Source organism: Typopeltis vanoorti, chromosome 5 (assembly GCF_054136105.1).
Source record: "Typopeltis vanoorti isolate ZY-2024b chromosome 5, IOZ_Tvanoo_1.0, whole genome shotgun sequence".
NCBI lineage: Eukaryota > Metazoa > Arthropoda > Arachnida > Uropygi > Thelyphonidae > Typopeltis > Typopeltis vanoorti.
Genome location: NC_143553.1, coordinates 37,873,662 through 39,027,094, shown reverse-complemented (window position 1 = coordinate 39,027,094; position 1,153,433 = coordinate 37,873,662). Strand labels below are relative to the sequence as shown.

General features: G+C 35.8%; 6 protein-coding genes across 10 annotated transcripts; 3 read left to right on the top strand and 3 right to left on the bottom strand.

The window, feature by feature from the left end:
• The first annotated feature begins 71,960 nt into the window (after positions 1 to 71,960).
• Positions 71,961 to 72,443, top strand: LOC150106328 (uncharacterized). Its single transcript, XM_090392976.1, has one exon. The coding sequence runs from the start codon at positions 71,961 to 71,963 to the stop codon at positions 72,441 to 72,443; it is 483 nt and encodes a 160-aa protein (XP_090249102.1).
• A 38,012-nt stretch (positions 72,444 to 110,455) lies between these two features.
• Positions 110,456 to 391,361, top strand: LOC150106327 (E3 ubiquitin-protein ligase RNF38-like). Its single transcript, XM_090393082.1, has 11 exons — positions 110,456 to 110,892; positions 138,436 to 138,646; positions 153,089 to 153,165; positions 190,550 to 190,761; positions 241,302 to 241,530; positions 247,487 to 247,855; positions 271,222 to 271,404; positions 290,266 to 290,384; positions 337,505 to 337,647; positions 358,928 to 359,088; positions 385,953 to 391,361. The coding sequence occupies exons 1-11, from the start codon at positions 110,746 to 110,748 to the stop codon at positions 386,013 to 386,015; spliced, it is 1,914 nt and encodes a 637-aa protein (XP_090249208.1). The 5' UTR covers positions 110,456 to 110,745; the 3' UTR covers positions 386,016 to 391,361.
• A 130,828-nt stretch (positions 391,362 to 522,189) lies between these two features.
• LOC150106326 (histone RNA hairpin-binding protein-like) lies at positions 522,190 to 680,911 on the bottom strand. 3 transcript variants are annotated; one of them, XM_090392365.1, is made up of 7 exons: positions 680,687 to 680,910; positions 662,629 to 662,745; positions 637,389 to 637,433; positions 607,248 to 607,298; positions 585,301 to 585,411; positions 552,299 to 552,436; positions 522,190 to 522,565 (listed from the first exon to the last, which is right to left on the bottom strand). In XM_090392365.1, exons 1-7 carry the CDS (start codon positions 680,725 to 680,727, stop codon positions 522,325 to 522,327), a joined length of 744 nt encoding a protein of 247 aa, XP_090248491.1. In that variant the 5' UTR covers positions 680,728 to 680,910; the 3' UTR covers positions 522,190 to 522,324. The 3 variants fall into 3 exon arrangements, with proteins under 3 accessions (XP_090248491.1, XP_090248493.1, XP_090248492.1); XM_090392367.1 differs by lacking the exon at positions 585,301 to 585,411 and having other exon boundaries at positions 680,687 to 680,911; XM_090392366.1 differs by lacking the exon at positions 637,389 to 637,433 and having other exon boundaries at positions 680,687 to 680,911.
• A 247-nt stretch (positions 680,912 to 681,158) lies between these two features.
• On the top strand, positions 681,159 to 1,030,873 carry LOC150106324 (M-phase inducer phosphatase-like). Of its 3 annotated transcripts, none has more exons than XM_090392364.1 (17): positions 681,159 to 681,353; positions 699,923 to 700,077; positions 723,205 to 723,272; positions 747,937 to 747,982; positions 813,351 to 813,423; positions 832,635 to 832,805; positions 850,232 to 850,327; positions 870,858 to 870,980; positions 894,842 to 895,000; positions 934,541 to 934,705; positions 939,173 to 939,248; positions 949,846 to 949,883; positions 952,151 to 952,213; positions 978,855 to 978,953; positions 983,614 to 983,747; positions 1,017,554 to 1,017,671; positions 1,027,396 to 1,030,873. In XM_090392364.1, the coding sequence occupies exons 2-17, from the start codon at positions 699,947 to 699,949 to the stop codon at positions 1,027,531 to 1,027,533; spliced, it is 1,698 nt and encodes a 565-aa protein (XP_090248490.1). In that variant the 5' UTR covers positions 681,159 to 681,353; positions 699,923 to 699,946; the 3' UTR covers positions 1,027,534 to 1,030,873. The 3 variants fall into 3 exon arrangements, with proteins under 3 accessions (XP_090248490.1, XP_090248487.1, XP_090248488.1); XM_090392361.1 differs by having other exon boundaries at positions 934,478 to 934,705; XM_090392362.1 differs by having other exon boundaries at positions 699,899 to 700,077; positions 934,478 to 934,705.
• Positions 790,481 to 791,269, bottom strand: LOC150106325 (uncharacterized). Its single transcript, XM_090392360.1, has one exon. It carries the CDS (start codon positions 791,180 to 791,182, stop codon positions 790,658 to 790,660), a length of 525 nt encoding a protein of 174 aa, XP_090248486.1. The 5' UTR covers positions 791,183 to 791,269; the 3' UTR covers positions 790,481 to 790,657.
• Positions 1,030,874 to 1,046,179: 15,306 nt separating the features above from the next.
• On the bottom strand, positions 1,046,180 to 1,117,267 carry LOC150106323 (clarin-2-like). Its single transcript, XM_090392359.1, has 3 exons — positions 1,116,728 to 1,117,267; positions 1,089,186 to 1,089,374; positions 1,046,180 to 1,046,509 (listed from the first exon to the last, which is right to left on the bottom strand). The coding sequence occupies exons 1-3, from the start codon at positions 1,116,984 to 1,116,986 to the stop codon at positions 1,046,238 to 1,046,240; spliced, it is 720 nt and encodes a 239-aa protein (XP_090248485.1). The 5' UTR covers positions 1,116,987 to 1,117,267; the 3' UTR covers positions 1,046,180 to 1,046,237.
• Between the last annotated feature and the right edge of the window lie 36,166 nt (positions 1,117,268 to 1,153,433).

Sequence of the window (1,153,433 nt, the reverse complement as noted above, 5' to 3'; positions counted from 1 at the left end):
TAAAGGTGGAAGACAAAACGAAGCTAAGTTTTCATTACTGTATTTAGTTATATTTCATTTTATTTAGTGTACTTAAATGTTTTGTTTTGCTTGTAATTGTTTGTACTTTTTTCTAATTTATTTAATGGAATTTATTAATTGAATAATTAACGATTACGCTACTCGGCAGTAAAGAATGATGCTGGATTCAGCTGCAGTCGCAAGTGGTGTATCGCCAAGTCCTCTGCCATTTAAGAACTCTATTATAAGCAATATCATAAAGGACTTTGTGGCATGCAGTACATGCGGCATGTATGCGTCTCGGGAATTGGATATGTGGCTTGTGAAAGAGAGCGGAGAGCATATGTGTGCAAAATGCAGGCAGTGAGAGGAAATAAGTGCATTCGAAATATCAATATCTGACCTTGTTGCTCCAGGAACGGGGAATGAATGTAGGAAGACAAGTAGTGTGATAGGAGAGAATGAAAAAAATATATATATGAATGAGAAAATAATAGTTGATAGTGTGGAAGGTGTGAGTGACTGTGAAAGTTTAGGAGATGGTTTTGTTTGGGAGAGTGAATTTAGATTAAGAGTGACTGACCTGCAGAGGGAGATAGATGAGCTGAAAGAAGAGGTGGAATGTTTTGTGAATGAGAGCAGAAGTATGAAAGATAAGATTAGGAGAATGGAAGAGATAAATGCAAGTCGAATCAGAGTAGGGGGTAGAGAGAGAGAGAGAATTTTGGGAGCATTAGAAGAGGAGAGAAAGGAAACAGTAGAAGAGAGGGAATGAGTGAGAGGTATGGGGGTGCTAGAAGAGGAGAGAATGGAAACAGTAGAAGAGAGGGAATGAGAGAGAGAGGTATGGGAATGCTAGCAGACGAGAGGATAGAAACAGTAGGAGAGATGGAATGAGATAGAGATATGGGAATGCTAGAAGACAGGATGGAAACAGTAAGGGAGATGGAATGAGAGAGAGGCATGGGATTGCTAGAAGATGAAAGGATGGAAACAGTTGGAGAGAGGGAATCAGAGAGATGTATGGGAGTGCTAGAAGAGAGAATAGCAGTAGAGGAGAGGGAATAAGAGAGACCTATGGGAATGAAAGAAGAGGAGAGAATGGAAACAATAGGAGAGAGGGAATGGTAAGAGGTATAATGTATGGCGACTCAATGATCCATGGTGTTCAAGATAGGATGCGTGAGGAGTGTCTGCCAGGAGGAACAATAGAAAGGGTGGCTATGGCAATTAAGAGAGGTGAAAGGGTGGATGAGATGATTGTGATGGTAGGAACAAATGACTTAAGTGGTAATGTAAGTCAGTCAGCGAGAGATATGAGATTTTTGCTTGAGGTTGTATGGAAGAAGATAGAGAGAGGAAAAATAGTGTGTGTTGCCTAGGTATGATAATGATGAGCTGAGCAGAAGAGCGGTGATATTGAATGGCATAATAGCAAGAATGTGTCAGAAGAGAGGATTCAAATATGTGGATGCTTGAAGTGCATTTGAGGAAAGAGAGGAATTGTATGCGAGAAACCACTTACATTTGAATGAGGAAGGATGATAGCAGGGGTGGCCTCTTGTGGGAATGGATACTTGGGAGAAGGGAGACGACATCAGGTAACACTAAGCCCAGTGGAGTCTAGAAGGGATAATGCTGCGTATAGAAACAATGGCATTTATTCTGTTGTGTTGTAAAAAGTGCCAACTCACTTTTAATGAGCTATCCCATTTCCGATCCAACATAAGGTAACGTTAAAAGCCATGGATATGGACATGCTTATGCCTGCCAGAAGAAAATGTGCATCTTCGTAACTCAGAACTGTATCTAAACATTTTTTGTAGATATTAAGTGAATTTTGACTAACCCATAATTTAAATAGATAATGTTTGTGGATTAATTAAAAGAGGAAAATTATGTATAATTACTGAAAGATGTATATAAGATAATAAGGGTATTGAGCCATGTCAAAAACAGTTCGGAGGTGTGGTGACCAATCGGCTGCCGCTATGTGCGTGACGTACCACCAAGAGAGGGTGCTCGCATGAGGTATATAGGTTTCGGCGCCGAATTCAACCGTCCTCTTTTTTCTGTTCCTGGTTCCTGATCAAAGTGCTGGATAGCTGTGAAGCTTGCCGCCGTACCTAGCAAGAATCTCCCGTTGCTATACGGTGCCGTGTCGACCAAAGCCACAACTGAGGAATGCGGCCAGAGAATTCCAGAAAGGAGGAGCTGTTGATTAGCCACAACAACGTATAAATCAGAGAAGAGGTGAATCTCTTTCGAAAAGAATAGAAGTATGTTGCAGATGCCATAAGAAATATATGGTGAGGAAACCCGGAAATCTAGTTAAGGAGGTCCCACTAACAACCAGAAAAAGCAAGAACGGTAAGATGCAAGTTTTCGTATTATATTGAATAATAACCAAAGAGGGTATAAGAAACAGAACGTTAAGGAACTCCATATAGTCTACTTCTACTTTATATCTAAAGAACTGCAATCTTTTGGACATTCTGTCTACGTCTATAGAGCAAGTAACACCCTAAGCTTAAGCTGAGCTGGGAACCAAGGCTTCGGACTGTTTATGTTAGAAGAAACATTGTTATTATTGTATTAAATTTGAACTTACAGGGTGTTCGGGATAAATTTGACAGTTTCGTAAGGAAAAAGAAAATCTTCTTTGTATCTATTAAATTTAATGAATTGACAAAAAAACATTACAGGCAGAGTCAATTACAATACTATCAACAAGATTTACTCAAAATAACCACCATTAGCATCGATCACAGCTTCAATTCTGCTTCGGAACCTCGAACAAGCTGATGCTACAGTCTCCCTGGGAAGGGCCGCAAAAACTGTTTTAATTTTATCCATTAACTGGGCTTTTGTATTACTGGAAGTGCGATTGGTGTCTTTTTCAACTGCGCCCCATACAAAATAATCCATGGGGTTAAGGTCTGGGGAGTTTGGAGTCCAAACATTTGGACTGGTGAAGTCGTAGAAATTTTCAGACAACCATTTTTGACTTTTCCCAGAGGTGTGGCAAGGGGCCGAATCCTGCTGCCATACATACGGCCTACCATTGGCTACCCTTGTTATCCAGGGCTTGACTACAGTTAGCAACTCCATGAACAAAGCCCGAATTCCAATGCCAGGGTTCTTCAACACCTGTTCCTGCAGATTTGCGAGGAATTCTGCTGTACAAACGCAATCAGATCGTCTGCTAGGGATCTTTCTTCTTGCTACATCCTCGTAGTCACCATTGCAAGTCTCTAGTTCATGCCTGATTGTTTTTACTGTATTCAGGGAGCATTGGGCAGCAGTCGTAATATCCTTATTTTGATGGCGGGCACGAATCATCATGATACAAGTTATTCTCTTCCATGATTCAGGTGGGTTCCAGCTATCCATCCTTTCTGACATCTTGTATATGAATGAAGAAGGGTCCAAACTTTTAAATGAAGAGAAGTGTGTGTTAATACATGTAACTTACGGAAAAATATAATTAATTATAAATATGTCAAATTTATCCCGAACACCCTGTAAATATTAACTGAATTTTGGGGGAGGATAAAGCCAGAATATAAGAGAAAATATTGTCTCATGTGAATTTAGCACGATGGAGTACGTCTAATATGCTTCACACTAGGATTGTAGAATGTATCTATGTATATGTGTTATTCCCATTAATGAGAACTGAGCAACTCAGTAGAAATTAACCAAGCCTGAATATAGTTATACAAAGAAGAGCGTGAAATTGATACCATGAGATTTCAGAGTAACTAATTTTGGATATGTAAATTTAAGAGGGGGGGGAATTCAGGCTCCTTAGAATTGAAATCTCTGACCGAAGTGTATATATATGTATTTGTCTAAAATAAATGTGTTTCTTTAATTTGAACCTCATGAGTCTGTCATTGTTCTGAGAATTGAGTGTTAAATTTTGGACCATGCATAATTAGTAGGGGAATCTATTAGCAATTAAGAAAGGGGGGACCACGACTGCAAACCACTTGATCCCTAGATTACCCTTCAGTAGCTTAAAATTGTGTCTCAGACTTCCGTTGCCGGCTGGCGCAGTCGACTTAAAGAATATAAATTTGTCGGCAACGGAGGAGCTGAAAAGATAAAAGATAAGAATAATATAAAATAATAAATTACAGGGAGTACGAGACATAACAATATGCTTTATACTAATTCCAGGAGTATCCGGAATAAGCGAGAGGAATTGGTGGCGCAGATAGCATCAGCCTGGCCAAAAGTTATTGGAATCACTGAGATGTGGTTGACAGAAGGGGATATAATAACAGGAATAGAAGTCGCTGGGTACAGCATTTTTCGTCAGGATAGGAGGGGAAAGCATGGTGATGGGGTACTGCTTATGATAAGTGATGACCTATGTCCTTTAAGTGTGGAGGCTTTGGAAGGAAGTGAGACAAATGATTTTGAGAGCATATGGTGTGAGGTACAGGTAGGCAAGACAGGATATTTAGTGGGGTGTTGCTACAGACCCAGGAGCACAGAGGATGGGGACCAGGAGATGTTTAGACAGTTAAGTTTGGCAAGTGCAAGAAGAATGATTGTTATGGGAGATTTTAACTACAGTAGTATAAATTGGAGAGAGGAAGATGCATGTAGCAAAAGGGGAATGGAATTTCTAGAATTCTTGAGGGACAAATGTCTTAAGCAACATGTAACAGAGGGAACAAGAGGTTCAAGAGTTTTGGATTTGGTTATAGCATCAGAAGAGTTGATAATAACTGAGATGACATTTCTCACACCAGTTGGAGAGAGTGACCATATGGTTTTGACTTGGAAAATGAATAGACATGCAGGAGTATCAAAGAGACGGGAACTTATGTGGAATTATAAAGCAGGTGATTATAATAGTCTTAGACGTCAACTTCGGGAAGTTTCATGGAGGGAGGAATTGGAAGGCCGGGATATCATTAGTGCATGGGAAATTGTGAATGAATATTTGTTAGCAGCAATGGTAAGCTGAATTCCACAAGTGAAGAAGAGGACACAATTGACAAACAATATTAAACATGAACTGCATGCGAAAAAGAGGCTATGGAAGGGATATAATTAGACAGATGAAGAGAAGATGCATGAAGAATATAAGACACAGGCCAGAAGGGTGACTAGTGTGGTAAGAAAAGTGAAACTGGAATATGAGAGGAGATTGGCCCTAAGATCCAAAGAAAATCCTAGGGATTTTTAGCTTTGTGGCCAGTAGGAGGAGAAATGACTGTGGAAAAATGATATTGTGGGATAAAAATGGGAATAGTGACTGATGCAGAGGACATAGCGGAATTGTTCAATGAACATTTTATTGGAGTATTTCATCCTAGAGGAGTCAGTTTTAATGCTAGAGGGATAGGGCTGGTTCGAGGTTTAGAGGTACAGGAGGAGAGTGTGTTTCAGATACTGAGAACTCTGGATGTCAATAAAGCTTTGGGACTGGATGGTATTTCACCACGAGTTTTGAGAGAATGTGCTAGGGAACTGACAGTGCCTTTAACCTGGCTTTTCAATGAAAGTCTGGCTGCAGGAAAGGTGCCCAAGGAATGGAAGGAAGGTAAGATAGTGCCATTGCATAAGGGTGGTAACAGACTGGAAGTGTCTAATTATAGGCCAGTCTGTGTGTCATCAGTAGTTGTTAAGATCTTGGGGAAAGTAATGAGGGACCGTATATACAGCATTGGGCAGATGAGGGTAATGTTATCTGTGAGAGTCAACATGGATTTGTGAAAGGGCGCTCTTGTTTTAGCAATATGCTAGCCTTTTATAATAAAGTTACAAGACCATTAGTTGAGGGAAAGGCATATACTGCAATTTTCTTAGCCTTAGCGAAGGCATTTGACAAGGTGCCACACGATAAGCTGATATTTAAGTTGCAGCACATAGGTCTGGATGTCAGATTGGTCAACTGGAATCAGGATTGGCTGTCTGATAGGTATCAGAGAGCTGTGTATGGTGGAGCAGTTTCAAGGAGGCAGAGGGTTACAAGTGGGGTCCCACAGGGCTCATTACTAGGACCTATATTGGTTAACCTTTATATCAATGACATTGCAAGGGGATATTCAGTTGTTTGCGGATGATGCGAAGCTGGGAAGGATTATTAGTAATAGTGCAGATGTGGTAGCCCTGCAAGAGGATTTGAATAAGCTAGATAGATGGTCAAATGAATGGGGGTGTCAGTTTAAAGCAGCAAAATGTAAGGTCTTGAGGTTTGGGAAACATCGATGGGATGCTGCATTCTCTATGGGAGGAGTTATACTGGAGGAAGTAGGGGAGAGATCTGGGGTTGATGATTGATAGAAACCTGAAATTTAGGGGACATATTGCAAAGGTGGTGAAGGTAACACAGAGGATTGCTGCAATTAAGGAAGGACACTGACCTGCAGAAATAACAGGGTTATCATTCCGTTGTATAAGTCTCTGATCAGACCACACTTAGACTATTGTTCTCAGATTTGGTCTCCAGGATTTAAAGGGGATAAATTAACAGTGGAAAGGATATGAATCTTGACAGACTTTATGTTCTTAGGAAGGACCTCCCACGATGAGTCTTTTGACTCCATGGAGGCCTGAATAATAATAATAATAAGTATAAGTATACATGTAAACAAGAAGTTCTCTTTCCTCTTTATAAAGTTACTCTGCTTAGATTTAGTCATCCTGCTTTCTTAGGGTTGAGGAAGTAGTGGAGAGCATTCAAAAGCAGGTGATCAAGATAGTGGTAAGTCTGCAAAAATGCTCCTTATAAGAATAGACTGAAATACTATGGGTTACAAAAATTTGGAAACTAGAACATAAATTACTAAAGGAATTTCATAAGAATAGATTATTATAGGACTAAAAGGAGTTTATAAGACAGATTGCAAGAAGTTCAGCCCACATTTGCCATTATTAACAATATTTATAACTAGTGGGTATGCTGTGATAAGACAACATTGTTAAATATCATTAAATTTGTATAAAACACTTACTTTATTAAGGAAAAACTGTGCTATTTATACACCACTCCAATCATTTGTTTCTCAGATATACATGCTACATAAATTTGTAATTTTTTACCATCTTTAACAATTTTTAATTTATCTTCATATTCTTTGTTTAAAAAGGGTGTAAACAAAATATTTTCAGCACTGTTTTAAGAAGGATAAAAATAAATGCCAGTTTTAAAAAAATAACAGTTATGTAACAGGAAACCACAAGGAATAACTAACTGTACTTCCATTCTTGGCTGCAGGTAATCTACTGAGTAGAATTAAGCTTCCTGTAATGTAAAGGCCTAAATGCCTTTAATTCTCACACAAATTTAGAAACTAAGTAGCATGTCAGAGAGCATGCTACTTAGTTTCTACTCACCTTCAGCTGTTAAAATACATGCAGATGCTTCATCACAGGCTCCGTGTAGGAAATCGCATTACTCTTTGCATATGATTAGTCAAGTTGTGCTTTGATGGCAATGCTTGCCTCATCTGATTTATTGTCACACTGTGATGTCTTGATATTTGTAACAGTTCATGATTATTATTTCAAATAAATAACTAATATAAATAAATTTATTTCAAATAATTGCTCAAAAATTAATTCATTATGAATATTCCAGATGTGCAAGACACCTAGCACACCAGGAATATACACCTCTGCTTATTCCTCCCCTTAGTTAGTTACTGACAAAGCATTTATAGTTGCTTTTGGCAACTCATTTTATTCATTTATCTTTTATTTTATCAAGATATATATATATATATATATATATATAAATCTAACCCCCACAACCTTGTTAACCACACTCTTCCACAACTTCTAGGGGTTACTTTGTGAAAAAGTCCTATCAAACTTCTTTAGTATATTATACACTTCTTTCATATCTCCTCTTCCCCGTCAACTAACCATAATTCTACAGATATCTCGGTAGCTTGCCTCTAGGTTCTTTCTACCACTTTCTCATCCAAAACTCATACAACTAAATCTGTGTAGTGTTTTTGGTCCAAATGTGACTGTATATCTAAGCCCCATAAAAAAAAAAATAATAATAATGAAACTAAATAATATGGATAATTTTTAGTTTTTTTTAATGAATCACACTCAGGAAAAATTGTAAACCTGCCATGCATAAGTACTGTGGGTACTTATGCATGGATAATCTAGAATCCTTTTCTGGATAATATACCAACAATGGGCATGAATATGTTTGTGAATGTTCTTAAGTTGGGAAATGAATTTCATTATTTACTATGAGACCACGTCCCCAATTTACTGTAGCCATGAAGTGTCTTGAGAAACTTCCATGTTTGGTCTCTTGAGTAGGATTTTCTGATTATGTAACTGATAAATAAAATACAAAACACCATTCAAAGAAAAAACTTGGCTCACGAATGGTTACTAATGTACTATAGGTTTACTGACCTTTTCTGGGTCACAAAAAGTAGAGAACTATAAACTAATAATCAGTCAAAAAGGCCAAGATTTTCACAAAATACTTTTAGAGAAAATTAAGGATTTATTCAAACTAGATGGTCCCTCTGCTCACAACAAAAAAAACTAGTTTGAGTAAATTCATAATTTTTTTACATAATCCAGATTTTTTTAAAAATAAAATAAAATAAATATTTAAAAAATCTCTTAGCCCATAAATGAAACTAATATTCTATAAGTTTACCAACCTTTCATGGGAGGGAATCTCATGAAACACATAGAAAGTACACATAAAACTGATCATTATATATTTGGGGGTAGGGAGTTCCGATAAACACCTAGAGCAAAAATGATATTAAAGCAACTGATATAACCACAAGAAAGAATATATCTTAAAATTTCGCAGAGGCTTTTGATAGAGTACCTCATGATAGGTTGACAGTCAAACTAGAGCAGATGGGGTGGATATTAGATTGGCACATTGGATTGGAGACTGGCTATCTGATAGGTATCAACAAGTTGTGTATGGGGGAGCGATATCCAGGAAAAGGAAAGTCTTCTAGTGGAATGCCTCAGGGGTTGTTTTAGGTCCATTACTGTTTAACTTGTATATTAATGATATAGGTGAAGATTTGGATGGAGATATTCAGTTGTTTGCAGATGATGCAAAGTTGGGACGAACCATGAAGTGTAGTGAAGATGTTGTGGCCTTACAGGAAGACTTGAATAGATTGAGTGATTGGGCACGGAAATGGGGATTTGAGTTCAATGTTGCAAAATATCATCATCATCAATTTCCTGCCATGTACCCTCAAGGGGTGTACAGGATATGATAGTACTACATGAAAAAAATTACATCATTACTAACTTCCTATCTACAATTTTCCTCCAAATCAGTCTGTTACTTGTCAAGACTCCAACATTATCAGATCTTATATTTCTATCGTCTAAGGCACTTTGTACCGTATCAATTCACCTATATCTTGGTCTTCCTCTGGGTCGTTTTGCTGCCAACCTGGCAGAGAACACTTGTTTTGCTAATCTTTCTTCGCCCATTCTGTTTAAGTGACCATACCACCTGAGATTAGCTCTGCTAACGCATTCCTGGATGCAGACAATGTCAAGTTCTTTACTAATATCCTCGTTTTTAATATGATACTCCCATTGATGCCATCTGTTCACGCCTCTAATCTTTCTCAGGACTCTCATATCTGCGGTCTCTAGTCTTTGGTCAAGTGTTTTACTTCTGACCCAGCTCTCAGATCCATAAGTTAAAACTGGTTTGAAAGCTGTTGTATACAGCTAATGTAGTGTTCTGACTAATTTCTCTCTTATTCCATATGAATTTATTCAACTGACTTCCCACCATACCAGTTTTGCTGATTCTGTTGTCTATTTCTATATTTAATTTACTAAGGTTGCAAAATGTAATGTTTTAAAATTCGGAAAACAAAGATGGGATGCAGAATTTATGCTTGGTGAGAATATACTGTTGGAGGTAGAGGAAATAAGAGATCTGGGGGTGACAGTGGATAAGGATCTAAAATTTAGGGGACACATCGCCAAAATTGTGAAGACCACACAAAGGCTTCTGGGAATGATGTGGAGGACGCTGACACGTAGAAGTAGGGAGATTTTTGTTCCGTTGTATAAGGCTTTGATTAGGCCACACATGGACTATTGTGCCCAAATTTGGTCACCAGGTTTTCAGAAGGATGAAGAGATGTTGGAAGGCTCCAAAGGAGACTGACTAAGGTAGTTTCTAACAACTGGAATGTCGAGTATCAGGAAAGATTGAGAAGATGTAATTTGCAGAGTCTGGTGGACAGGAGGAAGAGAGGAGTTATTATTATTATTATTATTACCACTCACCTCATGGTGTCAAAGATTCATCTGGTAGGTCCTTTTTTCACCCACACAGTTCATCATACCATGTTTTAAACACATTCAAACTCTTTGCAGACACCACATTTTCAGGCAAGGTATTCCAATAATTCACAACTCTGCACGAAAAAAACCTGCCTCTCACTCCCCTACTCACACCCTCTTTATACAGTTTCCAGGAATGACCTCTGGTTCTCCCCTGATTTCCCACTATTCTCTGTAAAACTTCTTCAGCATAGATTCTATAATATGATATGATAGTTGGTAAGAACTTACCAACTATCATATCTCCCCTCTTCCTCCTGTCCACCAGACTTTGCAAATTACATCTTCTCAATATTTCCTCATACTCGACATTCCAGAGGTCAGAAACTACCTTAGTCAGTCTCCTTTGGAACCTTTCTAACATCTCTTCATCCTTCTGAAAACCTGGTGACCAAATCTAGGCACAATAGTCCATGTGTGGCCTAATTAAATCCTTATACAACGGAACAAGAAACTCCCTACTTCTACACGTCAGTGTCCTCCGCATCATTCCCAGAAGCCTTTGTGTTGTCTTCACAATTTTGGCAATGTGTCCCCTAAATTTTAGATCCTTATCCACTATCACCGCCAGATCTCTTATTTCCTCTACTTCCAACAATATATTCTCACCAAGCATAAATTCTGCATCCCATCTTTGTTTTCCAAATTTTAAAACCATACATTTTGCAACATTGAACTAACATCTGCTTTTCCGTGCTCAATCTATTCAAGTCTTCCTGTAACACTACACATTCTTCACTACACTTTATGGTTCGTCCCAACTTTGCATCATCTGCAAACAACTGAATATCTCCATCGAAATCTTCACTTATATCATTAATATACAAGTTAAACAGCAATGGACCTAAAACAGACCCCTGAGGCACTCCACTAGTGACTTTCCTTTTCCTGGATATCGCTCCCCCTTACACAACTTGTTGATACCTATCAGATAGCCAGTCTCCAATCCAATGCACCAATCTAATATCCAACCCCATCTGCTCTAGTTTGACTGTCAACCTATCATGAGGTACTCTATCAAAAGCCCTTGCAAAATCCAAGTATATTACTGTGTATTCTTTTCCTCTGTCTCCAAGGAAGCAGTCACTTTTTTGTAATAAGTAAGTAGATTACTAAAACATGACCTCCCTTTAGCAAATCCATGCTGTCCATCAAAGATAATACCATTATTATCAACCCAACCTCTGGATCCTAGTTCCCACAAGCTTCTCCAACAACTTAACCACAACACCTGACACACAGACAGGCCTATAGTTTGATGCTTGAGTTCGATCACCTCTTTTATGAAGTGTCACAATCTTGCCCTCCTTCCACTCCTTAGGAACTTGACCGAGTGCAAGACTCATATTTAAAAAATATGTCAGGGCAGGTGTCAACTCCCTGGCACATTCTTTCAGAATATGTGGTGATATATTATCAAGTCCCACAGCCTTATTAAAATCTAGTTTACTCAACTCCCCATACACCTCTTGCTCACCTACAGTCAGTCTCTCCTCCCCATCATCAACTGCTCTCAATCCCTCCATGAAGTCACATTCACAAGATTGAAAGATCTTTATGAACTGCTCATTAAGTATCTCCATCACACATTCTGCATCAGCTGTCTTTATACCATTTTCTCAAATCAATGTCATCCTTCCATAATTATTCTTTTTTTTGCTGGCTACATATCGAAAGAATTCCTTAGGATTCTTTTTGGCTTCATTAGCCAGCTGCTGTTCATACCTCTCTTTAGCTACCCTCACCAACCAAGTCATCCTCCTTGGTTGGTCTTTGTAGACCTCATGGAATTGGTTATTTCCACTTCTCTTATGCTGCCTCCACAATGCCCTTTTTCTACGTATTGCATACTTAATCTCTTTATTCGTCCATCTCACACCCACCTTATTTAACCTTCTCACCCTTGGAATACATTTAGACATTGCATCTACTAAACAGTTTTTGAAAATCCTCCAAGTTGCACTGATCTCTTTTCCAGCTAACTCCTTATTGAATGCTACACCTGCAAACTGTCTCCTGAGCTCTTCATAATCACCCCCTTTGTAGTTCCACATATACCCTTTTCTCACAGAGGTCCTTGCACTGCTGGCAACCACCCAGGTAATCACCTCACGGTCACTCTTACCAATTGGTGGATGATTTGACACCTCATTTACAATTACATCCTCTGATGAGATGACCAAATCCAAGACCCTCAATCCTTGTGTGCTCTCTGTTACATACTGTCTGAGGTAGTTATCCTTTAAAAACTCAAGAAACTTATTTTCTTTACTTCCCGTTGCTATCTCATCATTCCAGTCTGTATTGCCATAATTAAAATCACCCATAATGATCACCCTTTTCTTATTTACTTGGCTAATTTGATTGTACATTTCATTATCACCACCATCCACATTACCTGGTCTATAACAACATCCCACCACGTATTTGATTCCATTCACCTCTATCTCACACCATACTATATATAGAAACTATATGATAGAAATACTATATGATAGAAACCTACAAGTTGGTAAGGGGTTTAATCCCCATGTTATAGGATTAATGTTGGAGAAGTTTTACAGAGAATAGTCGGAGATCAGGGGAGAACCAGAGGTCATCCCTGGAAACTGTATAAAGACGGTGTGAGTAGAGGAGTGAGAGGCAGTTTTTTTTCGTGCAGAGTTGTGAATGATTGGAATGCCTTGCCTGAGAATGTGGTGTCTGCAAAGAGTTTGAATGTGTTTAAAACACGGTATGATGAGCTGTGTGTGTGATAAAATTCCTCCGAGATGAGTCTTTGACTCCATGAGGTCTTGGGGTGGTAATAATAATAATAATAAAACCCTTTAATCCCCATGTTTCATCAAATTGTTCTTTTTCTTTTAGGATATATAAGAAGACATGTCAGAGATTTTGAAAAAATTCGAAGAATCTGAAGTGTGAGATGTCATCAAATTTTTTGTGTTGCAAGAAAGGTCTGTAACTAAAATTCATTCAACTTTGTGTGAGACCTTAGGGGCCTGGGCCCCAGCATATCTCACAACTGCCAAATGGGTGGCCAGTTTAAAACTAGGCATCCTGAGACAACAGATGCACCCAGGTCAGGAAGACACTTCCAGTGATCACACCTAAAAATATCAATGCAGTGCATGCCATGATCCTTGATGACAGATGAATACCAGCCAAAAACATTGCAAAGATCTTGGGATATCCATGGAACAAGTTGGGGGTCATTATCCACCAACATCTAGACATGTAGAAGCTCTCAGCAAAGTGGATCCCCAAATGTTTGAATGCCAATCAAAAGAGAGAATGTGTGCTTCATCTTAAGGGGTTTGGGGTCATTTTGAGAAATCAGGTAAAAATTTTTGGTTGGTATTGTGAGAGATGAAATATGGCTTCATCATTATGAATCAGAGGCCAAACAGTATCTCCCAAAGCAGTTTGGGAGATACTGTCAAAAACTTTCTGTAAATCCAAAAAGCCAGCAGAGAAGGTTTCTTGCCATTGTCTTTTGGGATATGGATGGTGTAATCCTTACCAAGTACCTCAAAAACCGTTTTTTGGGGTACTTGACTTACGGCAGCAGTTTATTCAATAGCTCTGAAGGAATTGAAGGAAAAATGCAATGGGAAACTGAGCAGAGACATGTTGGTTTTGCAAGACAACGCACCTGATCACACTGCTCATTAAACCCGACAGTCATACACAACTTGGCTTTCATTGTCTGCCTCACCCATGCTATATGCCAGACCTGGCCCCATTTGACTATTTCCTATTCCCAAATTTTATTATTATTATTCAGGCCTCCATGGAGTCGAAAGACTCATTGTGGGAGGTCCTTTCTAAGAAATACAAGTCAAGTCCATCAAGACTCGTCGAGGGAGGTCCTTCCTAGGAAACACAGTCTATCATACCACTCCTTAAATGCATTGACCGTTCTCACTCTCACCACTCCATCAGGCAATGCATTCCATGGTTCAACCACCCTCCATGAAAAGAAACCACCCCTCACCCTCTTGCTCACAGTTTCCTTTCGTAACTTCCAGTGGGCCCCTTGTCATCACTCCTTTCCGCTGTTCAACCAAGCAAAAAAATTCCCCAGTGTCAACCCTCTAACCACCTCTCAACAGTTTAAAAGTCTCAATCATATCACCCTCCTCCTTCTATCCACGAAACTCTGCTGTCCACACTTCCTCAGCCGATCCTCATAAATAACATTGTACAGTCCCGACACCATCTTTGTTATCTGCCTTTGTACCCTTTCCACAGTTAATTTATCCACTTCAAATCCTGGGGATCAGATTGAGAACAATAGTCTAAGTATGGTCTGATCAGAGTCTTATACAACAGAATGATAACCAGTTTATCTCTCCAGGTCAGTGTCCTCATTATTGCAGCAATCTTCACTACCTTTGCAATATGTCCCCTAAATTTCAGGTTTCTATCAATCATCAAACCCAGATCTCTTGTCTCTCCTACTTCCTGCAGTTTAACCCCCCCCATAGAGTATGCAGCATCCCATCGATGTGTCCCAAACCTCAAGACCTTAAGTTTTGCTGCATTAAACTGCCACCCCCCCATTCATTTTTCCATCTATCTAGCTTATTCAATTTGCTTATTCAAAATTCAAGCTTATTGATATTGTTCCAGCATACACAACTCTCTGATACCTATCGGACAGCCAATCCTGAATCCAGTTGACCAATCTGACATTATCAGCTTATCATGTAGCACCCTGTCAAATGCCTTTGTTAAGTCTAGGAAAATGGCATATGCCTTTCCCCTCATCTAATGCTTTTGTAACTTTATCATAAAAGGCTAACATATTGCTAAAACAAGCGTGCCCTTTCACAAATCCATGTTGACTCTGACTGATAACATTACCCTCATCTGCCCAATGCTATATATGGTCCCTCACTACTTTCTCCAAGATCTTACTACTGATGACACACAAACTGGCCTATAATTAGATACTTCCAGTCTGCTACCACCCTTATGCAATGGCACTATCTTACCTTCCTTCCATTCCATGGGCACCTTTCCTGCAGCCAGACTCTCATTGAAAAGCCAGGTCAAGGGCACTGTCAGTTCCTTAGCACATTCTCTCAAAACTCGTGGTGAAATACCATCGTCCTACAGCTTTACTAAAATCCAGAGTACTCAGTATGTGAAACACACTCTCCTCTTGCAACTCTAAACTTCAAACCTGCTCTATCCCTCTAGTATTCAAATTGACTCCTCCAGGATGAAATAATCCAATAAAGTGGTCATTGAACTATTCCACTATGTTCTCTGCATCAGTCACTCTATTCCCATTTTTATCCCTCAATGTCATTCTTCCACAGTCATTTCTCCTCCTACTGGCCACATAGCTAAAAAATTCCCTAGGATTTTCCTTGGATCTAAGGACCAATCTTTTCTCATATTCCAGTTTTGCCTTCCTTACCATACTAGTCACTCTTCTGGCCTGTGTCTTATATTCTTCATGCATCTTTTCTTCGCCTGTCTCTTTATATCTCTTCCATAGCCTATTTTTCGCATGTAGCTCCTGTTTAATATTGTTTGTCATCCACTTTACTCCAAATTGTGGCCTCTTCTTCACTCATGGAATACAGCTTGCCATTGCTGCTAACAAATATTCTTTCACAATTTCCCAAGCACTAATGATATGCCGGCCTTCCAATTCCTCCCTCCTCAAAACGTCCCCAAGTTGACATCTAAGACTATTATAATCATCTGCTTTATAATTCCACATACATTCCTGTCTCTTTGATACTCCTGCATGTCTATTTATTTTCCAAGTCAAAACTATGGTCACTGTCTCCAACTGGTGGGAGAGATGTCATCTCAGTTATTATTAAGAGAGAGACCTCCATGGAGTCAGAGACACATCGAGGGAGGCCACATACTACTCACACCAGCTATCATACTTATTCTTGAATTCATTCACACTGCTTGCACTGACAACATCCAATGGCAATCCATTCCAATCATGCACCACCCTCTTAGAGAAAAATCTAGTCCTTACACCCTTCGTTCTCAGCTTCCAAGGATGCCCTCTCGTCCTTTTCCCACACTCCATAAATTGAAAAATCTCTTCAATTATCAGCTCTTCTGATGCTATAACCAAATCCAAAATTCTTGAACCTCTTGTTCCCTCTGTTATATGTTGCCTAAGACATTTGTCTCTCAAGAATTCTAGAAATTCCATTCCCTTATTGCTATATGCATCTTCCTTTCCCCAATCTATACTGATGTAGTTAAAATCTCTCATAACTATCATTCTTATTGCACTTGCCATGCTCAACTGTCTCAACATCTCCTGGTCCCCACCCTCTGTGCTCCTTGGTCTGTAGGAACACCCCCACTAAATATCCTGTCTTGCCTACCTCCACCTCACACCATATGCTTTCAAAATCATTAGTGTTACAGCCTTCCAAAGCTTCCACTCTTAGAGGACATAGGTCGTCACTTATCATAAGCAGTACTCCACCACCACACTTTCCCTTCCTATCCTGCCGAAAAATGCTGTACCCAACAACTTCTATTCCTGTTATTATATCCTCTTCTGTCAACCAGGTCTCTGTGATCCCAATAATCTTTGGCCAGGCTGATGCTATCAGTGCCACCAATTCCTCTCCCTTATTCGAATACTCCTGGCATTGGTATAAAGCATAAAAATACCATTGTTTCTATACCTAGCATTATCCCCTCTAGACTCCACTGGGCTCAGCATTACCTAATGTCGTCCCCCTTCTCCCAAGTACCCATTCCCACAAGAGGCCACCCCTGCTACTATCCACACTGGGACATACTGTCTCGTTCAGAACAGCAATCTCTCCAGATGCCTACATCCTTCCTCATTCAAATGCAGGCGGTCTCTCGCATACTATTCCTCTCTGCTCTCAAATGCACTCCAAGCATCCACATATTCGAATCCTCTCTTCTGACACATTCTCGCTATTATGTCATTCAATATCACCGCTCTTCTGCTCAGCTTGACATTATCATACCTAGGCAACACGCACACTATCTTTTCTCTCTGTGTCTTCTTTCATACAGCATCAAGCAAGAATCTCATATCTCTCGCTGCCCTATTTACACCACCACTCAAGTCATTTGTTCCCACCATCACAATCATCTCATCCACCCTTTCACCTCTCCTAATTGCCATAGCCACACTTTCTATCATTCCTCCTGGCAAACACTCCTCACGCATCGTATCTTGAACACCACGGATTGAGTCCCCCATACATTACACCTCTTACCACCATATTCCTCAATTGCTCACATGCATCCCTCACTCTCTCTCTTGTAACAGTTTCTCTCTGTGCTCCCCTACTCACCTGCCTTCCTGACATCACTCTATCTCTAGTCCCTGTGCTCCCTTGCATTCCTTCTCTCCTGCTGTTTCCATTCTTTCCTCTTCCATCATTCCTATATCTGACACTCATTCCCTCTCTTCCACTTATCCTATTCTCACCTCTTCTATCACTCCCATAACTCTCTCTCATTCCCTCTCTTATACTGTTCCTATTCTCTCTTCTGCCATTCCCATAACTCTCTCAATCCCTCTCCTCTACTATTTTTCCTATTCTCTCCTCTTTTCTCATTCCCGTAACTCTCTCTCACTCCTCCTCTGATTCGCCTTGCATTCGTCTCTTCCATTCGCTTAATTTCATCTTTCACACTTCTCATTTCATTCCCCAGACATTCCACCTGCTCTTTCAGCTCATCTATCTCTTTCTGTAAGTCAGGCATTCTTGTTTGCCATTCATCCTCCCAATTGAGACTACCTCCTAAAACTTCAGAATCATTCAACCTTTCCATACTCCCCACTCTTATTTTATTCACTTCTCTCACCCTCTATCATACCTGTCATCTCTGTACGTGGAGAATCTCCCGTCTCTGACTCAACGAAGTCAGTTATAGTCTGAACGAGGTCAGTTATGGTCATTTCTAAATCACCAAGGTCCTCCCATTGCCTGCATTGTGCGCATATATACGTTTCCCCCCTCCTTTCTCCTGCCACATATACAATCGCAGGGATGCATACATTCCGCAAGTCCCGGTTGCTACAAAATCCTGTATGATATTGCACAAAATAGAGTCCTTAAATGGGGGGGGGGGACTTGGCTATACGCCATTTGTAATTTTAACTGCCGCCATTATTCAAAATAGTGTCGTTAATTAGTGTCGAAAAAATAAACGCTACATAAGTATCAGAGAGTATAACTATAAGAAAAGTACAAAAAATTTCAAACAGAACATTTAAGTACACTAGATATAAATAAATAAATAAATAAAATGAAATAATGAAAACTTATCCTTCATCTTGTCTTCCACCAAATTTTGTCTTCCAAATTTAAAAAAACACTTGAAAGGAACAAAATTTATCACAAATTATGAAGTCATATCTGCAGCTGAGGACTGGTTTGTGCAACAGGGGAAAGACTTTTTTTCCTCAGAGGATTGCAAAAGATGCAGCAATGTTGTAACAAGTGCATAACATTTCATGGGAAATATATAGAAAAATATAAGTTACATTGGTTCTACATTGCGATTATCACAACTTTTCAACACACACCCTCATACTTTTAGAGAAAACTGTGGATTTACTTAAAAACAGTTTACCTCTGCCATTATCCATTTTGTCATTGATTCCAGCTGTTTTACTTACAAATACAGGGTACGGCTACAGAACATAATCTATTCCCAATATTTGCTAATTATTTTAGGGAACATTTTGAGCAGTTCCTCTTTAGTGACATTCATCCTAGGGTGATGGTAAAAGACTTGTCTTCATTAATAGAAAGTCCACTGGAAGTAAACTGAGCAGCATGGTCTAACAACTCCTGAAGACCCATCTTAGTTTCAGCAACAAGTATCAAATCATTTGTAAATACAATCGCATTTATTTGGCATCCATTCAAATTAAAACCAGTATATATGACAGCATAGATTAAAGAAAGCCATTAATAACAATACTAAAGATAAATGATGATAATGGATCTCCTTGTGGCACATATAGAAGGAAGAGATGATGTTTTATCCTCAATACTAACTCAAAAATATGATCTTTAAAAAGAACAGGACAATCAATCCTTGCAAATGCTTCAAGAGTGGCAGTTTGGGAGATACTGTCAAAAATTTTCTGTAAATCCAAAAAGCCAGCAGAGAAGGTTTCTTGCCATTGTCTTTTGGGATATGGATGGTGTAATCCTTACCAAGTACCTCAAAAAATGTGAAACTTACAGCAGCAGTTTATTCAATAGCTCTGAAGGAATTGAAGGAGGTACTGAAGGAAAAATGCCACGGGAAACTGAGCAGAGGCAGAGGTGTGTTGGTTTTGCAAAACACCGCACCTGATCACACTGCTCATGAAACCCAACAGACCATACACAACTTGGCTTTCATTGTCTGCCTCACCCATGCTATATGCCAGACCTGGCCCCATCTGACTATTTCCTATTCCCAAATTTAAAGAAACACTTGGAAGGAACAAAATTTACCACAAATTATGAAGTCATATCTACAGCTGAGGACTAGTTTGTGCAACAAGGGAAAGACTTTTTTTCTCTCAGAAGACTGCAAATGATGCAGCAATGTTGTAACAAGTGCATAACTCTTCATGGGAAATATATAACTTACATTGGTTCTACAGCGATTATCACAACTTTTCAGCACACCCTCATACTTTTAGAGAAAACTGTGGATTTACTTAAACAGTTTACCTCTGCCATTATCCATTTTGCCATTGATTCCAGCTGTTTTACTTACAAATACAGGGTACAGCTACAGAACATAATCTTTTCCAATATTTGCTAATTATTTTAGGAAACATTTTGAGCAGTTTCTCTTTAGTGACATTCATCCTAGGGTGATGGTAAAAGACTTGTCTTCATTAATAGAAAGTCCTCTGGAAGTAAAATGAGCAGCATGGTCTAACAACTCCTGAAGACCCATCTTAGTTTCAGCAACAAGTATCAAATCATTTGTAAACACAATCGCGTTTATTTGGCATCCATTCAAATTAAAACCAGTATATATGGTAGCATAGATTAAAGAAAGCCATTAAAAACAATATTAAAGATAAATGATGTTAATGGATCTCCTTGGCACATATAGAAGGAACAGATAATGTTTTATCCTCAATACTAACTCAGAAATATAATCTTTAAAAAGAACAGGACAACCAATCCTTGCAAGTGCTTCGTGAGTGGTAATTTGGGAGATACTGTCAAAAACTTTCTGTAAATCCACTGAAGCAAACATTAGTGGAATTTGCAATTGGTGAGCTTCTGAAATTAAGACAATTAATATGATGATTTTGGCATATCCATCAATGGGAATGAAGGCTCTTTGCTTAACATCATGAGGAAATATCTTTTATAAATTTTACAAATATTTTGTGGAATAGTCTAATAAATATAGGAGCTATAGTAATAGGTCTATATTGAGACAGATGAGTAGCATTTGAAATTTGGGTGAAAATTGTCCTTTAAGCAATTGGGGAATATAATTAATAAACAAGAGAAGATTTAACATGTACTGGAGGATTTTAAGAGGGATGTTCTTCAACTTAACTGCAGTAAAACCATCAGGACCAGGAGCAGAAGGGTTTTCCAGAAAGGTAGCTTTCTGGAGAATAATAAAATAATTTCTGACTGTTCAATCATATAATAAAGATAATCTGAATACAATGGTGAATGATCAAAGCTATTAGGCTGAAATGCAGGTGGTGTGAAGCAGAGAATACTCAAAAAATGCCTCAAAATCTGAAAACCGATCAGAAGATGGTTGATTAACTTCTCCTTCCAATATTAATCTTGCCAATGCACCTCTGTTTTGCCTATACATATCCTGCATAAACATATTCTCTTTTCCTTATTTTACAAGAGGACACCTCAACACTCTCCATAGGATTATCCTGCCAAATGCCAGCTGGAAAACACAGCTGTTGACAAAAGACTTGTTTAATATAATTATTTAAAGTCGAACAATGAATTCTGATTAAACAAAGCATTGGAAATAATATTCTTAAATAAGATTCTAAAGAAGTTTCATTTAAAGAATGTGTATTTATAGGGGACATGAATCCATGATCATTGATACTAAATTGATAAATAAAATAATCTAACATTATCTTAATCAATGATCTATAACTTTCCAATTTTCTGTGTGATTTAATTGCATTGAAGGATCTATAAGACAGAACAGATGAATGAGTTGTATGATGTTTCTCTCACCAGTGATTAATTTGTAAATCTCCCATGAAGCAATAATTCGCTCTTTTCTGGGATTCATCTAGCCATGGCCTATCTTACAGAGATAAGAGCATTAGCCTCAACAGATGTTTACAGGCTACTCCAGAGGAGAACGAGAGCAGTAGGAACATGGAAATTGGTCACATTTAGAAGATACAACAAGTAGAGTCGATGATGATAAGGCCAACAACAACAGTAAATTATGATTCCTTTATAATACTCAATTCTGTTGTAGCAAGCAAGAAAACCTATCAGAGTGCTAACCCTGATAGGAGGAAACAGCATGTACCATTGGCTGGCTGAAACCAGACAGCCTATCACACAAGAAGGGTGGTACTCCACACTTGTCAAGCCCCAAGAATGGTATGGGGAAACTTTGCAGGCATCTCTTTATATCTAAAGATTTTTATATCATCATTATATCTAAAGATTTTTATATCATCATTATATCTAAAGATTTCTGATTAAATATTATCTACTCCAGACTGTTCCAAATTTCTGATGGCTTTTAACTAATTATTTATATGTGCTTCTGATTGTATTACTCTTGAATATTTTCTTTTACTGTTTTGTCACTTCTCATTTTAATAACCTTCCAAATTTTCACATTACTTATCTCTGATTCCTCTCTTTTTACTTTATTTGTTCCTCCATTTCTTAAGTTTTTCAACAGCCATCAAAACATTTTGTTACCCATCATATTTATTTCTATATTCTTACCATAGTCTTCCTATCTTCTTCTCCTTGAGCTTCACGAACCCTTAAGGTTCTTAGCTGCAAGCACCACAGTTCTCCATTTTTGCTATCTTTAGCCAACTCCTTCCAGTTTTGCAGCTTCAGCTCTTTCATGTCCATTTCAATGTCATCCATCCATCTTCTGGGGGGGGGGGGGTCTTCCTCTAGGACGTCTTCCATTTAGGTGATGTAGAAAGGTTCTCCTCACTAGCCATTTCATTTATTATTAGTGGCTTCTTATAAAGTTCATAGATTTCTTTATATACTTTCTCTATTCATCTGTCACAGGATCTTTCACTGGACCAAATATTTTTCTTAAGATTTTGTTTTCAAAGCACTGTAATTGATCTTCATCAGCTTTTGTTATATTCCATGTCTCTGCACCATATAATATGACTGGTCTAATTAGCATTCTGTAGGTATTTATTTTAGATTCATATGACAAATTTTTAGATGAGAGGAGGTGCTGAAGCGAGATATATGATTTATTGCCTGCTTGGATTCTCATCTTTATTTCTGTTTGGATCTTATTATCTTTAGTTATTATAGAGCCTAGATTATTATTATTATTATTATTATTATTGTTCCGGGAAACTCCAAGGAGTCGACAAACTCATCGAGGGAAGCCCTAACATCATGTCAAGAACAACTATTCAACATTTACACAGTATCTATCATACCTTGCCTTGAACTCATTCACGGTCGTAGCACCCACAACAGACTGGAAGCTTATTCCACTCATTCACCACTCTCCAAGTAAAAAACCTAGCTCTAACACCCTTGTCAACCATGCTTTTGCCCAGCTTCCATGCATGGCCCCTAGTCCTCCCACCACCAGTCATATTTTCAAAAATATCTTCTGGATCAATCTTTTAAAAACCCTTCAGTAATTTGAATGTCTCAGTCATATCACCCCTTCTTCGCCTATCGTCCAATTTCTGCAACCCACTAGATACTTAAATTGTATTGAGTTTTTCAATATCATGTCAGCAAATTGAATAGCTGATGGCTTATTGAGATCATTATATCTAGATACTTTTAAATATTCTGTTTTATTTCGGTTAATATTAAGACCTATTTTTTCAGAAACGGTTTTAAGGTTTATAAAAGTTTCAGTTATAACATCTGCACTTTCTCCTATAATATCAATATCATCTGCATACCTCAGGAATGATGCAGAGCATGACGCAGTACTTTTCGTTGTTTCTCGACTTTTTCTAAGGCTATGTAGAATAGTATAGGTGATATTGCATCTCCTTATTTTAAACCTGTGGAGACATCGAATGGCTCTGACAATATGTTGTTAGCGAGGACTCTACATCGATTTTCCTGTACACACACATTTTGATCAATCTGATTAGTTTTTCTGGTATTCCAAATTCCTTTAAGATATTCCATAGACTTTCTCGATGTATACTATCATATGCTTTTTGGAAGTCAATGAAGAGATTATGACTTTATTGTATTCCCAATTTTTCTCTAGAATTTGTCTCAAGGTAAAAAAGGTGATCAGTGGTTGATCGATTTCTTCTGAATCCTGCCTAATATTCTCCAAGAATCTCCTCTGCATATGGTATAATTCTTTTTAGGATAACATCAGACAGGATTTTGTAACTAGCATTTAAAAGTGAGATGCCTCTATAGTTTTCACATTTCCTTTCATCGCCTTTTTTTTTTTGTGGATGGGGATTATTATTGATTCTTTCCAGTCTTCTGGCAGTTTTTCATTTTTCCATATGAGTTTAATTAGTGTGAACAGTTTGTTAGTTAATTCTTTTCCTCCATATTTAATTTGTTTAGATGTGACTTTATCAAATCGTGCAGCTTTATTATTTTTAAGAATTTTAATGCTTGTTTCTACTTCACTAAATGATGGCTCTTTGACTTCTGGTTCACAAGTAGAATAAATTCTGGCTAAGAATGTTGCTTTGGAATTTTGGTGATTTAGCAGCTGTTTGAAATATTGCCTCCACCTTTCAGCCATCTGTTTGTCATTTGCAATAATCTGTCCTTTATTATCATTAATTATTGCAGTTCTTGACTGATAGTCTGTCTTTAGTTTATTTATACCTTGAAAAAAGTTCCTTGCATTTTTATATCTATTCTCTTTATCAGTTTTATCAATTAATTCTTTTAGATATCATCTTTTTTCTTGCCTAATAATTTTGTTTGATTCTCTGCTAGCAGATCTATAGTTTTGAAAGTTATTGTTGTCCTGTTGGTTCTGAAACCATTTAAGCGCTTCGTTTTTCATTTCTACTGCTTCTTTGCATCTGTTATTAAACCATTTATTATGGTATGAAGTATTCTGGAATCTTAAAACTTTTTCAGATGCTCTGTTTATACAACACTTAATTTCATTCCATAGAGTATCAATATTTTCAGTTTCTTCAATATTATTAAGCTCTGCTTTTATTTCACTAGAGTAGTTTGATCTTATGTTATTGTTTTTCAGATTATCAATATTGAGTTTAAGATGTTTTTTTTTATTTTTATTGAAATAGTTTTTGTTAAGTTTTACTTTCATTACTGATTCTACCAAATAATGATTTGAATAACAATCAGCACCTCTATAGCTTCTAACAGTTTGAATACGTCTTCTAAATCTTTTTTCTATTAAAATATGATAAATTTGGTTGTGGGTTAAACCATCAGGTGATGTTCATGTTTGCTTATGGATGTCGTTTCTCATAAATGTTGTGCTACTTATTATCATATTCTTGGATATTGCTAAATTTATTAACCTTATCCCATTATCGTTTGAGATTTCATGTAGGGTCTATAGATTTCTTCTCTTCCTATTTTTGCATTAAGGTCTCCTAAAAGTATGTCATTGTTTGGCATTTCATTTAATTATTCCTTCCAGAGTATCATAGAATTCATCCTTGGTATCCTGATCAGTTTCCTCTATGGGTGGGTGTGGATTAATTAAGATTATTTTGAACTTTTTTGTTAGCAGTCTTATTTTACTGAGTCTTTCGTTAATGGCCTCAAAACTTATGAGTGACTCTCATAGCCTTCTTTGTATCATAAATCCTGTTCCTAGTTCATCTCTTCCTGTGATATTTCCACCATATAATAACAAATAATCTCCTAATTTATGTTCACCATTATCAATCCATCTAGTTTCCTGAATTGCCACTATATCCATTTTATATTTTTTTGAGTCCATCACTTAAACTTTGCAGTGCACCTGCTTTATAAAAGCTTCTGACATTCCATGTTCCAAATTGTAATCCTTTACTCCAAGCAACAGGTTGAGTTCCATCTTGTACAATCCGATATTGAGGCTTATTTGGTGCGTGGTTCCTAACAAGAAAGATTTTTACAAGATGAAGTTGTCAGCCTCATGCTTAACCCCCAACCTGGAGGACCAGGGGTGTCTCTCCTAGTCTGAACCCTCACTTTGACCAGTCCAGCTTGGGAGGCCCTACTGGTAGAATAACTACACCAGCATTGCTCTCAGGGTCATTGGGACACAAGTCCCACCACGACAAGGTGAAGTCACCATTGGGGGGGGGGGGGCATAGTCTTCCTATGCATTTTTTAAACTATTTTTATGAACAGCTAACCTTTCGTATGTTTCTCTGTTTCTAAAGGCACGTGTGCTGATTTACTTCCCAGGAATATGATTTCTTCTTTTCCAGGGCTGTCCTAATAACTTCTTGAGTCCACATTGTCTTCATATTTTGACTTGTGTTTCAAATGTGTGGTTCTTGTATTCAAAGTCTTTTATATTTTCTCCAATAATATTTGGATATTGAAGTTCAAACTTCACCTGTTCTCAATATGACACAAAAGCCAATTTTTAACTAAACAGTGATTACTTCTTATTTCAAATCCTCTGTATGCTTGCCAAACCAACATGAAGATATCGCTATCAATAATCACAGTCCAATAAGACGTGTATGTTCTCTATATGTGAGATTATGCATATTTATGTTGGAACATCACTTAAGTAATGATTATCCATGCCAGAACAGAAATCTAGCAGCTGCTATTCATTTAGCCTTGCTCTTCCTTTTCTCCAAATTTCCAAAACATTTCCACATATCTGGTATTCATTTTCTAATATGTTTCTAATCTTGTGGGAACATAGGCAACAAATGTCTAATAATTTAATTTTCTCCAGGAAAATCAAGGTTTATCATCAAGCAAAAAACAGGCAAATTGACAAGAAGAATACATGCAATCAACAGACATCACAATTACACCATTATAGCTATACAGCCAGTGTATAGCAATTACAACTATACACTGGCTGTATAGCTGTAATTGCTTCAGCTGCAATTCAAATCAGCTATCCAGCTCTAATTTCCTTTTGAAATGTATTCAAATCATCAAACCCCTAGTATATACACTCAAAGGGTGTGCAGCATACTTAACACATGACAGTACTGCTTACTACATGATTAAGTTTGCATTATGACTAGCTTCCTATTATCAGTTTTCTTCAAATTAATTTGTTAGGTCTCAAAGATGGTCAACATCATATCTAATATTTTGGTCTTCTAGAGCACTTAACTGCATCAGTATACCTGGTTTTTGGCCTTTTTCCAGCCACCTTTCACCAACACCTGCTTTGCTAGCCTTCACTTCCAATCTGTTTTAGTCATATATCACCTTGGATTACCTCTGCTTTGATATAATTAGTATTATTATTACGGGCTACTCCATAGAGTCCTTAGACTCATCAATGGAGGCCAAACACTACCAACATTTGCATCTATCATACTTTGAACTCATTCACAGTCATGCCACCCACAACAGACTCTGGCAATCTATTCCACTCATTCACCATTCTTCAAGCAAAAAATCTAGTTATAACACCCCTTACTAAGTACACTCTTGCTCAGTTTCGAAGGATGGTCCCTAGTTCTTCCACCACTAGGCATGTTCTGAAAAATTTTCTGTATATCATTCATGTAAAAATCCTTCAGTAATTTGTATGCCTCAATTATAAAACCCCTTTTCCATTTTTCAACTAATTTCTATTACCACAAATTTTCAACCTATTCTCATAAGGTTCATTCCATAGACCTCATCCCCCAAGAAATTCAGGTGACCAGATCTATGCACAATAGTCAGGATGAGGTCTTACCAAAGCTCTATAAAGAGGTATAATAACCTGCTTGTCAGGGTATGCTTCAATAACCAAGTAATCCAATGAGCTGTTTTAGCCACTTTTTGCAATATGTCTTTTAAACTTTAACTCCTTATCCACTACCACCACCCTGGCTTCATCAATTTCCTGGAGTACAATTCCATCAGTGTGATACACATTGATAGAAATCTTTTTACACCTGCTGGTAATCTTTTCACTCTAAAATGCATAACCATACACTTTGCAACATTAACCTGACATCCATTCTCCTTTACCCAATCTTTCCAATCATCCTGCAAAAAATACACCTCTCCGACACTTCGAGTTTTTTAGTACTAAATGAGTTTTTGCTCTCTCTTAAGGTTTCTGCCTGGTCTCTGAGGAGAATCAACTAGTTTGAAACAGCTGTCAGGACAGTGAAACCTTATCAAAATGTACCAATAGAAGGCAAATATGTGGACAGTTGAGGAAGCGATCATGTCTCCTATAATGCATGTGCTAGGACAACTCGTAAATGCCAACGAGTGTATTCCCGTAAGCTCTGGTCATATTTCATACGAAACTTTAATAGTTTCTGTATTCGGCTTTGAAATAATGCTGGATTTAATATCCACTTGATTTATATAATCCTGCAAAATTTTGACATCATCTGTATTAACTACTGCTCTATCCAATTTTGGATCATCAGCAAACTGAACAGTTCCTCTCGGATCCTTTCCTATATCGTTAATGTACAAATTAAATAGTTGTTGATTGGATTTTAATAGTATGGATGCGAACACAGATTGATAAAAAAATAACCATTTATTGACTTAATTGCTAATATTTCGTTGGTATTCTGTCCAGCATCTTCAGAGTGCACAAACAAAGTCTGTTATAGTAACGAGACAACCACAAGCTGGTGCAACGGTGGGACTAGTATGAGCAATTGTAGCATGCAACATAAAGGTTAAAGTCCTAATTAGCCACCATCTAAGTTTAAAAAAAAAAAGAGAGAGAGAGATCTCAACAATATGGTATTCTAAAAACACTAACCCATAGAGCTAGAGCAATTTGTTCCAATGGCATTGCTCTCACTGCTGAACTTTCTCACCTACGTCACACCTTCCTGACCAATGGCTATAATCCCCATAAGATAGATAAAATAATGCTCCCCAGAAATCCCCCGTCTACCACAGAAGACTATAACAAAACTGAATCCCACACATTAAAGGCACATCTGAAAAGATATCTCGAGTACTTAACAGACATCAACTACACACCGTATTTAAACCTTATGTGAAATTGGCAACTCTCATCCGTTCACCTAAGGGCAGATTCTCTCCTTTATCACATCCAGGAGTCTATGAAGTGTCCTGTTCATGTCATCAAGCCTACTATGGACAGACAGGAAGAACTGTGGACATCCGCCTCAGTGAACACAAAAAATATATTTGACACTTTCTCTATGGCAACTATGCTTTGAATATCCCACACACAGGATCAATTGGAAAAAAAACAAAACTGCTGCACAGAAGCTTTTACATGTCAGAGAGTTTGTTCTTGGAATCAACAGAAACCTTGAAACATACTCCAAACCTCAACAAGTATGGCTGTATAAATCTACCAAAGATTTGGGAGACAGTCATCCTAAGACCAATTTAATACATGCTTTCTCTCTCTTTTTTTTTTTTTTTAAACTTAGATGGTGCCTAATTAGGACTTTAGTCTGTGCTGCACGCTACAATTGCTCATACTAGTCCCACTGTTACACCAGATTGTGGTTGTCTCGCTACTGTAACAAACTTTGTTTGCATGCTCTGAAGATGCTGGATAGAATACCAACAAAATATTAGCAATTAAGTCAATAAATAGTTATTTTCTTATCAATCTGTGTTCACATCTACACTGATAAAATCCAATCAACATGTACGATGAACAAATAAGCCTTTCCACACGGTTAAATTAAATAGTAGCAGCTCAAGAACAGAGCCCTAAGGCACATCACTAGTCCCAGGCCTTCTGATGAACTGTACTCCTGAATAAACTACTCTCTGATATCTCTCCACCAACCAACCTCTTATCCACTTCACCAACTTTATATCTGCACCAATATGCAGCAATTTATTGATTAGAATTTCATGTAGTATCTTGTCAAAAGCTTTTCCAAAGTTCAGCAATATCACAGTAAACCCATTATCTTTATCCAACTCAGCTGTCACTGTATTATAAAATGTGAGCAAGTTACTGATGCACAACCTATCCTTTCCCAAAATCAAGTTAAACCCATATAACCTTTCATATGTTCATCCATTAATGTATTTTGCTCTTGACCAACTTCTCCAATACCTCGATGACTTTTGATATGCTGATCAGTCTTGGAGCCTCCTTTATCCAGTGGAATTATTTTCCCCTCTTTCCACACCCTTGAGACTCACCCACAGCTGAGACTTAAATGAAGTCAAAGACACCAGTTCCCTAGCACCTTCTCGTGAAACTCAAGCGAGTATACGAGGGTGGTCTGAAAAGTTCACGGCCTTGACCATAGATGGCAACATTATCAACAAGATTTTTTTGTTTTCAAAGTTGGTACATCTGTCATAAGTCATTCTATCAAGTAGTTTCTTTTATACAACTGTCTGAAGCAAAAGTGTTGTCTGGATCCCTTGAAATTGAGTATTGTGCATTTATAAAAGTCTTTGTAAAAGAAGGTTTAATGCCAAAAGAAATTCATTCAATGTTCATAAAAGTTTATTGGCACTCTTCTCCTTCGTTCTCAACAGTTAAGAAATGGGCTGCTGAGTTTAAACGTGGACGTACCAGCCTTCAAGATGATCCAATGTGAAAGACGTCCAAAAAGTGTAACAACACAGAAATCAAGTGTACGATATGGTATTGGATGACCGGAGAGTCAAAGCGCATAAAATTGCTGAGATTATAGGCATTTCAAAAGAATTTGTAGGATATATTTTCCATGAAGAATTGCAAATGAAAAAGCTTTGTGGAAGATGGGTGCCACACTTGCTCACAGCAGATCAAAAATCTCTGAACAGTGCTTGGAGCGTTTTAACAAGAATAAAACTAATTTTTGCATCGATTTATTACTATGGATGAGACTTGGATTCACCATTACACACCAGAATCCAAACAGTGGACAGAAGCTGGTTGTTTAGCATCAAAGAAGACAAAGTCGGTTCCATCAGCAGGAAAGGTCATGGCATCAGTGTTTTGGGATGCTAAAGGCATTTTGTTCACTAATTATCTTGTTAAAGGGTAAAACAATAACTAGGGAATATTATTCTGATCTTTTAATCATACTAGATGAAAAAAGATCCGGCTTGCAGAAGAAAACAGTCATCTTTCATCAGGGCAATGCACCTGCCCACAAAGGTGTTTTAGCAATGGGAAAATTATGGGATCTGCACTATGAATTGTTGGAACATTCACCCTATTCCCCAGATTTGGCTCCCTCTGACTTCTATCTCTGCCTTGCTGGTCAGCGTTTTTCTTCAAATCAAGAGGTGATTGCAGTTGTAGAGGGGTATTTAGTATATCTTATTGAGAACCACTACAGGGATGGGATAATGGCGCAGAAGCATCAATGGAATAAATGTATTAGTCCTAAGGAAAATTATGTTGAAAAATAAAAATAATTTTCAAAAATTATAAATTCGTTTTTTCATTGTTAGGCTGAGGGGCAGAGCTGACTACTACCGGGTGCATCCCCAGGTGGCAGATCAGGGAACAGCCTTCAGATATGGAGGCTAGCTGCAATATAAGCAGAGCAATCTGGCGAATAAGCAGCCGTGGACCAACAGCGACTGAGCTATCAGGGCGTGGGGGAGCAGAAGTGGCAACTCTGTCTCACTTAAAACCTCACAAAGCCCAATGACAACTCGGTGACATGGCGAGTAGTGCCGCCATTAAATAAGTACCTGCTGGGGTCACTGCCCCTGACATTGGGAAGCAGCATTGTCAGTACTGACACAAGGTTGAAGCCAAATGATGACGGAAAAGCTTGTGATCAGAGATTTGCAGATGGCAATATGATTATATTGTGTACGTCTGTAATACTGCGGAGCAGAAAGCAAACGGAGAAACTACTGCTCTACCTTATCTCCAGAACAACCACCATGGCGAGCAAACCCTTACAATTGGCCCCAAGTTCCCGGCGTCCCTTAAATGGGACAGGGGTGCAAAGAATCTCCGGGCTCAAAATGGGTCCACTTTTAAAATTGCAACTTGGAATGTCAGAACTCTGTATGAAGCTGGCAAATTAAGAAATGCCACAAGAGAAATGAAGAGGCTGGGCATCCGGATTTTGGGAATTTGCGAGACAAGATGGCCAGGATCAGGAAAGTGTCAACAAGATAATACAACAATGTATTACTCTGGGAATGATGAGAACAAACATCGACATGGTGTAGCTGTAATAGTAGATGAAGAAATCAATAAATCAGTACTAAATTGGATTCCATTTTCTGAAAGGATAATGCTGTTACAACTTAAGGGAAACCCCGTTAACATAAATATCATCCAAGCTTATGCACCCACAGCTGACAAAAGTGAAGAAGATGTTGAAGAGTTTTATGAACACCTAAAAGAGATTAAAAACCTAACAAAGAAACATGATATAAACATAGTGATGGGTGACTTCAATGCAAAAGTAGGAAGAGGGGGTGATGGAGAAATTGTTGGCGAACATGGCTTAGGCACCAGAAATGACAGAGGAGATCACCTAGTCCAGTTCTGTCAGGAAGAAGATCTAACAATAGCAAATACCTGGTTTAAACTTCCACCCAGAAGACTGTACACTTGGAAATCGCCTCAAGATAACCAATATAACATTGTCTGAAATCAAATTGATTATATACTGATAAATAAAAGATTCCACAGTAGTATAAAGAGTGCAAAGACTTATCCTGGAGCAGATATCTCATCAGACCACAATCCCATAGTTGCAGAAGTACGTCTTAGATTAAAATCAGCTAAAAAATCACAAAAGAAGAAAAAGAAAATTGATGTAGAAAAACTGAAATACCCGAACATAAATAAAAGTGCCAAGACACAGCTTAACCTGCGATTACAACAGATTAACATAGAAGAAAATAAAAGTGTGGAATCTCTTTGGAATAGCTTAAAGAATGCCATCATAACAACAAGTATTGAAGAAGTAGGTTATGTGAACAATATAAAACAACAGGAATGGATGACAGATGAGATTCTTTCTCTTATTGATACAAGAAGAATGTACAAAAACAAAGACCTAGCCAGGTATACAGAAACACATAACATCAAGAAAAAAATAAAAGAAGCCAAGGAAAATTGGATGAAAAATTTATGTACTGAAATTGAACTGCTTCAGAAGAAACATGATAATTTCAATCTGTATAAGAAAATCAACAAAATTTCCGGAAAACTGAGGAAAAAGCAAATAGTGTCTCTAAGAGACGAAAATGGAAAAATAGTTCTAGAAGAAGAAAATAAAGCACAGATTTGGATAAAATATGTAACAGAACTTTTCAATGATACTAGACAGAAGCCTAAAAATATAAAAGATAACATTCAAGGACCAGCAATCATGAAATGCGAAATAGAGAATGCTATACGAACAAGTAAAACAGGAAAAGCCAGTGGACCAGATGGTGTGCAAACAGAATTTTTAAAATTAATAGAACCAGATAACATCAAACTTCTTGAAAAACTATTTAATGAAATATATGAAAGTGATGAATTTCCATCAGATTGGCTCAAATCTACATTTATCACTATCCCAAAGAAACCCAAAGCGAATTCCTGTGGTGACTTCCGACTTATTAGTCTAATGAGCCAAACATTAAAAATATTTTTGAAAGTAATTCAAAGTGAAGAAACTCTAAGTGAAACACAATTCGGCTTTCGGAATGGTTTTGGTACTAGAGAGGCCCTTTTCTATACCCAAATATTGATACAAAAATGCATAGAAAAACAGAAATCTGTCTTTATGTGTTTCATAGATTTTGAAAAAGCATTTGATAAAGTCAGACACACTAACTTAATAGAAGTCCTTCAACAAACAAGGCTAGACGAACAAGACATAAGACTAATAACAAATCTGTATTGGAATCAGTCAGCTACTGTTCAATTAGACAACATTACCACCAGTGATATTAACATCAAAAGAGGAGTGAGACAAGGATGTGTGCTCTCACCACTCCTGTTCAACATATACGCAGAGGTAATCTTTAAAAAAGCATTGGAAGACAGTCCAGAGGGAATCACAATAAATGGAAAGATTGTTAACAACCTACGATATGCATATGACACCGTGCTAATTGCAGATAACATTATGGATCTCCAAAAACTCGTTGACAGAGTATACATAGAAAGCCAAAGAATGGGAATAAATATAAACATCAACAAGACAAAATACATGATCATCAGCAAACATCCAGCCTCTTCAATGAAACTGACACTCAATGGGAAAAATATTGATCAAGTGTCAAGATATAAATATCTTGGTTGTTGGCTTAATGAACGGTGGGATCCAGAAATAGATATAAAGACAAGGATTGAAGTTGCACGGCAGTCCTTCATGAAAATGAGAACACTATTCTGCAATAAAGACCTAAACATGGAAGTCAGATGCCGAATGCTGAAATGTTACGTGTGGTTTATTCTGCTCTATGGAGTTGAAACATGGACATTGAAGGCGACAACCATCAAGAAAATCGAAGCCTTTGAGATGTGGCTATACAGAAGAATGCTAAAGATATCATGGACAGAAAAAATTACCAATGAAGAGGTCTTCAAATCCATTGGCAAAGCTAAACATCTTGTACAAATAATCAAGAAATGAAAAACATCATATCTTGGCCACATCATGAGAAACAGCAAATACCAACTTCTACAAACTATTTTGGTAGGAAGAATTGATGGCAAAGGAACTAGAGGAAGAAAAAGAATATCATGGTTTGACAACATCAAGACGTGGAGAGGAAAGAGCAGTGCACAACTGCTCAGATTAACACAAGACCGCAGTTTGTTTGCCAAGATGGTCGCTGACCTTCGATAGAAGATAGCACAATAAGAAGAATTGTTAGGCTGAGAACTTTTCAGACCACCCTCATACCATCTAATCCCATATCTGTATTATTCACATCAAAGTTCTGTAATGCTATGCAACTCTAGTTCATTTACTTCAATGTCCATATAAACCATTGCCTGTTTATTGCTACAATATCCCCCCACCTGGATGCTATGCTTTTGCAAAGTGTTCACTTAGTAATTCCACTATTGCCTGATTCAGTTACCTACCTACCATTGGCATTAATTAAAATCATTCTACCATGAACATTCATCCTTTTACTTGCAACATACCAAAAGAACTCTTTAGGATTATATTTGGCCTGTACTGCTAATTCCCCTTCATACTCTGCTTTTGCCTTTCTTATCACACTGATTGCTCTTCTGGCTTGTGCTTTGTACTGTTCATGTGCCTGCCTGGTCACCTTTCTCCTTGAATTCCCTCCATAAATTTTTATTTTTTGCTGCTTCAGGTAATTATTCGTTAATAACTGCATAAATTCCATTTCTTCCTCCCATATGTCCTTTCGTCCTTCCAATCTATGTTTGTATATTATTATTATTATGGGCTACTACCTCGGCGGACCCTGCCCACCCAGGGGTTTACAAAATTCAGTGTACCTGTAACCTACCTTACATAGGAGAAACAGGCCACACCATCCCAATTAGGAACGATGAACACAAATGTCACTTTAAATACCTCCACTATGGTAAAACAGGCCTATCAGACCATTCACTCCAAACATGCCACAGAATTGACTAGAAAGGCACTAAGTCCCTACACCGCACTAAAATCTGGTTTGAAAGAAAATTCAAAGAGGCTTGTTAAATGCTGAAACATCATCCAAATCTGAACAAAAATGGATTAATTATTCCAAGAATGTGGAGGACCAATCTTCAACCCATGTAGCAACCAGAACAACCCCAGACAGAAGAAAATCTCAATGCGAAAGGACTTTAGAAATTGTTTAATGTACTTCCATTTTTTTTTCCTCACCAGAGGTCAGGCTAGGATAAGTGATTAACAAACATTTAGATTCATCTTACTTTTGCATAGTGCAGCATCATGTAGCAGCTGATGATGACTGCAATACAGAGGTCAAAACGATTGTTACTTGCTTAATGTTACCATGTAACCAGCATTCATAGTGAAGAATTTATGTCTCTTGGATATGTCTCTATCATATCATACCTTTTCTGCATATCAACCAGTTTCTGTAACCCACAAATCTTCAACCTGTTCTTGTAAGGTTCATTCAATACACCTGCTACCATCTTGGTTACTCACCTCTGGATCCTCTCCACCTCCTCCTCATCACAAAGTAACCCTGGTGCCCAGTAGTCAAGATGGGGTCTTATCAAGGCTCAATAAAGAGAAACAATAATCTGCTTGTCAAAGTATTCTTCAGTAACCAAATGAAATTAGCCACCCCTTAAACTTCAACTCTCTATCCACTAACATTCCCAAGTCTGTGAAGTACAGTTCCACCAATGTGGTATATAGCTGGTAATCTTTTTGCCTCAAAATGCATAACCTTTTACTTTACCACATTAAACTGACATCCATTCCCCTTTGCCCAGTCTGCCAATCCAAATCATCCTGCAAAATTTTGACATCATCTGTATTAACTATTGTTCTACCCAACTTTGCATCAGCAAATAACTGGACAACAGTTCCTCTCAGATCTGTTCCTATTGTTTGTATATTGTTAATGTACAAATTAAACAGTAGCGGTCCTAGGACTGCTACTGTTTAATTTGGCGTGCTCTGAAATATGCCACTAGTCATCTTTTTGACTCTACTCCTGAACAAGTTACTCTCTGATATCTCTCCAACCCTATATCCATCTCCACGTGCTGTAATTTGCTGATTAGAATTCCATAAGATATCCTGTCAAAGGTCTTTGCACAGTCAAGTAGTATCGCTGTAAACCCATTACCTTTATCCAACTCAGCTGTCATTGTATTGTACAACCTGAGCAAGTTACTGAAGCATCACCTACCCTTCACAAAACCATGCTGCCTCCTATACAGTATCCCATCTACCCATTCCTGTATTCTGCTCTTGACCAATTTCTTCAATACTTGGACAACTCCTGATATGCTAATCAGTCAGTAATTTGCAAGTCTTGGAGCCTCCTTCATGCAATGAAACTATTTTTCCCTCTTTCCACCCCCTCAGAACAAACTCAGAGCCGACACTTAGATTAAACAATATGGTCATTTCACGTGAAGTGGCAAGAGAAACAATTCTCTTGCCACTTCACGTAAAACACTAGCAGGTTTACCAACCAATCCCACAGCTCTATTCACATTAGGGTTCTGTAATATGTTATGCACCTTCATTTACTTCAGTTCCCGTCTAAGTCTTTGGCTCTCTCATTCCTGCAATATCACAATCTGGATGATATATCTTGCAAAGTGTTCACTTAATATATGTATGTGAGTAAGTATGCGAGAGACCGCTTACATTTTCAGAACAGCAATCTGGAGAGATTGCTGTTCTGAACGAGTCAGTGTGTCCCAGGGAGGATGATAGCAGGGGTAGCCTCTTGTGGGAATGGATACTTGGGAGAAGGGAGACATCAGGTAACACTGAGCCCAGTGGAGTCTAGAAGGAATAATGCTGGGTATAGAAACTGGCATTTATATGCTTTATACTAATGCCAGGAGTATCCAGAATAAGGGAGAGGAATTGGTGGTGCAGATAGCATCAGCCTGGCCAAAGGTTATTGGGATCACTGAGACGTGGTTGACAGAAGGGGATATAATAACAGGAATAGAAGTTGCTGCGTACAGCATTTTTCGTCAGGATAGGAGGAGAAAGCATGGTGATGGGGTACTGCTTATGATAAGTGATGACCTATGTCCTTTAAGAGTGGAGGCTTTGGAAGAAAGTGAGACAAATGATTTTGAGAGCATATGGTGTGAGGTAGGGGTAGGCAAGACAGGATATTTAGTGGGGTGTTGCTACAGACCCAGGAGCACACAGGATGGGAACCAGGAGATGTTTAGACAGTTAAGTTTGGCAAGTGCAAGAAGAATGATTGTTATGGGAGATTTTAACTACAGTAGTATAAATTGGAGAGAGGAAGATGCATGTAGCAATAGGGGAATGGAATTTCTAGAATTCTCGAGGGACAAATGTCTTAGGCAACATGTAATAGAGGGAACAAGAGGTTCAAGAGTTTTGAATTTGGTTATAGCATCAGAAGAGTTGATAATAACTGAGATGACATTTCTCACACCAGTTGGAGGGAGTGACCATATGGTTTTGACTTGGAAAATGAATAGACATGCAGGCGTATCAAAGAGACGGGAACTTATGTGGAATTATAAAGCAGGTGATTATAATAGTCTTAGACGTCAACTTCGGGAAGTTTCATGGAGGGAGGAATTGGAAGGCCGGGATATCATTAGTGCGTGGGAAATTGTGAATGAATATTTGTTAGCAGCAATGGTAAGTTGTATACCATGAGTGAAGAAGAGGACATAATTTGGAGTAAAGTGGATGACAAACAATATTAAACATGAATTGCATGCGAAAAAGAGGCTATAGAAGAGATATAAAGAGACAGGTGAAGAGAAGATGCATGAAGAATATAAGACACAGGCCAGAAAGGTGACTAGTGTGGTAAGGAAAGCGAAACTGGAATATGAGAGGAGATTCGCCCTAAGATCCAAAGAAAATCCTAGGGAATTTTTTTAGCTATGTGGCCAGTAGGAGGAGAAATGACTGTGGAAGAATGATATTGTGGGATAAAAATGGGAATAGAGTGACTGATGCAGAGGACATAGTGAAATTGTTCAATGAACACTTTATTGGAGTATTTCATCCTAGAGGAGTCAGTTTTAATGCTAGAGAGATAGGGCTGGTTCAATGTTTAGAGTTACAGGAGGAGAGTGTGTTTCAGATACTGAGTACTCTGGATGTCAGTAAAGCTTTGGGACTGGATGATATTTCACCACAAGTTTTGAGAGAATGTGCTAGGGAACTGACAGTGGCCTTTAACCTGGCTTTTCAATGAAAGTCTGGCTGCAGGAAAGGTGCCCAGGGAATAGAAGGAAGGTAAGATAATGCCATTGCATAAGGGTGGTAACAGACTGGAAGTGTCTATCTATAGGCCACTCTGTGTGTCATCAGTAGTTAAGATCTTGGAGAAAGTAATGAGGGACCGTATAAAGCATTGGGCAGATGAGGGTAAAGTTATCTGTGAGAGTGTACATGGATTTGTGAAAGGGCGCTCTTGTTTTAGCAATATGCTAGCCTTTTATAATAAAATTACAAGAACATTAGATGAGGGGAAAGGCATATACTGCAATTTTCTTAGACTTAGCGAAAGCATTTGACAGGGTGCCACATGATAAGCTGATATTTAAGTTGCAGCACATGAGTCTGGATATCAGATTGGTCAACTGGATTCAGGATTGGCTGTTTGATAGTTATCAGAGAGTTGTGTATGGTGGAGCAGTTTCACTGAGGCAGAGGGTTACAAGTGGGGTCCCACAGGGCTCAGTACTAGGACCTATATTGTTCAACCTTTATATCAATGACATTGCCAGTGGATTGCAAGGGGATATTCAGTTGTTTGCAGATGATGCAAAGCAGGGAAGGATTATTAGTAATAGTGCAGATGTGGTAGCCCTGCAAGAGGATTTGAATAAGCTAGATAGATGGGCAAATGAATGGGGGTGTCAGTTTAATGCAGCAAAATGTAAGGTCTTGAGGTTTGGGAAACATCGATGGGATGCTGCATTCTCTATGGGAGGAGTTATACTTGAGGAAGTAGGGGGAGACAAGAGATCTGGGGTTGATGATTGATAGAAACCTGAAATTTAGGGGACATATTGCAAAGGTGGTGAAGGTAACACAGAGGATTGCTGCAATTATGAGAAGGACACTGACCTACAGAGATAACAGGGTTATCATTCCGTTGTATAAGTCTCTGATCAGACCACACTTGGATTACTGTTCTCAGATTTGGTCCCCAAGATTTGAAGGGGATAAATTAACTGTGGAAAAGATACAAAGACGGATGACAAAGATGGTCTCAGGACTGTACAAGGATAGTTATGAGAATCGGCTGAGGGAATGTGGACTGCAGAGTTTGGCAGATAGAAGAAGGAGAGGTGATATGATTGAGACTTTTAAACTGTTGAGAGGTGGTTACAGGGTTGACACTGGGGAGTTCTTTCACTTGGTTGAACAGCAGGAAGGAGTGATGACAAGAGGCCATCCGTGGAAGTTACGAAAGGAAACTGTGAGCAAGAAGGTGAGGAGTGGTTTCTTTGCGTGGAGGGTGGTTGAACCATGGAATGCATTGCCTGATGGAGTGGTGAGTGCGAGAACGGTCAATGAGTTTATGGAGTGGTATGATTGACTTTGTGTTTCTTAAGGGGGGACCTCCCCTCGATGAATTTTGACAGACTTTATGTTCTTAGGAAGGACCTCCCACGATGAATCTTTTGACTCCATGGAGGCCTGAATAATAATAATAATTTTACTATTTTGACTGATTCAGTTACTTCCCTACCAATAGCATTCAAAATCATTCTACCATATACATTCATTCTTTTACTTGCAGCATATTGAAAGAACTGTTTTGGGATTTTCTTTAGCCTGCACTGCTAACTTCCTTCCATACCTCTGCTTTTGCCTTTCTTACCACACTAGTTACCATTCTGGCCTGTGCCTTGTACTGTTCATGTGCCTGCTTGTCACTTTCTTAAATTCCCTCCATAATTATTTCTTTTTTTGCAGCTGCAGCTTAATGATGATATTCATCCATTTAACTTCCACTTGATTTACTCTCCTGACTCTAGATATGCAGTCTACCATTACCTCCCTCACTCTTTTACTACTTCTCATGCAATATCAACATCCCTTACAGTTTTACATGCCGTGGCACCGATCCAAGCAGTTTTCTAAGCTCGTCGTACTTATCAGCCCTCTATATAAGCCACCTCTGTGACAAATTCTCAGGTGCAATTACTAGAATGAGCACTCTAGAACCCCTAGAATATTCGATCACATGTTGTCTCAGGTAATTATTTTAGTAACAGCATGAATTCCATGTCCTTTCTGACCACATGTCCTCTCTTCCTACCAATCTTTGTTCCCATAATTGAAATTCCCCATAATAATAATTACCTGTCCTCCACTCATTGAGTCTATTTGCCAATGCATACTATCTCCATCATCTTTTCTATACCCTGGTCTATAGCAGCATCCAACTGTATATTTTGTTCTGCTGCCCACTATCTCATGCAGATAGCCTCATGTGTGCCATTTTCACTGTCCTGCAGTTGAACCTCTACTCTGTTTGGTTGCATTTCAATCGCTATCATCAATAATACTCCCCCACCCACATTTTTTTCACTCTGTTCTCCCTGAACACATTGTATCCTTCACATTCTATCCCACTAATTATATTATTTTTATGGCTATTGAGCCTATTTTTGTTTAGGAGTGCCCTTTTATGATGCATGGGCTCTTTACTCAAATTTTAGGGCATTACTGATGTTTTATATAGACAGATATATGGAGAATATATAGGAGGAATAATTCAGATATACTTTTGTAGGATATTTTTTTTAGGCCACACATGGACTATTATGCCCAGATTTGGTCACCAGGTTTTCAGAAGGATGAAGAGATGTCGGAAAGGGTCCAAAGGAGACTGACTAAGGTAGTTTCTGACCTCTGGAATGTCGAGTATGAGGAAAGATTGAGAAGATGTAATTTGCAGAGTCTGGTGGACAGGAGGAAGAGGGGAGATATGATAGAGACCTACAAGTTGGTCAGGGGTTGTTATAGGATCAATGCTGGAGAAGTTTTTACAGAGAATAGTGGGAGATCAGGGGGGAACCAGAGGTCATCCCTGGAAACTGTATAAAGAGGGTGTGAGTAGGGGAGTGAATGGCAGGTTTTTTTTGTGCAGAGTTGTGAATGATTGGAATGCCTTGCCTGAGAATATGATGTCTGCAAAGAGTTTGAATGTGTTTAAAACACGGTATGATGAGCTGTGTGTGTGAAAAAAGGACCTCCCAGATGAGTCTTTGACTCCATGAGGTCTTGGGGTAGTAATAATAATAATAATAATATTGCTGGCTGTCTTCTTCTTCAGCGGCATCCCAGCATGTGGTGATATACATTCATCTGTTGTTTAAGGAAGGAATTATGATTGAAAGGAAGAGGAGTTGGAAAGTGTGTGTGTGGGGGGGGGGGGGGGGTAAAGAGATGTGGGAGAATTATTGGTGAGACAAGGGGTATGTGAACTTTTTGAAAAATCTGTTTTTTTTTTTTTTTTTATAGTTTTAAAGGCAAGTAGAGAATACTTTGAAAGGGGGCTGGAAATAGAAATATTTTGGATAATGGAAAGAATATGATGGGATAAGATCAGGGGTGGAGTTAATGGGACATGAGCCGTTTCGACAGTGTGTCGTCTTTGGAGCTCGTGGTGGAAGTGGGAGCTCCGAAGACGATGCATTGTCGAAACGGCTATATATCTGTCTATATAAAACATCAGTGATGCCCTAAAATTTGAGTAAAAAGCCAATGGCATTATAAAAGGTGCACTCCTAAACAAAAATAGGTTAAATAGTCATAAAAATAATATTTACTTAGAGGAGTAACATGGGAATTTTCCCAGAAACAATACCCAATAATTATATCCTCTTCTTCCAGCCATGTCACAATAATGCCAATAACCTTTGGCCAGGATGAACTAACCAAAGACAAAAACTCCTCCCCCCTTGTTTTGAATGCTCCTGGTATTAGCGTACATAAACATTTTAATCGGGTCTTGAGTCCTCAACTATTTTTAAACCAACTACTTTCAGATTCATAAGTTAAAACTGTGTTGAATGCTGTTTTGTATTCAATTTAACTGCTGTTGTTGTGCCCTGGCTAATTTTTCCCCTTATTCCATATAGATTTATTCACCTGGCTCCCACCTTATCAGTTTGTTTTTGTCTTTTTCTGAATTTTTTTTGTCTGAAAATTCTTTTTGTCTATTTCTGAATTTATTTCACCATCTTTTATTTTTACCCCCTCCCCCCTTTTATTTTTTATATCCATCCTGCACAGGAAAGATTGGAAGACCTACAGCATGCCAGAGTATGGGCAAGTGATCAAGAAGAAAGAAATCTGTTGATATTTTTTGAACAGTTGGAGATTGTAGTCCTTGGGAAAAATTGCGTGTGTGGGGGAAGACTATTTAAAACAAATAGGTAGGAAGAATGAAAGAGGAAGTCAAGAAATTGATTCGGTGCGTTTGGAGCTAGATATTCAACAACTAACTGATTGTACCAGTAATGTGCAAACAAACAAAGTTTACACATGAAATATCTTCGTGACTAGGCCACTTGCATAAAGAAGCTATGACTTCACATTAATTGCCTTAGTATCCCAAAATAATGGGTGCTTTGCATTATGGGATACAAACATAATTAATGTGAAGTCATTTGCTTCTTTATGCAAGTAGTCTAGTTATGACAATACCTTGCATGGCGACTGTTCGCTTACACTTGGATAAAGGATTAAACAAGAATATAATTTCTTGGCATCTTTAATTTATAACCAAGTGAAAAAAACATCCAACAATACTCTAATCCAAAGTATTTTATTAATAAGGTGTTACACCTTTCACTACTTGTATATGGGAAATATGATTTCTGCATTACTTCAATCTTGGTATTACTTCTGGGTCTAGCTCCCACTGATGAAACCTCAAATAAATATCAAAACCAGTCTGTGTAGTGGCCCCTTCCCATAATGCACAGCATTATACACATCCAAAAGGATGTATGCTTTGCATTATGGGATACTAAGCCTGACGTTATTATCTTTTTTATAGAAGTAGCCTAGCCATGAAAACATTTTAAGTGCAAACTTTGTTTGTTTACACTTGGATAAAGGATTAAACAATATAATTTCTTGGCATCTTATTTGATCTAGGTGGTTTGATACGGAAAAAAGCACCTCAGAAGATAGAAATATAACATCTGATAATACTGGAGTCTTCACAGATACCAGGAAGTTACTAATCACATAACTTTTAAATGTAGTACTATCATAATATCTTGTACAGCTGAGTATGTCAGGAATTTGATGAAGACATCGTAAGCAGAAATCAGAAGATGATTCTCAGTAAATTACAATATGGTAGTTGCTCTTCTAAGCATGACACCCAGACCCTGAGTTGTGTGCTGATGATTTAGCATCCACATCACACCTGAATTGTGTGGCATAGGAAGCAGTGGCTGCATAATCCCAACAGTTGTCTTAATAATTCCATTCTAATAGCCTCATTGCCAGAACATTCTTCTTCTTATTATTATTATTCAGGACTCCATGGAGTCAAAAGATTCATCGTGGGAGGTCCTTTCTAAGAAACAAAAGTCTATCAAGACTCATGAAGGGAGGTCCCTTCTAGGAAACACAAAGTCTATCATACCACTCCTTAAACGCGTTGACCGTTCTCGCTCTCACCACTCCATCAGGCAATGCATTCCATGGTTCAACCATCCTCCATGTAAAGAAACCACTCCTCACCCTCTTGCTCAGAGTTTCCTTTCGTAACTTCCAGGGATGGCCCCTTTATTGAAGAAAGGTGATGAAAGAGTGCAAAAATTACAGAACTATAGCATTGATTTCTCATGCAAGTAAAGTCTTACTTAAGATCATTCAGAAAAGACTAGAACCATTCATGAAGAGAGAAATGCCAGATGAACAGGCAGAATTTCAAAAACCCAGAGGAACAAGAGATCAAATTGCCAATATGAGATGGATAATAGAAAGAGCACAGGAATATCACAAGAATGTCTACCTTTGTTTCCTTGACTATAGCAAGGCTTTTGACTCTGTAGATCATGTGAAACTGTGGAATGTGTTAAGAACAATGGGAGTCCCAGAGCATTTCATTATCCTTCTGAGGAATCTTTATTATGAACAAGAAGCTACTGTCCAAACAGATCTTGGAGAAACTGAGTATTTCACAATAGTTAAAGGGGTGCTATCTCCGTACCTGTTTAACTTGTACAGCGAATATATTTTAAGAATGACAGGGATGGAGGAGTCTTCAGTTGGAATTAAAATTGGTGGAAAAAATATTAATAATTTGAGGTATGTAGATGATACCACCTTGCTAGCAGAATGCAAAGAAGATTTGAAGGAACTTATTATGAAAGTTAAAGAAGAAAGTGCTAAATATGGTCTTAAACTTAACCTCAAAAAGACAAAAGTTATGGCAATATGTGAACTTAATGATTTTGAAGTAGATGGGGAGAAAATGGAAGCAGTTAACAATTTTGTGTTCCTAGGATCTCGAATTGATAAAGATGGTTATTGTACCGAAGAAGATTATTACTCGGCAAAAAAAGCAATGACAAATTTAAGCAAGATCTTTAAAGATACTAGCCTCACAACAAAAAACAGAATCGTGAAAGCAATGGTATTCTATTCCCTGTGGTGCTGTATGGATGTGAAAGAGTGAAAAAAGGAAGATTGATGCATTTGAATTATGGGTTTGGAGACCCTTACTAAGAATACCATGGACTGCAAAGCAAACCAATAAATCAGTAATAGACAGAATAAAGCCAGATTGCTCCCTTGAAGCTATCCCATGATCATCAAGCAAAAATTGTCATACCTCGGACATATTATGCGAGCAAACGACAGTCTGGAGAAGATGATGATGCTTGCTAAAGTTGATGGAAGCAGGAGAAGTGGAAGACCAATAATTAGATGGATGGATGGAGTTAAAGAAGCAACTGGAGTGTGCTTGGAGAATCTGAAAGACATGGTCAGGGAAAGATCGGAATGGAGAGTGTATGTTCGTGGAGTTGCCAGGAGTTGGAAATGACTCGATGGATCATAACACACACACAGTTAAAATCTCCCATAACAATCATTGTTCTTGCACTTGCCACGCTCAACTGTGTCAACATCTCCTGGTCCCCACCCTCTGTGCTCCTTGGTCTGTAGCAGCACCCCACTAAATATCCTGTCTTGCCCACCTCCACCTCACATCATATGATTAGAAAATCAGTGTCACAGCCTTCCAAAGTCTCCACTCTTAGAGGACATAGGTCATCACTTACCATAAGCAGTACTCCACCACCACACATTCCCTTCCTACCCTGCCGAAAAATGCTGTACCCAGCAACTTCTATTCCTGTTATTATATCCTCTTCTGTCAACCAGGTCTCTGTGATCCCAATAATCTTTGGTCAGGCTGATACTATCAGCCACCAATTCCTCTCCCTTATTCCGAATACTCCTGGCATTAGTATAAAGCATAAAAATGCCACTGTTCCTATACCCAGCATTAACCCTTCTAGAATCCACTGGGCTCAGCATTACCTGATGTCGTCCCCCTTCTCCCAAGTACCCATTCCCACAGGAGGCCACCCCTGCTACCATCCACACTGACTCGTTCAGAACAGCAATCTCTCCAGATACCTACGTTCTTCCTCATTCAAATGCAAGCAGTCTCTCGCATACAATTCCTCTCTGTTCTCAAAAGCACTCCAAGCATCCACATATTCGAATCCTCTCTTCTGACACATTCTCACCATTATGCCATTCAATATCTTTTCTGCTCAGCTCATCACTATCATACCTAGGCAACACACACTATCTTTCCTCTCTCGTACACCCTCAAGCAAGAATCTCATATTTCTCGCTGCCCTACTTATATTACCACTCAAGTCATTTGTTCCTACCACCACAATCATCTCATCCACCCCTTTCACTTCTCTTAATTGCCATAACGACACTTTCTACCATTCCTGCTGGCAAACACTCTTCATGCATCCTATCTTGAACACCACGGATCATTGAGTCCCCATACATTACACCTCTTACCACCCTATTCCTCGATTGCTCACATGCATCCCTCTCTCTCTCTCTCTCCTGTAACATTTTCTCTCTGTGCTCCCCAACTTACCTGCCTTCCTGACATCACTTTATCCCTAGTCCCTGTGCTCCCTTGCATTCCTCTCTCCTGCTGTTTCCATTCTCTCCTCTTCTATCATTTCTATATCTGATACTCATTCCCACTCTTCCACAAAGTACGAAAGCTATTTGACTGTCTTAAAATAAAAATCTCATCAACATCCCCTATTTATCACCTAGCTTGTTCTTTAAGTTTTTCTTTCAGTTTTCTTTGCCTATACTCAAGTATGCTTGCATAAATCTTACCTGGAATGTTCGCTGGGGATAACTAGAATAACTGTTTCCAATGGTCATCGATAACTACTGTAATTAATCTACTAGTTTTGCCACTAAATCTTATGGCTTCTGGGTAAATACTTAAATGTCAAGTCAGCAATCATAAACTAAAACATTAACTAAGCAAACCTAAGTAGGAACTATTTCAATATAAAAGATGGAAATATGCACAACATCAGAGGTGACATGAGTCATATGTTGTTCAGCGTTATTTACAGGTGGTTGGCTGAAAGTTTCACATATGAAAGGATCTGATAAGTAATTTCCAAATGTCACAGGATCATTCCTTGATTCTTATTAAGCATACCATGTCAAATGATGACGTAGCAGATTGTTTTATCATGTGAGCAATGAGGTTGTCTTCTATGTAAGACATGAAAGACACCCTCATTCCACTCAATGTCAGTGTGCGTGTTGGAAAAATTATAAGCTAAGCCCGAGTTGTCTTCTCTGTTGTTACCAACATCTCCAATGTGTCCTGTTTGTTTACATCTAAACTTCTCTAAGTCTGGCCTATATACGAAAGGCCTCAAGGGCATAGAATTCTGTATACCCCAGGTGTGTAGAAAGGATATAAAATCTTGATATTCACTACAGAGCCCTACTAGTGAATATCAGAATTTTGCTGTGGAGCAAAATTGGAAAATAGCAGTTTCATGTAATTTTTTTATTTTTTAAATCCATTGCAAAATGTTTGATTATAATTTGTAGTTCTCATAAGTTTTCCTTATTTCTTATGATGGGGTAGCCTTTTAAGTACATTAATAATGCCCAGCTTTTGTGAAACATGGTTCAGAGAAATGAATTGAGGTAACAACTAGTGTGGGTAGGCTTTCAATACACCAAATACAAAGCCCTTATGAGAATTTTTGGTGTTCAAGACATCTAGAAAAGGTCGTCCTTCACTTCCTAGTTCCAAAGTAAATTTAATTTTCTGGTGGAAGAGGAAAGGAAATTGTTTAAATCAGTACTATGTTGTTGTTTTTTGTTTGACTCAGGGATGAATGCCTAAAGTGGTGCAATGGACCCCAATGATAATAAAAAAGTTATCTGATTTATGCAAAAAATATTAACAAAAAACCGATTTGTAGAAAAAAAGCTAAAACTTAGTAATTATTTTTAGTGATTTTTGTTTTGTGCACATTCAACTTGTTTGATCCTGAGGGACCAAGCGAAATAATGTTTTACCTTTTTATATTAAAATCAATATATCATGTCTATATTAACATATTTTTACAGGGAATTTGGGAACTTGGTAACATGAGAATTTTTCCAGAAATAATACCTATTTTTACAGGGAGTTTTTAAAGTTTCAAGAGTTGTATGGGACATCTGAACTCTTATGTGAAAAAATTGGTGCATGGAATGTAAAAGGTTGGCCATCCCTGGTCTAACTCATTCATCAGAAAATTTCACCTTAAAGACATAACCCTTTCTACAAACATCCTATGGTATACAGAATTCCATGCTCTTGTGGAATTTCATATATAGGCCAAACTTCAAGAAGTTTTGAGATAAGATAGAAAGCGAGATGTTGACAACAACAGAGAAGAGAACTGAAGCACAGCTTATTTTTCCCACACCCATTAACCATGATGACATTAAATGGAACAAGTGTTCCATGCCTTACATACAAGCCTCACAGATCACAAGATAAAATAATCTACTATGGCGATCTTTACACACAGCATGCATAACAGGAACCAAGAAAAGATTGTGATATTTTGAAATCACTTATCACATCCTTTCATAAATCCAATTATCTTTAAAAAAATGCCAAACATCTGATTCATGCCACCTCCCATGTTCTGTTTCTATCTTTAATATTGTAGTTTTGCTTAGTGATGTTTCAGTTTATAGTCATCTTTACATTGAAGTATTTACCCAGAATAAAAGGCACAAGATTTAGAGGCAAGACTAGTAGGTTAATTGCTGTAGATATTTATGACAATTAAAAATCCACTTATTCTATACTCACTGCTTGAAAATCTCCTGTCAATACTCACCAGGGGAATTTAATTCCTTGGTAACATTTAGTTTTCTTTCTCTACATGGGCTGTAAGAGCTCCAGTCATCCCAAGTTCAATCATCTAAGATTACTGAATGACACTGTAGCCACTATATTTGAGTCTAATATTAACTTCAGTCAGCTTTCCACATTTCAGGTTTATGTTTTTCTCTACCTCAGGTATTAATATTTACAGTAATCTACATTTTGTCTGACCTTCAAAACAACAATCCTTCAATCAACCAACTTCTCTGTAGAGCACCACCATGCTATAGTACTTTGATTATCTGACCCTTCAATCATAATTCACTGTTCTGATAATTGAATGGTCAGATAAACAGTAGATTATTGTACTACCAATCACTTTTCTCTTGCATATTTTCTACCACCACCATTCTGTTGCTCATTTTAACAATCCTGAAAAGTAACTCCACACACCCACAATTTTTATCTCAAGTTTTCATATCACTTTTATATCTCATTCCTTTTAAAACTCTTTCCTCCATTTTTAAGCTTTTCAACAGCCTTTAGAACATTTATATATTACCTTATCATTACTTCTCTTTGACTATTTTTACACATAGCTCAATGGCATTAGATGTTTTCCTCTGTATTCTCTCTCTCAGGATCACCTGCTGACTTATTTGGCTGGAATGTTTCTTCTTTTCCTGGGCTGCCTTTAACTTCTTGAGACCACCATGAGTTTTGATCTTTCTGTCTTTAAAAAGAATTTCACATGGCTCTCTGACCGAATCACTGTTTTCTTTAGTTTGTCACTGAGCGTCCAAAGTTTTGGTGTTGTTTTTAAACTTTTTCCCAATAATATTGGCATATTTGCGTATACAGTTTAACTCTGAAAGTTGCTTAATTCCAATTGTTTTAAAAATATCATACATTTTAATTTTAACATATTTTTTTTTTTTGTTTAAAATTAGATGATTACCTATTTGAAATCCTCTACATAACTTTGTGTCCTGAACAAATGCGAAGCTCTTTTGCTTGTTGCCTTTTGGAAACTTTCAGCGAAGTTCCAGGTGTGTGGAGGTGAGGCAATTTTCGAATGGAGCTCCTATTTGAATGCATGGACGTACTAGGAGAGTGCTACTACCCACGGTCATGAAGCCGGCCTTGGTTGGCTAAGTGGTTAGCGTATCCGCTCTCCAGCCAAAAGGCTGCGGGTTCGAATCCCGCCGTGGGCATGGATGTTGTGATTATCTGTGAAAGTACTAGTGGTGGTAGTTGGTGGTAGATGGCGATGGTGTTAGCTGATGAAGGTTGGTGGAGTAGTGAGATGAAGAGTTGTAGAGTAGATGCCCTCCCTCGATGGCATCTACTCCAGTTACCGATGGGAAATTGCAGCGACAGTACTGACGGAAGAATCACTCCGGCAATTCCCAGAGCAAGAACTGCCACTTCGTCCAAACAGCGATCGTAACCTATGATTAAGACGTGACTGAGGTTTGTGCATTTGACTGAACGGTGTATGTAAAAGGCTATTGTAAGTAAGCACATTTTGTTAATGTTTTGGAAAGGTACAATTGGAATTAGTATGTGTAATGAGGGTGCTTACAGATATTTGTTAGTGAAATGTTAAACAATGAGTTATGGTTACAATAGAGTAAACTGATTGTAAACTTGTTCTTGCCTGAACAATTGCCAATGCACTATCTCTAAAAAACTAGCAAACCTGCATGCACTTTAGATTGAGAATTGCCTCGACTTCCATAGGAAATTATGTGTATTAACTATGATCTTACCTAATTTTCCTCACATTAATTCTCAAACAGTATCAAAACGTTCATTGCCAATCATGAGAGTTCTCACCAGGCGGCCGATCACGCGTTATCGCGTGGACGTTGCTATCAAGTAAAAAAAAAAATTGGCCACTACACGAAATTCCAATTTTCAACTTTGCAATGAGCATGTTAAATTCAATTAGAATGGCGCAGTCATTAATCAAATAAATTTTTCTAATTGATTAAGTGTGAGAATTGGTAACCTGTATATTGTAGATAGGTTGATACTAGCTGTGGGTACAGGGAAGATTCAGTAAGATTAACAGTGAGATGTATGTTAAGCATATTAAACTTAAATTAGAAGTAAAGCAGCGTAAAGTTAGTAATGATATGAGGTGCTGGGAGCGCAGCACGTATAAGGTTAACAAAGACGCAGTTGAATTTAAGATGCAAGACAATAAGGAAGAAAAATATAACGAAGGTGCAGCAGACAACCATAAAATATTACACTATCACCATCAACAGTAACATAACTGATAATTTATTGTGTTCTCATTGAATTTATATACATCTCTGTTGTTATTAGCCCATGTCCTGAGCAGAAATCCAGCAGGTATTACTATTATTATCTTTGTCCTTTTCTCCAAATATTAATAAAACATTTCTATGCAACTGGTATAACCGTTTTTTTCCCCTTTTTATATCAGCTGCCCTCTTCAATGACAACTTATTTCTTCCTGAAAAACAACTTTTTGTGGGACTAGAGACACAAATCTCATAATCCAATTTCCCATTTTGAAATTTGCTTCGAATTCAAGAAATTTATTTTCATGTACATTGCAACTACTGTAGCTACTCCTTCCTTTTCTTCAGGAAATCTAACATCTTAGGTATTTAGTAGTTTCTCATGTTTACATATTCATCTCAGTATTATTTTTTACTTTGACAATGAAAACAGCTAGTTCTTCTGTCATATCCCCATTTCTTTTATGCTGATACTTTGCCAATTCCATCTTAAATTCTGCTAATTCTGTTCTACTAGACAACTTTTCACTCTTTGCTCTGGTACACTGATGAAAACAGTAGATTAGTTTAACCAAATGACATTCAACCCATCATAACATTTCTTCGTGGTCTAAGCCAGAATAGAATACAGTTTGGTCAGTGAAGTCCCAAATTGCAAGTCCATCCTCATTCGTTAAATATTCAGATGGATACCTAATAATGGGATGAAGCACCAGATATTCATCCTTCTATTAACTAGATAGTAAAAACTTTTTAGGATTTCTTTTGGCCTGCAGACTAATTTTCTCTTGAACTAATTCTTTCCCGACCACATTGTAAGGAAAGACCTAATTCTTTCCTGACCATGTGGTCAAGACTTACTGCCCATATTTTTGTACTACTTATGAGCCTACTGATCACTTATACACCCCTGCACAATTTTTTTTTAATTTTTTTATTAATAGGCCCATCCTAATGTTATTTTAAGCATTGAAATTCCAAATGATTTATTTTCATAATCTTGAGTATGACAATTATCAAATTCCAGACATTTACTCTCAAGGATTGTAAAAACTTACACCATTACTAACTTCCTATCAACAATTTTCCTCCAAATCGATCTGTTATCTCTCAAGCATTATCAGATCTTACATTTCTGATTTCAGATCTGTCTTCGAAGGCACTTTTTACTGTATCAATCCACTGATATCTTGATCTTCCTCTGCAACTTATTGCCAGCCTGGCTGGCCGAGTGGTTAGCGTATCTGCTCTCCAGCCAAAAGGCTGTGGATTCAAATCCCACCGTAGGCAGAGATGTTTGTGATTGTCTTTGGAAATACTAGTGATGGTGGTCAGCGGTTGATACCGTTGGTGTAGTTGTGGTCAGTGGTGGAGACAGAGTTGTAGAGTAGGTGCCCTCCCTCGATAAGTCTTTGGACTCCCTGGATGTGTCTAATACTATTTTTTCTGCCAACCTGGCAGAGAACACTTGTTTTGCTAATTTTTCATATTCCATTCGGGGGGGACAGCCTTTACAGTGCCCCCCCCCCCCCCAAAACAACAACAACAACCATCCTCAACAGATTCCCTAACAGCCAGCATTGTCCTATACTAATAAAGACAGGTATATTAATTCCAATTATCAGTGGAACACCAATCGCTAGATGGAACCTTTGCAGATCCAACTGGAATATATTTGAAAAGCAAATTGAGCAAATCAATACAGCAATACCACCCACCCCTAATTGCTATCCCAGATTTGTTAAACTAATCAAAACTGCAGTCAAAGCCTCTATTCCTAGAGGCTACAGAAAACATCCCATGCTGGAGTAGGGAATACTGAGGAACTTTTAGCCAAATATGAAAAAAAAACTGAAGACTATTGCTAAGGAGCTCATAGCAATGCTTGACAAAAACAGAAAGGAAAGATGGATCTCAACCATCCATGAACTTGACTTCACCAAATCTAGTCGTAAAAGCTGGTCACTTAAGAGAAAACTAGGGGGGGGGGGGACTGACAACATACAAACCACCAGAGGTAACTTCTGATCAAATGACTAATCATTTACTGAAAACCTCCAAGATAAGAAGTCCCAGCTCTACCAGGAAAATAACTGTGCAATCTTCCATCAGAAAAAATCTGAAGATGGCTTCCGAGTTTCCTGAGCTTGTACAGCCAGTTTCTCTTCAAGTGGTGCAGGCAGAGGCGTAGCTACAGAGGGGGACAGTCCACCCTGGGCGGTACTTTAACCTTTTTGAACTTTTGCCGTTAATTCTAAAATACAGTCTCAAGAACTCATTTCCAAATATTGTAATACTACTGCGAATTTTCCTCACAATTGCTGTAAGTGTTGCTAGTTGTGAGAGGAGTTTTTTTAAATAAAATAGATTAAGAATTACCTACATTATTATGAAAGAGACTTTGTCAATGTCATTGACAATTTTGCTAACAGAAAAGCAAGAAAAATAACGTTTTAGAATGTTGAAATTAAAGTTTCACTTCAAAAATAAAATAGTTTAATTTATTTCCCTATACGTCGTTTTGACTTTTTGTAGTATTTCTGGTGTGCTTTCAGAGGGACAGCAAACTCTGTCCCTCTGAAGACACGCTGGGCAGCAAAAGCTCTAGCTACACCACTGGGTGCAGGAAGCCTTAAAACTCACCAAGAATGACAAGGCTGCAAGAGTCGATGGAATCCTCCCCGAGTTTCTAAAACATCTCAGCCAACGAGGTCAAACATGGCTGGCTGCCCTTTTCTCAAATATTATAAGAACTGGAAAACTACCAAAACTGTGGCAGGAAGCCGAAATAATTGCTGTGCCCAAACCAGGGAAATATCCAAATAATGTCAAAATTCTACGACTTATCTCCTTGCTTTGCTCCACCTTTAAGCTTATTGAATGAATTCTCCTTAAAAGAATTTCACCACTAATCGAAAGAGCACTCCTGATTGAACAAGCTGGCTTCAGGCTGGGAAGAAGTTGCTATGACCAGGTCCTGGCCCGAACAACACAGATTGAAGGCTTCCAGAAGAAACCTAAATCCGGAGTCACTTTCATCAATCTAATATCAACTTATGCCACAGTCTGGATCAGGGGCCTCCTCTTCCTAAAGCAATATCATAAGGTGTAAACTCTCCAGCTGTTTGAATCCATTCTCTCCAACAGAAAGATCTGGGTCCATATTGGTGGAAAAAAGAGTAGGTCCAGATTCCTCCACCAGTCTTTCACAGTCTCTGTGTTATCCCCTTTACTATTTAAAATGTAAATGTCTGACTTACCACATACCAGCTCAAGTAAATATGTATACGCCGATGATCTAGCTATCCTACACTAGTCTACCTCCTTTGCCAACCTGGAAACAACCTTGAACACAGACCTGAACATTCTGGAGGTGTACTTCAAGCAGTGGCACCTGAAGCCTAATCCAACAAAAACTGTGTCCACAGCATTCCACCTGAACAATGTAGAAACGAATTGACGCCTCAACCTCTCTTTCTGTGACAAAATGGTAAAACATGAGCCTTAGCCGAAATAACTAAGCAGGCCAAAGTAAACTGAAAATATTTTTTTCATTATGTGGCAAGTAAGCAGAAAAATGACTGGTAAGATAACTTTTAACAGCGATCATTGCAAGAAGGTGACAGAAGCAAAAGAAATAGTTGAGTTGCTGATTAATCATTTTGCAAAGGTGTATTATACAGTAGAGAGACTTTGTACTTGCTGACAGACACATATCAAAATTGAGGTAAATGAAGAGTTGTTCAGCATATTGAAAGAGTGGTCCATTACATGGCATGCCAGCCCATGTACTGCATGAATGTGCAAGGAAATTGGCATTGCCTCTGATGAAGTTTTTCAATTTAAGTCAGTTGTGGCAGGGTTCCAGGAGAGTGGAAACATTGCATAAATGTGTCTCCAAGACAGTGGTAACAAACAACAGACCACTTAATATATCAGGAGTGGTTGCTAAAGTATTGAAAAAGTTCCAACATTGGGTGGATAGAGATATTAAACTCTACAATGGGCAGCATGGCTTTGTAAAAGGTGTCGTGTCTTAGTAATTTCTTCACATTTTATAAAGTAACAACAGAACTGGATAAAGGAAAACGACTACCCCATGATATTGCTGGACTTTGAAAAGGCATTTGACACAATACCACATGGAATACTATCACAAAAGTTGGACTAAATTGGAACAGATAGGAGGCTAATAGTACAAAAGGGAGAAGCTGACAGGGAGAGTAATGTATGGTTGAGTGGAATCTAGGAGAATGAGGGTGATTAGTGGAGTACCTCAGGGTTCTATACTAGGACAACTACTCTACCAATGATATAAGAAAAGATTGAAGAGAGGATATTCAGTTGTTTGCTGATGCAAAAACTAAGAAGAGCAATAGTAAATAAAGGTGATGGAGATATCCTGCAGGATGATTTAAATAAATTGGCATTGTGGGCAAAGGCTAATGATTGTCAATTTAATGTTGCAAAATTCTAAGTTTATGCATTTAGGATTGAAAAGGTTGCATATGGTTGATGGTACCGAAATGCAGGAAACTGATGAGGCTAGTGACTTGGGGATAATGGTACACACAGAATTGTAGTTCCGAGGGTATACTGCAAAACTTGGTAAACTTTTGCAGTATGCCCAAAGGATGTTGAAAAACATGCTAACTAGTAAAGATAGGAAAGTTATTATCCATCTTCATAAGGCTATGATTCAGCCATATCTTGACTGCTCTGCAGAGATTTGGTCACCTGATTTTCTTGGGCACTAGGAGGTAGCAGAGAAGATATATACAAGTGGCTAAGCTGGCAGGTCTGTGGAATGCTCCCTATGAGGAAGGTTTGTGGGTTAAAAATTTAGTTAATAGGCAGAAAAGAGGGAACATAATAGAAACTTAAGATATTCAAAAGGGATTTATGAAATTGATGCACAAAAAGTTTTTCAATATATGACAAGTAGTCAGAGAACACTCTTATATAACTTCCTCATCCGTGGAAGTTATATAATAGTGTGGTTAGTAGGGGTGCGAGGACCAAATTTTTTTGCATGGAGAGTGGTGAATGAGTGGAATGGGCCAGACAGTGAATCAGTTTAAGGAGAGGTATGATAGGTTGTGTGTGTATATGATTAGTTTGGGTCTCCCATGATAAGTCTCCAGACTTCATGCAGATACCATATAATAACAACATGGGGATCTCAAAATTTTACAAACCCAATACTCCCCCATCATCCAATAGTTGATAGTATAGAATTCCCAAACTTGCTGAAAACAAGCAAAATCACTTTCTGACCTCTGCAACAGGCAACTCTCCATCCTTTATCGTTTTATTTACTTCAAAACTTTAATAAAAAATAAATAAAACCCTTAATTTGAAAGACATGATCACTTTATCAATTTTTGCTTGGTTATCAAGTAAATTATAATACATAAATTATGTTAGTTTTAATCCAATGTCCCGGCATAAGCATGTACAAGCTGTTTGCATGTCTTGGCACTGGATTAAAACAACTTTTTTGGCTATTATAATCCACATTCCCCTTCTGACATTTCAATTTAAATAATTCAAACATGTCTTATATGACTTCAACAGTTTTAATTGTTTATTAAGAATAAACAATTAAACTTGACAAGTTTTGTGCATCATAAGACTTACATCATCAGGAGTAATGGTACATAAGTTTTACACAATAAAAGCTTATTGATGATTAATTACACATATTAGTTGTTTTATATAACTTCACAACTGTTAAACAAATTGATAACCCAGAATACAAATGATATATTCATTTGTTCATATTTTTGTTTGTTGCTAGAGCACTTGATGGCCAGTAGTGGTTGTGTGGAGTGCTAAACCTAATTTGTGCTCCCTTCTTTTTAACAGGTCCTGCCCATCTCCAGTCAATTTCTACATTTAATCTCTAAAAATCAAGCACTCACAGCCAGGCATAAACCAACAGTTTGGCTATGTTATGTAGATGTGTTTGCTATTTGGCCTCATTGCCCATAGGACATACAGGGTGTTCGGGATAAATTTGACAGTTTCGTAAGGAAAAAGAAAATCTTCTTTGTATCTATTAAATTTAATGAATTGACAAAAAAACATTACAGGCAGAGTTAATTACAATACTATCAACAAGATTTACTCAAAATAACCACCATTAGCATCGATCACAGCTTCAATTCTGCTTCGGAACCTCGAACAAGCTGATGCTACAGTCTCCCTGGGAAGGGCCGCAAAAACTGTTTTAATTTTATCCATTAACTGGGCTTTTGTATTACTGGAAGTGCGATTGGTGTCTTTTTCAACTGCGCCCCATACAAAATAATCCATGGGGTTAAGGTCTGGGGAGTTTGGAGGCCAAACATTTGGACTGGTGAAGTCGTAGAAATTTTCAGACAACCATTTTTGACTTTTCCCAGAGGTGTGGCAAGGGGCCGAATCCTGCTGCCATACATACGGCCTACCATTGGCTACCCTTGTTATCCAGGGCTTGACTACAGTTAGCAACTCCACGAACAAAGCCCGAATTCCAATGCCAGGGTTCTTCAACACCTGTTCCTGCAGATTTGCGAGGAATTCTGCTGTACGAACGCAATCAGATCGTCTGCTAGGGATCTTTCTTCTTGCTACATCCTCGTAGTCACCATTGCAAGTCTCTAGTTCATGCCTGATTGTTTTTACTGTATTCAGGGAGCATTGGGCAGCAGTCGTAATATCCTTATTTTGATGGCGGGCACGAATCATCATGATACAAGTTATTCTCTTCCATGATTCAGGTGGGTTCCAGCTATCCATCCTTTCTGACATCTTGTATATGAATGAAGAAGGGTCCAAACTTTTAAATGAAGAGAAGTGTGTGTTAATACATGTAACTTACGGAAAAATATAATTAATTATAAATATGTCAAATTTATCCCGAACACCCTGTAAGATACATTTTAGCATACTTGAACAGCCAACATCCTAAAATACATTTCACTAGAAGAAAAAGAATCCATATTCTTCCTAAACACTAGTTACATCCTCTTGCACATCTTGGGGCATATGAAGTTCCTTGCCTGCAACTTATCTTTAGACAGACCGGTAGAACTGTTAACATCCACCAGATACATCATTATTCAGCTTATAGGAAGCCTACATACATACATACATACATATTGGACAGTACATGAACAACCACATTATCATTCAGCCCAAGAGCACAACATTCTCAGCCCTTGCTACTGAATTTAGATACCTTTATACCACATTAACCAATGGCTATAACCCCTAATAAAACAGATAACATGCTGCATATTTCCTTACTCCTACCAGCACACAAGATCAGGCCAAACCTATTCCCATCCCTTGCATTCAAGATAATTCAGAAAAGAGTGCTAAAGTTCACTGGAAATATACCTGCACCACTTTCAAATCACATTAACTAGCAACATTTATCTGTTCTCTGCAGGATCAGCTTCATCCTCTTGCACATCTTGGAGCATATGAAGTTCCTTTCCTGCAACTTAACTTTGGACAGACCTGTAGAACTGTTAACATTCACCCTGTAATGAACATAACTACATTTGCATCTACGTGGTAAGTTGGGACAGTATTAAATGGAAGAAGATAACTATAATGCATTAGTCACTATAGGTATAAAACTATTCTTAGAATCACCATCAGCCATGAAACACTTCCCTAGTTTCAACAAACACAACTGCATTAATTTGGCAAAGAACTGCGAGAACATCATTCTTAGTTCGTGTTTTCTGAATTAAGTTTGTTTTTATTTTTCCCCTAGAAAATGAATTGTTAGAACATTAATTCCTTTTCATTTATAACTTGAAGTGATTTTGTGTTCTGAAGATGCTGATTGCGAGTCCTGCAAAAATATTAAAAGTTCGATAAATTTACTTTCCTCTGGTGTTTACTGTAAAGCACTGTTAAGAATAACAATCAACACCTGAGCTTATCTATTCATAAGCTGACTATATTTTGTTCATCTGGTTGTTTAACTCAAATTCACTGCATTCCTCAATATTTCATTTCTTCTTGATTGTCTTTATGTGATGAAATTCTACTTTGATTAGCAAATACCACTTGCATATTTCCTTCTCTATCCTTCCTGAAAATACAATACCCCTTATATTCTATTTCTATACTATAGTTTGCACATGAAGATACTACACAAGCAAACTTGTTTATCCAAGTGTAAGTAAGGATTAAACAAGAATTGCTTATCAAATTTAATTTCTATTCCTATATTATTCTGTCAATCAAGTCTTGCCAATACCAGTTAATATTCAATATTCAAAAATTTTTATTCCTGAGTATCCCTCCTTTCTCATACCTGCTCTTTTAATGCTATCCCATTCAAAATTTAGCAGTTTGTTTATTCTTGTTCTGGTAATCATTTTCTTCAAAGGTCACCTTCACATTACTATCATTCACATCAAGTAAAAAACTTGTGCTCCAATGTCCCGTTGAAGTAGGGTATGGCAACTGTTTAAACTGATTGTTTGGCTAAGGAATGATATTATCCAAAATCTGAGTGTTAGTTTATCTAGAAATTAATGTACTCTACTGAAAAGCCTTGGTTCACTGATAACCTGAGTTCACCATTAATGAAAGCTTTGAGGATAGACTTCCTGTCCACCGTCTTAGGGCAAAAGGCAATCCACCTTTCTTTGGGAACAGAGTAAAGGATTACATCAAATACCAGCTCAAGGTGTTAATGTAATTAAGTTTCAACAGTTTGTGGGTAGGTATTGCAAAAAATTTAGAATCTGATAAATATGGCTTCATACCTGATGCCACTGACATTAGTTAAGGTCATATCAAAAGTCAGTGAATTTATCTTTCTCTCTTACACACTCTTTTGTATCTGATGTCTGTATTTATTCATTGGTTCTTTTAAATACTGGTGTTGGATTCTGATTATGTAGATATTAGAGTAATTATTATTTGCTTCAGAATCCAACATGATCTTCCATCACAAAGGCTACATTTGTAAATATTATTTAATGTAAATAACTTAAATTATAATTTGATATCATGTAATTACCTTAATTATATCTAATATTTAATTGTTTAATCAAAGATGTGTTAATAGTAATAAGATTCTGTATTAAATATTATTAAGCTATTTTATTTATTGTTATGTCAATATTATAAGAACTTGTATTTGTAATTTAACTACGCATTCTTTGAAATGCAAATATTCCATTTATTCTTGTTTGTGAAAGTTTAACGTTATGTAATAACTGAATGTAGTGGTATAACCTTATGTAATGTTAGCGAAAATGTTTACATTTATTTGTTGTCATGAAAACGTGCGAAATAAACGAGCGAGGGCTGGAAAAAGAATAATAAAAAAATATAAGCGGTAACAAGAGAGAGTTGGGATGGAAACTTGGAAGTGAAAGGAAGCAAGGGCATAAACTAGAGAAGTAGAAGTAAATGAAAAGTTCTTAAGGGCAGGAGTTAAGAGGATAATTTTTATAAGTGAGCAAGGATGAAGTGAATTTTATAGTTAGCTGAAAGTGAAGCCAGCAGTAATAATAAAAGGGAAATTGATGCTGTAATCGGATAATATAAAAAGCTGGACGTTCAAGGAAGAATTCTGAATAAACCCAGTTGGTCTAGAATTGCGGCTTATTTCCGATTTGCCCTAAGGAGAACGGCACAGTGTTTTGATTAGTTTATGAGTGGTAACAAGGATAGTTGAAGTACCCTGCAGTGGATGTCTGGATTTCTGAAGCGCGATTGATAGTGTTTTAATTATAACTGTGGATAAGTCTTGTAGATGTGTTCTTAAGTGAAATAAAAATAATGTAAAAGTTTGCTCACAACGTATTTGATGTACTAGGAACTATTTCCGGTAAGGACTATCTTAGTGTATTATTTCAATGCTTGAAGAATTGAGTGTTAATTACGCTACGCTTAACCTAACCTCAACTGTGGAAACTCTTCGTGATTGAGAGTTGAAGTTAAGAATTGTTAGAGAGATATTTTCAACTATTAGTGCCTGCGATAATTTGAACTTACAGCATGACTGAGAAGTGTGTGAAAACTGATTAGATAGGAAGTTCTATTATATTTATATATGTGTAGGAACTTTGTAACTCAGAAGCTGAGAAAGTGTATGTGAAGGCTTGGAAGGTTGAACTAATGTGATTGACTTGGCTTAATGTTTGACTTGTTTTTGCCTAAATCTCTTTTACTGCACCATTCATAAAATATTCGAACCAAAGCAGGTAAATTAAGTAAGTCAAATATACTCGGCCAGTATATATATTAAGGAGAAATAGTTGAGGTTGATTTTTCTTCAATTCTTGAACTAATTCAGATATAGAGTGGTGCAGTCTTTAAATATAAATTTTCTCTATATTTGAATTAGAAACCAACTAGCAACTATTTTTAGGTTAAGAACATCGTAGTAAATAACATGTCGGATCCAAGGTACAGATTAAGACGAAGTAGGATCCAACACTGTGGTCTCAAGTTGTAAGCACACAGTGCGACATCTCATTTTTACTGAAATAACAATAGCAGATGGTCTTAGGGAAAAGAATTACTCAATTTGAATGGCACACTTTGCAACTACATTTTGGTTGACAGTACATGGTTGGTAGGGAGATAAATACTATTCTCTCTCTCTGAGAGATCTTTTCTGAGCAAACAGCATCCTTGTAACAAGCCAAAAAGCAATTTTTTTTCTACACGTCTTAAACCATTAAGTGTTCAAGTATGTTGTTTAATTTAATAAAACTGAATTTGTTACTAGTTCGTAGCTTAATAGCACAGTAAAAGAGGAAGTTCAATCCAATCACTACATGTCCAATGGATCATTACATGTCCAATGTAATGATCCATTGGACATGTAGTGATTGGATTGAATAATCACTACATGTCCAATTCTGAATCACAAAGATTTCTTCTTTCAGAAGAACTGCACTTAGCAGATAACTGACATTTTCAATAATCTGGATTTACTTATATTAAATTAAACGACGCTAATTATTATTATTAGTCACTTCCAGGGAGTCAAAAGACATCAAGGGAGGGCATACAACTGTCTCCACCACTCACAATCCCCAACTGACTGCAACTACACCAATGCCATCTATTGCCGACCACCACCACTAGTATTTCCACAGACATTCACAAACATCCATGCCCACGGCAGGATTCAACCCTGCAGCCTTTTGGCTGGGGAGCAGATATGCTAACCACTCGGCCAGCCTGGCTGGCCGAGTGGTTAGTGTATGAACAAATTCAACTGGTTCATTAATATGAGACTAATGAGTAAAAAAAAAAAAAAGTTATACATACCAAATTCACTGCAAGTTGTCTCCCCAAAAAAATATTGGGGAGTTAAAAAGGACAATTCTTCCCTTAACAAAATGGGAATTAAATTATTTTATTATAATGGTTAAATTCTAATTTGTGACATTAGTTAGAACACCTGTGTTAACAAAATATATTGCTAAGTGACTATCAGAGCTTCTTATAAGACTATCTCTTCCCCCCACTTTTTTTTAATTCACTCAAGAAACAATCATTACCAAATAATGTATTTTCAAATATACTAATTCTATTAGAAGCCACTAAGATTCAAGAATCTAGTTGTATCAAGTGGAATCAACATTCCAGTTTCTAAACAAACCACATTCTTGAATCCTAGAAGCTTGCCATTATCACATCAAGTGAGAAACTCATTTTTCCTTTAACATGAATTTAAGCACAAGCCACAGCAGTTAACATTTACTTTGATTTCTCTGCCCATTGACTCCTTAAAAAAAAAAAAAAATCAGCTAATGCCTTTTTTGTTCCCATATAGGGAGTAGGTGAGGCTGTTTTAGTCCTATCCAACTTTTGGAGACTGAGTGGGCAGTTCAGTCTCCACTGGTAGTCAATTAGCAATAGCTGGCCCAAGGCTATCACTAATTAATCGGTACGCAGTGAAGAATGCAGCTAGCAAATGCCACCATCTTGTGGTCCCTAACTTAATATTTTTAATGTCTGAAAATAGTGTGGGTTCAACGGCTGATTTTCTTGGGTTCACGAATCAAAAAATCTGAGTTTCCGGGAGAAAAAAAATGCTTGCCCATTCCAGAGATCGACTAACCTGGGAATCGGTCGAAAAAAGGCTTAGAAAAACATTCAAGTCGGCGACTATACTCGAACTTAAGTCTTTCTTCTTGCGGTCAAGCACCGTAGCATGCAAACGCCACTTCTGAACTACACAGACCCTCCTTAAAAAAAACAAATGATCAGTGTAATTAGATACCAATGGAAAATTTACTAAATAAACAAAAAGACACTTACCTCCAATAATCCTGCTTGATTGAGAAACTGAATGGTCCACTCATCTTAAAAATATGTACAATGTGATAATCCCCTTATCAAGAGATGTGGGTCCTGAAAAGGACCCGAGGGAAAAATGGAAAGGAAGGATTGGGAAGCAGGAATTTTAAAACATCTTTGGTTGTAAAGATATGAATCAGGGAATGAAAAGGAAGTGAATAATCAGTTCTGAGAATTGGGCATTTACATCAGCAATACAATTAGTGTTTCTTGATGGCTATAACATAGCCATTTCACATATAGCACAAAATTTTTAAGCCACTTAACAACAGCACTTTTACAAGATGTGGCTTGACTTAAAATGTCCAGACCCCAGTGTTCATTCCACACACACACACGCATATCCCTGTGCGTTATCTGACTGTACTTTTCTTCGTGTTTAACAGAATGGAATGTTGAGCTATGCAAACCACCATTAATTTCAATATGGTCACACAGTTCTCTTATAAAAGAAATGACTCACTTCTTGTTAATTACTAACAATTCAAATTAACGATGGGACAGGTGGAGGAATGCCAGTTCAAATCATTCACTCAAACAAATCTTGGCCTACACGCTTTTGTTAATTATCACAGTTGTCATTCCACTTTCACTGGCAACAATGGCACAAGAGTGCTCTGGACCAGAAAAATTAGTATTGACAATATTTACATAGTAAAAAATTACATCTGTGACTAAGCAGTTAAAAACCATCAAGAGCCACTAATTTTAAACAGGGTAAATTGTAAACATTTAAGAAATAAAATGGTAGTTATACTAGAAAAAAAAAAAAAATTATGAAAGTAACATCTGAAATCACAACAAAACACCAGAAGCAATACAAAAGTGGTAAATACTTTTAGGTGTAATGATAGTTTATGGTGAACCCTAAGAGAAGATTTTCTATACAAGTGACATATACAGTGATCTCAATTACTGTTATATCTTAAAATGTCATCCACCGTACAAACATACACAAAATTATGAACAAGAAAAATACATGCAGGAGCTAATGTGGTCTACAGCTTAAGCTTAGACTACAGGCTGCAGTAAAAGGACTGGGATTTGTGGGTATAGTTATTTCTTCAATTTATATATCATTAATTAGCTCAGTTTTACAGCAACTGCAATTTTGAAATTTGCAGAACTCAAATATGACTGCAATTACTCAACTATTAAATTAGCCCATGAAATAGTAACATGGATGTAATGAAAGACTTATCAAGCAATAGATTGTATAATTATTATGTACATAATGCCAGTATATAGGTTTTAAAATGCTGATTCTAAACAGGGCAGCCACATATTTTGGCAACACCATACTGATGTATTACTATTGATATATATATATATATATGTGGGGAAAAAATTGTTTGGCCATGATCAATAAAACTCTTACATTCCTGGACAAAGGGTTATATAACGATCTGTTAAAAGGATAAAATAAGATACCACAAATCCTTCCTTTAACTGCATGTAAGTAGAATATATATATATATATTTCCCCCCCCCTTCAGATTGAAGAATGTGCCTGTTGAGTATTTCAATATATAAAATTTTCCCACCCAGTTTAAAATCAAAATTAGGCTACAAGCCTACAACAAAATAACTTCTAAGAAAACTACAAAATACAGTATCAAATCAAATCAAAGCAATTAACTTTAAATGTTTTATCTTAACACATAACAGTGAAATAAGTAGAATTTCAATATTTTAAAGTAGAGCATCTATAATATACGTTCATGTTACTGTTAATATTACAGTAAAATTTGAAAACAAAATTTTAATTACGGCAAGTTTTCGATCTTGTCCCAGCATTTACCTTTTACATTCGGTTGTAAAAGGCAGTAACCAAGCACATTCTTCACTCATTTGTGTATAATACAAATTGAAATACTTCACTATATATCTTAGATCAATTTATGCCTGTACTTTAAGAAGCACCTTCAGGTGATTTGTCATCTCAGTGCAGTTTTTCAAGTGGCCACCAACACTTAAGTTCTGCATCCAATGTACAGGTGGCTTTGGAAGCACAGTAGGTGAAGGTGGGTCACTAAACTTGGCACCAGCATACAAGTGATTGGTATGACTGGTATTCAACAACTTTGCCGGTGAAAATCTGGACGGAGACAGGTTAACTCTCATTCTCTCCTTCGACGAGTCACCTCTCTCAATACCGGTTTTAAAGAAGCCTTTAGTTGGCGATGTTCTGCACCTATGTCTCAATGTGCAAGAAGTTTCCGTAGCAACAGCAGTTATATTTTGCTGTGGTGAATATACAAATTCTGCAAACGAATTTGCAACTTGCTGTCCTTTATCTTGCACCTCCACAAAGGCAAATACGTCAATTTTCTGGCCTACCATTTCTCTTCTAATATTAGCTTCTACATACATACATATACACACTAACAAGCAAAATTAGAATGCTATACAACCGATAATTTCCTTTCACTTACTTATTTCCAAAATCAACCTTTATTCTAAATGAACAGCGAGATAAACCAGTCCTAACTGGTATGTTTAAAAGGCTTAAAGGAACGTCACGAATGAAGACAAATATGGCGGATAACGCTAGTGATCAACAAACTCTACAAAGGTGTCTTTACAAAAAAAAAAAAAAAGTAAACATGAACACATACACCCAAAGTTCAGTACGCTAAATCCCAGTATCAAGAGACCTCCGAACTCCAATCATAGTATTTTACCTTTATCATGAAATAATCCACTAATAGCATATCACAAATTTCCAAAACACCATTTTCACTTCCTCTTAACCTGAAAATGTCCTTTTGTGACCTACCACGGGTCCTCTATGAGCATCACCTCAATTACCACTACATCCAATCACAAAAAGGAAGCAATGTCACGTGATATTACATTTTATTTCGCTACCAATAAAAAATTAATAAAGATTGCAAAATTAAATACATTAAAAAAGCTTTTTTTAAAAAAAACTTTTTGACTATCACTTGTAGTTAGAAGCAAGGTAGTAAAATTCATTCTTTATTAAAAATACAAATCGAAATTTAATGAGGTTTGAAAGTTCTGTTATTTTAGCATTTCAAACACATAAGATCTCAGATTTGTTGTACCAGATTTGTCTAAGTACACTTTGTAACCAAATACAGAATTCCGCAGCATTAGCGAGAACAATGCAACATTCTGATCCTCATTTTGATAAAAAATGGTAGCCAGAAAAGATTCCAGATTAAACCTTAAAAAACATTTTTTCAGCTGAAAATCGGTTAAAAGTGGTAAGCAAAACTTACAACTTCACATATAGTAGCAGTGTTTCTGCTGCAAAAGTTTTTGGGGAGTGGATCCCCAAAATTGTAGCCGCAAAACGATTTTCAGATGACAGCTTAGGATCTCTCTCCTGCCTAAATTTTGGTTGTATTTGTCCACTCCTTTTGGAAGCAGATATCTTTCGTTCCTATATAAATGCACTTTCTATTTCTCTCTATACTATTCCTATTATTACACGAGTCAGAATACTCATCTTGGGAAACTACACTAACTTTTACAAACGATATCGATGATACCTCTCCTTTAACTTACACACTATCAGGGCACGCAAAACATTCTAGTAAATCCTTTCCATTCACTTGCCACTCTTCAAGCAAAAAATCTAGTCGATGCACCATTACTAACTACACACACATAACTTTCAGGGGTGACGTCTGGTTCTCTCCTTATTCATCATATATTGAAAAATTTTACTTTGTGTAAATCTTATTACTTATACGTTTCTATCATGTCCCATCATTTCTGTCTAGTGGGTTGCAAAATTAATTATTAGACAGAACTGATAGCTCAGTGGATGTGGCGTTTGCACACCACCGCGCTAGGCCGCACGAAGGAAGTCTTGGTTTCGAGTCTAGTCGGCGACTAGAGGAAATTTTTCTAAGCCTTTTTTCGACCGGTTCCCGAGTTAGTCGATCTCTGGAACGGGCAAGCAGGTTTTTCCTCCCGGAAACTCGGGTTTTTCGTCCTGTAATCTCAAGAAAATCGACCGTAGAACCCACATCATTTCAGTACCGCTTAATTAGTGATAGCCTTGGGCCATCTGTCTCTGATTGGGTACCAGTGGAGATTGAATTGCCCACTCAGTCTCCAAAAGTTAGATAGGGCTAAATGGCCTCGCCTACTCCCGTATATACGGGAATAAAAAGGCGTTAGCTGATTTTTTTTTTTTTTTTAGAAATGATGGGACATGATAGAAACGTATAAGTAATAAGATTTATACAAAGGAAAATTTTCAATACATGATGAATAAGGAGAGAACTTTGAAAGATCTGTCACCAGCTTAGTCACTCGTCCCTGAATTCTACCACCTCATTATCCACAAGAACCATGGTGATGAAATCTGTACACAGATTTCATCACTAGTGATTTTGTCAAGATATCAGGATATCTTGGAAAATAGTCAAGATAACGCCATCTCACAGAAAATCAGCTAACGCTTTTTCTTCCCTTATAGGCAGTAGGCAAGACCATTTTAGCTGTACGTTTTGAAGACTGAGTGGGTATCACAGGTTCATCAAGAGGGATAACAACTTCCATATTTCTAGTTGATAGTACTTATCAACATTCAAACAATCTTTTGAACTAATTTACCAACTTTTCCAACATGCCCACTGAACTTCAACTCTGTCCATCATTGTCCTCAAGTCCGTAGCATGATCAATTTCTTGCAATTCATACCTTCAATGTGATACCTTAGTAACTTTTTAAAACCGAAGTGCATAACCCGCCATTTTGAAAGATTAAATTGACAATCATCATCCTTCTTCCACAATGCCTATTCATTTAAGTCATTATGCAGGAAATCTACATCAATTATCAGTTATGGGCCTCCTAAGTTTTGCATCATCATCAGCAAACAACTGAATACCCGCCTTAAATCTTTCCCCATATAATTAATATACAAATTAAAGTATAGTGCCGCTGCTAGAAAATACCTAGGCTTTCACTCGTCACCGTCATTCTAGATTCCACTTCATGTACCACTCCATCACCCATCTATCCATGTTAACGCTTCATATTCCTTCCCATTTGCGACAATTTTGTAATAATTTTTCATGCGTGTTCTGTCAAATGCGTTTGCAAAAGTACAGTAGTATTATCATGGTATAGCCATTTTCTTTATCCAATTCCTGTCACCTTATTATAAAGTGTTAATTAAATTACTGAGGCAAGACCTGCCTTTAAAAGCCATGGTACCTACCATAGAATATCATAATCCCACCAACTATTCCTGTTTATTTTAGAGCAAATTTCCAATTCCTTAACAATCGATGTTCGATTATTTTTACTATTTTTTTTACCTCAAATTTGCTATTTCTGTCTTCTATCAACCTTTATGTAATTGAATCATACCTTCCTTGCATTCCCTTGGAAACATGCCAGAGCTGGCATACTTAGATTAACAATTTTGTCAAAGGCCCTGCAGTCAAGTCTCACTGCTGTATTCACACTGTTATTTTTTAGTATGCTGAACAACTAGAGTTCGTCTCCCTCACTTCTCATATCGGCCTTCCTTACATCAGTAACTACAAAATCTTCACTTCGATACATCTTTGCAGAGTGATACTCAACAACTTAGCTAATTCTTTTCCTCAATAGTCTTATATCTTTTCATTTGAGTTATAAATACTTAGCTCTTTTCTAATTATTATTATTATTATTATTATTATTATTCCTGATACCTCCAAGGAGTCCGAAGACTCATCGTGGGAGGACATCTACAATTCTCTCTACACCTAACCTCTACTACGAATCATCTCCATCAACGCCATCTACCGCCCACTTCCAACACCACCACAACTAGTAATTTTTGTCTGTAAATTGCGTGTGTTCTGATGGGCCGATTTGTATGTATGCGGGATGAAAAACCCGAGTTTCCGGGAGAAAAAACCCTGCTACCTCCATATGAGATCGGCTAACTCACCTTCGATTGAAATCGACCAGATAAAGATTCCTCCCGTCGCGACGAGAATCGAACCTAGGCCTATTCCAATCGAAGGGCGCAATGTACCGTCGTTCTTCCAATTGCGCTACGGAGGCGCTAATGTCTTCCTATTTATATGGACTAGTTTTGTGCATCCTTTAATTGTTCTTAAATATCTCATTTCTACTGCCTGCATTTTGATTTGATCTTTTTTTCAACAGGCCATATTTCTGAAAAATAGAGTAGAGTGGGAATGGCGATTACATTATTAAATTTATGTTGGGTTTAACATCTTCATTTTTTTAAATCAGTGTCCTTTGAATTGTTATACAGGTTTTCCATGATTTATTTATGCATATCTTTGTGTTATACAAAATTAATCTCAATGTTAAAATCTAAATATTAATGCTGTTGAAAGGTCGATACACGATAACCTAATTCTAAACCCATCTAGTATGCAACAAATTATAATTTCTGGATGGGTGAATGTTAACTGACATGACATTTGTTGTGATGCAGGGCGATGTAAATAAGTTTTATGGAACAGATCTTTATCTTTTCCAGGCTGGTAGTCCACTATTCATGCTGGAGTAAGAGCTATTCAGACATTCTCTGTATTGGGCGATGGTAGAAGACTATATATACAAACTAATGGTAACTTTAATGTAAAAATAACTTCAAAAGCCCAAAAAAATTCTAGCATCTTTATATATATAAAGGACTTTAGGATGAATACAATAGATGAAACTAATGAATGAATACAGTAATAAAAAGTAGCAAATTTCAATGGGCTTACAAAGAATTCTGATTCTAACTATATTAACCTCAAAACAGACCAGAGGTTCAGTTATGTAGCACACTACTGTGTCCAACAGTGATACTAATATTGGTAGTGACAAAAATGAAATATCACAAAAAGGTGAAGAATATGACTTCAAGGAGAAATATCTGATATCATCAGGGACAAAAAAGAGGCATATTCACAATGCCATTTTGGAATCTCTGAAAAACAGCATTGTCTCAATACTTATTTCAACTTAGTGCATTTTGGTATATATTGTAAAATACACCACCGAAGGTCAGATGAAGGATAAATCCATGTATATTCCAATTTCAATGAATTATATTTTCTGAAAAACCAAAAATAAATAAAGAGCGAACATGACTTTCGTGTCGCCTTCGTGTATTTTTAACATTGTAATCTTAACAATGTACAAGATCTCTTCATGATAGTGTAATATAAAGGGTTTACGGAAAAGTCGCCCCCAGCATTTCGCCCCCTGTAGATAATGAATAGGTTACAAAAATGTAAACACAATCAACTCTCGATAACTCGAATTTTTAATGAAGTCCAGCCCCTTTAGTGGAGATTCAATGTTAAACTCTCTCGATTATCGAACCGAACTTCCGATAACTCTAACGTTTCTGAACAAATTTTTAAAATTACATTCCTGTACAAATTGGCACGTAGCTTTTAAACTAATTTCTCCCCTTTTGTATGTCTTCAGGGTTCTCTTTCCATTGTGAAAGTATTAACTGGAACTGTTAATCCTTTCACAATGGAAAGAATGCATACTCGACCACGAGGGCGATAATCACGTGGTTAGTGACGGACATGAGTTTGGGGAGGGAACAGTGGACAGCATCCGTTTGCTCTTTTCCCTGGCTCATTATCGGCGGTGCATCGCGTGAACAAGCGGAGCGTCGCAGGCAGTGCAATATCTACATATTATTTTTGTATCTTGATTGATTAATCCTGTGTGTATAATGGCAAAAAGTGTTCCGTCAATAAGAGGCAAAAGAAAATTGGTAGATGATGACAACCACATTTACGTGTTTACAAAGAGAACTGTAGATGAACAACATGGAATCTGAGTTTGTGAAAAACGTTCCACCTGCAAAGGGCGTGTTTGGAAAGCCCAGTTGTGAAAGTCGTAACTAAACATAGCACTTCGTCCTGATAATCATACCTGATAACCATGCAGCTGAAGCTGCAAGGTCGGAAGCATTGCAATTGATTGGTCAAATACAGCAACATGCAACAACCACGAACGAACGGCCACAGCAAATTGTTGATCAGTAATTGCAGAGACTCATGCCAATGTCACGGCATTACATACTAAAAAGGATTCACTTAAACGAACCATTCGACACGTTCGATGCAACAATGGTACTCCTGCTTTACCGAGCAATCTCCAGGACCTAGTAATTCCACAAAATAATCAAGATATTATTATCGATGGCAATGTACAATAGTTATTGATGTATGATTATCAGGACGAACTGCTCCTGGGTCGCATGCTTATTTTTTCCACTAGTAACAATCTTCAGCTATTAGCGCATAGCCAAGCGTGATTTTCTGATGGAACTTTTAGCACAGTACCCACGCATTTCCAGCAGCTTTATACAATTCATGTGGTTTAATTCAATGCAGTTATTCCAGTGGTCTACGCGCTTCTGCCAAACAAAACTGTGCCACATACATCAAGTTGCTTCAAGAAGTTAAAAATCTACAACCAGGTCTCCAACCCCAGCGACTTATGACAGATTTCGACAAAGTGCCATACAAGCCTTCCAACAAGAATTTCCTAGTATTGTAAATATCGGTTGTTTTTTCATCTTTCCCAAAGCGTTTGGCGAACGGTACAGAATGGAGGTTTAAAAGCCCGATACGAACAAGACTATGAAATTGTTCGTTGGATTCGAATGATGCCGGCATTGGCATTTATTCCTCCTGCTAACATTATTCAAGCATTTGAAGATTTAGTTATAGCTGATGACTTCCCCATTGAAGCTATGGTGATTGCAAACTACTTTGAAGATGCATATATTGGAAGAAGACAACAGAAAGGTCGGCAATTACCCATTTTTGCCATCGAATTGTGGAATGTTTACACAGGAACACTGAATGATCAGGAACATACCAACAACGGCGTGGAGGGGTGGCACAGGGGATTTCAGGAAGCTTGTGTTACTTTATTCCCAAATATTTACCGATTCATTGATTATTTAAAGAAACAACAAGGGCTGCACAATTTCGAAATTACACAACTAATTGCCGGTAATTCAGGCAATCAAAGAAGCAAGAAGTATGCTGCAATTTCTGCTAGAATCAAAACAATAGTCCATGATTTTCAAAATCGTAATGTAATCGATGACCTTAGAGGCATTGCATACAACTTCGAGTTTTAAACAATAATAATGTGCATTTATTCTATTAAAATAAAATAAATTAGAATTATTAAAAATTAGGTGTATTATTTACATTTTTGTAGCTTACTCATTATCTGCAGGGGGAAAAATGGGCCGGGGACTAAATTTGCTGTGGAAGAGATGTGCTGGGGGAAACTTTTCCAGATACCGTTTAAAACACATGTATATATAATGAAAAATCTGAAATTAGAAAAATCCTTATATTCTTGTAAAGTGAATAAAACAAGTCCTGTTGAAAGATGTAGGAAAAACTAAAGAGAGGAGATCAAACAAGATTAGAAAGGTGAATCAGCAAAAGTAAAAGTTTGAAAGGCATTGCGAACAAAATTAAGCGCCCACATTAGAAACGTTCGAAGGGAGAGAGGCAAAGTGACTTCATCATACAAAAGGGCAATCAGAGAAACTTCAGTATTGAAACAAAGGATTAAAAAGATATTTAAGGAAACTGAATGGGGGTTACAGTGGCTCTGTATTCGTTTTTTCTTTACCCATGTCGTAGGATAGGTGAGGAGACGAGTCAAAGGTGAGGAGACGAGGCCGTACCTGTGAGTTTCCTGCTTCGATGCACGGAAGGACGAGGAGAAGACAACTACCGAGGACGTGATGGGGAGATCGTCAGTTAATTCTTAGCAACCCGATGGAAAATTGTATCTCCCCGATATCATCGGAATCTTTCCAGGACAAGACCCTAGATTGGATGTCAGTTCTCCCCGATAAAGACCAAGTGGCCGACCCGCGAGGGTAGAAGCAGCCGTCCTCGTAGGAAATTCGAAGAAAGGATAGCGTCCGCAACCCTAGTTTAGAGCACTGTAATTGTCTATGGAATGCCCACGCGACCATTGAACCCTGAAGTAAAAGAACAGAGGCAAGAAATCCGGACTGAAATATTGTCCATGTGACTGGACTGTGAGCAAGGAAGGCTTTGTTAATGTTTTTTTTCCTTAGACGTATAAGATTAGTACAGGGTGTCCCAAAATTCACGCAAGATTTAAATTTAGCGCCATTTCTGTGGTAAGGTGTTGCCAACGAGAAAAAAAAAAGACAGCGTGACAGCTGACAGTTCAGGGTTATTAAATATGACCACACACACACACACAGCGAAGAGAGTTCGTTGAATGGATTATGAAACAACAACAAGTGGATCCTTATTTTTCGAACAAAATCATCTTCAGCGATGAGGCTCATTTTCATCTTGGCTTCGTAAATCTACAAAATTGTCGCATTTGGGGTTCAGAAAATCCACGAGTGATTGTAGAGAAACAAATGCATCCACAACGTGTCAATGTTTGGTGCGGATTTTGGGCTGGAGGCATCATCGGTCCATTCTTCTTCAAAAATGCGGCTGGTAAGGCAATAACAGTTAATGGTGCTCGCTATCGCGATATGATAATCCAGTTTTTTGTACCTAAATTGCAAGATATGGATGTGGACGACATATGGTTTCAACAAGACGGTGCCACATGCCATACAGTCCGAGAAACAATTCAATTGCTGCATGAGTCATTTCCTGGTCGTGTAATTTCCCGTTTTGGTGATCAGAATTTGCCGCCCAGATCATGTGACTTAACGCCGTTGGACTTTTTTCTTTGGGGTTTTTTAAGTAAAATAATGGCTCACCCATTATTTTACATTACTTTACTGGACACAAAACATTACAACACAATACGATAGCTGCAATGGATGAACGAATTGCCATAACTGAAAAGGCACTCCACTCGATTGTTTAATTATAGTACTATTTACCTGACTCTTACCCTCACCGTTCCTTCCAAAATGAAACTTTCACGCAGATGACTCATGACATGTTTCTACATGTGTTGGATATGATGTTGATGTGGTTTTAACTTACTTTGGGCAAACCTTATCTCTGTGGCTCAAATGGTATTCTATATTATTTTTCCTTATGTTAAGTATTTTTATCCTCAAACAGCATTTTTGATGTTAGAGCATGTGACTAGTTCTCTCACTCATATGACCGAAATTGTTGGGATGGGGAGAAAAAAAATAGCATCTGGTGGTGGAGTGAAAGGGTAGTCAAGAGGGTGACAGTGGTCTCCTCTGCAATGCTCCCCACCCCATTGCCCCTCTCTCCTGCAGAAGATGTTTGCTATAAAATTGCATAAGGTGAAAGTGTAGTTGAGAGGGTGACAGTGGTCTTCCCTACAATATCCCCCCACCTCCTAACCCCACCTCTCTCTCTCCTGCAGATGTCCACTTAGCCTAGTGGAGATGAGTGAGCTTGTCATTTGCAGATATCTTTTAGTGATGTCATCACCTTCAACTGTAATCCTGATAACTTTGGAGCCAAAAAAACCCCAAAAAACGCGTTATAATTATTATTTTTTTGATATTGTGCCAGACTGATGCAATATTAAATGTACAGAGGTGTACTTACTATGGTATCTAATCTAAAAACTCTTTTGAGTGACCAGTTATTTTGATGTAATGTAACCAAGAAACAATGAGTAAAGAAAATGTTCTTTATTGAACTCTGAAAAATGTTAAGAGTGTAAACTAAATATTGTGAAATATTTTTAGGTAATTACATGTTTCGAATATTTCTCTAAGAATATAGTTGTAAATAGCATTTCAGCAAAATAAAATTTGCATTTGTAAAACTTAAATGAACAACGATATGTGTTGTTGTGTTTTCCACAGTGAAATTCTTCCTCAGTTAGTCAGTTTAGAATTTGATATTTAAATCCATAACTTCATACCTTAATGCAATTCTGTTTAATTATTGTAAAAAAATCACTACTGTGAAATTAATGCCAGGAATTTGGGGGGGGGGAGTGAGGAAACTGAAATCCTGTAATTAATTATTTTAGAAAATTGTCTAACGCTACCTATTTGACATTGCTTGAGTTATCTGTAAAGATTTCGTTCACATACTCGAAAATCCGACCTGTTAGAATTTGGTGATTTTTACACAGAGAGAGCAAATAATTTAACCCAAAAACACGACTTAAAACTCTTAAAAAAGTTTGGTATAGAAAAAAAGGTGTGTACTCTGCAGATAACACAAATACAAATTTTGGCTTTTCCCATACAAAATAAGATGAAAACACATCAACACCATATCCATCAGCATGCCAAAACATGTCTGTGAATCATCTGCATGAAAATTTCATTTTTGAAGGAACGGTCAGGGTAAGTATAAGGATAAATAGTACGATAAGGAAAAAACAACTGAGTCATGTGACTTTGGACTAAAGGCAATCGTTCATCCACTGCAGCTATTGTATTGTTTTGTGTCTGGTAAAGTAAAAATGACACATGAGCCACAAAGAAACTTTTCACAAAGTTTCTTTTTGAAATGTTCTGATTTTTTAGAATTTTGTAACAGAAAGTTAGCATAAGATATAAGATCAAAGTTAATGATCAGTGAAATAATAATAATAAATAATTATTATTATTTCACTCACAAATATAATTATTATTATTTCACTCACAAATACTCACAAATTCACCACAAATGACTCTTTATTTGTGGTGCCAAATGAAGTAATGTAAGAAAAAGAATGAAGGAAAACAAAACGAATGTGAAAAATCTACAGTGGGTCAAAAATACGAATTTTCAGTTATCATTGGTATAATTGATTCTTAGTTTCTTTTAAATAAGACTTCAAATTTATTTTCTAAAGAAATTTATATTTCTGATGGAATTATTGTAAGATATGCATTGACAAAATCACCTTTTAGTTAAAAAGAATTACCTGAAAGAGTTAAAAAATAGAATTCTTGGTGAATAAAATATAACCATCAGCTGAACTGGAAAATTGCTTCACTATCTCTGGACAAACTAAGAGAATGGATAATAAAACAACATGCAAATATCAAATATTGATCACCAAAGGAAGAGAAAAATCAAAAACATTGATACAGTTAATAAAGAGACCTGTAATTGATTTAAATGAAATTGGATGCCCCAAACGTGAAATCATAGGTGTACTTTTAAATGCTTTTGGAAACATAACGAAAGATTCTGTGCTTTTAAAAATGCTCAAAAATATATGCATTGGTCGAAAAAAATAATAATTATAACCCTTAATTTTACTACAGTAACAAGTTCCCAAGAACAGAAATGAATAAATTTTCACAAGCGTGGGAAATCATACCATATGATCGCTAATGCTACAATAATAATAGTACAATAATAGTAAGGAACTAAATAGAATGCACTTTTCACTTTATTTAATTTCTGAATGTTAGATTTAAAAAAAGACATCATTGTAAGTAATATTTCAGTCAAATAATATTTGTAAACTTAAATGAACAACTGGGTGTCATTGATGTGTTATGCAAATTTAAGTAAGACCATATATATACACACACATATATATATATATTTTGAGGTCACAGTGAATTCACATACAATTTATTTAATTGTTTGATTTTTTCACCAGACTAGAAGTCTTGCACTAAATTCTAACAGCACGACTGTGAGAATTTGGTTATTTTACAGAGAGACAGCATATTTTTATCTCATCACAATACTAAAACTCTTAAAAGTTTTCTGTAGAAAAAAAGTATAGAAGTGTGCAGATAACAAGTGAAGCAACATGCAAATATCAAATATTGCTTACCATAGGAAGAGAAAAATCAAAAATATTAACGAACTTAATAGTCAGACCTGTTCTTGATTTAAATGATATGAAATGATGAAAACAATATGGGTATGAATTTCAAAACTTTGAAAAGCTGATGAATTTCTTACTTATTGTGATCATATTTATTTGAAGGTAAACATTTTATTTTTCTTTACAATTTTCCTTTCTTTCTTAATTTTTTTGATGATGGACATTGTTGCATATAGTTTTCAAGAAATATGGTAACCCTATTTACAGACACTTGTTAAGTATAATGTCTTAATTTCTGTTTAGTTAGGAATACGAAAAACCTTGTTTGTCTCATTTCCATTACTTAAACTTACTAATGCTAAAGAAAGAAAAAAAATCAAATTTCAGTTACGTAAGTAAGTTAAGAGCACAAGGAATCGAAGGTAAAATTAATAGTCAGAGAAGGACAAATAGTTATTTATTTATTTCTTTTTTAGTTCAGTTATTCTGATTAGAATCATATGTATTAGTTTAAAAAAATAAAAATGTAAAAACTAAGTGTGTTAAAATATATACTGTGTAGCTCAGTGGATGTGGCATTTGAACACCATGGCCCTGGGATGCACGAAGGAAGAATTGGTTTCAAGTCTAGTGGGCGACTAGAGGAAATTTTTCTAATCCTTTTTTTGACTGGTTCCCAAGTTAGTCAATCTCTGGCAGGGGAAAGCGGGTTTTTCCTTCTGGAAATTCGGGTTTTTCATCCCGTAAACTCAAGAAAATCGACCGTAGAACCCACTTTATTTCAGACATTAAATATATTGTGTTAGGGTTCGGGACCACGAGATGGCAGCACATTTGAGTCGTCTCTCTTCGCTGTGTACTGCTTAATTAGTGATAGCCTTGGACCATCTATCTCTGTTGGTACCAGTGGAGACTGAACTGCCCACTCAGTCTCCAAAAGTTAGATAGGGCTAAATGGCCTCGCCTACTCCCCGTATACAGGAATAAAAAGGCGTTAGTTGATTTTTTTTTATATCCCTACTGATAAATATCAGGCTGAGAGGACAACAGTTAATAGGGACTAACGGAAATGAATCAAACAAGGAGTCGATGGTAAAAAGTTGCCTATCCTGTAAAAACCATAGATCAACTTGTTTTGAAATGTCACATGGAGAAAATTAATATGAATTACGCATAAGCACCAGTGGCAACTCATACACTATGAACATCAGCGCAAAAGGAAAAAGGACCGAAATGAACAGAAATGAGTCAGTCATCTTCAAGATAAATGAACATTAGTGTAAATGTTAAATCAGAAGAATAAGAAAAACAAATAGTGTACTTTTCACTTTTTCTAATTTCTGTATGTTAGATTCAGTAAATACAATTTGTAAATAATATTTCAGTCAAATAAAAGGCAACATAGAAATTAACAAATTTTATTACAGAGCTAATATTCATATGAAAAATAAGAAAATGCTAATGAAAACTTCCAAACCAATCAGAGAATGTCACACATTGATACGACAAAATAGTGAGCGGAAATGAGATGTAAAGTTTGGATTGTCGTGTGGGAAGCATTATGAAACCCTCAAGTAAGGCCATGAAAATTCCAAGCCCCAGTCAGAAAAGTTCACAAGAATGCACAACAAATTGGCGAATGGAAATGACACCGTTTAAGATAACACATGAAAAAATCTACAGTGGGGAGGAAAAGAAATTCACACAATTTATTTATTTTGCTCAGTTATTCTGTTAGAATATGTAGAAAACTGAATTTTAAAGAAAAATAGAGAAAATTGAAAAAAAAAGAACATTATTAAAAACACGGTTTCAGAGATGTGAATTAACAGATCACTGGCGGATATTATTCATGACAAGATGCTGAGCTACCGTGGGAAAACAAAACATAACTTGAGCCACCATGAGTGAAGGAAATAAAGAAGTGCATAGTAATCTATAAGGAAAAAGAGTCAACTACATTTCAGACCTTGTGTTTTTGTGTTTTGTGCTGTGAATATGTGATAAAAATCAACAATTTGGATTATTCAGAAACCCCCGATAGTTCCGAGATGCCGAATTATAGAAAGTAAGTTAATCTTTTTTGTTTAACATAAACATAGCATGTGATATTTGTAATTTCAATGAACAGTGATCGCATGTTTTGGTAAGCGCAATTCTAATTCTAATACTGAATAGTTTTTTTTCATAAGAATTATCATTAGGGTACATATTAGAGTATCACCATGAATACATTAGCGAGTTTTCATGTCTAATGTGTGTGGTTGAGGGGGGGGACACCAGCATATAATTAATTATTCAGAAAAGGTCTAAAGGCTGCCGCCATATTGACTCTACTCTAAGAATTCCCATAGTCTTTTAACAGGAAAGAAATATCACACTTATTGGAAAAGTCGTGCCCACACCGATAGACCACCAAAGACAAAACTTAACGACAATGACCAATGTGTGTCACCCTGGGAAATTACAAGATATCTTACCTCTAAACATCACCCACAATTTCATAGGCAAACCAAAACACCACGTGATGTCACAGAGACATATGTTCCACAGAAATTTACAAATGCATAACGTCATGATTCCTTACAACACCCACAATGCTGCACGCGAACCAAACACACCACGTGATGTCCCTGACAGGAGGCCCCAGCGAAATTCCAAACTCTATCTTATCACTATCCATCCCCCATAATGCCATACGCAAACCATTTACTTATCTACAGCTCAAAACACCACACATCCATGAGAGTGACGTTTCTTCACCCCATTCACCCTACCCCTATTTTGTTCATAGTGCCCCACCAATCACGGTACGAATCCTTATCCACTAATATATCTTCATTTTCCATTCAAATCAATAACGTCACTTATTTATAACTAACAAATTACGTCACTAATCTTCATCTGATAACAACACACACATCCAACACTGACGTTGCTTCCCCATTCACCCTACCCCTGTTTGGTTTAAAGTGTCCCACTAATCACGACACGAATCCTTATCCACTAATATATCTTCCTTTTCATTCAAAACAATAATGTCAGTTATTTATAACTAACAAATGATGCCACTTATCTACATCTAATAACAACACACATCCACGAAAAATTCGAAAATATTCCAAACTCATGACGTCACACCAAATGACGTCATCATCTGAACAACCAATCACGTTACGATTCTTTATCTTATCTTGATATTGATCTGGTCAACAGCGCCTACCCTACTATTTGTGTATAATGTGTGCCCCACATTATAAAATTCAATAAAAATTCAAAAAAATTCAATAAAAGAAAAAAACTGAAGATCTGGGATGATACAATCAAAGAAATAATCAAAATGAAAAAAGAAGCCTATCACAAATGGTTAAGCAGTAAAAGATTAGAAGATGAAATAGAATATAAGAGAATAAGAGCCATAGCTAAATGAGAAGTCAGAAAAAGACATAGAGAATAAATTTGTTTCTAATTTAGAACATGATCAAAAAAAAAAAAAATCAGCTAACGCCCTTTTATTCCCGTATACGGGAGTAGGCGAGGCCATTTAGCCCTATCTAACTTTTGGAGACTGAGTGGGCAGTTCAATCTCCACTGGTACCCAATCAGAGACAGATGGCCCAAAGCTATCACTAATTAAGCTGTATGCAGTGAAGAGACACGGCTCAAATGTGCCGCCATCTCGTGGTCCCTAACCCTAACACAATATATTTAATGTCTGAAATAATGTGGGTCCTACGGTCGATTTTCTTGAGTTTACAGGACGAAAAACCCGAGTTTCCGGGAGGAAAAACCTGCTTGCCCGTGCCAGAGATCGACTAACTCGGGAACCGGTCGAAAAAAGGCTTAGAAAAATTTCCTCTAGTCGCCGACTAGACTCGAAATGAAGTCTTCCTTCGTGCGGCCAAGCGCGATGGTGTGTAAACGCCACATCCACTGAGCTACACAGGCTAGGCACAGGCTTTTAGAACATGATTTATATAAAATAAGACCCAATGTATATAAGATTTTGAAACACCTAAATGCAGATACCAAAGAAAACATAAAATTAAACACTGAACTGAAATTAGAAGAATTTCTAAATTACTACACAGAACTGTGGACAGACAAATATTTTAAAAAAGACAACTGGCAAACAATTAACGAAAATGAAAAGGAAATAACTGAAGAAGAATTAGAAATCAGCCTGAAAGAAACAAGAAACGGAAAATCACCTGGAGAAGATAAGCTAGGTTCAGAACTATATAAATACGCAGGAACAAGATTCAAAGGAAGACTCTTATTATTTTTAAATAAAATTTACTCAACTGGTATCCCCCCAATAGAATGGAAAAAAGCAATTGTGATTCCTATCTTTAAGAAAGGTAATAGAGATGACCCTAAAAACTATAGAGGTATCAGTATACTAAATTCATGTTACAAAATATACAGCGGAATCTTAAATAACAAATTAATGAAATATTCCAAAAACTTTATTCTAGCGGTACAAAATGGATTTAGAAAAGGACGATCATGTATAGACCCAACCTTCTGCCTAAAATTAATAATAGAGAAAAGAAGAGAATATAATTTAGAAACACATATTGCATTTATTGACTTTGAAAAAGCATTTGACAAAGTTAAAAGAAACATATTATTTAACATATAAAAAGAAAGACAAATACCAAATAATATCCTAAAAGCTGTCACAAGTATATATGAAAATAATCAAATACAAATAAGATTAAATCATGAGCTATCATATACAAGAGAGATAAACCATGGGGTCCGACAGGGATGTCCCCTCTCAGCAACTCTTTTTATTATCTACTTAAATGAAATAATAATAAAATGGATTAAAAATTTACATCAAGGAATTAAACTTTCTCCTACTGTGAATTTAAACACTCTCCTTTATGCCGATGGCCGAATAATAATTACAAATTCTGAAGATAACTTACAGAAAGCTATTTTAAATCTAAATGAGATATCCAAAGATTATGGTATGATAATATCAATGGAAAAATCAAAAACTATGGCCTTTAAAGGACAAGATCCAGCAAGAACTAAAATAGTATTAGATAACAAGATCTTAGAACAGGTGAATTCATTTAACTACCTAGGATGTATGATCACTTATGAAAATGAAAAAGATATAAACATAAAAATAACAGGAGTAATTAACTCTATATTTAAACCAAACCTAGTTCAAAAACAAACCAGGCTAAAAGTATACAATACATTAGCCCTACCGGTATTAATGTATGGAAGCGAAATCTGGACAATAAAACAAAAAGGCAAACAAAGATTAACAACAGCTGAAATGTAGTTTATGAGAAAAACTGCAAAGTATACCCTATTTGATCACAAAAGAAACGAAGATATTATGAAAGAATTAAACCAAGAACCAGTAATTGAAAAAAATTAAAAAATATAAACATAGATGGACGGAACACGTTCAAAGAATGAAAACAGAAAGATTACCAAAACAAGCCTTAAAGTACAAGCCATTAGGAAAAAGAAAACCAGGACGTCCTCTTAAACGATTCAACGATGACTTCTAAGGTCGGAACAGGCCATACTAGGCCTAAATCCTTGATACGTATGATAATGAATGATGATGGTGTGCCCCACAACCAATACCGATAGCCTCTTCAGTTCAGTTTCAAGTTTTTGCAACACATTATTTTTGCCACGTCTTTTGCAACCACCAAAATTGGTGTTGGTGTTACTCGCACACAAAGCAACAGTTTTTTTTGTAAGGCAAATTTGTTACTTATTGCCTTGAACATAGCACACTGAAGGTGGGATGTTTCGCCAGGTCAGGAAATAAAGTCTATAATTTTGTCCTGAAGAGGAATTTTTGTATTGAAAAAAAAAAAAAATGCCAAAAAGTACCGTACAATGACTGGAAAAAGTTTGATATCTTTTTTGTTTGATTCATGTAAACTGACTGTAATGTTTTTTTGTTTTATTCAAATCCTCTGTTACTTCACCCAACATGTATGGTGATAAAAGCTGGAAATTATTGCGTCTGTTTTGATAGGTGCTGAAGAAAATTTTGGTTCATAAGTTTTATTTATCAATGTCGACAAGCAGTCATTTGCGCCAAAACTTTGGCCGTGGCGCACAGTCTGATAAGCAACAGGAGCTTCACTAGCTGCAATTTTATCGCTTTCACTATCATCATGTCGCACCATAAACGAGCTGATGTTTTTAACTAAAGCCAGAGTCTTGTCAGTATCCTTTTTCTGCCTACGTAAATGTTGGTTTTTTCCTTCTGGCTGGGTAAACGTTGCTTGATGTCGCTTCTCCTCCACGAGCCGCAGAAAAATGGACATAACAATGTTGGCATAACACTTTTATTCCATCACTACACAACTTCTCCAGTTTAATAAATTTGAATTCTTTCTGGAGATCGTCATTAAAACTGCAGTTTCGCCTCTTTGACGTTGCAGGGATAGACTTAAAACTTGAAAAAAATATGAAATCTAAACTACTGGCATTGAATAACAAAGCCCACCGGTTAGCATACAGGCAAAACAAAAACTAACTACAGAAGAAGAAACGCCACGTCTTAGATGCGCAAATTGTTCGATATTTATTATCGAAGAATGCGATTCCATGGTTATACAAATTACTTGTATCCATGATATTTATATGCGATTATAGATTTTAAATAATAATTTATCATTGACCAATATTAAAGTACATTTATAGCTTTTATTAAAAACGGGATAAAATTGGCATTTTTATTAGGGACGGCTTGGAAATATGGAAAAAAAAAAAAAACGGCACTGTCCCGTTAAAAATTATATGTATAGTCAGCTTACTTCAGGAAATATACGCGAGTGCTATCAGCAAGATTTCTTTTTTCTAGGTTGGAACATCTGTCATTAGCATCCGTGGGAAATTGCAAGTCATTCTATCAAGTAGTTTGTTTTATACAGCGACCTGAAGCAAAAGTGTTGCCTGTATTACTTGAAATGGATAAAATTGAGTATCGTGCGGTTATAAAATTCTTTGTAAAAGAAGGTTTAACGCCAAAAGAAATTCATTTCAAGTTCATTAAAGTTTACGGGCACTCTTCGCCTTCATTTTCAACAATTGAGAAATGAGCTGCCGAGAATAAACGTGGCCATACCAGCCTTGAAGATGATCCACGTGAAGGTCGTCCAAAAAGTGTAACAACACTTTTTTAACACGAGAAATCATTGATTGCACAACATAATATTGAATGAACAGCGAGTCAAAGTGCGTGAAATTGCTGAGACTATAGGCATTTTAAAAGAACGTGTTGGATACATTTTACATGAAGAATTGCAACTGAAAAAGCTTTGCAGAGATAGGTGCCACGCTTGCTCACAACAGATCAAAAACACACTCGCATGAAAATTTCTGAACAGTGCTTGGACCGTTTTAACAAGAATAAAACTGATTTTGTGCGTCGATTTATTACTGTGGATGAGACTTGGATTCACCATTACACACCAGAATCCAAACAGAATCCAACAGTGGACAGAAGCCAGTTGTTCAGCGCCACAGAAGACAAAGTCGGTTCCATCAGCAGCATGAGAGGTCATGGAATTGGTGTTTTGGGATGTTAATGGCATTTTTTTAATTAATTATCTTGAAAAGGGTAAGACAATAACCAGAAAATTATTCCAATCTTTTATCCAGACTAGACAAAAAAATTCGTTAGAAAGGACCTGTTTTGCAAAAGAAAAAAATGATCTTTTATCAGGACAATGCACCTACCCACCAAGGTGTTTTGGCAATGGGAAAATTAAGGCATCTGCATTATGAAGTGTTGGAACGTCCACCCTATTCCCCAGATTTGGCTCCCTCTGACTTCTATCTCTTCCCAAAACTGATACTCATCCTTGCAGGTCAGCGTTTTTCTTCGAATCAAGAGGCAATTGCAGCTGTAGACGGGTATGTTGCAGATCGTACTGAGAACCTCTACAGGGATCGGATAATGGCGCTGGAATAAATGTATTAGTCTTAAGGGAGATTATGTTGAATAATAAAAATAATTTTGCATTTATAAATACGTTTTTTTCATTATTAGGCCGAGAACTTTTCAGACGACCCTCTTAAATACAGTCGTTTGCGAATAATGATAAAGAGGAAGGACATTAGTTCATTAATGCCAGTAAGATTTCTAGAAGGGTGTTTTGAATGGCAACTATGGGCAGCGATTTACGGCTTTATGTTTCAATGGCAGTTGTATATAAAATGACATATTTCAAAAGTAAGCATTATACAACAATGGATCAAATAGGTGTTCACAAATATATCAAAATGGTATCAAAACATTATAAAGGAAAACAGTATCTCTGCTATTAGTGTAACTGTTTTCCTTTATAATGTTTTGATACCATTCAGTAGATTACTGTGTACATAAATTTGGTCGCATGAATTTCTGGGGATCAAGAAGTGTTGGAGAGAAACAAAGATTGATCATCAACTTGGTGACCAGACTGTGCATTATTTCATCTGAAGATAGCCTGGAAATTTAAGTTACAAAATATTTTTATTATGCAGTTTAAAGAGAATATTAGAGAACAGATGAGGAAGAAGAAATGTTTCAATATATGAGAAGAGAAAGAGAGAGAGAGAGAGAGAGAGAAAGTTATTATCTGTGGAAATTATGTAATAATGTGATAAGCGATGGCATGAAACCAATTATTTATTTTTTGTTTGTTTATTATTTTTTTGCTTGTAGGTAATAAATCACTGGGATGGATTGTCAGCTGTGACTCAATTGAATATGTTTAGACAATGCTCATACAACTGAAGAAGTCAATGACGACATTTAATTAGGATAAATGAGTTTGGTGGAATAAATGGTGGAATTCCAGGGTGGAATAAGTTCTTTAAAAAATCACCTAATGCCTCTTTTTGCTCCCATATAGGGAGTAGGAAAGTCCATTTCAGCACTGTCTTTTGAAGACTGAGTGGGCAGTTCAATCTCCACCGGCAGCCAGTCAGAGATAGCTGGCCAAAAGCTATCACTAATTAATCGGTACGCAGTGAAGAGGGCGGCTAGCAAGTGTCGCCATCTCGTGATCCCTACCCGTAACACAATATTTTTAACGTCAGAAGATAGTGGGTTCGACGGCCCCATTTTCTTGAGTTTATTGGAGGAAAAACCTGCTTGCTCGTGCCAGAGATCGACTAACTCGGAAACGGTCGAGAAAGGCTTAGAAAATGTTCTGCTAATCGGTGACTAGACTTGAATCTCAAGTCTTTCTTCGTGCGGTAAGCGTCGTAGAGTGCAAGCGCCACTTCTACTTAGCTACACAGGCTCCCCCTGGAAGAAGTTTAGGGCGAAAAATGCTTGGCTGCAAAGAATTTGAGAGACTTTAGTCAAGATACAAAAGTCAGTTTCTACTATGCCTTAAAAAAAGTGTTAACTAGAGCATTCTTCTTATTGCCATGTAGCTAGGAAACATGTGTATTAAATCTAACAGAAACTCCAATTAATAATGAAACAATTCAGAATAGAAACATGTATACTTGGAATCACGTGATTGATAGAAAAAATACTTTGATAAGAAACCAAGCCAAAGTTTCTGACATAGAAAGAGTGGAAAGATCTGAAGTGCAATAGACTGGGCATATAGTTCCAAGACAAGGCGAACATTGGACAAACCTAGATTGGTGACAACCGGTGGTAAAACGATGTCAACGCAGTGTGAAAATCATTGAGAAACAGTTCGAAAGCATCTTGGAAAGGCACTTGTCCAGCAGTGGCACGATAATGATTATTTCTCCTGATGTGATGACAATATGCATTGTGTGATTAAATTTTGGTGTGGTCTCCCGTTATGTTTTCTGAATACTAGATGTCCGAAAATATCAACAATGATGACAACTACAACAATAATGAATAGCGACCTTGAAGTAGTGACTAATTTACTACTTAATGGAATCAACCCTGCGAATCGAATCTCGGACCGAGCTCCTAGCTCCTTGAGCATAATCATTATTGTCATGCCTTTCAAGGATTTAGGACTAGGGTGGCCTGTTCCGGCCTTAGAAGTCATCGTCGAATCTCTTAAGAGGATGTCCTGCTGGTTAATGGAAGAAACATTAAAATATGTAGCATAACAGAAACAAAAAAAAGGGGGGAAATGGAACAATGAACATACAAAACTATATATATATATATATATATATATATATATATATATATATATATATATATATATATATATATATATATATATATATATATATATATATATATATATATATATATATATATATATATATATATAGTGGAGTAAAAAAACAAAAAAACAAAATAGAGCTGAAGCCAGAGTACGAATAGTAATGCATAAAGAGTTAAATGAAAATATAGAAGAATATAAATATACAAACGAAAGAATATTGACAATTAAGATAAAAACAGATAGAGGTAAAATAAATATAATCACAGTATATGAACACAAGAAATAAAACCAAATGAAAAATTAATTATAATGGGAGACTTAAATGCAAGAATAGGAAATATACCAACAAATAGAATCATGAAAAGATTTAATGAAGGAACAACAAACAATAATGGAGAAACATTGATACAATTCTGTGCAAATAATAATTTAATAATAATGAATTATTTTATCAGCATGAGAAACAGCATAAAATAACTTTTAGAAAAATAAGAGGACAGGACTCAATAATAGATTATATTATATGTATCAAAGTAATACACCCATCAGAAATAGATGTTAGAGTGTTAACATCAGCAGAAATTGGAAGTGATCATAATCCGTTAATATGTAAACTAAGACTTTATAAGAAATGGGTGAAAATAAAATATAAAGAAAACCAACACAATGCAGAAATAAAATTTAAAGTGGATTTATTAAAAGAAGAAAGTATAAAAACATTATACCACAATAGATTAAAACAAAAGTTTTAAGATAACCCATTAAGTAACAAACAACATGTAGCAGATAACTGGTAGATTTTTAAAATAAATTTAACTGAAATAGCAACAGAAGTATTAGGGATAAAAAAAGAATAACAAAATCAAGAAGATAGACTCCATGGTTTAATGAAGAAATAAAAATACTAACAAAAGAAAAGAAAGAAAATATCAAAAATATCTAAAAATGAAAGCAACAGATAATTGTAACGAATATAAAGAAATAAGAAATAAAGTTAATCAAAAGAAAATAGAAAGTAAAAATCAATTTTGGGAATCATATACAAAAGAACTTGAACATAATTTCTATAGTATACAGAAACAAATGTGTAGATTTATTAATACACAAAAGAAGGAAGAAGCAGGATATATCCCAATATTAAAAGTAGAAATAGAGGAATTAGAAAATTATTTTAAAAAACTTTATAACCAAACAGTTGAAACAAAAGTCGAACTAGGTAAACAAACAAATCAAGAAGAAATAAATACAGCAAAAACGAAAATTGAAAAACCAGAAATTGAAAATGCAATTAAAAAATTGAAAAATAGAAAATTACCAGGTCTAGATAATGTCTATAATGAATTATTAAAAAATGGTAAAGAGATTATAATTCAGAGTTTAAATATATTATACAACCAAATAATAAATACAAAAAAGATACTGGTAGAATGGAAGAAAAGTATATCAATATCAATATTTAAAAAAGGAGATAAAAAATACTTCATTAAAAGTATTAACAAGAATCCTAAATAATAAAATATCAAAGGAAATTAATCTATTAGATGAACAACAAGATTTTAAAGAAGATAGATCATGTACAGATGCAATATTCATAATCATACAATTGATAGAGAAAACAATAGAATACAAGAAGAAACCATATACATGCTTTATAGATCTGGAAAAAGCATTTGACAGAATATTAATTCAAGATGTAATAGAAATATTTCAGAGAAGAAAAGTAGCAGAAAATATAATACAAATAATTAAAGAAATATATGATAATAATAGTTGTATAATAAAAACACAAGGAAAAATAAGTAAAGAGATACAAATTAGTAATGACATTAGACAAGGAGCATCTGAGAAATGACTATGTAAGGGGAACGGTGAAAGTTACGAACTTAGGGGCAAACATACAGGAGGCAAGGTTGAGATGGTTTGGTCATGTGATGAGGAGGGAGGAAGAGTATGTGGGAAGAAAGGTCATGCAGATGGATGTCCAGGAGAAGAGGAAGCGCGGATGGCCAAAGAAGAGATGGAGGGAGATGTTGGAGGAGGACTTCAGGATGAAGAACTTGGATGTGGCTACAGACCAAGACAGTAAGTTGTGGAGGAGACTCACCACAAACAGTGACCCTACTTAAGTGGGAAAAGCTGCAGAAGAAGACGAAAATTAGACAAGGAGCCTCTTTAAGTTCAACAATATTCAATATAATAATGTATGAAATAACACAAAAAGTTAATAAAATACAGGATTGAAAATAAAAAAATAAAAAAAATAATAAGAACTACATGTTATGCAGATGATGTAATATTAATTGCAGAAAATAAAACTTAGCTAAAAATATTACTACATACATTTAATAAAGCAGCAAAATTGTATAATATAAAGATAACAAAAACTAAAACAAAATGTATGACAATATCAGAAGATGCAAATTAGAATTGGAAGGTACTATTATTGAACAAATAACGATTTACAACTATTTAGGTATACAACTGAACTGGGAAGGAAGGCCACATCTAGAAGTAAGAGAATTAGTTGCAAAAGCTGCAAGAATATCAGGATGCTTGAACGAAACAATATGGAAAAATAAATATCTTAGAGTAGAGACAAACACCAGAATTTATAAAACCTATTATCGGCCTATTATGCATATAATGCAGAAACGAGACCAGACACTAGGAAAAGTCGGCAAATGTTAAACACAAGTAAAATGAATATATTAAGAAAAATAGTAAATAAAACTATATTAGATAAAATAAAAAATACAGATATAAGAAAAGAGTGTGAAATACAAGCAATAAACAATTGGGTAGCAATCCGAAGAATAAAATGGATTGAACATGTGGAAAGAAGTGAAGAGACAATGATAAAACAAATCTACAGTTGGAAATTAAAAAATAAGAGGAAGACTTAGAAAAAGATTAGAAAAAGCCAGCAAAGGTTGGTCGACTGGTAGAGCCTCTGCTACTAATGACTCACTCAAAAAGTTAAGCAAGTTTGAGCGCGGTTAGTAGTTGGAAGGAAACCAATCCTTCGATGCTATTGGCATACTGTCCCTGGAGGAGGCTTTGGACTCCCTGGAGGTTTCACATAATAATAATAATAATAATAATAATAATTAAAAGATACTATTAAAGAAGATGAGGTCTTGGTTGCAACAGATACTACAACTAATGAGTGAAGGAGAGGAAAGAGAACAAGAAGTATAGCACAGTTTGAAATTCTGGTGGCATTTCTTTGGAAGCTACTGCTTCCCTATGTATGAAATAATGAACCCAATTCATATCCAGAGCTACTTCCTTGACCATAGAAACAACCCCACCATGCCTGCCTGTAAGGGCGTGAGCTCCATCCGAACAGAAGCCCATGAATAATTACATAATTATTCATTAGCTTCCCATGAATAATTCATGAGCACCCATGAATAATTATGTAATTATTGTGAGTGTGAAATATTTCTTCTCTAGTTGTTTGGGATGACAAAGTTCTACAAAACGGAATATCGTCATGAACGATGTTATCATGCGCATACGAGGGGGTATGAAACGTTCTTGGCGTAGTAGTGAAAAAACGAATTTATAATATCAAAATTATTTTTATTGTTCAACATAATCTTCCTTAAGACTAATACATTTATACCAGCAATTCTTCAGAGGCATTATTCCTCCCTGTAGTGGTTCGCAGTAAGATCTGCAAAATACCCCTCTACAGCTGCAATCACCTCTTGATTCGAAGAAAAATGCTGACCAGTGAGAAAGAGTATTTAATTTGGGAAGAGAAAGAAGTCAGAGGGAGCAAAATCTGGAGAACAGGGTGGATGTTCCAAAAATCCATAGTGCAGATCCTTTAATTTTACCACTGCCAAAACAGCTTTGTGGGCAGGTGCATTGTCCTGATGAAAGATGATTTTTTTCATCTGCATACAGGGTTTTTTCTCACGAATTTTTTCGTCTAGTCTCGTTAAGATCGGAATAATATTCCCCGGTTATTGTTTTACCCTTTTCAAGATAATTAATGAACAATATACCTTTAGCATCCAAAACACCAATGCCATGACCTTTCCTGCTGATGGAACCGACTTTGTCTTCTCTGGTGCTGACCAACCGGCTTCTGTCCACTGTTTTGTCTGCTGTTTGAATTCTGGTGCGTAATGGTGAATCCAAGTCTCATCCATAGTAAGAAATCGACGCACAAAATCAGTTTTGTTGTTGAGTTAAAACGCTCCAAGCACTTCAGGGATTTTCATGCGAGTGCGTTTTTGATCTGCTGTGAGCAAGCGCGGCATCCATCTTGCGCAAAGTTCTTCATGTAAAATATATCCTACACGTTCTTTTGAAATGCCTATAGTCTGAGCAATTTCTCGCATTTTGATCGCCGGTCTCCTAATATCATACCGTGCACTTGATCGATGATTTATGGTGTTGTTACACTTTTTGGACGCCCTTCACGTGGATCATCTTCAAGACTGGTACGACCATATTTAAATTAGGCAGCCCATTGATTAATTGTAAAAAACGAAGGAGAAGAGTGCCCATAAACTTTTATGAACTTCGAATGAATTTCCTTTTGCGATAACCCTTCTTTTACAAAGAATTTTATAACCGCACGATACTCTATTTTATCCATTTCAAGGGATACAGACAATGCTATGCAATTTCACATGAATGCTCATGATAGTTGTACCAACTTACAAAAGATAAAGAAAAATAAATCGTTCCGATAGTGTTACATCTATGGTCGAGTCGAGAACGTTTCAGATCACCCTCGTATTCAGGTAGTATATTAACTGAGCATCATTTGTAACATGAGAAGTCTCGTCTATTTGTAACGCATTATAAGGTCTCTTCTTAACTCTTTCGATGAGCTGACATTCTATGACACATCATATCATTAATTCTGTGACCGACAGTGCCATTTGAAAGAGGAATCAAATCAACATCTTTTAGTAACTTGTTGACAAACATAATTTTTAGCACATATTTTGTAGCTAGAAGTAATAAATTTTCCCCAATAGATTGCGGTATCACTGTTTTCGCTATGCGTAAACTTAAGAGATAGGATGCTTCCAGTGCCTTTCTAATTGAACGCATGGCCGAAACTGTATCTTTCCCATAATTTAATGTCCCTAAATGTTGTTTAAAGATTGGCTTATTTTTCACATCACAATCTTTAGTTTCTAAATTTCATCGAAGAGAAGAGCCTGTGTAGCTCAGTGGATGTGACGTTTGCACATCACGGCACTTGACCGCACGAAGGAAGACTTCTTGGTTTCGAATTTATTCGGTGACTAGAAGAAATTTTTCTAAGCCTTTTTTTGACCGGTTCCTAAGTTAGTCGATCTCTGGAACTGGCAAGCGGGTTTTTTCTCCCTGAAACTCAGGTTTTTCGTCCTGTAAACCCAAGAATATCGATTGTAGAACCCACATTATTTCAGACATTAAATACGAGTGTTAAGGTTAGGGACCACTAGATGGCGGCTGTTATTGAATCGTCTCTCTTCACTGCTTGCCACTTAATTAGTGAGAGCCTTGGGCCAGCTATCTCTGATGGAGTACCAGTGGAGATTGAACTGCCCACTCAGTCTCCAAAAGTTAGATAGGGCTAAAACCGCCGCCGCCTACTTCCTATACACGGGAATAAAAAGGAGTTAGCTAATTTTTTTTATGTCTTTGGAGTTTTGCAGGTTTCATGCAGTCATTCGACAACACTTCATAACGCACATTGAGGTTTCTGTTCACTTTCATTTCCACACCAAGTAAACCCGAATTCCAAAACAAATTGTTATATTTCCTACTGTATTTTTCTTTGGACTGCTTGTTTCTTGTACTTTAATAGTATCAGATTTACTCACTGTTACAACACGTGTATCACAATTAGGGTTAGCATCATCTGTTTCCTTTCCTTTTCTTTTCAATTTCCTAGTTCTAAGCCACTTTTACATTATTAAAAAAACGTGTCCGAAAAATACATAAATTCTGGGGTTAACTCACGACACACTTTGTCCAAGTATCAATTAGTACTTCTGAAGATATACTCAATCTTGGTTAAAGGAGGAAAACATTAAATAATAAAATCAATAAACTTGAAATGTGGATAACACGTTTACTTCAAATCTGACAAAACAGCAAGGGAAGGTGGCAACAATAAAACCATATTGATGTTCACTTCACCCCTCTTTTATTACTCGTCATTCTGCCGCTACAATAAATTGTAGTGGAAGAATGTTCATGGAATGAACATTCTGCTGCTATTTGTTGGTTTTTTAAGGATCCATTTTATTTCAATAATTTTTGCTTACTTATTCAATTTTAATTTGTTTTGTTAGGATAATTAAAAAATATATGTTTATTTAGTTAATTTAAGTCTGCCTGTGGACCACCCATCCCATCCTTGCAGGCCACCTGAGTTCATTGGCCCATATCTTGAGAAATACTGAAATAGAGTATACTTAGCAGTTTTTCTGATAAACTTCATTTCAGCTGTTTTAAATCTTTGTTTGTCTTTTTGTTTTATAGTCCAGATTACACTTCTGTTGGATCGTCCTTCCTAACTTTTGGTTAATTAATTGTAAGTTGATTACTAATCTAAATATATGGAAATTTCTATTATACTGCGCCACCCTAGATTCAGATTAGTCTATGCAAAATAGTAATCAAATATTAATTAACTTTAGCAGTCTAATGTTTATATATAGGCGGAATTTTACATTAACATTTGAGGTTCCCGCTAGGTCCGATAATTTTTTGAACGATGCAGTGGAAAAGAATCAGGCTAACAGCAAATTGAAATCAATATAACAAAACATTTAATGCAAGGTTATATAATATATACATAAGCATACTTTGGATACAAGATAATACAAAATTAGCTCAGTTCAACTAAACATAACATTCACTTAACTTTTGGTATTAAACACTGAGCTTCAACATCTAATTTCTCCTTAATAGACAAAGATAGTTCTAAAGTTCTTTACCACTAAAATTCACAGCAAATATTTTTACAATAGTATTCCTTATCTATCCCTTAGTCAGAAATCACATAGCTCAGTCAAGAGATAGCTATCACTTTAAGGGGGGGGGGGGGGAGACTATTAATATTCTAGCTTCGGCAAAATTCAGCATAAACACCACAGTTAATGTTTGGATTTTACAGAATGAGATAACTCTTATAACTTCACTCTAAAATGCTATAAAGTACAACTGTTCTTACCGGAATAAATTTTTGCACATATTATTCACTGAGGCACACTTAAAATTTAGATAATTATCACACTGGAGCTACACATTTCAAAAGTAATCTTGTTTAAATTAACTTAATCTTTAACTTCAGCACATCACAAATGCAGACACACTTGCACTAGAAAATTCACTTATTCCTCATATACTACTTTACAATAGAATCAGCTTTCATTTATCTTCCTTGAAAGCTCTGGAATACAACATTAACTTCAGAATTCCATATCAATATTCTGAGATGCCAATTTACATCTTGATCTTTCATAATCTGATCACAGCACTTAATTCTTTGTACTACAGCCTCTTATTTAACTCTGTGCTGCCAATAAATTATTTTCTCGTCTCTATTGTACTGTTCTCAGTGCCATTACTGTGCTGAGTGCTCCAATTGTACTCAGACCCTGGTTCCCTAGTTCTAGTGCTAACTCTGCTGACCCACTGCTCTTGTTTAACAACAACGTTACTGGCTTGCTGGGTGAAGCATAAAATGCTTTTTATTTTCCCCTTTATCTGTGTCGAGAAGCTTGATGGGGAGGGGATTGTGAGGCTTATGCTCGCACTTTGTGAACTATGGAGTTAGTTCTGTTCTGCTGAAAGCAGGATTGTCTTGGGTCTTTTATGTTTGTGATAGTCATGTTCACTATAACTGGAAGCTTGTCTGATTAGTGGGTTGGGATGAGAGTGTGCCTTGCTGAAGAACTTTTCCGCATGGTCATGAAGGAGAGAATGGATGTCAGGAGGGTTTCGGTTTCTCTGTGGATCTGCGTGTTTCTGACGAACCATGGGGCGTCCAAGATCATCCGCAGGCATTTGTTTTGTATCCTTTGTAGTTTCCAGATGTCAGATTTGGATGTGTGACTCCATGCCGGGGATGCATATGTGATTACTGGTCGTATTACCATCTGATATAGTAACAGCTTGTTGCGTTTATCCAATTTGCTGTTGCGATTGATCAGGGGATAGAGTTGGGCTATGGATCTGGATGTCTTTGTGCCTATGAGCTTGATATGGCTGTTGAAATTTAGCTTTTCATCTATCTATCTCTACTCCAAGGTATTTGGTTTCTGTCTGCTATGGTATATTTTTTCCGAGGAGTTGAATATCATCTTCGATGAAGGCTTTGCGTCTGGTGAATAGTATAGCTGAGCTTTTGACGAGGTTTACTTGTATCCTCCAGTCGGAGAACCATTTCTCTAGCTTTGTGATGGTATCCTGGAGACGAATGATCGCCAGGTGTGGGCGGAGAGATCTTGTCATTAGAGCTGTGTCGTCAGCATATAGGGCTGTGATGGTAGTCCTCAGGTTCTGTGGAATGTCAGCCACGTAGATTGTGAAAAGTAAAGGAGCGAATAGAGATCCCTGTGGTACTCCTGCCCAGGAATTGGCGCCTAGTTGAGATGGTGCCATTTATTTTTATCTGTATGGATCTGTCAGTGAGGTATGATTTTATTAGATGGGTAAGGTTTGTTGGAATGTTTGCCCTGAATGAGTTTGTAGAGTAATCATTGATGCCATACCTTATCAAAGGCCTTGGCAATATCCAGAAAAAACTGCAGCTGTGTGAAGGTTCCAATTGTATCCTTGAGTGATATGCTCCACTAGTCGCTGTATTTGTTGCACTATGCTGTGCATACAGCGGAAGCCATATTGTTCGTTTGGAATTATTCCTAATTGGTCTGATTTTTCTTGTAGTCTTGAAAGGATAAATTTTTCAGCAATCTTTCCTAGGTTGGAAAGCAGGCTTATTGGACGGTAACTTTGCGGGAGTTGTGGATTGTTTCCTGGCTTTTTTATTGGTATGATGTCGGCTGTTTTCCATGCAGTGGGGAAGTGTTGTATCCTCAGTATTGCATTGGTTATGTTAACTAGGTGTATAATAGCCTTTCTAGGAAGTAATTTGATGATTCTGTTAGTAATTCCATCTGGACCTGGAGCTTTTTTTTGTTGTTTAGATGTTTTATGATGTTGGTTATTTCAACTGGAGTAGTGGGGGTGATGTTGTCTGGTTTGTCTTTGGACTGTCTTAAGGTACGCTTGACCTGTTGGTGGACTTTATATATGTGGTTGATGTTTATATTTTCATATGATGGGCTGCATTGTTTTTCTAGGTTTTCTGCTATTGCTTCTGCTTTTTCTTTATCAGTGTGCGTCGTTCCATGAGCAGTTTGCATGGGGGGGGGGGGGGGTAGGGGTTGTGTTCGGTGCGCAGGATCTACAGAACTTTCCATATTGTGTGAGCTTCTGGGTTGAGTGATGATAGTTTATTGTTCCAATCCTTATTCCTGTGGATTTGAAGTGCTTTTCTGACTTGGTTGTTCAAGTTGTTCAGTGTTTTCTTGTACTGTGGGGCTCTTGTGTTGTGGTATCTTTTCCTGGCTTTGTTTTTTTTTTTGTTCTGATGATGGCCATGATGTTTTATGTGAGCCGACTGGTTGGGTGGGTGGTTGTGGTTTTCGTGACTGCTTCTAGTGCTTTTTTAATTTGGTTTGTTAGATTGCTTACTGCTTCATCTATTTCTTCTTTTTTGTAGATGATGGGTACAGGACCAATGTATTCTGGTAGGATTTTAGCTAGCCTATCCCATGATATGAAGGTGTGCTGGTGGGCCAGTTGGTCTTGCGTGCCAAGTTTGATCAGGATTGGGTTGTGGTCCGATGATAGTTCATTGATCGTCTCTAGTTTGTATTGATAACTGATGTTTCTAAGGATAGCTATGTCAAGCATATCTGATCTGCCATGAGGGCTGTAATGAGTGTGCTCAGTGGGTCCTGCTACCATAACTGAGTTAAGTGTTGAATAGTTGTGTAGTATGCGTCCACTTCTGTTGTTGGTGGTGCTGAACCATGCTGTGTGTTTGGCATTCAAGTCTCCTGCTATAATGGTGGAGTCTGTGGTGCCAAGGACTGCATCCAGGTCTGCTGTCAGTAGAGGGTTGCTTGGGGAGTTGTAGGCAGCAAATATCTTGAGTCTTCCAGCAAGTTTGTGTGGACTTGTCTTTCCTGTGGTCTCCAGGTTTGTAGTCTGTGGGTCGGATATGGCATTCTGGTGGAGGTACGGTTTGATGTAGATGGCAGTGCCTCCCCCTCTGGTGCTGAGTCTATCCGTTCGGTATGTTGTGTATCTTCTCACTTTTAGGTTGTTGGCAGGTCTTAGGTGGGTCTCATTGATCAGCATTATGTTGTGTCTTTGTGCGAATTTCTGTAGTTCTAGTGTCTTGTTGGTGAGGCTATTGGCAATCCAGGCTGCAATTAGAAGCGAGTTGGGTTTTACTTTTGTTTTATTCATAGTTGAGTGCTCTCAGTATGGAATGGGTTCCTTGCAGGAATCTCTTTGTGGAGGATGGAGTTGGGTTTGTTCTGCTGAATTCCTGCAGCATAGTGGCTAGCGAGGCAGTCAGTATTATTGTGATGTTGGAGCATATTTGATTGCTTTGCATTCTGTCCTTTGGGCGGGCTGCTTCTGCATAGGTCTTGGTGGAAGGTTGAGCCCTTTCCTGACTTTTATGGATAGGGTTTTGTTGGTTTGATGACTGTGCAGCAGAGATGGTTTGAGTGGTCCAGATCGGGGGAGGTTGGGCGGGTCTTGTAGTTCCGTGATTTCTGGGGTGGTGGTCGCATCCTTTGTAGTTTGCTGGGTGGGGACCTCCACAGTTGGCACATTTGGCTGGTGTGGTTCTTGGGTTTGTGAATGTAATGGTTTGATGTTTCTCACCACACTTCAGGCATCTGAATTCGGCTTTACACAGTCTCTGGGCATGGCCAAACTTTTGGCAACGATGGCATTGCCCTGCTGATGCCCTTTTCCTGAGTGGTTCTGTTGTTATCTTAAGTCCACAGACCGCAGTTATGTCATAAATTCGTCTTTGTGTGTTCTGGATCTCAACCAATACTAATGGCATCGGTTGTTTATAGGATCTGAACATCCGGCTGACAGATTGGAGTTAGGCCCTGTTGGGTAAGGTCTGTAGCGATCTCCTCAGAGGTAATGCCTTCAGTCACACCTCGCAGTACAACCTTTAGATTTCTTTCGCTGCTTAGTGCAAAGGTGTGGTACTGTAGTTTGTTGTTATCCATCATTTTTTTTATCCCTCTGTAGTCTGTGACTGTTGTTGGTTGAATTTCTACTCCTTCCTCGGTGTTTTTGGCCCAGGAGTATCCAATTTTATGTTTTCTCAGGTTTCTTGCAACTGTGGTCCATTTTTCCTTTTCACGGAGAATTACCGGGGGACCACTGCTCTTGTTTAACCTCGCTTTTCGTTTATATATTTTCACTCCGTTTTCCCACCAAAACTTGTTCTCACCGTCTAGCTCATATCAATTCCATCTCACATTCCATAACTCACGCACTACTACTACGCTCGCGCTTTCTATGTTTAACTGTCTCCAACAACAATTAGAGCAATACATAAGCATTACATAACATTATACCTTTATATACAGAAATTAAATAAAAGGATATTTTTCAACTCAATTAATTATGATGAACACAAATTCTTCTATTATCAATATAGGAATAATAATAATAATAATTATTATTATTATTATTTTAACGGTGTCTCCATGGAGTCAAAAGACTCATCGGGGGAGACCCGACATTGACACACTAACCATTATTTACACAATACCTGTCATACCTCTCCTTAAATTCATTCACAGTTGAAGCATTCACAACCAGTTCTGGCAAAGCATTCCACCCATTCACAACCCTCCAAGTAAAAAATCTAGTCCTAACACCCTTGTTAACCACACTCTTACACAATCTCCAGGGATGGCCCCTCGTTCTCTCACATCCTGCATTGGTCTTAAGAATATCATCAGTATCAATCCTGTAAAATGCCTTTAACAATTTAAATACCTCTATCATATCTCCTCTCCTACGTCTATCAGATAGTTTTTGGAGGTCACAGATCATCAATCTATCCTCATAGCGAACATCCCACAGACCTGCAACAATCTTTGTAACCCGCCTCTGAATCCTCTCTACCACTTCCGCATCACCAAGAAATCCTGGTGACCAGTCTGTGCACAATAGTCCCAATGCGGCCTTATTAATGCCTTATAGAGTGGAATAATAACTTCCCTATCCCTGCTTGTTAGTGTGTTCCTCAACAACCATGTAATTTGATGTGATGTATTGGCAATCTTAGCAATATGCCCTTTAAACTTAAGTTCTCTGTCCACAATAACTCCCAAGTCTCTTGTCTCATTAACTTCCTGCAGTTCAGTTCCGTTAATATAGTAAACAGCATGCGATGTCATCCTCCCGAAGTGCATCACCTTACACTTAGCCACGTTGAACTGACAGCCATTTATCTCAGTCCATAGCGTCAGCCTATTTAAGTCATCCTGTAAAATATCGACATCATTTGAATTGATTATCGCTCTTCCCAATTTTGCATCATCAGCAAACAAGTGGATATTTCCATTCAAGGTATTTCCAATATCATTGATGTAAAATTAAACAATAGAGGACCAAGAACTGAGCCCTGAGGTACACCACTAGTCACTTGCCTTTTCCTGGACTCAGCTCCTCCGTAAACCACTCTTTGATATCTGTCCGCCAGCCATCCTTTAATCCATATCACCATCTTCGGATCCAAACCCATTTGCTCTAATTTATGTAACAGCGTTCCATGTGGAATCCTGTCAAAAGCCTTTGCAAAGTCAAGCAGTATCACTGAGTAAGGATTTTCTTTATCCAACTCCACTGTTACTTTAAATTTTTTAATTAAAACTTTTTAATTAAAACAATCTGAACGTTATTTTTATGCAGAGTCCTTTCTATTATTAATACATATCCTAGATTAAATAATTAAATAAAAAACTCAAAGATAATTATATGAATAATAGTTTATAATAAGAGATTTACATTAAATAATATCTACAAATGTAGCCTTTGATATGGTGGATCATGTTGGATTCTGAAGGGAGTATTAATAATTTTAATTTCTCTTCATTCAGAATCCAACACTTCCATACAATAGGACTGGTAGGGCTAATGTATTGTATACTTTTAGCCTTGTTTGTTTTTGTACTAGGTTTGGTTCAAATATAGAGTTAATTACATCTGTTATTTTTAAATATTTTGCAATTTTTACGTTTATATATTTTTCATTTTCATATGTAATCATACATCCTAGGTTGTTAAATGAACTCAACTGTTTCTAAAATCTTGTTATTGTTATCTATTACTATTTTCGTTCTTACTGGATCATGGCCTTCAAAGGACATGATTTTTCTTTAGATTTTTTTTATTTTTCTGTTGATATTATCATTTCCCTAATCTTTGGCTATCTCATTTATATTTAACATACCTTTCTGTAAGTTGTTATTATTATTTGACACCTCCACGGAGTCCAAAGACTCATCGAGGGAGGGCACCTACTCTACAACTCTCCGCGTCCACCTTTCAACCTCATCCACCAACGCCATCTACCGTCCACCAACCACCACTAGTCTTCTCACAGACAACACAAACATCCATGCTCACAGCGAAATTCGGACCCGCAGAATTTGTAATTATTATTCGGCCATCGGCATAAAGGAGAGTGTTTAAATTCACAGTAGGAGAAAGTTTAATACCTTGATGGAAATTTTTAGTCCATTTTATTATTATTTCATTTAGATAAATATTAAAAAGTGTTGCTGAAAGGGGACATTTCTGTCAGACTCCTTGGTTTATCTCTCGTGTATATGATAGCTCATAATTTAATCTTATTTATATTTGATTATTTTAATATATACATATGATAGCTTTTGGAATATTATTTGGTATTTGTCTTTCTTTTAATATGTCAAATAAAATGCTTCTTTTATTGAGTATAATTCTCCATGAATCTATCAAGTCTATTATATTTTTAAATATCTTCTCTTTTATCTGATTATATTCAGCTAGGGTTTCTAAATTGATGGAAACTTTTATTCCATATCATTATTATTTCATTTAGATAAATATTAAAAATAGTTATTGATCATATAGTAGCAGCTTAGAATGTAGAATAGTGTAAGAGAAATGAGTGGAAGCATAGTGCTATTTGGATCTTTCATTTGTCAAGGATGTAAAATCTAAAGAGATGCTGAAAATGCGTTCGAGAGGTGGAACAATCCGAGTGACAAGTTAAAATAAATGATTTTTGGAGTAATGTAAATGAGGTAGCACCAAATTTGAATGTTACTGATTACAGACAGGGATCGAAAAAGGGCTAAGCATAAACATTACTTTTTTGAACCGATATTATTATTATTATTATTATTATTATTATTATTATTATTATTATTATTATTATTATTATTATTATTATTATTATTATTCTGTGACACCTCCAGGGAGTCCAAAGACTCATTGAGGGAGAGTGTGCCAAAGCATCGAACAATTGAGCCATCCAACTACTAACCGCGTTCATACTTGCTTAACTTTTCAATAATCTTTTTATGTTAGAATATGATTATTAATTTTGCTGAGCCATTAGTAGTAGAGGCTCTACCAATCGACCAACCTTTATAATAGAAAGCTGAGAATAAGGGGATTGATTATGAATGCATGATAGCAAGGACGTGTAGGAGGGGAGCTTGTGTATGTTGATCTATGTACTTTTTTACTTTGTGTGTGTGTGTGAGAGAGAGAGAGAGAGAGAGTTGTCAGGTTACTGAGGATGATTGGCATCTGAGCCAGGGTGGTAAAGTTGGGCAGATTGCCATCGGATGGAGGAGAGTTTCTCAAGGCAGGGAAACGAGAATCAGTTGGTGGGTTTCCAAGTTTTGGCTGTTAGGTGGATTATGTAGATAGGCTGAAGGAATGGTTTTACAATGTAGTTGGGTTACAGATTTGGTGTGAGGAACTGGAACAAGAAAGAGATGAACGAATGCCTGAGTGTGAATGGATCAGGTGTTAAGTGTTGTTTGAATTTTTGTTAGGCTGATGGTTGGTTATTGTGCATGTAAACTATTGCGAGAAGCATCAGGAATACTTACCTGGCACGGGATAAATTTTGATCCTCAAGGAAGTTTTCCCAGAAAGATACTGGCCTATTGAGCTATCGAATTGGTTGATTTCTGCCACTTTCTCAAACTGGAATAGGTGGAGCATGGAGTGAAATATTCCAGTCAATTAAAATTACAATAAAATAAAAAAAAATTACATGATTTACAAGCTCAAAAAGTTTATGCTGAAAAATAATTTTTATATAAAATGCAATATGTCACACTCCCCATGAGGAAAATATGCATCGCATTCACAAAACTGTTATTAATCTACATGGAATGTTACCGCTTTACAATTATGCACTAAAAAGTGTCCATTGCTTTTGTATTATATGTGTACATCCCATTACCACCTTATATGTTTCTCTCTTATCTTCCGATTTCATCTTCCTTCCTGACAAACTCTGCAATTCATGGTCACTTCATCTCTACGGGTCCTGATAGTCAACACTTACCTCTAAACCTGTTCAAATGTTGTTTTTATTTCCCTCAAGTACAGGACACCAGATATCAGCAGTGTTCCAAATGGGTAGGTATCCGTGCTTTATAAAAAATACAGTCACTTACTAGTGATCATTATTCCACTCTGTCCTTTTCACTATATTTTGCTACTATTGAACTTCATTTAACTATCTGCAGTCCCTCCAAAATCATTTATTACCCTTAATTTTTGTTGTGGATTTCTTTTAATATTATATACTGCATTCCATCTCTTTGATTGAAAGTGAAAACTTCACAAATGGAGACAATGAATAGACACCCCCACTCATCACCAGCTTTTCTAAATCCTCTTCGAGGTATTCTACACCAGTACATAAGATTTAGTTTTCATAGCTGTCACTAACTTTGCATGATCTTCAAATAACTGAATGCTTTCCTTTAAACTTATGCTGTGTCATATATATATACTGTATATATTCATTTTTAATATAAACTGACTATAAACCCGAGAATTATAACAAATTGAGATTTATTTGAAAACGCAACATGTTTCGTCGAGATTGACTTCATCAGGCTTTAAGAACATAGAAAGATATTAAAAGACACTGAAATAAACATTGAGACACTCTAAAGCTATACAATTTTAAAGTTATGATATTCGACTGTAAATTACAGTTATTATGAACTTGTGCTATAGTTCTATTGTTAAATCCGTGTTAAAGTTCTAATGTTGTACACTTGTGCGTGTGCGGAACCAAGCGATCTCCAGTATCTGATAGTAGAGCTGAAAGAGTCAGGCAAATTATAGCTGAGATTATTGTTCATATGAAGGTGATTTCTTTTGTAAGTTTGGAAGGTAATTTCCAAGGTGATTTCTTTTGACTCTACAATGCGGCATTCTACCTCATCATGGCAAATGTGTAAGTTTGAAGTTGTTGTCCAATTTACTTCATGTTGGCGGATTTCGTTGTTCGTGTTTATTGAAAACAGGACAAGGCCTGATAGGGCAGTTGTTCTGGTTCTCTTATAAGCAAAGTCTCTCTGGTGCTCCTCGAGACGTAGGAGAATAGATTTCTCCGTTTGGCCATAGTAAGGTTTTCCGCACTCACATGTGACTTTGTATACACCTAGAAATTGTAGAAGGTTGTGATATTGTTTATAGTTGCTGAAACTTGATCTTATTTTTGGAAGATTCGAGAAGCACGTTCACATGTTGAATTTCTTTAAGATTCTACTCAGAACGCCGCATTGTAGAGTCAAAAGAAATCACCTTGGACCCTCTTCATATGAACAATAATCTCAGCTATAATTTGCCTGACACTTTCAGCTCTACTATCAGATATTGGAGATCGCGTGGTTCCACACACGCACAAGTGTACAACAATAGACCTTTAACACGGACTATAGCAAAAGTTCATAATAACTGTAATTTACAGTCGAATATCATAACTTTATAATTGTACAGCTTTAGAGTGTCTCAATGTTTATTTCAGTGTCTTTTAATATCTTTCTATGTTTTTAACGCCTGATGAAGTCAATGTCGACGAAACATGTTGCGTTTTCAAATAAATCTCAATTTGTTATAATTCTCGGGTTTATAGTCAGTTTATATTAAAAATGAACATATCCAAACCCCGAGTTAATAGTAGTAGTCATTAGTCATATATATATATATATATATATATATATATATATTAAATAGCAGTTAGTAGTACTCCACTTGTTACTCTATTTGTGCAACACCATTCAATCCTACACAACATGCTTGGCCAATCTCCAATCATGTCAACAATTTGATCTGTTATTAATTACCATCGACGAAATTAAGATATTAATTTATTGTGTGCTGCTTTATCAATGCTTTTGTAAAAATCAATAAGTATTATATAAACGTTACTTCTGTTCTAGTAAGGTTATCACATTATTCAAAATGTTAGCCAATCACTAAAACAAGACCTGTTTTTAACAAAGGAAGTATTCTAACCCTGGCCAGTTTTCTGTGATACCCACAGGATCACTCCAGAAACACCAACAAGCCAGTAATTAAATACCTCTTGGGAAACCTCCTCCTTTACTTTTACTGTCCCATTATCCCGATCCTCTGAAAAATCTTTCCTGTTGCTAGAAACTTTCGTTGCAGAATCAAATTAGAGTCACAGTCATAATGTCCTCAGAGCAGTTCCTTGAAATATTGAGCAAACATGGTGTCACATCTGCTCAATATAGCAATCATTTCTTTCACTTTTGTCTTTCTCTTCCATCATATATGCAGCTGATGACAATATATTATCACACAATTGCTTTCCCTTAGAATCCTCTGTCCTTTAGAAAAGAGCATTTTTAATTTTTTTTAAAGCAATTCAGCCAATTACATATCCTGTTAAGGTGAGGGACAACGAGATGGAAGCACTTATTTGCCAGTCTCTTCATCGGTTTCTGCTTATAATTAGAGATAGTCTTGGGATAGCTATCTCCAATATACAATATTTAAATTATATTATTTGTCATTGTTAATTGTATTTTCTTTAATATTTCACTAATTATTTCAATAATATTATATATATATATATATATATATATATATATATATATATATATATATATATATATATATATATATATATATATATATATATATATATATATATATATATATATATATATATATATATATATATATATATATGTGTGTGTGTGTGTGTGTGTGTGTGTGTGTGAAATATATATATATATATATGAAATATTAAAGACACACACACACACACACATATATATATATATATATGAAATATTAAAGAAAATACAATTAACAATGACAAATAATATAATTTAAATATTGTATAGATGGAATTAGAAAATTTCATCAATCATATGAATTAATCGAAACGATACCCCCCCCAAAAAAAATGTAGGCGAATTTTCACAGTATGTTATGTTTTGCTTTCGTTTTTCGCTGACGGCATTAATTGTATAAGTAATGAGTAAATGCGCTTGGTTTTTGTGAACCTGTTCTGCTTTGCTGCCTTAAAATCGAAGTTACCCCATATATATATATATATATATATATATATAGTCTTGCATCACTTGCAGGCGCAAACTTGACATTTTTGTCTGTTTGCTTACTTGGGAAAAATGGAGTAAAACCAGGTTTAAAATTGCTTGGTATCTTTAACATAATTATACCCAAGGTAAAAATATTTTCTACATTTATATCTCCTCCAGAGATTTTTATTTAATAAGGTTAAAACACCTTATGGTAACTTGTTTTGGTAAAATACTTACAAGCTCTGTATTACTAAATCTTGGTATTCCTAGCCTAGCTCCCACTGATGAGCCTCAAAAAAGGTCGAAACCGGTCTGGGTAGTGGCCCCTTGCCTTTAATACAAAACATCATACATCCCCTTCTTGGAGATGTGTTTTGGCATTAAGGGTAAATATTAAGATTAGTGATCGGAGCTTGTTCCACCTCTACCACGAGTTGTCTTGGTCTTGCACTACCTGTCGGATCAGCTAGTCTTGTATCACTTGCAGGCGCAAACTTGACATTTTTGTCTGTTTGCTTACTTGGGAAAAATGGAGTAAAACCAGGTTTAAAATTGCTTGGTATCTTTAACATAATTATATCAAGGTAAAAATACTTTCTACACATATATATATATAGCGTAACTTCGATATATATATATATATATATATATATTATTATTATTATTATTATTATTATTATTATTTTAAGGTGTCTCCATGGAGTCAAAAGACTCATCGCGGGAGACCCAACATTGACACACTAACCATTATTTACACAATACCTGTCATACCTCTTCTTAAATTCATTCACAGTTAAAGCATTCACAACCAGTTCTGGCAAAGCATTCCACCCATTCACAACCCTCCAAGTAAAAAATCTAGTCCTAACACCCTTGTTAACCACACTCTTACACAATCTCCAGGGATGGCCCCTCGTTCTCTCACATCCTGTATTGGTCTTAAGAATATCATCAGTATCAATCCTGTAAAATCCCTTTAACAATTTAAATACCTCTATCATATCTCCTCTCCTACGTCTATCAGCTAGTTTTTCGAGCCCACAGATCATCAATCTATCCTCATAGGGAACATCCCACAGACCTGCAACAATCTTTGTAACCCGCCTCTGAATCCTCTCTACCACTTCCGCCTCACCAAGAAATCCTGGCGACCAGATCTGTGCACAATAGTCCAAATGCGGCCTTATTAATGCCTTATAGAGTGGAATAATAACTTCCCTATCCCTGCTTGTTAGTGTGTTCCTCAACAACCATGTAATTTGATGTGATGTTTTGGCAATCTTAGCAATATGCCCTTTAAACTTAAGTTCTCTGTCCACAATAACTCCCAAGTCTCTTGTCTCATCAACTTCCTACAGTTCAGTTCCGTTAATATAGTAAACAGCATGCGATGTCATCCTCCCGAAGTGCATCACCTTACACTTAGCCACGTTGAACTGACAGCCGTTTACCTCAGTCCATAGCGTCAGCCTATTTAAGTCATCCTGTAAAATATCGACATCATTTGAATTGATTATCGCTCTTCCCAATTTTGCATCATCAGCAAACAAGTGGATATTTCCATTCAAGGTATTTCCAATATCATTGATGTACAAATTAAACAATAGAGGACCAAGAACTGAGCCCTGAGGTACACCACTAGTCACTTGCCTTTTCCTGGACTCAGCTCCTCCGTAAACCACTCTTTGATATCTGTCCGCCAGCCATCCTTTAATCCAAATCACCATCTTCGGATCCAAACCCATTTGCTCTAATTTATGTAACAGAATTCCATGTGGAATCCTTTCAAAAGCCTTTGCAAAGTCAAGCAGTATCACTGAGTAAGGATTTCCTTTATCCAACTCCACTGTTACTTTATTATAGAACGTAAGTAAATTACTTAGACAAGACCTACCTTTCACAAAACCATGTTGCCCCTTATAAAGTATCATATTGCTATCCACCCAGTCCTGAATTCTAATTTTAACTAATTTCTCCAAAATCTTAACCACCACTCCAGATATATTGATTGGTCTATAATTTGCAACATCAGTCTTAGAGCCTCCCTTGTGCAATGGAACTATTTTCCCCTCTTTCCACTCTATTGGCACTTTACCAGAACTGAGGCTTAAATTAAACATCCTGGTTAGAGGAGTTGCTAATTCTCTTGCACATTCTCGTAACACATGGGCCGATATGCCATCTAACCCAATGGCAGTGTTAGCATTAAGGTTCTTTAATATATTAAGCACCTCAATTTCATCTATCTCTATACTCTCATCAGTCAATGGCACATCTGACACTGCACTATCACTACGAAGATGGTACACTTTTGCGAAATGATCACTAAGCAACTCAACTATTTGATTAGCTTCAGTAATTTCCTTACCATCAACACTTTTTAAAGTAATCTTTCCATGGATATTCTTCCTTTTACTAGCCACATAGCGAAAGAACTCTTTAGGGTTTCTTTTGGATTCATCAGCTAGCTTCCTCTCATAATTAGCTTTGGCTTTCCTTACCATACAGGTTACTCTCTTTGCCTGTACCTTATATTGCTCATTGGAACGCTCATCACCTTTTTCTTTATATGTCTTCCACAACCTTTTCTTTATCTGCAACTCTTGTTTAATAGTATTAGTCATCCATTTTATTCCTACTTATTTTCTCCTTCTGACTCTGGGAATACAGTCTGATACAGCTTTCTTCAAATACTCCTTGAGAATCTCCCACGCACCATCAACATCTCTCCCCTTGAATTTCTCATCCCATAATACAGCTGAAAGCTGACTTCTCAGCTTGCCATAATCACCAGCCTTGTAATTCCACATATACCCATTCTTAATAGAATATTCAGTACGTCTTTCAATCTCCCAGGTCAAGACCACATGATCGCTTTCCCCAAGTGGAGACATTGTAACTAAATTACTTATTGATATGTTCTCCGATGTTATGACCAGATCTAACACTCTAGAATCTCTTGTCCCTTCCATCACCTGCTGTCTCAGGTAATTATCTCTTAACAATTGTATAAACTCCATTTCCTTTGTTCCTTGTGACCATTCCTTCCCCCAATCTATGTCCCCAAAGTTAAAATCCCCCATAATAATTACTTGACCTTTACTCATCGTGCTAATTTGCCAATACATGCTATCTATATTCTCCCTTATTCCCCTTGGATTATAGCAACAACCAATTACATATTTCGCCTTGTTAATCTCTATCTCACACCAAACAGCCTGTAATGAACTGCCCTCTACATACCTGTCACAGTGAGGTACTTCTATCTTTTTTGGCTTTAATATTTCGTCTATCATTAATAAAACCCCTCCCCCCATTCTGTCATCTCTGTCCTGCCTGAAAATACTGTACCCCTTACATTCAATCCCAATAACTATATCATTCTTGGTTAACCAAGTTTCACTAATTCCTATAATTTTTGGCCATGTTGTACTAAGTAATGACAAAAATTCTTCACACTTATTCCTAATACTTCGAGCATTGGTATACATAAACTGCAATATACCCTTCCTCCCATAATATCCCTGTGTGCGAATTACCCCACTCTGCCTACTGTTAACATTCTGCGAACAATTAATCCCAGTTTCACAACGATTAATGACCTTAGTACTATTTACAGCTAACTCTATCACCTGCCTCCCTAACAAATCCCATTTCCCTGTTTATGACCCTTTACTCTGTCCTTTATCAATAAATGTTCTAAATGCCAAGCTCCTAATCCATTTAAGTGCAAACCATCTCTCTTAAAATACTCCTTCCTTTTATCAAACTCATCCCAGACATTCATAAAATGAATATTCAGTTTCATTTCTTTGCAAAACCTTTTACACAATCTGGACACCATTCCATTTACTATAATTGCTCTTCTGTTCATTTCATCACAATCAAATCGTGGTAGCACACTCATGATCTTTCCACTCTCACTCTTTGCATTCATTGCAATCATTAAATTCTTCAAATCCCGTCTTACAGAAAATCTTTCGCTACGTAGATCATTCGTCCCTATAACTGCAATATATATATATATATTGCGAGCGTTAAACATGAGATAGGAATATGCCAATCAATGCGTTCAGTAACCTGATGAATATTATTATTATTATGTGATACCTCCAGGGAGTCCAAAGAGAGTGTGCCAACAGCATCGAACGATTGACATCCTTCCAACTAATAACCGCGCTCAAACTTGCTTAACTTTTGAATAATCTTGTTATGTTAGAATATGAATTACTCGAAGTATATTCATTGCTCAGTGTATGTAAACGCATTTTTCATTATAAATAAAATTATATTAAAAATTGTAGGGCTGTACTTGGTTCTTCAACGTAATATCCTTGATCCATCATACCTAGTGAGTCAGCTTGAATCTGCGCACTAAGGGAAATAGCTCCTTAGGGAAGCTAATAGATCACAGTAGGCGTAGCATGTGTTGTCTAGAACGTGGGTAATAGCGCATCGTTCTTGTGGTTGGTGGAGTGCTGTTTACGAAGCAGAATGTTTCATGACGTTTGCCTGCTTTGGCATGAGGTTGTCAGTATGTTGGTATCATTTGTAGCGTAGTTAATGTTACTACTGTGTTTCAGCATGTGTGAGACTACGTAAAAGGCTTATAGATGGAGAAGAAGGCATTATAACATACGATATTTAAAGTCAAGGTTAAAAATTGTTAAAGCGGATCGATGTGTGCTCCCTTCATTGTATTATTCTTGACTATAATTTCATGCTGCGCGTACAGATCAAACCGTGATTCAATGCGCTGATAAATAAACAATTAAATTTTAGAAATTTAAAGACTTTTTTTTTTATTACGTGTGGGTGCAGTATACCGAAGGTGTTTGCTTCATTACTGGACAGGATGCCTGTGGCAGCCAACCAAAAGGACACTGTCTCAAGGTATCCCCCTCTCCTGCCGAAGTCTGGTCACCACAGTCCGCTCAGTCCACCAGTTTTATCTCCCGCAGGAAATCATGTTTACTCAGGGGATCCACAAGCCTGTTTACAAGTAAGTGCAGTCATTTTTATGAACAATGAAAATATTGATAAATGTATTTTCACTTAGCCGATAAGGTAGGCGTAAGCATGTTTGTATTTGTATGTGTGCGCGTGTATGAATGTGTGTACACTTACGTACGTACATATAAGTATTCTAATTCATGTACTACATATTGATGCAACAGGAAACGTTGCTTGCCTCCAATTTGGCGACAAACATGACTTTTATCATATATTGCGAAAAGCAGTCTGAGTTTATATTTTTACCGATACGGGAGATCAGGTGTGCGCTCTTGTTTGTGATGTTGGAGAAATATTATATTATATTAGTGTATGATACATGGGAGATTAAATGTGTATTATATATATATAATTTCGTTGTCATCAGTCTTTAAGGAATAATGTGCATATGTATTTGTATATAGAATTTATTGATCCGGTTGACATGGCTCTTGTCACCCCATTACCCCCCCTACCCTTGTTTCCTACTTCCCTATTCACAGAGTGGTAATTTATTGTGGGATGTTAAGATTAGTCAGAATACGAAATTTCTCCCGAGTATGATTTATCAAGTGAAAAACAAAACAAAACAAACAAACAAACAAACAAAAAAAAAAAAGATCAGTATTCCAGGAGCAAAGTTTCTGATTAAACGATTCTTCGTTTTCAAGAGAAATTTTAGTCGGTATGAAAAAGTGCACAAAAAATGAGATTAATATACTACATGTACTAGTTTTTCATTTTAATTGATTTTTGACAGTAGTTTGATATCTGGTCCACAGGCATTTGGAGACCATTGACCAGGTTTTTGTGTGTATGTGTGGCTACTCTTACTTTCTGAATGAATCTTATTTCTTGAAAGTATTGCATTGACTGTAAAATTTCATGGCAGTTACTACTAGTTGATTTCTCAATTATTACACACACACACATCCACAAAAGCTAAAAAAAAAATTTTCCTCATTCATTGTGGAAAGCTAAATGGGCTGTTTTTAACTATACTTAATTTTCTGAGTCCTGCTTCTCTAAAGCGAGCCCAGTATTTATGTGCTTTTTTTAGAGCTATGATTAAGATGGTAGCAGTTCATTTTTATTCTTGTTCTGAGGAAGAATAATCTGAACATTTCATACTAAAATAATTATTATTAAAATTCAACAATTTGTATATAATTCATAATTTAATCTTTAACTTCTGTTATATATTAAATGTATTCTTAACCTTATGCTACATTTTTAACAATTAAGCTTCACATACCAATTCGTTACTGAGATATTCATTATTACAATTTCTAAAAACACCTCTATGGAATCAACAGAAATGCCATTCACTCTGCAAGCAACATACGAGTTCTAATGCTAAGGAAATACTGGCATATTATATCGTACACAATGCCATATATGTACCCGTAGTAACTATGAGTTAAAATAATCTGGAAAGTTTGCTCTAGAGATCACAAGAAACTTTTTCAAGCCTATTCAGACTTGCAGTAAGTGGAGTAGTGAAAATCATCTACCATCATGAACATCCATGTTACAGTGGAATTTGAACCTGTAGGGAGTCTGATAGTTGCAGAACAACCAACAAACTGGTTGATGGAGATGCATCCATTGGGCCTTCCAAGCCAGAATAATTTGTGTGTGTGTGTTTGTGTGTGAACAATCATACGCATGTTATTCTGGCAGGTAGATATTCTGCAGGAAGTTGAATAAGCATGTGTTTGGCAGTGGAGTAAAGTGTGTTTTCTTATAGTGGTGAAGGAAATCAATTATGGGCATTGTGAAACCTGGCGTAGATGATCCTGCAGTAAGTTATATGATTATAACTGTTTCTAATGATGGAAATTGGGAAGAATAATTTCCATACATTAAAAAAAGAACACTGTGTTCAGGGATGTGCAAATTATAGACCAATAGCCTTATTAAGTCACACATAAATTATTTATTGGAGCATCATAAGTTGCTTTAAAGCAACTTATGAGCATCATTTAGGAAAATGCAAATGGATTTAGGAGAGGGAGATCTACAGTTGATGCAATCTTTACTCCTTTACAATTAGCTGAATTGATGTGGGGGGAAAAAAAAACAAATCTTGATTGCAGTTTTAGACTTTAAGCAGGTGTTTGACTCAATCAGCAGAAATATTGATTTAAAATTTTAGAGCAAAAAATAAATGAGGATAAAATATTAAATCACATTCTCCAATACTATAAAAATACTATATCAACAATAAAATTTAGAATAGTTAAAACTTCTGAAATACCAGTTGAGAAAGGTGTCATGCAGCATGTCCCCTTTCACCATATTTGTTTAACCTCTGCCTTGAAGAACTAGTAAATCTCTTCAAGAAAACATGGGAATAATTGTGAAATGGACAAAATGTACATAACATAAAATATGCAGATATAGTATTATTTACAGATAATAAGGAAAACTTTAAAGTATACGATTGAAAACCTACATAAACACAGTAAGGACTATGCAATATAGGACAGTACAGATAACTTTTAGTAAAACCAAAAAAATGACAATAACCAGAGATGGAAGAAATAAATTGGAACAGGTTAAGAAATTCAACTGCTTAGGCACAATGATCACAGACAGGCTAAATTATGAAGAAATTATTAAACACAGAATAAATCTAGGTTGGTCTGCTATGACCAAACTTAAAGATATATGGAAAATTATGCATCTCTCCAAACTTAAATTCAGTGGCAATCCCCACATTTCTTTATCGTGCGGAGATTTGGGTTATTAAACAGAAGGAAGAATAAAGATTGACACAGTTGGAAAACAAGTTCTTTAGGAGGAAACTAAATAAAACATCATGGACTAAAATGAAATCTGGAGATCAGAGAAGAATTACCTTACCACCCCCATACCCTTTTTATACAGCTTCCAGGGATGGCCTCTTGTTCTTAACATCCACTCTTTTATAATTCCTTTTGTACTAATCTGATAGAATCCCTTAACTAACTTGAAGGTCCTATTCCTGTTTCCCCCATCCACCAACCTCTGTAATCCACATTCCCTCAAACGTTCTTCATAACCAACACTCCAGAGTTCTAATATCATTTTGGTGATTTGTCCTTGGGCCCATTCTAGTGTTTCCACATCACAAAGAAAACTAGGTGACCAAATCTGAGCACAACAATCCATATGTGGTCTGACCAATGCCTTATATAGAGGTACCACCAACTCCTTATCCCTACATGTCAATGTACTTTTTTTATCGTAGCAGCAATACGACACACATTCTTTGCAACACTTGCAATATGCTCTCTAAACTTCAGTCTACTGTCAACTGTCACTCCTAAATCTCGAATCTCATCCACTTTTCGCAATACAGCATTGTCAATATAGTACTTTTTACTTAATCCTCCTCTTCTACCTTTCATGGTGTTGAGTTTTTTTTTATTTTTTATTTATTTATTCTTGCAACCACAACCGTCTCGAGGATAAGGTGGTTAGCCCTATTCCTCTCAGTGTGTCCTATGTCTGTAGATGTGTTTTCACGCGGCTGATTTATCTGTTCTAGGGGACAAAAAAAACCAGAGTTCCTGGGTGAAAATACCCCCCAACCACCTCTGTATGAAACCAGCTAACTCACCTTTCATCAAAAGAGACCAGATAAAAGTTCCTCACATCACTGAAGGGAATCAAACCCAAGTCTTTCTGATCAAAGGGCCTCGTCTATAACAACTGAGCCACGGAGGCTCTGTGAATATAGTACACTGCCTTATATTTCTGAACTCCAAAATGCAACACCTTGCACTTATGTTAAGCCTACAACCCACTCCTTTGTCCAAGTCAGAAGTCTATTCAAATCTTCCTGAAGGGAATTAACATTAGCAGTGCTACTTATAATTTGCCTCAACTTTGTATCATTAGCAAACCACTGAAGATCTCCAGTCAGTCCACATGATATATCATTTACAAACAAGTTAAACAGCAAGAGCTCAATAACACAACCCTGGCACATGTCACTGGTTACCCTCTTTTTTTGAGATACTGCTCCATCATACTTGCTGGTATTGTTCAGAGAGCCAATCTCCAATCCATCTAACCAATATACTATCAATTCCCATCCTCTGCAGCTTGTTTGCCAACTTATCATGTGGTAATCTCAAATGTCTTTGCAAAGTCCAAAAAAAAATCACTGTATATGGTTTGTCAATGGAAGTTTTTTCACTTGGCTATGCTACCAATTATATATTTGGTTTAATCCTTTATCCAAGTGTAAGCAAACAGAGTTTGTGCCTGAAGTATTTTCAGGACTGGGGCAACTTGTGGCAAAGGTGGTATAACTTCTCATCACTTGCCTTAGTAGCCCATAATGCAAAGCACATCTCCTTGCGGATATGTATAATGCCATGCATTAAGGGAAGGGTCACTACCCAGACCGGTTTCGACCTTTATTCAGGTCTCTTCAGTTGGAGCCAGACCCAGAGGTTGTGATACTAACGTGGAAGTAATGGAGAAGTCATATTTCCATATATGAGTTGCCAAAAAGTGTCATACCTTATCATTAAAATTCTCTGGATTAGAGATAGTTCATGGAAGTTTTTTCACTTGGCTATGCTACCAATTATATACAGGCAGCCCTTGGTTTACGATGGTTCAATTTACGACAATTCACAATAACGACATATGGCTGTGCGTGCTTTCTTACTGTAGTGTGGTCTGACTGAGAAACGATGCTAGCAGGCACTCCAGTGTTTGAGTATTTACCGAGCTACTATGACGTATATGTATCAAACCCAGTTTTTACTGTTGAATCTACCTAATTGTTTTATTTAATTTTTTTTACATACATATGTATTTAAATTGATAAAGTACGTAATTACATATCATGTCTGATGAACGAAGTGCAGAAAAGTTAGTAGAACTTGTTGTTAAGAAGGCACTGAAATCAATCACACTTGAAAAGAAAATGGAGGTGATTTGAAGAATGAAAGATCGGCAGACACGTGCTAATGTCGGTAGAGGTATGAACTTGCCTCCATTGACTTACTACAATTATGAAAAATGCTGATAGAATAAAACGGTCTGTGCAACAATCTACGACAGTACTAAATGCAAAACATGTAAGTTGTAGCAGGGGTAAACTTCATGAAAAAATGGAAAAATTATTATCATTATGGGTGGATGACTTGAATCAGAAAAACATTCCTCTGACGCAGGCTGTTATAACTGAGAAAGGAAAAACAATTTTTGAGGATCTTAAAATCACAGATGGAGGCGAAGAAACATTTTTAGGAAGCAAAGGTTGGTTCATTAGATTTAAGTCTTGAAATAAGTGCATAGTGTCAAATTATGTGGTGAGGTGGCAAGTGCAGATGTTGTGGCAGCTGCTGCTTTTCCTAAAGAATTTCAAGATTGTAGAACAAGGAAGTTATCCTCCTGATCTCATTTTTAATGTTGATGAGACTGGGCTCTACTGGAAAAAATTGCCATCACGCACCTTCATTTCCTGTGAAGAATGTTCCGCTTCAGGTTTTAAAGCTACATAAGATAGACTTATACTTTTGTTAGGTGCAAATGTCTCTGGAACTTTGAAGCTTAAACCAATGTTGGTGTACCATTCACAGACACCATGTGCCTTCAAGGGTCTAAAAGCCATGCTGCCAGTCTATTGGAAATGGAACAAGATAGCATTACACAAGACGTTTTTATAGATTGGTACACAAATTATTTTTGTCCTACCTTGCTTCGCTTCTGTAAAGAAAATGATTTGTCAGCCCCAAGGCATTGCTTCTCTTGGATAATGCCCCTGGACATCCTCAAAACCTTGCTGAAGTAGGAACACCATTGGATGTCAAGGTTGTTTACATGTCCCCAAACACTTCACTTTTGCAACCAATGGATCAGGGGATTATATCAATCTTCGAAGCCTATTACCTCCGTATACCATTTATGGAAATGGTAAGCGTCTTGGACACTTCAGGAAAAACTATTAAAGACTATTGGCGGTCATTCGATATTTTGAAGGGCATTAACAACATCAAGGCAGCTTGGAACGAAGTGTCAGCAAAGTGTTTCAAAGGAGCAAGAGGAGAAAAGTTATTGAAGATGTTACCAAGCTTGCTCGAGAGGTGGGATTGGACGATATTACAGCCGAAGATGTGACAGAAGTCTTAGAGAGCCATGATAAACCGCTTTCCAATGAAGACTTAAAAGAATTAGCCAAACAATTAAGTCAACATCCAAAGGAGGAGAAAGAAAATGAAGAAGGTCCTCTGAGAGATATAAAAATGGCTGATTTACAGTGTAACCTTGCAAGCATAGAGACATTCACTGATGAACTCTGCAATGTGGACCACGGTTGGGAATGGAGTGCGAATGTAAAAAGGAGTGTAATCGCATCTATTCACCCTTACACTGAACTCCTTAAAGAAAGAAAAAGAAAATCTAGGCAGTTAACACTGGATACTTTTTCAAAAAAATGCAGGGATCCGAAACCAGGAACTTCAACATAGAAATATGTAATATCTTTTTGAAGTTTCATACTTTTTGTATATAATTTTGTTTTGTTTTTGTTATTAATAATTTTATTTAACAAATATATATGTTTGTATTATCAAAGCTTGAAATATAATGGTGGTCGATTGGTAGAGCCTCTGCTACTAATGGCTCATGCAAAAAGTTAAGAAAGTTTGAGCAGGATTAGTAGTTGAAGGGGATCAGTTTTTCGATGCTGTTGGGACACTCTCCCTCGATGAGTCTTTGGCCTCCCTGGAGGTGTCACATAATAATAATGTTACGCATACTTCATGTGCACGTCTTTTGACTGCGCGGAACATAACTTTGTACCTCCCATTAAAATTGGGTTCGTTTTACGCCATTTCAGTTTACTCCCGTTTTTTCAGGAACAGAAGTGAGGCGTAAACCGAGGGCTGCCTGTATTTGGTTTAATCTTTTATAACAAGTTGCCCCAGTCCTGAAAATACTTCAGGCACAAACTTTGTTTGCTTACACTTGGATAAAGGATTAAACCAAATATATAATTGGTAGCATAGCCAAGTGAAAAAACTTCCTTCAGCTATCTCTAATCCAGAGAATTTTAATGATAAGCTACCTTTTGGCAACTTGTATATGGAAGTATGACTTCCCCATTACTTCCACCTTAGTATCATCACCTTTGGGTCTGGCTCCCACTGAAAGACCTCAATAATGGTCGAAACTGGTCTGGGAAGTGACTCTTCCTTTAATGCATAGCATTATAGATGTCCGCAAGGAGATGTGCTTTTCATTATGGGATACTAAGGCAAGTGATGAGAAGTTATACCACCTTTGCCACGAGCTGCCCCAGTCCTGAAAATACTTCAGGCACAAACTTTGTTTGCTTACACTTGCATAAAGGATTAAACCAAATATATAAATGATTTGTCAACTTATCATAAAACATAAGCAGATTGCTAAAACACGATGCCCTTCACCAAACACCTGTATTTTATTTCTAACCAATTATTCCAACAGTGATCAGATATGTAGATTGGCCTGTAAATTGAAACTTCCGTTCTTAAATCATGCTTGTGGAGAGGTGCTATTTTGCTTTCTTTCCACTCCTCAGGAACCTTCCCCCAATGCAAGAATCATTTAATAACCAGGTCAAGGGAATAGCTAACTCTTTTGCAAATTCTTTAAAAATACATGATATGTCATCCATATCTACTGCCTTATTAGCATCTAACCTAAGAAACACTTGATACACCTCTGATTCTTTCACTTTTAATTTTCCTAATCCTTGCCTCCTTTCTACATGTTGCAGCATTATTTATACCACTATGATATACACTAATGAAGTGTTAAGTAATTCCACTATATGATTTGCTATGGTCACTATGTTATTATGAATCAAACTGGCTTTACACTTGAATATCAAAATTGGAAGTATTCAAGCTTTAAGCAAATAATGCTATACTCTGCCAGACTTCAGGATCAGCTAAACTGATTAACTGTTGTAACAAAATTTGCGATGAAAATCAATTAAAAAGGACCAGTGAATATAGCCAGGCTCATGAAGCTCATCAACTGCCTTCTCAGTGAAGAGCTGCCTATACAATAAGTAAAATATTTGGGCACAATTATTAGTGAAGAGGCAAATTAAATTTAGAGTAGATAATAAATATAAGCAAAGCTGGTATGGAAAGCCAGTTTATTAAATTTATGTGGAATAAGAGAAATTACTCAAATCACTAAACCAGCACTTAAAATTATTTTAACTTATTGATCCAATTTAGAATAGTTGGGATGGGAATAAAACATTCATAAAAATAAACCAGAAATAAGAGAGACCATAGGTATTAGGGGAAATTTAGGAAAGTCAATAGATGGTACCAAAGACAACATTATATCATCATCATCAAATTCCTAACATGTACCCTCAAGGGATGTACAGGATATTATTATTGTACTACATGAAGAACTTACTTTCTATTAACAATTTTCCTCCAAATTGATCTGTTATCTGTCAAGACTTCAACATTATCAGATCTTATATTTCTGTCTTCAAAGGCATGTTTTATATATCAATCCGCCTATTAAGGGCGAGTGCAGTAGATAATTGCGCTCACTCATTATTACCAGAATGCATTGTGAACTCCAGGAGCATTAAAGATTTTAAGGTTAAATATGATAAATATATTGTTGAAGTTTCTTATAATAGTCTGCTGACTCCACAAAGGTTGATGTGATAATAATATAGACTGTATATTGGTCTATAGTGTTATATTTATCTCATAAAGTTGTGTTTTGAACAACTTTCCTCTTGACACTTTATCCTATATCTTCTCCAGTATGTGTGTGTGTGTGTGTGTGTGTGTGTGTGTGTATATATATATATATATATATATATATATATATATATATATATATATATATATATCCCCATAATTTCTCATTGTGTTAAAGTAAAAATCTGATCCTGACAATCCTTATTTGGCCTAATACTAGTTAGTGGTTCTTTCCTCACTTCTTCCTTTGCCGTTTCTGAAGTGTACTTGCATGTCTTAACTAGAAAGCATTCAATGGGAAATTTGCCGGTAATTTTCACATTATTTTATTTCCTTTTTTATAGATGGGTGCTATCTGAGTGTTCTACTTCAGTCATCTGGACTTCAAATTTCTTAACAGGCCTTCTGAATTATGCAGCATACTGCCATCGATACATAATTAGTAGGCTAAATGCTATTGGTCCGCGCGGTTAGCCTAGTGGCCTTGCGCTTCGCAACCATATGCCTGGGGAAGGAGTGTCCTAGGTTCGATTCCTGTCCACGACGTGAGGAGCTTAAGGATCTTCCTCAGCCATAGCCAAGTTAGCCAGTCTTGGGCGTGGGCAGCAGGGTTTTTTCTGCCAGTTTATCTGGGGTTTTTCATCCCGCAAGCAGGCAAACCGGCCCCGTGAACACACAGGTTACAGTCATAAATACTTACGGAAAGGAAGGCAATGGGAAACCACCTTGCTCATAATCATCTCTCCCTAGAATGGTAGCATATAGCTACCCTCCCCCGGCCATATGGCAGATGGGAACCAGAAGAAGAAATGCTATTGGAGCAACTCTTATTTAAATAAATAATTATTATAAATTATATTAATAAATGTCTATAAATATCATATAAATAATAAATTCAAATCCTTCTAATCTTGTTAAAATCTACTAAAAGATGGTATTGAAATGCATACCTTTTTTAAGGGTGAAATTTTTTAAGATCTGGTTTACCTATATGTAGGTAGGCATTTTTTTTTGTCATTTTATTCATTTCTAAGGATATTCTTTTCTCATTCAAGTGAATCTTAAGTGTAAGATAAAATAAGATTGGGTAAACATTTAATGTAGAACCTAAATTTACAAAACTTAAACTTTTTGAAGATGAACCACAGAAAAATTAAATTATTAAATTCTAATAATAATAAAAAAACTTGGATATGTGTATTGGGGACAACTGTTTGTTTTGAAGAGATTAAAACTACGTAAAATAAAAAAATAAAAATCATGTTTGAGGTACCATAATCATATGGCCTTTGTTAGTTATTCTGAGATCTTTTAGTTAAGAATGAATGGGTTGTTTTTTATAGTTAATCATCAGCCATTGTTTGGTTTGATTGGCCTAGAAGGGGATGGGATAAAACATTTTATTTTCTTTAGTTACCAAACTGGCCATATCATTATTATTATTTATTTATTTTTTTGAATGCAGACATTTCTGAAATATTTGCTGCAATATGATTTATCAGATTAATGCTGAAGTTTTTCATGGAATGGTGAGAGATGGGGGAGGGGGAGAAAAAGAGGTCATCCTTAGAGGCTGTGTAAGGAGGATGAGAGCAAAGGAGTGAGAAGCAGGTTTTTTTGCATAGAGAGTGGTGAATGAATGAAATGCATTGCTTGAGAGTGTAGTGACGGTAGAGAATCGGAATGTATGTAAGGCATGGTATGATGAGCTGGATGTGTAATAGAGGAACCTCCCATGATAACTGCTTGATTCCATGGAGATCTGAGAATAATAAGTGGCTTAAGACAAACTCCAGCTTTATAGACATCTTTAACTGCAGCTTGCAGTCTTAAAAAAACAGTCATTCACAGTACTAAGCCTATAAAAAAGTCAAATGTAAAAAAACTAACTGCCTGTGACAATTGGGATTTTGTTGGCTCCAATTACACTTGGTTTAACATTTACTTGGACTCAGTTCTAGATCTAAAACTTGATGAATGCAAGTCACATTTTGTATATGCTAGCAACTACAAAAAATTTAATTTTGTTAAATTTTAGTACTTGTTGCTTACTTTTACCAATTCTTTCTTTCTTTTAACCCTTTTTATAGCCACTTCTGGCTATAGGTTTCTTCCGGTTCTCTCCATCTGTTTTTATCCTGAGCTTGTTGGTGCCAAAGAGTTCCCGTTGTTTTTCTTATATCATCTGACCATCTTCTCTCAGATCTTCCAGCTGATTTTTTACCTTCATATGGCTGCCACTCCAGTAAAACATTTGTCCATCTATTGTCCTCGAGTCTTGCAATGTGTCCCGCCCATTTCCATTTCTTTCTAAGTATGTTTTTTTCAATATCTAAAAATTTGTTTTAGCTCTTATTTCTTCATTTCTGATTTTATTTCAGAAACCTTGTTTAGCAGACATCTTTCCATTCTACTTTCTGTTTTTTGCATTTCTTCTATTATTTCCTTTTTGATTGGCCAGGTTTCTGCTCTGTATGCCATAACAGGCAATACACATTGGTTGTGAGCAGTCTTGCTCTGTTCTGAGGTTTTATTTTGATTAAAAATCTCTTCAATTTTCCAAAAGCTGTCCATCCCATTCCTATTTTCTTCTTTTCACTTCTTCCATGACTCCTTGTTTTTCTTCATTGTTAACAATTTTCCTAAGTACATACTAATCTACTATTTCAATTTCTTTATTGATTACCTTAATAATGTTGTGTCTTTCATCGTATCCTTTACGATTTGTCATTGTTTTGGTTTTCTCAGAATTAATGTCTAATCCAGTTTCTAGTGGTTTAGTTGTTAGATCTATCATTTCTTTTAAATCTTTCATGTTGTTGCAATAATAAGAATATCATCAGCAAATCTTAGGTTATTAATTTAATTCCATTAATATTGACTCCTTTATTGGACCATTCTAAAGTACACATATTCAAGTCTTAATGTGAGAGGTTGGGTGAAATGGTGTCTCCTTGTCTTATTCCTTGATTTATGTAAAATTTTTTGCTTATTTCATTAAGAATGATATTTGATGTAGCATTTCCATAAATATATTTTATGTTAATTATTATTATTATTAAACAAGACCTCATGGAGTCAAAGACTCATCTAGGAGGTCCTTTTATCTCACACACATCTCATCATACTGGGTCTTAAACACATTCAAACACCTTGCAGACACCACACTCTCAGGCAAGGCATTCCAATCATTCACAACTCTGCACGAAAAAAACCTGCTTCTCACTCCCCTACTCACACCCTCTTTATACAGTTTCCAGGGATGATCTCTGGTTCTCCCCTGATCTCCCACTATTCTCTGTAGAACTTCTCCACCATTGATCCTATAACAACCCCTTACCAACTTGTAGGTCTCTATCATATCTCCCCTCTTCCTTCTCTCCACTAGACTCTGCAAATTACATCTTTTCAATCTTTCCTCATACTCGACATTCCAGAGGTCAGAAACTACCTTAGTCAGTCGCCTTTGCACCCTTTCCAACATCTCTTCATCCTTCTGAAAACCAGGTGACCAAATCTGGGCACAATAGTCCATGTGTGGCCTAATCAAAGCCTTATACAATGGAACAAGAATCTCCCTACTTCTACACGTCAGTGTCTTCCTCATCATTCCCAGAAGTCTTTGTGTTGTCTTCACAATTTTGGCGATGTGTCCCCTAAATTTTAGATCCTTATCCACTATCACTCCCAGATCTCTTATTTCCTCTACTTCCAACAATATATTCTCACCAAGCATAAATTCTGCATCCCATCTTTGTTTTCCAAATTTTAAAACCTTACATTTTGCAACATTGAACTCGCATCCCCATTTGCTTGCCCAATCACTCAATTTATTCAAGTCTTCTTGCAAGGCCACAACATCTTCACTGCTCTTTATGGTTCGTCCCAACTTTGCATCATCTGCAAACAACTGAATATCTCCATCCAAATCTTCGCCAATATCATTAATATACAAGTTAAATAGTAATGGCCCTAAAACAGATCCCTGAGGCACTCCACTAGTGACTTTCCTTTTCCTGGATATTGCACCCCCATACACAACTTGTTGATACCTATCAGATAGCCAGTCTCCAATCCAATGCACTAATCTAATATCCAACCCCATCTGCTCTAGTTTGACTGTCAACTTATCATGAGGTACTCTATCAAAAGCTTTTGCGAAATCCAAGTATATTACGGTGTATCCTTCTCCTCTGTCCAAGGAAGCAGTCACTTTATTGTAATAAGTAAGTAGATTACTAAAACATGACCTCCCTTTAGCAAATCCATGCTGTCCATCAAAGATTATACCATTGTTGTCAACCTAACTCTGGATCCTAGTTCTCACAAGCTTCTCCAACAACTTAACCACAACACCTGACACACAGATAGGCCTATAGTTTGATGCTTGAGTTCGATCACCTCCTTTATGAAGTGGCACAATCTTGCCCTCCTTCCACTCTTTAAATACTTGACCAAGTGCAAGACTCGTGTTAAAAAAATATGTCAAGGCAGGTGTCAACTCTCTGGCACATTCCTTCAGAATACGCGGTGATATATTATCAAGTCCCACAGCCTTATTTACATCTAGTTTACTCAACTCCCCAAACACCTCTTGCTCACTTACAGTCAGTCTCTCCTCCCCATCATCAACTGCTCTTAATCTCTCCATGAAGTCACATTCACAAGATTGAAAGATCTTTATGAACTACTCATTAAGTACCTCCACACTAATAAATTGTTTTTCAATGACATAATCTCTAAGAGCTTCTATTATTCATGCTTTTTTTTGCAATCAAAGCTTTTCTAAAATCTATGAAGGCCATGTGACAAGGAAGTTTGTATTCATTACATTTTTCAATAATTATGATTATTATTATTATTCAGACCTCCATGGAGTCAAAAGACTCATCATGGGAGGTCCTTCCTAAGAAACACAGTCTATCAAGACTCATCGAGGGAAGCCCCCCCCCAAGAAACACAAAGTCTATCATAGCACTGCTTAAACTCATCGACCATTCTCACTCTCACCACTCCATCAGGCAGTGCATTCCATGGTTCAACCACTGTCCATGCAAAGAAACCACTCTTCACCCTCTTGCTCACAGTTTCCTTTCATAACTTCCAGGGATGGCCTCTTGTCTTCACTCCTTCCCACTGTTCAACCAAGCAAAAGAACTCCCCAGTGTCAACCCTGTAACCATCTCTCAACAGTTTAAAAGTGTTCAAGCAATAAGCAGGATTATTGCTTAAATATAATCTATTGTACTGAAGTTCTTTCTGAAACCAGGCTTGTTCAGAGGGTTTTATTGAATCAAGTCTTGTTTCTAATCTATTGGTTATAATTCTGGTGAAAAGCTTATAAATGTGGGATAACAGACTAATAGGTCTGTAGTTTTCTAATTTTAATTTATTATTTTTTTATCAGTAAAATAATGTTTGCATTATTCCATATTTGGGGGATTTCTCCTTTTTTTTGATTCATCTACTGAAGAGGATTTTGAATTCATCTTTTAGAATATCCTCACCTTCTTTAATCATCTCTATTATTAAATGATCTTCCCCAGCAGCTGTATTGTTTTTCATTTATTTTAATGCTTTTTCATTTTCAAAGATTTCTAATGGAGATATAACAATCAGAGGTATTATCATAATCTATTTTTTTTCTGTTGATTCTGAAATTTTGTTTCTGTCTTCACTGTTATACAGATTCATGTAGAAATTTTTTTGCTTCTTCTGTGATTTCTTGTTTGCTAAATAATTTTCTTCCATTTTGGTCTTCAAGAGCTATAATATTCTTCCTTCCAAATGAAAGGTTATTTCTTAGAATTCTGAGGTTTCCTTCATCCATGATTTTTTTTAATCATGTCATTCTCTCTTTTTTAATAATTTCTTTTATATTTATCCTTATTGCCATATTTATTACTGTTATTTCAATAATTCCTCTTTCCCCTTCTGCAATCAATCATTTTCTCATTTCAATGGTTTATAGTTTCTTGGTCCAGCTCCTTCTGTTTTCTTTTAAATTTTGTGTGGATTCAATAAGAATGTTTCTTATTTTTTATTCTTCCTGGCCAATGCTTATTCCTGTATTTGATATAATTTGTATATTTTCTTTAAGTTTCTTTTCCACTAATACCTTGAAGGTATCTGTTTGTGTGAAGTGTTTCAGCTTTGATAATATTTTTCCTTTTTTGCGATGCAACTCTCAGCTTTCACCGGTATTTCTATTTTCCCTCTCACCATTCTGTGATCAAAGGTGATGCCACTATGGTTTAAAACACTAACATTCCTGAAGATATGAGTGCTTGAAGACAGTATGAAATGTATTTAATTTTTTGTTGCCCTATTCGGGCTCAGCCAAGTCCTTCGGCTGGGTCAATTCTTGAAGAAGGTATTCAAAGCTTTGAAGTTAGTCAGGTGTAAGAAGTTGATCAGCATCTCTCCCATTCCAAAAGCCTGATATCCATATTTCTCTATATGTTTCATTATCATCCCTCTTAATCCCAATTTTGAGTTACTCTGTTTATTGTTAATATAATGCTCTGTTTATTGTTATATCTACAAATTGTCCGCCTGGTTGGCTGAATGGTTAGCATATTCGCTCTCCAGCCAAAAGGCTGTGGATTCGAATCCTCCCGTGGGCATGGATGTTGGTTATTGTCTATGAAAATACTATTGTTGGTGGTGGTTGGCAGTAGATGGTGTTGGTGTAGATATGACGGTAGTTATGGTTGGTGGAGTAGTGGAGACGGAAACTTGTAGAGTAGATGCCCTCCCTCGATGAGTCTTTGGACTACCTGGAGGTATTACCTAATAATAATTTCTGATACTACACATAATATTGAATTTGGTTTAGAAAATATCTAACCTTATTTCATTTTTTGTATTTTAACATAGTCACAATTGGCAGTACAAAAATATTTGTTGTTCAGGACTAATATTCAGTTAATAAAAATTATTTATTTTCTTGACATTTAAAATCAAAGTTAACAGAATTTATATAAAGTCAATTCTTGACTTATAAAGGGATTCTGTTCCAACAATCCCATCATAAGTTGGAAATCACTGTGAACCACAGGGATATGTTAACAGTTCAACTTTCCTAAGCTGAAATATGGGTTTGTTTTGGTTATAATATTAACTAAATTTCTTCTTTCTTTATGGTGAAATAATACATTGCACAGATGACATAAAAGCAAGTACAGTGTTTCTCTGCACTTAACTGTAAAATAATTTAGTGGGCTTCCAAAATATATACATTATACTCAACTGTCTGCAAAGTTTTCTTTTCTACATAAATTTCTCTCTCTCACAAGCAATTGCAGATGCATCATTTAGTTGAGCAAATGGACCTCAATCTCTGGTTGAGTTCCATTTCCACAATGTAAAATGATGGTACAACATGACAGACACGTTAAAGATACTAAGCAATTATATACTTGGTTTTATCCTTTTCCCAAGAAAGCAAAACAAAGTTTTGCATATGAAATATATTCACATCTGAGCTACTTGTATATAGAGGCTAATAACTTCATATCACTTGCCTTAATATGTATCCCATTATGCAAAGCACACTCCCCTTTTGGGCGTGTGCTTTGCATTATGGTCGAATAAAGGTTGAAACCTTCAATAAAGGTTTTGACCTTTATTGAAGTCTCATCAGTGGGAACCAGACCCGGGACAGATATCAAGGTTGAAGTAATGCATAGGTCATGTATCTCACATACAAGTAGCCAAAAGGATAGAAAAGATTAACACAAAGTATATAATTTGTCATCATCATCATATTCCTGACATGAACCCTCAAGGGGGGGGGGGTGTACAGGATATGATAGTACTACATGAAAAATTTACATCATTACTAACTTCCTATCTACAATTTTCCTCCAAATCAGTCTGTTACTTGTCAAGACTCCAACATTATCAGATCTTATATTCCTATCGTCTAAGGCACTTTGTACCATATCAATCCACCTATATCTTGGTTTTCCTCTGGGTCGTTTTCCTGCCAACCTGGCAGACAACACTTGTTTTGCTAATCTTTCTTTGCCCATTCTGTTCAAGTGACCATAAAACCTGAGATTAGCTCTGCTAATGCATTCCTGGATGCTGACAATGTCAAGTTCTTTCCTAACATCCTTATTTTTAATATGATATTGCCATTGATGCCATCTGTTCATGCCTCTAATCTTTCTCAGGACTCTATCTGCGGTCTTTAGTCTTTGGTCAAGTATTTTACTTCTGACCCAGCTCTCAGATCCACAAGTTAAAACTGGTTTGAACACTGTCTTGTATACAGCTAATTTAGTGTTCTGACTAATTTCTCTCTTATTCCATGTGAATTTATTCAGTTGACTGCCTACCATACCAGCTTTGTTGATTCTGTTGTCTATTTCTATATTTAATTGACCATCTTCACTAAAAATCAAGCCTAAGTAGCTGAAATGTTTTACTTTTTCCACAGGTTCTCCGTTCACAATGCAGTTGATATTTTCAATGTTTCTGCCTATTTTCATTGTCTTTGTCTTTTTAATGCTGACCATCATACCATATCTATTAAAACAGTTATTCAATTTAGTGAGGGAATCTTGCAGACTTGTAGCAGATTTATTTAGATTTATTTATTTAGTCTGCATAAAGCAAAGAGTTGACATTAACATCTCCAATTCTGATATCATGCCACTTTCCTTCATAATGTGATCCATATAGATAATGAATACCAGAGGGGATAATGTACATCCTTGTCTCACACCGGATTTAACATTAAACTATCTTCCTGTACTTCCTTCAATTCTAACTGCTGACTTACAACTCAAATAAAGACTAAGTATTGCTTGATATAATGCCCCATTGACACCATATAACTGTAGCATATTGAATAGCTTATCTCTTGGCACCTTGTCATTTGTCTTTTCCAGATCGACAAAACATAAATACAGATCTTTGTTATATTCCCATGCTTTCTCAACTATTTGTCGTAAAGTGAAGATCTGATCCTGACAGCCTCTATTTGGCTTGAATCCAGCTTGTTCTTCACGAAACTTTTCTTCCACAATTCTTCTCAACCGTTTCTCAAGTATACTTGCATATATCTTACCAGGAACATTCAGTAATGAAATGCCTCTGTAATTCTCACATTTAGTTTTATTTCCCTTTTTATATATGGATACTATGAGAGCTCTTCTCCAATCATCAGGAATTTGTCCCTCTGTTCAGGCTTTCTGAACTATGCAGTGCAGCCACTGTAAGACTTTTATACCACCATACTTCAGCATTTCTGGTCGAATATTATCTATTCCTGCTGCCTTTCCACATTTGAAGCCTTTGATGGCTTTTTCTACTTCAAGTATGGATATGTATTCCTGACTGTATGCCTGGTCAGTGTTTTTTACCACTGTGCTGTCATCACTGCTTGTTTCATTTAGTAGTTTTTCAAAGTAATTACTCCATACTTCAAGGATATCTTTTTCTCCTGTTTTCATGTCACCTTTATCATCTCTAACTCCTTTTACAACACTCTTTCCTCCATTTCTAAGCTTCTTCAACAACTGCCAGAATATCTTACCACTTTTTAATATTTATTTTCTATGTTCTTGCCAAGTCCTCCCATGACTTTTGTTTAGCTAGTTTTACACAGTGTTTCACTTTCTTACATTCGTCTCTCTGTATTCTCTAAGACAAAAGCTGACTTATTTGCCAGAACTTATTTGATATGCTTTCTTCTTTTCTTTCACTGCCTCTTTAGCTTCCTGTGTCCACCATATAGTTCTGATTTTTCTATCCTTGCAGACAACCTCACCACATGCCTCTCTGGCTGGATCAATCAGTGTTTTCTTCAATGCTTGCCACTGAATCTCCAAGGTTTGGTTGCTGTTCTCAAACTCTTTCATTTTTTCTTCAATAATCTTTGTGTATTTTAGTCTACAGTTCACATCTGAGAGTTGCTCAACTTTTATTCGCTTTAAAACTTTCTTACATATTTTTCTTTTCAATGTGAAATTAAATTTTATACTGCTCAAGACTAAATAGTGATTGCTTCCAATTTCAAATCCACTGTACACTCTGGTGTCATGCACCAGGGAGAACACATGACTATCAACAATAACATAGTCAATGAGACTTTTCTTATTCCTTGCCTCTTCTCTCCATGTGAATTTGTGCACATTTTTATGTTGGAACGTGGTGTTAGTAATAACTAGTCCATGTCCAGAGCAGAAATCCAACTGGTATATGCCATTATTATTAGCTTTGCCCTTTTCTTCAAATTTTCCCAAAATATTTTTGTATGTCTGACAATCATTTCCTATTCTGGTATTTAGATCCCCAACGAGGACCAACTTTTCCTTTTTTCATTGTGTCAGTTGCTTTTTCTAAAGCATCAAAAAATTCCTCCACTTCTACCTTAGAACCTTCTGTGGGACCTTATGCACAAATAAATCTCATTGTCCAATTCCCCATTCTGATATTTGCCCACATCACTCTACTTGAGACTGCCTACCATTCAAGAAGATTAGCCATGTATTTTGTGTCGAATACTATGGTTACTCCTTCTTTTCCTTGATTGTCATTTCCTGAATATAATATTTTGTATTTTTTGCTCAGAAAGATCTCACCAGTTTTTGTCTTTTTTGTTTCAGTCACCCCAATTATGTCGATCTGGTACTTATCTAATTTTTCAGCTAGCTCCATTTCTTTGCCATTCAGGCTTCTTATGTTGATAGTTCCGATCTTTAACTCTAGTGATGTTGAGTTGGGGTGTGCTTTCAGATTTGTTCCAGTAGTTTTCTGTTTGCTCTGGTTCCCTGCCTTGTTTAACTGAGCGATGCCCCTGCCGGCATGAAATTTTGTCATGTTGTTCCATCATTTTGTATATCGGTTTAAGCCAATAGGAATACAGTATGGTCGGCTAAATTCCAAATTGCCAGCCCCTCCTCGTTCGTTCAGTATCCAGGTAGATACCCAACAGGGTGCACCACGAGAAGGTGAGGATTGGACGTTAGGTCAGAAGCCCTGGTCGGTTCTCCGCATTCCTTTAAAGGCTATGTGGAGGTCTCCTCTCAGTTATACAGCTTTGATCCTTAAGCACCCCTTTAACGTATAATATACTCAAGGTTAAAAACTTTCCTTTTTTCTCTCATCCAGAGTTTTTTTATTAATAAGGTCGAGTACCTTTTGGCTACTTGTGTATGAGATATATATATGACTTTTGCATTACTTCAAACTTATCTCACTTGGGTCTGGCTCTCACTGATGTGACCTTAATAAAGGTCAAAACCAGTCTGGGTAGTCGCTCTTCCCGTTATGCATAGCATTATACATGTCCATAAGGGGGGGGTGCTTTGCATTATATGATACATACTAAGGCAAGTGATATGAAGCATTTAATTCTATATACAAGGAGATCAGATGTGAATATATTTTATGCACAAAACTTTGTTTTGCTTCCTTGGGAAAAGGATTGAAATCAAGTATATAATTTCTTGGTATCTTTAATATGTAATATACCCAGGGTAAAAAAACTTTCTGCATGAGAGAATTTCTTGCCAGCTGGGGTGCTACCATTAAACATAAAAATGTTCTGCAGGCTATTGAACAAGCTCAGAAGTGGAGGAAAAGGCATACCGTAAAAGGAATCAGAGACGAGAATGGTGACATGAAAACTGAAGCTAAAGATACTCTAGACTTTTGGAGTAATTACTTTGAAAGAGTGTTAAACTCCCAACAGGAATTTAACACTTATGCATAACTTCAAGCTGGATTCGTTTCAGGCCAAATAGAAGTTGTCAGGATTAAATTTTCACTTTAAGACAAATAGTTGAGAAATCTTGGGAATATTACAAGGATTTGTATTTAAGTTTTTTGACCTGGAAAAGGCATATGATAAGTTATCAAGAGCAAATCTCTTCAAAACCATACAGTTATATAGTGCAGTCAGGAATACATATCCGTACTTGAAGTACACAGTCATCAAAAACCTGAAATGTGGAAATGCAGCTGGAGTTGATGAAATTTAAAAAATTATTAGATATGGAGGTATAAAAGTTTTGCTGTGGTTTCACTGCATAATTCAGAAGGAATGGTCAGAGGGTCGAATTTTGGATGATGGGAGCAGAGTTCTCATAGTACCCATCTATAAAAATGGAAATAAAACAGTGTGAGAATTAGAGGTATTTTCCTGCTGAATGTTCCTTGTAAGATTTATGCAAGTATATTTGAGAAATGGTGAAGAAAAATTGTGGAAGAGAAGTTTGGAGAAGAACAAGCTGGATTCGTTTCAGGCCAAATAGAAGTTGTCAGGATTAAATTTTCACTTTAAGACAAATAGTTGAGAAATCTTGGGAATATTACAAGGATTTGTATTTAAGTTTTTTGATCTGGAAAAGGCATATGATAAGTTATCAAGAGCAAATCTCTTCAAAACCATACAGTTATATAGTGTTAATATTACATTATATCGAGCAATACATAGTATCTATTTAAGCTATAAGTCAGCAGTTGAAGGAAGTACAGGAAGATGGTTTGATGTTAAATTGGGTGTGAGACAAGGGTGCATATTATCTCCACTATTATTCATTATCTATATGGATCACATTATGAATTAAAGTCGTATTAAATCTGATATCAAAATTGGTGATGTTAATCTTAATTCTTTATTTTATGCAGATGATGTTATATTTCTGAATAAATTCAGCATAAGTCTGCAAGATTTTCAGACTAAATTGAATGACTGTTGTAATAAATTTGGTATGAAAATCAATAATAAAAAGACAATGAAAATAGGCATAAATATTGAAAACCTCAACTGTATCCTGAAAGATGAACCTATAGAAGACGTAAGACATTTCAGCTATTTAGGCACACTTTTTAGTGAAGATGGTAAATTAAATATGGAAATAGACAACAGAATTAGTAAAGCTGGTATGGTAGGAAGTTAGCTGAATTAATTTATATGGAATAAGAAAGAAATGAGTTAAAACACTAAATTGGTTATATACAAGACATACGGACCAATTTTAACTTATGGATTCAAGCACTGGGTTAGAAATAAATCACTTGATCAAAAACTGAAGACCTTGATATGAGAGTTCTGAGAAAGATTAGTGGAATGAACAGATGGTATCATGGCAGTATGACATTAAAAATGAGGATATTACATAAGAACTTGCCATTGTTAGTATTCAGGAATGTGTTAGTAGAGCTGATCTTAGGTGGTATGGTCACTTAAATAGCTGAAATGTCTTACGTCTTCTATAGATCTAGATTCTATAGATTATAGATCTAGAAACTCAGAATGAACAAGATGATGAAAAGGAAAGATTAGCAAAACAAGGAAAAAGACCCAGAGGAAGACCAAGATGTAGATTGATTGATATAGTTAAAAGTGACTTAAAAGACAGAAATATAAGATCTGATAATGTGGAGTCTTAACAGATAACAGATTAATTTGATGAAAAATTATCGATCAGAAGTTAGTAATGGTGTAACTTTTTCATGTATAATTATCATGTATAAGTACTATATAATTATCCTAATTATCCTGTAAACCTCCTGATTGTACATATCAGGAATTTGATTATGATGAATTTTCTCATTAACAGAGATTCTTGCTTCTGTCAATTTTCATGCAGTAATCTTTTCTTTTCATCATCTTGTTCATTCTGAGTTTCTAGATCTATAAGGTTTCTATAAGCTTCCATTGTAATCCTCCACCTATAATTCTTTAACTGGCATTGCACTACCTTGTCAACAGGTACTTGTAAATTTTTGTGGAATCCTGCAAATGTATTATTATTATTTTATATGCATTTATATGAAGTCTGAAAATTCATTTTGGGAGACCCAAATGAATGAACATGTATTATCATTAACTTCTTCCTGACACTCTTTATACACTTTGCTTCACCTCATTCCATGCTGCATCTACATTCTTTGTACAGTGCAAGATGTATTCTTTCTGAAAATCTCTGCGAGTTTTTTTAACTCTCAGCAGCAACAATAGCCTGAGCTAAAGTCTTATTTTATTTATGTGGTTCCCACTCAAAAAATGTTGTAAGCCTATAGTACATCGGATAAGGATTTTTTTTATTCTATTTTATTAATTTTTATATTTTTTTGTATTTATTTATTTATATAATATTAATAGATGCAAGGTGTTAAACACTTTGAGTGCAAAGATATAAGTCTACATACTTTATTGGTGGAGCTGTGTTTTAGAAAGTGGATGAGATTTGGGATCATGAGGTGATGGTAGACAGTGGACTTAACTTTCAAGGCCACATTGCAGGTGTTGTGGACTGCATATCATATTGCTGCTTTGATAAAAAGTACATTGACATGTAGGAATGAGGAGGTGATGGTGCCTCTATATAAGGCATTGATCAAGCCACATATGGACTATTGTGCTCAAATTTCGTCGCATACTTTTCGTTATAATGTGCAAACACTAGGGAGGGTCTAAAGACAAATGACCAAAGTGATATCAGGGCTCTGGAGTGCTGGGTTATGTAGAACAGTTGTGGGAATGGAGATCACAAAGTTTGGTGGATAGGAGGAATGGGCAAGGTATGATAGGGACCTTCAAGTTTGTTCAGGGATTCTACCAGGTTAATACAGAAGGAATTATAACAAGAGTGACATTAAGAGGGGAAGTACGAGAGGTCACCACTTGAAGTTGTATAAAGATGTTTTACATGGAGAGTTGTTGATGCATGGATGAATGTTATTAGGTGTCTGAAATAAAAGAAGTGCTGATATTGGCTTAGATCATCACCTAACAGTGGAATCTATGCAGTTATATATTTGAAATAATCATTAGGGGAAAACATTCAATAGACAGAAATTTGATATTGCTAAATTACAAAATGCTGAAGTCTGTAATGAGTTTAAAATAAAGTTAAGTAAAAATATGGATAGTATTTTTGATTCAGTAGAGATATAAGGAACGATGAGTTAAAGATTCCAAGAAATTATATTCTTGGTTTCATCCTTTATCCAAGTGTAAGCAAACAAAGCTTTATGTGTGAAGTAACTTCATGACTAGGCTACTTGTATATAGAGGCTAATGACTTCACAACAGTTGCCTTAGTATCTCCTAATGCAAGGCACATATCTTTACAGATTATGTATAATGGGAAGGGCCACTACTCATACTGGTTTCGACCTTTATTGAGGTGTCTCATCAGTGGGAGCCAGACCCAGAAGTGATATCAAGGTTGAAGTAATGCAGAAGTCATATATTGCTGTAATCAAGAGGTATCACACCTTATTTCTAAAATACTCGATTAGAGTTAGACATGGATAATAAGGCAATTGATGTGAAATCATTAGTCTCCTATATACAAGTAGCCTACTCATGAGATACCTCATGTGCAAACTTTGTTTGCTCACACTTGGATAAAGATGAAACCAAGAATATAATTTCTTGGCATCTTTAATTTATAGTATACCCAATTGAAAAAGCTTTCAACATCTGTCAATATACAGTATTTTAGTAATAAAGAGTAACTACTACCGTTTGACTACTACTTGTATATGAGAAATATAAGACTTCTGTATTACTTCAACCTTGGTATCTCTTCTGGGCCTCGTTCCCATTGATTGGTTGGAGTGAGACCCATTTGCTCAGTGGTGGGCCTGTCACCGAGTAGAACTACCATTGGGTTAAATGATCCTTCGGGTTACTCATTGTTGAGTGATCTAAGCGATTGCTAGAGTTTTTAGTATCTCCATACATAAACATACCTTAATAAAGTTTGAAAACTGTCTGGATAGTGGCCCTTCCCATAATGCATAGCATTATATATGCCATAATAATATGCTCCTTGCATTATGGATACTAAGGCAATTGATGTGAGGTCATAGTCTCTATATATGAGTAGCCCTATATACAAGTAGTCCTGTCATCATTCCTTATGGGAATGATGATATAAATACTAAATGAAAAAAAAGTTAAAAAAAAGTCTTTACAATGGAACACTTTTTATTATATGCTAAAAGAAAGAAGAATGGTTATCAGAGGAAACTTGGAGACTAGTGGAAGAAAAGAAAAAATAAAACTGAAATTATGTGCAAGAACTACTCTCCAAGAGGAAAACAAACTTAAAGATAAATACAAGATTTTAAATAATAATAATAATAAAAAGTTAAGTGCTAGAAAAGATAAATGGCAGTTGTTTGAAGAACTGGCATCAAGGGCACAACAAGCTGCAGACAAGTATAATAGTAGTGTGTTACACAGTATTATAAGAAGACTCTATGGAGAAGCCATGGAAAAGAATGTCTTACTGAAGCATCTCAATGGAAAAATTCTAGTGTCAACAGAACAACTGGAAAGGTGGAGACAACATTTTGTTCAAATCTTGAACAATAGCAGTGATAGAATGCGAACAGAAGTTAAAAAAAAAAAAAGAGTAGATGCATTAAAAATTGATACCACCCCACCATCTAAATTAGAGATAAAAAAAAAAAAGGCTATTATAAATGGGAAAGCAGCAGGACATGATGGTATCATGGCAGACGGTCTAAAATCTGACACCACAACTATTACTGATATTCTCTACCCACTGTTCCAAGATATTTTGGAAAAAGAGACGTTCCTTAAGGATTGGATTACAGGAATAATAGTAAGAGAAAGGAGATTTAGGAAACTAATAATAATTGGAGGGTCATAAACCTGCTATGTGTTGTTAGCAAAATTTTCTGAAAAAGTCATTTTTCAAGAATCTTTAATATTTTAGATGAGGGCATGAGAAGAGAGCAGTCAGGTTTTAGGCCAAATAGATCATGTGTAGACCGCATTAACACCTCAAGAATAATAATGAAACAGTCAGGTGAATTTAACTTTCTTTTATATTTGCTATTTGTGGATTATGACAAAGCCTTTGATTCCATTACTAGAGATTGTGTGTGGAATGCACTTTAAAACAAAGGTTGGTTAGTTATTTTTGATTTTTATGGTGTCAAGACATCAAAGATCATACTTCTCCAGGATACAGCAGCGCATATGGTTGATAGTTACAAATATCCATGGCCGTGGTGGGATTTGAACTGTTCTCCAGCCAAGATATGCTAACTATTCTTTAGCCTATCAGGCCAGTTCTAAACAAAGGAATGCCACTGAGGATAATGAACCTCATAAAGGAAGGATTTAACGAATTCCAATGCCAGGTACTGCATGGACAACCTTGCCGTACCTGGCAACGTGCAGCAAGGATGTCTGCTCTCTCCCTTATTATTTATACTGGTGCTAGATAATGTTCTAGAATGGACAGCAGTGAAACATGCCGAAGGAATATCATGGAAAATAAAATTTTGAGTGATCTAGACTATGCAAATGATGTATATATAATTGCTCACAGACATGCATATATCCAAAACCAATTAATCACATTACAAGAAAAATCACAGAAAATTGCTTTGAAAACAAACACAACGAAAGAAATTAGAATCAGTGTGAACAATAAGGCATCAAGTACAATTGAAAATGGAAAAATTGAAACTATTCAATTTATGTATCTTGCAGTGTTTTATCTGCAGATGGAGGAGCAACCAGAGATGTTGATATAAGGATTCAAAAGGCAAGAAGTGCATATGCTAACCTTAGCATAGTATGGAAAATGAAAAATATTAAGGTATTTCACTGTCACATGCTCAGACTGAATAACAGAAATAATTATAACTGGAATGAAAGCCTTTATTCCTCACTTAATCCAAAATTCCTAACTTATTTTCGAAGTTTACTATTTCTAAGAAGTGTTCCAAGGCAATTAATGAAAAAAAAAAATAATCAGCATATCACAAATGACTTGAGACCAAAATTTCAGTATCACACTCAGCGTATAGTGCAGTTTTGCATGAACATAAAAAATCCCAATAAATTTAAATCTGATTTTGAAAAGGCCAAATGCCACAAACTTGCCTCCTGTTCTAACAAGCCTTTTGGTCCGTAGCCAAGGCTATCAGGCACAACTTCTGTCCACTTACTCCTTCACTAATCTCACATCCAGAGGGTATTACTGTGATATCACCCAAGAACAAGGCTGATCTTCTGTCATTATTCTTCTTTCCAATTCCTGCATGAGTAACAGTGTAAACTATCTTTCACTCTACTGAGGACTACTTACACCATGCCATCTCTAGTTTTCTGCCAGAAAGAAATCAGAATAATTCTGAATAACTTGGACATGAATATGGCATCTGGTCCTGATGGCATACCACCTATAATTCTAAAAACTTGTTCACAGGAATTAATACCTATTCTATACTTTATCTTCAATCTTTCCTACTGGAAAGCAAGTATCCTATAGCATGGAAACAAGTCTACATTCCATTCAACCCTTTCCAAAGAAAGGCAATAAGTCAGCCAAGAAACTGCTGTACAATTTCTCCTTTGATCTTTAATCCATTATCTCAAAAACTATGGTTGACTAAGTTCCAAATTAGCAGCTCATCTTCTTTTTCATTTAGTATTCAAGTGAATACCTAACAGTGGGTCAGCACAAGAAGGTGCAGTTTGAACATTGGGTCCTAAGCCCAGGTTGGCCCTCTGCACTCATTGCAGGCTATGTGGGTATCCTTCTAATTATTTAGCTTTGGCCCTTTAGTGACTCCTAACTAGTAAATTTTATTAAAATCATGAAGATAATTCAGGTGTAATTGTAATTGAAAATAATTTTATCATAATTTTATATTTGCAAATAAATCTTATTATTATTCAGGATTATTCATAATCAATATACAAACATAGTTGGCTTTACATGTAATCTTCTCTGACTTAAAAGTAGAGTTACACTTTGAGTTTTTCTGAAATGGTGTGTTTTTAATTTTTTAATACTTAAAAGGAAATACGGCAGTTATCATCTCCAGCCGGTAATTTGAATGCAGTACTTCATCAGTCAGAAAATCCTGCTATGCTTCCATTTGGTAGGCACACACCTCCTGGTCTCTTGACTAGTGTTTCACCTCTCATGGAACAGCATTCTTTTTCGCATCATTCTAGAGGAACACCTGCTGGTTATGATTTAAGGGAAATACCTCACAGAAGAACTCAAGGTAATGCATCCTGTATGATTATATAATTGTATATAATCAATTAAAAATGACAAACTTGTAAATTATTTCTACTATATTTTTGTATGAAGGTTATACCATAAATAATAAACTGGATATATTTTGTAGGAACCTTTCATCCAGTGAAATTAAATGGTGAACAACACTCATTATATTGATTTATGGAGCCCATTACTATTTGAGATAAACTTTAATCATAAAATTCTATTTCAACTTTTAGGTTAACATCACCTTCAGGAATATTTACATCTGTATATGCACTATTACCTTATAGCAATACTGTAAACTGCATCACTCTAAAAACTACTTAACCTGCTTTGCTGACCTGTTGCGGTATTATACAAACATACATACACACACACACATATGAAATTAATTTTGGTGATATTTATTCTTAATCTCATTTTTTTCACTCTCTTCATTCACTACTTTGAGAAGATTTTGAAGATCTGGAATATTATCAGCCAGGAGAGCTGTGTCATCAGCATATTTCAGGGGGATATCCACGCTCTGTCAAATCCATTCAAATGCATACAGCAACTAATCAACACTCCCTCACAGTGGGTTTAGTTGCTCTCTTTTACTTCACTGCCTCTTTAACTTCTTGGGTCCACCATGGAGTCCTGATTTCTCTATCCTTACAGACATCCCCACCACATGCCTCTCTGCCTGAATCAATGTTTTCTTCAGGGTCTCATTGACTCTTCAAGGTTTTGGATCTTGTTTTCAAACTCATTTTTTGTTGAATAGTATTTGTGTATTTATCTATGAAAGCTGCTCAACTTAATTCCTTTTAAAATTTTCGTTTGCATTTTTCTTTTCAGTATGATATACAATTTTATCTTGCTCAAAACTAAATGGGCATCACTTTCGATTTCAAATTTTCTCTATAATCATGTGTCCTGAACTGGCATGAATGATATTGCTATCAACAATGACATTGTCAATGAGACTTTCATATTTCTTGCATCTTCCCACTATATGGTACTTACCATTATTATTTGCTTTGCTCTTTACTCCAAATTTTTTTGAAACATTTGTGTATTGTGTGGTAATCATTTCCTACTCTGTAGTTTTGATTTCTAACAAGGATCAACTTCTCCTTTTTCTTAGTATGATCTGCCTTCTCTAGTCCCTCGAAAAATTCCTCCACCTTTTACTTACTTAGAAAGAACCTTCTTTGGGGCCGTAGGCACAAATTAGACTCGTTGTCCAGTTCTCCATTCTGATATTTGCCTGCATCACTCTACCTGAATTGCCTACTGTTCAAGAATATTGTCATATTAAATTTGAATACTATAGATACTCCATCTCTTCCCTGATTGTTATTGACTGAATATGACAATAACCTGATCTTGTATTTGTTGTTTAGAAAGATCTCACTTGTTTTTGTTCTTCCTTGTTTCAGTAATGCTGCCTATTATGTTGATCTGATGCTTATCTAATTCTTCTGCTAGTTCAATTTCATTTTCATTGATGATGCTTATTTTGATCGTACCACCCTTGAACTCTAATGTTGTGTTGGGATATGTCCCAGGATTAACTTTTCATGTTCTTTCTAACATCTTCATTTTTTGATACTTACATTGATGTCATCTGTGAATTTCTCATATGAGAGTTTAAGAATAATCTCTGTGGTCTCTTATGTTCACATGAACTTCATTTTATAACCTATCTTACCAATAAACCAGCTCTGTGTATTTTATAATCTGTATTCATATTAATTTTCCATCTTCACTAAAACCTTCATTGGGAATCTAAAACCATGGCTTTGACTTCTTTATTATCATCTTCTGTAACATTGCTAGACAATGTTTGCTGTTGCTGAATTCAAAGGTTCAGATTTTATACTCAGAATGTAAGAATGACTCCTTGTTTCTGGAATTTTTTTTAAACTTTAAATATTGTCTTATATACCAACATGTATGTTATATTTCCAAATAAACCCAGATTTGGTCACATGAGTTTCTTGGGAACTGGGAGGTGATTGAGAGGATCCAGAGATGAATTTCCAAGATGGTGACAGGTCTGTGGAATACTCCCTATGAGGATAGGTAGGTTGAAGGTTTGTGCATTACAAAGCTTAGTTGTTAGACAGAAAAGAAGGGACATGATAGAAACTTAAGATTGGAAGTTTTTACACTTGGTTATACTATAAATTAAAGATATCAAGAAATTATGTACTTGGTTTGATCCTTTATCCAAGTGTAAGCAAACAAAGTTTGCACCTGAATATATAATCAGGACTAGGGCAACGTGTATATAGAAGTTAATGACTTCACGTCACTTTCCTTACTATCCCATAATGCAAAGCACATATCCTTACGGGTATGTATAATCATCATCACCATGAACCATGGGCTGACTGCCCGTTGGTGTCTGATGCCTCCTTCACTATCTTCTTCCACCTTTCTTTGTCCAGTGCATAGTGTTGCAGTTTCTGTACACCCATTCCACACCAGTCCTTTGTCATCTATCCATTCTCTGTATGGTCTACCTCTTCTGTTCACACCATCCATAATACCAAACATGAATGTCTTTATCTTCCGATCCTCACTCATTCTGCAGATGTGCCCAAATAATTGCAGCTGCCGTTTTATAATCTTTTGCATTAGATTCTCCTTCGGTTGTATCTTCCGAATAGAGCTCTTCATTTGTGACTTTCTCTACCCATCCTATTCTTAGAATCTTCCTGTAACAAGTTATTTCAAATGCCAAAATTATTTTTTTTTGATTCCTTATTTATTACCCACTTTTCAGATCCATACAATACACCGCTAAAGATGCATGTTTCCAGTACTCTCAGTTTTGTTTGCAGACTGATCACTTTACTTTTCCAGATGTTATCCATGGCCTTCTGATTTGTTTTTCCCTTTGCATGCCTGGTCTTTATTTTTTTTTTACAATCCAAATCATATGTCATTTTACTTCCCAAATATGTGAATTGTTCTACATTTTCTATATCATTTCCATCCACTTGTATATTTTTTTTTTCATGTTCTTCTCACCAAATACCATTGTCTTTGTTTTTTTCCAAGTTCATAATAAGTCCAAATCTTTTCCCTTCCTCATTTAACAGTTTTAATTTTTTTGTGTAGTTCTCTTTCACCTTCTTCAATAATAACAATGTCATCTTCAAATCTCAGATTGTTAATTCTCATTCCATTCACTGATATTCATTTTGCATCTTCCTTCATTTTATCCATTGCATTTTTCTAAATGTGGGATGAAAATGCTTGGTGATATTGGTTCCCCCCCCCCTTATGTATAATACTGTGTATTATACAGGGTAAGGATATGTGCTTTGCATTATGGGATACTAAGGCAAGTGATGTGAAGACATTAGGTTCTATATACAAGTTGCCCCAGTCCTGAAAATAGTTCACGTGCAAACTTTGTTTGCTTACACTTGGATAAAGGATTAAACCAAGCATATAATTTCTTGGTATCTTTAATTTAAAGAAACTTAAGATATATATATTTGTCAATATATGACAAATAGTCATAGAACTAGGGCCATCCGTAGGGGTGGGTGTGTGGACCAGATTTTTTGCATGGAGAGTGGTGAGTGGAATGGATTGCCAGAATTGGTTGTGAGTTCCCCTATGGTGAATGGATTGAAGGAGAGGTTTGGTAGAATTTGTGTGTGATGGTTGATTTGGGTCTGTTATGATGAGTCTCCAGACTCCATGGAGACTCATCATAACAGATGAGTGTTATGATGAGTTTAAAAAATGTTTAAAAAAATTATCTTGCTCTATGAATGGTGCATATTGATTAAAATTATTTTGTGATATACCTTCACTGAATGTACAAGAAGCTGTATTGCCACTACATAACTTAGTTTATTTTCCATCAACAATTCCAAATTAGTTTATTTGTCATCACCATTATTGTGGAATGTTTCATTTTGGTCTTCTGAGGCACTACTTGCTGCATCAGTCCAAGAATTTGATCTTTCCGTGGATATTTTTTCTTGTTATTCTAGCAATTCACCTGTTTTGTTTTCCCTTCTTTTTTGGATTCCTTTCTAACATCTTTTTTTTTTTTTTTTTTTTTTTTGCTACTTTCACCAAGGTCATCTGTACACCTCTCATATGAGTCTAAGAAAAATCTTATCTCTGATGGTCAAATCAACTTGAACATTGGAGATCACTTATCCTATCTTAATAAGTAAACCAGCATTTTTTTTTATTTTATCTATGTCCATGTTTAATTTGTCATCTTCACTAAAAATGATCTAAATATCTAAAATGTTCTCTGGATTCTCCATTGAGAATGAAATTGATGTTTTTAAAGTTGTAGTGTGTTTTAATTTTTCTTATTGCTGATTTTACCATATTTGGTATGAAACATGACATCACTGGCATAAAATAAAGAGAAGAGTTTACTATCAATCGAATTATTCCGGTTTTGTGACCACAGTTTTATTAAAAAAGACTGTTTTTTAAAACTTAACAAGTACTTAAAATACAAACCCGACGAGTTTCGTTAGTCATCAGACTAACATCTTCAGGGGTAAAGAGAACTAACAGTTTAAATTACAAACTATAAGAAATTGATAAAGTTCTGCTTTTTAATGCGTAATTTCTCAATCTTCAGGGTAATCTTTAACCCTGAAGATGTTAGTCTGATGACTAACGAAATTTGTTGGGTTTGTTTTTTTAGTATTTGTTTAGTTTTAAAAAACAGTCTTTTTTAATAAAAATGTGGTCACAAAACCGGAATAATTCGATTGAACTTCTTAACCACAGATCCATTATTTCAAAGCTGATTTGATTGTCTTGGAAACTTATGGAAGTGTTGTAAAAGTTTAATTTAAAATTTGTAATTTAATTTAGTTAAATTGTAATCAAATTAATTTAAATCAAATTTTAATTTAAAAGTTGTATTCTTGTAAGCTCTCAGGTCAGATTTTATGAAACTTTCATAAGTTTCTACAAACATTCGGGTTTGAAATAATGTTGGATTTTTAATATCCACTTTTCTTATATAATTTTTGCGTCACCGAAATGAAGCTGTATGGCTCTTTCTTTAGTAATTCCTATTTACTTTTATTCTAATATTTGCAAAGTTTTCTTCTTTCATGTTACTTTAAATATCTGTTTACAGGTGTTTTGTAGATTTGATTGCATGTTACAAATTTTCAGTACTAATTTTTATAGAAAAAGAAATGCTATTGTCTATCACTTGAAAACACTTCAGAAAGAGGATTTTATATATATATAAAAATTTATAGAATTCATTTTTACTCGGTTGGAATATTATGAAAAACCTTTAATGACTAATACCGAGAGATAAAAAGATGACATGATATATTTGAAAAGATACTACTAGTTTACTAGTTTCGTTGAATTGATCAACATCTTCAGGTATCACAATCAAAGAAGTATATAAAGAATTACAGAGACTTAAAATTGTAATAACAGAACAAGTATAAAAAAAAAAAAAATCATATAAAATGAATTCTATATAAAAAAAATATATATATATATATAATCCTCTTTCTGAAGTGTTTTCAAGTGATAGACAGTAGCATTTCTTTTTCTATAAAAATTAGTACTGAAAATTTGTAACATGCAATCAAATCTACAAAATACCTGTAAACAGATATTTAAAGTAACATGAAAGAAGAAAACTTTGCGACTATCATCTTAGACATGTCTGATTACCATAATAAAATCTTGGAACTTTTAAACAGTGATACTTACTCAGAAATTAATAGTGACCCTACAATTGAACTACACGGTAGAACTAATAATTTATTAAAAACCACCTTGGAGTTACAAAGAAACATTCGTCTTTCTCTTAGGTCACTTCATCCCTTAATCCCATGACTGTATGGTCTCCCCAAGATTCACAAAACAAACTGCCCACTCAGACCCATAGTTGAGGGCATACACTCTCCTACCTATAACCTCTCCAAATATCTCGCGAGGTTTCTAAGAAGTCTTTCTGGAATTTCCTCTTCACATATTAAAAACTCTGAAGATTTTGTTTCTAAAATCAAGGATATCAAACTTAAAAAAAACATATTTAATGGCCAGTTTCAATATTGTTTCTCTCTTTACAAATGTACCTGTTTTATTGTTTCTCTCTTTACAAATGTACCTGCTCAAGAAGTCCTCGATCTTCTCAAGAACAAATTATCAAGAAAACTCTTTGCTCTTCTCTCCCATTGCATAAAGTCAGGATACTTCAAATATGGCAATAAGATCTACTTACAAAACTCAGGTCTGGCCATGGGTAGCCCGCTCTCTCTTATTCTCGCAGATATATTTCATAACGATTTTGAAGAAAAAGCTATTAACTCCTTCCATCTTAAACCAAAATTCTGGTATTGCTATATTGATATTTTCCTCATCTGGGAAGATGGTGTCAACAACCTCAATTTATTTTTAGACCACCTAAACAAGTGCCATGAAAAAATCTCTTTTACCTTCGAACTGGAATCAGATGACTGCCTCCGTTTTTTAGACCTGAAACTTACCAGATGTGCTGAGAGTATTAAAATCTCAATTTTTAGAAAGCCTACTCATACTGATAGATACCTTTTATGCTTCCTCCCATCACTATCCCCCACAAAAATTTGGTATTATTTCCACCTTAGCTCACCGAGCCAAATCATTACTTACAGAAGAAACAGAAATTGAAAATGAACTCCTTTTTCTTAAAAAAACTTTTATTAATAATGGTTTCTCTCCTAAGAAAATTGACAAATTTCTTTCCCCCAGTTTCTCAACTACTTCTGAAGATCCCTCTTCCCCAAGAGCCTTCATCTCTTTGCTTTACATCAGCTCTATTTCACCCAAACTGTCAAAGAATCTTCAAAACTTGCTTCACTATGCTTCCAAAACTTCGTTCAATACTTAGCAGACCTAAAGAGAAACATCTTCCAACTCAGTTTCCAGGAATGTACAAGATTTTATGTGATTGTGGAAAGCCATACTATGGCCAGACTGCTAAATCCATCCTTCTACGTTTGGAAGAACATCATCGTGACATCTCTTATAACAGGACTAGAGCTAGCTCTCTCTCTAGCTACGTTCTCTTTTCAGCTAACTCAGACTAAGGCTGCCAACACATTGTGAAATGGACTCAAACTTCTAACATCCATGTATGCTATGATGAACTCGAGAGAACGATTGTCGAATCTACGGAAATTTCTCTAGATTCTTCTCGTATCAACAATAGCCTGAGTTTTAATCTCTCTGACGCACACTTTGCCTTTGTTCAGTACTGGCGCACTCGCAACAGCGCATAGTATATGTTTGTTTGGAACTCAAGCTCGCATTTTGTTTTCAAACACGCTACTGTTTTTTTGTTTTTTTTTTTTACTTGTTCTGTTATTACAATTTTAAGTCTGTAATTCTTTATATACTTCTTTAATTGTGATACCTGAAGATGTTGATAAATTCAACGAAACTAGTAAACTAGTAGTATCTTTTCAAATATATCATGTCATCTTTTTATCTCTTAGTATTAGTCATTAAAGGTTTTTCATATATATATATATATATATATATATATATATATATATATATATATATATATATATATATATATATATATATATTATTGAAATTAGCATTTACTTGGGATGTATACATTTATAAAAATAAATTTAACTGACTAGAACCCGAGAAAGTATAACAAAAACCTTTAATACATCACGACTAGTTTCATCGGTGCTCCGACTTCTTCAGGTGAGAAATAAAAAGCATAAGATATAAAAATAACAAGGTAAAAAACATGGACTTTCCAGCTTAATAAAAAGCAGAATAGTAACAGTCATATTTGAATAGGTGACCGCGTGCTACCGTTGGCATGAGTTGAATGTGTGCGACAGCTAATTTTAGAGCACCAGTACTGGATTACTGTGCAATGGGAATCAGGCAAATTGTAGCTTAGATTGTTGTTCAAATGTGAAGGGTCCAGAATTATTTCTTTTGATTCGATAATTCTTCTTTCGAATTCATCCTTGCATATATATAAATTAGTAGTGCGTTCCCAGTCAACTTGATGTGGCTGTTCTTCAAGGTTAGAGTTTGCCAAGAAGAGGACATGACTGGAAAGGGCGCTTGCTCGTGTTCTACTGTAAGAGATGTCACGTCTATGTTCCTCAAGACGAAGTGAAACAGATTTATCTGTCTGGTCAATATAAGGTCGGCCACAGTCGCACAAAACTTTATAAACACCAGGAAAATGCAGTTGGTTGTGTTTTGGTCGACTCAGAAAAGAACGAAGTTTTGGCAGAGTAGTATAGTCGGTCTTTATGTTGAATTTCTTCAAAATCTTAGCTAGTTTTGGGGTAAGAGAGCTGATAAATGGTAACTGTATATGAGTGATAGGGTTGGAATCATCTTCTTGTGGAGGATGTTGGCGTGGTCTCAAACGTTTAGTGATGTTACGAGACGAATATCCATTATTTAAGAAGGTGTTTTTCAGGAAGTTAAGCTCTGTTTGAAGGCCTTCTTCTGTGGAAGTGAGACATCTTGATTGATGGATGATGCCCAGTTTCTGAGGTGGGAAGTGATGAGAAGAACCATGTAAATATCTATCAGTGTGGGTTGTTTTTCGAAAAATTGAAAATTTAAGACAGTCAGGTAATCTGTTGATCTTTAGATCCAAGAAGAGGAGAATGCCGTTAATCTCTAGTTCTGATGTGAATTTAATGTTCTGATGTTCGTTATTTAAATGGTTTAGAAAGTTTTGCAGTTCCTCTAAACTATGTCCCCAGATAAGGAAGACGTCATCAATGTAGCGTAACCACAGTTTAGGTTTCAAAGTAGCTGAGGAAATAGCTTTCTCTTCAAAATGTTCTAGAAAAATGTTAGCTAAGACTGGAGATAGAGGGCTGCCCATAGCTAAACCGCTAGTTTGTTTGTTTGTATATTTTATCTTCGTAGCAGAAATAGCCGGAATTGATGCAGTGAGTTAGAAGAGCAAACATTTTTTTAGAAACCTTGCCCTTAAGAAGAGTCAGAACTTCATCTGTAGGTACATTCGTAAACAGAGATACGATGTCAGAACTCGCTATTATGTCAGAGTCTAAAAGATTCAAATTTTTTATTTTTGAGATGAAATCTTCAGAGTTTTTGATGAAGGAGGTGGAATTGCCAACTAAATGTTTTAAAGAAGCTGCAAGATATTTAGACAGATTGTACATAGGTGAGTCAATCCCTTCCACAATAGGTCTTAAAGGAGTGTCAGCCTTATGGATCTTAGGCAAGCCGTACAACCGAGGAATGAGGGGATGGAGAGAACGGAGAGATAGTCTTGTGTGTCTAGGAAGTTCAGAAGTTGATTTCAGAAGATTGTTTGTACGGTTATGAAGTTCTCTTGTGGGATCACTTTCTAGCATAGAATACGTATCTTAATAAGTTGTTAATCTTTGAATGGTCATAAGATTACAGTTGCATTCCCTTTATCAGCAGGTAAGATAATAATGTCATTGTTGTTACGAAGTTGGTGTATTGCTTTCCTTTCTGTCGGCGATAGATTATCTGTAGGACGACGATTGTTATTTATGGTAAAGATGGCATCGATCCTAAGTAGATTCACAGTTTGTTTTGGTAATTGTGCAGCTGCCTTTTCAACTCTCGTAAGAAAGAGTTCTTTAGGAATGAAGGTCAGAGAAGGAACGAAGTTAAGGCGCTTTGAGAGCACACGAAGTTCTGCAGGAGAAAGTGTGTGAGAGGATTTGTTAATCACAACATTTTTTAAATTTTGTGAGTTGATATGGGAAAATATACAAACAAACTAGCAGTTTAGCTATGGGCAGCCCTCCATCCCCAGTCTTAGCTAACATTTTTCTAGAATATTTTGAAGAGAAAGCTATTTCCTCAGCTACTTTGAAACCTAAACTGTGGTTACGCTACATTGATGACGTCTTCCTTATCTGGGGACATAGTTTAGAGGAACTGCAAAACTTTCTAAACCATTTAAATAACGAACATCAGAACATTAAATTCACATCAGAACTAGAGATTAACGGCATTCTCCTCTTCTTGGATCTAAAGATCAACAGATTACCTGACTGTCTTAAATTTTCAATTTTTCGAAAAACCACCCACACTGATAGATATTTATATGGTTCTTCTCATCACCTCCCACCTCAAAAACTGGGCATCATCTCCACCCTCTCCCATTGAGCAAGATGTCTCACTTCCACAGAAGAAGACCTTCAAACAGAGCTTAACTTCCTGGAAAACACTTTCTTAAATAATGGATATTTGTCTCGTAACATCACTAAACGTTTGAGACCACGCCAACATCCTCGACAAGAAGATGATTCCAACCCTATCACTCATATACAGTTACCATTTATCAGCTCTCTTACCCCAAAACTAGCTAAGATTTTGAAGAAATTCAACATAAAGACCGACTATACTACTCTGCCAAAACTTCGTTCTTTTCTGAGTCGACCAAAACACAACCAACTGCATTTTCCTGGTGTTTATAAAGTTTTGTGCGACTGTGGTCGACCTTATTTTGGCTAGACAGATAAATCTGTTTCACTTCGTCTTGAGGAACATAGACGTGACATCTCTTACAGTAGAACACGAGCAAGCGCCCTTTCCAGTCATGTCCTCTTCTTGGCAAACTCTAACCTTGAAGAACAGCCACATCAAGTTGACTGGGAACGCACTACTAATTTATATATATGCAAGGATGAATTCGAAAGAAGAATTATCGAATCAAAAGAAATAATTCTGGACCCTTCACATTTGAACAACAATCTAAGCTACAATTTGCCTGATTCCCATAGTGCAGTAATCCAGTACTGGCGCTCTAAAATTAGCTGTCGCACACATTCAACTCCTGCCAACGGTAGCACGCAGTCACCTATTCAAATATGACTGTTACTATTCTGCTTTTTATTAAGCTGGAAAGTCCATGTTTTTTACCTTGTTATTTTTATATCTTATGCTTTTTATTTTTCACCTGAAGGAGTCGGAGCACCATGAAACTAGTCGTGATGTATTAAAGATTTTTGTTATACTTTCTCGGGTTCTAGTCAGTTAAATTTATTTTTATAAATATATATATATATATAGACTAAATAATATAAGCACATAAAAACAAAAAGATATTTAATTAACCAAATATTTTGGTCTGGAAATAACAGACCATCTTCACTGGCACTACAAGAACAGTTTTAAAAAAAAATACAAGGTGGAATACTAACAATAGATCATTTAAAAATAGAACAAGCCACGTGATGTTATATCACTAAGTATTAAAGGGAATATTTTTAAGCAGAGACATGATTGAAATAAAGATATTAATTAATAATATTAAATAACATAAAATTAATATGAATTAATGAGTTATCCTGATTAGACTTTCCCAGATTTTTGATATAGATATATAGTCATTACAATTCAGGTTAGGATGATGGAGTAAGGCCTCTACGCTTTCTTTGAACAAACGTTCAAATTTATAACGGGATCTATGTAAGAGGCGAGTTTTTGACCAAAGGATGTTGTGGTTAGTTTCAGTCCCGTGCTGAGCCAATCCAGATTTTTCAGGTTGTTGTGATGAATGGAGGATTGGTGTTCCTGGATTTGTTTTTCAAGAGAACGTCCAGTTTGTCCAAAATAGGAGAGATCACAGTTGCAGGGAATTTGATAATTTGTTAATAGGTGAATACGTAGCTGTTAACTCATATTTCTTCAGAATTCTTGAGATAGGTTCTGAAATTCCAGAGATGTATGAAATTGGAACTCGACGTATTGAATCTTTATTGTTTTGTGGTGGATTATAAGAATTGAGAAGATGTTGAGTACTCTTTTCGGAAAAGCTATTGAGTTTCATGTGTTGTTGGATAGTAGAAAGTTCTTTCTGTAGAAAATTAGAAGTAGAACAATTAGTTTTGGCTCTTCTGATTAGACATTTTATGATTACTGTTTTTTGACAAGGATGATGGGCTGATTCTTTAAGAATATAATGACTTATGAAAGTTGGTTTCCTGTAAACTGTAGTTGTAAGAGTATTTGAAGGTGACTGGATGAGGAGAACATCTAAAAAAATAAGATAACTGCTTGTTTTCTTCCATTTGCATAGTAAACTTTATATGATGATGTAAGGAATTGATACTGTTTTAAAAAGAAGGTAAGGAGTCTTTGTTGTACGGCCATGCAATAAAGATGTCATCTATATATCTTACCCAAAAGGGTAAGATTTAAGATTAGTGATCAGAGCTTGCTCCACCTTTACCACGAGTTGGCTTGGTCTTGCACTACCTGTGGGATCAGCTAGTCCTGCATAAATTGCAGGCGCAAACTTGACATTTGTCTGTTTGCTTACTTGGAAAAAATGGAGTAAAACCAGGTTTAAAATTACTTGGTATCTTTAACATAACTATACCCAAGTTAAAAATACTTTCTACATCTATATCTCCTCCTGAGATTTTTATTTAATAAGGTTATAACACCTTATGGTAACTTGTTTTGGTAAAATACTTACAAGCTCTGTATTACTAAATCTTGGTATTTCTAGCCTGGCTCCCACTGATGAGACTTCAATAAAGGTCGAAACAGATCTGGGTAGTGGCCCCTTGCCTTTAATACAAAACATCATACATCCCTTTCTTGGAGATGTGTTTTGGCATTAAGGGTAAATATTAAGATTAGTGATCAGAGCTTGCTCCACCTTTACCACGAGTTGCCTTGGTCTTGCACTACCTGTGGGATCAGCTGGTCCTGCATAAATTGCAGGCGCAAACTTGACATTTGTCTGTTTGCTTACTTGGAAAAAATGGAGTAAAACCAGGTTTAAAATTACTTGGTATCTTTAACGTTCTAAATAATAGAAGTCCTCTAAATTGAAGTCCTCTCTCTTCTGGCTAAAGCAGAAGAGAGAGGACTTCCTATGGTCGTTCCTTCTACTTGGCTGTAAAATTTGTTTTGACATAAGAAATATCCAGAGTGTATTACGAAATTGAATAGTTTTATATCTTCTGGAAAGATGTCAGCAAGTAATTTTAAAGTCTCCTTGAGAGGTACATTTGTATATAAAGATTCTATATCAAAGCTCACCATAAGATCTGTAGGTTGTAATGAGACATTTTTTAATTTTTCTAAGAAATCTGAGGAGTTTTTTTAGAAAGCAACTAGAGTTGCCTATGTGAGATTTCAATAATTTAACTAGATATTTGGCTATACGGTAAGTAGGAGAATCAATACAATCTACTATTGGATGAAGAGGAAAGTAAATCTTATGTATTTTTAACCAAATACATATATAAATACAACTACAAATACACCGTATAGCCAAATATCTAGCTGAATATAAGACTTGTGTTCTTCTAGCCGAATAGAGGCAGATCTTCCTGTTTGTCTGAAATAAGATAATCCACAAGAGCAAGGAATCTGGTAAACACCTGGATAATTAAGATGTGGAAGCTTGTCTTTAGGAGAAGTGAGAAAGGTGGAGATTTTTCTGAACGGTTGAAAGGCTTAGGTTAGGTTTTAAAATTTTAAATTTTGCTGCCATGGGGAGGTTAGGTTATGCGATGGCGGTTGTTATGAGTGTGACAGACGATGGTTTTTACCGACTTGGAACTGCTGAAGGAATTTTAAACCAACTCTATGCCATATCACAATTCACTTTATGTCTCAGAGTTGGAGACGTTCCTGACCATGAAATAGCTCTCCAGTCAGCCGCTTCCACGGATAGCGTCCAAGGGTTCGTGAAGTGTTTTTGCAAGACCAAGTGCCGAAATTTGAAGTGCTTTTGTATGAAAAAGGCAGTTAGCTTCCCAACTGGCAAATGTGGATGAAATAGTGACACCAAATTGCACTTCTTATCCATGATATTCAATGGGTTTTAGAGCTTCGTATCCAGATTTAGCTCAACGTCTATAGACGTCGTGGCCGGTTGGGGGGGGGGGGTTAAGTTGCAATTCAAAATGCCATTCCAGAACGTCTCCAACTCTCAGTAAGTCCTTGAGACATGAAGTGAATTGTGATCTGGCATAGAGTTGGTTTAAAATTCCTTCAGCAGTTTCAAGTCGGTAAAAACCATAGTCTGTCACACTCATAACAACCGCCAGCACCTAACCTAACCTTCCCATGGCGACAAAATTTAAAACTTCAAAATGAAAATATATCCGAAATAGTATTTGTCATTCTATACAATGCCTAGGGAAAGTATGTGAAATATTAAAAAATAGACATTTCATACTTTGCCAAAAAACGCCTAGGCATTCTATAGACTGCTTGCTTTTCACACTTTGCCAGTAACATATATATATATTTTTTTTATTATATGCAACAGATTTTGCTTTATGTATACTGCTGAAGGTAAAAATTTTGAGGGACATATTTCAAAAATGTTTGGTAGCAATAATAATACATCTGCTTTTTTTGTAGTACCAGTTCTCTTTCATTGTTTGTTCATTTTTGGATTTGTTTTTAGATCATTTAGGACAACAGATGTCGCCATCTTCTCTGTATTACCCAGGAATGAGAAGTGTAGAAGATAATAACCATAAGGTATGAGCATAGTGTAGATGTACAGAATATATATATATATATATATATATATATATATATATATATATATATAATATTATATATAAAATATACAAGAATATGTCATAAAATAAAAAAGACCTCATCTTTGTGAAGCAACTGCATAAGTTTTTTTTTTACTGCAGAATTTTTTTTATAAGTTTATGAAAAACCATAGCACGTAAATGCCTTCCATTTTTGGCTTCACAAAGATGGTACCTTTCTGCAGAATGTTCCTTGACTTATTCTGTGTATGTGTGTGTGTGTGTTCAATTTGACAACCTTTAATATATATATATATATATAGACATACTGAGCCTCAAAAGGACTAGTTAATAAAAGATTTGGTTATTTGAGTAGCGAAGAATTGAGAAATCACTTTGTGTATATGTATATATTACATATATTATTAAGTAATAATAATAATAATAATGGTATTTGTTCAACTTTTCTTTGAGTTAGCATTCGAAAATTGAATAAAAAATATATAATTATAGTTGCTTTGCAGTTTTTGTTTCTTTGGGATTGAAATTATTGTGTAAACTCCTAAAGAACTTTAAAGAATTATAAACTTACACTTGTGCTCTCATTTATGTAGCATAAGTAATAGTAATTCTATGATTATGTGTAACAGCATTTAATGTTGCCATGTGTTCTGCCATCAATTTTGTGAGTGTTATTGCATTTAGAAACCTCAGGACACAATAACTTTCTGGCATGAATAAAAGCTGATTATTCTAGTGAATTTTTATTCAATCTCCAAGAGTACTGAGAAATTATTATCAAACCATTTGTATAATCGCATTCAAAGATGTGAATTTGCACGAATTGTAATTGTTTAATAGTCTTGGATTTGAGGGCATATACATATTGGCTTCTATTCTCATCATAAATTTTGAAGATGTTTTTCCTATGTGAAATTGAACAAACTGAAATTTTGGAAATAGAAGACAGTTTTCATCAGTTTATTACATATCATCTCTAGTCTCTTGAAAAATTATTGCAAATATATGACCTTAAACATCTTATTGATATGTTCAAAAATAAATTCCTCAATCAGTGTACTTCGTGATATATTATCTGACATTTTGAACCCGCAGCTATGGGACATTTTGGATAGAATCTCCGACTCTACAGCCAATAAAGAATTTGCTAAAGTTAAAAACCGGCACCGGAAAAAAATTGAAATCCTCCAGCAACGCAATGTTACACAGCGGCCGCAATTTCATCAAGATGGCATCGTTGTGAACCTATCATCGACAACCTTATCCAAAGAAGCCACGAGTGCATTAAGTCTTGGACACAATTTTGCCGTTACTCCAAAAGATGTGCCTAAAACCAAAATAATGGCTTCCATTGAACGTGGGATTTACCACTTGCCTCCAGCCATAGCCAATAATATTAGGTTAGACATGGCCAATATCCTTACCCATTCTAAGCCTCCCAAAAATAATATCCCACATAAAGAAATAATAGTGCTAAAAGAACTATACAGTAATAACCACATTACAATAACCAAATCAGACAAAGGAAACGCCACTGTAGTAATGGATACAACAGAATATGAAAGCAAAATGCATACACTGCTCCAAGACTGGTCTACATACCAAATCATAAATCGAGATCCCACCAACTCACAAAAGAATAAGGTGTGCAGGTTACTGAACAAAATCACTTCCTGGCCTAAAGAAATTGTCAAAAAACTCAAACCCATGCACGTTAAAGCACCCAGAATATATGGTGCTCCTAAAATACACAAACAAGGTACACCTTTGCGTCCTATTGTAGATAGTATAAACAGTCCTACATATAAACTAGCTAAACATTTAGCAAAATTACTAACCACTTACACAAACAATTGTCCCTCTTTTGTTAAAAATTCTACCCACCTAAAAAGTATTTTAGAAAACCACACCTTAAATAGTTCAGACCTAATGGTGAGTTTTGATATCACCTCATTATTCACTAATGTATCACTGATTGACACACTTAACTTACTAAATTCACAATTTCCCCCAGATATATTTCAGCTATTTAAATTCACAGTACAGGCAGGTTATTTTACATGGAAAGGGAAAATATACAAACAATTAGATGGGACAGCTATGGGTTCACCCCTTTCTCCCCCCTTAGCCAACTTCTACGTTGAACATCTGGAAAAATTAGCTATCAACACAGCCACTCTCAAACCTAGTCTCTGGCTACGCTATGTTGACGATGTGTTTGCTATTTGGCCACATGGCCCAGACACATTGAATACATTTTTAGTGCATCTAAATAGCCAGCACCCTAAAATCCACTTTACAATGGAACTAGAAGCCAATGACTGCCTGCCCTTCTTGGACACACTGATCACACATCTTCCAGAAGGTTCCTTATCATTTTCAGTTTATAGAAAACCCACACATACAATGAGATACTTACACAAACAATCACACCATCACCCTTCTCAACAATATGGTATCTTAAAAACACTAACTCATAGAGCTAGAGCAATCTGTTCCAATGACATTGCTCTCACTGCTGAACTTTCTCACCTATGTCAAGCCTTCTTAATCAATGGTTATAATCCCCACGAAATAGATAACATACTAAATGCTACCCATAAATCCCCTCTATCTACCACAGAAAACTACAACAAAACCATCACCATCCCATACATTAAAGGCACATCTGAAAAGATATCTAGGGTGCTTAACAAACACCAACTATGCACAGTATTTAAACCTTATATAAAATTAGCAACGCTCATCCGTTCACCTAAGGACAAATGCACTCCTTTATCACATCCAGGTGTCTATGAAGTGCCCTGTTCTTGCCATCAAGCCTACTACGGACAGACAGGAAGAACTGTGGACATCCGCCTCAGTGAACACAAAAAATATATCCGACACTTTTGCTATGGTAAGTCGGGTCTGGCAGACCATGCTTTGGATACCCCTGCACACAGGATCAATTGGAAAGAAACAAAAGTAATGCACAAAAGCTTCTACAAGTCAGAGAGGTTGTTCCTGGAATCGACAGAAGCCTTAAAACATACACCAAACCTTAACAAGTATGGCTGTATAAATCTACCAAAGATTTGGGAGACAGTCATCCTAAGACCAAATTAAAATTTTTTAATTTATATTTTTCAATTTGAATTTTTTTGATTACTATTTCAAAACTTTGATTTTTTTTTTTTTTTTTTTAACCTAGATAGCACCATATTAGGACTTTAGTCTTGTGTTGCACACTGCAATCACTTATACTAGCCCCCACTGTTACACCAGATTGTGGTTGTCTTACATTTGTAACAAACTTTGTGTTGTGTGCTCTGAAGATGCTGGATATAATACCAGCGAAATATTAGCTTTAAGTTAATAAATAGTTATTTTCTTAACCATCTGTGTTCTTATTATACCGTGAAACCTATTACAACATCTCTGATGAACACATAAGCCTATCCACTCGTATAAATTATCAGATCTTATATTTCTGTCATCTAAGGCACTTTGTACCGTATCAATCCACCTATATCTTGGTCTTCCTCTGGGTCGTTTTCCTGCCAACCTGGCAGAGAACACTTGTTTTGCTAATCTTTCTTCGTCCATTCTGTTTAAGTGACCATATCACCTGAGATTAGGTGACCATATCACCTGAGATTAGCTCTGCTAACGCATTCCTGGATGTTGACAGTGTCAAGTTCTTTCCTAATATCCTTGTTTTTAATATGATATTGCCATTGATGCCATCTGTTCATGCCTATAATCTTTCTCAGGACTCTCATGTCTGCGGTCTCTGGTCAAGTGTTTTACTTCTGACACAGTTCTCAGATCCATAAGTTAATATCGGTTAATAACTGTCGTATACAGCTAATTTGGTGTTCCGACCAATTTCTCTCTTATTTCATATGAATTTATTCAATTGACTTCCCACCATACCAGCTTTGCTGATTCTGTTGTCTATTTCTATATTTAATTTACTGTCTTCAGTAAAAATTGTGCCTAAGTAGCTGAAATATTTTACTTGTTCCACAGGTTCTCCATTCACAACACAGTTGACATTTTCAATGATTCTGCCTATTTTCATTGTCTTTGTCTTTTTATTGCTGATCTTCATACCATATCTATTACAACAGCTATTCAATTTAGTCAGAGAATCTTGCAGACTTGTAGCAGATTTATTTAGAAGTATAACATCATCCGCATAAAGCAAAGAGCTGACATTAACATCTCCAATTTTGATATCATGTTTAATACCACTTTCCTTCATAATGTGATCCATATAGATAATGAATAACAGAGGAGATAATGTACATCCTTGTCTCACACCAGATTTAACATTAAACCATCTTCCTGTACTTCCTTCAAGTCTAACTGCTGACTTACAACTGAAATAAAGACTAAGTATTGCTTTATATAATGCCCCATCGACACCATATAACTGTAGCATATTGAATAGCTTCTGTCTTGGCACCTTGTCATATGCTTTTTCCAAATCTACAAAACTTAAATACAGATCTCTGTTATATTCCCATGCTTTCTCGACTATTTATTAAAGTGATGATCTGATCCTGACAGCCTCTATTTGGCCTGAATCCAGCTTGTTCTTCACCAATCTTTTCCACTTATCTGCCCATGGTTGGTGTCAAGCAAATATACCACCAGCAACATATGGTTTTGCTTGAGTCTATGCAGTAGTTTCTGTTGGAGGGGGGATGTGATTCATTAGTTAGCACTGTTTTTATCCCGGTTGTCTCTAATTGCACTGTTTGTTGAAAAATATAATGACTCCTTTAATTATGCATAGCCCAAAATTGTACCCCCTAATGACCTTTCGCGTACCACCGGGGGTATACATACCACACTTTGAGAAACACTGGTCTAGGGGAAGTGGTTGGTCTTTAGTGGAGCGGATAAGGGATGCCAATTTTCTATATGGTCTGTAACAAGAGGTCAGGTCATGTTTAATCAGGATTTTGGTAATTTTTTCCAAGTGCCCCGTATGTAGGGAATGGTGATGGATTTAGAATAATCTTTTTTTTTTTTTTTGTGAAGGGGGGTAAGTGGTTTACTGGTTTTAGTATTTTTTGGAGGTTGTAGCCATTGGCTGAGAAATTGTAAAGGATGTGATTTAGTTCAGTGGTTAGGCCATTGTCATTTGAACAGATTAGTTTAGCCCTGTTGTATAGTGTTGTATAGTGTCTATACAACAGGAGTTATTTTGTTGTGAGGGGAGGGGATTGTTGGTGAATGTAAGCCTGTATTGGTGGGTTTTCTATAAACTGAGAAAACCAAGGTTCCATCAGGCTGGCGGGTGACTAGTGTGTCTAGGAAAGGAAGGCTGTTGTTTTCCTCTTTTTCCAGGGCAGAACTTGATTCTGCGGTGGGTGTTGGTTGTTTAAGAGTGTTTAGAAGGAGAGGAGTGTTTCAGAGCCATGTGGCCAAATAGCGAACACATCATCAACGTAGCGAAGTCATATGTAGGTTTTTGTGGGGAAGAGTTTAAAGCTTTCTCTTCAGAAGTCTCCATAAAGAAGTTGGCCAAGGGTGGGGAGAGTGGTGAACTCATGGCTGTTCCCCTCTATCTGTTTGTAGAATTTTCCCTGCCAAACGAAATAGCCTGAGTTCATTGTGAACTGAAATAGGGCTGAGATAGTGGGGGGAAATTTGGGTGGATGAGCTCTAAGGTTTCCTTGAGTGGGACATTTGTGAATAAGAAGGAGATGCCAAAACTGACCATTATGTCAGTATATTGGAGTGTCTTTGAAGTGGAATGAGTTTTTTTATGTGTGATGGTGTGTTGCCAGTATAGTGTGTGTGCTTTGGCTAAATGTTTGGCTTGTGACCAGCAGAGAACTGCTGGCAGACTAAAAGATACCTGTCAGATTTGATCAAATGCTCTAGAATGTCGAGAGCAACCATGTGAATTTCTCTAAGCCTTTCCATGGCTTTGTATCCAAAGGTGGGTAAGGTTTGTTTGTTTTTCTTTTTCTTTCTTTCTTTATTTTTTTTAAAATTTTTTTTAATAATAATTTTAATTCCTTGAGATTTTTTTTTCTTTCTGACCCGCAGTATTACAGAATTTTTCAATAGTATCTTTCACCACCACCACTTTACTGCTATATTCAAGCACCTTCCAGGCATGATCTGGCAGAGTAAGTGACAACAGAATTTTTTGCTAGCTGAGTAGGAACTCTCCTGATATGACTTCTGAATTGTGACATTGCTATACTTTCAGCTGGAGATTGTATTTGTTCCCTAGTTAATTGCAGGTTGGGCATAGCCATGAAGTTATAACCCACAATACATGTAGCAGTGTGTATATATGGGAGGAAGGAAAAAATGTTAGGGCAATGAAGATAATAGGTCTAGCATAAGGTCTGGGAGTACTAACACGTACTCCCACTGAGTGCAGAGGTGTGAGTTTCCTGTGGCAATGAAAATCAGCTACTTAGGTCTAGTTGAAATATACTCCAATTAGGAAAAGTAAGCTTTTTGAAGTGGTAGCACATCGCCAATGCACAGTAGTTCTGAATGTAGAAACTTTATGTTTTATGCGTTACCCACCCACAAAAGGTTTATTTGTGAACCTATAGCACATTGGTACCTTGGGTGGGCTAAGGAATTTTTTTTTCCTATTTTTATCGATTTCATCATCTTTCACCCAAAGGCATCCACAAACATCCATGCTCACAGAAGGATTAGAATTCACAGCCTATTGGTTGGTAAGCAGATATGCTAACCACTCAGTCAACCAGGCCAGCATACACCTTAAAAAATAAGTAGCAGAAACATTGATTATATGTATCTTCATCTTCCTATCATTATGTCCCACCAGGTGCATGGTCTGCTGTGATGATATGATGCTACTTTGGGAGCCCCAACCAGCTTGTTGCAGAGCTAGATGTTGGGTTGCACTGTATGAGTATTTTATAACTAATAGATATGTGTGTTCATGGGGCTGGTTTGCCTGTTCTGAGGGACAAAAAAAACCTGAGTTTCTGGGTGAAAAAACTCTCTACCTCTGTATGAAACCAGCTAACTCACCTTTAGTTGAAAGAGACCAGATAAAGATTCCTCACATGATGGATGGAACTAAGATGCACTTTTTTTCTTTGAAAATAGGTCTGAAAAACATGGTGCATCTTATATGCCGATACTCAGTTTTTTATTACTTTCATTTCTGGAAATTTTCTCTGTTCTGAGTTACCAGATTTCTTTCTTGCTTCCTTGTGTGGGAGCATTCCAGTTATGGATAAATAACATTTGGTCTAGGCACTCTGACGGACCGTTGAAGAAGTCTGCCCTACTACTATGGGATCAGTTTCGTTCTCACAGAACAGAAGATGTTAAAATTAAACTTAAGGAATTAAAAACTCAGTTAGCTGAATTCCTGGAGGTCTAACTAGTCAGCTTCAACCTTTAGATGTCTGTATTAATAAACCATTTACGAGATTTATGAAGGAGAAGTAGAACACTGCATCCAGAAGACTGCTGGATGCAGTCTTCAGATTTTTAGGTTATGCCATCAGGAAGAAGGAAGAGGCCTAGCATTTTGCAAGTTTGTGAGTGGGTTAAAGCTTCATGGGATGCTGTGAAAACTGAGACAGTGGTTAAATCATTTCAGAAATGTGGCAATAGTAATGCACTGGATGGTACAGAGGACAATTTGTTGTATGGGGACTCAGATTCTGATTTAGAACAGATTCCAAGGTTCTCTTCATTTAGCTCTGGAGATGAATTTCTGGATTTTGACGAAGAAGATTAAAAGGTGGGTACTCTTTCCTAGTCAGATTAGGTATTTGTTGAAAGTAGACCTACTTAGTGCTTTATATTTGAAATACTGTAAATTCATTATAATATTCAGTGATAAAGTTTTTTCCGAAAAAATGTGTACAAAAAAGGGGGTGCGTCTTATACGCCGCAAATACGGTATATGTATATATATATATAATATATATATATATATATATATATATATGACTTCTGCATTACTTCAACCTTGGTATCTCTCCTGGGTCTGGCTCCCACTTTATTGATTTATTTATTTATGCTTATGGCTACATGAAACTGGTAAGTTAAAAGTACAATCATAATTTCCAGAAACAAATGATGAAAATCTTAACATATATAAGTTCATTACATAAAAGGCACAACCTGTTTTCTAAGTCTTTCCTTTTTTTTTTTTTTAAATAAAGCAAAAGCAACTTGTCATAATCATCCCAGGGACAGTTATCGTCCTGCTGCAACAAGTATGACAAGGCTGCATGTTCTCACAACATAAATGTAGCTGTATCCAAGGTTTAAGTAGAGAGCAGTTGTGTCTTGTGTGAGAAAACTTGATCAATTACAGGAGGCCCATTTCACATTGTATCATCATCATCTAACATGAGGAGGAGTTCTGCTGATACTATGATGAGGACTATGAGAATAGCGTCTTCATGGTGAGACAGGACAGTGATCTTCTGTTTCCTCCATAACCACCGCCACCACCATACCAACTACAGGTCAAGACTGTTGGCCTTGTAGTTGGTATGGTGGCGGTGGCGGTGGTTATGGAGGAAACAGAAGATCACGGTCCCATCTCACCATGAAGACGCTATTCTCATCACCTTGTGGATGTCCTGTAGGCCACCACCGTGAAATTGGGGTCTTGGGCAGTCGTACACAATATGAGTAATCATCTAAGCCATGGTAGAACAATCACAATAAGGGTGATCTGACAGCTCCCATTTATGTAGAAGGTATCCACATCTGCACTGACTAGTTCTGATCCTGTTTATTGATGACCAAATCTTCCTAGGAAGATCAAAACCAGGCTGCAGAGCACAGGGATCTTCTACCAGGAAGCCGTTTGTTGGGAGATTGTTGGACCAGTATTCTCTCCATATGTCAGCGCAGCTGAAGAGAGTTTGTCCATGGACCAGAGAGGCTTTCTAGATTTGATGCGAAGACTAGGTGGGTTTATGAAATTCTGGTGTAGGGGTAGGAGTGGGGTGCTCATTGCTTTATTAAATTCCTTAATCAAGGCTTGTCTTCTCCGTATGTGTGGTGGAGCAATGTTAGCTAGAGCAGGCAACCTGGAGAGAGAGGGGTGCTTCTCACTGTCCCACTAATTGTGTGCATGGTAGAGTTTAGCTGGGTGTCTATAATGTTAGTGTGTGTACTTCTTTCCCAGACAGGGGCACGATATTCTGCTGCAGAGAATGCGAGGGCTAGTGCAGATGACCTTAGGACTTCTGCACCACAACCCCAGGTTGTTCCAGCAAGCCTTGAAATTATATTATTTCTGGTTTTAATTTTATTGGACAGGTTGGTGATGTGCCTTTTATAGGTTAGGTTTCTGCCCAGGTTCACTCCAAGGTATTTTGGGTGAGGCTCGTGTTCTACCATTTTTCCACAGAAAGAAAGGTTGAGTTGAGGATTTGCCTCTGCATCGTACAGGTGAAATACTGAGGACACTGTTTTCGTTGGATTTGGCTTCAAGTACCACTGCTTGAAGTACTCTTCCAGGGTGTTCAGGTCTGTATTCAAGGTTGATTCTAGGTTGGTAAAGGAGGTAGATTGATGTAAGATCGCTAGGTCATCGGCATACATATACTTGCTTGATCTGGTATGAGGTAGATCGTACAAGTAGATGTTAAAAAGTATAGGGGATAACACAGAGCCCTGAGGAAGACCGTTGTAAAGGAATCTGGGCCTGCTCTCTTTTCCACCAATATGGACCCGGATCTTTCTGTTGGAGAGAATAGATTCAAAAAGTTGCCAAGTTTTTTACACTTTATAATATTTCCTAGTTTTAGGAGGAGGCCCCTGATCCAGACAGTGTCATAAGCAGATGTTAGGTCAATGAAAGTGGCTCTAGATTTAAGTTTCTTCTGGAAGACTGCTTCAATTTTAGTTGTCAGCCAGGACCTGGTCACAGCAACTTCTTCCTGGCTTGAAGCCAGCTTGTTCAGTCGAGAGTGCTCTTTCGATGAGTGGTGAAATTCTTTTAAGGAGAATTCTTTCAAAGAGCTTAAAGGTGGTGCAAAGCAAGGAGATAGGTGATTGGTTTTTCACATCATTTGGATCTTTCCCTGGTTTGGGCACTGCAATTATTTTGGCTTCCTGCCACAGCTTTGGTAATTTACCAATCATGATGATTTCTGAGAAAAGGGCAGCCAGCCATGTTTGGCCATGTTGACCAAGATGTTTTAGGAACTCATGGAGTATACCATCCACTCCTGCAGCTTAGCCATTCTTGGTAAGTTTTAAGGCTATTTGTACCTCTTCTTGAGATACTGGGTGTACAAGTTCAGGAAGCTCGGGTTCCGTCTTCAGGATTTGTCTGATGGAAGCTTGTACAGCAATTTTCCTGGTAGAGCTGGGATGAAACTTGGAGGTTTTCAATAAATGGTTAGCCATTTGTTCAGGAGTTATTTCTGTTGTTTTGTGTGTTGTTGGCTCTGCTCCACCTAATTTTCTCAGAAGTGACCAGCTTCTCCAACTAGATGTGACAAAATCGAGTTCATTGATGGTTGAGATCCATCTTTCCTTTCTGTTTTAATCCAGGGTTGATGTGAGCTCTTTAGCAAAACTGGTTTGGGTAGTAGCCCTTCCCATTATGCATTGCATTATACACACCTGAAAGGTTGGTGTGCTTTGCATTATGGGATACATACTTGGGCAAGCGATTTGAAGTCATTATCCTCTATATACAAGTAGCTCAGACGTGAATATATTTCATGCGCAAAACTTTGTTTTGCTTCTTGGGATAAGGATTAAAACCAAGTATAAAATTTCTTGGTATATTTAACATAAAATGGTAAAACACTTTCTACATATATATATACACACAGGGTGTTTCAAAAGGGGGGTATACAACTTTGAATAACAAGAAAGGGTAAATAGCTAACAATTTTTATTACTGTGCAAATGTAGCGTAATGCTACATTTGACTGCCTCCATTAATTCTGCAGATATCCCATCTGTTAACAATTTCCTGCCACATTTGGCAGAACATATCTGGCGTAACTTCAGCAATGATGGCAGTAATTTTGGAACACAGCTCATCCAAATTGGTGGTACAAACTCGATCTTTCGCAAAGTCCCACAAGAAAAAAGTCTAACAATGTAAGGTCAGGTACAGGTGCCCCTTCACAAATCCATCTTCCTGGAAAAGGTGTCAAGGTGTGACTTTGCATCTGTCAGGTAATGAGGAAGTACTCCGTCTTTGCTGGAAATGTGAGCGTCCGTCAAGGTCATCGTCTAATTGTGGTATTAGGTACAATTGTAGCATGTCCAGATCCACAACACCAGTAACTGTAGACTCTGAAAAAAGAAGGGTCCGTACACTTTTTTCTTGCTTATGGCACATAAAACATTCACCTTTGGGGTTCTGCAAACATGTTCTTCGATGGCATATGGATTTTTGCTTTCCCAAATTCTGCAGTTGTGAGCATTTACTTGCCCACGTAAGTGGGCAAGTAAATGAAAAGTGTACTTATCACTGAAATGTAAATGAAAAGTGAACTTACGTGAAAAGTGCACTCATCACTGAAAACACTTATGTCCAGAAAGTCTCCTTATTTTGTTCTACATTACTGATCATTTCATTACTTTACACAACAGGAATGAAATATTTATCCACTTGCCAAGCCATGTGCACTTAGTTAGATTGCATGATGTTTTTAACTATATACAAAGGATTAATTTGTACAAACACATTTGAATGTAATTTTGTTTATATCTAGGTATTGCATTGATCAACTTAACTTTTGTACTTGCATATTATTTACTAGTTTATTTTTTGACTAATTATGCATTGCTGCAACCTTTGACCTTGTGTAACCTTTTAATTTTGCTTATATATAGATACCACATTGCTAAACTTAATTTTTATGCATGTATGTTGTATAATAATTGCTTTTTGACTATTTATGTACTGCTGTAAGTGCTGTTGCACTTACAGCAGTACAACATACAGAGGAGCAACACACAAGTGAACTTGTGTGTTGCTCCTCTGCAGAAATATTGTTTATATGTAGATGCTGCATTGCAAAACTTAATTTTTGTACATGCATATTGTTTACAATTTTCTTTGACTGTTTATGTATAGCTGTAACCTTTGCTATGGTGCAGTATGATCTTTGGTGGTTTTCTGCCAAATAATCTATAAATAGGGGTGCTTAAGGATCAAAGCTATATAACTGAGAGGAGAAATCCACATAGCTTTTAAAGGAATGCAGAGAACCGACCAGTGCTTCTGACCTAATGTCCAATCCTCACTTTCTCGTGGTGCACCCTGTTGAGTTATCTACCTGGATAACCCTGTTGGGTTATCCTGGAACAAATCTGAAAACACACCCCAAATCAACATCACCAGAGTTAAAGATCGGTACTATCAACATAAGAATCCTGAATGGCAAAGAAATGGAGCTAGCTGAGGAATTAGATAAGTACCAGATCGACATAATTGTGGTGACTGAAACAAAAAAGACAAAAACTGGTGAGATCTTTCTGAGCAATAAATACAAAATGTTATATTCAGGCAATGACAATCAAGGAAAAGGAGTAGCCATAGTATTCAACACTAAATACGAGACAAATCTTCTTGAAAGGCAGGCAGTCTCAAGTTGAGTCATGCGGGCAAATATGAGAATGGGGAACTGAACAATGAGACTTATTTGTTCCTATGGTCACACAGAAGGTTCTTCTTAGGTAGAAGTGGAGGAATTTTTTCATGCTTTAGAGAAAGCAACTGACACAATGAAAAAGGAAAAGTTGGTCCTTGTTGGGGATCTAAATAGCAGAGTGGGAAATGATTGTCACACATACAAAAATCTTTTGGGAAAATTTGAAGAAAAGAGCAAAGCTAATAATAATGGCAAATACCTGTTGGATTTCTGCTCAGGACATGGACTGGTTATTACTAACACCATGTTCCAACATAAAAATGTGCACAAATTCACATGGAGAGAAGTGACAAGGAATAAGAAAAGTCTCATTGACTATGTTATTGTTGATAGTGATGTTTTCTCCCATGTGCAGGACACCAGAGTGTACAGAGGATTTGAAATTGGAAGCAATCACTATTTAGTCTTGAGCAGAATAAAATTGAATTTCATATTGAAAAGAATAACATGTAAGAAAGTTTTAAAGCCAGATGTGAACTGTAGACTAAAATACACAAAAATTATTGAAGAAAAGATGAAAGAGTTTGAGAACAGCAACCAAACCTTGGAGATTCAGTGGCAAGTCTTGAAGAAAACACTGATTGATTCAGCCAGAGAGGCATGTGGTGAGGTTGTCTGCAAGGATAGAAAAATCAGTACTCCATGGTGGGCACAAGAAGTTAAAGCGGCAGTGAAGGAAAAGAAGAAAGCATTTCAAAAGTTCATGGCGAATAAGCTGGCTTGTGCTCTTAGAGAATACAGAGACAAATGTAAGAAAGCTAAACACTGTGTAAAACTATCTAAACAAAAGTCATGGGAGGACTTTGGCAAGAACATAGAAAATAAATATCAAGAAGGTGGTAAGATATTCGGGAGGTTGTTGAAGAAGCTTAGAAATGGAGGAAAGAGTGTTGAAGGAGTTAGAGATGATAAAGGTAACATGAAAACAGGAGAAAAAGATATCCTTGAAGTATGGAGTAATTACTTTGAAAAATTGTTAAATGAAACTAACAGTGATAGCACAGTGGTAAAAAAACACTCAACAGGCACACAGTCAGGAATACATATCTATACTTGAAGTAGAAAAAGCCATCAAAGGCCTGAAATGTGGAAAGGCAGCAGAAGTAGATGATATTCAGCCAGAAATGCTGAAGTATTTCTGACTGAAATACTGGTATAAAAGTCTTACAGTGGCTGCACTGCATAGTTCAGAAGGCCTGGACAGAGGGACAAATTCTGATGATTGGAGTAGAGCTCTAATAGTACCCATATATAAAAAGAGAAAAAACTGAATGTGAGAATTACAGAGGCATTTCATTACTGAGTGTTCCTGGTAAGATGTATGCAAGTATACTTGAGAAACTGTTGAGAAGAATTGTGGAAGAAAAGCTTGGTGAAGAACAAGGTGGATTCAGGCCAAATAGAGGCTGTCAGGATCAGATCTTCACTTTACGACAAATAGTTGAGAAATCATGGGAATATAACAAAGAACTGTATTTAAGTTTTGTTGATCTTTAAAAGGCATATGACAAGGTGCCAAGAGATAAGCTATTCAAAACGCTACAGTTATATTGGTGTCAATGGGGCGTTATATCAAGCAATACTTAGTCTTTATTTGAGTTGTAAGTCAGCAGTTAGAAATGAAGGAAGTACAGGAAGATGGTTTAATGTTAAATCTGGTGTGAGACAAGGATGTACATTATCTCCTCTGTTATTCATTATCTATATGGATCACATTATGAAGGAAAGTGGTGTTAAACATGATATCAAAATTGGAGATGTTAATGTCAGCTCTTTGCTTTATGCAGAAGATGTTATACTTCTAAATAAATCTGCTACAAGTCTGCAAGATTCCCTGACTAAATTGAATAACTGTTTTAATAGATATGGTATGAAGGTCGGCAGTAAAAAGACAAAAACAATGAAAATAGGCAGAATCGTTGAAAATGTCAACTGCGTTTTGAACGGAGAACCTGTGGAACAAGTAAAACATTTCAGTCAATTAGGCACGATTTTTAGTGAAGATGGTAAATTAAATATGGAAATTGACAACAGAATCAACAAAGCTGGTATCGTAGGAAGTCAATTGAATAAATTCATATGGAATAAGAGAGAAATTAGTCAGAACACTAAATTAGCTGTATACAAGACAGTTATTAACCGATATTAACTTATGGATCTGAGAACTGTGTCAGAAGTAAAACACTTGACCAGAGACCGCAGACATAAGAGTCCTGAGAAAGATTATAGGCATGAACAGATGGCATCAATGGCAAAATCATATTAAAAACGAGGATATTAGGAAAGAACTTGACATTGTCAGCATCAAGGAATGCATTAGCAGAGCTAATCTCAGGTAGTATGGTCACTTAAATAGAATGGGTGAGGAAAGATTAGCAAAGCAAGGGTTCTCTGCCAGGTTGGCAAAAAAATGACCCAGAGGAAGACCAAGATGTAGGTGGATTGATACTGTACAAAGTACCTTAGACAATAGAAATATAAGATCTGATAATGTTTTAGTCTTGGCAAGTAACAGACTGATTTGGAGGAAAATTGTAGATAGGAAGTTAGTAATGATGTAAATTTTTCATCTAGTATTACGTATTCTGTTCACCCCTTGAGGATACATGGCAGGAATTTGATGATGATGATAAACTATAAATCTATAAACTGATCATTTTGTGTTCAAATGTAATCCTGACATATCTTCTTATCATCTCTTTTCAAATGTTGAACGAGTTAAGGCCCTACAAATGTTAATTTGTAGGGCCTTAAATGTAGACATTTTTGTAAAATCCAGTCACATGTGTAATTCCAACTTGTCTTTCCAGGGCTTTTCTGGAAACTTTCACGAACTTCCACAACAGCCTCAGCAGCACACGGCCTTCCCGGTGACCTTGGATGATGCATGGAACAGTCTGCTTTTTCCACAAAATTCTTTTGCTGTGTGTAGATCATGTGTCCTATGAGGGTCTTTGCTGTATTGCATGTGGAAATTCCACTGAACTTGTGTTGGAGACTTAGTTTTCTCAAACCAAAACATACACACATGTACTCACTCTGCACCATTGAAATCGCTATTTTCAAATGGTGTGAGGTATTACACCATCTAGTGTTGTCATTTGGTAATAAAGTTATTTGACCAAAAACTGATATATTTCACTACATTATGACAGTCACTCAGCTTTTGCATGTCTTTGAGTTATTCTCTGTTTTCCTGCATAGTTGTATACACCCTGTATATAAAAAATCTTGTCAGTGTTGGTTTTGTATTTTTTTAACTTCATTCACTTGTTGTGGAGTGCTATCCAGCGATTCAAATGCTATGAAACTTTGCAGGAATACATTGTGCATCATGAAGAAGCAGTATCTGAGAGAAGAAAAAAAAAGTTCAGAATTCATTACCAGGGGCATTGTAAACACCACATGCATGGAATTTGCATATTATGCAACTCGGCTGGTGTCAGGAAGGTTTAAAAAGATGGACATGGGATTTTTCCTTTCATTCTGGTTGTTAATATTGCCCACAGTGATGGCACTAACATTGCCCCAACATGCTTTTCTCTTGAAGCTGTACTGCCTAAACAATTTAAATGCTGTTGCTGTACTTCATGAATTTCATTCACCTGAACAAATGTTGACAAGGTCTGCTATCTCTGTGTGCTCAGTGACAAGTAATTTGTCATTTTGAAGAAACAGGATCGTTGGGAGCTGGATCTGGCAAACCAATCAGTTCACAACAAGTGAATGAAGTTGTTACTGCTGTTATGTAGCAGGCCATGAATAACAGTATTGGTTTCTGCAGTGTACATTCTGTATTAAGATACATGGATGTGCCTTACACAACTGTCTAGAAAATTCTATGGAAGAGTCTGCATTTCTACCCATTCAGGATAACCCTGATACAGGAGTTGTGCCTGCAGGACTTTGAAAGTTGACTGATATTCACTTTAACATTCTGCATGCTAGTGTGAGTTTATAGCTTCATTCATCATTGGACCATTCTTCTTTGAGGGCATTTGCCATTCGGGTCTTGTGACCTGCCCAGTTACTGCCAAGAGGTATCACTATATGATAAACAATTTTGTTGTGCCACAGCTGTGACTGTGCATAGATTCAATCATTTTCATGCAGGATGGGGACCCTCTACACATTGGTTGATCCATATAGGTGGTTCTTTAAGATTCATGGAAGCCAGAGTGATCAGTGGTGCATTTCTTGCTGCATGTTGTTGGCCTAATCTTGACTCCTGTGACTTCTGGCTCTGGGGATATTTCAAAGACTGGGTTTATTGGGATCATCCTGATAACTTGTCAATGCTGAAAGAAAACATAAAGCAATATCAGCCTTGACCATCTGCATCTTGCTGTTGAACACGCTGTGCGAAAAGGGTTTGTGGCATACCGGGGAAGGGCAGCACATTGAACAGTACAGCACCTGAATGCATAATAGAACTGAATAAAAGTGTGTTTTTTATGCTTGTGCTGCTTTTCACCTTTCTACACACACATTTTTTACTATATCTATGTTTGGTGTACTATATAGCACCAATCACCTGGTGGTGGGTAGTTTCAAAATTCACCTGGTGGTGAATTTCGAAACTACATACCCCTCTCCAATATTGCTTCCACTTGAGTCACAATGTATTCCTGCAAAGTTTTGCAGTATTTGGATCACTGGGTGGGCCTCCACAAGGCCTTAAACAGGAATACTTTAATGTTAAAACGTTATTTTCTTGACCACGGAAACTATGGAAATGACTTCTATTGGGATTTATTGATCAAGTATTTTTTTAGAACAACTATGTTATGCCAACTATTTTTTACCAACTGAGGCTGTTGGCATCTTCAGGGTACATAACTGATTATAAGGCACTTAAAGCTAAAAACTGTTACAGACTATAAATCAACCGATTCCAATTATATTTGACAAAACAGAACGCGTACAATACATGCATAGCGCGTTCTGTACAAAACCTTAACAGGAACCAAGGATTAATCTTGCCTGAAATCTGGAAGACCCTTATTAAATCTCTGAACATACAAGAACTGAATTATAGTGCCAATTATAGAACGTTCTTAAATAACAAGTGAAATCATACATGCGCTATGCATGTATTGTACGCGTTCTCTTTTGTCAAATATAATTGGAATCGGTTGATTTATAGTCTGTAACAATTTTTAGCTTTAAGTGCCTTATATCAGTTATGTACCCTGAAGATGCCAACAGTCTCAGTTGGTGAAACTAGTTGGTATAACATAGTTGTTCTAAAAAAATACTTGATCAATAAATCCCAATAGAAGTCATTTCCATAGGAATACTTTAATTTTGATCACCCTGTATATACAGTGGAACCTCGGTTGTCCCCGAACATTTTTTCTGAACAAAAAACGCACCGGTTTCCAAACAGAATCTCGGTTCCCGAACAGACAAACCGACAACCACATGCTCCTCAGGCTGAGATGTAAGGTGAGAGAGCTTCAGTTACATGGCAGCTTCTGCTCAGTGCAAACACCTGCTCGAATTTGCAGTGTGTTTTCTTGACTTTCTTTGTATTTTGTTGTTTTTTCATAAATTCCAACTCTTCTCCATATAGTTCTCCATAAAGTGAAGTTAAATTTTCGTCTATATTTTATCTATTTATTGTTTATTCTTTTTGTGTAAGATTTTATGCATGAAGTACTGTTATAAAGGTTTAAATAAACAATCATCTGGGGTTAGAGAATGGATTAATCCATTTTACATTGATTCTTATGGGAAAATGGTTTCAGTTTTCAAACAAATCGGTTTCCAAACTGCCTTTAGGAACGAATTATGTTCGACGGCCGAGGTTCCACTGTATATTTAAAAAATTATTTTGGTTAAATTTTTTTGCATGAAAAAGGTATGAAGTATTACTTGAATCTGTATTTTTTGGGAAAAGTTGTGCAATCACATTAAGAAACTTAGGTGAAAATCATTCATTATAGTAATTTGAAAAATATCAAAATACATAAATTATTAAAATAATATTTAATGTGTTTTATTGAAATATCTATCATCTAGTGATTATGCTGATTATATAGGAAACTAGAATTCTTATATACAAGGGAACAGGGACTGAAAAGTTCTGATAAACACTTAGAATAAAACTGATATTAAAGTAATTAATATACTATAAGAAAGAGCATATCTTAAAACTCTTTAACCTCCATATTTCAACAAATTGTAATAATTTGTTTTCTTTCTTTTAGGATATATAAAAAGACATGCCAGAGGTTATGAAGAAATTCGAAGACATAGAGGTGCATGCCATCATCAAGTTTTTCGTGTTGCGAGAAAAGTCCACAACTGATTCACCAAACTTTGTGTGACTTTAGGTTAACTGTGCCCCAGCATATCAATACAGTTGCGAGATGGGTGGCCAAGTTTAAAACTGGGCATCCTTAGACAACAGATGCCCCCAGGTCAGGAAGACACTTCCACAGTTATCACACCTGAAAATATCAGTGCAGTGCATGCCATGATACTTGATGATAGATGAATACCAGCCAAAAACATTGCAAAGACTCTTGGGATATCCAGGAAACGAGTTAAGGGTCATCATCCACAACATATAGACATGTAAAAGCTCGCAGCAAAGTGGATTCCCAAATGTTTGAGTTCCAGTCAAAAGAGAGAGCATGTGCCATCATCTCAAGGGATTTTGGTCATTTTGAGAAATCAGGTGGCCAAGTTTAAAACTGGTATTGTGGCTGATGAAACATGTCTTCATCACTATGACCCAGAGACCAAACAACAGTCAATGGAGTGGAGACCCAAAGGTCCTCCATGGCCAAAGAAGTTCCATACCCAAAAGCCAGCAGAGAAGGTTCTTGCCATTGTCTTTTGGGATATGGATAGTATAATCCTTACCAAGTACCTCAAAAAAGGTGAAACTGTTATAGCAGCAGTTTATTCAACAGCTCTAAAGAAGTTGGAGATACTGAAGGAAAAATGCTGTAGGAAACTGAGCAGAAGTGTGTTGGTTTTGCTAGACAGCTCACCTTCTCACACTTCTCATGAAACCCAACAGACAATACACAACTTGGGCTTTCAAGTTGTGTATTGTCTGCCTCACCCACCCTATATGCCAGACCTGGCCCCATCTGACTACTATCCAAATTTAAAATAACACTCGCAAGGAACAAAATTTTCCACAGATGAAGTCATATCTGCAGCTGAGGACTGGTTTGTTCAAAAAGGGAAAGACTTTTTCTCAGAGCATTGTGAATGATGCTGCAGTGTTGTAATAAGTGTATAACACTTCATGGGGAATATTGGAAGTTTATTTTCCACTTGGTTAGACTATAATAAATTTAGTTTAATCCTTTATCCAAGTGTAAGCAAACAAAGTTTGCACCTGAAGTATCTTCAGGACTGAGGCAAATCGTAATAAAGGCGGACCAAGCTCTCATCACTCCTTGTCCCAGTATCTCCCATAATGCAAATCACATCTCCTTGTGGGCATGTATAATGCTATGCATTAAGGGAAGGACCACTTCCCAGACTGGTTTTGACCTTTATTGAGGTCTCTTCAGTGGAACTGATCTGGGTAGTGGCCCTTCCCTTAATGCATAGCATTATACATGTCTGCAAGGAGATGTGCTTTGCATTATGGGAGATACTGAGACAAGGAGTGATGAGAGCTTGGTCCACCTTTACTACGAGTTGCCTCAGTCCTGAAGATTCAGGCGCCAACTTTGTTTGCTTACACTTGGATAAAGGATTAAACTAAATTTATTATATTACTTCATGAGGAATATGTAGAATAACGTGTAAGTAACATGATTCTACCTCCATTTAACAACTTTTTAGCACACCCTTATAATTTTCAGCCCTTGTGTTGTCCAAGCATAAAAATATTTCTTTATTCACAGAATCTTCACCGAGTGAAGATTTTTCAGATACAACAGATTTTTAACAGATACATAATTGTGCACATTTTAAGTTACATAATTGCATGATATTGCCCATGTAGTTATGATATCTCAAGTTGTAGTAGAGTAGCATATTCTTGAAGTTCAGTAAAAAAACATAAGAAAATATTGATTCAATGTTAAGGAACACAACTTGTCACATTGAGAGTAAATGTAGAATAGAATAGAAACTATAATGTTGGCTAATCCTTTGTGTGTTTAGAGGTGATAGCATGCCGTGCAAGCTCAGACTGTAGCATACTATATATATATACAGGGTGTTCGGGATAAATTTGACAGTTTCGTAAGGAAAAAGAAAATCTTCTTTGTATCTATTAAATTTAATGAATTGACAAAAAAACATTACAGGCAGAGTTAATTACAATACTATCAACAAGATTTACTCAAAATAACCACCATTAGCATCGATCACAGCTTCAATTCTGCTTTGGAACCTCGAACAAGCTGATGCTACAGTCTCCCTGGGAAGGGCCGCAAAAACTGTTTTAATTTTATCCATTAACTGGGCTTTTGTATTACTGGAAGTGCGATTGGTGTCTTTTTCAACTGCGCCCCATACAAAATAATCCATGGGGTTAAGGTCTGGGGAGTTTGGAGGCCAAACATTTGGACTGGTGAAGTCGTAGAAATTTTCAGACAACCATTTTTGACTTTTCCCAGAGGTGTGGCAAGGGGCCGAATCCTGCTGCCATACATACGGCCTACCATTGGCTACCCTTGTTATCCAGGGCTTGACTACAGTTAGCAACTCCATGAACAAAGCCCGAATTCCAATGCCAGGGTTCTTCAACACCTGTTCCTGCAGATTTGCGAGGAATTCTGCTGTACGAACGCAATCAGATCGTCTGCTAGGGATCTTTCTTCTTGCTACATCCTCGTAGTCACCATTGCAAGTCTCTAGTTCATGCCTGATTGTTTTTACTGTATTCAGGGAGCATTGTTCAGCAGTCGTAATATCCTTATTTTGATGGCGGGCACGAATCATCATGATACAAGTTATTCTCTTCCATGATTCAGGTGGGTTCCAGCTATCCATCCTTTCTGACATCTTGTATATGAATGAAGAAGGGTCCAAACTTTTAAATGAAGAGAAGTGTGTGTTAATACATGTAACTTACGGAAAAATATAATTAATTATAAATATGTCAAATTTATCCCGAACACCCTGTATATATATTATTATTATTATTATTCTGGAATGGTGCAGAGTTTCTTGTTTAGCAAAAATGAGAAAAATCATTTGCAAGGCATATGATAAACACCATGTAATGCCTGTGGAGGAAGCCAATTGTTTGCAGGACCCCAAAATAAAGAGTGCTTACCTGCACAGTGCAATGTGCATGAAGGTCAAAAATTTTAAATATGTTCTGATTCTTGTAACAGAGTGTCTGTGGAGCAAAGAGACTAACTAAGCCTTTCGATTCATTATTATCGGACCTCCAGGAAGTCAAGGACACATTGAGGGAGGCCATATATTATCCACACCAGCTGTCATGCCTTCTTTTAAACTTGTTCACACTAGATGCACTCACTACTTCAACAGACAAACTGTTGCATCCTCTCATGGCTCTGTGAGATAGGCATCTAGCTCTCACTCCTCTCTTAACTGGGTGTGCATGCGTGCACACACATACACTTCCACAGATGCCCCCCCCCCCCCTTGTCCTCTCCCCACCTTCCATATAATAAAAAATTTTATCAATCAATATTCAATAATGCATTCTCAAAAGTTTATACCCTTCTCATATATTGTCACTCTTTCTCCTGTTCACCTGTGTCTGTAGTTCACACTCTCAATCTATCCTCATAATTTACATTCCATAATCCTGATATCGTCTTTGTAACTCTTCTTTGCAATCTTTCTGCTGTTTCTTTATCCCCAGTGAACAGAGGAGACTAAATCAATACATAGTAGTCTAGTTCAAGTGCAGTCATATCAAGGCCTTGTAAAGAGGCAAAATGACTTCCATATCTTTGCATGTTAATTTATGTTTCAATGTCAGTTATCCTTTGTGTTGTATGCAATTTTTGCTATGTGACCTTTGAACTTCAAGGTCTCCAAGATCTCTAGCCTCATCAGGTACTCCCTGATGAGGGCTAGAGATAATCCCATCAATATAATAATATTACGTGACACCTCCAGAGAGTCCAAGGACTCATTGTGGGAGGGTACTCTGCTAAATATATCTTGCCCTCTCCACTACTACTTAATTCTCCTGCTACAACACTACTACCCCCCCCCCCCTCCATCACCAACAACTGCATTTTTTTTTGTCTGTAATTGCATGTGTTCTGAAGGCCGATTTTTCTGTGCGCAGAATGAAAAATCTGAGTTTTCCTGGGAGAAAAATAACCCTGCTACCTCTCTATGAGATTGGCTAACTTGCCTCCAATTGAAAAAGCTCGCATAAGGATTCTTCTCATCACGATAAGAATGATGACAACAATGAGATATTCCGTTGCATATAGCGTTTTATAACTGTATATTTACTAACATTGAATTAACAGCCATTATTGTTTGCTCACACTTCCAGCCTATTCAAATCACCCTGTAAATGCTGTATTCATCTCTGATTTCATTTATCTTTGTGTCATTAGCAAACAATTGAAGTGTTATTGATATTTAGATTTAACAACAGTGGTCCAGGAACTGATCCCTGGGGCACTCCACCAGTCACCTTAAATCTGGTAGATTCATATACCACTTTGTAATACCTTTCTACCAGCCACCCACTTATCAAGCCTATAGTTTATATTTTAATCCCATGTTCTTGAGTTTATGCAACAACTTTTCATGTGATATCCTATTAAATTCCTTAGCAAAGTCCAGCAGTATCGTAGTGTATCCATTCCCTTCATCCATCACAGCTGAAATATTATTATAAAATAAGAGCAGATTGCTTAGACATGACCTCCCTATTCTATTCCCTGCAAAGCACAGCTTCTTTGTCCACCTATTACTATATACAAGTTCTTACTAATGGCTCTAAAATCTTCACAATCACTCCAGAGATATTGATAGGTGGATGGTTAGACACACACACACTTATGCAATGGGATTATCATACATTATTTCGATTCCTGTGGAATCATCCCTGCAAAATATAGCTTATTTTTCCATCCATTATTATATGCACTTTCATACTAATGTCTCTAAAATCTTCACAATCCTCCAGAGATACTGATAAGTTGATAGTTAGACACACACTTATGCAATGGGATTATCATGCATTATTTCCATTTCTGTAAGATATTTCCTGAGCCTAAGACTCAAATTATACAAACATATCAAGGACCTACCCAGTTTGGCTGAACCTTCCTTTAACATATGTGCTGATATCCCAACAGTCCCTGTTGCCGAATTCTTGTTCAGGTTATGCAACAGCTCTTCAACTTTCGAATGCAATTTCTTCATCCAGTGCCAGTGGTATCACTGCATAATGTTACATATATCAAGTTCATAGATTTTGCGAAGTGAGCATATGTTATTTGAGCTGTTGCATCTGCTTCTGATATAAGGGTACTGTCTGCATTAATTAAATATATTTATTCTTCTGTGCAGGTTGACTTTATCCTGCACAGCCAACTTCTTTTCATACTTCAACTTAGCTTTCTGTACAACATTCATAAATTTCTGACCCATGCTTTGTATATTTTTAACTCCACTCACTCTTATTGTCATGATATTCCTTCCAAATCACCTTCTTATGGTTCTTTTGCTTAATAAAATTGATTGCGCATACATTTGACTGCCATCATGTTTTTTATTTGAACTCTAGGGACATATTCAGATAGAGCATCATTTAAACATCTTTTCAAAGCTTCCCATTCATACCATGAAACCAAAGATAGTACCAAATGATGACAAACTCCTGAGTTTGTCAGATGTAGTTCAGCATATAAACTCTCCTGACATCCATATAGTGATCTACTTGTCTCACAGTTTATTTACTATCAAACCACTTACTTCTTACAACTCATATATGGACTATATGTATTGCATGATATAGTTCTATTTACATCATATAACTACTCTTTTGAACAGATTTTCTCTTGTCACCTTTGTTATATTTGAAGCTCGATTGTCCATGTTATTCCCCACCTATATCCAACCTATGTATTAAAGTTAGTTGCAGAGTATCGATAATGATATATATATATATATATATATAATAATTATTTTATATGATAGTTGGTTAGAATGTTTCAGATTTGTATCTGTGATGGTGCATTGATTTCAAAAATCAACATGTATATATTCAAAGAACGAAGCTCAATTATAAAAATAATGAAATATTTTCTGTAAACAAATATAAATATGCAATACATACAAATTCTGTATTTAAAGGTAATTCACTATCTCTATAAGGAGATCTGACATTCCTTATAGAATTAAGAAGTTAGAAGTTAATTTACTACTTTTAATACTTTTAAAGAATAATTAAATGGCCATTCTAAGAATTATTCAATAAGACTCTTCAAAATTCTTTCACTTTGACTAATCATCATTATCAAATTCCTGACATATAACCTCAGGGGTTTACAGGATCTTATGATAGTACTACATGAAAAGCTACATATTAAAAGTAGTAGAAGTTAATTTACTACTTTTAATACTTATAAAGAATAATTAAATGGCCATTCTAAGAATTACTCAATAAGACTCATCAAAATTCTTTCACTTTCATCATCATCAAATTCCTGACATATAACCTCAGGGGGTTTACAGGATCTTATGATAGTACTACATGAAAAGCTACATCATTACTAACTTCCTATCAATTTTCCTCTGATTAGTCTGTTATCTGTCAACATTAAAATATTATCAGATTTTATATTTCTGTTTTCTATGGCAATTTTTACTGTATCAATCCACCTACATGCTGGTCTTCCTCTGAGTCTTTTTCCTGCCATCCTGGCAAAGAACACTTACTTTGCTAATCTTTCCTCTGCCATTCTGTTTAAGTGACTATACCACCTGATATTAGCTCTACTAACACATTCCTGAATGTTAATAATGGCAAGGTCTTTCCTGATATTCTCATTTTTAATATGATACTGCCATTGATGTCACCTGTTCAGTCCTTTAATTTTTCTCAGGAGTCTCATATCTGTGGTCTCTAGTCTTTGATCAAGAGTTTTATTACTAACCCAGCTCTCAAATCCATAAGTTAAAATTTGTTTGAACTTTATCTTTGTATAGAGCTAGTTCAGTGTTTTGCCTAATCTCTCTCTTATTCCACATAATTTTATTCAGTTGACTAGCTCTCAAATCCATAAGTTAAAATTTGTTTGAACTTTATCTTTGTATACAACTAGTTCAGTGTTTTGACTAATCTCTCTCTTATTCCACATAATTTTTTCAGTTGACTTCTTACCACACCAGCTCTGTTAATTCTGTTGTCTATTTCCAAATTTAGTTTGCCATCTTCACTAAAAATTGTGCGTAAGTAGCTGAAATGTTTTACCTATTGCAACCTGATTTTACAGGTTCAACATTCAGGATACTGTTGATGTTTTCAATGTTTCTGCCTATTTTCATTGCCTTTGTCTTGTTATACCTGACCTTCATACTATTTCTATTACAACAATTATTCAATTTAGTCTGGGAATCCTTCAAACTTGTCTTGGATTTATTTAGTAGTATAACATCATTGGCATAAAGCAAAAAGCTATGATTAACATATTTTGATATCTGGTTTAATACTGCTTTCCTTTCTTTCATAATGTGATCCATATTAGATGATGAATAACAGTGGAGATGATGTATACCCTTGTTGCACACCTGATTTTACATCAAACTGTACCTCTTTCAGTTCTAATTGCTGATTTACAACTCAAATAGAGACTATGTATTACTTGATATAAAATCTCATTTACACCATATAACTGGAGCATTTTGAATAGCTTTTCTCTTGGCATCTCGTCATATGCCTTTTTCAGGTCTACAAAACTTAAATACCCATCCTTGTTATAGTCCCATGATTTCTCAACAATTTGTCATAAAGTGAAAATCTGATCTTCACAACTTCTGTTTGGCCTGAACCAGGCTTGTTCTTCTCCAGGCTTCTCCACCACAAATTTTTCTTAGCTGTTTCTCAAGAATACTTGCATACCAAAACAAGCCTTAAAGTACAAGCCATTAGGAAAAAGAAAACCAGGACGTCCTCTTAAACGATTCAACGATGACTTCTAAGGCCGGAACAGGCCATACTAGTCCTAAATCCTTGATACGTATGATGATGATGACGACTTGCATAAATCTTACCAGGTATACTTAGTAGAGAAATTTCTCTGCAACAATTCTCGCATTCAATTTTATTTCCCTTTTTGTAGATGGGTACTATGAGTGTTCTACTTCAAGCATCTGGAATTTGACCCTCTGACCATGCCTACTGAATGCGGTGGCACTACTGTAAAACTTATACCCCCATATTTTAACATTTTTGGTCGAATATCATCTACTCCAGCTGCCTTTCAACATTTGAGGTTTGTGGTAGCTTTTTCTACTTAGAGTACCATAAATATCCAGATGGCATTCCTGTGGAGTGTTTTTTACCTCTGACTCTTATAGTTAAAATGCATTTCTGAAGAATAACATCGAATACTGTACAAAAAAACTGAACACTGCATTTGGTTGAAAGTTCTGCAGTTTCACTTGACCATATGAGTACTTCCTTCATAGCACTTATTTTATTATTTTTGCTCATTCATTCACTCTGCCTTATCTCTCAGATTCCTTAGAATACAGTCAAAGTTAAAAGATTGCATTTAACTATTGTAGTTACATATATCTTCTTTCAGTAAGCAAGTTTCCTTAAAAACATCCTTCTTTCATTTTTCTGAAGTAGGCATAAAGAATGATCACTGAGTAGTTCCAAATACGCTTCCAATAAAAAGAACTTTATTGCAGATTCTATCTTGCTCTTTGTAACATACATCACAATATATAACGTATATTGCTTTTCTTTAGGCACAAAATATTCTCATTAATCTATAAAGGTTTGATATGTTATACTGTCCTTCAATTATTAATTTCACAGTTCCTTCTTGGAGAGTAGTTAAAGATGAATATAAAAACTTTTCAGAGATTAGAAAACTTAACTTGGTAGTTCTTTTTGCTCTCCTTCCTTGCTTGCCTACTCTTTACTAGCTAGCATTCTTGTTACTCAGTGATGACTATTCCAAGAAAGAACTAATGCGCATACCCATTGCCAAGATTCAAAGCAAAACTCAAGTGACAAAATGACTGCCATTACTAGTGCTCACACATTGTAAGTAATAGTGTCACATACAAACACCACTATAAACAGGCATACAATAATATAATGTACATCATTATTTCTATGCGAATTCCTAAGGATTACAACATATGGAAGCAATTTTAACTACTTAATTACATTTCAGTCTCCTTTTATCTTAGTACCAAGTTAAGTTCTCTAAATCTCTGAAAAGTTTTTATATTCATCTTTAACTATCCTCCAAGAAAGACCTGTGAAATTAATAATTGAAGGACAGTATAGCATATCAATCCGATAATACAGGAAAACTTCACTTAACATGATTAATTAATCCATCAATTAATGTGCTCTAAGTGAATACAATAAACAATAGGAATAATTATAATTCATCCATCAGTAAGTGTAAATTTGAAAAAAAAAAAAAAATTATAAGCTATATTAGAGGATAAAATCATCAAAGTTAATAAAATCAATTGCTTACAATTTTATTTAATGTCTAAACTAGATTGAGCTACTTTTTTTACAAAAAAATTTAAGTAAAGATATTTGAATCGTGCTCAGCTTTTCATCTTGTCATGCAATTTGTTATAATTGGTGATCGCTTTATCAAGATTTCAGTGGACTTCGAAACTTCGTTCCATATTAGGATCAGCATGAAACAAAATTTTCTTAGTATGCTCAATGTGATTGAAAACTAGCTCAAGTTATTTTGCAGTTAGTTTCTTAGTCGTAACATTTTCTTCTTGTTCGCACTTCTCATCATATTCTTCATATGCATGCTGTTCTTCTAGTTGAAGGAGATCATTCTCACTTAACTGTTTCTGAATGGGAATCAATCAAGTTTCTTAGCTTTTCCTCTAACGTAATTACTTTTCTTCTCTTTTTATTACTGCCACTTTCTTTATCACTATCTCTTTTCCATATCAATGATTGAATGTAATAATGCCTTATAGGTATCCAAATTAAAGCAAAATGAAGGAAAAGTGATTGAGCAAGAGAAGAGAGTTTGCACGTGTGCTTGCGATGATAGCTTTGAGTCAACTGCTGAGTGTCGCTAACCATTGCCCACTGGCTGCTACATTGACAAGTGCCTCTGCTCACTGCAGATTGGCGACAAAGAATTTTGCATAATGTAAAAAAAAATCGCACTAACTGATTAAATAGTAAAAAGTGGAGAATATCATCATTTCACTCAATTGCGCTAACTGATTATCGTGCATATCGAATTTGCATTTAGCGAGGTTTTCCTGTACTAATATATACAATTGTATTAATAAATGCAATGACATATTTTTTTAAAAACTACTTTATCATACAACAAAAATATAATCCTTTAATTAATTTTTCACTCAGCATATACTGTAAAAAAAAAATGACCACAACAACTAAAGCAATTGAGATTTTTTACACCTAATCATATACCTTTTCCAAATGTACAAAACTTAAATATAGATCCTTGTTGTATTCTCAAGGTTTCTCAGCTATTTGTATTAAAGTGAAAATTGATCCTGACTTAGCTTACTCTCCTCAAATCACCCATTTTTCAATTTTTCTTATTTTCTTCTCAAGTATACCTGCATAGTGAAAGTTTTTCCCACTTGGTTAGACTATAATAAATTTAGTTTAATCCTTTATCAAGTGTAAGCAAACAAAGTTTGCGCCTGAAGTATCTTCAGGACTGAGGCAACTCGTGGTAAAGGTGGACTGAGCTTTCATCACTCCTTGTCTTAGTATCTCCCATAATGCAAAGCACATCTCCTTGCGGACATGTATAATGCTATGCATTAAGGGAAGGGCCACTACCCAGACCGGTTTCAACCTTTATTGAGGTCTCGTCGGTGGGAGCCAGACCCACAGGTGGTGATACTAAGACGTTGCTGACTATAAGGGTGAAGCAAAATGCTTTTATAATCCCTGCTATCTGATAAGGTTGCTGTGTAGGGAAAAGTTTATGAGCTAAGTGCTCCCTGAGTGGGTGCAATTTAAAGATCTTCATTTGGAAGTAGGATGGCCTTGGGTCTCCTATATTTGGAGAAGTCTGTTTCATCATAATTTGCTGCTTGTTGCACTAATTCATTTGGATGTGAAGAGGATGCTGAGAAGAACTTTACTGCTGAAGACTGCAGGAAAGAGTAGATGTAGGGGATATTTGTATCCAGCTGGAGTTGGACATTTCTGATATACCATGGTGCGTTTAAGATCATTTGTTTGATCTTAAACGCACCATGGTATATCAGAAAACAAATGCGGAGACATTTGTTTTGCACTCTCTGTAGTTTGGGGATATTTGTACTTGAGGTGTGGCTCCAGGCTGGGGATGCATAAGTAATAATTAGTCGAATCATCAACTGATAAAGGAGCAGTTTTATTTTGGTATCCAGCTTGCTATTCCTATTGATAAGAAGGTAAAGCTGTGCAATGATTTTTGATGCTTTTGTACATGAGGCTTTTATATGTGGACTGAAGGTTAGTTTTCTGCCCAGCAGTACACCCAGATATTTGGCTTCCTTTCCAGAGAATCTTGATATCAAATAGGAAGATGTCATCTTTGGGAGATATGGAGTTTTTAGTGAAGAGCATGGCGATACTCTTCTGAGGGTTTACTTGCAATCTCTATTCCGAGAACCAGTGCCCTAATCTCTGCAGGTTTTCTTGCAGTTTCTTGGTGACAAGGTGCGGTTTAATAGTGGTTAGTATAGCTGTGTTGTCTGCGTATAGGGCAATGATAGATGACATTGGATTGTGCGGAATGTCTGCCATGTAAATCGTGAAAAGTATCAGTGCCAGTAGGGACCCTTGAGGCACTCCTGCCAAGATTCATCGCTGGGTAGATAATATATCATTTAGTTTGACTTGCATTCGTCTGCCACTAAGAAATGACTTTATAATTTGGACTAGATCTAATGGAATGACAGCTAAAATCAACTTGTATAGTAGTCCAAAGTGCCATAATTTGTCGAACGCCTTTTCTAAGTCAAGAAGAACTCTCCAGTGTATTGGTGCCATTTGTAACTTGTGGTAATGAATTCGATTAGTCTATGAATTTGTTGGGTGGTACTGTGAAACTGGCAAAACCAAACTGTTCTGAAGGAAGGATGTTTAATTTTTTTACCGAAAGTTGAATTCTGGAAAGGATAGCTTTTTCTGCTATTTTGCCCATAGAAATCAGACTTATGGGGTGATAACTTTGAGGCTGCTGAGGATCCTTGCCAGGCTTGTATATATAGGAACTACATCTGCCAACTTCTATGCAGAGGGAAAGTACTTAAACCTGAACATAGCATTTATTATTGTTGTAAGATGTACGATGGCCTTTCGGGGTAGCAGTTTAATAACTTTGTTGGATATGTGGGTGATACTATGATGGAAGCAATGGAGAAGTCATAGTTGCCAAAAGGTGTCTCACCTTATTATTAAATTACTCTGGATTTAGAGAAAGATGTTGGTAGTTTTTTCCCACTTGGTTAAACTATAATAAATTTAGTTTAATCCCTTATCCAAGTGTGTAAGCAAACAAAGTTTGCTTTGTGTAAGCACATCAAGCTGTTGACCAGTCTTGATTTAGTGGTGATAGAAATGTTTCTCTTTTTCCATATTTTCTGCAATTGCACCATTGCTGACTTCGGCATGGTGATTGTTTTAATTTTCTCGGTGCTTATTACAGTACCAAGGTAAATGAATTCATCCACCTTCTGAAAGTAAATGTGGTGGGCGAAATTGTCATTTGCATCTATGGCCATGTATTTTGTTTTATCACGATTAATTCTTAAACGATATATCAGTCTTTTTCCCATTCAACTCTTTTAATGACGGACTTCATTTCTCCTTTGCTGCTGGCAATAAGAACGGTATTGCCAGCATGTCTAAGATTATTTATCTTTTTATCTCCAACTGAGAACCCACTATCATGTATGTTAAGTTCCTTTCTCATAATGTATTCTCCATAAAGATTGTATAGATCAGGGGATGAGTATACATCCTTGTCTCACATCTTTCTCAACGTTGAACGCTGAGATGTTTTTCTATCCATCTTCATTGAAGCCTGATATCTCTCTTAGAGTTGTGTTTAAAAGATGTGTCAAGTGTTCTGGGGATTCCCATTTCACTTAGTATTTTCCACGGGTCCTCCCGCTGACATAGTCAAATGCTTGGGCATAATCAATGAAGTACATGTACAAGGGAATATTTCCTTGAGCCTTTTTAACCAAGTGCTTTAAATTAGAAATTTGATCTCTGGTTTGACGTCCTTTTCTAAAACCTGCTTTTTGTTTAAATAGTTATATACAGTGTTTTGCTTTCTTAAATTTTTGCTCTGTATTCTCTCAGAGCACAAGCTGATTTAATTTCCAGGAAAGCAATTATGTTGCTTTCTGCAGAAAGTTGTTGCTCAATATATTGTTTAATTCTTTCTTTAATAATATAGAGAAGAATTTTGCTTACATATGACATCAAGGCTATAGTTCTATAATTATTGCATTCGTTGACATTTCTGTTTATGTGTATTAGGATAAAAATGGATTTTTACCCAATCATCAGGCTAATCTCATGTCTCCCAGATTTTATTACAAATTTTATAGTGATTTCAATTCCTGTGAGTCCTAGACATGTGAGAAGCTTATTTGGTATTTGGTCATGGCCTGGGGTTTTCCATTTTCTGAGTTTTGTTTTTTAGAGCTTCTTCAACCTCTTCTTTTAAAATGCAAGGTTCCTTATGGAAGTCTCTGGTGTTTGCTTTATCGAATGAGAATGAATTATCTTTGTATAGATTGAGCAATAGTTTTACCATCTATTAAGGATGTCTGTTGGGTCAGTAAGAATACGATTTGACATCGGCTATACTGGAATACTTTGGTTTAAAATTTCTATTCAACACTTATTTTGCTAAATAGGTCTTTGGTTTTAATTTGATTTGAGTGATCTTCAATTTCTCTACATATGTTGTTCATAACGTTGTTTTTATCTTTAATGCAAAGTTTTTTGATGAGCTTGGATAACTATAGATCTGCCTATCATCTTCCATTGAAAGTTCTTTTGACTTTAGTTCTTTTCTATTCTCGACTTGTTTCAGAGTTTCATTCGGTATCCAGGGTGTGTTGATTCTGGATTTTTGGGCAACTTGATTTTACAGTTTCGAGTAATATTATTTTGGTTTTGGGGTCATTTCATTGGTGTAATTCCCTAGTTCTAGAAATTTATTTTTTAACTTTAATGCTATATGTCTCAGTAATTCCTGTGAAGTCTAATCTGGGTGGCTATGTTATTTATTTTTAAACGTATTTTCATATCAGCAATGAGGAGTTGGTGATCAGAGCCATAATAATCAGCTCTGGGAAATGCTTTAACATTTTTCATCATCGACCTCTATCTTTTGTTAATAAGGATGTAATCAATTTGATTCCTTGTTCTGTCTGTAGGCGACCTCCAGGTGTATAGTCTCCGTTTGTGTTGCTCAGAGAAGGTGTTAGTAACTGTAAGTTCTCTTTCTATACAGAAGTCAATCAGTCTTTCACCTCTTTCATTTTGGGTGCTCACTCCATGAGATCCCCAGGACTGTATTGTTGTGGTCTTCTATCTGTAATTGTAAGTTTTCTTTCTAGACAAAAGTCAATCAGTCTTTCACCTCTTTCATTCTGGGTGCCCACTCCATGAGATCGCCAGGACTGTATTGTCCTGTACTGTCTTCTATCCTTTTTCAACTTTTGCATTGAAATCACCTTTAATGATCAAAATGCCTCTTTTCGGTATTGCATCTATGGGTAAAATTCAGATCCTCTGTAGAAGAGGTCAGTGGTCTCTTTGTCTGCATCAGTTGTAGGCAGTGGTGAGCTATGAGAAATTTTCACAAACGGCTCGCATCGTATAGCAAAAAAAAAGCCGCATTTCACACAAAAACTGTTATTAATACAGCTTATGTACAAATTCCAGTTAAAAAGTATGAGAAGACAACCAACCTCTAAAGACTATAATTTTTAAACAAATATTTCATGATCTAAACATGAAATATTTGCAAAATCAACTGTGTTAATTTATCTTACATAAGAAAAACATTTTTTAACTATCAAAATATAATAAGAATGAAATCTTTTATAATCTTTTATAAAATATTTGATTGGCTACTGGTTTTACCATACGATTGGCTATCAGAAGGGTAAAGATAGCATGCGCTTATTTTATTTTCAAACTTGGGCGCATTCGTTATAAAGGAGCTGAAACAATAATTCCAAATAATCTATACACTGCTGAATAGACTAATTTTTGTTAGTGTTACTGTATGAGTTTGTCGCTTAATATGTTTCAAAAAAAAATTTTTTTTTTGAAAAAAAAAAGTAAACAAGCAGAACAAGGGGCTCGCAAATTTGAGAAAAATTTAACAAAGGGCTTGCACAAGTCCCTTACAGCTCACCACTGGTTATAGGGGCATAAATTTATAACAGTGTGATTGATATTGGATTTCAGTCAATCCTTAAGGAAATTATCCCATCATTGATAGGGTTTGCAGCTCAACACTTATTTGCACATAATTTTTTTTTGACATTGCTACTCTGTTTCTGCTTATAGAATCATGTTTAGCAAAATAAATGGTATTGCCTGGTTGTAATGTAAAGTGCCACTTGTTTTTCCAGTATGTTTCTGAAATTCCTAGTATATCAATGTTTAGTCTTTTCATTTCATTTTGCACTATGTACGGTTTGCCTGTATGTAGTAATCCATATTCTTGTACATTCCAAGTACCGGTACATGTAATTTTCCTTAATTGGTGCTTTTTGATCATAGTTGGATTGTGGCTGAGAAAGGTATCAGTTTTTTTTTGAATGACAGTGGTGTTGAGATTGGGAGTGCACAATCCTTTCTCCTCGTTGCCTGGAGGATGTACTACCTTGGTTTGCCAGGCTGGTAGCTGCCCTATTCTTATCATCATTCTTCATTGTGGCTATGGTCGTAATAGGAAAATAGTAGAGTGGTTTCACCTTGCCTTCTCTATCACAGAGCTATTGCCAGTAACGCTGATTCAGTCATGCCAAATAGCTGTCCAGACACGAGCCCTTTGGTGATATTGCATATCTTCAGCCTCATGCCAATACATGGATATTCTGGCTCCTACCCAGATGAGACCTGACTGGCTTGGATGTCCCTGCCGGTTGCTAAGCAACCACCAGCATAGCTCTCTGGGTTGACAGAGTATCACTATGCAACAGTCATTTCTTAATTCATTCAACATGCAGCAGACGTTTCATGCATTTCACAAAATATGAGCATGGGTCATTGTTGATGTCATGGGTAGATCTCTTATGTATGTTGCCCAGAATTGATTCAATACCAGGCCTTGGTTTTTTTATTACACTGAGTCAGATGTTGTATCATCTCACTAGCATCATTAAATTTGTGTACATGAGTATTAAATTTATCTGCTATTTTTGTGAGTTTGGCAATGATGATGGCCTTTTTACATTTTTTTTTGCCAGTATTATTAAAAAAAAAGAAAAAAGAATAATACAAGCCATGGGGAATATAAACTTCATAAAGACCAATTTTCCCTTTTTATTTGTGTCAGCTGCCTTCTCTAATGCTTCAGAAAATTCCTCCACTTCTTTAAAAGAACTTTCTGTTGGACCATAGGCACAGATAAGTCTCATTATCCACTTTCCCATTCTGATGCTTGTCCACAATGCTTTACTTGATATTGCCTGCAATTCAAGAAGATTATCATTTTATTTAGTGTTGAATACTATAGCTATTTCTTTTTCTGATTGTTATTGCCTGAATATAACATCTTGTATTTGTTGCTCAGAAAGATTTTGCCATTTTTGTCTTCTTTGTTTCACTAATGCTTATTATGTCGATCTGTTACTTATTCAATTCTTCTACTAGTTTCATTTCTTTTCCATTAATGTTTCTTATGTTGATGGTTGCCAGTCTTGAAATCCGTTGGTGTTGAGTTGGGATTTTTTTCCAGTAGCTTTTTGCTCATCATCATCTTAGTTCCTTGGTGAAAACAATCGAGGTGTTGTTTAGCTTGATGTGGTATCCTAGCTGTAATAAAATTCTGTTATGTTGTGCCATTATGTTATTTTGTTTTCGGCTAATAAAAATACACAGTGTTCAACTGAATCCCAAATTACCAGCCTGACCTCATTTTTTCAGTATCTAGAGAGATACTTACAAATTGGATACACCATGAAAAGGTGAGGAGTGGACATGAGGTTAAAGCCCTGATTAGTTCTCCCTGTTCCTTAAAAGGCTATGTGAAGGTCCTCTCCCAGTTATCTAGCCTTTGACTCTTAAGCACCCTGAAGAATCAAAGCCTTAAGTATATACATATATAATAAATCTTCTGAGATTGCAGAATTCAACTTGCCTCTCTTATTTCTTTTCTTCTTTCCTACTTCTCTCTCGCCTTGTCCATTTCCAGACAATAGCTATTCTAGCACACAAAGTGAAGCTCGAATTACAACATGGCTGCTATTAGTACAGTGATTATATTTACAATAATGTACAAGCTAAGAAAACTTATAACAAATAATAAACATCAAATACATGTTCAGTATTTTTATAGCTCCCTGAGGATTACTTTATCATGGTAGCAAGTTGTGGCTACTTTATATATATATGAGGGGAAGGATCTGGAAAGTTCTGTTAAACACCTAGAGCAAAAATTGTTTAATTTTATGCCTTATATATCCTAAAAGAAAAAGAACAAATGATTACAATTTGACGAAACATGGGGGTTGAAGGGTTTTGAGATATGTTCTTTCTTGCAGTTATATCAGTTGCTTTAATATTTTTGTTCTAGGTGTTTATCAGAATTTTCCAGACACCCCCCCCCCCTCATGTTTGTGTGTGTGTGTGTGTGTGTATTTTTTTTTTTTTTTATAATGATGATTACTCATCTACATGGTGATTTTGGACACTAGGAGTAAAATGTATACTTAATATTTACAATACCATAGAAAGACAAAGATATGTAGTAATTTCAATCAGTGTGATTTTTATGACAATGTTACTATTCATCCATCCATCAGTGACTTTAACAGGCACTTAAGTGCTCATAGCCTTCCAAGTATTCTTGAACTTCCCAACAATAATATGAGGATAAGGCAGTCCCCTATGCCTCTAAGTATTCTTCTCTGTAAATTGTGTGTGTCCTACTCGCCTGTTCTGAGGGATGGAAAACCCGAATTTCTGTGTGAAAAAAAGCCCTCTATCTCTGTATGAGACCGGCTAACTCAAATTTAGTCGAAAGAGACCATATAAAGGTTCCTCACGTCATGGGTGGGAATCGAATTCAGGTCTTTCTGTCAAAAGGGCATCATCTATACTGACTGAGCTACGGAAGCTCGCAGTGTTGCTATGTTAGATATATATATATATATATATATATATATATATATATATAATCATTCACTTGTAGTAAGTAAACTGAAATAATATTTCTTTGCAACTTTCACAGTCATTAACTGTAAATGTTTATAGTCTGTAAACTTGCTTTTATTTATTTATTTATTTATTTTTGATATTTTACTACTAAGAGTGAAAGTCCCAGCAGGAAACGGCGTCGTGTATCTTTGGCATCTCATGGTGGTGTAGTTGAACTGTCAGCCTCCTCTCCACTGTCTCTTCCACCTGCATCATGGGACCACACAGTGCCATCTCCAACTGATAGGACTGTGAGACGACGTAGCATTTCTCAGAGATGTACACCAGTGCAAGATAGGTGCCACACTCAAAGGTGCAGGAGGAGGTGTGTATGATTGATAATACGAGAAATCATTTCTTTAGGGTGGAAAAGCAAAAACAAAAAATATACATTTGGTGTGACCACATCTGAATAATTGATGTATTAATATGAATGATTAGACTTTTTTTTTGATATATTCTATTATATTCTATTTTTTAGATATGTCTTATCTATTCCAGCTGATTTTTCCGTTTTTAATTTCTTTAAAAGATTGTTCTGTCTATTTTCTGTTATTTCAAAAATGACATTATCTTCTTTGTAAACATCATTATTGTGGGCAGATCAGAATCGGAGCGCTCACTGCTCTTGCTTGTTAGTAAACGAATAAATGCGTAAGAACCTGCAACGGCACGTACTGGCGCTTTGAATGCAAGAGAGGCCGATAACCGACCTAATACATTTAGGTGATGAAAAGTAGGCGATGACAACTGCCTAAAACAAATGAATGCTATATGTGTCATAGCGGACAAAGAACGATCGAAATCAGTCAATTGTTAATCGATCGTGAACGTATGATGAGTGCTTATAACGTTTCAATAAAGTCTCTGTTTTTTTTTTTTTTTTTTTGTCTTGTTAATTGCATGTTAGTCGGCAGTGAAGAAAATACATCATGTCTACTACTCGAAATTGTGTCAGTAGTGTAGATTCCTTCTGCTACATTTGTGACAGCTTTACTGTTCCCAGTCAAAGGACAAATATCACTGATTTTGTTAAGAAAGTGTACTTTGCATACTTTGATGTAAAAATTGCAGATCAGGACAAGTCATGGGCTCCAAATAGAGTGTATAAGTCGTGTAGAAAATTTACGACAGTGGAGCAAGGGACAACGCCAAAAATTAGCTTTTGGCATTCCGATGATTTGGCATGAACCGAAAAATCACATAGATGATTGCTATTTTTGTTTAGTTCAGACTTCTGGTTATAATAAGAAGAATAAGAAAAATATTGTGTATCCAAATCTCGACTCAGCAATTTGGCCAGTTGCTCATTCCAATGAAATAGCCGTGCCAATTTATAAAGGACTTCCTTTACTTGAGAACGAGCATGATCGGGATATGCCAGATGTTCTTGAGGAGCAAGACCCGGATGTTGATTTAGACAATGAAAATTTAATTTCTAGTTCTGGACCGCAGCGTTTTACTCAAGCGGAATTGAATGACTTAGTAAGAGATTTGGGCCTATCGAAGGAATCATCGGAATTGTTAGCTTCAAGATTAAATGAAAAAAACTTACTGGAGCAAGATACGGAGATAACTTTTTATCGTAGCAGGGAAAGTAATCTTGAACAATATTTTAAACATGAGTGTGGGTTTGTTTACTGTAACAATGTGTCAGGTTTACTAACTGAAATGAGTGTACAATATCATCCAAATGAGTGGCGTTTATTTATCGACAGTTCAAGCAGAAGTCTCAAGTGTGTCTTACTACACAATGGGAATGTATATGGCTCAATTCCTATTGGCTATTCAGCCCACTTAAAGGAAACATATGAGGACATTAAAAAGGTTCTGAAGTTATTAAAATAGACCAAACTGGATCATCTGTGTGGATCTTAAAATGGTGAACTTTTTACTTGGCTTTCAAAGAGGATATACAAAGTTTCCGTGTTTTCTATGCTTCTGGGATAGTTGAGCTAGAAACCAACACTGGAGTCAGAAACATTGGCCTCTTAGAATATCCTTAAATGTTGGAGAACAGAATGTTATAAATCAACCTTTAATCAACAGAGAAAAAATCATTTTTCCACCTCTACACATCAAACTAGGTCTTATGAAGCAGTATGTTAAAGCTTTAGATTTACAAGGTGACTGTTTCCAATACATATGTGAAAAATTTCCACGACTTAGTTATGAAAAAATTAAAGCCGGTGTATTTGATGGACCACAAATTAGAACTTTAATGAGAGACCCAAATTTCATCAACTCTATGAATGAAATTGAGAAAGAGGCACGGACTTCATTTACGATGGTTGCGAATAATTTTCTTGGAAACAAAAAAGCGTGCAATTACAAAGATCTAGTGGAAACAATGCTTGAAAATTTCCAGCACCTAGGTTGCAACATGAGCATAAAGCTTAATTTCCTATACAGTCATCTTAATAGATTTCCCGAGAATTTAGGTGCTGTAAGCAACGAACAAGGCGAAAGATTTCATCAAGACTTAAAAACTATGGAAGACGGGATTCTCACATGATGGCCGACTACTGTTGGAGTATTCAAAGGGATTGCCAAAACAGAACACACAGCAGAAATTGCTACAAAGAAAAATTTATTCCCTGAAACTCATGTGCAAGTAAAATTGTTATTTTTTTATAAATATTCTTGTAATTTTTAATGAATATTGTTATGAGTTATGTATCTAATTATCGGCCTCTCTCGCATTCAAAGCGCCAGTATGTGCCGTTGCAGGTTCTTACACATTTATTCATTTACTAACAAGTGAGAGCGGTGAGCGCTCCGATTCTGATCTGCCCACCGCTTTGAATAATAGGCTATATCTTCAGGAATTTTTTGAATTTCTTGATAAAAAGTTAGGACCAGATTTTTAAAAGCACATACTTTCAGAAAATAATATTAAAAAATCGATTTTTTTGATCCTCTAAATAGTACTGCCTCCTTAAAACTATCAAAAACTTACAAATTAGCAAAAAGAAAATGCCATAGAGGAAAAACCTGACGTGATAGAGGAAAATGGGTTTGATATTTGAAATCAGCACACCCAAATTAGTAAAAAAACAAGTCTCATATAAAAGTCAGCAAAAATTGTGTTGGACTGTGTAATCAACTGATTCCAATTATATTAAACAAAGAACAGAGCGCGTACAATACATGCATAGAAGGTACATGATCTCACTTGTTGTTATTTAGGAATGTACTATAGATGGCACTGTAATTTAGTTCTGGCGAGTTGAGAGATCTAATAGGGTCTTCCAGATCACGGGGTAAGATTAGTCCTTGGTTCCCGTTAAGGTTTTGTATACAGCGGGCAACTGTTGTGGCTTCTTTAAAAATTCGGGAGCGGAAATCCTCCTCTATGTAAGGAATTGTGCTTCTATCCCACTCTATGGTATGGTTCATTCTTGAGAAATTAAAGGCTAACCCCGATTTTTCTTCTCTGTTATTTTGACATCACCTATGTGTTCTTTGTGCTCTGTTCTTTGTTTAATATAATTGGAATCGGTTGATTATAGTTTGTAACAGTTTTTTACTTTTAGTGCCTTACATCAGTTATGCATCCTGAAGTTGCCAACAGCCTTAGTTGGTGAAATTAGTTAGTATAACATAGTTGTTTATTATATTGTTTATTTTATTTAGCCTTTCATTTCTCAAGAACGAACCATACCATAGAGTGGGATAGAAGCACAATTCCTTACATAGAGGAGGATTCCGCTCCCGAATTTTTAAAGAAGCCACAACAGTTGCCCACTCTATACAAAACTTTAACAGGAACCAAGGACTAATCTTACCCGTGATCTGGCAGACCCTTATTAGATCTCTCAACTTGCCAGAACTGAATTACAGTGCCAACTATAGTACGTTACTAAATAACAACAAGTGAGATCATGCACTCTCTATGCATGTATTGTACGCACTCTGTTCTTTGTTTAATATAATTAGAATTAGTTGATTATAGTTGGTAACAGTTTTTTACTTTTTAGTGCCGTACATCAGTTATGTCCCCTGAAGATGCCAACAGCCTTAGTTGGTGAAACTAGTTGGTATAGGTATAACATAGTTGTTTATTATATGCACTTGAATGTGCATTTAATTTTTCAAGAAAATTGAATGTTTTTTAACATGAATAGAATCCATGGAGAAACCAAAAGAAAGGTACGCTGTTTTGAACTCCTTAAATGTAAACAGGCCAAACTATTAAATCACCTCACTTTTTTGAAAAGATGTCGTGACAACAAGATTATTCAAAATTTCTATTTTTAAAAGAACAATTCCATTCAAGACAAGTGAAACATATTTATTTTAAAACATCATTGGCACTTCTAAGTGAACGGATACAGCATACTAGATTTCTTTTAAGCCAAATAGATTTAGAATGTTATCAGATTTATGACAATATCTCTAGTACTTTAGACCAAGATATATGGTTGCATTTGGACAGAATGATCACTATTAGCTATGATATAGCCTTTACAACAAGCAAACGAAACCAAATCAAAAAATTCAACAATCTTTATACAAAAGGTTTTAAATCAAAACCTTCTCTACCAGACAGCAAAGTTATTTTTAATTTATCGGATCACGTGTTAACAAAACCAGAGATCAATATACTTAAAAAAGGTCTCAATTTTGCGATAACACCTGATCATGTTCCTAAAGTGGATATCATTTGTAATATAGAAAAGGCAGTCTCGTCATTACCGGAATCCATAGCTAATGATATTAGATTAAAAAGTAATATCATCTTCCAGAAATCCTAACAAAAATATCACTACTCTGGAAAAAAGAACATTGTATAGTTTGAAGAAAAAGAAAGACTTTATCATATTGAAGACAGATAAGGGCAATTCAACAGTGATTTTAAACACCAGTGATTACAAAGATAAGCTTAACAGCTTACTGTCGGATACATCAACCTACCGTGTCCTAGTCATAGATTCAACACTAAAGAATCACAATGACACCAATGATTTAATACGTCACATGGTGAACTGGTTTATAAACTTAAAAACGAAGATTGAAATCCATGCATTCACTAACACCAAGACCATACGGTGCTCCTAAGGTACACAAAAATGGAATACCACTACGCCTGATTGTAGATGGAATCAGTTCGTCAACTTATCTTTTATCCAAACCTGGCAGGCCTCCTCAAACCACACATCCATAATTTGGATACTTATATACGAAATTCGCAACATTTCGTTGAGAAACTGAACAACATCTCTATCTCCAAAATGGATATACTTGCCAGTCTGGATGTTACATCTCTATTCACTAACATCCCTGTAGAGGAAGTCATCAACATTTTAGGAAGTTTGCCCCCACAAGACATTACTTCTGTTCCGTCATTGTTTAACATCAAACTTTTTCTTATGGAATAAAACCATATATCAGCAATTGACTGGGCTTGCAATGGGTAGTCCCCTCTATCCATCTTGTGCTGATCTCTTTATGGAGGATTTTGAAAGTAAAATCTTATCTCAAACAGACCCTAAACCCACAGTATGGTGGAGATACATTGATGATATCTTTATTGTTTGGAACCACACAAAAAAGGACCTGTTCGACTTTCTTAACAAAATCAACTCTCTACACCACACAATCAAATTCACTCTAGAACTTGAAAAAGATAACCAATTATTATTTCTGGACACTTTAATTAAGAAGCTTCCGAATGGTAGTATCAACCTCTCAGTTTACTGCAAACCTACCAATACAGGACGTTATTTACATTTCACTTCTTGCCACCACATTTCTCAGAAACTTAGTATTGTACACATGCTGAAGAGCCGTGCCTCTCTCCTTACAACAGATCAACAAGACCTCCAGGAAGAACTATCCATAATATCTACCAACCTTACCATGAATGGATTTCCTTGAAGACTCGTCCACGAGATACTTTTCTCTGAACCCCAACAAAGACGATGAGATGATATACATTATATTTCTACCATCGGCATTCCATACTTAGGGACAGTTTCCAATAAGATTGCAAGACTCCTTAGACCACATAAAATAAGAGGGGGCCTTTAAACCTACAGAAATGATTAGACAATTCTTAAGATCTCCAAAAGATAGCCATCCTTTCTCCAAATATGCTGGAGTTTATAACATACCCTGCTCTTGTGGCTTGAATTACATCGGCCAAACTTCAAGGAGCCTTGAAATTAGGCAAAAAGAACACATAGGTGACATCAATAATAAGAGAGGAGAAAAATCGGGGTTAACCTTTCATTTCTCAAGAACGAACCATACTATAGAGTGTGATAGAAGCATAATCAGATTTCTCTTCTCGGGCTGACCTGCACCTCAGATCTTTCCTGGCACAACCACATTTCAACTATAGCTTCTGCAGCTGCCAAAAAACTTGGTGCCTTTTCACACAAGACACTACTTCATACCTTTACAGCTGCTAACTCTATACAAAGCCCAAATCCACCCAGTCATGGAATATTGCTTCTATATTTGGAGTGGTGCACCAAAATCCTCTCTAAGGTTGCTTGATTTTGTCCAGAAGAGGGCAATATGGCAAATTAATGACCCATCTCTCACATACCCACTTCAATCTCTCTCATAGACATTCAGTTTCTGCCTTGTGCCTCTTCTACAGATATTTTCATGGACAGTGCTCTGCTGAACTGGCCACTATTATTTCCCCACTCTCCTCCAAAATCATTAAAACAAGAGCCACTCCTAACCAACACCCTTTTACAGTCTAGCTTGAAACTCACAGAACCAACTTCACTGTGTCCTCTTTCATTCCATCTACTAATGTCCTTTTGGAATAGTCTCCCCATTCTGCCTTACCCAAGCAAAATTGTAAACAGATTCTTCCTTTCTTTTATTCCTTGCCATGTGGCCTTTCACGTGTGGATCACACACACACATATATATTTATCTTTTTTTTTTTTTTTTGAGTGACTGAAAATGAGATAATAGATAACAAGTTAATGTAATGGAGCATACAACATGTTTCATCAAAACGACTTCTTCAGGTGTGGTAACACTTAAAGCAAATTAAAAAAAACTATAAACACACTGTGCCATTATAATAACAGACTTGTAAACTAAAGTGAATAATAAGTTTAGTTTAATCCTTTATCCAAGTGTGAGCAAACAAAGTTTGTGCCTGAAAGGTGGAGAACTTTGCAACGAGTTGTCCAGTGTTGTACTACCTTACCCCAGTCCTGAGGATACTTTCAGGGTCAAACTTTGTTTGCTCAGACTTGGATAAAAGATTAAACTAAACTTATTGTAGTCTAACCAAGTGAAAAATAGACTCTCAAAAACTAAAGTTAAGTTTGAATTGTCGTTATAGTCCGTTCTGTAGTTCTATTGTTGTGCAAATACGAGTGTATGAGTTCACTCGTATGGGAGAACTATGCAAGTCAGGATGACTATAACTGAGGTTGATGTGAGAAGGGTCTAGGACAATTTTTTTGGATTCAACTATGTGCCGTTCTACTTCATCGTGACAAATATAAACGTTTGATGTTACTCATTCCATCTACTAATGTCCTTTTGACATTAAGTTTGAAATCATTAAAACAATGATTTCATTGTTTTAATGAAATCATTAAAACAATGAAATCCTTTATGAAATACAGAACTCAAGAATGGGTGCCACCCTCCTTGAGTTCTGTAGTTCTATTATTGTGCAAATGCGAGCGTATGAGTTCACGCATACGCTAGTATCTAATGGAAGAAGTATGCAAGTCAGGAAGACTATAACTGAGGTTGCTGTTGATGTGAGAAGGGTCTAGGACAGTGGTGGCGAACCTTTTTATGTGCGTGTGCCAAAAGTTTACGAATCGAATTGCTGATGTGCCGGCACGTGCCAGAAATTTGCAAATCAAGTTGCTGACATGCCAGGCAGTTTTTAATAGAGGAAAAATTAATAGAAAATTAATGAATTAATTTGTAATATATATAATATATATACACACACTACGGGGGGATAATATATATATACTAGTACCCAAATAGTGTATGTACGCACGCACGCACACACACACTATTTGGGTGCCATACCCCCCCCTGGTGCCTATGGCAACCAAACCCCCAAGTTCCGGACTGGTAGGCCAGTTCTTGAATTCTAATGATTCGTATTTTTGAAGACTCGAAAGAAGGGGTTCATCACCCCCGAGTTCTGGACTGGTAGGCCGGTTCTCCTTGAATTCTGATGACTCGAATTTTGAAGACTCAAAAGGCCCTCCTGGTGCCTACAGCGTCCAACTCCCCATGTTCCGGACTGGTAGGCTGGTTCTCCTTGAATTTTGAAGACTCGACACTCAGGGTAGCCCCTGATTTTTAAAACATTTCAAAAAATGTGACATAAAAAGGCTTATCATTTTATATATATATATACACACACACACACACACTCTGTCCAAAAAAGAAACCGAACTTTTCGAAAATAGAAGAAACTAGTGGGGCCACCTGTTGTATCCTTTTGTTGTTGAAAGTAGCAACCTTCATTAGTGTTGTGTCAACTGTTTCATTAGAAGCAGAGTTATGGTGCCAAGAGTGACAGTGTGTTTTGATGAACGATCGGTCATCACAATATTCATGTCGTACGCGACGAATTTTTGCTATCAATCGCTTCAAAACTTCGAGATAAAACTCACCATTGACTGTTGGGCCAGGCGGAACGAATTGTTTGTGGATAATGCCCTCGGAATAGTAGAAACAAATCAGCATTGTCTTTACTTTTGACTTCTCCAAGCGACTTTTTTTTTTTGGATGCCCCTCTTCTGGTGGTCTCCACTCAGCCCTCTGGCACTTTGTTTCAGGCTCATACTCAAAACACCACGTTTCATCACCAGTAACGATTGTTTCAAGTAAGTTTGAGTCCTTACGAGCCGTTTTAATGAGGTCCTTGCAGTGTTCAATTCAATACATTTTTTGGTTGTCGATGAACTTGAGGGGATCAAATCGCGAATTCAATTTACAAAGGCACAAACTCTCGGTCAAAATGTTGTGCACAGTTGATTTTGGAATCCCCGGTTCATCTTCAATCAATTTCACTGAAGATTTCGGGATTTCTTTGATGAAATCACGCACTTTTTGGATGTTAACTTTAGTTAGTCCAGTTTTTGGACGGCCTGACTTTTCGTCTTCCTCAAGCGTCTCACGACCACTTTGAAATCGCTTAAACCACTCATAAACTTGAGTACAGGATAAGCATTCATCACTGTATGCTTTTTGAAGCGTTTGATTTGTTTCGGTAAAACTTTTACCAAGTTTAACACAAAAGTCAATTGCAGCCCTCTGTTTGAAACTCATTTTCTGACCCTTCGTCAAAACATGCTGTCACTCTTGGCAGTATAACTCGGCTTCTAATGAAACAAATGTCATAAACAGTTGACAGAACAGTAATGAAGGTTGCTGCTTTCGACAACAAAAAGATACAACAGATGGAGCCACTAGTTTCTTCTATTTTCGAAAAGTTCAGTTTCTTTTTGGACACAGAATGTATATATATAATATTTTATAACTAATTTAATTTAATTTATTTATATATAAATTTATAATATTATTCAGTGTAAAATTGATTATTATATAATTAAATTGATTTTAATGATATTGGTTTGAAAAAAAAAACTGTAGTGAGAAAAATATTTATGCATTTTACTCGCAATAGACATCAGCTGAGCAGGGGAAGTAGCAGAAGGATGTCAACTTGTCGGCGAAACGTTTACCGTATTTAATTGAATATAACTTATCCTCATGTATAACTCGCACAGCTGATTTTACTTTATGAAAAAAAGACATTAAAAAAGTTTTGCATATACCTCGCACACGAAAAATGTTTAAACATGTTCACGTCGAGGCGATAGTAACTCGCTCCCTGCAGTAACAACACGCCCTCCCCAACAGCCATTATACTGCAGATGCAAGAAAAACAAGTAGTTTTATTGAATAAGGTACACATGCTTATGTGTAATATATTTCTCAACAAATAGTGCAATTAGAGACAGCTGGAATAAAAACGGCGCTAACTAATGAATCACATGTTCCCTGTCACAGAAACTATGCTGCATAAACTTCAGCAAAACCATATGTTTCACCGGAAACAGAGTATCTAACTAAAAACTATCGTCCAATTTTTCAATTATATGAAATAAGTGTTTGTTTGATTGCATTTGAAATTCTCAATGTCATTATGACAGATCACGATGGCTAACTTCAAATAAAATTCTACCACGAATTGAAACATGCCATATAATGCTGTGTGAGTTCCCCAGCTCAAATGCAAACATGCAGCAATAAAAATCAATCAAGGGTTGAAACTGTGCGTGAGTCGAGCCTGCTGGTAATGAGAAGTTCTGTCGGAACAATAAACCACACCCTGTTGTGAATGTGTTAAAACTAAGAAATATATAGTGAGTGTTGTTATGACAGTTGCAGATTTTATGGGATTCAGTTGAAGAGAATTAGCATTTCAATTCAAAAATTGTCGGCTTGCTTTTATCTTTGAGTCACGCTATCTTGTGAGAATGCTGCACCAATCATATGCATGTCTTCATAGCTTCTCTATCTCTACTGGCCTACCCTTGCTGTCTGTTTTGCAGTATGCTTTTACTTCTCATTAGTCATTTGTGAAGGATTGTTCATTATGTATCTCAAGTCTTGTAAATTAATGTTAATTTTTGTTTGGAATAATGGGAAGGAAGATTTCACTGTTTGGGTTTCTGAAAATCTCTCCATATATCTCGCGCTACAAATTTTTAGCTTTAATTATGGGAAAAAAAGTGAGAATTATATTTGAATACTACGTATTATCAGATACATGCCCAATATTTATATATGCAAAGTATGTAATTTAATAAATAAAAATGTATGAATCTCTCAATTTTAAACACTAGTTCCAACAATAATTATCATTTTGAATTTAAAAACACAGCCTTTTAACACATCATCATCAAATTCCTGCCATGTACCTTCAAGGGGTGTACTATCATATCCTGTACACCCATTTAAGGTACACGGCAGTAATTTTTTTCATATTACATGAAAAAAATTACATCATTACTAACTTCCTATCTACAATTTTCCTCCAAATCAGTCTCTTACTTGTCAAGACTCCAACATTATCAGATCTTATATTTCTATCGTCTAAGGCACTTTGTACCGTATCAACCCACCTATATCTTGGTCTTCCTCTGGGTCGTTTTGCTGCCAACCTGGCAGAGAACACTTGTTTTGCTAATATTTATTCGCCTATTCTGTTTAAGTGACCATACCACCTGAGATTAGCTCTGCTAACGCATTCCTGGATGTTCTTTCCTAATATCCTTGTTTTTAATATGATACTGCCATTGATGCCATCTGTTCATGCCTATAATCTTTCTCAGGACTCTCATATCTGCAGTCTCTAGTCTTTGGTCAAGTGTTTTACTTCTGACCCAGCTCTCAGATCCATAAGTTAAAACTGGTTTGAACACTGTCTTGTATACAGCTAATTTAGTGTTCTGACTAATTTCTCTCTTATTCCATATAAATTTATTCAATTGACTTCCTACCATACCAGCTTTGCTGATTCTGTTGTCTATTTCTATATTTAATTTACCATCTTCACCAAAAATCGTGTCTAAGTAGCTGAAATGTTTCACTTGTTCCACAGGTTCTCCATTCACAACACAGTTGACATTTTCAATGATTCTGCCTATTTTCATTGTCTTTGACTTTTTATTGCTGACCTTCATACCATATCTATTACAACAGCTACTCAATTTAGTCAGAGAATCCTGCAGACTTGTAGCGGATTTATGTAGAAGTATAACATCATCTGCATAAAGCAAAGAGTTGACATTAACATCTCCAATTTTGATATCATGTTTAATACCACTTTCCTTCATAATGTGATCCATATAGATAATGAATAACAGAGGGGATAATGTACATCCTTGTCTCACACCAGATTTAACATTAAACCATCTTCCTGTACTTCCTTCAATTCTAACTGCTGACTTACAACTCAAATAAAGACTAAGTATTGCTTGATATAATGCCCCATTGACACCATATAACTGTAGCGTATCGAATAGCTTCTCTCTTGGCACCTTGTCATATGCCTTTTCCAAATCGACAAAACTTAAATACAGATCTCTGTTCTATTCCCATGCTTTCTCGACTATGTATCGTAAAGTGAAGATCTGATCATGACAGCCTGTATTTGGCCTGAATCCAGCTTGTTCTTCACCAAGCTTTTCTTCCACAATTCTTCTCAACCGTTTCTCAAGTATACTTGCATAGATCTTGCCAGGAACACTCAGTAGGGAAATACCTCTGTAATTCTCACATTCAGTTTTATTTCCCTTTTTATTTATGGGTACTTTGAGAGCTCTACTCCAATTATTGGGAATTCTTCCCTCTGTCCAGGCTTTCTGAACTATGCAGTGCAGCCACTGTAAGACTCTTATACCACCATACTGACTGCATGCCTGGTAAGTGTTTTTTACCACTGTGCTGTCGTCACTGCTTGTTTCATTTAGCAGTTTTTCAAAGTAATTGCTCCATACTTCAAGGATATCTTTTTCTCCCATTTTCATGTCACCTTTATCATTTCTAACTTCTTTTACAGCACTCTTCCATTCCTAAGCTTCTTCAACAACCTCCAGAATATTTTGCCACCTTCTTGATATTTATTTTCTATATTCTTGCCAAAGTCCTCCCATGACTTTTGTTTAGCTAGTTTTACACAGTGTTTAGCATTCTTGCATTTGTCTCTGTATTCTCTAAGAGCACACGCTGACTTATTTGATGGAACTTTTGCTATGCTTTTTTCTTTTTCTTCACTGCCTCTTTAACTTCCTGTGTCCACCAGGGAGTTCTGATTTTTTTTATCCTTACAGACAACCTCACCACATGCCTCTCAGGCAGAATCAGTCAGTGTTTTCTTCACAGTTTGCCACTGAATCTCCAAGGTTTGATTCCTGTTCTCAAACTCTTTCATTTTTTCTTCAATAATCTTTGTGTATTTTAGTCTGCAGTTCACATCTAAGAGCTGCTCAACTTTTATTTGCTTTAAAACTTTCTTACATGTTATTCTTTTCAATATGAAATTCAATTTTATCCTGCTCGAGACTAAATAGTGATCACTTCGAACTTCAAATCCTCTGTACACTCTGCTGTCCTGCACCAGGGAGAAAACATCACTATCTACAATAACATAGTCAATGAGACTTTTCTTATTCCTTGCCTCTTCTCTCCATGTGAATTTGTGCACATTTTTATTACTAACATTATTATGTTATTACTAACAACGTGGTGTTAGTAATAACATACGTATTACTAACACGACGTTCGAACGTGGTGTTAGTAATAACCAGTCCATGTCCTGAGCAGAACTCCAACAGATATTTGCCATTATTATTAGCTTTGCTCTTTTCTCCAAATTTTCCCAAAATATTTTTGTATGTCTCACAATCATTTCCTACTCTGCTATTTAGATCCCCAACAAGGTCCAACTTTTCATTTTTCATCGTGTCATTTGCTTTTTCTAAAGCCTCAAAAAATTCCTCCACTTCTACCTTAGTAGAACCTTCTGTGGGACCATAGGCACAAATAAGTCTCATTGTCCAGTTCCCCATTCTCATATTTGCCCACATTACTCTACTTGAGACTGACTGCCATTCAAGAAGATTAGCCTCCTATTTTGTGTTGAATACTATGGCTACTCCTTCTTTTCCTTGATTGTCATTGCCTGAATATAACATTTTGTATTTATTGCTCAGAAAGATCTCACCAGTTTTTGTCTTTTTTGTTTCAGTCACCCCTATTATGTCGATCTGGTACTTATCTAATTCCTCAGCTAGCTCCATTTCTTTGCCATTCAGGCTTCTTACGTTGATAGTACCGATCTTTAACTCTGGTGATGTTGAGTTGGGGTTTATTTTCAGATTTGTTCCAGTAGCTGACTTTTCGCTGTTCGACCTGGTTCCCTGGCAAAAACAACAGGGGCCTTTAACCGGGCGAAGCCCAAGCCAGCATGAAATCTTATTGGTTAAACCAAAATAAAAAATGATGAAATATCATCATTTTTTATTTTGGTTTAACCAATAAGAATACAATTTGGTTGGCTAAATTCCAAATTGCCAGCCCATCCTCGTTCGTTCAGTATCCAAGTAGATACCCAACAGGGTGCACCACGAGAAGGTGAGGATTGGACATTAGGTTAGATGCCCTGGTCGGTTCTCCGCATTCCTTTAAAGGCTATGTGGAGGTCTCCTCTCAGTTATACAGCTTTGACCCTTAAGCACCTCATCATTTTAACAGAACAATTAAAATTTCTTGAAAAAAGTTAAACTTATTAATCAAGAGGGAGATGTTAAATCCCGTTAAACTTACAAACATTCTCAATGTTAAACTTACAAAGATAATAAGCCAAAAGGCTTATTATCTTTGTAAGTTAAAATTATTTTAAAGCCGGGTACGAAACTCGGATCGAAATCCATCGAAATCCTAGAGTTTCATGCTGAAAAAAAAAACTATCGGCGAGCCCAAGAGTAAGTAATCCCTTGGGTAGTACAACACCAGGGCAACTCCATGCAAAGGTGGAGCAAGCTCCGTCACTAACCTTAATATTCTCTCATAATGTAAAACACAGCTCCTAAGATATGTATACTGTTTTACATTATGAGAAGAGGTCACTACCCAGACCGGTTTCAACCTCTTTTGAGGTCTCATCAGTGGGTGGGTAGACCTGGAATACCAAGGTTTTAAGTGAACTGAACTTACATACCTCTATTATCGAATCACCAAAATGGTGTACTCATATATTGTTATTACCAAATAGTTTTTTCTGCATGAAACTCTAGGACTTCGATGGATTTCGATCCGAGTTTCGTACCTGGCTATAAAATATAACGGGATTTACCATCTCCCTTTCAATTAACTTATGTAGCTGGTAAAATACAGTAATAACAATTTGGTAATGACAATATATGAGTACACCATTTTGGCAATTCGATAGTAGCGGTATGTAAGTTCGGTTCACTTAAAACCTTGGTATTCCAGGTCTAACTACTCACTGATGAGACCTCAAAAAAGGTTGAAACCGGTCTGGGTAGTGTCCTCTTCTCATAATGTAAAACAATATACATATATACATATCTTAGGAGCTGTGTTTTACATTATGAGAGAATATTAAGGTTAGTGATGGATCTTGCTCCACCTTTGAATGGAATTGTCCTGGTGTTGTACTATCCAAGGGATTACTTACTCTTGGGCTCACTGATAGTTTTTTCAGCATGAAACTCTAGGACTTCGATGGATTTTGATCCAAGTTTTGTACCTGGCTATAAAATAAAATGGGATTTACCATCTCCCTTTCAAAGTTAAACTTAGTTTCTTTTACTACAACTGAGTTTTTGAAAGTTTTAATTATGGTAGTGAGAATTTTGTTGCTGTTTTCTTTCCGTTAGTTTATTAATTCTGGGACGAATTGAATGATAGCCAAATGGAGGCAGTCAGAAAGTTACAGGGAGTTCGCCTGTTTCATTATAAGCATAGTCATGATAGAAAATTCAGTTTCACAAAGATATGTGGTGGAATAACAAAAGAAATCTCATTGATTTTTCTTGTTCATTTCGATATTCATTTTTCATTCTTATCTAGAATTTCGAATTACTCATAGAATTAAAAGTACTTTTTAGTCCTTTTTCTGATAATTCAAAAGTTGAAGGATTTCTTCATGGGAAAGGGCTGTCTCTTTGTGTTCAACAAAGGTTCACATATTTTGCCTCCAGGGATCCTCATGTTTGGGATAAAACTTTTCAAACGACATCTTCAAGTTGGTTGCAACAACATCTGACATTGAATTGTGTGCATAGAAATCATCTGCTTCCATAATAGAATCTGAAACATTTCATTACTTCTTTCTGCAGTCATATTAAACAAGAGTTTGAGTTTCTTTTTTTAATGATTCGATCTTGTTCCAAGCATTAAATTTTGTTGTATCTGGACTTTGAAGTTTTAATTCAACTCATTTATGTAAGAAAATATATCACTGAGATATGCCAGCCTGGCTACCCATTTCTTATCCTGGAAATAATGGGACAGGTCACTTTTCTTATTAATTAGAAATAGCTCAGCTTCATTTCGGAGTTCATATAACCTCTCGTGAACTTCACCGCAGGACAGCCAACGAACTTCCGAATGTTGAAAGATTTCGATGTCTGAAAATTCTCGATTATTCATGAATACTTCCATGTTTAAAAATACCATGCTTCGTCACTTACATTTCCTACATAGATGTTATTTAGGTGTTCCGGGTCTGAGCTTTTTGTTACATTCACGAATATTATATTCTCCTCAGAATATTTCCACTATAAAATATTTATTCATGAAAATTAACAAATTTCAGAAGAACCTCTCATGGAACTGTATAATGATGACAGGGCCTGGGGGTTGAGAAACCCAGATCTACAATGAGTCGATTGAGGCAAAGAAAAATTGTATTTGTTCACAGTGCACTGTAGGAAGATGCCTGGCAGATATGACAGATACGACCGCCATGTTACGCTTAATATCATATGTTTAGAAGACGTGTTTTGACAAAGTTGGAGCTGGTGACTTTTCATATGCTAAAAATATTAAAGATAATAAACTTGAGTTAATAAACTTTTAAATAATGATAAGTTTTTCGACTAAACACAGTTCTTTTCTATCAGCTGAGTCATTAATATGCCCCTCAGCCAATGGCTAGAGATTCTTTACATCAGCTGTAGTTTTCAGCTGCTGGGCCTTGTTCCTACAGCAGGCTTTGTGTTTGTTGGTTAGTTTCTTTCGTGTAAAACAAAATTTAACTTGTGCATATTGTAACAATTAAAAAAAAAGGTTGAATAATTTATAAGTGTATAAAAGGATATCACCTGTAAATCGTTGACATGCCAGCAAAATTCTCGGATGTGCCATAGGTTTGCCATCTGTGGTCTAGGACAATTTCTTTGGATTCAACTATGCGCCGTTCTACTTCATCGTGACAAATATAAACGTTTGATGTTGCATTCCAATCTACGTGTTGGCGGCCTTCATCGTTTCTGTTCATTGAAAATAAGACGTGACTAGAGAGTACGCTTGCTCTGATTCTGTTTTATGAAATGTTTCTCTGATGTTCCTCTAGCTGTAGGAGGATTGACTTCTCAGTCTGGCCATGGTATGGCCTCCCACAATCACATATTATTTTATATACACAGGGGAACTGAAGATGGTTATGAGCTTGTTTTGGGTGGCTTAGAACTGACCTTAGTTTTGGAAGAGTTGAAAAACACATTTTTATATTAAATTTTTTCAAAACTTCCTAGTTTCCGGGAGAGCGAGCTGATGTACGGTAAAGAAATATAACCCTTGGGGTTGTTAGGGATCTCTGTGTTGTTTTGAGGGCGCTGGTATAGTTGCCTCTTAATGTTTTTGGAAGAGTATCCATTATTTAAGAAAGTACTTTCTAGATTTTTTAGTTCTTCTTCATCAGATAACACTGAGTGAGCCAATGTAGAAATGATACATAACGTTTGTGCGGGATAGTGATGTGAGGATGCATGTAGGTATCTATCCATGTGTGTTGTTTTCCTGAAGATTGAGATCCTTAAAGAATCAGACATCTTAGTAATAACCTTCATGTCTAGAAATGAAAGGGAACCATTTTCTTCAATCTCGACAGTAAATTTTATGTCTTGGTAGAAGTTGTTTAAATGATTTAGGAAGATGTGAAGATTCTCTATCCCCTGCTCCAAAATAAGAAATATATCGTCCACATAGAACCATGTTCTAGGTTTTAATGTTGCTTTAGAGATGGCTTTTTCCTCGAAGAAAATGTTGGCCAGTATTGGAGACAGGGTATAAACTTTCTCTTAATTAACTTAAAATACCCCGAACTAATGCAGTGTGATAGAAGAGCAAAATTCTTTTTTAGAGATCTTGTTTTTTTAAAATACTGAGAACATCCTGTGTTGGAACATTTGTGAAAAGTGCTACAACATCAAAGCTCGCCATCATATTGGAATTCTTCAACTTTATATCTTTGATTTTAGGAGTGAAGTTTGTTGAATTTTTAATGTAAGATGAAGATTTTCCTACTAGACTTTTTAAGGAGGATGCTAGATATTTTGATAATTTATATGTCGGCGAATCAATACTTTCAACTATTGGCCTGAGCGGACAATTTGCTTTATGCACCTTTGGAAGGCCGCATAATCTTGGAATAAGTGGATTTAAGGACCGAAGAGAAAGACGTGTGTTTCTTGGAAGTTCCGTTGTTGTCTTAAGGAGATTGTTTGTTCATTTATATATCTCTCTCATTGGGTCTCGGTCTAGTTCTGAGTAGGTATCTGATTCTAGTAGCGTCAGGATTTTTTCGCGATAAACTGTTTTATTTAGTACGATCGTTGCATTGCCCTTCTCTGCTTGGAGGATAATAATATCTCTATTCCTTGTAAGTTTTATGGCTAGTCTTTCACCAGGAGAAATGTTGTCAAGAAATATTTTGCATTGTTAATCGCAAATATTGCCTCCATACGAAGTAAATTTGCGTCTTCTGTAGGAAGCAGTGAGCTAGCTTTTTCATTCTTAGTAAGAAACAATTCTCTAGGGATGGATTTTGGCGAAGGAACAAAATTAAGACCTTTTGAGAGAATATGCTCTTTTTCTGGACTAAGGTTGTAAGGTGATTTGTTTATTATTAATTTTTTAAGGCCTTAATGATGCTTATTAAGTGCGAATCATTCTTGTCTTAATCTGAGTGAATTAAATTTCCTAATTAGCTTAGATTTCTTGAGTTCTTAAAGCCCGGCACATTCTTCTCTTTTATGGTGTTCCACGACACGGGGTATAAAGATACTGCTAAACGATTTTCCAAAGAGAAAGGCTGAGTTCCGTTTTGTGTCACTTATTTGTTCTGATAAAAGATCTAATTTCGCTTTTTGGTAAATTCTATGTGCCCTTTGCATTGTGACGATTTCCTTGAAGGAATTTCAGAATGATTGAAAAGGACTTGCAGCATTTTAAAAAGACAGGAATTATGCCTGTTTATGAATAGTCCAATGCTTCTGGTGGTTTTCTGATAAGCTTTTGTAAGTTGGAATGTATCCTTGTCAGAAGGAATATGATGATCATTAGTTACATTTACTTGGAGATTAGTTATGTTCATCTTTTTTTTGACTGACTGAAACCGAGAAAATAAATAACAAGTTAATTTAATGGAGCACACAACATGTTTCATCAAAACGACTTCTTCAGGTGTGGTAACACTTAAAGCAAATTAAAAAAATCATAAAAACACTGTGTCATTATAATAACAGACTTGTAAACTAAAGTTAAGTTTGAATTGTCATTATAGTCGGTTCTGTAGTTCTATTGTTGTGTAAATGTGAGCGTATGAGTTCACGCGTATGCCATTATCTAATGGCAGAAATACGCGAGTCAGGAAGACTATAACTGAGATTGCTGTTGATGTGAGAAGGGTATAGGACAATTTCTTTGGATTCAACAATGCTCCGTTCTTCTGCATCATGACAAATATAAACGTTTTATGTTAAGTTCCAATCTACTCCGTGTTGCGGTCTTCATCGTTTGTGTTCACCGAAAATAAGACCTGACTTGAGAGTGTACTTGCTCTTTTAATAAATTTTATAAATTATATAAACTTTTGGAAATTAAGTAAAAACTATTCCAAAGAATATTTTAGACTGTTACTTGAAACATTTTGCAAGTGTATAATATTCATGAGTACACATTTGAGCACTATTATTAAGGTAAAAATCCTTTTTCCTTAGAGAGCTGGATGAATTTTCAAAATTTGGAGCCATCTCCTTTTTTTTTCTTTAAATCGTATAAAAATATACTAATATAAGAGAAATAATTAAAATAAATGACATTGTCACATAACTGTTTATTACTACATGGGAATATATCAAAGAACACAGTTTTATGAAAATTACAATTAAATGTTTACAAGAAATCATGATTATTAGTTGCAAAGTTGTAGGGTGCAAGAGTATTATAATCATTAACTCTTCACTGGCTTATTGGAGCTGCATTGTTATTATATTAATCTATTCAGCTACTTTACACATACACGGGGGTGCTTAAGGGTCAAATCTGTATAACTGAGAGGAGACTTCCATGTAGCCTTCCAAGGAATGCAGAAAACTGACAGGGGATTCTTACCTAATGTCCAGTCCTCACATTGTGGTGCACCCTGTTAGGTTTCTACCTGGATACTGAACGAACAAGAATGTTGGCGATTTACTGGCCAAATTGTGTTCTTATTGGCTTAAACCACAATGTACAATGATGGTACAACATGACAGAATTTCATGCCTGCTGGGGCATTGCCTGGTTAAACAAGGCCCCGTTGTTTCATCAGGGAACCAGAGTGAACAGCAAAAATCAGCTACTGGAACAAATCCCAGAACATGTTCCATTTCAACATCAACAAAGTTCAAGATTGGTACCATCAACATAAGAAGCATCAATGAAAAATAAATGGAACTAGTAGAAATATTGGATAAGTACTACATCAGTGTAATAGCCGTGACTGAAACAAAGAGGAAAACAGGTGAGATCTTTCTAAGCAACAAATATAAAATATTATATTCAGGCAATAACAATCTTGGGAAAAGAGGGAGTAGCTATAGTATTCAACACTGAGTATAAGTATATTCTTCTTGAATGGCAGGTAATATGAAGTAGAGTGATATGGGCAAATATCAGAATGGGGAAGTGGACACTGAGACTTATTTGTGCTAATGGTTCCACAGAAGGTTCTACCAAGGAAAATGTGAAGGAATTTTTTTGAGGCATTAGAGAAAGCATCTGACACAGTTGAAAAAGGAAAAGTTGGTCCTTGTTGGAGATCTAATCAGCAGAGTAATAAATCATTATCAGACATATAGAAATGCTTTGTAAAAATTTAAAGAAAAGTACACAGCTAATAATAATGATAAATGCCTGCTGGATTTCTGTTCAGGACATGGATTAGTTATTACTAACACCATGTTAAATGATAATATTGATATATTTTGAGCAGGATAAAATTGAATTTCATATTAAAAAGAAGAGTGTGTTAAAAAGGTTTAAAACAAATCAAAATCGAGCTTTCAGAGGTGAACTGTAGACACAAACATCATTGAATTAAAAAATGAAGAAATATGAAAACAAGAACCAAACAGTGGAGATTCAATGGCAAACTCTGATTGATTTAGCCAGAAGGGCATGTGGTGAGTTTGTCTGTAAGGATAGAAAAATCAGAATTCTATGGACTCAGGAAGTTAGAGGCAGTGAAGGAAAAAAAGAAAGCATATTGTGAAAGTTCCTGGCAAGTGAATCAGCTTGTGCTCTTCAGAGAATATAGAGAAAATGTAAGAAAACAAAGCATTGAGTAAAACTAGCTAAAAAAGTCAAGGGAAGACTTGTAAGAACATAGAAAATAAATATCAGGAAAGTGGCAAAATATTCTGGAAGCTATTGAAAAAAAAAGCTTAGAAATGGAGACAAAGTACTGTAAAAGGAATTACAGATGATAAAGGGGGGACATGAAAACTGAAGATGAAAGATATTGTAGATGTCTGGAGTAATTACTTTGAAACACTGCTGAATGAAACAAGCAGTGTCAGCACAATGGTAGAAAACTCGCAATAGAATTGAAGTCAGGAATACCTATCCATACTTGAAGTAGAAAAAGTCATCAAAAACCTGAAATGCTGAAAGGCAGCTGGAGTAGATGAAATATAGCCAGAAATGCCCAGAGGTATAAAAGTTTTACAGTGGCTGCATTATATAATTCAGAAGGCCTGGTCAAAGGGTCGAATTTCAGGGGATTGGTGGAGGAGAGCTCTTAAAATACCCATCTAAAGGGAAATAAAACTAAATGTGAGAATTACAGAGGTGTTTCTGGTAAGATTCATCGAAGTATATTTGAGAAATGGCTAAGAAAAACTGTGAAAGGGAAGCTTGGTGAAGAACAAGCTGGATTCAAGCAAAATAGAGGTTGTCAGGATCAGATTTTCCCTTTAAGACAAATTATATATATATTTATTATGTCAGCTACATTTCTTGGAATTCTATGATCACTTTTTTTCCTATATTTGCCAATGTGCTATGGGTGTTATTTGGGATTATAGTAAAATTGTATATCATTTAGCTGAAATACTCTGTTCATCTTGTAAGAGGGTATGTGAAGATAAGTTAACAATGACTTCATCAGTGGTTTGGTTGGTAGGTTATGGTGATTCATTATTTTCATTGATTAAATTTATTTTTGAAGTTGAATAGCTTTTTACCCAGTTATATATGCTTTGTTTGAAGTTAGCTTTTCTGCCATGTCCCAAAGGTTTGATGGTAGTTCATGACCCATTTGCAAATAATAATTCAAAATTTTATCTATTTTATGTAGGAATCTTTTTCTTTGATAAGTTTTTAAAATTGCATATGATAGGAACAAATAACTCATCAGATCTTCCACTCAGTGGGAGTTATTTCACCAAACGACAAAGGAATGCTTGTAAAGAATGGATATAATATGGGAAAAAATTTAACATTCTACCAAAATCACCATGTGATTTTGGTAGAATTTGGTAGAAACACTGCAAACATGAAAGAAAATGAACTATAAAATTGCATTCACTAGATCATAAAATCACAGATAAAATAGTTAATTGAGAGAGAGAGAGAGAGAGAGAGAGAGAGAGCAATCTCAAAGTTGCCTTCAACATATGAAAAAGGTTTCCAGTATGCTTAGGTCACCTAAGCAACCTCATTTGCTTCTCAAGAAGTCAAGTGTTGATAATGTTTTACACATGTTGAATATATCATATTAGACAAGTAAGATGTTAGGAGAATTTCACATGAAAGAAGTTAAGGACTTTGAGGTGGGGGGGAAAGAACACGTTAAGTTTGGCTCATCATACTACAGAGGGGAAAACATCAGGTAATTTGAGAGCTAACAAGTTCCCAAATTATCTATTATGATAAGGCAGTTCAGCTATATACAGCAATAACTATATTCACAAGTTTAAAGAAGTCTCCAATATGACATGATGTTCAACATGCTGTACAACACAGCGCAGTAAAAATCAAGGTTTTTCCCTAAACCAGCTTATGGTCAACCTAAATAAGACCTAAAATTCTTGATAACTAGTTATGATAGCTGTTACACAACATAGGTCAACATCCGCATAAAGCAAAGAGCTGACATTAACATCTCCAATTTTGATATCATGTCAACACTGAAAGACATGACATCCCAACACAATATTCACTATCAGTTTAATAAAGGAATTCATATCTTCACACCCAAATAAAATTTGACCAGTTCCATGCAGAGGCAGGTAGAATAAGTAATACAGAATCAGATGATCGTGTAGGACACTAGACTTGAAGGGCAATGCTTATCGGATGAGAGTGGGGACATAAACGAATTGTTGAAAGAGACCAAAAAGAAGAGAGAAAAAAATCAAGAATGTTGACCTATTGATGCAGTATGATAAAAGGTTGAGTTGGTGAGAAGGAACAACATTTGCAAATAACTAATGTACAATAATAAGAGAAGGGGAGAATGTTTGAGAAATCATCATATACCATGCAGGGTCAGGGGAACCTATAAACCTGATTGCTTTCAATGTTTACTATTGTCACAAGCATCAGAAATAAAGGAAAAGAGTTTATGGCATTAATATGTGCAATAATAAGAAAATAAAAACCTCATCATCATCATCAAATTCCTGCCATGTACCCTCAAGAGGTGTACAGGATATGATAGTACTATATGAAAAAAATTACATCATTATTAATTTCCTATCTACAATTTTCCTCCAAATCAGTCTGTTACTTGTCAAGACTCCAATATTATCAGATCTTATATTTCTATCGTCTAAAGCATTTTGTACCGTATCAATCCACCTATATCTTGGTCTTCCTCTGGGTCGTTTTGCTGCCAACTTGGCAGACAACACTTGTTTTGCTAATCTTTCCTTGCCCATTCTGTTTAAGTGACCATACCACCTAAGATTAGCTCTGCTAACGCATTCCTGGATGCTGACAATGTCAAGTTCTTTCCTAATATCATTTTTAATATGATATTGACATTGATGCCATCTGTTCATGCCTATAATCTTTCTCAGGACTCTCATATCTGTGGTCTCTAGTCTTTGGTCAAGTGTTTTACTTCTGACCCAGCTCTCAGATCCATAAGTTAAAACTGGTTTGAACACTGTCTTGTACACAGCTAATTTAGTGTTCCGACTGATTTCTCTCTTATTCCATATGAATTTATTCAATTGACTTCCCACCATACCAGCTTTGCTGATTCTGTTGTCTATTTCTATATTTAATTTACCATCTTCAGTAAAAATCGTGCCTAAATAGCTGAAATGTTTTACTTGTTCCACAGGTTCTCCATTCACAACACAGTTGACATTTTCAGTGATTCTGGTTATTTTCATTGTCTTTGTCTTTTTATTGCTGACCTTCATACCATATCTATTACAACAGCTATTCAATTTAGTCAGGGAATCTTGCAGACTTGTAGCAGATTTATTTAGGAGTATAACATCATCTGCATAAAGCAAAGAGCTGACATTAACATCTCCAATTTTGATATCATGTTTAATACCACTTTCCTTCATAATGTGATCCATATAGATAATGAATAACAGAGGGGATAATGTACATCCTTGTCTCACACCATATTTAACATTAAACAATCTTCCTGTACTTCCTTCAATTCTAACTGCTGACTTACAATTCAAATAAAGATTAAGTATTGCTTGATATAATGCCCCATTGACACCATATAACTGAAGCGTATTGAATAGCTTCTCTCTTGGCACCTTGTCATATGCCTTTTCCAGATCGACAAAACTTAAATACAGATCTTTGTTATATTCCCATGCTTTCTCGACTATTTGTCGTAAAGTGAAGATCTGATCCTGACAGCCTCTATTTGGCCTTAATCCAGCTTGTTCTTCACCAAGCTTTTCTTCCACAATTCTTCTCTACCGTTTCTCAAGTATACTTTCATAGATCTTGCCAGGAACACTCAGTAGGGAAATACCTCTGTAATTCTCACATGCAGTTTTATTTCCCTTTATATATATGGGTACTATGAGAGCTCTACTCCAATCATCGGGAATTCGTCCCTCTGTCCAGGCTTTCTGAACTATGCAGTGCAGCCACTGTAAGACTCTTATACCACCATACTTCAGCATTTCTGGTCGAATATCATCTACTCCTGCTGCCTTTCCACATTTCAAGCCTTTGATGGCTTTTTCTACTTCTAGTATGGATATGTATTCCTGACTGCATGCCTGGTCAGTGTTTTTTACCACTGTGCTGTCATCACTGCTTGTTTCATTTAGTAGTTTTTCAAAGTAATTACTCCATACTTCAAGTATATCTTTTTCTTCTGTTTTCATGTCACCTTTATCATCTCTAATTCCTTTTACAGCACTCTTTCCTCCATTCTTAAGCTTCTTCAACAACCTCCAGAATATTTTGCCACCTTCTTGATATTTATTTTCTATATTCTTGCCAAAGTCCTCCCATGACTTTTGTTTAGCTAGTTTTACACAGTGTTTAGCTTTCTTACATTTGTTTCTGTATTCTGTAAGAGTAAAACCTGACTTATTTGCAAGGATCTTTTGATATGCTTTCTTCATTTCCTTCACTGCCTCTTTAACTTCCTGTGTCCACCAGGGAGTTCTGATTTTTTTTTATCCTTACAGATAACCTCACCACATGCCTCTCTGGCAGAATCAATCAATGTTTTCTTCAGAGTTTGCCACTGAATCTCCAAAGTTTGATTCCTGTTCTCAAACTCTTTCATTTTTTCTTCAATAATCTTTGTGTATTTTAGCCTACAGTTCACATCTGAGAGCTGCTCAACTTTTATTTGCTTTAAAACTTTCTTACATGTTATTCTTTTCAATATGAAATTCAATTTTATCTTGCTCAAGACTAAATAGTGATCACTTCCAATTTCAAATCCTCTGTACACTCTGGTGTCCTGCACCAGGGAGAAAACATGACTATCAACAATAACATAGTCAATGAGATTTTTCTCTTATTCCTAGCCTCTTCTCTCGATGTGAATTTGTGCACATTTTTATGTTGGAACATGGTGTTAGTAATAACCAGTCCATGTCCTGAGCAGAAATCCAACAGATATTTGCCATGATTATTAGCTTTGCTCTTTTCTCCAAATTTTCCCAAAATATTTTTGTATGTCTCACAATCATTTCCTACTCTGCTATTTAGATCCCCAACAAGGACCAACTTTTCATTTTTCATTGTGTCATTTGCTTTTTCTAAAGCCTCAAAAAATTCCTCCACTTCTACCTTAGTAGAACCTTCTGTGGGACCATAGGCACAAATAAGTCTCATTGTCCAGTTCCCCATTCTCATATTTGCCCACATTACTCTACTTGAGACTGACTGCCATTCAAGAAGATTAGCCTCCTATTTTGTGTTGAATACTATGGCTACTCCTTCTTTTCCTTGATTGTCATTGCCTGAATATAACATTTTGTATTTATTGCTCAGAAAGATCTCACCAGTTTTTGTCTTTTTTGTTTCAGTCACCCCTATTATGTCGATCTGGTACTTATCTAATTCCTCAGCTAGCTCCATTTCTTTGCCATTCAGGCTTCTTACGTTGATAGTACCGATCTTTAACTCTGGTGATGTTGAGTTGGGGTTTATTTTCAGATTTGTTCCAGTAGCTGACTTTTCGCTGTTCGCCCTGGTTCCCTGGCGAAAACAATGGGGGCCTTGTTTAACTGGGCGACGCCCAGTTAAATAGAATGCCCCAGCCAGCATGAAATTTTGTCATGTTGTACCATCATTCTATATTTTGGTTTAACCAATAAGAATACAATTTGGTCGGCTAAATCCCAAATTGCCAGCCCATCCTCGTCCATTCAGTATCCATGTAGATACCCAACAGGGTGCACCACGAGAAGGTGAGGATTGGACATTAGGTCAGAAGCCTTGGTCAGTTCTCTGCATTCCTTTAAAGGCTATGTGGAGGTCTCCTCTCAGTTATACAGCTTTGACCCTTAAGCACCCCCAAAAACCTTAAACATTGAAACTACAGAAAAAAATTAAAGAATTTCACTTTACCAAAGTTCAGAATTGCATCACCACTTGTATGCTTCTAAGCTAGACCTGTTATTTCTCACCCTCAGCTGGTAACCTCTTCAACTTAAATAGACAAACTAAACTCTGCACCTTTCTTCCATCCCAAGGGCAGTACTTGTGAGCTATGACATTCCATATCAGATAATGTCAAGCATAGAATCTCCCCATTATTGTCTGCTGTGGATCAAAATTTCCTTCTTACACTTTGCTGTCCGTATCACTCCTCAAATTCTGATAAATATTGTTCCAATCAGAGTGTGGAGATTGCTTATCACAATTTGGAAAGTAATAGACTCATTTCTGAAGCTTGATTTTTGGCAGTCCGATTTCTAAAATAGTAGGTTATCTTCCTTTGACTTCAATGTTCATAATTCAAACTAGTGTTCCTTATCTTTAATTTGCTGGATGAGGTGCAAAAGTAATTGCTATGAATAATGATGTAACGTAAATCTACATCTACTCACCAGTATGCTGGATAATACCACCCTTTTTCTTAACCATCTCTTCTTCCTAGTATACTGCACATGTCGGCTCTCCTCAGGCCCATAACCTTGCTCATGTTTTTTCTGTGGAACGTTCATTTTCCATCCAAGTTGGTTCTATCATTTGACACTTTTCCATGGTCAGATTATTATTTCCACTCTCTCCTGATCCAAACATTTGTTCTGATCACATAATCAAAATACTCTTTGCTGAAATAAAGACCATTATTCCCTACACCATCCAAAACCCTGATAACTACCTACCTTGGTTCACTTAAAAATGTGACACAGTATTACAAGATTAAACATTCAGCATACATCTTGGCCCAAGTCAAAACCCCGCAATTTGAGTTTTGAAAAGGTTGCATGCAGAAAACTTGCATTTTGCTTAAACAGAATTCAAGCCTTCTGATCTTTTCCCTTGCCACCGACTGTTGGGCTAACATACTTTTACCTCTCTCTCTCTCTCCATCATATGGTACCATTATAACATCATTCAAAGATAACGCTGACCTGGTACCAGCCTTCTCATTTAGTTCTTATGCAGTCAACCAAGGTTGAGCATCTCATGCTATACTAAGAACACCTTATCTTATTCCTCCAGTGAACTTTTGCCAGACAACATTAGAATAATAATCCTTAATTGCTGTATATCAACAAATCTCTGTTCTAGTTGTATCTCCAGTTTTGCTCTCAAAATTTGTCTTCAGAATTAACATCTATCCTGTATTATCTGTACAGACTGTCATAAGTCATCTGAAAGTAGTTCCCTGTTTGGTTCATTACAAAAAAAGAACCAAGTCTGCCATCAAACTTGCATCTCTTTGACTTAAGTGGTTTCAGAAACAGCTGAAAAGTCATAAGGCAAACTTCTTACTGACTAAAGGCCCACCTATTAATCAATGAACATGAATATGAATTCATTTCCTCTTGATTCACAGCTGTTCTTCTAGCAAACATTACCCACTTTTAAAATCTATGAATGATCTTAAGAAATGTGTAGTCGCCCTTAACATTTCCAGGACATTTGATAATTTGGCATAGAGACCTACTCACCAAATTACTATGTTTATAGTTTTTCTACCTTTTGCAGTTGGATTACCAGTTGCTCACTCTGGTTACTCACTACTTGTCATGGTCGAATTGCTTCCTTTCTTCAGATTTTCCCATTATGCCAGAGCACTTCATGGCTCCATACTGTTCTTCCTATACTTAAATGACCTCCTTTCACTCACCTCATATCCTGCCTGTAATTTTACCACCAACATTACACTCCATTTCTCCTCTTTATTCATCTATTAAACCTTGCCTTGCAGTGCAATGGTTTAAATTTTGAGATCTTCAATAACCAGTGTCTGAAATATCTTTGCCATTCTCTAGTGGGTGAAAACAACCTTGTCAGTGTGAGTGCTATCAAAATACATTTGTTTTATTTCTTGTAAGAATGATCTCACTTCATTTCTCTTTTACTTTGATAATACCCAGATATAATTTCCAATGGAAGATAATGTCACATCACAGATATATTTTCTTGGTCCTTTCTTGGAACAAAAGCATTCTATACACAGTACTTCACCTTCTAGAAAACTTTGTGTCCTAGTGTTTTCAAGAGACTACTTCTGATCCGTACAACTCCTAATACTATATGAATTTTAAATTCTCCTGACCATAGAATACTGTTCTGATACAGGGTGCAGTATAAAAAAACTCTCTTTCTTTGAATAGCCTTCCTCGCACCATTTTCCTTGATGGCTGACAGCAATCTATTTGAGAAATGCATAAGTGTGGCAGATTAAAAAAAAAAAGCTACAAATTAGGACTTAATATTATCTCTGAACGTATGGTTCATATTGCTGCCTTTGTAATCTTTGATATAAAGAGGAATTCCTCTTTATATTATTATTATTATTATTATTGTTCCGGGAAACTCCAAGGAGTCGACAGACTCATCGAGGGAGGCCCCAACATCATGTCAAGAACAACTATTCAACATTCACACAGTATCTATCATACCTTGCCTTGAACTCGTTCACGGTCGTAGCACCCACAACAGACTCTGGAAGCTTATTCCACTCATTTACCACTCTCCAAGTAAAGAACCTAGCTCTAACACCCTTGTCAACCACGCTCTTGCCCAGCTTCCATGCATGGCCCCTAGTCCTCCCACCACCAGTCGTATTATCAAAAATATCTTCTGGATCAATCTTATAAAAACCCTTCAGTAATTTGAATGTCTCAATCATATCACCCCTCCTTCGCCTATCGTCCAATTTCTGCAACCCACAAATCTTCAACCTATTCTCATAAGGTTCATTCCACAGACCTGCTATCATCTTGGTCACTCGTCTCTGGACCCTCTCCACTTCCTCCCCATCACATAGAAACCCTGGTGCCCATAGCTGGGCACAGAAGTCCAGATGGGGTCTTATCAAGGCTCGATACAGAGGAACAACAACTTGTTCGTCTCTGCATGTTAAAGTATTTTTCAGAAGCCAAGTGATTTGGTGAGCTGTTTTAGTTACTTTTGCAATGTGCCCCCTAAACTTCAACTCCCTATCCACCAACACTCCCAAATCCCTGGCCTCATCAATCTCCTGGAGTATGATTCCACCAATGCGATATACTGCTGCTATTCTTTTCACCCCAAAGTGCATAACCTTACACTTTGCCACATTAAATTGACATCCATTTTTCCTAGCCCAGTCCTCCAAACTATCCAAATCATCCTGTAAAATTTTGACATCTTGTGCACTCACAATTGCTCTACCCAACTTTGCATCATCAGCAAACAAGTGAACACTTCCTCTCAGATCCTTTCCAATATCATTGATGAACAAATTGAAAAGCAGTGGTCCAAGAACAGAGCCCTGTGGCACTCCACTAGTCACAAGATGTCTTTTAGACTCCACTCCTGAATAAACCACTCTTTGATATCTCTCCTTTAACCACCCTTTTATCCATCTCACCAACCCTATATCTATACCCATCTGCTCCAGTTTACTGATTAGGGTTCCATGTAGTATCCTATCAAAGGCCTTGGCAAGGTCCAGTAGTATCACTGTAAACCCATTACCCCTATCCAGTTCAGCTGTCACTGTTATAAAACGTGAGCAAGTTACTGAGGCATGATCTACCTTTCACAAAACCATGTTGTCCCCCATACAATATCCCATTTTCATCTATCCAATCCTGTATTCTTTTCTTGACTAATTTCTCTAAGACCTTGACAATGATTTCTGATATGCTAATCGGTCGGTAATTTACAACAGCAGTCTTGGAACCACCTTTATGCAGTGGAACTATTTTCCCCTCTTTCCACCCGCTCGGGACTAACCCAGACCCGAGACTCAAATTAAACAATATGGTCAAGGGTACTGACAATTCTTTAGCTGCTTCTCGTACAACATGAGCTGGTATACCATCCAATCCCACAGATGTATTGACATTGAGGTTATGCAATAGACTACTTACCTCCACTTCAATAACCACAATTCCCGTATAATCTACTGGTTTATTCGTTTCTGCAATGTCACCACCTGGATGATATACTCTTGCAAAGTGCTCACTCAGTAACTCAACTATCTCAACTGATTCAGTTACCTCCCTACCATCGGCATTCTTTAAAATCAATCTGCCATGTACATTTTTCCTTTTACTTGCTACTTATCTAAAAAAACTGTTTAGGATTTTCTTTAGCCTGCATGGCCAATGTTCTTTCGTAATCCTTTTTTGCTTTTCTTACCACACTCGTCACCCTTCTGGCCTGCGCTTTATACCGTTCATGTGCCTGCCGGTCACCCTTCTCCTTAAATTCCCTCCATAGTTGTTTCTTTTTTTGCAACTCAAGCTTAATGGTGTTATTCATCCATTTAACCCCTACTTGATTTACTATTCGGACTCTAGGTATACAGTCAGCCATTGCTTCATGCAAGCGCTTCTTAACTACCTCCCATGCACTATCAACTTCTAGTCCTTGCAGTTGTACATGCCATGGCACTGAACCAATCAAACTCCTAAGCCTGTCATACTTTCCAACCCCAATAATTCCACATGTACCCTGTCTTAATTGAAAATTCTACACCTTTAGCCACCTCCCAAGTTAAGACCCTATGATCACTCTCACCGATTGGTGGCAATGTGGTCATATTTGTTACAGCCAAATCCTCAGATGTAATTACTAGGTCAAGCACTCTCTGACCCCTAGTATTTTCCATTACATGCTGTCGCAGATAGTTATCCCTTAATAACCGCATAAAATCCAGTTCCTTCCTCCCGTGTGTCCTCTCCTCACTCCAATCAATGCGACCATAGTTGAAATCTCCCATAATAATCACCCTCCTTCCACCCATTTCTTCTATTTGCTTGTGCATACTGTCACCACCATCTTTTCCATCACCTGGTCTATAGCAGCACCCAATTGTATATTTAGTTCTGCTAGCCACAATCTCACACCAAATGGCCTCAAATGTGCTCTTTTCTCTATCCTGCAATTCAACTTCTATTCTCCTTGGCTGGAGCTCATCAACAATACTCCTCCCCCAATTTTATTCTCTCTGTCATTCCTGAACACACTATACCCATCACATTCAATCCCACTAGTTATATCATCTACAGTCAGCCATGTTTCACTAATATCTATAACCTGTGGTCTAGAAGTGCCAACCATGGCCAAAAACTCTTCCTTCTTGTTCCTAATACTCCTAGTATTAGTGTACATGAATTTAAGACCCCCATTAGCCCCAACCCTACCTTGATGCCTTATATTAACTATCCCACTCAGATTTGTTGTCCTTATTTGCTCTGGCATATTATATTCGTTCTTACATTCAACTGCCTCCATAAGGTCTGTATCTCTACCCCCCCCCTAACAAATCTAGTTTCCCTGAATTTGCACATCCACTACATTCAACAACACTTTCTCAAGTCTTCTTACACCGTAACCATTCAAATCCAAGCCATCCATCTTATATAGATCCTTTCGCCCATTAAACTCACTCCACACATCCACAAATTCCACACCACTCGTCATACATAACCCACGCATAAAGCCATTCGCAATTTTATATCAAATTTTTAAATAAAATAAAAAAATTAATGAAATGATCATATGCAGTCGGGTTTCTTTTTATGCAGATTTGAAGTTATACGGTATAGTATGCCCACTGATATGAGACCTTTCGACACTATTGCTCATGTCAACAGAATTAGAATCCATTCCGATTATAGGGTAATCCAGCATTTCCCAAACTTTTCCTACGACGGAACACTTCACAAATCCTGAAATTTTCATAGAATGCCTTGGTTATTTTGTAATATATTAATTAATAATTAATTGTTAATTTAGTTGATTTATTATTATTAATTAATAATTGATCATTAATTATTAACAATTGATTAAACATAAACATCGTTAAATTAATTTGTGCTGATTTTCATTGACATATCCCATTCTGATCAGCAAAAATTTATAATATAAGTACTTACGAGCGAATGCAGACTTTTCTCCTGTGTGCTCGTAGTTTTCCCCTCCTTTTGTACATCCTGGAGATCGCTTTGTAGGCTGGAGGTGGATGAATCACTATCTGTTGCATCCCAAACACCTTCAGTAAGAGATTTCTTAACACCAAAAATAAACAAAGTCCCTTGTTTCATATTCATATTGAAATTTTAATCTCTAGGCCTATTACTTTTAAAAAAATTATGGCACTACGGTTTCGAAACTTTCACCCTACAATACGAACTTGCAAAGAAAGTATTCAGTATTAATAGATTTGAGAACTGGATACAGACTACCTTGATCTTCAATTTTACTGGAAAAATTTTCATTATATTTCCTTGCTGATTGGTCACTAACATTTGCAACAGATGTTTTTTTTTTCAGATTTGAGAACAGAGGAAACGCTGCACATAATTGTAATTGGCTTGCAGGCAATTTTTATGACCGGTCATAAACATAAACCTTTCCCGAATGTTGAAAGGTTTCAATGGGTGAAAATTAACAATAATTCATGAATACTTCTACATTTAAAAATACACGGCTTGGTCACTAACATTTGCTACACAGATGTTATTTAGATGTTCTAGGTCTGAGCTTTTCAACATATTCACGAATGTTATTCTCCTCAGAATATTTCCACTATAACATATTTATTCATGAAAAATGCTTAGAAAACAAATGGCAAATTCCTGGAGAACTTCTCGTGGAACACAGTTTGGGAAACCCTGGGGTAATCGATCCGTATTGTGGGATGAGTTGTTTATTATTACATGGCAGAAAATTAACCTCTTTTATGATCATTGTAGTTTTTAAAGTGGTAATTATTTTGCTTGTATAACAGTTGGAAAAGTTTACCTATAAAGCACGTGATTTCGTGTGTTGTTGACCAATTTGTTCATTGCTGTTGTACATGATGAACAGAGTGTTGCAGCACATTCTGGCATAATGTGATAACGTGTAAGCAGTGAGTGTTCATGAAGTTTAATTTTACATGAGAGTAAATGTTTGTCTTTTTATTATCGAAAGTCTAAATTTTGCTAATTGTTATTTTAAAGATTTAATTTGGCCCAATGGAAAAGAAAAAGCACCAACGAAAAGCAATTTCTTTGGAAATAAATTGTAATTTTGGATCGCTTAGCAAAAGGAGAGGGATCTATGGCAATTGGTAAACATTTTAATTTAGGCGAATCTACTGTGAGCAATTAAAAAGAATGAAGTAGCAATAAGAAAATCTGTCATTTCTGGCACAAAACTAAGTGCCAAATTATCATCATACTCAAGAGATGCTTTATTAGAAAACATGGAACGAGCGCTTATAATTTGGATTGAATAATTAACTCAAAGAAGAATTCCTATAAGTGGTTATTTAATTAAACAAAGCTCTTCAGTTTTATGAACAGATGAAGCAATTGTGGCTGTCTACTTCCACTTCCCAGGCTGATAAAGAATTTTTGGCTAGCAAAGGATGGTTAACTGGTTTTTTAAAAAGGAACGCACTTCATAATGTGAAGATTACAGGTGAGGTTGCAGGCAGATGAAGCAGCCAAAAAAATTTTCAAGAGAAGTTAGCCAAAATTATTGAAGATGGTGGATATTGTCCCGATCAAGTGTTTAACGCTGACAAAACAGGATTGCTTTGGAAGAAAATGCCTAGTTGAACTTACATTGCAAAGTCTGAGAAAAAAGCAAGTGGGTTTAAAGCAAGCAAAGATCGAGTCAGGAGATCAAATGTTGAAACCCCTCCTAGTAAATCGATTTCTAAGACCATGTGCTCTAAAAGGCAAAGATCTAAAACAACTGCCTGTACGTTGGATGGCTAATACAAAGGCCTGGGTAACAACTGCTGTATTTACTAAATGGTTCAATAATTGCTTTGTACCAGAAGTGGAAACATATATAAACAAAAAGCTCTCAATTTTAAAGTTTTATTAATTGTTGACAATGCACCAAGTCATCTGCATTTAGAAACATCCAAATGTGCAGGTAGTGTTTTTTCCACCCAATACAACAAGCATTATTCAGCCATTAGATCAAGGCATAATTGCTACTTTTAAAAAATATTACGTTAAGCACACTTTTCAATTTATATTGGATAAACTAGAAAATGAATCATTAACAGACATTCGGAAAAAATTTTCTATTTTGGAGTGCTTAAATCATGTTGCATCTGCTATCACTGAAATAAGACCAACTTTAAATGCCTGCTAGAGAGCAGCTTGGCCTGGATATGTTGCAAACAGTGCAAACATCTACGTTATCAGCTGAAATCATTATTTTGGCACATGAAATTGGTGGGGAAGGTTTTGACATTTAGCCAGAACGATGTAGACGAATTGCTTGTGGATAATGCCTTAAGTGACGATGATGTTATTGGATATCGATTAACTTTAGATATCGTCGAAGATCCAGAAAACGATAGTGAAGCGGAATGCTGCAAATATAATTCGAGAAGGTCTTGAACTGTGTAATAAATTGGAAAATCATTTTCTTGTTAATGACACAAATTCTGAACTAGCCTTTAAATTCTAACATAAGCTGAAGAACTGTATGTCTGGATATTGCGAGCTGTATAAAAAATTAGTGAAATCATCATCGAAAGTTTAATCACTGATTACATTGTCAGAAGAAAAAAATCAGCACAGAACGAGAGTGAAGCTAATTCTGTTTGTGAAGAACCGCCTTTACCATACAGATCTGATGCGCTGACTCTTCTGGTTATGAAAGTGATTTTGCACCAGTTTGCAAACATTGCTGAATATTGTCTAATAGTGATGATAATTCTGATGATAAAATGTAAAAAAAAAAAAAAAAAAAAAAAAATTCATTAAAAAAGCTTTAAAACAAACTTAGGCATTCTTATTTTTATGATTTTTCATAAACTTTTTTTTGCGATTTTATTAAGTTTATTTTAATTCATTGCTTCGGTTTTATGCGGTTTTATTAAATTATGGAACGTATCCCTAATTTTTCAATGTAAGTTAGGCCTTTTTTGTGCGATTTTTTATATGTGGTTTTCTGTGGAACGTATCTACTGCATAAAAAGAGAACCGAGTGTATGTATATTATTTCCTACCTTTACTGTATATTTTTGACATTTATGATCTTTGAATTGTAGAAGACAAAATACTAGAAGAACAAAATGATTTCTGAAAAGACCGATCTTGTATAGATTCAGTTTTTACTCTAAAATTATTAATAGAAAAGAGAAGTGAATTTCAAAAAGAAATGCACATTGCCTTTATTGATTATGAAAAATCTTTTGACAAAATTAGTAGACAAAAATTGTTTAAAATTTTTTTTAACCAATTTAAATATACCAAACCAACTCTTACAATCCATTCAAGAAATACAGGGTGTTCGGGATAAATTTGACAGTTTCGTAAGGATAAAGAAAATCTTCTTTGTATCTATTAAATTTAATGAATTGACAAAAAAACATTACAGGCAGAGTTAATTACAATACTATCAACAAGATTTACTCAAAATGACCACCATTAGCATCGATCACAGCTTCAATTCTGCTTCGGAACCTTGAACAAGCTGATGCTACAGTCTCCCTGGGAAGGGCCGCAAAAACTGTTTTAATTTTATCCATTAACTGGGCTTTTGTATTACTGGAAGTGCGATTGGTGTCTTTTTCAACTGCGCCCCATACAAAATAATTCATGGGGTTAAGGTCTGGGGAGTTTGGAGGCCAAACATTTGGACTGGTGAAGTCGTAGAAATTTTCAGACAACCATTTTTGACTTTTCCCAGAGGTGTGGCAAGGGGCCGAATCCTGCTGCCATACATACGGCCTACCATTGGCTACCCTTGTTATCCAGGGCTTGACTACAGTTAGCAACTCCATGAACAAAGCCCGAATTCCAATGCCAGGGTTCTTCAACACCTGTTCCTGCAGATTTGCGAGGAATTCTGCTGTACGAACGCAATCAGATCGTCTGCTAGGGATCTTTCTTCTTGCTACATCCTCGTAGTCACCATTGCAAGTCTCTAGTTCATGCCTGATTGTTTTTACTGTATTCAGGGAGCATTGGGCAGCAGTCGTAATATCCTTATTTTGATGGCGGGCACGAATCATCATGATACAAGTTATTCTCTTCCATGATTCAGGTGGGTTCCAGCTATCCATCCTTTCTGACATCTTGTATATGAATGAAGAAGGGTCCAAACTTTTAAATGAAGAGAAGTGTGTGTTAATACATGTAACTTACGGAAAAATATAATTAATTATAAATATGTCAAATTTATCCCGAACACCCTGTATATACAGGAATCTTGAGCCTCTCTCTTCCACGTTATACTCATAGATTTCACTAATGGATCTTCCCATCTTGTAGGTGGTTTTCCTGGTTTTCTCTTTATTCTTGGTTTCCAGTTGAGTATTCTATATGTCCATCTGTTATCCTTGAGTCTATGTGACCTGCCCATCTCATCTTCCTTTCGTATACTGCAGTTACCATATCTTTTCTACCTGATCTCTTTCATAGTTCCGTGTTTCTTACATGTTCCATTTACTGATGTTACAAATTCTACGTTCTATTGCGTGCTGAGTTATTCTGAGCGTGTCTTCTTTTTTTCTTGTTGTTTTCCATGTTTTTGATCCATATATATATAAATAAATATAAAAAGATAAGCCGAAATTTGAAATGTTATTATGTCATGTTTTTTTATCTTACCAGCCCGGAACGGCAGAGTCCCCCCCCCCCCCTAGTATATATATAAAATAATAACAATCTGGAAACAGTATAGCCCATTTGGTATAAAAATAACTCCACAAATGAAGATAGATATACTACAATTTGCCAATGATCAATTAAGTATTAGCTACATCAGAATATGATTTACAAAGATCATTAAAATCATTAAATGATATCTCAAAACAATATATAAGAATATTATTATTGTAAGTGGAGGTTTCTGTGGTTTAGAAGTTCACATGGTACATTCCGGTAATTGGACCACATTTTTTTTAATAAGCTATATAAAACACAATGAATTAATAAAAGACCCAACGAGTTTCGTAAGTCGTTTGACTTACATCTTCAGGGGTAAAAGGTAATAACTGAAAGTTAAAACAACAAAAAAGAGATTAACAGTTCATACTATACAGTTGTAGCCGTCTGACTATTCATAAAATTAAAAATCAGAATGCAGATTCAAAGCAGTGCTGGGTTTAAACAATGCTGGGTGATGCCACGTTCTGTTGTTCATGTTCATAAATTTTATTTCTTAGATGATAATAATATTATTATTTAAATTAAGGGGATATTAAATCCCACATTGTTTAAAACTGAATAAGAAACTCAAAGATTGGAATCGGAGAGTTTCATGCCGAATATAGTAAACTATAAAGTATCGGCGACCACTAGCGTGAGCTAATGCAAGTGACCCTAGTACGTAGTACAATTTATTAAGGGGATTTATTATCCCTTTAATAAATTAAGGGGATTTAATATACCCTTAATTCAAATAATGTTTATATCGCCGAAATGAAGCTTATTTGCTCTTTATATTTAAGTAACTTAATGGTTGCACCTGTTTGGAAACTCGTATAGCAGAGTATATAAGTTCTTTTTGCTATACACTTTGGTATTAATTTGGTCTAGCTACTCACTGATGAAGCCTCAAAAAAGGCTGAAACCGGTCTGGGTAGTGACTTCCCACCATAATATAACAGCATACCTTTCCTAGGAAATGTGTTTTTACATTATGGAATATACCTAAGAATAGCGATCAGAACTTTACCGACTTTGCTGCGAGTTCTCCGGTATTGTACTACGTACTAGGCTCACTTGCATTAGCTCACGCTAGTGGTCGCCGATACTTTATAGTTTACTATATTTGGCATGAAACTCTCTGATTCCAATCTTTGAGTTTTTTATTCGGTTTTAAAACAATGTGGGATTTAATATCCCCTTAATTTAAATAATGTTTATATCGCCGAAATGAAGCTTATTAGCTCTTTATATTTAAGTAATATTATTATTATTATCTGAGACCTCCAGGGAGTCAAGGACTCGTCGAGGGAGGCTGAAAATTACCCAACCCAGCTGTCATACCTTCCCTTAAATTCATTCACACTAGATGCACTCACTACCCCTAAGGGAAAATTATTCCATTCACTCATTGCTCTCTGGGAGAAAAACCTAGCTTTTAGCCCTTTCTTGACTGAGAACAACTTTATTTTCCAAGAATGCTCCCGTGTTTTCTCCCTGCCTTCCATATAACAAAAAATTGCATTTAAAATGCTATAGCACCCATTCAAAAGTTTATATAACTCTATCATATCACCTCTCTTTCTCCTGTTAATCAGAGTCTGTAATCCACATACTCGGAATCTGTCCTCATAATCTAAATCCTATAATCCATATATAATCTTTGACTTTTCTGCACCCTTTCCACAACTTCTTTATCCCTTTGGAACCCGAGAGACCAAATCTGTGCACAGTAATCAAGGTGTGGTCTTATCAAAGCCTTATAAAGAGGCAAAATTACTTCCTTATCCTTACATGTCAAGGTTCACTTCATCGTAGCAATTATCCTCTGAGTTGTATTGGCAACTTTTGCTATATGACCTTTGAACTGTAATTTTTATCCACCAATACACCAAGATCCCTTGCCTCTTCAGTTTCTTGTAGCATAATCCCGCATAATGGGGTACATGTGGAATTATCAGGCTGGTAAGTATGACAAGCTTAGGATTTTGATTGGTTCAGTGCCATGGCATGTAAAACTGCAAGGGCTGGATGTTGATAGTGCATGGGAGACATTTAAGAAGTGTTTGCAGGAGGCAATGGCTGACTGTATACCTAGAGTCCGAATAATAAATCAAGTAGGGGTTAAATGGATGAATAACACCATTAATCTTGAGCTGCAAAAAAAGAAACAACTGTGGAGGGAATTTAAGGAGAAAGGTGACTGGCAGGCACATGAACAGTATAAAGCGCAGGCCAGAAGGGTAACGAGTATGGTAAAAAAAGCAAAAGTAGATTACGAAAGAACATTAGCCATGCAGGCTAAAGAGAATCCCAAGTAGTATTTTCGATATGTTGCAAGTAAAAGAAAAAATGTATACGACAGAATGGTTTTAAAGAATGCCAGTGGTAGGAAGGTAACCGAATTAGTTGATATAGTGGAATTACTGAGCGAGCACTTTGCAATAGTGTATCATCCAGGTGGTGACATTGCAGGAATGAAAGAACAAACAGCTTATATGGAAATTGTGGTTAATGAAGTGGAAGTGAATAGTCTCTTACAAAACCTCAATGTCAATACATCTGTGGGATTGGATGGTATACCAGCTCGTGTTGTACATGAAGTGGCTAAAGAATCGTTAGTGCCTTTGACCATTTTGTTTAATTTGAGTCTCGGGTCTGGGTTAGTCCCATGGGGGGGGGGGGAGATAGTTCCACTGCATAAAGGAGGTTCCAAGACTGCTGTTGTAAATTATCGACTGATCAGCATATCAGGTATATAGTGGAATTACTGAGCGAGCACTTTGCAATAGTGTATCATCCAGGTGGTGACATTGCAGGAATGAAAGAACAAACAGCTTATATGGAAATTGTGGTTAATGAAGTGGAAGTGAATAGTCTCTTACAAAACCTCAATGTCAATACATCTGTGGGATTGGATGGTATACCAGCTCGTGTTGTACATGAAGTGGCTAAAGAATCGTTAGTGCCTTTGACCATTTTGTTTAATTTGAGTCTCGGGTCTGGATTAGTCCCATGGGGGGGGGGGGAATAGTTCCACTGCATAAAGGAGGTTCCAAGACTGCTGTTGTAAATTATCGACTGATCAGCATATCAGGAATCGTTGTCAAGGTCTTGGAGAAAATAGTCAAGAGGAAAATACAGGATTGGATAGATGAAAATGGAATACTGCATGGGGGACAGCATGGTTTTGTGAAGAGTAGATTATGCCTCAGTAACTTGCTCACGTTATATAACACAGTGACAGCTGAACTGGATGTGGGTAATAGGTTTACAGTGATTCTACTGGACCAATAGTCATAGGCCGTCTTTTGGACATTACTCCTGAATAAACCACTCTCTGATATCTCTTCATCAACCATCCTCCTATCCATCTCACCAACCCTATATCCATCACCATATGCTGCAGTTTACTGATTAGAATTCCATGTGGTATCCTGTCAAAGGCCTTAGCAAGGTCCAGTAGAATCACTGTATACTCATTACCCTCATCCACATCACTGTGTTATAAAATGTGAGCGAGTTATTGAGGCGTGATCTACCCCTCACAAAACCATGTTGTCCCCCATACAGTATCCCATTTTCATCTATGCAGTCCTGTATTTTTCTCTTGAGTAATTTCTCCAAGACCTTGACAACGATTACTGATATGCTAATCGGTCAGTAATTTACAACAGCAGTCTTGGAACTTCCTTTATGCAGTGGAACTATTTCCCCCCTCTCTCCACCCCCTCGGGACTAACCCAGACCCGAGACTCAAATTAAACAAAATGGTCAAGGGCACTGACAATTCTTTAGCCGCTTCACATATGACACGAGCTGGTATACAATCTGGCATGGATGTTTGTGATTGTCTGTGGAAATTCTATTGGTGGTGGTGGGCAGTAGATAGCGTTAGTGTAGTTGTGGTTCGTTGGTGGATTGAGTGGTGGAGATGGAGAGATGTAGCATAGGTGCCCTCCTCAATGAGTCTTTGGACTCCCTGGAGATGTCAGTTAATAATAATCCCACAGATGTATTGATATTGAGGTTTTTGAATAGACTACTCACCTCCCCTTAATTCACAATTCCTGTATAATCTATTGGTTCATTCATTCCTGCGATGTCGCTGCCTGGATGATATATTCTTGCAAAGTGCTCGCTCAGTAATTCAACTATATCAACTGATTCGGTTACCTCCTTACCATCGGCATTCTTTAAAATCATTCTGCCATATACGTTTTTTTTTTACTTGCAACATATCGAAAAAACTGTTTGGGATTCTCTTTAGCCTATATGTCTAATGTTCTTTCATAATCCATTTTTGCTTTTCTTACCACACTCGTTACCGTTCTTGCATGCGCTTTATACCGTTCATGTGCGTGCTGATCACCTTTCTCCTTAAATTCCCTCCATAGTTGTTTATTTTTTTGCAGCTCAAGCTTAATGGTGTTATTCATCCATTTAACCCCTACTTGATTTATTTTGGACTCTAGGTTGTACAGTCACCCATTGCCTCATGCAAACACTTCCTAATTGCCTGCCATGCACTATCAACATCCAGACCTTGCAGTTTTCCATGCCATGGCACTGAACCAATCAAACTCCTAAGCTTGTCATACTTACCAGTCCAATAATTCCACATGTACCCTGTCTTAATTTACAATTAAGACAGGGTACATGGGGAACCTTTAGCCATCTCCCAAGTCAAGACCCTATGATCACTCTCACCAATTGGTGGCAACGTGGTCATATTCGTTACAGCCAAATTCTCAGATGCAATTACTAGGTCAAGCACTCTCTGACCCCTGGTGTTTTCCATTACATGCTGTTGCAGATAGTTATCGCATAAAATCCAATTCCTTCCTCCCATGTGTCCTCTCCTCCTTCCAGTCATTGTTACCATAGTTGAAATCACCCATAATAATTACCCTTCTTCCACTCATTTCTTATATTTGCTTATGCATACTATCTCCACCATCTATTCCATCACCTGGTCTATAGCAGCACCCAACTGTATATTTTGTTCTGCTAGTTTCAATCTCACACCAAATAGTCTCAAATGTGCTCTTTTCTCTATCCTGCAGTTCCACTTCTATTCTTCTTGGCTGTAGCTCATCAGCTATCATCAATAACACTCCTCTTCCCATTTTATTCTCTCTGTCACTCCTGAGCACACCATACCGCTCACATTCAATCCCACTAGCTATATCATCTTCTGTCAGCCATGTTTCACTAATGCCAATAACCTGTGACCTGGAAGTGCCAACCAAGCCCAAAAATTCTTCCTTCTTGTTCCTAATACTTCTGGCATTAGTATAAATGAATTGCAGAAGCCCATTTGTCCCATCCCTATTTTGATGACCTATACTAACTATCCCATTCTGATTCGTAGTCTTTCATACTCACTTGGGCATATTACGCACATTCATACATTCAACTGTCTCATTAAAGTCTGCATATATACCCCCCCCCCCCTTAATAACTCTAGTTTCTCTGAATATGCACATTCACTTCCACTACATTCGACAACACCTTTTCAAGTCTCCGTACACCAAATCCATTCAAATGTAAACCATCCATCTTATATAAACCCTTTCACCCATCAAACTCACTCCACACATCCACAAATTCCACACCACTCATTTTGCATAATTCATGCATAAAGTCATTTGCAATTATGGCTCTCCTTCTGTACTCTTCACTGTCATACCGCAGAACAGACTCACCATTCTAACTCTCTCACACACTTCTCTTTTACTACCTCAAACAATTCCTTCACATCCTCACTCATAGCCATTTTGTCTCCTTTCAAATTATTTGTACCTGCTACCACTATCAATTCTTTCACCCACTGCTTTTGCATTCTAATTGAGTCGCTTACATCCTTAATGTTCGCACCAAGTTGGTACGATTTAACAAAACTATGCTCGGTAAACATTTTTGCTAACGCCCCAGCTGCTGATTTGCCCTGTGTATCACTCCACATAACCAAGCGATGTAACTCATTGCATAAGTCTCATCATTTTTTTCACCGATAATTCATTCGTTCTGTATGTTTACCTTCATTCTCACTTTCAATGTCACTCTCACAGCTATCTGGTACTACCTCGCAAATATCACTATTTTCTAGATTCTCACTTTCAATAACAACATCACTCTCACGACCTGAAACACTCTCTAAATCCTCACATTCTTTACACTTTCTGTACACATTCACTCCACTATCGTTGTTTAACCAGACTCCAATATAAGAAAGTTTTAAAGCGAATAAAAGTGAGCAGCTCTCAGATGTGAACTGTAGACTAAAATACATAAACATTATTCAAGAAAAAATGGAAGAGTTTCAGAAAAGGAACCAAACCTTGGTGATTCAGTGGCAAATCCTGAAGAAAACATTGATATTCCGCATTAGAGGCATGTGGTGAGGTTGGTTGCAAGGATAGAAAAATCAGAACTCCATTGTGGCCACAGGAAGTTGAAGAGGCAGTGAAGGAAAAGAAGAAAGCATATCAAAAGTTCCTGCATATAAATGAACTTGTGCTCTTTTAGCGAATACAGAGACAAATGTAAGAAAGTTAAACACTGTAAAACTAGCTAAACAAAAGTCATGGGAAGATTTTGGTAAGAACATAGAAAATAAATATAAAGAAGGTGGCAAAATATTCTGGAGGTTGTTGTAGCTCAGAAATGGAGAAAAGAGTGCTGAAAGGAATTAGAGATGATAAAGTTGACATGAAAATCGGAGAAAAAGATATAATGCTCAAGTATGGAGGAATAAAAGTCTTACAGTGGCTGCACTGCATAGTTAAGAAAGCTTGAACAGAGGGATGAATTCCGGATGATTGGAGTAGCACTCTCATAGTATCCATATATAAAAAGGGAAATAAAACCGAATGTGAGAATTACAGAGATATTTCTTTACTGAGTGTTCCTGGTAAGATTTGTGCAAGTATACTGGAGAAATGGTTGAGTAGGATTGTGGAAGGGAAGCTTGATGAAGAACAAGCTGGATTCAGGTCAAATAGAGGCTATCAGGATTGGATCTTCACTTTACGACAAATAGTTGAGAAATCATAGTAATATAACAAAGATCTGTATTTAAGTTTTGTATATCTGGGAAACATATGACAAGGTGCCAAGAGAGAAGCTATTCAATACACTACAGTTATATGTTGTCAATGAGGAATTATATCAAGCAATACTTAGTCTTTATTTGAGTTGTAAGTCAGCAGTTAGAATTGAAGGAAGTACATACAGGAAGATGGTTAAATATTAAATCTGGTGTCAGACTAGGATGTACATTATCCCCACTGTTACTTATTATCTATATCGATCACATTATGATGGAAAGTGGTATTAAACATGATATCAAAATTGGAGGTGTTAATCTCAGCTTTATGTGGATGATGTGATACTTCTAAATAAATCCGCTTCAAGTCTGCAAGATTCCCTGACAAAAATGAATAACTGTTGTAATAGATATATTATGAAGGGCAGCAATAACAAGACAAAGACAATGAGAATCGACACACTAAATTAAAACAAGATGGTGTTCAAACTTATTTTAACTTATGGATCTGAGAGCTTGGTCAGAAGTAAGGCATTTGACTAAAGACTAGAGACTTCAGATATGAGAGTTCTGAGAAAGATGAATGCAATATCAGATTAATAACGAGGATATTAGGAAAGAACCTGACATTGTGAGCATCCAGGGGAATGTGTTAGCAGGTAGTATGGTCACTTAAACAGAATAGGAGATTAAAGATTAGCAAAACAAGTGTTGTCTGCCATGTTGGCAGGAAAAACACCCAGATATAGGTGGATTGATCTGATAAAAAGTGCATTAGAGGATAGAAATATAAGATCTGATAATGTTGGAGTCTTGATAGGTAACTGACTGATTTGGAGGAAAATTGTAGATAGGAAGTTAGTAATGATGTAAATTTTCTATGTAGTACTATCATATCCCCTTGGGGTACATGCCAAGAATTTGATGATATCAAACTTTGTCAAAGTAAATGGCATAATAAATAATATATTTAAGCAATCTCTAGTACAAAAACACACTAGAATCAGACTATGTAATATCTTGTCAAAACCAACTTTACTATACGGAAGTGAAACATGGACCGTAAAAAGGAAAGATGAAATACGAATTCAAACAGCAGAAATGAAATTTCTCAGAAAAATGGATGTACCAAGTGGTACCATAAAACAAATGAAGAAATTTTACAATCCCTGAATATAAAACCAATTAATTACTACATAAGAAGGTATAAACAAAATGGATAGAACATTTAAATCAAATGGACAACAGCAGACTACCAAAAATATTATGTAGATATAAAATAAGTGGAAAAAGAAGAATCTGAAGACCAAGAAAGAGATGGCATGAGACTGGAATAGGCCACCTGGCTTAAAATCCATATTAGGAAGAAGATGATCTTTGAAACTTTAAGTGGAGATTATGGATGGTGATGAATGAATATGATGTTAATGATAAGTAGAATAGTAAGATGGAGCTTCATTGAATTTTAAAATTTTAAATCTGAGATATAAATAAGTCTGAATTATAAAAATAAAATAATAGGATACTAATAAAAGATGGAATGTGGACAAAGACTAAATTTAGTAATAAATGTGATATTAATAAATAAATATACTATAAAACTTTAAAAAAATTAAAAGTTGAAATATATGAAAATATTAAAAATCTAGAATTTAAAACCTTTGAAGAATGAAAAAAGACTAATGTAAAGGCCATGGAAATAAAAATATAAGAATACAGTGGTACCTTGAGATACGAGCCGTCACTAGGTCGATTTTTCGCCTTGAGTTACGAGTCAGAATTTGAGATACGAGCCGTCACTAGGTCGATTTTTTGCCTTGAGTTACGAGTCAGAATTTGAGATCCGAGCCGTCACTAGGTCGATTTTTTGCCTTGAGTTACGAGTCAGAATTTGAGATCCGAGCCGTCACTAGGTCGATTCTTTGCCTTGAGTTACGAGTCAGAATTTGAGATACGGGCCGTCACTAGGTCGATTTTTTGCCTTGAGTTACGAGCCAGAATTTGAGATACGAGCCTGCTTCGGTGACGTCACAATGACCACTCTGCTCAGATTCCCGAGTCTTGCGCGTCGGTCAGTTCACACGTTTACCTTACCGCAGAAGCATTTCTGTCATGTTGAGTTTTAATTTTGTGTTTTTTTTATATGTACAGTTATTGAGCTAATTTTTTTCGTATAACCATGAGTCCAAAGAAGGTGAGTGTAAAGAACAGTGGTGAGAAAAGGAAAAAGGTGATATCCATGGAATTAAAGCGTGAGATAATAGACAAACGTGAGCAAGGCGTAAGAGTAATAGACTTGGCAACGCAGTACGATTGCACTACTTCTACAATATGTACTATTCTGAATCAGAAGGACTTGATAAAGGCTATAACTCCAGCTAAGGGCGTTAAAATTATTTCAAAGCTACGCAACTCTGTCCATGAAAAGTTGGAGAACTTGCTGATTTTTTGGTTGATAGGGAAGCAGCTCGCAGGAGACACTGTGACAGAGACTATAATTTGTAAGAAGGCATGAGCCATTTACGCAGATTTGCTGCAGTAGACCCCAGATACTTCAGCACAGGAGGCTTCACAAGAGCAGTTCAAAGCCAGTCGTGGGTGGTTCGAAAATTTCCGAAAAAGGACCAGCATTCACTCCGTTGTCAAGCATGGCGAGGCAGCGAGCTCTGATTCTTAGGCAGCTGAGGAATTTGTAAAAACCTTTGCTGAATTGATCGAAGCCAAAGGATACATCCCCCAACAAATTTTCAACTGTGACGAGACCAGGGCTCTTCTGGAAGAAAATGCCAAGCAAAACTTACATAACGGCAGAAGAAAAGAAGATGCCAAGTCACAAGCCCATGAATGATTGGTTGATCCTCGCACTGTGTGCAAATGCGAGTTGCGACTGCAAGATCAAGCCGCTGCTCGTATACCACTCAGAAAACCCCAGAGCCTTCAAGACACATAAGGTTTTAAAAGAAAAACTGCAGGTTATGTGGAGGGCAAACCCAAAGGCGTGGGTCACCAGGCAGTTTTTTGTGCAGTGGGTCGACTTGGTCTTTGGTCCTGCCGTTAAGGAATACCTTGAGTTCAATGACTTACCCCTGCAAGCCCTTCTTGTCCTTGACAATGCTCCTGCTTACCTACCAAACCTTGAGGATGACATCCTCAAGGAGTTCAGCTTTATAAAGGTTCTCTACTTTCCAGCCAACACCACCCCTATTGTACAGCCCATGGACCAACAGTGATCTCCAATTTGAAGAAACCTTTTACCAAACACATGTTCTGATGCTGCTTTGAGGTTACGGAGAGCACAAACCTCACCCTTCAAGAGTTCTGGAAAGACCACTACAACATTGTCATATGCCTCAAAATTATTGATATGGCCTGGCAGGGTGTTTCAAAAAAGGACCTTGACCTCTGCGTGGAAAAAGCTGTGGCTGAAAGGGACTTTGAAGGATTTAGACCTGAACAGGAAGTGCTGGAGGAGGTTGTGTCCCTCGGAAAGTCCATGGGCTTGGAGGTGGATGAGGGAGACATCGAAGACTTTGTCAACGCACATTCTGAGGAACTGATGATGGAGGAGGTGACGGAACTACACACGCAGCAACATATGGAGGTTCTTCAGGAGATTGGTACAACCGCAGAGGAGGTTATCTCTTCAAGTGAGATAAAGAAAGTGTTGGCAATGTGGGAAAAAGTTTCGGACTTTATTGAAAAGAAACACCCTGAAAAAGTTGCAACTGGTCATGCAGCAGTGCTATTTAATGACACTTGCCTAACTCGTTTCAGAAACATTCTAAAAGGGAGGAAGAAACAAAGCTCCTTGGACAGGTTTCTATTGAAACGCCCTGCGGATGAAAGTGACGAAAGTGTGGCAAAAAGAAAAAAACTACTGAAGAAGAAAATTAAGTTGAGCAAAAGTGAAGTGAAAGAAAAAATTAATACCATACGCTAATCGGCTCCACCAACATCTGTTTATTTCTTTAGATTCTCTTTTACATGTATGTATGTACAGTATTTGGTTTTATTTTGTTTGTATACAATATTTGTTCATTATAAATACATTATTATAAAAAAAATTGGAGTGGTTTTTTGGGGGCTGGTATACAAATTATCTCATTTTAATTAATTTCAATGGGGAAAATCGATTTGAGATACGAGCATTTTGACTTACGAGCTCAGTCATGGAATGAATTACTCGTATCTCAAGGTACCACTGTATATGATGAAAGATGAAATCCATTTACAGGGTGAAGTAAGGTTGTTTCAGGAAGCCATCATCAGAATAAATAGAATTTTGTAGTGAACATTATGTATGTAAACTGTGTCATTGCTATAAAAACATTTTGATTGATTGAAGGTTTTTTTTTTGTTGTTGTTGTTGGGGAGCTGCCATACCTGAGATATAATGTAGGGGCAGTGGACATTGACAGTATTGCAATGTGTATATTTCAATAGTTTCTGATAAAGCTTTATTTATCTCTTTATTAACAAAGTTACAAATTGTTTGTGAGACCTAGTTAACACCCCAACCACCTGTGATGTCTATAGACGTCCAGCTAAATGTGGATACGATTCTGTAACATCTGTTGAATAACATGGATAAATGCAATTTGGTCTCACTAGTTCATCCCCTCGGCCGGTAGGGAGGTTAATAGAAGAGGATATCTTGTGTGAACAGAATAATGTTGTGAGGGAAACAGGGCGATGTTAATGATAGCAGAAGAATTATACTCTACTCTACTAGGTTCAGAAATCAGGAGAAAGATAATAGCATGATCTCACCACTTTGAGGATTTTTGGTAGCCTAACCAAATGTTAGGCTACCAGGGATGAAGAGGAATATGAGCTATGTCAGCAACTTATGATGATTTTGTGGATGGATGATTTTAACTATGCTAACAATCCAGGAGGGGGAGAAATTAAATTAATTTATTCACTAAAGATGATTACCTTGTAGCAAGTTAAGAACTTGGGATGTAAGAGTAATAGATAAGTCTAATAGATTCATAAATCTATTAGATTTATGAATAGATTTATGAATGAATGATGTAAGATGAATTTGGTAATGGCATCTGATGTATCCATGAATGAGGTATTTGCTTTTCTTCATTTAGGGAAGGGGGAGAGAGAGAGAGCAACCATACAGGTTAGAATTAAGGACAGGCAAGAAATGTAAAACCTTCAGCTATAAGGTATTACACTCCTTATAGTCTGATATTGCTTCTTTCAAGACACTTAACTGCTTTCCATGCAATGATTCCTTCAGTCTGCAGTTTCTCATGCACTGCGTATGCTACCTTGAAACTGAGACAGTAGCTTAAGTAGTGCATGAGAAACTGCAGACTGAAGAAGTCATTGCTTGGATAGCAGTTAGTAGGTGTCATGAAAGAAGCAATATCATACTATAAGGATTGTAATTTGTATGGAGTTAAATGTTTGAGCAGAATTATAAAGCAAACAAAAGTTTCTTCAAAAGAAAAGGTTATGAAGGAAAATATTGAGAAACATGGTGAGCAGATGCAGGAGCAGTACAAAGTTTATGCCAAAGAGAGTGATAGCCATGGTATAGAATGGTTAGCCTATGAAACAAAAATTCGTTGAACAAGTCGAGAATTCTTTTCCCATGTCTTTTTCTGGTGAAATCACAACAATATTGGTTGTGTTTACTGGAAGTTATCAGATAGTTTTTTCTAATCTTTTGAATGATATTGTATATGTATTTGATGTAATTATAATCTTGAGGAAGCAGATAAAAGCTTGTGAAATTAGTTGATTTAAATAACTTAATATTGTATGTGGATTTCCTAAGTTTTATTTCCTATTTATTTTTTGTTTGGCTGTTGAGCAGTAAATCGATGCTTTTGGATTTAAAAAATTGTATTTATTAGCCTTGAGGTTTTCATGTGTTTTTACAAGATACCTTGCATTCATGTTATATTTATGTTTTGATTGTTGTAAAATTCATACTCATGTCTGTTTTGAATTTTACAGTCCCAATGCCAGACATAACAGGTTCCGTGAATGCCTTCCAGTATGGCACACCACTCCCGAACACCGAGCCTTCCAGCCCCCAAACCTGCCTCTCCAGTTGAGTGCCTCATCTCATGTACAGCCACATCTTCATCCAGGACTTCTTCCACATCCTACACCACCTCCACAACCACCACCTCCCTCTCAGTCCCAGTCACAACAGCAGGGATTTGTGTGTGATATAGCACAGGTAAGTTTTGTTACTGTTGCTTTTGGATTGAAGTGTTAATGATTTGGAAATTCTTTTCCAAATATCTTGCAAAGAAAATGAGATTAAGAAATTTAAATAGTACTAGATGTGTACCAAATGCTAAACATGCAAATTTGATTGACATATTTTTGATCGCAAGAAATATTATTTTTTTTAATGTGGCTCCACCCAAGAATGGTTTCTATAAACCATTCATACCATGGATGGGCTAGGAATTTTTTTTTTTATTAATTTTAAATATTTTTTGTATTTTTTCATTTATTTTTTACATAGTCCAAAAATCCTGCTCTAGAGACCAAACATAGAACTTTTTCAAGCTACTGCAGGCCTCTAATAAGTGGAGTGGTGGTTTCACACCAGGCAGTGAAATTCATCTCCCACCTAAAGATGATCACAAACATCCATATCCACAGCGGAATTTGAACCTGCAGCCTGGGTTGGAAGGTGGATACATTAACCACTTGGCCAACCAGGCTGGCAAATGTGTTATTATCATCAAATTCCTGGTACGTATCCTTGGGGGGTGGGGAGCATACAGGATACTGTGATAGAACTATGTGAAACATCACAATATTCTAAGGCACTTCTTTACTGTATTAGTCTGCATACATTTTCTGTGTGTGCTGTGAAAGTCTGGTGTGCTGTGAAAGTTTCACAGGTGTGCTGCAAGATTTTGATATAAAGGAATAAAAATTGATGTAAAAAGAGTTTTTTTTTGCACATTTTACCTACAAAGTATATGAGGAGTCATAATATGTTACATCGAGCGGAATTGTTGTGTGAGTAAAATTTATGATTCTAATGGTATAATATAGATTGATTATACCTGCTATTGTAGATATGCATTGTTGTATATGTTTATGGCTTCCTCCAGTTGTGCAACAATTATAGCATATGCTGCAGTTACACTGTAGCATCAGTGCCATATAAAGATGAGACTGGTTTAATCAGTGAACAACTGAAATGTTTCAGTTTTTCTCACCGACACAGCTGAATTGGTTTCAATTCTAAGATCTGTTTCACTGTGTTTCAAATGTTTATTTTTAGTGAAAACTATGAGTGCTACACTTTTAAAACATTACGAGATCATTAATTTCAAATGATACTTGTATTTTCTTTTAACTGGTAAGAGTTAATTCATTAAACTTTTTTTTAGACTGTATGATTTAAAAAAAAAATTTTTTTTATAAGGATCCATTCAACATGGACAAGTTTCTAATTAAAAAACAAAAATTAGATGAGAGTGAAGTAGCAAGTGATGTTAGTACATCTAAAACCATTGTCTGCCAGTACAATGAAGATTATTTGTCATTTGGCTTTATTTAAAATGAAGATAATCCACCATGTCCCACATGTGTTGTATGTGTTGAAAACTGGTAAATCAAGCAATGCTTCTACAAAATGAAGACATTTGCAGTCAAAAACACTCCCACCACTTGTGTGAGAAACCAGTGGAATATTTCAAAAGACTTGTACTGGAAAAAACTCGCCAGGCAAAATGGACCAAATTTGTGGTGATATCAGAAAAAGTGCAAGAAATAAGTTATGTTGTTGCTGACATTGTTGCCATAAAAGACGAAATCTCACACAATTCACCGAATCTGTAATTTTATCTGTAATTTCATGGCATGCTGTAAAATTGTAAATATCATTATTTAAATTAAGGAGATATTATTAAATCCCACATTGTTTTAAAACCGAATAAGAAACTCAAAGATTGGAATCAGAGAGTTTCATGCCAAATATAGTATAATAAACTATAAAAGTATCGGTGACTACTAGGGTGAGCTAATGCATGTAGTCCAAGTACATAATACAAACTCGGGCAACTTGCAGCAAAGGTGGTAAAGTTCTGATCGCTATTCTTGGTATTTTCCATAATGTAAAACACATTTCCTTGGAAATGTATGCTGTTATTACATTATGGTGGGAGGTCACTACCCAGACCGGTTTCAGCCTTTATTGAGGCTTCATCAGTGAGTAGCTAGACCAAATTAATACCAAAGGGTATAGCGAAAAGAACTTATATACTCTGCTATATGAGTTTGTACTACGTACTTGGACTACTTGCATTAGCTCACCCTAGTAGTCGCCAATACTTTTATAGTTTATTATACTATATTCGGCATGAAACTCTCTGATTCCAATCTTTGAGTTTCTTATTCGGTTTTAAAACAATGTGGGATTTAATGATATCCCCTTAATTTAAATAATGTTTATATCACCGAAATGAAGCCTATTGGCTCTTTATATTTAAGTAACTTAATGGGTAACTTTTTGACAACTCATATAGAAGAGTATATAAGTTCTTTTCGCTATACCCTTTGGTATTAATTTGGTCTAGCTACTCACTGATGAAGCCTCAAAAAAAGGCTGAAACCGGTCTGGGTAGTGACCTCACACCATAATGTAATAACAGCATACATTTCCTAGGAAATGTGTTTTACATTATGGAAAATATCAAGAATAGCGATCAGAACTTTACCACCTTTGCTGCGAGTTGCCCGAGTTTGTACTACGTACTTGGACTACTTTCATTAGCTCAAGCTAGTAGTCACCGATACTTTGATAGTTTATTATACTATATTCGGCATGAAACTCTCTGATTCCAATCTTTGAGTTTCTTATTCGGTTTTAAAACGATGTGGGATTTAATAATATCCCTTAATTTAAATAATGTTTATATCACCGAAATGAAGCCTATTGGCTCTTTATGTTTATGTAAATATCATGTTTGGTGAGGAATATGAAAAGGAGGTTTTAAAAATCCCTATGTCAGATAACACCATTAGTTGATGTATTCAGGATATGTCTCAAGATGTTGAGCTGCAAGTGATAGCTCACATTAAAGAAGTCAAAATGTTTGCTATTCAGCTGGATGAATCAACTGATGGAAAAGCTCAACTATTAGCATTCAGTAGATTAGTTTATAATACAGATATCATAGAAGTTTTTATTTTCAACCACTCCTGGAAACAACAAAGGGCCAAGACATTTTTGATGTTGACAATTATTTCAATTCTCACAACTTGTCTTGGCCATCGTGTATCAGTATTTATACGGATGGTGCTCGCTCTGTCGGGGAGTGTAAAAGGATTTGTCATGCAGGCTCAACAAAAGAACCCCAAAATTGTTTTTACTCATTGTTTTCTACACAGAAAAATACTAGTTTCAAAACCTATAAATTAAAGATGCCAAGAAACTATATTCTTGGTTTAATCCTTTATCCAAGTGTAAGCAAACACAGTTTGCGCCTGAAGTATCTTCAGGACTGGGCAACTTGTATATAGAGGCTGATGACTTCACATCACTTGCCTTAGTATCCCATAATGCAGTGTTTCTCAAACTTCAGATATCTGCATACCCCTTCTTAAATTTTCATTATTATCAAGTACCCCCTTATCAAATAATAAATAAATAAATAAATAAATAAATAAAATATATTGCATTGTAAATGTCTATTTTATTTGAATTTATATGTTCATGTAAACAGAAAATATGATTTTTTTAATAGAAAACAAAATTTGGAAATGGTTCCTCTTCATTGGTTGGTTCTCTAGAGATGTCAGACGACACACCCTTATTAATTTCATTTGATCCAGATGCAATATCAGCGTTTTCTTTTTGCTTACAGCTACTTGTATTTGCTATATTTCTCTCTTTTGTGGGTTTTATAAATCCAATCTTTAACCAATGATCCATACTTCAGAATTTGAAAGCTAAAAAAAATTACCGTATTTACTCGAATACAACTTGCACTTTTTTCCAAAAATTAAAGCTAAAAAATTGTGGTGCGAGAAATATGCAGGGATTTTCGGAAACTAAAGTTTGCAGAAAAAAACTGAAAAAGGTGTGACTTACAAAGAAGCTCCCACTCACTATCGCTACTTTTGGCATCGAGAACAGTTTCCTTGTGTACATCGTCAAAGTCATCTACCCAAATAGCTTCATCTTCTTTCCTATTATTTCAAGCAAAAATTACCAGTAATTTACAAGACTTGAGATACGTAGAGCAGCTATGAAGAAGTGTGTATGACTGGTGCAGTATTAACAAAAGATCGTGCGAACCAAAAACAAATTTGCATTTCAACAGTTGAGTTGAAATACTAATTCTCTTCAGCTGAATTCCATATTATCTGAAATACATTCACTATGTATTTCTTAGTTTTAACACATTAACGACGGGGTGGTATCAAGTAAAATGGTTTTGCTTGAGTCTATACAGCAGTTTCTGTTGGAGGGGGATGTGATTCATTAGTTAGTGCCGTTTTCATCCCAGTTGTCTCTAATTCACTATTTGTTGAGAAATATGATTTCATGCGTTAATGATGCATAGCCGAAAATTGCCACATACCCCAGGAGGTACACATACCACACTTTGAGAAACACTGCCATAATGCAAAGCACATATCCTTTCAGACATGTATAATGCTATGCATTATGGGAAGGGTCACTACCCAGACCAGTTTAGACTTTTATTGAAGCCTCATCAATAGAGGCCAGACCCTGAAGCGATACCAAGTTGAAGTAATGAAGAAGCCATATTTCCAATATACGAATAGCCAAAAGGTGTCACACCTTATTAATTTCAAAAATTTCAATAGTTTCAAAATCATTAGTACCTGAGCTGACAAGATGAGACATTCAAAATCATTAATTAATTATGTCAAAAGTAGACCGTTACAATCGAGTTTTTTGCAGCACTATGTTCCCCAATGGAAGCTTCTCACGTGCAGCTGCTAATACATACAGAAGTGAGGTGGTTATCTCGAGGATAAATTCTTTCAAGGTTCTGTGAACTAAAAGAGAAGCTTCTAACTTTTTTGACAATTCAACAATCTGAGTTAGCTGATTTTCTTAGCATTGAGCTGTGGTGCAATAAGGTTGCATTCGTTCCTTGCTGATTTTTTTTCAAGCTTTGAACACTCAATAAAAGTATGCAAGGAAAGTATGAAAATATTCTTATTTGCAATGACAAAATTAATGCTTTCAAAGAAAAACTAATGCTTTGGGAAACAAGAATCAGAAGAGAAAGCACAGCAGAAATGTTTCAGCTGACAAAAAGTTGCAGACTGGCTAACTTGCTAAAAATCTTATAGATTTGATTTTACAAAGTTTAATATTGTTTAGCAAAAATATTGAAAAATGTTTTCCCTCACTTGATGTATCATCCTTCGATTAGTTAAGAGATCCATTTGTCTTAAGTGCATGTCAGTTAGCAAATTTAAACACTGCAGAAGATGACGAGCTAACGGAAATAAGGAATGACAGAGGATTAAAATTTAGACATTCAGCAACAGATACTATTTCATTCAGGTTGTCTCTTCAAAGTGAATATCCCATTATCACCAAAAAGGCAATTGAAGCACTTCTTCTTTTCTCCACTTCATATTTGTGTAAAGGTGCCATCTATTGTAAATTATCTTTGATTGGAACTACAGTTTAAATCCTGTCTAGGACAAGAGAAACATTTATAATAGCTTTACATCGGCAGTGAGTTGACTAGTCTCATACAGAAGGGACAGTTGTTTTTTTCCTCCTTCCTCTTCCAGAAATTAGGGTGTTTTTCTCCCTGAAAAACACCCTAATTTCTGGAATTAGGGTGTTTTCCAGGGAGAAAATTAGTGTATGTTCACTAGCAAACTCCCAGGTTTGCTAGTGAACATACACATGTTCACAATTGGTATGATTAAGTGCCTGATTGTTAACCAGAATTAGGTTTATGTAAACTTGGTTGTAATTAGCAATCAAGCTTCATATCTAAAAGGGAATGGGATACAAAACCTGAAACTTTCACGACTCATTATATTTACAGTAATTATCATGTATTATCTAATATATAACTTGATATTACTTCAATGATATTTTAATGAAACTTAAAGTTAATTATAATATTTAAAAATTTAAATTTTGAACTTTTGTATTTTCTTTACAGGTACCGGTATCAGTTACACCTTCTTTGTCCCCTCAGCCTCTTCTTTTATATAGCAGTCCAACAGATGCTATTGGACATGTATCTCTGAACTCAGCATATTTCAATCCTCATGCATGTGGTGGACCAGCTATTACTTCAGGTCACCAAGTTTCAGCATCATTTTCCTGCACCTGTTGCTTTCAGAATCATCAGCTTCATCATGCCGCTCATCCACCTCAAGCAGCTCCTCATCAGTATCCACCTTTCATACATTCTCCAGGTCCACATGCTGCACATCATTTATTATCTAGATTTCAACCTCAGATGACATCAATACCTTCTCCACTAGGTCAACGTTCTCAGTACCTAGGTCCACTGCCTACAGCACAGGTATAACATGCCACTTTTTGTGGGTAGTTTTCCATATTGCACAACGCTGATGTAAGAACTGTTTGCTTATAATGGCTATCTTTAGGCATGATTGCTAAATGTGTGGCATCTATTAAATCCTTTTTTAATGTCCATAAGTAAGGTATTCTTGAACTCTGGCTGTACAGATTTTATTTGAAATTCTAGGTTGAGCCATTTCAGTTTTTGTTTCATTCAGACTGATTGCATGTGCTCAACATTTTCATTTGTTCACTGCTCTGTCTGGATTATTTTTATTGGCGAAACAGTGACAATAATAAAATAGTTTTATGATATTTGGTATTTAGTATCTCCAAAAAGTGTTGTTTGCAAGGATATTAAAATCTGAACTTCAAGGTACACTCAAAAAATTGAAGAGGCAGTCATAGAAAAGAAGATAGCATATTGTAAGTTCCTAGCAAGTAAGTCTGCAACTGCTGAAAAAAAAGAGAAAAAGTGTAAGAAAGCAATGCAGTATGTAAAAGTAGCTGAACAAAACTCATAGGGAAGCTTTGAAAAGAATATTGAAGATTAATATCACAAAAGAAGCAGAAAATGTTTTAGAGTCTGAGTATTGTAAAACGAACCAGAGATGATACATGTGATATTCTGGATATCTGGAATAGTTACTTGAAGATTGTTAGTGATAGAACAATGGTAGAAAAGAAATCTAATGAAGGTATGTAATGGAAGTACACATAACCACATGTCTTAAACTGATTTAGTGTGTCTGCATTCACAACATACTCGGGCAGTGCATTCCACTCAGCAACAACTCTCCGTGCAAAGAACCTGCTTCTCATACTCTTATACAATTTCCAGAGATGATTCTTGTTCTAACCCCCCCCCCCCCCCCATTCTATAAAAAATTTTTTCTATGTCAACCTGATAACAACCTCTGACTAACTTATGTCTCAATCATAATCCCCTCCTCTTATTCGCAAGGCTTTGCAATTTGCATTCTTTTAATCTGTCTTCATATTCCACATTCCAAAGACCTTTGAATCTTCTCCGGACCCTAACATATCCTCATCACCACCACCATGAAAACCCAGTGGCCAAGTCTGTTCATAGTAATTCATATGAGGCTTTATACAATGGAATCATAACCTCTTTCTGTACGTCAGGGTCCTCCGCATCATTGACATTATCCAATGTGATGATTTCACAACTTGTGCAATATGACCCCTGAATTTCAGGTCCTAGTTCACCACCACTCCCAGATCTCTCATTTCCTCTACCTCCTTTAATGTTCCCCCCCCCCCCCCCACACACACACCAACTGTATACTTGGCATTCCATTGTTGTTTACCAAATTTCAAAACCTTACACTTTGCAACACTGAACTGACAGTTTTACTTACCTTCCCATTATTACCATTCTTGTGCTGCCTCCAAAGTGCCTCCTTCTTCCATATTTAATGATTAATCCCCTCATTCATCCATTTTACATCTACCTTATTCAGCCTTTTGACATTTGTAATACATTCACACATTGATGCTGTTATGTATTTCTTTGTCATTTCCCAAGCAGCATGTATTTCCTTACCACTCATCTCCTCATGCCATACTATAGCTCCAAGTTGTCTACTAAGCTTGTCATAATCACCAGCCTTGTACTTCAACACAAATGCTTTCCTTTCCAGAAGTCTGCATATCGGTGGCCACAACCCAAGTGATCACTTCATGATCACTCTCACCAACTAGAGGAAAGTGAGAAATCCTACTCACAGTTACATCCTCTGATGAAATGATCAGATCTAAATTGTTTATATATTTCATCATCATCACTCCAACACCCGCCACATTCCCTGGCCTTTAGTAACATCCAACTAAACATTTCTTCCCATCAACCTCCACTTCACACCATACTGCCTCATAACCATTGCCACTATTTCCCTCTTTTCCCCTCTATTGAAAGAATCAGAACCTTGAAATGTGTAAAAAGCAGCTGGAATAGATAATATCCAATCAGAAATGCTCAAATATAGTGGTAGAAAAGCTTTACAGCTATGCTGCATAATTCAGAAGGTCAAATGACAGGTGATTGGAGTACTTTTTATAGTACCACTCTATCAGAGGGAAATAGAACAATGTGAGACTTATAAGGGAATTTCCCTATTGAATGACCTAGGTAAGATTTATGCAAGTATCCTTGCATAAATCTTACCTAGTTCTCTAAAACATAGGCTAAGAATAACTGTGGAAGAGAAACTTGGGAGAACAGGCTGGATTCAAGCCAAAATGAAGAGAATGGCCAGATGGTAATGGAAAAGATAGTGCAGTTATGTGGAGTTCTCCACAGAACAAAATGTGAGATTGAGTGGTTGAAGAACCACCTGGTAGATGGTATGACAGAATCAAAAGAACAGGGAGATGCAAGAGGAGAGAAAGCAGAATATGGAAGAGTGAAAACATGAGAATAAGGATTAGATTTTGTATGATGATGATTCATTGATAAAAGAAGTGCTTAAGGAGAATGTGACAGAATCCTGTTTTTCTGGTGCCAAGGTTAAGGATGTTAGTGATGCTGTAAGGATGCAAGGTGAAAGAGATGTTTATTTTGGCTAGTACAAATGATTTATCAGTAATATATGTGGTATGCGAGAAGGTATGAAAGAGTTGTTAGTTCATGCAAAAAAGAAAACTTAGAAGGTAATAGTTGTGAGTCTGTTGCCACAGTATAATAAAGGCTAGCTGAGACAGATAACTGTGATCGTGAATGAGTCAGTGCACAGATTCTGCAGGTAGAATCATGTGGAGTTTGTGAGTACAAAACGGTTTGAAATAAAAAAAAAAAAAAATTAAACTACAACAATGAAGGTATATGGAGAATGGAATCTCTGCTTATATGCAGCCAGGTAAAATCAGCTTTAAAAAAAACAAACAATACTATTAGGATCAAAGGAAGTGTGTTATATGTGATAACAATAATGAAAACTTATATAATTAAACAGTGTAGTACTTGATAATTTCACAAATTTTTGGCATCATTAAAGTTGAGATTTGGGTGATGCTAAAGTACTTGGGAACTTTCTTTGATGAGATGCTTATATTTATGAAACACTATTTGGTAATTTGGCATCATTCCCATGGATATGTAATTTATTCTACTACCTGTTTTGGACAAACAGCCCTGATCAGGTTTCTATGCACCTTTCTGAACACCAATCCTAAACAATTAACAAAGCATTTAGGTTTATCTTACTTTTGTATAGTGTCATGTACTTTGTATCTTGTGTATATGTATATTTTCCTGATGATGAACTCGATACAGTGGTTGAAACATTGAGTGTTATTTTTATAATTAAAAGTAAAATAATTACTCTAATGTGTGTTTTTGTTTTTGTCAAAACAAATTTTGGCAAAAACAGATTGTTTTTGCCAAACAATCAGTGACAGCACAGTAGTAAACACTCAACAGGCATGAAAGCAGGAATACATATCTATACTTGAAGTAGAAAAAGCCATCAAGGGCCTGAAATGTGGAAAGGCATCAGGAGTAGATGATATTCGACCAGAAATGCTCAAGTATGGAGGTATAAAAGTCTTATAGTGGCTGATCTGCATAGTTCAGAAGGCTTGGATAGAGGAACAAATTCCAGATGAGTGGAGTAGAGCCCTCATAATACCCATATATAAATAGGGAAATAAAACTGAATGTGAGAATTACAGAGGTATTTCCCTACTGAGTGTTCCTGGTAATATTTATGCAAGTGTACTTGAAAAACAGTTGAGAAGGATTGTGGAAGGGAAACTTGGTGAAGAACAAGCTGGATTCAGGCCAAATAGAGGCTGTCAAGATTAGATTTTCACTTTATGACAAATAGTTGAGAAATCATGGGATTGTAACAAAGATCTGTATTTAAGTTTTGTAGATCTGGAAAAGCCATATGACAAGGTGCCAAGAGAAAAGCTATTCAAAACGCTGCAGTTGTATGTGTCAATGGAACATTATATCAAGCAATACTTAGTCTTTATTTGAGTTTATTAGAATTGAAGGAAGTACAGGAAGATGGTTTAATGTTAAATCTAGTGTCAGACAAGGATGTATTATCCCCTCTGTTATTCATTATCTATGTGGATCACATTATGAAAGAAAGTAGTATTAAACCTGATATCAAAATTGGAGATGTTAATCTTAGCGCTCTTCTTTGTGGATGATGTTATACTTCTAAATAAATCCAGTACAAGTCTGCAAGATTACCTGACTAAATTGAATAAATTTGGTATAGAAATCAGCAGTAACAAGACAAAGACATAAATATAGGAGAAACATTGTGAATGGAGATCTATAGAACAAGTAAAACATTTCAGCTACTTAGGCACGATTTTTAGTGAAGATGGTAAATTAAATATGGAAATAGACAACAGAACAGGGGCAAATTCTCCATGCTTGCTGCACAAGTTCATTACTTGAGAAAGAAGTAATATTTATTTGTTAATAAATGCATGCATTTATAAGCATTCCATTTAGGATTTTATTTTTGTAGACAAAAGACGTCTTAAGTTTGCACGGCAATAATTGAGCTTTGTGTTGTGTATCGAAGGCCAATGCTTGCTTGTCTAGTCAAAGCTACCTTGACTTGCTTGGTTGTGGGAGCTTCCAGGTCCTCACTGCAGCACTGTGATTTCATGCGCATGCATAACCATTTCCGCTCCCTTCATGTCGCCTTAAACACAGGCCATACGCTGCCGAAGTAGCTCTAGCCAGTGAGCTTCAGCCAGCCTTTACAAGTGTGCGTGCTGCTTGGGAAAATTAAGTTACAACCAACTTTTTATGATGATGTTATTGACCAGTTCATAAAGAAGAACCGTAGGGTAGAATTTTTATATTCAAGTAGCTAAATTGAAAAAGATAAATAAATAGTAAAATAAATGTTTTATTTGTATGATTGAATGTACATAAATTTCTACATATATAGTTTTAAATGGTCAGTAATTCATTATTCTGCTAATCAGACTTCAATCACATCTCTCACTCCCTGAATGATAACAAGAGCAAGCGTGAATTTCACGACCAACATTCACGCCTGCAACAGAATCAACAAAGCTGATATGATAGGAAGTCAACTGAATAAATTCATATGGAATAAGAGAGAAATTAGTCGGAACGCTAAATTAGCTATATACAAGACAGTGTTCAAACCAGTTTTAACTTATGGATCTGAGAGCTGGGTCAGAAGTAAAACACTTGACCAAAGACTAGACACTGCAGATATGAGAGTTCTGAGAAAGATTAGTGGCATGAACAGATGGCATCAATGGCAATATCATATTAAAAACGAGGATATTAGGAAAAAACTTGACATTGTCAGCATTCACGAATGTGTTAGCAGAGCTAATCTCAGGTGGTATGGTCACTTAAACTGAATGGGCAAGGAAAGATTAGCAAAACAAGTGTTCTCTGCCAGGTTTGCAGGAAAAAGACCAAGAGGAAGATCAAGATATAGGTGGATTGATACAGCGAAAAGTGCCCTAGAAGATAGAAATATAAGATCTGACATTGTTGGAGTTTTGACAGGTAACAGATTGATTTGGAGGAAAATTGTAGATAGGAAGTTAGTAATGATGTAAGTTTTTCATGTAGTACTATCATATCCCATACACCCTTTGAGGGTTCATATCAGGAATTTGATGATGATCATGTGTTTTTGTCTTCATAAAGAATGCTGGCCACTGTGCACCCTTGAAAGATAGAACTACCTATATATCAAAATACTCATAAAACCAGAGAAAGTACGAGTTAGCTAATTTGTTATGCATAAGGGAACCCAAAAGACTAAGAATACAAGCTAAAAATGGCACTTTACCTATAGACAAAAATAAAGAATTCTTAGTTTGGAAGAACTATTTCTAAAAACTATTGAATAACTCATCAGTGAACTTACTAAAATTGCTTTGCCAGTAATAATAATTGAAAAAAATTTTTTGCAATTTTATAGTGCAGGAATTTGAAACTGCACTAAAAACCCAAAGAATGAGAAAGCATCTCGATTGGATGGTATTACAGCAGAGGCTATTAAATATTTGAGGAAAGGAGCTTTGGAAACAACTGTTAAATATCTTTAACCTCCCTACCGGCCAATGTGGATGAAATAGTGACACCAAATTGCACTTCTTATCCATGTTATTCACTGGGTTTTAGAGCTTCGTATCCAGATTTAGCTCGACGTCTATAGACGTCATGGCCAATTGAGGGGTTAATACAGCTCTAGCTATATGCAACATTTGATCACAATGGAGAGAAGGCCTAATAATACCAATAACCAAAAAAAGGCAATTTAAACAACTCAGAAAGTTACAGAGGAATCACACTACTTCCTATCACACTGAAAATATATAACAGGATGCCTCTAAATGGAATGGAATCACATGTAACACCTCTTCTACTCAAAAATCAAGCAGGTTTCTTGAAAAACAGGACTATTGAACACATCCACTGCCTCAGAAGGATCAAGAGATAAAGGCTTAATCTTAAGCTTCATAGATTTCTCAAAACATCTGATTCACTCAATAGACAAAGTATGTTCAAAATTTTCAGTTATTATGGCATACATTTAAAAATAATCAAAGCAGTAGCAGAACCATAACAGAATTATCATGCTAATGGAGAGATGACTGAGTGCGTTCTTATTTCCGCTGGAGTTCTTCAAGGAGACTCTTAAGACCTTATCTTTTTACTGTAACCCTTGATTATGTATTCAGACTCTACAAGAAAGGTATGGAATAACTCTTGAAGATTCAGCATGACAAACTCGCATATGCCGTCTCTGTTTCGCAGATAATGATGTACTGATTGACTATAACATACAGACTGCCCAAAAATACTTCAATAATTTATGTAAAAATGCAGCACTGATTGGGTTGGCAGTCAGTAGCAATAGAACTAAAGTCCTAAACTATTAGGCTAAATGACCACATTCTGGAAGAAGTAAATAATTTTGAGTAACTTGGTGCCTACGTTGATACCCTAATTGACATAGTGAAAAGAATGGACAAAGCACTTCAATTCCATATAAGTAACTAATACCTGGAATCTAATCACTACAAATACCAGTTCACCTGTACAAAACCATCAGTCAAGCCATATTTACATATGTTGCCCAGACAGGGAACATCATTACTCACCAGGCAATTAATATCATCCGTAGTTTTGGGACAACATGCCTTTGGACAATGCTAGGATATATATGGCAAGATCATAATACTATTGTTCTTGAAGAAAGCTAGCAAATATCCCTAATAAAAACTAAAAGTAAACTGAGTTGGTTGAGACATTAACTTTTATCTATGTTCAGTGTGCTTGCCTGTTTACTGGCCAACTAATGGACACAGAGGAAGAGGAAGACCAAGAAACCAGTTTCGACAGTACACAAGCAAACTTCTTTTTGAAGATGAGGTTCATGAACCATATCTCCATGTGTTTTTGTTATATGAATATTTCTGTGTACATTTCCTTATTCATAAATGAATAATATAATATTTATATTTAATATTTTATTATTCTAGTCTATTCTATACAGTCTGTATTTATATTTGTTTAATTATTTTTAATAATTGATACATAATTTAATAATTATAATTTTTAGAAAAAATCTTGCTGCTTGCAAACATCTGGAAAACATCATCTTATGTTGTTCTTTGACCTAGGCAACTTAGCTGCTCCTGTACTGTGGGTTTACAAGAATGTTTTGTGGGTAAAAGGCACATAATTACTGGAAAACAAAGTTTTAAAACAAGATCCAAACCATAGAGCCCATGTAGCAAAATCTGAAGAAAATACTTCATGGGAAGCATGTGGTGAAGTTATTTGCAAAAGTAGAATAATGAGATTGTTGTGGTTGAGACAGGAAGTTAAAGAAAAGGGGGGAGGAATTAAGCATGTAATACAATACAAAGGAAGGTTATGGCAGCAACATAAGATGAATGGTAATAATCAGTTCCATAAAGGGTATAAAGAACAGGCAATGAGGGTGAGTCATTTGGTAAGTGTGGCAGAAGTGCAGTGAGGAAATGTGCCTGGAAGTTGAATCTGATGTAGCATACTTGTTTAATGAGTCTCACATTGGGTCAAGTTCCAAATGAGTGCAAGGAATGCAAGATTGTACTGCTTCATAAAGGAAGTTGATAGAACTCAATCTTCAAATTATAGTCCTATCTGTTTTTCTGGTGTTGTGGTTAAAGTATTGGAGAGGGAGTAGGATTACTATTTCACTGGTAATTGGTTTACAGAATTAACAACGCATATAAAGTATATTAATTAAAGGTAACTTTAATGAATAACTTCTATATTTCGGCAATGTCACATTGCCATCTTCAGGAACATAAAGATATGGTATGTGCACTCAGGAACTAACACAAAGCAAATGAGGAAGAAAGCAAGAAACTAATATTGTTCCTAAAGTCCTAATGGTGCCCTCTTGCTGGCTAATTTGGCAGTTGGGCTGAAGTTCTCATAATGAAAGTCTCCCAAATTTGGGGCAGTTTCATGCACCCAAATTTGTTGAGGTTAGGAACTTGCAGCTGCAAATTGTCCTACTTTGGCCAAACAGGCAGAACAACAAATATCAGGATTTCAGAACACCAAGACTACATCCGGTTTCACCAGTACAGCCGCTCTGGGCTGGCAGACCATGCCTTGGATACCCACCATGAAATTCGTTGGAAGAAAACAAAAATAATTCATCGCAGCAAGTTTAAATACGAAAGATTATTCAAAGAATCTTCAGCAGCTCTAAAAAACGTTCCTAACCTCAACAAATTTGGGTGCATGAAACTGCCCCAAATTTGGGAGACTTTCATTATGAGAACTTCAGCCCAACTGCCAAGACTACCAAATTAGCCCACAAGAGGGCACCATTAGGACTTTAGGAACAATATTAGTTTCTTGCTTTCTTCCTCATTTGCTTTGTGTTAGTTCCTGAGTGCACATACCATATCTTTATGTTCCTGAAGATGGCAATGTGACATTGCCGAAATATAGAAGTTATTCATTAAAGTTACCTTTAATTAATATACTTTATATGCGTTGTTAATTCCGTAAACCAATTACCAGTTATGTCTAACCAACGTATAAGTCTTACTACCAGAATTACCATTTCACTGTTGCAAAATGTAAAGTTTTAGAATTTGGAAAACAAAGATTGGATATATTGGTGGTTGAGGAAATAGGAGATCTGGTTGTGATAGTGGATATGGATCTAAAATTTAGAAGACACATTTCTAAAAATTGTGAGGACATCTTAACTAATTCTGGCAATGATACTGAGGACAGTGATCTGAAGATGTAATGAGATTCTGATTCCATTGTATAAAGCCCTGATTAGGTTACATATGGACTACTGTGCACAGATTTGGACACTAGTTTTCAAAAGGATTAAGAGAGATTGGAAAGAAAGACAAACCACATAGTGTAGTTTCTGGTCTCTGGAATGTTAAGTACATGCAAAAAATGTTGAGATGTAATTAACAGAGTCTAGTGGATAGGAAGAGGAGGGGGGTGATATGTTAGAGATATATAAGTTAGTAAGGGATTCTTATCAGATTTACTTTGAAGATGTTTTTTTCATAAAATGGTGGGAGATGTGGGGATGAGAAGAACAAGAGGTTATCTCCAGAAGCTGTAAAAGGGGATGGTATTAGCTTTCTTTCTTTCTTGATTATTGTCTCTTTTACCTTTATGGTGTTGAGGGTTTCTATTCCTTATAACTGCAACTGTTATACGAGGATAAGGTGGTTAGCCCTATGCCTCCTGGTGTATCCTATGTCTATAGAAGCATTATGTTCTCAAGGCTGGTTTGCCTGCTTGTGGGAGGAAAAACCCCAGATAAACTGGGAAGGAAAACCCTACAGTCGACGCCCAAGACTGGCTAACTTGGCTATGTATGAGAAAGATCCTAAGCTCCTCACGTTAGCAATGGAAATGGAACCCAGGATACTCCTTTCCCAGGCATATGGTTGTGAAGTGCATAGCTTCTATGCCAACCTCGTGGACGAGGATATTAGTAAAGGAGTGAAAAGCAGATTTTTTGCATGGAGAGTGGTGAATGATTGGAATGCATTGTCTGAAAATGTGTATGAGGAATGATATGAGTTCTGTGTATGATAAAAGGAACACCACCCCCATAATGAGTCTTTGACTTGAAGATGATGATAATATTTATGGCTCCAATCTTGAATTTCATTGAATATGAGGTTATTCCAGTAGCTGGCTTTTTGCTGTTCATGCTGGTTCTTTGACAAATATGGTAGTAAGGCATCCCCAATGAGAGCATTTGTGTGTGTTCATGCATATGGTTTGTCAACACAGATGTTTCTTCTGCTTAGTACTAAATTTCTGATCTGTCTTTACTCCTTCAGTATCCAGATGAATACTTAGTAATGGAGTGTACATAGTAACGATTGGTCATTTTAGAGCCCTGGTGTTCTGTATTTCTTGCAGGTTCTGTGGAAGCTGTTATGTTCTCCTGCCAGGTTGTCTGTTTTTCAGAACAAAAAATAAAAACACCTTTAACATTAAAGATACCAAGCAATTTTATTAAAACTTGGATTTAATCCTTTTTCCCAAGTAAGCAAACAAGTAGGTAAGTCAGATTTGCTCCTGAAGTATTTTCAGGTCTGAGGCAACTCATGGTAAAGGTGGACCAAGCTCTCATCACTCCTTGTCTTAGTATCTCCCATAATGCAAAGCACATCTCCTTGCAGACATGTATGATGCTGTGCATTAAGGGAAGGGCCACTACCCAGACCGGTTTCAACCTTTATTGAGGTCTCATCAGTGGGAGCCAGATTCTGAGATGCCAAGGTTGAAGTAATACAGAACTTTTAAATTTTACCCATACAAGTGCCACAAGGTGCTTTGACCTTATTAAATAAAATTCTCAGGATGAGAGAAAGATGTAGAAAGTTTTTTACACTGGGTATACTATACCCCAACTTATATAGGTAAAATTTGTAAGTTCTGCATTACTTCAACCTTGGCATCTCAGTGTCTGGCTCCCACTGATGAGACCTCAAAAAGGTTGAAACCAGTATGGGTAGTGGCCCTTCCTTTAATGCATAGCATCATATATGTCCACAAGGAGATGTGCTTTGATTATGGGAGATACTAAGGAAAGTGATCAGAGCTTACTCCACCTTTACCACACGTTGCCTCAGACCTGAAAATATTTCAGGTGCAAACTTGACTTACCTACTTGTTTGCTTACTTGGGAAAAAGGATTCAAACCAAGTTTATAAAATTGCTTGGTATCTTTAACATATAGTACCCATATGTAGAAAGGTAAAAAACTTTCTACATCTTTCTCTCATCCTGAGATTTTTATTTAATAAGGTCAGAGCACCTTGTGGCAACTTGTATAGGTAAAATTTATAAGTTTGTTTTACTTCAACCTTGGCATCTCAGGATCTGGCTCCCACTGATGAGACCTCGATAAAGATCAAAACCGTACTTGATAGTGGCCCTTCCCTTAATGCAAAGCATCATATATGTCTGCAAGGAGATGTGCTTTGCATTATGGGAGATACTAAGGAAAGTGATCAGATCTTACTCCACCTTTATCACGAGTTGCCTCAGACTGAAAATACTTCAGGTGCAAACATGACTTACCTACCTGTTTGCTTGCTTGGTAAAAAAGATTAAAACCAAGTTTATAAAATTGCTTGGTATCTTTAACGTGTAGTATACCCAAGGTAAAAAACTTGCTAATCAAAAACACCTTTAATTTCTGGAATAAAATCTAAGTCAGGAGTGTACATTATATTCTGCTGTTATTTATAATCTGCATGCCCAATGCTATTAAGGAAAATGTTATCATCATCATCATCAAATTCCTGCCATGTACCCTCAAGGGGTGTACAGGATATGATAGTACTACATGAAAAAAAATTACATCATTACTAACTTCCTATCTACAATTTTCCTCCAAATCAGTCTGTTACTTGTCAAGACTCCAACATTATCACATCTTATATTTCTGTCGTCTAAGGCACTTTGTACTGTATCAATCCACCTATATCTTGGTCTTCCTCTGGGTCGTTTTCCTGCCAACCTGGCAGAGAAAACTTGTTTTGCTAATCTTTCCTCTCCCATTCTATTTAAGTGACTATACCACCTGAGATTAGCTCTGCTAATGCATTCCTGGATGCTGACAATATCAAGTTCTTTCCTAATATCCTCATTTTTAATATGATATTGCCATTGATGCCATCTATTCATGCCTCTAATCTTTCTCAGGACTCTCATATCTGCGGTCTCTAGTCTTTGGTCAAGTGTTTTACTTCTGACCCAGTTCTCAGATCCATAAGTTAAAACTGGTTTGAACACTGTCTTGTATACAGCTATTTTAGTGTTCCGACTAATTTCTCTCTTATTCCATATGAATTTATTCAATTGACTTCCCACCATACCAGCTTTGCTGATTCTGTTGTCTATTTCTATATTTAATTTACCATCTTCAGTAAAAATTGTGCCTAAGTAGCTGATAAAATGTTTTACTTGTTCCACAGGTTCTCCATTCACAACACAGTTGACATTTTCAATGATTCTGCCTATTTTCATTGCTTTGTCTTTTTATTGCTGACCTTCATACCATATCTATTACAACAGCTATTCAATTTAGTCAGAGAATCTTGCAGACTTGTAGCGGATTTATTTAGAAGTATAACATCATCCGCATAAAGCAAAAAGCTGACATTAACATCTCCAATTTTGATATCAGGTTTAATACCACTTTCCTTCATAATGTGATCCATATAGATAATGAATAACAGAGGGGATAATGTACATCCTTGTCTCACACCAGATTTAACATTAAACCATCTTCCTGTACTTCCTTCAATTCTAACCGCTGACTTACGACTCAAATAAAGACTAAGTATTGCTTGATATAATGCCCCATTGACACCATATAACTGCAGCATATTGAGTAGCATCTCTCTTGGCACCTTGTCATATGCCTTTTCCAAATCGACAAAACTTAAATACAGATCTTTGTTATATTCCCATGCTTTCTCGACTATTTGTCGTAAAGTGAAGATCTGATCCTGACAGCCTCTATTTGGCCTTAATCCAGCTTGTTCTTCACCAAGCTTTTCTTCCACAATTCTTCTCAACCGTTTCTCAAGTATACTCGCATAGATCTTGCCAGGAACACTCAGTAGGGAAATACCTCTGTAATTCTCACATTCAGTTTTATTTCCCTTTTTATATATGGGTACTATGAGAGCTCTACTCTAATCATCGGGAATTCGTCCCTCTCTCCAGGCTTTCTGAACTATGCAGTGCAGCCACTGTAAGACTTATACCACCATACTTCAGCATTTCTGGTCGAATATCATCTACTCCTGCTGCCTTTCCACATTTCAAGCCTTTGATGGCTTTTTCTACTTCAAGTATGGATATGTATTCCTGACTGTATGCCTGGTCAGTGTTTTTTATCACTGCTGTCATCACTGCTTCTTTCATTTAGCAGTTTTTCAAAGTAATTACTCCATACTTCAAGGATATCTTTTTCTCCCGTTTTCATGTCACCTTTATCAACTCTAACTCCTTTTACAGCACTCTTTCCTCCATTCCTAAGCTTCTTCAACAACCTCCAGAATATTTTGCCACCTTCTTGATATTTATTTTCTATATTCTTGCCAAAGTCCTCCCATGACTTTTGTTTAGCTAGTTTTACACACTGTTTAGCTTTCTTACATTTGTTTCTGTATTCTGTAAGAGTAAAACCTGACTTATTTGCAAGGATCTTTTGATATGCTTTCTTCATTTCCTTCACTGCCTCTTTAACTTCCTGTGTCCACCAGGGAGTTCTGATTTTTTCATCCTTGCACACAACCTCACCACATGCCTCTCTGGCAGAATCAATCAATGTTTTCTTCAGAGTTTGCCACTGCATCTCCAAAGTTTGATTCCTGTTCTCAAACTCTTTCATTTTCTTTTCAATAATCTTTCTGTATTTTAGTCTACAGTTCACATCTGAGAGCTGCTCAACTTTTATTCGCTTTAGAACTTTCTTACATGTTATTCTTTTCAATATGAAATTAAATTTTATCCTACTCAAGACTAAATAGTGATCACTTCCGATTTCAAATCCTCTGTACACTCTGGTGTCCTGCACCAGGGAGAAAACATCACTATCCACAATAACATTGTCAATGAGACTTTTCTTATTCCTAGCCTCTTCTCTCCATGTGAATTTGTGCACATTTTTATGTTGGAACATGGTGTTAGTAATAACCAGTCCATGTCCTGAGCAGCAGTCCAACAGATATTTGCCATTATTATTAGCTTTGCTCTTTTCTCCAAATTTTCCCAAAATATTTTTATATGGCTCACAATCATTTCCTACTCTGCTATTTAGATCCCCAACAAGGATCAACTTTTCCTTTTTCATTGTGTCAGTTGCTTTTTCTAGAGTGTCAAAAAATTCCTCCACTTCTGCCTTAGTAGAACCTTCTGTGGGACCATAGGCACAAATAAGTCTCATTGTCCAGTTCCCCATTCTCATATTTGCCCACATTACTCTACTTGAGACTGACTGCCATTCAAGAAGATTAGCCTCGTATTTTGTGTTGAATACTATGGCTACTCCTTCTTTTCCTTGATTGTCATTGCCTGAATATAACATTTTGTATTTATTGCTCAGAAAGATCTCGCCAGTTTTGGTCTTTTTTGTTTCAGCCACCCCTATTATGTCGATCTGGTACTTATCTAATTCCTCAGCTAGCTCCATTTCTTTGCTATTCAGGCTTCTTACGTTGATAGTACCGATCTTTAACTCTGGTGATGTTGAGTTGGGGTTTGTTTTCAGATTTGTTCAGTAGCTGACTTTTCGCTGTTCGCCCTGGTTCCCTGGCTAAAACAACGCGGGCCTTGTTTAACCAGGCGACACCCCAGCCTGCATGAAATTTTGTCATGTTGTACCATAATTTTTTTGGCAGACCACAATTTGGTCTGCTAAATCCCAAATTGCCAGCCCATCCCTGTTCGTTCAGTATCAAAGTAGATACCCAACAGGGTGCACCACGAGAAGGTGAGGATTGGACATTAGGTCAGAAGCCCTGTCGGTTCTCCGCCTTCCTTTAAAGGCTATTTGGAGGTCTCCTCTCAGTTATACAGCTTTGACTCTTAAGCACCCCAGGAATTGTTATTAAACCTTATATTTAGTTATGAAACTATATTTAGTTATGTTATTAAACCTTATAGGAAAATGTTATTAAACCTTATATTCAGATAGAAGATATTAAGCTTGGTTCTTTACTGTATTGGTATTAGCTGTATGAGCTTATTAAACAGGTTGCATATTTTAGCTGTTCAGATATAATTTTTGATGATGGTTACAAATTACATTTATAATCTTAGTTTGCAAGTTAAGTTTAAGTGAAATATGAAAATAGATGAATTATTTAGTAGATATTGAATCTTGTTTTTTTTTTATTTGTAAATTGTTTTTTATTTATACAACTGACTGATGGATTGTTGTAAGACTGTAGTACATCAATTTCATGATTGGGTTAAGGATTCTTTTCTCATTTTTAAAAATTAATTTTATAATTTTATATTTTTTATTGATTTTTACAAGGTCTGGAAATCTTGCTCTAGAGACTAAATCTGAAACTTTTTGAAGCCATTTCAGGCTTCTGGTAAGCAGGGTGTTGGTGGTATCACACCAGGTGTTGTAATTCATCTTCCACCTAAAGACAATTGAAAACATCTGTGCCTATGGTGGGATTTAATCCTGCAGCCTATTGGTTAGAGAGTGAATATGCTAACCAGTTAGCCAACCAGGCTGGTATATAAAACATTTATTGTATATTCAATAAAATGAGTCGTCTTCTTCAGCTTCATTCCTACTTAAGTAGGGTTGCTGCAGTGGATCAACCTTCTCCACTCAGTTCTGCCCAAGGCCATTTCCTCCTCTAGTCTACGGTCTTGGAGGTCCCCTCTCAAGCTGTCCAGCCATCATTGTTTAGGTCTCCACTTACTTCTTTTGCCTGGTGGGTTCATATCCAGCACTCTCCTTCCCACATAGCTGTTATCTCACTGTGTAACTTGACCAAACTACCTCAACCTTGATTCTCTAATCTTTCCAGATACTTGAGTTATATTCATTGTTCCCCTGTTCAGTGAATTTTTGAACTTGTCCAATCTTGTTACACCACTTGCAAGTCTCAGCATTCTCATTTCAGCTATGTCTATTCTCTTCTACCATCTCTTGGTCATCTGCCAGTTCTCATTACTATACAGCAGTGCAGATCTTACTACCATTTTGTAGATCTTTCCTTTTCACTTGCTGGATACTTTTGCATTTTGCAAATTATCCAGTTTATCCACCCTGATTGGATCCTCTTGTTGAGTTCTGAGTGCAGGTATTCATTACTTTGGATACATGATCCTAGATATGTGAACTTGGACACCTGTGCCCTGCAATGTTATACTTCCTGCTTCTTCACTACAACACATGTACTCTGCTGGAAGTTTTTCCAGTTGGTATTATTTTAACTTAAAAACGCCAAGAAATTATATTCTTCATCATCATCATCATCATCATACGTATCAAGGATTTAGGCCTAGTATGGCCTGTTCCGGCCTTAGAAGTCATCGTTGAATCGTTTAGGAGGACGTCCTGGTTTTCTTTTTCCTAATGGCTTGTACCTTAAGGCTTGGTTTGGTAATCTTTCTGTTTTCATTCTTTGCCATCCATTTATGTTTATATTTTTTAATTTTTTCAATTACTGGTTCTTGGTTTAATTCTTTCATAATATCTTCGTTTCTTTTGTGATCAAATAGGGTATACTTTGCAGTTTTTCTCATAAACTTCATTTCTGCTGTTGTTAATCTTTGTTTGTCTTTTTGTTTTATTGTCCAGATTTCGCTTCCATACATTAAGACTGGTAGGGCTAATGTATTGTATACTTTTAGCCTGGTTTGTTTTTGAACTAGGTTTGGTTTAAATATAGAGTTAATTACTCCTGTTATTTTTATGTTTATATCTTTTTCATTTTCATAAGTGATCATACATCCTAGGTAGTTAAATGAATTCACCTGTTCTAAGATCTTGTTATCTAATACTATTTTAGTTCTTGCTGGATCTTGTCCTTTAAAGGCCATGGTTTTTGATTTTTCCGTTGATATTATCATACCATAATCTTTGGATATCTCATTTAGATTTAAAATAGCTTTCTGTAAGTTATCTTCAGAATTTGTAATTATTATTTGGTCGTCTGCAAAGAGGAGAGTGTTTAAGTTAACTGTAGGTGAAAGTTTAATTCCTTGATGTAAATTTTTACTCCATTTTATTATTATTTCATTTAAGTAGATATTAAAAAGAGTTGCTGAGAGGGGACATCCCTGTCGGACCCCTTGGTTTATCTCTCTTGTATATGATAGCTCATGATTTAATCTTATTTGTATTTGATTATTTTCATATATACTTGTGACAGCTTTTAGGATATTATTTGGTATTTGTCTTTCTTTTAATATGTTAAATAATATGTTTCTTTTAACTTTGTCAAATGCTTTTTCAAAGTCAATAAATGCAATATGTGTTTCTAAATTATATTCTCTTCTTTTCTCTATTATTAATTTTAGGCAGAAGGTTGGGTCTATACATGATCGTCCTTTTCTAAATCCATTTTGTACCTCTAGAATAAAGTTTTCGGAATATTTCATTAATTTGTTATTTAAGATTCTGCTGTATATTTTGTAACATGAATTTAGTATACTGATACCTCTATAGTTTTTAGGGTCATCTCTATTACCTTTCTTAAAGATAGGAATCACAATTGCTTTTTTCCATTCTATTGGGGGGGATACCAGTTGAGTAAATTTTATTTAAAAATAATAAGAGTCTTCCTTTGAATCTTGTTCCTGCGTATTTATATAGTTCTGAACCTAGCTTATCTTCTCCAGGTGATTTTCCGTTTCTTGTTTCTTTCAGGCTGATTTCTAATTCCTCTTCAGTTATTTCCTTTTCATTTTCGTTAATTGTTTGCCAGTTGTCTTTTTTAAAATATTTGTCTGTCCACAGTTCTGTGTAGTAATTTAGAAATTCTTCTAATTTCAATTCAGTGTTTAATTTTATGTTTTCTTTGGTATCTGCATTTAGGTGTTTCAAAATCTTATATACATTGGGTTTTATTTTATATAAATCATGTTCTAAATTAGAAACAAATTTATTCTCTATGTCTTTTTCTGACTTCTCTTTTAGCTATGGCTCTTATTCTTTTATATTCTATTTCATCTTCTAATTTTTTACTGCTTAACCATTTGTGATAGGCTTCTTTTCGATTATTTCTTTGATTGTATCATCCCAGATCTTCAGTTTTTTTTTCTTTTATTGAATTTTTTGGTCTTTCCTAAGCTTTCATTTGCTGCTGCATTTAGTATCGTTTTTATATTAAGCCATTCTGTTTCTATTTCTTCATTTTGTTTTATTTTATCTAGATACTGGTTAATTCTTTGTTCATATATCCAATGTACATTTGTGTCATTCAATAGTCTAGTTTTATAAACAAATGTTTCAATTTTTCTTTCTGTTCTTGTTACTTGTAGCCATTTAGGTGGTAATCTTAATTTTATTTTAACAAGGAAGTGATCACTGCTTATTTCATATCCTCTGTGAACTCTAACATCTAGTGAAGATTTTGATGTCTTTTCATTTAATATGAAGTAATCTAATATTGATTTCCATCCTCTTGCTGCCCAAGTATATTTATGTATGTCTTTATGTTTATAGAAGGAATTCATTATTTTTAGGTTATTATAAACTACAAAGTCAATCAATTTTTTACCATTTCTGTTTAGAGTGTGTTCTCCATGTATTCCTATATTATTATTAATTTTCGTGTTTCCAATTCTTGCATTTAAGTCTCCTACTAAAATTATGTAATCATTTTTATTTATTTTATTATATATGTTTTGTAGCTGATTATAAAAATCAATATTATCCTGTTCTCTTCCTTCTTCTGGGGTATATAAACCAATTATTGTTAAATAGCCTCTATCTATTTTTATTCTAGCTTCTATTATTCTTTCATTCCATAATTTATAATGTTTTAACTGTTTTGAAAGGGAGTTATGAATCCAAATCATGACTCCTGCTTGTGCTCTTTGGTCTCTGTCGACTCCACTGTATATCACATTAAAATTTTCAGTTCTCATAGTTCCTTTTAATTTCTTTTTTGTTTCAGTGATTACTGCTATTTTAAAATTTCTTTCATTTAATAACTGGTCTAATTCTATTTCTTTATATGCTATTCCTCTTACATTCCAGTTTGCTATGTGTAGTATATTTTGTCATTTCCATTTTCGTTTTCCCTTTTCCATTCCAGGGTCGTTTCCCATAGATTCAATCCGATTGTCTTTTTCTGTCAGCTTACAAGTATGGTTATGTTCTCCATGTCAGGGGACTAGCCTGACGATGGAATATTATATTATATTCTTAGTTTTTATTATTTTTATGGCTATTTTGCCTGATTTTGTTTAGGCATTCACCTTTTTTTAATGTCATTGGGTTTTTACTCAAGAATTTTTAGCGCATTGCAGATGTATTTTAGAGACAAATATATGTAGCATAATAGAAGAAAATTCGCACATACCTTTTCTTGGATGTTGTTGCTTGTCTTCTTTCTGCAGTGTGCATACTTCTGCTGTAATGGTGTTAAAAGGGGAGTGTGGGGAGTTTAGGCAATGTGAGAGAATTAATTTGAAAAAAACCTGTTTTTTTTTTTTTTTTTTTTTTTTTATATAATATATACATATATTATTTTTAAGGGTAGGCGGAGCTTTTTTTTTTGTAAGGTGGGAAAAAGATGAAAAAGTGAGCTGAAAATAGAAACTGTTTTTTAGAGGAAGGGGGTGGATTTATGGGTGAAGGGGGCCGGGGTCAAGAATTTTTTGGGCTGCAATGCCCCAAAAATTCTTGAGTAAAAAGCCAATGACATTAAAAAAAAGGGTTACTCCTAAACAAAAGCAGGCAAAATAGCCATAAATATAGTTTTTAAGAGGAGTAACATTGGAGTTTTCCCAGAAATAATACTTATATTCTTAGTTTCATCCTTTATCCAAGTGTAAGCAAATGAAGTTTTATGTGTGAAGTAACTTCATGATAGGGCAACTCATATGTAGGGGCTGATGACTTCACATCAATTGCCTTAGTACTCCATAATGCAAAGCACATATCCTTACAGACATATGTAATGCTATGTATTATGGGAAGGGCCACTATCCAGACCAGTTTCGACCTTTATTAAGATCTCATTGTTGGGAGCAAGACCCAGAAGTGATACCAGGGTTGAAGTAATGCAGAAGTCATATTTCCATATACGAGTAGCCAAAAGGTGTATCACTTGGTCTATCATTTGTGTATCATTCTGGGTCTGACTCTCACTGATGAGACCTCAGTAAAGGTCAAGACTGGTCTGGGTAGTGGCCCTTCCCATAGTGCATAGCATTATACATGTCTGTAAGGATATATGCTTTGCATTATGGGATACTGAGGCAATTGATGTGAAGTCATAGGCTTCTATATACGAGTTGCCCTGTCATTAAGTTACTTAATGTACAAACTTTGTTTGCTTACACTTAAAGAGTGAAACCAAGAATATAATTTCTTGGTATCTTTAATTTATAACATGTACTCTGTCTTATTTCTGATCCTCAAACCACTGTCTTCCAAAGTTTTCCTCCATTGTTCAAATCTTTCTTCTGCTTCCTGCTCATGTTTTATGCAAATCATCAGCCAGGATTATTTAGTTCTTACTGTCTCTGTCAACACATCCAAGAGCATAACAAATAAGAAGAGGCTCAATGAATTTTTTGGGACTCTATCAAAGGACTTTTCCAAATCAATGAAAAATAGAAAAAGTTCCATGTTCTACCAATCTATCATCCCCCTGCTTTTTTCCCCCTCCTGCCTATTAACTTTTGCAATCCACAGATCTTCAGTCTATTCTCATTGGAAGCTTTCCACAGAAAATTCACTATCTTGATCACTCACCTCTGGATCCACTCCACTGCTATCTCATACCACAGTAATCCAGATGTGGTTGTATTAAGGCTTTATAAAGAGGAGTGATAACTCCCTTATCTCTTCTTATTAGTGTGTTCTTCAATGACCAAGTAATTTTGTGAAGTATGCTTGCTACTTTAGCACATATGCTATTTAAATACAACTCTACATACTACTACTACCACCATCCTTAAATCCCTGGCTTCATCGGTTTTGTGGAGACAGTTCCCTTAATGTGGTGCACAGCTTGTAATCTTTGTATCCCAAAATGTATAATCTTACACTTTTACATTAAATGGACATCGATTATGTTTTGTCCATACTGTCAGCTTATTCAAATCATCCTGCAACATGCTGACCTGATTGACCTAGTGGTTAGCACATCTGCTCTCCACCCAAAAAGCTGTGGGTTCAAATCCTGCTGTGACCATGGATGTTTGTAATTGTCTGTGGAAATACTAGTGGTGGTGGTGGTCAGTGGTAGATGGTGTTGGTGTAAATGATGAAGGTAGTCGCGGTTGGTGGAGTGGTGGAGACAGAGAGTTGTAGAGCAGGTGCCTTCCCTCAATGAGTCTTTGGACTCCCTGGAGGTGTTATGTAATAATAATAATAATAATAATAACAGCATTCCTGGTATTTAACATATGATCTGTCCTGCAATCAGTATGTTTGCATGATCAGGTATTCTGTATATATCTGTTTGGGACAAGGGATCCAGATGGTTCTTTGTTGGAGGGAGTTCTTTCACAGAAGTCATTGCATACACATAATGGTGTGCAGTTGCAATGGCTTTCATGTTGTTTCATCGTTCTCCTTTATACTAGTGTAAGACTTGAATGATATTCTTGTTGTCAGATCTTGTAAGTTGTTGTTAGTTTACTTAATTCATTTTTTTTTAATTAAAAGGCAAAAATTAACCATTTGTTTTTCTTTTAATAATCCACAAATCCCAGTAACTAAATAAACATTGTTGCTTTACATAGTAGACATACTTATACTAGGCTCCTAATAATTACTGTATTTGCCAGCGTATAAGACACACTTTTTTTCTTTGAAAATAGGTCTGATAAACAGGGTGCGTCTTATACGCCGATACTAAGTTTTTTATTACTTTCTTTTCTGGAAATTTTCTCTGTTCCGACTCGAAACTCGCGTAACTTGGAACTTCCGAGTTACGTGATTTCTTTCTTGCTTCCTTGAGGTGTGTGAGAGCATTCTAGTTATGTAAAGTTCAGTGGATGTGGATGCGCTGTCATTGACGATCACAGCTGTTAAATCACAGATATGCCATTAAATTTTCTCTAAATTTCTTGGTCAAGTATGGGTGAAAAACATCGCCATTGCTACAATATTGCATACAAGTTACGTTGCGTATACTAAAGAACATGGAAACGGGGATGCAGAGAGGCATTTCAGGCCACCCCCCCAACTGAGAAAGTGATAAGAACTTGGTGGAATCAGGAAGAGGATCTAAAAAAGCAACTCACAGTAAACATAACCTACGAAGTGAAACTGCAAAATGGTCAGAACTTGAGGCAGAACTGAATACTTGGATTTTAGACCACAGAAAAGCGGGACTTTAAGTGCCAAAAAAATGATTATTCATCAAGCAAAAGCGATAGCCACTAACAGAGGGATTGCCAACTTTACTGGATCAGCATCATGGTGTTCAAGATTCATGAAGAGAAACCAGCTATGTATGCAGACTAAAACAAAAATATCACAAAAGATGCCAGCTGAATATGAAGAAAAAATTATTGAATTTTATTATGTAAATTCATTATAATATTCAGTGATAAAGTTTTTTTCCTAAAAAATGTGTACAAAAAAGGGAGTGCGTCTTATACGCCAGCAAATATGGTAAGCGGGAGGGACAGGATTTGCATTAAGATTTGCATCAGTTTTAAGAAGTACTTAAAAGTTATATATAAAATGACATTTTTAAAGTTTTGTGGTGGTTCTAATTATAATTATTCCATTATAATTTGTATAACCACAGAATTACTTAATGCAAATCCTGAAACATGTTAGTGTAGTGTCATAGAGAACCAGAGTTTTATGGAATTTACTGGGACAGCAGGAAGTGGGAATGCTTTTTCCACTTGTTTTGATATCTAAAGCCAAACACTATCTGGCAGCTGATTTGCTATTAGTAAATTATATTTTATTCCAACTTAATTTCCCTTTTTATATAGAAGTACTGGGATTTATAATGCAATTTCATTATATATACTGTAAATATTTTTCCTTATGATGTTATTTCTGCACACTTTTTTATTATTAAATTTTTATTTATTGATTCTGTTTTTGAGGTCTTTTTTATTTATCATAGCCTCAAGATAATGAAATGGATATGTTGGCTGATCGCAGGCCTTCTCCATTCTCCAATCTCTCTCCTGGACATCATGGACCAGTAGGTCATGCTGGATCACCACTAACTTCTTCTCCTCCATTTTCACATATTCTTCCAGATCCTTCAGGTGGTTTACAAAATCAACCAGACTTCTTATGTATGGTAAGGTTATTCTAGCATAATGTTCTTTGCTATTTTATTCATAAATCTGCATATTAAAAAATTAATAATGCACAAGGAGAAAGATTGGTTTTTATTATTTATATTGTATATTATGTAATAAAAATGATTATGTACTTGTTATTATACATCCCCCTCCCTCCCTCCTTTTTTTTTTTGTCAACCCTACATGAGAGGGCAGAAGATCTATAACTTGACATTTTTTTTTTTTTTTGAGGAAGATTTTTCCAATGAACAAAGAAAAAGGAAAACAGAAGGAAGAAAATGAAAAATTGATTTATTAAGTTTGGAGCTGAATTGTGTGGATTTCCTATGAAAATAGGTAGAGATGACCTGCTAATGCTTCTGCCTGGGATCTCCACTTGGGCCTGGTTCGCATTGAAGAGACCTCAATAAAGGTCGAAACTAGTCTGGGTAGTGGCCCTTCCCTTAATGCAAAACATTAGAGATATCCGCAAGGAGATGTGTTTTGCATTATAGGAGATACTGAGATAGGAGTGTTGGTAGCTTGCTCCACCTTTTCAGGGAGTTTCCCTGGTGTTGTACCACCTTACCCCAGTCCTGAAGATACTTTCAGGTGCAAACTTTGTTTGCTCACACTTGGATAAAGGATTAAACTAAATTTATTATATAACTTGACAGTCCCATCTGTTGGTGAGTTGGTATATGTTTAGAGAAGAATCTGTTAATGTGTATCTTGAAAGTTTATGTTGAATTAATTGGGAAAATAGTATGAGGAAGATTCTTCCAAAGAACAAAGAAAAAGGAAAACAGAAGGAAGAAAATGAAAAATTGATTTGTTAAGTTTGGAGCTGAATTGTGTGGATTTCCTATGAAAATATTAACATAATGAAAAGGCCTTCTCATTATACTCATCTTCAGTGTTTTTTGTAATAGTTACTTTCACCACAAATTACTTGAATTGACAATTATCACCATTATAAATTTAGTTTAATCCTTTATCTAAGTGTAAGCAAACAAAGTTTGCACCTGAAATATCTTCAGGACTGAAGCAACTCGTGGTAAAGGTGGACTAAGCTCTCATCACTTGTCTTAGTATCTCCCATAATGCAAAGCACATCTCCTTGCGGACATGTATAATGCTATGCATTAAGGGAAGGGGCCACTACTCGGACTGGTTTCGACCTTTATTGAGGTCTTGTCAGTGGGTCTGGTAGAGAGGTTAGACCAAGTGTAAGCAAACAAGTGGAAAAAGGATTAAACTAAATTTATTATAGTCTAACGCCTATATTCCAAATGGGAACTTCTTTGATTGCAAGATTGTTGGCACACTGCAATAGACACATACTCTGACAGCTTGGAATCTCCAGTTTGCCACAGTCTTCTTCGGCCCTTTAGACTGTTGCAATAGAATATTTTCTCCCTTTTTCAATTGCAACAGGTAAGTGTTGGTGTGTAAATGACTATTTCTTTGTATCTTGCTTTCACTGAAGCTGAATATGGAAGCAGTAGAGTAATTTTTATTTAGAAAGGCAACTGATAGTGAAGGAAAAGTAATACAGGTTCTTGTTGGAAACCAACATAGCAGAGTACGGAATTAATCCCAGATCTACAGAAATATTTTGAAAAAAATTTGGAAAGGAAATTTATAATAATACTGCTAGACCTTTTTGGTGGGGATTATAGCCATTCGCTAAGAAGCATATTGCAAATGTAGTTAAGTTTGCTTGAACTCCCTGGAGGTGTCACGTAATAATAATAATAATGGATTCAGGTGTAAACTTTGTTTGCTTACACTTGGATAATGGATTAAACCAAGTATATAATTTCTTGGTATCTTTAATTTATAATATAACCAAGTGAAAAACTTTCAACAAATATGGTTAAGTTCAGAGGAGAGTTCACTTATTAGAGCTAATTAATTTTGTCCTGTTATAGAGGGTTTTAATAATTCTGTACTTTTTTGTTTGGTGAAGAAGGAATGTTGTTGATTTTATTTGTGTGTGTGTGTGTTCTATAAATGGAGAATGGCAGTGATCTATCAGGCTGTTGTGTAATCAAAGTGTCTAGGAAGAGGAGACTGTTATTTTCCTTTTCTAAGGTGAACTTGGTCCTGTGATATTGGTTGTTTGGATGTATTAAAAAAAATGTTGAGACCATCCAGGCCATATGGCCAAATAGAGAACAGCAAAGCATGGTCAGACAGTATGGCAGAGTTTAAGGCTTTGGACTCTATGAAGCAGCTATCTGGGAGGGGGGAGGGGAGAAGAGGAGAGTCCATGGCTGCCCACTCTATTTGTTTGTAGAATTTTCCATGCCAAAGGGTTTATGTCTCGGTTTATGGTGGATGCAAACAAGGCTGAGAAATTGGGAAGAAAATCAGTTTGAATAAGGTCTAAAGTGTGGGACATTGGTGAATAGAGAGGAGACATGAAAACCAACCATTATGTCATTGTGTTAGAGTGCAAGGTTTTCTGTACTGGCTTTAAAGTGGGCTGAGCATTTTATGTGTAGATGGGCATTGCCAGTATATTGGGAAAGCACTTTGGCTCAGTGTTTGGCTAAATTGTATGTCATAGAATCAGTGCCATCTACAATTGGGCATAAGGTACATTCTGTTTGTTGATTTTTGGTAACTCATATATTCAGGGATGGGGAGGGGCCTAGAATTATGTGGTTTTAGTTTATTAGTAATTTCAGCAGGCCAGAGGGCGACATTTTTAAGAACCCTATGAAGTGATGTGATCTGTGTATCGGCTGGGTCGTAGTCAAAGGGAAGATTGGTTGAGTGATCTTTAAGCAAAGAGGCAAGTTTTAAATTGTAATCATGGTGTTTGAAATCTACTGTAACATTCCACTTATCAGCTTTAGTAATTACTATTCTATTGTTCTTCATTTCCAGTAGCATTTCATATTCCTTATGGAAGAAGTTACTTTTTTGATAGTTTTGTTGCAATATGGGTAGAAAGGCTGAGAATCCCTCATTCAGTCTGAATTATAATTTCTTCTGTAGGAAGTGTTTTTTTTTTTTTTTTAGGTGCAAGTATAAACTTTATCACCAGAAATGTTATTAAGAAATATAAAAAAATATATGGTGAATACAGGTGGTTGAAGTAGGAATTTATGGGAAATTTTTTTATGGGAAAAAGTTTGTGGGGATGCCATTGTCAACTACCCATCACCTATCGCTGATGTTTTGTCCATTGAGTGTACATGTAATCAGTTTAAACCATGATAATGTTGTATATGCGATCAAACTGTTACTATCAGGATTTTTTTTTTTTTCCTACTTCCAAATCTGTCAGCAGATTGGAATGCCTTCTAAAGGATAAAATATAAGCAGTCTGCTGTCTCAACTGATTTTGCCCCATTTAGAAATTATTTTGTTTATCCTTCTCCAGCTTATCATTCATCATGACACTGATCTGTGTATTGATATAGCAGGCATTGAAAATGCAGATGCCATTAACATTTATTGCATCCAATAAATACAGTGAGTGGCTTTATTTTAGTATTAAATTTGATCAGTGGGTTTTCTAAATTTAACATATCCACATGCACCCAAATTTTATCACATATCCGCATGCACCAATCATTATCCTTGCATAGTAAGTCTTATCATCTTCATGCAGTTAAAAACCATTCTCACTCAGTTTTTTAATGCATTTAAGTTTGTATTCTATACTGATTTATTTAACCTCTACTGGCTGAGGTGGATGGATGAAATAGTGAGACCAACACTTACACGTAATTCTTATCCATGTTATTCAATAGGTGTTACAGAATCATATTCAGATTTATCTGTATGTATATATACGTCCTGGCCGGTTGGGGGTTAATGGAATAGATTTTCTGAGCAAAACAGTTTCTACGAAGAGTTATGAATTATATTTACAAAATGATATAACACTAAGATTACATTACCACCTTAAAAAAATCCTTAAATGTTAATTAATATTAAATTCTCTGAACCACATTAAAAACTCAGAATAACACACAATTTTCATTGCTAACGTAAATTATTCAAACTAAAGTCCACTTTCCCAAAATCAAAAACACAAGTTCTTGAAGGTAAGTTAACCAGGCAAAGCTATTTTTTTAAAATATATTGTTATTACAGCAACTTCCATGCTTAATTAACTATTAGGCATGGAGGTTACTAAAATTAACCGGCAACATTTAGTGGTTCTGCTTTTGGAATTTAGTTGTTTATATTGTGTTATTTTTGGATTCAAAATTGGGCTCACCTTCTTGTTTTGGGTTCAAAACAAGAAGGTGAGGTCAGAGTTGGATGCATCTGCAGTGGAAGACAAGATAAATTTTCACTATTTAGCATAGTTAAATATAGTTGATACTTACAGTATCGAGTAAGTAAATTAGCTTACAGTAGAGCATATAACATAGTATTCAGCGTTTAGTTGTAGTAGTTATTTCGCACAATTCGAATGATGGCGGCTGCCGCAGCTTTATTTACAAATGGTGTGTCACCAAGCCCCGGGAGGGCTTGGTGACACTTGGTAAAGGATTTGTGGCATGTATGCCACCTCCCAGCAGTTATGTTGCGGGTGAGAGCATATATGCGTAAAATGTAGGCAATGGGAGGAATTCAGCAAATATCCCACCTCGTTTCGTCAGGAGCAGGAGATTTTTGAGAGATGAGTAGTGTGATAGGCGAGAATAACAAGCAAAATATGAATGAAAAAATCAGAGTGGGGGGTGTGGAAGGCTTGAACGATTGTAAAGTTTTTGGAGATGGTCATGATTAGGAGGATGAATGGCGAGTAAAAGTGGCTAACTTGCAGAGAGAGAGAGAGAGAGAGAGAGAGAGATAGATGAGCTGAAAGAGGAGATGGAATGTCTCGGGAATGAAATGAGAAGAATGAAAGATGAGATTAGGCAAATGGAAGAAGAATGCAAGGCGAATCAGAGTAAAAGTGAAGAGAGTTATGGGAATGATAGAAGAGGAGAGAATAGAAATAGTAGAAGAGAGGGAATGAGAGAGAGGTATGAGAATGATAGAAGAGGAGAGAATAGGAGCAGTAGAAGAGAGGGAATGAGAGAGAGTTACAGAAATGATAGAAGAGGAGAGAATGAGAATGCGAGAGAGTGCTGGAACCATGGATAGTGATGCCAGGACATCAGGTAAGTAGGGGAACACAGAGTGAAAGAGTTGGGGGGGGAGAGAGAGAGAGAGTGAGGGATGCAGGTGAGCAATCAAGGAACAGAGTGGTAAGAGCTGTCATGTATGGAGACTCGATGATCCGTGGTGTGCAAGATAGGATGCCAGAGAAGTGTTTGCCTGGAGGAATGATAAAGAATGTGGCTATGGCAATTAAGCAGGGTGAAAGAGTGGGTGAGATGATTGTGATGGTGGGCACGAATGACTTGAGAGGCAATGTAAATCGGGTGGCGAGAGATCTGAGTTCTTGCTTGAGGTTGTACAGAAGAAAATGCAGAGAGGAAAGATTGTGTGTGTTGCCCAGGTATGATAGTGACGAGTTGAGCAGAAGAGCAGTAAGAATGAATAGCATAATAGTCAGAAGAGAGGATTGGAATATGTGGATACTTGGAGGGCATTTGAGGACAGAAAGGAACTGTATGTGACCACTTGCATTTGAATGAGGGAGGACATACGCATCTGGAGAGATTGCTGTTTTCTGAATAAGTCGGTGTGTCAATGCAGGAAAACTAGAATTCCCAGGTTGGATGGTAGCAGAGGTAGCCTTTTGTGGGAATGGGTGCTTGGGGGAAGGGGACGACATCAGGTAACACTGAATCCAGTGGAGTCTGGAGGGGATAATGATAGGTATAGAAGCAGTGACATTTTTATGCTTTATACTAATGCCAGGAGTATCGGGAATAAAGGAGATGAATTGGTGGCGTTGATAGCATTAGCCTGACCAAAGATTACTAGGATCTCTGAGACATGGTTGATGGAAGATAATATAATAACAGGAATATAAATAGCAGGGTTCAGCATTTTTTGGCAGGATAGGAAGGGGAAATGCAGTGGTGGAGTACTGCTTATGATAAGTGGTGACTTATGTCTTCTTAAAAGTGGAGGCTTTGCAAGGCAGTAACACTAATGGTTTTGAACTTGGTGTGAGGTAGAGGTGGGAAAGACAGGATATTTAGGGAATGGAATTTCTAGAATTCTTGATGGACAAAGGCAACATGTAATAGAGGAAACAAGAGTTTTGGATTTAGTCATAGCATTAGAAGAGCTGATAATAACTGAGATGACATCTCCCTCCCCCAGCTGGAGAGAGAGTGACCATGTGGTTTTGACTTGGAAGATGACTAGACATGCAAGAGTATCAAAGAAAAGGGAACGTATGTGGAATTATAAGGCAGGTGATTATAATAGTCTTAGATATCAACTTGGGACAGTTCCATGGAGGGAGGAATTGGAAGGGCACGATATCATTAGTGCTTGGGAAATTGTGAAGAAATATTTGTTAGCAGCAATAGTGAGCTGTATTCCATGAGTGAAGAAGAGAACACAATTTGGTGTAAAGTGGATGACAAACAATATCAAACAGGAACTGCAGTTGAAAAAGAGATTATGGAAGAGATATAAAGAGAAGAGGGGTGGAAAGCAGATGCATGAAGAATATAAGACTCAGGCAAAGAGAGTGACTAGTATGATGAGGAACGCAAAACTGGAATATGAGACGAGATTGGCATTAAGATCCAAAGAAAATCCTAGGGAATTTTTTAGATGTGGCCAGTAGGAGGAGAAATGATTGTGGGATAAAAATGGGAATAGAGTGACTGATGCAGAGGACATAGTGGAGTTGTTCAATGAACACTTTATTGGAGTATTTCATCCTGGAGAAATAGGTTTTAATACTAGAGGGATAGGGCAAGTTCTCGAGGTTTAGAGGTGCAAGAGGAGAATGTGTTCCAAATACTGAGTACTCTGGATGTCAGTAAAGCTGTAGGACTGGATAGTATTTCACCACTGGTTTTGAGAGAATGTGCTAAAGAACTGACAGCTCCGTTGACCTGGCTTTTCAATGAAAGTCTGACAATGGGAAAGGTATCCAGGGAATGGAATGAAGGTAAGATAGTACTATTGCATAAGAGCAATAGCAGACTGCAAGTGTTTAATTATAGGCCAGTTTGTATGTCATCAGTAGTTTTTAAGGTCTTGGAGAAATTAGTGAGGGACCATATACAGTGTTGGGCAGATGAGGGTAATGTTATCTGTGAGAATCAACATGGATTTGTGAAGGGGGGCACTCTTGCTTTAGTAATATGATTGCCTTTTATAATGAAGTGACAAGAGCAGTTGATGAGGGAAAGGCATATACTGCCATTTTTTTTGTATTTTGCAAAGGCATTTGATAGGGTGCCACATGATAAGCTGATACTTAAGTTGCGCCATACGGGTTTAGATGTTGGGTTAGTCAACTGGATTCAGGATTGGCTGTCTGATAGGTATCAGAGAGTTGTGTATGCTAGGGCAATATCAAGGAGGCAGAAGATTACAAGTGGGGGTTCCATAGGGCTCAGTACTAGGACCTGTATTTTTAACCTTTATATCAATGACATTGTCAATGGATTGCAAGGGGATATTCAGTTGTTTGCAGTTGATGTGGAGCTGGGAAGGATTATTAGTAATAGTGCAGCTGTGGTAGTCATGCAAGAGGATTTGAATAAGCTAGACAAATGGGCAAACGAATGGGGTGTCGATTTAATGCAGAAAAATGTAAGGTCTTGAGGTTTGGGACACATCGATGCAGCATACTCTATTGGAGGAGATATACTGGAGGAAGTAGGGGAGATGATATAATAACAGGAATGAGATCTGGGGATGATGATTGATAGAAAACCTTTGCAAAATTCAGGAAGAATATTGCAAAGGTGGTGAGGGTAACCCAGAGGATTGCTGCAATACTGAGAAAGATGCTGATCTGCAGAGATAAAAGAGTTGTCATTCTGTTGTATAAGACTCTGATCAGACTACACTTAGACTATTGTTCTCAAATTTTGTCCCCAGGATTTGAAGGGGATAAATTAACTGTGGAAAGGGTACAGAGACAGATAACAAAGATGGTTTCAGGACTGTACAATGTTAGTTAAGAGGAAATGTGGACTGCAGAGTTTGGGAGATAGAAGGAGAGGTGATATGATCGAGACCTTTAAACTGTTGAGAGGCAGTTACAGGGTTGACACTGGGGAGTTCTTTCACTTAGTGGAACATTGGGAAGGAGCGATGGCAAGGGGCCATCCCTGAAAGTTAGGAAAGGAAGCTGTGAGCAAGAGGGTGAGGAGTGGTTTCTCTGCATGGAGGGTAGTTGAACTGTGGAATGCATTGCCTGATAGAGTGGTGAGAGCAAAAACGGTCAATGAGTTAAAGGAGTGGTATGATAGACTTTGTACTTCCTGGGAAGGTCCTCCCATTATGAGTCTCTTGACTGCATGGAGGCCTGAATAATAATAATAATAATTTCTATCATACCTTAAACTTTGAACTTTATTTAACTTCATTTACAGCCCCTCCACCTTCTTTCTGTTGCTAATGTGTTCCCACTCACCCACCACTGTGGGTGAGTGGGAACATATTAGATGCAGGTTTTTTTTTTTTTTTTTTTCCTCTACTGCTTTCATCATTCTTCACCAAAGTGAGTGAAAAAAGGGAGTTAAAATAAATTCTTAAATTTTTAGAGAATTAGCTATGTGTCAGAAGAATAAATATGACTTTATTTATATTTAATTTGGCATTTTGTTTCCCTTGCCTATGACATCAGAAATTAACATAATGAGCTAACAAATGTAACAAGCCAGTATTGTTACTTCATACACAAGAACAATAGTTAATGTGGTTGGCTTGCCTTAGGATAGAACGATATCTTTTGATCTTTACATTACATTAATTAAATTGATGAGTTGCTGAGATTTCTGTGAAAGTTTTAATATTAAAGACTGCATAACTACATCTCAGAAGGGGAGGGAAATTATTTGTTCAACAATTCTTTGTATTCTGTACTATTCCCTGCAATTTTTCATCAGTCACAAAATCATATTACAAATATATTAGGAAGAAACTTGACACTGTTAGCATTCAGGAATGTGTGAGCAGATCTAATCTCAGGTGGTATGGTACAATGAGAGAGGAAAGATGACTGAAAGTTGTTTCAATCTAGGATGGCAGGGAAAAAAATCCAGAGGAAGACAAATAACTAGGTAGATTGATGTAATATGAAGTACCTTAAAAGAATGAACTATTGGAGTCCCGACAGACAACACTAACTTGCAAGAAAATTTTGATAGGAAGTTATTAGTAATGTAAACTTTTCATAGTATTCTGTACACTCCTTGGATTACCTATCATGAAATTGATAATGATGGATTACCTATCATGAAATTGATAATGATGGATTACCTACTATTTTCTTCTTCAGAGCTTTGCAAGTAATTGGAAGTTTCCCCTGGATAAGCTACCAACCTTTTGCAGGGTGAGTTCGGTGATGGGGCTGCCACCTTAAGGCCTCCGAACCTGCCTTATGGGAGGGAAAGCAGACTCCCACTGCATGAGATGGAAAAAACATAGTATAATAGGAAAGATTCATCCCTAGCCCTCGATTACTCTAATAGCATTGGGGGAAGGAACAAGAGGAACATGAGAGATAGAAAGAAAGAAAGAAGAGTAGGGCTGGTCTACAGATAATATACAGATGTATATTACATGAAGTAAGGCACGGTCCAGCATCAGGAACCTCAGGTTTGCCACTCCTATACTCACTAAAGCGAGCCCTTGACGGTTTCTACAGGAAGGAGAGACTGCGGACGTCCGAGACGCAGATGGAAAGACCAACTTCATCTGCAGAGCAGGAACAGGACATAAAAAGCCTATACCTGAATTTCTCAGATGACGACGACGGATTACCTGCTAGTTTATTTAACTTATATGTAAAACTCTTCCAAAGTGCACAAAAAGATATTTACTGAAAGCTAACTGGAATTGAAAACAGTTGAAAATGGTTTAACAGTGGATGCATGAATAGCTGGAATTATCACATTTCAAAACATAATACACTTCTTAGATAAGAAGTGCATTATGAAATTTTTGATGTACACTAATGTTTTAATTGCATTAAGTAGGTGTATAAGCCTTATGGCATAGTTGGTTTCAATGATGCCCTTTGGTTGGAAAGACCTAGGTTTGAAAGGATGCAAAGAACTTTTATCACAGGTTTTCATCTGATAGTGAGTTAGCTGGTCTCATATGGAGGTGGCTGGGTTTTTCATCCCACAAAACAGACAAACAGGCCAGAAGAACATGTGCAATGTTCAGACATAGGAGATTACAAGAATAAGGATGAATCATATTCCATCAGATCTGGTTTCAAAAGCTTGTGGTACATTGCAGATCTGCATAAGATACAGAGAGAGAGAGAGCAGGTGCACATAGTATTTCTGAAGCTTTCTTGAATTTTCTGACAGTTATGGTCTGTACTTATGGCATTTCTCTTTTCTACCACAGTATAGGATGACTTTTTGTATATGGTTTCCACCCATGAAAGATTTAATTGTAAACCTATAGTGTGTTCATACTGTGTGTGGGCTAAGTGTTTTTTTTTACTGATTTTATATCTTTTTTTTCTTTTTATGCGTTTTTACCTAATCTAGAAACCCTGCTCTAGAGACCAAACATGGAACTTTTTCAAGCCACTTCAGGCCTCCAATAAGCAGGGCAGTGGTCTCACACAGAATGATGAAACTCATCTCCCACCTAAAGACAATCACAAACATCCATGCTCTCAGCAGGATTTGAACCTGCATCGTCTTGATCAGAGAGTGAGTACAGTGACCATATAGTCAACTAGGCTGGCTATGAAGAGTTACTTTGGATTTACATTTTATTCCTCCATGTTTGATATTCTGACATATGGATCACTCCAGATGATACATAAACATTGGTTACAAGCCCCTATTTTTTAAGGATGAGTGAATTAGTTCAGAAACATGTGAAAATCTTGATCTTACATAAGTGTTGAAAGCTATTTTAGGCCACATTCTTGAAGTATTTCAGAAACTTTTTCTGTTAAGTTTGATATAAGGGGTGGGGGGGGGAGGTTACTGCACCTTTGTATACTTGCTTATTTATCATTACCTGGGGAGTTTTTGTTCTGTATGTTCTTGCCTCTCAGCCTGAAAGTATCTTCCAATGTGGATAGACTTTACTCCAAATGAATGAATCTATTCTTTACAGAGATGTCTAAGAATATGTCAAGAAATGGTAAAATTATGTTTTTTAGTTCTGGAGTGAAATTTATGCATGGATGTATGGTGTATTGTTGAACCTGGCCAGATGACGAATATATCATGCACGTTATGTTGCCATTAGGTTTTTGATCATTATTCTTCCTGTGGTTTTCTTGTTAAATGACTTCATAAATAAATTTATTAGAAGTGGAGATCGAGGTAAACTCATAGCAAGATACTTTTTTTTGTTCATAGCATTTTTCTTGAATCTGGAAGACAGTGTTTTATATTTGGACAATAGGATGTTGTTAAGCGAAAAAAATATATATACAGTAAAACCCCGTTTTTACGTTCCCGCAATTTATGTTTTCCTACCCTTTACGTCATTTTCCGTTGATCCCATCTTAAGGCCTATTCTTACGATATATTGTTTTCCCACCATTAACAACTTGATGTGGACGTTATTTCCTGTGATTTGCGTTTTTTTTTCGGGTGGCAATACTGATTTTCGAATCGATTTCTGCGGAAATCTGCGCATTTCTGTTCCCAGATAGTGTTGCTGTGGGCTGTAGTTTCGTTTCCACCATCATGGTGACTTGCACGCTTGCAGCAGTAATGTAGTGATAAGCGATACCATGATTTTTCGATCACAGTACAAATTGATATTGCAGAATTTCTGCTATGTAATTTAGCATGAGAAAGTTGCTTTCAAATTGTGGTGGTGGATTATCAATGTTAGTAACATGGAGAACAAAGACAGAAAATGTATTTTGGTAGAAGAAAAGATGGCAATTCTGCGACATGTAGATTGGCATGCCGGAACACGTGTGCATTTAGCAAAAGATCTTGGACTCTCCGTGTCCACTTTGAACACTAGTAAAAAACAGGTCAAACAATGCAAAGCAATCTGGCGCTATGTCAAAAAAAAAAAAAAACTAAAAGCAAAAACAATCAACAATTAAAGATTTTTTTTAAATCGATAAATGTAAGTAATTGTAAATTCATTTATTTTCAGTTATTAAATTTTGTATTAAAAAGTGTAAAAAAAGGGGTTTTACTGTATATTTTGTAGAGTTTCTAATGATTCCTCTCTCTGGGGACTTTTGTAAACAGATTCTTGATTTTGGCTTGCAGAAGGTGCAAGTTTTATCACTAATTCCTTCATTTTTTTTCAATGAAATATGATCCTTTTAATACACTTTAACCCTGCAGAGGTCGAGGCTGATCTGACAGATACAAACAAATTGTTTTAATATAAATATTCTTACACATATCCAGTTATATCTTGGAGGGCATGACTAGCTGTGCATACATATATTATGAGTGATATTCCACACTGTTTATGCCATCAGTTTAATTTAACACGTGTTATGTAAAGGTGTGATATTTAATTGTCACTCGTATCTGAGAGATACCATGAACTCCGATATCACTATAGTATTGGTTTAGTTTTTTTTTTTTTTTTAATTTACTGTTGAAAATGGCTGGAAAAATATATCGATTGGATAATCCATCAGATGTTGAAGAGATTCAGCGAATGTTACTCGAGTCCGATGATGAGAATGATAGAGTCGAATGCGAAAGTGATATTCGATAGTAAATTGTATCTGAGAGATATCACGAATTCCGATGTCAGTATAGTATTGGTTTAGTTGGTTCTTTTTCTTTGTTTCTTTGTTCAATAATTTCTAGATTGCAACTGAAAATAAACCATCATGTATTATATTTGCAGTGGGTTTTTTTTTTTGCATTTCAGCACATACTAGTAATGAACGTGTCTCTCAGATACACATGGCCTAAGCTGCAATTTTTTTGACCTCGATCTCTGCAGGGTTAAGGTTTTTTTTATGTGCAGTGTCACTAACTGTGACTGATGTATGGGGGAGATAAGAATACAATAGTTTTTAAAGATACTTTCACTTTATATATTTCCAGAACTGAACTAAATTCCCATGTAAGGATGCTTGAAAGTGAGTACTTTTTAATTTCCTTAGACAGATTGGTGATGCTAAAAGTAGAGAGATGATAAAGAAATCTTGCCGTGCATGACTGCACAGGAGGTCATCCTTGGAAATCATGTAAGAGTGTGTTGTTAGCAAAGGTGTAAGGACATGATTTTTGGTTTTGAGTTTGGCGAATGTGTCAAATTAATTGCATGAGGTGGTGGTGGTTAATGTTCTGTCAGTGAATAAGTTTATGGACAGGTGTTACGTCAATGAAGGTTAGTGTAAGCCTCCATGGAGTTGTCTAATAATTTGTATGAGCAAGACTTAAGGGCTATAGAAGGGAGAAGTTTGAAGCTGTGGATTTGAGGATTTGAAGCCAGTAATTTTCTTCAAAAAGCTTTTGAAGAAAATTACTGGCTTGCTAAGTAAATAACATTATTGTGCATGCAAAAAAAAGTTGAAGCTGCATATGAGGACAAGCTTTAATTAGAAGATAGTTTCATTAGTAGGAACATTTGTTTAGATGAAGGTGATGGAACAAACTAAAATATTAGTCGGTTAAATACACTATTTTGGTTCGTTTTATTCTGGAGTGTTTTTGATAAAAGAAGGGGTAACCTGACCAAATTTTTGAGAATTGCTGATAGATTTTGCCAATTAGTTGCAGTTAGTGCATTAGTAATGGTTTGCAGTGGATAATTTTGTGTATTTTTGGACAGATGTATTTGTAGAGAAGTATCTTAGTTAATTCTGGGAACTAAGAAGTGACATTGTACAAAAGCTTACAATTTTTTATTATTGTAAGCTCTTGTACAATGTAACCCAACAAATATAATTTAACTAAACAGTTATCAAAAATAATTTTTACTAAATAGTTATTAAGTAATTGTGAGTTAATTATTTATTATGTTTATTTTTATTTTGGCAAAATAATAAGAACAGACTAGAATTTTATATTCTAGCTTTTGTCCTTTAAATTTCTTGCATGCATTCTGGATTTTTTGGAGTTTGGGAAATATATACAAGGTGTGGCTATTAAATAACGAGACTGGTTGCAAAAATGTGGTTTATTATTACAATCGTACAACTTAATTGTTATCCCCTTCAACATACTCCCATCCTCTATCTATACACCGTTGCATGCGAATTTTCCATTGTTGGAAGCAGTGCTGCAAGTCATCAGGTGTTATCTGCTTCAGTAGTGCTGCCGTTTTCTCTTTTACCTCATCCACTGACTGAAAATGGGTGCCCTTCAATGCGGATTTCAACTTTGGAAAAAGGTAAAAGTTGCATGGAGCTGCGTTGTTCTTCCACAGATCACGTCTCTTCTTCTTCCTCACTCATTCTCAGCTTGGCCAGAACCTCAAGGTAATAATGTTGGTTAACTGTCTGACCTTCTAGTACCCATTCAACCATTAACCATGCCTTTGATATAAAAAAAAAAAAAAAAAAAAAAAACGATCCGCATTGCCTTCAATTTTGACTTGCTCATTCTTGCTTTATTCATTCTCGGTGATCTGGGAGTTTTACAGTGCACCGATTGTCTCTTTGTTTCTGGATTGTACTGAAAATCCATGTCTCATCACATGTGATGATCTTCTCCTACAAGTCTGGCTCTGCTCTCAGCTGGACTTGCAGTGGATGAGGTAAAGGAGAAAATGGCAGCACTACTGAAGCAGGTAACACCTGATGACATGCAGCACTGCTTCCAGCAATGGAAAATTCATATGCAATGGTGTATAGATAGAGGAGGGGAGTATGTTGAAGAGGATTACAATTAAGTTGTACAATTATAATAATAAACCACATTTTTGCAACCAGTCTCGTTATTTAATAGCCACACCTTGTATACAACAGATATATATATGAACATAAGAGGTGCTGAAAAGTTGTGATAATCAGCATGAAGGAATTAAGGTAGAACCGTGTAACTTGCACATTATTCTACATATTCCTCCTGGAGTGTTATATGCTTGTTATAACACTGTTGCATCATTTGTCATCCTCTGAGAAAAAGTTTTTCCCTTATTGCACAAACCAGTCCTCAGCTTCATCATCTGTGGAAAATTTTGTTCCTTTCAAGTGTTTCTTTTAATTTGGGAATAGGAAATAGTCAGATGGGGGGGCCAGGTCTGGTATATAGGGTGAGTGAAGCAGACATTGAAAGCCCATCATCATCAAATTCCTGCTTGTTGTACCCTCGAAGGGGGTGTACAGGATATGATAGTACTACATGAAAAATTTATATCATTACTAACTTCCTATCTACAATTTTCCTCCAAATCAGTCTGTTACTTGTCAAGACTCCAACATTATCAGATCTTATATTTCTATCGTCTAAGGCACTTTGTACCGTATCAATCCACCTATATCTTGGTCTTCCTCTGGGTCGTTTTCCTGGCAAAGAACGCTTGTTTTGCTAATCTTTCTTCGCCTATTCTGTTTAAGTGACCATACCACCTGAGATTAGCTTTGCTAATGCATTCCTGGATACTGACAATGTCAAGTTCTTTCCTAGTATCCTCGTTTTTAATATGATATGATAATATGATAATATGATATTGCCATTGATGCCATCTGTTCACGCCTCTAATCTTTCTCAGGACTCTCATATTTGCGGTCTCTAGTGTTTGGTCAAGTGTTTCACTTCTGACCCAGCTCTCAGATCCATAAGTTAAAACTGGTTTGAAAACTGCTAATTTAGTGTTCCTACTAATTTCTATTTTATTCCATATGAATTTATTCAATTCTTCCTACCATACCAGCTTTGCTGATTCTGTTGTCTATTTCCATATTTAATTTACCATCTTCACTAAAAATAGTGTCTAAGTAGCTGAAATGTTTTACTTGTTCCACAGGTTCTCCATTCACAATGCAGTTGGCATTTTCAATGATTCTGCCTGTTTTCATTGTCTTTGTCTTTTTATTGCTGACCTTCATACCATATCTATTACAACAGTTATTCAGTTTAGTCAAGGAATCTTGCAGACTTGTAGCGGATTTATTTAGGAGTATAACATCGTTTGCATAAAGCAAAGAGCTGACATTAACTTCTCCAATTTTGGTAATGTTTAATACCACTTTCCTTCATAATGTGATCCATATAGATAATGAATAACAGAGGGGATAATATATATCCTTGTCTCACACCAGATTTAACATTAAACCATCTTGCTGTACTTCCTTCAATTCTAACTGCTGACTCACAACTCAAATATAAAGACTAAGTATTGCTTGATATAATACCCCATTGACACCATATAACTGTAGAGTATTGAATAGCTTCTCTCTTGGCACCTTGTCATATGCCTTTTCGAGATCGACAAAACTTAAATACATTTCTTTGTTATATTCCCATGATTTCTCGACTATTTGTCGTAAAGTGAAGATCTGATCCTGACAGCCTCTATTTGGCCTGAATCCAGATTGTTCTTCACCAAGCTTTTCTTCCACAATTTTTCTCAAGTATACTTGCATAAATCTTACCAGGAACACTCAGTAGGGAAATACCTCTGTAATTTTCACATTCAGTTTTATTTCCCTTTTTATATATGGGTACTATTAGAGCTCTACTCCAATCATCAGAAATTTGTCCCTCTGTCCAGGCTTTCTGAACTATGCAGTGCAGCCACTGTAAGACTTTTATACCACCATACTTCAGCATTTCTGGTAGAATATCATCTACTCCTGCTGCCTTTCCACATTTCAAGCCTTTGATGGCTTTTTCTACTTCAAGTTTGGATATGTATTCCTGACTGTATGCCTGTTGAGTGCTTTTTACCAATGTGCTATCACTACTTGTTTCATTTAGCAATTTTTCGAAGTAATTACTCCGTACTTCAAAGATATCTTTTTAACCCCGTTTCATGTCACCTTTATCATCTCTAACTACTTTTACAGCACTCTTTCCTCCATTTCTAAGCTTCTTCAACAACCTCCAGAATATTTTGCCACCTTCTTGATATTTATTTTCCATGTTCTTGCCAAATTCCTCCCATGACTTTTGTTTAGCTAGTTTTACACAGTGTTTAGCTTTCTTACATTTGTCTCTGTGTTCTCTAAGAGCACAAGCTGACTTATTTGCTAGGAACTTTTGATATGCTTTCTTTTTTTTTCCTTCACTGCCTCTTTAAGTTCCTGTGTCCACCATGGATTCTGATTTTTCTATCCTTGCAGACAAGCTCACCACATGCCTCTCTGGCTGAATCAATCAGGGTTTTTCTTCAAGGCTTGCCACTGAATCTCCAAGGTTTGGTTCCTGTTCTCAAACTCTTTCATTTTTGTCTTCAATAATCTTTGTGTATTTTAGTCTGCAGTTCACATCTGAGAGCTGCTCAACTTTTATTCACTTTAAAACTTTCTTACATGTTTTTCTTTTTAATATGAAATTAAATTTTACCCTGCTCAAGACTAAATAGTGATCACTTCCAATTTCAAATCCTCTGTACACTCTGGTGTCCTGCACCAGGGAGAAAACATCACTATCAACAATAACATAGTCAATGAGACTTTTCTTATTCCTTGCCTCTTCGCTCCATGTGAATTTGTGCACATTTTTATGTTGGAACATGGTGTTAGTAATAACCAGTCCATGTCCTGATCAGAAATCCAACAGATATTTGCCATTATTATTAGCTTTGCTCTTTTCTCCAAATTTTCCCAAAATATTTTTGTACGAAAGCCCAAGTTGTGTATTGTCTGTTGGGTTTCATGAGCAGTGTGAGCAGATGCAGTGCCATGCAAAACCAACACACCTCTGTGCAGTTTCGTGTGGCATTTTTCCTTCAGTATCTCCTTCAGAGCTGTTGAATAAACTGCTGCAGTGACAGTTTCACATTTTTTGAGGTACTTGGTGATTATTGCTCCATCCATATACCAAAAGACAATGGCAAGAATCTTCTGTGCTGGCTTTTGGGCTTGTAACTTCTTTGATCAGGGAGAATCTTTGTGTCTCCACTGCATTGACTGTTGTTTGGTCTCTGGGTTATAGTGATGAAGCATGTTTCACCAAGAGTCGCAACACAAGCCAAAACCTTGCACCTAATTTCTCAAAATGAGCCCAAAACCCTTTAGAGGACAGCACACATTCTCTTTTAGTTGGCATTCAAACAATTGGCGACCCACTTTGCTGAGTGCTTCAACATGTCCAGATGGTGGTAGGTAATGACCCCAACTTGTTCCTGGTTATCCCCAAAGTCTTTGCAATATTTTTGGATGGTATTCATCTATCATCAAGGATCATGGCATGCATTGCATTGATGTTTTCAGATATGATTGATGTAGAAGGTCTTCTCCCTGACCTATGAGCATCTGTTGTCTCAGGATACCCAGTTTTAAGCTTGGCCAACCATCTGGCAATTTTTTGATATGCTTGGGCATAGTCCCCTACAGTCTTGCACAAAGTTTGGTGAATCTTAGTTTTGGACTTTACTTTGCAGCACGAAAAACTTGATGACGGCCCGTACCTCTGTGTCTTTGAATTTCTTCAAAACCTTTGACATGTCTTTTTATATGTCCTAAAAGAAAAAGAACAAATTATTACAATTTGATGAAACATGGGAGTTAAAGGGTTTTAAGATAAGTTCTTTCTTATGGTTATATCAGTTGCTTTAATATCATTTATGTTCTGGGTGTTTATCAGAATTTTTCAGCCTCTCCCCATCATACATGAAGGAATCTGGCTTATTTTAATTGGATTTATTTCCTTCCTCCCTTTATTTAGGGTACACATCCAAATGCCAGGTGGCTTAGTCAAGGAAGACGTAACATTAATCGGAGATGGAGAGGTGCAGTAATTCCTCCAACACCACCACATTATTCAGGGTTCCTCTTTCATTTTCTGTAAGTTGCAATTAAAAATTTAATTTTTGTTTTATTATATAATATTATGTAATTATATTATATAATCTTTTAATGGGTTATGTCACTTTTTTTTATTAACTTTGTTTTTTAGATGATATCTTTACTTCCACTTAGAGTGCATTACCACAATTTCAAAATAATATCAACTCCATAAAACTGTATCTAGTTCATCATTGAACATAGAAGAAATAACAGCTTTCCATTTCTGACTACTTTAATAACCTGCATCTCTACAGTTAACATTCAGGTTTCCTCTATCAGAAACCTTCTTTACTGGCAGGTACATCTATTCAATCCCCACGTCATCCATCACAGAAGCTAAGCATTATCAAAACAACCTATGCACCAAGCTCACTCCATTTGTTATACAAAATCTCTTCCGTTGGAAGAACTGAACAAAATAAAATTCATTATGATTGCTAATGGAAATGACCAAGCCTTTGTACATAGAATCATAGATAAATGTTATTTCTGAATCAGACTATCACAAGATGTTAAGAATTTCCATACCCTTCCTTAAAGGGACATTGAAATGAATAACATGAGTTCATCACAGGTTTAATGTCTAAATCATCTTCAAACTGTCTCGTTTTCTATCCTCCAGCAAGGATAAATTACCTCCCCTCTCCTTGTCTGATGTATATCAATTACCTCGTTATTATCTATATTTTTTTTAACATATGGAATATTCTGTTGAGTTTAGAAACCAGAAACACCAAGATTACATTGGATACTTGGAATCTGATAGATCTGGCCTTGCCTGCCATATCATTTTTACTAGAGATGGTGTTGTTTTCCGAAATCAGACTCACATACTCCACTTTCTGAAAATACAAAACTTTATGAAGTATATTTATATTGAAATTCCAGAAAGTCTTCACCAGTTTCCTGATATGTACCCTCCAGGGGTGTTCAGGCTACTTTGATAGCACTTAATGGTTAAGTTTATATTATTACTAATCTCTTATCACTAATTTTCTTCCAAATTAGTCTATTATTTATCTGCACTCCAATATTATGTCACATCTAGCATTTCATTCTTCTAAGGGCACATCTGAATGAATCAACCCACATAGACCTTGGTCTTCCTTGATCTTTTTTTTTTATTTTCTGCCATCTTGGCATCACCTGTTTTGTTACCCTTTCCTCTCCCAATATATTTTAAGTGACCAATACACTATAGATTAGCCTTACTCACATATTCTTGAATGCAAACAATGTTAAGTTCTTTCCTAACGTCTTCATTTTTAATATGATTCTGACCATTGACCATCTGTTTGGGCCCCTAATTTTTCTAAGAACTCTCATATCTTACCAAATTTGTTACAGTTGTTATTCAGTTTAGTTAGAGAATCCTGGAGACATGCACTATATATGTTTTGGAATACAACATCATCTGCATAAAGCAAAGAGCTAAGTGTGATATTTTCAATTCTAATATCAGGTTTAATACCACTTCCTTTCATAACGTGATCCATCTAGATCAGTGGTTTGAGGCACCCAAGAAACCCTTTTCCATGTTTAAATAGTGTGGAACCCATTAATAAATATGTTTCATGTAATACATTTTATTTGAACAAATTGTTGCAATTAATGTTGCAATAATACATTTAATACAGTGTAAACAGCAGCTATTTATAAATGCATTAATGAATCCATTTATTACTTAATAACTGAATAATAGTAAATTTACTGAATACTTATAAATAAATTTTATTATAACATTAATAAATTATATGAAAAATCATACTTCAGTTTAATGACTTGGATGCGCTTGTTTTTTGCTAAAAGGAAATCAATATTTGGTCTTACTGACAGTTGCAACTGCATTCTGGTTCTTTTGTAAAAATAATGTCTCTAATTATATATATTTTATTTGTTTAGTTTGTCGTCGTCTTTGACTTTATACTAACTTACATTTTACTGCACCTTAACTTCTATCAATACTACACAGATAAGACATTAATCTACTTAAAAGTTAATTCTACCAAGTCCAAATTCTTTCCCCGACCCCCTGCCTTTGAACAGAGCTAAAGTTAATCATGTGGAGGTTTCTGTGCTTAAGAAGTTTAATCGAATCATTCTGATTTTGTGACCACATTTTTATTTAAAAAGACTGTTTTTTAAAACTAAACAAGTACTAAAAAACAAACCCAACAAGTTTCGTTACTTGTCAGACTAACATCTTCATGGATAAAGATAACTAACAATTTTTAAAGCACAAACAAGAAGAAATTACAAAAAAACAAGTTCATTTATTGGTATTATGAACATCAAAAAAGTTCATTAAAAAACCGAATAACAGATCTATACAACCATTAATACTGTTAGCTGGAAACAATGCTATTTGATGTTGCTTTCTGTGGTTCACTTTCACTCTGTCCGAGGTGTGAACTGGGTAAATTTTAAATCAAGATTGGTCAGCGTTTATTAAAAATTTACCCAGTTCAGACCTCGTACAGAGTGAAAGTGAACCACAGAACGTGACATCAAATAGCATTGTTTCCAGCTAACACGTGCGGTTGTATAGATCTGTTATTTGGTTTTTTAACGAACTCTTTTGATGTTCATAATACCAATAAATGAACTTGTTTTTTCGTAATTTCTTATAGTTTGTGCTTTAAACTGTTAGTTATCTTTACCCCTGAAGATGTTAGTCTGACGACTAACGAAACTTGTGGGGTTTGTTTTTAATACTTGTTTAGTTTTAAAAAACAGTCTTTTTAAATAAAAATGCGGTCACAAGACCTAAAGTGGTCAGCCTATTTAATATATGCAGTTCACCAACTCTCGCACAAATCAGCCAGAAAAAAAAAAAATTTTCTGACTGACTGCGCCATTCTGATCGAATTAATATAGTTTGAGAGTTAAGGTGAGGAAAACAGGAAATTTTAACTATTCACAATTTTACCTTAATGCAAGTCATGGCTAACCAAAATTAAATATGCATGCAGATTCACTAATTTTTTTTGAAGATAGTGCATTGGCTAGAGAACAGGCAAGGTAGCTATAAAGCATTTTATTCTAAGCAAAAAACGTACAATACACATACAAATAAGAGAAGTAATCTCTCTAAGCCCTATCACTTACTAGGAAGGCAATACATTCAATTTACATTCTATTTCTCAATACACTCATTGCTTAGTTACCTCAATTTACAATGCCAACTAACTTGACTTAAAAAGTAGTTCCCTATATCACAACTAAGCACATAATTATTCGTTAAACTAACAAGTTAATATCTAATCTTCCCTTAAAGACAATGATTTAATTAACCTTTGATTACATACAATTCCCAATAAGCACACATGCAATATCGACTTGTAAGGCCTTGTCATTAACAAGAACGGTGCTTAATTATTTAAACCCTTGAATAGACAGTCTAATCAGTTAGCAAAACCTTTAGTTGTAGCAATTCGACGTTGCGTTCTGTTCCTGGGTGATTGTAGCTGCTTGGATGGTCTAATACAGAAGTTTCCCAGAAAGTTTTTTTGTTGGAATTTCCGTCGGGAACTTGCTAGGGAATTTCCGTAGTCACTACAAAGTTTGTGGCTACCTAGTGTATCCTTGCTTCCTCGTCGGGAAATATGGCTTCCCATGTCAGAAGCATGTCCTCGGGACCGGACAGCACTGGGAACCTACTATCTGGAGATGAAGATCAAAAGCAAAAAAGCCCCCTCTGGTTTGTGTCAGTCCTCCTTTATACAATTCCCAGTCCTTCATTTTTTTTCCTTAGTAGTTTACGGGTTTAGCTGCCAGCGTGATGAAGTCATTCTTGGCGCCTTTTTTCTAACATCACGTGACCTTGTGACCTTGATGTTGCCTTGTGATCACGATAATCTGGGTTAATCCCTCGCTTATCCTTTTACATACAGGTCAATTTATATTGATTTTTTATGCACTTTTACAGCAAAATTAATTATTCGTTTTAGTACAGTATAGCTTCTAAATTCAAAATATTTAGAAAACTGTGTAAAATTGAATGCAAAAAAAAAAAAAAAAAATTAACAAACTTTAATTATGTGAGAGATTTTACACTTTATCCATTTTATTCCTGTATTTAATTTTTGTCACTATATACATGGAAAAAGCTGTTTCATATAAATAATTTGTGACAAAAGTGGCATAAGGATCTTTATTGCATGATCAAACACTTCAGAATATTCACTGTAAATTTGCAACTCAAAATCAAGTTCTTGCTGTTGGCACTTAATTTTGAGGTCAAATCTGTAGATATTATCAATTAATTGTTCCCTCTCTTTCATCGATAAATCTTTACTTTGACAATGATTAAATGGGTTTTTAATTCAGTCTTATGATTCTGTTTATGCTGGAAAATATTGTCTAATAGTCTTTTGCAGATTCAACAAATGCTCTATTATGTATTCGTGAACAATTTTATGAAGATTCAGATCATTTTGTATCAAGAAGTCACTTAGTTTTTCAAAACAGTTTACATCATTTTTTTGTATGTAGGAAATCCATAGATCGAATTTCAGAATCGATTCATTTATTTTATCATTTACTTTAAATATATGCATTTTAGTTCCTTGGAAGGATATATTTCCTTCATTTCAAATCGAAAATATATCTACAAGGTATGCCATAATCTCAATAAATGTTTTCATGTAATTTTGATCAATAATCTTATTTCAGTTGAGTTAAAAAAATGATTACCTCGTCTTTCAGTTCATAAAACCTACTCAAAATTTTTCATCTGGATAGCCAGTATATCTTTACATGTAGGAGCAATGTTTTATGAGAACCAAAACGCTCATTGCAGAGTAATGAGAATAATTTGAGTTTAGCTCCCTGGATTTGATAAAATGAATGATTTTCACAATGTCATCTAAAACATCTTTCATTTTCTCTGGAATTCGTTTCGCAATGAGAGCATGACAACGTAGACAGAAATGAGAATGTGGAATATGGGGGGTTTGCTTTATTCTTGATGGGACTCTTCTTTTTAACCCAATAAAGATTCAGTTCCGTCAGTACAAATGTGAAAACATAATTTCCAAGATATTCTGTTTCTTCATATATACATATATATACATATATCATCAGAAATTATTTTTACCAGTAGTTCTGTCCTTAAGAGGCTTGCATATAAGAATATCCTCTTGGACAGTTAAATTAAAAATATAGTGTACCAGCACAGTCAAAATAGCCAAACCAGCAATGTCTGAAGATTCATTTAATTGCATTGTGAAACCATGGGGAGAAGATTTTAAATGAAATATTAATTCATTTAAAATCTTTAAAATCTTCATTAATAAATGAAGCCTTTGGCTCTTCATTATAATTAGTATTAATTCATCCTCACAATAGCACCATATCTCTAATGTGTTTAGTAACCGTTTTATCAGAGAGAGGTATGCTATCAATTTCTTTGGCATATTTCTCATCAATTTTACTGGTAATTAGATTTTCAGCACAAGATTTTATTAATTTTTCTCCAATTGTATATGCGTACCCTTCTTTAACAATATGATAACTAACGAGGTAGGCAGCCTTAAGTGATTTTTCATTATTGCTTAATGTAAATTTTGAAAAATATTTTTTCTTGCTTTTGAGCCCTTCATAATTACGTGTATAAAAATATTCAATGTTTTTGCCTATCAAATATGGGTAGTTACTCTCCATATGTCTTCTTAATTTTGTGAGATTTAGACTACTAGCTTACAGATTTTTCACATTCGACACATACTCCATTTGGCTTGTCTTCATTTCTGGTCCAAGTAAATCCAAAACTTAAGTAGCTTCCATCATATTTCTTTTTTTTAGAACTACCTTCATTTAATTTCTGTATTTTAATAGGCCCTTCAGGTGTTTCCAAAATGATTATTTGGTATGTTGAGGTTCCAGAGGTAGATTGTAAATCAATTACAATCTACCTGTTTCTTAAGCTTTCTGTTTGTTTTCTGGTTTTTAAACAAGTGAAAGGCAAATCTATTAATTAAAATTCTTTAATTAGTTTTTAATTATCATTGATTGCAAAATCTGTTTCATTTAATAAATTAATATGAATAAAGATCTTACCTTGTCACAGACCTCTCTTTTAAACAAAATAAAGGAATGATCTTACAATTTTACTGTGATCATAAGAGTAAACACTCAACACTAACTCACTTATTTTGATGTTTTGCATCTCTGATTGGCTGACCTAGCAATGGGCGAATCACTCTACTAGAGAGATGAATAACTTTAGCACTGCACTTAGATAAAGTACTGTAGCTTCTAATGTATTAAAAATTCAAGCTCCTTTATTGGAATAGACCAGTGAAAAGAGACTTACTATGTCCCCCCCTCTTTCAAGGAAGAGGTTTTCATGCACCTTATAATCTGTTCCTGAGAACTCTCCTTTCCTTATATTACTTTCACTTTTCCCTATTTATAATCCTCATTCATCTTCAGTTATTCTGCACAAATATGTAATACTTCACACTAATTATATAAGGAGACTTTAGAAAAAAAATTACCTGTATGTAACTTAAAGATAATATATAACAAATTAAATATGATTTCCACCAAATGCCGTTCTCCCACTTAAGTGCATTAAAACAATTTCATCTACTGCAAAATAATAATAAAAAAAAAAAAGTTTCATAGTTGCTTCATATAGTTAAGAAATTCAGCAGAAGAGGATAGGGAATGAGCCAAAACACTAACATCATCTAACAATCCAAAAAGGGAACTAAAGAAAAAGGAAGCGGATGCCTCACATCTCAATTCAAAAATGATACTTTTTAAATTATTCAATGCAACAAAAACAATCTGTTTATGTTCTTGAATTCAAATTAATCCCACTGAATCCCTGAATGATTCTCACAGAACCTCGAGGATCTGAGGAACACACTTTGATACCGCTGATATAGATGATGAATAACAGTGGAAATAATGTGCATCCTTGTCTTACACTTGATTTTACATCAAACCGTCTTCCTCTGTTCCTTTCACTTCTAACTGCTGGCTTACAACTTAAATATAGACTATATATTGCCCTGTATAATGTTCCATTTACCCCATATAACTGTAGTGTTTTGAAAACCTTTTACCTAGGCACTGTCATATACCTTTACCAGATGTACAAAACTTAAATGTAGGTCCTTGTCATATTCCCGTTATTTCTCAACTATCTGTCGTCAAGGGAAAATTTGATCCTAATAACATATATTTGGCCTGAATCCAGCTTGTTCTTCTCCCAGTTTCTCTTCCACAATTTTTCTCAGCGTCTTTTTAAGTATGCATGCATACTTGAAAACATAAATTTTACCTGGAACACCTTGAATATTATTATTAGTAGAGAAATTCTTCTGTAATTCTTGCATTCAACTTTATTTACTTTTTTATAGATGGGAAATATGAGAGCTACTCCAATCATCTGGAATTCAACTCTCTGACCAGACCCCTCTGAATTATGCAGTATAGCCACTGCAAAACTATTATACCTCAATATTTAAGCATTTCTGGTTGAATATCATCTACGCTAGCTGCCTTTCCACATTTCAAGTTTGAAGCTTTTTTTAGTTCCAACATCTCTTTTCATCTTTTTGAAAACCTGATGACCAAATCTGTGCACAGTAATCTATATGCTATCTGATCAAATCCTTCTACAATGGAAAGTTGAAATGGTAGCCCATTCATTTGCCTATTCAAAAAATCTATTTAAGTTCCTTTGCAAGGCTACTACATCCGTTGTGCTTCTTACAATTCTTCCAAACTTTGCATCATCTGCAAACAATTATACATCATTATTCAAACTTTTCCCAGTATCATTTATATACAAATTAACACGTTCATTGTCACTCACGCGATATCGCGTGATGCGAGTTCTCATCGTTCGGCCGCTCGCGCGTTATCGTGTGGACGTCGCTATCAAGTAAACAAAAATTGGCCACCACACGAAATTCCAATTTTCAGCTTGGCAATGAATGTGTTAAACAGCAATGGACCCAATATATGACCCTTGGGTCACACAACTCAAGGGAAAATCTGTAATTCTTTCCTGGAAGAGGAAGATGACCTTCCTCTTCCGGGAAAATTTATTCCCGGAGGAGGAAGTATATTAGCTGTCTGATAGGTATCAGTAAGTTGTGTATCACTTCCCCATACACAACTTACTGATACCTATCAGACAGCTAATATACAATCCAGTGCACTAATTTACTATCCAACTCATCTATTTCAGTTTAATTATCAGCTAGTGATTTGGCAATCTATCAAAGGCTTCAGCAAAATCTAAATATATTTACGTGTATGCCTCCCCCTTTATCTAGTGCACCTGCTACATTATTTTAGTAAATAGATTGCTAAAACATGAGCGTCCTTTAGCAAAACCATGCTGTCCATCAAAGAGAACATTGTTGTCATCAACCCAATTCTGAATACTGGTCATCACCAGACTCTAGCACCTTTATGACAACTTCTCCAGATAAACAGATTGGTCTGTAATTTGAAGCCTTAGTCTTATCACTCTGTTTATGAGGTGATACAATTTTGCCCTCTTTCCACTCCTTTCATACTTGGGAAAATCTTAAGACTCAAGTTAAAGAGATAAGTTAAAGCTGTTATTAACTCCTTGGAACATTTCCTCAAGACACATAGTAATATACCATCAAGTCATATGGGCTTTATGGACATCAAATTTACTCAGTTTCTCATATACCTCCTACTCACTCACCATCAGTGGCTCCTCCCTCTCTTCAAGTTCTACATGATGTTATTTTCACAAATATGAAATAGCTTTTATGAACTGCTCATTTAACATCTTCATTATATCCTCCTTAATTGTTATTATTCTATCATCCTCTCCAACTAGTATTATTCTTGCACAGTCATTATTTGTTATACTGGCAAGGTATCAAAACTCTCTGTGATTCCTTTTGGCCTCATTTGCTACCGTTACTAAGCAAGTTAGCTCTCTTGCTTGCTCTTTCTACTCCATGTGAAACCAGCTGTTACCACTAGTAACAGCTGGTTTCTGTTACTGGTGGTAATAGAAACCAGCATTTTATACTGTCTTCATAATGCCTTTTTCCCAATTGCATGCTTCATCTCTTCATTCACCCATTTCACACCCACCTTATTTGACCTCTTGACCTTTGGAATGCATTCAGACATTGCCCCTGCCAGACAGTTCCTGAAAAGGTCCCAAGCCGCATTGATCTCCTTTCCTTCCAATTCTTCATTCCATGATATAGCTGAAAGCTGTCTCTTGTTACCAAAATGATTGTTTAACAACTTATTAATATCATCTTGACTCATTAACAACTCATGTCCAAAAGGGTGGGTGCTTTGCATTATGGGATATGTACTAAAGCAAATGATGGGAAGTCATTAGCCTCTATGTATAGGTGGCTCAGTTGTGAATATATTTCACACACAAAACATTGTTTTGCTTCCTTGGGTAAAGGATTAAAACCAAGTATATAATTTCTTGGCATGTTGAATGTAAACTCCTGTTTAGTCAAAGATGGAAAGCTAGGTATGACAAGGTGGTTGCAAGGGGGCTTGACATGCATTACGATGAGAAGTCAAAATTGTTATGACAGTATGGAAGGGATGACCCTCAGTGATGTGAAGTCATTAGCCTCTATATAAAAGTAGCTCAGACGTGAATACATTTCATGTGCAAAACATTGTTTTTGATTCTTTAGGTAAAGGATTAAAGCCACGTATATAATTTCTTGGCATCTTTAATGTATAGTAGAACCAAGGTAAAAAAAAAACTTTTAAGAACAGTTTGTTCACTTACCTCACATCAGATCTAATTTATATATAATCCATCATGTAAGTACAAATTCTTTCTATCAAAAACACTCCATACTACACACTATTTTACCTGCATATTGAATAATTAATATTAATTACAAATCTCTACCTCATCTTATTCATGATACTATGAGAGTTTGCACTTTCTGTTATGATTGAAACAGCAAATAAGTGTGTCACATTCAGAATATGGCCCCCGAAGAGGCAGTTTGAAGGCTAGATCTGAGAGATGAATTCCTTGCTCATTTTAGAAATGAAACTTTAAGGGTATTTTTGGATCTTCAATTAAGGAAATGGACTTCAGATGAACAGTGAGGGGTAATAATAATAAAAAAGGATATGAATTGGATTTAAGGAAATGAATAAAACTTTAGCAAATAACAAGGGCCCAAGTTGAGGTACAGTATAATATAAACTTAAATTAATTCTTTAACTCGCATATCTTCTATTTTCCTGAAAATCTTAGAGGTGGTAGATGAGAATAAGATGAAAGATTTTATCTAAACTTGGAATGGAGATGAGATATTTAGAGCAGGGGTTGGCAACCTTTTCAGACTTGTGGGCCACATTCAACTTTTATTTTTAATGATCAGGCCGCAAGCATTTAATTAAGAGAAAATAGTGAGTGAAAAAAATACTTTAAGTTATCAATTTTTATTATATCAACTCTTAAAAAACACAGAAATATTTCAAGCACAAGATTATGAGATAAAGTACGACATTCTCATAATGATGTCTGATATTATATTCTTTCATAACAGCAACACTGTTATGACAAATAAGACAAAGGGGCTTATCCCCATTTTCAATAAAGAAATACTTGCTGTTCCATTCGTCATTAAACCTTCTTCCTTCATCTACAATTTTACTTGAACCAATTTTTGAAATTATTTTTTAACAAATATACATCCTCTGAAAATAATAGTTAATGTTATTGAATTATATTAAAAGATGGACCAGGGAACGCGACTGTAAAAGTGCACCAAAATCTCAGTTGTTGTCGGATGAAGTCACCTTTGTTTATCCCCGCTCATGATGACTCACACAGTTGACTCGCGCCAACTTGCACGGGGATATCACGAGGTATAGGTATAAAATTATTTTTAATTTATTATTCATATTATAAAATGTATTATTTAAATAATTCAACATACAGGCTACATGCCATGCAAGTATGGTCAACCTTTTAACGTGCCAAAAATGCACGTTTGGGCCGCATGCAGCCTCCTGCCGGTTGCTGACCCCTGATCTAGAGGGTGGAGTATCAAGTTAATTATTTCTGAATGTTAAACAATGGGAGCTCCAGACATGAAGATATCTACTTGTTTGTAATCAGATTTTCTTTTCAACTCTTTTTGTTTTGTTTTTTACTAAGTAATGATATACAGTGTTTGTTAAAATAAATAAATAAAATTAATAATAGGTTCCCAATTTATAAGTTGTCTTTATGTGATAGGGAGAAAAAAAAAGATTGTTTTTTCATGGTCATGACATGTAAAGAACTGCATTCTGTGTATTGCAACAACAATACACATCAGTTGGCATTCAGAACCTGTACTGTGGTGTATTAGAAATCATTCCATACTCTTTTCGGTCTTATTGATGTTTGTGTATGGCAGATGTTCTAAAAATTCTTTTATCTGAGTTTGTTTTAACCAGTTGCTGGCCATTATATCTTTTGGATCCATTAGCCATAGTACATGAAATTGTGGCAGCTAGGTTTCTATGTTGATATTCTGGACTGTTGTGCTAGCCTGATTTGTCTGAGTTTATTACATTTGTTCTCCACCCATCAAGCTGCTGTGCTTTAAAATTCCACTATGCTACACTGTGTTCATAAAGCTTTTAAAATGTTTTAAAGCTCCATTTTAAAATTCCACTATGTTCATAAATGTCTTTAGATGAGAAAGATGAATTTCATAGTCCAGGGCAGGCTTGAAGCTGCAAAAAGAAAAAAGTTCCCTGTTTGGTCTCTCAACACATGGCTTCTGGACCATCTTAGTTCACTTGCAGCACTAAATATGCTATAGGCTTTACAGCCTTTCATGGATAAGATTTATGTAACAATTGTGTACATAGTACATTTGCAGCAATTTTATTGTCAGCCTTTACATTTTCCATCACAATAGCACTCCATGTTATAAATTAATGATAAAGACTTTTATTGCTGTAAAATTCTGAAGACAACTACCACGTTGGAGTAATGACTTTAGTTTAGCACAAGCCAAACTATATACTCAAGAGTTTGACTTTCATGTTTAGATCATCATCATCATCATCTGAAGTGTGTATGTACATGTGTGTGCATCTATAATCTTTGTCAGTCCCAAATAGACGAAGGCACTAAATACTAATGACTCAGCCCTTATTTTGGATGCAAATACCTTGAAATCATAAGTCTTACGCTGTGCCTCCCTTCTGTAAAACAACTCCCGAACATAGGTAAACGAGTCGAAAAACTCCAACAGCACATCAGTGCTATGAATGAAACTTTTCCCTTTAAAATACGAGTAGTGGAAGCTAAGCCTGAACAAATTCACGACCAGCAGCGCAACGCAAGTTCACCTTTGGCTGCGAATGAACTCCACCACCTAATCGCATCAACGGTATATGACTCGATGGGGGCCAAAAACAAAAAATTGAATGTCGTTATTATAAAAGAAGACATTAACAAATTAGCATCAGAATGCAACATCGATTCTAAAAATATCGCCATGTGCCATCGTTTTTGCCCTATAAATAAAAGAAAGGATGTGACGAACTTTCCACATCTTGTAAAAGTGACTTGTGACACTTGGACAAGCACATCTAAATTAATAACAGTGATCAACAACAAGTTCAAAAACGCTTGCCCAGACCTAACATTTGCACAGAGGAAACAAGGATACCATCTTCAAAGAGAACTTGAAGAAAAATGTCAAAATGGACACACCAGTTGTATCATCAACTACAAGCTAGTTAAATTGGTGCAAAAATCCAAACGACACACGCACACTCTTTAACTCCTTTCGATCCAAGGATGGTGTCTGCACATACATCTGCTCTGACGTACCTTGCCAGAGAGCACCTAACCTAGAATCGCCCAACTTTCACCTTCTTTGGCTGAAAATATCCCTTCTCTACTCAGTCAAATTCATTTGCTGTCTCTATCACTCCCCCAGTGCAACCAGCCACTCTGAGCTCTTCAATTTCCTCTCCTTAAAAATTGATTTTCTCTAGTCCCACTTACCCAACCATGAAATTATCCTCCTAGGAGATTTTAATATCCACAACACCAGTTGGCTTTCCTCCTCAAGTTGTACAGTATTGCAGGCAGAGATGCTGAAACATTTGCCATCACTAACACCCTTACACAACTTGTTCAGATGCCAACCAGAATATCAGATGACTCGTACCACTCCCCAAACACCCTAGATCTCTTCCTCACCAATGACTTCCAAATACACAATGAAAGTAGTGGGGAGGCCCCCCCCCTTGGTAATTCTGATCACAATCTAGTACTCATCTCCTCTCCCATGCAACAATGCTTACACAGCCACTCCCATACAAAAGTACTTTGGCATTATAACAGTGCCAAGTGAGTCTCCGCAACTTCTATGCCACATTCCCGTGGTTTGACTATTGCTTCCTGCCTTCCACCCCAAACATATGCACTGAACTTATAACAAAAGTAATCTTCACTGGCATGGAAACATACAAACTCCACAACTCTGAACTGCCATTCCCTAACTAAACCCTGGTTCTCAAGGGATGTGCCAAGGCTGTACAAATGAAAAACCAAACATATCATAACTGGCTCAAATCAAGAAATAGATGCAAAAGAACAATCAATGCTTCCAAAACAGAGTTCGAAAGAGAAAAAGCAGGAAACTAGCAACCTGTCCAAACAGTAGCCGAGCCTTTTGGTCTCTTGCCAAAGCAATTTGCCGTAGCTTCTGCCCAACATTATTCCCACCCCTATTATATGCAATAGACTCAGATGACTCTATTGCATCATCATCACCCACAGAAAAAGCCAATCTTCTGGTTACACACTTTGCTTCCAATGCATGCATAACTGACAATGGTAAAGGCCCTCAATCATTCCAGATGCCCGACATACAATGCCTCCTATATCCTTTTGCCAGAAGAAATCAGAAAAATACTCTCCAAATTAGACACAAAAAAGTCTCTTGGCCCTGATGACATTTCTCCAATTGTCCTGAAAGTTTGTGCACCAGAACTGACTCCTATATATACTCTCTTATCCCACTAGTATCTATCCCACAACCTGGAAATTATCCTATATTCAACCCATTCCAAAGAAGGGTGACAAGTCACTGCCGTCCAACCACTGCCCTATCTCGCTTACCTCAGTCCTGTCTAAAGTAATGGAAAAAAATCATTAATTCCCAACTCCTACACTACCTGGAAGGCACCCACCTAATAAACAACTGCCAGTATGGATTCCGTTGCTGCCAATCAACAGATCTGCTCACATATGTCACCCATCTACGAACAAATGCCATGGAGAAGTTTGGTGAATCTCAAGTGGTTGCACTTGATATCTCCAAAGCTTTTGACCAAGTCTGGCACAAAGGCTTACTAAGCAACCTATCATCATTTGGGATGTCTCAGGACTTCTGTAGTTGGATTGCCAGCTTTCTGTCTGGACACACGCTGCGTGTGATGGTGAATGGCTCCTTATCCTCTCACCATATCTTGTTCCACAAGGTTCTGTCCTCTCACCAACCTTCTTCCCACTATATATCAATGACCTACTTCAGTTTACCTCCAACCCAACACACAGTTTTGCATATGACAGCACATTGCACTCCTCCCTTTCATTTGATAAACCTTACTCTACACAACTCACCTCAACCTACAGAACATTAACTACCACTGCCCTCAATTCTAATCTGTCCTATCCTATTTCTCATAAAAAAGAACCATTTCCCCCCAGTATTCTTTTTGACGGTACCCAAATTTCCAGACAATCTTAGATTTCTCTTCTTGGAATTACTCTGACATCAAACTTCTCTTGGCATAAACACATCACAACTATTTCATCCTCGGCTTCAAAAAACTAGGATTTCCTCTTTTGCTCAAGATGTTGCTTTACCCCTGAACAGCTGTTAACATTATACAAATCACAAATTAAACCAGCTATTGAATACTGCTCTCACCATATGGGGTGGGGGCCCCTAAAAGCTTCTTCAAAATGCTTGACTCAATACAGAGGAGAGCATTTAGACTAATAAATGAAACATCTTTTACCAACTCACTCCCCTCACTTTCACATAGACATTTAGTCTCTACAAGTTGTATATTCTATAAATATTTCCATGGAAAATGCTAATCTGAAATAACATCAATAATTCCTCCACTTAGTACTAAGTTCGTTGGAACACATGCAGCTGCTGCTCATCATACTTTCACAGTGCACCTTGAAACAAACAGAACAAGTTTTTTCTTCTTCCTTCATCCCTTCCACTGCTGTATTGTGGAACAATACAGCAGTGGAAGGGATGCATATTATATTCCTTTCCCAAGGAATATAATATACAGTCTTTCAAAGAAAAATGTAAACAAGTTCTTCCTTTTCGAACCCACTACCCACATATATGGTACTAATGTACTATAGGTTGATCAGCCAACCTCTTGTGTATGGGCACAACATAAAAAAAAATATCTCTAGCCTAGAATGCTGTCTACGTTAAACCAGGCTAGAAGATAACTCAAATGTTCCCCACCCACTTATAAAGAATGGAATTCTAACTTTTAATGTAGTTACATATATATTATTTAATTAATTTATTTATTTTTTGCTTGAGGTTATGCTAGTAAGGTCAACAGTTGACCAAATTAGTATACTTTGGTATCTTCTTCTAAGCCCTTTTTATAACCATTTATAATTATAGGCCTCCCACATTTGTTTCCATCTCTCCTGTTGAAGACTTCTCTATGTCAGCATTCTCCAGCCATCTCTACTAGGTCATCCTTCCATCTTCTCTCTGGTCATTCTGGCATTCTGCCACTGGGTGATTGTCTTTGCCTATCTATCACTTTTCATTTTTGCAATATGTCCTTCCCATTTCAGTTTTAAAATCTTTTCCCCCTATGTCCAACACTTTTTTCTTATATCGTCATTCCTTATTTTGTCTTAATGTTTATCATGGCTCTCTATTCTATGCTTTTCCTCATTCTATCCAGCATGTGTTTGGTTACTGGCCATGTCTCTGAACCATGTATCATAACTGGGATGATACACTAGTTGAAAAGTTGCTCTATTTTCTGGTTTTATTTTACTGTACAAGAATTTTTCAGTTTGCCAAAAGCACCCAATCTAGTTGAATTTGTTTTTATTTCTTCATGAATGCTTCTTTTTCCTAATGTACAAGTTCTTCCTTTTTATATGTATTCTTGTACTTGCTCAATTTTGTAATGTCTACTGTTTTTTTTTGCTCTGTTATCTGGTTTCCTTCAATATTTTCATTATTTTAGTTTTTTTCATAGTTTATGTATAATCCTACTTTATTTGATACTGTATTTAATTCATTCATAATTTCTTCTAGTCCTCTTTCATTGTTTGCCGTTACTACAATATCATCAGCATATTGTAAATGATTTATTTTTTTACCATTGACGTTGATTGCTTTGTCTCTCCACTCTAGTTCACTCAGGGCATATTCTATTACTCCATTGAATAATTTGAGTGAGATAGTATCTCCTTGGCATACTCCTATTTATTTGGAATGGGCCTGCTTTATTCATATATAAGGAAATTAGCAGTTGCTTTTTCATGTATTTTTCTTAGCTGTATATAATTTTGGCTTATTCCATATTTGATTGTTATCAGGAATGCTTATTTTTCAGCTGAATTGAATTCTTTTTTATGGTTTATAAAAAACTTAAGTACAATGGTAAGTTGTATTCTCTGCATTTTTCTGTTAGTCAGTTGACTCAATGTCTACAGATTGTCGATTGTGCTAACTCCTTTCTGAATCTAGTTTGTTCATTAGGCTGAGTTTTGTCCACTGATCTGGTGATTCTGTTAGTTATTATTTGTATAAACAATTTATGTACTTGTGGCATAAATTGGTACATAAAAGCTTATAGGTATGTTCTTTTCTTTTTCTTGTTACTCTTTTTGAGTAACAAGAGTATTATGATAGCGTTCCAGCTATTTGGTATTATCTTTATCTTTTAGACATTTATTTAATAGATTTTTAGTTCCTCTGTTAATGTTTCTCCTGCTGTTTTCATCTTTCTAATGTAATTCCATCTTCTCCTGGCATTTTATTATTTTTCATATCTCTCAATGCTTGTTCTATTTCAAAATGTATTTCTGGAATACTTTCTTCTTCCTGTTCGTCTGACTTCCAAGTGATAGTATTTTCAACAGTGCTGGTGGTGGTGTAAAACAATTCTGAAAAATACTGTCTAGTCCTTTCTGCTCTTGCTTTTATATCTTTGATACCTTGTCCATTTTCATCTTCTAGTATTATTATTTCTTTTTTTTCCTGTTGTGAGATTTTTTTGTAGTGCCTTCATATTTTGTTGTTGTCTATTGTTTCTTATAGCATTTTATCTCTTTTTATCATTTGCAATCTTATATGCACTTTTTGTAATGATTAGATTAAGAGTTTCCTGTATATTATCCATTTGTGGATTTTCATTTTCAGTCATGTTATTTCTTTGATTGTATAATTTTTTTGCTATTTCTTCTTGATATAATTTTTTTGTTGGTTACTATTGATATGTCATTATTTATCTTTACATATTTTGTATTATTCTGTTTCCTTTTGTGAATTTTTGCTTCTAACTATTCTGTGATCATTCCTATACCTATTTGATGATGTTTCAGTCATCATCAAATAGGTATAGGAATTTGTCTTTCTTAACCCCCCCCCCCCAGCCAGCCATGACATCTATAGATGTCCAGCTAAAACTGGATACAATTCTGTAACACCAGTTGAATAACATGGATAAGAAGTGCAATTTGATCTCACCATTTCATCCACCTCGGCCTGTAGGAAGGTTAAATATTCTTATGAGATGATAAAATATAATTTCTTTCACTTTTTTATTTGTCCATTTGGACTGATCCATGTCCATTTTTGGTTTGGTCTTTTCTTGTCAAATGTGTTCATAGCATTCAACTGGTTCCTCACTATGAAGTTTAACATATTTCCTCTTTCATTTCGCTCTCCTATTCCACTTTTTCTTGTACACTTAGAGATCATTTTTATTTTTTCCTAGTTGTGCATTAAAATCTCCTAACACTATTGTGTAAGTTGTAGGATCCTGCTCTATTGCATTGGATACTGTGTCATAGAATTCTTCAACTTCATCTTCATAGCTACTCGTTACTGCATATATTTGAACTACCTTAATGGTTTTCTCTTCTGATGTTGAACTGTGATATATATACTATCTGATCTGATATTCCCTCATATTTAGTAACTTTATTTGCTATACTTTCCTTTATGAGGAAACCTACTCCTCTCTGTTTGACATCATCCGGTCCTTTCAGTAAAGCACATTTCCTGATTTTAGTGTTATGCAATCTTCTGATTTTCTTTTCACTTCACTTAGTCTTATTATGTCCCATTTCATTTTGTTTTCTTATTATTATTATTACTTGACACCTCCAGGGAGTCCAAGGACTCATCCTGGGAGGGCACACTAATCCACTTTGCTAAATACACTCATCCTCTCCACCACTACTCAATTCTCCAACTATGACACTACCACCGTCATCATCACCAACAACATTATTTTTTGTCTCTAATTAAGTTTGTTCTGAAGGCTGATTTGTGTGTACGTGGGATGAAAAACCCAAGTTTCTGGGAGAAAAAAACCCTGCTACCTTAGTATGAGATTGACTAACTCACCTTCAAATGAAAAAGCCCATATAAGGATTCCCCTCATCACAACGAGAATTAAACCCAGGTCTTTTTCAGTCGAAGGGTGCAATGTTCCACTTGTTTATTTTATATTTCAATTCCTCTACCTTTTCATTGTCAGCTAATGTTCTTATGTTGTATGTAGCAATCATGAAACTTGTTTTCTCTCACTTGCTTTTATTATTTTGCCTTGGAGTAGCATGTGCAGTCCTATAGCTTTGTTTCTCTGCTGAACTAGGTTCTCAGGGATTGTAAGGCCCAACAATTTCTGGATATTGGGTTTATTCTTCTATGTAACATATTCATGGTTTTAATGGAGTGCGTGTGTGTGTGTATCTTGGGGGGGGGGGTTCTCCCACAATGACAAATCATCTTGGGAAAGGAGTAGCCCATCTAACTAGAGCTGTGGAACTCCATCACTGATGTTGTCATTATTGCCATCCAAAAGGATAGATAACCTGTCTCTGTTCCTACCCAGCTTATGCTACTCATATGTCCAAGTGACCAAGTAAGCTCTATAGGAAGCTGTCTCTGCCCCAAGGGGTAGCATATGCTGTTAGGAAGCTGCTTCCCTGGAGTAACAATACTCCCAGTCAGAATGCTTCTTAATCTGGTTCCTCAGTATTGACCTAGAATATGCTGTCTCCAGCATAGCTCAATACATCCTTGAAACATGCAAGCACCTTCAACACACCAGGGTGAGGATTCCAGTGAAGGGGAATATTTTAATATATTGTTGCATATTGTAATACATCTTGTTTCTTTGTGTTAAGTGCGTGCTCCAGATCATAGATGATCTTAATATGAAGGGTCAAAACACTGAGTAATTAGTTTGATTTATACAGGTATACCTCGGTTAACGTTACCTCTGATAACGAAGTCTGCAATTTCAAGCCCCATTTTACGTAAACATATTAAAACTTTTTAAAGTTTTAAAACTTTAATATTAACATATTAAAGGGGAACAGTTCAGATATGGAGGTTAGCTGCGATATAAGCAGAGCAATCTGGCGAATAAGCAGCCGTGGACCAACAGCGACTGAGCTATCAGGGCGTGGGGGAGCAGAAGTGGCAACTCTGTCTCAGTTAAAACCTCACAAAGCCCAATGACAACTCGGTGACATGGCGAGTAGTGCCACCATTAAATAAGTACCTGCTGGGGTCACCGCCCCTGACATTGGGAAGCAGCATTGTCAGTACTGACACAAGGTTGAAGCCAAATGATGACGGAAAAGCTTGTGATCAGAGATTTGCAGATGGCAATATGATTATATTGTGTACGTCTGTAATACTGCGGAGCAGAAAGCAAACGGAGAAACTACTGCTCTACCTTATCTCCAGAACCACCACCATGGCGAGCAAACCCTTACAATTGGCCCCAAGTTCCCGGCGTCCCTTAAATGGGACAGGGGTGCGAAGAATCTCCTGGCTCAAAATGGTGTCCACTTTTAAAATTGCAACTTGGAATGTCAGAACTCTGTATGAAGCTGGCAAATTAAGAAATGCCACAAGAGAAATGAAGAGGCTGGGCATCCGGATTTTGGGAATTTGCGAGACAAGATGGCCAGGATCTGGAAAGTGTCAACAAGATAATATGACAATGTATTACTCTGGGAATGATGAGAACAAACATCGACATGGTGTAGCTGTAATAGTAGCTGAAGAAATCAATAAATCAGTAATAAATTGGATTCCATTTTCTGAAAGGATAATACTGTTACAACTTAAGGGAAACCCCGTCAACATAAATATCATCCAAGCTTATGCACCCACAGCTGACAAAAGTGAAGAAGATGTTGAAGAGTTTTATGAACACCTAAAAGAGATTAAAAACCTAACAAAGAAACATGATATAAACATAGTGATGGGTGACTTCAATGCAAAAGTGGGAAGTGGGGGTGATGGAGAAATTGTTTGCGAACATGGCTTAGGCACCAGAAATGACAGAGGAGATCGCCTAGTCCAATTCTGTCAGGAAGAAGATCTAACAATAGCAAATACCTGGTTTAAACTTCCACCAAGAAGACTGTACACTTGGAAATCGCCTCAGAAATCAAATTGATTATATACTGATAAATAAAAGATTCCACAGTAGTATAAAGAGTGCAAAGACTTATCCTGGAGCAGATATCTCATCAGACCACAATCCCATAGTTGCAGAAGTACGTCTTAGATTAAAATCAGCTAAAAAATCACAAAAGAAGAAAAAGAAAATTGATGTAGAAAAACTGAAAGACCCGAACATAAATAAAAGTGCCAAGACACAGCTTAACCTGCGATTACAATAGATTAACATAGAAGAAAATAAAAGTGTGGAATCTCTTTGGAATAGCTTAAAGAATGCCATTGTAACAAGTATTGAAGAAGTAGGTTATGTGAATAATATAAAACAACAGGAATGGATGACAGATGAGCTTCTTTCTCTTATTGATACAAGAAGAATGTATAAAAACAAAGACTTAGCCAGGTATACAGAAACACATAACATCATCAAGAAAAAAATAAAAGAAGCCAAGGAAAATTGGATGAAAAATTTATGTACTGAAATTGAACTGCTTCAGAAACAACATGATAATTTCAATCTGTATAAGAAAATCAACGAAATTTCCGGAAAACTGAGGAAAAAGCAAATAGTGTCTCTAAGAGACGAAAATGGAAAAATAGTTCTAGAAGAAGAGAATAAAACACAGACTTGGATAAAATATGTAACAGAACTTTTCAATGATACTAGACAGAAGCCTATAAATATAAAAGATAACATTCAAGGACCAGCAATCATGAAATGCGAAATAGAGAATGCTATACAAACAAGTAAAACAAGAAAAGCCAGTGGACCAGATGGTGTGCAAACAGAATTTTTAAAATTAATCGAACCAGATAACATCAAACTTCTTGAAAAACTATTTAATAAAATATATGAAAGTGATGAATTTCCATTAGATTGGCTCAAATCTACATTTATCACTATCCCAAAGAAACCCAAAGCGAATTCCTGTGATGACTTCAGACTTATTAGTCTAATGAGCCAAACATTAAAAATATTTTTGAAAGTAATTCAGAATCGCATTTATAGAAAAAGTGAAGAAACTCTAAGTTAAACACAATTCGGCTTTCGGAATGGTTTTGGTACTAGAGATGCCCTTTTCTGTACCCAAATATTGATACAAAAATGCATAGAAAAACAGAAATCTGTCTTTACGTGTTTCATAGATTTTGAAAAAGCATTCGACAAAGTCAGACACACCAACTTAATAGAAATCCTTCAACAAATAAGGCTAGACGAACAAGACATAAGACTAATAACAAATATGTATTGGAATCAGTCAGCTACCGTTCAATTAGACAACATTACCACCAGTGATATTAACATCAAAAGAGGAGTGAGACAAGGATGTGTGCTCTCACCACTCCTGTTCAACATATATGCAGAGGTAATCTTTAAAAAAGCATTGGAACAATGTCCAGAGGGAATCACAATAAATGGAAAGATTGTTAACAACCTACGATATGCAGATGATACCGTGCTAATTGCAGATAACATTATGGATCTCCAAAAACTCGTTGACAGAGTATACATAGAAAGCCAAAGAATGGGAATAAATATAAACATCAACAAGAGAAAATACATGATCATCAGCAAACATCCAGCCTCATCAATGAAACTGACACTCAATGGGAAAAATATTGATCAAGTGTCAAGATATAAATATCTTGGTTGCTGGCTTAATGAACGGTGGGATCCAGAAATAGATATAAAGACAAGGATTGAAGTTGCATGGCAGTCCTTCATGAAAATGAGAACACTATTCTGCAATAAAGACCTAAACATGGAAGTCAGATGGCGAATGCTGAAATGTTATGTATTATGGTCTATTCTGCTCTATGGAGTTGAAACATGGACATTGAAGGCGACAACCATCAAGAAAATCGAAGCCTTTGAGATGTGGCTATACAGAAGAATGCTAAAGATATCATGGACAGAAAAAATTACCAATGAAGATGTCTTAAAATCCATTGGCAAAGCTAAACATCTTGTACAAATAATCAAGAAACGAAAAACACCATATCTTGGACACATCATGAGAAACAGCAAATACCAGCTTCTACAAACTATTTTGGTAGGAAGAATTGATGGCAAAGGAACTAGAGAAAGAAAAAGAATATAATGGTTTGACAACATCAAGACGTGGACAGGAAAGAGCAGTGCACAACTGCTCAGATTAGCAAAAGAGCGCAGTTTGTTCGCCAAGATGGTCGCTGACCTTCGATAGAAGATAGCACAATAAGAAGAAGATTAAAACTTTAAGGTCAATGCTCAGCAATCATCCGATTGGCGAACGACTCTGACTTGTCACATACTCACAAGCTGTGGGTGTGTCTGTTTTAAGTTTTGCACGTCATCCGCGTTAATTCAGTCATTGCTTACACTTCGTAGGGTGTGTTTCAGTGTGGTGCAATGCAATAAATGACATGTTCTTTGATAGCATTATTGTAGATTCTGTAAATATTAATTGATATTTTGTTTTTCTACCCATTTAGTTAAAATGTCAGAATCAAGGAAAAGAAAAGCAATTTCTTGAGAAACTAAATTAAATATCATACAACGTGTTGAAAGAAAATCCGATGTGGCACATTCTTTAGGATTAGCACAGTCAACTTTAACAACCGTACTTAGTCAATCAGAAAAAATAAAATAGTATGCTTAGAATAGTACAGATGTTACAGCAGCAAAATTAACTCGCTTAAGGAGTCCAATTTCAGAAAAAATGGAGAAAATGTTAAGTTTTTGGATAGATGACAGGTTACAAGGTCACTTACCTTTAACTCAAATGGTGATTCAAGAAAAAGCATTATTTTTGTTTAATCACCTGAAATCTAAACAAACTGAAGAAATTGTGGAAAATTTTGCAGCTTCTCGTGGTTGGTTTGAGAAATTTAAAAAACTGGCCAGAATTTATAGTGCAAAATTATCAGGAGAAGCTGCAAATAAGTTTCCAGAAAAACTAAAGGAAATAATTGAACGTGAAAATTTTTTAAAAAACATTTGGTGTTCAATGTTTACAAAAGCAGTTTGTTCTGGAAGCAGCTACCATCACAAAGCTTCATTTCTATTGAAGAAAAATCAGGAGCTGGGTTCAAAGCAGCCAAAGACCGTGTAATGTTACTCTTTGGATCAAATGCCTCTGGCGATTTTAAATTAAAATGGTTATCAGTTTACCATTCGGAAAATCTGAGAATGTTAAAAGGTAACATAAAAACGAAATTAAATGTAATATGGAAAGCTAATAGAAACGTATTGATTACCAAGGAGTTATTTACTGATTGGTTTGTTAACCATTTTTGTCCAGAAGTGAAATGGTATTGTCAAAGAAATAATTTTGAAGAAAAAGCTCTTTTGTTGTTGGACAACACTCCTGGACATCTTACTGATCTTAATACATTAGACACATATGTTCCTGTCAAAGTTATCTTTCTTCCATCAAACACAACTTCCCTGATTCAACCGATGGATCAGGGAGTAATGGCAACATTTAAAGCTTATTATCTGCGTGGTACATTAAGCAATTTAGTGAACTAGAAGATAAAGAGCAAATGTCAATTAAAACATTTTGGAAAAACTACACCATTAAAGACACAATTGAAAACATTAATAGCTCTCGGAAAGAAGTCACTCAGAAATGCTTAAATGGAGTTTGGTGCAAATTATGGTCAGAAGTTGTATTGTACTAGAGATTAGAAATGAAGTTATCCAGGTGGCTCAATCAATAGGTTTCGAAAATGTCGATGAAGAGGATGTAAGAAATTTATTAAATTCAAAAGATGATGGTTTTTCAGTGGAAGATTTAGAAAAACTTGTTAGCAACAAAGCCAAAGAAAACGAAGACTAAATTAAAGAAGTTCCTATCGAAAAGGTGTTAGCAACCAAAGATTTAAAAAGGTGCTTGAATGACATTGAAAACGTTTTAAATTTTTTCAGTGAAAATGATCCTGATTTAGGAAGAAGTGTTATTGTTAAGTGATCAGTGTTAAATGCAAAATCTGTATAGGCAATTGTTAAATGAAAGAGAAAAAAAGCATAAGCAATCAACTTTAGATTCGTATTTTAAAATGTCGTGATTTTATCTTTGTTTGGTATGTAATATTGACTTTTTATTTAATAAAGCTTTTCTCTTTTCTTTAGTTTTCTTTACGTAAGAATGTATCCCTATTATGGCCATAGTGTTTTTTTACCTCTGAGAACGAAGTTTCGCTTAACAGAGTAATTTCTTGGAACGCATCCTCTTCGTTAATCGATGTGTACCTATATTAAAATAAACCAAACTAAATTACTCAACACAGTAGTAGTCTCCATAATTTTGCTGAACTAAGTGCTTATTGCTGTGCAACAGTGAAACATCATGTATGCTCCTCCAGGAGATCTAAAGACCATTGAAGGAGTGACATTTTACTCACTCATACTTAATACATGTCATAATTAAGTATGAGTGAGTAAAGACACAATCACATCTAACAGTAGCTAATTCCACACATTACCACTCAACATTAAAAGAATCTAGACCTCACAGGTTCATAGCTACATCCCTTGCCAGATTCTGGGGATGATCTTGAGTTGTCTGCACTAGCCATAAGGTGAAATATCTTGCATATCTATATTGTTAACTACCCCTTGCTAGCTTGTATGTTTTTTTTCATATCTCTTATTATTATTATTATTATTATTATTAAAACAAGACCTCATGGAGTCAAAGACTCATCTAGGAGGTCCTTTTATCTCACACACATCTCATCATACCGGGTCTTAAACACATTCAAACTCCTTGCAGACACCACACTCTCAGGCAAGGCATTCCAATCATTCACAACTCTGCACGAAAAAAACCTGCCTCTCACTCCCCTACTCACACCCTCTTTATACAGTTTCCAGGGATGACCTCTGGTTCTCCCCTGATCTCCCACTATTCTCTGTAGAACTTCTCCACTATTGATCCTATAACAACCCCTTACCAACTTGTAGGTCTCTATCATATCTCCCCTCTTCCTTCTCTCCACTAGACTCTGCAAATTACATCTTTTCAATCTTTCCTCATACTCGACATTCCAGAGGTCAGAAACTACCTTAGTCAGTCGCCTTTGCACCCTTTCCAACATCTCTTCATCCTTCTGAAAACCAGGTGACCAAATCTGGGCACAATAGTCCATGTGTGGCCTAATCAAAGCCTTATACAATGGAACAAGAATCTCCCTACTTCTACACGTCAGTGTCTTCCTCATCATTCCCAGAAGTCTTTGTGTTGTCTTCACAATTTTGGCGATGTGTCCCCTAAATTTTAGATCCTTATCCACTATCACTCCCAGATCTCTTATTTCCTCTACTTCCAACAATATATTCTCACTAAGCATAAATTCTGCATCCCATCTTTGTTTTCCAAATTTTAAAACCTTACATTTTGCAACATTGAACTCGCATCCCCATTTGCTTGCCCAATCACTCAATTTATTCAAGTCTTCTTGCAAGGCCACAACATCTTCACTACTCTTTATGGTTCGTCCCAACTTTGCATCATCTGCAAACAACTGAATATCTCCATCCAAATCTTCGCCAATATCATTAATATACAAGTTAAATAGTAATGGCCCTAAAACAGATCCCTGAGGCACTCCACTAGTGACTTTCCTTTTCCTGGATATTGCACCCCCATACACAACTTGTTGATACCTATCAGATAGCCAGTCTCCAATCCAATGCACTAATCTAATATCCAACCCCATCTGCTCTAGTTTGACTGTCAACTTATCATGAGGTACTCTATCAAAAGCTTTTGCAAAATCCAAGTATATTACTGTGTATCCTTCTCCTCTGTCCAAGGAAGCAGTCACTTTATTGTAATAAGTAAGTAGATTACTAAAACACGACCTCCCTTTAGCAAATCCATGCTGTCCATCAAAGATTATACCATTGTTGTCAACCCAACTCTGGATCCTAGTTCTCACAAGCTTCTCCAACAACTTAACCACAACACCTGACACACAGATAGGCCTATAGTTTGATGCTTGAGTTCGATCACCTCCTTTATGAAGTGGCACAATCTTGCCCTCCTTCCACTCTTTAGGGACTTGACCAAGTGCAAGACTCGTATTAAAAAAATATGTCAAGGCAGGTGTCAACTCTCTGGCACATTCCTTCAGAATACGCGGTGATATATTATCAAGTCCCACAGCCTTATTTACATCTAGTTTACTCAACTCCCCAAACACCTCTTGCTCACTTACAGTCAGTCTCTCCTCCCCATCATCAACTGCTCTTAATCTCTCCATGAAGTCACATTCACAAGATTGAAAGATCTTTATGAACTGCTCATTAAGTATCTCCACCACACATTCTGCAACAGCTGTCTTTATACCATTTCCTCCAATCAATGTCATCCTTCCATAATCATTCTTTCTTTTGCTGGCTACATATCGAAAGAACTCCCTAGGATTCTTTTTAGCTTCATTAGCTAACTGCTGTTCATACCTCTCTTTAGCTACTCTCACCAACCAAGTCACTCTCCTTGCCTGGTCTTTGTAGAACTCATGAAATTGGTTACTTCCACTTCTCTTATGCTGCCTCCACAATGCCCTTTTTCTCTGTATTGCATGCTTAATCTCTTTATTCATCCATCTCACACCTAACTTATTTAACCTTCTCACCCATGGTATACATTTAGACATTGCATCCACTAAATATTTTTTGAAAATCCCCCAAGCTGCATTGATCTCTTTTCCAGCTAACTCCTCATTCCATGCTACACCTGCAAGCTGTCTCCTGAGCTCTTTATAATCACCCCCCTTGTAGTTCCACATATACCCTTTTTTCACAGGGGTCCTTGCACTGCTGGCAACCACCCAAGTAATCACCTCATGGTCACTTTCACCAATTGGTGGATGATTTGATACCTCATTGATAATTACATCCTCCGATGAGATGACCAAATCCAAGACCCTTAATCCTCTTGTGCCCTCTGTTACATACTGTCTGAGGTAGTTATCCCTCAAAAACTCAAGAAACTCATTTTCTTTACTTCCAGTTGCTATCTCTTCATTCCAGTCTATATTGCCATAATTAAAATCACCCATAGTGATCACCCTTTTCTTATTTGCTTGGCTTATTTGACTATACATTTCACTATCACCACCATCCACATTACCAGGTCTATAACAACATCCCACCAAGTATTTGATTCTATTCACCTCTATCTCACACCATACTGCCTCAAAACCACTGGCCCCATTTCCCTCTTGCATCTCTACCTTGTATGGACATAACTCTTTCTCTATCATCAATAGCACTCCCCCTCCCTTTTTACCCCTTCTATCCTCACGAAACACATCATACCTTTCCATCTCTATTCCTGTCAGGATGTCATCCTCATCTAACCATGTCTCACTTATTCCGACAATCTCTGGGTGCACAGACGCAATTAGTGCAACCATTTCATTCGCCTTGTTTCTTATACTTCTAGCATTGGTATACAAACACAACAACTCATTTCTGGATCTACAGCTAGTTCCACTGATACCACTCACTCGATGTGATCTCTCCATGCTGGACTGGGGCCATTTCCCTTTCTGCTTCTTCATTTTAGAACCCTTTGCAATTCCATCTGTTTCTCTGATCATCCCATTACTTTCCTGCCTACACATTCTCTCACCTCCTCTTGGAGCATCCACCTTTCTCACGCTGTGTATCCCTGTCCACCCTGAGCCTCGCCGTTTCCCTGCTCCTCTTGCACACCCCATTCTCTCATTTTCTATACTCATACCACTCACTTCCACATTCATTTCCACTCCTTCAATCTCTCCTGTCTTACTCTCCTGCTCTTCCGCATCACTCCCCTCTCGATCTGATTCATTCTCTCTATTCACTTCTTTACCTTCCAGCAGCAGTCTCTCCAAGCGACTCACACCATAACCACTCAAATGCAGTCCATCGCTCCCATACAGCTCACTTCGTCCCTCATTCCACACATTAACAAACTGTACTCCCATCTCCTCACACATTTCAGCCAGAATATCATTCATAATCCTTGCTCTCCGCCTCATTTCACCACAATCATACCTAGGCAACACACTGACCACCCTTCCTGTCACACTATTCTCCTTTATCTTTCCAAGCAGTCTCCTGACATTCATTTTGACATGCTCTTTGTTCTCTCTCAAATCATTCGTACCAATTAATACAATTAACTCTTTTGCTCGTTCCCGCCTCATATTCAATGCCTCAATCACTCTACTCATTTTACCGCCTGGAAAACATACCTTGTGCATTTTATCCTCTAGCACACCTTTAATAATGGAGTCGCCATACAATGCCACTCGCTCATCTTTTGTTATCTCTTTCATGCCATCATGATTTATTTTAATAGTTTTGACCTGAATTCTCTTAATTTCATTTCTTGCTTCATCCAATCCAATTCACCTTCTGAACCTCGCGACACTATCACTCTATCATTAAATCTTTCTAACTTTCTAACTCTCGACCCCCTCTTCTCACTTTCCCTCTCATTCATCCTTCTTTGTTTCCGTACTTTCGGTCCAACATACGTCCAACTTTCACTCTCGCATATCTTTCTTTGTTTCCGTACTTTCGGACTAACATGCGTCCAACTTTCGCTATAATTCTTCTCACTTTTACTGTCATTCATCTTTCTTTGGTTCAGTACTTTCGTTCCAACATGCGTCCAGCTTTCGCCATCAGTCATTCTTTTTTCACTATCATTCATTCTTTCAATTTTTTTTACTTGCGATTTCTGCACCACGCCATTTCTACTTTCATTCTTTCCGCCTCACTTTCGTCCCTTTTAACATCCGTTACGGTTGTCAAATCGCTCTTTTTCTTTTTTCCTGATTTTTTAACATTTTTACGCCTGTCTTTCTCGCCATCCTCTTTCAAACGTGCACTCGCGACACAATCAGTACTAGCACTTTCTGTCATCAACTTCATATTCGCATTCATCAATTCCTCGTTCAGGTCACATTTCGCACACACCCTTCTTCCATCCGCACTAAACATCCACAAATCATTTATGTAGTCGAAGGAATACATATAACAGTCCTCACACTTAACGAACCGACTGAAATTCAAATTAAAATCCTGGAATGACAATGCTGCCGCCATTTTTTTTTTTTTTTCTCTGCAGGTTACTAGGTCTAATATTAACGTTTTCGTATTTAGTTTAAGCAAGAAAAAAAAAAACCCCACACTAATAATATCGGTAGCATACAACATTTACAGCCGCTCTTACTTAAACAATTACGCATATATACTTAATTATTCCTAGTAAAACGTATCTGAATCAGGAGCTCTTCAAAACACGTTCGTAGTGCTTGACCCACTATCGCCCCCCTTCTCTTCTTATTCATCTATTCCTCAAACTTCTTTGAAGTCCACATGCCGTCAGTCTGTCTTCATTTCCTGTTCTCCAGGAGAGTCCTCATAGTCACTTGCCTCTAGAGCTTTTCAATTGTCTACTCATTTCCTTGGAGCCCAAATACATCTGTTTACAGTAGTCCAGATGTGGTAGTATTGAAGCCATCATCAAATGCCTGATATGTGCCCTAGAGAGGGAGTGTACAGAAGATTATGATAGTACTACCTGAAAAAGTTACATCATTGATAGCTTCTGATCAATAATTTTCCTCCAAATTAATCTGTTATCTATCCAGATTCCAACATTATCAGATCTTATATATCTATCTCTTCTCTAAGGTACTTTTTGATGTATCAGTTGACCTACATCTTTATCTTTCTCTGGGTCTTTTTCCTGCCAACCTGACAGAGCACTTGTTTTGCTCATCTTTTTTCTTCCATTTTGTTTAAGTGACCATACCACCTGAGATACTTCTCATGGAAAGGCTTAGATGTTAGTTATGCATTTTTTTTATTACTAAATTTAAGGAAATTACAACGTAAACTAGGAGGATATACATTAAAATAAATTTTAATATACTTCAATATTTTGGCAACGTCACATTGCCATTTTCAAGGAACTTAAGAACAAGACACGTGCACACAGGCACAACAAACAGTAAGTGAGGAAGAAGCAGGAAGCTATTATTTCTTCTAAAGTCCTGATGGTGCCCCTAGTGGGCAATGTTAGTATTCTTGGGCGATTGCGCAAAGTCTTCTGATGTAGGTTTCCCAAATTTCAGGCACTCTCATGCAGCCAAATTTGTTGAGGTTTGGATTGTTTCTTAGGACTGAAGCTGATTCCATGAAAAGCCTTTCATATTTGTATTTACTATGGTGTATTATCGTGGCTTTCTTCCACTGTATTCTATGGCAGTATCCAGCGCATGGTCAGCAAGACCAGAGTGGCTGTATTGGTGAAACCAGTTCTGAAATTCTGATATTTGCTGTCCTGCCTGTTTGGCCAAAGTAGGACAGCTTACAGCTGCAAGGGAACTGGTATACACTAGGTAGGTCTGGGGGGGGGGGGGGTCTTTAGTAGAGCGGATAAGGGATGCCAATTTTTTATAAGGCCTATAACAAGAAGTTAAGTCACGTTTTTTTAGGATTTTTGTAATTTTTTCTGAGGTGCCTCGGATATAGGGTATGGTGGTGGATTTAGAGTAATCCTTGTTGTGGGGGGGGGGGGTTACTGGTTGCAATATTTTTTGGATTTTGAGGGGGGGGTAGCCATTGGCTGAGAAAGTGTTGAGAATATGGTTTAGTTCTGTGGTTAGGGCATTGTCATTTGAACAGATAAGTTTAGCCCTGTTGTGTAGTGTCTTAATGACTCCAAATTGTTGTGAGGAGGGGTGGTGGAATTGTTGGTGAATGTATGGGTGGGTTTTCTATAGACTGAGGAAACCAAGGTTCCATCAGGCTGGCGGGTGACTAGTGTGTCTAAGAAAGGAAGGCAGTTGTTTTTTTCCTCTTCCAGGGTGAATTTGATTCTGGAGTGTTGGTTGTTTAAGTGTGTGAAGAAGAGGAGTGCATCGGAGCCATGTGGCCAAATAGCAAACACATCATCAAATAGCGAAGCCAAATGGTTGGTTTTTGTGCAGTAGAGTTTAAGGCTTTCTCTTCAAAGTCTCCATATAAAAGTTGGCCAAGGGTGGGGAGAGTGGAGAACCCATGGCTGTCCTCTCTATTTGTTTGTAGAATTTTCCTTGCCAAACAAAATAGCCTGAGTTAATTGTGAACTGAAATGGGGCTGTGATATCGGGAGGAAATTTAGCTTGGATTAGCTCTGCGGATTCTTTGAGTGGGACATTTGTGAATAAGGAGGAGACACCAAAACTGACCATTATATCAGTGTGTTTGAGTGTAAGGTTTTTCTATGCTGGCTTTGAAGTGGGCTGAGTTTTTTATGTGTGAAGGTGTGTTGCCACCTGAGATAGCTCTAATGGCAAGTTGTTTCTTAATATCCTCATTTTTAATGTGATACTACCATTGATGCCATCTGTTCATTTGACTAATCTTTTTTTTTTCAGAATTCTCATATCAGAGGTCTCCAGTCTTTGATCAAGTGTTTTATTTCTGACCCACTTGTCAGATCCATTAGTTAAAATTGGTGTGAATACTGTTTTATACACAACTAATTTAGCGTTCTGACTAATTTCTTTCTTATTTCATATAAATTTATTCAGCTGACTTCCTATCATACCAGCTTTAATAATTCTGTTGTCTATTTCCATGTTTAATTAACCATCTTCACTTAAAATTGTGCTTAAATAGCTGAAAGGTTTTACTCATTCTACAGGTTCACCATTCAGGATACTGTTGATGTGTTTTCAATGCTTCTGCCTATTTTGATTGTCTTTGTCATTTTATTGCTGATTTTCATATCAAATTTATTACAGTAGTTATTCAATTTGGTCAGAGAATCTAGTAGACTCTTTGTCATTTTATTGTTGATTTTCATATAAAATTTATCGTAGCAGTTATTCAGTTTGGTCAGAAAATCCTGCACACTTGTCCTGGATTTATTTTGTAGTATAATATCATCTGCACAAAGGTATAAGATAAAGATATTCTAGATGTCTGGAGTAATTATTTTGAAAGCTTGCTAAATGAAACAAGCAGTGTCAGCACAGTGAATATCTTTATCTAGAATAAAGAGAGCCTCCATAGTATAGATGAAGCTCTTTGGTTGGAAAGACTTGGATTCGATTCCCGTCAGTGATGTGAGGAACCTTTATCTGGTCTCTTTCGATGGAAGGTGAGTTAGCTGGTCTCGTACAGAGGTAGAGGGTTTTCCCACCTGGAAACTCTGGTATTTTGTCCCCCAGAACAGGCCCCCCATGAGCACACGATTCTACAGACATAGGATGCTTCCAGGAATAAGAACCAACCTATTCCGTAGGATTTCGGTTCCGAATGCCTACATGGTAAAAAGTGGAAGTCTATGCATTAGCATAAATTAGGATAGAATAAAGAATTCATTTAGAATATCTATATAAAGCAAAAAACTAAGATTAATATCTCCAATTTTTTGATATCAGGTTTAATACTGCTTTCCTTCATAATGTGATCTATATAGATAATGAATAACAGTGGGGATAATTATGCACTCTCGTCATAGACCTGATACAACATCAAACCATTTTCCTGTACCTTCTTCAGCTGCTGATTTATAGCTTAGAGATTATGTATTGCTCGATATGATGTCCCTTTTACACCACATAACTGTGCATAATTATTCCCACTGTTATTCATTATCTATATAGATCACATTATGAAGGAAAGCAGTATTAAACCTGATATCAAAATTGGAGATGTTAATCTTAGCTTTTTGCATTATATAGATATTCTGAATAAATTCTTTATTCTATCCTATCCTAATTTATGCTCACGCATAGACCTACACTTTTTACCATGTAGGCATTTGGAACCGAAATCCTACAGAAAAGGTTGGTTACTCCTTATTCCTGGAGGTGTCCTGTGTCTCTAGAAGCGTGTGTTCATGGGGACTGGTTTGCCTGTTCTGGTAGACGAAAAACTCTACCTCCGTACGAGAAAGGCTAACTCGCCTTTTGTTGAAAGAGACCAGATAAAGGTTCCTCACATCATCTATGAAACTTAAAACACAACGCCCTGTTATGTTCCCAAGATTTCTCAACTTTGTCGTAACGTGAAAATCTGATCATGATGACTTCTATTAGACTGACTCCAGCTTATTCTTCACAAAGCTTTCCTTCCACAATTTTTCTTGGCCCATTCTCAAGTATAATTGCATAAATCTTAGCAAGAATGCTCAGTAGGGAAATACCTCTATAATTCTCACATTCAGTTTTATTCCCCTTTTTATAGATGGGTATTACAAGAGCTCTACTCCAATCATTAGGATAAATTAAAGATACCAAGAAATTATATGCTTGGTTTAATCCTTTATCCAAGTGTAGGCAAACAAGTTTGCACCTGAACTATTTTCAGGACTGGGGCAACTCGTATATAGAAGCTTATAACTTCACATCACTTGCCTTAGTATCCCATAATGCAAAGCACATATCCTTACAGGTATGTATAATGCTATGCATTATGGGAAGGGTCACTACCGAGATCAATTTCAATCTTTATTGAGGTCTCATCAGTGGGAGCCAGACCCAGAGGTGATGCCATGGTTAAAGTAACACTTGGATAAAGGATTAAACCAAGTATATAATTTCTTGGTATCTTTAATTTATAGTATAACAAGTGGAAAAACTTCCAACAACTATCTCTAATCCAGAGCATTTTGATAATAAGATGTGGCACCTTTTGGCAACCTGTATATGAAAATATGGCTTCTGCATTACTTCAACCTTGTTATCACCTCTGGATCTGGCTCCCACTGATGAGACCTCAATTAAGATTGAAACTGGTCTGGGTAATGACCCTTACCATAATGCATAGCATTATACATATCTGTCAGGATATGTGCTTTGCATTATGTGATACTAAGGCAAATGATGTGAAGTTATAAGCTTCTATAACTGCCCCACACCTGAAAATAGTTCAGGTGCAAACTTGTTTGCCTATACTTGGATAAACGATTAAATCAAGTATATAATTTCTTGGTATCTTTAATTTATAGTATAACTAAGTGTAAAAACTTCCAACAATCTAATCATTAGGAATTTGAACCCTCTGACCAGGTCTTCTGAAAATTATTCAGTGTCGCCACTATAAGACTTTTATGCCTCCATATTTGAGAATTTCTGGTCGAATTTAATCTACTACAGCTGCCTTTCTACATTTCAGGTTTTGATGGCTTTTTCTACTTGAAATATGGATATGTATTCCTCACCGCCTTGCTGTTGGGAGCTTTCTACCACTGTCCCGACACTTCTTGTTTCATTTAGCAATCTTTCAAAGTAATTACTCCAGACATCTATAATATTTTTATCTTTGGTTTTCATGTCACCTTTATTATATCTGATTGTTTTTATAATATTCTTTCCTCCATTTCTTAGCTTCTTCAATAGTCTGCAGAATGTTTTACCACCTCTTTGATATTTATTTTCTATGTTTTTACCAAAATTTTTCTATGACTTTTGTTTAGCTAGTTTTACACAGTGCTTTCCTTTCTTACATTTTTCTCTGTATTCTCTAAGAGCACAAGTTGACTTAGTTGCAATGAACTTTCGATATGCTCTCTTCTTTTCTACGACTGCCTCTTTAACTTCCTGAGTCCACCATGGAGGTCCGATTTTTCTATTCTTACAGTCGACCTCGCCAATTGCCCCTCTGGCTGAATCAAATGTTTTCTTCAGAGTTTGTCACTTCAAGGTTTGGTTTTTGTTTTCAAACTTTTTCATTGTTTCTTAAATGATGTTTTTATCTTTGCATCTACAGTTCATCTCTGAAAGCTGCTGAACTTTGATTTGTTTTATGAGGGTGATCTGAAAAGTTCTTGACCATAGATGGTAACACTATCGGCAAGATTTTTTTTTTTTTAAGTTGGTACATCTGTCAAAAGTATCCTTGTGAAATTGCAATTCATTCTATCAAGTAGTTTGTTTTATATACAGTTGTCTGAAGCAAAAGTGTTGCCTGTATCTCTTGAAATGGATAAAATTGAGTATTGTGCAGTTATAAAATTCTTTGTAAAAGAAGGTTAAACCCCAAAAGAAATTCATTCAAATTTTATAAAAGTTTATGGGCACTCTTCTCCTTCATTTTCGACAATTAAAAAATGGGCTGCCTAGTTTAAACGTGGCCGTACCAGCCTTGAAGATGATCCATGTGAAGGATGTCCAAAAAGTGTAACAACACCAGAAATCATTGATCAAGTGAACGATATGGTATTGGATGACCGGTGAGTCAAAGTACGTGAAATTGCTGAAACTATAGGCTAGTGGTTCTTAACCTTTTCAAAGTCACGGAACACTTTTGATTATAAGAAAAATTTAGGGAACACCAAAAGCATTAGGGTCATAAAAATGGAACTTATTTTAATGCGACACTTGAGCTTGTTGGCTTTTGCAGATTTCAGCAATATCAAGTCTAATATGTGATATAGCTACCCTCATTTCTTTGCCTATATTAGTATGTCTTTCGCACTTTTTAGTTTCTTATTTGGGTTAATATTGAGAAACCGAGCTCATAAATATGATGTTGAAAACTGTAACAAAATTTTCATTGCTCTTGTGGAGAGAGCTCGGTATTCGACTAGGACAAAAATCCAAAATTCTTCAAGAGTTATTTCAGAGAATTTCATTTTTAGTGTATGGTCTGTTGACAAGGTAACTAATTGTTCTTCTTCTTGAAACAAAAATTCACAACTCACTGTATTAACTGTGCCCAGTGAATTTGATATCCAGACTTAATTGTGTGTATTTAAGGAAGAATAGTAAATTGAAATCTTTTCTTTCCATATTGTTAATTGTTCTGTAATATAACAGAAATAATTCCCTCTAAATTTTTATTTAGAGTAACGAATTACACTCAGAACTGTGTCATGTGACATCTTTCATGGTGGAACACAAGTGTTCCTGGGAACGCTGGTTACTGCAATAGGCATTTCAAAAGAACGTGTAAGATATATTTTGCATGAAAAATTGCAAATGAAAAAGCTTTGCACAAGATGGGTGCCATGCTTGCTCACAGCAGATCAAAAATGCACTTGCATGAAAATCTCTGAACAGTGCTTGGAGCGTTTTAACAAGAATAAAACTGATTTTGTGCGTCGATTTATTACTATGGGGATTCACCATTACACACCAGAATTCAAACAGCAGTCAAAACATTGGACAGAAGCCCGTTGTTCAGCAGCAAAGAAGACAAAGTCGGTTCCATCAGCAGGAAAGGTCATGGCATCGGTGTTTTGTGATGGGATGCTAAAGTCATTTTGTTTATTAATTATCTTGAAAAGGGTAAAACAATAACTGGGGAATATTATTCTGATCTTTTAACCAGACTAGACGAAAAAGTTTGTGAGAAACGACCTGGTTTGCAGAAGAAAAAAATCATCTTTCATCAGGGCAATACACCTGCCCACAAAGGTGTTTTAGCAATATGAAAATTAAGGGATCTGCACTATGAATTGTTGGAACATCCACCCTGTTTCCCAGGTTTGGCTCCCTCTGACTTCTATCTCTTCCCAAAACTAAAACTTTTCCTCACTGGTCAGCGTGTTTCTTTGAATCAAGAGTTGATTGTAGCTGTAGAGGGCATTTTGCAGATTTTAATGAGAACTACTACAGGGACGGGAATAATGGTGCTGGAGTATTGCTGGAATAAATGTATTAGTCTTAAGGGAGATTATGTTGAAAAATAAAAATAATTTTGAAATTATAAATCCATATTTTCATTGTTAGGCCGAGAACTTTTCAGAGAACCTCGTAAAACTTTCTTGCATACTCTTCTTTTCAATATGAAATTCAGTTTTATCCTGCACAAAACAAAATCTTGTTCACATTTTTGAAAATTATGGAGACAACTACCGTGTTCGAGTAAAACTTTAGTTTAATATAACTAAACTCTACAAAAACCTGGTATGAAAGGAAATTTAAGGAAGCCTGCGAAATTCTGATAAACCACCCAAATATCAACAACAGTGGTGGCATGAACATTCCAAGAATCTGGATGGCACACATTCAGCCTACCTAATACATAAGATCCAGCATAAGTCTGGACTCTAGCCAACTTCTAGCTAGTATTAGAAACCATTCCATACCAATACTGGTTGGAATGTACATGTATAATCATATTGTAAAAAAAATATATATATATATATGACAGAATGATCATTGACTCGGTTAACATACATAGTTTTATGAAAAAATTGAATGACTAGAACCGAGATTTAATTAAAAAGGTTTTAATATAAACACACTACTAGTTTCGGCCTGTAACAGCCTTCTTCAGGTGACATTATAAAAGAAAAAACACTAAACATTGAGGGTTAAAAGACTATGAACAACATAGATAGTCTTTATACATAATTAGCATGAAAACGTTGTAGTTGTATTTGAAGCTGTTCTTTCATTTGTTGCATTGTTGGGAGAGTGCGTGCTTGCTGCATCACGTGAACGCCAGTACATGATTACAGCTGAATGACTATCTGGGAGGTTGTAGCTTAAGTTGTTATTTAGATGAACAGGATTGAAGATGATTTCTCTCGATTCCACAATTTTTTTTTCTATTTCGTCACTGCAACGGAAGATGTTTGTAGATTTTTCCCAGCAGACTTTGTGACTTTGGTTATTATCATTAGGATTAGCCGAGAAAAGGATATGACTTGATAATGCACTCGCTCGCTGTCTCTTGTAAGTAATATCTCTCATGTGTTCTTCCATACGCATTTCGACAGATTTGTCTGTCTGCCCGAAATAAGGAATATCGCAGTCACATAATATTTTATATATGCCAGGGTATTTGAGTTGATGATGACAAGGTTTTGGGTGGCTAATTAAGGAACGGATCTTTGGAAGTGGAGTGAACAAGGTTCTGATATTGTATTTTTTTAGAACTTTTGCTAATTTATGTGAAACAGTACTTATGTAAGGAATAGATATATTGCTTTTGAATCTATTTGTTTCTTCTGAGTGATGTCTAGGAGGATTAAGAAGGAATTTGTTAATGATTTTCTTGGAATATCCATTAACTTTGAAAGAAGTTTTCAGATAGTTTATTTCTGTAAGCAGTTCATTTGGATCATCAAGAAGAGAACGGGCTCTATGTTCCAAGGTGGAAATTATTCCAAGCTTATGAGGAGGGAAATGATGGGACTGACTGTGCAGATATCTGTTGGTATGTGTGGGTTTTCTATATATCGATATTTTTAGTTTACCAGAAGAGCGAGTCAGTTTGACATCAAGACAAGGCAAGGAATTATCCGTTTCAAGCTCAGCAGTAAACTTAATACTTTGATGTCGGCTATTGAGATGTTCGAGGAAAACCATAAGGGATTCATGTCCATGGCTCCAAACAATGAAGACATCATCCACATAACGTTTCCAAACTTTAGGTGTTAAAATAAAGGAAGAGATAGCCTTGGTTTCAAAATCTTCTAAGTAAATATTTGCAAGAACCGGAGATAAAGGATTACCCATAGCCAGTCCATGATTTTGTTTGTATATATTATCTTGAAATTTGAAGTAACCGGACCTGATGCAATGTGTAAGCAAGGCTAACATTTTTTTGGATAACTTGTCCTTGAGTAATGTGACTGCGATATTCCTTATTTCGAGCAGACAGACAAATCTGTCGAAATGCGTATGGAAGAACACATGAGAGACATTACTTACAAGAGACAGCGAGCGAGTGCATTATCAAGTCATATCCTTTTCTCGGCTAATCCTAATGATGATAACCAAAGTCACAAAGTCTGCTGGGAAAAATCTACAAACATCTTCCGTTGCAGTGACGAAATAGAGAGAAAAATTGTGGAATCGAGAGAAATCATCTTCAGTCCTGTTCATCTAAATAACAACTTAAGCTACAACCTCCCAGATAGTCATTCAGCTGTAATCATGTACTGGCGTTCACGTGATGCAGCAAGCACGCACTCTCCCAACAATGCAACAAATGAAAGAACAGCTTCAAATACAACTACAACGTTTTCATGCTAATTATGTATAAAGACTGTCTATGTTGTTCATAGTTTTTTAACCCTCAATGTTTAGTGTTTTTTCTTTTATAATGTCACCTGAAGAAGGCTGTTACAGGCCGAAACTAGTAGTGTGTTTATATTAAAACCTTTTTAATTAAATCTCGGTTCTAGTCATTCAATTTTTTCATAAATATATATATATATATATGTTAATGATACCAAGCTATTTTAAACCTGGTTTTACTCCATTTCCCAAGTAAGCAATCAGACAAACAAGTCAAGTTTGCGCCTGCAAGTGTTGCAAGTCTAGCTGACCCTGCACGTAGTGCAACACCAAGGCAACTCATGGTAAAAGTAGAATAAGCTCTGATCATTAATCTTAATATTTACCCTTAATGCAAAGCACATCTCCTGGAGGAGATGTATGCTGCTTTGTATTAAAGGCAAGGGGCACTACCCGGACCGGTTTCGACCTTTATTGAGATTTAAACCAGGTTTAAAATAGCTTGGTATCTTTAACATTTATTATATCCAAAGTAAAATACTTTCTACATTTATATCTCCTCTTGAGATTTTTATTTAATAAGGTTAAAACACCTTATGGTAACTTGTTCTGGTAAAATACTTGTAAGCTCCGTATTACTAAAATCTTGGTATTTCTTGCCTGGCTCCCACTGATGAGACCTCAATAAAGGTTGAAACTGGTCTGGGTTGTAGCCCCTTGCCTTTGCAACACTTGCAGGTGCAAACTTGACCTGTTTGTCTGTTTGCTTACTTGGGAAATGGAGTAAAACCAGGTTTAAAATAGCTTGGTATTTTACACACACACACATACATACATACATACATAAACTTGTTGTTGTGCCCAATGTACTTCTTCAACCAACAGATAATATTAATAATAGGACTCTAGCGTTGATGTATATTCCATAAATTTTAGAATAAAATAAGAAACTTTTTTTTTTCAGTAGAGGTCAGGTCAACAATTGTTGTAACGGTTGGTTAGTAACTTTAACAAACCAGATAGATTGTAGTGTAGCTTGTTCTCTGTATATAGTGCATATGCTCCATTAGATGACCTTGATATAAAGGGCGAAATGTCGAATGTAGAATTTAGTTATATTAAACTAAAGTTTTACTCAAACACGGTAGTTGTCTCCATAATTTTCAAAAATGTATTCGGATCACTGTGCAAGCCTAAAAGAAAGGATTAAATCTTCATCAGTTCCTATTTGAAATCCTCTGTATACTCTTATTTCTGAACCAGTGGCAAAACGACGCTATCAACTATAACGTCGTCATTGAGATGTTTCTTATTTCTTTCATCTTCTCTCCATGTGAATTTATGAACATTTTTATGTTAGAGCAAAGAGTTAGTAATTCTTATCTTTAAAGGTACCTGTGGCATGACTATAAACAATAAATTACATGATAATCACAGTAATTAACTTTAATGAAATGAAAGTACAGATATTTCGTACTAAAAATAACAGTACCTCATCATCAGTGTTTAGAAACAAGAAAATCAAAGGAACAGGAATACAAGGTTACATACAGCAGTCAGTGGTTTACCAATTAAAAACTGTTGCCACTTGCTAGAAATTAATAAATAACATTATTATTAAAAATATTAAAACTATTTCTGATGGTTACATAAGATAAGAATCTCCAAACTTTTGGGAGAGAGAGAGAGAGAGAGACACACAGTCATTTCGATTCGGATTTGGCCAATGTAAAAGGATTTTGCAGCTTTCTTTGAAAAGCCGTTCATATTTAAGCCTGCTTCTATGGAGAAGACGAGCTTCTTCCCACTGAATACTGTGTTGTGCCAGACCAGACTTTTGAGGTTTCATGTATTGAATATAATATGGATGTTCATTAATTCTTTTTTCCACAGAATGGCATGTCTACCCAAAGTATGTTAGATTACATTCACAAGGTATCTTGTAAATGCTAGCTAATGATTTTGTACATAGCAACAAATGAGAAATTTTGTTGATAGGAAAATATTTGGGAATAAGATGATGATATTTCAAAATTCCATCAATTTGTTCAGAGATGTCAGAAATATAAGGGATTGGAACCCTGTGGTCGGTTGAAGAATCTTGAGGTGTTGGAACATGAGAGTCAATTATCTGCTGGATTTGATTAGGGTTATAACATTAAATTCCATTAATGTTTTGATAGTGAGAAGTTCTTGTTGTAAGCTTGAGGGAGAGGAGCACACCTTATGTGTCTATTAATTAAAGACGATAAAACCAAATTTTTTTTTTTTTTTTTTTTTTTTTTTTTTGAGAGGTGCGATGAGCAGATGTTTCATGAAAACCTGCCACTAAAGGTAGATTTTCGATAAACACTGGACTGGTTCGTAAATTACCGGAGGCTGCGTACTTAAGAAGGATGGCCAAGAACGATAAATTACCAGTCTTTTCTTTTTCCTTGGTGAAGGCTGTTGATCTGTTGTAGGAAAGTGGTTCATTTTCAGAATGAGGCCAAACAGCAAAGACATCATTAACATAACAAAACCAATGAGAGGGTTAGTGATGAATGGATGAGAAGAAGATATCTTCCAGATGGTTCAAAAAATAGTTTGCCAAAGGTGGAGACAGAGGACAACCCATAGCAGTACCTTCAACTTGTCTATAGATCTTGTTTTTCCGGCTGAAACATCTTGATTCTATAACAAATTCAAAATTCTTTGCAATATTAGGAGGGTAATCATTATATAGTTAATTAATAGTGTCAGATAATGGAATGTTGGTAAAGAGGGAAACCATGTCAAAGCTGACTAACAAATCCGACTCTTGTATTTGAATATCCTTGATTTTCTCAAGAAAATGTGTGGAATTCTTGTTGAATGATCTGGATTGTCTAGTATGGGCAGTTAATAAATGTGAACAGAAATTTAGCAATTCTATAGGTGGGAGAGTCAGTACAATTCACGATAGGTCTTACTGGATAACCTTCTTTATGCATTTTTGGGAGACCATATAAGCGAGGAGTACTTCTAAATTGACTGTGCAACTTGTCCAAAGTAATTTGATCCACAACTAACAACTTCATCAAGTAGCTTATTTGTTTAATTTGTGTTTTTGTAGGGTTATAACTAATTTCTTTGATGGGTGGAGGTATCCTGTAAAAGGCAGTCTATCTTCCTCTCATAGTCGGCCTTATGCATTACCACTACAGCTTTTCCTTTATCTGCTTTCGAAATAGATATATTGCTCTTTTGTCTTAATGAAGCTTGCAACAAGCTTCATTAAGAACTTCAACTGACAACAAGAACTTCTCACTATCAAAATGTTAATGGAATTTAATGGTTACAACCAGTGACGTTGCATGCATGCCCATTTCGGTTGGGTGTGCTGTCGTGTCTTATGCAACCCGCGCTACAAAATCATATCAATTTGACCGTATGATTACATTTTTATCGATGTATGAAGTTTTAAGAGTGTATAGTCAGCACAGTTAACTTAGTGGCTTTGCGCTTCGCAACCACATGCCTTCGGAAGCAGTGTCCTAGGTTCGATTCCCGTCAACAACGTGAGGAGCCTCAGCCATAGCCAAGTTAGCCAGTCTTGGGCATGGACAGCAGGGTTTTATCTGCCAGTTTATCTGGGGTTTTTCATCCTGCAGGCAGGCAAACTGGATCTATGAACACACAGGCTACAGTCATAGAAATACTGCAAGAAAGGCAACGGGAAACCACCTTGCTTCATTATCTCCCTAGTAATCAGCTGCAACCCTCTCATAGAGAGGAAGCCACAGGATCTGATCAGATAGTACATCAGTGCTCATCTTAATTGGTCCAATGCAATTAACTGTAGGATAACTTTGAATACTTTAATTTATCAGTTAATTGTAACCAAATCTATGCAGAGTGGAGAACAATGTGCTTGTTTTAAGATATATTAGAAAACAATGAAGGGGAATGCTATATTTGGTTCATATATTTGAATCAGTCGAAGGAGGATGAGGTTTACCTCCTTCGACTACAGTACTGTTTCCCATTGTAAATATGGGCAAAAATTTTATAAATTTATCAAATTATATATTAAAAACTTGTCTATATTATATATATAAAAACTTGCCTACCATGTCAGTTCACACTGTATGCACACAAAACAGATGAAACTCAGAAAAGAAAAACAGCAACTCATAACAAATGACAATGTTGAATTGGATTGGTTGACACAATAACCAATCACAGCTGCTAGGTACTATTATCTCTGAGCTCACCCAGCCTAGCCTTCTGAGCAGTTTAAAACTACTAGAATGCTAAGAATTTAACCCACTGTGCCCTCTTTACATCTTTTCAAAGGGCTCAAAGTTGTATGTATTTTGAAAGCACACCTGGGCTATTAACGCAAATGTGATGCAATGTTTACACTTTGAAAAGTGCCCTCTTCATGAAGCATTAATGCAATGAAGCACTTCATTGCCCTCATAAAGAGGTGAGGGCAATGAAGCATTAGCATATTGTGTTAATTTTAGGAATCGCGCAAAGCCAGGAAACAATTAGCGGAGTTATTAACAGGAATAAATGCAGAAATATAATATCAGTGATAATGCTATTCGGTGGATGAGCACCGCACACCTGGATTATTCTCTCCTGGTTACAACCCTAATCAAATCCAGCAGATAATTGACTCCTATGTTCCAACACCTCAAGATTCTTCAACAGACTGTAGGGTTCCAATCCCTTATATCTCTGGCATCTCTGAACCGTTTGGTAGAATTTTGAAGATCATCTCATTCCCACATATTTTCCTATCAACAGGATTTCTCATTTGTTATTTACCATCTACAAATGACAAACTGTCACCTCTATCATTAGCTGGCATTTACCAGATACCTTGTGAATGTAATAATCTAACATACTTTGTGCAGACAGGCCGTTCTATGGAAAAAATAATTAATGAACATCAATATTATATCGAATACATTAAACCTCAAAATCTGGTCTTGCGCAACATAGTATTGACACTAAACACAGTATCCAGTGGGATGAAGCACATCTTCTCCATAGAGGCAGGTTTAAATATGAATGCCTTTTCAAAGAAAGTTACAAAGCCCTTTTCCATCAGTCAAATCTGAATCAGAACGATTGTCTCTCTCTCTCCCAAAAGTTTGGGAAATACTTATCTTATGTAGCCATCAAAATAGTTTTAATAATATTTTTAATAATATTATTTATTAATATTAATTTCTAGCATGTGCCAACAGTTTTTAATTGGTAAACCACTGACTGCTGTATGTACTTTGTATTCCCATTTCTTTGATTTGCTTGTTTCTACACACTGATGATGTACTGTTATTTTCAGTACAAAATATCTGTACTTTCATTTCATTAAAGTTAATTACTGTGGTTATCGTGTAATTTATTGTTTAAAAGTGTTAGTAATAACTAGTCCATATCCTGGACAGAAATCTAGCAGGTGCTTGCCATTATTATTAGTTTTGCTTTTTTCTCAAAATTTTCCCAAAACATTTTTTGGTAATCATTTCCTGCTCTGCTGTTTAGATCTCCAACAAGGACGAACTTTTCCTTGTATCAGCTGTCTTCTCTAATGCCTGGAAAAATTTCTCCATTTCTTCCTTAGGAGAATTTTCTGTGGCACCATAGGCACATATAAATCATTGTCCAGTTCCTCATTATGATATTTGCTCACATCACTTTACTTAATATTGCCTGCCATTTAAGAAGATTATACTAGTATTTAATATTGAATAATATAACTACTGCTTCTTTTCTTTGATTGTTATTGCCTGAATATAACATTCTGTATTTTGCATAGACAGATTTAATCTGTTTTTGTCTTCTTTGTTTCAGTCACACCTGTTATGTTGAACGGGTACTTACCCAATTCTTCTGCTAGTTACTTTTTTTTTTTTTTTTTTCCATTGATGCTTGTTACATTGATAGTACCGATCTTGAACTCTGCTGATTTTGAGTTGGGATGTGTTCCAGGATTTGTTCCATTATCTGACTTTGCACTGTTTGCTCTGGTTCCTGATGAAAACAACAGGGACCAGGCAATTTCCCCAACTGGCATAAAATTCTGTCATGTTGTACCATCATTTTGCATTGTGGTTTAAGCCAATAAGAATACAATTTAGTTGGCTTAATCCCAAATTGTCAGCCCATCCTTGTTCATTCAGTAACCAGATAGATGCATAACTGGGTGTACGATTAGACATTAGTTCAGAAGCCCCAGTCGATTCTCTGCATTCCTTAAAAGGCTATGTTGAAGTCTCCTCTCAGTTATACAGCTTTGACCCAACTCCTTTATTCCTACAATTCCTAATGATTACTTTATTCCTACATGTCTCCTAAACCTCAACTCATTGTCCACAATATCCCTCTCACACTTCGTTGATAAGTGCAGTGAATTTCCATTAATATGATACTCTTCCTACAGTAGTCTTCATCTGTAATGCATGATATCTGCTCATAGATTAGTTTCACCAACTCGAGGCATAATGATTAGCCCATTTATAGACAGAGCCTTAGATATTATTACCAACTCCACATTCTTACACCAAGACTCCCTTCCATCACATGCTACTTAAGGTTGCAATCCTGTTATCCCTGCGTAATTCTACAAGTTCTTTTTCTCTAAACTTGGATTTCTCCTCTCTTCAGTCTATATCTCATAGTTGAAATTGCTATAATCAGAATTCTATTTGTTTCCATATCATTTATCTTTCTATGTAGTTCAGATTTCTATGCAGTTCCTATTCAGATTCTCATCTGAAGATGACATTTGGTGCACTGTGGCACTTATCATATGGCCTCAACTTCAGTCTGTCAGATCACCTGTGAAAAATGAAGTGGAATGCAGAATTAGGACACAGCTCAGATGGTTCTTTACATTAATGGAACTAAAGAATGCATGTCTTAGAATATCTTCCTCTATGCATTGGAGTTGTTATTATGGCCAAAAGCAGGATATCACATTAATTTCTATCCATATAAAGACATAGTATGCACATGTCCCATGTCTTTTAGTAGGTATGTATACCTGACTGTTAGTAGGCTCATTATATGAAAGTTTTGCTGAATATTTATTGCACAGATCATCTGCACTTTATTAACAAAATGTTGTGCTTATGAAACAGAAAATACATCATGAAGGATTAAATTAACTGAATGTTAGCTCTATTAGATTAATAGTTTTAGAAAACATGCATTATTTTAAAATCTAAAGTTACTCTTTCTGAGTATTTCCAAGGTCCGTGCAGTATCACATGTTTTCCTGTATTTATAAATAAAGAAATCTAAATTTTGAGGTGCGCGTATATCTGTATTTTTCCTATAAAATCAGATTACTTAATATTTTAATTCACATAATTGTTTTAACGTTGAATACTGATAACAGATGTACAAAGCAATATTCTTTGGTTGTAACAGGGCTATGTTGTCCAATCCTTCTCTGCCAGCCTTTGCGCAGGATATTCCAAGTCCTGAATCACCTGAAGCTGAAAATTATGAAGCTCTTCTAAATTTAGCTGAACGACTTGGGGAAGCTAAACCTAGAGGACTTCCTAAATCAGGTAATACTTAATTTGTTTGATATAATAATAATGCTTACAGTTTCACATACCTAGAAATCGTTATACAGCTTTATGTTTTACATATTATCTTAGAAATTCTATCATTTGGTTTGGAACATGTCAGAACATCTTTCATTGTGTGTGTGTGTGTGTGTATGCTTCTTTTTATGATCTGACACAGAGATTCAAAGGTTGGTGTTTCCGGTTGATGTTTTTTCATGTGTATCTTGTCCATAAAATGTTGTGTAACAGTAGAACTTTTTTACCACATTTGGTGAGCTAGGGTTCAATAATCTGGAAACCCTGCTTGCTACAAAACAATGAACATTTTAAAGCCATTTTTGGCTTCTGCTATGCAGGGTGGTGGTTTCCAGGTGATGAAATTTGTCTTCCATCGAAATACATCAACAAATATCTACATCCATGGTGAGATTAAAACACATAACCTGTTGATTAGAGAATGGGTATATTATCCACTTGACTAACACAGATTGTAAAGTTGGATGTTCATTTTTTGCATTCCAGGAGGTAATTTCTGACTGACTTTGGGTATTGAACTATATTGTTCCAAGCTTTCAAATACTGCATGTTGTTATATTGTTTGGTGCACTGATTGCACATATTCCATTTGCCTTTGGTGTATCAGATTAGACTGTCTGAAAGAAATGTTTCCTGTGTTCAAATTCTGACAGACTAATGGATACAGGCTGACTGTTTGACTAAAAATAAGCTGAAATTTTAACCTGTAGTATATGTAATGATTATAATTATATCAAGAGTATTACTTGGATACAATTAATTGTTTGTCAATCAAAAAATAAATAAAAATAGAAAGAACAGAGAAATAATCTGATTATAAAGTTTACATTAGAAGTTGTTTTGTTCAGTTAATTGAGAATCTTGATTAATTTAGAGTAATGCTTACATAAAATTAACAAAGAGCAACTCTCACTTGCCTTGTACTTATGGGCATCAGTAAGTATTTGATAATTTTTGCCACTTTCACGTTGCTGTTGAATAAAATCCACTTGCAGTCTTACAGCTAGTTCATTGGTTCAAAGAAAAGTAAAATATTCCATATGTTTTAATGGTGGATACACCTGACGTATTTATTTTTTTTTATGAACTGTGTCTGTGAATATACCTAGTCTATCCATAAATACTGTTGCAACTTGAACAGTGCATAAACCTTTAATCTATCAGTAAATCATTCACAGATTTCAGCACATACAAACCACATATACACTGAATTAGTTTTGCATTAGTAACATCCTTCTGATTTACATATTTGGCTCGATAACAAAGTACCACATCATAAGAACATCACATGCCACTTTTATAAATGAGCACACACCTATCCTCTATATATAATCATTAAACATTTGCCAGTAATGGGGAAACGTGGTGATATAAGCTAATTTGACCACGGGCAGAGTGTTGAGGCTTGGAGAGCAGGTGCCAGTATTTTGGAAACAGCCTCACTTGTTGGATGCTCCTATACTACTGTATCAAGGGTGTACCAGGATTGGATTAACATGAACAGACTTCTAGAAGAAGGGCTCACATTCATCAGCCATGCATGGTTGGTCCTAGAGGTGAGCGTGGGATATCACAACTGGTGTCTCAGCAATGATGTGCAACAGTCACGCAACTCACCCACCAGTATAACATCGTGGCAATTCGATCCATTTTTCCACATGCACCGTGTGCTGTACCTTGCTTTGCATGGGGATTCCACAGCTGGAGACCAAGGGTACTTAGGATGAAATATTTACAATTAAATAATGTTCACTGTGGTTAATACATGTGTTTCTTTTAATTAATCTGTATTTAAGTTTTGTAGATCTGGAAAAGGCATATGACAAGGTGCCAAAAGAGAAGCTATTCAAAATGGTGGCGCTAGTGTCCTTGGTAAATGTGGCGGTCGAGTTTAGCTAGTCTAGAAAATGTGTTTTTAAAGTTAAATATAGTGTGGCTTTTTGTCACAAATTGTGCTGCAATTGTGCATCGGTTAGAAACAAGTGTCCTTCAGTGGTATTATTGTTTAGAACTGTGTTGTATATATTGTGTTTTCACTGCCGTTTGTTTCACTATATCAACGTGTAAAGATGGCGTCCAACAAGAAACGTACGTCAGCGGCGCGCAGGACTTCTACTACTACAAGAAAGGCCGGCTCAGCGTTAGATTTTTCGCAATGGATGCGTTGCGGAAACTGCTATATGTATGCACCGAAAAATGTGAAGGATCTGTGGTCGGTCTGGCAAAATGAGAAGAACGAAAATGTCGACGTATGTGAGAAGTGTCGGGATAGGCTGGAGCGTTTAGGAATGGAAGCTGACATCGGGACCGTAGCGGAAGAACTTCGGCGGGAGTTTATGAAAATGAAAAATGACCTTCATCTTCTTCATGAGGAAGTGGAAGTGATCGGTAAGGAGATACTGGAAGTTAAAGCGGAGTTTAATGTGTTAAACAGAGAAATTAGGACTATAGAGATTACTTTAGCTGAAGTAACTAGAACAGGATTACATATGGGTGAGTCTTTGGTGAATGATTCAGTAATAAATAGTATGGGAGTGATTGGGAGTCAATATAATAAAACCACAAGTGGCCTAGAAGAAATGAGATGTAGTGAGAGTGGGGGGGTAAGTAATAGAGAGTTGAGTAATGAAGCTGGGAGAGTCATGCTGAATAGTGTAGAGAATGAGTCCATGAGTGTGGACTTGAATGAAGTTAAGAGTGGTAAAATATATGGTGATTCTATGATTAAGGGTATGGAGAGTGGTATGCATGAGGAGTGCTTGGCTGATGGGACAATAGAAAGAGTGGCTTTAGCAATAAAGAGAGGGCATGAAGCAGACAAGATGATAGTTATGGTGGGTACGAATGACCTGAGAGGTAGTATAAATTGGGTAGGAAAAGATTTAAGAACATTATTAGATATTGTGAAGAGGAAAAGTGTCAATGGGAGAATAGTGTGTGTGCTGCCTCGTTTTGACAATTACGAGTTAAGTAGACGAGCAATGATAATGAATGATATGATTGCAAGAATGTGCAGAAAAAGAGGTCTGGAGTTTGTTGATGTTTGGAGTGTGTTTGAAGGAAAAAGGCAGTTGTATGCTACAGATGGACTGCATCTTAACATGGAAGGACATAAGCGATTGAAGAAGTTATTGTTTTCTGAACAGGTTGAAGTTATTGGGCAGGGAAACTAATATTGAAAAGGTTGAGTGTAAGAGAGAGAAACTTTAGCACTGATTGTGTATTTATTGATCCTTATAGACTGAATAAATTGCAGAAGAGAGGGGATAAAAATCGGCATAGGACTACGGTAGTTAGTGACTTATATATCAGTTCTAAAGCCGGTACAAGATCTAGAGGGAATCTGCAATTTTTGTATACCAATGCTAGAAGCATTCGAAATAAGAGAGAAGAATTTATGGCATTAGTCAGTGAAATCTCACCAAAAGTTGTAGGCATTAGTGAAACTTGGCTGTCAGCAGAAGATGTGGTCACTGGAATTGAATGTGATGGGTACAGTATTTTCAGGGAGGATAAAGAAGATAGAACAGGAGGAGGAGTACTGTTGATGATAGCTGATGTGTTGCAGCCAAAGAAAATAGTATATCATGATGATAGACATGTGAATGAGAGTTCATTTGAGGCAGTCTGGTGCAAAATAGTGACCAACGCAACCAAATATACAGTTGGATGCTGCTATAGGCCAGGGAGTACGGGGGGAGATATTGAATTCATGCATCAGCAACTTAGTGCAATGAGTGAAGGCTTGGTGATTATTATGGGGGATTTTAATTACGGTGATATCAATTGGAAGGAGGAAATATCACGTAGCAAAAAGGAAATGGAATTCATACATCTTCTACGAGATAATTACTTGAAACAGCACGTAACTGAAGGGACACGTGGTGTGAGAGTGTTGGACCTGGTTATTGGTTCAGAGGTTATATGCATAAGTAAGGTGTCCTCGTTACCTCCAGTTGGTGAAAGCGATCATGTGGTATTGACTTGGGAGGTTGCAAAATCTGTGGATTTTTCTATTAAGAAGGGGTATGTACGGAACTACAGGTTAGGCAATTATAACAAGCTTCGGAGTGAGCTTGCAGCCATCCCATGGCAGAACATATTGCAAGGGAAAGATGTTAGCAGTGCTTGGGATAAAATCAGCGGGTATCTGAGGAAAGCAATATCAGATTGTGTCCCTATGGTCAGGAGGTCAAACAAGGCAGGCATTAGATGGATGAGCAGTAGTATCAAGCTTGAACTGCAAAAAAAGAAAATGTTATGGAGAATTTACAAGGAGAAAGGCGATCAGGACACCCATGAGCAGTACAAGGCTCAAGCTAGGAAGGTTACCAGCATGGTAAGAAAAGCTAAATCAGATTATGAGAAGACCTTAGCCAAAGAGATCAAGGGTAATCCCAAAGAGTTCTTCCGCTATGTGGCAAGTAAGAGGAAGAATGACTTCGGAAGGATAACCTTAGTGGGTGCTGATAGTATTGAGGTGACAAAATCAGATGTAATAGTCGAGTTACTGAGTGATCACTTTTCAAAAGTCTATCACCCAAGTGAGGATATCTCTATACCTACAGCAATACCTAATGTGAGAATTGAAGCTAAAGAATCAGAGGTATTAAATATATTGCAAAACTTAAATGCAAACACTGCGGTAGGCTTAGATGGAATATCAGCTCGGGTGTTGCGTGAATGTGCAAATGAATTGTCAACCCCTCTCACCTGGATATTTAACTTAAGTTTGAACTCTGGTATGGTCCCTAGGGAGTGGAAGTTAGGCAAATTGGTACCTTTGCATAAGGGTGGCTCTAAAACTGCGGTATTGAATTACAGACCAATCACCATCTCAGGAGTAGTGGTAAAAGTATTGGAAAAGTTGGTTAAAGACAAAATTCAAGAATGGGTGGATCAGGATATGATACTCTATAGAGGCCAACATGGTTTTGTTAAAGGTAGATCCTGCCTTAGCAATCTATTAACTATTCATAATAGAATAACATCTGAGTTGGACAAAGGAACTGGCTACACAGTGGTACTTCTGGATTTTGCTAAGGCTTTTGACAGGATACCCCATAGAACACTGTTACGCAAATTGGAGCAGATGGGAATGGATATTAAATTGGTGATATGGATAGGAGAATGGCTCAGGGAGAGATACCATAAGGTGGTGTATGGAGGAGCCGAGTCCAGAATGAGGCAGGTGACCAGTGGTGTGCCTCAGGGCTCTGTGCTTGGGCCAATGTTGTTTAATTTGTATATAAATGATATAGGAAACGGCTTAAAGGGAGATATTCAGTTGTTTGCTGATGATGCAAAGTTGTGTAGTGCAATAAAAAATCAAGCTGTTGAAAGTTTGCAGGAGGATTTAAATAAGCTGGTAAAATGGGCAAAAGAAAATGGATGTCAGTTCAATGTGGAAAAGTGTAAAGTCATGCATTTTGGGATTAAAAGATTACCAGCTGTGTACTACATCGATGGAAAGGTACTCCAAGAGATTGATGAGGCTAGGGACTTAGGGGTATTGGTAGATAGGGAGATGAAGTTCAGAGGACACATTGCTAAGGTGTCCAAGATTGCACATAGGATTACTTGGTTGTTGAGGAACACACTGACATCCAGAGATAAAGAGGTTATTATTCCCCTTTATAAAGCATTGATACTTCCACATTTGGATTACTGTGCTCAGGTCTGGTCACCTGGATTCCTTGGAGATGAGGAGGCTGTGGAGAGGGTTCAGAGAAGAGTGACCAAGTTGGTGAGTGATATAAAAAAATGCTCCCTACATTGATAGATTGAGAGCTTGTGGATTGCAGAGATTGGTTGATAGGCGAAGAAGAGGGGATATGATAGAAACATTCAAATTACTAAAAGGTTTTTATAGGATTGATGCAGGGGAAATGTTTCAGCTGTGTGAAAGTGATGGAAGAACAAGAGGTCATCTCTGGAAATTAAAGAAGAGTGTGGTTAACAAAGGTGTCAGAACAAGGTTTTTTGCCTGGAGGGTGGTGAATGAGTGGAATTCATTGCCTGACTTAGTTGTGAGCTCTTCGTCTGTAAATGAATTCAAGAAGAGATATGACAGATATTGTTTTGCTAGTTTGGGTCTCCCGCGATGAGTCTACTGACTCCATGGAGATACCCGTAATAATAATAATAAAAAACACTACAGTTATATGGTGTCAGTGGGGCGTTATATCAATCAATACTTGGTCTGGTCTTTATTTGAGTTGCAAGTCTGCAGTTAGAATTGAAAGAAGCACAGGAAGACTGTTTAATGTTAAATCTAGTGTCAGACAAAGATGCACATTATCCCCACTGTTATTCATTATTTATATGGATCATATTATGAAGGAGTGTGGTATTGAACCTGATATCAAGGTTGGACATTTTAATGTTAGCTCTTTGTATGCAGACGATGTTATACTTGTAAATAAATCTGCTACAAGTCTGCAAGATTCCCTGACTAAATTGAATAACTGTTTAATAGATTTGGTATTTAGGTCAGCAATAACAAGACGAAGACAATGAAAGTAGGCAGAACCATTGAAAATATCAACTGCATTGTGAATGGAGAACCTATAAAACAAGTAAAACATTTCAGCTACTTAGGCACGAATTTTAGTGAAGATGGTAAATGAAATATGGAAATAGACAACAGAATTAACAAAGCTGGTGTGGTAGGAAGTCAACTGAATAAATTTATATGGAATAAGAGAGAAATTAGTCAAAACACTAAATTAGCTGTATACAAGACATTTTTCAAACCAATTTTAACTTATGGATCTGAGAGCTGGGTCTGAAGTAAAGTGCTTGATTAAAGACTAGAGACTGCAGATACGAGAGTCCTGAGAAAGATTAGAGGTATGAACAGATGGCATCAATGGCAATATCATATTAGAAATGAGGATATTAGGAAAGAACTTGACATTGTCAGCATCCAGGAATGTGTTAGCAGAGCTAATCTCGGGTGGTATGGTCACTTAAACTGAATGGGTGAGGAACGATTAGCAAAACAAGTGTTCTCTGCTAGGTTGGCAGGAAAAAGACCCAGATATAGGTGGATTGATATGGTAAAAAGTGCCTTGGAAGATAGAAATATAAGATCTGATAATGCTGGAGTCTTGACAGGTAACACTGATTTGGAGGAAAATTGTAGATAGGAAGTTAGTAATGATGTAAATTTTTCATATAGTACTATCATATCCTGTACACCTCTTGAGGGTACATGTCAGGAATTTGATGATGATGATATTACTTGGTATTGGCATTCTAGATAAAAAGTGCAAAACTTGGATCTGAGCTGAGGCTAGGGTTAGAGACATAACTGTCACTAAAAGATCCAGCAGAAATGGATGAGGTTGATATTTGAATTTTATTCCAATTGGTTGATAGTAATTTAAATTTACTATCAACCAAAATAACTTTAAATTTTAATCTCCACTTCCTCATCATACTTCTAGTGTTTTAAAATATTCTGAAAAGAATTCAGGTCAGTTGAACACTTTCATATATGGGGAAAAAAAAAAAAAAAAAAATATATATATATATATATATATTTTACTCTCAATACTTTAATTAAAATCCTTAATGAATTTTAATTATGTTTGTTAGATATCTTCAGTAGTCGGTGTACAGTCGCCTCACAATAGCAAACTTGTAGGGACACAAATAGTTTGTTATAGTATAAGGGGGACTGGAAAGTAATCAATTTTTTGAACTACATTTTTAATATAAATTTTTTTAAAGAACAAATTAACATTATTCATTTCTATAATCGGCATCGTTAATTATAACCTTATTCCAACGATCTGCTAAGTTTAGAATTCCTTTTTTGCAAAAGTTTTTTCTTTGGAGGCAAAAAATTATATCAAACTCCTTTGGACATCATCTTGCAAACGGAAGGTTTTATTTCTTATGTACTAGGGGCAATATTCGGCGAATATGGAGGATGTGGTAGAAGTTCCCATCCTAACTGCCTAATTTTTTCTTGAGTCATTCTTGCAGAATGTGGTTTTGCATTATCTTGCTGCAAAATTACACCTTTTCGATTGACAAGCGCAGGATGTTTGATTAACAATGCTTGATGTAGTCGCTCTAATTGTTAACAGTAGATGGCTGCTGTGATAGTCTTACCTTGTTCCATGAGTTCGTAATGAATAATTCCATGAATTATTCATTACAAATACACAACAGAACCTTTTGTGGATGAAGTCCATCTTTAAGTGTTGAAATTGGAGTTTGATTTGGAGAAAGCCACTGTTTTTTGCATTTATTATTCTTATACAGCCCCCATTTTTCATCACCAGTTACGATTCATTCCAAAAAGGGGTCATTTTGTTGTCTGGTCAACAATGAATTGCAAATCACCCATCTCTGTGCTTTATTGTTTTCTAACAGTTCATGCGGTACCCATACACCCTGTTTAAGAACCTTGCCACTCTTATGTAAGTACTCTTGGACAGTTGACCATGATGAATTAAGTTTCTCTGCTAATTCTTGTATGGTTTGTTTTGGATCTGATTCAACGAGCATCTTAAGAGCATCGTCATCTAGAGTAAGAGGTCTTCCAGATCGAGGACGATCATAGAGATCAAAATTTTTTTCTGCAAATCTCCTAAACCATCGCTGACATACATCTCCATAAGTTGAGCAAATGATTTTGGTAGCCTCGGTAGCATTCTTTCCTTGGTGAAACAAAAACAGAATACACTGATGTAAATGGTGCTCTTCAACTTTAAAGTCCGTCATATTAAAAAAAATAATCTAAAATTAAAAAAAAAAAATAGATTTTTTAAATAGAAAAGTAATACTAATATTTAAATAAAAATCAAATTTAATAATTTATGTGTTATTTAAGAAAAAACAATCGGCTAAAAATGACCTATTAAAAATAATTGATTACTTTCCAGTCCCCCCTTATAGTTAACTATGGTGAATTTTCTTCTTTAGAATAGCATTATACTTATTGAGCTTTGGTTAGGATATTTCAGTAGTTTACTGTAGTGAGTGAGTTTGTTTTAGCTGTGTTTGCTGCAGAGAGGTTCGACTGTATCAGTTTCTTATTTAAATGAGGATATTAGTAAATAACTTGACGTTAATAATCAAGCGTGTGTGTGTGTGAGAGAGAGAGAGAGAGAGAGAGGGTCTCCTTGGCATGCACCCTTAAGTGCTGGGATGAATGTTGATTTGGAGCCCAGGTTGATAGTAAGGGAATTTGCAGAATAAATCTGATATGTAGGTGAGAAAAGCTTCTGGATATCTTGCAATAAAAGAACTCTAAGTATAGCTTGAAGGGAGACACAGTCAGGGGCCTTTTGGAGGTCCATTGATGCCATAAAGAGAAGTCAAAGTTGGCTATGGGATTCAGAGAGAGAGAAGAGAGAAAAGAATGAAGACATTGTCAGCACAGCCATCTACAGGGATGAAGACTGATTAAAATCCTCCTGATGGATTCATGACTCTAGACATTTAACTAACACTTTATGAAAGAGATGTAGGAGAGAGTACTAGCAATTATTACCGTCCAATTACCTGTAATTGGATGGTAATCAGAGGATACAGATGCATCTTCCTTCTTTCGAATTAACATTGTTCTTGATTGGTGAAGATATGATAGTAGACATGTGGTAAACAGAAGTAGATCAATTAAATCTTGCAAAATAGGCAGAGGAACGTGTTGAACCTCCGCAGCAGTAAAACCGTCTGGTCCCGTAGCTGATGAACTAGATGGAAGCAAAGGCTTCATTTCATCAGAAGAAGATGGATGGAAAAATTTTGCTTCCAAAATGGACCTTGAAACGGAAGGGCTAAATCAGTTAGGTATGGTGGTCGAGTGGAAAAGACATCTCTTGAAAAGCAAACAAACTCCTTGTGCTTCTCACTAGGATGAGAAAATGCTTCATCTAGCACAAATGTTTCTATTCTTTTTATATAATTTTATATAAAATAAAATTTTATATAAGAGAAAGTATAAAGATGCTTTCTCTCTTTCTAGTTGGATTGAACAGATGATGCTCCACTATCTGGGAAGGAAGGTGTTGCATGGAAATTTGGTTTCCAAATAATGATTCAACCTTGATATTAATACTTAATATTAATAACAATTTTGAGGAATAGGAGGCTGATCCTGTGATTTCATAAGGCATACTTGAAGAAGAGATGAAATTGTACTGGTTCTACTTCTCTCTTGAGATGATAGTGATGAAGCAGAAGGTACAGGAGTATTCCTGGCCTTGTGGGATCTTGTAATATAGCATTCACAGTTGCATCACTAGTTCTTTGTAGATGATAATTTATGATGTGTTCTGATCATAGCTATTGTCTGCCTGGTCATAACCTCTGCCAAAACCTCATTGATATGAGCTATATCATCTGTAGCTAATGAGACTTCACAGAAGGTAAGATAATGTTCCTCTTCAACAGTCCATGTCTTTGTTAAGTACAAATTTCAGTATTAATAGCAATGGGAAATTTTGCACATCAGTGAACATCCAGAACTATAGAGGTGGCAAAGTCTTGCTGACATTTTGGGCAGACAAAGTGGCTTTCGAGATGATGTTCCTGGTTGGACTAAGATATTTTGATAGTTGAATGTTTTAGGAATACTGTAAGTTGTAGAATGTTCCTCTTCAGTAGTCCACTGTGCTTTTACCTGTTCATTATAAATTTCAGTATTAACATCATCGTGATGTTTTTACATGGTGGTGAATGCCAAGTAAGTGTCTCTGAGATAATGGTTAGAAATCTGGACTTCTTTCACTCCTCTGCCCAAGCTCAGTTCTTTACTCATTACACCTAAAAAACATAACAGCTTAAAATATCCCGGCAGTTTACCGTGCAACTGCAACATTCTTTATTTTTGTTAGACTGAAAAATCCATTCAGTTACGTCTGGAAGAGCATATGAGAGACATCACAAATGGCAGAACGAGAGCCAGCACACTGTCTAATTACGTCCTCAATTCTACTGACACTAATGACAAAAACTCTATCACTCACCCAGTCATATAGAACAAATCAGATAACATCTTTAAATGCTATGATGAACTCGAAAGAAGAATTGTGGAATCTAAGGGAATTGTCCTCAGTCCAGTACCTCAGCTATCCAACTTTGTCATTTATGAGATCATGAATGCATGCATTCTCCCAACAGTGAAACAGTACATGGAAATCCTTCAAATGCAGTATGTTGATATTTTAATGTATAGCTATTTCTTCACAATGTTTGTATTTCCTCTATGTAATGCAACTAATGAAGTCTAGTTGTGTGATTTATTTAAATAAAATATAGTGTATCTAGTTTTATCTTTTGGCTTCTAGTCATTAATCTATTTCAAATATGTCTTTCAGCCAAGTGAATCCATTATCTCTCTCTCTCTCTCTCTCTCACACACACACACACACAGAGGCTGATCAAAATTGAGGGTTTGTGGAGTGCCATCCAGTGATCTGAATGCTGCGAAACTTTGCCAGGAATACAGGTTGGCCATAATTAAAGAGGAGGTGTTCAGAGCCCTGTACCGAAAAATGTACTGGATGAAATTCAACCGAATTTGGTAGTAAGTACACTCTGGAACATGGGGCTTTTATTTACAGAAAATAAAAAATTACAAAATTCTGCCACCAGGGGACATTTGGTGCTATGAGCTCGTGGTTTGGGATTAAACAGTAATGGCTAGAAGAGAGAGACAACAAATCAATTTTCGTGTTTGTATGACTTACAGATATGGTTCAATATGTCATCCTTTCAATGTTCTAAGAATTGCATTCTGTGAATGCCATTTTCATATTCTCCTGCCATTTTCTCTTGACACTTAACAGCAGTGATGGTACAAGTCACTGGTCCTGTCAGTCGAACTTCTTCGAAAACATATGGACCAATAATAAAGATACAGTGAAACCACATCACACTGTGACTTTCGGTGTGTGTAAAGGGTCTGATGGAACACATGAAGGTTATTTGCAGTCCAAATGCAGGAATTGTGTGCGTTGACTACTTTCAGATAAAAATGTGTCTCCTCACTCCGCAAGATCTTCCACGGCCATGAATCATCCATCTTCATTCAAGCTAAGAACGTCAGGGCAAACTGCAGTCTTTTCCACATCACTATGAAGCAGAGTTTCAGTATGGGAGATCTTGTACAGAAAAAACTTTGGCATTTCATGCAGGATTTTCCACACAGTTGATAGAATATGGCATGTCTAGTTGCCTTGGTATTACTCTAGCACTGCTGGATCTTTGTGCGTTATTCATTCCGTATTTCATGACAGCAGTTCGCAGCTTCGTCAACTTGTTGAGGAATAATACATTTGCACCCTCATCATGGCCTCACTGCTAAAGATATGCTATTTTCAAGTCGTAACATTTTTCTAAGATTTGTTATAGTCATTGGATCTTTTCTCCTATCCTTCAAACACTGGAATTCTCATAGTGGAATTAGCATTACCACATTGTTGATTGTAAAGCTTGAATAGCAGCACATGCTCCAGTAAGGTGAGATCCGAGCACCTCAGTTGTATCAGAATGACTTGAATCCATTTTGGTCTTTCTTATATCCACCAACTCATCAGTAGAAACAGTGAGTTTATGCAAATATCATGCAATTCTAGTGCCACTTGCCTGCTGTTTTATTATTATTAATAAATTAATATTATATTAATATAGATTAATATATATAGATTAATCTATAGTACCATTGGTGGGCTAAGGTTTGTTTTTTTTTTCATTTTTATCAATTTTTATATATTTATTGTATTTTTTTTTTAATTTATTTTCACAACGGTTTAGAAACTGCTTTAGAGAACAAACATGGAACTTTTTCAGGCACTTTGTGCCTCCAATAAGTATGCTGTTGATCTCACACAGGGCAATGAAATTCATCTTCCACCTAAAGGCAATCACAAACATCCATGCCCATTCCGAGATTTGAACTCGCAATCTGTTGGTTAGAGAGGGTACGCTAACCACTCAGGCAAACTGGTGGCAGAATTTTGTACTATTTTTATCTTCTCTAAATAAAAACCCCATGTTCCAGAGTGTACTTACACCAAGTTGGTTTCATTTCATCCAATTTACATTTTTTTTTCTAAAGGGCTCTGAACACCTCCTCTTTAATTATGGCCACTCTGTATGTTGTGCAGTATGTGGAAGTGATGTCTGAGAGAGGAGGGGTTCAAAATTTACCACCAGTTAAATGGTGAATGTAGATGTAGTAATTTTTCTGTGCATGTAAGGAGAAAAGCGACACAAGCATAACTAACACATTTTTATTCACCTCTATTATGTGTTCATGGACTGTACTGATCAAGGTGTTATTCTTACTGTATGCCACAAATTGAATGCTTTGCTCATTGTGTTCAACAGCAGAATGCAGCTGGCCAGGGCTGATATTGTACATATGCTGCATTAAGCTGACTTTCAGCACTGGTGAGTTATCAGGGTGATTCTGATAAACCTGTCTTTGAGAAATCCCCAGATCCAGAAGTCATTGGGGGGGGGGGGTCAGATCGGGTGAATGAAGTGGCCTTGCAGTGAAAAATGCATGGCTGATCACTCTTGCTTCCGTGAAATGTTCTTGAAGAACCTCCTGTATGGATCGACCGACTTCCATGCACAGGTGCTACTGTAGCTGTGGCACAACAAAATTATTTATCATATTGCAATACCTGTCGGCAGTAACTGAGCAGGTTATAGGACCCGACTGGTGATTATCCTCAAAGAAGAATGGTCTAATGAAAATTAAGCTATAAACTTGCACCAGACAGTAACTTTGGGTGAATGCTAGGAATTTGTTGGATTTCATGCAGGTTTTGCATAGCCCATACCAGTGCAGTAACGAGGGCGTGGCGAAAGAGGCGCCCGCCATGGGTGCAACTAGGTTTGGGGCGCAAAATGTATAAAATATAAAAATAAATAAATACATATAAATGTCTGCTATTTTATATCGTATTTTTAAATTTTGGCAATACGCCACTTCAGACACAAATTCTGCAACACACTACAGAAGTTAAAACTTCTGTTCTTGTGGGGAGATAACAGAATAGCAATCACAACCAGACTAATACTAATTGACACCTTGGTGAATTCTATCCTCTTGTATGGCCTGGACTTTATTGAGGGAAGATGAGAGGAGACTCTTGTCTTTTGAAATGAAAACTTACAGAAGACTTTTGAGAATTCCCTATACCACTCACGAAACCAATGAAAATGTCCGAAAACTGATTGATTCAATAGACGGGAGAAGAAGGGAAAATATTCTGACAGTCATCAGAAGAAGACAGATGAAATGGTTCGACATGTGGAGAGGGCTAATGGCATTCCAAAGCAAACACTAGAAGGAATCATTCCAGGACCAAAGGTTAGGGGGCCGACCTCGACTAAAATGGACAGATTCTTCCCTTTCTCAACTGATATCGAGAACAAGAAACAGAGATGATTGGAGGAGGCTAACAAAGAATATCACCTACCAGCCATGAATGACCCAACGGTCCATTTAGGGCTACAGGAGAGAAGAAGAAGAATAGTAAGTATTTAGCATATTGCATTTAGTAAAATTTAACTTGTTACATTTAAATTTTTCAAAATTTTTGTCATTTTTGGGTTGGAGGCACAAGTTAGACACGTGCGTTGGGTTAGGGAGGGGGGTGCAAGTTAGACACGTGCCACAGGCGCTTCATACCCTCGTTACTGTACTGGCCCATACTCAGCATTTGTGGGTATTCATCTCTGTTGAGATGAAAGTGAGCCTCACCTCCCTACAAAATCATCCATGGCTATGCAGTGTCCAACTCCACTCGAGCAAGGAATGTTAAAGTGAATGTGAGTTGAACATTTGCCCTAACAAAGTCCTTTAACAAGTGTTATCTTGAATGAGTAGAAATGCAGAATCTTCTGTAGAATTTTCCAGACAGTTGTATAAGGAACATCTATGTGTGTCTTGATACAGTATGTGCACTGCAGGAACCAATGCTGTTATTCATGACCTGCTCCACAACGGCAGTAGCAACTTCATTCACTTGTTGTGAGCTGTTTGGTTTGCAACCTCTGCCAGGTCCCCAGTGATCCTGTTTCTTCAAAATGATTAATCATTTGTTACAGAGCACATGGAGATAGTGGACCTTGTCAGCATTTGCTCAGATGAATGAAATTCATGGAGTGCAGCAACAGCATTGCAGTTGTTTAGTTAGTACAGCTTCATGAGCAAAGCATATTGGGGCATGGTTAGTGCCACCACTGTGGATGGTATTAACAATCAGAATGAAGGGAAAAATCTTGTGTCCATCTTTTAAATCTTATTGACAAGTTGTGAGATATCCAAATTCTATGTTTTCGATGTTTTGCAATGTCTCTGATGGTGAATTTTGGAACTACTTGTTTTTTTCCTTCTCTGATATCACTGCTGCATGATGCACAATGTATTCCTGTAAAGTTTTACAGCATTTGGATCACTGGATATCACTCCACCAGGCCTTAACAGGGATACTTTAATTTTGATAACCCTATATGTATATATCAGTGGCATTGTGTACCCATTTTAGTTCGGTGTGCTTATGCAACCCATGCTACAAATTCACATGAATTTCACCATATGATTGAGTTTTTATCGATGTATGAAAGTTTTAAGAGAGTATAGCGCATCAGTACTCATCTTAATTGGTCCAATGCAATTAATTTTAGGATAACTTTGAATATTTTAATTTATTAATTAATTGTAACCAAATCTACCTAGACTGCAGGGGAGGGCAATATATTTGTTTTAAGATAGAAAACAATATTGAAGGAAATGGTATATTTGAATTACTCAACGTAATTATGTAATGTAATTATCATAATAAATTTGTAAGAGAAGGACATGGCTTATTTCATCTGAATACAATCCTTAAAAGCTCTGGCAGAAAACAGGACATTCAGTAGATTGTCACACTTTCCCTATTGTAAACGTGATCAAAAAAGTTATAAATTATTTATAGAAAATTATATATTAAAAACTTTTCTATATCAGTGTCCTAAATACGTTCACACTTCACTAACACAGATGAAACTCAGAAAACAAAAACAGCAACTCATGACAAATGACAATGTTCAGTTGGATAGGTTGACACAATAACCAATCGCAGCCACTGATTTCTGGGTGCTTTTGTCTCAGTGCATGCTCTGCATTGTCTTTTGGGTGGTTTAAAACTACTGGAATGCTAAGAATTTGACCAGCTGCACCATCTGTACGTCTGTTTCAAGAGCTCAAAGGTATTCATATTGGTGACTGCACACCTGGACTATTAATGCGAATGTGATTCAATGTTTACTCTTCGAAAAGTGTTCTCTTCATGAAGCATTAGTATATTGTGTTTAATTTTAGGAATTTGCACTAAGCCAGGAAACAAATAGGAGTAAATGTAAAAATATAATATCAGTGATATTGCTATCACGTGAGTGTGCACCACACACCTAGCACACCCAGAACATATACCCCTGATATATGAACACCACCCATTATTGGTAGTCGAAAGAGGTAAGGAGGGACATTTTTTGAATAAGGTATATGAAAATTGTTTCCATGATTTGAAAGGAATTAATTTCAAATAATTTATACTGCATTTTAATAATAATGTATAAGTAATAAATAGTAAACCTATAATAATAATTTACCTGATTTTTTTTTTTTTTTTGTAATAGGGAGCATTTCACAGACTTGTCACCAGCTTGGTCATTTATCTCATAATCCTCTCTTCTGATCCCCAAAAAAACACAAGTGACTAAATCTATGCACATTAATTAACATGTGCCAAATTATAGTCTTATAAAGAGGTATAATGACCTCCCTATCTTTACTTGTCATTGTGTTCTTCAACATTCAAATAATCCTCTGAGCTATTTTGCTAACTCTTGCAATATGTCTTCTAAATTTCAAATCTATCCACCATCATCTCCAGTTCCCTAAAATAAATATATATCTATAGTGCTTTTTATTTCCTATAGGGAGTGGATGAGGTCGTTTTAGTCCTGTCTAACTTTTGGAGACAGAGGGGGCAATTCAATCTCCACCGGTCAATCAAAGATAGCTGGCCCAAGACTCTCACTAATTATGCATGGCATCTGATGAAGAGAGGTGGCTGAAAAGTGCTATCATCTTGTGGTATACATTCTATCCCTTGCTGATGCCAATAATTTTTAGCTGACCAGTGCCAAAAACTCCTCTTCTTTATTTTTGATACTTTGGGCATTCACATGTATGCATTTCAACATCCCCTTGGAGCTACAGTTACTCTTACATAATGTCATTACCTGCCCATTCATATTCGAAGCTGGAGAAACTGCACCCAGCTGCTCACAGTCATTTCTGCATATTCATCTATTCCAGGGATGGCTATTTCCTCACAATCATTCCTGCACTCACTCTCATTTGTTACAGGGTGGCTAATCACATGCTTAATTGCTTTCCCTCTAATATTTCTAGTTTCCCTATTTTGCACTTCGAAACTATCACTGAAGAACACTTTTTCCAAGCATCTAGCTCCAAAGCCATTCAAGTACGGTCCATAAACTTATGCAGGTCCTTTTGTCTTTCAGATTCACTCCACACATCTATAAACTGTTCATCATTCTTCTTTCAAATATGATTTACATTTATGGGACCAATGCATACAAGAAAACTGTCAGCCAAGACATTGATATTAAATGATATTAATACGTGGAATTTACGAGAGTGAGGATGGAGAGAATGTGTGTGTTGGAAATATTTTGTGAGTGAATGCTGGAAATGTGAGTCAAGTTGAGAGCAGAAGAAGCTTGTTGATGATGATGTACTCATAAACACATTCAGTGCAAGTCTCCAGGATTCTATATCTAAATTGAAAAACTGCTATTATAATGGCATAAAAAGCATCAATAGAAAGACCAGAACTTTGAAAATGTGCAGCAATATAGAAAACTTCTGGTGCATTCTTAATGGAAAATTTACAGAACAAGTAATATTTTCTGCTATTTAGGCACAGTTTTTAGTGAAGATGGCAAATTAAATATGGAAATAGATAACAGAATAAGCAAAACTAGTATGGTAAGGAGCCAGCCAAATAAATTTATATGGAATAAGAGAGAAATTAGTCAAAACACTAAACTAGCAGTATACAAGACAGTGCTCAAACCAGTTTTAGATGGGTTAGAAATAATGCACTGGATCAACAATTGAAGACTACAGATAAGAGAGTTCTGAGAAAAAAATAGTTCTGAGTAGGTGGCATCAATGGCAGAATCATATTAAAAATGAAGATATCAGGATGGAGCTTTACATTATTAACATTGAAGAATCTGTGAACAGGACTAAGTGGTATATAGTCACTTAAACAGATCGGGAGAGGAAAGGTTATCGAATGAGGTGCTTGATGCTAAGTTAGTGGCAAGAAAGAAAGAACCAGCTTAAGACCAAGAACTAGATGGGTTGAAGTGCTTTAGAAAACTGAAATGTCAGATACAACAATTTCGAAGTGCTGACAATAATAGACTAAATCAAGAAAAATTGTTGATAGAAGATGAGTAATAATTAATCATGTAGTAATGTCATAGTGGTCTGACATTCCTTGAGGGCCCATATCAGGAACTTGATCTTGATGATAATGAATAACATATTATGGTTTAGAGCCATAAGATGGTAACACTTGTTTACTCTAATCTATTCTGTGAAACCTTGATTCATTCATAGCTTGAGTTTATGGTCAGTGAGGGCTTCTGAAGTGTGGAGACTGGCATATCTTCATAAGTCAGTTGGGACTAAAGGAGTTGTATACTTTACTCCCATTGGGAATAAAAGATATTAGATGATTTACCTTTTTTTTTTTTTTTTGTTTTACACAAACTAGTAAAGATTTCAAAATAAACTAGATTTATTAGGATGAAAGTTAAGTAGAAGCATAAAATATCCACAAATGTATTTCAAGAAAGGATGTTAACAATATATTTTTTTCAGCCTATATATGCTTGGTCCACTGTTATTCAATCTGTACATTAATGATATTGGGAAGGATTTAACAAGCGACATACAGCCATTTGCTGATAATGCAAAGATAGGTAGGATAATCAGGAATGCTGTTGATACTTACAGAATGATTTGAATAGGCTAGAATTGTGGGCATAGGAAAATGGATGTCAGTTCAATGTCAGTAAATGTAGTCACTCACTTTGGCATGATTAGATATCCAGTGTTGTATTATATTGGTAGGATTATGCTAGAAGAAACTGATGAAGCTAGGGATCTTGGAGTGTTAATAGATAGGAAGTTGAAGTTCAGAGGCCATGTAGCAAATATTGCAAATACAACTCAAAAGAAAATGCTGAAACGAATGTTCACATGTAAAGATAAGGATGTCATTTTGCCTCTTTACAAGGCCTTTATAAGACCTCACTTGGACTATTGTGCGCAGGTCTGGTCTTCTGGTTTCTGTTGTGATTCTGATATAGTGGAGAGAGTGCAAACGAGAGCGTTAAGATGATATCTGGATTATGGAATACTGATTATAAAGACAGATTGAGAATTTGTGGACTGCAGACACTAGCAAATAGTAGAAAGAGGGGTGATATGATTGACACTTAGAAACTTCTGAAAGGGTCATACAGAATTTTAGTTAATGGAATTTTTTAATTTATGGAGGGTGGGGAAATAACAAGAGGGCATCCCTGGAAGCTGAGAAGGGGATGAGGGCCAGAATTTTCTCTCATAGGTGGTGTGTGATTGGAAAGGATTGCCATTGGATGTTGTGTGTGTAAGCAGTGTGAATGAATTCAAGAATAAGTATGATAGCTGGTACGTGTAGTATAGGGTCTCCCTTAGTGAGTTCCTGACTCCCTTGGAGGTCTCTCTTAATAATAATAATAATAGTAATATAGAAACTAAAGTTGCAGAAGTGATAGAGAGCTTATGACACTACAATCTGATGCACAATATGAGCAAATGCTGATGCCAAGCATCAGCATTTGCTCAAGTATTGTGCTGTTTAAAAGACAGTTGACTTTCCCCAGAAACTTGTATATTCATTTTTGTTTGTACATTAGATTAAGGTTTCATTGACTTGAGAGCTGTTTTGAATGCTTTGATTCTCAAAGGCCAGGTAGAAAACTTTCAAGGACAAAAAAGCACATCTCAATACCACAGGAGTTCCATGTCAGAAAGTTGCATTTTACGTAAATTACTCTCATTCAGTATGTAAATCATAATGACAAGAACCTAAAGGCTTTAGTTGATAAAGTAATATTATTTATTGAAAGGATATTAAAGATGAATTTTTTTCAGCCAAATATATTGCAACTATAAAGTTTCAAAAGTGACAGAGCCTGAGAATGCAGGTTAGAGTTGCCTAGGTGTATTACGCTACTTAAAAGATGAAGGATATTTTCGAGAGACTCCTGTATTCATCTTCTATTAATACTTTTGATGAAAGTTTCCCTGACCTAACTGTCAAGTGAGTGAAGCATTTGATTAATTGATTTTCCAAGACCTGAATTTTGGGATTTTTATAGCTGAGGTAGTATTAGTGTTTATAAAATCTCTAACAAAACACTTGATAAATTTCCAGGGAAGACAGTGATGAAAGATGATCCTTGAATGATCAAGATGAATAATAATATGGTGAACAGTTTGTTATTTGAAAGGAAGGTAGGCACAAGGTTGTATTTTTTCCGTATTTTTGAGATTAGTTCTGAGATGCTAGTAATGTCGGGGATAAGAAAAATACGTCCAGTGTTAGGGAGAAGCCAGATTGTGTCTACTGTGTTGGATTTATCTGGGGTTTAAAACCATTAAGCTGCATGATCTTTTTTCTTTATTTCCATTCAGCCAACCAGGTTGGGATAGTTTGCTGTCATAATAAATTATAAGAATGCTGTTGTGAAATTCAGCTTGTTACTGATCATCTTGGTTCATTTTCAGAATTTTTTTATTTCAAAAACAACTGCCTTTTTCAAACAAAAATTGAAGAGGAAATTAAACTAAAAATAGTAGGCGTGATTACATGCTTCTAGTGTAACCAGCCATGGAAGTATGTTCATTTTCTCATTGTTGGATAAGACTGGATAATAAGCAACTCACTGACTAAATGCTTAACTAAATTTTCATTATTATTTTATCAAATAAATTATTTTTGATTTTAGCAAGTTAAAAAAAAATCTCTTGTTTTTCCTACCTATGTATAGTTGTTTTCCATTGTGAAATTGATAAGTTCATAATTCAGCTCATGAAACTTGTTATTTATGTCTTTTCTTGCAGAAATTGAACAACTGCCATCATATCGATTTAATGCAGAGACTCATGAATCTGACCAAACATCTTGTGTAGTATGTATGTGTGACTTCGAGGCACGGCAAGTACTCCGAGTTCTGCCCTGTTGTCATGAGTTTCATGCTCGATGTGTTGACAAGTGGCTAAAGGTGAGCTTATATAAGTATATATTAAAAGGCTTATTAACATAATTAGTGGTAGATAGAAAGACAATATTCTTGAGTTACCTTCATGGAATTTCAAGATTTGTGACAGGAGACAAACTCTTAACTTGCCAAATGCCTCTGTTTGATCTTTAGTGCACTTATCATGCCTTCACATCTGATTCACACTTACCATGAGAAAATATTAGTTGTCAAATTCTGGGGATAAAAGTCCTTGTTCTCTCTCATTCCACCACGCAATCTCATCGGTAATGTATTCTTTCATAATTCCCTCCTTTTTTGCCTGTTCTTCATAATTTGCAAACCCACATTCTCTTAATCTATTCTCATAGCACTTAACAAATATTCAACATTTGTCAGTATTATTTGGTTATCTGCTACTGTATGTTATTCATCACCTCCCTTCCCACCTTGAAAATCTCTGAGATTAAATCTGAATGCAGAAACATAATCGGTACTGTATTGAGGATGCTCAACACATCACTGATCCTTTCCATTTTCTGTTTGACTTCTATGCTATGTCTTTATACTTCATCTCTCTGTTCATTATTACTGATAGATTCCTTACCTCATCAGTTTCTTGTAATGAAGTCCTGTCAGTATATTACTCTTGTGCTATGAAAAAAAATAATCAACAACAGTGTCCTAACTCAGTGATTCTTAACCGGGGGGGGGCTGCGGAATATTTATAGAATGTTTTTAAAATTTTGAAAATCTGTTAATATGATTATTTTTTGCTCTTTATTTTACTTGGTTTCAAACTTATATTGTTTTGTATTAGTAATCTGAATTATGCAGTTTAATGCACTACTTTTTTCTGTGGTGGCACCACAAGTCAACTTTTTGCTGCTGGCAATGCTGCCAGTCGTGACACTTGCCTACTGGAAGTGTGAATGCATGATAGAAGTGATTCTCTGAAGTTTTAAACAATACTAGTATGAATGCATAGAACTTAGCATTGTTAAGTGTTACTTGAAGGCAATTACTTTTTGAAACTTACAGTGCTGTAATACTGATTTGTTATTTCTTAAAATTTACCCCATTATAAAATGAGCAAACAAAGAACATTATTTGATTTCCTAAATATAAATACACCTGGCAGTTCAAAAAGAACACGTGAAAGTAGTGATAATTCCATGGATGATGTAAACGTGTGTGAAACAGAAAATAATGCTAGTTATAAATGTAAAAAAAATAAGTAAAAGTAAACAAAGGAAATGTGATACAAGTTACATAAAATTCAAATTTATTGGTGTAGAAATGGATGAAATTCAAAAACCAATGCGTTGTTTGCAGTGTAGTCCTCTCAAATGAATATCTGAAACCAAATAAATTAAGAAGACATTTAGAAACAAAGCATCAGAGATATAAAGATAAACTAGAAGAGTTTTTTATAAGAAAAAGGATGAACTGAAAAATCAGACATCCTTCATGAATGCCATAACTGTTAGAAATAAATCATTAGTTAAAGCTTCGTTTATAACAGCTTTGCATATTGCAAAATCCAAGAAATCGTTTATGATAGGCAAAAGTTTATTGAAGCCATGCATGATTAATGTTTGCAAGAAACTGTTTGGAATATCAGAGGCTAACAAAATCAAAGAAATACATATGCCAAAAGATATTATTTGTCATAGAACTACACTGATTCCAGATGATATCCAAGAGCAGTTAATTCAAAATATTAAAATTCTCTGTGGTTTTCACTACACATAGATAACTCAACTGACGTTTCCAACAAGAGTATCTGTTTGATATGTGAGATATATTGACCATAATGAAGATATATTTGAAGAAGTGTTGTTTTGTTTAGAATTAGAAACTGATATAAAAGTATACTTAACAAAATAAATTCATTTTTCACATCCAATGACTTACAGTGGCAAAATGTATCAGAATCTGAAGATGGTGCAGCCACTATGACAGGTCGTCATATTGGTGTTGTCTCCCAAATAAAAACAAATTGCAAATTCTAATATAATGGTAACTCATTGTTTCATACACAGAGAACAACTGGCTTCTAAAGAAATGAGTCTGGAATTACATGAAATAATGATGGTTGCTGTAAAAGTTATAAATTATATAAAAGCCAAATGCTCTTAATTCAAGACTGTTTTCTGCTCTTTGTGAAGAAGTTGGTGCTGATCATACATCGCTTCTACTTCATACAGAAACAAGATGGCTGTGAGAAGGAAAATTCTTGCTCGTTTATTAGAATTAAAAATGGAAGTCAAAATATTAGAAATAAAATGATTAAATGATAAATGGGCAAGTAAATGCTCACAGCTGCAGAATTTGGGGAAGCAAAAATACACATGCCATTGTAGAACATGTTTGCAATACCCCAAAGGCTAACATTTTTTGCACTGTAAGCAAGAAGAAAGTGTATGGACCCTTTTTTTTTTTTTTTTTTTTTTTTTTTGGAGTCTACCGTTACTGTTGGTGTGTATCTGGATATGCTACCAGGGTACCTAATACCACAATTAGCCAACTTTAACCACGATGAACAGTTACATTTCCAGCAAGAGGTAGCACATTTTCATTACCTGACAGACTTATGGTCGTACCTCAACCTGTTTTTCCAGGCTGATGGATTAATAGAGGGGGGTGCCTGTAGCATGACCACTGCATTCCTCTGACCTTACACCATTATATTTTTTTCTTGTGGGACTTTGCAAAAGATCGAGTGTTTGTACCACCACTACCAGCCAATTTGGATGAGCTGCATTCCAGAATTACTGCTGCCATTGCTGAAGTTACACCAGATATGCTCTGGTGCATGTGGCAGGAAATTGATTATGGGCGGGACGTCTGCAGAATTACTGGAGGCAGTCATATTGAAATTTAACTGTTGAAACTTCAAGTGTTATGTTACATTTGCAAGTAATAAAAATTGTTCTTCTATTGCTATTTACCTTCTGTTGTCATTCAAAGTTGTATATCCTTTGAATTCATTTTGAAATATTTATTGACACTTAGACAGTGATTCCACATGGACTATTCATAACAAAACCAATGATTTAACAGGGTATATTTTCAACTGGTCAAAGGAAATCAAAGAACTGATCACTTCAAAACAGTCTGTTATCTCACATATTTATGCTATTCCAAAAATACACAGGGTTATTCCATTTACACCTGTAGTGGATGGCAGGATTCACCAGTATGTTACCTTTGCAAATAATTATCCACTCTTTTGTCTCTATATGTAGAAAAAACATCAATGTATACAAAGAAAACTCCAAAGATTTCATAAACAAAATAAGACATTAAATTGGATTCCATAGACATGATAGCAACTTTGGACATAATAAGCCTGTTTAATGACGTTCCAAGAAAAGACACTATATTAATCTTAGAAGATATTTTTTCACTTGATCTTCAAACATTGCCTGGAGAACACTTTGTTCAAGTTTCAAGAACTCTGTTATGAATAGACTGAAGGCCTAGCCATTGGTGTATCCATTTTACTGCACTTGGCAAATATGTATATGGGGCATTTGAACATGCAGCCTTCAGTATGCATTACACAAAACCAAGATGATGGCATCTTCATCATTTTGCCAGACTCAGAGGAAACCTCTCCACGAATTTAGACTTCAACAGTTTAAACCAGAAAATTCATTTTTCATTAAAAATAGAAAAAAGCACAATCCTCACCTTCTCGTGGTGCACCCTGTTAAGTATCTACCTGGATACTGAACGAATGAGGATGGGCTGGCAATTTGGGATTTAGATAACCAAATTGTATTCTTATTGGCTTAAATGACAGTGTAAAAATTATGGTAAAATATGACAGAATTTCATGCCATCTGGGGTGTTGCCCAGTTAAACCAGGAGCCCATTGTTTTTGCAAGGGAGAACAGGGAGAAAAATCAGCTACTGGAACAAATCCTGAAACACGTCCCATCTCAACATCACCAGAGTTCAAGATCGGTACTATCAAGATAAGAAACCTGAATGGCAAAGAAATAGAACTAGCAGAAGAATTGAATAAGTACTAGATTGACATAATCGGGGTGACTGAAACAAAAAAAAGACAAAAACTGGTGAAATCTTTCTAAGCAATAAATATAAAATGTTATATTCAGGCAATAACAATCAGAGAAAAGAAGGAGTAGCTATAGTATTCAACACTAAATACGAAGCTAATCTTGTTGAATGTCAGGCAATATCAAGTAGATTGATGCGAGCAAATATCAGTGTAAAATATTTTCTTAATTATTTATTTTATTTGTTTGTGCTATCTGTTTGAGGTTTAATATTCTACCACAACTGATTTCTGTCTCCCCTGCCCTTAAACAGACTTAAGGTTATCAGCCTGTTTAATATGTGCAGTTCACCAACTTCCACACGAATCAGTTAGAAAAATTTGTTTTTTTTTATGACTGCGCTACCTAATTGAATTAATATAGCTTGAAAGTTAAGGTGAGGAAAACAAGAATCATTAACTATATACAGATTTTTCCTTATGCAAGTCGTGACTGTTAAAAATTGAATTTACACCCAGGTTAACTATATTTTTGGAGATAGTGCACTGGCTAAAGAACAGGCCAGTTACAAAACATTTATTTTGAGCTAAAACAATAGGTTCAATACACAAAAAAATTACTGAGAAATTATCTCATTCTACTGTTTTAACATACAGGGAATGCAGTTTATACAACAAAACTTTTTATACAGTATCTAGCTCTGTGTTCTCTATGATGTGCTTTTTGGGATTAGCCTTTAGCATAATGACGTCATTGTTGCCTCTTTCATTAACATCGCTTGACAGCGCACTCAATGCTAAGTTAACTCGTTAGACATAAACATGTAATTGTGTAATTGCATACATTTCCTTAACAACATTGTTTTCTTTCTTACAAATAAGTACACATTCGTTATTTAAACAAACTAACATATAATCTTCCCACAAAGACTTTGACATAGTTACTGCCTGCTTATAAAAAATTTCTTGTTAGCACACATACAAATCAGAGTCATGCTTTCTTAACAATTACAAAACAGTGCTTAGTTGGATTTTCCTTTGATATAGAGTCCAAATAAATTACAATAAACTTCATCAAGATCGTAGTGTCTTCTTCCTGGTTGATTTTTGCTGCTTGGACTACACTGGCGGTCTCTTATAGAAATTTCCTCCATCGAAAACTCGATATGGAACTTGCAGAAGTTACCACGAGACTTGCAGGCAACTGTGTTCTCGTAGCGTGTCCGTCCGTCAATGGAACTTCATCGGAAAACTTACAGGCCGGACGACACTGGGTGCCAACTACTTGGAGACTCCAACTCGAGAGCTATCGACGAGAGAAAGCCTCGGCAACGAGAAGAAAAGCAAAGACCCTATCCAAGAGTCACAATCTCTTTTTATACAGTATCTAGCTCTTTGTTCTCTATGATGTGCTTTTTGGGATTAGCCTTTAGCATAATGATATCATTGTTGCCTCTTTCATTAACACCGCTTGACCTTGCGACCTATGGTTGATATTTCGTTATTGCTAATCTGACCTAATCCCTACTTATAGCTTTACATACAAGTTAACATATATGGACTTTTATAGCATAATTATAACATTCTTTTAAGTACATTATATTTTCAAGAGTTCAAAATATTTAGAAAACCCTGAAAAATCAAATGCAAACAATTAACAAGGTTTAATGAATGGGGAACTGGACAATGAGATTTATTTGTGCCTATGGTCCCAAAGAAGTTATTACTAAGTTAGAAATGGAGGAGCTTTTTCAAGCTTTAGAGAAAGCAACTGACACAGTGAAAAAGGAAAACTTGGTTCTTGTTGGAGATCTAAATAGCAGAGTAGGAAATGATTGTCAGACATATAGAAATATTTTGGGAAAATTTGGAGATAGGAGCAAAGCTAATAATAATGGCAACTACTTGTTGGATTTCTACTCAAGACATGGATTGGATATTACTAACACAATGTTCCAACATAAAAATGTGCATAAATTCACATAGAGAGATCAGGCAAGGAATAAGAAAAGTCATGTTGACTCTTTTATTGTTGATAATGATGTTTTCTCAATGGTGCAGGACACTAGAGTGTACAGAACATTTGAAATTGGAAGTGATCACCATTTAGTCTTGAGTAGGAGGATAAAATTGAATATCATACTGAAAAGAAGAAACATAAGAAAGTTTTAGAGCAAATAAAAAGTTGAGCAGCTCTCAGATGTGAGCTGTAGACTAAAATACACAAACATTATTAAAAAAAAAATGAAAGAGTTTGAGAACAGGAACCAAACCTTAGAGATTCAAAGGTAACTTGAGTCATATGGTAATAGAAAAATCAGAACTACATGGTGGACACAGGATGTTAAAGAGACATTGAAGGAAATGAAGAAAGCATATCAAAAGTTTCTGGCGAATAAGTCAGCTTGTGCTCTTAGAGAATTCGGAGACAAATGTAAGAAAGTTAAACATTATGTAAAACTCGCTAAACAAAAGTCATTGGAAGACTTTTGGTAAGAACATAGAAAATAAATATCAGGAAGGTGGCAAGATATTCTGGAGGCTGTTGAAAAAGCTACAAATGGAAAAAGAGTGCTGTAAAAGGAATTAGAGATGATAAAGGTGACACGAAAACTGAAAAAAAAAAGAAGATATCCTTGATGTATGGAGTAATTACTTCGAAAAAGTGCTAAATGAAATAAGCAGTGATGGCACAGTGATTAAAAAAAAACAACAAACACTCAACAGTCATTCAATCAGGAATATATATCCATACTTGAAGTAGAAAAAGCTATAGAAAGCCGGAAATGTGTAAAGGCACAGGAGTAGATGATATTCGATAATAAATGCTCAAGTATGGATGTATAAAAGTTGTGCAGTGGCTGCACTGCATATTTCAGATGGCCTGGACAGAGGGACGAATTCCAGATGATTGGAGTAGAGCTCTCATATTACCCATATGTATAAAAAAGGAAATAAAACTGAATTTGAGAATTACAGAGGTATATCTCTACTGAGTGTTCCTGGTAAGATTTACGCAAGTATACTTGAGAAGGATTGTGGAAGGGAATCTTGTTGAAGAACAAAGCTGAATTCAGGCCAAATAGAAGCTGTCAGGATCAGATTTTCACTTTACGACAAATTGTTGAGAAATTGTCTGAATATAACAAAGATCTGTATTTAAGTTTTGTAGATCTGCAAAAGGCATATGGAAATGTGCCAAGTGAAAAGCTATTCAAAAGCTACATTTATATGGTGCCAGAAGGGCATTACATTGACACCATATAACTTAATAATCTTTATTTGAGTTGTAAGTCAGCAGTTAGAATTGAAGGACGTACAGAAGATGGTTTGATGTTAAATCTTGTGCTGATCAGACAAGGATGTACATTATCCCCTGTGTTATTCATTATATATATTGATCACATTATGAAGGATAGCAGTATTAAACCTGATATCAAAACTGTAGATGTTAATCTCATCTCTTTACTTTATTCAGATGTTATACTTTTAAATAAATCATGTACAACTCTATAATTTTCCCTGACTAAATTGAATAACTGTTGTAATAAATTTGGTATGAAAATCAGCAATAACAAGACAAAGACAATGAAATAAGCTGAAGCATCGAAAACATCAATAGTATTCTGGTGAACCTGTAGAACTAGTAAAACATTTCAGCTATTTAAACACAATTTTAAGTGAAGATGGTCAACTAAATTTGGAAATAGACAACAGAATTAACAAAGCTGGTATGGTAGGAAGTTAAGTGAATAAATTTATGTTGAATGAGAGAGAGAGAGAGAGATTAGTCAAAACACTGAACCAAGTGTATACAAAGATAGTGTTCAAACCAATTATAACTTATCGATCTGAGGGTTGGATTAGAAATAAAACACTTAACCAAAGACTAGAGACCACAGATATGAGAATCCTGAGAAAGATTAGGGGTGTGAACAGATACCATCAATGGTAATATCATATTAAAAATGAGGATATTAGGAAAGAACTTGATATTATTAGCATCCAGGGAATATGTTAGCAGAGCTAATCTTAGGTGGTATGGTCACTTAATCAGAATGGGAGAGGAAAGATTAGTATAACCAGTGTTCTCTGCCAGGTTGGCAGGAAAATGACCCAGTGTACAGAACATATATATACCAAAATATTATTATTATTATATATATAATAATAATAATATATTATTATATATATAATAATCTCTTCTTGAATTCATTTACAGACGAAGAGCTCACAACTAAGTCAGGCAATGAATTCCACTCATTCACCACCCTCCAGGCAAAAAACCTTGTTCTGACACCTTTGTTAACCACACTCTTCTTTAATTTCCAGGGATGACCTCTTGTTCTTCCATCACTATCACACAGCTGAAACATTTCCCCTGCATCAATCCTATAAAAACCTTTTAGTAATTTGAATGTTTCTATCATATCCCCTCTTCTTCGCCTATCAACCAATCTCTGCAATCCACAATCTCTCAATCTATCAATGTAGGGAGCATTTTTTACATCACTCACCAACTTGGTCACTCTTCTCTGAACCCTCTCCACACCCTCCTCATCTCCAAGGAATCCAAATGACCAGACCTGAGCACAGCCAAATGTGGAAGTATCAACGCTTTATAAAGGGGAATAATAACCTCTTTATCTCTGGATGTCGGTGTGTTCCTCAACAACCAAGTAATCCTATGTGCAATCTTGGACACCTTAGCAATGTGTCCTCTGAACTTCATCTCCCTATCTACTAACACCCCTAAGTCCCTAGCCTCATCAATCTCTTGGAGTACCTTTCCATCAATGCAGTACACAGCTGGTAATCTTTTAATCCCAAAATGCATGACTTTTCACTTTTCCACATTAAACTGACATCCATTATCTTTTGCCCATTTTACCAGCTTATTTAAATCATCCTGTAAACTTTCAACATCAGCTTGATTTTTTATTGTGCTACCCAACTTTACATCATCAGCAAACAACTGAATATCTCCCTTTAAGCCATTTCCTATATCATTTATGTACAAATTAAACAACAATGGCCCAAGCACAGAGCCCTGAGGCACACTACTGGTCACCTGCCTCATTCTGGACTCGGCTCCTCCATACATCATTACTTATATAGATGGAATGATACAGTAAAAAGTGCCTTAGAAGACAGAAATATAAGATCTAATGATGTTGAAGTGTTGACAGAAAACAGATTGATTTGGAGGAATTATTATTAAATTATTATAAATTATTAAATTTTGATAGGAAGTAAGTAATGATGTAACTAAGGCAAGTGATAAGTTATACCACCTTTGCCACGAGTTGCTCCAGTCCTGAAAATACTTCAGGCTCAAACTTTGTTTGCTTACACTTGGATAAAGGATTAAACCAATTATATAATAGGTAAGTTTTTCATGTACTATCATAATATCCTGTGTATCCCTTGAGGGTACATGTCAGGAATTTGATGATTTTGATGAAAGACAGATCCCTTTCCTTCCTAGATGTTCTCAGGCAGGTAGAAAATCATTGGAATCTTTCATTTGAAGTCTACAATAAAAAGCTCAATACCAGATGATATCTAACTGTCTCACAGAAGCATGCACGCACTGCTCATCACAAAAACGATGCATTATCAGAACTCTCAAAGACAAGGTCATTACAATATCCAGTTATGATAACAAAAGAGAAAAAACATATCTTAAAGACATTCTCCTAAAAACTGGATGTAATCTTAGAACTATCAATAGCTTCTGAGATAGGCCATCACATATTCCAGCACATATACTACAGCACAACTACGAAGGTGCTGTTTCTTTATTACGTTAAAATGTTACAAATAAAATATTGAAAGTTTTATACCAGTACATCTTAAAAGTTGTCTTTCGAAGACTAGAAAAAATGTTCACAATGCAGAGAACACCGAAATAACCTTGCCCCCCCTCTTAAACAACCAGGAGTGTCGTTCTGTACTTGCAGCATTTGTTACATTGGATAGACAAGTTGATCTAGAGAATTCTGTCAAAAAGAACATGTCAAGGATGTGGAGAAGAAACAGGCACATAAATGAGGACTGGTATTTCAGCAACCAAAAAAAAAAGTAAATTGGCAAGTCACAAAACAGCTATACATAGAATTCAACAGTTATCTGTAAATTTAAAGAAGCAAGCAAAATCTTCATCTTAACTCAGCTGTAGGCAGCATATGTAAAAGACCTGCATATTAATGAATTAGGCTATGAGAAGTGATAATAGAGCACAGCACAACAATGAGCAACGCAACTAACATCTTGCTATGATATTCAATATCTAGTTCAAGTTTAATTTGAATAATGGCAGTTGTTACTTTAGATATCTCTCTCTGTGAATACCTTTTGTTTGTTTGTGTTTAATCTGAAGAAGTAAATGAAAATGTTGAATGAAACTAGCTATTAAATAAAGTACTTCCATATTAAGTGCACGATGCACTTAGTATGGAATATGGGTGCATGATGCACCCATGGGCAAGGTGCCGTATGAGTCACATGTTTGCAGCCAGTATAAACTGAAGGAATATGATTGGGACTTCCAGATGGCCAATCAGATGATGATTTGTGGTTAGGTACATTTGCCTCCAGCCACTGTTGTGCCAATTTTAGCAAAATGTCCTCTGAACATCACATCTCTGTCCACTATCCCCACCTCTGGCCTCATCAATTTCTTGTAATTCAGTACCATTAATATGATACAAAGTGTGTAATTTATTATTATTATTATCATCAACACCCAACCTCCATGATGGAGTCAGAGACTCATCGTGGGAGGTACTCACTATTGCATACAATGCTCATCCAACCGCGTCTTAAACTGATTCAATGTGTCCACATCCACAACACACTCAGGCAATGCATTCCACTTACCAACTACCTTCCATGCAAAGAACCTGCTTCTCACTCCTTTGCTCACAACCTCCTTATACAGTTTCCAGCAATGGCCTCTTGTTCTACTCCCCTCTCCAATTCTATGAAAAATCTCTTCCATGTCTACCTGATAACAATCCCTCACCAATTTTTATGCTCAATCATACCCCCCCCCCCCCTATCTCCTATTCATGAGACTCTGCAACTTACATTCTCTCAATCTGTCCTCGTACTCCACATTCCAAAGACCACTGACTACCTTTGTGAATCTTCTCTGTACCCTTTCCAACATATCCTCTTCACCATGAAAACCTGGCGACCAAATCTGTGCACAATAATCCATATGAGGCCTGATCAAGGCCTTATACCAGTGGTTCTTAACCTTTTCGAAATCACAGAGCACTTTTGATTATAAGAAAAATTTGGGGAACACCAAAAACATCATCATCAAATTCCTGCCGTGTACCCTCAAGGGGTGTACACCAAAAACATTAGGGTCAAAAAACTAGCAATAAAAATATGCATGAACTTGTCTTTTATAAATTTATAAAAATGGAACTTATTTTAATGCGATACTTGAGCTTTTTGGCGTTTGCAGATTTCAGCAATATCAGGTCTAATATGTGACATAGCTACCCTTATCTCTTTGTCTATTTTAGTAAGCCTTTGATGCTTTTTAGTTTTTATATTGGCTCACACAGATATGATGTTGAAAATTGTAACAAAATTTTTAGTGCCCTTGTGGAAAGAGCTGGGTATTCGCTTGGACAAAAATCCAAAATTCCTCAAGAGTTATTTGAGAGAATTTCATTTTTAGAGTACAGTCCATTGACAAGGTAACTACTTCTTCTTCTTCTTGTAACAAAAATTCACAACTCGATATATTAACTGTGCCAAATGGATTTCGTATCCAGTCAATTGTGTGTATTTAAGGAAAGTAACTTGAAATATTTTCTTCCAAAATTGTTAAATGTTCTGTTATAACGAAAATAATTCCCTCATCATTTTGAGGGAATTAAAATGAATGATTCACTATTTCGTTTTCATTAATGAAACGAACGAATTCTAGTTAATTAGCTTTACCGCTAATGTCAGTGGACTCGTCGATTTGTAAAGCAAAATGTTGTTTGGAAAATTTATTGGTAACTGTTTTCTCAATATCATTTGACATATTTTTTATTTTATTTTTTATTGTATTGTCTAAATTAGGAATTTTCATAATTTCCTTTTTTGCTTTGTCGGCAAACATGTCTACTATTTCACAACATGCTGGTAAAATAAGAGACTCTGCTATAGTATGTGGTTTTAATTTTACAGCAATTAATTCAGCTACCTTATATGATGCAAGTTGTGCCAAATCAGAAATTTTAACAGTCTTTTCAAAATATTTTACTTCTTTAACTTGCATGTCCAACAATCTCCTGAAATGATCTTTAATTTTTAAAGCAAGATTGACCTGCTTCGTATTAAAGTGTCATGTGACATCTTTCACTGGCGGAACACTTGTAACCAGTTCACGGAACACAAGTGTTCCCGGGGAACACCGGTTAAGAACCACTGCCTTATACAATGGAATCATAACCTCTCTATTTCTGCATATCAGGGTTCTCTGCATCATTGCCATTATTCGATGTGATGTCCTCACAACTTGTGCAATGTGGCCCCTGAATTTCAGGTCCTTATCCACCATCACTCCTAGAGTGATGGAAGACAAGGATTTATTTATTCACCCTAAAGTGCATTACTTTACATCTCGTAACATTAAATGGACAACCATTGTTCTTTTGCCTACACTGCCAATTTATTTAAATCATCCTGTGGGATTTCTGCATCATCTTTATTAATCTGTTTTTGCATTGTCAGCAAATTACTGAATATCCCCTTCTTAAAGTCTTTCCCTATATCATTAATATACAAATTTACCTTGATTCCACTTCACTATACACCATCCTCAGCTGTTTGTTAGCCCTCTTCCAATCTATGCTACTAGCCTTATCAGTTCCGATTCCATGTGGTATTATGTCTAATGCCTTTGCAATGTCCTGCAGCAGTATCATGGTGTAACCATTTCTTTTATCCACTTCTTTTGTCACTTTATTATCAAATATGAAAAAATTACTAAAGCAGAACCTATCTTTAACAAAGGCATGCTACCTGCTATACGGCATCGTATTCCTATTCACTCATTCCCGAATTTTACTTTTAACCAATTTTTTGAACATCACTCCTGAGATACCAATTAGTACTAATACATATTAATTAGTTAAAATCACTGTAAACAAGTTACTGAAGCAAGAGCTCAACAAACCCATGGTGCTGTCTGTAAAGATTTGTATTCTGTCTCTAACTAGCCTCTAATACATTCACTACTAAACTTGATATACACACTGGCCTACATCTGGACACCATTGGCTGGGATTCTCTTGTGTAGTGGCACTAGTTTTCTTTCTTTCCACTCCTATAGGACTGATCCTTTTGCCTGATTCTCATTGAACAACCAAGTCAAGGGCACTGCCAACTCTTTTGCTTTCTCTTAATATATATATATGATGATACCCTGTCCAATCTCATAACATTATTAACATCAAGATTACTTAAAATTCTAAACACTTTCCATTCTTGAGCTCTTAGTCTTCTGCCCTTCTTCCTGTATTAATTCAACAGTATTTCTTAGAAGTTTGTCCTTAGCAGAGTGAATCAGAGTTGTTAATTTGTCATGTAGTTTTGAATGTCCATGGGTCCAAATGGAAAACACATCAACGAAGCATAATCACACTAAAGGTTTGAAAGTAGCCATGGTTAGTACTTTGTTGTCCAAGTGTTCCATATGAAAGTAAACCAAAAAAGGGTGGGGAATGAATTGCATTACCATTCATCTGTTTTTGTAGATTTTTCCTTGCAAAGTAAAATAACCTATATATGTATTAAATTTGAATAATTCCAAGATATCAGGGTAGACTGTAGACTTTATTAAATTTTTGTTTTTCTTTTTTTTTTTTTTTAAGAGTAGTAGAGGCCTTACCACTGAGGGGGAACAAGTGACACAGCTAACTGTTAAGCAAGTTTGGACTGTCTGTACTAACAACTACAGGGCATAGGAGAATACAGTAGTCTCCCCTTATCTGTAGGCATACATTCCAAGATCCCCAGTGGATGCCTGAAAGTTCAGATAGTACTGAACCCTGTATGCACACGCACACACCTATACATACCTGTGATAAAGTTTAATTTATAAATTAGGCACAGTAAGAGATTGACAACAATAACTAATAATAAAATAGAACAATTATAACAACATACTGTGATAAAAGTTATATGAATGGAATTTTAGCAATCTCTGCATGCAATTTTTTGTTCTTTCCTTATGAAGTCGAGAACTTCCACCCAACAGTATGGCATTTTAAAAACACTTACACACAGAGCCAGAGCCATTTGTTCTAACGATACAGCTCTGACCACAGAACTCTAATATCTGCGCCATACGTTCTTAGCCAACGGCTATAATCCCTACAAAATAGATAAAATACTACATAGGCCCATTACTCTGCTCTCTCCTAATACACAAGAATGCAACAGGACCATTACCATTCCCTATATCAGAGGTACATCAGAAAAGATAACCAAAGTGTTGATGAAAGATGGCCTCCGCACCACTTTCAAACCTCATGTCAAGCTGGCAACTCTGATCTGCTCGCCTAAGGATAAACTTCACCCTTTAGCACACCCAGGAGTGTATGAAGTTCCTTGTGGCTGTGACTTGGCCTATTATGGGCAAACAGGAAGATCAGTTAACATTCGCTACTATTACTATGGCAAGTCGGGACTGGCAGACCACGCTTTGGACACTCCTTCACACAGAATTAGATGGAGGAAAACGAATGTGTTATTTAGAAGTCATTATAGATCTGAAAGATTTTTGAGTCAGCAATGGCTTTGAAGAATTCTCCCAACCTTAACAAATATGGTTGCATTAATTTGCCAAAAATTTGGGAGACTGTTATCCTAAGAGAAACTTTTACATAGCTTTTTTTTTTTTTCCGTTACAGGGTACCAAAAATAGGGCTTTAGATCTTTTGTCCTTTGCAATTATATTGTTTCACTCACTCACTGTCGCGTGTACAAGATTGTTGTGCTCTGATGATGCTGAGTTGAAAATCAGCAAAATATAAGTTAATAAAACATCTCTTTGATAAAATTGTGTGGTGTTGTTAATACCATGAAAAATAAGTCATGAATAACCGTCAACACCTAAGCTTATCTGTTAGATTCCATTTTAGCAGGAGACAAATTTATTACATTTCATTTTGATGATGTCTTCTTTGGAATCATTGACTTTTTTATGCTTGTTTCAGACTATCATGGAAGCTGAATGAGAAGCTGGATTTTTTTTATTTGAGCCATTGAACATATGTTGCATTTTTATTATGGACTGCTGAGATACATTATTTAGAGGACCAGAACTTGGTTAAGGGAGGTTTGCAGTGGAGTTGAGAATGAAGGCCTTCATTTCATTAGGCTTTATTTAAGTTATTAATTCAGTGCAGATGTTTGGATCTAGAGAGCAAAAACAGTCATCTGACTGTGGAAAAGAGGCATAAATATTTCAGATGTTATCCCAGCTGGTACAATTATAGTTCCATAGGGTATCAGGCTGAGATTGGTTGGGAAGAGAACAAACTCTAGAAAAGGGGCTCACGACTGTTGAATCACCATATGAAATGAATGAATGAAACCCTTTTGTCAAGGGATCTGAGGTTGGACAAAAGCACATGCTCCTCTCTTTTTGTGGTATGCATCATGCTCTTGAAGTTGGGAATAGTTGTTGATTATGTCTATTAGGGTTCAGTTAGGAAAAGTTATCAGCTTTTGAAGTGGCGTTGCATATAATTAATGTTTGTATTGAATCCTTGAATATTGATGAAATGAACATTTAAGTGCTTTTTATTGAAAGAAATGTTGGTGTTACTTTTTTTTGTGGATATTTTTTATTATTTTTTGTGTGTGTGGGGGGGGGGGCTTTTTTTACATCTGCACTTAAAACTCTTGTATTTGTATGACTGTCTTTCATATAAGAGTTGTTGATTTAAGGAAACTTAAAGAACATTGGCATGCAGCTGGATTGAGAAACTCGTCAACATAATTCCCACACAGGGAGTGTTGCCCAAGCTCCAGTCCAAGTGTGGGCTTGGCTTGGACAGTGTCCCTACACACTTCTTTCTATTCTTACAGGTTCTTGATTCATGATGCATTATATGTTTTCAATGCTTCTGATCATCTTCATTCTCTTTGTCTTTTTATTACTTATTTTCCTACTAAATTTATTACAGCAGTTATTTAGTTTAGTCAAGAATCCTGCAGATTTGTTATCATCATCACACTTTTCACGGATTTAGGCCTAGAGTGGCCTGTTCTGGCTGTAGAAGTTGTCGTTGAAACTCTTTAGAGGACATCCTAGTTTTCTTTTTTTGTAATGGTTTGTGATTTAAAACTTGTTTTGGTAATCTTTCTGGTTTCATTCTTTCAACATGTTCCATTCATTTATATTTTTTTAATTTTTTCTGTCTCTGATTCCTGGTTTAATTCTTTCATAATTTCTTCATTTCTTTTGTGATTGAATTGAATATACTTTGCAATTTTTTTCAAACTTCATTTTAGCTGTTATTAATCTTTGTGTTTTTGTTTTATTGCCCAGATTTCACTTCCATACAATAGGAGACTGGATTTATTTAAGAGTATGGCATCATATGCATAAAGTAAAGAATTCGGATCAGTATCTCCAATTCTGATATCAGGTTTTATTTTCCTTAATATTATTATTATTATTATACAGGTATCTCCATGGAATCAAAAGACTCATTGTGGAAGACTGTTTATTCACGCACTAGCCATTATTCACACAATACATATCATACCTCTCCTTAAACTCATTCACTGATGAAGCACTCACAACCACCTCTGGAAAATCATTCCACCTATTTACTCTACAAGCAAAAAATCTAGTCCTAACACCCTTCCTAACCACATTTTCATGTATTGAAAAAAAGTCTTCACTGTCAATCCTATAAAACCCTTTTAATAATTTATATGCATCTATCATGTCTCCTCATTTTTCATCTATCAGTTTTTTCACTCAGCCCTGGATCCTCTCCACCACTTCTTTATCCCTACAAAATCCAGATAACCTGATTGGTGCACAGTAGTCCAGATGTGGACTACTGTGGGCTTACAAAGGGGAATACAGTAATAACTTCCTTATCCCTACTTGTCAGCTTGATCTTCAACAACCACTTAATCTGATGTGCTGTTTTGGCTACCTTTGCAACATGTTCTCCAAAACTTCAACAGCCTGTCCACAATCACTCTGTAAGTCTCTGGCCTCATTAATTTCCATCAATATAGTACACAGTTTGTGATCTCTTCTTCTCATAGTGCATCACCTTACACTTGGTCATGTTAAACTGACAGCCATTTTCTTTGCTCATATTGCCAGCCTATTCATGTCATCCTACAGGATCTCTATATCCCCCTTCATTGCTCTTACCAGTTTTGCATCATCAGCAAACAACTGTATATCTCCCATCATATCATTTCCTATATCACTGATCTAAAAATTAAACAATAGAAGACCAAATACTGAGCCCTGTGGTATACCACTGGTCACCTGCCTTTTCTTTGACTCAACTCCTCCATAAACCATTCTTTGATATCTGTCCATCAGTTGCCCTTAATCCAAATCATCAGCTTCAGGGGCGAATGCTGGTCTTGAAATTCACGCTTGCTCTTGTTATCGTTCAGGGAGTGAGAGATGTGATTGAAATCTAATTATCGGAATAATGAATTATAGGTAACTCACATGTAACGCGGATGTTAGGTTCCATAGAAATGCCGCGTTATGCGAGACTTAGATCACATACAAAAAGTAGGGTTATGTTCCGAAATCGTTTTTTTTTTTTTTTTTTTTTTTTTTTTTTTTTTTTTTTTTTAATTATATGGATATGTCATTGTTGTATAAACAACAATGACATATCCAACAAAAATATATTTTTATTTAATTCAGGTAATTCATGTAAGTTAAGAAAACATAAACTATGACACAAATACATAGTATAAAATTATAAAAATTACAAATAAAAATTAAACTTCATTGCACGTAATGCATAAATGTTTTAGGCAAAATAAAAATAAGTGCATATTTTAATCTTTCATAGCACAAGGATTTGAGGATGGGTTATTAAACATTAGTTTTGTCATGTAATCACCTGATGCATTACTACAAAATAGTAGAGTAATTCTGTCTTTGGAAACTTTGAATCCAGGAGCTGATCTTTCATTTTTCGAAATATAGGGGTGTTTTGGCATTTTTTTCCAATATAACCCGGATTCATCAGCATTGAACACCTGGTCTGCATTATACATGTTTATAAACTTTGAGAGTTTTTTGTTTAATAAGATTTCCAGCCAAAGGAATTTTCTTTTGAGTGCATCTTCTTTCCAAATCATTAGAGATTTCTTCATTTTTCTCTTAGAAAATTGCGTACATGAGCAACAACTTTGCACTTACCGTTGACCCAGTAATAAACACTTTCTTGGATTTTATGTTCGTTGTGTTTGATTGTTTGAATTGTTGATTCATTTAAATTCAGTCCTTACAACAACTGGTTTTTCTCCATTTTTCAACTGATCCACGATTTTAATTTTTTTTCTTCAAGACGAATTTTCTTTTCAATATTCATTTTTTCCCTTTCAATGCAATTTGTGGCCATAACTATAAATATAATTTTTTTACATAAAAAAGCATTACATATTAATTATGTATGTAACTCACCAGAAAATAAAGTGCTCAGCTTGAGATAACACACTTATGATTTTTAATGCACTTTCCTGGCAGAAAATGAAGACAATTTTCAACAATAAACACTTTATACAGTATACGATTGACGTACATGCATACTAAAGGGTGTCTCCCCTAATATAAATTTGTTACTTATAACTACCTCCGTGATACGGACAGAGACAAATTTAACGAAGATAAAATTTGATATTTAAGTCGCGTGGTGATAAACATATGAAAAGATAAAGGGTTACTACAATTTATAGACTGTGCTTTTGTCTAGACTTGCCGTTTGTATAAGTACTGCGCTGAACAAGAGTTACTACAATTTGTAAACCGCGTTATATTGAAACCGTGTTGTATAAATACCGTTGTATAAGTTGTATAAGTACAAGGGTTACCTGTACTGACCATTTAAAACTATATATTTAGAAATTTATGTATATTTAATCATACAAATACAACATTTATTTTAGAAATGATATCCTATATTTTTCAATTTAGCTACTAGAATACAAATTCTACCCTACGGTTCTTCTTTATGAACTGGTCAATAGCATCGTCATAAAAAGTTGGTTGTAACTTAATTTTCCCAAGCAACACACACACTTGTAAAGGCTGCTGAAGCTCACTGGCTAGAGCTGCGTTGACTGTGTATGGCCTGTGGTTTAAGCAACAGAGCGAGACGACATGAAATGGCTATGCGCACGCATGAAATCAAGGTGCTGCTGCGAGGACCTGTAAGCTCCTACAACCAAGCAAGCCAAGGTAGCTTTGACTAGACGAGCAAGCCAAGGTAGCTTTGACTAGACGAGCAAGCCAAGTTAGCTTTGACTAGACGAGCAAGCATCGGCTTTGATATACATCGCAAAGCTCAATTATTGCTGCTCAAGCTTAAGACATCTTCTGTCTATCTACAAAAATAAAAGCCTAAATGGAATGCTTATAAATGCATGTATTTATTAACAAATAAATATTACTTCTTTCTCAATTAATGAGCTTGCACAGCAAGCATGGAGAATTCGCCACTGATCAGCTTCCTATCCATCCTATTCATCAATTTATGTGATAAGTTCTATGTGGAATCACATCAAATTCCTTTGCAAAGTTAAACAGTATCATTGAGTAGACATTTCCTTAATCCATCACCACTGTCATCACTTTCTTATAAAAAGTGAGGTCTTGCCTTACCTTAAGGCAAGACCTCAAAAACCATGTTGTCCTTTATAAAGTATATTACTGTCCACCTAGTCCTGAATTCTGTCTTTTACTAACTTCTCCAATATCTAATTGCCACTCCTCAGATCCTGATTGATCTGTAATTTGTTACTTCTGTCTTGGAACATCCTTTATGCATTGTAACTATTTGCCATCTTTCTAGCACCTTCCCAGTATTGAGGCTTAAATTAAACAACAGGGGTCAGAGGAGATGCTAATTCCCTAGCACACATTCTCATAAAATACCTATTGATATGCCATTTAATCCCATGGCTGTGTTCGAATTAAGGTTCCGCAATATCCTAAGCACCTCCAATTCTTCAACCTCTATTCTCTCATCAATCAGTGTTACATTGGGAGGTAACAGAAGGAAACCAAATAGTTTGGTTTGCTTCTGTTACCTCCCTACCATCAGCACTTTTTAAAGTCATCCTTCCATAATTGTTCCTCCTTACTTACCACATAGCAAAAGAACCGTTTAGGATTTCTTTGTCCTATCAGCTAGCTTCCTCTCATTAGCTTTGGCCTTCCTTACAATATGGGTCACCCTTCTTACCTGTGCATTGTACTGCTTGTGGGGATGCTTGATAATCTTTCTCTTTATACTTTATCTCTGTCTTCAGAACTTTTTCTTTGTCTGCATCTCCTGCTTAATGCTGCTATTCATCCATCTAAACTCTTAATTTATCCTTGACTGACTGCTGTGATGCTTCAGCTTGACATAATCACCTGCTTTGTAATTTCACATATACTCCTTAACAGAAAAATTCTGCATGTCTGGCAGTCTCCCAAGTCAAGACTACATGATTTCTTCCCCCAAGCAGAGGTAGTATGGCTAGATCGGTCACTTATGTTTTCTGATGCTATGACCAGATCCAATACTCTGAAACCTCATGTCCTCTTTATTACATGCTGTTTATTACATACAAAATGGTAATTATCATTTAGTACCTGTATAAATTCCATATATTTTTTCCCTCTCCCTGTGACCATTCCTCTTTCCAATATGTGTCCCCATAGTTGAAATCCATTATAAAATTACTTGATCTGCACTCTTTGTGCTAATTAATCAGCACAAATTTATCCACATTGGCCAAGTGGTTAGCATATTATCCACTCTCCAGCAAAAGGCTGCAGGTTCGAATCCTGCCATGGGCATGGATGTATGTGATTATACTAGTTGAGGTTCGTTGTAGTTGGTGGATTGAGTGGTGGAGATTGAGAGTTATAGATTAAGTGCTCTCCTTTGATGAGTCTTTGGATTCCCTGGAGGTGTCATGTAATAATTATAATATTTCATTCTGTCTAGCTTCCGTTTCACACTACATATCCATGTAGATGATATCAGTGGAAATAGTGTGCATCCTTATCTCACACATGATTTAGCATAATGTAACTGCTGATGTACAACCCAATTATAGACAATGTTTTGCTCAGTATAATGTATTATGAACATCATATAGTTGTAATGTTTTAATGGCTTTTCTCTTGGCACTTTGTCATCTGCCTTTTCTGGATCTACAAAACTTATTTTTTAAATATTTGTCTTTAAGGAGAAATTCTGATCCTGAAAATTATTTGTTCCCTGAACTCATCTCTTTCTTCTCCAAGATTCCCTTTTCAATTTTTTTTTTTTTTTTTAGCCTTCTTAAGTATGCTTGCACAAATCCTACCAGGAACACTCAGTAGAGAAATTCCTCTGTAATTCTCACATTTAGTTTTATTTTATTTTTTATAGAAGGGTACTATAAGAGCTCTGCTCCAGTGATGTGGAATTTGACCAGGCCATCTGAATTATGCATGTAGCCACTGTAAACATTTTATATCTCCATATTTGAGCATTTCTGGTTGATTATTATCTACTGCTGCTGCTGCTACTTTTCCATATTTCTGGGTTTTGATGGCCTTTTTCTACTTCATGTATTGATATGTTATTCCTGATTGTATTTCTGTTGAGTGTTTTCTGCCACCATGCTGTCACTGGTTGTTTAACTTTTCAGTCTTTCAGAGTAATTACTCCAGGCATCTATTATTGTTATCTGAGACCTCCAGAGAGTCAAGGACTCATCAAGGGAGGCTATAAATCACCCAAAGCAGTTGTCATACCTTCTCTTAAATTCATTCACACTAGATGCACTCACTGCCACCAAAGGCAAACTATTCCATTCACTCACTGCTCTGTGGGAGAAAAACTTAGCTCTTATGCCTTTCTTGACTGTGAACAAACTTAGCTTCCATGGATGTCCCCGTGTTTTCTCCCCACTTACCATATAATGAAAAATTTCATCAGACAATATCCTATAACACCCATTAAAGCTTATAGACCTCTATTGTATCACCCCTCTTTCTCCTGTTAACCAGAGACTGTTAACAGGAGAAAGAGGGTGATCCACATACTTGCAATCTGTCCTCATAATGTAAATCCTGTAATCCTGATATAATCTTTGTAATTCTTCTTTACACCCTTTCCACAGCTTCTTTATTCCCATGGAATTCGGGAGACCAAATCTGCACACAATAATCCAGGTTTGGTCTTATCAAAGCCTTATAAAGAGGCAAAATGACTTTCTTATCCTTACATTTCAAGGTTTGCTTCAGAATTGCAATTATTCTCCCAGTTGTATTTGCAACTTTTGCTGTGTGACCTTTGAACTTCATATTCCTATCCACCAATATGCCAAGATCCCTTGCCTTCTCAGTTTCTTGTAGCATAACCCTATTAATATAAAATGCCACTGGAAATCTCATCATGCCAAAGTGTATAACTTTACACTAATTAACATTAAACTGATAGCCATTTTCATTTGCCCAAATTTCCAGCATATTCACATCATTTTGCAAGTGCTGAATATTAGTAGCATCCCTGATTGCCTATCTTCACAGCAAACAATTGCACATCTGATGTTGGACCCTGTCTGATGTCATTAACCCTTTAACTGCTACGGTTGAGTTAACTCGAGCGCGGAAAAAAATGGTGACCTTGCTACGATCGAGTTAACTCGATTGAAGTAGCGCAATTGGAAGAACGATGGTACATTGCGCCCTTCAATTGGAAAAGGCTTAAGTTCGATTCTTGTCATGACGGGAGGAATCTCTATATATGGACTTTTTCAATCGAAGGTGAGTCAGCTGATCCCATACAGAGGTAGCAGAGTTTTTTCTCCCGGAAACTTGGGTTTTTCATCCTGCATACAGACAAATTGGCCCTTCAAAACACATGCAATTTACAGACAAAAAATACTAGCTGTGGTGGAGGGCAGTAGATGGCATGAATTGTGTACTTTAGATGAAGATCCTGGTGATTCTACATAAATTAATGTGTGTAATTTGCTTAATCAAGTGGGCAGTCCTTGATTATGCAAATTTTATAAAACACTGTTATTGCCATTTTTGTGAGTGAACAAGTGTATATCAAGAATGTATGATGCTGTCTGGACTTCTTGCTTCAGTAAGAATTTTAATTGATTTTATTTATAAATTTTTTGCAAAATTAATTCAGCACAAGGGACAATGTCAGTAGAATATAAAATCAGCAGTTAAAGGATTATTATATAGATTGAACAATAATGGCCCAAGGATTGAACCCTGAGGCACACCACTGGTGACCTTAAATCTGGCAGATTCACACTCACCGTATACCAATTATTGATACCTGTCTGTCAATGATCCCCTGATCCAAGTCAAGAGTTTATATTCCAATCTAGTTTATGCGACAGTCTTTCGTGTGGCATCCTCTCAAATGCCTTAGAAAAATCCAACATTATCATAGTGTATTCATTCCCTTTATCCAACTTGGCTGTAACATTGTTATAAAATATGAGAAAATTGCTAAAACATGACTTTCCTTAGTAAACCCGTGCTGCTCCATGCAGAGTATAGCTTGTTTGTCTACCCATTTCTGTCAGCGAGTTCTTATCAACCTCTAAAATCTTCGCTACCACACTAGAGATACTGATAGGTTGGTAGTTAAATACATCAATTTTTGCACCACCCTTGTACAATGGAACTGTCATACATTCCTTCTATTCCTGTGGTATCATTCCTGAGCTGAGACTCAAGTTATAGAAACATGTGAAAAGGCTGAACATTCCTTTAGCAAACAAGCTGATATTCCATCTGTCCCTATAGACGAATTTTTATCCAGGTTATGCAACAGCTCTTCAACCTCATTTTCATGCACATCTAATTCTTCATCCACTGTAACAGTAGCACTCATTAATTGAACAATCTCATCAGCTTCCAACACTCGAGTATCATCTGCATTCAATAGTTATTCTTTCACATTCATTCTTTCTTTTCCTTGTGGTATGACAATAAAATTCTATTGGATTGCCTTTAGCTTGCGTGGCCAATTGCTTTTCATACTCCAATTTAGCTTTCTACACAATTCTCATTACTTTTCTGGCCTGAGCTTTATATATTTCATAACTCCTCTCACTCTTATTCTCATGATATTCTTTCCACATCATCTTTTTGTGGATCTCTTGATAATAAGTTTGCACATCCATTTCGTTCCCAACCTATTTATTCTTCGAACACTAGGGATAGATTCAGATACTGCCTCGTTTCCATGCATTGCTGACATTTTTCCAATTCAGTAACTGATACCATGGGACCGAAGATAGTATTCTCCGAAAGTGATCAGAATTTCCAGCTTTGTAGTTCAGCATGTAACCTGTTCTAATCAGAGCATCAATACGATATAATTTTCTTTCCTCCATTTATTAAAATTTTTCAACATTTAATAAATTTGTGTCAACCCTGTAACTGCCTGTTGAGCGGCAGTTACAGGGTTGATACTGGGGAGTTCTTTCACTTGGTGGAACAGTGGGAAGGAGCGATGACCAGGGGGCCATCCCTGGAAGTTACGAAAGGAAGCTGTGAGCAAGAGGGTGAGGAGTGGTTTCTTTGCATGGAGGGTGGTTGAACCTTGGAATGCATTGAGAGCAAGAACAGTCAATGAGTTCAAGGAGTGGTATGATAGACTTTGTTTCCTAGGAAGGACCTCCCACGATGAGTCTCTTGACTCCATGGGGGTCTGAGTAGTAGTAGTAATAATAATAACAATATTTGATTCTTATTACTAAGCAAGTTTTCCCATGGCATTTGTTTAGCTCATTTTATACATTGCTTTGCTTTCTTACATTTTCTCTACATTCTGACTTATTTGCTGATAACTTTTCACGTTTTTTTTTTTTTTTTTCCAAATATCCTTGCATGCCAATCTCACTCTATGTCAATCTGGTTGAATCAATCAGTATTTTCTTCAAGGTTTAATTCTTTTGTTTCAAACTCTTTCATTTAATATTTGTGTTGAATAATGTTTGTGTATGAGAGTATACATTTAACCGTTGAAATCCTTAACTTGATTCTTTTTAAAAACCCTTCTTACAAATTTTTCATTTCAGTATGATATTCAGTTTAATCTGCTCAAAACAATAGTTTACGCTTCCTGTTTCAATCATTCTGTCAACCATAGCATAGTCAATGAGATTTCCGTCTTCTATTCATTCAAATTTGTGCACATCCTTACACTGAAACACAGTAATGACTGGGCCAAGTCCTGAATAGAAATCTAACAGGTACTTACCGTTATTATTATCTTGGTTCTTTTCTTCAATTTTTCCCTAAAACATTTATGTCTGGTGATAATTTCTATTCTGCTGTTTGGATCTCCAACAAAGCACCTTTTCCTTTTTCATTGTGTCAGCTGTCCGCTCTAATGCCTCAAATAATTCCATGACTTGTTTCTTAGTCGAACCTTCTTTTGGACCATATGTTATCTCATTGTCCAGTTTCCTATTCTGATATCTGCCCACATCATTCTACTTGATATTGCTTGCCATTCAAGAAGAGTGTCCTCATATTTATTGTTGAATGCTGTAGCTACTTCTTTTTTCTGATTATTATTGCTTGAATGTAATATCTTGAATTATGCTTGGCCTTTGGGGTGGGGATGGATAACGATACTGGCTGGATGAGTGAAGGAACTTGCTTTTCATCATTCCCTTTATCTGTTGAGAGAGGAGAATCTTGGTTATTGGTGGCCTGTGAGCTTTATGCTTGCCCTTTGAATAGTAAATGAAGTAATGCAGAAATCATATATTTTCCATATACAAGTAGTGAAAAGGTGTTGAAAGTGTTTTCACTTGGTTATATTGTAAATTAAATATGCCAGCGATTAAAGAAATAATATAACTACTGTAATAATAATAAGGTGATACACACCTTTTCACTGCTTATATATGAGAAATATGACTTCTGCATTACTTCAACCTTGGTATAATGATATATCATTATGGGATATATCATATATCCCATAATGATATATCATTATGGGATACCAAAGCAATTTATACAAAGTCATTAGCCTCTATATGCAAGTAGCCCAGTCATGAAGATCATGCGCAAACCTTGTTTGCGTACACTTGGATAAAGGATTAAACCAAAAATATAATTTCTTATCATCTTTAATTTACAGTATAACCAAGGCAAAAAACTTTACTTCTGAAGGTCCACCTCACTGACTATTCTTGCAAAATAGGTATATCACATTTGCTTTATATGACTAACTGGGTCAGCAGCTAAGGCCATAAACTCTGAAGCAATAATCTGACTGAAGTATGTTGTTGTTTTAAATGTTATAAGAATTAAGGTTTTATTTATTATTATATTTTTTATAAAACAAGGAAAGAGTCTTCAAATAAAATGAAGATAAGATAGTTCAAAATTCCCTTGCATTTAATTGGAGAGAGAGCTCAGTAAAGCATACCAAATATGAACTTAAAAAAGACTGTGATATACTGTTTTAAAATATGGTAGTAGCATTTTGATGTAGTTTGATAATTATACTTAGTCTTTCATTTTATTCAGAAATTTCATATGTGCTTTATCCAGAAAAATTCACTTTATTGTGTCTTTTTACAGACCAATCGCACCTGCCCAATTTGCAGAGGAGATGCTTCAGAAACAAGTCACCACACAGACTAATTTCTCTAAAAGTCATAATTAACAGTATAAATATGTACAGCGAAGATTTTTGCTGGCTTTCCATTATCCAGTATGCTATTTCTGAGCTGGAACTCCAAATGTAACTATTTTAAGTTGCAGCAGATTAGTATAGCTTTCTTGTGTGACTTTGTGAATTACAGATTACAAATTGCTCTGTATTAGTATTTCTGCATTGTTTAGTGTCAGTCTGGTGAGATATTGAAGTTTTTATCAAAACCTGATAATTGTGATAACTATGAATAAACCACCAGATGGTATTCTGACAGTGAAGAGTGTCTGCTTGAATTACCAGTAGTATTAATTGATATAGCAAGTGATATATATTGATAATATATTTAAATAGTCTTCCTCATGATAATCACATACAGTTGTTTCAGAATTTATATTATTATATATGTTTTTCTTGTAGGAAGAAAGAATCTTTAGCAGAATTTTCAATTTCAAATATTATTTTGAAATTTATTATATTCATTTTCTTTCAAGCATAATGAATAAACAAGTTGTTTAAATTTCTTATTTGTATTATAGACAATTATGTAAGAATTATTAATGCATCAAAATTACAAGTTAATTTTGTAATTTTGATGCATATATGAAATAACAAATATGAATATTTTGCAAAAATGGATATATCACATTCCCTGTGAATAGCAGAGCTATTTATTAATGAGAATTGTTTTCAAAATTTCTGAACATTAAAATGCTCAACAAAATGTTTGGACACCAAAGGGAAAGAGAAGTAGAGGAAGAGAATGAGGTAGAGATGGTGAGACTTCAAATTAGTGAAAGAAGAAAAGATTTTAATGCTCTTTGAGGGAATATATTATTAATGAATTTTATTTTGAAATCATCAAAACTTAATTAATGCAATTGTAATAATAATAGTATAATAGTTATGGATAAAAGACATTCTTTGGAACTCTTTTGATTATTAACAGACTTCCACAGTTTTTCCATTATGAAAAATTGGCATTGTCAGGGGTGCTTTGACCTTGGCCAAAATCATATTGCACATTATTCCTGTGTAATCTTTCATGCTTTATTTTTTAAAGAAACGTAATATCTTTAGGCCTGCTGTCAACTCCCTTAAAGCTCTTCTTTCCGGTTAATTTTTTAATTTAATGTAATTTTTTTTCCTCAGCTTATTTCAATGTATAGTGATTCCATTGTCAGAAAGTCCTTGTGTTTGTATAAATTTGATGTAGTCATTATGCTTTATGTTGGTTGTTAGTTTTTATCATGTGTTAACCTCTGATGATGCAAATATTGTGTGGCTGAAATGTTGATTTCTGGTTAATAATTAAAAGATTTAATAAATATCTAAAATTATCTGTAATTCTATTAATATTTTTGCTTGTATCTGAGTGCTCAGTTAAATTCTTTTGTAATTATCATTTCTTTTAAATCATGTTACCAGTTGAAAGAAAGGAATAGTTTGAGATATCTTTGAGCAGTTTTTATGAAGTAATTTCATAAAGATTAAAGGATATTTCCAATTATACTAGTTTAAACTGAAAAAAATAGTTTGTAAACTTCATTTTATATACAATTATATATATCATTTTAATGAACATAGATTTAAGAATAATGCAATGATTAATGAAATTTTGTTGCTTGATTTTTCTTGAAAAGAATTTTATAAAATTTTTTTGTAATACTCTCTTGAGGTTTGAGAGTAGGAAAATTAAAATAGGATTATTCTTCAATCAGTTTTAGACAGGTCATAAGATGATAGTATTATTGTTATTTTGAAAATATCCTGTATGCAGTGATAGAATCTACTGAGTCATCTGTTCAAGTGTGCCACTCTAGCTTGTCTCAGAAGTGATTCTTCAGATAAGATTCTTCCTTTTTGACAGAATGTAAGACAAAGACCTAACTGTAATTAGAGATAGAATAATTTACATAAGAGAAAACTGTTTGACTTTTTTGTTTTGAGGTTACACCTCTATATATGAGAAATACTTTAAAGAAAACAAAAGGCTAAAAGCAGTATGATTAACATCAAGTATAGCATGTTATATTTTGTTATACATAGCGTATAGCAATCCATTTGCATGCTACAAAGTCTTAAACTATTAGCCCGTTGTACTGATAAATTATGTATATATATATAAAAAAAAAAGCCAATCTTTGACATTGAAAAGAGCATCTTAAGCAATGATTTTGATGTTAAAATTTCACAGATTTTCTTAAATTTTTGAATAAGGTTGAGTCCTAATGAAGAATCTAGATGTTGTTCCACTGGACCTGGACATGTTCTTGTAAGGCCCTATTTTTCTGACTGTATCTGTATTAAGCCAAAACATCATTTACTTGTCAATGGTGTGGTCTGTGGTAGACAAAATAAGTTGAATCCCACATACAAAAGTTATATACATCTTATACATTGGGAATGTGGTTGGGCTGACAGCCAGGGGAAACCCCTTCTCCAAAAGCCAAATAAAACTTTTTATGCGACTTCAGGCCTCCAGTAAGCAGGATATAGTCTCTCACTGGGTGATGAAATTCATCTACAGCCTAAATTATTCTGTCTCTAATTATAGTTATACTAAGGCTGTGTGTACCTAAGCACTTCTTATTTTTTTTTTTTTTTTTACAAACCATTGATAGGCTTAAAAGAATATGTGGACATTAAATCCTATTTGAAACTTGGCCAAAATGTAGCTGAGATTTACAAAATGTTAAATGCAGAATATGGACAGGTCAAGCACAGAACACAAGCATTTGAATATTCTTTTTTGAAGCAAAATGTGAAATAGCTGCCGTTAAAATGTTAAAGATGGAGAATATTCGTGTGCATTTGACATTAAAGATGTAGAATATTCGTGTGCATTTGACATTAAAGATGTAGAATATTCACATGCTCTTCCATATGCCTGCTTTAAAGTGTCATGAATTTCAGTAGCATTTATGCTGAATTTTAAATCATATTATTTAATGTACATGCTTTCTTTGAAGTTTGTCATGTTCTGTAAATGAAATTCACAGTACATGCAATTTTCATTGACGAGTTATTCTTGGCTAGCAGTTGCATGCTATCCATTAACAGTGAGCATCATTTTAATAATGGCATTGCTCTCTGCAACATTTTTGATCATACTTATAACCTGGTCACACATAAAAATGCAACTTCTTTAATTTGCTACCTTTTGATAATCTGAATATTAAGTTCAAACGCCCAGCATATGTTAATTCTGTTGTTGATAGCAAGCAGATTTATTTATAAAACCACTTTACTTAAGTCGCTTATAGATTATAGGCAGGTCTAGACAAATTATGCAAAATTCCACTCAAAAAAAAAAACCTCTTGAGATTCCCATTTTTTTATGATATATCATTAAAATATGTTTTATAAATTGATCAGTGGTGCTGTATCTTTGTTTTTTTAAAGTTAGAGATTTTATTTAGAAAGTTTTTATTAAATTTAAAAAAAAAAAAACTTCTATTCTGTCCAGCCTGCAGCTACTCGTCACAGGCGACTGGGTGAGTGTATTTGTTGATCCCTGATTATAGGCATTTGATAATAAAGCTAAAAAACAACTGAGGCTGTATTAATAATCAAATGTGCATATAATCATTACTGATGTCTTCAATGTCATAGCTCAGGAGAAAATCAGATCATAGTGAAAACTATTAAGCTAATGACAAGCAGAATAGACTTTGTCACTTAGATAAGAAGTTGATATAAACTTACTTTCTAATACAGAAGATGTTAAGTTGGTTAAACATTACTATTATGAACAGTGAAATAAAGTAAAATAATTTTTTTAAATATATAAAATATATTGATATATCAAAAATAGGAGGATCATTTCAAAAATTCTGCACACTATACTGTTGTTAAATGAAACGTTTATTTAACAAAACATGATAAAATTTTATAGGCCTTCATTATAATGTTCATTCTTTCTTATCAGACCCAAACATTTGTATAACTTTTGTATTCCTGTCAACTTTTTTTTCCTTGATGTGTTTGATAAGTCAGGTCACTTCAGCAGAAACTTGTTAACGGTAGAGAAGTGTTTTCCATAGAGTGGTTCTTACTAAAGAAATAGACCATCTAGAGGACTGATGTGGGAGGGAGGGCACATATCATCCATGAGATACTTCATGTAAAATGTAGCTTTGCATTGTCATGTAAAACAAGCTTTGTCTACAGATATGTTAGAGTTTTTTGGCTGAAATTATTCAAGCATAACATGCCTTGCAGAAACCTTTCTATCAGTCACATAGCTGCAAGTGCTTTCTTTCGCTGTCACTTCATTCTTATACACTATTATCATTAACTTAACCTTTGATTGTTGATGCTGACATTTTTCTTTGGAGGTGGAAGTTGAACATTTCCACTGTGAGGATTGACTTCACTTATCTTTCAAATTCTTATATCTACAATTCAACTCAAAAACTGTTTTCAGTCTCGTAATGATGCAACATTGTGTTTCTCTGTGAGATATGGGATGAATTTGGCAGCAACTTTTCAAAATTTCAGTCTTCTGAAACTGACGTGGTTGGGGTTTTATCATGTTATGTAGAAAGTTTCTTACAGGAAGCTGTTGATGATAACCACTGATGTGTCACCTGTAGCTGTTAATGTCTTTCACTTCTCAGATTGTGTTTAATGCTTGTGTGACATTCTCTGAAGAAAGATTTCCATTGTGACAACATGCTGCTGTCCACTGCACAAACTCCACAAGTAAAGCACTCAATGCCCCCCCCCCCCCAGGTTTCAATTATGATGTATGAATTCTAGTTATTGTACAATACCCTAGTCACATTCTTCTTCTTCTTCCACTTTGAAGTCCTATTTTGAACAAGAACACAAAACAGAAAATGAGCATGATGTTTTTACTCAGTCTGGCATACAACTAACAGTAAGATGAAAACTATTAAATCATCCCACTGACTACACATTCACAGTGTGCAGAATTTTTTAAATGACTCTTGCATGTTATTTTTTAAGAACTGATAATACATGAATTATTTTTAGAATTAACAAAGCTTGAATGTGTTATGAGTAAACATAAATGTGACATTTTGCCAGTTTCTGCTTCAAAATATTTTCAGACTAAAGAAATGTAGAAAATATTGATGGTAAGAAAATAAAATAAAATAAAAATAGCAACATACTGAAAAGTAATCTGTGTAATGATAAGTGCGAAACCTAAATTGTTGTGAAACTTTAGGCTGTTGCATCATCAAAATAAGAATGTGTTGATTAACTTTTGTATTTCTTTCACTGAAAATGAAAAGTGTAAAAATAAATGAAGATGAAGAGTGCTTATGAAGGGTGTGTTTTTGTAATCAATAAATGGAATACTTAGCTTTCAGAGGCATTCTTTGAACATAATTGGAATTTTATGGGCACTTATATTTAATTTCAAGCACCAGTAAATTACATGATAGTCCTATTAAGTCACCATTATTATGAAGTATTATATTATATGCTAAGTAGCTGTTTAATATACACACTGAGTTAATAAACACTGAGTTTATTAATAATAGGCTTCACTCTTATAACATTTGAATTGTAGATGCATCAATCTCATATTCAATATTCCAAATTATGCCGGCTTAGATGGTTTTTTTTTTTTTTCCTTCCCTGTTAATGAAACATTTGACATGCTGCATATCCTCAATATTTCAATCTTCAGTCCACAACAATTATAGTAGAAAAGATTATCTAGCAGTAACAGTAATAGAAACAATAGTTGTTCATGTAGTGGACTTTGGATAAAATGATAGAAAGCTGTGAATAGGCTTATTATTATTAATATGGGACAACTAGTGTAAAAAAAACCCAAAAAACTTGATCTTTTGTAAAATTTTTGCCTATGTTTCATAGGCATCTTCAGTATAGAAATAGAACAGTAAATTATACAAATAACAGAAAGATTCTAAAAACCAGCACCATAGTAGCTACATAAGGTAATACAGTATTTCTCAACGTTTTTTGGATCATGCCCCACTTCAACGTCTCAAAGATTTTGATGCCCCTCCCTTAGCATAATAATCAGCCAAATTCTGAAAAATTATAATATAAATATGTACATGTATATTTTCTAATTGCCCCACATTGAGGAACACTGAGGTAATAGAACAGTCAGCACTTTCCTAATTATATATTAAAAAGTATATAATCAATTATATAAATTTGGAAAGATTAGTGGATTGATGAAGTACAATTGCTCATAAAAGAGAGAAATGTAGACTATCAGAACTATTTAAGTTTGAGCAATGAAGAAACTTTAGAAGTTTCAGTATATTCTATAAAGATATTCTATAAGAAATCTGCTTTTATGTTACATTTTAGACTTATTCCAGGGGACTATGTGCTTAATAGAGATAGCATTTTTAGCAAGCCCAGATTGTTCAGGCTCGTGGTGCTTGATGTTACACTTGCATTCCTCACAACAGATAACAGCAGATCTTCTAGATTATCCATAATAAGACACAGGAGCAAGCAGTCTGGTAAACACCTGGTTTACCAGATGTTTACTCCATTAGGAAAACCTAATGGAGTAGAACATAGGATGATGGTGTGATTCTGCATGAACATAGCAACCTCTCTGAGTCTTCTTTGAAATACTGAGAATCGCAGGCTGTCATCAGGTTAACAAAAATTTAACAGATTCAAAAAGGCTATTTGGTTATTTTCTTCTAAATGAGCTCATTCTAGAATTCAGTACACTTTAGAAAAGAAGAGATAAGAGAAAAAAATGTAGATATTTCTGACAGGACAGAATGCCACAAAAATGTTGAGAAGCTTTATAATTTTTGCAATGAGTTCAGATATTACGTATATATCATAAGCGTCATCTATTCACTGGATATCATATCATATGGTCACTTTGTTGCTTAGTGATGTGCAACATCAGTCTTCTCCAGGTGGTCCTGTTTTTTGTATGCTTTTCTGAAGGTTTTGCCTCTCTGAAGATCAGTCACTCCAGACACATCATCCATCTTATTGAAGATCTGCCCCTTCCTCTTTTTCCAGCAACTTTACCTATTGTTACTATTTTGAGAAGTCCTCCTTCCATCTTTACATATATAAGGAAGTGAAATAAGAGTGATTTACATTTGAGTAGCTGCTAAATGCCTTGTTGAACACTACTTCACTGAAACCATTTGACCAGAAAATTGACTGAATGTGATGCCATTCTTTCTGTAGAACACAGAATGGACATAATGTATTAAGGTCTTAACATTTTAATTTTTTTGACTAGGATGATGGTGTGATTCTGTATGAACATAGCAACCTCTCTGAGTCTTCTTTGAAATACTGAGAATTGCAGGCTGTCATCAGGTTAACAAAAAATTAACAGATTCAAAAAAGGCTATTTGGTTATTTTCTTCTAAATGAGCTCATTCTAGAATTCAGTACACTTAAGAAAACAAAAGGTCTTGATGGATATTTCCTGCCAGCCTCTAATTGAAAACTTGTTTTTTAGCCTTTCCTCTCCCATTATGTTTTAGTAACCATACTACCTTAGATTATATCTTCTCATGCATTATTGCATGCTAACAATGTCAAATTCTTTCGAATATCTTAATTTTAAATATGATTCTGCTATTTTTCACTCTCCAAATTTTCTCAGACCTTGTATGTGGTATATAGTCTTTCAACCATTTTATTTCTAACCCATCTTTCAGATTGAGATAAAATTGCACACTGTCTTTACTGCCAGTTTAGTGTTTTGGATAATTTCTTCCTTATTTCGTATATATTCATTCAATTCTCCATCATACCAGGTTTATTTATTCTGTCGGCTGTTTCCAAATTTAACTTACCACATTCACTAAAAAAAAAAAAAAAAGTATGGCTATATAAAACAATCCAATTTCCAATTTTCCCTTGTGTATTTGGCTCAATGGCTTGTCAGCCATGAACTTGATTTCTTGATTTAGTTCTATCCACATAGTATATTTATGACAATTGGGCATGTTTTTTCATAGGTTGCCTATTTTGTAGGAGGAGGAGGAGGAAAAACTGCCATTCCTCTATGAGATTAACGAACCGTCTTTAGCTAAAAAGCCTCAATAAAGGTTCATGTCCTGGATAGGATTCAAACCCAGGTCTTTTACAACCAAGGACTTTATAAAATAACTGAGCTATGGCAGCCCTCATAAAATAATATGGATATATAGTTAGAGAAAAAAAAAGTTGTTTTTGTTATTTATTTATTTTTTTAAACCTCATTATGTGATTTTACTAACTTCTGTGCATCTGTCATTTCTTTCCCTCCTTATGACATCTTTCAAAATTTATTATTTATTATCTATATAATAGTAATTTACATTAATGACAGTTGTGTTGAAAATTGGAGGATTAGTTCTCATATTCCCCAATTCCCATTTTAAACCATTCTCTAATTTAAGTATGCTATAAAACTGATTAATTAAGGTATAGAACTGATATCTTGTGATTTGGAAGTTTAGTAATTGAATAAGTAAATATACTTATTCAACCTAATTAATAAATATAACCCATAAAGAAAATAAATGTGAACACTAACTGCTGATGTTGAATCCTTTCAGGAAGATTTAAATAGACTTTTAATTTGGACAAAAGAGTGGTGTTGTAGTTTTAATATCAATAAGTGCAAGGTGTTGCATTTTGGAGTGCAGAAATGTAGGCTGTGTACTATATTGATGGTGCTGTACTGCAGGAATTGGGAGTGATGGTGACAGTAGACTGACGTTTTAGAGGGCATGTTGCAAAGGTTGCATATCATAGTGCTGCTATGATAAGAAGTACTCTAACATGCAAGGATAAGGAAGTGGTTGTGCCATTGTATAAGGTACTGGTCAGACCACACTTGGACTCTTGTGCTCAGATCTGGTCACCTGGTTTTCAGTGTGATGTGGAGACATTGGAGAGGATCCAGAGACAAGTGACTAAGACAATATCAGGAGTTTGGAATGCTGGCTATGGAGAGAGGTTGAAGAAATGTGGATTGTAAAGTTTGATGGATAGGAGGAAGAGAGGTGATATGATACAGACATTTAAGTTAGTGAGAGGATTTTATCAGATTAATCCAGAGGGGATTATAAAAAGAGTAGAAGGTGAGAGGAGAAGAACCAAAGGTTCATTCCCTGAAGTTATGTAAGTGTAATGAAGAAGGGTATGAGGAGTTGATTTTTTATGGAGAATTGTCACTGAATGGAATGCATTACCAGAATGTGTTGTTAATGCAACGGGTGTTAAGGATTTTAAGATTCTATATATGATATGATATTTATGATGTCAGTTGAATGAATCTCCCATGATGAGTCTGTCAACTCCATGGAGGGTATAATAATAATAAAAGGAAAAGTTAAAATTCTACTGGAATAAATTGCAAACTACATAACCTAATCTCCTCCATCCTCCAATCACAGAAGAGGAAAATCATGAAAAATTTTATGTCAAGATAATCATGAAAATAATGCACATCATAAAGTAAAATAAATATAATACACATCAAAACTTAAGTTGTAATCAGTGTCCAATTAGGCAGTATTTTTACTGGTAGCTTGTGGTTTGAATCCGTGATGTAGTTTTTTAAAGTTTTTAGATTGCTTTATTATTATTATTATTACTATGTGACACCTCCAGGGAGTCCAAAGACTCATCTAGGGAGAGTGTTCCCTTCCAACTACTAACTGCGCTCAAACTTGCTTAACTTTTTGCTTGAGCCATTTGTAGCAGAGGCTCTACCAATCGACCAACCTTTGCTGGGTTTTATCTTATTAGTTTTGATATTCACACTTGATGAGAGAATTAGTGGAAAAGTGAAAAGCTCATGTTTATTCTCCAGACCATTGTTACCAGTTTGTGAAATTTGACTCAATCAGGGTACAAATGTGCTATATGTTTTTTTCTAGCTTTTCTGAATGGCATGGTCATTAGTAAAAATAAGGAACAAGTCCTTTTGTTGATAACTTCTGGTTACTACATTCGCAGAGAAGTACATACAGTCGGGTCTCTTTTTATGCAGTAGATACATTCCACAGAAAACCGCATATAAAAAATCACACAGAAAAGACTTAACTTATGTTGAAAAATTAGCAGTACGTTCCATAATTTTCTAAAACAGTATAAAACCGAAGCAATGAATTAAAATAAATCTAAAATCGCATAAAAAAAGTTTATAAAAATTCAGGAAAATAAGAATGCCTAAGTTTGTTTAAAAGCTTTATTCATTTAATTTTATTGAAAAGTAACATTTTTTTTTTACATTTTTTCATCAGAATTAACGTTGCTATTAGACAATATTCGGCACGTTTGTGAACTGATGCGAAATTACTTTCATCACTAGAAGAGATAGTCAGGGCATCAGATCTGTATGGTAAAGGCAATGGATTTTCACAAATAGAATTAGCTTCACCCTCATTCTGTGCTGTTTTTTTCTTCTGACAATGTAATCAGTGATTAAACTTTGCGATGGTGATTTTACTAATTTTTTATATGGCTTGCGATATCCAGACATACAGTTCTTCAGGTCGCATTGGAATTTAAAAGCTCATTCAGAATTTGTGTCATTAACAAGAAAATGATTTTCCAATTTATTGCACAGTTAAAGACCTTGAATTATATTTGCAGTGAGGGGGACAGGTTTTTCTTCCGCTTCACTACCGTTTTTTTGATCTTCGACGATATCTAAAGCTAATCGATATCCAATAATATCATCGTCACTTAAGGCTATTCCACAAGCAGTTCATCTACATCATTCTAGCTAAATGTATCAAAACCTTCACCAATTTCATGTGCCAAAGAATGATTTCAGCTGATAATGTAGATGATTGAATGGTTGCACTGTTTGCAACACATCCAGGCCAAGCTGCTTTCCAGCAGGCATTTAAAGTTTGTGGTCTTATTTCAGCGATAACAGATGCAACATGATTTAAACAGTCCAAAATAGAAAATTTTTTCCAAACGTCAGTTACTGTTAATGATTCATTTTCTAGTTTATGCAATATAAATTGAAAAGTGTGCTTAACGTAATATTTTTTAAAAGTAGCAATTATGCCTTGCTCTAATGGCTGAATAATGCTTGTATTGTTGTATTGGGAAGTACAACGCTACCTGCACATTTGGAGGTTCTAAATGCAGATGACTTGGTGCATTGTCAACAATTAATAAAACTTTAAAATCGAGAGCTTTTTGCTTCACATATATGTTTCCACTTCTGGTACAAAGCAGTAATTGAACTATTCAGTAAATACAGCAGTTGTTATCCAGGACTTTGTATTAGCCATCCAATGTACCGGCAGCTGTTTTAGATCTTTGCCCTTTAGAGCATGTGGTCTTAGAGATCAATTTATTAGGAGGGGTTTCAACATTTGGTCTCCTGATGCATTGCTACAAAATAATGTTACTCGATCTTTGCTTGCTTTAAACCCACTTGCTTTTTTTCTCAGACTTTGCAATGGAAGTTCAACTAGGCATTTTCTTCCAAAACAATCCTGTTTCGTCAGCGTTAAACACTTGATCGGGACTATCCACCATCTTCCTGTAATTTTCACGTTATGAAGTGCATTTTTTAAAAAACCTGGTTAGCCATCCTTTGCTAGCCAAAAATTCTTTATCAGCCTGGGAAGTGGAACAGATGAAGCAATTAGATGGCTCCAATTGCTTCATCTGTTCATAAAACCGAAGAGCTTTTTGTTTGATTAATAACCACTTATAGGAATCCTTCGAGTTAATTCTTCAATCCAAGTTACGAGTGCTTGTTCCGTTTTTTCTAATAAAGCATCTCTTAAGTATGATGATAATTTGGCACATAGTTTTGTGCCAGAAATGACAGATTTTCTTATTTATTATGACTTCATTCTTTTTAATTGTTCTTATAGTAGATTTGCCTGAAGTAAAATGTTTACCAATTGCCGTAGATCCCTCTACTTTTGCTAAGCGATCTAAAATTGCAATTTTTATTTCCAAAGAAATTGCTTTTCTTTGGTGCTTTTTTTTCACTACTGGGCTAAATTAAATCTTTAAAATAAAAATTAGCGAAATTTAGACTTACGATAATGAAAACACAAACACTTACATACAAAATTAAACTTCACGGACACTCACTGACTTGCATGTTACTCATGTTACGCCCAGAATGTGCTGCAACACACTGTTCATTATGTACAGGACTTGACAAAGTATTCAAAATTCTACTTGTCATTAAAAAAAATGTACTCGCCAAGATACCTTACGCCCATTTTTTTGAAATATTTAGAAGTTCAGACTCATAGGAGTTCCATAAAGTGATTAGTGGCTGTATCATTGTTGAAGAACATTTTCTTTGTGTGAGAATCATTCAAAGAAGGAAAAGTCAAATAATAAGAATAGGAACAATAACAACAACAACAAAAAAAAAACTAATTTTTTTTAAAATTATTACACTAATTTTTGTCAATAGAAAGGCCTTTTATATTCCACATATTTTTCTGTCTTCTTAAAACATGTTGTTTAAAAGTTTTTCAATTAAAGTATTCTGATTTGTAGTTACTTACCACATGCAAACATTCATTGAGCTGGGTGTGTGTTTATGCACAATAATCTACCATTTATCTGACCAGTTGGCTGTTCTGATAATTGAAGGGTCTTATAATTAAAGTACAGTTACATGGTGCTGTACCAGGTGTTGGTTAATTGAAGGGTCATTGTTTTGAAAGTTGGATAAATGGTAGATTACTGTATGTGGCTTTTATTTATGGAATAAGCGCCTTGCAGGTAAAAAGTCGTAATGGTGCAGGGAACGAGTCAGAAGATTACAAATTAGTTTTATTTATTTAAATCCCATTCCATAATTATCGAATTAAATTCTCTTCTGATTGCCTTGGTTATCATCTATTACTTCACTACTTGTTTCTAATCTATAGCAAACTCATGGAGTTCAGAGGGATAGTCGTTGATTATTTGCAACAGTTAATTTCCTTTAGAACAGCCTCCTTTACACTTCATGCTATAAAACATTTTGGTAAGTTGTAATAGGAAGCAAGTTCATATAATGTTTAGAAGTTCAGACAGAAGTTCTCAATTATAATGAGAGTTGACTATATTATTTTTCAGTATTTACTTTGTTTAAATGAATTTTTAATGGAACTTGTGCCATTATAATATTTTTATACACACGTAAATGAAAGGATTCACAAGGTGAAGCTACAACAAAGAATGTCAATCCTATTTACAGAGCTGACCCATGTGCTGAATGCTGCCTAGTAGGTGGTTACAATTAAGTACCAAATTTAAAAATGTGATTTGAAAAAAATTTTCATTTAATTAGATAATGAAATGACACAGCATTAAATTAAATTTAAAATAATTATTAATAAAAATTGGGGGGGGGGGGGTATGTATGAATACTCTATACATATCCTTGTATAGAGTATTCCACAGACCTGTCACCATCTTGGCTCGTCTCTGAATCTTTTCAACCACCTCCTGATCCCCCAAGAAACCCAGGTGACTACATCTGTGCGCAGTAGTCAAGATATCTTTATTTATTAGTGTGTTTATCAACATCCAAGTGATTGAGCTGTTTTACCAACTTTTGCAATATGAACCCCCTCTGAACTTTAACTCTTTGTCCACCATTATCCCCAAGTCTCTAGCCTCTTCAATTTCGTGCATGTTAATATCATCAATATGATACACCGTATGCAACCTTTTAAACCCAAAGTGCATAACCATTATATTTTGCAACATTAAATTGATAATCATCCTTTACACACAATGCCAGTTTATTTAAATCATCCTGAAGGATATCTACATCACCTTTTATCAACTGTTGCTCTCTCCAGCTTTACATCATCAGCAAACAACTGAATATCCCCTCTTAAATCTTTCTCGATGTCATTGATATAGAAATCAAAGAGTAGTGGCCCTAGTACTGAACCTGTGGTACTCCACTAGTCACCATCTTTCTCCTAGACTCCATCCCACCATATGCTACTCTTGTGTCTGTTTATCAGCCATCCCCTATCCATGCCACTAGTTTCATATCCATTCCCATCCTCTCCAGTTTTTGTAATAGTTTTCCATGTGGTATTCTGCTAAATGCTTTGGCAAAGTCAAACAGTATCATGGTGTAGCCATTACCTTTATCCAATTCTGCTGTCACCTTATTATAAAATGTGAATAAGTTACTAAAACAGGTTGGAAGTTTTTCCCCACTTGGTTAGACTATAATAAATTTAGTTTAATCCTTTATCGAAGTGTAAGCAAACGAAGTTTGCTCCTGAAGTATCTTCAGGACTGAGGCAACTCGTAGTAAAGGTGGACCAAGCTCTCATCACTACTTGTCTTAGTATCTCCCATAATGCAAAGCACATCTCCTTGCGGACATGTATAATGCTATGCATTAAGAGAAGGGCCACTACCCAGACTGGTTTCGACCTTTATTGAGGTCTCGTCAGTGGGAGGCAGACCTAGAAGTGGTGATACTAAGGTGGAAGCAATAGAGAGGTCATATTTACCTATACGATTGCCAAAAAGGTGTCCCACCTTATTATTAAATTACTCTGGATTTAGAGAAAGATGTTGGAAGTTTTTTTCCACTTGGTTAGACGAGACCTCAATAAAGGTCGAAACTGGTCTGGGTAGTGGCCCTTCCCTTAATGCATAGCATTATACATCTCCGCAAGGAGATGTGCTTTGCATTATGGGAGATACTAAGACATGAAGTGATAAGAGCTTGGTCCACCTTTACCACGAGTTGCCTCAGTCCTGAAGATACGGCACAAACTTTATTTGCTTACACTTCGATAAAGGATTAAACTAAATTTATTATAGTCTAACCAAGTGGAAAAAAATTTCCAACATTTTTTTTTTTTTTTTAATGTTGCTCCTACCTATGAAAGATTATTTGTAAACCTATAGTACATTTTGTTTTTGTACCAAGGGCAGGCTAAGGATTTTTTTTTTTTTTGTATTTTTATCAATTTTATATATATATATATATATATATAATATTGTATTTTTTTTTTTTTTTTTACAGTCTGGAAATCCTGCTTTAGAGACCAAACAGGGAACTTTTTCAAGCCACTTCAGGCCTCCAATATGCAAGGTGGGTCTCACACCAGGTGCTGACATTCATCTTCCTCCTAAAGACAATCACACACATCCATGCCCATGACAAGATTCGAACCCACAGCCTGTTGGTTGGAGAGTGGGTACACTAACCATTGGCCGACCAGGCTGGGTGATTAGCTTTATTATTAACTATTGTATTTATTTATATTTATAACCATATTAACCTGGCCAGATTATTAATTAATCCATGTCCAAGCATTTCTTGAAAATCTGTGACTAAGTTTTGAAGGTCATCTTCAGATTCAGCAATAAGGACCATGTTATCTGCATACCTGAAGTTGTTGAGGTACCCCCTCCCAACTTTTACACCCTTCAATTCTGTAATATCTTGTTCGCTATATATATATTATACAATAAAAGTGATAAGACACGTTCTTGTCTTACTCCTTTTTTTGATTTCAAAGCTGTCAGAATGCATATTTGTATTTTATTGGGGCAATTTGATTCCAGTATATGTATTTGTAATTATATGTAGATCTTTTCCTTTTGGATCATTATTCTGTAGGATATGTATTAATTTCTTGTGATCTATTTAATCGCATGCTTTTGGTGTAATCGATAAAACAAAGATGTATGCTTTTCTGATTATCAAGGTTTCTTTTGCATAATGTTTTCATATTGAAAATAAATTTGCTTTGTTTGTCCCATTAGATCAGATATGTTGGAATGGAATCTGATTTTTATCATGAAAGAGAATGCAAGACTGAAAGATTGTGAAAATGTGTAAAGCTAAAATGTATGCACAGCATTTTTGATAGTGATAAAAAAGTTCATATTTTTAATAATGAATATTAAACACAAGAAATTGACATAATTATTTCCTATTTAGGTTAGGCTGCAGAAAGGTAACACAAAATTCTTTGAATAATTTTGCAGACTTGAAAGGAAATTATAAGAAAGTATCATTTCCATCTGTTTAATATACACTGCTTGGAAAGAAGTCAGTGCCTTCCCCCCTCCCCCCATGGTGTGTCCATTGATGCCATGCAACGAGTGACTTATTTGCAGCCAGTATAAATTGGAGGAATATGATTCACTCAAATCATTGCAACTGTGTCCAGGTGAATGCATGAGATGGGTGCGAGAAGGGAGTTGGAGTTTGAAAAAGGTTTTGTAGTAGGATGCCATGTTGCAGGCCTACCTGTTTGGCAAATTTTTGAAAATTGGGTCATCCTAGGTCAACAATTAGTAATACTATATTAAGATGGAGGTGCAGGGAGTCAACTGCAAGCGTTACCCACAGTAGATGACCCCCCCCACACACACACTCACTGAATGTGACCGTAGGGTGCTACGAAGGATAACATATAAAAACTGCCATTCATTGGCTGACACAGTGAATGTGGAGTTCCAGATATTGATTGGAACACAAATCTGCACAAAAATATTCAGAACTGATACTCACAACTTGGGTTTCCATGGTAGGACCACAATATGCAAGTCCCACATTACCTGAACCAACATGCAGTGTCATCTGCAGTGGTGCAAAGAGCATTTTCAGTGAGACGTGGAAGCTTGCAAAGCTGTGTTATGGATCGAGGACTCGTGCTACACCCTCTATCAAGTAGACGCCCATAGAACATTTCTTACCAGAGTGCGTAACCCCAACTATGAAATTTGGAGGTGGCGCTGTGATGTATGGTCCTGTATTTTTCTGGTTTTGCATCAGACTTGTTTGTAGTACCACAACCATTGAACTCCAAGAGGTATCTGAACATCCTGTACATTGATGTTCAGATATGAATACAGAACTGATCATTGTCTCTTTCAGCAATGCAATGCACAGTGTCATAAGTTTGCTGCTGTAACAGGCGTCCACAGAGTCCTAATCTCAACCCGTTTCAACATCTAATTAAGGTGGACATTGTGGCTGTTTGTTCTTCATACTGTGGTATCTGTTGATTTCATTCCAAGCAGAGTAGTTGACATTGGTTACACTATCATTAAAGGATCTTCCTTTGGGGAGTAAATAAGATGGACTCAAGATGGATAAGAGTTTTAATGATACTGTCAAAAGTCTGTATGGTTATATTGTCCAAAATAGGTTTTTTTATAAATGAAAAAAACAAGTTAATGATCCATTAAAAAGGTATAAGAAACAGTCTTGAAGAAAGTTAAGGAAAATGTCTGCTTATTTTTTTTCACAGTGAATTTGATGTTCTGATGGATATTTTTCTTGCCTAGAAGATATATATGTTCATTTTGAAGAAAGCCAGAGGCAAATACACATCTACCGTACTAAACATGAAGTTGTGGTATATATACACTTAAAAACAAATGTAGTTCAAGTTGAATGACGTAGAAATTAGGTAAGTTGGTGAGATAGGAGATCCATTTGCTGTTCCTTTGATTCACTGATTAACACTTTTTTCCTATAATAAATTTAGTGTAATCCTTTTATCCAAGTGTGAGCAAACAAAGTTTGCGCCTGAAAGTATCTTCAGGACTGGGGTAAGGTGGTGCAACACCAGGACGACTCCTTGCAAAGGTGGAGCAAGCTACTATCATCCTACCTCAGTATCTCCCATAATGCAAAACACATCTCCTTGCAGATATGTCTAATGTTATGCATTAAGGGATGGACCACTACCCAGACTAGTTTCGACCTTTATTGAGGTCTCTTCAGTGGGAGCCAGGCCCAAGTGGAGATACCAGCCAGAAGTATTAGCAAGGTCATCTCTACCTATAGGAGTTGCCAAATGGTGTGCCACCTTTTTAATAAATTACTCTGGAAAGTTTATTTTTCACTTGGTTAGAATATAATAAATTTAGTTTAATGTAGCCATGAACAGAATACTCCTGAATGGCTAAAATAAGTAATTTTCTCTGTTCAAGACAACTTATAAATTTTGTCAGTTATATGTTATAGCTGTTTTACATATATACAGGGAAATTTTATCAGTAGTTTTAACTAATTTCTACATGATTTAGCTTGAACATTTTACTTCAAATATATTTTCCCATCCTCATGTTTGGTATTGTTTCTTTCATTTGGCTTGTCTCTGAAAATGAACTTCAAATCAATATTCATCAATGCATCAAATTTACAGTAGAAAAAAAGAAATAACTAACACTTTACATATAATAGCATTTCACAGCTATTATAAGGCATATTTGAAAAAATTGCTCATATTCTTCATTTGTTGTACTCTTTCTGCAGTTAAAAATCTAACGTTTTTCTTTCCTTCCACCAAAGACAAATCTTTGGTCACTTCCTAGTGATAAACTATTTATTTAGCATATGACAAAAAAAAAAGCCACGACATCAAAATATATAATACATATTTGTGTAGACAAGATAAATGAGACAGGTAGTGTACATTTACAAATAACTAGTAAAGATATAAAATTCAGATAAAAAAAAGTCACTAAAATTTTAAATCTAGTTCACTAGCCGTTCAAAAGCTTGAAGGATCGCCTCAAAAAAGTCCCTCAGGGTATGTTCTTATGCTGCGGTCCAACACAATGTGCTGGATTGTTTGGTTTGTGGCCCCCACAGTCATATTGGGGTGTAAGTGATCTTCCCTACTTATGTAAGCTGCCTGCACAGATACCATGGCCTGTGCATATCCTATTTAAACTTTTCCATAGGTGATGTGGGAGCTCAGTCCCTTTCAGATTTTGGTTGGGAAGGATATATTTGTTTTTTAAGCTTCTCAATAAGCTGTTAGGATTTAAGGCAATCTATACTTAAATGTGGGAGGTCATCGTGTATTGGTAAGACAGGGTTACTATTTATTTTTTCTGTACTCTTACGAGCCTCTTTCCATACTTTGTCGTATATGTGTCAGTAAGGTGAACAAACACAACAGAAGTTTTCAAACATCTCTGAAATCCTGCCTCGACATGGGTAGTAAGGCTTAGTACTTACTCCATACAACTACATTGAGCCATGAAGCCTGCTTGCTCAATAGCGATAACTTCCAATATTTTTTGGCCCAGTTCTGTTAAGGAGAAGTCTTTTGAGGAACTTATAACAGCATCTGAGGAGAGCAATTGGGCAATAGCTCTCTGCTTGATCTTGAGGCTTGTTGAATTTTAATATGCCTATTATTTTGGTTCTCTTAAAGGCCCTTGGAAGGTTTTCTGTCCTTAAAATATAAGAAAAAATCTTGTTAGCCATTGATGAAAATTTTTTCCACAGATAACCAAGAATTCAGGATGAATACTATCAAAGCCTGGTACTTGACTGGTTTTAACCCCCTTTAAGGCCACAGTTATTTCATCTGTGGTAAATTCTCATGAAAATTGGGAACTAGCAGCTTCGCTTTGTCGTAAGTTTCTGAGTTATCTTTTAATCTCCCATGTGTATTGATGATCTTGAGGGGGCTCTAGACAGCAAGGTTATTCAACAGGTAATTTGATCTGGAGTCACCAAAAAATTTTTACAGGTGACTTTCACCTAACTTCAATAGGCTCAATGCTTTTCTACTTGATTTTTTAAAGTCTAAATCCTCTGTAGTTTTTATTCATTCGTTATCAAGCTTCTGAAATAATTTGTCAGCTATGTCACAGCTGCCAGATTCTAAACAGACTTGGTATAGCTCTTCATAGTCTTTATTCCAACCTGATATGTGTATTCCTTTCGCTGTTGATATGATGGGTCCAATGAATCTGTTGTAACTTTCATCTTACAGTAGTAAAATGATACCATCTTACTACTTTATCCAGTTCTTGTGAAAAATCCTGCTGGTTCACTTTTCTAAAATTTTATCTTGGTCATGGGATGGACCATATTATTGGTATTTGTATTCCTACTTCTACCAATACTGGCCCTTGCAAGTCCTTGAAAATCTTCCTATTCCATACTGCAGCCTTAAGGGTTCTTTTGTCCTTTGCATTGAATATTAAATTCAGACTGTTTTGCTCAGCCCAGTTTATTAATGTTTCACTGTTCCCATCATTATTCTAATTCCACAGGGTATGACAGCTGTTAAAATCTCCTATGTAGATAGTAGGATGTGAAAATTACTTCAGGTGGCCATTTTGCCAGGGGAGACTTATAGATGTTAACCACTGTGAGATCTTCAATTCTCGCTATGATAGTGTGTATGGTTTGATTAATATGTGCTGATATTACGTGAGCATTCTCTATATTATTGCATACGTAAATTGCACAGCCATGAGCTTGGTGAATATCATACCCTGCAATTCTCCCTCTAGATTTCAATTGTTCATTATCTGTGTGTGTCTTGAATGACAGCTATGTCTATATCATTATTCGGTTTTAAAACAATGTGGGATTTAATATCCCCTTAATTTAAATAATGTTTATATCGCCGAAATGAAGCTTATTAGCTCTTTATATTAAGTAACTTAATGGTTGCACCTGTTTGGAAACTCGTATAGCAGAGTATATAAGTTCTTTTCGCTATACACTTTGGTATTAATTTGGTCTACCTACTCACTGATGAAGCCTCAAAAAAGGCTGAAACCGGTCTGGGTAGTGACCTCCCACCATAATGTAATAACAGCATACATTTCTTAGGAAGTGTGTTTTTACATTATGGAAAATACCTAAGAATAGCGATCAGAACTTTACCGACTTTGCTGCGAGTTCTCCGGTATTGTACTATGTACTAGGGTCACTTGCATTAGCTCACACTAGTGGTCGCCGATACTTTATAGTTTACTATATTCGGCATGAAACTCTCTGATTCCAATCTTTGCGTTTCTTATTTGGTTTTAAAACAATGTGGGATTTAATATCCTCTTAATTTAAATTATGTCTATATCATTTTCTCAAAGGATTTTTGAGAGATATTGACTTTTAGCAAAGCTGATTCCTTCAATGTTTAGTTGGCAACATCTGGAAATTAATACCAGCTTTCTTGTGGTCCTAAAAAGAACTGTTCAGTGATTGTATATCTTGTGATTTGATGTGACTGTAACCAGGATATCATTAAGATAGGTCTGGCTGCCAGCAATCACTCTAGTTCATTTAGTAATACCTAGGGTGCAGGTGCACCACGTGGAGGCGAGCTAGAGATGCACCCCATAGTATAACTGCTGGATACTATTAAATGGCTGGAAATGACACTTTGCTATCATAGTTCTTTTAAGCCTTTCTACACCATCTTTGCATAAACAATAACTGCCACTTTCTTACATTTGAAAGATATCTGAAAAATGAATGTCTTTAATTATATCTATACATTAGAAATTTGAAACATTTTAATCGATTTCATCTATTTTTGTATGTGTGTGTATGAGGTGAGTTGCTTCACATTTTTCACATACTTGATTAGATTTGATTATTCCTTACAGTTTCTACAGTGTTATATCTTCAGATGCTAATGTTACACTGTAGAAATATTAGCTTGAATAAAGTTGAACATATGGAAATATGTGGGGCTGCAACATATTTTTGATTGTCAGTAAATATAATTACAATGAAGTAGGTGGAGTATCAACAACATATGGATCTTAAGAATAGAATTCTACATTAAGTTCATGCAGGAAAAGGAGAATTTAAAAGTTTACGAACTTTTAAATTCTTTTAGAACTTATAGTTTTTGATCTACAGTGTATAAATGAATGTCCCTGCCATTAACTCTTCAAAGTTGCTTGTGTTATGAGCTTACAGAATACTGTGTGTGTAATTTGTTTTATGCACAGTAATAGGCAAGTGCACATTATTTTTTAGAATCCCTTCCTCTTTTAATTTTAGCAGCTCATGCCAATTTATTTATAAGTAACTTCAGGTGACCTGCCTCAAAAATCAGCTTGCTATCAAATTTAGAATTAGGTTATTACTTATATTTTCTTGAATTAAGACATATAATGGAGTTGTTGCAATAGAGCTTATTACTGGGCATTCAAAAATTATATGTGATCAATTCAATGGTATTTAAATATATTCATAGCTAACAACATATCTGATTACAAAGGTAATCAGGTATAGTGAACTCATAGGAACCAAAGGAATAGTTTGTTATAGGAGAAAAGTTTGCTGTAGCAACTCTCTTTAAAATGGCATTAATTTTTGAGGCATTCCAAATAGTTTTTCTGGTGAATGAGTTTACTATAACAGTTTTATAAAGCAGGTACTTAACATGCATTTCCAGTTCTGTAACACCTGTGATAATTAATTTAGTTATACAGTCTACACTCAGGCCTATGTATCCCTTCAGAGGGCCATAGTGCTAGGCCCTCTGAAGAAAGAGAATTCTAAGTTCAGTTCTAGCTGCTGACTAGAAGAGTTTTTTTCCCTAAGCTTTTCTTTGACTGGTTTCTGAGTTAATGATCTCTTGCATTGACAGGTAGTGTTTTTTACTTCCAGAAATTTGGGGTTTTGACCTTCACAACTTAAGAAAATTTAGTATTTTAGAAAATAATACATTGTGTTAGGGACATTGAGATGGAGGTAGTTGTCTGTCATACTCTATTCACTGGTTGCTGTTTAAAATCATTGATAGTTTAGGCCAGTTATCTCTGATTAGCTAAGTAACTGATTGCTCTCAGTCTCCAAAAGTTGGATAGGGCTAAAATGGCCCTACCCTTTGAAAAAGAAAGAAGCATTAGTGCATTTATTTTGTTATATTCCACTATGGTGAACTTATTAGGGACTAAAGAACTAGTTTGTTATAGTGGAGAGTTTGCTGTAGTGAACTTCCTTTAGCACTGAACTAATTGGGCTTTATTTTTCTCATCTTCTGTTCGGTTTCGGAGCATATATTTTCACTAGTGCTGAGAAATTACGTGGTTCCATGCATTAATAAGCACTTCTCTATGAATTTTCTCTCTTTTTGCTATTGCCAATCCTGGCCTACTTTAGACCCCATATTTTTTTGCTAAATTTAAATCTGGAGATTTTCTTGGACTGGAAATCTATTAGTCTATTGTTAATCTGTTATACTTTCTTAGCCCAACTATCATTGGACAAAGAAAGTATAGCAGATGGGCATATCTAAATTTTAAGATGGTAATGACAGCATCTTGGAAAATATCAATATAAATATTGACAGAATTAAAAATTATCTGAAGGCATTTCTTCTTGGATCTCATAATACATTTTCACAGTGTAACTTTTTAGATGTTTGAGTTGAATTCAATTTTTATGGAAAATGATAAATCATATTAAATCTTGCTGTAACATGCTTTATTGGCTAAATAATACATTTTCCATTCATTTCCATTTCATTCTAGCTTTGTATTCTTTATGGTATGTTTGAGTAGCAGTTAGACAAAGAACACTTAATATATATATGTATATCTGATGCAGCAGAGGTAATGTTAAGCATATTTGAAGCAATGAGGTGAAACAGTGAAGTACATAATCTTGACATAATGCATCTACCGTAGTAACTTCTGCAAAGTCTGTTGCACATCCTTGTTCTTCAAACATGAATACAACCGACCTTTAGCTCATCATTACTAGCAGAAGAATCTTCATTTTGGAGATAGGTAGTTTTTACAAGAACCTGAATAATAACAATCCTTTCTTTCATGCTTACATGGTGATCAGAATACATTATGAAAAATTATGGAGACAACTACCATGTTAGAGCAAAACTTTCGTTTAATATAAACAAAAATGAACACTCGACGTTTCGATCTTCATATCAAGGTCATCATCTGGAGCATACATATTATATATATATATATATATATATATATATATATACATATACAGAGAAACAACCTAACATAGTTTTCTAAAGTTACTGACCAACCGTTACAACAATTATTAACCTGACTTGGTGAAAAAAAAAAAACTTCACTACATCAAAGCTAGAGTCCTATTATTATTATTTATTAGGTAACAAAATGAAATTGGGCTGGAGAGCAGCATGTTTATATATATATATATATATAAAAACCTATTTGATTATACATATAAATTTCAATCAATTGGTATGGAATAGTTTCCAATAAAAGCTGAAAATTGCTTAAAGTCCTAAAGTATGCTAGATATTAAGTAGGCTGAATAGGTGCCATCCAAATTCTTGGAATTTTTATGCCACCATTATTGGGATGCAGAGGCCTGCTTCAACACCTCCTTCAACATGTTGAAGTAGGCCTCTCAGATCACGCTCTCAACACCCTACACCAAATTGATTACCTGTTCTTTACATCATGCAAAAACCTGGCATGAAAGAAAATTTAAAGAAGCCTGTGAAATTCTGATTAACCACCCTAATCTCAACAATAATGGTGGCATAAAATTTCCAAGAATTTGGTTGGATGGCACATACTCAGCCTACTTAATATCTAGCATACTTTAGGACTTTAAGCAATTTTCAGCTTTTATTGGAAACTATTCCATACCAATTGATTGAAATTTATATGTATAATCACAGGTTTTTTTTTTTTTAATATATATATATATATATATATATATAGAGAGAGAGAGAGAGAGAGAGAAACATGTTGCTCCCCAGCCCAATTTAATTTTGTAACCTAATAGATAATAATAATAGGACTCTAGCTTTGATGTAGTAAAAGTTTTGTTTTTACACCAGAGGTCAGGTTAATAATTGTTGTGACGATTGATCAGTAACTTTAGCAAATCATGTAGATTGTGTCATGCAGCTTGTTTCTCTGTATATATGTATATGCTCCAGATGATGACCTTGATATGAAGGTCAAAACATTGAGTGTTCATTTTGGTTTATAAAGTTTTGCTCTAACATGGTAGTTGTCTCCATAATTTTCCATAATGAATAGTAACAAATTTGCATCTAATAATATTTTCTGGTGTGAAAACTTGACTTTCTACTGACAATTGACATTTATGTCTTTAGGGGTGAAGCAAGATGCTTTTCATATTCCCCGCTATCTGTTGTGGTTGCAGTGAAGGTAAAATTTATGAGCAGAATGCTCGCCCTGATTGGGCATGGAGATTATGCATCACTAAAGGAGGCCAATATAGCTTTTGGTCTTCTGTATTTGAATATGTCCGTTGGATCGTATGCTGTAGCTTGTTGAACCAAATCGTTGGGATGTGTGGACGTCTTTAGGAAAAACTTGGTGGCTAAGGATCGTAGAAAAGAGAAGATATAGGGAATATTTGTGTCTCTGTGGAGTTGAGTGTTTCTAACATACCACGGGGCATTCAAAATCATTCTCAGGCACTTGTTCTGCACTCGCTGTATTTTGATGATGTTAGCATTAGAGGTGTGGCTCCAGGCCGGAGAGGCATAGGTGATTATAGGACGAATCGTCAACTGGTATAGCTGCAATTTGATTCTGTTGCTGAGCTTGCTATTTCTATTAATTAGCGGATAGATCTGTGCTATGGCTTTAGATGCCTTTGTGCATGCAGACTTGGTGTGTTGATTGAAAGATAGCTTTTTGTCGAGAATTACACCCAGGTAATTTGTTTCTGACTGCCAGGGAATTTTAATATTGAATAGTAACAAATCTCCTACAGGAGACATTGGCCCTTTTGAGAAAAGAACGGCTGAGCTTTTCTGGGGGTTGACTTCCAATCTCCATTTAGAGAACCAACCCTCCAGCTTTAGAATGTTTTCTTGAAGCTTTCTGGTAATGAAAAGGGGTCTGAGAGATCTGGTTAGTATTGCCGTATCGTCTGCATATAGGGCCAAAATGGAAGTCATCGGATTGTGTGGGATGTCTGACATGTATACAGAGAACAGCAGTGGAGCCAGTAGAGATCCCTGCGGCACTCCAGCAAAGATGTGGCGCTGGGAGGATGTAGAACCGTTGATTTTTACTTGCATTGATCTATTTTGAAGATATGAGTGGATTAAATGAACCATTTTAGGTGAGATGCCGGCTGAGATAAGCTTGTGCAGGAGTCCAAAATGCCAGATTTTGTCAAATGCTTTGGATAAGTCTAGGAAAACAGCGCCTGTGCACTGGCGCCAGTTGTAGCTGGTTGTGATGTATTCAACAATTCTGTGGATTTGCTGGGTAGTACTATGGTGTTGCCTAAAACCAAACTGTTCTTTTGGAAGGATGTTTAGGTCATTTATTGAAGTTTGAAGTCGTGAGAGGATGACCTTCTCTGCAACCTTACCCATATTTGAGATGAGACTGATTGGACGATAATTTTGGGGTAGGTGTGAGTCTTTGCCTGGCTTATGTATGGGAATTACGTCAGCCAGTTTCCAGGTGGAAGGAAAATAGTGAAATCTTAAAATTGCATTTATTATACTGGTCAGGTACACTACTGCCCTCCGGGGCAGAAGTTTAATCACACGATTAGTAATGCCGTCTGGTCCAGGAGCTTTTTTGTTCTTTAAATTTTTAATAATGTCATATATCTCAGCAGGTGATGTTGATGCAATATGGTCAGTGCTGGTGATAGGAAGTTTGAGTGAGTGTCTGACCTTGCTGTGAATCTTATGTATGTGGTCAAAGTCAAGGTTTCCATACGAAGGCCTGCATTGCTCTTCCAAGCTGTGCGCTATAACCTCTGCTTTGTCCACATCTGTGTGAGCAAGGCCCTGATCAGTTAATATTGGGGGAAGGGATCTGCCTTTGTTTTTGGTATTTTTCAGTAGTCCCCAGATGGAGTGATCACTAGGTGAAATGGAGGATAACTTTTCATCCCATACATAGTCTCTGTGGGCTTTCAGTGCATCTCTTACTGCCCCATTTAGTCTGTTTAGATTTGTTTTGTCTTGTGGTGCACACGTGTTACGGAATCTCTTTCGAGCTCTGTTTTTATCTCTGATTAAGTTCATGATGTCTTCAGGCAAACGATCTGGCTTGTGGGCAGATTTGTAGGAGGAAGCTACCTTTATAGCAGAATTAATTTGTTGTGTGAGATTTGTAACTGCAGTTTCTACTTCTTCTTTTGTGCGTATGTGAGGAACAGGTCCAATATAATCCTTGAGTGCTGCTGACAGTCTTTCCCATACAATGTAGGAGTGAGAAGGAGGACACAGGAATTCCTGATTTCCCAGCTGCAGCAGTATTGGATTGTGATCAGATGATAGTTCATCCATAGATATGATACTGTACTGAAGTTTAATATCCTGCAGGATAGCTATATCCAGGATATCAGCAGTGCCGAACGTACTGAGATGAGTTGGTTCGGTGGGGCCTGCCACAACAGCGTTGCTTGATCCTAAGTAATTGAAAAGGATGCAACCATTCTTGTTTGTGGTTGAACAATTCCAGGCAGGGTGCTTGGAATTCAGATCCCCGGCAATAATGGTGGGCCCTCTGATGCCTAAGATGGCATTTAGATCAGAGTGAAGTAGAGATTTTTGGGGAGGGTTGTAAGCTGAGTAGATTTTCAGTTTGCCAGTGGAGCTGGTGACTACTTCCACTCCTGTGATCTCAAGGTTAGTGGTTGAAGGAATGCTCACAGAGTGGTGCTTAATGTAGTTTTTAATGAAGATGGCAGTACCACCACCTCTGTAGAGTAGTCTGTCATTTCTGTATAGGTGATAGCCCCTTATTGTAGGGTTGTCTGAGGGTCTTAGATGAGTTTTGCTGATTAGAATAACATCTGGCTGATACCTAGATGTGAAGGCACGGAGTTCCAGGATTTTGTTTTTGAGGCCATTTGCGTTCCAAGCAACTATTTGAAGAGATGCTGGAATGAGTTTGTTACTATTCATTTATGAGAGCTGTGAGGATGACCTGTGTTTCACGAAGAAATCTTTTAGTGGAGGTTTCAGTAGGGTTTGATAGGCTAAAATTTTGTAGCACGTTTGCTAGTGAGGCCGTGATAATAGCTGTTAGGTTTTTAGGTGCTCTTGATTGATTTTGTTCTGGAATTGGCCTAGTTGTACAGGTCACATCGGCATAACTTCTTGTTTGCTTTTGGTTGGAGGTCTCCGACTGTGGTCGCTGAGTCTCCGGTTTTGATGTCTGGGCCGCTGGTGTTCTTGTACTGTAGGAGGAGGGCTGATTGATTGCCTCCATCCGTCTGTTCTTTGGGTGTTGAGTACATCCTTTGTAGTTCGCCGGATGAGGGCCACTGCAGTTGGCACATTTGGCCGAGGTGGTCCTTGGCTTAGTGCAGGTATTGGTTGGGTGGCTGTCTCCACATTTTAAACATCTATATTCTGCTCGGCATAGATTCTGGGCATGGCCAAACTTTTGGCACCTGTGGCACTGCCCAGAAGATGATCTTTTACGGAGTGGTTCCAGTGTGACGATGAGACCACAGACTGTTTTTAAGTTGTAGATATCCTTATATATTTTGTGAATCTCAACAAGGACTAATGGCATGGGAGTTTTGTCTGCCTTATACATTCTGCTCACTTTGACTGGTGGCAGATCCTGAGAATTTAGGTCAGCAGCGATTTCTGCTGTGTCAATGTCTTCACAGACACCACGAAGGACTACTTTTAAATTTTTTTCTGAACTGAGCGCAAAGGTATGATACTGGATGCCTCTGTTGTCCAGTTCCTTGGTCAACCTTCTGTAGTCTGTCACTGTTGCTGGCTGAATCTTTATGCCTTCATCCATGTTTTTGGCCTTAATGAAGCCAATATGCAGATTGGACATTGTGGATCGTAAAGCTGCCCACTTTTGTTTTTCTCTAAGGATGACCGGAGGCACCTTTTCTTTGGGAGAAGTAGCGGCGTCCGAACCCTGAGAATCCTGTTCCATTTCAGTATTGTCATTGTGCGGTTCTTCTGTTGTTCTTCGCTTTTTGCGAGCACGCACTTCTACAAAGTCTGAAGGAGTAGAAGGCATCGACTCTAAATGATCTTCAGCGACAGCGTCTGAGACACATTCGGGGGGAAACGTGTCATACAGTTTAACCTTTCCCGGCCAATTATCACTCAGTAGCTTTCCCAGTCTGAGGAATTCCCTGTAGACTTCTTCGAATTGGGTCTCATTTAGAAGTTTTGTCATTTCAAGAAATAAAAATGTGTTGAGACACAGATGGAGAAAGAGTAGAGGTCCCTCAGGTGCCCCGAGCAGGCAAAGACAATCCTGTGGACTTTTGAGGGTCCACTAGCAGATCCCGTAGACACTCTTAGGTGTCTACCACAATAAAATGTTACTCTATTATATATATCCCATAGATCAAATCGATCTACCAGCAACGGTAGCAAATATTTCACCTTAAAAAACTTCAGAAAATGAAGAACACTTACCTCTGTATATATCATTTATCATTCAAAACTATCGCCACTAATTAACAACACAATGACTCAGCTGACTCTTTAATTTCATCATCAATAATACACTACACAAAACACTAACACACGGGCCGCCATTTTTCCTGACTTTCTACTTGGTCTCACATTCCCTTTTTATACCAAGTGGATGGATTGCAGGTTATCAGAAAGTGACCAATTATAGTGGATAAACAAATGATGTTAATTAGTTTATATGTTATTATTATATTAATTGGTATGTGTTTATATGACGGTTTGATTTTTAATGGAATAGTCTTCTGAAAAGATAAATATTTAAAATTAGTGAAAACTAATGACTGCCATTAAATATATATATATCCACATGACAGGTAAGCATTTAAATTCATGGTTATAATTTTAGAGTGACAATGTTTGGATTACAGGAAGTGCTATTTGAATATAGATTTAATCTTTGGAAGACAGTAGAATATCATGGACTCCAATTGTTTTTTTATTTATTTATTTTTAATAAACCACTGATCTTGGGGGGGGGATGTTAGATTTGCATTTTCTAAAGTCTGATCATGGCTTTGTCATTGAATAATTTTAAATATCGTGCATATATTTCTATATCAACAGATGTAAATTTGAAAATTAATTTTCTATTATAAATAAATATTTTGAACTTAATTAAATCTAGATGAGATATAAATTTTAAAATCACTAATATTTTAAATTCACTGATAGCAGTATTTCTCTTGGAAACAGTATTGCTTTTAAATTTACACCTGACCCAGATATCACAATTCCTCTATTTTGGAATTTTCTAGAACGCTTGGGATAAGAACTGTCACTGAATGTAATGAAATAATAAATGTTAGATAATCAAACCAGTAATTATTAGTTGTGCTCTCTCTCTCTCTCTCTGGAAATATCAAGTTTCTTTCAGAGAATGTTGAATCCTTAACTCAATCTTCTACAATATAATTTTTATTTCATTTAATGTAATGTTTCATGTCCATTCACTTAAATTTTATATCCAAACAATACACTAATCTCAAAAGAAGAGAACTGGTAGAGAGTGAGAGAAAGAGAGAGATATTCCAGAGTCCAATCTGATTTACATAAACGAATTATACTCAAGAAAATAGTAGGTGAGTATAATGATTATATTTTTCTCTACACATTTGTATAGCATGTATGAGGCCATCCACGATTAACTGCATACCTACATATTTGTTGAAGATATTCAGCTGCTTATAATTTATAATAGAAATGTAATTAATCATCTTTTAAACTGAAACCTTGTTTGCTTATTAAAACTTAATTGTAATCTGTTTATACACTGAAATGAAAAATTTTAATTTAATTTTTGAGTATTTGTTATTTACCTTTATATAATGTGACAAATTGTTGTTCCTCTTGAAATGAGGGAAGTATTTTGTTCATTGAAGGCAGATAAGCTCATATTATAAGAACCATTATTCATCTCCAATTCATGACACAGAACTTTGGCTTTTGGAAATTGCTAAGCTAAGAGACAATAAATAATTAAAAATAAACATGTTATTCCTATACTAAAGAACTAAAATTATTTTCTTGATGCTATGGGTTTTTCACCTTAACCAAGTTGTATATTCAACTTTTTTATTGCCAAAAAACAACTGAAAAGAAAAATTAATACAATTCTGAAAAATTTTATTTCAGAAATAAAAATTTTAATTTCTGTATATGCCTAGGTTAAGGGGTCTCCAAACTATGGCCCTTACAGGCTATACTAGCACATAAAAATTCTGTTATATCTGTATGTGTGTGAGAGAGAGAAAATTATAGTTAAATTATATACATTTTTGTTGTGTTTGTATTTTCAATGTAAATTTAAAAAAATAAATAAATTCAGCATATAATAGCCTGATTCAATTTGCATTAATAATGAGTTTTAGAAACACTGAAAATTTCTATTCTGATTAGCAGCCGGTCTGCTAAAACATTAATCAGTAATCTGCAAAAAATTGACCAGTTTGATCCATTGTTAAAAATGTTTGGAGACTTCCAACTAATGCTAACATTGAATTTTTAATAAAATGGTTTTTACCATTTGTTTGAAAATAGTTAACCATCATGATTTCATGAGTATCAGAGTTGCATGTTCCAATGAAAAGCCATTTAATTTATTTTAGTTTATGTTTTAACAAATGAAGCCAGTACAAATTTCAAAACTTTGCAAATAAGAACCTGTATATACATTTAAGAAATGCTACTTATGTTAATTGTCAATTTATGTATAATGATAATAAAGCAATAGTTATAGCATAATCTTCAGACTGAGCATTTTATTTAGTACATTATTATTATTTTATTTTTTCTAAAAGTAACATTTTGTTGAATAAGGAGGTAGGTCATATGTCACTTCAGAACTTCGAGACAGATTATTTTATTTATTAACTAGTGCTGTTGTGTAATTTGTTAATTTGGTTTACTAAGATATCTTTAACAAAGTACCCAATTTTTTTCCCTCCCAGTTGGTGGATATTTGTAATGCTGTAATAATATACATGTATTACTGCATGTGTAGTCCAGTTACATAGCAACAGTGCACAGCAAAACAGTGGTACCAGTGTGTGAGAGATGTATTTGTTAGTGAGGGGAGGTTTGTGGGTGGAAGGTAAGGGAGCATATCAAAAATGTTCTGAGAGTATCAGAAGCATCAACATCACTATTATTATTACATGACACTACATAGTAGTGTAGAAGAGATAGCAGAATGGTAAATGCTACTGATAGAATGTGCAAAAATCATTTTATGTGGCTTCCACCCATTAAAGGTTGATTTTTGAACCTGTAGTACATTTGTACTGTGGGTGGGTTGGAGATTATTTTTTTTCTATATTTTTATATGGGTAATAAAATTCATCTCCCATCTAAAGACATTGCAAACATCTATGTCAGTGATGGAATTCAAACTCATAGCCTCTTGGTTGAAGAGTGGATATGCTAACAAGTTGGCTAACCAGGTTGGAAGGATTGCAGAACACTGGTTATGAAGATTGAATAAGGGCATGTGATCTGCAAAGTTTGGTGAATAGAAGGGATGATATGACAAACCTTAAGTTGATGAGAGGAATTTATTGGATGGATAATGGGGAGATTTTTTTTTTCATATGGCAGAACAAGTGGAGGGGAAGGAACCATCCTTGGAAGCTGTGACAGAGAATGGCAAGTAAGAGAGTGAGAAGTATTTTGTAGAAAGGGTGGTAAGAGAATGGAATGCAGTGCCTCAAAAGATGGAGAGAGAAAGTGCAGCTGCAGATCTTCCATTATGCATCACGACTCCATAGCTCATATATCAGAAAGAAGTCCCTGTCAACTGTGCCAATTATGATAATAGTTTCTGTAAAGAGACTGTTTTTTATGCCGAGTGTTAAGTAGATTTACAAGAGTTCAGTCTGATTGGTGCAGTGATTTTAACTCTATTCCTTTTAGAATCAGGAAATAACTGACTTGAGACCAAATAATATATATATATGTTTAATGAAGCTAAATACTATGTACAATGGTAAATAAAATTAATAACTACAAAACTAATTGGGTCCAAGACTTTCTAAACAAAAAACACTATACAGCTAATTCTCTTTTTACATGATTTCAAAATAACACTGTTTAGAAAACAAAAGCAATTCTATTTTTACACTGTATATTTTAATTTAACACGGTTCAAATGGCACTTATTTAAAAAATTTCTGTTTAAATTCGGTTCTGCTAAAAAGTATTTCTATTATAATTATCATTTCCTAGTATGATATGTACTTAAACTTGAATTTTAGGACCCCCTGATGTTTTAAATATCAGCTTACGCTATGCTACAGAATGTAGACACATGCCAAGTAGAATTTATATAGTAAAATCACAAAAACATTTTGGTGGCTTTAAAGCGGCTAAGGATCATGTGACTATTATTTTGCAGCAATGCTTCAAAGATCGTATATTCAAACCATTACTCATTAATCGATCCCTAAGACCGCAAGCAATGAAAGTTGTGGATTTTAACACATTACCAGTGGCACTGGAAGGCAAATTAAAAAAAAAAAAAGGTTGGGTTACAAAAGAAATTTTTAATGAATGGTTCCATCAATGTTTTGTTCCAGAAGTTAAACGCTATTTGATAGAAAAAAATCTGGACTTTAGTAAAGTTTTATTGATTATAGACAGTGTGCCTGTTCATCCTGTTTTAGAACACCCAAATGTGGAATTTTGATTTCTGCCACCTAATACAACATCCTTAATACAATCACTAGACCAGGGTGTGATTGTTACCTTTAAAGAAGAACATTCCAATACATTTTGGATAAACTAGATAAGGATAATTTATTGACAGTTATTGATGTGAGGAAGAAATTTTCTGTTTTCGATTGCATCAAACTTGCTAAGTTGGCATTATCAAAATTGAAACCATCAACTTTTAATGCATGCTGGAAAGCTACTTGGCCAGAATGTGTGAAAAAGAAAAACCCTGTACCTTTGCATACAGCTGAATATCCCAATATCATCAGATTAGCACATGCCGTTTGCGGAGAAGGATTTGATGATTTTTCGTCTGCAGATATTGAAGGTTGACAAGGCTATTAGTGGTGACGATATAATAGAAGCTGTCTTTGAGAATCTCGATGGAAAATAAAATGATGATGATGAAGAGATTCCACTCACCACAGGATTAATTAAAGAAGGGCTTCAAATGGCTAGTAAATTGCAAAATCAGTTACTTACAGATGATCCAAATACTGAACGATCTGAATAGTTTAAACGTGAACTGAAGTCATGTATAGTGCAATATGAAGAATTATACAAAGATCTAGTCAAAACAGGATTTCAACGATTAATTATAGAATTCGTGGTAAAAAAAAAAAAATCAATCTTCAGAATTATTGGAAATTAGTGCTAATTTAGTTTCTTTTACTGAAGAAAACGTTTCGCCATTGCAGTATGAACAGGATGGCCAAAGTGTCTCAAGTGATGGAAGTGATTTAATTCCAGTCTCACACAAAAGAATGCAGCTACTGTCAGAAAGTGACGGTGAATAAAATTTAACTAATAACCATATGCGCGGGTGTATTTGGACCTTTACGAATTTCTTTTTTTATTAGTGACACACTATTTTCTTTAAGAGGAGATGTGTGTGTGTGTGTGTGTGTGTGTGTATATATACAGGGTGTTCGGGATAAATTTGACATATTTATAATTAATTATATTTTTCCGTAAGTTACATGTATTAACACACACTTCTCTTCATTTAAAAGTTTGGACCCTTCTTCATTCATATACAAGATGTCAGAAAGGATGGATAGCTGGAACCCACCTGAATCATGGAAGAGAATAACTTGTATCATGATGATTCGTGCCCGCCATCAAAATAAGGATATTACGACTGCTGCCCAATGCTCCCTGAATACAGTAAAAACAATCAGGCATGAACTAGAGACTTGCAATGGTGACTACGAGGATGTAGCAAGAAGAAAGATCCCTAGCAGACGATCTGATTGCGTTCGTACAGCAGAATTCCTCGCAAATCTGCAGGAACAGGTGTTGAAGAACCCTGGCATTGGAATTCGGGCTTTGTTCGTGGAGTTGCTAACTGTAGTCAAGCCCTGGATAACAAGGGTAGCCAATGGTAGGCCGTATGTATGGCAGCAGGATTCGGCCCCTTGCCACACCTCTGGGAAAAGTCAAAAATGGTTGTCTGAAAATTTCTACGACTTCACCAGTCCAAATGTTTGGCCTCCAAACTCCCCAGACCTTAACCCCATGGATTATTTTGTATGGGGCGCAGTTGAAAAAGACACCAATCGCACTTCCAGTAATACAAAAGCCCAGTTAATGGATAAAATTAAAACAGTTTTTGCGGCCCTTCCCAGGGAGACTGTAGCATCAGCTTGTTCGAGGTTCCGAAGCAGAATTGAAGCTGTGATCGATGCTAATGGTGGTTATTTTGAGTAAATCTTGTTGATAGTATTGTAATTAACTCTGCCTGTAATGTTTTTTTGTCAATTCATTAAATTTAATAGATACAAAGAAGATTTTCTTTTTCCTTACGAAACTGTCAAATTTATCCCGAACACCCTGTATATATATATATATATATATATATATATATATATATATTTTGTTGGAAAATAACTTATTGTTTGTATTGGGTTTTCACATCTGGAACCATTCTTCTATTTTTTCATATGCACTCAATTCTTTTTTACATGGTTTTCATTTACATGATTTTTTCTGGAACCAATCTACTGTGTAAATGGAGAATTGGGTGTAATTTTGAGATTTCCCTTATCTTCATAGTTTAAATTCATTCTCACATTGACTCATTCTGTTTAACATATACTTAATCATGTCTGTCAGACTGAACATTTGGTTTTTCACAACAAATTCCTAGAGACGTTCATTACTCAATTCTTTATCAATCCTTTTCTCAAAATATGAAACTTCTTAACTTCTTTGGGACTATGCAATATCTCTGTATTTAGCATATATTTTTCTATTTATCTGCATTGCAACACTGGGTGTAAATATTCTTACCTTAGAAAATATAATTATGTGGCATGCAAATAACAAGCTTCTGTAGCTCATTCAGTATAGACGAAGCCCTTTGGTTGGAAAGACCTGGGTTTGATTCCCATCAGTGATGTGAGGAATCTGTCTGGTCTCTTTCAACGAAAGGTGAATTAGCTGGTCTCATATGGATGTAAGGTTGTTTTTTTTTTTTTCACCCAGAAACTTGGGTTTTTCATCCCCCAGAACAGGCAAACTGGCCCTGTGAACACACACACACATCTACAGACATAGGATTCACTGGGAGGCATAGGGCCAACGACCTTATTCTTGAGACATTTGCTGTTGTAAGAATAAAAAACCTCGATACCATAAAAGGTAGAAGAGGAGGATTAAGAAAGAAACAAATAAATTCATTACCAGAGGAAAAAAAAAGTTTCTTTTATTACTTTATAACCAAAAGTGTTGGAGCTCTTCATTAAAAAGAATGTCTACTTAATATCTCTTTTTATTTACTATTCACTTGTTGACAGTGAATACCTCCATAAATCTATACCTTACCAAATCCTCTACAAAAAAAAAAAGAAAAGAAATGCTCAAAGAAAAAGGCCTAAATGCTATCAGCTGTCTTTCATCCTCCAAACAAGTTAATTGTTATACTAATGGATCGTCAGACACCAGTATGATTAATGGAGGTGCCGGTACTCTCTTACTCCTGAAAGGCAAAAAGCTTTCAACAAAAGTTGGATCTGGGAGAATTGCTTCCAATTTTACCAGCGAACTCTATGCAATAAATAAAGCACTCAAAGACTACTTAAAATTATCATCATCTCAACAATCAGAGGAAATTATAATTTATAGTGACTCAAGATCAGCTATGGAGGCAATCAAAAATGGCAATACCAAGCTTTCACAAGACATCCATAAACTCTTAAACCAACTAAAGTATTTGGGAAAAAATTGCATTTTACAATGGATTCCTGCTCATGTAGACATTGATTAGAATGAGGCAGTTGATAAATTAGCAAAAGAGGCCAGAGAACTTAACCAAGAAACTGACATGATAACTTTTGCTAATGCTGTTTATTTCTTAACAGTATATATTAGAACACAGAAAAATAAGTAAATAATTAATTTATTAACTTATTGCTGATATTTCACTGGTGATATAACCAGCATCTTCAGAGCACAAAACACAGTTTGTCACAATACGCGAGACTATAACAATGTATAATCAACGGACTAGTTAAAAAAATTGTAGCAGCAACACAAAGACTAGAGTCCTGATTTTGACGCCGTCTATCTGGAAAAAAAAAAAAATTGCAGCTATCACATAAGACTAGAGTCCTAAACAGAGAAAAAACCGGTACTAGTTTTTTTCTTAAGATGACTGTCTCCCAGATTTTAGGCAAATTTATACAGCCATATTTGTTGAGATTTGGAGTGTGTTTCGGGGCTTCTGTTGCCTCTAAGAACAAGCTCTCTGACTTGTAAGAGCTTCTGTGCAGTACATTTGTGTTCTTCCAGTTGATCCTGTGTGCAGGGGTATCCAGAGCATGGTCTGCTAGGCCTGACTTGCCATAGTGATAATGCCAGACGTATCTTTTGTGTTCGCTGATGCGGATGTTCACAGTTCTTCCTGTTTGACCGTAATAGGCTTGATTACATGAGCAGGGTACTTCGTAGACTCCTGGATGTGCTAGAGGGGGAATGCTGCCTTTGGGTGAGCAGATAAGTTCATGTTTATTAAGAATTCTTGCAATCTTTTTGGATGTGCCTTTAATGTATTGGATGATGACTGTTTTGTTGTAGTTCTCTGTGGTGGATAGTGGGAGGGGTTTCTTAGGGGCATTTAGTATTTTGTTTATCTTATGGGGATTATAGCCATTGACCAAGAAGGTGTGGCATAAGTGAGCCAGTTCAGCAGCAAGAGCATTGTCTTTGGAACAGATTGCTCTTGTTCTGTGGGTTAGCGTTTTTAAAATGCCATATTATTGAGAAGGGTGATGGTGTGATTGTTTGTGTAAATATCTCCCTGTATGTGTGGGTTTTCTAAAAACTGAAAATGATAAGGAACCATCTGGAAGATGTGTGATAAGTGTATCCAGGAAGGGCAGACATTTATTAGCTTCCAGTTCCATTGTAAAGTGGATTTTTGGATGTCTATTTAAATGCGCTAAGAATGTTTCCAATGTCTCTAGGCCATGTGGCCAAATTGCAAGCACATTGTCAATATAGCGTAGCCAAAGTGTTGGTTTGAGAGTGGCTGTATTGATTGCTGATTTTTCCAGGTGTTCTATGTAAAAGTTGGCTTTTTTTCAGATAGAGGGCACCAAAATCAGGACTCTAGTCTTTGTGTTATAATAAATTTAGTTTAATCCTTTATCCAAGTGTGTGCAAACAAAGTTTGCACCTAAAAGTATCTTCAGGACTGGGGTAAAGTGGTAAAACACCAGGCGACTACTTGCAAAGATGGAGTAAGGTACCAACACTTCTATTTCAGTATCTCCCATAATGGAAAACACATCTGCTTGCAGATATGTATAAAGTTATGCATTAAGGGAAGGGCCACTACCTAGACTAGTTTCAACCTTTATTGAGGTCTCTTCAGTGGGAGCCAGGCGCAAGTGGAGATACCAAGGTAGAAGCATTAGCAAGGTCATCTCCTCCTATAGGAGCTGCCAAACGGTGTGCCACCTTTTTATTAAATTACTCTGGATTTAGAGAAAGATGTTGAAAGTTTATTTTTCACTTGGTCAGACTATAATAAATTTAGTTTAATCCTTTATCCAAGTGTGTGCAAACAATGTTTGCGCCTGAAAGTATCTTCAACACTGGGGTAAGATGGTACAACATCAGGCAACTCCTTGCAAAGGTGGAGCAAGATACCAACACTCCTATCTCAGTATCTTCCATAATGCAAAACACATCTCGTTGCAGATACGTATAATGTTATGCATTAAGGGAAGGGCCACTACCCAGACTAGTTTCGACCTTTATTCAGGTCTCTTCAGTGTGGGAGCCAGGCCTAAGTGGAGATACCAAGGCAGAAGCATTAGCAAGGTCATCTCCTCCTACAGGGCTACCAAACGGTGTGCCACCTTTTTTTTTTTATTAAATTACTCTGGATTTAGAGAAAGATGTTGAAAGTTTATTTTTCACTTGGTCAGACTTTAATAAATTTAGTTTAATCCTTTTTCCAAGTATGTGCAAACAAAGTTTGCGCCTGAAAGTATTTTCAGGACTGGGGTAAAGTGGTACAACACTGGGCGACTCCTTGCAAAGGTGGAGCAAGATACCAACACTATCTCAGTATCTCCCATAATGCAAAACATCTCCTTGCGGAGATGACCTTGCTAATGCTTCTGCCTTGGTATCTCCACTTGGGCCTGGCTCCCACTGAAGAGACCTCAATAAAGGTCGAAATTAGTCTGGGTAATGGCCCTTCCCTTAATGCATAACATTATACATCCGCAAGGAGATGTGTTTTGCATTACATTATGGGAGATACTGAGATAGGAGTGTTGGTAGCTTGCTCCCCCTTTGCAAGGAGTCGCCCAGTGTTGTACTACTTTACCCCAGTCCTAAAGATACTTTCAGGCATAAACTTTGTTTGCACACACTTGGATAAAGGATTAAACTAAATTCATTATAGTCTGACCAAGTCAAAAATAAACTTTCAATAGTCTTTGTGTTGCTGCTACAATTTTGTTTAACTAGTCCGTTGATTACACCATGTTTTTATAGATCGCGTATTGTGACAAACTGTGTTTTGTGCTCTGAAGATGCTGGTTATATCACCAGCGAAATATCAGCAATAAGTTAATAAATTAATTATTTACTTATTTTTCTGTGTTCTAATATACACCATTAAGAAATAAACAACATGCACGACGAACACAGACGTCTGTCCGCTCGTCTTGCTAATGCACTAGCGAAATCTAAACTAATTCCACTAAAAGCATGGGTACACCACCAAATTCTCAAAATTAATGTTGACAGAAAGATCCCCACCATGATAGCAAGACTCCAAACTGGACATTTTAAAAGAATCAAGATCAATACAGATGTTACGAGAATAAATAGAAACTGCAATAACTGCCCTAATACTGAACTGACACCCACCCACATTTTTACCTCTCCAGCAATTACAGCAGCCTTGCAAGCAATAGACTCTAATCCTGAACAACAGCTCTATACAGACAAAATCATCGACATAGCCAAAGCAGTTCAAGGAGCACATGGAAATATCTAAGATCCTTCAATGGACAAGATAACTTGACAGTTCACTTTTCCAGTCAAAAAATTTGACTTGCTAAGATTCCCTTTTTGAAATCCTCTATTAATTTATTCTGACTGTCAAGTTTTCTTAAAAACTCCCAACACAAAATTCTCTTGTCTGCATTCTCAAACTTCCATTCTCTCTCTCTCTCTCCTTGTTTTTAATTCTCTTGTTACTGAATGCTTTTTCTCTGTCAGCTGTTGATCACTTATCAATCTATGCACTTGTTCCACTAAGTGGATATCACAGTACACCTAACCATTAAGAATTATAATACAGAACCAGTGAAATTATAACTATCGGACATCTAGTAAGAACAGCGCAAGTGCCAATTACACATGGATACGATACGAAAACTGATAAAATAGTAATTTTGAAAAATCAATTGTAAAAGGTTCATAATTTTATTACTATTTTTACACGTTTCATTTTTCTTTCACATTTTTTTTGAAAAAAATCCATAATATTTGTATTATATCTAACAAAAATTACAATTCTCTTGATGCTTATGCCTATATCTAAAATAATGAGTTTGTTGTTAAGCCTTTTGATGATTCATTATTTATAATTTCTGAAATGGCCATTAGTTTCAGAATCATCTGATGCTGGAGATCTCTCCAATTCATTATATCTACAAATTTCTTTTCTATACTTTTCAAAATTTACACTTATTAAATTACAAGAATTATGTTCTATTGTTACAGGATCATCACTATCGGAATCAATTCTAAAGTCTAAGATTCTTTATTTTCTCTAACTAAATTTGAGGTGTTTTCATTTTCCTCTGATTTATTTAATGCTAAGTTCACCAATGTACAATACTCTGCTACTGTTTCATCCATGTCAAATTCTTTATGATTAATATCACTCTGATATTATACATTATCTATATGCTTCGGAGTTTCTAAAATTTCTTGTATGATTACGTTTTGTTTTACCAAAATTTCTTAATTTTCTCATTTGCTGTGTAATTGAATTACAAAGTTTTAAAAACTATTTCATTTTATACTAACTGATTGTGAACATGGTTCACAAGTAGTATCAGAAAAACCTTCCTCCTTCAATACTGTATTAAAAAGTATCTTTTCAACATGTCAGTGTATTTACAATTTTACTAGGATTTCTTGAATCTTAAATCTTGAATCCTAAAACTGACAGGAGAAACTTGGACTAAAATTTTATATGAACCTGATGCTTTCTTTCCTAATTTTCCTACCCTTTTCATACTAGATTTATCATTAAACAATATACTAAACTCCTAGCGCAAATGACTTGTACTTCCTGAAATGATTAATATACTGTCTGGTGTTTTTGTGAACTTAATATCTCTATTTCTCCTACTAACCTATGAGTAGTGGAAAATTTATCTACTAGTTTTCAGGTATTCATTTATGCCATTGTAACCTGTATAAGGAATGGCTGAAACAAGTTCATTAGGAAAGATTGGATCAAAACCATATAATGCAAAGGATGGTCTGCTTTTCACTCTTCAATAGCAGAGTGAAAAGCAGACCTACATGCAAATAAAGGTTGTGAAAGATATGTAATCCCAACCATTCATTTTAGTGTTTGCCAGATTGAAAGTATTTGCTTTATTTTTTTATTCAGCCTTTTACATATACCATTACACTGTGGGTGGTATGGTGTGGTAAATATCTTCTTCACATGTAGCAATTTACAGAATTGTAACAACAGTTCAGATAAAAAATTTGCTCCTTGGTCTGAGGAGTTCAGAAAAATTCCTTGCAGTAGTCTGCAGTTTGAACCTTCATTGCAACTACTTCAGGAAATCTAGTCAGCAAATGTATTGCTACTAGAATATAATAAATTTAGTTTAATCCTTTATGCAAGTGTAAGCAAACAAATTGTTTGCCACTCTTCATTCCTTTCCAAATGTAACGATCCTTTATTCTTTGCCAATTTCTAGAAAATCATTGGTGTCATTCCAAGTCAGAATCATTGAAAGTGCACAAAATAATCCAAGGAATCACTAAGTTGGTGCCAATATCTTCACGTTTTCTTCTTCCATTTATTTAGACCAGGGGTTGGCAACTCAGGGCTTGCCAGCACCCACGTGTCCACGGAGCATTTTTAAAGTGCCTGCCACAGTGGCAGATATTGAAGTGTCAAACAACCTTCAAATTTTTTAGTGCGCATGCGAACCGCACATCATCAGTCACAGGTTATGCACATCTGTCGCACTAGCCTAGTAGCCTTAATTCTTTTCTACAGTGATAATCAGTTGTTTATTTTATGTGTTTCTAAATAATTTTATATATTTATATTATATTTTTTACAACCCATGATGGATAACATAAAGAAAAATATTTATAACTTGAACATAGTGGTTTTATTCATTTTAATGGAAAATGTGTATGCTTGTTCATGTGTTGAGGCTTAAGTACTGTGAAGACATCATGTTTGAGGTTTAATGGAATATTACCAGCACTGGAAAAAGATTAAAACTAATTTTTAATGCTTCCAATATTTTGTCTGTCACTGAGAAATCTTCAGGGATTACAAATAACTTTTGTAACAACACACTCAAATACAATACAATATTAAGTGAAACACGTGGATGACTTGAAAGTCCTGTCTAGGTGGTGTTTGTAAGTGGCCCAGGATGTAACGTGGGATCTCTGATAATTATCAGAGGGCGTGTGTGTTGTTACAAGAGTTATTTTTAATTCCTGAAGATGTCTCAGTGACAGAAGAAATATTGGAAGCATTAAAAATCAGTTTTAATCTTTTCCCAGTGCTGCTGGTAATATTCCATTCAACCTCCAACATGGTGTATGCTTGCTATGCAGTGCAAGAGTTGCGGTTTCCAAAAAGTTCCTAAACGTAGAGAGACATTTCAACGCTGTTCATAAAAACTTTCCTATAAATTCTATAATTAGAAAAAAAGAATTTGTGAGCTGAAACTGAACTTAACTAAACAGCAAAGTATTTTTACCAAGCCAACTTCATAGTCAAAGAAAGCAACAGTTGCCTCTCTTAAAATTGCTCATTTGTTAGCAAAGAAAAAAGAAACCATTTCTAGAGGATAAGTTAGTAAAAGAATCTATGTTGTTGGCTTCCGAGTCGTTTTTTGATGAATATAAAAATGAAATAACAACAGCAATAAATACAATTCAACTATCAGCAAGAACAGTGACATGAAGAATCAAAATTATTGTTACTGACATTGAATCAGAGTTGAAAAAAAATTTAGAAAAATGCATTTACTTTTCTTGGCAATTAGACGAGTCTACTGATATATCAGTAGACTCGCCTAATTCCCAATTAGTTGTTATTATTATTGTGAAGATGGTTTTCGACAAAGGAAGAATTCCTCAAAATTCTACCTTTAAAATGACAAACAAGGGCTGAGGACATTTTTTTAACTTTCGAAAAGTATGTGGAGGAAAGTAATTTGCCATTAGAAAAGTTGACCGCAGTTACAACCAACAGGGCTCTGGCTATGAAAGGAACAAAACATGGATTTATTGCATTATGTAAACAAGACTGTTCATTCCCAAAATTTACATATCATTACGTCATTGTTATGTGCAAAAAAAAAAAAAAAACCTTTTCAATGATACAAACAGTGACAAAAATTATAAATTCGATAAGAGCTGCATCAATGCATCACCGATTATTTAAATTACTTTTATAAGAAGAGGATATGGAATTTGACAATCTTATTCATACAGAGGTGTGATGGCTTAGAGGAAAAATACTTCAGAGGATTTTAAATTTATTACCTCGACTGAGGTAATGTCAAGAAACTCGACTGAGTTTCTAATGTCAAGGAATGAATCTTGCTTACAGTTAGAAGACAAAACATGGTTACTTGATTTTGGATTTCTTACTGATTTAACAGGAAAATTTAATATTAAATTTGAGATTCCAAGGCAGAAATCAAACCAAATCATCATATTGCTCAAATGATAAATGCAGTGAATTCATTCAAACAAAATTGGCACTTTAAAAATTGCCTCTACTGAAAAATAATTCAGCACACTTTCCAAATTTGAAAAATATTGTTGAAAATTTTACTGACAGTAGTGTTTCTACTGCTCATTTTGACATGTAATAATAATAATAATAATAAAGAAAATATGCTCTTAAAATATATTCTTATTGTGTTTTGACATACATATATGCATTTGAAATCCAAGTATCGATCACAGGTTAACAATTCTCATTTAGACCACTGCCTAAGAACTGGAAATTCGTTACGTTCCAGATTATAGTAAGTTAGCTGAACATCTGCAATGCGAAGTATCGCTTTTTTTTTTTTTTTAAGTACATAAGTTTGCAAGTATAATTTTGTATTAATAAAGTCCTTTAAAATAAATATGTATTGAATGTACTTTAAGCTTACAACTTCCCCCTCCAGCAAAATTAAGGTAATGTGCCATTTGGGGTGCCTTTTTAGTGAAAGGGTCGCCGACCTCTGATCTAGACAGTAGTAATCCATCCTTACCTAAATATTTCGAGGTTTTCCAGAAAACGAATGATTAAGTCTCGTATCTCAATACTATTTCATAAATAGTTTTTAGTAAAGGATTATCTTTCTGCGTTTGAATAATCCCATCTTTTCCGAGATATGTGAAGTAGGTTTTTTATTCACTTTATCGTGATTATGAATTTGGGACTTCTCTTCATCTTGATTCAAATGTTTATCCCTGGATGATTTATAATCATCAGAGCCTAAAAATTTAGAGAGGTAATCTGCTACCACATTTCCTTTTCCTGAAATACAGGGTGTCCCAAAATTCACGCAAGATTTAAATTTAGCGCCATTTGTGCGGTAAAGTGTTGCCAACGAGAAAAAAAAAAAAAAAAAGACAGCGTGACAGCTGACAGTTCAGGGTTATTAAAAATAGAGCGCTACACGAAAGAACAACGCATTTTCATTGTTGAGCAATATTTTAAAAATAATGAAGGTTTGGCAGCTACAGTTCGCAATTTTTGTACAAAATATGGTCCGAATAGTGATTTAACTTCATCAACTGTGAGAAGATTAATTAAAAAATTCAAGGAAACTGGATCAATTAGTGATCTTATACACTCTGGCCGTCCTTCAACAGAAAACATCGAAGCAGTTCGTGAGAGTGTTGCTGAGAGTCCAGGAACGTCAATTCGGCGCCGTGGTCTTGAATTGGGCATTTCGAGAAGCTGTCTACAGCGTATTCTCACGAACGATTTGCATCTTTATGCTCACAAAGTTCAATTGACTCAAGAACTGAAGCCTACTGACCACACACACAGCGAAGAGAGGTCGTTGAATGGATTATGGAACAACAAGTGGATGCTTATTTTTCGAACAAAATCATCTTCAGCGATGAGGCTCATTTTCATCTTGATGGCTTCGTTAATCGACAAAATTGTCGCATTTGGGGTTCAGAAAATCCACGAGTGATTGTTGAGAAACAAATGCATCCACAACGTGTCACTGTTTGGTGCGGATTTTGGGCTGGAGGTATCATCGGTCCATTCTTCTTCGAAAATGCGGCTGGTAAGGCAATAACAGTTAATGGTGCTCGCTATCGCGACATGATAATCCAGTTTTTTTTTTTGTGCCTAAATTGCAAGATATGGATGTGGACGACATGTGGTTTCAACCAGACGGTGCCACTTGCCATACAGCCCGAGAAACAATTCAATTACCGCATGAGTCATTTCCTGGTCTTGTAATTTCCCTTTTTGGTGATCAGAATTGGCCGCCCAGATCATGTGACTTAACGCCGTTGGACTTTTTTCTTTGGATTTTTTTTTTTTTTTTTTTTTGAAGTCTAAGGTTTATGCCAAAAGCCCACGACCACCCTCGCTTTGAAGGAGGAAATTGAGCGCTGTATCAACGAAATTAAGCCACATTTATGCAAAACGGTCATGGAAAATTTCGACAAAAGAGTGTGTATGTGCCAGCAAAGCGTGGAGGCCATTTACCCGATATGCTATTCCATGCATAACCCTATACTGTATACTTTATGAATCAATAAGAAATTACAATTTTTAATTAAAAACCTGTGTTTTCTATCAAAATTACTTCTTGCGTGAATTTTGGGACACCACTGTATAAGTCATATCAATATTATATACCTGTTGTTATAATTTTGCATTTATATCTTTTATCTTGGATTCACATTCTTTCTAATTTTATTTTGCTTACTTTTTATTACTTGTATTCGTATATATATAATCATCTTCTTTTCTGACTTCCCCTTATTAGTAATTTCTTGAACTATCCTCAGTGAGGCAAGTCTTAACTTTCAATTTAGGCCATAAGAAATTATACAAGATGTGCACGTGAGCTATGAAGACAAAGAAAATGTTAATTGGCGCCAAATCCTTTGTTTCATTTCAGGTACTGTTTAATTCTTAATTTTGGAGAAAATTTATATTTATACTGCGCCAGTCTAAAATGTACTTGATGAATATTTATTCATGGAACCAAACACAGTCTCGTAATTCTTAAACAATCTCACCGTTAGGACTTATTTTGCAGTCATAGCCCCTTAGTTTATGTTTGTCAATCTTATCTCACGCTTAGGTTCAAACTTTTAATGAATGGTTCAGCAAAAAGGAAATCAGACAAAGTCTTCATATTCATTTCAAAGGAAATTAACACATAATACACTGAATAGACATAATACATGTTATAATCAATTTTTTTCTGATATTAAATTAATTTTAGATAATATTGGGAAGAGAGTAATTTCACTTATAATTGCTGAATCTCCTGTAACATATTAGATAATAATTTCAATTCATTTCTTCCAACAAAATCTAACTCTCATCTATGTAAGACACCATTAAATACTATACTTTCTATAATTCACATACATTCACAATTATCTTCACACTATTATTTCAATTAGAGTATAGAGTTCATAAGTTTCATCAGCATAACTCCTAAAGTTCCTTCAATGAGGGTATAGTCCTGAGTTGAAGACTTACATATATCTAAATCAATGTCCCCTACACAATTTTTACATTAACAAATAAGAATCTACATTACCAGTAGTTGGGGATGCAGTAGGCCTTCATGCATATCCCTATGGCACTTTCAATTTTCTGCTTAACCTCCTAGATTTACCTGGGTTTTTTCTACACATCAGTTGGATTTGGACATGACACATCGCTGACGGGGGAAGCAATTCTGGCTACCCGCTCGCTCATTAATCGGCTGGGCATGGGTCTACAATCTTCGGCGTGATCTGGAACTTTGCCGTGTCAGGTCATTCCATGGCCCAGAAGTGTCCATGGACACTACCGCTAGCCGCGATGACCTCACGAAGGACTTTTTGGTGAAAGAGTAAAGGAAACTCATCATTGGCCTATAGAAAAAAGGGGTCAGAGTGTCCCTCAAGTGAAGGGAAAGTAGGGAGAGACAGTGGGAGGGTGAGGTAGGGGGGGAAGGGTAGAGGAATAGGGGAGGGGGAGAAGAAAATAGGCCTCATATAATAATTCTTTATGTTTAACTATTTGACCACTGTCCTCACAGGTCTGCTGTAGACCAAGACCACAGGGGTAATCGGTGCCCGGGTGATCAACCGATTCCAGATCGATCGCATGGAGTTGACTTTCCCTGACCAGTTTCGCATCCAAATTACCCTCCGTGGAAGACCTAGGGCGAGAACCTCAAATAGATGGACCAGAGCTATGATGCACTCTATTATAGATGTTTACAGTAAAAGGAGTGCAAACTTGAACACTCCCCCCCCCCCTTAAGGTGCACAGGAGAGCACCAGGTGTTCTTGAATTTCTGCTCACCTAGAGTCTCTTCTTCGACCATCAGGAAACGTCGAATTGACCCGTAGAAGCAATATAAAACGATCCGGGAGATGTCTATCCAGCTGGGAGGATTGATGTTGTTGGCATGTCTTCCTCACCTTCCAGATGTGGTACTTCATTTCATTGATCACGAAGATCAATAACCTCTGTCTGTTGTTTGTTGGTGGTGTGAACTGCAAGAAGATGATTTGGTCTTGTGTTAGGAGTGGAATGTGGAGAATGCCGCTCAGCCTCCTCCAGATGTTATGGGAGTCAGCCTGGGCAATGATAGAAAGCATGATCCACATTGTCTACACCATGACAGAAGTAACAAAAGGGGTTCCTGGTGTTACGGAACTGCCAGATGTAATTAACTGATAGGTTGTGGTATGCTATTCTCCAGGCCAGATCTTTCCTCGTCGGGTAGACACGATGTCTTGCTAGGTGGCCGAAGAGGATATTGTCGACGGCCCCCAGGTGCGGAGCTTCAGTGCAGAGATGGTCAAAGATGGTGTTGTACCATTTCTTGCTGCTCCAGATGTTAGTAATGTCTATACCTGAAGAGCTAAGTTGTAAGATCTGGCAGAGCTGGTTGTAGTACTCTGGAACAATTTCTGCCTTGGCTCCTTGGTCGGATGGAATACCAAAGAGGGGAAGCTTGAACCCAAGTAATACCGAACAAGATAACTGCTAAGATAGTTAGATTGCAGTATCCTGTTCAGATGAAAAGTGGTATTACTCAGGTATCGTATTTTGAGGACTGGGAGACCAAAGCCCCCCCCCTCCCCTCGCTTCCCTGGAAGTTGAAGGATCTTGGTTTCAACCTCCGGGCATAAGTTGCCCCAGAAGAACTTTAAGGGTTTCCTATACAGTCGACTCTCTTGTTCCGAGATGTCGGTGATGTTGACGACATGCTGGGTGCACAATGGTTTTTATCACTGTGGCCCAGGAGGAAGGTGACAGCGGTCCGACTTTCCAGTCCTTGAGACTGTTCGACGATCTTGGTGCTGAGATTGTCTTCGTCGACTTCAGGCTGGGCCGAAAAGGGTACCCCTAAGATGGTTATGGGATCTTCCTTAGGAACTAGGCCCAGGGGATGGTTATCCTGATCCCAGACTCCATATGTCTTTAACTGTGTTTTATTGGGATTGGGTGTTAATCCCAATATTTGGAACCTGAAGGATGTTAAAAAAGGTGCCTAATGGAGTCATAGTCCCCAAGGGTGCCCACCACGTCATTCGCATAGGCTGTTATCTTGGATTCCTCCGTGGTGAGCGGGAGTAGTATCCCTCTGATGGCACGAGAGCTCTTGACTATTTGAAGAAGAGGCTCAAGGACCAGAGCAAAAAGAAGCCGGCTGAGCAGGCATCCTTGCTTGACCCCTTTCTTGATGATAATGAGGTCAGTTGCGTATCCATTGATTTGGAAGCGGGTGGAGCTGTTGTTATAGCCTCCCTGAAGAATGGAAAGGAGGCCGCTGCTGACGCTAACTTCTTTAAGGATGTAAAACAAGTACGAATGTCAGATGCTGTTGCACGCTCGATTGAGGTCTAGTGAAAGCAATGTCATCGGATGTTTTTAATGGATGCCAGACGGAGAAGATCTCTAATGAGGTACAGGTTAAACTCTATCGATCGGCCTGGGATGCCATGCACTTGGGTACTGTTGATGATGCATTTCATCCCCACTTTGAGTCTGTTGTTGATGACTCTGGCCAGGATCTTGTAGTCTATTTTGGTGAGGCTAATTGGTCGCCAATTCTTAATTAGGGACAGGTCCCTATTGGCCTTGGGGATGAATACCGTATGGCACTCCACAAACTCACCTGGCATATTTCCGGTGTTAAGGAAGGTGTTAAAAAGTGCCAGTAGAGCTGGGAGGATGAAGTCCCATGCCTCACGACAGAACTCTGCCCCCAGTCCGTCTGGACGAGGTGCTTTCTTGGCTCGACATTGCTTAAAGGCTGTTATTATTTCTGCCACCGTGAAGGGGGAATCCAACCCTGCTTGAATGTGTGCAGGGAGTGTTGGAATGGTCCCGGAGGAGAAGTCTGTAGAGGCACTGTTGTCTGAGTATAGTTCACTGTAGTGCCTCTGGAAGGCTTGCAGGATGTCAGAAGTGTTGTTGAAGATATTGCTGCCTTCCGTGATGGACAGGATGGTTTTCTCCTCTCTGAATTTTGTGAAGCACCTGTCATAAAAGGCGGCCGACGGCCTGTCTTCCGAGCGCAGATGTGTTCTTATTTTAAAGTTCCTTTCCTCTGCTTGCCTTTGCTTTTCGGTGTCTATTTTGCCGTTAATTTCCCAGATGATGTTGTCACATGGTGTTCCTTGGCGTTGGCTGGCTATGAACCAGCTCCTTTCTTTATAGAGATCTCGGAGCCGAGATCTGTGAAGCTAGTCACGTTCTTGGCCCCATTCAATCATTGTTCTTGATGGTGGATTTGAACTGCGTCCAGGTGTCCCAGCCCGCCTGCATCCAGGTGGAGTAGAGATGTTGAAGCTGGGCTGAGAAAAGGGACCAGAAGTCTGATGGTAACTTCCAGGAGGCCCAGACCAATTTCCACTTTTTCTAAATGGTGGTGGTACCTGAGCGCTATAAGTTTATGGTCCGTGATGTTGTTACTGATGTTAACGTCTCGACGCTTGAAAGAAGCGATGGCGAGAGGTAAAATCTGTCTAGCTGAGTACCAACACCCTGGCTGAACCATGTGTAGTCACGGTTTGGGGATTCAGATGTTGCCAGACATCGTTGAGCTGAGCATTCTGAAGGTGAGCTTCCAAATGTCTGTAGCCAGATGTTCCTGGTGTTGGGTTTTCCCCCCTACTTTATCAAGGACCGTGTTTGCCACACAGTTGAAATCACCTATCATGACGATATGATGGGTGCCATAGAGGTAGTTGTTGAGAGTCTGGAAGAACGCTGGTCTTAAAGGTGCGTGAGCCGAGGCATAGATGTTGAGAAACCGGGTGGTACAGCCCCGGTACTTCCAGTCTATGGTGAGAATTCTTCCTTCTGCATCCCTTTGAATGTTGTGAAAGGCTCCTAGGAGGGGGGGGGGGGGGAACTAGCATAAGCACCCCAACTCCGGCACTGAGTGGTGTTGGGCTGAAGTTCCAATAGGATGTTAAGGGGTACTTTTGACTAAGTTCCTGCATGTCTCTAAAATGGTACACGTGGGTTTCTTGCAGAAACAATAGTCTGATGTTATATGCTAGCATGAATTTCCACACCGCCTCCTGTTTGAGTGGTGATCGGAAGCCTCTGATGTTAAGCGAGGCGATGCAAAAGGCTTGTGGCATCATTGGATGTTTTATGCCCGGTCTAGATCTTTTATTTTCAGGTTTTTAACGAGTCTAATCAGTGATTCAATACATGGGGGGAGGATATCCGGCCCCTGCAGGCTTGTTTCAAGTGTCGAACACGAGTTCGCAAGGACTTCGAAATCGTGTTTGTTGTTCTTTATCTTGAAGCTTATTATTTTGTCTTCGGAGATCTTATATGTGTAGGTGTTAAAATGCGACCCAGTATATCTTTTTATTCTCTCCGTGATGTTATCTACTCTTGAACGGGGGGGATGGGAATCAAGCTCCATCTCTGATTCTGAAGTGTCTGTAGCCTTCCTTGTTTTGGATATACGTTTTTTGGTCTTTTTAGGAGCCGATTCCTCTTTGCGTTTTGCCGCCTTTGATGTTTCTGGTGGTGGGGGTGGCATTTCAGTTATTTCCCCCTCTTCAAGGAGCATGTCTAATGCAAGGGAGGCGTCGCTTACTTGAGATGAAGCAGTCTTTTCCTCGGAAAACCCGGCTCGTGTTGTTGGCGGTAAGGCGACGGCTTCAACGGAAGTTTCCGGTTCCGTCTTTGATGTTTCCGGCTGTTCTTCTGTTACTGGTGCCGCCGTCACTGCTGATGTTGTCGCGGCAGAAGTGGCTACGGGGGTGGCAGTTGTAACTACTTTCTTTACTTTTCCGAGGATCGTCTGCTTGAAGATCTTCTCCCCGGTGGTTTTGGGGAGTTGTGGAAAGTCACCTTGTTCTTTGATCATGGTAGGGAATTGTGTCAATGATTTGATGGGTGCCCCTGCTCTTTCTGCGAATGTGCGTAACGGGCAGCTGGCGTTCGGGGTTGTTACATTTGCGGCAGGGGTTAGGGCACTGGCTGGATATGTGCCCTATGCTGACACAATTAAAGCATTTGGCTCAGGGGCATACTCTGCCCAGATGTTCAAGTGCCTCTGAACTCCGGGGTAGTACACCATGATCCGTACCGGACCGATGTTCACTAAGTTGGGCACTGGTAACCTCATGTCCATTGTAAAGGTTACTTCCCCGGAGAACCAAGTGGGCTCATCCTTGGAAATGCTCCGCCTAACGTTGCTCACCTCTCCCCACTTAGCAAAGGCTTGTACCAGCAAGTCGTCGCTGCCTTGGATATACTCCATAGGGAACCTGTCTATTCTGAGCGTCCTCACTTGGCTCCCTACCATGACTAGTGTTATATGGTTCCCTTGTACAGAGAAGGCCTCCAAAAGTTTGTCTCTTGAATCGACGTCTTTAACAGCTACGAAGTATTTCCCTCCTCCATGTGAGATGAAGGAGTAGATGTTCTGCGTTCCTATGGTCTCTTTAAGGATCTTTGTCAAGACTTTAGGCTCCTCCAAACCTGGCACTTCAATACCAAGTGTTCTCGTCCTGGGGGGGGGGGGCCTTGAACAAATTTACTCATTTTGAACTCTGCGTTAAAAAAAAAAAGGGAAAAGAATAGACTCTAAGTCAGCCGACTTAGAGTGTTAGTAGGTTAGTGAATGAGCCGGGAAGGCTAATAATCCCGCTCTAGTGGGGGGGGGGGGGAGTGTCTCCACTAGAGCCAGCAAGTTAGTAACAGTTATTAGCAAAGGAACACAAAATAAATAATAACTAACAGAAAATTCAATACTTGCGATAGAAAAAGCAAACCTGTAAGTAGCCACCGAGAGGGTGAAAGTAAAGTGGGATCTTATCATTGGCCTACTGAAAAAGTGCAGAGTCAGAGAGTCCCAGTAGAGAAGAGAAAGAAGGGAGGGGAAGTGACAGAGAGGTTGGGGGTAGGGAGGGGGGATGGGAGAGGGGAAAAGGAGAGGAGAGGGAAGGGAAGGTGGGCAGTAGGGAAAAGGAAATGTAGGCCTGAGCTCATATCTCACATCTTGCTAGCTCCACGCTATCAGATGATAACTTTTCACCCTCTCGCTCGAGCCCCTGGCTCACAAGATCGAAAAGACCACGGAGGTAGCCGATGCTGAGGTGACCGGCCCTTTCAGGGCAGCCTGCCTCGAGTAGACCTGCGCTGCCTGGGTTTTTCCTTCGAACTACCTCCGTGGGAGACTAGGGAACAAAACAGACCTCAGGGGAGACGCAGAGACCAAGGAAATGACTACAAGTGGAGCTGCTGCTGCAGATGGAGATCTTAAAGTGGAAGCAGGCAGCATTTGATGATGTTGTGTCTAACATTACACAGGATTGGAGGTGAACACCACTTGTTCTTAAATGTGGTGTCACCCAGAGTCTCCTTATCAAGATGTAGAAATCTCCTTAAGGAACCGTAAAATTTGTAGAGAACGATCTGAGAGCGATCCAACAGATTGAGAGGATTAGTAGGATTAGAAAACTTCTTTCTTACCTTCCAGATGTGGTACTTAAGCTCATTAATTATAAATACCACTAACTTCTGCTTGTTGTTAGCGAACTGCAGGAAGATGACTTGCTCCTGCAGTAGGGGGGGGATGCGGAGCTTGTCGCTTAGCCTCCTCCAGATGAAGATGGAAATGGGACACCGGTAGAAGGCGTACTCTACGGTGTCCAGCCTCACGCAGAAGTCATAAAAGGGGATTCCGGATGTTGTGGAACCGCCAGATGTTGATTGGAAAGTGTCCATATGCAATCTTCCATGCCACGTCGTTTTTCGACGGGTAGCCTCGACGTTTGGAGAGGTGGCCGAAGAGGACCTCGTTGTTGTTGATCCCCAGATCTGGAACATCGGTACGAAGGATGTCGAAGAAATGTTCCTAACATGTGTAGCTGTTCCGGATCCCGGCGATGTTCACACCCGACGAGCGGAGTTGTTGCATAAGCTGGCAAAGTCTGTTATAGTCCTCTGGAACAATGCCTGCCTTGGGACCCTGGTGGGCTGGAATCACAAAAAGGGGAAGATTGAAGCCCAAGAAATACCGCACAGGGGTGTTCAGTGTGCAGTATCCTGTTTAGATGAAAAGCGGTATTACTTAGGTATCTGATGTTGAGGGAGGGGAGGCCGAAGCCCCCAGCTTCTCCAAAAGTTGAAGGATCTTGATTTCAACTTCCTAGCGTAGATTGCCCCAGAAGAAATTCAGAAACTTCCTGATCCTCGCTGATATTGGTGATGTTCAGGGCATATGATGGTTTTAATAACAGAGGCCGTGGAGGAGAGTGACAGCTGTCCATTTTTCCAGTCCTTGAGTTCCCTCGACGGTGTTGTCGTCGATGTTCTATGTTGAGCACGGGCTGTTCTTCAAACGGGACCCCCCCAAGATGGTGAGGGGGTCGGCAAGAGGGACGAGACCTGCAGGGATGTTGTTTAGCTGCCAGACTCCATACATCTCGATCTTGGTTTTGTCGGGGTTGGATGTTAGCCCCAACACTTTAAACTTCTTTAGGATGTTAAAGAAGTTTAGTATGGAGTCATTGTCTCTAAGAGTGCCTACCACGTCTTCTGCGTAGGCGATTAACTTGGAATCGTCCATGGTGAAAGGAAGTGGAATTCCTCTAACCGCATGAGTTGTTGACAGCCCACAGGAACGGTTCAAGGGCTAGTGCAAAGAGCAGCAGACTAAGACCCTTGTTTGACCCCTTTCTGGATGTAATGGGTCGGATAGGTGTCCGTTAATGAGGCGAGTGGAGCTGTTGTTGTAGCCTCCTCTGATGATTTTGAGGAGTCCACTGCTGACCCCGACTTTCTCCAGGATGTTAAAGAGAAAGGAATGCCAGCGGACGCTGTCGAATGCTCGGTTGAGATCTATAGTCAACAATGCCATAGAGTAGTTCTTGATGTTAATCAGACGTAGCACTTCTCTGACGAGGATGAGATTGAACTCCATCGATCGACCAGGACACCATACACTTGTGTACTTTTGATGATGTACCTCAACTCGATCTTCAGTCTGTTATTGAGAACATGGGCGAGGATCTTATAGTCCGTGTTCAACAGACTGATTGGGTGCCAGTCCTTGATGTTGGAAGGGTCCCTGTTGGTTTTTGGGATGAAGACGGTATGGCATTCCATAAATTCCCATGGCATGTTTTTGGTGGTAAGGAAAATGTTGAATATTGCCACGAGAATAGGGAGGATGTGGTCCCAGGTCTCTCGGTAGAATTCCGTGCTTAGTCCGTCTGGCCCAGGCGCTTTCTTTGTACAGCATTGCTTAAAACTGATGTTATTTCAGCCGCTTTGATGGGCGCATCAACCCTGCTTGGATGTGCACAGGGAAGGGGGTCAATGTTCCAACAGGAGTAATCCTGGGGGCACTGTTGTCTTGGTAAAGTTGACTGTAGTACCCCCCCCCCCCCAGAAGGCATTCATGATGTTAGGTGTTATGGTGTGGTCACACCCACTTTCATTGATGGTAGCAATGGTTCGCTCCTGCCGGAAGTTGACGTAACACCTGTTGTAAAAAGTGGCCAATTACTTGTCTTCTGAGCTGAGGTGGAGATGGATGTTAGTGTTCTTTTCTTCCACCTGCTTCTGTCTTTCCAATTCAATGTTGAGATTAATGTCACAGATGGCGTTGTGACATAGATAGCCTTGGCGTTGGCTGGCCACGAATCAGCTCCTCTCCTTGTAAAGATCACGGAGCCGAGCTCTTCTGAGGAAGGCACATTCCTGGCCCCATTTTTTCATGTTTTCTTTGATGTTAGTCTTCAGTCGTGCCCAGGCGTCCCAGTCAGTGGTACTCCAGGTGCAGCACAGTTGGTTAAGCTTGGCCGAGAACAGGGACAGGAAGTCTGGTAGTAACTTCCAGGGGCCTGGACCAATATCTACAGCTTCTAAGGGATGATACCTGAGCATGACTAATTTGTGATCCGAGATGGAATAGTTGATTGGAACGTGCCTTATTGTCTCTGCTCTGGAGACAAGGGAAGGTGACAAATAGAGGCGGTCGATCCGTGTGCCGATGCCTTGGCCTGTCCAAGTATAATTCCAACAGTAGGGGTTGTGAGCCCTCCAGATATCTGTCAACTGGAGATTCCTAAGGTGAATTTCCATGTCCCTGTAGCCAGCTGTACCTGTGTTGGGATTATCCCCTACTTTTTCATAGGCCAGGTACGCCACATAGTTAAAGTCCTGAATTAAGATGACCTGATGGGCGCCGTACATGTATGGAGCGACTGGAAGAATGCTGGTCTTAATGTTGCATATGTTGGGGCGTAGATGTTAATGAATCTAGTGACACAGCCCCAGTACTTCCAGTCGACAGCAAGGACTCTCCCTTCTGTATCCCTCTGGATGTACCCCCACTTGTTAAATGAGTACGTCGTCTCCTGCTTCGATGTACTCCATAGGGAAGCGGCTGATTCTTAACTGGCGCACTTGGGACCCAATCATGGTGGGGGTTACCTGCTTCTCTTGAACTTGGAAGCCCTCTAAAAGTTTGTCTCTCGTCGTCACGTTCTTCTCGACGAACAGAAATCGTCCTCCTCCGTAGGTGGTGAAGGAGATGTTCTGAGCTCCTACTAGCTCCTTAAGGTCTTTGGTCAGGACTCTGGGGTCCCCTAACCCTGGAGTCTCCACTCCTAAGGTCCAGGTCCTGGGGGGGGGATCACTCGACTGATTCTTGGTCTCTGCGTCTGGAAAAAAATAAAAAATAATTAGAGTCCGAAGACTCTAGAATAATCCCGTAGTGCGTTTAACACGCACTACCAGCAGGTTAGTGAAGTTAGTATAAGAAAAACAAAGTTAATACAACAATATTAGTGACTGAAAACAAAAAAACGGCAACCACTTGTAGAACAGGAAAGTCCTGATACGCCGCACGACAAAGCAAACTTGTAAGCAGCCACCGAGAAGTAATACTGATGACTCTAGTATAGGGAAGGAGAAAAAAGCCACGAGCTGGCGCCGTAACGTCTTTTAAAACGCGCGCCCTATGTTTCTTGGCTACGTCTTTGATTTCTCCAGGCGCATCATTCCTATGAACACCTAGCGCCAATCTCACCCCTAGCATTCTATTCGGAGGACATCCACGTGCGTTCTACTAGGTGCATGTGTATGACTTCAGGCCAATGCCCTATAATCGGATTGTCCTTTGCCTTCAACATTGTAATAGCACTTACATAGATTACACATAATTTAAATTTTACAGAACACTTATTTAATTTCAATATGCTGCATTAGATAAAACTTTCTTAAATATTAACGGAACTGATAATTTACAATTGATTATTTTTCCCTTGATATATTGATACTGGCTCCGTAATTGATAAATCATGTTAAATCTGAATGAAGATAAGGGTTTTGACTTTTCTTTTCATTCAGAGTTTAACACTGTAGGTCTAGTGCCCATCTAATTTATCTGTTGATTTTTATCTTTCATAACATTTAGGAATGACAAAGGCTGGTGATCGGATCTTATTTGAATGTGTTGTCCCAACAACAAATATCTAAGTTTTCTCAATGGAAATATTATCTCTAGTGCCTTTTTATACAAGGGCGAGTAGTTTAGTTCTGGACCTGATAGTTTCCTACTTACGAAAGCTACTGGCTTAAAATCTTCTTTCTGTTTCTAATACAGCATCTATGCAGTCATTGGAAGCATTAACAAAAAGAAGAAAAGTTTCACCAAAGTTAGGGTAAATAAGAACTGAAGCTCTAGTTAATGCTAGTTTTAAGTTGTCAATTGCTTCTTGTTCAGCTTTACCCCAACTCAGTCTAACACATTTTTTTGTTGAGACCCCATACACTATGGTCTCAACAGCTGTGAACAATTAGGAATAAATTTTATATAGAAATTTAATGTGCTGGCGAATCTACTAACTTGCTTCACTAGTTTTGGAGGTTTGGTTGATGATATACCTTCTATATTTGACTGAGTTGCCATAATTCCTCCCTCCTTTTTTTTTTTTTTTCAAACTGATCTTATGATCTAAATACTTAATTCTTTTAAGAAAAATCGGCATTTAGAGGCACTTTAAAGATAGATCAGCTTCATGTAATTTCTTTAAAATATTTTACAATAGCTATCTAGATTCTTTGAATAAATGAGAAGACAGAATTTATTAAAGACTGGAATGACATGACAGAATTTCTCGCACCTTGTGGTAACCTGCATAGTTGGTATTTCTGCCATCTAGTAGTAAACGCAAAGTATTTTCTGTTTTCTTTTTTCAAAGGGATCTGAAAGTAGCTAGAATTTAAATCTAATTTTGTTTAGTACTGTGCTTCTTCCAGACAGATCAATAATTCCCTAATCTTACAAAGTGGGAAATCAATAGGTTTTGTAACCTTATTGATGGCTCTCAAATCTGAAACAAATATTAGGCTTACATTTGGTTTTTCAATTAGGATGAATGGGTATTCCATTGAGAATTTGACTTCTCAGTTATTTCTGCCTTTTCATATTCCTGAAAACGCTCCATGTAGTTCAGTGGAGTCTGATATTGCCTAATATAAATAGGAGATTGAGTACAAATTTGTACTGAATGTTCTACTGTATTAGTGAAAAACATTGACACAATATTCTCTGAGATTCCATTGAACTATATGGAGCATTTTCAGAAACTACTGCAGGAATAATTTAGAAATCAAATTCTCAATGGAATAGCCCATTCATCTTAATTGAGAAACCAAATGTAAGCCTAAAATTCGTTTTAGATTTGAGAGCCATATAAGGTTACAAAACCTATTGATTTCCCACTTTGTAAGATTGGGGAATTATTGATCTGTCTTGAAAAAGCACAGTACTTCACAAAAATAAATTTAAATTCTAGCTACTTTCAGATCCCTTTGAATAAAGAAGACAGAAGGAAGAGGGAAGACATAAGTTAATATGAGGGTAATTACCAGATTAATGTGGATGAGATATTTCATAGAATATATGGAGACGTGGAGAACGAGAGACCATCCCTGGAAGCTATATAAGGTGGGTGTGAAGGGGATGAGAAGTAGATTTTTTGCATGGAGAGAGGTGGACAGTTGGAATGCTTTGCCTGTGAGAGTGGGACCTCCCATGATGAGTCTTGACTCCATGGAGATCTGTTAATATCAATAATAAAGAGAAACAAATTGGCACAGTCCTTTTGCAGAGAATATTAACATAATTGGCACAACTGACAGATTTTTGACATAACTGGCTCAACTGATATGATAATTAACATAAATGATGCATTCGACTGACAGGATTGGTTATGACTTAACTTTATTTTAGACTCTAGAAAGTGTATTAGTGACACTTAAAAAAACTATTGGTGATTGCTCTAATTTTACTTTGTCACTTGGTCTTGTCAAAACCATATTCTACTCCACACGAGGATACTGTACTATCAAAAAATTACATGTGAAAGCATGATTCTCAGAAAATCAATTTGAAATATTGTGCATTTGGATTAGAAGATTCTGGAAGAACTATTAATGGGTGACAGACTTTCAAAAGAAAAACAAAGGAGGTTGACATGAAAGTGTATTTGCTTATCAGCTGAAATTTCTGATTCACATATACCTAATCGGAAAACTCAAAATTGAAATGTTATTTGGAATTAGTTTCTATTTTATTAAATAAACTATAAGAAATGAATGAAATGTGCACCTGTAGCAAATAAGATTTCACAAGGCACATTTTCAATAATTTTTGTAAAACTGTCAAAAGATTATCTCAATAATCATAAGGAGCTAATGCTACATCAAACTCTTTGAGTCTGAGCTGCCTTTAGCTTTACCTATGTCTAATGAGTAATTTAACATTCCTGCTTTTGCCAATATCATAGTAGAATCGGAATTATTTTTGAATTTTCCTTTGCTCTCAGATTTCTTACACTGATAATTAAATTTTTCCCTCACACAACCGTCAGCAAAATGACCAGCTTTATTGCATTTAAAACATCTTCAAACATTATTCAAATTAAGTGGATATTGAATCCAATATTATTTCATAGCCAAATACAGAAACTACAAGAGTTTCATTCTGAATATAGAGACTATAAAAGTTTCGGCAGATACAAGCGTACGGCAACCTTTCATGACCAGGCAACTCGTAGTAAAGATGGAGAAAGCTCCGATCATTGTGCTTAGTATTTTCCCATAATGTAAAACACATCTCCTAGGAGATGTATGATGCTATACATTATGGGGGTGGGGAGGTCACTACCCAGACCGGTTTCGACCTTTTTTTGAGGTCTCGTCAGTGGGAGCTAGAGCAAGAATACTTAGGATGAAGTGATGCAGAACTTGTACTTTACAATACGAGTTTTGCTAAAAAAGGTGTCACATTACAAAAGGCACCAAAAATTATTATTATTATTATTACGGGTATCTCCATGGAGTCAGTAGACTCATCGCGGGAGACCCAAACTAGCAAAACAATATCTGTCATATCTCTTCTTGAATTCATTTACAGACAAAGAGCTCACAACTAAGTCTGGCAATGAATTCCACTCATTCACCACCCTCCAGGCAAAAAACCTTGTTCTGACACCTTTGTTAACCACACTCTTCTTTAATTTCCAGAGATGACCTCTTGTTCTTCCATCACTATCACACAGCTGAAACATTTCCCCTGCATCAATCCTATAAAAACCTTTTAGTAAATTTGAATGTTTCTATCATATCCCCTCTTCTTCGCCTATCAACCAATCTCTGCAATCCACAAGCTCTCAATCTATCAATGTAGGGAGCATTTTTTATACCACTCACCAACTTGGTCACTCTTCTCTGAACCCTCTCCACAGCCTCCTCATCTCCAAGGAATCCAGGTGACCAGACCTGAGCACAGTAATCCAAATGTGGAAGTATCAATGCTTTATAAAGGGGAATAATAACCTCTTTATCTCTGGATGTCAGTGTGTTCCTCAACAACCAAGTAATCCTATGTGCAATCTTGGACACCTTAGCAATGTGTCCTCTGAACTTCATCTCCCTATCTACCAATACCCCTAAGTCCCTAGCCTCATCAATCTCTTGGAGTACCTTTCCATCGATGTAGTACACAGCTGGTAATCTTTTAATCCCAAAATGCATGACTTTACACTTTTCCACATTGAACTGACATCCATTTTCTTTTGCCCATTTTACCAGCTTATTTAAATCCTCCTGCAAACTTTCAACATCAGCTTGATTTTTTATTGCACTACACAACTTTGCATCATCAGCAAACAATTGAATATCTCCCTTTAAGCCGTTTCCTATATCATTTATATACAAATTAAACAACATTGGCCCAAGCACAGAGCCCTGAGGCACACCACTGGTCACCTGCCTCATTCTGGACTCGGCTCCTCCATACACCACCTTATGGTATCTCTCCCTGAGCCATTCTCCTATCCATATCACGAATTTAATATCCATTCCCATCTGCTCCAATTTGCGTAACAGTGTTCTATGGGGTATCCTGTCAAAAGCCTTAGCAAAATCCAGAAGTACCACTGTGTAGCCAGTTCCTTTGTCCAACTCAGATGTTATTCTATTATGAATAGTTAATAGATTGCTAAGGCAGGATCTACCTTTAACAAAACCATGTTGGCCTCTATAGAGTATCATATCCTGATCCACCCATTCTTGAATTTTGTCTTTAACCAACTTTTCCAATACTTTTACCACTACTCCTGAGATGGTGATTGGTCTGTAATTCAATACCGCAGTTTTAGAGCCACCCTTATGCAAAGGAACCACTTTGCCTAACTTCCACTCCCTAGGGACCATACCAGAGTTCAAACTTAAATTAAATATCCAGGTAAGAGGGGTTGACAATTCATTTGCACATTCACGCAACACCCGAGCTGATATTCCATATAAGCCTACCGCAGTGTTTGCATTTAAGTTTTGCAATATATTTAATACCTCTGATTCTTTAGCTTCAATTCTCACATTAGGTATTGCTATAGGTATAGAAATATCCTCACTTGGGTGATAGACTTTTGAGAAGTGATCACTCAGTAACTCGACTATTACATCTGATTTTGTCACTTCAATACCATCAGCACCCACTAAGGTTATCCTTCCGAAGTCATTCTTCCTCTTACTTGCCACATAGCGGAAGAACTCTTTGGGATTACCCTTGATCTCTTTGGCTAAGGTCTTCTCATAATCTGATTTAGCTTTTCTTACTATGCTGGTAACCTTCCTAGTTTGAGCCTTGTACTGCTCATGGGTGTCCTGATCGCCCTTCTCCTTGTAAATTCTCTATAACATTTTCTTTTTTTGCAATTCAAGCTTGATACTACTGCTCATCCATCTAATGCCTGCCTTGTTTGACCTCCTGACCATAGGGACACAATCTGATATTGCTTTCCTCAGATACCCGCTGATTTTATCCCAAGCACTGCTAACATCTTTCCCTTGCAATATGTTTTGCCATGGGATGGCTGCAAGCTCACTCCGAAGCTTGTTATAATTGCCTAACCTGTAGTTCCGTACATACCCCTTCTTAATAGAAAAATCCACAGATTTTGCAACCTCCCAAGTCAATACCACATGATCACTTTCACCAACTGGAGGTAACGAGGACACCTTACTTATGCATATAACCTCTGAACCAATAACCAGGTCCAACACAATTACTGAAAAAGAGAGCCAAAAGGCTTCACTTTGGCAATGCAAAATTATTCAAATTAAGTGGACACATCCCATAATGTAAAACACATCTCCTAGGAGATGTGTTTTACATTATGGGAAAATACCAAGGACAGTGATCGGAGCTTGCTCCACCTTTACTATGAGTTGCTCTGTCATTAAAGGTTGGTGTACGCTTGCATCCACCGAAACTTTTATAGTCCCTATATTCGGCATGAAACTCTTGTAGTTTCTGTATTTGGCTATGAAATAATGTCGGATTCAATATCCACTTAATTTGAATAATTTTGCATTGCTGAAGTGAAGCCTTTTGGCTCTCTTTTTTAGTAATTTTTGGTGCCTTTTGTAATGTGACACCTTTTTTAGCAACTCGTATTGTAAAGTACAAGTTCTGCATCACTTCATCCTGAGTATTCTTGGTCTAGCTCCCACTGACGAGACCTCAAAAAAAGGTAGAAACCAGTCTGGGATCTAGCTCCCACTGATGGCACCTCAAAAAAGATCAAAACCGGTTCGGGCCTGGCCTCTGAGAGGCTCTGCTTGGGGATAGGTTTTTGCCTGTCTCTGAGTGGGGCCACTGCTGAGATTATGGCTCTGCTTGGTGATGGGGTGAGTCTGCCACTGGGTAGAACCAATGCTGAGAAGTTCTCAGTGACAGGGTGAGCCTGTCACGGAGTGGAACAATGCTGAGTTGGGCGATCTTTCGGAATTGTCTTATTTTTAGAGCCTGCTTCACCTATACATACAAAGGTCGAATCTGGTCTGGGTAATGACCTCCCCCCATAATGTATAACATCATACATCTCCTAGGAGATGTTTTACATTATGGGTAAAATACCAAGGACAGTGACGGATCTTGCTCCACCTTTTCTACGAGTTGCCCTGTCATGAAAGGTTGGCATACGCTTGTATCTGCCGAAACTTTTATAGTCTCTATATTTGGCATGAAACTCTTGTAGTTTCTGTATTCGGCTATGAAATAATGTTGAATTCAATATCCTTAATTTGAATAATTTTGCATTGCCGAAGTGAAGCCTTTTGGCTCTCTTTTTCAGTAATCTTGAAACATATTTCCTGTGAAATGTTTTTCATTCTTGTCAGGAATATTAGATTTGCAAAAGAAAGGTTATCAGTAGGAGGATTCCTGGATATTGTTAAATCGGATATCATTTTAAATAGAAGTTCCTGTTCTTTCAAAATTGAGCTCTGCTGTCTATTTCTTCTGTAATAAATATTTTCATTTCATCTAATTAACCTATATCATGAGATTTTACCTTGGACTCAGATTTTGGAACATCTAAAGATGTTCCAAAATCTGAGTCCATTAGGAATTAGGAATTATTAGGAATTTCCATACTGTTTTTCTTGGCACATCTTTGAAACTGCTCTTCTCTCCCTTTATCCACAATCACTGTCAGGTGTCATTGTACTGAAAACCGTTTACCTGTTTAGTGTATGTGAAATGAAATATGTCTCTAAGTCTCTCCTCCTTTTCAATAAGCTGAAAACATGTTTCTTTCAAATTATCTCTAAGGCCATGCTTAAATTGATGAAACAATAACCACTCTCTCGCTCTTCAGATGGGATATTAAATTCATGGGCAAGATCCAAAAGCCTGCAGTAATACTTAGAAACAGACTCTGTGTTACTTTGAATGCAATGATGAATATTCCAGATATTAGGCCCAAATTCTTCCACATTTCAAAATTCTGATATCAGAAAACTTTTAAAAGTTGCATAATTGTCATTGTCACTAATACACTTTCTGGAGTCTAAAATAAAGATATCAAACAAAGTTTTAGTCATAACCAGTCATATCAGTCAACTGCACCATTTGTTAATTATCATGTCAGTTGTGCCAGTTGTCAAAAATCCTGTCAGTTTCACAATTATGTTAATACTCTGTGAAAAAAGACTGTGCCAAATTGTGTATATCTTTATTATTATTATTAACATCTCCATTGAATCAAGAGATTCATCAAGGGAGGCCCCACTCTCACATGCACAGCTCATCATACCTTGACGTAAATGCCCCTGTCCTCACTACACTCTCAGGCAAAGCATTCCAATTGCCCACCTCTCTCCATGAAAAAAATCTACTCATCCCCTTGCTCACACCCAACTTCCAATCTCATCCACATTTATTTGGTAATTACTCCCATATCAGGTTACATCTCCCCACTTCCTTCTATCCACTATGCTCTGTAATTTGCATTCTCTCAATCTGTCCTCATATTCCAAATTCCAGAGACCAGAAACCAACTTAATCAGTGTCTCTGAATCATCTCCAACATTTCATCATCCCATTGAAAACTAGGCGATCAAATCTATACACGGTAGTCCATGTGCGGTCTGATCAAAGCTCTGTCCTCTTCTAGGATATCGCTCCCCCATATACAACCTATCACAGAACCAATCTCCAGTCCAACCGTCTGTTCCAATTTAAGTATTAGTTTGTCATGTGGCAATCTATCAAAAGCCTTTGCAAAATCTAAATATACTACTGTATATATATATATATCCCCATTGTCCAATGTATTCATCGCCTTGTAATAAGTAAGCAGATTGCTAAAAAATACATGATCTTCCTTTAGCAAACCCATGCTGTCCATTAAAGACAATACTGCTACTGTCAACCAGTTCTGAATCCTTGTCCTCAGTAGCTTCTCCAACACTTTGACCACAATTCCAGACTAAGCTGACTGGCCTATAATTTAATGCCTTGGTCTTATCACCCCTTTGTGAAGTAGAACAATTTTGCGATCTTTCTGCTCTTTTGGAACATGGGCTAATCTAAGAGACTTGTGTTAAAAATGTAAGTTAAAGCTTAACTCCCTGGAATATCTCTCAAGACATGTGGTGGTATACCATCAAATTTACTCAATTCCTCATATACCCTCTACTCTTAAGTTCTGCATTATGCTGCAATCACAAGGATGGACTACTCTAATAAACTGCTCATTAAACACCTCTACTATATCCTTATCAGTGTTTATCATTCTCCCATTATCACTGACCATCATCATCTCCCCATAATCATTCTTCATTCTCTCTTTTAGCTTCATTTGTAACTACTGCTCATACTGCACTTTTGCAACTTGACCAAGCAAGTCACCTTCCTTGCTTGCTCTTTGTACTCCTCATGTAACTGATTATTGCCACTCACTGTGCTGCCTCCACAATGCTGGTTTCTTTTCAGATTGCATACTTCACCTCTTTGGCATCCATTTTAAACCTACCTTATTTAATCTCCTGATCTTTGGAATACACTGTCAATGCCTCTGCAGATACTTCATGAGTACAGACCAAGCAGCATCGATTTCCTTCCCATCCAGTTCCTCATTCCATGATGCTGCTGCAAGCTGCATCTTGAGTTTGTCATAATCGCTCACCTTATAGTTCCACAAATAACCCTATCATATAAAAGTCCTGATATGGCTGGCCATCACCCAAGTGATCACTTCACGATTATTGCCAACTGGAGGAAGATGTGACACTTCAATTACAACAATATCTTCTGATGAGATAACATACTGCTTAAGGTTAGTTGTCCCATAGAAACTCAAGAATTTTATTCTGGTTCCTGATGCTGTCTCTTCATTTTAGGCTATATTACCATAATTGAAATTGCCCATAATGATCACCCTTTTGTTATTAGCCAGACCAATTTGCCTAAACATTTCATCCTGTCCACCTCCACTTCACATTATAGCACATCAAAACCACTGTCAGTATTTGCTCCTTGCATCTCCACCCTAGAGGGGCACAACTTTTCCTCCCTTTTTGCCTGTCTGTCTTCAAAAAAGACTACTTACCCCACCCACCTCTATTCCTGTCAGAATCTCATCCTTGTTCAATCATGTCCCACTTATACCAACAATTTTTGGACAAATGAACTCTATCAATTGCTACATTTGCATTCCCCTTGTTTTGAATACTTCTAGCAGTTGTAAACATACCCACTTGCTCATTTCTATTTGTCCCACTTATACCAATAACACAAATGAACTCTACCAATGCTATATTTGCATTCCCCTTGTTTTGAATACTTCTAGCATTTGTAACATACTCACTTGCTCATTTCTGTTTCTATAATAAATCACACTTACACTTCTTGGATATGACTCCTCGACCCCCCCCCCGACCTAAATTTTAATCCCACATTCTTGACTATCTTAATCCTTTCTTACAGACTCGCACATCTCCTGAAACCATCAGCTACACTTCTCAAGCAGTGTCACACTGTCCTCCTGACCTCTCCCATTTCTCTGTCCACCCTGTGTTCCTTTTCTCTCATTGTCTTCACTCGTGCCACTCACCTCTCAATTCATAAACTTGCCCTACTCTTCTACAATGCCTCTTGTTTCCACATGGCTTACATTAACTTCAGTCATTTTCTCTTGCCACAACACTTTCTTCAACTGACTCACACCAAATCCATTCAAATGTAGCCCATCTTTTGAGATTTTGGGCTACATTATACAGCTCTATCTGCCCCTCAAGTTCATCCTACTACACATTCACAAAATGAACTTCTTTCTCCTCACACAATCCTGCTGCTGGTATACCATTCATAATCTTTACTTGCCTTCTCAAATCATTATCACACCTGGGCAACATACTGACTACCTTACCTATGACACTTATCTTTCACTCTCCTTAACAGCCTCAAGACATCCCTCTTTACATTCTTGTTACCAGTCAAATCATTCGTGCCAACTACCACTTTTGCCCGCATACTCCTTTTATCCATTGCTTTATCACATTCCTATGCAAATCTGTAATTCTCCTCAGTCAATTCCTCATACATTTGATCTCTTGCTTCATCTTTACCAACTTCACTTTCATCTCTTCAATTACTTTTTCAGTTTATGCAAATTGCATTTTCACTACCTTGTACATCTGCTGTCTTACCACTGCTGCCATCTACGCACGATGTCTTACCAATTAACATTGCTAACTTACTGCCACTTTTGCTCGCTGTCTTACCTCTACCGTTCAAGCATTCAGCCATGTTAACTCTACTTACTCCCATAGCTACTATATCCATGATCTTTTGCTCGCTACTGCTCATATTCCATGATCTCTAATAATCTATATATATGCTTCATTTCTTATACATCCAAGCTCTCATCTCTCTTATTAATCCTCTCCACATAAATATCTTCAATCTCTCCCCATGCATCTCGCCATTTATGAAAATCCATACCATGACACCTTTTTTTTTTTTTTTTTACAGTAATAAGCAAAAAGATCTTACCAGTTTTTGTCTTTTTTTGTTTCAATCACATTTATTATGTTGATCTGGTATTTATCCAATTCCTCAGCTAGCTCCATTTCTTTGCCATACAGGCTTTTTATGATGTTGATAGTACTGATCTTGAACTCTGGTGATGTTGAGTTGGAGTAAGTTTTAGGATTTGTTCCAGTAACTGACTTTTTGCTGTTTTCCCTGGCAGAAACAACGGGGGGGGGGGGGGTAACTGGGCAACGCCCCAGCCGACATGACATTCTGTCATGTACCATCATTTGAAATTTTGGTATTTTTCATGTCATACTATCATATCCTGTACACCCCTTGAGGCGAACAACTTTTAACTCTGTTCCCTTTAGAGTCCAAGAAATAAATATTCGAGACTGTTGATTTCTAATAAAATCCAAAGATTTGGAAGTGGGGATTTTCCCCCTGGACATGGCTGGCTCTTTCAATCTTCTCCTTTATTATTATTATTAATTCTAGCATTGGTAATCTTTTAGGAGCAATATATATACAAAGTTTTCTAGATCAACTTTCCCTATCTCCCAAAGAACAGAGAGGAGAGGATATTCTAAGCCTAGTTTTAAACAATGTATTCCAACTTCTAGTCAGTCCATTCTACAAAACGCTTTACTTTAAGGTATATCATGCATGTTTGCCGACCAAAATGTGGGTTGCAGTGAAAGGCATACTGTTGGATTGGCTTGCAACCTGTCATTAGTAAAGAAAGAGATATACAGTACTTTACAACATGATGATTTATTGTAAAAAAATAACTCAGGAAATCTGAAGTATTGTTAAACAATGAATGCCACTGATTCCAATAATAAACGAAAAAAATGAGAAGAAGCTAAGTAGAGTACAGATAATCATAATTATAACTATTTATACTATTTGGTGGAGTGATAGTAGTAGCAGTTTTAATAGTTCTCATCTATAAAAAAGGGAATAAAGCTGAATGTAAGAATTACAGAGGAATTTCTCTACCAAGATTCATGCAAGGAACTGGAAAAGAGGTTGACAAAGATTGTTGAAGCAAAACTTGGAGAAGGACAAGCAGGGTTCAGGCCAAATAGAGGTTGTCAAGATCAGATTTTTACTTTACGACAAATAGTTAAGAAATCATAGGAATATGAAAAGAATCTGTACTTAAGTTTTGTAGATCTGAAATGGCACATGACAAGGTCTGGAAATGGCACATGACAAGATCTGGAAATGGCACATCATCCAATTTACCCAGAGAAAACCTTTTCAAAACATGAACATTGTACAGAGCACTACATGGTCTTTAGCTGAGTTAGCTTCGCATTAGGATCCTCCTCACCCAATTTACATATTTGCAGGGGTGAATTCTCCATGCTTGCTGTGCAAGCTCATTTGCTCATTTTCTCCAGTAATGAGCGCAAGCTCATTACTTGAGAAAGAAGTAATATTTATTTGTTAATAAATGCATGCATTCCATTTAGGCTTTTATTTTTGTAGACAGAAGATGTCTTAATCTTGCGTGGCAATAATTGAGCTTTGCATTGTATACTGAAGGGCGATGCTTGCTCGTCTAGTCAAAGCTACTTTGGCTTACTTGGTTGTGGGAGCTTCCAGGTACTCGCTGCACCACTGTGATTTCATGCGCGCATAGCCATTTCCGCTCCCTTCACGTCATCTTAAACACAGGCCATACGCAGTCAAAGTAGCTCTAGACAGCCTTTACAAGTGTGCATGTTTCTTGTAGAAAGGATTATACTTTGGCAACACGCCTATTAAATTATTTAATGAATTTAAAACGTATACCAGAATATTAATTAAAATTTAATAAATACTTCCTATATTTCGGTAATGTCACATTGCCATCTTCATGGGAACATATAAATATGGCATGTAGTGCAAGCAGGCACTACAAAAAGCAAATGAGGCAGAAGATAAGAAACTACTATTGTTCCTAAAGTCCTAATGGTGCCCTCTAGCAGGCTATGTTGGTCTTGGCGGTTGGGCTGATGTTCTTACGATGTAAATCTCCCAAATTTGGGGCAGTCTCCTGCACCCAAATTTGTTGAGGTTTGGAACGTTTTTTAGAGCTGAGGCTGATTCTATGAATAATCTTCCGTATTTGAACTTGCTGCAGTGTATTACTTTGGCTTTCTTCCAACGTATCCTGTGGCAGGTATCCAGAGCACGGTCTGCTAGCCCAGAGTGGCTATACCGGTGAAACCGAATGTAGTCCTACTGTTCTTAAATCCTGATATTTGCTGTCCTGCCTGTTTTGCCAAAGTAGTACAATTTATAGCTGCAAGAGAACTGGTATACCCCAGGTAGGTCTAGGGAAAGTGGTTGGTCTTTGGTAGAGTGGATAAGGGATTCCAACTTTTTATATCGTCTGTAGCAAGAAGTTAGGTCATATTTTTAAGGATTTTGATTATTTTTTTCTCAGATGTCCCAGATGTAGGGAATGGCAATAGATTAACCTTTATTGTGAAGGGGAGGGGGGTGGTTTACTGGTTTTAATATTTTTTGGGGATTGTAGCCATTGGCTAAGAAAGTATTAAGGATGTGGTTTAGTTCAGTGGTTAGGGCACTGTCATCTGAACAGATTAATTTTGCCCTGTTATATAGTGTTTTAATAACCCCATATTGTTGTGAGAGGGGATCATGGGATTGCTGGTGAATGTATCTGCCTGTATGGGTAGGTTTTCTATAAACAGAGAAAACCAGGGATCCATCAGGTTGGAGAGTGATTAGTGTCTAGGAAAGGGAGGCTGTTGTTTTCCTGTTTTTCCAGGATGAACAGGATTTTGGGGTTTTGGTTATTTAAGTGTGTTAAGGAGTGCAGTGTATCTGAGCCATGTAGCCAAATAGCGAACACATCATCCACATAACGAAGCCAAACAGTGGGTTTTTTTTTTTTTTTTTTTTTAAGACTTTCTCTTCAAAAGTCTCCATAAAGAAGTTGGCCAAGGGTGGGGAAAGCGGTGAATCCATGGCTGTCCCCGCTGTCTGTTTATAGAATTTTCCTTGCCAAACAAATTAGCCTGAGTTCATTGTGAACTGAAATAGGGCTGAGATATCGGGAGGAAATTTGGCTTGTATGAGCTCTAAAGTTTCCTTGAGTGGAGCATTTGTGAATAGGGAGGAGACATCAAAACTGACCATTATGTCAATGTGTTGGATTGACAGGTTTTCTATACTGGCTTTGAAGTGGGCTGAATTTTTTATGTGTAATGGTGTATTGCCAATATAGTGTGTGAGCACTTTGGCTAATTTATATGTGGGAGGGAATCAATGCCATCCAATGAAATGGCACATTTATTTTATTTATTTTTGGAAGTCCATATAATCGGGGGGGGGGGGGGTCTAGAGTTATAAGGTTTTAGTTTGTTGGTCACTTCCACAGGCCAAAAAGTGACCTTCTTAAGGAATCTATGGAGTGTTCTATTTTGAGAGTTGGTAGGATTATATTCAATAGGGAGGTAGGTAGCCCTATCTAATAATAAAGCATTAAGCTTACCTGTGTATTCCTTTTGGTTGAAATCACAGTGGCTTTTCCATTATCATCTTTTGTGATTACTATTTTCTTGTTTTTCTTCATTACTAGTAGAGCTCTATATTCATCTTTGGATATGTTGGTTTTTGGTGGTCTTGCTTTTGTGAGAACACCGGCTACAACTAGTCTGACATTGTTGGCGATATGGTTTGGAAAGTTGCAGATACCACGTTCTGTTTGGATCATTATTTCCTCGGCAGGTATTCTTTTAGGAGCTAAGGCGAAATTGTGGCCACGTGCAAGAGCACTGAGTGCTTCAGGCTTCAAAACAACGGAAGAGAGGTTGACTACAGTGTTGAGTGGTTGCTGTAGTACGGAGGTAGAGTTCTTTTTCAAATTATCAAATTTCTTGATGTGCCGACTACGTATCTTATGAAATTCTTTTGTTGCTGAAGCGCACGAGATGTCATAGAGAATCGTCCAAAGGTTGTGGTTCAGCATATGTGAAAGCTTCTCCTCTAGCACCCGTAAAGCTTTGTTTTCATCAGATAGGATAACGTGTGTGGTTGTAATTTGTTCTCGTAGTAGGGTGAAGCTAGCTCGATTATAAATCCGGAGCCTTCTGTGAAGAGAAACAGTGCTTAAATTAAACACAATTTGGGATTACCTCATTATCCCGGCAGCTTTTTAGGAAGGTCAGAAGATTTAGTTGTCTTGATAGCTTCAACTTCAGTTTGCCGTAATGGTGGGACTTGCGTGCGATGGAATCTCAATGGATGATAGTAATTCTTGTCGAAAGGTTTATAAGTTGGCAACACATGACTATTAAATTATTTAAGGCATTTTCAATGTATACTGGAATATACTGGAATATCATTTGGATAGATTGGAGTTCTGGGCTAAGGAGAATGGATGTCAATTTAATGTGGCAAAATGTAAGGTTATGCATTTTGGGGAGAAAAGATTAGCAGCAGTATACCACATTGTTGGAACTGTACTCCAGGAGATTGATGAGGCCAGGTACTTGGGAGTGTTGGTGGATAGAGAAATGAAGTTTAGGGGCCACGTTGCAAAAGTGACTAAATCAGCTCATCAACTCACTTGGTTGTTGAAAAATACTTTGACGAGCAGAGACATGCAAGTTATTGCTCCTCTGTACCGAGCCTTGATAAGACCTCATCTCAACTACAGTGCCCAGATTTGGTCACCTAGGTTCCTTCTTGATGGGGAGGAGGTGGAGAGGATCCAGAGGTGAGTGACTAAGATGATAGCAGGTCTATGGAATGAACCATATGAGAACAGGTTGAAGATTTGTGGGTTGCAGAAATTAGTTGATAGGCAGAAAAGGGGAGATATGATTGAGACATTCAAATTGCTAAAGAGTTTCTATAGCATTAATTCAGAGGATATTTTTGAGATCAGGACTGGTGGGAGAACTAGGGGACATCTACGGAAGCTGGGCAAGAGTGTTAGAGCAGGGTTCTTTACTTTTAGAGTGGTAAATGAGTGGAATAAGCTGCCAGAGTCTGTTGTGGTGCTATGACAGTGAGTGAGTTCAAGGCAAGGTATGATAGATACTGTGAGAATGTCGTATAGTTGTGTGGACATGATGTTTAGGGCCTCCCTCGAAGGACTACTGGAGTCGCCCATAATAATAATAATTAATTAAAACGCATTGCCATCTTCATGGGAACATACAAATATGGCACATGCACTACAAAAAGCAGAAGATAAGAAATTACGATTGTTCCTAAAGTCCTAATAGTGCCCTCTAGTGGGCTATGTTGGGTTGTCTTGGCTGTTGAGTTGATGTTCTCATGATGTAAATCTCCCAAATTTGGGGCAGTTTCATGCACCCAAATTTGTTCAGGTTTGGAACGTTTTTTAGAGCTGAGGCTGATTCTATGAATAATCTTTCGTACTTGAACTTGCTGCAGTGTATTACTTTGGCTTTCTTCCAACGTATGCTGTGGCGGGTATCCAGAGCATGGTCTGCAAGCCCAGGGTGGCTACTGGTGAAACCGGATGTAGTCTTCGTGTTCTGAAATCCTGATATTCCCTGTCCTGCCAAAGTAGGACAATTTACAGCTGCAAGGGACCTGGTAAACACCCAGGTAGGTCTGGGGGAAGTGGTTGGTCTTTGGTAGAGTGGATAAGGGATGCCAACTTTTTATGTCTGTAACAAGAAGTCAGGTCATATTTTTTAAGGGTTTTGGTTATTTTATCCGAGGTGCCCCCGAATGTAGGGAAAGGTGATAGATTTAGTGTAATCTTTATTGTGAAGGGGGGGGGGGAGTGTGGTTTACTGGTTTTAATAATTTTTGGATTTTTTGGGGTTGTAGCCATTGGTTAAGAAAGCATTAAAGATGTGGTTTAATTCAGTGGTTAGGGCACTGTCATCTGAACAGATTGATTTTGCCTTGTTATAGTGTTTTAATAACCCCATAATAACTCCCTAATACGAAAACAAATTACCGCCACGCACAATCTCTTAGCTGACGAAAAAAAGCTTTACGGGTGCTAGAGGAGATGCTTTCAAATACGCTGAACCACAGCCTTTGGACGATTCTCTATGACGTCTGGTGCACTTCGGCAACAAAAAAATTTGATAAGATACATAGTCAGCACATCAAGAAATTTGATAATCTGAAAAAGAACTCTACCTCCATACGACAGCAACCACTCAACACTGTAGTCAACCTCTCTTCCATTGTTTTGAAGCCTGAAACACTCGCCGCTCTTGCACATGGCTACAATTTCGCCTTATCTCCTAAAAGAATACCTGCCGAGGAAATAATGATCCAAATAGAATGTGGTATCCACAACTGTATATCACCAACAATGTCAGACTGGTTGTAGCTGGTGTTCTCACCAAAGCCAGACCACCAAAAACCAACATATCCAAAGATGAATATAAAGCTCTACTAGAAATGAAGAAAAACAAGAAAATAGTAATCACCAAAGCAGATAAGGGAAACGCCACTGTGGTTCTCAACCAAAAGGAATACACAGGTAAGCTTAATACTTTATTATTAGATCAGGCTACCTACCTCCCTAATGAATATAATCCTACCAACTCTCAAATTAGAACACTCCGTGGGCTCCTTAAGAAAGTCACTTCTTAGGCTGTGGAAGTTACTAACAAACTAAACCCTTATAACTCTAGACCCCCCCCCCCCCCAATTATATGGACTTCCAAAAATACACAAATATGCCATTTCATCCCATAGTGAATGGCATTGATTCCCCCACATATAAATTAGCCAAACATTTAGCCAAAGTGCTCACACACTATACTGGCAACACATCATCACATATAAAAAACTCAGCCCACTTTCAAAGCCAGTATAGAAAACCCTCTCACTCCAACACACTGATATAATGGTCAGTTTTGATGTCTTCTCCCTATTCACAAATGTCCCACTCAAGGGAACCTTAGAGCTCATACAAGCCAAATTTCCTCCTGATATCTCAGCCCTATTTCAGTTCACAATGAACTCAGGCCATTTCGTTTGGCAAGGAAAATTCTACAAACTGATAGAGGGGACAGCCATGGGTTCACCACTATCCCAACCCTTAGCCAGCTTCTTTATGGAGACTTTTGAAGAGAAAACCTTAAACTCTGCCCCACAAAAACCCACTATATGGCTACGGCTCAGATGCACTCCACTCCTTAACACACTTAGACCACCAACACTCCAGAATCCTGTTCACCCTGGAAAAAGAGGAAAACAACAGCCTCCCTTTCCTAGAAACTCTAATCACTCGCCAACCTGATGGTCCTTGGTTTTCTCTGTTTATCGAATACCCATTGATACAGGCAGATACATTCACCAGCAATTTCCCCCCCCCCCCCACCTCACAACAATATGGGGTTATTAAAACACAATATAACAGGGCAAAATTAAGCTGTTCAGATGACAGTGCTCTAACCACTGAACTAAACCACATCCTTAATACTTTCTTAGCCAATGGCTACAACAGCCCAAAAATATTAAAACTACACACCCCCTCTTCACAATAAAGATTACACTAAATCTATCACCATTCTCACACCCGTGGCACCTCAAAAAAAATATGACTGACTTCTTGTTACAGACCATATAAAAAGTTGGCATCCCTTATCCGCTCTACCATAGACCAATCACTTCCCCTAGACCAGTGATGGCGAACCTTTTTACCCAAGTGTGTCAAACAGCTTTTTTTTTTTTTTTAAATATTGAAGTTGTTGATGTGCCTCTTGCATACATGCATTATAAATTTAACTACTTAATCGTAGATGGTGACTTATACATATCATATTAGGCTATTTATTTAAAGGACATTGATATACAATCTATGAATTCATGTATAGAGGCTTAAGTTCTGTGAGGACATCATGTTGGAAGCTTAATGGATTTTTTACAACACTCAAAAAGAATTAAAATAGAATTTAATACTTCCTATATTTTGTCCTAGTCACTAGGACATCTACGGGGATTACAAAAACAATTAGTGTAACATGCACACACAAATCTTACAATACTAAGCCCAACCACGTGGGTGACACTAAAGTCCTATCTAGGTGGAGCACCCTCTATGAGCAGTAGTAGGTGGCCTGGAATGTAAGGTGGGACCTCTGGTGATGAGTGTTTCCCAAATCTTCGGAAGCTTAATGCAACCGTATTTATTAAGATTTGGTTGGTTTCTGAGCGCTGCTGCTGCTTCTAAGAAAAGTCTCTCTTTCTTGAATTTGCTGTGGTGGAGCATGGTGGTTTTCTTCCATGATACTCTGTGGGTAGTGTCCAAAACATGGTCAGCCAAGACTGAATGGCCATAGTTGTGTTTACAGATGTAAGACTTGTGTTCCTCCAGACGGATGGATGCTGATCTGCCTGTCTGTCCAAAGTACGCCAGCTTACAGGAACAGGGTACTTTGTAAACTCCAGGCAGAGAGAGAGAGAGGAGGGAGCTGATCTTTCGTAGAACGGATAAGGGTAGCAAGTTTGCGGTAGGGCTTATATGCTGTGTGTAGGTTGTACTTTTTTAGTATCTTGGCTATTTTTTCGGATGTGCCATGGATGTAGGGTATGGTGATGGCATTTTTAAAATCATGTTGACGAGAAGGACGGAGAATGGGGGAGGAACTGATTATTTTTTTGATACTGTGTTCGCTGTAGCCATTGGAGAGGAAAGTGCTGTGTATGTGGTTCAGCTCAGTAGTAAGGGCGGTTCCACTGGAACAAAGATTGTGGGCTCTCTTGGTAAGAGTTTTAATGATGCCATATTGTTGCGAGGGGTGGTGGTGGTGGTGGGAGAGTTTGTGAATGTATCTGACTGTGTGTGTGTGGGTTTTCTGTATACAGTGAAGGCAAGTGTATCATTAGGCAGGCGTGTAACTAAGGTGTCTAGGAAGGGTAAACAATTGTTCTTTTCCTTTTCCTTTCCTGAACAATTGTTTACCCTTCCTAGACACCTTAGTCACAAGCCTGCCTAATGATACACTTGCCGTCACTGTATACCGAAAACGCACACACACAGTCAGATACATTCACAAACTCTCCCACCACCACCCCTCGCAACAATATGGCATCATTAAAATTCTTACCAAGAGAGCCCACAATCTTTAACCGCCCTTACTACTGAGCTGAACCACATACACAGCACTTTCCTCTCCAATGGCTACAGCAAATACAGTATCAAAAAAATAATCAGTTCCTCCCCCATTCCCCGTCCTTCTTGTCAACAAGATTTTAAAAATGCCATCACCATACTCTACATCCGTGGCACATCCGAAAAAATAGCCAAGATACTAAAAAAGTACAACCTACACACAGCATATAAGCCCTACTGCAAACTTGCTACCCTTATCCGTTCTACGAAAGATCAGCTCCCTCCTCTCTCTCTCTCTGCCTGGAGTTTACAAAGTACCCTGTTCCTGTAAGCTGGCGTGCTTTGGACAGACAGGCAGATCAGCATCCATCCGCCTGGTAGAACACAAGTCTTACATCTGTAAACACAACTATGGCCATTCAGGCTTGGCTGACCATGTTTTGGACACCACCCACAGAGTATCATGGAAGAAAACCACCATGCTCCACCACAGCAAATTCAAGAAAGAGACTTTTCTTAGAAGCAGCAGCAGCTCTCAGAAACCAACCAAATCTTAATAAATACGGTTGCATTAAGCTTCCGAAGATTTGGGAAACACTCATCACCAGAGGTCCCACCTTACATTCCAGGCCACCTACTACTGCCCTTAGAGGGTGCTCCACTTAGATAGGACTTTAGTGTCACCCACATGGTTGGGCTTAGTATTGTAAGATTTGTGGTTGCATGTTACACTAATTGTTTTTGTAATCCCTGTAGATGTCCTAGTGACTAGGACGAAATATAGGAAGTATTAAATTCTATTTTAATTCTTTTTGAGTGTTGTAAAAAATCCATTAAGCCTCCAACATGATGAAATTATTGAAATTAGTTTTTTCATCAGAATACCAATATTTTTCAACATCCAAGGTGTGTCACCTGAAACCCTCAAGTATGTCAGTGCTGACACGCATGTCATAAGTTCGCCACCACTGCCCTAGACTTACCTGGGTTTATATCAGGTCCCTTGCAGCTGTAAATTGTACTACTTTGGCAAAACAGGCAGGACAGCGAATATCAGAATTTCAGAACACAAGGACTACATCTGGTTTCACCAGTATATATCCACTCTGGGCTTGCAGACCATGCTCTAGATAACCGCCACAGGATACGTTGGAAGAAAGCCAAAGTAATACACCGCAGCAAGTTCAAATACGGAAGATTATTCATAGAATCAGCCTCAGCTCTAAAAAATGTTCCAAACCTCAACAAATTTGGGTGCATGAGACTGCCCCAAATTTGGGAGATTTACATCATAAGAACATCAGCCCAACAGCCAAGACAACCCAACATAGCCTGTTAGAGGGCACCATTAGAACTTTAGTAACAATAGTAGTTTCTTATCTTCTGCCTCATTTGCTTTTTGTAGTGCCTGCTTGCACTACATGCCATATTTGTATGTTCCCATGAAGATGGCAATGTGACATTGCCGAAATATAGGAAGTATTTATTAAATTTTCTTTTAATTAATATTTCAGTATACGTTGTAAATTCCTTAAATAATTTAATTGTCATGTGTGTGTGTGTTGCTTGGGAAAATTAAGTTACAACCAACTTTTTATGACGATGTTATTGACCAATTCATAAAGAAGAACCGTATGGTAGAACTTGTATTCAAGTAGATAAATTGAAAAAGATAGACTATCATTTGTAAAATAAATGTTGTATTTGTATGATTAAATGTACATAAATTTCTAAATATATAGTTTTAAATGGTCAGTAATTCATTATTCTGATAATCAGACTTCAATCACACCTCTCATTCCCTGAACGATAACAAGAACAAGCGTGAATTTCAAGACCAGTATTTGCCCCTGCATATTCGGCACGATAACTAAGTACCACATGATATCAACACCAAGTGCTGCTAATACCAGTAATGAGGAAATGTGGCAACACAAGCCAATTTGACAACTGGCAGATAGTTGGGATTGGGAAGGCAGATGCCAGTATTTTGGAAACAGCTGCACTTGCTGGTTGCTCCCTTACTACTTTACAAAGGGTGTACCAGGACTGGATTAACCACGAACAGACATCTAGCAGGACTCACATCAGTCAGCCATATGTGGTTGATCCTTGAAATGAGCAATGAGTGTCACAAGTTGGTATCTCAGCAATGATGTGCAACAGTCGCACAGCTCACCCACCAGTACAACAGTGGGGTAGTTTGACCCATTTTCACATGCATCATACCTTGCTTCCACAGCCGGAGGCCAACAAGGGCGCATGATGACAGCCAGGCATCGCAAAAAACACCTTGCATGGACCAAAGGAACATCGGCAATGGACTCTCGACAGATGGAAGAAGGTCGTCTGGAGTGATGAGTCCTGTTTCCTGCTGCACCATGCTGATGGCCAGGTTCACATTTTGCATGAAGTCCTATCCCCTGGTTACACAGTTGGGGTTCAACAGGCTGGTGGAAGTGGTATTATGGTATGTGGAGCTTTTTCCCTGGCACTACCTAGGTTCATTGTGAGTGCCAAGAATAGTTCACAATACTGAATGATAAATGCTATAGGGGCCTGTTAGCCGACCTCCATCCATATCTGCAGGAGGTCTACCGCCAACCAAAATGCAATCTTTCAACAGGACAACACACTTTGTCATCAGGCTCGTACAACTGAGTGTTTGGAGGAAGACAACAAATTTGCCACACTGCCTTGGCTCCCAAACTCCCTGACTGTAACCCAATTGAACATGTGCGAGACATGCTAGAACAGGGGGTGAGAACTGCTGATTCTTCTCCATGGAATGAGCGTGAACTGATGGAGTTGCTATGCATAACTCGGCACACATGGGCTGAGTTATGCATGGAGGATGTTTGACACACTGGAATCTGTTCCTAGGCATCTGGAAGCCATGATTGCACAGAGAAGTGGATCAATGTGTTATTAAGTGGGTGTTCCTAATGACAAGATAACTCAGTGTATTTAAGTTGTAAGCCAGCAGTTATGATTGGGAGAAATAAAGGAAGATGGTTGGATGTAAAATCAGGGATAAGACAATGTAAACTTTGGAGATATCAAACTTAGCTCTTTGCTTTATGCAGATGATGTACTCCTGAATACATTTAGTACAAGTCTTCAGGATTCTCTAACTCACTGAATAACAATTGTAACAAATTTAGTATGAAAATCAATAATAAAAATACAAAAAAAAAAAAAAATGAAAATAGGCAGAAACATTGAACACATCAACTGCATTCTGAATGGAGAGCCTACGATTCCATGAAAGTCAGATGTTAATAAAATATTTCAGATGTTTAGGCACAGTTTTTTAGTGATGATGGCAAGTTAAATTTGTAAAGACAATAGAGTAAGCAAAACTAGTATGGTGGGTAGCCAGCTGAATAAATTTATATGGAATGCAAGAGAAATTAACTAGAACACGAAACTAGCAGTTTACAAGACAGTGTTCAAACTAATTTTAAGTTATGGATCTGAGAGTTGTGCTAGAAATAAAAATTATTAGAGATTAGAGGTCATGGATATGAGGGTTCTGAGAAAAATTAGAGAGTAAACAGATAGCATCAATTGTAGAATTATATTAAAAAGGAACTTGACATTGTCGGCATTCAAGAATGTGTAAGCAGAGCTAATCTAAGGTGGTATGTTGTTTAAACAGAATGGGAGAAGAATGGGTAGCAAGACAGGTGTTTGATGCCAAGATGGTAAGAAACAGACCCAGAGGAAAGCCAAGGTCTAGGTGTATTGATTCAATCAGAAGTGCCTTAGAAGCACAAAATGTTAGATATGAGAATGTTGGAGTGCTGACAAGTAATAGACTAATTAGTAAGAAAAGTGTGGGCAGAAGGTTAACAATAACGTAAACTTAATCATGTAGTGCTGTTATTGTAGCCTGAACACCCTTGAGGGTACATATAAGGAAATTGACGATGATACTCTTTGGTAACTCAACAAGAATGGTTGCAAATTACCAGAGATCAGGGAGACTATCATTTTAAGACCTAATAGCTGGATTTCTCTAAATAACTTTGTAGTTTTCCAACCCATAGAGGACGTCATGATTAGCATCAGTGACCAATATTTTATTGAAATTGTCACTCTAAAAGAAGGCACATAGCTTCGAATTTGAAAAGGATTGCATAGCCAAATATGCTATCAATATGTACTTCATTTCTAAAATATTTTAATTTATATAATCTCTCTCTATATTATTATTATTATTATTTAGGCCTCCATGGAGTCAAAAGACTCATCGTGGGAGGTCCTTCCTAAGAACATAAAGTCTGTCAAGACTCATCGAGGGGAGGTCCTTCCCACCACTCCATCAGGCAATGCATTCCACGGTTCCACCACCCTCCACACAAAGAAACCACTCCTTACCTTCTTGCTCACAGTTTCCTTTCGTAACTTCCAGGGATGGCCTCTTGTCATCACTCCTTCCCGCTGTTCAACCAAGCGAAAGAACTCCCCAGTGTCAACCCTGTAACCACCTCTCAACAGTTTAAAAGTCTCAATCATATCACCTCTCTTTCTTCTATCCACCAAACTCTGCAGTCCACATTCCCTCAGACGATCCTCATAACTATGCTTGTACAGTCCTGAAACTATCTTTGTCATCCGTCTTTGTATCCTTTCCACAGTTAATTTATCCCCTTCAAATCCTGGGGACCAAATCTGAGAACAATAATCCAAGTGTGGTCTGATCAGAGACTTATACAACGGAATGATAACCCTCTTATCTCTGCAGGTCAGTGTCCTTCTCATAATTATAATTACAGCAATCCTCTGTGTTACTTTCACCACCTTTGCAATATGTCCCCTAAACTTCAGGTTTCTATCAATCATCAACCCCAGATCTCTTGTCCCCCCTACTTCCTCTAGTATAACTCCTCCCATAGAGTATGCAGCATCCCATCAGTGTTTCCCAAACCTCAAGACCTTACATTTTGCTGCATTAAACTGACACCTCCATTCATTTGCCCATCTATCTAGCTTATTTAAATCCTCTTGCAGGGCTACCACATCTGCACTATTACTAATAATCCTTCCCAGCTTCGCATCATCTGTAAACAACTGAATATTCCCTTGCAATGTCACTGATATAAAGGTTAAACAATATAGGTCCTAGTACTGAGCCCTGTGGGACCCCACTTGCAACCCTCTGCCTCCTTGAAACTGCTCCACCATACACAACTCTCTGATATCTATCAGATAGCCAATCTGACATCCAGATCCATGTGCTGCAACTTAAATATCAGCTTATCATGTGGCACCCTGTCAAATGCCTTCACTAAGTCTGAGAAAATTGCAGCATATACCTTTCCCTCATCTAATGTTCCTGTAACTTTATTATAAAAGGTTAGCATATTGCTAAAACAAGAGTGCCCTTTCACAAATCCATGTTGACACTCACAGATAACATTACCCTCATCTGCCCAATGCTGTATACGGTCCCTCACTACTTTCTCCAAGATCTTAACAACTACTGATGACACACAGACTGGCCTATAATTAGACACTTCCAGTCTGTTACCACCCTTATGCAATGGCACTATCTTACCTTCCTTCCATTCCCTATATATCACAGCTGATGGGAAAAAAATGACACAATTCAAAAATGGCTGAGTTTTAGGTATGTCACTTAAAAGCATGCCAATGGATGACTGAAATTTTCAGGAAATGACAACATATACTAAAATATTAATTAAAAAACTTTAATCAATACCTTCCTATATTTCGGCAATGTTACATTGCCATCTTCTGGGAACATAAAACTATGATATGTGCACACAGGCACTAACAATGAGCAAATGAGGCTGAAGAAGACAAATGGCGTTGGTCCTAGAGTCCTAAAGGTGCCCCATAGCAGGCTAAATCGGGTTCTCTTGGCTGTTGGGTTGATGTTCTAAGGATGCAAGCTTCCGAAATTTAGGGCAGTTTCATGCACCCTAATTTGTTAAGATTTGTGAAGTTTTTTTAGAGCTGAGGCTTATTCCAAGAATCTTTCATATTTATATTTGCTACTGTGTAGCAAATTGGCTTTCTTCCAGCGTATTCTGTGGTGGGTATCTAGTGCATGGTCCCCAAGTCCCGAATGGCTGTATTGGTGAAACTGGATGTAGTCTTTGTGTTCGGAAATCCTGATATTAGCTGTAGTAGGACAGTTTACAGCTGCAAGGGACCTGGTGACCTGGTATACTCCAGGTAGATATAGGGAAAGTGGCTGGTCTTTGGTGAAGGGGGATAAGGGATGCCAGTTTCTTATGTGGTTTGTCATATTCAGGTCATATTTTTTTAGGATTTTTGTGAGCTATTCAGACGTGCTCTGGATATACGGAATGGTGATAGATTTAGTGTAATCTTAAAAAGGGGGGAGTATGGTTAACTGGTTTTAATATTTTCTGGGGTTTGTAGCCATTGGCTAAGAAGGTCTTAAGGATATGGTTAAGTTCAGTAATTAGGGCAATGTTGTCTGAACAGATTAATTTTGCCCTCTTATATAGAGTTTTTATAATCCCAAATTGTGAGGGAGGAGGGTGACTGTTGGTGAATGTATCTACCTGTATGTTTTCTGTAAACAGAGAAAGCCAGGGATCCATTAGGCTGGCATGTAACCAGAGTGTCTAGAAAAAGGAGACTGCTGTTGTTTTTAGGTCCGTGCGGTTAGCCTAGTGGCTATGCGCTTTGCAACCATATGCCTGGGGAAGGAGTGTCCTAGGTTCGATTCCTGTCGGTGACGTGAGGAGCTGAAGGATCCTCCTCAGCCATAGCCAAGTTAGCCAGTCTTGGGCGTGGACAGCAGGGTTTTTTCCCCAGTTTATTCTGGGGTTTTTCATCCCACAAAGCAGGCAAACTGCCCTAGAGAACTCAACACTAGGGGCATAAGGCTGACCACCTTATCCTGTAAACGGAGTGAGGTCCGATGATCAATGGACCCTCGACACCGCAAGGTAAAAGAGGGGTATAAGGAAGATGATGATGATGCTGTTGTTTTCTTTTTCCATGGTGAACTGGATTCTGGTATGTTGTCATTTCTTGAAAAATTTAAAGTCATGTGTAACCAACATATAAGTTTATCTACATGCCAATGGATACACCACAGGATCAGAACCACCCAAAGTTATCTGCAGTGATGATTATAGGAAAAGAAGTATAATTTTTTTTTACATGCAGTTGAAATAACTGTGGATTCCTCTGGAATGGTAGGATGTGAATGAATCCATGTGATCCATCATAATTTAGATAAAAAAACATGACAAATTTAGAATTATGGCACCTTTTTAAAAGAACAATGGTGCAAGCCAAAAAATTTATACAATGTTTCCTTACTAGTGGTCACTCCCATATGCATAGTCAATATGTGAAATCTGTCATAAAAAAAAAAAAAAAAAAAAAAAAAAAAAACAGCTGTGTTTCATAGGCTGAATTTAGTGGTAAGGTACCTGAGGCAAAATAAGGCCCAGTGTCTAATAAAGCCCGTTTAAAAAAAAAAAATCACATTTACGGTAAGTTGCACGGTTTGGTTTCTTACACACACACACAGAGGACACAATAAGCAATGGCAAATCAGTGGCACCTTATTGTCTAACGACTGTATTGGGTCAGTTTGACCTAGACTTTTGTGGAAGGTGGTTGTGTCTTCCCGTTTAATAATATTATGCTGCAATAATTTTTAAGTTTTAATTAAAAATATTGTTCTTTTCGCATTGTTTTTATATTTAAATTGTTCTTTCAACATTCAGTTTTTTGATAAAAAATGTTTTAATTGATTTGAATTCATATTTTACGTGAAAATAGATGTGATCTAATCTAGTTCACGGCGGTTAATAAGGCCCAGTAAATTTGTTGATGGGCCTATTAAACTACTACAATTTATGATTTTATTTTTTGGTGATTGCTCATAATAGTTATTTTATTGCTAAAGGCCTCTGAAAATGTCAGAAGTTAAGAAGAAACAGGATCTTTGGACTGATGAAAGACTAGAAGCAGCTCTGAAAGCTGTGCAAAGAGGACAACTATTACAATGTGCAGGATCAGAACACTATGGAGTACCTAGAAGAACATTGAGGAACCATTTAAAGACAGAGAAGACGACAAAAAGATTAGGAAGAAATACTATGCTAACAAGAGAACTTGGTAGAAAGAATAGTAAAGTTTGCTTCAATTGGCATCCCTTTAACTCCAAAAGTTATATGCACAGGCAACTTTTATATTTTGTGGACAAAGTGAAATTAGGAATAACTTCAATAAAGAAATTAGCCTTGCAGGAAAAGATTGGTTGAAGTTATTTTTAAAGAGAAAACCCAACAATTTCTAAAAGTAAAGCTCAATTTTTGAATCCTGCTCGAGCTGTAAGAACATGTCCTAATCCTTTATTTTGTGATTCAGATAACTCCGATGATGAGATTCCATTGGCAAATCTAAAAACAAAGAACTCTTTGAAGTCATCATTTCAGGAGTTAATAATGCCAATGTCAAATGATGCAATTGTAAAGGCAACACCACAAAGAAAAGCATTAAATTATAAGGGCCAGAGAGTGACCAAAGATCTTTGCAAAGAAAAGGATAGTAAGGAAGAGAAGGCTGCCACTAAAAAACAGGAAGAACCAAAAAAAAAAATAAAAATAAAAATAAAATAAAGGAACATACAGTGTTTCAAAAGAGGGGTGGTATTGCCATGGATGCAGAGAAGAAAAAGTTGCTGATATGAGGTAATGCACATGGTGTCTTTAAATGGTATCATGAAGAGTGTGTTGGTCTCACCAAAGAAAAATGTGCCATATTTGTATGCCCTTATGAGTGTTCTTAAGCTAATAATTATGATTAAAATTAAAAATAATTGTTATATTCTTTTTTAAATATTTAATTTTGTTCAAGGGCTTTATTAAACTACTGTGGTTTAATAAGGCCCACACAAGGTGTTTTTTAAAGACTTGGTTAAAATATAAATTACTGCAAGAATTGTTCTTGTGTTTTTTTTTAATTAGTGATAATACAAACTTTAATATGAACACTGTTGTTTCAATTAATCTAAACAATTGTCTAACTTATTCAAATTTTAAATAAGGTGGGCCTTATTTGCCTCAGGTACCTTAATAATTTAAATTCAATTTCCTGAAATCCACCAATTTTGAAGTGTCATTTTTCATGTAGATGTATGAATGCAAAGAATATGATTGCAGTTTAAGCTGTTGATAGCTATTTACTGAAGAGAGGTGAGAGGTTTCCAAATCATAGCACTAATGGCATTCCTACACATATCGGCCACTAAATTAGAAACTTTTATTTAATAACATGTATTAAATTAATAACATTAATAACATAACTTTTATTTAATAACAAATGACAGCACCCGTCCTCTTACATTTCCTGTGCATAGTTTGGTAAGATGTAGGTCTTTAACAGCCTTCATTAAATGCTTTGGTCAATTGCTGTACAAAGTTCTGTTTGTCCGTACAAGCTTTCTCAGACATGCCAATTTCGTTCCTGAGAGACTATCTTAGGACCTCAGTTATGCCTCCCAGACAAGCAATATAGGTTATTTGTCCAGTGATTAAACACTTGAGATATCTCATCTTTTGAGAAACCAGTCAGCACTGCTGTTTTCAAAATCATGGCTCCAGCCAGATGGGCACCCACAATAAGTCTTTTATCAACCTCTGAAAGATCCTTTGTTTTTCCCATTAATATCAACGCTATTGATTACTGAACAACTGCATTCTTAAATAGTTGCTTAGAACATGTGGTGACGAAGTATTTTTCATACACATAAGTGGCTACATACATTTACATAAAGGTTTCTATGTAAATAGATTTACAATGATGTGGTGCAAGAAGAACTAACCTTCCATGACAAATCTATGGATACTAAGGAATAGGAATAATAAGAATAAGAATTAAATTGGAGGAATAATGTAGAAATTCAGAAACCAGGACATAATATTTTCTTACTATGTCTGTGGAGGGCATACGGGTATTCAGCTTGATCTAATCAAAATTGTCATTCAATTATGGGCAATAATTTGGCTTAAAGAAACCAGGTAGTATCTCAGTTATGACCTGATTTCGTGTGGTATCCTATCAAGGATACCACACGAAATCAGAATGTAACTTTAGTAGGGTCATCGACTTAAGGAATTAGTTATTATGAATTTTTTCTAATAGTTTTGTGCTGCTCCTCAAGTTTTGTTTTTGGCATCGTCATTCTAGTCATCTTTGCATTCCCTTTTGAGCTTGCTGGTAGTGGAATAGTGTTATTTGCAAACTGTTCACCAGTAAGAGTTTGTGCACTGGGGAGTGGGGGGGAGCAATGTTGTCATTTTGTGTTCAGTTATTTATTTCTTGGACAATATGGGAATATTGTCCAAGAAATCCAACAGCATCTCTGCAACACTTACCTTCTTAATATAAGCAACTAAATCATGTATGTTTTTCAAAAATCCTTCTTTAAAACCCTCAAATTTATCGTTTTCTGAATCAAACATTATCAATGTGGATCAAATTCTGTTCCAGGCATACTTTAGTGTGGAGACTGTTATGCTCTCCTACGAGCTCCCTATTGCTATCTTTATTGTATTTACATGAAATTCTTGGAGCGTCCCTTCAAAATTGACAAGGTTTCTTAAATAATTATTTTTTGTACAAATATTTCAAGCTTCTGATTATTCCTCGATCCATTGGTTGAATAATGGCATTACAATTCGGTGGCAGAAATATTTCTACTGGCTAGAGTTTCATATTTTTGGATGTGCTAGACTATTATCTAATAATAAGACTACAGGCATGGTTGTTAGAAGTCCAAGTTTTTTTTGTTATGTCTCATTATTTCTATTTCATCATGACAGATGAAATAGATGAGTACTTCTCCATCTATTTATTATATGATGAAATAGATATGAAATATCTATTTCATCATGAAGGATGAAACAGATGAGTACTTCTCCAGGAAGTACTCACATGACAGCTTTTGGAAATTGCAATGGGTTTCCATCTGCAAGTTCCAGCAGCATTGGCACAACACAAAATAGCAACCTGCTCTTTACTTTGTCTATATCCAGCTGAGTTGTGTTTGCTATCATGTGGCATAATTGATGTTTTTTTTTTCTTTTTCATGTTGCTCCCAAATATGAAAGGTTATTTGCAACCTATAGTACATTTTGTAACATGGATGAACTGAGAATTTTTTTTTTTTTGCAGTTTTAATTTATCTTCTATATAGTCTAGATACCCTGCTCTAAAAGCCAAACATTCAAGTTCTTCAAGCCACTTCAGGCCTGCAATATGTGAGGCAGTGTTCTCAAACTGGGCAACAAAATTCATCTCCCACCTGAATGTGGACAACATCCACAAAAACAAGCTGATCTCATCAGCATTATACATTTGTTATCATGATCAATTTCTTAGAAAGCTTTTACAGTCTTCTCCATGAATTGCTATGTGCCTGATTCCATGATACTACTTGAACGTGTAAAAACATCTCTCATTATACACTTTAACCATTAAGCACTTTAAACTTTATACGCATGTTCATATTCTCATGGATGTATTTTGCCTTTTCTCTAATTAGTCACCTTATATTCCTAATTAGACTAATTAGGAATCTTTGCTGCTGATACAATTAACACACCTCTTCATGAATGATCCCTGCATCTTAGAAGATTCCATGAAAAAGTAAAGAAATAAACTTAAAGACTTTCCTTTCTCGCTAAAATATCTACAACAGTATTGAAATGTGAGATCTCAGCACTCCCCCTCTGATCTTTTTTAATAATTTTGATTTTCTGCTGAATATTTAATATTACCCATTTTCTTCCTTTCTTCATAGGTGGGAAGAAAATTTTGATGGCATTCCCCTATTACTTTTAAAGAACCAGAAATTGGAAGTGGAACATTACTATGTTGTAGAGAAAATTCTATGCCTTATATATACTGGTATACTACTTTCTAATCAGTGCCTTGAGATATGTCAATGTTTCCTATGAAAACAGACAACAGTACTACTGCCTATCTGAAGTCTTAAAACATACAATGATTCTGTGAAACATGTCCAGTGAGCCCCCCCCCATATATATACAGGGTGTTCGGGATAAATTTGACAGTTTCGTAAGGAAAAAGAAAATCTTCTTTGTATCTATTAAATTTAATGAATTGACAAAAAAACATTACAGGCAGAGTTAATTACAATACTATCAACAAGATTTACTCAAAATAACCACCATTAGCATCGATCACAGCTTCAATTCTGCTTCGGAACCTCGAACAAGCTGATGCTACAGTCTCCCTGGGAAGGGCCGCAAAAACTGTTTTAATTTTATCCATTAACTGGGCTTTTGTATTACTGGAAGTGCGATTGGTGTCTTTTTCAACTGCGCCCCATACAAAATAATCCATGGGGTTAAGGTCTGGGGAGTTTGGAGGCCAAACATTTGGACTGGTGAAGTCGTAGAAATTTTCAGACAACCATTTTTGACTTTTCCCAGAGGTGTGGCAAGGGGCCGAATCCTGCTGCCATACATACGGCCTACCATTGGCTACCCTTGTTATCCAGGGCTTGACTACAGTTAGCAACTCCACGAACAAAGCCCGAATTCCAATGCCAGGGTTCTTCAACACCTGTTCCTGCAGATTTGCGAGGAATTCTGCTGTACGAACGCAATCAGATCGTCTGCTAGGGATCTTTCTTCTTGCTACATCCTCGTAGTCACCATTGCAAGTCTCTAGTTCATGCCTGATTGTTTTTACTGTATTCAGGGAGCATTGGGCAGCAGTCGTAATATCCTTATTTTGATGGCGGGCACGAATCATCATGATACAAGTTATTCTCTTCCATGATTCAGGTGGGTTCCAGCTATCCATCCTTTCTGACATCTTGTATATGAATGAAGAAGGGTCCAAACTTTTAAATGAAGAGAAGTGTGTGTTAATACATGTAACTTACGGAAAAATATAATTAATTATAAATATGTCAAATTTATCCCGAACACCCTGTATATATGTATGTCTAACCATTAATCTCCAAAGGGCATCAAATATACAAACTAGATCTTACTATATTTCAAGGATAAAATTATTCTGCTCCACAATTTATTTTGTTTGTTCACAATAGATACAATTTCCCATGTGAAAATAAAATAAACTTCACCTATTTCGAAATATGAGATAAATCTTAGCAATACGTTTATTTATTATTATTGGCAATAATTGCGATCTTTTATTATCATGATTATTATTTATTCTTTCAATCAGTGCAACGAACAAGGTATTTTATTCAGCTTCTTTTATTTTGTTGAAAATATTGCAGAAATTTTTTGTGATATTTTCAAATGCTTTCACAGAAAATAATTACTTTAAATATATATGAAAAACATGTTGGTTTCAAATAACATTTATTGAAACGTGTATTTTTTTCTCCTTGCGAAATTCCAGTATGCCTTGTCATCATGCTCACAGTTAAATACGTTGTTAATCACAACTTAATCATTTGTAGGCTCAATTTTTTTTTTTTCTTGCTTTTTATCTGTCGAACAGCTTTTTGCATTTCCTGTTTACCGACTGAAAAATTTAAACCAGCAAAATGTCAACCACTACCCCACCTTCCATTCTCTTCAGCCATTAAAACAACACACACACACCATGACTGAGATTACTACTAATTCCGAATCACTTTTTACTGCTAGATTAGATGATCTGAGTGTTGAATACACAGCAGCATATTTAGGCTTTTATCACCCTTGGCAAATGCTCCAGTGGCAAAGCATTCCTGAGCTGCTTGGAATACAGCTTAATAACACTTAAAAATTTGCTTCACAAATGACATAGACTAAGATTTAAGCATGCTTCACTGCAAAATAGTTGAATTTTTTTTCCTTTTAATTCAATGCAGGAGGACAGAATCTCATCCTTGATACGTTGTGTTAAGCAATGAAGGCATTTTCAGAAGTAATTTTTTTTTTTAAACTAATGTTACAAAAGTAACCTAATCAGGAATAAAACTACTTTCAAGAAAGCAAAAATTGCAATACAGATAAATAATTAGAATACGTACATTCAGCTTATGTAATCGGAAGAATTTAATCACTAGATTATTGAATGAGACTCAGTTTAATAAAAAAGTTGGATTTAAAAATGGCTTAGCACAATCACCATATGTAAACGCTGAATCAAATAAGAGAAAAATGCAGAGATAGGACCTACACTTACATTTTATAGACTTAAAAAAGAAAGACCGATCCAGTTGAAAAACAAGTAATCCTAATGGCTATCAAGACAAGGAGTAAGCCATCATCATCATCATCATTTTCTTGACTGCCATGGAGACACATGACTCATTGTGGGAGGTCAACAGTTTTGTGCCACTCCTTCAACTCACACCAATTGCACTTTCACCACCTTTTCAGGCAATGCATTACATGACTTTCCATGAAAAAAAACTATTTCACATTTTACTCACTACTTTCTTTTACAACTTCCTTGTTCCTTCCCCTCATTCTACCATATGAAAATTCTCTCCAGTGTTAATCCGATAACCCTTCAACAGCTTAAATGTCTCAATCAGTTACCCCCCCCCCTTTCTGTCTTCTACCCACCAAACTCTGCAGTATGCATATCCTCAGTCTATCATTATAATCAACATTCTATTCATTATTATTTCTGTTATCTGATTCCATACTCCTCACCAAAGTTACTTCATTCCATTTCATATCCTGGTGACCATGTCTGAGCACAGAAATCCAGATGTGGTCTGATCAAAGCTTTATAGAGTGGGGCCACCACCCTTTCATCTCTTGTCAATGTCCTCCTTAATACTGCAGCAATTCTCTGAGAAGTCTTCATGACCTCTGGACTCCCTTGCCTCCTGTTTCTTCCATTATAGCTCCATGAATTTGCAGATCCCAAATTTCAAAAGGTTACACTTAATTGCATTAAACTGGAATCTCCATTAATTTTTCCAGCTTATTCCAATCCTCTTGATGAGCCAAAACACCAGCACTATTGCTAATAACCCTCCCAAGCTGAATATTTCCCTAGTCCTGTGACAATATCATTCACATAAAGATTGAACAGTCATGTCCTAGTATTGAATTCTGTGGAATCCACTTGTTATCTTACTACTGTAATTCCTGATACTGGTCTCTCATATACAACACTCTGATATCTGTCAGAATGCCAGTTACCAATCCAATCCACTAAGCTGATATCCAAACCCATATGTTGCAACTTAAAAAACAACTTTTCATGTGGCACCTGTCAAATGTATTTGCATAATCAAAAAGGCAGTGTATTTCGTTATCTACTGCTCTTGTTACTGTACTGTAAATAATAACCAGATTACTAAAACAAGTGTCCTTTAAGAAATTGATGTTTTCCTGCGTAAATAATATTGCAGTCATCTGCCCAGTTCTGTGTAACATTATACATGTCCGTAAGGATATGTGCTTTGCATTATGGGATACTAAGGAAAGTGATGTGAAGTCATCAGCCACTATATACAAGTTGCTCAGTCCTTTACTTCAGGCAAAAACTTTGTTTGCTTACAATTGGATAAAGGATTACACCAAGAATATAATTTGTTGGTATCTTTAATTTATAGTATAACCAAGTGGAAAAACTTCCAACATCTATCACTAATCCAGAGTATTTTAATAATAAGGTGTGATCTTTTGGCTACTTGTATATGGAAATATGACTTCTGCATTACTTCAACTTTGGTATCACTTGCTGGGTCTGGCTCGAATGATGAGACCTCGATGAAGGTCGAAGCCAGTCTGGGTAGTGATCCTTCCCATAATGCACAGCATTATACAAGGATATGTGCTTTGCATTATGGGATACTAAGGCAAGTGATGTGAAGTCATCAGCCTCTATATACGAGTTGCCCAGTCATGAAATTACTTGAGGTGCAAACTTTGTTTGCTTTTCTTGGAAAACAAAGAATATAATTTCTTGGCATCTTTAATTTACAATTTTTCCAAAATCTTAACCACAGAAGAAAAAGAAATGGGGCCTAGTTTCATACTTCTATTCTTCCACCATCTCTATTTAAGGACACTTTCTTATCCTCATTCATTTTCTAGGCACCTTTCCTGTTGCAAGACTTTCATTAAACAGTTAAATTAATGGCACAGTCAGTTCTACAGCATATGCCTTTAAAACACAGTGAAATTACATACAGGCTCAGTATTCAGAATACATCCTCTTCATTCACCTCTAACACTTCACCACTTCTTATTCCTCTCGGAATAAAGCCTGCTGTACTAACATTGTAATGCAGTGATTAAATAGTTCAACTAAGTTCTCTGCATTAGTCACAAAAGCACCATCTTCATCCATCACAAGGTAATCTGTTCACAATCATTTTTCCTCCCACTTGTCATATAGCAAAAAACAATCTTGGGTTTTTTTTTCTCCTTGGATTACAGCACCAGTCTAGTCTCATTTTTTATTCTTTCCTCACAGTAATAGCCACTTACCTAGCTTGAGACCATTCAATTCTTGTGCAATTGTTCTCCACCTATTTTATTTCATTTTTTTATGGAGAACTCATCCACTAGAGGTTGATCAACCTATAGTATATTAGTACCATGGATGGGCAAGAAGGAACTTGTTTACATTATTATGAAGAGCTGTGGATTGTATTTATATATTTATATGTCTTTCATAATTTCTTTTTCAGTTGCAATTCCTCTTATCATGCATTTGTCTCCAAAACACCTGACCTTCTTCACTCGACATATACAATCTTCCTCTGCTGTCAACAATTTTTTCTTAAACATATCCCATGCACTACTAATCTCGCTTCCTTCAAATTCTTTCATCCATTGAGCTGCTGCAAGCTGGTTTCTAAGTCTATGATTGTGTATAACTGAGAGGAGAACTCAACATAGCCTTTAAAGGAATGTGGAGAACTGACGAGGGCTTCTGACTTAATGTCCTATCTTCACCTTCTCATGATGCACCCTGTCAGGTATCTAACTGGATACTGAATGAATGAGGATGGGCTGGAAATTTCGGATTTAGTTGACCAAATTGTATTCTTATTGGCTTAAACCACAATGTAAAATGACTGTACAACATGACAGAATTTCATTCCGGCATGGGGCTTTGCCTGGTTAGACAAGGCCGTTGTTTTTGCCAGGGAAGCAGGGTGAACAGCGAAAAGTCAGCTACTGGAACAAATCCCGACTCAATATCACCAGAGCTCAAGATCGGTAATATCAATATGAGAAGCCTGAATTGCAAATAGAAGAAGAATTGGATAAGTACCAGATCAACATAATATGGGTGACCAAAACAAAAAAGGCAAAAACTGGTGAGATATTCCTAAGCAATAAATACAAAATGTTATATCCAGGCAATAACAATCAGGGAAAAGAAGGTATAGCTATAGTGTTCAACACTAAATATGAGGCTCATTTTCTTGAATGGCAGGAAATTATCAACTAGCGTGATGTGCGAAAATATCAGAATCGGGAACTGGACAATGACATTTGTTTCTGCTTATGCTCCCACAAAATATTCACCTAAGCCAGCCTGGTTGGCCGTGCAGTTAGCATATCTGCTCTCCAGCCAAGAGGCTGCGGGTTCGAATCCCGCAGTGGGCATGGATGTTTGTGATTGTCTGTGGAAACACTAGTGGTGGTGATAGCTGGTAGATGGCATTGGTGTAATTGCAGTTAGTTGTAGTTGGTGGATTGATGGAGACAGAGAGTTGTAGAGTAGGTGTCCTCCCTCGATGACTCTCTGGAGGTATCACGTAATATTAAATTTTTTGAGCCTTAAGAGAAAGCAACTGACACAATGAAAAAGGAAAAGTTGGTTCTTGTTGGGGATCTAAATAGCAGAGTGGGAAATGATTGTCAGACATACAGAAATATTTTGGGAAAATTTGGAGAAAAGAGCAAAGCTAATAATAATGGCAAATACCTGTTGGATTTCTGATCAGGACATGGACTGGTTATTACTAACTCAATGTTCCAACATAAAAATGTGCACAAAATTCACATGGAGAGAAGAGGCAAGGAATAAGAAAAGTCTCATTGACTATGTTATTGTTGATGGTGATGTTTTCTTCCTGGTACAGGACACTAGAGTGTACAGAGAATTTGAAAGTGATCACCATTTAGTCTTGAGCAGGATAATACTGAATTTCGTATTGAAAAGAACATGTAAGAAAGTTTTAAAGCGAATAAAAGTTGAACAGCTTTCAGATGTGAACTGTAGACTAAAATACACAAACATGATTCAAGAAAAAATGAAAGAGTTTGAGAACAGGAAACAAACTATGGAGATTCAGTGGCAAGCCCTGAAGAAAACATTGGTTGATTCAGCCAGAAAAGCAAGTGGCGAGGTTGTCTGCGATGATAGAAAAATCAGAACTTCATAATGGACATAGAAAGTTAGAGAGGCAGTGAAGGAAGAAAGCATATCAAAAGTTCCTGGCAAATAAGTCAGTTTCTACTCTTAGAGAATACAGAAACAACTGTAAGAAAGTAAAACACTGTGTAAAACTATCTAAACAAAACTCATGGGAAGACTTGGGTAAGAACATAGAAAAGAGTATCAACAAAGTGGTAGAATATTCTCGAGGCTGTTGAAAAAGCTCAGAAATGGAGGAAAGAGTGCTGAAAAAGAAATGAGAGATCATAAATTTGATGTGAAAACTGGAGAAAAAAGATATCCTTGATGTACGGAACAATTTATTCAAAAAATTGCTAAATGAAACAAGCAGTGACAGCACAGTGGTAAAAAACACTCAACAGGCATGCAATCAGGAATACATATCTGTATTTGGAGTAGACTATCAAAAGCCTAAAATGTGGGAATGCAGCCGAAGTAGATGATATTTAATCAGAAATGCTGAAGTATGGAGGATAAAAGTTTTGCAGTGGCTGCATTGCATCGTTCAGAGGGACAAATTCCAGATAATTGGAAAGGGAAATAAAACTGAATGTGAGAATTATAGAGGTATTTCCTTACTGAGTGTTCCTGGTAAGATAGGAGGACTAAGGGACATCCATGGAAACTGGGCAAAAGTGTGGTTAGTAAAGGTGTTAGAGCTGGGTTCTTTAGTTTTAGAGTAGTGAATGAGTGGAATGCGCTCCCTGAGTCTGTAGTGGATGCTGTGACAGTGAATGAGTCTAAGGCGAGGTATGATAGATACTGTATGAATGTCAGATAGTTGTGATGAATATGATTTGGGGCCTCCCTCGATGAGTCTAATGACTCCCTGGAGTTGCCCGTAATAATAAAGATTTATGCAAGTATACTTGAGAAACAGTTGAGAAGGATTGTGGAAGGGAAACTTGGCGAAGAAGAAGCGATTCAAATGTTTAGATCCAAACAGAGGATGTCAGGATCATATTTTCACTTTACAACAAATAGCTGGTAAATCGTGGGAATATAACAAAGATCTGCATTTAATTTTTGTAGACCTGCAAAAGGCATATGACAATGTGCCAAGAGAAAAGTATTAAAAACCCTACAGTTATATGGTGTCAATGGGGCATTATATCAAACAATACTTTATTCGAGTGGGAAGTGATATGGAAGAGCAGGAGAGTAAGACAGGAGAGATTGAAGAGGTGGTTATGAATGGGAAAGTGAGTAGTATAAGTATAGAAAATGAGAGAATGGGTGTGCAAGAGGAGCAGGGAAACGGGGAGGCTCAGGGTGGACAGCATGAGAAAGGTGGATGCTCCAAGAGGTGAGCATGTGTAGGCAGGAAAGGAATGGGATGACCAGGGATCAAGAGGAAACAGTTGGAATTGAAAAGGGTTTTAAAATGAAGAAGCAGAAAGGGAAATGGCCCCAGTTGAGCATGGAGAGATCACATCGAGTGAGTGGTATCAGTGGAACTAGCTGTAGATCCAGAAATGAGCTGTTGTTTTTGTATACAAATGCTAGAAGTATAAGAAACAAGGCAGATGAAATGGTTGCACTAATTGCGTCTGTTCACCCAAAAATTGTCGGAATAAGTGAGACATGGTTGGAAGAGGATGACATCCTGACGGAAATAGAGATGGAAAGGTATGATATGTTTTGTGAGGACAGAAGGGGTAAAAAGGGAGGGGGAGTGCTATTCATGATAGAGAAAGAGTTATGTCCATATAAAGTAGAGATGCAAGAGGGAAATAGTGCCAGTGGTTTTGAGGCAGTATGGTGTGAGATAGAGGTGAATGGAATCAAATACTTGGTGGGATGTTGTTATAGACCAGGTAATACGGATGGTGGTGATAATGAAATGTACAATCAAATTAGCCAAGTAAATAAGAAAAGGGTGATCTTAATTATGGCAATATAGACTGGAATGATGAGATAGCAACTGGAAGTAAAGAAAATGAGTTTCTTGAGTTTTTGAGGGATAACTACCTCAGACAGTATGTAACAGAGGGCACACGGGGATTGAGGGTATTGAATTTGGTCATCTATCAGAGGATGTAATTATAAATGAGGTGTCAAATCATCCACCAATTGGCGGATTGGTGGGCAAGATTGTGCCACTTCATAAAGGTGATCGAACTCAAGCATCAAACTACAGGCCTATCTGTGTGTCAGGTGTTGTGGTTAAGTTGTTGGAGAAGCTTGTGAGAACTAGGATCTAGAGTTGGATTGATAACAATGGTATTATCTTTGATGGACAGCATGAATTTGCTAAAGGGAGGTCATGTTTAAGTAATCTACTTACTTATTACAATAAAGTGTGCTTCCTTGGACCGAGGAAAAGGATACACAGTAATATACTTGGATTTTGCAAAGGCTTTTGATAGAGTACCTCATGATAGGTTGACAGTCAAACTAGAGCAGATGGGGTTGGATATTAGATTGGTGCATTGGATTGGAGACTGGCTATCTGATAGGTATCAACAAGTTGTGTATGGGGTGCGATATCCAGGAAAAGGAAAGTCACTAGTGGAGTGCCTCAGGGGTCTGTTTTAGATCCAATACAGTTTAACTTGTATATTAATGATATAGGTGAAGATTTGGATGGAGATATTCAGTTGTTTGCAGATGATGCAAAATTGGGACGAACCATGAAGTGTAGTGAAGATGTTGTGGCCTTACAGGAAGACTTGAATAGATTGAGTGATTGGGCACGGAAATGGGGATGTGAGTTCAATGTTGCAAAATGTAAGGTTTTAAAATTTGGAAAACAAAGATGGGATGCATAATTTATGCTTGGTGAGAATATATTGTTGGAGGTAGAGGAAATAAGAGATCTGGGGGGGTGATAGTAGATAAGGATCTAAAATTTAGGGGACACATTGCCAAAATTGTGAAGACAACACAAAGGCTTCTGGGAATGATGCGGAGGACACTGACGTGTAGAAGTAGGAAGATTCTTGTTCCGTTGTATAAGGCTTTGATTAGGCCACACATGGACTATTGTGCCCAGATTTGGTCACCGGGTTTTCAGAAGGATGAAGAGATGTTGGAAAGGGGTCCAAAGGAGACTGACTAAGGTAGTTTCTGACCTCTGGAATGTCAAGTATGAGGAAAGACTGAGAAGATGTAATTTGCAGATTCTGGTGGACGGGGGTAAGAGGGGAGATATGATAGAGACATACAAGTTGGTAAGGGGGGTTGTTATAGGATCAATGTTGGAGAAATTTTACAGGGGAAACCCAGAGGTCATTCCTGGAAACTGTATAAAGAGGGTGTGAGTAGGGGAGTGAGAGGCAGGTTTTTTTCGTGCAGAGTTGTGAATGATTGGAATGCCTTGCCTGAGAAGGTGGTGTCTGCAAAGAGTTTCAATGTGTTTAAAACACGGTATGATAAAAGGACTCCCAGATGAGTTTTTGACTCCATGAGGTCTTGGGGTGTAAAAATAATAATAATAATTATTATTATTATTTGATTTATTTGAGGTGTAAGTCAGGAGTTAGAATTGAAGGAAGTAGAGGAAGATTGTTTGATCTGGTGTCAGACAAGGATGTACATTATCTATATGGATCACATTATGAAGGAAAGTGGTATTAAACCTGATATCAAAATGAGAGATTTAATATTAGCTTTTTACTTTCTGCAGACAATGTTATACTTTTAAATAAATCCTGTATCAAGTCTGCAAGATTCCCTGACTAAATTGAATAACTGTTGTAATAACTTTGGTATGGAAATCAGCAGTAACAAGACAACGACAATGAATATAGGCAGAAACATTGAGAATGGAGAACCTACAAAAGTAGTAAAACATTTCAGCTACTTAGGCACAGTTTTTAGCAAAAATGGTTAAATTAAATATGAAAATAGACAACAGAATCAACAAAGCTGGTATTTTAGGAAGTCAACTGAATAAATTTATATGAAATTAGTCAAAACACTAAATTAGCTATGTACAAGACAATGTTGAAACCAATTTTAGCTTCTTGATTTGAGAGCTGGGTTAGAAATAAAACACTTGACCAAAGACCACAGATTTAGAGTCACGAGAAAGATTAGGGGCATGAACAGATAGCACCAATGGTAATATGATATTAAAAAAATCGGGTGTGTGTCGGAGCACAGTCAGAGGGGTTTTATGTGAATACATCATGCCAGCGGATTATATATGTGTTGGGAAGTGTAAATAAATGAAAACAAGTTTAATAATCGATTATAATTTTATTTGTCATAGGTCTCTGGTAAGAGAAGTGAGATACAAATGGCAGACAAGATACATCCAAGTTTCTGGCGAAAGTCAAATCATTACAAGTATTACCTAGCGTGGTAGCTGTGGTCTGAATGTAAGTGAAATTAAATTCTCGTTCCATAAAGTCCTGCAGTGATCGGTTTTGTGACACATCAACATTGAAGTCATTGGTGATGATGATGGGCGTATGCAGGTCTGGCTCGATACTAGCGATTATTTCTTTATGCTTTTCGAGTACTGCAGCAAGAACTGATAGATACAACATTCTATCGCTGACGATGAAGCGGTCGGATGAATGTACACAGCTTCAAGGACAAATTTAGATACACTGTCGATCGTTACGTCATCCAGGCATATATCTCGAACCATCAGTGGGAGATATATGGTAATGATATGTTAACAATCGGTGAAGCTGTTGAAGTTCCTGTATATGGGGACTCCACCGGCGATTTGGATGATGACAACGAAGTTGACGTTTGATTGTATCTCCTTTCTAGGGTTGTATTCTTACATGCTTTAAATTCAAAACTAGATACATTCACAGGTGTGGCATCATCCATCCAGGTTTCACTGATGACTAAGTAGTCAGATCTATTCATAATGGACTCAGTTTCGATATGCTCCACCACACTCTGTGCGTTGATCGCCAAGACAAGTAAGACTCCTCGCCATGAGTTTTTGCTGTTATGATCATCTACGTTTAATATCTGAACCTCCTCTGTGATCACAGCAGTTGACGACTGTCGACCACAGAAACTGTCAACTCACTTATCCAACCACGGCAATTGGTGTCTCTTCATTCCCTCATATTCGTCGCATATCTCCCTGACAGCGGGTGCTGAATTTCCGTAACTGTGATAAAATCACCTCTCTCGTTAGTCAAATACAGCCCGCGATAGAAGTCACTCCGCTCAGTACAACTTACACCAGTTGATTTTGGTGAGACTTGTCGTACTGAAAGACGACTCGGCCGAAAGTGTATCCTTGCGATTTCTGAATCGTATGGCACAAGCGGGCTCGCCAACCTCTGCTACTCTTCCATTGTCACCGATCTTCTGAAATCCACATCCATTTCATTCAGTCCATCTTCCGAAGTGGTGGTATAGTCGCTTACGTCATTTACATCCAGGTTCGTGCACTACCGCCATCAGCTGCACCGCTTCCAATTTCTTTCACTCCCGATATTTCCTTATTTGTTTCGACCCAGACATTGGGATATTATTGGAAAGCTGACGAGCTGCTCTTTCCCATTGTATGTGTTCGGCATATTTCTGGCTTGCTTATCAGCAAGTATAGGCAGAGACGTGAAATTTCTAAAATTTTTCAACTTCAATCCACATTTTCTTCACCAACACTGTATTGAAATTTAAGAATTATGTGATAAATCGATAGATCTCGACGAGAGCTGTTGATTGACATTAAAACTAGCATCGTACCATGACAGAGTGTGAAGTTAAACTAGGTGGAAGTTTCCGCGCAAGGCGGAACCCCCACTGCCACCTGCGGGGCGCTATCTGAAGATCACTGACGAATCTTTATTCCCTCAGCTATCAAATGAAATAAGTTTGGTTTGGCTATTTTTAATACTTTAAAAATTATTAAGCCAAACCTTATCGAATGATTTCGTTACACTCAACTTTTCGTCCCATACCCCCCCCTAGTACTATTCTGAATTGAAAGACGTATTCAACATCAAAAAGAGGATATTAGGAAAGAACTTGACATTGTTTGCATTCAGGAATGTGTTAGCAGATCTAATCTCAGGTGGAATGGTCACTTAAACAGAATGGGAGAGGAAAGATTAGCAAAACAAGTGTTCTCTGCCAAATTGGCAAGAAAAAGATCGAGAGGAAAACGAAGATATGGGTGGATACAGTAAAAAGTGCCCTAGAAGACCGAAATATAAGATCTGATAATGTTGTAATCTTGACAGACAATAGATTGAGCATAAAAAACTTATTGTTTCATACTGACCATATACAAATATTTTAACATTCTTTGCCTACCAGTTTCGTTAGCAAACTGTCTAGCTTTTTCAAGGTGTTGACGGAAAAGTATAAAAAATACTAGTAAATGCAAATTGAAAGGAACAGTAAAAACATTGTAAACACTCTAGTAGCTAAGGTTGTTTATATCAGAAGAGGAGGATACACAGACTGAAATCTCTCTAATAGCCAAAACATTATCACAAAATGGATAACCTCCGAACATCATCAAAAAATATCTATACGGTGACAAACCCAGACAAGAAGAACCAAACTCCCAGCACATTTCTTGTAGTGATTCCCTTCATCAAATCAATTTCTTATCAAATAGCCAGAATACTAAAAGCCCACAACATCAGAGTGATCTTCAAACCAACCACCAGCATCAAACATTTTTTAGGATCACCAAAAGACAAGGTGCCATTCTACAAATATCCAGGAGTATATTATATTCCTTGCTCCTGTGGTCTCGCCTACTTTGGACAAACTTCACGGAGTTTGGAGATCAGATAGAGAGAGAGCACATTGGTGATGTAAACCACAACAGAAGTATTTCTTCTGGCTTAGCACATCATTTCTGTACGTCTAACCACACGAGAGTGGCAAAATAGCTCCATGCCATATTTAGACGACGTTTATAGACATCGTTTATTCAAGGAAGCCGCAGTAGTATTAAAAACTGGCGGAAACCTCAACAGAAACTAGGGTACTATTCTTAACAGTTCATAGAAAAACCTCATCCTCTCTCTAAATCCATTTGAACTACATCTAGCTAGTAATCACATTATGCGTTTACAACAAACACGCATGTGTGATAACGATTAAGAACAATAAGTCCATTCAGTCTCTGTCACGCAAACGTGCAACCTTAGCTACTAGAGTTTTTACAATGTTTTTACTCTTCCTTTCAATTTGCATTTACTAGTATTTTTTTATACTTTTCTGTCAACGCCTTGAAAAAGCTAAACAGTTTGCTAGCGAAACTGGTAGGCAAAGAATGTTAAAATATTTGTATATGGTCAGTATTAAACAATAAGTTTTTTATGCTTAACTTTCAAATGACCACATATGCTTAATTTGAACAGATAATAGATTGATTTGGAAGAAAATTGTTGATGGGAAGTTAGTAACTACAAGGGGGAGGGGGATTATGAAGAGCTCAGGAGTCAGCTTGTAGGTGTAACATGGAATGTGGAGTTAGCTAGAAAAGATATCAATGCAGCTTGGGGGATTTTCAAAAACTATCTAGTAGATATGTCTAAATATATTCCAAGGTAAGAAGGTTAATTAAGGTAGGTGTGAAATGGATGAATAAAGAGATTAAGCATGCAACATTATGGAGGCAGCATAAGAGAAGTGGAAATAACAGTTCCATGAGGACTACAAAGACCAGGCAAGGCAGGTGACTTGGTTGGTGAGGGTAGCTAAAGAGCGGTATGAACAGCAGTTAGCTAATGAAGCCAAAAAGAATCCTAAGGAGTTCTTTCGATATGTAGCCAGCAAAAGAAAGAATGATTATGGAAGGATGACACTGATTGGAGAAAATGTTATAAAGACAGCTGTTGCAGAAGGTGTGGTGGAGATACTTAATGAGCAATTCATAAAGGTCTTTCAATCTTGTGAATGTCACTTCATGGAGAGATTGAGAACAGTTGATGATGGGGAAGAGAGATGAAGTGAGAAGAGGTGAATGGGGAGTCGAGCAAACTAGATGTAAATAAGGTTGTGGGACTTGATAATATATCACCATGTATTCTGAAGGAATGTGCCAGGGAGTTGATGCCGGCCTTGACATATTTTTTTTTAATATGAGTCTTGCACTTGGTCAAGTTCCTAAGGAGGGCAAGATTGTGCCGCTTCATAAAAGAGGTGATAGAACTCAAGCATCAAACTATAGGATACAGAATTGGGTTGATAACAATGGTATTATCTTTGATGGACAGCATGGATTTGCTAAAGGAAGGGTCATGTTTTAGTAATCTACTTATTACAATATGGTGACTGCTTCCTTGGATAGAGGAGAAGAATACACAATAATATACTTAGATTTCACAAAGGCTTTTGATAGATTACCACATGATAAGTTGATAATCAAACTAGACAGATGGGGTTGGATATTAGATTAGTGCACTGGATTGGAGACTGGCTATCCGATAGGTATCAGCAAGTTGTGTATGGGGGAGATATCCAGGAAAAAGAAAGTTACTAGTGGTGTGCCTGAGGGGTCTGTTTTAAGGCCATTGATGTTTAACTTGTATATTAATGATATTGGTGAAGATTTGAATGAAGATATTCAGTTGTTTGCAGATGATGCAAAGTTGGGACGAACCATGAAGAGTAGAGAAGATGGTGTGGCCTTACAAGAAGACTTGAATAAATTCAGTGATTGGGCACAGGAATGGGAATGCGAGTTCAATGTTGCAAAATGTAAGGTTTTAAAATTTGGAAAACAAAAATGGGATGCAGAATTTATGCTTGGTGAGGATATATTGTTGGAGGTGGAGGAAATAATAGATCTGGAGGGTGATTATGGATAAGGATCTGAAATTTAGGGGACACATTGCCAAAACTGTGAAGATAACACAAAGGCTTCTGGGAATGATGCAGAGGACACTGACTTGTAGAAGTAGGGAGATTCTTGTTCATTGTATAAGGCTTTGATTAAGCCACACATGGACTATTGTGCCCAGATTTGGTCACCTGGTTTTCAGAAGGATGAAGAGATGTTGGAGACGGGTCCAAAGGAGACTGACTAAGGTAGTTTCTGACCTCTGGAATGTCAAGTATGAGGAAAGACTGAGAAGATGCAACTTGCAGAAGTCTGGTGGACAGAAGGAGGAAGAGATATGATAGAGACAAGTTATTAAGGGTTTGTTATAGGATCAATGCTGAAGAGGTTCTACAGAAAATAGTGAGAGATCAGGGGAGAACCAGAGGTCATCCCTGGAAGCTGTATAAGGAGGATGTGAGAAGCAGGTTTTTTTCATGCAGAGTTGTGATTGATTGGAATGCCTCGCCTGAGAGTGTGGTGTCTGCAGAGAATTTGAGTGTGTTTAAAGCATGGTATGATGAGCTATGTGTTTGATAAAAGGACCTCCTAGATGAGCCTTTGACTCCATGGGGTCTTGAATAATAATAATAATGTAAGTTTTTTGTGTAGTACTATCATAATATCTTGTACAACACTTTGAGGGTATATGCCAGGAATATGATGATAAATTACTTCTGCCCTTATACTTTTACATGCCTCTTTATCCTCTTAGTGAGAATCACATGGTCACTGTCACCAACTGGGTGCAAGTATATGACATTTCAGTCACAATCAGATCCTCTGATGTTATGACAAAATCCAAAACATTTGATCCACATGCTGGCTAAGATGGTTGTCTCTCAAAAAATCGAAAAATTCAGTTCCCTTAGTACTGTATTTTGCCTCATCTGCTCAGTTTATGTTATTATAGTTGAAGTTTTCCATAATGATCACTTGCTTTGCACTTGACAAAACTAAAATAAAATAAAAATGCCTACTCATTACCACCCATATTCCATATTCTATAGCAACATCTCATCTTGTGTTGTTGTAAACTGCTGTCTGACACATATACAGTAGTGAACAAATTAATCCAAACACTCACTTAAAAAAAAATAATAATAATAAATTTTGCAAGAGAAGAAATAAAAAAAATTAAACTCCAACCTCACCTAATGCTTTGTTCTCATCTCTTCCTAGTAAGTTCATTAATTTGTTTAGGCATGGACTCTACTGACAGAACAGATTTTCTTATTTTTGCATCTCGAAACCATACTTCTATAACGAATTGTATTAAGTTATCCTTTGTATAACAATTTAATTTTCTAAGTCTCTTTTTCACTATGGCTCACAGAGTTTTTATTGGGTTAATGTTAGCAGAGTTATCTGGACACTGAAACAATTGGATGTTGTGATTTTTGAGTAACTCGCACTTTTTTTTTGAAGTGTGGCATGGAGCAAGATCCTGTTGGAAGATGACTTCTTTGGCTTTCTGGATCTGGGAGACCACTCTTTTCTCCAACATTTTTATGTATTTGTCACTTTTCATCATACCGTCAACAGAAGCAAGTGATCCTGGATATGTGTACAATCCCCAGAACATCTTTTTTGCTGAGTGTTTAAAAGTTTGTTGAAGGTGGGTAGGAGAAGTCTTCTCAGCTGTTGATTTGGAAACATAGGGCACTTGCTCTTCTTGGACAAAGAAATAGCTGTCATCTGAGAATATGACCTTCTTTCACTTCTCAACAGTCCAATCTTTGTACACTTTTGCCCATTGGAGCCTCTTTTCCTGCATAGCCTTCGTCAATAGTTCTTTCTTGTTTTGGTCTGTGGGCACTCCTTCCTGCTTCCAACAATCTTCAACGGATTGTCATGTCACAAACATTAATCCCACTAGCTACTAAATCTCTATTTAAGTCTACATTAACAAATCTTGGATTCATTTTGCTTTTCCTAACTAGTAAATGATCTTGAGTAGGTGTAGTTTTCTTTTGCCCACATTTTCCTTTTCTGTCAGGAGAAAAGGTACCCGTCTTCCTAAATCTTTTTAAAATCACATTAACAGTATCCAAACCAATATCACACTCATTAGCAATTTGTTATTGAGTCATGGATGTGTGCAGAAAGAGTACATATTTTTGAATGCTTTCTTAGAGATGTGTCCATTTTATAGCAACACAAAATCAATAAAACACTATGAATGTCAACTGTTCACAATATTAATAAACATGATAGAGACAGTTAAAACATGCAGCATTCAACTAATGGCTTTCTGGGGTCTTGGATATTTCTGTCATGTCTGGTAAACCAAAATTATTTTGAACTGAAACAATAACCAAACCAAAATCAAAAAAGTGGAGAATTTGGCTTTTTAAATTATAAATTTTTGGTCGTTTTATAATAGAAATACAATTTTATTAATACAGACCAGTATTTTACAATAAAAACATTTATTCAAACCTACCAGTTTCGCCAGCAAACTGTCTAGCTTTTTCAAGGCATTACAGAGATATGAAAGTTAGTAAATGCAAATTAAAAGGAACATAAAAAATGTTGTAAACCAAACCAGTATCTATGGTTACACGTTTCGCGTGACAGAGATGACTTATTGTTCTTATTCATTATCACGCATGCGTGTTTGTTGTAGACTTGTAATGTGATTACTGGCTAGCTGTAGTTCAGATTGATTGAGAGAGAGGATCAAGTTTTTCCACGAACTGTTTAGAATTACACCTTGATTTCTGTTGAGGTTTCCGCCGGTTATTAGTACTATTGTGGCTTCCTTAAATACACGATGCCTGTAGTCGTCATCGAGATATGGCATGGAGCTGTTTTGCCAATCTATCGTGTGGTTAGATGTGCAGAAATGATGTGCTAAGCCGGAAGAGATGCTTCTGTTGTGGTTTACATCACCAACATGTTCTTTTTGTCTAATTTCTAAACTTCGTGAAGTTTGTCCGATGTAGGCAAGACCACAGGAGCAGGGAATGTAATATACTCCTGGACATTTGTAGAACGTAACTTTATCTTGTGGAGATCCTAAAACTTGTCTGATGTTGGTGGTTGGTTTGAAGACCACTCTGATGTTGTGGGCTCTTAGTATTCTTGCTATTTGATAAGAAATTGACTTGATGAAAGGTATCACTGTATAGATATTTTTTGATGATGTTTTGAGGATATCCATTTTGTGATAATGTGTTGGCTATTAGTGAGAGTTCATTCTGTGTATCCTCCTCTTCTGATATAAACTTTTTGGCTCTATGTTTCAACATGTGGATAATACTCAGTTTATGTGACTTGTGATGGTTTGAAGTATAGTGAAGCTATCTTCCAGTATCTGTGGGCTTTCTGTAAATGGATAATTTGACACTGTTAGGTTGTTTTTTTATCAAGATATCTAAAAAATGTAGTTGGTTGTTGTTTTCTACTTCCAGAGTGAATTTTATCTTGCTATGTATTGACTATAAACTCCAAGCCATTAAGATTGCACCAACTGACATGCTAGCCAGCCTAGATGTTGTATCCCTTTTCACCAATGTTCCAGTAGATGAGGTAATAAACATCATCCAAGACCTCTTTCCTCTAGACATCACACAGATGTTTAGACACTGCCTTCAATCTAATTTCTTCAAGGTTAACAACACCATATACCAACAATTAGAAGGCCTAGCAATGGGAAGCCCACTATCACCATCTTGTGCAGACCTTTTCATGGAAAAACTTGAAAAAGAAATTCTCTCTGAGAACATCTACATGGTGGAGATATGTGGATGATATATTCATCTTATGGCAAGACAGCTTACACAACCTAAAATCGTTCGTGGATAAAATCAACTCAATACAGAGCAAGATAAAATTCACTCTGGAAGTAGAAAACAACAACCAACTGCATTTTTTTGATATCTTGATAAAAAAACAACCTAACAGTGTCAAATTACCCATTTACAGAAAGCCCACAGATACTGGAAGATAGCTTCACTATACTTCAAACCATCACAAGTCACACAAACTGAGTATTATCCACATGTTGAAACATAGAGCCAAAAAGTTTATATCAGAAGAGGAGGATACACAGAATGAATTCTCACTAATAGCCAACACATTATCACAAAATGGATATCCTCAAAACATCATCAAAAAATATCTATACAATGACAACCCCAGACAAGAAGAATCCCACCGTCAGAACATTTCTACTGTAGTGATACCTTTCATCAAGTCAATTTCTTATCAAATAGCAAAAATACAAAGAGCCTACAACATCAGAGTGGTCTTCAAACCAACCACCAACATCAGACAAGTTTTAGGATCTCCACAAGATAAAGTTACGTTCTACAAATATCCAGGAGTATATTACATTCCCTGCTCCTGTGGTCTTGACTACATCGGACAAACTTCACGAAGTTTAGAAATTAGACAAAAAGAACATGTTGGTGATGTAAACCACAACAGAAGCATCTCTTCCGGCTTAGCCCATCATTTCTGCACATTTAACCACACGAAAGATTGGCAAAACAGCTCCATGCCATATCTCGATGACGACTACAGGCATCGTGTATTTAAGGAAGCCACAATAGTACTAATAACCGGCGGAAACCTCAACAGAAATCAGGGTGTAATTCTAAACAGTTCGTGGAAAAACTTGATCCTCTCTCTCAATCAATCTGAACTACAGCTAGCCAGTAATCACATTACAAGTCTACAACAAACACGCATGCGTGATAATGAATAAGAACAATAAGTCATCTCTGTCACGCAAAACGTGTAACCATAGATACTGGTTTGGTTTACAACGTTTTTTATGTTCCTTTTAATTTGCATTTACTAACTTTCATATCTCCGTAATGCCTTGAAAAAGCCAGACAGTTTGCTGGCGAAACTGGTAGGTTTGAATAAATGTTTTTATTGTAAAATACTGGTCTGTATTAATAAAACTGTATTTCTAGAATTTGGCTTGTTTAGATTAATTTGTTCGCTACTGTTCTCTCAAAGCCATTAGTGCCATTTCCACTGTGGTTCTCCTCCATGAGAGCACAATTCATTTCTTATCATGAATAACACTCCACTGCCACATTAACTTCTATTATACAGTTAAGAAATGAAGTATATGAAAAAGCAATTATCTGCACACATGATCAAAGCAGTTCATCTAAAATAAGGAGTATACACACACACCAAGGAGACACTATTTACCCTAAATCATTTATGTAATATTAAAATATGTCATAAAGAAATTAGATTGGTGCAATAAAGGGATTAATATTAATAATATTAAAAAAAATGATATATTGACGTTGTTGTAATAGTAAACAACAAAATAAGAACTAAATGCAGTATCAAAGTATGTAATGCTACTTTGATACTGTGCAAAACTAAAATAATGATATAAGAAGAAAACTAGGCAAGAATAGACAATAAAATAGAACAAGTATAAGAATGTAAATGCACACCTTGAAAGAAAAAAATTATATATGGGAAAAATAAATTAATTCAGTTAGGCTGTGGATGGCTTTTGGCAAAATGAAAAAACTTCTTTTATAAGAAATCAAACCTGCATAGACTTTATGAATGATTCTTTATGCCATGCAGCCGAGGGTGGTCTGATTGATCCATGATTCCTCTTTGTGACTACCTTCAACCACTGTCTCGCAGATTATCAGTCAATCCTATGACCCTTGGTAATTTCATGTGCGCTAATCTAATGAATTTGCATTCATCATGCTTCTGCTTTTTACTAAGCCTAATAAACACTAGCAGCAGCAGCTCCCTCACTTGTTTTACAATTCAGTTTAAAACACACCAAACTTACCTCTTCCTATCCTTTTCATTCTATTTGTCACTGTTCTCTAGAATTGTTTTCTTCGTTAATCATAATGAAGCTTAGCTTAACTCACTAATATTTTGCTGGTTTTCTACCCAACATCATCTGAGCACAATGAAATCGACAGGCACACAGCACTAAACCAAGTTATTAGAGAAATAATTTAAATTGCAACTGACACCAATGTCCTTATGTGGCATCCTCTCTGGGTCAGATATCTACAAAGTTAATTCAGAGCAGTCTGGCTATTAGGTCATAAAATGATCGTCTCCCAGGTCACTGGTAAATTCATGCAACCATATTTGTTAAGGTTGGGATAGTGCTTCATAGCTAATGCTGATTCTAAGAATAGCCTCTCAGACCTGTAATAACGTAACGTTCTATGTAATCAAGTTTTTCTCTATTTGATCCTATGTGAAGGAGTATCCAAAGCATGGTCTGCCAATACAGATGATCTCGGATGTAATTTTTATGTTTTCCAAGGCATATGTTAACTTATATACCAGTCTGTCCAAAGTAGACTAACTTGCAGGCACAAGGAACTTTATAGGACTCCCGAATGTAGTTGATCTTTCGGAGAATGTATAAAAGTAGCTAGTTGAACAAAATGTTTGAAAGTGGTATGGAGATCATATTTACAAACAACTTGGCTATTTTTCTGATGTACCCATAACATATGGAATGGGAATGGTTTTGTTGTGATCCTGTGTGTCTGATGTAGATGGGATTGGGGGGGGGGGGGTGCATGTAATATTTTATCTATTTTATATGGGCTGTAGCCATTGGCTAAAAAGGTATTGAGAAGAAAACAAATAGCCTTGGTGAGTAAGTTTTGAGGATGTCACACTGTTAGGAAAGGTGATGGTGTGATTGTTTGTGTAAATACTTAACAGTATGAGTGGGTTTTATGAATAATGAACAACACCTGTGATTAAAAATTTCTTCATTAAGTGGTTCCTATAACTTCCAGCTCTGCAAGAAAAAAACGAATATGTTCTTCCTCCCTTAAATAGGAGGTATGACAGGTATATCGTGTACGATGTTTCTAGGATTCCTGCAATGGGTCTTTGGACTCCATGGAGATACCTATTAACAATAATAAATATTGCTGCATGCAGTAGATTTTGAAACTTATCATTTGTGTTGGGTTAATATATATATAGCTTTTATTGGACTCCCCAAGTACAACCATATGATATACCTGTCTGTGCAGAAAGTTTCCTTTCTTTGAAGAAAGCTTTGAAGGTGAACTATGCAATATGTTGTGAACCGCAGTCACTTGAGCCTCAGTCAAAATGGAAGGTCTTCGATGCTACTGTTTGTCTACAACTCATCCGGGTTTCTTAAAACGTTTTGATTAATCTTGTATACAGTCAGATGGTGTATGGTGGTAGGACTGTTTCACGGGCTCTGAAAGCTAAATTGTTTAGTTTTAAAAAATTAGCGATATTAATTAAAAATTGTGTTAAAATTAGACTGTATTGTGGGGTTAATTAGATTTAAGTTAAAAGTTTTGTTTTAAATATAATCAATATAGTATTTTTAGTAAGTTACGTAGCATGGCACATGACACCGATCCAAAGCAGAACGATGCCGCCCAGTTTAAAGAATGGGACTTCATAGAGTGCAATGTCTGCAAGATGTATGCATTACCAAAGGCAAATAGAATTTGGTTTGACAGTGGTAGTAAAATGTGTCAAAAATGCTATGAATACGAGGGTTAAAAGTGCACAGGAATACATGTGAACGTGTGTGATAAAATGGCAGATATGATCGAAAGAGAGATTAAAAGTGACATAACAGAGAGAGAAAGTAAATGTGTTGATTCAAAGAATAGTAGTATGACAGATGTAAAGAATAAAGAGCTGGCTGTAATGAGGGAGATAGCTCGGTTATGCAGAGTGATACACAGGATGAAGAAGAAGCTACAATGAACACAGAAGTCTGGTGAATGGGTCAGTTGATATCAGAAAGAAAGAAATGCAAGATAAAAGAAATTAGTGCTTCACTAAAAGAGAAGGAAAAATTGAGTTTGAGAGATTGACAAAATCGTGCTTCCTGGTGCAAAATTAATGATGTCAGTAAGGCTATTAGAGCACAAAAGGGTAAATTGAAAGAGTTTATCATGTTGGCCAGAATGAATGATTGGAAAGGAGAAAAGTATGGCATGAGAGGACATGATAGAATTACCGGAAGTAGCAAAAGAAAAGACTGAAAGAGTTAATATAGTCAGTCTGTTGCCATGGTATAACAGAGTAGAGTTGAGAAGGAGGAGGGCCATAATAGAGAATGATATGATGCATGGGTTATGCAGGAATGGTGTGGAGTTTTGGAGTAAGTTTGACAGGCAAAAGGATTCATACAAGAAAAGAATTATACAGGTTTCCACCTGAATGGATTTGGTGTTCAGAGTCTGGAAAAAAGTGCTGCTGAATGAACTGAAAGTGGATGTGCAAAATCAGGATAATCAGATTTTTTTTTTTTTTTTTTTTTTTTTTTTTTTTTTTTTGGTGGGAGGAGGGTAGAGCTGTTGAACAGATATGCAGACATCAGTGAGGCAGCTGAGTGTAAGAATGTGTACAAAATATCTAAGTTAGTGCCACTAGTAACAAACCAGTATGGAATAATTAGTATAAAGTGTCAGGATAGCAGTGGGCCTTAAGGGGCTTTTGCACTGGTATGTACACTAATGCCAATCAGCATGTGGAACAAGGGGGGAGAATTTTTGGCACTGGTTTGTTCATCCTAGCCAAACGTTATTGGCATTAATTAGACATGGTGACAGAAGACGATATAGTTAGTGGGATAGAATCTGAAGGGTATAGTGTGTTCAAGGAGGATAGAGGAAAAAATGGGAGGAGGAATGTTACTGATGAAGGTCGATGAACTACAACCAAAGGGAAGTTCAACTGCAGGCCATCTGGAGTGAGGTAGAAGCCAGCAGAACAAAATATACAGTTGGATGCTACTATAGACCAGGGGATGAAAAAGATGATGCATCAGCAAATAGGCTCAATAAGTGGAGGGTGGGAATTATTATAAGGGATCTCATTTATGGGAACCTAGATTAGGAGGAGGAGAAGACACATGGGAGGAAGGAAATGGAATTTATGCAGTTACTAAGGTATAATTACCTGAGACAACATGTGATGGAATATACTGGGGGTTTGAGAGTGGTGGATCTAGTAATTGCATCTGAGAATTTTTCTATAACCAATATGACCACGTTGCTGCCAACTGGTGAGAGTGATCATATAGTCTTGACTTGGAAGATGGCTAAATGGGTGGAATTTTCAGTTAAGAGGGAGGTATAGGTGGAATTACAGGGCTGGTAAGTATGGCAAGCTTAGGAGATTGCTTGGATCAGTGCCAGGGCATGTGAAACTGCAGGGGCTGTATGTGAGGAGAGTAAATCAAGTGGAAGTTAAATGGATGAATATCATTAAGCTGGAGCTACAAAAAAAAAAAAAAAAAAAAAAAAAACCTGTGAAGGAATTCAAGGAGAAAGGAGACCAGCAGGTACACAAGCAGAGCACAGGCCAGAAGGGTAACCAGTGTGGTATGAAAGGAAATTAGCGATTCAGGCCAAAGATAATCCCAAACAGTTCTTTCAAAATGCTGCAAGTAAAAGAAAGAATGTTTATGGCAGAATGATTTTAATGAATACCGATGGTATGAAGGTAACTGAATTGGTCAAAACAGTAAAATACTAGGGGAACACTTTGCAAGAATATATCATCCAGGTGGAGATATTGCAGTAACGAGACAGGCAAAGGCTTATATGGGAACTGAGGTAAATGAAATGGAGGTGCATAGCATATTACAGAACCTCAATATGAATACAGATATGGGATTAGATGGTATACCATCTTGAGTTTTATGTGAAGGTGCTAGGAAATTGACCGTGCCATTGATCACATTGTTTAATCTAAGACTCAGTCCCAAGGGTCTGGAAAGAGGGTGAAAATAGTTCCATTAGATAAAGGAGGCTACAAATTACCAACCAATCGGCATATCAGTTATTGCCAAGGTACTGGAGAAGTTGGCCAGGAGGAAAAATACAAGAATGGATAGACAGAAATGGGATACTGTATGGGGGGGAAAACATGGTTTTGTGAAGAATAGGTCATGCCTCAGGAATTTGCTCACGTTTTATAATACAGTGCCAGCTGAGCTGGATAAAGGTAATGGGTTTACAGTGATGCTGGACTTTGCAAAGGCCTTGACAGGATACGACATGGAATTCTAATCAGTAAACTGTAGCACATGGGGATGGATATATTGGTGAGGTCGATAGGAGGGATGGAGAGAAATCATAGAGTAGTTTATTCAGGAGTAGAGTCCAAAAGGACTGTGACTAGTGGTGTTGCAGGGCTCTGTTCTTGGGACGCTATTGTTTAATTTGTACATTAATGATAAAGGAATCTGAGAGGAACTATTCAGTTGTTTACTGATGATGCAAAGTTGGTGGAGCAATAGTCAATATAGATGATGTCAAAATTTTGCTGGATGATTTTGATAGACTGGGAAAAGGAGAATGGATGTCAGTTTAATGTGGCAAAGTGTAAGGTTATGCATTTTGAGGTAAAAAGATTACCAACTGTATACCACATTGTTGGAACTGGACTTCAGGAAATTGATGAAGCCAGAGATTTGGGAGTGTTAGTGGATAGGGAGTTAAAGTTTAGAGGGCACATAGCAAAAGTGTCTAAAGCTACTCATCAGATTACTTGGTTACTAAAGAATACCCTGAAATGCAGGTTATTATACCTCATTATTAGAGCCTTGATAAGACTGTGGACAGATCTGGTCACCAAGGTTTCTTGGCAATGTGGAAGAGGTGGAGAGGATCCACAGGCAAGTGATGAAGATGGTAGCAGATCTATGGACTTTACAAGAACAGGTTGGAGATTTTCTGGGTTACTAAAATTGGTTGACATACAGAAAAGGGGTGATATGATTGAGGGGTTTTTACAAGATTAATTCAGAGAAAATTTTTCATTACGGGTTTGGTGGTGGTTGTGGGAGAACTAGTTTTTTTTTTTGCTTGGAGAGCAGTGAATGAATGGAATAGGTTGCCAGAGTCTGTTGTGGATGCCATGACTGTGAATGATTTCAAAGCAGAGCATGATAGATACTGCACGAATGTTGGATAGTGCTTGACATGATGTTTAGGGTTCTTGATGAATCTAAGGATTCCATGGTGTAGCCTGTAATAATAATTGCAATTGTTGAATTTTGAGGGACAATGGAGTCAGGAAACTTCTGATGAAACTGCTCCACAACATTTGCATAAGAACGACAGGCAAAGTAACATTCCAAATTAACTCATTGCTTCTGTGAAAATATCATTTCGTTTTCCTCATAAACAAAACTATGCAACAGATGCCCAATACCTGACACATGGCGAATAGATTACATGACCGTGGCCAATTGTCCTATGGCGGCATCTCTTGGCAAAATGAATAATTAGAATGGAAACACTTTGATGCAGCTCAGCTTCAACTTTTATGTACATGATTTTTCAATCACCATGTGTGTATATTTCACACAAACTTCAGTGTCAAAAGAAATTTAACAATGGTTTTCATTATGAAAGTACTGGAAAAACTACTGGAAAACAAAGAAAATAGTCTAGCATTTTGACGGTTGTTTGCTTTATGAATATTACATGAAAACATTTTTGTTATCGAAAAGACATATTGGCATCTCAACAGTGGCGGCCACTGAAAATTTTAAGTAGGGGGTGCTGCATATATATAAAAAAAAACTACTCCCCCCCCCTAATCAGTAACGAATTTATTAATAAATAAACTTGCATATTAAAAATATTCCATCCTCACCACAAACAAACACTAATAATAAAAGTTTCGTATCAATAGCAATGACAAGTGCAAACGAATATCGGCGTTAGATCGCAGTGCATTTGTTTCGTGTAACGATAATTGAAAAAATATAATTCTTTTCATATTTTCAACAGCGACTCATCATAATTCAGCCTTGTATCTATAATAAATAAATAATTATATTATTTTAACAAAATAAAATAAGATTTACAAAAAATAGTTCACCACGCACCAATAATACTCACAGAAATAAGGCGTGTAAGCATACTAAAAATACACTGCCGTTTGAGCAGTGTGGGAATGATGTAACATGCAATGACAAGCGCAAACGAATATAGGCATTAGATCACAGTGCATTTGTTTTGTAATCTAAAGCATTAATCGAACAATTCCAATTATTAACTATTCAATCAATGTCAAAACATAAGCTGTAACCTTTAACATGTTGTACTGCATTTATATAATGTTGTAAGGATTGTTATTATTTATAAACACAAACAAAATTTAATTTTTTTCATTTTTTCCTTGGGGGTGCTGTAGTGTTGCAGTGTTAATGTACGGGCCGCCACTGCATCTCAAACACATATCTGGGGACACCATGACAATTTTTGTAAAAATAGGACTGTCCCATTAAAAATGGAATTGATGAGCAATCTATCTTAGGGGTACTCTTAAAGGCAGAACTCAAAATCCGTGAAAGGTATTCAGTGATTAGAGTGATTTGTAATTTATGTAGTTGATAGCTGCTGAAAGGTAAAATGGTTGTATGCTCAAATAACAATTTGAGCATGCAAGAAAAAGTAATCTTTGAAATCAGAGAATATACAGAGTGGTCCATAAGTGACAAAGGCATTTAAACATTGAACAACTTTTTTATTTATTTATTTTTTGTTATAATGAAATACAGAACCTGCTTTTTTAAAAAAAAATTAATTATAAAAAACCAATCACATAAATGCTGTGCATTTTCAGCATCACAGACAAGCCCTTTCTACACATGTTCTATGACAGCTGTTAATGTTTCTAGCTGGACCTTACAAGAAGATTTTTTTTTCTCCTAATTTCTGCACAAATGATGCATGTAAATGGAGAATGTGATGGCCAATTAATTGCAGATAATCACAAAATTGCACGATTTTGGTTGTGAACTTTTCCATGATTAATTTCAAAAATGCCCCTTAAAATATCTGAAAAAATTAATCAAAAAAGTTATTCACACACTGCTCAAAACAATTAGGGAATATCAGGTGGTATGGTCACTTAAACAGAATGGGCGAGGAAAGATTAGCAAAGCAAGTGTTCTCTGCCAGGTTGGCAGCAAAACGACCCAGAGGAAGACCAAGATATAGGTGGATTGATACGGTACAAAGTGCCTTAGACGATAGAAATATAAGATCTGATAATGTTGGAGTCTTGACAAGTAACAGACTGATTTGGAGGAAAATTGTAGATAGGAAGTTAGTAATGATGTAATTTTTTTCATGTAGTACTATCATATCCTGTACACCCTTTGAGGGTACATGGCAAGAATTTGATGATGATGATGATTTAGTTTCTGTTGAATAATTATAAATTTATGCAAATAATTATAATTATTGGGTATTTTATACATGAATAAATATTTCTTACTTATGGATAAGGTGTAATTGATGAGATATTGTTTAAATAATCAATATTTATTACAAATTGTGTTACATTTGTAAATTATTTTTATAACTATAATTTTTAAGAAAACCAAAATATCTCCTAATTGTTTTGAGCAGTATATTTTAAACTCCTTCGTCATGCATCTTATCCCAAAAACAGAAATCTCATCTTGTCTAGAAATCTGGATATTTTGAAAAAGTAATTTTGTATGTAAAGGGTTCATTTTTTCCAAGAAATAAATTCCTGAATTTCAGAAATTAATATTCTGGAAATTTTGATTTGTGTAATAGAAGTTTGTCAAATGTCAAAACTGGAGAAGCCTGTTGATATACAGAAGAAAGAGGGTAAGTGAAATGGGCAACCAGAAAAATGCTGGTATTCCAGTTACAGAGGTGAGAAGATGCACCATATGATAGGATCTATTTAATAATAGGTCTGTGTGAAAAATCTAAATCTAATGCTTTATAGCTGTCAAGAGTTATCACCTGATTGAGATTCATACATGATACTGCTACACAACTGAGTGACATGGGTAAGATGATTTGTGTTCAACATTAACAGAATGCATACTGGCAATGGTTTTTTAGTTGAGAGCTTCCCATATAGCTTACTAGGCATGATGTTGCCATTCCAAACAATACAGTGCATGTGTGTTAATTTTCAAGCTACAGAATAGATAAAAGTTGAATACCAGAGAATAAAACCTGTTATTCAGCAAGAATTAATTCTGGACTATAAAATTTCAGAAAAGTCAACACTAGAAGAAAGATACCTTTTTAATGTCCAAGTTGAACAAAAATCATCTCTGGTCTTCCTGCCAGGAATATATATATATAATAATTAATTTTTTATAATTATATAATAGTTGCCTATTTTTTGGAATAGTAAAAGGATGCTTACCAACATCATCAAGACAAGAATTGAAGTGGGGAGGGAAGAGATCCAGAAATTTATTTTACTTGAAATGAATCGGAAAGTATGTCTGCCATTTGAACCAAATCAACTTACCTGCATGATGAAATTTTGAATCATGTAGATAGTGATTACACAGATGAAGAAAGTTAATTGGTATGTTTATTATTCTCTTGTATACTTTTGGTGCACTTCCTGAGGAACCAAGGATTAGATAACAAATGAAAATTGAATATTTCCATATCAATAAAAATTGCTTCAATGATGCTTCATTGTAAACTATGGAGTAAAAACTATGATAACTACACCCTAGTAAATAATGTAAACAAATTAAGATCATTGCTTCAACACTTGTATCAGCTAAAGTGAAGAATCCAGAATTATAATTCCAGGGATTCAGATAAGAGGGTTGCTCCTGGATAGAAGTAATCGACCATTAAGGTTGATTACTTCTATCAGGAAGCAATTCAAATCATACTAAGGATATGATTTGAATGGCCTCAACTTAAAAAATGGGGATTGGTGATGAGGAAGAGATAAATAATGAGTGGTTAGGGCTCTCTAGTATTCTGGTAGGCATATTACCAATAAGTGTGAATCACTGATGGTAGAAAATGTCTTATCATTGCTACTTGCGGGATCAGTGCAGGTGGAAAAGGAAAAGTAAAAGGCTGGGTAAAAATTAAAAATCCAAAAATGACTTTGCCTTTGGGCTGTAGAAAACCAAGATTAAATGAAAGGAAACAAAAAAAAAAAAGTGAATGTGGTGTTAGGAGAGCAAGAATAAATATTGAATGGTGTAAATTGATTTAGTCAGTACAAAATTTTTTTCTAATATTATATTAAAAGGATCTTACCTTATGCTGAAGAAAATATTGGTGAATATCAAGCTGGATTCCGAAGAAATAGATCAACAGTTGACCAGATATTTACACTTAGGACAGATAGTAGAAAAAAAAAATGGGAATATAATCTGCAGGTCCATATTTTATGTGTAAGCTTTAGAGAAGTATGTGATAGCATTCATAGTTCTAGAAGTCTTTTGAGAGAATATTTGATGAACCAGGAATACTTCATAAGATAATACATTTAATCAAAATTTGCACAGCTGAAGCATGGTATTAACTAATGGAATTAGATCTGAACCTTTTGATATTAAGACAGAATTGAAGCAAGGAGATGCCCTTTTACCCATCCTTTTTAATTTAGCATTAGAAAAATGTATTCGAGAAATTGTATAAGGTAACAGAACAGTAATATTAGGATAGTAGATGATAAATGCCTCACTGGAGAAAATGCTGAAATTATTAGAACAAATTTAGTAAACTCAAAAATGCTGCAGAAAAATTAGGAATACAAATCAACCAGGATAAAACTGAATATTTAAATGTATGTAGAAATCATGATTAAGGGGAAAATGACCAGTTTACTATCGATAACCTGAAATTTAAAAGTGCTATCTGCTTCAAATATCTTGGAACATTGATTACTCGAGATAATAAAATTAGTACAGAAATAAAAGCTAGAATACATGCCTCCAATAGATCATTATCATTCATTACATCATTTATCTTCCAAAATTATATCAAGCAGAGTTAAAACAGAAATATATAAGACAATTGTTAGACCTATTGTTTTATATGGAGCATAAGATCAAGATGCAAAAATGTTCCAGATCTTTGCAAATAAAATCCTTAGAAAAGTCTATAGACATGTAAGAGATAACACAACAGATGAATGGAAAAGTAGACAAAAACTATATGAACTGTATAAATCTACCACATCTAGTTGATGAGATTAGAGCATGCAGATTGAGATGGCTTGGAGAGAATGGCTAAACAAGCATTCAAGATGAAGCCTGATGGAAAGCGACCTAGAGATAGGCCACAGATGCAATGGGAGAATAATATCCAGGACTGGAATGCAAGAGCTCATGACAGAAAAGAATGGAAGAAGTTGGTACATGCAGCAAACAATTTTAGAGGTTCCGATAGTTTAAGATATTGCTGAATGGGCAATTCTATCCCCAATCAATGTGCATGTCTCCCAGTATTTGAAAGTGTTGTGAAACCATCACCCCCACTTATCAAAGACCTGTCACAGTTTGAAAAAGTACCATTTTGGTCTGCAGAGAAGTGTTCCTGAATCATCGTTCCCATCCATGTGAAGCTCCTTTTCAATCTTATTCATTTTCTGTGCTTTCCTCCCTGTATTCTTTGCTCTACTTCTGAGTCTTTGTTACTAGATTACCATCACTGGGATAGAAAACCTTGCTGCCGTGTTTGCCATGCATTGTAATCTGTGGACATCTGAAAAGAGGGATCCCTGGGTGGTCGTGACGACCTAGCCAGGATCAATCAGCTAGCTGGCTTGCCTGCAAGGATCAAGAATGTTGCAGTAAGTCCCCTTCCCTATAATCCAGGATAGGGCACAAGGCTTGTGTGGTTTCCTTATAGTGTCTGGAGTAGACATGGCATTCCACTCTCGAGTGCACCTGTTGCTTACTGGAGAGTGGTATCCATGATGGGTGGGGAGATCTGGTGACAAACTAAACAACTCCTCCTGAGTGAATACTTCTTTATCCTCTTGTTTATCAAGGGCCCTCAAAAAGCACTCAACTAAGTTCCAAAACGATATCAACAGAGAGCCAAACCACATCAGAAGGTGCAATAAATTAACCACTGTTCTTAATCTTACATTCTATAGGTGAAAGCTGAATTGAAAAATGTCCTACTTCTTCATCCAGAAAGGTTTGGAAATGCGGGCAGGATCTGTAAAGCTGTTGAAGAGATTTTTATGGGGACTCAATTCCACAAGAGATTGGTCAACTTGCAGTATGCTAGTATCATGGATAGGGAAGAAGGAACTTGTTCATATATATATCTTGAAAAGCTGTGGATTGTATTCCTTGGGAAACACAAGATGGCAGCAGTTGAGGGGATGAATGAAGAGGAGAAATTTGTTCTGTGAATTTGGAGATTCACTGTGGTGGGGAGTGTTGGTTAGTTACTGAAAGCATTTGAACTGATTTGACAGAGAGCAGGGGCATTATTGATAATTGTGATGAACTGCGGCTGTAGAATATGCAAGCAGGAGACTGAGTGCCTGCATGAAAGTTACTGGTGTCAGTGAATGGAAATCACTGATCGATCTGACTGCCCTTTTCTGTACAAAGTCCAGTATCTTAAGGGAGCTCTTGGGATACCACCCAAGATATGTGAGCAATATTTGTTGGTCCAGATGGATTTGTGATTTGTATAGAGGCTCTCAGGGGAGCCTGTAACCCCTAGAGGATGTGTCCCCAGATGGCAGATAGAGGAATGCCTCCCAAAAATGGGTGGTAGGAGGGAAATGAAATACTTCCCAAGGAATAAGAAAAGTTTCATTGACTATGTTATTGTTGATAGTGATATCTTCTCCCTGGGTGCAAGACACTGGAGTATACAGAGGATTTGAAATTGGAAGTGATCACCATTTAGTCTTGAGCAAGATAAAATTGAATTTCATATTGAAAAGAACATATAAGAAAGTTTTAAAGCAAATAAAAGTTGAGCAGCTCTCTGATGTGAACTATAGACTAAAATACACAAACATTATTGAAGAAAAAATGAAATTTGAGCACAGAAACCAAACCTTGGAGATTTGGTTCCTCAGTATCTCCCATAATGCAAAGCACATCTCCTTGCGGGCATGTATAATGCTATGCATTAAGGGAAGGGCCACTACCCAGACTGGTTTTGACCTTTATTGAGGTCTCGTCAGTGGGAGGCAGACCCAGAAGTGGTGATACTAAGGCAGAAGCAATGAAGAGGTCATATTTACTTATACAAGTTACTCCAGAGTAAATAAATAATAAGGTGGTACACCTTTGGGCAACTTGTATAAGTAAATCTGACCGCTCCATTGTTTCTGCCTTAGTATCACCACTTTTGGATCTGCCTCCAACTGACGAGACCTCAATGAAGGTGGAAACCGGTCTGTGTAGTGGCCCTTCCCTTAATGCATAGCATTATACATGTCTGCAAGGAGATGTGTTTTGCATTATGGGAGTTACTGAGACAAGGAGTGATGGGAGAGAATGGTCCACCTTTACTACGAGTTGCCTCAGTCCTGAAGATACTTCAGGACTGAGTAAAATGCAAACTTTGTTTGCCTACACTTGGGTAAAGGATTAAACTAAATTTATTATAGTGGACTGATAATGTGCAATGCAACTAGGCTGGAAGCAAGTGAGTTTGTGTGAAGGCATCCATTAAGCGAGTGAGTGTGAGAATGACCAATTGAGGAATCTACTCTCTCAAGCAAAAATAATGAATATGGTATTCAATTCAGAAAGTAAAGGTAGGTGGGAGAATAAAGGGATGTTGCCATTTCTATATACTATTGCCACTTCGAAGTATCAGGAACAAGAGGGAGGAGTTTTTGGCACTGGTTAGTGCAACCTCACCAAAAGTTATAGGCATTAATGAGACTTGGCAAATAGCAGATGATGTAGTTACAGGGACTGCATGTGAAGAGTTTAGTACTTTCAGGGAAGATAGGATGGGGGAGGAGTACTGCTGATGATAGCAGATGAATTGGAATCAAAAAGAATAGGAGACAGGTGGGTGGCTGTTCATTTGAAGCAATCTGATGCGAGATTAAAACCAATAAGACAAAATATACAGTTCATTGTTGCTATAGGCCAGGGAGTTCCACAGATGATCTGGAAGACATGCATCACCAAATTAGTACAATCAGTACAGGTTGAGTGATTATTATTGGGAGCCTTCAACTATGGAGATATAGACTGGAAGGAAGATCATATGGCAGAAAGGAAATAGAATTTATACACCTGCTGAGGGATAATTACTTAAGGCAGCATGTGATGAACGGGACTAGGGAGTGGAAGAGTATTGGACCTGGTCATAGGATCAGAAGAGCTATCCATAATTAAAGTGAAAACATTGCCTCCAATTGGTGAAAGTGACCAAGCGGTCTTGAATTGGGAGATTGTAAAACATGAGGAATATTCTATCAAGAATATTCCTCATGTGGAATATTCTTGATAGGGTACCTGTGGAACTACAAGGCAGGTGATTATGACATGCTTAGGAAAAAAAAGCTTAAATCTGTATAATGGCATAAAACACTGCAGGGTAAGGATGTCAGTAGTGTGGGATATAGTTAAGGGTCTTCTAGAGGAAGCAGTATTAAATTGTGTACCTAGGGTAAGGAGGATTAATGGTAGGAATTAGATGGATGAGCAATATCATTAAGAACGAGCTGCAGAAGAAGAAAATGCTGTGGAGGGTATAAACAGAAAGATGACCAGCAAACTCATGAACAATACAATGCTCAGGCAAGGAAGGCAAAATCAGATTATGAGAAGAATTTAGCCGAGCAGGCCAAAGGATATCCTAAAAAGTTCTTTCGTTATGTGGAAGAATAATCTTAATGAGTGATGATGGTCACAAGGAGAAGCAGACAAATAGTTGAGTTACTGAGTGACCATTTTGCAAGCATATATCTTCCTAGTGAGGTTACTGCTTTAACCTATGTGACAGATGTTAATGTGGGTGGATGAATTGGAGTTTCTTAGGATATTGCAAAATCTCAATGTAAATATAGGTGTGGGATTAGATGGGATATCAGATATAGTTTTGCAAGAATGTGCAAGGGAACTGGTAGTGCCTTTGACTAGGCTGTTAAATTTAAGTCCCTTGAAACTCTGGTAGAGTTTCAAGGGAGTGGAAAGAGGGCAAAATTATTCCTTTGCATAAGGGAAGCTCTAAGACTACAGTAGCAAATTATAGATCAATCAGTATCTCAGGCATAGTAGTAAAAGTACTAGAAAAATTGGTAAAAAAGAGAATTCACGAATGGGCAGATAAAAATATGATATTGTATGAGGGTCAACATGGCTTTGTGAAGGATCAGTCATGCCTTAGTAATTTACTAACTTTTTATAATAGAGTAACAGATGAGTTGGATAAAGGAAATGGCTACACAATGATTTTGCAAAGACATTTGAATACATGGAACACTAACTCAATAACTCATTCTGTTAAACAATTTAGAATAAATAGGGATGGATATGACACTGGTTAAGTGGATAAGAGGGTGGCTGCAGGACAGATATCAAAAAGTGGAATAATGGGCAGAATCGAGGAAAAAACAGGTGACTAGTGGTGTGTCACAAGGTTCAGTGCTGGGACCATTCCTATTTTAATTTGTATATAAATGATATAGGAAATGACCTGAAAGGAAGTGTTCAGTTGTTTGCTGATGATGCAAAATTAGGTAGAGTAATAGCTAACTATTACTCTATGTGGAGAGCTTGCAGGAAGATTTAAGTAGACTGTCAGTTTAATGTCGAGAAATGTAAAGTTGTGCATTTTGGAATAAATAGATTACAAGCTGTGTAATCACACTGATGGCACTGTACTCCAGGAAATAGATGAATAGAGATTTAGGGGTGGTGGTAGACAAAGTTAGTTTAGAGGAGATATTGCTAAGGTCGCCCATAAGATTACTTGGCTATTGAAGAACACATTAACAAGTAGAGAGAGAGATAAGGAAGTAATTCCTCTCTATAAGGCCTTGATACGCCAACATCTGGATAACCGTGTTTAAGTCTGGTCCCCTGGGGATGAAGCAATGGAGAGGATTCAGAGGTGGAATGTTCCCTATGAGGATAGATTGAAGGTGTGTGGATTGTATAAGTTAGTTGATAGGAGAAAAAGAGAGGATATGATAGAAACATTTAAGTTGCTTAAAGGATGCAGGGGAAATGTTTCAGTATTTGGCTAGAGGGACCAGAACAAGGGGTCATCCTTGGAAGTTGAATAAAGGTGTGGTCAGTACCTTTATGTGAGGACTAGATCTTTTGCTTGAAGAGTGGTGAATGAGGAATGGGTTGCCAGTCAGTTGTGAGTGCTTTTTCTATTAATGGGTTCAAGGAGAAGTATGATAGATTGGGTCTTCTGCGATGAGTATCCAGACTCCAAGGAGATGCCCGTATAATAATAATTATCTTTTTTTTTTTTATTAAAACCTCTCTTCAACTGGTGGAACCTGTCTGCACAGAAGTGTTCTCATTATATATCTGTATGTTGCCAGTATAAGAATAACATCTGGATTAGAAGAAATGCTAATTAGACAATAGTAATTTGCTTTTCTTGCTGCAAATGTAGACAGATTTATCATAGGATTGGCTAGCTGGCTGCATTAGTTATATATTTCACATGGCCAGTAGATCTGAATTAATCCAAATGAGAAATAATGCTACCACACATAGTGAAGGTGCCATATCTGACCCTAACCTGCAGGAACAGGAATGAAGTGTGTAATATGCTATGCATTCTGTAAAATTAACATCCACACTCTGTTGAAACCAGGAAATTCATCACTAGGAAAAAATGAACTTGATAAATTTCATATGGTGTAGTGTGGGATTTGCAGAAACTGACTGGAGATTGACTCAATTTGAAGAAAGAAAGATTATATTACCGGGATACACCAGATCACCTGCATAAAGGGAGTACCAATAAATATTTGGAAAGAATTAATTCAGAATATCCAAGAAGTCAAAAACTAATTTCAAGCATTTCATACATGATTTCTTACAATCATGTATATCAGCCCTCCATCACTCCTGAAGCATATCAGGGGTCATGATGGATACAGCAGCAGAAATGTGATGTTTCAGGTTCTCTAGGCTGTCCAACTTTAGTTGCATAGACTGTATCCTTCACATATCCCCACAAGAAGTGGGGTAAGATCTGGCAATCACAGTGGTCAGGAAATTGGTCCTCCATGTCCAATCTACTGCTGAGGGAAGACCCTGTCAAGAGTTGCTCGGACCTCCAAATGCCAGTGTGGCAGGGCACCATCCCGTTGAATGAGGATGATGCGCGAATCCTCTCTTCCGATATTGGCTGATTCTCTCCTACATGTTGTTTCGAAACGCTTCCTGTTATTAGGAAATTTTCTTTCCACAAATGGATACTCTTGGGGTCAGGTGCTGCCTTTTTGTACACTTGATGGAACTTATGTTGCACTGCTTTGATTGTTTTCAGCACAGATGACCACCACACAACTTGCACTTTCTCTGCCCCTGATGCCATGTTTAAAACAACGACAGCCCTGTCCAGCAGCGAAACTGCATCATGATGCAGGAATAAATTCTAGATGAAACTTGTAGAGACTCTGGAACGTTTGAAAAACCAAAACTTTATTTACATATTTCCACATTTCAATTTTTTACCATTCTTTAAAACTAGGGAGGTCCAATTGGACACCCTGTATATCAATAATGGAAATTTCACTGAAGTTTTCTGTATTTTTCTTACATATTGTTTCTGAATACGAGGAATGCTACCATTATCAATGTCAAACTTTAGAACATCAGATTAAATTTAGACATATGAGGCGTGAGAATTTAGTTCCCAGAACGGCAGCATAATGTCGCCTGTGTGGTGATTTGGTTGGAGTCACATGAGTAATCACGTTTGTACATCTAATGCATGATTAAACCTCAAGCTGATAGAGCCATTTGCTAGTTGGATATTGCAAAAATAACAGAGATGCATGTAAACTTTTGAGTAAAAATGTGCGATTAAAATTTGGTGCAGAGTGTTAACATAAAAAAAAAAATGCTACTGAAACGTTGGAGCTGTTGAAAGTGGCATATAGTGTGGATACTCTGAAAAAGTTAAGTGTCTTTGAGTGGCATAAGAGTTTCAAAGGTAGGCGAGAAGATGTATATGACAATCCCAAAAATGACAGACACAAATGTGAACAGAGTGCAAGTTTTGGTACAGTCTGACAGACAATTAAGCGTGCGATTACTGGTTGATGAATTGCAAATGAATCAAGAAACAGAAAAAGGCCTGAATTGTGGCCTCACAAATGGATCATCCATCACGACAATGTGCTTATCCATAGTGTGCTCAACATGAGAGTTTCTAGCCAAAAAATCGATTACGGAATCAGGTCATCCTGCTTATTCACCCAACTTAGCTCCCTGTCATTTCTGGCTGTTTCCAAAATTGAAGACTGTGCTAAAAGGACGAAGATTTTCTGACATTGCTGATATCCAGCACAATGTGATAAAGGAACTCTAGAGTATTCTGGAAAAAGAGATCTCGGCATGTTTCCAAAAATGAGAACACCATCTAAACCAGTGTATAAATTCACAAGGGGTCGAAGGCGACAGCAGCCACTAATGTTTAGTTCTGAACGTAGGTTTTTTACAGGTGCATTCTGGGAATTAAATTGTCACACCTTGTACATGAACTCAAAATATTTCCTCAATAACTTAAAATCATTCATATCCAGAAACAAAATGAATAAGAAACATCTAAACATATACCTACTGAACAGAATGAAGTAGAGAAAATCTGGGAAGAAATGAAAACATGATCTATTCTACAAATATGTACCTAGAACAAAATAAAACCTGCATAACTAACATTTTGGGACTCTTGAAAATAAAAAAAGATAAACTAAATATAATTAAATACGACAAAGCAAACTTCCTTATAAACCTTTACAAAAGAATATTGCCAGACTGTTTTAAAAAGCCAAAGATGACCGTAAAACCATTTACAGTACAAAATATAATAATTAACTGAAAATCTGCACCACACATGAAAAACACAACCCATTTCACTGGAGACATGCATGTCTAGTACAACTTTTCCAGAAAGTGTACCAATAGAGGTCAAACATCTCTCACCCCCCCCACCCAAAAGGAGACACCAGAGATATTAGAAGTTGAAGTATAACCAAATGAAGCTTAATACCAGAAACTATCCACTCAGATCTGTTTAAAATTGAAGACAAAATCTTCAACGAATATTAATACTATTACTTAACAAGATACGGGTGTGACCATGAATCACTGGCTAACTGGAAAAATAACCAAATTCATAAAGGTTGCAGACAGCGGTGCAAGAATGACTGACTAATAGTCCTATCCCATCACAAGATACTGGTATGATCCTGAACCACTAGCTAACTGAAAAAATAACTGAAGTTCATGAAGGTTGCAGAGAACAGTGCATGAATGACTGATTAATAATCCTATCCCATCACATAATACATGAACAACCCATTTTGCAAAGAAAAATATATCTCAACACAAATCTGCAGAAATAGCTTGGAGAAAAAAACACAATTTAAGATCAAAGTGTTTTCACAGGTTATTTCTAAAATTTATTGTTGTTCTGTTGATTTCACACATTGCCAAAAGGTGTCACATCTTATTAAATTTAGGCAACTGGCATATGGAAATATAAGTTCTGCATTTCTTCAACCTTGGTATCATCTCCAGCCTGGGTAGCTCAGTAGAAGTGGCATTTGCACTCTGTGGCACTTTACTGCATGAAGAAAAGATTTGGTGGTTCAAATCTAGTCGCCGACTAGAGGAAATTTTTCTAAGCCTTTTTTCGAGCAGTTCCCGAGTTAGTCGATCTCTGGCACAGGCTAGTGGGTTTTTCGTCCCATAAACTCAAGAAAATCGACCGTTGAACCCACACTATTTTCAGACATTAAAAATATCACGTTAGGGACCATGAGATGGCGGCACTAGCTTGCCGCCTTCTTTACTGCGTACCGATGAATCAGTGATAGCCTTGGGCCAGCTATCTAGTGACCCCTCCCATAACGCATAGCATTATACATCTGCAAGGAGATGTGCTTTGCATTATGGGATACTAAGGAAAGTGATGTGAACTTAGTCCACCTTCACCACGAGTTGCCCAAGTCCTGAAGATACTTAAGGCGCAAACTTTGTTTGCTTACACTCAGTGGTGAGCTATAAGGGGCACGCGCGAGCCCTTTGTTAAATTTTTTTCAAATTTGCGAGCCCCTTGTTCGTCATGTTTAATAATCTTGTAGAACTAGAAAATACCACCGTGCAATGCATACATGCTACTATAATTGCTACTTTAAATTCATATGGATTTTCTGATAACTATATAAAAAATCATTTCATTGCCTTTGATTCTGATGGAGCTAGTGTAATGTTAGGAAACAAATCAGGTGTTGCAATCAAACTTCTATAAAATTTTCCCAACATTGTGATTTGGCATTGCGCTCATCATTTTCACTTAGCATTAGATGATTCGATAAAAAACATTAAAGAAATAAATCATTTTGAAATATTTATGGATAAATTATATGCTTTTTATCATCAATCACCAAAAAATCAACGAGAGTTAAATACAATTGCAAAAGGCCATGATAAAGAAATTTTAGATTGACCATGTGTTTGGACCATGATGGGCAGCTTGCAATGTACGAACGGCTCTTGTTTTGTAGAGAAATTAATCAGCTTTATGCAAGCATTTTGCATCGAACGATAAATATAAGGGCTTTTTAAACCGACTTCTCAATTTGGAATTTTTAAAAGATCTAGCATTAATGATTGATATCCTACAGGAATTATCATATTTGGCAGCACTACAAAGTCGCAATATAAGTATTATAAGGTCTAAGTTAGGCCTTTTTCTTTTTTTTTTTGCTCAACGATGCTTACATTTGGATGAAGGATTAAACTAAATATATAATTTATAGTCTAACCAAGTGGGAAAAAAACTTCCAACATGTTTCTCTAATCCACAATAATTTAATAAGGTGTGACACCTTTTGGCAACGGGTATATGGAAATATGACTTCTGATTTGCTTCAACCTTGGTATCACCTCTGGGATCTGGCTCCCACTGAAGAGACCTCAATAAAAGGTCGAAACCATTTTTTTTTTTGCTCAACGATGCTTACATTTGGATGAAGGATTAAACTAAATATATAATTTATAGTCTAACCAAGTGGGAAAAAAACTTCCAACATGTTTCTCTAATCCACAATAATTTAATAAGGTGTGACACCTTTTGGCAACGGGTATAGGAAATATGACTTCTGATTTGCTTCAACCTTGGTATCACCTCTGGGATCTGGCTCCCACTGAAGAGACCTCAATAAAAGGTCGAAACCAGTCTGGGTAGTGACCCTTCCCAGAATGCATAGCATTATACATGTCTGCAAGGAGATGTGCTTTGCATTATGGGATACTGAGGAAAGTGATGTGAACTTTGTCCACCTTTGCCACGAGTTGCCCCAGTCCTGAAAATACTTCAGGCGCAAACCTTGTTTGCTTATGCTTGGATAAAGGATTAAACTAAATATATAAATATATTTATTTATTTCTGAAGATTTATGGATCAGAGAAAAAAAAATACTGTGTGTTTATACATACACCAGCGATTTTGAACTGGTGTGGCGTGAGAGGTCTTCAGGTGTGCCGAAGCTAATTAATTGAAAGAAATAATGTCGTAACTGGTTCATCAGGCCCACTCCTTTTGTTCTTCACACGATCTTTTACAGAAAGAACTACAATATATAACTTCTTCCTTTCTATCTAATGGTTATTAGAATTGCTTCATTAAAAGAAGTTTCAGTAATTTTAATATGTCTTCCTCTTCAAACACAGAAGAAATAACGTGCATTCTTATCCCTTATGTACAAGGCATCAGTGAACGTATAGCAAAAGTTTTAAAACCACTGAATATTTTTGTTGCCTTTTGACCATTTAGAAAAATCTCCACCTTTCTCACTTCTCCTAAGGTCAAGCTTCCACATCTTGATCATCCAGGTGTCTACCAGATTCCGTGCTCTTGTAGATTATCTTATTTCAGACAAATGGGAAGATCTGCCTCAATTCGGATAGAAGAACACCAATTGAATACTTTAAACCTGAAAAGTCTGGACTTGCAGAGTTCTTCACAAAAGTCAGTTCCTCATGGAACGCCTTTATAAAGAAACATGTGAAACTCTATTTCATTCTCCTAACTTAAACAGATCCGACGGCTTACATCTATCCCCTTTATGGGAGATAGTACCAAATCAGCTAATCTTCCTTAACTTTTTATTGTATTGATTTTTTTAAATTTATTGACCTTTTTAGTTACCTTACACCAGCTACTTAAGTGGCACTTTTTGGAATTGTCAGTTATTGTTTAATTTGAGCTTAATATGTACTGAAGATGCCTGTGACACAGGCAAAAATTATACTATTAAATAATCTTTGTACGCGAGTTTTTTCCGTTATTAATTTTGTATCGATATGTATGCTCACAGTATACCTCTTTTAAAACTTAAATTTAATAAAAGTATGCAGGGAGACTGAAAACATTCTTACTTCCACTGGCAAAATTAATGCATTCAACAAAAATGTAATGCTTTGAGAAGAAAGAATCAGAAAACAAAATGCAGTAAATATGTTTGAACTAACGAAAAAGTGCAAACTGAACGAAAATCTAACAGATCTAATTTTACAAACATTAAGATTACTAAATACAAATATTGAAAAATATTTTCCCTCACAGACATATCCTTCGATTGGATAAGAGATCCGTTTGTCTTAAGCAATTGTAAATTGGGAAATTTAAAGATTACAGAAGAGGACGAATTAACAGATATAAGGAATGACAGAGGCTTAAAATTAAAACATTCAACAATAGATACTTTGTTTTGGTTATCTCTAAGAAGTGAATTTCCCAATATTACCAAAAAAGCAACAAAGTACTACTTCTTCCATTCTCCACGTCATGTTTGTGCAAATCAAGCTCGCAATGAATATTATTAAGAACAAAAATAGATTGCAGCTGGAATCAAATCAATCAAAATTATGCCTATTTTTTGCCAGATTGTCAAAAAAATTAAAATAATATATTTTTAGAGTGCTGCAGAATTTTAATAATTAGTCTAGGTGTGCCATATTATGAAAAAGGTTGAAAATCACTGATATACATTATATATGCATGTTTTTCAGATTTGGAGAAAAGAGCAAAAGCTAATAATAATGGCAAATATCTGTTGGATTTCTGCCCAGAACATGGACTGGTTATTACTAACACCATGTTCCAACATAAAAATGTGCACAAATTCACATGGAGAGAAGAGGCAAGGAATAAGAAAAATCTCATTGACTATGTTATTGTTGATATTGATGTTTTCTCCCTGGTGCAGGACACCAGAGTGTACAGAGGATTTGAAATCGGAAGTGATCACTATTTAGTCTCGAGCAGGATAAAATTGAATTTCATATTGAAAAGAATAACATGTAAGAAAATTTTAAAGCGAATAAAAGTTGAGCAGCTCTCAGATGTGAACTGTAGACAAAAATACACAAATATCATTGAAGAAAAAATGAAAGAGTTTGAGAACAGGAATCAAACCTTGGAGATTCAGTGGCAAACTCTGAAGAAAACATCGATTGATTCTGCCAGAGAGCTATGTGGTGAGGTTGTCTGCAAGGATAAAAAAATCAGAACTCCCTGGTGGACACAGGAAGTTAAACAGGCAGTGAAGGAAAAGAAAAAAGCATATCAAAAGTTCCTGTCAAATAAGTCAGCTTGTGCTCTTAGAGAATACAGAGACAAATGCAAGAATGCTAAACAGTGTGTAAAACTAGCTAAACAAAAGTCATGGGTGGACATTGGTAAGAATATAGAAAATAAATATCAAGAAGGTGGCAAAATATTCTGGAGGTTGTTGAAGAAGCTTAGGAATAGAGGAAAGAGTACTGTAAAAGGAGTTAGAGATGATAAAGGTGACATGAAAACAGGAGAAAAAGATATCCTTGAAGTATGGAGTAATTACTTTGAAAAATTGCTAAATGAAACAAGCAGTGATAACAGCACAGTGGTAAAAAAAAAAAGATATGTCCAGGAATATTAACCTGATTCCCTTTCAGTCTACTGATATTATGTTCATTAACTTGTTACCAGATAGGGCTAAAAATATATTCTTTTAACTTTTTTGACAATCTGGCAAAAAAATAGGCATGATTTTGATTGATTTGATTCCAGCTGCGATCTATTATTGTTCTTCATAATATTCAATGCAGATATGCTTGATTTGCACAAATATGATGTGGAGAATGGAAGTAGTACTTCTATTGCTTTTTTGGTAATATTGCTAAATTCACTTCTTAGAGATAACCAAACGAAGTGGTATCTATTGTTGAATGTTTTAAACCTCTGTCATTTCTTATGTTCATACCATTTTATTTGTCAATGTGATGAGGTTTAAAAAAATTTTTCCTGTAAGAGCTAAATTTGATTACTCATGATTAGGTAAAAGCAGATTAAGTGCATCACACGTGTATATTACAAAGTTTATCTGCATTAGGTCCATACATTATCATATCAAATTATTAAGAATGCTAAACATATAATACAGTGCTCTATTTTATCGGCTTTACACTAGATCTTGAATATTATCTACAAGTAGATGCAAACTGAATGTTTAAGTTAAGTTGCTGCCACCAGATATAGTACCGGTTCCTTGTGGCTGTAGTTTTTTTGCACCTGATTTCAGAATAATATTCAAATTATTCCAAATCTTGGTGATCAATTATAGAATGCATTCTTATTATGGATACCGATGTACTGTCTTAGAACCTCCACAGCTCAGTTAGTATAGGCGAAACCCTTTGGTTGGAAATACCCGGGTTTGAAATCCCATCTAGGAGATGAAGAATCTATATCGGAGCTTTTCAACTGAAGGTAAGTTAGTCTCATATGGAGTTAGAGGGTTTTTCTCCCTGCAGTCAGGCAAAACCAACCAGGAGAACACTTGCAATTCACATACTGGGTAATCAAAATTAAAGTATCCCTGTTTAAGGCCTTTTGAAGCATCACCCAGTGATCAAAATGCTGCAAAACCTTGCAGGAATACATTGTGCATCATGCAGAAGCGATATCTGAGAAAATAAAAGTTCCAAAATTCATCACCAAGAGCACTGTATAATGTACCAAATGTAGATGTAGTAATTTTTCTGTGTGTAAGGAGAAAACCAACACAAGCATAAATAACACATTTTTATTCACTTCCATTATGCACTCAGAGACCGTACTGTCTTTCCCATTATGCCACAAACTGCATCCTTTGCCAGTGTGTTCAATGGTAGAATGCACCTGGTCAGGACTGATGTTGCACTAGGTTGTATTTAGTGCTGGAAAGTTATCAGGATGATCCTGATAAACCCAGTCTTTGAGAAATCCCCAGAGCCAGAAGTCACGGGTGGGTCAGATCAGCTGAACGAGTTGACCATGCAATGGGAAATGGCTGATCACTCTGGCTTCCATGAAATGTTCCCATCGACTGATGTGTGGAAGACCCTATCCTGCATGAAACTGACAAACCATGCACAGGTGCTGCTGTAGCTGTGGCACAACAAAAGTGTTTATTATACTGCGGTAACTGAGCAGGTTACAGGACCGGATTGGTAAATATCCCCAAAGAAGAATGGTTCAATGATAAACGAAGCTGTAACGCTGCACCACACAGTTATTTGGGGTGAATGCAAAGGAATTTGTTGGATTGCATGCTGGTTTTGTGGAGTAGGCCATACACAGCAATTCTGGATATTCAGAGCTCCATTCAGGTGAAATTGAGCCCCATCTCCCTACAAAATCATCCATGACCATGCAACGCTACTTGAGCAAAGAATGTTAAACAGAAAATATAAGTCTACTTTCAAACTCTAACGCTTGAGGGTGCAACATCTTGCATATCTGTTGCACCTGCAGGACTTGAATGGGTAGAAATGCAGAATTTTCTATAGAATTTTTCAGATAGTTGTGTAAGGCACATACGCTGCAGGACCCATCATGGCCTGCTACACAATGCCAGTAGCAATTTCATTCACTTGTTGTGACTGGTTTGCGACCTCTGCCAGGTCTAACTCCTAACGATCCCATTTCTTCAAAACGACTAATCATTCATTGCAGAGCACATGGAGATAGTGGACCTCATTGATATCTGTTCAGGTGATGAAATTCATGTTGTGCAGCAACAGCATTGCAATTGTTTAAGTAGTATATCATCACAAGCAAACACAATGGAGCAAGATTAGTGCCATCACCATGAATGGTATTTAAAACCAGAATGAAAGGAAAAATTCATGGCCATCTTTTTAAACCCTTCTAGCAACTGTCAAGTTGTGTGATATGCAAATTCCATGCATTTGGTGTTTAAAACGTCCCCAGTGGTGAATTTTGGAACTACTTTTATTTCCCCTCAGATATTGCTTTTGCATGATGCACAATGTATTCTTGTTAAGATTTGCAGAAAATATTCAATAGGCATAAGGTTAACCACTTTATCCTACAAAGTTACAAAATCCAAGGATGCTTGTGGGTACTTAACTGCTCCTCAGAACCATTGATCATGCTATACTGTCTTACCTTTTTTAAACAGAAAAGTACACTATGATAAACTTGTAATAAAACAACTGTTTGACACTCGTGCATCTTGTATTCAAATTTTGGTTAACAAAAAGGCTATATTTTTTATAATGAATGCTTTAATATTACAGAAAAAACATACTTTCAAATAATATTAAATTTAAGCTATGGTTCATAGGATGTTTTATCATAACACTGTAAAACAAATTCTGAAATACAGTATTGTTTTATCCAGATGATTGCAGCTATGTAACTTGGCAACCTCCCCATTCTACAGAACTCAAAGCAAATTAGTTCTATTCACATGGGATGGTGAAATAAAGAATACTACAGGTTTATAAACATGCCTCTGAATTGAATAAAATATATGGAAGATTGAAAAACAGTATGCAAAAATTGGGTAGTAGCATGACAAATTTTTTAAATTTCTCTAAAGACCAGGATTTGTTTTTTGGCTGGAAAAATTTTACCATTTCGCACAAGATGAAACATCATTAGACTTAAGCGTACTGTCGAAAAGAAAAACATGTTTTACACGTTCTTCATAAAGAAGACCAATAACCACTACCTACTGCAAGTGCATCTATACTATGTGTGTTACAGTTTTTTTTTTTGTAATTTATACAGTAAGTTTTATATAGCAAATATCAAAGTACATGTAGTGAAAAATATTTAATTTCATTAAATAACTAAGCTCACCTTTATACTACATAAATGTGAAAAAATTAGTGAATATTACAAATTTCAACACACATCACATTTAATTTGATATTTATTAATTCATAGTTTTGAAATCAGTGAATTCTATTGTGTACGTAATTAAATTTGATTTTATTAACAATGAAAATCTAGTTTAATATTCATTATCAGTATATAAATTAAAATTTTATTACAGCTCATCAGTAGTAAAAATTTCCAGTTCCAAGTCTTCAACATCTTTTGTTAATATATCTGCTGTTATAAGGTTGCAATTTTGTTTTTCAGAAGAGCCATCCTTTATTTTTGAATCACCATCACTACATAAACTAAGATCCCAGGAATCGCTGCATAACACAATATTTTCTCCTACAAGAGATGACTCATCAAGATCCTGTGATGAATCAGAAGAGTAACCCAAGAGGTCCATCTCACTAATGTAAATTAAAAATAAAAATCAAAAACTAATCACTAAAAAGTGTTAGTTAAACTATATTGATACCATTCCATTAACATTTATTAATGCAGTACATAAACTAAGAACTAACAACTTCATTTCTGCCATCTTGCAAGAATTATGAGTCAAAAGACCATCTAATTTCAAACTGTGATTTCTTTCAAGCATTATTGATAGCAGTTGAAGCTGTATTTGCAACCTGGAAGCGACATGTATCTTTGTGATATAATTACTTGGTGAAATAAAATAAATAACTGTAATCTGAAACTAAAATTCTTTCAAGCATTATTGATAGCAGTTGAAGCTGTATTTGCAACCTGGAAGCGACATGTATCTTTGTGATATAATTACTTGGTGAAATAAAATAAATAACTGTAATATTAATAAAATTTCCATTAATTTTAACTGTAATCTGAAACTTCAGAGCATTCAATGTGCAAAAGAGAGACAAATGAAGTTTAAATAGCAATAATATGAAAGATAAATATCTGAATTAAGAAAACACCTATATACCTTCCCCATAAATGCTAAATTCAATGGTTTATCATGACGAACTGGACTTCTTAGAAACTTGATTAACCTCCCTACCGGCCGATGTGGATGAAATAGTGACACCAAATTGCATTTCTTATCCATGTTCAATGGGTATTAGAACTTCGTATGCAGATTTAGCTGAACATCTAGAGACGTCGTGGCCGGTTGGGGGGTTAACAATACGATAGGATAGTTACTTTTATGTGCACTGCCTGCTAATTATGCGTGTTATTCAGACAGGAAACAACCTGCTGCTTCCATACGAGACTGGCAAATTCACCTCATTTGAAAAGCTCTTATAAAAGTTCTTCCCATCCTAGACAGCATTCAAACCCAGGTCTTTCCACCAAAAGATATCATCAATACTGACCGAGCTACACAATACTCTCTCTGTGTTTAAAATTAACTAAATGAAAGTTAATAGGAAGATACTGATAAGAATACAGAAGTTATCACAAAGATATGAATTTTTGACAGGCTAATGAAGACAGAGCACTATAAAAGGAATCCCAGGTGATAAAGATGGCATTCTGGATGTCTAAAAGTAATTACTCTTTTTTTTGAAACAGTCTTTCAGTAATTACTGAAAGATTGTTAAGCAAGATAAGTAGTGTCAGGAGGTGTAAAAAAAATTCAAGATGCGTGCCATCAGGACTACATAAGAATATTATAAGTAGAAAAAGGAGGATAAATTGTAGTAGAGAAATTTGAGGGAAGAACAAGCTATATATAAGGATTGTAAGATCAAGGTTTTACTTTAAGAATTTAGTTGAGAAATCACCAAAATATAACAAGAATTCAAGAGCTGGAAAAGGCCAACAAAAAAGCTGTTTAAAACTGCCATTATATAGAGTAAATTAAGACATTATACTGAACACTATATAGTCGACTTTCACTACAGGAACAGTTTGCTCTGATTGTTTTTTTTTAGCATTGCATTGTGCTTACTGGGGGGGGGGGGGGGCGCTGTAGTAGTTAGTAGCATTTGCTATAGCAAAAGTCAATATGCTTAAGTAATAAGTTAAGCCACTGTTATGACTGAAGGAGGTACAGTTAATTTTGAAATAGATAACAGAAAGCTGGTATGGTCGAGAAGAGAAAACAACAATTAAATCTGGCATCAATGTAATACCCTTAAAATGATATTAGGAAGAACTTCACATTAGCATTCAAGTTTGTGAGCAGAGCTAATCTAGGGTTATGTGGCCACAAATGGAATGGGAGAGGAAAATCTAGCAAAACAGGTGTTTAAAATGCTAAAAAATAGATCCAGAGAATGACAAAGGTCTAGATGAGTTGAAATGCACCAAGATATAATATCTCATAGAGTCATATAATCAGCCAGCCAACTTTATAACAAAAACATTGGCATTTTGACTATTCACAAACTGATCTAGAGGCAAACTGTTGATAAGCTTTTGGGCATTGGGCCACTAATTGGGGGGGGGGGGGGATGCGAAACATATTTATTTTAAAACATCTTTGGCACTTCTACGTGAAAGGATACAGCATACCAGATTTCTTTTAAGCCAAATAGATTTAGACTGTTATCAGATTTATGACGATATTTCTAGTACTTTAGATCAAGATATATGGTCGCATTTGGATAGAATGGTCACTACTAGCTATGATAAAGCCTTTACAACAAGCAAACGAAACCAAATAAAAAAATTTAACTATCTTTATACAAAACGTTTTAGGTCAAAACCTTCTCTACCAGACAACAAAGTTATTTTTAATTTATTGGATCATGTATTAACAAAACCAGAGATCAATATACTTAAAAAAGGGTTCAATTTTGCGATAATACCTCATAATGTCCCTAAAGTGGATATCATTTGTAATATAGAAAAGGCAGTCTCGTCGTTACCGGAACCCATAGCTAATGATATCAGATTAAAAAGTAGTATCATCCTCTCATCTTCCAGAACTCCTAACAAAAACATCACTACTCTGGAAAAAAGAACATTGTACAGTTTGAAGAAAAAGAAAGACATTATCATATTGAAGACAGATAAGGGAAATTCAACAGTGATTTTAAACACCAGTGATTACGAAGATAAGATTAACAGCTTATTGTCGGATACATCAACCTACCTTGTCCTAGTCACAGACCCAACTCTAAAGAACCACAATGATACCAATGATTTAATACGTCATATGGAGAACTGGTCTATAGACTTAAAACGAAGATTGAAATCCATGCATCCACTAACACCAAGACTATATGGCGCTCCTAAGGTACACAAAAATGGAATACCACTACGCCCGATTGTGGATGGAATCAATTCGCCAACTTATCTGTTATCTAACCACCGAGCAGGCCTCCTCAAACCTCACATCCATAATTCGGACACTTATATACGAAATTCGCAACATTTCGTTGAAAAACTGAACAACATCTCAATCTCCAATATGGATTTACTTGCCAGCCTGGATGTTACATCTCTATTCACTAACATCCTATGTGGAGGAAGTGATCAACATTTTAGGAAGTTTGCTGCCACAAGACATTACTTTTCTGTTCCGTCATTGTTTAACATCAAACTTTTTCTTATGGAATAAAACCATATATCAGCAATTGACTGGCCTTGCAATGGGTAGCCCCCTCTCTCCATCTTGTGCTGATCTCTTTATGGAGGATTTTGAAAATAAAATCATAACTCAAACAGACCCTAAACCCACAGCATAGTGGAGATACGTGGATGATATCTTTATCGTTTGGAACCACACAAAAAAGGACCTGTTCGACTTTCTTAAGAAAATCAACTCTCTACACCACACAATCAAATTCACTCTAGAACTTGAAGATAACCAATTATCATTTCTGGACACTTTAATTAAGAAGCTTCCGAATGGTGGTATCAACCTCTCAGTTTACTGCAAACCTACCAATACAGGACGTTATTTACATTTCACTTCCTCACACCACATTTCTCAGAAACTTAGTATTGTACACATGTTGAAGAACCGTGCCTCTCTCTCCTTACAACAGATCAACAAGACCTCCAGCAAGAACTATCCCTGATATCCACCAACCTTACCATGAATGGATTTCCTCGAAGACTCGTCCACAAGATACTTTTCTCTGAACCCTGACAAAGACAACAAGATGATGTACGTTATATTTCTACCATCGTCATTCCATATTTAGGGACAGTTTCCAATAAGATTGCTAGACTCCTTAGACCACATAAAATAAGAGTGGCCTTTAAACCCACAGAAACGATTAGACAATTCTTAAGATCTCCAAAAGATAGCCATCCTTTCTCCAAATACGCTGGAGTTTATAACATACCATGCTTGTGTGGCTTGAATTACGTCGGCCAAACTTCAAGGAGCCTTGAAATTAGGCAAAAAGAACATATAGGTGACGTCAATAATAACAGAGAAGAAAAATCGGGGTTAGAGTTTCATTTCTCAAGAACGAACCATACCATAGAGTGGGATAGAAGCATAATTCCTTACATGGAGGTGGACTTCCGCTCCCGAATTTTTAAGGAGGTCACAACAGTTGCCTGCTGTACACAAAACCTTAACAGGAACCAAGGACTAATCTTGCCCGTGATCTGGAAGACCCTTATCAGATCCTTCAACTCGCCAGAACTGAATTATAGTGCCAACTATAGAACGTTCCTAAATAACAAGTGAGATCATCCACGCTCTATGAATGTATTGTATGTGCTCTGTTCTTTGTTTAATATAATTGGAATCGGTTGATTTTAGTTTGCAACAGTTTTTTACTTTATGTGCCTTACATCAGTTATGTACCCTGAAGATGCCAACAGACTTAGTTGGCGAAACTAGTTGGTATAACTTAGTTGTTTATTATATACACTTGATCAATATAATCCCAATAAAAGTTTTTCCAGAGCTTTTTGGTCAAGAAAATTAAACGTTTTTTTAACATACAATTTCTTTATTAATGTCCATTTTCTCCTCTATTTCCACGGCTGCACATTTGACATTAAAAACATCATTTTTCATCTTACTGCCGGTATTTACTGCGTTCTTGTCACCTAACAGATATCTTCATCATCATCATCATCATGCGTATTAAGGATTTAGGCCTAGCATGGTCTGTTCCAGCCTTAGAAGTCATCGTTGAATCGTTTAAGAGGACGTCCTGGTTTTCCTTTTCCTAATGGCTTGTACTTTAAGGCTTGTTTTGGACATGTTCCATCCATTTATGTTTATATTTATAAATTTTTTCTATTACTGGTTCTTGGTTTAATTCTTTCATAATATCTTCGTTTCTTTTGTGATCAAATAAGGTATACTTTGCAGTTTTTCTCATAAACTTCATTTCTGCTGTTGTTAATCTTTGTCTTTTTGTTTTATTGTCCAGATTTCGCTTCCATACATTAAGACTGGTAGGACTAATGTATTGTATACTTTTAGCCTGGTTTGTTTTTGAACTAGGTTTGGTTTAAATACAGAGTTAATTACACCTATTATTTTTAAATATTTTGAAATTTTTATGTTTATATCTTTTTCATTTTCATATGTGATATCTTTGAAACACTTAATACATACTTGCTCTCCACTTTCAATTTCCTTCCACATATTCTTTAATTTTCCTCGATGTATACATTTCACACATGCCACACCGTATAAAGTCCTGCAAATTCAAATTGATGGACAACGTGGTCTTTGCATCCATTGTTCGTCACATTGGTGCTATGCCGACAATATCACAATAAACACCCCTGGTGACAAATTTTCAATCTTCCAGATGTTGCTTCCACATGATGCACAATGTAATCCTGCAAAGTTTTGCAGCATTTGGATCTCTGAATGGAACTCCACAAGGCCTTTAAACAGTGTTACTTAATTTTGATCACCCCATACATAATACAGAACAGCATAAAATGTCTCTCTAGTATTTCTCCCCCACCCTTCTTTTCATATTTCCCCTGCAAAATGAAATGGGATATTAAATTAATCTTATTTACACAATATCAAGATTTTATCTTAATATAAATAGATTTCATCCAAATGTCCTTCTTTTATGTTTCTGTGGCTGAGTGCTTTTCACTTGCTTGGGAAAGTGATCCCAGTTCAAGTGTCACCATAATGGGGAAAAATTGAGGAATTTTTTTAGGCAGAAATAAGTCAGTCTCATAAACTGGCCAATAGTTTAAAAATAAACACATATATCTGACTACCTCAGCCAACAGATACTGTGACAAAATTAGAATCTAAATTAGAGTCAACCCAGTTTGAATGCTATGACATGAGGGACCTTTATTAGATGTTTTCAGTCAAATGGTGAGTTAGTTGGTTGTACATGGAGGTGGAGGGTCTTTTTCACTAGGAAAACTAGTGTTTCATTCCTCAAAACAGCAAACTGCCAGAAGAACATCAATATACAGACATAGACATGGGAAATAAGGATTAACCAACCTATTCCATTTTGGTTTAAATACCTGCATGGTGAAGTGTGGATCTACGTGTGAGCATAAATCAGGAAGGAAAGAGGGAAGGAACTGACTGTTTGACAAATTGTGCCTGAATACAAATTCCTCATTTCAAAACAGTCAAATCACTAAAATAAACCCCAAATTCCTGATATGTACCTTCAAGGGCGTCACTAATAATCATGTTGTACTAACTTCTTATCAGCAATTTTGCTTCAAATTAGTCTGTTACTGTCAGAACTCCGATCTCTCATGTATGCATGTTCTTACTGTATCAATCCACCTAGTTCGTCTTCTTCTGGGTCTGTTTCTTGCCATTCTGGAATGAAGTACTTGTTTTATTAACCTTTCCTCTACTACTCTGTTTAACACTTAGCACTGGTCAGCATCTACAGACATGTAAACTGCCAGCAGGAACTACCTTTACCTTATATATGCCACTTCCGCATTGGGTGGTTACGTTTTCACAAAGCGTATATAGCATATTAGTTGCAACTTTTTCAGTAGAATTTTATTTGTAAAATGCCTCAATAATATTGAAATTCTCAAATGCAATTTAAACTGATTTAACACATGCATATGCATCTTTATTTGCATTACATATATTGTGTGCTTTCTGTACCCAATGACTGCATTACAAACAGCTGTTACACGAATTTTCTGCAACTGAAAATCTGAAAGAGGATTTTAGGACAAATGTGTTTAGTAATTATTTTTAGTAATTTTATTGTTTCATGCACCACTTTTGCACATTCACTTGTATGATCCTGAAGCATCAAGCATTAGCAAGCAGTGAGTCACAGGTTTTTGTCAGTCAGTTTGCAATCGATACTTGTGCACTACAGAGTTGTGCTTTGTTTGTCCTTTGTGAACATTTGTAGTTTCATACTTTTTTGAATATTAAGGCTTATTTTTGCAATTAGTGAACCATCACAGTGCAAAAGAAAAACAAGTGATAGTAAGTGTGAATTCAATGAATAGTGGGAAAATGAGTTCTTATTTATAGTGTATCTGTCAGGAAAACCATTGTGCATTGCTTATGAAAACACTTTCTCACATAATTATTATTATTACGGGCAACTCCAAGGAGTCCTTAGACTCATCGAGGGAGGCCCAACATCATGTCAAGAACAACTATTCGACATTCACACAGTATCTATCATACTTCACCTTTAACTCATTTACAGTCATGGCACCCACAACAGACTCTGACAGCTTATTCCACTCATTTACCACTCTCCAAGTAAAAAACCTAGCTCTAACACACTTGCTAACCACACTCTTATCAAGCTTCCATGGATGGCCACTAGTCATCCCACTACCAGTCCTATTTTCAAAAATATCTTCTGAATTAATCTTATAGAAACCATTCAGTAATTTGAATGTCTCAATCAATCACCCCTTTTCTGCCTATCAACCAATTTCTGCAGCCCACAAATCTTCAACCTGTTCTCATAAGGTTCATTCCATAGTCCTACTATGATCTTGGTCACGCGTCTCTGGATCTTCTCCACCTCCTCATCGAGAAGAAATCCTGGCGCCCATATCTGGGCACAGTAGTTTAGCTGAAAATTTGGATGATGAAAGTATCAAGGCTCGATACAGAGGAACAATAACCTGTTTGTCTCTGCTCGTTAAAGTGTTTTTCAGCAATCAAGTGATTTGATGAGCTGAATTTGCCACTTTTGCGATGTGTCCCCTAAACTTGTACAATTCCCACCAATGAGATATACTGCTGCTAATCTTTTCACCCCAAAATGCAAAACCTTACATTTTTCCACATTAAATTGACATCCATTCTCCTTAGCCCAGTCCTCCAAACTATTCAAATCATCGTGCAAAATGTTGACATCCTGAGCATTCACTATTGCTGTACCTAACTTTGCATTATCCGCAAACAGATGCACAGTTCCTCTCAGATCCTTTCCTATATTGTTAATGAACAAATTAAAGTAGCGGTCCAAGAACAGAACCGTGCAGCACACCACTTGTCACAGGCCATCTTTTGGACTCTACTCCTGAATAAACCACTCTCTGATATCTCTCCATCAACCACCCTCTTATCCATCTCACCAACCCTATATATCCATTCTCATATGCTGCAGTTTACTGATTAGAATTCCATGTGGTATCCTATCAAAGGCTTTAGCAAGGTCCAGTAGAATCACTATAAACCCGTTACCCTTATCCAGTTCAGCCGTCACTGTGTTACAGAACGTGAGCAAGTTACTGAGCCATGATCTACCCTTCACAAAACCATGCTGTCCCCCATACAGTATCCCATTTTCATCTATCCAATCTTGTATTTTCCTCTTGACCATTTTCTCCAAGACCTTGACAATGATTGCTGATATGCTAATCGGTTGGTAATTTACAATAGCAGTCTTGGAACCTCCTTTATGCAGTGGAACTATTTCCCCCTCTTTCCACCCCCTTGGGACTAACCCAGACCCGAGACTCAAATTAAACAAAATGGTCAAAGGCACTGACAATTCTTTAGCCACTTCTCGTACGACACGAGTTGGTATACCATCCAATCCTGCAGATGAATTGACATTGCGGTTTTGTAATAGACTATTCACCTCCACTTCATTCACCACAATTCCCGTATAAGCTGTTGGTCCATTTCTGCAATGTCACCACCTGGACGATATCCTCTTGCAAAGTGCTTACTCAGTAATTCTATATATCAACTGATTCAGTTACCTCCCTACCATCGGCATTCTTTAAAATCAATCTGCCATATACATTTTTTCTTTTACTTGCAACATATCGAAAAAACTATTTGGGATTCTCTTCAACCTGCATGCATTCTTTCATAATCCAATTTATGAAAGAATGCATGCAGCTTTATACCGTTCATGTGCCTGCAGGTCACCTTTCTCCTTAAATTCTCTCCACAGTTTTTTCTTTTTTCCCCAGCTCAACCTTAATGGTGTTATTCATCCATTTAAACCCTACTTGATTTATTATTTGGACTCTAGGTATACAGTCAGCCATTGCCTCCTGCAAACACTTCTTAACCGCCTCCCATGCACTATTAACATCCAGCCCTTGCAGTTTTACATGCCATGGCACTTAACCAATCAAACTCCTAAGCTTGTCATACTTACCAGCCCGATAATTCCACATGTACCCTGTCTTAATTGTAAATTCCACACCTTTAGCCCCCCCCCCCCCACCAAGTCAAGACCCTATGATCACTCTCACCAATTGGTGGCAATGTGGTCATATTCATTACCGCCAAATCCTCAGATGCAATTACTAGGTCAAGCACTCTCTGACCTCTAGTATTTTCCCATTACATACTGTTGCAGATAGTTATCCCTTGACAACTGCATAAAACCAATTCTTTCGTGCCATGTGTCCTCTCCTCCTTCCAATCAATGTTACCGTAGTTGAAATCTCCCATAATAATTACCCTCCTTCCACTCATTTCTTCTATTTGCTTATGCATACTATCTCCACCATCTTTTCCATCACCTGGTCTATAGCAGCACCCAATTTTATATTTTTTTCTGCTAGATTCAATCTCACACCAAATGGCCTCAAATATGCTCTTTTCTGTATCCTGCAGTTCCACTTCTATTCTTCTTGGTTGTAGCTCATCAGCTATCATCAATAACACTCCTCTTCCCATTTTATTCTTCCTGTCACTCCTGAGCACACCATATCGCTCACATTCAATCCCACTAGCGATATCATCTTCTGTCAGCCATGTTTCACTAATGCCAATAACCTGTGACCTGGAAGTGCCAACCAAGCCCAAAAATTTTTCCTTCTTGTTCCTAATACTTCTGGCATTAGTACAAATGAATTGCAGAAGCCCATTTGTCCCATCCCTATTTTGATGCCTTATACTAACTATCCCATTCTGATTCGTAGTCTTTCGTACTCACTTGGGCATATTACACACATTCATACATTCAACTGTCTCCCTAAAGTCTGCATATATACTCCCCCCCCCTTAATAACTCTAGTTTCTCTGATTCTGCACATTCACTTCCACTACATTCGACAACACCTTTTCAAGTCTCCGTACACCAAATCCATTCAAATGTAAACCATCCATCTTAAATAAATCCTTTCACCCAGTTTAACGATTCTATTCTCCTTGGCTTCATCTCATCAGCTATCATCAATAATACTCCTCCCCCCATTTTATTCTCCCTGTCATTCCTGAACACACTATACCCTCACATTCAATCCCACTAGCTATATCATCATCAGTCAGCCATGTTTCACTAATGCCGATAACTTGCAGTCTGGAAGTGCTGACCAAGGCCAAAAATTCTTCCTTCTTGTTCCTAATACTCCTAGCATTAGTATACATGAATTGCAGACCCCCGTTAGCCCCATCCCTACCTTGATGCCTTATACTAACTATCCCATTCTGATTTTGTCTTATTCGCTCGGGCATATTATACTCATTCATACACTCAAGTGCCTCCCTAAGGGCTGCATATTTACCCCCCCCCCATTAACAAGTCTAGTTTCCCTGATTCTACACATCCACTCCATTCAACAACACTTTTTCAAGTCTCCTTACACCGAATCCATTCAAATGCAAACCATCCATCTTATATAGATCCTTTCACCCATCGAACTCACTCCACACGTCCATAAATTCCACACCATTCACCCTGCATAAAGTCATTTACAATTATGGCCCTCCTAAACACTTCACTGTCATGCTGCGGCAAAAGACTAATCATCCTAACTCTCTCATTCTTCTCTTTTGCTACCTCAAACAATTCATTCAGGTCCTCTATGATTTCCGTTTGATCTCCTTTCAAATCATTCGTACTTGCCACCACTATCATTTCTTTCACCCTTTGCTTTTGCTTCCTAATAGACTCGCTTACGTCCTTAATGGTCCCACCAGGTTGGTACGATTTTGTCAAATTCTCTACTATCACACCTCATACTAACGAATCTCCATACAGCACTCGCACGTTCATTTTATTTATATTCACAATCATACTCATATTTTTCCTATCATACTTATTTTTTTATTGGCTGGTACACTCGGTAGACATTTGTGCATACGTTCCAGCTGCCGCTTTGCTCTATGTATCGCTCTGCTCAACAGCGCGATCTCACCCACTGCATCTATCCCATCTTTTTTTATTATCTGTTAAACCATTAATTTGCTCTGTATTAATACCTTCATTCACACTTTCTACATTCTCGCCCTCACAGCTCTCTGGTACAACCTCGCAATTTCTTATCATATCGCTATTTTCTACATTCTGAAATTTGACAAAAATATCACACTCACGACCTGAAACACACTTTAATTCCTCATTTTCCTTACATTTTCTACACACATTCACTCCATTATCATCATATAACCATACTCCAACCGCTCTCTACAAAAAATACATTTTGCAGATAGTACACTGAATAATCTCCTTTATGTTACAGTTATTGAACAAAGATGGGGAACCATTATTACTAGCCGCCATTTTTCTTCTTACCGGGGCCATGTGCACACTTCTATCGTATTTTATCAAATTAATAATTGAAATAACACCAAAAACACACAAACAGACACACTAAGATACAAAAAGCAAACAAAACTACATAATATTCAAGCAAAATTGTCAATGATAACTTAAAATAACACTTATCAAGAGCTCTCAACAAACTGAATAATAAAAGACTTGATCTTAATTGCACAATAAAACACAACATAAGACTGAAATAGAAGGGAAAACCGAAGCTAGTGCTTGGGTGTGACTTATAGAGAGAATATATGATTAAGAAATCAAAAGATGAAATATGTTTGTCAAAAGAAGTTATGAAAGTTTGGCGACGACAGAAACATCCTACGAAATTGCTTTAGTGTTGGCCAAAAACCGGAAGTCTTTCTCTGATGGAGAAGAAATTGTTAAGTCTTGTCTCCAAATATTTGCAAGATGTGATGAAAATACCAAAAAAGTAGACGAAAAAGCTTGGCAAAATCAAAACGGACACAATATTAATGTAAATAATGTTGATCTTGTTTTTATATTAAATCAATATGTCTATATTAACATATATTTAGTGGGAGTTTAAAAACTCGCACTAAATATATGTTAATTGGATGTACCCTTAAAAGGGTACATGCAATTAACTAAGAAGTTTATTGTTGATCAGGTGATTCATCTAGATGTTTGCAGGAATACATATGGATTGATGAATCAGCAAATCATCTCGTTCAACTTGTTGTGCATTTATTTCTGTTTTATTTATATTTCCCTTTGTTTTCAAAGAATTTTTCTTTGAAAACAAAGGGAAATAAGTTCTAGCTTTTTTGTTACAAATCGGTTTGTAGTTAATATTTTTGCATAAAAAGGCTATTTTTTTAAATCATTGGCATCCAATGCACCACCTTCTAATCATCTTCAAATCAGCTACTTTTGGCACATATGCTATGAATTGGTCATCCCTGGTCTAGAGTTTATAGAATTGCATGATATTCACTGTATTCAACAGTATTTAGGACATAACACAAATGTTAATTATTAATAATTCCTTTGCCAGTAATGAAATTATTTCTATTCACATCTGTTCTTTCTCTATCTTATATTTCCAATTCTCACAGGCCTTATTCATGATGGTTCACATGTTTATAGCTTTTAGTAATTCAAATGTACCAACCAAATATAGCATTCTCCAAAATTATTGTTTCTGATATATGATAAAACAAAAATATTATTTCCCTACACAGATTTTGTTACAATCAAAGAACTGTCACAACATGTGGTGTGCCCACCAATACGCAAGCACACAATTCCCGATCACTGATGTGAATGTGCAAGTGACCATATCACCTGAGATTACTAATTTTCAGGAATGTGTGTGAAGAGCTATGTCAAGTTTTTGCCTAATATCATTTTTAATATGATTCTGCCACCATTGATGTTATCTATTCACTCCCGTAATCTTTCTCCATTCTCATATACTTATGGTCTCCAGTAGTGAACAGCTACTTTGTTTATAACATAGTTTATAATTTCTGAATCCCTGATTCAGAAATTTACAACTGTAAATTTCTGAATCAGCTAAAAAGAAGGCATTTTGACAATGCCTTCTTTATAGCTAGTAATTCTTTGATTCGTTTCTCTCTTATTCCATATAAATTTATTCATCTGACTCTTTATCAAACCAGCTTTGCTCATTCTGTTGTCTATTTCCATACTTAATTTGCCTTCTTCACTAAAAAAAAAAATTGTAGTTAAATAACTCAACAGTTTTATTTGTTCTCTCACTTATTCAGCGATGCTGATGTTTTCAATGTAACTGTCTATTTTCTGTCTGTCTTTTATTTCCAATTTTATTGCAGTAGTTAATCAATCCTGTAGACTTATACTGGCTTTATTTAAAAGTATAAAACCATCTGCATAAATTAAAGGTTGAGATGATCATCTCAAATTTCGATATCAGATTTAATGTCACTTTCCTTACTAATTTGATTCATATAGATGTGTACCCTTGTCTCACACCTGATTTCACATCAAATCATTTTCTGGTAGATCTTCAATTCTAATTGCTGACTTATAATTTAAAGTATAGTCTATGTATTGCTCAATATAATATGCCATTTACACTATATAATTATAGAACACTGGAAATCTTTTCTCTTTATACTTTGTCATACTGTTACGATTTTTCAACTATTTGTGATAAAGTGAAAATCTGATCCTGACTTCTGTTTGACCCGAACCAAGCTTGTTCTTCTCCAAGTTTCCCTTTCACAATTTTTTAACTCTTTTCAAATATGCCTGAATTAAATTTATCTGTTTCAGGCAAATTTAATTCAGGTTCTTGTTTTTCTGTAACTTATAATTTTTTCCCTCTTGAATAATATTGGTGTATTTGAGTCTACATTCACTCCTGAAAGTTGTGTGATTTCAATTTTTTTTATTACATACATTTTTTTGAATGATATTTTTATTATGTTCAAGACTAAATGATAACTTTGTTTCAAATTCTCTATGTACTGATACTTCCTGCACTAGTATCAAGATACTGATATTGATAATAACATAGTCAATGAGACTTTCCTTGTGTCCGCTCTCTCTCACTTCTCTGTGAATTTGAGCACATCTTTATGTCGAAAAATGGTGCCATTATTATTAGCTTTACTCTTTTCTCCAAATTTTCCCAAAACATTTTACATGTCTAGTATTCATTTTTTACCTAGCACAAATGTCTCATTGTCCAATTCTCCATTCTGATTCGGATGTTTGTGTACATCACTAATCACTACTTGAAATTGCCTACCATTCAAGATGATAGCAAAACTTTTATAACAAATTCATTTACTATAAAAAATGTAATGAGAAGTCCTAAACAAAGCTACATATGCAAAATGTTTTGTCCACCAAAGGTCTCTACAACTATGCTATAATCAGTTAACTGCATTTTCCTGTGCAAGTACCTTAAAGGCTGCTAAAAGAAAAAAATTAATTTCTTTATATTTACGAGCCACATAATTAATCACTGGAACAAGTCTACTATTCAAATATATTAACAGATTAAACAGTCCCACAAGAAATAGAGGAAAGAGAAAGAATAATGATTATATATATTTCATACCATTCCCACAAGAGAAGCTGCACAGCCTACAGCACATTAGTTTTGTGATAAGGCAAATCAATTGTTGTTTTCTAGGAAGTGTTATGCTAGAGAATAGGGACAGGTAAAATGCAAGAGAAAGTTTCCCTTTGCAGATAAAAGGATGTCAGACAGCATTATCATGTTGAAAGGAAGACAGTGAGAAAATAAAGGCTGTATGTGTTCAGTGGAACAACACTTATGCATGTAAGAAAAAAACATGAGACAGCAGCTGATAAATTAGTGAGAGAAAAAACATCATTGATTAATCAAAATTCCCTTTTCTGAACACCACAAGAATTTTCCTGAAAGTTTTGGCACATAATTCTAAATGTGAAAATAATATTCTAAAGTTGAGTGGATTTGAAATAGGTAAACAGAGATAGTAGCTTAAAAATTGAGTGAAAAAGAATGTTTTTCTCCCTCTCCGTGGTCTGAGGAAGTTACTGATGTAATGAGTTTGCGAGAAAGCCTAGTCTTTCTAAGTGATGTCAGTTCCAGAATAGATCTGATCTTGTCTATAATTTGGATACTATTAAAAGGATAAAGGAGAAAGTGAATTCAGATTATTCTTGTACAAAGGAATGCAGGAATGTATTTTCACAGCACAGCAACTGATAAGGTTATCTGTTACCCTGTTTAAGAATTGAATGAAGATTGTTTTAGGTACTGTTTTAAGATATATGCTCACTACATGATCTTCTAAAACATTAGGAAAAATGAAAAATAGTCATCACCAGAACTATAAACAGGATTCAAAGTCAGTGGGAGAAGAATAGACAATGGTACATATACTTGTAAAAGTACTTACCATAATACACAATGCTTGACTAGAAAGAAAACAGGTTAACAATTAATAAGGGAGACAAAAGGATGGAAATTTGCTCAACAGCTTAAATACTAAACTTAACAAGATACTCTGAAAACATTAAGAACAAAATATTTGTGCTTTTGTCCCAAACTTTCCATTAAGTATTCAGAAGTAGTCTAGGCGATAAATGGATTTTGAGCTAGAAGAATACATATGGGTGTAATCAGTTTACTGATGGGTCTCAAAATAGGAAAAGTGATGTGGTGTTTGCAGTATTTTACTTTTTTCTCTATTCTTTACAACCCTGCCCTCCCTCAATGTTGTTCTAAATGTATTGAAATTATGAGGAAACTCAGTGTATAAAATAACTATATTTCAAATCTCTCCTTTTTCTTGCTGGCATCTACCAAGTACCCTGTGATTACAACAGTTCATATTTTGGACAAACTGGACATTCTTTGGAGAAAAGATTTGAACACTAATTTTAAATAATTAATAAGAAATCTCCCAGCACAGCAATTTTACTGCACAAATACAGGGTGTTCGGGATAAATTTGACATATTTATAATTAATTATATTTTTCCGTAAGTTACATGTATTAACACACACTTCTCTTCATTTAAAAGTTTGGACCCTTCTTCATTCATATACAAGATGTCAGAAAGGATGGATAGCTGGAACCCACCTGAATCATGGAAGAGAATAACTTGTATCATGATGATTCGTGCCCGCCATCAAAATAAGGATATTACGACTGCTGCCCAATGCTCCCTGAATACAGTAAAAACAATCAGGCATGAACTAGAGACTTGCAATGGTGACTACGAGGATGTAGCAAGAAGAAAGATCCCTAGCAGACGATCTGATTGCGTTCGTACAGCAGAATTCCTCGCAAATCTGCAGGAACAGGTGTTGAAGAACCCTGGCATTGGAATTCGGGCTTTGTTCGTGGAGTTGCTAACTGTAGTCAAGCCCTGGATAACAAGGGTAGCCAATGGTAGGCCGTATGTATGGCAGCAGGATTCGGCCCCTTGCCACACCTCTGGGAAAAGTCAAAAATGGTTGTCTGAAAATTTCTACGACTTCACCAGTCCAAATGTTTGGCCTCCAAACTCCCCAGACCTTAACCCCATGGATTATTTTGTATGGGGCGCAGTTGAAAAAGACACCAATCGCACTTCCAGTAATACAAAAGCCCAGTTAATGGATAAAATTAAAACAGTTTTTGCGGCCCTTCCCAGGGAGACTGTAGCATCAGCTTGTTCGAGGTTCCGAAGCAGAATTGAAGCTGTGATCGATGCTAATGGTGGTTATTTTGAGTAAATCTTGTTGATAGTATTGTAATTAACTCTGCCTGTAATGTTTTTTTGTCAATTCATTAAATTTAATAGATACAAAGAAGATTTTCTTTTTCCTTACGAAACTGTCAAATTTATCCCGAACACCCTGTACATCTCTCAGGACTACACAATGTAATAAATTCATACTAAATATAAAAGAACATACACCAGTATAAAAGCAAATCCATTAAAACATACATAAATAAACCAGGTGTTAAAAGCTTATATACACTAAGTTGAAATAATAAAATTAACATATACGACATGTACATAATTGTACCTGAGAGATAAAGAATAATCAGCAAAAAATTTAAAAAGCATAAATAATACTTGATGAACCTCAAAATTTTCAGGGTTCAAACAGATTATGTATTTAGGGACTGTATTCATTGACAAAAAGAGGGCAGTAGATTATAATACGAATGATGGTTAGTCTGGTACCACACAAATCACATAGATGTCACATCATCCTTCAATAGCAAGGAATGCGAAAGATGACTATGAACTATGTGGAACCATGCAAGCACAACTTCCAGACCAGACCATTGAAATTTGATTTCCGGCTTAATTTGATAGAGCACGTAGCAGATCTCTCTATGCCATGATGACTGGCACTTTGATAAAAGTTTGTTTTATGATCTGCATGTAATTGGTGTAGGGGATAGGCAAATGGTGAAAGTCTGAGAAACAAGTTGCAATATCTGCAGCCTCATTTCCTTTAATCATAATGGGGCTTGGAATCCAACAGAAGTTTACATCCAAGTATAACTTCCATAACAGATAGAGGACATGTTGGATTTCAGAGAGCTTTGGCTGTTTCTGCAGCTCTGGACATCTCATTGTAGTTTAGGGCAAGCACTACAGCATATAACTCAGAAGTAAATTTGGTATATTCTAGTGGAATCTGAGCAGATATGCTTTCTGGGAAGAAAGCACAAGATCTAACTAAAACTGATTATTTTGAACTATCTTAATAGAGAGACACAATCAGAATGTTCCAATTTAAGTGCTTCAAAGAGCTGCTGGTTGGTAAGAGGAGATGTAGAATATTTGGAGTCTGCAGAAAGAAAAGATGCATGGTGATAGTATATTTGATGTAATCTAAACAACAGTGTCAACTCTTAATATCTAGAACTTCTAAGAGTGCTTTTGTTTGATCCTCATATTACAAGAATGGCAGAAGGTAGAATCATCCGCATAAAGGGCAGTACTTACAGTTGGAGAAAGCTGTTTGGTTATTGATTACAAAATGTGTGTCACTTAAAAACCCTTGTGCGACTCCTCTTCCTGGGTATAGTTGGGAGAGAATGGTTCCCACTTGAATTTGGAAGATTTGGTTGATTAAAAAGTTCTCGATAAAGAGAGGGAGATTCCCTGAGGCCAAATTTGTGTAGGTCTTTCAATATGTTAGATCTCTAATCAGGGTCATATGATTTTTCATATCAAAGAAATCAGACACTAAGTGCTCACATTTTAGGTAGATATCTTGAATGATGCTTTTGGTCAGACTAGATCAGGGGTCGCCAAACATCTTTGACCATCAACCCCTTCAACATATTATAAAATTATAATAGGACAGGCAAAAAAAGACGCTTATGTGAGTATTTAGATTGTTTATTTTATAGTTACAGTGTTTATTGTGTATAATATAGTATATATATTATTATATTGGCTTAACGTCAAAGGGATACGTTTTTGACGTCCTTAACATGTTCATTGCCAATCACACGACATCGCGTGATACGAGTTCTCACCAGACGGCCGATCACGCGTTATCACGTGGACGTCGATATCAAGTTTCTAAGTGGAATAGTATAGCGGCCACAGTGAAACGGCACGTAATATTTATATTGGCCACTAGGGAAGGGATCGACTTTCGTGGAGTGGGGATGGCCGGCAGCCATTGTCTATTGTTTACAGTGGCGGTGTTCGAACAAGGCGATGACGTGACGATTTTGTTTAGTTATTCGTTGATTTAGCGTGCTTGAAGTTTGGTTTTTATTTATTTTGAGTATTGTTTTTTTTTTTTTTAGTAAGTTCCCTATAAATGTTGATTTTTGATAATTATTTTTTTCTATTTCTACGTATTTTTAAAAATTCTATGTGATTATAAAAGACTGATAATTAAAGTTATAATTATTATATTTAAATGTTTTTTATTTGCAAAATATATAACTTATTTGACTGAAGTACATCATGCGATATCGCGTGATAATTTGGCCACCACACGAAATTCCAATTTTCAGCTTGGCAATGAACATGTTAACATTACATATTTGATAGGAAGGATAAATAATATATAAAATATAAAATTTAATTTAGATAACAAAATAATAATAATACAATCTTCCTTATATATATGAAAATAAAACATTTATTAACTTAGTATACAATTTACTAACGTTGTCAATGTGAAGGGCGTGCTTCGTGACTCTTGACAAGATTAGCAATGTTGAGTTCAAAATTAGTAAGTTTCAGCCTAAAATTGCCACAGAATTCTATATCTAGCTAATTTCTTTGTTTTGTTAAAATGGAATTAACATGGCTAAAACCAACTTCAACTATGTACGAGCTTGGAAATGCAAGCAAAAAGGGACCACTTCAGAAAGTTTTGGATATTTTTTTACAACATTTTTATATTCGTCCAAAAGTAACTTAGTCCTATTTTTAAAAATGAATTATATGTATGTTGATGAATTTTAGAACATTAACGCTCACTTGTATGTCGACGCGCAAAAATGACACTGTGATCGAATACGTGTGAGTATAAGTACACAAGCAACCACGCACGTGTTGCAATCTTGCTCCTGCCGCTCCAGAACCACCGACATCCGTTTATTGGTAAATAAACGGATGTCGGTGGCCAAAATATGTCATTTTGATCTACTTGATTGGCTTCCGTAACTATTTTCATGGCCTTGCTCCATCTTACAGGTCCTATTCATGTCATGTTCCCACGATTCATTCTTAATTGCATTGTCATTCAGGATAGAGGTAATCCAATTTAACCAAATTAAATATTACCTGTACAATGATGTCTTATATTTTTTGATAGAAAAATATTGTTTTGGATCTTAAAAAAAAAAAAAAAAGTTTGTTTCTAAAAGAATAGCGTTAACTATTTTTTCCAGAAACTTGCACACTGGATATAGCATTGATCAACAGATTATTAGAATTTTGGATCCTTAAGAAAGGCAATAAAACAATGTTATATAGATCCCTTGGGGTCGATATCGACCACTTTGGCAACCACTGGACTAGATGATTGGTTTTTGACTGATATTTGCTGAAGCCAGCTTGTGTTTTGGATCTTAAAAAAAAAAAAGTTTGTTTCTAAAAGAATAGAGTTAACAATTTTTTCCAGAAACTTGCATACTGGTTATAGCATTGATCAACAGTTTATTGGAATTTTGGATCCTTAAGAAAGCCAATATCAATTGCCTTCTGTAGGTATCCAGAAAAATGGCATAAGAGAATATGCTGTTGAGAAGGTATGGTAGTTGATCCTTGGCAGTTGCTGGCACATATATGATCATCTCATAATGGATATTATCGGTTTTCCACTTAAAGAGCGGTAAAAGGGAGGGTGAGCAGACAGTTAATGTTCTAGTAGACATATGGAAGGTGTTACTTCCTGTGTTTCAGAAGTTGAGCATACAAGCATATGCTCAACTATTCCTCTGATGTTAGTTCAGGCACTACCTCACAGTGTTGTGTCCATTTAACTCTTCCAATAAAAGTAAAGGGATAATAAGTGCAATATGTCATCAAGATTGTGGTGGGAGGACTAGGGGCCATGCATGGAAGCTGGGCAAGAGCATGGTTGACAAGGGTGTTAGAGCTAGGTTTTTTACTTGGAGAGTGGTGAATGAGTGGAATAAGCTTCCAGAGTCTGTTGTGGGTGCTACGACCGTGAATGAGTTCAAGGCAAGATATGATAGATACTGTGTGAATGTTGAATAGTTGTTCCAGACATGATGTTAGGGCCTCCCTCGATGAGTTTGTCGACTCCTTGGAGTTTCCCGGAACAATAATAATAAGATCATTCTAAGAGACATCTGCAGCATAATGTTATAAGAGATCTGACTGAAGGCTGGATGGCAACTGACTACATTTTTATCTCGTAACTTGCTAGACTACGGTTTTAAAAAAGGATGGTGACTCCTCGAAGGACAGTTCCATTCTCCATCCTGTCCTTATAAATAATGGCTACATTTCATAATACTAGATCACCATTGGGCTTCAAGTATGTTTCCTGCAAGCAAACATACTTAGCAAGTATGTTTGCTTGCCAAGTTTTATATTTAGGCAAGAGGGCCTTGATGTTATGACAGAAATCCATCATAGAAATGTTTCTAGGTGGTACCATCTGACTTCCAATTTTGTGAGATTTTATTTGAATTGGTTTTGGACTCCTCACCCCTGGAGAAACTGAAGATGGGCAGTGTATTTCTTATTCCTCAGGAAAAATATCCAAGATGCAAAATTAGACTACTGCTAGGGCAGCATATTAATTTTCTTCTTGTGGAGGAAACAGAAGTATACATTCTGTCTATTAATAGGTCTAGAGGCAAGTCTTTAATCTTCTGTGGTGCACATTCCATTATTTTTTTAATTAGTTGATTCTCATGTAGTGGAACCATTTTGACATGTCCTTAGGAATGGGTCCATCTCAATTTTTCTATTTCATGCATTCTAAAGAGACAGCAAACAAATAATATCATTCAGAGATGTTATAATTGTGAGAAGGTAGGACTGACATACGCGTTAAGGTTCTTACTGATACTTTTCTTCTCAGGATAGGAGAGTTTACCCACTAGATATTGCTATATTACAGTCTCTGTACTTGTGATCTTTATATCCACAGATGGCAGAGACATGAAAGGCAGTTTGAGAATGACCATACTTCTACTCAACGGGTTCAGGATATAGAGCCTAGTTTAGATATCCTGCTTTCCCAGATGTTGGTGGTTTAGGTGTATCATCCTTGAAAGTAAGGATAATATTCCAGATGGAAACCAAGCAACCATCCCTACTTATGAGTATTCTCCTCATGGCTGTCATCCTTGGTTTTTCATTTCAAAGCAGATGTGCAGATTGCAATCCAATATTATGCCTCTAAAATAAGGCATATTGGATTATAATTTCATTTCTCCAATAGGCATTGCTCAAAGTAAATTTTCAGATTATGTTGATGTTGCTATTTTAATAAGAATATCACCTAATGTGGTTTCTTCACTGGTTTTTGGGATCTGACCAATCTTTCCAAATCCTGGATGAAGAAGGTTGACATTTTCCCAAGTGGATGTTCCCTGTTGAATGTAGGATTAAGAAAGACAGTGCATTTGTTACTCTCTCTGATATTTTGTTTTTTATTTTGAATTTCTGTTCATGTTTTAATAGTTTCTGCACTGGGTTTGGGCTTGTTGAGGGGCTCCCTGATAAATAAGAGAATGAAATATTTCTTGGGAGGAAGTTAGTTCACATACAGAAATCCCCAACCACTCACCACTGAGCCACATGTGGATGTCTGTCCACTCTTTGGCAAGAAATGACTGCACTCGAGGGCAAAATGCACAACTCCAGATGCCAACTGGCACCAAGCTTTAGGCCCTGTAGGCTTAGGGAAGAAGATCTACTGTATCACCATTGACCCCTTGCAGGTAAGCTCAATAGCCAATTGATACTGGCTGGGCAACTCAGGACAACACATCTTGCCAAAGTAGTGTGGGACTACTAGGATCCACCTTTCTGAATGTTCACAGGTAGCAACTGCATGACAAGCATGGTGGTCTGGAAGAGAGGATAATAAAAGTTAGTCTTGTGTTGCACACTGCAATTACTTTTACTAGTCCCACTGTTACACTGGATTGTTTTGCATTTGTAACAAACTTTGTGTCGTGTGCTCTGAAGATGCTGGATATAATACCAGTGAAATATTAGCTTTTAAGTTAATAAATAGTTATTTTCTTAATCATCTGTGTTCATATCAAACCGTGAAATCTATTACAAAAATGTCTTACAAACACATAAGCCTATCCACGCGTATAAATATTCTTCACGGAGATAACATCGTACGTAAGGCACGACAATACACTAAGTGGAAAGTAAAATTGGAGCAGCAACTGAAAAGGTGCCGAGATACCAATTTGATACCAAACTGTATGAAAATTAGGAACAAGTTTCACTCAGCCAAAGCCCAACGTATTTATAAAAGAGCGACTTTAGCACTATTATGAGAACAGGTATCGCTACTCGCCGAGAACTTTCAAAAATAAATTCCTCCATCAGTGTACTACGTGATATATTATCTGACATTTCGAACCCGGAGCTATGGGATATCTTGGATAGAATTTCTGACTCGACAGACAATAAAGAATTCGCTAAAGTTAAAAACCGACACAGAAAAAAATTTGAAATCCTCCAACAATGCAATGCTATGCAGCAGCCACAATTTCATCAAGATGGTGGTGTTGTGAACCTATCATCGACAACCTTATCCAAAGAGGCCACGAGTGCATTAAGTCTTGGACACAATTTTGCCATTACTCCTAAAATTGTGCCTAAAACCAAAATAATGGCTTCCGTTGAACGCGGGATTTACCACTTGCCTCCAGCTATAGCCAATAATATTATGTTGGATGTGGCCAATATCCTTACCCATTCTAAGCCTCCCAAAAATAATATCCCACATAAAGAAATCACTGGTAACGTGCAAGCGAATATCGGCGAGACCAGCTGCAATTGGCCTAATGTGAGAATTCTCACTGTGTTAGATCACAGTGTATTTGTTTCGTGTAACGATAATTGAAAAAATATAATTATTTTCATATTTTCAACAGTGACACTCGTCATAATTCAGCCTTGTATCTATAAGAAATAAACAATTATATGTTATTTTAACAAAATAAAATAAGATTTACAAAAAATAGTTCACCCTCACCACAAACGTGCACCAATAATAAAAGTTTCATATCTCACAGAAATAACGAGCGCAAGCATAGGATACACCGCCCAAACGAGCAGTGCTGGAATCACTGGTAACGCGCAATGAGAAGTGCAAACGAATATCTTTGAGACCATGTGCAATTGGCCTAACGTGATAATTCTAACACTGTGTTAGATTTCAGTGTAATCTAAAGCGTTAATCGAACAATTCCAATATTAACTATTCAATCAATGTCAAAACATAAGCTGCAACCTTTAACATGTTGTATTGCATTTATATAATGTTGTAAGCATTGTTATTATTTATAAGTACAAACAAAATTTAATTTTTTCATTTTTTCTTTGGGGGTGCTGCAGTGTCGCAGTGCTTATGTACGAACTGCCACTGGAATGCAGGTAGTGTAAATAAGTTCAAAGTTCATTATGATAGACATTGCTGATTGAGTGGGTCTCCCATGATGAGTCGATTGGCTACATGAAGGTTACCAAAATATTTGGTAATAAAATTTTTACTTTTCTATTGTAATAAGGCTGTGGGAATGGATGACTTATCACCACATATTTTTAAGTAATTTAAGGTTGGTGATTATGGGAAGCTCTGTAATCAACTAACATTAATACGTTGAGTAGATGAGCTGTTCATAAAAGATGTTGACAGTGTACATGTATTCACATAGGACAATATCTAACACAAGCAAAATTTGTGTTAGATATATATAATGTATAATGGCATACCAAGAATTAAGCAAGTAAATAGAGGTAGGAGTGTGAACAGTGAAATCAACAAGCTGTGTTGGAAAAGAAAATGTTATGGAGGAGATACAAGACAGTTGAGGCAATCAAATCCACAAGGAGTATAAAGTATAGGCTGTGAAGGTGACAAGCATGGTAAAGAAAGAAAAGGTGCATATGAGAAGAGACTGGCTGGTCAAGCCAAGGTAAATTAAAGAAATTCTTCTGTTATATGGCAAGCAAGAGGAATAACTATGGCAGGTTGACCTTGGTGGATAGTCGAGGTAGCAGAGTGACCATTGCAAAGAATATAGTAGAATTATTTAATGAACACTTCATCAGTGTGTAGGATACTAATGTGAATGATGCTGTGTAGCATGTAAAAGGGAGGCAAATATAAGGAGAATTAAATGTGAAAGAATCAGGCATATCAAGTGTGGATTGGGTTAGATGTTATAAGGCTTTGGGAATGGATGGCGTTTGCCACATATTTTTTAAGCAATGTGCACAACCGTTAGCTATGCCATTGACATGGTTATTTAATGTAAGTCTTGCAGTGGATAAGGTCAAGATTGGGAAAAGGCGAAATAGTACCACTCAACAAGCATGGTTCTAGGACAGAAGTTTCCAATTATAGACCTAATCTGTATAACTGCAGGTGTTTGGAGAGATTGGTTAGGAACAGAATACAAGATTGGGTTGATGGACACAGTTCTTTATGATGGTCAGCATGGATCTGTAGAGGTAGGTCTTGTTTTAGCAATTTACTTGCATTTTTGATAAAGTAATGAGTCTGCTAGATAAGGGAGATTCATATACAGGAATTTTCAATGACTTTGCAAAAACTTTTGATAAATTACCACATAAGTTGGTGTACAAGCTGTAAAGGATGAGAACAAATAATATACTGGTTAGATGGATTGGTGATTGGCTCTCTGAATGATACCAGCAAGTTGTGTATGCAGAACAGCATCTCAAAAAAGAGGGTAACCAGTATTTTGAGGCCCCTGCTGTTTAATTTGTTTGTAAATGATATATATCATGTAGACAGACTGGGAACCTCCAGTTGTTTGATGATGCAAAGTTTGGGGAGAATTGTAAGTAGCAATCCATCCATCCATGAGTGGCTTTAACAGTCCCACAGCCTTCCCTTGGATTTCCTATCTGTAATACGAGGATAAGGCGGCTACCCCTATGCGATCAAGTATTCTTGCCTCTAAATTGCATGTATTCTACTGGCTGGTTTGTCTGTTCTGAGGGACGAAAAATCCTCTACCTCCAAGTGAGACTACTAACTCACCTTTAGTTGAAAGAGACCAGATAAAGTTTCCTCATATCATGGACAGGATTCAAACCTAGGTCTTTCTAACCAAAGGGCTTCGTCTATACTGACTATTTATAAGTAGCAATACTGATGTTAATTTCCTTCAGGAAGATACGAATAGACTTTTTGATTTAGACAAAGGAGTGGGGTTATAGTTTTAATAAGTGCAAGGTATTTCATTTTGGAATGTAGAGATACAAAGATGATAGAGAGATAAAGATGTGTACCATATTGATGGTACTGTACTGCAAGAGGTGGATTAGATTCGAGATTTGAGAGTGATGGCTGACAGGCTGCATGCAATATTGTAGTGCTGCTATGATAAGAAGTACTCTAACACATAGGGATAAGGAGGTAGTTGTACCACTGTATAAAGTACTGGTCAGACCACACTTGGACGACTGTGCTTAGATTTGGTCAACTAGTTTTCATTGTGATATGGAAACACTGGAGAAAGTCCAGAGATGAGTGACTAAGAAAATATCAGTAATGTGGAATATTGGCTTTGAAGAGAGGTTCAAGGAATGTGGATTGAAGAGTTTGGTGGATAAGAGGAAAACAGATGATATGTTGAAGATGTTTGTTAGTGAGGAGAATTTTTATTGGATTAATCCAGAGGGGATTATAAAAAGAGCAGAATGCAAGAGGGAAAGAAAACCAGAGGCCTCATCTCCACATCTCTTCACCATGAGAGTGTTGTGTCGTCCTATCTTGCTGTCTGATTCAATTATGATGGTTAATTGAACTTATCCTTGCTTCTTTAAATTCCATTTTTTATTTGTCAGATGTCCGCGCGGTTAGCCTAGTGGCTTTGCACTTCGCAACCATATGCCTGGGGAAGAAGTGTCCTAGGTTCAATTCCCGTCGGAGACGTGAGGAGCTGAAGGATCTTCCTCAGCCATAGCCAAGTTAGCCGGTCTTGGGCGCAGGCAGTAGGGTTTTTTCCGCCAGTTTATCTGGTGTTTTTCATTCCGCAAGCAGGCAAACCGGCCCCGTGAACACACAGGGATACAGCCAAGAATACCTTGAGGCATAGGAGTGACCATTCTATCCTCGTATTTCAGTTACGAAATCCAAGCATGCTTGGAAGGTTGTGGGCCTTAAAGGCCTGTTAAAGCCATTGGGATAGATAGATTTGTCAGATGGTGATTGATACCGATCCGAATATAAGGAAATTTATATTATCCTGCGCAACCCTATATTCAGATTAGTCTATATAATACAGAGGAATCAATCATCAACTAACTTTTGCAATCTCACTTTATACAGGCCAAGGTTAATATTATCATTTAAGGCTTCCGCAAGGTTCGAATAAATTTTATGAGCGGTGCAATTAAGAAAAATCAGGCAAACAACAAACTGAATTCAATAAAATAAATATTTAATACAGGGTTATAGAACATGTACATTTAAGCATAATTTTCTAAGCAAGATAATCTAATTGAACAATATTCAAAATATCTCCGAGACACTAGTAGCCTCTTGGTTTGGTTTAAAGATCCAAGTTAAATTTACAGATCTTATTCTCCAACGCTTAAATACTATTATCACAACTTGTCTCTATTCAATGAGATAATTCAATTCTTTTATACATCAACTTAGTTCAAATACTCATAACAAACATAAAACATTAGGCATTAAACATTCAGCTGTCAATTCTATATTCTTCCGAATAATTGAAAATGGTTCACACAGTTCAATGTTTCAGAATTTTACAGTAATTATTCTTAAGGTAGAATTCTCTAATTCTCTCTATTAGTCAACAAACACTTAATTTAATTACGAGGCAGTTATCATTTCAAGGGGGGAAACACTTTAAAGCTCCATACTTCGGCTATTTTTAGTAGAACACCACAGTTAATGTTAAGATATATCAGGCGGAGCTAACTCTTATTTCTTCACACCGAAATATAAAAAGGACTGCTCTTACCGGGTTACACCTAAAACTGTAGTTAACTATTACTTTGAAGTAACACAATTCAAAAGAAATCTTCACTATAATAACTGAAATATTAAACATAGAGTTTCACAAGCGTTGACGCACTCGTTTTAGGTAATCTACTTATTCCTTATTTTCTTCTATGCATCAAATTCAGCTTTGCACTATTCTTCCTCAAAACAATTGGGATTCATCATAATTTTAGAATTCCGTAGAAATATTCCGAATTGCCTATTAATTCCCAGTCCTTTTTAATCTATTTACGGCATTTCCCAAATCCCCTTACTGTCACCCATTACTTCCTTCTTGCTGTCCTCAATGCTTCTCCTCCTGTCTTTACTTTCGTTTTCCAATTAAAATCATTCATTCTTCCTGCCAAAATCCAGTTCTAGCCAGTTCAGCTTACATCTACTGGCTTCACTCCATATCACAGCCTTTCACATTCTAAACAAGCGCTGACTAAAAACAAACTCTGTTTCTCCTTCAGAAGCCAATCAAATTCATTCAGAAGAATTACATAAAATCAATCTTACATACAGAAATAAAAAAGATACATCACAATTCATATAATATACATTTAAATTTACTTACACACAGTTTCTTATAATAAATTTTATAGAATAAACTAAATAAAAGGAATGACATATTTATATAGTCTTTTCATTATTATTACATATTCTAAGATTAAATAATTAATTAATAACAAACAAAACTCAAAGCATTTATATGAATAATATATTACAAGCAAGAGACTAACAACAAATAATATTTACAAGTCTTGCTTATAACATGGTGGATTATGTTAAACGTGAATGAAGTATTAAAACATACAAAATATCTTCATTCACAATTTAACAAGAGTGTGGTGAAGAGGGAGGTGGAGTAGTGTGGGTGAATGGAATGCATTACTGGAATATGTTGTAAATTGATTGAATCTAACACAATGAGTTCACTGACTCCGTGGAGGGTAATAATAATCATTTCTATTCATTCTTGTGTCTGTGTGTAATTATTATCATTGTTCTCTTAAACATCATAAAATGCTTAGCAATGTAAGAAACAACTATATTTCAAATTTGGTTGAAATCTGTGAAATGATCAGACCTGTAGGCAAAATGATTTTTCCTTCACTTTAATCTGTCAAGGTTAAATTTCTCAGAAGACTATACACCAGAAAGTCAGTCAGGAATGAGGTTAATAATTTGACCCGTAGAAGTGTCTGCCAAGATACCTCTACGGGTCAACCCTTCCTCCTTTAATCTGATATAGACTGGTGACCTTCACCAGTCTATGAAACAAATAGTGTACATCTGATTTAAATTGCAAAGGGGGGGGAGGGGAATGAAGACGATCAATACTATGTGATTACTATATAGACCAATATAATAACATTTTTCATATTTATCAATATTCCATGTAGTTGATTACTAATTCTTGATTGGAGAAGGGTGACGTGCAGTATAGCAGAGAGGCAACTATAAGAATGAAAGGAAAAGTGAGTGGAAACAGTATGAGAGAGCATGCAGAAGGAAGGCTTGATGAGAATGGGAAGGAATTGTGTTTATTGGTTGTGGAGATCAAGGATACTAGTGAAACTATTAAAACACAGAGAGGAAAAGTGAAAGGATAGAAGGTTTTGTCATATACAAATTGCTCTGATAGGTAAAGTAGTATAGAATGAGAGAAAATATAAGCCTTACCAGTAGGAGCTAAACAGAAGAGTAAGAGTGTAAAGATTGAATCTGCTGCCACAGAATGAGAGGACTGAAATGAGAAGAAGGATCACTATTGCAAAGATAGTGCTAGAAGAATAGTGTGCGGTATGTGGATCTATGGAGCAAGCTTGATGGACAAATTGCATTTGAGTGGTTTCCAAGTTAAGTCGTCAGAAAAAATTTTATTCAGAGAGAAAGAGAGGCTGAAAGTGCAAAAGGAAAGGTAATTATTAGTTATTAGAGTGGATGAAAGCCTCTCTCACTCCTCAATTTAGTTCTTGTCCTAACACCCCTCAGGGTAAATGATTAAAAAATCATTGATAAATTGATTTTAAAACATACCAATTCCAGTCTTCTAAAGACGGAGGCAGATCATATGCATGTAATTGCTTTCTCCAAAGTTTAATCTGCATATCCCAAGAGCGACGGCTATATTTCAAGTACTTATTCGGTGTGGAAGGATGATTATCTCGTTGATCTCTATAAAGAAAAACAGCTAAGAATCAGAATTTAAACTAAAACTAATATCATACATTTATTCATATACAGGTATTAATAAGATGCATTGTTCATACAGTCTAAACATGCTCACAGGTCAAAATCTATGCAGTTAGAGTATAGTGCAAGTGAAGATACGACAAATGAACTAGGATTCAAACACATCAAAAACTCATGACACTTTGTCGAAAAACTAGGAGAAATTCCCATCATACCAAAGGACACTCTAGCTGGTGTATATATTGTATCTTTTTTCACAAATGTTCCTGTAGACGAAGTTATGGCACTTGTAGATGATCTGTTCCCTCATGACATCTCCCAACTATTTAGGCATCGTTTCAACTCAAATTATTTCCCATGGAATGGGAATATCTACAAACTATCTGGCCTTGCAAAGGGAAATCCTCTGTTTCCTCCCTGTGCTGACTTATTCATGGAAAACTTCGAAAAAGGTTTCCTGCCATCTACAAATCCCAAATCACCACTTTGGTGGAGATATGCAGATGACATATTAACTCCTTCCATTATAAAATTAAATTCATTTTAGAACTTGAAAATGAAAGAAATTTATCTTTCCTAAATGTTTTAATTTCAAAAAAAGCAGAAGGAAATACCTCTCTCTCTTAGCACATAACATATGCCGACTCATACAGGTTGTTATGTGCATTTTTTCTCCATTCCACCATATATTGCAAAAATTAGGTATTATAGATACGCTGAAAGAAGAAGAAAACAAAAGTCTCCTATTACAGTGTTTCTGCATCTCCTATACTAGGAGATGCAGAAACACTAAGAGAGGAAATGCATTCTCTTCTCCAACTATTGGTGAGCAATGGGTATTCTAAGAAAATGGTACACAGAACACTATTCTTGACTCCATAACAGATCCCTGACATTCACTACAGAGCCTCAGTTTCTACCCCTTATATTGGCAAACTTTCTCTCAGAATCACCAATCTCCAGAAATCTCATGATATAAGAGTGGCTTCCAAGTCCATTGTGACAATATGAGCTATGATGTTAAGCTTAGGACCACACCCCTTCAACAAATATCCTGGAGTTTACAATATTCCACTATGTTCTTGTGGCCTTCCTTACATGGGAGCAAGCATCCTAGAAGTTTGGAAATTAGAAAAAAAAAAGAGCACATTGGAGACTTTAATTTAATAACAACAGATAAAACAGCTCAGGCCTAGCTTTCCACTTCTCCCACACTCACCACAATACTGAATGGGACAAGAACTCCATTCCTTACATAGAAGACAACTTCAGTGCCCACAACATCAAAGAGGCTACGGTGGTTATCCACTCATTAGGCACACTCAACAAAAACCAAGGAATAATTTTATGTGATATTTGGAAGTCACTTACTAAATCTTTCCACAAGTCAGACTGACTTTTCTGACAACTATCATGCATACCTACTGAACAATGACTGACCCATACCAGCTTCCATGCTCTACATGTTTCTGTTATTTTACCTTTGTGTAACAGTTCCTTACGTGTTTGGTTTTAGCGATGTAGTAATTCATGTTTATCATTAAGTTTACCACTTAATGTTTTTTTTTTTTTTTTTAACAGGAGAAGAAGCCACTAGCATATGTGGCGAAATTAGTCAGTTTATCAGTATTATCATGACATTAAACCCAGTGTTGGAATTTGTCACATTCGTTTTTTGGTAAAAAAATCTACATATACTCATCAGGAACAAAGTTGATGGGGAAGAAAAAAGAAAGGTACGTGAACTAAATGAACAAGAAAGAAAGAATGCCAAACTTCTTATGAGAAAAAAATATAGGAACAATAATATAATTTGGAAGTTTCTACGTTTCAAAGAGCATTTCCATTCCAGAAGAGCTAAACCAATCTATTGAAGTGTCCATGTTATGCAAAAGAATACAATCCACAATGCACTTAAGTCAATTCACTATGTCTTCACTTGCTCCATGTATGAATTTATTTTTTAAATTTCGATGACCTAAAATTTAACTGTTGTCTCAAAAACCAGGAATCATCATTATCAAATTCCTGACATGTACCCTCAAGGAGTGTACAGGATATGATCGTACTACATGAAAAACTTACTTCATTACTAACTTCCTATCTATAATTTTCCTCCAAATCAGTCTGTTACCTGTCTCATACGCCAACATTATCAGATCTTATATTTCTATCTTCTAAGGCACATTTTACTGTATCAATCCATCTACATGCTGGTCTTTCTCTGAGTCTTTTTCCTACCAACCTGGAAGAGAACACTTGTTTTGCTAATCTTTCCTCTCCCATTCTGTTTAAGTGACCATACCACCTGAGATTAGCTCTGCTAACACATTTCTCGATGCTAACAATGACAGGTTCTTTCCTAATATCCTCATTTTTAATATGATATTGCCATTGATGTCACCTGTTCAGTCCTTGAATCTTTCTCATGACTCTCATATCTATGGTCTCCAGTTTTTGATCAAGAGTTTTATTACTAACCCAGCTCTCAAATCTACAAGTTAAAATTTGTTTGAATACTATCTTTGTATACAGCTAGTTCAGTGTTTTGACTAATCTCTCTCTCTCTTATTCCACATAAATTTATTTAGTGGACCTCCTACCACACCAGCTTTGTTAATTCTGTTCTCTATTTCCAAATTTAGTTTGCCATCTTCACTAAAAATTGTACCTAATCAGCTGAAATGTTTTACCTATTCTACAGGTCCAACATTCAGGATACGGTTGATGTTTTCAATGTTTCTGCCTATTTTCATTGCCTTTGTCTTGTTATACCTGACCTTCATACCATATCTATTACAACAATTATTCAATTTAGCCTGGGAATCTTGCAGACTTGTAGCAGATTTATTTAGAAGTATAACATCGTCTGCATAAAGAGCTGAGATTAACATCTCCAATTTTGATATCAGGGTTAATATCACTTTCCTTCATAATGTGATCCATACAGATAATGAATTACATGAGGGGGATAATGTACATCCTTGTCTGACACCAGATTTAATATTAAACCATCTTCCTTTACTTCCTTCCATTCTAACTGCTGACTTACAACTCAAATATTCTTGTTGAGAGGCTTATACGCTGGTTAGACATGATAACTAATATTTAAGGAATTGACAGCGTATACTGGAAATATAGATTAAATAAACTTTAATATACACTTTCCGATATTTCGGCGAACGTCACTTTGCCATCTTCTTGGGAACTTACTAAAAAGACACGTGCACACAAGTACTAATAACAGCAAATGAGACTGAAGCTAGGAAGCTAGCGTTTTCCTAAAGTCCTGATGGTGCACCCTGGCGGGCTATATTGGTAGTTCTTGGCCTTTGGGCTGAAGTTCTTCTGATAAAACTTTCCCAAATTTGGGGCAGTTTCATGCATCCAAATTTGTTGAGGTTTGGCATGTTCCTAAGGGCCGAGGCTGATTCCATGAATAGTCTTTCATACTTGAAGTTGCTGCGGTGTATTACTGTGGCTTTCTTCCATCTTATTCTGTGGCGAGTATCCAGAGCGTGGTCTGCAAACCCAGAGTGGCTGTACTGGTGAAATCAGATGTAATCCTTGTGTTCTGAGATTCTGATATTTACTGTCCTGCCTGTTTGGCCAAAGTAGGACAGTTTACAGCTGCAAGGGACCTGGTATACACCAGGTAGGTCTAGGGGAAGTGGTTGGTCTTTGGTGGAGCGGATAAGGGATGCCAGTTTTCTGTGTGGTTTGTAACAAGTGGTCAAGTCATGTTTTTTTAAGATTTTATTGATTTTTTCCGAGGTGCCTCTGATGTAGGGAATAGTGATGGATTTAGAGTAATCTTTTTTGTGAAGGGGAGGGAGGTGGTGGGTTGTGGATAACTGGGTTAAGTATTTTTTGGAGGGGGTAGCCGTTGGCTGAGAAAGTGTCACAGATGTGATTTAGTTCAGTGGTTAGGGCTTGATCATTAGAACAGATTATTTTTGCCCTGTTGAATAATGTTTTAATCACTCCATATTGTTGTGAGGGGGGGGTGGTGGGATTGTTGGTGAATGTATCTGCCTGTATGGGTGGATTTTCTATAAACTGAGAAAACCAAGGTTCCATCAGGTTGGCGGGTGACTAGTGTGTCTAGGAAGGGGAGGTTATTGTTTTCTTCTTTTTCCAGGGTGAATTTGATTCTAGGGTGTTGGTTGTTCAAGTGTGTTAGGAAGGAGAGGAGTGAATCCGGGCCATGTGGCCAAATAGCGAAAACATCATCAACGTAGCGAAGCCATATGGTAGGTTTTTGTGGGGCTGAGTTTAAGGCTTTCTCTTCAAACATCTCCATGAAGAAGTTGGCCAAGGGTGGGGAGAGTGGTGAACCCATGGCTGTCCCCTCTATCTGTTTGTAGAATTTTTCCTGCCAAACGAAATAGCCTGAGTTCATTGTAAACTGAAATAGGGCTGAGCTAATCCAAGCTAAATTTCCTCCCGATATCTCAGCCCTATTTCAGTTTACAATGAACTCAGGCTATTTCGTTTGGCAGGAAAAATTCTACAAACAGATAGAGGGGACAGCCATGGGTTCACCACTCTCCCCACCCTTGGCCAACTTCTTCATGGAGATGTTTGAAGAGAAAGCCTTAAACTCAGCCCCACAAAAACCTACCATATGGCTTCGCTACGTTGATGATGTTTTCGCTATTTGGCCACATGGCCCGGATTCACTCCTCTCCTTCCTAACACACTTGAACAACCAACACCCTAGAATCAAATTCACCCTGGAAAAAGAAGAAAACAATAACCTCCCCTTCCTAGACACACTAGTCACCCGCCAACCTGATGGAACCTTGGTTTTCTCAGTTTATAGAAAATCCACCCATACAGGCAGATACATTCACCAACAATCCCACCCCCCCCCCTCACAACAATATGGAGTGATTAAAACATTATTCAACAGGGCAAAAATAATCTGTTCTAATGATCAAGCCCTAACCACTGAACTAAATCACATCTGTGACACTTTCTCAGCCAACGGCTACCCCCTCCAAAAAATACTTAACCCAGTTATCCACAACCCACCCCCCCCTCCCCTTCACAAAAAAGATTACTCTAAATCCATCACTATTCCCTACATCAGAGGCACCTCGGAAAAAATCAATAAAATCTTAAAAAAACATGACTTGACCACTTGTTACAAACCACACAGAAAACTGGCATCCCTTATCCGCTCCACCAAAGACCAACCACTTCCCCTAGACCTACCTGGTGTATACCAGGTCTCTTGCAGCTGTAAACTGTCCTACTTTGGCCAAACAGGCAGGACAGTAAATATCAGAATCTCAGAACACAAGGATTACATCTGATTTCACCAGTACAGCCACTCTGGGTTTGCAGACCACGCTCTGGATACTCGCCACAGAATAAGATGGAAGAAAGCCACAGTAATACACCGCAGCAAGTTCAAGTATGAAAGACTATTCATGGAATCAGCCTCGGCCCTTAGGAACATGCCAAACCTCAACAAATTTGGATGCATGAAACTGCCCCAAATTTGGGAAACTTTTATCAGAAGAACTTCAGCCCAAAGGCCAAGAACTACCAATATAGCCCGCCAGGGTGCACCATCAGGACTTTAGGAAAACGCTAGCTTCCTAGCTTCAGTCTCATTTGCTGTTATTAGTACTTGTGTGCACGTGTCTTTTTAGTAAGTTCCCAAGAAGATGGCAACGTGACGTTCGCCGAAATATCGGAAAGTGTATATTAAAGTTTATTTAATCTATATTTCCAGTATACGCTGTCAATTCCTTAAATATTAGTTATTACAACTCAAATAAAGACTAAGTATTGCTTGATATTGTAATAATATCTCTTTTAATTATTATTATTCATCATATTCTGATATTATTATTTATTTAGTCATTTATTATTAAAGCTTTCGAACTGCGCCTTTATGTTCTTTTCCTTAACAGTCATAACACACTTTGTAGTTGTTGTCTGAGCTAGTTCAATCACTCTTAATCCTCTATGGCTATAATTTGACCCCCCCCCCCTCTCAAGGCCGTAAATATGCTATTTTTCATGTGTACGTAGTCGATATTTTAGGAAGTGCTTCGGGTTGGAACAAATTCCCATGTCTCCTTGCTGACTTTCTCTTGCAGTGATCTTTAAAATTTAATTTGTTTTTTCGACTGCGCCATTAAAGATCAAGTAGAGGAATTGTATGTCTTTCCCATACATGCAAGAGAAACATCCAGCTCAACACGGAAATATCGCTAAAATTTAATTCTAAGTCAAGCAATGCTTTAAAACTTAATATCAGTCAGTCACGGCTATTCTATCTTCAGGATGCACAGGTTCTATGTTTTATGAGACAGTGCATTGGTAAGGCAGAATCAGGCAAGCTATTAACAAACAAAACTGTTTATTCATTCGAAGTCAAGGTAATTACAAAGATTACAACTACAAATATCAAAATATATGTCTCTGATTAACTCAGCTAAATAATAATGGAGAGAAAGTAAAGCACGTGTCTGGTTCTCCACTCGATTAGATTAGCAATTCTCGCCTAAGCTCTATGACATATATATGCTCATGGCAATCAGACACGTGATTTTTAGGTAGACATATACACACTCTAAAGTAACTTAACCAAGGCTAAAGAGAGAATTAGGCATATGTTGAAAAACCTTTAATTTTCTTGACCAAAAAGCTCTGGACAGACTTTATTGGGATTATATTGATCAAGTGCATATAATAAACAACTAAGTTATACCACCTAAGTCTGTTGGCATCTTCAGGGTACATAACTGATGTACGGCACTAAAAAGTAAAAAACTGTTACAAATTATAATCAACCGATTCCAATTATATTAAACAAAGAACAGAGCACGTACAATACATTCATAGAGCATGGATGATATCACTTGTTATTTAGGAACGTTCTATAGTTGGCACTATAATTCAGTTCTGGCGAGTTGAATGATCTGATAAGGGGTCTTCCAGATCACGGGAAAGATTAGTCCTTGGTTCCTGTTCCTCTCCTAACCAATATGCATCACATCAAGATATACCACCAAGGACAAAAAACAACACACTCTTCAAATAAAAAGAGAACTTACATATTTGAAAAATAGCAGGTTTTGTGTACAGCGGGCAACTGTTGTGGCCTCCTTTAAAATTCGGGAGCGGAAGTCCTCCTCCATGTAAGGAATTGTGCTTCTATCCCACTCTATGGTATGGTTCGTTCTTGAGAAATGAAACGCTAACCCCGATTTTTCTTCTCTGTTATTATTGACATCACCTATGTGTTCTTTTTGCCTAATTTCAAGGCTCCTTGAAGTTTGGCCGATGTAATTCAAGCTGCATGAGCATGGTATGTTATAAACTCCAGCATATTTGGAGAAAGGATGGCTATCTTTTGGAGATCTTAAGAATTGTCTAATCGTTTCTGTGGGTTTGGGCCACTCTTATTTTATGTGGTCTAAGGAGTCTAGCAATCTTATTGGAAACTGTCCCTAAGTATGGAATGACGATGGTAGAAATATAACGTACATCATCTTGTTGTCTTTGTCGGGGTTCAGAGAAAAGTATCTTGTGGACGAGTCTTCGAGGAAATCCATTCATGGTAAGGTTGTAGGATATCAGGGATAGTTCTTGCTGGAGGTCTTGTTGATCTGTTGTAAGGAGAGAGGCATGGTTCTTCAACATGTGTACACTACTAAGTTTCTGAGAAATGTGGTGTGAGGAAGTGAAATGTAAATAACGTCCTGTATTGGTAGGGTTGCGGTAAACTGAGAGGTTGATACCACCATTCGGAAGCTTCTTAATTAAAGTGTCCAGAAATGATAATTGGTTATCTTCTTCAAGTTCTAGAAACAGGAACCAAGGACTAATCTTGCCCGTGATCTGGAAGACCCTTATCAGATCCTTCAACTCGCCAGAACTGAATTATAGTGCCAACTATAGAACGTTCCTAAATAACAACAAGTGAATGTATTGTAGGCGCTCTGTTCTTTGTTTAATATAATTGGAATCGATTGATTATAGTTTGTAACAGTTTTTTACTTTTTAGTGCCGTACATCAGTTATGTACCCTGAAGATGCCAACAGACTTAGTTGGTGAAACTAGTTGGTATAACTTAATTGTTTATTATATGCACTTGATCAATATAATCCCAATAAAAGTCTTTCCAGAAATAGGCATACTTAAACTTTACAATCAATTTCCCTTTCATCACATAACATTAGGAAATTTCTCTGAACTCTGTATACAATTAGTTCACAATTAATTAGAAGTGTGGCTTTCTGACTTCACAAAAATGTTCTTTACACTAACTAACTATGGGATCGGCATTCTTAGCCTTAATTTTCATAATCTAGGAAAGTTCTACAAAATTCTTACTTGTAACCTTGCCAGCTAGTTCAGTACACTAGATCCTAGAGAGCACAATCACGTTCCTCTTCCTTCTAGTAAAAACCCCATTTGGGTACTAGTTCAGGGTAACGATGATACAGCATACTCGGAGATCGGCAAGAAACGTCTCGGCAGAACTTTTGGAATAGTCATCACTGCTGTTATGAACCTTCTATCATCGTTGGACTTCTGCTGGTGGGACGTGACTCCCCCCCCCCGTCCTTGGAACGGCTGGACACAGGAACCTCTTCGAAGCAAGACCGGAAATGAGAGCCAGGAACAGAGCGATTTAGCTTTTTGATTTCTCCCTTTTACTCTACTCTCCTGACCTTGGAACCCAGGTCTATATGTCTAGAATAAACTGTCTGGATTTTCTTGGAGGGATTTTCTCTGCCACCCCGCTGTCGCTGAGTTCTGGCGAGAAAACCAGGAACCTGTTGATCTTCGCGATTTTCGTTAGCCCCAGGTCTATATATCTAATCCAGTCTGAGCTATTTCTTTGTTTGTCCAATTTCAGTGGGTCTTAAATATTTTAACAATTTAATCTAATATTTTACCAGATTCGATACAGCAAAAAAATTGAGGCAAACGTTAATTCAAATACAAGTATTTTGTATAATTTGTTATTTCCAAGTAAAATCAGTATAGAAAAATATTGTTCTAATTTTCTTCATACAAGATTTTACAATATAAAACCCCACTGACATCGTAGAACTGTAGCATTACCATGATTTCTCAACTATTTGGCGAAAAGTGAAAATCTGATCCTGAAAGCCTCTTATCTGGCTTGATTCCAGTTTGTTCTTCACCAAGCTTCTCTACCACAATCCTTCGCACTGTTTCTCAAGTATATTTGCATAAATCTTACCAAAAATGCTTAGTAGGGAAATACCTCTGTAACTCTCATTCAGTTCTATTTCCATCTTTATATATGGGTACTACTCCAATCATCTGGAATTTGTCCCTCTGTCCAGTGCTTCTGAAGTATGCAGTGCAGCCACTTAAGACTTATACCTCCATACTTGAGCATTTCTAGTCGAATATCATCTACTCCTGCTGCCTTTCCACATTTTAAGCTTTTGATGGATTTCTCTACTTCAAGTATGGAAAGGCATTCCTGATTGCATGCTGGTTGAGCGTTTTTTTTTACCACAGTCACTGATTGTTTCATTTAGCAATTTCTCGAAGTAATTACTCCATACATCAAGGTTATCTCTTTCTCCAGTTTTCATGTCACCTTTATCATCTCTAATTCCTTTTGAAGCACTCTTTCCTCTATTTCTAAGCTTCTTCTTCAACAGCTTTCAAAATTCTTGCCACCTTCTTGATATTTCTTTTCTATGTTTTTACCAAAGTCTTCCCATGACTTTTGTTTAGCTAGTTTTAAAATATTTAGCGTTCTTAAATTTGCCTCTGTATTTTCTAAGAGCCCAAGCTGACTTATATGCCAGGAAATTTTGATATGCTTTTGTCTTTTCCTTCACTGCCTGTTTAACTTCCTGTGTCCACCATGGAGTTCTGATTTTTCTAACCTTGCAAACAACCTCACCATATGCCTCTCTGGATGAATCAATCAATGTTTTCTTCAGGGGTTTCCACAGAATCTCCAAGGTTTGATTCCTGTTCTCAAACTCTTTCTTTTTTTCTTGAATAATGTTTGTGTCTACAGTTCACATCTGAGAGCTGTTCAACTTTTATTCACTTTAAAACTTTCTTACATGTTTTTCTTTTCAATATGAAATTCAATTTTATCTTGCTCAAGACTAAATGGTGATCACTTCCAATTTCAAATCCTCTGTACACTCTAGTGTTCTGCACCATTGAGAAAACATCACTATCAACAATAACAGTCAATGAGACTTTTCTTATTCCTAGCCTCTTCTCTCCATGTGAATTTGTGCACATTTTTATGTTGGAACACAGTGTTAGTACTAACCAGCTCAGATCGTTACCTACATCGATAAGATTTCTCTCCAACTTTCCACGAAGCCAATATAGATTAATTATATTAGAGGCAGGTCTGCAGGTACCCCTTGTCAGATCCATCCAATGTCCCCGCTGGAACTTCCAGGAAAGCCGACTGGGATACATTTGCCACCTATCTTGACAAATATGTCCATTGGATCCCTCCAACATGCAATAATTACAAGAGATTCATGGGAGCTATTTTAGCTGTAGGTAAGAAGACCATACCAAGAGGCTTCCGGAAGGAGTATATCCCTGGATGGAACGATGACAGTAATAACCTGTACCAAGAATACCTAGAGTACGGCGATCCTGACATTGCAGAGGAACTCATTAATAGCCTTGATACCACCTGACAGAAGAAACGAATTGAGACAGTAGAAAGACTCGATTTTCGGCACTCCAGTAGAAAAGCATGGAGCCTTCTAAGAAAAGTAGGTAGTGGCACTCTGACTGTCTGTGAACAATCAGCTATTTCTCCTAACCAATATGCATCACATCAAGATATACCACCAAGGACAAAAAACACACTCTTCAAATAAAAAGAGAACTTACATATTTGAAAAATAGCAGACCATCAGACCCTTTATATTCGTGACCTTTGACTCTTGAAGATATTAACACTGCTCTAATGGATATGAAACCAGGCAAGGCTCCAGGTTTCGATGTAATTCGCCCTGATTTCCTGTTGAAGACAGGCCAAAAAGCTCGACAGTGGTTGGCTTGCTTTTTCTCTGACATCCTCCAGACTGGTAGACTTCTGAAAGAGTTTAAGAGGACAAAAATTATCCCCATCTTAAAACTAGGATAAACCCAAAACAAACCAGAAAATTACCGACCAATCGCTGCTTAGCACCTGTTATAAGCTCCTAGAAAGGCTCACCCTCAATAGAACTGCCCCTAATATAATAGAACAAGTCCCAGTGGAACAGGCCAGATTCAGACATAAACGAAGCTGCTGTGATCAGGTTCTGTCACTCACCACACACATATAGAGGCAGGCTACCAACAATGCCTGAAAACAGCTGTAATTTTTGTAAATCTTACCGCAACTTATGATACAGTCTGGAGGCATGATGTAATCTGCAAGTTGCTCCATGCAGAACAATAGCAAAACTAATTGATAACATGCTAAGCAATCGCCTGTTCCAAGTGTGTATGGACGAGAGCTAAAGTAAACAAACACTGAATAATGGATTACCAGAAGGGTCAGTTCTGCCCCCCCCCCCTCCTTTTAAACTTATACATCATAGATATGCCTCATACAGCCTCCAAGGAGTTTTACTATGCTGATGACATTGCTCTAGCCACTAGACACACCAATTTTACTACAATGGAAAATACATACACTAACAAATGACCTTGCAGTCCTAGATGAATACTTGAGCAAATGGAGATTATACCGAAATCCTAGCAAAACAGAAGTTTCATGCTTCCACCTGAACAATAACCAGGCTAACAAAGAACTCATGGTCTACTTCAACGACAAACTGCTAAGCCCCAAGATTCCCGAAATATCTGGGTGTCACTTTAGATAGAACTCTATCTTTTAAACCACATCTCATTAACACCGCATCCAAGCTAAAAACACGAAACAGCATACTGCAAAAACAATGCGAAACAACTTGGGGTGCCTCAGCAACAATGCTTCGCTGCACTGCTCTTGGTCTCATTTACTCTGTAGCTGAATACTGCTCACCTGTATGGCTGAACAGCACCCATGTGTATTTGGTTGATGCTCAGCTTAACACCACTATGAGCCTTATTTCTGGAACAGTGAAATCAACTCCAACCTACTGGCTCCCAGTGCTAAGCAACATCCCACATCCAACTTTCTTCTACATGAATACAGCAAAATCATGGAAATCCAAAATCTTCCAATCCATGAAGACATCCCACTCCTAGAAATAAACAGGCTAAAGTCAAGGCACCCTCCAATCTTAACAGCGAAAAATCTTGCAGAGACAAGTTTCAACATGAAAGAGAAGTGGAAAGAGTCCTGGTGTAACACTTCACAGGGGACTTCCATGAATTAGTGGGCCCAACACAGATGCCTTTGGGTTTTGACCTACCTCGAAAAACTTGGTCAACCCTAAACCGAATCCGCACCAACCATGGCATATGCGCAGACTACCTTTACAAATGGGGCATGATTGCCTCACCCAAGTGTGACTGTGGATCACCCAGCCAGACAATTAATCATATTACAGCAGAATGTGCCTAACGTACATACAATGGAAACCTGTCGAACTTCATCAGTGCTACACCAAGCGCAGTTGATTGGATAATCAACTTAGACACACAGCTGTAGCCTATTCTCGAGTGTCTCTTTTTTGACTGTATTATGTCTTATTGTTGTACTTGCATATGTCTATTATTCTGTTCATATATATTAATGATTAATGTGATGTAACTTTTCATATGTGAGCAATATGCTAAATAAATAAATAAGTATTGTAGTATAAGCCAATAAGAATACAATTTGGTCAGCTAAATCCCAAATTCCAACCTATCCTTGTTCATTCTGTATCCAGGTAGATACCTAATAGGATGAACCACGAGAAGGTGAGAATTGAACATTAGGTCAGAAACCCTGGTCAGTTCTCTGCATTCCTTTAAAGGCTATGTGGAGGTCTCCTCTCATTTATACAGCTTTGACTCTTAATCCTTCCTCAGGAAAATGGAATTTATGTGCAAAATATTCCAGTAAACTGATCTACTAGTTAATAAACAGGAGATGTTTTATTGGGACAAGTCTGGAAGAACTAAAATAAAATGATAATTTGCTTTTGTTTATTTGGTACACAATGCTGTTTAATTGGGCCAGCCAGTTGCTTCTACCATAAGGAGTATTAGAGAAATTATGTAATATTGCTTCAGAAATTTAGTGATGATGAAACAGGGTATTTTATCATGCCACAATGGATGGTTCCCTGTCTTATAAATGCATTACACTGTTTGGATCAATGAAAACTGTTAGTTATTGGAAAAAGGGCCAGGCCTTCACTTTAAATGGAGTTTTCCAGTTCAGTACCAAGCAAACAAAATGTGTGGATGACATCTGAATTTTTTTATGAATTGGCTTATGAGTTGGGATATAGAATGATAACAGAAATTACAAAACATTTTACTAGTCTTGACAATAACTGAGATCTGCAACTAACTAAGGAATCTGGTAAATTAAAAGTGTCTATGGTTCAAAAGCCAATACATACTCACTGATAGATATCAACAGGCCTCTTTCCATCATTACAGACCTAATATATTAAGTTTTATTTCTACACTAGTAGCAAGAGCCCACAGACTCATTATTAATAAAGATTAACTATAAATAACTGCAATATATAAAGAACATTTTATTTTCAAAATGGCTAGAATGAACATATTATCTCTAGCCTACTTAACCAAAATGAGATTAGAGATATTTCTAATGATGAGAAAACATAAGCTTCATCACCCTTTCATATATTAGCTCTATTTCCATAAAACGAAAAATACACAAAACCTTGATGTGGTCAACTTAAATAGCCAGGTGTCTATCGGCTATGGTGCGAATACAAGTCATCTTACTATGCACAGACAGGAAAATCTATCGAGAATGCAGTGAAGAACACATCCGAGATACTGAATACAGAAGAAGTGAGGGTTCAGCTTTGTCATCACATATACTCTCTTCAGCTGACCCATAAGACACTTCAGCAATGAGGTACCAAGTGTTATGTGATAAATCTGAACTATTACACTGTTGCTGGGAAATAACCGAGAGAAGAATTTTGGGAATCTTTAGAAATGGCACTGGATCCAAAACATCTAAATCCAAATCCAAGTATAAACTTGTCTGAAAACATCCTAGCCATCATTAGTCAAATGTGTGTACATGAATGCATAAACAAGTACAATAGTGCAATGCACAATTAGAAATATTTTAAAAACATCTGACTCTTGTAAAACTAAGTAGTGGTCATTACCTTTGTTAGTCTTTACTGTTTGTCTACTAGTTTTTGTGCTTAAACCTGAAGAAATCCTATGTCATTAGGATGAAACAGCTGGTTTTTAATTAAAACAATTGTTACCATCTTATTCCAGTTTTCTGCTTTTATTAACTCTTACTTATATATCCATGAACCAGCAAAGCTACATGCTATACACATGTGTGTGTCCACATACATATTTATAGTAAACAGATGTAGCAAGAAGGGATGTGGGAAAGGAAGATGTTCAGGAAGGCTAATTTTCCATGGCAAATTTGATGTGTGGACAAAGGCTGTTGAATTTGGAATAAAAGGTAAGCAGACAAGCTTCTGAATCTGGCCAGGTGGCAAACATCATCCACATATCATACCCAAAAGAATGATTAAGGTAGTAGTATTGAAAAAAAAATAGGGATTCCTGAAGATGATCTAAGTAGAAATTGGCAAGTGCAGGTGATGAGGAGGCTTCCCATAGTAGTTCCGTCAATCTGTTTGTAGAATTGGTTTCTGCAGATGAATTCATGAATAGCCTGAGTGCATAACAATATAACTGTTCTATTTTGTTATGCACTCAGGCATAACTGTTCTATTTTGTTATGCCTGAGTGCATAACAAAATAGAACAGTTCAGCTATGTCTGGAGGGAACTTGTCTGAGAACAGTTGGAAAGTGTCAGACGGTGGTATATTAGTAAATAAGGACTGGACATCAAAGCTGATCATGATGTCTGTAGGCAGAAGGGTCAGGTTATTTTTGTCAGAAATTGGGAAGAATATTTCACTGAAGATCATATACAGCCCATTCAGCAGCTTAAAAGATGAGCTAGGAAATTAGCTAAGCAATAGCACCAATGTACTCAACTACAGATCTGAGTGGAACTCTTTCCGTATGGATTTTTGGTAGGCCATTGAAACAAGGGGTTCTTCCAAAATGGTCTTCAATTTTTTGATGGTGTCTTCATCCGAAATGATCACCTTGTTGAGTAAGGAATTAGTTTGTTGATTTGGGCTACTGGTAGAGTTCTGAATGATTTCTAGGCAGATGTAATGTCCACAATTACTACTGCTTTTCCTGCGCTTTTGTTATGGTGAACTGGTTATCACGTCTCATGGATTTTAGGCCCTATTTCAGCTGGAGATAAGTTCAGGAGAGGAAGTTTAGCTCTAAATAGTATTGAGACTTCTAGTCAGAGTTTATTAGCATCATTACTTAAGAGGGTGGTTAAGTTCCTCTCACTATTATGTAGGAAATCCAGATGTGGAACTTTTTTCTGGCATTATAGCATAATCATGTCTTTTTGCATTATGCAAGTGTTGAAGTGTCTAGAGTGAGGGAATGTCCATGGTTGATTTTTGCTTTTGAACAAGTGAGCCAAACCTTCGGTCAAGAGTAAATCTACTTTTATTGTAAGATCATTGTAGAGTGCCTAGATAAGTCAAAAACTCAGTATTTATTATTCTTGTGGATACACGTACTGAATAAACATTATATCACAAGTGCCATTCAAAACTTGCCAAATTGCAAATGTTCTACTCTTAGAAGAACAAAGTGGTTTCAAATACAGACATGTATAGACAATTTATGTTTCAAAACAAATTATTGAAAAAAGCAAGAGAATTTAATCTGGAGAATAATTTGGCCTTTATAGACTATGATAAAACTTTTGATAGAATACATAGGAAAAAACTATGGAGTGTAATTGGCACCTGTGTAGCTCAGTGGAAGTAGCGTGTGCCATCTATAGCACCATCGCCCGAACAGAAGCGTCATAAGTTCTATTCTAGACACCGACTACAGGAACTTTTACTAAGCTTTTTTTTTTTTTTTTTTTTTTTTTTGCCAGTCTGGTTGGCTGAGTGGTTAGTGTATCCACTCTCCAGCCAAAAGGCTGCGGGCTCGAATCCCTTCAAGGACATGAATGTTTGTGATTGTCAGCAAAAATATTAGTGGTGGTGGTCGGCGGTAGATGATGATGGTAGTTTCAGCTCGCTGTAGTTGGTGAATTGAGTGGTGGAGATGAGAGCTGTAGAGTAGGTGTCCTCCCTTGATGAGTCTCTAGACTTCCTGGAGGTGTCATAATAATAATAATAGTAATAAAACAAAACAAGGGCATCCATTACATTTAGTACAAGCTATTTAAAGTTAATTTATATAGACAAGAATAAAGTTAGTCATTTAATAAATTAACACTAGAGATTGAAATTAATCACAGTGTAAGACAGGAATGCAGTTCATTTTCAATTCTATTCAACATATATCGTGTGTGTAGATCAAATTATGAAAATATGGAAAACAAAACAAGGTATCCAATTAACCAGAACTGTTATCAGTACAATGTAATCAGTTGATTAGATAATATTACAAGGCAATGAAGATGACCTTCAAAAATCAGTCTAGGAATTGCACAAAATAAGCCAACAATACAATTTAAAAATTTTACAAGTGAAAACTAAAGTAACATCATTTAAAGGTCGAGATCATGTTACATCAAAAATAGTCATCGAAGATAAAATACTATAACAGGTGAGACTGTTTAATTGTTTAGGTTGCATAACAGCACATCTAAAAGACAAATTTAAGAAAATTTGTGGAACAATTAAATGGACACTAAATAAATAATCTAGATGAGAAACTCAAATATTACATACTAATGGCTACTCTCACTATTATATAGTTCAGAATGGACTGTTAAAAAAGAAATAACCAACTAAAATATAGGCAACAAAAATGAAATTTTTAAGAACAATTACAGGATGTACAAAATTAGACCATATCAAAAATGAAAAGATGCAAAATATCTTTCCATTCTATATCATTTATATAGAATGGAAAGATTGCAGCTACCAAAATAAGGATAAATAAAGATCAAAGGGAAAGAGAGAAAGCAGGAGACCAGCTGCAAGTTGGAAAGACTACTGAAGCCAGAACAGGAAATTCCTAATCTTTGATAAGAAGAAAAATTAAAAGCCAATTGTTTATCTGTAAGTCACTAATTTTGTTACACAATAAAAAAAAAAAACCATTCTAAACTTGTATTTTGTCATATGTACACACTTTTCAAACTATGTCTTATATTTAACCCATAGTTATCCCACTTTTCATTTTAAGACTGGAACAAGCATATGCAAACATAACAGAAAATTCAAAGCCAATGAGATCATCATGAGATAGAATGGTATGGTCTAATTGTATTCAAGTATCAAATTTTATAAAATTACCCACAAACAGAGATAAATATAACCCATCAGATATCTCAAGATCATGGTGATGTACCACTTCTCCCTTCATAATTTTTATATGAGGATACTACTCATATCTGGCATAGCACCTGGAGTAGATAATATTTGACCAAAAATGCTTAAACATGGAGATATAAAAGTTTCACAGTGGCAACACTGCATAATTCAGAGGGCCTGGTCAGAAGATCAAATTCCAGATGATTGGAGTAAAGCTCTCATAGTTCCTATCTCTAAAAAAAGGGAATAAAGATGAATGTGATTTATGCAAGCATACTTGAAAAGTGGTTGAGAAAAATTGTGAAAGAGAAACTCGGAGAAGAACAAGCTGGGTTTAGGCCAAAAAGAGGCTGTCAAGATCAGATTTTCACTTTATGACAAATAGTTGAGAAATCATGGGAATATGACAAGGATCTGTACTTAACTAGAAAAGGTATACGACAAGGTGACCAGAGAAAAGTTTTTCTAAACACTACAGTTATATGGCATAAATGGGATGTTATGTGGAGCAATATAGTCTATATTTAAAGTTGTAAGCAGGCAGTTAGAACTGAAGACAACACAGGCAAATGGTTTGAGGCAAAATCAGGCATAAGACAAGATGCACATTATCTCCATGCTTATTCATCATCAAAATGATTTGCATAATGAAAGAAAGAGGTATTAAACTTGATATTAAAAATTGGAGAAATTAAATTTAGCCATTTACTCCTAAACACATCCAAGTGCAAGTCTCCAGGGTTCTCTAACTAAACTGAATAACATCTGTAGAAAATTTAGCATGAAAATCAGCAATAAGAATGAAAATAGACAGGGACACAGAAAACTTCACCTGCACATTGGAGAACCTAAAGAATAGCAAAATATTTTGACTATTTAGGCACAGTTTTTAGTGAAGATGGCAAATTAAATTCAATGCACTTGATCAAAGATTAAACACCACAGATATGAGAGTTCTGAGAAAAATTAGGAGAGTGAACAAATGGCAGAACCATAATAAACATGAAGATATTAAAAAGAAACTTGACACTGTGAGCATTCAAGAATGAGTAAGCAGAGCTAATCAAAGGTAGTATGGCCACTTAAATAGGATGGGTAAGGAAAGGTTAGCAAAAGATTTGTTTGATGTAAACATGGTAGGAAAGATATCTAGAGGAAGACCAAGGTCTAAGTGGATTGATTCAGTCAGAATTGCCTTTTAAGCATGAAGTTTTACATGCAACAATATTTTAATGCTGACAAGTAATAGACTAATTTGGAGAAAAATTGTTAATAGGATATTAATAATAATAATCTTAACTTACTCATGTAGTGCTGCCATAGTAAACTGAGCATCCCTTGAGGGTATATATCAGGAAATTGATGATGAACTACTCACATGTAGGACTTAAGCATACTTTTTCAAAGAACTTGTGTCCTTGGAAGTGACAACATGCTCAGGAAAACTAGACCTTTTATGATATTAATTAATGTTCCTTGCAATGAATAGTTGTGGCTATATTGGAAGGCACAGTGACCAGTGCTCAGGAGATTTGTTCTTCTGAGTGATTCTTCAAACAGGAACTGGAAACATGAAACAAATAGCTCTACTAAAAGGATAAAATTCAAGAACGCAACAAAAAATAGTTAACACCACTCCAAGACAACATGCAAAAGAAGAACTCCATAAGGTATCTCTGAATGTCGATACAAACTTATCGCCACCTTCAAACCCATTAACCAAATTCATAATCAGTTACTCTCCCCCAAGTCTTCATGGAATCTGTCATGCTATGGGCAAACAGGAAGATCAGGCAGTAAACATATTTAGAACATCAAGATGATATCAGTCTCATCAAACAGCACAAAACCGGTCTGATATAGCACAGAATTGAAAAATGCCAATCATACGATCCAAAGGGGTAAACACTAAACTTTTGCACAGATCAGTGTGCGGATATGAATGGCTGTTCAAAGAAAGTACTGAATCTTAATTATAATGACTGCCATATCATCCCAAAGTTTTAAGAAATTGCTATATTCAATTCTGTTAAATAGATTGTATTATAAATAATTAACTTATCATTTTCAGCCCAATATAGATTTAGTTCTCACTCTGCTGTTTAGATCTCCAACAAATATCACTTTTCCTATTATCCTTATTCAGCTGCTTGCTCAAATGCAAAAAATTCTTCTCCACTTCTTAAGGAGAAACTTCTGTGGGCACATATCCATTTCCTAATTTTGAAGTTATCTACTATAAACTGCCACCCATTCAAAAAGTTTATCTTCATGCTTGGCATTCAATGCAGTCATTACTCCTTCCTTTCTTTTGATCATTATTGCCCGAACTATTTAATAAGATCTGTTTTTCTCTTCATTTTAGTAATGCTAATTATGTCCACTTGGTATACATTTCCATTCTTTTGCAAGATCAATTTCCTTTCCATTAATGCTTCCTATCTTCAATTCTTTCTAATATTGCATTTGTTGGTGTGAATTTGAATTTCAGTTTATTGAAGTAGCTAACTCTTCACTGTTTGCCCTTGTTCTCTGACAAAAACTGTAGTAGGCCTTGTTTTTTTGATTGCGTGATGTCCCAGCCTGCACGAGACCTTATCACGTTGTACCTCATGACCATATCACATATACTACTTGGAAAGAAGTCAAAGGACATCCCCATGAGCAAAGTATATTGTGCCATGTAACGAGTCAAGTGTTTGTAGCTGATATAAATTGAAGGAAATGTGATGCGCTGCAACTGTGTCAGATGAAAGAGTGTTATTTATAATCTTTCATTTTTATATATATAGTATATTAACTATTTAGTCCACTGGCTGTGCCTTTGTTAATAATTATACTATATACTTATGAGGTGATTTATTATATAAATCTCTTTTACTAACAATTATTTTTATTTTGACTCCGAGTGTCCCTATATGTTATTGTATTGCACAAAAGTTCACTCCAATTGGTGCAATGACTTTAACTATCTCTTTCGGAATCCAACTAATCATTGACTCAAAACCTAGTACAAAATAAACACATTTAATAAAACTAAAACAATATATATACACTTCTAGCAATAATACATAACTATAACTACAGATTATATGGATCCAAGGCCTTATTTAAAAATATAAACTTACTCTTAAGACTAAACACTTTTTCTTTCATAATCACAAAAAAATGTTCATAGTCTTTTTCTCTTTCTGTTAAGGCTCTTTTCCAGAAGTTATACAGCTCTGTACTTCATTTTCAGGATCCTTTTCATCAATCAATGTAACACACATAAAAGTCTTCTTGACTAAATCTTGTTTCCTTTTAGCAGCAATACTCATCAGATCAGGCATCCTTAATACCTATAAATCTTCTTAATCAATATATTTTCTAAACATTCACTTTCAAGCATCCTTAATACTTATAGAACTTCCTTATCAATATTTTTCTCTAAGAAAAACATTCACTTTAGAATGTAAGCAACAAGTTCTTCTTTCATTCACAATACTAAATGACAGTCTTAACTTTTTCCACTTTAAAAAAACTTACAGTTTCAAGATTCCCTTTTATTCATTACTTATTCCTCCTTGAAACCTATTATTTCCACTATTCCTTTTTCGGAATACACTATAAAATTTCTTCCGACTGCCACACACAAAAAAATCAAGTTCCTTCCAACTTGAATATTTACCGGCCAGTGTTACTTCCGAACGCTCTCTTGTTTACAACCGTTACTTGGATACGCAACGCTTTCCTTGCCAGCTGTCAATCACACATCAAATCCTCTCCGGGAGCATGCGCACTCCACAAAAGTCAGAAACTACGCACTGCAATAAAATGGCTGACTCGCTGTATCCATTAGCGCTAAGAGAAAGTCTTTCACAAAACACAAAATTCAACATTTTTAAAACACAACAAACTTTCTTATAAGTAACACAAATATTCAGTTTAGTAATTATATCAATTTTTTTACTTCTTTACATGTTACTTCTAACATAACATTTTCATAACGAGCACATCACAAGTGCAGACACTGCGTGTATGAAAACAAAACTAACAAGCATAATTAATACGTAAAAATATTCAGAATATTTTAATATGATTATTTTTACATCAGTTTCATTTTTCTGTGAAAAAAATTTTTTTTTAAAAAAATTATTTAAATATTTAACATTAAGGTACACATAATGATCAGCAAGAATCACATTATATTTTAATGTTTATTTCTAGATCTTAAAATATAATGTGATTCTTGCTGATCATTATGTATACCTTCTGAATCACTAGTTTCAGAATCATCTGACGCTAGAGATAATTCTGAATTTTCTTCTTCCAAATTAGTATACTTACAAATTTCTTTTTTATACCTTTCAAATGCTTCATTTAAACTACTTGAATTATGTCCTAAATCTACAGAATCATCACTATCAGAATCAATTTCTACAAGTTTTTGAGATTCTACAAGTTTCTGGGATTCCTTATCCTTACTAACTAAATTTGAGGTATCTTTAACTTCCCTTTTCTTATTTAACCCTATATTTATCAACCTATGAAATTCCGCTATACTTTCATCAATGTTAGAGTTAATTTGATTATAATCATTCCTACATTGTACATCATCTGAAACATGTGTCTTGGGATTTCTAAATTTTCTTGCATTATGGTTCATTTTACCAAAATTTAATTTTTTCTTTCACTGCATATTTGAATTATGAGTATTAAATTTATTCCCTTTCCTATCATTTAACCTTGAATAAGATCCACAATTAGTATTAGGAAAACTACACTCATCCTTCAATATTTTATTCATATTGTCACCTAAAGTAACTAAATTTTTATTTCCCAAAAAGTACCTTTTTAATCTATCAGAGTGTACATTTAAAATTTTACTAGGATTATTGACATCTTGAATCCTAAAATTCACAGGAGAAAAATTGTCTAAAATTCTAAATGGACCTAAGGCTTTCCTTCCTAATTTCCCAACTCTTTTAATACTAGATTTATCATCTAACAATACTAAATCACATGGTACAAAAGACTTATACTTTCTAAAACGATTTATATACTGTCTAGTTTTCTGAGCACTTAATTTGCTTATTTCACCTACTAGTCTATGAGTAGTGGAAAACTTATTATTATTATTATTATTATTCAGGCCTCCAAGGAGTCAAAAGACTCATCGAGGGAGGTCCTTCCTAAGACATAAAGTCTGTCAAGACTCATCGAGAGGAGGTCCCCCCCTGAGAAACACAAAGTTTATCATACCACTCTTTAAAGTCACTGACTGTTCTCGCTCCCACCACTCCATCAGGCAATGCATTCCACGGCTCAACCACTAATTATCTACTACTAATTCTAAATATTCATTTATATCACTGTATCCTGTATTAGGAATAACTGAAACAAGTTCATTAGGAAAAATTGGATCAAAACCATATAAAGCAAAAGATGGTTTTTCTTTGATAGCAGAATGAAAAGCAGATCTACATGCAAATAATGTTTGCAAAATATGTGTATCCCAATCATTCATTTTAGTGTTTGCCAAATTTGAAAGTATTTGCTTTATGTTTCTATTCAGTCTTTCACACATACTATTACACTGCGGATGATAAGGTGTTATAAAAATCTTCTTAACATTAAGTAATTTACATAACTGTAACAATAGTTCAGATGTGAAATTTGCTCCTTGATCTGAAAGTAAGGTCTGAGGAGTTCCATATCTACAAACTATCATATTCAAAAACTTTCTTGCAATAGTTTTTGCAGATTGGTCTTTCATTGATACTGCTTCAGGAAATCTAGTTAACATGTCTATGATTACTAGAATATACCTATTTCCTTTTTTAGTAATTGGTAGTGGACCTACTACATCAATAGCAACAGCTTGAAATGGTCTAGTTGGAATTGGAAATGGTTGTAAAGGAGCTTTTCCTCTAAAAGGGGCTCTTATTTGGCACTTATGGCATGATTTGACATACGTGAGTATATCACTCTTCATACCTTTCCAGATGTAACGATCCTTTATTCTTTCCAAAGTTCTAGAAAACCCTTGGTGTCCTGCTAAGTCAGAATCATGGAAAGTATACATAATCCAAGGAATCATTTCAGTGGGTGCCAATATTTTCACCTTCAACTTTCCACCTTCCATTTGTCTAGATAGGAGTAACCCATCTTTATCTAAATACAAGTTTTCCAGATTCAAAAATGTATCTAGCTGAGTTTCACCTTTCAATACTGCTTCATAGTTTTTAGTATGGGATCATCCTTCTGAGCTTGGACAATCTTATCCTTTTCCCAAATTTGTGAACTAGGTTCCTTATTCTTTAGAGTCTCAATATTAAATACTTGATCATTATCATTAGTATCTAGAAAAACTTCAGGAGACTGCTCTAATTTTCCACTGTCACTTGATTTCCTATCCAAACAGCATTCTATTCCACACAATGATACTGTATTATCAACAAAATTACACACAAACCCATGACGTTTCAGAAAATCAATTCCAAATATTATTTGTACGTTTGGATTTGAAGATTCTGGAAGAACAATTAATGGATGAGAAACTTTCAATGGTAAACAAGGAATTGAAATAAAGACATTGATTTGCTTATAAGCTGAAATTTCAGATTCAAATATTCCTTTTAACTTAATTGGATTGCTTAAAACTGAAATATCATTTGGAATTAGAGATTTAATTTTGTTAAATAAGCTATAAGAAACGAGTGAAATATGTGCACCTGTGTCAAGTAAGATTTCACAAGGTACATCTTCAATAAATCCTTGTAAAACTGTCAAAGGATTACTTTCATTAGCATAAGGAGCTAATGCTACAAACTTTCTTTTATGGTTAGAGCTGTCTTTGGCTTTACCCATGTTTAGTGAATAGTTTGACATTTCTGTCCTTGCCAGTATGATATTGGAATAATAACTAATTCCAGATTTACTTTAATTCTCTGATTTCTTATTTTGAAAACAAGATCTATCTCTAACATAACAATCTTTAGCAAAATGACCCTGTTTATTGCATCTAAAACATTTTGGAATGTATCTTCTATGAGATGCTTTATTCCTGTTAATGCCATCAGATTTACAAGAAAAAGATTGATTATCTGTAAGATTTTTGGATATTGTTAAATCCAACATCATCTTAAACAGAAGTTCTTGTCCTTATACTATGGGTCTCTGTTGTCTTTCTATTTCTTCACTCATAAATGTTTTCAGTTCCTCATATTTTTTTAAATCATGTAATTTTACCCTGGAATCAGATTCTGGAATATCTTTAGTAAAATTCACAGAAGTTTCCTTAGACTTTTTCCTTTTATTTGCATCTTTACTTTTTTGAAGCTTTTCTTCTCTCATTTTATCTGTACCCACAATGCTAGGAGAATGAGTTTGATTATACTGAAAGGAATTTACTTGCTTATTGCTTGAGGAATGAAAAATATCTCTAAATCTTTCTTCCTTTTCTTTAACAAGTTCAAAACATTGTTCAAGATTTCTAACTTTTTTCTTATATGCTGTTTCTTTTAAATTATCCTTAAGGCCAAGCCTAAATTGATTAAAGAGCAACCATTCTAAAGAGGATTTCTCTTCAGATGATATATTAAATCCATGAGCAATGCTCCACAATCTATGATAATATTCAGAAACAGATTCCTTATTATCTTGGATACACTGTTGAATCTTCCAAATGTTAGGCCCTAATTCTCTTACATTTGAAAATACTGATATTAGCAAACTTTTAAAGGTTGCATAATTGTCAGTATCTCTTAGTAAAGGAGATGTGTTTAAGAATGTTTTGGCTTTTCCCAACAATTTATTACGAAGTATAATTAACAAGTGAAAATCTGACCATTTTCCTAAATCTTTAATTTTTTCTGCGTACCTAAAAAATATTTCTATGCTTTCACTACTATCACCTGAGAAAGAAGGTATTACTAAGGTTGGATTTATTAACCTAAAAAAATTCTTCATCATTAACTGAAGGAACTTTACTACTAATATTACTATTTTCTGTAGCCATTTTTTTTTATTTGAGTCAAGATTTACCTTTTGGATTCTAAAATAGTTTAGTCATAACCAATCCTGTCGTCGACTGCGCCATTGTTAATTTTTTATATTTTTTATATTTTCCCTCTTTTTATATATATATAGTATATTAACTATTTAGTCTACCGGCTGTGCCTTTGTTAATAATTATACTATATACTTATGAGGTGATTTATTATATAAATCTCTTTTACTAACAATTATTTTTATTTTGACTCCGAGTGTCCCTATATATTATTGCACAAAAGTTCACTCCAATTGGTGCAATGACTTTAACTCTCTCTTTCAGAATCCAATTAATCATTGACTCAAAACAAAGTACAAAATAAACACATTTAATAAAACTAAAACAATTTATATACACTTCTAGCAATAATACATAACTATAACTACAGATTATATGGATCCAAGGCCTTATTTAAAAATATAAACTTACTCTTAAGACTAAACACTTTTTCTTTCACAATCACAAAAAAATGTTCATAGTCTTTTTCTCTTTCTGTTAAGGCTCTTTTCCAGAAGTTATACAGCTCTGTACTTCATTTTCAGGATCCTTTTCATCAATCAATGTAACACACATAAAAGTCTTCTTGACTAAATCTTGTTTCCTTTTAGTAGCAATACTCATCAGATCAGGCATCCTTAATACCTATAAATCTTCTTAATCAATATATTTTCTAAACATTCACTTTCAGGCATCCTTAATACTTATAGAACTTCCTTATCAATATTTTTCTCTAAGAAAAACATTCACTTTAGAATGTAAGCAACAATTTCTTCTTTCATTCACAATACTAAATGACAGTCTTAACTTTTTCCACTTAAAAAAAACTTACAGTTTCAAGATTCCCTTTTATTCATTACTTATTCCTCCTTGAAACCTATTATTTCCACTATTCCTTTTTCGGAATACACTATAAAATTTCTTCCGACTGCCACTCACAAAAAAAATCAAGTTCCTTCCAACTTGAATATTTACCGGCCAGTGTTCTAAAAACTTCCGAACGCTCTCTTGTTTACAACAGTTACTTGGATACGCAACGCTTTCCTTGCCAGCTGTCAATCACACATCAAATCCTCTCCGGGAGCATGCGCACTCCACAAAAGTCAGAAACTAAGCACTGCAATAAAATGGCTGACTCGCTGTATCCATTAGCGATAAGAGAAAGTCTTTCACAAAACACAAAATTCAACAATTTTAAAACACAACAAACTTTCTTATAAGTAACACAAATATTTAGTTTAGTAAGTACATCAATTTTTTTTTTACTTCTTTACATGTTACTTCTAATATAACATTTTCATAATGAGCACATCACAAGTGCAGACACTGCGTGTATGAAAACAAAACTAACAAGCATAATTAATACGTAAAAATATTCAGAATTTTTAATGATTATTTTTACAAGAGGCATTGTGATAGGATGGCATGTGGCAGGCCTATCTGTTCTGCAAATTGTTGACAAACTGGGCCACCCCAGGTCATCAAATCAATTATTATTACATGACACCTCCAAGGAGTCCAAATACTCATTGAGGAAGGGTGCCTACTCTACAACTCTCAGTCTCCACCAACACCATCTACTACCTACTTCCACCACCACTAGTATTTTCACAGACAATCACAAACATCCATGCCCATGGCATGACTCAAACCCGCAGCCTTTTGGCCGGAGAGTGAATATGCCAACCAATGATACCATATTTTGATGAAAGCACACAGGGGGTCAACTGCAGTACTACCCATGGTAGACGATCCACCACGCTTAACGAATGTGACCATAGGATGCTACCAAGGCATGCCTTCACAGCGCTCAACAATGTGTTGAAAATAACAGGTGGCTGCATTCCAACTTTACATGGTTCTCATAATCCCCTTACTGCATGTTAACCTGTATAGACAACTCTCTCTACTGATAATCATGAAAATGTTGGCTATGCACAGCATGTGTGTGTGTGTGGGGGGGGGGGGGGGGGGCTGAAGTAATAGTATTTATGGCAAGACTGTGTACATTACCTTTATTTGCAGCAATTAATTTTCTTGTAAAGGTTTTTTTTTTTTTTTTGTTAATAGGGACTAATATTTCTTTAGTTGATATGATACTTTTGGGAGGTTTAAATTTTATCAAAATTCCTGCCACATCCATTCAGGACCTTCTTTAGGTGGAGTTTTGGTCTTGTGAGGCTTAGATTTTATCAAAACTCTTACCATGTCCAAATGAATATCATTACCAACTGTGGAAGATATATTCAACACAGTTAACAATTTCTAGAATAGTACCAGTGGTAGCAGTCACTTGATCTTGACTAATTGTGCTGACTGCCTTGGGTGAGAAAATGCAATACATTCAAGTAATTGTGGCAAGGATATGTTTAGTTTTGGAGAGCTTCAACCCTTTTCAAATTCTTAAGTTGTTGCAGTTTTAATAACAACATAGAGACCTGACAACAGTTCTAGATATAGTATTATGGATATTTCTTCTTGTACCAGTATAGCAGCCATGATTTTGGCAAGATAAGTGTGGCTGCTGCTATGTTCACAGATTAATGCTAAGCTCATCCATAAATACATTTTGCTTTACCAGAAGGATTAGACAAGTGGAGACAGAAATAGTATCCTGAAATCTTTTAAAGAAAGCAAGTCAATTGAGTTTTTGTGGCATTAGTTTTCACTTACCTAAATGACATCTTTTACATGCAACAACTTTTCCATGTAGAATATCTATACATATAGATATACTGGATGTTCACTGTTATTCATAATGGTGCTCCACAATATACACAACACTAGAAGCAAATTTATTGAAATTCAATGCACTTCTAATCAACATCCTCACAACATAAATTACAACCGGTAAAGTATACAGCATTATTAGATTGCTGTAGAAACAATTCAACTTGCAAATGAAAAGGAAGAAATGTGTCATTAAGGACAGTCTTTCTTTTTCAATCCCTAAAAGGAATTGAAAAACAGTACATTCTTTGGAAGGAAGTACTTCCAAAGTACTTCCTTCCAAAGAATGTACTGTTTAGGGATTGGATAAAAACCAAGTTAATTCAAAAAAGTTTGGCTAAATGTGGTAGGATGGCTATCTCAGATTAGAAAATTAATGCAGAGGTACTTATATGTTGGACAGACATATCTTTTAACATCCATCCACCCACCCTGAAGAACAAAAAAACTACATCCACAAACCAGTGGCGTATTTAGGTATTTCCCGTCCCTAGGCCCCTCAGAAAGTGCCCCCCCCCCACCATATTTAATGAACATGTTGATTTACATGCATAACCTATTTATATCGTAAATTCGTAATAAAAATGTAATTACAAAAATAAGAGCCCAGAAGTTTCCGCCACCCCTCAAAATTTGCTGCTCTAAGCCTGGACCTATACCTAAATACGCCACTGCCACAAACACTTGTATGGAAATTCAGGACTGGTAGACCATGATGTGGACATTCCTTTATAAAGGATTAAATAAAATAAAATACAACTGTGCTGCACAGATGTTGTTATAAGTCTGAGATTTTATTTTCAGGAATCAGCTATGAAACACTTCCCATACCTCAATAAGTATGGCTGCATTAATTTGTTTAAGATATAAGAGGTGGTCATTCACATCTAGCTTGATGTCTCTGAATTAACAGAGACATCTGTAACTAAGGCCTTTATTTCCAAGTACTCCATAGACCTTCTTTCTGCTCATTAACTGAATGAATGATGCCAACAGAAGTATATAAAACAAGAAACAGAAATATTTATGACTACAGTCGATTCAATTTATCTTTTCCATACTTTAATGAGCTAACAAAGAAACCATATTTTTCTAAACCAGATCACTCAATTACTTCGTAAATATCAATTTCCTGATATGTGCTTTCAAGGAGAGGATACCATAACGTGATTAAATTCACATTAATATAACAACAATTTTCCTACATATTAGACTATTACTAGCCACCACTCCAGTATTGTCACATCATATCTAATTATTCTAGGGCATTTCTCTAGGAGTATAACATCTGCATAAAGCAAAGACTAAAATTGATATTGATTCTGATATCAGGTTTAACACCACCCTCTGTCATAATCTGAGCCATACGGATGATAAATTGTAGTGGAGAAATTGTACACCCCTATATCACACCTGACTTAATGCCAAACCACCATCCTGCGTTTCCTTTAATTCTAACTTTTGACTGTATACAGTTGTATCCCATTTCCAGATATACAATATTTAAGTAAAGATCCGTGTTATATTCTCATGATTTCTCAGTTACTTGTCACAAAGTGAAAATCTGATCTTGAAAACTTCTATTTGGCCTGAACCCAGCTTGTTCTTCTCCCAATTTTTCTTTGCCTCTTCTCAAGCATACTTGTATAAATCTTTCCTGCAACATGTAGTAGCGATTATCTACATCTAAACCTTCTGATTTATGTACAGCAGCCAAGGCTAAACGTTTGAGCCAAGCTACCTTTCCAGATTTCAGACTTTTGACAGCTTTTTCTAGCATGTCTCCATAGTTGAATCAATGTTTTCTTCAAAGTTTAGCACTGATATTCCAAGGTTTGGTTCCTGTGTTTCATTTTTTCTAATAATGTTTGAATAGCAGATACTACAGTATACCTGTAAAAAACTGCTGAACTTGTAATTCATTTTAAAACTTTTCAGCATGATATTCATTTTCATCCTACTTCAAACTAAGTAATGATCACTTTCAATTTCAAAACTTCTATATACTCTTGTATTCTAAACTAGCATGAAGACACTACTATCGACAACAGTCAATGAACCGGTCTTTATTTCCAGTGTTCTTATCTCAATGTGAACTTGTGTACATCTTTATGATGGAACATGGTACCAGTGATGACTAGTCTGTATTCTGAACAGAAATCTAGCAAGTACTTAACATTATTGTAAGCCTTGTCATTTCTTCAAATTTTCCTGTTTTTTTAATATATGCCCAGCAGGATTCATTTCTTACTTTGCTATTTATATCTTTAAGTAGGACCAACTTTTCACTTTCTTCACATCAGCTGCTTTCTTTAGAAATTCCCCACTTCTTCTTTAGGAGAACCACGTCTGTTTCTACGGAAGATTCTCATAGGCACAAAACAAAAAATAATTTCATTGTCTATTTCTACATTTTGAAGTTTGCCCACATAGTTCATTTGAAATTAACTTCTCATCAAGAAGTTTGTGTTTGGTCTGAATGCTATCACAAACATCCTATATTTATTATTTAGTAGGATCTCACATGTTTTGTCTCATTAACACCAATATTTACACGGTACAACTTTTCCAGATCTTCTGTAAGCTCGATTTCCTTTCCATCAATTTTCCTTATGTTGATGTGTCCTATCTTTATTTCTGCTGATGCTGTGTTTGTCCATGTAGCTGAATTTTTACTTTCACTATGGTTCCCTGGCAAAAACAGCAGTGGTCTTAAACAACAGTTTAAGCAGATTGATAGGTCCTACTTTTATTCCTTCTGATGCTGTGTTTATTCCTGTAGCTGACTTTTTACTGTTCACTCTGGCTCCCTGGCATAAACAGCAGTTGAAGCAGGCGACACTCCTGCCAGAATGAAACCTTATCATGTCCACCATATGTATTTTTAGTTTAAGCTACAGGGTGGTCCAATATGTACTTACCAAATTTAATGCTGTATTATTCCTGAATGAGGAAGCATACGAATCTCATCCAAAGTGTAATAAGGTCTGCATCTTATATCATTTATATTACAACATGTTCAATATGTTTACCTTCAACCTCGACGATCTTCCAAAATCATATCACAAAATTGTACACCACCTTGTGGAGGACATCTATTGGAATAGGCCAAGATTTCACACTCGATCAATGACTTCAGCTCCCTTAAAGTCTTTGGATTGTTGAAATGAAACACAAGTGGCTTGATGACTATAATGCATTGGTAAAAATTTTTTTTTTCTAATTATACCAGCTAATTGCAGAGAAAATTGTTTTTTTGGTGGTACATTTTGGGCAACTCTGTATATAGAAAGTACAATATGATTGGCTAAGTCCTAAACTGCTAGCTCACCCTTGTTCATTCAGTACTCAGTGGATATCTACTAATGGGTCACACCATGAGGGTGAGGATTGGGCATTAGGTCAAAAGCACCACTTGGTTCTCTGCATTCTTTAAAGGCTATATGAAGGTCTTCTTCCACTCATTTGGGTTTGATCACTAAGTGAACCCACATTGTTTTTTGAATTCTTAAATAGAGTGTTTAAGCAATAAATGATCAGTGCATCCTCACAGATAGACTAAATCCACAAAACTGAATTCTTTACTTACCATTTAGAACAATTAACTTGGTCAATTAATGGAAAACAGTAGTATTTCCAAGATGCTTATTATTGCTGTTTTTTATATTTGCTTGTGAGAAATTACTGATGTTATATAATTTTGTGCACTTTCAAGCTGAAGAATATTGTGCCCCTAGGGAAAATGGAGGTTTCAGGAAAGTGTGATGGAATGAAGGAGCAATATATGTATATAATGCTGTTACATTAAACTTGAACATTTTTTTCAGAAAAATTTCAACCATGAAAAAATACAGCTTCATTAACTTCAGTATTGTGTTTACGGAAGTTTAAAAAAAGCAGAATGAGATTTATATGAAAAACTAACAGTAGAGACCGTGAACAAGGTTACGGCATGCAGTTTTGTTTTTTTTGGAGAGGAAGGAGAATCTAATGTTCTTTGATAGGGGAGTGATTCAAAATATCTCGACACCATGTAATCTTGATTGTGTTTTTTATTTATTTATATATCTCATTTTTTTTTTATATAAGCTGAATTAAATGAACATTTGAAAACTGTCTTGCATCAAGTTTTAGTGAACTTGAATGTTCAGTTATGATTGTGTGCAGGATATATGAATCTGTCACATTCTTCAGTACAAGGAATATTAATCCTCAAAATTAACATGCACCCTGGATCAACAAGAGCCTTTATTACTTTGTATCATAATCATCCATTGCTGGCAAGACCTTGGTTTGAATCCTATCTATAATGCTAAGTATCTCCAGAAGCATGTTTCAAGATGAGTTAGCTGACATGGTTTTTCCTGCTGGAAATTCAGGATTTGCAAGAAGAAGAAATGCAACTGTGAGATATGGCAGAGTATGAAGCACTCTATCAGAGCTTTGCTGAGAAGCTAAGTTACTTGGTCGTGACAAACCCCTGGGCCTAACAGATAAGAAAAAGATGAAGATAATGGATGTATCACAAAACACTACACTTACTTGGGAACAGCTCTGCGATATCTTTGATATTCAAGAGTATTTTTTCCATAACCAATCTGCTTTTGTCTTCTTGTTAAAACAGCTTTATCAGTTTCACGTAACTGGTTTTCTCTAATGCAAAATTAAATTATAAATGATGCAATCAAGGGAATGGTTATTTCAGACACAAATAGCTAGAGAGCATTTTCCTCAAATTAAAAATAAAATAAAATAAAATAAAATAACGAGGGAAGATTTTTTTTAAAAATTATTTATTACAGATAACAAATCACTGAAAAATAATACAGTTAGATCTGATCTACTAATACCTAATGTTATCAAACTAACATCCCAAACAATAAAGAATTGCTCTTATTTGTCAGTTTCACCAGTTATTATAACATCAAAAAACTATAATTGTATTGCTATTGTACATATATTGGCCACTGAATTAGAAACTTTTATTTAATACAGTGTTCTGTATAGGCATGTCACTGCCAATACCAATCCTAATAACAAATATATTTAATGTTCTCTTACAAAGCAGACTTTGTAAAGGCCAAAATGCACTACGCTTGTATCCTGTCTAATGACCATGAAGTCTTCTGGTTGTTCACCAAGGATATGAGATGCAACTTTTGTCCTTACATGCTTCCACCTCTCTAACATCCTGATTTACAATCGTAACATTTTCTAAAGATAAGGCAGACCTTTTGGTTTCAGTTTGGCAAAACTGATGGAGAATCAGGGTTTGGATAAGGGTCAAGGGTTTTGAGTGGACTGGGGAATAAAAGCGCTCATCCCAGTGAAAACGATTTCTGTTATTAGCAGAAATCCTGAAGGTCATCCCAATTAGTGCCTTTGTAGTGCCTCAGATTAAGAGGCTGAGAATGACAGGGAAAAGGATGATCTGTAAAAAAGGACATGTGGACCAGTTTATGGTCAGATTTATCAAGAAGTGAGCTAACATCAACGGCATACGAGGGTTGTTTTAAAAGTCTGGTAAAAAAAATAAGTTAAACACATTCTTTTTTTTTTTTTTTTTGGAAAAAATCACCTTTATTTCTCAACATTGTCTCCATTGAGTTCTACATATTTGGTCCAGCGAGTTTCCAATTTTTTCATCCCACCTAAAAAGTAGGATTTGTTAAATTGTGCAAAATAGTCATTGACAGCCTTGATAACATCCTCGTACAAAGAAAATTTTTTCCCACTGAGCCAAATTTTTAAGTTTGGGAACAAGAAGTCACACGGGCCCAAGGCTGGAAAATACAGTGGATGTGGAACCAATTCAAACCTAAATTCATGCAATTTTGCCACTGCGATGGCCGATGTGTGGGACAGTGCATTGTCTTGATGAAAGAGCACTTTTTTGTGTGTCAATCTTGGCCGCTTTTTTCTTCAGTTCTTCTTTTAAATGGTCCAACAATGATGCCTAATAGACTCCTGTTATTGTCTTACCCTTTTTCAAATAGTCTATCATGATAATTTCTTGGGAATCCCAAAAAACAGTGGCCATCACCTTCCCAGCTGACAAAACAGTGTTTGCTTTTTTCGGTGCTCTTTCACCAGGCATTGTCCACTGTTTTGACTGCTGCTTGGACTCAGGTGTGTAGTGGTGGATCCAATTTTCATTTAGTCACAAATCGATGCAAAAAATTCTGTGAATTGCGATTAAACATCGCCAAACACTGTGTTGAAATGTCTTTTCGTATGCGTTTTTGATCAACAGTCAACAATCGTGGCACCCACTGCGCACACAGCTTTTTCACGTAGGATATCACACCCGTTCAGTTGAGATGCCTACAATCTCATGCACTTTCACTCGGTGGTCTTCCATAACGATACCATGGATTTTCTCAATCATTTCCTTTGTAGTGACCTCAGCCGGGCGTCCGGAGCACACTTCATCTTCGATGGACTTATGACCACATTTAAACTCATTTATCCAAAAATAAATAGTCTTTAATGCTGGTGCAGAATCCCCATGAACTGCATCTAACTCGGCTTTGATCTTCACAGCTGTCCACTCCTTCAAATAAGTGTTTTCTCACTGCATGAAACTCATTTTTTTCTCCATTTTTATGAAAAATGCAAACATGGTAGTTTTAATTTTTGCCAAACAAGAACTACACATCACACATGGCTAAAATTTTGCCAGGGACCATGAAAAAGATGATAGGTGCCGGCACTGGTATGAATGGATGGTGTCACCGTCTATTGGCAATTTACCAAACTTTCAAACAACCCTCATATTTAGAGGGAAAGCTGGTAAAGGAAGGGTCTAGAATGATGAGGATTATCTGGAATTCTGGTGGGTTGGTGAACAATTTGAGCAACACCACTAATATTGGTTCAGGTTCTCTTCCAACTTGGTCCGTGAAACTGAAGAAGGGATGCATGTCTGAACTGTAGATGCTGAAATCATCAAGTAAGAATATCTGATTGTAAGCCATTCAGTACTCCATCCAGCTAATGAGATCAGTAATCCCGTTATTTTAAACAGAGCAAGTGGGATGATGATAGACCAGATTAAGAGCAGCTGAAAATAAACCACGTTCACTTTTGAAATTTTAATCTGCCTTCTGAAGAGAGCATTCATTATTATTAAATAGATTAGAAACAGGGTTTCAAGAAAAATTAGAGAGGGTGCAAACTGATGGAGCTTAAACTTTTCAAAGATTATACTGAAAAGTCTAATATAACACAAGAATCATAAAATAATCTCATTCACTTATAATGCATGGCTCTTAGTAAGTTCTTGCTTAATACTAGTCCTTCAGATACCACTTTATTTCTAAGATCAATATTACTCTCCTTGAATGATATACCTTTACTTGTTATACCAAAAAAAAGAAAACTTGCTACATAAAAGAACGAGTAAAATAAAGTTTTTAGATCAAACCAGACATCAGTACCATTTATGGGTTAGAGGCTGAGAAGGCAGAAAGAGTGTGTTGGTATTCTCTACAATATCCTCCTAGAAAGCTGGAGGGAAAAGATAAAATTAAGAAGGAAGAGAAAATGATTCAACAGGGTTGTAGTTACTGTATATTGTTGAAAATGTGAACTGTTTCTCCCATTTGAGGCGTAGAGGAAAGAAGAAATACCAGATTCCAAGCAAGTAGAGCAACATCTATGCAAGTACATATAGAAACAGAATGTATGTGAAATAGCATCATAAATGGACCATTATACTCAATTTATGAGCATAATGGTCCATTATGCCCTTTCTTAAGTTAACTTAAAAAAAGGACAGCAATAAACTAGCCACAGTTATTATCATTGCCTTCATGGAGTCCAACGCCATCATTGCAGAAGACCCAAACTAACCACATAATATCTATTAGACCTCTCCTCGAACTCAGTGAGTGCTCTGTCTGTCATTCAACCACCACTCTCCAAGGAAAAAATTAGCCCGTACAGTGGTACCTCACAATTCGACACTAATCCGTCGCCAAACTAATGTCGAATTGTGAAACTGTCAAATTGAGGGACAATATTTCCCATATAAGTAAGTCAATGGAAAATAGATTAATTCGTTGTCAGACCCCCATCCAACTCCTCCTAATGGGAGAGAAATACACCATATTATTTACTTTATGTATTTTACTATTGAATAATACACTAAATTACAAAATACACTATTGTATTACAATACATACAATCTATTGAGCCTTAATGTTGGAAGGGAGTTTTCTTTATCCTGTTCTACCTCTTCTCATCTCCTCTTTGCTTGAACAGGGATGAGGAACTGATCAAGGGTGGACTGTCTCTCTCTCTCTTTTTCAAAATGGTTTTGAAGTGATGCATGATGGTGTTGTTGAACAAATCTGTCATTATACTCACATCAGCAGTGTTGGGGTGCCATTCCAAACAAACAGACTGCACCTTCTCCCAATGGAATAAAACTTCTTTAATGGCAGCTGTTGGCACCGGCCCTTTTCCCCTGCCATTCTCTTCTTCAGGTGAAATTCCCCTTTCTCTCTCCTTTGTTTGCTGTTCACTGAGTGCTCTGAGTTCTTCCATGGTCAGTTCGTCATCGTGATCCTCCACAAGATCTTCTGCATCAACCTCTTCTATGTCAAGATTCTCTGTTGTCGAAATGATCTCTCGCATGGCTGCAGCTACTTGGTCTGCACTGTTGTCATCCTGAGAAAAATTAGGAACAAGTTTCTTCCACGATGCACGAAGAGTTCTGTGTCACTCCATCCCAGGCAGTTTTAATAAAGGAAATGGCATGGAGAATGTTGAACTCGGTCTTCCAGAAGTCCTTCAGTGTCTTGTCAGAAGAGTGAGTCACGTTGAAAAGCCGCGAGAACAAAGCCTTGGTGTAAAGTTTCTTAAAACACGCAATCACTTCTTGATCCATGGGTTGGATCAGTGACGCCGTGTTTGGAGGCAAGAACTGGACTTCGATGACGGTCAATTTCAAGAATGCCCTCTAAGTCTTGAGGGTGGATACTCGCATTGTCAAGGATCAGCAGTGCTTTCAAAGGCAAATTGTTGTCAGTGAGGAACTTCTTCACGCTTTTGAGGAAAACACCTCAAAAATCCAATCTTTGAAAATTTGCTGGTCTACCCAGGATTTTTGCATTGGATTTCCACATCACTGGCAGTTTGGACTTGATGATTTTCTTCCCAAAGCACCAAGGATTTTCTGAGTGGTAGACCAGAAGTGGCTTTAGTTTAAAGTCTCTGCTTGCATTTGCTGCCAATAGCTTACCTTGTTATTGGCAAGTGCTTCCAAAATAACCCAGTTTCATCCCCGTTAAAAATTTTATGTAGCAAGTAGCCTTCCTTCCTGATTAAATCTTCAAATTTTTTCACAAACTTTTCTGCAGTCTCTTTATCTGAACTAGTAGCTTCCCCCTGTCTGAGAACACTATGGATGCCTGTTCTACCTCGGAATCTGTGAAACCAGCCTTCCTTTGAATTCCTCAGTTTGATCTGAGGTACACCCTGGATTTTTCTTCTGCAATTCTTCGAAAATTAATCTACCCTTCTCAGATCATTGCCTGAGTTATTAGATCTCCCTTCATATGTCTTTCTCTAATCCAGGTGATAAGCAGCTTTTCCATCCCTTCATTGATTGAAGATCTATTCTTGTCAGAAATCTTCACTGCACCAGCAGACACTCTAGCACCCATAATCTTCTCTTTCTCTGTTGCCAAAAGGTTGCCACAGTTGACCTAGGAATGCCATACTCTTGAGCTACAGTGGTAATTGTTCCACCTTTCTGCACTTTATCGACAATTTCTTTCTTCTTCTCTATGCTCAATCAAGTGTGCTTCTTTCCTGAATTATTCCTCTGTTCACTTCTCTTTGGACCCATTCTTAAATTTCATTCAAAAAAATAATAATAACTGCAAGTGCAAAAAATTTAACTTTCTGAAAAATGCAGAATTGAAAATTAGCACAAACAACACGAGCAAACACCAACACAGCCCAACAAGAAATGACAAATAACACCGAACAATTCCATGCACGCACATGCGCCGGCCCGCGAAATTCAACTGTCGAATTGCGAGGCTCACTGTACGGACTTGCTGTATCCCCCACAGTCAAATGCTGAAATATTTCCTCAGCAAACATACCTAAATGTTTCTACTATATCTTTTCTTTTCTGTCTATCATCAAAATTTTGCACGATGCACGAAGGGTTCTCTGTGTCACTCCATCCTACGCAGCTTTAATAAAGGAAATGGCGTAGAGAATGTTGCACTCGGTCCACCAGAAGTCCTTCAGTGTCCTGTCAGAAGAGTGAGTCACGTCGAAAAGCCCATGCACTCCCCTCAATGTATTGTCATAAGGAATAATCTGCAGATCACTAACCATTTTGGTCACTCACTGGATCCTCTCCACTTTCCTCATACTCAAAGAACCCAGGTAACCAGACTTGAGAACAGTAATCAAGATGTGGCTGAATAAACACTTTATAAAGAGGAACGACAACTTCTTTTTCTGCATATTAGTGTGTTCTTCAATAACAAAGTAATCCTAATCCAACTATCAATCTATCGGCATCCTATAAATTGCCAATATCATCAAATTTCTTAAAGTACAGTTTAATCTATGTGATACACAGCTTATTTTTTTGTTCCAAAATGCACAACTTTATACTTTACAACATTAAGCTGAACTCATTATTCCACCCACCCATAATACTGTCAGCCTGTTTATAAATCAGCGCTTCCCAAACTGTGGGCCGCGGCCCCCTTGAAAGCCGCAGGTTTTGTTGAGGGGGCCGTGAAATAATTAAAACAAATTTAAAACAAATATAACTACTTGGTCTTAAATGTTTTAAGACTAAGTAGTTATTTTTTAATCTTAAAAGAAACGTATTTAATTTCTATTATTTCATTTTGTTATTTTTTATATTTTAATGAAAAAAATCACACATTAGTGTTGGTTCACAAATTTTGCTTTCTCCGTATTTCAGTGTTTAATGAAGGGGTGTTTAAGGGTCAAAGCTGTATAACTGAGAGGAGACCTCCACATAGCCTTTAAAGGAATGCAGAGAACCGACCAGGGCTTCTGACCTAATGTCCAATCCTCACCTTCTCGTGGTGCACCCTGTTGGGTATCTACTTTGATACTGAACGAACGAGGATGGGCTGGCAATTTGGGATTTAGCCGACCAAATTGTATTCTTATTGGTTAAACCAAAATAAAAAATGATGGTACAACATGACAAAATTTCATGCCGACTGGGGCGTCGCCCGGTTAAACAAGGCCCCCGTTGTTTTCACCAGGGAACCAGGGCGAACAACAAAAAGTCAGCTACTGGAACAAATCTGAAAACAAACCCCAACTCAACATCACCAGAGTTAAAGATCGGTACTATCAACGTAAGAAGCCTGAATGGCAAAGAAATGGAGCTAGCTGAGGAATTAGATAAGTACCAGATCGACATAATAGGGGTGACTGAAACAAAAAAGACCAAAAGTGGTGAGATCTTTCTGAGCAATAAATACAAAATGTTATATTCAGGCAATGACAATCAAGGAAAAGAAGGAGTAGCCATAGTATTCAACACAAAATACGAGGCTAATCTCCTTGAATGGCAGTCAGTCTCAAGTAGAGTAATGTGGGCAAATATGAGAATGGGGAACTGGACAATGAGACTTATTTGTGCCTATGGTCCCACAGAAGGTTCTACTAAGGTAGAAGTGGAGGAATTTTTTGAGGCTTTAGAAAAAGCAACTGACACAATGAAAAAGGAAAAGTTGGTCCTTGTTGGGGATCTAAATAGTAGAGTAGGAAATGATTGTGAGACATACAAAAATATTTTGGGAAAATTTGGAGAAAAGAGCAAAGCTAATAATAATGGCAAATATCTGTTGGATTTCTGCTCAGGACATGGATTAGTTATTACTAAGACCATGTTCCAACATAAAAATGTGCACAAATTCACATGGAGAGAAGAGGCTAGGAATAAGAAAAGTCTCATTGACTATGTTATTGTTGATAGTGATGTTTTCTCCCTGGTGCAGGACACCAGAGTGTACAGAGGATTTGAAATTGGAAGTGATCACTATTTAGTCTTGAGCAGGATAAAATTGAATTTCATATTGAAAAGAATAACATGTAAGAAAGTTTTAAAGCGAATAAAAGTTGAGCAGCTCTCAGATGTGAACTGTAGACTAAAATACAGAAATATTATTGAAAAGAAAATGAAAGAGTTTGAGAACAGGAATCAAACCTTGGAGATTCAGTGGCAAACTCTGAAGGAAACATTGATTGATTCTGCCAGAGAGGCATGCGGTGAGGTTGTGTGCAAGGAAAAAAAAATCAAACTCCCTGGTGGACACAGGAAGTTAAAGAGGCAGTGAAGGAAAAGAAGAAAGCATATCAAAAGTTCCTGGCAAATAAGTCAGCTTTTACTCTTACAGAATACAGAGACAAATGTAAGAAAGCTAAACAGTGTGTAAAACTAGCTAAACAAAAGTCATGGGAGGACTTTGGCAAGAATATAGAAAATAAATATCAAGAAGGTGGCAAAATATTCTGGAGGTTGTTGAAGAAGCTTAGGAATGGAGGAAAGAGTGCTGTAAAAGGAATTAGAGATGATAAAGGTGAAATGAAAACAGGAGAAAAAGATATCCTTGAAGTATGGAGCAATTACTTTGAAAAACTGCTAAATGAAATAAGCAATGAGAGCACAGTGGTAAAAAACACTCTACAGGCATGCAGTCAGGAATACATATCCATACTTGAAGTAGAAAAAGCCATCAAAGGCTTGAAATGTGGAAAGGCAGCAGGAGTAGATGATATTCGACCAGAAATGCTGAAGTATGGTGGTATAAGAGTCTTACACTGGCTGCACTGCATAGTTCAGAAAGCCTGGACAGAGGGACGAATTCCCGATGATTGGAGTAGAGCTCTCATAGTACCCATATATAAAAAGGGAAATAAAACTGAATGTGAGAATTACAGAGGTATTTCCCTACTGAGTGTTCCTGGCAAGATCTATGCAAGTATACTTGAGAAACGGTTGAGAAGAATTGTGGAAGAAAAGCTTGGTGAAGAACAAGCTGGATTCAGGCCAAATAGAGGCTGTCAGGATCAGATCTTCACTTTACGACAAATAGTCGAGAAAGCATGGGAATATAACAAAGATCTGTATTTAAGTTTTGTCGATTTGGAAAAGGCATATGACAAGGTGCCAAGAGAGAAGCTATTCAATACGCTGCAGTTATATGGTGTCAATGGGGCATTATATCAAGCAATACTTAGTCTTTATTTGAGTTGTGAGTCAGCAGTTAGAATTGAAGGAAGTACAGGAAGATGGTTTAATGTTAAATCTGGTGTGAGACAAGGATGTACATTATCCCCTCTGTTATTCATTATCTATATGGATCACATTATGAAGGAATGTGGCAATAAACCTGATATCAAAATTGGAGATGTTAATGTCAGCTCTTGCTTTATGCGGATGATGTTATACTTCTAAATAAATCCGCTACAAGTCTGCAAGATTCTCTGACTAAATTGAATAGCTGTTGTAATAGATATGGTATGAAGGTCAGCAATAAAAAGACAAAGACAATGAAAATAGGCAGAATCATTGAAAATGTCAACTGTGTTGTGAATGGAGAACCTGTGGAACAAGTAAAACATTTCAGCTACTTAGGCACAAATTTTACTGAAGATGGTAAACTAAATATAGAAATAGACAACAGAATCGGCAAAGCTGGTATCGTGGGAAGTCAATTGAATAAATTCATATGGAATAAGAAAGAAATTAGTCGGAACACTAAATTAGCTGTATACAAGACTGTGTTCAAACCAATTTTAACTTATGGATCTGAGAGCTGGGTCAGAAGTAAAACACTTGACCAAAGACTAGAGACCGCAGATATGAGAGTCCTGAGAAAGATTAGAGGCGTGAACAGATGGCATCAATGGCAATATCATATTAAAAATGAGGATATTAGGAAAGAACTTGACATTGTCAACATCCTGGAATGCATTAGCAGAGCTAATCTCAGATGGTATGGTCACTTAAATAGAATGGGAGAGGAAAGATTAGCAAAACAAGTGTTCTCTGCCAGGTTGGCAGGAAAACGACCCAGAGGAAGACCAAGATATAGGTGGATTGATATGGTACAAAGTGCCTTAGACGATAGAAATATAAGATCTGATAATGTTGGAGTCTTGACAAGTAACAGACTGATTTGGAGGAAAATTGTAGACAGGAAGTTAGTAATGATGTAATTTTTTCATGTAGTACTGTCATATCCTGTACACCCCTTGAGGGTACATGGCAGGAATTTGATGATGATGATGAATGTTAGTAAATATATGCTTATTCATATAAGTTTCATTTCAAAGGTATTAATAAGAAGCATAAAAAAGCTTACAAACGCAAAATCTTGAATATAAATACAATAAATATTATAATAATAAATGTCTGTATTGCGATTCTCTTTTTGATGGGGGGGGGAGAATATTTTAATTTTTCCAAAGGGGGCCTTTACATCCATAAGTTGGGGAAGTACTGGTTTAAATCATTCTGCATTACTTGATTAAATGTTATACCACCCAATTTTGCATCATCAGCAAACAACTGAATATTTCCCTTTATATCATTTTTGCACAAATTAAACATCAGATCTCCCAGGACATCTGATGAAAGCAGGTGACTAGTGAGATGTGTCACACCCTTGTGACACATCTCACTAGTCACCTGCTTTCTCCTAGATATATTACAACTCTTTGGTATTTATTCATTAACCACCTTTGTATTCATATTACCAGTTTAATATTCATCCCCATTTATTTTGATTTGCATAAGAGTATTCCATGCAACATCAAATGCTTTTGCAAAATCCAGCATTATCATGTAGCCATTCCTTTATTCAATTCAGCTGTCACTATCATAAAAGTTATTAGATTACTAATGCATGACCTACTATTCGCAAAGCTATACTACCCACCCCACCTCACCTCAAGTATCACATATTCTTATCCACCTGAATTCTGTTATTGTCCATTTTTTCTAATACTTTTACTACACTCCCGAAATGGTGATCGATCTATGATTTGCTACTGCAACAGAACTATTTTGCCCTCCTTTTGTTCCCTTGATAGATTAGTCAGAGGCCATGCAAATTCAGATTGCACATTTGTCTAATATCCCATCTAATCCCATGGATGTAATTTCACTGAGATTCTACAATATCATAAGTACTTTCAGTTCCTCTTGTCTTATTATTAAAAGAACACATAAGACCACAGTAATAACTTTTAATTAATAAAGGTACAGATATTTCATACTAAAACTAATAGTACATCTTCAGTGTCACACAGACAGTTATAGGAATAGAATACAAGTAACGAATATTCCTATTAAAATACAATTGTTGCCGCATGCTAGGAAATGATAGAAAATAATAATTTTTGATCTTTAAGATAATTGGTTTTTTTTATTGATTACATAAAATAAAGATCTCCCAGATCTTTGAGAGAGAGAGACAATCATTTCGATTTAAATTCTGTCGGTGTAAAATAGCTTCACAACTTTCTTTAAAAAGGCATTCATATTTGAACCTGCATCTATGGAGGAGAATAGCTTTATCCCACTGGATATTATGAGTAGTGTTAATACTGTGTTGTGCTAGACCAGACTTCTAAGATTTGTTGTATTCAATATAATATTGATATTCCTTAATTCTTTTTCTCCCCCAAAGAATGGGCAGTTTGTCCAAAACAAGAAACATCGCATTCACATGGTATTTGGTAAACGAACATAGATGACAGTTATCCTTTGTAGAAGGCAATAAAGAGGAAATTTTGTTGATAGGAACATACGTGGGAATCAATTGGAACTTTTTCAAAATTCTACCTATAGGTTCTGAGATTCCTGGAATCTAAGGGATTGGAACTCTGTGGCCTGTTGAAGAAGCCTTGGGTATTGGAACATGAGATTCAATTATCTGTTGGATTTGATTGGGGATGTAATTATTCGATTCCATTAACTTTTTAATGATGGAAAGTTCTTGTTGTAAGATTACTGGAGAAGAGCAAACTTTATGTGCTCTATTAATTAGAGATTTAAGAATGTCAAAATTTTGCGATGTGTGGTGAGCAGACTTTTTATGAATGTATCTGCCAGTAAATGTGGGCGTTCGAAAGACACTTGTAGATAAGGTACCAGAAGAAGTTCGAGTAAGGAGAATGTCCAAGAATGGTAAAGTACCAGAATTTTATTTTTCCATGATGAATTGAATATTGGGTGAAGGCTATTTATCTGTTGTAGAAATGTGGAAAGCTCATCTTCAGTATGTGACCAAATAGCAAAAACATAATCGACATAACGATACCAAAGAGATGGTTGAGGATGAATGGATGAAAACAGTGTCTTTGAATTGTTTCAAAAAGTAGTTTGCCAAAGGTGGAGACAGGGCTACTCATGGTAGTACCTTCAACTTGTTTGTAGATCTTGTTTTTCCAGATGAAATAACCTGAATGGATAACAAATTTGAAAATCTTGGCTCTATCTGGAGGGTAATCTTCATATAATAATGTGACTGTGTCAGCTAATGGAATATTGGTAAATAGAGAAACAATGTCGAAACAGACTAACAACTCACTCTTCATCATCATCATCAAATTCCTGTCATGTACCCTCAAGGGGTGTACAGGATATGACAGTACTACATGAAAAATTAACATCATTACTAACTTACTATCTTTGATTTTTTCAAGAAAATCTGTTGAATTTTTTATGTAGGATCTGGAATGTCCAGTGAGAGAGCACTTAAGGATCGTGACAAGATTTTTGCAATTCGATAGGTAGGAGAATCAATGCAATTCACGATAGATCGCACTGGATAGCCTTCTTCATATCAATTCCTGTCACATCCGCATCTTCACTTGGCTATAAACCTTATCAAAGTGGGCACTCAATACCCATTTTGTCTGCTTCCATAATATTGCTACCATCAGAACAAGCTGAAGTTATCTTTCCTTTTACTTGCCACATACCAAAAGAACTCTTTGGTATGTGGCAAGTAAATTTTTCTTTCAATTGCATGACTAATTTTTCTTCTCAATCTGATTTTTGCCTTACTTACTATTCTGGTCACCTTTCTTGATTGAGCCTTGTACTGCTCATGAGTTTACTGATAACTTTCCTCCTTATATACTCTTCACAACATTTTTTTTTTTTAAAGCTCCTCCTTAATGATACTATTCATCTAACTCCTACGTGATCTACCCTCCCGACGTTGGGTATGTTATCTGATATTGTTTCCCCTCACACCTCTTGACTATCTCTCATAGATTGTTAACATCCATGAAACTGTTTCAAGCTGAGGCCCGAGCTTGTCACGATGACCTACCACATAGTTTCGCATACACATCTCTTAAATAAAAATTCCATGTTTCACAATCTCCCAGGTGATTACTCTATCTAGTAAGAGGCAATGTGGCCATCTTTGCTATGAACAGATTTTCTGATCCTATCACCAGATCCAACTGCACAATTCTTAGTGATTGCTGAATGTTAACAGTCAATCATTAATTTAGGTAAAACTTTTTAGTGTGGCCACCATTCAATTTCCTGATATGTACCCACAAGGGATGTTTGGGTTACTATAACAGATTACATGCTTAGGTTTACATTATTATTAAAATCCTACCAACAATTTCCTTCCAAATCAACCTGTTACTTGTGAGCTCCAATATTGTCATATCTAACATTCCATGCTTCTATGGCACTTCAAACCGAATCAATCCACCTAGACATCGGTTTTCCTCTGGGTCTTTTTCTTGAAATCCTGACATTAAGCACCTGTTTTGCCAACCTTTCTTCACCCATTCTATTTAAAGTTGCCATGCCACCTTAGATTAGCTCTGCTGACACATTCTTGAATGCTAATAATGTCAAGTTCCTTTCTAATATTTATTATTATTATTACGTGACACTTCTGAGGAATCCAAGGACTCATCGAGGGAGGGCACATACTCTACAACTCTCCGCCTCCACAACTCAATCCACCAACTATAACGAACTGCGAGTACCATCATCATCTACTGCAAACCACCACTACTAGTATTTTCACAGACAATCACAAACATCCATACCCATGGCAGGATTTGAACCCACAAGTGGTTAGCATATCTGCTCTCCAACCACGGCAGCATGGTTGGCCGAGCAGTTATAATATCTTCATTATTAATATGATTCTGCCATTGTTCACTCCCCTAATTTTTCTCAGAACCCTCATATCTGTGGTCTCTAGTCTTTGATCAAGTGCTTTATTTCTAACCCAACACTGAGAACTCTGAGTTTTGATTACTTTCTCTCTTATTTCATATAATTTTATTCAGCTGGCTAACCACCATGTCATCTTTGTTTGTTTGTTTCCAGATTTAACCTGCAATCTTCACTAAAATCAGTGTCCTAAGAGTTGAAATATTTTACTTGTTCCATAGGATCTCCATTTAGAATGGAATTGAAGTTTTCTATGCTCTGTCTATTTTAATAGTTTTGGTTATTTTATTGCTGATTTTCATACCAAGTTTGTTGCAGCTGTTGTTCAATTTAGTTAGTGACACTTAGAGACCTGCACTAGATGTATTTAGGAGTACATCATCATCATCTGCACAAAGCAAAAAAAAAAAACCAAGTTTGACATCTCCAATTCTAATATCAGGCTTGATGCCACTTTATTTCATAATGTGATCCATATAGATGACGAATAAGAGTGGAGATAATGTACATTCTTGTCTTACCCCTGATTTTATATCAAACAATCTTCCTGTATTTCCTTCAATTCTAAATGCTGACTGACAACTTAAATATAGACTATATATTGTCTGTATAATGTTCTATTTGCCCAATATAATTGTAGTGTTTTTGAAAAGTTTTTCTCTGAGTATCTTGTTGTATGCCTTTTTCCAGATCAGATCAACAAAACTTAAGTACAGATCCTTGTCATATTCCCACGATTTCTCTTAAAGTGAAAATCTGATCTTAACAACCTCTATTTGGTCAGAACCAAGCTTGTTCATCTTCAAGCTTCTCTTCCACAATACTTCTCAACCTATTTTCAAATATGCTTGCATAACTCATACCTGGAACACTTAGTAGAGAAATTCCTCTTAATTCTCACATTCAGTTTTATTTCCATTTTTATAGATGGGTACTATGAGTGTCCTATTCCAATCATTGTGAATTCGACCTTCTGACTAGGCCCTCTAAATTATGCAGTGTAGCCACTGCAAAACATTCATACCTCCATACTTGAGCATTTCTGGTCGAATATCATCTACTCCAGCTGCCTTTCTACATTTCGGGCCTTTGATGGCATTTTTTACTTCAAGTATGAATATGTATTCCTGATTGCATGTCTGTTGAGTGTTTTTTGCTATTGTGCTGTCATCAATGTTTGTTTATTTAGCAATTTTTCGAAGAAATTACTCCATACATCAAGGATATCTTTCTCATTACTTTTCATGTCACCTTTATCACCTCTAATTCCTTTTAACAGCACTATTTCCTCCATTTCTGAGCTTTTTCAACAGCCTCCAGAATATTTTGCCACCTTCTTGATATTTATTTTCTACGTTCTTACCAAAGTCTTCCCATAACTTTTGTTTAGCTTTCTTACATTTGTCTCTGTATTCTTTATTGGCATCTGCCGACTTACGTGCTACGAACTTTTGGTATGCTTCCTTAACTTCTTGTGTCTACCATGGTGTTCTTATTTTTCTAACCTTGCAGACAACTTCATGACATATCTCCCTAGCTGAATCAATCAATCCCACTGAGACTCCAAGGTTTGGTTCTTGTTTTCAATTTTTCATTTTTCTTCAATAATATTTGTATAGATGAGTCTACCATTTACTTGTAAGAGCTGTACAACTTTAATACTTTTTAAACCTTTCTTACATATTGTGATTTTCAATGTGATATCCATTTATATCCTGCTTAGTACTAAGTAATGGCCACTTCCAATTTAAAATCCTCTGTACTATTGCAACGTGAACAAGCATGAAGATATCACTGTTGACAATGACGCAGTCAATGAGGCTTTTCTTATTTCTTCTTTCCATGTGAAATCGGGCACATCTTTATGTTGAAACATGGTGTTAGTAATGACTAATCTGTGTCCTGAGCAGAAGTCCAGTAAATACCTACCATTATTATTAGCTTTGCCCTTTTCTTCAAATGTTCCTATATGCCTGGTGGGATTCATTTCCTACTCTGCTGTTCAAACCTCCAACAACGACCACTTTTCCCATTTTCTTTATGCCAGTTTCCTGTTCTAATGACTCAAGAAATTCCTCCACTTCTTCCTTGTAAGAACCTTCTGCAGGATATAGGCACAAATAAGTTTCATTGTCCATTTCCCCATTTTGAAGCCTGCCAGTATAACTCTGTTTGAAACTGACTTGTAATCAAGAAGTTTATCTTCATGTTTGGTGTTGAATGCTATCGCTACATCATCCTTTTCCTTGATCATTATTCTCTGAAAATAGCATCTTATATTTATTTAGTAAGATCTCACCTGTTTTTGTTCTTCTTTATCTCAGTAATGCTAATTATGTCCAAATGATACTTTTCCAATTCTTCTGCAAGTTAAACTTCATCATCATCATCATCAAATTCCTGCCATGTATCTCAAGGGGTGCACAGGATATGATAGTACTACATGAAAAAATTACATCACTACTAACTTCCTATCTACAATTTTCCTCCAAATCAGTCTGTTACTTGTCAAGACTCCAACATTATCAGATCTTATATTTCTATCTCCTAAGACACTTTGTACCATATCAATCCACCTATATCCTGGTCTTCCTCTGGGTCGTTTTCCTGCCAACCTGGCAGAGAACACTTGTTTTGCTAATCTTTCCTCTCCCATTCTATTGTGACCGGATCTCGGATTGTAAGTGACCATACAATGCGAGATTAGCTCTGCTAACGCATCGTGGATGCTGACAATGTAAAGTTCTTTCCTAATATCCTCGTTTTTAATATGATATTGCCATTGATGCCATCTGTTCACGCCTCTAATCTTTCTCAGGACTCTTATATCTGCAGTCTCTAGTCTATAGTCAAGTGTTTTACTTCTGACCCAGCTCTCAGATCCATAAGTTAAAACTGGCTTGAACACTGTCTTGTATACAGCTAATTTAATGTTCCGACTAATTTCTCTCTTATTCCATATGAATTTATTCAATTGACTTCCCATCATACCAGCAAAGCTGGTATGATGGGAAGTCAATTGAATGTGCCCAAGTAGCTGAAATGTTTTACTTGTTCCACGGGTTCTCCATTCACAACACAGCTGACATTTTCAATGATTCTGCCTATTTTTATTGCCTTTGTCTTTTTATTGCTGACCTTCATTCCATATCTATTACAAAAGTTATTCAATTTAGTCAGAGAATCTTGCAGACTTGTAGCAGATATATTTAGAAGTATAACATCATCCGCATAAAGCAAAGAGCTGACATTAATATCTAAAATTTTGATATCATGTTTAATACCACTTTCCTTCATAATGTGATCCATATAGATAATGAATAACAAAGGGGATAATGTACATCCTTGCCTCACACCTGATTTAACATCTTCCTGTATTCCTTCAATTCTAACTGCTGACTTACAACTCAAATAAAGACTTAGTATTGCTTGATATAATGCCCCATTGACACCATATAACTGTAGCGTATTGAATAGCTTCTCTCTTGTCAAAAGGCACTTGTCATATGCCTTTTCCAAATTGTCAAAACTTAAGTACAGATCTTTGTTATATTCCCATGCTTTCTCGACTATTTGTCGTAAAGTGAAGATCTGATCCTGACAGCCTCTACTTGGCCTGAATCCAGCTTGTTCTTCACCCAGCTTTTCTTAGACAATTCTTCTCAATCGTTTCTCAAGTATAATTGCATAGATCTTGCCAGGAACACTCAGTAGGGAAATACCTCTGTAATTCTCACATTCAGTTTTATTTCCCTTTTTATATATGGCTACTATGAGAGCTCTACTCCATTCATCGGGAATTCATCCCTCTGTCCAGGCTTTCTGAACTATGCAGTGCAGCCATTGTAAGACTTTTATACCACCATAGTTCAGTATTTCTGGTCGAATATCATCTACTCCTGCTGCCTTTCCACATTTCAAGCCTTGAATGGCTTTTTCTACTTCAAGTATGGATATGTATTCCTGACTGCATGCCTGTAGAGTGTTTTTTACCACTGTGCTCTCACTGCGTATTTCATTTAGCAGTTTTTCAAAGTAATTGCTCCATACTTTAAGGATATCTTTTTCTCACTTTTTCATGTCACCTTTATCATCTCTAACTCCTTTTACAGCACTCTTTCCTCCTTTCCTAAGCTTCTTCAACAACCTCTAGAATATTTTGCCACCTTCTTGATATTTATTTTCTATATTCTTTCCAAAGTCCTCCCATGACTTTTGTTTAGCTAGTTTTACACAGTGTTTAGCATTCTTGCATTTGTCTCTGTATTCTCTAAGAACACAAACTGACTTATTTGCCAGGAACTTTTGATATGCTTTCTTCTTTTTCTTCACTGCCTCTTTAACTTCCTGTGTCCACCATGGAGTTCTAATTTTTCTATCCTTGCAGACAACTTCACCACATGACTCTCTAGCTGAATCAATTGGGGCTTTCTTCAAGGCTTGCCACTGAATCTCCAAGGTTTGATTCCTGTTCTCAAACTCTCATTTTTTCTTCAATAATCTTTGTGTATTTTAGTCTACAGTTCACATCTGAGAGCTGCTCAACTGTTATTCGCTTTAAAACTTTGTTACATGTTATTCCTTGCAATATGAAATTTAATTTTATAATGCTCAAGACTAAATAGTGATCACTTCCAATTTCAAATCCTCTGTACATTCTGGTGTCCTGCACCAGGGAGAAAACATCACTATAATAACATAGTGGATGAGATTTTTCTTATTCCTTGCCTCTTCTCTCCATGTGAATTTGTGCACATTTTTATGTTGGAACATGGTCTTAGTAATAACCAGTCCATGTCCTGAGCAGAAATCCAACAGATATTTGCCATTATTATTAGCTTTGCTCTTTTCTCCAAATTTTCCTAAAATATTTTTGTATGTCTCACAATCATTTTCTACTCTGCTATTTAGATCCCCAACAAGGGACCAACTTTTCTTTTTTCATTGTGTCAGTTGCTTTTTCTAAAGCATCAAAAAATTCCTCCACTTCTACCTTAGTAGAACCTTCTGTGGGACCATAGGGACAAATAAGTCTCATTGTCCAGTTCCCCATTCTTATATTTGCCCACATTACTCTACTTGAGACTGCCTGCCATTCAAGAAGATTAGCCTCGTATTTTGTGTTGAATACTATGGCTACTCCTTTTCCTCGATTGTCATTGCCTGAATATAAAATTTTTGTATTTATTGCTCAGAAGGATCTCACCAGTTTTTGTCTTTTTTGTTTCAGTCAACGCTATTATGTTGATCTGGTACTTATCTAATTCCTCAGCTAGCTCCATTTCTTTGCCATTCAGGCATCTTATGTTGATAGTACCGATTTTTAACTGTGGTGATGTTGTGTTGGGGTGTGCTTTCTGATTGGTTCCAGTAGCTGACTTTTCGCTGTTAGCCCTGGTTCCCTGTTTAACTTGGCGATGCCCCAGCCAGCATGAAATTTTGTCATGTTGCACCATCATTTTGTATATCGATTTAAGCCAATAAGAATATAATTTGGTCGGCTAAATCCCAAATTGCTAGCCCATCCTCATTCGTTCAGTATCCAAGTAGATACCCAACAGGGTGCACCACGAGAAGGTGAGGATTGGACATTAGGTCAGAAGCCCTGGTCGGTTCTCCACATTCCTTTAAAGGCTATGTGGAGGTCTTTCCCTCAGTTATACAGCTTTGACCCTTAAGCACTCCATTAAACGTCATTTCCATTAATATTCCTTATACTGATGGTTCCTATCTTCAGTTCTTCTGATTTCGGGGTTATTCTTTTTCTACTAGATGTTCAGTTGGAGCTTATTCCAGTTGCTGAATTTTCACTGTTTGCAAAAGTTACCTGACGAAAACAGCAGGGCCCTTGCTCAACTGGGTAACGCTCCAGCCAGCATGAGATCTCTCATGTTGTACCATGAAATGCATTTGTGGTTCAACCCAATAGAGTACAATTTGGTCGGCTAAGTCCCAAATTTCCAGCCCATCCTCGTTCATTCAGTAGATACTTACTAACAGGGTGCACCATGTGAATGTGAGGATTGGGCATTAGATCAGAAGCCCCAGTGTGTTCTCTGCATTCCTGAAAGCCGATGTGGAGGTCTCCTCTCAGTTATTTGGCTTTGACCATTAAGCAACCCCTTCTGATGCGGTGTTAAAAGCAAACTGATATGACTGTCATGCCATTAGTTAATTATTTGCCTCTGCAATCAACAAATGAGTAATTTGGCAAGGATAAAAATGGATATCACATTGAAAAGAAGTACGTAAGAAAGTTTTAAAAATAATCTAAGTTAATCAGCTTAAAGTTTTTTAGTTGTCCAATATCAGCAGATTGTAGCAGTAAAATTATCTTCTGTTAAATACTGATTTTTGTTTATAAAAAATGCCAAAAAGTGTAAAACATATCCTCTAAGAGTAATTTCTCCACTAAGTTTTAAATGAGCACCTTTACTAAAATTCACAGAAAAGAAAAAACATATTAAGCTTTTTTTGTGCAAGCATATACACCATGAGTAACAGAAAACCACAAGATATACTTCTAATTCGTCATGCAATTGGGAAGATTTATGGAAGCAGCAGACATACAGGAGAAAAGTAAAACAACTTTGTTAAATGGAAACAAGAGAAGTGAATGAAGGAATCGGTAAGAAAGTCATCTTCCAGTGGGAATTTTAAGACGAGACTCTGAAATAATAACATTCTCACAATTGCTTCAATCTTTACTTATCATAACTTTACTTCAAAGTTTAATAAAGTGAAAGAAATCAATTAATTTAAAAGATTAAGTTTGCAAATGCTAATATTTAAAATGAACATACATTTGGGACATATTTGTGTGTGTGTGTGTGTGTAAGGTTTTAGCGTAAAATATTTAATTAGTAATAATATAAATTAAATATCCACAAAATAATACAAAAATGATGAAGTGAAAATTTAAAGTTTAATGTTACTTGGTGGCTAAAACTAGCACACAACATATACAAAGATAACTCAGATATTTGTACATTTAATGTCTTATTATGTGTCACATAATGAATAATAATTCTTATTATTAATGACACCTCCAGGGAGTCCAAAGACTCATCGAGGGAGGTACCTATTCTACAGGTCTCATCTCCACCACCAACGTCATCTATTTCCCACCACCATTACTAGTATTTTTTCACAGACAATCACAAACATCCGTGCTCATGGTGGGATTCAAACTCACAGCCTTTTGGCTGAAGAGCGGATACGCTAACCACTCGGCAGGCATTATATATATTCTGTATACCAAACTTAACAAGCTTGTTTTGAAAGCAAAAATCATATTAATCATTTCTATTTATTTATTTTTTATGTTTATAATGATAATGAATGGCCAAAATAACCTAACTGGACAACTTTTCTGGACAGCCAAAGCACTTTGAAACATATGCTAAGCGAGATAGGTATAATACCACTAAAGGAAACAGTGTGACAATCTTCACTAAATTTGGCAATGTTAAAAGAAATTACTATGCACAATATTAACAGTCACTAAAATATAGTTCATATTTAAATCATTGAAGGAAACCATGTGCCAAATCTCAGGATGAATGTTTCATTAATAAAATGCCGACCTGGTTGGCTGACTGGTTTGCGTGTCTGTTCTCCAGCCAAAAAGCTGATAAGACTGTCTGTAAAAATACTAGTGCAGTTGGCCAGTAGATGTCATTGATGTAGATGACGATGGTAGTTGCAGTTCACTGCAATTGGTGGATTAAGTGGAGTGGTTACCACCCCCCCCCCCCATGCGATGAGTCTTTGGCCCTCCTTGCAGGTGTGATGTAGTAATAATAATGATGATAATAAATTGTTATCCACAATAAAATGTGGGCTTGCTTCAACAATTTTAACACACAAAAATAATCAGATCAACTCGGATGAAACGGTATTTCTGTTTGTAATAAGATTGTTTTTATAAGGTAACGATATGCAGTTGGGGGGGGGGGGAGCATGCTATTCATGCTAACCTCTCTTCTCAACACTTAGAGGATGAATGTTGTTCTCCAATAAACAAATATCAGTTTGAATGCCAGAAAATAAAGGAGCTGGTGAAGAAAATTGTGCAAAGAGAGAGAGAGATCAAAGCCATAAAATGTAATGGTTTATACTTTGTTAAATAACATTTTTCAATTATAATTTTATGAAGTGTTAAAATAACAATGCCAAACATCTGAAAACAAAATATTAGATTGTCCATTATTTGTGAAATTACCTTTTTGGAAAGTACACTTACCTATTTTCTTGTCTTTTTTTCTTACTGTGGTGAAAGCCTTGCTTGACATATCTATAAAAGTCAGAACAATTATTTCATAAATTAAAATCTTTTGCTATTTATTGGACAATAGTAATGAAAAAATTCTCACGGAAGGTCAAGAAAACTATTCTGATAAAACACACTTTTTTTTTTTTTGGAGGAGGGGAGAACAAGATATCATAATACTCCATCAATAACATAGCATTATTTCTATGCTTCCTTGAAGATACTAATTAACATCAATTCACCTCGATATTGGTCTTTTTTCCTTTCATCTTGGCATTAAACACCAATATGCCTAACTTTCCCCCCTTTCAGTATCTTCTCCTGTGGAAAGATAGGCAATGCTCCACTTTGTGCTGATGATATCAAGTTACTGATTTCTTCAGAATCATTTATATAGAACTTAAGATTGGATAAATAAATAGTACTGTCTAGATTCAGAGCTTTCCAAACTGTGTGTCGTGACACGTCAGTGTGTTGGCTGCAGTGTGAAGGTGTGTCGCGCAAACATAAAGCGTTAAACAGAATAATCAATGAAAATTTCCACAGCGGAATCCATTTTGCAAAGTACTGGGGTGACTTTTAGTTAGCACCGTTAGAGAAGATATTTGGTCAACGGCTCGGAACCCCGCTCCCCCGTCCCTGAGTCTATACCGACTTGCATGCAACCATCACCATCACCATCAGTTTCGTTTGAGTTTTCTATAGTTCATTCTAGTATGAGTGACAGTAAATGTAAACAGAAGCTAAATTGTGCAGATGCTTTAATTAAAACACAATTACTCGTTTTTATACATTTCATTCATACTAACACAATTATTGAGCAATTCTTGTGTTGTCTAGAACTTCCAATGAAAACTAGAGGTGAAGATATATTTAAAACAGTAGATTGCTTCATGAAGGAAAATAATTTGCTATGGTTAAATTGTGTAGGAATATGCACAGATGGCACTCCTTCAATGGTTGGTTCAACAAAAGGTTTCAACTATTTCAACTATTTATAGTAAATGATTAATAACTTACTATAAATAGTGAATTTTTATTAACCCGGTATCGAATGAACAGGAAGAGGTTTTTAAATAAACCCTTCTAAAAGTTATACAAAATAGAATTGTAAAAGCATATACTTAAACTACATCCGATCTGGCCATGTGACCCATGAGAGGCACATCAGACTGAATTACTGTGCTGCGAAATTATGTTCATCTAAAAAGTGTGTCACCAACATGAAAAGTTTGGAAAGCACTGGTTTAGAGTGCAAAAGTGTAAAGCTGTATACTGCACATGAAACTATTCCAAGAGATGGAAGAGATAGGTGATCTCAGGATATGATTAAAGGAATGCTGTTTGTAGGGAAAGAGTGAAAAAATGTATATTGCAGAGATTAGGAGATAGGACATTCTATTTCATAGTACATTCCACCCTGATAAGTAATTTTTTTTTGCTAGCTACATCGGAAATAAGTATTATAAAGGAACTATTCTCGCTTAGAATATCACTGCAAGAAGCAACATCAGTGTCCTTATCATCATCGGCACTACCTGCTGTATCTTATAATTGTGACTAAGGTGCATTTCTGTGTTCCCACAGCCCTCATTCTTTCCCTTCTGCTCATCGATCATCTAAACATGCTACTGAGGGTAATGCTCTATCTGTGTAGGATGGGTGAAGGCCAGATGAATCACAAAAGAAGAAGAGTGACTTTTTGCTTCAAGGGTGGTCAACTTATTAATTGACAGTGAGCAAAACTTCCATATGGATCTTTTATCTGTTCCACCTTATAAATCCTTCAATGCAATTAAATCACAGAGAAAATTTGAAATTTATAGATTGTTAGTTAAGACAATGTCAGATGATTTTATTTATCAATTTAGTAATGATCAGGAATTCATGCCTTCTATAAATACATATTTTTTTAAATGAAACTTCTTTAGAATCTTATTTGCTTCAGTCTATACAAGAATCTCCACTGGACTGCTATTATCATTGATTGCTTAAGGATATTATTTGTAAAGCTTTATTTAATCAGAATTTTATTGTTACCTTTGAAAACAATTATACACATACCGACCACTGAATTAGAAACTCCAGTGGTTTCAGCACAAGCAAGTGACTGCTAATACCGATCCTGTTCAATTCCCTGCGTATAGTTCAGTATGCATGGGAAATAGCCTTCATTAAATGTTTCAGTCAACTGTTGCATACAGGGAGTGCTGTTTATATGTACAAGTCATTTAAGATGATAATGATCTCATTCCTGACAGACTGTCTTAGGATCAAACTTATGCTTCTTAGACAAGCATTTTTTTCAGTGATTAAAGAACCAAGATATCTTACCTTTTGAAAGGTAATTAATAGTATTGTCAGATCTACTGTTTTCAAAATTGTGGCCTCAGTCAAACAGGTACCGACAATAAGCCCTTTATTGAATTCCAAAAGATCCTTTACTAAAAAACACACGTACTAACAACAGTGATAAGTTTTAATATGTAAATATTTCATCCCAAGTGTCTTGGGACATCCTCAGTACAGTAATTCAAACAATACTAGGAATAACATACAGTTAAGACGCCTGATTACAATGGAATCCCAATATGCATGCAGTAGCGTGTTATAGAATTAAATTAAAATATAACTGAAAAAAAAAAAAAAAAAAGATAACATATATAGAGATTATTTTACACAATTTTGTATGACAATTTCCCATACTTTAGGAATAGCAAGAACGTCATTACGGTTTAAATTTGGTCTGTGTAGTAGGGCTTCAGCACTTTCTTTATATAAAGATGTATGTAAAAGTTTTGTCTTTTCCCAACGGATCCTATGGTTTGGGTTTTCAACTCTGTGTTGAGCGAAGCCAGATTTCTGCAGTTCGAAAAGATGAATGTGGTCCTGATGTTCCGAAATGCGTTTCTGAACAGATCTATCTGTTTGTTCATAGTAAGACAACTTGCAGGAGCATGGGACCTCCTACAAGCCAGGTAACATCAGCGGTGTTACCTGGCGTGTTTGTCTTTAGGAGAAGGTAACAAGTTATAGATCTGGTTGATGGGTTTGTAGGTAGTGGCAAGATTGTATTTCTTCATAATTTTTGAAAGACGTTCGGAGATGCCTTTGACATAAGGTATGGGAATCCTACAGGCTTCTTCTTGTCTAGGTTGTTGTGTGGGGAAGTGACCGAAACGATGATTTTTTGAGTTGTTTTAAGATTGTATCCATTTAGTATGGCTGTATTTTTGATTATTTCTAATTCTTGGTTTAGAGATTCTTAAGAGGAGCAGAATCATTTGAGATGAATGATGAGCGGAAGAATTGTGAATGTAGCAACCTAAAAATGTACGCTTGCGATAGACAGACGGGGCAATAGAACCATCTTCTTTTCTTTGAATGTGTAAATCCAGAAAGGAGATACCCTGGGGAGATTCTTTTTCTAGTGTAAAGTTGATGTGAGATTGAAGAATGTTTATTTTATCTAGAAACAGGTGTAATTCTTGTTCGGAATGATCCCAGACTGCAAAGATGTCGACATATCATAGCCAAATTTGCCAAATTTTTTGTTTGGGTTCAAAGGTGAAAATTTTTTCTTCAAGGTATTCTAGAAACAGGTTTGCTAAGTTTGGTGATAAGGGTGATCCCATTGCTGTACCTTCCTCTTGCATGTAAATTTTTCCTTTCCAAGTGAAGTAACCAGAAGTAATAAATTTGAATAATTCATGAATATCAGACGGGGAAATTTTTGAGTTAACTCTACTGTTTCTTTATGGGGAATGTTAGTGAAGAGGGAGACAATGTCGAAGCTAATTAACATGTCAGTTTTTAACAGTTGAATGTCTCTGCATGAAACTGTGGAATTTTTAAATGATGAGGCTGAGTGGCCTATGTGAGGACGGAGGAGGTTAGATAAAAATCTTGATAACTTATAAGTAGGGCTGCTAATAGAATCTACAACGGGTCTGAGTGGAACATTATTCTTGTGAAGCTTAGGTAAGCCATATATTCTAGGAGGTCTAGCATGGTATGTCCTAAGTTTTTTAATTGTTTCTTCATCTAAGGAAGGGGTTTCATCAAGTAACTTATTTAGTTTCTTGAATAAGAAACTGGCCTTGGAGAATATTGTGAAGTGATGAGGCTCATTTTTATCTGAATGGGTCAGTCAACACTCACAACTGCAGAATTTGGGCATCTGAACATTCCTAAGCGATCCAGCAAGTACCACTCCATTCTCCAAAAGTAACCGCGTGGTGTGGCTTCACAGCTGATTTCATGATAGAACCATACTCTTTTGAGCGTATTACCCTACAGGTCCTGTAACCTGCTTCATTACTAGAGAGATTTATTGACGAATGCTGGAAAATTTTGTCATTCCTGCACTGCAGCAAAGACGATGTTTGGACTCCATAATTTTTATGCAGGATGGAGCACGGCCACAAGTTGAACATTCAGTACAGCACCTTTTACGTCAGCATTTCAGTAATGAGAAGGTTATCAGTCAGTTCTTTCAAATGGCATGGCCGAATCGACCCCCGGACATCACTCCATGTGACTTGTGGCTGTGGGGAGGGGGTATTATTTGAAATCCGTTGTGTATGTTGGTGGCGTTCCCAACTTGCATGTCTTGAAAGAGAACATAAAACGAGCTGTTATGAACATCCAATCAGACTCCTTACGCTCAGCTGTAGAGGATGTCCCACACTGAAAATCATGTATGTGGTCAAGGGGACCCTGATCCTGATTAATAAAACATTATTTCCTGTGAATTCAATCACTACATTAATTGCTGTATCTCTCGCAAGTTGTTGTTTTAGTTTAATTATTATTATTCTTATTATAACGCACTACATATCCAGCTGGAATGAGTGACATGGCTGTCGCTTACAGTGTCGAAATGTTATTATTCAATAATAACATTTCGACATAACTTATTTTTGGCTCCAGTAGCACCAAAATTTCCCCTATTGGCGATTTTGATACTAAATATTTTTTTCACAGAAATCATCTCCCCATGCCTTCAAAAGTATCAATATAAAATTTGGTCTCATTCCGTTTATTGGTTTTGGCTACAGATGCCTTCAAAAAGGGAAAGTTATGCTATGGCCGCTCTGTATATTAAATTATATTATATTATGCATGAATTCTCCTACTCAAATTGCACTATCGCCCCGATTTCCATGTTGGAGCGATAACTCGCTCCCTGCAGTAAACAATACGTCCTCCACAACAGCAACTATACTACAGAAACACGAAAAACAATTAGTTTTATCATGTCAATGAATAAGGTTCACAGACATTTGCAGATTGTGTAACATATTTCTCAACAAATAGAGCAATTGGAGACAACTGGGAATATAAACACTAACTAATGAATCACATCTCCCCTCCAACAGAAACTGCCATATATACTCAAGCAAAATCACATGTTACCGGTGCAACATATGGTGTTGCTTGACACTACCCCGTCATGAAAGTGTTAAAACTAAGAAATATATAGTGAATGTATTTAAGATATTATGGAAAAAGAGAATTAGTATTTTTCCATTCAATTGTCAGCTTGCTTTTTGTTTGGGGTCGTGCGATATTTTATTAATACCACACCAATGATATGCACTTCTTAACAGCTGCTTTTTATCTACTGGCCTACAATCACGCACATCTTTCACTTCTCATTAGTAATTTGTCAAGGATTGTTGATTACGTATCTCAAGTCTTAAATTACTGGCAATTTTTGTTTGATATAATAGGAAAGAAGATGACTCTATTTGGGTAGATAACTTTGATGTTGCACACAAGGAAACCGCTCCCGAACACAGAAAAAGTGATGGAGAATAGAAGCTCCTTGGTAAGTCATACCCATTTTCAGTTTTTTTTCCCCTGAAAAACTTTAGTTTTTGAAAATCCCCGCATATATCTCGCACCAAGATTTTTTAGCTTTAATTCTGGGAAAAAAGTGCGAGTTATATTTGAGTAAATATGGTAATTTTTTCAGCTTTCAAATTCTTAAGTATGGATCATTGGTTAAAGACAGGATTTATAAAACGCACAAAAGAGAGCAATATAGCAGATATAGAAATAAGCAATTTCACCTTTCATTGATGATAAATTATTTATATAAAGTAAAAATGTATAGTATCTTTAAAATTTTGTTCTATTAAAAATAAATCTTTACTTGTTTTTTGCTTAAATGTACATCTAAATTCAAATAAAACAGACATTTAGAATGAAATATATTTTTATTTATTATTATTATTATGATAAGGGTATTTTGATAAGGTACTTTATAATAATGAAAATTAAAGAAAGGGTACACAGATATCTGAATTTTCGGAAACACTGATTTATCCAAATATTTAGTCTGAAACGTAGGTGAATATTACGCTGTTCGTTTTCTTAAATTCCGCTTTGAATTTGGATAGACGAAACAGCGTGATATACACTTCATACATTTTTTTCGGTGTCATTTCAATTTTGAACGTGAAACATATCGAGTGTATTGTGTATTCTGTGTTTAAGTGACTTTGGACAATTTTTGACTTTGTTTTTAATTGTGTACTTATTTTTGGATTTTTAATAGACAAATAAAATTTTAATGATAATAGTTTATAAATTATAAACATTAATCAGAGACGCATTTTGTAAAATGCCAAAATCGCTCGTTGGGCAGCATACTTTATGTCTTACATTGCTCTCAATAATTATAGTTTACCTTTAATTATCAAATTATTGTAAAAATTAATTATTTAGGCAATTTGGGATTTAGCCAACCAAATTGTATTCTTATTGGTTAAACCAAAATAAAAAATGATGGTACAACATGACAAAATTTCATGCCGGCTGGGGCATCGCCCGGTTAAACAAGGCCCCCGTTGTTTTCGCCAGGGAACCAGGGCGAACAGTAAAAAGTCAGCTACTGGAACAAATCTGAAAACACACCCCAACTCAACATCACCACAGGTAAAGATCGGTACTATCAACATAAGAAGCCTGAATAGCAAAGAAATGGAGCTAGCTGAGGAATTAGATAAGTACCTGATCGACATAATAGGAGTGACTGAAACAAAAAAGACAAAAACTGGTGAGATCTTTCTGAACAATAAATACAAAATGTTATATTCAGGAAATGACAATCAAGGAAAAGAAGGCGTAGCCATAGTATTCAACACAAAATACGAGGCTAATCTTCTTGAATGGCAGTCAGTCTCAAGTAGAGTAATGTGGGCAAATATGAGAATAGGGAAGTAGACAACGAGACTTATTTGTGCCTATGGTCCCACAGAAGGTTCTATTAAGGTAGAAGTGGAGGAAGTTTTTGATGCTTTAGAAAAATCAACTGACCCAATGAAAAAGGAAAAGTTGGTTCTTGTTGGGGATCTAAATAGCAGAGTAGGAAATGATTGTGAGACACACAAAAATATTATTGGAAAATTTGGAGAAAAGAGCAAAGCTAATAATAATGGCAAATATCTGTTGGATTTCTGGTCAGGACATGGACTGGTTATTACTAACACCATGTTCCAACATAAAAATGTGCACAAATTCACATGGAGAGAAGAGGCAAGGAATAAGAAAAATCTCATCCACTATGTTATTGTTGAAAGTGATGTTTTCTCCCTGGTGCAGGACACCAGAATATACAGAGGATTTGAAATTGGAAGTAATCACTATTTAGTCTTGAGCAGTATAAAATTAAATTTCATATTGAAAAGCATAACATGTAACAAAGTTTTAAAACGAATAAAAGTTGAGCAGCTCTCAGATGTAAACTGTAGACTAAAATACCCAAAGATTATTGAAGAAAAAATGAAAGAGTTTGAGAACAGGAATCAAATCTTGAAGAAAGCCCTGACTGATTCAGCTAAAGAGGCATGTGGTGAAGTTGTCTGCAAGGATAGAAAAATTAGAACTCCATGGTGGACACAGGAAGTTAAAAAGCCAGTGGAGGAAAAGAAGAAAGCATAAAAAAGTTCCTGGCAAATAAGTCAGCTTGTGGTCTTAGAGAATACAGAGACAAATGCAAGAATGCTAAACACTGTGTAAAACTAGCTAAACAAAAAGTCATGGGAGGACTTTGGAAAGAATATAGAAAATAAATATCAAAAAGGTGGCAAAATATTCTAGAGGTTGTTGAAGAAGCTTAGGAAAGGAGGAAAGAGTGCTGTAAAAGGAGTTAGAGATGATAAAGGTGACATGAAAAAGTGAGAAAAAGATATCCTTGAAGTATGGAGCAATTACTTTGAAAAACTGCTAAATGAAATAAGCAATGAGAGCACAGTGGTAAAAAACACTCTACAGGCATGCAGTCAGGAATACATATCCATACTTGAAGTAGAAAAAGCCATTCAAGGCTTGAAATGTGGAAAGGCAGCAGGAGTAGATGATATTTGACCAGAAATACTGAAGTGTGGTGATATAAAAGTCTTACAGTAGCTGCAGTGCATAGTTCAGAAAGCCTGGACAGAGGGATGAATTCCCGATGAATGGAGTAGAGCTCTCATAGTACCCATATATAAAAAGGGAAATAAAACTGAATATGAGAATTACAGAGGTATTTCCCTACTGAGTGTTCCTGGCAAGATCTATGCAAGTATACGTGAGAAACGGTTCATTAGAATTGTGAAAGAAAGGCTTGGTGAAGAACAAGCTAGATTCAAGCCAAACAGAGGCTGTCAGGATCAGATCTTCACTTTATGACAAATAATCGAGAAAGCATGGGAATATAACAAAGATTTATATTTAAGTTTTGTCGATTTGAAAAAGGCATATGACGAGGTGCCAAGAGAGAAGCTATTCAATATGCTACAGTTATATGGTGTCAATGGGGCATTATATCAAGCAATACTAAGTCTTTATTTGAGTTGTAAGTCAGCAGTTAGAATTGAAGGACGTACAGGAAGATGGTTTAATGTTAAATCTAGTGTAAGACAAGGATGTTCATTATCTATATGGATCATATTATGAAGGAAAGTGGTATTAAACATGATATCAAAATTGGAGATGTTAATGTCAGCTCTTTGCTTTATGGGAACGATGTTGAACTTCTAAATAAATCCGCTACAAGTCTGCAGGATTCTCTGACTAAATTGAGTAGCTGTTGTAATAGATATGGTATGAAGGTCAGCAATAAAAAGTCAAAGACAATGAAAATAGGCAGAATCATTGAAAATGTCAACTGTGTTGTGAATGGAGAACCTGTGGAACAAGTAAAACATTTCAGCTACTTAGGCACGATTTTTAGTGAAGATGGTAAATTAAATATAGAAATAGACAACAGAATCAGCAAAGCTGGTATGGTGGGAAGTCAACTGAATAAATTCATATAAAATAAGAGAGAAATTAGTCGGAACACTAAATTAGATGTATACGAGATAGTGTTCAAACCACTTTTAACTTATGGATCTGAGAGCTGGGTCAGAAGTAAAACACTTGACCACAGATACGAGAATCCTGAGAAAGATTAGAGGTGTGAACAGATGGCATCAATGGCAATATCATATTGAAAACGAGGATATTAGGACAGAACTTGACATTGTCATCATCCAGGAATGCGTTAGCAGAGCTAATCTCAGGTGGTATGGTCACTTAAACAGAATGGGAGAGGAAAGATTAGCAAAAACTAGTGTTCTCTGCCAGGTTGGTAGCAAAACGATCCTGAGGAAGACCAAAATATAGGTGGATTGATACGGTACAAAGTGCCTTAGACGATACAAATATAAGATCTGATAATGTTGGAGTCCTGACAAGTAACAGACTGATTTGGAGGAAAATTGTAGATAGGAAGTTAGTAATGATGTAATTTTTTTCATGTAGTACTATCACATCCTGTACACTCTTTGAGAGTATATGGCAGGAATTTGATGATGATGATTAATTATTTATAGTAAAAATCCATAGAAGGCAATTGTTTTAAATCGATTTTTTTAAAAAAATTAGATTTAATTGTTTTAAAACTCTTAAAAATAAATTAATTCAAAATTAATAATTAATAGAAAAAGAATAATTAAAAAATGAAACTACAACTGATCAACATCAGCTAAAATTACTCAAAAAAGAACAAGAACACTGGATGCATGTTTTAAAACGCATAATATCGGTTATTAAATTTCTTGCAAAAGAAAACATTGCGTTCAGAGGAAGTTCAGATACTCTATATACAAATAATAATAGAAAATTTTTGAAACTGATTGAATTATTTGCTGAATTTGACAGCGTATTACAAAAACATGTAAAGTGCACAAAAAACAATGAAATTCACGTTCAGTATTTAGGGAAATGTATATAAAACGAAATCATTAATATATTGAGTAATGAAATTAAAAAAAAATTATATCTAAAATAATGAATGCTAACTATTTTTCATTCAAGGGGTGCTTAACAGTCAAAGCTGTATAACTGAGAGGAGACCTCCACATAGCCTTTAAAGGAATGCGGAGAACCGACCAGGGCTTCTGACCTAATGTCCAATCCTCACCTTCTCGTGGTGCACCCTGTTGGGTATCTACTTTGATACTGAACGAACGAGGATGGGCTGGCAATTTGGGATTTAGCCGACCAAATTGTATTCTTATTGGTTAAACCAAAATAAAAAATGATGGTACAACATGACAAAATTTCATGCCAGCTGGGGCGTCGCCCGGTTAAACAAGGCCCCCGTTGTTTTCGCCAGGGAACCAGGGCGAACAGCAAAAAGTCAGCTACTGGAACAAATCTGAAAACAAACCCCAACTCAACATCACCAGAGTTAAAGATCGGTACTATCAACGTAAGAAGCCTGAATGGCAAAGAAATGGAGCTAGCTGAGGAATTAGATAAGTACCAGATCGACATAATAGGGGTGACTGAAACAAAAAAGACCAAAAGTGGTGAGATCTTTCTGAGCAATAAATACAAAATGTTATATTCAGGCAATGACAATCAAGGAAAAGAAGGAGTAGCCATAGTATTCAACACAAAATACGAGGCTAATCTCCTTGAATGGCAGTCAGTCTCAAGTAGAGTAATGTGGGCAAATATGAGAATGGGGAACTGGACAATGAGACTTATTTGTGCCTATGGTCCCACAGAAGGTTCTACTAAGGTAGAAGTGGAGGAATTTTTTGAGGCTTTAGAAAAAGCAACTGACACAATGAAAAAGGAAAAGTTGGTCCTTGTTGGGGATCTAAATAGTAGAGTAGGAAATGATTGTGAGACATACAAAAATATTTTGGGTAAATTTGGAGAAAAGAGCAAAGCTAATAATAATGGCAAATATCTGTTGGATTTCTGGTCAGGACATGGACTGGTTATTACTAACACCATGTTCCAACATAAAAATGTGCACAAATTCACATGGAGAGAAGAGGCTAGGAATAAGAAAAGTCTCATTGACTATGTTATTGTTGATAGTGATGTTTTCTCCCTGGTGCAGGACACCAGAGTATACAGAGGATTTGAAATTGGAAGTGATCACTATTTAGTCTTGAGCAGGATAAAATTGAATTTCATATTGAAAAGAATAACATGTAAGAAAGTTTTAAAGCGAATAAAAGTTGAGCAGCTCTCAGATGTGAACTGTAGACTAAAATACAGAAATATTATTGAAAAGAAAATGAAAGAGTTTGAGAACAGGAATCAAACCTTGGAGATTCAGTGGCAAACTCTGAAGGAAACATTGACTGATTCTGCCAGAGAGGCATGTGGTGAGGTTGTGTGCAAGGATAAAAAAATCAGAACTCCCTGGTGGACACAGGAAGTTAAAGAGGCAGTGAAGGAAAAGAAGAAAGCATATCAAAAGTTCCTGGCAAATAAGTCAGCTTTTACTCTTACAGAATACAGAGACAAATGTAAGAAAGCTAAACAGTGTGTAAAACTAGCTAAACAAAAGTCATGGGAGGACTTTGGCAAGAATATAGAAAATAAATATCAAGAAGTTGGCAAAATATTCTGGAGGTTGTTGAAGAAGCTTAGGAATGGAGGAAAGAGTGCTGTAAAAGGAATTAGAGATGATAAAGGCGAAATGAAAACAGGAGAAAAAGATATCCTTGAAGTATGGAGTAATTACTTTGAAAAACTGCTAAATGAAACAAGCAGTGATGACAGCACAGTGATAAAAAACACTGACCAGGCATGCAGTCAGGAATACATATCCATACTTGAAGTAGAAAAAACCATCAAAGGCTTGAAATGTGGAAAGGCAGCAGAGTAGATGATATTCGACCAGAAATGCTGAAGTATGGTGGCATAAGAGTCTTACAGTGGCTGCACAGCATAGTTCAGAAAGCTTGGACAGAGGGACGAATTCCCGATGATTGGAGTAGAGCTCTCATAGTACCCATATATAAAAAGGGAAACAAAACTGAATGTGAGAATTACAGAGGTATTTCCCTACTGAGTGTTCCTGGCAAGATCTATGCAAGTATACTTGAGAAACGGTTGAGAAGAATTGTGGAAGAAAAGCTTGGTGAAGAACAAGCTGGATTCAGGCCAAATAGAGGCTGTCAGGATCAGATCTTCACTTTACGACAAATAGTCGAGAAAGCATGGGAATATAACAAAGATCTGTATTTAAGTTTTGTCGATTTGGAAAAGGCATATGACAAGGTGCCAAGAGAGAAGCTATTCAATACGCTGCAGTTATATGGTGTCAATGGGGCATTATATCAAGCAATACTTAGTCTTTATTTGAGTTGTGAGTCAGCAGTTTTGAAGAGAATTGAAGGAAGTACAGGAAGATGGTTTAATGTTAAATCTGGTGTGAGACAAGGATGTACATTATCCCCTCTGTTATTCATAACTATATGGATCACATTACGAAGGAAAGTGGTATTAAACCTGATATCAAAATTGGAGATGTTAATGTCAGCTCTTTGCTGTATGCGGATGATGTTATACTTCTAAATAAATCCGCTACAAGTCTGCAAGATTCTCTGACTAAATTGAATAGCTGTTGTAACAGATATGGTATGAAGGTCAGCAATAAAAAGACAAAGACAATGAAAATAGGCAGAATCATTGAAAATGTCAACTGTGTTGTGAATGGAGAACCTGTGGAACAAGTAAAACATTTCAGCTACTTAGGCACAATTTTTACTGAAGATGGTAAACTAAATATAGAAATAGACAACAGAATCAGCAAAGCTGGTATGGTGGGAAGTCAATTGAATAAATTCATATGGAATAAGAAAGAAATTAGTCGGAACACTAAATTAGCTGTATACAAGACTGTGTTCAAACCAATTTTAACTTATGGATCTGAGAGCTGGGTCAGAAGTAAAACACTTGACCAAAGACTAGAGACCGCAGATATGTGAGTCCTGAGAAAGATTAGAGGCGTGAACAGATGGCATCAATGGCAATATCATATTAAAAACGAGGATATTAGGAAAGAACTTCACATTGTCAGCATCCAGGAATGCGTTAGCAGAGCTAATCTCAGGTGGTATGGTCACTTAAACAGAATGGGTGAGGAAAGATTAGCAAAACAAGTGTTCTCTGCCAGGCTGGCAGGAAAACGACCCAGAGGAAGACCAAGATATAGGTGGATTGATACGGTACAAAGTGCCTTAGACGATAGAAATATAAGATCTGATAATGTTGGAGTCTTGACAAGTAACAGACTGATTTGGAGGAAAATTGTAGATAGGAAGTTAGTAATGATGTAATTTTTTCATGTAGTACTGTCATATCCTGTACACCCCTTGAGGGTACATGGCAGGAATTTGATGATGATGATGATGAAATATTTTTCAATAATTGTTGATTGCACCACTGATATTTTGTGGCAGGAGGAAATGTCCTTAATTGTAAGATATGTTTCTATAAAAGAAAAAAAAATGAAGAAATCCAAGATATTAAACAAATAAAGGAAAGACTTCTAGATTTTATTAAAATTAATAATACAACAAAAAGTGGTATGGCTGAAGTAATTTTAAAATTATTAGAAGAATAAAACTTAAATATTCAAAATATCCGTGGTCAGGGATATGACAACGGATCAAATATGAAGGGGAAGAATGTAGCGGTACAAGCACTTTTAAGGAACAAAAATTCTAGAGCATTTTTTGTTCCGTGTTCTACGCATTCCTTGAACTTGGTAGATACGGTTTTATTTTTTGATATTATTCAGTCAATCTATAATTTCTTCACCGAGTCATCGATGGAAAGTTCTTCTAAACCACATCCAAAATTTTACTTTAAAACCTTTATGCACGATGAGATGGGAAAGTCGCACTGAAGCTGTAAAAGCAATACGAAATCAAGTAAAAGAAATACATGAAGCTTTAATTTTCATCACAGAAGATGACAGCTTAATTGGGCAACAAGGCATTAAAACAAAATTAAAAGCCAGTTCGTTAGCAAAAAAAATTAATTCTTTCAAATTTATATTTGGCACATTTGTTTGGTATGACATTCTAAGTTAAGTCAATGCATCTAGCAAACAATTCCAAAATATCTCTTGCAATATTATGGAAGCCTTGAAATCATTAGATGTCATGAAAAAAATTCTTGACACACAGAAGCGAAAACTTTTTGAAAGTTAAGCACCAAGCCCTATAATGCCCAGAACTTGTATAGCCCAGACCTACATAAATATTCAGGAACTAGATTCAAAGAAACTTATTATTTTTAAATAAAATTTATTTAACTGGTATCCCCCCAATAGAATGGAAAAAAGCAATTGTGATTCCTATCTTTAAAAAATGTAATAGAGATGACCCTAAAAACTATAGAGATATCAGTATACTAAATTCCTTTTACAAAATATATAGCAGAATCTTAAATAGCAAACTAATGAAATATTCCGAAAGCTTTATTTTAGAAGTACAGAATGGATTTAGAAAAGGATGATCATGTATAGACCCAGCCTTTTGCCTAAAATTAATAATAGAGAAAAGAAGAGAATACAATTTAGAAACACATATTGCATTTATTGACTTTGAAAAAGCATTTGACAAAGTTAAAAGAAACATATTATTTAACATATTAAAAGAAAGACAAATACCAAATAATATCCTAAAAGCTATCACAAGTATATATGAAAATAATCAAATACAAATAAGATTAAATCACGAGCTATCATATACGAGAGAGATAAACCAAGGGGTCCGACAGGGACGTCCCCTCTCAACAACTGTTTTTAATATCTACTTAAATGAAATAATAATAAAATGGAATAAAAATTTACATCAAGGAATTAAACTTTCTTCTACAGTAAACTTAAACACTCTCCTGTTTGCCGACAACCAAATAATAATTACAAATTCTGAAGATAAACTACAGAAAACTATTTTAGATCTAAATGAGATATCCAAAGATTATGGTATGATAATATCAACAGAAAAATCAAAAACCATGGCCTTTAAAGGACTAGATCCAGCAAGAACTAAAATAGTAATAGATAATAAGATCTTAGAACAGGTGAATTCATTTAACTACCTAGGATGTACGATCACATATGAAAATGAAAAAGATATAAACGTAAAAATTGCCAAATATTTAAAAATATCAGGTGTAATTAACTCTGTATTTAAACCAAACCTAGTTAAAAAAAAACCCAGACTAAAAGTATACAATACATTAGCCCTACCAATCTTAATGTATGGAAGCGAAATCTGGACAATAAAACAAAATGACAAAGATTAACAACAGCAGAAATAAAAAAGTTATGAAAGAATTAAACCAAGAACCAGTAATAGAAAAAATATAAACATAAATGGATGGAACACATTCAAAGAATGAAAACAGAAAGATTACCAAAACAAGCCATTAGGAAAAAGAAAACCAGGACGTCCTCTTAAACGATGACTTCTTAGGCCGGAACAGGCCATGTTAGGCCTAAATCCTTGATATGCATGATGATGAAGCACCAAGCCCATAACTTTGCTCTAAATATTGGGTTAAATGTTGATTTCCTATCTAACGACAGCACACGAACTCGACATGTAAAAACTCAATTTGATTTTGAATGTAATTCTTGATTCAGCAATAACATCAATTACTGAGAGATTTGAACAGTATATAAATATGAATCAATTTTTGGGTTTCTCTTTAACATTGGTAACTTAAAATTTGATAATGATAGAGTAAAAAAAGCTTGTTTCGACTTGGAAATTGTTCTGTCCGATGGTGATTAAAAAGATATTTCAGCAATAGATTTATTAGATGAATTAAAAATATTGTCTCAGAGGATATCAAATAATTATTCTCTCAAATTATATTTGTGCAAATAACTGCATGTCTTTTTCCTAATGTGTACATCACTACGAATTGTTTAGATCTAATGTCTCAGCTATATTTTACTATAAGGTGTGTTACTTTATACTTTTTATTTTATTCAGAAAGAATTCCAAAAAATAAAAAATAAGCACATCAAAAAGTTTAATAACGTGTGTAAATCTAAACCGCTCCATATGGTACTCAACCTATCATCTAAAAGACTCAGCGAAGATGCGATTAATGCCCTAAGCCTCAGACACAAATTTGCAGTCGCACCTAAAGAAGTTCAGGTATTGGATATTATATAAAATTTCGAATGCAGAATTTGTCACCTAGCTCCAGAAACTGCCAATAACAGACTTAATGTAGCTAACATCCTTCCTGGTTGTCACCTCAAAAAATTAATTTATCATCCAGACAACTCTCTGCCCTCAGAACATTACGGAAAGAAAAAAGTATTGTCATCACCAGAGCTGATAAGGGTAATGTCACAGTCGTTCTTAATGCCTTAGAATATAATCGAAAAGTGGATATTATTCTCCGTGATCGCACTACCTACATACCATTTGAACATGATCCCACAAAAACTCAAGTTAAAAAACCTACTTAAAAAGTGTTTTCCTGACATTACAAAAAAAAAAAAAAAAAAAAAAAAAAAAAAAAAAAAAAAAAAAAAACTATTCCGTCTCCCCCCCCCCCCGCATATACGATTTACCTAAAATCCACAAACCTATTTCTCCCCTAAGACCTATAGTAGATACCACCAATGCTCCTTGCTACAAACTGTAAAAGCAGCTTGCTAACTCTGACCCCCCCCCCCCCCATTGGTCCTACCACATCTCATGTAAAAAATTCTATCTATTTTAAAAACTTAATTGAAAATATTATTTTAAATAATACAGACATATTGGTCAGCACTGACAGCATCTCATTGTTTACCAATATTCCCCTAATTGACACCTTAGCACTCTTAAGAAACGTTTTTCCTTCTGATATCTTAGAGCTCTTTTCCTTTGCCATCAACTCTGGTTATTTTTCTTGGAAGAACAAAATCTACAAACAGATAGAGGGAGCTGCCATGAGTTCCACCCCCTTGCCAATTTTTACATGGAAAATTTTGAAAAACGAGCCATAGACTCTTTTTCCCCTCTAAAACCTTCAGATAGAAGGTTTTAGAGGGGAACTCTAAAACCTTCTATCTGGCTAAGATATGCAATTGATGTGTTCTCTATTTGGCCTCATGGCCCAGACACATTAGATTCCTTCCTCAGTCACCTCAATAGTCTACATCCAATAATCCAGTTTACGATGGAAAAATTTGCCCTTCCTAGACACCTTAGTAGCACGCCTTTCTAATGGTAACCTTTCTTTCTCTGTATATAGAAAACCTACTCATACAGGCAGATACATTCACAAACTCCCCCCTCAGCAATATGGCATTATTAAAACTCTTACCAATAAAGCCCACAATCTTTGTTCCACTGAACTGCCCTTTCAACCGAACTCAAACACATACACAACACCTTCCTTTCCAATGGCTAAAGTGACTACAGAATTAAAAATATAATCTAGTCCTTCCCCATTCCCCGACCATCTCTTCAGAAGGACTTCAGAAATGCGATCACCATACCTTACATCCATGATACATCAGAAAAATAGCCAGATCATTAAAAAAGTACAACCTCCACACAGCTTTTAAGCCCTACCGTAAACTTGCTACCCTTATCCGTTCCACCAAAGACCAGCTCCCCCCCCTTCTCTCAGTGCCTGGAGTATATAGGGTACCTTGTGCGTTTAAACTGGCTTACTTTGGACAGACAGGCAGATCAGCAACTTTCCGGTTAGAAGAACACAAGTCATACATCAGCAATCACGATTATGGTCAATCTGGCCTTGCAGATCATGTTTTGGACAAAACCCACAGATCTCCTGGGAAAAAAACATCATGCTCCACCATAGTAACTTCAAAAAAGACAGACTATTCTTTGAATCTGCATCTACACTCAGGAATCAACCGAATTGAAACAAATACGGGTTGCATTAAACTTCCCAAAAGTTTGGGAAACATTAATTATCAGAGATCCCTCTTTACATCCTAGGCCACCTGCAAATGCAGATAGAGGGCACACCACCTAAATAGGACTTCAGTTTCACTCACGATTGTATTATATTTGTGTGTGTTGTTATAAAAAGTTTTTTTGTAATCCTTGAAGATTTCTCTGTGACGGAGACGAAATATTGGAAGTATTAATATTGTTTTTAATCCTTTCTCAGTACTGTTAATATTCCATTAAACCTCCACATGAATTCTTCACAGCACTTAAGCCTCAACACACTACTGGTAATTATTGACAGAAGTATTCTTAAATAGTTGCCTAGAACACACGCCAAGTATTTTGCATATATGCTGTGTAAGTGATGTTTATGTACATCTCCATAAAGATTTCTAATTCAGTGGCAGGTATGTATTAAGCAAATCTTTTGTCAACAGGCACTCAATGGGTTAATCCTACAGAGAGTGTTGAAGTATTTTGTGGTAAGAGAAGGAAAAGATCCTTAACCCACCTACAGTACAAATGTACTATAGGTTTACTAATAATTTTTGTGGATGGGAATTACAAAAAAACAGGATATGCATAGACGAAACAGAGGTGTGAGAGTAATATTAATATTGGTTGGAGAAATGAATTGACCATTCTATGATTCATTTTCAGATTTTGCAGCTTTTAGATGCAAGTATTCCCTGCTTCATCGCCAGTATTTTAACCTAATAAGCTTCTGCATTGCATTTCAATTGTATTTATTATATGGCTGAATGATCAGAAATTAAAGCCAACTTTCCAGAAAATTCTTTTGCTATTGGTCCTGATAGTTTCACTGCAATTATGTTGAAAGTAGTTCTCTCAAAATCCTACAGGATGTATTAAATCTTCTCTTGTTTTTTTTTTTTTATATTTATCCATTGTTTAAAATGTCAAGGGCTATTTTCACCTTAAAAAATCAAATGCTAATCTTCTGTCTCAATACAGACCCATTACTATAGCTCATATATTTTTCATATTCCACAAAATACTGGTGAAGCATTTACAGAAGACATATCCTCTTGATGTCAAGCAAAGAACCTTCATTCCTGCTGATGGATGTGCCAAATATACAATATTAACTGCTTTAATTTCTGAAGCTTATCTACTGATTGCATGTTCCACTTAAGATTGTTTTGAGGAAGGAGTAGATATTTAACCTGGAGGGCAGCAGATGAACAGAGCACCATGAATGTCAGGAGGAAGAATCAGTTTAAGATTCAATTTGTTAGACATGGTGCTGGTTGAAGAAGGCTGCATGATGAGTGTTATTAATATTAATTACTGATGAACAATGTGGCAACCCTATATGAAACAGAATGAAATTAAGTCTGATATTATCTGCTAAAGGATAAATTTAAAATGGAGCTACAATTGTGTTTTTTAAGATTGTACATTGTACACGCTAGATACAAGAAAACTGGCAGTACCTTAGGGTTATCTGTATACAGATGTTAGTGAACTACCTTACTTCTGAATCTCTTTGGGTTGGACATCGATCACATAAGCAAAAACAATTGAATATCAGAGAGAAAACACTGGATGAGAGAGGGGGGGGGGGGAATCAAAGATTGAACTATGTCAACACTATACCATATAATATTTACTAGCCATACAAAACATTAAGAATCCTGTATAGCCCTATGAAAATGGTGTTTGCATCCATATTGCTAAGCCACTGGAAGAAAGATTGATGTTCAATTCTAGCTGCCATCTAGAGAAACTTTTTCTAAGCTTTTCTTTGACCAGTACCGAAATTAGTTTACAATACTGTCAAGGCAAGTTTTTTCTTCCCAGAAATTCAGGTTTTGTATCATGTTAGTCAACAAAATCTACTATAGAAGTCACACCATTTCAGACAATAATACATAGTTTCAGGATTAAAAACCTAAACAGGAACATAATATTCCTGAGAGGCATTAAATATTAAGTAGAATGATGTGAGTAAATGTCACAATAGGAGTTCAGCACTTATTTGTGCCTAAGGACCCATCAAGACATTAATGAAGAGTAATATAAATCAAATAGAAAAGTTGATTCTATGAGATCTAAAGAAAAAGAGTAGGAATAGATTATAAAGCATATGATAAAGTTCTGAGAAAAGGAAAAGGCTAATAATAGTAGTAAGTACTTGCTGGATTTTTGTTCAGGATAAGACTAGTCATTACTAATAATATGTTAAAACATAAAGATTTGCATCCATGTGTTGAAGCTTAAGTGCTGTGAGGACATAATGTTGGAGGTTTAATGGAATATATTTACAGCACTAGGAAAGGATTAAAAACTAATTTTAATGATTCCAATATTTCATTTCAGTCACTGAGACATCTTCAGGTATGTTACAAATAACTCTTGTAACATACACACTCAAATACAACACAATGCTAAGTGAAACACACAGGTGACTCCGAAAGTCCTATCTAGGTGGTGCGTCCCTCTATGGGCGTTTGTAGGTGGCTCAGGAAGTAAAGTGGAATCTCCGATAATTAATGTTTTAATTAACTTAGTATTGTGTTGTATTTGAATGTGTGTTAAATTATTTGTAATCCCTGAAGATGTCTCAATATTGGAAGCATTAAAATTAGTTTATTCAAACCTCCAACATGATAAAGTATAATAAATTTAGTTTAATCCTTTATCCAAGTGTGTGCAAACAAAGTTTGCACCTGAAAGTATCTTCAGGACTGGGGCAAGGTGATACAACACCAGGGCAACTCGTTGCAAAGGTGTAGCAAGCTACCAACACTCCTGTCTCAGTATCTCCCATAATGCAAAACACATCTCCTTGCAGATATGTCTAATGTTATGCATTAAGGGAAGGGCCACTACCCAGACTAGTTTCGACCTTTATTGAGGTCTCTTCAGTGGGAGCCAGGCCCAAGCTGAGATACCAGGCAGAAGCATTCGTAGGTCATCTCTACCTATAGGAGTTGCCAAATGGTGTGCCACCCTTTTTTAATAAATTACTCTGGATTTAGAGAAAGATGTTGAAAGTTTATTTTTCACTTGGTGTGTAAATGTGAAAAATGAAAAATGTGAAAAGTGAAAAATAAACTTTCAACATCTTTCTCTAAATCCAGAGTAATTTATTAAAAATGAAAAATAAACTTTCAACATCTTTCTCTAAATCCAGAGTAATTTATTAAAAAAGGGTGGCGCACCATTTGGCAACTCCTATAGGTAGAGATGACCTACAAATGCTTCTGCCTGGTATCTCAGCTTGGGCCTGGCTCCCACTGAAGAGACCTCAATAAAGGTCGAAACTAGTCTGGGTAGTGGCCCTTCCCTTAATGCATAACATTAGACATATCTGCAAGGAGATGTGTTTTGCATTATGGGAGATACTGAGACAGGAGTGTTGGTAGCTTGCTACACCTTTGCAACGAGTTGCCCTGGTGTTGTATCACCTTGCCCCAGTCCTGAAGATACTTTCAGGCGCAAACTTTGTTTGCACACACTTGGATAAAGGATTAAACTAAATTTATTATACTCTAACCAAGTGAAAAATAAACTTTCAACAACATGATAAAGATTTGCATAAGTTCACAAAGAGAGAAGACACAAGAAAAATCCTCATTGACTATTTAGTGTTGATAGTGATGTTTTCATACTGGTTCAGGACAAGAAATATTCAGAGGATTTGAAGCGATCATCATTTATTTCTGAACAGGATAATATCAAATATCTAACTGAAAAGAAATGTATGTAATAAAGTTATAAACAAATCAAAGTTGAGCAGCTTTCAGAAGTGAAGTGAGCTGTACATGCACTGCACTATACAAACATTATTCATGAAAAATGAAAGAGAAAGCAAAAACCATAACCTTGGAGATTCAGAGGGAGACCCTGAAGGAAACTGATTCAGCTAGAGAGGCATGTAGTGAAAATGTCTACAAGGATTTTAAAAAAATCACATTTCCATGGTGGACTGAAGAAGGTAGAAAGAAAGTCAAGGAAAAGAAGAAAGCATATTGAAAGTTCCTAGCAAGTAAGCTAGCTTGTAATCAGAGAATACAGAAAAAAATGTAAGGCAAAGCTCTCTGTAAAACAAGTTAAACACCCCATGAAAAGACACTAGTAAAAACATAGAAAATTAATATTGAAAGTATTATGGACTTGGTTAGTGGTTTTAATAACCACTAACCAAGGCAAGTTTGAGGACCTTAAGGCAGCCCCACCATCAAGCTAGATGCCAAGTGGCCAGTAACCCCCTCAGTTGAAATGAAACTCACTAAAAAGACTCGTGACCATTCAAAAAGGATGGACCCTACTGGAAATGACCCAGCTCGGAGAATGGATATGATTGAGACATGGACACAAAAATGGAAAAAGAAGATACCTAATATTTGGAAACTAACAACATGGAACGTTAGAAGTATACACCATAAAATACAAGAATTAGACCAAACATTGGAAAAACAAAAAATAAAGATAGACAGAATCAAAGAAAAAAAAAGGAACAAATGAAACCAAGAATCAATCAATCAACATTTTGGTCTTCCTCTGGGTCTTCTTCCTACCATCTTGGCAAAGAACACTGTTTAGCTAATCTTTCCTCGACCATTCTTTTCAAGTGTCCATAACACCTGAGATTAGTTATACTAACATATTTCTGAGTTCTTTTCTAATATCCCCATTTTTGATGCCATCTCTTTACTCCACTAATCTTTCTCAGAACTCTCAGATGTCTCTATTCTTTGATAGTGTTTTATTTCTAACTTAAAGTTAAAACTGGTTTGAACACTGTCTTGTATACAGCTAATTTAGTGTTTTGACTAATTTCTTTCTTATTCCATATAAATTTATTAAGATGACTTCCTACCATACCAGCAATTCTGTTGTCCATTTCCATATTTAATTTACCATTCAGGTTTAATAGCGCTTTCCTTCATAATGCAATCCATATAGATGATGAATAAGAGTGGAGATAACGCACATCATTGTCACATGCCTGAATTAACATCAAACCATCTTCCTATACCTCCTTTAATTCTAACTGCTGATTTACAACTCAAATAGAGACTATGTATTATTTGCTATAATGTCCCATTTATACTATATAAATGGAGCACCTGGCCCTGATCACATTCCTCCAAATGCCCTGAAGATTTGTGCACCAGAACTGATTTCTATCCTATGCTTGTATATACTCTCTAACTCCACTGGTATCTGTTCCACAACCTGGAAACTGGCCTATATTCAACCCATTCCCAGGAAGGGCAACAAATCACTACCACCCTGTCGCACTCACCTCAGTCATTCTAAAGTAATTGAGAAAACCCATCAATTCCCAACTCCTACACTATCTTTAAGGCACCCAGCTAATAAATGACCACCAGTATGAATCTATCGCTGCTCATTAACAGGAGATCTACTTACATATATCACCCATCTCTGGACAAATGCCATGGAGAAGTTTGGTGAATCTCAAGTGGTTGCACTTTGCAGATGAAATTATTTACAAAGATTCTTTTGTGTCATATATCTAGGGCTTAAAGGACACTGTTATTACAAACTAGCAACTAGGTTTATTTTCCTTTACTATGAAGATTATTTAGAGGATGATGTCTCCATTGTGATAACTTTCCCATTCAAAAGCCAGTAAAAAAAAAAAAAAACCCTAACAGATTGTCTTCAACTTCACCTTGTCATATGACTTTTCCAGATCTACAAAACTTAAATGCAGATCTTTGTGAAAATATGATCTGACAACTTCTGTTTGGCCTGAAACCAGCTTGTTCTTCTCCAAGCTTCTCCTCCACAAATTTTCTTAGCTGTTTCTTAAGAATGCTTGCATAAATCTTACCTGGAACACCTAGCAGAGAAATTCTTCTGTAATTCTCGCATTCAACTTCATTTCCTTTTTTTTAGATGGGAAATATGAGAGCTCTACTCCAATCATCTGGAATTCAACTCTCTGACCAGGCCCTCTGAATTATGCAGTGTAGTCACTGTAAAACTTATACCTCCATATTTTAGTATTTTTGGTCAAATATCTACTCCAGGTAAAATGCTGGTATTTTACCATTCTTGGATATCATTCTTACTCGGACAGCCTGTGGTATTTTCTCAACCAGTGTTTATGAAAATCCTACCTTTGTTGACACATACATTCATCAAAAGTATGATCATCACACCTCTCAAAAAATGGGTGTTATCAAGTCTAATTAATACACACTCAAGCTTACAACAAGAACTTCTCACTACCAAAACTTTAATGAAATTGAATGGTTATAGTCATCATCAAATCTAGCAGACAATGACTCCTAAGTTCCAACACCTAAGGATTCTTCAACATACTGCAGGGTTTGAATCCCTTATATTTCTGGTATCTTTAAATCTATTGGTAGAATTTTGAAGTATCACCTTTTTCCCACATACTATCCTATAAACAAAATTTTCATCTGTTACTATCTACAAAAAGACAAACTGTCGCCTCTATCTTAAGCTAGTGTTTACCAGATTCTTGTGAATTTAATGTGACATACTTTGGGCAGACAAGCCGTTCTGTGGAAAAAAGAATTAATGAACATCAGTACTACATGGAATATGTGAAACCTGAAAAGTCTGTTGCGATGAAGCTCATCTTCTCAACAGAAGCAGTTTTAAATACGAATGCTTTTCAAAGAAAGTTGTGAAGCCTTATCACATCGGCCTGACCCGAATCAAAACGAATGTCTCTCTCTCTCCTTCCAAAAGTCTGGGAGATTCTTATTTTATTAGAAATATATACACGTTTACACAAGTATAATGTTTCATTTGCCAAATATTTCGGTCTGAATATTACAGACCATCTTCAGTGGCTACACAGGAATAGTTTTAAAAAACAAGGTTGAATACGAACAATTGATCATTCACACATAGAACGAGCCACGTGATGTCATAATTAAAGATATTAATTCAGAAATTCATTTAATAATCTTAAATAATATTAGACTAATATAGGAAATTTACATAAAAATAAAAAAAAATAATAATGTATTATCCTGATTAAACTTTCCCAAATTTTTGATATAGATATACAGTCAATATGATTCAAGTTAGGACGTTGAAGTAAGGCCTCCACACTTTCTTTAAACGAATGTTCAAATTTGTAGCGACATCTGAGTAGGACGAGAGTCTTGGACTAACTTGAATCGTAATGACTGTATATCTATATCAAAAATTTGAGAAAGTTTAATCAGGATAACACATTAATTATTTTTTTAATGTAAATTTCCTATATTAATCTAATGTTATTTAAGATTATTAAATGAATATCTGAATTCGGAAATGAATTAATATCTTTAATTATGACTTTAAAAATGTTTACTCTTCTAATACTTAGTGATATGACATCACGCGGCTCGTTCTATGTGTGAATGATCAATTGTTCATATTCCACCTTTTTTTTTAAAAAACTATTCCTATGTAGCCACTGAAGATGGTCTGTAATATTCAGACCGAAATATTTGGCAAATTAATCATTATTCTTGTGTAAACGTGTGTATATTTCTAATCATTATGTCACAAGTATCGTTAAAGAATCATTCTTATTTTATGTAAACATCAAAAGATTTGCATGTTTCTCATCATCATCAAATTCCTGCCATGTATCCTCAAGGGGTGTACAGGATATGACAGTACTACATGAAACATTTACATCATTACTAACTTCCTATCTACAATTTTCCTCCAAATCAGTCTGTTACTTGTCAAGACTCCAACATTATCGGATCTTATATTTCTATCGTCTAACGCACTTTGTACCGTATCAATCCACCTATATCTTGGTCTTCCTCTGGGTCGTTTTCCTGCCAACCTGGCAGAGAACACTTGTTTTGCTAATCTTTCCTCGCCCATTCTATTTAAGTGACCATACCACCTGAGATTAGCTCTGCTAATGCATTCCTGGATGCTGACAATGTCAAGTTCTTTCCTAATATCCTCATTTTTAATATGATATTGCCATTGATGCCACCTGTTCACGCCTCTAATCTTTCTCAGGACTCTCATATCGGCGGTCTCTAGTCTTTGGTCAAGTGTTTTACTTCTGACCCAGCTCTCAGATCCATAAGTTAAAACTGGTTTGAAAACTGTCTTGTATACAGCTAATTTAGTGTTCCGACTAATTTCTCTCCTATTCCATATGAATTTATTCAATTGAGTTCCCACCATACCAGCTTTGCTGATTCTGTTGTCTATTTCTATATTTAATTTACCATCTTCAGTAAAAATCGTGCCTAAGTAACTGAAATGTTTTACTTGTTCCACGGGTTCTGCATTCACAACACAGTTGACATTTTCAATGATTCTGCCTATTTTCATTGTCTTTGTCTTTTTATTGCTGACCTTCATACCATATCTATTACAACAGCTATTCTATTTAGTCAGAGAATCTTGCAGACTTTTAGCGGATTTATTTAGAAGTATAACATCATCCGCATAAAGCAAAGAGCTGACATTAACATCTCCAATTTTGATATCAGGTTTAATACCACTTTCCTTCATAATGTGATCCATATAGATAAATAATGAATAACAGAGGGGATAATGTACATCCTTGTCTCACACCAGATTTAATATTAAACCATCTTCCTGTACTTCCTTCAATTCTAACTGCTGACTTACAACTCAAATAAAGACTAAGTATTGCTTGATATAATGCCCCATTGGCACCATATAACTGCAGCGTATTGAATAGCTTCTCTCTTGGCACCTTGTCATATGCCTTTTCCAAATCGACAAAACTTAAATACAGATCTTTGTTATATTCCCATGCTTTCTCGACTATTTGTCGTAAAGTGAAGATCTGATCCTGACAGCCTGTATTTGGCCTGAATCCAGCTTGTTCTTCACCAAGCTTTTCTTCCACAATTCTTCTCAACCGTTTCTCAAGTATACTTGCATAGATCTTGCCAGGAACACTCAGTAGGGAAATACCTCTGTAATTCTCACATTCAGTTTTATTTACCTTTTTATATATGGGTACTATGAGAGTTCTACTCCAATCATCGGGAATTCGTCCCTCAGTCCAGGCTTTCTGAACTATGCAGTGCAGCCACTTTAAGACTTTTATACCACCATACTTCAGCATTTCTGGTCGAATATCATCTACTCCTGCTGCCTTTCCACATTTCAAGCCTTTGATGGCTTTTTCTACTTCAAGTATGGATATGTATTCCTGACTGCATGCCTGGTCAGTGTTTTTCATCACTGTGCTGTCATCACTGCTTGTTTCATTCAGCAGTTTTTCAAAATAATTACTCCATACTTCAAGGATATCTTTTTCTCCTGTTTTCATGTCACATTTATCATCTCTAACTCCTTTTACAGCACTCTTTCCTCCATTCCTAAGCTTCTTCAACAACCTCCAGAATATTTTGCCACCTTCTTGATATTTATTTTCTATATTCTTGCCAAAGTCCTCCCATGACTTTTGTTTAGCTAGTTTTACACACTGTTTAACTTTCTTACATTTGTCTCTATATTCTGTAACAGTAAAAGCTGACTTATTTGCCAGGAACTTTTGATATGCTTTCTTCTTTTTCTTCACTGCCTCTTTAACTTCCTGTGTCCACCAGGGAGTTCTGATTTTTTTATCCTTGCACACAACCTCACCACATGCCTCTCTGGCAGAATCAATCAATGTTTTCTTCAGTTTGCCACTGAATTTCCAAGGTTTGATTCCTGTTCTCAAACTCTTTCATTTTCTTTTCAATAATATTTCTGTATTTTAGTCTACAGTTCACATCTGAGAGCTGCTCAACTTTTATTCGCTTTAAAACTTTCTTACATGTTATTCTTTTCAATATGAAATTCAATTTTATCCTGCTCAAGACTAAATAGTGATCGCTTCCAATTTCAAATCCTCTGTACACTCTGGTGTCCTGCACCAGGGAGAAAACATCACTATCAACAATAACATAGTCAATGAGACTTTTCTTATTCCTAGCCTCTTCTCTCCATGTGAATTTGTGCACATTTTTATGTTGGAACATGGTGTTAGTAATAACCAGTCCATGTCCTGAGCAGAAATCCAACAGATATTTGCCATTATTATTAGCTTTGCACTTTTCTCAAAATTTTCCCAAAATATTTCTGTATGTCTCACAATCATTTCCTACTCTGCTATTTAGATCCCCAACAAGGACCAACTTTTCCTTTTTCTAAAGCCTCAAAAAATTCCTCCACTTCTACCTTAGTAGAACCTTCTGTGGGACCATAGGCACAAATAAGTCTCATTGTCCAGTTCCCCATTCTCATATTTGCCCACATTACTCTACTTGAGACTGACTGCCATTCAAGAAGATTAGCCTCGTATTTTGTGTTGAATACTATGGCTACTCCTTCTTTTCCTTGATTGTCATTGCCTGAATATAACATTTTGTATTTATTGCTCAGAAAGATCTCACCAGTTTTGGTCTTTTTTGTTTCAGTCACCCCTATTATGTCGATCTGGTACTTATCTAATTCCTCAGCTAGCTCCATTTCTTTGCCATTCAGGCTTCTTACGTTGATAGTACCGATCTTTAACTCTGGTGATGTTGAGTTGGGGTTTGTTTTCAGATTTGTTCCAGTAGCTGACTTTTCGCTGTTCGCCCTGGTTCCCTGGCGAAAACAACGGGGGCCTTGTTTAACCGGGCGACGCCCCAGCCGGCATGAAATTTTGTCATGTTGTACCATCATTTTTTATTTTGGTTTAACCAATAAGAATACAATTTGGTCGGCTAAATCCCAAATTGCCAGCCCATCCTCGTTCGTTCAGTATCAAAGTAGATACCCAACAGCGTGCACCACGAGAAGGTGAGGATTGGACATTAGGTCAGAAGCCCTGGTCGGTTCTCCACATTCCTTTAAAGGCTATGTAGAGGTCTCCTCTCAGTTATACAGCTTTGACCCTTAAGCACCCCTTGCATGTTTCTACACATTGATAATGTACTGTTATTTCTGGTACGAAATATCTGCACTTCCATTAAAGTTTATTACTGCAGTTATCATATAATTCTAGCGTTTAACTGCAGTTTTGTGGCAAAACTATTACCTCTATTGAGCAGTTATCTGTGAGAGAGCAAAAGCAGGCAGTACCTGAAAAGGGCACAGGAGTCTTGGTATGAGCAAGACTTCTGCTAGGTTTTAGATTCAGAACAAAATATAGAATGAGCAGAAACATGTTGCAATTTTCTAGCACTCCTGGAGTGTCGCCATGTGTCAATATAAAGACAAAAAACACAATAACAGGAATGGCAGTGATGGGAGAACAAATTTTCCAAGAAATGAAAATGCAATTTGTCCTTTTATTGGGACTGCCTGATTAATGGGCAAGCAATTAATTCTCAGTATTTTTATATCTTTATATGAAGATGTAAAGAGGTTAATAATATTTAGAATTATTTACATCTTTATATGAAGTGCTAGATAAATTACGGCCTGAGAAAGCTACATTTCTAACCTTTGCTTCAGTAAACGGTCATGCTGTTTGCATTATCATGCAAGCAGAAAATGCTGCTGCTGCATTACACTTATTCAGCAATAAATGTCCTAAGTGATTGCCATCTGTTCAGGGAATTGAAAAAACTATAATTTAAAAAAATACAAATGATATAAAGTAGGCTATCAAAAAAGTCAAATAAATGTACACACATACATTTTACAGAGAATAATTAAAAAAAAAAAAAAAAAAAGGCATTGAAAGGTGTCTATATTTGTACAGTATGTATAAAAACTGGACAGTAATACTGAAGAATAAAGCATTATACACCTCTTCACCCCACCACAGAACTTTATAAATATACATCCCGCTGTACATTTTCATGGGTAGAAATGAGAAGTATATTAAGTTATTTATACATTGCTTCCGAGTCACACTCACCTGCTTTCTAGTCTTCTCTCTTTCATGACCTGCATCTTAGGTTTTCTAAAAAATAAATAAATAAATAGCAAACGGCCATACATACAAATTACATACAAATATATACCTCATTAAGTAATTTATTAATTAACTGGCTGAGCAAAATGTCCAAATGCGAAAGATTATTTGAGATGTGAATAAAAAGCTGAAATTCTGTGCTAGAGGTACATTTCAGTATGTAACTACTACTACTTCTGCAGCTTCTCCCACTTAAGTGGGGGGTCACTGTTGATAATGAGTCTCCTCCACACCTTCCTGTCTTGGGCTGTCACCACATCCAAGTTCTTCATCCTCAAGTCCTCTTCTACCAGCTCCCTCCATCTCTTCTTTGGCTGCCCACGCTTCCTTGCACATCCATCTGCATGACCCTTCTTCCCACATATTTGTCCTCCCTCCTCATCACATGACCAAACCATCTCAACCTTGCCTCCTGAATTTTCGCTCCTAAGTTCATAACTTTCACTGTTCCCCTGACATAGTCATTTCTCAGACGATCCTTTCTGGTCACACCGCACATCCACCTAAGCATTCTCATCTCTGCTACTTCCATCCTGTTGATGTTATTTTTCCTAAGGGCCACAGTTTCTATAGCATATGTCATAGCTGGCCTCACTACTGTCCTATAGATTTTGCCTTTCAGATTGATCGGCACCCTCTTAACACATAACACTCCAGCCATCCCCCCTCCAGTTCCTCCAACCCGGTTGTATTCTGCATCCCACTTCCTTCTCAGCTCCTCCATCCTCTTCCACTGTTGAACCTAAGTATCTAAAGTCTCTCACCTTCCTGATGACATTTCCTTCCAGCTCCAGATCTGTCTCCTGTCCGCTGCCCACTGTGCAACACATATACTCTGTCTTACTTCTGCTCAGCCTCATACCTCTCTCTTCCAGTACTTTTCTCCATCTTTCCAGTTTAGTTCCCTCTTCTTCTCTTGAATTTGCACACAGCAAGATGTCATCGGCATACAACATTGTCCAAGGAGCATCTTCTCTCACCTCCTCTGTTACCACCTCCATCACAATATTAAACAGAAACGGACTTAATGCTGACCCTTGATGCAAGCCAACTGTTACTTGAAAACTTTCTGTCTGTCCCAGACAGGTCCAAACACTTGTCTTCACATTTCTGTACATTTCCCGCACCAACCTGATATATTTCTCTGGAACCTTCTTCTCCCTCAGACACCTCCAGACTTCTTTCCTTGGCACTCTATCGTATGCTTTCTCCAGATCAATAAATGCCAGATGTAAGATGTAGCTCCCTTTGTTTCTCTCAATACTTTTCCATCATCTGCCGTAACCCAAAGATAGCATCTGTTGTTGATCTACCAGGCATGAAGCCAAATTGTTCCTTTGCAATCTCCACCTCCTTCCTCAATCTACCATCAAGAACCCTTTCTAGGATTTTCATTGTGTGGGACATCAACTTTATTCCTCTGTAATTTTTACAGTCTTGTGCATTCCCTTTACCCTTGTAGATGGGGACAAGAGTACTCTTCCTCCATCCTTCGGGTATATTTTCCTGTTGGCAAACTTTCATGAACAGGTCCCACAGTAGGTCAATTCCCTCTACCCTCAGTGCCTGTCATGCCTCCACTGGAATTATGTCGGGGCCCACCGATTTTTCATTCCTCATCCTCTTCATGGCCTCCGTCACTTCCACTCTACTGATGTTCTGCACCATTCCCTCAGAAGGCTGCCCATCTTCTCTGTGAGTCCTTGCATTTTCCTCATTCAAAAGTCCCTCAAAGTATATTTTCCATCTGTTTCTTATGTCCACATACCTCCATAATACTCTTCCTTCAGCATCTTTGATCTGCCTCACATGTAAGATGTCCTTTGCTGCTTTATTTCTACATTTCGCTAGTTGGTAAATTTTTCTCTGTCCTTCCTTTGTTTCTAATTGATCATACAGATCTTGATATGCCATGGCCTTCGCCTGTGCCACAACTCTCTTGGCTTCTTGCTTTCTCTCTCTGTCCTCTTCCACTCTTGACTCATCCCACTTCTGCTTTGCCTTCCTCTTAGCTGTCACTGCCACTTGCACATTATTATTCCACCACCAACCTTCTGCTCTCTAATCTTTCCAGATGTCTCGCCAAGCACCTCGATTGCACAGCTCAGGATTACTTTTGAATTATGTTTCCACCAATTTTGTGCACTTTCCAGTCCATCCGAAATCCTCTCTAACACCCTCTCCTAAAACGATTCCTCACACTCTCCTCTTTTAAGCGAAACCACTTAATTGTCATCATCCCATGGCATCCAGAGGTTCTTATCTTCGATCTTATTTTAAAGTCTGCGCACAGCAGTCGGTGTTGCTGTGCTACTTGATCTGTTGGAATTACTTTACAATTTGTCACAACCTTAAGATGTTTTCTTTTAGTCAAAATGTAGTCAATTTGTGAATTGTTGTTATCACTCCTAAATGTTATCAAATGTTCTTCCCTCTTGTAAAAAAATGAGTTCACAATTGCACAAGTCCACAACCCTCTCTCTCTCCTTCCTGGTTCATCATTCCCACTCCGTGGCCACCATACACCCTTTCACAGTCTCTATTCTGTCTCCTATGTGTCCATTCAAGTCTCCTCCGACAATCACCATCTCCTTTTCTTCCGGTTCCCACATTTCTTCATCTAACATGTTCCAGAACTCATCTTTCTCCTCTGCTGTACAACCAACTTGCGGGGCATATACACATAATACGACCACCCGCTCTTCTCCAAGACCCAATTTCATTCACATGATCCTGTCGTTCCTTCTACCCACTTCTAGTACTTCGCCCTTCATTCTGCCACACACCACAATTCCTACACCATTTCTTCCCTCGTTATTCGCTCCAGAGTAGAACAATTTCTATCCATCTCCCAGTTCCTTTGACTTCCCCCCCCCCTTCCACCTTGTCTCCTGCACACATAAAATGTCCAACTTCCTCTTCCTCATCATGTCTGCCACCTCTCTTCCCCTTCCAGTCATGCTTCCAACATTCAGTGTTCCCACTCGCAACATCCTCTCCACCTGCTGGGCTCGCATCTTTAACCGCACCCACCCTTGATGCGGTAGCCCTCGTCCACTTCTCGCAGCTGTAGGGCAATGTGACTGTGCATCGCTTAAGGAGTAAGCCCTAGCCCTTATATCATTTTCTCTTTAACTCATATCATAGTTTCAGTATGTAACTGGAAGGTAAAAAATACCTCCCAACCTCTCCAAAGTCCCAGATAATGGGATGTGACATTGATTATGCAGGACAAAGCCAAATATGATATCTAAAATAGGAATTCCTACATCAATTCTGCCCTCTTTCACTTGATAATGATAGAGCCATAAAGATTCAATTCAAGGGTAACACGAGTAAAGCAGTTCTGTAGGATAGCTATTAAACAGTACACAGACTGAATGTGATAGTAACACATCAGACTTCTCAATTTGTTTTGCTGTCACTTATATTGACAGGTTATGCCTGAGAAGAGAGGTCAAGTAGTGTTGTATGTGGGTGGTCCTGTCAAACTTATATAATGGAGAATAGATCATCCATTCGAATCTCCTTCTTGTTGCAAGTCTTGACTAACTATTAACATAAAAAGAAAAACAAAGAGTTAATATGATAAAAAAACCAAATCGCTGTCAAAAGTCTGACCAAAAATGCATTACTACATACAGAAGACCTGACCTCCTCGCTTTGAACGAAAATCACAAATAGTAGTAGTTACAACAACCATAGTATATCTTAATCTCCATATTAATTTACTCTGTATGTTTCCTTCTATTACAAAAGTGACAATGGTACAACTTGATATCCCCATGTGAGAGAATGTCAATTCTCAAACTCTCTGTTCATGTGACATTATATGATTTAAGATCTGTCTACTCCATTAACGTTCCTCTACTACTAATTCTGAAAATCACTGTAGTCCATCTATCCAAACAGTCAAGTGATCTTTGTTGGTAACTTTAAGATCCACAACTAAAATTAGCCTCCTTTTTTTCCCTAACAACCAAGCTATAAGAGATGCAGAGATATTTGTTGTAACCAATGATCTAATGCAAATCATCCGTCTACTAGTCAGAATATCAAACAACATTTTTCCACCAATCAGTATGGATGATAGCTTTGCTGGGCATGCGCTTCTCATAGTAATTATTGAAACAGGGAGCCAACACTTCCACCATTTGAGCACAGATCAGCGAAACTGTTTTCACAGGCTGGCCGCCATATAGTACAAAGAACAAAAACTGTTAGCAACACTTTCAGAGGCTTCCCAATCAACTGGTAAATAATACTGCTGCATACTCTACCAGATTGTGCATGAAAGGGGTCCCAAGTAAGAGAGCTTGCAGAAAGCACTGCCCAGACCACATTTTGAATGGGGTAAAAGCACTCCCTGTGTGAGGTATGCCTATAAATCATTCACCCTACTGTGATGCCCCTAATTTATACTACTCAAAACAATTAGGGGATATTTCGGTTTTCTTTTAAATTATAAAAATAATTTACAAATGTAACACATTTATTTTAAAATATTCTTAATATACAACAGTGTAGAACATGCAACTGCATACAAAATCATGTTAAGACTTGTCGAAATGTGTCTTAGCCATATCAGCATGTGGGGGAGTATAAAAACATGGCTTGTTGTGCTCACTTCCACAGTGCATAATTATCACTTCAATTATAAACTTGTGTCACCCACCACCATTATTTTGTAAAAATGGCAGAGCAACATGATATCCAGGAATCCATGGCTTGGAGAGCCAATGGTCTATTAGAAGCTGGACAAACACAGTCAGTTGTCGCTAAAGCATATCATGTATCTCAAAGCATAATTTTGTAACTTTGGAGTCGCTTTCTGGAGATAGGAAATGTTCGAAATCGTCTTCATGCCATAGGTTTATATGCTCAAAGACCAATGGTTTGCATTCCACTTACTGCAAATCATAAAAGAGCTCGAAGAATTTGGGCAGAGAAACACCACAATTGGACAAATGAGGATTGGAGGTGTGTATTTTTAGTGATGAGTCCAGGTTCAGTCTGCAACCAGATAACCAATGTATCTTGATATGGCGTGAAAGTGGAACAAGAAATAATCCACAGTGTGTTCGTGAAAGACCCCAACATCAAGATGGGAGTATGATAGTATGGGCTGAAATAAGTATAGGTGGCTATATTGATCTCCATTTTATTAGAAACGGCCACTTAACAGCCCAAAGGTATCACGATGAGATTTTGGAACCTATGGTTCGTCCATATGCTGCTGCAATTGGCCAAGATTTCATTTTGATGGATGACAATGCTCGTCCACACCATGCAAATTTGTTACAAGAGCGGTTTGAGAAAGAAGGTATTGAACAAATAGACTGCCTGCCTGTTCATCGGATTGTAATCCAATCGAACATGCCTGGGATGCTTTAGGTAGGTACGTTTCTGCTCGACTGGTGCCACCATGATCGCTTCAAGAGCTCGAAATTGCTCTCACAGAAGAGTGAGGAAATATCCTACAAGAACTGTTTGATCATCTTATTCGGTCCATACAATAGAGATGTACTGCTGTTTTGAAGGTCATAAGTCCTATTAAAAATTAGCGTTTTTGACTATTATTGATAAAATTATTTCACGCTAAAATGTATAATTTGTTAAATTTGTAATAACTGTCGATTATTTAAACAATATCTCATCAATTACACCCTATCCATAAGTAAGAAATATTTATTCATGTATAAAGTATCCAATAGTTATAATTATTTGCAAAAATTTATAATTATCCGACTGTTTTCAGCAGTGTATAAACTTTAATATTACAACATGAAAGAGTAAAAAATAGTGTTACTGCAGTAAAAATCTTCTATGTTGTTTTTCATCCATGAAAAACAACATAACATTTCAAAAGGTATGAGAAATATTAAAAGGAAAGAAATCCAACAAAACTCCATGTACAAAAAATACTCTAGGCAAGTTATGTGCACCATTGCACATAGCTTGCCTAGGCATGTCATTCAAGACTATAGTTCATCTAAACATCCCACAGTACATTATGCATAATTGATTCCATAAAAATAGTAGAAACACACTTCTGATAGGTCTGATATCCATTTAACAGAACCTCTCCAAATACATAGCTAATATTAGCTCTCCTCTTGGTAAATGGTTTGTAAGCCTTTTAGGCAATAACAATGTTACCAATAGGGATTTTATTTCTCTTTTCTGTGGTTAAATAAATTACTGGTTTCACTCCTGAGATTCTAAGCACTTGTTCTGATTTAATAAATCATCATCATCAAATTCCTGCCATGTACCCTCAAATTAATCCCTAATCTCTCACCAAGGCTGTAAGAAAAACTTTTGACCTATCTCTCCCCCCCCCCCCCCCCAATGGAACAAAGGCAACATCACCTAAGAATATGGCAGGCCTTATGGCCTAAGTCATTTCCTCCAACTCTTGTTTAGATGACCAAGGCAAATTTCCTCCTACTGTTCTACAAACCATCTTCAATATGCCTGCTATGATCTTTCATCAGAAGAATATCAGAAAGTACTCAATAGACAACACAAGTAAGCAAAGATGGTAACCCTACAGTCACGTTAAGAGTTTGTGCTCCAGAATTAACGTCCAACCTGTATTACTTTTACAAGCATTCCCACTCACCGACACCTATCCAAAAGCATGGAAGCAAGCTTTTATCCAGCCTGTTACCAAAATCAAGATACAGTCATCCCATTGTCTGTACCTCAATGCTCTCAAAAGTGTGGAGGTCATCAACAAGCAGCTTCATCACTGCCTCTGGTTAATTAATACTCAATAATATTGATTCTGCCAGTTTCATTCTAGAGTAGATCTTGATAAACTTACAAACTTTAGGACACAGGGCATGGAAAGATTGAGAATCACATATGGTTGCTCTTGATATTCATCACCACACTAGTCATGTACAAAAAGGGTAACTGCTGATAAACATCCATATACAGTTCAGTTCCAAGCTCACTAAACCAACTTCTCATTGTCTTCCTTCATTCCACATATCTCTGTTCTTTGGAACAGTATTCCCCATACCGTTTTCATAATGCATACAGCTTCCAACGCTTCAAGAAATACGTGTGTTGAGGCTTCAAGAAATAAATTAGCAGATTTCGTTCTTCTCTCAAATCACTTGCCCACAAAGTACTCATGTTACAGGTCTTGGGACCTTGTGTGGAGCTGATAAAAATACACCATCTTTTTTTAGTCAGTTCACCTTCCTAGTAAAGGAAGGCCTCATTTTATGTTTCCTCAATTTACGATGGTTGAGATTAATGATCATTTCAAAATCAACAACAAAACAACAAAAAAGTGCAGCATATTGGCAGTTTTCAAAATTGTCATTTGATTTATGTTCTGTGAAACTGAGGGTAGAGATTACAAAATAGTTTGTTTACATTTTGGTCTCCATGAACCACATTGTAAGGGCTGTTAAAGATTTACTATTATTAACATTTAAACAATATATTAAAGATGTCATCTAAATGTAGAGCCGATTCAATGTCTTCCTCAGCTAAATAAAAAGAAGAAAATCACTTACCATTGAGGAGAAAATGGAAGTGATTCGATGCATTGAATCAAATGTGTGAAAAGCATTAAAGTTAATGCTTTCTACAGTTAAAATATGATACAATGTTAATACAAAAGAGTCAAAGAACATCATTCAAGTAAAAAAAAGTGCTGGGGATTGATGATATGAAAGGGACACGGTCAACTGGGCAACGGAATAAAAGATCAAATATGCAATTCTATTCTGTTGATCTATTACCAGGTAAAAATGAGTTAAAGGAACGGTATAAACAAAAAAATTGAAAAATCTTGCATATAATTAAGTTTATTTTTATTGTGTAGAATTACGAATTGTATTGAAGTTATATTGAAATTTCGGTATAAACATAAAATTGGAAAAATCTCGCTTATAATTAAGTTTATTTTTATTGTCTGAAGAAGTATTTCTGAGCTTCACTGCATAAGGTGTCTTGTTTGGCAATTTATCATTTGGGTGTTTTGTGTCCGGTTATTTAGTTTAATTCGCAAGATATTTTGACTTCCAACAGTAAGCTAGTTGTTTGTATGTTTATTACATCATTTCCGATATTTGTGTCAACATTACAGTTACCATGTGCAAAGAACAAGTTTCAGTAAATAAAAGGTATGTATTAAAAATTTATAATCTTAAACACCCTCTTCAGCTACTCCAGTTCAACCTATGCAGTGGTGGCAGGCCCTGCAGAACCAACACATCATAGTACGTATGGCACAGCCGACATACATGACATTGCTATCCTACAAAATATTAAGCTACAGTATAGCCTAGACTCTTTAAACGAGCTGACATCTGATCACAATCCAATCCTGCTCCAGCTGGGAAAACAAGAACAACCGCTGTCTCACCCCCACTCCTTCATCTCATGGAAAAAACTACCAGAAGTACTATCGGAACACATTGGACCTATCCCTCACATCAGATCCATAAAAGAAATTATAAATGCTGTCAAAAGCCTGACTCAGCAAATCAACACAGCCATAAAGGTTGTCACCTCTACCAAAACCACTTTTAAGCCAAACCAACTACCTGAAGACATCATGGATTTAATTAGGGACAAAATCAAAGCAAGGAAAAAGTACCACCACATCTGATCACAATCCAATCCTGCTCCAGCTGGGAAAACAAGAACAACCGCTGTCTCACCCCCACTCCTTCATCTCATGGAAAAAACTACCAGAAGTACTATCGGAACACATTGGACCTATCCCTCACATCAGATCCATAAAAGAAATTATAAATGCTGTCAAAAGCCTGACTCAGCAAATCAACACAGCCATAAAGGTTGTCACCTCTACCAAAACCACTTTTAAGCCAAACCAACTACCTGAAGACATCATGGATTTAATTAGGGACAAAATCAAAGCAAGGAAAAAGTACCACCACACCCGTGCACTTCATGACAAAAAGATCCTCAACAAACTGAACAATGAAGTTAGAGGAGCAATTAAAGCTCACAGGAATGAAACATGGGAAGCCAAACTAGCCTCTATATCACCCGGCAAACACTCCGTCTGGAACATATTAAGAAGCCTCAGAAACAAAAACAAATCTCTTCCCTCGCTCAAGTCAGACAGGGTCCTAGTACACACGGACGCAGAAAAAGCTGAAGAGATAGCAAAGAACCTAGAAAAACAGTGTAGCCCTACATACGATGACTTGGACATCAAGCATGTCTATAAAATCCACCTCCATGTCAGACATGCCACCAACACCTGCAACAACAAGCCTGCAAACACCTCAACAGCGGAAATCTATGAAGTTCTAATGAAGCTAAAGAATAAAAAAGCCCCTCGCCCAGATGATGGCATAACAAATAGAATAATTAAACTGCTGCCCCGAAGAGCTGTCATACATCTCACCACCATAATCAATGCCATGTTCCGATTTAACTATTTCCCCAGCTATTGGAAAGTCGCAGATGTGGTCTCCCAATGCATAATCCAGGTAAAGATCCACACCTGCCTGAAAGCTATTGACCCATCAGCCTAATATCAAACTTAGGCAAAATTGCCGAAAAAATCATCCTCTCCAAACTCCAAGCCTCAGTAAACGAGTTAAATATCTTTCCAAAGGAACAATTTGGCTTTCGACAACATCACAGTACTACTCAACAGATTCATAGGATAATTGAGTACATTACCACTGGCTACAATTGGCACCAGCACATTGGAGCAGTTTTCCACAACATAGCAAAAGCTTTTGATAAGATATGGCACTTCGGATTACTACACAAACTCATCTCAGCAGGCATACCATCAAGAATCGTCCACCTAATTAAATCTTACCTCCAGGACAGACACATACAAGTCAAAATAAACGGAACAGTTTCAAGTCAGTGATGGATCTCTGCGGGAGTTCCCCCAAGGTTCCCTGCTGGCACTGATCTTATTCTTGATATATATGGCAGACATCCTACACAACCCAATGTCATCCATCTTAGTACTCTATGTGGATGACACAGCAGTACTTGCCAGATCTCTACAACCACATCTTGTTACTAAAAAACTGCAAGAAAACCTACTAAAACTAGAACAATGGTTCTCCAAATGGAGATTACGAGTGAATCCGACCAAAAGAGTATAGCAATACTTTTCACCAGAAGATTGGCAACTCCCAAGGGGGACCTTTATCTATTCAACACCAAAATTCCCCGGCAAACAGAAACAAAGTATCTTTGGGTAATTCTAGACAAAAGATTAATGTTCAACCCACACATCAAAGCCTTATGCGCTAAAGCATCTAAAACCATCGCACAACTTTACCCTCTAATAAATAGAAAAAGCAAGCTAAATACCAGAATCAAAGTACTCCTCTACCTGCTGACGATCTTCCCCATAATAACATATGCATCTCCAGCCTGGAGCCACACATCCAACACCAACATCCTCAGGCTGCAGAATAAGTGTTTGCGCATGACCATGGATGCACCGTGGTTTGTGAGAAAAGTCCAACTGCATAGAGATACAAACATCCCTTACATCTACTCCTTCCTACAAACTACAGCAGAAAAATTCTTCTCAAAGATCTCTACATACCCCAACGATCTAGTTAAACAGGCAGCAAACTATGATGAAACTGACCTCTTCAAATACAAACCATTTTAAAATACTGAAGATAATTATCTCCAAACGACAAAGCTGTAATTATCTTCAACTATTAGAAGATAATTTCTCCTATGTCATTTGAGATATGAAATATATAGCCACTCTACACTAGTGCCCAAAATTGTGGAAACTTTTTGGAAAAAGTGTGTTTCTGAGGTTTGATGGCTCATAACACCACTTTTTTTGGAGTAATACCATAAAATTATATATCAATGGAAAGATAATTTAATCAAGAATGTAATGCAATAACTTTTATGAAGGATTTTTTTATTAGAACAGCAGTTATAAAGAAGAAAAGTAAAACACATAGAAAAAATGAGATATACAAAAATTCTCACAACGTGAGTTAATACTTAGTTGGGTAACCTTTAGCGTTAATTACGGGCCTTACATCGACTTCCCATGGAGTGAACCAAGTTTTTTAATTCTGCAGCTGTTATAATGTGAAACCAAGATTGAATTATTTCTTCTATTAATTGAGTTTTATTGGTGGGTTGCTTCTGACTAACAAGTTTCTTTAGTCAGCTCCATAGATTTTCGATTGGGTTAAGGTCTGAGCTATTCCCAGGCCATTCCGCAGTGGAATATGATTATCTCGAAACCACGTTTTGCACACAGCAGCAACATGACATGGAGCTGAATCCTATTGAAATGTAAATGCTTCATTATCTTGGAAAAGATCACGTGCGGAAGGCTTCAGTTTGGGCTCAAGTATTTCATTTATGTATTTTGGGGCATTTATATTCCAATTAATCACGCAAATTCTGCCCACACCTTTTGTGTCATACAATCCCAGATCATAACACTAAGTGGTTGTTTCACAGTAGGTGTAATGCAATCAGGATGCAAATCTTCTCAGATCCTTCTCCTTACATATTTTATGCCATCACTACCAAACACAGTAGGTGTAATGCAATCAGGATGCAAATCTTCTCAGATTCTTCTCCTTACATATTTTATGCCATCACTACCAAACAGGGAGATTTTGGTATCATCACTCCAAATAACACTGTCCCATTGTTCCGCTGCCCAGTTAACATGGGTTTTAGCCCAGTTTAATCTTTTCAACCTTTGTTTGTGAGAGATAAAAATGGTTTTTTTTGTGGAATTCTAGCATTTAGACCAAATTCCTGCAGTCTGCGCCGAACAGTCCTTGCACTCAACTTCGCATTGTATTGCGCCATTTCATCTTGTATACACCCAGATGATTTTCTTCTGTCATGAAAGCACAGTCTCTCAATTCTTCTATCATCATTTGCTGTTGTGCACCTTTTCCTGCCTTTACCAGTCTGGTTTTGTAGTGACTGATTCTGCGTATACCTCTTCAAAAATTTAGAAATGCCGCCTTTGGTTAAGTTTCCACCAATTTTTCTTCTAATTTCTTCATAACTGGAGCCTTGTTCACTTAATAGTACTATTTTACATCGCTTTCTGGATGATCAGTCAACTCTTTGCAGCATTTCTTTAATTTTATTATGTTTCACAAGTTCACTAAACGAAAGAACACAAAAAAAAACCAACCAACTTGAGAGCAATCACATAACACACTGACAAATGTCCTCCTCTAAGCTCCAATACATGACATCAATAGCTGAATCCTACTGTGACCTTATTGGCTCATTGCCAAAACAAGATGACACCTGATTGGCTACATTCAAATGAAGGAAAGCTAATTCATATCAACCTAAGCGGGTTGTACTCTTTTCTGGTTATTTGGCTATAACTTTTCATAGAATACAGATAATTGAACAAACTTTGTTGCATTACATTCTTGATTATATTATCTTTCCATTGATATATAATTTTATGGTATTACACCAAAAAAAAAAGTGGGCCATTTGACCAATAGTGTACATCCAAGCAATTCTCCTTACTTAGTCATTCACTTATGGTCTTGTGCTACAGAAATGTTTGGAGAAATTTGTCCTTGACATTTTCAAGTCAACTGAAAATGTCTGGCATTGAAGCCTCTCTGTATATATGAAAACTGTAATCCTAATTACATTCTATGTAATTAGGATTACAGTTTTCAATCTGGTTATTCAGTGCATATCAAAAAGGACAGCTTTCTTTCTCTCTTCAGTTTCCCTACCAACACAACAGTGTCTTGTGGTTCAGTTCTATAACATGTTCTCTTTTTTTCCTATACATAAATGTCCTTTTTCTCACTAACTTCAAACCATTAACAGAGCTTTGTCCGATGACAGTAAGCTTGAGTGTTCCTATGAAATAAATAATTATTAACTACAGAACAGTTTATGTCAAAAGTTTTATTTACCATAAAATTTTCACACTAGTATCTAGAGCATCTTCAGTATGACTTTTACATTAAATAAGTAGAATAGTTGTAGTTTTTTCTCTTCGCTGCTAATTAAATTAAACTTATCAAAAGTTATATTATTGTTTTATACTTAATCTAAATGTGGACAAATCAAAGTTTGTGTGTTAAGTATCTTCACAACTAACTACTTGTATACAGACTGATGGCTTCACACCAATTGCCTTATCTCATAATGCAAAACACACACATCTTTTCATACATGTATAATGCTGAGCATAATGGGAATCGTCACTACCCAGACTGGTTTTGACCATTATAGAGGACTCATCAGTGGAAACTAGATCCAAAAAATAGAAATATATGACTTTTGCATTAATTCACCCTTGGTACCTCATCTAGGTCTGGTTGCTAATGATGAGACCTCAAGGAAGGTCAAAACAAATCGGTCCCGTTATTGACCCTTCCTAAGATACTTATAATTATACATGTCTGTAAGGGTGTGCTTTGCATTATGGATACTAAAGGAATTGATGTGACGCTATCAGTCTCTATATGCAAGTAACTTCGGTGTGAAGATACTTCACGGGCAAACTTTGGTTTGCCTACACTTGAATAAAGGATAAAACAAAAATATCATTTCTTGGCAAGCAGTACATAACGTGACAGAGTGGTATGGTTTAAAATATACTAAGGTCCCAACTGCATAAAACTACGGACTTTGTGGAGAACTATTTTCCATAGGAGAGATAACTTCAGATCATCATTTCTGTTCATATTTGGACACTGAAGTTTCAGTTTTCATACAAAGTTACATGAAAGAGTTGCTTTTCTGAAGGACTTTAATATTTTTTTCCAAAGAATTAAAGATGCCATGTTTGACGAAGATTAAATGTTCTGTTAATGCAAACTGTTCTGGCTCAAGAATTTAATGTGACATGAAACATTACATTAAAATCCCATTGAACAGCTGCCGATCTACACACTTGACCACAGTCAAGATCGAAAAAAGCAGCAACCCTGTTAAAAAAAAGAGACACCTGAAGGGCAATGGAACTAAGCAATATGGCAATTCCTTCACAAATGACCTTAACATAACGAATGGTAGTACAATGGACCAGTGGAAAAAAATCAGTTGTCACAGTCAATAAGATTTTAAAATAAAGGATAAATATTCATTGTTGTTTTATAATTGTGTAGCAATACAATATTTGTCCACTCTATTAAGAGCTTATGAGAATATCATCTTCAGATGCTTTATTACTGCATTACTAAAACACACTACCAATTAGTTCACATACAGGAATCCCACACTTTAAATTAATTTAATTTAAAGCACTATGACAAGTGAAAATGTGTTGACTATTATAATAAGCCAGAAAAAAAAAATGCGACCATATTTATTTAAGAAATCAACTAAATCTAAATAAATACGGTTGTATTAAATTTCCGAACATTTGGGAAACATTAATTATCAGAGATCCCACCTTGCATTCCAGGCCATCAACAATTGCCCATAGAGGGCGCACCACTAAGCTAACCACGTGGGTGACTTTAGAGTCACCCACGTGGTTAGCTTAGTATTGTGTGATATTTGTGTATATGTTACATTATTTTGTAATCATGAAGATGTCTCAGTGACTGAGACGAAATACAGGAAGTATTAAAATCAGTTTTAATCATTTCCAAGTGCTGTATACAATCCATTAAGCCCCCAACATGTCCTCACAGAACTTAAGCCTCAACACACGGAGATTTATGCACATCTGCATAAACTTATAACAATTCACAACATGAAATGGCTTAGTGTAATTACATATTTCAACGTAGATAATAAAAGGACTTTTTAATAGTATTATATGGTATTATTAAAAAAAAATAAAAACAATTATCTTAAAAAGATGAGCCTGAGACCGGATCATATTATTGACATTACATTGTGAAAGGTCGCTTGGCTCCGTTACATACGTTGACCAACTTACTTGTTTTTCCAACTCAATTATTTTTATGATAATTATTTAAATTCATCACTGATTAGGATCAAGCATAAAAAACTTATTGTTTAATACTGACCATATACAAATATTTTAACATTCTTTGCCTATCAGTTTCGCTAGCAAACTGTCTAGCTTTTTCAAGGCGTTGACGGAAAAGCATAAAAAATTATTTTTTATACTTTTTCGTCAATGCCTTGAAAAAGTTAGTTAATTAATTAACTAACTATTAATTATTAATTAATTATTAACACCACAAATTAATATATTTGTAGAATGGCACCTAGTCTTTTGGTGATCCTAAAAAATGTTTGATGATCACTCTGATGTGTGCTTTTAGTATTCAGGCTATTTGATAAGAAATTGACTTGATGAAGGGAATCACTACAGTAGAAATGTGCTGGGAGCTTGGTTCTTCTTGTCTGGGGTTGTCACCATATAGATATTCTTTGATGATGTTCGGAGGGTATCCATTTTGTGATAATGTTTTGGCTATTAGTGAGATTTTAGTCTGTCTATCCTCCTTTTCTGATATAAACTTACGTGCTCTATTTTTCAACATATGGATAATGCTTAGTTTGTAATGTACTCCTGGATATTTGTTCTACAAAGATCCAGGAATATATTACATTCCTTGTTCCTGTGTTCTCGCCTACATCGGACAAACTTCACGGAGTTTGGAGATCAGACAGAGAGAGAGGGAGCATGTTGGTGATGTAAACCACAACAGAAGTATTTCTTCTGGCTTAGCACATCATTTCTGTAAGTCTAACCACACGACAGAGTGGCAAAATAGCTCCATGCCATATTTAGATGACGACTATAGACATCGTTTATTCAAGGAAGCCGCAGTAGTGTTAAAAACTGGCGGAAACCTCAACAGAAACCAGGGTACTATTCTTAACAGTTCATGGAAAAACCTCATCATCTCTCTAAATCCATCTGAACTACAGCTAGCTAGTTCAGATGGATTTAGATGTTGTAAACGCATAGTGTGATTACTATGCGTTTACAACAAACACGCATGTGTGATAACGATTAAGAACAATAAGTCCACTCAGTCTCTGTCACGTGAGCGTGCGACCTTAGCTACTAGTGTTTAGAACGTTTTTAACGTTCCTTTCAATTTGCATTTACTAGTATTTTTTATACTTTCCCGTCAACACCTTGAAAAAGCTAGATAGTTTGCTAGTGAAACTGGTAGGCAAAGAATGTTAAAATATTTGTATATGGTCAGTACATTTGTATATACTTTCAAATGACCAAATATGTTTAATTTGAACAATTGATTAGGATCAATAAATGAAAGGAAATGAAACTATAGTGAAGAGAAAAACTGAATGAAAGGTAAGGAAGGGGCCAGAAAATATTAAAAACACCGGAGAAAAGAGTTCTGTTGTGTCATCAGCTAAAAGCAATCAATGCTTCTCTTCAAGACAAATGGCTCAAGAAATCAAAGTGATATTGTGCTACGAATATGAAGTTTATTCTGAAATGATAAAAAAAATATCCTGGGACTGCTGACAGAAACTTTAAATTACTATAAGATTTTCAAGCTGCTCTCGAAAAATGGATTCTACAATGTCTACACACCTGAAGTGCCTTTTTAATGCAGCATATTATAAAGCTAAATTCAATAAAATATATACTGTCATGAAAAACCCATATTCAGTAGAAGAACAGTACCGACATGGTAGGAATCTAAAGAATTTGTGATTAATTGCTGCTGTGGTTCAACTCAGTTAAGGAAATCAAAGACTCCATTAGTGAATCTTCTAAATGCTTCTTCAGAAGAAGGGATGCTCTAAATCAGCCAAACCAGCTGTCATATCTTCCCTTAAATTCCTTCACACTAGATGCATTTCCACTATGCCAAAAGGCAATCTATTTCTCTCACTCACTGCTCTGAGAGAGAAAAACCTAGCTCTTACCCCTTTCTCAACTGCGAACAAACAGCCTCCGTGGATGCTGTTCGTTCTCTCCCCACTTTACATATAATGAAAATTTTCATCAGAGGATATCCTATAACACCAATTCAAAATTTTATAAACCTATTATCATATTAACCCCTCTTCCTCCCGAGTCTGCAATCCACATACTTGCTATCTGTCTTCATAATTTAAATCCCATAATCCAGATATAATCATTTTAACTCCTTGGAATTCTGTTTGGTCTTATCAATGTCTTATAAAGAGGCAAAATGACCTCCTTATTCTTACATGTCACGGTTCGCTTCAACATTGCAATTATCCTCTGAGTTATATTTGCAACTTTTGCTATGTGAACTTTGAAATTCAAATTCTTATCCACCAAGAAGATCCACAGCCTTAGCAGTTTCTTATAGCATAACTCTGCAAAATAATACGCTGTTGCACAGAACTCATCATGCCAAAGTGCATAACTTTACACTTACCAACATTAAACTGACAGCAATTTTTCTACTTCAAGTATGGATATGTATTCTTGACTGCATGCCTGGTCAATGTTTTTTTTATCACTGTACAGTCATCTCTGCTTGTTTCATTTAGCAGTTTTTCAAAATAATTACTCCATACTTCAAGGATATCTTTTTCTCACTTTTTCATGTCACCTTTATCATCTCTAACTCCTTTTACAGCACTCTTTCCTCCATTCCTAAGATTCTTCAACAACCTCCAGAATATCTTACCACCTTCTTGATATTTATTTTCTATGTTTTTGCCAAAGTCCTCCCATGACTTTTGTTTAGCTAGTTTTACACAGTGTTTTGCTTTCTTACATTTGTCTCTGTATTCTCTAAGAGCAAAAGCTGACTTATTTGACAGGAACTTTTGATATGCCTTCTTCTTTTCCTTCACTGCCTCTTTAACTTCCTGTGTCCAACATGGAGTTATTTTTGTATCCTTGCAGACAACCTCACCACATGCCTCTCTGGCTGAATCAATCAGTGTTTTCTTCAAGGCTTGCCACTGAATCTCCAAGGTTTGGTTCCTGTTCTCAAACTCTTTTATTTTATTTTCAATAATCTTTCTGTATTTTAGTCTACAGTTCACATCTGAGAGCTGCTCAACTTTTATTCGCTTTAAAACTTTCTTACATGTTATTCTTTTCAATATGAAATTCAATTTTATCCTGCTCAAGACTAAATAGCAATCACTTCCAATTTCAAATCCTCTGTACACTCTGGTGTCGTGCACCAGGGAGAAAACATCACTATCAACAATAACATAGTGGATGAGACTTTTCTTATTCCTTGCCTCTTCTCTCCATGTGAATTTGTGCACATTTCTTATGTTGGCACATGGTGTTAGTAATAACCATCCATGTCATAAGCAGAAATCCAACAGCTATTTGCCATTATTATTGGATTTGCTCTTTTCTCCAAATTTTCCCAAAAAATATTTTTGTATGTCTTACAATCATTTCCTACTCTGCTATTTAGATCCCCAACAAGGACCAACTTTTCCTTTTTCATTGTGTCAGTTGCTTTTTCTAAAGCATCAAAAAATTTCTCCACTTCTACCTTAGTAGAACCTTCTGTGGGACCATAGGCACAAATAAGTCTCATTCTGCAGTTTTAAATTCTGATATTTGCCCACATCACTGTACTCGAGACTGCTGCCATTCAAGAGATTAGCCGCTTATTTTGTGTTGAATACTATGGCTACTCCTTCTTTTCCTTGATTGTCATTTCCTGAATATAACATTTTGTATTTATTGTTCAGAAAGATCTCACCAGTTTTTGTCTTTTTTGTTTCAGTCACCCCTATTATGTCGATCTGGAAGTTATCTAATTTCTCAGCTAGCTCCATTTCTTTGCCCTTCAGGCTTCTTATGTTGATAGTACCGATCTTTAACTGTGGTGATGTTGTGTTGGGGTGTGTTTTCAGATTTGTTCCAGTAGCTGACTTTTCGCTGTTCGCCCTGGTTCCCTGGCGAAAACAACGGGGGCCTTGTTTAACCGGGCGACGCCCCAGCCGGCATGAAATTTTGTCATGTTGTACCATCATTTTTTATTTTGGTTTAACCAATAAGAATACAATTTGGTTGGCTAAATCCCAAATTGCCAGCCCATCCTCATTTGTTCAGTATCCAAGTAGATACCCAACAGGGTGCACCACGAGAAGGTGAGTATTGGACATTAGGTCAGAAGCCCTTCGGTTCTCTGCATTCCTTTAAAGGCTATGTGGAGGTCTCCTCTCAGTTATACTGCTTTGACCCTTAAGCACCCCCCCCCCCCATAATGTAATTAATGTGCAGATTGAACAACAATGGCCCAAGGACGGAACCCTGAGATACATTACTAGCCATCTTAAATCTGGCAGATTGACATCTACTATATACCTTTTTTGATATGTGTATCTGTCAACCATCTACTGATATATCAAGAGATATATTCTAATCTTATTCTCCAGTTTATGCAACAGCCTTTCAGATATATCCTATCAAATGCATTAACAAAATTTCAAATGAGGAGAAACTAATTAATTTTATGAGATACACAGATTACATAATTCCTACTCAAAATTTGGCTGTATACTTTGATAGATGAGAGAGTGAAATGAATAAGTGCTTCTTGTCATGGAAGATTAATAATTGGTTAGCAGGCAGTGGAACAAAAATAGGATGTAACAGTGCTGGTTAACAAAAGGGTTACTGGTCAAAATTATTGCATAAATGGAATCTGGCTGTTTTAAATATTCTATTAAAGATGATATTTTTTATTGCTGAAATTGAAATGGTTTCATGTGTGTTTGTGTGTACACACACCTTTTGCTTTATACAACAGTTAAGCCAATTTTTTTCTTTCTGACCTGTAGATTTAAGAGGTATTTCTGGCACCATGGTTAATATCATCAGTACAATCTGTATTACTATTGTGCACTATACCTTCATGTCCAAAAGATTGACAAAACAGTTGTTTCTTCCATTACCTCACATCCCTCTCAACATACAGATTATATTAATGCTATTACTACACTGCTTGGAACGAAGTCAATGGATACCCCCCTGGGCAAGATACATTATGCCATGAAATCAGTCACACATTTGTAGTTGGTGTAAATTGAAAAATATGATGCTCCCAAGTTAGGGCAATTGAATCCGGGTGAAATGGCAGGGAGAAGGAAACTGAAAAAGTTTAAAAGAGACAATGTTGCAAGTATCTGTTTGGCAAATTGGACGATCCAAGGTCAACAACCAGTGATACCAAGATGGAAGTGCAGGGAGTAGACACTGCAAGTGCTACCTGCAGTGGACAACCTACAACATTTACTTAATATGACTGTAGGATGCTATGAAGGATAACATGCAAAAACTGCCATTTGTTGGTTGACATGTTGAATACAGAGTTGTGGGCATTAAATCGCACATGAATTTGCATAAAAACATTCAGAACCAAGGCTCACAACACTGGGTTTCTATGGTAGGATCAAAATATGCAAGCCCCACATGATCCAAACCAACATGCAATGTTGTCTTCAGTGGTGCAAAGGACATGCACAGTGGAATGAGGAAGTTTGCAAAGCTGTGTTATGGAGTGACGAATCGTGCCACACCCTCTACTAAGCAGACGGATTGGTGTAGATACAGCAGATGCCCAGTGAAGACGCCACAAACATTGAACTCTGAGAGGTATCTGAACATTCTGGACAATGCAATGCTTCCTACTTTGTGGCATTTCTAAGAAGTAACTATTGTCTCTTTCAGCAAGACAATGCATCATGTCATAATGCTGCTGTAACCGCATGCTTTGTGGACAAGAATGCCACCACAAATCCTGATCTCAACCCTACTGAACATCTGTGGGACGAACTGAAGTGTTGGGTGGGGGGCAAGGGGTGTCCTCCTCACAACAGTCCAGGACATACCTACAAGAAGAATGGTCCAAAATACCCATTGAGTGCGCCCTATAGGATTGTCGCAGTTATTGCAGTGAAAGGAGGTCCTACATCTCATCAACATGGATGCCATGTTTGTTTGTTCCTCACCCTATGGTATCCTTGGCTTCTTTCCAAGATATTCTCTATATCTGGGGTAACCTCAGATATAGAGAATAATTTAATACTCTCATAACTTTTATAAGGCAAAAAATACAGTAGTATTTTTTGCCTTATAAAATGCACTTTTTTTTGTACCTAAAATTTATCTGAAAATCAGGATGCATCCTTTAAGCTGAATGCATCTTATACACCGATGTTTTTTTTTTTTTTTTATGTATGCGCAGTTACGGTGCATCATTGTTTGTCAATAATGTGTGATCCGTTTGAATAGTTGCACGGTTTTTAATGTTCCTGCATTTAAACTAGTAATCAATACATTATCATATTTAAATTTTTTTTAGAATCCATTGATTCTACGAAGCACAGATATAGCTATACGATTGAATTATAGTGTGATTGTGTACACAAAAATGAATGGCAATAGGGAAGCAGAGCAGCACTTTGGGCCTCTGCTTACAGAAAAAATGGTACAAACTTGGAGGAAACCAGCTTTAAAAAAAATCAACTAATGCCTTTTTGTTCCCATATAGGGAGTAGGTGAGAGCGTTTTAGCCCTAACTTTTGGAGACTGAGTGGGCAGTTCAATTTCCACTGGCAGCCAATCAGAGATACCTGGCTCAAGGCTATCATCTCGTGGTCCCTAACCCTAATGCAATATTTTTCATGTCTGAAAATTGTGTGGGTTCAACGGCAGATTTTCTTGAGTTTACAGGATGAAAAACCCGAGTTTCTAGGAAAAAAAAAACTGCTTGTCCGTGCCATAAATCGACTAACTCGGAAACTGATTGAAAAAAGGCTTAAAAAAATTTCCTCTAGTCGCAGACTAGATTTGAACCAGCAAGTCCTTTCTTCATGAAGTCAAACACTGTAGAGTGCAAACGCCACTTCTACTGAGCAACACAGGCTCTTTGAAGAAATAGGAGCAAATTCTAAAAAACACAGTCTCTGCAGAAAACCGGCCAGAAATTGAAAATGAATTAAAAACTTGGATACTGGATCAAAGAAGATCAGGTTGCTGTTATCTACAAAAATGATTATTCACCAAGCAAAATTATTAGCATCAGAAAGAAATATCGATGATGGCGACCCTGTAAAACAGAGCCGCCATCATTGGTGCCTTAGATTTATGAAGAGAAAAGATTTATGCATGTGTGCAAAATCAAAAATATCACAAAAAATGCCAGACAAATTCGAAAATAAAATTGAGTTTCATAGATATATCATAAATACTAGAAAACAAAACAATTCTGAACTTTAACAGATAGCTAATAGGATGATGTTGATGTGTCCTTGAACAAGACTGTCAACCAAAGGTTAAAAAAAAATTTTTTTAAAAACTTCTCGTCATGAAAAAACCCACTATACTGTTGTTTTTATTGTGGTATGCAGATGGAACAAAACTGTCACTTTTAATTTTTAAAAGAAAAACTTCCCAAAGGAGTTTAAATTTATATTCATCCAAAAGGATGGATCCATCCATCCAGGAAGAAGGGATGAAGTTATGGATAAAGGAGGTGTGGCCCAAGCAGTTTACATCAGAATTTTTTTGTTAGTATGGGATCAGTTTAGATGCCATAAAACCAAAGCTGATAAGAATGAACTTCACAAAATGAACACAAAAATAGCTGTAATCCCAAGAGGACCCACCTCTGTGATTCAACTTTAGATATATCAATAAACAAACCACTTGAAGGATTTATGATGGAAAAATGTCAATTAGATGCACTCTCCAAATTTTGAAGAAACATCTACAGGTTATGAAAAAAAAGGAAACAAATTTGTGTGTGTGAATGGGTAAGGATTTCATGAAATGAAGTGAAACCTGAATTTATTATAAAACATTTTTGAGAGTCTGGCATTAGTAATTCACTTGACAGTATGGAGGATGACTTATTATTTGAAGCCAGTAATGACCTGGTTACTGATGAAAACGAATAAAGATTTGAAAAGAAGATTAATGAAACTTATAAAAATTATTCTGTTTATATTATTATATATGTTAGATTTTTTAATGATAATTGTTTATTTATCTAATAAATGAATAATATATGTATTAAAATTTAAAATAAAAAAAATTTAATATTTATATGGAAAATTTGACTCATAATTCATGCGTCACTGTGAAGAATATTTTCCTCCAAAAAAATTTGACATGAAAAATGTGATGTGTCCAATACAACAGTGCATCTTATAAGTTAAACATGGTAATTTTTGGTTACTGGCCGACCACAGATGTGAGAACCCCGGCTGGCAGATTGCCAAGAACAGTCAACATGTTGAAGTGGAGAAAGGAATAAGGCGATGTACAAATTTTCACCAACATGCGAAATCACATGCTTTATATGTAAAATTTTCCAACTGTTGTAAAAGCAAAATAGTTACGACTTTAAAAACTAGAATTTTCATAAAAGAAAGTTAATTTTTCGTTGTATAATAATAAACATCTCACACACTGATTACCCTATTATCGGACGGATTCGACTTCTGCCATGGGCAGACGTGTTGAGGGGTCTCGCATCTGTGGTTGGACAGTAATTAAAAACAGAATAAATGCACTCTGACTATCTTAAAGAATTTAAATAGATTTATGACAAATATATTGCTCCAATCTTCAAAGTATTTAAGCCCAGTATGAGCAGACAACACTTTGTACCTATACTATAAAATGAGTTTTTCTATTCCTTAGTGAACAATCATCAGCATTATGTATAAAGTATTACTTAAATTTGTGCATAAATTAAGTGTTAACGTTATCATACAGTTTACAAAATAATAAATGTAGATATCTCTTAATCAAATGCAAGCATTAATTTGAGATAATTCCATGAAAACTAATAGGTGAAAATTCATTTTATTGTATTTAATGTATTACAAAATATTAAAGCATCTACTCAGTGTTACTCCAAGGAAAAAGTGACCCCCAACCCAAACACAAGATGCCATGGTTGCAGTTTTTAAACATGAGACTTTTGCGATATTTTTTTACATGTTTGGTTATTACATGTTCTATTATTGTTTAGCATTTCTATTGAAAAAAGATATTATACCTAATAATAACAGAAAAACACCACTGATGGGTGTGGAAGATGTCACAGTGCACTTGTGCAGGAAACAGTCAAGACTCCAAACTACATGGATAATTAAATATTGTTCACTCTATGAGCCATTAAAATATTACACAAATTCCTATATCTCCCCAGTCCTTAAACTAAATTTCATCAGAATATTCAGTGAAATATCTCATTAGTAATTTCTTGGAAGACTTCAGTTCAAATTCCATCTGGATGCAAACCTTTATGAATGCTTTTCTTCAAATGGAAATGAGTTAACTGATCACATATGGGAATTAACAGGGTTTTCCCTCCCAGAAACTCAAGATTTTTCATCCTGCAAACAGAAAAAACTGGCCATAGCAACAAATGCGATTAAAAACTACACAGCTCTATTTGCTCCTACTGTAATTGTAAGCAATAACAATCCAGTGGATAATAACACTATTTTTCTAACATTGGGTGTAGGTTCTAATCTCTGCCTCTGTGTTTGTGAAATTATAGGTGGGAGACAATTTCATCACAGTAAAGGACAGACACGAGACCAGTTATTTGTCAGGAACTTTCTGTAATTTTCCAATGCTTAGACCATTTACAGTTAAACGCATGGTTCTCATATTTTATTATTATTATTAAGAGAGACCTGCAGAGAGGCCATACTATTCGCACTAGCTATCATACCTGTTGTTGAATTACTTGCACACACAACATCCAACGGCAGTTCATTCCTATCATGCACTACTCTATGAGAGAAAAATCTAGCCTTAATCCCCTTCTTGACAGCATTCATTCTCACTTCCATGGATGCCCTTGCATCTTTTCCCCACCCTCCATAAAATCAAAAATTCCATCTATTTAAATTCTGTATACCTTTTTCAGAAGTCTGTAAGTCTCAATCATATCACCCCCTCTTTCTCCTGTTTGCTAGTGTCTAAAGTCTATGAATTCTCAATCTGTCTTCATAATTGTATTCCACAATCCTGATATAATTTTGGACACTCTTCTTTGTACTCTCTCCACTGAATCAGAACTACCACGGAAAGCAAGAGACCAGACATGCACGCAATAGTCCAAGTGAGGTCTTATCAAGGCCTTGTAAAGAAGCAAAATTTTGTTGGTAAAATCGTTATGAAAAGTTTTACAAAAATGAATAACTAAATAACAGAGTAAAAAATCAGTATAGACTTTCTGGTCTATAAGAGATTTTATTTTAGTTAAGATTTTATTTTTACCTTTTATCCTTTTTACCAAGGTACAAATCTTGCTGATTTTTATGTGTTTGGTATCCGTTTTCCTCAAGTAATGAAGTCCAATCTTTTATTTTGGGTAACCTTTTCTCTTCATATATCCTGTGTAAATTAAGAAATTCCTTTAGAATACAAAAACTATTTAAATTGCTTATGTTACTGATATTTAATCAGAGAATATCCTTCTGAAAAAATTTCTACAGCTGCTTTATCACTTTAAGACACTTAAATATTATCATGAAGTAAAAATTCACATTTTAAAGGTTCTGATATCACTACTGTTACCTTATCATTTTCAATTTCTTTAGTAGGTTGTGTATAGGAGTTTTACCATGTATATCTCCATACAGAGATATACATGGTAAAATAGAATATACCGATTAATACAAGACGTCTATTATTTTTAGAAGATTGGTAGAAATTAGATTCTATCTGGCAGCACATACAATCAAAACCAAACATCAAGTATTATGCCAATAAACAAAAATGTCCCACACAGACTGAAGGTTTTTCTCAAGAGCATTCAAAGAATCAACTGAAATGACGATACATCCTCAGCAGTGCAACAAAAAACAAGGAATGATTTTGCATCAAGTCTAGTCTTCGCTAATTCAACATGACAGATCGTTACCAGTAGTATACAACAGACCAACTAGCAAGTGCACACTTTCCGTTGTTGTTCTTGTTCAAATATTTTCATTATGTACACTAGTGGCCAAAATTGTGGAAACCTTTTGGAAAAAGTGTATTTCTGAAGTTTGATGGCTCATAACACCACTTTTTTTGGAGTAATACCATAAAATTATATATCAATGGAAAGATAATTTAATTAAGAATGTAGTGCAATAACTTTTATGAAGGATTTTTTTTTTTTTATTAGAACAGCAGTTATAAAGAAGAAAAGTGAAACACAGAAAAAATGAGATATACAAGAATTCTCACAACGTGAGTTAATACATAAATGGGTAACCTTTAGCGTTAATTACGGCCTTACAACGCCTTCCCATGGAATGAACCAAGTTTTTCAGTTCTGCAGCTGTTATAATGTGAAACCAAGATTGGATTATTGCTTCTATTAATTGGGTTTTATTGGTGGGTTGTTTCTGACTAAAGATTCAGTCTGAATCTCTAAAAAAAATAAAAATAAATAATAAAAGGTAAAAAGTCAAGTGTCAAACTACACTAGTGGCTAGAATTGTGGAAAAAGTGTATTTCTGAGGTTTGAGGGCTCATAACACCACTTTTATTTGGAGTAATACCATAAAATTATATATCAATGGAAAGATAATTTAATCAAGAATATAATGAAATAACTTTTATGAAGGATTTTTTTTTTTATTAGAACAGTAGTTATAAAAAGAAAAGTGAAACACATAGAAAAAATGAGACATACAAAAATTCTCACAACGCGAGTTAATACTTAGATGGGTAACCTTTAGCGTTAATTACGGCTTTACAACGCCTTCCCATGGGGTGAACCAAGATTGAATTATTGTTTCTATTAATTGGGTTTTATTGGTGGGTTGCTTCTGACTAACAAGTTTCTTTAATCGGCTCCATAGATTTTCGATTGGGTTAAGGTCTGGGCTATTTCCAGGCCATTCCAGCAGTGGAATATGATTATCTTGAAACCACGTTTTGCACACAGCAGCAATATGACATGGAGCTTAATCCTGTTGAAATATAAATGCTTCATTATCTTGGAAAAGATCACGTGCAGAAGGATTCAGTTTGGGCTAATGCCCCAAAACACATAAATGAAATCGAGTATTTCATTTATGTATTTTGGAGCATTTATATTCCCATTAATCACGCTAATTCTGCCCACACCTTTTGATGTCATACAACCCCAGATCATAACACTAAGTGGGTGTTTCACAGTAGGTGTAATGCAATCAGGATGCAAATCTTCTCAGATTCTTCTCCTTATGTATTTTATGCCATCATTACCAAACAGGGAGATTTTGGTATCATCACTCCAAACAACACTGTCCCATTTTTCCGCTTTTCTGCATAACACCACTTTTATTTGGAGTAATACCATAAAATTATATATCAATGGAAAGATAATTTAATCAAGAATATAATGCAATAACTTTTATGAAGGATTTTTTTTTTTATTAGAACAGTAGTTATAAAAAGAAAAGTGAAACACATAGAAAAAATGAGACATACAAAAATTCTCACAACGCGAGTTAATACTTAGATGGGTAACCTTTAGCGTTAATTACGGCTTTACAACGCCTTCCCATGGGGTGAACCAAGATTGAATTATTGTTTCTATTAATTGGGTTTTATTGGTGGGTTGCTTCTGACTAACAAGTTTCTTTAATCGGCTCCATAGATTTTCGATTGGGATAAGGTCTGGGCTATTTCCAGGCCATTCCAGCAGTGGAATATGATTATCTTGAAACCACGTTTTGCACACAGCAGCAATATGACATGGAGTTGAATCCTGTTGAAATATAAATGCTTCATTATCTTGGAAAAGATCACGTGCAGAAGGATTCAGTTTGGGCTCATGCCCCAAAACACATAAATGAAATCAAGTATTTCATTTATGTATTTTGGGGCATTTATATTCCCATTAATCACGCTAATTCTGCCCACACCTTTTGATGTCATACAACCCCAGATCATAACACTAAGTGGGAGTGGGTGTTTCACAGTAGGTGTAATGCAATCAGGATGCAAATCTTCTCAGATTCTTCTCCTTATGTATTTTATGCCATCATTACCAAACAGGGAGATTTTGGTATCATCACTCCAAACAACACTGTCCCATTTTTCCGCTGTCCAGTTAACATGGGTTTTAGCCCAGTTTAATCTTTTCAACCTTTGTTTGAGAGATAAAAATGGCTTTTTTTTTGTGGAATTCTAGCATTTAGACCAAATTCCTGCAGTCTGCGCCGAACAGTTCTTGCACCCAACTTCGCATTGTATTGCGCCATTTCATCTTGTATGCACCCAGATGATTTTCTTCTGTCACGTAGGCACAGTCTCTCAATTCTTCTATCATCACTTGCCGTTGTGCACCTTTTCATGCCTTTACCAGTCTGGTTTTGTAGTGACTGATTCTCCTTATACCTCTTCAAAAATTTAGAAATGCCACCTTCGGTTAAGTTTCCACCAATTTTTCTTCTAATTTCTTCATAATTGGAGCCTTGTTCACTTAATAGTACTATTTTTCATCACTTTCTGGATGACCAGTCAACTCTTTATGGCATTTCTTTAATTTTATTACATTTCAGAAGCTATTATGCTATAAATTTTATTATGCCGCTACTTTCACAAAATCTGATATGTTAATATTCATATCTTTCTTATCTTCATATAATTCATATCCTACCTATCTGAGAAAGTATTTACTTGCACTATTATTATATTATATATCACTATTTTACTTCTTACTGGGTTTTCTCTTTTGAAAGCCATTATTACTTCTGCCTTTACTTTAGATGTTTTTGATTTAATGATTTCACCGATCTTAGTAAATTATATTCTGATGTAGCTAATGCAGTCTCATCATCAGCAAATGGAGTTAATATTTTTGTATACCACATGGTTAAAAAGCTAATAAAATTTCTAATGGTTAAAAAGTAATATAAAATCAAGGAACTATATAAGCTTGCCCAGACACAGATTTTACAACATTGATGCATATGGTGGGTTTTGAAAACACACAACTTACTGCTTGGAGATCGAGTATGCTATCTACTTGGCTAATGCAGACTAGCTATGATAGTTCCAGGCTGTTACACAGTAATCTACCATTTATCAGACCTTCAAAACAATGACCCTTCAATTAACTAACCCCTGCATGTCAACCAACTTATAGCAGAGCACCATGTAATTGTACTGCAATTATCAATGACAAGGTCTGATAATTGAAGATTGGATAAATGGAAATTACTGTAATTATATATATATATATATATATATATATATGCAAATATAAAAAAAAAAGAAGATAGGGAATATCCCAGCCATACACCTCTTGATACGACGCTGACAATTGTCAGCGTCATATCATCCGTCCCCATGCATAACCCATATGCATGGGGAGGGAGTGTCATAGGTTCGATTCCTGTCGGTGACGTGAGGAGCTGAAGGATCTTCCTCAGCCATAGCAAAGTTAGTCGGTCTTGGTCGTAGACAGTTTATCCTGGGGTTTTTCATCCCGCAAAGCAAGCAAACCGGCCTTGAGAACTCAACACTACAGGACATAGGATACACCGGGGCGTAAGGGCTGACCACTTTATCCTGTGAACGGTTTGAGGTCCGATAATTAATAAACCCTCGACACCGCAAAGTAAAAGAGGGTAAAAAAAAAAAAAGAAGATGAGATTTTTTGAATACACCGTAAGAGTGCTACATTTAGATTAACAGACAAATTTTTTTTTTTAAATATTAGCCAATTGTATAAGACTTTCTCATAATTAATAAAAGTACATGAGCTTAATTCTGAAATTCTCTTTTCTTTCAGTTATTATTTTCAAAGAAAAAATCAAGTTTATTCAAGATTGGTCTTTGTGGAATTTCATGCTCACCAACATGATTTTAGCTTCCCTTTTAATATAATACCTCTGCATATATTTTGTAAGATGCATTTAGTAGACTAATTCTCCCATAATTATCTTCATTTTCTTTTTTATAAATTGTAATAATCAGTCCTGTTTTTTTTCAAAGAGGAAGGAGTTTTTCTGGAAATCCAAACCTGCAAGAATTTCACAAGTCTCATTAAATTTTTTACTTACATTTTTATAAGTTCCAAATTTATATAAATCTAAATGAGATATTCAAAGATTATGGTATGATAATATCAACGGAAAAATCAAAAACTATGGCCTTTAAAGGACAAGATCCAGCAAGAACTAAAATAGTATTAGGTAACAAGATCTTAGAACAGGTGAATTCATTTAACTACCTAGGATGTATGATCACTTATGAAAATGAAAAAGATATAAACATAAAAATAACAGGAGTAATTAACTCTATATTTAAACCAAACCTAGTTCAAAAACAAACCAGGCTAAAAGTATACAATACATTAGCCCTACCAGTCTTAATGTATGGAAGCGAAATCTGGACAATAAAACAAAAAGACAAACAAAGATTAACAACAGCAGAAATGAAGTTTATGAGAAAAACTGCAAAGTATACCCTATTTGATCACAAAAGAAACGAAGATATTATGAAAGAATTAAACCAAGAACCAGTAATTGAAAAAATTAAAAAATATAAACATAGATGGATGGAACACGTTCAAAGAATGAAAACAGAAAGATTACCAAAACAAGCCTTAAAGTACAAGCCATTAGGAAAAAGAAAACCAGGATGTCCTCTTAAACGATGACTTCTATGGCCAGAACAGGCCATACCAGGCCTAAATCCTTGATACGGATGATGATGATATATTTCTTAGTTTTAACACGTTCATGACGGGGGGAGGTAGTGTCAAGCAAAACCATATGTTGCACCTGCAACATGCGGTTTGCTTGAGTGTATATGGCAGTTTCTGTTGGAGGGAAGATGTGATTCATTAATTAGTGTTTATATTCCCAGTTGTCCGTAACTGCACTATTTGTTGAGAAATATATTACACAGTCTGCAAACGTCTGTGAACCTTATTCAGTGACATGATAAAACTAATTGGTTTTCCTGTTTCTGAGGTATAATGGCTGTTGGGGATGTCATACTGTTTACTGTAGGGAGCAAGTTATCGCTCCAATGTGAAATTCGGGACGATAGAGACTCGCAATTTGAGTAGGAGAATTCATGCATAATATAATTTAATATATATATATATATATATATATATAGACTATAAAAGTTTATGAAATTCACATCGTATGATACTTTATGGGTTGTTTCCTTAAATATCTAATAAGTAGGTTCTAAAATGTTTAGTTTTAGTATGTATGACTATAATTTTTTTATTAATAAAATATAAGCACATATTTCACTGTCAATGGGAAATGGCACCTTTTTTATTTACTAACTTAATGCTGTATTTTTGTAAAATATCTTGTTGCCATAATACGGCTGAACGAGCGCCCTTATTAAGTAGCGCCATGAGGCAGGCTGCCTCTATACTACACCCTGTCTACGTTACTGGGCAAAGCACAAAGTAAGAATAAATTCACGGTCTGTCTTAAACTAACAATTTCCATTAAAAATATAATAAACAATCCAGAATATTTATAAAATTTTCACTGAGTCGATGCTTACTCTGCAAAATAAAATCTGTGGTAATATTGATAACGTTTCACTTCAAACAAATTCTAATAAAACTGGTGATGTATTAAGTTAAAAATGTTGTTAGATTATTAAGAATTCATAATAATTTGACTGATTTAAAATTTCATTTTTATTGCATTAACTATAATTTGTAATTGTGTAATTTATATAGTACGATATAATTTAAGAATAAGAAAATTTAATATTTTTTTTGTTTATTATTTCCTGTGGTGAAATGGCGCCCCTATCTTCAAGCGCTTTTGTGCGGTGCACAAGCTGCACAACCGCACGACTCGGTCCCGAATGGAATCATGCAAAGATTTAATGAAGAAACAATAATGGAAAAAAATTGGCACAATTCTGTGCAAATAATAAGTTAAAAATAATGAATACATTTTATCAGCATAAAATAACTTTTGGAAACACAAGAGGACAGTAATCAATAATAGTAATAATAATAATTATTATTACTATTATTGGGAGGGCATCTACTCTACAACTCTTCGTCTCACTACTCCACAAAACTTCATCATCTAACATCAAAGCCATCTACCACCGACTACCACCACTAGTACTTCCCCAGACAATCACAAACATCCATGGCGGGATTCGAACCCGCAGCCTTTTGGCTGGAGAGCGGATACGCTAACCACTTGGCCAACAAAAACAATTACAAACATCCATGCCCATGGCAGGATATGCAACAAAGTAATACATCCATCAGAAATAGAAGCTGTTAGAGTGTTATCATCAGCAGAAATTGGAAGTGATCATAATCTGTTAATACGTAAACAAAGACTTTACAAGAAATGAGTGAAAATAAAATCTAAAGAAAACAAACACAATGCTGAAATAAAATTTAAAGTGGAATTATTAAAAGAAGAAAGTATAAAAACATCATACTACAATAGATTAAAACAAAAGTTTCAAGATAACCCATTAAGCAGCAAACAACATGTAGAAGATAACTGGAAGATTTTTAAAACAAATTTAATTGAAATAGCAACAGAAGTATTAGGGGTAAAAAAAAAAGAATAACAAAATCGAGAAGATGAACTCCGTAGTTTAACGAAGAAATAAAAATATTACCAAAAGAAAAATATCTACAAATGAAAACAACAGATAATTGGAATGAATATAAAGAAATAAGAAATAAAGTTAATCAAAAGAAAACAGAAAGCAAAAATCAATTTTGGGAATCACATACAAAAGAACTTGAACACGATTTCTATGGTATACAGAAAAGAATGTGGAGATTTATTAATACACAAAAGAAGCAGAATATATCCAAATCTTAAAAGTAGAAACAGAGGAATTAGAAATTATTTTAAAAACCTTTATAACTCAATGCAACATGAACATCATTCAGGAAGCAGCAGAATTGGCCACAACACCCAAAACATGAATGCAAGAATGAGACATGCAGATGATGAATGAACAAATACAAATTAATATCAATAATTAATTATTAAAAAATAGTAAAGAAATTATAATTCAGAGTTTAAATATATTATACAACCAAATAATAAATACAAAAAAGATATGGGAAGAATGGAAGAAAAGTGTAACAATACCAATATTTAAAAAAGGAGATAAAAAACAAACAAACAGAAAATGATAGAGGAATAAATTTATTAAATACCTCATTAAAAGTAACTATTTATATGCTTTATAGACCTGGAAAAAGCATTTCACGGAATACAAAATACAAATAATTAAAGAAATATATGATAATAATAGCTGTATAATAAAAACACAAGGAAAAATAAGTAAAGAGATACAAATTAGTAATGGCATTAGACAAGGAGACTCTTTAAGTCCAACAATATTCAATATAATAATGTATGAAATAACACAAAAAGTGAATAAAATACAGGAGTGAAAATAAACAATAGAATAATAAGAACTATATGTTATGCAGATGATGTAATATTAATTTAACTCAGCTACAAACATTACTACATACATTTAATAAAGTAGCAAAATTGTATAATATGAAGATATCAAAAACTAAATAAAAAATATATGACAATATCAAAAGAACCACAAAGATGCAAATTAGAATTGGAAGGTACTATTATTGAACAAATAACAAATTACAATTATTTAGGTATACAACTGAACTGGGAAGGAAGGCCACATCTAGAAGTCAGAGAACAAGTTAGAAAAGCTGCAAGAATATCAGGATGCTTGAATGAAACAATAAGGAAAAATTAAATTCGAGGTTTAGAGGTGCAGGAGGAGAACGTGTTCTAAATACTCAGTACTCTGGATGTCAGTAAAGCTGTGGGACTGGATGGTATTTCACCACGAGTTTTGAGAGAATGTGCTAAGGAACTGACAGCTCTTTTGACCTGGCTTTTCAATGAAAGTCTGGCTACATGAAAGGTGCCCAGGGAGCGGAAGGAAGGTAAGATAGTGCCATTGCATAAGGGCAATAGCAAACTGGAAGTGTCTAATTATAGGCCAGTTTGTGTTTCATCAGTAGTTGTTAAGATCTTGGAGAAATTAGTTAGGGACTGTATACAACATTGGGCAGATGAGGGTAATGTGATCTGTGAGAGTCAACATGGATTTGTGAGGGGGTGCTCTTGTTTTAGTAATATGCTGGCGTTTTATAATAAAGTTAAAAGAGCAGTAGATGAGGGAAAAGCATATACTACCCATTTTCTTGGATTTAGGGAAGGCATTTGACAGGATGCCACATGATAAGCTGATATTTAAGTTGCAGTACATGGGTCTGGATGTCAGGTTGGTCAACTGGATTTGGGATTAGCTGTCCAATAGGTATCAGAGAGTTGTGTATGGTGGGGCAGTTTCAAGGAGGCAGAGGGTTACAAGTGGGGTCCCACAGGGCTTAGTACTGGGATCTATATTGTTTAACCTTTATATCAATGACATTGTCAGTGGATTGCAGGGGAATGTTCAGTTGTTTGCAGATGATGTGAAGCTGGGAAGGATTACTAGTAATAGTGCAGATGTGGTGCAAGAGGATTTGAATAAGCTAGACAGATGGGCAAATGAATGGGAGGAGGGGGGGTGTCGATTTAATGCAGCAAAATGTAAGGTCTTGAGGTTTGGGACACATCGATGCAGCATACTCTATTGGAGGAGATATTATATTATTATTATTTGACACCCCAAGAGAGTCCAAGGACTCATCTAGGGAGAGTGTGCCAACAGCATCGAACGATTGGTCCCCTTCCAACTACTAACTGTGCTCAAACTTAGTTAACTGAGCCATTAGTAGCAGAGACTCTACCAATCGACCAACCTTTGCCGGCATACTGGAAGAAGTAGGGGAGACAAGAGATCTGGGGTTGATGATGGATAGAAATCTGAAATTCAAGGGACATATTGCAAAGGTGGTGAAGGTAACACAAAGGATTGCTGCAATAATGAGAAGGACACTGATCTGCAGAGATAAAAGAGTTATCATTCCATTGTAGAAGCCCTGATCAGACCACACTTAGACTATTGTTCACAGATTTGGTCCCCAGGATTTGAAGTGGATAAATTAACTGCGGAAAGGGTACAGAGGTGGATAACAAAGACAGTTTAAGGACTGTACAATGTTAGTTATGAGGATCGGCTGAGAGAATGTGAACTGCAGAGTTTGGTGGATAGAAGAAGGAGAGGTGATATGATTGAGACTTTTAAACTGTTGAGAGATGGTTACAGGGTTGACACTGGGGAATTCTTTCACTTGGTTGAACAGCGGGAAGGAGTGATGACCCAGGAAGTTACAAAAGGAAACTAAGCAAGAGAGTGAGGAGCGGTTTCTTTGCATGGAGGGTGGTTGAACAGTGGAAAGCATTGCCTGATAAAGTAGTGAGAGCGAGAACAGTCAATGAGTTTAAGGAGCGGTATGATAGACTTTGAGTTTCCTAATGTGGGAGGTCCCACATTGAGTCTTGATAGACTTGCGTTTCCTAGGAAGGACCTCCCGCGATGAGTCTTTTGACTCCTTGGAGGCAATAACAACAATAATAATAAACATCTTAGAGTAGAGACAAAAACCAGAATTTATAAAGCAGTAATCAGGCCTATTATGACATATAATGCAGAAACAAGACCAGACATTAGGAAAGCAAGACAAATGTTAGAAACAGGTGAAATGAATATATTAAGAAAAATAGTAAATAAAACTAGATTAGATAAAATAAAAAATACAGATATAAGAAAACAGCGTTAAATACAAGCAATAAACAATGGGTAGCAAGCTGAAGAATAAAATGGATTTAATAAAATGGCAACTCCTATAGGTAAAGATGATCTCGCCATTGCTTCTGCTTGGTATCTCCACTTCTGGGCCTGGCTCCCACCGAAGAGACCTCAATAAAGGTCGAAACTAGTCTGGGTAGTGGCCCTTCCCTTAATACATAACATTATATATATCCGCAAGGAGATGTGTTTTGCATTATGGGAGATACTGAGATAGGAGTGATGTTAGCTTGGTCCACCTTTGCTATGAGTTGCCCGGTGTTGTACTATCTTACCCCAGTCCTGAAGATATTTTCAGGAGCAAACTTTGTTTACTCACACTTGGATAAAGGATTAAACTAAATTTATTATTATCTGAATATAGAATTCTGATAATAATTAAGAGGAAAACTGTCACTTAAGGGAGATAGGAATAAACTTTGCATGTACATAGCTTTTAGCACAGGAAACTCATAGGGACCAAGAATTATTATTATTATATACTCCAAGGAGTTTTATAATTCACACAATACCTATCACACCTCTCCTTAACCTCATTCACTGAACCTTTTTAAAAGATCAGTGTCAGTCTGATAACACCACCTCTTTAATAACTTATATGCATTTCTCATGCCCCCATCTTTTCTCCTGATCAACTAGTTCTTGAAGCCATAGACCTTCAATTTATTCTCATAGGAATCATTCCACAGACCACCTACAATCTTCATCACTCGCCTGTGGATCCTCTCTACCACCTCTCACTTCATTCCTACAGAATCAAGGTGACCAGATTTGTGTGTAGTATTAAAGCCTTATTAAAAGTTATAAAGGGGAATAATAACATCCCTATCCCTGCAGGTCAGTATGTTCTTCAACAACCACATAACCTAATCTGCTATTTTGCAAATCTTTGCAATATGCCTTTTAAATTTCAACTTCCTGTCCAAACACCCCCCCCCCACACACACACACCGAGTCCCTGATTTCAGTTCCATCAATATAGCACACATTGCAATCTCTTCCCAAAGTATATCACCTTACATTTTTCCAAATTAAACTGGCAAACTTTGCCTATGCCAATACTGCTAGTCTCATACAACGCATTTTCCCATCAATGTCACATCTGACAGAACAATATCACCATCTAGATGGTACAACTTTGCAATATGATCACTTTAAACTAAATACTATTTAGTTTATTTCTGTTATCTGACTACCATCAGCAATTGTTAAAATCTTTATTCCAAAGTCATTCTTTCTTTTAAATTGCACATAACAAACAAACTCTAGGATTTCATTCAGTCTCATCGGCTAGCTTCCTCACTATAGGTTATCCTTCTTGCCTGTGCCTTGTACTGGTCATGAGCATGCTGATCCCTTTTTTCTTATCCTCCTTTCACAACTGTTTCTTATACTGCAACTCCACACTTAATGATGCTATTCAATCTATTGCCTATCTGATTTATCGACTAAAATCTGGTTATACAGTCTGATAACACTTCTTTCAAACAACTCTTGATGGCCTTCTATACACTGCCAACAACATCTCTGTACTCCATATTCTTATTTCATGATACTTCTGCAAGCTAACACCTTAGCTTGTCATAACAGAAAATTCTGTGTGTCTGACAATCTCCCAGGTAATGACCATGTGATGGTTTTCCCCGTGGTTAGATTAGAAACTGCTAAGTTCTCTGATGTTATGAAAAGATCCAGCACTTTCAAACCTAGAGTTGCCTCCATTACCTGCTATGTCATGTACAAATGGGGGTTCTGGAAAGTTCTGATAAACAAACAGACCAAAAATTAATTTTATGTCATCTTATATATCCTAAAAGAAAATACATTTTCTGAAAAAACTTTTTATATGAAAACAAATTTTTTTTACATGAAAAAAACATTCATCTAGGTGTTTATCAGAACTTTCCAGACCCCCCCCTCGTATTTATTTTACCAGCAGTAAAAATTTCATTTCTTCTCTCCCTCTACCCAATTCTTCCTTCAAGTCCATGTCCCCATAGTTTAAATATCCATAATTTCTAAATCTGCACATAGTGTGCTAATTTTCCAATGCATGCCATCTACATTTGGATGTTCTAAAGGAGGTGTTGAGATCCCTCTAGTGAAAAATGTATTGGACAAAATCAACCAAACTTGGTATAAGTACACTCTCAAACATGGGGTTTTGATTTACAAAAGATAAAAAAAAATAGTACAAAATTCTGTTACCAGGGGACATTTGGTGCCATAAGCATGTGGTTTGGGATTAATTAAACAGTAATGGTTAGAAGAGATAAAAAATCAATTTTTGTGTTAGTATAACTTACAGATGTGGTTGAATATGTCATTCTTTCGGATGTTCTAAGAACTGCATTGATTTCCCTTAGTGCGGTGTGTGGTGAAATGTGTGGTGTATGTTCTACATACACCACACATTTCAGATGGCCCACAAACAAAAGTCACAGGGGTTGAGATCAGGCAAACAAGGTGACCATTCTGTGAAAAATGTATGACTAATCACTCTGTGTTCTGTGAAGTGTTTTCGTAACTTTTGCTGTACTGGATCCAATGTGACATGGTGCCCCATCCTGCATGAATATGGTAGAGTCAAAGCATTTTCACTGCTGCAGTTGCAGAATAACAAAGTTACAAAGCATCTCGCAATACCCAACAGTAGAGACGGTACAAGTCACTGGTCCTGTCGGGTGAGTTCTTCAAAAATGTACGGACTGATCAATGATGCAGTGAAACTACATCACACTGTGAACTTTTGGAAAGTATAAAGGCGGTTTGATGGAACACAAGGGTTATTCACAGCCCAAATGAGGCAATTGTGTGAGTTAACGCTACCATTCAGAGAATAATGTGCCTCGTCACACCACAAGATCTTCCACAGCCATGCATCATCTACCTCCATTCAGCTAAAAATGTCAGGGTGAACCGCAGTCAAGTTTGCACATCACCATGAAGCAAAGCTTGAGTATGAGCGATCTTGTAAGGGAAAACCCTCAGCATTTGATGAAGGATTTTATACACTTATATCACTTTATTATAAAAGGCAATCATATTACTAAAGCAAGAGTACATTTAACAAATGTTGACTCTCATAGATAACATTATCCTGATCTGCCCAATGCTGTATATGGTCTCTCACTAATTTCTCCAAGATCTTAATTTATTTATTTTATTCATGTGGGGGGTTCCACCCATTCCTCGACCACCCCCCCTTAGGACTGGTTGAGCCCTCCTAATGGGGGATTAAGTACTATATCCTATGACTGTAGCCTGTGTGTACACAGAGCTAGTTTGCCTGCTTGCAGGATGAAACCGCCAAGATAAACTGGGGGGAAAACCCTGCTGTCCGCATCCAAGACTAGCTAACTTCGCTATGGCTGAGAAAGATGCTTAAGCTCCTCATATCGTCGACAGGAATCAAACCAAGGACACCCCCTTTCCCAGGCATATGGTTGCGAAGTGAATAGCCACTAGGCTAACTGCATAGACAAGATCTTAATAACTAGTGATGAAGCACAAACTAATCTATAATCACTCTTCCAGTCTGCTACCTCCCTTATCCAATGGAGCTATCTTCCATTCCTTCCATTCCTTGGGTGCCTTTCCCGTGGCCAGACTTTCACTGAAAAGCCAGGTTAATGGAGCTGTCAGTTCTTTAGCACATTCTCTCAAAACTCGTGGTGAAATATCATCCAGAGCTTTACTGACATCCAGGGTACTCAGTATTTGGAACACAGTCTCCTCTAAACTTTGAACCTGCCCTATCCATCTAATATTAAAATTTACTTCTCCAGGATGAAATACTCCAATAGTGTTCACTGAACAATTCCACTATGTCCTCTGCATCAGTCACTCTATTCCCATTTTTATCTTTCCACAATCATTTCTCCTCCTAATGGTCACATAGCTAAACAATTCCCTAGGATTTTCTTTGGAGCCTTTGCCTTTCTTACCATACTAGTCACTCTCCTGGCCTTAGTCTTATATTCTTCAAGCATCTGCTCACCACCCTATTGTTTGTCATACACTTTACACCAAATTGTGTCTTCTTCTTCACTCGTGGAATACAGCTTGCTACTTCCTCTAACAAATATTCCTTGACAATTTCCCAAGCACTAATTGATATCCCGGCCTTCCAATTCTGCCTTCCATGGAACTTCCCCAAGTTAATAACTGAGACTATTATGATCACATGCCTTATAATTCCACTTTTTTTTGTGGAATTTTTCATAATTCCACGTTCCCTTTTCTTTGATACTCCGGCACATCTATTTATCTCCTAAGTCAAAACCAAATGGTCATTCTTTCCAACTGGAGGGGAGAGATGTCATCTCAGTTATTATCAGTTCTTCTGATTTTATGACCAAATCCAAAACTCTTGAACCAACCTCTATACATGTTGCCTAAGACATTTGTCCCTCAAGAATTCTAGAAATTCCAATCCCTTATTACTACATGCATTTTCCTCTTCCCAACTTATACTGCTGTAGTTAAAATCTCCCATAACAATCATTCTTCTTGCACTTGTCAAGCTCAACTGCCTAAATATCTCATACTCCCTACCCTCTGTGCTTCTTGGTTTGTAGCAGCACCCCACTAAATATCCTGTCTTGCCCATCTCTACCTCACACCACATGCTTTCAAAACCATTAGTGTCACTGCCTTCCAAAGCCTTCACGCTTAGAGAACATAAGTCATCACTTATCAGAAGCAATACTCCACCACATTTTCCCTTTCTATCTTGCTGAAAAATGCTGTACCCTGCTACTTCTATTCCTGTTATTTTATCATCATCCATCAACCACGTCTCAGAGATGCAAATAATCTTTGGTCGGGCTGATGCTATCAGCACCACCAATTCATCTCCTTTATTCTGGATACTCCTGGCATTAGTATAAAGCATAAAAATGTCACTGGTTCTATACCTATCATTATCCCTTCTATTGTACCCACTTTAATATAATTTTTGCAATTGTTTTTATGCTGTTTTATGTAATATGTATGTAATATCCTGAGACCTGTACATCATACACTAAATAAATAAATATCTCCACACTCCATTGGACTCGGCATTACCTGATGTCGTCTCCCTTTCCCCAAGAGGCCACCCATGCTACCATCCACTCTGGGAATTCTAGTTTCCCTGCACTGACATTTTCTGGATACTCCTGGCATTAGTATAAAGCATAAAAATGTGACTGTTTCTATACCTATCATTATCCCTTCTATTGTACCCCTTTAATATAATCTTTACAATTATTTTTATGCTTTTTTATGTAATATGTATGTAATATCCTGAGGTCTGTACATCATACGCTAAATAAATAAATATCTCCAGACTCCATTGGACTCAGCATTACCTGATGTCGTCCCCCCCCTTCCCCCAAGAGGGCACCCATGCTGCCATCCACCATGGGAATTCTAGTTTCCCCTGCACTGACACATTTACTTGTTCAGAAAACAGCAATCTTTCCAGATGGCTACCTCTTTCCTCAATCAAATGCAAGTGGTGCATCACACATAGTTCCTTTCTATCTTCAAATGCCCTCAGAGCATCTACATATTTCAATTCTGACACATTCTGGTTATTATGCTATTCATTATTACTGCTCTTCTGCTCAGCTCGTGATTATCGTACCTGGGCAACACACACACACACACACACACACACACACACACACACACACACACACACACACACACACACACACACAATCTTTCCTCTTAGTGTTTTCTTTTGTACAACCTCAAGCATGAATCTCAGGTCTCTCGCCTCCCGATTTACACTGCCTCTCAAGTCATTCGTGCCCACCATCACAATCATCTCATCCATCCTTTCACCTTGCTGAATTGCTATAGCCACACTTTCTATTGTTCCTCCAGGCATCCTATCTTACACACCACAGATCACCAAGTCTCCATACATCACACCCTCTTACCACTCTATTCCTCGATTGCTCACCTGCTTCCCTTACTCTCTCTCTCTCTCTCTCCTCAAACACTTTCTGTGTTCCTCTACATACCTGCCATCACTCAATCCCTGGTTCTAGCACTCTTCTCATTCCCTCTCTTCTACTATGTCTATTTTCCCCTCTTCCATCATTCCCATAACTTTCTCTCATTCTCTCTCTTCTACTGTTTCTATTCTCTCCTGTTCTATCATTCCCATAACGCTCTCATTCCCTCTCTTCTACCATTCCCATAACTCTCTCTCATTCCCTCTCTAATACTGTTTCTATTCTCTCCTCTTCTATCATTCCCATAACTCTCTCATTCCCTCTCTTCTACTGTTTCACTTCTCTCCTCTTCTATCATTCCCATAACTCTCTCATTCCCTCTCTTCTACTGTTTCACTTCTCTCCTCTTCTATCATTCCCATAACTCTCTCATTCCCTCTCTTCTACTGTTTCACTTCTCTCCTCTTCTATCATTCCCATAACTCTCTCATTCCCTCTCTTCTACTGTTTCTATTCTCTCCTCTTCTATCATTCCCATAACTCTCTCTCACTCCTACTTTGATTTGCCTTGCATTCATCTCTTCCATTCGCCTAATCTCATCTTTCAAACTTATAATCTCATTCCCAAGACATTCTCCCTCCTCTTTCAGCCGATCTCTCTCTCTGCATGTTAGCAACTCTTGCTCGCATTCATCCTCCCAATTAAGATCATCTCTGAAAACTTCACAATCATTCAAACTTTCACACTCTTCACTATTATTTTTTCATTCATATTTTGCTCGTTCTTCTCACCCTCTATCACACTACTCATCTCTCTAAGGTTGAAATTCATGCAAAGGATTGGTACAGTAAAAAGTGCGTAACAAGATAAATATAAGATGTGACAATACTGGAATCTTCAGAGATAACATTAATTTGGAGGAAAATTGGTGACTAAAAGTTAGCAATGATATAACGTTTTCATATCATAATATCCTGCAAATCACCCCCCCCCCCCCCCAAGGGTTACGAATTCGATTAGGCTCATTCTAGTGTATCAATCATGGTGATTTAAGATATCCCAAACGGATAGGCATTGAGATATATTTTTTTTATGAAAATCTGAGTGATTCAAGTGATTAAAAATGTTTTGCCAATTTTTGCAATATGACCTGTGAACTTTCATTATCACCTTTATTTGAGCACTCTTCAAATTATCTCCAATATCATTAATATACAAATTAAACAACAATTGACTAAAAACAGAGACATTGTGGAACACCACTAATCACCTTCTTTTTTTTTCCTTTGATTCAGATCCACCATACACAATTCTCTGATGCCTGTCTGACAATCGCCCACTTACCCAAGTGGGTGGTTGTTAACCACTTGGATCAGTGGTTGACTTATGTTTATCAACCAATAACCAAAAAATACGACATTATTCAAGAACCCTCTGAATTGCACACGATTTACATGAGTTTGTTTTTTAACTTTCGTAACAAATCGTCAGGAACAATTTACTTTCCGGCCTCCTTTTAAGATTAATATTCTACCAGCACATGCAACATCCCCCATTACTTGTTTGCTACTTCTTGCAATGAGAAAATATACATATCCTGCAAGTTTATATACAAATAACTACTTACACGTTCGTCTTCTTCGCAGTTAAAATGCATTCCATGTCCATTTATAATTCCCAGACGTCTACAACCTGATTTGATGACAATTATAATACGAAAGAATTCACTTTACCTCAATATTACCCAAAATAATTAAGAAAAAATAAAACCTTATATAGCTAGCAACTTTAATCAGAGCCTCATTTTTCAATTCCTATATTAATTTCTCAGTAAGCGCGTGTAAAATTCGCGCCAAATATTCACATTTAGGTTAGGTGGCGTTATTGTGTAGTCGGCTTTGATTATATAGTTTATTTTCATCATTTAAAATAATGTTAAATTTAAATAACCTTTAGAGATTATCATAAACTATCAGTTCCATTAATAATTTATAAACTTAGTTATTCCGATATATTTGTTGATATTTTTTTATAATATGTATAATATGTATTGTTCAATGCTATGACGTCATTGGTTATCAGTCATGGGAAGCGACAACTAGAAGACAAGGTTTTGAAGTGGCGCATTATTTTAAATTAGAGGAAGTCGGATTAATTTTCATTAGTATTGAGATAAGTATTCAATATGTCGTGAAACAGTATGTTTATTCATATCAATTTATTCTTCTTCTCCTCAGCATCCATCACTTTTGTGATAGCCTAAGTTAAACTTTTACCGATTGATTCCAGCACAAGTAAGCGTTTTACTTTTGTATTACGTATTGTATCTTACTTTTGTAATTTTAATTATGATAAAATGCTGTTAACCTATGACAGTAATCTAAAATGAGGTTATGAAAGCATAGAACTAGAACTCCATAGTAGTTATGATAATTGTGTTTTAGCTTTTTAATAAGGAATTTACTTTGAATAAAGTATCATTACATTTGTAATATATAATGTTTTTGAATGGAGTTAATATTCAAGTCATTATTATAGTTTTCCAGGACCAAAGACCTTATCAAGGGATCTGATCAAAGATCAGATTATTATTTAAAAGCTTGTAATTTTTAAAATAAAGTTTATCATTTAGGAATTTCTTTAAAAAATGCTGAAATATTTGACTTGTATTAGATTTTGCTGTGCATTTTATGGAACGCATTCCTTAAAAGGTATATCTAAATAATGAATGAAAACCATTAAAACATTATACACTCACTAGCAGACACGAAACCTCATTTTATTGAAAACATGACAAAGCAAAACTCTTCAGTAATGATAGCAAGAGATCCCATCTAAACATTCTCTGCCGTTGTTCTGGAAAGTGTATTTCAGTGATGGTTGGTTGTAAGATGTAGGAATGAGAGTTCTGAAAAACTTTTTATTTTTTTATTAAAAAAATGACGTGAGATGTTACTAATGGATAGTGTAGAAAGGATGAGTGAAAGACAGGATTATATTAGTAACATTAAATGATATTATTATTATTATTAAACAAGACCTCATGGAGTCAAAGACTGATGTAGGAGGTCCTTTTATTTCACACACACATCTCATCATACCGCGTCTTAAACACATTCAAACTCCTTGCAGACACCACACTCTCAGGCAAGGCATTCCAATCACTCGCATCTCTGCACGAAAAAAACCTGCCTCTCACTCCCCTACTCACACCCTCTTTATACAGTTTCCAGGGATGACCTCTGGTTCTCCCCTGATCTCCCACTATTCTCTGTAGAACTTCTCCACCATTGATCCTATAACAACCCCTTACCAACTTGTAGGTCTCTATCATATCTCCCTTCCTTCTCTCCACTAGACTCTGCAAATTACATCTTTTCAATCTTTCCTCATACTCGACATTCCAGAGGTCAGAAACTACCTTAGTCAGTCACCTTTGGACCCTTTCCAACATCTCTTCATCCTTCTGAAAACCAGGTGACCAAATCTGGGCACAATAGTCCATGTGTGGCCTAATCAAAGTCTTATACAATGGAACAAGAATCTCCCTACTTCTAAAGGTCAGTGTCCTGCGCATCATTCTGAGAAGTCTTTGTGCTGTCTTCACAATTTTGGCAATGTGTCCCCTAAATTTTAGATCCTTATCCACTATCACCCCAAGATCTCTTATTTCCTCTACTTCCAACAATATATTCTCACCAAGCATAAATTCTGCATCCCATCTTTGTTTTCCAAATTTTAAAACCTTACATTTTGCAACATTGAACTCACATCCCCATTTGCTTGCCCAATCACTCAATTTATTCAAGTCTTCTTGCAAGGCCACAACATCTTCACTACTCTTTATGGTTCGTCCCAACTTTGCATCATCTGCAAACAACTGAATATCTCCATCCAAATCTTCGCCGATATCATTAATATACAAGTTAAATAGTAATGGCCCTAAAACAGATCCCCGAGGCACTCCACTAGTGACTTTCCTTTTCCTGGATATTGCACCCCCATACACAACTTGTTGATACGTATCAGATAGCCAGTCTCCAATCCCATGCACTAATCTAATATCCAACCCCATCTGCTCTAGTTTGACTGTCAACTTATCATGAGGTACTCTACCAAAAGCTTTTGTGAAATCCAAGTATATTACTGTGTATCTTTCCCCTCTGTCCAAGGAAGCAGTCACTTTATTGTAATAAGTAAGTAGATTACTAAAACATGACCTCCCTTTAGCAAATCCATGCTGTCCATCAAAGATTATACCATTGTTGTCAACCCAACCTCTGGATCCTAGTTCTCACAAGCTTCTCCAACAACTTAACCATAACACCTGACACACAGATAGGCCTATAGTTTGATGCTTGAGTTCGATCTCCTCCTTTATGAAGTGGCACAATCTTGCCCTCCTTCCACTCTTTAGGGACTTGACCAAGTGCAAGACTCGTATTAAAAAAATATGTCAAGGCAGGTGTCAACTCTCTGGCACATTCCTTCAGAATACGCGGTGATATATTATCAAGTCCCACAGCCTTATTTACATCTAGTTTACTCAACTCCCCAAACACCTCTTGCTCACATACAGTTAGTTTCTCCTCCCCATCATCAACTGCTCTTAATCTCTCCATGAAGTCACATTCACAAGATTGAAAGATCTTTATGAACTGCTCATTAAGTATCTCCACCACACATTCTGCAACAGCTGTCTTTATACCATTTCCTCCAATCAATGTCATCCTTCCATAATCATTCTTTCTTTTGCTGGCTACATATCAAAAGAACTCCCTAGGATTCTTTTTAGCTTCATTAGCTAACTGCTGTTCATACCTCTCTTTAGCTACCCTCACCAACCAAGTCACCCTCCTTGCTTGGTCTTTGTAGACCTCATGAAATTGGTTACTTCCACTTCTCTTATGCTACCTCCACAATGCCCTTTTTCTCTGTATTGCATGCTTAATCTCTTTATTCATCCATCTCACACCTACCTTATTTAACCTTCTCACCCATGGTATGCATTTAGACATTGCATCTACTAAATATTTTTTGAAAATTCCCCAAGCTGCATTGATCTCTTTTCCAGCTAACTCCTCATTCCATGCTACCCTTGCAAGCTGTCTCCTGAGCTCTTCATAATCACCCCCCTTGTAGTTCCACATATACCCTTTTTTTTCACAGGGGTCCTTGCACTGCTGGCAACCACCCAAGTAATCACCTCATGGTCACTTTCACCAATTGGTGGATGATTTGATACCTCATTGAAAATTACATCCTCCGATGAGATGACCAAATCCAAGACCCTTAATCCTATGAAATACAGTTGGATTTTTTTATGTGATTACCACCCATAAAAAGTTTTTGCAAACCTATATTATTATTATTATTATTTGACACCTCCAAGGAGTCCTAAAACTCGAGGGAGGGCACCTGCTCTACAACTCTGTTTCCACCACTCAACCTCATCTACAAACCGCCTCATCTACACCAATGCCATCTACTGTCCACGATCACCACTATTATTTTCACAGACAGTTGCAAACATCCATGCCCACGTGGGATTCAAACCTGCAGTCTTTTGGCTGGAGAGCAGATACATACACTAACCATTCGACCAACCAGGCCCCTGCCCACAGATCAAACATGGAATTTCAAGCCACTTTGGGCCTTCAGTAAGTGGAACAATGGTCTTGCACAAGCTGTGAAATTGATTTCCCATTTAAAAACAACTTTCTCAAGTTTGTTGGCTGGAGAGTGGATACATTAACCACTTGGCCATGATGTCTGGCACTGAAAGACTAGAAAGAATATTAAAATTGTTTAGAAGTATTGAAAACAAACAACAAAAAAAGTAAGAATGTTAGAATAAGAAGATAAATGCTAGTCGTGCTAAAGCATGAAAGTAAGTTAAGAGAAAGAGCTGTAAATGCCTGTTGTGAATTATATAGGAGGAATGGCTAGTATATATGTGGTTTTGATATGATTTTAATCGGAAAAATAAGTTATAAACAGGGATTTTTTAAGGTTTTTTTATTTATTTATAACTTCCACCAGTGAAATATATATGAGTCAATCAAGCAAGTTTAATGGCGCCACTGTTTCTTCTCCAGCACATCACTGGGAATACAATAAAAAATTGCATGCTGTTGCCATGAAAGAAATCTGCCTTTGTCACACACACAATTTACAGACAAAAAATTAACTGTTGTTGTTGATGGGTGGTAGATAGCATTGATGGTAGTGGTGTTGTAGCAGTGGAAACGGCGACACATATGTAGAGAAGTACAGTAGATTGCCCTCCTGCAATGTCTTTGAACTCCTGGAGGTGTCACATAATAATAATAAATACATAGAAATTGCATCTTCTATAGGTACTAGTATGTAGGATGCTGCTTCAGCAATTATAGAATTGTTTCTCATATTTTGACAGTTTCACACATCTGTATTTATTTCCTTTGGTTTGCTAAAAAGTTTTTTTTTTCCCACTCCCTATTTCATTTCTTTGGACAGTACTGTCTAGTGTTTTTCCAGACAGATGTTAGAACACTAAACTAGATGTGAGGAACTCTGTGTATACCTGCAAATGAGGTGAATTGAATATCTTTTTAGAGCAACAAGTAAGTTTGATATGAGGTTTGAGAGCTGTGCAGTACTTTTCTTGAAATTTCTGTGTTTGCTAAAGACATAGTAATAGCAGTATTATAAATAATAAAGCAACACGTAAAGACCACAGTGATATCTTTAATTAGTAAAAGGACAGATATTTCATATTAAAATTAATAGTACATCTTCAGTGTCTGTAACAGTAATAGGAATGGAATACAAGCAAAACGTTCGGTGGATCACCTATTAAAATACAATTATTACCGCATGCTAGGAAATAATAGAAATAACAAATTTAATCTATTAAGATAAATGGTTTTTTACATAAGATAAAAGTCTCCCAGATCTTTGAGAGAGACATACAGTCATTTCTATTTAAATTCAGTCAGTGTAAGATAGTTTCACAACTTTCTTTGAATAAGCGTTCATATTTAAACTAGTTGGGGTGGTGTTGGAGGTGGGCGGTAGATGGCGTTGATGGAGTTGATTCATAGTAGAGGTTAGGTGTAGAGACAGTTGTAGATGTCCTCCCGCGATGAGTCTTCGGACTCCTTGGAGGTATCAGGAATAATAATAATATTGATGTTCTTTTATTCTTTTTTCCAAAGAATGGCCAGTTTGTCCAAAATAGGAGACATCACATTCGCAAGGTATGCGATGTCTAAGCATAAATGCCAGCCAAAGATAGAGAAGACAGTTTATCCTTTGTAGAAGGTAATAAAGAAGAAATTTTGGTGATAGGAATATATGTTGGAATCAATTGATAATTTTTCAGAATTCTACCCATAGGTTCTGAGATTCCTGGAATGTACGGAATAGGAACTCTGTGGACTGTTGAAGAAACTGTAGGTGTTGGAACATAAGAGTCAAGTATCTGTTGGATTTGATTGGAGTTGTAATCATTTGATTCCATTAACTTTTTAATGATGGGAAGTTCTTGTTGTAAGATTATTGGGAAGAGCAAACTTTATATGCTCTATGAATTACAGATTTAAGAATGCCAAATTTTTTAGACATGCTGCACAGACTTTTTGTGAATGTATCTGCCAGTAAATGTGAGTTTTCGAAAGACGCTTGTACGTTCTAGTAAGGAGGATGTCCAAAAATGGTAAAGTACCAGAGTTTTCTTTTTCCATGGTGAATTGGATGTGTGGGTGAAAGTTATTCATCTGTTGTAGAAAAGTGGAAATTTCATCTTCAGTGTGTGGCCAAACAGCAAAAACGTCATCGACATAACGGTACCAAAGAGATGGATGAGGACATAGTATCTTCGAATTGTTTCAAATAGTAGTTTGCCAAAGGTGGAGACAGAGGGCTACCCATGGCAGTACCTTCAATTTGTTTGTAGATTTTGTTTTTCCAACTGAAATAACCTGAGTGGATGACATATTCGAATATCCTTGTGATATCTGGAGGGTAATCTTCATATAAAGAATTGACTGTGTCGGTTAATGGGATATTTGGGAACAGAGAAATTATGTCAAAACTGACTAATATTTCAGAATCTGTAATTTTTAATATCCTTGATTTTTTCAAGAAAATCTGTTGAGTTTTTTATATAGGATCTGGAATGACCAGTGCTTTCACGGGTCATTCCAGAGGTCGGCGATAGATGGCGTTGGTGTGGTTAAGGTCAGTTGGTGGATTGTGAGTGGTGGAGACAGTTGTAGAGTAGATGCCTGCCCTCAGTGAGTCTTTGGACTCCATGGAGGTGACAAATAATAATAATAAAGTTGTATAAGTGAAAAGCAATGCTTTTTTGCAGAAGAGGATACCAAGTTTATTTTGAAGGCTGTGGGTGAGATGTGTTATATCAGAAAAGGCAAGTCATCAAGATGAGAAATCTAATCTTGAATAGATCTGAATATTATCAAAAGTAACAAGCAGTCAAGTGTGATCATTCTTAAAAGATTTAGATCAGTATCGCATTTTAGTAGCAGTGAAGTTCACCAGATTTTACTGACCCTCTTGATTTTATTTATTTATTTATTCATATGGAGTTTTCTCCCTTTTCTCTCCTGTCCCTATTGGGGCCAGTTGAGCCTCCCCCTCTCATTGGGGATTAAGTATTTATAGCTGTAGATCCGTCGGTTTGCCTGCTTGCGGGATGAAAAACCCCAGATAAACTGGGGGGGGGGGACCTGCTGTCCACACCCCAGACCGACTAACTTAGCTATGGCTTTGGAAGATCCTTAATCTCCTCACATCGGCGACGGGAATTGAACCCAGGACATTCCTTCCTCAGGCATATGGTTGCGAAGCACCACTTAATATCTCTGCAGTACTAATTGCTATGGAAGTCAATATTGGTATGTTATACCTCTACCTCATTTTTTGTAATATTTTATAATAAGCTGACAGATGTGTGAGGCACACAGTGCATTCGTTTATTTTCTGAAAGCATTTGTGAATATTAAAGCATATGTTGTTCAAGTATTCCTAGTAGAGATCTGGAATTTACATTCCATAATAAGGATGGTCCTGAAAAAATTATTGTTACAGTAACAATGGAGGAAGTAGACTTATCATGGGATGCCCACTTAAACTAGCAACATGTCTTTCATATTGATGCTTGAAATCATTTACACTCTCTGCATTCACATTGCCCTCTGGCAGTGCATTCCAATTACCACACATTCCCCATGTAAAACATCTACTCTTCACACCCTTCTTAATCACGTGTACACGACATCCATGACTTCTTGTTCTTCCCATCTTCTCCTCTAATCTTTTTTTATAATTCCTTTTATATTAATCTGTTGAAATTCTTTCACTTTTTTTTTTATGTCAAGCCCATGAGAGGTTTGGTTGAACAACCTATAGTATGAAGTGTGACAATTTAATTCCTGGAATGATCACGTGGTGTTGCCTGTGTGGTGATTTGGTTGGAGTCACGTGAGTAATCATGTTTGTACATCTTTTCAGCATTTGTAAACCTCAAGCTGATAGAATCATTTGCTAGTTGGCTATTGCAAAAGCAATAGAGATCTGTGCGTAAACTTTGGCAGAAAAATGTGTGACTGAAATTTGGAGCAGCATGTTAACATTAAATTTTGTGTAAAAATCGGCAAAACTACTACTGAAACATTGGAGCTGTTGAAAGTGACATATGGTGTGGATGCTCTGAAAAAGTCAAGTGTCTTTGAGTGGCATAAGAGATTCAAAGGTGGGCATGGAGATGTGAACGACAACCCCAGAAGTGGGCAGCCAAAAACAAAAATGATGGACACAAATGTGAACAGAGTGCAAGATTTGGTATACAGTCTGACGGACAATTGAGTGTGCGATTAATGGCTGATGAATTGCAAATGAACCAAAAAACACTCAGAGTAATTTAACTGAAGAATTGGGTGTGTGAAAGATTTCAAAAGAAATAAAGAGAATGCTCCAAGCCATGGTGTGCTGAGAGAGTTTCTGGCCAAAAAATAATTACCATATTTGGTAATCTCTCCCACCAGTTGGAGAGAGTGACCATATGGTTTTTACTTGGAAAATGAATAGACATACAGGAGTATCAAAGAGACGGGAACTTATGTGGAATTATAATGCAGGTGATTATAATAGTGTTAGACGTCAACTTCGGGAAGTTTCATGGAAGGAGGAATTGGAAGGCCGGGATATCATTAGTGTGTGGGAAATTGCGAAAGAATATTTGTTAGCAGCAATGGTAAGTTGTATACCACGAGTGAAGAAGAGGACACAATTTGGAGTAAAGTGGATGACAGACAATATTAAACAGGAATTGCATGCGAAAAAGAGGCTGTGGAAGAGATATAAGGAGATAGGGGAAGAGAAGATGCATGACGAATATAAGACACAGGCCAGAAGAGTGACTAGTGTGGTAAGGAAAGCAAAACTGGAATATGAGAGGAGATTGGCCCTAAGATCCAAAGAAAATCCTAGGGAATTTTTTAGCTATGTGGCCAGTAGGAGGAGAAATGACTGTGGAAGTCATTGTGATATTGTGGGATAAAAATGGGAATAGAGTGACTGATGCAGAGGACATAGTGGAGCATTGTCCTCTGCATCAGTTTGGAGCATTTCATCCTAGAGATGTCAGTTTTAATGCCAGAGGGATAGGACTGGTTCGAGGTTTAGAGGTACAGGAGGAGAGTGTGTTTCAGATACTGAGTACTCTGGATGTCACTAAAGCTTTGGGACTGTATGGTATTTCACCACGAGTTTTGAGAGAATGTGCTAGGGATCTAACAGTGCCTTTAACCTGGCTTTTCAATGAAAGTCTGGCTTCGGCAAAGGTGCCCAGGGAATGGAAGGAAGGTAAGATAGTGCCATTGCATAAGGGCGGTAGCAGACTGGAAGTGTCTAATTATAGACCATTTTGTGTGTTATCAGTAGTTATTAAGATCTTGGAGAAAGTAGTGAGGGACCGTATATAGCATTGGGCAGATGAGGGTAATGTTATCTGTGAGCATCAACATGGATTTGTGAAAGGGCGCTCTTGTTTTAGCAATAGCCTTTTATAATAAAGTTACAAGAACATTAGATGAGGGAAAGGCATATACTGCAATTTTCTTAGACTTAGCGAAGGCATTTGACAGGGTGTCACATGATAAGCTGATATTTAAGTTGCAGCACATGGGTCTGGATGTCAGATTGGTCAACTGGATTCAGGATTGGCTGACTGATAGGTATTGGAAAGTTGTGTATGGTGGAGCAGTTTCAAGGAGGCAGAGGGTTACAAGTGTGGTCCCACAAGGCTCAGTACTAGGACCTATATTGGTTAACTTTTATATCAATGACATTGCCAGTGGATTGCAAGGGGATATTCAGTTGTTTGCGGATGATGCAAAGCTTGGAAAAATTATTAGTAATAGTGCAGATGTGGTAGCCCTGCAAGAGGATTTGAATAAGCTAGATAGATGGGCAAATGAATTGGGGGTGTCAGTTTAATACAGCAAAATGTAAGGTCTTGAGGTTTGGGAAACATCGATGGGATGCTGCATACTCTATGGGAGGAGTTATACTAGAGGAAGTAGGGGAGACAAGAGATCTGGGGTTGATGATTGATAGAAACCTGAAGTTTAGGGGCCATATTGCAAAGGTGGTGAAAGTAACACAGAGGATTGCTGCAATTATGAGAAGGACACTGACCTGCAGAGATAAGAGGGTTATCATTCCGTTGTATAAGTCTCTGATCAGACCACACTTTAGACTATTGTTCTCAGATTTGGTCCCCAGACTTGAAGGGGATAAATTAACTGTGGAAAGGATACAAAGACAGATGACAAAGATGGTTTCAGGACTTTACAAGCATAGATATGAGGATCGGCTGAGGGAATATGGACTACAGAGTTTGGTGTATAGAAGAAGGAGAGGTGATATGATTGAGACTTTTAAACTGTTGAGAGGTGGTTACAGGGTTGACGCTGGGGAGTTCTTTCGCTTGGTTGAACAGCGGGAGGGAGTGATGACAAGAGGCCATCCCTGGAAGTTACGAAAGGAAACTGTGAGCAAGAGGATGAGGAGTGGCTTCTTTGCATGGAGGGTGGTTGAACCGTGTAATGCATTGCCTGATGGAGTGGTGAGAGCGAGAATGGTCAATGAGTTTAAGAAGTGGTATGATAGACTTTGTGTTTCTTAGGGGGGACCTCCCCTCGATGAGTCTTGACAGACTTTGATTTCTTAGGAAGGACCTCCCACAATGAGTCTTTTGACTCCATGGAGGCCTGAATAATAATAATAATAATATTATTATTATTATTATTATTAGGTCATCCTGCTTATTCACCTGACTTAGCTCCCTGTGAGATCTAGCTGTTTCCAAAATTGAAGACTGCTAAAAGGACAAATTTCTGACATCGCTAATATCCAGCATAATATGATAAAGGAACTCGAGTATTCCAGAAAAAGAGTTCCAGGCCTGTTTTCAAAAGATGGGAACACCATCTAAACCAGTGTATAAATTTACAAGGGGGACTACTTTGAAAGTGACTGTAACCACTAATGTATAGTTCCAACCATAGTTTTTTTACAGGTGCATTCTGGGAATTGTTGCACCTTGTACATTAGTACCATATATAGGTAGTGGGTTGGAAATGGAAGAACTTGTTTACATGTGATTTGAAGGACTGTATATTGTATGCCTTGAGACAGAAAGCTGGTAATCCAGCTACAGAAGTCCTGAGAGAGACCAAAAGATGGCAGTTTGTTTAGTAAGACTTTGTGCTAGACCTGCTCAAAAGCTTTGGAGATATCAAATGCAACCACTCGAGATTTGTCAAACTTCTCCATAGCATTTGTCCAGAGATGGGTGATGTGTGAGCAGATCTTCTGTTGATCGGCAGCGACGGAATCCATGTTGGCTGTCATTTATCAGATAGGTACCTTCAAGGTAGTGTAGGAGTTGGGAATTGATGATTTTTTCCATTACTTTAGACAGGACTGAGGTAAACTAGATATGGCAGTAATTGTATAGCAATGAATTGTCGCCCTTCTTGGGAATGGGTTAAATATAGGCCGATTTCCAGGTTGTGGGATAGATACCAGTGGAGTAAGAGAGTGTACACAGGAGACATAGGGTAGGGATCAGTTCTAGTGCACAAACGTTCGGGACGATTGGAAGAATGCTATCAGGATAGGAGACTTTTCTGTCTAATTTTTACAGTATTTTTCTGATCTCTTTCTGACAAAAGGATATAGGGGGCATTTACCATTGTTAGTTATGCATGCATTGGAATCAAAGTGTGAAGCCAGAAGATTGGCTTTTTCTGTAGGTGATGATGCAACGGAGCCATTGGGTATGGGTGGGAATAGTGTTGGCTATAGTTATGGCCTATTGCTTTGGTGACAGACCAAATGGCTCAGCTGCTAGTGTCCTGCTTTTTGCTGTCTCGAACTCTGTTTTGGAAGCATTGGTTGTTTTTTGCATCTATTTCAGGCTTCAGTATAAGCTCTACAGGAGGATTGAGTTCTTGATTTGAGCCAGTTATGGTATGTTTGGTTTTTCATTTGTACAGCCTTGACACATCTTTTGGAGAACCAAGGTTTAGTTAGGGAATGGTAGTTCAGAGTAGTGTGGAGAATGTATGTTTCCATGCCAGTGAGGATTACTTTGGTGATAAGTTTGGGTTGGAAGGCTGGAAGATAGTCCAACCATGGGAATGTGGCATAGAAGTTATGGAGGCTGTTTAACTTTGCACTGTTATAATGCCAAACTACTCTTATATGGGAGTGGCTGTGTTAACATTGTTGCATGGGAGAGATGAGCACTAGATTGTGGTCAGAATTCCCTAGGGGTGGCACTACTTTTATTGTATATTTGGAGCAGTGAGGAAGAGATCTAGGGTTTTTTAGGGGAGTGGTTTGGGTTATTTGGTATTCTGATTGGAAGTTTATTTTGCACTTAGACTAAAATTTAGTTTAATCCTTTATTCAAGTGTAGGCAAACAAAGTTTGCGCCTGAAAGTATCTTCAGGACTGGGGCAAGGTGATACAACACCAGGGCAACTCGTTGCAAAGGTGGACCAAGCTCTCATCTCTCCTTGTCTTAGTATCTCCCATAATGCAAAGCACATCTCCTTGCAGACATGTATAATGCTATGCATTAAGGGAAGGGTCACTACCCAGACCGGTTTCGACCTTTATTGAGGTCTCTTCAGTGGGAGGCAGACCCAGAAGTGGTGATACCAAGGCAGAAGCAATAGAGAGGTCATATTTACCTATACGAGTTGCCAAAGGGTGTACCACCTTATTATTAAATTACTCTGGATTTAGAGAAAGATGTTAGAAGTTTATTTTGCATTTGGTTAGACTATAATAAATTTAGTTTAATCCTTTATCCAAGTGTAGGCAAACAAAATTTGCACCTGAAATATCTTCGGGACTCAGGCAAGGTGGTACATCTGTTGGTACAACCTTGTCTCAGTCCTGAAGATATTTTCAGGCACAAACTTTGTTTGCCTACACTCTTGGATAAAGGATTAAACTAAATTTATTATGCTATTCTGGTTGACATCTGAACAAGTTGTGTAAGGTCGTTAGTGATGGCAAATGTCTCAGCATCTCTGTCTACAAGATCTGTACAGCTGGAGGAACAAAGCCAGTTAGTGTTGTGGACATTAAAATCTCCTAGGAGAATGATTTCACTGTTGGGAAAGTGGGACTGGAGAACATCAGTTTTTAAGGAGAGGAAATTAAAGAGCTCGGAGTGGTTGGTTGCATTGAAGGAGTGATAGAGACATCAAATGAATTTGACTGAGTGTGGAAGGGATGTTTTCAACCAAAGAAGGTGCAAGTTGGGAGAGAGTCTAGGTTGGGTGCTCTCTGGCAAAGAGATCACCCTTGGGTCAAAAGAAGTTGAAGAGTGTTTAGTTTGGAAAGCTGAGATCAATAGTGCTGGGAAAAAATGAGATTTGAGTTTCTGCCAGATAGAGTAGGTTGGGTTTTATTGACTGAAGGTGGTAGTGGACACTATTAAGGTTGGAGTTTAGGCCACGGATGTTGGTGAAGTGGATATGCAAGGTTCTGTGAGGCATGCACATTTCCCATGCTGTGCCTGCATACTGGTTTTCATGGTGCCTACTAGTGGAGTCGCTTGATTTTTGCACGAATTTAGCTTGCTTGTAATCAGTGATCACTTGAACTAACTTGAAGATCTCTATCATATACATCATCTCTTTTCTTCCTATCCACCAAACTCTACAATCTACATTCCTGTAACTGTGCTGCGTAACCAACAACATCAAGTGCAACTTAATGAATTTGGTATTAGGTGGCCGAAGATAGTTTTGTTCATTGGAAGAATAGATATGCAAACTCAGAGAAGCTAATGCCTTTAGGGAGGATGCATATGTGAGATTGAGAAAGAACATACAATGCTAATTGCAGTTTATCAAGTTTCAGATCTGATTGAGGCACTTATTAAAAGATTGAAGGGCCTTATGGCCTAAGGGGGACATAATAGTGGTTTTTTTACTAAAGCTAGAAGTATCAGGAAGAAGGGTGAGAGGTGTATGACATTGGATAGCTTGAATTGGCCAAATATTATAGGTTTTAATGAGACTTGGTTAACAGAGCAAGATATTCTTGCAGTAATAGAATTTATGGGATACTGTATTTTCACAGAGGATAAAGAGAAGATGACTGGCAGGTCTTGCTAATGACAGCTTACCATGGGGAGCAAAATGGGATTATGGGTGGCATGCATAACCAGATCAGATCAATAAGCACAGAGTGATTAATCATAATGATAATTTCAACTGTGGCAAAATATGGAAGGAAATGGAATTTTTGCAGCTAATAAGAGAGGTCTGAAATGGAATGAAAGGTAGCACCCAGGATTTGAGAGTGCTGTCTTTTTTTGATAATTATCAGAGAATTTCTCCTCTATACTCAAGGTAACCATTCTGATTGGGGAAAGTGATTGTGCATTCTTCACCTGGGAAGTGCCTGTACATGTGAAAAATTTTCAGTTAACCCTCCTACCGGCCAAGGTGCATGAAATAGCAAGACTACCCCAGACTTTTTCATGGATCAAAACTTCATCGGCATTCTATCTTTTATCAAGTATTTACCTTCCTCCGCTGTTAATCCTTAACGGCGATTTGAGAGCCATTAGCGGATTAACTGTGGTCGAGCGACTTTTGTGTCACTTGTCTTTACATGTACTCTGTTACTTCGAATTTTCTTCACTGTACTTGGATATTTGATCGTTTTTTTTTTTTTTTTTTTTTTGATAAACAATTTATTTATTGTGTCTCTTTCCAAAAATAGAAGTTTCACATCTGCCAAAATAAATAATCAATCCTGAAATAACCATAGATCAGCTTTTGCAATGAATATACTTTAGTAATAGTTAATTTGCTCCACTTTACTGACAATATAGATTCTTTTTCGCGAATTTTCAAATGTCTGTTTACTTTTAAAATATTTTGTCAAATATTTATATTTTTAAATAACATTTAGTGAAATAAATATGACATTTTGCTTTCTTTCTTTGCAAAATAACTTTATATGGATTGTCACATTTCAATTTCAAGAACTTTTTTTTTTTTATGAACAACAAATGATTATAAACTGCATTACTCGGTTTCCGATATTGTGTCTTTTTTAGTATCAAAAATTTATACCTAATGGTATTTTATCAGAGACTCTTCTTTTGCTGAAAATTGCAACAGAGTTTTTTTTTTTGTAGGATGCACATTACTATAATATCCAGTGCTTAACTACTGTAGATATGTTGAAAATATAATAGGAAGGATATCCTGTATGGAATGATTAAAAATGTATACTCATTTTTAGGATTTTTTACTGCAATCCCCCCCCCCCTCTCCTGTCCTGGAACTGAGTTGCATAACTACTTTGAATTTCTACAGCTTTGAAAGCTTTCAAATGGTATTCAAAATCTCTTATTTCAGTTTACCGTTTTGACAAAAGAAATAAAGCAATAATATTATTGTATATCGAAGCTTCTAATTCTGTACTCTTTCTTTGAATCTGAAATCAGCAGTCTGCTGAAATTATTCTAAAATTTAGAAATATTATGCTGTATTTTCAGCAATGTAAAACTGTATACCATACAAAGAAATTTCAATTGTGTTATTTCTGTTTCTTTTTTTTTTTAAAAAAAAATTTAAATATTACTACTTCTATTTCTGCTGATTGCTATTTCTGAAATACGTCTTAGAAATGCTGGACAATAATCCTCTTACCTAGAGGAAAAGCTAAAAGTCACAGATTACTCTTTTGAGAAACACAAGGCAGAAAGTTTCCGAGAAGTCGCACTAAGTTGCCTCAAGCAATAATGTCTTGTTTTGTTTTCTGTTGTTCAGATATCCTAACACAGTAAAACTGACATTTCTTTTACAGGCTGATGAAGTATTTATTCCAAAAATGATTTCTTTATTCATAGTGATCAGTTTCACTTTTATTATCGAAAAATTCTGAATTATTTGATAATTATCTTGAAAAAAATTGCTGCTCTTGCTTGCCACCTCACAAATGAATTGTATATTGGGTATACTTTCTAATATTCCTTTCTGCCCAGTAACAAGTTGTAGACTAATTGAAATTACTACCCCCCGACACCCACCCACACTGGGAACTAGATCAAAAGAACATGCCCAGAAGGCAGCACACTAAAATACCTCGTGCAATAACTGAATATTTTACAGGCAGAAATTCCTTGTTCTGTTTTTCCATCTTTCTGATTGATTAGCAGACATTTGAAGCATATTCTGATATTGCATTTGTAGGATGACAGTGTTTTTAAATATTAATTTCCTCTATTAGCCAACGTCACATAACTTCCTGATTTATAATAATAGGTAAATGATATGTATATTTTCTTATTTATAATTTGCAAATTTGTAATAATCGAAACTTAGTTTCTGTGTCGAAAAAAATAAACGTTATGTGGAACAATTATTATGGAAAAATCGCGAATGAAATAAAAACTGTACCTAATGTTTCATAAAAGCTTTCGGATGTCTGGTAATGTTGCAACGGGAGGGGGGGGTGATGCTATCAAAGTCGAAATAAAGTTCATTTCTATTGTGAAAATATGAAATTTCACATTTGATGCATTCACATATACATATTTTGTATTAGAGAATATACACAAAAGTATCACTTATATTAAAATTGGCGAAAAATATATAAACTAGCTTCATTCTATAAAGACTGATTATACAGGGAAACCAAGAAAGTGAAAGTACAAAGAACAGTAGATTACTATATAAGATAAAGAAAAAATTTAGTGATATGATTAAAGAATTTCATGTTATACACTATAAAGCAAAGTTGCTCCAGCGTGTCCTAAAGGAAATCTGTGAAGTATTATTCGATTTCGATGGTTTTGTACAAAAATAAAAATAATATAATCTGGAACGTCGGCAGACGGTTTTCTTTTCTTTTTTTAAAAGAATATTTCAAATAATTATCGTGAATTAATTTCTTCGAGAACAAAGCAAAATGTTTTGTCAAGAAAGCGATTAGAAAAAAATTAGCGCAAAAAATTAAAAATGAAATTGGTTCTCCAAAGTAAGGCAATATTTATGTGAAGAAATTATGCAAGACCTTTATTTTGTCCAGAAATTAAAATTGTATTGTATAATAAAAAGAGAAAACAAAAATATAAATAATTTCTCTATTTTTAGTCTATCCTGTATAACTAAAATCCAGTTACCCAGCATAAAACAAGGATGTGCGTTTCTTGTTATAGGCAACTGAGAGGTAGCTACGAGCATGAGATAATCCGATTAACCGTTCCCTTCAGTGTGAGGGTTTATCACACCTTCTAATGGACAGGACGGTCAAATTGCACTTCTTATCCTGGTTCTTTAAACAGGTGAGCTGAATCATATCCAGATTTAGCTGGACGTCTATAGATGTCCTGGCCGTTTGGAAGGTTAACAGAAGGATGAGAAGGATGTTGGTAATCAATCAGAAATAAATAAGAGATATTTAATGGAATCAGTATATTTCATGAGAGGATGAATAGGGAAAGTCAAATCGATAAGTAGCATCATTAAATAGGAGCTACAGAGCAATACAAAGCATAGCACGGATGATTGACATAGTGAGGAAGGCAGTCAAATTATCTGAGAAAATTAACTCAACAGACCAAATGAAATCCCAAATGCTGTGTGGTAAGCAAAACAAATAACAGTTATGGAGTGTTAACTTTCATTAATGCTGATAGTAAGGAGGAGACAGAATTAGAAGAAGTAGTCGAACCGCTGAGTGTAACTTTGAAAGTATCATCCTGGTGACAATAATGCAGACTGGTGTGATGGGGATTGAGAAAGGAATAAAGGTACATTATAACAATTTGTTTAGGATATTAAGAAATCTCATGAATAGAGTGAATGAAGTTGGATAAGATATTACCCATTGTTACAGGAAAGTTCAAGAGAAATGGCGATGTCCCTACCCAGACTTAAGTCTTGGTGCTGGTAGAATGCCATGTGAGTGGAAAGAGAGCACAGTAATTCCATTTAAACAAAGGAGACTCGAAGACTGATGTTTGAATTTCCATTTAATATCTTGGCAGTGGTGGTTATGATATTCGTAAACGTGATTATAGACAGAATTCAGGAATGTGTGGATAGGAACATGATACTGTATAGGGCAGTGATGGCAAACCTTTTGACCCAGGTGTGTCAAACTTTTTTTTTTTTTTTTTTTTTTAAATATTGATGTTGTTGATGTGCCACTTGCATACATGCATTATAAATGTAACTACATAATCATAGATGGTGACTTATACATATCATATTAGGCTATTTATTTAATAGGACATTGATATAAAATCTATGAATTCATATTATACAATTAATTTAATAAACTGAAATTACAAACTTACATTACATTTAATGACTTTTCTGTTGCTGACTACTGGTAGAAAGTTCTTTCAATTAACAAACCTAATTTGCCTTAACTGAGAGCGATCTTACACGATTTATCGTAGTTTTTTCATCAGAATACCAATATTTTTCAACATCCAAGGTATGTCACCTGAAACCCTCAAGTGTGTCAGTGCTGACATGCGTGTCATAGGTTCGCCATCACTGGTATAGAGAGACACTGTAGCTTTGTGAAGGGGGGGGGAGTGGATGAAGGCGGTTAGCTTAATAATTTACTCACTTTCTACAATAAAGTAATAGCTGCATTGCAAATTGAAAGTGGCTACATCACGATATTGCTAATTTTGCAATAACATTTAACAGGATATAACATAAATCCAGGGTTTCTTGGGGAATGTGGAAGTGATGAAAAAGATTCGAAGGCAAGTGAAGTCACTTGCCTCTAAATCTTGTCTTGGTGACTGGTTTGTAGGGTGCTTTACTAGGAGGATAGACTTAGCGTTAGTTACAAAGTTTAGCTGAGAAAAAGAGATGTGATAAAGAAAAATTGCATACCAGAGGGGATTTTATAGAGTAGATGCCTAAAGAAATTTCTAATATGTGACTGGAATGTGAGAGAAGAAGAGATTGCCCCTAGAAGTTGTTTGTGTGGTTAGCAACAAAATAAGACCAAGGGTTTCTTGGGGGTAGGGAGAGAGGGGTAAATGAGTTAGATAGTTTACAGGAGGTAGTTATTGGTATTTTGTTAATGAACAATTTAAGAATGTGGGGGGGGGGGGATTGTGTTTGTAGGATTGGTGTGTATCTCTCATGAGTTTTTCAGCTCCATGCAGATTCCTAATGATATTGTGTGATTTAAAAGTATTTTTAATGTTTGAATAGTCATTACTTATTTGGTTACAGAGAAGTTGTTTATTTTGCAGCTATGTATATTTTTACCTTCTCAGGAACTAACTAACCTGCTTGAGGAGATGTCTGCTATTCAGGACAAAATTCGACATAAGCTAAACATTTGCTTATATAGCTCCCCTGATCTTCCTTGTAATTCCGTTTCTCCTATTACAGACTTAACATTTAATCTTAGTGGTCTTTCTACAGACTGGTGAGTAATATTCCTTAATGTATGACTTTTTTTTTTTAATTGATTTATCACTATTTGATCAAAAATATCCGACACCTGCTCATTCCAAATCTTACTCCAGTATGAAAGGCATTAATATGGAGTTGTCATGTTGGAGGCTTAATGTACTTTTTTACAACACTCAGAAAGGATTAAAACAGAATTTAATACTTCCTATATTAATCCTATATAATATGAAGTTGGTTTATCCTTTGCTGCTATAATAGACTTCAATCTTCTATAAATTGTACCCCTTGTTTTTAAAATAGCTGTTTTTAAATACTGACACTTTTGTTCAATGCTTATCTTAATGTAAAATAGTTTACTTTACTTGTTTTCTCACCATTAGTGATTGTTTTTCGTGTATCCCTGAATGGCCCAGCACGTACTCCTGGGGGTATGCATACCACCAGTTGGGAACCGATGGTCTAGAATGTCATTATAGGGCACAATGTTAAGATTCCCTGTCACTGGAACTAGGAGTCCAGTTCAAACCATCAAAAACAACCACAGATCATGATACCTCCTTTAGCAAACTTCACAGTTGGCACCACACATTTGGGCAGGTAGCATTCTCCTGGCATCTGCCAAACTCAGACTTGTCCATTGGACTGCAATAGTGAAGCATGGTTCATCACTTCAGAGAATGTATTTTCTCTTCTTCAGAGTTCAGTGATGGTGACATTTATTATTAACATCTGACCTCCATGAACTCAGACTTATCATTAGAGGTACACACTGTCACACACAAAGCTCATCTGCCTTCAACTGATTCAGTGTGTCTACATTCACAACACACTCAGGCAATGCATTCCACTCGCCAACCACTCTCCATGTAAAGAATTTGCTCCTCACTCCTCTGCTCACATCCTCCTTATACAGTTTCCAGGGGTAGCCTCTTGTTCTACCCACCTCTTCCTTTGCTATGAAAAATCTCTTCCATGTCAAACTGATAACCTCTGACTAACTTATGATTCAATCATATCCTCTCCTCCTCCTATTCACAAAGCTTTGTAATTTACATTCTGTCCTCATATTTCACATTTCATAAGCCACTGACCACCTTTGAGAATCTTCTCTGGACCCTTTCTAACAAACTTGTCATTATGAAAATCTGTGTGCAGATTTGATTGCCAGATTGTATAAGGCCTGATCAGGGCTTTATATGGCATCATAACTTCATTTCTGCACCTCACGATCCTCTGCATCATTACCATTATGAGATGTAACATCTTTGCAACTTATGCAGTATGGCCCCTGAATTTCAGGTCCTTGTCCACCACTTCCAGATCTCTCATCTGCTCTACCTCCTTTAAAGTTTTCCCACCAAGTGTATATTTTGCATCCCATTATTGCTTACCATAAACCTTAAACTTTGCAACACTGAACTGGGTCATGCAATCCATTCAAGTCCTCCTGTAAGGACAGTCAAGCAGATGTCCATAACATCTGCTTGACTGCATTGCTCTCCTCAATTTTGTATAATCTGCAAACAGCTGTATGTCACCTGTTAATTCCATCCCAATATCATTAATATACAAATTGAACAATGATGGATCCCTATGTCACACCACTAGTGGCCTTACTCTTTCGGGACAATATACAAATTTTTGATACCTATGTGATAGCCAGTCACTAGTCTATTATCCAGTCTATTTCTTTCATTTTATTTATCAGCTTGTCATGTGGACAGTCTATCAAAAGCTTTTGTAAAATATAAGTATACCTGTGTCTACGCATCTCCCTTGTCCAAGACATTTGCCATCTTGTTATAGTACATAAGTTAGTGACACTGTAAAAAAAATCTTATATTTTATATCAACGTTGGTTGCAGCGTTTGTAAAATTTTATTCACATATCGGCTGCACCATTTTGTAAAACATGTTAATTTCTATTTCTATCCATATCTGTCCTGCCTTGTCTTTAACTTTCTTACTATGGTCGGCTGTCTTACTTTCCGACTGCTGCCATATATATGCTTACTCTGTGTCTTATCTTTCACGCTCTGTAGCCTAGCAAATTTGTTTATCGACTGTGCCAGCTAGACTATATATTGAGAATAAGAGTATAAGATGCTATTCAAAGACAATGCAGGTATCTGAAATCATATGCGCATTCCCCACTTTATTTTAAATTTATCCCTCTTAGTCAGTTGCCACAACTGACTAAGAGGGATAAATTTAAAATTTAAAGCTACATGAAAAAAATCATAAACATTACTCGCATACAGGTTCAGAATTTTTTTGGAGTTAGTGCATCCACACCTCACAGTTCAGTATATTATTATTACATCACACCTCCAGAGAGTCCAAAGACTCATCGAGGGAGGGTATCTACTCTACAACTCTTCGTCTCACTACTCCACCAACCTTCATCATCTAACACCAACGGTATCTGCTGCCGACTACCACCACCACTAGTACTTTCACAGACAATCACAACATCCATGCCCACGGCGGGATTCGAACCCGCAAGGAGAGCGGATACGCTACCCACTCGGCCAACCAGGCTGGGTGTTGTTTGCAAAGTATTTATTAAGACCTAAAGAATATTTACAATATGCACCCTAGATATATACAAATTCGTCATTCCTCTAAACCTTGATTCTGAATTATCATAACACTTAACTTAAACATTACATGATTGTGATATACACATACACTGGTTTAGTCTAATTTAACTACTTTCTACACAATATCTCTCTGGCACATTACATATATTAGACTCATACACATAACACAACTTCAGAAATATAGTTACTCACAGTTTTCTCCTTCATAAACAGTCCTTTGCATTAACCAAAAGTCCTACAGATATCTTCTTAACCTTCATATCATTCACTGTGTCGATCTCTTCCTTTCTGATGTCTTGTTATAAAGTCTCCTTCATGTAGATGATCCACGTTGACGATAACCGAAGTTTCTCTTTTATTCCCTTTGATCACGAATGATAAATTTCTTCAAACACGGACATGTCTTGGGAATCCTGAAAGCAGACACACGAAGCTTTCCCTTTCTTTGCCGACCGTGAATGGTCAGCGATTACAGGCAAGGGTAAGCATTGAGAATCCTGTAATAATTTTGCGTACTGGAGCACCTTATATGTGTCTAGCTTCCTTTGTCTTTACTTTCGTGTATCTTTCGATCTTAACATGTGTTTACCTCTGGGCGTGCTAATGCGTTTCGACTCCTTTGTCTTTGGTACTTGCTGTCCCTTTGATATGATGACGCCATCTGTCGCAACTCTTTGTAACTTTTTCTTTCATGATAATCCTCTTTGTTCTGCTGTTAATCTCACCATAAACTTGCTGATTCGTGTACAAATTATGGGAACAAAGACGATTCTTTTTTTCTGAACACAATGACTGATAATACTTTATTCAACATTTTACATATAAATTTTGTGCATTTCCTGAATCAAAACCATTGTAAAACCGAGCATGATAAGTTATGGAATCACTTATCATGAGAGATTTTACAACACCACTCCACTTGACACTTGTTTCTTCTTGCAGATGTTAGCCTTGTGTGTGTGTGTGTGTGTGTGTGTGTGTGTGTGTGTGTGTGTGTGTGTGTGTGTGTGTGTGTGTGTGTGTGTGTGTCTGCGTGCTGCCAAGGGAATCCATATTCTTCAGCTCTTGTCAAGCATTTGCCATTGCTTTGAGGCTTTTTGGAACTCAGTAGCAAGTGCCTTCAAACAAAATAGGCTTTTTTCATGCCATGCACTTTAGCAATTTACAGACCTGGTCTGTGATTTTGTGTGGCCTATTAAGTCACAATTATGCTGCTGTTACATCTAGGCATTTTCACTTCACAATAACATCACTTAAACTTGATTGAGGTAACTGCTGCAAGGAAGGAATTTCTCAAAGTAGGTTGTTGCAAAGGTTGCAACCTATGATAATGCCACATGGAAAGCCACTGAGCTCCTCGGCATTGCTCATTTTACTATTGTTTGTCCATGAAGATTGCCAGACTGTGCTTCCTTTTATGCCTGTATGACCCATGGTTGTGATTTATATAGCCATATCCACTACTCTGAAAGGGTGTCCAGATATTTTTTATCAGATAATGTAACAAAGAAGAAGTGCAGTTCATTGATTACTTAATTGCAGTTGTGTAGTTATATCCATAATGTAGCACTACTTCTATTCTGTTATTGTGTTATTTTGCTTCATTTATTTAATATTTCATAGTACTCTTATATGTGAAGTTTTGAGCACTTATAACATAGGTGGATTAAAGGTTCTTATGGCTCTTCAGCCCAAATCATGGCTTTGGTCTCCTGGATTTCATGCCTCCATTACTGTCTGTTTAGGACCTTACTTCTCCAGTTTGGAACAGTCAATTGGCTAAATCACTTTTTAGAGGTTCTAGGGATTGAAATGGTGCCTTTTGTGTAGGCAATTGATTAAAGATGGGGGGGAGTCTGTATTGTTTCTTAAATACATGAAGTGCTATTTGAAATAACAGAGATGGCTGTAATAAAAGAACAGGATGTTGAGAGTTTATTTTTCACTTGGTTAGACTATAATAAGTTTAGTTTAATCCTTTATCCAAGTGTGAGCAAACAGAGTTTGCACCTGAAAGTATCTTCAGGACCGAGCTAAGGTGGTGCAACACCAAGGCATCACTCCTATCTCAGTATCTCCTATAATGCAAAGCACATCTCCTTGCGGATATGTGTAATGCTATGCATTAAGGCAAGGGCCACTACCCATACCGGTTTCGACCTTTATTGAGGTCTCATCAGGAGCCAGACCCAGTAGTGGAGACACCAAGGCAGAAGCAATGAGAAGTCATCCCCACCTATAGGAGTTGCCAAAAGGTGTTCAACCTTATTATTAAATTACTCCAGATTCATAGAAAGATGTTGAGAGTTTATTTTTCACTTGGTTAGACTATAATAAGTTTAGTTTAATCCTTTATCCAAGTGTGAGCAAACAAAGTTTGCGTCTGAAAGTATCTTCAGGACTGAGCTAAGGTGGTGCAACTCGTGGCAAAGGTGGAGATTATAGCATTACACTTATCCGCAAGGAGATTTGCTTTGCATTATGGGAGATACTGAGATAGGAGTGATGATAGCTTTTTCCACCTTTGCCATGAGTTGCCTTGGTGTTGCACCACCTTAGCTCAGTCCTGAAGATACTTTCAGGTGCAAACTTTGTTTGCTCACACTTGGATAAAGGATTAAACTAAACTTATTATAGTCTAACCAAGTGAAAAATAAACTCTCAACATCTTTCTCTGAATCTGGAGTAATTTAATAATAAGGTTGAACACCTTTTGGCAACTCCTATAGGTGCGGATGACTTCTCATTGCTTCTGCCTTGGTGTCTCCACTACTGGACCTGGCTCCCACTGACGAGACCTCAATAAAGGTTGAAACTGGTATGGGTAGTGGCCCTTGCCTTAATTCACAGCATTACACGTATCTGCAAGGAGATGTGCTTTGCATTATGGGAGATACTGAGATAGGAGTGATGATAGCTTTCTCCACCTTAGCTCAGTCCTGAAGATACTTTCAGGTGCAAACTTTGTTTGCTCACACTTGGATAAAGTATTAAACTAAACTTATTAAAGAACAGGATGCTTAATAAGCTTGGAACTTAACTATTTGTGAATGTTGACCAATAGTTGCCTCTGAGAGGTAAATGAGTAGAGGAAAAATGGAGGAATGGCAGTAGGCAGTTTCGGTGAGACAGTGTCAATTAAAATATCTCTAAAAATGAAATAATCAAAAGCATCATTTAACTATCACCTGGTTAAACAAGACCCTCATTAATTTTGCCAGGAAACCAGGGCAAACAGTGAACAGTTGGCTACTGGAACAGGAACTACTCCCAACATTAAGAGAGTTCAAGATCGGTACTATCGACATAAGAAACTTGGATGGCAAAGAAATGGATCTAGCCGAAGAATTGGATGAGTACTAGATCGAGATAATAGGGGTGAATGAAATAAAAAAGACAAAAAACTAGTGAAATCTTTATAAGCAATATGTTATATTCAGTCAATAGGAATCAGGGAAAAGTTGTAGCTATAGTATTGAACACTGAATATGAGGGTAATTTCTTAAATGACAGGCAATATCAAGTAGAGTGATGTAGGCAAATATCAGATTGGGAACCTCACAATGGGACTTATTTGTGCCTATCATCCCACAAAAGATTCTATTAAGGTAAAAGTTGAGGAATTTTTTGAGGCTTTAGAGAAAGCATCTGATACTGTAAAAAAGGAACACTTTGGCCTTGTTAGAGATCTAAATAGCAGAGGAAAATGATTGTCAGACATACAGAAATATTTTGCGAAAAATTTGGAGAAAAGAGCAAAGCTCTTTAATGACAGATACCTATTAGATTTCTGCTCAAGACATGGAGTGGTAATTACTAGCACAATGTTCCAACATAAAAATGTGCACAAATTCACATGGAGAGAAGAGGCTAGGAATAAGAAAAGTCTCATTGACTTTGTTATTGTTGATAGTGATGTTTTCTCCCTGGTGCAGGACACTAGAGTATGCAGAGGATTTGAAAATGGAAGTGATCACCATTTAGTCTTGAGCAAGATAAAATTGAATTTCATATTGAAAAGAAGAGCATGTAAGAAAGTTTTAAAGTGAAAAAAAATTGAGCAGCTCTGAAATATGAACTGTAGACTGAAATACACAAACATTATTTAAGAAAAAATGAAATAGTTTGAGAACAGGAACCAAACATTCGAAATTCAGTGGGAAGCCCTGACGAAAACATTCATTCAGCCAGAGAGGTTGTGGTGAGGTTTTCTGCAAGGATAGAAAAATCAGAACTCCATGGTGGACATAGAAAGTTAAATAGGCAGTGAAGGAAAAGAAGAAAGAATATAGAAAATTACTGGAAAATATGTCAGCTTGTGCTCTTAGAGAATACAGAGACATGTTTAAGAAAAGCTAAACTCTTTGTAAAACTAGCTAAACAAAAGTCATGGGAAGACTTTGGTATGAACATAGAAAATAAATATGAATGGTGCGAAGATGTTGTGGAGGTTGTTGAAAAAGCTCAAAAATGGAGGAAAGAATGCTGTAAAAGGAATTAGAGATGGTAAAGGTGACATGAAAACTGGAAAAAAACATCCTTGATGTGTAGAGTAATTACTTTGAAAAATTGCTAGATGAAGCGAGCAGTGATGACAGCACAGTAATAAAAAAACACTCAACAGACATTAAATCAAGAATGCATATCCATATTTGAAGTAGAAAAAGCCATCAAAAGGCTGAAATGTGGAAAGGCAGCAGGATTAATGATATTCAACCGGAAATGTGCAAGTATGGAGGCATAAAAGTCTTAGTGGCTGCACCAGCATAGTACAGAATGCCTGGACAGTGGGACGAATTCCTGATAATTGGAGTAGAGCTCTCATAGTACCCATATATAAAAGGGGAAATAAAACAATGTGAGAATTACAAAGGCCCTGGAGAATGTTCCTGGTAAGATTTATGCAAGTATACTTGAGAAACACTTCAGAAAGCTTGTGGAAGGAAGTTTGGTGAAGAACAAGCTGGATTCGGGCCAAATAGTGGCTGTCAGAATCAGATTTTCACTTTACGACAAATAGTTTACAAATCGTGGGAATATAACAAAGATCTGTATTTAAGTTTTATAGACCTGCAAAAAGCATATGACAGAGTGCCAAGAGAAAAGCTATTCAAAATGCTACAATTATATGGTGTCAATGGGGCATTATATCAAGCAATACTTAGTCTTTATTTGAGTTGTAAGTCAGCAGTTAGAATTGAAGGAAGTTCAGGAAGATAGTTTAATGTTAAATCTGGTGTGAGACAAGGATGTGCATTATCCCCTGTTATTCATTATCTATATGGATCACATTATTAATGGAAAGCTGTATTAAACCTGATATCAAAACTGGAGATTTTAATCTCGGCTCTTCACTTCACTTTATGCAGATGATTATACTTTAAAATAAACCCAGTACAAGTCTGCAAGATTCTCTGACTTCATTGAATAACTGTTACAATAAATTTAGTATGAAAATGTGCAGTAACAAGACAAAGAGAATGGAAATAGGCAGAAACATTGAAATATCAACTGCATTGCAAATGGAGAACCTGTAGAACTAATCTTTAGTGAAGATGGTAAATTAAATATGGAAATAGACAACAGAATCAACAAAGTCGGCATGGTAGGAAGTGAACTGAATAAATTTATATTAATCATCATCATAACAATAAGTATGGGTATACACCACACCATATTGGTCTGTTCCTGCCTCATTATCCGTCCAGTATCCTTTTTTGAGGTCTACTCTGCTTTCTCTTTCCAATTGGCTTATATTTTAGTATTTGTTTAGGATATCGGGTGTTGGCCATTCGTTTTTCATGTTCTATCCATTTTTGTTTATAATTCTTTAGTTTTTCTTCTATTGATTTTGTTTTTAGATCTTTTAAAATGTCTTCGTGCCTATTTTGATCTAATAATGTGTATTTTGCATTTTTTCTCATAAATCTCATTTCACTTATTTTTATTCTTTGTTTATTGCCCAAAATCACTGTTATGTAATAATGTTGGCACTGCTCAAGTATTGTATATTTTCAAGCATGCTTTTTTTTTTTTTTGTACTGTATTTGGGTTGAGTGTTCTATTTATCAGGTCTATAATCTGTAAAAATTTTCAAGTTTTTAATTTTGTCTTTTCTCCTTTATATGATATTTCAGATCCAAGATAACTGAAAGTATTTCTGTTCTATATTTTTATTATTAATAACTATTTTACTTCTAACTGGAGTTTTTCCACAAAATGCTGTTGTGTTAGTTTTATCTAAGGAAATTTTCATTCCAAACTGTTCTACTATAACGGTTAAATTATATATTGCTCTTTTTAAATTGTCTTCTTTATATGATATTATTACCTGATCATCTGCAAATATTAGCGTATTTATTTTGTTATTCTGGGAAAGGTCTATACCTTGATTGTTTAAGGTGTTCCACTGTATTAATATTTCATTAATGTAAATATTGAAGTGTTGGAGACAGAGGGCATTCCTGTCTTACTCCTTGGTTTATAGATTGTTTTTCAGACAACTTTTCATTTATTTTTATTTCATTAACTTTATGTATATTCAATATTGCATGTAGTAAAATATTAGATATATTTATTCTTTGTAATATATCAAACAGTATATATCTTTTTTACTTTGTCAAATGCTTTTTTATAATCTATAAACAAAAGATGAGTTTCTAAATTAAATTCTCTTCTTTTTTCTATAAATAATTTTTAAACCGAAAGGTGCATCCTTTTCTAAATCCATTTTGACATTCTAATAATATTTTTTCACTGTATATTTTAATTTTTTCATTAAGTATTCTACTATATATTTTTTAGCATGTATTCAATAAACTAATACCTCTATAGTTAGCAGGTTTTGTTTTCCATTTTATTGGTATTTGTCCATTTGTATATATTTTATTTAAAAATTTTAATAATCTTTGATGAAATTTTTTTCCAGCAAATTTATACAGTTCGGAATATATCCCATCTTCTCCTGCTGATTTGCCATTTTTTATTTTATTAGGTTTTCCTTTAATTCTTTCATTGTTATCATATCCTTTAAATTATCTTGTAAGTTTCTGGTGTAATTATTTTTGAAGACAGTATTATCTGTCCAAAGATCTGCAAAGTAATCCAAGAATTCTTTTTCATCTGTTTTACAATTTATATTTGCAGTTTCTTTTATATATGCATTCACGTGTTTTAGTATTTTGTATGCATTGGGTCTTATTTTGTATGTGTCAGTTTCTGCATATGATAGAAACACAGCTTTCTCTGTGTCTCTTTCTGGTTTCTCTTTTACCTATTACTTGTCTTTTTTTATATTCAATTTCATCTTATTTTTTGCTACTTAACCATCTTTTAAAAGCTAGCTTTTTATTTTCAATTATTGTTTTTATTTCATTGTCTTATATATGTAATTTTTTATTTTTCTGATATTTTTTGTATTCCTAGACTTTCATATGCTGCTGATGCAATAATTTCTTTTATATTATTCCATTCTTTCTCAATGTCTTCATTTTCTTGTATTTTTTCTAAGTAGTTATTAATCCTCTGTTGGTATAAATTTCTTATACTTGAATCATTTAGTGGTTTTACTTTGTAATTAGATTTTGTTTCTCTAGTTTGTTTATTTTTTGTATTTTTTGTAGCCAGTTTGGTGGAAACCTTAGTTTTGCCTGTACTAAATAGTGATCTGTGTCGATCTCTAGCCCTCTTCTAACTTTAACGTCTAGGAAGAGGTTTGCTGCTTTTTCATTTCCTATAAAGTAGTCTATTATTGATTTTTGTCCTCTTTCACACCATGTATATTTATGTATATTTTTATGTTTGTGAAATGTATTCCTTATTTTTAAATTATTATATATTGTATAATCAATGAGTCGCTTTCCATTTTTTGTTTACTGTTGGTTCTCCAAATTTTTGTATATTGTTAATTTTTTTCATTCCTATTCTGGTATTAAGATCTCTGGCTATAATTATATGGTCTGTTTTATATAATTTTTCATATATTCTTTGTAATTCTTTTACAAAGAATTACTTTCTTTCATTCCAGTATGTATAATGAGTTATTTTTCCTTTAATTGATTTATGGATCCAAATCATTACATCAGCTTTTGCATGTATTTGTTTGTTCACTCCACTATATATGATATTGTAATTAGCTGTTTCTTTTTTGTTTCTGTAAGAACTGCAATTTCTATATTTTCATCATTTGAAATTTTATCTAATTCTTCTTCTCTATGTGCTATGCTTCTAATGTTTCATGTAGCATATTTCACCATGTTTTTCTTTTTCCAAAGTTTCTTAACTTTTTTTCCAGTTTGCAGTCATTTCCCTTGTTTTCTGTCCGGCTTGGATTTCGTTGAGGCTTGAAAGTAATATCTTAAAAATTAATATATTTATATTAAATTTATAAGAGAGAAATTAGTCAAAACACTAACTTAGCTGTATACAAGACAGTGTTGCAACCTGTTTTAACTTATGGATCTGAGAGCTGTGTTAGAAATGAAACACTTGACCAAAAACTAGAGACCACAGATTTATGAGAGCCCTGAGAAAGATTAGGGGCGTGAACAGATGGGATCAATGGCAATATCATATTAAAAACAAGGATATTAGGAAAGAACTTGACATTGTTAGCATCCAGTAATGTGTTAGCAGTGCTAATTTCAGGTAGTATGGTCACCTAAACAGAATGGGAGAAGAAAGATTAGCAAAGTAAGTGTTCTCTGCCTGGCTGGTAGGAAAAAGACCCACAGGAAGACCAAGATATAGGTGGATTGTTACAGTAAAAAAGTGCCTTAGAAGACAGAAATATAATATCTGATATGTTGGAGTCTTGACAGAAAACAGTAATTTGGAGGAAATTGTTGATAGCCAGTTAGTAAGGATGTAAGTTTTTCATATAGTACTATCGTATTCTGTACACCCCCTTGAGGTTACATGTTAGGAATGTGATAACGATAATACTCTGTCAGAAAGATGATAAGAGTAAATTTTTGAGAGAAGTCAGCTTATGTGGGTTGCTCTTTTTTCTTAAATGGTATTGATCCACCAAAATGGAAGAACAGTAGTCTAAGGTATGATGGATTTGGGATTTATAAATTTTGTTTGTTTTGCTACATGGAAGAAGTAGTGCTCTGAAGTTTTTTTTTTTTTGAGACAAGCTATTTATTTATTCATGTTGGGTTCTCCCTTCCCCATTACTCAACCATCCCTTAGGACTGGTTGAGCCTTCCTAGTTGAAGTTTTAAGTATGTATATCGTGACTGTAGATCCATGCTTGTTCACGGGCCGGTTTTCCTGTTGCGAGGGACGAGAAATCCGAGTATGAGACCGGCTAACTCATCTTCAGACAAAAGAGACCAGATAAAGGTTCCTCGCCTCATGGACGGGAACCAAACTCAGGTGTTTCCGACCAAAGGGCTTCATCTATACCGACTGAGGCCATGACTAGGATGTGTATGTTCAAGAATAGATGTGAAAGTCAACCCAAGAAGAGAAAATGAATGAATCTTGGCCAGAGAACAGAATATTATCTTAAATTGGCTACCCCTTTATCTTCTGATAAAGAAGACATTATTGTGTTTTGATGTTGAAATTCATGAGAGAATTTCACAATAGTGAGGATCAAGTAAAATAATCAAAAAATTGTCGATCAATTAAAATAATTAAATAAAATATAAAATACAGAAATCATATCAGCACTATAAGGTTGCATGAATGAAGAAGAGGAAAGGAGTATACTTTCAACAGTAAAATTATAGACAGGATTAGAAAAAGAGAGCATCATTACTGTATAGATGAAAGTGTATGTGTGAAAGCACAGATCCCTGGACTGGGGTAGTCTGGAAATGACAAAGCTTATAAAAAGAACCATTGACGTGGTGGGTAAGCACAGAGGAAATTGGCAACCGATCACAAATAGCAGGAAATTCCTCCTGCATCTTTGTGAGATGGTATCTGAGTTTGAAGGCCTCTCTCTCTTTTGCATTTTTAAATCAAATGTATTTCTAATACATTTGATTTAAATTCATTTAGTTGCATCATAAGCAACTACATGAATTTTTCCATGGCTGCTGTCCATAAGCATGTGTAAGGTTTGTTAGAATGTTATCGAGTGAAAATGGTAGAATCCATATTTTTGATTAATTGGTGGGCCTCCATGTAGTGAAGAAGTTGGCTGCTAATAATCTTCATTACTAGGTAATGTTGAGATGCATGTAGAGCGAAGGTAGTTTTATGGCTTTGATGTATGCTAAATCTGTGCTCCAGAATTAATACCCATTCTCTATTTACTATATAAAATGTGATACTCACTTAACCCCCAGCAGAGGAAAATGTATTATCCATTCTGTACTACTGGGATAGGTGCCAAATGAGTGTGATATCTTATATAGAAGTGAGTATTACTTCTGGAGTACAAGTTAGCATAATTGCACAGTTAGCTTTCTGGTGTAAGGTTTGGGGGCAGGGCAGCAGGTGCCTTGTAAGTTTTGGCACTTTTATATGAATTAAAGATGGAAAATTGTTTTACACACACACAACAAAATTAGCAAATACAGGCCAATCAGTCTCATAAATGTTTCTGATAAGGTACAAGAAAAACTTGATAAATCGAATAATGCACTCTGTCTATTCAAGAGACACGTATTTAGACCTCAATCAAGCACAGTAGATGCAATTATGGAGGTTAAATAGTTCATAGAAGACAGTCTACAGCAAAAAAAAAAGACATACTACTGATCTCTCTCACGATATACAAGGAGCCTTTGATGCTGTGTGGTGGTCAGCCATAATTAATCAATTAAGATTTTCAAATGTCCAAAAAATCCAACTCTACATTACAAAAAATCATTTTACAGACACAAGAGCAACCATGACATGAAAAAGAACAGGTGTGACATAAGAAGTCAAATGAGGCTGTCCATAAGCTTCTTGCTGTGGACCAGGTTTCTAGAACATCCAGTATAACTGCTATTAAGACTTCCTTTCAATACTGAAACAAAACTCTTAGCTTTCGCCCATGAAATGTGTAAGGATAAAGTAGTGCAGTTTGTATGTGTGGAATGAGTTTGAAGGACGAAGTGAGCTGTATAGGAGTGATGGACTGCATTTGACCGGTTTTGGTGTGAGTTGCTTGGAGAGACTACTGCTGGAAGGTAGAGAAGAGAGTGGGTAGAATGAATCTGATCAAGTGGGAAGCGATGTGGAAGAATGGGAGAGTAAGATGAAAGATAGAAGAGGTGTGTTATGAATGAAGTGAGCGGCATGACTATAGAGAATGAGAGAACGGGTGTGCAAGATGTAATGTACAGAGTCAAATGGATAGGAGGAAGAGGGAGTGAGTGGAAAAAAACTCCTAATGAAAGGTTTTAATTTTGCCTTATCTTCACAGACTATTCCAAAAGTAGACATAATTGCGCAAATTGAGAAAGGAATCTGCAGTCTTCCTAGAGATTCAGCAGACCTCATCTGCATACAAAGTTCAGCATTATTATTGAAATGTAAAATACCACATAGAAACTTACCTCAATCAGAAGCCGTAGCCCTTAAAGCATTAAGTCGAGATAAAAACAGTTAAAATCAAGGCAGGTAAAGGAAATGCAACAGTAGTTATAGGTTCAGAAGAATTTGCAACAAAACGGAACATCCTATAATATCCCTAGACAGGGATCCCACGTGGCATGCACATAATAAAACTAATGAGTTCTAAAAAAGTTACGTAATTGGCCAGAAAAACTAAAAAGATCTTTATCATCAAAACATCCATTGGTCCCAAGAATTTATAGAGCACCAAAAATACATAAAAAAAGATATTCTGTTAAGGCCGATTGTAGGTGGGAAAGATTCTCCAACCTCAAACTTAGTGAAATATCTGACAAACATGATAACACCACATATAGGAAAAACAGAATCATTTATAAAGAATAAAAAGCTAAAGGATATAAATATAGAACCTTCAGACAAATTAGCAAGTTTCAATATAGTCAGTCTTTTCACCAATGTTCCCAGAAATGACATGGTGGATCTTGGAAACCTTTTCCACCAGACACTGTAGCACTATATAAACACTGCATGGAGAAGACCTTTTTCATATTTCAAAACAAATATTGGGAACAAAATGAAGGACTTGCCATGGGTCCTTTCTCCAGCTATAGCCAACCTTTTTATGAAAAATTTCTAAACAAATGCATTAAAAGTCTATCGAAAAATACTAAAAGTTTGGCTACATTACGTAGTTGATATTTTCGTAATTTGGTCAGGAATGGTAGATGAGCTGATTACTTTTAAGGATTATCTAAACAATTTGCATCCAAATGTAAAATTCACTCTTGAACTAGAACATCACAAAAAAATTACCTTTCCTTGATATCCTTATTGAAGTAAATGAAGAGGAAAAAGGTTATCCTTCTCTGTATACAGGAAACCCACCACAACGGGAAGATTTTTAAGCAGAATTTTATTGACATTTCACACCACCATCCATTGCAAAAAAAAATAGGCTTTGAGAGACAGAGCATACAATATATCTAGCATGCTGATGAAGAATTACACTACCTGGCACAGAACCTCGCACTTAATGGTTTTGAACCCAAGACGATAAAAAAAAATTCTCAGTGCAACAGAGCAACTTCTGCTTGAGTCCATTATCGTGCACCACCATCATTACTGCTTTCAGTGCTGTACTTGAAATGGCAATAAAAGCAGTGGAAATTATGACAATTTTCCTTTTATGGAAGATTGCTTAATTATTTTCACAGCATTAACCTTAGCTTCCCTTGTCACTAACATTTTGTAAACAACCCCAATATTACAATGCTTGACAGTTGTTACAAAATTATAATTAACAATTAATATCTAATATAAACAGATTTCTTTTATATCTAAGCAAGATTTCAGTAGCCAAAGACAAATACAATATCTCAAAATGTCTTGTCCTTGACATATAAATTGAAACATACTTTTAAATAACTACTTCTTGTTATATCTGAATTTTAATAGAGATATTCTACAACCCTATATTGGTACGTGTGGATAGGCTTATGTGTTCGTCAGACATAATAATAATTATTATGTCTGACGAACATCTGAATCATTATTTTTACAAACATGTAATAGATTTAACGATATGGATCTGAACACAGATGGATAAGAAAATAACTATTTATTAACTTAAAAGCTAATATTTTGCTGGTATTATATCCAGCATCTTCAGAGCACACAACACAAAGTTTGTTACAAATGCAAGACAACCACAATCCGGTGTAACAGTGGGGCTAGTATAAGTAATTGCAGCGTGCAACACAAGAGTAAAGTCCTAATAGGGTGCCATCTAGGTTTAAAAAAAAAAGTAGTTAAAAGTTTTGAAATAGTTGTCCAAATAATAGTCTTATAAAGTTTGAAAATAATAAAATAAAAGTAATAAATATCAATTTGGTCTTAGGATGACTGTCTCCCAAATCTTTGGTAGATTTATACAGCCATACTTGTTAAGGTTTGGAGTATGTTTTAAGGCTTGTGTTGATTTCAGGAACAACCTCTCTGACTTGTAGAAGCTTCTGTGCATTACTTTTGTTTTTTCCCAATTGATCCTGTGTGCTGGGGTATCCAAAGCATGGTCTGCCAGACCCGGCTTGCCATAGCGAAAGTGTCGGATATATTTTTTGTGTTCACTGAGGCGGATGTCCGTAGAAGGCTTGATGGCAAGAACAGGGCACTTCATAGACTCCTGGATGTGATAAAGGAGTGCATTTGTCCTTAGGTGAATGGATGAGAGTTGCTAATTTCACATAAGGTTTAAATACTGTGTGCAGTTGATGTTTGTTAAGCAACTTAGATATCTTTTCAGATGTACCTTTAATGTATGGGATGGTGATAGTTTTGTTGTAGTCTTCTGCGGTAGATAGAGGGGATTTCTGGGTAGCATTTAGTATGTTATCTATCTTATGGGTATTATAACCATTAGTTAAGAAGGTGTGATGTAGGTGAGAAAAGTTCAGCAGTGAGAGCAATGTCATTGGAACAGATTCCTCTAGCTCTATAGGTTAGTGGTTTTAAGATACCATATTGTTGAGAAGGGTGATTGTTTGTGTAATTATTTCCCTGTATGTATCGGTTTTCTATAAACTGAAAATGATAAGGTAACTTCTGGAAGATGTGTGATTGGTGTATCCAGGAACGGCAGGCAGTCATTGGCTTCTAGTTCCATTGTAAAGTGGATTTTAGTATGCTGGCAATTTAGATGCACTAAAAATGTATTCAATGTATCTGGGCCATGTGGCCAAATAGCAAACACATCATCAACATAGCGTAGCCAGAGACTAGGTTTGAGAGTGGCTGTGTTGATAACTAATTTTTCCAGATGTTCTATGTAGAAGTTGGCTGGGGGTGGGCATAGCTGTCCCATCTAATTGTTTTTATATTTTCCCTTTCCATGTAAAATAACCTGCCTGTACTGTGAATTTAAATAGCTGAAATGTATGTGGGGGAAAATGTGAATTTAGCAAGTTAAGTTTCAATCAGCGGTACATTAGTGAATAATGAGGTGATATCAAAACTCGCCATTAGGTCTATTTTTATTTAAGGTGTGGTTTCCTAAAATACTTTTTTAAGTGGGTAGAATTTTTAACAAAAGAGGGAGAATTGTTTGTGTAAGTGGCTAGTAATTTGGCTAAATGTTTAGCTAGTTTATATGTAGGATTGTTTATACTATCTACAATAGGACGCAAAGGTGTACTTTTTTGTGTATTTTAGGAGCACCATATATTCTGGGTGTGTTAACGTGCAAGAGTTTGAGTTTTTTGACAATTTCTTTTGGCTAGGAAGTGACTTTGTTCAGTAACTTGCACACCTTATTCTTTTGTGAGTTGGTGGGATCTCGATCTATGATTTGATATGTAGACCGGTCTTGGAGCGGTGCAAGCATTTTGCTTTCATATTCTTTTGTATCCATTACTACAGTGGCGTTTCCTTTGTCTCATTTGGTTATTGTAATGTGGTTATTATTGCGTAGTTCTTTTAGAGCTATTATTTCTTTATGTGGGATATTATTTTTGGGAGGCTTAGAATGGATTAGGATATTGGCCACGTCTAACCTAATGTTATTGGCTATTGCTTGAGGCAAGTGGTATATCCCGCGTTCAACGGAAGCCATTATTTTGGTTTTAGGAACTTCTTTAGGAGTAATGGCAAAATTGTGTCCAAGACTTAATGCACTTGTGGCCTCTTTGGATACGGTTGTTGATGATAGGTTCACAATGACGCCATCTTGGTGAAATTGCGGCTGCTGCGTAACATTGCATTGCTAGAGGATTTAAAATTTTTTCCGGTGTCAGTTTTTAACTTTAGCAAATTCTTTATTGGCTGTTGAGTTAGAGATTCTATCCAAGATATCCCATAGCTCCGGGTTCAAGTAAAATTGGCTCGGCAACTGAACAGGTTAGCCTTCTTAAAAAGGTGCCGAGATACCAAACTGTATAAAAATTAGGAACAAGTTTCACTCGGCCCTGTTCTTGGCATCAAGCACACTACGGACAGACAGGAAGAACTCTGGACAGCTGCCTCAGTGAATACAAAAAATATATCCGGCACTTTCACTATGGCAAGTCAGATCTGGCAGACCATGCTTTGAATACCCCAGCACACAGGATCAATTGGAAAAACACAAAAGTAATGCACAGAAGCTTCTACAAGTCAGAGAGGTTGTTCCTGGAATCAACACAAGCCTTAAAACGTACTCCCAACCTTAACAAGTATGGCTGTATAAATCTACCAAAGATTTGTGAGACAGTCATCCTAAGACCAAATTAATATTTATTACTTTTATTTTATTTTTTTCAAACTTTCTAAGACTATTATTTGGACAACTATTTCAAAACTTTGAACTACTTTTTTTTTTTTAACCTAGATGGCGCTCTATTAGGACTTTAGTCTTGTGTTGCACGCTGCAATTACTTATACTAGCCCCACTGTTACACCGGATTGTGGTTATCTTGCATTTATAACAAACTTTGTGTTGTGTGCTCTGAAGATGCTGGATATAATACCAGCGAAATATTAGCTTTTAAGTTAATAAATAGTTATTTTTTTATCCATCTGTGTTCATATCAATACAGTTGAATCTATTACAACCTGTATTGGTAGCTTGAAAGTCTTGCCTGTTTTTGAATTCTTTGTTTTGGTCACACCTGTTATGTCAATCTGGTATTTATCCCATTCTTTTGCTATTTCCATTTCTTTTCCTTGATACTTGTTATGTTGATGGGGATAATCTTGAAGTCTGAGTTGGGATTTGTTCCAGTAGCTGACTTTTTGCTGCTTACCTTGGTTCCCACATATAAATAGTGGGGGAGGGGGCTTGTTTAACTAAGCGACACCCCAGCCTGCATGAAATTGCCATGTTGTATCATCATTTTGCATTATAGTTCATTACCAGGAAGAACAAAACTTGGTCAGCTAAATCCAAAATTATCAGCCTATCCTCTTGCATTCAGATAATTAACAGCATGCACCAGAAGAAAGGTGAGGATTTGACATGGGGGTGTCATAACCCTGGGTCCGTTCTCTTCATTCCTTTTCTGCTTGAAGGTCTCCCTCCCAGTCATCCAGTGTTGCATGACAACACTGGATGTTGTCATTATAATATAAATTAAGTTTTAAAAGAGGTATACCGTGAGTAGACATATCGATACAAAATTAATAACGGAAAAAACTCATGAACAAAGATTATTTAATAGTATAATTATACTATTAAATAATCTTTGTACTATTTTGTATAATATAAATGATTGAACATATAATTTAATTTTGAATGTGTAAGGTTGTATGTGAAATGAAATTATATTTCACATAATTTCATTCAATATTTCTGCCATCCTGTTGACCTTTCTCTTTTTATCTATTAAATATCTTATTTTAATTTGAATGCACTCTAACAATAAGAAAACGAGGGCTTCTGCTTTCACAATTAATAAACTTGGATATAACTATTAAGGATGCACTTAAGTAGGATTTCACAAACCACCAAATATTTGGCTGAAGCAAAACAGATGTTTTATTTTGGAGGGGGGGGGGATACATCATAAAAATTTTTATCAACTTTTAATGAGTATTTTATTGTTCCAAACATTTGTTTCTAAAATTTTATTTGCAATGTTTAAAATTTAATTAATTATGCTTTGACTGAATATTCAGTATTTCGGCCAAATTTGAAGGATTAAAAACGTGAAATAATACTACACCTAATCATGTAACCAAACATATAACCAAAAGTTTTCTTTTGGTTGTATTGTCTATAGATTTCTTCATTGTTCACTTTCTGGATCCAGCTTATTCTCAAGATCTTTTTATAGCACTTCCTCTTGAATGCTAATATCTTCCTTTCAGATTCTCTCAGGAGTACCCGGGCTTCACATCCATAGAGCACGCTGCTGAAGATACAGGTTTCCACAATGTGCAGTTTCGTGTGTGTTTTTATAGCTTTGCTATTCTAATTTTTCTCCCTTTTTTTGGGTCCAAGTCATGCACCACGTGGCATCCAAGATATATGAAGTGTTGCACATTTTCCAGTTGAAATCCTTCAGTGGTAACTTTGTTCAGTAACTCCTGTTGTCTGAATATCATTGTTTTAGTTTTTTCCAAATTGACATTTAGTCCATCTTTTTCCTTCTGTGTACAGTGTTTGCAATGTCCGTTCCAGCCTTGCTACGTCGTCTTCTTCAATCAGGACGATGTCATCTGCAAAGCAGAGGTAGTTGATTCTCATACTATTTAATGAAATGCCTCCACCTTCTTCTTTAATCACATCTGGTGTTTTTCCCAGATGTGTGATGGAGATGATTGGTGATATTGGTTCCCCTAGTCTTGTGCCAAATGAATCTCCAGCCACACCTGCTATCCTGACTGTTGCTTGTGCTTGGCTGTTTATATCTTTCAACAGGAGGATCAATTTATTTTCCACACCATAGGATTCCAAGACAGCCCATGTTATATTTTGGTCAGTATTATCAAATGCTTTTTGCAAGTCCATGAAATAGTAGTATATCTTTTTGTTCTTTCTTTGAACTTTCTCTGCTATTAGTCTTAGTGAAAGTTATTTTTGCACTGTGCTTCGATCTTTTCAAAATCTGGCTTGCTCATCAATAAGATATGCCTCCATATGAATCTTCAGGCGTTCTGTAAATATTTTCATCAGCACTTTGCCAAGATAACTCATTAGCGCAATAGTGTGTAATCGGTGCATTCTAAAGCACTGCCTCTCTTATGGAGAACAATCTAGACCGATTTTTTTCCACTCTTCGGGGGCATACCCATATTTCATTACATAGCTAATATATTTCTTTTACAACCAATTCTCTCCCATATTTTAGCATCTCGCCTATTATGTTCTCATTTCCAGGACTCTTTTTTTCTTGGTGTTTTATAGCCTTACTCAACTCCTCTTCCAAGATGTCATTTTCAAAGATCTCTAATGGTGGAGAGATTGCTTTTAGTTCTTCTGTTGTAGTATTATTTAGTTGATTTTTATATAGTTTGCTGCAATATCTTATCCCTCTGTGTATGATTTTGGTCTTATCCATCAAATGTTTGCCACTTCCTGTTGACATTTCTTATATGTTTAGACATCTCTAATTTTGTTTTCTCCATAGTATTGTTCAATATCTCTGTATTGGTTATATATCTTGCTGCTTTCCATACTTCATGACATTTTTGATGGTATAACTCATCTGCTGCCTCTAAATTATCTCTTAAGTTTAAGTTCTCTTTTCTCTTGTCCTAATTTCATGGTTTCCTGAGTTATCCATTTCTTGGTTGATCTTCTCTCCTTCATTTGTGGGCTTAAGTTTAGTTTCCAGTATGTCCTAATATGCTGTTCTTAACCTATCTTCATTTAGTCTTGAGATGTCTTTAGCTTTTTGGAACTTTCCTTTGTACTTCTTTTTCAGTTTGTTTTATATTTGCAATCATTAAGCAGTGATTCGAATCAATATCAGCTCCTTGGAATGATGTGCAGTGTTGAACTCATGTTCTCCATTTCTGGTCTATTAATATCAGGTCGATCATATTCCTATGCCTGCCATCGAGGGAGCACCATGTCCATTTATGAACAATTTTTTTGTTGCAGTTGGGTATTGCATATTATCAGGTTATCAGTGGCAAATTCCAGAAGCATCTCTCCACGTTCATTTCTTTCTCAACAGTTTTCCATAACCTTTTTCCCATCTTGTGTTATTTTTGCCAATCTTTGCATTCCAGTCTCCTCCAAGAAGATGAGTATATCCTGCTTCAGCACCTCATCACGAATCTCCATTTACACCTGCTATCCTGACTGTTGCTTGTGCTTGGCTGTTTATATCTTTCAACAGGAGGATCAATTTATTGTCCACACCATGTGATTCCAAGACAGCTTTCTAGTTTAAAAAAAAAAAAAAAAAAAAACCTACGCATTTCTAGTTGTAGATCTCTGTAAAATCTCTCAATGTCTTGATCTGCACTTTCCGCAGTGGGTACATATACTTGAATAGTCGTGATATTAAATGGTTGGGCACTGAATCCTTTAACCATTATCTTATTACTAACCGGTTTGTATCCTTTCATTGTCTGACAGGCCACGTTACTAGCAGGAAACCTATGCCTGCTTCATGCTTACTTTCATTTCCAGACCAGGGAACTCTTCCACCATTAGTTTCTCCTGACAGTGTCCATCTCATTTCTTCTTGAAGCAACTGCAATTTTCCAGTTGTCCATAGTGTGTGAACATTCGATGTACCTATTGACATTCCATCCCTTACAGGCTTGAGTTTGATTTCTTTGTCTTTGTTTTCAGTAGCTTATTTTTTGATTCAACCCTGATTGCTCAATTGGGGACCTTGTTTGACTGGGTAACGTCCAAGCTGGCATGAGTTTTTTTTTTCTCTTGTTCTTTGACATCAGATTTCAATCATATTTTCTTTTTACTGTCAGCACATCAACAATTATTATACAAACCTTTAGTCTTACTTGATGAGCTTGGGAGAGATGTAAGAAGGAGCATATAGGTTATGTTTAGGCTTAGGGTGGCCTCTCCTTGACACAGTGCTGTCATTGGACTTCTGTGACATATTATAGAGTTACTGGAGTTGACCACTAACCCACCACATCATGTTAGTATTGCTGCTTCTTGTTCGGATCTGCTTATTGGCTATTCACAGCTAGTCGCCATCTCTAGTGGCCATTCTCTGATCTGCAACCTGGGGACCCATCGGGTGGATTTGCAGCTTTGCTTCCAGATTCAGCTTAGTTCACCCGTTTGTTGGAAAGCAAATATATGTTAACCACTTGGCCTGAAATGGCTTGGAAAATGTCCTACATCAGGTTTCTGAAAATGGGGTTTACAGATTATGTACAAAGGTCAATAAAAAATATAAAGAAATAAATTAAAAATCCTTATATCAACCAGGGTAACAATGTACTATACATTTTGTAGGTGGGAGTGACATAAAGAAAATGTAAAATTTGAGGTACTCAGTTTGTTGTAATACCGGGAGTATTCCATTGTTTCATTAATGATTTTTTATTTTTAGTGTAACTCCAAGAAGGCGACTTAGTTGGTCAGATACCCCTGTCAGAAGCAAACTCTCTGATGCTACAGGTACGTATGTTACAGTTTGTATCCATGAGTTCTTCAAAATTGAATAGATAAATATAGTTAAATTATACTATAATAAACAAATTGTATGTAGGACATTTTTAAGAAAACATATACATCATCATCAAATTCCTGCCATGTACCCTCAAGGGGTGTACGTGATATGATAGTACTACATGAAAAAAATTACTTCATTACTAATTTTCTATCTACAATTTTCCTCCAAATCAGTCTATTACTTGTCAAGACTCCAACATTATCAGATCTTATATTTCTATCGTATAAGGCACTTTGTACCATATCAATCCACCTAGATCTTGGTCTTCCTCTGGGTCGTTTTCCTGCCAACCTGGCAGAGAACACTTGTTTTGCTAATCTTTCTTCGCCCATTCTGTTTAAGTGACCATACCACCTGAGATTAGCTCTGCTAACTCATTCCTGGATGTTGACAATGTCAAGTTCTTTCCTAATATCCTCGTTTTTAATATGATATTGCCATTGATGCCATCTGTTCACACCTATAATCTTTCTCAGGACTCATATCTGCGGTCTCTAGGCTTTGGTCAAGTGTTTTGCTTCTGACCCAGCTCTCAGATCCATAAGTTAAAACTGGTTTGAACACTGCCTTGTACACAGCTAATTTAGTGTTCCGACTAATTTCTCTCTTATTCCATATGAATTTATTCAATTGACTTCCTACCATACCAGCTTTGCTGATTCTGTTGTCTATTTCTATATTTAATTTACCATCTTCAGTAAAAATCGTGCCTAAGTAGCTGAAATGTTTAACTTGTTCCACAGGTTCTCCATTCACAACACAGTTGACATTTTCAATGATTCTGCCTATTTTCATTGTCTTTGTCTTTTTATTGCTGACCTTCATACCATATCTATTACAACAGCTATTCAATTTAGTCAGAGAATCTCACAGATGTAGCGGATTTATTTAGAAGTATAACATCATCCGCATAAAGCAAAGAGCTGACATTAACATCTCCAATTTTAATATCATGTTTAATACCACTTTCCTTCATAATGTGATCCATATAGATAATGAATAACAGAGGGGATAATGTACATCCTTGTCTCACACCAGATTTAACATTAAACCATCTTCCTGTACTTCCTTCAATTCTAACTGCCGACTTACAACTCAAATGAAGACTAAGTATTGCTTGATATAATGCCCCATTGATTGACCCCATATAACTGTAGCGTATTGAATAGCTTCTCTCTTGGCACCTTTTCATATGTCTTTTTCAAATCGACAAAACTTTAAATACAGCTCTTTGTTATATTCCCATGCTTTCTCGACTATTTGTCGTAAAGTGAAGATCTGTTCCTGACAGCCTCTACTTGGCCTGAATCCAGCTGGTTCTTTAACAGACTTTTCTTCCACAATTCTTCTCAACCGTTTCTCAAGTATACTTGCATAGATCTTGCCAGGAACACTCAGTAGGGAAATACCTCTGTAATTCTCACATTCAGTTTTATTTCCCTTTTTATATATGGGCACTATGAGAGATCTACTCCAATCATCAGGAATTCATCCCTCAGTCCAGGCTTTCTGAACTATGCAGTGCAGCCACTGTAAGACTCTTATACCACCATACTTTAGCATTTCTGGTCGAATATCATCTACTCCTGCTGCCTTTCTACATTTCAAGACTTTGATGGCTTTTTCTACTTCAAGTATGGATATGTATTCCTGACTGCATGCCTGGGCAGTGTTTTTTACCACTGTGCTGTCATCACTGCTTGTTTTGAGTTTTGATTTTTTTATCCTTGTAAACAACCTCACCACCTGCCTCTCTGGCAGAATCAATCAATGTTTTCTTCAGAGTTTGTTACTGAATCTCCAAGGTTTGATTCCTTTTCTCAAACTCTTTCATTTTTTCTTCAATAATCTTTGTGTATTTTAGTCTACAGTTCACATCTGAGAGCTGCTCAACTTTTATTCGCTTTAAAACTTTCTTACATGTTATTCTTTTCAATATGAAATTGAATTTTATCCTGCTCAAGACTAAATAGTGATTACTTCCAATTTCAAATCCTCTGTATACTCTGGTGTCCTGCACCAGGGAGAAAACATCACTATCAACAATAACATAGTGGATGAGATTTTTCTTATTCCTTGCCTCTTCTCTCCATGTGAATTTGTGCACATTTTTATGTTGGAACATGGTGTTAGTAATAACCTGTCCATGTCCTGAGCAGAAATCCAACAGATATTTGCCATTATTATTAGCTTTGCTCTTAGCCGACCAAATTGTATTCTTATTGGTTAAACCAAATTAAAAAAACATATACATTGGTATCCAAAACCTAAGGGTGTACACTATTTTTTGAAGATTACAACTACGGAAGGGGTGCTTAAGGGTCAAAGCTGTATAACTGAGAGGAGACCTCCACATAGCCTTTAAAGGAATGCGGAGAACCGACCAGGGCTTCTGACCTAATGTCCAATCCTCACCTTCTCGTGGTGCACCCTGTTGGGTATCTACTTTGATACTGAACGAACGAGGATGGGCTGGCAATTTGGGATTTAGCCGACCAAATTGTATTCTTATTGGTTAAACCAAAATAAAAAATGATGGTACAACATGACAAAATTTCATGCCGGCTGGGGCGTCGCCCGGTTAAACAAGGCCCCCGTTGTTTTCGCCAGGGAACCAGGGCGAACAGCGAAAAGTCAGCTACTGGAACAAATCTGAAAACAAACCCCAACTCAACATCACCAGAGTTAAAGATCGGTACTATCAACGTAAGAAGCCTGAATGGCAAAGAAATGGAGCTAGCTGAGGAATTAGATAAGTACCAGATCGACATAATAGGGGTGACTGAAACAAAAAAGACCAAAACTGGTGAGATCTTTCTGAGCAATAAATACAAAATGTTATATTCAGGCAATAACAATCAAGGAAAAGAAGGAGTAGCCATAGTATTCAACACAAAATACGAGGCTAATCTTCTTGAATGGCAGTCAGTCTCAAGTAGAGTAATGTGGGCAAATATGAGAATGGGGAACTGGACAATGAGACTTATTTGTGTCTATGGTCCCACAGAAGGTTCTACTAAGGTAGAAGTGGAGGAATTTTTTGAGGCTTTAGAAAAAGCAACTGACACAATGAAAAATGAAAAGTTGGTCCTTGTTGGGGATCTAAATAGTAGAGTAGGAAATGATTGTGAGACATACAAAAATATTTTGGGAAAATTTGGAGAAAAGAGCAAAGCTAATAATAATGGCAAATATCTGTTGGATTTCTGCTCAGGACATGGACTGGTTATTACTAACACCATGTTCCAACATAAAAATGTGCACAAATTCACATGGAGAGAAGAGGCTAGGAATAAGAAAAGTCTCATTGACTATGTTATTGTTGATAGTGATGTTTTCTCCCTGGTGCAGGACACCAGAGTGTACAGAGGATTTGAAATTGGAAGTGATCACTATTTAGTCTTGAGCAGGATAAAATTGAATTTCATATTGAAAAGAATAACATGTAAGAAAGTTTTAAAGCGAATAAAAGTTGAGCAGCTCTCAGATGTAAACTGTAGACTAAAATACAGAAATATTATTGAAAAGAAAATGAAAGAGTTTGAGAACAGGAATCAAACCTTGGAGATTCAGTGGCAAACTCTGAAGGAAACATTGATTGATTCTGCCAGAGAGGCATGTGGTGAGGTTGTGTGCAAAGATAAAAAAATCAGAACTCCCTGGTGGACACAGGAAGTTAAAGAGGCAGTGAAGGAAAAGAAGAAAGCATATCAAAAGTTCCTGGCAAATAAGTCAGCTTTTACTCTTACAGAATACAGAGACAAATGTAAGAAAGCTAAACAGTGTGTAAAACTAGCTAAACAAAAGTCATGGGAGGACTTTGGCAAGAATATAGAAAATAAATATCAAGAAGGTGGCAAAATATTCTGGAGGTTGTTGAAGAAGCTTAGGAATGGAGGAAAGAGTGCTGTAAAAGGAATTAGAGATGATAAAGGTGAAATGAAAACAGGAGAAAAAGATATCCTTGAAGTATGGAGTAATTACTTTGAAAAACTGCTAAATGAAACAAGCAGTGATGACAGCACAGTGATAAAAAACACTGACCAGGCATGCAGTCAGGAATACATATCCATACTTGAAGTAGAAAAAGCCATCAAAGGCTTGAAATGTGGAAAGGCAGCAGGAGTAGATGATATTCGACCAGAAATGCTGAAGTATGGTGGTATAAGAGTCTTACAGTGGCTGCACTGCATAGTTCAGAAAGCCTGGACAGAGGGACGAATTCCCGATGATTGGAGTAGAGCTCTCATAGTACCCATATATAAAAAGGGAAATAAAACTGAATGTGAGAATTACAGAGGTATTTCCCTACTGAGTGTTCCTGGCAAGATCTATGCAAGTATACTTGAGAAACGGTTGAGAAGAATTGTGGAAGAAAAGCTTGGTGAAGAACAAGCTGGATTCAGGCCAAATAGAGGCTGTCAGGATCAGATCTTCACTTTACGACAAATAGTCGAGAAAGCATGGGAATATAACAAAGATCTGTATTTAAGTTTTGTCGATTTGGAAAAGGCATATGACAAGGTGCCAAGAGAGAAGCTATTCAATACGCTGCAGTTATATGGTGTCAATGGGGCATTATATCAAGCAATACTCAGTCTTTATTTGAGTTGTGAGTCAGCAGTTAGAATTGAAGGAAGTACAGGAAGATGGTTTAATGTTAAATCTGGTGTGAGACAAGGATGTACATTATCCCCTCTGTTATTCATTATCTATATGGATCACATTATGAAGGAATGTGGTATTAAACCTGATATCAAAATTGGAGATGTTAATGTCAGCTCTTTGCTTTATGCGGATGATGTTATACTTCTAAATAAATCCGCTACAAGTCTGCAAGATTCTCTGACTAAATTGAATAGCTGTTGTAATAGATATGGTATGAAGGTCAGCAATAAAAAGACAAAGACAATGAAAATAGGCAGAATCATTGAAAATGTCAACTGTGTTGTGAATGGAGAACCTGTGGAACAAGTAAAACATTTCAGCTACTTAGGCACAATTTTTACTGAAGATGGTAAACTAAATATAGAAATAGACAACAGAATCAGCAAAGCTGGTATCGTGGGAAGTCAATTGAATAAATTCATATGGAATAAGAAAGAAATTAGTCGGAACACTAAATTAGCTGTATACAAGACTGTGTTCAAACCAATTTTAACTTATGGATCTGAGAGCTGGGTCAGAAGTAAAACACTTGACCAAAGACTAGAGACCGCAGATATGAGAGTTCTGAGAAAGATTAGAGGCGTGAACAGATGGCATCAATGGCAATATCATATTAAAAATGAGGATATTAGGAAAGAACTTGACATTGTCAGCATCCAGGAATGCGTTAGCAGAGCTAATCTCAGATGGTATGGTCACTTAAATAGAATGGGAGAGGAAAGATTAGCAAAACAAGTGTTCTCTGCCAGGTTGGCAGGAAAACGACCCAGAGGAAGACCAAGATATAGGTGGATTGATACGGTACAAAGTGCCTTAGACGATAGAAATATAAGATCTGATAATGTTGAAGTCTTGACAAGTAACAGACTGATTTGGAGGAAAATTGTAGATAGGAAGTTAGTAATGATGTAATTTTTTCATGTAGTACTGTCATATCCTGTACACCCCTTGAGGGTACATGGCAGGAATTTGATGATGATGATGATGATGATGACAACTACGGAATCAGATGAATTAGCTTGTGGCAATTTGTATTACTGACATTTTGAGTAGAAAGCAGGTACACATTAATATATTTTCAAATTGTACACAAAGGGGGTCGGGGTCATGTGGTAGCACTGAACAGGATAAAAGGTTGCAGTAAACAATTGTGTTCGAAGAAAACTTTTTTGGGAAGGAATAACTTTGCAAACTTGAATACTTTGTCATCTCTCAAAGACATCTAGATGATTACAAACAGGGAAGAATTATTGGATCGCTTCAAGAAGATCACAGAATTACTGATATTGCCAGAGTTTGGGATCTCACATAGCATTGTATCCAGGCTCTGGGCAGTGTTTCAATCCAGTGGAATGTGTTCCAGACCTTTGCTAAGAGGTCGTTCTTGCTCTACCATGGAACATGAACAAATATTTTTGGTTATAACAGCAAAATGAAATCGGCACCCTTGGCAGGTTAGTTTGCAAGTCTGTGGCAAGACATCTGCGACAAGTAGGCTTATACATTTAAAAGACTGTAGTCTGCATCCCTTTATCCACAGCTCACCTTAGGGCATGTTTTCAGTTGTGATGTATCCATAAAAATTTTACAAAACACCAATTTGTTAATATACTCTTTACAGATGACAATCGTTTCTAGATGATGCTTGAACTGGTGTGAAACCAGTACTGGTTACCATCGCAAAAATGTTCTTGAAAGGAATAGATATGGCATTGCTGGAGTCATGATGTGGGAGGCATTATGCTTACTGGAGCTACAAGAGCTGGAAAAAGGGACTGGTGGAACAATAGTGCAATTCATTTTTATCGATGACAGTGCTACACCACATCGTACATAAGCAGTAGAGAGACTTCTAGAGACCAAGGATATTAAATGAATCTAGTGGCCAGCATGCTTGCCAGATCTCAACCCCATAGATCATGTTTGGGATGCAGTCTAAAGGTGCATTGCTGCTCAAAATTCCCCTTGAGAAAACAATTAATATTAATGTAGATTTATGATATTACCTTAACATTGTATGTGAAATGTTTGTTTTGTGAGTGCTATACACGAAGTTTATTATAAGTAAACTTATCTCCTAAAGAGAAAAAGGCCCCACAAACTTAACACAGTTAAAGAACATAAACACTGCACAAGATTTCTTATCTTCTCTTCAAGATCACAGAATTTGATGGGCATACACAATCTAAAACAGTTAACTTCAAACTTATAAAATACAGTTTCTTCTGCTCTCAATAATGGCCATTAAAATATAATTAGCTCATACCTGTTTTTTCTTCTAAAACAAGGAAAGATAACTTATTTCTTCTTTCATATATTCTGCATAATATCAGCTCCTTTCCTATTTCCTTGATATATGAAGATAATTTAAAGTTATTACCTTTTTCTCCCAAACGAATTCATCTCTTTCGGGTTTACAGCTCTTAACCAGAATACTTTTGCTGCATACCATATCAAAAGTAACTGTCTGCTGCTTTGGGAGAAACTATACATCACCTTTTCTATTTCACAACTTAGCTTCATATAAAAGAAATTTATCTGTTAATTTTAGGATAGCTATTTGTTTTTCTCATAATGCTATTTTCCACCTTTTTGGCCTAAGAATTTCTTTAAACTTCATTTCTTACCTAAACTTTCAACTTTTTTTTATAACATCATCTCTGTTCTAATCAATGCCACAGCTGTTCAGTTATTCTCTCTCATTCACTCATTCAATTTCCTCTTTGGAAGTACAATCTTTGTGCAAGCACACTACTGCCTGATTTGGTAAGTAACATGGCAGTGAAATGAAAGTCACTTGTAAACAAGATTGCAGTTTTTCAATGGTGTGAAAACATCGTCATAAATTTCTATATTTTCTTCTCTGAAGTTTGTTACATAAATAAAAAAAAAAACTAGATTAGAGGTGAGTCATTTTTATAAATAAATACACAATCAAACAGTTTTTGGCTTGCTGTAAGTATACAAAGGCTTCTTATATAAACATTTCCAATTACAATAAAATAGACCCTCGTAGCTCAATTGATATAGACAAAGCCCTTTGGTCTGAGAGACCTGGGTTTGATTCCTGTTAGTGATGTGAGGAACCTTTATCTGGTCTCTTTCAACAAAAGGTGAGTTAGCCAGTCTCATATAGAGATAGGTTTTTTTTTAAACCCAGAAATTTTTTTGTCCCCCAGAACAGGCAACCAGCCCTGTGAACATACCCATCTACAGACATAGGGCTAACCACCTTATCCTTCACAACCACGTTGTGAAGGATAGGGTGAAGTCCAAGAATACTTGGAAGGGTTATGGGCGCTTAAGTGCCTGTTAGGACCACTGATAGATAGATATAATTACAATAAATAATGCATTTTTTTGCTATATATTTATGAAATGTTTACATGATAAATAAAAATTTAAAAAAAAATCAGCTAATGCCGTTTTATTCTTGTATATAGGGAGTAGGCGAATGGGCAGTTCAATCTCCACTGGTACCCAATCAGCGATAGCTGTCCAAAGGCTATCACTAATTAAGCGGCAATCAGTGAAGAAGGCGTCTAGCAAGTGCCGTCATCTTGTGGTCCCTTACCCTAACACAATATTTTTAATGTCTGAAAATAGTGTTGGTTCGACGGCAGATTTTCTTGAGTTTACTGGAACGAAAAACCAGAGTTTCCAGGAGAAAAAAAACCGCTTGCCTGTGCCAGAGATCGACTAACTCGGGAACCGGTCGAAAAAAGGCTTAGAAAAATTTCCTCTAGTCGACGACTGGATTCGAAACCAAGAAGTCTTTCTTCATGCGGTTAAGCATCGTGGTGTGCAAACGCCACATCCACTGAGCTACACAGACTAATAAAAATAAAAACATGATAAATAATAAAACCAAAAGTTATCCTTTCTTTTTTATTTATTTATGTAATCAAAATCAGCCACTGCTAAAAAAAAAAAATAATATAAGGCAATCTGATATCACTAAATAGCAGATATTCTGCATCCTTATCCTTGCTCTGAAGAAGGAGTGGATCAATTTGCCTCAAGAACTCTTGAATCACTTTGGGCTAAGCATTGTATGGTGTTGTGAGAGCTGTATCGCAATTCGAGGTGGACATATTCCATACTGAAATGTTTTTCTGCCAACACTGTACGTTAATTCCTTGACTACATCCTTAGGAAATTTGTAAATTTTGCCTGCATAAAATACTGTATGCACCTCCATCCCTCCTGCAACAACAACACACAGGTTTATACCAAAACTGTTCCCATCCCATATAATAATGGTATATCACAAAAGATAGCTAAAGGAAGGAGTAGCAATAGCATCAGATACCAAATATGAAGATAACTTTTTTTTGAGTAGAAGGCAGTTTGAAGTAGGAGTAGAGTTATGTAGGCAAATTTCAAAATGGTGAAATGGACAATGGAACTTCTTTGTCCATTTATTTGTCGAGCCTTCTCTAATGAGCAGGCAGCTGACTAAAATGGAAAAGGTGGTCCTTGTTGGAGATCTAAATAGAGTAGGAAATGAATCTCATCAGACATATAAGTTTTGGGAAGATTTAGAATAAAGGGCAAGGCTAATGATAATGGTAAGTATCTGTTAGATTTTGCTTACAGTACGAAGTCATGACTAACTATGTTCTAACATAAAGATGTGCACCAGTTCACCTAGAGAGAAGAAATAAAAGTCAGTAGTTACATTTTTCATAGTGATATCTTCATGCTGGTTCAATATACGTAGGCTGTTCAATGAGTTATAAGACTATATTTATACAGAAAACAGATTACCTTTAATCATCATCATTTACATGGTCTTTTTCGAAGTAACTACCATGAGACGCGATGCATTTGTTCCAACGTTGCGTTCGCTTCTTAAACACATGAAAGTCCTTTTTTTGAGAGTTCTTTCAAAACCACCTCCGCAGCTTTTACACATGCTTTGTTGCTTTCGAAATGGCAGCCTCTTAGTGGTTTCTTGAGCTGAGGAAACAGTCAGAAATTGCGCGGTGCGAGATCAGGACTGTATGGAGGGTGTGGTAGGAAATGAAAATGTTGTTCTTCTGCAAAACGTCCACTACGCAACCAGCAATATGTGGCCTTGCATTATCGTGGTGCAATAAGAAGCCGTTCTTCAGCAATGGACGCTTCCTTTTGACGTGCTGCACCATTGTTCATAAAACATCCGCATAGTGTAAGCCATTTACAGTATTCACGGGTTCTACAGTGTGTTGTTAAACAATGCCTTCGTAGTCAAAAAACATTATAGTCATAAATTTACCAGCCAATTTTACAGTTTTTGCTTTCTTGGGGGTAGGCGAAGATGGATGCTTCCATTCACTGCTTTTGTTGTTTCATCGTAGGGTCATAGTGATACAACCAAGCTTCATCTGCTGTAGTGATGCATTTAAGAAGTTGTCTCCTTGTTCCAGTCTTTCTTTCCATTCTGTGCACACATCCACTTGATGCTGCATTTGCTCCGGTGTCGAGAGTTTGGGAATCCATCGGGTGCAAACATATTTCAGTCCCAAATGTTCAGCCATGATTGAGTGAACACTTCCCACAGAAATATTCAGGACAACATGCAGCTGGCGTACTGTAATTCTGCGATCCTCCTTGATGATAATCGCTGCTGTGTTGATCATTGTCTCTGTGATGGACGTTCAAGATCTTCCACATTTTGCCTTCCTTCCTTAAACGTTTTATGCCAGTGAAAAACACTTGCCACTTTCTTTCATAATGTGGATTGCATTATGAAAGAAAGTGGCATTAAACTCAGTATTAGATTCTTAGATATCAAACTATACTTAAAGCAGATGGTGAACTCCTAAATACAACCAGTACAAGTCTCCAGGATTCTCTAACTTAATAGAATCTTCTTACTCTTTATAGCACATTTATCCTGCTTGATGCAGGGTCCATTATGAATATGCGACTGTGGGAAACCTTAACTTGCTTGTCGCATAGTCTGGCATTGGGGTGAGGAACAATTTTTATGACTGTAGATGTATGTGTTCAAAGGGCTGTTTTGGGGAATGGAAAACCCAAGTTTCCTGGTGGGGAAAAAAACCCTATCTCCGTATGAAATCTGCTACCTTACCTTTAGTCAAGAGAGAGACTAAAGGTTCCTCATGTCTTGGATGGGAATCGAACCCTTGTCTTTCAGACCAAAGGGCTTCTTCTATAACAGAGCTAAGGTCGGAAAGACATGGGTTCGATTCCCATCCAAGATGTTGTTCTTTTCCGCACCAGGAAACTTGGGTTTTCCATTCCCCAAAACAGGCAAACCAGCCCTGTGAAAACACGCATCTACAGTCATAAAAATTGTCTAACTTAATACAGGGCGTCCCAAAATTCACGCAAGAAGTAATTTTGATAGAAAACACGGGTTTTTAATTAAAAATTATAATTTCTTATTGTTTCATAAAGTATACAGTATAGGGTTATGCATGGAATAGCATATCAGGTAAATGGCCTCCATGGCTTTGCTGGCACATACGCACTCTTTTGTCAAAATTTTGCATGACCGTTTTGCATAAATGTGGCTGAATTTCGTTGATACAACACTCAATTTCCTCCTTCAAGGTGTGGGCTTGTTGGCATAAACCTTAGACTTCAAAAAAAAACCCAAAGAAAAAAGTCCAACGGTGCTAAGTCACATGATCTGGGCGGTCAATTCTGATCACCAGGAAATGACTCATGCAGTAATTGAATTGTTTCTCGGGCTGTATGGCATGTGGCACCGTCTTGTGGAAACCACATGTCGTCCATATCCATATCTTGCAATTTAGGCACAAAAAACTAGATTATCATGTCGTGATAGCGAGCACCATTAACTGTTATTGTCTTACCAACCACATTTTTGAAGAAGAATGGACCGATGATGCCTCCAGACCAAAATCCGCACCAAACAGTGACACGTTGTGGATGCATTTGTTTTTCAACAATCACTTGTGGATTTTCTGAACCCCAAATGCGACAATTTTGTCGATTAAATAAGCCATCAAAATGTAAATGAGCCTCATCGCTGAAGATGATTTTGTTCGAAAAATAAGCATCCACTTGTTGTTCCATAATCCATTCAATGAACTCTCTTCGGGTTATTTTTAATAACCCTGAACTGTCAGCTGTCACGCTGTCTTTTTTTTCTCGTTGGCAACACCTTACCGCACAGATGCCTCTAAATTTAAGTCTTGCATGAATTTTGGGACACCCTATAGAATAACAGCAGTAATAACAATACTTGCTCTATAGGTTCTCCATTTGCCAATGGAGAACCTATAGAGCAAGTAAAATATTTCTGCTATTTATATGCAGTTTTTAGTGAAAACAAAAAATTAAATATCAAAGTAGACAACAGAATCGCATAACTGGTGTGGATTGTAGTCTATATTTGGAATTTGTAGTGTCATATCAATAAATTTATATCAAATAAGAGAAATGACCCAAAATCATAATTCAGCAATATACAAGATGATGTTCAAACTACTTTTAAGTCATGGATATGAGAGTTAGGTTAGAAAGCATTTGATCAAAGATTAGAGACTAGAGATATGCAAGTCCTGAGGAAAAAAAAAATTAGGGAGTGAAATGGCATCAATGGTAGAATCATATTAAAAATGAAAACATTATGAAGGAACTTGACATTGTTAGCATTCAAAATTGTGTGAGCAGAGAGCCATGACCATTTAAACAGAATGGGAAAAGGCTACCAAAGCATATTTTTAATGCCAAGATGGCTGGAAAAAAGGCCCAGAAGTAGACCAAAATCTAGGTGGATTGATTCAGTCAGAAGGTACCCTAAAAGGTGGAACAAAATACTAGACATGACAATATTGGAATGGTGATTTGAAAGAAGATTCTTGAAAGGAAATTATTAACAATACAAGCTTGATCATGAATTACTGTTATGGTATTTCTGTAGACCTCTTGAATGAAGGAAATTGATAATGAGTAGTATTGTAGTACATTACTAAGTGTTAATATTATAGTTAATTCCATATTGATGCTGATATGATATCTTGTTAATGTGGTTGAATATTTAAATGCCCACACAGATTTTTCCCATAAAGTATAAATTACTTGTAGGTGGAAAATTGCATCTAGTATGAACCCCACAAGCAGGAAATGATTAGTTCCTAGTCTTTGGCAGGCTTCCATTTTTCCATGGATTTTTTTCATAATGCTTGCTTATGAAGCTTTTTGGAATCCTTTTAAAAATTTACGTCTGTTTTTATTCTTCTGCTCATTTTAGCTGTGTAATTATTTTTGTAATTTTGCAGTTATATCCATATAGAAGCATTTCTCTATTTATATTTATTTGGTCTGACCGTGGATGATTTCAAAAAGAAACAGATACGAAAAAATAAAGGGTTGTTTATTTATTAATGTCCAGTTACTTTAATACACAGTTATGCCTGATCTTATTCACCTGAGTAATGTTCTTTAGAGAAGGGGAATATAATGGGTAAGTACATCATAACCATGGTACTAAAACATGGTATAAATGATAATTCAGAGATTCCTGTAAGAGCATAATAAACATAACTGAATAGTATAATATTTAACTGAATGAGGCCTATGTTAAATAATATTCATATATATGCATTATTATCATCTATCAGTTTTCATCTAAATTAATTGTCAGGACACCAATATGGCAGTGTTATATTTGGTACCCTCTGTAGTATCTGCATCAATCCAATTAAATCTGCTTTTTACTTTGATGCCATCCTTCTTGCTTTAGATACCTGTTTTGTTAAATTTTCTCTCCTATATGATAAATATATTGTTAGTTGAATGACCCTCCCACGATGAGTCTGCTGACTCCATGGAAGGTGTAATAATAGTATATGATGTTTACAACTAAGTTTTGTAGCCATTATCATTGCATGCAAGTTAAAAGAAACGAATTTGGATAACACATGAATTCTAAGCACATGTCAAATATGTGATATTAAGTGTAGGAATATAATAACTCAATCTATAACCATTAAAATTCAAAGAAATATATTGATTAAAAATAATTCCTTGAACACAGGAATAAAGAATATTTCTCTATATTTCTATATTATGGTAATATATATATATATATATATATACACACACACACACTATTACTATATATACACAGTATTACTATATATAGTCTTTCAAGTAAAACATGACGTGTAATAAAACTTCAGTTTTATTCCAATGGATTCTTTGCTTAGCCGATAAAGCATGGTTAGTCAAACCAGACTTAGACTCATGAAGTAGAATATAATTTTCATATTCTTCTAGATGAATCTGAACTCAGTGACCCATAATCACAAAGACACCCTTAGGAGGCTGAGATCTCAAACTGCAGGAAAGGTTTTAGTTGTTTTGGGTCCCTTCAGCATAAAATGGTTGTTAATTGCACATCATTGTATTGATTGTATCTCAAGCAAACAGAAGGGCATTGCACAGATTTTTTTTCACAAAGGAAATATCAGTGCAACAAAGCTTATTCCATATCCAAACTCAAAACCATAATCATCAGGTTCAATTAGTTTAAATAGTTAAGTCATATTCCTGTGAAGTTGATCACTTTTCAGCATGGTTCACAGTTACAGTTGGAGCTTTCTGGTGTTATTCTTATACTGGAAATACTCTGCTGCTATAGCTTATTTTGTTGATCTAGAAGGTGGGTTAACATTTGGTGGGTGGGAATAGGGTTTATAAAGAAACCAACTTTTGAAAAAACCAGTTTTCGAATTTTTACAAAAAACAAACGAAAAAAAAATATTACTATTATTATAAAAAATCTCCATGGAGTCAAAGACTCATCGTGGGAGGTCCACTGTTATGCACACAGTTTATCATACTGCTTTGCCCAAGAGTGCGGTGTGTGCAGAGACGGTGAATATATTTAAAGCATTCCAATCACTCGCCACTCTCCATACAAAAAACCTGCTCCTCACTCCCTTGCCCACACCTTCCTTATACAGCTTCCAGGAATGACCTCTTGTTCTCCTGCTATCCTCACCCATTCTGTGCAAAACCTCCCCGACATTAATCTCGTAATAACCTCTTAACAGCTTATATGTCTCAATCATATCCCCCCCCTCCACCTTCTATCCACCAATTTCTGCAAATTGTATGTTGTCAATCTGTCTTCATACTCTACATTCCAGAGACCAGAAACCACCTTAGTTAATTGCCTCTGAACTTTTTCCAGCGCAATTTCATATTTTTGAAAACCAGGTGTCTAGATCTGTGCACAGTAATCCATATGTGGCTGATCAAAGCCTTATACGAAGGAACTATAACATCCTTACTTCTACAAGTCAATGTCCTCCGCATCATTACCATTATCCGCTGTGTTGTCTTCACTATTTTAGTAACATGTCCCCGAAATTTTAGGTCCTTGTCTACGATTACTCCCAGATCTCTCATTTCTTCTACCTCTTCCAAGATATTTGCACTGATTGTGTACTTTACATCCCATCTCTGCTTCCCAAATTTCAAAACCTTACACTTTGAAACATTGAATTGACATCCCCACTTATTTACTCATTCAGCCAGTGTATTCAAGTCCTCTTGCAAAGCTACAGCATCCACACTACTTCTGATAGCTCTCCCCAACTTTGCATCATCTGCAAACAACTGCACATCACCATTCAGACCTCTCCAGATATCATTTACATACAAATTAAACAGCAATGGACCCAAAACAGACCCTTGAGGTACACCACTAGTAACTTTCCTCTTCTGGGATATCGCTCCTCCATAGACAACTCGCTGATACCTATCAGACAGCCAATCTCCAATCCAGCGAACCAATCTACTGTTCAGCCCCATGCGTTCCAATTTAATTACCAGCTTGTCATGTGGCAATTTATCAAACGCCTTTGCAAAATCTAAATATACCACTATATATGCAACACCCTTATCCAACACATTTGTCACTTTATTATAAAAAGTAAGCAGGTTGCTAAAGCACGCTCTTCCTTTAGTAAATCCATGCTGGCCGCCAAAGAGTATTTTTCTGTTGTCAACCCAATTCTGAATCTTATTCCTAACTAACTTCTCTAATACCTTGACCACAACTCCAGACACACAGACTGGTCTATAATTCAAAGCCCTACTCTTATCATCTCCCTTATGAATTGGAACAATTTTACCCTCTTTCCACTCTTTTGGAACTTGACCCAGTGAGAGACTCATGTTGAAAAGATATAAAAAGCTGTTGTTAACTCTCTGGCACATTCCCTCAAGATACGTGGTGAAATAGCATCAAGTCTATTCAATTCCTCATATACCTCCTGTTCACTTACTAACAGTTCCTCCTCCTCCTTTCCCACTGCTTTCAAGTTCTGCATGATGCCACATTCACAAGAATGAAATACCTTTAGAAATTGCTCACTAAATATCTCAACTATATCCTCTTCAGCGGTTATCATTCCTCTGTTTTCACCAGTCAATCCCATCCTACCATAATCATTTTTTCTTCTACTGGCGACATATCGAAAAAACTCCTTAGGATTTTTTTTGGCCGCTTTAGCTAACTGCTGCTCATACTGCATTGTTGCTACCATTATCAAGCTAGTCACCTTCCTCTTCTACTCTTTGTACTTCTCATGCAACTGGTTGTTATAAATATTCATTTTGTGTTTCTTCCATAATATCTTCTTCTTCCAGATTGCATACCTATCTCTTGATTCATCCATTTTACACCTACTCTATTTACCCTCTTGACCCTTGGAATACACTGATATTGCCTCCACCAAATAGTTTTTGAGTATGGCCCAAGCAGCATTGATATCCTTTCCATCCAGTTCCTCCTTCCAATTTATTTTCGCAAGCTGTTTCCTGAGCTTTTCGTAATTACCATTCTTATAATTCCACACATATCCCTTTCTAACAGATATCCTCGAATGACTAGTCACCCTGCAAGTGATCACCTTGTGGTCACTCTCACCAACTGGTGGAAGATTTGACACCTCATTTATAATAACATCATCTGATGAGATGATCAAATCCAATACGCTTAATCCTCGTGTACCCTCCGTTATGTGCTGCCTAAGGTAATTATCTTTCAAAAACCCCAAAAATTCATTTTCTTTACCCACAGATGCCGTCTCTTGCTTCCAGTCTATATTATCATAATTAAAGTTGCCCATAATGATAACTCATTTCTTGCTAGCTAGGCCAATTTGCCTATACATTTCCTTCTCATTACCTTCCATATTACCAGGTCTATAGCAACACCCAACTAAATATTTCATCCTGTTTACTTCTACCTCACACCATACCGCCTCAAAACCGTGACCACTATTTGCACCTTGCAATTCCACCTTAGATGGGTACAACTCATCTGCTACCATTAACAGTACTCCTCCTCCCTTTCTTCCTTGTCTGTCTTCATGAAAAATATCATATCCTTTCATCTCCTTTGGGGTGAACAGACTCGGACAAAGCAACAATTTCATTCCCCTTATTTCGAATACTTCTAGCATTAGTGAATAAACTCAAGAAATCATTACTGCTTCTACAAGTCCTACGAACGTCACTCCTACCTCTTCAATACCTTCCCCAGTCACTTCCTCTATATTACCACCAATTCTACAACTTTCCTCATACCTAAACTGTTCTTACCCATCTCAGGCCATCTCAATCTGTGTTTGTCCGCTTACACATTCACCTCTGAATTCAGCTTAAACATTTTAAAAAAATGTATACTTATTTTAAAACTTTTCAGTTTATTTATGATTTATGGAACTACAAAAATATAACAAAATAAAATATACTCCATACAAAGCCAAATAAAAAAATAATTAAATCCGTACAAGATATAAATTATAAATTTTTATTTCATTTAGTATTTTTCTAGAGGAAATATGATTTCAAAAAAACAAAATGTCCACTGAACGATTACTTAATCTTGTTCTTATTCTAGATACAAAATTGCCTGAAATAGAAAATACTCACTCACTGGCTACTGAACTTGGTTTTATTGTTTTTCAGGGCATCAAATAATAAATATAAATTTTTTGTTCTTTTATTGGTTGCCTCAAATACTGAAAATTTGGCCTTCAGTGTCTTCAGATTTGATATTATTTCTTCAGGTTCCTCAAGAAACCTATGAACTGATTTTTTCCATGGGTTTTTTTAGAACATTGTCCTGATTAATAGTTTCTCCATCTCCGATATATTCATCATTGGAATCTGTTTGCATACAAGAATTTGGATATATTCTAGATAATATTTTTCCAGATAACTTAATATTGAGTTTTGGAGCTAGACACACTAGATTTCTTTGAAATGTTTTGTGGATTTTGCAACCAGGTAGCCCTTGTATTTTGCAATACGAGGGTTACCTGGTTTTACAGATAACCCTCGTATAATACAGATGTTAGGTTCCACAAAAATATCACGTTATATAAATTGTGTTATGTGACTCAGATCACATAGAAAAAGTAGGGTTAGGTTCCGAAATCGTTTTTTTTTTTATTTTATTTTTTTTTTAAAGATTATATGAACAATGACATATCCAACAAAATATTTTTCTTTAATTCAGGTAATTCATGTAAGTTAAGAAAGCAAATAAACTATGAAACCAATACATAGTATAAAATTATAAATATGTATTATAAGTACATAAATTTCATTGCATATAATACATAAGTGTTTTAGGCAAAATAAAATAAAGCATATATTTTAATTGTCAACACTGTCTTCGAAAGTAAACTAACATTTCGTGGATGTTCTTTATTTACGAGTAGCTGGACTGACAGTCATCACTTGAAACTCTTGGACATCATTAGTATAATTCTCATTGCATGCTTAGATTGGTTTAGTTATGAAGAAGTCAATAATAAGATCTTGCTTACCACTATTCTGCAGTTTTTTTATTAAGTTCATAATATGGAGCTAAATAAATATCCAGTTGTCTTGTGAATTTTCCATTCACAAGACAACTGGACAACAAGAGAAACGCTCCATTGAGAGATCATTATCCATAAAATAACTTTATTGCCAAGTCCAGTCCTTCTGCTAATTTCTTTAAACTGAATTCTTTAACCGAATTCATCACAATCGGAATCTTTGGCAGAACTTTCCCTCCATTTGGTTCGACGTCATCTATTAATTGTACCAGTTCCTCCTCATTTAAATCTGTTTCCCCATCAATTAATTCACTAGTTTCGTTTTCAACCATATAGCAAAAGCGTTCTAAGTGGCTATTACTATAAAAAAAATTTTTTTAACATAAAAAAAGCATTACATATTGTATGTAACTCACCAAAAAACGAAGTGCTCAGCTTGAGATTAACACACTTATGATTTTTAATGCGCTTTCCTGAATGAAAATGAAGACAATTTTCCACAATAAATACTTTATATGGTTAAAAATTGATGTACATCAATTGTTCCTCTAATATAAATTCACTACTTCTAACTACATGCGCGATACGGGCAGACACAAATTTAACGAAGATAAAATTTTATTTTTAAGTCATGCGTTGAAAAAATATGAAAAAACAAAGGGTTACTGCAGTTTGTAGACCATCTTATATCGAAACTGCATTCAACAAGGGTTACTGCAATTTGTAGACCACGTTATATCGAAACCGCATTGTATAAGTACCGCGTTATACAAGGATTACCTGCATAGCAAAAGGGTTACCAATCCAGCTTGTCTTCTTTCTTGAATTCATACTTCTAAAGCATTTAATAATTCGGAACTAATTTCAGTCTTTAAATTTTTTAGTTCATTTAACAGAAATTCAAATATGCCTTCACTTTGTTAATAAATTGGTATCTTGCCACCCTAAGGCCTCAGCTGCTAGATGTACTAGTCCCAACCCTTTAAGAAACTCCATGATTTTAGGATATAGTTTGCCCACCGATTAGAGATCCTTCGACACTTCTGCGAATGTCAGAAAAAGGAGAATCCATTCCGATAATAGGGTAATTAATCTGTCTTTTGGGATGAGTTTGTTTATTATTACAGGTCGGAAAATTTAGCTTTTCTTTTACGAATATTGCTGTTTTTAAAGTGTAACAATTTTGCTTGTATAACAGTTGGATAAATGTATGTAGAGTATTATTAAAATTAAAAAAAGTATTGCATAAAAGAAAAATTTAACTAAGTTTATTTTTAAGAAAGTTTTCTATAAAATAAAAATAATTATACAGAAAAACCATTTTTTTCAAATGAACTTATTTTAAACTTACAGTTGAGAGAACTGAGACACTTTAATGTCCTAAACCAATTAATTATTTATGACTTGTTGCGACTCTTTTAACATACCCATGCAAAAAAAATGTTGGAAAAAAATACCATTATCAAATCCTTTTAATCTTCAGAGTCATCTCAGTCAGTATCCGAATAGCCATCACTTTCACTTAAACTGATCACCAAAGGTTCGCATAATTCTTCAATAATTCCGTCTTTGTCCCAATACATATTTTCCAATGAGGTGACATAAGAGCAATATTTTCCCCAGTTTTGAACTGTAATACTTTCATTCGCCTGTTCTGAAAGCTTAAAAAGTTTCGACATGTCAATATCCCCAGTTACGTTGTGATGCCGAATGAAACTTTTCACTTCTGCCCAAACATACTCAATAGCATTAATATCGCAATGATATGGTGGTAGCCTCAAAGCTAGAAACCCATGCTCTTTGAGCATCGTGTTGAATTTAAATAATTTAGTTGTGGGCGAGTTTCTTTTGACCAAATTAAGCAATTCAATTTTTTGCATATCTGGGGAATGAAATGTTATTTGCAGAGAGCCAATCCATAAGAACTTGCTTCTTATTAGACCAGTTTGGAACTTTGTTTAATCGAATAGAGTGATAAATCGTTATGATTTATAACAACAGCATTTTTATGAAATTTTGGAATCAATTTTACTTCTGCCCACTTTTCAAAGATCATAGAATTCATTTGCCCATGGTAATCTCCAGTAGTTGAATTGGCTTTTTATAGTAAGTTTGAATTCGGTAAAAAACCCATTTCTCCACCTGCACACAAAATTATTATGCACCACGAGGCATTTCCGGTTTGTAGCACTCCACATTCTTCTTTAGACTGTCAACATTTTCCAACAAATTACTATCAGTCCAAGTTTCATCTAGAAACACAATCGGTCTTTTCTCCTCCCTGAAACTTCTTATTGCTGTCAAATACTGCCTTCTAGACAAAACAATGTCACTTTGCTCCATGATAAGTTTCCTTTTATCCTGGGACTTTTTAAAACAAAATCTGATTTCAACTATTTTCCTTAAAGTTTCTCTTTTCCAAAAAAAAAATTAATTTTTTCTTTAAGCACAGGAATCAATTTTGGAACTGTTGGCACTCTTTTCTCGACCACATAAAATTCGTGAATAGTTCTTCTTATACATATACATAGCGACAGACAAGAAAGCACATGATTTCGTATGTTGGCAACCAATTCGTACATCCTTCATTTCTTTCTCCCCTTCAGCATGAATCGACTATTCTTGGCAAAATGCCAAGGAGAGACCTACAAACGGTGGGCGAACTATATTGAGCTTCATTCCACATATGAGAAGCACCATTATCATTCAAAACTAAAACAACACATTCTTTTAATGTTATAAATCTTTCAATCATGGCCTCTAAACTATTCCATCTCGTTTGGCAGTCAATAATCAGACGTAATTCCTTTCCTTTTTCTTGTTTTACATAATTCTGAAGGGTGCTATCTCTTACAGGAGATTTTCTAAAAAATTTGCAAAGTTTTTTAAGTTGGGAAATTGATTGTTTGTAATTGTCAGACAACATAGGGAATCTACAATCGTTATCTAGATCAAGAGAATTTAAAAAAATCCTCGCCACATCTGCACACTCTACGTCACTTCCGATTCCTCACTTGTAACATGTACATTGGTTTCAAGTCAAAATGTTAAGGTTTTTAATTAAATAATTAATTTTACATATTAATTCTAGTATCTAGTAATATACAAATTTATCAAAAAAAAAAAAAAAATGGTTTTTAAAAACCGTCAAACCCTAGGAGGGAGGGAGACAATATTTTGCATTTCATTAATCCTTATGGCCCATATATAGATAAGTTTAGCCTCTCATAACTAGTTGCCCTTCCCCCATACCTTCTACTCATATAACATCATGTCGCATATTTTTAATGGCATCTTCGAATCTTTGTTCAATAGAGCACTTGTTATCTGCTGTAATTCCCAAACTCTCTGACAAGAACTGCACACCATCCTGGATATAATTTTCCCACAGTTGAGAGAGCCATAGCTAGCAGTGCCAAAAAGTAAGTTCATGTTGAATAGGAGAAAAGAATGAGGGATTTACGAATTCGTCATGAAATCGCATGCTTTATACAAAAAATTTTCCAACTTTTATACAAGTGAAATAGTTACCACTTGAAAAACTAGAATGTTAAATAAAAGAAAAGCTAATTTTCCAATGTGCAATAATAAACCCTCATCCCATAAAACGGATTGATTACCCTATTATTGGAATGTATTCTTTCTTCTGCTATGCACAGAAGTGTCGGGGTTCTCTCATCTGTGATCAAACTATACATACAAGCCTAACACTGAAGACTCTGAACCTGTACGAGTAGTCTCTCCTATTCCTTGCAGGCATCACTAAGATCCTGAATATATACAGTTTAGTCCCTACATTCTTTCATATTAACAAAATCTCCTCCTGGTTACCATTCACAAAAATAAACAGTTTACTTTTTGCCTCCTGTTGTTTACCAGGTTCACTGTAAGTTCTTCTGCTCATACTTTAAACAAACTGTATGTTCAGTGAAAAAACAAATCTAGCCATGCTCATCTTTTACATTGATGTTGTTCTAGGTTCGAGTGGTTATGTTAAAGAGTCCTGAATGAGAAAATAAATAATGAGGAAAGAGATGAAAATATTCAGCACCAGGTAACCAAGATAATATCTAGCCTATTATGAAATTTTGCATCTGAGGATAGACTGAAAGCATGTGGCATTTGAAGTTTAAGAAACAGGACAAAGAGTGGGAAGATATTTTACAAACATACAAGTTGGCTAAGGGATTATAGTTTAGTTAAGTAGGAAATATTGCAATTCATGCAAGTTTCAGGAAGAGCTTGTGGTCAATTCCCCTCTAGCACCACCACAAAAAACCTGAGAGTGTAGTTTGAATGAATGCAGCAAGTTTGTAGTGAATGTGAAGTGAATCTTCATTGAATGTTTTCAAGAAGAGATATGGTAGATACTTAAGCATTATCTGACCTTTGCAGGGACTTCCTTTAGTGATTCCCTGGAGATTCCCATATAATCATATTTTCTAGTATAATGGATACCTACGAAGTATCCATGACTAGAATTACATGTGTACCACAGCAAAATTTGTGATTGTAATACATTCTCCCAGAAAAAGTCAACTCAAAAAACTGAACAAAGTTATTGATTAAAACAACATCCATAGATCAAGAAATCATCAAAAGACTCAGACATACCATGCAAGATCTCCTAGAATATATGGCTCACCAAAATTAGATAAAATCAACTGTCCACTTAGACTGATTGTGAATTCTATAGGCAGGCCCACTTATAAAATCTCAAGATTTGTCTTAGCTTCTCTATCCCCCTCATTGGCTACTTAGCTTCTTTGATTTAAAAAAATCTACAGAATTTCTTCTAAGAATAAATGACAAAACTGTCAGATACAGACAAGTTAACTTTCACATTGTCTCTCTCTCTCTTCACAAATATCCCTCGCTAAGAGACAATAGAATTTCTAGCCCAAGAATTTCCATAGCAGACTTAATAATTTATAATTACATCTGGTTATTTTATGTGGAAAGATCCTATCCTAATTTATGCTTGTGCAAGACCCTACTAGACACCCTAAGAGCACAAGTTAGCTTGTGTTCAGAGAATACAGAGACAAATGTAAGAAAGCAAAACACTATGTAAATTTAGTTCAACAAAAGTCATGGGAAGACTGGTAAGAATATAGAAAATAAATATCAAGAAGGTGGCAAGATATTCTGGAGACAGTTGAAAAAGCTCAGAAATGGAGTGTAAGAGTGCTGTTAAAGGAATTCGAGATGGTAAAGGTGACATGAAAACTGGAGAAAAAGAAATCCTTGATGTATGGAGTAATTACTTCAGAAATTTGCTCAATGAAACAAGCAGTAGCTGCACAGTGATTAAAAAAAATAAAAAACACTCAACATGCATGCAATCAGGATTACATATCCATACTTGAAATAGAAAAATCCATCAAAAGCTTGAAATGTGGAAAGGCAGCAGGAATAGTTAATATTCGACCAGAAATACTTAAGCATGGACGTAAGATTGAGCATATATGGAGGCAATATCGTATTAAAAACAACGATGCTAGGAAAGAACTTGATATTGTTAGCATCCATGTTAGTAGAGCTAATCTTAGGTGATATGGTCACTTAAACAGAATGGGAGAGGAAAGATTAGCAAAACAAGTGTTCTCTGCTAGGTTGGCAAGAAAAAGATCCAGAGGAAGACCAAGATGTATTTGGATTGGTACAGTAAAAAGAGCCTTAGAAGACAGAAATATAAGATCTGATAATGTTGGAGTCTTTACAGGTAACAGATTGATTTGGAGGAAAATTGTTAATAGGAAGTTAGTAATGATGTAGGTTTTTCATGTAGTACTATCATAATACCCTGTACATATCAGGAATTTGATGATGATGATGATAAACACTAAACTATCAAAAAAGAAAAAATCTAGACAGAATCAGTGAAATTTATGCCACTGACTAATCATAGAAACTTCTTTGAAGAAATAGTTAAGACAACATTTTTGGTGATGTTAATTACTGAGCATAGAGATGACTGACAAATAAGTAATATTGAACAGAATGCTTTTATATTGTATTATAGTTCCAAGATAGTGGTAAAAAAGTTGTTTTGCATTTATTATATCTAAATCAGATTTTTCATAGCATATTCATGATTTACTTCATGTAGAATGCACAGAGATGTCACAGTTACAGCTTCCTGCATTTTCAAGAAGGTAAGTCTTATGGATTTTGGTGCATTGCAAGTTCATTTAGTATTTCATTACTTTAAATGTATCTTATTTTCTGTTAAGGATAAACATTGAGTGTGTTAGAATTTTTTTAAGCATAGAGTTAACTTGTCTCATTACTGTGCATGAGAGTGTTTCTGAGTGACATTTAGTTTCATGTAGATTTTCGAGAAATGTAGAGGACTGACCAGGGCTTCTAACCTCATGTTCATTCCACATTTTCCTGTGGTGCAGTCTGTTACCAGGCAAGTACCTGGATAACAAATGAGGATGTTCTGGCAATTTGAGGTTTAGCCATCCAAATTGCATGCTTTATTGTTTCAATCAAGTGATAATAATACAGCAAGAGGAAATTCATGTTGCTGGGGTGTCACCCAGTTAGGGAAAGTCCCATTTTTGTCATGGAACTAGGACCAACAGCAAAAAGTCAACTATTTGAACACTCAGTGTCAGCTGAATTCAAGGTAGCTGCCAGAAACATAAACATCAATGGAAAAGAAGCAGAACTGGCAGAATAATTAAACTTCCACACAGGTTCATATATTACAGCATATTTCATATGTAACTTAACCTTTTAAATTAACTTAACTATTAAACTCATTAAGATGTTGAAAATTTATTTATCACTAGGTTAGACTATAATAGATTTAGTTTAATCCTTTATCCCAGTGAGAGCAAACAAAGTTTGCGCCTGAAAATATCTTCAGGACTAAATATATCTTCAGGACTAAATATATCTTCAGGACTAAATTTAGTCCTGAAGATATATTTAGTCCTGAAGATATTTTCAGGCGCAAACTTTGTTTGCTCTCACTGGGATAAAGGATTAAACTAAATCTATTAAACTCATTAAGAGTTGAAAAAACACAAATATATACAAATCAACTATTTAACTATGCAAGCACCAGTGTCATTCTTTAGTTATGGGTGCACAACTTCTGGAATGTCAATCTCTTGCTCTTACATAAACATATTTCTACTTGAATTTGCACAGGAGAAAGACTAACTCAAAACTAAGACTGCTTACTGTATGACAGAAACAGTCAAATTCTTTTTGCATCTTAAAATCACAGAACACTGAAGAAAACATTCATCCAAGACACTTCTATAACTTCACTCTCTATATGAAAGTAACAGCAAACTCCACTGAATTCCTGACTAAAAACTATATCACTAAGTATGAATTAACTTTCTATGTGAAAGTCTCAAACTTTTTCATAAAACCTTATCATCAGTCTTCAGAATAGATTTGTCTTCTATATGAAAGTCTTTTAAAAAAAAATGACTAAGACAGTAACAACTGTAAGGAATCACTTATCAGACTGAGAATCTTAAATAAACAAACTTTGCTGGGCCCATTTCCACATGAACTGGAGAGCAAAGAAAGTTCCTTTCAGTTTTATCTGAAATAAATCTTATAATTGCTGGCCTGGTTGACCGAGTGGTTAGCGTATCCGCTCTCCAGCGAAAAGGTTGTGGGTTCGAATCCCACCATGGGCATCGATGTTTGTGATTGTCTGTGAAAATATTAGTGGTGGTGGTCGACAGTAGATGGCATTGGTGTAGCTGTGGAGTAGGTGCCCTCTCTTAATGAGCCCTTGACTCCCTGGAGGAGTTATGTAATAATAATAACTACAAAAACTTCACTTATCTTTTCATAAAAGGTCTATTACTAACACTTCTAATTTCTGTTCAGTCTTTATATGTCAAAGACACAGAAACTCCTCTTTTCCTTTCCTACTTCCTGAACAGCTGACCCCTTAACAACATTCAATAATGCTCTTTTAGCTTCTTCACATGCTCAGAAATGCAACTGAGAAACTTCCACTCCACCACAGTGTACCCGCCATACTGATTTCAGCGCCATATTTAAAAAGGACGAAGTTCTTTCTTCCCACTGCAGAAAAGTTTATCTAACCATAATTTCACAATGGAACAGCTAGAATTTATAGCATTTCTTCATTCTGCAGTTTTTTATGCACTGAGGTAAGCTGATTTAATTATTGATGCGACAAAAATTACAGTGGTAACTTTCATTTTCCTTGTCAGTGATGTTAACAAATTTTGTAAATGTTTGTCTAGGTGCAAATAGTACCAACATTTGCAAAACTTTTGATAACTCATACAAAATTATAATTATTCTTTAATATCTAATTTAAATAAATTTATTTTGCATTTAAGCAAGACTTCTGTGTAGCCAAAGACAAAAGTCATTTTAAAATGATTTGCTTGTGACATGCAAAAAGAAACACATTTAAATAATACACAAAATAAAATTAATAAAAATATTCATAAAATATATTATGATGTCCGTGCGGTTAGCCTAGTGGCTGTGTGCTTCGCAACCATATGCCTGGGGAAGGAGTGTCCTAGGTTTGATTTAAAAAGATTCATAAAATATATTATGATGTCCGTGCGGTTAGCCTAGTGGCTGTGCTCTTCACAACCATATGCCTGGGGAAGGAGTGTCCTAGGTTCGATTCCCGTCGATGACGTGAGGAGCTGAAGGATCTTCCTCAGCCATAGCCAAGTTAGCCAGTCTTGGGCATGGACAGTGGGGTTTTTCATTCCACAAAGCTGGCAAACCAGCCTTGAGAACTCAACACTACGGACATAGGATACTTCGGGGCATAGGGCTGACCACTTTATCCTGTGAATGGTTTGAAGTCCGATGATTAATAAACCCTCGACTCCACAAGGTAAAACAGGGTAAAAGGAAGATGAGATGAGGTATAATATATTATTACTAACTTTTTAACTTGAATTGATATCTGAATTTTAATACAGATATCCCACAACAGACACGTACTATGTAGGAGTTAAATTTTGCATACATTGGATTTAATCTCCTCACCCATTAATCACACTATGTGTACAGAGTAGTTCATTTACATGTTTTAAAGGTTATTTCCTTTTTTTTTTTTTTTTTCTTCGCCTTATTTTTACCATTCCATTTCCATTATTAAACACCAAATGTTCAATTTGGTATTTTTATTTATTTATTTATTCTTATGGCTACATGAAACTGGTAAATGAAAAATACAATCACAATTTCCAGAAACAAATGATGAAAATCTTAACATATAAAAGTTCATTACATAAAAGGCACAACCTGCTTACTAAGTCTTAATTTTTTTTTTTAAATATAAAGCAAAAGTAACCTGTCATAATTAAGCCAGGGACAATTATCGTCCTGCTGCACCAAACATGACAAGACTGCATATTCTTGCAACATGAAAGGGGCTGTATCTGAGGTTTAAGTAGAGAGCAGTTGTGTCTTGTGTGAGAAAACTTGATCCATTAGAGGAGGCCCATTTCACACTGTATCATAATCTTCTAACATGAGGAGTTCTGCTGATACTATGAGAGTGACTACTAGAATAATGTCTTCGTGGTGAGACAGGACCGTGATCTTCTGTTTCCTCCATAACCACTGCTACCACCATACCAACTACAGGTCAAGGTCCAGGCTGGAAAGCCAATTCAAGGCCTCATCCATCACCTTGTAGATGTCCTGTAGGCCACCACCGTAAAATTGGCGCCTTGGGCAGTCGTACACAATATGAGTAATCATCTGAGTCACGGGAGAACAATCACAATAAGGTGATCTGACAGCCCCCATTTATGTAGAAGATAGCCACATCTGCCCTGACTAGTCCTGATCCTGTTTATGGATGACCAAATCTTCCTAGGAAGACCAAAACCAGGAAAGATCCCTGCAGAGCACAGGGATCTTTCCAGGAAGCTGTTTGTTGGGAGATTGTTGGACCAGTATTCTCTCCATATGTCAGATATTGATGGCAGCGCAGCTGAAGAGAGTTCGTCCATGGACCAGAGAGGCTTTCTAGATTTGACTAGGTGGATTTATGAGATTCTGGTGTAGGGGTAGGAGTGGGTTGCTCATTGCTTTATTAAATTCCTTAATCGAGGCTTGTCTTCTCCGTATGTGTGGTGGAGCAATGTTAGCTAGAACAGGCAGCCAGGAGAGAGGGGGTGCTTCTCCCTGTCCCACTAATTGTGCACATGGTAGAGTTCAGCTGGGTGTCGATAATGTTAGTGTGTGTACTTCTTTCCCAGACAGAGGCACAATATTCTGCTGCAGAGAATGCGAGGGCTAGTGCAGACAACCTTAGGACCTGCACCACAACCTCAGGTTGTTCCAGCCAGCCTTGAAACGATGTTATTTCTGGTTTTAATTTTATTGGAGAGGTTGATGATATGCCTTTTATAGGTTAGTCTTCTGTCTAGGCTCACTCCAAGGTATTTTGGGTGAGGCTCGTGTTCTACCATTTTTCCAGAGAAAGAAAGGTTGAGTTGTCGATCCGCCTTTGCATTGTACAGGTGAAATACTGAGGACACTGTTTTCGTTGGATTTGGCTTCAAGTACCACTGCTTGAAGGGCTCATCCAGAGTGTTCAGGTCTGTATTCAAGGTTGAATCTAAGTTGGTAAAGGAGGTGGATTGATGTAAGATCGCTAGGTCATCGCCGTACATAAACTTGCTAGATCTGGTATGAGATAGATCATACACATAGATGTTAAAAAAAGTATAACACAGAACCTTGAGGAAGACCGTTGTGAAGGAATCTGGGCCTGCTCTTTTTTCTGCCAATATGGACCCCGGATCTTTCTGTTGGAGAGAATAGATTCAAAAAATTGTAGAGTTGTTTTACACTTTATAATATTTCCTAGTTTTAGGAGTAGGCCCCTGATCCAGACAGTGTCATAAGCAGATGTTAGGTCAATGAGAGTGGCTCCTGGTTTAAGTTTTTTCTGGAAGCCTGCTTCAATTTGATTTGTCAGGGCCAGGACCTGGTCACAGCAACTTCTTCCTGGCCTGAAGCCAGCTTGTTCAGTCGGGAGTGCTCTTTCAATGAGTGGTGAAATACTTTTAAGGAGAATTCTTTCAAAGAGTTTAAAGGTGGTGCAAAGCAAAGAGATAGGTCGTAGGTTTTTCACTTCATTTGGATCTTTCCCTGGTTTGGGCACAGCAATTATTTTGGCTTCCTGCCACAGTTTTGGTAATTTACCAGTAATGATGATTTCTGAGAAAAGTGCAGCCAGCCATATTTAGCCATGTTGACCAAGATAGGAACTCAGGGAGTATACCATCCACTGATGCAGCATTTTATTTTACTGGGTATTTTAAAAGAACAAGAAGCCATTAAGAGTCTTCTCTTAATAATAATTTCATATGGACGGTTAAGCACCAAATTGAACATTTTTTCTTCTATTTTTCTCATACTATTTATGCTTTATTATATATTATATCATCATCATCAAATTCCTTATATGTACCCAGAAAGGGTGTACAGGATGATAGTACTACATGAAAAACTTGCATCATGCTAAATTCCTATCTACAATTTTCCTCCAAATCAATCTGTTACATATCAAGACTCCAACATTATCAGTTCTTATATTTCCATCTTCTAAGGTACTTTTTACTGTCCCAATCCACCAATACTCTGGGTTGTTTTTCCTGCCAATCTGGCAGAGAACACTTGTTTTGCTAATCTTTTCTCTCCAATTCTGTTTAAGTGACCATAACACCTGAGATCAGCTCTGCTAACGCATTCCTGGATGATAACAAAGTCAAGTTCTTTCCTAATATCCTCATTTTTAATATGATATTACCATTGATGCCATCTGTTCATGCCCCTAATCTTTCTTAGGATTCTAATATCTATCTGTATTCTATAGTCTTTGGTCAAGTGTTTTATTTCTAACCCAGCTCTCAGATCCATAAGTTAAAGGGTTTGAACACTGTCTAGTATACAGCTTGTTTTGTGTTTTGACTGAGTTCTCTCTTATTTCATATATATTTATTCAGTTGATTTCTTACCCTACTAGCTTTATTGATTCTTTGGTCTATTCCCATATTTAATTTACCATTTTCACTAAAAATTGTGCCTAAGTAGCTGAAATACGCCCTTGTCACACACCTGACTTAACATCATACCATCTTTCTATATCTCCTTCAATTTCTAATTGCTGATTTACAACTCAAATAGCGGCTATATATTGCCTGATATAATGTCCCATTGACACCATATAACTATAGTGTTTTGAATAACTTTTCTTTTGGCATCTTGTCATATGCTTTTTCCTGGTCTACAAAATTTAAGTACAGATCTTTGTTATATTACCACGATTTCTCAACTATGTTGTAAAGTGAAAATCTGATCCTAACAGCCATTATTTGGCTTGAATCCAGGTTGTTCTTCACCAAGCTTTCATTCCACAATCCTTCTCAACTTCTGAAATAATCAAGTAACCCTCGTATAACGCAGATGTTAGGTTTGATAGAAATGCCTTGTTATATAAATCGCATTATGCGAGACTCGGATCACATAGAAAAAGTAAGGTTATGTTCTGAAATCGTTTTTTTTTTTTTAATTATATGAACAACAAGGACATATCCAACAAAAATATATTTTTATTTAATTCAGGTAATTCATGTAAGCTAAGAAAATACAAAATATGAAACAAATACATAGTATAAAATTATAAAAATTACAAATTGTACAATAAACTTCATTGCACATAATGCATAAATATTTTAGGCAAAATAAAATAAAGTGCATATTTTAATCTTTCATAGCGCGAGGATTTGAGGATCAGTTAATAAACATTGGTTTTGTCATGTAATCACCTGATGCATTACTACAAAACAGTAGAGTAATTCTATCTTTGGAAACTTTGAATCCAAAAGCTGCTCTTTCACTTTTCGAAATATAGGTGCGTTTTGGCATTTTTGTCCAATGTAACCTGGATTCATCTGCGTTGAACACCTGGTCTGCACTATAAATGTTTATAAACTTTGAGAGCTTTTTGTTTAATAAGATTTCCATCCAAAGGAATTTTATTTTGAGTGCAATCTTCTATCCAAATCATTTGAAATTTCTCCATTTTTCTCATTAGAATATCATGTACACGAGCAACGCACTTACCTGTGACCCTGCAATAACACTTTCTCGGATTTTATGTTCATGTAAATTTTTATTATAAAAAATTTTTTAGATAAAAAAATAAAAGCATTACATATTAATTATGTATGTAACTCACTAGAAAATAAAGTGCTCAGCTTGAGATTAACACACTTATGATTTGGAATGCATTTTTCCCTGGCAGAAAACGAAGACAATTTTCAACAATAAATGCTTGATAAGGTAAACAATTGATGTATATGTGTGCTGAAGGCTATTTCCCCTAATATAAATTCGCTACTTATACTACATGCACGGTACAGGCAGATGCAAATTTAACGAAGATAAAATTTGATTTTCAAGTAGCATGGTGAAAAATATATGAAAAGATGAAGGATTACTACAATTTTTAGACTGTGTTTATATAGAAATTGTGTTGTATAAGTACCATGTTATGCGAGGGTTACCTGTACTAGCATAAATCTTACCATGAACACTCATTAGGGAAATACTTCTGTAATTCTCACATTCAGTTTTATTTCTCTTTTTATTATGGACACTGATACTGATAGACCCGTTGAAGTAATCTGGACTGATCTAAGAGAGAAAATCAAGGAATGTGTTGAAGGTCTTCTGGGTGAGACAGAGAGGAGAGGAAGGAAGCTCTGGATTAATGAGGAGGTGATACAATAAAATGGATGAAAGAAGAAAATGAAAGAATAAGAACAGTGATGCATACCAAGTCAGGTATAAAGAGATCAATAAACAAGTAAAAATTCTGGCTAAAATGGCAAAGGAAGACTGGCTCAATCAGGTCCGCAAGGAAATTGAGGAAAATGATACAGCAAAGGATAGGAGAAAGGTCTATGAAGGCTTGAATTTGATTTCAGGGAGGAAGAGAAGGATAAAAAGCAGTGCTTTGAAGGATGAATAAGGAATGATTTTATTGGAAAAAAATGATAAGATGGAAGAAGTATGTTACAGAACTTTATGGAGATGAAGATAATCTGGAATGTGATCAGACAGAAAATGATGATTGTCTAGAAATTAAGGAATGGGAAACCGAAGTAGCCATTAAAAGAATAAACGATAGGAAAGTTTCAGGAGTGGATGATATTCAAGGAGAGTTACTGAAGGCATTGGGAAAGGAAGGAATAAAACTTCTATCCATCATCGTTAATAGAAGTCTGGAGGAGGAAAGAATACCTAAAGATTTCGTAAGATCTATTTTTATTCCTATTCCCAAGACTACCGGAAGGATGGATTGCAGCAAGCACAGAACTATCAGCTTGATTAGCCATGTTGCAAAAGTCCTAATCAATATAATATATAGATGATTGAAACAGATGATACAGAGAGAATTAAATGAAGCACAGCTTGGTTTCAGGAGAACAGGGTAACCAGGGAAGCTATCACAACACTGCGGATACTGGGGGAAAGAATGATCAAGTGCAATAAAGATTTATATCTATGCTTTGTGGACTATGAAAATGCATTCAATAATGTTAATCACTCTGTTTTATTTGATATTTTGCATAAAATAGGAATAGATAAAAAATATCGTGAGCATTTTGTTCAGAATATATGTTATGTGCAAATTATGAAATTGCACAATCCATGAACTGTATAACGCACTTGTACAGTTCGTTGAATGTGTAGAATTCTGCACAATTCATGATATGAGCATTACGTTTTCTGCTCATTTCATGAATTGGGTGCATAGTAACAGCAGCAGTGCGAGATGTACAGAAACTCGTGATAAAACTGGTGAAGAGCATTTCTTATTGGTTGTTGCTGGAAGTTGCTGTGTTTTACGAATTTTTTTATACACCTAAACCTCTTTTTATGCGATAGATACGTTCCTAAAAATTACGCGTAAATAGAATTCATATAAAAAGAACTACCTGACTCCATAGAAAAAGTGAAGATTGGTTCCAAACCTGAAATATAAGCCAAATAATGAAAAAAACAAACATTAAATTCGTTAGGATCATAAGATTTTTATTTACATTTCATGGAGGAACACACATACATATAATGAATTTTAATAACTTTAAAAAAACATATTCATTTCAGTTGTTTGCTAAGGATTCTATAAAAAAATCTTATTCGATATCAGTTTCTGACAATAAACACGAAAGCTTTCGTTTTCGTGAGACTGTAATAGTAATGGTATTATCGTCATTGACTTCTGCCTCAACTTGTGGAATCATTCTTGTCATGTCTTGAACAAAAATACCACTGGTTGTTTCAGTAGTTTTAGGCATGAACTCAGTTATTAATTGCTGTGTTGATACTTTATATAAGTCGCGATATAATTCTCTGTATGAAGACATTAACAACTTAAGCTGACGTGAAAACTTCCCAGAACGTTCTTCATTTGAATCATGTCAGGCAAAATAATTGCCTGACATGATTAAAGAGAATGCTCCTGTTCCCCTCAATCATACTGCAGAATTCCCCAATTTCACATGCCAAACTTATTATATTGGGGAATTCTGCAGTATGATTGAGGGGAACAGGAGCATTCTCTTTAACACATGTGGGACAAATAGCTTTCCAGCATGCATTCATAGTTTCTGGTCTCAATTCAGATAACGATAATCGAACCTGATCAATACAATCCATAATTGAAAATTTTTTCCACACATCCATAACTGACAGTGCTTCATCATCATTTAGCTTGTTCAAAACGTACTGAAATGTTCGTGTGACATAATATGTTTTAAAAGTCGCAATTATACCCTGATCTAGAGGTTGTAGTAATGATGTGGTATTGGGTGGCAGAAAAAAAAATTGCACATTTGGGTGTTCTATGGCAGGATGATGGGGTGCATTATCAAAAATCAAAAGCAATTTAAAATCGACACCCTTGTCATTAAAAATAGTGTCTAACTTCTGGCACATAATGTTTGTGGAACCATTCAGTGAAAATATCAATGGTCACCCAAGCTTTTTTGTTGGCCATCCAATGAACTGACAATTTTTGAAAATCTATGCCTTTCATTGGCCGTGGTCTTAATGATCGATTTATGAACAGTGGTTTTAACATCCAATCTCCTAAATCGTTCGAACAAAATAGGAGTGTTATGCGATCCTTTGCTGCTTTGAACCCACCAACCGTTTTTTGCATTTTTGATACGTAAGTTCTGTTTGGCATTCTTTTCCAGAAAAGGCTGGTTTCATCCATATTCCAAACTTGTTCTCGAGTGTAACCTCCATCTTCAATTATTTTAGCAAGTTTTTGTGGAAGTGCTTTAGCAGCTGTTTCATCAGCAGAAGCCGTTTCACCTTTAATTTTTATGTTATGAAGAGCATGTCTTTTAATAAACTTAGCCAACCAACCATTGCTTGCATGAAATTCATATTTTTTCCTCGATTGAGATGAAGTATCTGGCTGCAGTGTTTTAATCTGTTCATAAAATCTCAATGCTGATTGCTTGATGGAATTTCTGTCAGCTGGCATTCTTTTTTGTACGTTATCTTCTATCCACATCACTAAAGCTTTTTCGGCCCTTTTCTAGAACAACATTTCTTGTGTATGATGATAATTTTGCACTCGATTTTGTACCAGAACATACCACTTTTCTAATAGCCTCTTCATTTTTCTTTATAGATCTGACAGTTGATTCATAGACTCCAAAATGCTTACCCACAGCCACCCCACCTTCCCCAGTTTGAAGACGATCTAAAATTTGAATTTTTATATCCAAGGAAACGGCTTTCCTTTTTTGTTATCGGCAACATCGTGTGAGGGCTGGATTAAAATCTTCAGTTAATGAAATGAATGTTTGAAAATTACATATAGCTTATCCTTTATTATTTCTTGGCAAAATTATTAATTTTATAACGCAATTTTTATTTTGATTTCACTTAAAAAATGCAAATGCAAAAACTGCGGTAACTGTGTTGTTTACTCAAACACCAAATTCAATATGCTAAGATCTGCTTTTTTATGTGTAGTCAGTTATGTAATTCGGGGAATTCCCAATAAATGAAATTCGTAAGAATTTAGAATTTTCTTAATTGAAACGAGAATGCAATTCTACAAAATTCTCAGAATTTTCTTAATTGAAACGAGAATGCATTTCTACAAAATTCTCAGAATTTTCTTGAATTACGGATTTTTTCCTAACTTAGACTTTAGGTTGGTCATGTAAAAGTGAATAAAAATTGCGTAAAAAAAAATATTTTTGATATCCCAATTCGCGTAACTCCGAATTTGCATAAAAAATTCACATAAAAAGAGGTTTAGGTGTAATAGTATTAGTCAAGTGTTACAGTAAATTTGTACAACATTACATCAGAATTCCTTTCGTCGTTTGTAGTAAGGTTACTTTCTCATTGGCGTGAGTTGCAGGACCTGCGACTTATATAATATGTGACGATTAGGTTTTAAAGAGCATTTCTTATTGGTTGTTGCTGCAAATTGCTGTTTTTAGAAGTATTTTTGTAATGGTATTAGTCAAATGTTACAGTAAATTTGTACAACATTACATCAGAATTCCTTTCGTCGTATTTAGTAAGGTTAGTTTCTCATTAACGTGAGTTGCAGGATCCGCTGCTTACATAATATGTGACAATTCATCACTAAGTGATATTTTAGGTTTTAAACATCCATGTTTGTTAAATTATAGATCCTTACATCCAAAATGGAAGATTTAGAAAACGCTGTTAGAGAATGTGATATCTTTATGGAATAATGAATTGGAACAATATGTCATAAACCTTCTAAATGATAATAGATCTGGTGTTAAAAGAAGTAGACAGGAATATCATCTTAGAAGTGACTATGCTATTTCAAATTTAGGGTGTGATGAAAGTAGCGACAAAAAATGGTCGATTTATGGCAACAAAAGAATCTGCTATTTTTATCATTCGTGATATTCATCTCTCTACTGGTCATAAAGGCGAGACAAAAATCACAAGAAAATAATGCAAAAGTATGCTAACATTCCACGATGAATTGTTTCTGAATTCATAAAAGAATATGAAAGATGCTAAAAAGGAAAGATATCACATTCTCTAAAAGGAAACTAAACAGACAAACTAACAAGGAAGGAGACCGTTAAAGGGATTGTCGTTAGACCTATTACCGTAAATGACATGAATCAAAGGGGTCAGGTAGATCTTGTTGACTTTCAAAGCTTAGCAGATGGGAATTTCAGGTTCATCATACACTATCAATTTCATCTGACAAAGTTTCATTTGCTTCGAGTGCTGGCTTTAAAAACAGCAAAGGAAGTATCTCAACATTTATTAGACATTTTTCTTGAGTTCATCAGTTCTTTCTAACAGTAGTTTGTTAAAATATCATGATTATTGTTTTACTGCTACTGATTCTGCTTTCAACCTCATGGTGATACAGCTGGAGAAGAAGTGATATCAAAACACTGCTATGATTTACTCTGATTTTCTTAATGTGATTTTCCAGCAACTTCGTCTTTTTTCATAAAAGAATGTTATTGACTTTATCACTTGATACTTCCAAATCAAATTCAAATTTCTCATTAATTAAAATGCTTTTAATATAATCAGTTTTGTCTGACTTAAAAATGCTAGCTTAAATCTTGGATCTAATATTGTTTGAAATAATATAATAATTTATTTTTGAATAAAGTATCAAACCTTCTGCTATTTTCTTCAAAAAGAAATTTTTTCATTATTCCTACTCTGAAGAAAGTGTTATCTTTAGATTAATTAATTTTTTCGAATCATAATAGTTGAGGTTACTTCCAAAATTAAAGCAAAATTTGAATTCATGGTTTTTGTGATTGTCTCAAAAGGCTCCAATAAATTTAGTAGTTAGAGACTGCTGATTTGAGCTCAACGTATTTAAATTGATTGTGTAAATATTTAAAGCTCTTTTCTGTTCTTGTATTCATTGTAGCATATAAAAAAAATATTCCATTCTTGCCACCATACTAATTGGTCATCAGATCTATTTAACAGTAGTTTGTTAAAATATCAAAATGAGTTCCACTTGATAGGTATATCTTAAACTAATTTTATATGGCTGGCGTTTAATTTTTTTGAATCTCTCTTAATTTCAAACATACAGCAGATGAATTGTTAAAATACCCCAACATTTTTCTACAGAGTTCTATTAAATCAACATCTGTGCATTAATTTCAGAATCATCATTACATCCCTTATTATTATTGCCGCCATCGTCTCAAACTATTATGTGAATCTGTGAAATGTGTATATATTCCACATTTCATGGCAGAAAACTTTTCTTTAATCATCTTGTATGACTTCCAGGAAAATGTTGACAGTTCACAATTATATGATTATATTGAAAGTTTGTATGAAGTCTGTGAAGCTAATGAAACTTTTGTTTGTATTCTAGTAGGTTCATGTATCTGATGTAAGAGAAATATATTTAGTATCTGCAGTCTTGTTTTTCATAGTTGCAACTAACTGAGGCATAATTTCTGGACTTATTTTTTCTGTAAAATATTTTCTTCCAGGCATATAGTACTGTGTAGCAAATTTACTTACCTAGTAAATCCTTCATTTTGATCAATTTGGTACAGCACATTATCCAATGCAATCATTTCAGCTAGGCATAATGCAAGTATCTCACCCATTTGTCATCTGTATCCCATTTTTTAGGTTTTTGTATAATATCAAACAACATTTCAGTGGATTTACTTTCAATTCTGACTGCTTCCATGTTTTTGTATTCTGCCTCGATATTTCAGTTTTACTATTTTGTTTTGCAGATTCGTCACTATGCAGTATTAAATGTGATTGATCATAGAAGTTGTACTTGTATTTTTTTCCTGTACCACTCCAAGATATTTACTATTTGCATATTTTACATTTTGCAAATTTTGAATCTTCACATAAATCATAAAATTTTTTTAAAATTATTCATGGCCATAACTGTACTCATTTTTAGAATTTTAACCCTCCATAATATAAATTGCAATTGAATATTCAGTGCATCCCTACCCTATGATATATTTAACTGGTAATTAGTTCACGGAATTAACAACGCATATAAAGTATATTAATTAAAGGTAACTTTAATGAATAACTTCTATATTTCGGCAACGTCACATTGCCATCTTCAGGAAAATAAAGATATGGTATGTGCACTCAGGAACTAACACAAAGCAAATGAGGAAGAAAGCAAGAAACTTATATTGTTCCTAAAGTCCTAATGGTGCCCTCTTGCGGGCTAATTTGGTAGTCTTGGCAGTTGGGCTGAAGTTCTCATAATGAAAGTCTCCCAAATTTGGGGCAGTTTCATGCACCCGAATTTGTTGAGGTTAGGAACGTTTTTTAGAACGGCTGAAGATTCCTTGAATAATCTTTCGTAATTAAACTTGCTGCGATGAATTATTTTTGTTTTCTTCCAACGAATTTTATGGTGGGTATCTAAGGCATGGTCTGCCAGCCCAGAGCGGCTGTACTGGTGAAACCAGATGTAGTCTTGGTGTTCTAAAATCCTGATATTTGTTCTTCTGCCTGTTTGGCCAAACAAACAAGTAGAGTAATGTGGGCAAATATGAGAATGGGGAACTGGACAATGAGACTTATTTATGCCTATGGTCCCACAGAAGGTTCTACTAAGGTAGAATTGGAGGAATATTTTGAGGCTTTAGAAAAAGCAACTGACACAATGAAAAAGGAAAAGTTGGTCCTTGTTGGGGATCTAAATAGCAGAGTAGGAAATGATTGTGAGACATACAGAAATATTTTGGGAAAATTTGGAGAAAAGAGCAAAGCTAATAATAATGGCAAATATCTGTTGGATTTCTGCTCAGGACATGGACTGGTTATTACTAACACCATGTTCCAACATAAAAATGTGCACAAATTCACATGGAGAGAAGAGGCTAGGAATAAGAAAAGTCTCACTGACTATGTTATTGTTGATAGTGATGTTTTCTCCCTGGTGCAGGACACCAGAGTGTACAGAGGATTTGAAATTGGAAGTAATCACTATTTAGTCTTGAGCAGGATAAAATTGAATTTCATATTGAAAAGAATAACATGTAAGAAAGTTTTAAAGCGAATAAAAGTTGAGCAGCTCTCAGATGTGAACTGTAGACTAAAATACAGAAAGATTATTGAAAATAAAATAAAAGAGTTTGAGAACAGGAATCAAACCTTGGAGATTCAGTGGCAAACTCTGAAGAAAACATTGATTGATTCTGCCAGAGAGGCATGGGGTGAGGTTGTGTGCAAGGATAAAACAATCAGAACTCCCTGGTGGACATAGGAAGTTAAAGAGGCAGTGAAGGAAAAGAAGAAAGCATATCAAAAGTTCCTGGCAAATAAGTCAGCTTTTACTCTTACAGAATACAGAGACAAATGTAAGAAAGCTAAACAGTGTGTAAAACTAGCGAAACAAAAAGTCATGGGAGGACTTTGGAAAGAATATAGAAAATAAATATCAAGAAGGTGGCAAAATAATCTGGAGGTTGTTGAAGAAGCTTAGGAATGGAGGAAAGAGTGCTGTAAAAGGAGTTAGAGATGATAAAGGTGACATGAAAACAGGGGAAAAAGATATCCTTGAAGTATGGAGTAATTACTTTGAAAAACTGCTAAATGAAACGAGCAGTGACGACAGCACAGTGATAAAAAAAACACTGACCAGACATGTAGTCAGGAATACATATCCATACTTGAATTAGAAAAAGCCATCAAAGGCTTGAAAGTTGGAAAGGCAGCAGGAGTAGTTGATATTCGACCAGAAATGCTGAAGTATGGTGGTATAAAAGTCTTACAGTGCCTGCACTGCATAGTTCAGAAAGCCTGGACTGAGGGACAAATTCCCGATGATTGGAGTAGAGCTCTCATAGTACTCATATATAAAAAGGGAAATAAAACTGAATGTGAGAATTACAGAGGTATTTCCCTACTCAGTGTTCCTGGCAAGATGTATGCAAGTATACTTGAGAAACGGTTGAGAAGAATTGTGGAAGAAAAGCTTGGCGAAGAACAAGCTGGATTCAGGCCAAATAGAGGCTGTCATGATCAGATCTTCACTTTACGACAAATAGTCGAGAAAGCATGGGAATATAACAAAGATCTGTATTTAAGTTTTGTCGATTTGGAAAAGGCATATGACAAGTGCCAAGAGAGAAGCTATTCAATACGCTGCAGTTATATGGTGTCAATGGGGCATTATATCAAGCAATACTTAGTGTTTATTTGAGTTGTAAGTCAGCAGTTAGAATTGCAGGAAGTACAGGAAGATGGTTTAATGTTAAATCTGGTGTGAGACTAGGATGTACATTATCCCCTGTGTTATTCATTATCTGTATCGATCACATTATGAAGGAAAGTGGTATTAAACCTGATATCAAAATTGGAGATGTTAATGTCAGTTCTTTGCTTTATGCGGGTGATGTTATACTTCTAAATAAACACATTACAAGTCTGCAAGATTCTCTGACTAAATTGAATAGCTGTTGTAATAGATATGGTATGAAGGTCAGCAATAAAAAGAGAAAGACAATGAAAATAGGCGGAATCATTGAAAATGTCAACTGTGTTGTGAATGGAGAACCTGTGGAACAAGTAAAACATTTCAGTTACTTAGGCACGATAATTATAATTACTGAAGATGGTAAATTAAATATAGAAATAGACAACAGAATCAGCAAAGCTGGTATAGTGGGAAGTCAATTGAATAAATTCGTATGGAATAAGAGAGAAATTAGTTGGAACACTAAATTAGCTGTATACAAGACAGTGTTCAAACCAGTTTTAAATTATGGATCTGAGAGCTGGGTCAGAAGTAAAGCACTTGACCAAAGACTGGAGACCGCAGATATGAGAGTCATGAGAAAGATTAGAGGCGTGAACAGATGGCATCAATGGCAATATCATATTAAAAATGAGGATATTAGGAAAGAACTTGACATTGTCAGCATCCAGAAATGCGTTAGCAGAGCTAATCTCAGGTGGTATGGTCACTTAAATAGAATGGGAGAGGAAAGATTAGCAAAGCAAGTGTTCTCTGCCAGTTTGGCAGGAAAACGACCCAGAGGAAGACAAAGATATAGGTGGATTGATACGGTACAAAGTACCTTAGACGATAGAAATATAAGGTCTGATAATGTTGGAGTCTTGACAAGTAACAGACTGATTTGGAGGAAAATTGTAGATAGGAAGTTAGTAATGATGTAAATTTTTCATGTAGTACTATCATATCCTGTACCCCCCTTGAGGGTACATGGCAGGAATTTGATGATGATGATGATGATGAAGATGTTTAAGTGTTCTTTAATGTGCTCATGTGCAGTCAGTTCTTTTCACCAATCAATTATGGGAAACACTGTTATAACAAATTACAAGAAAGTCCTGACCAGAGCTCAGTAGGTAAGTAGGTACACCACTATGCTAAAAAAATTCACTATAGCAAACACTTCAGTATACCACACTATTCCTGTGATTCATGTGTTATAGGGTATAGTAAGAATCTACTATACCCTATACCACATCTACTATATTTATTTGTGATTCTTCACTGCTTTTAGTTTATACTCTCTATTTGTTGTTTGCTTTCATGGATCTCTCTTTCTCGAGCTAGTTGCTATTGCTCTGATGTGAACGTGTTTAAACTTTTTTTCGTGTGCAAGTTATATGTGAAACTTTTTAATTTCTTTTTTTTTGTAAAGCAAGGGTGTGAGTTATACACAAGGGCAAGTTATATTCGAGTAAATAAAGTATCAGAAATGTGATGGTGACATGCAAGGCTATATGAGAATTTATCTACTCTTGTATTTTGAATCTCTTCTTCTGCATGCAGTGACATTGGCTTGGAAACAAAGCCAAAAATTTGGAAAGTAATAAATAATTTTTTCCTTATGTAAGTGTTCATTCTGTTTTTATCATTATGTCATCTGCTTACACTTCCATATTTGGTTCATTGAAACAAAGCAAATGAAAAGAGAGATTAAATTAGAACTAGACAAACTCTTATTGTTCTAATTTTGCTTATCTCTTTTCATCTGTATGCATTGACAATAGCTAAGAAATTTAGCTGAAGATTCTGCAAGTAATAAATAATTTTTTCCTTATGTAAATGTCATTTTGATACTATTTTATCATTATTCCCTGTTCCAATTTCCACATTTTATTTGGAATGTCTCTTTTGTTGTATATTTCAAATACAGTTTCTTCCAATGTAGAAAAAACGTCTTTTCTAAAAAAAAATTTAATGCTTTTAAAACTGAAATTGTTAAACTTTCTGTTTGAATTTTGTAAGCTTTTGCTAACATTAATAGGAAGCAACAGTTTATAGCAAATATCTTGAATAATGAAAATTCAAAATTAATTTGATTTTCTCTTTACTGAGAATCTTCTGTTGTTTTTCTTAACTCTTCTATTGCATCTCATATCTTGCCTATATTAAATATAATATTCAATATAGACAAGGTATATAACATTTATAACATGATATTAAATAATAGGGGTGCTTAAGGGTCAAAGCTGTATAACTGAGAGAAGACCTCCACATAACCTTTAAAGGAATGCGGTGAACCGACCAGGGCTTCTGACCTAATGTCCAATACTCACCTTCTCGTGGTGCACCCTGTTGGGTATCTACTTGGATACCGAACGAACGAGGATGGGTTGGCAATTTGGGATTTAGCCGACCAAATTGTATTCTTATTGGTTAAACCAAAATAAAAAATGATGGTACGACATAACAAAATTTCATGCCAGCTGCGGCTTCGCCCGGTTAAACAAGGCCCCCATTGTTTTCGCCAGGGAACCAGGGCGAACAGCGAAAAGTCAGCTACTGGAACAAATATGAAAACAAACCCCAACTAACATCACCATAGTTAAAGATCTGTACTATCAACATAAGAAGCCTGAATGGCAAAGAAATGGAGCTAGCTGAGGAATTAGATAAGTACCAGATTGACATAATAGGGGTGACTGAAACAAAAAAGACAAAAACTGTTAATATCTTTCTGAACAATAAATACAAAATGTTATATTCAGGCAATGACAATCAAGGAAAAGAAAGAGTAGCAATAGTATTCAACACAAAATACGAGGCTAATTTTCTTGAATGGCAGTCAGTCTCAAGTAGAGTAATGTGGGCAAATATGAGAATGGGGAACTGGACAATGAGACTTATTTGTTTGACTTATTTTTATAGAAGGTTCTGCTAAGGTAGAAGTGGAGGAATTTTTTGATGCTTTAGAAAAAGCAACTGACACAATGAAAAAGGAAAAGTTGCTCCTTGTTGGGGATCTAAATAGCAGAGTAGGAAATGATTGTGAGACATACAAAAATATTTTGGGAAAATTTAGAGAAAAGAGCAAAGCTAATAATAATGGCAAATATCTGTTGAATTTCTGTTCAGGACATGGATTGGTTATTACTAACACAATGTTCCAACATAAAAATGTGCACAAATTCACATGGAGAGAAGAGGCAAGGAATAAGAAAAGTCTTATTGACTATGTTATTGTTGATAGTGATGTTTTCTGCCTGGAGCAGGACACCAGAGTGTACAGAGGATTTGAAATTGGAAGTGATCATTATTTAGTCTTGAGCAGGATAAAATTGCATTTCATATTGAAAAGAATAACATGTAAGAAAGTTTTAACGCGGATAAAAGTTGAGCAGCTCTCTGACGTGAACTGTAGACTAAAATACACAAAGATCATCATCATCATCAAATACGTGCCATGTACCCGCAAAGGGTGTACAGGATATGACAGTACTACATGAAAAAATTACATCATTACTAACTTCCTGTCTACAATTTTCCTCCAAATCAGTCTGTTACTTGTCAAGACTCCAACATTATCAGATCTTATATTTCTATCGTCTAAGGCACTTTGTACCGTATCAATCCACCTATATCTTGGTCTTCCTCTGGGTCGTTTTCCTGCCAACCTGGCAGAGAACACATTTTGCTAATCTTTCCTCTCCCATTCTATTTAAGTGACCATACCATCTGAGATTAGCTCTGCTAACGCATTCCTGGATGCTGACAATGTCAAGTTCTTTCCTAATATCCTCATTTTTAATATGATATTGCCATTGATGCCAACTGTTCACACCTCTAATCTTTCTCAGGACTCTCATATCTGCGGTCTCTAGTCTTTGGTCAAGTGTTTTACTTCTGACCCAGCTCTCAGATCCATAAGTTAAAATTGGTTTGAACACAGTCTTGTATACAGCTAATTTAGTGTTCCGACTAATTTCTTTCTTATTCCATATGAATTTATTCAATTGACTTCCCACGACACCAGCTTTGCTGATTCTGTTGTCTATTTCTATATTTAGTTTACCATCTTCAGTAAAAATTGTGCCTAAGTAGCTGAAATGTTTTACTTGTTCCACAGGTTCTCCATTCACAACACAGTTGACATTTTCAATGATTCTGCCTATTTTCATTGTCTTGGTCTTTTTATTGCTGACCTTCATACCATATCTATTACAACAGCTATTCAATTTAGTCAGAGAATCTTGCAGACTTGTAGCGGATTTATTTAGAAGTATAACATCATCCGCATAAAGTCAAGAGCTGACATTAACGTCTCCAATTTTGATATAAGGTTTAATACCACATTCCTTCATAATGTGATCCATATAGATAATGAATAACAGAGGGGATAATGTACATCCTTATCTCACACCAGATTTAACATTAAACCACCTTCCTGTACTTTTGTCATGGATTATTGAATAAAAAATGAAAGAGTTTGAGAACAGGAATCAAACCTTGGAGATTCAGTGGCAAACTCTGAAGAAAACATTGATTGATTCTGCCAGAGAGGCATGTGATGAGGTTGTGTGCAAGGATAAAACAATCAGAACTCCCTGGTGGACACAGGAAGTTAGAGGCAGTGAAGGAAAAGAAGAAAGCATATCAAAAGTTCCTCTCAAATAAGTCAGCTTTTACTCTTACAGAATACAGAGACAAATGTAAGAAAGCTAAACAGTGTGTAAAACTAGCTAAACAAAAGTCATGGGAGGACTTTGGAAAGAATATAGAAAATAAATATCAAGAAGGTGGCAAAATATTCTGGAGGTTGTTGAAGAAGCTTAGGAAGGAAGTAAAGAGTGCTGTAAAAGGAGTTAGAGATGATAAAGGTGACATGAAAATGGGAGAAAAAGATATCTGAGCATCATTGCAAGTCAGAACATAAAGCATATCGCTACTAAAATGGTGCAAATAGCAAAGAAAAAATTAAAAGAAGTGGATATTGGAGATAATTGTGTAAATGTGTTTGTACCATCTTTTGATCGTGGTCGAGGAGATCTGGCAAACTTGATTGGAATAGTTCTTGATAGGAAAGAAGGGAAATACTGAATTGGTACCAAAGGTGGAGTTATTGAAAACTGGCTTGAGAGAAATTGTTTTCAAAACGTTGATTTTCAGGAATTATCTATAAATGAAGTACCAACTATAGATTTAACATCAGAGCTCTAGTTCGCCAACTTTCTGTTGGTAATGGACAAGGATTCAAAAGATGCTTTTGTAAAACATGTTGTACCAATAAGAAATGTAGCTGTTGTAAAAATCAAGTTCTTTGTAACTCTTCGTGCCATCCAAACAAGTCTTGTGAAAATCCTTAATTATTGTTTATTTGTTAGTTGTAACAAACGAAGTTTGGTAATAATATTTTTCTTGTGTTTTGTCAAAGTACATAACTTTTATTTAATAAAAGTTTTTGAATTAAAACTATTTTATTACTCTTCACCTGTTTATCACTTATTTATATGCTGTAACTATGCACCCAAATCATGAAATGAGTGGAAAACGTAATGCTCATTTCATGAATTCTCTTCCACGAACTGTAGAAGCGTGTTATACAGTTCATGGAATGGCAAAAATGTTCCTCATTCCATGAATTGTGCGATTTCATAATCTGCGCGTAACATATACAAAACTCAAGAAGCCAGGGTCAGATTTGAAGGAGAGGATACTGAATGGATTCCCCATAAGAAAGGGTGTGGGATGTCCCCACTCCTTTTTAATGTCTATAGTGAATGGATGATAAGGGAAGCCTTGGAAGATCTGTAGGATGGAATAAAGATAAATGGACATCTGATAAATAATATAAGATATGCAGATGGCATTGTACTTATGAGCAAAACAGAGGAAGGCCTGCAAAGAATTTTGAACAGACTGAACAGGATTGGAAATGAGAGAGATAAATTGAAAATAAACATCCATAAGACAAAAGTGATGAAGATTTCAAGGTAAGGAAATAATGGGATAGAAATCACTTTGAACAGAGAATAGAAAATGTAAAAAGTTTTGAATACCTTGGGAGTTGGATAACAGAAGACAATAGATCTAATTATGAAATTAAGAACAGAATTAAAAAAGCAAAAGCCACAGTTTTCCAAATATACCACATATTAGGAAACAGAAATTTGAACAAATGGTTAAAAGTAAGAATCCTCAAGACAATGATCTGGAGCATGGGGACGTGTGGATGTGAGTCCTGGATGATCAATAAGGAGATGAGTGACCGATTGAATGCATTTCAAATGTGGTGCTTGAGAAAAATGGATCGTATCAGATGGACAATGAAAGAGTGGGCAATGAAGAGGTTTTTAAAAGATTCAAAATGAAAAGAGACTATATGGCTAGTATCCAAAGAAGAAAAATAGAGTTTGCAGGACATTTGATGAGGGGGTTCTGAGCTTCACAGAATAGTATTGCAGGGGATGGTGGAGGGAAGGAGAGAAAGAGGAAGACCCTGACTGCAATGGAAAGACAACATCAACGATTGGACAGGCAAGAATCTTACAGAAGCAACAGATAGAGTCATGGAAGCGAACTGTTCATCATCTACAACCCTCTTAAAAAGGAGGCCATAGGATTAAATTAGATTATGGGTTGCACTTCAATCATGTGGAATTTGTGCCTCTGTCTAGGTTTTCTGAACTATGCAGTGCAGCCACTGCAAGACTTATACGTCCATACTTGAGCATTTCTGGTACCATACATCATTGATATCTTTTTCTCCTGTTTTTATGTTATCATTATCATCTCTAATTCCTTTTACAGCACTCTTTCCTCCATTTTTGAGCTTTTTCAACAAACAGTCTCCAGAATATTTTGCCACCTTCCTGATATTTATTTTCTATGTCCCTACAAAGTCTTCCTGTGACTTTTCTTTAGATAGTCTTATACAGTATTTATTTTTCTTACATTTGTCTCTGTATTCTCCAAAAGCACAAGCTGAGTTATTCACCAATAATTTTCGATAAGCTTCTTCTTTTTCTTCGCTGCCTCTGGAATTTCCAGTGTTCATCATTAAGTTCCAATTTTTCTATCCTTACAGACAACCTCACACATCTCTCTGGCTCAATGAATGTTTTCTTCAGGGTTTGCCACTGAATCTCTAAAGATACGTTCCTCTTCTCAGACTCTTTCATTTTTTCCTTGAATAATGTTTGTGTATTTTAGTGCACAGTTCACATCTGAGAGCTGCTCAACTTTTTATTCAGTTTAATCCTGCTCAAGACTGAATGGTGGTCACTTCCGATTTCAAATTTTCTGTACACTCTAATATTCTGCACCAGCGAGAAAACATCACTATCAACAATAACATAGTCAGTGAGATTTTTCTTATTTTTTGCCTCTCATCTCCATGTAAATTTATGCACATTTTTATTTTGGAAAATGGTGTTAGTAATAACCAGTCCATGTCTTGAGCAGAAATCCAAAAGAAATTTACCATTATTATTAGCTTTGCTCTTTTCTCCAAATTTTCCCAAAATATTTTTGTATGTCTCACAATCATTTCCTACTCTGCTATTTAGATCCCCAACAAGGACCAACTTTTCCTTTTTCATTGTGTCAGTTGCTTTTTCTAAAGCCTCAAAAAATTCCTCCACTTCTACCTTAGTAGAACCTTCTGTGGGACCATAGGCATAAATAAGTCTCATTGTCCAGTTCCCCATTCTCATATTTGGCCACATTACTCTACTTGAGACTGACTGCCATTCAAGAAGATTAGCCTCTTATTTTGTGTTGAATACTGTGGCTACTCCTTCTTTTCCTTGATTGTCATTGCCTGAATATAACATTTTGTATTTATTGCTCAGAAAGATCTCACCAGTTTTGGTCTTTTTTGTTTCAGTCACCCCTATTATGTCGATCTGGTACTTATCTAATTCCTCAGCTAGCTCCATTTCTTTGCCATTCAGGCTTCTTACGTTGATCGTACCGATCTTTAACTCTGGTGATTTGTTCCAGTAGCTGACTTTTCGCTGTTCGCCCTGGTTTCCTGGTGAAAACAAAAGGGGGCCTTGCTTAACCGGACGACACACCCCAGCCAGAATGAAATTTTGTCATGTTGTACCATAATTTTCTATATTGGTTTAAGTCAATAAGAATGCAATTAGGTTGGCTAAATCCCAAATTGCCAGCCCATCAAATATTTACACATAAAAATATTTTTGTATGTCAGATAATAGTGTATCTACTGCATCAGCAGTACAACAAGCAGATTCAAGTTTTTTTTTTTTTTTTTTTGAATAATTATTTCTTTGAGCAGATTAAGCAGAGCAGCATTTATGCCAATTCTTGTCTGGTACATGAAATTATTACTCATTTGATCCACTTTCAACAATAGAAGGAATTTAACTGAAGAAACAAATTAGTCTTATGGGAATTTTTTGATGCATTAGAAAAAGCAACTGACACAATGAAAAAGGAAAAGTTGGTCCTTGTTGGGGATCTAAATAGCAGAGTAGGAAATGATTGTCAGGCATACAAAAATATTTTGGGAAAATTTGGAGAAAAGAGCAAAGCTAATAATAATGGCAAATACCTGTTGGATTTCTGTTCAAGACATGACTTGTTATTACTAACACAGTATTGCACCATAACAATGTGCAAAAATGTGGAGAGAATAGGCAAGGAATAAGAAAAGTCTCATTGACTATGTTGTTGTTGATAGTAATGCTTCCACCCTGGTGCATGACACTAGTGTGTACAGAGGATGTGAAAATGGAAGTGATCTCTATTTAGTCTTGAGCTGGATAAAATTGAATTTCATATTGAAAAGAAAAACATGTAAGAAAGTTTCAAAGCAAATAAAAGTTGAGCAGCTCTCAGATGTTAACTGTAGACTAAAATACACAAGCATTATTCAAGAAAAAACGAAAGAGTTTGAGAACAGAAACCAAACCTTGGAGATTCAGTGGCAAGCCCTGAAGAAAACATTGATTCAGCCAGAGAAGCATGTGTTGAGGTTGTCTGCAAGGATAGTAAAGATCAGAACTCCATGGTGGTGGATACAGGAAGTTAAAGAGGCAGTGAAGGAAAAGAAAAGCATGTGAAAAGTTCCTGGCAAATAAGTCAGCTCGTGCTCTTAGAGAATACAAAGACAAATGTAAGAAAGCTAAACACTGTGTAAAACTAGCTAAACAGAAGTCATGGGAAGACTTTAGTAAGAACATAGCAAATAAATTTCAGAAAGGTGCTAAGATGTTCTGGAGAGTGTTGAAATGGAGGAAAGAGCGCTGTAAAAGGACTTAGAGATGATAAAGATGACATGAAAACTGAAAAAAAAAAGATATCCTCGATGTATTGAATAATTGCTAAATGAAACAAGCAGTGACAGCACTGTGATTAAAAAAAAAAAAAAAAAAAAAAACTGAACAGGCATCTAATCAGGAATAATATCCATACTTGAAGTAGAAAAAAAAAGACATCAAAATGCTGAAATGTGGGAAGGCAACAGGAATAGATGATATTCAACCAGAAATGCTCAAGTTTGGAGGTATAAAAATCTTACAGTGGCTGCACTGCATAGTTGAGAAGACCTGGACAGAGGGACAAATTCCAGAAGATTGGCATAAAGCTCACAGTACCCATATATATAAAAAGGGAAATAAAACTGACTGAGAATTACAGAGGTATTTCCCTGCTGAGTGTTTCTGGTAAGATTTATGTAAGTATACTTGAGAGACGGTTGAGAAGAATTGTGGAAGAGAAGCTTGGTGAGGAACAAGCTGGATTCATGCCAAATAGAGACTGTCAGGATCAGATTTTCACTTTACGACAGGTAGTTGAGAAATCATGGGAATATAACAAAGATCTGTAAGTGTTAAAAAACGTTTAATTTTCTTCACCAAAAAGCTCTGGAAAGACTTTTAACTGGGATTATATTGATCAAGTACATATAATAAACAACTATGCTGTACCAACTAGTTTCACCTACTAAAGCTGTTGGCATCTTCAGGGTACATAACTGATATAAGGCACTAAAAAAGTGCATTACATCAGTAATAAGGTACTAAAAATGTGCATTACTGATATAATGCCCTTTTTTAGTGCCTGACATCAGTTATGTACTCTGAAGATGCCAATAGCCTTAGTAGGTGAAACTAAGGCTATTGGCATCTTCATATTATATGTACTTGATCAATATAATCCCATTAAAAGTCTTTCCAAAGATCTGTAAGTTTTATAGACCTGCAAAAAGCTATTCAATGCAGTTATATGGTGTCACTGGGACATTATACCAAGCAATACTTTGTCTTTATGTGAGTTGTAACTCAGCAATTAGAATTGAAGATAGTACAGGAAGATGGTTTGATATTAATCTGATGTTAGAGAAGGATGTTCATTATCTCCTCTATTATTCGTTATCTGTATGGATCGCATTATGAAGGAAAGTGGTATTAATCCTGCTATCAAAATTGGAGATGTTAATCTCAGCTCTTACTTTAGTCAGATGATGTTATACTTGTAAATAAATCCAGTACAAGTCTGCACGATTCCCTGACTAAATTGAATAAATGTTGTAATTAATTTGGTATGAAAATCAACAATAACAGACAAAGACAATGAAAATAGATAAAAACATTGAAAATATATGAACTGCACTGTGAATGGAGAACCTATAGAACAAGTAAAACATTGCAGCTACTTAGGCACAATTTTTAGTGAAGACGGTAACAGAATCAACAAAGCCAGTATGGTAGAAGGGGGGGCGGTGCTGATAGTGTTTTCTCTTGTCAGGTGGGGCTGAGAGGTAAAAAGTTTGAGAAACACTGTCTTAAGGATTAAAGACCTAGTTTGTTAATTTCAACAGTGGGATGTAGTAATCCTATTACAATAGAATCTCTCTTAACCTGCAACAAAGGGACTTTTTTTGATTCTGGATACGAGATTTTGCTGGATAATTGAATATATATTTCAAGAACTTACTTGTTCATGTTTTTGTGTTGCCATCTGTAGAAATTGCAGCATGCGAAGTTCGTTGGTCGTATTTTTCGATCTGTCGGTCATAAGTAAATAACATCAAAAATTGTGGGGATTTTTTTAAATTTAAAACACATATACATTTAAGATTTTTTCCCCCATGTAAAACAAACAAATCAGCCAGTGATAATCTTATATTTCACAAAATCAAATTTAAACAGCATTTAAAAATTATACTACGTATTATCACTTGAAAGTTATGAATTTCTTAGTGTGCCGACATAACATAACTTAGAACGTCTGCCTGTTTACAAGATTGTTGGCGGAGCTTTAACAATTCACTGTGTATACAATGAAGTTTCATAACATGTGCTGACATACATGAACATTGCTCAGCAAATCTTATGAATGTCCGCAATGCTTTGTCATCTTCCTTCCACATAAATTTCTTGGTCTCTGCGTGCCATGGTCCTCATCATCATCTTTCTCCTTTCCCCGTAAATGTTCGATTGTTCGTTGTCATCATCGAGAGAGAGAGAGTGACGTGAACGTAATTGTCTACATCCACCCAAACCTGCACCTCCTCTTCAGTAACACTAACCTTCTCCAAATGTGTTACTAAATCCCAGATGTCGTACACGGGACATGTTTTAAAACCACAAAAATCTTCGTCACTTGATTTGTCATCTTCAAACATGATCATTGGCCACAATTTATGCCAACAGTGACATGAAGTAATGATCTTTAAATTCTTCGGCAAGAGACAAAGTAATTATGGCCTCTTTCAATGTGAACTGTTTCTGAAAATCTTGGATGCTACTTTCAAAGTTCACGCATCGACGCATAAAAAGGGATAAATAGTTCATCTTTATTTTCTTGAATACTCCATGGTCCATTGGTTGGATGAGGCTTGTTACGCTGGCCTGCAGAAACATAACACAAATGTTTTCCACATTTAAGTGGTCAGCTGGGGGATGGACATGGCAGTTGTCCAACAAAAGAATTTTTCTTATTGGTGGTAATCCCTTTTCCCTTAAATGCTCCTTCACACTGGTCATGAATACACTATGCAACCATTCTTTGAATATGTCACAATCCATCCATGCATTTTTTTTTCATCATCATGAAATTCCTGCCATGTACCCTCAAGGGGTGTATAGGATATGATAGTACTACATGAAAAATTTACATCATTACTATCTTCCTATTTACAATTTTCCTCCAAATCAGTCTGTTATGTGTCAAGACTCCAACATTATCAGATCTTATATTTCTATCATCTAAGGCACTTTGTAGCATATCAATCCACCTATATCTTGGTCTTCCTCTGGGTCGTTTTCCTGCCAACCAGGCAGAGAACACCCGTTTTGCTAATCTTTCCTCGCCCATTTTGTTTAAGTGACCATAACACCTGAGATTAGCTCTGCTAACACATTCCTGGATGCTGACAATGTCAGGTTCTTTCCTAATATCCTCATTTTTAATATGATATTGCCATTGATGCCATCTGTTCACGGATACAATCTTTCTCAGGGCTCTCATATCTGCTGCCTCTAGTCTTTGGGCAAGTGTTTTACTACTGACCCAGCTCTCAGATCTATAAGTTAAAACTGGTTTGAATACTGTCTTGTATACAGCTAATTTAGTGTTCTGACTAATTTCTCTCTTGTTCCATATGAATTTATTTAATTGACTTCCTACGATACCAGCTTAGTTGATTCTGTTGTCTATTTGTATATTTAATTTGCCATCTTCACTAAAAATCGTGCCAAAGTAGCTGAAATGTTTTACTTGTTCCACAGGTTCTCCATTCACAACACAGTTGACATTTTCAATGATTATGCCTATTTTAATTGACTTTATCTTTTTATTGCTGACCTTCATACCATATCTATGACAACAGTTATTCAATTTAGTCAGAGAATCTTGCAAACTTGTAGCAGATTTATTTAGAAGTATAACATCGTCCACATAAAGCAAAGAGCTGACATTAACATCTCCAATTTTGATATCATTTTTAATACCACTTTCCTTCATAATGTGATCCAAATAGATAATGAATAACAGTGGGGATAATGTACATCCATTTCTCACTCCAGATTTAACATTATTGCTTGATATAATGCCCCATTGACACCATATAACAATAGCATTTCGAATAGCTTCTCTCTTGGCACCTTGTCATATGCCTTTTCAAAATTGACAAAACTTAAATATAGATCTTTGTTATATTCCCATGATTTCTCCACTATTTGTCGTAAAGTGAAGATCTGATCCTGACAGCCTCTATTTGGCCTGAATCCAGCTTGATCTTCACCAGACTTTTCTTCCACAATTCTTCTCAACCGTTTCTCAAATATACTTGCGTATATCTTACCAGGAATACTCTGTAGGGATATACCCCTGTAATTTTCACATTGTTTTATTTCCCTTTATATATATGGTACTAAGAGAGCTCTACTCCAATCATCTGGAATTTGTCCCTCTGTTCAGGCATTCTGAATTATTCAGTGCAGCCACTTTTCACATTTCAAGCTTCTGATGGCTTTTTCTACCAGGCATGCAGTCAGGAATAAGTATGGATATATATATTCCTGACTGCATGCCTGGTCAGTGTTTTTTATCATTGTGCTGTCATCTCTGCTTGGTTCATTTAGCAGTTTTTTAAAGTAATTACTCCATACTTCAAGGATATCTTTTTCTCCCGTTTTCATGTCACCTTTATCATCTCTAACTCCTTTTACAGCACTCTTTCCTCCATTCCTAAGCTTCTTCAACAGCCTCCAGAATATTTTGCCACTTTCTTGATATTTATTTTCTATGTTCTTGCCAAAGTCCTGCCATGACTTTTGTTTAGCTAGTTTTACAGTGTGTTGAGCTTTCTTGCATTGGTCTCTGTATTCTATAAGAGCACAAGCTGACTTATTTGCCAGGAACTTTTGATATGCGTTCTTCTTTTCCTTCACTGCCTCTTTAACTTCCCGTGTCCCCCATGCAGTTCTGATTTTTCTATCCTTGCAGACAATTTCACCACATGCTTCTTTAGCTGAATCAATCAGGGTTTTCTTCAAGGCTTGCCACTGAATCTCCAAGGTTTGATTTTTGTTCTCAAACTCTTTCATTTTTTCTTCAATAATCTTTGTGTATTTTAGTCTACAGTTCACATCTGAGAGGAGTTAAACTTTTATTTGCTTTATAACTTTCTTACATGTTATTCTTTTCGATATGAAATTCAGTTTTATCCTGCTCAAGACTAAATAGTGATCATTTCCAATTTCAAATCCTCTGTACACTCTGGTGTCCTGCACCAGGGAGAAAACATCACTATCAACAATAACATAGTCATTGAGACTTTTCTTATTCCTTGCCTGTTCTCTCCATGTGAATTTGGGCAACATTTTTATGTTGGAACATTGTGTTAGTAATAACCAGTCCATGTCCTGAGCAGAAATCCAACAGATATTTGCCATTATTATTAGCTTTGCTCTTTTCTCCAAATTTTCCCAAAATATTTTTGTATGTCTGACAATCATTTCCTACTCTGCTATTTAAATCCCCAACAAGGAGCAACTTTTCCTTTTTCATTGTGTCAGTTGCTTTTTCTAAAGCCTCAAAATATTCCTCCACTTGTACCTTAGTAGAACCTTCTGTCGGACCATAGGCAAAAATAAGTCTCATTATCCACTTTCCCATTCTGATATTTGCCCACATTACTCTGCTTGAGACTGCCTGCCATTCAAGAAGATTAGCCTCGTATTTTGTGTTGAATACTATGGCTATCCCTTCTTTTCCTTGATTGTCATTGCCTGAATATAACATTTTGTATTTATTGCTCAGAAAGATATCACCAATTTTTGTCTTTTTTTGTTTCAGTCATCTATTATTTCAATCTGGTACTTATCTAATTCCTCAGCTAGCTCCATTTCAGGCTTATAATGTTGATAGTACCGATCTTTAACTCTTGTGATGTTGAGGTGGGGTGTGTTTTCAGATTTGTTCCAGTAGCTGACTTTTTGCTGTTCACCCTTGTTCTGTGGCGAAAACAACGGGGGCCTTGTTTAACTGGGCGACGCCCCAGCCGGCATGAAATTTTGTCATGTTGTACCATCATTTTGTATTTTGGTTTAACCAAGAAGAATACAATTTGGTCAGCTAAATCCCAAACTGCCAGCCCATCCTCGTTAGTTATCCAGGTAGATACCCAACAGCACCACGAGAAGGTGAGGATTGGACATTAGTTTAGAAGTCCTGGTCAGTTCTCCACATTCCTTTAAAGGCTATGTGGAGGTCTCCTCTCAGTTATACAGCTTTGACACTTAAGCACCTCTTGTATTTTTTTTTTTGTGCCTGATAATGGATAGGGCAGATTTTTCACATTTTTAAAGTACTGTGGATTGTGCTACTTGTCTTCCACTGACAATCTTACTTTGTGCATACCTGCAGCATTTGGCATACCACCACAGTTACGCAGTCCTTGTTCTGCTTAAAGTCCTTCAGTGAGGCTTCCGTCTCACAACCCAAAGTCGACGTGGGAAGACACTTCCATAAGAATCCAGTCTTATCTGCATTATATATTGGTTCTGCAGTCATTTTATTTTTGTCCACAATTTTCTGAAACTGCTCAATAAAGTCTTCAGACACTTCATTCGCACTTCTCTGTTCACCAGACACATCTAACTCTATGTTCTCCCCAGGACATTTTGAATGGGCAAACCACCCTGCTGGTTTTACTGACTGCTCTGCTAATTAATGATGTGAATTGACATGGCTAAATAATGAGCAATAATGGATAAATAATTTAAGATATTTTTTAATTAATGGTGATGAGAAATTAACAGGATAGTCTCGATACTCGTGATACAGCTCGATTTCTTGCATTGCAAGCCAATCTCGAGAGCTTCAGATATTCACTGTGATGCACACCAATCAGCATGCGGAAGAAGACAAAAATCGGGATCTTGAATACAACAGTATCGGTTGCAAAGAAGAACTTTTGCGAAAGACATAATTTTGATGTTTGAATGAAATAAATTGTGAAAATTGAGCGAATACGAATTGATGTTAAAAATTTACATTTATTTTTCTTAATAATGGTTTTTCCAAAGAACGTGAGTCAAGTATTTAATATTTTATTTTATAAAAGAAAATAGACTTGTGCATCAAATATAGTTGTGAAAATATGTGATCTCAGGGAATTCTCGAAACTTGAAGACTATGATGTCAGTCTTGAGTGATACCAATTCCCATTCCTAGTAATTAATACTTATAAATAGTAAAATTGCGACATAATGCACATATGTGTCTCAGGTATTACTGTCAGTGCACAATTCAGTGATTTGTTCTGATTAATTTAATAACAATGATATTTGGTATTTATAAAATTACCCCATAATGAGTAAAAAGTCAAGTCAGATAACCACACTTAAGTTATTTTAAGAAAGATGAAACTGATAAGCATAGTAGCGAAGACACCAAATCAACAACAGATTTTCCATGGAGCACATTCAGTTACGTCTAGGCTGTTCTGTGTCCAGGGTTTTTTCCAAGATAAGAACACTGTGCAGAGGATCCAGATTCAAGTGGATAAGCTGGTGTCTTGTGGAATGTATCCTATGAGGATAGATTGAAACTTGTGGAATTATGAAAATTAGGCTGATATCACATGCTATTAAAGGAATTTTTTGGTATTTGATGGAGAGGAAATTTTTCAGTATGTCTAGAAGGGAGAGAATCGTGGGTTGAACATCCTGGAAGTTATATATAAATATGGATGGCAAAGTCAAGGACTAGATTTTTGTTTGAAGTGTGGTGAATAATTAGAATGGGTTGCCAGAGTAATTAGTACTTTGACAGCTAATTAGTTCAAAGGGACTTATGAAAATTATAAGACTTGCAAGGAGAGAATATATATATATAACAATATGCTTTTTATGACATCTTTCATTCCTAATTTTCCTCATAACTTCATCTGGCATTTAATTTTATTATAACTTCCAATTAGCAGTCAGTAATTCATTGTGAAAGGTGCATTTTCGGATCATTTTATTCATATAAATTATTCAGCTAGCTTTACTTATTGTATTATTTATTTCCATGCTTAATTTTTCCTTTTTCTAAAAGCTATGCTTAAATAGCTAAATTATTTTACTTCATAATTTTCCCATGAGGATGTTTCATTTTCATTTCTATTTTTATAATTTTTTTTTCTAGTTTCATATACCAAAGTTCTTAAATTAATGAGTTCCTTGGATCCCAGGGAATCATCAAAGGGGGATCGTTCTGGGTCATTATGCCTTATTATAGTAATAACACTTAGGCATTGTGATCTCTCACTGACGAATCTGATTTCTCTCATCCTTCCAAGGAATGATCCAAAGTTCTTTCCCCCCCATTCACACACAAACTGTCATGAGCTGTGAAATCTTGGTTTTATGATGTTAAACTTATGTGTTTGGTATGTTTCCACTCTTCTTTTTATACTCCGAAGAACAATGCATCCTGTTCTCACATGTGGAATTTCTTAATCCTATGTGGCTACTCTGTATTCTGGTGCTGACTGACAGCAACATTCTCTGTGCAAGTCACTGCACATCTATAGCCAATGTCCTGATAAAGCAACAAGTTGGCCCAAATAAGCATCGATGCCTCAGTTAACCCGAATTTACTGTACAGGTATCCCTTGCTTAACGTGCTGTGATTAATTGCGGCAAGAGTTTTGATTAACACGCCTTTAACCATCTGGAGCTCTCAGCTGCTCTGACAGATACATTCAAATTGTTTAATATGAATATTCTTACACAATTCAGTGTATAGCTTGTAGGTCATGAGTAGCTGTGCATTCATATGTTACGAGTGATATTCCGCACTGTTTTTTTGCTGCCAGTTTGGTTTAAATCATGTTATATAAAGGTTTGTGATATTTGACAGTAAATTGCATCTGAGAGATACCGCGACCTCTGATGTCAGTATAGTATGGTTTAGTTTTTTTTACTAATTATATGAAGAGCCAAAGGCTTCAATTCGGCGACATGAACTTATTTAAGTTAAGGGATATTACATCCCATATTATTTCTTAGCCGAATAAGAAACTCGGAGAGTTTCATGCCGAATATAGAAACTATATAAAGTTCGGTGATTGAGTTTCTTATTCGGCTAAGAAACAATATGGGATGTAATATCCCTTAACTTAAATTAGTTTTTTTTTTTTTTTTCCAATGATTTCTAGAATGTAACTGAAAATATGGAAAATTTTAAGGAAAGTGATCTGAAGCTTACTCCACCTTTACGATGAGTTGCCCATAAGGTTGCTTATGCTTGCATCTGCCGAAACCTTTAATTTCTATATATTCAGCATGAAACTCTTGTAGTTGCTATATTCGGCTATGAAATCATGTATATTGCCGAGGTCTGGAGAGTCATTTTGCTTGTTATCGTAGAATTTATGCCAATAAGAAAAAAACTAAAACTGTTCAAACGACTCTTGATAACTTTTTTGATAAAAAAAATTGCAGTAAATAATGTAGGTACAAGTATTTATTAAACATATACTTTGCATTCATTTTTTATCTTTTCTAAAAGAGTACCATATAAAACAAATTATTAATATAGTAATCGATCATGGACGAATTGTATTTTTTACCATTGATTATTAGATTTGATTATCATGATTTTGATATATGCAGTAACATTGAGGGATTAATTAACCGCGTTAATTGAGGGATACCTGTATTTTGGTTTCATTGTTACTAAGGTATGTTTGTCAGGATATGAGGATCGAACATATTTTATTTAACAGTTTGTTACCTTGATTTATATCTTAGATATTTAGACGTATGGTATGTGGTCCCCTGTTTTTACTCTTATTCTGAGTCATGTAAACCTTGTTTTTTCCATTGGATCCTATGGTTAGGTTTTACAGCTTCATGTTGTGCAGGGCCAGATTTGTGCGGTTGGATAAGACGGATTGGATCTTGATGTTCAGAGATGATTTTACTTATAGATCTACCTGTTTGTCAATAGTAAGACATCTTACAAGAACATGGAACTTCGTATATGCCAGGTAGCATCATAGGTGAGAGTTTGTCTTTTGGAGAAGGTAGCAAATGCGGATCTGGTTGATTGGTTTATAGGTAGCACTGAGTTTGTATTTCTTCATAATTTTTGACAGACGTTCCGAGATGCCTTTGATATATTGTATATATGATATAGGAGTCCTAAGGCCTTCTTCTTGTCTGGGTTGATGTGTAGGGAAGTGGCTGATGATTTTTTGAGTTGTTTTTGGATTGTATCCATTTAATAAGGCTGTATCTTTATTGTTAAATTATTTAGTCACTTAACATTGAAACTCAATCCAGAGTAATTTATATAAAAGGGTGGCACACCATTTGGCAACTCCTATAGGTAGAGATGACCTGTGAATGCTTCTGCCTGGTATCTCAGCTTGGGCCTGGCTCCCACTGAAGAGACCTCAATAAAGGTCGAAACTAGTCTGGGTAGTGGCCCTTCCCTTAATGCATAACATTAGACATATCCGCAAGGAGATGTGTTTTGCATTAAAGGAGATACGAGACAGGAGTGTTGGTAGCTTGCTACACCTTTGCAACGAGTTGCCCTGGTGTGGTATCACCTTACCCTAGTCCTGAAGATACTTTCTGGCGCAAACTTTGTTTGCTCACACTTGGATAAAGGATTAAACTAAATTTATTATAAAAAAAAAAAAAAAAAAAAAAAATTGAAACTCAGTTATATTCTTTTGGTTTATTAGTTGACCATAAATATTAAAAGATCTACACAATTGTCAAGAAATTTCACCAGCTATTCTGTCTGGCTTCTTCAGGACAAGAAAGTCAGTACAATAACGTTTACTAATAAAAATGAAGAATGGAGTAGCACAGTCAAAACAAGTAAAATTAAAACTGATGCGTAACATCATATGCATGGATTCTCAGTCATTGTTCATTGAAAACCACACAAATCTGGCCTCGCACAACAAGAAAACTATACAACTCGCTCAACGAACAATGACTGAGGCCCCATGTGTATGATGTTACACGTCGGTTTTAATTTTACTTGTTTTGACTATGCTACTCCATTCTTCTTTTTTACTAGTAAACATTATTGTACTGACTTTCTTGTCCTGAAGAAGCCAGACAGAATAGCTGGTGAAACTTGTTCACAGTTGTGTAGATCTTTTAATATTTATGGTCGATTAATAAATCAAAAGAATATAACTCAAAGCTGTATCTTTATTAATTTCCAATTGTTGTTTTAAAGATTCTTCAGAGAAACAAAATTCGTGTGATCTGGATAGCAAAGATTTTATGATGCCATATTTTTGAGATGGATGGTGAGCCATTGAATTGTTGGATGTAACAACCTGAAAAAGTTGGTTTATGATAGAAGTGGAAATGGAACCATCTTGTTGTATGTGTATATCAAGAAAGGAGATACCTAGTGATGATTCTTTTTCTTGTGTGAATTTGATGCGAGGATGAAAATTGTTGATCTTATCTTGAAATGAGTATAGTTCTTGTTCAGAGTAACTCCAGACTGCAAAGACGTCATCCACATACCGTAGCCATATTTTTGGTTTTGGTTCAAGAGCAAAAATTCTATCTTCTAGGTGTTCCAGAGACTCAATGTGAACCGAAATGACTGCCTCACCATTCCAGAAGTTTGGGAAATCATTATTCTCAGTTGTGAAGGATGGCGAGCTGATGAATTGTGGATGTAACGACCTGAAAAAGTTGGTTTATGATAGAAGTGGAAATGGACCATTTTGTTTTTGTTCAAGAAATATATCTGATGAAATAAATTTATCAGATATATTTTAATTAATGACAGCTGAATTAATTTTTTTTTTTTTGGGGGGGGGGGTCCTCAAACACACTACTGTATAGTATGCATAGAGGGATTCCAAAGTTAGTGCACAATCTTAGTGTAAGAATGTGCACTAACTTTCCTTTGAATGTAATTCCTAGTATTGTTTGTAATGACTGTACTGATGATGTCTTAAGATACCTAAGATGAAATACTTACATATTATTAAAATTTAATTGCTGTGGTATACGTGTGAATTTATAGTTACGAATACTCCACAGGTTTCATTATATAATAGAATCTTATTTCCGAAATGGTAAAAACAAAACAATGTAGCTTAATGACCAAACTAATTGCCATGTTTCCTTTAAGATAAGCTATTCAAAATAACTTTTCGTTGCAAAAATTATTTAAAATTTTTTGTTGGCGCATCTGAAACCAACAAATGCTTTATTTACATCATTTCTGCATGCATATGACTGCTTAAAATGGGATTAAACCATTATATGTTGTCTATGGGGGAGATAATTGATTTGCTACACAGTGTTGGTCTGGAACTTAATGTGTCATATGACCAGGTTATGTTTATATATATCAGAAAATAGGATAAGTTTCTTTTATGTTGCAAAACAGTTTAAGGCAAATACTGCAACAACAACTGACTGCTTTTATTACAAGAATGTTTAAGGCTCATCTCTGAATATTATTGATCTGCCTCTTATTCCATTACACAGATGGCAAAATTTCAAGTAGTCAATTAAAAAAATATAAATAAATAAAAGTTGCAAAACCTATTGCACAGATATTGGAACTGTGGTTTGCGAGATCATGTCAACATGTTTTTGTGATCAGCTCAAGGTTGTAATGATTGGAGGAAATGGCTCGTGTTCCAAAAACATGCAGATTTAAGAGAAGGATGACTAGAATTGATTCACTAGAGTTTGAAGCTACAGTAAATGGATGTTGACTACCAGCTGAACAAAACATTTTCAAGGAAAGTGCTTATTAAAGAAGCATAACATAGAAATATCTGTAAAAAAAAGTATAGTGAATGAGAGGGCTCATCAGTTAACTAGATTATCCTCTTTTGGATAGCATTATTTTTTGGGGGAGTACACATCACCTGAAATGTATAAGCAGTAGTACAAGATTCAGCAGGTTGTGATTTGTATAATATTAGCAAAATGGTGGAATCTTATTACACTTGATTAGCTAGTGGGCCTTTAGATAGCAAACAAATTCTTCGATTGCTTTTTCCATGATTCTTGAGAGTCAAAGTGACTCTCTTTCTCATCCAACTCCCGGTGACCTCCAGGGTGTCATTGAGGTCAGCCATATATCATCCACACCAGCTGTCATGCATTCTCTTAAAACTCATTCACGTCTGATGTACTCACCACTTCAGCAAGCAAAATGTCCCACTCGCTCACTACTCTGAGAGAAAAATCTAGTTTTATAACATCTACAACACCCATTCAGCAGTTGATAGATCTTTGTCACATCACTCTTTCTCCTTTTACTTGGTTCTGAAGTTCACATACTTTTAATCGATCCTTGTAATTTGCATTCCATAATCTCAATACAATCTTGTACTCTTCTTTGCATCCTTTCCACAGCTTCTTTATCTCCTCCAAATCCGTGCATGGTTGTCCAAGTTCAGTTGTATCATGACCTTGTAAAGAGGCAAAATGACATCCTTATGTCATTATTTGTTTAAACATTGTCATTATTCTCTGAGTTGTATTTGAACTTCTGATTTTTCAACTTCAAATTGCTGACCACCATTACCCCAAGATCCCTTGCCTCATCAATTTCTTGTAGCATAATCTTTTCAAAATAATATACTGTTAGAAATCTCATCATGCCAAATTAGTCCAAGGACTGATCCCTGGGCACACCACTGGTCATGTGGGGTATGAATCTAGCAGATTCATACCCAATAGCTTATATTCCAATCATGTTTTCTCCAGTTATGCGGCTGCCTTTCATGTGTTATTCTATCAAATGCCTTAGAAAAGTCCAACAGTATTCATAATATTTCCTTCCCCTTCATCCAACTCACTCATAACACTTATAAGATATAAGCACATTGCTAAAACATGACTTTCCGTTAGTACACCCATGCTGTGTATAGTTTGTCAACTCATTTCTATATGCAAGTTCTTGCCAACTTCTCTAAAATCTTCATGGAACTCTAGAGATACTGACAGATCAGTAATTAGATATGTTGGTCTTTATCATCAGCTTCTGACAAAGGGTACTATTGACACTCACTAGTTATTCTCTTTGGCTGTTCAGGCTGCTCTGTTTAGCTTTCTGCACAATACTTGTAAATTTTCTGGCCTGTGCTTTATGTATTTCATAACTCCTCTCCCGATATTCTTTCCATGTTTTCTTATTTATCTCTTGTGTAATGAGGTACTAGATTTAGGGACACATTCAGATACTGCTTCATTTAAGCGCCTTTTCGAAGTTTCTCATGCATTTGCATTGCTAATATCTTTCCATGAGATTTCAAAGATGCTACTGTGTGTGTGTGTTATAATTTCCAGGTTTGTAGTTAGCATGTAACGTATACTAAATGGACCATCTTTATAGTTTGCTACATCTCAGAATAGTACAGCATGATCAATGTCATCGATTAATGGTAAAATAGCCATTATCAATTGAGACTCCACTTCTGATACTGTGATGAAATCTAACACTCTTTGACCTCCAGTTCCTTCTTTTGCATGTTGCTTGAGAAAGTTGTCTCACAACAGCTTAATAAATTTCCCTTCATTCTTATGAGATTTCTCTTCTATCCAGTAAATGTTTAGATAATTTAAATCATCACTAATGATTAGTTTGTTTAGTACCCATTGGGGTAATTTTCAAAATTATCCCTGATGGGTACTGAATAATGGGTGATAGTGCATTTCAGCATTCCCAGCAGCTGAACTGCCAGATCTATAGCAATCATCTTACCATATATTTCATCCAGTTAGCTCCACTTCACACCAAATTTTCATCCCCTTTTTTGGAATGAATATAGGCTACTTGCTATATACAGATGAATAAGAAATATTGAAAAGAACATAGTGCTAATTCTGAAGCACAGCTGAAGGGATACTACAAGATGTGGTGTTGTAGCAAGTTTAATTTTGCTTGGTTAGAGAAATGGTCATTCTTGGAAAGAAATTATATTCTTGTTTTTAATCCTTCATCAGAGCATCGACAAACAGTAGTTTGTAACCTCTAGCAAGTGGGGAACACACACAGTATGGGATACTGAGGCAAAGTTAACTTTTGCACATAAGCATTTGCTTCCTGACGTTTAGGTAATGAATGAAAACAAAAATATTTCTGAAGTATGATTGGCAAGAAATTCAGGATTCCTGTGACTTTTCTGATTATGAGGAGGGGAGGCATGGTGATGAACTGTTCTTGCATTTGTGGAAAGTATTTTGCTATGATTATCCCTGCAGGAGGAGAAGAGTGCTGTGATGGTACAGTTTCATTTTTGTTTGAATGCTTTTTGCCTTTGACCCTTTCAAAATCACATTTAAGGGTGCTAATGTATTTGTAGACATTTTAGGTTGCATTGTGACAAGTGTAAAGCTACCTTCGTTCTTGGGTGATATTGTTTTCCCGTAGACTGCACACCTGTACTCCAGCGCAAGTCTTGGATATTGGTCAGGTATTTCAAGTGAGTTGTTTTGTGAGTTGATTGTAGCAGGTATGATCAGCCGATACAGTAATCAGACCATGGAAAAGAGTAAATTTAAGGTGGGTATTTCATTTGGCATAATTATTATGCCACAGGACTGGATAAAAGTAGGGTGTTTCATAATAGTAAGAGAAATGTTTGCAGTATGGTATACATTAATGTGGTATGCTGTTGCTTATAGGTCATAATATTCAGGAATTGTTATCCATGTTCCAACACAAATGACATTTGTGTAAGAACATTGATAATAGCAATTTCTGAATATACCTTCTAGCTTGATTGATGTAAACTGGAGAAGGAAGCTGATATTTACACTTAATATAGTGTAAATATCAGCATAAGTACTAGCAGTGGGGGTTAGATATACTCTTCCTTGAACTTTTTTTTTTAGTTTCTCTCATTATTTAAGTCTGAGAATTTGTGCATAATTAGCCCAAAAGGTAGAAACTGAAATGCTGTGCATCGACGGATTATATCCAAACGTTGGACAAAAATGGAAGGAAAGTTACCACTACTTATTCCTTGAATGGTTTCTCCACTTTCTCTAATAAAATGCAATGTTTACTATGAAAAACATGTAAACAAAAGTATTGAGAAAGCAGTATGCTGGCTATTTAGGTAGCATTTATAAATTCTCAAAGTTCACTGCTTTCCTGAGGTTGTGATTTCGTTGATGTTTAGGTAGTAGTTATCTGTTATAGTTCCTATAGTCAATTCCAAGTTTCTTGTTATAGGTATTGAAGTTGCAGCATCTACAACAGGAACAATCTGGAACACAAAAACATGTTTTCTGTTCACATTATTGGGGGGAAAAAATATTTTTAAAATTTTCTTTTTGACAAATTGGTTTGCTTGAATTCATTCGAAAGAGATCAGTAGGAAATGTGTAAATATGTGATAACTAAGGATTTTTTTTTTTATACTTGGAGAGCTAAAGAAATATGAAGAATATTGTCCTTCCCATTACCTAAAATGAAACATTTCCTAATGAGAATTAAGGATGTCATTTGTAATCTGATATCCAGAATATGACTTGACAAAAAAATGGATCTACTACAGTGAAGGATATTTAAATTAAAAATGTAGTATCTTTATATTAAAAAGTTCTAAAACATGATTAAAAATTTTTTCTGCAGGATCATGGTTGTGTGGATATTGTGTAATTATTTTAGCCCAAAATAATGTGTATCTGTATTATTTTTAATAGCTATGACATGGAGTGGTCAAAAAGTACTCACTAGAACCTGGTACTACGAGGATAGACCAAGTGTTGAATAATCCCACATTGGTAGAAAAGGATATGCGACTGGTAACTGGAGCTAACGTAGGACCACGGCCCGAGCCTTCATGGGATATCGGAATTATGCCTATTACTGCACCTTCTTAAATTTCAAATTATCACACAAGTGTCATCCATGTCACTTTGTTTATACATAAAACAGGAGGGCGACTGCGAGGTTAAAAGCACATTAGATTTCAATCTCGGAAAGTATTGGTTTAGAGTGAGGCTATAAATAAACAATTCATTTGCATAAAATTATCGAAAATGGGTGCTTTCATTTCGAGGGAAATTTACACTTCAGCGAATTCATGTATAACAGGAGGAATCGAGTTCTGCTTAAATAGCTTACGCATATTTTGCATTTATTTCATACTTGCATAAGAGTTGTATTCTTACAACGGTAACAAAGTTTGGTTATTTACAAAAGCTTTACGCATTTCTTTTTATTTTAACGACTATGAAAAATTAATATAACATTTCTCTTGATGATGTACTTTATTTTCTGAAAGCCGCTGCGTTTTAAACAATTACTATATGAATACTTTAAATGGTGTTTACTAGGTGAAGAAAAAGACACCTTTAAATGCAAAAACTGTTTATGTGACTGTCTGGAAACATAGGCGTTGACTTTAACAAACAATGAAAAAATAATTAGCACCGGTAAATCTTAGTGCCAAAAAGATAACTTACATAGTTATTAATGTGAAATCCACTTTCGCATTCTTATTAATGTCAAATAAAATGAGAATAAGGGTTTACACGTGAAACCGCTGTGCGCACATTTTTCTGTTGAGTTCTGCAAGAATGATTGAATATTGCAATTCTTTTTCTTTTGGAATGTTTATAAACATATCCTCTTCTCTTTCGATTACCTTTTCATTTTTGTCGGACTTCGGCGGTCCTTTAGGGCGTCCTCGCTTTTTATGTGTGATAATCACACCGCCCTCTTCGCTATTGGATCCTTCTCCTTCCATATCATTAGTACTGCTACTCGTGCTGTTTTCGGTTCTTTGTCTTGTCCTCTGAATGCTTTTAAGTCGTTTTAGTTCATTTTCTATTTCTAAAGCATTGAAGTAATGAGGCCTTTCTCTTCTAATTCTCTCTGTACGTCTCCGTTTCACTTCTCCTTCTTGTGAGCTTCTCCTCACTCCAATTTTGTGAATACTGATTGGTCGCCTTGTCACAAAGAATATGTGTCCACAAGGACAGGCTTTACAGGCTACAGGTAAGTGCTGCTTACATTTAGGACACGGTTTTGTTACCATCCTGTGTTTAGGCATATCCAGTTGAAAAACTGAAAAAAACTTTCGAATTATACCTCTCCATTTTTATAATTGATATGAGCAAGTACTCTTTTGTAAAATAGCAAACTTGCCCGGATTTGATTTATAGGTGGCGTATTAATAGACTTCGGTTACAGGCTACTATAACAGCATTGGCTGATTTAGTATTTGAAGAGTACTCTCGCCTCAGGAAGTTCAAATAATATTTACTTTTAACGTATTAAGTGGTCCAATCTCGATGTTTTAGCACTATTTTTAGGTACTGTTGTATACGTTTCATTTTGCGCTTGCCGTTGTGACACGTTGCTGGCCTCTGCAAGAACGTAATTGGCCATTCATTTTTCTTATCGTCAGATAGAAAAACAAACTATATTTGTTCACTATTTCTCTGATTGACAAGTATAACTTGGGTTTGTGGCAACATCTAAAAAAAATTATCATTGAGATAGTTGTAGGTATCCTCCCGCGATGAGTCTTCGGACTCCTTGGATATGTCAGGAATAATAATATCATACCGAATTTTTGTCTAATGGAGAAAACCAAACATAGGACAGTTTCATATGTACACAGGTGTATGATTTGATCATTAAATTTTCATTCATCATCATCATCATACGTATCAAGGATTTAGGCCTAGTATGGCCTGTTCCAGCCTTAGAAGTCATCGTTTAGGAGGATGTCCTGGTTTTCTTTTTCCTAATGGCTTTTACTTTAAGGCTTGTTTTGGTAATCTTTCTGTTTTCATTCTTTGCCATCCATCCATGTTTATATTTTTTAATTTTTTCAGTTACTGGTTCTTGGTTTAATTCTTTCATAATATCTTCGTTTCTTTTGTGATCAAATAGGGTATACTTTGCAGTTTTTCTCATAAACTTCATTTCTGCTGTTGTTAATCTTTGTTTGTCTTTTTGTTTTATTGTCCAGATTTCGCTTCCATACATTAAGACCGGTAGGGATAATGTATTGTATACTTTTAGCCTAGTTTGTTTTTGAACTAGGTTTGGTTTAAATATAGAGTTAATTACTCCTGTTATTTTTATGTTTATATCTTTTTCATTTTCATAAGTGATCATACATCCTAGGTAGTTAAATGAATTCACCTGTTCTAAGATCTTGTTACCTAATACTATTTTAGTTCTTGCTGGATCTTGTCCTTTAAAGGCCATAGTTTTTGATTTTTCCGTTGATATTATCATACCATAATCTTTGAATATCTCATTTAGATTTAAAATAGCTTTCTGTAAGTTATCTTCAGAATTTGTAATTATTATTTGGTCGTCTGCAAAGAGGAGAGTGTTTAAGTTAACTGTAGGTGAAAGTTTAATTCCTTGATGTAAATTTTTACTCCATTTTATTATTATTTCATTTAATAGATATTAAAAAAAAGAGTTGCTGAGAGGGGACATCCCTGTCGGACCCTTGGTTTATCTCTCTTGTATATGATAGCTCATGATTTAATTTATAGAAGGAATTCATTATTTTTAGGTTATTGTAAACTACAAAGTCAATCAATTTTTTACCATTTCTGTTTAGAGTATGTTCTCCACGTATTCCTATATTATTATTAATTTTCGTGTTTCCAATTCTTGCATTTAAGTCTCCTGCTAAAATTATGTAATCATTTTTATTTATTTTATTATATATGTTTTGCAGCTGATTATAAAAATCAATATTATCCTGTTTTCTTCATTCTTCTGGGGAATATAAACCAATTATTGTTAAATAGCCTCTATCTATTTTTATTCTAGCTTCCATTATTCTTTCATTCCATAATTTATAATGTTTTAACTGTTTTGAAAGGGAGTTATGAATCCAAATCATGACTCCTGCTTGTGCTCTTTGGTCTCTGTCGACTCCACTGTATATCACATTAAAATTTTCAGTTCTCATAGTTCCTTTTACTTTCTTTTTTGTTTCAGTGATTACTGCTATTTTAAAATTTCTTTCATTTAATAACTGGTCTAATTCTATTTCTTTATATGCTATTCCTCTTACATTCCAGTTTGCTATGTGTATTATATTTTGTTGTTTCCATTTTCGTTTTCCCTTTTCCATTCCAGGGTCGTTTCCCATAGATTCAATCCGATTATCTTTTTCTGTCAGCTTACAAGTATGGTTATGTTCTCCATGTCAGGGGACTAGCCTGACGATGGAATAGTTCAGTGGTAGGGCTGCTACCTTAAGGCTTCTGAACTCGCCTTCTTCCGAATTTAAACCCATAGGAGGAATAGGGTATTTTGAAGGGGAAAGGGTAGATTATAGAAGAAATATAGTAAGGTTTATAGAGAGGACATAGTTGTAAGGCCAGAAATGAAAAGACCCCATGGCCCTCGAGTACTCTAATAGCACAAGGGTCATAAAGTAAGAAGAGTTGGCTGATAAGGCCTTATAGGAAAGATTAAAGTAAGTGGGTCTTCCTCAAAGTAGAAGAAGGAGAGGATAGATCCAGCTAGGGGTCCATTGGAGTGCCGCTCCCCTTACAATCAAGATGATTGCCTCTTATGGCCCTGTTGGTCCATGAGTCCTTATTCAGTATATTCGGACCACCCCACCATATATATATATATATATATATATATACACACACACACACACACACACACACACACACACACACACATGGTGGGCTCCCCTATCCGCCACCCAGGGGACGCGCTCTCTAGGGGTTACAGGGTCCCCTGAGAGTTAGATTTTCACTATTTTGATAATTTCGGGATTGTTTCCTTTTCCAGATCTGATCGAGTGCATTACATATTTCTTTTAAATGTAATTATAAATTGCCTTAAAAATTTTCAGATTAATGATTAATTCTGTTTTTGTAATGGTTCGTGTGATTACCCTATGTTGAGATTAGTGTTAATGAAGCTCCTGGTAGGAGTATTCTGCATTAAAGAAGCCTATCACTTTTTATAATAGCAAGGATTTACTAAATAGTGAAATCATGTTTCCAACTTCTTTGCATCTTTTTCCTTCAATTTAATACCGGTTTTGGTAAACATTGCCCCTCGTCCTAATCCATAAAAGGAGGTGACACTCGTTTTTAATATTTAAGACAGAACATCCTGTTGTTTACTGATAATGCAAAAGTGGGTTTAGTTATAGTTAACTAAAGAGCATGCAGTGATTTAAATAGACTGAAACTGTCACCATAAATAATTTGATTGTCATTTCATTGTATCCAAGTGTAAGTATGATTAACAACTATGTATTTCACTTGACAGAACTAGACTGCAAGATACTGGTATAGTTAATGATTTGAATTTGAGAACAGCACAAAGTCAGGCAAAATAGCTCAAAGAATCACTTGGATATTAAGAAATACACTACCAATCAAGATGAAAGCAGCTATTATCCTGCATTTATATAGCTTTAATATGCATTCCACCTATAGCAAAAGTGGGGCTCCATTAGGATGATTTGGGTGGACTTATTGGGATTATATGCTGTTGAAATAGTATTAAAAATTAAATGATATAGTTATTGATTATACCCCCCCCCCCCAAAAAAAAGAAAGAAAATCCCGATTACAAAGAAATATTTCTTGCTTCTTGTTCAGAAAAATCTTTTAAAATTTGATATTTTCCATGGAGCACATTCAGTTACGTCTAGGCTGTTCTGTGTCCAGGGTTTTTTCCAAGAAAAGAACACTGTGCAGAGGATCCAGATTCAAGTGGATAAGCTGGTGTCTTGTGGAATGTATCCTATGAGGATAGATTGAAACTTGTGGAATTATGAAAATTAGGCTGATATCACATGCTATTAAAGGAATTTTTTGGTATTTGATGGAGAGGAAATTTTTCAGTATGTCTAGAAGGGAGAGAATCGTGGGTTGAACATCCTGGAAGTTATATATAAATATGGATGGCAAAGTCAAGGACTAGATTTTTGTTTGAAGTGTGGTGAATAATTAGAATGGGTTGCCAGAGTAATTAGTACTTTGACAGCTAATTAGTTCAAAGGGACTTATGAAAATTATAAGACTTGCAAGGAGAGAATATATATATATAACAATATGCTTTTTATGACATCTTTCATTCCTAATTTTCCTCATAACTTCATCTGGCATTTAATTTTATTATAACTTCCAATTAGCAGTCAGTAATTCATTGTGAAAGGTGCATTTTCGGATCATTTTATTCATATAAATTATTCAGCTAGCTTTACTTATTGTATTATTTATTTCCATGCTTAATTTTTCCTTTTTCTAAAAGCTATGCTTAAATAGCTAAATTATTTTACTTCATAATTTTCCCATGAGGATGTTTCATTTTCATTTCTATTTTTATAATTTTTTTTTTCTAGTTTCATATACCAAAGTTCTTAAATTAATGAGTTCCTTGGATCCCAGGGAATCATCAAAGGGGGATCGTTCTGGGTCATTATGCCTTATTATAGTAATAACACTTAGGCATTGTGATCTCTCACTGACGAATCTGATTTCTCTCATCCTTCCAAGGAATGATCCAAAGTTCTTTCCCCCTCATTCACACACAAACTGTCATGAGCTGTGAAATCTTGGTTTTATGATGTTAAACTTATGTGTTTGGTATGTTTCCACTCTTCTTTTTATACTCCGAAGAACAATGCATCCTGTTCTCACATGTGGAATTTCTTAATCCTATGTGGCTACTCTGTATTCTGGTGCTGACTGACAGCAACATTCTCTGTGCAAGTCACTGCACATCTATAGCCAATGTCCTGATAAAGCAACAAGTTGGCCCAAATAAGCATCGATGCCTCAGTTAACCCGAATTTACTGTACAGGTATCCCTTGCTTAACGTGCTGTGATTAATTGCGGCAAGAGTTTTGATTAACACGCCTTTAACCATCTGGAGCTCTCAGCTGCTCTGACAGATACATTCAAATTGTTTAATATGAATATTCTTACACAATTCAGTGTATAGCTTGTAGGTCATGAGTAGCTGTGCATTCATATGTTACGAGTGATATTCCGCACTGTTTTTTTGCTGCCAGTTTGGTTTAAATCATGTTATATAAAGGTTTGTGATATTTGACAGTAAATTGCATCTGAGAGATACCGCGACCTCTGATGTCAGTATAGTATGGTTTAGTTTTTTTTACTAATTATATGAAGAGCCAAAGGCTTCAATTCGGCGACATGAACTTATTTAAGTTAAGGGATATTACATCCCATATTATTTCTTAGCCGAATAAGAAACTCGGAGAGTTTCATGCCGAATATAGAAACTATATAAAGTTCGGTGATTGAGTTTCTTATTCGGCTAAGAAACAATATGGGATGTAATATCCCTTAACTTAAATTAGTTTTTTTTTTTTTTTTCCAATGATTTCTAGAATGTAACTGAAAATATGGAAAATTTTAAGGAAAGTGATCTGAAGCTTACTCCACCTTTACGATGAGTTGCCCATAAGGTTGCTTATGCTTGCATCTGCCGAAACCTTTAATTTCTATATATTCAGCATGAAACTCTTGTAGTTGCTATATTCGGCTATGAAATCATGTATATTGCCGAGGTCTGGAGAGTCATTTTGCTTGTTATCGTAGAATTTATGCCAATAAGAAAAAAACTAAAACTGTTCAAACGACTCTTGATAACTTTTTTGATAAAAAAAATTGCAGTAAATAATGTAGGTACAAGTATTTATTAAACATATACTTTGCATTCATTTTTTATCTTTTCTAAAAGAGTACCATATAAAACAAATTATTAATATAGTAATCGATCATGGACGAATTGTATTTTTTACCATTGATTATTAGATTTGATTATCATGATTTTGATATATGCAGTAACATTGAGGGATTAATTAACCGCGTTAATTGAGGGATACCTGTATTTTGGTTTCATTGTTACTAAGGTATGTTTGTCAGGATATGAGGATCGAACATATTTTATTTAACAGTTTGTTACCTTGATTTATATCTTAGATATTTAGACGTATGGTATGTGGTCCCCTGTTTTTACTCTTATTCTGAGTCATGTAAACCTTTGAAGAAGCTCTTTTATGTTATCAATATGAATTTTTTCTTTGTATGGAAGGTGGGTGGGTAGAGGACAGGGGACATCTGTGTAGCTTAAGGTTGTGTGCACTTAACAAAGGAGTAAGAGCTAAGTCTCACCTACAGTTTTCTTTTATTGTTCTTTTTAGCAATATTTAGTATTTAACTAAATAAAATCAATATTAAACACTGCTTGGAAAGAATAAACAGACCCTGCAGTGGGCAAGATGCATCGTTCCATGTAGCAAGTCATGTTTCTAGGGTATAAATTGGAACGATTAGTTAAATGAAACGCTCCTGTGAAATGATTGCAAGAAGGGAATTGCCAGAGTTTAAAAGAGACGTCGTGATAGGATAGCATGTTGCGAGCCTATCTGTTCAGTGAATTGTTGACAAATAGGGCCATCCCACATCAATCAGTAGTACCATACTCTGATAGAAGTGCATGGAGTCAACTGCAAGTGCTCCCTACAGTGGATGACCTACCACACTTCCTGAACATGATCATAGTATACTACAAAGGATAATATTTAAAATCTGCAATTCGTCGGCCCACATGTTGAATGCAGAGTTCTGGTTATCAACTGCACAATAACATTAAGAACTGAGGTTGACAACATGGTAGGACTGTAGTATGCTAGCCCCACATTACTTGAACCAACATGTAGCATCTTCTTCAGTGATAAGTGCATGCACTATGGGATGTGGAAGCTTGGAAAGCTGTGTTATGGAGTGAGAAATTGCACTACATCCTTTACCAAACATACAGACAGTGTGGGTGTAGCGAATGCCTGGTGAACTTCTCTGACCAGAGCACGTAACCCTAATGAAATTCATAGGTGGCAGTGTGATGGTATGGTCATATTTTTCCTGGTTAGACCTCAAATGTATTTGTGTTGCCATGAACATTGAACTCAGATATCTGAACATTCTGGCCAATGCAGTACTTTTTACATTGTGGCATTTCTATAGAACTGACCATTGTTTTCTCTAGCAAGACAATGCACTCTCTCTTAAGGCGGCTGCTGTAACTGCTTGGTTTGTGGACATGTTTCCACACTTCACTGGCCTCCCCAGAGACCTGATCTCAACTCTATGGAACATCTGTGGGATCAACTGGAGCGTCAAGTGAAGTCGAGGAATATCTGTCCCACAACAGTCCAGGACCTTTCTTGGGTTATTGCTGTTTGCAAATAATTTTAGTTTAAGCTTGGAAAATCTTCTTTCTGCACTAGTGTAGCGACAGCGCCTACTGCAATATGGCTGAACAAGTGCCCTTATTAAGCCACGTCATGAGGCAGGCTGCCTTTATGCTACATCCTGTCGACGGTACTGGGTTTAATAGGCAGTAGTTTGGATGGAACTTCTTCGTTTACTCTCATTTCGAGATTATATCAGCTTCTTTCCAGCATGGTGGTAAGCAGTGAAATTGTTGGATTGTATTAAAGAAAGCTACAAGGTGCATAATGGCTTTATGGGGTAGTTATTTTGATGAATGTGTTAGAAATCCCACCTGGGCATGGTGCTTTCCTGTTCTTTACTATTTCTTGTATTTCAGTTGGTGATGTTCTTTGGTGTGATTTGGGATATTTGTGCGTTTCAGTGTAAAACGTATGCTGGCGCAAACTTACCTGAAAATCTAGGTCTGCATGTGTGTAGTTTGGCTCCCACTTTTTTTATACTGGCAGTGATGACAGCATCTGTTTTCTCACCATCATGATACTTTCACCATGGATTTGGGTGAGGGGTTTGCAGTCTATTCAGAGAGCCTTTATCTTCCGTCTATCTGCTATCCTAAACACCAAGTGATCCTTGGTGTTTAGGATAGCAGTTTCATTTTCTACTGTTAGTTCTGATGGTCCCTCTGTGCCTATTGGACTGAATTGGTAGAGCTCTTGAGGGTTTGTTGGTCTTCGATGGCCAAAGCTCTACGAAACAGGTGCCTGGCTATGTTCTTTTCACAGATGAGATTCTTGGAGAGTGTGTGTTTGAGCATGGTATTGGGGAAGTAGCAGCTTTGGAAGGTGGTTGTTCTGTTTTTCCACATTGTTTATTGAAATGTTAATAATCTGATAGTTAGGACTGGGTCTATGAAAACTTAGTGTGTTAGGTAGTTTTCCTCTATTGACTGCTGATAGATAAGGAGTATCTTCCTGTTCTAAGATTAAGTGAAGTAGTACTGGATTACGGTCGTCCACCATATCTAGCCTGTATTGGTGAGTGATGTTTCAGAATATGGCATGTCTAAAACTTTGGGGCATGCTATAGTGTATATGTGGAAAGGAGGGGATTAGACATTCCATAATTGCAGTATTCCTTGTGGAGAGGAAATCATTGAGGATGTTACATTCCGATTAGTGGTCCTGCTTTTTCAGGCTGGGTGCTTAGTATTTAAGTCTCCTGCTATTAGCACTGTTCATTTCATGTCTAGTATCTTCGCTTCAGTCTCAAGTAGCTGGTAGGTTTACACAGAGTTAATTTCTAGCATGTCTGGGTTTCTACTCCTGTGATCACATTACTAGCAGCTGAGGGTTTTTCACTTTCACTATGCTCAGTTTGCATTTGCTAACGATAAAGATACCCATGCTGCCTTGCCTGCCATTAGGCCTATTGTTGCAATATAAAATGTAGTTTCTGGGCTGTGGATTGTTGGAGATACATTTCATTTACCATGATTAGGTCATTATCATTTTACATCATCTATTCTTGAAGCTTATGCATTTTGTTTCCTAGGCTGTTGCCATTCCTGATTCAATAATGCTACTTGAAACCTATACAATCATCTAAACTATACATGCAGTTTGAGCTTATGTTAATTTTTTCCTGGAAGTATTATTTTCTCTAATTAGTCAACCTGTCATGGGAATCTTCCTTACTTTTTGCTGCTAATACCATTCCCACATGACATTATCAACAATCTATGTTTGTGGTTTTGTCAATATCTTCCAGTTACTCACTTTCCTAGAATATTTCACATATATATGCAGTAATCCCTTGATTAGTGTGTCATTTTTTTTTTGATACCCAAATTCGATTAGTGCACCCATATACATCTTAAAAATAAATATTACAGATTTTAAAAATTTTCTATCTATACATTTTTATGGCTAACTATTTTAAAAAAATCACTCACCAGAATGAAATAATTTAGTTACTGATTTAAAACATTTTACAAAGTTATTTTTAATGGCATATTACAATACTTCCATGTACACTATGTTCCAAATCTTTACTGCCAAAGTTTATGTCGTCTGCTATAGTACGCCCACAGATTCGAGGCCCTTCGACACTTCCGTGCACGTCACAAAAAAGGAGAATCCATTCCGATAATAGGGTAATCAATCTGTCTTCTGGGATGAGTCATTTATTATTACACGTCAGAAAATTAACTTCTCTTTTATGATCATTGTAGTTTTTAAAGTGGTAACTATTTTGCTTGTATAACAGTTGGGAAATTTTATCTATAAAGCACGTGATTTCGCATGTTGGCAACCAATTCGTACGTCCTTCTTTTTCTTTCTCCCCTTCGATGATAACATCCAACAGTTAATTCAATCTCATTCTGAAGAATTGAGTGATTCTGACCTGCTAAATTTAGATGTATAGTGGGAAGATCCCGAAGAATATGAAGAAAATTTAACCACTAGTGTTCAGCCCAAAGAGATTTTACAGAAACAATTTGAAAATATTTTTTTTTCCAATCAGAGTTTTTAAGCAGCAATGCTTAGAGGCTGACCCTGATGAAGAAAGAAGCAGTAAAATTTGTAGAAGAGGCAATAGGGTCATACCGTTGGTTATATGAAAAAAAGAAACAAAATGCCTGCCAAACTACATTAGCTCAATTCTTTGTTAAGAAGTAGAATAATGAAATTTATATTCTGAATATGTGTTATTGTCTTTCAGCTTCATCGTTTTCCTTTAACTAGGCCCTGAGACATACCTTAATTGTTTTATAAAAAAAATTAAGGTTCAAAAAAGAAATTTGAGGAAAGAATTAAACTTTTCCCCATAGGTTATTATATTCAATTAATGCACCTGTTTTAAAGAACACATTAGGTGCACTAATCGAGGGATGTACACACACACACGCACACAGGGTTGGCAAATAAGCTCGTTCGGTTTATGTGTTAGTACTGGTTTATGCCGCTTCGCCTGTCGCTATTGCACAGTTGAAAGGCGACATTTCACATAACCTCTCAGTGAATTTTCGTTCGGCCTACTTCATTGCATGTGTTTAACATATTTTTAGAAATGGAAGGAAATGATTCACATTACCAGCATATTTTGCTTTTTTATTTCAAAAAAGGCAAACGAGCTGCTGAGGCCCATAAAAAAAAAATATGCAGCGTATATGGGGATGGTACCTTAACAGAATGCGTATGCCAAAAGTGGTTTGCCAAATTCCATTCTGGAGATTTTGACGTCAGTGATGCGCCGGTCGCCTGACTGAGGTTGATTCGAGTGTTGTGAAGGATATCGTCAACAAAAATCCGTCACAAACAGTGTGGGAGATTGCTGCAATACTGAACATATCCCATACAAGCATTGAAAACCATTTGCACAAGCTGGGATATGTTTCACAACTCAATGTTTGGGTGCTGCATGAATTAAATGAGGCCAATATGACTTCTCGCATATCCATCTGTGATTCGTTGCGACGTCACCAAGAAAATGAAGTGGGTGATTATGGGAGATGAAAAATGGGTCGTGTACGATAACGTGGTACGTAAAAGATCATTGGGGCACAAGAGCAAACTGCTGCAAACAACCTCGAAAGCGGTAATGCACCCAAAGCAGATCAGCTCTCTGTGTGGTGGGATTATAAAGGTGATGTCCATGAGGTGTTACCATCAGGCAGCATGATTGATTCAACTATATTGCTCACAGTTAACGTGACTGGCCTGTGCAATTAGCACAAGACGTCCTGAATTGGCAAATCGGAAAGGAGTTGATTTTCATCATGCATCGTTTAACAAACCAGAGTAAATTGTTACGTCTTGGCTGGGATGTTTTCTCTGTATTTTCCTCCGTATTCACCGGACCTCGCAGCATCTGATTACCACTTATTCCGATCGTTGTGGAATTCTCTGAATGGGAAAAACCTTCGCTAATGAGGGTGCTGTCAATAGACACCTGGATCAGTTTTTTTGCCAGTAAACCTCAGGAGTTTTATGAACGCAGCGTAATGAAGTTGGTGGACAGATGGCAAGAGGTCATTGATAAAGAGGGTCAATATATAACTGACTAGTATGCATTATATATATTAAAAAAAATGTGTTTCATTCCACTCTGAAAAACTGAATGAACTTATTTGCCAACCCAATATATATATATTAATTAGTTTAAATGACTGATACCAAGAGATAAAGAGGTGACATGGTTTATTTAAAAAGATACTACTAGTTTACTAGTTTCATTGAATGGATCAACTTCTTCAGGTATCACAATCAAAGAAATATATATATAAAAAATAACAGACTTAAAAATTGCATTAATGGTACTAGTACAAAAGACAGTAGTACATTTTGAAAACAGTAATGCGAGCTCGAGTTCCAAATAAAAGTTGACTACGTGTTGTCACGGGTGCGCCAGTATTGAACAGAGGCAATGTGTGCATCAGAGAGATTGAAACTTAGGCTGTTATTGATATGGGAAGAATCTAAGGTAATTTCTCTTAATTCGACAATCCTTCAAGTTCATCATAACAAACATGGATATTATATACTATATATTATATATATATATATATATATATATATATATATATATAAACATCAGAAGAATTTCCTTTCTTGCTAAAATTATCACATTATCAAAATCCGATACATTAACATTGTGTTAGCAAGATATTTAGAACATGATAAAATACCATGTGTTAAGGCTTGAGTGCTGGGAGAAACTCATATTAGAGATTTAATGGAGAGAAATGTACAGAGGATGGAATAAAAAGATTAGTGCTATCATCATCTATGTCTGAGGCATTTCAGAAAAAATAGCCAGTGTCTTAAAAAATATAATCTCTGCATGACCTTCAGGCCCCACTGAAAGCTTGATACTCTCATGCATTCTACTAAAGATCAGCTCCCTTCCCTCTCTGCATTGAGTATGTAAAGTGCCCTGTTCCTGTAAGTTGTCCTACTATGGACAAACAGGAAGTTACTGACATCTGTTGAATCAATTGGGAAAAGACAACCATGCTCCATCGCAGTAAATTTAGAATAGTAAGACTATTTTTAAAGTCTGCAGCTGCTCTCAGAAATGGTTATCTAAATATGGTTTCATGAAAGTTCTCAAAATATGGGAAACACTAATACTTCGAGATCCCTGTTTACATCCTAGGCTGCCAGCAGGTGCCCAGAGAGTGCGGCCCACCTAGTTAGGACTCTAGTCTTTTGTTCACGTTTCCCTTAGTTTTGTGTGTGTTAAAAGTATCATATTGTAGTACTCCCTGATGATGTCTGGGACTGATACAAAATATTGGAAGAATTAAATATTTTTAATCCTTTCTCGGTGCTGTTTTACTCCAACGTAAGTATCTAGATAAAACTAAGCAATCACATGTAAAGGCTTACGTGTTCACCATGCGTGTTAATTTATTTTCAGCAGTATTGATGAGAACACACACTAATAAGAAAATAATTACTATTTATTAACTTGTTTGCTTAAATAATCAAAACTGAGCAATGTTTCCCCTATCTTATAGATCCAAGATATAGTCTTAATACGTTCTGTTAAGAGAGTTAAGAGTTCTTGCTACTACAAATGTGTAATGGTGCTGGGGGATGCTTTTATTTTGCCTCGAGTATCTGGAAAAGTAGACTATCTTTCCAGAAAGTGCTATGCTTGTTATTGAGGCTAATTCAATTTTTTTTTTTAATATATATATATATATATATATATATATATAAAAGTAGTATTATTTGGTAATTGTAGTATCATTGATACTGAAGCTTCTCTTTATGTTCCATACTGAATTCTTGAGGAAACCAGTGCATAATAGAGTAAAAATTCATCAGATAACATTCATTTAATATTATGCATTATATACACATTGTATATATAAATATTGTGTATACAAATGAAGTAATTATAATTACTTCATTTCTTGGTTCTTCGATACAGGTTTTCCATTTTAGGTTATGATCCACATGTGTGACCAGATCATTAGTTTATTTGCAATTTGTAAATAGGGAAACAAACTAAATACATAGGAATGAGAAAAAGTTAATTATTATATGTGGCTTTCCAGGCTTCTCTGTTTAGGGCCAGTTCAATTATTTCTCATGGCGAGAGAGCATCTATGCCGATAAGGTGTTTAAATCATAAAATTCAGTTAACCTAAGAATTAAATTTACATCAAAGTAGAGATTGTTCTTTACATGATACTTGTGCTTTGAGAGTTTTCTTTAATTTACATGAAAACACAAGAAAATAAGAAATTTATTTCGTTCTCTGTATACAGGAAAAGAACTCGTCAATACATTAATACTTTTCAAATTAAACATATCTGGTCGTTTGAAAGTTAAGCATAAAAAAACTTGTTGTTTAATACTGACCATATACAAATATTTTAACATTCTTTGCCTTCCAATTTCGCTAGCAAACTGTCTAGCTTTTTCAAGGTGTTGACAGAAAAGTATAAAAAATACTAGTAAATGCAAATTGAAAGGAACATAAAAACGTTGTAAACACTCTAGTAGCTAAGGTTGCATGTTCGCGTGACAGAGACTGAGTGGACTTATTGTTTTTAATCATTATCACGCATGCGTGTTTGTCGTAAATGTATAATATGATTACTAGCTAGTTGTAGTTCAGATGGATTTAGAGAGAGGAAACAACAAACACGCATGCGTGATAATGATTAAGAACAATAAGTCCACTCTGTCACGTGAATGTGCAACCTTAGCTACTAGAGTGTTCACAACGTTTTTATGTTCCTTTCAATTTGCATTTACTAGTATTATTTTTTATACTTTTCCGTCAATGCCTTGAAAAAGTTAGACAGTTTGCTTGCGAAACTGGTAGGCAAAGTTACATACAATAAGACAATAAGTTTTTTATGCTTACCTTTCAAACGACCAAATATGTTTAATTTGAACAGTTTAATGAAACACAAAGTTCGGTGCATGGAAAGAGAAAAATGCAGAAAGGCTAAACTTCTAAACCACCTAACATTCCTTAAATGTTGCAGAGAATTCTCCATCATCCCAAAGTTCCTCATAGTCAAAGGTCATATAACTCTATATCAGCTAAAAAAAATCTATCTTTGGTCTTATATTCATTGGTACTTATAAGGGAAAGGATTCAGAACACGAGGTACGAACTTAATCAAAGTGATATTAATAGCCGTAGGGTCTTTGATGAAATTTCCAACAATTTAGAATATACCATATAGAACCAAATTGATCAAATGATACAACGCAGTTGTGAAAAAACTTTCAAACTTTATAAAGAAAAAGAAATTCAATCAACTTTACAAGAAAAAATATCGAACACAGAACAAACCTCCCGGATGACAGTGATTTTCAATTTGTCGAATCATAGTCTGACAAAAAATGAATCCGCCATTCTCAAAAAAGGCTTTAACTTTGCAATTACACCAAAGCACATTCTTAAAATGGATTTTATGTGTGAAATTGAAAAAGGTGTATATCCACTACCACAAATTGCAGCCAACACTATTAGATTCAAAAGTACCATAATCTTATGTCTAGCCAAATCTAAACAACCTATTCTCAACATGTCTCCTTATGATAGAAAGGCAATCCTTAACTTAAAGAAAAACAAAGATATCATCATTACCAAGGCTGATAAGGGAAATTCAACAGTCATTCTTAACTGTAAAGACTATTATGATAAGTTAAACATATTACTATCAGACAACTGTACCTATAAGATCCTAGACAAAGATCCCACCATAATAAATCTCAATGAAACAAACCAACTAATTGATAATTGCAACATTTGGCCAGAAGAGGTGAAGAGAAGAATAAAATCCTCACATCCTGTTACTTGCAGACTATATGGGACACCTAAAGTACATAAAAAGGATATACTCTCCGTCCATTCGTTGATGGGAGATCATCCCCAACTTACCTTTTGGCTAAGCATCTTGTAAACTTATTAAATAACAAAATAAGATCAACAGAATCCTATATCAAGAATAGTCAGCATTTTGTAAATAAACTCCAAGCCATTAAGATGGAACCAACAGATATACTAGCCAGTCTGGATATTGTGTCCCTCTTCACCAATGTACCAGTCGAAGAGGTAATAAACATAATTCAAGACCTCTTTCTTCTAGACATCACACAGATATTTAAACACTGCCTTCAGTCTAATTTCTTCAAGGTTAATAACACCATATACCAACAATTAGAAGGCCTAGAAATGGGAAGTCCGCTATCACCATCTTGTGCAGACCTTTTCATGGAAAAACTTGAAAAAGAAATTCTCTCAACAATCTCCCCTAGACCATCTATATGATGGAGATATGTTGATGATATTTTCATTATATGGCAAGATAGCTTAGAAAACCTAAAATCGTTTGTGAATAAAATCAATTCCATAACAAGATAAAATTCACTCTGTAAGTTGAAAACAACAACCATCTGCATTTTCTCGACATCTTGATAAAAAGACAATCAAATAGTGTCAATTTATCTATTTACAGAAAGCCGACAGACACTTGAAGATACCTTCATTATGCTTCTAACCATCACAAGACACACAAACTAAGCATTATCCATATGTTGAAAAATAGAGCACATAAGTTTATATCAGAAGAGAAGGATACACAGACTGAAATCTCACTAATAGCCAAAACATTATCACAAAATGGATACCCTCCAAACATCATCAAAAAATATCTATACAGTGACAACCCCAGACAAGAAGTACCAAACCCCCAGCACATTTCTATTGTAGTGATTCCCTTCAAGTCAATTTCTTATCAAATAGAGTACTAAAATCACACAACATCAGAGTGATCATCAAACCAACCACCAGCATCAAACATTTTTTTAGGATTACCAAAAGATAAGGTGCCATTCTACAAATATCCAGGAGTATATTACGTTCCTTACTCCTGTGGTCTCGTCTACATCGGACAAACTTCATGGAGTTTGGAGATCAGACAGAGAGAGAGCACGTTGGTGATGTAAACCACAACAGAAGTATTTCTTCCGGCTTAGCACATCATTTCTGTACGTCTAACCACACGCTAGAGTGGAAAAATAGCTCCATGCCATATTCAGACAACGATTATAGACATCGTTTATTCAAGGAAGCTGCAGTAGTTTTAAAAACTGGCGGAAACCTCCACAGAAACCAGAGTACTATTCTTAACGGTTCATAGAAAAACCTCATCCTCTCTCTAAATCCATCTGAATTACAGCTACCTAGTAATCACATTATACGGTTACAACAAATATGCATGCATGATAATGATTAAGAACAATAAGTCCATTTCTTTTTCATGCAAACGTGAAACTTTAGCTACTAGAGTGTTTACAATGTTTTTATGTTCCTTTCAATTTGCATTTACTAGTATTTTTTATACTTTCCGTCACTCCTTGAAAAAAAGCTAGACAGTTTGTTAGCAAAACTGGTAGGCAAAGAATGTTAAAATATTTGTATATGATCAGTATTAAACAATAAGTTTTTTTGTTTAATAAAAAACATTTTCTTTATTAATTGGGTTCATCCATTACCGAACTCTAAATGAAATCAAAGGTTAAGAAATATTGTAAAGCATGCGGAACACAATAACTGCATACTGGGATAGATAGGAAATGATATGAAGTTAAACTAAAATTCCTGTGTGTGATGTTATTTATAATATAATATAAACAAACATTCTAATGTTACTCAGTTACTAAAATCCACAATTCTGATCTCATTAAGTTAATCCTATCACATACAATTACTAAAGATCCTTTCCAAACAATTCTTTTTACTCTCTCAAAGGAGGTTAACTTTCTAATCAGAGACTGTCCACAGAGTTCTTTAGAATACTGAAATTAATTTCACATTCACAAACAATCTTCTCTCTTCTAATGAATTTTATACACAAAATAGAGTAATTTCACCTTACCGAACTTTTTCTGCATCTTTCAGCACCACGTGTACGTCTGGTTACTTTGCCCATTTGAGGAGCATATAAAACTAAGATATCAGAGTATGGAGAACAGGATGTCTCAGTTGATGTCCGTGGGTTTCAATCAAGGGTTTTTGGTTTGCCTCTTAATAAAGCCTCACTGAGACATCATCAGGGATTATTATATTAGACTTGTAACACACACACACACAACTAAGTGAGACATAGACGGACTAGAGCCCTATCTAGGTGGGGATACCTGTTGGCAGCTTAGGATGTAAACTGGGGTCTTGAAATGTTAGTGTTTCCCATATTGTGTAAACTTTAATGAAACCATATTTATTTAAATTATATTAATTTCTGAGAGCAGCTGCAGATTTTAAAAATAGTCTTTCTCTTTTAAATTTACTATGATGGAGCATTATGGTCTTTTTCCAATTTATTCTTGAACTGCATCTAAAGCATGGTGTTAAATATTTAATTTGTGTGTGATTTATACTTTAAGAGTCTGTTACTTGATTATATCCTTTCTCATTTTCAAAACATTATTCAATTAAAATCCTACCAGATGCTCTATTGTTACGTCGTTACTTTCTCTATATATTCTGTTTAATATACATCTTTCTATCGCTATTTTACTTCTTCAGATATCGGGCCTAATATACTTATATCTAGGATTGTTTCCTCTTCGGATACTGGCGAATTTATGTTTTGCTGCGCCATCCAGTATCCTATAGCAGAAAAGGATCCTCATTCAGGGAGACAATACTAGACTCTTAGGCTTTCTTACACAATATCTTACTTTAACACTGCCGTATAGATTCAGATTATTGCAGTCGTGACTTAAATCTATAATTATATACACTTCCTAATTCCTTCCCACCAAAATAGGTTCTATTTTTATAAGTGGTAGTTTGGAATTGTAATCAGGCATGACTCAGGTTTAGGTAAATATGACATGTTTATTGGAATATCTAGACAGAATACACACAGTTGAGAGAACTGAGACACTTTAATGTCCTAAACCGATTAATTATTTATGACTTGTTGTGACTATTTTAACAAACCCATGCAAAAAAAGGTTGCAAAAAAATACCATTATCAAATCCTTTTAATCTTCAGAGTCATCTCAATCCATATCCGAATCGTCATCACTTTCACTTAAACTGATCACCAAAGATTCGCATAATTCTTCAATAATTCCGTCTCTGTCCCAATACATATTTTCCAATGAGGTGACATGAAAGCAATCTTTTCCCCAGTTTTGAACTGTAATATTCAATTGCCTGTTCTGAAAGCTTAAAAAGTTACGACATGTCAATATCCCCAGTTACGTTGCGATGGCGAATGAAACTTTTCACTTCTGCCCAAACATACTCAATAGCATTAATATCACAATGATATGGTGGTAGCCTCAAAGCTAGAAATCCATGCTCTTTGAGTATTGTGTCGAATTTAAATAGTTTAGTTGTGGGCGAGTTTCTTTTGACCAAATTAAGCAATTCAATTTTTCGCATATCTGGGGAATGAGAAATGTTATTTGCAGAGAACCAATCCATAAGAGCTTGCTTCTTATTACACCAATTTGGAACTTTGTTTAATCGAATAGAGTGATATGAAAAGTTATCAATTATAACAACAGCATTTTTAGGAAGGTTTGGAATCAGTTTTTCTTCTGCCCGCTTTTCAAAGATGGTCATTTATGCAAAAGCTGGAGAAGATAAATACCTGGAGATCCATCTTAGTGGTGAATGATTTTACAGTGGACTATCTGAATATGAGAGAGGTGCATTGTTGCAGGTATAAAGTTTCACCCAAATAGTCTCAGTGATTGAAACCTGCACCATTTAACTACTGTTTAAACAGGCGACAAGTTTTTTTGCATTTGGTCTTTTATAGGCATATTTGGATTTTTACACATGCCCTGTGGTGTATTCTGAGTCTGGAACAGAATGTTTTGATAGGAGTAGTTTTCATAGGATTATTTACATTTTTTGTGTGGATTAGGAAATTCAAACAGTAATTGGATTGAAAGGCATTCAGAGAAGAAATCATGGAAGTCATCCCATTTAGTATCATTACATTACCAAATGATATGAGATTGAAAATACTTAGATAGATTATCCATAGAAATGGAATCTTTTGATAAGGTCTGATCAGTTACCAAGGAGAGAGAGAGAGTTTATATCTATATTTGAAGGAAAGCTGATTAAGAAAAGCTCCAGGGTGTTGAAATGGTGATAAGGATTAACCAGTATTCTCGTAGATAGGTAGGTGGACAATTTGTGTTTAGGTCCCTACTGATTGCAAATGTTTGGGTCTCTTTCAGCTTGATTAGTGGAGTTAGAGAAAGGAAACCAGTTTGATATGTGATTATCATTTGGCAGTAGTTATTAGAATCTGCCATTGTGGTAGCTTCTAATAATTAGTGCTAATAACTGACATAGTAATTTACTGAACGAAATTAACATTAGAATTTTTTTAAAATGTGATTAATGTTGGAAAGAAATATAAAACCGGTATTATAAATAAATGCAAATTGGTCAGTTTCCTCATCAAGGCCTTTGAAAACATGGGCTGAGAAAATGCAGCTAATGAATTTCAGCATAAGTATTTTTACTGTCAGAATACTAGTATTAATTGAACTGCATAATTTACACAACTTATTCTTTTTCAACATTGTGCTTTTTTTTTTTCCCTGAGAATTGAAACTGATTAAAAAAAATTGAAAAGTTTGGCGTTGTTTTCTAGAATGAATTAAACCTTTAAGATATTGTAATGTAATTTGGAAAGGATTTAAGAATACATTTTTTCTTTAATACAAAGGTTGATTCCTTGTTTTTCTTTTTTCTGAATAGAGCACTGATGTTGGATAATAGAATAACTAAGGCAATGTGTGCCAGTTTAAAATATATATATATATATACACACACAGTAAAACCACAAAGTTACGCTGTAGGTGGGACCAACAAAAAGCGCGTAAGTCTAATTCGCATAACTCGGGGTATAATTTTACATGTAATTTATATTATATATACAAACATACAATTGGGAGCAAAGGTTTTCAAAAACACCTATATTTTTTAAGAAATATAATCATAATTGTAGTTTTTCGTACATAAAAAAAAGAAAGTTATTTCGATGTCGATGTTTTCATAAAATCTAATAGATTCGTCTGACGGCATAATGTCTTTTTCTTGTCATGTTAAATTTCTTCATAGCAAGCTAATGATTTTTTTATTCCTTGCCTTGTGGCTACAGTTCATTCCTCATTTGAATCTATGTCCTTCAAAATCTGTAAACCTTTCTTTTATGATTGTTCTTACTGTGGATAGTGCTTGTTCACAGCATGTGCGACACTGGTGAATGCGGCCGGCGCCTGAAAGATATGACTAGTGGTGAAGTGGGATGGGAATATATACATATAAGAAACCATGTAACTCCGGATTCGCATAATTCGCGGTATGACTGTGTGTGTGTATATATATATATCATAATCAACCACAATACCAGTCCAGCAGTTTACATGATTAATATCCACAAAAATTTTAACATATTGAACCAAGAATTTTGAGAGATATTTGGGGTGGGATATATGAAGCTCTTCATAGCTTAGTCATCAGTGTTCTCTAGTTGGTAAGGCCTGAGTGAATCTTTAAGGACCTATCATCTTAAGGTGAGTTTGCTTGTCTAATACTAGGTTAACAGGTTTTTCCTTTCCTGAATGTGGGTATTCCCTCCTTTTTAAAAAACTGGCCAAGAATGCATGATTAAGAAACAAAAGTACATATATAAGCTAGTATGGACCAGTCTCTGATCAGTGTTCTTGGACTACTTCAGGTTTCATGTAATAATAAAATGAATATAACAAAATGGAACTTGAAACGCACCAACTCAGGCCAATTCTGAATTGGCATGATATCTTAAAAAAGAATAAGGTGGGGGGGGGGACACAGAGCAGGACCAAAATGTAGATGGTCTGTTACAGGTAAGAGGTAACATAAGGTGGAAACTAAATCCGAACAAATCAACTCACAAATAATAACCAGCTATGAAAAAAATTGTTGGTAAGAGAGTAGATGTGGCAGTTATATTGTATTATTATAACATCTCATTCCTTGAGAGTGTACAGTATTTGTTGTTCTGGTTGTTTGAGTGGCTTGCACTTCATTTCAACAGCCAATAAACCACCATAGATTTGAATCTCACTTAGGACACTGACCTGCAAGAGTAGTATGTAAATTTCGTTGCCCAGTGCAAGCCTGCCATGCTGTTTATTGAAGGCCTGAAATGACTTAAGTTTTGTGTTTGGTTCTGAATCATGTGAAAATACATTAAAGAAAAGTAAAATACTTTGCCTACCCATGGTACCGATATACCGTAGTTCTGATGTGGTTTGAAAAGTTCCATATTTGGCTCTCGATCATGTAAAAATAAATTAAAGTAAAAAAAAAAACTTTGCCTACTCACGGTGTAGTTGACAACCTTTTTGTAGATGGGAGTGAAAAAAAAAATGACATGGTTATGTTGACCTGAAATTAATATTAATTGTTAGTTAAACATTTCCATTTAAGGTAATGAACAGGTAATCATCGGTTATTTAAAATGTATATACATTAAGGGTCAAAGCTGTAAGCAAACCAAGTATAATGAAACGGGTTGGCTATATATGAACTCAGTTACTAGTTATTTGCCATAATTTAAGTATAATCATTATCAGTATAATGTAATTTAGCTGATCTGAATACACAATACTGAAACAAACATACAGAATCAGAATTAACTTACAATTAAATCATAGTTGATTTTTGTTATCTTGTGTGAGACCAATTGGAAGCTGTGAAATGACTTGGAAAAAAGTATAGTTTGATGTCCCAAGCAGGATTACTGGAATATTTAACACGTTGCTGAATACATGTGCAATAGATTTCCAACTTTCCTCAGTGTGTGTAATTTTATTTCTTTTGTGTACTCTAATAATTAATTCACTTGTTTTTTTTCTTTTTTCACAAAATAATGGTGTGTGTGTCAAGCTTAACCAAAACAATAGTTTAAAAAAAAATCTTTTTTTTTTTTTTTTTAGATTATTGAGAAAAAATTGTGAATCGGATTCCTCTACAAGTTCCCAGATTAGTAAAAGGAGCTATACCTATCCAGTATGTAATTTAATACTTTATTATTATGCATAATATTATAATTTCTCATATTTTTTCAATAAGAAACTTATAGAAAATCGTGTAATTTCTTATCAAGAGATGTTTTGTAATATTAGACAATGAGGCTTATTTGTACCTATTTCTGCAAAATGTTTTACTAAGGAAGCAATAAATAAATATTATTTTTTAACTCATTAGCAAAGGAAAAAGCCAGGTCTTGTTTGAGGGTCTAAACAAAGTAGTGAAGTGATTGCTAGGCATGTAAGAATGTTCTGGGAAAGAGAAACATGAATTGTTCATGGGCTTATAAGACTTCTAAGGTTATCCTGAAATTCTTGAAAGATCTTATATAAAGAGCATTAGTAATCTGAAAGAACAAAAAACAAACTTTTAGTTCTGCAGTTCTCTATAGTTTTGCATACCCTTTTATGCAGTTATCAAGGAATTGTGCTGAGCAACTTGTGTATTTTATCTAAGGTAATGTTCTCGATCTTTCATGAACATTGATCAGACTTGATGTAGGATGATGCCTTGCATTTTCTGACCACTCCATCTGAGCCACCTGTTTGTAGTGGGGGGGGAACTCCCGGTGCTGGTTCTAGCTAGTTTATTCTTTTTACTATCCTGTCCTCCAGACCATCATATCACTGGACTCCACTGCCTCTCCACCATGTTAGCTTTGCAGTGCAACCCATAGACATCCAAGGTGGTGGGTATTCTCCCACTACCTTGGCTTCTGTTTCAGCAAGACTGGCAGTGCTGAATGCCTGGCCAAAGCCAGTTGGCTAGTGAACTTGTCTGCAAGGGTCAGCAGTGTTACAGTTAGTCTCCTTCTCCATGGTCTGTAGTGGGTGGGGAGCTCTGAATGCTCTGAATCAGACATCTCATGAGAATGAATAGTTTATCAGTCACTCAAACCCCCCCCCCCCCCATTCAAGTTGGGAAACCTTGGTATCTTCAATAGACAGCCAGAGTAAGAAACAAGCATCAGAAGGTGCAACAAATACGTTACTGTTCTTAATCCTACATTCAACAGGGGAACATCTACATTGAAGACATACCAGTGTTCTCCATCTACAAGGAAGGGTTGGCGAGATATCCAAAATATCCCCCATATTTTGCATTCAGGAGATATGGGCAAGGCACCAATAACAGTTCTCCTCAATTAACTTTAAATAAACATTTTTGGAGGCATAATATCAGTCAGACCTAGATCTTCTCATTGAGAAAATCTGCACTGAACTTAAGGACTAGGGAGTGATAGTCATCAACCAGATGACTCTCGCACTGCTGTCTCTGCCCAGTGTGGCAGTAAAGATCATGTGAATAAAGACTGCAAGAGCAAAACACCAAATAGTCTAACAAATTTATTTGTTTAACGACTTTGGCAGTTAGACTATATATATTGAATGTGAGATTATGAGATCTTAAATCCAAGGACAAAGTAGATATTGTTCATACATATTGAGTGTGAGATTGAGATCTCGAATCAAAGGCAAAGCAGATGTTTATATTCCCTGCTTATATATCCTTACTTTAAAATAGTCGTGGCTTAATTATAAATCTCATAAACTTCTATCTTATGCAGGGTTGAATTTTTTTAGGATATTGCATTGATATCAGTTCAATGTGCTGTTCACAAACCATTTAAGTCAAAAGGAATTATTTACAGAAAATGGTTCACATATATACACACTGTCATTATAATACTCTTGCTAGTCTCAATTCCTTCTAAGCTAATTCACAATCTAGCATAACATTAACTGAATATAAGGCATGTCTTGTTTAAACCAAATTCAACATTAATATACATTATCTCATAAACAGATACTTGACATACATTCTTGTTTGGTATTATAGCTACATACAATTCTTGTTCAGCACACAGTCTTTCACATTAACATTTTGTTCACACGTAAGTCTTCTTTTTATTTCCGCTTGCTGACTTGTTCCTGTTTTCCTGATAAAGTTCTTCCTTGTCCGAGTTGTCAATTATGCCGTTGCTCTAGGACCTTTAATATGATGGCGATGTGCAGTTCCTTCCTTTCGAGATGATTGGCACAATATTTCTCATGTGGAAACTGGACCAGGTAGAAGACTCTTCACTCACATGGCTTCTCTTCCAATTCCCAACAACAAATCTTGCATGATGGTGGACCCAGGTAAAAGAAGGTTTAGAAAACCCTAAGACAAATGACGCTTCTCTTTCAACTTCTGGCAGCAAACTTGGTGCGATGGGGACTCAGGTAAGAGAAGACCTAAAAAAAATCCTTAGACCAAATTCCTTTCCCATGACTTGCCTTATATAGGCCCTGACCTTTGGGCATGCTGACATCATTCTTTGCACGTCTCTCGAATTCTCTATCATTGCAATTGTCACATATTGGCCTTTGGACATGATGACATCATCTGTTGCGCTTGGAAATTTCCATCTATGGCAATTCTCAGAATTCTTCACTAATCTTTGCATTGGACTTAACATTATTTTTACTTATTGGACTTAACTGATTTATCATTACCTTATAGACTTACATGATGAAAATCATGCGGCACATTATTTTAACAAAGGTACAATTCAGTATTATTACAGAAAAGATTATTTCAGTCAAAAAATGAACACTGCTCTAAGTACATTCTCCTAAACAAAACAAGTAAAAAAGAACAGAAGTTACAAAGTCACATATTATGAGAGATTTTACAAAGGCTTAATTTTAAAAAAAAAAAATTTCCCTCCTTTCTTTCCCATGCTCCAAATATTCTTGTCTTATAGGTTTTAAACTTATTCTGTTACATTCATGGACTTTCCCCTGTTTTGTTGTTTGGGTGCCTCATTTACTTGGTCTACTTTAATGTCTTGAATTTGTTTGTCCTCCTGGGTATTTATTTGGGCAACTTCCACATTATTATCTTTATGACTCTCAATCATAATTTCTTCTTGAAAGAACTTACATATGGCATAATTTATGGATAACTTTCCTTCATCCACTGAATTTTCCAATTTTACGCTGTCAACTACTCGGTCTTCTTTCTTACCCTTTATTTATCATTTCCTTTTCGATAACCCTTTTCTGTCCTATCTTAGAGCATTTAATAGACTCCTGTGATGTGTGCTTATTTGGGTTATATTCTACCCCAAAAAAGAGAATCTGTGCCTTCTAAAAAAAGTTACAGGGAAAACTGGCATTTCCTTAAGAAATCCAAGCCAAGAATTACTTAACATTTGGATTTGAAGTTTCAGGGAGAATAATCAACTCTTGAGAAATGCTTAAGGGAAAACATTGCATGCTAAGCAATACATTTATCTTCTTTGACGTGCAAACCTGTCCCAGAGATGTCTGTCATCTTGATGAGCTCATTTAATTGAACAATATCGTCAGGAATTAGGTTTCTAATCTTGACATATAGTGACCAAGACATGACAGACCATGTACTGTTCAAGGCCTCATGTTATTTCTGCACTACTAAGTTGACTACATTCTATTATTTCTATTGAATTTCAATTAAATCTGCTGGTTTGATTATTTGGTAAGTCACTATCTTCTAAAACAATATTTGAATCATACCTTATTACCTTTCCTTATAGTCTAACCTTTTCTGTCTATAACAATCCTTAGCTATATACCCTATTTTGTTACAGTTATAGCATTTAGGTGGAGGTTTTTCTTTCATTACTTCCCTGCTCGTAGTTTTACTAGACGATTTAGTCATTGTATTACAAGAGTTATTTGCTTTAAGCTCTTCTAACATTTTGATTAATCTCTCTTGCCTAATGTATTCCTTTAGTGATTCTGGTTCTAGAAAATGTACTGATTTAGTTTTAGAATTAACATCTAAACTAACATCTCTGTTGTGATCAACATCTTCAACACATTTCTTGCTATTTCTCTCAATTTTGATTGACTTACCTTTCTGAATCTCATTTTTTTAACTTTACAGTTAATGTTACTCACAGTGACACTACTTTGTTCTAAAGCATGCATCTGTTTGGGAATTTAGGACTAATGAATGTCTCCAAGTCTTTCTTCCCTTTTTCTAAGTTGGTAACTGTCGTGACGTGTTCTCTTGACGTTCGAATCCGCCATCTTGCTAAAAGTCACTTTCATAAAATAAAGGGAAACTAATTGCAAATTAATCACTGATCTAAGGGTAGAGAAATTTCTATTATACTGCACCACTCTATCCTTAGATAAGTCTATATGAATTAGTAGGATCAATTCAAAATTAGTTAGCAGTCTTTTCATTCATTCAGGCTGAAGTATTTATTTTCTTTCTGGGATTCCCGCTAGATTCGAATTTTTGTGAACGGTGCAGTAAAAAGAAATTCAGGCAAACACAATATTTAAATTAACAAACAAAACATTTAATATATGGTATATAACAAATACATGAATTTTACTTCTAAATATGACAACTCAGTCAAGTTAGTACATCAGATCAAATCATTCACATTAATTCAATCTTCCAAACTTTCACATACAAATTCTTAGCTTCTGGGTTATAAGGTTTTTACACTTAAATGAATATAACTGAACATTCAATCTATTTAGTTTTCACACATTTTTCAGTCATGCTACAAGTTCAAAATATTACAGGATCTAATAGTTGAAAATATCCTTCAAACAATTCTTATCTCCAACTCTCAATCACGAAGGGTTTCCACAGTTAAAGTTAACAATTCACTATGATAGACCTTACCGGAAATGGTTCCTAGAACATCTATTATGTTGTGAGCAAACTTCTGGAATTCACTTATCACACTTAAAGAATAAAAACACATTTACAAAACTTATCCGCAGTTATACTTAAAGCACTATCAATTACGCTTCAGAATTCTTGACATCAATTAGGGCACTTCAACTATCGTTATTACCACTCATAAATTAATTAAAACACTGAGGTTCTCTTTAGGGCAAATCGGTAATAAACTGCAATACTAGATCAGCTGGGTTTATTCAGAATTCTTCCTTGAATGTTCAGCTTTTTACTTTATCCGATTGTAGCTTTAAATTTCCTTCTATTACTACTGCTGATTTCAATTTCATCCAACTATAAAATTCGTTACGTTCTTGCTCACTTATAAAAATTATCCACTTAACTTCTACCCTAAGAACCTTTTATTTACTTCTATTTCTCTAGTTTATCCCCTTGCTACTTTTTACTTCCAAAATTCCGTTCCGACTCTTACTATTTCTCCTCTTATTTTGCCCACGCTCCCTTCACTCGCGCTCGTTTATTTCACGCGTCTCTATGACAACCGATAAACGTAAACATTCTCGCGAATGTTACATTAGGCTATACAACTACATTCAGTTATTACATAATGTTAAACTTTCACAAAAAGAATAAATAGAATATTTGCATTTCAATAAGTGCATAGTTAAATTACAAATACAAGTTCTTATAATATTGACATAACAATAAATAAAATAACTTAATAATATTTAATACAGAACCTCTTTATCATTAACACTTTCTTTTGATTAAATAATTAAAAACTTGATATAATCGAGGCAGTTATATGATATCAATTATAATTTATGTTATTTACATTAAATAATATTTACAAATATAGTTCTTGTGACGGAAATTCATGTTGGATTCTGAATCAAATAACGTTCATTCTATTTTCTACATAATTAGAATCCAACATTAACATTCACCTAGACTCTTAACCTTTCTCTTGTAGGCCACCTCTTTCAATTTGTCCTACTCTAAATTGATAGAATATAGACCATTCTAGGTTCAATCTTTCATCTATTGTAGTAATCTGATATGGTTTCCTTATTTTCCTGAAAGCATTCATGTAATTTCCATAAATTCGGACTTGCATCTCTTTAGAATATTCGGCTATAATGTACTATTAAATTTTGTATAATCTAACATATCTTGCAAGATAGGCAAAGTATTCAAGAACATCTTAGCCTTACTCACTAATTTATTTCTAAGTTTTTCCGCCAAATTAAAATAAGGTTCTATGTTTTCATGGTCTACTCCTAAAAACGACAGAATTACAACATTAGGGTTTGCGGTTCTATAGAACTCTGTCTTCTATTATATTATAATTTACCAAAGTCACAATGACCTTCTATATCCATAATTTCTTAAAGTACAAAACTAATACCTTTTACGCAACTCACTGATACTGATGTCAAAACGATCTCAATCCAACATTAATTTTACTCTATCTCTATTATACCTTATCCTGTCGACTGTGTCATTTTCTTAGACAACATGCTGTATTCTATTTTGCATACTTCTACTACCCTCCTTTGTCTTTGTTTTCTCCTTACTGATAATGAGTGGTTGGCTGCTTTAACTCTTGACTGCTGCCATTTAATTATTTCTACTATATCTTATTTCTCACGCTCTATAGTCTAACAAATTTATTTGTTTAACGACTGCACCAGTTAGACCATATATTGAGCGTGAGATTATAAGATCTTAAACCAAAGACTAAGCAGCTAATGCTTATATTCCCCGCTTATATTATTCTTACTCTAAACTAGGCTTGGCTCAAATATAATTCATATAAACTTCTATCTTATGCAGGTTCAAATTTTTAGGATAGTGCATTGACAGAATCAGTCCAGTGTGTTGTTCACAGACCATTTAATTAAGTCAAAAGGAATTATTTGCGGAATGATTCACATGTATACACAATGTTCTTACAATACTCATGCTAGTCTCAGTTCCTTCTAATCTGACCTTAGTTCTAAGCTAATTCACAATCTAGCAAAGCCTAATTCAACATTAATATACAATATCATAGACACAACATACATTCTTGTTCAGCACAGTCTTTCACGTTGTTCATCACATGTAAATCTTCTTGTCTTTCTTTCTATTTGCTGACTCATTCCTGTTTTCCCACTAACTTTCTTCCTTGTTGGGGTTGTCGACTATGCCTTGCGGAATTATATAGCCATTTCCCTCCGAGACGAATGACACAATATTTCTTACGTGGCGATGTACCCAGGTAGAAGAGTTGGAACACTCAACACTTCGCTTTAGATTTCTGACAGCGATTCGAACGTGATGGCGGTCAACTTCCATCATGAGAGATTTTACAATATCAGAATAGGATTTCCTTGATGTCGATAAGGATGTGTCGAGAGCGTAAAGATCGTGGAGTGACATGCATGATACAGAAGATAATAAAATAAACAAAATGGTCTGACGTATCACATGTATTAAATTTTTTCAAGAGAAAAATGTGGATATTGGCCTTCATTATTCTTCTCAAATCAGTTTATAAACATAAGCCTTCAACCTCTCTGAAATCTGATTTCCTACAGTCTTATGGCTTTACAAAACCATAAGACCGTAGGAAATTCTTATGATGGAACTGTCCTAGATTTTGAAGAATATCCAAAATATCAAGGTTCTTCTGCAGTAAATTAGGCCTGTCTGTTTTTGTAACTGCAGCAGTCATTTAAAACCTAGTTAGGACCTTGTAAAGGTTCAGTTCATGCTATGATCATGAACATCTGGTTTAAGTTTTCTTTGACGGCGAAATGGCACATCTTGGAGATATGGTATATTAAAAGATGTCTATAATCTAGGTATTGGGAGGTGTCTTCCTGTTTTTATTTTAAAAAAAAAACAAAAAAAACTTTAAAACTTTCTCAGTTCAGGATTCAGTTTTTCACTCTTCATATAGACCCTTAGTTAAGGATGAGACAAACTTATTCCAGCATTAACAGAAGCTAAGTTCTTAGGACTCATTTTTAACAGATTTCAACATTTCTTGAATGCATTCATCAACCAAGTGCAAGTGCCTTAAATAGCTTTAGCATTAAAATGTCAACTTGTGAAATCAACATGTAGAGCACTGCATAGTGTGGGAGGAACTGCTCAGTCTAGCATTTATCATTTTATCCTTTATGCTTCTGCAAGGGAGCGTGTTCTATGATTGTTGGATCATGTCCATAAGTACTGTTTGCAACTAGCTACTTGTGCATTTTCCAAATTGCCTATTGAAAGTCTTTGTGGCGAAGGAAATGGACCACCTCTATCGTTTCAGTAGGAAACAGTTGTCTCTTAACTGTGGCCTAAAAAAAAAAATAGCCTCTTCTTAAACATTCTAGTCAGAAGTTTAGTATTAATAATGACAGAATTACAAAGACTGACTGCTATTCACTTGTTTGGTGTGCATGTGAAAGAGAACATCATATTTTTCCTTCATGGCAGGTTTTCACTTCATGCAGCTTCCTGCAGCTGTTTAATGTGCACAGAGTGGAGCACTTTAATTTCTTATCTATCCATACCAATCAATCAAGATCTGAGAGTTCTGTTCATTGTATTATTAACTTTCTTTGTCTCCAGTCAGATTCCATTTGAATGAATGACTACACTACTGAGATGCATGCCATCAAACTTGTCCTTGTAAACATTAACAAAACTGCTACCAAAAACGACTGATTTACAAAGACTCTTTCAGTTCTTTAAGTCAACCTTCTCTCCTGCACACAATCCACATCCAGTGCTTTATGATGTTCTAGAATTATTATATTAAATGACGCCCCTTAATTTTAATGTTTAGTTGTGTTCGATAATTCCAGCCTTGTTACAATTAAAGGAAATGAAAATACAGATGAGCCAATTTCAGGTGGTATAGTCTCTTAAACAGAATGGGACAGGAAAAAAAAGCAGAACAAGCATTCTCTGCCAGGTTGACAGCAAAAAGACCCAGGGGAAGACCAAGATATACGTGGATTGATACTGTAAAGCAGGCGTTCCCAACCCTATGCCCGTGGGCACCATGGCGCCCGTCGACCAATTTGTGTGTGCCCGCCGCTGTTCAACCGTGTGCCGTATAGTTTGAAATAATCACATGCACATCACACAATTCATGGCATGCTATGACGCATGCGTTAATGACATATGGTGAGTATTAAATGCATACAATGTAAAGTAGACGGGCATTCGAAGTTGTTCATTATCTGTTGCTAGTTATGCACATAATTTTAACGGTGTCTTATACATAAACTTTTGAAATATTTTGATTTTTAATCCTAAAATGAGTGAATCAAGTAAAAGACAATGAACCTATAATTTTACCACTGACTGGGAGCAAACATATTGTTTTGTTAATTTTAAAGATAATTGTGTTTGTTGTGCAACAGTAGCGTTGCAATCCCGAAAAAATAGATGGCGCCCGTCACTCTACCGGTATTTTAGAATGTGCTCTAGGAAACAAAAAGGTTGGGAATCCCTGCTGTAAAGAGTACCTTAGAAGACAGAAATATAAGATCTGATAAAGTTGGAGTCTTTGACAGGTAACAGGTTGATTTGGATGAAAATTGTTGATAGGAAGTTAGTAATGATGTAAATTATTACTAACTTTACATCATTACTAACTTCCTAGTAAGTAAGTAATGATGTAAATTCTTCATGTAGTACTATCATATTATCCTATATAATAATGTGGGATAATATGATATCCTATATTATCATATAGGATATCATGATATTCCTGTCAGGATATAATGAATTTCTGACTTGTACCCTTGAGGGTACATGTCAGGAATTTGATGATAATGACTAAATTAAAAACTCTTGCTTCTCATTCAATTTACACAGCAGACAGAGACGTGCTAAAAATTATCAGCGATTTCAAAGCAGACTTCATAAGAATGAAATGCAATAAACTTACTCTTGCTCAACTGGCAGTCATGAATTTTGGTTCCTTGCTAAGACTTTTGGGTGCAACTTCTGTCCTTCACTGTTGCCACCTCTCTTGCATCCTGATGGTACTATAGTAACCTCACCCAGGGAAATAACAAACCTCTTGGCATCAATTTTTTCTGCAAACATCCTAATGGATAACCTCACTGACTTTTGGAAAAAGCAATTTAACTCTTGCATTGTTTGAGGCTTATAAATAAAGTATGTGGGGGGGGGGGGGGGGTCTTTGAAAACTATGAACTCAGTGTGGAAAAAATTATGGCCTGAGTGTGTGACAAGCACAACTTTTGAAGGTTTTCTTGCAGAGCTAGCAGAATCTGTGGTTGATGAAATTGTACCTGGGCATATCCATGGGATTCGAAGTGGACAATTCTGATAGAGGAATTGGTAGAAGATCATCAAAGAGAGCTTACCACTGAGGGGGCTGAAAGAACTGCAAAAGGAGCAATTTTTTACAATTTTTTTTCAGAGGAGAAGGGGGCCAGTAAGGGAACCATTTCCACTGCTAAAATTAAAAATAGTCCACCCATAAAATGAGAGAGAAGAGCAGTGACACCTGAGTGGGCAATTACCCAGCATTTTATACAAGGTGACTCACCTACAACAATAATTTCCTCCCTTCACCTCCCCATATATCTTCAGTAAAGGTAAGATTCATGTTATATTCTTATTTTTATTAAAAAAAATCAGCGAGCAACCTTTATTCCACTATAAGGAATAAGTGAAGCTGTTTTAGCCCTATCTAACTTTTGGAGAATGAGTGGGCAGTTCAATCTCCACAGGTAACCAATCTGAGATAGCTGGCCTAAGGCTATCACTAATTAAGTGGCACACAGTGAAGAGACAGCTAACAATTGTTTCCATCTCTTGGTACCTAACCCTAACACAATATTTTTTTAATGTCTGAAAATAGTGTGGTTTCTATAATCGATTTTCTTGAGTTTCCAAAAAAACCTGTTCCCCCCCCCCCCCCCACGATTGACCAATTTGTCAAAAATAGGCTTGGAAAAAGTTCTTCTAGTCGGTGACTAGAATCAAAATCAAACTCATTATGCTCTTTCTTCAGGCAGTTCAGCACTGTGGAGCGTAAACCCCACTGAGCTACATAGGCTTTATTCTATTTTTTTATTTTAATTATGATAATAGGTGAAAATTTTTTACGTGGAATGGATTTATTTATTTTACATTAATTAATCACTAATAGTTTCCCATTACGAACTTTTCATTATACGAGGGTGGTCTGAAAAGTTCCTGGCCTTGACCATAGATGGCAACACTATTGGCAAGTTTTTTTGTTTTTTTTTTCTAAGTTGGTACATTTGTCATAAGCATCCATGTGAAATTGCAAGTCATTCTATCAATTAGTTTGTTTTATACAGCTGTCTGAAGCAAAATTGCTGCCTGTATTCCTTGAAATGGATAAAATTAATTGTGGAAGAAGGTTTAACGCCAAAGTAAATTCATTCAAAGTTCATAAACGTTTATGGGCACTCTTCTCCTGTGTTTTCGACAATTAAGAAATGGGCTGCTGAGTACTTAGCCGTACCATCCTTGAAGATGATCCATGTGAAGGACGTCCAAAAAGTGTAACAACAACAGAAATCATTGATCGAGTGCACGATATCTTATTGGATGACTGGTGAGTCAAAGTGCGTGAAATTATTGAGAACTATAGGCATTTCAAAAGAACATAAAGTATATATTTTGCGCAAGATGGGTACCGCGCTTGCTCACAGCAGATCAAAAATGCACTCGCATGACAATCACTGAACAGTGCTTGGCGTGTTTTAACAAGAATAAAACTGATTTTGTGCATCGATTTATTACTATAGGGATTCACCATTACACACCAGAATTCAAACAGCAGTCAAAATATTGGACAGAAGCCCGTTGTTCAGCACCAAAGAAGACAGAGTCGGTTCCATCAGCAGGAAAGGTCATGGCATCGGTGTTTTGTGATGGGATGCTAAAGTCATTTTGTTTATTAATTATCTTGAAAAGGGTAAAACAATAACTGGAGAATATTATTCCAATCTTTTAACCAGACTAGACGAAAAAATTCGTGAGAAAAGACCCGGTTTGCAGAAGGAAAAATCATCTTTCATCAGGACAATGCACCTGCCCACAAAGGTGTTTTGGCAGTGGGAAATTAAGGGATCTGCACTGAATTATTGGAACATCCATCTTACCCATGATTTGGCTTCCTCTGACTTTTATCTCTTCCCAAAACTAAAACTCTTTCTGGTCAGCGTTTTTCTTCTAATCGACAGATGATTTCAGCTGTAGTGGGGTATTTTACCGATCTTACTGAGAACCACTACAGGGACAGGATAATGGCACTGGAGCATTGCTGGAATAAATGTAATGAATTAAGGGAGATTATGTTAGAAAATAAAATTAAGTTTGAAATAAATTCATTTTTTTCATTGTTAGGCTGAGAACTTTTGAAACCAACCTTGTTTGAACAGCCTTGTGGAACGAATTAAGTTCATAAAATGAGGTTTTACTACAGTCTTCATTCATCTTCCTCATTCAGTAAACTCTGCAGTACTCAAATGTTTCAGCAACTAGTGAGTTCAACACTGACCTCCTGAACATCCTCAAATGGGTTGAAGACAACTTAGTAAATTTCAATGCCAAAAAAAACTCAAACCTACCTTATTACCTGAAAGAAAAATCATAATAACTCATCCCCTCTCGTATTTGATACTGTCCAAGTTTCCTTTCAAGATCAAATTTCTCTTCTTGTGTCGGCTCTCACATCCAGTTTATCCTGGTACACAAACATATTACTTACATAGACTCTGAACAGCTTAGTGTTCTTTTATGTTTTAAACATTACTTCTCTTTCACTCAACCCATAATACTTTATAAGTGTCTGATCCATCCAACTTTGGAGTACCATTCCCACATTTGGGATGGAGCATCCAATATCTCCCTCAGAATTCTTTGTGATATTCAGAAGAAGGCAATCCACTTAATAGATAACCCTTCCCTCACATATTCCCTTCACTCACTTTATTATAGGCTATCTGTTTCAGCTCTGTACCTTTTCTATAGGTACAGGACATTCAGAGGAGGAGCAGTTCCCCATGACATTGTTCCTCCTCTGAATTATCTTCTACCATTCCTCCATTATCTTCTAACCATTTAAGAATTAGAGCAGCCACTGGCCAACACCCATAGACTGTCCAGCTCTGAGCACACTGAATTAATTTCTCATCTGCTGTTTTCCATCTACCTCTATTCTTTAGAGCAATCTCCCCACTGAGTATAACCTCCCTCTTTAAGATACAGGCTACATTTACTCTTTAATCACTTGCCCACATGTCACTATATGGTTATAGTTCTTATGACCTTATCATGTAATAACTGAGCTCTGGAGCCTCCATAGTTCTGTCATCAGTGTCAATTCCTTATGGAAAGATATATGAATTAAACTTGTATCCAATAATGTGGAGAATCTTTATTAGGCCTTTCAGGTGGAGGAGAGGTAGCCTGGGTTTTTCCTGTGAAAAACTTTGCCAGTAAGAGAATAATTTACACTGGTATATAAAAGCTAAGGACAAATATTTTTATCTGTATAGGAAAACATTTTCATGACTACATTTTAATGTTGACGTAAGTGCAACCATGCTAATAAATTATATTACACAAAATAGAAAATTCATACAAATTAAATTGCAATCCATGTTTAGAAAAAGTTAGTTCCTAAGGATGTAGTAGGAATTAACAGAAAACCATGTTGAGAGAAGGTCAAAGCTGTATAACTGAGAGGAGACCTCCACATAGTCTTTAAAGGAATGCGGAGAACGAACCAGGACTTCTGACCTAATGTCCAATCCTCGCCTTCTCGTGGTGCACCCTGTTGGGTATCTACCTGAATACTGAACGAACAAGGATGGGCTGACAATTTGAGATTTAGTCGACCAAATTGTATTCTTATTGGCTTAAACCAAAATACATAATGATGGTACAACATGACAAAATTTTATGACGGCTGGTTGCTCGGTTAAACAAGGTCCCCGTTGTTTTTGGCACGGAACCAGGGTGAACAGCGAAAAGGCAGTTACTGGAAAAAACCCTAAAACACACCCCAAATCAATATCACCAGAGCTCAAGATCGGTACTATCAACATAAGAAGCCTGAATGGCAAAGAAATGGAGCTAGCTGAGGAATTAGATGAGTACCAGATCGACATAATAGGGGTGACTGAAACAAAAAAGAAAAAAACTGGTGAGATCTTTCTGTGTAAGAAATACAGAATGTTATATTCCAGCAATGACAATCAAGGAAAAGAAGGAGTAGCCATAGTATTCAACACTAAATATGAGGCTAATCTTCTTGAATGGCAGTCAGTCTGAAGTAGAGTGGTGTGGGAAAGTGGACAATGGGACTTATTTGTGCCTATCATCCCACAAAAGATTCTATTAAGGTAAAAGTTGAGGAATTTTTTGAGGCTCTAGAGAAAGCTACAGACTCAATGAAAAAGGAAAATTTGGTCCTTGTTGGGGATATAAATAGCAGAGTAGGAAGTGATTGTCAGACATACAAAAATATTTTGGGAAAATTTGGAGAAAATTGCAAAGGTAATAATAATGGCAAATACCTGTTGGATTTCTGCTCAGGACATGGACTGGTTATTACTAACACCATGTTCCAACATAAGAATGTGCACAAATTCACATGGAGAGAAGAGGCAAGAAATAAGAAAAGTCTCATTGACTATGTTATTGTGGAAAGTGATTTTCCTCCCTGATGCAGGACACCAGAGTGTACACAGGATTTGAAATTGGAAGTGATCACTATTTAGTCTTGAGTAGGATAAAATTAAATTTCATACTGAAAGGAATAACATGTAAGAAAGTTTTAAAGCAAATAAAAGTGGAGCAGCTCTCAGATGTGAACTCTAGACTAAAATACACAAAGATTATTGAGGAAAAAATGAAAGAGTTTGAGAACAGGAACCAAACCTTGAAGAAAACCCTGATCGATTCAGCTAGAGAGGTATGTGGTGAGGTTGTCTGCAAAGATAGAAAAATCAGAACTCCATGGTGGACACAGAAAGTAAAAGAGGCAGTAAAGTAAAAGAAGAAAGCATATCAAAAATCCCTCCAAATAAGTCAGCTTTTGTGCTTAGAGAATACAGATACAAATGTTAGAAAGCTAAACACTCTATAAAACTAGCTAAACAAAAGTCATGGGACGTATGGACAGACTTGTGTGTTCGTCGAACATGTTGTTTATTATTTTAACGGTATAATAGAACACAGGAACTAAGTAAATAATTCATTTATTAACTTGATGCTGATATTTTGCTGGTATTATAACCAGCACCTTCAGAGCACAATAACACCGTTTGTCACAATACGCGAAACTAAAACAACATGGTGTACTTAAACAAAATTGTAGCAGCAACACAAAGACTAGAGTCCTGATTTTGGCGCCCTCTATCTGAAAAAAAAAAAAAAAACGCTATCACATATTACTAGAGTCCTAGAAAAGTGCTAGTTTTTTCTTAATATGACTGTCTCCCAGATCTTCGGCAAGTTAATACAGCCATATTTGTTGAGATTTGGAGTGTGTTTTAGGGCTTCTGTCGCCTCTAAGAACAATCTCTCTGATTTATATGGGTTTCTGTGTAGTACTTTTGTGTTTTTCCAGTTGATCCTGTGTGCAGGGGTATCCAGAGCATGGTCTGCTAGGCCCGACTGCCCATAATGATATTTCCGGATGTATCGTTTGTGTTCGCTGATGCGGATATTCACAGTTCTTCCTGTTTGACCGTAGTAGGCTTGATTGCATGAGCAGGGTACTTGGTAGACTCCTGGATGCGATAAAGGAGGAATGCTGTCCTTGGGTGAGCGGATGAGGGTGGCTAATTTGCTACATGGTCTGAATGTAGTGCGTAGTTTATGTTTATTGAGAATTCTTGAGATCTTTTCGGATGTGCCTTTAATGTAACGGATGGTGACTGTTTTGTTGTAGTTCTCTGTGGTGGATGGTGGGAGGGGTTTCTTAGGAGTGTTTAGTATTTTGTTTATTTTTTGTGGATTGTAGCCGTTGGCCAAGAAGGTGTGGCGTAAGTGAGTCAGTTCAGCAGTAAGAGCCTTGTCATTTGAACAGATTGCTCTTGCTCTATGGGTTAGCGTTTTTAATATGCCATATTGTTGAGAAGGATGATGGTCTGATTGTTTGTGTAAGTATCTGCCTGTATGTGTGGGTTTTCTGAAAACTGAAAATGATAAGGAACCATCTGGGAGACGTGTGATGAGTGTATCCAGGAAGGGCAGACAGTTGTTGGCTTCCAGTTCCATAGTAAAGTGGATTATTGGATGTTGGCTATTTAAATGTGCTAAGAATGTTTTCAATGTCTCAGGGCCATGTGGCCAAATAGCAAGCACATCATCAACATAGCGTAGCCAAAGTGTTGGTTTGAGAGTGGCTGTGTTGATTGCTTGTTTTTCCAGGTGTTCGATGTAAAAGTTGGCTAGGGGGGGGAGAAAGGGGGGAGCCCATGGCTGTCCCATCAATTTGTTTGTATATTTTCCCTTTCCATGTGAAATATCCTGCATGTATTGTGAATTTGAATAGTTCAAATATATCAGGGGGGAAGTGTGACTTCAGTAGATGGAGGGTTTCTATTAGTGGTACATTTGTGAATAGTGAAGTGATGTCAAAGCTTACTATTAAGTGAGCTTTTTAGGGTGAGGTGTTGTAAGATGCTTTTTAGGTGTGCTGAATTTTTGATAAAGGAGGGAGAATTGTTAGTGAGAGTGGCTAGTAGCTTCGCTAAATGTCTAGCCAGTTTGTATGTGGGATTATTTATACTGTCCACAATTGGGCGTATCTACTGGATTGATATGGTACAAAGTTCCTTAGACGATAGAAATATAAGATCTGATAATGTTGGAGTCTTGACAAGTAACAGACTGATTTGGAGGAAAATTGTAGATAGGAAGTTAGTGATGATGTAAATTTTTCATGTAGTATTATCATATCCTGTAATGATTCCTGAAAAAATTCCTGTCATGTACCCTTGAGGGTACATGGCAGGAATTTGATGATGATGATATATCCAACCTGAATTGCCGTGCAGCTCTCACAATGCTGTACCATGCTTAACACCAAGATTCAGGAGTTCTTGAAGCATACTAGTTCGCTCATTCAAAGGAAGGATAATTTTGAGCAGGAACCTTTTGTGTCCCAAACGTGTTCTATTGGGTTGAGGCCTGGGGATCATGTTAGCCAATTGATTAAATTAATATCCTTGGTCTCCAGAAGTATCTACACTGCTCATGTACGATGTTGCATGGCGTTGTCATCCATAAGTGAATTCTTTGTTTGCAGCACCATGGAAAAATTAAACATGACATTAAATAACTTCATTACAGTATCATTCACCAGGCATATTTCCTTTTTCCTGCACTTGTAGCTCAGTGCATTTAAGTATGCCTCCCCCACAACGCTTATCCCTTTCAAAAAATTCTTGCAATGGTAAGCAGTACTGCTTTCTCTCCAGATCAAGTGTCATCTAGAATCAAAGGAAAGACTAAAATGATTCATCTGTAAAGAGTACATTATCCTGTTGGGGTCATGTCTAGTTTGTATGGATACAACACTACTGAAAACTTGCTCTACAATGAGAAGTGGATAAAGGGGTATAGACTAAGCCTTTGGGCTTAGGCCTTGTTGTCACAGACTTTTTGCAACAGTTTGTTGAGATATTTGTGTACCTATGCTTGAATGGAACTGACTTGCTGTGGTGCATAGATTGTTTTGCTGTTATAACAAAAATTGGCTTCATGTTCTGTGATGACCTCTTATCAATCGTCTGGAACACATTCCATTGGTTTGAAATGCTATATGAGATTCCAAACTCAGCAATATCAGTACAGGTATCCCTAGATTAACGCAGTTAATTAATCCCTGATGTTATGGCGTATATCAAAATCGCGTTAATCAAATCTAATAATCAATGGTAAAAATTACAATTCGTTCATCATCGATTACTGTATTAATAATTCGTTTTATATGGTACTCTTTTAGGAAAGATAAAAAATGAATTCAAAGAAATGTATAATAAATACTTGTACCTACATTATTTACTGCAATTTTTTTATCAAAAGAAGTTATCAAGAGTCGTTTGAACAGATTTAATTTTTTTCTGATCGGCATAAATTCTACGATAAAGCAAAATGACTTTAGACCTCGGCTAACAAGCAATAAAACATAAAGAAAAAACACTGCAAATATAATTCATGATGATACCAATTAAGTGGATATTGAATCCAACATTATTTCATAGCCTAATATAGAAACTACAAGAGTTTCGTGCCAAATATATAGAAACTAAAAGTTTCGGTGGATGCCAGCATAAGCAACCTTATGAGCGACTCGTAGTAAAGGTGGAGTAAGCTCCAGATCACTTTCCTTAGTATTTTTCATAATGTAAAGCACATCTACTAGAGGACATGTATGATAAATAAGCCTTTGTCTCTCTATTTCAGTAATACATGATGGTTTATTTATTTTCAGTTACAATCTAGAAATTATTGAACAAAGAATAAAAAACTAAACCATACTATACTGACATCGGAGGTCACGGTATCTCTCAGATAGAATTTACTGTCAAATATCACAGACATTTACATGACATCTGTTAAACCAAACTGACAGCAAAAAAACAGTGCGGAATATTACTCGTAACATAAGAATGCACAGCTACTCATGACCTCCAAGCTATACATCTGAATTGTGTGTAAGAATATTTATATTAAACATTTTGCATGTATCTGTCAGATCATGCAAAATCTGATTAGACCTTTAACCCTGCAGAGCTGCGAGCTCTGCAGGGTTAAAGGCGCGTTAATCAAAACTCTTGCCACGTGTATCAAGGGATTGCCGCAGTTAATTTCGGCGTGTTAATCATATCCCGCGTTAAGCAAGGGATACCTGTAATTCTGTGACCTTGAATCTTTCCAATAATTCTTCTCCATGTGAAATCAACCAGATTATGTTTTGAGAGATTACAAAGCATTGAAGTATGCAACTTTATTCCTTCATGAAAAGCTTCCTTCAAACACAGTTCGTTTAGCACGGCCTTTTGCTTTGTTGAGTGCTACCACATGACCCCTTTTGCACGTAATTTGAAATTTTGAATGTGTATCCACTTTCTGCTTGAAATCGTTAGTCATTCAAATTCCCACAAGCTGATTCATCTGAATTTGTACTTGTAATCTTCAGAAATGGTGTTAATCCTTCTGTTTTGGACACCAGTGTACTTTGATTGACATAATAGACCGTATAGACAGGGATGCCTCTCTTTCCTATCATAACATGCATTCTATATGAACGAAGCTTTTTTTTTAGGCTGTTAATAGGTGATTGAGTGTGACATATTATGGGGAAATGAACAATTTAAGAAATAGTTATTTTACATAACTTGTTAGTGGTGTTTTTTTAAGCATATCAAACTGGAAAATTACTTATTTCTCTTTCGTGTTTTTTTTTTTCCCCCAAGGCTGTTTATGTGAAAGACAAAGAGAATATTCCAAATAATTTTGCTGAAGGAATTCTTTCAGAGAGCCATGAAATTAAAAAGAACAAAGGTATTGATGGGTACAGTGATTCAGATTCCCAAGATAGTGGTTACAGTGGTGGTGGTGGTGGTACTTTCAGTCTCCAAGAGAAGGTAAGGAACATTAGTTTGTGTCATTCAGCACAGTTGAAAATACCGAAATTACTCATTATTGGCGGATATTTTTTTTTTAAGTTTTATAATTTCTTCTGCTAATCCATCATTATTGCTCATCTAGATTTTGGCACAAAGTTATTTTCATCTCTTTGTTAACTTAAATATCACATCCGCTTCATATACCTGCTGATACCATTCTTTTTAGTGCAACTCGCCAAAATTTGTATTCTTTGTGTATTGCATCAAATGCTGGCCTGGTATGCTGAGTGGATAGCATACTACTCTCCAACCAAAAGGTCATGGGCATGTAAAAGCCTGCCCTGGATGTGTTTGTATAGCTTCTTGAGTTAATAAGGCTTTTTTTTTTTTTTTTTTTTTTTTTTTTTTTTTTTTTTTTTTTTTTTTTTTTTAAGAAAGAAATGGAGCTCTGAAGTATCAGAGGATGACATTTTGTTAGTCTCAGATTATGTAGTAGCATACTATGCCTACGGAAGGTTTAATTTTATCGTAATACAAACTGAGACTGCTATTTCACTCTGAAATAGTATTATGAAATGTTCTATATTTTAAACCATAAATAACATGCCATATTAAAAAAAAAAAAAAAAAAATGCTTTGACAGTCTCATAGAAATTAAATTATATTTTCATTCCATATTCACCATTCTTTATTTAAATCAGATTGTAGCTAGAACATTGACTTAAAGACAACTTTAACTGAAACTCTGAGTTTCTTTCTCTATTACTGCATGTTGCATTTTCCCATCTAATCGTTTCTTCATTAAAATAAGCAGAAATTGCTTGCATCATTTTGACTCACCCTGTATATGTACATACACGCACATGCTCATGTTAATGGAAACTGCATCACCTTACATAAATTTAGTTTTTAGTACTTAAATGATCATTTTCATTGGTTTATCATTAGATATTTCATTGTATTGCATCATCTATCATTCCCACAGGTTTCTGTATGATGTAATAGTTGCTGCTGTTGCATCAGATTTTTTAGCTATAAATAGACAGCAAGAGCTAGTTTTTGTATTTTTGTGATGAGATCACTATGGCTAGTTAACCTTTGACAGTTGCTTCCATCATGAAATTGATTTTGTTAACGTCAAGCTGTAATAAAGGCAAGAGGAGGACCCACAAAGTATTAAACAGCAAAAAGGGAATTTTTTGCTTTGAACGTTAGTAAAACTGTGTAGGTGAACTTAATTTTGATTTCATATCTTGTACTAAAAAGAGCCAAATATTAATCAAAAATAAAAATGTTATATTACCATCATTATCTGGTTTTGGGGTTAGATGTTTGGAGAAAATGTTTTGTGAGAGTGTGGTAGTGCAAAACTTAGGAAGAGAGAAATCAAGCATGTGTCTGGCCACCCCTGTGATAAATTAGCATGTGTCAACATGATAATACAGTAATGATTATGTAATGTTGAATGGAATTTCACAGTTCACCAGTTTTAATGACTAAATAAGGAATTGACAACGTAGATAAGAATATAAATTAAATTACACTTTAATAAATATTTCCGATATTTCGGCAACATCACATTACCATATTTAAAAGGAACTTTTACAAAAAAAGGCACGTGCACGTAGGCACTACAACACAGTAACTGAGAATGAAGTGATGAAGCTATTGTTCTCTTAAAAGTCCTGATGATGCCCCCTAGCAGGCTAAGTAGGTGTTCTTGGGCGTTGGGCTGAAGGTCTGCTGATGTAAGCTTCCCAAATTTGGGGCAGTCTCATACATCCAAATTTGTTGAGGTTTGGAGAGTTTCTTAAGGCTGAGGCTGATTCCATGATTAGTCTTCTGGCCTTCCCCTGTTCTGTTCCACAAAGAACAGAACAGGGGAAGGTACAGTCAAGTACCTTCTTTCTCAACCCACTACTACCCATACATGCTACTAATGTACTATAGGGGTTGATAAACCAACCTCTCGTGTACAGGCTAAAAAAAAAACTGTTTTGCAAAAGTTTTCTGGGCATCCTGCAGTATGTCTTTTCCAGATCTACGAAACTTAAGTGGAAATCCTTGTTCAGGATTTCTATTTAAATTTTATATTCCCATGATTTCTCATTTTGTCATAAATTGACATTCTCTATCTGTTGTTTACCTGGCTTGTTCTTTGAGTTTCTTTTCCACAATTATTCTTATCCACTTTTCAAGTGTGCTTACATAAATTTTGCATGGAACAGATAGTAGAGAAATTCCTCTCTGATTTTCACATTCAACTTTATTCTGCATCTTATAGATATGAACTATGAGAACTGTACTCCAGTCATCTGGTATTCAAACTTTTGACCATGCCCTCTGAATTAAAGCAGTGCAGCCAGTGCAAAACTTTTATGCATGCATTTTTCAGCATTTCTTTTGAATATCATTTATTACAGCTGCCTTTCTACATTGATTCCTGTTACCCCATACTCTAACATTTTGAAGCTTTTTCAAATAGCCTTCAGAATATTTTGCTCCCTTTCCTGATATTTATTTTTTGGGTTCTTATATAACTCTTCTCTTGAATTCTGTTTAGCTAGTTTTACGTTTAGCTCTCTTAAATTTTTCTCTGTATTCTTTTAGGACATCTGCCAACTTATTTGCTAGAAACTTATGGTATGATTTTTTTTTTTTCCAGTTATTTAACTTCTTGTGTCCAATGGCTTGTTTTTCTATCCTTGCAGAGGATATCTCTCCACATGCTTCCCTAACTGAATCAATCAGGGTTTTTTTCTGAGTTTGCCACTGAGACTCAAAGGTTCTTGTGCTGAAACTGTTTCATTTTTTTCTTTTCCTAAAGCTGCACAAGTTTTGAAAGACTTTCTTACATATTGTTCTTTCCAATTTTGGATCCTCTCAGTACTCTTTTATCTCTAAACCAGCATAAAGATAGCACTATCAGGAATGTCTTTTCAATTTTCCTCAAATTCAGTGAATATATGTATACAAAATATATATATATATGGAAACTCAAATTAATAAGTTTCAGTTTACACACTTTAATTCACTTTAGTATGTCGAAATTACTTTGAAGTGATTGTCTTTAAGTGCTGTCTTAAAAATTGTACTTTTAATTTAGCAAATAAATAAATAAATAAAATAATAATAATAGTAAATCTCTTGTGAAATCAAAGATGGAAATAACAACAGTTTGTCACAAATCTGAATTCCAGTAAATTTCAAGTACCCTTACAGTTTTTGTCGTTGCAACCCTGTTTCATATCTCAAGGTAATCAGGAATATAATACATGCATTCTACATTAAGCTGAATATAAATTCTCTTCAAGCTGAAGATAACCAAAAAGAATTGTCTTTATGCTTAAAGTAAAAGAAAGAAAGAATGGATTACCGTGAAAAAATAGCCACTATATGTGAATTGCATGCAGGTGGCACATATAAAATAGAAGATTGTTCAAGTAATGAGCACCCATTATGCTAAGAAGTCAATCTAGTGTATGCAACATAGAGGTCAGTGCTATCTGTACACCAGAAGAAAAGTGTATGTGGAGGTCTTGTAGCTGGTGCAAAGGATTAATAAGAATTTACCTACAGTTGCTGATCAGATTTCATCATGGATGCTAAGGTAGTGTTCAGTACAATTTGCTATACCATTGACCTGGTTATATTACTTGAGTCTCAGCAGATTCTGCAGTAGCATAAAGAATGTGTGATAATCCCATTGCACAAGGATTCTGCAAAGACTGATCTAAGCCCATCAGTATCTCTGGAGTGGTGAAGATTTTTGAAAAGTTCAATTCATCCGTGGGCTGACAGAGAATCTGTAATTTGCAATGAACAGTTTCAGTTTACCAAGGGATGGTTTTATTTGAGTAACTTGCTCACACTTTATAAGAATGCTGCTTTTAGATGAGAAATGGATACATCACGATGCTTTTGGATTTTACTAAGGCTTTTAATAGAATACAGCATGGAAGGCTGTCACATAGGATGGAGAATATGGGATTAGATTATAAAGTGTTAGCCAGGATTGGGGGGGGGGGGGTTGCAAGGTTTAACATGATCTGTGGAGTATCTCAGAGACCAGTCCTTGGTCCAGTCTTTACTTTAATGCCATTGGTAGCCAGGAAAAATGGCACTGACATGGTCTTAATTTTTGTCTTCTTAGTAAAATTGAGAAATAAGCCTAACTTTCTGACCAAACAAACCTTCCTGAATGAAAAACTTTAATAGTCTTCCTCGAGCAGGTAGGAGTTTTGATTTTTTTGGATGACTTGACTGTTTTCATTGGAATGAAAGGTGCATTTAATGAATTCTGTTTTAAAACATCTCTAGAACATATTACATTCTGGCGAATTTTGTAAGTATAAATGTGTGTGCTGATGATGATGCAAAATGGTGTTAATGAAACAAGTCATCTGTAGTTTTCTTCTCATACAAAGAAAACTGCAGATAATCTTAGATTGATAAGGATGTCCAGAAAAGGAAGGCATTCATTTTTTTGAAATAAACTTCAATATGTGAATTAGTCTATAATGGAATATGGACTCTAATTATTTCTGAATAATGGAAATTTCATGTGCTGGGAAGACTGACTCTTTCATTTAATAATTAGCCATTGTAAACTTTATTAATAAGAGACCATACGATTTAATGAATAAAATACAAATTGTCAATCAGTTTCACTAGCTACTGTCTAGCATTATCAAGGCATTATAACACCAGTACAGCCTTGATAATGCTAGACAGTAGCTAGTGAAACTGGTTGGAAATTTGTATTTTATTCATTAAATCGTATGGTCTCCTATTAATAAAGTTTTCAGTTTTAATACATTAGACCAAATATGAACAATTCAATTAGTCATTGTAATTGGCTTATTATTTGCAATGTAGAGATGAGAAAGATCCCACAATGTGCAAGAGCTCCTGTCTCTTGAACATTTTGTTGTTACAATTAAAATAGTCAAATTTCTTACAAAGAGATTTCATAAACTTTGAATTTGTAATTACTTCTAATGTGAAATAGCATTATTATAATGAAATTTGTTGGTTTACCTTCTATACACTCAAAATTGTTGATTGCTATATGCCACATACTTGCCAACAGATAAGGAAGTTCATATAAAGAAAACATATATTTTTATTTTCTAAAGGAAACTGTACATAAAATTTATTATTTGAGGAAAAAATCCTGAATCTTCGCACAGTTGTCTTCTGTTTTGCTCAACAATGAGGCGGGGGGGGGGGGGGGATTGTACTGAAAGATATAGTTGAAACCTTACCATTCAATAACTGGCCATTGTTTGAGAAAAGGAAGAACACATTGCTAGTCCTATCTTTTTATACATCTTTGCTGATAACCAGATGAGCAGATATCTCTTCCACTGTCCTCTACTAGCCACATGAAAAGCCAAATGAAAAGGTTTTGCGCTGTGTCTTCACACTACAGTCAACCCACACATATTAGGTCTGTGACAAAACAGTGTTGGGTGGCAAAGCGACTAGGGAGAAATCATTTCTTGATCTGGAGGTTGTATCCACAAGAGAAAATTATGGGGAAGGCTGTTCCCAAGAACGGAGGTACGTGGGTAGATTGAAAATTAAACAATGAAATGCTGGTTAGATAAGTTTCGAGCAGAACATATATGGATGCTGACCAACAGCCACCTTTGCTTTTACATGATTAAAGTGGAGGAATGGTAATGGGCACTTTGGCAGAACAATCCCATTGAAATAAAAGATGTGGGATTTAACAAAAAAATTGAAAGAGCCTTAATCGGTGAATTGAGTGAACAACAGAACGGCTTCAGAAGAGGAATGGGAACCATTAATGCTATCCTGGAACTACAAATTCTAATAAAGATCACTTGAAAGAAATAGGAATATATACATATGCTTAATAGACTTTGAGAAGGCCTTCGACCAGGTAAAACATAATAAAATGTTCAATATATTAGATAAATTAGAAAGGAGATCGTGTGCTTAAGATTATAAAGATGATTTGCATCAAACAGAAAATGCAGCTGTTTAACTCTGAGACTTCTGAAGTGAAAATAACAAAGAGGAGTTAGACAAGGGTGTATCCTTTCACCAAATTTATTTAATATCTATAGTGAGACAGTGATGAGAAAGATTCAAAAACAAAAAAATAGAAATTATTATCAATGGTATAAAATACAACAATCTTAGATATGCTGATGATACCATTCTAATAGCAGAAAACATAAAATTAATCAAATTACTGCAGCTACTAATTGAAAAAGTAAAGACTTTGGATTAGATATAAATGCAAAAAAGACCATATTTATGAAAATCTCAAAAGAAAACAGATCCAAGCCAGAAATATTCATAAACAATATGAAAATTAAACATACAACAGAATTCAAATATTTAGGCACCTACTTTACTGCGGATGGAAAGTAAGAAATAAAAATAAGAACAGCCATAGCTGAAGATGCCGTCTGGAAAAATAAAGATCTGCTCAGAAGTTCTGTGGGTATTGAGACAAAGAAAAGAATAATAAGAACATTAATGTGGCCAGTTTTCACAAATGGAAGTGAGACCTGGCTATTCTAGAAGAACGTAAGACAACAGATAATGGCCTTTGAAGCGCAGTGCTATAAGAGAGCCCTGAAAATCTCGTGGACAGATTACATGACAAATACAAATGTCCTACAGAGAATGAGAATAGAGAAAACTTAATTACAGGAAATGATCCAGAGAAAGATGAGATTAGCAGGACATGTACTGAGAGGTTCAGCAGGTCAGAGGATACTAACAGTTTTAGAAGGAAAAATAATGGGAAAAGGATCAAGGAATAAAAACAGAGGACATAGTTTGAAGATAAGATCATGGACAGGATCACATGGCTATGCAGAAACAAAAAGGAAAGCCACCAACAGAGAGAGAGAACTGGAAGGACATGGTCTTGCACCCTCTCACTGAGGAAGCTACATGAAGAAGAGACCAAGTTTTCTGGAGGTTATGGATGAGAGTTTGTGTCAGCATAGGCTATATTTATCTTGACTGGAGGCTGAAATATTATCAAAAGTAAGGAGTGAGGATAGATCTTTCTTCCAAGAAATGATAAGATTTTATTTTGATTGCATTGAAATTAGCTAGATATCTTCATCTTACTATGGTAGACTTGATCAGATGTCTGGAAATATCAAGAGCAACCATAGGAATATGGTTGCTCTTGATATTTCCATTTCAAACCATGCTCTTGTTGTTTAAAGACATTAGCAGCACCATTATTGGACTAATAAAAAGGCTGTTAAGGGATATTTACAGATATCAGTGATATTGAGTCCTTTAAGAACTGTTGCTACATTTAATTTGGTGAAATTTATTTATGAAATCACTTTTAAAATGATAAAAAACGGTTTGATGTGCATGCTCAGGTAAACTTATTGCAAAGCACCACCTATGATAATTGGAGGTTGATATTGGAAGTATTTGTTTTTGTATGAAATTTTTTTTATTAGGGATTTTAGTAACTTAGAAACAAGAGCATGTAATAAGTATGAAAGATTTATGGCTATTACTACACAAGGAGTGCCCACACTTTAGATGAGAACTCAGTAAACTTTGAAACTCGTCTGGACCCTTTCCCTAAGGAAAAGGTTACTACCCAGGCGAATTTCAGTATAGCACACTTCCTTTGAGATGAATATTGGTATGCTTTATGGGATATTAAAGTCACCAGTTTAGTCTTCAAAGTGCTTCCTTGCATACTCTCATATTGATTTTATTCAGGCATGATCTGGCAGAGAAGTAGCAGCAGGATTATTTGCCAGTTGTCAGGCAGATTCCTGTAATTGAGTTACTGTCAAATTAAGTCCCCTGCTCTGTCTAGCCGCTAATCTGTGTAACCCTCTTACTTACGTCCATTAATGTTAGTGCTTGTGTGTTGCATACATGAAGGTGAGAACAGAAACTAGAGACCCTACTTTGGAAACAAAATATGGCAATTGCAACTTCACACCTCCAAGTAATAAGGATGGTAGATTGTCACCAGGTATGCTTATAAGGTGGATTATCTGCTTCTGGAAGATGCTTTCGCTGTTGACCATCCACTGAAAATTAGAATTTTTTTAGAAAATTTTATTCACTTGGTTACAAAGTAAATTACTTTTGACTAGAAATCATGCTTGCCTGGTTGGCCGAGCGGTTAGCGTATCCGCTTTCCAGCCAAAAGGCTGCAAGTTCAAATCCTGCTCTGGACATGGATGTTTGTGATGGCCTGTGAAAACACTAGTGATGGTGGTGGGCAGTAGATGGCATTTGTGTAGATGATGATTGTAGTTGCAGTTCATTGTAGTTTGTGAATTGTAAGTGGTGGAGGCAGAGAGTTGTAGAGTAGGTGCTCTCCCTCGATGAGTCATTGGATTCCCTGTAGGTGTCATGTAATAATAATAAAAATCTTGTTTAATCCTTTATGCAAGTGTAAGCAAGGTTTGCACATGAAGTATCTTCATTCGCACTGACTACTCTGTATATTGTTTCAGATGCATATATTATTGTGCATTATGCGATGCCATGCTGTTGCTACGACTTCTGCATTGATTCAATCTCACTATCTTCCTAGGTCTAGTTCCTACTGATGAGAACTCGGTAAATATTGAAACTAGTCTGGGTAGTGACCCTTTCCATAAGGCATAGCACACTTCCTTTGAGATGAATATTGTTTTGCTTTATGGAGTACTAAAGAAATTGGTGGAAAGATACTTCATGTGTAAACTTTGCTTGCTTTATCAAGTATAATTAATTTTTTTTTCTTTGAATTAAGGAAAATCATAGGAAACAATTTTCAGTCAAACTTGATTATAACAAGCACCACAGGACTGCAAAGTTCAATTTAAAAAAAATTTTTAAAAAATGAAGTATTAGAGAGGGAAAAAAATATAATTATTTACCTAGATATTATTTATATAAATAAATATGCTTACATAAATTTATTTGTCCATAATTTTTAAACCATACACTTAATAATACACATCTCCTTTCTCTGTAATTAAAAACAATAATTAATAATGAATAATTTAAGTTCATCATTTTAAAAACTGACAGAACATGTTTTGTTCTATAGGTTTCTAAAAAAACCAACAAACATGTTTTATTGGCTTTGAAATCAACCAGCCAACCATTGTTACAAAATCATCGGATCCAAATTGTGTAGCAAATTTTTCCCATGTGAACCTTCAAGGGGTGCTTAAGGGTCAAAGCTGTATAACTGAGAGGAGACCTCCACATAGCCTTTAAAGGAATGCGGAGAACCGACCAGGGCTTCTGACCTAATGTCCAATCCTCACCTTCTCGTGGTGCACCCTGTTGGGTATCTACTTTGATACTGAACGAACGAGGTTCAGTATCAAAGTAGATACTGAATTTGGCTGGCAATTTGGGATTTAGCCGACCAAATTGTATTCTTATTGGTTAAACCAAAATAAAAAATGATGGTACAACATGACAAAATTTCATGCCGGCTGGGGCGTCGCCCGGTTAAACAAGGCCCCCGTTGTTTTCGCCAGGGAACCAGGGCGAACAGCGAAAGGTCAGCTACTGGAACAAATCTGAAAACAAACCCCAACTCAAAATCACCAGAGTTAAAGATCGGTACTATCAACGTAAGAAGCCTGAATGGCAAAGAAATGGAGCTAGCTGAGGAATTAGATAAGTACCAGATCGACATAATAGGGGTGACTGAAACAAAAAAGACCAAAACTGGTGAGATCTTTCTGAGCAATAAATACAAAATGTTATATTCAGGCAATGACAATCAAGGAAAAGAAGGAGTAGCCATAGCATTCAACACAAAATACGAGGCTAATCTTCTTGAATGGCAGTCAGTCTCAAGTAGAGTAATGTGGGCAAATATGAGAATGGGGAACTGGACAATGAGACTTATTTGTGCCTATGGTCCCACAGAAGGTTCTACTAAGGTAGAAGTAGAGGAATTTTTTGAGGCTTTAGAAAAAGCAACTGACACAATGAAAAAGGAAAAGTTGGTCCTTGTTGGGGATCTAAATAGTAGAGTAGGAAATGATTGTGAGACATACAAAAATATTTTGGGAAAATTTGGAGAAAAGAGCAAAGCTGATAATAATGGCAAATATCTGTTGGATTTCTGCTCAGGACATGGACTGGTTAATACTAACACCATGTTCCAACATAAAAATGTGCACAAATTCACATGGAGAGAAGAGGCTAGGAATAAGAAAAGTCTCATTGACTATGTTATTGTTGATAGTGATGTTTTCTCCCTGGTGCAGGACACCAGAGTGTACAGAGGATTTGAAATTGGAAGTGATCACTATTTAGTCTTGAGCAGGATAAAATTGAATTTCATATTGAAAAGAATAACAGGTAAGAAAGTTTTAAAGCGAATAAAAGTTGAGCAGCTCTCAGATGTGAACTGTAGACTAAAATACAGAAATATTATTGAAAAGAAAATGAAAGAGTTTGAGAACAGGAATCAAACCTTGGAGATTCAGTGGCAAACTCCGAAGGAAACATTGATTGATTCTGCCAGAGAGGCATGTGGTGAGGTTGTGTGCAAGGATAAAAAAATCAGAACTCCCTGGTGGACACATGAAGTTAAAGAGGCAGTGAAGGTAAAGAAGAAAGCATATCAAAAGTTCCTGGCAAATAAGTCAGCTTTTACTCTTACAGAATACAGAGACAAATGTAAGAAAGCTAAACAGTGTGTAAAACTAGCTAAACGAAAGTCATGGGAGGACTTTGGCAAGAATATAGAAAATAAATATCAAGAAGGTGGCAAAATATTCTGGAGGTTGTTGAAGAAGCTTAGGAATGGAGGAAAGAGTGCTGTAAAAGGAGTTAGAGATGATAAAGGTGAAATGAAAACAGGAGAAAAAGATATCCTTGAAGTATGGAGTAATTACTTTGAAAAACTGCTAAATGAAACAAGCAGTGATGACAGCACAGTGATAAAAAACACAGACCTGGCATGCAATCAGGAATACATATCCACACTTGAAGTAGAAAAAGTCATCAAAGGCTTGAAATGTGGAAAGGCAGCAGGAGTAGATGATATTCGACCAGAAATGCTGAAGTATGGTGGTATAAGAGTCTTACAGTGGCTGCACTGCATAGTTCAGAAAGCCTGGACAGAGGGACGAATTCCCGATGATTGGAGTAGAGCTCTCATAGTACCCATATATAAAATGGGAAATAAAACTGAATGTGAAAATTACAGAGGTATTTCCCTACTGAGTGTTCCTGGCAAGATCTATGCAAGTATACTTGAGAAACGGTTGAGAAGAATTGTGGAAGAAAAGCTTGGTGAAGAACAAGCTGGATTCAGGCCAAATAGAGGCTGTCAGGATCAGATCTTCACTTTACGACAAATAGTCGAGAAAGCATGGGAATATAACAAAGATCTGTATTTAAGTTTTGTCGATTTGGAAAAGGCATATGACAAGGTGCCAAGAGAGAAGCTATTCAATACGCTGCAGTTATATGGTGTCAGTGAGGCATTATATCAAGCAATACTTAGTCTTTATTTGAGTTGTAAGTCAGCAGTTAGAATTGAAGGAAGTACAGGAAGATGGTTTAATGTTAAATCTGGTGTGAGACAAGGATGTACATTATCTCCTCTGTTATTCATTATCTATATGGATCACATTATGAAGGAAAGTAGTATTAAACCTGATATCAAAATTGGAGATGTTAATGTCAGCTCTTTGCTTTATGCGGATGATGTTATACTTCTAAATAAATCCGCTACAAGTCTGCAAGATTCTCTGACTAAATTGAATAGCTGTTGTAATAGATATGGTATGAAGGTCAGCAATAAAAAGACAAAGACAATGAAAATAGGCAGAATCATTGAAAATGTCAACTGTGTTGTGAATGGAGAACCTGTGGAACAAGTAAAACATTTCAGCTACTTAGGCACAATTTTTACTGAAGATGGTAAACTAAATATAGAAATAGACAACAGAATCAGCAAAGCTGGTATCGTGGGAAGTCAATTGAATAAATTCATATGGAATAAGAAAGAAATTAGTCGGAACACTAAATTAGCTGTATACAAGACTGTGTTCAAACCACTTTTAACTTATGGATCTGAGAGCTGGGTCAGAAGTAAAACACTTGACCAAAGACTAGAGACCGCAGATATGAGAGTCCTGAGAAAGATTAGAGGCGTGAATAGATGGCATCAATGGCAATATCATATTAAAAAAGAGGATATTAGGAAAGAACTTCACATTGTCAGCATCCAGGAATGCGTTAGCAGAGCTAATCTCAGATGGTATGGTCACTTAAATAGAATGGGAGAGGAAAGATTAGCAAAACAAGTGTTCTCTGCCAGGTTGGCTGGAAAACGACCCAGAGGAAGACCAAGATATAGGTGGATTGATACGGTACAAAGTGCTTTAGACGATAGAAATATAAGATCTGATAATGTTGGAGTCTTGACAAGTAACAGACTGATATGGAGGAAAATTGTAGATAGGAAGTTAGTAATGATGTAATTTTTTCATGTAGTACTGTCATATCCTGTACACCCCTTGAGGGTACATGGCAGGAATTTGATGATGATGAACCTTCAAGATTGGCCTGTCTATCTAATTGAGAATCCAGCACAGTTTCCTAATATTTGCATCACTTTGTCTACTTTGCCAAATCTCCATGTTGAGGTCTATTGCCTCAGACCACTGAATTGCTTTATTAACAAAGGCAAATACTCTAACCATTTTCTTCTAGCCCCAATAAGGTCTTCATTTCAGAGCACTTCTGCCAAATTCTCTGTATCTTCATTGTCTGTTTCCAACTTTTCATCTAACAGCACTGTTTTGACATTAACTTGTTGTGAGGCTTTTTTGTCACGTTGTGAATGTATTATTAAAATATTTTCAGCAACTTCCTAGCATCATTCGCACATTTTGCTCTCATCTCACTCCATGCTACATCTACATATTTTGTACAATGTATTTTATTCATTCTAAAAGTCTGAGGGTTTTTTCACCATCAGTAGCAGCAACAGCTTGAACAGAAGCGTTAAATAATATGCCTTAATGGCAGTAATAAACTTCACTTATACAACCTGCAGACTCCTAGGCTAAATTGCAGGAGTGAAGTGGTATTTGTTTAATGTGTTAATGGGATTGCCATCATTAGTACAAGTTGTTTTAAGTTGCATTCATCATAATTTGATGACTATAGTTATATTCTTCCCATTGCTAACAAATCTTACGAAGTCGATAGTGTACCACTTTCCAACCAAAACACTGATGTAATTGAGATTTTCTCATTCTGTGTAGAAAGGGCATTTGCAACCTCGTCACTTCTTTTTCCAGCAGTGATTTCACTCGAAAAATATTACAGTACCCTAATAAGGCATCAAATGAAAAAGTAAATGTAATTGATAGGATTTTTTAGTTAATTCTGGTATGATTGCCAAGTGGTTAACATACTTGCTCTCCATCAAGCAGGCTGCAGATTCGAATCCAAATATTGGCATAGATGTTTGTGATTATATTTAAGTGTGAAATCACTTTTATTGTCTAATTTGAGATTACATCTTGCATACTGAAGGTCTCAAATGGCTGGAAAAAGTTCCATGTACAATCATATCACTTAAAGAAATATTAGATTAAAAAAATTATTATACTAAATTTTAAAAGTTACTATTTTGGATAACCACTTCCTATATCATTGAGAAAGGCATTCTTAATGATGATTTTAATGATGAATGATTGTTTCACAAGAATAGACAGTCACTCTCTCTTGAATTGGAAAAATCTGCGATGAACAGTGTAATTTACTTCCATGACATCATATGATCCATGGGGTCATCTGGGTCCAATATCTGGGTGAAAGAAAACAGTGAAATCTGCATATTCTTATATAACTAAGTACATTTAGTTTGCCTTGAATTCAGCCTGCAAGAACAAGGGAGTCCATGAATTGTATCTTCGAACATATATAGGACAACAGAGAATGCTTTACTCAGAGATGGAAAGGATTGTAAAAATATGTTGTTCAGGGTGTGTGTGCAATCTTTTTACAGATTGTTTTATGCATATGGAAAAGTATAGAGAATCTTCTGATACTGGTTGTCTGCATCTTGTTTTGTAGATTTTTTTAAATTGTTTTTCAAATTGGTGTGGATCACTAGTCAGATATTAGTATGGGTGTACTCTAGTACAGTTGCATGTCTAATCCCCGGTCTGGTCAATTTATAAGTTTTAAGTTAATGCTGTGGCTAATTTTTATTATGTATAACATACCAGACATAGAAATAGTTAAAACACATATGTTAACCACTTATGTAGTAATGTTTGTCTGTGTGGGAAAAAAAATTATTTATTTCGTGAATGATACAAGACCATTTGTTTATTTATTTTTAGTGATACTTCTTTTCACTATGTTTTCAGTTCTGTCACTTATTGAAAAAATCAATTTCTTCTCTGACATTATAAACAAATTAGACAAAAAAAAAAAAAAAAAATAAAACCCTTAGGTGTACTGCATGACTTCTGAACTATTTATTGAGTTGCTGCCAGTCAGAAGTCAGAAATGCTCTAATACAGGTATCCCTTGCTTAACTCGAGATTTCATTAACACAGCGAAATTAATTGCGACAATCCCTTTATATATGCTGCAATAGTTTTAATTAACGCCCCTTTAAATTTACTAAAATTCTACCAAATGCAACATCGTTATTGCTACAACCTATGGACATGGGCATCATTGCAACTTTACAAAGCCTATTTTCTTAAAAGACATTATCAAAGGCAGTAGAAACAACAACGGGAGAAAATGCGATTAGGCTCCAAGAATTTTGGAAAAATTTTAATATTAAACAACACACAATTGAAAACATTCATGACTCATGGGAGCAAGTGTCTTCTTTTGCCAGAATGTGCTGATGACTTAGGTGGTTTTCAAAATCCTATGAATAATGTAGTTGAAGAAATCGTTGCAATTGGTGAAGACCTTGGTTTTGAAGGTATTAATGCAGAAGATGTTAAAAAAATTATTGGATTCAAATTCAAAAGATTTCAGTGACAACAATCTTGCTGTAATTGAACGACAACGCACATATGAAGTCAATAAACAAATGGAATGAGAAGATGAGGTTCCAAAGGAGATAACAGTCAAAGAACTGGATGGAATATTTCGCGTTTAGAATCGCTTAAGTAGCAAGTAATGGATATGAATTCAGATGTTAATCGAAGAATGCTTGTTTGCCGAGAACTAGAGAGTCATTTTTCTTGTTATTGTAGAATTTATGCGGATAAGAAAAAAGCTAAAACTGTTCAAATGACTCTTGATAACTTTTTTCATAAAAAAAAAAAATGCAGTAAATACAGTAATTGATCATGGACGAATTGTAATTTTTACCATTGATTATTAGATTTGATTAATGCAATTTTGATATATGCAGTAGCCTTTGATTAACTTTGACACAGGTAGCCTTTGATTAATCGCTTTAAGCAAAGGCTACCTGTATATGTATTGATTCTAGCCTAGATGTTTTGAACTATTTATTGAGTTGCTGCCAGTCAGAAGCCAGAAATGCACTAATGCAGTTATTTGTGTATATAACATGTATATAAAACCTAAGGGTTTTATATACATGTTAATAAAATATTTTGAGAAAATATTTAAATTTCCAAGTTTTAACCATCATTTCCCAATAGATACAATAAGCAAGGTAAAAATACAAACCACCATTTAAGACAAAAGTAAGAAAGCAAGAAAAAGAAACAGAATCAGCATTATGTAAATAAAACTGATTCAATTTAAACTTCTGTTATTTTTTATTTATCTAAAAATTCTCACTTGCATTGGATGAACAGATGAGCGCAAGCTTAATATTGAATCCTTCTGCCTTCACAGGTGCAACCGACATTCTGTTTAAATGTACCTACATTGTTGCTGCTCCTCTCTGTGAAGTTGTCCATGATATGAATGATGAAATATTATAGTTGATGTATTCAGTTAATTATGTTTCACTCACTCACATTTCTCATTCTTAATGAGAAATGTGAGTGAGTGAAACAGTTTGCCTATTAAAGTAGTGAGTGTATCTAGTGTGAATTTGTTTAAAAGAAGGTATAAAAGCTGGAGTGGGTGATGTATTGCCTCCCTCAATGACTCTTTGACTTACTGGATGTCAAATAATAAGGTATTATTTACTTATCTCAGACATACAAACCTCGTTTAAAACCAGCATAACTTTTATAATGTAATTAATCTTATTTTTAATGACTGTGTTTAGATTATTTTTTTTCTCTATAAATCTGTTTTCTTGTAATATGTAAAACATGAGAGTTTGCGATCCTCATTTAATAAAAATGATGAAATTATATATATTTTTCTGAAAATTTTTTCATTTACTCCTCAAAGTAGACATCAATACTTATAGCCCATTGTGCTTACTTTCTAAAGGAGCACCCCTATTATTAAACCATTGGCTTTTTACTGCTGTTAAATTAAGACATGAATGATATGTATTTAAATATTATATTGAAAAAGAAATTATATGAAAAGAGTAATTTTTGACATACCTTTGGAAAATCCTCATGTTTTGCTTTAAAATTTTTGATGAAACATCAGAAAATATAAAATTGGCAAAAATATAAACCTAACTCTTAAAGCGATAATGAACTATAAAAGAAGTTTAAGAACTATCAATTATATTAACAATGCATGGAGCTTTTATTTTTATTTTTCCAGAAGGGAATAGAATAGAGATAAATATGGAAATTAAAAACAGAAGAATGAACTAAAAATTAAAAATAAAAGATAAAAATGCCTTGACAGTGTGTGAGCCATTTTCAGAGCTCAAAGGAATAAAAGTGGGGTCTATGTCATGTTAGTTTTTTTTTATGGTTGCATTGAATTTCCTGGCTTATTGCTTATTGGCAGAAATCTTGGATTAATTTGCATGTGGTGGAGCTTCCAAATTTCTGAAATCACGGAGCAGTGGACATTTATGGCTATAATTTCTGGCATTATTTTGTATGTCAGTTATAATAGCTTTTTCAATCTATGAAGTGTGATTCTGCTCAAACGCATGGATCGTGATTTCAGTTTTTCCAGTATATTTGATTTTTTTATTCTTGTTTTGGTTTTGATTCTGCTTATTACTTCGATTTTCCAGAATGGATATGTTACAATTGCAAAAGTGTTCTTGTGGTCTCAGCCATAATGATCTGATCGTTGAGTCTGTGTAACTGACTTCATAGTCATGTTGACAAAGAAATTTGTATACCAAAAATTTTAAAGCAAACATGAGAATTCTCCAAAGATATGTCAAAAATTACTTTTTTCATATCATTCATGTCTTAATTTAACTGCAGTAAAAAGCCAGTGGTTTAATATTGGGAGTGCTCATTTAGAAAACAAGTTAATGGGCTTATATTGATGAGGAAATTATATTTTCATATGTATAAATATATAACTACATTATATTACAGAGGGAAAGCTCCTCTAGTTTCTTGTTGCCTCATGGTTTTCCACCCCGCAGACCTAAATTGTATAAAAATTACAGTTCACCAGAGAACAAGCATGATGTAAGTGTTTGAATAATATATATATATTTTTTTAATTATGTCTCCTCACATAAAAATGCTATAATGTAAGATATTTTGTGATGTTTAAAAAAAAAACTATGTAGATCATTGCAGGAGTTATTAAAGAAATGAGTTATCATATTTAGCAAGCTTATATAAAATACCTGAATTGAAGAATATATTATATTCAATTGGGGATCAAATCTTTTTCATTATTCTAATTTCATATCATCTACACCAGCACATAATTTTTTTTTTTTTTTTTTTTTTTAAACACATGAATGTGTAAGTATGGAAGTGCATGAACATTTAACAGATTTCTCTTGATGAACTCTTATCAAATTTTAAAAATATAAATTGTTTGTTTCCAAATATATCATGAAAAGTTTACAAACTATGAAACAATTTGTGCTTTAAATTATGTTATCTTGAGATAGGTAATGGTGAAGAGTCTTTAACAACCACTAATTTAAACATAAGACATTTATTACTAATTATATGAAGAGCCAAAGGCTTCAATTCGGCGACATGAACTTATTTAAGTTAAGGGATATTACATTACATTCCATATTGTTCTTAGCCTGCTAAGAAACAATATGGGATGTAATGTAATATCCCTTAACTTAAATAAGTTCATGTCGCCGAATTGAAGCCTTTGGCTCTTCATATAATTATTAATTTATTAGGACACCTTCTTGGCAATTCTCATACAAGGAATGTAAGTTCTGTTTGCTACAAACTTGGTATTAACTAGGTCTACCTACTCACTGATGAGACCTCAATAAAGGTTGAAACCAGTTTGGGTAGTGACCTCTCATAATGTAGAACAGTAATACAGCTCCTAGGAGCTAAGTTCACATTATGGGTAAATACCAAGAATAGTGATCGGAGCTTGCTCCACCCTCACTATGAGTTGCCTCAGTTTGTACTACCAAATGGATCAGGTGTTGCACTATCCAGGTATTTGCTTACGCTTGGAATCGCCGAACTTTATATAGTTTCTATATTTGGCATGAAACTCTTTGAGTTTCTTATTCGGCTAAGAAACAATATGGGATGTAATGCAATATCCCTTAACTTAAATAAGACATTTATGTTCTCTGTGTGATAAAGGAATGTGTTTTCCTAAAGTCAGACATATACTTTAACATATATTGTTTAAGAAATAGAGAAAGATTATAAGCACCTTTAAGTGAAGAGACATCATAATCACATGTAATAGTTTCCCTCCTTATATGAGTAACACACATTAAACTTGATTTGAAATTATATTAATATCTTGAATTACTTTATTTTCTTTCATCTTTTGGATGAATTAGATTATCTCAAATAGCCTCAGGTATAATATTTGATGAAAGTCTCACAGAATAAACCAATAATTGATTATGGTGAGTTTATTTACAAAAACTGCAATGAAATATCTAATCTTGTTAGCTTTTAAAAAAGCTAATGAAATTGTTTCTAAAGACTAAGAATGCAGTTGAATTTTCTCAGAATTAGAATATATATATATCACCTTGATATTATATTTCAAATACCAAAGAATGGATATTTGTTTTAGACATTTGTTACATTTAATCCATTAGAATCATATACTTCATTGCATTTTCTGTAAATAAACTCACTATAATTAGTGAATGGAGACAGTGGATACCTACCTACTGATTATAATACTTCAAAAGGAAAAGGTTTTCTTAATACAGCACGAGTAATTCCTTAATGGAAATTCTAGTTCTTTGATTTCACTTCTGGCACCCACATCAGATTTCTAATTGGCATTGTCTCTCTCTTTTCCCCCTCATTTTCTGTCAATTATGACATCTCTCTTCTGCTCTTCATGCCTATCTAGTCTCTCATGACTGCTACTCCTGATGGATCAAATTTATCTGTTATATAGGCATGTTTAAACCTTTTACTAGATATATATATATATATATGAAACCATGTATCCTCACAAAATTACCCTCTTTCATGTTTTAACATTTTTCCTTGAAGAAATTTACATTGTAAAAATATTTTATTACAATTTCTCATAGTATTCAACTATTTTTACTTATTATTAATAATAAAAAAAATCTTTCAAATACATCTGTGTGGATTAGATAATTCTACAGTAACCCATAGATAACAATCACCATATTGTTAGTGGATGCAATGTAAATAAAATAAATAGCACATTACGATAACTTGATGACAGGTGTTGTTTTAATATAGTTTTTTGGCAAAAGAATGAACAGATGATAATTTGCACATCTGACTATATAACTGATTAATTCAATCTTCTGTTTATATGAAGTTATTTCACATGAATGGTAACCAGTCCTTTTTAGGACTGGTTACCATTCATGTGAAATACCATTCATGTAACCAGTCCTTTTTAGGACTGGTTACCACTTAAGTTTGTTATTGGCATCATAAAAATTTAATTTTTACATTTGGAAAAGCAGATTTAATTTCTAATGTGTGTGTGTGTGTGTGTGTGTGTGTGTGTGTGTGTGTGTGTGTGTGTGTTATGAACTGATATCTACATATCAGTTCATAATTTTCATATTCAAAATGATAATTCATATAATATACTTCACAAAGTGTGCTATCATGATCTGCATACATCTTATTTTTTTCATATTTTATCTACTTTAAAAAAAAAAATACATATAATGTATACCCTTTGAGGTAATAATTTAAGCAATTAAGATTTATCAATACGTTACATATTTTTAACCTATTATTATAGGTTAAAAATATTTTTGTATTTCACATGTAACCTATGTGTGAAATGAATTATAAAGTGAACATGTCACTATGTTACATCGCCAAAATGAAGCCTATTGGCTCTTTATTTAAGTAATTAATTTAAGCATTTAGGAAGATTTATCAATAAGTTAAATATTTTTAACCTGTTATTATTCGATGTTATTTTTGTATTTCACATATTAGCCTATTTGTGAAATGAAATATAAAGAGAACATGTCACTCACTATTTTATATATATATATATATATATATATATATATATATTTTGTCCTATCCACTGAACTCTGCAATTCATTCCCTCAACCTCTTCACATAACTAACATTCCAGAGTCCTGATATTGCCTTGGTCATTAGCATATAGATTCACTCCATATCACATTGAAAACTAGGTGACCATTGTCCTATACTTTGAATGTAATGATAGGCATGTGTGGTTATTTATAATAGTGTATAGTGTAAACAACAATGGGGGAAAGTAAACCCCCCCCAAAAAAAAATCACAAACCTAATATCCCTCATTGTCCTGTATTATTATTATTATTGATAGCTTCTCCAAGGCAACTCTCTTTGCTTTATAAATCTCTGTAATAATTTATTTTTTTCTATAATTCCATGAAAGGTTTTCTATAGTACATTCTCTAGAGGCTAAACTCATAGTGGCCACAGGAAGTTTGTTCTAGTAGATAATTTATGTAGTTAAGAATTATTAACACGTTATCAACAACAGCACAAGAAAAGTATATTTAATATATTGCCAGATATTTCAGTTTGAAAATAAACAATGATCAGTGGCTTTACAGGAAACAGTCTTTTACAAGGTAGAATACAAACAATCATTCAAAATTAGAACGAGCTGCGTGATGTTACATCGCTAATCACAATATCATTTCACTGAAGATAGGTAAACATAAGAATGCAGAAATAAATTACCTGTATAAATTTACAATGTCATATAAAAAACTTAACTTATAAAATCATATTAAAGATATCATTAGACAGGTGGTGTATCTAGAGGGTATTAATTAAAAAAAAAATAATAAATAATGTATTATTCGGGTCAAACTTTCCCATATTTTTGACAAGGATATGCAGTCATTCTGGTTCAAATTAGGGTGATGAAGTAAGACCTCAGCATTCTCTTTGAAAAGACATTCGAATTTATATTGACATCTGTGTAGAAGGCGAGTTTTAGACCAGAGAATGTTGTGGTTTGTCTCTATTCTGTGTTGTGCCAATCCAGACTTCCCAGATTTGTTGTAAAGAATATAAGATCGATGTTCTTGTATTCTTTTTTTTTTCTATAGAGCATCCAGTTTGTCCAAAGTGAGAAAGCAGTCACATGGAACTTGGTATACACCAGGAAGAGACATAGTTGAGCTATGTCTTCCCATGCCTTCTACACAGATGTCGATATAAATTCAAATGCCTATTCAAAGAGAGTGCTGAGGCTTTACTTCATCGCCTTAATTTGTACTGGAATGACTGCATATCCTTGTCATTGACAATGGGAAATTGGTGGATATTTTATTGATAGGAATATAAGTAGCTGTTAGATCATCAGTTCTGAAAATGTCTCCTTCCAACCTACTAATTTTCTGGTGAGCTTCAATGTAGAATCTCTATTCACAAATGTACCTCTCAAAGACTTTAGAATTACTTACTGAAATATTCCCACAAGATATCGTAAAATTATTCAGATTTGTAATGCACTCGAGATATTTCTTGTGTCAAAACAAATTCTACAACCGAGTAAAAGGAACTGCCATGGGAAGTCCACTTTCCACTGCTCTAGCCAACTTTTATTTGGAGCATTTAGAAGACATCCTTTTTTTATCCATATACCCAAAACCTTCATTTGGGGTTAGATATATAGATGACATTTTTGCAGTGTGGCCTCACAACAGAGATTCCTTACCTTCCTTTTTAGCCAAAATAAATACTTTACACCCTTGTATGAAGTTCACCATGGAAATTGAAAAAGATAACAAATTATCCTTTTTAGACATCCTTCTCTTCTGCTCACCATCAGGTAATTTAACAACATCCGTTTACAGAAACCCTACGTTTACTGGACGTTACATTCTCAAACAATCTGCTCATCATCTTTCTCACACGATAGGAATCATAAAATGTTTAATTCGACAAGCTAGAACTAATTGTTCAACTCCCCATCAGTTACAGATGGGGAGTTGAACTAAATGCTTTCTCCAAAAACACTACACAACATATGTTTGAATCCTACAAGCCAAACCAAAACAACAAAGAATCTATACGTCTAGTTCCAATTCCATATATCTCTGGAATTTCAGAACCAATTTCAAGAATTGTGAAGAAATATGATCTAACAGCTACTTATATTCCTATCAATAAAATATCCACCTATTTCCCATTGTCTAAAGATAAATGCTCAACTATGTCTCTTCCTGGTGTATACCAAGTTCCTTGTGACTGCCTCTTTCTTACTTTGGACAAACCGGACGCTCTATAGAAAATAGAATACAAGAACATCAATCTTATATTCTTTACAACAAATCTGATAAATCTGGATTGGAACAACACGAAATAGAGAAACCACAACATTCTCTGGTCTAAAACTCGCCTTCTACACAGATGTCGATATAAATTCGAAAGCCTATTCAAAGAGAATGCTGAGGCCTTACTTTATCTCCCTAATTGGGTACTGGAATGACTGCATATCCTTGTCAAAAATATGGGAAAGTTTGATCCGAATAACACATTATTATTATTATTATTTATTTTTTTAAATTAATACCTTCTAGATAGTACAGTACATCTGTCTAATGATAATATCTTTAATATGATTTTATAAATTAAGGTTTTTGTGTGATATTGTAAATTTATACAGATCATTTATTTCTGAATTCTTATGTTTATCTTTCTTCATTGAAATGATATTGTGACTGGCGATGTAAAATTACTTGGCTTGTTATAATTTTGAATGATCAATTGTTTGTATTCTACCTTGTAAAAGACTATTTCCTGTCAAACCACTGATGATAGTTCATTATTTTCAAACTGAAATATCTGGCAATATATTAAATATATTTTTCTTGTGCTAATGTGTTGATAATTTTTAATTTCATGTCACAAGTTTCTCTCAAAAGTAGAGTTTACTGTAGTGAATTTCTTTTAACACATTGTACTTATGGTGTTTTGGTAAGATATTTCCAATCATCATCAAATTCCTGATATATACCCTCAAGGGTGTACAGGATATGATAGTACTAGATGAACAATTACATCATTACTAACTTCCTATCTACAATTTCCTTCCAAATCAGTCTGTTACCTGTCAAGACTTCAACATTATCAGATCTTATATTTCTATCTTCTAAGGCACTTTTTACTTTATCAATCCACCTATATCTTGGTCTTCCTCTGCGTCTTTTTCCTGCCAACCTGGCAGAGAACACTTGTTTTGCTAATCTTTCCTCCCATTCTATTTAAGTGGGAGAGGAAAGATTAGCTGTGATAATGCATTCCTGGATGCTGACAATGTCAAGTTCTTTTCTAATATCCTCGTTTTTAATATGATATTGCCATTGATTCCATCTGTTCACGCCTATAATCTTTCTCAGGACTCTCATATCTGCCGTCTCTAGTCTTTGGTTAAGTGTTTTACTTCTGTCTCAGCTCTCAGATCCATAAGTTAAAACTGGTTTGAACACTGTCTTGTATACAGCTAATTTAGTGTTTTGGCTAATTTATCTCTTATTCCATATTTAAATTATTCAGTTGACTTCCTACCATACCAGCTTTGTTGAATCTGTTGTCTATTTCCATATTTAATTTACCATCTTCACTAAAAATCGTGCCTAAGTAGCTGAAATGTTTTACTTGTTCTATAGGTTCTTCATTCCCAGTGCAGTTGATATTTTCAATGTTTCTGCCTGTTTTCATTGTCTTTGTCTTTTTAATGTTGACATTCAGTACCACGTCTATTACAACAGTTATTCACTTTAGTCTGGAAATCTTGCAGAATTGTAGCGGATTTAGAAGTATAACATCATCTGCATAAAACAAAGAGTTGACATTAACATCTCCAATTTTAATATCATGTTTAATACCACTTTCCTTCATAATGTGATCCATATAGATAATGAATAACAGAGTGGATAATGTACATCCTTGTCTAACACCAGATTTAACATTAAACCATCTTCCTGTACTTCCTTCAATTCTAACTCTAACTTATGACTCAAATAAAGACTAAGTATTGCTTGATATAATGCCCCATTGACACTATATAACTGTAGCGTTTCAAATAACTTCTCTCTTGGCACCTTGTCATATGCCTTTTCTAGATCATGAAAACTTAAATAGAGATCTTTGTTATATTCCCATGATTTCTCAAGTATCTGTTGTAAAGTGAAAACTGATCCTGAAGCCTCTATTTTGCCTGAATCCAGCTCGTTCTTCACCAAGCTTATCTTCCACAATCCTTCTCAACCATTTCTCAAGTATACTTGCATATATCTTACCAGGAACTCAGCAGAGAAATATCTCTGTAATTCTCATGTTCAGTTCTATTTCCCTTTTTTATATATGGGTACTATGAGAACTATACTCGAATCATCGGGAATTCGTCCCTCTGTCCAGTACTTCTGAACTATGCAGTGCAGCCGCTGTAAGACTTTTATACCTCCATACTTGAGCAAATTTCTGGTCGAACATCACCTACTTGCCTTTCCACATTTCAGGCTTTTGATGGCGTTTTCTACTTTAAGTAAGGATATGTATTCCTGTCTGGTCAATGTTTTTTACCACTCTGCTATCGTCACTGCTTGTTTCATTTAGCAATTTTTCGAAGTAATTACTTCATACTTCAAGGATATCTTATCTCCTGTTTTCATGTCACCTTTATCATTTCTAATTCCTTTAACAGAACTCTTTCCTCCATTTTTGAGCTTCTACAACCTTCAGAATATCTTACCACCTTCTTGATATTTATTTTCTATGTTCTTATCAAAGTCCTCCTAAGACTTTGCTAGTTTTACAGTGTGTTGAGCTTTATTGCATTGGTCTCTGTATTCTCTAAGAGCACAGCTGCTTATTTGCCAGGAACTTTTGATATGCTTTCTTCTTTTCCTTTACTGCCTCTTTAACTTCATGTGTCCAATATTTTTCTATCCTTGCAGACAACCTCACCACATGCCTCTCTGGCAGATTCACTCAGAGTTTTCTTCAGGGCTTCTCGTTGAATCTCCAAGGTTTGGTTCCTGTTTCGAACTCTTTATTTTTTCTTGAATAATGTTTGTGTATAAATATGAGACATTTTATTAGGATTTATTATTGGACCATGATTCTTTATATATATATATATATATATATATATACACACAATCGTCTGCAAGTTTCGCCAGCTTAAGGCTGTCAGGCTTCTTCAGGAGAAGAAATGGATACACTAACATTAAATGCTGAAAAAAGAATGCTGTAATGACAGTAAAATTAATTAAAATTTAAATGATGCATGGCATTAAGAGCATTTGGCGTGGAGACTTGGTGATTGTTTGTAGATTACGTTTTATAGCTTTTCGTAAAATTGAGTTCTTGCAGACAACCTCACCACATGCCTCTCTGGCAGAATCAATCAATGTTTTCTTCAGAGTTTGCCACTGAATCTCCAAGGTTTGATTCCTGTTCTCAAACTCTTTCATTTTTTCTTCAATAATCTTTGTGTATTTTAGTCTACAGTTCACATCTGAGAGCTGCTCAACTTTTATTCGCTTTAAAACTTTCTTACATGTTATTCTTTTCAGTATGAAATTTAATTTTATCCTACTCAAGACTAAATAGTGATCACTTCCAATTTCAAATCCTGTGTACACTCTGGTGTCCTGCATCAGGGAGGAAAATCACTTTCCACAATAACATAGTCAATGAGACTTTTCTTATTTCTTGCCTCTTCTCTCCATGTGAATTTGTGCACATTTTTATATTGGAACATTGTGTTAGTAATAACCAGTCCATGTCCAGCAGAAATCCAATAGGTATTTGCCATTATTATTAGCTTTGCTCTTTTCTCCAAATTTTCCCAAAATATTTTTGTATGTCTGACAATCATTTCCTACTTTGCTATTTACATCCCCAACAAGGACCAACTTTTCCTTTTTCATTGTGTCAGTTGCTTTCTCTAAAGCATTAAAAAATTCCTCCACTTCTACCTTAGTAGAACCTTCTGTGGTTGACCATAGGCACAAATAACTGAAATAACTCTCATTGTCCTGTTCCCCATTCTGATATTTGTCCACATCACTGTACTTGAGACTGCTTGCCATCAAGAAGATTAGCCTTGTGTTTAGTGTTGAATTCTATGGCTGCTCCTTCTTTTCCTAGATTTTCATTGCCTGAATATAACATTTTGTATTTATTGCTCAGAAAGATTCACCAGTTTTTTCCTGTTTTGTTTCAGGTCGATCTGGTACTTATCCAATTCCTCAGCTAGCTCCATTTCTTTGCCATTCAGGCTTCTTATGGTGGTAGTACTGATCTTGAACTCTGGTGCCTTTGAGTTGAGGTGGGTTTTAGGATTTGTTCCAGTAGCTGACTTTTTGCTCTATGCCCTAGTTCCCTGGCGAAAACAACAATGAGACACCCCAGCCAGCATGAAATTCGGTCATGTCGTACCATCATTCTATATTTTAGTTTAAGCCAATAAGAATATAGTTTGATCGGCTAAATCCCAAATTACCAGCCCTTCCTCGTTTGTTCAGTATCCATGTAGATACCGAACAGGGTGCACCACGAGAAGGTGAGGATTGGAATTAGGTCAGAAGCCTTGTCTGTTCTATGCATTCCTTTAAAGGCTATGTGGAGGTCTCTGCTCAAGTTATATAGCTTCGACCCTTAATCACTCCAATATTTCCAATAGTTGTTATAACTCTCATAGACAGGCTTATACGTTGGTTATGCATTACTAAATCACTTAACGAAAACAATGTAGATACGAATATAAATTTATATTATACTTTAATAAATATTTCCGATATTTCGGCAACGTCACGTTACCGTCTTCAAGAGGAACTTATAAAAAAGGCACATGCACATAGGCACTACAAAACAGTAACTGAGAATGAAGTGATGAAGCTATTGTTCTCCTAAAAGTCCTGTTGGTGCCCTGTAGTGAGCTAAGTAGGTATTCTTGGCCATTGGGCTATAGGTCTGCTGATGTAAGCTTCCCAAATTTGGGGTAGTCGCATACAACCAAATTTGTTGAGGTTTGGAGAGTTTCTTAGGGCTTAGGCTGATTCCATAAATAGTCTTTCGAATTTGTATTTGCTACGTTGTACTACTGTAGCTTTCTTCCACCGTATTTTGTGGCATGTATCCAGAGTATCCAAGACCAGAATGGCTGTACTTGTGAAAATGGATGTAGTCCTTGGGTTCAGAAATCCTGATATTCGCTGTCCTGCCTGTTTGGCCAAAGTGGGACAGTTTACAGTTGCAAGGGTCCTGGTATACACCAGGTAGATTTAGTGGAGGTGGTTGGTCTTTAGTAGAGCAGATGAGGGATGCCAATTTTCTGTATGGTCTGTAACAGGAGGTCAGGTCATGTTCTTTTAAGATTGTGGTAATTTTTTTCCGAGGTGCCTCAGATGTAGGGATTGTGATGGATTTAGAGTAATCCTTTTTGTGGATGTGGGGGGGGTGTGTGTGCATGGTTTGTAGGTTTAATATTTTTTTGGGGGGGGTAGCCATTGGCTGAGAAAGTGTTGAGGATGTGATTTCGTTCAGTGTTTAGGGCCATGTCGTTAGAACAGATTAGTTTAGTCCTGTTGTACAGTGTTTTCACCACTCCATATTGTTGTGTGGGGGGGGGGGGGGGAAGGATTGTTGGTAAATGTACCTGCCTGTATGGGTGGGTTTTCTATAAATTGAGAAAACCAAAGTTCCATCAGGCCACATGGTTCTGATACACTCCTCTCCTTCTTAACACACTTAAACAACCAACACCCTAGAATGAAGTTCACCCTGGAAAAAGAGGAAAACAACAGCCTCCCTTTCCTAGAAACACTGCTCACCTGCCAGCCTGATGGAATCTTGGTTTTCTCAGTTTATAGAAAACCCACCCATACAGGCAGATACATTCACCAACAATCCCCCCCCCCCCACACAACAATATGGGGTAGTTAAAAACACTATACAACAGGGCTAAACTAGTCTGTTCTAACGACATGGCCCCAAACACTGAACTAAATCACATCCTCAACACTTTCTCAGCCTATGGCTACCCCCCCCCCCCCAAAAAAAAAATCCAAAAAATATTAAAACCTACAAACCACAACTCCCTCCACAACAAGGATTACTCTAAATCCATCGCCATTCCCTACATCCGAGGTAGGTAATTTAGTAATATTTTACGAGGCACCTCGGAAAAAATTACCAAAATCTTAAAAAAACATGACCTGACCTCCTGTTACAGACCATACAGAAAATTGGCATCCCTTATCCTCTCTACTAAAGACCAACCACTTCCCCCAGACCTACCTGGTGTATGTCAGGTCCCTTGCAGCTGTAAACTGTCCTACTTTGGCCAAACAGACAGGACAGCGAATATCAGGATTTCTGAACACAAGGACTACATCCATTTTCACAAGTACAGCCATTCTGGTCTTGCAAACCATGCTCTGGATACACGCCACAAAATAGCAAATACAAATTCGGAAGACTATTTATGGAATCAGCCTAAGCCCTAAGAAACTCTCCAAACCTCAACAAATTTGGTTGTATGCGACTGACCCAAATTTGGGAAGCTTACATCATCAGACCTTTAGCCCAACAGCCAAGAATACCTACTTGGCCTGCTAGAGGGCACCATGAGGATTTTTAGGAGAACAATGGCTTCATCACTTCATTCTCAGTTACTGTTTTGTAGTGCCTACGTGCACATGCCTTTTTTTTTTTTGTAAGTTCCTTTTGAAGATAGCAACGTGACGTTGCCGAAATATCGGAAATATTTATTAAAGTATAATTTAATTTATATTCGTATCTACGTTGTTCAATTCCTTAAGTGATTTAGTAAAGTTGTTATAATTGTGTTGGCTAGTGGTGGTTAACCATATATATTGTTATGGAAAATTTTGTAGAACTGATGTAAAGATTGTAGGTCTTTGACTTTTGTTTAGCATTGATGATATATCATAACAGTTTCTTTCTTCTGAGAAGGAAAGTAAATTATACGACTAGAAATTATTCCATTTTTATGTTTAATTTACTTAAACATGAGTAGATCAAACTTTGTTTATAAAATAATTTCACAACTAGAGTTGCCTTACTTCAAGTTGCCAGTGTGTGTCTCATAATGCGGAGTACACTCCCTTTCAATCTGGATAGCAACTTTCGTCATTATGTGTAACATTGTAACATGCATGAGAAAAGTATGTTCTGTCGGCTGCTGCATAAATATGTGGCCTATTTCATTAAATGCATTTCACTCACAAACTTTGTTTATGTTTCATGCCTTATCAAAATAATTATAAAAACAATGTAATTTTTAATCTTTTTAAGTATGAGATCTATTATTGGAATAACAAACCACTGAAAAGAGGATTATTAAAAATGTGCATAATATGATTATTATTATGAGAGACCTTCAGGGGAATCATTGAAGGAGGTCATATATCACACCACATCCTATGTTCTCTTGAATTCCATCACATTACCTGCACATACCAATTCCAAAGGCAAGCGATTCCAGTTAAGCACTGCTCTGTGAGAGTGAAATCTAGCTCTCACACTTTGACTGCATCCATTGCCAACTTCTGTGGATTGCTTTCTCATCCTCTCGCCACCCTCCATAAAATGAAAAATTCAATCTATCGGTGCCCTGTATGATCCTTTCATAAGTTTGTAGATCTCTATCCTTTTTTCTTCTAGCATCTGGAGGCCAGGAATTCTTAATCTCTCCTCATAATCTACATTCCATAGTTCCAATATCGTTAACACACTCCGTTGTATCTGCATCAGAAACCCAAAGACCAGATAAGTGCACAGTAGTCAAGATGAGGCATATCAAAGCCTTGTAAAGATGCAAAATCATTTCTTTATTCTTACGTCTTAGTGTTCATTTTAGCATGCAATTAACCTCACTTAACCCTAGTTGTATTTGCTTATACAACTTAGTCGTATTTGCAATTTTTGCTATATGACTCTTGAATTAACATGTGATCTGAATATTTACTGTACACCAGATTTTTTGGTCATTTACAGTATTATTATTAGAATTCCCTACACTTCATAAAGTCAGCGACCTTATGGCATGCCCACTTAACTAGCAATATGTCTACTGTAGTATTGAAACACTAGTGTATGCTCCCTGCAGCCATAGTGCATTCTGGATGAATTTCACTCATTTACCACTCTCCTTTCAACTCATCTACTACTTCCTTCTTCACCATCTATACCTTTATATAACTTCCAGAGATGGCCCCTTGTTCATCCTTCTCACTCAGTGTTCTTTTTATAATACCCTGTCTTAATATGTAAAAATCCTCTCACTAACTTATATGACAGAGGTGTCTGTCATATCACCTCTTTTTGTCCTATCCACTGAACTCTGCAATTCATTCCCTCAACCTCTTCACATAATTAACATTCCAGAGTCCTGATATTGCCTTGGTCATTAGCATTATATAGATTCACTCCAGATCACACTGAAAACTAGGTGACCATTGTCCTATACTTTGAATGTAATGATAGGCAGGTGTGGTGATTTATAATAGTTTTTATAAATGGTTTAGCATGTTATGTAGATTGTAGTGCAGCTTGTTTCTTTGTATACATATATATATATACACACATATACTCCAGAAGATGACTTTAATGTGAAGGTTGAAATGTATGTTTGGGTTTATATTAAACTAAAGTTTAACTCTAACATGGTAGTTGTATCCATAAGTTTCATAATGTATTATGTGTTTGCCATTTAGTCTCATGGCCCGGACACAATGGATACATTTTCAATACATCTAAGCAGCCAACAACCAAAATACATACCACTGCAAAAAAAAGAAACAAAGGTATTTTCTCACATGCACGCTTAAAAGCACTTACATATTAGCAGTTATCCCACCACCATCCATTCCCAACAACACTGCCTTCTTAAAGCAGAGCCAGGGCTGTTTATCTGATGATGCAGAACTCTTATCTTTAAGACACTTTTAACCAGAGAAACCCCCTATAAAAGATAATATTGGATGCCCCCTCCCACACTGACACAAGATAAAACTATTTACATCCCTGTTATCCAAGCTAGACTCTGGTCCCTTTGTCCCGACAAAACCTTAATGGGATGCTAATTGTCCCTTTTTATTAACTTTAGTCCCGTTTTGCCACTTTTTTTAATTCATTGCATGACTTGAATATGGAAAGGATAATGTCTCTGCTGGTGACGTGATAGCTTGAGATCGAAAATATGCATGCTATGATGATTATCAACCGTTATGAATGCACTCTCTCTGCGATAGGATGAAAATGCTGCAACCAGTGGCGCAACTTGCATCTGGGTGGTAAGAAGGTTACTTTGTCTACCATACCATTGTTTTGTGCTTCTTATGCCAGTCTGTTAGTAATTGTGAAAGTTAGTATATATTGTGAGTGATGATATTTCATCCAGATTTTATCATGCCGAAAAGGAAGTGTAGTTTCACTCCGGATTTAAAAAAGAAGCATATCCCTTCTTGAAAGACAACGACGAAACAACAAAGTTGCAATGTACTGTGTGTCGTTCGGTTTTTTCAAATTGAACATGGAGGCTGTTCTGATATAAAACAGCATTTGATGAAGCAAAAATATAAATTGGCAGCTGCTGCTCGCAGTTCAAATCAAGATGTTACATCATTTTTTATGAAAAATTCAAAAGGGAAATTAACTGACAAAAGTAAATGTCTTGCAGCTCAAGAAGGTTTGTTTTGCATTTTATGCATCGAAGCATAATCTTTCTTTGAAGTCAATGGACTGCAACCGCTGCAATAGTGAGAAATTCAAAAGAAATTTACGCTACATGTGGACGAACAAAGTGCTAATCAATTTTCGTGAATGTCCTGGCACCTTACACAATGTGAGAAATAGCAATTGAATTGAAACAAGCCAAATATCTGTCAGTTATGGGAGACACATCAAACCACAGAGATTTGAAGTTGGTGCCTGTCCTTGTAGGGTACTTCATACCGAATGAAGGTAATCAGGTTAAAGTGATAAATTTTCAGAACATAACAGGAAAAACAGCAGCTGAATTTTCTGAAAATTGCTGCATTTTCTGCAGATAACTGCAACACCAACTTCGGTGGATACAAACGAGGTTCCAACATGTATTTTCAAGATTCAACAAAGGGTTAAAAATAGCAATTCATGCTATTGGCTGTGCTGCTCATGTTCATAATGGTGTACAGACAAGTGCTGATATTTTGCCTGTTGATATCGAAACAGTTGTAAATAAAATATTTCAGTATTTCCACATTTACACCGTGAGAGTAGAGGAATTGAAGAATTTCTGCACATTTTAGTGTACAAACAAGATGGTTATCATTACTACCAGCTGTGAATAGTATTATTGACATGTATGATGAACTTGGATCTTACTTTTTATCACAAGATAAACGTCCTACATTGTTAAAATCATTTTTCAGTAATCACCAGTCAATACTCTGGCTCCATTTCATGCAAAGCTAGCTGAAAATATTCTCAGCAACAAAACGAAAATAGAAAGGGAAAATATTTTGGCAACTGAAGTGGTCGAAGAATTGGAATTGTTCTTACAGAAAATTACAAATAGGAAAGCTGAGAGCTTTCAAACATTTAAAATGTCATCAATTATTTCAGAGTTCAAAGATGAGGGCATCTTTGATGAAAAAGAATTTTTAGACTCTACAAATTTATTTTATGATACTTTCCTTGAATATTTAAGCAAATGGACTTATCATTTCCAGCCATTGAAAGCATTTCACTGGATTTAGTTGCAAACTTTACTAACGTGGGCTGAACTTGCAAGCAGCCTAAAAGCAGTCAGTGATGTTGACAACATAATATTCAATATTGTTGATGAAGATGTATTATTTGATGAATCAGCCATATAAATAATTTTGTAAACTCCAAGATGGACGGACACAAACGCTGGAGTGGACAAAAACTGGTGTGATGTGCTCCAAGAAAAAACATCCACTACAAAAACATACTGTCAGTTGTGTTTGTTATGGCAATCCCTGGAACAAATGCAGCTGTAGTGAGAATTTTTTTTCTCATTAGTTCTTTGTGGTCTGATAAAAAGAACTGTTTCAACACCAAGACTGTGAAAGTAATAATTGTGATCAAGACGCACTTTGACATTTTGTTTATTGATTTTTTATGAGTGCATCTTGAAAGAACCAACACTTTTGGGAGAAATAATGTCTTCATATAAATATGATGATAATGCTGATACTCCATAATTGTAATGAACACTTCAGTCCTGTGTACTGTAATTATATGTTATTCCATTTTTATGTAGGGTATACCATAAGTGTCCCTTTTTTGTTTTGAAAATCTGGTCACCCTATCCTAGGTTGACTGTTCAAATGGAATAGGAAGGTGTTAGGGTGTCCAGGTTGTTTGTGAAATAGCGAATGTCCTTTATGTAGTGAAATAGTAGGTTTGACCAGGGCAGAATTCATGGCATTCTTTTCAAATGTTTCTAGCAAAAAGTTTGCCTGTGGTGGTGGGGGAGGGCATTACTGTACTGTATTTGTGTGATTTATCTTGCTAAATGAAATAGCTGAGTTTATTGTGAACTGAAATAGGACTGAGATACTCTGCTTGAATTAGAACAAACTTATTTTTTAGTGGGATCTTTGTAAAAAGAACTATTGAAACTGACTGTTAGGACTGTGTTGGGGAGAGTGAGGTGTTCCATATTCGACTTAAAATAGGCTGAGTTTTTATATGTTTAGAGGTATTGCCTGTAATATGAGAAAGCACATTGGCTAAATGTTTGTCGTGTACATTTGGACATAGTGGTATTTCCTCTTTATGAATTTTTGGAAGCTTACAAATTCAGTTTGATCTTTTTATTATTATTATAATCTGAATGGTTTAGGATTACAGTTTATTTTTTTTTTTAGATTTAGAATTTTATATTATCTTGTACAGGGTGTCCCAAAATTCATTCAAGATTTAAATTTAGTGCCATTTGTGTGGTAAAGTGTTGCCAGCGAGAGAAAAAAGACAGCTGACAGTTCAGGGTTATTAAAAATGACCACACACAGCGAAGAGAGTTCGTTGAATGGATTATGGAACAACAAGAAGTGGATGCTTATTTTTCGAACAAAATCATCTTCAGCGATGAGGCTCATTTTCATCTTGATGGCTTCGTTAATCAACAAAATTGTCGCATCAGAAAATCCACGAGTGATTGTTGAGAAACAAATGCATCCACAACGTGTCACTGCTTGGTGTGGATTTTGGGCTGGAGGCATCATCGGTCCATTCTTCTTCGAAAATGCGGCTGGTAAGGCAATAACAGTTAATGGTGCTCGCTATCGTGACATGATAATCCAGTTTTTTGTGCTTAAATTGCAAGATATGGATGTGGACGACATGTGGTTTCAACAAGACGGTGCCACTTGCCATACAGCCCGAGAAAAAATTCAATTATTGCATGAGTCATTTCCTGGTCATGTAATTTCCCGTTTTGGTGATCAGAATTGGCCGCCCAGATCATGTGACTTAACGCTGTTGGACTTTTTTCTTTGGGGTTTTTTGAAGTCTAAGGTTTATGCCAACAAGCCCATGCCTTGAAGGAGGAAATTGAGCGCTGTATCAACGAAATTCAGCCACATTTATGCAAAACGGTCATGCAAAATTTCGACAAAAGAGTACGTATGTGCCAGCAAAGCCGTGGAGGCCATTTACCCGATATGCTATTCCATATGTTATTGAATCAATAAGAAATTATAATTTTTAATTAAAAACCTGTGTTTTCTATCAAAATTACTTCTTGTGTGAATTTTGGGACACCCTGTATATATATATATATATATATATATATATATATATACAGTAAAATCTTATTTTTACGTTCCCGCAATATACGCTTTCCTGCCATTTACGTCATTTTCTGTTGGTCCAGATTTAAGGCCTATTCTTACGATATATTGTTTTCCCGCCATTAACAATATGAAATTGGTGTGGACGTGATTTGCATTTTTTTCTCGGGTCGCAATACAGATTTTCGAATCGATTTCTGCGGAAATCTGTGCATTTCTGTTCCCAAGTGGCATTGCTTTCGGCTGTAGTTTTGTTTCTGCCATCATGGTGACTTGCACGCTTGCAGCAATTCAATCACAGTACAAATTGATATTGCAGAATTTCTGCTACGTAAATTAGCATGTGAAAGTTGCTTTCAAGTTGCAGTGGTGGATTATCCAGCATAAAATACAGAAAATATATTTCGGTAGAAGAAAAGATGGCAATTCTGCGACGTGTAGATTGTCATGCGGGAACACATGTTCATTTAGCAAAAGATCTTGGACTCTCCGTGTTCACTTTGAACACGATAGTAAAAAAAACAGGTTAAGCATTGAACTTGATGCAAAGCAATCTGGTGCTATGTCAAAAAAAAAAAAAAAAAAAGCAAAAACAATCAACAATTAAAGATTTTTTAAATAGATTAATGTAAGTAATTGTAAATTCATTTATTTTCAGTTATTAAATTTTATAATCGAGTATGTAGACTCGCATACTAGCAGTAAGTCTTCTTTTAGCCTTTTCAGTTCATTTCAGTTACATCAACTCACTTTGTTTCTGCCATCATGGTGACTTGCACGCTTGCAGCAATTCAATCACAGTACAAATTGATATTGCAGAATTTCCGCTACGTAAATTAGCATGTGAAAGTTGCTTTCAAGTTGCAGTGGTGGATTATCCAGCATAAAATACAGAAAATATATTTTGGTAGAAGAAAAGATGGCAATTCTGCGACGTGTAGATTGTCATGCCGGAACACATGTTCATTTAGCAAAAGATCTTGGACTCTCCGTGTTCACTTTGAACACGATAGTAAAAAAACAGGTTAAGCATTGAACTTGATGCAAAGCAATCTGGTGCTATGTCAAAAAAAAAAAAAAAAAAAGCAAAAACAATCAACAATTAAAGATTTTTTAAATAGATTAATGTAAGTAATTGTAAATTCATTTATTTTCAGTTATTAAATTTTATAATCGAGTATGTAGACTCGCATACTAGCAGTAAGTCTTCTTTTAGCCTTTTTTTAAATGTTTTTTTTTACATTTCCTGCTATTTACATTTTTTTTCCATTAGTCCCCTGAAAAGTGTAAAAAAAGGGGTTTTACTGTATTTATATATATATATATATATATATATATATATATCGCTCAAAAACAATGTGGTTAACCTGTCCTCCAGACATCAACTCACTTGGTTGCGGGTAAAAGTTTGAACTTATAACTCAAATATCCACCATATTGTGTACCTTCCCATATAACTATTTTGAACAGCCTTTCTCTTGTTATTTGTCATATGCCTTTTCCTTATCCATAATGATTTTTCAACTGTTTCTTGTAGAGTGAAAACCTGATCTTAACAACTTCTATTTGGCCTGAACCTTGCTTCTCCTCTAAGCTGCTCTTACACAATTTTTTCTTAACATTCTCTGGAGTATACTTGCATAAATTTTATCTGGGAACTCTCAGTAGAAAAATTATTCTATAATTCTCATATTGTTTTGTTTCTCTTTTTGTAGATGTGTGCTCTGAAATCTCTATTTCAGTCATCTGGAAATTATCAACCCTATGTCCAGGCTACCTGAATTATGCAATGTATTTTATCCATTGCGAAACTTTTATATCTCCATATTTGAGCATTTCTGATATCATCTATTGCTTCTGCCCTTCCATGTTTCAGATTTTCGATGACTTTCTCTACTTCAAATATAGATATATATTCCTTATTGCATTCATGTTGAAATTTTTTTTTTTTTTTCCTTTCATTAAATCCTAAATTAAAGATTCCAAGAAATTCTTGTTTAATCCTTTATTTTGGTGGAAGCAAAGTTTGCACATAAAGTATCTTCATGACTAGGTAACTTGTATATAGAGACTAATGACTTCACATTAATTGCTATAGTACCCCACAATGATAAGCACACATCCTTTCAGATGTGCATTATGGGAAGGGCCAATCCTCATGAGAATGCTCTCTATGAGGAGAAGAATTGAGGATTTGTGGATTGCAAAAGTTGGTTAATAGGCAAAAAAAATGAGAAGATATGATAGAAACATTTCAGTTACTTAGAGGATTTTATAGATTGGTGCAGGAGAAATGTTTTAGCACTTGGCTGGATGGGGCGAAACAAGAGGTCATACCTGGAAGTTTGGTAAGAATGTTGTTAGGAGGGACGTGAGGACTTGATTTTTTCTCTTGGAGAGTGGTGAGTAAATGGAATGGCTTGCCTAAGTCAGTTATGAGTGCTTTGTCTATTAATAGTTCCAAGGAGAGTTCTTCCCATGATCAGTCCTAGGACTCCATGCAATAATAGTAATAAAATAATTGCTTTTGTCCTGTTCTTCACATGATGTGTGTAAAATGTGGAATGAGCTGTTGTTAGTTGTTATGGTGCACTTCCTGGAGAAGGAGGATCCTACTTGTTATAATTATCAGAAGTCAATCTTTGTTGTAGGTTTGACTTTTGGATCTAAGTTAAACATGAAATGTGAACAATAATTTGGATAAGTATTGCAACTTATGTAATGTTGTTTATTCACAGAGCTCATCTGTTTTCACTTCATCCTCCTCCTCCCAGAATCAACGAAATTTTACTGTGCGTAGCAGTTTATTTTCTGAGGAAGATACTGATGATGATGGTTTTTTGGATGTTTTCGAAAAAATTGTAAGTATTATTTAAATAGAAACATTTATATATTGTTTTCTTAATGCTATTAGAAGAAATTTTACAGGCATGTACAAAAAAAAAAGTAGTACATTTTAAAAATTATTCTTTGCATACATTTTTAGCACCTAAATGACTTAAGATTTCATAGAGGTATAGCAGGGAGAAAAATTCTCTTTCCATATAAACACTTCTCCCAGAAGCAAACCATTTAGTGAGAATTTGACTATACAGTTAAACTTTTAATAATAATAATCATCAGGATTTGAGTATTGATTAGAAAAACTTTGAGGCTTTTCATATATTTTATCATGTAATGCATCTTTTTGGAAGTTTCATTTCCCATGATCTGTCTCTTTGCAATTGAAAACTTGCTTAGTGTATCCATGCTCTTCTCTAATTTTTTGAAATGTGAAGTTTAGTAATATATACCCAGAAAAAATTTAAACAGACAAATAAGACCTAAATAATCTTTACAAAAACATGAAAAATCGGCTTCGAAGTCACAATTTTTTATGATCTCAAACAAGTACAATTTCAGTAGCACAGAACCAGGATTTTCCTCAAAATAAAATATGGGAGTTTTCACAATATCTCTTACATGATTCCAGTGTGTCAACAGCAGTGATTCACAAAAAAAAAAGAATAGAAATTTTGAAAAATTACATCAAACATAATAGTAGGGTTTCTCCTGCAGAAAAGTCCTGAAATAACATGCTATGCAAGGTTTGCTGCAATTGTTTAACCACATTAGAGCCATGCTTTGTTCAAGGATTGCCACAGTTCTCTGACTGTTAGGGTTCATTCATTTTGTATGGTGATTCAACAGCCGTGAGCCCCTTTTATGGGGAGGTATGGCACCACCTCAATTCCCTCCTATTTTTATCCAGGCTCGGGACAGGCATAGCTGACAATTCAGACCTATGGCTGGAGGGATTGTCTTAAGTATTCCTGACTGTATCCGTGTGTGTTAAGAGTGAAACCATGTTGTAGAAATACTGTGTTGTATGGAGGTCACGTGTAATTTTTTTTTTTGCCAAATAGATACATCTCCTATATTTCCATGACCACATGTTCAACATTAATTCTGATATTTTCCATCTTATCATAGATATAGTCCACTCTACTAACATATGCTGTGTTCTGGTCACCTAATAGATACTCACTTTTGAAACATTTAATACCTACTCTTTCTGAAGTTTCAACTTCCTTCCACATATCCTTTAATTTTCATGACAAATACATTTCACACACGCTATGCACGGCATAAAATCCCTCAAATTCAAATCGCCTGACAATGTTTTCTTTGCTACTATTGTTTTACCAAGCATTAATGCTATGATAACTATATCATATTTAAACAAGCAAAAAAAAAGTTTATTTACAAACTAAATAACTCAATCAGTCACACCCGTTGAAAACAAAAACTACAAAAAATTAATCTAATATTATCAGTTAATTATTAATAAATAGTTACTTATCCTTCTGGAGTGCTAACAACCTGAGTGACAACATGTTTCATCCTAATTGCACAGTATTTCTTCAGGTGTAATCATATAAACTAGAAGACAAAACATAAGGACTAACAAATGTGATAACTGGTATGCATAGAAGATACTAATGTTATTTTAAAATATTTCTAATTGTTCAGAACATTGTGCTTGTTTACCCATTCATGTGAATGAGTTTGGCTAATGAAGGCTGGGATGTACTCAGACAAGTAATACATCCTTTAGGATCTAATGCTGTTCCCAGACTCCTAGATTTTTCTCTCCATTGTATCATAGCAACAGTGTAATAATTCAGATTTATCCTATGAAATTTATTTGCATCATAACAGGCTTTTCACTTGAATATGGTGAAAAGTTGTAAATCAGACTTAAACTTGAATATTGACAAGTTAACCTATTAATATAATGCAAAAATACAAATCCTTTTTAAAAATAGTTTGATGTTCTCAAATTTTGCTGAATTACATAAATGTCAAGTAATCATCCCTTGCAAGTTTAGTTGAAAATACCAAGTATATAGGGATGCCAATAAATTTCTCATACTAAAATACAACGGTGCAAACATTTTTCTTGTTAATTATAAATAAATGTTTTTTTTTGTACTAAGTTTACCCTGCATATAATGAACAAAGTGTGATGTAAGGTCCAGCAAATCTCATTTTCAGTAAGATATCTCTTCCTCTCTCACTTTCCTTTGCTCAACTCAAGGAATTCCCCCCCCCCCCTCCCCAATTAAATTTTAGTGGTACAAACCTCATGTGCTTAGTAAAAAAAAACTTGAATAAATAATAATTGCACATATTTTCATCTAAACTTGAATATTGACAAGTTAACCAATTAATATAATGCAAAAATACAAATCCTCATTAAAAATAGTTTTTGATATTCTCAAATTTGGCTGAATTACATTTATGTAATTCAGCGAAATTTGAGAACGTTTCTTATTCAGCGAAGTTTGAGAAAGTTTCTGATATAGGTATGTGTGAGAGAGAGAGAAAATCAAAATATTTAAGAAATGTGGTTATTGATTAGTTGCTCATTTTGAGCATAGACAGGTTTTTTGAGGTTGAGATTGCAGTGCAAAAAAATGCCTTGCCGCTTTCTTCAAAAAGATGTTCAAATTTCTGGTTATTTCTGTGTATTGAGATTCATTCTAGAAGATCCTGTGGCTAGTATTGCTAATTCCACATTTAGATTTTTGGTGTTTTGAAATTTGGCCCATTTGTTCAAATTGGCTAAATTGCATTTACAAGGAATTTGGCATATCCAGGTAGTAATAAGGATTGTATCTTTTGGAGAAAGTGAACTTATAGCCAGAGGAATAGTGAGGCTGTGTAGCCTCGGCCATAGGCGCTAATTTTATATAGGTGCAAAAATTGAGTTTTTTTTTTTTTTTTTTTTTTTTTAGGACGGCACAATTTTCTTTTCTGGCCATAGGTGCCAAAATTCCTCACGATGTCTCTGCTCATAGTCTGTTTGTTATAGAGCATACATAATTTCTTAGCCAAACAGGGGCTGGCAAATACCATAATTAATCTTTCTCTGGTTTCCTTATTCCTTTCATGTTCATGGTGAAAGGAGCAACATTCTAGTAATGGGGTAGGCTTCTCTACTCTTAATTCTTATCTCCTGTGAGAATAAATCATTCATAAGTTATCATGGATCTCACAAGTACCAAAGCATATCCAGAATCGTGAGCACATTACCTAAGACAAAACAAAATGACACAATTTTACAAACTTTTCGACAAGTCAGTATCCATTGATGGATACTGACTTGTCAAAATGGAAAATGTTGCCCTTCTTTATCCAGAGTGGCTTGAAAGAGTGGGCAGATTCCACAAAATCAGTTCACAAAAAAAAAAAAAAAGAATGACACAACTCCATTTGGGTAATATATTCTTTAATATATGTTCAAAGAAACATTAAGAGCAACTTCTTCATGAAACATCACAAGTTTGGGGAATACTAATGAAAGTAATTCCGTGTCATCTACTGTGGCTCAAGATTCTCCTGCTTCACTTTGTTGCTTTGTTTACTGCCATTATCACTCTCCTAATTACAATGACCATGCTGACCTCTTTGATTATTTATCCTTAACGATTTGGTTCCTACAGTCTGATTATACAAACATTGGAATCTTCCTTGAAGACTTCGTAGTTCAGACTGGCTTCCTTACTTTAACTTTACACGAAGCTGAGAGAAATCCAGATTATTTGCCTGCCAACTGGAGTATCAGATAACCTTCGTTCTTCACCTTGGGATTTTCTTAATTAAATTTTTATTTGAGTATAATTCAGATCTCAGTTCTTCCCTTGGTGACTGACCACAACTTTGTCAATTTCATTCTCTACGGATCACCCATTCTTCACCTTGTATTCTCCACCTACAGTCTATGTAGATGGTTGAGGCAACATGCTCTCTCTCCAGGTGATTGTCTTGGGATCTCCATAACAAGGTGGAGAACGAAGAATTAGTTCATTTTCTGATATTATCTATCCAGGTGATTCTAGGTCACCCCTGGTGATTTCTTTTTACCTGAAATCAAGCCCTCTAATACTATTTTAGGTAAACGCTCTGATCTAGCCACCAATGATATTTTCTTGTATTTTGGCAGTGGAGCAGATTTTCCTTCAAACCTCATCAATTGTTACATGTGCAACATATGGTATCTTGAAAAGTTTACTGTAGCACTTCATCTCAAAAACCAGTAATCTTTTTTCATCGTCTTTAAGCATTGCCTATCTCTCACATCCATATAGTAAGACCGAGTTAACATCGATGAGATAGTCTTGTAGCTATGTTGGATTCTGAATATATAGAGATTTGAGTAATTAATATTTGCTTCAGAATCCAACATGATCTTCCATCACATAAGCTAGACTTGTAATTATTATTTAATGTAAATCGCTTGTTTATAAATTAATATTCATGTAACTACATCTAAGTTTTATTAATATTTAATTATTTAATCAAGGATATATATTAATAGTGAAAAGACTCTGTATTAAAATATTAAGTTTATTTTATTTATTGCTATGTTAATATTATAAGAATTTGTATTCATCATTTTAACTGCGTATTAATTGAAGTCTAAATATTCTTTATTTGTTCCTGTATGTAGAGGTATAACGTTGTGCAATACCTCAGTTTCATTAAATTTTGTTTTGGTTGTCATGGAGACATATGTAAGATAGCTAGCACGAGTTTAGAACAATGCGTGACAGATTAGTATTGAAGGGCTGGAAAGGATTTTAGTTGAAGAGAGCACGAGAATAATTTTGGCAGGAAGAAGGGATATATAAGCGAAAAACAGAGAAAACGATTCATTCGGATGGAATCAGAGGAGATTGATTCGGGGAATCAGAGTGCGATAACAGCGAGTTGGCGAGTTAGCTAGTAAGTTGTAGAACAACAAATAAAGCAATGGAAGATAGCAAGGTGACAACTGGATGACTAGCTATACTTTAGTTAGCATTTAAATTCAGGACCGACTTTTCAGGGACACACAGAAACTTGAAGCTTAGCACGGAGTAACTAAGAGAATAAGTAGAGGCAGCAAGGTTGAATTTAAATGATAGCTGTGTTAAGAGATATAGTGCCTACAAGATTAATTAAATGCCGGAAGTATAGGCAATTGTGCATAAAAACTTCAAGTTAAAGAATTACTGTGCGTTACCTTAGTTCAAGAGTTATTAGTAGAATACTAAATTGGTCAAGTGATGTCAAAGATAGTACAAGCATTTTGATCTGAGCAAGAACGTTTAACTATGTGAATTGCAACCGTTAATTTATTCAGTTATTACTAAGAAGATTTATTTTAATGAGTGTTGTTAATTGTTTTAAGTGTATACAGTTATAAGAAATGTTCGTATATAAGTATATGAACAAGGAAGATTACCAGTAAGAATCATCCAATTATTGATATTCCTATGCGGAGATATGTGTGCGTTTCTTCCTAGAATATCCCTATATTAACAGTAACTATTGCGGAGACGAGCTGGAGTATGGATTTAAGAGTGTATACTTGTGAAGAAGTGTTACTGCTCTTTTATTGTATTTGGAACTTAAGTAACAATGAGATATTAATGTAATTGATCACTGAGGAACTTTATGACATTGAACTTTATTAAATAATTAAATGAACTTTGTGAAGGCTGTATTTCAAACAACAGATTAACCATTGTCTGAGATAGTATGACAGTATTACCAGATGAGCTCAAATGTTTATAATACCTTATTCAGTGATTTAAACTAAGGTGTATAAATTGTAAGCCTAAATTAAATATTTGTTTTGTTGATCTAAAGTTGTATTTTGCCTGAATCTCTTTTACTGCACCGTTCATAAAATATTCGAACCAAAGCGGATGAATTATATACGTTAAATAAACTCCGCCTGTATACATAATAATAACCTATTAAGGGGAGCTAGGAATAAGAAAAGCCTCATTGACTATGTTATTGTTGATAGTGATGTTTTCTCCCTGGTGCAGGACACTAGAGTATACAGAGGATTTGAAAATGGAAGTGATCACTATTTAGTCTTGAGCAGGATAAAATTGAATTTCATATTGAAAAGAATGACATGTAAGAAAGTTTTAAAAGCGAATGAAAGTTGAGCAGCTCTCAGATGTGAACTGTAGACTAAAATACAGAAAGATTATTGAAAAGAAAATGAAAGAGTTTGAGAACAGGAATCAAACCTTGGAGATTCAGTGGCAAACTCTGAAGAAAACATTGATTCTGCCAGAGAGGCATGTGGTGAGGTTGTGTACAAGGATAAAAAATCAGAACTCCCTGGTGGACATAGGAAGTTAAAGAGGCAGTGAAGGAAAAGAAGAAAGCATATCAAAAGTTCCTGGCAAATAAGTCAGCTTTTACTCTTACAGAATACAGAGACAAATGTAAGAAAGCTAAACAGTGTGTAAAACTAGCTAAACAAAAGTCATGGGAGGACTTTGGCAAGAATATAGAAAATAAATATCAAGAAGGTGGCAAAATATTCTGGAGGTTGTTGAAGAAGCTTAGGAATGGAGGAAAGAGTGCTGTAAAAGGAGTTAGAGATGATAAAGGTGACATGAAAATGGTAGAAAAAGATATCCTTGAAATATGGAGTAATTACTTTGAAAAACTGCTAAATGAAACAAGCAGTGATGACAGCACAGTAATAAAAAACACTGACCAGGCATGCAGTCAGGAATACATATCCATACTTGAAGTAGAAAAAGCCATTAAAGGCTTGAAATGTAGAAAGGCAGCAGGAGTAGATGATATTCGACCAGAAATGCTGAAGTATGGTGGTATAAAAGTCTTACAGTGGCTGCACTGCATAGTTCAGAAAGCCTGGACAGAGGGGTGAATTCCTGATGATAGGAGTAGAGCTCTCATAGTACCCATATATAAAAAGGGAAATAAAACTGAATGTGAGAATTACAGAGGTATTTCCCTACTCAGTGTTCCTGGCAAGATCTATGCAAGTATACTTGAGAAACGGTTGAGAAGAATTGTGGAAGAAAAGCTTGGTGAAGAACAAGCTGGATTCAGGCCAAATAGAGGCTGTCAGGATCAGATCTTCACTTTACGACAAATAGTCGAGAAAGCATGGGAATATAACAGAGATCTGTATTTAAGTTTTGTCGATTTGGAAAAGGCATATGACAAGGTGCCAAGAGAGAAGCTATTCAATACGCTGCAGTTATATGGTGTCGATGGGGCATTATATCAAGCAATACTTAGTCTTTATTTGAGTTGTAAGTCAGCAGTTAGAATTGAAGGAAGTACAAGAAGATGGTTTAATGTTAAATCTGGTGTGAGACAAGGATGTACATTATCCCCTCTGTTATTCATTATCTATATAAATCACATTATGAAGGAAAGTGGTATTAAACCTGATATCAAAATTGGAGATATTAATGTCAGCTCTTTGCTTTATGCGGATGATGTTATACTTCTAAATAAATCCACTACAAGTCTGCAAGATTCTCTGACTAAATTCAATTGCTGTTGTAATAGATATGGTATGAAGGTCAGCAATAAAAAGACAAAGACAATGAAAATAGGCAGAATCATTGAAAATGTCAACTGTGTTGTGAATGGAGAACCTGTGGAACAAGTGAAACATTTCAGCTACTTAGGCACGATTTTTACTGAAGATGGTAAATTAAATATAGAAATAGACAACAGAATCAGCAAAGCTGGTATGGTGGGAAGTCAATTGAATAAATTCATATGGAATAAGAGAGAAATTAGTCGGAACACTAAATTAGCTGTATACAAGACAGTGTTCAAACCAGTTTTAACTTATGGATCTGAGAGCTGCGTCAGAAGTAAAACACTTGACCAAAGACTAGAGACCGCAGATATGAGAGTCCTGAGAAAGATTAGAGGCGTGAACAGATGGCATCAATGGCAATATCATATTAAAAATGAGGATATTAGGAAAGAATTTGACATTGTCATCTTCCAGGAATGCATTAGCAGAGCTAATCTCAGATGGTATGGTCACTTAAATAGAATGGGAGAGGAAAGATTAGCAAAACAAGTGTTCTCTGCCAGGTTGGCAGGAAAACGAACCAGAGGAAGACCAAGATATAGGTGGATTGATACGGTACAAAGTGCCTTAGACGATAGAAATATAAGATCTGATAATGTTGGAGTCTTGACAAGTAACAGACTGATTTGGAGGAAAATTGTAGATAGGAAGTTAGTAATGATGTAATTTTTTCATGTAGTACTGTCATATCCTGTACACCCCCTTGAGGGTACATGGCAGGAATTTGATGATGATGGGGAAATAGTTGAGAGTTGGTTTTACTTCAATTCTTTGACTAATTTAGATATAGAGTGGCGCAGTCAATAAATACAAATTTTCTCTATATTTGGATTAGAAATCAACTAGCAATTTATTTTTGTTTAAGAACATCGTAGTGACATACTTGTCGGATCCAAAGTATGGGTTAAGACGAAATAGGATCCAACAGCTAGCAGTATTTTATTCTCCTTCCAGAGAGGCTGTAATATCTGAAGGACAACAGTTGCTTTAGCAATGCGTGCTTTAATATAAACATCTTTACATAATTTGGGTACAGTTGTTTTTATTTTCATTATTAAAAGTAGAATAAGAGATATGTGGAGATCATTAATTTTTTAGCCTGTTTGTCTAAACAATATTAAAATGTAAGCAGAATGCAGTAATAGTGCATGTAGTTTTGCTATTGCTAGATTTGTAAAAAGTGTTAGGCCTAACCATGCATCATGTTAAATTGACTAATGGAAAGCACCATATCATTTAGCTGCAGAAAAGAAGTGAAATGTACATACTTTTTTATCCTGTTAGAGCTAAAACACCCAGAAATGTCTTCCTGTTGACTGTATTAAAAAAAAAAAAAAAAACTTTGCTTTCATTGTGCTACTCACAAATGTGCTGTCCACTATGATTAAACTTCTCTATACTGTTTGCAGTTTCTGGCTATTGTTACATCACTGCAAAGTCATAGTGATTGAAACCAGAGCATGCAAGACTGATATCAATAGAACAACTGAAAATGTGAGAAAAAGAATATACTAGGAAGAAATGTAAAAAAATTTCCGTAAGGAGAAATTGAATTTTTTTTTTTAACCAAATTTTCCTATGTATAAGCTAATTCACTTTTAGTAGTGGATGAGTTGTGAGCTTTTGCAATTAAAATGTGAAAGGAGAACCATGTAACTTGTTTATTGACTTGACAACAATTTTTTTATCTGCGACCTCCAGGGTGGGAGTCAAGGGCTCATCGAGGATGATTTTACCTCGCCCAAAACATCTGTCATATACTTATTAACATTAGATGCATTCACTCTAAAGGCAAACTATACTACTCACTCACACTGCTCTGTGAAAGAAAAATCCAGCTCTTATCCATTTCCCAACTACAAACACTACAAACAAACCCAGCTTACATAATACCTCCCACCCATGTTTTCTTTCCACCTTTCATATAATGAAAATTTTCATCAGATGATATCCCATAATACCCATTCAGAATTCCATAGACCTCTATCAGATCACCTCTTTCTCACAGCCTAAGGACTGAACCCCATTGTACACCAATGGTCACACCAAATCTGAAGATTCCCACCTGCTGTATACCAGTCTGTCAATCAGGCACTTATCCAAGGGTCATATTCAAAATCCATCTTCTCTAGTTTATGCAGTAGCCTTTCATGTGGCATCCCATTAAATGGCTTAGCAAAATCGAACAGTATCATGGTGTATCCATTCTCTCGATCCAACTTGGCTGTAAAACTGTTAGTAAATATGAGCAAAATGCTAAGACATGGCCTTTCTTTAGTAAACCTGGATGTACATTCCTGTGGTGTCTTTCGAGGGCTTTAGCTTAAGTTATATAACCATGTCAGAGGCTAATCTGAACATACTGTTAGCAGAACTGCTGATATTCCATCTGTCCCTATTGCTGAATTCTTATCTAGGTTATGCAACAGCTCTTCAACTTCATTGTCATGCACCTCTGACTGTTCATCAAATACAGTAGTAGTACTATGCATCATGTTACATATACCTGGTTGATATATCTTAGCAAAGTGAGCACTCATTAATTAGAGTACCATCTCCATTCAGTCAAGTTATTCTTCCAAATTCTTTTTTTTTGTTTTACTTGCTGCATAACGATACAACTTTTGGATTGCCTTTAGCCTATGTATGCAATCTCTTATTTTCATGATATTCCTTCTACGTAATCTTCTTCTTATAGATGTCTCACTTAATAAGGTTGCACATCAGTGTCACTCCCACTCTATTTTAAACTCTGGGATACAGTCAGATAGTGCCTCATTTAAGCAATTTTTCAAAGATTTATCATCGAGTAGAAAGGAAGGGGGCTAGAAAAACATTTCAAAATAATTATTCTTTGTGGTGATGATTAAACAGTAACAGTTGAACTTCAAGAGTAATCATTAATGTGATTGGTTCCTGCTTAAACAGAACTGAATACATTTATTGCGCTTTAATGTGAATATGTACTGTTTCCCATTTCTCTTGAAAACTTCTGCAAGTTCAGATTGTAGGAATTGCACTAAGAAATGTGTGCATTGACGTTTAGGGACCAATATAATCATTCTTTTGTGTCTACAGACAAATTTGTAGGTGGGGGGGGGAGCTTCATTAACTTTTAAGTTATGAAGTCCCCCCTCTGTATTGGTTTGATTTTTTTATATTGAATTCTGTACATAGTAAATTTCATGCATACCTGACATAATGATGGTAATAAAAAATACGTCATGGTGAAGCACCAGGTACCGGGACTGGGAAAAGATATTTATTTTAATATATCTTAGTTCATTAAAGCACTAATGTGAGATACTAAATGTATTAGTATAAAATGGTGCAATAGATTAGGATTAAGCTATAAACAGCAAATGCATCTCAAATGGCATTACAGTAATGCCATTTGAGAAGACCTTTGGGATCTCTATACTCCTCTGTGATCTGAGTACTTTCTCTTTTCTTGATCCAAACACTTGTTTTAACTGAACATCTGAAATGATCCTTGCAAGAATGAGGCCTTTCTGCATTCTGCACAAAACTTCAATTATATTAGAAGCTAGAAATTCAGGATAACTGAAATGGCATATAAGTCAGAAACACTAGACTTTTACACTTCGTCTGGGCTACACTCTGCAGCAAATAATCAAAAAATCCAAATGCAAAAGATCTTGCATCCAGCTCAAATGGCACCTCTCTGCTCGTTTGCTGTCCCTGTTGAATACAAATTTCTGCCCTTGCATGCTTTCATCTCTCACATCACCAAAGATATGGCTGACCTCTCCTAGCATTATTCTTCTCCTTTTCTAGCTCTTTTATATACCCAAGGAAATTACCTCCTCCTATATCAAGAAAAACTTGCAGCTTGCCTCCTCTGTGTTAATCCCTATGCTATCCTTCCAATTCTAGGAATTTGCGCTTTAGATACATACATTCTGTATCACTTATTCAAGAGCTGTCATACTAATTTAGCAACTAACAGCATCAAAGCAAGCTTTATGCAGTCTCAATCTTTAAAAAATTGGAAAAATTTTAAAAAGGGGAAAAAGTGCATTTCTGAAGTTTGATAGCTCATAACCACTTTTTTTTTGGAGTAATACCATAAAATTATATATCAATGGAAAGATAATTTAATTAAGAATGTAGCACAATAACTTGTATGAAGGAATTTTCTTATTAGAACAGCAGTTATAAAGAAGAAAAGTGAAACACATAGAAAAAATGAGATATGCAAGAATTCTCACAACGTGAGTTAATACTTAATTGGGTAACCTTTAGTGTTAATTACGGCCTTACAACGACTTCCCATAGAGTGAACCAAGTTTTTTAGTTCTGCATCTGTTATAATGTGAAACCAAGATTAAATTATTGCTTCTATTAATTGGGTTTTATTGGTGGGTTGTTTCTGACTAACAAGTTTCTTTAGTCGTCTGCATAGATTTTCGATTGGTTTAAGGTCTGGGCTATTCCCAGGCCATTCCAGCAGTGGAATATGATTATCTTGAAACCACTTTTTGCACACTGCAGCAACATGACATGGAGCTGAATCCTGTTGAAATATAAATGTTATCTCGGAAAAGATCACGTGCGGAAGGCTTCAGTTTGGGCTCAAGTATTTCATTTATGTATTTTGGAGCATTTATATTCCCATTAATCATGCAAATTCTGCCCACACCTTTTGATGTCATACAACCCCAAATCATAACACTAAATGCGTGTTTCACAGTAGGTGTAATGCAATCAGGATGCAAATCTTCTCAAATTCTTCTCCTTACATATTTTATGCCATCACTACCAAACAGGGAGATTTTGGTATCATCACTCCAAATAACACTGTCCCATTGTTCCGCCAGTTAATATGGGTTTTAGCCCAGTTTAATCTTTTCAACCTTTGTTTGTGAGAGATAAAAATGGCTTTTTTTGTGGAATTCTAGCATTTAGACCAAATTCCTGCAGTCTGCGCCGAACAGTCCTTGCACTCAACTTCGCATTGTATTGCGCCATTTCATCTTGTATACACCCAGATGATTTTCTTCTGTCATGAAAGCACAGTCTCTCAATTCTTCTATCATCATTTGCTGTTGTGCACCTTTTCCTGCCTTTACCAGTCTGGTTTTGTAGTGACTGATTCTGCGTATACCTCTTCAAAAATTTAGAAATGCCACCTTTGGTTAAGTTTCCACCAATTTTTCTTCTAATTTCTTCATAACTGTAGCCTTGTTCACTTAATAGTACTATTTTACATCGCTTTCTGGGTGACCAGTCAACTCTTTGCAGCATTTCTTTAATTTTATTACGTTTTACAAGCTCACTAAATGAAAGAACACACACAAAAAAAAAACCAACCAACTTGATAGGAATCACATAACACACTGACAAATATCCTCCTCTCAGCTCCAATACATTACATCAATAGCTGAATCCTACTGTGACCTTATTGGCTCATTGCCAAAACAAGATGGCACCTGATTGGCTCTCTAAACATTCATGCTCATTGGCTACATTTAAATGAAGGAAAGCTACTTCATATCAACCTAAGCAAATTGTGCTTCTTTTTTCTGGTTATTTGGTTATAACTTTTCATAGAATACAGATAATTGAGTAAACTTTGTTGCATAACATTCTTGATTAAATTATCTTTCCATTGATATATAATTTTATGGTATTATGCCAAAAAAATGTGGCGTGATGAGCCATCAAACCTCAAAAATACACTTTTTCCAAAAGGTTTCCACAGTTTTGGCCACTAGTGTACACTAAAGCAAGACTCAAAAATGAAGTCATTAACATCCAACTTCTTTACTACTTTCGAGGCTCACCAAGCCTCGAAAGTAGTAAAGTTTAAAAATAAAATTTGAATTTGTAGAAATGAAATTCACATTTCTGTTGCCCTTGATATTCCTAAGGCATTGTTATCAAGCTATTATCTTATGGCTCTCTACTACCCTTCCTTTTGTCACTTGTTCGCTGACAGTTAGGTTGGATGATTTCCTGCCATTAAGTTTGTCCATCAGTGTTGAAGTATTCGGGTTCTGCACTTTTACCCAATCTATTTCTTCTATACCTTAACCAATGTTCCCCGGGACACTTGTTCTGCGAACCGGTTACAAGAGTAGCCAAATACACCTTTTGAGTGTATTTGGCTACTCTGAATAAAAATGTCGAGGGAATTATTTTCGCTATAAAGAACAATTAACAATATTGGAAGAAAATATTTCAAGTTACTTTCCTTCCTTAAATACACACAATTATGACTGGATAAAAAAATCCATTTGACACAGTAGAGTTGTGAATTTTTGTTACAAAATTTTCAGCGCTCTCTCTGCAAGAGTACTGAAAATTTTGTTACAATTTTCAACATCATATTTGTGTGAGCTCGGTTTTTCAATATTAACCCATATAAAAACTAAAAAGCATGAAAGACTTACTAGTATAGACAGAGATGAGGGTAGCTATATCACATATTAGACCTGATATTGCTGAAATCTGCAAAAGCTGATAAGCTCAAGTATCATATTAAAATAAGTTCCATTTTTATAAAAGGCAATTCCATGGATATGTTTATTGTTAGTTTTATGACCGTAATGCTTTTGGTGTTCCCCAAATTTTTCTTATAATCAAAAGTGTTCCATGACTTTGAAAAGGTTAAGAACCACTGCCTTAACCCTTTGAGCAGATAATTAAAAATTCGTAACTTGTCTTCTGTCATAAAAATACATTGGGAAAAATTTGGGAAGGTTGCAGTGCTTCCTTGTAAAAACTCGAAAGCCAATGTAGATTTATTAGTGGTAAAAATTTGAATGTACACGTAGATAGATAGATAGATTTTTTGGGGGGAGGGGACATGTTGATGTGTGTGTACTGCTGCTTGAAGGATGAATTATGTGTAACATCAAATCCTGTCTATAATTTTTCTAATGATAGCATACTTTACTCACATTCTTCGTTTGAGAAACGTTGAAGTACTTCTCACACTGAAACTTCATAATCTTCTATAAGTCCTTAAATGTTGAACTCTTCAGCATCTCAAGTTGGAGGAGAATATCAGTGCTATTGAAGCACAATCCTGTCTTATTTCTTGGAAACAGTATCTTAATTTTATAATATTCTGATCTGCACTTAAGATTTTTTTGATTGGGTTAATTTTCCTGGCATGATGTTTCATCCATAGCCTTCTATCGGTTCCCTTTTTTTTCTCAAAACACTAGTACTATTTGCTTGCACATTGTCTAATACTTTATAAATCCCACCAAAAATATCTATCTTTTTAATGGGTATCTTTAATACGCAGTGCAACACCATTCTTCCATTTTCATCTTGTACAAAATCTTTCTGTTACCATTTATCTTTCATGGTTTCTGAGAACAACAGCCTTTTGACCGTAACAGTTGGTCTTCCGAAAATATTCTAATTGGATCGTTTAATTTCACTTGAATTTCAGCCCATTTCTTAATTGTCGAAAATGAAGGAGAAGAGTGCCCATAAAACTTTTATGACTTCGAATGAATTTCTTTTGACGTTAAACCCTCTTTTACAAAGAATTTTTTAACTGCACAATACTCAATTTTATCCATTTCAAGGGATATAGACAACACTTTTGCTTCAAACAGTTGAATAAAACAAACTACTTGATGGAATGACTTGCAATTTCACATGGATGCTTATGACAGATGTACCAACTTAGAAAAAAAAATCTTGCTGATAGTGTTGCCATCTATGGTCAAGGCCGAGAACTTTTCAGACCACCCTCGTCCACAAAAGTGTGTTAGAAATTTCATGCAATTAAATTGCAATTTATTTTTGGCAAAAGTTACAAAGTTTCTAAGGACGTAGTCAAGGAATTTATGTACAGTGCTTACAGGAAACTATGCAGAGAAATATTTCAGTATGGAATATTTCCACCCCAAATTGTAATACAGCTCTCACAACACTGTACTGTGCTTAACACCAAGTGATTCAGGAGTTCTTGAAGCAAACTGGCCTGCTTCTCCTTCAGAGCAAGGATAAGACCTTGTTTGTTTTCTGTATGGGAATTTTGAGTAGCATTGCATCTCACTTTTGCATCCCAGGCATGTTCTATGATCAACAGGTCTCATGCTGGCCACTGGATTCAATTAATATCCACGTCTCCAGAAGTATCTCCACTGCTCTGCCACTATGTACCATGATATTGTTATCCATAAAAGTGAATTCTTTGCCTGCAGCACCATAGAACAACAAAACATGATGTTGAAGAACTTAGTCATAATCGCTTTTTCCAGCACTTGTAGCTCTCCATTAAGCATAATGCCTCTCCACACCATAAACCCAGCACTGCCACATCAATCACTTTCAAGTGATTCATTCTCATGATTATAAGCAGTACCACATTATTTTCACGCTGAATGAAGTGTCTTCTCCAATTTTTATGTATACAATACCACTGAAAACATGGTCTACAATGAACTGTGGATAAAGGGAAGCAGACTACATACCTTGAGCATATAGGCCTACTTATTGCAGAGATGTCTGGCTACTGTTTGTCACGATATGTGCATACTGTACTGGAATGGTGCTGGCTTGTAAGCTGACCCTCTGTGGTAGAGCAAGAATGACCTCTTAGCAAATATTTGGAACACATTCCCTTGGTTCGAAACACTGGCCAGAGCCTGGATACAACACTAAGGGAGATTCCAAACTCTCTGGCAGTATCGTAATTCTGCAGCCTTCTTCAAGGTTCTCAATAATTCTTGTATGCGTGAAGTCATCTAGATGATGTCTTTGAAACATTAAAAGACATTCAAGTTTGTAACTCTATTCCTTCACGAAAAGCACTTTCTTCAGATACAGTTCGCTGTGGTACGTCAGCCTTTTGGCTTTTATCCTGTTGAGTGCTACCATGTGACACCTTTGCATGCAATTCAAAAATTTAAATGTGTACCTATTTTCTACTAAAAATCATCAGTTATACAATTTTCTTAGTGAAGAATTTATGGAGACACAACAGACGTGTTAGAATTAAGCAAGTAGCAATCGACATTTCGACCCCTGTATCGAGATCATCATCAGGAAAACATACATATGTACAATATACAAAAGTAAAAGGAATCTAAATGTTTGTTAATCATTTATCTTGGTCTGACCTCTGGTGGGAGGGGGAAGGGGAAGGAAAATAGAACTACATTAAACAATTTCTACAGTCCTTTCATTTTGAGATTTTCTTCTGTCTGGGGTTGCTATATGGGTTGAAGATGGGTCCTCCACATTCTTGGAATAATTAATCCATAATTTTTGTTCATATCTGGATGATATTTTTTTATATATTTGTCAGCCTGGTTGGTCGAGTGGTTAGCATATCCGTTCTCCAGCCAAAAAAAAAGGCTGTGGGTTCGAATCCTGCTATGAGCATGGATGTTTCTGATTGTCTGTGAAAATACTAGTGCTGGTGGTGGTGGCCAGTAGATGGCATTGGTGTAGATGATGCAGTATGCTGTAGTTAGAGGATTGAGTGGTAGAGACAGAAATAATAAAATGCAATAAAAAAAAAACAGTTTACAAGATCCCTGAAAATGCCATTAAATGCAAAAAAATATTACAAGAATGCCATAGCCATACCCTACATTAAGGGCATTTCAGAATAAATAGAACACTACTTATATACAACATCAAGACAACCTTCAGACCCCTGGCCGTACTTTGCCCACCCAGGGGTTTACAAAGTGCTTGTAACCTTCCTTACACAAGAGGAAAAAGGACACATCATTCCAATCAGAAAAGATGAACACAAATACCACATTAAATATCTTCTCTATGATAAAACAGTCCTATCAGACCACACACTCCAATATACCACAGAATTGACTGAAAGGCACAAAGTCCCTACACCACACCAAAACCAGGTTTGAAAGAAAATTCAAAGAAGCTTGTGAAATGCTGAAACATCATCCAGATCTGAACAAAATGATTAACAAACATTTAGATTCATTTTACTTTTGTTTAGTGCAGCGGCAGTGTAGCTTGTATATTATACATATGTATGTTTACCTGATGATGACGACCTCAGTACAGAGGTCAAAATGTCTTACTATTACTTACTGTTATTGTTACTTGTTTAATATTAAGTAAATTAATTATTCTAATACGTGTGTTGTCCATAAATTCTTTATGAATGCCGACCACTGTGTAACCTTAAAAGAAAGAATCAGTTATACAAATTGCCAAAAGTTGATTCGTCTGAATTTGTGGTTGTAATCTTCAAAAATAGCGTTTGCCTTAGATTTTGGACACCAGTGTGTATCATCTATTAGAAAAACTAGGTTGTTTATTATTTAAGGTCTTCTTCTCTCCTGTAGTCTTAGATGGACCATTCGTGGGTCATTCATGGCTGGTAGGTGATATTCTTTGTTAACCTCCTCCAATTGTCTCAGTCTCTTGTTCTTGATGTCAGTTGAGAAAGGGAGGAATTTGTCTATTTTTTGATGGTATCAGTCCATTTTAATCGAGGTCGGTCCTGGAACGATTCCTTCTATTGTTTGCTTTGGAATGCGATTAGCCATCTCCACATGTCCGAACCATTTCATCTGTCTTCTTCTGATGACTGTCAGAATATTTTCCCTTCTCCCATCTATTGAATCAGTCAGTTTTTGTACATTTTCATTGGTTTTGTGAGTGGTATAGGGAATTCTCAAAAGTCTTCTGTAAGTTTTTATTTCCTTGACAACCATACAAGAGGATAGAATTCACCAAGGTGTCAATTAGTCTTAGTCTGGTTGTGATTGCTATTCTGTTATTCCCCACAATGGTTTTAACTTCTGTAGGGCCACGGTTGCCTTAATAATTTGGAATTTAATCTTGATTCAACGTGCTTCCTAGATAAGTGAACTTGTTTACATTCTCAATTTGTTTATTGCCAATTTGTATCTTTAAAAATAATGTATGATTTTGAGATTATCATTGTTTTTGTTTTTTGTAGATTTATTGTTATCCATATTTTTTTTAATGTTCCGAAAGCGCAGCTGGTTATCTCTTGTAATTCTTCTTCGCTTTCTGCCAGAAGATCAATATTGTCTGCAAATCGTAAGTTATTTATTGTTAGTCCACCTACTATTCCAGTGTCATATTCATGAAGAGCTTCATCTATGACATATTCCAGTAAACTATTAAAAAGAAGAGGGACAAGATGCATCCCTGTCTTGCATCCATTCTGCCCGGAACGGTTCACTGCTCTAATTTTTAATTTCAATTCTCATATCAGATGAGGAATGAAGAGATTTAATAATCCTAATGATTTTGTTATCAATACCATAATGTTCTAAAGTTTTCCATAATGCCTCATGCCATATTGAGTCAAAAGCTTTTTGAAGGTCTAAAAAGTTGTGTGGGGTGCTTAAGGGTCAAAGCTGTATAACTGAGAGGAGACCTCGACATAGCCTTTAGAGGAATGTGGAGAACCGACCAGGGTTTCTGACCTAATGTCCAATCCTCACCTTCTCATGGTGCACCCTGTTGGGTATCTACCTGGATACTGAACGAACGAGGATGGGCTGGCAATTTGGGATTTAGCCCCAAATTTTATTCTTATTGGCTTAAACCAATATACAAAATAATGGTACAACATGACAAAATTTCATGCCGGCTTGGGCGTCACTCGAGCCCATGTTGTTTTTGCCCGGGCGACATCGAAAAGTCAGCTACTGGAACAAATCTGAAAGCACACCCAAACTCAACATCACCAGAGTTAAAGATAGGTACTATCAACATAAGAAGCCTGAATGGCAAAGAAATGAAGCTAGCTGAGGAATTAGATAAGTACCAAATCGAGATAATAGGGGTGACTGAAACAAAAAAGACCAAAACTGGTGAGATCTTTCTGAGCAATAAATACAAAATGTTATATTCAGGCAATGACAATCAAGGAAAAGAAGGAGTAGCCATAGTATTCAACACAAAATACGAGGCTAATCTTCTTGAATGGCAGTCAGTCTCAAGTAGAGTAATGTGGGCAAATATGAGAATGGGGAACTGGACAATGAGACTTATTTGTGCATGTGGTCCCACAGAAGGTTCTACTAAGGTAGAAGTGGAGGAATTTTTTGAGGATTTAGAAAAAGCAACTGACACAATGAAAAAGGAAAAGTTGGTCCTTGTTGGGGATCTAAATAGCAGAGTAGGAAATGATTGTGAGACATACAAAAAATATTTTGGGAAAATTTGGAGAAAAGAGCAAAGCTAATAATAATGGCAAATATCTGTTGGATTTCTGCTCAGGACATGGACTGGTTAATACTAACACCATGTTCCAACATAAATATGTGCACAAATTCACATGGAGAGAAGAGGCTAGGAATAAGAAAAGTCTCATTGACTATGTTATTGTTGATAGTGATGTTTTCTCCCTGGTGCAGGACACCAGAGTGTACAGAGGATTTGAAATTGGAAGTGATCACTATTTAGTCTTGAGCAGGATAAAATTGAATTTCATATTGAAAAGAATGACATGTAAGAAAGTTTTAAAGCGAATAAAAGTTGAGCAGCTTTCAGATGTGAACTGTAGACTAAAATACACAAAGATTATTGAAGAAAAAATGAAAGAGTTTGAGAACAGGAACCAAACCTTGGAGATTCAGTACCAAGCCTTGAAGAAAACACTGATCGATTCAGCTAGAGAGGCATGTGGTGAAGTCGTGTGCAAGGATAGAAAAATTATAACTCCATGGTGGACACAGAAAGTTAGAGGCGGTGAAGGAAAAGAAGAAAGCATATCAAAAGTACCTGTCAAATAAGTCAGTTTGTGCTCTTAGAGAATACATAGACAAATGTAAGAAAGCTAAACAGTGTGTAAAACTAGCTATACAAAAGTCATGGGAGGACTTTGGCAAGAATATAGAAAATAAATATCAAGAAGGTGGTAAAATATTCTGGAGGTTGTTGAAGAAGCTTAGGAAAGGAGGAAAGAGTGCTGTAAAAGGAGTTTGAGATGATAAAGGTGACATGAAAAATTGAGAAAAAGTTATCCTCGAAGTATGGAGCAATTACTTTGAAAAACTGCTAAATGAAATAAGCAATGAGAGCACAGTGGTAAAAAACACTCTACAGGGATGCAGTCAGAAATACATATCCATACTTGAAGTAGAAAAAGCCATTCAAGGCTTGAAATGTGGAAAGGCAGCAGGAGTAGATGATATTTGACCAGAAATGCTGAAGTTTGGTGGTATAAGAATCTTACAGTGGCTGCACTGCATAATTCAGAATGCCTGAACAGAGGGACAAATTCCTGATGATTGGAGTAGAGCTCTCATAGTACCCATATATAAAAAGGGAAATAAAACTGAATGTGAGAATTACAGAGGTATTTCCCTACTGAGTGTTCTTGGCAAGATCTATGCAAGTATACTAGAGAAACGGTTGAGAAGAATTGTGGAAGAAAAGCTTGGTGAAGAACAAGCTGGATTCAGGCTAAATATAGGCTGTCAGGATCAGAGCTTCACTTTATGACAAATAGTTGAGAAAGCATGGGAATATAACAAAGATCTGTATTTAAGTTTTGTCGATTTGGAAAATGCATATGACAAGGTGCCAAGAGAGAAGCTATTCAATATGCTGCAGTTATATGGTGTCAATGGGGCATTATATCAAGCAATACTTAGTCTTTATTTGAGTTGTAAGTCAGCAGTTAGAATTGAAGGAAGTACAGGAAGGTAGTTTAATGTTAAATCTGATGTGAGACAAGGATGTACATTATCCCCTCTGTTATTCATTATCTATATGGATCACATTATGAAGGAAAGTGGTATTAAACATGATATTAAAATTGGAGATGTTAATGGCAGCTCTTTTCTTTATGCGGATGATGTAATACTTCTAAATAAATCCACTACAAGTCTGCAAGATTCTCTGACTAAATTGAATAGCTCTTGTAATGGATATGGCATGAAGGTCGGCAATAAAAAGACAAAGACAATGAAAATAGGCAGAATCATTGAAAATGTCAACTGTGTTGTGAATGGAGAACCTGTGGAACAAGTAAAACATTTCTGCTACTTAGGCACGATTTTTACTGAAGATGGTAAATTAAATATAGAAATAGACAACAGAATCAGCAAAGCTGGTATGGTGGGAAGTCAGTTGAATAAATTCATATGGAATAAGAGAGAAATTAGTCAGAACATTAAATTAGTTGTGTACAAGACAGTGTTCAAACGAGTTTTAACTTATGGATCTGAGAGCTGCGTCAGAAGTAAAACACTTCACCAAAGACTAGAGACGGCAGATATGAGAGTCCTGAGAAAGATTAGAGGCGTGAACAGATGGCATCAATGGCAATATCATATTAAAAACGAGGATATTAGGAAAGAACTTGACATTGTCAACATCCAGGAATGCGTTAGCAGAGCTAATATCAGATGGTATGGTCACTTAAACAGAATGGACGAGGAAAGATTAGGAAAACGACCCACAGGAAGACCAAGATATAGGTGGATTGATGTGGTACAAAGTGCCTTAGATGATAGAAATATAAGCTCTGATAATGTTGGAGTCTTGACAAGTAACAGGAAGTTAGTACTGATGTAATTTTTTTCGTAGTACTATCATATCCTTTACACCCCTTGAGGGTACATGGCAGGAATTTGATGATGATGATAAAAAGTTGTGACAGATTATTTTGTTATGTTCTATCTATTTTTTGCCTAGTATGTGTATTGTAAAAATATGGTCGATTGTACTTCTGGACTTCCGAAAACCTGCTTGTTCATCTGATAGTCTGCTTTCTATTTTCTTTTCAATTCTTGAGTATATATTTTTAACAGAATTTTGCTTAGATGCTATTAAGGCTTATTGTTCTGCAGTTGCCATTTATTGCTGTTTCCCTTTTTAGGAATAAGTACAAGGACAGAAGGTCAAGTCTCTGTGTTCCATACGTCCTGGAATTAATTTAGCAAGGTATCTATAATGATGTCACCTCATTCGCATATCAGTTCCATTGTAACACCATCAATGCTGGGTGATTTTCCAATTTTTGAGGAGCTAACTGCTGCAATGACTTCTTTTAATATTGGGTAATCTCCTTCCTCCGAACCTGGCAAAATATTGTCAGTCAGTTGCGGGTCCTTTTGAAAAAGCTTGGTTGTGTAACATTTCCATCTATCAACTATTTTCTGGTTGTCTGTGATAGGAGTTTCATCTTCTATGCTCCAATTAATTGCAGTAAAAGGTTTGGTTAACTTATCGATAATTTGAAAAGCACTTTTAGAATTATTTTTATTTAAGTTCTCTTCTATATTTTTGCATTCATCTAATATCCATAAGTTTCTAGCATGTTTGATTTCTTTTTTAATGATCTTAGTAATATTTTTATACTGTTCTCTGTTATCACCACTATTAATATGAAATTTCAAATATCTTCTTTCATCGCATAGGTCCAAAATATTTTTGGTTATCCATGGTTTATTTATTTTCCTTTTGTATCCAAGGATTTCTTCAGCTGTCTCAGTTATTTTTTGTGAGAAGTATTTGGTTTTAGATTCGATATTATTATATTTCTTCAAGCTTGTGTCAAAAAATCAAAAATTTGTTTTAATTTGTATTTATATAGTATATTTATTTGGGGATCTTTTAATTTTTCTATATTATATCTTTTACGAGTTGATTTTGTAGGTAATATTTCTCTCATTTTCGTATTCACAGTTGTGATGACCATGTTGTGGTTGCTGCCAATGTCGGCTGCAGGAAGGAGCCGACATTGGCTGTGATATTTAAGGTCATTTACTAATAAATAGCTATTCCATTAAAACCTTCAACTTAGAATCATAGAAATTAAAACATATTCTCATTCATTTGTATCATGCTTGAACACACTACAAAAATAACAGTAAAAATAATGCTTTAATTATATTTAATTTTCATCATATGCATAGTACTGTGACTAAGTTTTAGTGATTTAACAGCTGTCATCTATTCAATCTAAGGGTAATATTCTGTTATCCTGCATACCCTAATTTAAAAGGACTTCATTTGCTTTAATCTTGGCATCAGTTATGTAACCATACTTTCCATTTCCTTGCTGACTCCACCTTCTTTCCATTGATGTTCATTTAAGATTTTCTTTAGTTAGGTGACTTTTGTTTTTACCTTGTTTCTCATTTGAAAGTAGTAGGGCCTTTTTAACTGGTGTCTCATGCCATCCATAAATTAGAGATCAGATTGAGACTGAATCTAGGTTTATTTTACTACAGGTTAGGTGGAAGTCTCCTAGTTATCTAACTTCAGCTACACTTTATTTTTTCACAATTTTGCTGATATTTTATTTGTTTGTTTATTTTTTTTTAAATACAGGATAGCAGTGATACTCCATTTCCCACCAATTTTAATAACTTGCTGAACAAACCTTTAAATCAAATTTGTGACAACAATCCAAGCATGGTTCATCAAAATTCTATTGAGGATAACTGTCATAAGCCCACCTCTGCTAGGCGATGTCTTTCCATGGATGAGGTTTGTTTTATTGCTATTACAATAAATGTATAATGTATTTACAAATAGTAAAAAATGAGTTTTATTGCTTATAATTAATAATTCAAATTATAAAATTATTTAATTTTATAATTTGATATTCATTTAACTGTTTAATTTACATTTTGGATTATTTAAGTGGATACCTAATTAATCTCCTCACGATCTTCTACTTCCTGTAGTCCATAGTTGGGCAGCAGATATTAGGAAATATTCTTCAGAAATCATTCAATCATTTTTTGATTACACTTTCAGTTCTTCAAATGAATCTTCTGATCAACTTTCTTTGGAATGAGTCCTTCAGGGATTTGCTTTGTGAGGCTGTTAGATCTGCTAATAAGTTCAAGCCAGATGAGTTATTTCCTTCGAATCTTTATCATGTTATCTCTTGGAGTGGCAAAAGAAATGATTCTTTGCCTCACTTTTGAATTTATGATATGGTAAGTGTATGTGTGGTATTTTAAGAGGTGTTTGTAGTAGCAAAAGCATGTCAGCAGAATGCAAAAAGAGAATAATTAAATGGAAAGATGAATGGGACACAAAAACATCCGACCATTGTTGGTTTTAGTTTTTGGAATGCTCTTGTTGAACTTTGTAATATTTGAGCTGTTACCCTTGAAGAGGATTTTTTCACTTCTGCAGCATTTTTTTCTTTGTTAGCATCACAAATATGTAACATTGTTTTTGATTTCGAGTACTTAGGATTTAGCCAAATTTTTTAAGAGCATGATCTAACTTTGTGATTTTGGAAAATAACATTTATTATTATTATTATTATTATTTAGGCCTCCATGGAGTCAAGAGACTCATCGTGAGAGGACCTTCCTAGGAAACACAAAGTCTATCATACCACTCCTTGAACTCATTGACAGTTTTTGCTCTCACCACTCTATCAGGCAATGCATTCCACGGTTCAACCACCCTCCATGCAAAGAACACACTCTTCACCCTCTTGCTCACAGCTTCCTTTTCGTAACTTCCAGGGATGGTCCCTTGTCATCGTTCCTTCCTGCTGTTCCACCAAGTGAAAGAACTCCCCAATGTCAACCCTTTAATTGCCTCTCAGCAGTTTAAAGGTCTCGATCATATCACCTCTCCTTCTGTTCACCACACTCTGCTGTCCACATTCCCTCAGCCAGTCCAGTCCCCATAACTAACATTGTACTGTCCTGAAACCATCTTTGTTATCCACCTCTGAACCCTTTTCACAGTTAATTTATCCCCTTCAAATCCTGTGGACAAATTTGAGAACAATAGTCTGTGTGGTCTGATCAGAGTCTTATACAATGGAATGATAACGCTTTTATTTCGGCAGGTCAGCGTGCTTCTCAGTTTTGCAGCAATCCTCTGGGTTACCTTCACCACCTTTGCAATATGCTCCCCTGAATTTCATTTTTCTATCAATCACCACCTCCAGATCTCTTGTCTCCACTACTTCCTCCAGTACAGCTCCTCCAATTGAGTATGCAGCCTCCCATCAATGTATCCCAAACTTCAAGACTTTAAATTTTGCTGCATTAAACCGACACCCCATTCATTTGGTCATCTGTCCAGTTTATTCAAATCCTCTTGAAGGGCTACCACATCTGCAAACAACTGAATATCCCCTTGCAATCCATTGACAATGTCATTGATATAAAGGTTGTGAAACCCCACTTGTAACCTTTTGCCTCCTTGATATTGCCCCACCATACACAACTCTCTGATACCTATCAGACAGCAAATCCTGAATCCATTTGACTAGCCCGACATCTAAGCACATGTGCTGCAACTTATCAGTTTATCATGTGGTACCATATCAAATGCCTTTGCAAAATCCCTCATCAGCTGCTCTTATCACTTTATTATAGAAGGCAATCATATTACTAAAGCAAGAGTGCCCCTTAACAAATCCATGTTGATTCTTACAGATAACATTACCCTCATCTGCTCAATGCTGTATATGGTCCTTCACTAATTTCTCCACTGATGACACACAAACTGGCTTATAATTAGACACTTCCAGTCTTCTACCGCCTTTATGCAATGGCACTATCTTATCTTCTTTCCATTCCCTGGGTACCTTTCCCGTAGCCAGACATTTGTTTTTGTCTAGACGATTACTGTCACTAGAACTTCGTCAGTTTTCTGATATGTATCCTTAAGATAGTGTTTGAATTAATACACTTATGTACAAACTTAAAATTGGTTTAAACACTATTGTTTGCTGCTAGTTTAGTGTTTGGCTCATTATTTCATATAAACTCATTCTGTTTACACTGTGCCATTATTAGCTTCAATTATTTCCATATTTAATTTGCTACCTTTACTGAAAATGTACCTTTATGGCTGAAATATTTTACTTGTATAGGTTCTCCATTAGGAATACTATTGAAGTTTTCCATATTCCTGGCTGTTTTCATAGTTATAAAAATTATGCAGTATAACCACTGTAAAACTTTTATATATTTCCATGTGTCAGCATTTTTGTTTTGTCATTGGATAATTTTGTGTACTTCAAATACTGAGATACTCCTGATTGCATTCCTCTTGATTATTTTCTGTTACTCTTTGTTTCAGTTGTGTGTCTTTCAAATTAATTACTCCAGATATCTAATCTAAAATATAGTTGGTTTATATGTCACTGTTATCTTTTAATTCCTTTTATAGCTGTTTCCTCCATCTTGAAGATTTTTCAATTGCCTTGCGAACATTTTTGCCTCCTTTCTGAATCTATTTTCTGTATTTTTACCATTCTTCCTGTGACTTGTTTTATTTACTTTTACACATAACACAGCTGCTACATTTTATGATGTATTTTTTATGTATTCGCCAACTTAAAGAGAGACATGCCAAATCTTATATCGACATGCTGAATTGCCTTTTGCTGCTGAAATTGAAACAGTAATGAAAACTTTTGGCAGTATGATATTAAGAAAATATTAAGAAGTAACTCGGCATTTTTGTTATTCAACAATGAGTGAACAAATCTAATCTCAAGTGGTGTCTCTTAACAGAATGTGAGAAGATAGGTTAGCAAAACAGATATTTGCTGCAAGATGACTGAAAAAAAAAAGACCTAGGAAACTAAATGGATTGATGCAATCAGAAGTATATGACCATATTCGGAATGCTGACAAGTGACTATTTTGCAGGAAAATTATTTACAGGAGATTACTAACATAATCATGTACTTGTCATAGTATTCTAGACTCCTCTTGAGGGTGCATATATGTGATTTTAATATTATTGATATTGTCAAGCAGTTGTATGATGATGATAATTTCATTGTCAGGCTCCATGAGGCATGGCTGTCATAAATTGCTACCCCCAGTGATAATACAGGTAACTCTCATTATACATGCTTTCATTAACTGCATTTTTATATATACAACATTTTGTTTTGATACATAAGGCTTTTCTTCCTGGTCACAGAAGAGTGCACGTCTTCCTACCTTCATCCAATGTGCTCAGTGTCCATTTTTTTTTGTCTCCAAGCAAGTGGTAAATATGAAGGTCTGATGAAAAATAAAAGGCAACTAACATGTTTTGCTGTGAATTATGATCGTTTGACTGCTATAAGAGTTGCTATGCAATCTCAACATGATTAGTGAGACTGCAACTGCAGATCTTGTTGTAGTTGAAGAATTTCATGATCTCTTCAAATCAAAGGTAGCATAAGGGAGTTGCACACCGAAGCAGGTGTTTAACCTAGATGAACCTAGCACATTTCATCTAGGTTAAATTTATTCGGAATGTATGCCCCTTATCTGCATATCCATTCTAAAGAAGACAGCAATGAATTTAAAGCCCCCAAAGACCACTGCAGTTTGCTTGTGGGAGACAGTACTTCTGGGCACTACAAAATAAGACCTCTCACCTCTTTTGTATCACTCAAAGGCAAGATTGCCTTTTGTTTGGAGAGCAAATAAGAAGGGCTGGATAACATCACAGATTATCAGCAAATATTTTTTGAGAGACTTGCATAATGTATTATTCTTAAATAAACCACTTTGATAGTTGTTTTTTATATACCAAATATTTTATTTATCGCTCTTATGTCTTAACATGTGAGAAATAGGCGCATTTTCTTTTAAATTAATTTTGATAGATTGAAATCGCGTCCATTTTTGAATGCGTCACCTGTATTATCTCATATTACATGCCTTCCATATTATGCATTTTCAATATATGTGGTGATTCTGAAAGCGATCTCCCACATATAATGAGAATTACATGTATTGTCTACCACCTAAAGAACTTTCGAAACCAGAACCTAGAGGTTGAAAATGCTATGTACTTGACAGCCAGTCATGCAAATGAGTGAATAATCAAGTAGATGGCAAAAAACCTACCAATAACTGGTAGGTTTTTTTTTTAAATATATGATAGCTTTCATAGGAGATCATGTACATGAATCACTTCATTACACAAGATATTAGATATTAGTTTTGTATATCCTTGAAGGCAAGTGATGAAGTAAAGGTCTCATACCGCTACATCACCAAATGAAGAGTTTCCATATGTTATGCAAAATGAGTTTTTGTTCAGACTCCCTTGCAAGCAAATAACTTTGTTAAAATCCTTGTTGAGACATGAGGAAATCTTATAAGAGATTTCATAGTTTTCTGAAGAGACTTAAACAGTAAGTTCTAATATTCTCTGTGGGTGATGTAACCATGATGTACCCTCTCATGAATTTCAGAACTTCTCGGTATCTGATAATATACTTCCCAGTGAGAAGTATATTATCAGAAGTTGGGAGAGAGAGAGAGAAGCCAATTATTAGAGTGGGTAGAATAAAATGATAAGTGGATAGCACATCTGATATCAGTGGGACTTAAAAGCCTATGCTTTGTAAACATAGTTGGAAGAACAACAACATGATATGTACCTTTGGGGGGGGGGGGTTATTTGTATCGACATCATCAAATTCCTGCCATGTACCCTTAAGGGGTGTACATGATATGATAGTACTACATGAAAAATTTACATCATTACTAACTTCCCATCTACAATTTTCTTCCAAATCAGTCTGTTACTTGTCAAAACTCCAACATTATCAGATCTTATATTTCTATCGTCTAAGGCACTTTGTACCGTATCAATCCACCTATATCTTGGTCTTCCTCTGGGTCGTTTTGCTGCCAGCCTGGCAGAGAACACTTGTTTTGCTAATCTTTCCTCACCCATTCTGTTTAAGTGACCATACCACCTGAGATTAGCTCTGCTAACGCATTCCTGGATGCTGACAATGTGAAGTTCTTTCCTAATATCCTCGTTTTTAATATGATATTGCCATTGATGCCATCTGTTCACGCCTATAATCTTTCTCAGGACTCTCATATCTGTGGTCTCTAGTCTTTGGTCAAGTGTTTTACTTCTGACCCAGCTCTCAGATCCATAAGTTAAAACTGGTTTGAACACTGTCTTGTATACAGCTAATTTAGTGTTCCGACTAATTTCTCTCTTATTCCATATGAATTTATGCACTTGACTTCCCACCATACCAGCTTTGCTGATTCTGTTGTCTATTTCTATATTTAATTTACCATCTTCAGTAAAAATCGTGCCGAAGTAGCTGAATTGTTTTACTTGTTCCACAGGTTCTCCATTCACAACACAGTTGACATTTTCAATGATTCTGCCTATTTTCATTGTCTTTGTCTTTTTATTGCTGACCTTCATACCATATCTATTACAACAGCTATTCAATTTAGTCAGAGAATCTTGCAGACTTGTAGCGGATTTATTTAGAAGTATAACATCATACGCATAAAGCAAAGAGCTCACATTAACATCTCCAATTTCGATATCATTTTTAATACCACTTTCCTTCATAATGTGATCCATATAGATAATGAATAACAGAGGGGATAATGTACATCCTTGTCTCACACCAGATTTAACATTAAACCATCTTCCTGTACTTACTTCAATTCTATCTGCTGACTTACAATTCAAATAAAGACTAAGTATTGCTTGATATAATGCCCCACCGACACCATATAACTGCAACGTATTGAATAGCTTCTCTCTTGGCACCTTGTCATAAGCCTTCTCCAAATCAACAAAACTTAAATACAGATCTTTGTTATATTCCCATGCTTTCTCGACTATTTGTCGTAAAGTGAAGATCTGATCCTGACAGCCTCTATTTGGCCTGAATCCAGCTTGTTCTTCACCAAGCTTTTCTTCCACAATTCTTCTCAACCGTTTCTCAAGTATACTTGCATAGATCTTGCCAAGAACACTCAGTAGGGAAATACCTCTGTAATTCTCGCATTCAGTTTTATTTCCCTTTTTATATATGGGTACTATGAGCTACCAATCATCGGGAATTTGTCCCTCTGTCCAGGCTTTCAGAACTATGCAGTGCAGCCACTGTAAGACTCTTATACCACCGTACCTCAGCATTTCTGGTCGAATATCATCTACTCCTGCTGCCTTTCCACATTTCAAACCTTTGATGGCTTTTTCTACTTCAAGTATGGATATGTATTCCTGACTGCATGCCTGGTCAGTGTTTTTTACCACTGTGCTGTCATCACTGCTTGTTTCATTTAGCAGTTTTTCAAAGTAATTACTCCATACTTCAAGGATATCTTTTTCTCCTGTTTTCATGTCACCTTTATCATCTCTAACTCCTTTTACAGCACTCTTTCCTCCATTCCTAAGCTTCTTCAACAACCTCCAGAATATTTTACCACCTTCTTGATATTTATTTTCTATATTCTTGCCAAAGTCCTCCCATGACTTTTGTTTAGCTAGTTTTACACAGTGTTTAGCATTCTTACATTTGTGTCTGTATTCTCTAAGACCACAAGCTGACTTATTTGAGAGGAACTTTTGATATGCTTTCTTCTTTTCCTTCACTGCCTCTTTAACTTCCTGTGTCCACCAGGGAGTTCTGATTTTTTTATCCTTGCAGACAACCTCACCACATGCCTCTCTGGCAGAATCAATCAACGTTTTCTTCAGAGTTTGTCACTGAATCTCCAAGGTTTCATTCCTGTTCTCAAACTCTTTCATTTTTTCTTCAATAATCTTTGTGTATTTTAGTCTACAGTTCACATCTGAGAGCTGTTCAACTTTTATTCGCTTTAAAACTTTCTTACATGTTATTCTTTTCAATATGAAATTCAATTTTATCCTGCTCAAGACTAAATAGTGATCACTTCCAATTTCAAATCCTCTGTACACTCTGGTGTCCTGCATCAGGGAGTAAACATCACTATCAACAATAACAAAGTCAATGAGACTTTTCTTATTCCCAGCCTCTTCTCTCCATGTGAATTTGTGCACATTTTTATGTTGGAACATGGTGTTAGTAATAACCAGTCCATGTCCTGAGCAGAAATTCAAGAGATATTTGCCATTATTATTAGCTTTGCTCTTTTCTCTAAATTTTCCCAAAATATTTTTGTATGTCTCACAGTCATATCCTACTCTGCTATTTAGATCCCCAACAAGGACCAACTTTTCCTTTTTCATTGTGTCAGTTGCTTTTTCTAAATCCTCAAAAAATTCCTCCACTTCTACCTTAGTAGAACCTTCTGTGGGACCATAGGCACAAATAAGTCTCATTGTCCAGTTCCCCATACTCTTATTTGCCCACATTACTCTACTTGAGACTGACTGCCATTCAAGAAAATTAGCCTTGTATTTTGTGTTAAATACTATGGCTACTCCTTCTTTTCCTTGATTGTCATTGCCTGAATATAATATTTTGTATTTATTGCTCAGAAAGATCTCACCAGGTTTTTGTCTTTTTTGTTTCAGTCACCCTTATTATGTCGATCTGATACTTATCTAATTCCTCAGCTAGCTCCATTTGTTTGCCATTCAGGCTTCTTATGTTGATAATACTGATCTTTAACTCTGGTGATGTTGAGTTGGGGTTTGTTTTCAGATTTGTTCCAGTAGCTGACTTTTCGCTGTTCGCCCTGGTTCCCTGGCGAAAACAATCGGGGCCTTGTTTAACCGGGCGACGCCCCAGGCGGCATGAAATTTTGTCATGTTGTACCATCATTTTTTATTTTGGTTTAACCAATAAGAATACAATTTGGTCGGCTAAATCCCAAATTGCCAGCCCATCCTCGTTCGTTCAGTATCCAAGTAGATACCCAACAGGGTGCACCACGAGAAGGTGAGGATTGGACATTAGGTAAGAAGCCCTGGTCGGTTCTCCGCATTCCTTTAAAGGTTATGTGGAGGTCTCCTCTCAGTTATACAGCTTTGACCCTTAAGCACCCCTATTTGTACCATGGCACAAGAAATCTTGATCTGAAATTTTGAAGTTAAGTTATATTGTCTCACACAATGATAGTAGATTATTGTTGCGCCCAGAAAGTCTGAACTTTTCCCTCCTAAAAACATGTGACCTGGCCAGAGAACGCATAAAATTAACATCCAGAAATACACATGCAAGGTATTTCTGGATGTTTAGTAGATTAGTGTAGTGTACCATGACTGCTTGCAGTTATGTTATCTGACTCTGTGGAGATGCTATATAATAATAATGTTCTGTTTGAACCAGGGCTGTGGGGTCGGTACATAAAACCTTTGACTCAGACTACTTTATTTATATATCTATAGGAAATAAATATACCAGTTATTTATTTCCTATATGTATTGAAAGTACTCAACATACGGGGCATTTTGTCATTGCCAACGTGAATCATTGGACTATTTTTTAGAACTCTGAGTTGTTAAAGTTTGGGATTAAAGGCTATAACTATGCCATTGTGGCTTTTTAATTATATTTATTAAAAAATTTACAAACATTCAGTAACCTTAAATTTTAAGCAAAAGACAAAATTTAGAAAATGAAAACGTTGGTCAATTGAGGTTATATTTTGTATCAAAGGCTATAAATAATAATCAAATAATAGGAATACAGGGTATAAAACACAGAAACTATAAAAGAAGTTAAGTAACATCTTTCTCTACCAGTTCTGTTCCTTTTTTTGAGATTAAAGTTTTGTTTGGATAAAAAAATTTAAATGAATGGATATGAAATATTACATTGCAGAAGATTGAAAAATTGTTCCCTATGTTTTTAAAGAAGCTTAACATCTAGCAGCAGAATAGGGGTTAAATCATAAATGAAATCCAAAATTTTTTAAATTGTTCTAATAAATACAATTGCTTCTGTCAGATCCTCGCTCATGGAAGCCCTTAAATCTGATTTGACTATTTCAGTTCTGAGAAGTCTTTCAGCGCTGACTTGGGTGGGTTGACATTGCAGTTAAAATTACTGATAACCTCTGTAGAAACAAGGATTGCTTCTTCCTAGTCAGTTTTGATGAGCAGTCATTCTTTTCTGCTTCTTTTAATCATTTAAAGAACTCTTGCTGAAATTCCTTTATTTTGACATTTACTGGTTTTTAATGCATAAGCGACGTCATTATACTTTTGAACATTCCATTTTATCCAAATAGGCTTCAAAGTCTAATTCTTCATTTCAACTCGAAGAGGATGATCTTGAGTTATCTATTCTTTTAGCTTCATCCAGTACTTCAGGTGTTTCAGGTAAAACTTGTAACATTTTCATGAGAACTGTTACTTCTTAGAGTGCCTGTAGTACAGCAATACCTGACATAGACCGGGTAATCAGTTTCACCAATATCCCGGATTGTTTGAAACCAGACTAATCGAGGAACTAAATACATACAAAAAATGATAATTGGTTCCAATAAAAATATTCTCCCTGTTTTTCAATAAATAAAACGAGATTAATAAATTCAAATGTCTTTATCAAAAATAATTAAACAAAAAATACACGTTTTTCGTAATTCATTTTTTATTCTCTAAAAATTGCAATATCGATGTCTGCACATTTTTCTTCTTTGGTTTTTTTTCTCTTCATACATTTCTGTGTAGCAACGAATTGTATTGTTTATTGTTCGATGAATTGTAAGGCTACGTTCAATATTGGGATCAACTTCCATAATATGCTTTGACAAGGTTTCAACTATTGCAATAATTTTTGATAGTTGTTCAGCTGTTAATTCTCATGCAGGCACTTCAACACAGTCTAAGTTGTCCTCCTGCTCTTCATAAGCTCGTTGTTCATCCATGTTAATAAGTGTTTCATTATCCAGTTCATTAGTGTTCGATTCAATGCACTCAATTACTTTGATGGAATCTGACTCTTTGAAACCAAGTTACTGTCCAAATTACACTATGTTATTAGTGATTTCAGCAAAATGAGTTTCAAAACCAATGAAATCATTTGCACAATGTGGTATGATATGTTTCCATACTGCTCTCACATTGCTTGCCGTTAATTCATGCCATGCTTCACCTATATTTTCGATAATGTTTCTGATGTTGTAGCTCTTCCAAAATTCCGTTAAAGTGTGCATTTTCTCCTTTGTAGCTTTTATGACTTGCAAAAAAGTACAGTGCAAATAATAGGCCTTAAATGCTGCAATGACCCCGTGATTCATTGGTTGGATCACTTACGTCGTATTTGGTTTAAGAAAAGTTATTTGTACATTTTCATTTAAATCACAAAGACCCGTCGGGGCATTATCTAAGATCAATAAAATCTTAAAATCTAATCCTTTTTCTCTGCAATAACATTCTGTTGTAGGGCAAAAATAGTTGGTGAACCAATCTTCAGATAAAACTCTTGTGACTCATGCTTTCTTATTTGAACGCCACAACACTGGGAGATTATTTTTTGATACATTTTTAAGAGCTCTAGGATTTTCTGCACGGTACACAAGCATTGGTTTTAATTTGAAATCCCTGCTGCATTTCCACCTAATAGCAGTGCGTGAATAGCAGTGCGTGACTGCAACTTTTTCCAGAATAATCCCGTTTCATCAACGTTAAATATTTGTTCATCTTTGTAGCCACCTTTTTATATGATTTCACTCAATTCCTTGAGATATCTTAAAGCAGCCTCTTTATCTGGACTAGCAGATTCATCAACAATATGAACATTGTGAATACTAGTTCGTTGCTTAAAACGAAAAAAAAACACCCACGACTTGCCGTAAAATTTTCACTAGTTCCCTCACCTTTGTTTGATATATCATCAACAGTCCTCAAGTCATTGTAAAGACTTAATGCTTTGGCTTGAATTTCCATATGAGTAAGCGGAACTCGCCTTTGAATTAAGTCTTCGATTCAAATGGATAATAGCCACTCCATATTTACCATTCGAGTGCTTCTGGTTTTTGTCATTATTTTTAAATAAGAAGCCATAGCCATACCTTGCGATTTGTATTGATCTTTTTTTTTACATAAGTTTTCGAACTGATGAGTCGTCCATTCCTTTTTCACAGCCTGTTTTAGCAAAGGATGCACCTTCTTCGTGAAGCTTGATTATATCGAGCTTATGTTCTAAAGTGGGCCATTTACGTTTCTTGGTGACAGAATCACTTGCACGTTTTCTTTGTGCACTCATTATATAGTTTTTTTAAATGTTATTAAAATTTAATTATCTTTTATTTAATTAAATCAACTTTATTGTAGATTTGCACATCGAAAACTGACAGACATAGACGTTAATTCGACATTAAAGTTCACAAATGTCCACTGCTTACTCATACCATAAATAGCTTACACATTAAGACGTTGAACATAATGCCGGGTTTACATTCTCGTTGAGTCTAGGTACATACATATACAACAGGGAACCCCCCCCGAAAAAATTTAAATATCATATTGCGTAACTTTAAAACTGCATAAAAAGAGACTTGACTGTATAAAGGGAATTAACTGAACATTTATGTATAAAAAAAATAATTTTGTGTACTAATTTTTTAGGATTTAAAACTGGACTGATCGAAGCCGGACTATGCAAGGTATTGCTGTAATTGAACATTACTCAACAAAATATAGTTTATTGGATCAATTAAATAGCAGCTAACAGGATTTCATTATCCAGCAAGAGTTTCTCTCTTTTCTTCATTGAAGATAGAATGCTATCAGCAATTAATTGTCCACTTTTCTTCAGGTGGTACATCAAGCTCTTCCACTCCAACAAGAATTTACCAGGTATTAAATCCTCACATTACAACTTGACAGTAAAAGAGTGAGAAAGTAGACTTTCTAATTCTGTTGCTTGCACCCACTGGCTTTCAGTTAGTGAAACATTTATGTTGTCCTGATCAAGAAAGCCTTATAGCTCAAGCAAACACCTTATCATTAAATAAGTGCTTCCCCAGCCTGTATCCTGATCCAAAATGGCTCCTTTTCCAGCACATCTCTGCAGAATAGCATCTGTTTTAAAGGCTCTTAGCTGCAACAGCTATTTGCCAATGAGAGTAGTTGCAGAGTATGAACAGCACAACGCATATGTTGAACTGTAATTAGCTTAGATGCTTCTTCAGTGATACCATCTAAAATTTCGATTCTCTCTTCTGTTTGTGAATTACTTGCAGAAATGTCATCTTCTAATATTTTTGTGATTTCTTTATCAAATTTATTCATTTTTTTTTCAATTGTGTTTAACATTTTGAAGCATTATCTGTTACAATACATAGACCCTGCTCTTTTTTTTATTTCATATTCTTCTAAAACATCTTCCACGAACTTTTCAAAATATTCGCTGTTGTGATGTGAGTGTCGTTTACTCCCAATGTCTGAGTTATCATTTTATAGTATTCATCAACAAATCTAACATTAATAGCAAAATAATTGACTCTGTGATGTGTGCATGCATCCGTTTTAATAAAGACAGAAGTTCTTTCAGTTTTTATTAAAATTTTATTTTCTCCTTATACTTTTTCTTTCCATAGAAACTCCAAATTTTCTAGCCATTTCTTCAATTAAGCCTAAAAAGGCTGGGTGTGAAAAAAAAGATAGAGGTACTGTATTTTTCAATGCCATTTCAATGATGTGGTTTTTTAACTTTTCTGATTCCATTGTTATAGTAATTTTGTCAGATGTAAAGAATCTTGGTAGTTGTGTTTGGCCTCCAGCAGATTTCTGATCTTTCTTTAACCCTGAAGTTTTAAAGAGAATAAAAGTTGAGCATCTCTCAGATGTGAACTGTAGACTAAAATACACAAAGATTAGTCAAGAAAAAATTAAAGAGTTTCAGAACAGGAACCAAACCTCGAAGATTCATTGGCAAGTCTAAGAAAACATCGATTGATTCAGCCAGAGAGACATGTGGTGAGGTTGTCTGCAAGGATAGGAAAATCAGAATTCCATGGTGGACACTGGAAGTTAAAGCGGCAGTGAAGGAAAAGAAGAAAGCATATCGATGTAAGTTTTTTCACTTTGCTATGTTACCAGTTATATATTTGGTTTAATGCATTTATCCAAGTGTATGCAAACAAAGTTTGCGCCTGAAGTATTTTCAAGACTGGGGCAAGTTGATGAGAAGTTATAACAACCTTGCCACAAGTTGCCCTAGTCCTGAAAATACTTCAGGCGCAAACTTTGTTTGCTTACGCTTGGATAAAGGATTAAACCAAATATATATATATAAAAGAAAGCATATCAAAATTTCTGGCAAATAAATCAGCTTGTGCTCTTAGCGAATACAGAGACAAATGTGAGAGAGCTAAATTCTGTGTAAAACTAGCTAAGCTAAAGTCATGGGAAGACTTTGGTAAGAACAAAGAAGGTGGCAAGATATTATGGAAGTTGTTGAAGAATCTCAGAAATGGAGGAAAGAGTGCTGTAAAAGGGATTAGAGATGATAAAGGTGACATGAAAACTGAATAAAAAGATATCCTTGAAGTACGGAGTTATTACTTTGAAAAATTGCTAAATGAAATAAACAGTGACAGCACAGTGATAAAAAAAAAAACACCGACCAGGCATGCAACCAGGAATAACATATCCATACTTGAAGTAGAAAAAGCCATCAAAAGCCTGAAATGTGGAAAGACAGCTGGAGTAAATGATTCGACTAGAAATGCGGCTATAAATCCATAGAAGTATGGATTTATAAAAGTCTTACAGTGGCTGCACTGCATAGTGTAGAAGGGCCTGGACAGAGGGCCAAATTCCAGATGATTGGAGTAGAGCTCTCATAGTACCTATATATATAAAAAGGGAAATAAAACTGAATGTGAAAATTAGAGGTATTTCTCTACTGAGTGTTCCTGGTAAGATTTATGCCAATATACTTGAGAAACGGTTGAGAAGGATTGTGGAAGAGTAGCGTCATGAAGAACAAATCGGATTCAGGTCAAATAGAGGCTGTCAGGATCAGATTTTCACTTCACAACAAATAGTTGCGAAATCATGGGAATATGACAAAAATCTGTGTTTAAGTTTTAGATCAGGAAAAAGCATATGACAGGGTGCCAAGAGAGAAGCGCTATTCAATACGCTACAGTTGTTTTGTTGTTAATGGGGCATTATATCAAGCAATACTTAGTCTTTATTTTAGCTGTAAGTCAGCAGTTATAATTGAACAAAGTACAGGAAGATGGGTTGATGTTAAATCTGGTGATGTCAGACAAAGATGTACATTATCCCCTCTGTTATTCCCTCCATGTGGGGCACCTGATCGTGGTGGAGGGGAACTCCCAGTGATGGTACTGGTCCTTTTCTTCCCGTATTCTTCGCTCTACTTCCCCTGATCTTTTTCGCTATCCTTTTTTCCAGACCTCCATCACTGGGGTCCAATGCTCTGCCACCATGCAGTGCGACCCATGGACATCTGGAAAGGGGGATCCTGGTAGTCTTGCACTACTTTGGCCCCTGCTTCGGCAAGATGGGCAGTCCTGAATGGCCCAGCCAGGATCAATTGACTAGTGGACTTGCTTGCAAGGGTTAACGGTATTGCCGTAAGTTTCTCACCCCATGGTCCAGGGTTGGGATCCTAGAATTCCCAAGGTCTAATGAGTTTAAGACGCAAGAACGTCAGAGATAGCCTAATTCCAACCAAGAACATCATCCTTACTTTTGTTACACCTACGCCTCAAACATCTGTAAAAGCAGGGTATCTCAGCTGGCCTGTTAGAATGTACATCTTACTGAGATGCTTTACATGTCAGAGATATGAACATGCCCAAACTGCCTGTCATGTGATAGTAAAGAGCATAACAAATCTTGCTGTGCAAAAAAAAAAAAAAAAAAAAAAAAAAAAAAAAAAAAAAAAAAAAAAAAAAAACAAGCTAAATGTGTCTACTGTCAGGGAGATCATCCACTTTACTCTCGTGCATGTCAGAAATGAAAAGATGAAAAAGAAATACATAGAATGAAAACAGAGCAAAACATGACATACCAGGATGCAGAAAGAAAGCTAGCCACTATCACACTTGCTCTGAGATCCTCTTATGCTGAGAAGGTAACAATTAAGAAAGTGACAGTAGCAATTCAAACTTGTATGTCTGTTCCACCATGTGATAATTTCACCATACCTGCACCTTATGATCACAAGTACTTCTCTGTTGAGTGCATCAATCACATGACCTATGGCCTTACTCCAGAGACAACTCCAAAAATGATCCCACTTGAAAACCCACAAAAAAAATTATGGCAAAGATATCACTTACAGATAAACCACCAGATAATCCCACAGAAGAAATGGATACTTCAGTACCCAGTGAAAATAAACTAAACTTACCAACTGAACCTAACACATCACACATATTGAATACTCTACCACAGGAGGAGATGGACACTGGCTGTCCATACTTCCCCAAAACAATTGATAAATATAAATATGACAAAGGTAAGCCCTTAACCTCCTGAAAACCTGACAAGTCTATAAAACCTAAACAATATGAAAATTTGTACAATGGAACTGTTGTGGATTTCACCAGAATATCGATGATATCAAGATTTTGCAGAAACACAGTCCTTTCTGTTTCTGTTTACAGGAAACGTACTTAAGACCCATTGAGGACTCTACCTTTAACAATTTCACTGTTGTACGCAAGGGATAGAACTGGAGGTGGTCCTGCTCATGGAAGAGTAGCTATCCTAGTGGGCAGTTATATTCCTTTCCGTCAGGTCCAACTTAATACTTATGGAAGCAGTAGTGATTCACTTCTCCATGAGATTTCTTATTACAGTATATTCAATTTATTTACCACCAAGTGCTGAGTTAAATGAAATTGATCTTGATAACCTTATCTCGCAACTGCCTGAACCAATACTTTTGATGGATAACTTTAATGGTCACAATGCTCTATGGGGGGTAGTGCCAACATTAATAAACGAGGTCAAATCATTGAAAGAATTCTTGATAATAATAATCTCTCCCTTTTAAATAATAAACTCAATACTTCCTTCCGTATGCCTGCCCTACCTGTTCATATCCTGCAATTGATCTTACAATCTGCTCCCCTTCCATTCTTTCACTGCTCACGTGGGACGTTGAAGAGAACATATATGAAAGTGATCACTTTCCTTCTCTGCGCAATGTCTACACTGGAACCATGTTCACCCACACAGATACCTATATGGAAAATGGACCAGGCTGACTGGAACACTTTCTCTCATCTTTCAAAATTTATTGTTCATGCCATCAGTCAAATGCCTATCAATGATGCGGAAAATATATAACAGAGTGCATTGTCCAGGCAGCAACAACAACCTCCATCCCAAAAACATCATCTCAGTTTCCTTTCTATCCAAAGCCTTGGTGGAACTCAGACAGCCAAAAAAGATCAGCACAGAATATGGGATATATTTCGTAGATATCCCACCACATTTAACCTTATAGCTTTCAACCGTGCTCAAGCCAAATCACGTTATGTGAGGCGTCAGAGTCAAAAACAATCGTGGATCCAATTTACTACATCAATTAATCAAATGACCAGTCCAAAAATTGTATGGGATAAAATCCAGAAAATGAAAAGCACATATAGAACACATTGTTTGTCAACCTTAGGCCATAATGGAAGTGTTATTGCTGATCCCAAAGCCATTGCAGACACTGGGAGAAAATTTTGCCAGAATCTCAGCAACAGCTTTATATCCTCCTGAATTTTTAATTCTGAAAGAACAGCAAGAGAAACATAGGCTAAATTTTTCTACCAATGTTTTTGAGGCATACAATCAGCCATTTGTTAAGGAGGAACTATAAAGAACTCTCCTACTATCTCACCCTAGTGCAGTAAGGCCTGATGGCATCCATTGATGAGAGTTTGGTCCACCTTTGCTACGGTTTGCCAAGGGATGTACTACCTTACCTCAGTCCTGAAGATATTTTCAAGCGCAAACTTTGTTTGCTTACACTTGGATAAAGGATTAAACTAAATTTATTATAAAACATCTACCAGCATCTTCTGTGGTTCTCCTCTTACCATACAATAGTATGCAGAGGAAGAGTTTCCAAATTCTTCGCATAAGTCCATTGTCATTGCTATTATAAAACCAGGAAAAGATCCAACACAAATAATTATTGACCCATTGCTCTGGCCAGCGGTCTTTGTAAATACTATAGAAAATGGTTAATGCCAGGCTTCTCTGATATTTAGAAAGCAACAATCTTCTCTCCATTACACAACGTGGGTTCCGTAAACATCGCTCAACTTTAGACCGTTTGGTTTGTTTAGAAACTTGTATAAAAGACATATTTCTGAAGCAAGAACACTTTTTTTTTTTTTTTTTGACATGGAAAAAGCTTATGACACAGCCTGGAGATTGGCATATTAAAAGACCTCAATAACGTGGGTCTTAAAAGACACCCTCCTGTATTTATTAAAAACTTTCTTTCCAGGTGAATTTTCCAAGTCAGAGTGGGAAATATGCTTTCTCGATCATATAATCAAGAACAGGGTGTTCTCCAAGGCTCTCTCTTAAGTTTGACACTTTTCGGTATTAAAATTAACTCAATCACCGAACAGCTTCCTCCCACTGTAGACAATGCTCTGTATGTTGACGACTTCACAATTTTCTGCCACTCCTGTAACATGAGGATAATTGAAAGACAACTTCAGCAAGCAATTGATCATGTTTCTCTGTGAGCTCTTAATAATGGATTTAGGTTTCCAACAGAAAAAAGAGTCTGTGTACACTTCTGTCAAAAATGCACTCTTTGCCCAGATCCTGAATTAAGAATGGGACACACTATTATTCCAGTTGCTACAGTTTACTGTCAAAAATCCCTCCCAAGTTCTTGGGAGGGATTTTTGACAGTAAACTTACATTTCTAGCACACATTCGTCAGCTAAGAGAAAAGTGCAAGAGAGCGTGGAACCTTATTCCTCTACTCTATCCTCTACTGAGTGGGGTGCTGATCGAGCTTCATAGCTCCATCTTTATCATTCAGTTATACATTTAAAGCTAATTATGCATCTCAAGTCTATGGTTCTGCAACACAGAGTAAACTGCGATGGTTGGATTCCAACCATCATCAGGCTATACAGATAGCTACTGGTTCAGAGTCTTTATGGTGAAGCAAACGAACTGACTCTATCACTTTGACGGAAACAGTTGTCTCTTAATTATGTCCTAAAGATAAATTCTCTCCCAGATCATCCTACACGGACTAGTCTCTTTTTCTCTACACTTGGTAGCTCAATACCACACACTTCAAACTGCCACACGTCGTTTTGGTATGCATGTTAAAGAGACTATGCAAGCTCTTGGTAAAAAAATATTGACAATGTTGCCTACACTAAACATAACAGCATTCCTCAATGTCAGGTTTGCACACCATCCTGCAACCTCTCACTTTGTCAGCTACAGAAATCTCTTACTCCATCTGTCTACCTCCAATTGTTTAATGCACACAATGCAGCACACTCTGATTTCTTGCCTATCTATACTGATGGTTCAAGAACTAATACCTCTGTTGGCTGTGTTTCCTGACATCATTATCTCCAACCAGATCCCACCTGATTGCAGTAATTACACAGCAGAATTACATGACATTCTGCTTGCACTTGATCATATAAAATGAAACTGCTACCAAAAGTGTATAATTTATACAGACTCATTGAGGTCTGTACAGGCTATCACCTCTCCTATCTATAATCCACATCCAGTACTTTATGAGGTGTTACACCTGTTTCACAAAATGGAAATCCTTAATTTTGATGATCAATTGTGTTGGATTCCCAGCCATATTGGAATTAAGGGAAATGAGGTTACAGATGCTGCTGCTAAATCAGCTCAAACATTCTACACGTACTGTTTGACAGTACCATATACAGTCTACAGACAGTTTATATGATCAAAGCTAATTGCTCAATGGCAGTCATCATGGCAGGAAGAACTAACAAACAAATTTTATGACATTAATCCTGAAATTAATCATTGGCATTCTAGTCAACAAATAAAGAGAAGAGAGAAAGTTGTTGTCACTAGGCTCTCCATAGGTCACAGTCATCTTACACATTCTTATTTACTGAGAGCTAATGACCCTCCCATGCTTGAAAAATGCAATACACATCTCACTATTTATCACATACTGGTAGGGTGCCAGCACTTTTCACGACAGAGGAATGAAATTTTTGCCTACCTGGCCAGACCATATAAACTCCAGTCAGATGCTGACAGACTTGGGCAGATTGCACGATGTGTTTAATTTTTTACAAAGAATTAATTTATACAAACACATTTGAGTATAATTTCGTTTATATGTAAATACTGTATTGCTTCACTTAACTTTTGTACGTATATATTACAAAATATGTAATGTTTTGTGATGTATATGTGCAGGAGTTGAGTGCTAATGTATGTATTTTCATTAGTTTAATTTCTGACCAATCACGTATTTCTGTAGCCTTGAGTTACCTTGTTGTAATTTTGTTAATATGTAAATACCACGCTACTAAACTTAATTTTTATGCATACATATTGTATAATAATTCCTGTTTAACTCTATGTATTACTGTAATAACATTTATTATAATCTTATGTAGTTATCTTATATGTAGATACTGCATTCCTTGGCTTGGTGTTATACGTGCATTTTGTTTATTAACTTGTATTGTTGTCTAATTATGTACTGCCTGAAATGCTGTAGTAATTTTGTTTATATGTAGATACTGCATTGCCCAGCTTAACTTTTGTGCATACATATTATTTACTATATATATATATATTTTTTTTTTTTTGACTAATTATGTATTGCTGTAGGACACCTCATATATTTGTGTAACCTTCTTGTAATTTTGTTTATATGTAGATACCACATTGCCAAATTTTATTTTTATGCATGCATGTTATATAATAATTCCTTTTTGCCTATTTATATATGGCTGTAAAAACATCTGTTATAATTTGAACTATATGTAGATACTGCCTTGGCTTGGTGTCTTGTATATGCATTTTGTTTATTTAACTTGTATTGTTGACAATTTTTGTACTACTGTAACCTTTAACCTTGTGTGTTGCTGTGCCCTCTGCAGCAATTTTATTTCTATGTAGATGCTGCTTTGTGGAACCTAATGTTTGTACAGGTATATTGTTTACAATTTTCTTTAACTGCTTTGTATAGTTGTAACCTTAGTATGGCACAGTATGACCTTTGTAGTTTTTGTGCCAAATAAACTATAAACCAAACCAAACCCTCTGTTATTCATTATCTAAATGGATCACATTGTGAAGAAAAGTAGTATTAAACTGATATCAAAATTAGAGATGTTAATGTCAGCTTTATGCAGATGATGTTATACTTCTAAATAAATACAGTTCCAGTCGGCAAGATTCCCTGACTAAATTGAATAACTGTTGTAATAGATATGGCATGAAAGTCAGTAATGACATTGAAAATATCAACTGCATTGGGAAGACACTCCATGGTGGACACAGGAAGTAAAAGAGGCAGTGAAGGAAAAGAAGAAAGCATATCAAAAATTCCTGGCAAAAGTTTTTAATATAAGTATCTGAATTATGGATGTGTTGTAGAATTTTATCTAGATATTTTGACAGTAAATACGTTGGAGAGTTGATTCCATCCACTATTGGGCGTAATGTACTTTTGGTACGCCATATCATCTAGGAGTTAGAGGATGCATAGATTTTAACTTTTTAATTAGATCTGTAGGCCAGTTTGTCATCTGATGTAATAATTCATTGGTATCGTTATGGTTTTTTAACGTAGGATCTGTATTAAGTACATTATAGACAGATGTATCCGATAAAAGAATGTTGAGTTTGTCTTCATAATCTTTTGTGTTTAAGATGACAGTGCTGTTCCCTTTGTCTGCCCTTATGTATGATGATGTCTTTGTTGTTCTTTGAGTTGAGTAGCGTTCTTTTTTTTCATAGGGGTGACATTGGTGTGAGGAGATCTAAGGTCATTAGCTGTAAGTTGTGGTAGTAGTGATATTGCCTTCTCTAAATTGCAGATGAAATATACTTTAGCTATTACAGGGGGTATTAAGGGGAAATTGAAGTCTTTTTTTTTTTTGAGAATAGCGGTCTCGGGTTTAGTTGGTATGTACTTAGATTAGTTAACAATAACTTTGTTGTCTGGTATAGAAGGTTTTGACTCAATAAGATTATTATACAAATGATTGAATTTTTCGATCTTAATAAACACACAAGAAATGAACTTCAGTGCAAACTACAAAATGCATCTCAACAAGTAAATCATGTATCCACGACATGCGTATTGTTTCACGCGCACTACTATTTTGTTATTGAAATAAAATTGTCAGTTAATGTTTAGCTTGTAATTTTCATTTCTTTGCTTTTTTGATTGTACCCTGATGAAGCCGGCAAAACTAGTTGGTAATTACATTTTTGGAAATTATGGAGACAACTACCGTGTTTGAATAAAAACTTTAGTTTACTATTACTAAAATTTTACAATTCGACGTTTCGACCTTTATGTTAAGGTCATCTTCTGGAGCGTACAAATATACACAGGAAACAAGCTATACCACAATCATACTGGTTCGTTAAAGACACTGACTAACCGCTACCACAATTGTTGGCCTGACCTCTGGTGGGGAAAAAAAAAAAAAAAAAATATACATCAGCGCTAAAGTCCTATTATTTGTGTTGTCTACTATATACATATATTAACATTATATTAACATCATTCCAGCCAGTTGGAGTGGAATGGTTTCTAATAATAGCAGATTGGCTAGAGTCCTGACTTGTGTTGAATCTTTCAAATTAGGTTGGCTGAATGTGTGCCATCCAGATCCTTGGAATTTTCATACCATCTTTGTTGTTGATATTTGGGTGGTTTATCAGGATTTCGCAGGATTCTTTAAATTTTCTTTCGTACCATGTTTTTGTACGGTGTAAGGAGCAGGTGCTTTTCCAGTTGATTTGGTGTAAGGTGTTGAGTGCGTGGTCTGAGAGGCCTGCTTCACCATAATGGTTATATTTAATGTGTCTAATGTGTTCTTTTTTGCGTATAGGGATTGTCCGTCCTGTTTCACCAATGTACGGTAAGTTACAGGTGCAGCGGATGCAATAGACTCCAGGATGTGCTAATGGGAGGAGAGGGTCCTTAGAGGAGCTGAATATAGTTTTGAGTTTAGTGGGTGGTTTAAAGGTGGCATTAAGGTTATAATGTTGTAGGATTCTGTTGATTTTTTCTGATAACCCTTTGATGTATGGGATGGCTATGGTTTTACTGTAGTCTAGATTCGTTTTTGTTGTGGTTTTATAGAGTATTTTATTGACAGTATTTTTGTTATAGCCATTGTTTATGAATGTGTCACTAATGATTTTTGTCCTTGACAGGTCAACATACATACTGCAAATGAACCAACTAGTAGCCGATAACAACACATATAAAATGGTGAATTATAACCCAACAAAGAGGATAAAGGACAAAACAGAAAAACTATTAAAGTCCGTCACTTCTTGGCCACCAGACACAGTTAAAAAACTTAAACCCCACTACGCCCGCCCCCCCAGAATATATGGGGTTCCGAAAATACACAAACAAAATGTGCCCCTTCGACCAATAGTGGAAGGAATAGACAGTCCCAATTACCACCTAGCCAAGAAATTAGCGGCAACACTCAAGGAGTTGGTAGGTCATTCCCCCTCCTACGTAAAAAACACACAACACTTTATAAACATAATCAAAAACATAACACTCGACAAAGACGACTTATTAGTCAGTTTTGACGTTTCTGCCCTTTTCACTAATGTCCCCATCAATGACACAATTCTCCTACTACAAAACAAATTTCCGCCCGACATTACGGCCCTCTTTGCCCACGTACTAAAGTCCGGTTACTTCGTGTGGCAAAACAAATTCTACCTACAAAAGGAAGGTACGGCCATGGGCTCACCATTATCCCCCCCAATCGCGAACTTCTACATGGAAACCTTTGAGCAAAGGGCTCTTGATTCCGCCACGCTTCGACCGACAATCTGGCTCAGATACGTTGACGACGTGTTCGCGATCTGGCCGCACGGTCGACAAACGCTAAACACATTCCTCAACCACCTAAACAAACAACACGAACGCATACAATTTACCATCGAAATCGAAAACCAAAATTCGCTCCCGTTCCTAGACACACTAGTTACACATCTTCCTTCAGGCAATCTATCCTTCACGGTCTACCGAAAACCTACACACACGGGCCAATACATACATGCGAATTCATATCACCACCCAGCACAAAAATATGGAGTCATAAACACCCTTAAAAACAGAGCCACAACTATTTGCTCTAACCAGCAGGCCCTGAAACAAGAACTAAAAATCATTAGTGACACATTCATAAACAATGGCTATAACAAAAATACTGTCAATAAAATACTCTATAAAACCACAACAAAAACGAATCTAGACTACAGTAAAACCATAGCCATCCCATACATTAAAGGGTTATCAGAAAAAATCAACAGAATCCTACAACATTATAACCTTAATGCCACCTTTAAACCACCCACTAAACTCAAAACTATATTCAGCTCCTCTAAGGACCCTCTCCTCCCATTAGCACATCCTGGAGTCTATTGCATCCGCTGCACCTGTAACTTACCGTACATTGGTGAAACAGGACGGACAATCCCTATACGCAAAAAAGAACACATTAGACACATTAAATATAACCATTATGGTGAAGCAGGCCTCTCAGACCACGCACTCAACACCTTACACCAAATCAACTGGAAAAGCACCTGCTCCTTACACCGTACAAAAACATGGTACGAAAGAAAATTTAAAGAATCCTGCGAAATCCTGATAAACCACCCAAATATCAACAACAAAGATGGTATGAAAATTCCAAGGATCTGGATGGCACACATTCAGCCAACCTAATTTGAAAGATTCAACACAAGTCAGGACTCTAGCCAATCTGCTATTATTAGAAACCATTCCACTCCAACTGGCTGGAAGGATGTTAATATAATGTTAATATATGTATATAGTAGACAACACAAATAATAGGACTTTAGCGCTGATGTATATTTTTTTTTTTTTTTTTCCCCACCAGAGGTCAGGCCAACAATTGTGGTAGCGGTTAGTCAGTGTCTTTAACGAACCAGTATGATTGTGGTATAGCTTGTTTCCTGTGTATATTTGTACGCTCCAGAAGATGACCTTAACATAAAGGTCGAAACGTCGAATTGTAAAATTTTAGTAATAGTAAACTAAAGTTTTTATTCAAACACGGTAGTTGTCTCCATAATTTCCAAAAATGCATTCGGATCACCGTGTAAGCCTAAAAGAAAGGATAGTTGGTAATTAAATTAGTTATTCACCTACACTTGACCAATATCTAAATAATAGTTAATTTTCATTAATCTTTGTGGTCAAGAATTAACAATTTCTAATATGAACAGGATCGATGAGATTACTGAACAGAAGGTAAGCCATCTTGAACTTTTAAAGTGTAAAAAAAGCAAAGTGTTTAAATTGCCTAACTTTCTTAAAAAGATGTTGGGACAACAACAACATTATCCCAAAGTTTCTACGTCTCAGACAGCTTTTTAATTCTAGACAAGCTAAACGCATTTATCATAATACATCACTCTCTCTTTTACTTGAAAGAATACGTCATACAAGACTTACTCTAATCCAAATAGACTCAAAATGCTATGAGTTCTTCACAGACATCTCTAATACTGTGAAAAATAACCTGTTAATTTAATTATAAGCAAATCTTTGTTAAAAGCATTTTAAAATTAATAAGGTGTTAATTTTCACATGTGACATACGGACTGGAAATTTTGTCTGTTAAATCGAGGGCGCAACACATCAACATCAATAATTTCAATAACATGAAGTCATACCCCCCCCTCTCTCTCTCCCAATGTGCCCAAAATTATCTGAAAGCTGTATTAGCCTTTTTTCAATCTTTGCATTTTGACTCTGTTATTTCTGCCTTTGTTATCTACATTTGCTCCCAAGTATGTTAAATTCTTAAATTCTTCTAGAACAGGGATTCTCAACCTATGGTACGCTTACCACTGGTGTATGTGAACCACTGCCTTACTGGTACATCTAATATCTTTTATATAATTAAATATAGTGGTATGCCACTGGAAAAGGTTTCTTTCCCTGTTCTAGATCATGTTGGTTGATTTTAATTTTGTTTGTGGCATTTGCCATTTATTTTAAGAACTTTGCTTCAATAATTTATTTAAGACCAACCATTTGAGCTGTTTAATAACAAGTCTTCTGATTTTGATTGTGTATCATTGTATTTTGATTATATCAAAATTGTCATCAACATAATCTAGATTTTCTAACTGTGAAATAGGATTCCATTTAATTCCTCTTCTTGCACATGTAACTTTTCTCATAATCCAATTAATGATTATGTCAAACAGTAAACCAGACATTACACAATCCTGCCTTACTCCAGATCTTATCTGAAGCCATTCAGATGTTTGCTGTGTAGTAACACAACTTTTACTTCCCTTATACATTTCTTTAATTATTCTTGCATATTTGTCAAGAATTCTATAACTTAATAATTAATCATGATGTTTCTCTATCAACACTGTCAAATGCTTTAGCAAAATCTATGAAATTTAGGTATAATGGGTTCTAAGTTCTCTTTTGTTCAGTGATGTTACTTAAAGTAAAAATGTGTTTAACAATACTCCCACCTGTTTTAAAACCAGTTTGTTCGTGCCTATATATATTCTTTACTTCATGTTAAATCATATTTATCAATATTTTACAGAAAATTTTTTCAGGTACTGAATTCTCCTATCTAGTGAGATCATGTTTCTTAGAGATTATAAATATCATTTCTTTCCACTGTTTAGGTATTTTTGTAGTCTCCAGCACATTGTTAAAGATCAGTTGTAGTTTATCAACAGCAGTTTCTTTGACATGTTCAATCACATTTATCTTCCCAAGAAGACTTCTCATTACCTTTTGTCTGCCGCTTCCCTGTCATGTGTGCATGTCTAATGCAAAGTTTTCGTGGCATGTTAGGTGCAATCCTTTTAGTAGAATTTTATAGCTGCTTTCTTGTGTGCCACTCCCTTATCAGGCTGCCAAGTGGCCTAACTGACACAACATTAAAATCAAAGAAACCGTTACAAAAAGTATAACTGGCAGGAACGAAATAACCATAAATTCACTCACTTCAACAGTTGGTTGGGTTCACAGTGAGTGAGCTACGATCACCCCGATTGGATGTGTTAATTGTTTTAAGCATTTCTGTTCCTATGTTATCATTGCTTTTCCCTTTTTCATATTTTCTATTACATTCATTTTTTCATTTTTAGATGTAGGTTCTGATGTAATATTTAAATCTATACTTATATTTCAAATCTCAGTGTTCTTTCCATCTGACAATCTTATCCTCTTGAGAGCATATTTTCCTTGCCATCTCATACAGTTCCAATGTGTCCTAATGTTGAAGCATTTTGTGCATCTTCTGCCAGTCCACACCTTTTATTTTTTTATGTAGATCTTTTAACTAACTCCCTCTTTCTGTAATTGCTCAAATGAATTTCTTTAGCACTCTGGGATTTAGTATTTTCACACATTTTAACTTTATGCCTTTTTTCTCTGAGTTTCCATGTCTTGTCTGTTAACCAGTTCTTGTTCTTTTTTCTCCTTAGCATCCAAACAGTCTCCTGCAACCTTATCATATACCAGTGGTGTTCAGCCTTTTTACTACGCGAGCTACTTTTCTATAAAAAGTTATTCGGCGATCTACCTGATATCTGATTACGCACAAATAAACAACTAAAAAAATACACAACTAAAAACTTTATTTGTGTATTTAAAATTTTATTTATCACTTTTAATTATTTTAATACAATATAAAAAACAAATATATTGGAATAAAATATTTCTCTATTTTGGAAAACCAAAGTTAGAAAAAACAACAGATTGATTACAAACTCAGAAGTTTTTAATCAATCTGTTGTGATTAAAAAAAAAAAAAAAGCTAATGTGAAATTTGGCATTGTTTGGACCTTACAATATTTTCATAGTCAAGTTGATATGAAGAAATGGCCAATCGCAGACAATCATCCAAATGATCATTTGTAATTTGGTTTCTTAATTTATTTTTTATTATGGTCGTATTTGAAAAAGCGGATTCTGACAAGTATGCCGATCCGAAACAGGACAGAATTTTTCGCGCAACATCAGTTAATATTGGGAATTTTTCATGTGTATACTTCCAAATTACTTCATTGTTTATTGATTTTAAATGTAAACTATTCTGAAAGTTTATTATCTCAAGTTCTACTTCAGCTTGGTTTATATCAAACAGCCTACTAATATTATTTGAAATTTCTGTGATGTTCAAGTTTTCTTGAAATGGATTGTTGATAAAAGATACAATCATTTCAGTTTTATTAAAATCTTTAAATCTTGAATTTATTTCTTCCTCAACTAATTCTATTTCACGAATAAATTCTTTTAAACCATAGCGAAGCATTTCTTGATTTTGTTCAAAAATTTTAATATGGGAGACAAAATTTGTGGTCATTTATATTTGTCTTTAATAAAAGTAAGTATTGTTGGAAAATTTTCATTGAACTTAACATGTCAATTAAATTTTTATCTCTACCTTGTAACTCTAAATTTAAATTGCTTAATTTTGTACAGAAATCTACTAAAAATGATAAGTGTAACAACCATCTTTTATCACTCAATTGTGGATAATTATCTCCTTTTTCATCAAGAAAATTTTTTATATCATTAATTAATACAAGAAATCTTTCTAAAAATTGACTTCTGCTGAGCTTGCGAACATTATTGTACAACAGAAGTTCCCTATCATCATCTGCCTGTAATTTAAATAACTGCCGTTGCAGGGCTTTTCCTTGAACAGAATTTACAATTTTAAATTTAATATCCAAAAATCTTTTCTGTTTAATCCTTTACTACACAGTACTTGTTGGTGAATAATACAGTGGTACGTTAAAAAATCTTGATATTTGTCATCGTTTTTACATAATGAAACGAAGCCTGATTTATTACCTATCATTGCAGGAGCACCATCAGTAGTAATAGACACAAGTTTAAAAACTGAAAGTTTGTGTTGTTTCACAAATTCATCAAATGCCGAAAACATGTCTTCTCCCTTAGTCCTTCCCAATTATGGTATAATTTTCAAAAGTTCTTCTTTACTTGAATAATCTTGAAATACCATTAACTGAGCAGTATCAGTGAAGTCGTTTGATTCATTAAATTGTAATGAAAACGCAACACACTATTGTCTGAACATTAACCTGGCCTGGAAACGTTTCTCTGGCAATTGGAATTCTTCCTTTCGACAATTTGAAACCTTGTCTGCGGCCTAGAAGTAGTCTCTCACTAGCAACGTCTCGAACCGAGAAGCTCCTTTCTGGAAGCGGGAAACTCCTCTCTCAAGCAACGTGTATCTGGGCAGTCTCTCTCTCTCTTTCTCTCTGATGCCTATGGACCGGGTGGCCTCTTCTCTGACAGCAATTCTGGAACCAGGACCCCTTCTGCTTGCTTCAGTCCCTTTTTATTAGGTCTCCTCTGAGACCTCGCATGGAGTTTGGCAACCCCCAAAGAATCGGTGAGTCTTTCATCTTAAGTTTCAAGTTCGACACGCCTTTTGTTCTCCTCCGCTTTCTTTTGATTGTAAGTTGCCGGTTTGTCTGAACTCTTTCTGACTGACTTCGGAGATATTTACACTTAGAGCCTGCAAGCCTTTCTCATATATGCAAGTTTCAATAACAGTCTTTGTAATGCCGCCATGTACAGCTTCGGCGACAAAAACATTGCATTTGTTTTTAACACTCTAACACATTCTTATTAAAGCAGTATATACAGTTAGCTTCAAAAGAGTTATTTACAAAAACATCTAATACAAACTATACCGTGATAAACAATTTTTTTTTTTTTTTTTACAATATTCACATGGGACTTAACCTAAGTAAAAAATCGATGTAATGTGCTTTGGAATACAGGTAGTCCTCGACTTACGACGGGGTTCCGTTCCAACGTCTCCCTCATAAGTCGAGTACTTTTTTTTTTTAATTCTTGATTTGTTTGATTTCTGTTATATTTTCATAAATTAGGTTTAACTTTAAACAGTTAAAAATATATAAATTTACATAAACATTTATAAATTATTTATTAGCACATATACAAAATTAAGAAAGAAAAATTTAAGAAAAAAATACATAAACACATATCAAAAATGGTGCACTTTAATTTGAAATTCCTTTTAATATTAGTTAAACAAAAAACTTATTAATGGTGTCTTTAATTAAACAGGTGAATAACTGTCACTCATTTGGATGATATGGTTATTTCTTGCAATCAGGAATAGCTTTTTTAATCAGAAAAATGGTGGTTAATTCTGTTGAGTTTTTTGTTTTTTTCTTTTCTTCATATATTTCGCGATAACACAGCCGTAGCTAGGAGGTGGCAGTCCGCCCCGGGCGACACTTTGAACCTTTGTAGTTGATTCTAAAATACAGTCTGGATAACTCATTTCCAAATATTCTAATACTACTGCGAATTTTCCTGACAATTGCTGTAATCGTTTGCTAGTTGTGAGAAGAGTTTTTCTAAATAAAATTCATTGAGACTTACAGTATTATGAAATAAACTTTGCCAATGTCATCGACAATTTTCTTAACAGAAAAGCAAGAAAAATAACATTTTAGAATGTTGAAATTAAAGTTTTACTTCAAAAATAAACACTGTTTTAATTTTTTTCCCTATACGTCGTTTTGACTTTTTATAGTATTTTTGGTGTGTATTGAGAGGGGTGGCAAAAGCTCTAGCTACACCACTGTGATAACATATGACTGCTTCTCGAATTTTCTTTTTGACTTTGGCGAAGCAATCAGTATCTTGATCCATATTTTCGAGTAGCTGAAGTCCTTCGTTTAGTTTGGAAAATACTTTAGCTAATCCTTTTACAGTAAATGCTTTACCGATTTCTCTTCTTCATCTTCCTCATTATTCCTTTCTTCTTCTAAAACTCTTTCGTTTTGGAAAGTCTTGATCAGTCAGTTCACCTTCTTCGTGATCTGCTAATTCTTCTGTATCGGTAATATTGATTTCTAAATCCAGTTTTCTTACAATTTCAACGATTTCTTAATCAAAATTCCTTGCATACATTTTTCCGAAACTTCATTCCTTGAAGTTCCGATGTTCTGGATACATTGGTTTTTATCATAATTTTTCCATACTGTTATAGCATCGTTGTCCATTGCTGTTATTGCTTGAGAAAATGTAGTTTTCAGATGTGTCTTGAATGTAGTAATCGAACCTTGATCCATAGGTTGAATCACAGCCGCTGTATTGGACAGTAGATACATCACGTTTATATTTTCATTCAAATCGCCGATGTGAAGAGGATGTCCTGGAATATTGTCAAGCAGCAATAGAATTTTAAAAGGCACGTACTTCTGGAATAAAACAATTTAAGAACCAGTAAAATACAATAAAACCATTGTCATCCAAGCCTTAGGATTACTCCAGTAGTAAACCGGCAACTTATTCTTATCAATGTTTTTCAAAGCTCTGGGGTTTTGTGAATGACAAACAAGAAATGGTTTTAATTTAAAACCAGCATTTCTTCCAAGAAGAAGCGTAATCCTATCTTTAAATGCCTTAAAACCAGGTGCCGATGTAGCTTCTCTGTGAATGTAAGTTCCTTCTGGCATTCTTTTCCAGAACAGTCTGGTGTAATCTACATTATAAACCTGCTCTGGCAAATAGCCTTCATCTTTTATCATCTCTCTCAGATTTTTCTTGAAAATTTCGGCAGTTTCAAAATCAAAACTAGCAGAGTCTTCCGTTATTCGTAAAATATGTAAGTTAAATTGACTTTTGAATCGATAAAACCAGCCTTTATTAGCGTTAAATGTATGCTTGCCGTATTTATCTTCTGTTTCCTAAAAATTGTCAAATGCTGCGATACGTATACAAAAGCAATGTGATATATGTATGTATATCCTGGTGGCAAAGTTAATTAGAGAATTTTTAATAACAATTTTTGGCCATCGTAAGGACGAATTGTCGTAAGTTGAGGACTACCTGTATTTAATATTTAAGCTACAATCAACTTTTTACACTTGATTGTAATTGTATTCACTCAGCTCGCTGTTTGACTTCCACCGATCCAAATTAATTCATTTACCCGGACTTATAAGAAAATTACTGATTTGATAATTTTAACGAAAAATAAATAAACAATAGCTATACACTTAAAGCGAATTAAAAATAATACAAAATAATGATAAATAAAATATTATGTTTTCAGAGTTTTAATTAAATTTGTAAATAAGGAGGAATGCACAAGAGATTGAACAAAAATCGCTCTACGATCGACGGGTTGAACACCCCTGTCATATACCATTTCAAAATTTTTCCATTGTAACATATTTTATTTATTTTTTTTTTTTTTCAAATCCCATGCAGCTTCAATTTAATTTTGACTGTTACTTCGTAATAATCAAATGCTACATCAGCTCCTTACCTTACTTTAACATCTAAGAGTGAATTCCTAAAATTACCTTTGATCAGAGTATGATCAATTTGCATTTATAATTGATTCACCTCTTTCGTGACTTTCATCTGATCATTAATACAGTATTTGATATCCATCAACAGTCTTCACACTTCCAAAGTCCTTCCATTTCATTTTTTCCTAAAATTTTTATTCTATACTTTCCCATTTCCATTATAACTATTCTTGTGTCTTTCCAATTTGAAACATAGTTCTAACCCACTTTGCTTTTAACAAGAATCATCATCAAATTCCTGCCATGTACTTTCAAGGGGTGTACAGGATATGATAGTATTACATGAAAATATTTACATTATTACTAACTTCCAATCTACAATTTTCCTCCAAATCAGCCTGCTATTTGTCAAGACCCCAACATGATCACATCTTATATTTCTGTCGCTAAAGCACTTTGTACCGTATCAATCCACCTATATCTTAGTAGAACTCGGACTTGAGATGAGTGGTAAAGCTGGTGAAAGTCTTGATCATTTCGCAGAATGAATGCTCGCTTATACGTATACTTTTAGAACACATTCTTACGCATTTCACTGATGTAACTTTAGTGATGTTATTTATTTCTGAAAAACTTGACACAAACTTGCTTTACAAGATTCTTGAAACTACAAACACATTATAATTTGCTTTCAAACACTAATGTTGTACTTATTCTTTCACTTCGGGCACATTTAAAAAAAAATGGATACCACACACAACGGAAACTTTGCTAATGAAGTCCCAAGCGTCGTCTGCTTCTGTCACGACGGCAGCGGCTCCTCACCACAGTACACAGTTTAAAGAGAATTCGCAAGTCTTTGTGACAAAAATCTTTACAATCTTGGTCTTCCTCTGGGTCGTTTTCCTGCCAACCTGGCAGAGAACACTTGTTTTGCTAATCTTTCCTCGCCCATTCTGTTTAAGTGAACATACCACCTAAGATTAACTCTGTTAACGCATTCCTGGATGTTGACAATGTCAAGTTATTTCATAATATCCTCGTTTTTAATATGATATTGCCATTGATGCCATCTGTTCATGCCTATATTCTTTCTCAGGACTCTCATATCTGTGGTCTCTAGTGTTTGGTCAAGTGTTTTACTTCTGACCCAGCTCTCAAATCCATAAGTTAAAACTGGTTTGAACACTGTCTTCTATACAGCTAATTTAGTGTTCCGACTAATTTCTCTCTTATTCCATATGAATTTATTCAATTGACTTCCCACCATACCAGCTTTGCTGATTCTGTTGTCTATTTCTATATTTAATTTACCATCTTCAGTAAAAATCATGCCTAAGTAGCTGAAATGTTTCACTTGTTCCACAGGTTCTCCATTCACAACACAGTTGACATTTTCAACGATTCTGCCTATTTTCATTGCCTTTGGCTTTTTATTGCTGACCTTCATACCATATCTATTACAACAGTTATTCAATTTAGTTAGGGAATCTTGCAGACTTCTAGAAGATTTATTTAGAAGTATAACATCATCCGCATAAAGCAAAGAGCATTAACATCTCCAATTCTGATATCATGTTTAATACCATTTTCCTTCATAATGTACATCCTTGTGTGAAACCAGATTTAACATTAAACCATCTTCCTGTACTTTCTTCAATTCTAACTGCTGACTTACAACTCAAATAAAGACTGAGGATTGCTTGATATAATGCCCCATTGACACCATATAACTAGCATATTGAATAGCTTCTCCCTTGGCACCTTGTCATATGCCTTTTCTAGATCGACTAAGCTTAAATACAGATCTTTGTTAAATTCCCATGCTTTTTTTCGGCTATTTGTCATAAAGTGAAGATCTGATCCTGACAGCCTCTATTTGGCCTGAATCCAGCTTGTTCTTCACCAAGCTTTTCTTCCACAATTCTTCTCAACCGTTTCTCAAGTATACTTGCATAAATCTTACCAGGCATACTCAGTAGGGAAATACCTCTGTAATTCTCACTCAGTTTTATTTCTCTTTTTATATATGGGTACTATGAGAGCTATACTTGAATCGTCGGGAATTCATCCCTCTGTCCAGGACTTCTGAACTATGCAGTGCAGCCACAGTAAGACTTTTATACCACCATACTTCAGCATTTCTGGTCGAATATCATCTACTCCTGCTGCCTTTCCACATTTCAAGCCTTTGATAGTTATTTCTACTTCAAGTATGGATATGTATTCCTGACTGCATGCATGGTCAGTGTTTTTTACCACTGTGCTGTCATCACTGCTTGTTTCATTTAGCAGTTTTTCAAAGTAATTACTCCATACTTCGAGGATATCTCTTTCTCCCGTTTTCATGTCACCTTCATCATCTCTAACTCCTTTTACAGCATTCTTTCCTCCATTCCTAAGCTACTTCAACAACCTCCAGAATATTTTGTACCTTCTTGATATTTATTTTCTATGTTCTTGCCAAAATCCTCCCATGACTTTTGTTTAGCAAGTTTTACAGTGTTTAGCTTTCTTACATTTGTCTCTGTATTCTCTAAGAGCACAAGCTTACTTATTTCCTAGGAACTTTTGATATGCTTTATTGTTTTCCTTCTCTGCCTCTTTAACTTCCTGTGTCCAGCATGGAGTTCTAATTTTTCTATCCTTGCAGACAATCTCACCACATGCTTCTCTATCTGAATTAATCGGGGTTTTCTTCAAGGCTTGCCATTGAATCTTCAAGGTTTGGTTCCTATTCTTAAATTCTTTCATTTTTTCTTCAATAATCTTTGTGTATTTTAGTCTAGAGTTCACATCTGAGAGCTTTTCAACTTTTATTCGCTTTAAAACTTTCTTACATGTTATTCTTTTCAATATGAAATTAAATTTTACCCTGCTCAAGACTAAATAGTGATCGCTTCCTATTTCAAATCCTCTGTACACTGGTGTCCTGCACAAGGGAGAAAACATCACTATCAACAATAACATAGTCAATGAGACTTTCCTTATTCCTTTCCTCTTCTCTCCACATGAATTTGTGCACATTTTTATGTTTGAACATGGTGTTAGTAATAACCAGTCCATGTCCTGAGCAGAAATCCAACAGGTATTTGCCATTATTATTAGCTTTTCTCTTTTCTCCAAATTTTCCCAAAATATTTTTGTATGTCTTACAATCATTTCCTACTCTGCTATTTAAGATCCCCAACAAGGAGTAACTTTTCCTTTTTCATTGTGTCAGTTGCTTTTTCGAAAGCATCAAAAAATTCCTCCACTTCTATCTTAGTAGAACCTTGTGTGGGACCATATGCACAAATAAATCTCATTGTCCAGTTCCCCATTCTCATAATTGCTCACATCACTCTACTTGTGACTGCCTGCCAGTCAAGAAGATTAGCCTCGTATTTTGTGTTGAATGCTAGTGCTTCTGAATATAACATTTTGTATTTATTGCTCAGAAAGATCTCACCAGTTTTTGTCTTTTTTGTTTAAGTCAACCTATTATGTCGATCTGGTACTTATCTAATTCCTCAGCTGGCTCCATTTCTTTACCATTCAGGCTTCTTGTGTTGATAGTACTGGCCTTTAACTCTGGTGATATTGAGTTGTGGTTTGTTTTCAGATTTGTTCCAGTAGCTGACTTTTCGCTGTTCGCCTGGTTTCCTGGCGAAAACAACGAGATCCTTGTTTATCCGAGCGACGCCCTAGCCATCACGAAATTTTGTCATGTTATACTGTACATTTGTATTTTGGTTCAAGTCAATGAGAATACAATTTGGTCAGCTAAATCCCAAATTCCCGCCCATCCTCGTCCGTTTCGTATCCATGTAGATACCCAACAGGGTGCATCATGAGAAGGTGAGGATTGGACATTAGGTCAGAAGCCCTGTCTGTTCTCCATATTCCTTTAAAGGCTATGTAGAGGTCTCCTCTCAGTTATACAGCTTTGACCCTTAAGTACCCACAAGGTAACAAGAAACATTGATAGAAAATGCAAGAGTTGAAGTCCTAGTGAGTGCTATCTAGATCTCAAGATAGCAGTAGTCTGTTCCCATTCAATTGACTTAGCACTACTCTAGCAAAGAAAGAAAATGGTCTTTCTTTCTTGGCTAGAGTGGTGCTAAGTCAGTAACACACATGTGCCCATACTAAATGAAATTGGTTAAGTGCTTTTTTTTTTTTTTTTTTTTCAATGATCTAGCCCTTTTTGGAAGGGTGCCCAAAGAATGGTCTGCTACACACTCATTACATTTTTTTTTTTTTTTGTGCGTGTGTGAGAGAGAGAGATTATGAAGTACTCCAGATATAAGAGATGGAAAATTTTTGTTAAAATTTTGGGTGTATAGAGTGGATAAGTTTAGCATCTTTAGGCTGTTTAATTTTAATCATTGTGTAAAACTGTATGCCATAGGTAATAGAGGTCAGAAAAAAACACATCATTGAAGCAAGTAGCCTTTGTCCCTGTGTGTTAATATTTTAAGATTTTTACATTTGTTTTGATGTTATTAAGTATTATTATGTAGATACTTGATATCAGAGCAACATTGTATTATGTTGCTCCCTCTTTGTATTTTTGAGGATATGGGCAAGTGCAAACAGTGGATTGCGAGCCAAGCTGATGTAACTAATTTTCTGTTTAGAAGTTTGTAAGGACAACATAATGCTATCTATTACTTGAAAAACAACGTCCTGTATTATGTCTGGTGTTTCTGCATATTAAGGGTCAGCTTCCTAGTGATTTCTTTGGATCCCAAAGTTTTATTTTTTCAAAGTAATTTGCAAACCCCTCTGTTGTGTGTTAGTGGGATCGTTCTTTTAATGATTTTGAACTTTTAAAATGTTATTTTTCTTTTGTGTGTGATTCATTATGACAGTAGCAGTGTTTTTATTCTCCTGGGTTATTAATTTTTAAGAACTGTCATTTTGCTTCAAGGAAAATTGACTTAGGAGATTTAGCTTGTATATGTATGTTGGCTAAGTCTAAATAAATGTTTGTCATGAATATTATCAGAACTCCCACAATGAGTCCAAAGACTCATGGGAGATCCCATTGTCACACAACTCATCATACTAGGTGATGGAGATGGTGAATGCCTTAAGTACATTCCAATCACTGACCACTCTCCATACAAAAAACACTACTCTTTCCCTACCCACACACTTGCCCTCCTTCTCATGCACATCCTCCTCTCAGTTGAATTCCCTCGATCTGTCTTCATATTCAACATTCTAGAGACCAGAAACTACTTTAGACAATCATCTTTGGATCCTCTTCATGTATCTTCATCCTTTTGAAAACCAGGTGACAAGGCCTTATACAGTGGAACCATATCCTTATTTCCACGTGAAAGTGTCCCCTGCAGCACCATAATTCTCCAGTGTGCTCCCGTCACTATTTTACTAGTATGTATGTTTTAGGTACTTGTCCACTATCACACCATATCCATTATTATCCAATTACTTATGGTCTTCAAGTTTTGAAAGCTTTTACTTGTCTATTTTTTTTTTTTTTTTTTTTTTTACTTTACTTTTTTCATTTATTTTTATAATTGCATCACCTCTTTCATCTAATCATGAATACAATATTTGATATCCATCTTCATCTATCTATCTGTTTGATCTCTCTATTGAAGATATCCCTATCAGTTGCATACTCTACATTTCATGTGTGTTTGACAAATTAAAACCTTATGCTTTACAACATTGAATTGGCAACTTGTCATTCAGCCAGTCTTTTCAAGTCCTCTTGTAAAGCATGTGCTCCACTCGTCATAGTTCACCCCAAATTTACATCATCTGCAAACAACTATATCACTATATCACACCTTCCTTGATATAATTAGCATACAGTTTACATGCATTTCTCTCATGGAATATCACTCTTTCCCTCCACACACAACTTGCTGATTATACCAATTGGACAACAATCCACAACCCAACACACTAAAAGGGTTGTTATAAAAGTTTGGTAAATTTCTGATAGATGGCGACACAATTCGTTCATTCATAGCTGTATCGGCATGTATCATCTTTATCATGGTCCCTGGCAAAATTTTAGCCACTTGCGATGCGTAGTTCTCGTTTGGCAAACATTTAAAATGACCGTGTTCGCATTTTTCATAAAAATGGAGAAAAATGAGTTTCGTGCTGTGATAAAACAATTATTTGAAGAAGTGGACGGCCACGCAGATCAAAGTCGAGTTAGGTGCAGTTCATGGGAACTCTGCACCAGCATTAAAGACTATTCATTTTTGGATAAATGAATTTAAACGTGATAAGTCCATCAAAAATGAAGCACGCTCCAGACACCTGACTGAGGTCATTACAAAGGAAATGATTGTCAAAATCCATGGTATTGGTATTATACACCCGTTCAGTTAAGACTGCCAAGTGAAATTGTGTGAGAGTGTAGGCATCTCACTGAACGGGTGTATAATATCCTGCACGAAAAATTGCACATGAAAAAGCTGTGTGGGCGATGGATGCTATGATTGTTGATCAAAAACGCATCCGAAAAGACATTTCAATGCAGTGTTTGTCAATGTTTAATCACAATTTGCAGGATTTTTTGCTTTAATTCGTGACTGTAGATGAATCTTGGATCCACCACTACACACCTGAGTCCAAGCAGTAGTCAAAACAGTGGACAATGCCCGTTGAAAGAGCACCAAAAAAAAAAAGCGAAGACCGTTTTGTCAGCTGGGAAAGTGATGGCCACTGTTTTTTTGGGATTCTCAAGGAATTATCGTGATAGACTATTTGGAAAAGGGTAAGACAATAAGAGTAGTCTATTATGCAGCGTTGTTGGACTGTTTAAAAGAAGAACTGAAGAAAAAGCGGCCAAGATTGGCACACAAAAAAGTGCTCTTTCATAAGACAATGCATTGGCCGTTGTAATGGCAAAATTGCGCGAATTGCGGTTCAAATTGGTTCCACATCTACTGTATTCTCCGGACTTGGCCCCACGTGATTTCTTCTTGTTCCCAAACCTAAAAATTTGGATCGACGGGAAAAATTTTTCTTAGTACGAAGATGTCATCATGGCTGTCGATGGCTATTTTGCATAATTTGACAAATCCTACTTTTTAGATGGGATGAAAAAAATTGGAAATTCGCTGGACCAAATGTGTAGACCTCGATGGAGACTATGTTGAGAAATAAAGGTGATTTTTTTTTCAAAAGAAAATGTGTTTAACTTATTTTTTTTTACCAAACTTTTCAAATAACCCTCATAATCTACTATCCAACCCAACCCAGTTTAATTGCCAGCTTGTCATATGATATCTATCATAAGTAGCCTTGTTATAATAAGTCAATAAATTGCTAAAACATGATCTTTCTTTATTGAACCCATACTGTCCATCAAAGAAGATTCTCATACTTCTGTTTTGGCAACCTGTATTCAAATCTTGGTTCTTATCTACTTCTCGCTTACACGAACTACAACTCCACACACACAGATTGGCATATAATTTAAAGCTTGCTTCATCCCCTCCCTTATGAAATAGAACAATTTTGCCTTCCTTCCACTCTTTCAGAACTTGGCCCCATCTATGACTCTTAAGAAGGTACATAAACGCTATTGTTTTACTTGTTAAATCAATTTTTATTTGATATAATTTTTATATATAGAATTAATAATCAGTTAAATCCTCTAAAATTTTGAAATCTTAATAAATACAATATCATCATAGATAAAATTGTGCTCCCAATTTTTTTTTTTTTCCCCTCTATCTACATCCTTGCATTTCTTAGACTAGGTGCAACTTAGCAGAGAGAACTAATTGCTTCATAACCTCTTCTCTGTGTCTTACCAAGATCATATCACTGCCAGATGAAGAGCAAGATAATTCTAATTTTTCTAAAACTAGTACGAGCCCTCTAGTTTTGCAAAAAACAGCTATCAAAAGGACTGCTCCACCTCAAGAGTTTGATAATGGAGTGAAACGTAAAAGGAGTTTGCCACATTCTGTTGGCACACAGGTAATGTATTTATAAAATTAATATATTATTTCATTATGCTTTCATTTTGTGTCTTTTTTTGTTTATTTTGTATTTATTGCTTTAATTGAAATGTGAAATCCAAAAAAAAGTGCATTATGTAATTCTGTGCTGCTTTTTTTAGGATAACCTAAAATGGTAACCAAGGAAAAAACACCCCATAGAGGACTTCAACTATGTGATTTGAATTAATGTCTACCTGATCTTTAAAAAAAAAAAATCCTTGGAAATACCCATTAATATGTATGCATTCATTGTAGTACAGTATAGAACTGAGGTGGTTGATAAGAATAATAATTGTCTTTAATAATTAAAATTTATCCATGAGGATTCTCTAACTTAAGTAGGTTGAACCTATCATTATTGTAATATGTTTGTAAATATGTGTAAAAGGGGGGATATGAGGGTATGGTGAGAAGGTAAGCTGCATGAATAGATGCTAGCTAGCCATGGGTGGTGAATTTTGTCCTATGCATATCAGTGTGGCAGAAGTAATGATTACTCAGTGTATTGTTTGCTGTGGTGCTTTTGTTATTTTCAGAATTGAGTTTTTAATGGCAGTTGTGACATAGCAATAACATTTTATGAAATTAAATATTTCATTCTGAATTGATTGGATTTCATATTTTAAGGTTCATATTCATATTGGAAGAAAAGAATGAAACTAGTATAAGATATAATTGGTTGCAAGTAGTTGACAAAATAAACAAGTATTTTTTGTGAAGAAAAACATTCATAACTGTTTAAGTTCAGATGATGTAATAGTGCTTTAGTGCTGTCTTTGAACAAGTGATCCAATTTAAAATGGTAGTTGATGCGTACTAAACCAGACGATTCTGTGGTCAGGGCCACATCCATGCTGTGCTAGACCTGACTAATCTCGTGTTTTTTGAGATATAAGTGATGTTCCTGTAGCGGTGGATTTTTTTTTCATAGTATATCCTGTTTGTCCAAAGTAAGAGATGGCAATTGAGCTAGCAAAATTAGGAACTATGTTGACATAATTGAAGGTTAACAAATACAAGATGTTACATTCAGGCAATCACAGAAAGAAAGGAGCTATAAACATTAAGACAAACTTCGTGAATGGTACACAGTATGACGTAGTGATGTAGACAGACATAAGTCTTATTGTCCAATTCCTTACTTTTATTTTTGCCTATGGTCTCACAGAAGGGGGTTGCCAATGAAGAAATGGAGGAATTTTTCAAATCATTGGAGAATGCAGCTGATATTAACCAAAAGTAGATCCTTGTGTGAAACTGCAGAGTAGGAAATGAATACCAGATATACAGGAATGTAATGGGGAAAATATGAAGAAAATAGCAAAGCTAATGATAACAATAAATACTTGCTGGATTTGTGTTAAGAACGTGGATTAGTCATTACTAACACCATTATCCAATGTAAAGATAAGCATGAGTTCACAAGGAGAGAAGATGCGAGTAATAAGAAGTCTTATTGACTAAGTTATTATCGATATCAATATCTTCATGCTGGTATGGGGTACAAGAGTTTAAATGCTGACAGAGGATTTGAAACAGGGAGTCATCATTTAGTTTTGAACAGGATAAAATTGAATATTATATTGAAAAGAAAAACTTGTGAAAAGAGTTGAGCAGCTTTCAGGGGTGAATTCAGATATACACATTATTCAAGAAAAAAAAAGTTTGAAAACAACAGCTAATCCTGGAGAATTAGAATACTGAAGAAAACATTCATTCATCCAGAGAGGCGTGTGGTGAAGTTGACCACAGGGAAAGAAAAAATCAGACTCCATTGGTGGAGTGGACTGAGGAAGTTAGAGGCATTCCTGGAAAAGAAGAAAATACATTAAAGGTTCCTACCAAGTAAATCCAATGTTTTGAATCTAGCTGAAAAAGCAAATTATTATGTAAATGTAAACAAAAGTAATTGGAAGATTTTGGTAAGTGTATAGAAGATAAATATCAGGATGGTGACAATGTTCTGGAGACTGCTGAAAAAGAAAAAAATGAAGGAAAGAGTACTGCAGAAGCAATCAGATGATAAAGGTGACAAACAATAAGATGAACGTATCATAGATGTCAAGACTAATTACTTTGAAATATTGATAAATGACAGTAGTAGAATATATTAAGTAGGGATGTAGTCAGATTATATATTACAGATTTAAAAAAAAAAAAAAAAAAAACCATTCAAAACCTGAAATGAGAAAAGGCAGTTGAAGTAATGATTTCAATCAGAAATAGCTGCTTGCATTCTGGATTATTAGAGTAGAACTCTTTATAAAAAGAGAAATAAAACTGTATGTGAGAATTAGAGCAATTTCCTTATTGTGTGTTCAGGTAACATTTGTGGAAGCATGTTTAAGAAGAGGCAAAGAAAAAAAATTGTGGACAGTTAAACTTGCAGAAGAACAAGCTGGATTCACAATCAGAATTTTAATTCAAGATTTGCCATATATATTTTAAGTTTTGTTGGTCAGGAAAAGGCATATTAAAAGGTGCCAAAACAAAAATTGTTGAAGGTACTGCAATACATGTTGACATATTTATAAGTCAGCACTTAGCATTGAAGGAGATGCAAGAAATGGTTTGATGCTATATCAGGTGTGAGACAAGGATGTACGTTATCTCTACTGATATTCATCATCTGTATGGATTACATTATTAATGAAAGTGGCATTAAACATGATATCAAAATTGGAGATGTTAATCTCATCCCTTTACTTTATGCTGAAAATGTTATATACACAGAAGTCTGTAGAATTCCTTAACTAAAATTAAATAATTGCTTAGCAAACTTGTTATGAAAATCAGCAGAGACAAAATCTGTGATAGGCAATATACGAAAAACAGCAGCAGCAGTCTGAATGAAAAACCTTTAGAACATGTAAAATATTTCAGGTATTGAGTACAATTTTTAGTGAAGATGGTGAACTAAATATGTAAATTAGACAACAGAATTAGCAAAACTGGTATGATAGAGTCATTCTGGATAATTTTTTTATCAGATAACAGAAATTATTGTTATTATGGGCTACTCCATGGAGTCCTTAAACTCATCGAGGGAGGCCCTAATCATCATGCCAAGCACTATCCAACGCTTGCACAGTATCTGTCATACTTTGCTTTGAACTCATTGTCATGGCACCCACAACAGACTATTCCACTCACTCACCACTCTCCAGGCAAAAAAAACCTAGTTCTCATACCCTTACTAACTGCATTCGTACTCATTTCCAAGGATGGCCCCTAGTTCTCCCACCATCAGACATGTTCTGAAAAAAATTTAATTTCAACAGTTTTCTTGCAAATAACTGCCTGATTCATTTCTAAATTCATCAAGTTATTTGTTGGGTTTTCTGTTTTCATCTCTGAAGGTATATGATCCACGTAGATATTGGTCTTCCTTCTGTTATCCGGATATCAAACATTATTTAAATAAACTTTTCATCTTTTATTCTGTTTAAACGACCTTAACCACCCTTGGTTATTTCTTCCCACACATTATTGGATGCTTATGATACAATTTCCTTCATAATTTTTTCATGTAAACTATTTCCACCATTGCTGTCGCCATTTGCTTGCTCACCGATTGTCTATGGACTTATTGCAGTCCTGGTTTGAATCCAGCTCTCAGTTTCTTAGGTTAAAGTTGATTTGAAGGTGTTCCTGTATATGCCTAGTTTAGTATCTTTTCTAATTTCCCTTCTTGTTGAACATAAATTCATTTAGTTGGCTCTCCACAATACCATCTTATTGATTCTGTTATCTATTTCTATATTTAATTTGCCATCATTGTTGAAAATTGTGCCTAACACTTGATTTCTGTTAAGTGTGTGTGCGTGCGCGCACACATGCTCAATTTCATTCAGCATATATAAACCCATTGTTTAGTTTTAAAGTACTGGAGATTTATATCTGCATTAGATGGAGAGATATGAGTTAAATATCAGATTACCATCACTTTCATTCACGATGTGGTTCATATAGATGACGAATAACAGTGAAATTAGAATTCAGTATTCACCCTTGTCTTAGAAGGGTTCGTATTTTTCATCCTTTGGTTCCAACATCTGGCTTACAACTGAAGGACATAATGTATATATTGCTCTGTATAATGTCCCACTTAACCATAACTGTAGTGTTTCTGTTAGCACATTATATGCTTGTCCAGATCTCCAAAACATGAATACAGTACCTACTGCTATATTCTCAGGTTTCTGGGCTTATTATCTCAAAACCAGTATCAGTAATGCCAAGTTTCTTTGGAAAGGGGGGGGAGGTCCAGCATGTGATTTTCCCAATGTAACATAATGACAAAGGCTAAAGGCAGATCGGTATGTCTTAATTATCTCTTGATATTCATAATAAATGTCATAAAATAAAGCTCACAGAGCTTAATTGTTGATTGGTGATTAGCTGAAATAAAATACCTAATTTTTAGTGTCATATATTTACATAGGTGTCAGTGTACAAGAGATCTCCTTTACAGAGGTGTTTTTCAGAAACAGAAATTATCATGAGAGCTGTGCAAAAATGTAAGTGATTTCTCTGTATTTATATTAATTATTCAGTTTTTTAAAATTATTGTAATCATATTGAAGTGGTGTTGTTTGTCATATCAAATGTTCAGCATTAAATTAGTTTGTCACTGGAATGAACTACTCTCTCACATTCCTTCTTTTGTCAATCTCTTACCATCTCAAAGCTATAAAAACAGACCTCTATCAAAATAAATCTAGTTTTTATCCATCCAAACCAATGCCCCCCCCCCCCCCACACACACACACAATGAACTGTTCCCATGCATCTGATGATTGTCATTTGTTCTATATGTATATTACAAAATTTTTGAGGGAGTCTGTAAGGTGTTTTGACATGTTTATTTTATTTTTTTATTTTTTTGTTCCTGAAGTGTTGCTTAGATATAAAATAAATTTATTTATTTAGATATTAGAGCACAATTACAATTTTGTATGAGCTGTCAAAAGTTTTGTATGTTGTGTTATTTCTTATCTAGACAAATGTTTACAAAGTATTTAATAAAGGAGAGAAGTGAAAGTTGCTGCTGTAATTTGCATTGTGAAAGTGATTAAAGGAATTTACCTTATTGCATAAAAGATTGTAAAATGGACCATAACAAAACTATAAAGCTTTCTGCACTATGAAGAAATTACTTTGTTGTTACAAGTCCAGTGCTGAAGGCAGTAATGGCATGGCCCAATAGTGGACCAGAGCAAAAATTGCTCTGTTGCATTTTCGAGTATGCACAATGTTGAGAAGATTATCGAGCATTGTTAAGCATTCGGCTGTTGGGGACTATAAAAGGAACCCTGGCAGGAGACGTTGTGGAGTTTGTGTCTTCAATATATTAAGACTGAACAAAAATTAGAAGAGTTAGAGATGCAAAACTTAGAGAGATAAGTGAAGTTTTTGAGGCATTAATCCAAATAGGATTTAATTCGGTTAAAGCTGAAAATAATTTTATTGCTTCTCAGTCTTAAAAGTTATTGAAATTGTTGGTATGGTTTTATTTATTTCTTATGTTTACCTATGACTCACATAATTTTACATTGAACCATCTTTCTATACCTCCTTCAATTCTGATGGCTTGCTAATAATTAACATAAACCATTGTAATAACTGCAGTTTGTAGAAGAGCCTTATTTTTGACATTTTGTCATATGCCTTTATTAGATCTTAGAAATCCTTGGTGTATTCCCTGGTTTGTCAACTGTTCAAGTTTGCCTAAATATCTCATCATGACAATCTGCTTGAATCCAACTTGTTATTCCTAGGTTTCATTTTTTCGTAACCTCCTTTGTAGTTTGTATAAATCTTACTGGAACACTCAGTAGAAAAATTGCTTATCCTTTTTCATAGATGAGTTCTGTGAGAGCTCTGCTCCAATTATCCAGAATTTGACCTAGTATAGCCTTCTGAATTATTCGGTGCAGCTGCTAAATTATATTTTTGGTTGAATATTAATATTCCAGTTGCCTCTGTGGAATTTTATGTTTTTGATGGCTTTTTCTATCTCAAGTATCTGATTGCATTCCTTTGAACACATTCTGCAGTTGTTCTGTCATTTCTTGTTTCATTTAGTCCGTCCAGGATACTAATATGCTATAGATATTACAGACTTCTGTGGATGGGAATCACATAAAAATTTGCTCCAGACATCTGAAATACCTTCATCTTCTCTATTTGTCATCTTTATTCATATCTGGTTGCTTTTGCAGTACTGCTTTTTTCATTTCTAAGCTTTTTCAATAGACTTCAGAATACTTTCACTTTTCTGTTAATTTTCTTTTATATTCTTACCAAAGACTGATCATAACTTTCATTTAGCTACTTTTACTTCACTCTGTCCATTTTTTCTTTGTATTTTCTGAAAGCACATGTCAGCTTATTTGCTGTGAACTTTTGATATACCTTCTTGTCTATGACTACCTCTTTAACTTTTTGAGTTTAGGTAAAGATATTTTTAACCATAGAAGATCATAAAAGAGGATTATAAGTTACCATATTGTAGAATACATTTGGAGATATACAAAATCTTTTTTGGGAAAAAGCATCTGAAATAAGCTGTGTGTTGTATTTGCTCCATTATGGCCTTTATGAATATATGTGAATCATTGCCAAAAACACAAGGGTAGATTAAAATTATAGTGATGTGTCCTGTGAAAGAATGCTTAAAAAATTACAACAACAAAAAAATTATACATGATATTAGTTATATGGCTGTGCCTTAACTTTGCAGGCAGTTCAATAATTCGGGACATTCAGTTTTAGCCTTCTCAGCATTGATGCAAGAGGTGATCACAATATGAAGGAAAGTGGTATTAAATGATATATCAAAATCCCCTATAAGCTTTGGGACTATATTGAATAACTGATGTAACAAATTTGGTATGAAATCATCAATAAAAATGTAAACTGACAATAGGCTTAAAGAAATGTTTATTTATTCAGACACAATTTTTAGAGAAAAGAAATTAAATGTGGAAATAGATATTTGGATGAACAAAGGTGGTATAGTAAGGTGGTAGTCAAATAAATTTAATAGAAATTACTCACAGCACCCAGTTAAGAGTATACACAACAGTATTCAATCTGGTTTATGACATGGATCTTTAAGTTGGGCTAGAATTAAAAATCCACTGGGTATATTATATAGCATCAATTGCAAAATCATAATGTTCACTGGCAAGAGCCAGTTTAATTAAACGAATAGCCTTGTTCCTGATTTGTCAGTTTTTAGCATGCTGTGTTATTGAGCTAGATCATTATTTAACTATTTTCCATTGTGTGTGTGTGTGTGTGTGTGTGTGTGTTGCCTTTTTATATGTGGAGAAGGATGGTGAACCATTTGAAAGACTTGCAGTATACATGAATAATGGTGCCCAGCCAAATAGTACTCTACATTAAGACATGCAGACAGGACTTCATCTCCTAACGACATAGCTGTTACTACTAAACTCAGCGTACTAAAGATAAGTATAATCTTTGCACAACTTTTAAAGTATATGTCAAACAAGCAGACCTTATCCATTCTCTGAAGGATATTCTCTATTCTTTGACACATCCATGTGGTGTTTAAGTGTTGTACCTTCAACCTACTGTAGAAATAGGAAGAACTATTAACATTTACTTTTTTGAGGGGCAGATGACTCATTCTACATTATCATAGCTGGCAAAGACTAACAGACCATTGACTACATGGTCTGTTAGTCTTTGCACAGCATTCCATCCAATCATGGTTTCACAGATGATGGGATGGAATGCTGTCTTATTGGTTACTTCTGGAATCAGCAACAGTAATGAAACATTCCCTTAAACTCATTGTAGTCCTGAAGGGCACATTAAGAACAGTTCTATTTTTGTACTATTATTGTTGGGTGCTATTTATAACTTTTTTTAATACAGTATTACAACATCAAACAACTAAATTATAAAAAAAGATGTTTATTAACTGGCTCATATTTTGCTGGATTTCTTTTTATTGCACCGGTCATAAAAATTCGAATCTTGCGGGAATCCGAAGTGGAAAATAAAATACCTCGGCCAGAATGAATGAGGAGACTGCTAACTAACTATGAATTGATCCTGCTGTTTTATATAGACTAATCTAAGGATAGAGTGGTGCAGTATAATAGAAATTTCTCTACCCTTGGATTGGTGATCAATTTACAATTAGTTGTTTTTTTTTTATGCAAGTGACTTGTAACAAGATGGCGGATTAGAACACAACATGAAAATAGAACGTCACAACAAATGGCGCAGTCGACAGGATGTGATTTAATTGATAGAAAGTAATTTAACTGCTGTAAATTAAGAGATTGAATTTAGCTTGGTAATAATTGTGGAATTACTCCCTGAAAATTTAGAAAGTAAACTAAATAAATCACAATGAACTGGTTGTAATCTGAAATCAGGCAAAGACAAAGTTTTTTTTTTCTTTTTAAATTAAAGGATTATATTAATTAAATTAATACTTTATTTATCACTATGGCTATTACTTCAAATTCAGAGATGGAAGACAGTGAATTTTTTAGAAGTGTGAATCCCCAACAGGTAGTTCCCCAATTTTCAGGAGAAGACTATGATGATGTGTTTGTTATCCTTTTTTACTTATATTGAGAAACTCAGAGAAACAGCAGGTTGGACAGATTTTCAGTTGTTGATATTACTTAGAAACAAACTAGTTGGTAAAGCTAAGACATATTTTTTTTTCATCTCCTATACTTAAAGAAACATTTGAGTACAAGAAGTTTAAAGAAGTCTTACTATCTCAATTTTGTAAACGGAGGAGTGTTGGACCAAATTTGTGGAAACTACAGAGGATTATACAGAAGGACAAAGAATGTGTTGGTGATTTCTACATTCGGCTACTAACTCTCTCTGAAAGTTTAAATGTATCCATTGAAGACAAACCTCATTTGGATTGGGCAGTTTATCAACAATTTAGACAAGGTGTTAGGCAAGAACTGAGGGAGACAGCCTACAAGAAGAAGATAACCTCACTAGAAGAATGCCTTGTAGCTGTCAAGGATTCGAACATTGGAAAAAGAGAACGTCACGACAAATGGCGCAGTCGGCAGGATTACTTCTCTCTCAGATTCAACTTCTGTGGCATATGAGAAACTTCGAGCAAGAATATACCTACCAGAATTTGGACTGTATGTGTGGCAAGACTTACTTGTTGTTCCCACTACTTCCAATTTGAGCTCCCATATTATCTTAGGAACAAATTTCTTAGAAAGATATCAGTTCTCCTGTGATTTTTTTAAAAGGGAAGTATGCCTAATGGGCAGGAAAATAAGTGTCAGAACAAATGGCAATTATATGCATAATAGAACAAGGAGGCAGAGAGAAAGGGTTCATGTACCTGAGAAAGGATTTGCCCCAAATAAAGTGGCGCTATCTGTAACTGAACCAACTATGGAGGATAGTAATACACGTCTGTTATGCCATATCTACCAAAATCAAAATGTAATACTGATGGAAATTCTCAACAACTAATAGCCAAACCTGAACCTGAAGTTATCAATAAGGAACAATTAACAGTTCAGGTAAATTGTGCCAGGGTGACTAGTCTATATAACAGAACTAGGACAAAAGAAACAAATTACCAAAATGATAGACAACTGAGGATAAAAGTTAGTGACAGAGAACAGAACTTCTACCCTGAAAGGACAATATCACATAAGTGTAGCAATCAAAATTCTCCCTATGATAAAAACAACAAGAACTTAAGTGGAGAAGTGCAGAAAGGTAAATACATAGACTATAATAAAAAATTTAATCATGTTCAAACTAAGTGCTATTTAAGATCTTGGAAGGGAGATAAGAAGTCAATTTTCTCCACTTGTGAGTCTAGCGTGAAAAATATTTCTTTAAAGAAAAATGTTTCAAAGGAAGAGTAAGCCTTTGTTGGATTATTCAAGTCATTAAGTCATTTTTTCACAGATATGGCTTCCTTCTGTATAAAACATGAATCACAACGTGATTCACTATAGTTCAGTTAGGTTCATCAACACTGGATTTAACCCAGCGTTAGTAAGGTGGCGGTGTCACAGTTATATCTTTCTATATCTTTGGGGTCTGTGATGCCCCACCTTACTAACGCCAGGTTAATAAAAACAATGTCTCTTCACTCACATATGTGAAGAGAATAATGAACCAATCCCAATTAATGTGGCTATGTTTTTAATGATTCTCCAGGTGAAGTAGCTTATCTACAAAATGAACGAGTAATCAGTTTGTGTATGCCATTCTTCATTTTGCTTGTTCTCCCGTTGCAGTGAGGCTGTTGGTAGCTCATGATCTGTTGATTGTATGGTGCATCATAGCATTCAACAGATTAGGTTCATTGAAATATTAAGTATTTCTTGTGTTTTGTAAAGCAGTACAGTTGTGTATTGATGCAGTCTCAGGCTGTGGTTGAATAATAAGAAGAATATAATGAAAAACCGATTTGAAACTTACTACTTGCTATAGGGAACCCATGTTCTGTTTTCACTTCGAAGTATTCAAGTTTAATAAAATGTGAAGATAGTATAAGCAACCAACTAAAAAGTTATTTTACACTAACTGATTGACAGTAAAGGGTTACTTAAGTGTCAAAGCTGAATAACTGAGGAGGGAAACCTACACAAGTCTTTTAGGGAATGTGGGTAACTGACCAGGATGTCTGATTTACATGTAATGTCCAGTCCTTATCTTGTTGTAGTGCACTACATTAGTATGTACCAATTTCAGTACTGAACGAATGAGAAGGGACTGGTAGTTTAGATTTTAGCCAAACAAAATCTATTCTGCATTGGTTTTAACCAAAAGATGTTTATTGTACAAGAAGATGAAAAGTCATGCCGATTGGGGCGTGTTTACAAAAACAGCTTTAGTTCCCTGACAAAAACAATGGGGACTGGACTATTGTTTTTGTCAGGGAACTAGAGTGAATAGCATGAAGTCGGCTACTGCAACAAGTTTGAATGTGACATTGGTAGAATTCAACACCGGCATCATTATCAGTGGCCTTGTTGACCAAGTGGTTAGCATATTCTCTCTCCAACCAACAGGCTGGAGGCTCGACTTCCATGATAGGCAAAGTTTTTTATTCTTGATGGAAGTTTTTTCACTTGGCTATGCTACCAATTATATATTTGGTTTAATCCTTTATCCAAGTGTAAGCAAACAAAGTGTGTGCCTGAAGTATTTTCAGGACTGGGGCAACTCCTGGCAAAGGTGGTATACTTCTCATCGCTTGCCTTAGTATCCCATAATGCAAAGCACATCTCCTTGTGGATGTGCTTTGCACAGATGATTCTTTGCACATGCATATTAAGGGGATGTGCAAGGAATGTGCAAATACATTAAGGGAAGGGTCACTACCCAGACCGGTTTCGACCTTTATTGAGGTCTCATCGGTGGGAACCAGACCCAGAAGTGGTGATACTAAGGTGAAAGTTGGGATACTAATGCAAGTGATGAGAAGTTATGCCACCTTTGCCACAAGTTGTCCCAGTCCTGAAAATACTTAAGGTGCAGACTTTGTTTGCTTACACATGGATAAAGGATTAAACCAAATATATAATTGGTAGCATAGCCAAGGTAAAAAACATCCATCAACTTATCTCTAATCCAGAGAATTTTAATAGTAAAGTGTGACAACTTTTGGCAACTGGTATATGGAAATATGACTTCTCCATTACTTCCACCTTAGTATCACTACCTCTTGGCCTGGCTGCCACTGATGAGACCTCAATAAAGGTCAAAACCTTCATACAATATATCGTATAGGTTCTTTTTGAAATGCCTATAGTCTCGGCAATTTCATGCACTTTGACTTGCCTTTCACCCAATACCATATCATGCACTTGATCAATGATTTCTGGTGTTGTTACACATTTTTGGATGTCCTTCACATGGATCATCTTCAAGGCTGGTACAGCCACGTTTAAACTCAGCAGCCCACTTCTTAATTGTCAAAAACGAAAGAGAAGATTGCCCATAAACTTTTATGAACTTCGAATGAATTTTGCCTTAAACCTTCTTTTACAATGAATTTTATAACCGCACAATACTCAATTTTATCCATTTCAAGGGATACAGCCATCACCTTTGCTTCAGACAGCTGTATAAAACAAACTACTTGATAGAATGACTTGCAATTTTACATGGATGCTTATGACAGATGTACCAGCTTAGAAAAAAAAAATTGCTGATAGCGTTGCAATCTATGGTGGAGGTCGAGAACAGGTGTTTTCCACTGATATTTATTTGCATTTCTCTTTCTTTGTTTAAAAGCACCAAGGTTATGTGTTAAACATTTAACACATAACCTTGTTATGTCATCAGGGAATACAATATATAATTGCAATGTGCACATTGTGAAACTTAGTAGATCAATTGGCAATCTCAGAACACAGACTTAATAAAAATATAAAAACTTTTCTCTACTTGATGCAATGAAACAGTAGTTTCTTCCCAATTGATTCTGTATGAAGTGTCCAAGACACAGTCCAATAAACCTGACTGTAGTCATTACAGATACATTTTTTATGTTCTTCCACGTGGATGATGGGTGATCTTCCAGTTGGTCCATATTATGCAACTTGGAGGAACAAGTGAACTCTATACATACCAAGAACCAGGAGACATCCTGGATATAGTGAACTCTCGGTCGGTGCATAAAGTATATGCTAAAATAAAGAGCAAAAAAGCATCATTTCAGCAATCCGATCAATGTTGTATCCAGCATTGGATGCAAAGTGGAGTGTCCTGTCATTATTATCTTTCTGAAGAGGTCAAGGTTTGGGTGAAGGATTAAGTATTTTTTAGATTTTTTTGGAATTAATGCCATTAGATAGAAATGTGTAGCAATCATTGAAATATAGATTGATGAGTCTATTGCTAATTTAATAATGCCATACAGTTGAGATGGAAAAAGAATATTTTCAGAATTGTTTCCAATTATTATTTGACAAAACAAAATGAAAATTTCATAATTTCTGTACATTCAGCTTTGAAATAATGCTGGATGCAACAATGCTGAAATGAAGCCTTTTTGCTCTTTATTTTAGTATATACTTTATGCACCGACCGAAAGTTCACTTACGAAAAATACACCTCTCCGAGACTTCATGTTCCTTGGTACTGAAAGAGAGTTTTTGCTCTCTTAAGGTTTCTGCGTGGTCTCTGAAGAGAACCAACCAGTTCAAAACAGTTGTCACGCTAGTGAAACCTTATCAAAAGTGACCAATAAAGGGCATGTGTGTGTGTGTGTGTGTGTGGACGCTTGGGCAAGCATTCATGTCTTCTGTATGTTCCGTGCTAGGCCAACTCGTGAATGCTGGTGAGTGTATTCCCGTAATCTCTTTGGTCAACGAAACTTTCATAGCTTCTACATTTGGCTTTGAAATAATGCTGGATTTAATATCCACTTGATTTATATAATTATTTGACAATGCCCCTTCTTTCTAGCAAAACCTTGCATTTGTATGAAACGTATAAAAAGACAGATTATTTATTACTATGATATTGCATCAATTCCTGCATGTCCTATTGTCACACTAAGGGAAATGTTTTGTGTTAGAACATTGGATATATCATTTTGAAGGATTTTACATGGTGATTTCAAAAATATGAATTTGACCTTAAAAGGCTATTGTGAAGTGATTGAAAGATTCAGAATGGTTAATTTACAGTTATATTGTACGTTAGCTCTAAGCATTTATAAAACTCGCTTGTATCATTTTGACCTGTTGTGCAGTAATCAAGGTCTTTGATTCTGGAGAGGTCATCTAAAATGTTCAATGCATTGGAATAAGTTAGTAATTATTCACCTGGTGAAAATGAGACATTTTGATTTGCTGATTCCGTGTGACATTTTCATTGAGTTGTGGGTAGATTGGAGTTCGGAGAAATTAAGTGAGAAAGATTTCTTAGCAATGACACAAACAACAAAAGACACAAATTTCATACAAATATTTGCAAAATAACTTGGGAGGAGCTGGAATAAAATGAGTATGAGCTTCTAACCATGTCATGTAAATAAACTACAGATTTCATTTTCCCAAAAATTGTTTTTTGCAAAAATGGTTATAATGAATGCAGGTTAATCTGCTGGACTATATAATCTAATAAAAAAAAAAATATATAAATTTCATACACTAATAGCAAGAGATTTAGTCCATTAAATTTAGTTATCTGTTTTCTTATACTGTTCTTATTTTCTCGGTTTTGTTTTAATATAAATAGTATTATTAATGCACTTATTTTCTTTATTACCACATTCTTCTAATTAATAGTTGAGTACAATACAATTTTGAATACATCTAATATTTCTACAAGCTAATAAAAAAAATTTGAATCTTATGTTTATTCTATTAATTAGTATATTACATCTAAGTAATGAAATATTATCTGCTGCAAAATTCAGCTGTATTTGAAATAAGCAGCTAGAATTACATTGCCTTCTATTAGTCAAGGAAAGTGTTAAAGGAGATTTTAAAAATATAAATGATATCTGAATTTAATTTCCACCTGCCATATACTATTTCTTCAGATTCCTACAGATATACATGGCAGAGTAGTTCCATTGAGATTGCTTATAATGCTTCTGAAATATACCATACTTATTGGTTTCTTTGCACATTGATTTTAAAGCTTTCTTTGGAGAGAAAAGATTTTTCTTTCTCAGAATAACTTTGTTTCTCCAGCTGGATCACTAGTTATTCTTAAAACCTTTGTGAATTCCCTTTTTATGATTCTATTCTCAAATGTATTTTTAGCAATAGTATTATAAATACATTGGATTAAGCACGTTTTAAGAATAAATCTTCAAGAGAGCTTTCTTATTTGAGTCCTAGCAGATAAAGATAAAACCTTGGTAAAGGTAAAACCTTTACGAAGATTTTATTTATTTATTTTTTATTTTTTTTTATTCCAAGCATTATTTCAAGCATCGTTATTTACCAGGATCTTGAAACACAAAAGAATTGATTTATTTGTCTTTACTGTCTGTTAAATGGTTGAATAGTGATCCATTAATGATAAAGTATTGTTGTTTGTTTTTGTGTGTGTAAACAACTTATTCGTTTTTTATTTATTTATTTATATGTATAACAGCAAGCCAAGATCCTGACCTTATTGGAGATTTTTCAAAAGTGAGTATTTTATAATGAATATGTTAATTCAGTTATATGATATCTGTTCATTTTATGCATGCTTACATGAAAATATTGGTTTTATGTTGGTATTGCTGACATTTGCTCAGCATACCATGTTGCTGGTCAGAAAATGATGGTTATTTCTGTTTGAGGACCTTAGTAAATATTGACATCTTTTAGGTGAATTTTGATGACCTTCTAGATGACTGCAGAACATATTTTGATGCACAGTTGTCTGAAACAGATAGCTGTGCATCAAGTGGAGATTAGCAAAAAGCTGGCATTTCTCCCCCCCTCCCCCACTTGCACGCACACACCAATACACAAATATACACAGTGGCGGCTGGTGGGGCCAGGGGCCAAAAACAACTCGATTTTTTTATATTTATATAGTGGATTCTATTATTGATTTATAGTTATTATTTCTATTACAATAATGTTTAGTCAGAATCCACTGATGCATTGAGCTATTAATTTTTTAAAATTTTTAGGGTGTAACATATACAGGCTCAATGTATTAATAACACGAAAACTCAAAAGATTTGCAGTTGCGGGCATAGCTCCAAAGACGCTGGTTCAACTCCAGCTGGTTGCCCTGCAAAATATTTTCGAGTTTTCATTTTTCAAGTGTTAAAAAAAAAAAAGTTATTTCTATTATTTATTTTGTAAATCAATGTCGAAACTTCAGAGAAAATAAATTTTTAAAAAGTTAAAATTATTTAATTAAGATTGACTAATAGAACCCATAAATTTTATTTTTTACAAAGTAAACATAATATGTAGTACATATTATGTACTATACATATAGTGACATGATCAAAACATAATAGGTTTTCAATAAAGACAGACACTGAAAAAAATAAAGATACAGACAAGACACAAAAATAATAACCAATTAAATAAAAACTACTGATAAATCCAAAAAATATATAAAATGCAGGTTAAGACAAAAATATTTTTAAAAAATTAAGAAAGATATACCTTAAAAAAGTTATTTCTGTATCAAAGAAGGGGACCCATCAGTATTTCTAGTCAGATACACAAAACTTTTTGCGTAGCATATGGATTTTATCATTTTCATTTACCTATATTCACACAATTATTATTTATTTATATAAATATTCTGCTGTTCTTTGTTATGAGCAAATTTTCTTTATCTATTTGCTCATATAATCTTTATTATATGAGCAAATTTTTCAATTACTTTATGATTAAACTGTTGAATTTCTTGTAAATAATCCTTATGAATAGATAATATGGCTAGAACATTCAACCGATCTTGGCCTGTCAAATTTCTTAAAAGTATTTTAATACATTTTAGAGTGCTAAAACAACGTTCGGCATCAGCTGTGGAAACAAATGTCACTAAAACACTTGTCGTCACTTAGCATTGGATAAGTTCTTTTAATGTGTTTATTATGTGTTCCCTAGGAAAATGTTGCCAATTGAAATTTTTAGGGTCTACAATAAAAATGATTTAAATATTTCAAAGCTGCTGAATCTGTCACTAATTTCACTAATTATTTTGTCACAGGCTTCTTTAGCATCTTCTATCAGTAATTCATCTGTCATGTTGTGTCTTTTAATTTTTTGGAGGGTATTTCCTCGCGATCGTCTGGAACTGACACAGGAATAAAATCGGCAATGCAATTCCGTGGTTATCAGTGATGTTTATTATTCTGGAATTCTTTTACAATAATGAGAGTTCCAACATTGTTGCTCTTAATTGTTTATATGAATGAACATGCTTTTATTCAATGCTGCAGAAGTAGTAACACTGCTTGAGTAGATTGCTTCTGTATTCTTTTTGCCATCATATCTGATGCTTTGCTTTAACATTCTTTTAGCATTAAAACTATATCATTTCAAAATCTTAGTCTTAGAAGAATGTACTGCAAGGGATGATCTTGCTTCTCCATAATTTAAAAATGTCTGTTTCTGTAAAACTTCATTTCTTTGCCATAACAAAGGTTGCTCTGCACTGTGTCAGCAGTCATTGAATAGTTAAACAGCCACTTATTCATTTAGGAACTTTCCTTTAGCATTCTTGCGCATCTTGAAAATGAAATGTATATTTTTAAAACAAATTAGAAACCATAGGAAGATGAATGCCATCAAATTTACTGCAATATAAATATAGATTTTAATTTTATAGAATGATTTATGTATGCATATTTACATGTAAGAGTGAGAAAAAAAATTATCAGGAATCTATTCTATTCAGTAGGTAATTTTTTTTTTCTTTTAATTATTATATTATAAAGGGCTACATTTTGCCAGTAGTTAAGGGAAAACATCATGATCTCAAGACAGTTTCACCTGAAACGGTATGTACATTGACATTGTTATTTAAATAGCAACAACAAAAATATTCATTTGCAAGATATTTAAGTTTTTGAACATGTTAATTTTTTTTATACTATTTTATATTATATTCCCTCTTTTTTTTTATATATATATTATTAACTATTTAATCTACCGGCTGTGCCTTTGTTAATAATTATACTATATACTTACGAGGTGATTTATTATATAAATCTCTTTTACTAACAATTATTTTTATTTTGACTCCGAGTGTCCCTATATGTTATTGTATTGCACAAAAGTTCACTCCGATTGGTGCAATGACTTTAACTCTCTCTCTTTCAGAATCCAACTAATCATTGACTCAAAACCAAGTACAAAATAAACACATTTAATAAAACTAAAACAATATATATACACTTCTAGCAATAATACATAACTATAACTACAGATTATATGGATCCAAGATTTGCAAGATATTTAAGTTTTTGAACATGTTAATTTTTTTTATACTATTTTATATTATATTCCCTCTTTTTTTTTATATATATATTATTAACTATTTAATCTACCGGCTGTGCCTTTGTTAATAATTATACTATATACTTACGAGGTGATTTATTATATAAATCTCTTTTACTAACAATTATTTTTATTTTGACTCCGAGTGTCCCTATATGTTATTGTATTGCACAAAAGTTCACTCCGATTGGTGCAATGACTTTAACTCTCTCTCTTTCAGAATCCAACTAATCATTGACTCAAAACCAAGTACAAAATAAACACATTTAATAAAACTAAAACAATATATATACACTTCTAGCAATAATACATAACTATAACTACAGATTATATGGATCCAAGGCCTTATTTAAAAATATAAACTTACTCTTAAGACTAAACACTTTTTCTTTCACAATCACAAAAAAATGTTCATAGTCTTTTTCTCTTTCTGTTAAGGCTCTTTTTCAGAAGTTATACGGCTCTGTACTTCATTCTCAGGATCCTTTTCAACAATCAATGTAACACACATAAAAGTCTTCTTGACTAAATCTTGTTTCCTTTTAGTAGCAATACTCATCAGATCAGGCTATAAATCTTCTTAATCAATATATTTTCTAAACATTCACTTTCAGGCATCCTTAATACTTATAGAACTTCCTTATCAATATTTTCTCTAAGAAAAACATTCACTTTAGAATGTAAGCAACAAGTTCTTCTTTCATTCACAATACTAAATGACAGTCTTAACTTTTTCCACTTAAAAAAACTTACAGTTTCAAGATTCCCTTTTATTCATTACTTATTCCTCCTTGAAACCTATTATTTCCACTATTCCTTTTTCGGAATACACTATAAAATTTCTTCCGACTGCCACACACAAAAAAATCAAGTTCCTTCCAACTTGAATATTTACCGGCCAATTTATAAAAACTTACAGTTTCAAGATTTCCTTTTTATTCTTTACTTATTCCTGCTTGAAACCTATTATTTTCACTATTCCCTTTTCGGAATACATTATCAAATTTCCTTCTGACTGCCGCACAAAAAAATCAAGTTCCTCCCAACTTGAATATATCTCGGCCAGTTTATAAAAACTTACAGTTTCAAGATTTCCCTTTATTTCTTTACTTATTCCTTCTTGAAACCTATTATTTTCACTATTCCTTTTTCGGAATACAATATGAAATTTCCTTTGACTGCCGCACACAAAAAATCAAGTTCCTTCCAACTTGAATATTCCTCGGCCATTGTTCTCAAAACTTACAGTTTCAAGATTTCCTTTTATTCATTACTTATTCCTCTTTGAAACCTATTATTTCCACTATTCCTTTTTCGGAATACAGTATAAAATTTCTTTCGACTGCCACACACACACACAAAAAAATCAAGTTCCTTCCAACTTGAATATTTACCGGCCAGTGTTCTAAAAACTTCCGAACGCTCTCTTGTTTACAACCGTTACTTGGATATGCAACGCTTTCCTTGTCAGCTGTCAATCACACATCAAGTTCTCTCCGGGAGCATATGCACTTCACAAAAGTCAGAAACTACGCATTGCAATAAAATGGCTGACTCGCTGTATCCATCAGCGCTAAAAGAAAGTCTTTCACAAACACAAAATTCAAATTTATATTGATATTCAGATTTATATTTAAAATACAACAAACTTTCTTATAAGTAACACAAATAATCAGTTTAGTAAGTATATCAATTTTTTTTGTTTTTTACATGTTACTTCTAATATAACATTTTCATAACGAGCACAACACAAGTGCATACACTGCGTGTATGAAAACAAAAACTAACAAGCATAATTAATACGTAAAAATATTCAGAATTTTTAATATGATTATTTTTACATCAGTTTCATTTTTCTGTGAAAAAAAATTTTTTTTTTAAAATTTTTTATATTTAACCTATATCTAAACAACCTTTTAATATTTATTTCTAGATCTTAAATATAACGTGATTCTTGCTGATCATTATGTATACCTCCTGAATCACTAGTTTCAGAATCATCTGACACTAGAGATAATTCTGAATTTTCTTCTTCCAAATTAGTATACTTACAAATTTCATTTTTGTACCTTTCAAATATTTCAATTAAACTACTTGAATTATGTCCTAAATCTACAGAATCATCACTATCAGAATCAATTTCTACAGGTTTTTGAGATTCTACAAGTTTCTGGGATTCCTTATCCTTACTAACTAAATTTGAGGTATCTTTAACTTCCCTTTTCTTATTTAATCCTATATTTATCAACCTATGAAATTCCACTATACTTTTCATCAATGTTAGAGTTAATTTGATTATCATTATTCCTACATTGTACATCATCTGAAACATGTGTCTTGAGATTTCTAAATTTTCTTGCATTATGGTTCATTTTACCAAAATTTAATTTTTTCTTTCGCTGCATATTTGAATTATGAGTATTAAATCTATTCTGTTTCCTATCATTTAACTCTGAATAAGATTCACAATTAGTATTAGGAAAACTACATTCATCCTTCAATATTTTATTCATAACCTAAAGTAACTAAATTTTTATTTCCCAAAAAGTACCTTTTTAATCTATCAGAGTGAACATTTAAAATTTTACTAGGATTATTGACATCTTGAATCCTAAAATTTACAGGAGAAAAATTGTCTAAAATTCTAAATGGACCTAAGGCTTTCCTTCCTAATTTCCCAACTCTTTTAATACTAGATTTATCATCTAACAATACCAAATCACCTGGTACAAAAGATTTATATTTTCTAAAGCGATTTATATATTGTCTAGTTTTCTGAGCACTTAATTTACTTATCTCACCTACTAGTCTATGAGTAGTGGAAAACTTATCTATTACTAATTCTAAATATTCATTTATATCACTGTATCCTGTATTTGGAATAACTGAAACAAGTTAATTAGGAAAAACTGGATCAAAACCATATAATGCAAAAGATGGTTTTTCCTTGATAGCAGAATGAAAAGCAGACCTACATGCAAATAATGTTTGAGAGATATGTGTATCCCAATCATTCATTTTGGTGTTTGCCAACTTTGAAAGTATTTGCTTTATGTTTCTATTTAGTCTTTCACACATACCATTACATTGCGGATTATAAGGTGTTATAAAAATCTTCTTAACATTAAGTAATTTACATAACTGTAACAATAGTTCAGATGTGAAATTTGCTCCTTGATCTGAAAGTAAGGTCTGAGGAGTTCCATATCTACAAACTATCATATTCAAAAACTTTCTTGCAATAGTTTTTGCAGATTGGTCTTTCATTGATACTGCTTCAGGAAATCTAGTTAACATGTCTATGATTACTAGAATATACCTATTTCCTTTTTTAGTAATTGGTAGTGGACCTACTACATCAATAGCAACAACTTGAAATGGTCTAGTTGGAATTGAAAATGGTTGTAAAGGAGCTTTTCTTCTAAGAGGGGATCTTATTTGGCACTTATGGCATGATTTGACATACGTGAGTATATCACTCTTCATACCTTTCCAGATGTAACGATCCTTTATTCTTTCCAAAGTTCTAGAAAACCCTTGGTGTCCTGCTAAGTCAGAATCATGGAAAGTATACATAATCCAAGGAATCATTTCAGTTGGTGCCAATATTTTCACCTTCAACTTTCCATCTTCCATTTGTCTAGATAAGAGTAACCCATCTTTATCTAAATACAAGTTTTCCAGATTCAAAAATGTATCTAGCTGAGTCTCACCTTTCAATACTGCTTCATAAATAGTTTTTAGTATGGGATCATCCTTCTGAGCTGGACAATCTTATCCTTTTCCCAAATTTGTGAACTAGGATCCTTATTCTTTAGAGTTTCAATATTAAATACTTGATCATTATCATTAGTATCTAGAAAAACTTCAGGAGACAGCTCTAATTTTCCACTGTCACCTGATTTCCTGTCCAAACAGCATTCTATTCCACACAATGATACTGTATTATCAACAAAATTACACACAAACCCATGACGTTTCAGAAAATCAATTCCAAATATTATTTGTACATTTGGATTTGAAGATTCTGGAAGAACAATTAATGGATGAGAAACTTTCAATGGAAAACAAGGAATTGAAATAAAGACATTGATTTGCTTATAAACTGAAATTTCAGATTCAAATATTCCTTTTAATTTAATTGGATTGCTTAAAACTGAAATATCATTTGGAATTAGAGATTTAATTTTGTTAAATAAGCTATAAGAAATGTGTGAAATATGTGCACCTGTGTCAAGTAAGATTTCACAAGGTACATCTTCAATAAATCCTTGTAAAACTGTCAAAGGATTACTTTCATTAGCATAAGGAACTAATGCTACATCAAACTTTCTTTTATGGTTAGAGCTGTCTTTGGCTTTACCCATGTTTGGTGAATAGTTTGACATTTCTGTCCTTGGCAGTATGATATTGGAATAATAACTAATTCCAGATTTACTTTTATTCTCTGATTTCTTATTTTGAAAACAAGATCTATCTCTAACATAACAATCTTTAGCAAAATGACCCTGTTTACATCTAAAATATTTTGGAATGTATCTTCTATGAGATGCTTTATTCCTGTTAATGTCATCAGATTTACAAGAAAAAGATTGATTATCTGTAAGATTTTTGGATATTGTTAAATCTGACATCTTAAACAGAAGTTCCTGTCCTTGTACTATGGGTCTCTGTTGTCTTTCTATTTCTTCACTCAGAAATGTTTTCAGTTCCTCATATTTTTCCAAATCATGTAATTTTACCCTGGAATCAGATTCTGGAATATCTTTAGTAAAATTCACAGAAGTTTCCTTAGACTTTTTCCTTTTATTTGCAGCTTTACCCTTTTGAAGCTTTTCTTCTCTCATTTTATCTATACCCACAATGCTAGGAGAATGAGTTTGATTATACTGAAAGGAATTTACTTGCTTATTGCTTGAGGAATGAAAAATATCTCTAAATCTTTCTTCCTTTTCTTTAACAAGTTCAAAACATTGTTCAAGATTTCTAACTTTTTTCTTATATGCTGTTTCTTTTAAATTATCCTTAAGGCCAAGCCTAAATTGATTAAAGAGCAACCATTCTAAAGAGGATTTCTCTTCAGATGAAATATTAAATACATGAGCAATGCTACACTATCTATGATAATATTCAGAAACAGATTCCTTATTACCTTGGATACACTGTTGAATCTTCCAAATGTTAGGCCCTAATTCTCTTACATTTGAATATTCGGATATTAGCAAACTTTTAAAGGTTGCATAATTGTCAGTATCTCTTAGTAAAGGAGATGTGTTTAAGAATGTTTTGGCTTTTCCCAACAATTTATTACGAAGTATAATTAACAAGTGAAAATCTGACCAATTTCCTAAATCTTTAATTTTTTCTGCATACCTAAAAAATGTTTCTATGCTTTCACTACTATCACCTGAGAAAGAAGGTATTACTAAGGTTGGATTTATTAACCTAAAAAATTCTTCATCATTAACTGAAGGAACTGTACTACTAATATTACTATTTTCTGTAGCCATTTTTTTTTTTATTTGAGTCAAGATTTGCCTTTTGGATTCTAAAATAGTTTAGTCATAACCAATTATCCTGTCGGCTGTGCCATTGTTAATTTTTTTATACTATTTTATATTATATTCCCTCTTTTTTTATATATATATATTATTAACTATTTAATCTACCGGCTGTGCCTTTGTTAATAATTATACTATATACTTATGGGGTGATTTATTATATAAATCTCTTTTACTAACAATTATTTTTATTTTGACTCCAGGTGTCCCTATATGTTATTGTATTGCACAAAAGTTCACTCCGATTGGTGCAATGACTTTAACTCTCTCTTTCAGAATCCAACTAATCATTGACTCAAAACCAAGTACAAAATAAACACATTTAATAAAACTAAAACAATATATATACACTTCTAGCAATAATACATAACTATAACTACAGATTATATGGATTCAAGGCCTTATTTAAAAATATAAACTTACTCTTAAGACTAAACACTTTTTCTTTCACAATCACAAAAAAAAACTTTCATAGTCTTTTTCTCTTTCTGTTAAGGCTCTTTTCCAGAAGTCATACGGCTCTGTACTTCATTTTCAGGATCCTTTTCATCAATCAATGTAACACATATAAAAGTCTTCTTGACTAAATCTTGTTTCCTTTTAGTAGCAATACTCATCAGATCAGGCTATAAATCTTCTTAATCAATATATTTTCTAAACATTCACTTTCAGGCATCCTTAATACTTATAGAACTTCCTTATCAATATTTTCTCTAAGAAAAACATTCACTTTAGAATGTAAGCAACAAGTTCTTCTTTCATTCACAATACTAAATGACAGTCTTAACTTTTTCCACTTAAAAAAACTTACAGTTTCAAGATTCCCTTTTATTCATTACTTATTTCTCCTTGAAACCTATTATTTCCACTATTCCTTTTTCGGAATACACTATAAAATTTCTTCCGACTGCCGCACACAAAAAAAATCAAGTTCCTTCCAACTTGAATATTTACCGGCCAGTGTTCTAAAAACTTCCGAACACTCTCTTGTTTACAACTGTTACTTGGATACGCAACGCTTTCCTTGTCAGCTGTCAATCACACATCAAGTTCTCTCCGGGAGCATGCGCACTTCACAAAAGTCAGAAACTACGCACTGCAATAAAATGGCTGACTCGCTGTATCCATCAGCGCTAAAAGAAAGTCTTTCACAAACACAAAATTCAACATTTTAAAATACAACAAACTTTCTTATAAGTAACACAAATAATCAGTTTAGTAAGTATATCAATTTTTTTTTTTTTTTTACATGTTACTTCTAATATAACATTTTCATAACGAGCACATCACAAGTGCAGACACTGCGTGTATGAAAACAAAAACTAACAAGCATAATTAATACGTAAAAATATTCAGAAATGTTAATATGATTATTTTTACAATGTTATTGATATTAAAACATTCATATTAGTGTTGCATACTGTGTATATAATACACGTGTATATTTATGGTGCATGTTATTCTTCCTTGAAACATTTGATTGTCTGCTTTGGATACTATGTTTTTTTGTTGTTTAATCTAATTTTGCTTCCCATGATGGAAATTTAATATTGTCATTTAGGGGAGAAAAAAAAAAAACTTCAACAGTTGCCTGTTTAGAAATGGCTTGCAACTAATGTTGCATTGCATCAGACATTTCATGTCATTATTACATATATTTATTGTTTAATTTATTATTATTGGACCTCGAGGAAAGCCATATATTCCCCACACTAGAGTCACTCACTACTTCAACAGGCAGACTGTTCCACTCACAGTTCTGCAGGAGAAAAATCTATCTCTCATCCCCTTTAACTGCACAAATTTAACTTCCACTAATGCCCTATAGTCCTCTCTCCACCTGCCATATAATGAAAAATCGTATCAATGAATATTCTGTAATACCTGCTCAACAGTTTATGGATCTCTCTCTCTCTCTCTCATATCACCCCTTTCTCCTGTCTACCATGTCTTAATCTACATTCCATAATCCCAATATCATCTTTGTTACCTCTTTGCAACCTTCCCACACCTTCTGTATCCCCTCCAAATCTGAGCACAATAGTCTAGGTGCAGTCGTATGGAGTCCTTTTAAAGTGGCAAAATGACTTCCATATTTTTACATGTTAATGTTCATTTGACATCACATTTATCCTCTAGGTTATATTTGCAATTTTTGGTAATGTGGCCTTCAAATTCCTGGCCACCATAAATCCAAGAAATTTAGCCTTCTGAGTTAGCATAATTCTTCCAATATAATATGCTGGCTTGGCTGGCCGAGTGTTTAGTGGTTACGTTAACTATTCAGTCAATTATTATAATAATAATAATATGCCATTGGATATCTCATCACTCCAGAGTGCGTAACCTCATGCTCACTAACATTCAATTGACAGACATCATTAGCCCACCATACCAGGTGATTCAAATCATTTTTTTAAGTTCTGTATATTCGTATCACCATGCCTGATTGCCCTTCCTATCCTTGCATCATCGGCAAACAATTGAGCATCTCCATTCTGGTCCTCCTCAATATCATTAATGTATGAATTGAACAACAATGGTCTGAGGACTGGTCCCTTAGGAATACCACTGGTCACCTTAAATCTGGTAGATTTGCAACTGCCATACCTCACTTTCTGATACCTATCCATCAGCCATCCACTTGCTCAAATCAGTAATTTATATTACAATCCCATATTCTCCAGTTTTTGCAACAGACTTCCATGTGGTATCCTATCAAATCCAAGTGTCATAGTATATTCAATTTCTTCATCCAACTCATCTGTAACATTATTATAAAATATGACCAAATTCTTCAGACTTGTCCTCCCTTTAGTAAACCCATGATGTTTCTTACACAGTATAGCATCTTTGTCCACCCATTTTTGTATGCAAATATTTACAAATCCTTTAAAATCTTTACAATCACTTCAGAAATACTGGTAGGTTGATAGTTAAATACATCAGTCTTTGCACCACCATTTGTGCAGTGTGGGATTATCATACATTCTTTCCATTTCTATGGGATTTTTCCTGAGCTAGGACTCAAATTATACAAATATGTCAACAATCTACCAGTTCAGTTGAACATTCCTGTAGAATATGTGTTGATGATATCTCATCTGTTCCTAGTTGGAATTCTTACCCACGTTATGCAACTACTGTATCCAACTTCTTATGCATCTCCATCTCTTCATTCAGTGTACTGTGCACAATGTTACTTTACAAACCAAGTTAATAGATCTTGGTAAAGTGAGCACTCATTTTGAATTGTTACATCTGCTTCTGATAGAGGGGTACCATCTGCATCGAGTAGTAAAGTTATTCTTCTGGATTCATTATTTTACTTGATATAATGAGGATGTATTTTTTATTTCATTTTATTTTTTGTTGCCTTTAGGTTGCACAGCTAATTTCTGGACTTACTCCAACTTAGCTTTCCACACAATACTCGTAACTCTTCTAGCCTGCACTTTGTATATTCGATAACTCCTTTCACTCTTATACTCACGATATTCATTGCACATCCATTTCACTCCCATTCTATTTGTTCTTCAAACTATACTGACACATTCATATACTGCATCATTTAAGCATTTTTTGCAAATATTTCTCAATCAGTAACTGATTTCATGGAACCAAAGATAGTATTCTCCAGTTTGTTATATAATTTCCAGATTTGTAGTTCACCATGGTAACAGTCACCAACTGGTGACAAAACAGACATATTCTCACTCTCATTTTAGAAATTATGGACTTTACAACTGTGTTATAAATAACTCTTCTAATTTCCCATTTTGATCTTCATATTAAGATCATCATCTGGAGCATATACAAATATACAGGACAAGCTGAGTTACATTACATTACTCACACAGTAAGCTAAAGAAACAATGATTTGATCACCTGTTATTCTACTCGCATGACCTCCAGTGGGGGGAAAAAAATTACAATTTAATTAATTATTTAGAAACTTGTATCAAGCTAAATTCTATTTAAGATAACATGAGCAAACATTCTTCCTTATAGATAGTTTTCTTTCAGTAACAATGATGTCCTATTTTTAGCATTACAATTGTTATTTTTGATTTAGGATCCTGGATTATTTACAGTCCTGTTTATAGTTAACTCTTAGAGAGGAAGGTTCCGTGGGTCGAATACGTGCCATCCATATGCTTGGGATTTTTAGACCATCATCATTGTTCAGATTGGGGTGGTTGATACCATAGTTCATACCATGTTTTGGTGTGATGTAAACAACTGGTGCTTTTCCAGTCAATTCTATGTAAGGTGTTAAGGGCGTGATCAGAAAGGCCAGCTTCACCATAGTTATTATATTTAATGTGTTGTTTCAGCAGAGGGAGTGGGCCTTGGGATGAGTTGTGTAAGCTTTTTAATTTTGCATGAGGTTTAAAGGTGGCTTTGAGGTTGTATTTTTGTAGTATTCTGTTTATTTTATCTGATATCCCTTTAATGTAAGGAATGGCTATAGTTTTTATTGTAGTCTGGTTTATCTTTGTTTTTTTATTGAGGTCTTGTAGAGAATTTTGTTAATAGTGTTTTGGCTGTAACCATTTTTTAGAAAAGTATTGCTGATAACTTTAAATTTGTCTTTCAGTGCATGTTTATTAGAGCAGATCTTCAAAGCCCTGTTTTTTTAGAGTATTAATGACACCTAGTTTTTGTGTTGGGTGGTAGTGGTAGAAGTTTATGTGTATATATATTGTCCAGTATGTGTCGGTTTCTGGTAAACAGTGAAGGAAAGATTGCCAGAAGAAAGACATGTGACAAGTGTATGTAGAAACGGAAGTGTGTTCTGTTTTTCAATCTCAATTGTGAACTGTATGCGTTTGTGTTGTTTATTTAGGTGACTAAAGAACGTGTCTGGTGGCCATGGGACCAGATCGTGAAAACATCGTCAACTTATCTAAGCAATGCATCAAACTAAAAGAAAAGACATATTCTAACACTCTTTGTTCTTGAGTTGCTTCTTTCGCATGCTCCTTGAGAAAGTTGTCTCGCAGCAGCTCAAATTCTTTGTTCTTATCATGAGTTTTCTCTGCCACTCAATCAATATTCTGATGATTTTAGTCATCCCTAATAATTACTCATTTGGTACCCATCGTGGTAATTTGGCACTGCATTTCTTCATTTCCAGCAACTTTAGCAACACCCCACCATATATTTCACCCTGTTAACCTTAAGCTCATTGCTGCATGGGACATTATTGCTATTGTTGCTTTTTTTTTTTATTCTAACTGGACTCAAGTCATCTGATATCATTAGTAGTACTATCCTATCTGTTCTATCATTCCTAAATATAGTATACCCATTACACTGAATTTTGGTCACTGCATCCAACTCTGAAAGCCAGGTTTCATTAATGCCATTGATTTTAGGCCACAATGTATTCACCAAGCAATAGACTCAACCACTTTGTTTTCCCTGCTGGACTGCCCAGTTAGACAATTTTCTGTTTTCCTCCCCAGACACACTCAAAATTTCATAACCATCCTCATTGACATTGGTATCGCTATTACGCCTGCATATCCTAGCCAGTCTTAGATCCTCAACACTCCTCCCAAGATGATCTAGTTTTTCTGACTCTGCATTAGATCTCATTCCAATAAATAATATCTGTAGGCATCTGATGTCAAATCCATTCAAGTGCAGGTCATCCCTCTTATTCAAGTCTTCTACCATCAAACTTACTCCACAAATTCAAAAACTCAGCCCATTTTTTTTACTTATCTTGTGTATTGAAGTTTTTGCTGTCAAAGCTCTCCTTAACTCATTACTATATCTCAGTAATGTAATTAACCATGTTTACTTTCTCACTTTTTTGCTCTCTTCTTCCATCAAGGCTTTCACATCCTTGTACTATATTTATTGCTACTTAAATTATTAGTCCTGATAAGCGCTGCTATCTCTTTTCTTTCCTGTTTTGCTGCTGTCTTTGTTACATCCTTCATATTTGCACCCAGGAAACTTGATGTAGTGACTCCGTCATCAGGTGGAAATTTAATTATTTAATCAGGTTAATTTATTTATCAAATCACCCATATGACTTAATTTTTCTTATATTTTAGTTGATTTACCCTGTAATTATTATTACTAATCACTGATAACTTAGAAATTTCCATGCCTTCTTTCCTACTTTGTTGAATTTCTTGATTTTCAAATAATTCCTTTTAATCTTAAAATTTCATTAAGTTTTTTATGTTTATGCCATCAATATAAAGGTTTTCATTTCTGGGTTCCACATCGTTATCCTTAGCAGAACAAAGAGCAGCATTATTCAATGCTGCTCTTTGTTCTGCTGGGTTTTGCAGCCATTTCTGAAAAACAATCTTAATTTAAAAATTAGTATTAAAACATATTAGCCATTGTATTAAATACTGTAACGTCAGTAAAAATCACAATAATATAGTAAAATTACGCTAACTGATCTATAAAAAAATAAAATAAAATTGTAAAAAAAATTTTTTTTTTTTTTTACAGAAGCTACTATTTATAGACATCTGCATGTGACATATCCTCGAAGTAGGCATATTTTGTGTGTCTGGTTATATTTTGACAAATGTTTGTTTTTCCATTTCAAATCTGTAATATTATATATTACTGTTATATTAATCTTCTTAGCCAAACATATCATCAGAGAGGTTAATAATATGCTGAGACCAGTATGGCATGGTTCCCTACTGTGGTACAAAACAACCATGTTGAGGCCTTTTTTTTGTGATGACATGTTCTTGATACTATTGGAATATGACTCTCTAGGCAGTCTATCTCAGGCCTTGAAAAATAAATTTCTTGTATAGTATTTGGCATTTTACTAGACTTAATTAAGTATCCTTTTTATGTTGATCTGAAACACCTGTAGTATACTGTATAGTGATGAACAGCAATGTTGAATTTGGGAGATCATATACTTTTTTAGGAAATGCATCAAGAAATGTAAAAATTTGTTCTGTAAGTTTGGAGTAGAAGTGTGAATATCCTGTCTAGAGATTTGTCAGAAGTGCACTACACAAATGAAAACTTCAAGACCACTTTTATAACCCCAAATTCTGATCACTAAACCACTCAACTCAGAAGTAAGAAAATCTTATTTTTTATTTTTTTTAAGAAATATAAGATTGAGTTTTGCTGGTATAGAAGTTATGAACAAGGGAACCTCCAGTAGGAGCTGAGTGGTTTAGTGATCAGGAGTTGGGGTTTTAAAAGTGGTCTTGAAGTCTCCTTCATTTCTGTAATGCAATGTTTGTCAAATGAGAAAGAAGTGTGTAATGTACTGTGATCATCAGAACATTGAATTGAATCACAGGTGAAAAAATGGAGCCCTATGTTACTCCAGAATTAGTTGTGAAGTTTGAGGATAAAGATCCATCCATCATCACATGTAGTTGTCAGATACAAAGCTCATAAATTAGTTCCCGGGTAAAAGATCTTCAACACAGTTGAAGGAGACAGATCAGTGAGATGGAAGCTTACTTAATATCATTTAGGCCATATCCAGTAAAATGCTGTAGATATAACTGACACAACCACGTGAGTTTCTCTAAAATTTTCCATAGCATTCCTTCAAAGGGGTGAAAACATGATCTCTCCTATTGATGACATCCATACTAGTGATTGTATGTTGTAGGTAGTGTAGAAATTTGTTGGTAATGGATTTCTCACTTAATTTCAAAAGATCTGAAGTGAATGCATTTGAGTATAAAAATTGCCCATCATGCTTCTTTGGAATAGGTTAGATGTTCAATGCTTTCATAAGTACTTATAGGTGGAGTAGAATAAAAGGCAATCCAAAGCAGGAGTAAATGTGGGAGTACAAGAGATGTTAGCTATGCAGATTGGACATTATTCTCATCTCTTTCTGGTGCAAAAAATAAATAAAATAAAAATATCAAAGGTCATTGATTGCTGTGAGCTTGAAATAAGAGAAAATTTGTCATTCAACAGTGCAAAAGTTGGAGGAGGAAAAGATTACTCTTTTTTTTTTTTTTTGTAATAATGATGCAGCAAGACCATTAAGGTACAGAAGTAGTACTTTTTCAGAAGAAATTTTTCTTCAGTGTCGATGATTCTCGTCTTAAACAGCTCAGAAACACTTATTGGTGTGCATGAGCTGCTCAATACAAGAATCATCTACCTTAAAATAAAGGATTCTGCCTCTCATCCTTAAATAAAGGATTGGAAGTAGAATTACATTGAAAAATCTAATCATCATAATCATAATAATTGGTTAATGATGCATTTCTTGAATAGCTGAGGGTTTGTATGTATTGTGGTAAGCAGTTCGGAGAAGACAAGAGTAAGGCAGGATGAAGAAGAGAGTGATAGGTTAGTTCATTAAGTAGGGAGCTGAACTGTGAATAGATGTTGATCAATAGCTACCCATGTTCATACATCATTAGAGGAAATTGGAGCAGTGGCCATTCCATTGGAGTGGAAATACTATATGATACAGAAACAGAGCATCTGTGGGAAAATGATTGTAGAGAGTCAGTGACACAGTGATATTGATAGAGCTGCTCTCTTTGGGATATAATCAAATATTCTGGGGGAGATTTATGCTATGCAACCCTAAATATGAGAACAGTATTCTAAAGTGATTTGGGATTTACAGTGTGTTAACAGTCAATCATAAGAAACTTATCATTCACAATGAAAAGGGATAGCAGTCTTTTTTAAAACTGATGAGACTTCATGTGTTTGTGCCGGGGAAGCTAAAAATTAAAATTTAAAATATCAGTTTCTTTTAAATAAAATACGTCATATCGTTATATGACTATAAATCAAGTGCAAAGAAACACATGTAAATAAAAAAAAATTGTATTGCACTTAACTGCTCCAAGTCAGTTCATTCATATAATTACCTGTTATCAGGTGATTGTTCATTAGTCAAACAAAATTCACTACCAGTAGCCAACAGACTTTCATGTGATTGTTGAAGTTGTTTTTCCTTTTAAATTTAGATCACATTTTGATAACTTCATAAGATAAAAATTATTTATAATTTTAATATTTTCACTTCATTGTCAGAATGAAAATAAATCAACCAAAGTTTAGGAGTGGCTTGAGACAGAAACCCATTCCCAATCTACACTGACCTGCAATACTAGCAGGTCAGTGTAGATTTGGAATTAATCTCTTTTAATGATGGTACTAGCGAAACCATCATTAAAAGAGCTGTCTGACATTTAATAGAGCTAAATGTAGAAAACTTGTGCTTATGGAAGTTGTGCCTTTTGGTCCCTTGCAAAAGCTGTAGGTCATAACTTTTGTCCATCTGCTCTTTTCATCCAAATGGTAGCATTGCAATGTCAACCAAAGAAGTCTCCTCCCCTCCCCTTTTTTTTTCCTGGCATCTTTCTTCTCATCCAACTACTATGCAGATGATGAAAGCATATTGCCTCCTTTTCTTTTGTTTAATTTCCAGCTGTAATACACTAAAAGATGGTTAATGATATGTGTACTGAAATATCTCTACTTGAACCCTTCTTAGTTAAATGAATATCCAACGTTTTCATGTAATTCTATTCTAATTCAAACATTTTCTTTACCTGGAACATTGCATCATGTGCCTTCTGTCAGAAAGATATCAAGAATTTTTCAAACAATCTGGATGCCAAAAAAGGGCCTCTTGTCTTAATGGAATTGTGCTTCTGAACTAACATCTGTTCATCATCATCATCTTTGCATTGTATTATGCTGAGCTGGTAACTATCGTAGAATATGGAAAGCAAGCCCACATACAGCCATTTCAAAAGATAAGTGTCTAACACCTCAACTATCAACCTATTGCCCTCACCTCAGTGCTGTCCAAAGTAATTGGGAAACTCATCAACTTACTTTATACAACTTCTTTGATATTTGGAGAACTGTCAGCTAATCAGCGACCACCAATATGGATTTTGCCAGTCAAAAGATCCACTGCCGGTCTCTTGGCTTGCATCATCCACCTCTAGACTTGTGCCGAAAAGTGTGGAAAAATCTATTACACTTAACAGAGCATTTCATGGGATCTGGCATCGAGAGCTTCTCAGCAAATTGCCATCTTATGGTCTACTTTTGTAATTGGATTGGCAGTTTTTCCTCTGGTCATTCAATACATGTAATGGTAGGTGTGCACTCCAGAAGAAAGTGGTTCTGTTGGATGACTCCTCTCTTCAGATTCTTCAGCCTTTGTCTCATAGATGGTCCATTTCAGCACTTTTTCTCTCTCTCTCTTCCCCCCCCCCTCCCCCCGGTCTTATTTCTATGGTAATTGTTCAGCAGAACTACCATCCATTATGCCCCCACTCCCATTTCTTCTAAAATTACAGGAACATGAGCAGCAACTGCCCAACATCCTTTTGCAGATTCATGAAAGTTGTTACTTCCAGTCATCTTTTGTTCTATCTACCTCACTTCTGCAGAGCAGCTTTCTCTATGAAGTATTTCCCAAAGACTATAACCACTCTTCAGCTTTTCAAGATGAATAGAGACAGACTATTTGATTTTAACCCCCCCCTCCCTCCATCCCACACACAACATTTGCTTATGGGCCTTGTTGGCATCTCGTGTGTGGGAATGATATTTTAAAAAAAATGTAAGTGGTGGTGCATGTCACTGATGTTCTAACGCCAATGGGACAAGGTATTTTTACATGGAAAGTTTTTGTTTGATTTTTTGGGTATATTTTTGTCTTTTGCAAGTTTTATCAGTGCCTTCCATATTACATTTTACTTCTTTGTAGACACATCCATCAGTAGGATTATTACTCTTTCACCTGAAATCCTCCAAAAGTGCTACTGTTTGATTCAGTGCGAGTATACGTTATAGTAACCCATCTGCAAAGATGAAATATTAGATCTTTCTATATCATATCACAGTGTAACTTGAACTTCACTAAAATGGCATTCTGAAAGGACGCTGACCTTTATTAACATCATAACATTCAATTATGATATATACTGTGTTGGCTACCTTTCACATAGATCCATCCAACTGCTTGTATCATTGTGGCAGTGATTTCCCCTAAATGTTTAATGGCATCAGTATGGAACTTGAACTTCCTATTTATTATCCATATATGATAGTTCTAGAAAGAGGCAAAGAAAAAATGGGACATGACTGGAACTACAGCTGACAAGGAGGCATATAGATTAGCAAAGAAAAATGCAAAGAGAGTTGTGGCAAGGGCGAAAGCGAGGGCAGTTGATGAGGTTTATGAAGAACTGGAGAGAAACGGTGGCGAAGCTCAGTTGTTGAGAATAGCGAAAGCCAGAAATAAGGCCTCGAAAGACATAACATCAGTCAAGCAGATAAAGGATGCCTCAGGAGTAGTATTACAAGACAAGGACAAAATCAGAGGAAGATGGAAAGAATATTTCCGAAAACTACTAAATGAGGAGAATCCAAGAGAGAGGTGCGAGGATGGAGAGGTAAATGAAAGACTGGTGCAAGACATAAGTAGAGAGGAAGTGGTTTGGGTACTGAGAAAAATGAAGAATGGAAAGGCTGTGGGAGCAGACCAGATACCTGTGGAAGTGTGGAAAAGTTTGGGCAGTGAGGGCATGGATATGTTATGGGATCTGATGTGTAAAATAGCCCAACAGGAAAAGATACCAGAGGAATGGAGGAAAAGTATTCTCGTCCCAATCTAGAAAGGAAGAGGAGATGTTCAAGACTGTGGCAACTATATAGAAATCAAGTTGATGTCACACACATTAAAAATATGGGAAAGAGTAATTGAAGCAAGGTTACGGCAGGAAATGAAAATTGGTGAGGAGCAGTTTGGATTTATGCCAGGAAGAGGGACAACGGATGCAATATTTGCACTAAGACGATTCATGGAGAAATATAGAGAGATGCAAGTGGATCTGCACATAGTGTTTATAGATCTGGAAAAGGCATACGACAGAGTGGCCAGACAGGAGGTATGGAGATGTATGAGGAAGAAGGGGGTGTCGGAGAAGTACGTGAGCTTGGTGAAGGAGATGTATGTGGGAACAGAAACTCAGGTCAGGTCTAGTGTCGGCATGACAGAAGGTTCCCTATTGTCGTAGGGCTACACCAAGGGTCAGCTCTGAGCTCCTACCTCTTTGACCTGGTCATGGATGTACTAGCGGAGGATGTCAAGGAGGAGGCACCATGGAGCATGCTGTTTGCCGATGACATTGTTCTATGCGAATCATCCCGAGAGAAGCTTGAAAATACCCTGGAAGAGTGGAGAAAGGCATTGGAGAAGAGTGGCATGAGAATTAACCGGGTGAAGACTGAATATATGTCAATGGGGAGTGACGAGGATATCGTCATACGACTCCAGGGTGAAAGGCTAATTTCAGGGAAGAAATTCAAGTACCTTGAGTCGGTTGTCGAGAGGAATGATGACCTGGATGAGGAAATACAGCACCGAATAACATGCGGTTGGATGAATTGGAGGAAGATGAGCGGTGTCCTGTGCGACAAGAGAGTGGGTTGTAAGAGGAAAGGATAGCTCTATAAGATGGTGGTGAGGCCGGCGATGCTCCATGGTGCGGAGACATGGTCTATAACCAAGGAACAGGAGAGGAAGATGGAGGTAGCGGAGATGCGGATGTTGAGATGGATGAGTGGTGTGACAAAGAAGGACAAGATAAGGAATGACTACATCAGAGGGACGGTTAAGGTGGGACCAATTATCAAGAAGATACAAGAAAGTAGGCTGAGGTGGTTTGGACATGTTGAGAGGAAGGGTGAAGAGTATGTTGGTAAACGAGTGGAGTATATGGAGTTGGAGGAAAAGAGGCAGGCCCAAGCTCAGGTGGAGGGATAAGATGACAGGATCTTAGGGAGAAAGGATGGAGTCCAAAGGATGCTCTGGACTGGAGAACTTGGAAGAGGAAGGTTAAAGATTGGTGCGCCGACCCCATTTAACATGGGATAAGGCAGAGTGAAAGAAGAAGAATATGATAGTTCTAGAACATCCCATAGGTACCAATAAAATACTGGGTTTTGAGATCTAGTGAATAGGTGATGCCTTCCTATGTGTTCCCATGTTATAAGATATAGTTAAGATACAATAAGTATCTTAACGATAATTATAAGCTATAGTTAAGATAAGTAGTACCCATGTTAGAAGTTTAATGGAAGGAAAAAGCACTGTGAAAGGATTAAAAATATTTAATTTTTCTAGTATTTCATCTCAGTTACAGACACCCTCTGTGGACACCTGTTGGCTGCCTAGGATGTAAATTAGGATCTCAAAGTATTGGTGTTTTCCATAGTTTGGGAAGTTTTATTAAACCATAATTATTCAAATTAGGCTGGTTTTATAAGAGTGGCAGCAGGTTCTAAACAGTTTCTCTTGTAAATTTACTGTGATCGAGCATGGTGGTCTTTTCCATTTGATTCTGTCAGACATATCCAAAGCATGTTGTGCATACCCGATTTACCATATTTATGATTCCAGATGTATTTCTTATGTTATTTCATGTAGATGGTAGGTGATCTTCCTATCTGTCCATAGTAAAACAACTTGCAAGAACAAGGACTTCTATATATATACACAGAACTGAGAGCATGGAGAGAGAGAGGTCATCTTTAGTAGAGTAAAGAAGTGTAGCTAGCTTTGGGTGGCACTTGAAAGTTATGCTAAAATTATATTTATTATTATTATTATTAAGAGAGACCTCCAGGGTGTCGTGCTCATTGAGGGAGTCCACATACTACATGCATCAGATATCACACTTGTTTTTGAATTCATTCACACTACTTGCACACACAACATCCAAAGGCAATCCATTCCAATCATGCACCACTCTGAGAGAAAATTCTAGCCCTCTCACCCTATCCCCAACCCTCATAAAATGAAAGATTCCAACTGAAATCCTTTCAGAAGTTTGTAAGTCTCAATATCACCCTTTCTCCTGTTTACTAGTATCTGCAGTTTACAAATTCTCTATGTCTTTATAATCAGTATTCTGTAATCCTGATATTGTTTTTCACTCACCACTCTCATTTGCATGCTCTCCACTGTATCAGAATTGCAACAGAAACCAGTGGCCCAGACCTGTGCATAATAGTCCAGGTGAGGTCTTATCAAGGCCCTGTAAAGAGGCAAAATGACATCCGTCTTTATGTGTGACAGTTCATTTCAGCCTTGCAATCTTTGCTATATGTCCTCTGAACTTCCTATTTACTAACACTCCAAGATCTCTAGCCTTATCACTTTCTTCTAGCATAATCCGACCAATATAATACAACATTGGATATCTAATCATGCCATAGTGTATGACATTTACTGATATTGATCTGACATCTATTTTCCCACGCCCACAATTCCAGCCTATTCAAATCATTCTGCAGTTACTGCATATCAGCAGCATTCCTGATTATCCTACAAATCATTGCATCATTAGCAAATAGCTGTATGCCACATGTCAAATCTTTCCCAATGGCATTAATGCATAGATTAGATAACAGTGGACCAAGGACTTGTGGTACATCACTTGTTACATTAAATCTTGCAGACTCACATCCCCTTTGATATCTATCTGTCAGCCATCCTCTTATCTATGCTAATATTTCATCATCCATACTCATTCTCCAATTTATCTAACATTCTTCCATGCTGTAGTCTGTCAAAAACCTTAGGAAAATCCAAGTGTCATAGTGTATCAATTCCTCTTGGTTAGTTCAATGGTAAAATTGTCAATCTATCAGGATGATAGATTTCGTTTAGGAAACGAATGTCTAGAAAGGGAGCTGGCGATGTCAAGCCTAATGTGTTAATTATCTCTGATGCAAAGTTATGGATACTGCATTTGATGTTGAACACTAGGTCTAGGGCCGGTACATGTTTAGGAGCTAGCAAAATTATCGGTTAGATGTGGAATGCTAGCTGCAGCTTCATTAAGCATTTTTGGCAACAGGTTAACTATTGTATGAAGAGGTTGCACTTGAAGCAAAGGTTTAGAATCCAAAAGGCTGTTGTAGTTATTGATATGTTTATTTTTTTATTTCAAGAATTCTTTAACACATCGATAAAATAGCACCATTTATTTAAAATTTCAAATTATAAAACTTAATAGGTTGAATATTGTGAATAATGTACTGTAACACTTGAAATTCTAATAGCCGGCCTGATTGTTCTTGAATGGATAGCATCCCTGATTATTATTAAGAGAGACCTCCAGGAAGTCAGGGACTCATCGAGGGAGACTACATGCACCAGCTATCATACTTATTCTTGAATTCATTCACACTGCTTGAACTCACAACATCCAATGGCAATCCATTCCAGTCACTTACCACACTATGATAGAAAAATCTAGCCCTCACCTCCTTCTTAGCGGCATTCATTCTCAGCTTCCAAGGATGCCCTCTTGTTCTTTTCCTATCCTCCATAAATTGGAAAATTCTATCAGTTGAAATTCTGTATGACCTTTTCAGAACTTTGTAAGTCTCCATCATATCACCTCTCTTTCTCCTGTTTGCTAGTGTTTGCAGTATACAAATCCTCAATCTGTCTTCATAATCAGTATTCCACAATCCTGATATCATTTTTAATACCCTCCTTTGCACTATCTCCAATATATCAGAATCACAATGGAAACTAGGAGACTAGACCTGTGCACAGTAGTCCAAGTGAGGTCTTATCAAGGCCTTGTAAAGAGACAAAATGACATCCTTATCTCTACATGTTCGTTTCAGCATTGCAATTACGTTTTGAGTTGTATTTGCAATCTTTACCACATGGTCTCTGACCTTCAACTTCCTCTCTACTAACACTTCAAGATCTCTAGCCTGATCAGTTTCTTCTAACATAATCCCACCAGTACAAATTGACATTGGATATTTAATCACGCCAAAGTGAATGACTTCACATTTACTGACATTGAACTCATATCCATTTTCCCATGCCCACAATTTCAGCCTATTCATATCATTCTGCAAGTACTGCATATCAGCAGCACTCCTGATTACCATACCTATCTTTGCATCATCAGAAAATAGCTGTATGTCACTTGTTAAATCCTTCCCAATATCATTAATGTACAGATTGAATAACAGTGGACCAAGCACTGAACCTTGTACACCACTGGTTACCTTTAATCTTGCAGTTACATCCCCCATATACCACTTTTTGATATCTGTCAGTCAGCCATCTTATCCAAGCTAATATTCTATAATCCAAACCCATATTCTCCAATTTATGCAACAGTCTTCCATGCTGTATTCTGTCCAAAGCCTTAGCAAAATTCAAAAGCAGCATGGTATATCCATTCCCCCCTTATCTAGTTCAATGGTAACATTGTTGTAGAGTGTGAGCAAGTTGATAAAACATGACCTTCCCTTAGTAAACCCATGTTGTTCATTGCAAAATAAAGATTTGACGTCAACCCATTTCTGAATGTGAGCCCTAACCAATTTTTTCATAATCATCACCACCACTCCTGAGATACTAAGTTGGGGGATGACTGCATTAGATTTTCTAGACTCCTGATACCAAACACATTCAGATATAGGCCCTTTTACACAAATCCAATCTCCCCTCAAACTCACTCCACAGATCCAAAAATTGACATCCATTTCTTCCACACAGCCTATGCATCAAATCATTTTCCATCATAGCCCTTCTTTTTAATTACTTTTTATCATATTGAGATAAAATGCTGATGACTTACTTAGTCTTCACTCTCATCTCTTCCAACAACCCTTTCATGTTCTCTCTCATAATGAACTTATTGCTAGTTTAGTCGTTAGTACCTACTACAATTACGATCTCGTTTACTTTTTTCTTTTCTGTTTTTCAATTGCTTACTTTATATTCTTAATTTTCACTCCATGAAAACTTGCAGTTATAACACACTCACCAATAGCATGTTCTATTATAGAGTCACCATACCAAATAACCGCCTTCTTTTTTTAAACAACGTCACTTACCTGATTTCCATTACTCATCATCATCTTGAGGGTACATCCTGCCATGTACCCTCAAGGGGTGTACAGGACATGATAGTACTACATGAAAAAAATTACATCATTATTAACTTCCTATCTACAATTTTCCTCCAAATCAGTCTGTTACTTGTCAAGACTCCAACCTTATCAGATCTTATATTTCTATCGTCTAAGGCACTTTGTACCATATCAATCCACCTGTATCTTGGTCTTCCTCTGGGTCGTTTTGCTGCCAACCTGGTAGAGAACACTTCTTTTGCTAATCTTTCTTCGCCCATTCTGTTTAAGTGACCATACGCACCTGAGATTAGCTCTGCTAACGCATTCCTGGATGTTGACAATGTCAAGTTATTTCATAATATCCTCGTTTTTAATATGATATTGCCATTGATGCCATCTGTTCACGCCTATAATCTTTCTCAGGACTCTCATATCTGCGGTCTCTAGTGTTTGGTCAAGTGTTTTACTTCTGACCCAGCTCTCAGATCCATAAGTTAAAACTGGTTTGAACACTGTCTTGTACACAGCTAATTTAGTGTTCCGACTAATTTCTCTCTTATTCCATATGAATTTATTCAGTTGACTTCCTACCATACCAGCTTTGCTGATTCTGTTGTCTATTTCTATATTTAATTTACCATCTTCAGTAAAAATTGCGCCTAAGTAGCTGAAATGTTTCACTTGTTCCACAGGTTCTCCATTCACAACACAGTTGACATTTTCAATGATTCTGCCTATTTTCATTGTCTTTGTCTTTTTATTGCTGACCTTCATACTATATCTATTACAACAGCTATTCAATTTAGTCAGAGAATCTTGCAGACTTGTAGCGGATTTATTTAGAAGTATAACATCATCTGCATAAAGCAAAGAGCTGACATTAATAAATCCAATTTTGATATCATGTTTAATACCACTTTTCTTCATAATGTGATCCATATAGATAATGAATAACAGAGGGGAGAATGTACATCCTTGTCTCACACCAGATTTATCATTAAACCATCTTCCTGTACTTCCTTCAATTCTAACTGCTGACTTACAACTCACATAAAGACTAAGTATTGCTTGATATAATGCCCCATTGACACCATATAACTGTAGCATATTGAATAGCTTCTCTCTTGGCACCTTGTCATATTGCTTTTCCAAATCGACAAAATTTAAATACAGATCGTTGTTATATTCCCATGCTTTCTCGACTATTTGTCGTAGAGTGAAGATTTGATCCTGACAGCCTCTATTTGGCCAGAATCCAGCTTGTTCTTCACCAAGCTTTTCTTCCACAATTCTTCTCAACCGTTTCTCAAGTATACTTGCATAGATATTGCCAGGAACACTCAGTAAGGAAATACCTCTGTAATTCTCACATTCAGTTTTATTTCCCTTTTTATATATGGGTACTATTAGAGCTTTACTCCAATCATCAGCAATTCGTCCCTCTGTCCAGGCTTTCTGAACTATGCAGTGCAGCCACTGTAAGACTCTTATACCACCATACTTCAGCATTTCTGGTCTAATATCATCTACTCCTGCTGCCATTCCACATTTCAAGCTTTTGATGGCTTTTTCTACTTCAGGAATGGATATGTATTCCTGACTGCATGCCTGGTCAGTGTTTTTTTTATCGCTGTGCTGTCATCACTGCTTGTTTCATTTAGCAGTTTTTCAAAGTAATTACTCCATATTTGAAGGATATCTTTTTTCTCCCATTTTCATGTCACCTTTATCATCTCTAATTCCTTTTACAGCACTCTTTACTTCCTTCCTAAGCTTCTTCAACAACCTCCGGAACATTTTGCCACCTTCTTGATATTTATTTTCTATATTTTTGCCAAAGTCCTCCCATGACTTTTGTTTAGCTAGTTTTACACAGTGTTTAGCATTCTTGCATTTGTCTCTGTATTCTCTAAGAGCACAAGCTGACTTATTTGACAGGAACTTTTGATATGCTTTCTTCTTTTCCTTCGCTGCCTCTTTAACTTCCTGTGTCCCCCAGGGAGTTCTGATTTTTTTATCTTTGCAGACAACCTCACCACGTGCCTCTCTGGCAGAATCAATCAATGTTTTCTTCAGAGTTTGCCACTGAATCTCTAAGGTTTCATTCCTGTCCTCAAACTCTTTCATTTTTTCTTCAATAATCTTTGTGTATTTTAGTCTACAGTTCATATCTGAGAGCTGCTCAACTTTTATTTGCTTTAAAACTTTCTTACATGTTATTCTTTTCAATATGAAATTCAATTTTATCCTGCCCAAGACTAAATAGTGATCACTTCCAATTTCAAATCCTCTGTACACTCTGGTGTCCTGCACCATGGAGAAAACATTACTATCAACAATAACAAAGTCAATGAGACTTTTCTTATTCCTTGCCTCTTCTCTCCATGTAAGTTTGTGCACATTTTTATGTCGGAACATGGTGTTAGTAATAACTAGTCCATGACCTGAGCAGAAATCCAACAGATATTTGCCATTATTATTAGCTTTACTCTTTTCTCCAAATTTTCCCAAAATATTTTTGTATGTCTCGCAATCATTTCCTACTCTACTATTTAGATCCCCAACAAGGACCAACTTTTCCTTTTTCATTGTGTCAGTTGCTTTTTTAAAGCCTCAAAAAATTCCTCCACTTCTACCTTAGTAGAATCTTCTGTGGGACCATACGCACAAATAAGTCTCATTGTCCAGTTCCCCATTCTCATAATTACCCACATTACTCTACTTGAGACTAACTGCCATTCAAGAAGATTAGCCTCGTAATTTGTGTTGAATACTATGGCTACTCCTTCTTTTCCTTGATTGTCATTGTCTGAATATAACATTTTATATTTATTGCTCAGAAAGATCTCACTAGTTTTTGTCTTTTTTGTTTCAGTCACCCCTATTATGTCGATCTGGTACTTATCTAATTCCTGAGCTAGCTCCATTTCTTTGCTATTCAGGCTTCTTATGTTGATAGTACCGGTCTATAACTCTGGTGATGTTGAGTTGGGGTTTGTTTTCAGATTTGTTCCAGTAGCTGACTTTTTGCTGTTTGCCTTGGTTCCGTGGTGAAAACAACGGGGGCCTTGTTTAACCGAGCGACGCCCCACCCGGCATGAAATTTTGTCGTGTCGTACCATCATTTTTTATTTTGGTTTAACCAATAAGCATACAATTTGGTCGGCTAAATCCCAGATTGCCAGCCCATCCTCGTTCGTTCAGTATCCAAGTAGATACCCAACAGGGTGCACCACGAGAAGGTGAGGATTGGACATTAGGTCAGAGGCCCTGGTCGATTTTTCGCATTCCTTTAAAGGCTATGTGGAGGTCTCCTCTCAGTTATACAGCTTTGACCCTTAAGCACCCACCGTTACTTCCTTCTCTTATCTAACTCTTGACCCACTTACTGTACTACTATGCTTTGTTGACAGCCTTGTGACGGTTTTGATGCTGTTCAACTTCATCTCATAGATTTAACTGCAAATTAAATTTTGCAGTCATGCATTCATGACTAATTTCTAACATGTACTACGAACTGATGTAATTTCGGAATGGATATCCCTTTAACTGCCATATATATAAAATATTAATTATAAATTACATTTTCATTAATACTCTTTATTGCAGACATTAGACAATGTATATCATAACCAATAATATAATTTTCTTTGTGTTGATTTAGGTTGCTCTTCTTTTAAAAGGAAATTTCCTTGATGTTGTTAGAAGTTACAGGATAGTAGACTGTAGGTTTCCATATGAGTTTCAAGGTGGCCATATTGAGGCAAGTAGTTATCAACTTTTATATTGCTTAGTTATTACATAGAGTGCAGTTTGAAAACACTTTGTTTCACTTTTGTACTTAGTTTATAGGCAATTAGGTGAAGTAAGTCTCTTAATATTATCAGTTAATGAAAGCAGACTAAAATTGCAAAGTGATTTACTGTAAGCTTGTTGGATCTCCATGCAATCGGTATCCCCTTTTTAAATCACTTTAGAGTTCATGAAATGGTCTTCATGGAACTTTACTTGAATATCAAGCTATCAGCATTTATCTCATGCTGTATATCAAATCTCAAATGGTTGGGTTCAAATGTTGTTTGGATTTAAATTGTGTACTTAATGCATTATTAGTAGAGGAAAATATTATTCTTTCTGACATGGACTTTTTTTCAATATCCCACACATCAGGTTAGAACTCTAATACTGCAGTGCCATCTCTGAGCAAGTTACAGATAAGAATGGAATATTTTTGGGCTGTATTGTTAGGGAAAATTATATGAGGAAGAAAATGAGAAGTTGGTTTGATAAAAAAAAATATTGAGAATTCTTTATTGTAAATGGAGAAGAGCTGTTCACTTTATAAATGACAACCCCCCCCCCCCCCAGTCATTTGTCCATAGGTGCTGCACCATTGGGCGCCACCACCACCACCATTTCTCCACTTTCTGCTGTGTACAAAAAATGGTCAGCTGCTAGTCAACTGTGTATGGATATTGACCAGAAGTTGCCCTCTTTGTACATGATTAGATGAAAGTGGAGAAATGGTGATAGTCCTAGCCCAGTGGAGCAGCATCTATGGAAAGAAAGTAATTTATTAACTGAATTTCTCTCTTCTAGCTACAATCAAGGATTCTGATGGAGTGTTTTTGTTGTGCCACCCAAGATGTGAGAATATTTTTTTTAATGGGAAGATTTGAAATGTTAAAGTATTAGGCATTGAGCAGTAAAAAAAGCTATGTTTAGACTGAAATGGATGTGTTGTGTTTTTTTAGAAGATAGGCTAGATGTGAAAGTCAGATCAATTGAGATAAGTGATCTTGGTTAGTGAACAAAATTCTATAAAAATGAGAGGTAATGAAGCATATTTCTTTTGGGAAATAAAGCTGGACTGTGTTTTGGTAGCATTAAAATTCACCCAATTATCTTCACCTCATTTGAGAATAGCTGAAGGATCAGTGTAAAGCACCAGCCATAGAAGATTAGGAAGCTTGAGTCATCAGAGCACTGTGTATGGTAAATGATGAGGGATGGAGTAACTATCATCAGCAGAGCTGTCAATGGGAGTGGATAGTAGTGAGAGAGGAGCATTGCTTAGGAAAAGGAAATGGTGGGGAGGGTTGCTTAAGGGTCAAAGCTAGATACTGAAAAGCGACCTCCACATAGTCTTTTAAGGAATGTAGAGAACCAACCAGGTCTTCTGACCTTATATCCATTCCTCACATTCTAGAGGTGCACCCAATTACAAATTAATGGCTCTATTATGATAGCACTCACACAGAAAACTTTTTTTTTTAATTTAAATTATTAAAAAGAAAGAATTTGAAGTTCCTACATTATCTTCATACAGTATTTCTTAACATAATCCAGTTCATTTTCTTCATTATACATAAAGTTTTTCATAGCTATCATAGTAGTACTCTTTTTTTTTTTTTTTTTTCCCAAAACCATTTCCTCGCCTGCTGGGCATTTTCAAAATGTATTTTTGAGATGTTTCCAAAAATATAGGAAATAATCGGAAATCTGATGAAGCTAAGTGGTGTTATGAGAATATTTTGCAACTTTATTGCTTGCAATGGTCTGCTAAAGAGATAGAATTTGAAAAATTATTCAATGAAATAAGTAGTGATATAAAATGGTGAATCAGTAGCAGAAACATAGAGGAATGCAATTATTACTGCATTTCATTGTTGAAGTAAGAAAAGCCATCAAAAATCTGAAAGTGGAAAGAGCTCAGATATGAGCATTTCACATATTTTTCCTGCTTATTCATCTGTATGGGTTACATTAAATTGAAGAAAAATGGAATTAAACCTGATATAAAATCAGAGATGGTAATATTAAATTCAGTTCTTTACTTTGGGCAGGGGCAGAGTACTTAAGGGTCAAAGCCAGATAACTGGGAGGAGACCTTCACATAGCCTTTTTAAAGGGATGTGAAGAACCGAACAAGGATTCTGACCTAATGTCCAGTTCTCGCCTTCTTGTGGTGCACCCTTTCAGGTATTTACATGGATGCTGAACGAACAAGTAGGGACTGGCAATATGGGATTTAGCTAACCAAATTCTATTGTTATTGGCTTAAACCAAAATGCAAATGACAGTATTACATAATAATGCTGCACAAATTTGGTATGAAGATAGGCAAGAATGTGAAAAACAAGTTTCTTTCTCAGTGGAGGAAAACATTCAACTGTTTCAGTACAATTTTTAATAAAGATAGCAAATGAAATGTGAAGAGAGAGAGAGAGAGAGAGAGAGATATGAGCAAAGCTGTTATGATTGGGAGCCAGTTGAGTAAGTTTATATGGAATAATGGCAAAATTGGTCAAGACAAAGTGGCAATGCATATAGGACAGTGTTAAACCAATATGAACTTAATCTAAGTTAAAAATCCATGAGTCCTTGGATGGATTTTTTTAAAAAATAAGTCCATGGACTAGAAGATTAGAGACCATAATAGAAGAGTTCTGAGGAAAATTAGAAAAGTGAACAGACATCATTAGTATTCAACAATGTGTGTGTGTTCATGTAGCTAATTTAAGATGGTAAATAAAATGAAGGGGGAAGCAAAATAAAGATCCAGAGAAAAAAGATCATTTGGATTAATGTGAGTAGTAGGTCTCTAAAAGACCAAAATGTAAGATATAATGATAATGGAGACTTGCATAACTGATTTGGAAGTATAGGAAATCATCATAGTATTCTCTGCATCTCTAGTGGATGCATATCTGGAAATAATGAATCGTTATCATTGAAGCACGTTACCCTCTCTCTCGAAGCGATGCTACATGAAATCTGTGAACTGATTTCTCACATATCTCAATCTAATGTAGTAATTAACATACTTATTTCATGTGTTAGCAGAGCTAATCTCAGGTGGTATGGTGTTGGATTGTGATAGAGTTGAATTTTAGGAACTCCTATCTTATCACAATCTAACATGCGTTTCCAAACAAAAAAGGGAGATGAATACAGTAAATTGCCTCTGAGTATAAAATAATTGCTATGTGTGTGTGTGTATATATATATATATATATATATATATATATATATATATATATATATATATATCAAGCATGTTCTGTTATGAGAGGTTAAATAAGTATATATTTTGTGCCAATTAATATTAAAAGTGTAAAACATTAGCAGAGCATTATAAAATAACATGTATAAAAGAATTATAGAATGTAAGCACAAATTCAACAGTTGGGGGGAGTGAAGTCCAAAGGTCACGGAGCCGTAACGCGAGGGAGCGGCTCACCCCAAGCAAACAGCGTGATGTCAGCGCACGTGCGATAGCTGGGAAAGGCTGGACGCCGTGACGTAAGAGCATGTGAGTGTTGACTGGACATCGAAAAGTGTGAGAAACGCCGAGAAGAAAAGAGGGAAATATAAGAGTCATGCAACCCTGAAAGAAGGCAACAAATGGTCATTTAAACAGAATAGGAGAGGAAAGGTTAGTAAAACAAGTGTTCTCTGTCAGGTTGCCATGGAAATGACAAGGAAGACCAAGATATGGGTGGATTGATAAAATAAAAGGTGCCTTAGAAGTCTGAAATATAAGATCTGATAATGTTGGAGTCTTTACGAGGTAATTGATTGATTTGGAGGAAAATTGTAGATAGGAAGTTAGTGGTGATGTAAGATTTTCATGTAGTACTATCATATCCTGTACACCCCTTGAGAGTATATGTCAGGAATTTGATGATGAAGTTTGTTTCATGTAGGATTGTAAAATTCAAGAATTACTAAGTTTTAAGATAGTTGTGATATTTACAGTTCAGAGCGAGTGCAAATGTTTGAATTTTATTTTATAAACTATTTGTACGTATCGATCCTTTTTATATTATTTCTTAACCATGAAAGTTAATCTTTTGTACTTATACCATGAGTAGGCTTAAGATTAAATGGTCCTGAAGCTCTGCTCTTGAGACCAAATGTGGAACTTTTTCAAGCCACTTGAAAACCTCTCATTAAGAGGTGGGTTTGGTGTTGGACCAGGTGATTTGTTTATTTTAACTGCCGAAAGACTTGCGATCCACAGTTGGATGTCGGCCTACATCCTGCTGATTGAAGAATGGAGAGTCCATTTAAGAGTACAACTAGATTGCTAGTTGTACTCTTTATATATATATATTTTTTTTTTATTTATTTATTTATTTTTTTTTTTTAAACTTTTTAGTGTTATCATTTTTGGCATGCACCTAAAGGTGTATACTAGATACCATGCTTATTCAACTTATCCAATTTCCTGACTAGTTCCCTATGAAAATTTTTAGTTTTACAGACTAAAATATAAACCACTTTTTGTCAAGTACTGTATTTGTATAAAACCTAATAGTTTGTCTTATGTGTTTGTACCCTGAGTGATAAACATGAAAATAAGCTTAGATTTCATTGATTCTTATGTTATTAAATAAAATGTATATAACATTTTATAGGGTGCTGTAAATATTTACTCACAAGAGAGTATTATTGAAGAATTTTTAGCCAATAGGCCTGAACCAAATGAAGTTAATGAGCGGCATATTCTTGTATTTCACTGTGAATTTTCTTCAGAAAGAGGGCCAAACCTGTAAGTTTATTTATTACTCTTTTTTTTAAAGTAGTACTTCACTATAATACAAAGTTTTTTTTGTTTGAAGAGACAGGAGTTCAAAATTGGAGGGAGTGGCAGAATATCCATGCAGTAAAATAAAAACAAGCATAGAAAATATTCTCAAATCCGTTAGAAAGTTATATTAATACATTCCAAAATTAGGATATCACTGACATGGAATATACATTAGTGGTATTTTAAGATGATGGGTATTTCAGTGTTAATTTCAGGGAAGAAAAAAATAGTTTGCTGTTGAAGAAATGATGGTACAATATAAATTGGAGGTAAAAGTAAAAAACAATTCTAGCAACTGACCAGTGCACTTTGTATCTTCTCAAGGGCTAGATCGAAATTATTAGTTGCTGTTCCAATTCACAAACCACAAATTGTTTATCTCTGATTTCAATGATCTGGTTACTTAGATTGTGTAATAAACAACAGAAAGAACTTGTTTACTGAATAGATTTAATAGAGAAAAAAAGTTTAAAACACATATTAATGCACAAGTACTGAACAGAAAATATTATTACAAGCAAGGAAGTTGTTGATCTTACATAAACATTTTGCTCCGTTATTTCTCATAGCTTTCTTTCCTTTTCTAAAATATCTGTATTCATTGAATGATTTTGTTAATAGCCCTTTATTGGATGTATGCACAATACATTTCTTTAGTGTTATTACAAAGTGAGACTATATATTCATGTTTATGCTGTATATTATCTTGTAAATTAGTAATAATTATAACTGTAATAGTCTAGATTTTAAATAAATATGAATTTCTGGGGGTTTAAGGGCTCTTAGAAAGCATTTACAATACGACAAAGAGAACAATTTACTTTCATTATAATCCTTATAAATGGATATATGCATCAGAAGTTAAGTTACACTGTGTGATCAAAAATATCTAGTCACATAGCTATATCTTGTAGTAGATATGGTTATGGATACAGGTATAAAAGGAAGCGCATGATCTAGCAATCTTCGTAGATAAACATTAACAATAAAATAGCCTGTACAAAGAGCTTGGTGACTATAGCACTATCATAGGATATGCCACCTTTGCAAAAATTTCTGCCTGGCTGCTGCTGCTCCGATTAACTGTAAGCGATGTTACTGTGAAGTGGAAACACCTATGAGCAACAACAGCAAAATCACTTACCTGGTAAACCATGTAAAATCACAAAGTGGGACCATGAGTGATGAAATGCAAGGTATGCAAATCATCTCTTCTTGGTTGAAACATTGACTTCTAAGTTCCAAAATACTTTTGCAAGCAACACCAGCACCACAACTGTTCATTAGGAGCTGAAGAACATAGGTTTGCATGGCCATAAACAAACCTAATGTAAGCAAAGGTAACCCAGCATTGTTGTGTGGATTGGTGTAAAGCTTGCCAACATTGGACTCTGGAGCAGTGGAAATTCTCTGTAGTGATGAATCATCTGTCAGTCCAACTGGTGAGTCTGGGTTAAGTAGGTGCAGGAGAACACGATATTGTGATGGGTACTGAAAGATGTGCAAAACAGTTAGTAATCTCCCTGACCTGGATGCTCAACTTGAATCTCAGTACACGATAGATTTCTAGTGAGTGGAAAGTAAACAAGATAATTCCAATATAAAGGTTGGAGCTAAAACTGATGCAGCAAATTATAGCAAAGTAATATCTCTGGTAGGCATCAAGGGACTGAAAAAGCTGGTTAGGAATTGCATCCAGAGGTGTGTATGTATACAGTAGAATCCTATAGTTGACAACAGAGTTGGATGAGAGAAGGAACAGATCATCTACTTTTGGTTTTGGATTTGACAGGATTCCACATTTGAAGTTGTTTGACAAACTCGTAGGATTGGGATTGCAAAATAAACTAGTCACTTAGATTGGAAGATACCTTACTGATAGCTATCAGAAAGTGATGGTTAGTGGTGTACCACAGACTTCTGTACTAGTGCCAACGTTATTTAACTAATACATTAATTATATGGATGTATGAATGTGTGATATTCAGTTATTTGTTGGTGATGGTGAGTTAGGGAGGTTATGTGGGCAAATCTACAAAATGGTAGTAAGACCTACATTGATGTATAGTGGTGAGACCTGGCAGATGACCAAGGGATGGGAGAAGAGAATGGGCATAGCTGAAATGAGAATGCTGAGACTTTCAAGTGGTGTAACACGATTGGACAAGAACAACAAACTCACTGATCAGGGGAACAATAAAGGTAACCCAAGTATCTGGAAAGATTAGGGAATCAAGACTTGAGGTAGTTCAGTCAGTAATGTTACACAGTGAGATAAAAACTGTGTGGGAAGGAGAGTGCTGGAGATGAAGCCACCAGGCAAAAGAAGGGGAAACCTGAACAACGATGGCTGGATAGCTTTTGAGGGGACCTTGGACTAGAAGAGAAAATGGCCTTGAACAGAACTGAGTGGAGGAGGTTGATCAGCTGCAGTGACCCTACTTTGAGTGGGAATGAAGCCGAAGGAGGAGGAGGTTACATGGGCAAATGACAGTAAATATTAGTTCAGTATTGCCGAGTGTAATTTTGGACAGAGGATATTGCAGGTGGAGTATTATATTAATGGGAATTTGCTAGAAGTAGTCAGCGAAGCTTAGAGACTCGTAGGATTATTGTGCATGGTGAGTTAAAGTTTGAGTAACATAATATTGCTTGTGTTTAAGTCTGCATTAGATTGTGGAGTATGTGATGGCTTTCATTCGGATATACCATATTTTATTTTATTTTTATAAATAATTAAGGGATTTATGTAGTAAGCAATCTTAAAAAAGGAAATTTGGGTAATTAAATGTATATCCCCTCCCCTCAATAAGTTTATTTTTAATCTGTTGCAAAATGTGATTTATTGCTAAAATTAAATCCACTTGTCTTCATTATCCACAAAGAGAATAAAAAAAGTATTAACATTGTTATTGAAACGATTTTTAACTTTCATTTCTTATAAAGTATCATTAAACTTTGACAATGTTTTGTAATAGCAACAGAGACAAGGCATGGAGTTGACAATTTTCAAGTTTGAAGACTGCACCTCATTTCAGTCAATTAATATCAAGGAATTATCACTCTTCATTTAAATGGACAAACTGTACGATAAAACTTGTTATTACCTGAAAGTTTATTTCAGAAATCAATGGGAGTTTGAAGTAAATACTTGAGTGAAAATTTTCCTTTCAAGCTCTATTTCATTTATGAAGGTTTGTTGAAAGTTAACAAGTACATTCATTTTTAAAATTTAATGGAATTTACAACCGTGTTAAAAAAACTTTTTTATTATCCTGACGTTTCGATCTTCACATCAAGATCATCATCTGGAGCGTACATAAATATACAGGACAAGCTGAGTTACATCATTAAAAATAAATTTTTACATCAAGCTAAATTCTATTTTTACAATGACTGGAATAAACATTCTTTTAGATGGTTTTCTTTCAGAAACAATTGGTGTCCTATTTTTAGTATTACAATTCTTATTTTTGATTTACAATACTGGATTTTCTACAGTCCTGTTTATAGTTGTTCTTGGTGAGGAAGGTTGAATATATACCTTCCATATGTTTGGGATTTTTAAACCATCATTGTTGTTCAGATTGTTGTTTAGATAATATTTATTTATTATTTATAGATTGTTTGTCATAAAAACTTTTATCGCAAACAAAAGAAATTTATTTTATTTATACAAAATGCGGACTATTTCATATGTGCGATTATAAAAGATTTTATTCTTATTATATTTTGATAGTTAATAAATGTTTTTCTTATGTAATACAGATGATTGTGTGCAAATATTTCATGTTTAGATCATGAAAGATTTGTTTAAAAATGATAGCCTTTATGTGTTGATTGTCCCATCATACTTTTTGATTAGCATTTGTACACAAGCTCTATTAATAAACGTTTTTCTGCTCGTTTTTGCTTGACGATGCGAGTCCTTTGTTAAAATTTCCATAGCTCACCACTGGGCATATCTCGAGCATGGGCAACCTTTCCTAGTTTGGTGGCCAAATTATCATTCTGTCTCCGAGTCAAGGGCCAGACCAATTTATTAAATAAAATAAATTAATATTAAATGAATTAAAACAAGTTGCTTCTTCATATTTCATTTATTTATAATATAATGCTTTAGTATAAAGCTCTACATAAATTTTATAATATAATGAACGACATAACAATTTAATGTGAAGATTGGCCTTGTAATTCAACTACGATGCTATCAATATTGACGTTAATGTTACTTAAGGATAATCGCATAGAATTTTCAAGGTTTTCGTCCATTATTCTCGTCCGAATTTTTGATTTATTGTATTTCATCCTCGAAAAAAGCTATTCACACATATGTGCTGCTGAAAAGACAAATGATTTTTGCCAGATGCTAGATAGTGAACACCATTTAAGCCCAAATCTCTTGAAGACTGTGTTGACTGTTTCAAATATATCTTCACCGGCAGTTGTTCCTTTTAACAGCCGAAGTGCCAATAATTCTTCTGATGTTGAAATCCGCATCAACTCCTAGATGAAATATTACTAGTTGTGCGGTATCGGAGGCATCAGTGCTGTCATCCAAAGCAATTGAAAATACTTCCAATCTAGCAATCTTCTCTTTTCAACTTTTTTTGATATCATCAGCCATAATTTCTATCTGTCTGACAACAGTACGTCTCGACAAACAAATATTCTCGAAGTCTTTTCTTTTCAGGACATGTTATACTTGCAACATCCAGCAGACATTCTTTGATAAATTCTCCTTCAACAAATGACTTAGAATGCTAGTGATTTTTTTGCTTACCACAATACTGTGGTGCTGCATTCTTTGCTTGTTGAACATTTGCTGCTGGGTATCCAAGTTCTTCTTCAACTTCTGTATTTCATCTTTTCGTAGTTGTCCATCAATTTTTGGGTGATCCGCATTGTCTCGAAGTAAAGTGTCTCTTCAAGTTGTATTCGTTGTTGACGGATATGGATTTGTTGCACAGCAAACATACAGGCAAACCTTTATTCAGAATAAAATAATAATCCTCCATCCAGTTGTCTTGAAATTGATGATTCTCTGCATCTACTTTTTTTTTTTGCAGTAACCCCTGACATTGTCCCAAATTTATAAGCGATATTCAGAACTGTCAAACAAAGTTGTCTTCTACACCCCAGGCACTGAACAGAACACAACATCAACGCAGGCACTGAACAGAACATCAATGCAGGCACTGAGCAAAGCACAACACCAACACAAGTACCGAACTGACACATTGTAACACATTCACACACGCCGCTAGTCAAAGTGATCAGGAGACCTTGGTTGGAGAAAACATAGTATGTTTTGTGCAAGTCATATGATGTCAGCTTAATGTGAGTTAGTAGAATCCACCATGTTTTCTCCCACCATGAATCAGACAAACTTCGCTGAAATAGATTAGGGCTGGATCCGGGCTGGGGGTTGCCCATATGTGGCGTATCTGATGCCTCTTGTTCAGATACACCATGTCATTTTTTTTTCCCCTTTAATTAGGTGACTTGTATATTATGCAGTTTTAGGAAAAAAAATGGGAAGAAATTAGAATAATTAAAGATATACTCACCTCCCATAAGTCAAAAAAAAAAAAAAAAAATCAGCTAACGCCTTTTTATTCCCGTATACGGGAGTAGGCGAGGCCATTTAGCCCTATCTAACTTTTGGAGACTGAGTGGGCAGTTCAATCTCCACTGGTACCCAATCAGAGACAGATGGCCCAAGGCTATCACTAATTAAGCGGTACGCAGTGAAGAGATACGGCTCAAATGTGCCGCCATCTCGTGGTCCCTGACCCTAACACAATATATTTAATGTCTGAAATAATGTGGGTTCTACGGTCGATTTTCTTGAGTTTACAGGACGAAAAACCCGAGTTTCCGGGAGGAAAAACCTGCTTGCCCGTGCCAGAGATCAACTAACTCGGGAACCGATCGAAAAAAGGCTTAGAAAAAAATTTCCTCTAGTCGCCGACTAGACTCGAAACCAAGTCTTCCTTCGTGCGGCCAAGCGCGGCGGTGTGCAAACGCCACATCCGCTGAGCTACACAGGCTCAACCTCCCATAAGTTTCTTTTGATAATCTGTTGCAAAACTTAATTTTGTGTTATAATTAAATTCACTTCTCTTTGTCTCCACAAAATAAATAAAGAATTATGTTAATAAATCGTTTTATAAAATGTTATTAAAACTGTTTTGTAACTTTAGTACATATAGTAAAAGAATGCACCTTTCGTGCTTTTCAGAATGACTGGAGTGACTTTTTACAAGCTGCGACCTGGATTACAAATTTAGATCTGAATTTGTAATGATATATATATGTTTTTTCTTATTATAACATATTAAGACTTTTAACTTTTATTTATTTTAATTTTTCAGTTATTTGGATTAGATTATGTTTTCCTTGAAAGTTTAAAATATTTTAAACTCTTCAATCCTGTTAATATATAATGACATCATGATTCTCTTTTTTAACAACATGTTTTTGCCATGAGCTATGTATGTATGTAACTTTATGTTATAAAGTATCGCAAAACTTGGGCAACGGTAGTGGAGACAATGCATGTAGTTGGCAATTTTAATTTTTCGAGAACTGTACTACATTTCAGCCCACAGATATCAAGAGGCTATCGTTATTTGTTTAATAGAGTGACTTTGAACTGTAGCATTTCAGTATTGTACTCTAAAAACCAGCTCTCATCTCTAAAATTTAATCGCCCAACATTGTTCAAGATTTTGCATCTTCATTTTGTGATGAACACATTACACATACATATACACTTACTAAAAATACAATAACTTGACAAGTGTTTACCGTAGAGACAAGAAACTAGTACTGACAGTTGATCACATGGCTTTATGTTTTTTTTATGTTGAAAGTGTTTCAATGAAGCTACCCAGTGGATCCTTATCCTTTTCTGACTGCAGGAACCATACCCTATCACAGTAAGTTATTACCACAACCTTAGTAAACAGCGCTATAATCATACCCACAGTACCATTTTTTAGCCACCTCTCCAGAATAAACAATTCTCATCTATCCTCCAAGCTCATCCCCATCGTGCACACACAAACGTCAGGTGAACAAAATATTGCCTTCTCTTTACATCCAGACTATTTAGAAATAATTTTATACGTTCTTATAAGATATACAACATACATGCTTCGTTTATGCCATACCAAAAATTTAGCCACCTTATCTGCACAAGAAAATCCTCTCATCTAAAATCATATGAATTATTCTGGTATCCACAGAAACAGTATTCCTTGTTCTTGCCAGTTGACATACTTTGGACAAACAGGCAGAAGCATTGAACATCTTATTGAATGAACAGATTATGTCCATTACCTACATAGCAATTGTTCTTGGGTGGCTGACTATGTCATTGACACAGATCATGAGATCTTAACTGTTTTTGGAACATGCTATAGCAATATAGCATTCTCCAAATTTAAATAAATATGGCTGCTTCACCTTAGACAAAGTCTGGGAGATTACTATATTAATAAATTCAGTGGAATGGTCAAGATTGCATCACTACAATGATACAGGGTGCCATACAGGACTCTAAGATCCTGGTGTATTTGCATGCACAGATTGTGTATATCTTGGACATTAATGACTAGGTGACTAGAGCAGAATATTAGTCTATTAATTTAATATTTGCATGCACAGATTGTGTATATCTTTGACATTAATGATGCCTAAGTGATTAGAGCAGAATATTGGTCCGTTAATTTAATAAGTATATAAAGTTAAGTATTATCTATTGCTTTTTCTTTTTTCTTTTTTTTTTTTTTTACTCAACAGCAACATGGGAAGGGGAAGCATTACTTGACTGCATTTCCTATATATATATATATATATATATATATATATAGGAATATATATTCATATTAATATGAACATATCCCAGTACCGAGTTAATACTACAAATTGCTAGGAATATATATATATATATGTTTAATTTAATTTAAATGACTAAAATACCGAGAATAATAAAGAATAAGGTCTAATGGGGACACCACTAGTTTCGTTTGTAAACCAACTTCTTCAGGTGTCAAAGTACAAAGAATTATACACAATAATCTGACAGAAACATTACATAATAACAACAACAGATATACTAGAAACTGTAGTACATTTTAAATTGGAGTCCACGCTACAGTTCTAGCTGTATGTTTATGCATGTGTGTGATATCGCGAGAACGCCAGCACTGGACAGCAGAACTGTGTGAATCAGGTAAACTGTAGCTAAGGCTGCTATTCATGTGGGTCGAATCAAGGGTAATTTCTTTAGACTCAAGAATACATCTTTCAAGTTCATCATAACATTTGTGAATATTAGAAGTTTGAGACCAGTCTATTTGATGTTGGTGGCCTTCATTAGAGTTTATAGAGAATAAGACATTGCTGGCGAGAGCGCTGGCTCGGATTCTGTTATAGGATATATCTCTTTTGTGCTCTTCAACACGGAGAAGGATAGATTTATCAGTCTGTCCATAGTAAGGTTTTTCCACAATTACAAATAATCTTATATACTCCTGTAAACTGAAGATGGTGATGTTTTTCTTTAGGTTGATTAAGGATAGAACAGAGTTTAGGAAAAGTAGAGAAACATGTTTTGATGTTGAACTTTTTTAAAATTTTAGCCAGTTTGGGGCAGAGGGAACTAATGAAAGGCAAGGAGATGTAAGTTCTGAGGGTAGTAGAATCTTCATTAGTTAGTTGATAACGGCAAAAAATTTTCTCAATGCTTTTTAAAGTAAAACCATTATTAAGAAAGGTCCTATTATTCTTATACAGCACCCATTTTTCGTCACCAATTACGACTCGTTCCAAAAAGGGGTCATTTTGTTGTCTGGTGAACAATGAATTGCAAATCGCCCGTCACTGTGCTTTATTGTTTTCTGACAGTTCATGCGGTACCCATACACCCTGTTTAAGAACCTTGCCACTCTTATGTAAGTGCTCTTGGACGGTTGACCCTGATGATGAATTAAGTTTCTCTGCTAATTCTTGTATGGTTTGTTTTGGATCTGATTCAATGAGAGTCTTAAGAGCATTGTCATCTAGAGTAAGAGGTCTTCCAGATTGAGGACGATCAGAGAGATCAAAATTTTTTTCTGCAAATCTCCTAAACCATCACTGACATTTGTTAACTTTCAATATGTCTCCATAAGTTGAGCAAATGATTTTGGTAGCCTCGGTAGCATTCTTTCCTTGGTGAAACAAAAACAGCATACAATGACGTAAATGGTGCTCTTCAACTTTAAAGTCCACCATATTAAAAAATAATAATCTAAAATTTTTTTTAAAAAAACAGATTTTTTAAATAGAAAAGTAATGCTAATATTTAAATAAAAATCAAATTTAATAATTTGTGTGTTATTTAAGAAAAAACAATCAGCTAAAAATGACCTATTAAAAATAATGATTACTTTCCTGTCCCCTTTGTCTAATTTTCAGGGAAAGACGACGTTTTTTTTTTTTTTTTTGTGCAAAACTTAGAGAGCTAGAGAATTACCTTGTTATGCTTTATTTAAGAAAAATTTTCTAAATGAATATGAATGATTTAAGACCCAATGTTTGGAAAATTCATGCTTGTACTCAGACTAATAAGGAAACTATGACAGACTGACTAGTCTTGCATACAGTTCTAAGTCTGATGAAAATCATACAGATTTTGTTGATAGAATTATATTTTTACAATTCAGGAAATGGATTGAAAACATAACTTAGGAGATTTTATGTGGAAAAGAAATATTGCAAACTTTGAAAGGGCTCAAAGTGAGGAGAATTCATTGCAAATCATGCATCCTTCTTCAGTTAAAGATTATTGGTTAGTTGACGTCATCTAATCCTAAAAAGTAAGGATTCAGATTCAGTAACGAAGCATTTTGATAAGGAACTGTGAATTCATTAAAAGAAGAATTTAGTACAAAAATTGATTTAAAAAAAAAAAAAGCTTTCAAGAGAAACTACTTTTGAATGTCAAGGTACCAAACAGAAGCTATCGCATCTTGATAAGAGGATTTCATCCTGTTACTTTGATCACATTAAATTCATGTGACATTGAACCTCTGAATTTAGTTAATACAAACCAAATTTAGACCAAAATGTAAAATTAAAAGGAATTTTCAATCAAGAGATATTAACGAAAGCCATATCTGTTACAATTTACCTTCTAGATTTCAATCTTTGTGTTTCTCATGAACTTTTGATTTCTCAAATAATGCATATTTTCAAGTGATTTTTGGGGAGAAGAATTTTTATCACTTCCTAGATATGCATGTAAGTATGAATTTGCATGCTTTCTCTTGGTGGAATCAACTTTCAAAGAAATGGTTCTTCAGATCTCATGTAAGTATGATTCCCTGTGAGGATCTTATGAACAAAATGCTAGAAAGATTTTCATCCAGTGGAGATAAACCTGTAGTTTACAAACATCTTCATGTTTTTGAGAAGTATAAAGATTGCTTTGTTGAAGACATCTCTTGTATAACTTGCAACAGTTGTGAAAAACTTGTATGTATTAGGCAATATCAGACTCCTTTAAAATATACGGAGAAGTTAAAGCTGCTTTTACAGACATGCATAGATGCTGGAATTCTCTATTTTTGCTTCTTGAAAAATTGAATGGTGATCTTAGATTTGTGTTAGACCTTGAGGCTGTAAATAAAGTTGCTGAGACCATAGATTTTTCTTTCTGTACTATAAATGAATTGCTTTCATTTGGTTATAGTGGGTATTGCCAAATTGTGTTGAGGGAACACAGTTTCTCGACTAAGTGGCAAAATTTGAATTAACATGTCCCCATAAGGTGTGAGAAATTCAAACCCAGTCATTTCAAGCTTTAATGAATATGGTACTGAAAGATATATTAGATGAGGGTGTTATTTTTTTTTTTCTCCCCAAGATGATATGTTTATTCACTCTTCTGATATAGATTCACACTGTAAACTAAATAAAGTCTTGAAGAAATTTCATGAAGCAAATCTTAAACTAAAACCATCAAAGCGTGAATTTTTTTTCAAGAAGAGTTCTATATCTAGGACACTGCATTTCTTCAGAAGGCATATTTCCTGATGAGGAGAACATGAAGGTAGTAAAAGTGTTCCACCATCAAACAAGTATGTCAGTTTGTTGGTCTCATAATTTTTTTTTATAGATGGTTTTTGCCATCTTGTTCTTTTTGTTTGTCTAGTTCACAAACTTGAGAAAGAAGGGTGACAAGAAAAGAAAAAAAAAAAAGGACTGAGCATCTGAAAACCACTCTGATAAATGCACCATTCTTAATACATCATAAGCTGAATCAACTTTTTTTTTTATCTCTGCAGATGCTTCCCATAACTGCATTGCAGCTATTCTGGAACAAGAGGATGATGGTTATTTGAAACCAGCTAAGTTGGAAACTGGGTGATTCCAAAAGGAACTACTTAACAATAGAGGATGTGTGGTGATTATGCACCTCAGAAACTCTGGTATCTTCTTTATGGACAGAAGATAAAAAAAAAAAAAAAAAAAAAAAATTCTAACTACAAGCCTCGTTCATTCTTGACTAATATAAAGAATAAAAAATCAGCAAATTATAAAATGGCCCTTGGAAGTTCAGGAATATGACATTGATGGTGCTTAGAATACTGTTGTTTTCTCTAGTGCCATCATTAAAATATGTTGATCCTACTGAGAAAAATGTGGATATCAATCCTGTTACTTTTTCATCACCAAATCCATTAAAGGAGCCTACTTCAGCAGTACAATCCATTTTGCAGAGAGATCTATACTTCAATCTAAAATGCTGAGTGTCTATTGGATTATTTGCCTTTTAAACCAGGAAGTTTTTTCCCTAAATGAGCAAAATTACTTTGCTAAAATAGGTAAAAGTGAGACACCACATTTTACCTATTAACTAGTGATTCCATCGAAGATGGTATCTTGGATATTAAATTAGTATTATGCTTCCTCCTTGGCAGTCACCTTGGACATAGAAAGACTATGTGAATTATGTGAAATCTTGTCATACTTGTTAGCTGAGAAATCCATTCAGAGGGAAGGCACCTTTTCACTAGTTAGACCATTTCATTACATTTCTGCTTATACTGTGGTTCACTCAACACAACTGATCAAGGACACAGATATATTTTTGTTGTTGTCGATGTGTTATCTTGCTTGCCTGAAGCATTCCTGCTGTGTGACCAAAACGAAGATATTTTGGCTGGATGTTTTGTTTCTAACATTATTTGTATGATTGTCCTGAGTCATTTTTGACTGATAATTCCATTCACATTGGAATTACTTCTACAAGTATGTGTAAAGTCTTGAATATCAAAGAAAATATTCACAACTGCATACTGACTTCAATGCAGTGGACTTTGTGAGACAATGAACAAATCATTGAAATGAGTTGTCTCAAGTCTGATTCTGAGGCAGAGGATTGGAAGTTGCTCCTTCCTACAGCTTTATTCTCTCTTCAATCTGCTATGCACAATAGTATCAGAGAAAAATCCATGTTTGAATTGTATGGTGTTGATCTCTTTTTCCTTCAGATGTTATTGTCTCTTGATCGACATTGGGGGTATCAAGACATTGACTAATTTTTAAAGGATATGGTACAGAAGTTTAATGCATCTTAGGGAGTAATAAAACAAGAAAGTGAAGTTTTGTCTAAAAAGTGTGGATTAACATTAAACAAGTTCAGAAAGAAACACAACTTAGGATTCACGGATTTGTCTTAATACAAGACTATGGAGATAAAGGAAAAAGATGCATCTTAGGTCTAGAACTCTATCAGGGGTGATAGAGTTCTAGAGAGAGAGATTATCTCTTGCAACTTATAAATTTGTTGACATCAAACATCCTGATAAATTCATTACTACACATCCAGATAGAATAAAGAAATATTACTATCAAAAGGATACTACAGTAATACCTGAAATATCCCTTAGGAAACTGTTAGATGATGAAGGCAACTTAGAGCAAAAAAGAAAATGTGTTTTACCTTCCAGTTATAAAAATAGTTTAGAAAAATCTTTCTTCTAGGAATAAATCAAGATTGAATGTTGCATAATCAGGAAAGTTGAAATAGTTTATGCCTAGAACAGGAATATATGTAACTTTATATATATATATACCATACTTTTTCGAGCCCAAAATCAATATTTTAAACATAAAACAGAACGCATTTGACATTTTTTTTAATATTCGAAGTATATTTAGTAATTAGGTAATATGTTTAAGATACATACTAAGAAATTATGCATCACTTTCTTCAACCTCTACTGCTTCACTGCTGTCTTCTCAGTCACTATTTATATATTTGAGATCATTCTTAGTTCCATCCATGGCATTGCTGATTCCACATTTCTTGAAGGACTTCACAACGACCTCTTGCTTGACTCCATTCCATGATTTTTTTACCTATTTGCATACTTCAGTAATGGTTGGTTTTTTTCACTCTTCCTATCGGTGTCAAGTTATTACCGCTTTTTGCATCCATTTATTCCATTCTTCTTTCATCAGAGCTTTGAAGGGCTTGTTGATAGAAATATCTAGTGGCTGTAGCTGACCTGTAAGTATACCAGGAATAACTGCTAGCTGTGTTTGTAAATCCGCTACAGCCTTTTTTTGTCTTTTCTGTAATAACTGTGCTCGGAACTGATCAAACACGAGCAAAGCCCTCCAGGTCTTCTGGACCAAATCTTTGTAAACCAAATAGCCACGATCTCTTCATTCATTCAGCCATTCTCATGAACTTGAGCAAGAACAGCAGGTGGTATGAATAGGAGACTAAACTGTCTCCTATGCTCTTAAAAATGAGCATAGGAGACAGTTTGGTACCATCTGCACAGCATGAAAGGACAGCAGTATAGTGTGTCTTTTCATGCCCACTGTTTTGACCCCTTTCATATCAACAGTTCTGTTGGAAGGCACATCAAAATTGAGAGGCACCTCATCCATATTTCCAATCTGACTTAGTCCAAAAGCATATTTTTTCCGAAGTTTTATGACATAAGAGTAAAATCATTGGATTTTATCCTCATAAGCTGGTGGCATTTTCTGGGCTAACTTAGTTCATGTTTTCATGGCCAACCTTTCTCATGAAGTTGAAGCACCATTTTGCCTCTCCTGTGAAATCGACAATGTTCATTTCTCTTGCAAACCTTTTTGCCTCATATTGAATAAGCTTGATTGACACACATATCCCACTCTGGTGCTGCTCCATAATCCAAGTCTTAAGCCTCTGCTCCGAGTTTGGCCATTTTGCTGGTTTTCCTCTAGGCCCTCTTCTTTTCTTGAGTTGCTGTTCTTCCTGTTTTTTTTCTCCACTGTTTCTCTGAAGCTTTATTTCCATGTTCTTTTGTGTAATTGATGGCTTTTAACTTGAATTTTGAAGAATATGACAATCGATTTTTATTTTTGAACATTTTTATGTGCTAGTGCTCAAAATATTGTTAATGCATTAACTTACCCCACCAACGAGTTCCAGACGTATGAATGCTTTCAGAGTTCTGATTGGTTTATTCAGAATCAGCCGTTAATGATGTCATTCAACAGAGTTAACAAGGGCTAGTGATTGGCAGAAGCCTGTTCGCGGAGTCGAGGTAACAGCAGTTTTCCATAACAACCACAGGTCTCTCAACCAGTTACTCCCCGTGTATAAGACGACCCCCAATTTTTGCTATATATGTATATATATAGCAGAAACAACAAAGCATGGAATCAGGTAAGTAACGTTTGTAAAAAAGGATGTTATTTGGTATAGTGACTATCATTAAACATATTGATGAGCGGGCTATAGCATCAAGTTTTCCAGGAGCTAAAATTAAAAATATAACACATGCAATTCAAAACCAGAAAAGAAAAAAAAACGAAATCGTAATTGTAGTAGGTACTAACAACTTAGCTCGGCTTGTGATAAGTTCAATTTGAGAGAGGACATAAAAAGGGTTGTTGGAAGAGGAGAGAGAGTGAAGAGTGAGAAAGTGAAAATAGAAAGTACATTACCTTGATATGATAAAAAATGAATTAAGAAGAAGGTGGCAAATTATTCAATGTTTAAGCTGTGTAGAAGGAATAGATGTGTGGAGGGAGTTTGTGGAAAGATTAGATTTGTATAAGAGGGGACAGCCTACACCTGAATGCATTTGGTATCAGGAGTCTTGAAAAAATAATAAATGGTATGAGACCTAACGGTTCACGGAAAATTGATCGCGGAAAAAATCGGCTGAAAATGTTATTCGCTAGAAAATTGAAATGATATGCATTAATGCTGATATATGAAAAGTAATTGCAGTGCGAGATAAATTTCACAAAATAGTTTTTTATATATTTATTAGATTTGCATAATATTATTATTCTTATACAGTGGAAGTAATATTTTATTGATTGGTGAGTTTCCTAATTAGTTGTAAATATTCTTTCTTACTTAGATACCTACAGATTCTGCTGATGAAATATTAATATTTACAAAATTGGAATAGGGTGGTTTAGGGAGAAAGGGCACCATATTTAAGAATATTTATTTTGCAAACCATTCACTGTTTTTCTGTGCACTTAGACACCCATCTAGATGTGATACATGCATGCACACACAGTAATACCCTGATTAATGTCCAGGATGCATTCCTAGAAGACAAAGCATTAAACAAAACAGCATTAGATGGGGTCATTTTAACACACAATAAATAGGGATAGGGGAACACGCGACCAAGAATAAACAAGTTTTACTTCTCTTTTAAGTTATTTTTATATTAACTTGCAAAACATATGTGACACATGTACACAGAAATACAAAGTTTATTTTTGTGCTGTGGAAGATTCTGGCTCTTTTGAAATTCTTGATTTTTTAGTGAAGTCGTCTAGTGTTGTCATTTGTTGTTTTCTTTTTCTCTCGTTAAGCAATTGTCGGATGTTGCTTCTTTTTTTAAATCTATCGAACCAACCTCTGCTAGCTACAAAGTTTTCGCTTGTATCCTCTCTTTGTTTCTGAATGTGATTAAAAATACTTCTGGCCTTTTCATGATTATTGCCTGACTTAATGGCATATTGTGTTCTGTTTCAACATCAATCCAAATGTGAAGATGTTTCTCAATTTAATTTAAAACGTTGCTTCTGGATCAGGTTACCTTTATTGCAGAAGATGTTATAGTTGCTGAACACTTAATTTTGTCCTTTTTTTTTTTTTTTTAAATCGATCATATAGTAGAAGTAGACAAATTTAAAGCAACTCCGATGTTGATTTGACATTCCTTTTTTTTTAATAGCCTCAGCACCTGCATTTTAATGTTGAGCGAAATGCTTTTTCATATCAATTTTGTTTTATCATCTTTACACCCACTCATTTTGAATTATTTAAAAAATGATAGTAATGATTAATTTTTAATCAACAAATAGATTTTTTGTTGATTTCTTGCGCTGTAATACCGATGATTACAGCTTATAAATAGCATTTTACGCAGCGCTTCAAATCATATTGATAGCGTGGCCACTGTTTCACTGCCAATGTACAACTACACTATGTACGGGGAAAACAAATGCATGGGACAAACATAGATTTGGGGTTTATGGGAATTACATCGCTACAACGAATTCTGACCTTTCGCTGGTTGGTTTGGGTTTGGGAATAATTGTATTATATACGAATCAAGGGAAATACAGCGTAAATTTAGCACTTTTTAGGGTTTTTGGGGAAAAATGTGTTATGTTGAATCAGCGTTAGACAGGGTCTTACTGTATATATACACATTTTATCTAAATTAATTCAGACGATGAGGTGTTTCACTTATTGAATACAAGTGTATTTTGAAAATGACTCCACTTTTCCTACATTGGAAAGATATGTTGTATGCTGTTATCGTTTACAGAGTTAGTTGGAGAGCATAGGTGCACTTTTGAGTAAGTGTATTAAAGAAAATGATAATAAAATTACGTAAATGCTATCATAATAAATTGACCTAAGCTAAATTGCCATCTCCAGCTGCAATACATCTTTACCTTTTCCTCCAATTCTAGTATTTTCAGATGAAGAATTTCTTCTCTCGCCTAATAACAATTACAAACATCCATGCCTATTGTGAGTTTCGAATCTACAGCTCATTGGTAGGGGACTAGTCAATTGTTGATCATCATGGTTTATTTATAGTTTAAATATGGAAATGAACTAAATAAATAGGAATAAGAAAGAGTTAATTATTATATGTAGCTTTCCATGCATCTCTGTTTTGAGCCAGTTGAGTTATTTCTCATGGAGAGAGAAAGCGTATCTGTGCTGATAAGGTGGTTAATATACTGCCAGAATTGTTTAGTTGGTTGTCCTCTCTGTCTTTGTCCATTTGAGGGGCATATATAACTAAGATGTTAAATTATGGAGAAGAAGGATGTCTCAGTTGATGTCTGCGTTGGTCAATCAAGGGTTTTTGGTTTACCTCTTCTAAAATAGTGGAATTACGAATATGATGCTAACCAAGTAACAGTCTTGACCAGGTTGTATTAAAGCTATTAATGGTTTTTATTGCTTTTTGGATGGAACTCCACGATATAAGAAGATAGCCTGAGAGGTTGCGTTGTAAAACCTAATTTTCGTTTCCAAGGTAATGAGGGGCATTTATGTTTCAGCTTAAGTATTGGAAATCTTCTACTTTTTCTAAAGGTTGGTTGAGTTCTGTAATGATGGAACTTTGTAATATATTTGTGAGTATTTTAGTTTTATTTCATTTAACTGTCAATCCAAATATTTTGCAGCTTGGCATAGTTTGTCAAAGTGTTGTTGCACCATGGCTAAAGATCACTCTGTTATTAATTAAATAGTATCTAATTAATACTATATTGGCTGCATAGCTGAGGATGTTAGTTGGTTGTTAACAACGTGATATTTCTTATTACAGTTTACTTTTGAATGGTTCACAACAAGAGACATAATTAATTACATATTTCATTTGGGTGCATTCATCTATATAATTTTTTTCAGTAAAAAAGACTAAATATAAAATTTAAAATTTCTTAGTGCCATAAAATAATAGTATTGGAGGAAAATGTATTGAAGTTGGAGATGGCAATTTACTTATGCTGATTTACATCATTATGATAGCATTTATGTAATTTTATTATCATTTTCTTTTATATAATTACTCAGAATTGCACCTATGATCTTAAACTAGCTCTGCAAATGATAGCCGCATGCAAGATGTCTTAACTATGCAGGAAAAGTGCAATGATTATAAAAAAAAAACATCTGTATTTAATAACTGAAACATGTCACCTGAATTAGTTCAGATAAAAAATATATCACACTTGGAAGAATATCTAAATGCGCAGAATAGAAAAATGGTGAAGGGTTAGAAGAATAAATATTCTGCCCTTTCTCCCTAACTATTCTAACTATTAATAGAATAATTAACAGAAATAAAGGAATATGTAAACAGTTAACTATAAATATTAGTTGGATATAACTATTATCCCTAAATGTTCTTTAAATGTGGTGCTCCTTTCTTTTATACTTAAACAGTGATCAGAATACATCATGGAAAATTATGGAGACAACTACTGTGTTAGAGCAAAACTTTAGTTTAATATAAACCAAAATGAACACTCGACGTTTCGACCTTCATATCAAGGTCATCATCTGGGATATATACAGAGAAACAAGCTGTACTGCAATCTACATGGTTTGCTAAAGTTACTGACCAACGGTTATGACAATTATTGGCCTGACCTCTGGTGGGGGGAAAAAACCTTTACTACATCAATGCTAGAGTCGTATTTCTATTAGGTTACAGAATTAAATTCGGCTCGAGAGCAACATGTTTATATATATATATATATATATATATATATAGAAAAACTATGTAAGTATACATATAAATTCCAACCAATTGGTATGGAATAATTTCCAATATAAGCTGAAAATTGCTTAAAGTCCTAAAGTATGCTGGAAACTAAGTAGGCTGAATATGTAACATCCAAATTCTTGGAAATTTTATGCCACCATTATTGTTGAGATTAGGATGGTTAATCAGAATTTCATAGGCTTCTTTAAATTTTCGTTCATACCAGGTTTATGTATGATGTAAAGAGCAGGTACTTTTCCAATCAATTTGGTGTAGGGTGTTGAGAGCATGATCTGAGAGGCCTGCTTCACCAAAATTGTGTATTTAATGTGTCTTTTGTGTTCTTTTTTACGTATAGGGATTGTACGTCCAGTTTCACCAATATAAGGTAAGTTACAGGTGCAGTAGATACAATAAACTCCAGGATGTGCCAATGGGAGGAGAGGATCCTTTGAGAAGTTGAATATTTTTTTTAATTTTATATGTGGTCTAAAAGTTGCATTAAGATTATAGTGGTGTAGGATTCTATTGATTTTTTCTGATAACCCTTTAATGTATGGGATGGCTATAGTTTTACTGTAATCTATATTCTTTTTTGATGAAATTTTATGAATAACTTTATTAATAGTATTTTTATTATAGCCATTATTTATAAATATGTTGCTAATAATCGTTTAATTCTTGTTTAAGATCTTGTTGATTAGAGCAAATTGTTATATCTCTGTTTTTAAGGGTGTTAATGACTAAATTTTTGCAAGGGGTGGTGATATGAGTTAGCAAGTATATATTGGCCAGTATGTGTCAGTTTGTAGTAAACCATGAAGGATTGACTGCCTGAGGGACCAATATATCCTGGAACGGGATCGAGTTCTGATTTTCAGTTTTGATAGTAAATTGTATGCGTTCATTTGTTTATTCAGGTGGCTAAGGAATGTGTTTAAGGTTGGTCAGTAACTTTGGCAAACCATGTAGATTGTAGTGCAGCTTATTTCTCTGTATATATGTCTATGCTCCAGATGATGATATGAAGGTCGAAACGTTGTGTTAATTTTGGTTTATATTAAACTAAAGTTTTGCTCTAACACAGTAGTTGTCTCCATAATTTTCCATGATCTATTAAATATGGTGCTCTTTCTCTCTAACCATCCTATCCAAGTTTTGTAATAATTAATATTCCATCTGCAGAGCCTGTAGTAAGAAAGGATATTAATTACTTTATGCAGAATAAAATATTTCTTTTTTTTTCAATGACATGAAATAGGATTTTTAAAATTTTCTTGCGATGAATTGTCCAGACGGACCTAACACAGAGTAAGGGAAACTAAATTATAATTGGAGGAACAGTGAGAATATGAGTGTAAAAGCGACAAAGATTATCGCTTTTACGCTCATATTCTCACCTAGGCATTAGTGAGACCTGGCTGTCAAAATCACACAAACTAATTGGTATCAAGTGTAAAGGGTATAGTATTTTTAGAAGATGGATAGGAGAGGAGGGGCGTGTTCAGTGGCATACTTAGGTATTTCCCGCCCCTAGGTCTGCAGAAAGTGCCGACCCTCATATTTTTTGAACATGTTGATTTACATGCATAACCTATTTATATTGTAAATTGGTAATATAAATATATTATGACTCGCCCAAAATGTCCTAGAATATCCTTCAACCTTTTGAGGGCAGAAAACGATCATTCAGCTGACCTACAGGGTGTTCGGGATAAATTTGACAGTTTCGTAAGGAAAAAGAAAATCTTCTTTGTATCTATTAAATTTAATGAATTGACAAAAAAACATTACAGGCAGAGTTAATTACAATACTATCAACAAGATTTACTCAAAATAACCACCATTAGCATCGATCACAGCTTCAATTCTGCTTCGGAACCTCGAACAAGCTAATGCTACAGTCTCCCTGGGAAGGGCCGCAAAAACTGTTTTAATTTTATCCATTAACTGGGCTTTTGTATTACTGGAAGTGCGATTGGTGTCTTTTTCAACTGCGCCCCATACAAAATAATCCATGGGGTTAAGGTCTGGGGAGTTTGGAGGCCAAACATTTGGACTGGTGAAGTCGTAGAAATTTTCAGACAACCATTTTTGACTTTTCCCAGAGGTGTGGCAAGGGGCCGAATCCTGCTGCCATACATACGGCCTACCATTGGCTACCCTTGTTATCCAGGGCTTGACTACAGTTAGCAACTCCACGAACAAAGCCCGAATTCCAATGCCAGGGTTCTTCAACACCTGTTCCTGCAGATTTGCGAGGAATTCTGCTGTACGAACGCAATCAGATCGTCTGCTAGGGATCTTTCTTCTTGCTACATCCTCGTAGTCACCATTGCAAGTCTCTAGTTCATGCCTGATTGTTTTTACTGTATTCAGGGAGCATTGGGCAGCAGTCGTAATATCCTTATTTTGATGGCGGGCACGAATCATCATGATACAAGTTATTCTCTTCCATGATTCAGGTGGGTTCCAGCTATCCATCCTTTCTGACATCTTGTATATGAATGAAGAAGGGTCCAAACTTTTAAATGAAGAGAAGTGTGTGTTAATACATGTAACTTACGGAAAAATATAATTAATTATAAATATGTCAAATTTATCCCGAACACCCTGTATTTGTTGCCATCTTACACAGAAAAATCGTAAGCAGTCTCCAGATTGGGATATATACACTGTATGGCTTCCTGTCAAATTTTCTGTGAAAGTTGTAGGAATGTATTTATTTCTAGGCCACTTGATTGCAGGTTGTGGAATGTATGGCAGCAGGATTGCAGGTTGACTGCTCTGAAGTGCAGACATTCGTTTACAAATTCACGTTCAATATCAGTCGAAAACTGTTCGTGAAGTTTTTTTCCCCCCTTTTATGACGTTCTTTTCACATATCACATGCATTGTTGTGAGAAACTGGAACTCCTTTGAGAGGTTTTCATACAACACTTTTCATTTCAAATGAGAGACTGTGCAAAATTGTGTCATAAGTATCAGTTTTGAAACTGACTGATGGATTGTACTCGTCTTCATTTTCGTTACTTTCATCTGCGCTGTCATCAAAAAAAACCTGGTGGGCTCTTTCTTCCTCATACAATTCAACTCCACTAAGTTTCTTGCCCTGTTCTTCATAGGATTCATAGAGTAACTCTAGTTCTTTGAAATATTCTTTGAGGGACCCATACAGTTCACACACAGTTCCTATATCAACATTTATACTTTGTAATTTCTTGCTTGTGGCATTCATCCTTGCGAGAATATCACCCCATAGACAGGTCATGATCCCAACCTCCAGTGACTGAATGTGCTGTAGAATCCCACTTGCTTCACATCGCATAACTTTCTTCTGGGTGGCGTCATTTTCAATTTCGGACAAAATTGAAATTATTTCCTTCCATCCCTCACGAAGACTCCGACAGGCATTATAAAAAGCCGAAAATTTGGCTATGCTATGTAGACCATATTTTCATCATATGGCCAGGAACAGGTGTTTATAAAATTCATTGTTCCTGTGGCATCTGCTACGTAGGCCAGACACCATACAACTTCCACCGGCCATAATGTACTCTGACAAAAAACAAACATGTCTTACATTGAAAAAAATTGTTACATAAGAAAATTTAAAGAAGCTGCAAACATGCTTAGAATTCCAATGCAATGCAACAAAAACCGGGGCCTAATTCTACACCAAGTTTGGTCAGCATTGATAAAAAAATATACCCAAGTCAGACCTCGGACAATGTGAACGTGAACAACAGAATGTGAGAGCATCCAGCATCGTTCAAACTTAGAACGTTGTACTGAATCTGCATTCGAATATTTAATTTAATGAATAGTTAGAAGGCCACAACTGCATAGAATGAACTATTTTGAGCTAATTTCTCATTTCTTGTGTTTAAACTTTTAGTTACCTTTGACTCCTGAAGATGTAACTCAAATGACTTACGAAACTTGTGGGATTTGTTTTTTATTTATCTTAATAAACATGTGGTCCAATTATCAGGATCATTTCTTATAAAATGACTATTGTTAGCTCTCCCTCCACCAAAAAGGCGACAAGAAGCACAGAAAATCTTTCCGGTACTAGGAGAGTAAACGAGAAAATCTTATTATTTTTTTGCCAGTAATCAGATTCCTCTCAATGAGTTTTTTTAGAAACATGTCTTACTTTTCAGGATAAACTCTTTGTGGTTTTGAAAGATCACTGTCCAAAGTTTGTGGACCCTTTAACTGCGATATACTCGCATGTTACGTTATTTAGAATCCACTCAGCTGTGTCATTACTCACTATCACCTGTGCTGCTAAATTGCTGTGATTTGTTGTAGGCATGTCATTTGAAACATTCAATTTCCGTCTCCTCAACCACTTCTTATTATTTTTCCAAATTTCCAACGATTACTATTAGCAGATACTGATGCAAAAAAAACTGTCCAGTTTTCTTGTCTTTGATACTACACCATTAATTTTTGCTTCCTTTTCTTTTTCTTTTTTCCTCTTCTTATATTCACTACCACTAAGTCGCTTTCTACTGTCATTCATGTTTTAAAAATTAATTAGTAATTTAAAACACGCATGAATTATCGGAGTAATTTACACAATTTATAGCTTTTTAAAAGCAAAACAATAAAACAGTATTACCTCTACTCTGATGACAAGGGCACTGAAAACTTTAAAAATAATTTCGGATTTAACACGTCTTAACTGCCACAAAGATATCAGGATACTGAACCAAAGAGTTGAAGGAAGGGAAACAATTAACAATCATAATTTGAATTCAAAATAATAAAGAAGGAAAATTGTTACAGTTAGTAAGAATAATACTGACACAAAATTAAATAGCATCAATCTCTCCCAACTGCGATCCCTATTGCCTTTGTGTCAAGTTACCGACAACAGTACAGTAGCTTTCCATGCACGTGTCTCGGTCTGTATAGTTATGCAGAATCTGATTACATGCCAATATGCTTGCAGACTAAACTTACAATAAGGAAAAGAAAAATATTTCTCTACTTGTGAGTAGATGCGACATAGAAGGAACATGTTATAATTACAAAAATGAGAGCCTGGAAATTACCACAACCTTAGGATGATTCTCTACGGCGTCTTGTGTGCTTCACACAAAAAAACTCGGCCCACTTCAAAACCAGTATAGAAAACCTCTCACTCCAACATACTGACATAATGGTCAGTTTTGACATCTCCTCCCTATTCACAAATGTCCCACTCAAGGAAACCTTAGAGCACATCCAAGCCAAATTTCCTCCCGATAACTCAGCTCTATTTCAGTTCACAATGAACTCAGGTTCTTTTGTTTGGCAAAGAAAATTCTACAAACAGATAGAGGGGACAGCCATGGGTTCACCACTCTTCCCACCCCTAGCCAACTTCTTTATGGAGACTTTTGAAGAGAAAGCCTTACACTCTGCCCCACAAAACCCCACTGTTTGGCTTCGCTGTGTTGATGATGTGTTCGCTATTTGGCGACATGGCTGAGGTACACTCCACTCCTTCTTAACCCACTTAAACAACCAACACCCCAGAATCCAGTTCACCTTGGAAAAAGAGGAAACCAAGTCTCTCTTTCCTAGACACTAATCACTCGCCAGCCTGATGGATCCTTGGTATTCTCTGTTTACAGAAAACCTATCCATACAGACAGATACATTCACCAGCAATTCCCCTCACAACAATATGGGGTTATAAAAACACTATATAACAGGGAAAATTAATCTGTTCAGATGACAGTGCCCTAACCACTGAACTAAACCACATCCTTAATACTTTCTTAGCCAATGGCTACAACCCCCAAAAAATATTAAAATCAGATAACACCCCCTCCCCTTCCCCTTCAAAACAAAGATTACACTAAATCCATCCCCATTCCCTGTATCCCCGGCACCTTGGAAAAAATAACCAAAATCTTAAAAAAATAAAATTACCTAACTTCTTGTTACAAACCATATAAAAAATTGGCATCCCTTTTCTGCTCCACCAAAGACCAACAACCACTTCCCCTAGACCTCCCTGGGGTATACCAGGTCCCTTGCAGCTGTAAACTGTCCAACTTTGGCAAAACAGGCAGGACAACAAATGTCAGGATTTCGGAACATAAAGACTACATTTGGTTTCACAAGTACAGCCACTGTGGGCTTGCAGACCATGCTCTGGATACCCGCCACAGAATACGTTGGAAGAAAGCCACATAAATACACCACAGTGTTATGTTGTGGATATGCTTATATTATATCTTCTCTTTCTTTCAATCGCTATTTTACTTCTTCAGATATCGGGCCTAATATACTTACATCTAGGATTGTTTCCTTTTCAGATACTAGCAAATTTATATTATGCTGCGCCAGCCAGTATCCTATAGCAGAAAAGATTCTTACTCAGGGAGACAATACTCGATTCTGAGGGTTTCTTACACTATATTTTACTTTAATATGGCTGTATAGATTCAGACTGTGGTGACCTAAATCTATGATTATATCATCATCATCAAATTCCTGCCATGTACCCTCAAGGGGTGTACAGGATATGATAATACTACATGAAAAAAAATTACATCATTATTAATTACAATTACATAATTACATCATCTTCTATGATTATATACATTTTCTAATTCCTTCCCGCCAAAAGAGGTTCTGCTTTTATAAGTGGTAATTCGGAATCAGGCATGACTCGGATATAGGCAAATAAATCATGTTTATTGGAATATACAAGGCAAAATTCACTAAAGAAATTCAGGCTTTCAATTTATCTCAATACTAAATAAGGAAACTCGAGTTAAAAGATCAACACACTTTAAATTTAAATCAAAGGTTATAAAGCATGTAAGACACAGTGACTGATAATTGGGATAGATAGCAAATGATAGGGTGTTATGTTAAAATTCCCTTCTGCAAGCTATTCATAAGATAATATAACTAACATTCTAATGATATTCAGTTACTATAAGTCTACAGTCCTAATCTCGTTATGCCAAATCAATCACATGCAACACAAAAGACCTCTTCTAAACAATTCTTCTTATTCTCAAAAGGAGGCTAACTCTTGAAAATTAACTTGAGAAAATTAGTTTCACAAGTAATTTTCTCTCTTCTAAGGAATTCTAAATACAAAGTAGAGTAATTCTACTTTACCGAACCTTTGCCAACGTCCTTCAGCACCACGTGTACGTATCGTTACCTCTTGTCTATTTGCTGTCCTTTACGCCAGCGTAGGGGCTACGCTATCATCATAATTACTGCTGATCACAGACTCGATTCTTTGCGTTTCAGGAAACCTCTATTTCTCTCGACGGGACTCTTCAGTGAGGGCTCGAAAATTTCACCTTCAGCTCTGTGTGGAATCCTACAACATTCTCAGGAAAGCTCGCCGTCTGACATCGTAGCACTGATGCTTCATCCCCCTGACTCGAACCACCGGCTAACTTCCAAACCAGGAAAAACGATAAGACAAGACAGAGCTGATATGGTGCTCATTCCCTTATATTCTTCATTCGAGCACCCCCTTTTTTGGAGTCCCCCTTTGCTGTTATACTGTTGTATTCACGCAATTCGTGTCGACATACTTTCCACGTAAGCTACTGCCTCTGCCGTTACGCTGTACACGTGTAGTTGTATACCTTCTATGAATTGTTACTTAATATCTATCTAGTGACTCACAATCATTCTATACAGCTAAAGTGAGGCTTAAATAATATTAACAAATTCCTCTTTTAAGACAATCTCTAATTCGATTTTGGTATGATCACAATAGATTAAAATACATGGTACATAAAATAAAAATGAAATTTTATACATATGTGAAGAAGTTTCACTTTAATTTCAGCTGATGTGCAGGTATTTCTCTTTGTTTGTGTAGTTTAGTATGTTAGACCCTGAACGAATGATTTCTTTGCAAGATTCCTTTATTCAGAATCTAACAGCAGCAAGTTTAAATACGAAGATTGTTCATAGAATCAGCCTCAGCTCTAAAAAACTTTCCAAACCTCAACAAATTTGGGTGCATGAGACTGCCCCAAATTTGGGACTCTTGCATTACGAGAACATCAGCCCAACAGCCATGACAACCCAATATAGCCTGCTAGGGGGCACCATTAGGACTCTAGGAACAACAGTAGTTTCTCTCTTCTGCCTCATTTGCTTTTTGCAGTGCCTGTATGCACATGACATAGTTATATGTTCCCATTGAAGATGGCAATGTGACATTGCCAAAATATAGGAAGTATTTATTAAAGTTTCTTTTAATTAATATTCCAGTATACATTGTAAATTCCTTAAATAATTTAATAGTCAAAGAAGGCAAAGTCTGTTCCATCAGCAGGAAAAGGTCATGGCATCGATGTTTTGGGATACTGAAGAAATTTTGTTTATTAATTATATTGAAAAGTGTAAAACAATAACTGGGGAATATTATTCTAATCTTTTAACAGACTAGATGATAAAATTCCTGATAAAAGACCCGTTTGCCGAAGAAAAAAATCATTTTTCATCAGGACAATGCACCTGCCACAAAGTTGTTTTTGCAATGGGAAAATTAAGGGATCTGCACTATGAATTGTTGGAACATCCACCCTATTCCCCAGATTTGGCTCCCTCTTACTTCTATCTCTTCCCAAAACTAAAATATGTTAATTTCTGCCTTTGCAGATATTTTGTATGTATTGTCAGAAGATCCAATGTTTTAAGGTTTTGAATGTGTCTGTGTGAGTGAGAAGGGTCACTGATCTTTTTAATATACAATTTTATTATGTGTTGTTACACACACACGTTAATAAAATGTATAAAATGAAAACTTAATTTTAATTTATGTAATAGTGAAATACCAAATACATAAGCCTGGGAAAATAAATCTTAGGGAGAAAACTTAGGAATTAAAAGTCCTACATTAGCCTAATGCAGAGGCATAGCTAGGGATGAGCGGAGGGGGTGGTCTGCCCCGGGCAGCACTTTCAACCTCTTTTTTGAACTTTTGCAGTTAATTCTAAAATGCAGTCTCGAGAACTCATTTCCAAATATTGTAATACTACTGCGAATTTTCTTCACAATTGCTGTGAGTGTTGCTAGTTGTGAGAGGAGTTTTTCTAACTTAAAATTGATTATGAATTACCTACATTACTATGAAATAGATTTTGAAAATGTCATTGATGATTTTGCTAACAGAAAAGAAAGAAAAATAACATTTTAAATTGTTGAAATTAAAGTTTTATTTCAAAAATAAACAGTGTTTTCATTTCTTTCCCTATACATCGTTTTGACTTTTTGTAGTATTTTTTGGTGTGTATTGAGAGGGACTGCAAACTCAGGGCTATACCACTGGTCTAATGTTATTTATAAATTAAGATTATTATATGAAATTGTGAATTAATACCTATAATTTAATCATCACTCTGATGAAATTTTTCCTCTCTGTAATGCTTAGCAACAATGTAACATCACGTGGCTTGTTCTACTTCTGAATGATCAATTGTTGGTATTCCACCTTGTTAAAAACTGTTCCTATGTAGCCACTGAAGATAGTCTGTTATTTTCAGACTGAAATATTTGGCAAATATTAAAATAATCTTGTGTTTACGTGTCTATAATTCTTAATTAATTTTCATTTAAAAACAAGTTGGTATCAAGTAATCATTCGTATGCAATTCACGTATGAAGGGAGGAGGGATCACATAAATAAGACATATTGAAAGCCTAATAGTAATTTTTAATTAACTGACTCTAAATACAAATATTTTCAAGATATAAGATTATTTCAGCAGTCTGAATAATGTTAGTTGAGATTCTAATAAGCTACTTAATTTGTGTGTGTGTGTGTGTGTGTGTGTGTGTGTGTGTGTGTGTGTGTGTGTGTGTGTGTGTGTGTGTGTGTGTGTGTGTGTGTGTGTGTGTGTGTGTGTGTAAATGTATATAAAATGACTCACTATATGGTGTCCATTGACTTCTTTCCAAGCAGTGTATAAGCACAGCAGTTACTCCCTTTTGAAATTGCCACTTTACTTCTTTGGAGACTTGAAAAAGTTATGTTCAGAAGAACTCATTTTTGGGATTATCTGACTTTTAGCTCATAACAATGTTCTTCAGTATGTTAGAATCCTTTTTGGTTCTGATTCACATAAAGCATTTATAACTGCGTCCCCCCCCCCCCCCCACACACACACATGATTATTTTCCTCCTCTGATAACATGGAGTAAGAACAGGAGTTGGATTGACTTATCGGCTCTTCAGGTTGGAAAATGAGTTAGGCAATGTTGTTTACTTATTTGTTTAGCATATATGCTGAGGACATCATGCATGAAGCATTGGATGAGCTCAAGGCAGGAATTAGGATAGGTGGTAGATCGATCAGTAATCTGGGGTATGCTGATAATACCTCTGTAATGACACGGAAGAACTAGTACAAATTCTTAATAAAGTTAACATGATCAGTAATAACAGAGGAAATACAAGCAAGGAAGCTCTTGAGAAACAAGTGTATCTTAATGGAGAATGAATTGAGGAAGTCAAAAAGTTTTGAGTACCTGGGATCCATTATTAATGTGAAGAATTGCTATTCAGACATCAGAAGATTAGGAATGGCTAAAACGGTAGTCAGAGACTTCTCTAAAATCTGATAGGCCACAATGTAGTTTGGCTTACTAATACTGGCATACAAGTATGTTTTATTATGTTAATAATTGCTAAATGTTTGAATCCTATCCTGTCCTCGTCCATCTAGGATGGGTTGAGTCCACTCCTGCTGAGGGGTTACTGGTGTATTAATGCAGCTGGTTCGCCACTTCTCTGCTGCATCCCCTAAGGGCGATATTCGTGACTGTATCCATGTGTGTTCATGGGGCCAGTTTGCCTGCTTGCGGGATGAAAACTCCAGCAGATAAACTAGGAGGGGAAAACCCTGCTGACCCCATGCCCAAGACTGGCTAACTTGGCTGTGGCTAAGGAAGATCCCTAAGCTCCTCACGTCATCGACGGGAATCAAACCTAGGGCATTCCTTTTCCAGGCATATGGTTGTGAAGTGCATAGCCACTAGGCTAACCACACGGACAATGTTTAAATATATAACATGTAAAATGAATAACATTACAAAAATAACAATTGACACTATTATTACAATTAAAACTTATCTTGCTACATTGAAGTACATGATATTGATTCTTATGTCTTTATTTTTTGCACACCAAATAATCACATGGAGTGCAGTGAAACATAGGACATTTTATCAATTAGAAATATGCTACATTTTGTGCTTTTTACAAGAGAAATGCTAATGTGTAGTAGTTTGCTAACAGAATTGTTTCAAAAACAGATTTAAAAGAGGGAGTGGGCTTTACCCACATCCAGTACTTCAAGGCAGTTCACACGAAAGGTTTCTATTTTCGTAAGTTTTTGATCGCAAAAATTTTGCCTTTGAAATTTTCAAATGCAGAATTTTTTTGTCTTCATGGTTTAAAAGAATGAGTATTTGTTACCCTTTATTTTAAAATAATTAACTTCAATTTTTTTCCAATCTGAAATCATGAACTCCTGATTTTTGAAACATTTTGAAAGTGGGCAAGGATACTAATGGGATGTGAGTGCAAGGCTCTCCAAAAGTTGGCGTCTAATGCAATAATTATTAGTGAACATTTCCACCCCTTCTATATGTACACATTCAATCTCTGGGTAATATTAATATAATGAATGACTGATTTAAAATAATTGTGATGTCTCATTGAATTATATTGTAAAAATGTTTTTTATGGATTTTATTTACTTGGATACTGAATGAACAAGGATGGGCTGGCAATTTGGGATTTAGCCGACCAAATTGTATTCTTATTGGCTTAAACCAATATACAAAATAATGGTACAACATGACAAAATTTCATGCCGGCTTGGGCGTCGCCCGGTTAAACAAGGAGTCCCGTTGTTTTCGTCGGGGAACCAGGGCGAACAGCGAAAAGTCAGCTACTGGAACAAATCTGAAAACACACCCCAACTCAACATCACGAGAGTTAAAGACGGTACTATCAACATAAGAAGCCTGAATGGCAAAGAAATGGAGCTAGCTGATGAAGAATTAGATAAGTACCAGATCGACATAATAGGGGTGATTGAAACAAAAAAGACAAAAACAGGTGAGATCTTTCTGAGCAATAAATACAAAATGTTATATTCAGGCAATGAAAATCAAGGAAAAGAAGGAGTAACCCTAGCATTCAACACAAAATACGAGGCTAATCTTCTTGACTGGCATGCAGTCTCAAGTAGAGTAATGTGGGCAAATATGAGAATGGGTAGCTGGACAATGAGTGGATGAATTTTTTGATACTTTAGAGAAAGCAACTGACACAATGAAAAAAGGAAAAGTTGGTCCTTGTTGGGGATCTAAATATCAGAGTAGGAAATGATTGCGAGACATACAAAAATATTTTGGGAAAATTTGGAGAAAAGAGCAAAGCTAATAATAATGGCAAATATCTGTTGGGACATTTCTGCTCAGGACATGGGCTGGTTATTACTAACACCATATTCAAACATAAAAATGTGCACAAATTTATGTGGAGAGAAGAGGCAAGGAATAAGAAAAGTCTCATTGACTATGTTATTGTTGATAGTGATGTTTACTCCCTGGTGCAGGACACCACAGTGTACAGAGGATTTGAAATTGGAAGTGATCACTATTTAGTCTTGAGCAGGATAAAATTGAATTTCATACTGAAAAGAATAACATGTAAGAAAGTTTTAAAGCGAATAAAAGTTGAGCAGCTCTCAGATGTGAACTGTAGACTAAAATACACAAAGATTATTGAAGAAAAAATGAAAGAGTTTGAGAACAGAAATCAAACCTTGGAGATACAGTGGCAAGCCTTGAAGAAAGCCCTGATTGATTCAGCTAGAGAAGCATATGGTGAAGTTGTCTGGAAGGATAGAAAAATCAGAACTTCATGGTGGACACGGGAAGTTAGAGGCAGTGAAGGAAAAGAAGAAAGCATATCAAAAGTTCCTGGCAAATAAGTCAGCTTGTGCTCTTAGAGAATACAGAGACAAATACAAGAATGCTAAACACTGTGTAAAACTAGCTAAACAAAAGTCATGGGAGGACTTTGGCAAGAATATAGAAAATAAATATCAGAAGGTGGCAAAATATTCTGGAGGATGTTGAAGAAGCTTAGGAATGGAGGAAAGAGTGCTGTAAAAGGAGTTAAAGATGATAAAGGTGACATGAAAACAGGAGAAAAAGATATCCTTGAAGTATGGTGTAATTACTTTGAAAATTTGCTAAATGAAACAAGCAGTGCTGACAGCACAGTGCTAAAAAACACTGACCAGGCATGCAGTAAGGAATACATATCCATACTTGAAGTAGAAAAAGCCATCAAAGGCTTGAAATGTGGAAAGGCAGCAGGAGTAGATGATATTCGACCAGAAATGCTGAAGTATGGTGGTATAAGAGTCTTACAGTGGCTGCACTGCATAATTCAGAATGCCTGAACAGAGGGACAAATTCCTGATGATTGGAGTAGAGCTCTCATAGTACCAATATATAAAAAGGGAAATAAAACTGAGTGTGAGAATTACAGATTTATTTGCCTACTGAGTGTTCCTGGCAAGATCTATGCAAGTATACTTGAGAAACGGTTGAGAAGAATTGTGGAAGAAAAGCTTGGTGAAGAGCAAGCTGGATTCAGGCCAAATAGAGGCTGTCAGAATCAGATCTTCACTTTACGGCAAATAGTCGAGAAAGCATGGGAATGTAACAAAGATTTGTATTTAAGTTTTGTCGATTTGGAAAAGCAATATGACAAGGTGCCAAGAGAGAAGCTATTCAATACGCTACAGTTATATGATGTCAATGAGGCATTATATCAAGCAATACTTAGTCTTTATTTGAGTTGAAAGTCAGCAATTAGAATGGAAGGAAGTACAGGAAAATGGTTTAATGTTAATTCTGGTGTGAGACATGGATGTACAATATCCCCCTCTGTTATTCATTATCTATATGGATCCCATTATGAAGGAAAGTGGTATTAAACATGATATCAAAATTGGAGATATTAATGTCAGCTCTTTGCTTTATGCAGATGATGTTTTACTTTTACTTCTAAATAAATCCGCTACAAGTCTGCAAGATTCTCTGACTTAATTCAATAACTGTTTTAATAGATATGGTATGAAGGTCAGCAATAGAAAATCATAGACAATGAAAATAGGCAGAATCATTGAAAATGTCAACTGTATTGTGAATGGAGAACCTGTAGAACAAGTAAAACATTTCAGCTACTTAGGCATGATTTTTACTGAAGATGGTAAATTAAATATAGAAATAGACAACAGAATCAGCAAAGCCGGTATGGTGGGAAGTCAGTTGAATAAATTCATATGGAATAAGAGAGAAATTAGTCAGAACACTAAATTAGTTGTATAGAAGACAGTGTTCAAACCAGTTTTAATTTATGGATCTTAGAGCTGGGTCAGAAGTAAAACACTTGACCAAAGACTAGAGACCACAGATATGAGAGAATCCTGAGAAAGATTATAGGTGTGAACAGATGGCATCAATGGCAATATCATATTAAAAACGAGGATATTAGGAAAGAACTTGACATTGTCAGTATCCAGGAATGCATTAGCAGAGCTAATCTCAGGTGGTATGGTCTCTTAAACAGAATGGGCGAAGAAAGATTAGCAAAACAAGTGTTCTCTGCCAGGTTGTCAGGAAAACGACCCAGAGGAAGACCAAGATATAGGTGGATTGATATGGTACAAAGTGCCTTAGACTATAGAAATATAAGATCTGATAATGTTGGAGTCTTGACAAGTAACAGACTGATTTGGAGGAAAATTGTAGATAGGAAGTTAGTAATGATGTAAATTTTTTCATGTAGTACTATCATATCCTGTACACCCTGTAAGATGGCAGGAATTTGATGATGATGAAATGTTTTTTATTTATATATAGGTGCCGTTTTTTAAGAAAGAAAGACAGAGAAACAAATAAACGTTTTTATCCACTTCTCTACCATCCTGAATTATATTTATTAAATGGCGGTTACAAAGCTTTCTATGAAAAGTTTAAGGTAAGTAGCTAGCGATCATATTCGTTTATCATAATGATTTATGTTAAATATGTTGTGATATGTTTTGAGTGATTAGGAGCTCACTGAAATCACCACTTATGAAACAGGTGATTATTAAGTCATGCTGAATTTTCCAACTATTTTTTTATTCAAATAAAATGCCGTTTTTTAAAAAGGTTAAACAAGTTTTTATTCTCTTCTCTACCTGTTAGAGAATGGGATAAAAACTATTTCTTAAATGGAGTTAACAAAGATTTCCATGGTTATGAAAAGTTTTGACTTATAATTAAAATTTCATATCAAGTTCATTTAACTCAGCTGAGAAGCTGAATTAAATGAACTTGATTAGTGAACTTATGATCTAGGATCATAAATTTGTTATGCTTGTTCGATGTTCTCTTTCCAAAATAGTTGTCATAGTAGGTAAAAGGATCTACTATTTATTATTTGGCAAAATACCTTTCAAGAAACTTTACAGGAAAAACCAACACATATATCAAAAATTGTTTTAACTTCAAAGAAAAAATTGAAGATTTTCAACTTCAAGAGTCTGAAATGATAGTTATCTTTTATGTACTTTCACTGTTTACAAATATACCACTTCACAAAACTACAGCTTTTACAAGTAGATTTCTCTGACAATATTGCCAAATTATTCAAGTTTACTATCAATGCTGGTTATTTTACTTGGTGTAATAAATTATTTCAGCAGATTTGGGTAATCGTATATAACCTGCTTTCGCTGATTATTTTATGAAGCGTTTAGAGGATTGAATTTCTAATAGCATTTCTCCTTGACCTTACATTTTGCTCTGTTTTATGGATGACATTTTTGCAATCTGGTCACACTCTGAAACAGACCTCCTTCAATTTCTGGATAAAGTGAACTCCGTATATACTCACATCAAGTGTATGTCTCTCTAAAGGGCTCAGAGGTGTCCGTATTTATGACCTAAGCTATTAACACAAATGTGATGCAGTGTTTAACATCGAAAAGTGTCTCCTCTTCATGAAGAATTAGTATACTCTGTTTTTGCAGGCATAGACTTCTGTGGCTAATTGGTTCAAAAGATATATTTCGGTGATTATACCACATTTTTTTATTATTCATTTATATAAAACACTGAAATAATAGTTCCCGACAAGTTTCGTAAATCATAGGATTTACATCTTCAGGGGGTAAATAGTATAACTTAAAGTTTAGACAAGAGAATTAATAAATACAAATCATAACCGTCTAGCTATTCATAAAACTCAAATAACAGAATGCAGATATATAACATTATTGACGTTGAACAATACTGGATGATGTTCTTGTTCACGTGTTCTTGTTCTCGTTTATACAGTCCAAGCTCAGATTGAGGTAGATTTTTTATAAGAGCTGACCACACTTGAGGAGAAAGTACAGCTTTACTATTAAAAAGCAGATTACCTTGTAGGAATCTACCCAATGAATACGTTTGCCTTAAAAAGTTAAAGGATGACAAAAATATTGTCATAATAAAAGCGGATAAAGGCAACGCAACTGTCGTTTTAAATGCTACAGAATATGATAACAAAATGAAAAGTCTCCTGGAAGATACCAACACCTACAAACCCATACACAGAGACCCGACTTGGCCTACACACAAAAAAGCAAATGATCTAATAAAAAAAAAGTGCCTCTCTGGACAGAAGAGCTTAAAAAATACTTACAATCAAAACATCCTTTGATATCAGGAATATATGGTGTTCCAAAGATCCATAAGACAGATATACCTTTAAGACCAATAGTAGATGGAAGAGATTCACCGATTTCCAACTTGGCGAAATATCTCACCAACATGATCTCACAACATATAGGAAAAACATCTTCCTTTATAAAAAATAGTAAACATTTCATAGAAAAAGTGAAAGATATACATATTGGTCCAACAGACATCTTATCAAGTCTCGACATTATCGGTTTGTTTACAAACGTCCCGATACAAGAAATTTTGAATCTCCTAGAAGACCTCTTTCCTCCGGACATCTTGAATCTTTTTAAACATTGTATAAACAATACTTTTTTCACCTATAAAGATAGAATCTGGGAACAAAAAGAAGGACTGGCCATGGGTTCATCATTATCAGCGGTATTAGCAAACCTATTTATGGAAAAATTTGAAAAGAATGCTCTTAAGAATTACCATAAAAAATCAAAAATATGGCTACGCTATGGACGATATTTTCATCATGTTCAGTGGAACAACAGATGAACTTATCAATTTCAAAGATTATCTCAACGATTTGCACAACACCATAAAATTCACTTTAGAACAAGAAGAAAATAAAAAACTTCCTTTTCTGGATATTCTATTAGAAGTTAATGAAGAAAGTAAACTCTCCTTCTCAGTATATAGGAAGCCAATAAACACTGGAAGATTTCTAAATGCAACCTCACACCACCACCCTTCACAAAAAATAAGCTTAATTAAAACTCTTCTAGACAGACCATACAATATCTCCAGCACACAAGAAAGATGTAATGAACACAAATCCTCCAACAGAATGGATATGAAACAAAAACCACCAAGAGAATCCTTAAAATGCCTCAGGCTAACAACACAATAAAACAGGATTACAAAAACGCAATCTCGCTTCCTTATATCAAAAATGTTACAGATAAGCTAGCCAAATTAATGAACAAACACAACATAAAAGTAGCCTTCCTTCCTATGGAAAAAATCTCAAGATTCCTACATCCACCAAAACCACCTCATCATTCTCTTAAAAAACCAGGAGTCTACAAAATCCATTGCTCTTGCGGGATTTTCTACCTAGGACAGACAGGAAGATCTGGAGAAATACGCATGGCTGAACACCAAAAAAGACGTACAATACAAAAGAGAACAAAAAACGGGTTTTGCTTTCCATACCACTTCCACTGGACACAATGTACTCTGGCATAAAACGACGATGTCATACATAGAAAACAACAGTTATATAAGAAAATTTAAAGAAGCTGCTAATATGCTAAAAAACTCAACCCAATGCAATAAAAATCAAGGTTTAATTCTCCATCAAGTGTAGTCAGCTCTAATAAGAAATCTACATCAATCTGAGCTCGGACCGTATGAACAAGAACACATGACATCGTCCAGTATTGTTCAATGTCAATAACGTTATATATCTGCATTCTGTTATTTGAGTTTTATGAATAGCCAGACGGTTATGATTTGTATTTATTAATTCTCTTGTTTAAACTTTAAGTTATACTATTTACCCCCTGAAGATGTAAATCCTACGATTTACGAAACTTGTCGGGAACTATTATTTCAGTGTTTTATATAACTGACTAATAAAAAAATGTGGTGTAATCACCGAAATGTATCTTTTATACTGTGTTAATTTTAGGAATAGCACAAAGCCAGGAAACAATTAGGGACGTGTTAACAGGAATAAATGCAAAAATATAATATCACTGATATTGCTATTCCATGGGTGTGCACTGCACACCTAGCACACCCTGAATATATGCCCCTGATATATATATATATATATATATATATATATATATATATATATATATATCAGGGGCAAGTTAATGTTACATCATCGGCATAGGCGAGTACTTTTGTTTTGCCTTCACCTCTTTTTTACATAAATATATATATATATATATATATATATATATATATTTATGTAAAAAAGAATTTAAATAACTCTATACTGAGAAAGAAAAGTTTAATGTTAAGATACGACTAGTTTCGTTAAATTCAACTTCTTCAGGTATCACAGGCAAAGAATTACATAAAAAATAACAGAGACATGATAAAATACATTAACAGATCTAGTATAAAACACACAAGTACATTTAAAAACAGGAATGCGTGCTTGAGTTCCAAATAAAGTTGACTACGTGCGTGAGCTGACACGAATGTGCCAGTATTGGACAGTGGCAATGTGTGCATCAGAAATATTGTAGCTAAGGCTGTTATTAATATGAGATGAATCAAGTGATATTTCTCTAGATTCAGCTATTCTTCTTTCAAGTTCATCATAGCACACATGGATATTAGAAGTTTGTAGCCAGTCTATGAGGTGTTTGCGACCTTCATCCGAGTTGATAGAGAAGAGAACGTGACTAGAAAGAACGCTGGCCCTGATTCTGTTGTAGGAAATGTCTCTTTGGTGTTCTTCTGTGCGTAAAAGGATGGATTTAGCTGTCTGGCCGTAGTATGGTTTGCCACAATCACACAAAATCTTATATACTCCTGGATACTGAGTAGGAAGATGTTTCATTTTAGGTTCTATGTAGTGAAGCAAGTTCTAATGTTGAATTTCTGAAGCATTTTGGCTAGTTTGGAAAGAGAGAGCTGATGTATGGTAACGAAATAAAAGCTCTTGGTGGAGAAGAATCTTCAAAAGCAGTTGAGCAGTGGACAGAGAGAAATTTATTAATCTTTTTAAGAGAAAATCTATTGTTAACAAAAGACCTTTGAAGATAATTGAGTTCATATTCAATTTCTGTTTCATCTGTTAATAAAGATCTGGCTCGATGTGCCAGGGTTGAAATAATACCAAACTTTTGTGGAGGGTAGTGATGGGAAGAAGCATGAAGGTATCTGTCTGTGTGAGTGGGTTTTCTAAAAATGGAGATTTTGATGTTTTCAGTACATCTCGTAAGTTTTAAGTCCAGAAAAGGTAGACAGTCGTCGGATTCCAGTTCACATGTGAAATTGATTTTCTGATGAAACTTGTTGTGGTGGTCCAGAAAAAAGTTGAGTTTGTTGACACTGTGTTCCCATATGAGAAATACATCGTCATAAGACCACCTCAAAAAGCAATTAATTCCTCAACTCTTAAACCTAAAGTATGGTATAAGAGTCGAGGAATTAATTGCTTTTTCTTCAAAATCCTTAAGAAATGTGTCAGTAAGAATCGGAGAGAGAGCGGAATGCCCATAGCTACACCTCAGTTTTGTTTATAAATCCTATTATCGTATTTGAAGTATCCTGAGTTCACACAGTGAGAAAGTAAGAGAAAAAATTTTTTGGATAGTTTCTTCTGGAGAAGGTTTAGAACTTCTTGAGTAGGTACATTCGTGAAGAGGGAAACAATATCGAAACTTGCCATTAAATCTGTTGTGTTGAGTTTGATGTCTTTTATTTTGGAGGCAAAATCAGCTGAATTTTTTACATGAAAAAGGAAGTACCACAAAGGGTTTTTAAAAAGGATGCGAGGTATTTAGAAAGGTTGTAAGTAGGGGAGTTTATGCCCTCAACGATTGGTCTTAGTGGAGAGTTTAAGTTATGGATCTTAGGGAGTCCATATAACCTTGGGATTAGAGGATGAATCGACCTAAGGGAAAGACGGACGTTTCTTGGTAACTCTGAGGTGGTTTTCAGTAAATTGTTGATCCTATTGTGTGTAGTTCTTTTGTAGGATCACTATTTAGTTCAGAGTAAGTGTTTAGTAGTTCTAAAATTTTGTTATGGTAATCCAATCTATTTAAGATGACAGTAGCATTCCCTTTGTCTGCAGGGAGAATAATGATGTCATTATTGTATTTCAAACTTTTAATAGCTGATCTCTCAGAATGAGAAATGTTATCAGAAGGCAGCCATGCATGATTTATGGTGAAAATAGCTTCCATACGAAGAAGGTTTTGCCTCTTGGATTGGTAATAAGGATGCTGCTTTTACTATCTTCATTAAGAATAGTTCTTTAGGTATTGAAGTAGGAGCTATGACAAAATTAAGACCTTTAGCAAGTATACTCAGTCGTTGAAAGTGGATGAGAAGAATTATTTATTACACCTTTTTTTATAAAGGCAGAATTAAGATTGGAAGAGTGACGATCCTGCATACATTTTAGAGAATTAAATTTTCTGATGAGATTAATTTTATTTGTATTCTGGACTTTAGAAGCTTTTAGAGCGCTAATATCTTTTAAATTGTTCCAAGATGAAGAGTATAGAGAAGTAGATAAACGGACTTCAAGAGCAGTCTTCTTAGAAAAATAAGCAGCCAGACTACGTTTGGTATCAAAAATCCTTCGACAAAAGCTCTAATTTAGCTCTGCAGAAAATTCTTTGAGCCCTGGCAGTTGTAATGGATTCCTTAAAATTAAGAAAACAGGGAATAATAGAATGGAACTTACATCTTTTGAGAAATATTAGTCTGTTAATGAATAATCCAATGGTCCTGAGATATTTCTGATAATCTTTGATGAGCAAAAGTACTTCCTCGTCATTAGGAAAATTGATATTATTGTTCATAATTTTACTTGCAAGAAAATGTATGTAAACCAATACTGGCGCACTCATGTCAGCTCACGCACGTAGTCAACTTCATTTGGAACTCAAGCATGCATTCCTGTGTTTAAATGTACTTGTGTGTTTTATACTAGATCTGTTAATGTATTTTATCGTGTGTCTGTTATTTTTTATTTAATTCTTTGCCTGTGATACCTGAAGAAGTTGAAATTTCAACGAAACTAGTCGTATCTTAACTTTAAACTTTTCTTTCTCAGTATAGAGCTATTTAAATTATTTTTTACATACATTTTCTACCGAGTAAAATTATGAATAATAATATCAATTTTCCTAATGACGAGGAAGTACTTATGCTCATCAAAGATTATCATAAAAATCTCAGGACCATTGGATTATTCATTAACAGACTAATATTTCTCAAAAGATGTAAATTCCATTCTGTTATTCCCCGTTTTCTTAATTTTAAGGAATCCATTACAACTGCCAGAGCTCGAAGAATTTTTGATACCAAACGTAGTCTGGCTGCTTGCTTTTCTAAAACCTTGACTCTTCATCTTGGAACAATTTAAAAGATATTAGCGCTCTAAAAGCTTCTAAAGTCCAGAATACAAATAAAATTAATCTCATTACAAAATTTAATTCTCTAAAATGTATGCAGGATCGTCACTCCTCCAATCTTAATTCTGCCTTTATAAAACAGTTATAATAAATAATTCTTCCCATCCACTTTCAGCAGCTGAAGAAAGTATACTTGTTAAAGGTCTCAATTTTGTTATAGCTCCTACTTCAATACCTAAAGAACTATTTTTAACGAAGATAGAAAAAGCAGATTACCAATCCAAGAGGTAAACCTTCTTCGTATGGAAGCTATTTTCACCATAAATCATGCAAGACCGCCTTCTGATAACATTTCTCATTCTGAGAGATCAGCTATTAAAAGTTTGAAATACAATAATGACATCATTATTCTCCCTGCAGACAAAGGGAATGCTACTGTCATCTTAAATAGATAGGATTACTATAACAAAATTTTAGAACTACTAAACACTTACTCTGAACTAAATAGTGATCCTACAAAAGAACTACACACAATAGGATCAACAATTTACTGAAAACCACCTCAGAGTTACCAAGAAACGTCCGTGTTTCCCTTAGGTCGATTCATCCTCTAATCCCAAGGTTATATGGACTCCCTAAGATCCATAAATTAAATTCTCCACTAAGACCAATCGTTGAGGGCATAAACTTCCCTACTTACAACCTTTCTGAATACCTCGCATCCTTTTTAAAAACCCTTTGTGGTACTTCCTTTTCTCATGTAAAAAATTCAGCTGATTTTGCCTCCAAAATAAAAGACATCAAACTCAACACATCAGATTTAATGGCAAGTTTCGATATTGTTTCCCTCTTCACGAATGTACCTACTCAAGAAGTTCTAAACCTTCTCCAGAAGAAACTATCCAAAAAATTTTTTTCCTTACTTTCTCACTGTGTGAACTCAGGATACTTTAAATACAATAATAAGATTTATAAACAAAACTGAGGTGTGGCTATGGGCAGTCTGCTCTCTCCGATTCTTGCTGACATATTTCTTAAGGATTTTGAAGAAAAAGCAATTTATCCTCGACTCTTAAACCTAAAGTATGGTACCATTATATTGACGATGTATTTCTCATCTGGGAACGCGGTGTCGATAATCTTTACAAGTTTCATCAGAAAATCAATTTCACATGTGAACTGGAATCCGACGACTGTCTACGCTTTCTGGACTTAAAACTTACGAGATGCGCTGAAAACATCAAAATCTCCATTTTTAGAAAACCCACTCGCACAGACAGATACCTTCATGCTTCTTCCCATCACTACACTCCACAAAAGTTTGGTATTATTTCAACCCTGGCACATCGAGCCAGATCTTTATTAACAGATGAAACAGAAATTGAATATGAACTCAATTATCTTCAAAGGTCTTTTGTTAACAATAGATTCTCTCTTAAAAAGATTAATAAATTTCTCTCTGTCCACTGCTCAACTGCTTTTGAAGATTCCTCTCCACCAAGAGCTTTTATTTCGTTACCATACATCAACTCTCTCTTCCCAAACTAGCCAAAATGCTTTAGAAATTCAACATTAGAACTTGCTTCACTATGTAGAACCTAAAATGAAACATCTTCCTACTCAGTATCCAGGAGTCTATAAGATTTTGTGTGATTGTGGCAAACCATACTATGGCCAGACAGTTAAATCCATTCTTTTACGCATAGAAGAACACCAAAGAGGCATTTCCTACAACAGAACCAGGGCCAGCGCTCTCTCTAGTCACGTTCTCTTCTCTATCAACTCGGATGAAGGTTGCCAACACCTCATAGACTGGCCACAAACTTCTAATATCCATGTGTGCTATGATGAACTTGAAAGAAGAATAGCTTAATCTAGAGAAATATCGCTTGATTCATCTCATATTAATAACAGCCTTAGCTACAATATTTCTGATGCACACATTGCCACTGTCCAATACTGGCGCACTCATGTCAGCTCACGCAGTAGTCAACTTCATTTGGAACTCAAGCACGCATTCCTGTTTTTAAATGTACTTGTGTGTTTTATACTAGATCTGTTAATGTGTTTTATCATGTCTTTGTTATTTTTTATTTAATTCTTTGCCTGTGATGCCTGAAGAAGTTGAATTTTCAACGAAACTAGTCGTATCTTAACATTAAACTTTTCTTTCTCAGTATAGAGTTATTTAAATTCTTTTTTACATACATTTTCTACCTGGAAAATTTATACTCTAAAATTATGAACAATAATATATATATATGTGTGTGTGTGTGTGTGTGTGTGTGTGTGTGTGTGTGTGTGTGTGTGTGTGTGTGTGTGTGTGTGTGTGTGCGCGCGCGCGCACGCGCGCGCACAGGGTGCCCATAATTCACAAATAGGTTTAAAAAAAGTTATATAAAAAAAGATAAGAATGAAATACAGAACCTGGAGGGTTTTTTTTTTTTTCCCACTTAAACATCTTCCAGTTTTGACTTCATAAAGACCAGCTCTTTCTACAGCATGTTCGATGGCAGCTGTTGGATTATCTGGGGGCTTGTTCATATATACCTTTTCCTTCAGGTAATCTCATAGGAAAACATTCATGCAGAAATTAGGATGTTGCAGCCAGAAATATTAACAGCTGTCATGGAAAACGTCCTATCTTTGTGAAGATGACAAATGGAGGGCATTTACATGATGTGGTTTTTCATAATTAAAGAAAAAAAATCTCCAGGTTGTATATTTCATTATAGCAAAAAAATAGTTAAAATAATTAATAAATTAAAAAAAGTTATTAAATGTTTAAACTACTTTGTAACTTATGGACTTCGGACTTTTTTGTTAATTTAAAAAAAAAAACTTTCAGATTTGTTTATAAATAGTCCATAGTATTTTTATTATTATTAATGATAGCAGTTGTGAAACTGATTAAATTTACATTTTCAGGAATGCTGTGAACCTCAAGAATATAAACCTATGCTTCATAAAGACCATGAGAACGAACTTCGTTATTTTCGATCCAAGTCCAAATCTGAGAGCCATGACAAGCCTAGGATAGCAATAAGACCAGGACTGAAGTTTTAAATATGCCCATTGTATATATAAATTTTGTATCATTTTCATGCACAGATATTTCTTTGGTATCTCTGCATTTTAGACTTGGTGCTAATTTAATAAGGGAGTTGTTTATTGGATTTTATAAATCTATTTTATTCTTGATTTTACCAAACTTTCTATGAGAACAGCAGTTGATTATGTATTGTATGGTTATGTAAAGTTTTTTTTATTATTATTATTATATATATAATTATTTCTTATATTTTTTTTAGAATCTTGTGCATTTTTTTTTTATTTTAATTACCTTTATTGTTAAGACAATTTTATGAAACTGTACAGTCGATGTTGGTACTAAAAATGCTCTTAGAATGAATGTAATTGCGAATGGAATAGAACTAGTAAAAAAACATAATTCTTGCACATTTACTTATGATAAAGTAATATTAATGTTTCTGTATTATTTATAAGTGAGTAGTATAACAACAAACTCTTTCCCATTGGAAAAAGTCACCATATTGCAGGTTATTATTGTGTGATAGTTAAATTTTCTAACACATTTTGAGATTGAAGAAAAAAATCTATAACAATCAGTTATTAATTCAAATTTCCTCTTACTACCCTTAATTTAAGTACTGCATAATTATGATCTTTCATAGATATGAGTTAGGGCTTTAACAGATAGTCAAGTTTTCCTCTTCCAAAATCTTTCAGCTGGTATATGTGCATACTTGACAAATAATTTGCAAATAATTAGCATAAGCAAGTAAATTTTATTGTTTCATATTCGTATGCCCTAACAAACTAATACTGGATAAGATATATACCAGTTGATCAGACCTTCTAACATTAACTAGAAAAGTAATTGTCAATTTTTACCTTTCAAAAGCCATTGAAGATGCCAGATTAAATTCAATGAACTGAACACACATGAGGAATTACTAGAAATTTGGAACTTAGCTGATCCAGATCATATTTAAGCTTGCCTAATGAGTGATAAGAAAAAAATCACAGGGATCTATCTGTTTTTGATTGGCACAGTAACTTTTAATAAAAATCTAGGAAATGATAAACTCAAAACATTAATAAGACTAAGCAAAAAAGAGAGTATAAAAAACAAAGAAACATTGAAATCATAGGGTTATTGACTAATAAAGGTTTTTGAGATATGTTTTAGAAGCCTCTAGTGTCAGTTGGAAAAACCTGTTTAAATTTGATCTAGGAGATGCAAAGAACTTGTATGATGGCCTTTGTGCTGAAAGTGAAACAGAACACACAGAATTAATAGGCATTGGCCTTATAGCATTGGTTGCTTTGGCTATAATTCCAGATGACATCCTGTTTGTAATCAAGGAAGATTGACCACTGCTAGGATATAGAAGAATTGTACACAAGATAATTGATTTCTACATCAGTCTTTATGAGCCTATCCTCATAAAATGCATTTTCCATCAGATATTCGGTGTTCCTTGATTCGACATTTATATTTCTTTCACAAAGAATGAATGATAGTTCACTTCAAAATATAACCAAGTATTCTAATACCAGTGAAATTTCTTCTTGGGATATTTGGACTAGAGCCTCTTTAGCTCATTGGTATAGACAAGCCCTTTGAATAAAGATAAAGAAATTATATACTTGGTTTAATCCTTTATCCAAGTGTAAGCAAACAAAGTTTGCACCTGAAGTATTTTCAGGACTGGGGCAACTCATTGTGTGTGTGTGTATATATATATATATATATATTTAAGCTAATGAATTCTCATCACTTGCCTTAGTATCCCATAATGCAAAGCACATATCCTTACAGGTATGTATAACGTTATGCATTATGGGAAGGGTCACTACTGAGACCGATTTCAACCATTATTGAGGAATTCAACCTTAGTATCACCTCTGGGTTTGGCTGCCACTGATGAGACCTCAATAAAGGTTGAAACCGGTCTAGATAATTATGTAGTACTATCACAAGGGAAAAGTTCACAAGTGTATGTGAAGTATAATCCAGAAATACTGTTGTAGTGACAAAACATGAAATTTTCCAAGCCATTTTACACAACAAAAAAAGCAGAAGATTGTTGTATGCTGGGTGATTAAATTCCTCTCACCTGAAGACAATCACGAACATGCCCATAACCAGTGCTGCGCCGTGGATAGGAGGCGCCCTTGTGCAAAACTTTTTTCAGCGCCCCCATAAAATAAATTTCCATGAAAAATTTTACTTTGTTAAAAGTACAAAACAGTTTATACGCATACATAAAAAGAAATGTTATTTAACAGTAGTAGAACATTGTAATCACTGAAATTCATTAATAAGGAATTTTTAATAATACAAATTTTTTAAATGTTTATTCCTTGATATATAAATACAACAGAATGTGTGTGTGTGTTTAAACAAAAATTACTTTTATTTTAATATAAAAAGAAATATTACATAACAAAGATAATTTGGAGATATGCTTTTCTATATAACAATTAGGATAAATGTAGATTTATTTTACATATTTATTCATCTTGCTTTAGCCTCCACAAAATTTTTAATAATATCTTTAATGTCTAATAAATCCATAATATTATTTTCAATTGATATAATTGATAAATCCGTTAGACGCTCTCCAGACATTGTTGACCGCAAATAATTTTTTATTAATTTTAGTTTTGAAAAACCTCTTTCCCCTGATGTTACGGATATTGGTAATGTTCAATAAATACGCATCACAATTGCACTATTTGAAAACGTGCCGGTTAATTTATTTTCGTATATATAATTTAAAACATCCTGAGGAGCCGACTCTTTTTTAATAAAACATTGCAAGTTTTTAATTCCTCAAATATAGTCATACCATCAATATCGCAATTGTCGGAATCTTGATTGTCGCTCAGTTTTAAAAGCACTTTACAATGTTTCATTAAATCTTCATCGTGCCAATCTTAATTTGCTAATGTCTCTTATAACTTTAAAGTCCTTGCTATGTTGTTTTAAGAGTATGAATCTTTCCGTGACTGAAGTTATTGTCGTGTCTAAAACCGCAAAGAAAAAATTTATTTTAAAATTTTGTTTAGGATCATGTGTTGTCTCATCTAATGCTTCGTAACCAAACTTTTTGTTTTTGTTCTTTTACGAATGTCTGGAAAAATAGGATCAATATTAAGATCTTTTGCTACTTCTTTTGCAGTTTTAATAATATTTTCAAAATATTGGTCTGTTTGGCAAGTATTTAATTCTTGTATAACATAATCAAGATTTTCTGTAATTTTTCCTATATCAAATGTCGGATTCTGCATATTTTGCTTGCAACATTTACGAGACTTAAGATTTTGTACCAAACATGAACAGAGCAAATAAATTTAAACGAATAAATCTTTGAAATTTAGTTGTCTGACTGAACTCTAGAATCGATATCTTTAGTTTCATCTTCTGTAATATCAAAAAGAGCCTGGTAAATTTCCTTGATATTTTTAAGTGGCTTTATTGCTTCTACTCTACTTTCCCACCTAGTAGCAGAAAGTGGTTTAAAATTTAAAACACGAATGTTTTTTTTTATATAGCCCAACGCTTCACAGATATTGAAAAAAAATTATATAATTCCTGTATTAGTCAAAAAAAAATTTCAGTTTCACAGGATATCTTAGCTGCATCATTAACTACCAAATTTAATGAATGAGCAGCACACAGAATAAAAAAAGCCTTTGAATTTATTTCAAGGATTTTTTTCTGCAGTCCATTATGTTTACCTCGCATATTTGAACAGTTAACATAAGCTTGCCCACGTAAATCTGCAATGTTAATATTCAATAATTTTAAATAATTTTTTATAAATTGAAATAGTCCTTGCCCAGTGGTATCTTCTACAGATTGAAAACCCAAAAAGTTCATGAATGTCTGCTATATTTGTATCTTTATTTTGATTAACAAATCTAATAACAGTAGATAATTGTTCTGTGTAGCTTATATCCGGAGTAGTGTCAAGAATTAATGAATAATATTTTGCCTCTTTAACCATTTCTAAACTTTTTTGTTTTATAGCTTCAGAAATTATACGGATGATTTCATTTTGTATTTTATTACCTAAATAATGAGCAATGTTCCTTTTTTGTGATGTTTGGATGCGATGCAAGTGTTCTGACATTATCGATTACATGATTGCACACAACAAAGATTATACGAAACTCAGAAAAAATATTGGCAATCTGATTCTAGTAGTAAGACTTATACGTTGGTTAGACATAACTGGTAATTAATTTACGGAATTAACAACGCATATAAAGTATATTAATTAAAGATAACTTTAATGAATCACTTCTATATTTCGGCAATGTCACATTGCCATCTTCAGGAACATAAAGATATGGTATGTGCACTAAGCAACTAACAAAGCAAATGAGGAAGAAAGTAAGAAACTAATTTTGTTCCTAAAGTCCTAATGGTGCCCTCTTGCGGGCTAATTTAGTAGTCTTGGCAGTTGGGCTGAAGTTCTCATAATGAAAGTCTCCCATATTTGGGGCAGTTTCATGCACCCAAATTTGTTGAGGTTAGGAACGTTTTTTAGAGCTGCTGAAGATTCTTTGAATAATCTTTCGTATTTAAACTTGCTGCGATGGATTATTTTTGTTTTCTCCCAACGAATTTTATGGTGGGTATCTAAAGCATGGTCTGCCAGCCCAGAGCGGCTGTACTGGTGAAACCGGGTGTAGTCTTGATGTTCTGAAATCCTGATACTACTTACCTCCCCATTGAATATAATCCGACAAGCTCTCAGATTAGAACTATCCACAGACTCCTTAAGAAAGTCACTTCTTGGCCTGTGGAAGTCGCCAACAAACTTAAACCTTATAACTCTAGACCCCCCCCCCCCCCCCCGATTATATGGACTCCCAAAAATACATAAACAAAATGTGCCATTGCGTCCCATAGTGGATGGCATTGATTCCCCCACATATAAATTAGCCAAACATTTAGCCAAAACGCTCACACACTACACTGGCAACACACTGACATGATGGTCAGTTTTGACGGCTCCTCCCTATTCACTAATGTCCCATTCAAAGAAACCCTTGAGCTCATCCAAGCCAAGTTTCCTCCCGATATCTCAGCCCTATTTCAGTTCACAATGAACTCAGGCTATTTCGTTTGGCAAGGAAAGTTCTACAAACAGATAGAGGGGACAGCCATGGGTTCACCACTTTCCCCACCCTTGGCCAATTTCTTTATGGAGACATTTGAAGAGAAAGCCTTAAACTCCGCCCCACAAAAACCCACTATTTGGCTTCGTTATGTGGATGATGTGTTTGCTATTTGGCCACATGGCTCAGACACACTCCACTCCTTCCTAACACACTTAAACAACCAACATCCCAGAGTCCAGTTCACCTTAGAAAAAGAGGAAAACAACACCCTCCCCTTCCTAGACACTTTAATCACCCGCCAGCTTGATGGATCTTTGGTTTTCTGTTTACAGAAAACCCACCCACACTGGCAGATACATTCACCAGCAATCCAACCCCCCCCCCCCTCACAACAATATGGGATGATAAAAACACTATATAACAGGGCAAAATTAATCTGCTCAGATGACAAGGCCCTAACTATGGAACTAAACCACATCCTCAACACTTTCTTAGCCAATGGCTATAACCCCCAAAAAATCCAAAAAATACTAAAACCTGTAAACCACAACCCCCCTCCACAAAAAAGACTACACCAAGTCTATCACTATCCCCTACATCCAGGGCACCTCTGAAAAAATATGACCTTACTTCCTGTTACAGACCATATAAAAAGTTGGCATCCCTTATCCGCTCTACCAAAGACCAACCACTTCCCCTAGACCTACCTGGTGTATACCAGGTCCCTTGCAGCTGCAAATTGTCCTACTTTGGCCAAACAGGCAGAACAACAAATATCAGGATTTCAGAACACCAAGACTACATCTGGTTTCACCAGTACAGCCGCTCTGGGCTGGCAGACCATGCCTTAGATACCCACCATAAAATTCGTTGGAAGAAAACAAAAATAATCCATCGCAGCAAGTTTAAATACGAAAGATTATTCAAAGAATCTTCAGCAGCTCTAAAAAACGTTCCTAACCTCAACAAATTTGGGTGCATGAAACTGCCCCAAATATGGGAGACTTTCATTATGAGAACTTCAGCCCAACTGCCAAGACTACCAAATTAGCCTGCAAGAGGGCACCATTAGTACTTTAGGAACAAAATTAGTTTCTTACTTTCTTCCTCATTTGCTTTGTTAGTTCCTTAGTGCACATACCATATCTTTATGTTCCTGAAGATGGCAATGTGACATTGCCGAAATATAGAAGTGATTCATTAAGGTTATCTTTAATTAATATACTTTATATGCGTTGTTAATTCCGTAAATTAATTACCAGTTATTGGCAATCTGTTATAGAACGGTTAATTTACATAATACAATATTTAACAAGACAGTGTATAGCTTTTAGAGGTTCTTCACAAAAACTTTTTGAAAATGATAACGGCAATTTTTTAAAGGTAGTAGAATCTGTCGCTAAATTTGATTAAGCACCAAAATTTACCCTGTTGGCGATTTTTGGTAGTTTTTTTTTTTAATCGAATCCCCAAGTTCCACTGTGTACGTTACCGAATATTGGTGTGTTTCGTCCAATACATTAGTCGCTAGAGGGCTCTGAATACGACGTTATTTTATAATCACCTGGTATATATATATATATATAGACTATAAAAGTTTATGAAATTCGCATCGTATGATACTTTATGGGTTGTTTCCTTAATATCTAATAAGTGGGCTCTAAAATGTTTAGTTTTAGTATGTATGACTAATTTTTTTTATTAATAAAATATAATAAGCACATTTAACTGTCAATCAGAAATGCCGCCTTTTTTATTTGCTAAACTAAACGCTGTATTTTTTTGTAAAATATAATGTTGCCGTAATACGGCTGAACGAGCGCCATTAGGCAGGCTGCCTCTATGCTACACCCTGTCGACGGTATGAATTCACTGTTTGTCTTAAATTAAAAATTTCCACTAAAAATATAATAAACAATCAAGAATATTTATACAATTTTTACTGAGTCGACGCTTACTCTGTGAAATAAAATCTGGTAATATTGATAATGTTTCACTTCAAACAAATTATAATAAAACTGGTGATGTATTAAGTTAAAAATGTTAGATTATTTAGAATTCATAATAATTTGACTGATTTAAATTTTTATTTTTATTGCATTAACTATAATTTGTAATTGTGATATAGTACGATATAATTTAAGAATAAAAAAATTTATTTATATATATATATATATATATATATATATATAAATTTATTATTATTATTATTTCCCGTTGTAAAATGGCACCCCTATCTTCAAGCACCCTTGTGCGGTGCACGGCTCGGTCCTGCCCATGACAGAATTTGAACCCAATTTGCTAGCAATTACTTAAATCATCAGAACATGCAGAAAATTTTCATAAATTATGTTTATTTATACAAAAGGTTTTTACATCTAAAATATGCAAGTTTTGTTTAGCAGTGTAAAACAACAAAAAAGCATATTCATGCTTCATGCTGCCTAAAAAAATGAACATTTTTCTTGTCACATTTTTATGTAATTTAGAAATGTCCATACACCATTTATGAACCGAACAAATATCACATTCAAAGTTATACAAGTTATTTAGTAAAAACAGGCATGCATAATGTTATGTATATTCTCTACATAACTGCCAAATTCTCACATTGATTATATTATCTCACTGCATATTTTATGACTGGAAAATAAGATATATAAGTGTTCTGAATGTCAAATTTCTTAGCTTACATAAAATAATGAAATAATATTTCGAACAAAAGCAATTTCAACTACAATGATTGTTCGTTCATGTTGAGAGATGACATTGGCAAAATAGATTATACAAATAAAAAAATAGCATTATGACACAAAGCATAATACCAATAAGAAATGGCCAGTAATGCAAATTAAACTTCACATTTCTATTTAAGCTTACAGTAAATCAGTTTAATTTAAAGCCACAGCTATTTACTATCCAAACTACCAAGTTTAGTTGGCAATTACTTATATTACAAACCAAGAAAATATATTCAAGTACTTGGAAAATATTAGACATACATCTCAAGCTATTAATAATGGTTGATACAACAGAAAAATTATTTTTATTATTAACTCCACCATACTTCATGCATTATATGTGATATCTGTTGTGGCCAAGACTTAATCTTCTTTAATAGTATCGTTTAGTCTTTTTCTACGTCTTCCTGTTCTCTTATTCTTTGGTTTCCAACTTGTTTTATTATTCTATCTTCATTTCTTCTCTCCACATGTTCAATCCATTTTATTCTTTGGGTTGATACCCAATTGTTTATTACTTGCATTTCAAATTGTTTTCTTATATCTGTATTTTTTATTTTTCTAGTCTAGTTTTATTTATTTACTATTTTTCTTAATATAATATATATTCATTTTGTCTGTGTTTTAACATTTGTCTTGTTTTTCTAGTGTCTGGTCTTGTTTCTGCATTATATGTCATAATAGGCCTGATTACTGCTTTATAAATTCTGGTTTTTGTCACTACTCTAAGATGTTTATTTTCCATATTGTTTCATTCAAGCATCCTGATATTCTTGTGACTTTTGCAACTTGTTCTGACTTCTAGATTTGGCCTTCTCTCCCAGTTCAGTTGTATACGTAAATAGTTGTAATTTGTTCAATAATAGTACCTTTCAATTCTGATTTGCATCTTTGTGGTTCTTGTGAGATTGTCATAGTTTTTGATTATACGCCTCTACAATCAAAAATATATCACCCCCAGCGGCAGACCAGGCAACGGGTCGGTTGGGAGTAGTACTAACAAGAAGTCGCATCTAAAAGTAGCACGCGGACCCTGCATAGGAAGCGGGAATAACGCGTAGAAGAAGAGATTTTTATCTTCATATTATATAATTTTGCTGCTTTATTGAATGTGTGTAGTAATATTTTTAAAAGAGTTTCATTTTCTGCAATTAATAGTACATCATCTGCATAACATATAGTTCTTATTATTTATTTTCACTCCTGTATTTTATCCATTATTATGAATATTGTTGGGCTTAAATTACTAATTTGTATCATTTATCATTTTTCCTTGTTTTTATTATACAGCTATTATCATATATTTCTTTATTTATATTATGTTTTCTGATACTTTTCTTCTCTGCAATATTTCTATTACATCTTGAGTTAATATTCAGTCAAATGCTTTTTTACAGATCTATAAAGCATATTATTATGTGACACCTCCAGGGAGTTGTCACATAATGCTACTAATGGATGGCAAAAAGTTAAGCAAATTTGAGCGCGGTTAGTAGTTGGAAGGGAACAATCATTCGATGCTGCCAAAGCATGTCCCTAAATCATGGAATTTATTATATTCTCTATCAATTGTCTGATTATGAATATTGCATCTGTACACGATCTATCTTCTCTGAAACCTTGTTGTTCATCTAATAGATTAATTTCCTTTATTTTATTATTTAGGATTCTTGTAGCACTTTTAATGAGGTATTAAATAAATTTATTCTGGTTTTTTTTTTTTTGTTGTTTTTTTTTAATATTGGTACTCCTATACTTTCTTTCCATTTCTACCAGAATCTTTTTTGTATTTATTATTTGGTTATATAGTATTTAAATTCTGAATTATTTCTGTGCCATTTTTTAATTGCATTTTCAATTTATTTCTTCTTCATGATTAGTTTATCTAGTTCTACTTTTATTTCAACTGTTTGGTTATAAAGGTTTTTAAAATAATTTTCTAATTTCTACTTTTAATATTGGGATATATTCTGCTTTTGTGTATTAATAAATCTCCACATTTGGTATATTCTGTGGTATTTCATACCACATAGAAATCATGTTCAAGTTCTTTTGTATATGATTCCCAAAATTGATTGTAGCTTTCTATTTTCATTTCTTTCTATTTTTTTCTTTTGTTAATATTTTTATTTCATCGTTAAACGATGGAGTCAATCTTCCTGATTTTTTTTTTTTTAATCCTTAATACTTCCATTGCTATTTCAGTTAAATTTGTTTTAAAAATCTTCCAATTATCTTGTACATATTGTTTTCGCTGCTTAATGGGTTATCTTGGAACTTTTGTTTTATTCTATTGTAATATAACGTTTTTATACTTTCTTCTTTTAATAATTCCACTTTAAATTTTATGTTGGCGTTGTTTTGATTTTTAGATTTTATTTTTGCACATTTCTTATAAAGTCTTAGTTTACATATTAACAGATGATGATCACTTCCAATTTCTACTGATTTTAACACTCTAACATCTATTTCTGATGGGTGTATTACTTTGTTACATATATTTTTGATTCCTGTCCTCTTCTCTTTTACCTTGCGGTGTTGAGGGTTAGTTGATCATCGGACCTCAAGCCATTCACAGGATAAGGTGGTCAGCCCTATGCCCCAGGGTATCCTATATCTGTAATGTTGAGTTCTCAAGGCCGGTTTGCCTGCTTTGCAGGATGAAAATCCCAGGATAAACGGGGGGGGGGGGGGGGGGGGAACCCTACTGTCCACATCCAAGACCGGCTAAGTTGGCTATGGCTGAGGAAGATCCTTCAGCTCCTGATGTCACCGACAGGAATCAAACCTAGGACACCCCTTCCCCATGCATATGGTTGCGAAGCACGCAGACTGCTTGTGTTTCCAAAAGTTATTTTTATTTTATACTGATAAAATGTATTCATTATTTTTAACTTATATTATTTGCACAGAATTGTATCAATGTTTCTCTTGTTTATTATTTCGTCATTAAATCTTTGCATAATTCCATTTATTGATATATTTCCTATTCTTGCATTTAGTCTCCCATTATAATTAATTTTTCATTTGGTTTTATTTCTTTTAAGTCCTCATAGAAAGCTTCTGGTTTTTTTTTTTTTTTCTTCTGGGACATATATACTGTAATTATATTTAGTTTACCTCTTTCTATTTTTATCCTAACTTTAATATTCTTTCGTTTATATTTATATATGTTTTCATTTAACTCTATTACTATTCTGACTCCAGCTTTCGCTCCGCTGTATATAAATATATTTCTTATTTGTTAAAAGGACATCAGCATGTACTTGCTTGTGTCTCAGTGAACAATTTGATTCAGCAAACTTTCCAATGTTAAATTTCTCATGTAATATACACATATATTCATCTGGTATATGAAAGTGAGATATTCTAATTGAGAGAGAGGGGGGGGGGGGACACAGTATATTCCTTAAGACTAACACAAACACCAGTATGAAACTCGTAAATGTTTTATGCAAAGTTCCTGCCTAGAGTTTGTGGCTATTGCTGGCCTGAGTGATTAGCATACCTGCTCTCCAACCAACAGGTGGTGGGTTTGAAACCTGTCGTGGGTATGGATATGTGATAGTCTTTAAGTGACAGATGAATTTCATCACTGTCCCACTAAATGCCCCAAGTATCTTGAAAAAGTTCCATTAGTTGATCAACCATTATTAATACTATAATATAATCTAGGTATCTCTTAAATAAAATTCAGGACAATTCACATAGAATAATTTAGTATCCATAATTCTAACAGGATGCAGCTAGAAATATTAGATCTCTAATGTGTTGTGACATCCCCAATATGATGTTCAGTATTTCCTTGCAACAACTTCACATGTTGGACAGGGTTTCTGAACAAGGGGAAGGATTGATTTAATTAATATAAAATTTAGATTTTAAATTAAAATTTCCTAAAATACAGAAATCTTAATTTCTGTGTTTTGGGAAAATTTGGAGAAAAAACAAAACTAATAAGTATCAGGTACATTTCTGTTCAGGAATGGGACATTATATCAGTCTTGATTTGGGGCAAAGTACTAACAAGGTTATTTCAATTAAGGCAAGAAGTTTTATTATTTGTAAATGAACATAATTCTGATTTTGCATCACTCTTTGTTGCGAAGCATTGTTATCAACACTATCCTATCTTTCAGACATTTTTTTGAAATTAAATGAACGAAATCTCTCCCTTCAGGGAAATTCTTTAACTGTTCTCGATGCCTACGACAAAATAAAGGCATGTGAGAAAAAACTGGTTTTGTGGATTAATTATGTAAAATACGAACAATTTGCACCATTTCTAACATTGGAATCCTTTTTAGTGGAAAATGATATTTTTGTTGCTTCTTTTCTGGAAAGGGTTTGTGACCACCTCAAAAATCTGAAACGGAATTTTGAAATTCTGTTTGTTTTTTGAGAATTAAAGAATATTTTTCGAATAACTTTTATAAGAAATTTCTGTGGGTTCGCGATCCATTTCAGGCTTGCAGTCACACAAACGACTTCGTTATCGAAAAAAGGACAGTTAACTGAGCTTTCAAGTGAAAATGGACTTAAAATGCAATTTCATTATCTTGGTTTGGCTCGATTTTGGATCTCGCCTTCAGTGAGAAGTGAATTTCCCCGAATTATCTGAAGCATTGAAAATCGTCATGCAGTTCTCTACAACCTATCTTTGTGAGAAAGGATTTTCATCGCTCCTTCAAATAAAAAAATACAGAAATTGTCTTCGTGTGTGTGTGTGTGTGCCGATCTTCGACTGAATTTGATCAATATTGAGCCAGATATCCGTCAACTCTGCAAGGGCTGAGAAGCTCAACCATCTCATTAAAAGTAAGTAGTAACATAATTAATCATATTATTTGTTTAATAAAAATTAAAACTGTTCAATGATGATACACTTTTAATCGTTTACTTTCAATTTAATTAATTATGTTTCCATATGTATTCAAAACATCCTTTTAGATTTGTTATTATAAATGGCAGTTTTTCCCGAAATGTTAGTATTCCTGTTTAGGTTTTTGAAAAAAATTACGAAGTCAAAATGACATATAGGAAAATAAATTAAAAACATTGTTTATTTTTGAAGTAAAACTTTAATTCCAACATTCTAAAATGTTATTTTTCTTGCTTTTCTGTTTGCAAAATTGATGACATTGTCGAAGTCTATTTAATCACTCAGTTGCTGTTTTATAGATAGTAAGGCAAGATTTCTTAAACGCCAAAAAAATGCTGCCCAGGACGGATCGCCCCCCCCCCCTCCCCCAGCTACGCTGCTGTAACTTAGTGGTCCGTATAATTGTTTTCAGCATTTTACTGGTCCTTGGCCTTAGAAAGGTTGAGAAACACTGATCTATATGGATCACATTATAAAATGGCATTAGGTCTAATATGAAAATTGGAGATGCTAATTTTTCATTCAACCACATGAAAATCCTACAGAAGTAATAAATAATTTCAGTTAGTTAAGCATATAGTTATTAGTGAAGATGGGAAATTAAACATGGTTCACAAGTTATTTTCATCCAACAGTTGAGAATTTTTGCAAGAGAAATAATCTTGATTTTAAAGCTCTGCTTATTTTAGACAACACACCTGATTCACCCTACTTCTCTTGATTCATTGTGTGAGAATATTAAAGTGATATTTTTACTGCCAAATACAACTTCTTTCATACAACCTATGGACCAGGGGATTATCACAACCTTTAAAGCATACTACCTGAGAAGAACATTTAAACAGCCAATAGAAGCAACATCTGGTGAGAATTCTGGAAGAAATGTAATGTTAAATCTGCTATTGAAAATATTCATCAATCTTGGAATGAAATTATTGCTAGCAATATGCGAGCCGTTTGGAAGCATCTTCTTCCACATTATGCAAAAGATTTTGGAAGCTTTTCAAATGAAATGGATAATGTTGTTGAGGAAATTGCCAACATTGGGCGTGAACTGGGTTTTGACGAGATTGACAATGATAACGTCCAAGAGTTTAATTAAATCTCATTCTGAAGAATTGGGTGATTCCGACCTTCTAAATTTAGATGCACAGCGGGAAGAACACAAAGAAAGGTTAACCGCTGATAGTCAGCCAAAAGAGATTTCACAGAAACAATTTGAAAATATTTTTTGTACAAAGTTTTTAAGCACCAATGCTTGGAGGCTGACCCTGATGAAGAGAGAAGTAAAATTTGCAGAAGAGGCAATAGGGCCATACCATTGGTTGTATGAAAAAAAGAAACAAAATGCCAGCCAAACTACGTTAACTCAATTTGTTAAGAAGTAGAATAATAAAATTTATATTCTGAATATGTTGTATTGTTTTTCAGCTTCATGGTTTTCCTTTAACTAGGCCCTGAGACATACCTTAATTCTTTTATAAAAAAAAAGAAATTTGAGGAACGAATTATACTTTTTCCCATAGGTTATTGTATTCGATTAGTGCATTTTCGATTAATGTGCCTGTTTTAAAGAATGCATTAGGTGCACTAATCGAGGGATTGCTGTCATTAGAAAATTACTACTGTAGCAATATTATACAATCGTGTTTATACCAATACATACTGAACTAATAAATTATTAACATAGCTTTTGAGTGGTTAATCATGCATTGTTAGTAACTATTTTCATGTGTTATTTGGACAGCCATTTTACTAATTCCCCTAGGTTTTAATATCATTAAGCTCAAAAAAGTAGGTAAGAAACCTGATATATGAGAATTATGGATATAATATATAATATTTAAAAAAAAATTATGTGAAATGTATTAATCATCCTTAGAATTCTCTATCATCACCCTTCTTCATAAAATGTTGAAAACATACTTTGTTTCTTTAAAAAAAAACAAAAAAAAACAGCTAACGCCTTTTTATTCCTATATAGTCGGCAAGGCCGTTTAGCCCTATCTAACTTTTGGAGACTGAGTGGGCAGTTCAATCTCCACTGGTACCCAATCAGAGATAGCTGGCCCAAGGCTATCACTAATTAAGTGGCACGCAGTGAAGAGAGACAGCTCAACAAGTGTTGCCATCTCATGGTCCCTAGCACTCGTATTTAATGTCTGAAATAATGTGGGTTCTACCATCGATTTTCTTGAGTTTACAGGAGAAAAAAACCCGCTTGCCTGTGCCAGAGATTGACTAACTCGGGAACTGGTCAAAAAAAGGCTTAGAAAAATTTCTTCTAGCCGCCGACTAGATTTGAAACCAAGAGGTCTTCCTTTGTGCAGTCAAGCGCCATGGTGTGCAAATGCCACATCCAGTGAGCTACACAGGCTCTTTCTTAGTTTCTTTAATTCTTGGAATTTAAGTTTCTTAGTTTTTGTGTTTATATTCTGCCGTAGCGTAATTAGAAAAATAGCAGAACATTGTGCCCTTTGATTAGACTCGGGTTCGATCCTCCTTGTGACGAAGGGAATCCTTATATATGGGCTTTTTCAGTTGAAGGTGAATTAGCTGATCTCATATGGTAGTAGCAGGGTTTTTTCATCCCATGTACAGACAAAAAAATACTATTGTTGGTGATGATGGGCAATAGATTGCATTCATGGTAGTAGTGTCATAGTTCGAGAATCGAGTAGTAGTGGAGAGGATGAGATGTATTTGGCGAAATAGAGTAGTGTGTCCTCTCACAATGAGTCCTTGAACTCCCTGGAGTTGTCACGCAATAATATTTCGAATTGTCATATGTCCTTTATTCTTATCTAGATAACACATGCTATTGTGTATTAGAAGTACTTTGAGAAACATCTGAAATTCTAACATTCCTCCTTCTTTGTCTAACATAATACATCATTTTTATCCAGTCCATTCAAAAATCCACCTATTTTTTATTATCTGTAAGCTTAAATTTATAGCATACGTATTTTTAATTTCTATATTATTCATGTTTATTTTAATTTGATTTATCATATAAAATTTAACTTCATTTATTTAAGATATGGCTGCTACTTTCAAATTTATCTAAATTCTCATCTTTATCCCTGATTGAACGCCTTAAGTTATAGAGTGTGTCCTTCACTGATAAAAACAAACATCTGTAAAGTAGTAATTTAGAGTAGATATAATTACATGGGATTGCATAATTTAGAAGAGCCTATACTGATATCACTAAGAACCTAGTCATTGCACACTTCACACAAAACATAACGTACCACATTCTTTATATCACGCACATTTGCTATTCAGAAGTCAGCTGTTGTGCAGCAAGATGAAAGGTATTTGATTAATGACAATCGGAAAAATTTTCCAAAACAAGTATATAAAATTTATAATTCATAAAACTCTTATTTGGCAATTATTCTGCCCAATACCCCACAATGCACAAGTAATTTCTGCAACCAAAGACGAGACAAAATACTCTTATTAATTTGACAATAAGAAATTATACATTTTCGAAGTACCCTTTAATGGGTTAAACAGTTATATAAAGGCATGTTCATTTTACCTTTGCTTCCAAAATCAAGGGATAATGTATATTAGCATAAATATCTATTTTAGAAAAAGTAAATGATATTATCCTCCGCAGCTCAGTCGGTAATGAAGCCCTTTGATCTGAAAGACCTGGGTTCGATTCCCTTCTAAGTGTGAGGAACTTTTATCCAGTCTCTTTCGACTAAAGGTGAGTTAGCTAGTTTCATACGGAAGTGGGAAGGGTGTTTCTTATCCCAGAATGTTCAAACTGGCCCCACAAACATGCTCATCTACAGACATAGGACCAACCACCTTATCCTCGAGGCAGTCGTGGTTGTGAAGTCCACAGCTATGGAACCTCAATGGTTTGTGAAAAGCTTAAGACAAGACAAATGACATTATCAAAATTTTTAATGAAAGAAGCAATTTACCTCATGAATTTTATTTAAAAAAAAAATCATCCATAGTAATGCAATACACTGGTAATTGTGCATCATACTGAAGACAAAATCACGGGTATCATTAACGATAGTATGCAATTTTGTAGCATATTATTTTGGTAACTGTCAGTTATTTTGTTGAAAAATTTTGGTCACACTGCTTTCAAAATATATCACAGATGAAACAAAAGAGCCTCCAGAGTTTGGTCAGTAATGTCAATTCCCTTTGAATGGGGAAATAAAGTTCAAATACTCTGTGAGAAACTTTTAAAAGGAGTTTTCAAAAACAGATATTATGGAGACATAAACTGCCTTATCAGAGGATTAGATTTTTTATTAAGTCATGTTCTCACACAATCATAAAGATATTTAGCCTTGTCTGACATGTCTCTGAAGAGCTATGAAAGATATTTTACTGCACATTTCAGGTTGTATTTGATTTTTTTTTTAGGAGTCTATTGATTTAACAAGATCAAACTCCTGAATTTGATTTATGAAATATGCAAGTTTAAGCTATTTTTACAAATAGCTACAAATAAAATATGTGCTCCATACCTTGTCTTTTCAATCCATTCTATAAATTAAATGTGTTAAAAAAATGACTTTAAAATTGTTCAATCTGAAATAAATGCTAATGATACATTTTAGTTAGAAATGTCTATATCAAATTTCATTAGGTATAATAAGAACAGATTAACCGTTCTTGCTGATAAAGCAAAACTAAAATGTAATATCATAAACAATAATGAAGTATTTTTAAAAAATTATCAAAAATAATTTCTAATATATATATATATTTTATCATACATGTGACATTAATTCAGTCAGTACAGAAATAAAAGTATATAAAAAAGAAGAAGAAAAAAAAAGAACTTATGAAAATTTGTTCTACCTGAAATGTTGGCGATACATTTTAGTTAGAAATGCCTATCAAATTTCATCAGGCAATAAATGATGGAAAGTGACATAAGAATGAACTGATCTTGCCAATAAAGCAAAGCTAATAATATCACAGATGACAGCTAGATATATTAAAAATTTAAAATTTATCAAAAGCAAATTTCCAATATAATCTTTTAAAAAGTACATATTTTATCAAACATTCTACCTCTATTTGAGTCTCTGAATTGGTGGGGAAGGAGACAAAAAAAGGAGTATCAAAAGAATTGCATTTCCAATTTACAGAAATTTATTCTTCATTAAGGATTAAAGAACACTGAAGAGCATTTCATGTGAGCATGACACCAAATGAAATCTTTCTTAACAGCTGCAAAGAGAACAGAATTACTTTCTGATTTTTTTCATTGTTTTTACGCTAGCTGCCACTGATATGAAATCTTAAGAGTAGTCTTCATATAACATTTGAGTGCATAAAGCAAACCGACTCAGTTGCTCATTTCTCCCCTAATTTAGGGGGTTTGCATGGGATAGTTCTGCTGCCCTTGCTACACCATACAGAATAGAAGTTACCTATATGCAATGCAAGAAAACTTCATTCTCCAGGCAATGGTGTAATCACCAAAATTTGCATCTAGACATGCTTCTTCTTCATAATATGAACATATACAGTATGACACCAGTAAAAAGTAAGTATAGTATCTAAGGAGATGTTTTGATATCAAGTGATCTATTTTGTTCACAAGATTATCTGAACATTCAATGATAATACAAGAGAACATATATATTGCTTAAATATAATTCATACGAACTGAAGGCAATTTTTATAAATGGCTCTTGTGAAACTGCACCAATTACTCCATAAGCTCATCTATGGACTTCTTGCTATGTAAATAAAAACATATTTTCCCATTAATTTTTTTAGTTATTTTTCTCATTCAAAACTTAATAGGATTTGAGACTTTTGTGCGAGCCTACACTCTGTTAGACTTTAAAGGTATAAGTACTTGATTTTTTTTTTTTTTTCCTTAGTGAATTATGATGCAAACCACAAAATTTGGCAGCTATATATATATATATATATATATATTATATGTTGCTCCTATGGGCTTCAAATATTTAATTAAAAAAACTTCAGTACAACATGATAACACCTTCCGGATTCTTATCTGTAGATAGTTTTGGTTTCCGACGTTCCCACGGTTGCCTAATGGCCATTGTTATAACACTTAGGTTAACAAAGAAGAGAACTAAAGTAACAACAAGAAACCAGAAACTGTATCCAAGCCAAGCTCTATTTTCTGAAATCCATTGTTGTTCCAGTTCATCCTTTGTCATCACATTTTTTCTCAATTTTACAGAATACTGTACTGTCCAGCTCACGATTGCTCCACCAGAAAATAAAGCTGTAATTAAAAACAATGTAGTGTTAGTGTAATAACAATAATACAATGAGATTATATGGGGACTTATCAAAAACATACAGAACAATTGGTTTTAGAAGATTACAAACAGTACTGAACTGACATCTAATATCAACCATCAGGAGAAAAAGGTGATAGCTTGAATGAGTCATGGAGATAAAACACCCATGTTGAAGTAATTATTTAAAACTAATACAAAATAACACAATATATTTCAACCTCAATATTAAGATCAACTAAAATACAAGCTACAGCATAACTGTTTTTCTTACCTTTGTCTGACATGGTAAGGGAAAGAAAGCATTAATAAATTTAAAATATATATAATAAATAAAATATTACAAATGTGGAACTACATCAATAACTAGTTAAAATTCTCTACAATCATGTTATTTTTTTGTCCATTGACCAGATTTTCTTTTGCTTATAGGTTTTTGGAGTTATACCTTGTTTTTCTATACCTGAATGCTATATGGGTGGATGTCTTCTGGTTTCCTGAAACCTCTCAACAATTCTTATTGATAGTGAGATGATGAATTTGCACAAAGCTTTGGTTTGTTATGATTGGGTGGCATATTTGAAGTGAATGAGAAAGGCCTGTTTCTTGATAATGAAGGAATTTAATGTGTTGTTAGCATTACTATAATCTTATTGGGATTGTGTACCGTTTTCCCTATACAGGTACACTTGACTTTGCATATCTTGGGTGGACAAAACAGGAAAGGGGGATATTAGGAGGAGTTAAGTAGGGTTTTAATTTTGTAAGTGATTTGAATGTTGCTTTAATATGATATTTTTAAAGTGTTCTATCAATTTTTTCTGATATTCTCTTAATAGATGGACTAGCTATGGCAGTCTTTTTTTTTTTTTTAATCTTTGTTAGCATTATTTTAAAGGATCTTATTAACTGTTTTTTTTATTATTATTATTATAGTCATTCTTTAAAAGATTTTGTTTATGATTTGATATTGATTCTTTAGAGCCTACTCATCAGAGCAAATTGTAAGGGCTCTGTGTTAGAGTGCTGATAACTCCCAGTCTTTGTGTACATACTGATCTGCACATTTTGGTTTACAGTAGACCATGAATCTAAGGGGACAAGAATTAGATGAATTCATACTGTTCGTAGCTTAGGAATGCATTTAAAATTTAGTGGCCATGGAGCCAAATGGTGAAGTATACTGTCATACCTGAGCCAAACTTTGGGTTTTAGACTAATTAAATTTAGAGATTGTTGCTCTAAGTCATCCAAATAGAAGTTCACCATGAAGAAAAGTGGTGAGCTCGTGGTCATACATTCTTTTATGGGTGTAGAAATTATTTTGCCACACAAAATAACCTAAGAGAAGTGTGTGGACACAGAGGATCATAATAATGGAAATTTGTTCTGTAGGAGAACCAGGTTACTGATTAGGATATTTGTGACAGACAGTTTTGTCAAAGCTAATAAATCTTTACCATTAAGTGTGACATTCTTAATTTGATGAATTGTTGTGTTTATATGTGAGAATAGCTTAGCCAAGAAACTAGCATACGCTCAAATGGTAGGTCATTTCCCCTGCCTGTATATTCAACCCCCCTAACAAATTAAAAAGTCTACTTAGCTCCTCCAAAGATCTCGTTTTCCACTCTGCCTAGCCAGAGGCATACAAAATCCACTCCAACCTGTAATTTACCTGCATAGGGGGAATAGAGTGAACAATCCAATTGATGGCACATTAAATTCCTTCATTATGGAAAAAATAGGCCTTTAAAATCATGTATTACAAACATGCCATACAATTGAATGGAGAGGTACTTAGTCCTTATGCCAAACCAAAATTTGTGATGTTGATTCGTTGTAATATATTCTCATCTCTTTGTCTCTATTTTCAATTTACTATTGCTATCAACCACATCTTTTATTCCCCTTTACAGGTGCACTTAAAGCTTAACGTATTTCTTCTACTTTACTCTGCTTAATATAGACCTCATTATTAACCTTTTATACTCCTCTATATGTCCATACTGCTGGTGAATGACCTTTGTTTTCAGTTTATTTATGATAAGCAGGTTACCAACTCTCAAACCATGTAATTTATAGAAAAAAATTATTTTTTTAAATGGTTGGTGCCGTTGTAAAATAATGTCAGTTGCCACTATGTTAAAATATATATGTCTTCACCTTTGCAATTTCTGTAGTCTATTATCAATTTTCTATCATCAACTTTCTATTGCTATCAATCGTTCCTTTTACACGTGCACTTTAAGCTTTACTTATTTCTTCTACTTTACTCAAATAAAACTATACTCTTCTTAATATAGACCTCGCTATTAATCCTTTATAATGCTCTACATGTCCGTAATACTGGTAAATGACTTCGTTTTCGGTCTATTCACAAAAAGCAGGTTACCAACTTTCAAACTATGTACAGTAAAACCCCAAAGTTACACGGTAGGTGGGACCAACAAAAAGCGTGCAAGTCGAATTTAGGGTATAATTTTGCATATAATTTATATATACAAACATACAATTGGGAACAAAGGTTTACAAAAAAACCTATATTTTTTTAAGAAATATAATCATAATTGTAGTTTTTCGTACATAAAAAAAAGAAAGTTATTTCAATGTCAATGGTTTCATAAAATCTAATAGATTCGTCTGACGGCATAATGTCTTTTTCTTGTCACGTAAAATTTCTTCATAGCAAGCTAATGATTTTTTTATTCCTTGCCTTGTGGCTACAATTCGTTCCTCATTAGAATCTATGTCCTCCAAAATCTGTAAACCTTTCTTTTATGATTGTTTTTACTGTGGATTCCTGTAAAGCGAACTTCTTTGCTAGCTCACAAATTTTCATTCTGCCTTCAAAATCTTTAATATTGTTGTGTTTTGTTTCCAAAGTCAATGTTTTTCTTTTCTTGCTAGCAGCAGAAGAATCGGACTTGCTTCTTTTGGATGACATTATTATTTTTTATCTGATAAAATTTTTATCAAGAACATAACATTAAACAATCGCAAGGTTTGTAAACTATAAAAATCGTGTATGAATGGAGACCACGCGAAACACGGCAGTGCTTGTTCACAGCATGTGCGACACTGGCGAATGCGACCAGCGCCTGAAAGATACGACTAGTGGTCAGGCGAGAAGCAGGATGGGAATACGTACATATAAGAAACCGCGTAAGTTGGGGTATGACTGTAATTTAGAAAATTTTATTTTTTTAGCGATTTCAGCATTCTAAGTTATAAATATAGCTTAAGAATTTAAGTATAGAACATATACAAGATTAAACTTAACATATACAATTCTTTAGAGCTAGTCATGGCAATTCTTACTTAAACAATTCTTATTTTTTTGGAGACAGTACATTGGCAAATAGATCCGGCAAAATAGTTACACAAAAAAAACATTTATTTTAACCTAGAAAAATGGTACAAAGCACACACAATTACACACACAATACTTTGTTATCCAACTGAACATGTGGGTTAACATTCGTTTTTCCTCTAATACTTTTTAACTAAATACTAACATTTTTCTGTAAGCACACATACAATTCTCAGTTACAATCTTTTAAGACATTAACAAAGTAGTGTTAACTTACATTTAAAATAAACTTAAAGGCTTGCAGGCTTTAAGTGTAAATATCTCCGAAGTCAGTCAGAAAGAGTTCAGACAAGCCGGCAACTTACAATCAAAACAAAGCGGAGGAGAACAAAAGGCATACCGAACTTGAAACTTAAGATGAAAGACTCATACCAATTCTTTGGGGGTTGCCAAACTTCATGCGAGGTCTCAGAGGAGGCCTAATAAAAAGGGTCCCGGTTCCAGAATTGCTGTCAGAGAGGAGACTGCCCGGATCCACGTTGCTTGACAGAGGAGTTTTGCGCATCCAGAAAGGTGCTTCTCAGTTCGAGATGTTGCTAGAGAAACTACTTCTAGGCCGCAGACAAGGTTTCAAATTGCCGAAAGGAAGAGTTCCAATTACTGGAGAAAAGTTTCCAGGCCAGTTAATGTCAGACATTCACCAGTATGTTGCGTTTTCATTACAATTTGATGAATCAAATGACTTCACTGATATTGCTCAGTTAATGGTATTTATTTGCATGGTATTTCAAGATTATTCAAGTAAAGAACTGTTGAAAATTATACCATTATCGTGAGACTAGGGGAGATGACATTTTTTCGGCATTTGATGAATTTGTGAAACAACACAAACTTCTGCTTTTTAAATTTGTGTCTATTACTACTGATGGTGCTCCTGCAATGATAGGTAATAAATCAGGTTTCATTTCATTATGTAAAAACGATGACAAATATCCAGATTTTTTTAACGTACCACTGTATTATTCACCAACATGTACTGTGTAGTAAAAGATTAAACACAAAAGATGTTTTGGATATTACATTTAAAATTGTAAATGAAAAGCCCTGCAACAGCAGTTATTTAAGTTACTGGCAAATGATGATAGGGAACTTCTGTTGTACAATAATGTCCACTGGCTCAGCAGAAGTCAATTTTTAGAAAGATTTCTTGTATTAATTAGTGATATAAAAATTTTTCTTGATGAAAAAGGAGATATTTATCCACAATTCAGTGGATGGTTGTTGCACTTATGATTTTTAATATATTTCTGTACAAAATTAAGCAATTTAAATTTAGAGTTACAAGGCAGAGATAAAAATTTGATTGATATGTTAAGTTCAATAAAAACTATCCAACAATACTTAATTTTATTAAAAAAAAATAAATGACCACGAATATTAGACATCTCCAATATTTATTAAACAAAATCAAGAAATGCTTCGCTATGATTTAAAAGAATTTATTCGTGAAATAGAATTAGTCAAGGAAGAAATAAATACAAGATTTAAAGATTTTAATAAAACAAATTATTGTATATTTTATCAATAATCCATTTCAAGAAAACTTGAACATCACAGAATTTTCAAATAAAATTAGTGGGCTGTATGATATAAACCAAGCTGAAGTAGAACCGGAGATAATAAACATTCAGAATAGTTTATATTTAAAATCAATAAACAAAGAAGTCATTTGGAAGTATGCACATGAAAAATTCCCAATATTAACTGATATTGCGCGAAAAATTCTGTCGTGTTTCAGATCGACATACTTGTCAGAATCCACTTTATCAAATATGACCGTCATAAAAAATCAATTAAGAAACCAAATTACAAATGATCATTTGGATGATTGTCTGCAATTGGCCATTTCTTCATATCAACTTGACTATGAAAATATTGCGAGGTCCAAACAATGCCAAATTTCACATTAACTTTTTTTTTTTTTTTTCAATCAACCAGCATTTCCTGTAACTTGTGAGTTTGTAATTAATCTGTTGTTTTTTCTAAAATAGAGAAATATTTTATTCCAATATAGTTTTTTTTTTTTTTGTATTAAAATAATTAAAAGTGATAAATAAATTTTTAAATACACAAAGTTTTCAGTTGTTTACTTGTGCGTTATCAGGTTGGGAGAATGTGATCTATATAAGAGAGTAGATCGCCGAATAACTTTCATATTCGGTGATAAGTAGCTCGCGTAGTAAAAAAAGTTGAACACATAGACAATAACGAGTGAAATATGGAGATATCAGTTGCATCTTGTTCTAAACTACATGTTGATAACTATCTCAAATTCCTTATATACTACTCTTGTATTCTGAACTAATTTCAAGATATCACTATCAACAATAACATAAGATTTGTCTTATCTTTTATTGTTTTCACCTGAATAGTGATCAATTTTTATGCATATCCACAAGTAAACACCAATTTTTTTTGTCTGCTTGCTTGTAACCTAAGAATAATTAAACTAATTTTGATGCAACTTAATATTTAAGAATGAGGAAAAACCATCTAGTAGTTTTAATTTCAGTTAGCATGACAACGAACACTTTATGTGAAGACAAATCCATTTTTCACTGTACTCAAACTAGTGATGAGTAACATGCATAATGGAGTTATCTTAGGAATTTTAATCTTTTTTTTTCTGTCTCCCACCAATGTAAGGTTGTAAACCTATATTAGTACCATAGGTGGAATAAAGATTATTTTTTTTTTTTTTTTTGTATTTTTACACAGTCCAAACATGGTTTTTTAAGTCATCAGAAACCTTCAACAAGAGGAGCAGTGTCTCATACAGGACAATGAAATTCATCTCCCATGCACCTAAAAGACAAGTATAAAGTTTACTATGGAAATGGAAAAAACAACCAGTTATCATTTTTAGATGTTCTCCTCATCAGGTCACCTTCAAATACTCTTACAACTACAGTTTACAGGAAACCAACATTCACAGGTCGGTATATTCTTAAAGAATCAGGAATAATAAAATGTTTAATCAGAAGAGCCAAAACTAATTGTTCTACTTCTAATTTTCTACAGAAAGAACTTTCTACTATCCAACAACACATGAAACTCAATGGCTTTTCTGAGAAGAGTGCACAACATCTCGATTCTTATGATCCACCACTAAACAACAAAGATTCAATACGTTGAGTTCCAATTCCATACATCTCTGGGATATTTCAGAACCTATCTCAAGAATTCTGAAGAAATATGAGTTAACAGCTACGTATTCACGTATTAACAAATTATCTTCCCATTTTCCTTCACAAACAAAGCCATATTGTTGCGAAGTGTGGTGGCAGTGGAAAAGTTTGAATTATCTGCCTGTGTCAGTGGGTTTTCCATATACAGTGAAGAGTGGTTACTATTTGGAAGGTGTGTCACTAAAAAGTATTGTTATTTTCCTTTTCCATTGTAAACTGGATTCTTGGACACAGACTATTGTGGTGACAAAGGAAGGAGTCTAATGTGTTTGGGCCATGAAGCCAATTAGAGAACATATCTACACTGATGCTCCTTGCTACAATTTGTAGTATGGAGCATGTTATAGATCTTAGGGGGAATTGGGTTTATGGATTTAAGGTAAACTGTATATTGGGGGGGGGGGGAACAGCTGAAGGATTTGAGGGGTTTTTTTGCGATGTCAGGCAAACGACAAATTACTTTTGGTGGTTTTTTTTTTAATTTTTTTAACCTGCATTTTGGTTGTATCATAGTCTAGTGGGATGTAGGTAGTGCAGTCTCTGAGAATAATATCCATTTTCCAATTATATTCAGTGATGTTAAGGATGACTATGGCATTATCCTTATCCGCTCTGGTGATGACAATACTTTTTATTTTCTTAACTTTCTGAGAGCAGCAAGTTGGCCAGAAGGTGAGTACTTTTTGGAGGTAAAGGCTCGGAAGGAATATTGGTGATACTGTCAAATCTGATATTGTTGGCTATTTCTGGAGGTAAGTGACAGACTCCATGTCAGGTCTAGAACTGGCACTTCTTTCGGTGCACTGATATCTTCTTTGAGCCTTTATGAAGATAATTCACTACCGTATGAAGAAATTGAATTTGCAGCTGTCATTTAACATGTACGCTGCCAACTACAAGTATGCTCTTAGTTGGTATATGAGCCACACAAGCCAGCTACGAGTATACTCATATGATATGACGCTTACCGCCGGCAACGAGATTACCTGTACAGACCTTGAAGAAGTGAAATTGCTTGGCGTACAGGAAAAAACTACGACGAAGTAGTGTGGCAGCGAACATGTTAAAATTGCATGGAATATTATGCTTTTTGATATGCTTATTTCTTATTTTTAGAATTCTTTTTTGTGTGGCTGCTTCTCAAATATCCAAGAGAACGAACCAAAGCTCAGGATCACTGAGACCACTGATGGTAATGAGCTGATGGCGGCACATTTCGCAGCAATTTATTCTCACAGTAGTGCAAGACTGGAACATCTATATACCGGGTGATTATAAAATAACGTGTTCAGAGCCCTCTAGCGAGTAATGTATTGGACAAAACACACCAATATTCGGTAGACGTACATAGTGGAACATGGGGATTTGATTTAACGAAAAAAAAAAAAAAAAAAGTACCAAAAGTTGCCGACAGAGGAAGTTTTGGTGCTGTTTACCGAGTAAAATGCATTATCGCGTTTCTAGTGATCATGCAATAAAAGAAAAGCCTGTGAGATTTCTTATCATTCATAGACGAACTGCTTTTCGATGCCTCTTACCTTACGTGAGCGTGCTTTGTTAGTCAAACTCTATCAGCGGAACAATAATGCCAGTGCTTGTCTTCGTGATTTTTGGCGTATGAAAAATTTACGAAAAGGGCCGATTAGCATAACAAACTTACGAAAACTGATTTGGCAATTTGAAACTACTGGAACTCTAGCAGTGCAGGTAGGCAGGGGACACAAACCAATCAATCACCAACAAGTTGCAATTGCTATTGTGGAACAGGAGATGACGAATGTGCAGGGTGCCAGCAGTGCACGAGCAATATCCCGGCAAACGGATATCGCATACACAATGGTGTGTGGAAAATCCTACATCAGATGTTGCAGTTTTACCCCTATAAAATCAGTCATGTTCAAGAATTGCGCCCTGGTGATACAACCACATGAATCGACTTATCTTTGAGATTCTTAGTGCGCACGGAAGTGAATGATGCATGGCCGTGGCAGATTTTATGGAGTGATGAAGTGCACTTTTATTTGAACGGAGATATTAACACACGCAACTGTCGCATTTGGGCTGCAACTAATCCGCACGTGAGTCTGTAGATGCCTATCCACTTGCCCAAAGTCAGTGTGGTGCGGATTTACAGCATCTTTTATCATCGGTCCATACTTTTACTAGGAAAATCGCCAAAATGGACCAGTGACCTGTTCCGTCAATGCTAACAGGTATGCCAATATACTACAAACTTTGTGGTTCCACAACTGCAGCAAAGAGGATGTCTCGATTCGACCATCTTCGTGCAGGATGGTACACCATCGCACTTCAGGTACAGTGTGTTTTCCGACAACATTTCTCTGACAGAAGAATCATTAGTCGTGCATTTCCCACGGCATGGCCACCAAGATTGCCTGATCTCAATCCTTGTGACTTTTGGCTGTGGGGATTTCTTAAAAGCATTGTGTATCAAGGACATATACCCAATATTCCAACTTTGAAAGATCGAATAACGTTACATGTGAGCCAAATCAATTCGGATATGTTGCAAGCCACTGTGGAAAAGGTCGTGCACCGTATGCAGTTCCTGGAACATCAGAATAGTGGTCATATTGAACCTCATTTGAAATTAACAATAAACGTCATGAAATTGATGTGTGCTGCCTCTCATTTGCCATTTAGTCATTCATTAGTCACACCTACTAAAATTAATTTGGCAATGCCAAAATTTCCCCCATTGGCGACTTTTGGTACTTTTTTTTTCGTTAAGTCAAATCCCCATGTTCCACTGTGTACGTTTACCGAATATTGGTGTGTTTCGTCCAATACATTATTCGCTAGAGGGCTCTGAACATTTGACGTTATTTTATAATCACCCGGTATGTGGAGAGCTTTATTTCAGATAGAATTTGAATTTTAGTTTGATGCAATTAGGTATTACTGTTGTATTCTGACATCTTTTTAGAAATGCCAGGATGATTTAACTGACCCGATAAATATAGTTTTTACATATTATATTGTCTTGCTTTGCATGTTATCTCTTGACCATGAATAATTAGTATCCATGTATTAAGGCTTAGGTGCTGGGAGGTATGTTAGAGGTTTAATGAAGTATTCACAGCACTTACAAAGGATTAAAAACTAATTTATGCCAATATTTTGTCTGTCATGGAGTCATCTTCAGGGAGTACAACGAACATTTATAACATGCACAAAGACAACACAATTCTCAGTGAAATACATGGCTATGACTAAATCCTATCTGGGTGGTATGCTCTCTATGGGCATTTGTAGATGACATTATCCTTATCTGCCTACAATATTTGTTCCAGTGGACCTCTTTCAACAGAACTCAACCATATACACAATACCTTCCTATCCTAGCTACAGTGTTTATAGAAATTTTTTTAAAAAATAATCAATACCCCCCCCCCCCCCATCTAGGTCATCCTTTCAGCAGGATTTCAGAAATGCCATCACCATCCCCTGTATCCAGGATACAACAGAAAAAATAGCCAATCCTTAAAAAAAAAAAAAAAACTACAGCTTTTAAGTCCCACCAGAAACTTGCTACTTTATCCTTTCTGCCAAAGATCAGCTCTCTTCTCTCTCAGTATTGGGTATTTAAAGCATCTAGTTCCTTGAAGTTGGCATACTAGGAACTAGATGCTTTAAATACCCAGGGAGATTAGCCACCATCCATTAAAATGAATACAAAACTTGCATCTGCAATCACAACTATGGTCAATCTGGTCTTGCAGACCATGTACTGGATACCACTCACATGATCTTCTGGAAGAAAGTACCATGCTTCATCACAGTAAATTTAAAAAAGAAAGGCTGTTTTTGGGATCTGCAGTGGCACTCAAATCAACCTAACGAGAGGTCTCAATTTACATTCTAGGCTACCTACAAATTTCCAGAGAGAGAGAGGACATACTATCTAGATATGATTTTAGAATCACAGACATGTGTTTCATTGAGTACTGTGTTGTCTTTGTGTCTGTTACAAGTATTAGTTGTACTCCCTGAAGAGTCACTGACAGACAAAATACTGGAAGCATTAAAATTATTTAATTTTTTTAATCCTTTCTTCATGCTGTCAAATACTCCATTAAACCTCTAACATACCACAATTCTTCTCTTACAGAAGAAATTCCTACCTAATATTAAAGCTCTCTTTGCACATGCATTACATTCTTGTTCCTTTGTGGAGCAAAATAATTTTTTTAACTAAAAGAAACATACAGCCATAGGCTCGCCTACCAACCCTACTGCTAACTTTTTATATGGATGGTTTTGGGCAATGTGCTCTAAATTCCTTTACTTTAAAACCTACAGTTTGGCTTTAGATACCTTGGCAATATTTTTATTAGCTGGCCACGCAGCTGCCCAATTTTAAACACCTTGCTCAACTACCTGAACAAAAAACAATGTATACAATTTACCACTTACCAGTAATGTCCTAAATACCAAAAAAAACCATACAGAACAACCTGACTAAAACAGAATTAGCAGCAGTTAAAAGCCAAACAAAACATAATAATAACGAAAGCTGATAAAGGCAGTGCCACTGTTGTCCTTGACAGGTCAACATACATACTGCAAATGAACCAACTAGTAGACGATAACAACATATAAAATGGTAAATTATAACCCAACAAAGAGGATAAAGGACAAAACAGAAAAACTATTAAAGTTTTTTCGTCACTTCTTGGCCACCAGACATAGTTAAAAAACTCAAAACCCATTACGCCCGCCCCCCCCCCCCCCAGAATATATGGGGTTCCGAAAATACACAAACAAAATGTGCCCCTTCGACCAATAGTGGAAGGAATAGACAGTCCCAATTACCACCTAGCCAAGAAATTAGCGGCAACACTCAAGGAGTTGGTAGGTCATTCCCCCTCCTACGTAAAAAACACACAACACTTTATAAACATAATCAAAAACATAACACTCGACAAAGACGACTTATTAGTCAGTTTTGACATTTCTGCCCTTTTCACTAATGTCCCCATCAATGACACAAATTTCCGCCCGACATTACGGCCCTCTTTGCTCACGTACTAAAGTCCGGTTACTTTGTGTGGCAAAACAAATTCTACCTACAAAAGGAAGGTACGGCCATGGGCTCACCATTATCCCCCCCCAATCGCGAACTTCTACATGGAAACCTTTGAGCAAAGGGCTCTTGATTCTGCCACGCTTCGACCGACAATCTGGCTCAGATACGTTGACGACGTGTTCGCGATCTGGCCGCACGGTCGACAAACGCTAAACACATTCCTCAGCCACCTAAACAAACAACACGAACGCATACAATTTACCATCGAAATCGAAAACCAAAATTCGCTCCCGTTCCTAGACACACTAGTTACACGTCTTCCTTCAGGCAATCTATCCTTCACGATCTAACGAAAACCGACACGCACGGGCCAATACATACATGCGAATTCATATCACCACCCAGCACAAAAATATGGAGTCATAAACACCCTTAAAAACAGAGCCACAACTATTTGCTCTAACCAGCAGGCCCTGAAACAAGAACTAAAAATCATTAGTGACACATTCATAAACAATGGCCATAACAAAAATACTGTCAATAAAATACTCTATAAAACCACAACAAAAACGAATCTAGACTACAGTAAAACCATAGCCATCCCATACATTAAAGGGTTATCAGAAAAAAATCAACAGAATCCTACAACATTATAACCTTAATGCCACCTTTAAACCACCCACTAAACTTAAAACCATATTCAGCTCCTCTAAGGACCCTCTCCTCCCATTAGCACATCCTGGAGTCTATTGCATCCGCTGCACCTGTAACTTACCGTACATTGGTGAAACAGGACGGACAATCCCTATACGCAAAAAAGAACACATTAAATATAACCATTATGGTGAAGCAGGCCTCTCAGACCACGCACTCAACACCTTACACCATATCAACTGGAAAAGCACCTGCTCCTTACACCGCACAAAAACATGGTACGAAAGAAAATTTAAAGAATCCTGCGAAATCCTGATAAACCACCCAAATATCAACAATAAAAGATGGTATGAAAATTCCAAGGATCTGGATGGCACACATTCAGCCAACCTAATTTGAAAGATTCAACACAAGTCAGGACTCTAGCCAATCTGCTATTATTCGAAACCATTCCACTCCAACTGGCTGGAATGATGTTAATATATGTATATAGTAGACAACACAAATAATAGGACTTTAGCGTTGATGTATAATATTTTTTTTTTTCCCACCAGAGGTCAGGCCAACAATTGTGGTAGCGGTTAGTCAGTGTCTTTAACGAACCAGTATGATTGTAGTATAGCTTGTTTCCTGTGTATATTTGTACGCTCCAGAAGATGACCTTGACATAAAGGTCGAAACGTCGAATTGTAAAATTTTAGTAATAGTAAACTAAAGTTTTTATTCAAACACGGTAGTTGTCTCCATAATTTCCAAAAATGTATTCGGATCACCGTGCAAGCCTAAAAGAAAGGATAGCTATAAAAACTTGTTCTAATAGCAATAAAACTGTTCACAAAACTATACCTAAAATGGAAATAATATAGCTAACAGTAGCTATTCCATACATTATCATCAGTATGAATACTTCAAGATCCCACTTTACACCATAATCTGTCCACAGAGGGAACTCTTTAATAGTTAGGATTCTACCTTTCGTCCACGTTTCAATTAGTTTTGTGCTGCTTTCGCATGTGTTTTAAGTCTCATATTGTACTCCCTGACAATGTCTTTACTGAGATGAAAAATTGGATGAATTAAATATTTTTAATCCCTTTTCAGTGCTGCTTAACTCCATTAAGCCTCTAACATGAGTTTCTACCAGCACTTAAACCTTAACATGCAGACTGTGATTATTCACAGTCTGTGTGTGAAAAGCAAAACATTACAGTAAGTTGCAACTTCAGCTGTCTAGAGAATTAAAACAGCTAGCTTTTCTCAAAAGATGTCAGAATATAGAAATATTACCAAACTGCATGAAATTTGAAATCAAGTTCAAATTTAAAAAGGCCTTCCATATCTACAAGAATGGTAGTTTTGCTCTACTACAGGAATAGATCACTGTTACCAACACAGCCGTCAGCTCACTGCAATAGCTATTCTGAACATTGAACTCTACCATTCTCTTTGATATTTCAGAAGCCTCTGCCTCAGAAAGAATTCCTGAAAATAAATAATAAACACATCAAAAAAAGTACAACAGTCTTCTGGATTCTAAACCTGTATCTCTAATTCAGCCTCTTCATATAGTAAACATGTCATCAAAAAGGCTTGGTGATGCTACTGTTAGTGCCCTTAGTCTCAGCCATGATTTTGCTGTAGCTCTACAACAAGTACCAGCACTAGACCTTAATGTTCAATACTGAATTTGGCATCTGTAATTTAGCTCCAGAAATAGCTAATAAACATTAGGCTTAACATTGCCAGCATCCTTTCTTGGTATCACTTCTGAGTCTGGCTCCTACTCAGGAGACTTAAAGGTTGAAGTTGGTCTGGGTAGTGGCCATTTCTATAATACATAGCATTATGCATGTCCACAAGGATATGTGCACTGCATTATGGGATACTAAAGCAATGATTTGAAGTCAGCCTCTATATACAAATAGCCCAGTCATGAAGTTACTTCACATGCAAACTTTGTCTGCTTACACATGAATAAAGAATTAAACCAAGAACATATAATTTCTTGGTATCTTTAATTTATAGATATTTAGTTAGATCTGATATCGCCTCACTGTTCACCAATATTCCCCACCTTTTCACTTAAAGTTTTTCTTCCTGATACTACTCATCTGTTTTCATTTGCTATCCATTCTGGATATTTCTCCTGGAAGCACAAAATTTAGAAACAGATCGAGGATACCCTTATGGGTTCTTCCTTATCATAGCCCCTTGTCAATTTTTTTATGGAATGTTTAAAAAAAAAATAGCTCTTGATACAGTCCCTCTCAGATCTATCTGGTTAAGATATGTGGATGTTGTGTTCCCCATTTGGCCTCATGGTACAGAAAATTACACTCTTTCCTCTCATTACCGTGAAAAAAGAAACTAATAATAGTTTAGCCTTTCTCGATACCGTGGTAACTCCTTCTTTTCAGTTTACAAGAAGACATCGCCATAGGCAGATACATTCACAAACTTACAAAAACACCCTCCTATCCCCCCCCCCCCCCTTCATCAATATGGTATACCTTTACTCCAATGAGGACTCTCTCTTACAACAGAACTTGAATTATATTCACCACACCTTATTATTTAATGGCTACAGTTTCCATAGTATTAAATAATAATAATAATAAATAAATCCTTCTTCCAATTCAGAAAGATTTTAGTGATGATATCATCATCCTCTATGTCCAAGGCACTTAAGAAAAAATAGCCAAAGTCTTAAGGAAATACAATTTCTGCATGGCTTTCAAGCCCCGCCAAAAGCTTGCTATCCTTATATGTTCTTCTGAAGACCAGCTCTCTCTCTGTTCCTAGAGTATATAAAGCACCCCTGTTCCTACAAGATGGCCAACTATGGACAGATGAGAAAATCAGCCAAAATCCACATGGAAGAACACAAACACATCTGCAGTCATGACCATGATAAATCAAGCCTTACAGACCATGATTTAAATACTCATGGCATCAGTTGGAAAAAGACTAACATGCTCCATCACTGTAAATTTAGAAGAGAAAGACCATTTTTGGAATCTGCAGCTGATCTCAGAAATCAGCCTAATTTAAATAAATACGATTGCATTAATCTTCCCAAAATATTGAAAATATTAACACTTTGAGATTCCAGTTTATATCCTAGGCTTCCAATAGATGCCCAACCTCCTAGTTAGGACTCATCTTTTGTCCATGTGTTCCACTTAGTTTTATGTTACCTTTATGTGTGTGTCACAAATCTCATATTGTACTCCCTGACGATATCTAAGTGAGAGGCAAAATATTCAAAGAATTAAAGAATATTTTTAGTTCTTTCTCAGTACTGTTTACTTCCATTAAGCCTCTAACATGAACAGCCACAGTACTAGTCTCTGATGTCCTTGTCAATGCTTTATTTTTCTTAAAAATTAAATGAATTGCCAATAATTGGACACTTAAGCATCAAGTTTATAACAAAAAACAAGTGTCAGGAAAATAAATGCTCTCCTGGCATCTATAATTTATAAATATTCTTGTTATGGAAAACAGGAGGTTCTTAAGAGTCAAAGCTGTATAACTGAGAAGACCTCTCAGTTATACAGCTTTGACCCTTAAATGAAATAAGCAGTAATGACAGCACAGAGATAATAAACACTGACCAGGCATGCAGTCAGGAATACATATCCTACTTGAAGTAGAAAAAGCCATCAAAAGCCTGAAATGTGGAAAGGCAGGAGTAGATGATATTCGACCAGAAATGCTCAAGTATGGAGGTATAAAAGTCTTACAGTGGCTGCACTGCATAGTTCAGAAGGCCTGGACAGAGGGACGAATTTCAGATGATTGGAGTAGAGATCATAGTACCCATACACAAAGAGGAAAATAAAACTGAATGTGAGAATTACAGAGGTATTTCTCTACTGAGTGTTCCTGGTAAGATATATGCAAGTATACTTGAGAAACTGTTGAGGATTGTGGAAGACAAGCTCGGTGAAGAACAAGCTGGATTCAGGCCAAATAGAGGCTGTCAGGATCAGATTTTCACTTTACGACAGATAGTTGAGAAATCATGGAAATATAACAAAGGTCTGTATTTATGTTTTGTAGATCTGGAAAAGGCATATGACAAGGTTCCAAGAGAGAAGCTATTCGAAATGCTACAGTTATATGGTGTCAATGGGGCATATCAAGCAATACTTAGCCCTCATTTGAGTTATAAGTCAGCAGTTACAATTTAAGTACAGGAAGGTGGTTTAATGTTAAAATCTGGTGTCAGACAAGGATGTACTTTAACCCCTCTGTTATTCATCATCTATATGGATCACATTATGAAGGAAAGTGGTATTAAACCAAATATCAAAATTGGAGATGTCAATCTCAGCTCTTTGCTTTATGCAGATAATGTTATACTTCTAAATAAATCCACTACAAGTCTGCAAGATTCCCTGACTAAAGTGAATAACTGTTGTAATAGATATGGTATGAAGGTCAGCATTAAAAACATAGAAACATTGAAAACATCAACTGTATTGTGAATGGAGAACCTATAGAACAAGTAAAACATTTCAGCTACTTAAGCATGATTTCTAGTGAAGATGGTAAAATAAATATGGAAATAGACAACAGAATCAAAGCTGGTATGGTAAGAAGTCAAACAAATAAATTTATATAGAATAAGAGAGAAATTAGCCAAAATACTAAATTAACTGTATACAAGAGAGCATTCAAGCCAATTTTAAGTTATGGTTCTGAGAGCTGGGTCAGAAGTAAAACTTGACCAAAGACTAGAGACCACACATGAGAATCCTGAAAAAGATTAAGGGCATGAACAGATGGCATCAATGGCAATATCATATTAAAAATGAGGATATCAGGAAAGAACTTGACATTGTCAGCATCCAGGAATGCATTAGCAGAGCTAATCTCAGATGGTATTGTCACTTAAACAGAATGGGCGAGGAAAGATTAGCAAAACAGGTGTTCTCTGCCAGGTTGTCAGGAAAACGACCCAGAAGAAGACCAAGATATAGGTGGATTGATAAAGTAATTAGAAGACAGAAATATAAGATCTGACAGTATTGGAGTCTTGACAGGTAACAGACTGATTTGGAGAAAAATTGTAGATAGGAAGTTAGTAATGATGTAATTTTTCTTGTAGTACTATCATATCCTGTAAACCACTTGAGGGTATATATCAGGAATTTGATAAAATCCATGGCCTGCCCATGGTATGAATGGTACTATAAATTTACAAATAAATAAATAGCTGGGAGCCACATCAAAAAAAATAAAAAATGCTTTATATAGAGAACTTCATTTGATTGAGTTTGTGCACAGGTTTTTCACAATTGAAATAAGAAATAAAATGGGAGGTAATATTAAATTAAAAGAAATACTGTATATTAATATGAGCCAGGACAGTTTCTTGAATGAAATTAAGTGGTATTGTATTGTTACTAATCAGTAAGGTATTTGCATAGCTGATTTTTGTTAGACCCAGTGATTACAGTTTAAAAAATTTTACTTTTATTGACTACTTTCTCATAGTAATGAGAATACAAATAACACTAGTGAGTCAACAATAAACAATCGATATTCTACAATTTCATGTTGATCAATTGAACTGACAACTGTTTTCCATCATCTTCATCAAATTCCTGCCATGTACCCTCAAGGGGTGTACAGGATATAATAGTGTTACATGAAAGACTTGCATCATTACTAACTTCCTATCCACAATTTTCCTACAAATCAGTCTGTTACCTGTCAGGACTCCAACATTATCAGATCTTATATTTCTATCTTGAGACTACCTGCCATTCAAGCCTCGTATTTAGTGTTGAATACTATGGCTACTTCTTTTCCTTGATTGTCATTGCCTGAATATAACATTTTGTATTTATTGCTCAGAAAGATCTCACCAGTTTTTGCCTTTTTTTTCTGTTTTATTCACCTCTATCATGTCAATCTTGTACTTGCCCTTTCCTCAGCTAGCTCGATTTCTTTGCCATTCAGGCTTCTTATGTTGATAGTATCGATCTTGAACTCTGGTGATGTTGAGTTGGGGGTGGGTTTTAGGATTTGTTCCAGTGGCTGACTTTTCGCTGTTTGCCCTGGTTCCCTGGCAAAAACAACAGGGCCCTTGTTTAACTAGGTGACGCCCCAGCCGGCATGAAATTCTGTCATGTTGTACCATCATTTTTTATTTTGGTTTAAGCCAATAAGAATACAATTTGGTCGCCTAAATCCCAAACTGCTAGCCCATCCTTTGTTTGTTCACTATCCAGGTAGATACCTAACAGGGTGCACCATGAGAAGGTGAGGATTGGACATTAGGTCAGAAGCCCTGATCGGTTTTCCGCATTCCTTTAAAGGCTACGTGGAGGTCCCCCCTCAGTTATATAGCTTTGTCCCTTAAGCACCCCATTCTTGAGAATTTTTGAGCTGATATATGATAGAGATATAATGCCTTTTACATCAGTACAGTGAGAAGATGGATTTAAAAAAGAGCTTGCAAATTGTTTAGGATAGTTTTTTTTTTTTTGTTTTGATGTAAAAAGAAACTAGTTTTTTGGTGATCTCTTTTTCTTCACTGAGAAAAGAGCAAGCACATTCACCCAAAAGTAGAAATAATGGGCAAGTTTCCGAGGCAGATAATGATGCAATTGTCCATGAAAGTATCTTTCTTTTAAGGTTACATGGTGATCAGCATTCATATTTATGAATTTAGATACACAAAACACGTGTTGAAATTATTATTTTACTAATTATTAATAAAACAACGACGTTTCGACCCCGGTATTGAGGTCATCATCAGAAGGATACATGTGAATAGGGAACCAAGCTACATGCTCTTGCACTCTATACTGGTAAATTAAATCTACGCTGTTAATCAATCTTTTTCTTAGCCTGACCTCTAGTGATAATTAAATAAAATAAAATAAAATAAAAAAAAATTGAAAAAATAAATAAATAAAAAATATATATAAAATAAAAAAATTAAATAAAAAAAATTATAATTAATAAAATAAATAAAAATCTTCAATAAACTTTGTCAAATTCCTCGAGTACTAAGATTCTTCTGGATTTGTTATACTATGATTTTTTTCAGGATGTCAGGGTTGTGTCAAGAACAAATTTTTTTCTTGCAAACACTTACATCCAACAATACAAAAGAAGACAGTATGCATAAACTTCAAACAACAAATCCAAAAATCAAATCATGTACTATTGGCAACAGAAGGTAGTGAAGGGAAGTGCTAACAAAGCAAAAATATCAGTTTGGTGCAGACTATGGAATGAATCATGAATTACTAATTGCAAAAATTAAACAAAATCAGGTGCTGAGAAGAAAGAAAAGGACTGTAGATTTCATTTAAATGATGTTTATATGATTTAAATTAATATGAAGCATTTCAAAGTATAAGTTGGAAAGAAGCTAAAAAGTTTGAATAGGACAGGAAGAAACAAAGATCAAATTACATCAACGAGAAAGAAAGAAAGATTGTAAATGGCTGTCAGAAGAAGCTATTCAAATAGGAGAAGAAAAATTAAGCCAGAGAAAACACAAAAGATCAGACAGTTGAGTGCAGATTTTCAGAAAAGCCATGAATATTAAGAAAATCATCTATACAAAAGGTAAAAAGACACTGAAGAAAGTAACATTACAGAATAACAAGAGATCTGTTTAGAAAGATATGGAGTTACAAGAAAGTTTATCCTGTATCTCTTCTGTCAGAAGAAGCTATTCAAATAGGAGAAGAAAAATTAAGCCAGAAAAAACACAAAACATCAGACAGTTGAGTGCAGATTTTCAGAAAAGCCATGAATATTAAGAAAATCATCTATACAAAAGGTAAAAAGACACTGAAGAAAGTAACATTACAGAATAACAAGAGATCTGTTTAGAAAGATATGGAGTTACAAGAAAGTTTATCCTGTATCTCTTCTCTCCCACAGTCCTAAATGGACCGTTGGGTCATTCATGGCTGGTAGGTCATATTCTTTGTTAGCCTCCTCCAATCATCTCGGTCTCTTGTTCTTGATGTCAGTTGAGAAAGGGAAGAATTTGTCCATATTTTGATGTTATCAGTCCAGTTTAATTGTGGTCATCCCCTAATCCTGTATAAGAAAACTAATATTGAAGAAAATTTTGAAAGAAGATTTGCTGAGGAAGGAACCTATGATAAAGAAAAATGAGATAATATGGGCAACAGAACAACTACAAAAAGAAAATCTGAAGCTGAAATATTACCATTAGAATTATTGCAAATTATCTGAAATCTGTCCATAGATTTGGAAGAAAACATTAAAAATCAATAATCATCCCAATTCCAAAAGTCAAATCCCAGAGAATATGAAAAGTACATAACTATTGCTTTCATTTCGCATACAAGTGAAAGTAATCCAAATAAGGCTGGAACCATACGTGAATATAGAACTGCCAAAAGATTGATTGATTTCAAGTTTTATGGCACAAGGACAGGAAAGAGTACTGCATTAAAACACAAGTTATAGCAGTACACAGGGTGTTGAGAGGTATAAATAAATAGTCACAAGGAGATAAATTAGAAAATTATGTGGGTGGCCTGAAAAGATCCCGGCCTCAACCATAAATGGCAACACTATCGGCAAGAGTTTTTTTTAAGTTGGTACATCTGTCATAAGCATCGATGTAAAACTGCAAGTCATTCTATCAAGTAGTTTTTTTTTTTATATACTGCTGTCTGAAGTCAAAGTGTTGTCTGTATCCCTTGAAATGGATAAAATTGAGTATCGTGCGATTACAAAATTCTTTGTAAAAGAAGGTTTAACGCCAAAAGAAATTCATTCGAAGTTCATAAAAGTTTATGGGCACTCTTCACCTTCGTTTTCGACAATTAAGAAATGGACTGCCGAGTTTAAACACTGCCTACCAGCCTTGAAGATGATCCATGTGAAGGACGTCCAAAAAGTGTAACAACACCAGAAATCATTGATCAGTGCACATTATGATATTGGATGACCAGTGAGTAAGTGTGAAATTGCTGAGACTATAGGCATTTCAAAAGAACATGTAGGATACATTTTGCAGTAAGAATTGCGAATGAAAAAGCTTTACACAAGATCAGTGCTGCGTAGATCAAAAACGCATTCACATGAAAATCTCTGAATAGTGGTTGGAGCGTTTTAAAAAGAATAAAACTGATTTTGTGCATCGATTTATTACTATGGATGAGACTTAGATTCACCAGTACACACCAGAATCCGAACATCAGTCAAAACAGTGGACAGAAGCCAAGGTCATGGCATCAGTGTTTTGGGATACTAAAAGCATTTTTTTTATTAATTATCTTTAAAAGTATAAAACAATAGCCAGGGAATATTATTCTGATCTTTTAACAGACTCGACGAAAAAATTCATGAGAAAAGACCCGGTTTGCAGAAGAAAAAAATTATCTTTCATCAGGACAATGCACCTGCCCACAAAAGTGTTTTGGCAAAGGGAAAATTAAGGGATCTGCACTATGAATTGTTGGAACATCCTCCCTATTCCCCAGATTTGGTTCCCTCTGACTTCTATCTCTTCCCAAAACTAAAAATCTTCCTCGCTGGTCAGCATTTTCTTCGAATCAAGAGGTGATTGCAGCTGTAGAAGGGTACTTTGCAGATCTTACTGAGAACCACTACAGGGACGGGATAATGGCGCTGGAATAAATGTATTAGTCTTAAGGGAGATTATGTTGAAAAATAAAAATAATTTTGAAATTATAAATTCATTTTTTCATTGTTAGGCCGAGAACTTTTCAGACCACCCACGTAATATTAGATATATGTACAAAGTTATAAGATGCTAAATCAGTAAATAAAATATATGTACAAAGTTTAGTATCTATAACTATCTACACATGATAATAAATTTAGTTTAATCCTTTATCCAAGTGTGAGCAAACAAAGTTTGCGCCTGAAAGTATCTTCAGGACTGAGGTAAGGTGGTACACACCAGGTCAACTCGTTGCAAAGGTGGAGCAAGCTACCAATACTCCTGTCTCAGTATCTCCTATAATGCAAAACACATCTCCGTAAGGAGATGTCTAATGTTCTGCATTAAGGGAAGGGCCACTACCCAGACTAGTTTCGACCTTTATTGAGGTCTCTTCAGTGGGAGCCAGGCCCAAGCTGAGATACCAGGCAGAAGCATTTGCAGGTCATCTCTACCTATAGGAGTTGCCAAATGGTGTGCCACCCATTTTTAATAAATTACTCTGGATTTAGAGAAAGATGTTGAAAGTTTATTTTTCACTTGGTTAGAGTATAATAAATTTAGTTTAATCCTCAATAAAGACCTCAATTAAGGTCGAAACTAGTCTGGGTAGTGGCCCTTCCCTTAATGCAGAACATTAGACATATCCGTAAGGAGATGTGTTTTGCATTATAGGAGATACTGAGACAGGAGTATTGGTAGCTTGCTCCACCTTTGCAACGAGTTGACCTGGTGTGTACCACCTTACCTCAGTCCTGAAGATACTTTCAGGCGCAAACTTTGTTTGCTCACACTTGGATAAAGGATTAAACTAAATTTATTATACTCTAACCAAGTGAAAAATAAACTTTCAATATCTACACATGAATAAATCCATAATCATGTCATTAAATAAATTATTGTTTTGTAAAAATTTAAAAATGTCATGCAATCTGTACGAGTGTATAGGGCTCAGCCAGATAAGTAAAAATGTAATTTCTCTCTCGTGAAGCACTTGCACTCCACCAGAATGCAACTAATGGCAAGACGGTTGTTGCATTTCACACACACATAGGTAGGGCATCAGCCCTCAGTAAATGAGAATATGTAAGATCACTATGACCTATGCAAAGCATAGCAAGAACAACTTGCTCTCTTCTGTTTCCAAGTTAATTACAGGCTTAATCTCATGCAGTTTGCTCTTTAGTGCTTCCTGTTAACAGTATTTCCATTGGACAATTAACTTTCATTTTATAATCTGTGTATAGTCGGTATAAGGGACTGTCAAACAGCTATGTTGAGAAAGTATGAGGTGATCCAGCTTCTATAGCTGTAATGTCATTTCCCTTAATTCCAATGTGGCTGGAAATCAAACAGAACCAAACATTGAAATTAAGGGTCTTTATTTTGTACAAAAGTTGAAGCTCCTTGCCAAGCACTAGATGAGGCTGAGTGGCCAATGTGGGGATGGAGAAGGTTAGATATATATGCCCGACTTACAAGTTAACAAAATTCTTATCTAATCATCTCTGTCCCCACATTGGCCACTCAGCCTCATCAATTAAAAATTCCACAGAGTTTCACGCTGAAATAAAAGACACTCAACTCTTGGAAACTGACATGCTAATTAGCTTCGACATTGTCTCCCTCTTCACTAATATCCCCCCATAAGGAAACAATGGACCTGTTAATTCAAAAATTTGTCTGATATTGTTGAACTATTCAAATTTACAATTACTTCCAGTTACTTCACTTGGAAAGAAAAAATCTACAAGCAAAAGGAGGGAACAGTTATGGGGGTCCCCCTTATCACCTAACTTAACAGAACTGTTTATAGAAGATCTTGAGGAAAAAATGTTGGCATTTCAACCCAAACCAAAAATATGGCTACATTATGTCGATGATGTCTTTGCAGTCTGGAGTCATTCCAAACAAGAGATACATCTGTTTCAAGATAAAATAAACCTTCATCACCCCCTGCATCAAATTTACGTTAGAAAAAGAATCTCCACAGGGTATCTCTTTCCTGGATTTACACATCCAAAGAAAAGAAGACTGTTTCATCTCCACTTCTGTCTATCGAAAGCCGACCTTTTCAGGTCGCTACATCCACAACTTCTGCTCATCATCCTTCTCAAAAATTTGGCATCATCAAATCACTGGTAACCAGAGCAGACAGATTTTGCTCCTCGGAGGAATCTCTAAAACAAGAATTGGAAATAATCAAACACAGCCATTCTAAATGGATACAATCCTAAAACTACTCAAAAATTCATCAGCCACTTCTCCACACATCAACCTATACAAGAATAAGCCCATAGGATTCCCATACCTTATGTCAAAGGAATCTCAGAGACTTTCAAAAATTATGAAAAAATACAATCTTGCTACGACCTACAAACCCATCAACCAGATCTACAACGTGTTACCTTCTCCTAAAGACAAACTCCCACCTCTGTTACTACCTGGCATGTATGAGGTACCATGCTCCTGTAAACCATCATACTATGGGCAGACAGGGAGATTCTTAAATGCATCTCTGAACATCAAGATCACATCTGTCTCATCAAGCCGCAGAAATTCGGCTTCTCCCAACATGGAGTTTTGGGAGAGGCCGGATTTCTTTTTTAAACACAAACATAAACATTTATATAAAGAAAGTGCTGAAGCCTTACTTCACAGACCCAATCTAAACTGCAATGATGTTCTTGCCATTCCTAAATTATGGAAAATTGTCATACAAAATTGTGTAAAATAATTCAATTTTAATTTAATCTAAATAATCTAATGTTTTTTTTTTTTTTTACACTAGAAAGCGCTGCTGCACGCATTTGGATTCCATTGCATTCATGAGTCCTATCTGTATGTCATTCCTAGTATTGTTCTCAACTGTACTGACGATGTCCTAAGACACTTGGGTCGAAATATTTACGTATTAAAAAAAACCTATTACTGTGGTTTTACGTGTGTTTATTTAGTCATGAATTCTCCACAGGTTTCTTTATATAATCAAAAGATTCATGAGCTGCCACTCTTGTTAGAAGCTACTAGTCATGATCATGTAACTTCTTATCAAAATTTAAAAAGGATGATCCTTCAAATTACCAAGGCATTAGTGCGAATACCTCTGAGTAGGTCATTAAGTAAAATTATATATCAAGTTTTCTCCTGCAACTCTTGATAACCAAGAACTCCTGTACATGTCGCCCATACAGAAGTATGGGCAACATATGTTGTGTTCCCCTTCTGTTCACATTTTCACTTTTATAACATCAACATAAAACTAAGCCTAAAAAAAAAAAGAACTTTCATATTCACTTTACCAAAATTCATGGCTTCAACAGTAACTTAAATGACATGCATAACCATCTTCAGTCATTCAAACCTGATGTTCTGATTCTGAATGAACATTTAGACTCATTCTGTGGAAAAGTTTGGAAAAACCTGTTCCATTGCTTTCGACATCTCCAAGGCTTTTGATAAGGTCTGCCATTGAGGGCTTCTCAACAAGTTACCATCATTTGGACTAACTTTATTCTTGTATATACAGATCAATCCCTACATGTAATGATGGTTGGTGTTTTCTCTCTCTGTCCTCAAACTTTCCTCTCAGTGTTGATGAAATGACAAAGCATCAAGACTATCATTTCACCCACTTACACTCAGGTTGATATAAATCTACCTGATTTATATCAACAACCTGCTCTCATTGACTGCAAACCCTATTCGTAGTTTTGCTGATGACAGCACACTCAACACATCCTATTCATATGACACGCCTTCCAGTGCTCTAACATCTCAAGCTTCAATATCATCTATAATAAGTGCCATGAACATTGATCTCCACAGTATTCCTGCTTGGAATGAAAGCAACCTAGACCTAGTCAACTTCAATGCTTCCAGAATGCAGTTCTGCTTGTTTTCTTGTAAAAAAAGACCTCAGATCTTCTCCACTTACTTTTGCTAATACTCAACTCAATAGTCAAGACCAAATCTCTCTCTCTCTCCCCTCAGACTGACACCTACTCCCAACCTTTCCTGGCACAATCATATCACCTGATTCTATAGCATCATCAGCTTCTAAAAAACTTGAAATCCTTTTCTGGTCAAGATGGTGCTTATCTGCAGAACAGCTACTTATTCTGTATAAATCCCAAATCTGACCAACATTGGAATACTGTTCATGTATGTGGGTAGTGCACCTAAGACCCCCCCCCATAAAATTTCTTGAATACTGTTCATAAAAGGGCAGCCCGGTTGATAAATGACACCTCTTATAGCCTCTTCAGTCACTTTCCTAAAGAAGATCAGTTTCTGCATTTTGTCTCTTCTACAGATATTTCCATGACCATTGTTCAGTAGAACTTACATCCATTTATGCCTCTCATTTCTTCCAGATGTACAGGAACTCAAGCAACAGCTCTTCAACATCCCTTTAAGGTCGATCTACATACTCGCTAAACCTGCTACTCCCAGTCATCTTTCATTCCTTCTGACTCAATTGTGTGGAAAATAGTCTTCCTCATGAAGCATTTCCAAAGTACTACAATCTCCAACATTTCAAGAAGATTATCAACAGATTACTCTACTCCTGACCCTACCCACACAGCTTTTGTTTGCTATAGTCTTCTGCCTTTGATGTGTGGGAGAAAAAACAAAAAGAGATATTCCAGCACAGATGGTATTTCCCCCACCCCATGTGCTCCAGAATTGACAGCAATCCTGAACTGTCTGTATCTAAGCTGTCATACTCATCTGATCTCTAACCAACATAAAAACAGGCTTACATACAACCCATTCCAAAATGAGATACATGTTTATACATGTCAAATATTTAGTCAGCCACCAAACTTTATCTCACTTCAAATGGAAAAAAAGGCAGGTCATCAACAGCCAAATTTTTACTAACTGATGCATCTGAAATTAGTGATCACCAATGTGGATCTCATCATGCTAACTGCACAGCAGATAGAGTAGTGGAATCTACTATCTGTTGTGCAAAATAGATAGGAATTCTACCCACCTTGTAACACAAACTACAGAATAATCTAGAGAAACCCTTGTTGCTCTTGACATGACCATGGCACATCTGATTGGGTCTAGTATAGAGATCTGCTTACCAAACTACCATTTGTGGTATGTCCTTCACCTGTTTAGTTTCTGTTCATGCAATTTCATGACACAATGAATGATTTACCCACCAATGATGGAAACTGTTGTGCTCAAATAATCCATGCTTAAAGATTGGCTATAATTAATGTCTTAAACAATAATTTTTTTGCCAATTTTCAGTGCAGTGAGGACAAACTAGTGAACTTGAATATTACCAAAATATATGCATTATTTCTCATTTCACTTCCTCTTTCCTTTGATAAAACTCAGATCTTCATCTGAAATCAAGTTTTATCTTCTTAGGCTGATCAATGCCTCTAACCTTTCCTGGCTTGGTTTGGATTTATTGACACAAGGACAGAAAAGATTATACTGTGCTATTACTATGCAATAGCAATACATAAGATAATATATAAATAGCTAAATAAACATGCTGTATATACATGTAAAAGACATTTAAGGATGATGTGTCTGTGCAAATCAATTCTCTGTAAAAAAAAAAAAAAATTAAAAAATTTCATGCAATTTGTTTTTACTAATCTGGCTCAGCCAGATTAGTAAAAACAGCATTCTTCTTTTAGCTGAAGTGCTGCATTTCAGCAGTGCAAATTTCCCATGGGGATGGGGGACAGGAAATACTGTCACATTCAGTGCAGGTAATACCTACATTGATGACAAGAGTTCATATAATCTCTGTCACATCAATTGGTGTCTCATGTACGAGGGCTGTTCGATAAGTCTGTGCAAAGTCTAAGAGATGGCACCACCAGTATGTATCGAGGTTATCTTTAGTTGTTGGCAACTGTTGGAGGATCACACTAAGTTTCAGTCAGATAGATCTATTACTCTGTTTGGCATTAATTTGAATCGATTAAGTACCGTGATTTGTGAAAAATGGATGAGAAAGAATTTAGCGTAATGATTAAACATTATTTTTTGAAAGGCAAAATGGCTCAGGAAACCAAAGCTAAGGTTGATAAACATTATGGTGAGTCTGCATCTTCGATTAGAATGGTTTATAAGTGGTTTAGTAACTTTCAAAGTGGACATATGAGCACAAGTGATGCTGAACGTTCTGGGCACCCTGTTATGGTCACTACTCCAGAAATTATTGAAAAAATCCATGTTGTGGTGATGGATGATAGAAGAGTGAAGGTGTGTGAAATTGCTAAGGCTGTGGGCATCTCAAATGACTGCATACATAATATTTTACATGAACATTTACATATGAGAAACTATCTGCAAAATGGGTGCCGCATTTGCTCACACTGGATCAAAAGCATCGTGTGAACTGTTGCAAGGACAGCTTGAAGTTGTTTCAATGGAATCCAGAGGAATTTTTACGTCGTTTCGTAATGGTGGACAAAACACGGATTCATCACTACCAGCCTGAGACCAAGGAACAGTCAAAACAATGGGTTGAAAGCAGGGAATCTGTACCAAAGAAAGCGAAAACCGTTCCTTCAGCAGGAAAAGGTTATGACCACTGTCTTCTGGGATGCTCGTGGCATAATCTTCATAGACTTCTTGAAAAAGGGCAAAACAATTACTGGAGTGTGTTATGCGTCTTTGCTGGATCATTTAAATAATGCAATAAAAGAAAAACTACCACACTTGGTGAAAAAGAAGATTCTTTTTCACCATGACAACGCACCCGCTCACTCCTTCTGCAATTGCGACTGCAAAATTGTTCGATTTACGATATGAAGTCCTTTTGTGTCCCCCTACTCTCCAGATTTGGCTCCCTCAGACTACTATCTGTTTCCAAATGAAAAAATGGCTGGCAGGAAAGAGATTTTCATCAAAAGATGAGGTGATTGCCAAAACAACTGCCTATTTTCAAGAGGTGGACAAATCATACTATGTGGACAGGATCAAAAACGAGCATCGTTGGACTAAGTGCATAGACCTCAAAGGAGACAAATGTTGAAAAATAAAAAAATTTGTCCCAAAAAAATTGTTTTCTTCATTTCTGCACGGACTTATCGAACAACCCTTATAATACTGAACTTCTCAACAAATGGGAAAAAATAGTGTAAGTTGGACATGCTGAAAAAGGATGTGGTTGCTCAGAATGATAGAGACTGCTTCACAAGCAGGTACTTTAGTTCTGTCTTTAAAAACAATAGTGAAATGGATTAAGGATTCTCATCTTTGTTTCCTGCAGATAGAAACAAGCTTATCTGTAGAAGGTCCCGGATAGATATTTTGGCAGAATCTGTGACAATTCCTCTTTAATAATTTGCCTATTTCTTTGCAGACCTATCTGATTTCTGAGAGGACAGATATGGGTTTGTTGCTTTTTAACACCTTCTCAGCATAAGAGAATTTCAGAAGAACAGATGTTATGGTTGGCTTCCTCTTTGCATCCTGGTACGAAGAAATCTGATAAGTCATATCTTTATATCTCCTTATAATACTTCCACCTCAGGCATGCTCACAAATAGGCTAGATGATCTCTCAGTTGGCACATTTAGGCTTTTTACAAAGCAAGATTTATCATCATGCTGTTTACTACCAAGTGCACAGATGGTAGAGCAGTGACAGGCAGTTTACGCATGCCTGTATTCCTCACATTGTAAGCAGCCTAGTGTATTAGGGAGGTAAAGTCTAACAGAACAGTTGAGTTATTCTATTTTTACAGATGTTTTATGTTTAGCTGTGTCAAAAGTGAGGATATTCCTTGTCAGAACAGACCACCATCCCTATGCATTGGGATTTGCCCACACCTGTCTCTTCTTGTTCTTTAAGTTCTGAACATCTCATTTTCCATCTCATTCAATATCATCCTCTAGGAAAGATGTGTTTTATGGGGTGCTACTATACCTGCTATTCCCCACTGATATTACAGTAGTTTGAATGTTGCTGACAATGTCTCTAAGCATATCACCAAAACAGTTTTAAACTCATTTGAATAAAGAAGGATGACATTTTTCTTATTGGACTCTCACCTGTTGCATGGATGAAAAATAAAATATCTTTATATGTGAGGTTCTGTTTCTTATTTTTGTTATCAGGTGTGTGTGTGTGCGCGCGCGCGCGCGCGTGCATGCGTGCACACACACACACACAGGGATCGGTTTTGGGGACATTGTTCAATTTGTGTGTTAATGATAGTCAGGAGAGTGATTCAGTTAGTAAGGAAAAACAAAAGTAGAGTATGAGCAGAAATTGACAAATCAGGCAAAGAAAAACCCCCTAGATAAGATTGTAGCTTCAAATTATAAGCCGGTTTGTATATCTGGAGTTGTGGTGAAGGTACTGGAGAGATTGGTGAGAGGTAGAATACAGAAATGGGTTGATAACAGCAGTATTACCTGGTTATTAGCATGGGTTGTTAAGGGGAGATCATGTTTCACTAACTTATGTACTATAATAAAGTGACAAATACCTTAGGTATCCGAGTACACCACTGTATATGTGGTGTACTCGGATTTTGCAAAGACTTTTGATAGACTCCCACACAACAAGCTCTTAAATAAATTGAAACAGATGGGATTGGATAACAGACTTCTGAGTTGGATCAGTTGGCTGTTGGATAGGTATCAGAAAGTTATATATGGGGGTGCGGTATCCTGAAAGAGAAAGGTCACTAGTGGTGTGCCGCAGGGATCGGTTTTGGGGACGTTGTTCAATTTGTGTGTTAATGATATTGGGAAGGGTTTAACTAGTGATATGCAGCTGTTTGTAGATGATGCAAAACTGGGGAGAGCAATTAGATTACATCTAATATATAGATGTAACAGATAAAGATTACATCTAATCTTATATAGATTAGATGAATGGGCAGTAATTGGAACTGTCAGTTCAATGTTGCAAAGTGCAAGGTTTTGAGATTTGGTAAGCAACGATCAGATGCAAAGTACAGGGTGGCCATAAAATAATTTTCCTTCTTTGGAGGCATCTGAAGCTAAAAACCAATAAATGGAATGAGACCAAATTTTATATTGGCACTTTTGAAGGCATGGGGAGATGATTTCCACGAAAAAAAGATTTCTTTTTTAAGCGACAGCCGCATCACTCATTCCAGCTGGATATGTGGTGCTTTACAATAATAATAATTAAACTAAAACAACAACTTGCAAGAGACACAGAAATTAATGTAGTGATTGAACTCACAGGAAATAATGTTTTATTCATCATGATCAGAGTCTCCTGGACCACATACACGATTTTCAATGTGCTGACCTTTAACATCGTTGACTGCTGACCAGTAACATCTGTTACTGTCTCTTTTTGCACTGCTTTCCATCCTCTGCCAGGTCTAACTCCTAGTGATCCAGTTTCTTCAAACTTCTTAATCATAGCTCTCAGTGCTACAGCTGACATAGGACCTATACGCATGTTATGAAGCCTTCTAAATTCCTAAAGGGCCACTACGGCATTGCACTGTTTAAGGTAAAACAACTTAACAAGTAAAGCATGCCGAGGCAAGGTAGGATGCATATTGAGCACAATTCATCAGTCATTCGAATAACTGCCTGAATGTTCCCAATCCCTTTTTAAATGGAATTGGTGGTGATGCTGTCACGTAAGCACAGTAAAATTTGCATAATCCTTTTTACCTGCGTTTACTGCAAATATTTGACTGCTTTTGGTTCTGACAGTGCCAAAATTTCCCCATATCGGCGACTTTTGGTACTAAATATTGTTTTCGCAGAAATCATCTCTCCATGCCTTCAAAAGTCTCAATATAAAATTTGGTCTCATTCTGTTTATTGGTTTTAGCTACAGATGCCTCCAAAGAGGGAAAGTTAATTTATGGCCACCCTGTATATACATGGTGGGGAAACTTTAAAGGAAGTAGAGGAGATGAGAGATCTAGAGTGATGGTGATGGTGGACAAGGACCTGAAATTCAGGGACCACATTGCACAAGTTGTAAGATGTCACATCAGATAATGGCAATGATGCAGAAAACTCTGACATGCAGAAATAGAGAGAGATGATGCCATTGTATAAGGCCTTGATCAGCCTTCGTGGATTATTGTGCACAGATTTGTTTGCCAGGTTTTCATGGTGACAAGGATATGTTGGAGAGGGTCCAGAGAAGATTCACAAAGGTGGTGGTCAGTGGTCTCTGGAATGTGGAGTATGAGGACAGATTGAGAGAATATAAGTTGCAGAGCCTCGTGAATAGAAGGGGGGGGGGATATGATTGAGACATAAGTTAGTCAGGGGTGTTATCAGGTTGACATGGAAGAAATTTTTCATAGAATGGGGGTGAAAGGACAGAACAAGAAGCCACTGCTGAAAACTATAAGGGTGTGAGCAGAGGAGTGAGGAGTAGGTCTTTATATGGAGAGTAGTTGGTAAGTGGAATGAATTGCCTGAGTGTGTTGTGAATGTAGACAGTGAATCAGTTTAAAGCATGGTTGGATAAGCATTGTGTGTAACAGTGTGCCTCCCACAATGAGTCTGCAACTCCATGGAGGTCAGATGTTGATAATAATAATAATAAGGAATTCAAACTCCCTCTGGTAATGTGTTTCTTAGACTACTCTAAAGCTTTTGAGTGTTTTCGGCATGTGAAACTGTGGCAAGTAATGAAAAGAACGGGTTTCCTCAACGCACTATCAGGTTAATAGCCAACTTGTATACTGGGAGCAAGAAACCACAGTAAGAACAGGTGTTGGATTGACTGATTGGCTATACAAGGATGTTTCTTTTCTCCTTACTTGTTTAGTATATATGCAGAGGACATCATGCATGAAGCACTGAATAAGCTCAAGACAGTTATTAGAATAGGTGGTAGATCTATTAGTAATCTGAGGTATATTGATGATACTGTACTCTTCTGTAATGACAAGGAAGAACTAAGACAAATTCTTGATAAAGTTAACAATATCAGTAATAACAAAGGACTTCAACTCAATCATTGACCTTTCTAGATGTTCACGGGTCACTCCATGTAAAAAATGTGGCTGCAGGCACTAGATCCTGTACTTAAATGAAATCCTAGAATAAAATTTACAGGAGAAATTTAAAACCACCACTGCTTACCATTTCTAGATACTTTCACCAGATAACCACAATGATGTCTTTCTTATGCACATCTTCATGATCTACAATAATCTCTCCTTATACACACTACCTTTCTCTAACATATTCCAAAAAATATATAGTATATCTTAATGAGTTTTAATTGTAATGTATCTACTCCTATAAAAATAGGACAATGATTTATCCTCCACCTGCACAACATACAGACCACAGCAAACTAGGAAAGTTTCTTAGACCATATCTGTCTTATCAAACCACACAAATCTGGCCTCTCACAACATGGAGTTGAAAACCCAAACTATAAGATCCAGTGGAAAAACACCAAACTTCGACATAGATCCTTATATAAACACGAGTGTTTATATAAAGAAAGTGCTGAAGCCCCTATGTCATAGACCCGATTTAAACCATAATGAAATTCTTACTATCTCAAAAGTTTGGGAAATTGTCATCCTTAATTGTGTAAAATAAATTTATGTATGTTATTTTATTTTAATTGATTTTTTATCAGATATTTTAATTTAATTTTATATCATGTTACTAGATGCATAGTGGAATTCCATTGTAAGTATGCACCCTAACTGTACGTTATTCCTAGTCTTGTTTGAAATTACTATACTGGTGATGTCCTAAGATACTTAGGACAAAATATTTACTCATTAAATAATTTAATGTACTGTGGTCATGTGTCTATGTTTAAGTTTTGAGTCCTCTAATGTTATACTACCTGCTGCTCCACTACAAGATATGTGCTGCACTTTTATTTCAACTGACACTCAAACCACTATCTTTCAAAGCTTTCCTCCACTATTCAAGTCTTTCTTCTACATCCTGTTCGGACTTTGTGCAAATCACCATATCAGCAAACAGCATTATCCAGGGTGATTCAGTTTTCTTACCATTTGTCAATACATCCAAAAGCATGACAAATAAGGAGCACAAAGCTGAAAACTAAATCATTAGGGAAAAAAAAAACAAATAATACCACAGAGCATGCATTCAGCCATGTTTTTTTTCTTTTTTTTTGTGGAAAAGACATTAGTGACTGTTGGAGAAGCTGAATTATAATGTGCAAGGGATCTAATTAGCGACTTCTAAACATTCTAGATGAGGCCTTGTTTTCTGATAAAGGAACCATGAGTAAGTAACCCCAATATATTCCTTAATTTGTCAAGAAAAAAAGTCTTCCTCTGAACAGGGATGTGGCGGTTTCTGAATTAGCTGTGTGATTTTTCATTGATATATGAGTCAGGTCAGACTTTCCTTCTCTTTCATGATCAACGCAGCATGTTCTTTGTTTTTTCTTAATTCAAAACAAATGCTTATCTGACCTGTGTACAATAGACCACAGGAAGATGGAAATCCTATAAACCCCTGAATGCTTATAAAAGGTAATACTGTCTTTCAGAGATCTGAAGAGGCTATATATTGTTTAGGTCAGCTTATATGCTACTGGAATGTTATCTTTGAGTAGGGCAGCAACCCTTGATGAAATGATTGACAATATATGAGATGTAAATTGAATTCCATGTACCAGATTTTGGAAGGAGCATTATTATTGTTATTACGTGACACCTCCAGGGAGTCCAAAGACTCATCGAGGGAGGGTACCTGCTCTACAACTCTGCCTCCACTACCTACAATGAACCACAACTACACCATTACCATCTACCACCCACCACCACTAGTATTTTCACAGACAATCACAAACATCCATGCCCACGGCAGGATTCAAACCCGCAAGCCTAGTGGCTGGAGAGCAGAAACGCTAACCACTCAGCCAGCAATTATCCGAGAATATTTGTTTGAGAGTGATTTTAGAGAATCCATTAAGAATAGGAAGATGGAGAGTGAGATTTTTCCTTAAATTCTGCCTTCTTTTTTATTAAAATAGAGAATGTCCACTTTTCTTTTTTTTTTAAGTGTGGTTATGCCTAGTTTTTGAGAAGGATGGTGAAGGGATGAAGGCAGTGTCCCATATGGATAAAAATGCAGAACAAAACGGTAGTCTGCCTTCATTCTTCAACTCTAACGTGAAATGCATATTAAGATGGAATGAATTAATAGAATGAACAAACTGCTGTAAAGTAGATTCATGCTTCCAAGCTCTGAATATGTCGTCAACATACCTCCACATGTAATTGGTTTTAGAGTAGTGCTGATCTAGAAAACATGCTAAAAAGTTTTCAATAAAGAGATTGGAAAAGGTTGGGGGAGAGGGGCCTGTCCAATGCTAATCCAAGCTGTTGCCTATAAAAACCATTGTTCCAATGAAAAATGTTAGACCAGAAGCAAGGTCAAATGGCTAGTGATATCCAGCGAGAAGAATTCTTTAATTCTGGCACTTCATTAATGGAAAAGCTGGTAAAAACTACATCCACACTAGCAAGGATGTTCAATGGCAAAATGTTGACAGTTTCTCAGTAAAATGGGCAGAATTCTTAATATACGGGTCAAAGCTCCTAATGTAACATGTAATAGTCCAGCAAGATGTTTAGATAACAAGTCAATGAGCTGATACCATCAACCAGTGGTTTCCAGTGGTTTAAGGACACAAATAAGTGTCCTTAAACACAAAAAAGTAGTTTGGACACAAGTTCTTAACAAACGAAACTATTTCTTTTCACCTATGGACCATGAAAAAATTACTGAGACATTAAGGATGCTGTGAATTGAGAAAGTTTGAAAACTTCTGCCATCAACGACTGGTCTTAAAGCAATGCCATTTTTGTGGATCTTAGGAAAACCATACGAGGGTGGTCTGAAAAGTTCTCGCCCTTGGCCATAGATGGCAACACTATCGGCAAGATTTCTTTTTTCTAAGTTGGTACATCTGTCATAAGCATCTATTGTGAAATTGCAAGTCATTCTATTATGTAGTTTGTTTTATACAGCTGTCTGAAGCAAAAGTGTTGTCTGTATCCCTTGAAATAGATAAAATTGAGTATTGTGCAGTTATAAAATTCTTTGTAAAAGAAGGTTTAACACCAAAAGAAATTCATTCGAAGTTCATAAAAATTTTATAGGCACTCTTCTCCTTCGTTTTCGACAATTAAGAAATGGGCTGTCGAGTTTAAACATGGCCGTACCAGCCTTGAAGATGATCCACGTGAAGCACATCCAAAAAGTGTAACAACACCAGAAATCATTGATCGAGTGCACGATATGGTATTGAATGCGAGTCAAAGTGCTGAGACTACAGGCATTTCAAAAGAATGTATTGGATATATTTTGTATGAAGAATTGCAAATGAAAAAACTTTGTGCAAGATGGGTGCCACGCTTGCTCACAACAGATCAAAAGCGCACTCACATGAAAATCTGTGAACAGTGCTTGGAGCGTTTTAACAAGAATAAAACTGATTTTGTGTGTTGATTTATTACTATGGATGAGACTTGGATTCACCATTACATACCAGAATCCAAACAGCAGTCAAAACAGTGGACAGAAGCCAGTTGTTCAGCGCCAAAGAAGACAAAGTCGGTTCCATCAGCAGGAAAGGTCATGGCATCGGTGTTTTGAGATGATAAAGGCATTTTGTTTATTAATTATCTTGAAAAGAGTAAAACAATAATCAGAGAATATTATTCCAATCTTTTAACCAGGCTACATGAAAAAATTCATGAGAAATGATCCGGTTTGCAGAAAAATAAAAAATTATCTTTCATCAGGACAATGCACATCTGCCCTATTCCCCAGATTTTGCTCCCTCTGACTTCTATCTCTTCCCAAAACTAAAAATCTTCCTCGCTGGTCAGCATTTTTCTTCAAATCAAGAGGTGATTGCAGCTGTAGAGGGGGTATTTTGCAGATCTTACTGAGAACCACTACAGGGATGGGATAATGGTGCTGGAGCATCACTGGAATAAATGTATTAGTCTTAAGGGAGATTAAGTTGAAAAATAAAAATAACTTTGAAATTATAAATTCATTTTTTCATTGTTAGGCCGAGAGCTTTTCAGCCCACCTTCGTATATATAGTCCAAATTGTAGGGATGAAGAGAAATCTTTCCCTTTCTAATCAGGTGGTAAATTCAGTGTGTTGTGGATTAATCAGTCTTTTTGTCTTTTTCGTATGCAGGATCATGGCTGAGAAGTAAATAAGTGGAGGAGTCAACTAGCATGAGAGAGATTTTTTAATTGTTTTTGGTGGTGTTCATAACTTACGTAGGATCAACGTTGCTAGTTCAGAGAAGCTGCTTCACGCTTTAAGACAGTGCTTCCCAAACTTATGGATGTGAAGGTCCCCCTTCGAAAAATTGAAATCTTTCATGGCCCCCATGGAAAAAAAATCGTAATACAGGCATATATTATTATAATATTTATTGTATTTAATATTCAATACAAAACATACACAGTGAATATCGCAAAAATCAAATGTAAATATTACATTTTTAACATCTCGCATAGACATTTGACATGGCACACTTAGTCTTAAAACATTTTAAATTTGTTTTCATTATTTCACCCCCCCCTCAACAAAACTAACGGCCCACAGTTTGGGAAGCACTGCTTTAAGAAACCAAAATATCATTATGACAAGGAAGATGTAACAACTGTTGTGGAAATAACTCGGAGACATGTTTTCTAGCTCAAACTACACTAAAACCTACTCTATTATGGAGGTATATTAATGACATAGTTTGGATGCATGTCTTATCTGCTTTATAATGGTTTCCTCATTTTCTCAATTTGTTCCATCTTAATATATAACTTTCCCATTAGGGTTTGGGAATGAAGCCGACGATTGTTGGATTGAAATGCTCATTTTCTTCAGCTGAATTCCAAAATACTTGAAACTGCATGACAACATTCACTATTTCTTAACGCTTTAAGCTTTTTTCGTATGCGAAACTTTAATTTCTTTTTTTGTAAAGTAAAATCAGTAAAATATTAGCAACAGATATACACGAGGGCGAGTTATATTCGAGTAAATACAATGGTAATCTAAAATGTTCGTGGTCTCCTCAGTTCTCTGAAGGACAGCATTCCCTCTTTTTTTTTTTTTTTTTTTTTTTTTTTTACAAGCATCTAGATGTTTATGAAGAAAAAAAAAAAAAAATAGATTAGCGATGTTGAACACTGAAGACAAAAAAAAAAGTCATTGGCCTCAAAAACCCAAGGCCTCAAACTGATGGGAAGATTCTATTTTTAGAATCAGCTATGAAACACTCCTGTAACCTCAATACACATTGACTGTATTCATTTGCGTAAGATCTGGGATATAATCATTGTAAGACCACATTTAGCTTGACTTCTTTTAACTGACTTTTTTTTATCTAACCCTTAGGGCCTTTTGATCATTTCTATTTCTGCAACAATCTGAGTGCTCTGTTTCTTACCACAGTTGTGCTCTTATGTTTTGAAGATGCTAGTTTCAAATCCATCAAAATATTAGCAATTCACTAAATTATTTTGTTCTTGTAAAGATGTTGACATTGTAAAGAACTATTATTAGGAATACAGTCTGTCTTCCAATATAACTTAATTTAATTACATCAGTGAGCTTTTTAATTCTACAATGAAACAATAGAATTCCTTAATTAATGAGGCTAAATAACAATCTGGGAGAAACCTCTTTAAATAAAAACTAGTCAATGAGCATAATCTATCTTCAAATATCAGCTACTGGATGGAAGCTCTGTTACTATTATATATGTGGCATACTGTACTCTGAATAACAAACCTGTAGGAAACTGCTATATTTAATAAAGTGAATATGTTTAGAAAAGTACTTCTTGCTTCCATTATGCCTCGTCAAACTATGCACAATTTCTTATGTTGAGCATTAAGGCAAAAATTAATCTAAAATCACTCAAACATTGCTTTACACTCTAAACAGGCAATGCATTCTTGCAGGTCTTATTCAACTTATATACATATGATTTACCGATAACTAGGTCAAAAAGATTTGCTTATGCTAATAATTCTGGTATCAAGACTTATAAGTTGGTTAGACATAACTGGTAATTAGTTTACGGAATTAACAACGCATATAAAGTATATTAATTAAAGGTAACTTTAATGAATAACTTCTATATTTCGGCAATGTCACATTGCCATCTTCAGGAACATAAAGATATGGTATGTGCACTCAGGAACTAACACAAAGCAAATGAGGAAGAAAGCAAGAAACTAATATTGTTCCTAAAGTCCTAATGGTACCCTCTTGTGGGCTAATTTGGTAGTCTTGGCAGTTGGGCTGAAGTTCTCATAATGAAAGTCTCCCAAATTTGGGGCAGTTTCATGCACCCAAATTTGTTGAGGTTAGAAACGTTTTTTAGAGCTGCTGAAGATTCTTTGAATAATCTTTCGTATTTAAACTTGCTGCGATGAATTATTTTTGTTTTCTTCCAACGAATTTTATGGTGGGTATCTAAGGCATGGTCTGCCAGCCCAGAGCGGTTGTACTGGTGAAACCAGATGTAGTCTTGGTGTGCTGAAATCCTGATATTTGTTGTTCTGCCTGTTTTGCCAAAGTACCACAATTTGCAGCTGTAAGGGACCTGGTATACACCAGGTAAGTCTAGGGGAAGTGGTTGGTCTTTGGTAGAGCGGATAAGGGATGCCAACTTTTTATATGGTTTGTAACAGGAAGTAAGGTCATATTTTTTGAGGATATTGGTTATTTTCTCAGAGGTGCCCTGGATGTACCCTGGATGTGCCCTGGACTTTAGGAACAATATTAGTTTCTTGCTTTCTTCCTCATTTGCTTTGTGTTAGTTCCTGAGTGCACATACCATATCTTTATGTTCCTGAAGATGGCAATGTGACATTGCCGAAATATAGAAGTTATTCATTAAAGTTACCTTTAATTAATATACTTTATATGCGTTGTTAATTCCGTAAACTAATTACCAGTTATGCTAATAATGATATAGCTCTCACCATCCAACACAACACAAGAGCATCGAAGTAACTGAAGATATTCTCACAAATGATCTTAGAACCATTGGGGAATACTTTTATAAATGGAGACTAACACCAAACCTCAATAAGACCAAGATTAGCTCTTTTCACCTAAACACCAAATTGGCAAATAGGAAACTTCAGGTCAGCTTTAACAACACAATGCTGCAGCACCAAGATTTCCCTAAATATCTGGGTGTTACCTTGGATAGAACACTACCTTTCAAAAGACATCTGGAGAATCTCTCTCTTTAAAGATTAGAACCCGTAATAACATCATACAAAAACTGTGTGGTTCTACGGGGGGGTTCTTCTGCTATTACACTGCGATACTCCACATTGACCTTAGTCGACTCTGCGGCAGAATATTGTTCGCCAGTATGGCTAAACAGTCCTCATATCAAGAAAATCGACATGCAAATAAATACAGCGATGAGGACAATAACAGGTTGTTTCAAATCCACTCCCATCTACTGACTTCCAATGCAATATTACACCACTGAACCTGCACAGATAAGAGTACAAAAAAATACAATAGGAGTACAATAAGAGTATCTAGCAAAAAGAGTACAAAAAAAAAAAAATAAACAACAATCCTCCTGTTGCCAATACATGAAGACCTTCCATATATAAATCGGCTTAAATCCCGACAGCCTCCACTAATACTGGCTGAAGAACTAGTAAATAGCAATTTCAATGTTAATTCAAAATGGCTAGCACCTTGTAAAGAAAAATCGTCACCAGACTTAAACAAGTATATACTTCCCAACCAAAATCCAAAAGGGATTGAGCTTCCACGTCATCTATGGAAAAGCCTAAATAGGATACACACAGGACATGGTATCTGTGCAGAAAGCTTACACAAATGGGGAAGATCACCTACACCCCCAATGCGACTGTGGGCCATAAACCAAACCATCTGGCACAGTGGGGGGACTGCAGCATAAGAGCCTATTCTGGTGACCTGAGAGACTTTTTGAGGCAGATCCTTCAGCTCTTGATTGGCTATCTGAACTAGACTTAAAATATTAGTGACTTTTTTTTTTACCTGATATTTGTATATGTGCATTACTTCTCATTTTTATTGTTCGCACAAATATGTATTTATATATTCTGATGTCATGTGTCTTTATTATGCCATATGCTAAATAAATAATTCTTGCAGGGAATTTTTGTTCAATCATAATTTACAAATGCAAGCATAAACAAGTTAAGCAATTTTAAATTTTAACAGTACTATCAGAATATGTTTTCAACTTGGGACGCATTTTTCTGAATTCTAAGAAGTGCCATCTTTTTTTAACATGAACACAGTATTAATTGTAAAACAATCAAATTATTTCAACAAAGTACTAAACGAGTAGTGTAGTTGTTCCAAAAATCATATCTATTTCATCATTAGCTATTTTATTCTCCTAATCAACATCTTCCACATTGAAATCCCTACTTTGCTTTTCTCTATCACAAGTAACAAGCTGTAATATTATTGTTACTTCCTTTAATATGATAACACTCCCAAACCCAGACATACAACCACCATGCATATTATATGTCCATTTGCATGGTGGTTGTATGTTCCATTATGTCCAATGTAAAATAATCCCTCTTTCACAGTATACTGAAACCCCACACATGGACAGAGAAAAATGTTCCCATCATTTCCACTTCTCAACAATATCAAAAACTAACCAATAGCACCTACAGTCTTTGTTCTAATGAGGGATCCCTTGCAGCAGAACTCAGCCATGAATATCACATTCCTACCTAATGGCTACAGTTCCTAGAGAATCAAAGAATCGAATAAAATAAAAAGGTCACAAACTGGGGCAGTTTGTGACCTTCTCTGCACAAGTATTTTTGTACTGCTATTGAAATCCTGTATATCTGAAGAACATCTGAAAAATAGCCAGAATTTTTTAAAAATACAACCTCTGCATGCCCTTCAAGTCTCACTTGAAACTGGCTACCTTTTCATTCCTAATAGTGTTACCTGAATCTGATGAGATATCTATCCCAATGGCTTTAACAGGCCTTTAAGGCCCACAACCTTCCAAGCATGCTTGGATTTCGTAACCGAAATACGAGGATAGAATGGTCACTCCTATGCCTCAAGGTATTCTTGGCTGTATCCCTGTGTGTTCACGGGGCCGGTTTGCCTGTTTGCGGGATGAAAAACACCAGATAAACTGGCGGAAAAAACCCTACTGCCCGCGCCCAAGACCGGCTAACTTGGCTATGGCTGAGGAAGATCCTTCAGCTCCTCACGTCTCCGACGGGAATCGAACCTAGGACACTCCTTCCCCAGGCATATGGTTGCAAAGCGCAAAGCCACTAGGCTAACCGCGCGGACATCTGATGAGATATGCCTTAACAAAATCATTGTAAAGATGCAATCTACATCAACTAACTGAACTCATTTTTAGTGGTGTAACCATATCCTGAAGAAAAGGCAGTTTCTAGCTATGGTCACAAGATATAATTATAACTGTGCATGTATATTCTCTTTTGTACAATATGAAAACTACATTTTTATATATGCACACTATAAGTTAATTAGGTTAAGAATTATATTAATAAAAATAAAATCAAGCATATAAAAAAAAAAAAAAACTAACACGAAGAATAATGCTCAAACACTATTAGCTGTTGTAATATAATTTTTGTTTCAAGCAAAGACTATAGACATTTCTTACCTCCTATTCCATTCCACAAGTAAAGTCCTAGAATACCTGTAACCACTTCTACCGGTGTTACTACAGTGTTAATGATAGCAAAAATGGCGCTTACCAATGCAAAAAGCATAGCGAGAGCAACACATAAAACTGTGAAGAGCCACAAACCAAAAGTCAGCAATGTTGGATTCTTGGTTATTTCCTGTTGAACTTTAAAAAAAAAAAAAAAATATATATATATATATATATATATATATATAATAAATAAATGAATTAAGTAAAGATTGGTTTCACAGAGAACCAGTCCAATTTATATACTTTGCATCAAATTTTCATAGTTTTAACTAATGTTTTACAGAAATATGTGGTAGACACAATAACTTAGTAAAATCAGTTTAACACATATAAATGAAATTAGAATTAATTAACAACCCTATATATTTTACTCACTGTAACATGTAATTCTCGTAGAAAGGCTTATACATGATTATTAATTAACTTAAGGAATTCACAACATATACTAGAATATAAATTAAATTAAACTTTAATATATATTTCTAATAATTCGGCAACGTCACGTTGCCATCTTTGAAGGAACTTAAAATAAAGACACATGTACAAAAGGCACTACACACAGTAAATGAGGACGAAGCGAGGAAGCAACTGTTTCTCCTAAAAGTCCTGATGGTGCCCCCTAGCGGGCTATGTAGGTATTCTTGGCCATTGGACTGAAGGTCTCCTGATATACGTCTCCCAAATCTGGGGCAGTCTCATGCGACCAAATTTGTTGAGGTTTAACATGTTTCTTAGGGCTGAGGCTGATTCCATCAAAAGTCTTTCAAATTTTAAATTGCTACAGCATATTATTGTGGCTTTCTTCCACCGTATTCTGTGGCGTGTATCCAGACCATGGTCTGCAAAACCAGAGTGGCTATACTGGTGAAAAGGGATGTAGTCCTTGTGTTCTGAAATTCTGATATTTGCTGTCCTGCCTGTTTGGTCATAGTAGGAGAGCTTACAGCTGCAAGGGACCTGGTACACACCAGGTAGGTCTTTAGTGCAGCGGATAAGGGATGCCAATTTTCTATATGGTTCTGTAACAAGAGGTCAAGTCGTGTTTTTTTAAGATTTTGGTAATTTTTTCTGAGGTGCCTCGGATGTAGGGAATGGTGATGGATTTAGAGTAATCCTTGTTGTGAAGGGGAGGAGGGTTGTGGTTTATTGGTTTCAATATTTTTTGGATTTTTTTTTTTTTTGGGGGGTGGGGGTCCATTGACTGAGAAAGTGTTGAGGATGTGATTTAGCTCGGTGGTTATGGCATTGTCATTTGAACAGATTAATTTAGCCCTGTTGTATAGTGTCTTAATAACTCCATATTGTTGTGTGTAGGGGGGGGGGTGAATGTATCTGCCTGTAAGAGTGGGTTTTCTATAAACTGAGAAAACCAAGGTTCCATCAGGCTGGCGGGTGACTAGTGTGTCTAGGAAAGGGAGGCTGATGTTTTCCTCTTTTTTCCAGGGTGAACTTGATTCTGGGGTGTTGGTTGTTTAAGTGTGTTAAGAAGGAGAGGAGTGTATCAGAGCCATGTGGCCAAATAACGAACACTTTATCAACATAGCGAAACCATATGGTTGGTTTTTGTGGGGCAGAGTTTAAGGCTTTCTCTTCAAAACTCTCCATAAAGAAGTTGGCCAAGGGTGGGGAGAGTGGTGAACCATGACTGTTCCTTTATATTTGTTTGTAGAATTTTCCCTGCCAAACGAAATAGCCTGAGTTCATAGTGAACTGAAATAGGACTGAGATATCAGGAGGAAATTTAGCTTGGATTAGCTCTAAGATTTCCTTAAGTGGGACATTTGTGAATAAAGAGGAGACGTCAAAACAGACCATTATGTCAGTATGTTGGAATGTAAGGTATCCCATGCTGGCTTTGAAGTGGGCTGAGTTTTTTTTTTATGTGTTATGTTGCCAGTATAGTGTGTGAGCGCTTTGGCCAAATGTTTAGCTAATTTGTATGTGGAGGAATCAATATGGGGCATAATGGCCCATTTTCTTTATGTATTTTTGGGAGTCCATATAGACGATAGTGGTGGTATAGAGTTGAACGGTTTTAATTTGTTAGTAACTTCTACAGGCCATGAAGTGACCTTCTTACAGAGCCTATGGAGTTTTCTGATTTGTGAGTTGGTGGGATTGTATTCAATAGGGAGGCAAGTAGCCCGATCTAATAATAGAGCATTAAGCTTACCTGTGTGGTCCGTTTGGTTGAGTCTACGGTAGAGTTTCCCTCTCCTTTGGTGATTACTAATTCTTTGTTTTTCTTCATTTCCTGCAGAGCTTTATATTCACTATTGGATATGTTGGTTTTTGGTGGTCTTGCTTTGGTGAGAACACAAGCTACATCCAGTCTAATATTGTTGGTCATGTGGTTTGGAAGATGGCGGATCCCGCGTTCAGTCTGGATCATTATATCCTCAGCCAGTATTTTTCTGGGAGCAATGGCAAAGTTGTGGCCACGTGAGCAATGAGTGCTGCAGGCTTCAGAGTAACTGAAGAAAGGTTGACTAAAGTGTTGGTAGTAAGTTTTGGTTTGGAGGTAGAGTTCTTTTTTAATTTCTCAAATTTCTTGAGATGTCGACCCCATATTTTCTCAAATTCTTTATCTGCCGCAGTGCACGAGACGTCATATAAAATTGACCAAAGCTCATGATTTAACGTGTTGGAAAGCTCTTCTTCAAGTGCCCGAATAGCTTTGTTTGCTTCAGCTAGGAGAACGCGAGTGGCGGCAATTTGTTCCCATAGCAGAGCGTAGCTGCTGCGGTTATAAATTCGGAAAGCCTTTTGTGAAAAGAAACGGTGCTTAAATTTCACACAATTTGGGATTACCTGATTATCCCAGCAGCATTTTAGGAAGGTCAGACGATTCAGTTGTCTTGATAACTTCAGCTTCATTTTACCGTACTGGCGGGCCTTGCGTGCAATGGAATCTCCGTGGATGATAGTAATTCTCGTAGATAGGCTTATTTGTTGGTTATACATGAGTATTAATTAACTTAAGGAATTCACAACATATACTAGAATATAAATTAAATTAAACTATAATAAATATTTCCAATATTTCGGCGTCACGTTGCCATCTTCAAAGGAACTTAAAATAAATACATATGCAGCAGGCACTACACACAGTAAATGAGGACGAAGTGAGGAAGCTATTGTTTCTCCTAAAAGTTCTCATGGTGCCCTCTAGTGAGCTATGTAGGTATTCTTGGCCGTTGGGCTGAAGGTCTCCCAAATCTGGGGCAGTCTCATGCAACCAAATTTGTTGAGGTTTGGCATGATTCTTAGGGTTGAGGCTGATTCCATGAAAAGTCTTTCAAATTTGAACTTGCTACAGTGTATTATTGTGACTTTCTTCCACCGTATTCTGTGGCGTGTATCCAGAGTATGGTCTGCAAGACCAGAGTGGCTATACTGGTGGAAACAGATGTAGTCCTTGTGTTCTGAAATCCTGATATTCGCAGTCCTGGCTGTTTGGCCAAAGTAGGACAGCTTACAGCTGCAAGGGACCTGGTATACACCAGGTAGGTCTAGGGGAAAGTGGTTGGTCTTTAGTGGAGCAGATAAGGGATGCCAATTTTCTAACATGAGCATCATTCTGGGAGAGAGCAAAATATGTGATTACAGTATTCAAAATATGAACACAAGAATGAGTCAAACAGCAGTACGTTTCCATATGTCTTGATTGACGCTGAGTGAAATGGAGAGAACAATATTAAAAGTTCTAGAGAACCAGGTTTAGTTGTGTAATTCAAAATTAATTTCAAAAATACAAAAATAAAAAAAATAATAAGCTGAACAATTTATGGTGATTACTTCCAAACTTGGAGAAAGGCATGCAGTTTGTTTGATTAAGATTAGAATCACGACATCAAATTTAAATCTACTGTATTGCAAAACCTTTGTCTGCTCCCATTGAACCCATATCTGGCATCAATGGTATAAGAAGCAAGGCCTGAATTCTCCGATTCTAGAAATCTTATGTAAATAGCAAAGTTGACAAGAATAATCAATGGTGGCTCGTGGCTTGAAATCGTGGGGGTGCTGCAACTTTCGAAATATACCTACACACTGTAAGTACAGTGTATACGTGTTTGGATAAAATATCAAAATTATGGTAAAAATTTTTTTTAAAATTAAACATGAAAAAAAATATTGTTTATTAATGATAAAATTATACGGTTTGGTATAATTCAAAATTACTTAAAAATAAAATATATTCTTGTTTTAAGTTAAGGGGATAAAAACTTCTTATATCAACCTCGCCAGAAACAAATAGCCGTTTGGCTTCTCATATTCTTGTTTTGTTTCATGAAAAAATATTGTTTATTATATATAAAATTATACAATTTAGTATAATTCAAAATTACTTAAAAATAAAATCCATTCCATTAATTGTAATTAAATGGATTGATTTACAATTTTTTGGACATTACAATTAAATCCTTTAATTGTAATGTCCAAATATTTAAACAGAAACAGTAAACACAACAAGCACTACGAACACACTACTACTGGCGCAAACTGCATATAAACAACAATGGAACTGTGTGACGGACAGTTCCACATTACGCTAATAGCTCGCATCTCACTATGACATGCATGTTTGCGTGCATAGCAATATGACACAGTGGTAAACATAGTGCTGCTATGTTTACCACAGTGTCATATTGCTATGCCCTCCTAAGTGCTACAAGATTATTTTTATTATTTTTTATACAAAATAAGAGAATTATTATTATTACGGGCAGCCAAGGAGTCCTTAGACTTTGAGGGCAGCCCAACATCATGTCAAGAACAACTATTCAACATTCACACAGTATCTATCATACTTCACCTTGAACTCATTTACAGTCATGGCACCCACAACAGACTTTGGCAGCTTATTCCACTCACTTACCACTCTCCAAGTAAAAAACCTATTTCTAACACCCTTGCTAACCACACTCTTACCAAGCTTCCATGGATGGCCCCTAGTCCTCCCACTACCAGCCCTATTCTCAAAAATATCTTCTGAATTAATCTTATAGAAACCCTTCAGTAATTTGAATGTCTCAATCATATCACCCCTTTTTCGCCTATCAACCAATTTCTGCAGCCCACAAATCTTCAACCTTTTCTCATAAGGTTCATTCCACAGTCCTGCTATTATCTTGGTCACTCATCTCTGGATCTTCTCCGCCTCCTCCCCATCGAGAAGAAACCCTGGCGCCCATATCTGGGCACAGTAATCTAGATGGGGTCTTATCAAGGCTCGATACAGAGGAACAATAACTTGTTTGTCTCTGTTTGTTAAAGTATTTTTCAGCAACCAAGTGATTTGATGAGCTGATTTGGCCACTTCTGCAATGTGCCCCCTAAACTTCAACTCCCTATCCACCAACACTCCCAAATCCCTAGCCTCATCAATCTCCTGGGGTATGGTTCCACCAATTTGATATACTGATGCTAATCTTTTCACCCCAAAATGTATAACCTTACACTTTGCCACATTAAATTGACATCCATTTTCTTTAGCCCAGTCCTCCAAACTATCCAAATCATCTTGCAAAATTTTGACATCCTGTGCACTCAATTGTATAGGATTGTTGATGATAAAATTGAATATTACAAGCCAATATAAATAAATTAAGAAATATATTTATATATCAAGAAAAATTGGGGTGCTGCAGTTCTGCAGTGCCTATGCATGAGCCGCCACTGAATAACATAGGGAAAATTTATCCTTAGTAGTTGATAGGAAAGAAGATAATTTTCATGCTGGGTTGAAAGTAGAGAGAATCTTGGGTCTTTCTTTCTTCATGTGGTTCCCACCCATGAGAGAGAATTTTTTTAAAAAATTACAGTACAAATGTATTATAGGGTCAAGGATTTTTTAAATTAAATTTAAAGTCACTTCAAGGCCTCCAATGAGCAAGGTAGAAAGTTTCACACCAGGATGATGAAATTCATCTCTCAGCTCAAGACGACCATAAACATTCATGCCAACAGTGGGGATCAAATACGCAGCCTGTTGGCAAAGGGTAGATATGCTAACCACTCAGCCAACCAGGCTGGTAGAAGTCTAGAATTCTTTTTCTTGTTCAGAAGTTCCTTTAAGGTAGGATATGGAAATCTTAACATTGGATTATGGTCTGGCTGAGGGATGCTGATTATTTTCTGAATGGTGGTTTCTTTGTATCTATTAGACAACTTGATCCTTATTTTTTTCCTTCATGCTTACATGGTGATTGGAATACATTATCAAAAATTATTGAGACAACTACTGTGTTCAAGCAAACTTTAGTTTAATATAAACCAAAACGAACATTCAACAATTTGACCGCCATGTCAAGGTCATCATATGGAACATACACATATATATATATATACAAAGAAACAAGCTGAAATACAATCTACATGGTTTGCCAAAGTTACTGACCAACCATTACAACAATTATTGGCCTGACCTCTGGTGAGGAAAGAAAAAAAAAATCCTTTACTACATCAAAGCTAGAGTCATATTATTATTATCATCTATTAGGTTACAAAATTAAATTGGGCTGGAGAGCAACATGTTCGTTTATATATATATATATATATATATATATATATATCAGAATGATCATTGACTCTGTTAACATACATAGTTTTATGAAAAAATTGAATGACTAGAACCGAGATTTAATTAAAAAGGTTTTAATATAAACACACTACTAGTTTCGGCCTGTAACAGCCTTCTTCAGGTGACATTATAAAAAAAAAAAAACACTAAACATTGAGGGTTAAAAGACTATGAACAACATAGACAGTCTTTATACATAATTAGCATGAAAACGTTGTAGTTGAAGCTGTTCTTTCATTTGTTGCATTGTTGAGAGAGTGTGTGCTTGCTGCATCACGTGAACGCCAGTACATGATTACAGCTGAATGACTATCTGGGAGGTTGTAGCTTAAGTTGTTATTTAGATGAACAGGATTGAAGATGATTTCTCTCGATTCCACAATTTTTCTCTCTATTTCGTCACTGCAACGGAAGATGTTTGTATATTTTTCCCAGCAGACTTTGTAACTTTGGTTATCATCATTAGGATTAGCCGAGAAAAGGATATGACTTGATAATGCACTCGCTCGCTGTCTCTTGTAAGTAATGTCTCTCATGTGTTCTTCCATACGCATTTCGACAGATTTGTCTGTCTGCCCGAAATAAGGAATATCGCAGTCACATAATATTTTATATACGCCAGGGTATTTGAGTTGATGATGACAAGGTTTTGGGTGGCTAATTAAGGAACGGATCTTTGGAAGTGGAGTGAACAAGGTTCTGATATTGTATTTTTTTAGAACTTTTGCTAATTTATGTGAAACAGTACTTATGTAAGGAATAGATATATTGCTTTTGAATCTATTTGTTTCTTCTGAGTGATGTCTAGGAGGATTAAGAAGGAATTTGTTAATGATTTTCTTGGAATATCCATTAACTTCGAAAGAAGTTTTCAGATGGTTTATTTCTGTATGCAGTTCATTTGGATCATCAAGAAGAGAACGGGCTGTATGTCCCAAGGTGGAAATTATTCCAAGCTTATGAGGAGGGAAATGATGGGACTGACTGTGAAGATATCTGTTGGTATGTGTGGGTTTTCTATATATCGATATTTTTAGTTTACCAGAAGAGCGAGTCAGTTTGACATCAAGAAAAGGCAAGGAATTATCTGTTTCAAGCTCAGCAGTAAACTTAATACTTTGATGTCGGCTATTGAGATGTTCGAGGAAAACCATAAGGGATTCATGTCCATGGCTCCAAACAATGAAGACATCATCCACATAACGTTTCCAAACTTTAGGTGTTAAAATAAAGGAAGAGATAGCCTTGGTTTCAAAATCTTGCAACGTTTTAAGAAGACCAACCTGTTAATGTTTAGTCCAATCCTCTTTAGTGTCTTGTTGAAGTTTCTTTTATTATTGATAATAGAAGCCTCGTCATGAAGGTTATAGAACTTTATCTCCGGTTCTTGCAAATATTTACTTAGAAGATTTTGAAACCAAGGATATCTCTTCCTTTATTTTAACACCTAAAGTTTGGAAACGTTATGTGGATGATGTCTTCATTGTTTGGAGCCATGGACATGAATCCCTTATGGTTTTCCTCGAACATCTCAATAGCCGACATCAAAGTATTAAGTTTACTGCTGAGCTTGAAACAGATAATTCCTTGCCTTTTCTTGATGTCAAACTGACTCGCTCTTCTGGTAAACTAAAAATATCGATATATAGAAAACCCACACATACCAACAGATATCTTCACAGTCAGTCCCATCATTTCCCTCCTCATAAGCTTGGAATAATTTCCACCTTGGGACATACAGCCCGTTCTCTTCTTGATGATCCAAATGAACTGCATACAGAAATAAACCATCTGAAAACTTCTTTCGAAGTTAATGGATATTCCAAGAAAATCATTAACAAATTCCTTCTTAATCCTCCTAGACATCACTCAGAAGAAACAAATAGATTCAAAAGCAATATATCTATTCCTTACATAAGTACTGTTTCACATAAATTAGCAAAAGTTCTAAAAAAATACAATATCAGAACCTTGTTCACTCCACTTCCAAAGATCCGTTCCTTAATTAGCCACCCAAAACCTTGTCATCATCAACTCAAATACCCTGGCGTATATAAAATATTATGTGACTGCGATATTCCTTATTTCGGGCAGACAGACAAATCTGTCGAAATGCGTATGGAAGAACACATGAGAGAACACATGGAAGAACACATTACTTACAAGAGACAGCGAGCAAGTGCATTATCAAGTCATATCCTTTTCTCGGCTAATCCTAATGATGATAACCAAAGTCACAAAGTCTGCTGGGAAAAATCTACAAACATCTTCCGTTGCAGTGACGAAATAGAGAGAAAAATTGTGGAATCGAGAGAAATCATCTTCAATCCTGTTCATCTAAATAACAACTTAAGCTACAACCTTCCAGATAGTCATTCAGCTGTAATCATGTACTGGCGTTCACGTGATGCAGCAAGCACGCACTCTCCCAACAATGCAACAAATGAAAGAACAGCTTCAAATACAACTACTACGTTTTCATGCTAATTATGTATAAAGACTGTCTATGTTGTTCATAGTCTTTTAACCCTCAATGTTTAGTGTTTTTTCTTTTATGTCACCTGAAGAAGGCTGTTACAGGCCGAAACTAGTAGTGTGTTTATATTAAAACTTTTTTAATTAAATCTCAGTTCTAGTCATTCAATTTTTTCATAAAACTATATATATATCCACTCTATATATATAAAAAGATAAGCCGAAATGTCAAATGTTTTTATATCACGTTTTTCGTCTCTTCATTGTTTTGAGATGGGTTTAAGCTGATAAGCTGTTAAGCCGAAAATATGAAACGTTTCACGTCCAACAATTTGTTGGATGTTTCAAAACAATGGAGAACCGGCTTACCAGCCCAGAACTCTGGGTTGGGCCCCCCCCCCCTAATATATATATATAGAAAAACTATGTAAGTATACATATAAATTCCAACCAATTGGTATGGAATAATTTCAAATAAAAGCTGAAAATTGCTTAGTCCCAAAGTATGCTGGAAACTAAGTAGGCTGAATATGTGTCATCCAAATTCTTGGAATTTTTATGCCACCATTATTGTTGAGATTAGGGTGGTTAATCAGAATTTAACAGGCTTCTTTAAATTTTCGTTCATACCAGGTTTTTGTATGATGTAAACAGCAGGTACTTTTCCCATCAATTTTGTGTAGGATGTTGAGAGCATGATCTGAGAGGCCTGCTTCATCAAAATTGTTATATTTAATGTTTTTTTTTTTTTTTTTTTTTTTTTTCCCCGTATAGTGATTGTACGTCCAGTTTCACCAATATAATGTAAGTTACAGGTGCAGTAGATGCAATAAACTCCAGGATGTACCAATGGGAGGAGAGGATCCTTAGAGGAGTTGAACAATATGTTTTTTTAATTTTATTGGTGGTTTAAAAGTGCCATTAGGATTCTATTGATTTTTTTCTGATAAACCCTTTAATGAATGAGATGGCTATGGTTTTACTGTAATCTATATTCTTTTTTGATGAAGTTTTATGAAGAACTTTATTAATAGTATTTTTATTATATTCATTATTTATAAATATGTTGCTAATAATCTTTAATTCTTATTTAAGAGCTTGTTGATTAGTGCAAATTGTTATAGCTGTTTTTAAGGGTGTTAATGACTCCAAATTTTTGCAAGGGGTGGTGGTATGAGTTAGCATGTATATATTGACCAGTATGTGTCAGTTTGCAGTAAACTGTGAAGGACAGACGTGTGACCAGTGTATCCAGGAATGGGAGCGAGTTCTGATATACAATTTCAATAGTAAATGGAATGCATTCACGTGGCTAGGGAATGTGTTTTAAAGTTGAGCAAAGTGCTCTTGATTCCTTTACTCTAAAACCTAGTGTGGCTTAGATACGTTGACGATGTTTTCTTTCTCTAGCCACACGGTTGACAAACTTGCCTGATGGCAAAACTCTATTCACCAACAGAAGTAGGGAAGTACATTTTTCAAGCCCTGTCCCTGATAGGGCAAAAAATCTGATCTTGACAATCTCTACTGAGGAAACCTTGCTTGTTCTTCAAGTTTCACTAACACAATTTTTTTCAATCTCAACTATGTTAGCATATCTCTGGCACACTTGGTACAGAAATTTCTCAATAATTCTCACATTGTCTTATTTACCTTTTTTATAAATGGGTATCATGAAAGATGTATTCCAATCATTCACATGTCCATGCCTTCTGGATTATACAATGCAGCCACTTTAAAACTTTTAAATCTCAATAGTGAGCATTTCTGGTCGAATAATCTGCTTCAGTTGCCTTTCCGTATTTAAGTTTTGATAAGTTTCTCCACCTCAAATACTGATATATATACTTCTGATTGCATTCCTCTTGAATATTTTCTATTGCTGTTCTGTCACTTCTTGTTTCATTTATCTATCTTCAAAATAATTATTCCACACATCTAGAATATCTTCACTTTTCATGCCACCTTTATCTGAGTCATACTCCAGACATCTGAAATATCTTTGACTTAAGTCTTCTATCATCTCCAATTCCTCTTACAGTACTTGTCCCTCCATTTCTAATCTTTATCAGTAGTCCCCAAAACGTGTCACCTTTCTGTTATTTATCTCTCAAAGGAGATTTCATTTTTCTCTCTCTCAATTATTATTATTACATGACACCTCCAGGGAGTATAAAGACTCATCGAGGGAGGGCACCTACTCTACAGCTCTCAAAAGAAGAAATTATTTTTAAAAAAATTTAAGAAGTAAAATAGAAATGGATAATTATGCTATATTTCATTATCTATCCTAGGTATTATCATCACATCTGTCGTATCTGAAAGTATTTACCTGTTAGAACAAGTAAATATAATCCGACCACAGAAGCGAGAGCTGTCGTTGGCAGACTGCCAAGAAGAGTCATTTCGTGTTTACGGTGAGAAAGAAATAAGGCAATGTATGAATTGGTCACCAACACGCAAAATCACGTGCTTTATACATAAAATTTTCTTGTATAACTGTTATACAAGCTAAATAGTTACCACTTTAAAAACTACAAAGATCATAAAAGAGAAGTTAATTTTCCGACGTATAATAATAAACACTCATCCCACAATACGGATTGATTACCCAATTATCGGAATGGATTCTCCTTCTTTTGACATACACAGAAGTGTCGAAGGTTGTCTTTACTGTGGACATACTATACTTGCAAATACCTGAAATGACTTTTATTTCTTTTTTTTCCACTTCATATGATAATTAAAATTTCAATTCTTGTTAAGTAAATGGCATAAATAACACACACACACACACACACACACACACACACACACACACACACACACACACACACACACTACTAACTACCTACAAAAGATTTGCAAACCTACAGTACATTTTGTGCTGGATGAGTTAAGATTTGTTTTTTTAAATCAATTTTATATTTTTTTTTTGTAATTTTTAATTTTTACCTCTTGGGGGGCCCTGCAACCCCTAGAGAGCGCGTCCCCTGGGTGGCGGATAGGGGGAGCCCACCATGTGCATGCGCGCGTGTGTGTGCGTGTATATGGTGGGGTGGTCCGAATATACTGAATAAGGATTCGTGGACCAACTGGGCCAATAATCTTGATTGTGAGGGAAGCAGCACTCCCATGGACCCCTGGCTGGATCTATCCTCTCCTTCTACTACTTTGAGGAAGATCCACTTACTTTAATCTTTCCTATAAGGCCTTATCAGCCAACTCTTATTTTATGACCGTTATGCTATTAGAGTACTCGAGGGCCATGGGGTCTTTTCATTTCTGGGCTTACAACTATGCCCTCTCTATAAACCTTACTATAATTCTTCTATAATCTACTCCTTCCCCCTTCAATATACCCTATTCCTCCTATGAGTTTAAATTCAGAAGAAGGCTAGTTCAGAAGCCTAAAAGGTAGCAGCCCTACCACTGAACTATTCCATCGTCAGGCTTCCCCTGACATGGAGAACATAATTCTACTAGTAAGCTGACAGAAAAAGATAATCGGATTGAATCTATGGGAAATGACCCTGGAATGGAAAAGGTAAAACAAAAATGGAAATGACAAAATATAATACACATAGCAAACTGGAATGTAAGAGGAATAGCATATAAAGAAATAGAATTAGACCAATTATTAAATGAAAGAAATTTTAAAATGGCAGTAATCACTGAAACAAAAAAGAAATTAAAAGGAACCATGAGAACTGAAAATTTTAATGTGATATACAGTGGAGTTGACAGAGACCAAAGAGCACAAGCACGAGTCATGATTTGGATTCATAACTCCCTTTCAAAACAGTTAAAACATTATAAACTATGGAATGAAAGAATAATAGAAGCTAGAATAAAAAGAGATAGAGGCTACTTAACAATAATTGGTTTATATGCCCCAGAAGAGGGAAGAGAACAGGATAATATTGATTTTTGTAATCAGCTGCAAAACATATATAATAAAATAAATAAAAATGATTACGTAATTTTAGCAGGAGACTTAAATGCAAGAATTGGAAACACGAAATTAATAATAATATAGGAATACACGGAGAACATACTCTAAACAGGAATGGTAAAAAATTGATTGACTTTGTAGTTTATAATAACCTAAAAATAATGAATTCCTTCTATAAACATAAACACATACATAATATACTTGGGCAATATTAGATTACCTTATATTAAATGAAAAGACATCAAAATTTTCACTAGATGTAAGAGTTCACAGAAGATATGAAATAAGCAGTGCCCATTTCCTTGTTAAAATAAAATTAAGATTACCACCTAAATGGCTACAAGTAACAAGAACAGAAACAAAAATTGAAACGTTTGTTTATAAAACTAGACTATTGAATGACACAAATGTACAATGGCTATATGAACAAAAAATTAACCAATATCTAGATAACATAAAACAAAATGAAGAAATAGAAATAGAATGGCTTAATATAAAAATGATACTAAATGCAGCAGCAAATGAAAGCTCAGGAAAGACCAAAAAATTCAATAAAAGGAAAAAACTGAAGATCTGGAATGATGCAATGAAAGAAATAATCAAAACGAAAAAAGAAGCCTATCACAAATGGTTAAGCAGTAAAAGATTAGAAGATGAAATAGAATATAAGAGCCATAGCTAAAAGAAAAGTCAGAAAAAGACAGAGAATCATGGAACAAAATTGTTTCTAATTTAGAACATGATTTATATAAAATAAGACCCAATGTATATAAAATTTTGAAACACTTAAATGCAGATACCAAAGAAAACATAAAATTAAACACCGAATTGAAATTAGAAGAATCACTCAATTACTACACATAATTGTGGACAGACAAATATTTTAAAAAAGACAACTGGCAAACAATTAACGAAAATGAAAAGTAAGTAACTAAAGAAGATTCAGAAATCAGCCTGAAAGAAACAAGAAATGGAAAATCACCTGGAGAAGATAAACTAGGTTCAGACCTATATAAAAATGCAGGAACAAGATTCAAAGAAAGACTCATTATTTTTAAACAAAATTTATTCAACTGGTATAGTTGAATAAATTTTGAATGGAAATAGAATGGAAAAAAGCAATTGTGATTCCTATCTTTAAAAAAAGGTAATAGAGATGACCCTAAAAACTATAGAGTTATCAGTGTACTAAATTCCTTTTACAAAATATATAGCAGAATCTTAAATAGCAAACTAATGAAATATTCCAAAAACTTTATTTTAGAAGTACAGAATGGATTTAGAAAAGAACGATCATGTATAGACCTGGCCTTCTGCCTAAAATTAATAATAGAGAAAAGAAGAGAATACAATTTAGAAACACATTGCATTTATTGTCTTTGAAAAAGCATTTGACAAAGTTACAAGACACATATTATTTAACATATTAAAAGAAAGACAAATACCAAATAATATCCTAAAAGCTATCACAAGTATATGTGAAAATAATCAAATACAAATAAAGATTAAATCACGAGCTATCATATACGAGAGAGATAAACCAAGGGGTGTCCCCCTCTCAGCAACTCTTTTTAATATCTACTTAAATGAAATAATAATAAAATGGAATAAAAATTTACATCAAGGAATTAAACTTTCTCCTACAGTAAACTTAAACACTCTCCTCTTTGCAGACGACCAAATAATAATTACAAATTCTGAAGATAAACTACGGAAAACTATTTTAGATCTAAATGAGATATCCAAAGATTATGGTATGATAATATCAACAGAAAAATCGAAAACTATGGCCTTTAAGGGACAAGATCCAGCAAGAACTAAAATAGTAATAGATAGTAATAGATAGCAAGATCTTAGAACAGGTGAATTCATTTAACTACCTAGGATGTACGATCACATATGAAAATGAAAAAGATATAAACGTAAAAATTGCAAAATATTTAAAAAAAAAAAAAAAAAAAAAAAAAAAAAAAAAAAAAAAAAAAAAAAAAAATCAGCTAACGCCTTTTTATTCCCGTATATACGGGAGTAGGCGAGGCCATTTAGCCCTATCTAACTTTTGGAGACTGAGTGGGCAGTTCAATCTCCACTGGTACCCAATCAGAGACAGATGGCCCAAGGCTATCACTAATTAAGCGGTACGCAGTGAAGAGAGACGGCTCAAATGTGCCGCCATCTCGTGGTCTCTAACCCTAACACAATATATTTAATGTCTGAAATAATGTGGGTTCTACGGTCGATTTTCTTGAGTTTACAGGACGAAAAACCCGAGTTTCCGGGAGGAAAAACCTGCTTGCCCGTGCCAGAGATCGACTAACTCGGGAACCGGTCGAAAAAAGGCTTAGAAAAATTTCCTCTAGTCGCCGACTAGACTCGAAACTAAGACTTCCTTCGTGCGGCCTAGCGCGATGGTGTGCAAACGCCACATCCACTGAGCTACACAGGCTCTATATTTAAAAAAAAAAAAAAAAAAAAAAAAAAAAAAAAAAAAATATATATATATATATTTAAAAATAACAGGTGTAATTAATTCTATATTTAAACCAAACCTAGCTCAAAAACAAACCAGACTAAAAGTATACAATACACTAGATCTACCAGTTTTAATGTATGGAAGTGAAATCTGGACAATAAAACAAAAAGACAAACAAAGATTAACAACAGCAGAAATGAAGTTTATGAGAAAAACTGCAAAGTATACCCTATTTGATCACAAAAGAAATGAAGAAATTATGAAAGAATTAAACCAAGAACCAGTAATAGAAAAAATTAAAAAATATAAACATAAATGGATGGAACACGTTCAAAGAATGAAAACAGAAAGATTACCAAAACAAGCCTTAAAGTACAAGCATTAGGAAAAAGAAAACCAGGACGTCCTCCTAAACGATTCAACGATGACTTCTAAGGCCGGAACAGGCCATGCTAGACCTAAATCCTTGATAAGCATGATGATAATGCTGATTTTTTACATAATCCAGAAAACTTCCTCTAGAGACCAAACACAGAACTTTTTTTTTAAAGCCATTTCCAACCTCCAATAAACAGGAAGTGGTCTCACACTGGGAAATCAAATTAATCTCCCACCTAAACACAATCACAAACATTTATGTCCACAGCAGGATTCCTTTATATACCAGAATCAGACTATATAACATCCTATCTAAACCAAGTTTATTATATGAAAGTGAAACATGGACGTGAAAGTGCAAACACGAAGAATAAAAAAACTGATTCAAACAGCATTCTCAGAAAACCAGCTGGATATACCATGATAAGTCTGTTGACTCCATGGAGGTTACCAAATAATAATAATATACCGAGTGGAACCATAAAACAAATGAAGAAATTTTACAATCCCTGAATATAAAAAACCAATTAACTACTATATTATTATTATTATTATTCAGGCCTCCATGGAGTCAAAGACTCATCGTGGGAGGTCCTTCCTAAGAAACACTAAGTCTATCAAGACTCATCGAGGGGAAGTCCCCCCCCCCTAAGAAACACAAAGTCTATCATACCACTCAAACTCGTCGACCGTCCTCGCTCTCACCACTCCATCAGGCAATGCATTCCATGGTTCAACCACCCTCCATGCAAAGAAACCACTCCTCACCCTCTTGCTCAAAGTTTCCTTTTGTAACTTCCAGGGATGGCCTCTTGTCATCACTCCTTCCCGCTGTTCAACCAAGCGAAAGAAATCCCCAGTGTCAACCCTGTAACCACCTCTCAACAGTTTAAAAGTCCAATCATATCACCTCTCCTTCTATCCACCAAACTCTGCAGTCCACATTCCCTCAGCCGATCCTAATAACTATCATTGCACAGTCCTGAAACCATCTTCGTTATCTGCCTTTGTACCCTTTCCCCAGTTAATTTATCCCCTTCAAATCCTGGGGACCAAATCTGAGAACAATAGTCCAAGTGTGGTCTGATCAGGATCTTATACAACGGAATGATAACTGCTTTATCTTTGCAGGTCAGTGTCCTTCTCATTACTGCAGCAATCCTCTCTGTTACCTTCACCACCTTTGCAATATATCCCCTAAATTTCAGGTTTCTATCAATCATCAACCCCAGATCTCGTCTCCCCTACTTCCTCCAGTATAACTCCTCCCACAGAGTACAGTGTCCCATCGATGTTTCCCAAACCTCAAGACCTTACATTTTGCTGCATTAAACCCACACTCCCATTCATTTGCCCATTTAGCTAGCTTATTCAAATCCTCTTGCAGGGCTGCCGCATCTGCACTATTACTAATAATCCTTCTCAGCTTCGCATCATCTGCAAACAACTGAATATCCCCTTGCAATCCACTGACAATGTCATTGATATAAAGGTTAAACAATACAGGTCGCAGTACTGAGCCCTGTGGGACCCCACTTGTAACCTTCTGCTTCCTTGAAACTGTCCCACCATACACAACTCTCTCTCCGATACCTATAGGACAATCCTGAATCCAGTTATCCAATCTAACATCCAGATCCATGTGCTGCAACTTAAATATCAGCTTATCATGTGGCACCCTGTCAAATGCCTTCGCTAAGTCTAAGAAAATGGTAGTATATGCCTTTCCCTCATCTAATGTTCTTGAAACTTTATCATAAAAGGCTATTGCTAAAACAAGAGTGCCCTTCACAAATCCATGTTGACTCTTACAGATAACATTACCCTCATCTGCTCAATGCTATATACGGTCCTTCACTACTTTCTCCAAGATCTTACTAACTACTGACACACAAACTGGCCTATAATTAGACATTTCCAGTCTGCTACACCCTTATACAATGGCACTATCTTACCTTCCTTCCATTCCATGGGCACCTTTCCCACAGCCAGACTTTCATTGAAAAGCCAGGTCAAAGGCACTGTCAGTCCCCTAGCACATACTCTCAAAACTTGTGGTAAAATACCATCCAGTCCCACAGCTTTACTGACATCCAGAGTACTCAGTATTTGAAACACTCTCCTCCTGTACCACTAAACCTCGAACCTGCCCAAACCCTCTAGCATTAAAACTGACTCCTCCAGGATGAAATACTCCAATAAAGTGTTCATTGAACAATTCCACTATGTCCTCTGCATCAGTCACTCTATTCCCATTTTTATCCCACAATATCATTCTTCCACAGTCATTTCTCCTCCTACCGGCCACATATCTAAAAAATTCCCTAGGATTTTCTTTGGATCTTAGAGCCAATCTCCTCTCATATTCCAGTTTCGTCTTCCTTACCACACTAGTCACTCTTCTGGCCTATGTCCTATATTCTTTATGTATCTTCTCTTCACCTGTCTCCTTATATCTCTTCCATAGCCTCTTTTTCGCATGCAATTCCTGTTTAACATTGTTTGTCATCCACTTTACTCCAAATTGTGTCCTCTTCTTCACTCGTGGTATACAACTTACCATTGCTGCTAACAAATATTCTCTCATAATTTCCCACACACTGATGATATCCCGGCCTTCCAATTCCTCCCTCCATGAAACTTCCCCAAGTTGACATCTTAAACTATTATAATCACCTGCCTTATAATTCCACATACGCTCCCATCTCTTTAATACGCCTGCATGTCTATTCATCTTCCACGTCAAAACCATATGGTCACTCTCTCGAACTGGTGGGAGAGATGTCATCTCAGTTATTATCAACTCTTCTGATGCTATAACCAATTCCAAAACTCTTGAACCTCTTTTTCTCTCTATTACATGTTGCCTAAGACATTTGTCCCTCAAGAATTCTAGAAATTCCATTCCCTTATTGCTACATGCATCTTCCTCTCCCCAATTTATACTACTGTAGTTAAAATCTCCCATAGTAATCATTCTTTTTGCACTTGCCAAGCTCAACTGTCTAAACATTTCCTGGTCCCCACCCTCTGTGCTCCTGGGTCTGTAGCAACATCCCACTAAATATCCTGTCTTGCCCACCTCTACCTCACACCATATGCTTTCAAAATCATTAGTGCCACTGCCTTCCAAGGTCTCCACTCTTAGAGGACATAGGTCGTCACTTATCATAAGCAGTACTCCACCACCATGCTTTCCCTTCCTATCCTGCCGAAAAATGCTGTACCCAGCGACTTCTATTCCTGTTATTATATCCTCTTCTGTCAACCACGTCTCAGTGATCCCAATAATTTTTGGTTAGGCTGATGCTATCTAGATAAAATGCTATGTAGATGTTATGATGCTATATAGATGTTATGATGTAGATGCTATGATGCTATATAGATGGTATGTAAACTGATGCTATGTAGATAAAATTCAACAGGAAAAAGAATATCAGAAAAGAAGAAAACATCAACCTATCAAAACTAAAAGATAGCTCAAGCAGAAGTCGATTTTTAGAACAGATGTGCTTGAAATTAAAACCCTCCATCGTCCAGAACAGCGGAAAATACTGGGAAGAAGGAAAAGAAACAGTGTTATCAATTGCAAAAGACACTCTGGTTCCAAACCCAAAATAAACAAACAGTGAATAACCCAAGAAATCATAGCTACCATAGAAGAGAAAAGAGAGGCCAAGATACTTGTAAACCAACAAAACAATGAAGAGAATAGAGAAAAATACAGAGCACTAAAAAAAAAAGTTGATAACCGATGCAAAAAAGCCAAAGAAAAATGGTTAGAAGAAAAAGCTAAGAAATGCCAAGAAGCATACCAACAAAATAACCTAAAAGTCTTCCATGATACTGTAAGAGAAATTACAAAGGAATTCTCAGCAAAAGCAGGAAATATAAGAAAAATCTGGTCAAACCATTTTAAGACTATCTTCCACCAAGGAAACAAAACTACAATGCCAACAATAGAAGAAAATAATGATCACCCAAAAATTTTACAAGAAGAAATTTGATTCGCAATAAAACAGATGAAAAATAATAAAGCACCATACATTGATACTATCCCTACTGAACTGTGGTCATATGGAAGCAGCATATCAATAGAATATTTAACAACCCTATTCAATAAAATACTACAAATAGGAGAGATCCCAGATGACTAGAGAACTGGAAAGATCATCCCAATATACAAGAAAGGAGACAAAAGAGACTGCAGAAATTACAGACTAATCAATTTACTCCCTCACACCTATAAAATATTCATAAGAATTATACAAAATAGATTAAAAAACACCCATGAAGAAATGATAGGCATAGAACAAGCTGGTTTCCGAGGAAACTATTCAACAATAGACCAAATTTTCACATTGCACCAACTAGCAGAGCTCATCTGGGAAGACCATAAAAAATTATTTTGTTGTTTTGTGGACTTTAAACAAGCTTTCAATAACATCAACAGAGAAATCTTTCTTAAAATTCTACTAGAAAAAGCAATAGACAAATATATAATACAGTTTCTGATAAAATATTACTCTAAGACAAATGCAATAATTAAAAAGGACACACTCACAACAGAACCCATAGAGATCCAAAAAGGAGTAATGCAAGGATGCCCATTATCCCCATGCCTATTCAACATATATCTAGAAGAAGTTGTAAAGAAGGCAATAGACAAATACCCTGGAATCAATGTCAATGGTTTAAACATAAATAATATCAAATATGCAGATGATCTCGTCCTTCTTGCAAGAACCCCAAATGAACTACAAAAGTTGATCAACAAAGCTAAACAAAACCTGTAAAACATATGACATGACAATGAATATATAAAAGACAAAAGTGATGAAAATAGGTAGGAATCGAACTACCATCTCAGCCACCCTAAACGGAGAACAAATAGAACAAGTAGACAACTTCATATACCTTGGATCAAAACTAACAGAAACATAGATGAACTCAAAACAATCAAACACAGAATAGCGATAGGATGGACCACCATGGGAAAATTACAGAAAATCTGGAAAACAAACAAGATATCTAAGCAAGCCAAAATCAAATTATATGAAGCAATAATTATACCAACAGTCATCTATGGAGCAGAAGCATGGACAGTTAAAAAAAGAAAGGAGAAAAAACTGCTGGCATTTGAAATGAAATGCTTAAGAAAAATAAATAGAACAAGTTGGATAGAAAAGAAAACAAACATCACAGTCAGACAAGAACTATTGTATAAAAATACAATAATAGAAAAAATTAGAAAACAACAACTGAGATGGTTTGGACACACTGTACGCATGGACGCAGACAGACTTCATAACGTCCTAATCAATACTTTTCCAACTGAAAAAAGAAGACCCGGAAGACCAAGAATTACCTGGCTGAAATTAATAAAGAACATCTTGGGATGCAGAACATATAAGGAACTTTTTCAAACAGCAAGGAATAGAGAAGACTGGAAGATCCTGCTCAAGAGAAGACTCAACCTGTCTTAGATAGAAGAGAAGAAGAAGATGCTATCTGCGCCACCAATTCCTCTCCCTTATTCCGGATATTCCTGGCATTAGTATAAAGCATATAAATGCCACTGTTTCTATACCCAGCATTATCCCCTCTAGACTCCACTGGGCTCAGCGTTAGCTGATGTTGTCCCCCCCCCCTTCTCCCAAGTACCCATTCCCACAAGAGGCCACCCCTGCTACCATCCTTCCTGGGACACACCGACTTGTTCAGAATAGCAATCTCTTCAGATGCCTACATCCTTCCTCATTCAAATGTAAGCAGTCTCTAGCATACAATTCCTCTCTATCCCTCAAATGCACTCCAAGCATCCACGTATTCCATTCCTCTCTTATCACACATTCTAGCTATTATATCATTCAATATTACTGCTCTTCTGCTCAGCTCGTCATTATCATACCTAGGCAACACACACACACTATATTTCCTCTCTGTGTCTTCTTTCGTACCATCTCAGGCAAGAATCTCATATCTTTCGCTGTCCTATTTACACCACCACTCGTCATTTGTTCCCACCATCACAATCATCTCATCCACCCTTTCACCTCTCTTTTTCTGGCAAACACTCCTCACACATCCTATCTTGAACACCACAGATCATTGAGTCCCCATACAAGTAAATAAGTAAATATAAGTAAATGTACACAAAAATAGAACATCTGAAAATGGACAATAGCAGACTGACAAAAATACTATATGAATATAAAATAAATTGGAAAAGAAACATTTGGAAGATCAAGAAAGGCACTGGCATGAGAACCAAACAGGCTATTTGACCTAAAATCCATAATAAGAAGATGAAAAAGAATCTCATATCTTTTTACCAACGCATTCCCATGACCGTTGCATTTATAAGTTGTTTCAGTTTCTTGCATTCTTCACTGTATTCTCTCAGAGCATATGCTTACTTGCTAAGAACTTTTCATGTGCTTTTTTCCTTTTCTTTTCCATAACTGTCTCTAACTTATTCAATCCATCATGGAGTTCTGTTTTTTCTATCCTTTTAAGCAACTTCATCGCATACTTCTCTGGCTGACTTAATGTTTTCGTTATGGTCAACACTAAGAGTTCAGGGTTTTGTTCCATTTCGAAACTCTCACTTTCCCCCCTTCAATAATGTTTAAATATTTGAGTCTACAGTCCATCTCTGAGAGCTGTTCCACTTTCATTATTTTTAAAACTTACATAGTTTTCTTTTCAACCATTTATTTGGTTAATTTGTGTGTGTGTGTGTGTGTGTGTGTGTGTGTGTGGTCATCCCTCGACTTACGTCCGTTCGAATATATGTCAGTGATCCCATAATGAAATAATTAACATTTGCGACTATACTTTTGAACAAGACCAAGCAAGCATAAAGTAAAAAGATTTTTATTTTGCAAGCAGTGGCAACAGTGCATTCAGCAGCAACCTCCCTCGGCAGTCAGCAAGTTCCTCTATTGATTTTGTGTTTAAATAATAGGTTATTTGTGTATTTGTCATTAAATATTTTGTGATATTTTGTGCAACATGGTCCCTACACACCCAATTAAAAAATCTAGTGAAGAAGTGAAGAGGCAAGCAATTTATCAGGAAACGAAGTTGCAAGTTCAACGATAGTGACGAAGCAATGACAAGGTCCTATCGTTGATTAGAAAAGCTACTTCCATCGTGCATAGAGGACCTGAACAAAAAGCACATACCTCTTAGCACTATGGCCATAACCGCTAAGGCACCAAGTCTGTTCATCACGTTGAAGGAGAAAGCAGGACCCGATTATGACTAAGAATTCGACGCTTCTTCCGGTTGATTCATGAGATTTAGGTAGCATTTTGCGCTGCATAATGTGAAAATGTATGGTGAATCTGCAAGTGTCAATGAGAAGCCAGCCAAGGAGTTTGTGAAGAAATTGGATAAAATTATTACAGAGGGCTCATCCATATTTTTACCACAGCAAATATTTAACATGGATGAGACCTCCTTGTTTCAGAAAAAATGCCCGAGAGGACAATTCATCCACAAAAAGCTAACATCTATGCCTGATTTCAAAGCTCTTAAAGATCGTGTTACAATTCTGTTAGGGGGGTAACGTAGCTGGATATAAACTGAAATCATTTGTGATATGGCAGTGAGAATCCACAATCCTTCAAAAACATTAGGAAGCATACTCTTCCAGTTCATTATCAGAGAAATAAGAAGTCGTAGAGGACTCAAAAATTGTTTGCAGATGACTTGATCAACTGTTATGCAAGTAAAATGGAAAGCTATTGTGTGAAAGAAAATGTAGAATTTAAAATTTTATTCATTCTAGAATCTAGATAATGCTCCAGGTCATCCGTCTTATATTGTTGATCTTCACCAAGTTCAAGGTCATGTTTCTCCCTCCAAACATTACTTCATTCATTGATCCAAATGATGGATCAGGGAGTTCTTGTAGTGCTTAAGGCTTATTATCTCCAGAGAATTTTTTCTCAAGCCATTTCTGCTACTGATGGAAATGACCAGACTCTTGTGCAATTCTGGAAAGCATTCAATATTTATCATGCTATTAAAAATATTGCTGTAGTTTGGGATGAAGTGATCTCTCAACGTATGAGTGGCATATAGAAAAAGACATTAAAAAGGTTTGTGCATGATTTTGAAAGTTTTGAAGAAAATGAAGACCTTTGTAAACTGTGTGAAGAAATAGTGGGCTTAGCAAACAATCTTAATGTTGAAGTGAATGATGATGACATAGTTCAACTCATAGAAAGTTCCCCTGAAGAGTTGACCAACTAAGAATTGGTCGAACTAGAGGAACGTGTTGGAAGAGGAAGAACGAGAAAGGGAAGAGGGGAAAAGAGAAACAAGGAGAAGTAGTTAAACAATTCACAGCGAAGGGTCTTGCAGAAATGTTCTCTACAGTTAGCGATGTTCTCAAAATGGTTGAAGACATGGACCCCAATGTTGAATGTTACTTATTAGTAGAAAGGTAAGGAAAGTACATAATGCATTTGCTTGCTATAAACAAATTTATGATGAAAAGAAGAATAAGCAGAGTACATTGGGCATTTTCATCAATAAAACAAAGTTTACACCAGAAGAGCAGCAGCCTGGTCTTTCAATGAGGGAAAGTAATGAAGATGCGATTGTGGAGGAAGATATCAATGGTTATTCTCCTGTTTTAATGTGGCAGTAATGCACAGTACAGTTTTATAATAAGGTTTAAAAATTAAAATGACACTATACTTAAGTCTCTAACCTCTATAACTGTTGATTTGATGTATCGACTTAAATCTTGCAGGATGGAACAGAACCCCAACATAAGTCGAGGGATGATAAAGACACCACAATCTCAGGCAAGGCATTCCAATCATTCACAACACTGCATGAAAAAAAAAACCTGCTTCTCACTCCCCTACTCACATCCTCTTTATACAGTTTCCAGGGATGACCTCTGGTTCTCCCCTGATCTCCCACTATTTTCTGTAGAACCTCTCCAATTGATCCAATAACAACCACTTACTAAATTGTAATTCTCTATCATATCTCCCCTCTTTCCTCATACACAACATTCCAGAGGTTAGAAACTACCTTAGTCAGTCACCTCTGAACCCTTTCCAACATCTCTTCATCCTTCTGAAAACCAGATGACCAAATCTGGGCACAACAGTTCACGTGTGGCCTAATCAAAGCCTTATACAATGGAGCAAGAATCTCCCTTCTACATGTCAGTGTCCTCTACATCATTCCCAGAAGCCTTTGTGTTGTCTTCACAATTTTGGCTATGTGTCCCCTAAATTTCAGATCCTTACCACTATCTGCCCCAGACCTCTTATTTCCTCCACCTCTGACAATATATCCTCACCAAGCATAAATTCTGCATCCCATCTTTGTTTTCCAAATTTTAAAACCTTACATTTTGCAACATTTAACTCGCATCCTCATTCCCATGCTCAATCACTTAATTTAAGGCCACAACATCTTCTCTACTCTTCATGTTTCGACCAAACTTTGCATCATCCGCAAACAACTGAATATCTCCATCCAAATCTTGACCAATATCATTAATATAAAAGTTAAACATATTATTAAACAAGTTAAATATATTGATATTTTTCTTAAAGAGCTGGAGACTGAAGTTGTTGGTAAACTTATGAGGATGGCTGTTCTAGATGAAAGGTAGATGGAATAAATGAGGAAGATAAAGAGGTTTGATGCATTTGCAGTTGTACTGAGAAGGGATGCTGAGCAGCTGCTGCTGTTGTGTTTACTGGCCCAACAATCAGCGGAAGAATGATGTTTGCCAATTGACAGTGACCATAGATGTACCTGTAAAATAGACAGGGCTGAAACAGAGCGTTTACCTGTGTAAGAAAACAGCTAACTCTAACTCACCGTCTGTTCAAAAGTCCTTCTAAAGGTTGTTTACATCCAAGACAAGATTGAAACCCAGGTATTTCCAACCAAAGGCCACTAATATTATCGATGGAGATTCTGCCTCAGCAGAGCAAAGTTTAAGCGCAAACAGTTTTCCAGTCTATTTTACCATTTGTACTTCAATTTGTTTGTGGAGTGTTGGGTCATCAGAAGAATATAATTAAAGAAACCAGTAGATTAACTATTAAATACACAGCATTTTCTTTGCTGCAGTGTGGTCACTATCTGGTGTTTAAAGCAGATGTGCCTACTGCAAGATGGTGTTAACATTTCCCTTTCAAAATATTTATGCAACTTTTTTTTGAATCAAACATAAGTAACAACAAATTTTGAATAACGTAATTCAGTTTTTTATTAGAAAATTTCATTCTCTATTAAAAGCCTAATTCCAATATAATGTTATCACAGAACAGTTCAATCACAATATTCCTGAAACACTTTATGATGCTCTCTAAAAGATGGCACCTTAATTTCCCTTGTTTCTCATCAAAACTTCAAAAATGCTTCCATCCTTGATATTTGCCAAGTGCATACCATGCCCATGCACCAACCAACAGATTGTGCACATAAATCCTACTGTAGAGATGAAATCTTTGTGAGTGTCTAAGTGGAAGATGAATTTAATTGCCTAGTCACTACCACAAGGCCTAAAATGGCTTGAAAAAAAAGTTCAAAAATGTTGTTTCTAGAGGGGATTTTTTCAGACTATGCAAAAAATAAATTACACCCTAACCCACCTGAAGCACTAATATATTACAGCATCAAACCTCAGAATGCCACAATTACAGTAATAACTGAAGTATATTGTTGTTATTCTAGATGCATTACAATATTTTATTTTTATACACTAAAAAAAAAAAAAATTAAAATTATCTTCAGTGACAGGTGGACCAAATATTTTTCATAAATGAAGAATAATGGATCATACCTACCAAATTTCAAGTGAAAACACTGAGAAACCACTAACCTATAAAAAGATACACAACATGAAAAATTAGAGAATTAAAGTCACTATCTTTATCTCAGTTCAACATATAAGAATGTATTCGTTGACATTATTATTATTATTTGACACCTCCAGGGAGTCCAAAGACCCATCAAGGGAGGGCACCTACTCTCAACTAACTGCAACTACACCAATGCCATCTACCATCCACCAGCATTTCCACAGACAATCACAAACATTCATGCCCATGGCGGGATTCGAACCCGCAGCCTTTTGGCTGGAGAGTGGATATGTATCCAAAATAACAAGCATAAACTATATGGGGAATACAATGACTGTATAATCTGTGGTTTAAAAACGATATTCAGTTGTTTGCAAATTAAGGTGAGACAGTTGTTGACAAAAACACTGTGTTTCCCTGAATTCCAGAACAATTAGAAAAAAAATTTCATTTGATTGTCCAAGTATATAGTGTAACCACTTATCACCAAATAGGCTCAAATCTTGCCATGGATATCTGCAGTGACACAATAGTAAGCCTGAAGAGGCTTGAAAAAGTTGCATCTTTGGTCTCTACAGTTGAGTTTCCAGTTTGTACATCTGACAGGGCATGTCAACGAATTTGTGTAATGCTTTGCTTTAATGGTAGATTGCACTTAAGAGCAAATTTAAAGGCTTGTGTACTGATCGCTGGTTGGAACATTCCTTTATCGTAAGTTGAATATTAATTATACTCATCCATAAATAGTAATGATATTTTAATACTTACTCGATATATGAGTTCGTCTATCTCCAAATCCATGATTTAAGGTTTTTGTTCCTTCAAAGAGCCCAAAATTCAATTCTCCACGAAATTTGCTTTCGTCATTTGCAGTAACATTGCTTATGCTAATTGGAAGTCCACCTTTCAAAGGTTTTGCTATTATCCATTCTTGCGTTGCAAGAGATGCTGACAGTAAAGCCAAACAACCACAACATACAAAAAATGTAAAAAAAATCAAAACACGTTTAGTCATATCCACCTTCATATCTTCTATATAGGTTTTGTCCGTAAATTGCCAATAATATCACAGTCTAACTTCATATGCCAATTTCTTATACGAATGTCTCTTAACAATTTTAAAGGAAAATAAGTCATTCCACGTAATCAGCTCCATTACAGTACGAGAAAAGTTCGAAAATACCTTTCCTTGCTTAATAGTAAGCACAACTTGAAAAACTAGAGTTTATATCACATATAATATATTTAAATTCACCACTACACATAAACATCATCCATCAGTATTACCTGTATTCTGTATTTATTTAAAACAAAACCAATACATACTTAGTAGAGAATCCAGTAAAAAACGCGCCCTCAAAAAAACTGACAATCGCAAACATAAAAATATAAAATAAATCCACTAACGACTTTTATTCCCTCGTAGGGAGAATTCGAGGCCGTTTTAGCCCTATCTAACTTTTGGAGACTGGGGGGGGGGGGGGGGGGGTGCAATCTCCACCGGTAAGCATTCCAGTGTTTTATATATATATATATATATATATATATAAAACACAAATATATGAAGTTGATGCTGTCCCTAATAATCCTTCGGGGGCTGCTGAATAGGATAAGTAATTTTCAAACTTCATGCAAACTAGTAATTGTTTCCTATTCAGACTGTCTTGCAACTGAACAACTTCAAGAGATTCCATGAAGAGCAGAGATAGGATGCATTGAAACCGAGTAGCAATGTATTTCCCATGTTTTGTTTTGTTTTTAATCATAGGGACAAAGCAGCGAAAAAACCTCTCTTATCGATGTATCATCATCACTACTTAGCATGATTACTCTCGAAAATTTCCAGGATTCTCTCGGTCTGACCTATGTACGAGTATATCTTGAGATAAGAACAGAAAATTTCATACATATTCTAAGGTACTTTTGGAAAGGAACGGTGTCTTTAAAAGACCATGAAAAGGAGTGAATTATCTTAAATTATCGTAAGAAGCATTAACGTATTTGGGGTTTATACTACACACAAGCACTACGCTAAACTGGTTTCCAAGGGCATGTATTCAAGGTGTGCTAGGTGGACGGTGCACACCCACATAACATCAATATCATCGATATTATATTTTGCATTTATTTCTGTTAACGGCTCCCTTAATTGTTTCCTGGCTTCGCGTGATCCTAAAATTAAATACAGTATACTAATGCTTCATGAAGAAGACACTTTTTTGGTGCATAAACATTGCATCACTTTCTCGTTAATCGTTAATATCCCAGGTGATCGGTTTTATTTATTCGTATGGGTTTTCCCTCTTTCTTCCCCATCGTTTTGGGGAGCGGTTGGGCCCTCCTAATGAGGCATTAGGTATATGTATCTTATGGTTGTAAGTCTGTCTGTGTGTTGAAGGGGCCGGTTTGCCTCTACTAAGGGACGAAAAACCTGAGTTTTAATGTGGGAAAACCCTCTACTTCTGTATGAGACAGGCTACTGAAGGTGAGTACCTTTATTCGAAAGAGACCAAATAAAAATTCCTCACGTCGTGCTGTCTGCAGGTGACCACATGTGTGCAGTCACAAATACAGACACTTTTGGGCCCTTTGAAAAGGCACACAGATGGCGCAGTGGGTAAAATTCAACGCTCAACGCTCAACGCTACTGACTGGATGGGCGAGGCAAATATGCTTTTATATTCCCCTTTGTCTGGGTTGGTGTACAGGTGAATGGGGTAGTTTTGAGCTTTATGCTCTCCCTTTGTGGGCAGTGTAGTTAGTTGATATCAGCTGGGAGTAGAATTGTTTTCGGTCTTTTGTGCTTATTGTAGACTGTCTCATCGTATTCTGAAGCTTGACTGATCAGTGGGTTAGGATGAGTGATTGCTCTGGTGAAATACTTCTCTGCTAGGTCGTGTAGTAGGGGGGCTATGTATGGTATTTTGGTCTCCCGATGGATCTGTGCGTTTCTGACGTACCACGGTGCGTCCAAGATCATCCGAAGGCATTTATTTTGTATTCTCTGGAGTTTTAGGATATTAGACTGTGAGGTGTGGCTCCACGCTGGGGAGGCATACGTGATTACCGGGCGTAATACCATCTTGTATATTAGTAGTTTATTTTGTGTGTGAAGTTTACTTCGGCGGTTGATCATGGGGTATAGCTGTGCTATGGCTCTGGCTGTCTTGCTGCAGATGTGTTTAATGTGACTGTTGAATCTAAGTCTTTTGTCCAATCTAACTCCCAGATATGTGGTTTCTGCTTGCCATGGAATCTTTTTCCCATAGAGTTGGATGTCATCACTGATGAGTACTTTTCTTATGGTGAAAAGCATCGCCGAGCTTTTGTGTGGATTGACCTGAATCCTCCAATCTGAGAACCACTTTGCAAGAGTGGAGATGCTATCCTGTAGTCTTTTGGTTGCCAGCTTGGGACTGAGAGATCTGGACAATATTGCCGTATCATCGGCATATAAGGCAGTGATGGTTGTTCTTGGGTTTTGTGGGATATCGGCTACATAGATTGAGAAGAGTAGGGGGGGCCAGAAGAGAGCCTTGGGGTACGCCTGCCAGAATTTTTCTTCTGGATGATACAATTCCATTGATTTTTATTTGCATGTATCTGTCTGAGAGATAGGATTTGATCAGTCTGATGATGTTTATGGGTATGTTGGCTTTTATAAGCTTGTAGAGTAGGCCCTGGTGCCATACTTTGTCAAATGCCTTTGCTAGATCCAAGAAAACGGCTGCAGTGTGCTGGTTCCAATTAAAGCCGACTGTGATGTGTTCTACCAGGCGGTGTATTTGTTGAGTGGTACTGTGCTCCTTCCGGAAACCAAATTGTTCATTAGGGATGATTTTAAGTTTCTCTGTGGCGTCTTGTAGTCTGGTAAGGATAACTCTCTCGGCTATTTTGCCAAGGCTGGATATTAGACTAATGGGCCTGTAACTTTGGGGAAGATGTGGGTCATTTCCAGGCTTTTTTATCGGTGTTATATCAGCAATTTTCCAGGCTATGGGAAAATGTTGTAGTCTGATTATTGCATTTGTTATGTTGACTATATGGATTATGGCCTTTCTGGGAAGAATTTTTATGATTTTATTGGTGATTCCATCTGGTCCTGGGGCTTTTTTTGAATTTAAATGCTTGATGATGTTATATATTTCTGTTGGGGTGGTAGGAGTGATGTGGTCTGGGCAGTTCTCTGTTTGCTTTAAAGTATGCCTGACCTGCATATGAATATTATATATATGACTAATATTCAGGTTGTCATATGCAGGTCTGCACTGCTCCTCCAGACTGTCAGCCAGTGCATCAGCTTTGTCTCATCCATGTGTGTTATTCCGTGCTTGGTCTGCATGGGGGGTAAGGGTTGATTTTTTCTACGGAGGATCTTCAAAAATTTCCATAAAGTATGATCAGCTTGGTTTAGGGATGTTAACTTCTTTTCCCATTCCTGGTTTCTATGATTTTGTAGTGCATCTCTTACTTTTCTGTTTAGGTTATTTAGGATAGTTTTGTCTTGTGGGGCTCTAGTGTTATGGTACCTCTTCCTGGCTTTATTTTTGGACTTGATTAAGTTGGTAATCTCCTCTGGGATTCTGCTGGTTGAATGGATGAGTGTAGTTCTGGTGACTGAAGCAATTGCTTTCTTGATTTGGTCTGTTAAGCTTTTTACTGCAGTGTCTATCTCTTCTTTTTTATGTATGATAGGTACTGGGCCGATGTGCTCTGGTAGGACATGGGACAGTTTGTCCCATGCTAAGAATGAGTGTAGTGGGGAGAATTGATCTAGTGTACCTAGTTTGAGTACTAGGGGATTATGATCTGATGACAATTCATTTACTGTTTCCAGCTGGTACTGATATTTGATATTCTTTAAAATAATGATGTCTAGCACGTCTGATCTGCCAATTGGGCTGTGATGGGTAGGCTCGACAGGTCCCACAACTGTGGCTGCGTTGGCTGCTGTGTAGTTGTGTAGAGTGTGGCCACTTGTATTAACTGTGGAGCTGTACCAGGCAGTGCTTCGCATTTAAATCTCCTGCCATAAGAATGGGGTCTGTGGAGCCTAGGATGGAATCTAGATCTGATATTAATAGGTGTTTGCTTGGTGGGTTGTAGGCTGCATATATCTTGATGCTTCCTGCATTTCTCGTGTGTACTTCTACTCCGGTAATCTCCAGGTTGGTGGTTGGTGGGTTGGGTATGGTATTGTGGTTGAGGTAGGGCTTGATGTAGATGGCTGTGCCTCCCCCTCTGGCACCTAGTCTGTCTGTTCTGTACATGGTGTACCCCCTTATTTTGGGGTTGTTAGCAGGTCTCAGGTGAGTCTCGCTAATCAGCATAATATCGGGGTTTCTTCTGTGTGCGAACTCTAGTAACTCAAGTGTTTTGTTGGTGAGGCCATTGGCATTCCAGGCAGTTATCAGGAGTGAGTTTGGTTGTATTTTAGTTGTGTTCATTGAGAGCTGCTAGTATGGAGTGGGTTCCTTGAAGGAATCTCTTCGTTGAGGATGACGATGGGTTTGTTTGGCTAAATTCTTGCAGCATAGTGGCTAATGAGGAGGTCAGAATTGTTGCTATGTTGGAGGTTTTCTGAGTGGTATGTGCTGCATTCTTGGGGCGAGCTGCTTCTGCGTAGGTTTTGGTGGGGAATTGTGGTCTTTCCTGACTTGTTTGGTTTAGTTTTCTTTGATCAGTCTCAATCTGCGATCTTTGGGTGCTAATCGGAGCAGGTGATTGGGGGGGTCTTGTTGCCCCACGGTTTTTCGGATGATGAATGCATCCTTTATAGTTGGCAGGATGGGGGCCACCGCAGTTGGCACATGTGGCTGGCGTGGTTCTTGGTTTGGAACAGGTAATAGTTGGGTGTTTTTCGCCACATTTGAGGCATCTGTACTCAGCTTTGCAGAGTTTTTGTGCATGGCCAAACTTTTGGCAGCGATGACATTGCCCTGCTGATGCTCTCTTTCTTAGTGGTTCTGGGGTTATTCTTAGACCGCAAACGGCGGTTATTTCATAGATGTGTTTCTGTGTGTTGGGGACTTCCACTAGGACTAGTGGCATTGGTCGCTTGTCTGATCGGGTCATTCTGCTGACCTTGATAGGTGTTAGTCCGTGTTGGGTGAGGTCTGCTGCAATCTCCTCAGAGGTGATGCCTTCTGTGACTCCTCTGAGTACAACTTTAAGATTTTTTTCGCTGCTTAGTGCAAAAGTGTGATATTGTAGTTTGTTGTTGTCCATTATTTTTGTTATACCTCTGTAGTCTGTTACTGTTGTTGGCTGTATTTTAACCCCTTCGTCTGTGTTTCTGGCCCAGGAGTAATCAATATTGTGATCTCTAAGGTTTTGTGCTACTGTGGTCCACTTTTCTTTTTCCCGGAGAATTACATGGGGGACCTTTTCCTTCTTTTCCGGGGCTGTTTGTGAGGGTGCGGCGTCTTCCATGTGGTCGTCCGTGGTTCTGCGTCTTTTCCCTGTGTGTTCTTCTGTGACGTTTGTCTGTTTTAAGTTCTCGGGTGGGCTGGAAGTCGTGTTGTTTGTTTCTCTCTCGTCATCTTCGATGTCTTCTGGTTCATCTGTGTGTGCGTACAAGTTTAGAAAACCTGGCCACTCGGTGTCGAATTTTTTAAGGATTAACTTAAATAACTCTAGTGCTTGATCTCTGTTTAGGTGTTGTAGTAAATCTTCGAAGCTTTCCATTTTGGTGCGTGTATGGTTTTTCCGTTGCGGTTTTGTTGCTATTTGTATATCGCTTGAAATAAATAAAGTTACTAAACCTTACCTTGGTAGGTTCTTTCATTCCACTTTAGTCCTTGGTCATGGAGGTCCGTTTTTGAACCACTATGATATTTTCACTGTATAAGATGTAATCCAATGTTAATCGCGTAGTCCGTTCTTGATCCGACACTCGCTACCAATCTCAATCCTTTCAGATCTCACTCCTCTCAAGATCCTTCCCTCCTCTCCGGGTAAAATTCTTAGCATTCCAGTGCTTTTAAACTAGCCAGAAGATTAGGCAGGGTGTGCACTGAGAAAGCAGTGGTTGGTTACTGTGTCAACCAATCCAGTTGAATATTGTCATTTGTTATGAGTTGCTGTTTTTGTTTTCTGAGTTTCACCTCTTTTGCGTGTAAAAGTGTGAACTGACGTATTTAGGACCGCGATATAGACAAGTAATTTTCCATAAATAATTTATAAATTTTTTCCCCATATTTACAATGGGAAACAGTAATGACGATCTACTGAATGTCCGGTTTTCTGCGAGTGCTTTCGCGGATTGTATGATTATATTCGGAGTTTGGAACTTGTGTATAAATAAGTAAAACGAATTGATTCAGCCTTTCTTTGGTTCAATCTGGAAAAATAATTTTCCATCTGATTACCTTTTCCTATTTTTGTGCTTATTATATGGCTGTATTTAAAAATCGTATCAAAATTCAAATTATTCGTGTCCCACTCTGGTATTTGCCAATAATAACTAATTTCACCACGAAGCGCAAAACATTTGTGCTTATCACATTAACAGCGTGCGTGAAGCATAGCTATTGTTCATTTGATTTTAATGCTATCCATATTTAAAATTATATTAACTGATAAATTAAAGTATGCAAACTTATCCTATAATTAATTGCATTGGAACAATTAAGATAAGGACCAACCTAAATGGGCACGCGTCGCCACTGCTGGTTTTCACAAATTAAGTAATAAAGGAAAAACACATGAAAGTTAGTACTGTAGTTACATTACGTAAAAAGTGAAGCTGAGTCGGGTAATCTTATACAAATGAGATGTCACTGGAAAATGCAAACGAGCCATGAGTGCTTTGAAGCGATTTGTGATTTCTTGTCTGGAGTGAAAAGAAAACAATTCATGGTAGCAAAATTCTTCGTTATGGCTGTAATATTTTAACCAATAAATTCAGTTGGTTGACCAGTAAGACTAGAGGCTCGCCAAAGTCAAGCATGTTAGCCAGATGGCTGCATGTGAGTCGTTCTGTAATTCACGGACTGTGGTGCCAATTTCAATAGTCACAAACAGCATTCCAGAGAATAGAGTTAAGGAAGGCCATTGGCTAAAACAGCAGTGGATGAACAATATCTCCGATTATCTGCTCGCAGAAATAGAGCGCTACTCTGTTTCAGCTACCATCTGACCTTTAGTCGCTACAGGAACATTGGTATCTGCTTACACTGTGCACAGAAGCTACGCAAATATGATCCGTGTGCTAGTCGACCGGTAGTCTGTGTAACCCTGTCCCCAACCCACAGGAGAGAACATTTGAAATCAACCATGCTGGACTGTAGGGATCGGTATTTTTTACACAGGAGTGCCAGTTTGCTCTACAAAGAGACAACAGGCTTACCTTTATCTGGAGAGATCTAGGGACACGATCATTCCTCAGATTCTATGAAAGGGAGGTTTATGGTGGAGGTAGTGTGATGATTTCGGGGAGGAATCTCGATGGGTGAGCCTCTTGTATGTGCTTCCTAATGGAATAATGAATACGTATAAAAACAGGAACTGGACGTCCACGTGCAGGTGTAATAGAGGAGAAGACGATAATGTTCCTCTGATGAAAACATCCTACAAGACGAAAATGCTCGCACTCACCGAGCGAATCTCCTGGACTGATAGTCACTTCTTGAAGATATCTTTTTTTGTTGTTGTTGTTGCTTTTCTTCATCTTATAACATGAATGGCTGTATATTATGGTAATAATGCTGGACATTATTATGTGAATATACATAATTTTGAAAATACTTTTAAAAACATTGGATACTCTAGGAGTACTAGAAATAGAATACTGTTTAACCATCAACAACACGATGATACAACTAATTCCAAAGGCTGAATTTCCTTACCATATATTAGCTCTCTATCCCTAGTTTTAGCAAAACTTTTAAGGAAATACAATATCAGAACTTTCTTCACTACTTTACCAAACCTCCACTCAATCTTAAGTCATTTAAAGGATAGCCATAATAATCTCCAGTATCATGTTCTCTACCGAGTCCTCTGCGATTGCGGCAAACCGTACTACTGTCAAACGGAAAAATACATCGAATAATGCCTAGAAGAGCATAAAAGAGACATTTCCTACAACAGAACTCGGGTTATCGCCTTGTCCAGTTATGTATTATTTTCGGCAAACTAATGAAGAAGTCCTACAACATCAAATATGCTGGGATTTAATTAACAACGTTCACAGATCTTATGACGAATTAAAGAGACGGATTCAAGAATCTACGGAAATCATTCTTAATCCAGTCCATATGAATAGCAACCTGAGCTATAGTTTGGCAGACTCTCACAGCTCTACCATTCATTACTGGAGATCAGACATCATACACGCACGCATGGCCATGTTGCTAGAGCCGGAGTTCTTTCTTCCATTTAAGCGTTAACCGCTGCTGTTTTATACGTTCTGCTGTGTATAAATCCAGTATTCGTATACTTCTCTCTGAAATTTTTATGTCCTTTCCACTTACATCTGATGAAGTCTGTTCTCAGACGAAACTAGTCGTGTGTATTAATAAAGTTTATTACTCAAAATCTCGGTTTATAGTCATTAAATATGTTAATATGTTATCAAACTATGTAAACCTTCAATTTAATTATATATATATATATATATATATATATATATATAATAACTTGGTAGAAAATATAATAAATTAGTTTCAATGACTGATACCGAGAGATTAAGAGGTGACATGCTTTATTTAAAAAGATACTACTAGTTTACTAGTTTCGTTGAATGGATCAACTTCTTGATCCATTCACATCAGAAAAATATACAAAAAATAACAAAGACTTAAAGATGGCATCAACAGCACTGTTACAAAAGACAGTACTACCTTTTGAAAACAGTAATGCGAGCTTGAGTTCCAAATAAATGTTGACTACTTGCTGTCACGAGTGCGCCAGTATTGAACAGAGGCAATGTGTGAGTCAGAGAGATTGAAACTTAGGCTGTTGTTGATATGGAAAGAATCTGAGGTAATTTTTCCGAATTCGACAATCTTTCAAGTTCATCATAGCACACATGGATATTAGAAGTTTGTGTCCAGTCCACAATGTGTTGGCGGTCTTCATCTGAGTTAACAGAAAAAAAGAAGTCTGGCTGTAGTTTGGCCTTCCACAATCACATAAGAGCTTGTAGACGCCTGAAAACTGAATGGGAAGATGTTTCTCTTTCGATTTACTAAGTATGGAGCGAAGTTTTGGGAGAGTAGTGAAGCAAATTCAGAAGTTAAATTTCTTGAGAATTTTAGCCAGTTTGGTGAAAGAGAGCTGATGTAAGGCAAATAAATAAAAGCTCTGGGGTAAGAGGGATCTTCAGAAGCAGGTCAATGATGGAGAGAAAGAAATTTGTCAATCTTATTAGGAGAGAAACCATTATTAATAAAAGTCTTTTTGAGAAAAAGGAGTTCATTTTCAATTTCTGTTTCTTCTATTAGTAAAGATTTGTCCCGGTGTGTTAAGGTGGAAATAATACCATATTTTTGCGGAGAGTAGTGATGGGAGGAAGCACAAAGATATCTGTCACTATGAATAGGTTTCTAGAAATTAAGATTTTAATACTTTCAGAACATCTGGTAGGCTTCAGATCTAGAAAGGGGAGGCAATCATCGGATTCCAGTTCGAAGGTAAAAGAGACTTTTTCATGAAACTTGTTTAGGTGGTCCAAAAAAAAATTGAGGTTGTTGACGCCGTCCTCTCAGATGAGGAATATATCCTCTATATAACGATATCTAAATTTTGGTTTAAGGAGAAGGAGTTAATAGCTTTTTCATCAAAATCGTTAAGAAATATATCTGCGAGAATAGGAGAGAGTGGGCTGCCATGCCCAGACATGAGTTTTATAATTAAATCTTATTGTAATATTTGACGTATCCTGACTTTATGCAATGGGAGAGTAAAGCAAAGAGTTTTTTGTATAATTTGTTCTTGAGAAGATTGGGGACTTCTTGAAAAGGCACATTTGTGAAGATAGAGACAATATCGAAATTAGTCATTAAATCTGTTTGTTAAAGTTTGATGTCCTTGATTTTTGATAAAAAAAACCAGCAGTTTTTATATGAGAAGAGGAAATTCCGGAAAGATTTCTTTAAAAAGTTGCGAGGTATTTAGAAAGGTTGTAGGTAGGTGAGTGAAGGCCTTCAACTAATGGTCTGAGCGGGCAGTTTGCCTTGTGTATCTTGGGGAGACCATATAATCATGGGATTAAAGGATGAAGTGATCTAAGTTAAAGACGGATGTTTCTTGGTAACTACAAGGTGGTTTTTAATAAATTATTAGTCCTATTGTGCAATTCAATTGTAGGGTCACTATTTAGTTCAGAGTAAGTGTCACTGTTTAAAAGTTTCAAAATTTTATTATAGTGACCAGACTTGTCTAAGATAACAGTCACATTCCCTTTGTCAGCAGTTAGAATAACGATGTCATTATTATTTTTTAAATATTTAATAGCTGCTCTTTCAGAGTAAGAAATGTTGTCTGGAGGTGGTCTAGCATGATTTATGGTGAAAATGGCTTCCATACGAAGGAGGTTAGCTTCTTTGTTTGGTAATAAAGATGCCGCCTTTTCTATCTTCGTTAAGAGCTGTTCTTTAGATATGGAGGTAGAGGTGCAGTGACAAAATACAGAACTTTAGCAAGTATACTTTCTTCTGCCGAAGATAGTTGATGGAAAGAATTATTGATAACAACTTTTTTCAAAATGGTAGAGTTAAGCTGAGAAGTTTGGCGATCTTGCATATATTTAAGAGAATCAAATTTCCTGATTAGGTTAATTTTATGTTAATTCTGGATTTTAGAAGCTTTATGAGTGCTAATGTCTTTTAAATAGTTCCAAGATGAACTGTCTAGAGATTTAGAGATTGAGAAAACAGGGTTCAAGATAATACTTCTTTGAGAAATAAGCGGCAAGACAACTTTTGGTTTCAAAAATGCGTTCCGATAAAAGTTCCAGTTTGACTCTGCGGTAAATTCTCTCAGCTTTAGCGGTTTTCTCTCCTAATAAGATTGAAAATTTCTGTCTCTCCGTCACTCAACTGCTTCTGAAGATCCCTCTTCCCCAGGGCCTTTATTTCTTTGCCTTTTCATCAGCTCTATTTCACCAAAACTGGCTAAAATTCTCAAGAAATTTAACTTCAGAACTTGCTTCACTACTCTCCCAAAACTTCGCTCCATACTTAGTAAACCCAAAGAGAAACATTTTCCCACTCAGTTTCCAGGAGTCTACAAGATTTTATATGATTGCGGAAAGCCATACTCCAACCAGACTGCTAAATCCATCCTTTTACTTATGGAAGAACACCGTAGAGATATTTCCTACAACAGGACCAGAGCCACCGCTGTCTCTAGCCATGTTGTTTTTCACGACACCTTCCAAAAGTCCCGCATCAAAGTCTGTATGATTTTTCTTTCATCGCAGGCCTTAGGTTTCCATCCGGAGAGTCTTGTTTCAAGGGGCGCATCGTCGGAATATTTTGCAGGTCTTGGACTGCAATCTTCCCAGTACTAAAAAACTCGGGCAAGAAGTTTCAGTATACAGGCTTAAAGATCACTCTGCGGCTTTTGACTTCGGTTGATTTCCCGCAGCACTAGGACATCTGACCGGCAGTTGGCATTGCTGTTTTCCGATTTTTTTCCTCTGGCATGGGTTTACTATAAAGTCTGATCCTCTGGTCCGATTCCGTCTGGTTTTCCGCTGACTGCCACTGGCTCTCTTCGGTAACAGCGCTTCGCCTCTCATGCTTCGGCAACTGGACCTGAACTCTTCTCACGATGTTCGGCTCTGTCCCCTTCTATTTTCGCCTTCACAAGACCATGCATCAAGGGTTGTAAACCCCAAAGAAATCGACAGTTCTCCTTGCACTTTTTGTTAAGGCTGGCCTGTTCTTTCTTCTCCTCTATGCAATCTTTTTTTTTCTTGGCTTGTCGGACAGCAGAAACTTCTCTGAAATTAGCGGATCTCTTTTATAATAACTTTGAAGGTGTTCATGCGCACAGCTTGCAAACAATGTTCTCACAGACTTAATCGTAAACAACTTTCTTGTGCTTTAATAGATAGCTATTATACAAAGTTCCGATGGAAAAGCATTGCCTTTGTTTTTGACATTCTAGAAACTTTAGTTAAAAGAGTAAATACAATCATTTCCCATAGGTTGATTTACATTAATCTTTAACATAAAATACATAGAGACAAACAAGGTTATTTTTGTAACAGTTCTCATGAGACTTGACCTCTGTAAAAATGGGTGTAAAGCGCTTTGATATTTTTAAGCTACATCGAGTTTTAAAAAAGCCCACCCCTTCATGAAAAATTTTAATCCATGAACGTGGGTAAACTTTTTTTCTTTAATCTGTGTCTGTATCATGTCTCATGCATTCTCTGGGTCAGACGATACTCTGATTTGTCTTTTAATTTTGAGCAGGGACCGTCGTCAGCCTGACCTGTGGGCTCTTCTTGGGACGACTGATGTGATTCTTGTCTCTCATTATCGCTCTGGTAAAATGATACCCTGCTCTGCTTCTAATTCTCCCGTTGCCTGGACGGTGGTTTTTATTATCATTTATTTCTAATTTGTTCACTTGTATTCCATTCTTAGCATTTTTATCTGTGTCCTCTAATTCCTCTTTCTCGTTTGCCGCCACCTTGACACGGAAGATGTGTAAGATCTCTCCCCCTTTTACCTGTTCAGTATCTCTAACAGTTGGGAATCAGGCAAAAATTTTCCCTGTCTTTTTTATCAATAATTTTATTTTTCCTTGCCCATCCCTTTTCTTAAATGGGAATGGTCGTTCCGTGTGTTGCTCTCATCAGCATTTTCGACACCTTTGACAACTTCTCTGCCGGGCAACCTGGTTAAATCCCAAGATAGAAATCTCCCTTTCAGAGAAATCACAGGAGAACTTATGTTTCTCTAAAAAGTCTGTTCCAAGAACTACCTTTGCCATGGTTTAAGAGGATTCCGGGAAAATTAACAACTCTAATGAAACGTTTAAGTTAGAATCCGGCAACCACATGTTCACCTTCACTTTCTCCGAGGCGTAAATTGTGGGGTTTGTTATTCCCTTCAACATGATAGGTTTTCTTGCTTAGTGATACCGTCCGATATTCGGGATCGCAACTTCCTGAAAAGAGATCCGGTTATCACTGACTTTTGGGAACCAGTGTCCAGTAAAACTCTACACTTTAATCCTCTTATTTTTTCCCTAATTACTGTCATAGAATTTTCATGCTGATTCCTCAAGTTTCTTGGCCACTTCTTAGTCCTCCTTGTGGGGTATAATGGTGAGTCATTACCACATTAGAATCCCAATGCATCCATCTATCAGAGTCTCTTTTATGGCTATAGCAATTTTTGGCAATGTGCCCAAACTTATTGCATCTCTAGCACTGAGGTACTTTCCTCCTGTTTTCCCTTTCAATATACACTCTTGTTCAGATCTCAGCTGTTACTTGGAGGTTTTCTTGAACTCCCTAATTGGCTTAGAATGGAGTCAAGTTCATCTAACAATGGTCTAACTCTGATTTAAAAAGATCTAACACTGACATCATATCCTCAGCAAAAGATGTCATCTCCCTTGTGCTTTTAAATATTTGTCTTCATCTTCTAGCTTCTTTGACCTCTCTGAAGTAATCGGCTCTGAGCTTTATCAGCAATGTTTTTCCCAGCTTCTGATGCTATGTTCATAAAGGCTCGACGTACAGGTATCCCTTCCAATACATCTCCTATCATTTGCTGAACCATTTAAACTTTGATACTTCCAAAACTACCTATGTACTAGGATTATAGTAATCTGTTAACTTTTCCATCACTAACGATAAGATTTTTTTCTTTGCAGGTGAAAATCAAGAACCATCACAAAAGCGTCAGCTGATTGCTTTTATAGTAATGCTGATTATATCTGTGTATTGTGAAATTTGTATACTAGTATGGAAGCAGTATCAAAATCAGTCAATCGCATATGTCTCATCAGAGAAATGTTATGACAAGCAAATCACTACATGCAGTGGTGATGTCAGAAAAGTCCTATTTCTTTATATTAGAATCAGAAAGATAACATTCTAAATAATAACTGTCAAATAAAATGTGCAAACTTAAATGAACAAATTGGTGTGGTTGATGGGTTATGCAAATTTAAGTAAGACCATACATATATATATATATATATATATGTATGTAAGTGAGTGTGAAAATGTTTTACCTTGGGGATAATATGTATTAAGGATACCGAGTAATTTTATAAACTTGGTTTTTTTACTCCTTCTCCCAAGTAAGCAAAACAGTTAAGTTTGCACCTAAACGTAGTTCAAGTCTAAAAGGTAGTGCAACACCAGGGAAACTCGTTGTAAAGGTGGGTAAAGCTCTGATCACTATTCTTAGTATTTCCCATAATGTAAAACACATCTCACTAGAAGATGTATACTGTTATACATTATGGGTGGGGGGAGGGTCTAGAGTTTCTTATTCAAAGTAAAAGCACCTTGTAGCAACTTGTATAGGTAAAGTTGATAAGGCTCTGTATTACTAAAAACCTTGGTATTTCAGGGTCTAGCTACTCACTCAGGAGACCTCAAAAAAGGTTGAAACCGATCTGGGTAGTGACCTCCCCCCACCCATAATGTATAACAGTATACATCTTCTAGTGAGATGTGTTTTACATTATGGGAAATACTAAGTACAGTGATCAGAACTTTACTCACCTTTACAACGAGTTGCCCTGGTGTTGCACTACCTTTTACACTTGAACTCGTTCAGGCGCAAACTTAACTGTTTTGCTTACTTGGGAGAAGAAGTTAAAAAACCAAGAGTTTATAAAATTACTTGGTATACTTAATATATATTATCCCCAAGGTAAAAAATGTTCATATCTTTATCTCATCCAGGGTTTCTTATTCAAAGTAAAAGCCTTGTGGCAACTTGTATAGGTAAAGTTGATAAGGCTCTGTATTATTAAAACCTTGGTATTTCAGGATCTAGCTACTCACTGAGGAGACCACAAAAAAGGTTGAAACCGGTCTGGGTAGTGACCCCCCCCACCCATAATGTATAAAAGTATACATATTCTAGTGAGATGTGTTTTACATTATGGGAAATACTAAGAATAGTGATCAGATCTTTACTCACCTTTACAACGAGTTGCCTGGTGTTGCACTCCATTTTAGACTTGAACTACATTCAGGTGCAAATTTAACTGTTTTGCTTACTTGGGAGAAGGAGTAAAAAAAACTAAGTTTATAAAATTACTTGGGTATCCTTAATATATATATATATATATATATATATATATATATATATATATATATATATATATATATATATATATATATATATATATATATATATATATATATACAGTATATATATATATACAGGGTGTTCGGGATAAATTTGACAGTTTCGTAAGGAAAAAGAAAATCTTCTTTGTATCTATTAAATTTAATGAATTGACAAAAAAACATTACAGGCAGAGTTAATTACAATACTATCAACAAGATTTACTCAAAATAACCACCATTAGCATCGATCACAGCCTCAATTCTGCTTCGGAACCTCGAACAAGCTGATGCTACAGTCTCCCTGGGAAGGGCCGCAAAAACTGTTTTAATTTTATCCATTAACTGGGCTTTTGTATTACTGGAAGTGCGATTGGTGTCTTTTTCAACTGCGCCCCATACAAAATAATCCATGGGGTTAAGGTCTGGGGAGTTTGGAGGCCAAACATTTGGACTGGTGAAGTCGTAGAAATTTTCAGACAACCATTTTTGACTTTTCCCAGAGGTGTGGCAAGGGGCCGAATCCTGCTGCCATACATACGGCCTACCATTGGCTACCCTTGTTATCCAGGGCTTGACTACAGTTAGCAACTCCACGAACAAAGCCCGAATTCCAATGCCAGGGTTCTTCAACACCTGTTCCTGCAGATTTGCGAGGAATTCTGCTGTATGAACGCAATCAGATCGTCTGCTAGGGATCTTTCTTCTTGCTACATCCTCGTAGTCACCATTGCAAGTCTCTAGTTCATGCCTGATTGTTTTTACTGTATTCAGGGAGCATTGGGCAGCAGTCGTAATATCCTTATTTTGATGGCGGGCACGAATCATCATGATACAAGTTATTCTCTTCCATGATTCAGGTGGGTTCCAGCTATCCATCCTTTCTGACATCTTGTATATGAATGAAGAAGGGTCCAAACTTTTAAATGAAGAGAAGTGTGTGTTAATACATGTAACTTACGGAAAAATATAATTAATTATAAATATGTCAAATTTATCCCGAACACCCTGTATATATATATATATACAGTATATATATATATATTTTTTTTTTTTTTTGAAGTCTCAGTGAATTCAAAGACAACTTACTATTTATTTTGCTCAGTTATTCTGGTTAAAAATTGTAATAAAGATATTTAATTAGAAAAAGTAATGGAATTTAGGATCTTAAATTTTAGTCAAATCAAAATATTCGGATGGGCTATGTATATGAAAAAAAAGAAACAAAAGAAAAGTGTGTGTTTGCGGGGAGAGCAGTAGTAGGGTAGCCACTCTGAACAAGATCAAGATAAGACAAGGAATCGTGACGTGGATCTTTGATGTTATTGATTTTGGAATTTTGCTGGGGCCCTCGTCTGTCAGGGACATCACGTGGTGTTTTGGGTTCGTTTAATGCATTGTGGGTGATATTTAGAGATAAGAATCGTGACGTTATGTCTTTGGAAATTTCTGGGGAACATATGTCTCTCTGTGATATCACATGGTGATTTGGTTTGGCTATGGAATTATGGGCGATGTTTTTGAGATAAGATATCTTGGAATTTTCCCAGGGTGACACACATCCGTCATTGTCGTCATGTATGGTTGTCTATAGATGAGTGTACTAATTTTCCAACACATTTTGGTGTATGTCTTTCCTGTTAAGGGTGGGAATTCTTAGAGAAAGTCGTGATGGCGGCAGTATTTCGAGCTTTTCTGAATAATTTTATTATATACTGGTGTCACTTAAACACACACCTTTTTCCCCATAGCTCATCCGTATTTTCTTCTATATTCATATTCTAATTCAAGTTCATATTTTATGCATAATTCATCCGAATGTTTTGATTTGTCTAAAATTATGATCTTAAAGTTCAATAAATAAATAAATAAACAAATCTTGTGTGAATTCACGGTGATTTCAAAAGTGATCTTACTAAAACATACATAACACATCAACGACACTGTTTGTTCTTTCAAGTATATGCTAATGTCACTCAAACATACAGGTTTTTTTTTTCTTCTATAGATTGCTGTACTAATTTTCCAATACATTTTGGGGTATTTCTTTCCTGTTAAAGGGTGGGAAGTCTTAGATTAGAGTAAAGTCTTGTGGCGGCTGTGTTTTTCGAGCTTTTCTGAATAATATAATTATATGCTGGTGTCCCTCAAACACACATACACGTCAGACATGAAAAGTCGCTAAAGTATCCATGTTGATACTCTAATATGTACCCTATGATTATATTTATGAAAAAAAACTATTCAGTGTTAGAATTACGCTTACCAAACATACGAGCAGTAATTATTGAAATTACAATTATCAATCGTCATTATTATTATTATTTTAACGGTGTTTCCATGGAGTCAAATGACTAATCGGGGGAGACCCGACATTGACAGAATAACCATTATTTACACAATACCTGTCATACCTCTCCTTAAATTCATTCACAGTTGAAGCATTCACAGCCACCTGTGGCAAAGCATTCCACCCATTCACAACCCTTCATGTAAAAAATCTAGTCCTAATACCCTTGTTAACCACACTCTTACACAATCTCCAGTGATGGCCCGTCGTCCTCTCACATCCTGCACTGGTCTAAAAATATCATCTGTATTAATCCTGTAAAATCCCTTTAAAAATTTAAATACTTCTATCATATCTCCTCTCCTACGTCTATAAGCTAGTCTTTTGAAGCCCACAGATCATCAATCTATCCTCATAGGGTACATCCCGCAGACCTGCAACAATCTTTGTAACCCGCCTCTGAATCCTCTTCGCCATTCCCACCTCTCCACCACTTCCGATTACCGAAAGTTATCAGTATCAGCACCAAGAAATCCTGGCGACCAGATCTGTGCACAATAGTCCAAATGCGGCCTTATCAATGCCCTATAGAGTGGAACAATAACTTCCCTATCCCTGCTTGTTAATGTGTTCCTCAACAACCATGCATTTTGATGTGATGTTTTGGCAATCTTTGCAATATGCCAATATGCCCTTTAAACTTAAGTTCTCTGTCCACAATAACTTCCAAGTCTCTTGTCTCATCAACTTCCTGCAGTTCAGTTCCATTAATATAGTAAACGGCATGCGATGTCATCCTCCCGAAGTGCATCACCTTACCCTTAGCCACGTTGAACTGACAGCCATTTACCTCAGTCCATACCGTCAGCCTATTTAAGTCATCCTGTAAAATATCGACATCATTTGAATTGATTATCGCTCTTCCCAATTTTGCATCATCAGCAAACAAGTGGATATTTCCATTACAGGTATTTCCAATATCATTGATGTACAAATTAAACAATAGAGGACCAAGCACTGAGCCCTGAGTTACACCACTAGTCACTTACCTTTTCCTGGACTCAGCTCCTCTGTAAACCACTCTTTGATATCTGTCCACCAGCCATCCTTTAATCCAAATCACCATCTTCGGATCCATACCCATTTGCTCTAATTTATATAACAGAGTTTCATGTGGAATCCTGTCAAAAATCTTTGCAAAGTCAAGCAGGATCACTGAATAAGGAAAAAATATAAAAAATCGTGTTTTTTTTTTCTAAAAAGTTATCATAATAAACGCGTTTTCTTAATTTTTTTCCCTAAACATTTATCAGTATCAGTTGGAGGTGACATCACTAAAAGATATCCGCAAATTATGAGTTCGCTCATCTCCACGAGGCTGAGCAGACATCTTCTGGAGGAGAGGGGGGGAGTATTGCAGGGAAGACCTCTGTCACCCTCTTGGCTACCCTTTCACTTCCACCACCTAATACTATTTTTTTCCCTCCAAAGTTATCAGTATCAGTTGGAGGTGACATCACTAAAAAATATCCGCAAATGATAAGCTCGCTCATCTCCACGAGACTGAGGAGACATCTTCTCGAGGAGAGGGAGTGATAGGGGAGTATTGCAGTGACCCTCTTGACTACCCTTTCACTTCCAACACCTAATGCTATTTTTTTCCTCCAAAGTTATCAGTATCAGTTGGAGGTGACGTCACTAAAAGATATCCGCAGAAGGTGAGCTCCCTCATCTCCACTATGCTGAGTAGACATCTTCTGGAGGAGAGGGGGATAATAGGGGGTGGGGTGGGTGGGAGAGCATTGCAGGGAAGACCTCTGTCACCCTCTTGACGGCCTTTTCACTTCCACCACCTAATGCTATTTTTTCCCATCCCAATAATTTCGGACAGTGAGAGAAATAGTCACATGGTCTAACATCAAAAACACTTTTTGAGGATAAAATACTTAACATAATAAGGTCAAATAATATAGAATACCGTTCGAGCCACAGAGATAAGATTTGCCCTATGATGTCTCAAAGTAAGGTAATCTCACATCAGCATGTAGAAACATGTCCGTGAATCACCTGCACGAAAGTTTCATTTTGGAAGGAATGGTCAGGGTTAAGGATCAGGTAAACAGTACTATAAGGAAAAACAAACGATTCTAGTGTCTTTGCAGTTACAGCAATTCGTTCATTCCATGCAGCTATCGTATTGTGTTGTGGTGTTTGGTATCTAGGAAAGTAAAGTAAAATAATGGGCAAGTCACAAAAGTCATTGAAATTTTCTTTCTTCAGGAAAATAGCACAAGACAAAACTCTTCACCTACCTATAAAAGGATGGAAACTGATTATTATTTTAGAAGACACGTACATTGTGATATGTTATCTAGGACCACTTGGGAAAAGTTATGCAGGAAGTGGTCTGATATCCTCGGCTACATGCAAAGAAGAGTTGACTATGAAATGGACCTCGGTGAGTGTTATATTCTGAAATGCCAAGATGGGGAACTAATACTTGATGATACAGGAGATGATGGAAGTAAAGTTTTTTCTATTAGTTGTGAAGAAGCTGAGAGATTTTCACCAAAAATGTACGACATTGATAATCATTTACTATTTTCGGAAACTGAATTACCATCTATTCGTATCATGAGGAAAACTATCATTTAAATTCATCAATGGTAAAATTAGACTTTCAAGATTTTATACAATTCGATAAAGATTCTTTATTTTTGGGACATTTACGAACATTTTACAAAAACTGTTTGTGTATATTTGCTGACAAAAGAATACAAAGAATGTTTAGGGAGGCATGGTGTAATTTCCAGACTGACACAATATCAAATGTATGGAACTGTGGTTACCATGGTATCTGCTTTAAAAACTCTTTTGATTGACCACCTATTTTGATGTAATGTAACCAAGAAACAGTGAGTAACAAAGTTTTTATTCATTGAACCCTTTCGAAAATGTTAAGAGTCTAAATTAAATATTGTGAAATATTTTAGGTAATTACATGTTTTTTTCGAATTTTTCTCAGTGGATATACTTGTAAATAGCATTTCAGCAAAATAAAACATGCAATTATAAACTTAAATGAACAAAAATATGTGCTTTTGTTGTTGTGTTTTTCCACAGTGATTTTACTCAGTTATTCTGATTAGAACTTGATATTTAAATCCACAACTTTATATCTTAATGCAATTCTATTTAATTATTAAAAAAATTCACAACTCTGAATATTTAATGCCAGGAATGGGGAAAATGTGTTGAAAACATATCTATGTATTGATTATTTTAGAAATTATCTAAGGCTACCTATTGACATTATTTGAGTTATCTGAAAACAATTTGTTCACATAATCGAAAATCTGAACTGTTAGAATTTGGTTGTTTTACAGAGAGAACAAATATTTAACCCAAAACGTGACTTTAACTCTTAAAGTTTGGTATAGAAAAAATGTTTGCATTCTCCAGATAACACAAATACAAATTTTACCTTTCCCCACACAAAGTAAGATAAAAACACACCAACAGTATATCCAGCAGTATGTAAAAACATGTCACTGAGTCATCTGTGCAAAAGTTTCATTTTTGAAGGAACGGTCAGGGTAGGGCATGGTAAGTGTAAACAGTACTATAAGAAAATACCATAGAGTCCAGTGACTTTGGACTTAAGGTAATCGTTCATCCACTGCAACTGCTGTTTTGTGTTTGGTAATGTAAAAATAATGGATGAGCCACAAATTCTTTGAAAGTTTCTTTGTGAAAAGTTCTAATTGTTTAGAATATTGTAACAGAGAGTTATCATAAAATATACGATCAGAGCTAATAATCAGTGAAATAATAATAATAGTAAATAAATAACTATCTATTTGTGGTGCCATATGAAGTATGAAAAATCGACAGTGGGGGAAAAATACGAATTTTTAGTTATCATTGGGATACTTGATTGCCAATTTCTTTTATATAAGAGTTCAAATTTATTTCCTAAACAAATTTGAATTTTTGATGGAATTATTGAAAGATATGCATTGACAAAATCACCTTGTAATCGGAAAGAATTACCTGAAAGAGTTAAAAAACAGAATTCTTGGTTAATATAATATAACCATCAGCTGAAGTGGGAAATTGGTTCACTATCTCTGGACAAACTAAGAAATTGGATGAGAGAATCAACATGCAAATATCAAATATTACTCGCCAAAGGAAGAGAAAAATCAAAAACATTAATGAGGTTAATAGGGAGGCCTGCATGCCCAAAACGTGAAAACATAATGTATACATTTAAATGCTTTTGGAAACATAACGAAAGATTCTGTGCTTTTAATAATTCTCAGAAGTATATGTATTGGTTTCAAAAAAATAAATATGCAACCTTTAATTTTACTACAGTAATAAATTCCCAATGATCACCAAATGAAAAATTAACTTTCAGATGAGAGTCATATTGTCAAAAACCACATGATGGCAATTCCACAAGAATGGGAAGAACCTTTGATGTATTTTTCAACTTATTTATTTTCTGTATTGTTAGGTTCAGTAAAAACAATTTGTAAATAATATTTCATCGAAATAAAATGTGTAAATTTAAATGAACAAATTGGGTGTCGTTGATGTGTTAAACAAATTTAAATAAGATGATAACATTTTTTATTTTTTTCCTTGTGAAATTTCATGCTACAAAGAAACCAGAGACTTTTTTTTTGATTCATTGAATTAAAAATCTTATTTGTTCATGCAAGCCTGCAAATATTTCATGAAACTGTCAACTCTTGGATGCAAAAGGAATACTCAGGTATTAAATTAATAGCCAGAATTTTAGTGGAGGAGATTTCACCTGAAAAGTCACAATACTGTTAGAATTTGGTTATTTTACAGAGCCATTAGATATTTTAAACCAACGGCACGTTACTAAAACTCTTAAAAAGATTGATGTAGAAAAAACGCTTAGGAGGGTTCAAAACCTTGTTTGTCTCATATCTGTTACTTGAAATTACTAATGCTAAAGAAAAAAGAAATAAAATAAATAAATTCCAGTTACAGAAATAGGTTAAGAGCACAAGGAATCGAAGGTAAAAATAATAGTCATATTGTTTTTTTTTTTTTTAAATAAATGTAAGCATTAATTTACTACAGAAATAATTTCCCATGGTAACCAAGAGTTCGAACACATGATTTCTCACCTACGTACAATAATTTGGCGACTGGATAAGAGAGATATCTTTATGATAAGACTTAATGAGAAATCTATAGTGCTTGAAAATAAATTCACATACATTTTATATGTTTATTAAATTTGCTCAGTGATTCTGTTAGAATATGAATTTTAAAAGTAAAATACAGAAAATAACCAATCAATTTAATAATAATAATAATAATAATAATAATAATAATAATAATAATAATAATTTTTTTTAAACATTTTATTATGTCTCAGTATAAATTACATACAATAATAATATTTACAATATTTACAATAAGGTTTATACAGAATTTTTGAATTTAGAATATAATAATAATAATAATAATTTTTTTTTATAAACGACTTATTTGTTTTTACAAAGAAAATGATAAGGTTTACTATCACACAGAGTATCTGCACACACACAATGAAAAACATATTATCTTTTCTGTACAGTACGAAAATTCGATATACAAAATGCAGAGTACATTTTATGAATATGAATATACATTTTTTTAAACTACCTAAATATGGATTGGCACCAATGTGCACACAATTCACGATACAATGCAGTAATGCAGCATACACACACAGTTCAATAATAATAATAATAATTTTTTTTTTTACATTTTATTATGTCTCAGTATAAGTTACATACAATAATAATATTTACAGTATTTACAATAAGGATTATACAGAATTTTTTTTTATGTCTCAGATGAATTGCATACATAGTTGCTGTAGTAATTATATGTATATCATATTTATAACGCATTACAAGTGTGTATAGCAGATACTTGCAAGTTAGTAATTTTCTTCCTCGAAGCTTAGCAGAGCTTATCTGAGGAAGATAATACATGACAGAGGGTAGTGGTTTCATGGTTGTGTTCCTATCGTGGTCACAAGGCAGGTGTTGATTTTACTGTTTGTTGGTACGTGCTTGAAAGACTTCGACTGCATTACAGTTTAACTTTTTTTTTTGTGCAAATAGGGTTGGATTTAGACATGGTGTGTTTGTTTCTTTGTGTTCTTGTAGTGGTGGTTTTTTGAGATGGGGGTTGTCGTGGTTTTTGTGTGTGTGTGTGTGTGTGTGTGTGTGTGTGTGTGTGTGTGTGTGTGTGTGTGTGTGTGTGTGTGTGTGTGTGTGTGTGTGTGTGTGTGTGTGTGTGTGTGTGTGTGTGTGTGTGTGTGTGTGTGTGTGTGTGTGTGTGTGTGTGTGTGTGTGTGTGTGTGTGTGTGTGTGTGTGTGTGTGTGTGTGTGTGTGTGTGGGGGAGAGAGAAACAGGAATTGCTCTAATTTTCATTCTCGCTATAATATTTATATAGTGCCTGTTTCAGCACTCTGTATGTTCCTAGGATTCTGTTGCCGAACGGCAGTTTGTTTATCATGTCAGGTACGTAGAAGTTTCGGGTGGCTTTGCCGTACTGATTGTTGTACTTATATCTTATGTAGTTTGTTGACTGTGGTCTTGTTATTTGATATGTTGTTCTGGTTACTCTATATGTTGGGCTGTAGTAGTGTTTTAACATGACCGTGTAGTGGCGTAAGTGTTTCACCTTAAATATTTTGTGTTTTGTCCATGCTTCCTGCATAAGAGTGGGTTGTTCCCAGAATATCAGTTTTATCATTTTATCTTGCAACCATTGTAGCCTGTTAAGTCTGTAGTCTGCGCAGAATGAGTATGATGTGATTGCATATCTTAAAATGTTTTCACATTGTAAGATATTACGAGATAATTTATTTTCATTTAAGATTTTACGCCAACTTTGATCTGCATCGAAGTGAAGTCCGAGGTAGCGTGTTGTTTTCACCTGTGTGATGGTTGTGACTTTAGGTTCTGCACTTTCTGTATAGGAGGATGAATGTTTGATAGTGAGATATTTAGTTTCTATGGGCAGGGTTTGGGGTTTTTGAATATCATTAGCTTTGTTTTTCCAGGGTTTATGTATATGCCGTTTTTGGTTAACCAGTTAGTGATTTGATTGATGTCGTGTTGCATATTTTTGTAAGCGATTTTTGCAGTGTTGTGAATGGATACTATGGCAGTGTCGTCTGCATACTGGAAGATTTTACTTTTCAGGGGGAGTTGGCTTATGTCGTGTGTGTATATGTTAAATAGAATGGGAGATAGGACAGCTCCTTGTGGTACTCCACAGGTTACATGTACCTCTTTGCTGTGTGCTGATCCTATACATGTGATGGGCTTTCTGTTTTTCGTGTATGCTTTAAACCACTGGAGTAGACGACCTCCAATTCCGATATGGGTAAGTTTCATTAATAAGGTTTTATGTGTTAGTGTGTCAAATGCTTTTGTTAGGTCAATGAATACCACTAATGTTATTCTGTTTTTATCCAATGCAGCGTTTATTAGATCTGTGAAATCTTCCAGGAGTGTTGCTGTTCCTTTATTTTTTTGAAAGCCATATTGTGTTTTGGGTATGGTTTGAAATGTTTCAACGTATGTGGAGAGTTTCTGATGTACAATGCGCTCATAATGATTTGGTTGATTACAGGCAGCGTGGCGATAGGTCTGTAATTACCTATTATGTTTCTTTTTCCCTGTTTGTGTATGGGTGTGATTAATGCAGTCTTCAGTGTTTCAGGTATGTGTCCCGTTTCGAAGATTTTATTTAACAGTTTTTGTATAACTGGAAGTAGGTCGGTTGAGTGTTTCTTGATGTCTTTTGGTCTGATTCCGTCTATCCCCGGTCCTTTGTTAGGATTAATTTGTTGAATTGCCAGTGATAGTTCTTCTTTTGTTACTGTGGGGAACCACATCGACTGGGTTGCTCGTGGACCTAGTGGAGAATGTTCGTATGTGTGAGGAAAGGTTGTTTCTTGTAGCTTTTGGACAGAGTTCACGAAGTGCTGATTAAAGTTGTTTGCCAACTGTTTAAGGGATTTGGGGTCACAGGCAAAGCTGTGTTTTATTGTTTCTGTGGCAGTGGTTCTTGTCCAGCATTTCATTAATCAGGTGCCAGGTTTCCTTTATGTCATTCTGTGCTGTTGGTAATTTGTTGCTGTAATAATTTCTTTTTGCCGTACGAATCTGGGTTGTTAGGAGATTCCGTTTTCTTTTGTATTTAGCTTTTAAAGCGATATTGTTCGGTGACTTCTTAATTTGTTTCCATAGGGCATCTTTTCTTTGTATGTCTGTTAGTATGTTGTCTGTTATCCATGGATTTTGTTTCGTTTGGGGGCGTATTTTTATTTTTGTTAATGCTTTGTTGTATATTTTGTTAAATGCAAGTTTAAGATTATTTATACAGCTTCAGCGGAGTCTAAAGATGCTATCTGCATCCAGTCTGTTTTTCTGATTTCATCGTTCACTATTGCTTCGTTTACAATGCTATCATACTGTTTTGTAGTCTCAGTGATTTTTATGGGTTCTGGTTCAGTGTGTAACTGCAATGCTGTGAAATAATGGTCTGCTAGTTTGCATGTTATGATGGCTACTGTGTGGCTGTTTCGAGGGGCCCTTATATTTATATGATCAATGCAGGTTGAGGTTGTTGTGTTTCCGACTATCTCTTCTCGTGTATACGACTGTATGGATGGGGTTATGTTATATGCCGATAATAGGTCTAGGTATTGTTCTGTGTTGTTATTTATGTTCCTAATGTTTATATTAATGTCTCCTATTATTATCAAGTATTTTGAGGTGCCTACTTTCGTGGCTGAAAGCCATCTGTTTAGTTCTTCTAGGAATTTTGTGGTACTTAAGTTGGGTGGTCTGTATATTGCGTTTAATATCAGGGAGTTTTCTTGTTTGATGTTTTTAATTTCGATGCATATGTTTTCTGCGTATTCTAATTTATAGTTTATTTCTGTTACTTCTAGTTTATGTTTGGTAAATATTATTATACCACCACCTCGTTTTGTTTGTCTGCAGTGTTTGTGTTGTTGGAAGTGTGGCATTCGGTAGGAGGATGCCCCTTTCTTATGTCGTAGATACTTCAGTCAGTATTAAAATGTCTATTTCGTCTATATCTTCCTTCAGATAAGCTTGCAGGGTCAGCCAGTATTTTTGAATGCTTCTGATGTTGATGTGGAGAATAGATAGTCCTTTTTTGGGGATTGGCAGTTGTTTCCATTCTGATATTGATTTCAGAATGTGGCAATTATCATGTTCCGGGGTGATTACGTCTGCTTGATGGTGTGCATTCATGTTGGTTGGGGTGCTGGTCCTTCTTTACGAGTTGTCAATATTCCTTTCAATGTGACGGCCTGTTGAGGTCATCTACGGATTTTATTTCGATTGGTTTTGAGTCTTGTGTCTTTCTAAGGAATAGTTTGCTCTCTTATCCATATAAACTGGTAATTGTTTTCTGTTTTTACTTTCCTTGCTTGGTAGAATATTTTCTGACAGTTTGGAGTAAGGTATTCTGACAAGTATATTGGGGTGTTGTCGTGGTCTCCTTTCAGATCTTTTACTATTGGATTTTTAATCCTGGTAGCTTTTATAAGTGTAGTTTTTGTTAGGCTGTTGGTGAGTCGCACTACGACGGGAGAAGGACGGGTATTATTTTCTCTTTTCCTTTTTTGTGTTAACCGATGCACTGACTGGATGTCTCTTGGTTCAATGGGGGAGCCGATTTTTTGGCTTAGCTGTATTACAGTGACTCTTAGAGGTTCCGTAGCTATTTCTGGGAGACCATTTATGAGAAGGTCATTTTTGTGCTGCTGTTGGTTTGAGAGCTCGTACTGTTGCTTTAGAGAGTTTAGTTCTTGCCGTAGGTCCGTTGTCTCTTTAATTAAATTATGCTGTCTTTCAGTTAGCTCTTTGACGCGGTTTTTAATTTCTCAAACGGTCTGTAACATATCTTCTATCGAGTTATTATTAAATATAATAAATGCCTCGTATTGGTTAAAGTTTTCTGTAATTTGTGCGGTATGTTTTTTAAATAGTTCTCCAACAAAATCGATTAAGGAATCGTAACGTGGATCTTTGTTGTTATTGATTTTGGAATTTTGCTGGGGCCCTCGTCTGTCAGGGACATCACGTGGTGTTTTGGGTTCGTTTAATGCATTGTGGGTGATATTTAGAGATAAGATTCGTGACGTTATGTGTTTGAAAATTTCTGGGGAACATATGTCTCTCTGTGAGATCACATAGTGATTTGGTTTGGCTATGGAATTGTGGGCGATGCTTTATAGATAAGATATCTTGGAATTTTCCCAGGGTGACACACATCCGTCATTGTCGTCATGTTTGGTTATATATAGATGAGTGTACTAATTTTCCAATACATTTTGGCGTATCCCTTTCCTGTTAAAGGGTGGGAATTCTTAGAGAAAGTCGTGATGGCGGCAGTATTTCGAGCTTTTCTGAATAATTTTATTATATACTGGTGTCACTTAAACACACACTTTTTTCCCCATAGCTCATCCGTATTTTCTTCTATATTCATATTCTAATTCAAGTTCATATTTTATTCATAATTCATCGAATATTTTGATTTGTCTAAAATTATGATCTTAAAGTTCAATAAATAAATAAATAAACAAATCTTGTGTGAATTCACGGTGATTTCAAAAATAATCTTACTTAAACATACATAACACATCAACGACACTGTTTGTTCTTTCAAGTATATGCTAATGTCACTCAAACATACAGGTTTTTTTTTTCTTCTATAGATTGCCGTACTAATTTTCCAATACATTTTGGGGTAGTTCTTTCATGTTAAAGGGTGGGAAGTCTTAGATTAGAGTAGTGTCTTGTGGCGGCTGTGTTTTTCGAGATTTTCTGAATAATTTAATTATATGCTGGCGTTCCTCAAACACACACACACACACACACACATACACATTAGACATGAAAAGTCGCTAAAGTATCCATGTTGATACTCTAATATGTACCCTATGATTATATTTATGAAAAAAAAATATTCAGTGTTAGAATTATGCTTACCAAAACATACGAGCAATGATTATTGAAATTACAATTATCAATTGTTATATTCAACTTAAAAAAAAAATTAACTTACATTTCTTTCCAGAATGGGAACATCTTGGTACTATATTCACATATAATCACAGAACACAAACAGAAATCTGAAAATGCAGTTTTCACTTCTTCATTATAGGTTACTGTGGCTAACATAAATTCCCAACACAAAACATAGGAGTTGAAAGATATTACTGTAAATAACCAGAAAAGCTAGTTGACTACTTAATTTAGATTACTATCCGATTGGTTCTCTGTATTAATTCTTTCCCACAGCTGCTCATGCTCTGATTTCTCAAGCTTGGGGGGAAAGTCTATGTGCCGTTTAGTTTAGGGTAAGTGTTATTTCCAGTTTCGAATTCCAAATTCTGTTAGAGTATGAAATTCTGACAGTGAAATTATTATTATTATTATTATTATTATTATTATTATTACCACGTAACATGTAGGAACTGCCAAAGAAACATGCATTTTTTATGTTCAGGATTGTCCGAGACTAGCTGGCAGCGAAAATCAAACAAGAATCGTAACGAGTGGAAGTGTCCCCATTGCAGAGATAACAAAGGAACGCCGCGTTCCACCGCAGGCGGAAAACAGCCAACGCAGAAAACAACCGCAGGCAGTAAACAGCTATCAACAACAGAGGGAATTAAAAACAAAGAAAACAACAACGGAAACCCAGGTGAGCCATCTTTAAATGCATTACTTGAAAATAGATTACAAAACCTAAAAGACTGTTTAATCGATTTTGTTGGAGAACTATTTAAAAAACATACCGCACAAATTACAGAAAACTTTAACCAATACGAGGCATTTATTAAATTTAATAATAACTCGATAGAAGATATGTTACAGACGGTTAGAGAAATTAAAAACCGCGTCAAAGAGCTAACTGAAAGACAGCATAATTTAATTAAAGAGACAACGGACCTACGGCAAGAACTAAACTCTCTAAAGCAACAGTACGAGCTCTCAAACCAACAGCAGCACAAAAATGACCTCCTCATAAATGGTCTCCCAGAAATAGCTACGGAACCACTAATATTCCAGTAGCTACAGATGCTGAGTTCTCGGGAGGGATTTTTGACATTAAACTTGCATTTCTAGCACACATTCATCAACTAAGAGAAAAGTGCAAGAGCGCGTTGAACCTTTCTCGCACTCTATCCTCTAGTGAGTGGGGTGCTGACAGAGCTTCATTGCTCCATTTTTGTCGTGCACTTATACGTTTAAAGCTGGATTATGGGTCTCAAGTCTATGGTTCTGCAATACAGAGTAACCAGCGATTTCTTGATTCCATCCATCATTAGGGTATATGGATAGCTACTGGTGCCTTTCCCACAGCACCCACCCACTCAGAGTTTTTATGTTGAAGCAAATGAACCAGCTCTATCACTTCGACGGAAACAGTTCGACGGAAACAGTTGTCTCTTAATTATGCCCTAAAGATAAAGTCTCCCCCAGATCATCCTACATGGAGTAGTCTCTTTTCTCTACACTGGGAAGCTCAATACCACACACATCAAACTGCCACACGTCCTTTTGGTATGCGTGTTAAAGAGACTATGCAAGCTCTTGGTAAATATGTTGACAACATTGCCTACTCTAAACATAACAGCATTCCTCCATGGCAGGTTTGCACACAGTCTTGCAACCTCTCACTTTGTCAGCTACAGAAATCTCATACTCCATCATCAGTCTACCTCCAATTGTTTAATGCACACAGAGCAGCACACTCTGATTTCTTGCCTATCTATACTAACTGTTCAAGAACTAATACCTCTGTTGGCTGTGTTTCCTGACATCATTATCTCCAACCAGATCCCACCTGATTGCAGTAATTACACAGCAGAATTACATGACATTCTGCTTGCACTTGTTCATATAAAATGAAACTGCTACCAAAAGTGTATAATTTATACAGACTCATTGAACTCTTTATAGGCTGTCTTCTCTCTTATGTATATTCCACATTCAGTACTTTATGAGGTGTTACACCTGTTTCACAAAATGGAAATCCTTAATTTTGATGATCAATTGTGTTGGATTCCCAGCCATGTTGGAATTAAGGGAAATGAGGTTACAGATGCAGCTGCTAAATCAGCTCAAACATTCTACACGTACTGTTTGACAGTACCATATACAGTCTACAGACAGTTTATACGATCAAAGCTAATTGCTCAATGGCAGTCATCATGGCAGGAAGCACTAACAAACAAATTTTATGACATTAATCCTGAAATTAATCATTGGCATTCTAGTCAACAAATAAAGAGAAGAGAGAAAGTTGTTGTCACTAGGCTCTCCATAGGTCACAGTCATCTTACACATTCCTGTTTACTGAGAGCTAATTACCCTCCCCTTGTGTGAAAAAGAAATTTTTGCCTACCTGGCTAGACCATATACTCTCAGGCAGATGCTGACAGACTCAGGCAGATTGCATGATGTTTTTAATTATTTACAAAGAATTAATTTATACAAACACATCTGACTGTAATTTTGTTTTATATGTAAATACTGTATTGCTTCACTTAACTTTTGCACATATATATTGTAAAATATGTAATGTTTTGTGATGTATATGTGAAGGAGTTGAGTACGAATGTATGTTATTCATTAATTTTATTTCTGACCAATCATTTTGTTGTAATTTTGTTAATATGTAAATACCACACTGATAAACTTAATTTGTATGCATACATAATGTATAGTAATTCCTCTTTAATCTCTGTTTTACTATAATAGCATTTGTTATAATCTTATTGTAGTAAACGTATATGTAGATACTTCATTCCTTGGCTTGGTGTTGTACATGCATTTTATTTATTAGCTTATAGTGTTGTCTAATTATGTATTTCTTTAAATGCTGGAGTAATTTTGTTTATAGGTAGATACTGCATTGCCCAGCTTAACTTTTGTGCATACATATTATTTACTATTTTTTTGACTAATTATGTATTGCTGTAGGACACCTTGTATAACCTTCTTTTAATTTTGTTTATATGTAGATACCACATTGCCAAATTGTATTTTTATGCATGCATGTTGTGTAATAATTCCTTTTTGCCTATTTATGTATGACTGTAAAAACCTCTTCCGGCCTCGTTGGCCGAGTGGTTAATGTATTTGCTCATCAGCCCAAAGGCTGCGTGTTCAAATCCAGCTGTGGGCATGAATGTTTATCATTATCTGTGAAAAATACTAGTGGTAGTAGTCTGGCGTTGGTGTAGATGATGGACGTATTTGAGTGGTGGAAACAGAGAGTTGTGTAGTAGATGTCCCCCATCGATGAGTCCTTCGACTACCTGGAGGTGCTTTGTAATAACAATAATTATAATTTTAACTATTTGTAGATACTGAATTCCTTGATTTGGTGTCTTGTACATGAATTTTGTTTATTTAACTTGTATTGTTGAAAATACAAGTTAAAAATTTGTTTTAATTTTTGTACTACTGTAACCTTTAACCTTTTCTGTTGCTGTGCCTTCTGCTTTCAGTTTCCATGTAGATGTTGCTTTGTAGAACCTAATTTTTGTACAGGCATATTGTTTGCAATTTTCTTTAACTGCTTATTGTATAGTTGTAACCTTAGTATGGCACAGTATTACCTTTGTAGTTTTTGTGCCAAATAAACTATAAACCAACCAAACCAACCAACCCTAATACTTGCCATTTGGCATAAATTCTTTTTTTTTTTTTTTTTTTTTTTTTTGAAAGTGGAAGTGACACTTGCGTCCTCTGCGCTTGGTCGCTTTGAAGTCAAACTTAAGTTCAAGTCTAGTCTCCGACTGGAGGAACGTTTTCTAAGCCTTTCTTGGACCGATTCCCGAGTTAATCGATCTCTGGCACGGGCAAACGGGTTTTTCCTCCCGTAAACCCAAGAAAATCGACTGTAGTACCCACATTATGTCAGACAGTAACATATCTTGTTAGGGTTAGGTACCAAGAGATTCCCGCATTTGTTTGCCAGCCTCTTCATTGGTGGCTGCTATAATTAATGAAAGATATGGGCAAGCTATCTCTGATTGGCTACTGGTGATGATTGAACTGCCCACTCAGTCTCCAAAAGCTAGATAGGGTTATTAGGCCTCGCCTACTCCCTATAAGGGAATAAAAGGTGTTATCTAATTTATTTATTTTTTTATTATGTAGTGTATGTCTCTTATTTTTGAATTCTTCACCGATAGTGAGTCAAGATATGTTTGAAACAAGGAATTTTAGGGAGAGGGAGGGAGAGAACAGAAACATTTAGTAAACCATTTAATCGCTTTGAATCGTAATACTCGTGTTATCTATAAAGATGTGTTTCATGGTCGATTTTTTGATCAGTGGAGTTTCTTAGACGGGAACCCTCTTGTCCCTACTAACAATTGATAAACTTGCATTCAACTGAAAAAATGCCTAGAAAAATCCTTTTTACTCATTATCTGGAATCAAAACTACAACTATTTCGGAATGAAACTCACTTTCATTCCCAAAAAGAATTAAGAGTAAGGGTAAGTCATGATTTTTTAACATTTCTATTTTTACTTTCAGAAAAAATGCATTTATCTTAATAGATTGTTAAATGTGAGAGGTAATCCCTCCTTTCAACATTAGTTAATGTATTCCTACCTGCTTGTTAAAAGCAAGATCCACTTTTTAATGCTCAGTGATCTTTATTTGTATGTACTCGCATACATATGTATCCGAAGATTAATATTGATCAGTTGTATGATTAAAAAATCCAGTTTCACTTTGAATAAAATGAAGAAAAATTTCTGCACCAAAGATCGGATATCTCTTAAATTGCAAGAAGATTGAAGAAGAGATGCTTTTCTTCGGAATGGTTATCACCAATATATAACCCAGGATTGGCCAATAATGTGCTGGAGAATATAAATGTTTACTGCCTTCCCAGTGCAAGTAACACATCTTCTTGAGATCTGGTCTCTTTCCACCAAAAGGACTCCAGTGCAATCAGTATACATTTCCATGCCAAAATACATCAGACTAATTGAAGAATATAGCATCTAGACCTCCCGAGATGTAGATCACGTCGTCATCCTAGTGAATCTTCATTCATCTTGCTTATAGCAGGCCAAGCATGAATTGGTAGATATTATGCTTGTTTCCTAGAACAGCGTTCCAGCTTCTGCCCAGTCTTCATGATTGGTGTGTAAGAGATTCTGTACGAAAGCCAGCTAAACGAACTGTGGAGATCTACAACCTAACTCTTAGTGGAGGTGGCAGTAGTAACCTGTGTTGCAATAGGGTTCACTACTGAATCTGAACTCAATTGCAACAAAGAGGAGTGATAGGAGAAGGAAATATTGCCACACAGAATGCTTCACGATGTTGGATGCTCTCTGTGTGGAAATATTTCCATCTTCTATCACTTTTCTTTCTTTTTTTCACCTGTTCAGCCCCAGCCTGACAATGCGGGTGGTTTAGGTCTGTGTAGATGCTGTAATGATGACCTCTGTGAAAAGTTCGTGGACTATCAAGATGGCATTTTACCGAATAATAATAATAATAATAATAATAGCAAGCCTATTTAGCTCAGTGATTGTGGTGCTTTGATCCCCCATGCTAGGCAGGCCCGACGATAGACTTAAGTTCAACTCAACCCCTTTCTTAGACTGGTTTTCGTGTTACTTGTTATTTGGCATAGGCATACTGGTTGATTCCCAAAAACTCGGATTTTTTGTCCCTTAAACTCAAGAAAGTCAACAGTAGAATCCTCACTATTTCAGACAAGAACATATCCTGTTATGGCTAGGTAAGAAGCGATGGCAGCACTTGTTTTCTAGTCTCTTCATCGGTTTCGGCTTGGCTTATAATTAGTGATAGTCTTTGGACTGATCTCTCTCTCTCTCTCTCTCTCTCTCTCTCTCTTTCTCTCTCTGACTAGCTACTGATGTAGACTGAACGGCCCAATATATCGAAAAGCTAGATGATATTGAAAGATGTCTCCTGCTCCCTATAAATTAATAAAATGCGTTAACTGATTTTTTTTATTTGATAATAATAATAATTATCCGCTAACGTTAACATTACTGATTTTAGGCGAGGCCGTTTTGCGGTATGTTTCTTCGGTCTTGACTTGGCAGGTACTAAACCATGTGGCAATTTCAATTACGAAGGGGTACATGTGAAACTACAAGGCAGTTGAATGTGATGCACTTAGGAGGATGTTAGAAGTAGTACCATGGCATAAAGGTCTGAAGAGAAGGATGTTCGCAGTGCATGGTGGATGCCCAAGTGGCATCTGTAGGAAGCGATATCACACTGTATACCAAGGCCAGGAGAGTAAATCGGGTAGGAGTTATATGGATGATTAATATCACTATGCATGAGTTGCAGACAAAGAAAAGGTTTTGGAAGGGTATGTAAAGATAAAGGTGATGAGCTAATTCAAACAGTAAATGGATCAGAGATGGTGACTAGCATGGTAAGAAAGGCAAAACCAGATTATAAGAAGAGATTACTTGAACAGGAGAGAAGAAATCTCAGTTATTTATTATTATTATTACTTTTATTTTTATTTTTATGTGGCAAGTAGGATGAAGAATGATTATGGACGGATACCTTTAATGAGTGCAGATGGTTGAGAGGTATCAAAGGGAGACGAAAATTTTGGGCTACTGAGCGATCATTTTGCAGTGGCATATCATCCAAGTGAGGATATTGTCGTGGTAGAAGTTACTCGAACTGATGTCAGAACAGAGGTTGAAAAATTAGATGCTCATAGTATAGTGCATAATCTGAATTCAAATTCAATTGTGTATTGGATCGAACATCCACTCGCATTTTAAGCAGATGTGCAGAAGTGGTGATGCCTTTGACTAGGCTGTTTATTTTAAGTCTCAGCTCTGACATAGTCCGAAGAGAGTGGAAGGCATTCTTTTGCATAAAGATATATATAAGTGTATGGTAGCATATTATAGGCCAATTAGTATCTCAGGAGTGTTGGTAAAAGTACTGGAAAAGTTGGTAATAAAGAGAATTCAGGAAAATTGATGGAAAAAAACGTGATATTTTATGAGGAGTAAGATGGCTTTGTGAAGGGTAGGCCGTCTTTTATTACTCTGCTAACATTTTATAACAGAGTGACAGTTGGAGCGGATGAAGGGAATGGTTACACTATGAGACTGCTGGGGTTTGACATGATACCACATGGAATTCTGTTTTGCAAATTGCAATAAATGGGGATTTATATGAAACTGGTGATATGCGTAAAAGGGTGGCTGATGGAAGATATCAAAAAGCAGTATATGGTGGAGGATAATCCAGGAGAAGGCTGATGACTGGTGGTGTGAAGCAGGACCCTATGCTTGGACCACTGGTGTTTAATTTGTACATAAATAATATAGGAAATAATTTGAAGGGGAGTTATTTGGTTGTTCGGCGATGATGCAGAATTTGGTAGGGTTGTAGTTATCAAGGTGATGTAGAGAACTTGCAGGATGATATCAATAGGCTGACAGTATGGGCAAAACATAATGGATGTCAATTTAATGCATTACTTTACATTTTAGATGACATATTGGCTAAAGTAGCCAGCGTAGCTCATAGGATTGCTTGGTTACCAAAGAATACACGAACAATCAGAGATCAGGAAGTTGTAATTCCTCTATATTAATCCTTTGATACCACCACATCTAGATTACTGTGCTCGGGTCTGGCGATCTGGGTTTCTTGGATCAGAATGTGGTCGAGAGGATTCAGAAGAGAGTTAACAAGATGGTGGTCTGTGAAATACTTCCTATGAGTATAGATTGAGGATCTGGGGATTGCAAAAG

Bases quoted from the DNA above. Each gene is read 5' to 3' on its own strand.
- LOC150106327 (XM_090393082.1), top strand. From the start codon at position 110,746: ATGCCTGTGGCAGCCAACCAAAAGGACACTGTCTCAAGGTATCCCCCT. The intron at 247,856-271,221 runs GTATAACATGCC...TATTTATCATAG, and splicing joins GTCCACTGCCTACAGCACAG to CCTCAAGATAATGAAATGGA. The intron at 337,648-358,927 runs GTAATACTTAAT...CTTTTCTTGCAG, and splicing joins TAGAGGACTTCCTAAATCAG to AAATTGAACAACTGCCATCA.
- LOC150106325 (XM_090392360.1), bottom strand. From the start codon at position 791,182: ATGCCTAAACACAGGATGGTAACAAAACCGTGTCCTAAATGTAAGCAG.
- LOC150106324 (XM_090392361.1), top strand. From the start codon at position 699,947: ATGTCTGCTATTCAGGACAAAATTCGACATAAGCTAAACATTTGCTTA. The intron at 747,983-813,350 runs GTAAGTCTTATG...TTTTTTTTTTAG, and splicing joins CTTCCTGCATTTTCAAGAAG to ATTATTGAGAAAAAATTGTG. The intron at 1,017,672-1,027,395 runs GTAAGTAGCTAG...TTACATTTTCAG, and splicing joins CTTTCTATGAAAAGTTTAAG to GAATGCTGTGAACCTCAAGA.
- LOC150106326 (XM_090392365.1), bottom strand. From the start codon at position 680,727: ATGGACATGGAATGCATTTTAACTGCGAAGAAGACGAACGT. The intron at 662,746-680,686 runs GTAAGTAGTTAT...TAATTTACACAG, and splicing joins ACTGCGAAGAAGACGAACGT to GATATATGAAGAGAAAAGGT. The intron at 637,434-662,628 runs GTAAAAATAAAA...TTTATTTTTTAG, and splicing joins CTTGGTAAAAAGGATAAAAG to AAAACCTAAGATGCAGGTCA.
- LOC150106328 (XM_090392976.1), top strand. From the start codon at position 71,961: ATGCCGGCATTGGCATTTATTCCTCCTGCTAACATTATTCAAGCATTT.
- LOC150106323 (XM_090392359.1), bottom strand. From the start codon at position 1,116,986: ATGAAGGTGGATATGACTAAACGTGTTTTGATTTTTTTTACATTTTTT. The intron at 1,089,375-1,116,727 runs GTAAGTATTAAA...TTTTTTTTAAAG, and splicing joins TAGACGAACTCATATATCGA to TTCAACAGGAAATAACCAAG. The intron at 1,046,510-1,089,185 runs GTAAGAAATGTC...TTTTAATTACAG, and splicing joins CTTGTGGAATGGAATAGGAG to CTTTATTTTCTGGTGGAGCA.